The sequence below is a fragment of the Bombus bifarius genome, unplaced genomic scaffold (genome assembly GCF_011952205.1).
Source record: "Bombus bifarius isolate JDL3187 unplaced genomic scaffold, Bbif_JDL3187 scf7180000008058, whole genome shotgun sequence".
NCBI classification, from domain to species: Eukaryota; Metazoa; Arthropoda; class Insecta; order Hymenoptera; family Apidae; genus Bombus; species Bombus bifarius.
Genome location: NW_022884422.1, coordinates 1,463,238 through 2,613,639, shown reverse-complemented (window position 1 = coordinate 2,613,639; position 1,150,402 = coordinate 1,463,238). Strand labels below are relative to the sequence as shown.

Sequence of the window (1,150,402 nt, the reverse complement as noted above, 5' to 3'; positions counted from 1 at the left end):
GATTTGGTTGATCGTGTATTGTATTGCCAAAGAAAATTCATAGAAATTGTATGTTATATTATTATTTAAATTCCTTCTGCAAACAATTAAAAAACAGACAATGCAAATTTTAAAAAATGTGTGTATCAAAAGATATCGCTGAAGTAAAGGATTGTTCTCGCATAAGAAGCGTATCGATGCGTTAAACGTTCTTGCCACTACGAAATTAGCGGTAAGGTGTAAGTTGTGGCAGTAAACGGACCATTGGTATGCGAGTCAGGTGAATCTGTTCTCACAGTGCCGTACCTGGAACCATGTGGTACGCATTACCTAAGAAAATGACTTTCCTTATTCCTGGTCAAATCAAGCTAAGAGCTTTCAAGCTTCCTTCTACCATACCTTTCATCTATAACGCGGCCACAAACAAACACTTTAATGGAAAAAACGTGAGAATAGTTGTTGGACTGAACAATTATTAAACGACTCTGAAGTCTTCTTTCGCAGTCCAATACCTTTTATTACTTTCCTACTTTTTCGAAATCGAGAGTTAACGTATGCAATACTAAATAAGTCGGATAATCGTAAACAAAAAATAATCGAAGTCGTTAATTCTGAGAAATCAAAATCGTATGACGAATTCTTACAAGATATTATACAGGCAATCGTGTACATAATTGATAAATCGGTGATTTTACTGTTGAAACGAAAGAGAGAGAATCGTGATAATCGTAAGCCTGTCCTCGGATAACAGGGGTCGACAGCAAAACAAAAATTGGACAACTTGCTTAAAAAATAAGCCATTACGAATCATCACTTTTTTCTCCATGAAATCAGATTAAATGAGACGCTTCCGAACTCGGCTTGGTAACAGTTCGATCTGTCTATTCTGGATATTTAATATCTGAAAATTATTTTGGGAATGAAAAGTACTCTGTTTCGTTTTTCTGGAAAAAATATACATATTTTATATGGTTTTTTATGTTCTTCGCAAGCTTTCTATTAAATCTTCCCTCTGAATGCCGAACAACTTCGCAGTTTGAGTTCATCGCATGTGTAAGATGCAATTAGAGTCCACATCAATTTTGACAAATGAGCAATTTTCCTTGTATACTGTCTCCAAATGAAATGTAAACAAAAAAATAAGGTGGTCCACGTATTGATTTATTTCACAGGCCGTCGTCAAGGAACTGCATTTCGATATTATCGCATGATAAGATTGCGTTACACATTTGGTCGCTCCGTTTTCCGATCTTCACCTTTCATCCCGTGTCATCATGAAAACAACCCCTATTTTACCTGTATGATCTATCAATGATATTTACGATCATCATTAATCCCCCGTCAAATTCTTGTGTAAGGAAAATGTCATGCGATCACGGAAATCTACTTTAACCTAAACATACTATAGCATGCTCGAATATAAATCTCTCATGACAGATATCCTTACCTTTATTTTATTGTTTGACAAATATAAAAGTTCGAGTAAAACTGATTCTACTCGATGAATTTCCTAATTCAAACTTTAATTGTAAGCATCTGAAAAAAATGCTAATTAACTTCTTATCGTGTAAGTTTTAGATAAAGAGAAGGAAAAAGGGTCAGAGAGAGAGAGAGAGAGAGAGAGAGAGAGAAATTAGTGACAAAATTACATGTTCATTCAGACAGTTGACAACAGCTGAAGATAAAAATTTGCTGGGAAGGAAGAAAGAAAAAATGACGAGAGAGAAAAGAAGAAAACCAGATGGGTGATAATACCGACAGCATCTCTCGAACCGGTGACCCTTGCCTTTCAAAGTCCGTTAAGTGCCCTCCGGGTCATTCGTATATATAACGAATTATTTACTGCTTCAGCAATGCAATCGAGCAATCCGATTAATCTTGCTCGTACACTGGTCAAGAACTTGTTTGTTGTTATTGCTGAATCAGATACGTACGTTCATGCATTGATCGATGAGTGTCTATGGACAATGCGTTGATCGATCACTCTAAGGCGATAGTTTCGATATCTACTGAACTTTGATATAAGTTTATATTACGTCAACAATACGTAACCGAGATTGTCTCTTACTTCATAGAATTAGTTTCTTGTTTTCCAAACATGCCAATGACTTAAAAGTTTGAGTATGAAATTAATAAAAGGAAGGTTACGTATTTCGACTATTTTTGATGCAGAGTTTACGTTGTTTAATTGTCGATAAATGAAAAATAATTTTAATGCGTTATATTAAAAAATATTCCGTTCTGAACAACTTTTATTGATACGTTCGTTATTTTCATAATGTGCTCACGAGTATTTACACGAATTTTAGTTAATTCGACTCCTTATAAAATATGAAATACTATAAATATACAGAAATTCTGCAGCATCTCGGTATTCGTCGAGAAATAGAAAAAAGTTTGTAAACCAACCCGCTCTTGAACGAGAATCGTCGCAACATCCTCTTATCCGCTTAGTATGAATAATAGGTCAATTAACATTATTTATAATTTATCGAGTTTGATGTAACAATGTGTAATGAATGAAATATAAAATATAAAATATATTAATAGTGTTTGTATGTAGGTATGCGCGCATGCTTATTTACTAGATAAAGTTCACCGTTGAATCATCGGTGCTGAGAAATAAAAAAAGAAATTCGAATTGAATACGAGAAAAGATATGTGTGTCCACTGTACACGCAATATAATTGTACATTTGCGAAACACGGAATTTTCACTTAATTTTCTCAGCACTATAGCAGTCTATGAAGATAGGAACATACGTTAAATCGCAGCGCGCAAAAGTGGTTTGTCTAACAGCAACGGCACGTGATTCGAACGTGTATATTTTCTTCTGCTTGTTCATTTTTTTCTTTTTTAATTCACATCCACTTTGTTTGTGATTTCAGCAGTATTTATTATCGATAAAGATGAACTTGACCTTTGAAATCTATAGATTTCCCGCACGAATCCCCCCTTCCCTTGTATCGTTCGGTTCGATTTTTCTATTTTCAAGCACAGGAATTCGTTCGTTCGATCCGTATCTCCAAATACTGGCTGCCTTCGTGAAATCGCTTGAAATCATGCAGGCTCGTTTCTCAACCATTCCATTCTGTTTTCTTTTACTCTGACTCCGTTTACGCGACTGCTTTAAAAAATGGACTTTATTAGTGTTCATTAAGATAGAGTTCGCTAAATTTCAGCTAAAATTACTGCACTACCGCCAATGGTGGATGTTGTACCGGCTGTGCTCGAATTATGCCTGCAAGGCGTCTGAATGGTAATTGAAGATGATAGTAGGCACAATATGGCAGTGGGTCCCAATAAGCGAAAAGAGCTTCTCGTTTGTCGAGTACGGTGCCCAACAGATGAGGAACGGTCTCTCCCGCTGATCTTTTCAGTGCATAAGATACTCCATTCGGTAGCAACTGCCTGTCCGACGTAGTCAAGACTCCTGAATTTTGTCTGGAGAAGTGTCTACAGGGTTTCCATACCAATCGAGGATGAATTCCCGTGTGACAGATGTAGGGTAAGCTAACGCCTACTCGACAGCCGATTGGCACTAGTTCTCCTTCTTCCGTTACGGCTAATCTGAAGCTCAAGTGCCCGTTGATCCTGGTGCTAAACAACCGAACGAAAAATCTGTCGAGCCACTCCATTATTTCCGGATGTTCTTCAGGTATCAAGCCTCGCTCTTCGTCCACCAAGCAAGTCACGTTGGCCACGATCTTCGACTCCTTCACCGTAGTGCAAGTAATATAGTGTCTGTCGCCAGGGTCACGTATTACTATACAAGGTTTACTTTCGCTAATCTCGTACTGCTGGTTTCTGAATTCCCTTATAGTCGGAGGCAGTATCATCTTGCTTCGATCTCTCATTCCGACTGGTCCTGCAGCTAGCATCAAGTATCTTCCAGTGGAAAACGCATTCTGTTCGTACATTCTCGAAACATCTTGTATAGAGCGTAAAACGACATGACAGGGGGTCGGTAGACCTAATGTTTGACATCTTTGCAAAAGTTCCAAGGGATCGTCCAGAGTTGTCACTTCACTGGCACCAGGCACAAAACACTCACAACCCATTATTTCCAGGTAAGGTTTTGCCAAGGCATCATAGTAGGCCGTGTTACTAGCACTCACCGGAATATAATAAACAGCCTTCTCTCTTTGGACAATGTCTTTTAACGCTTTGATGTACTCGATCGCGTTTCCAGGTCCTGGTTTCGGAATTGTGTAGAATTTGGAGCACGCAGTTGAGAACTTGGCCAAGCTGAATAAACCCTCCAACTCGCAGATCACTACTCTAGCGCCGGCTTTGTAGAAGTTTCGTGCTAGGTGAACTGTTTGCACCGTGCTTCCACCGCTAATAAGAACGCAGCGTTTAGTACGAGTCCTCTCCGAAACCGGGATATAGAGCACGGTCAGGAACCATTTGAAAGTGGTCAAGGGAAATTGGAAAATTAGCCATAGCATGTAAACCCAAATGGATGCTCCGAGTGCTGGCGCCCAGATCGCATAAGTTATTACGCAGATGATACCTTGAAGTACTACGTATAACATGTCTACGTACACGGACAAAATTTTCAGTAGCAACGAGTCATTTCGATTATGATCCTGTTCTTGTGTTGGCTGAGCTTGATAGTTTAACTGTAACCTCTGTTGGTGTTGTTGATGTTGCTGCTGTCGTTTCGGTGAAAATATCACAGTAGGTGTGCCCGAATTGTTCGATGACTGGGAGATGTTCGATGCATTGGAATGATTAGAAACATTCGATACGGATCGTTTCAAAGTAGATATCGGTGATATCAAAGGCGGCGACGTAGACAATGGTGAACTAGGTATCGGAGGAGATACGCTATTGCTCCTGGAAATCGGTGGACTCGAGGACCAAAACCTCGAAACGTTCTCACTGGTACAGGCTGGCATTGTTAATTTTTTTCTCTTACTTCCTTGTGATTATAATCGAGTATAAAGGAATCAGAGTCAGTCCCACTCCACCTCGAATATAAATTTTCTTTTAAAAAACGAATTCATAGTTCGATCTTGAGAAGAACGATTTAAACTTTATTCTCTAAGTAAAGAAACATCAGTAAAAGATTAATTGTTTTCGATGTATGACTTGAGAGACAAGTGTGATTATTGGCAAAGAGTCCAGTCGAAAGAGAACTTATACGAGGCACGTGTATGTTACTCGCGAAGCGAACACTGATCCTTTAGCTCAAATTTTTCGTGTAATTTGTCAACGAATTTGCCGGTATGCACACACAGCTTTAACTGAGGCCGGTCCTCTGGTCTCTTGGTCTCTTATGCGCTCTGCATCTCGGACGCACTATGAACCGAGGTCTTATCTAATCGTGCAGCCTCAGACATCGCGACTAAAAGAAGGAATCGAGTCCTCACTCTGATCAGCGTCTCGTCATATATTTCCATTTTTTTCTTTTTTCTTCTTTTTTTTTGTTATTGTTACTACAAAATTACATTAAGAACAGTTGAGTAAATAATAATTGTGGGGAAATATAGCGATTAAACAACTAGAAAAAAATTTATAAACATATTAGGAAAAGAAGAACGATGGTTATCAGGTATTTATAAAATATTAACACATGTATTTTATATTCCTTTTTCTATTACATATCCTTTAACAATAACTTACTTATTATTTTATGTTTAAAATTTTATTCCGGATGATGTGTAAGCTATACACGAGAATTAAAATTATTGTAACCTTTTCAATGTGTTAATTATATAAAATTATTTATACAATTGATTATATCATAACTAAGATGATGTAATATATAAAAATAATGATGGATCACGATATTAGTATGACAAGCTGAAAATTTCTTTTTTAATAAATTTGAATTTTTATCAGGTATTTATCAAAAATTTGTATTTTCTCTTTTCAATACACTGTTTATTTTTATTATCTCAATTACATTCACAACTTGTAACACAGTCGTTATTATTGTTTGCGTTCCATATACTATATATATAAGTACAAATAAATAAGTACAAAGCCGGTTTTAGTGCCACGTTGGGTTTCAAAAGATATTGTATGACACTGATACATCTTTTTACTGAAATTTTAATTAATAATATATATAATATGTATATTACACTATGTATTATTCGAATAAAATTTTGTAAGACTAGGTATCTAAGATAGATAAGGTTAAATAAGGAATTAAAATATAATAAATCATTGTTTGTTCAAGAAAAATGAAACGATGAAAAGCAATCACTAAAGGCAAAACAGTACTTTCACCATTCCTCTACGTCTATGGTCAGAAGAATTTAAATGCGAGTAAACAGTCAACCGTCAACACGAACGTCAGGTTACATTGAATACACGACTATGTTTGAATATTAACTCTCTTCATCAAATAATTTTAGCCGTGTTTAATATTTCCACTTCATAAAATGTCACAAACACCAAAAGCCAAAAAGTAAGGAATTTCTTTATTTTAATTTCTCTTAGTTAAATATTTGAAATATAAATTTGATACGAATTTGACATTCATACGTTTAAAATGTTTGCTATTTTGATTTAAATTGAAGTACTTAGGTATGATTCTGATATAAAAAATATAATAATTCTTTTAGTAGTATTTGTTTATTGTATTGGACTTTCATCTGCTACAATCTTAAAATTAGATAACAATTTAGTAATAATTATCATACTTATTTCTGTTATTGACATATTTTCTTATAGTTTATTTCTTCTATTTATGCATAAAGAATAAGTTTAAAACACTATAGAATGTTTAAGCCTCTTTAAGGTTTTCATTTATCTTTTTTTTGTTTCTTATAAATTTCTTATTTGAGTGAGAAAATTTTGTTTCTTTTTCAGAGAAACGAAAAGTGCTGGGACTCAAACCAGTAAAACTAATACTGTGTTAGAAATAGCAAATTTGCAAGAACAAGTAAAGCTTCTTACAATTGAAGTTCAGCATTTAAGGAAATATATTTTTGAAACTCCTGAAACAGTTAAAAAATCTAGAACCCCAAGTCCAGTAAATATTAATAATGTAGATGAACTTAATCAAACAGTACAAAATCAAAGTGCATGGAAAAAGAATACAAAGATAATACAGCATGGTTGTAGTTGTAAAACAAAATGTTCTTCTAAAATTTGTGGTTGTGTAAAAAAAAATATTCAATGTACAGAATGGTGTAAATGTAATAATAACGTTTGTGTTAATCAGGTAAATAATTATTTCTTTTCATTCTTCTTTCTTGATTAATGTATAGAACTTTTGTTATTATATATTCTATATATTATGTATTAAATTAAATATATGATTTTCTAGAAACATGAAAACATAGATCAAAACAAAGAAAATTTAGAATATAATGAATTAACACAAAAAAACATAGAAAAACCACAAAAAGAAAATAAACATATATTAAATGTTAATGTACATAAAAGTCTGTTTAGTCCAGATGTAACAATGCAGGAGACAGAACCTAATGTGGAGCAATTTAGATCTACATCTCTATACTTTGGCAATCCAAAAAGATTAACATTTCAGGAGTCAGATAATGAACAGCAACCGAAAGACAAAGATAGAAAATCAAAAAATAAAACTACTCAAAGAAAGAAAAATAGTATCAGGAAAAACAATCTTAAAGTAAATAACTCTGAGACTAATCAAAGGCATAGATCTACTTCTAATGAAGACATACAAAGATCAGATAATATAAAAATAGAGAAGTATGCATTAAGAAAATGTATCTCTAGCGATATTCAGACAAACGAGGAATTTAAACAAATAAGCAAATGTAAAATTAATTATGTTCAAAACATAAAACATGGTATGGTATCTCTGAGGCGTCCTCAGCAAAGATCTAAAAAAGTTGAAGAAATAGCAACCAGCGGTACTATTGATTCAAAAGGTAAGAAATTCATTCAAAACATGAAATTATAATTCTGCATAATTATTCAATTAAAAATTATGTTTACAGAGGAAACAGATTCTCCATCAATAGAAAATAATACAGAAGAAATGATAAAAAATAAATCACTTGACATAGACCAGGTATTGCACTTAATTAATATATATAATTAATTCAACAGATATACTATTAAACGTGGTTTTTTTATTTCTTTAGGACACTAATGATGATTTTGACCCTATGAAACCTAAACGTGAACTAGCTAGAACGCCAGTTCGTGATAATAGCATAGAAACAGTACTTTGTAATACTATTGATAAGTCATTGGCCACGTCCATTATTTCCACAGAAGAAGAACCTATCATTCCTGCAGGTAAGTAATCTTGTCACCTAGTCTATAAAATATTGACAGTTCCATTCACTTCTATCAATATTAGATATAACAATATATATATGGAATTAAATACTTTACTTCTGTTGTTTTAGAATTCAACTATGCCCAAGTGGATTGGGAAAAATATCAAGCTCAGCTTATTGCATGTAATAAATGCCATAGAAAGTTCCATCCATTCAGAATTAAGAAACATGAATCCTGCTGTAAAAAAATGTGATCTGTAATTTTGACATATGGATATGTTTTCAATTTTTATATTAACATTTGCAGTATAAGTAAACAACATATAATTTTTTATATTTACAAATATTAGACAGGTTTGATAATAAAATAAATTTCTTACAACTTTGGCCCATTTAATATAATTCTACTATCAGAATCTACTATACAATGTTTTTCAAATATCAACTAACAGTACAATAAAACTACTTACATACAATATTATATATATATATATACATATATATATAATATTATATATGTAATATATATATATAATATATATATATATATATATATATATATGAAAATGATTGTATGTATACATGTATGTAATTCCTATGTGCGGGTGGGAAACGTATACACGCATATACACAGAATAACACGCATATGCACGCCTTCAAAGTCATACATACCAGTATTCAACACTGGTTATTAGAATTTTGCACATATTTTCTAAGTTTTATCTATCGTACATTTCTATGTAATTAATATTTTTTTCATGTTTTTTTTATACATCTCTATGTATGTACAATTTGGGGTCAAATTATATAATGCACATATGCTTCATTGATATAGTGGATTTGCGAAAAGACTAATTTAAAACATTAATTTATGTGACATTGTAAAATTAGCAATGGTTTGCTTTTTTCTAATGCTTAAGAAGATATAATTTGGTACATTATAACAAAATGGTATTTTTTTACAGTCTCTTGAGAAGTTATATGATCATTATGTGTATATTAAATAATGTTTCTTTTATTAAATTAGCATAAAAATGAAATTATAAGAGCAAATTGTATTGTATAATTGTATTGTAAGATAAAATCATTGTACATACATAAGAAAAAGGCAATATTGCCGAAAGTTATGAAATTAATTTTATTTTCGTATTACATAGCGATAATCAAATTTAACCGATAATATGTTTCGATACTCTAATATGTGATTACATATAAGTATAATGCTTAACTTCTCTTTTTTAGATATGATGTAGAGTATAAACAGCATAAATTCGAGTACATTTCGAAATAGAACGTAGTTCTGATATCTTGTAATAAAATACACAAACACCAACAAATATGATTAAATATAATACTGCTCCAAATATAAAATAAAATTTCGTATAACCGAAGCAAACTTAAGAGGCACCCAATATGTGTGTGACTAGAAATTATACTTATTTTTCTACATGATGAAGTAATCACTTATTTCAATTGTACATAATTATATAGATTGTAATCCTCTTGATAAAATAATACATTTTTCAATAATAAGATTCATCCTGCTCTTAATTTTAGTTCACTGGATATCACTTGTAGTTATTTTAAAGATAAATAACAGTAAAAAATTTCAAAATTAATATCTACAACTGTTAATTAGAATTAATTGTAAGCATTCCAATTCCATTGTAAAACTAAGTATAAGTTTTGTTTTTTGTATATATAAGTAGGAGTACAAAAGTAAAGATAGTTGGCAATGTTTTATTAGAACTGGCATGTAATAATGACACACAGATATTATTTCTGTAAGATACGTAATAACTCTTTTTATGCGGCGCATAGTTAAGAGATTCAAATATTGGAATTCATTCACACCATTCCCAGCATTATCTACTTTTAACCTTTATATCAAAAGCATTCTTTTTTAAAGAATACTCATTAACATTGTGCTCACATTGCATTTGACTAGTAACAATAGTACTTTACTAGTACCACCTTGAAACAATATTTCGCGATATTTAAGCTGCGTTTATCTCATTCTCAGTTTTTAATTGCCACACTATTTCTTATTCTTGTTCTTTATAAAATTTGTGCCTTTAGAAAAATGGAAGTGTATCGATAGAATACAAATGGTAGAATTCGTTATCCATATAGGGAGACAATTTCTTTTCCTAATACCGCGATCATTGTATTTATACAAATCTTTATATGTTTCGTCGGTATTCATTGATCCTTCTTAACTGTTAGACAAACTTAATTTTCCCAAGAATATGTTGCATTTGCAATACTTCATCATTTTTAAAACTCTACAAAACACTTACCCAAGAACATGTTTTTAATTTATCTCCCTCTTTACTATTAATTTTACAGATGCATTCATGATCAATTTGTGAACAAACGAGCGTATTCCACATTTATGACATTGCTTACAATATTACTGCTGGTTTTAGAGTCTATGGTTTCATAACCATCTTACAGTTAATAACACTTTAACGTAATTAAGGTATTGTCTATTATAAATTTACGAGTTTTATATCGATAGAGGCAGCGATCACAAAGGGTGCACTGCAATTGCGTATTTTTCCTTTTTTTTCTTGTAATACATATATTCTTGAATTTTGAGATTATTAGTATTTTCATTTCTATAGAATGGAAAAATAAAAGACTTGTCTATCATGATACAGTAATAAATTATATACCACTGATAATTTTTAGAATAAATTACACCGCGTATTATTACTGCATTATGTACATGATGGTATTATAAAAAAGAAAATAAAAGCATTTTATTAAGCAATAATTATACGTAAAACATAATGTAAACAAGAACAGTACAAATAGGCGGTATAAATATATTTTTTTGGTTAATCTAATAATATTAAATCTAATATTTTTCCATTAACAGTATTGACATCTGGTATTAATTTTTATCATAATTTAAAATAAATATTAACAATAATTATTTAATACATTCAAATATGAGAAACGATATAAGCGTTATGACAGAGAAATGAATCGCATAAATAGCATAATATATATTTTATATATTATTATTCTTATTATTATTAGTAATAATTACTCAAGAAATTTATTAATTATAGCTTCATTAAATTAAAATAGGAAAGAAAAAAATCACAGACTACGCATATTAAACAAGTGCTGCTATACATGATTTCGTATATATGTCTGTATATAAAGTCTCCTTTTACTGTTAAGAAGTAAGTGCAACATATAAATCAAATATACAATACAGAATGTAACTGTACACATTGTTCTTCGGCATATAAAATACAAATACACATGATGTAGAAAAATATTAGAAATGATTAAGAGTCAAACATTAAAAACGAAAAATATGTTCGTGTTTTATAATATGTGCTTTACATATTAGAGATTTAAATGTCATGTCAGTTTTCAAATAATGTTTTTTAAAATTCTTCCAGTACAAACCTGTCGATAATGTGAAACAGGCCGATCACTATTAGGAAATAGCTTAATTCGTTAAAATAGTAAAAATATACAAGCAATATTATAAAATCGACAGGAGTGTATTGTAATATTAAGTTTATTTCATGGAGAAAAAGAGAAATGAAATGATCTCAATTCGCAACATGAAAGATTGTTGAAACCAAAATTGATTATACGAAAAATGCAGCGATCAATTTTTCTGTCTCTCTGGTAAAATAATCTACAATACAATGTATCTACGATACAATGTATCGTACAAAATATGAAAAAGTAAGGAAATGCACGCCTCGTTTCTCTTGTAAAAAAATTCGAATAAAAACATAAAAGGGTACGTTGCTATGTACATACATTCTCGCTGTACCCATTCTGAAACCAATAATTTATACGAAACCATACAATACATTACTATATTTAAATGCTGCTTTCAGCAGAATGCTGAGATCGTAATGACGAATAACAACCTTGACAAACTCTAACGGGCTTTAAAATCCCGAGTCTCGATATTTTCGATTCGAATCGGCTGCATCTGTATATAAAGTATAAAAATATTAACAAAATACTTATGTCAATAAGTATAGTAAAGTACAGTAAATATAGAAAAAGAATGCAGGTTGTAAATTTGTAATTTACTTAAATAATTTATAGTATCATAGTAACTTACTTTGAACAAAATACTTGTCCACAATTACGACAATGATGTCTCCTTTCATAAAGATTAAATCTAACTCCACAACCAACGCATGAATCTGCTCCTTCATCCTTAAGCCAATGATCGGCCACCGTACGTCCCGGTTGTTCACATACGCTCCATGAAAAGACTCTTCCCCTTGTATCTCCAACGTACACTGTCCTATGGTCTCTGTGATTTAATTAAATACTTAATTTTTTAATATTTTATATATTTTTCAAATAAAAAATAAGTTATAAATATTTTACCTTGATACTGCGAGGGCCGTTATAGATGCTGGTTCCGCATTATCCTTGCGATCATATGCAGTATGCATCGTTAATTTACTTCTAAATACTAATTGCCGTTGCCATTTAAAACCGTCCCTTAAGATATTTTGTGGATTAATTTTTTTAGGTTTAGTATCAGCTTCAGTAACCATGACGAAACTATCTGTTAAACTAGTATCACTTTTACTAGCTCGTAGAGCTCCTTCAGAATCTCCAGGATTATTAGATGACTCGCTATGAATTAATTTGATTGATAGTATTATAGTAAAAACCGAATAAATGAAAATATTTGTTCTAAATACAGAAGCTGTATTTAAGTACCTTGTTTGAGTACCCTCGCTATCTGCACGCCCACCACCTTCACTTTTACGAAACATTGGATTTCCACGACTCTTTCTACGAAGCACAATAGTAGGAGTATTATTCTGCGGCGATGGTTTATTACTGGAACCATTACTTGATTCGTTATCCGAGCATTCTTCTTTCTCTTCATGCAATCTTGATGCTTCTTTAGCATTTTCGGCTTCTGAAAGACTACTTTCTGAACCACTTTTTGCGAGCAAACTTGATCCTTCGGCAGAAATGCTCATCTGTTTAACTAATTCATGCACTCGTTTTTTCGTATTTTCATTTTGACTTTCATTTTTATTTGACTTCATATGTTTTTCTTTGGTAGCAGTAATTTCCTCTAGCTTCTCTTCTTCTGCAGGCACTTGTACATAATCCATCGACCACATCTACAAAAATATGATATTTTTTTATTTATGTACAATACTATAGAATTTAAATATTTTAATAAATGGCGTTATTTTTACGCGTGCTACGCCATCAGTCGATCCAGTCATAATAACATTCTGTGAATCCCATTCGTGAGTTTGACTGAAAGCAACGCATAAAATTTGCTGCATTCTGTCAGCACGACCAACACATGTATTAACACTAGCAAGTTCTTCGCCATTAATGCTCCATACATGTAACCAAGTAGCTGCACAAGTAGCTATGTCGCCCTATAAAAAATCATGTTACGTCTATGTGATATAAATCTATATTTTGCTCTTGTTAATTATACTTTACAGAATATATTAAACGTACTGTCAGTTCGTTTATAGCTACCGCTGCTACCGGTCCTGCATGTCCGCGAAGTTGACGAACAAATAAGCAACGAGACAAATCCCATATAATTGCAGTACCATCTCGAGATCCTGATACAATTACATTATATGCTGGACTAGACGATAAGCATGTAACAGCATCCGTGTGACCATACAAACATTGTTTAATAGAAAGTTGCCTTTTAGTATATTCCCAAACTGTCACAACCTATTAAAACAGTTCTGTTTCAAAGAATTGCTGAAACAAAAACTAAATTCAAGCAATAACTTACAGAACTTGTGCCAGCAGTTACTATTAATTTGGAAGACGGACAAACGCAAGCAACTATTTCACCACCACTTTGTATCATAGCTTCACAAACGAATATTGCTTTGTCACTGTCATAGTTCCCTATTCTGAGAGAATGATCTGCAAAACCCCATGCTACATACTTGTTATATGTTGGAGGAATAAGCGTCTTATTTTGTTCCACAGCTAACACTGCTTTATCAACATGAAGTATTTGTCCAACTGGACCTTTTAATTCTAAAAACGTAAATTACTAATTATGATTCACAATGATTCAATAACTAGATCTTTATATAATTATATAAACCTTTGATAGGTTGAAGTGACGGCTTTAAATTATCAAGATTATGAAAGAATAACTTGTCAGATGTAGTAATGCTTAAGCCAGGAGTAATAGGTCCTGGATCAATGACACTAGTTCTTTGGGTCATTTTTTTAGCTGGATGCGGTTTTTTAAACAACTGTTTTGGTATTTGGCCAAAATTATTAATAAATCCAATAGTGGCATTCTTCTTTAAAGGATCATCAATACTAGAAGAATACAATAAGAATTATAAAAGTCAAACCATAAAATATAATTGGGAAAAGTACTGCAAAATAAGTACTACAAAATCTTACTTGTAAATATCAACATTGCCTTCATAGAATAAATGATGAAATACATTAACAGCTTCAACCGCAGCAGGGCCGTTTTGTTTACAACCAAATATTAAGTCGATCCATTGATGAAGATGTTGTGATACATAATCACATTCTAGAGCGAGTCTATGCACGCGTATAAATTCTCGAGGATCCTGTTTTGCCCATGGTGGTAATACAATATCTCCCAATTGTACACCACTCTGTTTAGAACCTACAAATAATATATGGTGCTAATGTTTACAGTTCTATTAATAACATGTTCATGTCTGGCTTGTAATACTTACCTAAATCAAAATGATTTGAATTAACTAGAAATTCTGGAAGATAAAAGAATTCTGGTATAAGTTCTTTTACATCAGCCATATTATGTTTAGATGCTGAAAGCCATGCTTCCTTTATACTATTAAACATTCTATCGGCCAAATCGAAATGTCCACCCTAGAAATTTCATAATTCATGTATTACAGTAGTAATTAATTTCGTGCTATAAATTAGACCTTTTTATTTTTATTTTAATTAGTATAGACCTGTAATCGAAGAAAATGTTGTGTAAATGGTTCCATCCTCACTAGATACGAACAAACTATCATTGCAGAGGAATAATGAGTCCCATAATGATAAGGAGGTGTTTCTCCATGTGGATCATCCCATTCTTTATATCTGATTTAAATGTGAATTAACAGTTAAATTATTTTTCTTATATTAATTCATTTAGTTACATTACCTCTTTTTAAACTGTAATAACCGTTCTGGGCTCTGTGCACCCATAGGTTTACTAAAATCTCTAAATGTTGCAGGATCAGTGAGATCCAATTCTTCACTATCATAATCAGCCAAGATCCAGGGAAATATCGGATATTGCATTAAATCGTTGTAGCTACGACCAGCTAAAGTATTAAGATGCATCAAATACTGGAAGTTGGATATTTCGCCTCTCTATAAAATAAATATTTCCATAAATAACTATAATATGAACAATATAAATTTAATACCACTTAAAATACTAACCACCCATCGTTGCGTAACAGAAGTTTCACCTATTAGATTCGAAAGTAAACCTGTAGCTTGTTCTACATTTGCTGTTCTCTTTTGACCAGCAACTGATTGTTGCGCGCTGTCAGCAATCGCTGTTGCAAATGTCATAAATCTTTGGTAAACTTTGTTTCTTACTTTACGAGGAAATGCTAATAAATAATTTCTACCATCTCCGCTAAATACTTCTAATGCCATTGGTTGTAACAAATACCTTCTTTTATGTACCTCCCTACAGGAAAACATGCAAAACGGGGTCACTGTTGTTGACGTGTCAAAATTAGATACAATAATCTAGTTTCACGTTGTATACAAATTTATTACCTGATATCCTCATAATTAAATTTTGAACATTGCCTCATAGCTCTGGATCTTCTCGGAGATCCCGGCGATGGTAAAATTGGCTCATAAGCTTCGGGTAAACTTTCGATATCTCTTATTTCTCTAGACTTTAACAGTGTGAATCCATCAACTACATAAAAATGTTCTTTTCCAAACAACAACAAACCTTCAGTTGTATCTAAACCTTGAATCCTAGCACACCTGAACATGTGACTTATCTGAAAATATAAAAAGTTTTTATATATAAATACTGCATATATTGATTATTATTTATTTATTTATATTTGTAGCAAAAGGAAAAAGACAAACTTTTTCATGTTCCTCTAATAGTCGTATCAAAGTTTGATTGTCTGGAACAGTCTGATTATTTTCTTCTTCTTGTTCATTATCCTCTGGTGCTTCATCAGGTTCACTAGCATGACGTTCTAATGTACATGGTACCATAGGAGGTTCACTTTCCGTAGAGGCGTCGTTAACATTTAACGGTGTATCATCAATAACAGGATCGCGTTCACGTTCAAACATTCCAGATGAATTACCAAGTTGCTTTAAATAGTATTCTTTACTATCAGTGCTTGTCGCAACTTTGTACTTCAATTGTTTCTATAAAAATCAAAATAAGTAAATTATTTTTTATCATTAATTAATATTCCTCTTCTTCTTTTAATAGTGGAGCTAGCTTACATTATCAGGATGCTCTAATTCAGGTCGATAAGGATAATGTATATAAAAAAGTTCATTTTTCATCATCTTCTTTCTCATTCTGCATGGGCCCTCGGTCATATCTAGCATCCACTTGTCAAGCCTAGTAGGAGTTGGCGGTCCCCATAGACCGCGTTCTCTTGTTAATTCAGTCTCGGTTTGTAACCACTCCTGTATAATGCAAAATTATTAATACAATTATTGACATTTCTTTTTCTTCTTTTTTAATGATCTCCTTACTTGATATACATATCGCTGGGTATGTTGATTAGTTTGTATATATTGCAAACGTTTCGCTGCAGCAAGTTCGCGAACTAATGCAATATGTTGCTCTGTCCATTGTGCAACAGTGTTCTGATGTAACCTCAATCTTACGCGTACAGATTCTTCTTTCCGAACTTTTGTTCTACTTGCTAGTCTTGTTAAACCTCCTGTTACTTTTTGGATTTTCTAAACACAATATGATTTTCTATACATTCTATTTTATATAAATTATTACTAGGATCTGTAAACGAATATTTACCGATTGTATTTGATTATGAAGTTCCCAAGGAACTCTATAAGAAGCTTTTCTTTCCATAACAACATAATTCAACCAAAGCTTAGTTGCAGCTTCATGTACTTGATCTCTCACTACCGATAATTCGGGAGCACGTTCGTTACCTATAGGTGCTGGAAGAGTAATTTTAAAAACTTCTTCTATAGCAGGCTTTTTACATACATATAACTCTTCCCAAACTCTTGTAGCTGCAACAGCCATCAGATTATGACCTTGATGAGATGTTAATCTATCATCACTGGCTTCAACTTGTGGATTAACGTGCCATGTTGTTTTCGTATTCGTATCAAGCATAATCTTTATATCAGCTGTCAGTTGCAATAAACAATAAGTCAAACAACCAATAAATTCTAATTCATGATTACCAGCGCCGAAAACTAACAATCTATAAAAAATATATTTAAATTAGATTTCATTTACAATTTGCAAAAAATTTTATTTCAAAAAACATTAACCTCACCTGTGGGTGGTAAGTTTATGCAAGGCTTCTAACACAGCCATTTGATCGGCTATAGAATCCGTTGCTCGTGACAATAAAAATAAAATTGTTCTGTTTAAACAGTGATGAAGTCCTTCCATACTAACGACACCTGGTCGTCTTTTTGCTTGTCCAATTAATTTTACAATAAAATCAAACACTTCATGTGGGTCTTTCGTCAAAGCACCTGTATATTATCAAATAATCGATTCGAAATGATAAATATTCGATTATGCAATTGGCTATAAAAAGTGAAAATTTGGAAATTTACCTTGCCACAATTTGTCAACTATTCTGGCTGCAACGTAACACACATTACTTGTTATATTATTAACTGATCCACCAGGAACGACAGGTAATGCTGCTTGTTCTCCAATTAGAACGTCTGCAGCTAACAGATGCTCCATTAAAATAGATAGAATTTCTGTTTGATAACGTGTCTGTTGCCCTGTAGATGCATGTTCTGGCCATGCTTCTAAAACTAAATCAATTGCTGGTGGAGATTTTGCACTAACAGGCAGAGAAAGGGAATCTACTACAATAACTCGCATGAAATCCATAACAAATTTCTTTGCTGGATGATTTGTTAAGCCAACATCCTTTGATGGAGATCTTACTAACACTGGTTCTTGCTAAAATAAAATTTTATTGTAAATTTTCTTTCTTATTAAAAAGATTATCATTAATCTTTAAATTTCACCTCATCTGCTGGAGTACTAGCCCCACTACTATCTTGACTAGAGCTTGCAGGTTTTGGAAACAAAGTACCAGCTAATGCACCCAATACTTCCGCAGACATAAATACTTGCATAAAATCAGTGAAATTATGATAAAGGAAAAAAAGGAACTGTATTATTGTCACTGGATAATCGCTTAACCAATCAGGCAAAGATTCAGGGCTATTAAATAAAAATTATACATGTTAATATATTATAAAGTAATTAATTGAAAAAGAGATAAATTTCAATTATAAACTTACTTGATTGAATAATTATTCAACATTGTTCGTACCATTGCTAATAAAGTTACCACAGCCTCAGGACAAAGATTGATTCTACTAGCAAAAGAGGATAGTGTATGATTTGCGGGGACACCAAACAAGAAGTTCCATACATTGTCCAAATCCAGCTGTTATCATAAAACATAAATATTTGTTATATTTACGCTTGATTTAAATACTGTAAGACATAAAATAGTTTGCAACTGTTACTGAACTTTTAAAATAACTTTGGAATCAGTAGGCAATAATTTTACGGGTTGTCCCATCATGAGAGCAATAAAAAGAAAATACAATTCTGGGACAAGATCTACATGCTGCGGTAATAACCATCCTAAATGTTGAAATCCTGGTACATGAAGGCCAGATGGTTTAGTTTCACCACCAGTTATTTGCTGATGACAACCTAGAAATATAGAAATAAGATATAATATAAAAGTATGAAATACAACTATTTAAAGCTTAATAACTTTTTTACACATACCAAGTGCTAATACCATTTTATTATGGTCTGTATGGCGTAACCAACCACCATTACTAGTTCCTTCTTTAAATTTTTGTAATATTGATTGTACAGAACAAATGGCTACTAAAATTCGTAACCCCCATATTACGGTGGTACTATGAAGGCCAGATTGAAGAAATAGTAATATCCAATCTAAACCTAATACTTTAGCTAATTCCTCACACATACTACAACACATTATTAAGTTAATACAGAAACTATAGTGAGTTTGTTTACATATCTACTTTCTTCATTTCACTTACTTTACATTCACTTTGGGGCCATTAAATAACAGAGAGTGTAAAAGCTGCAAACAACGATTTCGTAAGAGTATGTGTTCCCCTTCTCCTTCTTTATTTCCTTCGCTTTCTCGAAGAATTAAATGCTTTTCCGAACTTTGAGGTAATGTAGCAACAATAAATTGCCCAAACCTATAAAAGATATTATTGATATACACATACAATATAATTATATTTTTTAGAGTATGTTAAATTACCAAAGTAAATCAGCTTGTCTTGGTTGACTTAATAGAATACTTAGTAATGCAAGCAAAATTTGTCTCGTACTACTTTGTTTTACATCACTTAAAATATGTAGCAATTTGTGTACTAATTGCAAATCTCTCATTAAACGTAAATTTGTTCTTTTCTCACTTGATTCTGCTATTAATTCATATAAATGTTCTAGAAGTGATCTTAAAAGTTCACCAGGTGCTTCATGCCAAATCTAAAAGTATAATGTTTTATATCTTCATAATGTTTGTTCTGAGGATAAATTATCTATCAACAATAAAAAGAAATCGTACTTGCAAATCGCATAGAAGATCTTGAAATGCCATAACATTAGGTATTGCACTAGTTTCTCTACCACTGTCTACTGTACCAACAAGACTGAATGTAAGATGTAAAATATGACTATTTAAAAGAGGACATTTTCTTCTTAGTAACATTGCTAATGTTTGATATCCCCTTCTGCGATCCATTTCTTGTTGCGCAACTTGGTTGGATCTCACAACACACACTAAAGCTTTAACAGCAGCGTATAAGGATTCTACATCTTGGGCCATAGCTATTAAACCTGTTAAAACGAATGATTATCTTTTAAATTTTTGTTTAAATAAATACTTAAATATATTTTAAAATACAGATTGGTAAAAAGTTTTACCTAACAACACTGAACATCCTCCTACATTATCAATCATTGTAGCTACAGGTCGAGGGCTAAAAACTCGAACACCGAGATATCCAACGACTACACCACCAAGTGCTCGTGCTGGTCCACTTAGATGTCCTGCTGAATTATGAAGAACTCTAATAGGAGTGGCATTTTCGTGCGATGACATACCAAGCTGTCAAATAATAACAATATTTAATTAATACATACAGAAGATATGTTTATAAATGGAAATGGCTGTACATACCTGTTTAGCAATTGATTTGTTATCAGTCCGACTATAAACTTTCCTAATTTTAGCTAATGTTAATTGGGACATTGCTTTAGCATTTAATCCAAATACAACTTTTTCTTCTGCAACAAGAGGCATTAAAGGCTCTTGTCCTGTATAAAAAATTAAGTTTTTTTAATTAAATAAAAATAAATGTATGGACTTGTATAAAATTTATATTAATACCTGACAGTTGTGGAGCTTGCAAACTTCCCATATAATGTGGGCCTAATTTAAATAATGTTGTTATGTTTTGAGAGTTAAATACTTCTTCTATTAAGTGACATGGTCCTTGTTTCCATGTTAGTCTAGAATACCGTCGCCAACAAGGTGGTGTACCTATATACCCATATACTGGAGATGCTACTGTCAAATTTGCTGCTCCTCCTCCAGGAACTTGTGTAATATAATGAAGCTTTTGACTATGAATATGTTGACCATCCAAGTATAACGAGAAACTTGAATTTTTTAAAACAGCACGATTTAGTACAATAGCTATATGATGCCATTGACCTTCATGAAGCAAGTCTGGACACCAGACTCTTGCACCACATTCACCAGTTCCTTCTGGCTCCCATTCACTTACATCTGAAATTTTTATTTAATTTGTAGATAAGGTTTATGTTGTAGAAAAGATTAGGAGTAAGTAAGAATAAGGACTTAAAGAGAAATAAAAGATTAATAAAACTTACTTTGCGGTAACGGTGTTTCTTGTGTAGATACGATAATAGCTTTGTCTCTTGCACTAAGCACTGCAGTTAAACAAATCAAATCCCTTGTTGATTGTGGAATACGAACTAATGTTAGCAGTCGCACACAGTGAGGGTCAGTTCTAGGATCACTAAATTTGTCAACACATATCCATGTGCTATAAGTCAGACCAGTTTGTGGAGGAAATAACCTATCACCTAAAAAATTAACATCGGATGCAAACGCAAATCTTTTATAAATGAAGAATATGTATTCTTTAATACTTACATCTTAAAGATATTTAAGACTTACCAGAACCAATCCCACCAAGTACGCTACTATCAGCAGCTACCACTGTAGGTGGAGTTGTACTTTGTGGTGCAACACTAGGTAAATATAGACATGCAAATCCTTCAGCACTCATATCCAGTTCTACGAAAGGCGGTAAAGTACAAGAACCGTGTGCTCGAAAATCCTTTGGTGTTGTCATGGATACTAAAGTTTTAATACGCGTCAATGGCACGGGTCCGCCTCGAGGTTTATTTAGTTCAATATCATCGAGTGAAATACAGCATAATGGATCACCCAAACGCAAAAATTCCCTTTAATTACAAAAATTTTATATGGTGCATATACAAATATTACTTTTGATTAGTATTTCTCTAAACTTTCTTTTGCATCTTACCTTAAATCACGTGGTTCTAAGGATTGCGCTGCGAGTCTTTCTATAATATATTGTAATGGTTGATGTAAAGGATGTGTTTCATCTTGCAAAGCTATTCTACCTATAGATAACAATTCACCCGCCATTCCAGCATCACACATTATTTGTTGGTTTCTTTCGGATCGCACTAAACTTTTAATAATTTCTGCGACATATAATTGTAAAGCTAAAGCCATTTGTGGATTGGATGGTTCTGAGATTGATGGAAGTAAATATAACATTCCAACAACTATGCCAGGATGAACTACAATTGGTTCAGGAGTAGGTGGACTCAGATTTAAAGAATTTATACCACTTTTCTTTCCGCTTCCCGGTGAATCGAAAGATCTTTGTTGCTAAAAATAATATAATATTTAGTTTAGTAATTTAATAACATTCATTATTATGTACTATAAATCAAATTTAAGAACCACCTCAACGCTATTTTGTTTATGATTTGGCGATCTCATTCCTAGACCTGCCAAATTTGGCTTATCAAAAGAGTCAAGTGCTACATCATACAGAAGTCGTAGTAATAAGCATGCATATGATAATGTCTTTGGTATAACATCTGAGAACACGGGTTCTAATACGCTTCCAGTAAATAGTGCTGATAACATATTATGATAATTCGTAGTTGGTATTATATCTATTTCAGTAAGCTTCGTCTGTGTTGAGAAACATCCAAGAAGTCGCAAAGTGTCACACAAACTTGATTGGCATATCTGTAAATCAAATATTATATAAATATTTGTATAAACACCTATTATTGTATAATTATGTTATTTACAATCGTTCTCTCTTTTTTACTCTGTAAATATTAATAAATAAATATTTACTTCATGGTGGAAAAATTTAGCATTTGCTGGTTCAAATCTCATAGCTGTACTTATAGTGTGAAATACAACGTGTAAAAGAGTCAGTAACTGTGCTTCTTCCTGTGGCGTTCTTTTTATTATGTCGTTACAAGGTTCTGTACTCTCTGATCTTTGTATGCCTAATTGGCCTTCTAAAGACACTAAGACGGACATAACATACACAAAACCTCCCACTTTTCGAAAGACAGTCCTAGTTCGATGAGATTCTCGCAAACAAGCCAATAGAGACTAAAAAAATTCGAATACTTTATAGTAATGTTAAAAAATTTAAAGATTAATAGTGATATCAAATACACCAACTTTTAATATATGTGTTTTTAAGACTAAGGCATTAGAAGGTGCTGAATGCATAACACCTAGTAATGTAGCCATGTCATCGTCTCCTCCTGCACTAAGTATTAATTCTCTAACAATACCAAGTGCTTGATATCGACAATCCATATAGGGCACGAGATTATGAGCACAACGTGCCCCACCGCATTCCCTAAACACATTAGCATTCTGAATATTGCTTGCTAATAATGTTGTCAAGGCTTCCATTACTAAGGCACCCAATCGCTCATCTTCTTGGCAGATTTGATATTCTAAAAAACAACAGTCTTTGTTTATTTGATTTATATATATGCATATTAAATAAAACATGTTATTTGAAAATAAAAAAAGGTATGAAAATATTAATACCTAATCCTTGATCTTGTGCAGCTTGTTTATCTTTGAGTAGAGTTGCATAACGATGAAGACAGGTAACAAAGACTTCTAACATACCCACTTCTCTGTATACATCTTTAAATATATTATTATGTCTGAAAAGGTACGTTTTCCGGAATCAATATAAAGTATGTATAGTCGAATAAGTTGTATAATTAAAAAACACTGCTTATTACCTGAGTATATTAAGGAGTGTTTCCATGCATAATATACTGCAACTGGTTGAATTATTTGTTTTGAGTAGTATAGACAGAGATATAAGTTCCTTACAAGGCACAAAATTAAGTTGAAATACTATAAATTCTAGTAGTTGAAAAAGCTTCTCTTGTATTTCTCGATTTTTTAGGTGAATTTTTTCTGCAAATTGGGATAACGTGTTTTGCCCTTCAAGAATAAAATAATTGGCATTGTCACTATGATATACACTAGATATTGCATCAAGGATTGTACAACATAAGAGTGGTGAATTGGACTTTACAAATACAGACTGTAATACTTGGAATGCTTGAATATTTCTGACGCTTCCTCCTGCAAAAGTTAATTTATTTTTAACTCTAGGTGATATACTTACTTTATTATGCTTTATTAAATAATACTAGGAAAATTTAAAATCATATATTGAAATATTTATACCTCTATTACTCGGTTGAGGTAAAGTAAAACCAAGCATTTGGAACAAAGATCCCATACTAGCTTGACTTGGCTTTAATTCTGTATGGCCACACATTGTTAGAGAAGCCAACATAAGCACTAAATTCCGAATGGCATCTTGTGCCTCTGCTCTACTATCTTGTTCTAATCTTGATGGGGCATGTCTAAGATCATAAATTAATAATGGTATTGTAAATATTAATATCGTTATGATATTAAATACTATACTAATAAGATTAATTTATATAACTAATATTATTACAGTTAGAAAATTCTTACTTTAACAAAAATTCTGATAAAAAGATATATCCTTGACAAGCACGAAAATCGTCTAGAAGTGTTTGAGATACCTCACTAGAATCTTTTAAGAAACAAAATACTGTAACAAACATTTCTACCACTTCCAATGGTGCCAGCTCAGGTACACGTTGCATATTATCAACACATAGTGCTATACATCCTTTATCTACAATTAAAAGCGACAGTATTTCATATTATTTAGCAAATTTGAAAAACATATTTAGTTCATGATTAAATAGATTAAACTTAAACTTATACTTACTATGAATGTAGCTTACTACATTTTGGGTAAGTCCATGTCGAGATAAAGTCATTAATACTTCTGCCGCACTTTTACGCCACATCACATTATAGTGAGGGCACCAACTAGTTATTGCTGAGAATAATAAAGTTAGATCATCTTTGCGTGCAAGTTCTTCTGCGGGATATGGATGGCTACATAATCTCACCAATAACTGTAAATTAACATTCGTTTAATTGCTTAAATAAAAATTTAAAAAATCAAGGGTATATAAGAGATATGTACTTGTACAAATATTTTTTGTAATAATATTCTACGTTGTTTTGAAGTATATTCACTATTTGTATCTGTAATATCAGCCTCGTCGTCAATCATTTCAGGCAAATCAAAAAATAGATACAAACATTTTACCAATGTTGATGGAACAGAAGCAGTAGTCATTGCCTAATAAAATATACATCTATTAACACATACAGCAGTTTATATTAATTAGAATAGTGAAGTATAATTGAAATGTATACCTGTATTACAGAAGTATCACCTGCTGCAAGCAAGTTTAATGCAGATAGTAACATCCAGCCATTGCTTGATTCTTCACTATTCTCAATTTCTAAAAATTGTACAATGGCACAACTTGCAGTTTCAGTACTCTGATTACTTGCCCTACTACTGATTTCAAATACCATTAACTTAGATACTTGTTGTGTAAATGCCAAAATGTCCCAAAATTTTTCACTCATATCTCCTGTTGGACTAGATCCAAATACCTAAATGTCAATTAATCTAAGTTAATAATTTAGCTAGAAAGAAAGAAAATTATTGAACTTCCATTTATGTAATATGTGAATACTGACCTTGCAAAATAATGGCAACATATTATATAATTTATCATTACGTTCAGCATCAGAGAGGAGATGTGGAGGATGGGTATATTCAGAAAAAAGTTTTTTAAGGTGCATAAGACCCAAAGCAGTATGTTGAGGATTTATACTTCCAGTACAATCATCTAAACCACCAGTACTGCTGGAACCCATGCCTCCAACACTAGTACCCCCTCGTAGTTTACGCATTATGTTCATATTTAATACTTGCTAAAAACACACAAATGACATGTATGAAGACCAGAACATAAAAATTTAATATTAATTTTTTAAAAACTCATATCCGATATATTTTTTACTTACATCATTCATATTATGGTGAATATTAAATACATTTTTTTAGTACCTTTATACATATATTATATGTTTTATAAAATGGAATCTACATTTTTAACACACTGATAGTATTTTTAACATATAGGAAGGATATATAAATAATATTACAAGGATTTACATAGTCAGCATTCTTCTACATAATAAACATAAGATATTCATGAAATTACAGAAATACAATGTAAATTATTAAACTTGCAGTAGAAAATGCTCCTTTGAAGCAATTATTAATGAATTGTGAGATCATAAAATATATATATATATGCTTATATATGCATACTATTTATAAAGTACATAGTTAAAATTCATTAATTTTTATAGTATTTATGATATTAGTTACATAAATTTTAGATAAAAATAAGTAGTTATAATTTTTCGAACTGTTATTATATTGTTATTAATGTTATTATATAAAGCCAACTAATTACAGGAGAATATATGTGCTTGTATAAAAAAATTTTACATATAAAAAACGGTGTAATCGTACTTTGATATAGCAATAATATTAAAAATTATATGATGTTAAGACTCACACAACTAAATGGAATTGAAAACAAATATAGTTCGAAAACAATAAATGAATCTTTCAATAAAGGGATCAGTAATTTGTAAATGTTGATATGCGGTAGTACAATTTGTTTAAGCACTTATTGTGCTGTTATTCGAAACGTTAACATATCGGAGAACTTATAACATGTGAAAATGGCACATTGTTGTGTAAGACAAAACGAAACACTATTATCCAGTTTATTATACACATGAGTCAATTTTTTTTGCACGTGTCATAATAATTTTTATATTTTCAATCTGTGACACTACTTTTCATCGAACGCTTAGTCCAATATTTACGTCTATCTCCTGTCAAAATGTCAAGTTAGAATGAAGTTACAATGACTCTCCGTAACCGCCCACGGTTCTTACAAATAAAATTCAGACACCGTCCTGTGAATATGCACCGTATTCTTTACTAATTATTTAGTTATTACCTGAAACGCGTCACAAGCCAGAAAATCCTACATTTTCTTTTGGGAAATTGTCCTTTCTGTGAGAGTATTTAATATTTCAGTGGTAGCAGCCATCTTCGACGATATTCGACGATTTCTTCGGTCCACAGCCGACACGATACGTCGATAAGTATCACGTGACTGCTAATAATCACAGATCTATTCACTTTTTGAATCTGTGTTACCTCCTTATGTTCATATACAATAAAATATTATTGTCGTTTACTTTATATTATATTAATTATAATAAAAAATTAATCGCAGAAAAGATATGTGATGTTATATATTTACATCTGAAGGCGTTTACATATGTAGGTTAATTATTAATGAAATGATACAGTAATAATAAAAAGACAATGCTTGCAAAATTAATTAGTTTTTTATTTATTTTCGTTATTACATTATATACAAAGTATGTATGTCTATTTAGAAAGTCATGTGTGAAAATGTAATTGTTTACACCTTAATTTATATATTTAAAGATCTTTAACTTGTTGATTGGAAAAAGTCTGAAATTTTTCTTTGTCCAACTTTCTTGGTTGGCGATTCGTGTTTATGTGAAGGTACAGAGATTTCACTTAAAGTTTGAGTTGATTCCTGTATATTATGCGAGTCTGTAGATATCGGTATTGACTGACGACTTTCATCTTTAGTCGATTTACTGCAACCATTATCTAAATATTGTGAAATAAGCTCTTGCTTTGAATCTAATAATTCCAAACCAGATAATCGATGTTCTTGAATTGTTTTAGCTTGCGCCGTATCCTCTAAAAGTCTCCATAAAGATGATTTCTTTTTTTTCTCTGTACTATCCCTATCGTGAATTTGCCCTTCTTTTTTTTTTATATTATCTTTACCCTGAATCTGTTCTTTTTCTACAGTTCTTTTAACATCTACATATTCTTCCTTTAAAATCTCTGTTTTCTTTTTATCTATACCATCTTCATCAACATTTGTTAACCAATCTTGTATTTTTTCTTCTTCTATTTGCGGATACTTCTTAACATCCAAATGAAATAATCTCTTTTCTCCGTTATTAACGCATTTACTTTTTCTAAAAACTTCTTTCGTTGTAGAAATTTTTGTGTGAATATTTTTACTGAAATGTTGAGTAATTGGTTTTATTTTACTTCGATTATATAAAAAACGATAGAAATCTGAATTTCTTGTTGAAGCAAATTCTTGATACTGCACCAATAATGAAAAAATGTGAGCTAAAAATATATAATATATATAACATTTAATATATATTTAATATATATAACATTTATATATAATATATATAACATTTTTTAAATAATTCTATACATTCCAAATAACTAAAACATATTCTAATGTAGACCAATACCTATATTTGTTTCATGTTTTACAAAATGCATGTAGATTTCAGCAATGTCATCTCGTAAATTTGTGTCTCCAAAGGTAAAGTAAACCATTGATCGACCTGCTACAGCTGCTGCCATTAACTGCAATAAAACTTTCAGTTTTGGATTTCCACGAAATGCACCGCATCCCCAATTCCCAGTTGCAATAGGTGGCAGGTTGTTTTTACTACCTTCACAACCGACAAATCCAACATATGCCTACAAAAAATAATATTGCTAAATTTTGTACAATTAATTGATTAAGAATCAACTATCTAACATAAATATAGACATCGACTTTTAACCTTATTAAGTTCTCTTATTATATTATTTATGTTAAATTGCGCTTCTGAGTGCGTAAAATACAGGGCATCGATCGCAACAATAGATGTTAGTCGTCTTCCACTGCTATCTTTAGGTGTTTCATCAACATAGTCTCCCATCCATTTAAAGCTGTTACTATAACCTTTGTATTTACTATATCTTTCAATACCACTGACAATTAATGCTTCAGTATCGTCTAATTCTTCTGTAACAAGCATTGTTACCATCAATTCAGGACAAATTACAAATCTTATCTCTTCTTGTACACATCCTAAACCAAGAACTCCACCACCTACATATCTAGAAGAGTTTTCAATTTTTATAACAAATATCGCTTTAGTTTAATATTGACTACAAAAATATAAGGTACCTATTCGCAAAATCCACTTGCAAAAATCCAGTTCCTTCTGCTTCTATCGTCCCTTTACTTGTAGTATGTAAGGGTAATAGTTTTTGTACTTGTTCATCCCATTTTGGGCAATCAGATTTAGGAATATAACGCCGTTGTATTGTTACCACACCTTCTGGGGCTGCTCTATGGAAAAATTATAATAAATAATGTATTGATTCTTTACTAATACTTCATTAAATAAATCGTAACGTATCCACCTTTAGATGTTACTCTCCGAAAATAATGAAATATACATTTCATCTTCTCCATTACAGATTCACACTTATTCCATTTTTCCTCTTTATATGCTGAAAACAACCTATGTAAATGTATATATTAATATATTAAGTGTATATAACTATTAAATTACGTATAATTAGTTCTGCTAGTACTACTGTTTGGTTAATTACATTTGTATAGTATGATCTACTTTAATCCTATTAAAGGTTATAATCATATAACAAAATACCTATTGAAATTGATGTATGGATATCTTCCATATTCAGATTGCGGATTAGTTGAGTTACGTCTTGGAAATGTACAGAAAAATGCATTAGCTAATAAAGAGGCTATTTGTAACTGGCTAAGACTGATTGTGCCATTAGTGTGACGTTTCAAAAGAGGCACTGAACTAGTTACCAAAACAGGAAGTTGCAAAGCAAGCTGAACCATCTTTGGCATCAAAGTTTCAAAGAAATTATTTGTTTCATCTTCATCAAGTACCTTTAACATGAAATTATTGTATAATGAGAATATATAAAGAGTACATTGTGAAAAAGGTATATAAAATTTAAGGTTTTACCTCAGAAAAAAAATGATGCAGTGCAGTAAAATCCCAACGCTGTGCATATGTGTGATTATAAGAAAGTATTGCATTTTCTAACTGATGAGTCGAAACAAAACTTTGAAGTAATGATTCCTGTATTATTTCCCATCTGTTTCGACAACGTCGAGATCCATTCTGTAATAATAATTATATCATTTAGAAATTGCAGAGTAGAAAATAATACTAGGTTTTACTCGTTGTCATCTCTCACTTACCTCATCTATTGGATACACACTACGTTTTGAATGCGGCATCCTAACATAATCTTGACACCATTTTTCTACTTGATGAGTAGGATATGGTTTTGGCGTTCCACGTGCCGGTAATGGCAACTATTTTAAATAATTTTTAAGTTAAAATTCATATGCATTAATGAAAAATATTTATTCAATTTAACCCATACCGATATTAATACTATATGAGATGGAGAAGGGCAAATAGGTGGTAACTCCTGGCTATCATATACACCTAGACCTTTACGTATCTCATCCATGCTCACACCTTTCCATTCAGGTACATCATCCAAAGGTTCTGGTCCATTAACATCAATAGACATTGAGCTTGCTTTATGAAATGAAATGCAATTGAATAACCAATTTCAAAAAAATATACAAAATATTGTATGTACATATAACATAAATAGTATACACGTAGTTTTAATTTTCCCGGACAACAAATCTTCAAAATTAAATGTGCTCAATTAATATCTTACAATCATCAGAATTTACAGGGTTATTTGTCACGTTATCTATATCATTGAAGATATCCGGAGATAGCGTTTCTTCGTCAAACGAGAATCCAGGATCCGACATAATTCTTGAACTGAGAGAATTACAAATAATATATAGTAATGGTGGAAAATAACAATAAACAATACAGTGAAATGAGATGAAATAAAGTTCTTACGTACAAAAATAAAATGACGATGTTTAAAAGCTACATAACGCGTCTCGAAAATAAGGTAATCTTGAAGTGGCAATAAATTATCACAATACTGACAAATTGTTCGGTAATTCTTTAAAATTTCGTTCCAAGAATGTACGATCATTAAAACCGAAGTTACGCGTATATTGCTTTGGCGCCACAATTCTTCGTGTTGATAAACGTATTGCGGGAAAATTAGACATAACGGTACACAAACAGAAAATTATATATATTAATATCAACTAATGTTTCTATGTATATATATATGTTATATTATAAGTTACATTTGCACTTCACATCTGAATGTTCTTTACACCTTTATAAAACAATACATAATATTTCGTAAGTACGTAAATTGCATGAAACATGAAGTATTATGGTATGAACCGTTCGAATGAATCGATCCATTTAGGGGAAATACATCTAATAGGGGAAAAATATTTACCTCAAATATTCCGAAATTAAATGATCAAAAAAATCGCTTATGTGAAACACAAAATGTTAATTGTTACTTTTATTAGAAATTACATATACTGGTAGAGAATTTGTCAAAGTAGATCGTACATTGTGTATATAATTCCATTATATTGTAGAGTTGTTTGTTATATGTAGCAAGTAGCTACATATAAGTTTTTATATAGTTACGTACAGAATACATTTCTTATATTTTTGTACTAATTAATACAAATAAAAGATATAAATAAATATAATGTTAAACCAATTAAAACATCTAACTTATACTAAAATCATTGACTAAATACAGGATAGACTCGACAATTATATGGCACTTCGTGTGTCACGTTCTGAAATACCGACATTGAAAGAGATCAGAGATTAGTATATCTTACGCCCTCAGTGATTTGCTACGGCAAATATAAGAATTATATTCAACTTAATTGTCAAAAATCTTAAAAATGGATGTAGCATTTTACAGGACATCGAATCATTGACTATGAAATTACAAATTATAAATAACTTATTTTGAGAAATAAAATCATTTACCTTCTCATTTATTTTTTATTATTACACAACATATAATTTATTAGAAAGAATTGGATAGTTTATGTGAAAAGTTTTGAAACTTGTGTTGAAGATTTGAAAATGAATATTGTGGCTGAATGACGTAATAATCGATAAACGCACCTTATCGATTATATTTTTGGTTTGTCATAATAAAAATGTCACAATAAAATATTATAATAACAATGGGGTAGTATTTTTTGGTATGAAAATGATAGTTTTAATCTCAAAGCCGATAACTTTGAATTGATGAAGTTTAAAGTATTCACAACTTGAATTTTGTGCGAATACTTGTATTAGTCATATTTAACTGTCCGCGTCTGTTCAACTTTTCAAATTTGCAAGGTCTTTACATATATTTTATTTTGCAGACACATAATGGTTCGCGTGCATCGTTCGAAGATGGCCGAACAGAGGATCAGATAAAAATTTTTGAAGTTTGAGAATATTGACCCAGTGTCAGTGGTGGCCTTTTCGTAGAAAAATGGGAGAGGTTGTTAAGATGAAATAAATTCACGAAAATATTAAATACAATTTATTTCACAACAAATTACAGTTAAAATTTTTTAGTAAGCATTTTTAAAATGCAGCTGCTTTTTTTTATTTTCCTTAAGATTATTATATTCGTTACACTCGTGAAATAAAATGTATGTTTCTTGTAAGTGAAGCTCAAGGTATAAATCTCATACATTCGCTCAAACGTGCTTTAATTTCTAATATAAAATTACTGTAAAATATTATTTTAATTACTTGTATTATATCATTTAATAAAAGAAGAACATTATATCCACTTAATTATGTACACTTAATTATAACATGTTGATAACATATAAACATACCATGTATAGGTTGTTGATCAAAACAAATTTCTTGGCACACAATATGTCAATTTTGCGCGTGGCAATGATAAATCAGTTGTTCCGCTCTAGCCAATCAGCAGTTAGGTGAAATTTTGGCGCGGAATGTGATTGTACTGTTGGAAAGTGTGGCATTAAAATATATCTTCTTATGAAATACCTGATTTTAATTACGTGGTGCTTTCTTACTGTTCTGTTGTCTTCGCTACTTGTGCGCTACTGTCTTTAGCAATCTATGAATTAATAGAATTTCTTAAAGAATAATACATGTATATTAAATTTCATCTTGTTTATTAACATCTAAAGTTAGCTTTTTCATTAATTTTACAGTATTGCAATTTGTAATATCATAATATTGGAAGTAGCTTTTTGTTCCTAGGTAGATAGCAATTTTTATTACATTTGTTTTAACAATTAGTGTTGCGGACTTCCATCGCGATTGTTTTAATTAGTTTTCTAGGTAAAGTTACGTTGATGAATAATCGCGTTTTCTGAAGTAGTGTTGCGCCTGTATCATGCTCAATTTTCTTCCACTGACCTGTGGAACCATGTTCCTGGATTATCTTGTGCAGGTAACACGAGCAGTTTCCTATATCGTTGCACTGGATGTCTCATTATTAGTGCTATGAATATTGAAATATGAGTGTGTAGATTAATATTTATACCTAGCTAAAATATCCTACCTTTGCTTTCGACAGTTTTCTAATTCTTTTTTACTTTCTTTATTTTTAATAGTTCATTCTGTATATAATTACTTTTGTAAATATTGCATGAAGCACTCTTCACGATTTATATTGAGAATTTTTGATTTTATATCTGAATTTAGTAAATTAGTACTGCGAAGAAGAAAAGATAGAATAAAAGATTTATAGTTTGTTTGTATTATTGTTCGGGATAAATAGATCTCTAAATTTTTGTATCAAGACTTATAGGAAAGACTTCAGGTTTCCGATAGGCAGAGCCAATAAAAGAGTTTTTAATTTTGTTTAAATTAATTTAAATTCAAGTTGATTTCAGAAATCCATACAAAATCGGCGCGATAAAAGCATGCAATGTATTTCAAGACAGTATATCGAAAGTATTCAAGGTTTTGAAGGAATCAGCAAACACACATCAAAAAAGGAATTTGTTTAAAGTTAGCATGTACGTACTACATACATATGTATTTTTGCGTAAAAGGAGGGTGGATATTTTGGAACATGTAACACGAATTTTTCGTGTAACGAAAATTCCCGTAAGATGTCAGGTCTAGTATCTTTATATGATCGTGGTATCGTGATATGCATCATGGTTAGGAATTCTATTCCTCGTTGCGTGTATCTCTTTCTTTCGATTCGTCGATAAAACAGTGAACGCGCCATCTATTGAAAAGAGCATTCTGACTGTATTAGTCAATGATGCTGATTACACGGTAATATTCGATTTTCTAAGTCAATGTACACGTTAACAGATGGCACTGCGATGTAAAAATTTGATATAAAGTATAATATACATTATCAATTGTTTAAAATAAATTTATATTCGATATTTGTTGAATGAACATATAAAAATTTCGGACAGCGCGTAATCGACATTTTTAGAAAGTAACCATTTGAATTTGAGTCAGTTACATTTTATAAATAGTTGCAGTAAATACGAAAAAGAAAAACAGCAAATTATTTAGACATCTAAATTTGTGCGATGCTCTGAGATAAAATAAGAATATTTTTAAAGCACTATATTAGCGTGTCCTTATATAGAACTTTCTTTTTATTTCTCATCGTACTCCAACTTTCTTGCTCCAGTAACCTAGTTATTAGTACACTTGAAAATTAAAATTACTATTTCTTGTTTCACTGCTCTCTTTTACTGCACTTTTAACGTCATATAATGTATTGTTAAAATCGCTAAAAAATAGTAATATATCATTTTCATGTATACATAGATATATGTGATTTAGCAACAGCATTTTATTATATTTTTTATCGGAAACGTCTCTTACATCGCCGTTTCTAATACAATCTTTTGACACAGAAATGAATTGCGTGTAATATTATCTGTGATATTTGATAGTACGTACATATATATATATATATATATATATATATATATATATATATATATATATATTCTTTTTCCAACAAAAAAGGAAGTCTCTTAAAATATCCGAAATTATTAATTAACGGAAAAAAGATAATGGAAGTTTCATTTGTTTAGTACGATAGCTTTGATTTATCGCTCATCCAAATGTTATTTATGTTATTCACACGTCACTTTACTGACGTTCACACGAAAGTAATGCACGTACTTGCGAATAATGCGTAGAACACGTTCATTAAAAATTTGTTACCTTGTTATTGCTGCGAAGGCTGTCACCTCGTACACGTGAAATGCGATTCAACGTCTGGAGTAACACATGTGGATTTATGTAGATACGCGCAAACACGGTTACACAGGTATAGATACGGATCGTACATTATATCTATGGTACAAAGCCTTGCCACTAGCTGTGGCACGTGCGAATTTAGACTAGATTATATTAATCTGTTCGAAAACGTTCGTTTCCTATTACTACCGCAAAATACATTGATAATTCAAAATAATTGAATGATATATTCACGCTAACAAAAATATAATTATTATATACTGCATCTTCCTTATTTTATTTCGTTTCATTGTATGAATAAAATTTACCGATACTTTTGAACGTGTATATACATATATATATAATAAATATATATATTATATATTATAATGTATATATATATATTAAGTAGATGCACATGAAATATCGTCTCTCCAAAATTTAAATTTGACGGGTCGATATTATTTGTAACATTTGTCTTATCTTCGATTATTAACTACATTAAGAAAAAAAAAGAATTGCTATAAGTTACGTGTATTAAATGTTAGGAAGACGACAATGATATCAAAATCTTATTACGAATAAACAAAATGTTAATGTAGTTTTCTCGTACGGATTTAAGTATAGTAAAGATATCATAAAAATCAACGGCTTCCGTTATTTCATTTAAGCAATTTTTTAACGTATAAATTATTATAAACGAAACTGCAAATAAAGATACTGTTGCATCATTCAAATCTTTTAATTTTAGAAAGCATAGTTCTTATAAATCTTGAATAATAAAATAAACTAATCGTTGATGAAACACAATTATATGATGATGACAATATGATGTCTCAATGGCACTGTGCGTGTTTAAAATTGTGTACGACATTTCGTATGCACCAACCTAATACATATATTATATTAGCCACAAAAGGATCGGTTACACATTTCGATTATGTATAGAAACGTATAGTACAGATCACCGGGGCAAGTGACTGCTCGTACATCCAAAAATATCATTATTCAGAGATACCAATATAACGTGTGATTAGTAAACGTAGTCATAACAGATATGTCTAACACTCACGAACGAACATACGTTCATTACACGTACATGAGCAGGTTAAAACATGCATAGAAACCTGCATGAGGAACATGATTATATGCTTATGACAGACAATTAGATGCTACATAGCGACGCGGATAATATCGATTTGCATATCTACGCGAACACGTGCGTTTACTGATGGTGGGAACAAAGTATGCTTGAGGTTCTTCGGAATATGGATGAGGCATAACCATAAGAAAAACGACGATCCATCTTAAAGATAGGTTAATAGACAAATTAATTTTCAGTTAAAACGCACTTCGTGTCACGTGCATATAATACAGAAAGAGAAATTAGTAGCTACACATACAGTGTCACGAAAGATGGTCCCCCACTGAATATATATACCTATACTTGCATCAAATATTTTGTAACTTTTATATTTTTCAGATTTTCTAATTTTAAAATAACTTTCTAATTTTCAGATTTGGTTCAAGCTTTATCAACATAGGTAATTATGCTAGTTATGTTTCATTACAATGTTAATGAAAAATATTTCATATGACGCATATTATAATATATCTACATAACATTTCTCAAACAATATATGTTCTGTGGTTCAATTATTTTACTTATAGATCACGAAATAAAAAATTTTTTACGTTTGCTTCACACTGTATATATGTAGCGTCGAACGATGGGAACAGTAAATGAAAATGAATAAAACAAGCACCATTCACAACGGTCGCGAAATAACAAACGGCAGCGACGCACTTTGATATCGATTCAAAATGATCGACGACGTTTATTTTCGCATGGCGTACGCGTCGATTTCGCAGATTTTCGCACTGGAAAGCGTGTGTTCGGTATCGGCGCGTGCGACAGTGTCGACGTTGCGAGGTCAGTGGAACGGCGACGGTATAAATCGGGCGCTCGTTAAAACGTGACTTACGGCACTTTCACGACCGACCGAAGTTACTAGCGTGCTTGCAGCATTCTCGCTATCCCCCCACTTCTTTCGATTTACACTCTATCCACCAGCTTCTCGTTCCCTCTACTGACAGCTTCTCATAGCTGTTTTCTTTCTCGCGTTCACGATAAAGTCGCGAATGCAAGTACGAATGCAAGCGACGCCTTTTTACGCCAATTTCACTGTAAATTCTACTTTCTCTCTCTACGTTGTTTATCTAACATCACTTCTTTTTGTAATATAAATTTTTTATTTCTAATTTTGCGTACTTCGCAACCTATGCTGATCAATTCCATAAATTGTAATATTACTAATGTAACTTACCTTTATTCGTGTCACAAATATAACTTGATACTGTAAGACGACGAGTTAAAAAGTTACACAAAATCATTGAATTCTTAAGAAATAATTAATGTATCTCTTATGTAACATAAATTTTATTTCCGGTTGTCTAGAACTTTTAACGATGGGTTTTGATGATTCTTTTACCTCCTCCTTCGAAACAAGAGGCAGGATTAAAAGCCTGATTCTAAGAATAGTTGTTCGTTTATTTGAAAGTAGTTATAGTATAGACATCTGCAAGGATTCGTCGGATAGTCTTAGACAGGCAGTAATCGCGTCCTTAACAAATCGGCGCAATATTCCATTATGTAAGACAACGATAGAACTCTCGATGGTCGAGAGCCCGATGATCCCAGGTTGTGCTCTATAAATAGACTGACCTTCCTTTGCGCTCTTTAAGTAGGTGTGTTAAGATAGCGTGTATGTACTGTGCCTGCGATGAGACATGTTTCCTTTTCAGAGAGGAACCAGTTGAGTAACGAAGGAGGGTTGGATTAACCGCTAAAATAAAAGAAACCATGTTCGTAAAAGACGATAATCGACCTTAAAAAATACATACTTAAAAAATACATTTGCCACTGTAACTTTATCGTCGATCATTTCGCTAGAACGTAAGAGCTCGGAAGTAAAATAACCTAACCTATCTCCGTTATTTTGGTAAAACGCGATGACAAGACAAAAATAACTATAAATATCGCAATATATGTATCTATGGAAAAGTGCTGCATAGGACATTTTAACTAAGAAAGGTTTGTCGAATCTTTAACACTAACAGAAATACTCAGGATGTTAACTATATAACTCAAAGTTATAGAGTCGCTCAAAACGACGTTCCTCTTTGACCAGATCGTATTTGCATGTTTGGTGTTACGCGTGTTTGGACGATAGCGAAGAAAGTTCGTTTGGATGATGGCGCAAGTGAACTGGGTACGTCTATCGTTTCTATTTGTCTGGTGGATTCCTCCAGAGAGCGAAATACAATACCCCAGAAGGAGGAAACACTGGGAGAAGTGGGGAAAGGGGCGAAGAACAGACAGGCGATAGGAGAAGTGGAAACAAGATGGGAAATTGTGTAATTTATTCAGCTGAGCAAGGGGCCAGTATTAGTTCGGTGTGCACGCGTAGGTGAATCGGCTGATGTAAGAGAGAGAGAGAGGGGGGAGGGGGAGAGATGGCGCCAACGTTTGTATCGTCGGATAAAACTTTTGCGTGCTTTCGAAAATTGCATGAACAGTTGCGGTGAGACAACGGAACCGTATGCAATCGCTCGTCGCAATCTCGATAGCCTACAGCTCCATTAGAAAATCTTCTGAGGTTTTTAGACTTCCACGCGAACGATGCGTTCTCTGCACCCATTCGCGTAATTGGAATGTATTCTATCATTGTTGCGATACTTCCATTGATGTCAATCAGTTCTGTTAGATTATATTTCGATGTGTGTATGTGATTATTCGGATGAACGATATTCAAACGATCAACGGTATAGATTGTGTTCCTGCCTTCATACATGTCTATGTAAATATTTTTTAATACTAGAATTGCTGATCTATACCGCGTACCTAAACATATGTGTATTTATGTTTCTATCTCAGTACATATAATACGTATGACCACTGGGCGTTAAGATTAGTTATTCGAATGAAATGATCTCATACATTTGAGAATATTTATTCACGATAATATGTGTCATCTAATAAAAAAAGAACCAAAAGCATAGCATACATACATCAGTACCTCTGAAGAGAACGAATAATCTTGGTTTTTCTTTACCATCGGAAAAGAAACGGTGTTTCGAATAAAGAACCGTGAAAGCTTGTCACGTGTCATGAGGGGTTACTGGTCGATGCGATGGAGTTTATCGACGTTAAAGATAGTTGTGGCGTTCCTCTTCTTTGTCATCGACGCGTCATCGTCCCGGTGCAAATGATATCCGCTTAAGAATCGAGTTACGAGACCGCAAGTAGCGAGACGAGTACCACTTCTAAAACAAAGTACCCAGGGAACCCTTCTGCATTTCTCGTTTTCCTTTTTCGCTTTGCTCTTTCTCCCGACAACGACGTAGTATAGCGAGTAGTCGATCGGTCGGTCGGTCGGTCACTGAACCGCCCGCGCCGCCTTGTAACTCCATGCCATTCCATCCTATCCTGCCCCGCGATCGAGCCGTGGTACCGTTAGAATCTTGTCCCAGTCTACCTGAAAACTAATTCGACGACGTCTCCGACTAAACGGACTACGTCTGCTACGTTCACGCTTGCGGACCTCGACATACCGCCAGACAAAAGAAAGAGCTTTATCTATGCTATTACACGGCAGACAACCTTGAAATTACAGCGAAGAAAGTAGCCCGAGCGGCAGCTAGTGTTTCACGCTTAATTCTCGGCGAAAAAACGCGTTTCTCTGTTCTGCGGAATTGTACTGATAATGAAACGGGGTTGTTCTTACGTATCTTTTTCCCTTCTTTTTATTCGGATCTTTGCACGTTGAAAGTAAGCTGCTACAGTATATGGGATTTTTTGGTTCGGTGTGGACAATGATAAGTTCATCTAGAAAAATGAAAAAAAAGGAACACACAATGATCGAAAATTGTAATGTATTGAATTTGCTCTTCTTTGAATCGTTGAAAGAGAAAGGTAGATTGGAAAGGATTGTCAGACAATTGTAGGTACATGCAAGAATGTGATCGTCTGGAACTGTAGCTGGAAGAAAGTGGCCAGGGTAATCAGCGCTCCAATTACAAATTCGCTTCCCAATTCTGGAATTAAATTTCGTTCGTTGCCGTTGTGTCCGTAATTATGCGTCGAAAGTTCCGTGTAAACTTTCTTGCTCACATCCTTCTCCCTCTTTTTGTTTCCTCTAGTTAACTTCTTATTAACTGGCCTGGTTAGTTCGGTCTTACTTGCGGCGGATGCAAAGTTTGCGGAGTCTAACAAGGAGATCTCCTGAAAATTCTAATCTAGGAGGTAGAGGGGAATTGCGTGATCGCACTGGGACGTGTTTCGTTTTTCGTTTTTAAATAACAGAACGTAAAATATCGTACACTTGTAATTTCATCCAAAAGTAACGAAACATATTGCAGGAACCATTTCAAACAAAAATTTGTACAAGCTGACGGGCAACAATCGATAGAAAACAGTTAAATCACAGAGTTACAGGAAGCTTGTAAACATACCTGTAACTTGCAACACTTACGAGATCGTTGTAAATCACAAGGTAGAACAAATAATCGATAGTACGGTAATCGATACCGTAAATTGATATAGAACGAACGTTGTCGAATGATATCGCAAGGACATGGAAGGATGAAAAATGAAAAAGATCGTAGAAGAAGGAAGGGAAAGCAAACACGAAGGTAGGGGATGGACATTGGTGGCGGGTGGCAGTGCTGGTAGTGGTGGTGGTGGTGCTGCTGATGGCGGTAGTGTGGGCGTCGGCAGAGCAAGGGGTGGAAAATGGGCTACGGAGGGTTGTACGAGGCAAGTACGAAGAGGGGGATGGACGCGGTCACCATGGCAACCATGGCTGGGTTTCAGGGCCCTGGCCGATGGTTTGGGTAATGTTCCGCGCCTTGGAATGGATTTCTCTCGCTTCGCTACCAAATGGGGTTAGTCAATGCTAAGCACACGCTTGTTCTTTCTTTTCTCTACTTTTATTCCCTTGTCTTTTTTATTTTCTCCCATATGACTCTTACTTTTCAACTTTGCACATTTTCGCGCGTAAAATCATCTTCGTTAATCAAACTGGATGTTGGTCGTTATGTTCGGTTATCGGTGAGCTGGTTAGTGAGAAATTGTCGGATCTGTCAGGTGTCGTGTCAGAATAGGATTAATTTGAAATCACGCGTGAAAATATTTCCGCTAACGGCATAATAAAATCGCGCATTTCCCATGAAGGGACGGATAATTTATCGCAACGTTGATTAACGAAGAGTTGATATCTCAGATTCCTCGGGAAAGATGACGCTCTTAATGATATGATAGTTAACGTAACTTGCTCACGATAAGGTAAAGATAACCAGCGCGATGAAAGTCGTTGATTAATTTTCACGGGAACGTTCTAAAGGTCCTTTGATTCGACAACTACAAAAGTAGTTCTAGGTTAAGTACTCTGCTGAGCGTCTCGGAAAGCCATAAAGAGCCGTGAACGCAAGGATATGACGGTCTGTTTATTTTTCCGAGAGTTTGAGTCCTTTCAAACGAATGATTGTTGTTCGTATCCTGTCGCTTCTGTTAAGGTTCTTACGCGCTACAACTTCCTGTAATTACTTAACTAGCGACTTATTTTTTTTTCCTTTTCCAAGGAAAGACGAAAGTGGTAACGAGAAACTGCTTGCAATTATTGTTTACGGAGGGATCGTTAATGGACAACAATGTTGAAAACTCGTAGCCAAGTTTCTCGGCTGTTACACGGGCGCAAAGCGTAACTTTCCAACGCGAAACGATTTTATAAAAATCTATCAGCACGCTTTATTGGATAATTACTCTTAGGTAATAATAATAATAAGGCGCTTAAGTGTAGGTCATTGAGGCGGCAACCGTGGAAGGGTTGCATTGTTAATTCCGCGCAGAGGATTGCGGCAGCACGTTGCAACGGTATAACGAAATCAGCCCGCGGTGTAGTGTGGCTGATATACCGGCATAGTCATGTACTTGATGGGCTTTCCGCTAACGAGAGTTAATTGCAGCATAAATATGTCTGTTATGAACGGGTGAAATGATTACGATAAACTAGAGAGTTGTAACGACGGTGGAACGAAGGAATCACTCGTAAAATTACGAGGGCAAATAATAAACACCGATACACCGCATCGGTGCTGTTCGAAAATCTATAAAGCAGTAAAACGATATATTTGTTTCCTATCGAGTTTACGTGATTGTTCGTTACTCGTCTATCGCCATTATTCTATATACACATACCTAACTACAACGTATGCACATACGCGCACACAATGGTAAACCACCTTTACACTTCTGTTTTTGCCTTCTTGCTTTCGATCGACCATTCCTCTTTTCTCCGATCGATTGCTGTAGCGTTACAATGTTTCGTGAGAAATTTAAAAATCGTTATTCACGGTACGTAACTGTTCATACGAGTTTAGATTCATTGTGCATAGACTATCAGACAATTGATAAGTAAACGTGAAAGAAATACTCGCTCACGTTGGCGGCCGTTTGACCTGGATATCTATAACCCGTTTCTGTCTCGTGCCCACTGGCTCTCCTTCTCTTTCCCATTGGTTCTTTTACTTTTCTCGACGTCGTCTTTTTTCTTCACCCTCTCGTATACCTTTTTCCTTCGGTAGCTCGTGAACACGAGATTCTTCTAAGCACTTTACATAAATAACAGAGCTCATTTACGCGTCGTGTTAAATGTTAATGATGATCATCGGTTTGAGCATGCTGACAAATCATTCAGTTTAGATTTACAACATCATTTTGCTTTAAAGAGATAAACATATTAACCTAGTAATCGAACTTTTTAATTTTTATCTTACTGACGAAATGATTCGAGAATTCATTAATATAAATACATACTCTTATTTATACTAGGTACTATGACTAGTTGCAAACTTGTCAGTCATCGAAGCGACTAGCTTTCCGTCTTTCTGCCTTGGTTACGAGACGAACATACAATAACGTGTGTACATTGTACGTACACGTGATGTATATACACGTAAGATATACACAAGATATACACGTAACAGCTATTGGCACATAATAGAAACACGACTCGTGCAAGAAACATTTTCTTTTATCAGGAAGCTCTTCACAATGGTAGCAACGAGTTTACCGAATGATAATAATGGAAGAAAACATTTCGCAGTCTTGATTCCTTTCAACTTTGGATATTCAGACATATTTACATGTTTGGGATCTTGAGCATTTTTCATTCGGCTTAGCTGTAGAGAGTAAAGCGCATTTGCACTTTTATTTTTACGCGAATCACGTAAAACTCCGTTCGAAATTTGAAATAGCGTTCAAAATTCGAAGAATGAAATCCAATTAAAATTACTATCATTTCCAAGTTCTCTTTATTTTACTGATCCGATTTCATCTTTTGTATTCAATAAACTTCTATACATACGTATTTAAATGTTCATATGTACGCTAGACCTTGCGTTTGACACCTTTGGTATTCAGTTTACATTAGTGGTTCTTTCATCAAAACAGGTATCGTTGAAGCGAGAGCGCGTGGAAAATAGAGATGTGGCGCATGGGAAGGCGAGTGTGCCAGAAAACAGTCAGAAATACCGGTGCAATCCATATTTTCTATTTCTATAAAGTCACGGCCGTGTACGTGGTTCAAGGCCACGTATACGGCCTCCACGACTCAATCTGACCTCCTCCCCGGATTGCAATCGCGATCAGAGTGTCAGGTTTAGACGTGACTTGACCTGCCTTGACTAAGACTCGCTCGAGTCGCAGTTGACGCCGTGCTACAATCTCTTTCTCTCCCCCACTAGTTTCAGTTTCAGTTTCCGTGTTCTTGTGGTGCAACACCTTCCTCTTGAAATACTACACTTGGATTTTCATCACTCGACAACACTTCTTGTGATTTATTATGCATAGTATAAAATCTCAGCAAATATTCGTCTTGAGTCTAGTAGTTTCTACGTTATAGCAAAACCCTAGTGGATCAAATAAGGGGCGATACTGCTTGATGCAATAATATTTGGAGTTACTTGCAATATTTTATCATTATAAAAAAGAACATCCAAATATTCTGCTTCTAATTGGAATTTCAAACCTTTATTTTACCAGACTTTTGACTCTTGATCGATTTTTTAATTACTATAAAGTATATAACTGGTAATTTGTTAATTATCTTCAAAACATTAAGCAGATCAGGTGATGGAACATCTGCATAAATTAATCCACACCGTTAATGCGCGGGGCTCAGCATCTGATATCGATAAGGATACAAGTACAGTAAATGGGTTGTATACCTTATTAAAGGATAATTGAATTCACGTGCTATTGCAGATTAAGTATCACTTCTGAGGATTCACAGAAAATGATGATGGGTGATTATCAGGATATTTTTCACGGATGTTCAAATTTATTTCTACATTCTTAATTTCTACATCACAGAATGATCTAGTGTCGAAGCTCGTGTCCTATACATATACATTAAATTAAGTCTATGATCTATTACTTGGCATAGGCGATATTCTACCCTTATAGTCATTGTTGGTCACTTTCTCTAAAATCGTTCCTCTTAGACGACCTGACTACTGTGGGATTCCACGTTCGTTTCTATCTAATAGACATTGCCCATCCACAATCCGTGATGGAGAGTAATTTATTATTACAAGGATTTTCTCTTCTGCAATACCTGTGGTACGTCTCTGTTGAAGTTAGGACTTGAGAAAATTTACATATTCAAGGAAACGATACTACTATGGAAATAAAGACGGTTTAGAACGAGAGTATCCAGCTTTCCAAGAAAAAAAGGATCTCATTAATAAATAGCAGTGCATGAATACTGAAAAAATTATTTTAATAGGAGAATACACGGCGCAAGGATATCATAAGACCGAGTCGTAGTAATAAAAAAAAAAAATGAATGCAAAGCTATCGAAAGCGTGAATGTTATAAAGAAGTCGTAATAATAAAAAAGCAATATTAAAAATGGAACTCCAGCAATAAAAATGGTAACACAATAGCACCAAAAAAGGAATTAATAAATACAGGACAAGAGAAGACAATTCTTATGATAAAAAAATTGTACAAGGACATTAGAAGGATATTCAAGATATTTTTACCGGGTCTCACAGATCTGGGATCTAGGTACTTTTACGAGCATGCTGTGCTCCCAGGTTGCCTTTCCTACAAATTTAAAGTTTATCAATTCGGGATTCTTTATCTAGTTCTACAGATCTGGCGTTCTTTTTATTCAGTTTCACAAATTTGAAATATTTATAAAATATTGATGTACATCATAATACCTTTTCTTCGTCTTTTCTTTATATTTGACTTTACTGGGTTTGCATTGTATATAGTAAAGTTTATAATTAATGTTACGTAAATAGTTGTTTTAACGTCTTTATGTTATTTATTTTATGTTTTATGCTATATTTACATATATTTTTGTAAAAACAGAAGTTTTGCAACTACTTTGATAGTTGTTGATGCATAAATCGAGGTCACCCAAAGGTTAGCACGACCCGAAATAACTGGCGATAATTTCTTCAATGCCGTGCCATTCGTTTAAAAAGTAAACAAACACTTATACGTACATGAGTCGCGATAAGTTATCAGGAAGAGTTCGCTTGACTATTCTAGGATTTGGTCATCAACTTGTCAGATATGTCGCGACATATTTTCACATTTTATAACGACGATACTTCTGTATACTTTTCATTAAATAAAATAAGAATGTATATTATTTAAGAAATTTAAATCCAATAATTCCATACTTTCTACAAGCACGTGAGTACAAATTGTATGCAAATATGGATCGTAATATACAAAGTACAATAAAACTGATTATTTATATTGTTCTCAGGTTCAAAGTAAACGTATATCTATGCTGTTTGCAAGCTTGACTATGTAATTAAGATCGTATGACGTGTTCAGAAAGATGGGAGAGTGCATGCGTTTCCTCTTACCCAACGTACTGACCTACCCTTGCTTGGTCCTTGAAGTTGTTTCGAGACCCACGACGTCTTTTTATTACCTATAAAACTTCCTTTGAAAGAAACGAAGCGATAAGGTATTCCGAAAATTTTTATAATTTATACTCGTAGACAGTATTTCTATCTGCAATCCACCAATGTTATAAGTCATGAAACAATTCTGCTGAATTTATCGTATTAAGATCGTCTGGTGATTATTTGACGAAAGCAGTCTTTTTATTGCTCTCAGTACGAATATCTTCCACTTAATCTTGACGTCATTTACAACCTATTACGCGGATGGTCTTTCGGTGCTGTAGGACGTGTTCGTGCGAATTCAAACTAATTTCACCACGAAATGGAGTACAAAATGCGGCGTGGAGAAGAATACCCGAGCGAAAGAAACAAATCGGAATACACCGTTAGAAAGTTATTACAGTTATACGTATATTTAGCACGGTCGACTGGCACAATCGTGGTCCTCGGCGGTGGACTCGTACTGGCATTCAGCCATTATTCTCACGCATCATCACTATACTATATTATACAATATATCCATTTGCGCGTACAATTCCTTTCGTCGTTGCTCTCTCGATTATTATCGATCAATAAACGTAACTTTCATCTCTACATTATATTTTGATGCAATTACCGTGTAATTAAATCGCGTGCTTGTGCGTTAACATTGCTCAAAAACTTAACGTATCATCGTATCGCGCTCGATACTATTTCTACAACACGATGGTGCTTCCGAGAATCTATCTGCAGTGTAATCTGAAGTCGAATGGAATGTAATCTGATTAAATTGTGGACGTATGACGGATAAAAAGAACCGAGCAATGTATTATACATAACCAAGAGGAGAAAATTCGAAACGCGAATCGTTGAGAGTTTCGCCCGGTGGTCCGCATAGTCGCGAAGTTCGAAGGCTGAGAGCGCGCACTCGCGTGGTTCTATGGGAATGCCGGTTGATTCGATGGCTTGGCAACAACGCGCACGGTACGCCGGTGCACCCGTTGCACGCCAGGCAACGTTGCAATCGTCTAATACACGGGCTAGCGTGTGCACGCGTGGCCGCGTGGATCGTTGCTGGCTACGTATATGCGTTTGCGTATGGACGTGGCTGACGTCGAGAAATCGAAAGAGCGCACCGACCGAGTCGAACGACTGACGAAACGTCTCTGAACACGCGCCATCAGCACTCAGAGCTTTCTCGCGTGTTGCCTTGTGCGTTTACGAGGCACGCGCTCGCGAATCAAGTGCACTTTCAAGGCTGTCGGCAGAAATTTCCTCTGGCCTCGTTCGAAAAACACCCGGGGACACGTGTTTCCGCTTCGATACGTCCCGTTCAGGAATATTCCTGATCAAAGCTGTAACACGATAGGAACTCGGCTAATCATTTGCTTCGATGAATTTTTGTAGTCTTATAACTATATATTTAATTCTTCTTATAATTTTATAATATAAATTCTTCGACTAGAATACAGCATTACATATTAAATATTGACAAGCACGAACAACACAACAGTTTAAAGTATAAAATTTTGTAAATTGTCGTTGCAACATTGCCTATGGTATTGGATAGTCATTATTAACGTTTAACTGCTACCGTGGGATTTCGGAGTATTAGTTTACGCGTTTATATACATTACATAGACTATGAATCGTTATACAATTATCTATGAGGAATTTAAATGTGCAGAAATGTATCGAATTCTCATAATACACAAGAATGTACGAAATATCCAAAATAAAGTAATCGTTATAATATTTACATGACGTAACAAATTTGCATTTATGTTGTGTTTTTTAAATCGTATTCATATAAATTTCGATTTGCATAAACATTTGCAATTACAAGTGTTATCACAATTACGCTCGTAGGTAACATATGACGTTAAGACGTTATAATTCATAAGATCAGCTTTTTATTTATTATTGAAGAAACCCTCGCAACTAACGATAGATCGCGGGCACGTGTTAGTTTTTGCATAAGATAGTAGATCTACAATGTGTTGATAGAATAAAGTAGTTAGAAAGTAGCAGTAGACAGCGAAATTGCGAACGTAAGAAGCGTTACGTGGTGTTGCGAGAATATGAAGAACATTCCGTGCGGTACATGAAATATCTACGGTTAAGCTCCAACAAGGAATATATCTAATGCATGTCTAGTACACGGTGGTTTTATTCGAGTCTTGCTCGAGATTCAATTGGAGAAAACGAGAAAAGTTCACGGCGAAACAACGTGTATTCGGTGGAGCGGGGGCTTTCGAAACGCTTTGGGCACTTTCATGCATTGCGAAAGATTCAAACTGAGGCCGGAGGAGAATGATTTGGGTCGTGACCTAGATTTCGTATTCTCTGTTCGCTCTTTCTCCGTCTTTTCTTTCGCTTTTGCGCCTTATTCCACGTACGTCAGTTATTTACGTTGCTACATCGCCGAACACCGTAATTGGCTTCGGTTGATCGCCGGCCTGTTCAGAGTTGTCGATAACTTTGCAACTTCGCCAAGTTCAACGCTCCGATAGATCGCACGTAATGTTTCAACAATTCTACTATCGATTAACCGAGCGTGATACGATAAAGATGTAGCTTGTTATAATAAAAACAAAGATGTAACCGTTTGGATGACAAGTTACACCAAATGACTGCTTCTCATGACGCTGCTCTCTTTTTTTTTAATTTATTTTATTCATCTCATTATTTATCGCTTAATCAAACGCTTGGTGTTTGCGTCGCTTTCCCGCTTTACTCGCGGCTGCAGAACGAAGACGCACTCTTAAGTGTTTCTCTTTAACTAAATGATTCATCTTTAAGCGATGCTACAAGGGATACGAACGCGTGTCCACGCTTCCGCCGATAATCTTCGCGTGAAATTTGCATTTTGGAGAAGTGCCAAATCATTCACGCGTCCTTAGGCAGGCGTTCCTCAAAATCGACGCTAACGTCTTCCTATGGGATCGAAGATGACGCGACACTGACGACAAACGATCCGAGTGATTAATGTCGTGCAGTCTCTATTGGCGGCTCTGTTTACCGAGCTCGATGTCGACAACTTGTTGGACATTGGCGTAAGTCGCGACTAGACATGTACAAAGGTTACTCAATGCCTCTAGTTAAATCGTAAGTAAGGTTTCGTGTACGTACAGATTGTCGTGCTTCGGATTTCGTGGATAGCAGGAAAAAATGTTACACGCGTGCGTAAAATGTAATTTAATGATTTCGACATGATTATCACGCGCGAGTGTAGCCGGGGAACGAGAAGATCGTATGTAGATTTTAATTCGATGTAATTCAAGGAATTTCACATTTTATTTGCTAACTGTAGCTTCGTGTAAAGATCTTTTTTTATTGCAACAATAAGATATGAATGCGCTAACATTTTGAATTGCCCGTTATTGTGTATATTCGAACAGGTTGTAGGTACACTGAATGAAGAGATAAAATGATGCTAATTTTGTTGGTTCTTTCTAAAAAGAGAGATTTTTGACGATATAACACAGGAAGTTAACGTTATACATCCTCTGGATAGTTTCCAGAGGTAACTAGAATTCACAGTAAAGTAATGATCTCTTTTTTTGGAAACTTTCCAATGTTTCTCCATTAGACAATTTTTATATTTCACAATGTTCATGATATTTCACATACGAAGATTTACACGTTCGAATGCGGATTATTTGTAACATATTTCGAAAATCATGTTGTTTATGTTTTGCACCATTATCATTTGTCATTTGCAAGGGAAAAATTGAAATGTAAACTGATAATGATATTAGTGAAAGATTCGTTTATAACTAGAAATCGTTAAAAATAAAAACATCGACTATTACAGGCTGCTGCACTTTCTTCTTCATTTTTTTAGATAGATTCTAAGTAATTACAACAATTTGGAGCACACTAGCGTGTAAGCAATGGCGCCATGTTTTTGTGCCTATGTATTTCTGCAATTACTTCTCGGATGGTTAATTTATGTTATATTAATACAGTAATAAGCGTGTCCCACAACAATGCCGACACATGCTAACCTTTTGTCGGCATCTCTAGTCACTTTTCTTCTCTTCGCTGTTACATATGTCTCATAATAAAGCCGTGTAGTTAACCTATCTCGGTCTTGTATCATTTATCGTATCGTTCCGAGGTAAACAAGTGACATGAGCGTGTAATCGGTGCGCGATTAGTATTCCTGGGTAAATGTCTTTACGCATTCGCTGAAAAATTTTCTTGGTAAGCGTTAAACATTCCGTTAACTATTCACTAAACTTCTTGTAGTAATTTCTTAACTAACAACTATATGCCAGTCAATTATCGACGTTGTATCTCATATTGGTCGATAATACGTAGTTTTAGATGGTAAGCATTATATAATGTCGTGCGTGTCACTGTCAACATTGCAACTCATGGGATTCGATGGATTATAGAAACTCAGAATTGAACCAAAAAGTGATCAGATAATTTTCGAACTGGCGAACGAAGCTTAAAACACAATTGGCAATCACGTTTGTTGTGTCACGTTCATTGTTTTAATTTTGTAAGAACAGAAGCAAAATACATTCTGATCGATTCTTTACTGAAAAAAGTGAAAATCTGCACATTTATGATTTTGGAACAAAAGAAGCTAAGCTGGCTATGTTCTAGTTCCAAAAGGATATTACTCGTCCAAACTGGCACTTCAAAACGATATTGGAGCACCAAAGGAGCGAAAGATCCTTTTATCCTATTTCAACGAATAAACAATACACATGCAACAACAAGATTTTCATTCGGTCGAGAACTGATTAATCGTAATGCAGCACGATCGATTACGTCTAGAGAATCGAAACTGATGTTTAATTACCTATTATCCGAGAGAGAGTAGACGATGTAAGAAACAAGTGATTTCTTAAAATCAATCGGAGCATGCTATTGGCGTCTATCGGTATTCTCGCGCGCGGTATTATCGCGGCGCACGCGGTCGCTCACGAATTCGGAGTAACGAGTAAATTCCGATAAGTTACCGGTGTGTCGGAAACTTTGGTGAGACGCGGTTGGAGGGAACGATGAGGCACGACGTCGAGGTTGTTTGAGAGAGGGGAAAGAGCGGGAACGCGAGTCGAAGCTCGAGGACTATAGAGAGGAGAGCGCGAGGAGGAAGGTGGGCCGTGAGTTTGAGAGAGGGAAGAGCAAGAGGCAAGAGGGTGGCGGCTGCGAAGCTATGACGGGGGGTGATGGTCGGGGAGGGAGGGTTAGTGTTCATGTAGGAGGGAGGGAAAGAGCGGAGCAGAGCGCGCTATCGGCGAGCGCCTCGGTTCGGTCGAGTCGGCCGACGTCGGCCTCGATCAGCCGCTCGGCGCTCAGTTCGAGTCGGACCTCCGTCGTAGTCGGATTGTGTCGTTCTGCCGCGCTGTCTCTCTCTTTCTCTCTTTCTCCTTCTCTTTTTCTCTCATTCCCTCCCGTGGGCACGCGCGCGCGCGCGCCACTGTGTATGTGTGTTCCTCGTTCTCCCTCTATGTCCCCCTTTTCCCCCGCAACGACAACGAGTTCCGCCCAGTGAAAAAGAGTCGAGCTTTCCTGCAAACAAGACGCGTCCTCGACGGCAGTTGTTTGTTTTCTGGTTTCGCGGTGTCGTGGTGACACAAACAGCAAAGTCGAAGAAGCGAGGGACCGCGCGTGCGGAGAAGAGGAGAGACAACGAGTCGCCGCGTGTACCGTGTCGCTCGTGTGGGTTCCCGTCGTGTTGAGTCGTTCCCATTGCCGTTGTCGTCGTCAACGTTGTTGGTGCGAAGAGTTTCAGTCAACGGAAGGAGAAGTAGGTTAGCACACGGTGCCTTTCGCGTCACCGCGGTAAAATATACCCGGTTCTCCGACCACTTCTCTCTCTACACCTTTTACGCGAACCCGCGGAGTGTGTACCATCCCGATGTGGTGACGTTTAACCAACGCGCACTTCTTTTACGTAACGAAAGCGCGTTAGAACGCGCGCGTGCGCTCTATATGTAATCCGTCTTCGGTTTCTGTCCTTCTCGTTTGTCGGTTGCAAGCGAGAATCTTCGATCATCGGTAGTACGCTGCGTTCTCGTGTGTGCTCGTGTTCCATCGGATCGGCCGATCGGTCATTTTCGTCTCGTTACCAGTGGCTCTGTGTGTGGATTTCGTGCCGCATTGCTTTCCCGTCTTTCGTCCGAGGTACATACTCCGATCGTGATCGCCGTGTAATTCACTCCGATTTTCGCGCTTTCGACGCAGCAGTTTCTTTCGATTGTATTACAGCTATCGAGTCGGTTCGATACGTGTCGATATCGCATTGGATTCGACCAAGTTCACGGAGCAAAGCGCGCGCCTGTTCCGTGAACAAGCCAGTTCCCATTCAACAACTATCTTAACAGTGTGATCGAAACTAAACGTTCGTGCTTTTACAGTAAGGTGTTTTCTTCGTACGGATACGTAAACCAGCCCGGCTACATATGTACACACAGACATCGGAAAACGGTGCTATTCAACTAGCACCTTCTGCATCGAATACTCTTCATTGATTCAATTTCGTATTGTTTTGTGGTGTTTCGTGAGAGGTGTGTTTGTTCAAACCTCCGAGTGGTGCGACTGTTCTAAGTGTGATTTAAATCAGTGATTTCAAAGAAAAAGCCGATTATATTCGGCAAGCAAAGAAAAAGAAAAGAAAAAAAGTGAAAGTTTTATCAGTGCAGTACTACGCTATTGTGGATTATTGGATATATTATACACTACTCTGCGATCTGCCGACGGAGCGCAACATTGCGGCTCACAATTTATGTAAGTACTAAAATATTGACTTAAACGTTACTTTCGTGATTACGATCGATACGAGTCTCAGTCTGTTGTCAATGTCGCGAGTGCTATCTGTCCTTCGATCAACGACCATTTTGTTACCTCGTTACCTTCCCCCATTATTCTCGACCCTTTATTTACTTTATTACAATTCACTTCTGTGCGAAAATTTCGAAGATTGATAGACGTAAAAGAATTTCAAAGAACGTAACCGGATAGAAAGAACCTTCGGGGAATTGCGTCATCGACGAAATCGCGAACGCGTTCGTGTTTCACTGCGATATTCTCTACGAACCTTTAAAAAACATCGACGCGCCTGAAGTTAGAATCGACACGTCTTGGTTACGTTCATTCTGCATCGATGCTCGGTCGATTCGAAACTGACGCGACGCGATGTCTCGAAAACAGCGACGTTCGAAATCGTCGTTAACTCTGTACAAGGTACGATACAGTGTCTTGGATAATAATTACGGAATCGGTTGTTAGTTAGATATAGGTAAATTGGCTTCAGTGCGAATCTTGGCAGTTATCACAGGTCTCGGATATTTGGCGACTGTTATAAATTCCACGGCGATGACTTTTCTCTCGTGAGTTCTGTTCAGAGGCTGTTTGCAAACAGATTTTCCTCGAGTTTTTGGCTGGACAATGTTCCGGAGAACATCGATCTTTTCTTTTTCCTCGACTCTGATCAACGATGCCCTTGTGCTCATCCGTGTTATTATTGTTCCTCGCTTTCTCAATAGGTACATGTATAACTAAGCTGTTAAGAAAAAACACAAAACGTACATTAAAATGGTAACAGAGCGAAATCCCATTATCCTCCTGTGAATTTAACTTTTTAATCTTATTACGCTTTAAATAAAATTCATTTAAATCACAAATGAGTTTTTTTGAAAGACGTATTACGAATGATAAATACCAAGAGTAACAAGAGTTGGTCTGTTACGATACGAGTTTGGTTTTATCGTGTTATATCAATCGCATAAACACGTTGATAGAACAAAGCGTAACGATCACACAAATCTGTTGGACGATTAATTTGTTAGTAGATTGCCTACTCGTTTTGTTTTAACAGTTGTCTTGCGTTTGACAGTTAACCGGTAATTTTAATCTCGTGGAACAATACGAAGCTCGACGGGACGAAGAAAACGTCGATACCCGTTCGACGATCTATTTAAAATTCTTCGCGCGGAAATGTTATCTTATCGGCGAAAGAATGTTCTGCTGAGAAAGCGAAACTTCGGAAAGTCGTCGCAACCGTCTCAGCCTCTTTTCTTCGTCGTTGTTTACGTCTTGCATTGCTCCTTTATCAAAGAATTATTACCGACAAGTGCAATGCCATCGATGCGTTCCAATTGCGGCGTACTCCACCAGGAAATTGACCTTTCGGAGTTGCTACGCGTTTGTCAATTCTATCGTGCTCGTTCCTTATTGAATTTCATTAAAATTCAGCATATTAACGTGAAAGTAGGATACCTCAAGTTTCTTCAATTATGGCAGGAACAGGAATATGAAGAGTTTGCTTCCAAATATTATTCTCTCTATCTTATTATTTATTATTCATTAACGTAGATATTAGAAGATTCTGTTTTGTTTCAAGTTAATGATAATTGGTCTATTTTGTCTATTTTGCATAATAGTTTACCAATCGGTAGTATCGGTAAATTAAATTAATTATCGGTAAGTTTCGAGTTATAGATTAAAAACTTCTGTTTTACAATTTTATGTTAGATTAATCACATAATTTGTGATTGCTTGTACAACTTCGTTTTTTATTACCAAAGCTGTTAACTGTTGTTATTATTGACATTAACAGTTTGTAAGTTATAAATTGTTAAATTTGATCAATAATGTTTAATTATGCAGTAAATCATTCATACACTACTTTAATTGTAGCCATCTATGTATAATGGATTTAGAAACACGTTCTATTGAATGTATCGTGGTTAGTCGGAACAATAGAAAGTGCTGATGAAACGAATAATCGAATATCGTAAAATTCGGTGTAACGGGAAATTTTCGTTAAAGCATAAAACGTGCAAAAAGATATGGCGCGAGTGTTCCGATGAATAGGTTCGGACTCGTATGGATGTTTGGAAAGCTTGCATAGAAATGAGATGAAATTGAAGGGTTCCGCGATACGCGAACCGGAATTCCAGACTATGTAATTAAATATAAAGGGAACTTTTAATACGTAACTACTGTACGTAGGGAGAATCGCAGGGCGAACCATGTCGCGGATGGTATCCTTTTTCTCTTCTTGTTTCGTGCAATCGAGCAAGTTTTAACGACGCGCGGGACACGAGCGTTAGACGCAGTTAAACTATTAAAACCGCCGACGATACTTTCTTTTTAATTGTATTTTAACGAAGTCCGCGTGCTCTTTAATCGACATCGATTAACTTTCGAGGCTGTCGAATACGAAGCGTCGCGAAGCATTGTTATTCGATTTTTGTCCGAGCAAAAATGTGCTCGTTCGTTGACCATTCTTTTCGAGTACAATTGAAATACAATTTTAACGAATGTAATTAAATATTAATTGGTCTATAACGGGAAAAGCGTAGATGTATAGAATTTCAGAATCGTGTAAAATATCGAAGAATTAGCGCCTGTTTCAAATATAAATGAGGCTATGAATCTTTAACCAAGTAAGTGGATATAAAGCTTAAGGTCATTTAGCAGGAAGATGAAAAGCACGTTTCAAATAACGAAGCAGATTAAACTCGGCTAAAATACGATCGCGTGAATCTTTTTACATTTTACGCGACATCGTCCATACGTCGTTGAACCCTTTGAGTGGTTGCACTTTGCACAAGCAGAAGCTAGGACTTTGAATAATTATTCTCGAAGCGTAACCGTTTGCAAGCAAATTAATTGTGGAACGTTCCGGTAACCTCGTTACTTGTTCCTCGCGTTCTGCCTTCTTCCTCTCTCGCACATCCAAGGATCTTCGTGTATAGATCGACCGAGACGAGAGTCATAAAACGTTATAACCGAGAGTCTGCGAAATTATTGAATTATCAACCGTATCGTTTCTTCGTTCGAAGTTCGTACTTTCAGCATTATCGTATTATGCGTGGCGCAGCGTATCCAATGCTGTAATTTGTCATTCGATCTTCCTATCTTAATATTCTTTATATTTTAAATCCAATTGTGAATATTGTTTTTGGTAACTCTGTCTTATTTAATAATCGTGATTATAATTTAAACTATTTGAAGCTCGTAGAATAAGAATTGGTCTATGGGATTAAGAATAGAATATATAACCTAATAACAAACAGAATAAGAAGAATGAACGTCGCAAGCACGAATGAACGAGCTGTTATGGTCGTAATTAAGCTGGCTTCTAGCGACGACGTCGCGTTTGTGTGCGTGTGATTGAAACGAGCCGTATGTTTCTTATCTATCGCATACACGAATGACGTTAACCTTGCATTTTTATCGCGTACCCCGTGATTAATTTCTCAATGGAAGAGAAGAAAGGAGCAACTGCGCGTCTGTACCGGGCGATTGTTCCGCTGGAAACAATTGGTGACTCGTGTCGCTCCAAATTTCTTTGTCGTTCGACGACATACTGCACACTGTGAAACATTCGACAGAAAATACCGCAGTATTAACTCCGTTCCGACAGGATGCGAACAATTCTAACATGGCCACAAACACATTTATACGTACACGCACGGACACACTTGCAAAAGGTGTAGGAAGTGCATCGAAGGTTCGTTTGAAAAGACGAGCGCAGGTCACATTCCCAACACCTGCTTGCAGATTGTGAGGACATTTTTCTGGCGTCTGGAGAATTTCCCTGGCCTCCTTCTTTTTCCCTTTGCTCTTTTCATACACAAAGAAAACCGGGTTTCTCGAATGTATACGTTGATCTTTGTAATCTTTTATTACACGTACACGTTCGCACAACGGAATGGTTCCTTGCGCGGTATTAGTGTCTTCGTAAAATACCCACGAAGAAAAAATCGTCACCGAAATGGCAAACGTTAATGGTGTTCCCTTATGACGGTGAATATTTTCCCCTGAAAGCGTCTGACGGACTTTTCAGAAAATTTCCAATTTCAGTCATGTTATGTTCGTCACTCGTATCACTCGAGGTGAAGTAGTTTCTTTTAATTTTAGCCCAAATCAGGCAAATATATTCTTCCGTAGATCATAGACAAATTGGGTCGTTTATGTCTAAGGACAATCTTGTTACTGTGTTCCAGAGTTGTTGATGTTTTTTTATTCTATTATATAATCATTTGTCAATTTAAATATTTCAAACTTTTCTCGATAAAGATAAAAATTCGAAGGAAAGAAATTCAGGAGTAAAATTTCTTGGAGCGTCGATGAACCAACTCATTATCCTGACGCCTTTTACTAAGCAAATTTTACTAGCAATAACGGGAATGTAAAGTATATTTGTTTCGGATAAAATCGATTCGTTCTTCGGAAGAAAACATTTGTCAAAAAGCAGATGTGTGAAAATGTGGATAGAAAATGCTATATCGATTTTGAGGATGAGCGTTCCTCTGATGACGTCATCTTCCAGCTTATTGCATAAATCTCGTCGGCTTAGCTCAAGTAATGCTGAACACGCGACCAAAGATCCTTTTTCCAAATGTATATACGTTCATACCAGAACGTATATCTTCATTCTTCTAGCAACTTCTTTTTTGCATAGAAACGCGCGCACAGCATTTCAGATGCTTATAAATTCATGTGCATGAAAGAGGAAAGTGGTCGTTCGTGTTTGCTTTGTAAAAAACGAAGAATGTAGGAAAAGAATATTCTCCGTGTTAATTTTCATATTGTAGCGAAAAGGTGTCCATTGTATCTAATTCCGATCATCGCTCAGCCAAATAGAAAACTCGCTTTTCTTGGAGTAAAAATATAATAAATTAGTTTCGATCTCTTTCAAATTAAGATTCGATCTCAATAATACTTCATTTATCATTTCTACTTTTGCTCGCCTGTACAATCGAAAAGAAGGGTTATGATGCACAAAGAGAATTGCGAACAGAAGAGGAACGATGGAATGTCCTTGCACGTATCAAAAGTTCAATCGAAGGAGCGGCCGATGGTAGATACATTGAATAATACGTGTTACAGTGGTGTTGTCGAAGCGTTCCATGAAGATCGCTGGAGCGGCTCTTCTTTGCCGTATCCATTAACCTTGAGTAACTGTCGGGTTGTCGAAGGTTACCTTGATCGGTTCGGCGTAAATGAATCTAACTAATTCGCTCGGAGCCACTGTGGACTGTTTCAACCGTAAGTATTTTCTCTTCGATGCAGGTAGCGAGAAGTTTTTTAAATCCAAATTAATACACGAGAAACGGTACCCTTCTATCGCGAAATATGTTTTTAATTAAACGTGCGCGCGCGCATTTCCTATATAAAATACTCGTAAAAGGTAATACGTCGCAGTAGGAATTCCTCCGTTCGCATTTTTCATATCTCCTGCGTTAAAAAATCGTCGAGTGTCGCACGTTTATCGTTGCCGTTCTTTCGGAATTCTTCTGGGAACGAAGCATTCGAGCGGCTCGTTTTTCGAGACGGTCGTGTCCCCTGCGCTCGCTTTGAAAAATAGCCTCGACTTTTCGGGTGATTCACGAGGCAACCTGAACGCCTTGTAAAGAACGACGTGATATTCCTCAAAATTTCTGGAACATCTCCGACCCTCCTCACCCTTGCACGCTTTTTCATTATTGTAAATATAACGGAGATGAAAACATGAAAACGGATGGAGACGGGAAGCGATATCCGCTGGTTTACTCTCCGGTAAAACGCGAGAAACACGCATATGTGAGTCCGTCCGCGAGTCGATCGTGATACGATCGACGATTCCGACGCCCACGATTCTAAACGTTCACCTATACACTTTCTCATCCTAGACGAAGGATATAGGGACGTTAAGCTGTTAAGCAGGTCGTTCTTTAATCACAGCAACCCATTTATAATTTACCATTACTTCTGTTATCTGCTTGCGATGGATGGAAGTAAGTCATTCGTTTCTTGAGAATCGAACATTAATCGTGTACATATTTACGTAATAAAGTCAGTTTGGTGTTTGAAAGACTGAAACAAAGACATTGTTATTCGAGTGACGACTTAACTCGTCTCGCCCTATTTACATAAGGTTGAGAGCGATATCATAAACATACATAGCAACGTTTGAGCGTTGCGGAACGTCCAGACGACGGAACAAAAGGAGAAGTGTCGAGGTTGAAAATACAGTATGCGATTCATTTTTTATAACCTTTATGGGATAGTAGACGGATTATCATAATGATAGCCAGTTCCGCGAAACTTCTTTTGATCGTACTTACGAGAGACGAAGGCTCTCCATTGTTAAGCGTAGAGCAGATTTATGATGCGATCCACTTTGCCCTCGCTTCTCGCTTCCGGTTATTACGCGAAAGTCGGGCAAGAAAAGCCCAACTAGGGGATACGTCGGTACGGCAATGACCCGTGGGTGGGGAGAGTTTCTTAAAAGAAGGAACTCGAGTGAACGGATCCAATCTGGGAAGATTCGTTTCGTGTTTTTCATGAAACGCCTGAAACGACCGGGGAGAAAACCGAGGGTGAATTTATTGACCCATCGATCCGATTGTTCGATACTATCTCTCGGTTGTAACGTTGTTTCATCTTCGAGCATTTGTTATTACCTTATCTTAAATAATTCGGACAGGTTTTGGTTCTCAAATACCGCAGCTTTCATTCTGAAATTACGTAACAGCCACAACCATTTGTTGTCTGGTCATTGTGCCGCAAATGAAATAAGTAAGAATCGTCGAAGAATGAAACGAAATTTATCCACAGGTGTAATTTTCTACTTTGTAATTGAAAGTTTGCTAAAACAATATTAAATTAAGTTGAAATAACGGCAGATGATAATTTTAAGTTATCTCGACGTGTCAATTCGATGAATTACTTTCGCAAATTACTTTCATAATCCATTTAACGGAAATACAATCGAAATTTGTTTGATTTTTGATCGGAGGTTCCGTAACAAAGATCCTCGTTTAGCTAGGTAAAATGAATTGTTAACGCCCAGCTTATACGAGATAACGTATTCGTGTCGCTTAATCTCCGGCCGAATAGCTGGCGTTAAACACGACGAGCGTGCGCGTTACACACCGCGTCAGTTCTCATTAACAGAATTCATATTCCGATATTTATAATGTATTCGAACCACCAGAAATAATCCAGGAATTGCGTTCAACCGTTAACTTAATTGCGATCCACCGTGTCAATCCATTAACTGTTTCTCCCCGCGCGTTCTCCGCCTTTCTCTCTGTCTTTCCTTCTCTCTTCTCTTCTCCTTCTCTCTTTGCATGAACGCTATTCATGCAAATTTGCGCGAACACCGTAACAGACGTTCCTCGGTGAATCGTTTCTCTCTCTCTCTCTCTCTCTTTCCCTCTCTCTCTCCCCCTCTCTCTCCCCCCCCCCTCTCTCTCTCTTCCTCTCTTGGAGTGAACGTTATGCCGGGGAATATAAGCTCGTGTGCGCGTCTCGCTATCAGTTTCGAAGGATAGAACATAATGGTGAAATAAAATGAGCACGACGAAATAGAACGTCGCAGAGATGGAGACATCGAACTACCAGATTTATAGTAGGGACGGAACTGCATATGCGCGACTTCCTCTTCTCAGTGTGCTGCTCGTGTAGATGCGTAATAACGTACAGGTACGGACAGGTATGTATTTCGTTTTAACACGGACTGCGCAAGTATTTGTGTTATTTTCTGTGAAAAAGGTCGATATCGAGCAGAGAAATTGTTTACCCGTAGGGGACGAATATTGTACAGGTGAATGTTTCTTGGGGTCATGGACCTTGTAAGACCGAATTCATTCTCGTGTCATAGCTTTTGAGCTTTGAATAGAAGGAAATCTTAGAACGTAAGGTTATGTAAATGTACGAGCGAGTCAAAAGAAGAATGGTATAGCTGATAATATCTTTAATTTAAGGACACTGTGAGTGAAGTTAAATTCTAGTAGAGGAATTTGTATTTCTTTAACTCGGTCATTCTTCTCGCTTCTTCTTCGCATTTGAAATCCCCTGAGATATTTTCCTTTCGAATACTTTATTCATTTCAAGTTATACCTATAGATCCGAGGAAAACAGTAAAACATTACTATACGTACTCACAAAGATTGAGAAATTCGTAAAAATGTTGTCATATCGTTTTTGGGAACACCTGTACGTATAACGTTTTTTTCGCTAATCTTGCGTGATATTATATCGCTTTTTATATCTATCAAGAGAAAATCTAGAAGGCCATATCGAAACTTGGCTCTTATAGGTGAAAGTAAAATTAAAAGAAAACTGGAAAGTTAGAGTTTGTCGCACGAATTCTCTCGACAAAGAGTGGATGTTTGGATGTTGGACGATGAACAATGCTTAGTTCGTTATTAGCTCCGTTATGCATTCGCAGTCTATCGTCGGAGAATGTCCGTGAAAAATGGTTCTGTGAGTGTGTTTCGCCTCACGTGACGGGTAGCCGTGACGAGAGCGAACGGGAAACGAGGTCTTGTTGCTTCCCTCCCGTCGAATATACATATTTACCGTGAACCGTGAGCCTTTATCGAGCGTATTGAAAAGTGTTTGGGTAAAGGATCGGCGGAACGGATGATTAGATAGCGACACGAAATAGATAGCGCGCGTCCGAAGTGTCGATGATGCGGGTGGAAAATGGAACGATGAATGGCAGTTCCGTTTTGTCGAGAAATTTCGAAGACCCAACGTTTGTTGCCACTGAAATTTTTCGTTTGCTCTGTTGACAACGGCTTGATAACTCTTTCACGACGTGTACGTAGTCCCAAAATGACCTATGCTGTGGAGCGTCCGTGATTGACCATATCCATTGTCCAAGAGATTCCCGATATTTTCTTCTAAGCATATTTGCTTTTTCATAAATCGTTCGTCATGCCTGATAGATCGAGATCTCGCCGTGTGACTCATATCGTTTATGTATATAGAGTGTTGCTATAATTAGTCATAGTCTCGTTATAGAACTTTGTATACAGTATTTTCTATCTAACCTTGAACTTCCTTTTCAAATTATGAAAAATATTAGACTTACATTCTTTGAATCTCTTTCAGTCGGATTAGCTATATGAATACGAAGGCGACAGACGAAAGATATGATAAAGGTATGATAAATTACATTTTTTGTTTTTTTTTTTATCGAACAGTAATATAACCTCTGAATGTATCAGATCACTCCTTTCTTCGATTATTTTATATCGAAATACTTCCTTTTATCTACTAAGTGACATAAAAATCGGAAAATTAACAAAGGTAGACTTCATTTTCGAAGAAAGAAAGAAACTGGCATTAATTGAGCGCTGTTTCTAGCAGAAGTAACCCACTACTTGTTATGTATTTCTTGCTGTTAATTGGCACGATTTGGGGAATTCGTAACGAACATAATTGCCTAAATCGAGGGCTCTAGCCCTTGGGAAAAAGAGAAATACAGTTCGGAAAAGAACAAGAGAGAGGGACTATTGATATTTCCGGTGCTATAATCCCGGTTTTCGGACGATTCCAAGGGTGGTAAAGAGAAGGGTCAGCGGTTTGGATAGAAGACGGTAGGACAAACCATCGCAATAAAGGATTCGTCGACCGTGGAAAACCCAGCGGAGCTGCCCAGCACCGGAAAAATCGTCGGGCTTCTCCCGTGCTCCATTCGTGGAAAATTATATTCCAGGAAACTAATTTCAATTTATGATTTCGTTGTCAGGCTGGCACGTGTGAGTATGTGTTATGTTCCCGATCGGTTTTACTACGCTTTACGTAATTAGAAATTGTATTTTCTCATCCGAACTCGTAACGCGTTCGCATACATTACAGCAATCTCAAATTCTTTTTGCTTCCCTTCGATCGCATCGCGTTATGGATTTCCTCTTGAGTAGCACTGTTACTTTAAAAATAAGAATATCGAGCGCTATTTTAAACGCACGATAATATTATCGACCATCGATACGTAATTTACTTTAATCTCTCGAGAGTTCTACAGAAAGGTAGATTATTCTTGTTTCTTTTCGTCGAAAAGGCAACGCTTTGCTGGTGCTTCGAGGGCAATGCTTTCCCAATGTCAATGCTCGTAATCACGAAATTACAGATTGCCTGCGTGAAAGTCTGACTGATGCATTTCGCGCAAAAACTTTCCCTTCTCTCCTGTCACGAGCAAATCGATCGATGCATAACCATGAGAGATTGATCGGTCGATTTCGATGCTGTTCGAATTACGTACACACGAATTCGGGCAAGTAAAGCGACGAAAGTATTCGGTAGGAAGAGGCACCGACAAAGGAGATAGAGAAAGCAGTAAGATTTGTTTATACGTCTGTGATACTACCACGATTTATCACTACGCTTGAGAAGGGAAGAGAAGCAGACAGGAGTAAGGACGAGAGAGGCGAACGTGGACCGAAGAGAAAGGGGGTATTATAATCGTGGGGTCCTTCGGTAAATAAGGTTATTCCTCCGTGGAGTCGGCGCCCATTCCATTCTATTCCACACTATCTCAGCCCATCTTAGCGGCTTCGTGCTCTCCCTTTTCGTTTTCTCGTCCATATTCACACTCGGCTCTGCGGAGGAACGATTTGTTGGAATTAAGAGGTATTTCAACGCGCCGCCACGACTCGTCGCGACTTTATGCCGTGAAATCTTTCTCGAATTCTATAATAATCGTGCGAATAAACCGGTCGTTGGGTTTATTGGTTTAACGACCGTCTTGAACGAAGGACATGGAATAAATTGCTCCAAACTTTAAACGAATCTTGTTAACCATTGAAAATCAGAATCTGGATTATTTATAAGAGCAAAGGACATATTTCACTGTAAGGTAGAAGTCTGAATACTAACGTATATAATAGCGTATTAATAAAATTTGCTAGTACGCTGACAGGCAATTAACATAAAATCAGGGTCTTCCTTCTAAATTTAATTAATCGTGTCGCGACATCTTCAAACTCCTCGTCCTAATTAAAACTGCTTTATAAAGTAATACAAAGTTACGATGTATCGATATCGTATCGCGAGCCGAAGCTTGCGAGAGACAAAATAAAAGACCGGCGCATAGTATCGTTTCGGTTTTTCTGGCCGCTCGAACTTCGTCCTGACCGGCCTGTAGTTTGTTTTCCAGTTTAACGAGCAGTCCTTGCCACACGATCGGGTCCTTTGAGCGGACATTCCTCTTTTTTTCTTGCTTGCTTTTCATCGTCCCTCCACCCACTTCCCTTTTTTCGTCCCTGTCCCTGTCCCTGTTCCTTTCACCTTCGCTCCACTATTCTTTTCTATTCGCATGTAATTGGCTTAACGAACTGTTATTCGCTCTATTAGTATGTTTTCTATTATTCCGCCTAACGCACTCACAATCCCGATGAATCACGAATCGTTCTCACGGAAATTAGCGAATTGTTCGACGGCCGAGAGGTAGTTTAGTTTTCGGAGATCGATCGGAAACAGCGTTTGCGGGATTTCAATACGATTGACGTTTACGGAATGTTATAGCCGAAGGATTACCTGTGACGGTAACTTTGTCGTTTAATGGAGTAGTATCTGGTACATACGTTGAAGTTTCGATGCGCTGTATAAGTTTGTGACGCTGTTCAACACAATTATGAGAATCGCATGACGTGACATTTTGATTTTTATATTCAGTCCAAGCGTCTGTACATGTTTTTTAAATGGTTGCCTCGACGTTAATTTTTATCGTAGTATTATTATAACGATGCTTTCCTTCAACATTTGTAGCGAATGTATTCGTTTATAAAAGACATAAATAAATATAACGATGATTAACAGTATTTTATAGATTCATAGATTTATAAATGTCATAGAAATCGACTGTTTTATCTTTTCTCCAGCGAAGTTAATTTCTCAGCGAAATTAATTTCATATCAGTATTATACTTATTTCGTGTCAATTTATCAAATATATATGTTATTTTCGCTTCTATTCGCTCGGTTGACGCAACAGAACCGTTCATAGTATTATACAAGCGATCTAATTCTTTTGAACAGTGCGTGTATTTCGTTTAACTTATTTTACGTTATTTGATTTTTCATGTACATATTCCTATCTATTCGATATTCAATCCATTTACCTCTATATTCTACAAATTTTCGAATCTTTTACGTAATGAAAAGAATGCAAGAAAAATTCGTTTTGAAAAGTTGTAACTATATATATATATATATATATATATGTCGGATTAAGGTTGGAATTTTGGGGGCGTTCGATGAACCTTTACTTACTTTACCATCGCGAATGTAGCTAATGTTTATTGATACAAAATGTGGACACTACAAGAGGCTATGAGTAATAGCGGCGATAGGATGGTCGAGATGATGGTGACAACGAATTCAGGTTCGATAACGAATTCACGGTCCACGGAATGACGAGTACCAACGTAATACACGATTCGGACAACTTTCTCGATAACTCGATCAGCAATTCGCCCAACGACTAACCAACTAATTAACTCGTAATCCAAATAAAACTGCCCTTATATATTCCTGTCCCCACTTCTCGGGTCAATCTTTGTTTTTTAAGGAGAGCCATATAATCATTCCATACCTCTGTCAGGTACACGTCCCTCCCGTGACCGTGGCTACGTCCAGTGACCCGCTATGTCACTTCGAGCCCGAGCCCATCGTCATAAAGCCAGATTGGAACGTTAAAACTATTTTTTATTTTTATTACTTAAGTGTAGCTATAGTAAAAGTCTGGACTAGGGTATTGGAGGTTTTCCCAACATTCCAGACGGGAAATCCCGATGTTCTTTCATCTCCGCATATATATACCTCTCTCCCTCTATATATATATCCTCTATATATATACAAACGGTGAATTGATTTGACATTCTGTCATGGTAGTAAACATTGGCACAGTTTCAAACTGTCGTTAGAATACACGTGGCGTGTAAGCTCGCGAAAGTAATAATTTCTGTACCGGCGAGCAACGTATTCGATTCGACTAGCTCACCCATAACTTGTGTTTCTCGAATATCTTCTAAATATTCTCGCCTCGATTTGCCTGGATTAATTAGTTTCGTCGAGGTTCGTGGAAGCTTGGCTGTTTATCTACGTGATACGCCCCGGAAACGGGGTTTAATAATCGAGCGTGAATTCGCTCATTAACGTTTCGCTTAGGGATCAGGTGGAAGAGAAAGAGAGAAGGGACGAGGATAACCATTAAGCGAGGACGAGCTGATAACAGAGTTATCAGCGATTCGTACCGCGTGACAGGCGAAGATAATCGTATCGGCCATTGTATTCGTCTCGATTCAGTAGGAAGTTGGAGCACTGTGAGCGAGGCTAATCTCGCTTCGTGCACAGAGATGGAAGAGAAAGAGTAAAGAGAGAGGTTGTTAAGTCGGTTACTTAAACGTTTCGCTGACCGTCGCGTCGTGTTAAACGTTATCTAACTTTATCGTTCTTTCTCGGTTAATGAGATACAAACGTGCGCGAAATCGTATTGTCGTGTGATAATGGGATCAAGAGTCGACTATCGATCGCTGCAGGCTCTCCTATGCAAGCAGCTCGAGAATGACATCCGTTTGGAGAATTTTCTCCGTTATATAATCGGCGATGTGAAATTACGACTGTACGCGAGCTAGCGAAAGAGAAGGATAGAAAAGAGCGAGGAAGAATTATTGTTTCAACGGTCGAGCAGCGATTTCCAGTACTTTCTTCTCGAATTAATAGGAGTTTTATGGAAGAGTCTGGTTGTAAGATATCGATTTATTTATTCCCCCGAAATGTTGTACATCTGCGTGTCACTAGAATCGCGAAAAGAATTTAATTCTCCGGTAAAAGCTACAGGGTCCTCGGTCGAATTCAATTTTCTCCCTCGTATTCTCGGGAAGAGGTAGCCGTCGCTTAACCAACCGTGTACAACCAATTAAACGATTTGCTCGATTAACAGGTTAACCGTGTTGTGCCCTCGCCCGACAGAATATCAACGTTTAACGGTTAACGACCGATAGCGGACCACCTGAAACGTGGACGTAACGAAAATGGAAGCAAAGGCGAAGAAGAAGAGAGCAGATGCGTTCCAACTTCTGCTTTCGCTTTTAATTTCGCTAGTCGCTTTTCCACCCTCCACTCCCTCCACGTGTGGCATGCTTCGCAACCCTTAAATTCTACGATCTTTCTTGTCTTCCCCTTGCTTTATCCACCCTCGTAACCTGCCTGAATCTCTCTTTGTCCGTGTTTCCAGGGATCCGTAACCCTCTTTTGTCCGTCTTTTCCATCTCGGTTTCCTCGGGTTTCATCTTCGTTCGTGCGACAACACTCCGCAATAATGGCGAAAGTTGTCGTATCGAGGGCTACCCCGTTTTGTTGCTTTCTAAACGCGCCCCTGGTCCAGTACGATTGCCTTCTCTTTTTTTCTTTCCACTTGCTTTCCCGTGTTCTCGTTGTTTACCCTCTTCGCCGTTTCGTTTCTGTTATAACAACTGTTTCTGGCTTGTATCTGATAGATTTTGACGATACGCGTATACGGCACTGTTTCGAGACATAGATATGTAGTATCGGGGAGAAGGGCCCAAGAAACGTCGAGCTAACTACAGACAATGTCGCGAGAGGCGCTGTCGGCTCCATCAATGCATTACCGGGTCCTTCAGGTAAATAGGTAAATAGCCGAAAAGACCTACGTGACCCTGGCTACGAGCGTCTGTAGAACACGTGTGCGGTGGGCCCAGCAATAGACAATAGAGTGCTACAACGGCCAGAGAGTCAGTCGAGAAGCAGAGTGTGAGTTGAGCGGACACGGAATGTGAGTCGGCGTGCGAAGATATCGTAGTCTGTCCTTTTGTTATCGAATATCACTCATTAAAATACCTTAAACTTTAAACTCTACCAGCAATCACTTGTCCTTACTCTAAGAATCCACAAGTTACTACAGATAGAATTAGCATTTTTGTTGCTGTGAAGCCTTAGGTTACGATTACAGCGGATACGTGTTTTAACGAACGAAACGTCCGAAGATGGAAATATCAGGTCGTCCCGAAAATTTCGTTTTATAAGGAAATAATAAACGCACAACATTTTTTCATTTATATTATTATAATTATGTACGATTCGTTTTGTTCTGTTGGAACTATGACACCTACTTGAAACGCTACAAAATTTCGTTTAATATTTAAGAGTCTCTTGGTTCGTTGTTCGCGATGATTCCGTTAGTATCATAGACTAGATTGGGAGGAGAAGAGACGAGAGTTAAAAATCGATTTCACGGCGTGATAAAGTTCTTTTCTTGGTTCCTGGTTGCTTCCTTTATTCCACGCTCTTCTTTCCGACGATTTGAGCGCGCCAATGTAAATGCAAATACGTTTCTCTCTAACCCGTCGTCTCGTCACCCCGTCGTCGCCTCTACTGGTCCTCTTTAAATTCCTCCGTGCTGAAGGACCGTCTGTCTTTTCTTTCAGCTTCGTGCCTCCCTTTGGGAATTATTACCACGGGTGACACGTCACTGACTGAAACGAAGGTAATGCGTTCATCATGCCAATGACTTCATAGATTGCAATGTCTTCTCTGCTCTCGTCTTTTTATTCATTTTTCTTCCTTGTCCTTTGTTATCGATCTTATTTCTTTTTTGCTTTTTTCCTCTCCCGTTTCTTCTTTTCCGTTTTCGTTCGATCGTATTTCTTTGTTCTCATCGAAGCGTTCTCTCGATGGTAATACACGCATACTCGGTCGGGTTCGATCGATCGATATATTCCGGCTGACGTATCGCTTTAATAAATAACAGTTCGCTGTAAAAGGTAATCCGAAACACGGGAATCGCTTGAAAAAAAGAAATAAATAAATATCGCGCTAGAGGGCGGAACCGATCGAACAAAACAAAAAATGCGTGGGGAGTGGACGATGTGCGGCGGTGAAACGGAATCGATGAAAGGGATAAAATTTGAAGCACGTATATCGAATTTACGGAAGCTCTTATTAAAACATGTTACATATGTACGTCATCTCTTTCCCACCTTTTCTCCTTCTCTGTTTCTCCCTTCTTTTTCCATCATACTTCGTTATTGGCGTGACACGTATGTAATTTCGCCAGTCATGAAAATCCATTATTAAAATAATTCACAGTAATTTACGTGCAATTAATAATACGCTTTAAAACCTTTTACTTGTTGCAATATTTCCAACGGATACTATTTTTCCGAAACCATAAGTCGTCGTATATACGTTGCGCCTTGTATATACTATTTCGATGGACATAAATGAATTTTCGTCGTCGCTCGTTAAAATATAAATTTCGCGGAACGTTCGGCTTTCGGTGAACGATCTTCCAATTATTCCGAACGATGTACTTCCTCTCTCGATTCCTCGAAGAAGTTTGCGCTACATGGAAGCGTTCGAGCGAGGTATATGAATTATATAGGTGAGAAGGTATCGTGACGATTAGCTTAACAGCAGGGCTGCCTCGTCCGTCCGTTAAGTTCTCGCGTTTCTCTAAAACTCCCTCCGTATCCGTCCAAGTTCACAAACTGTCTGCAAACTGCTCACGGATAGGGAACGTGTTCGTTCAGGAGTCACCTACTTCAAAGGAAAACTCATGTACGGGCTGTACGAGTTGTTTCTTCTACGAAATTCCGTCGCGATTCTACGTTGCATCCCGCGCAATCTTTTTCCTTTTCCCAATCTTCGTAATGATCAAAAAACCGCATTATTAAATATTCGTGGATTTCGCATAGGAAGATATTTCTATATATTTATATTCGTATGATATATATTTGCATCATTGTGTGATCATGTTGTTTATTATATTAGCCGTGTCTCAATCTACGAATTGTTTCGATAAAAATCTCGCTTTAGTTTCAATCAAGAGAAAAATGTTTAACGTTTGAAGAAAGTCTTTGGCATGCAGTTGAAATCATGCAGTTTAATAACGATTGTTTCATAGTGTACTCAATATTTAAGAAATTTTTGTTTGTCGGAAATTATCCAGTGCTCTGTCTTCTTTTCCTTCTCTTTTTGCTTTCCCCTCGTTTTATTTCATTCATTTTCATTATCTATGTATTTCATATCAAAGAGCTTATTCTCGTTATTTAATAATGAAATAATAAATGAAAAGACCAAACGTTCCTCAGAATCGGCTTTTGCATAATTTTCAAGACCATCGTGTTTGAGATATAGAAGCCGAGTAGTTTCAAAGCGAAACACAAGGTACCCTTTTGCGTGCGTTCACAGCGTACGACTCGTGCAGCTTGTTCATAGCCGTATAACGTTCAATTTCACGTTCCCTCTACGTACTCCACGATTATTGGAATTATCCTGAAAACGAAGCGGAAGAAACTTAATGTTTACACGGCGCAATGCAATTGAATTCCATTAAACTACATTTTTGAAACCGAGTCCCTTTTCAATTACATTATCTCAACGAAGAGAACCAAATAGCAGGTAGAACGCAGATAAAACAAAACCATTGGTTGTTCCGTGAACTTCCACAAAGTTCCTTCGACTCTCGAATACTTTGCCTTGCTCCTTCCACTTAAAATTTCAAATGGAAAACGAAGTCCAATTATTGTAACCAAAGTATACGCTCGCCCATTGCCGACGTAAAACCCACGGAATATTAACATCAGAAACGCTTTACGCACCGGTACCCGACCATTTTTCCCAGAAACTCCGTCGAGATTTCCGTATCGTTCAATTATTCTTAGTCGAGGTGGCGCGGCGTCAAAGGTTCCTCGCGAGAGAAACAGACGGAGAAGAGGAGAGAAAAACAGAGACAGTGGGACGAAGGAACACGTAGCAAAGAGAAAATGCATAGAGAGCGCAGCGGCGGCAACGTGGGTTATACAGTTCCACGGTGAAGTTGGGAGCGAAACCCGTTTCATCGGATACCAAAGAGAGTCGTGAAGAGAGACAGAGCGAGGATCGGTGGAGGGAACCGCGTGCCAAGAGTGACGATGTAAACGTCATATATCTAGAGGGAAAGGATATTTCGATCTCAATGGGTGGGCCGACTTGTCCCAGCGGTGTATCCACGGGCCTCCACGAATTCCTGCGTATCGTGCAACGTGCGTCGAGAATCGAGAGGACGCGTCTATTCTCGAGATTGAGCCCGGCCAATTTCGTAGAAACGCGATCGTACCTTCGTGAAAAGCGATTTCGTCGCGCGACGCTCCAAATGTACTCGAGAATCGATCGAGTCTCGGAATCGCGGTCCTAGGATTCTTCGAGGGAAAGGCGAATGCCTCTGTCGACTCGAAAGTGTATGGAATTGAGTCTTTCCGTCCTTTTCTCTCCCTTTCTCCCCATTTCTTTGTAAAAAAAAGTGTCAGATTTTAGAGAAGAGCAGAAAAGAAGGGAATATTTTGTAAATCATTAAAATGTTGGGGAGAAAGTCGTTTCGATTTTCGCGGTTTCGAGATAATGAAATTTACCGGCAGCTCGTTTCTGTTGACGAGCGCGAATCGAGTTCTGGTCGTAAGTGGGACGACTAACGGCGTAACGGTGTCTACCGGCGACGACGACCGCGTTCCATCGCTGTTTTCCTGTAATTTCTGCGATTCGCTGCTCCCTTTCACGTTCTTGCGGCTCCGGGACTCGCGAAGATGCACTCGGAAAGCGAAGACCGTGTTAAACGTGTTCCTATACGGTATAACAAGGGCTACGTCAGTCATATAAGCTTCAACACCTTAGGAAACCTTTAACTTTACACAGAATCAAACTTGTATATCATGGGACGCCATTAATCTGTAATACGATAACGGAAGAATGAGAAAATACTCTTTCTTCGGTGAGAAAAGATATTAAAAATGAGAAAATTATTTAAACGAAATGAGTCGAACGAGTGTGTAGTCTTCGTGAGACCGTTCCAAATTTTCGATAAAAGGTTCGACGATGTCTCTGGAAGCATTGCGTGATCGATAACCGGTTGGTGGATGCAGAGTCGCACACCTTAACACACCTCGTAAAACACGCACAAATGGATGTACTCGCCCTCCGTGTAACCTCGTGCGTAAAATACAGAGTCGTTCTCTCTGGCAATGTGTTTGCCTCGTTTTTGCACGGCGTGTTCCGCCGTTGCGTCGTTCGCCGTTTTTCCTCTCTTTTTCTACTGCGTCGTACACAGTATACCGACGACTGAAACTTTAATCGAGGATCGTTTGGGTACTTTACTTAGCGCGAATTCATACTGCGAATAGACGAACATCGTGCACGCTGTAAACACCTATACTTTGCGACAAAAGTCGTGTTTATCGCAATTTCGAGAAAAAAACGTAGTGAAAAAGGAGGAACGCGGTGCGTTCGTTTCACGATGAACCGCGTGACGCGTATTTTCCAATGTCTACGTAGCAGAAATCGCGAAAAATATCCGGTTACGTCTTCCTTCTTCTTCTTACCTTTTACTCGAATAGAGGAGCGTCATCGTTCGTAAATCGTCGTCGCGAAAATAGCATCGTCCGAGGTCGTCGTATGCATCGCCGTCGGATTCGTTCTCGTGGCTCGTACGCGATCGTGAAAATTGCCTTAATTAGAAAAACGCGACGCTTGGTGGTGATCGACGTGTGTGCACGTGCGAGTTGGCGCGCTCCTGCTGCCTCGAAAGAGAGAACGTTTCCGCTCTATTTACATACGATTCTATCGGAGCCACGCCGCCCGTGTACGGTAGTTACTGCTCGTCGATTCATTCTTCGCGTAATTAACGCGAACGGAGATTTCGAACGGGAGCCTCGTTGATTAATGCGCTTTCAACTCGCACGCTTGTTTCGATGGCGTTTGACACAAATTTTCCAGAATAATCATATCGATATAGTACAAAGTACCAAATTAGAGTCGTCATTTCTCTTGGAAAAAATATCGTAATGTACGTGTGTTCGTATATGTTCGCGCGTATGTAAAAATCACAGCAATTGTAATTAACGATAACAGAGTAATTCCAATTTTCTATCCAATGACCGTGATACTTGCAAGCATCGAGTGATTGGCGGAATTTTGCGAGGCTGAACATTTTTACGTTTCTACGAAATCATCGAGGCGAAACAACAATTTTTCTTCGATTTTCAATCTCGCTACTCTCCAGCTCTGTGTGCAGTCTTTTCATTTCGCTCGAGCAGACTGTTGGAATAATACGAGACACAGGCGTTCTCTCATTGTTTTCTCTCGCGTATTTCCATGCAAACCGTCCGCTGGATGGAACAATCTATAACACGCGGTAATTTTCGATTGTTCCCCGGGTTACTGTCTCACGGAGGATCGTAATTTTACCGTTACTGTTTTGCTGCGTTTCGAGCTTGTTCCTTTCACGGCGTCCTGATTTCAAGGACGCTCCTCCAGTATGAAGTAAATCAGCAGAAATTTTAATAGCAGTTACGATACACATCTCTCGCATGCTTCCATTCATTCTTAATTACGTTTTACACTAGTATTCTCGTTACCGATGTTCTTAAAGATACCTGATTTCATAATCCTTATCAAACAGGATTTTCAACCGTGAACTTCGTTTTCGAAGAAAAAAGGAAAGAGACAAGCACGGTATTCCAACATCCGTAAAAAATAACAATTATTCATTGTTCTAATTATTCTCTATCGAAACTGCTACTTTGGATATTTATCATAACTTATCTTACTTACTTATCATACTTATCATACTATCTTGATTACTTATCATACTATCTTGATTACTTATCATAAAACTGCTACTTTGGATATTTTGGCGCCGAAATTTAAGCTACGACTAATAAGATGAAATTTATGAAACCTTAACCGATGCATGTCTAACCTTTATAAATGTCTATACATTTTCATTTACGTGATGCCACAACAACTATCGCATCAGTTACTAGCTAAATATTAAAGCTTTCAAATATTAAGGCGAAACTTTTAACTGGCAAAATTTCAAACCTGCTTACGCCTCAGTTGGATAACTGTGACATTTCGGTTGCTACACAAGAATTAACGACGACGTAGCCGTAATCGAAGAATTAACTCTGTAACTCTATATTCTGCCGTCGTTTATTACCAAAATCCGCCATCCGCAGACATCGTCGGCAGTTTAAGCCTTAAAATTCAGAGACGCGCAGAAATGGCTCGCATCTGGCAGAAAGACGACAGGCGAGGCCCATGGAAGAAGGAAGAAACGGTTATTCGGATAAAATGTTGATTCAGTTTGGGGAGGAGCGTGGTCCCGTTGATTCCGTATTCCGGTAAGGACCTTAAACGGAACGGGAGAGACGAGCAGGACTGAAAACAGGGTAGATGGAGCAGGAAGGGCGGGGCGCGCGTGTCTGTGACAGTAATAACTGGTCCCCCGCGTTGCAGTTGCGCCGTCCACGAGGGCACTTGTCACCGGGGCTCGAGTTAGTTCGAGTTTAGTTGGCATGCGCTAATGCATACAGTCGTGGCGCGCCGCATACAATTATAAATGCGTTTATATCAGCGGACGTCTGGCCGCGAAGCGACCGTGTACGAGCATCGACTTTCTCCTCTCGCTTCCGACAAACGATGTACATACGATACATCCGATTTGCTCTCACTTTTTTTTTTCGTTTTTTCTCGATCAGTTTCGTCGATTTTCTTCTTTGCGTTGTATCATCGTCTCCTTTATTCGTTATCGTCTTTATTCGTTTATTTATTTATCGAAGATAGTCCTTATCTCACCTGTTATTCGTTCTCTCTTTCGCAATTTATCTCACAAACGCATTTCTCGTAAAATATGAAATTGTCTATCGAATCTTCGTTGCATATGCAATATTCGCTAGCCAGAAATATCGGAAGTTATCGATTCTCGAAGCGAATGGTATTCCCTGGCTATGGTAGAAGTTGTCTGGACTTTGTTTCGAATTTCCATGAACACGTTGTTCCCCGGGAAGACCGATCGGAACAGAAACGAGGAGCGAGAAGAGAATGCCGTGGCGAGGGACGAAAGACAGGTCCAAGGGTTTCCTCTCGACCTTCCTCTCCTGTTTTCTTCTTTTTTTTCTCCCCTGTGCTGTTCGGAACTCGAGTCTTCTTCTCTCATCTCGTGGTCGATGCACGCGTGTGTCGTTCGCAGAACTTAGATCGAGCACAATGCTTCTCGTTCATGAGAGGGATCCCGGGGTGGTAGGTTTACGATTTGAAGCCACGCCGTAGATTCAGGGCGACGAGGATCGGTCGCGGCGTATAGATGGATATACGGGAAAACCATGGAAAGAAAAAGGAGCAGTTATCTTCGTCTCGTGGGTCTTTCGACTGATATTCCAAAAATTCCTACGGCTTAATTGCCCTTCGAGTATAGAATCGATCTAATGTTTACTTTTATTTTCTTCCTTTACCTTCATTTCCTTCTCTTCGTTTTCGTCGTCGAGCCAGCCGAAAAAGGGATGCTGGAAGGATCAGAGTTTTCACGGAAAAGAGGTTGTTCGATGAAGTTTCTTCAGGTTAAATTGATCGTTCGATCGTGAACAGGACGGATTTCATAAGTTTGCTTTTTGGAGAATAATAATCACGGTGGTGTATCACATCGATCGATCTACGTCTACGAGAAGACGCATCGTTCTCTTCTCCTTTACAATGAAACGTAACCTTTAAGTGACGAACGAACAGCGTAACTTCTGATTTTCCAGCTACCTCATCCAACAAGGAACGCTCAGAGCGAATGTAACTTCCTTCTTCCGCTCTGTGAATGCGCGCGGTTTGCTTCACTAGGATTCCGTTACGAATTTGGCAAGACAGTTACCACGGCTTGATTTTATCCGAAGCTCCAATCCAGGAAGCTACTACGTACGTTGCCACGAACGAGCCTGTGCGTACGCTCACACGATTATTGTCAAGGACACTATATGACTATCGCGTAATTATCTGCTAGCAATTTTATCGAGCGCCGTGATGACAAGCGCGTATGATCACCGTTGAAATTGTATTGTCAAACGTCACGGTCGATAGAACCGAGTAATGTAAGCGTGTCGTTTTTCCATGTACTTTTCCGATATTTTCTATCTTGCACGCGCTCGATTTACGCTCTGTGAGATAGGATGTTTTGCATTTGGTTCACCTCGCATTTAATCGTTCTAACTACGGAGAAGAAAATAACACAGGTACGTTGTGGACAAGAATATTCGTTTTAAATGAATTGCAAACATGAGACTTTATCGAAGAAATTCTTTGTTATGGACAATGATATTGTTCAATTGATATCTTTGAAATTAATCAAGATATCGATACGAATATTTAGGAATGTATTACATAAACTTTGATTATTCCTTCTCCGTTATTCATTTAACGTTATTTAAATTACAGATTTAAAATATTCCCTTATAAAATATCTGGCATTTATACATTTTATGTAACTTGATTATTTCACATAGTGTGTATTAATATGTTTTGCCACTTGTATATCCGCTATCTTATATCAAACACAGTTATGACAAATGCGTACAGTTATTATTATCTTTAAAATTGTAGTATTAAACGTAGCAGTTGATAGGATCGAATAATTCAAACGCGTGCAGTCGTATCATATTTTATCGTACGTATTGTTTTCTACTATCTTTTCCCGATATTTTCTATCTCGTTATTTCGTGCACATGTTCATGTCGCGTTCCATTCGATAAAGTATTTTGCATTTTCCACTTAATCATCGAAATGAAGAGACAAAGAAATATAGGTGTGTTCGGAAGGAGGATGCTCGTTTTGTATGAATTAGAAACGCGAGAAGTTAATGTCCCGCGTTTCGCTAGTTGTATATCCGCCACCTTTTCGTATTATATTCTTAGGGAAAGGAATATATCGTCCTTTGGGGACGCATCTGTTGCGGGGCCATAAATTTCCACCCCCGTTCTCGGAGTGCCACCTTTCATTCCCTCTTGCGCGTTTCTCCCTAGGTCTGCGCGACCGTTCGTCCGCCACTCGTAAATCATCCTGATCACAATTTTTCTAATTTGATCCAACCACCCCGCACGAATTATCGGTCCGCGTCACGATCCAACGGATGCATAAATGTTGGATGTCAACCAGCAAATTGGTCGAGGCCTTTTCAAGTCCGAATACACAGTGTCGTCGTTGTTTCCAGGGAATATTATAATCGTTACTGCATTTCCTATTTATTTTGATACGTTAAGAAAGTTATCTATATCATTCAATCGTCGAAATTCTATTTTCTTATTTTCCTACTTATTTCCAAAAGTAAGGTATCCGGATCTCTAGTACTGCATTATCAGGATAATATTAACTCTAAAATACGGCCATCGATATAATCTGTACGGTTGGAACGATCTTCTACGGAAGCTTCTTAAAGTTCTACATCCGTATTTCATTCGTTAATTAATGATATTTCCTCGTCTCAACGACGACATTTCCATTTCACTGTTCACTTCAGACAACCATTCGTCGCAGAATTCTAGATATCATATTTAACTCCGATCGTAGAAAAACAACTTCTTAAGATACGAGAAGGATAAATTCGCGACAGCTCGGTGACGTAAGACTAGATCGGTCGTGTCAGCCGCAAACGATCCGGGTTGACTGCGTTTTTGGAGGGTGGGAAGTAAGATTTGATCGGACAGGTAGAGGAGGGTAAGAGGGTGAAAAAGAATTAACGATAATCGACGGAGGGCAATCCAGTATCCTTGGAAGGTCTGGTTCAGGGCTGGTCTTCTGAAAGAGGCTATGACGGTCGTGCCGCTGGCGATGGCGATAGTAATATCGATTTAGCAAACGTTCTTCCCCGCCTCCTCTGCCTCCTTACCTCTTGTATATACTACGTGCTCCGTAACCGAGATAAACTCCCACCGTATTCCTCCTCCTACTCATCTTTGCTGCCAGCCCGCCTCGCGCTCACCGGTCCTATACCTCGTTTTATCTGGTTATTTATTTCTCGTTGCTGGTTCTCTTTACCCGTTACGCGTTTCCAGCTTCTTTCGCGAGGTCCTCCTTGCCCTCTCTCGCTTAAATGCACGTCGTCGTACGGGAAGAGCATGAGAAACTCCGTCCGGGCAACGATAATTACGGTCTGTCAGAGGATCTGTTTTTGGTTTATTCAAAAATCACGAAAGGTCGACGGCAGCGAAGAAGTCCGGTTGACCTTTGTACAGCGCAGAGGTTAGAGATCGCATATAATCTTTGACTCTCCGAAAACATAACGCTGTTGATCGAAATATATTCGTTTTGTATTCTGTTATCGTCTTCTTATTTAGATTGCGAATATTTACGATTATATAGATAAAGATTCGTTTCCTCTATGAATTATCGTAATCAGATACGAATCCAGCTTACTTCAGCATGTTATGTATATCCAGTTCATTTTTAGAGCTTTGGAGGTTTCATGAATGCATAAACACGTGCAATTTAATTATATTCACGCATATAACATTCAGTACGATCTCCTCGCTTTAGTGAATATATAAAGAGTTACCGTAGTGAACGAGAGATTCTATTTTATTTTTTACTATCTTTTACTAATTAGTATTTCTACTACTACTAATTAGTAATTCATGATTTATAAACATTACGTGCCCTCTTACTCGCTGCGATAAAGTAGAAAACAAACCGAATAGATTTATTCCAAATAAACGTAAGATTGGTTTTGGAATATTTAAAAAAGAAATCTACATTATTGAATATACATTGAACCACATATACATATTTATAGTTCCTTGCGTAAATGTGGAGACATTACGCGGTTTATAATAAGCCGCATTTCGCAATGCAGCACGGTGTTGGAGCGTGCATCTCCGTTTTATCGCGTTACTCGTGACTTAATTCGCGTGCAACGTGTTGCTCGATAGTCGATCGAATCCAGTGCTAACGTTTACTCTGTATCGACTGTAGACGTATATCGAACGTCTGATAAACATCGAGATTTCTTGTAGCTCGATGAATTATTTAACGAATCCTTGCTGAGCACTCGAATCAGGTTACATTGGTGATAATAATGATCGATTGGTGATTCTCAAATACGTTCTCCGTCGCGATTTCGTAACGCTCGAACGGAAGATCTAGAAATAAAATTTCATTAGCGGCTAATTGCCACAGCCGGTATAATACTCGTGGCGAAAGCGTTTCAAACTGTCGATACCGATTCGATAAATTCTCTCCCGCGAGAAAAATCGGTCTTTGGATCTCGAATTTCTCTTTAATTTCATTAGCGTTCGTCGAGAGAGCGGCTCTCGCGGAACGGAATCGATCGATCTCGATTGAATTCCACGCCGCGTCGTCCAATGGATCGATCGATTTTAGTTAAGTTGGACGCTCCGATGCGGAGGTCTCGCAACGATAACGAGAAATTATCGTGTCGATGCCACTCGCGTCGAAATAAACTTTCGTAGTTTTCAGCGTTGCGTCGTTTCGTCCGGGTATCGAAGTGGGTAAAATCCGTGGGAGCAGCACGGCGACGCTTTGAAATATCAGCGCCGTTTCGTAGCGGCGTTACGCTTCATAATTCAACCGATACCTTTCCTGTGCCTCTCTCTCTCTCTCTCTCTTTCTCTCTGGATGTTGCTTCGGCCCGGCCCGGCACCGATCGAACGGTTGTAATTTTTATAAAAATAGAAGCTATTCTTCGACGAACACCGTTTCATATCGTCCGTTGTGCCGTTTCACGTATTATGGATATGTTTTTCGTGGAGTCGCGTGAGTGATTCGCCGAGCTCCACTTTACGGAGAAAGCAATGCATTCTTGCGAGCCAGCCGAGTAAAGAAGTTTGATTTATTTTCGAACGTTCAAAACCCTACGATCTTTGTACGATATTTTCGATAGGGACAAGTATACTCGAACACCTTCCAATTGCTGTTATTTCCATGGAGATCTCGTTGTATACAACGAGGTATAGGAAAAAGATATACGAAATAGATATACGAAAGATACGATTATAAATTCCCCGGGAAGCCCAATTACTTCGATATACCGCTATCTAACGTATTTCGCGAACTCGCGAAAGAGCACGCTGCATTATATAAGAAGCGTAAAATGTATCTCGAGGCTAAGGGATATACTCGTTTCGTCGGCGCATCGTTGGAATGCAGCGAGTCGTACAACAATTTGCTTAGGATAGCGACAGGAATAGAGATAGGAACGAAAGTTCGGAGAGGAGATAGAAGCAAATGGAAAAGGGAAAATTACGCCTGGTAGCATGCAACATTCGGTAAGGAACAGAGAAAGGTAGGCAGTACACGAGACGTCTTTCATCCCGTTCCATCTCTATTGTCCTCCTTGCGAGTCTCTCTTCGGCGAAATCGTACTAGTAATGAGGAAGCAAGTTCTCGTCTCGGGAATTAGAACCTTGACTTTTCTCTCTCTTTCGTCCTCTCTTTCGTCCTCCTGGCTCCGTGAAAACTATGACGCTTCGTTGGTTTTGAAGTTGGGTTACCATTACCTGTTGTTTTCCTTTTTTGTTTTGCTTTGTCACGTTACGTAAACCCGTTTCTATGGTTCTTTACGCTTTTAGTGCAAACTGGCTGCCGTTAAACGACTAGTCTTTCTCTGGTTTCTGTCGTGTTCGACACGATATGTGTACACCGTAGTCGATAAATTGCTCGCAGAAACTGAATTCTTAATTAGTTAAATTTTCATATTTTCCTAACTAATAATTTCAATTTGTTCGTATGATATTTACGCTGATACGTTTATATTAACTTTTCATAACACCACCTAACACTCAATAGTTTTGAATAGGGATCACGAAAAATTAACTCAGTCTATGATTTTCTTAGTAGCTGCTTAAGTGGGTGTTACCTATAGCTGCAATGCCGTATCTGATGAAAAGTGTTGAAATTTTACAAGAGGTTTGAGGTTTCCATTGAGATTTTCTTAAAACAAAACGTGGTATGAATTCGTTAGAAATATCTAAGGGTTTGAAAATTGAAACGAGATACGTCTTAGATTGCATCAACAAGGCTGTACTATACGCTGACCGATTGTACATGGAACAAGAAATACACAACAGAAGTTTGAAGTTGGGGAGATTTTCATCGAAATGGAAAGTTGAGTCAACGGTTTATCGACTGGCTGTTCGCGACTTTGTAAGTCGAAAGTGGTTTATTCCATTCGGTTTTCGCTAGAAATCCAGTTTGCTTCTAAGGTATTGAAAAATAACAAGTTACGAGAACTAGAAATAGCGAGGCCTATTTAACGCGTATAAATATGGCACCTAAATATGATAATTGGAGGGGCGAGTAGTAAAACGTTTGAAAGAAAAGAGAAATCCGGAGCAACTATGGAGCCTGTAGAAGCGAAGTGGATTAAATGGAGCGCTATTTTCGACGATCCTTGTTACGGGTTTCGAGCTTTCATTATCGATTCGCTCATTGTTACGTTTCACTTTGGACCTTTAAGTGTTCCAGCGAAATCCAATGGAGCACGGAACGTTTGGACGTACGTAACCGTCTTATAATCATTGTTTTACCGTCGTGGGATCTTCTTAGTTCCCAAGTTCTATTCTCGTGTAAAAAATGTAATACTAGAACTACCGAGGAGTAAACTATAAAATAAAAATGTAGCGAAGAATAAATGAATGTTCTCATAATTCACAAAAATCACAACGTGTCCCTAAAATTATATCACTTCTAAATCCGTAGAATTGTCATAAAAATGTTACCAGTAAATTATGAATATTATTTGAACTATTCTCATCTCTTTTCTTCTTAATCTTATCCCAGTCGTACGCGAAGGGAGAAAAGAAGCGACAAGCTGTTGGCCATTTAATTCCGAATGATAAGACAAGGGTCAAATATGCAATAAGAAAAAATAAAAGAAATTACTCTTTGCTCCCTTGACCAACATTTCCATCGTTTAATCTCAGCTTTCAAGACTCTCCCCGCCGCTCTTAAATACTTCTAGAATCCTACGGCGACTCTTTGTATAGTATAGACGATGGCTTTAACTATCGTTTTCCGATAACCTTTCCATTTAAAAACTGTTCACATTAACGCTAATCGTCAGACCGATACAGATCGATCCATCGCTATGCCCGCTTCGTTATCCGATGCCACAATAGTTTTATTATTTGTCCAACTATTTTTCCTCATTAACTGGCTATTAGATTTTCTTTCTTTATACCTAATTGATGAGTTTAAACGTTAGTCGATGTAAATTTTGTAAAGATATGAAATAATGTAATATGAATTTGTTTTATTTAGGACAGGATTAACTTATTAATTTATTTAGCAACACGTTATTTATAACTTTTAACGGTCAATTTTAAATGAATGTTCGTTGCTTACACCAAAAATTTCAATTTCTTTTATTTACCATTTCGAGTCCTCAGTTCCTCCTCCTTTTGCAAATACTTAAACCGTCTTGCACAACTTTACAGTGCAAAGATGTCAATATCGAGCAATACGAAGTTATCGCTGCTATCTCGTTCGTTATGTCGTCGTTCATCTATGGTATATCGCGATTGTCTACGTTATTACCCAAATATTAATTATAATTATATCAAAGACACCCGTTAAAGTATCAATACGTTAATATCAAGCAAAAAGGGATTCTCCTCAAGCTACATTGTTATCGTCGTTCGGTGTTCGATAGCTATCGTTACTGGCGTCGTTGCTATTTTACGCAAATTGTAATCTGTTCGACGGTAGCACAAAGGAACTAGCGAAATCGTCTAAACGTATATCGTAAGGTCGTGCAGCGTATTAATATCTAGATATCACGGTACTCCAGCATGAAACATGATAATCTATTGATAACGAACGGGACGATTGCGCGTATGACACGATTGGGTCGCAATTGATTTGATGCGTGAATTTGATCGCAACGAGAAAATACACGGGGGAGCGCGTCGATTTTTTGGCAGCCGTGAAATAATAAAAATAGTTTCTGCCGCGGTAATGGAATCTGCTGCTGGCAACGGGAACACTCGTATTAATAGCCCTTCGTATTTTTAGTTAACGAAAAATACGGCATACAAATCTGTCGGTTATTGTTTCGAACGAGCGATCTATTCCAAGCGGAAAAATTCAACTCGTATCGCTTTGAGTGATGATAAAAAAAAAAAAAAGAAAATCACGAATGTTGCAAGTTAATATACATTGCCGGTTGCATTTCTCAACTTCGCCTCGTAAACGTGGTATCATTTGAATAATCCTATTAGATAAAGTATCCACGATGTTTAAAGACTGATTTAGCTTATCACTGAAAAAATACTAAAATGTTCTTCAATGGCATATTTCGTAACTTTGAGCGATCAACATAACATGATAAACGATTATTCTCTCAATTATAATTAAACTGACCACTCTATATTTTTACAAACATAACCGATACTTTAATGTGCAACATAAAAGACAGATTACAAATTTTTCTGTATTTACGAAGAATTTGAAGACGAAGAAATATACAGAATACATGTAACATATAGAAATATATATATATATATATATATATATATATATATATATATATATATATATATATATATATATATATATATATATATATATATAATATCTAAAATATTTTTCGATACGTTGTAGGTAAAATAATTTTCTGCCTAGGTTCTTTTTAATTATATTCATAAATATGAATTCAATAACGATCGACCGTATCCAATTTCTAATGACGATTATCCCTCTCTGTCGAAAAAATAAACGTGTCCAATAACCTGGCGTTCGTTTCTTTGGTCATCCGCGATCAAAAATATTGTGCGTCGGAAAAACGTGGAATGACTCGTGTGTAAGTTTCAAACAAGTAAGGATGAACAAAGAAAAGCACGTGCTAAGCTCAGCGAGGAAACTGCTGGATCGGCAATGTCAAGTTACGCAAATCGATTTGCTCAAATTCGCTAGTACACAGTATGTCTGGTCCGCTCGTTTTTATCTTTATCGGTTATCTTTCCTGGGGCTTTCTCCACGAGTCAACATTCTTGCGGGCGAAAAGCGTGGAATCTCGCGCGTATCTTTCGTTTCGCACTATTCTGGCGCACAGCTCGTTCGCGCGGGCTAGCGGAACGTCCCGTTTGCGTTCCACCTCGATTTCAGCTCCATTCGCTCGTCCGCGTTTGTAAAGAAGATATCGATCGTTTTGTTTCCGTCGTTCGTCGGATCGCTTCTGTTTATTCATTCAGGATGCTGGAACGGATATTCATTGTTCGTGGCAGGTTCGTTAGTTTAAAAAGTGGGTTTTAATTGATTTATTAAGCCGCGTTTAAATTTAATTTTCTTTAAAAAATAGCGTTTCATATTCTTCGTGTCAATTTTTTTATCGGCGGAGATTGAAACGGAACGTGCATTGCTTTATACAAGGAATTAACCCTTATCTTAAGCAATAACTTTATATTATCAGACAATATATTATCTGTGGTATAAAATATTTAATCGAACGATTTCCAATGAATCGGTCAAAATCGTACTCGTGTATTTTTAACGTAGCCTGTGACTGTCAACCATGGACGGCTATCGAACGATTATACACATAGACGATTGTATAGTTAGTTGCTACGCTCTCGCGACTCAGATATCGATCGTTTGGGCTCGCGTTACCCGCTAATTGTCGTATCAGACATCGATCACTCGAGTAATTCGTCGATTCCGATATCGTTGATGTATTTACGCAACGAGCAGGGTAGACCTTGATCGTCTTATCCGTGAAGCTCTTTAATTTTAATTACTTATCGATCGTGACTCCGTGCATCGTGCGCTCCACACGAACATCGATCCGTCGCTGACTCTTTCTTGCACTCGCTGCAGGCGTTCTCGACGTGGTGCACGCGTCAATGAATGCGAACCTGCTCGGTCACCGTCGCGAGTGTTTCGCTATTTACAAGCCAGTGGGTAATTAGTTTCAAGGTTACGTTAGTCATGCATACACAAACTCGATCAGGATCTCGGTGACTTATCGCGACGCGTCTGGAATCAGCTGAGCGATATATGTACTTACGCTACTCATGCAGATAACGACTGTACGAATATGGGTTAGAGACATTGATCTTTGTCGAATCTTTCCAATTTATTCCTCTAACTAAACGATCATTGCGCGATGTATTTTTCTTCTTCGTCATTTAACGTAAGCAAGGAATAAATGAATTATACATGAGTTTACGGCTGGGTTCGATTTCAATATTCATGAATAACAGTCAGTACAACAGTTTCGCTTCGTGGCATACGATTACTATTCTGTAAAGAGTTACGTTTCGTTTTCTGTATCTATAAACGACGATCAATAGTAAAGAAATTATGAATTTTATAGTTGTATATCTGTATACCCCGAGAACGTACCTATATAGTCGTAAACTAAGTACTTTGATATCTGAAAAAATCGAGTCGTGTAAAAATAATGCTCGAACTTACAATAGTAGAATATACAACGTATAGTTTGACTTCACTTCACTTGTATATATAGTGCAAACAGGAACTTAGCGTAAGTTTCTCATTAAGGTACTCGTGAAGCGATCGAACCTTTTTCGTCAAGATTACGATGATCTTCCGAGAATACACATTTATTTTTTATAGAATTCGAACCATTTCCTTCAAGTCCACCTTCTTTTTCTTTAAAGAACTCGCATGATATTCTAATCTTTTTAGTGAAATGACAATATTTTCAATCTTCGGTTATAATGGATATACTTCGAATAACATTTGGTACAACGAACAAACATATGCGTCTACTGTTATAAGTCACGCATCGCGTAAGCGTTTGCAAATTTATTTATTAGTTCTGAGTCACGTTTACTACCGAGCACTCGAGTTAACAGTGAAGCAACCTACTAAATCGAAGATAAAGATAGGGACGAGCGTTTAGACGCGATTCGAAGAGACTCTTACGCGTAACGTTAAATCGATACGAGTCCCCTTAGTCTTATCCTTACGACTTAGCCTGTGAACGTGAACCGAGATCGGATTTTCAGGTTTGCAAGAAAGTAATGCGGCGCCTTGACGCAGGCGCTGAATAAGGATTGTTTCGTCGCGTTTTATCGTCCGCGGGGTCGCGTAATTACACGATGGGCCGCGCCACCCACCTGCGTTCGTACTGTATACGCGCTCATTCACACCGGTCATTGTTGCAGGCTATACGAGCTATAAGAGCGTAGTTGCGATACGTGTAAAGAGTCTGCTTCGCGCTGGTTCGAGCTGAGAGCTGTGAATCTGCGTGGGCCGCGAAGGACGCAGCCAGAGCAACGACTTCATTTGTTATCGACCTCATAGGAAAGGTCTGCGAAGGTTCTCGGGGCTAGTGGCTTCACGGTTAGTCCACGTAAAGATATCGAGTCCTTTTTCGGTCTTGCGCGCGCGCGCGCCCCCCTCTCTAATATTTCAAGGGAAACTGGTTGCCGCACCGAGAGAACGTAAACTCGAATTTTTCTCACTGCTGATGCCTTGATAAAGAAGCATCTTTTAATTCCGTAGAAGAGAAATCCTTTATAGCTCTTGGTAGATTCGGTCTTTGGTGGAGTTGCAAGGCGTAACGAGGAATGTCATATCACGTTGTGTAATTAGTTCGTTAGCATTAAAAAAAAAGAAATTGTTACATGCGATCTATTTAGTCAACGATATTATTACTTTGTACTATTGGCCTTTGAAAATAGATCAAACAATTTATTCACCTTACTATCCATTCCAAAGTTTTCATTCTTTTATCAAAACAATCTGTACAATTCTCAAATTATTTGATGATTACTCGTGAAAGCAATTTTCCGAATATTGAAATAATTAATATCCCAATAATATCACCGATAATCATCCATATTACTAAGAGCTACTTCATAAATCTGTAAGTATGTTGTACGCATGTATGTGATCGAGGACAGATTTATAATTGAAATTTTCGTTTACGAAACGCAACGATTTTTGTTACAATCCAAGCGATGAATCGTTTTTTTTTATCGTCAGATTTTTGTATGTTTTGGATGTTCAATTTACGGAGAAACAATCGCTGATAGTTATCGAAATATACGTATAGGCGGCGGAATAAAACCCGTACCATGGAAACGAATTTTAATTTCCCCATGGACTGTAACTTTATTCAATCGCGTTGTTTCGGCTATTTTCGTTTGTAACGCCAAAGCAAACGCAAGTATCGACGTTTTTCGATGCTCCATGTTTCCCCATGTAGAAGTTGTTATACAACGCGACTCGTATAATACCGGAGCTCGAAATATCTTCGTTATATTTCGACGTGGCGAGAGAGACGCGGCTGACGCGATCGATATTTCAATGAAATTAACTTTAACACGGATCGTTTTAATCTATGGGATTTAAATAATAAACAGAAAACATGTATATAAAAATATCGTTTTTAAATACGACCAAGTCGCGGTAAAAGTCAGTTTCTGATATTAATTTCCACCATTAACTTGTTCACCTAATTGCTTCCACGGAAACAAGCACAGTCGACATATTAATCCTCTCTCACGATTACTCTCACGATTATACAACGGTTCGAAACGATTATTCACGCGAATATATCTTCCTCGATCGGTATCTATTTTCGCGTAAACTGATTTAAAACAATTCCCTGGAATATCGGAGCTTGCTACGAATAATAGATTTATATTATCCGTTCATTACCGTAAGGACGTGAGAAAAGGACGGTCGGCGATCTGCGTGCGGTCAGAAACGAGCCGCGATACTTTGGTAACGCGTTCGTTCCCGGCGCGTTATCTCGAATATGTAATCTTATCCCCGATCTGTAAACACCGAGAGATAAGTACCGGTGGATAAGCGGTTACAGGTGGTTCTCCTCGTTTCCTCCGTCTCTTTCTATCTTTCTTTCCTCTTCCTCCCTTCATATTTCCTCTCATCCTGGCTTTTACGATCTCTCCTTCTCTCTTGCAAGCCTCTTCTCAAACTGCTTCCCGTCGCCTTCATCTGGCGCCACCATGGCGCACAGTACGCCGCTTGATCGAGGATTTGGATTTCGTTTGGGATAAAAATCAAAATTTGCGGGCCATGTCCGAACGTTCGCGGTCCACGTTCGCCACGTTCGAGTGTCTCGACGTTACGATCTTCTCGACTTCCAGCTAAATGAATATGTAGCAGGCACGCGCTTATATAGATATAGCTCCTCGGGACGAACGACTGCTCCGATTTAAAATGGATAACGGGGACCGTGTAAACGCATCGGATAGATCGAAGTGATTTCGAGTTGATGCTCTTTCGATCGCAAACGAGCATTTTTTTCAGTGGTTTTTTATTATCTGGTTTATCGACAGTTTAACACGTTGGTTTCTGAGCGAGTTTTGTGTGTCTCATTCGTAAATAAGTATCGTAAATACTTTATTGACATTATGGCAACTGGTGACGCGACACTAATGCCGAGTGTTAACTAATAGTACGCAATACATATATCTTTATGTAATTGTTACATTACTGCCTTTGTATTTTTCAAATATCGCAGATTATTGAACTTTTCGACAGGCATAACGAGAACGATATATGAAAATATAGTATTGAAACTTTGAAACAATAAATTTGTTTCATATCAACACCGTTATGTTTGATAACATAGTAATAGCATAGTGGGTTAGAGCTAAGCATCGTAACTACGTTTTGTCTCTAATATTTACATACAATATTACTTTTATCATAAGCGATAACTGTCCGAGTTTTGATTTATTTTGTAAGCCAAGACCGTCATTCGTATATTTATTTGAACAGAAGCTCGCCTGTTAAGCTCGGAACAGATTTTGTTTGATCGCATAACGTCGGGTTCTCAAAACAAAAGCCGCGTGTCACACATATGTCATGCCGCTAGCGAACGTGTTAAGCGCTTTATCGTGCATTTAGTACTTTACGTTGCCACTGAAATATTAAAAGCTACTATAAATTTCACGAGCACTACTGTTTCTTTAATTTACTTTGTTAAGTTTTGAACGAAATCCAGGAACATATGGTTATATGGTAAACGTGTTCAGAAATTGAGTAATGATGAAACAGCGTTTGCCGCAGGGTCGCCGCGTAACATGGTAAACAAGTATAATTGATTTACAACGGGCTGTTTGATACCGGAGAAGTTTTTCGATAAGATAATCGTCCCACTATCGTTAGTATTTTATGTTCATCTTCCCCATATTATTCTCCGTCGGTATATCTGTTTATTATTTATATAACGAATTTACTATATTTACTTTGATACTTCATTACGTGATAAAGCACAATCACACACCATCAGGCGTATTTAACGATAATTGAAATTATTAACTCTTCGAGGATTTGTTTAAATTTTAATTGTATATAAGTAAGACAGTCTCGTTAGGCGTTAGAACGAAAGTAATGCAACGCGTAATGTCAGAGTATGATTTATAAAAGATATTTAATATTAATTTATCTCGTCAAGGATTATATTAACCCAACTTTTCAATTTCGATCTTTTAGTTCCTTGGATCTTCAGATTTTCAGTGTCCATTACGCGTTGTTTCGTTCCTTGATCTTTAACGAGTCGCTGTTCAACTTTCACGATATATTGGCGTATTCTAACGGAATTATTTCCTAACATACGGACGCAGGTCGGCAGACGCACGTGGAAAACATGGGTATTTCCGTTGGTGTAAACCGAACGCATCGCTATCCTAATCTTAGAATATCGTTCAGCGCGTGGCCTCGTCTTTGCGAAAAGCTCGTGAGCGCGAGCGCATATCGTCGACCGCGGCATTTCAAAAAGAGCAACATTTGAATTGGCGACGATCTCGAGGCGCGCGAAACTGCTTTACCGTTTCTCTTTCCCCCACGATGTCGTCTTTGTTAGTCTTTGTCATTACTGTTCGTCTTTGTCTATACCGCGCACGAGTGCGTGTGTCGGAACGAGCAACAGTATACGCTATCGTGCGTAATATAAAAAATAGATAAAATATCCCAAGTACAGTACTCGTTAGAACATTTACGGGATAGATGAAACAAATCCTTACATACGTAGCATTTTTCTGTTCGTGCTCGTAAAAATATTTTGCATGGATAGCCGCAGCCTATTAACGCTTGATTCTTTCTTGACTAAAACAGTAAAAACGAATAGTATCAAATTTTGTTATCTAGACAGAAACTGATTATACAGATATACTTCATTATTTTCGACATACTGGTTTTTAATCTAATTATCTGTACTTGTAGTTTAAACATATATTAATTTGATTTTGTTATTCATATTTATTAGTTTTAATTTGAATTTATTATTGATATTCGTTCGTTTTAATTTTACTTTACTTTTACTTATTTATTTGTTCAATTTCAACAATGATATTAAAACTGAATAGGTGATAATTTTGATCTATTATAAAATTCAAAATTTAAATTGAGATTAAATACTATTTTATATTAATTCATATCGATTGAATAGATTATAAATTATACAATTTAAATTTATAAATTAATATTTAAATTTGCCGATAATACAACGAAATTCTTTAGTTTATGTTAATTCCTGTAGATTTTTGCACGATAGTGTACTTATCTAGTACGATCGCTCTCGAAACAACAGCTTAGACGCTCGCAGCCCGAGACAGCGTAGTAGTGTGGTGTAACGCGCTACTTTAGGGTCAACGCATTGCCAAGGTGGCGGCCATGTGGCACGTTCTGGCGCATGGCAAAGCGCTTGCGTGCACACTCGACCCGGCTTATCCTTGATTGGCCGCCTCTACGTGCATACATCGCATCAGCGCAGCGTGCTACAGTTCTGCACTCACCGCTATTATTAATCCCATTAAGGGGCCACGGGCTATCCCAAAATCGACGAATTCAACCGTTGCTTCCCTTTTTTCCATTTCTTCCTGCTTTATTTGTTGCTTTCGTTCGTTCTTTCATGTTGTTTCTTGCTTTTGTTTGCGGATTCGGTAACTCGAAACGGAATAGCGATCGCTCCGAGTGAACTGGTTCGTTTACGAGAGTGGTCGATTTGTAGAGCAACGCGTTCCGAGCTTTCTCTTTTCGCAGTTTTGTTAGCCGGTGTTGCTCGTGAATTGTTTAACCTGTTGCCTTGCTGTTCTTTCGAGAACGTATTTTGGGATTAACGCTGCAACCGCTGATCCATACTTTCTAACTAAACGCTGTGTGCACGTGATTCTAATTCAAGTAGATCCGAATTGTGTGATCAGAGTAACAATTAACTTTGATTTCACCAAAAACTTGTACGTTTTCAGTATTTGCATTCTGTTTATGTTCAATTAGTCCGAACCTCGTCGCTCTAACGTGTTTGGTATTTTTAATATTAAAAGAGTCGTTGATAGTCGATTAAAAGCTTGTTTTCTCTGTGAGAGTAACAGCGAATTCTACTGAGAAAATTAAGCTGTCAAAAATATATGAGAAAACGTTAGAGCTATCTTATCGAGGGGAAGCTATCCCATAGTTAGTTTCAATAGAGTTCATTTTTCAGGTTTCGTTGGAAAACGAACGAGAAGCAGATTGGAAACAATTTATATTTCTGCTTGCACTTTGGTCAGTCGACGGTAAGGATTAATTCAACCTCTGCTGACGCCACTTGGAATACTGCCGACTCGACAGTATTTTGTCCGTTGCAAAATAGTATTAACCAATTTCGCGTTTCCCCTTGAACGCTGCGAATTCATTTCGACCACCGTAATATCCCACGCGGTTAATAAATATCACCTTTCGTACAAAGATTGATATCTGTTACTTGCCAAAAAGATATTTCACAAATACCGCAAAGATATCAGTATAAAGTAAAATATAAAGAGCGGTATCCAATAGGGAACAGGATTGAGAGCATCGAGGCCGTGATTTAAGTAGAACGAATCAACTGATGTGACACAATTTGCACATTTTCGTCATCGATCTCGAACATCCTCGTTATTCCTTCGGCGAAGGCTGGCTGAATGTAAATAATTGCATCGTGCGTAGGGTGACGGCCTTATTTGATTTACGACATTTTATTTGATGCACACGCTTCTTGTTTAATGGTTTGAATTTTTCTTAACATCTCTTTTTCTGTATGCCAAATTGATCGAAGTATCTCGTTTAGAAGGAGTGAGGGTGAAAATAGATCAGAATTTATATTATATTAGGGTCGTCTTTTATTATAGATGTTTCCGGTCATCGCGAAAATTTGTAAGTTCTTGGAATCATACTTTCATAACGCGCGTCTCACACGCATATATTCATATACACTGTCTGTAACTGTCTGCCTGCGGTTGGTTAACGGAAGGAATGTAGGTTTGGTTGGTTTACACTGTAATAAGATCACCTTCCGGGTCACAACCTTAAAATAGTCGGAATGATTGTATCTACAAATCGGTCATTTACATTTACAGATTAGAAGCGCAGCGAGCAAAATATATCTCGTAGGCAATTTTCCAATCACGCATAGTACTCGCAATCATCCTTATTATTCGATTTTCATTCACTCTCGCGCTCCACGAGATTCCAGAGTATACCAGAATGCATCTTCGCGAAGCATTAAACATGCCTACGTACTAATAGATAATTGCGATCTCTACCAACTATTTATATACTTATACCAAATCTGTTGTAGCTTTTATGCACACTTTTAGATTGGTTTGAAATCTTACCGATAGGTATACAGTCATCATAGCCGGCTTCCATTACAACGATAATGAAAACTCAAGATGCTTCGTACAACACGGATAATATATTCATAAAAGATGTATACATATGCTCGAACTCTTTCACGAGTCACTGTATACATGTCTCTACCTCTCGCACATCTATTTATGTACATATTCATTACGTTCTTCACTCCTTACACCGTCCCAAAGTAAGCCTTTTCCAAGTATCCCCTTGGATAACGATAATATCGCTATAACGTGCATTGGTAACGCGTCTCTTAATCACGCGAGATCGCATCGTAAACGTAAACGCGTAGATGCTATAACATCCAGCTGATCGAGGCTCGCTTCACGTCGATCGTAAAATATAAGTTACGCGAAGGATAGCTCCATAAATTGATTAATTGGACAGGAGCTTTCAGCCATTCTCGATTCGATCGATTTATCGACGGCACGCCGATACAGTTCTCCGTTTCACCGTACCCTGAAACTTTATCGGCCTTAAAAATGAAATTCTCCGTCTCCCTTTCTTTCTCTTTTCCGTCCTTTCTCCGATCTAGTTCTGCTGGTAACTTCCGCGACGTTTAACCTGCGTATATCCTTCGCGGTGTTTATTAGCGGTCATATACACGTCCTTTGACAGAGAGAGATAGAGATAGAGATAGAGAGAGGGGGAGAGGGAGGGAGGGAGGGAGGGAGAGAGAGAGAGAGAGAGGGAACGAACCGTTGATGCACGTGGCTGTCGTCAACGTGACTTTCTAAAATCGTTAAGGGATAAATGTGCGTGCCGAATCGGGCATTGTCCACGATACGGCTGTTCGCGTACAGTTACCTAAGGCTACCGGTGAAGGAAAGTCGAGAGAGCTCGATTTACTCTCTCGACTGCATTCTTAAACGTATTTCGTAGGAACGTATGGAAGCATTTCCAAACTCCGTGGATCCCCGCGTTGATTTATCGGCAGTGGTTAAGGGATAGAACCTGGTAACTGCTTGAGCGGTTTGAGTACTCACTCCTGATAAAAGTTGATCGTCTGGTTACTGATTTCGTTTATATAACGGGCGAGGAACCGTTACATTGTAAAATGCAAAACTATGCAATGTAGAAACGAATGTATTATACGATAAACATAGTCATATTATTATGTTATGTTTGATATTATGCTGATTAATGGTAATTAAATAATGTTATTGTGGTTAAACTGCGGATATTTATAAAAATGTGAATTGGCATAAATATTCATTGAGTAGTGATGATATAGAGGGAAGCCTCGCATCAGAAAGCTGCGAAAAATATTTAATACGCAGTAGCTCGCGGAAAGATCGAATTAAATTTGTTAAACAATATGGATAGAAAGATTATTTTTCCATATTTTATTTCCTTCGCTTTGACGCCCGTGATAAATTCCGATAACAAGAATATTCATTCTATACGACGAGAAATATCATTTGAGATAAATTGATCGATTTTATCCTAAACGTCTGTGACACGAATTCAATCCTTTTCACAATGTGTTGATTAAGTGGAGTTTTGGAGCGTTTATTCGTGTCGACGGAGCGAGAAATTTTTAGTATTTTGTGAATTAAATGGACGATCTTCGCTCGTCAAGGCAAACAGGACCAATTACCGCGAACGTTATTTCCATTGAATTTCTTGTTTATTTTTCGTCGACTTTATAAAGTTTATACTGCGCTTTACGTTTATAATATTAAACACGACAAGAGGGGAAATTTTGAAAATGTTGATTGCCATCCCAACTTTTCCAAACGAATTGGATAATTCTAAATCGAAACAATCTATATAGATCGTTCGTTTCTCGATCATCACGATTAAATTCATATGTTCTCCATTAGATAAATTACGCACGAATTACAATAGGATGTATAAGAAAGATCTTCTCAGCAAAGAAGATCCCTCATTCTGCAAATTGTGCAAAGTTGCGCTAACAACGATACACATTATCTTGCACTCCAGGAAGCATATTTCCTTAAGCACAAAAAATTAATAAAAGACACAAGACTGTTGCAAGAATTCCTGCAATATTTAAGTCACAAATTACGTAGCAAATTGTAAAATTTGTTTTCTCTTTACGTTGCTAATAACCTAAATAATACGGCGGTAAATACGAGCATAAATAACAAGATTTAGAAGAAATCGGTGATCTTTAGAACTTGTTGAGAATGATTCAAATTTGTGAAGAATTTGTTACGACAGATATAAGTCTTAGTCAAAGCGCATCCAAAAGTCATATCTGATCTATGAAAGTTCGACCTACTTGATCCCAAATTCATGAGTTCGCATGTGACTGTTCTCGGAACCGAGAAATCCAGTAGAGATGACTCTAGATTTGTTAGACTTTGCATCGGTGATCCTAAACCAACGAAATTTCGCTTAAAAGAATCATAGCGCTATACATCCGGATTTGCGTCCCGTTACGTGGGATTGCACTGACAATAGTGGCGTGTGAAAGCGGTCGCCACGAGTCGAATTGTTATCTGTAGCTTGTACCTGCTGTCGTAATGGAGTACCCACGGTGCACGTGGTTCAGACGCTGGCGTATAAAAGGCGGCCGATTTAAAGTGGTCATTTAATTTTATCTTAAGATCGCTGGCTCGTACAACGGATTTCCCTTTACGGAGTAAAGTCTTTGTTGAAATTGGAGGCGTATTGCTTACGATTGTCCCACTTTTTCGACATAGTCGTGAGCGAGGTATTCATAGCTATTATTTGAATAGAATACAAAGCATCGTATCGTTTCATGTAATCAAGAATACATTTTAATATAATGTACATTTCGTATCCAGAATAATTCCGTTTGTTACCTCTTGGTAACAAAGGAAAAAAGAAAAGAAATACTTGAACAAAAATACGAATGCTCGAGCATTTTTCATCACGAATGACCCCGATATAAATAGCTAGCCTGTAAATCGTTGCGGTTCTCCCGCGATTGCATCCCACACCCATTATCATTATCATCATCTGCCGTCACTGTCATCAACCTGTTCGTATCGTAATAGCTCGTACCCAACATCGTTCCCATTACACTTTTTCTCCTCTTTATTCTTGCGAACGTAATCCCTCCGTTTGCTCTTTTCCCTGTGATCGTTTTGGCTTTCTTTGCGCGCGTCATTCCTCTTCCCTTTCAATTTCAATAGCTCGCTGCTTCTAGTCCTTCGATTCCATTTCCGCGTCTCCAATCAGCGATTTACCCAAGTGGAACGCGATATACCATCGCTTAATCATCTCTCGCTCTCTGTTTCCCTTTCTTCGTTGCTTCCTTTTTCTTCCCCGTCCCGTTCGTCGTTTCCTCCTGTTTCATCCACTTTCTCCACGAGGTATCGTTCCATTTCGGTCTGATTTTTCCTTCTTCTTCCCTCGTTCCCCTCCTACAGTTTTCTCTCGAACACCAAGGACTCGACTAACTGGATGTTGCCTCCTTAGCCTCAGCTTCTGGCGCGGAACTTCCATTTAATTAACCGGCAGCTCGTGCCGCGATACTTCACTATCGTCTCTCGTCGCTTATCCTCCTTCATCTTCAAGTCGACGAGAAAGTTTGGGTTGGGGCTCTTTCTTTCTCTCTCTCTCTCTTCCCCTCCCTCTCTTGCTGTCTTTCCCCCCTTCTTTTTATATCACTGATGTTCTTGGCGAACTCCGACGCTTATAGTTTGTTACTATGCGTGCACGTAAATCCGTTCTTGCGATACTTTATCCAACAGATACGCGCTGTTTACCGTGTATTCGCGAGATACGAGTTAGTCCTTCGAGAAATGTTGAGATTATTATTCAGTTATTTGAAACGCTACTGCATTTTTAGGTAATGCATAATCTACTCGCACTTTGGCTAGGGAAGTTTGGTTAAAAGTAGCGTAGGATAATTTTTGTATCTTCGTAACGATTGAAATAATTGGTATCATGTGGTGATTTGTTCGATTTATTTAATTTGTATGCGGATAACAGAATAGAATCGTTATCTTATAAACAGCGGCATTGTTTCTTCCGATCGTCGTCGAAAGTACCAGCGTCGTTAATTCCAATCATACATACGTCAGAATGGTTTGAGATAACCTCGTTCTATCTCGTCACACTAGTAGCTATCTTAATAATAGCCGCCTCGTTTTCGAACTTAGACAATGCGACATCGATTTCCCAACTAATTCCGCGCGTCGATACTCTCTAAACGGTATTCCTGTATCATTATGCCAGAACTTTCGTTTCCCGTGAAACTAAGCGTTTAAAGTTTCTAAAAGTTCGATCCTTGGTATATAAATTCATCCTATTTATGTGTTTGTGTTATTCACCTGCTGCAGAGATAAATTTATTACGATCAGAGGGAGACAAATATACCTTATTTTTTCAAGTGAAATAATATAACGATAGGACCAAGAATTAGATTTCGGATTAAATTTTGATCAATAACTAAACGCGCATATTTGTAGCTATAGTCTATCGACATTAAATAATCAAATTGAGTCAGTTAATACATCCAATGAATAATTTTCATCGTGTTAAATGCGGTGAAAATTAATAAATCAAAATCATCCCTTGTTCAACCTGTATTTAGTCGATCGAATACATCGCGAGATACTCCATAGGCCGTTTCGTAAAGCGATTAAAAATCTTTCGTCGCCGAAACTCTCGGTTCGTACCTGAAGGGTGAGGCGAATATCGAATTCCGTTTGACCCATCAACGCCAGGAGCGAAGGGGTATTAACGACTGACCTCGGTCGAATGGAGAAATAACGGGGTAACCAGGACGCATCGGCATCAGTAACCCCATAACGGGATGTATCGCTCTTTTTCACCCTTTTCTTTCTCTTGTGTCCTGTAAACCTATCATCATTAACCTTCAGTATACTTTCTGTGTGCTTTTTTCTCTTCCATTTCTTTTCTATGCTCTTTGCGCCATATGCTTGACGCCTTTTACCGGATTATAATTTTATTTGACCTATAATTTTAATTTACCTCTTATCGTTCATCTTGTTGCACGAAATTATTTATTTAGGAACTACTTTATTTGGTAACAGTAAAATCCCATTATAGATGAAACAAAAAGATAAAAGAACATAAAACGCGTTGTGAAGCATTGATTGATTACAGAAATTTTACATGCAAGTGTAGGCATGGAAACTACTACCGATATATCGATGTTCTTCAGGATCAATTAACCTTGGCTGCCATATGGATCGCGTATGATTCTTAAGTACCTATAGAAAGGTTAGTTACGATAGATAATGTTGTACGAAGCTCGTATTATGTTTGGTAACCGGAACTGTCCGATTGTTTGATATTTCTGGAGGTAACAGTTAGCACCGCGATACAGTAGGCATTAAAGTGTTTACATAGGTACCATCTAGGAACAGGTTACGGTGTTGGTACGAGTAATTTGAAGCCGATCTAGCGTTATAGATCCTCGACCAACCGACTATAATAGCCTGTAAACGTTATAATCGAGGATGATTAGTAACAAACTGCTAAGTCTAATACTGTCTCACGCACACGATACTGTCTCACACGTACGATCCATATTCATATTCAACTTAGCATCACGCTGAAGAACCAAACATTATCTTAATTCATTCGAGTGTTTTTCTATGTTGTTACTTCAGCAACACCAATCTTTGGATATATTCTGCGCGATCATAAATCAGAACGTTAAAGAGGGACAGCCATTGGTATAGTCACTTGTAGGACCGTTCCATAGAAACACGTATATCTCTTTAAATCTTGCACTGCAAGAATGATACATCACACACCGACGATGACGATAATACAGTAGACCGGCTGTCGTAAAACACATATGGGATATTTATAGGATTAATTTCTATCTGCATAGGCGATGTCATTTTGTAGAGGTTTGCGAATCTGGGAGCAAAACACACGAAATATGAATAAGATAGGAAAAAGGATTCGTCAACTGGTTCATTGATACCAGTATATTTCTAGCGTAAAACGAAATCCTCTATAACAACCCTGAAATGACGATTTTTGTACACGAGCCTCTTCACCCTTTTGATGTTCAATCAAACCTATAATATGCTACATACTATGTAACATGCTCGTATCTTGGTAGAAATGACAGCGTCATGAATGATACACGGCTTCTCAAAGAGTCCCCAGCTTACGAACGTTACGAGGAGTTCGTTGAGCCGTAAAATGTTCAAGATTCCTCTCGAAACGCGATTTCAACTGCCGATTCGCGGAACACGGTGAAATTCCAATGCATCGTGCTCGATAAAACGTATTCGAGTAGTTCGGGTCGTAGAAAAATTCCTGGGGAAACCGCGATGGTACACGTTCGTTCTCGAGAGAACCAGACTCTGAGAATAAAGGGGAACGTTCTTGCTGTAACCAGTCGCTGAAATAACGACGAGCAGTTGGTGCTCGCGCGTGTTAAGGTCCAAAAGTCGTCGGGCTGTTAACGGCTGCTCTTACGCAATTTCCTTCTTCCTCATTTTTCCATGGCGGCTGTTTTTCCTCGGCTGTTCGTGTCGGTTGGACAGACGAGTCCAGCGAGCGAGAACGCGGCTCTGGCTACGTTCAAACAGTGGATAAATATAGACCGACCACTGAGTACCTCACGGACGACGATGAACAGGCTCCCTGGTTGCGCGCATACCGTAATTATACGACAATTAGAAAGCAAGGACACACTTCGCACCGGCGTTGCCAACGACGCTAGTAGCGTCGACGACTCGTTGCTAGACGCATCAGAGAGATGCGTCGTTCTCTCCTATAGGTAGCCTTTCTCTTCCCTTTGCTGCCTGTCTGCGTTGCAGTATCCCCCTGTTTCGCGTCTACCTCTCGTACTCTGTGCGTGTCTCTTCGTTTCTCTTCTTCCGATTGTTTAACGAGCTTTCATGGAATTCAAGGAAAACCATTTACCAGCAAACAGTAGCGCTAATGCCATCAAAAGTAGCGGAGTGCGGCCTTTGCTACACGATAATGGTCGATGCTCGTAACTTTGATGACAGCCTGGTTAATGCAGTCGACACGATGACTTTGTTAAAAGATCGCGACCGCGACCCACTAAAAGTGCTAAAGCGTTTATTATACGTGTATCGATTCTCGTAGCGTATGAAAGGCAGGTCCAATAAATTTTCGACGAATTTCCTGCCGGAGTATGGAGATATTATAATTGGGAGACGTTCATGGTTTAATTAGCGCGTTGTAATTACCTGATAGGAACGAGTGGACCTGCTCTGGATACATAGAAGCGTGGTGGTATTTAATAATCGAATTGTATTAATTGGCGGATTTACAAGGAAAACGACAAACTCTTAAAATATTGCATATCTTAATAATTATATCTTTTCAATTGCACAACTTCGCTTATCGATTGTTATTGTTTCCATTTGCAATGATGTCATATTTAAAATACGCCTGTTTAATCATAAACTGGCATTAAAATAACTAAATCAACACGAGTGTACTTATCTTGCTTTTATCTTGTAATTTTCACTTGGAAAATTCGTCGCGTCAACGGAGGTTCATTTCGTCGTCACCGAGACAACTTTCTCTTCAAAATTTATCGTCTGTCGCAATAAATAGCAAAGAATAAAACGAAGTGGTGGAAAATTGAAACAGATTTTCGGCATAATCGGGTGACTGCTCCCGTAGGAACGTGCGAAGTATTTGGAAATATGTATTAGGTTGTCCGAGAAGTTTCTTTCGTTTTATAAGGAAATAGCAGACTTGCAATGTTTTTTGTTCTATATTAGTTTATTGAATTATACATGAACATAATAATAGAAATATAACGAAATAGATCATACCTAATTCAATAAAATAATATAAAATAGAAATTGTTGCTTATCTATTATCACCTTATGAACCGAAAGAAACTTTTCGGACAACCTAATATTAAGTATAGAAGTTGAATACGGCGTTGTTAGTATTGTTCGTGGCGCTTCCAACGCAATACAGTCGTTTCTCGGTGGATCGTCGATTTATAGTTATTTTTACCGTTGCATCATGCAGCCGTGACGTTACGAATTTCGCGTAGCGTGCACAGGATCGTGATTCATCAAGGCCGACATTGCACGGATTAATTTGTACCCTAGAACACGGATTCGTGCGTCTTACGACGTGTTTTAACATTACATTCGTTCATCGAGGGTAATTAAGTGTCTGATTCGGAATTACTATTTAGCTACGTAAACTAGGAGAATGATACGCTTCGTCATAAACGTCGGGGACTTGAAACTACTCAAACTCTGTTTTTAGTCGACGTTCTGAACATGTAATGTCAAATTCCTTTATCTCAATTCTTGGATTTATCTCTTTAATTTGATTCTTCGTTAATATCAGCTTATTAGTATTAATTGGCGACATCAAATGAATTTAATTTTTCGTTTCGTACTCCAGTTAGTCGGTTAGCTTCGTTGCTGGAATAAATATCTAACGAATGGAATATGGAATATGGAATATAGAATATGGAATATGGAATATGGATTGCAACAAAGCGGTTAATTGTGTTTGTATCGATATTGTATAATATTGATGTACGGGTGATTACCGAAAACAGAATTACTGGATGGGAGCAGTGGGTTTCGTACGTTCGCGGTTAATTTATCGGTGAAAATCGATCGGTTGAAATTTTAATGCGTCGCCAGGAAAGGCGAAGAGAGTAGTTTTCGCGGCAGCGTGCGACCCGGTATCGTCGATTAATTATTTTATATCGTCGCGCACCGGGCCACGAAATTCCCTCGTGTTCAAATATCTCGGCCAGAAATTAAACTTCGGTTTCGCGGAATTACGCGGACCCGTCCCTCGTCACGACGGAGGCACGAATTCAATTTTTATCCCGAGTTAAAACAACGTTATCGTTCCCACAGAACGTGGCAAGCGTTCAACTCGAATTCATTCGTGATTTCGAACAGCTCTTTTCATTATTCACAACAGCCGGGAATCGTTTCGAGTCCCACTTGTGATTTCCTGCCTCGGCGTCGTTGCTCGGCCATCGATATCGATAAAGCGATTACACCCGTTGCTTATGGGATTGCGTTATGGGATTACATGGCAGAGTCATTCAAAATGATAGATTTCTTTCGCCGATAATCCTGATACTCGGTTTTGCAAGTTCAACGACACTGACGTTTCATCGATTGTCCAAGATTACGATGATAAAACGATAAGCCGTTTGAATCGTCATCGATATTTTTTATTATTACAAATTATCCTGAAATTGATTTTTCTTTTTTTTTTTGTGAACGAAGATTTCTATGTATTACGAAGTAAAAGAGAAGATACGATCTGTTTGCGAAATGTTAGAACGGTCCGCGCGGATACGAGATAATCGTATCGATCGGTATGCAATATGCAAGGATTGGGCCCGTGTATGCCAGGGTTACGCTCAAATATTTAGCGAGATTCCATCGCATGCTCGTTTTCTGTATCCCGCGATATTTTCACCAGGAACCGTTTAAAGATCCTGACGTGTATGCTGCTCCAACAAAGAGGTGTTTAACGCGTGACGAGGTTACAGAGAGAGCGAGTTTTCACAGATGTTCCGGGTCAGCCAACAGCGAAGGGAAATAATCGGTTGAGCAGAAATTGCTAAAAGCGGCGACGAGTGAGAGAGAGAGAGAGAGAACGTTTTCTCTCATTCTGTCCGAATACACTGAGATAGCGATCCTTCCGCGGTACCCTAATTAAATTGAATCACGAAATACCCAGAGCAGGAAATACCCAATGAAGACGTACATTAACAAATTAAAGTGCCTCGTCGTTCGAGAGATCCCTGGACACTTGCCAGTCTTCGTCTGAATGCTAGTAAAAACCGGCTTCTCCTTATGAATCCTTCGTTCCGATCGATTACGAACGGAGAAACTGCCCCGTCTTTAGCACGCTTTCTATCCCATCCTCTTCGAACTTACCGTGACGCTCGAAAAATCACCACTCGGTGCGAACGATCGTGCGCTCTTTCGTTCCTCTGGTGGGCGTGAAAATCCACTTTGGTTGTTTTGTCGCTCAGCGACGCACCACTCAAACGCTGACCCGTTTCTAACGGATGTTATCCTGGTTGTTCGGGTTCTGCTTGGCGCCGGTATCGATCGCTTTCGCCCCACCGTTACGCTACTATCCGACGATTTCCCCGATATCGGAGATCTCGGTGAAATTGAGATAAAATATGCGATCTTTCGCGGGACGATGCCGGAGAAACGGCGCAGTGTTTAATTTTCTCTCTGCAGTTCCATTCTAGATGAACGAGTAACATCGTGTAGCGAATTGTTCGGACTAGAACAAAGAAAGGCACGTAACGTCGTATGGATATCGATCGTCGAAGTTGTCGTTCGTCCCACGATCTTTCCGTTCTTTGACGTTCTAGCAAAATTTTTCATCGTTCGTAAAAATGCGAAGAGAAAATGGAAAAATGGAGAGCAAACGGGAACCGACGGGATATACAATCCCGTCGCTTGGAAGCATTTCTTTCTTCTTTTTTTTTCTTTTTTGAGTTATCGATAAAAGCGTCGCTTAGACGGGAACGTTTTCTGTTCGGGGGAAGAGAATTTCTGGGTATGTTTCGTTCTCGAACGGATACCGATTAAACCGTAAAATGCGAATCACGAGATGCCCAGGCCGCAAATACGTCGACGGCGGGATAAACCGACATCGTCGGTGGGACGAGATGAATCAATAAACCACGGCATCGTGATCCCGCATGCCGAACGTTTACGCGCCCGGCGTCCTGCCACTTTGTCGTTTATTTTCGCTAGCTGCTGAAAAGTTCTGGGAAAATACTCGGTCCTAGCGTATTCTAAAAACGACCCCGTTTCTCCTCCGATTGCTTTCCATTCGATTTTTCTCTTTACGATATTTCTATATTTTTCCCCCTTCCTTTTCTTTTAGATTTAGTAGACGGTCGTCATCGATACTCGCGTCTCCTCTCCGTCCTGTTTCAGCATCTTTATCCATGAACTTTGAGACGAGTCACGCTCAGAGAATATCATCTGCGCGAGTGGCATCTTTCCTTTTGTTCCATCGTCCCTCGGTCGAGATTAATTGCGCCTCGCGTCGCATAATCAGCCGCGTAACCGTCTACGGATTATGGAAATGCTTTATCGCGTTATACGACCGCGCGTTGCTTACCATTTTACGATTCGACTCGCCGATACGTTATGCTTTCTTATGTAAGTATCCCTGAGCGAGGTTTCAAGGGTGACGACGCGTCAGAGGCGCGTGTAAAATACACGAGTACCGTAACTATATAGCTACCTGCTAAACCTGCACGAGCTCCTGTATTATCCTCGAAGTTTGTGATACGTATATACAGAGTGCTTCAGAAACTTATATCATCCTTTGTTTCATATCTTCTCCATATTCTATCGATTTCAATTAATTTTTATGTCACACCTATGAAACCCATCTGCTTGTTTTCAAATCGTTTTTAACAGGGTATTTGAAAAGGTTGGACAGGGGATTTCGAAGGCTTGACGGAAGCATACGAATATCATCGGTTTGGGAGTATATAATACGTCCATGTAATACACTGTATAAGATACACGGTTGTATTGACCGAATATCCGAAGATCGACGAAAATCGATAAACGTCTGATGGGTGGAGATCTCGAGCTCGAGCGATTCAAAGACGCGTTTGTCGCCGTAAGAATGATTCAGGCAGTTCTCTATCCTCGAAGGGATGCATTCTACCTGCGGCCTGAACGGTATTGACGTTTCTATCGTCACGGTTCACCGGTCCAGACGGCCGTACCACATGAAAGTTAAATTTCAATCGCGACCAGAACCGGACGGAACGGATCTCCGGCATTCGTGTGACCCATTTTGCTGAAAATTTCCGTGCTCCGGCGAAAGGCAGGCTTTTGCTCCAGGTCGAAAGACATCAGAGATCGTGAGTGCCATTAAAGGGTCCTTTCGTGGCTGCAAAGACAGCGAATGTATAGTATACGATCTGCTCAAAGACGATGACGCGACGAACGAGGGAAATTCGCTGCCCGGTATCGTCCTCTCAGTCGCGTTTTACAGCTTTTGCTCCGTAAAAGCGTTCTCTCGTGGGCGGAAGCGAAACGGCTGTAAACTTAGCCGTCACGCAACTTCTGGCACTGCAGTTTTCAGCTTTTAGCTTCCGATGCTTCCCGATAATGATTCCCTTGGTTGATAGAATGGCAGCGTCTTAGCGATTAATTCATTTGCAACGAATGACGTGTTCACCGTTTGCAATAGACATATATTCATTCAAACAGATACATTACGTCCTCGATTTTTGCTTTTCCTGCTTACTGGACAAAACGGATAAACTCGTCCTTTCTCATCCGTTTACTCGGCTATTTTCGCCGCTTGACATTGCTTTGAACTTAATAATTTATTTATCCAAGCATTCACGATTGAATGTATCGTTACATCTTAATTATAACTCACGTTGCAACCGATCTAGTTAAAAATAATTCGTCTTTGCCCATTTCGTATTTCACATTTGACGAGTGTATATTTCGGTTCATATGGTTCAACGTTGTAGCTTGGATTGTTTCTAAGTTTCTTATTTCCCCGTTTAACGAGAGAAATCGCAGGAAGCCATTCCTGTTCTGCGTTCTTCAACTTCTCAAAACGTTTTCATTAGCTACACGAGATGTTAACACGACTGACACGCAACTTTAACTACATGCGATACTAAAACGTCTGCGATATAATTTCCAAGGCAAGATGCTGGATTTCCTTGGAATTTCGTCTGGATCTATTTGTTTTCAATTAATCTCGTTCGCTAGATTATCCGCGGCAAGAGTCGAACGTTTAGTCCAAAGATTAATATCTACAAATAGCTGTTATTTGGTCGTGAACGAGAAAATTCCCGTTTAATAAGAAGTGACGTCACTGAAAATGACGCGAACCCACGAAGGTGTACACATCTTTCAAAGGAAAGAACATAAATACCGTTCTCATCTTTTGAAGATTTCTCATTCCACGCATCGTTCCCGCGTTACTCTGACGTATGACTTCTTTCAAATACTTGAACCCTGTGTTGCCTTTCCAAACATCCTCTGTCACTCTCCGATCACGTATATAGAGTGACATAAAGATAACGCTGCTCGACGTTTAATATCATATATTACATTTTTGTGACTTGTTATCATCGTGGGATCTTGCTACCTTCCCTGGCAATCTCCTTACATGATTTTTCCGTCGTTCGTTGTACCTACACGCGTGCATACGCTGCTCGAAGAAAATGTTTCAAAACAAATGGCTCGATTCCAGCTAATGAATTAGAAGCGACAAGGTCCTGTTTACTTGATAGATTCATGTACAGAGTATCGCGAAATATGTGGCTGACGTTGTTCCATAAAAGAATTCGTGCGCAAGACTTTCCAAGGTCGAGTTTTATCTTCCGAGTTATAAAGAATTTAATTTTATCCTAGATGTATGTACATCGAACAAACATATATCACGAAAAAAGTAAACAAACACAAACAGCAAATATAAAGATTAACGTGATACGGAAAACGATCCTATAATTGTTTTTCATTGTGTATATGTATACATATCACAAAAGAGGAACTCTTACTGGAAAATGATTGGAAGGAAAACAAGCTTGCGAACAGCGAAGAGAGACGCTCGTATAGTCGCGGATAGGCGCGAGTACGCGATAGAGTTGGGCGAGGAATGTCTGTGATACCGGGGGGATCGATAATACCCAGCAACGTGCCGGTCGACGTGATGCACACGTATATACGCGCAGATGCACCGCTCTGCTAGAGGGCCACACGTTGCACACGTGTGTGTACGTGTTTCAGCCCGTGTGGAAGAGAAATGTACGAACGTGCCGCTACGTAGGCAGACATCGGCGCGGCGTCGAGAGAGTTAAAACAAAGTGTACGAGGCTGGTTGCATCGGTTTTGCACGCTTCCTCGATTCAATCCCTCTCTTTCACCCATTCTGTTCCTCTCCTCCTTTCGTTCACTACCCCTCTTCATCGTTTCCGCTCACGCGGTTTCGTACTCTTCTTTTCGTCGCGCGTTATCGACTCACGCGTGTCACGAGCTCGGCTTCGCTCGTTAAAGCTTGATTGGCAGCGTGACGCGACGAGTTATTAAAGAGATACGAGATAATCGCGTGCCCTCCACTCGCTGCAACCTATCGAAAGCGTTCCAGGTATGTAAGTATGCCTTGCGCGTGCGTGATGCGTGAGATTCGATAAAAGCGGTCGATTTTAGAGGTCGATGTAGACAAGATACACACCTACTCACATAATGGTATCGCAAAGCTTGCTTTTGTTGGTCAGAAATAATTTCGTAGATCTAATTTACGGAGAAAATTCCTTTTTAAGTAAGTTAATCTCAAACGTGATACAAATATTTGTTATAAGATAAGATTTCGTAGCGTTTCCTTTACAAAGTTTTCTTTTGTTTCGAACGATCTGTTAGCTATAATTTACGAAACAAAGGTGCCTTTATTTAGAAGTTATAAGATAACTATTCATATATTGCATAAAGCTTTGACGGAAAGATTCGAGAAGACGAATAAAACGGCAAACGACGAGATTAAAATAAATATTTTCAGTTAAACGAACGATACTTTGGTAAGAAATATACGTAGCACCTAGAGAGGAAGAAAATGCGTAAACACAGCAGTATTTCAGACTCAATCCGAAGAAATAAGAAAACGAAACTCACTGCTGAGAAATATAATTCTTGAATTATGAATTGTTTCATGCCGCGATCAGGCGTGCTCAGTTATCTTTGGGTTTGTTCGTTTATATTTATGGATTGTCTATTTACAGTTTCATTCTGCTTGTTTATCCTTTCCACTTTTTCATTTAGATACGACGTATTTATATCCAACTTATTTTCATTTTATAATATTCGAAGCATAATGAAACAACGTTCCTGGCATATTACTGAGAAGTAGTACTTTGCAAGTAGGATCGCGTTGATTCGAAACGAGCAAACGAAGCAGCAGGAGGCGTATAATACGGATGTAAACGCGTCTTTTATCGTCGAGTTAATTGGCTGTGCAGAATCGAAACACGGAAGCACGCCCGGAGGAAGGTAAATTAATCGGGTTCCGAATTTCCTCGAGGCTTGTGCTATTATCCAATGAGATACGACTGCACGAAGAACCGGACTAAAATTCGCAGTAAAATTGGTGACGTGGCGTATAACGTGTTCCGCGAAAAAGTTTACAAATGTACATTGTGCGAACTAACATTGTATAATATTTGGCTATCCGAGTAATTATACGTATTTTTATCGGATAAAATTACCCTGTTACGACGATAACGAAGGTTATTGATTTCTATTGCACCTTACCCTACTTACATAAATAATTTTTATAAGTAAATAAAATTGTAATTAAGAATTTCTAATTAAGAATCCTTAAGGACGTAGAAACTTAAAAAGACAAAAGTAAAAATTGGGTAATGGTCAGAATCATGACATTTTCCCGGTCAGGCAGCCGTTTTAAAACATTGTGTGGCACAAACGGTTCCAAGTCTAAAATTGGATATCATACGTAGTCGAAAAAGCAAGATTAGGCTTCGGGTATGTGAACTACGAGGGAGAGGATGTTGTTAGTCACATTCACGACCGGCCAGAGAATGACGACGCAGTTTAGCTGCCAGGACGTTACTTTGGATTTATTGCGTCCCCAGTCGGGGACTCTCTACTGGCCGAACGGTCGACGATGATGACACGATTCTGTTCGTTTTGTTGGTTATCAGGTATTCAAGGGAAATTTCGCCGAAGCAATGATCAGTCTTCTTTGAAAGCAATTGCTTGTCTCTGGGCCACCAATTACATTACCCTTTTAAAGATGTTTCTCATTTTTCATATACTTCTCAACTCCATTATATTAATTTACAATCGATATTTGATTTTTAAGAAAGAAACGACCTACTTTCACAACCGAACTTATCACAGTTAGATGACACAAATAACAATTGAATTAACGACAGAAATAAAAATTGAAAAAGACAACGTTTGTATCATCACTGTTCTTTTCTTTTCGCTTTATGGAGTCGATCATTGTATCTTCCAAGTATCTCAGTTATAATTTCATTTTATAAACTTTCTTTCGTTTTGTACATTTTATTTATACACTTATTCTGTCTTTTATCTTGCCGTATTTATTCAACATCATCCGACAATCTTCCATTCCAACCACGCACTTTCCCTACCTCTGCCGTCCAGAATAACAAAATTTTGGCTGCGAGCATATTTAAATTTGCCAGCTCAAGGTAGTTTCGCATTCGTCGACCGCACAACGCCAGGCTTTTCCGTTCAGTTTACCGAAATGGATGTTAATTTTCGCCATAAACCTCGTGTAACGACTTGTAATTTCAGGTACACCCGCCAATGTGCCGCAATTCCACACCGGTCCGTTTATACGTTTCCACCTCCCTCGTACTTTCCTTTCTCTCTCTTTCTTCCATCATCGACCGTAGCGGTTTCATCGTTTCTTCCTCTAGCTCGTCTACCTGTCTGTCTCCGTGCTCGTCGTTTTCACTCGCTTGTCGTCGCGACTGGCGTCCTCCGCGCGCACACGCTACCTATTCATCTCGATTATTATACCGACGACGGACGGAGGCGGGATTTCATAAAAGCTCGGTGCAACGAACGCGCTCGCTGACCCGCTTTTATTATTTCCTACACTCTCTCCTTCTTTTCGCGTTCCGTTGTTAATTGCCAGGAGCAACAGGTTCGTCTAGGAGGGTCCGTAGGCGGCCTGTTCGGCCTCTGGTCCTTTCACGGATCTCCTAGATGAACATTCCTGACATCCTCCATTTTTTCATACGAATTTCAGATAAACGTATTATATGTCGCGTGCAATGTTTTCCTTTTATTTTTCTTTTTATATTTTTCATTCTTCTAGCTTCCTTCGCTTTAGTTTAGAGTAGAGTTAGGATTTTTAAAATTCATTTGTTGGATAAGCTTAATCGTTTAAATTTAGTTGTAAATAAAGTTCGTGACGGGAGAACATGATGCGTCCAATTTTTCTTGTTATATGACGCGATATTTAAAAGAATTGAAATGTATTTTTCGTTCCTTTTCCGTTGATTTGGAAGTAGCGGAACAGAGTGTTGGATAGATTGCATCGACGGTAACGAATCCTTTGATTGCAAAAGCGATTTATTTAGTCAACCGTATTTTACAATTGAGATCTCAATAGCAATATACATTTCATTGGATACAGCGATTGGATGCAACGTAAACGCGGTAAATTTGATTGCCATTGTTACCGTTGCCGGTATTGTTTGATTGATCTTTGATCCATACAATTAGAATTACCCTTTACCAAATTAATATCCCGTGAACGCGATATGTTAACAACGACATAAATATCGAATTAGAAACGTTCCAATATTCCCTTCAAGTTCGTTTCATCCAGATACCGTTTCGCTAGGTATCAATTCTACGTTTCCAACAAGTAAATCCGCCATTGACGTAAGTACCGTCGTATATTCATGCGGATAAAGCCTATGATGCTTTCATATCTACACTGTTACAAGTGTCGCTTATCAACCTCGAAACGAACGTTCCTTATCAAATTTTGGTCTACCAAACAATCGATCGGTATCCTTGTTTCTCGTAGTTTGCAGTTTGCACCGATAAATCCAGTGTCGTTACGATCGAGTTGCCTCGAATCGGTTCCACCCAACGATTTACGTAACAACCGTTTCGCAGTAGCGAACGATTAAAACGATTGGAAGTTTCTGCGAATCTATCCGACAATCTTATCGAACGCCTCGACATAACTCGACTTGAATCGTCGTTACGTTAACGATTTCGAATCGCGAATCGAATACGAGTTTCCTCTCTCGATGGTTTGGTTAAAAAATGTTCGCTTGTCCCTTTCCTTTCGAGTTTCTTTTCGGAGTTTACGAGCGGAAACTGGGCGCGGTGGTGTTCGAAAATCTCACGTTTCTAATCGACGAAACTTGCAACAATCTAGGATGAACTGATTATCGGTTTCGACGAGAGTTTCTGTCTGTGCGAGATAAGCTTTGGATAAGCGCGGAAAACGAATCGAGCCGGAAAAGGACGGATGGAAACAGAAGGATAAATCTTTAATGCGATTTGGATCGAAGCTGCGTATAATTTAACGAAAGATACGGGCTCACGATTGTACACGGGCGAAGAGTTAACTACAACATGGCGAACAACCGGAACCGAGGTAAACAAAACGCGATTGAATCGTTCAGCGAGGATTAATTTTTTTGCCCTAACTCTCTCTCTTTCTTTCTATTTCTCTTGATGCAACTCTCCCACGTTTTCGGGAACCATTGTTTAATTTGTTCCGCTAAAATATTGGCATTTCCATTGCACTGTCCCTGTGGAATATTGCAATTAATCGAATCATTAAATCAGAGTTATATTTTAATCGGTGGACAAAGAATTTGGTGTCTTTTTATCAATTTGGGGTTTATACTCGTATAAAGATAAGGAAGCAAGATATATAAAACGTACTGTGGATAAAGGAAAGTTTAACTTGTTTGCTAGTTGTGTACGCGAATGTTAGTAACTTTCGTACGAGAAATTTTTCTATCATGCCTATAACATGTAATAACTACTGTGGGACGATGGTTTCTACTTCACCACTGTGCAACGTACTGTTACAAACGCTGTTTCTCTGCAAATTTAAGGAGGAGATCGTTTACGTACACGAATAGGCTACACGAATTAACGTTATTTTGTAAATTGAATAATTGTCTAATGCACACACTGTTAAATTAATGTTGGTAATATTACAAGTGTCGGACCTTCTACTTTTTTCGAGTAGGTAGCTAATTTCGTTGTAAAACCTATTTATCGGATGATCTACACGAAAATTAAACTCATCAACTTCCACTTTTGAAATATTATTAATGTTGCTATTACAATACACGATTGGTATGAAACTTTTCAGAAATCAAAACCCAGAAGTTAACCAGCTACGCTTCTGTGTGGCTCGAATTATGATCTTTTCAAACCGTTTATCTTTTGAACGTTCTTTCGTCCGTCGTTACGCATATAAACGAACGATGAACGAGAAAGAGAAGACTCGAAACCGAGTCGACACCCGCGAAGAAGCGCGATCGCGGTCGACTCGTTCGTTATTCGAGGAAATGAAATCGTAATTAGCAGGCGGTCGATCCGAAATCGTCGTGGTGCACTTTCGCGACGCGATCGACAATGGCGGGAAATGGATTGCCTCAATTTGTCCGATTGAAACTATCCCGACACTATGCTTGGAATTCCTATTAACCTTTCTCGATCTCCGTTTCTCTTTTACCCTCTCATCGTATTCTCCTCTCACCTATGCCGTGTTTTTCTATCTTTCTTTCACTCTGGTTAGTCGAGCTGTTTTCGCTATATCTCCGTCCACCCCCACCTCACGGCAGTTTGGGTCTGCTTCGCCGCGATATTTCATTTGGAACAGCCGGGAGGGGAATCTTAGGCCGATCCTTTAAGGGTCCCCCTTCTCGTGTGTCCCTTCGTTACTTGCATTTATACACGTCGCTTTTACTTGTGCCTCCGGTCTTCTCTCGCTCCTGCTGCCTCGGAATGCGAGCCATTTTTTAGCCGGTAACACGCTGCTTCGTTGATAGTTCCTTCCGGGAGAAATTAGGCTGAACAGTCTGATTTATGCGTTACGCCTTCGTCGAGAGATGATATCGCGATCACGCGCGGATACTCGCGAGACGAGCCTCGAGAAATCGTTTCTTAATGACCGTTTAAACGATGCCGATGTCCTCGAATCAATTTCGTCAGCGCGGTATGACGAACGTGAAATCGAAATTCCCTTTGCTGCAAATGTGCTTGCAGTTACATATCGTGTTAATCTGAGGTAAATATCTAACGTTTACGACGTTTATGAGGTGTAAATGCGAGGTTGAATTTTGAATGACGTACATATCCTGTGTAGGTATGATAGTATGATGTACGCGCGATAGGCCGAAGCAGCGAGTTTGTTTCCGTTGGGGAATTCGTCGGTGAATGAGTTAAAGTTCGTTAGTGATTCCGCCGAGGACCGTTAAAGTTCATTCGAGTTGGCTCGAGTCGGTTTCGAAATGGCTATGGTCCGACGATTGGAAATCCATTAAAATAAAGGTACATTTTGTTGGATGCCTTTAAGTACGAGTGCTACAGGAAGGAACGTGATAAATCGTTCTTCTTGTTTTCTCTAGAAAAGCAGTTCTAAAATTCCACGTATCGTCAAATAATTCTATATTACCTAAACTGTTTTCTCATTCGTTTCATCGATTAAATGTACAATACATATGCTGTACCTATTCTTGCATATTTTATAAATATCGATTAATCTAATCTCATAAATATCTTTATTCTTTAAAAAGTTAATCTATTTTTGCACATAACGGGTGATTTCTCTTCTCAACTTCAGTCGTGTTAAAATACCCTTGTTTGGTCGCCAAGCGATATAAAAATCCGACACAAAGTTATCAAGGTATTTCCTACGCAATTTTCATATTTTTTCAATCTCTGGTATAAAATACAGTTGTTAACGAAAAGACTTGGTTATTTTATCGAAAGTATTGGACGATCTCGTTAATCGTTTAATTCGAATCTAACGCGAAGAAGGTAGAGTCGGTAGCATGATGTATTAATCGTCGAGCAAGTAGAAATCAGTTAGAATAGATCTTGGCATGATATTTCAACTGGAAGACCGGGTCTTTCTTGCCCGTCGCAGGCATTCGCATTTATTACGAGCTTTATTCCGTTGAGCTTCCCGTGATCGGCTATATAACCGACGCAAACACGACCCACCTCGCCTTCATTCACGGCCCGGAAATCAATTATTCATGCAGGATTCCCTTCTCCGGATTCTCGACGGCCGCTTCTTCTTCCACGAACGCGACTCGATTGGATTTGAATCGCTAGAAAGCTGCGTAAAAAATCAAAATAGAGAGAGGAGCGAGTCGAACAACGTGGAGAAGGCAAACGTGGCCGAAGGAAAGATACGTTCGGCCGGATGATCGCTTTCTCCTGACGTTCGCCAATTTACGATTCCCCCTCGAAATTCATCTTCTTCCAAAGAATATTCCGAAAGTTATTCTATACGGAGTTTTATGAAACGTAGAAGAAAAATGACCCATTTTGAGAAAATTTTATACTAAGAATAAAATGGATATGTAGAGCGTATGATTCGATATTTTCGATTAAATCTTCTATCCTTCCGTTCATAGAACACTAATAATTCACTAATAATTAAGAACTACTAATTCACCTTTTTCCTACACCTCAAACTTTTCTATAGCATTTAAGAAACTCTGGAGGCGATAATTATTATAATTCACTATATTACTGCAATTCCTCCGAATATTATAGTTTTTACAAGTTCGTACTATATTTTATTTTTTACAATGTATTTTAGATCTCACGAATCTTACACGAATACGAAGCTCTGATCGATCGATCGTTTCGTTGATAATTTAGATTAATTGTCAAATATATGTAGGCAGTAGATGCCCTATTAGTTCTGAATGGCAATGTACGAAACTTTAGAATATATGTGTCTATTGAAAATCGTGTTTCATTGATAGACGAATACAAATACGACAGAAAATTGAGCAAATGTTCGGTAACTGAAGGTAAGAACGAAGCGTAGTGGTCGTGCAGATATTCTTGGGATTCGTTAACGACACACAAGGGTCTCTGCAAGGGAGACGATTCGCTTTGTTCAACGCCAGAGGGTTTTGGATACAGAGGAGTAGCAATGCACGTCGGGATAATGGATGACTCTGGTTGGTAATCCGTCCGCGCTCGTTTCTGCCAGTCGATGACAAGCCAATGGCAGAAAGACGAAAAGAGGGACGGAAATGAGGGGCATAAGCTCTCGGGTCATTGGTTTCCGCTGGAGCGCACTGGTCTCGCACGTGCCAATTCGCGACACAAATTGCCTCTTAACGAACACCCCGCTGAATCAAATCTTGTGTACACTTTGTCGGAGAAACTTGCGAAAAATAGTTGCTATTACTCTTATCTTCGTAGAAATGGCGTATTTAGTTAACTAGTAAATCAAGAAAGATGGGTCATTCACCTTGTCAATACTTCGAAGTTTATTCATCTTTTATCATATTTATCAATTGTTCTCAATTATATTATATTCATATTTGCAAGAATTAAAGCAGATCCGACTAAATATTCGTTTATTAATTTCTGATTCTATGAGAGCAGAAGTTTCTGATTAAGGAAAAACAGATGGGAAATCATCATTTTAATTCGATTACTTTCGCATAGAATCACATTACGCAACATATAGTGATGTTATAAATTAGTATTGATTACATTTGATTTTGTCGTTTCACGCGACAGAAGATATTTCATTTACAAGTAGAAAGCCTTCATACCTGATTCTTCAAAGTCACTCTCTTCCCTAATTACGAACTTTATGACAAATAACTTTTGCCATTCTTTTTGTTCGTAATTCCATGGGACAAACGAATCGATCGACAAAAAGAGAACGATTAAATGGAATTGTAGGATGTACTTGCCAATGACTTTGAACGAGCGATTGATTTTGTACACGATGAAATTAAACCAATTATTGGTTAACAAGTTTCATCGAAGATCACGCGATACCGGTGCACCAGAGGCTCATTTACATTATCGCGCGGACGCTCGGTGTCGGTTCTCGTATCCAATTGACGAATCAATTAACCCGAATTCGAGCGGTGTAACGATTTTGTAGCGGTGAGCGGAGATTTATTGCGTCCTCGGAGCGGTCTGCAATTTTTCATTATTGATACATAGCCCGGCCGAGTTCGCGACAGAGTACAGGACGTTCTCCACTCCGACCAACCCGTGTGCACGGATAGATTTCGGGGATATCGTGTCCGTGTTGCTTCTTTTTCCCTGAACTCGCCGCGATCTCGCTACCGAACATTAATCACCAAAGTTTTCAAGGTTGCGTCCAGCCTCGGAATCCTGTCAGCCGAAACAACATCCGCTAAAACGGATAAAACGTTCTCGACTCGGGGCATTTTATTCTGGACGTGGTTTTCTTCTTTATAAACCATCGTCTTTATTTCTTTACAATATTTACACATAGTTTTATTTAGATTTGATTAGTAATTTAATAATAAAGGACAGCCAAGCTGAAAGTTAATTAGATATTTTTCACATCATTTGGTATATACCATGGGACAGTTGTAACACTATGTCGTCATCGATTCCTACAATGACGGAGAAATTTAAAAACTAATCGCAAGTGGCATTTGATGTTGTAACTACAAGCTAGTTAGCTTTTTATATATTGTACAGAGATTACGAAAGTATATACGAGTTTCAAAAAAATTGGCGATTACGGTGTGTCCATTGCCAACCGATTCCATGTAGGATGATCACGAGCCGGTGCTCATTGTGCAACGCTTCTTTCGTCTCTGATAGTGTTAGTTTCTCACTGCGTAGTAAACCTTTCAACAGCAGTTTGGATGCATTCGGACAGCATTTTCTCATGGATTAAAACGAAATCTTTCATTCTACAAATAAGATAAAGCAGTCAGATTAGCAGTTTTAACATTGTATATCGACGTTTCTTTTCTTTATTCGTTCTTTAAGTGTTTGGTAATCCTTTTTCGCAAGTTCTCATTATCTCGTGGAGACGATGCGATTCAACTTTACTTAAAATTATCGCGAGTAACCGCGGTGGCTGCTCGCCACTGGTCAAATAAATGTTATTAATATTACATTGTGTTCCGCTGAACCATTAATAATCGCGGCTTAAATTAGTTACGCGCGCGCACACGAAATGAATTGGTAAGTTCGTCCGGGGGAAGGGACCGGTAATTAATTTCAACCTCGCATAAGCGACTGTAAATTACGGCCTGGTCAGGTATCGGGGGCAGAAATTTATCGATCGATAAATGTTGTTTTTGCGTATTTTCTCTTCGTAAAGCCACGGGCTGTACGTTCAGGAAAACGATGCACACTCTGTACGAGCATTATTTGCAAGTAATCTGGGAATGTTCCAGCCGAATTAACCGAGGGTTACTTTTATAATCCTACCGAAAGCTGCATCCACAACATAGGGACATAATTCCAACGAAACCACTCCGAATCTCCTTTATTCTCAGAAATCCTTCAGGTCAATTTTCCTTCCCTAAATACCCTTCACAACTGGAAAGCACCGCAGGTCAAATATTTCTCCGAGATAGAATTTTCTGTGTTCTTTCTTATTCACTCTTAAATTGTATAGAAGATAACTGGAAAAACTAATCGATCTATGATTCATAATGGTTTTCTGCTTAGTTAAAAATTTCCTATCTACGGTCCAACCTTTTCTTTCTGTCATTTTCATTTTTCCGATGTAAATCACATATAACAGAAACTTACTTATAGGATATAATACACGGAGAATTTCATATATTTCGAGGTCTTGAAAAACGAAGAAATGCTATAAATAGGATGTTTCTATCGAACAAGATAGCATAGATGTCTGTCATAGATGTATTCGGTTGGAAAGAAGACCCATTGGATATTTTGTACAAATTTGAAGGCGAATTATGCAGATTTTATTTGATATGTATATTGCACCTATATACAATACGCTTCTATGTACTATAGATTTACTGTATATCGTCTCATTTTTCATAGCGGCAGAGACATTTAAAAACTACATGGTCCACAAAATCGAACCCCACAGTAAATCGGTACATATCAACACTTTGCTATAATCGAATATCAAAGCGTAAACCTAACTCAAACCAAAATTAAATAATACCTTACCACCTTAAATCTCCAACCTGCGCGACTATTTCTCCTCTTAGAAGCTTTTTATTATCGGATCCGATGCGACCGATCGAGTAATTCACAGGATTGCCACGATCGTCTTTATCGAGCGGCTTAATTTCCGACGACGTTGGCATTTTGTTGCGTCGCATCGTGGATTCGGTCGATTCAGCTTACCGCAGAATTCCTCGGGATCTTTTATCACGACGTTTACACGACGGAGAGGGCCTTTCTTTTCGGTACGGGGGCGGCAGCGATGCAAGGCTTCTCGGAACGTTGAATCCCCGTACATGTGTTTCAGAATGGTCGTGCTCTCCGCTCGAACGAGCCTCGCCGCCTCTTCCACCGTTTCTCCACCTCCTTTTGCCTTTCCTCCTCATTCTCTCCCTCTCTCTCTCTCTCTCCCGAAAGAGGCTGTATAGGTTCCTTAGCTGTGCCGACGGGGCGGTATCCTTCCAATTACCGGATGCAAATATTGCCGCGACGAGAGCGCGCGGTTGAAAAGGTTTACCCCGGCCTGAGGACGTCGAAGGCTTTTCACCGGGGCCTCGTTCTTGCCCGGCGATTACGCGGCAATTAACCGATCCGCTCGATTTCGCGAACCTCTCGAGAATGCCGCTCGCGCACCGATCAGGGTCATTAGTCCGCTCGCGCGATTTATTCTTAGGGGCGGCGTCATCAGGCGAAAGATACGTTTGGCCGCCGTCCACCTAATGTACGGAATAGTATGTAATCATTATTGTAAATTGCACTTGACGCTTCAACATGATTTCTTTTTGAAAGTATTTCATCGCTTGCCATAGAAATCTTATATGTACGTTCGTTCGTCATTGTGCCAGCCGCTCAAAATTGTTGGCATTATAAAAGAAACGACGATTCCTTTAAATAAATAAATATCATATTTGTGATATTTCTATCTTATGGTATTCGAGCTATTATTAATTACTTTTAGAAATGACACCTATTATTATAATATCCTTATTTCTTAGAAAAACATACGAAAAAGTTTGTGTCGTGTAAAGAGTAAGAGAGCACCAAATTGCTTTTTTCACGTAGATTCTACGATTTTACGAAATTGAAAGCGATCGAAGTATTTGTAATATTATAATAAACGATGGCTCGGTTTTTAATTTCGTGGTTAGCGCGACTGACGTGTTTATATTTAGATATAAAATGTTTATTCTTTTTCAAGCAGGTCCTGATCTAAGGCTCGATCTAAGGTCCAAATACTATTTCACGGCCCTTACTTTCTCTCTCACACGTTCTGCACGAGTGATAAAACTTTCGACCCGTTCTCCGCAATGATAAATCACGTCGTTTGTATCGCTACGGGAAATGGAGTTGAAGAGAGAGAGAAAGGTTGAGTTGTTCGGGCGTTCGACCTTTTATCGTATCGCGTATTTTCAACGATTCGTTCTACGTGAATCAGGTTCGATCGTTTACTGCTCTGCAATCGGCTGCGGCAGTTGAGTATCGTCGTTACGTCGGTTCCGCGATCTCTCATTTGGGGTTGATCGATTTTATTTGGAGGTTTCGGGAGATCGAAATGGATTTTTTTGGTTTTTTGGTCTGGTTTCTATTTCTGGTTTCTATGCGTGTGGAATGTGGATCTCGTTAATAGTATACTTGGAAGAGATTAAAAAGTCAATGACTGTTTACGAGGTCGTAAAATGTTTGTAGCTAGGTAGAAATGTAGAGTTTTCGATGGTTGTGTGCGAGGAATTTTTTGAACGTCAGATTTACTCGATCGTTTGAAGTAGACGGTGCACCGATATGTACTGTAACCGTTACGAACTACCGGTTTCTCCTGTAATAACGCGGAACGAAACCATAGCCACGCTTTTATCGCGAACCATGTACAAATACTCTGCAACACGGATCGTAATATTTTTCTTTTTTCTTTTTCTGCGGCGTGATATCAAATTCGGAAAACCTGTTCCGTTTTCATCGAAGGTATGTTTACAAAATTTTAGAAGACTGTAATAGGATCTTTCGACATCCTTCAAATATTCCAAAATTCTCGTGATACTTTTACCACACATCGGTGCAAAATACGAAAAACCTGCAATGTCCTCTCAAAGGAGTATCGTTATATTTATTCGATTTATCCTATCGATATACATAATATGATGTTTTAATAAGATTTCGAAAGATTCTTCAAGATATCGTCCTACGTGACATTTGTCGGATACACGTGTAAAGAATCGAGTATCGCGCTCCGTTATTTTCACGATCCTTGTGTTCCAAGTAATGCTAACATTAGCCGAGACACGTATCAAAAGCATTCTATGTATCACGGTCGGCGAATCACCGTACGAATCGTGTCGAGAAATCGTTGGAACGCGGCCAATCCGCGTCGGCCCTTTTAGAAGCGACTCCGTCGCGTGCTACGGAAATCGATAGATACTCTGTCGGTTCTTGCGGGCCAAACATTGATTTCGTCTCATCGTATAATTTGCTTCGGCCCCGGGTAAATGCGTCAATGCGAGATACGGGGTTCGCCGAGCTTCTCTCAGTTTCCCCTTGAGTGTCCTCTTTCTCCTGAAAACTGCCTCGTCGTCGAGTTCCCATACCTTTTTTGAGCCAGTCGTTGGAAACACAGATAAATTAGTTAGTTAGTCGACCGACTAAACGGAATGAATTTCTTTCTCTACTCGACTGGTGTCTAGTTTCATTAAGATAATTGACATATTCATACTTTGCATCATATTTACGTCTTGTGAATTTCAGTTCGTGTATACCAGCAGTTTATTAGTGAATTAAATAAATAAGTGAAAAATAGGAAGGATTTGTTTGAGCTAGAATGGCATTAGGGATGTTGCGAGGCATATCTAGATCACGATCGAGAATTATCTTATTTGTTTAAGATTATAGCGCCCGATCATTCTCGATCATGAAAAAATATACCTCGTCACATACTTGACGGTCATCGAGCTTAGGCTTAACCAAACCGTTCGTATTCTTCATTTATTTATTTAGTCTACAAATGCACGTATCCTTTAGTATATTTAAAATATAATTGTCTGTGAGAGGAACTGCTCAAATGCGACGCGAAATATGATCAAATCGATCGTTTCTTTAAATTTAATTATACTAATAATAACGCAATTAGTCTAATCAAATGGATCGTAAAGCGTATCATATGATTCTCAAGCGAAGAGACTATGATGTCATAAGCCAGATGTACAGTTGCAAATACCTCGTACTTTCTTTTTCAAACGCGCTATTTACTGTACTCGATTCAAACGTTACGCTGCGCAATCCATGCTTGCGTTTCCATGTCTTACCTAGAATTAACATTCGAACAATGATCCTCGGTAGCTCGAGCTTCCTAGAACAGGTGAAACCACATTTTCTTCCCCCTCTTTTTCCACGGCGTTACATAAGCACGCGATTCGCGTCCCGATCGACGAGCGCACGGTTTCTCGATGCTTGGGAGAAGTTATCGTGCATGGAAAAAACCCGCGAATACTGTTACAACGATATTCCACGATAAAGACGGAGTCTCTCGCTCTTGGCGGGCTGGAGGCGAACGTAATTTCACGGTGAAAAGTCGCGAGACAGCCAGCCACGACGAATGAAACGACAACGAAGAGGTTCGACCAGGTTGCGGATAAGTTGAACGTCGAGGAAGGGGAAACGGAACTCGGCAGAAGTCGGTCGTAACGACAAATCATAGAGCGAAGCCGGTGCTTATCCTCGGACTGGTCAGCCAGCGGGTCTGTGGCATACAGCCGTTGGCATAAATATGCTTCGTCGTACTCGTGGGTGGCACCAGAGGATCGTGACAGCCTCGAGAAAGAGTCGGGGAAATGCATGCCCGATATGGGATATCCCGTGAACTACAGGGTGTTTCTAATCTTCTCGTCAAAGTACAGAAGCACGATCTGTTGGTCGTAATCACGAATGGAAAAAAGAACAGAATATCATCCGTGTACACGTGTATAGGTCTGTGATAAATAAACTGCGTATGTGTGTATCTATGTATACATAACAAATTTTAGTATGCATAAAATCTCATTCTTGTTTTAAAAAACAAAATGGTCTTTAACGTTTTAGGAAAAACGTATGCTATGTTTTTTAAAACAAGAATGGAATTGGGATATAAAAATTCGAGAATCATAGCAAAGTTAAGCTGCTGCAGTTTGGCAGGAAATATCGCATGCATCCTATGTAATGTGTATTGAAATTTCTGAGGTATTTGAAAAATTGGAATTTACTTCGAAGAAGTATTAAAATTCAGCTTTCAAGTATTAGAATTCAACTTGAAAAATGCATTTTCAGGCGAATCGTAGATGATTGAAAATAAAAGAGAACGTGGTTGGAAATGGTTTTGTATTCGATACGGTATTACGAAGATAGTTGCGCTAAGATTAGATAGGGAATAGAGGTTTCCGTTGAATATCGATCGCGCTAATACGATGGATTCCAATTTGGATGCCAACGTCGCGTTAAGCTGATCGTTAAGCGGCGTCATCGTCGAAGACCGAGCTCGTGACTTGGCCAAGATTCTCTTTAAGGGTTATTGGTTGGTCGTTGTTAATAAGCTGGTTGACATTGCTTCCTCGCTAATCCTCGAATAGTGTATGTTCGTAAGATCAGAGAAATTCTCCAGCAACTTCAACACCGTCATTGATGTCAATCATGCAAATGTATGACCGTAAAACGAACCTTTCAGAAGTTAATCAACTTCACTTCTTATTAACTTTTTATTTTGATTGCATAAATACACGATTAATATTCGAAATCTCAGAAAGAAGTTCCATTCGTTTATTCGTCGCAAATAAATGATAATAAATGATAAACTAAATTCGGGGATACATTAAAAAAAAAATAGTGTTTGTAAAATCATCAATTTTTCACACTCTCCGATATACAGACTTAATCGATGTGATTTTCGAACGGCGTAAATCGCACAAACGTACAAACGAGCGAATTTTCCAATTGAATCTTATCTGTCTTTTCCTAAGTAACTCTGAATGGTAATGATCAAATCATCTTTTCTTTCACGAATAACCATCCATCAACCAGAAAAGTGCTCAAATTATTTCAAAAGCATACAAACTTCCATACTATCCGTGTATTTAGCGCGTGTTCGTCGAATCGTTGATCGCGCATTGAATGCGTTTTTAAATTCCAGCTGGCGACTAAATTGCTGGAAAATTTGTAAGGGAATCGGATGCCTGCCTATGGCTAGATTGGCTCGTGAGAGTGTGGGAGTGTTCGCGCAGAGGCTGGAGAGGACGGGAAGGCGGAGAGAATCAACCAACCATTCCAGGCATACTTTACGTCCGGCTTGATTTGCGACGGGCCCACGATATTAATAGCTTATTCGAGGCGGGAATTGGAGCGAGTATCGCCAGCCTGCCGCTTGCATCGCGCTTGGCCCTATGTTCTGGCTCGCTATCCTCCCCGGTTCGTTCGTCCCCTGCCAGCTTGTGTGTCATCCTTTACTTGTTTACATCTCCCTTTTCCGCGTTTACCCCACACGTTCGTTCATTGTTTTCACACTACCTAACTTCCTGCTAATCGACAGGCTCATCACCTGTGTTTTAATTCCCATTGCACAATTCCTGTCACGCGACCATTTCCTTGCCTCGTTCGAGGCAGAGTACGGTAGGATTCCATGCATTCGAACTTGTCCAGTGAAAAACGGTTTATATAATTGTAATTTATATAATAGGAACTCGCTCTATTCCACTCGTTGTTATTTTTCGTTCGCTTAACAGGAGTTCACGTTCGTGTAAGTGAATTCAACTAGTAAAAGTTCAATTAATCAGGCATTAACTAAAATTTCGTTCCAGTAAATGGAGTTCTACTGTACATCTCCGCGAGAAATTCGACCGTGCATTAATTATAGGCCAGTAAACTATGATTGTATTCCAAGATTAGGAACTAGGAATCTATCGATGACCCGAATAGCTCGGTTGGCACGGCCACTCAGAGATGCCGGTTTATCTGTTCGATCGACTTCGTTGCATATAATTCACAACCTTGATACTCGCTAAAATCATTTGACGTGGTCGTGACGGTTTTCCTTCGTACGAAAAGACCTCTTTCTGGTAAAATAATTTTCTCGCAGGTGTCGCGTTGCACCACGTTTCACGAAGTAATTACAAGTACCTACAGCGTTCTACGTTACAATCTAATCACCGGCCTGGCTTCCTCAGGTGCATGTGTACGTACTCGAAATCGACTCGCGTTTATGCACCACATTCTACTTGAGCGTTGTCGTTCGTTACAGCCCCGGCTGCGTTGCGCTTCATTGCTTTGCAGCGACCGTTGTTAACCAGCACGCTCGTCCATTATCGTCTTCGTCTGCTCGCGCTAACGACCGCTACCCTTTCAAAGGAACGCGGCGCAATCTTCACCCCTCGAAATTCTACGCTGTCCTTGGTTCTGTTCGTTCTGTTTCTCTTTCGTCATTTTTCGTATTACAAAATTTTCTTATCCGAAGTCCAACTTTCGTAAGGTATCCAGGGAATTCGTTCGGAAAGTAACACGTGAAATTAGGTTAATTCTTCGGTGAATTTAGGTTATTATCTTAACACCTTCACCTGTTACTGAACTTTCATTTCATCTTTCCAACAGCTATTTTACTTTTGCTAATGTCCTTTGTCAGAAATTTGTTCTGCACTCGACTTTGTTAGCGATCATTGTTTAAGCAGACAATTAACAAAACTCAATGGATAATAAAAATATCTATAATATCTATCCAAATATCTACACAAGTATTATAGCGACACAGTTCTCTCTTTTCGAGTGTGAAAAGATGCGACAAAAACGAATATTCGATGAAAGCTGAAACGCGACAATTGCGTTTGCAGCACGGTCGAAACAACCAAAAGAACGCAACGTTTGCGTCGGAAACAGCGGAAGTATCAAATAGCTTTTAATAAATAATTTGTTCATTTAGAATGTCGCTCGAAAATATGTCTTGAGAAAATAATTACGCATAAGTATTGTATATACTTGATAATCCTGATCCACATCAGGGTATAAGGGTTAACAGAGATTAATTTAAAGCAATATCCGCAACTTTCGTTGTTTTCTCAAATAGCATCGGTGGTTTCTGTTACAAACAAACGGCAAAATTGTTACGACGTGTTACGCAGATGCGGCGAACTGCCTTCTGCGGTTTTATGGATCTGTTTGTGCAGTATTCGCGCAATGAAAAGTTGCAGTCGTAATGCAACGGGAATCGCGATATCTCGTACTGGCGCAAACTCCACGCGTTGAGAGTGGTTTTTTGATACGTTGAAGGCATATTCACTTTGTAGTATGTTTGTTAGAAATATCTATAGTTCTCTTACCCCTTTATTTAAAAATAAAATATTCGTTCGTTCACCAATCGTATGTATTCAATCTGCTAGAGATTCCAGAAATGACTGTCCTCGTTTTTATTATTAACGCCAGAGCAGTGACTTCGCTCAGAATATTTCTTTAAAACGATCGTTTATTTATACCTTTTTATAAGATCTTACTGTCGTGATACGATATCTCATGTTTAATTTTGGTTAATAATGCAACGTTTGACTTCGTTAGTGATCTAGAACCAAACATATTATTCACGAGAAATTAAGGTTTCCCTAGAAATATCTGTGTTCAAAACTCCCAAAATATTCTTGAATTTCAAGCAAGCAGATCATATTGAATTTGTCGCTTCATAAATAAAGTTCGATATTTTAGATTTCAGAACTTCGTTAGTTGTATAACGATATTATTTTGCAAATAAAATGTAGAAAATCACGTGCAAATTTAATACGCTACTATCGATCGATGAGAATTACATAGCCTTAACGTAACATTAATCCAGAAATCGTTGGAAAGTCAGTTAGAGCGAAAAGTCAGGTTCTTTTCAGTCGCAATTGATTCGCATCACAATTTTCCCCGGGAAACGCGAGGAAAACGTTGCTAGGAATTGGAACGGACGATATCCACGTAGAAATGTAGTCGGTAACTCTCTTATCGGCTCGGCGACTTCGTAATCGTCTGAGTCGAGGAGTTCAAGGTCGAGAGAGAGGATTGCCAAGTGGTCGTATGTACTACTTCCCGACGCCAGGATCGTAGCTTCCGGCGGAAACGACGTTAAGGCGAGGGTCGCTGGTCGACATTGGAAATCGATCGTCCCTCTAACGGGGCCGAACTGACACGATCGTTCAATCTCTCGAGGAACGATCACGTACAGACCCTTTATATGCTGGCATTGTTTCTCTCGCTTTACACCAACGTAAAAGACGTTCGAAACATTTTCCATCGAACATCGACGATCTCGTCAGCCCATTTCGACGTAGATACTCGAGACTCGACTTAAAAAGTTCAGTTTTTCATTTGTTTTCCGATTTCAACTTTTCGTGTGCATCTCATAAAAGTATATTTTATTTGGAAATAGAATTTTACTTGGGAACAGTTGTTATATTCGATGGTAGGGACATAAAATACATTGATCCGTTTCCAATCCTGCTTCGATAATATTTTAATAACAAGGACACAATTTCAACTGAACAATAGATCGCATTCTTCGTTCCTTCGCGTTCTTCCGCCATGTATCATTTCTAAAAGATAAAAATTCACCGCATCTTGTCAAACGTCAACTAGCCCTAAGTCAAAAGCACTACCGACACATATGGAGGATAGAAGCATTATCTCATAGCGTAATTGCCTAAGTTTTCGCTGGGTAAATGGGCATTGAGTGTAGAAGACAAGGGGCAATGAACACGGAACGCGTGCACGTACGAAAGAACGAACGGTGAGCGGTATCAAAAGTAGTAGAAGAGCGAAAGGAGAGAGCGATAAAGGGAAAAGGAAGGTGCAACGAAGAAAGATAGAGGCGAGACGTTCTACGCGAACCCCGAGAACGAAGGCTGGACTCGGGCCAGCGGCAGCATCCGTTCCACAAATGTCGCTAAATATATACCTAAGCTAACTGCTTCTAAACGGGCCACGAATCTTGGCCGATAGCACGATAGCGAGATCCTCGCGAAGAGTCGGATGAAACGAAATGGAGAAAGAGGTAGAATGTGGAAAGAAACGATACAGGGAAGGCAAAGAGGTAGAGAGTCAAAATAGAGCAAGAATGACAAGATGGAAACAAGCTGGGACGGGGAACAATGAGTGACCCACATAGACGGGGGCAAATAACAAGCGTGGTAAAGTAACGAGAGATAATGTGGCTCCATTATCGTTGGCCGATAACTCGAGTCGACGACACCGTGTGTCGTCGTTACACGTGACACGTGTGTATGCGAACGATCGTGTGTCCCCGGTTGGAGGGTGTATAACACGCGTCGGATAGAACACAATGGCTAGCTCTTTTGTTATTGATTCGAGTCTAGTGAAACGATGGCGATGTTCCGATCTGGAAACGCTTCTCGTCCCTGTATGTCGATTTAAGGTAACGTACAGTGGATGCGTGTTTTGACGAACCGACATTCTAACTCAATACGTCAAAGCAATCGATTGGTTATCATAATGCGATATAACGACACGTTGTTTGAAGGTTTTTCTTTGTCGGAAAAGTTGACAGTCTTTAATTCCAACGTCAAGAGGCAACATTTAGATCAAAGAAAGAAGATCAAAGTCAGAATTCGATTTCATCGTTTTTTGCAATGCCGGAGATACTTTTCATCCCGTACGTTCGCAAGGATATACAAATGTAAAAGAAGTTCGCGATAACAGGAAAATTATCGTACGATTAATTCTCGATGTACATCGTTAGCAAGTGAGCGAGTTGAGTTATATATCCAGCGATGCGACTGCTTTTATTAGGTCGTTACAGTTTTATTGATACCACGGCAACTCGTTCTCTCTATCGATATCTGGAATAGTCTTATCTGGTTATATTTCTCATCGCTACGTGCCAGTAATCGAATAAAGCCGTTATCTTTGTACTGAGCTACAAACAAGCTTCTCAAAGATTATTTCCGTCCTGGAGGATTATCCAATACACGATTCTTCTCAAAAAACGTATGTACAACATCTAGGATCTTACGACCGCGTTTCGTAATCGGCCAGCATAAATCACCAAGTAGAAACCATCGTCATCGTCGACTGTTTCGACGAGGATCGCGAGAGACCGTCGCGTGGAGAGGACCGAGGTCGACAAGTCATTCGACGCTTGTTTCGTGGTCGTTGATATTTCGGTACCGTCTCTGTTCTCTCTCTCTCTATCTATCTATCTATCTATCTATCTCTCTGTCCCCACCGTTGCGCTTCACCTTTGTACGTTCCCAGTTTCATCGGTCCTCTCCTCGTCTTTCTTCTTCTCTCTTACGAAAGGAAGGAACGAAACGAGGATCGAAGCGAGACGTCAACGAGCATCAACAGCAGCGGCGGCTCAAGGAACGTCGCGTTTCTGGTTGACCATGAGTACAGTTGGCCATAATCTGCAGGTAGACCCGGCGCGAGAAACGACCGTCTTTTGCCTTCATCCTTGTCCATGCTCCGTTCTCTTCCCTCTCTTCCCTCTCTTCCATGGTTCTCGCTCTATCTCTCTTCATTTTCTTACCTTCGCGCTTGTATACTTTGGTCTCCCGTTTTCTCGCTCATCTTTCGTCTTTCTTTCTCTTTCTCGTTGTTCCTTAGTCTGGGTCAGATAGGCTGACGATGCAAACGCAGTCGGTGTTGTCGCAACACGCGGGCTACCGCTGTTCGATATAGCGGCACGAAAAAAGGATCAGATTAGAAATCTCCGAGAGGAACATAAATCCACACTTGGCAATCCGAGCGACGGGGACGTCACTGCTGTCTTTTTCGTCCTGTCTTCCAGGATTCCTCGCGAATCGACGATATCTCGTGTGCAACCTGCGTCGGGACGCCCGAAGAACGCGTGGCAGAGTTCCTCGCTCGAAATTACGTCATTCCACTCGATTCGTTATCGGTCAAGCGTTTGTTGGTCACTTCGTTGCGTCGTGTCGGCCGTGTGAGCGGATCCCGAAGAGGCGCGCGGACACGCAATCCTCGAACGCCGCTGGCCGTAACCGACTCGCCTCGGCCTCGTGTGTCGAAACGATCGAAGAAATCGCTCCATTCTCACGATAAACGATTCGTATTACCGTAGTCCATATTTCTTGCTATTTAACGCGTCATTGTTCGACGTTTTTCTATCGTGCTAGGAAGAGACGGATATAAATCGTCGTTACGTGAATCATTATCGAAGCTATGGAGTCGTGTGTCATTAACAACTTGTTCGCGTGGTACTTATTTCTTTTTAACGACGAGAAGTTGCGTTATTTGATTATCTTTAATAGTCTGACGCTTGAATTGTCGAACTCTCACTTGCAATCAGTTTAATTTCATCTTTGAAAAAGCTGGTTACTTCGTTGATGAATTATTAGGCCTCAATTCTTATTGGATGTAAATCGTACCTAAAATCTTTAAATTGTAATAATTCAGTATATAAATATAAAAATCTTCATCGGGCGTTATATACAGGGTGGTTGGTAACTGGTGGTACGAGCGGAAAGGGGTGATTCTACAAGAAAAAAGAAGTCGAAAATATAGAATAAAAATTTTTTTTTTAATTTCTTTTTTTTAAATTTTTCCATCGAGACAACGGTCTACAGTGAGATCCGTTATAACGAGAAGTGATAAAGTGCACGCGTACTGAGCGAAAATTCAAAGTCGATTTTCTCGAAAACAAAGCTTCAAACGAAAAATTTTTATTCTATATTTTCGACTTCTTTTTTCGCGTAGAATCACCCCCTTTCTGCTTGTACCACCAGTTACCAACCACCCTGTATATGTATATGTAGAGAGGGAGAGAGAGAGAGAGAGAGAGAAATAAAACAGAAACTAAAGAAATTTACTCTCACGCGTTAATTTTGTCTGTTTTCTACACTGACTAATTTTCTGTATTTTCATATATACGTAAAAGTGCCAAAATAATAAAGATACTCTTTCCTAGATAAAACGTTCTCGCCTATGTCGCTATTTCCGAGTTCAACTATTTTTATATTACAGTTTCGCTTAGCCTATTAGAAGCTTCGCTTCGTGTTTTCGATAGAATTCGAGGCGATGTTGGTTATAAATAATCGGAGCGCTGCGATTACAAAGGTTAGAGATTCGTGCGATAATCGAGTGGCCTTCCTCTCTTTCTATATGGTTGTCTGCGATCGGAAGTAACAAGAATTACGTTGGTAGAGCAATGGTAAAGTGTCGGTTGCGAAACGGCCACGATTGCGACGATGAAACGACGGCGTGTCAGCATATGATATACCGGTCGGTCGGCTGGCCTGGCTGCCGGCCGGGATGTCAAGGCCGCATACATTTACATGGAAATACGCCACGTTCGAGGCAAACGGGCGCGATTCTATTCCATTCGACCACCTTGCCCGTAGACACCAAGCCAATTCTCTTCGAGAACGCGTTTCTGTATTAACTGGTCGTGTAAATGTTACTAAGCGATATGACGTAGTAAACGTAATGTACGTTTCAATTTTGGCATATGAAGCAAGAATACGTGGAGTGGAAGAATTCTGAGATGTATAACGTACTTTCGGTTGTTTTTAATAACTGATATTTCGAACGTTATATATGTAAATTCCTTTCAAATTTTAGAATGTTTTCCCTTTATAACGTATGATCTTGTAAATGATTATTCGTGAGTTGGTCCTTTGAGGTATTAAGGATCGATTTGTTATATTCACGCTTGTGTTTTATATGGTGATTTTAAATCTGTAGACGATAATCTATGACTTGGATTTTTTAGAAGCGCTGGCTTAAAGGCCGATTCTATTCTATCGCTATATTTTTTATATGAATTTCAAATCTTCGAGTATGTTGGTTTTATCTCGTATAATTTAGGTCCCTTCAGAAGTAACGCTTTAGTGTTTGATTTTATCCCATCCTTTCCCTTCTTTTCTCATGGAAATGGGACATTTTAGCGACCAAGGTAACGCATGGTCAATGGATGGAAATGTTTTGTGGGTTATTGTTCGTGGTTGTAAGATTGTACGTAAAAGAAAGGAATTCGATGATAGTATCCTTTAGTAGGTAGTAAAAGTTTTATTTTTGTGTTCCTGGGGCTGTGCGTTCGTATTCAGTTACTACAGAATACGGCTCTAAGGTTTAACGTCCGTGGCATTGCCGGCTTCTGGCGGACATTGCTAGATCGTGAAAGGTTAGCGCCGGTGAAAACTTAATTCGATTATAGTGTTCCGTATGCGCTTCGAGCAACATTCAGCTATTTTCCTCTTCTCCTTCAACCACAAGTATTTAACGTGCTACTTTCAGATCTAAAAACACGCGAAAAAACATCAATGAGACGTAATATCTATTTTCAACGCGATTACCATTTTATTTCAACGTCTGGATTTATGGAGTCGGTCTTTCTTTGTTGTAAGGCAGTTGTATAATTCTTAGTTAAATTAAATAATTGTATGATTTATAATTAGAGGACACATGACAAAAACTTGAAGAAGCTGACCCACTTTCAAGACCCATCATCGCCATTGCGCATATGTATCTCTCGTGTTGTGAAATGCATGTGGCTTCTAAAAGCGTGTCCTATATTTTATTTCTCTTCTACATATCAGACTCAACACCTGGCGAAAGTTTTAGCATATCATCGAGAATAATTCTCGCACGTTTGTTACTCTCATCGATGTTCTGTTCCACGGTGGTGACACAACGAAGTGGGTTTTCGCGTTTACGAGCAGCAGCAAGAGGACGTGGAATTTCGCGGCAAGTCAAAGGTATAATGTATTCGAGCCGAGCGGAACGCTTGTAAGTCTGAGCTGGTCGTTCTTCGAGAGAACGATAAAAGGAGCTCGTGAAACCAGTATGTATACGTGGTCGTACGTGCAGCTGATGGGGCGGCGATCCAATGGAACGTGGTCAGGCTTCCGCGCGTCGGATTGCCGTTATTTTAAACGCGCCACGTTCCTCGCGACAATTTGCACCAGGCTACGCCGAGTAACGCCCCGATAAAAATGATGTGTGTCAGCATTTTTAACTGAAATCGACTCGAAAACGTTCGAACGATATACCGCAAAAACAGGTAGAATGATACATTTGCGAGGCTCTCGCCATTTGCAGCTGTAGCTCGATTAATTTATTCACGAGCATCGGCAGTTACCAAGAGCATGCGTTGGTTATTTATGCTACCATCATCGATATTATAGCGCTACTATTTATTTAGTCATTCTAGTCACTTCTTCGTAGGTGGATAGTATCGCGCTAGTGCACATGAATTTCATCGAAGTTCGAAGTTACAGCGTGTACAAATTTATCAAATTTTCATCCGTTGTTAATTGTTAACTACCTCGAGCCAGTAAGCTTATGTATATTAAGAAGATTTCTCAATGGTTCAACAGTTAGCCGTTGGAGAAATGCATTAAATCATATGAAAGTTACTCTACAATATACAATTTTTCAGAGAAACTGAATGCATCTAAAATTTTATTTGAAAAGGACTGTCAATACGCAACAACCTAATATAGGTTAAAAATACATATTAATAATACTTCGTTAAAAAATACATAATACACGAAAGTATTTGTTATCAAATTATTTTCGGCCGTTGCATGAAACTGTATATCGAACGACCACCATACAGAATTGGTTAAGCTTTCGAGCAGCATCTCTGGTCACGCTCAAGGTTTCAGTTTCGTTGATTCATGGAATATACAGGGAGAGGGTTGGTCGATCGAGCAGCTTGGAGAATAATTGGTCCGAACGTGGTGACAATCGCAAGCAATCGTGTTTCTCTCTTTTAACGAGGATCATTGTCGACGCGCGCACGATGTCGACCCGAATCCATCTCGTTCTCAGTCGCTGTTTCCCGCCAGTAGTGTGTCAAGGTCTCTCCAGCTCGCGATGGATGCACGAGATCGCACCGGGATGCACACGTTCGCTAGTCCCATGTACAACGGTGAAGGTGACGCGGTGACGTTTCATTACCCATAGTGGAAAGTGTGTTTTTTTCTTTATCCACGTCATCATTGTGTTGGCTCCTCCTTGATTCTGTCGGCGATCACCTTTGACCTTTTCGCCCCCGTCTGCAACACGAAAATGATCGATAGTCGGAGAAACTGAAGGTAATGTCATGAACGTCTCTTTAATTGACCATGCGACGTAGTCAAACTCCAAAAATTTGTATCTTCATAACCTCTTATCTTGTGATTTCGGGTTTCTTTGCAACTCGAGTGGGCGTTAGATGCTCGTTGATGCAAGATTGTATAGGATTATAAAGATTATATAGTAATGTAAGATTATATAGATGTGTAAGATTATATAGGATTTAAATATTACGTATACAGAACTTTATATGAACTGAACAAAATTTTAGTTCGAATCCGATGAAATGAACTTCTTCAGATTGGATCTACTTGCCTGAACGTAAATTTGTATTGCGCGAATTGTTTGCAATTTGTACTTAATAATCCTTGATCTAAGAGAAACAAAATCGTAATCCAATTTAAACTTTGTTAAAAATGAAATCAGTCTTCATCGAACCTGAATTACAAGCCATATCACGAGTGTGACTCATTGTTGGATCCCAAAGTTGCAATATTTCCAGGTTTAAGTCGAACGACAAATACATTTATTTAAATTTAACGGTAAAAACGAATTACGATATAAATTGTGGATAACGTATCTGCGAAACCATAAAACAGACCAACAATTTTGTTCCTCGAAACAGCGGTTCCCTCCGATAATAACGTACCGTTTCCTGTTATCACGGTTGGACTATTCAACGAGTCGACACAAATATGTTTTGAATTTGCAGCTTCGAAAGACACGTAACGCCGACGCCGAACTCGCGCTATTTCCCGGGAAGAAAACACGCCGACAGCATAACAAGCAGGCCGTGGTGCTCAGACGAAATGCAAATTCGTGATTCCCTCAGAGAGAACCTCGGTGCTCGGTGATTTTCGCGGGCTCGTTCTTCGTGGCGCGAATTACATCGCAACGCTTTCGAGGTTCCCTCGCGAATTCGATCCAGAACGAACGCAATCCCGTTTACACGGCGCACCGCGCCGTGAGAAATGGTTCCGGCAAACTTGCTCCGTTTCGATGCTCGCAGTTCTATCGGATTATGAGTCTGCTTTCGTAAAACTGTACTACTCGCCCTCTTACATCCTGCTTGTTACATCCAATTCTCGGCTTGAGAAACTCGCGCCGCAATCTAATTACATTACCAGTTTCCAACAGAAACGCTTCTGGAAGCTTTTTCATCGGCGTGGAGGGGGAATCACGAAAAATTTACATTTTCAGAGGGGAAGAGAATAAGAAGAAGGTTTGTTTTCTTCGTCGAAGAAAAAGACGAGGTTGGGAACGAGTTCAACACGAACGTTTATCGATATCGTCAGATTCTGCGCAGCCGATGGAAAATCCAGCAACGGCGCAACGCGATAAAAACAAAACGAGATGTTCTTTCACGAATCTGCCGTACGACGTACAGCTTCCATCTCCGTGGTCCTGATTCGACGATCGCGACGAGAACGATTATTCTAGATCGTACCATGAATTTTTCAACATCCGCTACTTTTTTCCCTGCCGAAACGCTCGATCGAGACGATGGCACTGCGAGGGATGCGTACGTGCTTTGTAACTCCCTCTCAAAGGTACACATACCTATATATATGTGTGTGTACACTATAGGTCGTAAATATTGGGATACATACCCTTTACATTTACCGGGAAACTTCAACAAATTTTATTTAGTATCGCGTGTTACGTGCTACATGCGATGCGGATGGGGTAACTTTATAATAAAATAATTACGAAATATATAAAGGTAGTGGAAAGTATCGCGTGGCCGAGCAGATTATACATTTGAAGAGGACACGAAGAAAATGGAAAGTGATTCTTGAATTTTATGTCATTTGGTGCCTGAGATACTTGGCAAACACGCAAACTTGTGAAGTTGACGGATATGACATTTTATAAATCAGTTTTGGAATGTTCAATAGGACGCAGAAATACGTATCTCATTCCATAACGAAATAAAGCGACAATTCTGGTAACACGAATCTGGATTATTGAGTTTGTAAATTAAAATTTCGTTTACTTATCGCGTAACGTTCAGAATTTGTCGCGTTCACGTGTCATTCTTAATTTAAAGACCTTTAAATAATCTAGTGTTCTGAATAATCTCGGTGCGAATTAAAATAATTATCCGAATCGGAGGCACGGCAGATGTAATCTTTATATCAGGGCGGCTTTTATTCTGCGTTATTATCGAGTCTGTATATGCGGGGTGGTTGGCGGCGGATAAGGTCAGGGATGTTGGGGTCGCTGTAACGGAGTTCATTAACGATATTAAGCACGAGACGCCATAAAATGCCGGTGATATCCACTCTCTCCACCCGCTTTTATTATTCGGCCGCATTGGTGTGTTATAATCAGCGGACGCGAAACGGGCCATGGAAATGTTTCGCGAAATATTTGTATTGCATCAACATGGCGCTGTTATGAAGTTATTCGTTCGAGAATGTTGAATAAGTGGGGGAAGGGGTAGAGATTTTACGCGGAATTTCATAACCTCGTTCATTATCGGGGGTAATTGTTTCTGTTCGACTAGAAAACCATTAAATTTCGAATTTTCTATTATACTTTCGGAAGCACCGAAAGTTCGCAGATTTTAAATTTATTTCTTAATACAGGCATCGCTATTAAAGTATGGCTATTCCTCTCGAAAGACTGCACGCATTCGTCAAAAATATTCTTAACTATCTGTATTTGTTTCAAACTTATTGCTTGCATTTTTGTCTGTATTTCTAAATCTTTCCATTAAAGCGCATAAAAAACAAAAGGTCAACACTGGCGTTGTCAACTATTACCAACAGTTTACCAAATGAATTTTAAGCAATGGAGACGATACATCGTGTTAATCTGTCTATTTCTTCTTCAAGCTCCACCAATAGCATTTACCTCAGAGTTAAACGTTCCGACAGATATCCCGCTGTTAGTCCAAATCCTTGACCTCAACTATAATTACCACATTTATCGCCATATACATCAATCTCCTTCGAGTGGCTCATCGAATATCCTAACCAGGCAAAAGACCCTACACTGCCGTTGGCCTGACAGCCGATCGAACTTATCCAGGTCATCCCTACATCTCTTCCTCTTAAACCGGACCCCTATTCAGTTATCACGTACACAAAACAGATTTTCTACTTTTGTTAGAAGCATTTCGCTTAACATTTAGAAACGCGTGCTTCTCATACGAGTTCGAGGGATCATTTCGAAGGTGAAGCCACTGGCCCGTTACGGTATCATCCACGGTGTGTACGAATGGAACTCGGCCACGATGGTATCTGGTGGCAAGTACGCACACGAACAGGGCTTACCCCGGTCGCTGGAACGTTGCCAGATTCGATGAGGCGAGCGAAACCAATCTGCTGGATTTAAGTCACTCTCCGGTGTCTCGATTATGGGTGCTGTAAGCACGCGAACCTCGTCGGAAATTCATCCCCTCAACGATTTTCCTTTGTTAGAGGGTAGAAGTCGTTTTTTTGGCTGAAATGTTGGCTGGCGAAAGGAATACGGGCCTCTGATTGGTTTAGTATAATAAAAGTGCTTCTCGTGACACGATTGAAAATAGGTCACACGTAGTTTTGGTATTGCAGGAAATTAGATTTAAAAATCGATCGTTTCCTGGTTGAACGCGTTGGTATATGACGTGGAATACGGTCTATGAAGCGCGGTAAGACATTTTTAACTTATGAATATGAAAGTATGTATGAAAGTAGCGCAGAAAGTATAGTCAGAATGTTGCTATTGAGTTTTTCGCATCGTGTTATTTTTGCGACTCTTATACTTTGAATGCGATTCATAGGAAACATTGGCAAGTTTCTGGCTTACAGGTCCAATGAAAATGTAGAAGCAAGTGGGGAACCAATGTGTTCATTGAATTTCACGCATCGTATTAATTCACGCCAATTTACAATCGTTCATCACGCGCGATTTAATATTACGTACAGTGGATACAAAATGTATTTACGCATACTCGTATTTTTCAATGGAGCGTTTTTTTTTTTTTTTTAATTAAATTCTATACGTTTTATTCGAATTTTTCGGTTATATGAAAGTATTACTAATTGACATCTTTCCAGCTAGCAATATACGCGATGCATCGTAGAAAATTCATCATTAGAAAATGGATCGTCGAACGGTTTTTCGTCGTTACGTACGATAATTCGGTCCTTCGAAGCGGCATTTCGAAGCGTACAATGCGTCGAATTAAATCGCCCACGATCGGCCATTCGTTAATTAAATTACCGGCGATGCGACCGTTCAGGGGAATTTACGAGGTCACCAGTCGAAGTTAATGACTGCCTTCATTCGATGATATTTCAACGAATAAAGTAAGCTGGCTCGGTTGTTGAGCGTTGTCCGCGATCGGAGTCGTGACGGAATAGAATTTGCGGTGGGCTTTGCGGTGGCCAACGCGCGCGGTTCTTTGCTGGTGATTTGGGTAATGTCGCGTGTATAATGATACCCTGTCTCCTATTCTAATAGAACCCAGTAAATGGAGATTTAAACCGACTTGCTCGGTGAAAAAGTTTAGCATCCAGTTTGTATCGTGTTAACACAGTTGACGTTAATAATCTTGTTCGAGAGTAGAAGATTACATTAGCATATACGTTTATTCGAAGCTCGATTCTGATAGATATTTTACGTTTATTATCTTCTATATTTGATTTACATGTTGTTATAAACAATTTTATTCTTTAAGTTTTAAATTGTTTAAACAATTTTATTCTTATTATAGATGTATATAGCTGCAAACATTTTCTTCGATCAGTCCATTATGATGATCGAGACAACGTTGACCTAGCCTTCGTCGTATAATTTATTTATAATTCATGTATACCACATCGCATATCAGTTGTTTTAAAATACTTAGAGCTCCATCTAAAGCTAGCATTCTCAGATTTTCGGAATACACCTCTTAATCCCAAGATATCCTAGAGATTTGGAGGTCATTTTCATTCGAAGTTACGTCTAGGCTATCGTATTTTCTCTTTCCTTTGTGTTTTAGTATTATTTTTTTCTATTTATGACGTTACCGGTTACTTTCATTGTTCGGATTCCTTTCTTAGTTTTCCTAAGCTGTTTTTTCTTTGTTACGGAAAATCCTGCTTCTTTTGTTATATTTATACGTAGATATGAGAAAAATACCTTAGGAGAAAACATGATTCTAGAGAAACATTCCTACGTATAAACAATTATCGATGACAGTCGTTTATCCGCAACTGTGGAGAATAGATACAACAGTGCACGATGTAGCTTGTTAAAAAAAGAGAAGGTAAAGTAATAACGAGATTACCTATACGAGGAAAAGCATGATTGATAGAGCGCTAATTGGCATCTTGAGTAACTTCCTTGCTTTGGATGCAATAAGAAGAACCTTCCCGGAAATGTACGTTTGTTTACTGATGCATGTTGAACAGCTTAAACCCACTTATTTAATAAATCTTATTTTTTCGATCTCATCTGAACGTTTTATCAAATCATCGTGCACATTAACACGTCGATACAAATAGGTATCAGTTTAACAATCTACGTTATCTTCGCGATCGGATTTAATCTTGCATTTTCATTTCTTTTTCTTACTCGTTTCTTTGATACAAGATTGAGTATTTCCCAAACATAAAAGAATGCCTTCCAAAATGTAATCTTTATCATATCCTAACTCGTAGAACATTTTTAATATTTCTTATGCTTTCGTTCATCGGAAAATATCGTTGTCATCTAAAGGCAAATTTGTCCGTTTTTCAGTGGGAAACGATACATTTGCTATAATTTAATGGGGAATATACACCGTGAGCAATTAATTCACTTCGCTTTCAAAGATGATTAAACAAGATTTACTTTCAAATAAACACTAATAACTCTAATAAGCTGTATTGAGTAGCCAGCTGCGTAATTACTTAAAAGGCGGTCGCGGTCTTTTCGATGCATTTCTTTCCGCAAGATCGAGGAGAGAATTATTTAAGACGATAAACAACGAAGAAGAATGGAGAGGAGTAAAGGATGAGTCTGTTGGACATCGAACGTTCCCGGAGTACCTTTAATTGAACGACGAAGACGAATCGCGCTCTCCAGAGTCTCTTTTGCCGCTTCGCGAAGCGAAGACCGTTTCTTATAGCGTACGTGTACGGTGCGCGTTGCCAGAAAAAAACTCTTGTTCACCGTTTCCCGTGGGTAATTTTCTGCGGTAAATTAGCCCCGCGGGGCGAGTCCCGCGATTTCTCGCTTCCGCCATTGCCTTCGCGTTCCTTTTCACCTTCCTTTTCGCTCCAATCGTCGGGAGAATTGAGTGTTGGACGATGAGTTCTACAACAAATGTTTATCGAGCGTGGAATCGTTAATCAATTGCGATTTATGCATTTATCGAAAATTTCAAGGTGCAAAAATCCATAGAATTTGTACAACATGGAGACATATATAATAAAATATTCAAAGTCAAACACTCGATAAGTATAATATCTGGTAAGTGAAATTCGAATTTACGTTTCATTTCTTTAGTCGCGTCTATAAAAATATAGATTTGCATAAACAACAGTTCATTCATTATTTCGTAAGACAGCGAATAATTCTTACTGACCGATACCTTTAAGTTAGTACCTAATTTGGCTGTAGTTATCTAACGCTAAGTTTCATAATTTTTCTCTTTTCTTAGGAAGAATAAAACATCTATTAATGACGAAAAGTAGAGACAGAATAGTATCTGATAAATTCCTACTATACAATTTCTAACGTACATAATAAAATATTGCAACTGTAGCGTAGGGAATTAAGCATCTATTACCAGAAAGAACTTCTAATCGTACACACGGCTAAAGGGATATCTAAAATAGAATCGGTTTGGTAGAAATTTGCCAAAATGCGTTAAAGTTTCGGGATGAGAGTTTTCGGTGTCCGCGCTTTAGAGCTGATTAATAATAAATATACAAAGTCTAATAAATATACAAAGAGTTGAGAACGTGCGGCGGAATATGTTTTTACAGGATGGCCACACGTGCTGCGGGATATAATCGATGCTGAAACTTAAATCAGTTCGCCGAGTTCCGTAACGCAAATCGCTCGGCGACATGGTGGATGAAGTATTAATGTTCTTTCTTAGATATATGCGCCAGCTAAGCGTAGGGGTTAGGGGTTGCTCGCCACCCCTCTATATTGGATTTCGATACCCGTCAGCGTGTTATTCTCCGGCCGCTTCAGCAGTGCAAAGTTGGCTGTTTTCGTAAATTTCCTCCGTTAGTTTGTTTATCGATTACTCTTTTTTCGCCGCAAATATTTTCCAGCTTTTCTCACCAATTTTTTAGGAACCTAATATTTTCTCAAAAAGACGTATTTATTAATACGGTACTATGTAGCAGTCTTAGACTACCTATTAACCATTTGCACTCTGAATTTTATTTCAATTTCGTTACCAGCAGCTCTCAATGCTTTTAAGTGTTTTATTTGAAATTACTTTAACCAAAAAATAAGACAACTTAAACAAATAAAAGAAGAAACAAATTCACTTAAATACCAGTTTTATTCACACTATTGTTGTATTTTGTAATTTTTAAGCGTATGATATATCTTGAAACAATTTTCAGGATGCAATCCTGGTTTTCTTTCGCACATTTCACAAAAAAGAGTGGGACTGAAAGAATGTCGAGTGGGACTTGACAAAGGAGCTTCTGAGATAAAAACTGATGTGGAGTCACATTTGACATAGGAGTGCGAAGGGTTAAAGTGATTTTCATAAACGAATAAAAATTCTATATATTTATCGAGTAAATTTGTCGGTCCATCTTTTGCAATCTTTTGTCTAGATTAAATTCACAGCGGACATTTATATCGATTGTTAGAAACGTTACGAACTTTTCGAACTTAATACTTGATATTATCTTAACTGCACTGCGATTTTTAAAATAAATTAGCTATTATTTAATTAACTATTTTACAAGACTTAGTAACATGGGTCACTCGATATTTTTGCACAGTTACGTATGAAACTCTTCATATGAAATTTCAGAAGAAATGAAAAATGGTAAATTCATCACCTGTTCGTAATGGTTGCGGTTTCTCAACAAACGTTGCCAAACATTTCATTGATTAATGTCAACATTTCACTTGCAATGGTTATTCGCAAAGATGTCGAATTAAACCGGTGGTATATTAATTTCGAATGAGCAGTGTTTTATTATGTTTGTGAAAAATGGAATCTAAATGCGACTACGTTTACTTTCGACAAAGTCCGATAGCGAAACACGCGCAGGCTTTATTCCCTGTTTGTAGGTCTCGGCTTTAATTGTCGGAACTGAACTATTCTCGACAGTCTGAAACGTTTGTTTGCACACTGTAATGTAATTCGTTGTGCTTCGGTGTAGCAGCACGCTTTCGTCCATTGGGACCTGCATTTCAGTTCTCCAACGTTGTTTCTATCGGGAAACTTAGAATAACGTTTCCCAGCTGTGCATCATTAGCAGCAATTACGGATCAAGTTGTGACGCTTAATAACGGAATAATCCTTCGATTAGAAAAACGAAGAGAACGCATTAGAGAAGCGACAGTTACTATTACTTGCAACTCGCTAATGGAAAACTTTTACGAATATATTACGTACGTTACAGGGGTGTTTCCTAAATTTTATTTAAATCGTGCTGAGATGAGTAAAATTCGAATTCAGTTTGAAAATATTGAGAATCGTGAACTTTTAAAGCTCTGTGTCACGTAGTGTCTTCTATGTATATTTTCGTTTCTATTACAAATCTTACCGATATAATCACGATACTTGTGTCTCGTTACTGGCGTTAATAAAATCTCGAAATGTATTGTATAACAGAAATCCATAAATCCATAAATGTTCAAATTCTTTCGTGAGCTGCTACATTTGAAGAAATTGCTCATTGATTCCATTTATCTGCTATGAATTAACATCGTGTCTGTTAAACCATTCAAACAACAGCGAAGCATCCGTTACTCTGACACGTTTAACGCTAATTACAATGAAACAAATGTTCCTATTGTTCTCCAACCGTATCACAAGAGTACACGTGAATACCGAGATTTTTCTACCTCACACGTAAATGCTCGAATCCTGAGAAAATACTGTTCGAATACTTCGAATCGATACACCAACAAGCGATAAGAATATTTATACAACGTGACAATGAATGTCCAGGTAGGGTTCCCGAGGTGTTGGCGCGTAATCGTCAAGTACTTGTCTCTTGTCTCGGTACGTTATTCGTCATTTATGATGCCCACGCAGTGAACCATTCACCATAGTCCCATAAACTATGCAACTTTGCCCACCTATCGATAGTATTGTTAGCCTCGTGTACACGCCCAATCGATTTATACCCACATATTTCAATCTACATCGAAAAGAAGAGTAGAGAAAAAAGAAGAAAAAGCGGATATGACAAAAAAATCAACGCGTGCAATTATATCTGTGCGGCAGCTTACGAAAGTATCGCGACATTTTCAGAAACATTTTGAAATGTCATTAGCACTGTAATGAAACCCGACTATCGAGATTATATGGATAGAGTTTGGGATCGATTCCGATATACGAAACCTTTCAGAAGGCATCGCTCTTCATAAAGTTATCAATTTCACGTTATTTAGATACGTAATTAATATTCAATATTTCAAGGGAAATATTACTTTCATACATTTATTTATCACAAAGAGGTAGCATAAATTCCATGGAAAATCTCCAAAATCATATTTATGATTTATGCGTTTCAATTTACGAGGTCGATTGGCATAGTTTTTTCCCAGAGATTTTAGAAGTATTTAAAGAATTCTCAATAAAATTCAGTGAGAGCACCTTTGCCACGTACTATATATTTAAGATGGTTATTCACCACGCATCTTAACTTTTTCCTAAATACATACATACGATACCTTACAACTTTTTTCTATGTGGTTTCAGACTCGTTTTAAATTCTAATATAATTGACCATATCTCATTAGAATACGTATAAAATTTCAAAATGTCTTACATAACACACGTAATACACATATATGTGAAAGTTTTCTATGCTAAGTGTCCAAACGCTTTCTGGATTGTATGTAGATTCGAATCGCTAGAACGAGCGAGTAAAATTGGCGTCATTTTCGACGATTATCTGATACGTGGCATTCGGATAAAGGGCAAGGGTGATCGGCGCGTGGCTGTCCGCGACGGCACGCGAAAACGGGACATCAAAGTTATCGTGATATCAAAGGGCTGTGCCACTCTTATTTTTGTTGGCCGGCCATGAGGAAGGTCTTTCGATCACGAATTATTTAGTTTGCATAAATACCACGGGCGAAATACCTGTTAGCAGTGGCGTGTAATTACAGTGGCGGAGTGCGGTCGTGTTGGCACACGGGTTAGCCGAGGTGTGCGGTGAACGCAAACCGGCAAGTCCTCTCGCGAGTTAGAATCACGTGTATATGCGTACATATGTCAGTATGTAGATATACATGTGTATTTCCACGTATACAGGGTGTCTCAGAGTTAAACTGCCAAACTTTCTCAGTATATTTTACTGGTATAATTCAGCAAAAAGATGTTATACAACCATAGGTCGTCTGAAGCCTTGTTAAAAAGTTAGAGTAAAATACGAAGAGAACGATACTTTGGCTTCCAATATCGCTTCGAATTTTACAGCATTGGACTTTTATGTGCGGAGAACTTTAGAACAAAAAGATATATCGCACGAGTATTAGATTGGCTCATTGAGATCAAACAAGATCAAAATGAGCTTCGTAGGACAATAAATTCAACTTCTTGTCAGTTCTGTATTGACAGAAACGATGAATAGTTTAAAACGAAGTATTAACAATTGCTAATTACATTGATTGTAAACCTACTCTTGTCTTATATCATAGTAATCACAAGTCTATTGCCGTATCATTCGTATCTTCGGTATAACCTTTAAATAAAGCCTTAAATGGCTAATACTTGTATAGCGTTTCTACCTTGATTATAATCTACATATATTCACAAAATTTGTTTAATGTCTATTAAAATCTGGGTCACCCCGTATGCATTCGTACGTATATGTATTTATATCTATGTGTACGCATACGCGATCGTATACGTGCCTATATCTAAGTACAGATGTATCTGGCAACCAGCAACCAGCGATCGGTGGGAATCTCCATACGTTGGAATCCGTCAACGCGAACGCTTCGAAGTCGAGAGACACCGTTGAAGGAACGTTGAAGGAACCCTGATAGATTGGATCGTTATCCGGTTGGAATGCGAATAACGCGCACACCTCCTCGTTGTCGGTCAGCTTCGTTCCGAATTCCTCGAGCCTCTGTGATTCATTGGTTATTGCGTCCGCTCGAGATACCCGGCTTTGATGTCAACGCGAATAACCCAGCCACGGGTTTTACGGTTTCCCCTTGTCCCATGTATTTTGAAAGTTCGTGCTGTATCGAGAAAATCCTCGTCCGTTTTTCTTGATTCAATTTGGCAAATTGGATAATTAATCCTCGTAGTTCTTACACGTGGATCGTACTTTTATGGGGCATCGAAGAAGTCCTCCGCAAGACAAACCTTCTATTTCAATTTTTCAAACTTTAAGTGTCTCAACCCTCCTTGGAACTCAGGGTTCTCGGTAATTGAAAAATACAAGCTTTTTAAGAAAAAGGAAGACACTTCGGGATAGCTTGCTCGATATGGGACAAGGACGTCGTTGTCCCAGTAAAGCTACGTCCCATATTTTTCTACGCAAACGAACGCTTTTCCCCGACCTTTCTCCACGTGGCGTGCTGACGTACTCGGTGCTTTAACGTACTCAACACTCGCGTACGTTAAGTGAGGCTTTGAGAGGCCAAACTGATCAAATCCACTTTTCATAAAGTTACCAATTTCACATTATCAACATGAATAATTATTATTCAGGACCTCAAAGAAGCAACTGTGAATTTCTAGGAAAGTCTTGAAAAATAATGTTCGTAACTGTCATTCTTGCATGTATTTTAATTTACAAGTAGTACCTGTTCTTGTAACTAGCAAGATACGAATTTCGTATTGTACGGAACTCGGAGTGTAAACAATTAGAATTATATCCTTTTTATACATAAGAGAGTTAAAGTGGATACTAAAGGCTGGTAAAACTAAAATCTAAGTAATGTTAGAATGGAAATTATGTTCCACTGACATCGTTTTCCGAATGCTGATACGAGAGTTTCCTCATCGATTCAATTTTCTTCGGCTTTAAAATTTGCATGTTCCTTATTTGCAGATCTTCCTCAGGTTATCATTTTCTTAAGAAACATTTCACTTCCAATCTTTTGATCGCGTTATATCTGCTCTTCCTATAGATATTCAATCGAGAGTCGATCGAAGGAAGTTTCGTTCGGCTCGTGCGATATATCTCGAACGAGTTGTAGGTTCACGGATACACGACACGGCAAGCAGGAAAGCGCCGCGCGTTGGGATCTTCCGGTGGGCAATTTTCCTGCGGGTTAACATTACCAGCGATGTAATTACCCGTTCGCTACCGTTACCGGATCCTCGTCGAGCCGCAGACTCACCGAGCCAGGGAATCGCGGTTGGCAAAAATTACTGGCCAATTAGCGGCCAGCTTCTTTTCCTCTTTTTTTCCTTCTATCTTCTTCTCCCTGTTTCTTTCTTCTTTTCTTTTTTTTTTTGGTTGTTTATTTCGCCTCGAATTGCGTGCTAAAGGATATCTGCCACGTCGTCTACGCAACTATTCCGAACGCGATTAGGAGAAAAAAGAAGTCACTAACTTGCTATCCGGAATCTCAGCTCGAATCTTTCTCGGCTGTTCTCTGACTCTGTTTCCCCTCGTATTCGAGCCAGCTCATTAAAATTAATCGATGGTAATTTTACGCTTGCAGTTAACGAACATTTATTCAATGAATTCTCGCCGTTCAAAGAGATCGATCGATTTCTGCCGATGGGACGAAAATGTAACTTTGATTTTGAGGAAATTGAGTAGGTTTGGAAGTATTGGATATCAATCGACTTTAGAAATAATGGTGCGATTAGTTGTATCACGATTGAAATACTACGAAACACAATTATTTGTCATTCATCGTTTATCATTTAAGTACTGTTTGTTTTTAGCGAGCTTCAACGAGTCTTTCATTATATAATGAAACATCTTTATTTACATCTAACATCTAAATTTTACATTCGTTCGATTTTCGCGCATCGTTTATTATTATCAACGAAACTAGATACACAAAACTTTCTCTTAATCTTGTTTCAAAACCTTGTGATTTTATATTTGAGGCTGATATCGCCGGTAGCGGACGTGTTGAAACGCCATACTACAAGAGCTTTTGTTACGTCGTCTAAAGAAAGACGCAAGAGGAATGAAAAGTTCGAAAACATTTCTCTTATCAAGTAAAACGAACATGAGATAAGTCAACATATAGCTATGGCTCTAACTCTCGAAACTCAATTCTTTTCAATAAAAAACACACACGAAATTTCCGTTTCCGCAAGACGGCAGCTATAATTTTGCCGAATTTCGTTTAACCTTAATGTAATGGAGTTTCGTGTTTCACGTAGAAAAGCAAAACGTGCGGAACGCTGGGTCATTACTGATAATGACCTAACCAGATCATCAGTACCGACGGTTGATGAAAGTAGTCTTGGAGAACGCGTTTTTTTTTCCTCGGATCGTTCTGGTTGAATCGCGAACCTGGTGGAACGGGCTGGTTCGGTGGAACGAGCGTTCGCGATGACTGCGTAAAGTGGCGAGGAGAAAGCGACCTACTTCGCGGGCTGAGTAATTATAAGCCTTGAATCGAGTAAACGAGTCGTTGAGGCATGCAGCAGCGTCGCGGCAGCGCGAGCAACGTCATCCGATTTAATCTCAAGTTTTATTTCAATCTGTCCAGGCCGTTGATTCCGAATCCGCGTTTCTGTGTGTCGGTGTTTGACCAATGACTCGTGAACGATACCATTTTATCTGCGATTGATTTATCGAGTGACGCGAATTAGACGAATCAATATTGTTTAATTTCTGAGCAGACGCCAACTGGCGCTATTCGTTAGACTCTGTAAACGTCGATATCGAAAACGTTCGCCGATTGCGAATACATGAAACGTGCGAGGGCGTGAGTTTTACGAGAGCGTATTAGCACTGAATTAATATTTAATTCAATGTGCGGATACTATGTGCATGTACAATTATTCCTAAATGTCTTTGTGCAATTTATACGGCAGATATTTTTATTAAGATGTATCTTCGCGTAATATTGTATTTATTCATTAACATATAAAAGAACGATATATAGTTATTCTATAAAGAATGATGATAATAGTAATAATAATAATAGAAGAATAATAATAAGAAGACGATTGCTTATGCAGCTTTATTGTTTCAAACTATACATTATGTTAATATTTGTTAGCTTGTTTTCTTTCCAAAGCATCTCTTAATTAATCTTCTTGTAGAATTTACTAACGTTATATTCGTATTTAATATATATAATATTTCATTTATTTAGTAATATTTCATTTGAATAGAAGGTACTTCTAACCCAACCTAACCCCTTATTGCGGGGCACAAACAGATCCGCGACTGATTGTTTGCAGATGGCAACAACTTTTATGCAAAAATTTGTCCGACACAAAGACAACGATAATTTACCAAGACGCGGCTATTAATGTAGTTATAACACAGGGCGAACAGTGAAATTAAAGTTCAACCGGGTATAAAACCGAGCTCGTCGGCTATGAAATATCAGCGAGCGCGTTCAACGATGCGTCCTTCCACGGTTGTTTAACCGTACGAAGGTCGACGTTCGAACGTATTCCTGACCCGGAGCAGCCGGCGGCGCAAAGAGGAACCGGAAGTGGTCGCTGATGCCGCTACGGGCCGCGTTCATTCGTACTTTAACGCATCTAAGCTTACGCAAGCTCTTAACCCGTGTAGCTGATGTTAACGAGCGCGTTCGTGAGCGGTAATTTATGCTTGAACGTGCACACATACACCGGTGTAAATTACGTCATGCCTTCTCTCTGCGAGGAAAGCAACAGGATTAGCGGCAGCTTCATCCCTGTCGTTGCGACTAGGAGTGTATTCTAAGCGGTTAGATTGGATGACATTAAATTTCGTTCCTCCTCCCGCTGACAGGGATTGAATGCCGGCTGTATACTTGAAGGAAATAGGGGATAATGTTCTCAGAACGAAAACGTAGGACGACGCCGGTATTTTCTAGGAAAACGTTAGTTCGCATGCGTCGAGCTAACTTTGTGTAATTCGTAGAATGGTTCATCAGTTTGAAGTAGAAGTGCATATTCCACAGGGTTAGTCTGCTGTCTTCTTTAATTACGATGTCCTATTTATCATCTCGGAAGTAAAGGAACAGAGAATTTTGGAACGAATCAAAAAGATTCTAGGATAGGACATATTATCTAGCGACAGAAATGACAGTACTACTATCCATTCCACTGGAATACTCGTCTTTGCTCATAGACCGTGGATTGAAATTAAACAGAAATTCGAAACGGAAATGAACCTAGCCATTGAATATTCCAAGTACCTGCTGTATTGTACCTACAAAGCTTTCTTCTTCTCTTTCTAATTATCAATAGGAAGGTAGAATTATAAATGATCTAGTTTATTTACTGTTGTTGTTTGAGACTTTAGAATGGATTGAATTTGTTGATCGAATTATTCTGTACATTATGCAGTACTACTTGTTGCAGGCTTCCACTCTACTAAATAAAGAAAAGTCATCCTTCTATCTTGAAAAAGATCAAACACGAGTCTACAAAATCTAGGTTATATCGTATCATACTCATATGTTTCTCAATCTGCGCATAAAATTCTCAGCAATCACCTCAATCCCTTCTTTGAAAGCTTCATCAAGAAAGCCTGAAACCTTCAAAACCCTCAACCAGAAAAGAGACACATCCACCTTCCAATATATCCACCGTAAAACTTGGATCGCAATAGGTAGCTGGAAAGCGTACCTTTCTCCTGCCTTGAACCACCCTACTGGAGAAAGTATACAAACCATCTAGCCTGTAATTTCGGAACGTTCGTAGACACGCCGAGATTCGTGGTTGCAACAACGTGCAGACGATGCACACGTGCATCACCTCGTAAACGCATATGCATACACGTGTTAATGCGAACGTTTCCCTCTTCGTTTCACTCTATTTCGGTTCGCGTCTGTTTCCTCGGTTTCCATCCATCGGTGACTCTTTCTCCATGGTGGTTGTGCGTGGCATACACGGTGGCCGGATAGCAGAGAGTCCTGTCGGGATCGTCGAGCGTCAGGGCTGCTGCATTGATCGGGAGGGTTCATCCAGCCCCGCGTACCATCCCCGTCCTCACCAACGCGGCTTGACTCGTGCTCGTGTGGGTAGGAGCGATGGTGCACGCTGGTGAGGTGGTTAGGTATGCCGCAGACACACGCATCACCTTTAAGCTCGGTATAGGCGATACGATATCAGCCGCGGCAAGTTGGGACACTCGACGCGCGCGATCGAGAGCGCTGGCCAGTGTCGAGGATTTGTACCGACGCTCGTTCCATCGACGCGACGCTCGGAATGCTCGAAATTCGATTAATTGAAACGCGGCCGAATGGAAGGGGCGCGATTCTTCCTTTAATCATGCTATTATTGCAGACGACTTTTTGGAATATCGCAGTCAAGTGTAAGGTGGATTTTCTTATGGACACTTGTTTGTCGTGATAGATACCTTCATTATGGATTTACGTGCTTGCAATTTGTACAGTGTTCCACGTGTTTGTCCTAAAGGTTCGTCAATGTGTTTTACGAGTAAAAATGAAATTAATATCTCAAGATGTCCATAAATACCTGGCGAATTCTATGGAAATGCTGTTGTGTAGTTGCAACAAAAATATTCAGAGTGACGTAAACGGTCTATTTATGTTTCCACTCGAAAGCGTTGCTCGTCTTTATCGATGCAGACCTGATATCGTCGTGCTATTGAATTTAATGCAAATTGAATTTCTTCGTGATTTGGTCGCATTTGTTCGCACACGATATTGAGTATCGTAATTAATTCATTTCGTTTGAATGTTTTTGTAAAATTTAGGGTGATCCGCAAATGAAAATGTACAAGTATAAGATCAGGTAACCGTAGGAGGGCAGGAGGTTGCGAATACTGTTTATTAAGTATTATCGAGTTTTTCACGTTTCATATTTTTGTTCTAATTTCATAGTGAAGAAATTACAGACCATTTACTGCACGACATTACAGTCTCACTTTTACTGACAGAGCATACGGATTTGGAAGTTTGAATGGAAAAATGCGAAACACCTTGTTAGGTGATCGAATAGACCGTACATAGATATAGAAATAAGTGGTTCCCGTTTCCACTTGTATGTACATGGAATATAATTAATATACGGAATATAATTTGGCGTGCAATGGAACGATAGGATATTGACTTCTCGATATTTATAAGACTAGATGTATCGTATGTACATGTAGATGTGTTGTCTAAAACTGGATCCGTGAATTTTAGCAATTATCGAGAATCGAATATCGCGAACTAAATAGATTTAGAAGCTGTGGATCGTTATAGATACCGTAATTATATTAAATTCATTCTCAAGCAGATATGGCACTAAATTGCAATTTGGGACGAAGGGAATTAACGATCGATAACGTCGATACGACAGCTGAACACAGGAACTGTTAAGGTGGCTTTGAATGTTTCTATCAGAAACTTCGATAATTTTTTCCTAGTTGTTTCGTGAAAAGGGAAGTTTCTGGTAAATCGTGTGTTGCGGAAAAAGAGGATGTCACGGGTATGGGGCAGGTTGAAAAGCCGGGAAAGAAAACCGAGAGAGCGACGGTGATGTTACGTACACACGAGCGCGTGTTCACAAAGGCGCGCCTTCGTTGCATTTCCTAACAAAGGATTCACGGTCACACATTTTATGCGAGACGTCATTCACTCGGTTCATATTCGAAACCGATATGATGTTTTTCCGCTGGTAGATTCCATTGAAACGCGAAACGAATTAAACGTTCGATCGATCGAAAAATGATACTAGACGTATGTATTAACGAACCGTCTTCGAACGTGTACGAGTTTGCTTTTCTGTGCAAACAGGCACTTCATTGCAGGGAAATCAGCTTCGATCGCATTACCCGCCACTGTTTGCTAAAGATAACTACTCGAGATCGCGAATCGATTTCTCGTTTCCACCGAAGAAATTCACTTGCCAAAACTTGAATATTGTCTGAATATTGGATTTTCTAAATCTAATTCAACGGTTAAAAAATTTGCCACAAAACATTAATCGAAAAGCAGGGAAAAGCAATGATCATTCAACGATCACGAATATTATTTTTTTTAAATTTACGGTTTTTCTTAGACTATTTTCTCAGAGAAAGATTATTTGCTTAAAGCCTACTATTATGTACGTCATCTTCTGTAAAAAGACCTTGTGAAAGTAACTCATTTACTGTTTCAAAAAACTGGAATTTAATCCTACGCTTATGTGATAAAATTAAAAACTTGTTAAGAAGCAGCGTTTCCAACAGCTTATCGGCGTTCGAATTTTATACAACAGCCTCGACATTTAGATTGTTGTTGATAACGGAACGTATGCGCGCGGCTCGTACCAAATTCCATCGGCAATGATTCGAAATTTATAACGTGTCGGGGCGAAGGACATGAAACTCACGTCGCGGAATGTTGAGCAGGTCCAGGACAGTAGGCTACGGTGAGCCTATATCGATCGTAAGCCCCTAGTTTCCATGGTCTCCGTCTCCATGGGATTGGTGCACCCACGATTGCTGTTTCTATCTCTCCCTCCTTCTGACTCCCCTTTCACTGTGTCCGTCTCTCGTTGTCCCCACTCCGAACGAAATTACCATCAGCTTCCGGGTAACACGGCCGCACTACCGTTGCGCGTTCCCGTGCCACTGTGTAAATCTTTCGGATTATCGTTACCACGATTTTTCATGCTTTTCCCGGGAAAGCAGAGATTTGGAATTTTCAAATATATTAGCGTGTTGTTTTTAAAATAAAAAATATGTAGCTTTAAAAGGTGATTTTGCTTTTAAGGATTCATACAAACAGCGCAGTAGATATTTTCCATATTGTAGGAGAGTTGACATTAATGAAACGCGTATAGTCGTCGACCAAAGAATAAGAAAGTCAACAATCGTATTTAGAACATTGGGCAAGTACTGATTAATTATTATTCCACTTCAAAAATATCGAAGCGTGAGGTGCATTGTGACGTCTCGATTACGTCGTCGGTAGATTTTTCACGTCGTTCGTAACGTAACTGAATCAATTACGTAGTTCGTTAGTTCGTTATAGAAATGACGTTTCGGTAGCGGGTCGCGTGGGTGGCCATCGCCAGACCGATTATGAAATACCGCGCCCAGAAAATTGGAAAAGCCAGCGGTGAGCAACGGTGAAATGTCAAGGTTTAAGGAAGCAAACTTGGATCGCTGGACGGAACCATAGCTGTCAGACATGCATTTTTAATATAGTTTCATTTTACGGACATTTGCTGATCTTTTGATAGCTATATTTATGTGGAAGTGGTTGAAAATACTTCGGTAAAGAAAATTAAGGAAAATAAATGGATCAAACATGTTGTATTGGCCTTTGCTTCTCTCTAGATAAGATACGAGAAGTGATTCTCACTAAATGACCGATACGATTATCTACAACTTCGTATCTTTCACGATACACGTCGAAACTTTTGACTTTCGACTCGTCGATTAAGTACATTACCAGGGTCGGTCACTCTGTCAGAGACTTTGATGTAACAGGTCGTTGAACTCGTTCGTATGTATGAAAAGAAGGTAGTTTAAAATGGGGAAGGAAACTTGGAGATTTTTATTCGTATTTTTACTACAGCACAAGTTTACACAGTTTTTGCGTAAAGTGTACAATACAGTTCAGCCAAGCGTATTCTTCGCACCTCTTTTAACTTTCTCTTGCCTCGTCCATCGACTCTCTAATTCCGACTGCACACTTTTTGACCTCCGTTCAACCTTTTCTTACTTTGCAATGCATTCGCGCACGTCATGACCTTTTTTTACGGGTAAGAACTTTGGAGTTTCGTAACTTTTGTGATTCAAAATTAATCGCGAGAGTGTTTCTTAAAATGTATTATTCGAGGGAAAATCAGCTGGAAAGTTTCTCCATATTTATATTTTAAGAATGTTAATATCCATTGTTGCTTTCTACGCTTCTTTTTTCAATCTTAAATATTTAATTCAATTAGCTTCTCGACTCGTTGATCTTGCGTTAATTTCTTATTGATCGAAACATATGGTCAGTCTCGTATGGATTACGAACAGCATTTCACGACTGCAGATTAATTGTTATTCCTTGTATCGGCGGACCGAACGTCAATAATCTAAACATTCTCCGATATCGAACCGGTGATGTTCGATTTCAGTCAGTTGTCGTGCGGACATCAAAAGGTCCAGGTTCGAGACTTCGGTCGCCTTCGTCACATTGAATAGCTAAATAAATGAACGTGACTCGCTGTTTTTAAAACCATTAAGCCCTTTCCCTACGTCCTATTTGTCGAATAGTGTCTGGTAAAAGGGCGTCAGAGAAAATTTTAAGGAGGAATAATATTCTTGCTTCACGGGGCTATAGGATACGACTGCTTCCTCCACGCGTCGGAAGAAGAATTTCATGAAAATAGAAGCGACGTAAACTTCATAGGGGCCGAAGAATTTGACGTTCCTTCGGGTCTCCGGAGGCACGTACCGGGCGAGGAAGAAACGAGCGAAAGAGAAAGGTTGAACGGTGAAACACGGTCGTCTGGATGAAAATTCAATGAAAATAGGAGACGTACGTCCGAGTTTTCGAGTAGATTATGCAAACATAGTGCGATTAGCCCGGTTACGCTGTTTGACTGACTTCTTTAATTATGAAAGGCTCGTTCGTTTGAAGTTGCGATTCTCGTAATTGGCCATTTCTTCTATTTACTCCGTGCTATTTTTATCATTTCTGAATCCGTAACTTTTCCATCTTTGTATTCGAACAATAACTATGGGCCTACCAAGATCTGTTAATAAATGTCGTGATTATACGAGAGCCAGAGATCAAAACGAAGGTTTTACGAGGCTTGACGAGTCCGTCTTCATGACTCGGTGTATTTTTAAACAACGTATAGAATATTCTTGACATTGACGTCATACATTTTCCAACGACAATCGTCGATTCTGTGAACAATACTGCCTCGTATTTAATCGCAAACGTATTCGTAAAAAATAAAACGTTGACGTCAGAGTTTGCGAGTCGTTGAGCCATCAGCCACGATATACAAACTGTTCACAGGCCAAAATGCCTTTTTAAAATCTCTGAAATTTTAGTGCCAAATTATTTGATCGATACTTATCTTATACAAACTCATCATTTTTCTCTAATTTTTGTTGTATGGGGTCTACCGATTTGTCAAATAAGCGAGAGACTCGTATGATCTCGAAGACAATGTTCGTTATCGTCGTCCGTCGCGCGAGAACGCTCTCGAAACATGAATTCTAATGCAGATTCTGCGCGGCAACGGTGACCCACAAACGAGCAAAGCTGCTCTAAGCCGCGGACCTAATCATACCATCCGCTTTAAGAAAGCCGAACCGAGTAAATCAGGTTCAGCCGAGCATGAACCGTAGTTCGGTCTTGCACGGAAATTTCGAGGCTACCGCACGCCACCAACTGGTAGTCTTCCTCCGTGGAATATCGTCGCCCGTTGTACAAACCCGTCTACCCTCCTGTTCCTCGAGCTAGAAGCCGCTCGACACAACTACGCGCCTCGAGCCAGGAAACTACCAGTAACTTTCGAATAAAGATTACGCCCTCGAGAACGGGTCGAAAGGGGGATACAAAAGAGCTGCGAATTTCGGCATCCTTCGGCACCTCAATTAAAAGATTATTAACCCTGTGAGGAGTATGGTTAATCTGACGCTCGAAATGTTTCTTATAAATATTTCTTACTCTTACGACTGGGTCGTTGTTTAATTTTCTATAATACGGAATTAAAAGATAATAAAGACGAGCTAACTACAGTTGGCTCAGTTTTAATCGTTGCAGACATGCGTACGATACAATTCGGCTTTAACGATTCCTGAATAAAAATGTTATTACGCCGAAGTATTGGTAGTTTCGGTAATAAATTAACTCGTCTTCTCCGATTCACAGCTTAAGATGTCACAGAAGAATGTTTATATTTTGTTTATTAATTATAGATCGTGCCTACTTGACTAAAATCAATTCTTTTTCACTCTTTGCGTTAGTATAGTCTTTACATAAAGATTGGGGTCATAACCTAGGCCAAAGTCGCTATATCCCTGAAATACAGGGCATAGAAATATGATCTCTACAGGATTAATGCTGTTACCTGTTCGAGGAACGATTTTTCTTCTCTTTTTATTCTCTTCTTTGATTCCTATTCCCCCCACCCCCGTCTTCTTGGTTTATTTCTTCTGTTCTGCCGCCATTGTCTGTTGGAGGTCTATGAATATCTTCGCAGGATTCGTCGAACCATGGATTATTAGAGTTCCTGACGAGGGTCGGGATCGTGAATTTTAACGGTGCCTAGGGGGAAGAGTCGCTTGCCAAGCGGCAGACGTTCCGGCATCTTCTAATTCCACTGTCACGTACCATAGCGCTGCAGATATTCATAGAATACCGTAATGATACGTAAAAATTATATTTACTTCTATGTATCTGAGAGTGGGGAATTGATAAGGAAAGGAAATACGGAAGAGCAAAGTTGAAATCCGGAGGTCATTTGTTTCAATAGACACCTAGGTTGCAAGGAATAATGGCCTCGATTTTGAAAATTCGTAGATGAAGGGTCGCAACGTTCCAAAGGATAGCTTGCCTCTGATAATTAGCACCTTTTCTAGCGTTCAACATTTATCATACCGGAGGTTGCCCACACAACAACGGAGGGATATGATGGAAGCGGAACGAAGGTCAAGCAAAAAAGAAAGAAAGAAGCGAATAGAACGAAAAACGTAGGGTTCGGAAGATTAAACCTTAGCGACTACCCTCGGATGTTTTTGCGCCAGCGCCGTGCTGTGTATTCATCTTTTATCTTCATTTATGTCCATCGCCGTTTATCTTCATCGATAATTCTGATAATGACTTCAATTCACAATTGAAGCGAATCGAATTTGCATAATTTCGATGATTTTCATAATTCAACAAACGATGTATTCACGCGTTCATGAACGATTTCGTTTCATCAAATCGTAAATATATTTCGTTCTCCGGTAAAGTATTATCCAGAAAAATATCGAGGAAGAACGTGACTCGAAACGATCAAATAAGAGAACGGAGGATAGAAGCATAATAAAACAAGGATAAAGGCATTAAAAAGTTCGGTCAAAGAAAGCCCCGGCACTTATTGGTATAAAGGAGGCTCTCGTTCCATAATTAGTTTTTCCAGCGTCGCGATAACACGACGGAAAGGTTGGCCATTTCGGAATCTCGTCGCGATAATTACAATCCCTAGCGACGAGAATTATAGGATTCTTCGAACGTCGGGATTGTCTGGCAGAAACGCGAGATGTTCTTCTTTTCGCGACTTGTTGTCGGTGTTTCCTCGAACTTTCCTTCGCTTGGATAGAAGATGTTAGGAGATAAGGACCGACAGATAGAACGAACTGAGAGTCAGACTGGGAACCACGGCTTTGAAGAGAAGAAGGAACGAAGAAAGATAGAATCAAAGGGCTGGAAAGTTTTCCTTCCTCTTCGACAATTACCAGAGCGATTTTCCTCGTTAATGGAAACAGCTCCCGTGGAAAGTCGGTCGTTCGATCCACGAAACAGCGATGCATCGAGTAATTGTCGGCTTTTCCCTGCTGACATTTCAGCCATTTCGTGTCGCTTTGTGCGTGACCTTTTCAGCGTTGAATGGGGTTGTTCTATGTCTACCGTTAGATTCGTTGCAGTGAGAGAGAGAGAGAGAGAGAGAGAGAGAGAGAGAGAGAGAGAGAGAGAGAGAGAGAGTGAGACAGATAGACAGACAGACAGACAGACAGACATACAGAGAATGAGTGTCAGATCACGCAGGCCACGAGTTGCGTGTCCAGGAGAGTATGCGCTGTATATACGTAAACGTGTATGGCTGTCGAAATAAAAGAGAGGTCCTTTCCCTGAAAAGAGAACGTCCGATAAAAACTGAAACGCGCGCACGAAGGCAACGAAGCAAAGGGTGAGAGACGCAAAGAGAGGGCGGAGATGGAGGCTGGTAGCGCTTTGAAATGAAAATTCCATTTCGTCGGTTGCTTTCGTGCGGTTTGCATCGCGAGCGAGCGAGAGAGAATAAGAGCTTTCCGGGGGAATCTCGTTGGCCCGGTTTTCGGCGCGAAAATGTTTCGCGTTACCAGAGGGAAATATTTGCGTCGGCCATTTGACAAAGCGGGGAAACGTTCCACAAAGAAATCGACCGATGGATATACCACTGCCCGCTGTTTTCACGCGGAATTCTCCGTTCCGTCGCTGAATCGTCAACACTGTGATCGCTTCAAATGTCGCATGGAATCTCACGAGTCGCTGGACCCGTTTGGTTGTATCTGCTCTTCAGTTTTTCGAGATTAACAAATTCAGCTTTTCGAGAAGAACAAATTGCGATTTTGTAGTTTTCCTTTGTGATTTAACGACGCGTGTTGTAATCTTTTTATGATAGAAAATAAGTAGAGATAAGAGTATCGATTTTAGATGTACTCTGAACGTGTGTATCAAATATTCGATTCAAAACTCACCATCTCTTGCAACACGATAATTCAATTGGGACACATCACGCTCAAATACGCATTTCTTTATGTGCTCAAATTCCATATTTACTCCGATACAAGTTTCATAAACGATCATTTTCTCCAAACGAATACAGAAAGGAATCGATTTCGAACCTGTCTGGTCTATCAACTATTCTCAACATTAAACGAGACATTGAAAAGAAGAACAAAATTTCCTAAAACACGCGTGCAAATAAAGGTTAGCGCGCTTTTTCTCTGTTTCACTCTATTTCACTTTATTCGTCGGTTTCCACGGCGCGACGGTTTCGTACCGTTGGAAAAATATTTGTCAACGCGGGAGCGCGTCTCCAATCCGGACGAATTTCGTGAATATTCGTGGTCGAATAAACGCTGGAAGTTTAAACGATGACGTTTCGAACAGCTCCGATCTCTCCAGCCCTCCCTTTCACCCCCTTTTTTCCAACATCGAGCGTGATCACGTCGTTGCACGCGTTCATTTTGTACAAATGAACGTTGCGCGGTTTCGCGTGTAACGCGATTCACATTCGCTCGTTAATTTTATTTCGACGTCGGTAATTCGAACGGGACCTGCGTCGAAAATAGGTCTGTTCGCCATAACGTATCGATTAGCTATCGTTAAATCGCGACGCGCGTCGTTTGATGAAGAAATATGATTATAATAATGGCGCGTGTAATCGACATTTATCTTTTGATTAATCGTATTTATGGCTTCTATTTTTTCTTTCAGGTAAGTTCCTTGGAGATAATCATGCAAATTGCTGCGATATGGGTTCAGGTATTTAAAATATTTTACTTTTAGATATACGGACTTAGTAACTTAATTATATCTAAATACTTTAATTTCTATTTTACGTCGTTTATAATGACCTCATAAATCGCTCGTTTGTAAACCAGAACTAACGAGTCATTCATCTACTTTGCATTTTATATTAGGCTAATGTCTTCTTAATACTTCTTTCACTTTGATTTCCTAAACATCTGTCATACCGAATATTTCATCTTTTATACAATTACAGAAATTTTAGCACTGTTAATAAATTAATGAAGCACATGATATTTTAAAATCAAATTTCACTACAAATCACCCGATTATCCTATTCGATGGAATATATCGTAAAAAAGAAATCCATAACCTGCTACCTGTAACTTGCCAATTCACTGATATTATTAATTGATAAATCGTCCAAGGGAATACAGACAAGTCAATCCTCCAACAGTATTTATTTTAATATATTCAATCGACACAGACAAATTTACGATAGAGAAAGAAACGAAATTACGTTGTATAGAATTATTTCTAAACTTATGGAATATATCAAACATCCAAGCTCGAAGTGGTCGCAACTTAAATTCCCTCAAACGAATGCAATTCATCGTATAGCCTAAGTTCGAACGTACGAATGGCAGTGCTTCCTATTTCTCGTTGGTTCTTCTTCGAAAGTCAATCCCACGATATTTCTTGTATCTGTTTACGAACGGTTCTCGAATCTATCGGACTCCGGATTACCGAGGGTACTTTCGTCCTACAGAAAACAACGGGACGAATAGAATTCATAGATTCCGATGGGTCGGTGAGGAAGAGGTTATACACGAACGACTCGTGAATATTTGAGAAGGGCCGCGTTACAAGTTCCTTGAAATCGCGATGCACAGCATCATCCGGGTAAGAGGTCCTTAGACCGTTGTCGAACGAGTCGTCGCGTTCGAGCGAAGTCGAGTGTATGCCTCGATGCATTATGCAACCGAGCAGAGTTGCCGATGGCGATGGAGATTTCCGGCCGCGACCTAGGTCTAAATTATCTGCCCGTCATAGAAACGTGGAAGCTTTGGATATCTATCGACGTCGGTTACTCGTCCATCTTCTAGTTTTCGTCGAGTGCTTTGTTCTTAGTTGTTATTAACTCTACTCTTTCTGTGTTCTTAATTTCGCTACGCAAGGATGCGATTAGCGTTCGATTCTTAAGAACTGTCCTGTTTTCGTAAGCTCATTTACGATAAGAAGACAGCATAAACAATAGCAAATTTTCAACTTAAAGAGAAAAGGAAAAGAATATACATGTGGAACATATAGATACTTTCTTCCTTTTTCGAAGTCGATGTAGAAACAATAGGTATTCGTAACATCATCATTTGTCTCTACTTTTCAATCTATGGATGAATGTAGCTTCTGAATACGATCATTTTGCATGTTCTGGTTGTCGTTGGACAAAAGTCTTTCATATTCCTATTTTTTGATTGATATTCGGTTTTTCGTAAGATACTCAAAGAAGCAAAACATCGTATGTACCTGGTGATTATAAATAGCCTTGTCGTTACGAAAGGAAGTACAATTTTTGTTAACGAAATACTTTCCGTATAACAATTCCGGACGACGATTCCACTGAAAGGACAAATACGGACGTTGAAGAAACCGACGTTATGGATGCAAAGCTGTAAATCGATCGGGCAGATTGCTGCGACGAATGGGGAGAGTCTGAATGTCGGTGCAAAACAAAGGTCGCGTAAAAGCGTTGGCGTGGTATAAAGCGCCGAAATGCGGGGGTTGCAGGCGGCGCTATTAAGGTAACCTGCGGCGGCGTAACGATTATCATAACTGTAAATATTTGCCGGGTCTCTGTAGCGACAACGGCACGGTAGCTGACGATACATCGTTGCGTTCGCAACGGTGGCGGCGTTTCGCTGCACCACGTCGTTTACCGTCGTAATCTTTCGTTGCTCCTACCGTTTGTCTCTTTCTTCCTCACTCTTCCGCTCGCGGTAAGTCTACGTCCCAGTGGGACCGACTACGACACGCAATGGGATCGTTGAGCAAAAAGGAACGAGATCGCGCGTTCCGAAAAGGTAAAGAAAGAGAACACATTCAGAGTGGAGAAGCATCGAGGGGAAGGATAGAGGAAGAAAGGGCGAGAAAAGAGAAGAAGACAGAAGGATAAGAGGAGAGACACGGAGAAGGAGAATGGACCGACAGATACGTGGTTGCATACCACCCGAAATCCTTTCTCCGGTATTTTCACTGACGTCCTAGAAGCGGATAGAAAACGAAGACATCGAAGTCTCGATGAGGATGCTGCGTTATTGATACGACAAAAGAGAGACGATATCGTCGTTATTGAAACACATTGATTGATATGTATAGTGAAAGTTGAAGTGCAAAAAAAAAAACATCGATCCTTTAAATATGCGTATATTTTCATAAATGCCTCCAAACGCAAGGAAATGATCGTCGTTCATTAATGACAAACATAATGAATCACGCGAAATTTTCATTTCGTCGTTTATTGATGACAGGTATATTTAAAGATTTAAAGCATGCTCCGACGTTTTCCCTCGAAATGAATACACATTTACGGTCAGCCTACTACAATCAGCCTATTAATTACATTAAAGCTATCTTCTGATTGGCTTTGGTCGCCAAGAAAAGTATGAAAAACATTTACTTAATCGAACAAGCGTGACGAGTATGGAAGTAATTCTTTGTGATAAAAAAAGCTACTATTTCCTGCATAATCGATAACAGGAAGCGAAGAACGAAAGGAAGAGCAGATATCGCGAGAGGGACGAATAGGAATGTTTAGTCGCACCAGACAGGTAAAATATCGATTTTGCATGCGGATGCACGCGCGCGAAGCGTGTCGTCCGTTGAAAATCCGACGATTAATTGCCCGTACATAGCGCCATAATTCGGCTCCGCTTCGTATTTGCACCGGTCTCGGGGAAAAACGTCGGCGATTCGAGCGCAAACAGTCACGGTCTGGGTTTTCGGCCAATGTGGAGGTCGCTTTCGATTTTGTCACCAGGTCTCTCGCGAATGGAATCGCTACTCCCGATCTCATTCTGCGACGTGTTACGTTTTTGCGCCGGTCCATCAATTCGAATTCGTTCGATCGCCGTCGTTGTCTCGTCAGCGCGATCGTTGTCGCGCTGGAAACCAACGCGACAGATGTTCGATGCGCGAATGCGTTCCCTGATCGACTGCTTGTTGATTCCGGAAGTTTTTCGGGATATCGAAGAAATGTTTCATACGAATTGCCAAATTTTCAGTTACCAGTGGTTTCGGTCTGCAATGGTTGTTTGTTATACGTAGAGTGGAACTCGATTTATTCGAAATATATTTATCGGGAGGAAATTTTGGTTTCCGGTCAAGCTGTTTGCTGACTCGTTCGTGGAAGCTTCTATAAATGGGAATTTATAGGTTAAAAAAGCCAAATCAATGTTAATTAATTTGATCGATTTTAACGTTTGCAAATGTATTCGACTGTGAGTCATGAGACACTTACTAATTTGAAACGTAGGTTTTAATGAAACTAATCAATAAAATTGATAACCAGGCCTTTAAAATTACAGTACAATAAAAGTACATTATAGATTTCCTTGTAATATACATGGTTAATACGTAATAACCTCATTTTACTATTTGCTATACTAACTGTATTAAATATCGTGTGACTTATGGACGATAAACGTGACGTAATTTATCCTTAACAGAAATGAAATGAAACATGTAAAAATAGGAGATTCCTAAACAAAGAAATCATTATGCGGTGGTGTGACAATGAGTAACGGCTGGATCTGCGTATTCAAACGCGAACTCATAGGTATTACATGAATGAAATCATACGTCGCATCAGTAGAATCAGTCTACTTCCATCGGAGGAGGTCCGGATATATACGCTGTTTCTATTGTAGATGTTTATGAATCGCTGTATATGTATTTTTCTGCTGCATATTAGTGCACATGTTTCGTAGCTTCATGTAAGCTGATCGGTAACTTTTCCTATGAATGATTTTCCATGAAGGATGTCAATTACTTTCTCAAGATACAATTTATATTTCAATCCACAAGTAGCACGCAGTGGAATACGAAAGTCCGTATTGAATCGCGATGCAACCCTGGGTGGCTTTGTAGTTTTATTATAGCTACACAGGGTTTCGCCTCTATCGAACGGGAGTTTTTCGCGAACGCTGTTAAAAATAGCTGCGGCGCACGGTGGACGCGTAATACCACGACGACGGATTGAATTACGCTGCCCCCGCAAAATTTCGTGTCGCATTCAACGTCATAATTTCGCCTCTGCTTGTTTGCTGTTCTTTTGTTCTTTTCGATTCGGGTTCGATCGACCTGGGCATGGAAAAGCTGCGCTTTTTCTCTCCTCTTCGCCGTTCCCCTTTCCCTCCATTTCCAGTATTTTTGCCCCTCGCCACCGTGTTGCTTCGATTAATAATAGAGCGGAGGAAGCGAACGGGAACTCGATCCCTCGGCTGCGAATAATGAAAGTTTCGTCTGCTTTGGTTTTTTCTTTCTCTCTTTTATTCCATGGCCGGTTCCTTTGTTGGAGCGCGCGCGCACGATCAGCCGAGGTGAGGAATCTCGAGACGTTCTCTCGCTCGAAACAAAAAGGCGAGAACGAGCGGAACCCGGCCGGTGGGCGTAGCGAAAGCTAGAATAAATTTGCCCAGGGATCTGGTGTGTAACAACGAAGAGCTTTCGTCTGTGATTCGACGCGAGACCCGCTTTTCGACGTTCCTTTCCCTCCTTCGCCCATTCGTGGCCCATTCGTTGATGTAAATCGATCATGAGAATGGTCGATTCGTTGGTGAAAACGCGACAGGAAACAGGGCGCCTGAATACGTTCTATCGTTTCTTCTTGCCAAGCGACACCGAGTATCGTTGCCTGGTTTTTCTTTGTACCGTTGTCGAGTCACAAGACTTGTCAATAACTTCGAGTAGCAGCGATATTATGTTAGACAAGGATGAGAATAGTTTACGAACAATTGGAAACGTGACTTCTAACAGGATCGTGAATATTTGTAACGTAAAATTGAGGATCTGTCTGGGAAAGAGTTTTGTTGGTTTGATAATTCTGATTTTATAATATTAGCTCGGTTTGAATTGACAACCCCATTTAATGGTTCTAATGGAACGATACGCCCTAACTCTTAAGAAATTGAATTGTTAGAATACTTCTGGCGCTACTGAGATATATTGAGACATAAGATCCCGTTATAAGTGGTACTATACATATCTACATATGTATTTTAAACTTATTTGTTATATAAAAGTGTTAACGAACATTATTCCCCTTATGCAAATTTCACAATAATTCAACTATTTGACTAAAAAGTACGTTCGAGAGCTATGTACATTCGCATCTATGTAAACCTATGTATATTTACTATAGATCTGTAGGTTATATTTTCAGCAAGTTCCTCGATTGGTTTGATAAAACTCAAGGAAAATTATGCGAGGCGACGATCAGAGTATTTGAAGAGCGTTATCAGAGTCTCGAGGAGGATCCACGAAGTTCTCGTAAATGAGTCGCGAAAACTTGTCGGTGTAACCTGCTAAGCAACGTTCAGGATGTTTCCCGAAAGACCACTCGGTCTGGGAACTCTGAGAAGTTGAAACTCTAGTCTTTTTAGCAATAGCGAGCGGCGAGTGAAACGTGGAGTACTTCTCTTTTAAGTAGCCTGCCTCTGGAAGTCGTACTTACACTGAGCTCGTTACACACTTTGGAACTTAACCTTCCATTCACTCCAACTTTCGAAGAAATCAATGAACAGAATATTCTTTGTGCCTTTTGCTAGAACGATTATTAGTGCTATATTTCTTGCACTTGTTGCCAATATCGACAAATTAACCCTCTGCCTTATAACTCGATAGCAGCTACTTAAAGTACAGTTTACCGTTACACGACATATTCGTATATGATATTAGAATAATTACATATTATTTACATTTAAGAATTTTCAATCTGACGAGTTGGAACTGAAGTTGCAGGTCCAATTAAACTTCGTTGACAATCTACCTCAGACACGATAGTTGCTCGATGTTACGTGGCAAGGGGTTAATTCCAAAATGCTAAATACATCAAAACATTCCTGCATCAGGGATTCAGTTTTCTACTTAACCTCTTACAAAGCATACGGTACAGTAGAATCCTACTGATATAAAATAAATTGTAATAACTGTTCTAATACTTAAATTTTACAAATAATTGAATAACTTTGGTTTCGTATGGAAAGAGATTTTTCATTTTCAACTACTTCGTTCATGTTAACATATAGAAACATCTCAAACGGAAACAAAATTAATTTGAACGATATTATAGCAATTTACCAATTTTTCTTACAAAGAATCGTCTCCAAATTCTCATGTTAATGATCGTTTATTTTAAATTGTACACAGAGAAATAATAACTTTTGAATAAAAACGTAACGGGTTCCTAATCTCTATCACGAAAAATCATCGCCAAACAGTTCAATAATCTATAACTGCATTAATCAGATTTCACATTCGACTCGAACGATGTAATATCGATCTTGTTTTCCATCGCATGATTATTGGCCTAGAATGAGCATTCGGTCGCTCGACGTGGATGTTCGGCGAGGATCTTGGACGGGGATCTTCGACGAGGATTTTCGACGAGACTCCAACGGCTGCGCTGTCGTTCACCTTATTACCCAGTGCTTTAATAACGCGGCTGTTTTCGCCATTGTGTCGGGCCATTGTTTCCCGCGATACGGCGGCTTCTATGCGATCGCAGTTGCATAACGAGTACCGGCGATTCACGACTTCGCCACCCCCGCAGCCCGGGCCCGTCTCGATGGATTGTTGTCCGGGAGACTACCAATTACCGGCGAGTTTCCTCTCATCTGGCTCGATCGATAGCTTTTTGTCTCGGGAATTCGTCGAGTTGCGTTTCCCCCTGGTGGCCAGCCGCGCCGGTATGCGCCAATCCATAAATTTGCGAAATGACGAACGCCCGGCTCGCATTGCCTCGACTTTTATCGCTTCGTTCCGCGTCGCTTCGAGTTTATTCCCGTGCTCTGTATGGCGATTTGTTACGTTCCAGGTTGCAGAAGTCTCGTTGAAACGGAAAAGGTCGAATGGTCTAGTGGAGAGTATTGTTTTTTCGTTTTGGTTTTCGAGAGGGATGTATTTTAACACTAGAACTAGCAGAGTGTCCTCATAAATTTCTAACACCTCATAGAAATTTCAGAGATTTACCACCGTTCATTTTGGATCGGGGATTTCAATGGCTTTTTTCTTTTCTTTTTAAATATACATATGGATAAAAGCTGGTTTTCCTTTTTACATTATACATTTTTTCATTTTGATCTTTGGGAATTTCATGCTGTACTTTAATCGTTCATACTTAGAGCATTAGAGGATTCCGGATATCTCTCTTCTTCCTTCTTCGTTCAAAATAATTGTCAAAATCTTGTATCCTTATTTGGTTTCTTTATATACTTTTCATTTACATTTCTTTGGTGCTAGTTTTACAGTTCAGCCATAGATAGTTGTAGCGTTACATCTTTTCAAGCATCTTTTTTTCCTTTATTCGGAATAATTGACTTTCGACCTCGTATATTTCTGTCGCTTTTGTCGGTGGCGTTGGCTGAATTAGACTTTTAGAGTCCGACTATACTTTTCTAGGCACCGATAATGCCCGTTATATTCCACTAAATATTATCGTTATGAAATATTACGCTCATAACTCAGGTAAATAGTAGGTTTCAAGATAGATACATGTAATTATATGGGGCAACAAAGGTTAAAAATAAATTCGTCTGGACTTATTGGGACGCAAGACGTTAAAGCGCAGACAAGCAGAACGATATTTGAGGCTGAAAACCCATCAATTTTATTTAATACCGGTATTCCCTGTCGATTAATTTCTTTGCTGGAAATATGCTTCCACTGAGTAGACGAGTCCTCTTGAACCGTATAATACCCGAAGATTTTTAATGATTCCATCTTGAATAGACTGGAGCATTGGTCGCAACCTTAGTCAGGGTTTCCCTTGTTCTCTCGAGCGCGACAAGGAGTAGGGAGTACAATTAAGCTGTGTAATTTATGCGACGGTATTGTCGCTTTGATCGACGCTTAATGAGACGCTGTAGCTATAGAACCAACGTCTAAACTTAGATTTGGGTCGTCGGTTTTATTGGCGCGATTGAACTTGAACGTGTTCTCGATTTGAGAATCTACCCTTACCAACCATTCGACAAACGATCATTAATTTATGGAAATGTTCGTGACACTGGCAGTTTGTACTACTAAGAATAGTATTATATGGACTTTATATTTAAGATTTATAAAGTTTATAAGGATTAATGAACAGAATGGACGACTACGGTCTTCGCGTCATTGCAAAGAAGCTAATTTTCAAAGTATTATACCAATGAAACTCGAGTTATCGTTAGGAATTATCGATCAACAAGCGAAGTGGCAGATATTATCTGCACTCGTGCCGCGATAAAGTATCACAATATCGGAAATCGATCGAAAGTGCCTGACGATTTGTTCACAATCGATCAACGCGATTAACGTTTCGCTTGGAACGTATTACAGATCTTAAATAAGTAGTTTTTTTTACAAATATGAATAAAAAGTGGCAATAATCTGCAGTAAAAGTTATCTAGGAATCTCTCCGTTAATTTCGTCGATTTCCAAAAAGTCTTACAAATCAAAATTATCAAAATTATAACATGCATCCACTTGAATCCTTGTGTCTTAACTTTGCTAACATTTCTATATTTCCAGTTCTTCTTTATTATATTATATTACTTTTCTTGTCTATGTATTGTATTACTTTGGAAACTTTAAACATTCTGAAGTATTGAGATTTCAAATTGCTGTCCACACAAGGGTTAACCGGTACCTTAGCCGCGTTTCCAGCTGACAGCGATCTCTTCTCGAAAACGTTGAAGAATGAGAGGCGCGTCGTAAGAAATAACAAAATGCCTGGTTGGTGAACGCAGCGACGGGCTGGCCGTAACGGACATCTAATGGAAGCCAGCACCGGGAAAATTAATACGGACGGGTACAATAAGTAAGAGTTTGCTCGACGTTTCAATCTTTCACGTGGTAGAGGGTTCCGCACGGAGGATGGAGAACTGCCGCCGGCGACGCTCGATGTCCGACGAAAAGCGCGGGCTTAACGTACTTTTCTCCCCCGTTATCCCGCCGCCGACAACAGGAACATGAAAATAATCTCATTCTCTATTCACGCGCGCGCGCACTCTTCGTTCCATTGACTCGTCGACGCGAGAGCACGTTGATGAAACTCGGCGAGAGGCGAAGGAGAGGAGAGATTGTAACTGCGCGTGCACGCGGAAGAGATCGTTTATTACTCGAAGCTTTTCAGTTCACTGCTTCGTCGACTGGCTGTTGATTGTGACATCTGATTCTAGCGCCTTTTAGAACCTAACGTGGATTTGGAGTTGATCTTTTGTTTTATTTGTATTTCAGTTTTCATTCATTCATTTTACTTGTTTCTTTTTTTTACTTTTCCGAAGGGTCGATCAGATTGATATTTATTTTATTTGTTTCTTGAATCCTCCGAAGAACTGATATTTAGATGGTTATGTGTAATTTATGTGGAAACTAATCGAAAAGGTGTATAGCTTTACGTTTGATGCTCGATCTGGTGCAATCTATGTGGTTTTCTATAGCACAGAATCAGACCTCCTCCTTGTATAGAGATTACCCTATCTGTATAATAAAAGGTAGAAATTTTCGCTTGAAAATTTAAAAGGTCAAAGCCGTCATCTGAAAATATAAATAATTATTGTAAGTAGAATAAAATTTGTAAAATAAACTGTTTGATGTCATAGTTCGGCTAAAAAATTCATCGTCTGATGAAGTTTGATCTATTATTCAAACTTTCTACCTATTATTATTATGTAAATATCAAACTTATTCGATCTGTTAGGACTTTCATTATTCCAATATTGAAATTTTCTCTAAAAGTTCAGGATCACAGGTAAATATCAACGTAACAAATTTTTATCTCTGTTCGACGATATCGTTGATTCAAGCGAGTGCTGGATGGGGATTACGATAGCAGGTTGGACAGGTCGTCGGAAGACATTTTTACTGGGACGAGAGATTTCAATTACGCGACACGGTGTAACCGATCGATCGGCGCGGGTGACACACGCGCGTGAATAGAATCGGTTAACATGATAGTGCGCGATCAATGATACACGAGCCGGCATTGGGGGGATATTAATCGACGTTACGTATGCTCTCCCTTACATCCGTCTCTGCTCGCCTTTCCGGTGGTTCCGTTGTTGTCCGTATACTAATCAGGTTATGAGGAAACCTGTACTCATCCTGAATATCTGCGCGAATCAACAATCGCTTTTCGTTTATACATACACACTACCAGTGAAAAGTTTGATTTAAAGAAAACATTAGTTTAGAATTCTGTTATTTTACAAAAGTTTTTAATTAAGAATCTGTCGAAATAAGGACAGTTGAAAGATTTGCAGCAATAAAGTTGACTATATGTTGATTATAAATTTGTAACACGTTTGAGAAAATGAGATGGTTATATATGATTTTGAGTTGGTTTTTGAGATTCATTCAAATAACCTTCTAAATAAATATGATCTTTGACCTTTGACTTTTACTTGACGTAGTTTAGGTTTTATGTGATGTGTACTCTGTTATTTAAAAGTTAATTGTCTGCAGTTGTGTGTCATCTATGATTGCACTTCTTTAATTTTTAGATGCATGGTCAGGGTCGCAGTAATTATTTCCTCAATTATCTCTACTTATATGTCATCGACGATATTATCATTAACGCTGTATCATTAATTTCTATTTTATCTGTGTTTTAAGAAATACGTGTCGTAAATATAGGGTAGATAAAAACAGATATTCATATTTAAGAGATAAATACCAAGTTAATTTTAAAAGCACAAGCATGTACGTGTTATTTACAAGCGAATTATCCAATCGTATTTATTCTCTGCGTAAAATACGCCTCGTTTACATGGAAATACAACCACTCCAATATCGCTATTCGCATCTGGCACCCATTATCAGATGAAAGTTCTTTTACCCCCATGAAAACCCAAAAACTCCCAAAAGGCACACATGTTTCAAGTTTCAATGTCGAGCAACCTCTCCGTCTCTCTCTTTTATGCATCAAAATAGATCTCGGCGTATAACAAAAGTATGCTTAACCTTGCTGTGGTCCTCGAACTTTTTCGTTTCAATGTCACTCTTGCCTTAGCAAGCAACACTTCAAACATATTAAGCGTTATACAGTTAGGTTTACAATATTATACGGTATTATACACGTTATAAGTACCATTAGTATACTACGTTATAAGTATACATTTACAAACTTCATAGATTTCGATCGATCTCTTTTTCCACTATTTCAAGTTAAGATGTAAAAAAACTAACAAAATATACTTCTCATATTTTCAGTTCTTCATTTAAAACCATAGATACATATCGACAACGATTCTCCAATGCTTTTCTGAAACTTCGGAAATTTGTTAACAACACAAGAGATGCGATTGGCTCTATGTAAAATGATCCGAAAAACGCAGCAGGTCTAAGAACGATATCAAGAAAGAGAAATTCTGTCACTTTTCATATTAATCTTCTTTTTCTCTCATCACAATCTGTGGTATATACATTTCTGTTGAAGCAGGCGTAAACTGGTTCGAAGAGTGGAGCATTAAGTAGCGGGAAGGAAGCCTATAGAGCATAATGACGTGCGTTTTCCTTGGTATCACTATCACCAACATCATCGGAACAGTTATTATATAATTTAAGGAGGGAAGGATGATAACGCGGGACCGATCGCTTTCTTCCGTGTTTCGTATCGATCTTCTCGGTTAGCCGTTGCCCAGACTCGCTTTTCTGCTCGGCGTTCGTCCGTTCACGGAAATCCGGCTTTCGTTCCAATTAAAAGTTTCGCGAGACTTAGCCACGTGTGCGCGCAATTTGAAGCGATCCGTCGTTTTCGATCGTTATCTTTCCAATTCGCTACCTTTTTCCTTCTCTCTTTTTTTGTTAGTGCGTTAAATCGCGCACAGTGTTGCACTAGCCGATGCGAGTTAGTCCAATTTGCCCGCGATCGAACGTACTTTTTTCACACGACACTTGCTCAAATTCCTGACGCGTTAACTAGTATACACATGCCACTGATTTCTCTCTCTGTCTATGTGTAACAATTGGAATAAATCCATTGGTAATTGGTAGAATATTTTTACCCCCTTTTTTACGCAATTAGATGAAGGTATGAGATTGAGCGTAAGTGATGTTGTAGATTGCATTTCAATCATACAGAAGTTGAATTGATCGACTTCGTTGCAAATATCTCCAGGGAAAGCCAAAATTTTTATTTTATTTCGAAGTAGGTACATTATATAATTCGCATAATACAGTGATTTAATACATGAATTTGCCAAAGTGTAATTTCGAAAATTATACGTCTAGCAAAGATACGGATACTTGTTCATATCGTTTGTTTTACGAATTAAGCTATAATTATTGTACGTATTATAAACATTTCAAAAAAAAAAATATAGAAAATGATAAAGTTAATCAGTTTGACTTCCGAATGGTTTACGTATCCATACTAAACAAAAGGTACGACGTTCCATTGGACGCAGGCAGCGATATGTTTCGTAAGGTTGTTTCGAATCAGGGCCGTAAATTGGTCTCCGACAAGGTGAGGCGGGATGAGGCAAACACTTTTAGAACCCGGTGCTCATTAACAAAGTGGAACGAATCCAGCGTTCCGCGTGAACGCGTCGAGCAAAAGTTAATCAGCGTTGGCTAATCGAGTCTGTTCGCGATAACCTTGTACTGATTCGACGCTTCGTCACTAGACCGTCGGAGCGGCGACGGTCGAACAAGCTAGGAACTCTTTCGTCTCTCGTGTCGAGGATATTGTCCGATTCTCTCTCCATCCACCGATCTCTTCAGTTCCACTGCAGAAAACGTATCCTGTTATACCAACTGTCCCTCTCTGTCTCTCTCTCTCTCTCTCTCTTTCTCTTTCTCTCTCTCTTTCTCTCTCTCAATCTCTCTCTCCCTCCCTCTGCACGCTCGATCCGTTGTGCAACACCTGTTGAATCGTTAGCCCGCCTAGCTTTAACGAGGATACAGGTAAGTCGGCGAATGACACGAATATAACGCGATTTTAACAGCTTTAATTGGCAGTCTCTTTCGAATCTTCCGCGTATACATTGTGTCACGAAAATCATCGTCCAAGCGGTACTGATAAGCGACACTACCTGACTCAAGATAAGACGAAAAAATGGAGGGTAATAAAATTTCATCTGCAGTTTCGTTTTTATAAAAAAATTCATCGAGAAAAAAATGAATTGAGTACGTTTGTAACTGATTCATAATTGATTTTATATTGTCAGAGACTACTTGCTATTAATACTTAGCTCTTAATTCGTTCTTAAAATTCGTGAATGAGAAATGTACTGTTCTTTTACTATTTGTTATCAGAGTTCACTATTTCAATCGAGGTAACATGACCGTGTTACGATCGAGATCAGCGATTCTCATTTTCAACAAATTTCAATTGCAGCTCAACCTAAACGTATTTTCCTAGAGACGAAACCTCGAACAGTTTTATTTTTGATTTTCGTTTCGTTTTTGAATTTTTCTCATTGCGTTTGTATTATAATTTATAGCATATATATGTACATATGCATTTTAGTTTCCCTATATTTCGTAGCGTTTACATCTTCCTCTGATTTGACAAACGAGAGAAGAAAGACGAGTTCGAGAAAATGAAGCCGTGACAAAGCACGGCTTATCTGTCGTTGAACGTTATCAGGCGTCGTTAAAGCCTAACTGGCTGCTACTTCGCCTACGTAACTCGACACGTGCGCCAGCAGGCGGGAGTAATTATCGAACAATAAAGCGCAAGGTGAACGGGAATCGAGCGCTCGTGACCGTGCGTTGTCGGCCGCGAATGCAAACCCGTGGCTGTTTAACGAGCCGCCGCGCATTGTACGGTGAGCTAAGGTCGTGCTTAGATGTTTCGATCGGTCGTCGAGGGAACCATGTTGAGGAAAAACGCAACTGTCGCGTACATCTACACGCTCCCGTCAACTTGTTCGTTGTCGTTTTGCCGTGTTTCCTTTCCTGTTGATCTTTCATATTAAAATTGAAGACTACACGCAGAAAACATGATAAGTAATTTGAAATTTAATTAAACAATTTCATGTGACCAGAACTGTTGTTTCATTTGGGCGTGGAAATCATTCTTTATCTGACTGTTCATCAAATTTCATAGATTTATCGGTTATTATTTTCAAGGAAGTATTTTACTTAACAGGTTATTTTCATTTTTGAGATCGTTAAATTCTTTCAGACATCAAAATGAGGAAATCAACAGAAACGTAGTTACTTATCATGTTTTCATGTCGTGACTTTCATGTAGTAATAATCTAGAAATAATATTATATAAGCATATATGAAGTGATGGTGAATTGTATTTTTACATTTGAATCAAGTTCAAAATTTGTTATTTCTATTGCGAACAGTATGTGGTATTTCACGTCTTTTTACTGGCAGTAAAATTTACTCGAAACGAGGTTTATTCGTCGTTGGTAATCAGCTTCCAACGCGCGACCACAGAGTCCACTTGGTCGTCGTTTGAATCTCAGAGACAGAAACAGGGAGAGAGAGAGAGAGAGAAAGAGAGAGAGATAGAGAGAGAGAACGAGAGAGAGTTCGAAACTCAACGAAACCTGATTTAGAACTGTAACGAGCATTCATTCGAAACTCGATTGAATCGCTTTTAGAATACCGTGCAAAGTAGCCAATTAAATTTGAATAGCCTGCTCAGAGCTTCTGCAATTCTATCATAACTTATAGTCTGTGTCGACGTTAAACACGCAATACAAATTAATGACGATGTTTTTCATTTATTACAAACCAACTCTATCGAGGAAACGAAGTACGTATATTTTTTATTTCACTTGTTTGCAACCAAGAGGAATTCAACGTAACAACGGTATAAATTTTCCGATTCCGTAACCGCGCGGAGAGGCGAGCATTTTTACGTAACCAACGGATTATCCGACAATGTGCCGCGGAATTTGTTGTCGGAGATCTCATCGTTCATTTTCTCTGTCGTATCCGGCCGCGAAACTTCGTTCACTTGAATTCTCTAACAAGCCTCGGGCGGCTGCTGAACTTTCGGCAAACATTACGATCAAACGTGGCGAGAACGTCACAGAGTCTCGAATAAACTGTTGATTCGTGCCAGCCACAGCTCTCTATCTTTCTCTTTCTCCTTACGACATCAACGAAACGTTCTAAATTTCTTCCGCGGATTTTTATACGTTTGTCGGAAATTTGAAACTACAAAAATGCACCGAATATACACGGAAAAATACATAAAATATCCAAGGTATAATATTAAAACAATTCTCTACCGAAGTTTACGCCCACGTAAATATGAATTTGCGTAAGTATCCGCCGTTCATTAGGACAAGGCTCAAACGTCTGAAAGGCTTAAAAATCTTCGATCGAACATGTCGCAGTGTGCAATTCTGAAATTCACAGTTTCACTTAGACGCGCTATTCGACACCGCATGACTCATCCAAATCATCGTAACCAGCATTGGAAAACAGATACCTGTTGAGGAAACCAATAGAAACCGAGACACGTTAACTGGACTAAATTCTTTCACGTGACGCAAGCCACTCCTACCCTGCAATGCAGCTAAACCGAATGAAGACGCGTAACGACGCGTTTGACACCCGTGGAGGATCGCATGTTGCTGGTCTACCGACACCCCGAAACTATGTTTACCGGTTACCGTGCCCAGTTGTTGGATACGTTTCTGCCGAGACCATAGTCTATCGTCGTCGTTGTCCTCGTCGGCGTCGGTAATTTTTCCCCCGGACACGAAGATTCGTGTGGAAGATAAACGTTGGGGCGACATTGGAGAAACCAGAAGAAAGGAGCGAGGAGAAGAAGCCGGCGAGATGCAGCCCGCAGATAAAATCACATGGCACGCACGAGCCAACGTAGCTCGTCCACGCGAAATCACATTCGTGGAAACGAAAACGAGCCGCTTGTCACTGACAGTCTTGTAATTTTCTCGAGAGAACGGCCACCGCGCGGTGTCTTCGTCTGTTCGCTTCGTTCGCACCAAATATCGCTATTCTGAACGCAACCGCTTATTCGAGGAAACTCTATATGAATGTGGACGTTATGCCACGTCCACATTGAACGGAATTATTATTCAGAAATGGCTCGCTGGCTGTTTGTACGCCGATTGTAGAACAAAAGTGGCATAGTATGTTCATACTTGGAGCTTAGAAACAGAACGAAAACACGCCTGTCGTGAAGTAGGATTGTACGTTTAATGGTTTGTTGGTTGCAGCCTGATCGTACTTGTAGGTGGAAGAAACACAACGAGATTGTAAAATTGGTCGTATTCAAAATTTCATCTATTATTAAAGTACACCTTTCGTGGACCAAAGCAAATAATTTTAAATACTTTAGGAGACACGCGGCCCTAGACTCTCAGTTTTGGAACTTTGTTTACAGCCTTACGATGTCAACACAGTTTTAAATTTGAATGTAAAAACACTTGTTTTTTGTAAAAGACAGTTACAATTCGTTTTCATTTTTTATTCTGGAAGCTCCGTTTTTTATAACATGTCGTTGAACTGCAAAGCATCATAAAAATTGATTTCGAAGAACTGATGGAGATTGTTGCGTTCATGCGCACCACGCACCTATACGATCAGTCGATATTACCACTTAAAACATAACCAAACCTTTCAAGCTTTTCAAAATGACAGCTTTAAATTCTTTGTTTTTACAATTGCCAAAAACACACCGCTCCTACATCGTTATAGTATCACTTCCCTAAAATTACCCTAAATAAACAATATTCGTTATTCAACACGACTTCTCTACTAGCCATTCGTGAAATTATTCACAGCTCCAACGAGCGCCATTCACGATCTTCCCTGTAGCAGCCTACTTTTCAAAAATCTATCCTTGCAAATCCCAGTGTGAACGCAGCATTATTTAACGAACCGCCGCGGAGAAGGAAACGAGAGAATTCCGGTGGTCGTTTTCGTGGTCGTCGCGCGAACAATATACGACGATGCGCCGTCGAATTTATTCGTATCGTCGAAAGGGGGTTGAAAGAAGAGGCACTGGGACTGTTAGCGTGTGTTTTCCGTGGCATGGTCCGAGCCGCATAACGACGACGTCGACGCGCACTCGACGTTCTCCCGCGTCGCGTTCCGTCCGACGCAACAAGTCCTCCTTGTCTGGCACGGCAGTTTCTCTTTGAGAGTTACTTTCCACCGTTGCCTTTCGAATACATGTGCCACCTCCGAGAAGGATCGAGCATTAAGCAACGTTGAACGAGTTCGTTAAAATTAATTTATCCGCGTATGTAACACCGGGGTAGTTGATGCGGTTGTTTCGGGCCTCATCGAGATTTCTTCTCGAGAACGTTCCCGTTTTGTGGATTGATTTTTGCGTATCGGGTTACCAGTCACTATTTATCAGTTAGATAAATAGTGATAAATAGTGATAACCTGATACTGCGAAGAGTATCGTTGTATCTTTTTATTATTTTCAAGTCATCGTTTCGTCGTACACTTGTCCTCGCTTTAATTGAAACGAGTACCATTCGAGTAGGTCTCATTCTATTTGTGAAAACTAGTATGATATGCTGTGAAAATAGTTGAAGAGAAAATATCCAGGGCAAGAAGAAATTTAACCTAAATACATAATTGGATCATTTAGAAATCATATTGATTAATGGATTAATTTGTTATTACTTTTTAAAATTTACCTTCGATAAATTGTTTATTTGTCTTATGATAAACAAATTTATGGAAGTAAATGGTTTAGTTTTCAAAAATTGATCATTAATCGTGTAATAGGTAATGTAATTGAGTTATCAAAAACGAGGCTAATCAGGTTCCCTTCTTAAGAGTTCAATTAAAAAATCGAAGAGTAGGTAACAAATCAATTGCATTTCAAAATCGATGTTTTAGTACGAGTTCAATCGGAGCGTCGATGATTGGGATGGGAATAAGATTCTATTCGAATTCTATTGCGGTGATCAATGCGCATTGACTTTGTAATTTCCCATAATTTCCGGTCGACACGTAAAGTTCGTAGTGCGTTCACGCATTGGTTTAGAGGAATGTTTGCGAGATTCCCGTCGTTCCATTTTAAAGGCGAGGCCACCGGGAGGACTGCGAAATGGGTGCGTGATCACGTAGCCAGCGAGTTATGCGCTTGCTTCTTCGGTCGATCGGTATGTAAACGAGCCGTGCTCCATAATTCGCCCGTATCCGTTTACCTAATGACACCTGTCGTCGTCGACCGATTCAACTCGAGCCTTTATAGTCTTCCTGCTTCCGTCCATTAAGTGATTCCAACCGATTTGATCGATTTGTTCTGTTTCTTATTGTAAAACTTGCATTCGATTTAAGTTTCGGAAAAATCGATGGAGGAATTTAACGTTCAATTAACTCTTGAAGGCCATTGTAAATGGAATATGACTCTATCCTAATTTTTATTTATAATTACTGCGAACGGTAATTTTTGCTACTCTTCATCTGTTCTGGTGTCGAATAATATTAAAGTATCTAATTTCACTTGTTTCAGATAATTAATTTTTTTATTTAAGAAAGATGCGTTGAAACGAATTTTTATCCATGGTAACCTGTCAGGAATAATATTGTTTGGTTAGGGGTGATTATAAAGTTTGAGATAAATCACGAAATTTTGAATTATTTAATTCTATTTCGTATTCTATATTTTATACGATAAAGAAACTAATAATATTCAAATGATGTTTTAAATAAATAATTATGTGTATAATTAATTAATTAATTTATAATATTAAATAGTATTTGAAACATTTTTGAAATTTGCGAGGCGTACAGAAATTAGTAAATTTTCATTAAGAGCACCATATTCAATTAGGGTATATTTTGTATATGACAAGAAGACGTTATACATAGTTAACGTTCTTGCATTATGGTAATGGAGACAGAATAGAGGAAGCTTCTCAAGTTGTACACTCTAATTAAGATGCTGCAGTCTTGCGTGATACACCTAATCCACCAACGCTATACAAGCAACCTGTAATATTTCACAATTTCTTGCAAACGTTATTTACAGCAAACACGGAATACCTATTTTTCATTCACTACAACACAAACATTATACAGGAGCACGTTACGCTACGTTTGACGATTTTCCAAATTATTTGACGATTATTTGATGTTAAATTTTCTAGAAACGGACGACTTACTACCACAGGTCCCAATTACAACACGAAAGTGGCATAAACGACAGTACGGTCCAAAATCGACATAAAAAAATAAAAATGTAATCATCGTTCTCTACATCTCGATTTATAAAGCCGATCAGTACGGCTTCTGAATGTTTCACTTACATATATCTCGAATGTTCACCGCGAAATTCTTCGCAACTCTTTGAACTCCATTGTACCATCAGAACAGACTAAAGCCTCACGGTTTTCCGGTGTCTCGTCGATCTCTCTCGAAACAATGCCACAGCCGCGTCGCCTCGGTGCGATAATCCAATTACGAGCGACGCCGTCGAGGGGCCGCCCGGACGGTCGAATTAATCGCGAGAGATAAATCGCGCGAAACGTCCCGACCGGCTGGTGAATCGCTTTTCCCCCTTTTGTCGCGGCTTAACAGCCTGGTCGTTGCCTGTTCAGAGGGGTGTCGGATTTTCGCGAGACAGACGGAAGAACAGAGGCCGCCGTTAGTTCGGTCGCGATAGCAATTGCCGAGGCGGGCCTGGAGAAAAGACGGTTAAATGGAAACTATGGCAGGGTCGAAGGGAAGGCTTTGCAAGCCTCGATGCTGCTCGTTACCGGCACCGATGACTCTTCGAACGTACGGTGGCTTCGTGAACGAGCTCGTTTCACTTGCACACGCGCGCCTCTCCCTTATTTTGCATCGGTGCTTGCTTACGTGTTCTCTCTTTGCTTCGATGTCGATGTATGTACACTTCGTGTTACTGTGTGTGCCAACGGTGTGTGCATGCAGCTCGTACGTATCGCATGGTAGATATACGTTGTTGCGAGCGCATCGCAAAATCCCAGCGGGATCGACGACATTAGAGCTCGGGTCACGACAATGCTCGTGCGGTTCAGCGGCACCAACGATGATGCGGTACACGTGTTCAAGGACGCTGATTTCGTTGGAATCCGTGCCGGTTCGGTCGGTGCACGGTCACGGTTGCGACCTTGGCAACTTTCGACACCTCCATTTTTCCACCCGCAAGCCTGCGCACATTCGTTCCGTTATTTCAGGTGATCTTGATTCTGTTTCATTTCTTTTTTTCTTTTTTTGTTTTTATCTTGGAATATCGTGGCTTTTTCCTATCGTGGCGATTGTCCTGCCTCCGCCGCGTCTTATCGCTAACAAAACAATTGAGTCAAGCGATTATTCGTCATGGTTTGCGATCTTGGAAATCTCGGACGCTGCCGTTTCTACCCGCAAGTCTGTACACATTCGTTTCGTTGTTTTAAATGACGTAATATTTTTTGTTCTCTTTCATGGAGATTTTTCTATTTATTTTCTGACGCGTCTCGTCGTTAATAAAACAATTGAGTTATGTTATTATCTAATGGTTCAACACGTTTTGTTCAGGGAAAGTTCGTGGTAGGGAAGAGCTAGGATAGACGGAGTTTCCTGGCTTATAGAAAGTTTGATAAGTAGGGAGCAAGTAGTGCGAGCGACATTTTTTCTCTCGAGGTAGTACCTTGTGAAACCTGCCAGACGATATCCGGATCAGGTGGTGATACGCAATTTACAGGACATAAAGGAACGGTCGAGTACAAGACTCGATTTCTTGATCGAAAGAAAAACGAAATAGGGTCGCGCTCCTTTCTAGCAGCCGACGAAATGAAAGGAACAAGTGGAACGGTCCCGCGTACACCACGATCCGTCTAGTTGATGCGAAATTTGAATCTGGAAAAATCGTCCAAGTTTCATGGTTCCATTCATTCCAAGGTTCAAAGATGATGCAGAGTGATTATGTTCGCTATCCGTTACCAGTAGAATTGTGCCTACTTCCACCAGACTAATTCGAAGATTCGTGTGATAAGTTTCCAGCTCCCAAACCTTAAAATTATCAAAAATCCCTGAATCTTAGATATTCACATTTTAAAATACAAATTTTAAATTTCCGTCAAACATTTGCTGGCAAGAATTTTCTGTCAGACGTACAATTTCTGCCACTGTTATCACTTCTTTTCACATTCTTCACGTTCAAGGCTCGCGTCACCATTTCCACAACCGCGAGTACCGCTGCAAATCCTCAAGAAGCGGCAAGTCCCCTCGAAGCTTGCTCAAAAATCCCGCGAACCTGCTCGGTATTCTCGTCTGGGTCCCGTGGAAACACGATTTCGTGCGTTCACCCTCGGCGCCCGTTACGGTGCTCGCCTTCCCCGCAATCGGCGTAGCAAAAGATTGCGGGAGGGTCGATGGTGTACAGGGTACGATTGCGTGAGTGTGCGTGTCCGGAGCGTGTGCCTGCTATGTGGGGGTGGGCTATGGAGGAGAATTTTCTCTCTCTCTCTCTCTCTCTCTCTTTCTCTGGAGGAAGAGAAGGGAAGAGAGAACGCGTGAGTGGGGCGCACGTGCGTGTGCGTGCGGCAAGAGGACGGGCGAGGGGACTACGCAAGGGTGAACGCACTCGATGCACCGCGTGCAACGAAGAGGGAGAAGCTAGCGATGTGAAGTGGAGAGAGAAAGGAAGGAAGAACGTGTGCGAGAGCCGGTGATCGTGAAAGTGAGGCGCAGCCATCGATCCGGCTGCGCTCGTGCGCCGAAACGGTAAATGGCCGTTCGGCAACTCCACTCCACCCTCTGGTTTCGGCTTTCGACTTCTCGATTCCCCCGCGTTCCGCCGATTTCCCGGAAACTTGGTCGCGCGAGCGTTTCGAGCGATCGCGCGTTGCGTAGCATGCCTGGGTTAAGCGGTTCTTTGTTCGGCCAGATACTATTGTTTCGCATCTTTCGGTCGGAGTCAAGATTCGTTTGCCTACTTCGTTGTTTTAAGCGAATTAGTTCTTCCATAATGTAACATGACGGAAGTACGGGAAAATTGAACGTAAATCGTTCATAAGCCATATTCACTAATTTTAACAATCGACAAGTGAAGTTACAGATATAATCTTTTTTTTATTTACTTTGGCATTTGGTATTGTTTATAGCATGCTTCTACAAAAAGCGAACTTATGGAATCAAGTCATTTATTTCAGGGAAATTAGACGCTGATTGTGTATCTCTGTTGAGGGCTTGTTGTTGATACGCGTAATTCCTTGCTTCAGTTTTATGCTAAGTACATTCTATGCAAGTATTTTCTAAAGCGCTAACAGTTGCTTCGTTCGAAAAATAGGACATAAAAATACAGGTTCAGAGACAGGTTGGTTAGGAAGAACATAAGTAGGAGAGATGTTTCGATATGTGGTTGGAGAATTGTATATTGTTATACATTGTTAGGAGGAGCTTGTAATTGGTTGTGGACTGGCGTTTGTCGCCGAGCGTATCTCGCCTTGGCCATGCATTAAATTCACGACAGGTGTCATTTACATTGGTTGCGACACTTATAATTTCATTACACCGAAGCTTAGTCTGTTGTCACGCGTATACGGATATGTATTCGCGTAACTGGAACACCTTGTTCGCCGACGCGGATGCTTCGCTGTAATAAGCATTCAACGAGTCCGGTTAGATAAATCAGCCACCGAACAAAAGTTTCGCCAGATAAATAGGGTGCAGTTAAACAGATCTCGCTCTGTAATTACCAGCTTGGTGTTTCTCGTTTGTAAGAACACCGGTTGCTCCGTTCAAGTTGAATCGAACCTTCTTTTCAAAGAATAGTCTCTGTAAATACACTTTGAAATAACATAAATCTTGACGAATACTTTGAAAAAAGTGGTTAAAATATTCGAGTTGCTGAAAAAGTTCTTATTTTCAGAGTTAATTTCTTTTAAGAATAAATTATAATTAATTACAGATTTTTAATAATAGTTACTTATTACGTTTATTTGTAGACAACGGACAAGAGGTAAGAGACTGGAAACAATTTACTTCCTGATTTTTCTTAACGCGTTATTACATCGAACGGGATAGCGTTCGAAAATAGAGCTTGCGGCACGCGCTTTCTACGGTAAATATTTGCTCAATGAAATGACAGTTATCGCTCTGGTTCCCGTTAGCGTAGAATAGATGGTATGAATAAAGTGAAATATTTACTCTCGCCTGGAGTAGAAGAGCACGAGCGCTTAGAACGCTTATTGCTTCTCGTATAACGCGATCAGAAGTCGATCCGCGTGAAGCACGTGTTCCAACCGCTGCACGCCGCTTTTGTTGCTTTAATCGAATCACTTTGAATATCGATTTCTCCGCTTGGGTAATTATTTTCAAAAGATGAAAAGGGACATGAAAAAAAGGAATGGACGGTTCGTTTGTTACGAGAGATTACGAGAATCGTAATTACATGGCTAATAACGTTGCGTTGGTGCGTTATTCCGTTACAAATATCTGTCTGCGATTATTTAGCATAAAGGTCGAATTAACGTGTCACGGCCGGTTAAAGGATCAAAGCTATGCAACATTTTTGATCGTTCACCGTACAGTGAAGCGTGTGTTATGGAACAAAGCATCCAGTATTTAAAATGTTCGATAACCATAATTATCGTTAGCGTCGTCGGAACAAAATTTCGAAAACGATTCTCATTTTCGCTAATCCCCATTGTTAGTATTGAAACGTTTCATTAGGTATTCGACAAACCGGAGGCCCGAGTAAAATAAATTTCGCGCGGTCGCGTACAGAGCGTCGCGAATTGCTTGTGTCTTTGCGTTTCATGCAGGTAGACTTACATACGATACATTCAATAACATTACAAAGCGAAGAATAGATATATTTTGAACTGCACAAAATGGTACACAAGCATATTACTTTATAAAAAATACGATTCTACCATATTTAATGGAAGATCACGATTCAAGTTTAAAATAACCGAGAAAAGTTGTAAAGACGAATAAAAATCGGACAAAGCTTTTATTTAAAATATAACCACCTTTCGATCCGTGGAATAACGAATATAAAGAAGCTACCTTATAATACCGCTGCGAACGATTCGCGCAATAGGACTAATTGCAAGATTACTTCAATTCATCCCGAACAAGTATAATATACAAATACAACGCTTCATTCCAATTTAAAACCACAGACCGCAGAAAAATTTCAATAGCCATCGAGTGTAAATACGTTTGAAATAGACCATCTACGCTTAAAACCACAACGTTTAAATTCAACGTTTAATCCGCACCTATCCGCAACTGCCGAGGGGTTAAACGGAAGAAAGTGTAGCGCGGTAAAACAATTTGCGGCGGAGAACGTTAACGGAAACGCGCGAGACCAACGCTCACGGCTGGCGCAATAAACAGAAACGCTGACGGTCGTTGGAGAGCGTTGTACCGGTGGTGAACAGCAAAAGAGGGAAGGGGGAGAGAGAACGCGCGCGCGAGAGAGAGAGAGAGAGAGAGAGAGAAAGAGAAAGAGCATAGGGCTCGTTATTATTCCGTCGGTATCTCGCGGACGATAAATCTCGTCCCAGGGATCGTCGTCGTTAGCGGTGGGATAAAAAGCGTTTTTCGCGTTTGCCCGGCGCAAACGGTCCGGTGGACGGGACAAAGGAACGCTCTCTCGGGTCCAGTCGCTGCTGCGTCCAGTCTCGAAACGTAAACGGCTGTTTGCTCGGGCCGGCCGTGGAGGGTGATTAAAGGGAATGGCATCGAGAAACGGCCCCCGTGTAAGTTTCGAGTTCGAAAGCCGCCGTCGTTCGCTCTCGTCCACTCTTCCCCACTCCGGACCACGCTTCTCTTTTGATTCCCGGTGCTCGAGTTCCTGCTGGTAATTAAATCCCGAGCTCCATCACGGGTGCTCGCTCGTACAACCTCTGTACAGAGAGAAAGAGAGAGAGAGAGAGAGGAGAGAGAGAGAGAACTCTCCGAGCTTTGAGCTTGCAAAGTCTGCGAACTATCGAACGCGAACCAATTACCGTAACTAATTAGCCATTCAAGCTCTCTCTAGCTTTCGAGTTCGCTAAGCCCTGTTAAAGTTGCCGGAAAACGCGTGCCTCGAGCTGTGCACGAGAAGGTACGCGCGCATCGCACTTGGAAAAAGATGTGAATCGAGCGAAAGCGTAACCTTGCAGCTTTTCGCGACCTTGATTCACACCGCCGATCAACGTTCTATGATGGCAGGTTTCGTTCGTTCATTGTTGTTGGTATAGCCATTGGAGGATACGTAGACAAATGAAAGCATTAAGTGGTAATACTTATTAATTTAGTTGTATCTAGGGCTGTGTACTTATTGTGTAGAGATGTTTTGTATCGCAAATTGCAAAGCATAGTATTAAGCGATTAACGTATTACGTATATTATATATATGTTTCCGTGTAAAGCATGTCCAATTATAATCGGTGATTCTGACGATTAGGCCGTTTATTCACCAGCTTTGTCAATGACGTTAAAACACACAGGTATGTAGTTTGAAAGCGTAAAGTGAAAGAAATCTTTCACGAAGAGAAGGTCGCATGTAATTTAATATTTCTTTCTAGACGCAGATTAAAAATCTTTCTAGCTCATGCTTACACGGCGCTGTGAATTACGAGTGGTGTTCACGTGTATGAAAATGAGGTCCTTAAAGAATAAAGAGTATAAGTACAGTGAATAAAAATTTCAGCGTAACCAGAAGTTTTCAAGTAGACTAGTTAACTGTTTCTTTCGCTTCAATCAAACGCTCACACCTCCCTAATTAAAAACAAAGATGAAGGATTTTTACAAGCAAATCATATCAAAAAATATTCACCACAAGCTTCTTTAAAATACTTTGGCCCAAAGTTTGAAAGTTCAAAAACACGGGTATTCCGTAGATCCCAAAAATTTAAGAAGAACATCAACTTTCGTTTCTATTAGCTTGGAAAATTTTGTAGTCAAAAATCTATTGTAAAAAAAGAATTATCACTGGTATTAGATTACCGTTGGCAGCATCGACTTCGATTTGGCAAGAAAATTAGCACAAAATTCAGCATAAAATTGTAGCTACCAATAGAAAAGTAATAGCAAATTTTCGACCGGTAGCGTGTCTTCCTCGATTGCTATGATTCTCTATACACGTACATTAGATTATATGCAATCGTTGAAATCGATGTTGGTCGAGCGTGTCGCGAAGTTTCTCCTCGAAGCGGTACACGACGTTTACCGTTGACCGCGTACATAGCATCATCGATACGATCGATCGGACCGGGTAATCGTCCCGGTGGAATAACCTTCTTTTCGTTTTCGTTTGTGTCGAGTAAGTCGGATTCACTCGCCGATCAATTTGTTACCGATTTCTCTGGTTCGACGTGCTCGTGGGAATATCGATTCCGTAGTCCAGCCGTGCGATCCGTCAAGGTATTTGGCAAGTTAATACCACGCGGTCTGTTCAAATTAACCAAGACAACGTTAAGCCCGTATTTGACTAGCCGACAACGGGGAATATTCGTTTGAATTAATCTGTGGCCGGAAGCGAAACTTTGCCATTCGCGCTCACTGTTGTTGCCCAGCTACGAATCCTCCAAATCGTTTGTAGAGAAATGACACGCGATTACGGGGTATCTCGAAAGTTGGTTGATCCACAATTACTCGATTCGTCGGTTGAATTCCCTCGATCGTGATACATTCGCAACTGGGGAATCAAAGCTATCTGATCGACCTCGAATGAGTTTTGCCACGGACGAATGTTTCGCAAAAGTTTAAGCTCGCTGAACAGTTTACAAGGTAACGTGGCAGCCTGCAACTTACGAGGTTTGTATAAAGTTTCGAACAGAAACGTATTTGCTGTAGTCCGTACGCTTCCTGAACATCGAGTGTCGCAGCGGTTAAAGAGTGACAGAGATCGGTCTGTTAAACCTTATCCCATTCGACTTACGTACCTTTGTTAATGTGACAGAGTATCTTAAAATTTGCTATTGTAAGAATTATTGCGAAAGGCTCATATAAATTCTATTTTATTGGCTATAGCTATGTATTACAAAGTGAACACGAGTTGTATTCAACCTCTGGATTGCCGACTGACAAAGCGTGTATTATCCTGTCTGAGACAAGGAAACAAGAAAGGATCGTTTCGTGATTCAGGAAATTCTGGTATACATCATACGTGTAGCATTCTATGCTTGAACAGGCGATAACCCATCGTATACATTCTTCTAATATGAAATGTAACTAAAAACTATATTCATCTATGCCCTTGCAATGCGAAATCTTTATTCCTACATTTAAATGTGAGTTGAACGACGTCAATCCTCTATAAATGAATTTCTCTTTGTTCGAGGAAATAGGAATTAATGATAGTTATCAATAGGTTATCTAATATCGATGCGATAATACACAATACTAAACGCGCAAAATAAATAAAAATGCGCAATTTTCAAAGTTACATACTGTCATAGAGAATTAATATCTCGTTTCGCCTTTTCTTTTTTTTCTCAAATTACCGTTCCATTTTATATTGTCGATCGAAGAGAGAGAGAGAGAGAGAGAACGTAGAAGGTGGTAATCGTAATGCAGAGGCCGGTAAATCTCGCAACACACGGCGGGTATTACTCGAAAAACTTATGCGAGTGCCCATGGCGAATGACTAGAGGTTTTCGAGCGTATATCGCGCGTACAGAGGCAAGGTGGTGCGAGTTCGTGCACGAAAAAGAAGCAGTTCCGCGAGAATGGAAGCTGCCGGCTGCATAAAGAAGCGGTAGAAGCGGAGCGCGTGCGTCTATTGCAACGGGAACGAGGCAAAGATGAAGAGGAAGGAAGAGAACGAGAAGGCAGAGGTGAACACCGACGAAGCCGTAGCAATAAAGTGTGTCAGAACTCGGTAGCGTTCCACCTTCTCTTCTCTTCTCTTCTCTTCCTTTCCGTGCAGCTATAAAGTCGCCCGCATGCCTCGGGGATACGCCTTCGGCAAACGCTGTGCGAGTAGTCGTCTGCGATCAACTTATCCGAGATGAAAGAATTGCATTATGTTTGGGCTCTTGGTTCCACGTATTCTATGAATTTTACGCATTTTGGTTGCTTATTGAATACGAGTCACGAAAGAGATCGAGTCTATCGAAGTTAAACGGTTGGTTTCTGAAAAATTAACCTCTTTAAGGACGAATTTGTCAAGACTAAAAGATAATTAGCTTTTGTTTTTTCGAGGTAAGATTACGTACAGATATCTATGTAGTTAAAAGTTGAAAAGTTGAAAGTTCGGTATCTTGTTTCCATGTATTCGATGAATTTTGTGTTTCTCGCGTTTCGATTGTTTGCTGGATGCGAGCTACGGAGAAACTCGAGTTTATTGAAATTAATCAATCACTTGAATCAACATGATTTTGATCACAGAAAACTATAAATCAATCCACTGCTAATTTTCATGAAAAATGTTTCGTGTTCATTATTAGAATATGAATGTTACTTGCTTCGTTATAAAACTAGACTCACGATACCTTCTTGATATACTACTTTATGTACCTTTATGATATCTAAAGTGAAAAAATATGAACCTCTTATATTGTTAAAATTACTTATGGCAGCAAGGTAGTATGATTTTAAGAACGATTGGGTGAAACGTCCATTTGCGAAGATTTAGATAATTCTAAGCAATCTCTGTTCTAAATTGTTACCGCCCTTTCGTGTCATCGATCTTCAATCTGCACGACCTATCAAGCAACACAGTCGTGTCCCATTTCTGTACTCCGCATTCGCTATATGTACATACGTATATATCCAAGTACGATCTTGTCGTATCGAAGGAACGTGTTCGGAGAATTCGATACCGATGTATCAATCGCTTCCATCGCGTCTAAACGGATATTTAGCCGGTACGATACCCCTTGCCGAATAATAACTAAGTTGTATATCCATAATCGATCGTGGCTGATTGGGACGAACTAGTTTCGAGACCGAACAGTGTTGCTCCGCCTCGAATCAAGTCTGGATAAAGCAGTAATTATCCAATTTGTGTAACATGGAAGATTACGGAGCTGCGCGATCCATACTCATTTCGTGCTACGAACTTACTCTTTGTTAACCCTTGATCGCGCACAAAGTCGAAATTAATTTCATATTGAATAACACAGTTAATTTGTTGTCGTTCTCGAAATTTGCCAGAGTACAGTTGGCCATTGGCGAATGTTTCTCTTCTTTTGATACCGTATTCGATGGTATGCGTTCGATGATAATTAATTTTCTCCCGAAATGGCAGATCACAATCGGTAGGGACGATGCAAATATCAAGAGGCATAATCGTTTAATCGAAACTATTTTGATGGTAGTTGATAAAATTGCTAGTTTTATCACGTGCCTAATCACCGAACGGTGATTCTTTCTTTCACGCTTTCTGTTTCTTCTATTTCCTTGTTTCGTCATACGTGCATACAACGACTCGCGGAAGTGTTTGACTATTTGCATAGGAAACTGTTATATCTATATCGTATGTATTGCATGAAAGAGTGATTTCAGAGATCAAATTAGTTTCAAACCATACCAGTATAATCGTGACAATCGTGTTTCACTACAGTGCTAACAAAATCCCAAAATGTTTCACATAACTCACATAATCTCTATATTCGTAAGAGATCTCAATAATTTGTATACTTTTGTGCACATATACCACCTTCGCTGTTCGCATTCTTTTTGCTTCCGTTTCGCTTGTTTCTTCACTCGAAGCTTCTAGCTTCCTTTCTCGTTCTCTCCATTAGCGTGCAAAATGTACGTTTGTGCGGAGTCAGACGTAGCGTAGTCTAACCAAGCGTCAGTGTGTAACGTCTATGGCCTATGGTATGGTGCAGCCGGGCGAATCATAAGATCTATTCGACCAGACGATATTTTTCGTTGTAAACGCGATGCTACCTTCGCCTGCCTCCTACGTTCCGTATCCTCCGCTCTTTTCCAACGGCGGCCACGGCGATGTAGCTGCTGCTGGAATTTGCCGACAAATTATTAACGTTCCCATCGGGAGCCCGCTCTTCCCAGTTGCTACCTTCGACTACGTAAAATTCCCCGCGTTGAATGCGATTTAAAAAAGACGACAAGTTTGCAGTTCCCCTCGGGATAGGGTTTAATCTTCCAGGAAGTTTCGTGGATTAAAGCGCCGGATCCTCTCTGCTCCGGTTACTTCCTACCGTGGAAAACGGCCTCCAAACTGCTGGAATTCCTGCGTGGATGGTTCCCTACAAGTTTTTAACACAATAACACTATCGTCGAAGCTTCTCCCCCGGAGATCGGAGCAATCTGTTGTTTTATCCTATCTGTCGCGTGGCCGGGCTAACCCTCGGGGGTTGCGGTTGTTTGTTTTTGGGTTGAAGGTCAAAGGAATAATTAACACTGAAATTCTCGAACAGAGTAGAGAGCATCGTGGGAAGTATTTATGTTTGTTTGGCAAGAAATATTTGGTTCAAAGAATCTGGTCTTATCTGGTATAACTCAATTCTTCCTCTTTCCGTGACCCTGAAACAACTTTTACAAAACCATGGTTCTTTCCAAGCCCCAACTATTTGACTTTTACCGCGCCTTTCGATTTTTTTACGACCTCTTCGCGTCGCTTGCAGCGATCTGATCGCTTACGGTTTGCATCTGGACTACTGAAAATGTTACGTATCTACGAGATTCGCTAATAGAGAGCTCGCCAGTTGGAGATAAGCCAGTAAACGACCTTTGACCTGTCGGTTACGGTACTCGATAGTCTAGAGTGACGTGAAAACGTAGTAAGTACAGAACTGTTACGGCAACTCACCGCGAACATATTGCTCGATGTTTCTAATAAGCAATAATCCCGAGTGTGAAACATCTGGTACCACTAGCCGGCTGGAAATCGTTTTAGAAAGTCACATACTAATTCCGTCGCTCTTATCCTGTCAGTGCAGGGACGTAAATAATCCGTTTCTATACCGCGGTGCAACATGTTCTAACAATAAATAAACTCGTGTTTTTCGATCGATAGAAGGGAGGAAAGAATCGTGCTCGAGAATTGTGGGTTTTATGCCGCACAAGGAGATGGTCGCGACTGATGTTCCGGCCAGTTGGAAAATTTCTTGGCTGCTGGTTAAAGCCAGGATCGAGGCAATTCTTCAAGATATGTTCCAGGGAAGAAAAATGCGGTTCGAGCGGTGTTATAACGTGCGCCGCGTTGTAACCGACTTATACGATCTATCGTAGCAGCCGGCGGCCGCAATGGTGCTTACGCATCGATTTTCCGTCAGAAACTTACTTACTGTACGTCGGTGTTGGCTGACTGCGACGACTAAGGGCAGGCCACGACTGTGAGACACGACGACAACGACGACGCGGTAGTCGAGGAAAAGAAAATCGCCGTAAACAAAGTCTAGTGCCACGTAGTCGGAGTATTTAAGAGTAAAACGTGCTTCGACCTTAAAGAGGCTAACGACTGTTTTATATAATAATAATTATTATTTTTATGGACAAGCGAGAGAGGCAGTACATTTTTTATATCAAGCTTGTGTTTGTCATTTTTCTACATATTGGTTTTTCTGATTCGTGAAAAAGATTCATTTGTTTATATGTAAAATATGTTCATACGTAAAAACATTTGTTCATAATAATTTGTTGAATAATACTATGTAGAGAGGAGCAGCTAGAGGGATTATGGTTTAAATTGGCGGAGTTTGTCGACTGCGAGTTTAAATCGTCGTATTTCATATAGAATATTTGGAAACACAGCCGTTTATATTCATTTATATTCGCTTATATTTGCTTTTATTTGCATCCTGGTTCATGGGCAAGATATTACGTAATGAATTTCCAGCGAATTCGGCCGTTCTTACCGGCGACACGTAATGAAAACAATCCCATTGGGAATGCGTTTACGTAATGGTTTTACTGAGTCAAAGTCGGTCAGCGTGGATTAGAGATGTAGCCGAATGCTAATGATATTGATAACTATCGATAATGTCGAAATTTTATCGATAATTTGGTATTTGGATGATATAATGCCGATAATGGGATTATAAGACAGAAGCAGATAGATTTGGATACATTCGAGGGTAGAAATTCAGAGCATAGAAAATTATATTCAGCTTCTGTAATAATTTATTCCTCCAAAATTGATATTTCAATTCTTGTCTCATGACGTTACGTTCATTTCATTATCGATATCTTAACCGTAATATCAATACCCGAGCCATCGATTTCGGTTGCACGATACAGGAATTAAGAAAGCCATTTGAAACGGGAACGATTACGAAGCTGCAATAAACGTACATATAGAACCTTTATATGCAAACAGGCTATATCGCACGATGGTAACAACATTATTGACTTCCCATTTCACCGTCTCGATTAATATCGCATTGCAGTTAGATATCCTTTCACACAACGAGGCATCTACGCTCTTAAAATCACGTTTATCGATGCGTCGTATGTAAGATTACGCTGAAAGACATGCAACGATTTGCATACTCGTATCAGAGCTCCCTGTTTTATCTCAGTTTACTCGCGATGATTCGTCGCGTGTACATTAATCGGCACGTCGACTTCACCTTTACGAAGACACGCACGAAGAAACGATCCAACTAATCGGCTACAGTATTCAGCCGTCGCTGGTACTCGATACTCCTCTTTCAGTTAATTATCATTGAATACCAGTAAGGATGGCATTAATTACTGCGAATGACCATGTGGAAATCGGCGATGTCAACGGCAAGGAACGCATAGGCGATGAGTTTACATACTACTTAACGCGTTTATTACGTTAAACGAGATGCGTCTGGATTATAATTTCCGTTTCTTTAATTATTCTTCGTTCCTCGTCCTCTCGTAAATATCATATGTCCCCTATTTTGGAGTTTTATTACGTTGAAACAGTTGCGGGATCTTATTAGATCGTCTAATGAGTTCGTATTACAGATACATGCCGACTTATTATAAAAGATACTTGTGTATATATAAAGAAAGAGTTTCATCGACATATACCTATATGAATTGATGTGATCCTTTGAAAATGTTCGTTTTGAAAAGGAAGATCCCGCACATCAGTCATGATATTTACGCCCATCCGATATAGATAAAGACAAACGTCGTGATCTGCTGGACGAACCAAAATCTTATCGGTTTAAGAGAAATCTAAAGACTTTGTTAAATGTTTCAAACTTAACCATTCATTGATATTTAAAGAGAACGAAACCAAAACTGGGTGCAGAGAAACAAATAGCATAAACCTCTCCGACGATTTAATAGCGATCGTGTCATGATTCACTTGGTTTGAAATCAATTTGGCTGAACTCCAAAGAGAAATTTCCACGAAGAAATTTCCAGTCGACCGAAAATAAAATACAAAAGAATTGGATGCATATCTGTGCCTATTCGACGATTTATCGAGTTTCGTGCTACTTCGCGGGTGATTTAACATCGCCGGCTTTTGAAGCCGATAAGCACCGAAGAACAATGACTTTGACGATTTGAAGGCCGAAAAGGATTGCAAGAGACGCACGAAAGTTAATTAACGATAGAAAAAGAACGTGGCGGCCTAGAGCGGGCGCCATATGCTTTCGAGCGGAACTGTCTCAACGCTCTTAGCAAAATTAATGAAAAATCGATGAAGACCACGGCACGTCGTAGCTGGGTTACCAACGCGAATTCCGTCGACGATCAGATGCGTCTTTTCTTTCCACTTTCCTCGGTTTACGTCGAAAAATTTCATTGTTACGTCCGGTGACTCTTTACATAAACCAGAATTCATCCCTCGGTTGAGGCAGCTACTAGCTGTGTAAATATAATTAGTCGGATCGCAATAATCGTAAGGAACTGTTATAAAATTAAGCATTTTTATTCTACCGTCAAGGCCCTTAATTGTTATGAGATATCTTCAAGTCAAGACGTTCCTTATGGTTATTGTTCAATCAGGTAAAAAATGGGAAGGTCGGGTTTTCCCATGTTCGACGGTCATTTCCAGCCGCAAGCTACCGTTGGTGGGGCGACCAACACCCATCAATAGTTTTCCTCTGCGACAGCATCATTACCAAACTTCACTGGTTTTTCATCCGTTGACCAGTCAATATCTTGATTGGTTTTTCGTTCATCGATCAGTCATCAGTTTTAACTTACTATTTACACGACTCTGAGAATACGTATTTATATCTACAAAGTTGTTGGAATAAAATATATATTATAATCTGTTACTTCAGTGTTATAATCAGTTCAACCATCTCTATTATCCTAACCAAAATAGGGGATCGATTGATTCGTGGTGTCGATTATCAAATCGTAACCAGAATTTAAGACTTTTGTTGACGCGCTTCTTCGCGATCGCGTCTCTCCGCCAACAATCGAACAATCATTTATAATAGATGAAAGATTATTTCTCTTTAAGTTACTTATGTTGTTGGAAGGGTAGTTTCGTTGTTTCTATCAATTGATGTATATTATATAGATTCTTTTATTATCAAGAAGCAAGAGGAAGAGCATAAAAAGCAACTTTTCTAATATTTCATGATTTCGACGCGTTATTAGCATGCTTTCAACACGACCTCGCACGTCTGCGAATTTATAGCTGCTTTAATGCTTCAATTTGTTGCTATTAATGAGTAATTAATGCTCATCGGAGTTTATAGGTCGAGCAGGCATCGCCCGGCAATAATCTCTGTTTGAATAATTCTATTGTTTTTATTACTGCAACTATCTGGACTTTTGAACGGTCACGTGGACTTGGGAATGGTCACAAATTACATGATCACAACTCCCTGAAATTTTGTCTTATATTTGATGTAATTCTTTGACAGTAATTTATGTCAATCACTGTCGGAAATGAAACGGATTAACTTCATTTCTCAGAAATTTCTTGTAATTCAATTCAATTAATTGAATTATTCAACAGCTTGCGCGACAATAAAAGCGATTCGTTTCGCAGAGGAAAGTTAGTTAACGGAAGAGTTTCGACGCGTAGTTTCGAATAGAGCAGTAGGTCAGATCGCTTTCTATAGAAGGTGCGCGCGTGTATCGTTACAAGGTATTCAGGATCGATAATGGTTGGAAACACACGGCGCACATCGATAATAATGTGTGGTCGGGACTCGAATTATTTATTGAATCGTGACGGATTTTTAATGCTTGCAAAATTCACGTATGTCGCTTGCCTACCTCTTTGTTTTATTTATCGGAGTCTCGGATGGCTAGAAATCGGTGAATAACGAACACGCTTTTTTCCCTCTCGTTTCCCCGTCCCCTATTTTTTTTTTTTATTATGCCCAGAGAGTTCGTTTGGCAGCAGGTTTTTTCATCGTTCGTCAGCGATTAAACTTTTTGGTTTGATTTTGTGGCTTTTGAATCTCGTCGCGCAGTAATACGGCCAAGCTCTCTTGTTGGCGCACGTTTATCGTTGATTTAATATTTCCATTGAAAATCATTAGTCGCGGCCCCAGGCTCGACCGGCCTTTTACCACGCCCATGCTTGCATGTATTACGTTTTTACTTTGGTCGATTTAAATATGAAATCTCGTGACGCGATTGACAATGATTTTAACCATTAACTTCATAATCTCTTTTAAACGCCTTTTAATAATTATCAATGAATTATTCTCATTAGATTGGATGAATAAAACATAAGAAAGACTGAGCTTTCATGTATCAATGCGTTATTTATTACCATATTATATATTATTATTATGTTATATATTACTATATTATCGTATTAACATACTATAATGTTTACTACAATTGGATACCATGGGACAACGCGGGACGTGAAGAAAACAACGATGATACGTCAAAAATATGACGCGAAACACTTTTATCGATTATTTGTGTGATACTTGTATAAGAAATACTGCAAATGTCCGAGCAATTTCATTGTAATCTTTCGAATGTACTTACTACGAAGTACACAAGAACTAATTTATTACGAATTTCACGATCCTAAAATGTAACATCGACATTTCCATTTTCTCAAACCATCATAGAGAGAAAGCACGCTAGTCGAGGCAACAGTGCTCGCCTTATAATTCCCCGTATTAAATTCACGGGACTCTAGAAAGATGTCTCCTCAAATCGGTTTCCGTCGATAATCATGAATTTCTCGGTTCACTAGCGAAGATCGGTGATGGTTTTCTATCGACCGTGTCGCCTACCAACCAAATGGAAACGAAATCGAAACGTACGTCATCGGGGGAACGAATATAAAGTATACGAAACTTGGATACGTTCGCATATAAGTAGCCGATGGCTTGAATGTCCGAGGATGAAGACCCAAATTGACAGAATTTCATGATTTCGAGAACAGATTCGTCGTGGTTCGTGTTACAAGAAGAAACAAGGCCGGGATAAATTGCTCGACTTCCGGTTCGACGTGGTCGGAAAGAAGGGCGGAGGGAGGTAGTAGGCAGAGAACGAGGTCGAAAGGGAGAAGGAGGCGGAGGGAGGCGGGAGGACGAAGGCAATTGAGACTGGCGACCGCTAATAGGGAGATTAATTCGCTGTCTTCTCGCTTCTCCTCTCTCCCTGCTTCTCTCCTCGTCTTCCACCTTCCGTATTCTTCTTCAGTCTCCGCTCCTCCCCGTGTCGCTTTCCCATTTGCCTGACTGGCGATGCAGTTCGTTGAATGCATTCGACGAAAATCTCTTTTCTCCTACTTCGCTGCTCGGTTCACTCGGTTGTTCGTCTCTGTTACTCCCTCTCTCTCTCTCTCTCTTTCTTATTGTTTCTTTCTTTGTCCGTTTTTTTTTCGCTGTCTCGTTCGTTTCCCACAGGATGCGGTCAGATTGCGAGAGCGGGGAGAAACCGATTTATCGGCCATTAAGAATCGAAGAGGTTTCGCGTTTAAATTGGAGAGGTTAACTGCAGTCTCTCGACGTCGCGGCATTCATCCCCCTATTTGCGAAATAGGAAGCGAAGTCTGGACGAGTCGAGGGGGAGCATTTGACGATCGACCTTTGTCCTTTTGCGCTCCCCGTGCTTTATTGCGCGACGCTCCCTCCCTCTCTCTCTCTCTCTCTCGCTCTCTTTCTCTCTTTCTCTCTGTTTGTCTCTATTTTTCTGTCCCCTTCTCTTTCCTTCTCTCATTCTCCCTTTCTCCCTTTCTCTCGTTTCTCTCCCGTGTCACGTTCTTCCTTTTCTTTGGTCTCGTTCTCTTTATCGGTTGTCGTCGTGATTGCTCTCGCGTTACCAATAATTGCATATTATGTATTATCTCTGTCCTGCTTTGTTACGTCTACGGGTCACGACGATTTCGCGACTCCTTACAGTTAATTGATTCTCTGCCATACGTCATATCGATCCGACGATATAGTTGGAAAGGTTAGACTCGATCTCGGCGAAGTATCGTCGGTGTTGTTCTTCTATTGTCTGGCCAAGAAGAAAAGTTTGATGGAGAATGTACGCGTGTCTTATAACACGTGTTCCGTTTCGCTTTAACGAGGTTGTTTCACGTATCTGATGGATACTAGGGTAATTAGTAACTATACGTATGCTTATCGTAATTAGTGGAACCCAGCAATTTGACAAATTAATGGCGATAGGAGTTCTTTGTGTAGAAGTCTTTTTTAATGATTTCTCTGTAGCGAACGTGCATTTGAAATTCCTATCTAACTTTCTCTATAGGTAGGTACACGTTAGTTATGCAGACTCAAATTTCTGCGAACATAACCTATAGATCCTAAGCAGAAATCTAAGCAAAAGTTTCTCTCATCCATTAAATATTATACCGAGTATTCTATTCTACTTAGATATTTTAAGTTATTACGTGCAATATATCTGTGTATTTTTACACGTGAATTCTTGCGTATTGGAAGAAGCAATGTAGAAACAGGCAACTCGTGGACTATCGTCAGAATGAGAATTTAAACCGCTCGATGGCATACGGATTCCGGAAAATAATTTCCGTAAGGGCTCGTAACTCGTGTGGAATCCTCGGAATTGGATTCGAGAGGACGACGGCGAGAGGAAACGAGCAACGGGCGAGGTTCGATTTCACCTTCGAGACGATTTGTATCTTGCCGATTTCTGGCGCTCGAGTAAGAGAACACAGCAACGGTGTTCGATAACAGTCGTCCGTTCTCTTCTTCGTGCTCGTCCAGAGAATCAAATCGCTTTAATCGCCTGCACATCGATTCCACCTTCACTCGTAGTCACACTATTGATTCTCTTAAATTCATTTAAACTTTATCCCGGATCCTTAAGCTACGTCGACGTTCCGGTGGAAATGTTTTTCGTAATTCTTTTCGAGCCAATTTCACCCCCTCTATTCTATTATCATACTTCCACGTCATCGCCGACCAGCCGAGGAAACTTTTGCTGCGCGACAGCCGTAAAAATCACTGTGTCGAGGAGAAGTTGTTTTTGTCGAGCAAGACTCTCTGGACTCTTCTTCCCGGGGGTCTCCCTCGGCTGAGTTTGCTCCAGTTTCCCGCCGACATGGCTGCGGCACTTCGTCCCGTGTTTCCTTCTCGTTTGCCACGCCGCGAAGTACGTCGTTAGACTCGAACCCCTTGGTGGGTTCGTTCCGCGGGAAATTCACCTCTATTCACTGACAAACCGGTTCTTCGTCTCGATTTTGTTCTGCGTCTCAACGAGCGCAGATTATAAGGTTGAAGAGCAATACAGTTATTTTTTGACCATGATGATTTTAATCGTAGAAGTGTTGTCGTAATACGAGCACCCTTATGCGAATTGTTTTGCTTATTTCCATTTGAACCGTTGCCAATAACGTCAATTCTCGAACGACACTGACTTTACAGTATATGTACACATAGGATGCATCAGGATACGTGGTAGAATTAAATAGGAAGTGATTCTGCGCACAAAAGTAAGTGGAAAATTTACAATAAAATCGTTTCGTTCGAAGCTTTGTTTTTGAGATGGTCGAACTTGAAACTTTGTCAATTAACGCATAAAGATAATAAAAAATATCGACAAAATTAGAACAAGATTGGAATAACGACAAAATTATTTTAATTAGCATTCTATATCCTGACACATGTATTGAGAAATCTGCATTAGATGTAGGTTAGTTATCTGCAGTCAAACCTTATGTAGCATTTACTGACAAGTACCAGTAATCGCCAAGCCATTCATTAAAACGTTCATTCATTGAAAACTCTCGATTTCTTTAAACAACTTCATCTCGACTTTCTTACCTAACCGCTCATAACCTAAACCACTGTCATCACATTTTACAACTCGTCGACCACCGACATTTAACAGATTCATATTACACCTGGCTATGAACGACGCTTCTCGAATGGCTGCGGAATGAGCTGGCAGAGATGGGTTTTGTCCATTTTGATCGGTTCCATTCTAGCATCCATCCGTTGAGTGAAAGTTCGAAGGGGTCGTTCAGTTCGAATGGAAATCTCGGTTCGATGCTTGTTCACTCGTTGAAATACGTGTAATATCCGGTACAGGTGTCGGCTGAGTGGGTATTAACACGACGGCAGTCTGTTCGCAGAGTAGAGGGTGAAATGGATTCGTAGAATCTACGCGGGGAATCTCGAGACGCCTCGTTTAGGAACGAGTTATTCGAGAGGCGCGACCGCAAGGGTACGAGAGATACCGCCTCCCTTGTAAGACGCTCGTTTTCCTCATTATCATACAACTGCATTCCGGTTATTGTGTTGCCGTAATTACGGTCAGTTACGCGCGACCAGCCGGAGCGCGTAAATAATTGCGCAATTACGTGGCCTGCAACTCTCTCGCACCCGCGCGAGCGTGGATCACGCTGCTTTTATGAATGCCCTTTCTTTCTGCTGCTCAATTGAAACGATTTCCAACGCGTGAACAATTAAGAGAGATCAGAGTTACGACTACCGATACACGCGTATGTAGAATGTACGCAAGATACGATCACAGTTGTGAAACAATAAGAAAGTAATATATACGTATCGTGAAATTTGTCTCCCCCGTATCGACGTTTAAATTGTTCTCTTTTAATCTTAAAACGTTCTTTAAGGTTTCGTTTGTGGAACGATAGATTAATCGCGATATAAATTTAGTAGATTGTAAGGAAACATATGATTTGCCGTTGCTTGAAGAAAGTAGTTATAGATTTTTATGACTACATAGTATGAGCGTTCATAGGTTACGGGTACAGAATTGTTCTCGTCAATTGTGCGAACAGTTAATACATTTTCTTACATCTTACGAATAGTCCACTTTCATTATAATAAAATCCTACAAGGATTCAATATGAATTTAGTATGCTCCAAGATAAGACAATATAAATTATACAATTTGTACTGCATCCAAATAAAGATATTTTTCGACGAATGCCTGTATGCCTGCATGTATGTGATCAGAGACCAATAGAGTGAATTTTTATCAACACGCATGATATATACACAGCATGCTCGGCAAAGGAATTAGTTATCTGCATTCAACTAGAAAATCTTTTGTCTAATCATAAAATTTCGCCCATTTAAACTACAGTTGTAACAAGAACCAACCATTCATACATTAAAATTCACATTCTGCAAAAACAAGCAATAAGACCCGATAACAACTCGTGAACATCATCAAGAATCATTTCCAGGATAGTCAGTCGGTTCGCAATTTCTCAGTGTTCCGTGGAGCGTGTCGTATCCCCGGAAGCATCTATCGGAATTTTTCTCTTTTCATCCATCATTGAACGGTGGAGCGACGATATCGATAATGTTAGCCGATGGATCGGCTCGTTTCCGGTTGCGTCACGGAGCCGGAATATCACGGGAAGACGGACCGGGCCGGTGTCCCGTGGTAGAGCGAGCGCGATAAAGAGCGGTTTGGCTACGAGGCCTTAATTAGCGTTCCCGACAGGTAGGTACCTAACTGTAGATTTAAAGGCAAACCCGTTGATCCCAGTCGGTGGGTAATGAACTCCGTTGAGCTCGTCGGACGAAGCGTGAGAAGAAAGGAAACGAACCAAGAACGAAAGAGTAAAGGGGACAGAGAAGATGAAGAAGAAGAAGCCGTGGAGGACAAGGGAGAAGGAAATAGACAAAGAGATTGTGCGAGAGAGAGAGAGAGAGAGAGAGAGAAAGAGAGAGGGAGTACGAGAAGGTTGAGACGATAGTGGGGAAATGGAGAGAATCTCAACGTGGGTGGAGCAAAGGCGGGAAGAGGAAGTTGCCGGAAGCGGATCTTGCGATAGGGTTAACGGCATTAAGTCGTCGCTCAGTGTCGTCGCGTGACCCGCTTAACGACCCAGCCATACGTCGAACGACTCATTTCGACCACCCTTCCCGTTGACGTTGATCCTTCGTCCCGTTCGAGATGTCGACAGTGTTATTGGGTCAAGGTCTCAATGTCCTCTCGCCCCTGACTCCTTTGGTCGAACGTGTGTCGGGAAACCTGCCACCATCGTCGACTCGCCTATATGCTTGTATTACTCCGTGCGTTAGGATTGCGGTCGGGAGAATGAATTCGAGTGGGCAACCAGTTTTTGCTGCTTAGTGCTGGTCGCTGGCAAGAAAATCCAGTACAGCGATCCTCTGATGGACGTTTACTTAGTGCACCAAGAGAGAGGTACACTTGTCGATTTACGGATATAATGAGTGTAAAATATTTAAGTTTAATTAATGTAGCGGATGATTGATTGTTGAAATGCCTTTCTGACTTCCGCGAAATATGTACCTATTTTGTACAAAATACCTTGATATTATGTATATAATACGTGTACCATAATATATTTATGAAAGAAATGTTCGATGCTTACAAGTGTTCAAATGCTTCCGTGAATCTTTGTAGTTTTCTTTGGGACGTTTTGTTACATGGTCGTTGAAATGACGTTTTTGTATTTCGAATAGGAAAGGGATTTGGCTTTAAGCGATGCCCAAGTGGAGTTTGTACGGTGAACTGAAACGGTAAACCGTTGATAATGCAGGAAAGGATTAAATGTGTTCTGAGAAAGAGTATGTAAAAAGAAAAATGAACGCGACACGGAAAGTGTTTCAATACGTTGCTACGTGGACCACGTTCGTTTGGAAGCTAGGTCGAACACGGATCGCGTGATCGTTGATAAATATAAAAACGTTAACCGTCTCTCGGTGAAACGGTTATTTCACGGATTAAACAGCACGACGTTGGCCACTGTAAGCAGACCTTTAATTTAGATCAACGATCTCACGGGAGGCTTTCCCGAAAGTTTGAAAAGTTGTCCGTGGAACTTTTTTGATCGTCAAACTTTTCGACTAGCCGAATCGACCGGTAACGAACGTATATGCGATTGATGTTACAGCAAGGAACACGCTACGAACAATTCTGAATTCGCGGGAACTGGCGTGGACTATTCCGAAATTGCATAGAAATTTGACTCGGACGAGATGGACATTGACGGGTTACAAAATGTAGGTTCGTGAGATTCAAAGTAAACAGCTTCGAGTTCATGAATTTACGGATCGTTACTAGTTCATGGCATTCCATGCAGATGAGTTTCGATCTTTGGAAGACAATACAGACATCGTATAGTTTCTGAGACAAACATTCCTGCGACTCAAAAGATTTCAAGATCCTTCACGAACTCCAAACACGTGGATCTTAGGGATTCAGAGAACTCTGTGGAATCTAGAACTCGACGATTCTAAAATTAAATACTGTTTGGCGAACTCAGAGCTGTTCTTAGTGGGAAAATTAACATCAAGATTCTTTGCGTCGAATTTTATGAACTTCAGAATCGTTTAATACAGTAGTTTACTAAGTAACAATATTAATGAATTGGCAAGTGACAAGTTGTAAATTATAGTCTCTTTTGTAACTTTACTCGTAAAGTTTCATTTCCTTCATTATTAAACTTCTTTCAGTTATGTAGGAGAATCAAGTGGTATTAGTAATTTATCAAAATATATAATCTTCCCAATGATATTAGCTCGACCGTGCGAAACGGTCCAGATCTTCTGTAATAAATTTTATAAAATACAGTATTTTCGTACTATCAATAAGTTCAGTAGAGCTAAATGTGTCTAAATCGATCAAGACCATCTATATGTACAGATCCACAATTCCGTAATCGTCTGGATCAGAATCCAATTAACCTGAGCTTGTTTACATCATGCCCTATTATATCTGGAATAATGTTCTACGTTAAATGCAATATCTCTGACGTTTCCGTTGATGAAATTGCGAGCGTGTTTTATCACATATCGGCCGGCTTGTTTTTGTACGTCAATTAATCAGACCGCTTTGTCGACAATTCGATAACATACATACCAAGGAAGGCGAGTTGCTTTGAAATTGAAGTTGCGAAGTATGTTGATCACGCAGGAAGCTTGTCGCGCCTGCTGAAGTCAGGGACGATTCTTAGTTGCGATAAACTCTGGCGAACGAACAGGCAAGAGTGCATTCGTGTTGCCGAAGAAATACGAGGGACAAGATTGTTTCGGTGCACGGAATAACGCCACAATTTCGGCCAGAATTAAAGACGAGACCGTTACGAGAGTTGGAAAGGTTTCCTTCTTATTATTTCGGTTATTCGACTAAATGGTGGTCACAGCAATGAGAGCAAGGTGACAGTAATAAAAGTTATAGTTAAAACTGTAACGAAATTAAAAGTTAAAATTTGTTGTGTTTAAATTGTTTGTTAAATAATAATTGTGTTTTTAATGGTCAAAGCGAACTAGTAAACAGAGAATGTAATGCTAAATCATTTGTAGCCAATTAGATTACAAAATATCGTAAAATATGACTTTAAAGCACCAAATAAGACAAATTAAGATTTTATTAAGAAATTATTGTAAAAGAGTAGAAAGTACTGATAAGTTCGTTGTGCTAATTACGTTGTAAAACGTTTGAAGTTTAAATCCATGCGGCAGTAAATATAATATAACGAAATAACGAATGTAATGGATAGCGTGTCAGACACACAGTGACTGTCCCTTTCTTCTAGTACATTATCTTCACTGTGTCATTAGGTCAAAAAATATCTATATCTTTCATAAATAACTTTAACTCCCTTCCTCGATATTTTATTCGTGCATCTCAACAAAATTAAACTTAATATGGATAAAATATTGTAAAAAATTCTGTGACAATTTGGTTGTGAGCAATAAACCGAATACAGATTTCCATAAAATTGGAAACGCTATTTACAAATTAATGGAATAAACGTAGCTGTACATGGCACGAAAACAAGTCAAGGCGACAGAAATAGTAAACGTACGAAGAAGAATGTCCCGTTCCGTGAAAGTATTTTCACGATCCGGAAAAGGAACAAATAAAACAGGTCTAGGTGATTGTATTGCATTTCTCTGTCTCTTTCGTTGCTGCTAAGGGGTAATAAATCCTGCGGAAAGTTGCACATGCACTCTGCTGAATTCGTATTCCCGTAAAACAAGGTCAAGCGAGGTGTAATTATTAACAGGTCGAGGTACAAATTTTCCGGACTTTCATCTGTTCAATCAGTAACTTCGATATACTCTGTGTAATGCGATAGAAATCTGCTTTTAAATATTAACACACAATAATAAGCTGTGCACAAGCTAAATTAACCAACACCATACCTGAACATTTTTAAAATTTTAGTATACTTATATATATAATATAAGTATATCAAAATTAAAATAGAATTTCAAATTTTTTAAATAAAATCCACTTGTATCATATTCCTCTGCCCTTCAATAATAAATCACCATGTTCCATAAATAATTTCCTTCTCCGAGAATAAGCCCGTTAATCTAAAACCAACTTCAGAGATCGTTCTTCGTTCTACCCAATTCTTACTTAGCCTGAAAAGAGTATGGTCGAGCAGAGGAATGGAGATATCTTTCCGAGACAGTTCAGCCAGCGGAGAATCTCGGGAACTTCTTATCCATGGGCTATCGGGGTTGAAAGTCGATCGACTTCACCGGGTTCGCTCAACTTATCGGGAAATTTCGTCGCGACGTGTACGCGTCCATTGAATCAAAGGGGTGAGAATTTGAGGGTTCTGTCGAAGACAGGGATCATACGGGAGGTGGAGAAGAAGAATTCGAAGTTACTTTGGCCAGCATGCAGGCATGTAAGGTAATAACGCGAGCAGTAGCAGCAGTTTCACCACGGTATTATGGCGACAAGTAAAGTCGTCGATGCTGGTGGTGGTTGTTGGCTATGCCGGTGATGGCGGTGTCGAGCGTTCCCTTAGTCGGGACAACTCGAGCCAAACCCCATACCATCGGTGTTTCTCGACTCTACGCTAAAATACCGCGATATGGTAGCGTTCTACCGCGTCATTTTCTTCCACTTTCCGCCCTTCGATCCCATCTCCCGCTTCCCTTTCAACCTGTCTCCTCTCATCTCGACTAGAGCTCGCCCCTTCGAAACTGTTCTCATCACGTCACCGCGTTCTTCCTTCCTTCTCGTCGCTTTATTTTTATCCCTTCGTCCGCTTTGTTCGGCTTTGTCGGATTATTGTGGTCACGGAAATACCAAGGGTAAGAAGCACCCTTCTTCCGTCTTCGCGCTTTTCCTTTCCGCCCTCCAGGAACTGCTCTGTCTTCCATCGTCTTCCCGATGTGTAGCGTCTGTTACGATATCCGGACCCTACATATGGACAATTTGAATGTGACAAGTTGTCATTTTTATCGTATATATTGTTCATCAATATCTCTGATTACGTTTGATTACAGTGGACTTTTATCTATCTGAACCTATCGGGGGACAAACACTGAACTGTAATATAAGTTCATCAATTTTTCTTAATACCTATTATTTTTTGTTGGCGTTAACTAAACGTTCGTTCCAATAAACGTAGTTCTACTTGGAATATATTTAAATCCGATATCGTGTCAGATATATTAATACATTTTATTCTGTCTGTTACAGGTAAGTGTTTCATCAGTGAAGATTAATGGGGCTGGCATCGAGCAAGTAATTCGTAAGTCAGTCACGAACGACATTGCTTTTTTATTCCGTCCGCTTAATCGTGCCACGGTCTTGGTTTTCCTTATATAAATCACGAATGAAACAAATACAGCTACAGATATAAATATAGAAGCCATGAAATATTTATGAACGACTCATTATAACGGGGTTAATGGTCTTGTTATTTAAAAGTTCCTCGTGTAACTCAAGCTTTAAGTACGACTTAAAACTCGAAGTAATAAAAGAGACGTTACTATTAGACATTATAATTAGCGAAGAATCGCTGGTAATTATCTACAGGAATCGAACCCTCGTCTTCTCAACGAGAACAAGGAAGCGAAATAATGGTGCGTGATTCTATTGACAACGAAGAGTAGGAGAGATGAGCGCCGAGGTGAAAGTCAAGCGAAAGCGAGTACGGGGAGTAAACGTTACACGAGGTCGTACAAGACTCCGTTAATCTTCCGAGACGGGGGCGTAACACGTGCGTGAGAAATAATAATATACGCCACGAAACGGCATTACGACTCTGGCGTGTTTAACTCACGAATACCGCCTGTCTGATGTAACAACAAACAAAGTGCTCTGCACTTTCAGCTCGCGTTCCCACCGTGTGTCTCGTTGTTTCGTTTAATTGCCACGTTTGTTAGAAATTTTTAGTGTCTTTTAAATGTACGAAGTTTCTTTTTTTACAATCGACTTTAAGCGATTAAAAGAGGCTCTTTTAAATTAATAACCTTAATCACTAATTAACTTCTTGGAACGTTGTGCCTTCACTATCGCATTAAGCACTCTATTTAGGCTAATTATTGATTATTATTTCTTCCATAAGAACGGGGAATGATAATCAGTAGATTGCGAATGTTTATGCACATTTCTGGTTTTATGAATGTAGCTAGTGAAGTAGAATTTAAAGGCAGAGATTTGTTATTATTACTGAAAGAGTGCTTACTGGGAATATTTTATTTATTTCATATATCCTCGAAAATTTCTTATAAATGCATGAACATCCGCGATTTAATAGATTACAAGTCTTGTTCTAATGAAAAAAAAAAAAAAAAATGAAAAATATGACAAAATGAAAAAGAAGTCTGATAACAAAGGGTTAAGTTTAGTTGTAACACGATGCTCCAACAAAAAATCTTCAAGTAAAAGTATTAGGGTTGAAATCAATTTGCTGGAATCGATGGCTAGAAGAAAAACTGTCAAAGGCGTTTTTTAAATACGATCTAAAATCTGAAGTAATAGCTTACAACGCCGAGACTCCATTATATCCGATCGAACGGGCCGAATGATACAGAAGAGAGACGGTTACATCTCGATCGGCGGAACCTGACGCCGTTTTTGTTCGTGCCGTCGACAATCTTCGATTTCGGATAACCATTAGACCGCGTCCGTTCAGGTTTCTTTCATCGAGTGTCTTTCGACAATATATCTGCCGCGTTTCATTTTTTGTCGGTTTGCTTGTTCGATAGGCGAGGAACAGCGAGAAATCGCGACGACACGCGAAGAGAATGACGGAGTTTCGTGCCGAAAATCACGTTCCAGACGCGATAGTTCGAACGAGCCTCGCGACGTGTACGTGTATATATTCTCATTCATTGGCCGTGTCTCGGTTCCACGATCGTCCTTCGTGAACGATAAGGATCGTGAACGCGCGCGCGCGCGCGCGTGAGCGAGCACGAGGTCTCGACCGCGGATGCACGAGAACCACCAGGACTGCCAGGATGACGACCGTTAAGGACGAGGACATTGAACCTCGCGGCGTACGGTGCTCCCTCTTTCGTAGCAGCCGCGGTTCTCATTCTTTTCTTTCGCTTTCTGATCACTCCGTCTGCTGGTTTTCCCGAAACGTTCCCAAGCCATCTCGAGCGTTCTTTCTTGAAGAATTATCCTTCTTGAAAATTCTCTTAGATTATTTCGACAGATCGTTCATATTCAAAATAGGTATTTGATAAATATTAAAAAATTCATGAACTCTTGTACAATTAAACTAATATTATTATATAGTGAAATTTTACTAATCACGTGTCGAATGCTTCGAATACTAATAAATCCCCTTTTATAACAGTACAAGTTTTGTTTAATCGTTTTGTATAATAATAAAGAATTATTTAAAATTTTCCAATGAAATTTTATATATCGCAAATCATCGTACATTATGTCCTATTGGACATAAAATTATGAAATTATAAAAAGCAAGTCTATAACCTGTAATTTACTACTTGCTGATTCGTTAACATTACTAGTTAGTATATTATTATGACGTTATACCAACTAATAATGTTCAAGCAACTCGGCCCCTTGATAATTATAATAGATAATTTTGCCTGGAGAAATTCGAAACACCGAGGAAATGTTCATTTTCACGTTCAAAGCTCAACAAGTAAACGGTCCTGCGATAATTTCAGTCGTATGATATTTCCGAGGATACAAATTACGTCGTCGAGAACGGGAAGAAAAGAAGGGAGGTTGAAAGTTAGAGCGAGGGGGTTAGAGTCGAAGAAGGGTGTGAACGAAGTGAGAAGCTCTGCCCTCGAGACACGTATCGTGTTCAAATACACGCGTCCCGAGCATTCACGTTCGTGTCTCTGGTTATTGTGTCGCGTGAACCCTTGGCAACTATAGTCTGATGGGGTTTCAGGCGCCCCACGATCCATTCGACGCTCGTGTATCCCGCTTTCTCGTCGAGGGTCATTTCTTCGTCTTCTTCCCGACGTCCATAGCCTTGTCCCGACGATCGATGCGCGACAGGTTTCCGTCACGTGCTCGAACATTAATGCCTTTCTCGTCGACGTATGGATGTACGGCACACGTTGTGGCTCTTTACACTTGTTCGTTATTGTACAGTGTCACGGGACGAATGATTAAGCGATTCTTTCGATACACTTTTTTAGTTCGAACATTCGATCAATCTATGAAATTTTTAACTCCATCTTTCGCTCGTTACATAATTATTTAACGAGTTAACGCGTGCAAGAATGAGATTTTCTATATTATTTTCTAGCTTTCATAGAGCATGATTTTGAGAATTTAATACACTGTCATCGAATCCAATATTACCACGTTCACGTTGAGATATACAATTCGATAAAATGACTTGGAAAATTGAAGAAAGTAATGGACACTCTGTTTTATAGAATTTCAGAGATAATATAATTGTACTTTAGTAACAGCGAATGTATTGCCAAGCCTGTGCAGTTATTTGCTTTTGGAATTATCTACGTTTACCACCCTCTTGAATATTCTAGAAATATTGATTATCATAAGACTATGTCACTGATCTTTTGCAAGACTTCGTGCACATATTTCTATTCCGAGAACCTTCATACTCTTTGGGCCCAAAACAGTGCATATAACAAGTCGCTTCCTTTCTCACCTCTGTCATGCTAAACTACTTCCTCTCAACGATAATGGTCTTCATTATTCTCTTCTTTCACATCTGAACTACTAAATGAAAACATACAGAGAAAAGGAAGAATAGAAAGACAAAATAGATTTGTATTTTGGTCGAAGCAAGAACATCGATTGAGCTCGCCCGGGAATTTCGGGAACGCCCACGCGAGGAAGATTTAATCGAGTGTTCAATTTTCCCCGTCGGGGCAAAGACCGAATCAATAGCCTTATCGCGCAGGCATTGTCAGCGGGAAGGAGGCTTCGTGCGGCCGGATGTTGGAGCGTCGTCAAAATTTCAAAGTTTATCGGGCCATGAACGTCAGCCCGAGCGGAGCGCGTGAAGACACGCTCCCGCTTTGTCATCGGCATCTAATTAATCTTGCTTCTCTCCGGTTGGGGCCGCCCCGCGGATTTCGCTTCTCGTTCCGTTCGACGTCGAGTTTCAAGCTGCTTGTAAACTACTTCAAGGCGTCCCATAATGCTCGCGCGACGACGAGCGATGCCGTCGACCGTGCCAACGGCGAGACGCGACGCCGGGTCTCTTCGAAGGTTTCCCTTCGTCTGCCTACGACGTTTCGTCGTTGCGCATTTTCATTCTCACTCCCGTAAAGGATTACGAGTATTTTCGATAAGCAGATAAATCGAGTCGAAATGGCAAATGATGTAGGCGTTAAAGAAACGAGTAAAAGACTTTTTCTTAGTGAAAAGAGATGTAAATTTACTATATAGCGGATAAAAAATATTTGTACATGTGTACCATTATTTTAGAATAAAGCGTTTTTTTTTTATCAGTGATAATCATTGAATGTTCATAGCGTTCAAGTGATGAATGAAGTATCAGAAATAAGTTAGAATTAGTAGAAACGCACTACTTGTTTCTGCTGTAAATCTTCGCTTCCGGCACTTACATACACCATTTATCATTCTAACTCCTCGAGTGGTTTTTTTAGATAATTTATTTAAAATTTTACCAAGTTTTTTCGACGTTTTGAGGGCAATTGTTTATCGTTCGAACGTTTCCCTTAGCTTCTTGTAGATTGAATCTTCGTGTTTGAGGGCGTCGTGTTACTGTTGCAGCGTTCTATTTTTGATGGATCATTCTTACATTTTATAATCGATAGCCACATGGTCGAGGAAGCATTACAAGGTTCCCTCCGTCATTATGGAACGTCAGCTCGTCACAAGTTTGATACTCAACCATCGATTTATCCGAGTAGATCGTTTTCGCTACTATCAAGTTTCCTCAGAATTCGAAAAATAGGTCATTCAGATATTTGTCTCACTGTACCAGCTACTTTTGAATCTACGAAAATAAAGTAATATACACATGTTACTGAATTACGATAATTACAACTAACAATATTAAGATTAGTTACCTTTCGTTTTGATAAATAGAAGTTTCTCGATAAATATGAGCATACGATATATTTCACTGTGTTTGTCACGTCAATCAGTAACATCGTATTTTCAAATGTAGATTTCTTAAAAATTATTTATAATCGTATTTTGCTCGATTAAAGTATTCCTCTGACTTAAAGAACCCTGCTTACCCTATAACCTAACCGAATTAAGAAAAGAAAAGGACAAAAACGTTGATTACAAAAACAATCGTGTATATCGAATAGGAGGTCCCTTCCAAAATAAAGAAATAGAAAATATAGTGGAAGACGATGAAAAAACCTGTTCGTTTTAGAAATTCTTTGAAGCTAGACAATTTGAGAACGATGCAGCCGAACGGGAGTGATCGTGATGGTGAAATAGCTTTCTCCCTTGTCCGTGGCACGAGGAGAGAAGAGGATGCCGCGCGAACTAACGAAATTACTCGGTCTGAAAGCAGGAGAAACCGGTTTCAATCGTCTACTCTCACTAGATACACTGTGCTCCCACGTGAATCCGTGCAGATGATTGCTGGTGTGCACTAGTGTGCAGTTTAGATTGCGAATTAGCCGGTGTGTCGGTCAGATATGCGAGAAATTTGTCAGCGGCAACGAATGCCTACGATTCGATCGAGTTCGACACGATGCAACAATAATATGTAGTCCATTTTCCGAACATGGACGGAATAAATTGAACTCTGTCGAGTCATTATTTAAACATGCTGGATGAATAAAACATGAAACGAGAATAGTTTTTACGTACTTCTTTCCGAAACTTCGTGTTTACACGATTTACCTTTTCTTAATTGCATGTATTTACTTTCACTCGTTGGTTTAGAAACGACATAATTCGACTATTTTAACCGTTATACGTGATTGTAACATCTGGGAAATTTGAAAGAGAAATTTCAACAACGTCACTTAGTCTGGAACCATAAAAAAAGATATTTCTAAATAAAAATGAACTGAATTGTAAAATCAACTGAATCTTTTAATCTTCTACTATACAGTTTAATTCATTTTATTTCTTCATCACTCGACTCTGTTATATTACAATACTATGTTATTCTATGAATACTAGAGAACAGATGGACAATCCAGTTATGTCAATCATTAACTCATAAACTCTTATGAAAAACCATAGTCAACTGGAACTTCTTTTCTCATAAACAAATAAGATTCCAGTAAGAGAAGACTAAATATCTCACTCAAAATAGCTAATTATAGAAGTTATATTAAAATATCGAGTCCTTGCCACGTAACAAAGACGCGCGATTGTCAATTCTGACGACAACATACGCGATTACTTCAAAAATGTTTCCCTCGTTTCAGCGCTCGGCCGGAAACCACGAGCTCCCGTAACGAGCGTTAATTCGTACCGAACAATGAGAGGGAATATTCGAATAACGAGTATTTATTGGAACAAAGGGGACACTTTTAAATGGATCCCTAATGGATCCGTGGTTCCATCGTGTTCGTGAAACTTTCTGGCTATGGTTTGAGAGCAACCAGAATCAGAGGCAGAGGCTCGTTTCTCGTTCAGAATAGAACTGTTACGGAGCCATCATGGTCGTGGCCGATTTTAGAGCTGCCTAATCGAATGCAGCAACCTTGGAAAGGCTCGAAAAGAAGGTCCGTAGCAAACCTCGAAGTACATATCTCGCTGTAATAGGGTCGTGGGCGCACGCGAACACGTACAATGTCGTTCTCAAGTTTCCGGACAACTTGCTTAGTTTGCGGTAATAAGTGCTCGTATTGGACTCAAATGAATAAATTAATTGATACATTAGTAATTGGTTTTAACATAAGTGACGGATAAAAGGAAGTTTAAAATTGGAATTTGCGTGCCCGAGTGTTATTAATTTTTATATTAGATATTTTTTACCACGTTGATATAATTTGTTTATTGTAGGTTACATACAGTATTTATTTTTTGTTCTTGTCTATTATAATTCAATTTTATAAAATTATGGTGTTTTTCCTCTCTACCCTTCAAACTTTTGTTTTTTTTCGCAAATGTACTATCTTCTTTTTGCAATCAGTAGACTATAAATTGAAGTTTCGAAAAATAAGATATTATTGTCTTCCAAAAGATTTGGAAATATATATTATATATATATATATATATATATATATATATATATATATTAGCGAGCAGTAATATATTATTATGTGTATACGCTAATATATTTATCATGTATGACGAACATAGAGAAACATGACAAGTACATTTCTCTCAGCCCTCGTCTATTCCACGCGTGCGTTCGCTGGTATTCCACGAGTAATCCTTCTATAGCGTTCACCAAGAAAAAGAGGTTCGTTAAAATTGCAGGGTTCCTGGTATTTTTATCGTTCGCAGGCATAGTACGTAGCTCCGTTCGAACGTGGACGGGAGCGGCTCGAAGGTTGCTCAAATTTCACTCGGTATCCCCGTGCCATCCGAAAAAAAAACGTATCCGATGGTGAATTTTACTCGTAATTCGAGCTATTGCGGTCGCTATCGATTGTCCAATTTCCGCGGCACGGAATGGCGAATATTGGGTTATAGATGAAATATGTCCAACGTAGGGTCAAAACAGAGCAAATTGCCTGGATAGCGAAATTGTGGCTCCGATTTAAGGACAGGAAAATTGTCAAAGTGAGAAACCAGCAAACAGCTGGTAAAAATAATAAAAAGGTTGGTTACGGTAATTGAGCTGAAATTGAGCTCGGAACGTACTGGGACGCTGAAAGTCCCGAGGACTCATTCGTTTGACTGTCCGTATTCGAGACGTGGAAAAACTCGGCTGGTGTTTTCTTCGTCTTTCGTATCTGTCGACCGTTGCACGAACCGCGAACATTAACTTCAATCTCTGGGAGAATTTCACATTTCTAAAAAAAGCGTGTAATTATTCTCAATGATGAGAAATTTTCATCAACGTTATTGTAACTTCGTTAAAATGTACGATGTTTAGGTAGCTATATAGCATAATTGGCCTTGATACAACATAACACGGGGATACGTTCCGTGCTATAGAAAGTTACGTTTTACGAACCACATTTTTGTACCGATTATATTTTATATCATTTGCAACTAGCCTGTAGATATGAAAAATTTAAATGTGTTAAAATGCCACATTGCATATAATACAAAGAAATGAATATCGCATTTGCAGAAGAAAAGATTAAAAGTTGTGTTAGCTTGATCTACATATACACACTATACTGTTTATCGCGTTTTACAAATACCGTCGCAATATTTTGTCAGCCCGTGTAAATGCGTATTATAGAGGAACGCGTTATACGATTCGTTGAATAGTATTAGTACACGTAGTTAAATTAGCCAGAGAGTTTGTTGGAAAATGTCCATCGTGGGAGGGAAATAGGACAAAAGGATCCTGGTGAGATATCGTAGGGATCGGATGGGATACGATAGGAAGCAATCGAAGTACGGACAGCGGGAGGGTGAACGTTGATTGTATTCCGCTTGTAAATAAAAGTCGACGTAATTGGATTCATGCCCTCGCGCTCGAAGATGTCCGTTCGATCGCCCTTGGCTTCTACGACGCTGCTCGCCCTAATTTCGTCGAGTAAATATCTCTTGCAAACTATAAGCCGTGAAGGCATCATCGTCAACCCCCTTGAATCCCGTGCCTCTGTATTTTAATCTCATTTGCATGTCGTTTCCTAAATGCTGCTTCATTTATTCGGATACCTTTTATCTGGTTCTTACAAAGGAAGATAAAAGCTAAAACGAGAAAAATATGGCGTTGCTTGGATAAATACGAATCTCTCGTTATTGAAAAAGGTGATTACAGGAATTGTGAATCACAAGAAATCCTCGTCTCTTTCACTTGGGGCATGGTTGGCAGAAAAGTTTAATTCGCTAATTGGTTGGCCTAATTAGAGGCGAGTCGATATTAATTTAATAGGGACGCGAAAGTTATTGTTTTGCGGATATTATGTGCATCGTCGCAGCTCAGGCTCGAGCGGAATTCAGGAATAAGAAGCAGAAGAAGCGGACTGTTCACTATGGTATGCGTGGAACGGGCACCGGCTGCCGTAGTTTACCGTTATATTTCCGTGAGAGACTTTGCTTCGTAGAAGACCCTCTGCAACGCGCGCGCTCTTTTGATTCCTTTCCAGATATTCGACTTTTGCAATTTTCTAAAAAAAGGATAGCAAAATTGTCGAGCTACAAGATTCTCAAGTACATCTGTATATTTTCAATTTGCTAGCAGTTAAGAGAAGGAGAGAGAAAAAAAACAGATTTGTCCAGAAAATCGGTTTGAGATAGAAAATTTGAAGTTGATCATACGTAATTACTCTCTGAGAATATCTGTTTCCTTTCATAATTTAGTTAATAATACTCTTTAGCTTCCAAGTCTGCCAGGGAATGTCTTTTATTTATATTGCTTACTTTGCTTCTAAGATAATGAGTTAAAATAAGCCTATTTTGAATTGTGAAATTGTGCGCAATATAAAAAATTAATATAAACGTTAAATTGTATAATTCTAATTTTGTCTTCCATTCTATTAAATAGCTCATATTTAAAGTAAACTGCACATATTTCAAAACAGGTAATTTTTTAGACCTGTCACTGTCGTAGCAAACCGACAATATAAATTTTCGTATACACATAAATCTTTTAATTCAGACCTGTCACAAACGTCGAACAATTACGTTTCATTTCAAGCCCTATTCCACATTTGTCATTTACGAAGATTTATTACGCGGGAAAACTTGTTTTATTTTTTTCGCTCAATGTACAATATACAGTATAATATTTCGTGAACTACGGTCAACACTAGTATAAACGATAGAACAGTTCGATACTTGCTTTTTATCGGATTTCTTTCAACGATCCCCTCTTCCCACTGTGCCGTATCTCTTTTTTTTCAGCGTCTCCGTAGCTGTGCCGCGATTCATGAATATTCTAGCGACGATTACCGCGGAGTAGTGTCTACTATTGTCGTTTATCGGAGTATAGCGATGTCGTTGCATCATTCGCATCGAAACCGTTTCCCCGTGTGTCGCGGGTATCCGATGCACGAGTCTCAAAAAGATTCGTGGGAAATGTAAAACGTGCTTCGTTGTCCGACAAGAGCAGCAAGATTGTTCCACGTTAAACTACCGATTAATGCAAGTTAGGATGGAACGAAAGATTGTCATGTGAAACGTGTTACGTTTGAACTATGTCTATAAAGACGTCTTGTGTGGTTTATTTCGTTCGATTTGGTGTATATTGATTCGATTTAATATGATTTGAGGTAAGGTTTGAATTCTCTTTAAATCTGAATTAAATCGTAGACTATCGTTTTGTTGGCTCGGCTTGGTTTCGTTTAATTTGGTTTGGATCGACCTGATTTCGTACGATTTGAGTTAGGTTTGGAATTTTGTCCATATCTGAATGACATTTTACACAATTTTTTAGCCATGTCACTCTTGTAGCAAACTAGTTTGGTTTTATCCGGATATAGAATGGTTGGATTTAATAGAGTTTAATAGAGTTAAAATTGGATTTGGAATTCTTACCAGAGTTAAGGATTTTGGTGAGGTTTGAAATACTGATCAAGCTACATCTGAAATAAAAATGCTTGAATCATAAGAAAAGTGAACTGAGACTCAGCTTTTATTTATTCAGATTTTAATTCTCTTTTGATTCAACTGGTTGTAGGTTCATTGGATTCAGTTTGGTTTCAATTCGATTCGGTACAGTTTGGTGAATCGACCACGATAGGTTTAGTCGGACTCACTTTATTTCGAATTGCTTTCTCGTGTGTTTCCATTTGTTTATCGTATTTTGGTTCCGCTAGTTCCAGTTTGATTTCATTTAATCACAATTCTTCCCTTTGATATAGTTCATTAGTATTCGTTTTAATTCGAGCCTGCTCAGCATGATGTATTCAATTTAGTACAATGTAATTTCATTTAATCAACCTTCAGTCGAAGGTAGATTACTTCTGAAATATTTCATTCGCATTTTTATTTATTTATTATTTGTAATAAGTAAAATACCGGTTTTACGGCTACCAGTGCTAACTCTTGATGCAATTTTATAGAAAACAATTCTCCACGGTAAAAGTACAATTTTGCTGACGTACAATTTAATGAGACGTATTTTCCTAAACAACAACTTACGCTTTTTGTACGTCAATCGTTTGGATTCAATCGTACGAATTTTTATTCATTAATAACATGCGCCAACAACGTTTAATTAGCCTCGTTGCATATCTGTATGCGAAACATTCACCAGTAATACGATGAAAAAGCTTTTCCCAAAAAATGAATTATTGCATTTCTACATTACGACTGAAACGCACAATTATTCAATCTTTTTCTTTGTAAAAATGAATGTCGAACTTTCTAGATTTTTACACCTCTGAATACCAAATCGAAAGATCTGGCAATCACCATTCCACAAATTAATTTCAATGATCGCAAGATTTTGGAACTCAAGTAATATCAGGGATTACGAAATTTCACAAGTTAAAATTCCATACCTTACAAAATTTCACAAATCACAAACTTTCGCAAATAAAAGATTTTACAAATCAGAAAATGTCATTCGAAGAATTCAAAAACATTGCTTACAAATGCCACTGTAAAAATGTAAAATACTTACATACTCGTTTTAAATCGCGAAAAACGTCAGCAGGATTCCAAAATCCAAAGTTAATCCTCCGAAATCGTCTGAATTTCAAGGATCCGAAATCCGCAGCCAATTAAGCGCGATCGTAGACACAGGGACGAGTTACGGGTGCGTTTCCGCATGCAAGCTCTCGGAGAAGCAGCAGCTCGCCTCGTATGACGTAAACGTTATACGACCGACTCCCATATAAACTGTACCCGTAGACTACGCGGTGTAGTTGTCACGGTATATACTGCAGCGCGATATAGTTACCCGCGTAGTTACAACCGGGGATTATCATTGCCGTCGTACATAATTGCTTCTCGGCCGTGTACTGTTGCACGCACGGCTACGTGACGCGTCTACGTGCACGCGCTTCGTGTATTATGCACAAACATGCTCACGCGGACCGTGTGTGCATCTTGTACACGCGTTATCAAAGGTAGGATACAGTTAGATCATCGTCGACGTCGACATTTTGTTTAACCTGTTCTGTTCCGCGAGTCAACTTTGACATAAAGTCGAAAGTATAGGACATACGGAAAATTTCAAAGTCGTTTTTTTTATTTCTACTTTCTTTTGCGAAAGTTTGAAAATGTTGGAGTACCAGAAATAATTAAAATAATCGCGACACATATGGTTGTTGTTTGTACGCTTTGAATTGTTTTTTGACAGTCCTCCTAGTTAGGACATCTGAGGAAATTTTATCGTCCAACTACAGTTTGTTAGGTGGTATCACAAAGAAAATTTTGATACGAATTATTTTGTGAAAGGAGGAAGAGAAGTTGAAGAATGCCGGTTGTCACTGAATCTCTTACGTTTGCGAAAAATAATCGAACGATTGGGCAATGTTTGACAATATTTGTATGAAACGTCAAGGAAACAGATAGCAGTTCAGTTAGTTCTGAGAATTTTAGTCCGAGCTTGCCTCCAACCAACTTGGGTATAGTGGTTTAAACGTATTTGCTTGCGGTGCTTGCTTACAGTACACTCTTGGCACGCGTTCGAGTTGGAAATCTGGTTTTGTCGGTTTTAATGGTAGATTGTAGGGACAAATGTAAGGATCAAAACTTGTAACGCGAATATAATATTATCTTTCTAACACGACCCGGCTGTCAATTTCTTTAAATAAACTAGTAATTAAAATGAAATCTGTGATCGTGGGTATTAATAACTTCTTTCAATGAGATCTTCTAATGATTCTTGGCCTTGAGCGAAAACGTTCATAAGAGAAAAATTAACATAAAAATCAAGGAATGACTAAACATATTTGCTGAATTGATATGATCGTATTAGAAGTCGCGAAAGTTATCGGTGTTTATAGTTTAAATGTTTACGAACATTTGCAGTTTCAGTTCAAAGAAACAGAAATGCGCGCATTAAGACGTTTCACGTTCGTTCGCGTTGATGTCATCGCGCTTTCGAAACGAACGATTTTCTTTTCCCTCGGCGTTTATCCCGTGGCATAGGAAGCGCCTCGTATAGCCGCACAAGATGTTCGACTTAAGTGGGACATCCTGTGCAGTAATTCCAGCAAAGCGTACGAACCACCTTTCTCTTTTTCCACGGATCTCGACATAGCATAGATAATCCTGTTGGACGACCGACCTTCCGTTAGCCTTAAGGTAATGTAAAAGCTACTCCACTTCGTTGTAACTTCGTTGTAACAATTACGTCCGAAAGTATTATTCATCGCTATGCTCGCTCAGGGATTCTTCCTTCGTCAGAAACGATACCGCGATGATCTAATTATCTTATGACCGTCCTGCGAATGATGAGAAAACTAAATTGTAATATTGACGTTTTCTCGTGTCTAGACTGCGAATGTTTATGTAAATTTGTGTTTTTATGAATGTAACTAAAGAAGCTTAAATTAAATGGAGATTAGTTTCACCTTTCGATATTAGAACGAATACTCTGCTTTGAGTATTTTTTATATTTTTATGTATTAGGTGTATTCTGTACATTTCTGCATTTCTAAGTTTCTCATAAATATATATACATCTGTGGTTCATTTATGGTATAATATGTCATAATCGCAGGAGTGAGAATTTGATGCAAGTGTTTACGGCAGGTAACTAAGTTTCGAAAGTTAGGAATTTCGAGAGGGACGGATTGAATACTTGAAAGGAGCGTGACAGAAGAATGCATTGCCATCCAAGGTTTTCGATGAACGTGACTGAATGTGTCCTGGGAATTTCTGTCTAGTTTACCTGAATCGAATGAAAGGGACTCCAGAATAGAAAAAGAAAGAACATATATTGTATGGAAAACGTGTAGGCAAGGTAATATTTTGTGCGAAGAGAGATAAGAATTGTCTTACAACAACACCTTTTACATCTAGATGAGTTAAACAAAATTCAGATAAATTACACAGAAACGAATCCATAAAGTTTCTCCATACCGTAACACAACATAGCATAGTATAAACCCGATCGTTCAAGCGATATGTTAAAAATCATTTTACTCTCGATATATTATTCAATTTGCACGACACACTTATCAAGTGGACGGAACAATATCTAAACTTCGCGACATTTCGTTTTATTTTAAAGAAACTGTCGCTCAACTGTTATTTGTCTTGGAGTTTCTCGGCCAGATTCCAACAGTGCCGGACAGAAATTATCGTTGCCCCGTTATCCGTGACACCGTCTACTTGTGTACGATTTAACGTTGCCGCAAGAGCGGACTGCTTCCTTCGCGTGAATGGTTTCATGCGCAATCGGCCATGTACACAGCACGTAGCTACGCAAGATACATACTTGGGTACAACATACACCTACGTCGAGAATACGACGTCGTTACTTAGCAGACAAGGGTGAGCGTGGTAACGACCTTCCATGGTTCGCGTTACCGCGAACCTTTGTAAGGTCGACTCCTATCTGACTGATTTGTTCATTGCACAAAACATTTTAATTCGCACGTGGAATATCTCTGAATTGAAAAGTTTATGACCATATGGCGGATTACGCGTCTTCCATCTTGATTCGTTGCTATTAATTTTACCGCTGTCATCATAGAAACTTTTCCGGTTACGAGGTTCATTTCGATTGGTGATGATCGTGGCATAATTCGAGAAACTCGAGTTCAGTTATCTGGTCATCGTAAACTAGCTCGATTTCTCTCATCCACGGATAAATTTCCATCACGTTTCATCATGGGACTCGCTGACACTTAACAACTCGCATTTAAATCCCTTAGCTTTGTTTTCTGACTATCAAATTCGTTCATAATTATAATTAGGATTAAGAATCGACACGCGAATAGTTGGGATTCCGACTATCGAGATCATATGTTAATATTATCATGAAGACATATCAATTTTTGTTGTCTTGACCTCAACCCCTTTGAGAGGTATGAATGTTAATATACGTTTTGAATTTTGCACCAACGTATCGCAGTTCTTCTTTTATGCGGATTCTTTCAGTATATCACAATTCAGTATATTTAAACAATTGCACTCTGAAGACCTACAATCGCAAATACGTAAAACAGATTCATTATTCTAAAATACAGATATAGGAAGAAACTCGCCATACTAGAAACTAATATGGAATCTATTCTTTCAGAAGAATAAAAGAGTAAAAAAGTTGCTTTTGTTGAAGCCATACGAAAAAAGCATTAATTTTAAGTTCAATGATTGTTATTTGCAACACAGAATTTTTATGGTTTCGCAGACGCGCTTGTATAAATATTAGCGTTAAAAGAGATAAGCGGAAAAACGGGAATTGGAGCGCGTTTCGTCGGAAATTTCGTTTCATGTTTAACGCAGGAGTAATTTTGTTTCTGGGTCTGTGAAGCGTTTTCACGTTGGTTTTTCGGCGCCCGGAAAGTGCCGCGATTCCGCTAAATATCCGACTAATTCGTATGTAAACTTATGTGAATCCATTCCCGTCCCACGTGTACAAGCCGAAACCATGAACGTTTAATTTGCGCTTTTACTTTCTGTCTGTCTGTCTGTCTCTCTCTGTACCATTTGTCGAAAAGCGGTTTCCCACTCATTATAGTGGCGATAACGAAAACTTCTACAGCAAGAGACGATGTTGTTCACGGATCCTTGAAAATCCTTCGCGCAGCCTGTTATCGAATAGGGCGTGCTCGTTGGAGATTAATCGACCTGTTGGCTTAGTGCACCGAGTGCTCACATATCCAGTCGAACGATGTTCGCGCGAGTATATTTGAAATTTAAACGATCGCGTTTTGAATACCGTGAAAAAACATCTATCGTGGTGTATGTATTTTTTATTGAGTACCATAGCATACGGTAGAGTAAATACGCGGCTATATCGCGTCTAAATTTTAGTCACGTAATGAAATTACCATTCAGAGATTGCGAAATCCTATGATTCTGGTCTTATCATCGAATTTCACTCCATAGAACGCTAATTTCTGATACACGCGATAACCATTTTCAAATATTAGATTCTTCGAGGAAGTACCTGTTGAAGATCTGGATAGCTGGATTGGTAGAGCAAATAGTATATTCGGATTGAAATCTCCAGTGAGTTTGTTCTTTTCCTTCTTAGAATAGTCCTTTACCAATAGGTTTTCGAAGATTTTGAAATGAGGTCACGAAACGTTCATTGTTCGCGTTGAATAATCAAATTCTCAATAATATTGAACGACAAACTTATACTCGGAAAATGTGAAAATGTCAAAGAGTATACATAAATCATACACAACCAGCGTAGTGAATATAGCGACATTACGACCAATAGAATGAGAGTAATGAATCGAATTGGAATGAAGTGGTTAGGTGCAAGTGGAACGAGGATAATAGAAGAGGGAAGCGTGTTATAGCTGGGATTGAAGAGTGGTCGTTCGAGGTCGCATCCCCCACTACAAATTATACTAGTCCCCCACTTTCATGACCTTGTCATAATATGACATAACATAATATATATAAACTTTCTCACTGAAAATGTAAAATTCTTTTTATTTCACTTCCAGTATATTTTAATCCCTCATTCTTTGCGTATAATATAATCTTTTCTGAAATAATATATCGCTGCAGTTTATCAATTTCTTCCTTCTCTTCCTTCCTTTTCCAATAAAATGGAAGAAACTTTTCACCTATGCTTAAATCATATTACTCGAATAACAACGCTTTTCACAAACATGAGATAGAATCATGATGCTCTCATACCATTGGCTCCCACGTCAGCCACCCTCAGTTTTCCTCGAAACACTTCCTACACAGATTTAATCTCTTCCTACACAGAATTCCGTGTACCACCTGTACACGATACATATAATTCTCTGCGTGCACACGCGCGTGACGTAAAGCAACCTGTAACCGCGGGCGTGCACACATGCGCACCTATCGCAAATTCGTCGGGGTGCGATGCACTTGGCGCGTGTATATCGCAACCGAGAGATCCATGCGTCACTCGGCCTGTGCGTAGTTTCTATTTATGCGCCCATCTATGCTAACGAAGCATCAAGGGGAACACGACGACGTTGTGGAATGCGCCTGGGATGCTTCTCCGCTCCCATTGTCGCAATAATCGCGTGAAATCATACACCTCGAACGTTTTCATCTTGGTTAACTCTTATATATATAAGCAACCAAAATTTTGGGGTTATCTCATTGTTACGTCCGGTGACTCTCTACGGTCGAGGCGTCCATCAGCTGTATACATATAATTAACCCATTTGTATCCAAGCGCGGATTATTACGCGCGCTGCGACTGCTTTTTATTTCAGTTGCTAAGTATTCTTGAGATGTGAAAGTTCACGTTTAACCCGGTTGTCAACATCTCGCCTATATCAGTTTATTGTATTGACCATTTTGAAGAACTTCACGAGAAATAATATGATTTAATTTCTTATTTCTTATTTTTTAAATAAATAATTTTTTCTTTTTTTCTTTGTTATAAAGAATGTAAGATGCGATGTTTGCGAAGTAACATTGTCGACCAATCGTTTTGAACAGTAAATTTTCGATAAACTCCATGAAGAATTCGGATGTCATTTACTGTATCTACGACTGATCGCGCGCGGTGATAGAGACCAGTCCTCTTAAGTAGAGCCATGATGCAAATGGGTTAAGCTGGTCGCAATAATCCTAAGGGACGATAATAAAACGAGGCTTTTTGGATTTACCGTTAAAACCATTAAGTGGCTTAAAACACCTTCAAATCGGGACGTTCCTTATGGTCATTGCTCCATTGGGGGAACGTGGGTTTTCCCATGTTTCCCGGAATTCCATCCGTAAGCGACCAGTAGTAGGCGATCACCACCGAACAAGAGTTTTCCTTTGCGACAGTATTGTCGCCGATTCTCACTTGATCTCCGCCTATATATATATATATAGGTTAGTCATCATCTCTACACTGAATCTACGACTACAGATCAGTCGACAGCTCTGCACTGGGTTCACTACTTTAAATCAGTCAACATATATTAATTAACATATATATATACACGCAATGAGCGTAATCATCGTGTTGTTGGAAATATATAATATCTTTGAACTGTTAATCAAGTGCTACTCATTAAAACCACCTCTAATCGTAATCGGGAATTTACGACTCCTGTTGACGCGCTTCCTCGCGATCGCGTCTCCCCGCGACTGGTCGATAAAACGCTCATAAAAATACAAATAACAGAAGTTCGAAGATTTTACATTTTAAATTTTTCTATAAACTTCGATATAAAACTACATAATGCATATTAGGATCAGGATTGGTTTTGAGATATATTCACTAGGAAGTACAAAAATTGTTAAAAGAAACATAGAAATGCGTACAAATTGCTGCGATTTCTCACGAAGTGTATAAGTAAATTTGGTAATTTGACATTGCAAAGATTTGTATAAATTTCGACGTAAGTACATATACTCAAAGAACAATAATCCAGAACTATATTCAAATATTTTCGCTAAGCTTCTCAACGCGAGAATTGATTGTAATTTTAATGAATATTAAAAAAAAAAAAAATTTTCGCTAAGCGAACGAAAAGTTGTTAGAAGAAATATAAAAATAGATACCTAGGTAATTTGAACAAACCTGGTGTAAAATCACGGTAACATAATACTTGTAAGTGCGTTTCTGAGCACTTCCCAAAATTTCTAAACGTTTGTGAAAATATTTGGGGACGTTTTACGACCATGGAAGTTGAATGGAAGTTCGAAGTATTATTTTATAGACGATCGAGCTATTCGAAGTGTTAGGCCCATGATGAAGGATGAGTTGCTGAAAGCTCGAGCGTGTCAGGTAGCATGGGCAGGTTAGTCGAAGTAGTATCCGTGTAAACGAAGGGTTTGGAGTGAAATGCGAGGTAGAAAATGGCCCTAGTACCTTAGAGCTCTCGTTTTGTGTTAATGAGCTGTGTCAATGGCTCCGATGAAGTGAATGGTTTGAGCTTTTTAGATGTTTTATTTTGTATATACACATATTTGTATTCACAACAGATGTTGTAAGTAAGAGATTCTGTATATTTGAGAGGAAGGTCTAATTAATTGTTCCACTACTACGAGATCTGATAAAGAGATAGTGATAATAGATAAAGTGTACGAGTATTTATAGATAACCTAATTAGCCGTGAAATTACATAATACGTAAACACTGTTAACTCTCTACTTAAACTACAGACATGTATTTAAAATGAGCTTCAAAATTATTGTTTGAATAGCGGAAAATTATTCGCCAGTCGCTAGAAAATTAACGATCTTCTGTAAGTTTTCTACGTATGGTAAAATGAAATTCTGCTTCGTTGCAATATTATCTCGAGTTCGTATTGTTGCGATTCTTTAGGTACGCTTATTCTTCCGAAGAACCTTCTAACAATATTTCTGCACCTGACAGCCAAAGTAATCAAGGTCGTTTGTTATTTCTTTATAAGAAAATAACAGTATTCACATGTAGTTTCGTATAGTATAATTTATTGCATTGTAATTATTTCTTCAAATTATTTGCACACACAAAAGGGAAGGAGATACGATAGAAACGAGGTCAAGGAAGAAAAGGAAGAAAGGGGAATAATCTCCTTTATTTATAACACAACATAAATAGATCTCTATTATTGTGATAAAATAAAGAAAGAGCACCACGTAAGATAACACACATGCCTATAATTTCTAAAGAGATAGATCTGGCTCTTCAATACAAATTCGTAGCTGCTACACCCATCGTTGTATAGAGACAATTCAATTACACACACGAGACAAAGGATCGATTTCTCTTTACTGTTACATTGGTTGCCATTTCAAACGAGACACGGAAGATAGAACTTCGAGTATATATTCGCAACTTCTGTCGTGTATCCCACAAGGTGCAATCTTAATCAACAACTGCTGGTGGTAATTCCCTGTAAAATCGCGAGTGCCGTTTCGCGAAGCGGTTTAAGATCTCAGGATACAATTGTAGGATGCGCAATGGTTGCGGACACCGCTTCAGATAGCAACAACGGAAGCCTTTGTTAACTCGACCGCCGCCTTATCTTCCGTTGTCGTCGTTGTAACGAGTTATGACGTAGCGTCGCTTTTTCTTCTGCACCTTCATTTTTTCTTTTCCTCTTGCCTCCCTCGCCACGTGCAAGTGTTCCGCTTCTTGCCTGACGATGTAACAGCACGTTATTCCAGGCAGAGCATCTTTTTTTTGCTACAATCCGACCGTTTTATCGTGACTTTTCATTTGTTTTGTGATACGATTTAGCTGAAAGTGCCTTGGTCCATCCGGATGTAATTCTCGTTGCAGAACCTTCTCTCTCGCAATTTCTGCCTCGTCTGGTTTAATCTCTCCCGATAGCAGTCGAAGGGAATTGAATGTTTCGAGCTTAACGTGTTACGTGATGTACGAGGATCATCGAAAGGATAGTTTTTATCAAGAGAAAATTCTTCGAGTTGATATAAACTCGTTCAAGAGTAAGGAAATCGAGCAGTTTTTTTACAATTAGTTATTACCAGTACCCTTAAAATATAACGTGCAATCGTTTTTCTCGTCATTTTTACATATTCTAATCTCAATCGCAAAAAATAAAACCACGACCAACGAACCAATGTGTATTACGCAAACTTTGTAAACAGGAAATTCATACTTTCCACATAAACTATTATTATCACAAACTTTCACGCTGAATTAATTGTATCAGACAATGACTCGTCAATATTCACCATATCGTATACGAAACATTATTTTTGTATATGCTTGTTTATAATAGTTAATTAGGTAATACCTTTTTAATATACCAAATCAAATATTGTACTTGGTAGATGCGCGTATATCTGATTTATTTAATATATATTTTCTAGATAAGTAACAATAAGCTAAATAATGCTGGAATTTTACGAATTGTCCGAATATTAACGTGAGTCACTTTCCTTTCACATGTGACTTTCCTTTCGCCGGTTTCTTAACGACAACTATTTTGCGTTGAACACGAAAGAGACGATCGGTAACGATGTTTACACGGAGACTGTGGTCGAAAAGTTCGTCGATTCCAAAAATGGCTGAGTCGTGGCAAACGATTGATCTCATACGGTGTGGCATAGAGGATCGAATAGGCTATGGAACGAAGGGTGGGAAAGGGGTTTGACGGTAGCGTGGACGGCAGAAATTGAAACGTCGCGCGGAAATTGAACGGTACGGTCGAAACCTTTTCTGTTGCGCGCGCGTGTGTATTCGCTTTCGTGGCCGCGGAAATGGGAACGTTGCTCGTAAACGTGAATCCTTGCGAATCTACTCAACGATTTTTCGTCCTGGTGGCACGCAACTGTGAGCGCTTAATACGTCCACGAGTTCTAGAAACTCTTTCTTCCGGAACGAGACGTGCACGATTGTTGTCGAAATTGAAAGAAACTCGAAGATTCTTTCCTTTGGTACTTTGGTAATTTGTGGAGGATGAAAGAATAGAAGGATTTAATTAAATTCGATACAGATTCTTTCCTTTGATACTTTGGTAATTTGTGGACGATAAAAGTATAGGATTTAATTAAATTCGACACAGACGTGCCATGCCGCATTCTGCTGCCATTGTACGAAGCTTAGGTTGGGATCCAGAAAATACTACCTGTTTATGTATAGAAGCCATATAAAACGATGGAATGTATTTATAGAAGGTCATCTAGTTTCATTCATGTATTGACGTAAGTCGTATCAAATTTGTTTAATGTGTTTAAATATTTAATATTATCGTCATATCACACGTTTAAAATGGCGATGCGATTTGAAAATCTCGATGCTCGCGCTTTTATACTTTTCGAACACTGAAAACGTTCTTCCAAAAGGAATTCACGATCTAAATACAGCAGTTTACAGTAATAAAATAAAATTATGGACGTAGTATCATTGACACGACGATGGGTGTGGGAATTCAATAGGGATAGAGAAACTGTATAACTGATCGTAAGTGTTCGGGCCGCCCGTCTCTCGTTACAGAGAAGCTGCAGAACGTGTCTGCAACTTCATTGCAAATACTAGACGCATCAAACGATCCAGATTACCACGTTTTTCCAAAACTCAAAGAGTTGTTTGGTCGATAACGCTTCATAAGAAATGATGATGCGAAGGACTGCGTAAGACGATGCTTATGTAAACTGATGGCGGAAGTTCATGACGAAGGTATACAAAAAACCGTATAACGTTACGACGAGCGTTCAAATAGAGCTGGTAGCTGTATCAAAAAATAACTTAGTTATTTAATTATACTAAATATTTAATACATAATTACACTAAAGTTACAAATAAAGAAAATCTTTGAAAATGCATTTATATTGTTGTTATTTCAAAACGGGTGTTATTTTCTGGGCGACCCTCGTATTTAACCGTTTGAGTCCCAAGCAGCGCAATTGCTTAGAGTTTGTGTCAAAAAGTCTCAGTACATTTGAAGTTCAGCGTCTCCGTTGTGAAAAATTGTATATGTGGAAATATGATCAACGAATAAACGACCTCGTGATATTTATATTAAACGAAGTAAGACCTGTTTGCGAAGGTCGTATGGGTATATTCCGAGGAAGTGACGTTCTTTTATAAAGCATGTACAGAATGTGCGCAGGAATCAAGGCGAGACGTGTTTATCAGATGAGGAAACGTGTATGAACATTCGCAGACGATTGATTTAGGATGAATGTGGCATTTGTTTTTTGTAAGTACAGCCCTAACCATTTATGGATGATAGATATAAATATGTATGGATAGATTATATACATAGCTAGAAAAATCATATACGCATCAGACGGAAATTGAAGTAGTTAATATACTTTCGACGTAAATTAAAATTATACGTATTTGCAATAAATTCATAATTTAAATCTGTTTTTACTTCACCAATCCAAAGAATGTACGTATAACCTGTATTTGATTTCTAAATTAAATCATTATTCCACAGAAACTACCTACACTATGCATAACTTATACATTGAATAAATAATCAAAGAAGAAAATGCCCTAAATCATCTGTTTTTGTATCTCTTCTAAAAAGTCCCTACGAAAAGTGTTTATCTTCAAACTTCTTCGTTCGTAAAGTACCTTCTCCAAAATTAGAAAAGCTTCTTCAAGTGAGATCTCTTTTCCTCAAAGATAAAGACTAAACATTCCCATAAACAAGAAACAGCTCGCATGGCTCACGTTTCACAACGTGGTTTGGTTTACGAACGAGTACAGAAACTCTACACTTCAATCACCATTCAATCAGATAAGAATCACCTGGCGCTTACTACCTGGCTTCGCGTCGACCTTCGACATCTCGATCAAACAGGTTGCAGCGGTCGGGGCGGTTGCCGAACGAAAGAACAGTGAAAGGAGCTGTCTGTCGTCGCGGAATCGACGAAATCGCGTGCGAAACGGCGAACGTTAACGAGAGTAAGTCGAATCGGTCGAATATGTCGCAAGAGGCAAACTGTTGCGGATCCGTGAGCGATGAAGAATGGGTAGAACGGACGCAACGTCGTTGCCACTAACGACGGGCATTATATTCAAACGAGCTTCTCTCGCTGGTTAACTCGCCTCGATAATCCACTAACCGAAACGAATGAATAGGGAGGTTGAAGTGAAACTGGACAAAGTAGAACCTAAGAAGAGGATCGACGAGAGATGACTCTCGGACAAAATGAGGTGTTTGATGGAATGGAAAGATGGAAATAGAGGAATCTGATGGAGAATAAGTGTTTAGATGTGTGTGTACAACGCGTGTGTACGGGGTGTTTCAGATCTTTGATATGTTATGCTACTAGGTTAATCTGTAAGTAAGGAAAATGTGTCATACAAATGTAGGTCTATAAATACTTTTTTAAAAAGTTGTAACATGGAACAAGAGGGGATGACTCTCTCTTTAAGCGTAGAAATAGATGGACAATATTTAGTAGTAAATTAGATAGGTCTTTTACATACAGGATTTACATTTACAAAAGATTGAATTTATTATCTTATGAAATGCTCGTTGATTTCTTTTAAGTTCAGCGAATATATTAAGAATTCTTCGTGATTATTAATTCGTAATACGTATTGTTTCTTGCTTAGGTAGATTATTTACTGATCATTTTGAGGGCCAAAGTGACCTGTTCGGCGTTAATACTCGTTTAATCGTTACATCAGATAAGAAATCAATCCGCGTTATTGTTCTATATATTTGTCATAACATTTTTATAAATCATTTATCGTATAGCTTTGTTTACAAAAAAAAGAGAAAAAATAGGAGACACTTTGTATACGCGTGTGTGTATATGTTAGCGAAGGGAGAGAGAAACTGTGGGAACTGAGAGGATAACCGGGAACTCTGGCTCCTCGTTTTCCGGGAAACGCAGTGGCGCTTAATTGGTTTCTGCTCTCGAGACTCGCTAGTCGAATGCGCTCCTCCCACCAGAAGCACCTTGATAGGAATCGCATTGAGCCGCGTCACACGAAAAGCTTTCCAGTTAGAGATCTTTGTCTCATGACCTTTACATCCCTTGCTGTTCTTCCAGTACGGTCGTATTTATGGGTTTACTTGTTTTGGAAAGCTTCATTCTTGTTCTCTATTTACCGGTACTTCTCCATTTTGGTAGTCCAAAGCCTGTGAGCGTCTTTTCTCCACAAATAGGAAATACAAAGGGGTCGTTTACCGGAACGCGTTGACAGACAGGACGATGAGAAGCGTTTAAACCCGTGAAAGTTTCGGTTGATGAAAGAGATCGTGGAGAAAGTTGGTGAAAAGTCTCTTTTACCAAAATGTTCTCTGTCAGATCATGACGTTGGATGTTTATTTAAATTATAATAGTCGGTGTACATAAATCAGTGCAGATAATGTATCTCGCGAAGAAGTTTGTCGAAACATTCATTAGACATCCGTTTAACGTTGAATACGAAAAGAGAGTCATTTACAATCGAATGTCTGCAAGCAAAGAGCCAAAGGTCCCGTCTTCCGAATCGATATATGTGTACCTGTGTAGAAGTGACGATCGAACATCGACGATTCGCTCGGTGCAGCTGCAACTCCGTAATCGTCGATGCATCGGCTTTCGTGCGTTGCACCTGCGTGCTGCGCTAGAGCAGACTGCCTTTCTTAGTGGGCCGCCGTTCTACGATCGATATGTTCACCTTGTTCAGACGCTCGATTCGCCCCAGTGACCTAGCGTCGTTTGCCAAGTAGGAGGATGCACTTGCTCTGAAAACCGTGCGCCATTTCCTCCTTCGATCGATTTACAAATATGCCGATCGTATATACATTGTCATTGACAATGTCATTTGAATTTCACGATCATGATATATATTATAGGTGTGTTAATCGCTTATTCTAACATTCCCACATCTATAAATTCTTAATCGCTCAACCGTGATTTCGAAATATATAATGACCATGAATGTGAATAAATATACCTAAGTTCATAAGATCGTCTCATTAACATTAAAACATACAAATTGTACACTAAGGATATCAAAATGAAAGCTACGTGGAAGAATACATAATACGTAATGCAAGAGAGAAAACAACTCTTTATTTATATAGTTTACTATAAATCATGAGTCTCGAAAGTGCACCGTTGCAAATCTGCAAATTTACTATGAAAAAATTACAAATTGGACATTTTAACCACTCTGGGATTCCTGGCATAAATAATAAACCTTCGCGCCCAATGGCTGCACAAATACATATGTCGGGTTAATGTTGGAATTTTGGGCGTTTGACAAACCTTCACTCGAATTTGCCATCGTGGTTATAGCTGATATTTATTGGTACAAATGTGATTATTACAAGAGGCTACGAGTAATAGCAGCGATCGAATGGTCGAGATGTCGATGACAATGAATTCAGGTTCGATAACGAATCCACGGCCAACGGGACGACGAATGCGATGGGATACACGATCCTGGTGTCGCTCCACGTGCAAGTGGATGTTATGTCACTTCGAGCCCAAACCCATCGTCATTGAGCAGCCATAATCGAATTAGAACATTACAACTATTTCTTAGTTTTATTACTTAAGTGTAACTATAGTAAAAGTCTGGACTAGGGTATTAGGGTTTCCCCAACATTCCAAAAGGCAGGCCCCGATGTCCTTTCATCTCCGACACATATATATTAATTTCTCCAGAAAAATATAAAATAACGATCTCTCTCAGTGCCTCGATAAATTTATTTCTGAAGAGATTTAACGTCAAAGTTCCTACTCCTCCACTGAATGAAACTCAGTTACGTCAGTGTCATAGATCTCAAAGCCGATACTTGGCAACGTGTTAGCAAATTCACTGGTTCCATCAAAGTACGGTTGGCTAGTCGGTTGTTCTCTTATTATCCGCAATTATACGGTGTCCGCAAACAGAGATTCGCAGCGGTGGCCATTAGAGCGGGCGTTCGCTCGATCGGGCAATTCGCTCGTTCCTATAAACGAGGTCTGCGATGGTAGGTGCTTCGGTTCAGCATCGGTAATCGACCTCTAAACCGGTACCAAATTACGATGTAACCGTACGGGACGCGACGTCTCGCGGTAGACCGCAACTACATACCAAAGCGTCCCGGAAGTGGGACGCGGTCGAACGTGGAACTGTTGTGTACGAATGGTTGTTGTCCGATGTCTTGGGCTCGTGCCCGACAGCTGGGCGATAGCCGATCCTCCGACGATGAAGCGACACGATCGCGACGATGATTCCAGCAGACGGCTCGTTAACCGCTTTGACAACGCGATCGCGGCCTGTGGTTAAGAACGATACGCTCACGAGGCGGATCATCGTTGACGACACGCTAGAATTTGTTTCCGCATTGCGGACGCACCAAGCGGATCTTCAAGAAATGAGAGGCGCGGTTCGCTTCGTTCGCTATAAATGTAATTGGACATTCATGGTAGATACGATCGAAAGAAAAAGGGGAGTTGATGCGAAGACCACAGGAGGAAGATATGATAAATTACGATAAATATATTTTTGTTCGTTTTCTGATTTGAATGACATTTTATATGACTATGAATAAAGAAAGGATCGTGTTTTAATACGATGTACCTAGTAAAGAATAGGAACAATCTGTTAGGTGGCGTAAGTTTCTTAAAAATAGCTCATAAGCTGACGAAGGTTTATAAAAACCAGTAGTACGAGTATCGAGGCAAACAACATTTTAATATCTTCGATATTTTAAGTAATATGACAAGCTTTTTCTAAATATACGAGGTGTTCAACCTCGAAACCACATAATAAGACAATTTTGATAATATTTACAACAACGTATTGGATTTTTGGATTATACTGCCGTAGAAAATAAAAAGTACGATTTATTGCGTTTTCCCGTAGTTTTAATGTGTAAGAGACACTTGAATTTGTTACTTTTTTTCTGGAAAAGGTCTTTTTTGAAAAAACCTTGTGTTGCGGATATTATGCTGTTTTGATTAATTGGAATTATTAGACCCGACAGAATGACAAGTTTTATATAATTTGTTTTTGTAATTAGTACAAATATAAAGTACTGATAAAATTAATGTTGTCTTTTATTAAGATAGGAATATCGCTATACTGTGCTGTCTGTTTGTTTTCATAATGTATAATATATTTAAATATATGCAAATTATAAGTCTGTAATCCTAGTATTAGAATGTTATTCTAATTCTCAGAATGCGTTTTCTTATAGCCTTCGTGAATTTGCATTTGACAATAATGAATTACAAATTCCTGGGAACAAGCAGCGATTTGCAAACTCGTCAATAGTGTTGCGTAAAAGCTCGAGCAATTAAAATTACGTTCGATGATATGTAATTTGCATCGATTTCCATTTCTTTTAAAGCGAGACAAATCCGGAAAATGGGAAATGTGAAATATTGTTTTCGACTCTTCGGAGTTTCTCGAGCGTGCGAGCTCGTCGATGCCAGATTTTACGAAGTGAAAAACTGTGACGGGACGAACCCGACGTATTTTTGGAAATTGCGTTTGATCCGTGATGACAAACTGCAGGACGGCCGATGGAGGAGGAAACTATCCATTTTTCAAAGCGAAAAAATGTATCGGAAACTCGTGCCGTTAACGCGGAATCGATGACATCCGCGAAACTTTATTTTTCCACTTAGCGAGTCGTGCATCACTGTCCTCGTGGATAATATATTCGCCAGATTCCACGCTAACATTTTCTTCGAACGTTTCACCAAGTTCATTCCTCCACTGCCAGGTACATAATTCAGAAAACGTCGACATGATTTCTCCTAGGAACTTTATAAGACGTCTACCTTACAGAAATTTATATCGAAATAGTGGAAATTCCGTGTATTGCATATTTCATTCGTGTTTGTTCTTTTAAAAAGTCAGTACATCGTCAGTTTTCATAAAATAATTTACTGCATCCATCGTTTTAAAAAGGATCATTATACTTTTTCAAATCATGAAACGTATCACAGCAGAGAATCTAATTTAATTATAAAACCAAGGAGATGATACTTTTAAAAATTGTAAAACACGAGTAGATTCAAATTCTAAAAATCTTGATCAACGCCATTATGATTTTCAATCTGCCGTATGATCTTCCCTCCATATAATTCTTTTACATTTTCTTTGAAGCTATGACAAAAGAAACGACCAAAATCAAGTAACCAATAAGCTCAACGACTTCTAACCATAGCGTTGCGCTTGCTGTTACAGTAATTGCGCCTAGGATTTCATCGGCTCGAAAATATTCTTCGCGAGAAACGCTCTTCTCGAGAAAATGAGTAAAATTAAAACGATCTGTCGCCATATCGTTCTTGTTGGAGACAGCATGTTTCCACAGAAGGTTCGCGGAACAGTGGCAAAGTTTGATTAAGGGTAGCGGTAAGAGTTAACGTGACATCGATCGTAGGGTTAGCCTCGTTCGTTTCGGCTCCTCTCGTTCCCCCTGTCCCGATTTTCTATATGCTATGAACGGAGCGAACTGTTCGAGACCCGTCACGAAGTTCTACCGGTTTACCTACATTATTGAATACTCTTTACCACAGTTATCCACGGATAATTTGTATCCGGTAAGATTGCGCGTGAATATTGAACCATCGGTTATCGAGTTTTCTAGTTTCCGCCTATTACGGCGATACTTGTTCTCTCAAAAAATCATGAATATAGATATGCATATGCGATGAATTCTGTGAAACTTGAGTGGTGAATAGCAGTAAATCAATGTGTCCTTCGAAAGAGGCACTCGTAGTTTCTGAGAGGAATCGAAAATTACGAGGTCATTCGATAAACCATTCACATCTTTGTAGTCTGACTGAATTACATTCAGTATCTTATCGCGACTAGTTCATATTCAACAGGTTACATCCAAAGACCGTTCACAATTTGGTTATATCTAAAAATAGGCTTCGAGTGTTACGCAAATTCTTATTTTTAAAATCACGATTCAGGCGCTAGATCTTAAAAATAGAGACATGTTTGCAACGTTGCTAAGTATTATCCCATTTAGATATCTCATATTTTTTGCATCTTACGTGCATTTTTGTATATTCGATAAATTTATAAAAAAATCCACGATCTAGTAATAAATTATCTTAAGTAATAACGTGTTTACTTTGATACTTTCGTACTGCTCTATATCTTTAACTTTGATACTTTTCTATTTAGGTACAAAATACACGATTTTACATACTAAAAGTAAAAAGATATGAAATAAAATACAATGTTCAGAACCGCAAAAGATTAACGGGGCTTGTATTCTTTGAACATTCTCTTCTTACGTCGATTCAGCTTTAAAACGTACCACGTCCCGAAACGGTAAACAAAGACGTAAAACATTGTTCGATCGGCTTTAAACTACTTATTAGACATGCACGATACTTAGCGTTCGATCGTTGTTGATGCGACGGTCGAGATGTAAATCACTTTTATGCCAGCGATTTACATATAATTCAGTCGAATTCGGGTCTGTTCAGTTTTACGAGATGGTGGGCGCGCGCGCGACCGCGAAGCTTGCTTTAGACGCGCAATTATAGGGAGGCGAATAGAGCGAAATTATAGGGACCCGCGAACCTTACGGACGAAATAAGGGATTTAAGAAATTACCGTTTTCATCTAACCCCCTCGGCGCCACTCACTTTAAACACTGTGTCAAAGAGAATCGTATTTCAAAACGATCGTTCCTCTTTCGACCATGCGACACGATTCTCCTCGCGGCGTTGTTTACAATCTTTCTTTTGTTCATCAGACATCTCACGACCGTCGTTTGATTTAACGAGTCATTTTCCGCGACCCATTATTCTTGACGATTTAATCGGTTCGCTGAGTTCGTAACGAAAATTCGATTTCTAAAAATACCTTTGATTGACGTCAACTCGGTACACGGACGACGTCGAGTGTCATGCGAGCCAATTAAGTCGAACGTCCCGTTTTGCTTTTTATGCCGGGCCATGTAGAATTTTAGCAAAAATTTGTCAGATTTGAAATATATTATGTTCTCGTTACTTTTAATATTTCAACGTAAATAATAAGATGAATTGTATTCCACATCAATGTGGGACTTATTGTAGCGAATAATGACAGAGAAGCTTCGAACTAAGTATAGTTGTTCGTAGTTTCAAGAGTGATTGATTTATACTTATATGGGACAGTAAATACGATGAATATGCCATTCCATGTTATGAATATATGTCCATCAAGTGAAGTTTATAATTCATAAGAAATTCGCATAACGTTGTAATTAGTCCAAATTCACAGTACAGATTGAAAATCGATTGACCCAGATCCACGGAGTTGTGATCGCGATATAGACGCGTTGAGCACGAATCGGTGTTGGGAAAACCATTCTCGTTTATTAATTTATCGTGTAAGGCTGCGCGCCATCGGCCGAGGGACCGCAATTCGGTTTCGAACGAAAGTCAATTAAGAGGCGGGCTACTCGCGACCGTGGTCGATCGACCTGGAAAATTTCACTTGGCCGCGTGTGGCCGTATTATCAATGCTTTCGATCGATCGAGCCGCTGTTCCACCTATGTGCGAAGAAGAAAATTTGATAGAAGGAATGATATAGAATTTTTCTCACTCTCGTTTCTTCCCGCGCAATACATCAATATGGAATAATTCAGCGTGAGTGAGAACAGGCTGACTAGAAAGTTACGCTGAGGGTTTGTTGAATGTATGTTGCTTAACATTTCATGATTTTCCGGCTGGCCGCAGAATATCCCGGCGAATCTGCTCGTAAACTCTGCTTGAACCGCTGAACGGAGGATAGTGATGTTCGTCGAACGGATCAAGCAGCGATTCGCGAGGTTTGTTGTACGCGATAAAGTGTGTATAAAGCGCTCGGTGGAACGGCGTAACGAAAGGTAAACGTTGCGGGAGAGCGCGGCCTGTTCGCCGCGATATCGGATCGCAAGCGCTTAATTGATCGCCACGTTTTTAACTCTGGTTCCCTCTTTATTTCCTCCGTTCTCTGTTTCCTTTCGCGGCAAGCGTTATCGAACGCGAGAGATTAAACTGGACGAAAGAGTACAAGGATTAATTCGATAACATCGGTAAGTGCGTTTCTACGTTCCAATATCGTGTTGGCGAGACACCGTTGGCGAAGTATTGTTCACGAAGTATCGTATACCAGGCATTCTTCGCGAGATTATGCATCCGCGTGACAGATAATTAAAAGCACTTTAATTAACAACGAGGTATCGAGGCGATCGAAAGGCAAAACTGACTTCTGGAGACGAGCCAATTCATCGGGAATTCCATATTCATCGCGCGCTCCATTAAGCCGCTACTCTGTCGCGGCTGGGACGGGTCAGACTGCCGGTTACGGCCAATTCCAGCCGCAAACTTTGAAAAACTGACGCTTCGTTCCTGCGCCGCACCACGTCGTCCCATTTATTTCAATGCCAGCCGTGATTATCGATGTTCGATTTCGGCTCTCGCTAGTCATTAATATTTACGCGTCCGATATTTATGACTGCGACCATGCTTCTTCTCCGTCTTTCGTTCCTCCTTTCGTTCTCTCTTGTCCCTCCCTCTTGTAGTCAATAGTGAACGGATCCGCTCTCGATTTTCGCCAGTAACTTTCTTCACCGCCGTGCATCATTTCGCGCTGCTGAACTCTCGTTACGGTAGATGGATATTTATTGGTCGACTCGTTTGGGAATGAAACCGCTGTAATTGGAAATATGTCTTTAAATAATTTCAGCGCGGGCGTACTCGTTGCCGCGCGACGGTAAATAAAGTTGAAAAGAATCGACCAAATTCATTTCGTCCATCTACAGTGAAATGTAGATAGCACTGTTTTATAGAAATCGGAATATTTTTTTCCAGCGTTACCACGCTAGGAATCAATGCAAAAGATATTTCCGTGAGAACGAGCGTACTCGATTTCCCCGATAATTCGGTCGACAGGCCACGCTCACTCAATGACACCACTGTCGCCACCAAGAATTTTCATCGGTATCGCATTGAATTTTTTATTTCGCCGAATTTACGATCGTACGCGTATCACCACCTGTGGAACGCTCTAAACAAGCCACCCGTTGTTTCCTTCTCGCTCAACCGAATATCATCACATCGATCGTTGCAGCAGCGAAAAAATAATTACGCACCTCGCTCCATGTTCGCCGTGTGTAAGTCGCTTTTTCTCGACGACCTCGTGGGAGTGCCGTTACGTGGAATTTTACGACTAATCGATGAAGCTCCGGGCAGAACGAAGCGAAAAGAGGAGAACGATGGAGAAGGGCGGAGATAGACGACGCTTAAGGAGGATCCGAGTAATTGGCGAAGTCATATTTTCCTTCGTAGCATCGAGAAACGCTGCCTCGGCTCCGGCCCGGAAAACTTGCTCGCCAGTTTTACAGGGCAAACTTCCCATCCTCTGCCGGTTTGAAAGTCGAATTGCGGAAACGGCGTTCGACTTTTCGCCAGGGCCGAGAGGAGACGAAGACTCTCTTTTACTTCCCCTTACCTTTTTGGTAACGATTCATCCTTTCTAACTCGCGGAAGCTAACGGGTGGAGATCCCGCTTGTAGCTGCTTGCCGACAGATTCACGTACAACTTTTATTGCCTGTCGAATTTATGGGGTGTTTGCCTCGCTACGGAAACTCGCGGCAAGTATAAATTCGTTCCGCACTGGCCGAGATTTCTGCCCGCGAATTCCGTGAAATTTGTCCCTGCTCACGATTTGTTGCCGTTTTTGTCTCCTTCTATCTTCATGAGATAATCTCACTTAATCGTATTTGGTTGTTGTTCTTCTCGCAGTTAAGATCTTTAAGATTCTTAAGTGGAAAATCGTAATTGGAAATGTTGGAATATTTTTGAAACTTGTAACATAAAATAGATCATGACATATCGAATTTTTAAATTGTTCGTCTGTAAATTCGGAAAAATATGGCTTATTCCGTTTTTCTCCTGTTATCTTTCATCTTCCGCTTCCACCTCATGTACTTAAGCTTCTTTCATATTAGACGATGCAAGCATTTCGAAAAAAAAGAGAAAAAATATTCGAGTTACGTAAATTCAGTTAATTTCGTCATTCTAAATAAGGATTTAGTGTATTTTGTTCCACAGAATTTTTCGTTAAATCAGAGAAATCTTTCCGATATTTCCGTGCGAATCTTTGATTTTATTCTAATCGAAAGAAAACATTTCAAAGTTTCCAAAGTCATTTCTTTAAAATGCGATGGACGTCGAGTGGATGGCGTGACGAAACTCTGTATAGATAAGTTAAATTGAGTGGAGTATCGACGCCGTGGCCGAGCTACTAATAGTTAGGTGCGATTTCCAGCTTAATTCGATCTGTACGGTTTTCCGTCATGGTCGGTGTCCCAGAAACCAAGCAAACTGCAAACACGGCAAGGTTGGCGGACCAATTAGCTTCGACCTTCACAGCGTCTCGAAACGAAGCTGGAGGCCCGGCATATACCGGCAGGCCGATTTACAAACGTTTCCTGTTTGCCCCGACTGAAATTTCCCTGAAATTGAGATCATGGCAGACATCGACCTCGCGTTCGCCCCGTTTGCTTCGAAAACGCACGGAAACATCGACGGTTCGCTGGATCGTTAAGTGCTCGCAGCCAATTAATACTGTACGCATTTGCTTCGATTCGAAGCTTCATCAAGGTGAATGAATATAGAATATCATCGTTTACAAATCGAATTATCATATTTATTAAAGACCACGTTCTTTCGCTTTTCATTCTTATTTTGTGGGAAATTGTCTTTACTAGTAGAAAACACTTTTTTTAAGTTAGTTTTGGATGATATTTTTACTGATCAGATGGTTCATTGTTTGGAAAGGAAATGTGAATACGTAGTTCGAGTCTTAATAACTGTTCACAAGCTTCGTCTGTGGTTAATTATACGGAAGAGGTCTATTAGCATTGTCCGTGATAAGAAGCACGAGAGTAGCGTGAAGTTGATTAGGCGATTAAGTTTCCGCTTTTCCAAACTCAATTATACGTCACGATGAACATCCTTATTCGAAGTATATAATACTGCGTCGCTATTGAATTCATTAATTCTCTAATAAAATAAAAATATTTGAAACTTCGGAAAAAGGAAAAAAAAAAGATATATAAAATTATAATAGAATAACCGATATAAACGATCACAGATTGATAGCTAAATCGACGGGAAGCTCCGAGTCTTTTTTCCTTTTTACTATTAGGTGAAGTAAAAAGTTCTGAGCGCTTTTTCGCTTTATTTCGACGATGAAATTAACATAGTCAAGATTATTCGATTTAGATTAAATATGCGCCGTTTTGTTCGATTACTTTTGTCCATTTTGAAGGCAATTTCATAATTCCGCGGTTGAAGAAGTCCTCGTCCCTATTGGTAAAAAACTTGACCAGCTCATTTTCACAAGCCTCTCTTGAGGCCAGTTTTGTACCATCAAGAAAATTTTGCAAAAACTTAAAAAGGTGATAATCGCTTGGTGCCAGGTCTGGACTGTACGGCGGATGCGATAGAACCTCCCAGCCAAGCTCTCGGAGCTTCTGACGCGTCGTTAAAGATGTGTGCGGCCTGGCGTTGTCTTGATGGAACACAACACCTTTCCTATTGGCCAATTCTGGCCGCTTCTGGTCGATCGCCTGCTTCAGTCTGGTCAGTTGTTGACAATAGAGGTCCGAATTAAGTGTTTGCCCCGATGGGAGCAGCTCATAATGGATGATTCCCTTCCAATCCCACCAAACACACAATAAAACCTTCTTGGCCGTTAATCCACGCTTGGCGATCGTTTGGGCCGGCCCACCGCGATTGGACCACGATCTTTTTCGGCTGTTGTTCTCGTATGTGACCCATTTTTCATCGCCAGTCACCATCCGCTTCAAAAATGGGTCGATTTCGTTACGTCTCAACAAAGAATCGCAGGCATCAATTCGGTCCAAAAGGTTCTTTTGCGTCAATTCATGTGGCACCCATACGTCGAGCTTCTTCTTGAGACCAGCCTTATGCAAATGGTTCCAAACGGTTTTCTGGCTAATCTTCAGTTCCTGGGCAATGGAATAAGTGCTCACATGCCGGTCCGACTCGACGATTTCCATGATTTTATCCACATTTTCGACGATTGGCCTACCAGAGCGTGCCTCATCTTCGACGTCCATATTACCAGAACGGAATCGTTGGAACCACCGCTTTGCTGTTGCATTCGATACTGTACTGGGTCCATAAACAGCACAAATTTTTTTGGCCGCCTGCTCCGCCTTTTCACCTTGGTCGTAGTGGTACTGAAGAATGTATCGAATTTTCTCTTTTTTTATCTCCATTTTCGAACGCTGTAACACACAACTGGCTTCACCGAACACAAAACTGACAAAGAACCTTTTTGATGCGTAATATCACCTTGAAATCGGTGTATACTATGACTCGATGCGATGTGCACATCGTGAGATATGGCTCACTAAAGACATCTAGCGAAAAACGCTCAGAACTTTTTACTTAACCTAATATTTTATTCTTCGAAAATGTCCCGACTTTCGCATTTTATTGATGTCACGTGCATCCATCATGTTACGAGGTTCATGGGAAATCGGATAGAGGATCGACGATCTTTATTTTACGCGCCTGGGTTGGAAAGACGTAGCCGATTAACCCGATACACGAGGCATTCTCATCGAGGGATGCTCGTAAAAGTTTCTCGACGGCTGAGAGTGCGCACGGGTATTTGCAATATCCCGTGTAGAACGTGTCATCCGTGTTGGCGTCAAAGTGGCTTCATCGATCTTACACAACCTCTTACCACCTCCTCGAGGGCTGAACGAGCCGCGTGCGCTCTGCTTCATAGCTTGCCTCGAACTGCTTATAAAAGCCTGCCGTCTCTACCTCTGTTCTCTGTCTTTCTTTCACTCTGCTAGTTTTATGCTCTTATTTGCTGAACAGAGTCAGCGATAGATCGACTAATCTCTTCCATCGAACCGGATAGGCCTCTTCTTTTTCAGCTTCCTCCACGTAAAGCAGGAACCGATTATCCCTCGTGAAATTTAGAGTACATTTTTATCTTCTTTAACGTAACAGTTAACACTTTACGGACTGCAGACGCGAATTCGCATCCTGTATACTTCGTGCGGTATCCTATGAAAATATTAACTACTGTTAAATAAAACAGTGAAACAGGCAATGGATGCTGTAAACAAAATGTTATAAATGTAAAAAATTAATTTTTACATTACATGCTTGAATAATACGCAACCGTTATCAGTATATTAGATATAATGTTTTTGATATATAATGATATATAATGATCTTTAAGGAATTTAATAAAATAATTTTGCTTTTGCTGTCCATCAGGCAAATTGTTTTCAAGCACATCGCATTAAAAACCGTTATCAGAAATATTTTTAAATATGATCATTGGTTTTTAATAAAATATTATATATGTTAAATGCTGCTCGGAAAGTGCGTTCCGATTTTTAACTCTTTGGACAACATAAAGAATCATAGTGAAAAGTTCTTCGCCGAAAAACCTGAGAGGTTGTGGAAGGATGGACTATCCAAGTTGCGTGAAAGATGGACAAACGTCGTGGAACAAAGTGGCATCTATACAATTCAATAAATGTATATCGAATAGAATTGTAGATCGGAACGAACTTCCCGAACGAACTTTTGTATCTTTTCAATTACTTCAAAAATATACGGGAATTCACGCTATATGCTTATCAGAGCATACGGTCCTCAAAGTGTTAACAAGTCTTTTGGTTTTGTAACCTAATATCTATTGATGTGTCAATTAGTTATCGAATTAGTTGTTTATGTTTGGTAGTTTTTTTTTTTTTTGTTTAATTCTGATTATTTGAAAGTTGGGAAATATCGACGTACAATTGAATTTGAAAAAGCGGAAGCTTAATTTGACTTTGGCAAAACAGAATGTTCTTGGATTTACGTTTTTTTGAAAGAGAATTACAAATGATACGCGAGTGAATGACGTACAATCATTTATTTTCGTCCGTTAGATTTGAGTTTTCTCAATCGCGTTTGAATACCCGCAGCTCGTGCAGCGGTACGATTTGCAACGCAGAATAATTTTACGGTGACGCGTTGATAGCGTCATCTGGCCACGTTAAATTACACCTGTCCCTATGTGCCGGCGTAATAAGCCGTCAACGTTCGTCTCGCAACGTTCATTAAACACGGTTAACAGAATGTTTCGCGTGAGCGGCGTGGAGCGACGGTGAATTAAATCCGTCGCTCGTTTGTGGCCCGGAAGTCGCATGATGAGGTCGTCGAAATTCTTCGAATCGCTATTTTCTCATCATTAAATCGTCAAAGATCGATCACGTCGTATTTTTTCCTTTCCATTGGATATTTCATAATCGTTTATAAATTATACAATCCGCAGTGGGATAAGCATATTTGCGAACAAAAGAAACGCAATTCGTAATTCTTTGAATAAATTAAACAATATATTAGAAATATTTAATATAACCTTAATTTTAAAAAATGGTTACTAAATAATTTGAATGCATTGCACTCGATTTGTAATCCATTGAATGCACCATGCACCTGACGCACCATCGTCAGTGTACATTCTCTTGCTTGATGATCGAAATGTCCTTCTGTGTATTATTAGATTCGGGGTGAAAAAATATTCTTGTCTTTAACCTATTGAAAGTCGAGCAGTGAAGTGATACGTAAAAATTACGCAACGTTATTAAATAAATATGAAAAAATAAATTGTTTGCAAGGAATTTCCAAGGAAAAGAGAAAGCATGTGACCGACGTCGGGGATCTTTCAATATTTTTTTCTCATTAAACTGTGAAACGTTAATCACTTTATGTTTCGCATGCTTGTTCTTCTATTTCTATCTAACAAAGTAACAATTTGTTGAAAATTTCACGAATGGAAGAAAAAAGAGAAAACGTTCACGAGAAAACATCGACGTCGAAAAGCTTCCGATATTTTTTCGTGGCGAAGCTCTGCTCATCGGTGAACGAACGGTATTATAGGACGAGGATGCTAATCGTACGGAAGTGGAATCGCGTGGAAAATCGCGAGCTGACATTGCCGAGGCAATTCCATTACCGTTGGCACGTCAATTCGACGCGTGCCGTCTCTTTCCATTCCTCCCCTTCCGGTTCTCGTCGTTTTTGCATGCTCTCTCGCGCGTATTCCTGAATTTTATGAATAGCCAATAAATGAGCCCGCTAATCGAAACGTAATCAACGGCCGAGCACGCTCGACGGGAGTAGGGGAAGCAATTTTTTAAAGTTTCGACCCCATCGGTGTTCGGTCTTTGCCCTCTGGTCAACTTGTCTTTCGCCTCGTCGAGGCAAATTGACCGAATTATTCTATCGGTGTTATCCGGCTGGCTCGTTGAAAACGAATCGTCTCTGAAAGGATCAGCCGAGCACGGACGTGGAGAATTCGTTGCACGATTACTGGAAGTGATCTGCTTGGATCGACGTGATCGTTTCCTGGATCACGGTACGAATATCTCCTTCTGAGATGATTATTTTCTTGTCTCTACTTGTAAATTTATCGACATAGTTCAGAATAATTAAATATGATTTTGTTGACATTTTTATGGACGTCGAATAGATTTCATACGGATCCGCAATATTAAAAATTGATAGGTAGAGGAAGGTTGTTCCACATCAACCAGCTACATTAATTTAATTTGGCTGTCAATCTATACAATTGTAATTATGAGATTGCGGATGTTTATGCATTCGGAAAACTTGGAGATTTCTCCATTACTTAAAGATACAAAATTGTATAAATATTACATATACGATATTCAAGGAGAAGTTCTTGCGAAACTTAACAGATTAAACAAATTTCTACTTAAGATTTATCCTTTCAATAATTTTCATAAAAATACGAATTTACATAAATATCCGTAAATTTATTAATTACACCTATAATCTATAAAACGGTTAGTTTTCAATGTCAATGAAATGACCATTCTAACAATGTTCAAAAACCAAACCCAACCCAAAAGCTAAGCTAAAGAAAGGCATAAGCTCTTCGGTTCTAAAATAGATCGTAAACGAGGTCTGTTGTATCGTCTATCCGACGATAACCGAAATTAAAACTTATCGTGGCAGTAATCTGGATCCCCTGTGTGTTACGGCTGGAAAATCCGTTCCGAGTTGCTCGCCGTTAAATTAGACGGAACTCCCCGGGATAAGTCTGTAGTTAATTTTATTCAGGCTATCGGACGAAAAGCGCCGCGAAAATCCGATATTTCGGCATCGGGCATCGTTACGTTCCGGTTTATACGGTGAACGATGACGGCGACGGCGACAGCGACGGCAGAGGCAGGGGGCGGCCGTAGAAAGCCGGAGCTTGCGCGAGGCAGTTTCACCCGGTGGTTGTAATTTATGGGCAACCTCGATCGTCACGATCGTCGAGATGGATATTTTCCAATATTAATAAACGTTCACCGGCAAAGTGCTCAACGTAATATACCGCTTATTCCGTGCATTATTAGCCGTGTGTACGCGTTCCACATATATGTGTGTGTATGTACGCGGGGCCGTGCATCGTGCAACTGGCCTCTAAAAGAGGAAACCTTCCGGGTTTTGCCTTTAATGCACGCGTCTGCTTCGCTCCGTACGGCAATTTTCAACCAGGTCCCGCTCCAACATGGGAAAAATTGCCTCGAAGGTGAGTTTAGGGAGTCGCTATATCTGGCCGATTCAAGCTGAATGGGTGATCGTGATTACCTGCACCGGCTGAATTTTCGATTAGCTTTTAAAAATAGCGTTGCTCGCTGATCGATTTTCTTTAAACGAGAGACTTATACGCGTAAAGCTATGGTGGATGCGTGTTTTGTCATTCCGATGAATAGGTTAGATATGTGAGAAGAAGCAAATGACAAAAGAAAAAAATGGTAAGTATATCTTTATTGCTTTGTCGATTCGATATTATGACAAATAATATTTTCAAACTTACGAAGAGAATAGAAATCAAATGGAAAGAAGATTTGGTAATATGGAAATCATTAACAATGTACTGAATTTTAAAGCTGCTCTCCCGTAGAAAATGGAGGATGTGACTTATCGTGTTCTTCGCCTATAATCTTCTTATTATGTGTATAGATTATTATAAGTGTATGTACATTATTCCTCAGGACATCTATCCACTGTAACCATAGCCTCATGCGAGTTTTCCAACATTTTGTAAAATCTTCGTTCCTCAAATATTTGCTCAACGTCATTAAAATTGTTACTACCAAGTATGTGTCGAGCCTCGTTCTTCGCGGTCTCCTTATACAAAGAATCTATATTTTTTTCCCAGAAAATTCTTCCGCGAGCCATGTAAGTTTGTTCGACGGCGTGGAGGACGAAAGGGGATGGATAGAGGTTTCCTCGAAATCACGAGTTGCGCGATTCTCGAGAAGGAGCTCGCAGCGAAGGGAAAACTGGGAAACCGTGGGGGCGTGCTTCGCTTCATCGAGAACGAACGAGCTCCAGTGTCTCGTAACTTCGAAGCGCGGAGGTGTTATACTACTTTATCCTTTAACCCGTGACGTATAAAACGAGGCTTGATTGCGATAATTCATCGAATCGGGCCGTCTCATAAGTTACCAATTAGCGCTCCTTTTTGCTCGATATTGCTTCGAGAAACGATGTTATACACCGAATCGTAAAACTTCGTATACCGTCCTGTGTTGTTTATTTATTCCGTCCGTTGCATCTTCTTGCCTTAGCCAGGCGTTCTCGAGCACGGCCATTTATCGGGCAATTTATAAACGTCCGCGGCATCATCAATCACTTTCTCAAGCGCTCGAACAATATTTAAACTTTCGTAATATCGACGCCCGTGGCTCCGATAGCAGAGGCGCATGTTTTCTCGATCGTCCGCGCCCGAACGATCTTTGCACAGCCGTAAAACCTATCGGCTAATAAACGCCGGTATCCCTTTGCTCGTTCGCGGCCGAATTACAATCGAGGCTTGTTTTCAGGGCGAGCATCAACGATCTCGCGAGCGCCTTTTCACGACTTAATTCGAGAGTGATTTACGTCGCTTAATAAAAAGCGTTTGCCCTACATTCCGTCGACGACGTAGTCACCGAGTACGTTTTCTCGTTGACCTACGACCTTCTTTTTTCCCCTATCGTTCTCTGTCTCTTTCTCTTTATTTCTCTCGTTTTCGCCCTTTCTGTCTCCCTTGCTCTTTCATTAAAAAGCGATACGCGAGGGAACAAGAGGGAAAGGAAAGCAGCGGAAACGACGTTGACGGGCTTATTAAAATACCGATCCGTAGAAACGCGGCTGGCCGCGGTCCAATCCTCGAAATAATGTCGATTTGTAACGACGGTAACCTACCATCGCGTTCCTTCTAACAACTACCAACGACATTAACCCCTTAACCTACAACTACGAGCATAGCCCGTAGTACGATGATCGGACCAAACGTAAATATTACGGGCATAGCCCGTAGTTGATGATCGGATCAAGCGTAAATATTACGGGCATAACATGTAGTACGATGATCGGGCCAAACGTAAATATTACGGGCATAACCCGTAGTAGATGATCGGACCAAACATAAATCGGCCCGAAATTCTCGAATGTAAATCGTAGGTTAAGGGGTTAACAGCGATCCAACCGGTGGAAAATCAAGCTGCCTTGTTAGTCGACGTGACGTGAGCGTGTCGCGTCGTGGTGTACCGCCGGTGATACCCGTTGTCGCGATGAAACGAAATGCCAAAAATATTGAATCCAGTTCCGCTCGATGGACTTCGTATCGTGCTTGGTTTGAGTTGTCTTCAATTTTAGGGAATATACGTGAGGAATACTTTACTTATTGGTTTTTCTTTTTTCTAGCGATTATGTGATATGCTATATCACGTGTGTATGATGTTGTAAATACAAGTGATTCGTTAATAGCTGTTCAAGTATCATTAATCACTCTTGCAGATGCATTTTCGTTTTCGTCAGAAATGTCTTTTTATTAAACAATAATGTGCGTTCGAAGCGCAAAAAGCTAAAACGAAACGTCAGAAATTATTTAAATAATTGAACCAACGCACCATGTACGTTTGTAGTAGCGAATATGTGAATTTATCATGAAACGTTAGACTGAATATTCGTGTAGTAATAAACACACTTTTGTAATAATGTTCTAACAATAAACGCTTAATGTAAGAATAAAAACTAGCCAATCTTATGTAAGATGTCGTATCCTAATTACAATTAATTTGAAAAAAACGTTTTCTCAATTATACCGAGAAACTACACTGGTAGACCTCTGTCAAATCATCTGTATCCAAAGCTGGTTCGCTTCAATAACCATGCACGAGACAAGCCATTGGCCACGCTATATCCTAATTAAAGTCTGAAACGTGACCGTCTGGAAATGATGCTCGAGCGGTGCAAAATACGAAGGCAGAATGTGAGAAACCAGAACCGGTGGGCCGCGTTGTTCGGTTTGCTTGGTTACCAGCAACGTTCACCGCAAAACGACCGCCGTGGAATGAGAGTCTTGCTCGTGATTTGATTGGATGTCGTGTGTTCCGCAAGATTACAAGGTTAAGTTCGCCGTTACGCGTGCTGGTGACCAGATACGATAAATGCCAGACTTCGCCAATGTTGCAGAGCTCCAAGCTTGGAACGCTCGTTGTTTCGGTACTCAAAGTGTTGTGAGAAGACGAACTTTGAACATCGTAAAATATTATAGAAATACGATATTCCTAAATATTGTTTCTCTATATATACAGTGTATCATAAATGCATTTATAGTGTCCGTTTTAGATACCAAAAGGGTGAACACACGCTTATACAAGAGCAGAAATTCTATATTCTTATAATTTTATTATAGAGTAAGAAACGTAATGTGCAAAACATGGTCAATGAACGTTTTTCACTTTTTTGATGTTTAAAATCGACTGTATAAATATCACGTACATATTTTGTGATGTGCTGTATAAAGTTACGTGATCAAAGTCAACAAGTATGGTTACTTACCGAATCCTTTTGCACGATATTTATATACGTGTCTTATACAAATTCAATCTTCTACAGTAGCCAGCTCACGAGCTCTTTAATTGAAATAATACATATATCGTTTCATTCATATGTTACATAATATTGATCTGACGAGAGTAAATATTAAATATTAAATATTAAATATTAAATATTATATTACACATAATAATATAGTAATTACGAAATTCCAAATACTGATGCAAGCCATTTTGCAGCGTCATGATTCCCATCATTTTCATTTTTCTAACACTCCACGGGACATTCTGCTATATTTATTTCGATGAGCAGTGTTCCTTATGCCGAAGCTCAGGGTCGTTCATTTTCCACGAATATTCGTTTTTAAATAGATTCTAGAAGTAGCAGTCGATTTGCTGGCCGATCGAGCATTCTGATCGCAGTGACCGCGAAAAATAGCGGGTAGAAGGAGGAATATTTGCAATCAAAGAGCTGTATTGCAGGGAAAGCTCGTAAGTCAGAGTCGATTTCTGGTAAACTGCCGGAGGGTAGGAACTAGCGCTCGGTCTCGTGCTTTCGTCTCGAATGAGATCGTCTCGTCGTCGCGTTGAAAATGGTCGGAACGAGGAGAAAAGTGGGGAAAAAGAGGAGCGGATGTGCCGGTGAACGAGACAGCTGAAGAAGAGTCGGAGGAAATACGTTCAAATAGAGCATTTACATCGTGGAAATTCCAGAATCTATGTCGATAAAGAGAAAAAAGAGAGGACGACGAACACATTCTCGAACGGGATATCGATCGATCAGCTGAAGAAATCGTCGATGGAGTAACATTGGAATTTGTGAAAGCTCGCGCATTTCCGGCTGTCTCATCGAAGGAATAATTATAGCGCCATCGAGACCTACACTGACTCAAATTGCACGAGGATTCGACACGATGAAACGAACTCCTCTGTATGCGCGTGCGAGGCTTTTTGCCCGAAAATAGTTAAATTCGTCACACGTGCATCGAGTATCGTACCGAGCTTTAAGAACCGTTTCAACCGCGATGGCGAATGGCATGCGTGTTTATTATCCGGCGATTACGCTCGGGCATTGCTGCATCCCTTCGTCGTTAACGACTGATTTCACGGCTCGATTTATAGTGCGCAATGAAGTGGTCGCATTCGATAATTGTTTTCCAGCGTTGCTAATGAATTTCATCGCAACGGTGCAAACTAAGCACGGCCAGGGTTCGTTTTATTCCATTGGTACGTGTAGTACTCGCTTTGCACGTTGTTTTGTTAATGGAATTAACGAGTTTGAACTTTGATTATAGATTTAGATGTTTGGAAAGTGCACGTCAGCAATAATAAATACATTGTTCTTTTAAAAGCGAACGAGAATCAATAATATTTATATTGTTCGTCCAGCAATAATTATATTAACGATATTAATTGTATTATTGCTTGAAAATAAAGTTAATAAACATCCCGCAATCAACTTGCTCGCTCCATCAGCCATATATCATATGACAAAGCACATTCTCGTATTTGAAAAAGAGAGGAAAGAAATCGAGAGAAAAAAACTACAATTTTCACACAACGACAAACTAAAATGACAGAACGAGGTAGCTCGCGTGCAGGGACGGGTAGAGCGGACACTTTTTCGTCCGTTACTCCCCGACAATCGCGGATCGAATCGTTGTGTTGCGCGTTACCGTTAACCGTTCGGTGCACCGATTTCCAGGGATCGCGTGCAGTGTCACGCGCGAATGTTAATGACTCTCGTTATTGACACATCGCGTGTCGGCTGTGACGCTTCCACCTGCGAAACACACGAGACACCATGGCGTGTTATTTTGTTTCACGTTTGCACCGCGTTCGCGGCAATTACGCGATCAGCTTTCCTTTCGCGGGCTGAATAAAACATCATCGTGTTTCGTCGTCTAGCGGTTCGCTAGTTTCAAGTCAGTCCACCCTATCGTCGGTAATTACCGCGATAATCATCAGCCGGTAATCGTAAAGAAAACGTTGCGAGGGGATCCATTAATCCGCTATTGTTCGAGAAGTTATTAAAGACGCCGGCAAAGTGTGTCGAGTTGGTGGATCCTTTCAAACAGTCCCTATTCGTCCGTTTTAACCTTTCGCATTTACGCGGTTTTCTTGCCGAGTAGCGTGATCGGTTACGTAATCATGTTCCACCAGCTTTCTAATCGAACTACATAGAACATACAGCGTGAAAACGGATCATTTCCGGTGTACGCGCGCTAACGAACGCGTTAATGACGTTAATAGAAGGTTAAAATACATTGGCGAGGCATTATGCCGGGCGATAGTGGGTCAGGATATTCCCACCGATTGTATTTATCGTAAAAACGAAATTAAATTTCACTGGAATTGATGGCCGCCGTTACAAAGACAATTACGATTAACCACATATACGATAACAATGGATACGCTATTGTCAACGGGGTTTTCATTAATTTAAATTCCCTTTCGCTGGTGTATCGAATAAATCACACTTTGTCTTCCCCATTTGGTGGATCGTTATGGTGCAATTCATTTCGAAAAGTTGCCGAGACTCTTCCGCGGAGTTAAATTGCACCACTCGTCGAAGCGTGAGCTTCGTTCTGGCGAGTCTCGTCTCTTCGACGAAGGAGTCTCTCGACTTTCGAAAGTCGTGTTCGAGAGTCGTTCTGGTTTCGAGTAAGTCGAACAAAGCCGGTAGAAACAATCGTCCTTGAGGCGAAGAACGCTCGTCGCCGATTAAAAGGCGGCTGAAGCGAAGACACCGGCGATGACGATGGCGGCGCTTCTATAGGAAAAAGACGGATGATCTCTGTCGATTGGCGGCACCGTGATCGTCCTTGGGCGACGATCAGACGATTAACCGTGGAATTCGCGAAGAGTATCTGAGGCCTAGCTGCGTTAATTGAGATCCGGACGCGCTTTCCACTCGGCGATTTCAATTTGTTCGACACGGATAAACGGCATGCCGAATCGTCCGCAGGAAACGAGAAATGGCCACGGGGGACAAGGATGCGTTGTCCGACACATACGACGGATACACGTGCGCGCGCGCAATACGCTCGAAGGCGCATCCGAGCTATTTATGCAACGATCCTTGGTGAGATCCTAGCCCTGGAGACTTAATGGCCAGAACAGTTCCGGTAACTCAACGACGTCGAATAAATCTCGTGGGTAACTCGACGAGTTAAACGAAGTTAAGTATGATCCTGAACCGAGCGTATCATTTGCGAGAGAGATATTAACGAGTGTTCTTAGTATTGGAAACTCATTCGAACATGTAGAAATGTCCCATCGGAGGATACGCTTTTACGATCTTGATTTCTATTTTGGTTAATCATCAAGCGAGCGCGGTCGAAAATCGAAATTTGATCGTCGTACACTCGTTTCGATGCTTCGTACACTCATTTGGTACATATCGCAAAACGTATTTGGCAGTTCTTTAGAAATCGTTATTTATAAACTTACAGCTTCGTTCTTATTTTCCCTAGAGATCAATGGACTTTGAAATATTTGAAGTTTTATATAGATACTTCGTAAACCTAAACTTCTTGTTTGGTGAATCACGAACTCGTTTGTAAGTAAGATAGATGTCCGGCACGTGGTTAATCTTCGAGATTGTGAAATTTCCTTTCTAAAAGCAGTCAAATCACCATATACAAACACATTACGATATAAAGTAAACACTTTCTTCTAACAAACTTTATGGAATTCATATATACACGAAACCTCGAAAACAAATACACATTTCACTCGCGGCTCACGACTTTCCAGCATATATATATATATGTAAAATTTAAAGAACCTACCATTCACTAGCTTTCTTTCTTCAAACATCACTTCCAGACTTACCAAGATCATGTAAGATTATATAGTCATTTCGATGGGTTATCTCCCTACGTTCATAAAACACGTCATAAACAGTATAATTGCATCACGATACGAGCTTCTTTAACGATTTAACAGCTATTAAACCGCCTACCTTCGTTCAATCTGAAACTATATTTATTCATCCTCTGCTCCCGCGATAAAAAAAAAACTTTTCTGGCAATATACACGAGATTAAAACAAGTTTTCAGTGACCTGTTCGCGGTCCATCGTGCCGCGTGTATCGCGCCGGTATCACGGGTATCGATCTCTCGGCGCGGGCACGACGCGACGTGCCGCGACTTCGAAGGCTGCGTTTATCGTGGCCGCGCGCGTCACACGGCCGTTCGACACGCTTGCCTTGCTCGACCTCGACAGAGGAAAAGAGAGAACGCGGTCGAGCACGATATCGATTGTGCGCCTCGCTCCGCGAGAGACCGGCCACGCTACGCAATACACTCACGCAATCTGTAGATCCGCGGCCAAACATTTCCTACTCCTATCCGCTGTGTCACGCGTTCTATCCTGAACTTCATGCACCATTTTCATCGTTCCACGCACAGACTCAACGAACGCAAGTATGTAAGTACATAAGAATTATATCAAAGTGTATAAATTAATAGCAAACTAATAATTAGAAGTGCTTATTGCGTTGCGTATGAAATTATCAGACTATAAATGTATGTCACTTGTTAGATAAATATATCGTATATTTATAAATGTACTGTTTAACCTTTTAATTATTTAGTGCGTACTATGAGCAACATAAATATTCAAAAAGAATGCGTTCTTACTTAATAAAGCAATAGCATTCTGCGCTTGATCCTTTCACTGTGCATTAAAATGATTATGTGTCGCAAAAACTATGTTGCAGAACTTGAGGAAAAGTTATTTTACGTATATTTTGTGTATGTAATCATGTACTTATATTCAACATGCAGGTTTCATTCTAAAACATGTAGGTAGATTTTAAAACAAGGAATACGTAATTGTTCATCGAAACAATTACAAGTTTTAGCATAGCTTGTACTCAGCGGCCGCACGACGTGCGGATTCAACAGTAAATGGATTAAAGAGCGGAAATATATTTTATAGAAACTTTGCCATTAAGATGATTCTATGGAATAAAATCCCTACAGTTCTATGTATCCGTAATTTTGTAATTAAAGTATATTTAGTCAAAAATAAGCAAGTGTCTGGATATGCAAATGGCGTGTCGAATCATTTACTCATGCACAAGCCAAAAAACAGCGGAGGCGTACGCGTATTTGATCGGCGCGTTTTTCGCTTCGATAAACACGCGTAACAACGGGACGCGTAAGCAACGTCGTACTCGGTGTTTCGTGCTCGTGGAATTTGTTGCGCGGGCAGAAGGTGCTTTTTTCTTCCTCCTGACTTACGGCCTTGATAAATGAAAACGAGGGATTTCTCTTGCATACCGATTCGGTTCGGTTGAGTGACTCCTCGGAATCACTTGGGTCGGATCACATTAGGTACATGCAAGGAAATTTTTCCGGAGTTTAAGTCATATAGAAAAGTGTAAGGTTGGCATTCGAGTGTTAAACATGCATAGCTTGTTGTTACTTCCTTGATTCATTGACTCGGATAGACTGGTTGAATCATCCAACCTGTTCTTCATTCTCGGTAGTGAATAGGTGATTCTCAGGGTTATTGACACTTTGTGTGACCTTGATCGACGAATGATGTGATCTCGATGACCTTGTGTAATCTTCAAATGACCTTAATTATCGAAATGAAACAACTCTGATGATCGAAACAACCTTGACCCTATATGACATTCAGGCAGCCTTGATCGCCACTAATGTCATCTTGATGACCTTCTCGTGATCTTTAAACGACCTTGATTACCAACAACTCAATAATATTTTTTAGTTTTTACATGACAGAACATACGTACATCAATTTGATTATATGATATATACGCGGAGGAACATAAGTATTCGAACATCTATTGATAATATTTCATGTAAATTGAATACTATTCACCGTTTATATTTTCTACTTTTCTCATAAATCAGTCATTTTATTCGCAAAATATGTGGCAGTAATACGCAACTTTAGATATCATAATTCATACTTTAGAAATCATGAATTATGCTTCTCTTAAATAAGAGTATAAGTAGAGATATTTATGGGAAAAATATTCTTCCAAACGACTGGTTAAAAACTGTGTGTTTTTTAAGATGACCAGTTGATCAAGGTTCCGCCGCCGAGTCCTTCTAAAATTCATTGCCGCTAATCAGTGGTAGAGGCTGGTGTTGGTCTTGCCCGTATGAAAATTACTTCGTAGCACGAAAATTGGGTTCACTGTTTGCCCGCGAAAGAAATGCCAAACCTCGTTTTCGCTGGAACTTGTCGATTTCTTGGGAAATTTCGGGGAACTTTCCGCCAGAGTCTGCCTCGAGTAAAATACAAATCGATTGTGAAAGTTTTGTGTCGATGTGGCCAGTTGCGCGAGGAAGAATGGCACCATCCGGAGAATAAATTTATCCAATGTCACACAGCTGGTTTCTCCTTTCGATTTTACATGACAGGTTAACTAGCTCGATCGATCGAAAATCACGCGACTTGCCTATCCTTCGTGATTGGTATCTCGCGCGCATTAGCGCGTCGCATTTCGCGAACCAATTGTCCGGTTACGACGCGAGTCGTTTTATCATCCTGAACATTCGAATCGATTGTTATCGAAGTAAATTTATTACGTGTCATATGATTTTGCCACAGCTTTTGATAGGAAGAACGGCACTGTTGGAGGATGACGTTATTAGATTGACGAGAAAGTGCAAATGAATAGATTCTTTTCCTCCCAATGGGTAGGTCGAGGAACGAGAATATTAACGGTGAAGGTCTTTTAGAGTGATCTGCAAGTTTTGATACTTGAAAACAAATATAAGAATCATCGATAATCTAGTGCCTATTCGAATCGACATAATCTATTAAAAATTAAGATACACGATGCTTATCAGAGATTAGAAACCTCAATCATGTACAATCTATTATACAAAATATTATACTTGAAATATTAAGACTTTTATTATATTCTAGGATTTGAAGGTTTAATTTTCTATGCGTGTTTATTATGAAAACAAAAATTGACATAAAAGAGAACAAACGATAAGGTCTTGGAACTTTTTGATATCGTTACAAGAATGTAAAAATTCCTTAGAGTACATAACTGAAATCTCAGGTTATCGGTAGCCTTAAAAGGGCAGAATTAACTTAATCTGATAGAAAATGTCTTTGTGATTCATAAATCACAGTACCCTCAGACCTGAAATTTAATCTTATCTACCTTTTATTACTGAAACACGAACGAGGAGAATGGAGAATTCATTACAAAAATTAAATGTGAAATCCTCGAAACAATAAACTCGATGCCAGAACGCATTCCCCTCGCCGACGAAGCAACAATGAGATGCACGCCAGTTTGTTTTTCACGGGAACGGAATAAATAGGATGTCTCGTTGAAACGGTAGGCTGAAAGTTTCACAAAGCGGGTTACGGGTGTTTTAGAGTTCATGCGACGCTTACGCCGTTCTGGCTTATACTTAAATATCTGTAACTTTTCTGTGGAGCGTGCTACGTACCGCGGCCGGAATTCCAAAGGTAAAAAGCCAAGGGAATATTTTTAGTCGGTTAAACGGAGCCGACGAACGGACACCGCCTCCCGTTGCCTAAATAACCGATGACGTCAGGAGCCCGGTAGACGATGGCCTTTGTGTTCCCCGGCCTCGAGAAATCGGAGAAGATTTTCTCTTCCTCCAGATTCTCTACCAGTATAGTAAGTCAGAGATGGCTGGGGAAAATCTTCTCGCCGAACTTGAACTTTTCTCCGAAGCCTCGTTGGATAAATTTACACGATCTGGTCTTTATTCGATGGTCAACTGTTCCAGAATTGAATTTTCTTGAGTTTGTCAGAAAAATTATTTTTTATCAATTAAAGGGTCCATAATAAGAACGGCACTTGTCTTGCTTCAGTATTTAATTTTTGTTTACATTCCAAACTTTTTAAACAAAATGTTCATTATGTTACTTAATATTTATTATATCTGATTGGATCATGAATTTGTGAATCTTGTGACACAACTTTTATAGAACCAATTAACTTTTATTTGACAATAAGTCATGATTACAGATCATCTTTTACAGTATCAACTCCATCATGTTATGAATGTAGCTGTGCATTATTCATTAGTGCACAGCATTATCTAAAAAATTAAAGGATTTGACACAAAAAAATTCGTTTTTTTTATGAGTCTCTCGGTTCTTAATTAATTTACTAACAACATTTTTTCGAATGTTTTTATAAAAAGACATGTTGTATCAAAATACACCATTTTTACCGAGAACAAATATATTTGTCATTCAGTTAATCAGCAATACGTGATAATGTTGTGTATCGAGCACGAAAGATTTCAATTGATTCTTTTTGTTCTTTAAACAAAAGATAACGATATTTTTATCAACACAGTGGCACGATCATTTCTTCCAGATTAAAGCACGCAACTGATTTGAAATCTCGGATTCCACGAGAATGCGTATGTTTGAGAGGTTGAATGGGACTTTAGAGTGTGTACGTTCGGATGTTTGTAAAGAAAGGATGCTTTAGAGTGAACGGTGCGTGGTAAGCGAAAGTTTAAGAGAGGAGGGTTTTTTTTCGAGAAGTCGGCAAGTGATGTTTAAAGGGTTTAAGAAAACAAGCTTTAGCATGGAACAAAATTTGTTACGAGTTTTTTCCTTTTAACCACGCAATATCAACAGAATAAAGAGAACATTTAAAACGTTTAAAATGATAGTCTTTGATACATATACCAGAAAGATAAATGGATTATTCAAAATTCGTTTTCTGAAAGATTTACCTACTGAAGCCTACCTAATAAACTTTCAAAAGAACAATTGCAATTTTGTGATTTGTAACAACACCGTTTATATTTAATGTTATTTTATGTTTAATCGGTTGTTTAATAGTATCTTGGAAAATTAGTTGATGATAATACAAAACTTCAATTAATCCTTGGAACCTTATTATCAAGAAAATCATATTTACCATATTATAGCTAGTATTTTCTGCTCCAGTAAACTATATTCTTTCGACACATACCACAAAAAGAAATTGTGTATCTTTTAAAAGTAAAATGCATATACAATTTACACAACTTTATTCCGTTTTTATTGTCATTTTACATGACACTGATCTATACCATGGGAACAAAGAAACAGCACGAACAAACTCCACAATTCGACTCGAAAGCACCATCATTCGAAACCTTCGCGCACCGATCCTTCCACGAACGATTCTTACACGCGATCGCCGTAAATATTGTCAAAAAGTCCAGGTGCGAAGGCACGGTTCACAACATTATTCGTATTCCTCGAGTACACGGAACTCACCCCTTCCACTATCTTTCCCCTTTCAGACGATAAGATTTATACGCAAAAGTTGCACGCGAAATCGGCGCAGCCGCGAGCAAGAACACGTATGCGAGCGAATCGATGGAAGTTTTCGAGAACGCAGTTTGCTTCCTCGTGAACGTTTCGCGGTTCCAGATTGTCAAACGAAACACCGGATACGCTACGGTATACGGCATACAGTACAGCTTTGTGCTATCGGCAATTCGGTTTGGCTTCTTGTAAGCCAACCCGGCTACGTTCCGGGGATGCTAGTCGAGAAGCTTCCCGCTTTGGAAAATTGAACTCTCTAGAGCGCTCTCTCCGGTCGAGTTTCAAAACGAAGATCGCAAGTTCTTTTTGGTTTAGCTTGGGAATGGTTCGTAAAGACTAGAATAGTTTGCATAAAATGTGCAGTTTGTACATACATAAAGGTACTCAAATATATTTGCAACTTTTAATAGGGATTGTAAATGTTATTTAAAGTAAAATATTTAATCCTTTCACGGACAATGTGAAAACATGTTTCACTTTCCAGTACGCACTTCCATATACAACAGCTGTGGAAAAAGAAGATTTGAATTTATTAAGTGCTAATTTAAAAATTTAGTTGTCAAAACGACGAAATAAATTCTGTATCAAAAGGAAGATTAATTTTCCACGGCTTGATATCTTGTTGATACAATACAAGAGCAGGAAACGACCGAATTTCATGGAATATGAAAATTAACGGCATCGGTTCCACTTTTCTCGACTTCCGAATGAGAGATGGATATTCCGGTCTTAAAAATCTCTAGAATTTCCACGCGTTTCTTGCTATATCGCGCTCCGGATCTCGGTTGCCGCGGCAACCAATCCAATTTTCTTTTGCGTCATCCTACCGTGTATTCATCAATTCATTCTCTTCGTTAGCTGTTTTTGTACTTCGTAAGCTGTTGTACCGATTATTAATTTGCACATGTTTGTTTTTCTAATGTGTGCTTTCCACTTTAACGCGAGTTTGTTGGAGAAAAGGCAGATTTCTTGGTAAGACATAAAAAGAGACGCTTATATATACGATCACGAGGCGTGGATCATCGGCAAAAATATCATCGTATATCGATTTATTTCGTTGAAGATAACGCAGTTGAATGGATTCGACGTGGCGTGAACGCGCCTTTGTTGAGTTTTAAAAGTAGGATGAGGGTTGCTGTAGCGTTTAAACGACGAGATATTTAATCCTGTCGCTGTGACCATCTCTCATGAAAAGCAGGTCCATGATATTAGACCATATGGCTATACGAAGATTTTGTTATACGCAGTTACGCTGAGAGCATTTTTATCATTTTTATCTTAATATACGAATAGTGAGGCAATCACGATTATTCCTGGAGACTATAGTCGGTCGTAGTAATAAGAAGATTAAAGAACACATTCTGCGTTATAAATTTTAAACTTTATCAAAACTCGAATCGTCAAATCATATCTTTGTTTCTCTCTTAACACGTTGATTGCCACGCGTGCTTTCAAAGAAATCTCCGTCAGGCCACGCGTACAGCAGTACCAAGCGTTCTCTGCTAGGTGCTCCCATTGATATTTTAGTAATGCTAGTCGCTCATGTGGTGGTCTCAAGAATACTCTTTCGTTTCGTTTGTTCGCAACATTAAAAACACTAGCTGTTGTTGAATATAATGAAGGAAAGTGTGGTATAGATTATTCCGACCAAATGGTTTCTTATACCACCACAATTAGAAAAGGAATCAAATGGTACAGAAAACTTGGCATTCAATTCCTTTTGGGAATTTCTGTTGTAAACACTTTGACGATTTACAAAATTGCAACAAGGAAGAATATAAATATTAGAATATTTAGACAATTGTTAGTTGTAAAATTATTAGCGTTGTCTGAAAATACAAAAAATCCTCGTCTTCGACGAAATCAGCATAATATCGCCGTTCGGAAAAACGATTCCGGAAGAAGCATTAGACGCGCAAGCAAACTATGCTATGCAAATAAAAGACGTCGAATGGGCCGAACAAAGGCACAAAAGAATTTGAAGAAAACAACAACTTGTTGTTTGTCCAAATTATCCCGACCAACCTCAGCTATGTATAGAATGCTTTAAAGTTTTACATTCTAAATAATTTTTTTAATAAACCATTTCCGTATTTTTATTTTATAACAGTTCAACAGTTTTATTATTATGGAATATTTTTCAAATACCTACGACGATCCTTAGCAAGTAGTCAAATAAGCGACACCCGAATATGGGTTACGTGGCCCGACCAGAAACTTTGCTGACACCCGAATACGGGTGTCGTGGCAGTCAACATGTTAATCCTTTAAGTACGAGTATATTTTCGCGAGTAGTTACATTCCCGAACTCAACGAACGACGAAGCTTTACAATTATCAATACGATACGTCGTCGTATATCAAATATGAGGAACGCCAGGACGCGAAGAAATTTTAATTCATTAATTGTTAGAGCGTGGACGCGCGATAAGCAGTTCCTTCGGAACGTCGACAAACTACTGACTAGGATAAAAGACGGTTTAATAGGTGTGGGAAGGCAGCCAGGGTTTTAAGGAAGGGAGGGATTAAAGCAGTTTAACAAGTATTCGCGCAAGTTTCGTTCTGGCAAGATGCAGACTGCGATTTATCTGCGAACAAGTTGCCTTTATTACCGCAATAGCCGCGTGGCGCATGAACGACGGTGCGATAATACGTTTATGGCGGCATTAAACTTGCCACCGTGCTAACGTTTACCAACTTTCTTACGCGAAACTTCGCTGAACTCAGACGACGAAGATTTGCAGGCTCGTTAATAATGTTTGGACGATCGCCTCGTGCCGAGAGAGAGCCGACGTTTCCCGTATTTGATCGCGTCAAAGTCGCTTTTGGATCGCGCGAAACGAACCGGCAATCCTGAAACGCCTAACAGGCTTTATTTGCCGAATCGAACGACTCGATTCCTTAACTGAAATTCGATATTCCGCTCTGTGGCGGAGCGTAAGCGCCTCCAGCAACCAAATTGGATGCAACAACTTTCCGATATCATAGGCAACTGAGGTTGCTCGTTTACCGGACGATTCGCTATTCGTCGTTTGCCAGGATTCCTATCGTTCCAGATTGCCAGCCAATTTTGTGGACAGGAAATAACGTGTCTTTGTGTATTCTGTTAACTATAATCTTTTTGCGCCTTGTTAATGCACGTCACGAAGGATCGTTTGTTTCGGATAATAGTAAAACAATTGTTGAGTGTTCCTTTATGAAAGGTATGTTCTTTTTATTTAATGGATAATGTAAGCAAAAGTTATTTTTTAGTAAGAAATGTTGTACCAGATAAGATCTAGGTAATAATTTTATTCCTTTGTTCGGAATTTTGAGCGATCGTCCGTTTATGGCACGGACAGGCCCATTCCCTTCTTTAGGAAATTCCAGATTATATGTCCTCCCCGAGCTGTAAACCTAATGACTTCAAGGTCAGGTAAAAAAACCCCGGGAAAGGACCAGCCGGAAGGGCACGATGGACAGACAAAACACAACGGCTGGTAGCGAGAAACAGCAACGTAGGAGGACAGTTCATCATCAGAACATCGTAGCGTATGGGTGAAATACTTCACTCCCAACGAGATCTTACCACCGCCGTGTTCCTAACATCACACTTTACGTTTATACAACAAGTGCAAATGCAGTGTTGGATTACTCTAACACTCGATCTATTAAACGTCCTCCACCTTGAACGTTAATTTATTCGAGGTACGCGATATCGACCGATCGGTTCGACCTGACCGGTTACTCTTTAATTCGCAACATCCTCCAAAGTGCGTAGAGATCGTGTATTTTGATCTTGAGAAACGTAGAAGTTTGATATGACGCGCTGAACCAGTTAGTAGAATAAGTCCGTCTGCATCAGACACAAGTAAGAGACTCGAAAGAGATGGTCGAGTTTATCAACTTCGCTCATCGTTCTATGACCATAAATCACGTTTGGTCTCTTTCTGGGCTATCTTGTTACTTTATTTGAAGCATTAGATTTCATACTTAATTACACTGTTTCTCGAAAATATCACATCAGTTGTGTTATTTAATAATACACATGGATACGTATATTTTTTCTTAATAATTATAATAGTATCGTTATCTAATTTTTAAATATACATATATATGTTACCAGATGCGTCAACAAATACTTCGACGATGAAGAATAAAGCTTTCAACGTGTCACGGAACATAATAGAAACTTACGCTCACCTAGCAATCCTGGGACAGAGAGTACGAAGCGATTTGTCTTTCCGCTCGAGTGGTTGATTTTCATTCGTTCTCCTCTCGCGAGCGATCGTAATTACTAAAATGGACGAGAGTCATTTCTCCCTCGGGGACAGGTTTGATAAAATCGGCTGGTAAAGGGAGAGGAACAAAGAGACAAAAAAGGCAGAGAACAGCGGTGCGTTGAAACGCGATGGTTCCGCGAGGGAAAGGAGGCGGTAGCGGCCGGAAAAAGCGGCAAAGCGAGAGTTGAACGATGGCTGGCTCTATTATCGAAAGGACCATGTAATATTTTCGTGCCCCTTTGTACGTGTGCTCGATACGATTTCGAACCCCTCGCGTCCCTTCGCCAACATTTCCGTCAGCCTGGTCATCGTTTGCAAACATTTTGCATCGATACCGTGCTTTGAGTCGCCTGTTTTTCCTCGTTTCCCCACTAAGTTCTCGCGCAATTACCGCCCAGCGTTCCTCCGCCCCCGCCGACGCCCGCCACTCGAGGAATTAAACTTTCTTCTCATCGGACGCTCGCGTAATGAATCATCCGACGCGACCGAGAGTGGTCCCTGAGACGAGCTTCAACGTCGCGGAATCGTTATCAGTGGGTGTTTAGTATGGTCGTAGGTGTGCTTCGTCCTTTTTTGGCTATGTAAGTTATTGCTAGTTTCGAAACTTTTCTCGGGAATCTGTTTTTTCTTGGCGCCTTAGGAACTGAAGATCTCCATCCTGCGTATCAGGAATCTACTAGAGCTCTTCAATATTTTTTTTTAAACGAGCTATTGGAATGTCTTGTCTAATGTTGGGTTAGCTTTGAATTTCTATGTCGCGCGTAAGATCAGTTTACGTACACTAATTTCGAATGTGGTTGAACATTTTTTATAGTGATATTCTATACAAATCTGTTTATTAAAGGAAACACAGAATACAGGAGATTAAAGTCGAGATTTGGCCAACCTCGTCCTCGATTTTAGAACTTAGAAGATTAACGCGAGTTTCTTTATTCGTGAAATTTTCTTTTCCCTCGTAAATTACAATTTATGTAAGTAGTAGCGGACGGTCGCTGACAGGCTGACCGCGCAAAAACCACTATACCAGCCATTCGAAAGCAATTCGATCAATTTCCTAAATTAAAAATTACAGAAAAGTAACGAAGATAAAAACACTATTTTTTAAATTTACGTCATTCTTGATGAATGAACTTATGGAAGTAGGTAATTGGTTTCTTGAGAACACGCTGGATGTTAATCAAGTACTTATGAAACGAAATTATGAAATTAATAATAAGTGGAATGTTGTTCAATTTCGCTTCTGAGAAGCTTATATTAAGCACATTTTTGCAAATTATTTTCATTCTTCTCAAAACCAGAGCAATTCAAAAGGGGACAATGACTCGTTGTTTCAAGATACTTTGGTGTAATCGCGCAAGTAACTCCCGATCATTCTATCTCGTAGCACGTGATCGTGTTAAACGATCGAGTTTATCGAAGATCGTGGATCGTTCAGATCCACCGTCACGAACTGGATTTTTCCATGATCCAAGCAGCGTGTCCGATCTGTTCCCGCCAGATCGCGGCCGATCGATTCGCCATCCCTTTAACCTTTAATCCACCGACTCGGCGTTATCGAGTCGATCGTTAATTACGTCTTCTTGCTCGATCGGAAAAAAGGGAACGGTACCTATTCGTTGATTATTAAGCACTTAACGCGAACAATGTCGACACGGTGGATCGAGATGGAGATAAGAAAAAGTGTAAATCGTATCTTCAGAGGTTTCCGGCGCAATTCGCATCCACGATCGTTTTTCACGGCAGCCGTGAAATATTTATATTCCTGCTCGTGAAACGAAAGTTTCAACAAGCAGAAGCTTGGAAAATTATTTCTGTCGTTGCCCCACGTTTCCGACGTGGCTCATGATTCTGCGTCGCACGAGGTTTTCTGTGATCGATCGCGCAAAGTAGTCGCTGATATAGTTACAAACGTCGCGTTCACCATGATTTCTCAAGAAAAATCTACTCGAAAACAAGTTTCCTTGTGGGAATTTGAAACGACAATAGAAAGCAAATATAGTGGAATTTCATTTATCCGAACTGTATCTGTTGGTAAGAAATTTTAGTCAGTGAAGTTAAATTATAAAATTCTGCGGGCTGATTTTTATTATTCCGATATGAAATTTTATGATATGAATAAAAAATTGGTCGATTATGGACGTTCATGCATCCATAACAAATTTATATGTTGAAAAATGTGTGGAAAAATATCCAAAATATTGGAAGTAGATTTTATTTAGATTGTGAAACAAATGTTTCGTTGGCCGTGTTCATAAAAATACGAGCTTGCCTAAAAACCAGAATCAATAAATTCCTATTATATGAGCTATTTGTGCACGGGTTCGGCTAAATAAATTTCCACTGTGGTGTAACAAAAATTGAAAGTTGAGCGATTTCGGTCTTTTGGAATTTGTATTCGCTAATACTACACACAAGAAGCGAAGTAGAATACAGTGATCGATGTAGCTAGGACGAGCAAGAAGCGTGCCACGATTCACAAGGTGTTTACACGAGAACTCGTGCCTCACAATCTACGATTTCTTCCCGTACACTGATTGTAATCCCTTCTCTCCCTTCTTCTTCGTTGAAGAGAGAATATAAGAACGGGCGCTCGTGAATTTCCAGGCCAGCAACACCGTTCACCGAGAAACGCATTGTCGTCCGTGGGATCGAAGGTAAAAACCATAATCCACGCGGAACAAGAGTCAACGAGTCAACGTGGGTGGCTCGAACCGGGTCTTTATACGGGAGGTCGTTTACTCGCGGATTCAGTCGTGGATTATCCCCTGGCTGGCGCATACTAGACAGAAAGCTCTTCCGTTTTGCTCTGCTCTCTTCCCTTTTCCATCGAATTCTCTCTTTTTTTCTCGGTGGAAAGAATAGAAGTGAACAGAAGTTAGTAGAAGTTTCGCATGTTGATAATTAATGGAAGTTGGAAAAAATTGAAGATATTGTTAGGGTGGCTGCTCTCTTCCAATTCCAAAGAATATATTATTTATTTACACGAATATACAGAAGCTCACGAAAGTATTTGAACACTTTCTATACATTTCTGTTTATATTATATGTGTTATTATACCAAACATTTCGAAATTTTATCAGCGTTTTTATGAGACTATCTTGATTATACCGATAAAGTTTGAAACAAATTTGACGATGTTAATGTTAATAAATGAAAATGTTTGCATTAAAGTTGAAAGAAAACTATAAGATACTTAGTGCAACACATGATTTGTTCATAACAGTTTTCTTTGATAAATATTCAAATATCTTCATTGTATGTAATAACGATTAGAGGCAACTTATGAGTCGTAATAATCAGTAAATCTCTTTGGATTATGAGAAAGTCGATTGCTTGCTTAAATCAATTTTGCTGATCAGCAAAAGCTAGTGCTTCTTTTCAATTGAAACTATCTTCTACGTGAAATCCACTTGATTTTATTTAGTGAATTTTTTAGTTTGCAATAGAAATGACTTTAAAAATTACGCTTGACGCAAAACTAGCTTTCAGAGAAAAGTTCTTTCGAAGAGATAAAGCATCCGTTATACGGCTACCAGTGGTTTCAAAGTGACTCACACTGGTCTTTCGAAGCGTCGTGGAACGTTCGTTCTCTCTAAAACAAATATTTGCGAGGCTACTTCATCTATCGAGGTTCCTGCTTACTTCCTTTGAGGCTTGAGTACCTAATTTCACGCTAAAATCCTCCAACTTCGGTCACATTCAAAGCGATCCAAATTCTGTATTAGCCTTCAATTTCATTAAAGAGAAATCTTCGTGAAGAACGGATCCTTCATTCGAGTACCATTAGAGAACGAAAAAGAACATAAAGAGAGAATGGAATCGGACGTTGGCAATTTTTTACAACGCGATAGAGTCGCGGATTAGTAAATCGATATTCGATTTACGGGGAAAATTATGACCACGCAAAGAAACGAAATTACCGAACGAGTATGACTCGATCACTGTTCTCCTTATTTCTACTACACGCTCAAAGAATTCTATAAACTTTTCTTAGCTTTCACAATCCTGATTTTCCATGTTTTACCGCAACAGAAACGCCATTAAAAGCCGAAGCTGATCGATTTTGTGGCTTTCCACGAAACAAGTCGTTCTCTCGACTGCATCGTCGTCAAACGAGAATATCGACGGTTGATGCTTATTGTATCTGACTTCCTTCGAATACAAGCTCGGTCTGTCGATGTCTATCTTATCGCGCCTGTCGGAATCTATTTTCGGATTTCAGTCAGTCCATTTTGAACCGCTGTTGTAAAGCTGTTTTACGAAATCGCTGTTGCGAAACGACTCGTCGACATTTTTACAATTCTTTTGCGGATAAACATGAACCAATACTTTTAGATATTTTTGGTATTTCTGTTACCATGTATCTATACCTGTCATTCTGTGTACATATTTATCGCTTGATCACATTCACTGCGAAAACAATTTTCGCTGTTATTAACATTATTCATTCGTCCCTATTTACGGGTCCTGCAATGTTGTATGTTAACAAATAGTTTTCACACAATACTTTTCTGTACATTGTGAAACTTCACCTGTGTATTTAATATAAATTAATATGACACTTTTCTACAATTTCGTGACTTTTAGTTCTTCGTTCCACAATGAATTCGATACCAAATGCAACACCTAAAAGTATGTGCTAATTCGTATTCATATCATACATACATATGTATTTAGCGAATATGTTAACCTACTGGTTTGCACTGTATATCGAGTTGATTCAATAAAAACAGTTCATACTTTTAGCAAAAAGATTCTAGATTCTATTCTAATTTCGCTTTAAGTTAGTCAGACTGAGGACTATTAAGCACAAATTACATAGAACATCTCAATGTTACATAATCTACTACGTTGTTGCAATAACGAACATTTAACGTTCGCTGAAGTTTCTCTAAAGAAATCAAAAGGCAAACGGCGAAACCTTCTCGAACATCGAGAATTAGTATATCACATTACCTTCGATTTGCCTTATGAGAAATGTTGCTAACGTTTAAGAATAGGCGTCAGTGATCCTTCGATTGTAAAATAGCGCAGACGATGATTAACGAGCACCGATCGTTGAAGTCCTTGGCTTTGCGGTGCCATTCGAAATCAACGTTCTCGAAGCTCACTATAGTTGCTCGGATACAATTTATGGCGATCACCTGGTGAACCATCTGCCCCGCACGCACTGTTGGGAACCTGCGGCTTTTCTCGGACATTGCGCCATCGTGTATTTTCCTATTACGAAGAAGTAGATTCATATATGTATCACGTTGCTCGATTTTGAACGAATTTACAAGGCAATTGTCATTGTCAATAAAGGTAATGCTTCAACCGGTGAAATCTATTTCACATATTCCGTTAATTTCGATAATTTCACGTTGTTTGCAAGTTGTACGTTAATAAACAAAAATATTTCCTTCTCCTTCACTTTTCCGATTTCTTTTATATCGCATTGAATATCCCCTAGTGATGGACTTATACAAGATATTTTCAAACTTATACAAGATATATTTCGTCCGCAATTTTGTAGAAAGTAGAAAAACATGAAAATCGCCCGCGGCTGAAGAGTTAAATCCATTTTATGTCTGCTAGAATATAGAAGATGGAGGAGATTGGAATAGAATACTATTTATAGATGGTATTTGATATAGATTTATCGATTAAAATAGTTTCCATTAAATAGAAATTTCTAAGAACATAGAATCCAAAGAGAGATACTCCTCTGTGAAAAATACTAACGAAAATTCCTGTGCATATAACTTTTCTCGGTATATGGTATCGATGAAAATCGATTTTAAAAATAACAGGCAAGCTTGAATAGAAGTTTGACTGAAGCTCGATGGATCTGGTGCGTATCTGTCATGTTTGTATATGATACAGGTACAAGCTTTTTGTCAAAAATAACGAAAAACGCTTTTCAAACTATTCGAGCCGATGGAAATACCAATGATGTTAACTCGATAACACATCGGCTAACAGAACAAAGAAATTACGTTTAATCAATACCATCGTAACTCCCGGAAATCTTTCTATGTATACATATATTGCATGTGTTATTTAAAGCAGTTTGAAATTTCATCGGCACTATATCGAAACGCAATAATCACGACTATATTAGTAAAATTTGAAGTGAATCTGAAAATCTATATAAAAGTTACCAGATACTTGTTGCAAGCGTATACTTCGCAAAAATCATCGAAGTATTGGAACAGTCGATTATTCAATATCATTACTAGAAGGATACAATATTTAATGAAACGATCGTTAGCGTTACTGGCATGTTTACGTACATTCTTTATGCTGTAATTTTTTATCAACAATACGTGCATAATACGTGCGTAGTAATATCTACAGACACTTTCAGGTTCGTTTTATACATTGCCAGTATAACCACGATAATCGTATCTCATTACAGTGTCAATGAAATTCAAAAAAAATTTCTATAACGCATACAGCGTATTCATAAACATTTCCTCTGGTAACTAGTCGAATGTTCACTTTCCACTGAACATGACTTGTAGAAGACGAAGAAACGTTAATTATTTCGAAGGTTTTGTAGCTTATGGTACGGTAATATATTATTTACCGGAGATGGAGAACGATCGTTGCAATTATTGGCAAGGAAACCTTTCCCGAAGTTTGAAACGCCTACGCGTGGAACTCGAACGGACACGGCGTATTCGTGAGGAATCCTTCGCGAATAAATTCATTGACTGGCATACGAAAGGGCAGAAACGTGCACCGTCAGCGCCGTATTTATCGCGTTGAACGTTCGCTTCGCCGCTTCGTCGTTGCACAAGTCCCGAGGAAAGAATAGAGCCGCGTGCCCACGAACTTGATGGAACATCGAACGAGTGACGTCATTCGACCTCGCACCCACCGCTCTATTCTCGACTTCTCCACGCGTGTGCGTGCGTATACACACGAACACGGTTGCCATACATTCGCGTGGTTAGGTAATATGTACCTAATGGCATACGTGTTAGCGAGCAGCCGCGCAGAGAGGGTGACGAGAACGATTCACGAGACTCAAGTGTTCGTTTCTACGTCGATTAATCGCTTCCGAGGCGGCAGCCGCATCGCGATGCGCGAAATAACAGCATCGTTAACGCTCGATTCGAAGAAATTTTTCATGCTGACTGTTCTGTTGGAATGGTTGCAGTTTCATGTTATTTAATTACACGGATTCCAGCGTCAAATATGTAGCTCGATTTTTTATATTATTCGAAATGATGTTCTTTCCTTTGTTTGAAAAGGTTGAATATGTTAATTAAATTTGTGTATTATGCGTGAATTTTTTCATATATATTATTTATTTGCTATTCGATTTTTCCAAATTAAAAGATTACATTAAATATGAACAATGCTGGTAAAATTCGCGAGATGATCTTTCTGGAAGAATGAGAGGAATATTCACTAGTTTATTAATTTGTTTGATATAAACAGCATCTTTGGTTCAATTCTATTATCTTTCCAACCATTAAGTTGTTATGCTTTATGAAATTATGAATGGAAATTTATAATAGAAGAAGGGACAGATGTAAATATCTGTTGGAATATTTAACGAGACAGGACGGATTCTCACCGCAAATGTAACAATAAATAACCATAACCAGAGTATCCCAAATTCAGTTACAGGCATCCTTCACCGCAATCAAATTCCAGTCATCCCATCTCTCTGTTTTCCAAAATATTGTACGTTACTGTATTATTACTAAACTGTGGATATTTATAGAAATTCTTATTTTGAAGAAATGCAATTACGATGATTACTATATTTTGGACGTTTTGTCTGTTTATATCCTTTTGCATTAAACTCCTAAAATCCCATAGTAGTAATTGTAGAATAACAAACGCTACAAATAATATCACAATAACAATTTCTACAATTGTACACCTTAACACTGATGCGTTAATCGTTATGATCATCAGTGTGGCAAGCTGCGTGGCACAATCAAAAGATTTATACTATAAAACTGCAAGCAAAATAAAATACACGATAATTATAATTCGCAGTTTAATTATGCTGTGTCACTGACGATGTTTTGTCCCAGACGAGCATGGTTTCGCAATGTACGATAGATTATCGGTCCGAGTAAAATAAAATGACATTATCGCGTACCGGTCGATGAGTCGAGACGAATAAATCCAGTGATACGAAGCTCGACCTCGATCGCGGCCCTCTAGCCGGCGTCGGCCGAGCTTTATTTATTGACAAGGCACAGACGTTATACATCGAGCGTTAATTAACCGTTGGAAATTACCGATTAAAGGCCGATCGCTGGCACGCGCGACCGCTTTGAAACGTGGCGCTATTGCTCGCCAGGGAAAACGCCATCTAGCTTTTGTGAAGTCGCTTTTAACCATTGTAATTCAATTTTGTAGCCCGACCATATCGCGGCCTTTGAATTGCCCAGTTGGGAAAGAGTTTGATTTTTCTCGTGTGCCGATAGTTAATTAATTCGAAACGAGACTCGGCAATTTTCTCTGATAAGTCGAAATCTAGAGCTCTTCAAGATTTTTTTTAAACGAGCTATTGGAATGTCTCGTCTAATGTTGGGTTAGCTTTGAATTTCTATGTCAAGTGTAAGATCAGTTTACGTGAGAAGTACACTAATTTTGAATGTGTTTGGAAATTTTTTATGGTGATATTCTATACAAATCTTTTTATTAAGGGAAACACAGAATACAGGAGATTAAAGTCAAGATTTGGCCAACCTCGTCCTCGATTTTGGAAACTTAGAAGATTAACGCGAGTTTCTTTATTCGTGAAATTTTCTTTTCCCTCGTAAATTACGATTCATGTAAGTAGTAGTGGGCAGTCGCTGACAGGCTAATCGCGCAAAAACCACTATACCAGCCATTCGAAAACGATTTGATCAATTTCCTAAATTAAAAACTACAGGAAAGTGACGATGTTAAAAACACTGTTTTTCAAATTTACGTCATCTTCGATGAATGGACTTATGAACGTAAGTAATTATTGATTTCTTGAAAACACGCTGAATATTAATCAAATACTTATGAAATGAAATGAAATTAAAGAAATTAAAGGGAAAAGGTTTGACTTTCCTCGCGTGCCAATCGTTAATTAATTCGAAATAAGATTCGGTAATTTTCTTCGATAAATCGCTTGATGAATACTGTCGAGAAAATAATTTCTATCGGTTATTTTAGATTTATATCGAATTTTCTCTCATTCATGATTCAATCGATTAATTTCTTTGTGTAGTTCTTTGCATAGTTTTAGTTTTCCATACTTTGCTTCGTTTACCTGCACTAAAATAATGTACTTATAAATGTTCATGCAATAAAAACATTTATCCATCCTTACGATTGCCTACGTGGGTACTCGAATATACTTACTAATTTATACTATTTATACAATGAAAACTATGCTATAATACATATTAATATAATTATAATAATAATATACCTACTAAACGAAGTTACTAATATTCATACAACAACAATTATATTTTGAAATTTAAAAGCTGGATAAAAAATTCATATAGACACAAAATCAAACATTACTCTACTCATATTAAATCAACGTTCTCAAGCTTTCAATGAAATATAAAATATGAAACATCGTCTAGTGCGTGCAAATTATCCCTCAGCAACCTCATACATAAATTAATCTTTCGCCCCACGAAACACAGTTAGTACACTGAACCTCCACAAAGAACTCAATACCTAAAAAGCAATTTTCCCCTTTATCTCCAACTCACCTTTCTCGAGCATGTCCCATGGGTCAAAAAAGTATTGACACGCTCTCCTGTTTTAAATATCTTTACATATTAAAATGATGCAAAGATATATTAAATATGTAAAGATCATAATATGTAAAGATATTCTAAAAAAGAAGAGAGTGTGTCGATATATTTTTCATCCATTGTACTAAAAACTCATCGAACTCGTGCAAAGGCATTATCCCATACCGGCATGGTATCACGTATACATTATCGCCGCAATTGTACGTGGAGGAGGATCAACGGTGCCAGATTGAGCGGGACCAATAAATAACGCTTAACATACCATTAATAAAATGATTTTTAGCCGGGCGCGCGGTCTCTGGACAGCGGGATTTACCGAGGCCTTTGTACGCGGCCGGATCGGGATGATAATTTCTAGTATAATTTTGGAGCATCGTTGAACAGCGATCGCAAGCGCGGTGGTTTCTGGCATGGATTGGCTCCGGCGTGGTTCCATCGACGGGTATTTTGATATATGGTCCGGCCAAATCGTATTCAACATTAACGTCGAACGCCGTTTCACCACGGCTCACGAGCACGGTCGCGGCGGCCGGCGTCGCTCTCGTGGATGAGCGCGCGTGCCCGTCCCGTTAATTCCGCATTACGCGTGATTAGCGCGACGTTAACATCCACGTCGGAACACGGCCAGCGTTTGGCGACCCTCCGACGCGATTCAATGTTGGGACAACGAGTTGTTCCTTCGTTGTTTCCGTTTTAACGATATTTTTGTCTGCTCGAAAACTTTTCTATTTTCTGGATAGTTAGAATGATGTTTACGAGCACAATAAATTTACTCTGGTATTATTAATCTATATTATGGTTTATTAGAATATAGATAGTTTCTAAATATTTCATTTTAGTACTATTGAAGATACAAGATTATCCTCGATTTACGATACGGACAGCTCATTTGGTATCTTTGAGAAGTTTCCACATTGCGCATTATAAGGTCTACAACTTGGACCACGACGACAACTTGATTAGCATCTTAAGCGCTCGACGGGTCCGCTCAATAGCGAACGACTTGTCATAAACTTCGACTACATCGAACTACAGACCATCGGACAATGTCGCTAATGGGACGTTACCCTACGCACCCTCGACCAGGTACGCACCAGACGCACCACTTGCGAGACATTTAGACAGTCACAGGATTGGATAGACACACAGATTCCCATCTCATAGGAAACGTTGATGAAAACCCATGCCCTAGACCGACACCTAGAATGTAAGCATCGGCCGCTTCGAGAAAGGATTTATGTTCAACACGCTCTCGCTTACGCTTAACCTGTCTTACTTACGTTTCATACTTCTGACGTTTCATACTCTTACGTTTATACTGAATACTTTAAACAAACGTTCAAATCACAAGCATGCTTGAAATCTTGAACCTCCATTCACCTTGAGCGTTAATATCGTTGAAGATTCGCAACCGAACAGTTGCAATTTAACTGATCGCCACCTAGTTGAGAGATCGAAACAAATATTCAATTCATTCTTTGCGGAATAATCTTCTCGCGGAAGTTAAAATTGCGTTAATGAAAAAGGTCGTTCTTTGCTTCTATTTTTCACTCGAAAAGTTACTATGAAGTGTTAGACATGTTAGGATCATTATATCAATTACACGATTACAATTGTAAGAAGCGCTGAAAATTTCAAACGCGGAAATGTTACGATTTTTCCGTGATAGTTCCCGGATCAAATTTCTCTATCCGGTTATCAAATCGATTTGATCACAGGAGCTCTGCAAGAATAGACACGATCCCGGAAGATGGAATTTTCGGATCGGAGTCGAATCAGCGCGAGAATCCAATTCCATCGATGGAACGAGGTGTGCAAGAATAATATTCTTTATTTCGACTATTTCTCGACGGGAGAATTATAGCGGTGGATCACGAATGCTATTATACAACGAGGGAAACGGCTATGTAAATCGAACGAAGAAACGCCTCCGTTTCGTTCACGACGAGGAAACGAAGCGGAGGAGTTTTCAAGGCTGCCTCGGAGATTTATCGAACGTCTTGATCGATCGACAAGTTGCTGCTCGAGGTATCGTCGAGCACGGACTTCACGCAACGACAGAAACGTCGCCACCTTTCTAATATACATGGTCGCACATAAATCATGAAAACGTGCACGTTTGATGTTTAAATTTTCAACGACCGTTTGTATGTATACAATTACCGTATGTATACTGTTAACCTTCGACTAGTGGGTCTTTATCCTCTGGCACGTGAAAACATATGTTCAACCGTTAAATTAAAATTCGAGTAGATGTACGATCAAAAACCGTTTTTCAAAGCATTGTGCCGCAGACAAGTTTTTATCCAGTAAACGTAAGGTAAAATAATAAAACTGTGTTTGCACGTATTGTCACTACAATAACACTGATTTTTACTCTTTTAAGAATACACTTCTTTTCTTAACTCTAAGATTGCATCGACCCTTTCATTTCAAAATAACAGTCGAGGATGTAACTGTAATTACATCAACAGTAATCACCAATAACGTTAATACGACTTGATATAAATGAAGTAAATACAATAATACGTATCTCTGTTAGATATAATTTCCTAAAACAAAGAAGTTGTCAACATTGAGAAAAATATCGGCGAACAACGTAAGCAACGCAAGGAACGACGATCGTAGACAGTACATTAGCAAGCACCTCTGGCGCGTTTCGTTAAACGTCTCCGGCGAAGTTGGCCAATTGAATTTCACGCGGAGGTCGGGCTTGGAATCTCGAATGCCGGAGGATCGCGTTTACGATTCCAACAGCGCGCACGCGGATGCTGCCCGTAACGATTCGACTGGAAGAGCAGCATTGAAATAAATGTAAATTGTAAGGTGACATCGCCGGCGAAGTTTCGTTTCGCCCTTCGCGATCTCCCGTCGTCTGTTTCGCTCTCTTCGTCTGTTGCTGTCGGATCGACCAATTAACACTGCGCCATCGTCGAACTTAACTCGACCGCTGTTCGTTATCGTCGAGTTAACTCCGCGCGCATGAACCTCTCCTTGTCGCTGAGAGTCAAAAAGCGAGATGGACAAGTTGACCGGCTGGAAGCGACGCTTGAGAATCTGCTTTCCTCTTTCATTAAGGTAGGTTTTCCGTAGAAGGAGAACCGGATCGCAAGCTACGGCAATTAGCGAGACGATCCCGACGTTGGACAATGTAACGTTCGATAATTCGTGAAAAGCTGCCTTTCGCCGCTCCGCTATTTACAGAAACTTTTTTGGCGTTCGTTCGCTTTAGGATCTTTGAAGTGAATAGAGTAAGTTTGGAAGGTAATTAAAGGACCCGGAAGTTTTAGCGAGAAACATGGGAGTTTTATACGGTGAATAGCTCGGTTCGTTGATTGACGAGAGAAAAACGTTGTTTTATGGAATATCGTGGTGTTGCATGGAAACTTTCTAGACGAATTAACTCCATGAAACTGGTCACACGAGTGTTAAGTATTAATGTACGATTACTACTAGATTTGATAAAGTCACGTTACGTTTTGCAATCTGCAATATACAATAAATAAAAGCCAAACTGATCAACTCCACCTTTCGTAAGTTTCTGAATTTCATTCTCCGGATACGTAATTAGTATCGATCGTTTCAAGGAAACAAACTATTTACTTCCATAGTAAGTTCCTAAAAAACTGCAACATTCAACATACTTTCCCTTACTCTTGGATTTATGAAGTTAATCAATCCTGAGCAGCTGATATGAAAATAAAATATTCAAAGTATTGTACCAGACATAACGAAAGCCGTATTTCATTAATTCTTTACAAAAACAGCTAACCATTGGTGAAAGTTATTACTCCAAACCAGCCGATCGCCACAGTATTAAAACTTGGATTATAAATCCTTCAATCGTTTTCTCACACGTTGAAAAATGTCCATCGTGTTTCGCTGATTCAGCGCGAATTAGCGATTTGCTTGGATCGTTGTACGTTTTTTGATGGACGATAGCGATTTCGACGGGCGGTTCTCCGGCTGGTTTAGGAATCTCGAGTGACAAATCGAGTGCGAAAAGGAAGACGAAAGGGAGAACTAAGAGTTGTGACGATCGATCGTACGCGAAAGGAGGAACGCGGCGAGCAGAGAAAAGGAGGGCTGAAGGCAGCCATGACCGTTTTCTTTTCTGCGCCTGACCTCTGCCCCCTGACCTATTTCCCCATCCTTAGCGCGACGATTTTCCCTTTCCCTCGTGCATTCTTTAATGTCGGGATCTTGAAGGATCGTTAATATCGATGCGTCGAGACTTCCATATGCCAATTATTGAGATCGTTCCTGAAATCTAATAAAAGTGACGTTACAAACGTTAGTAGTTGTTTAACCAGCCTTTTTCTCTCATTCGTTTATTTCATTCATTCTCCGAGAATCGGTTTTTGTATACTAGTGAATTTAAAGGTTTGAATAAATCGTAGCCGATCGGAAGCGCAATTGGCCACTTGTACTGTGCGCTTTTTTTCACTAGGTTCCTTTGTCCTTCTGTTACTAGTAAATCCCCCGTTTGACCGCAACCACGAACTGGAAAACACGATTTCAATGATCGAAGGTTTATCGGTGCAAGCACGACTTTCCTGGTGCAATCAGTACAGTCTAGTTGCTCGAGGACATCAATCAAATCGTTTCGAATCGCGTGTAGCATTACTTTGAAAGATCCGATCACGCAGAATAGTTTCGTGTGCTTAAAATCGTCCTTGTGCTTTCTAACAATTTCACGAATTGTTCTAAACTAATTTCTATGTGACACCGTTTCAAGGATATGTCGTTGTAATCCTACTATAGAATAGCAAAAATATATCTTTCTTCAATCGCAACAATAATTTTCCAAGGAACTTATAACATAGCACGTCATAAATAAAAGATTTTATTCTTGCAATACTACCATAGAAATCTTCTTTTTTTTTTTGTAATAATGTTGCAAACATTCCATGATAAACTCGACGATATGCTTTTAAGAATATGTTTTTAAGCGCTGTAACCTCGTAACAATTACGTCGCGATTGCACCGCTGACGTATGTTTGTTTTGTAACGATGTTACAACAAGATCCCCAAAATTTCCGCACGCAGAACGAAATAAAAACACGGAATAGACTGCAAGCTGTAAATTCGCATACGGGCGTAGAAAGTTGGATATTCGTAGTACTAAAATATTTGCAAACATGTCGCGAAAAACCGTGGTGTGCAACCAACGTGTAACACGTAACGTGAACCTAATTATACACTAAACCAACGTTACCATTATTGTTACGTTTCTACCTTGAGTTTATTTGCGTTGGTAAAGCGAAGCTCGTTCGGCGCAACCGTAGTAGAAACTTTCGTTTTTTCTTTCACCGACCGCGAAGCTGCACTTCGCTTGCATATTCGCGGCTTGGCCAGGACTATTTGTATAATTCCCCACGTAAAGACAATGAAGATTACTCTGTCGTAATAATCTACTGTTGCTCGTTGCCTGACGGTAATCAGCGGCGGCCCAGGTCAGACACGGGGAGAAAGTAGTTGCGGCCGTTTATTGTCCGGCCTCGGGCTGCCTGGAACGTCCGGAGCTACTTGATAATCGACCTCGACCAACAGTTACCGGGGAACCTATGTTACGAGGCTCTTCAACCAGAGATCTTTAAGCAGGCATACGTAGGAATTTGTAATTATAATGTAAACTACTCTTGCTTCATAATTCTTTTGTGCTTTTAAGCCTAATATACTCTGAGTTATTTTTTATTTTATCGTGTTTTGTGCGTCGTTAACAAATGTTTTAAGTTCGAGAGTGAATAGAATATTTGTTCATTTCCTATTAAAGTTTTAGGTCAGTCGTTAATGAATTTCTGTTTTAATTTTAACTTGTTTACTGAAATAAAACCGAAATTGGCACGTACAATTTTGAAGATCTCAGCAAACATTTTATTTTAAACCTGGAATATTATTTACTTACGAGGAGGAGATTGTATCTCGTTAATTCACGATTCCTTAATCGATGAACTTCACCTATAGATTAGAAAATCTTAGAAATTCAAAATAAGATATTCGATGTAATAAAATTCGAAGAAGAAGCGAGTATCCAGTTTGGTTCCATTTAATAAAAATGTGAATTCACACAAACGCCTACAGACTACTGACAAAATACATACACTACTACAGCGATACGTGTATAAAGTAAGATACAATAAATACACGACAGAATACTAATAAAATACAATATAACTGTACATAGATACCTACATAACCCCAAACTCGTGTCACTACAGCAGAATTGCAACACAAATTGTCAACTCACATTTTAATCGAGCAATAAATCGATTAGCGCGTCGATAGTTCCGCGTATATACGTCCTTTAATTCGAAAAATATATTGCGACCTCGCTAAGCAATTTAAAGAACCTAGAATCGTCCTCCGATTCGATCGGAGCGCGCCATCAATTTCTTCGCACTGACGCATATTCGTGTCCGAACTACAAATTGTTAGGTGTTTCGAACGCGGCGCGGTATCCGTCTGTTTCCGAGCGACAACGAGCGGCTCTGTCATTGCCACGAAATATCAGTACGGTTGGCTGACCGCGTCATAAGCGCGCGTCACGCTCGTCGAGCGAACACGCGTCGCTCGTGCTTGCGGCGCCAGCTGATTTTCGCTAACCAGAGGATTTGGATTCCAATCGACATTCTCGCGGAAACGAGCTTGCCGCTCGTTTTCGTGCTACCGTATCGGAGAACCGATTCAGTAGAATCATTCAACGTCGAAGCGGGATCGAAATATGCTTCTACGTGGCGTGACAAAAGTTTTCGCGGACAAAGATAAATAGTAGAAAGTTGCTCGAACTATTGAAGGTGTACGTTCGTCGTTCATACTATAGGATCCGGGAATTGGAAATGAAGATTTACTGTTACTTACGGACGGACTATCAATCATACTTGCTGCGCTTGTAGTTGGACGTCTGATCATTAGGCGAGAGATGGTGTTGAATTTTTTAAAACTTGGATTTTGTTCAAGGGAATATTTTTGTGGTTGATGTAAAAGTTTGTATAAGTTCGTTCCATGTCCCAAAAAGGAACAGGAATTTCTACGGTATCTTTCCATGCAATCTGAGGTGCCTGAATGCACGATGATCCTGAAAGTGTGATACAAATTAAAAGAAAAAGATTTCTGATATCAAAGATATAAAATAGAATATTCTCTGTTTGGCGTGTTTTTTTAAGCAAATCTATTTTGAATATTAAATAAATCTCCATTCAATTGACAATTAATTTAGTGTACATAATCTAGCTGATCATCGCTGTTTCTATTTATATTCGTAAACAGTCAGTCAGCTGAAATAGTTCCTGGATGAAGATATATTTAACAGATGTAAATCAATGCGATGTAAAATTTCTCAAAATAACCCAACTGAATGGATAAATCAATAAATATCTGGAAGAAACCGAGTCAAGAATCGTTTTAATTTTATCTTCCTGATTAATATCAAATGAACAGGAGGTGATTATCGATGAATTATAATTCATTATCGATGGCTTCATTCATCGTTTGCGTGAGAATCGTTCCCATTGTTTACGGCTCGACAGAAAGGAAAACTACGAGACTATGTTCGTGTAATCGTGCAACACTGTATACTAACGATCGGTATTCGATTCTCACGTTTGTGCAAATCAATCGTCGAAGCTAGAACACAGCGAAGAATATAACGTATATAAGACATCTCATCGCGAATCTAGGAAAATTAAATAAATCGAAGCGACGAGTTTCCAGGAACCGTTCAGAAATATTAGCATATTTAATGGATAACGATTCTCTGTCTAATCTGTTTAAAACACGATGAGAAGTTCAATCCGGTGGAGATACGAGCTCGCATGAAATGCCATAGAATATTGAATTCGACTTCGCAGCCGAAGCACTTGCGGTCTGTTAACTAATTAACTATTAACTGATTAACGCGTTGGCTATTACGGCGGATATCGGTGATTCTTTTACTAAATTTTTTAATACGATTAAAATAAGATAAATTTCACGAACTAAAAAATGTTCAACGACATGAATGATCTAAATAATATTGTCAGAGAAAGTTAATGGTATATTTAAATCTATCGTGGCCCTTAGGCCAAAATATATAAAGTCTGCGCAGCAGTTGACGTGTTCGCCAGGTTAATCGACGTCACTTTCGAAGAATATCAATCCTTTGTTATAATATTTATATATGCTCTTCAGGCGAAGCATCCGAAGAAGAAATCGATCAACAGTGACCTGCGAATCGCGATGAACCCATAAAAATTCATTTTAACGTCACGTTCACTTTCTTCATTTGTTCGATGTTTTACACCTCTTTTTTTAATCGTCCTTTTATCTTCCTCGTACTTTTTCTCTCGTGAAAAGGTACGAAGTGAAATTGCGAGTTGATATGCACGAGACGATTAAGTCCTTATAGACGCGAGTCGTTTCATTTCAACGTATCATCTCTTCAGCAGATAATAATTCATGCATTTCTCTGACGAACAATTAACGCGTCCGTTAACGATCCTGCGATTTTTATGACTTCCACCATCAGTTGCGAATTTCTGTTCCCGTACTGTTATATGCAAATACCTAAAACGGGCAAGTTTTAGGGACAATATCGTTGAAACTTGTATACGCAGAGTTATAACAACATCTCAGAAAGTTCCGAACTGTCAGAATATTACGTCATCGAGCCTCGGATATTCATCGTTAAGCGAGCGTCTGCGTCAGAATGCGCGACTGCTTATTACGTCAGACGCTTGTCGTCAGACTGGCCACCGCGTTATCGCTGTTCCTAACGTAATTTTGAACTACGATATCTCGTGCGTATCATGCACGTCATTTTACAGAAGCTATTTACAGTTGGATCTATCGCCGAACAGATTTTGTCTTTTTTAAAAGTACTTGCATGAGTTATTCACAGGCCAATGTGGTCCATTCCACCTTTTGAAATTTTTGAAATATTAGTGCCGACCTCTTAATACTAGAACTACCACATCAGTCAAATTCACTGGTTTTACAATTTTATTTTAAAATTCCTACTTCATGTTATATTTTTCTTCCGCAGTGATATAGTGACTTTCGCAACGATAACTAAAAGAATAATATAATGAATTTTATTTTGTTTTTTATGTATTCAAACTCAAAATAATTTTGTATCAAAGCTACTTATACCAATAGCAGTCAACATGACTGGTACTTGTTAAAGTGTAAAAGGGTCCTGCAGTCTGTTTATCGAACCCCAATTAACCAGTTTCCTCGTTTTGTACAACTTCTCACACATTTTTAAAATATTTACTGCGTATCATTCGATATGACGATATCAGTTATCAGGAAAATTCCGGATCGATTGCCAGATCGCTAGATGCTAACACTAGAAATGCCACACCAATCAAAATGTCTGGTTCTACAATTTTATTAATGTGTCAATCCTCGTTTAGGAATCATGGACCCAGATAAATTAATAATACCAAAAATGTACTACATAACATGGAATTCCTTCTGTAAGAAAATAAGAAATCAATAAATATACAAATATTCTATTATTACGTATTTTTTAAAGACCAGTCATTTTGACTGGTTTTGGTAAAAATAGCTTCGTGTTAACTATCGGTAGTTCCAGTGTTAAGATATATTTATACAATTAGCTTGTTTTATATAATTTCATGAATTTTCTCTACTTCTTGATTTGTGGATTTAACCGATTTAGCAAAATCGAGGCTCGCATGAAAATAACGACGCGTAGAACTTTTAACGTGGGAGAGACGTTATGGCACGTTCCGTAATATCATTCGTATATATCGTTGACCCATCGACTCAGCAAGATTTCATCGTAGTCGTTCCCCAAAGGATGGACGGTTTTCGTTCAGATCGGAAGCTTATCGCAGTCTCTCGACGATCATCCCCTATTTTCTCTCCCTCTTTCTTTCGTGCCTGATTCTCGGTCGATGCGGGCCAACCCTCGTTCGTCGGATAGAGACAAAGCGTTCCAACATAAATAATTTATCTGGGAAGCGAGCTTCCTCGTAGCAACGGTGTGCGTTGCATTAAATATGAAATCCAATATAAACTTTTCCTACGATGGCAAGCAACTTGGCTTTCCTCTCTTCCAGTGACCATTACACGAACGTCTGTATAAACGAAAATGTTGAATCCCCTAACGATCGTTGTTCGATTCGACGAAAAGCATTAACCGTTATCGTTAATTAATCGCGGCCGTTGTTCCAATCGACTGTGAAAAGCAACGACAACTCAACAGTTAATGAAAATATTTAACCATCTGACTAATTTGTAGCTACGTTATTAACCAATCCGGTTATTTGCAGCGTTGCTACACTTTGATCTGTTGCATGTCAGAGAATACGAATTAATTTGGAAAACAATTAGCGCTGTGAACGCAGACGCGTTCACGGCGTGACGAGTGAAACGACTCGTTTCCGTTGTGAATTATATTATTTATGCGGGGTGCGTTGTGCGAGCTGGAATTAAACACGGACAAAAAGAAACTGTACGTTTACTGGTCGCTGGTAATTTATTTAATTAATCGCGAGGGTAACTTTCATTTTGCGATCAAACGTATACTTTTTATTCGTTCTTGAATATAAATATAAACATATAGGGAACAGAGACGAAAAATTGAAATGTAATTTATACTTTTGTATTTAAAAGTTGAAAAGCTCTACCGTGGGTATAATGTAAAATGTAAAGTTTATATTTCGATTTATTTGTCACAGCTATAGTTCTCAATTATATTCAAATATATGTAAGATTAGAAATACCAATATTTATGTACATACATAATTTTCGAAATTTAACTTCTTGACGCCAGATTTCGTATCTTCGTACCTGTAGATTATGCATTTATGTACAATGACAAGCGTCACCTATCTTATTCATTCTTTTGAAGTTCGAAATGGGAACGTAGAGACATTTTGAATTTTATTTTATTTGTATTGACATAGGAAGAATTCGTCGTTTTTCTGACAATTTGTGACAATTACCACTTCAAAATTTGGTTCTATGCAAACTACCTGAAATCGACTGACATCAAAGGGTTAAGCAGTAATTACCAACCACCGAGGACTCAATTTCTGTCAAAACTATCAAACTCTGTCAATTGAAGAAACGACGCGCAGGAATTACTTGAAATTACTAGAAATTGAATCGAACTAAATTCTGGGACGTTTGAAAAAGTTCGATCGTACGCTTCGTGCCATAACGGTTACCAAGACTAATGGCAGCAGCCACTTATTGTTGGCCGTTTTTCCGCGTCGATCGTGCTTCCTCCGCGTGACCAAGGCCGGACGAGGGTAAAACGTATATTGATGTTCAATCGTACACTCTGCGCCGAATACCGATGCGCTGTACCCGCGGGGTGCAACTCTCGCCCATCAATCCTCGGCGAACCGCTTTCGTTTTTCCTTTTTTTTTCAATATCAAACTTCCAGCGTGTATCTAAAAGCGACATTGTAACAGAAAAAAGGTTCGGTCGACCGGGGCAGAATTTCAAAGCGGGCTTCGAGTATCTACGCGCGATAGGAAATCGTCGAACCGACAAGGAATATTAATAACATCGCGCTGGTGTTCGGACCTTGCGCTGTCGCTTTTCGAATTTGACAAACGATCGATTTTAGTCGGGCTAAACCGTTGACTTGGACACAGACGTATATCTGGGATACGGTGTATCATGTGTTTCCGAGTATATAACGTGATTTCGAACCACAGAGGGTCGCTGGAATTCAGAACCCTTGCACTATGTATATTATCCGAGTTGAAGAGCGTCTTCACCGACGAGGGTGGGCCGCTGATTTGCATGTTTATTCAGCGCGGAGTTCGGCCCGTTCATTACAGAAGTCATGTTTGTTAAACGTCAATTTGAAAGTGTTCCCGCCCGTTAGAATATTATGCGATTCCGTTAAGTGTAACTATACTGCAACTCAGAAATGATTGCACGTGTGTCTTATCCGTAATGTAATCGAAATCTATATAGCATAAAGGAGGCTGTACTTATTCGTTTAATTGAAAATATTCGTGATCTCTTTATTATACGAGGACCAGGACAAATTAACAAATCAATGCAAGCCAAGTATTACATATAAAAATGGTAAAATTTCATTCTACTGTATTTTACAAATGTATTAAAATGTTGAGAACTAATATCTTAAATATGTGACACGGTTGATTATCCTGGCGTGCAATAGACTATACCAAGCAACATAGAACACGACTTACAACCTCATTTTATTCTGAATAAGGTTCATTACCAGTTTGAAGTATGAATTAATCCTTTTTTCATTTTCCATGCTATAAATCTCGGTATCAACATTGAAACAAAGCAATCTTCCTATGTATTGCACGTCAGTCAGAATAACGCAGGCGATATAAATTTCGTAATATCGTCGGGAAAGCGAACGACAATCGGTCGCTGGTCCCGAGGACGACGCGTAAGTACTTTGTCACGCGGTGGCGCGACGCACCACAGCATAAAACTCATTTCGCTTATTTCTCGCTTTTTCAGGATGCAGAGACAAAGCCGGAGTAGCTCGGAGGTGGAGGTTGCGCTTATGCGCCCCGTAAGCACGGCTGGCTAATAGCACACCACGGCCTATCCCTGACACCCTGCAGCCACACCAGGTAAGATTCTCTTTTGCCCGGACTTTATGTTTGTCTTCTATACATCGGTTGTTCTATACGTCATTTTACGCGCCGACTTTACAGCAAATACCCTTTCTGCTTGCCTTTGACGGCAGACAATGCCGAAATCGAACTGTGGCCACCGCTATTTTCGTTCGCGTACGATGCGCGATCGTGTTTCTGACATTTTTGTTCTTGTTGTTTATTTATTTTTAGTCCTTTACAATCCCTCTTAATAGGGAACAACGATAGTTTTAGATTGGGTTAGAATGAATAAGAAGGATTTGTTTGATAGGATGTTAGAAGGAAGTATCGCTTTTATGAGTCAGCATGAGGATCATTTGCACTGTTTCATCAAAAGAGTACGAGATTACGGGTTGATGAATATAACGAGGTAGTAGTATGTTTAGAGATTCGATGATCACGTGTAATGAATAATAGCATCAACGCTGTCTGCCGTGGGATTTCAGGAACTAATGAGAATACAGATATTAATTACATGGCTGACTGTTACCGTTAATAGCTCTGCCGTCAGAAACTGTTACATTTAATGACAGCTTCGCGAGAACCAGAGCGATCTCTTAGCGATTTCTTATTTGGTCATCTATTTTTAAAAGTACTATATAAAATTCTATCGAATCATCGAAGTACGTGCATAAAGGTTCACAAAACATTCCTATAATTGTTTGCTGTGGTCATTCAAAAAGATCGTAAAAGAACGTTCAAGGTCATTCACGTTAAGACGAATTACAAAATCACGTTAAAAATCATTTCAAGATACTTCGAGAATATATAAAATTTACATGATGCTCCGATTCGAAGTCATAAATCAGCATTCTTTCATTCATAAGAAAATTAACAAGTCTAGAGTCCATAAAAGGAGAGGAAGGAAATCTTTACAATCTGGAAAAGAACGATCCATTTGCCCGACAGAAATCGAAATATAACTTTCAAGCGCGATAAACAGTATCGCCGTCAATTTCAGCTGAATGTATCCTCCTTTATTGCAAACCATCGAGCAAGATCTATGGACGGGCGGGAACGCACGAAATCGGTGCCGGCATTAAATCGACCGGATTGCGTAATAAAACGTTTTTACAACGAGATAAATTTATAACGAAAATTACGGTAATTGAAAGGCGTGCGGGGGTGAGAGAGCTGGCGGAGAGAAGGAGAAAGAGGGGAAAGTGGAGCAAGGACTGCGTGAGATCTTGATACTCTCGAACGATTTGTAGTCTCTGGAGGAACGGAACGAGCCACGGTATAATTTCAAGCGGAGGCGCGTGGTACGCTGCGCCTGCGTTTCCCGCCGGCCGATATCAAGGACGCGTATCCCGATTAAACTTCCACCACCTCTTCCCAGTAATTCATACGCCGCGCTCGAACTTCATGAATCTGAAATTCTAGACGTTTCGAATATTTATCGTAGCGCCAGGGTCTGCTCCACGTGATAATCTCTTCAAACAAACCATTGGATCTTTGGTAATATGGATAAAGCACGACGTGATTTAATCTTTCTCGTGCCAGTAATTGCGATGCAACTTTGAAGAATTATAGAAAATCAAATCGTGTATTCGGCAAATTCACGATCTTGCGATTCTTGGTGGTTCTTGATGATTCTCTTAATGATTGCGATATTGAATGTTCCCCTTGATATATAATCAAGTATTTTCTTTCTTCTCGATTCCTTGACATTTTAGTTATTTTCGTGATACAAAAAATTGTGTCAAGACAAAGTTATTTGGTTCAGGGCAACCGATATAACGACTCATAACTTTTCCCCTGTACTGTTTTGAGTTTTCAAGATCGTTGACATCTTTCTAAAGATTGTTAACGTTTTCCTAATAATAGACAAGAGTCTATGATATCTTGAATAGAGATAAAACATCGTAGAATATACCTTCAAACTTGAAACGAGCCAGAAAGACAAACATCCACCATCGTGACTCCAAGTATACACGCACCACAGCAAGAAGTTAATCTTCTCAAAGTACGCAGAACTTCCTTTCCCAGTTTGTGATCTGTCTTTAGTTACATCGCAGCGAACAACGCTTCTCGCTCAGCTTCTCTGGAAAGATTCGAAACAGCGTCGCCTCTGGCATCCCCGGCGATCGAACATGCGTTCACCGACCGGAATGGAAAATCGTTTGCAGATCGTATGCGTTTAAATCTCGTCCGCGAAGATAAACGCTTCGCCGGGTCCCCCCTACGGTGAAATATTCTCGGGCAGGATAGGCTGTTTACGGTAATAGTGGGCTCGTCGATTTACAGTAATTTTACACGCGCCTAATTAGCAATTCCGATCGGGTCGCCCCTTCGTTCGGGCTACACATCTTTCGTAACCGGTTCGCCCGACCGATAATTTACCTGGATCTACCTGGATCTATAGTGTTTATGCGCGTTCATAGTATTTGTGCACGTTCATAATGATGCCAGGACAGCGTGTTGAATCAGTAGATACGGAACGCGCAGATATAAGCGGGATAAACTGAAGCGGAATAGAATAAAGTCTTTATTCTCGTCTGGGAAGAGAGTCGCGAAACAAAAAGCGTGAGCACATGGAAGATTATTTAAAACGTAAATATGCAGAAACCGAGTAATGAGAAAGGGGTGGCTGGGGGGGGCTAAACGTAAACCGAAAGCGAGAGGAACGAATAAGAACAAGGAGAAATTAAATAATAGAGAAAGACTGGGATTACGGAAATGCTCGCTTATACGGTAACGACGCAGAGAAGAGCAGCGGAAAGAGCGCTCGGAAAAGTGCATTCTCCCGGATGGCAAGTTTCAAGTGCGTGACGTTCTAGGGCGTTACTGAGAATCAACTATTTATCCGGAAAAATGGTGCTTTTTCTTTGAAATCACGTACTTTGCATTATAGCATTTTACTAGGTTAATCAAAAAATTTTGTTCTCAGATTACGCTTGTATATTTACTATATTATTATTTATCGAAAATCACCAGATAGATGGTTGACGCTAAGTAGAAGTAACAGCGAATTAGAAAGATTATATTGGAAACTACTTCGTAGAAATTTCATTTAGAACAACTGATTCCTTTCTCTTTCGATGAATAAAAGCGATAAAACTTTCCGTAACCTCATAATCATAAAATAACAGTTCTGTATAAACGACAACAACATATATAACATACATAACACTTTTCAAAAAGTTAAAGAGGAACATCGAACTTCACGAAGATACCAATCCAGTATAATGAGCTAACAAAGCGGCGACAAAACAACCATTCGGTGATCAAACCGCGTGTTTGTCCCATTACGAAAATAAATGCAGTTTGTAAGATTGATAGTAAATGTCGAGGAAAAACATTCTGATCGGGTTTGTTCCCCAATGATAAAGTTTCGTCATCTAGACCAAGGTAAAAGGACATTTTATCGATATGTTTCATTGCTTGTAAGACGCGAATGCCATGGAAACTGTGCAGAAGTGGCCTCGCACGCTCGTCGAATAACCGTTCGCCGATCCATCCCTCGGCGCCGCCTTTTCATCTTCGCTCCTATCGAGTATACTTTTGTCGTCGCACTGCCATATCGATATTAACTGTTCGACCATGTGCTGCGAGCGGTCGGACGGCGATCCAGTGTGACCCGAGGAGGATTCACGAATGTAAATTGCATAGTCGATGGGTTCGGTTGCTTTATGGGAGTGGCAAAGTGGTATTGGTCGCGTGCTACGATGTTTCGCATCTCTATCAGCGATCCTTCGGTATTTATAGCACAACAGATCGCGACACGCGATTCGCGAGCAACATTGTGCGTCAGCGATGCTCAAATTGGCTGCTGCCTCATTTTCTATCGTCCTGTTTTTAGTTTCTTTGTTCTTCATGTAGCGAGAATGTTTGCCATACTTTATTAAGTGATTCAGAGTTCATTTAAGAGGCAATAAATATTCTCCTCATTTTGTGGTTATAGCAAATAGAATATTTGTGTACTTTTTTATTCTATAGAATCAGTGATTTGTTATTCATTAAACAGATATTGAATATATAATTCATAGTGGAATGATATATCGATCGATTAATTTCTATTTAAGAGATGAATGGAGAGTCTAGTCCTAAACAGAAGATTTTAACGAACGGAACGGTTAGCTACTTTCGGTAATTAAAACTAAACTCTTGTCTTTCGGAAGATATGATACGATTGCGAGTACGATTTACAGAAATCTCTACAAAGATTCTCGTTATTTCAATGATACAAATAACTGTTTCCAAAATTTAAACGATCGATGTCTTAAATGGCCGTAAAACATTAGAAACAAGCCAAAATCCGAGAAAACGTTTCGAATCATGAACAAAAAGATGCGCGTTTATCATTCTATAAAGCAGTTCCTTTTACACGTAAAATCTAACCCAAAGAGAGAACGGTCGCATTTATGGAGAGCGTTCTCGACCTCACGGTTTACCGACATTGTGGCCCGCAAGCGTAACCAAACATTTCACAAACCTTGTGTATAAAACTTTACGTTCTGCCATCCCTGAATTTATTTATGTTCGCCCTATCTTCAGAGGGTCAACGATACCGCTATGGTCTCGCGAACTCAACGAAACGGTCTCGTAAAAGAGACACTCAAATCCCATGGACCTAGGCCATGCACGGTAGCTCACCTTGTCTCTCGGTATCTCTCGTTCTTTACTTCTTTCTTTTTCACTATGAAATAGACGGTTAACCGGAAAATGACTGGTGTAGCCATTTGATAGGTCACTCTGAACGTTCTTGCAGTCACGAAAGCCTCTTGTTGAAACCTGGAACGTGCCCTTTCAACCCAGTGTCCCCCTTTTCTTTCGAATTCTCTGCAACGACAGTTCGTTGCACGCACCAGACTCCTATGCTTTTCGAGGTCGAAAACAACCAACTTCTTTTCCCTCTCTGTGAAAGTTTATCGGATCGTAAGTACGTGTCGGGTGAATGTTGGGGATAGGAACGCGGATGGTATGCAGCGAGGGAACGAGACACGCGGAACGCTAAAGCAATTACGCTACACGCTCGAGCTTAATGAAAAGCGTCAAGCGGTGTAAGCGTGGATCGCCCGCCGTTTAATTATTGCGGCCGGCTTTCTCACGAGAGAAAAATGCCCGCGGAAACATCGAGTTTCGTTGAATCAATTAACTGTTCGCTAATCGACGTCCGAGTAATTCGATCATCACGCGTTTTAGTCACTTGAAACTATTAAATCTGTATTCTCTTTCTGATCTTATTGAAATAGAATACGAAATTGTGTCTAGATTGACTTCGTTAATCTAAGGGTATCTGAATGAAAAATGTGTGAAACATAAGGGAAAGGTGATAATGGAAATCTACCGTAGGAATTTTTGTTACACTATGGTTAGATATATGAAAAATAATTCTGAAATTTAAAAGTACGGTATGGAAATATCAAGGACGATACGATATGAAAGAATTTAAGAGCTAACTTAAGAACACATCTTTCTTTATTTTACAATTTCTCTTACTTCGAGCAAACTGTTCCTACATGATAATCTCGGGACATATTCAGTCACGCCTACTTCTCCTACGCATCTCTAGCTCTCGAGATCCATTCATAATACGCACCGCACGAAATCTTCATTCTGATATTACATAATAATTGTATAATAACTTGGTTTACCATTAATGCATAAATTTGATTGATTTTAATCTAGTTTACTCTAATCGTAAAGAGCAACTAAAGAAATTCGATAGCAGGTATCTTAGCTCTATCTTGGATGACGCCCCTTTAAGGTATTCCTTGGTTTTCCAAGGAGAATTCTAAGCTGAGAGAGAGTGTGAGATAGATAGATAGAGAGAGAGAGAGAGAGAGAGAAAGAGAGGGAGAGACAGAAAGACAGAGGAAGACAGAGAGAGAATAAGAGCGGGTTTGTGGCGTTTTCGTATCACGAATTCAGAAGTCAGTCGCCACCCTCGGGGATTCACGGCTTTTCTAGGTACTAGCGAAGAGAAAAAGGATTCGTTCCATCGTTTAAACCGTAGCGAGAGAACGAAGAACCGGAATTCCGGCTTGAAAGGTCGCCAAGTTTTGTTACATGGCCTCGCGTCCTCCTTCTTGCCACTTCTCGCCATGTCCGGGGAACAACGCTCTTCCGCACCCTACGTCGACCCCCACGTATATGGCGTGTGCGAAATTGCTCGGAAACTCTGGCAATAAGTCGACCTTTCCCGGAAGACTCTCCCAACAATTTTAAAGCAAACATGTGTATAACGGGCTACCGACATGGGTAATACTTTAATATACAATAGCGTAGATGTATTAGGTTTATTTGTGTTTATCGAATTATTCATGTGGGGTAATTACGAAGCAGACTGATGAACGATATCTATGAAGTGTAATATGGAAAGTTGTGTAGATATTAGTTTATTGATAATTGGTAAAAGTTGATATTTATGTGGGACAGCAAGAAGATTGTGTTTAAAGAGAGTTAAATTAATGAAGGATACCAATAAGTACCATAATATGTGCATCCTTCGAGTGTTAAATCTTCTCAGGAAGAAACGTGTATTCAATGTAATACAAGTCATTCGGGATAATGTATAGTGGAGTATGCTAGAACGAACGTAATTGGTTCTGGAAGTTCGTTCGTTATGGTAACTGTTCATTCTAATATACATTGAAATATGTATTCGCTCCAGGCTTGCGATCTAGAACAAAGTTACTACCCAATATAGATATCCTATTAAATTAATTTATCTATTTTTATTTGATTTTTCATTTTCATTTATTGATCTTCGAGTGAAATTTTCTTAATAAAAATCCTAAAACTTTTCTTATAAGACACCACGAAAATCGCTGTAGCATCTTAATTTTACTGATAAAAATTGCTGTAGCATCGTTCTTTCTAACATACCTCCAGATCTCTATTTGATTTGATATGAATAATATTCCGATTTTACGCGTTAGTTTGAAACTTATCTCTCGATAAGTTCAACAAAGACATTTTTCGATCCCCGCACAATTCAAAACATATAGCTATTTTCAATCAATTTTTTAAAATTTACTTGACACATTATCAAGCACTCGGTCCCTGTTTCGGCGTAAAATCGAATCTTCCAAGTCTTCTCTACATTTCAGAGAAAGTGTTAGGAAGCTCGAAGCGTACAATACGGATAATCGACGCTCTCGAACGTCAGGACGCGTCTCCGTCGCCAAAGAGATGCTCGATAATGCGTTCCAGCCGTTCGCGCAAGCATAGACCGTATCAGGTGCCAACGTCAGGATTGGAGTCGAGCTCCGTGTTGGGGAGACGACTGGAAAGGGAGGCGACTTGAAAGGGACAGAGAGCGAGGGAGAGAGTTGAGACTTCTCTCTACATGAATATTCAATCGCCTTCCAGCTTGATTTCGCAACGACGACCGTCCTACTCGTTGCAGGGACTTTCTCAACGGCTGGTGACGTTGATAACCATTTGCGAAAGAATTCTCCGTGGCATGCTCGATTCGTCGGCCCGGGACAATTTTACGAGCCGATAGAAAATATCTTCTGGAAAAGAAAACCAGTCGTGATTATAATTTAACCACGCACATTGACCATTTATTTAACCTTTCAATAACGTAATATTTAATGTCGATTTGCTCTAGTTAATCTTCTCTCCTTATTAGGGATGCGTGTTTGGTGACAGCACTACTTATTTGTTAAGCTAATGAGAATATATGTGTTTCCTCGACTAGTTACCTCGTTATATTTTAATCAACTTTGCATATGAGGCTAGTAAATTTAAACTACATTAAGTGTAGTCTTCTAAATGCAAGTGGTATTAGCTTTTATTCAATTACTTTTGAATCGCGGCTACTGTACGCAAACATTGTATGCTACTATGTATGTCGCTATACGTTGTTCTCATCGAATATTTTGTACTGATGCGTATTTGCACTAAAAGGAGGAGTTATGTCTCAGTAAGTTGAAATTGATTTGCAAATTGTTTCTGAATACATTGGTTACTAACGAAACTGAAAAACTGAATCACCCCTGGGAAGGAAAATGAAATTTCTGTAAAGTCTTAATCAACAGATCTTGATGTACCTACACGCATCCTAAGATATGAAGTTAGAATGATAGCGATTGACTTGCTCGGTGTAACGCACTGTAGAGAAAGTTATTGCAAACGGACAAATCTCCAATATTCTGACAAGTAGGTATCAGCACTAGATATCGGGTAGGTATACACTTTCTATTTTGCTTCCCTCTTCAGAGATAGCTTCATCGGGCATATCATTTAAGATACAGAACCGACAGTTTGTCTATCCATTGATATCTCTTAAGAGAACCAGTGTGCTTGTAGAACAACCGTGCAATACCATTCAACTAAAGACGTCGGTTCGTAATAGAGACTCTATTTATCATAGATATCTACATTAGAACATGTATCTCCGAGACTGACTATCTCTGGCTGACTTTCTGAGTATCACTATAGATGATTTATCGACATACCTATTTCGACAGCTAAGCGTAACAAAACTTAACAACTAACTCCATTCAACTTACAATTAGAGCAGTCAAGATAATTAATTCAAAGAAACAATTTTTTTTAGAGAAGTTTTTGAAAAATGTTCAGCGATTCCTCTTTACGTGTGAATGAACAATCCCACTTTTTATCAGGTCGACAATTTTGTTGTTCAGGTACATAATTAATGTTCAATTCGTCAAAGATATAATACTTCCATACGTTCCTGGAACGTGTAACAGTATGAGATGAATTGCAAAATAAATTTAAAAGAATAATGCTCGTAATATCGTCACACGTTTCTACTTTCCTGTTTCGTAGTTGATCAATGTAGTTTTCGAATGGCTTATATATTTGTCAAGAACACATTGAATCGTCGATAGCACGAGCAGTCCAATCAGGTACATATAGACCGACGATTCATGCGTTAATTACTACTACAGTAACTCCATTTATTTAAACGAAATTTTAGACCGTGCCCAATTAAATGGACTCCAATCGATTGAATTCATTGAACGTGAATCCCTATTATATGAACGAAAAATCATGGATGGTGAGAAGAATGAACTCCTATTACGTGGACCCCAATTGTATAAACTATTCATTTATCTTTCGACGAGGTCATATAAAATGAATTCTATTGTTAATTTTAAACATTCACAACGGAGCATTTTTGCAGATTCGAATGATTGATTTGTTTTCCCTTACATTATATATTTTTCGTACACCCTCCATTCTCAGTTCTTCTGTTCAAATTTTGTGCTATTGGTGTAAAACTTGAAAAGCAAAACTTAGTAAATGTGACAAAACATTTCAGGCAATTGAAACAATTCGTCCGCAAAGTTTCAGTTACCATAATCATCAATCTTCCTCCAACAAAGGGTGTGTTAGCCAATTTTGCAAAAGCAATCGTTAATGGTAACAAATTCTCACTCAACTTTCACAAACGTTAATCGACCATTGTTTCATCGTTTTCGTGACTGTCTTTTCTCTCTTCAAGTGTCCTGTCGTCGGGACTTGCCAAAGAGGACCGGTTGGAGCGTCTCGCGGACGCGCGAAAATTATTCATGGAACGCGAAAGCTAGTTTCGCAAATTTTAATCCAATCGGAAACTCTGGCCGGTGGTGGAAGAAGTTTTTTGCGCGTCTTGCCGCGCGTTCCGGAGCGGACCGCGTCAGCTGCAGCTGCGTGTTTTTACCGGTAGCTGCATGGTAATAAGGCAATCGCTCGCAGCGAACCCCGCGATTTATAGGCCGGCACACGGCCGCGATATCCCGCGATAATGGTGGCGGTAACGGTGTCGATGAACGGCCATCGAAACGATGCAACCCGTGTTAATGAAATGATTTCGATGAAATAATGAAATAATGCAGCGGGAGCGGCCGCCGCTGCTCCGCTTCCGATTTAAATTGCTTTTTCCGTTGTGCGCGACCCCTGTATCTCCTGCTTAATTATCGAAACTGCCAACATGCCGTGATAAACATGGAAACTTTGTTACATTATATTGTTATGTATATATATTTCTTCTGCTATCTCTTCGTTGTTGTATCGTAAACGACGATATCGTGTATAAGCTGTTCTTTTTATTGGGAATGGATAATTATTGTGAAGGTATGATTGATTTTATGCTTCGACTTTAGCTTACAATGAACCGAATTGATCTCCATGATTGAGTTTTTGGCTTTTGATAGCGTAAATTTGATACAATTGGAAGTTTTTATTATTGAAAGAATGTTGAGTTGTAGACAGGTTTGATTATGTGATATCCCTGATATCCAAGAACGTAGACGTTCATTTTAGACTCTGGATACTAATTAATTTACGCACGCATCTTTCTTGACCATTTGTACTAACAGGCACACGCATTTTTCTCCTGTATTTCTATGTTTCTTTCGTTCGATGCGATTATCTTCAAGAGACAGTTAGACATTCAGATTTCTACGTAGAATCTCAGATAGGTATACAGTCGGCATTTGCCCGATAATCTCAAGTACTAAATCCACAAACACTTTTCTTCCACACCTCCAACACTTCATTCCAAGTATCCTACATTCTCTCATTTATCAGTCTCTTCCAAACACTCCCGGCTGGACCGACAAAATCTTATCATTCCCATAATATTTGCTTTCCAATACTCTTACTATTATAGGTTCTTATATGCATTTCCCCAGTATTACACAAATTCGATACCTGTTTAATTTGTAAAACGACGTGATGCTACAAATATTTAGAGCTGTTACTCCATCCTAATAAGGGAAAGCGCAGACACTTGAACATGCCATAAATTAAGCGATACTGCGTTCTGTACTATGAGATCAATGATTTTATAACTGCAATACAGAATACATACATTCATTGTTTGTACAATCGTTAATGAATACAAAAAATTCAAGAATATCGTCTCATACGTATTTACTCTAGTTTTATAAATAGATTGAATGGAAATCTGGAATGAGGATCTATAGTACATTCTAGTCAAATTTGAATTAACAGTAAAGTATAGTTATACAATCCCTGTCAATCGTTTTAGTACGCACCAATTCCAGATATTTCGTCACAAAATAATCCAATGTTGAACACAAGAAGCTTGTTAGATGCTTGAAATTTATATAACAGCGTAACTTAAAAATCCGCAAAGTGTGCTAAATGTACTTTAAATCCTTATGCGAGCTTCCCATTTAAGTCTACGTGTTTTTATGAACTCTAGATTACGTTTGCATTCAGTTTTACAAATGATTTGTCCATTTTAATGCGCGGTATGTCGGTATGCAAATTCTTGACGGGAGAATCCAATTGAACGTGAACGCACGCGTGCCAGAACACCCGAATAGGGAGTTGGATGTAAGCACGTTTGTCATATCTGTTCGGACGTGGATCCCTTTAAACAACGCCGTGGCAATTTCCGCGCTTCGCGAAATTCCGATTACAAATTTGCGTCCCGCGGGGGATATTGTGCCCGGTACTCGCACGGATCCAGGATAATAAATTTTATAGGTCGCCGTGGCCCGCTAACGAGTCAGCCACCGTTCCGCGCGAACGTATAATGGACATTCGCTGCTAATCCAGCGACGAATCGATGAACGAACGATAACTCGGGTCGTGCGCGCGAGTCGCAGTTGCCCTGTCGCGGTTAGAAGCGGCCCTGTCACGGTTATCGATGATGCATTTGCCACGGTAAATACGGCTACGTGTCGTTGACACACGGTAATTATTTACGCCGTCGAAACCGTAAATGGTTTCCCCGACTTCATAATTTCTCCGCTCGGTTTTCATCGTAACTGGTAACCCAAGCAGACCTCGATTGCTGTTTCAACCGGCTCATTGTTGTGTTCTCGTTCCGTTCGTATCGTTTAAATGGTTTGCTTGTTTTGTTTTATTCCGAGAGAGAATATGTCTCGTGCAATTTAGATATTTTTGTGATTTCCACGAGTTAATCTTGTTCCTTTGAATTTTTGTTACGTGTATTTTTATTCTGTACAGTATGAAGCTTATGTAACTGAATGTTACGGTTATAACTTTGTTAACTAGCCAGACTTCAATTGACGCTTGTTTGATCACTTATCAACGGTGATACATTTCTAGGAAAGCTTGGTTAAATTTGATTTATTATATATACATAACACTAGAAGCTAACTCTGGTAAGGATAGCGACGACCGCATAACGAAGCAAGACATTTGTTCGGTATTTGTCAGTTAACGTGGCATTATTGTTTTTGTAATTATATTAGCCAACAATTCGGAGTAGAAGGCCGCAGAATATAATTTTCAATTCTTCATAAGCTAATTTCTAAAGCGTATTTAGACACGGTTTGTTAAGTAGGATAATTAAAAGTGCATGCTGTACGAGGAACTACATAATGTGTTCACAGAGTTAAGACTCTCAAGTTGGTCTTCGGTTGCGGAACTTGTCTAGCCTTGGACTTGAGTCATCAACTCTGTCCCAACTTCTCAAGACTGAAAGCACTCCTAGTCAGTTCTGAAACGACTGCCGCATTGCAGCGTGCAGTTCAAGTAGTTTTACTTTTGTAAACTTCTACGGTCCGTCCGTTTCAGCCATCTTAAGCGTTCGATCGCCGAGTGGAGTCGAAGTTTTAATGAATTTTTGTTTTAATAAAAGCGCAGCTTCTACTTTCCCTCGGTGGATTTTATCATCGAAACGCTTTGATATCTGTCAATCCCAATAGGACAGATTAACCGTAAACAAAGTAAACGGAGAATTTCCACTCGAGAAAGAATGCAAAAGCGATCTTTTTTCCGGTGTTCGTAGTTTTAATTGAAAAACAAATTTGTTCGACGTGAAGGGGATGGGAACACTTTCGGAAATGTCTAGCGGCAGGAAAACAGAACGCATGGAGCACATTGAGCAACGCGGAGTGCCGAGGTTAATCACGAGCCGCGTCAATATCGACTCGATAACTCGAACACTCGCGTATCCGTGCTTTTGTGTTTGGATATTCGCAGAAGTGGCTTCCGCGCCGACTAGGATTAATTCGTTTTACGTCACACGCAGGAATTAATGACAAATATCGCGTCTCGCACAGCGGTTCTCGCTCGAAACTGGCCCCCGTGAAAACTCGCATAGGTCTCGAGCCGCGTAGCGTGGCAACATTTATACTTCGCCAAAACGCGATTCTATCGGCGCTGCGTGATCGACGAACGACGAGTGTCACAGTTACACGCGAGTTAATACGGCTACGAGAGTTTGTCAAGTTTCAGGAATAACAGAAATTACTCGCGTGAATTTGACCAAGAACATTTACATGAACTAGTCTTTTTTAAATACTGGTCAGGAAAATCAATGAATTATAAGGCAGAGCATTTCCAGTAAATGTTATACACTGTTAAAAGTTATCCAAGTTTCGGTTTTCCGTAATCTTGAACCTCCTTGCACGCAGTTGGATTAATATTATTAGCGAAATTCTACGACTCGCTGCAAGTTAAATTTTCTTAGATAGCAGCAACAAGTTTGGCGATAAAATAAGTAAAGTTCTATAACTGCGTTTCATAAATGACAAGCTAGCTAATTATGGGAACTGTTTATGTAACGGTAATTCGTGGACTGCAACTTGTTACTTACAAATTAATACTGTTACTTAATAAATTATTATTTATAGTTAATAAATGATATTTATCAAGAGAATTCTGACTGCATATGAAATCATAACTGTATCCATTCATCGCACTGCCGTGGTAGTTACGATAAGTGGTGCTACTCTACTCTCCATGATACTAACGAATCGTCAATGACCAGCGCGGTCAGAATTGATTAAGATATTTGAATAAAGCGAATCGTTATTTTTTGCAAACAAGCCTAATCCAACTAGAAATAATATTTTCAATATTAGTAAAAGGTTTACAACAATTTTATTTTTAAACATGTATATTTTGACTCTGAATTATACATAATTACAATCATATAATTCGAACTTTAAACTACCAGTCCCAACATCAATGAAACTCTATAAGTGACAAAGAAACGAAAAATATATGCTATATTAGTTTTTATTCGTTTCATAACAGCGGAGCCCAATGGGATTATTCGTTGCGGTCGCGTGTGTATCAAACTTTTTACGTCCCTCGTACGTATAATTTACAGCGAATTTAGTGTACGCCGAGGACCTGTGACGGGACACGCAAATAGAATCGCGTTTGCTTTGAATTCACGAACGTTGCACGCACGCAGCGTACAATCAACTCAACGAAACGCGATCAGTAACCAACTTGCTTCAATTTTTGCCTCGTTCTTTGCTCTTGTTTTCTTCTGCCTTTACCGATTTCCGTTCTGTTTCATTTATATGTCGGCTACGGATCATACCGAACCAATTGCAGCCAGAACACGCCCCGCGGTTATAATCCTGCCCCCACGTGAAATAATTTATCGGGTTTCGAAGTATGGCTAGAAACGAAACGATCGTGCTCGGCCTGTGTATTTACGCCGGTGGCTCGTGACGAAACGGTCGGATAGCTCGTAAATCCATCGAATAAGTAATAACGAGAGGGCCGAACTGCGCATGAAATTCTGTGATGGCCGGTTCGCATCTGTCTAACTCGACTGACCGAGACGCGTAATTGACTGCAAGCTTTTTCCTCACCCTCTCGATTCAACCGATTCTCTCGCCGGTGTTCGACCGCGAAACGGCCCGATAAAGAAGACGAATCGTTTTCCCTTTGCTCGGTTTTTCGGTGTCCAATGGACAGGGTTTTTTGCGGCACGTGCCAGCTCCCTGGTTCCTCAGAGCGGTTGTCGAATCGACTCGTAGAACGATGGTTGCTGGATTTTTATGGGATTGATGTCTGGGTTATGTTTGATCGGTTCTAGAGTTTTATTTGAGCGTTGGTGAAATCTGTTTGCCATTGGGAGTATCGGTAGAGTGAGCATGAAATTGATTGGCTGTATAAAATCAGTGGAGGGAAATGTGTAATATCGGGTTTTATGCTTTGTAAACTCATCGATTTGTTGGCAATTTGTTTGATTATCCGAAGTATCGAAATTATCGAGATCCGAATTATCGAAGCTACTATTGACAGTTTAAATATAATTGACGATTTTTATTCTTCGAATGTTTCTCTAAATAGACTCTTATGACGTCTTATTTTAATATAACAGAAAAGTCAGGTATCGTATAAAAGGTAAAGCTATTTGGGTGATTACATACGAGATAAACAAAAGAGGAAGAAAATTAATGACCAAATGCTTTTGACGAAAGCTCGTTTCAAATGACAACAAATAAAAGACAAATATTAGCCATGAAGTGTCATCGATCGAATCGAAAACTTCATCAGGATGTTGAACGCGTGTTCGGCATAGCACGCTGCATTTCACCAGTACAAATGACATTTCAGAACTACTGATAAACGAGAGATACGAGTCCCTGCTAATTTTGAACTATGTGGCCTAGAAATGCGAATAGCACCGTATATCCCGAACATCCATTACGGTTAACCCTATAATGGAAGGGCGAGAGCCGTCACAGCTGCTCGTCGATCCTAACGATAACGCCCCTTTTCCGCAAATTAAGCGCCGCTCGAGGGTAGCTCGCTCGAAAGATAAACCGTCGCAAAAATCGGGATTAAATCGCCGGAACATATGGACTTCTCGAGGTTCAGACAAAACGAAGTAACTTAAATTCGAAAGTAGATTTTATTATTGCTGTTTCGAAAGCATCCTGATGAATTGCTTATAAACATCTCTTGTCTTCAGTAAGTGTTTGCCGATCTAGGTTATAAATTCTTAACCATACATATGGATACATGGCTAGCAGTTAGAATTGATTTAGTAAAATTTAGAAAATGTATAATATTGTTTTCATTCTTCTACACTATTTTTCAAATGTATTTTTCTTCGAGAACATACAAATTCGTGTGCTATGACGCTTGTTAATTTATATGAACTTTTTGATTCACCCATACTATACAATAGACCTTAGGTTCAAAAGGCACTGAAATCTAAACAAAGAATCTGTTGCCATACAAACAATGCGTAAACTGACCAAACGGATCGAATAGATCAAAAGGAATCCTCTAAATCCTGTTACATTTCCAACGCCATTCTGAATGCGAAACAGTTGTATCGTAACCGAATACTTAGTTACATTTCAAACGCTATCCGTTACGTTTGAACCATTTCAAGTTAAATTCAAACTTTTATATAGTAAACTCCACACATGTAATATTATACAAAACATAAAGATAGTTCTCAATTGACATTCTATCAGAGGTACACCATATCGTGATTTGTAAATACTGAATATGCAAAACAATTTCAAGAAAACAATCCATCATTCTGTCCATTTTCTCCCTATTTCCATCTTTCTTCCTATCTTCTCATAAAGTGTTAATTATTTCCTGCCCGCATCGAAATGACCGACCACTTTCATTCGTTCAATTCCAACCATCTGCACGGATTTCTCTACCAGTGAGTAAACATCTGTTTTCCCCTATCTGACCTTCCCAGTGCAAATCATTAGCTCGACCTCGAAAGATGAGGGAATCACCTGACAACGTTCGATCGACAGTAGCGCGCGAGTCGCGACTAACCGCGTCGCGTAATGAATTTACCCGCGTAAAACCGATGATCGAATTAAACGTCGCTCGCAGATCGTTAGCAACGAGAGGTTAATCGAGGGTATTAACGGGCGGAAGGGTAGCAGCGACCGCATGAATGCGTACACGCTCGTTGCGCATACGCGCGAGCGTTGAATCCCGGTAAATGGGACGCACGTGTTTGCGTTAGTCTCGCGCTAATTCCAAAGTAGACGCGACGTCGTCTCTCTTCCTATCGTTTCGTCTCCTTTTACCTTCTGCTAATCTCATTATATATATCTTTTTCTATGGTCGATGAAATTGAATCGCATGGACTCTGTTTGCGTGTGGAGAGTAACATATACACGAGGATGGAGATTGGTTGCGTGAAACGGCGGGAAAACCGGTTTGCACTGAAACCAGCTATACGTTGCTTCTCTCGTGCGAACCTATCGGCCACGCAATTCGCGCGAACGCGTGACTCACGATGCAAAACCGGCAACTGTTATCTGTCATCTCTTCTTGCGTTAGTTTGCGTCCGCGATTACGAAGCGTTTTGTTGGCAGTGTTTTTCTAGGTTAGCCTTGTTCGAGGTTGTTTTCGGAGTAATATAAATTAGGTGTATACTTGGTACTCTATTTTTATTCTGTTTGGTATCGCTATCTCTTTCCAGTGATTTATCGTGAATAGATACACGCGGACACTGGCGGTGGTAACTGGTTGTCGGTCAATTAAATTCGATCTTGTCGTATTAATTTTACCGATCAATATCACGCTCGTCGATAATCTGAAGACCCGTTTACACTCGTTACCGTCGAATGCTCTCGGTTTCGCGCATGCAACAACTCTTCCTTGTTCGTGTTGATCCATTTTGTTGGCTGATGCCTTTTCGAGATGCGCGCGTCTACCTACTGTGTAACCGCAAGGATGAAAATGGAAGGAAATTTGATACGTAGCTCACCGGAGTCGGAAGCACAGCCGCGGCGGATACAATGAAATTTTAACTTCGTCAGGCTATTTCGCCGCGCAGCGAATTTCATCCTGTCGTACCTACTTTTCGATATAACGAACAATATTGCACGCCTTTCCGAACTAGACGGTAAACTGTAGCATTAACGAAACATCGATGGTAGAAAATTAATTATCATATTCGATTTGACCGCGTGTGTATTTCTTGTGACAGCATCAAGCTCGCCGGACGTTAATTTTCGTATCACTTAGAACGCGGCCCGGCTTTTATCCAACGTTACGTCAGACTTGATTATTCATTCGTTTCAAAGGGATTCCAATGAGTTGGCCGCGCCGTCTGACTAATTCGCTGCGCATATGTAACCTTTCCGGAAGAGGTATTTTCAACCAGCCATCCATGATTATACCCTTTTGTCTGTATCGCAAAGAGATTCGTCGCTACGAATGTGGACAATGGTTAAGATATCGTGGTAGAGAAAATGACTGATCTCTTTGCGTTAGATATCAAAAGTGTAATGGCCGGAAAAAAGAATAGTTACTCGTTGAGCGGTATGAGAAGACATGATAATTTTTTATGAAACGAAATTGACTTTGACGAAACTACGGAATAGATATAATATAGACTCTAGGATATTGTCGATCTAGTAAAAGAGTTACTGGTATTATGCGTACGAGTACCGATTTTAAGTTCTTGTGATTTCATGGTAAGATAAATAGAACCTTCGAATGTAGTTTATTGAACAGACATCAGTTAACAGTGAAAATGTCGAATAACTAGAGCAGCAGACGATTAACCTTCCTTTTATCTGCTACTACGTATACCGCTCAGAAGCTACATCGATCAACACTATAGATTAAAATGTACAGGAAACTAATGATGTTACAGACACTATTTTTTAAATTTATCTTAGAATTTAGCATCTTACGTCATCTTACGTCATCTTACGGCATCTTTTGTCATCTTACGATGAATGATCATATGAAAGTAACTTTTTTCTTGAGAACTAAATGTTAATCGTGTAATCATGTAATGAAATCAAAAAATTAATAAAATGTGGAATTGATCAAGAGTTATATTCGACATCTATCGAATCCCAATATCCAAGGAACTACATATTTCATATTGCCGTATACAATTATTTCATGATCGAATCGATTCGTTGCTATACGTGCACGAACAATGCAATATTAATCCTCGAAAAAGGTTTTCGAAATACGTATAATTTTTGCGTAACGACCGACGTGTAATATTCCACTTTTAACGCAAATAGTTTACACATGTGGTCGAATGTGCCCGGTTCAAACTAAAAAGATATCCTATCAAAAGGCTATACGCTGGAATAATTAAACGCGGACTGAGCTCGAAGTGCGCGAATTTTAGTCATAAACATTTTTCACGAGGAATTCTGCAAGGCATTAAGTTTCAATTAAGGGAATCCCGACTCCGACCTGTCGTTCATAATTATTTATTGTCCCCTTCTCTTCGGTCGACTAATTTCTGTTAATTAAACCGCATTTCGGCAGTCCCGCCGCGTTCTATAAAAGCGTCCGATTCGAAGCGTTGTCACAAGATATGGATCTAACAAGCAAACAAAGCAACCGTGCTTGGCTGGTTCCCTCGTTCTCCGTGTACCGCTACTGAGGACGACAAGTGTCCACGGAGCCACGGATAGGCTAGACTATGGTCAATGAATATTCACGGCCCGCTTTTGCGACACGACAACCAGACATTTGAATTTATGCGCTTCTGCCTTCGAATTGTTCTTTCCTAAACTCTCGTTCTCTGACCCTCGCACACACGAAACACAGTAGCTCAAAGTATTTGAATAGTTATGGAACTCTTTTACGATACTTTGATGATACTTATAGAGCATTATGTATATTATACTTATGTATTAGCATTGTAACGAGACTCGACTATCATGGTTATATTGGTAAAGTTTGAAACAAATCGAAAGGATAGAAGCGTTCAACTACTTTCATTGTACTATAAATGTGAATTACTATGTACATATTATCGGAACTTGTAGGGCAGTCAAGTTGGAAAATAATTAATGAAGTGACTTGCTGGAATTTGACATGAAGATTTGAATTGATAAAAATGTGAGTTTTGAGAGAGACATTTAGAAAAAGAATTCATCGGGAGAAAAATAGGTATGATATAGCCACGGCAGGAACAATGAAAAATTCAGTTCTGAATTTGTGAGATGATTGAGTTGGCAAGCAATTGCGAAAATGATTCGTGGAAATTCGATGTAAAGCTTTTAACTGGTTCGAGAGAAATTTTTTAAAAATGTTCGTTGCGAGAATAATATAAAACTTAGTTAAAAATCATTGAAAAATATCTTGGTTTTACGTGGAAACAGTAACTTGGGTACATTACAATGCATGAACTTTTTTTCACTCTAATAGAAAAGCGTCAAATTTGATATATTTTCACTTCGTTTATACAATTATCGTGTTTATTCGACAATTCGCGGGGAGACGCGATCGCGAAAGAACGTCAACGCGAGTCGTAAATTCCCGTTACGATTAGATAATCGACGCTACGAAATGATCGATTCCCTTATTTCTGTTAGGATAATAGGGGGTGGTGGTTCAATTGAGTTTACACTGAATTAACAGATATAAATTAATGTTTATTCCAACAACTTTGTAAAGACGATAGTTACGCTGGTGCGTATGTACAAGTTAAGTAAGTGATTGATCTAAGCGTGGAAACCCAGTAAAGATATGTTGACTATTCTAACGATGAAGAATAAGTGAAGTTTAGTGACGATGCTGTGGCGGAGGAAAGCTAGTGATGGGTGTGTCTAACGCACGGGACCATTGGATTTGTTGATCACAATTTTGATTAGGAAAGTGAGGGCACTTGAAATAAAAGATATTTGTTCAGTCTGAAGGACCTTAGCTAGAAAATTCCTGAGATTTATGGTGGGTCCTTAAAGCTATTGAGGGTATGCAGTAAGGATGTGTAGACATCTGGTTGCCATCTTGCCCGCGGTGTGTGACCTGGTTTAGGTAAAGAGTCGTCCGACGGAACACATCGGTAGTCTTTAAACGATACCCAAAATGACGACTTAACATCGTGTTTCGCTTCAAATGGTTCTGATAGAAAGTCAATGCAATTAAGACTTGTTGTTGTCACGGTGAGAGCGGCGACTTCGAAACAAATCAGCCGAATATTCTTTAACAAGACGATTCATTAAAAAACCGGCAACAGAGCGAGAAAGTTCGAAAGTTTTTGCAAGTTTAGCCGGGCGAGAGCAGTCCACGTCCAATGGCAAAGTTTGGAAATGCCGCTACTGATCTTCCATCTGTCCTTCTTTCTCCCTCTGTATATATTTCTCTCCTTTCACCCTCTTTCTCCCTCTCGCGAGGAAAGTAAGACGCCGAGCCGTCCCATGGCAGAAGGGTGGCTTACCCAGTTTCCCGAGCGATCCTTAATGCGAACTTCATTAAAGATTTCTACCCAGCAGTTGGATCCTCTTGAACTTCTATTCATATAGATCTAAGGCTCGTTCAGAGATTTATCGTGCAAACATTTGTCTCATTTTGAAAATGCACCATCTCCGAGGCGTTTTATAATCACCGATTCTAATGAAATTCCATCTCGAAGAAGACGAAGAAGCTTATCCCCTTGGGTCGGGCTAATGTTCACCCCCTCTTGGCACGTCGTCTAGAAAACCAGGTCGACGGTAACTGCATGCAAATCGATCGTCATGTTTTTGCCTTACCCTCTGAAACTCACAGAAATCTCTAAACCGTCGCTTTACCATTTTTCCCACCATCGATTTGTTGTCTGTTCTTTTGGAAAACAAAGTCGATCGATTCAACCTCGAGGGTACTGGGCTAGCGAAAGGGGAATGAGAAAAAGTTGCTGCTCTTTATTACGACCAAGTCAAAGGACGATGGAAGGCTGAAAAAGTTTCTCGGCTCGACTTTCTCGTCAACCTAATTTCGACAATTTCAATCATGTTCTCAGATTGCATCCATGAGGGCGCAAGGCGCTGGTTTCTTTGACTCGCGAATTATTAAACTGGCTGCGACATTCGCCGACGTCGTCGGGCTGATTTTTAAACATGCATAACGCGACCGTGTAGTCGAGCGAAGAACTGAAACAGAGAAGCGCAAGGATATTCGAGGGAATTTTCGTCCTCGACAAGTTCTCTTTTGTACCGCGTGGCGTAGCCATTGTTTTGCTGTGTAGTCTTTGTATAGCATGTTTGGTTAGGAACTTTATCTTCTTTGAAATAATTAACTATTGGTGAGTATACTGATTGGTTTGTACCTTGTAGGATTTTGCACTACATACTCGTAGTCTAATGCCTTTTCAAAGTTGTTATATATAATTTTCTACATCGCAAACATAGAAGGAGTGTCTTGAAAGATATCTCATTGATTCGTATCAATAATGTTAATATATCACTACGACACAATTGGGATACTAGTCAATAAATAATATCTTCATTTTTCCAAAGTATTTCGAGGTTATAAAAGAAATATCTGTGCGTTCAGATACCGTGTCTTATGTAATCCTTCTTCATTCGTTTTTTAAGTATTACTAAATAACTTCGTTTCATGTATCATGATCTACAATCGTTAATTTATAGTCAGTTACTGTGATGTTCTTCCTCATAGCGGGAAATCGCAATGGTGCACGCACGATACTCTGCATTCTCCACTACAGTTACGAAGAGAAAACCCCCGTCGCTTTGAAGTCGCTCGTCGGCCCCCCATTTTCTTCCTACGGTGCGATTGTTAGTGGAATTCTTTACAACCCTCCTGTTTGTAAATCTTCGCGGGAGGGTCGTCCCGCTCTTCCCAATCTTTCTCGTTCCTTAACAAACGGAACACAACTGTGTATGGTTGATCACGAAACGTTTCGTTTTATTTTTAATACGATCAAAGCAAATACGAGGCGCGGTAACAAAATATTTGATTCATATGTAATTGTTTCTTCTTGAATGTTATCGGACAGAGAATAATATATGAGAATATATATGGATTATATATTTCGTAGATTTTCTTTCGTAAATATGTTCAATATAAAAGATTTTAATGTTGTTTGTAAATATTTTATTTATTCGTAATATTGAGATATATTGTCGAAACCAAAATGTATCTTCCAGTTGGATTGTAATGCTAGAATACGCGAGTCTCTTCTTTCTCGACGATTTTGTCGCATTCCTGGCTCCTTTCTTCCGTTCTATGGTTCTTATGTTCAATCTTGAGCAAACTTTCAGCCCTGCTCACCCCTATTCGACCCCCCTCATCGTTGTCGACCTTCCGTCTGGCCTGTTATCGAACGACACGAACTTCTCGGTGAACTTTATAAGCGGGGTCATTCTGGATAACAAATTTCCATGGTTTCCGCCATGCCTCTCTTCTCTTTATTCTCCCCTCCCGCTCGCCACTCTTTTGTTCCGTCCGCCTTCCCACTCCCGAGATCCTTATAATTCTATTTTCGGTTAGGCTGTAATCGAGCAAAAAAATTGCGAACTTCGTCCTCGTGTTTAAGAGAGTCATTCCTATTCAACTTTTCCATTCTCAAACGGGCCTTTCTTATCTTCGCTTCATTTTTCCTGTCAGCGGTCCTTAAACGTTTCTTTTTAATAATTGTCTCGTTGTCTAAGGAAGCATCACAAGTATTGAGAAACATAAATTTACAATTAATTCCTTGGCTGCGTAATAAAATGTCAAACGATTTAGGAAATATGTATCTCTCTATTCTCAAGATTTGCTGCATTTCTGAAGGTGGAAAGGAGTACCTACAAGAAATAAGCACTTCCAACTTTTCATTTGAGATAAATGTAAATAATTTCGCTATGTGCGATAGCGTTTGAAGTGAGAAAGGTATGGTATTATATTTAACAGCTGGTTCAAGCTTGCTACTGTGAAATGCTTAAGATACAGATCCAAACAAGTGACGTAAATCTCAACTAAAGTCAACCCTGCTCGAATCCACGACGATAATAAAATTTTCATCACCGTTCGACAGCAAATCGTAGGATTTTAATTTTCCGATATCACCCCACCCGCTGGAATATCCTGCTCGATCGTTCCGTCAATTATAATCGAATTGAAAAGTCCTGAAGCCTTTCGAAGGGACCGAAAGCGAGCCACGATTCTTCAAGGTAGCTCCGCTGTGCTCTGGCATCGAGCCGATTACCACGTCAGTTCCTCGCAGATTTAGTTTCCACAGGCTTAATTACATATCGGTAAGCCGATCGCCGGCTAACGATGTTTACCGGCACTCAGCGAACTTTGAAACTGCAAGCTCGGCCGACCGGAAGTCGAGGATCGCGGTCGTGCGAGCAGCATCGGGGAAATATGCTCTTTAACCGGTAACAGTTTCGATTTACGAGCACGAGACTCCCTTTCCTGTTTCTATCGTGTCGACCACCCCCGTTTATTTTTTAACTCGCTATTCCGTTTATTCTCCATCCGCCTTTCATATTTCTCGTTCTTGCCATGAATCTTTCGCTTCCGCCGCGTGATGTCGCCGTGAAAGCCCATCAAATGTGATTTAAAACGTTGTTAACCTATGGTACACTGTTCAAGTGGACGTCGTCGTTTCAGATCTTTCCCCCGTCCTTTTCCTACCCTTGTCCGATACACAGACGTAGGTCTTTCGTTCGATTTACGTCGATTAGATTCGATTCGATGCGTTTCCTCTGCAACGCAGGCCGTTCGATCAAAGGGTGTCATTTCTCTCTCCTATCGTTTATCCTCGAGAGTCAAAGGAGAACAAGAAACAGGGAAAACAGACGATATAGCCGCTATACCAGAGTTCACGTGGAGTCGATGTTTAATATTTAAACGCCCTAGAATGGTATCCTACATATTTAGATTTCTAGCTCCTTTTTCTCGGCAAGCCAAACTGGCATTTTACCTTTAGCACTATTTTTCCTCTTTCTCGCTCTCTCCGTCTTTTCCATTCTCTTCGTCTCTCATGATACCGTTTGTGGTTCGTAATGAAATTGCTAGGTAGAAAGTCTCCCTTCTTCACTTTTACACGTCTACCTTTCCCTTTTCTTTCCCTCTTGCCTGGTCTCTTTCTCTTTCTGTCCCTCTTTTTCACCCTTTTCTATCTTCCTCCTCGCTCAGGTTTGTCATGTCTGTTTATTTTTGCGTCATAGTCACGGCGGAGAACCTGCCTTAATGTTGTTCCTCTTTTGTTCTTTTAGAATCTGACGAAAGTAGCGTTACTTTCGTAATATCCTTTCGCAAAAACCATGTTTTCGGCGGGAACGCGGTTCCTTTAATTTGCATTGCCGAGAAACCGCTAAACCCTCGATTAGCCTTCCGCCAGACGCGACTTCGTGCTCTTTGAAGTGCCCGCGAACGTTCGAAATGACGAAAGTAATGACGTTGCTTTTAACCAGCTACCACTTAGAGATCTCTCCAAGGTATCTCGTTTAAGAATTTAAAAATAACGAATCTTTTTACGTCTAATTTTCTCAATCCTTTCGCTTCTCTGAAAAATTCACGTCAAAGTATATATCTTTCTCTTGCAGGTATTTTTTTTATTCGATTTTCTGCAAACAAGAATCGTGCCAGGATATTAGGAATTCACAACTTCATATCAATTTTACCTGTATGGACGCGTCTGTCTCCAGTAGTTCATCGAATACAACAGAATGTATATATTTTGTTGTTTGTACTACGACATCCGTGCTAATCGACTGTTAGAATATGTATACTGATCGAGGAGTCGAAGATATATGTATTGATGGAAAGCTAAAATATGTATATTCCGCTCAGATTTTCCTAGCTCTCAAATTTGTTCAGGGTACACGTTAATTGGTTGTTGTCAAAAATTACTTTTCCAATCAATAGCATCCTGTATGTCACAGCCATCTTTCCATGCGTTCTTGACACGTTTTCTCCTGATAAGGGTGGGATAATATCCGAATTGACGTAAGACGTTCGATCTTCCGAAAAGGTTGCGGTACCTCTTCAGATCAAAAACCTCGTCAACTTGTATCGTCATAATATAATTTCAAAATATTCTTCGGAGATACCGAGTTTATAACAGGCCCCTAAAGTATAATAACCACTAAAAATTCTGAATGCAATTAATTGTTCATACTCCCCCGATAAGCTCTAAAATTTCAACTCGAAAGTATCAACTCAGGATTACCAACGAACACCTCACGTGGTTCCTTAAGTGTTCCGCGCCATTCGCAAAAGACGATAGACGCCGAATTTTTTCGTTATCGTGTAATATTGTATTATTCAAATCTACAGTAGTGATTTGTAGTGCTATTTGTTCGTTCCTGAAAATCTACGACTTAGGAATCTGAGATGTTAACATACCGATTTGTAATCTACCTTATGACGTATATTGTAGAATGTAACACAAAATAATCCTAATGGAGATAAAAATCTACAATTAACAGTGTTATAGAAGAACATTGATGACATTCGACCCCTGATGAAGTTAACAACAATGCTAGCGAAACGTTCAGGATCTTTTTCTCTGGAACACGGCCTACACCTGGAAGGCCCAAACAGCGTTGAACGCAGCAATGTTATCTATAATAGTGCTAATTGTAAACAGTATTGGCTGTAACAATCCAAATCACGAGAGCCTGAAGACTTTACGATTAAAATTATTCTATTCAGAGAAATTTAAAGGTCGTCTTGTGTCATTGGCTTTAGGATTTTCTACTATGATTTCTCGTCGTTTTCCGCTCCATGATGAATAACGTCGAATTACGAGCAACTAGGAGTCCTCCTTGGTAAACGATGGTTGAAGGTGACACAATGTTCAATATGGAGCGGATGAGAAGATTAGAAGCGGGAGGACAGGGAAGAAGCTTTGTGATAGTTCGAGATCTTGTAACTTCACGCAGATTGTCGTGCATAGATTAAGGAATTACATAGGTATATAGAATTATATATATCTCTATACCTAAATACCTATATTAACTACCTATAAATCTATACATCAATATATAACTATATATCTGTATACCTATACATGTACATAACTATATCTACTTGCGTATCTATATATGTACGTATACATATATTTATACCTACAAACCTATATATCTATACCTATTGTATATATTACAATAGTACTTCAGTACTTTAGTACTTCATGTAGTAAAGGAATATACCCACAATTATGCGGAACTTGCTATATATCATGACAAGATAGTTCAGGGACGAACGTCGTTTTTAATTATAAGATCCGGAGCAATGGACACTGATTGTGTTTAAGGTTTGTGGATTGATCAATGGCGATTTTCAGAAGAATAATCGTTCTCTCGTTTATTGTATTAATAGTAAATAATAGTAAATTGCAATAATAGTAAAAACAGTATAGAAGATGCGGGTATTAAGCGTGGAATAATGAAAAGAGGAAGATAATGTTCTCGGCAATGATAGAATTTATTTATGAATTGCGAATTGTTTATAAAAGACGTGAACGTTTTTTGTGGTGTAGTAACGTAGTAATTTATCTAGTAGTATATCTGCGTAATAACTTATCTAGTAAAGTAGTAACGTGAGCCGAGCATAAGAATACGTGACATTATGAAAAAATATACTTACCAATACGTGACTTCAACAAAGAACGTAGTAGGTACTTAATACATAAACATAGTGACGCATAGTGCTATAAAAACGCACATTAATACGTAGAATACAAGATCGATGACTTTCACCACTCATAAATTAATACATCGTTACGTCGTGTTTACACCTACTAGTTCCTCGCTTTGCTTCATGGATCAATATTCCTTACTTCGTATCATCATGAATTACCACGTTAATCTTGCCGATCTTTTTCCCATCTCTTTTATCTTTACAAAATTCTTTAGATTCTATGCGATGCGGTTCGTTACCGAGATGTGTTCGATATTTCTCGTGGCAGTGAAAGAGAGAAAAACGAGTCGCGAGCTTCGTGACAACATAACGCTGTGTTTGCTTTACATAATTACAGGTCGATTCTGAAACATGTAAATGCAACGAGTCGTTATCGCGTCGCGATGAATGCAGCGCTTGGAAGGTTACAGGAGTACGCTTGCACAACGTTTTACATACGTACACGAGCAACGCTGATTCGACTCGCGCAGTTGAATTCGAAACGCTATTTAATATTTAACAGTCTATTATGAATCAATCGGATAGCAGAGATCGTCCATGTAATCCCGTATTCTATCCGGCAGATATACAGCGTGATACGCACGTTGATTAGAGCCGATTACGTCGTTCCCCGGCGGTACTTCGAATTTCTATCGGCATTCCTTCGTGGATTCCTTTCGTCCCTCGATTCCAAGCTGCAAAATCGGCCCACAAATACCGAATCGATTTACCCCACTGTATTTAATCGCTTATCCAATCAGGAAAGTGATTTACGTACCACAGTATTATTCATTATAATGTATTGTTTATTTCTTTCTTTTTCTCTTCTTTTTTTACTGATGATGGATGGAATGTAATTACGTTATCCGTTAGGTGGAAACAGAAAAATATTTGGATAACGTAGAAAACGTTTAATAAATGTTTCAACGGCGATTATCAAATTTATCCGTTACGCTGTCCCCGATAGGAATCCATTAATCAGAAATCAATTCCAACCGCGTCCGTTAGCTTGTTTGTGGCGTCTGTTTGTTGTAAGCCAATCATTCTACAAATTGTCCTCGAGTGCTGAATGGTTTCGGTATAATTGACCAGAAGTCTCTCAATTTTCATTCGATACAATCCCCACCGAATATCGATCACGTAAACCTAATCTAACCAAAGTTTCCCAATGATACTGGAACTGTCAACCTCTACTGTCAGAAATTTTGCGATCACTGTAAGTAATTCTACGAAGCTTCTCTAAAAAAATAGCTATGGATTATCTGATTTATCTACTCTGGTAGTCTTTGTAGCCTTCATGTTAAAAAAGAATTAAATTCCGAGTAAATACACGCGAAACATCAAACTCTCCGAGCTATCTGCGCAATGCTTGTGAAAATATAGTTGGCAAACGCGAAGCATCCTATGGCAGAGCTGTTGTGCCGCTGGTAAAAGCGAAAACCCATCGATGACAGACGCATAAAGGATTACACGACGAGGATAATTAAGTCGTACAGTCAACATAGATACGTTCGAAACGTTAGACGTGATTGATCCATGCATTCGATCAATCGTAAATATAGCTGAGATTCGTAGCTGGACGTGAGTCACTATATACAATGTGGAAAGCGTGCCACCATGCTCGTTTCATTCGGCTTTTAGTTCCCCTGGAAGGTCTTGCCGCGTCCGCGCCGGCGACAGGTACGATAATTCCGACAACGACACGTTTCCTCACGCTTGTCGACCGGTGAGCCGCGAGCGAATTCTGCGTTTCGCATTCGGAATTCGCTTTCTCGGTCGACCTGAATTTTCCCACGGATAGGTTTACCAGGAATCTGGGTCTCCGGCCGATAAACTCGTTATTCGCGGTCGACGTGTCTCGTCCTCGGTGAATATCGATCGCATTACCATTAGAGAAGGACCGAGACTGGTTAGCGGTAATTCGGTGACCCGCTCGAACCCGATCCGTTCCGGTACACGCGGAACTATCGCGTTAAACGTCTCGACGATGATATTTCAACGATGTTTTAGTGATATTTGAACAGTATTTGGAACATATTTGGATAATATTTTGGTGATATTCTGATACTGCTTCCTTCGGATCGATGAAAAGAAAATAAACATAGCCATTATTGTTTATTTTATTCATCTATTTATGTGTTTATTAATCAAGGAAGACGAAATACTGTCTCTCAAATGACTAGATTGCGAATTTCTTTTAGTATTTGTAAAAAGTTTTGAGCTGCGGAAGTGCATAGAATGTATACAGTATGCGATAATTTATAAAATATTCGCAGTAGAATTTTGATAATTTTATGATCGTTAGAATTTTTAATAGGTAAAGCAAATCTACATTTAGTTCCATTTTTTTAGCAGCATTCATAAAAATATAACTTTGAACGAAAAACCTGCACACCACAAATTACTACTCTCTCCTACACTTTCGATATGTGGATAATATTTTTGACGATATTTCAACGATATAATAAGATAGGATTATTTAAGTCACATAAACTTCAACTTCAATCTTGGGCTTTGCACTGAATAATCAAATTCATTATTGCGTATTATAAGACACCTTTGTTTGTTAAACTGTTTATTAACCGGGGTAGAAGTAATTAATCATTTAGATTATACTATCGTTCACTTATCACCATATATCACGTTCCAAAAATAGTCTATGTCATGTATGGACCAGTGACCAGTTTAGTATGGTTTTTTTTAGTATGATGGAACATTATCCCACATTCCGTTTTAGCTTCGTTCCCTCTACACATTTATGTACACCACTGTTGATTTTGATGAATTTGTTATGATAAAGCAAAACACTTCACAAAGGTCGTATTGACGATATTCTATCTGTCGAAGCGGAACGTTAAATTATCGATTAATTGATGCAAATTAATTATTGAGCGACTTTTCGATCAGTGCGAATCGTGTACTGCATGGTTTCTGAATTGTAATATTTACAATATGATCGAAATATTGTTTCGGTGATTGATTATTATTTTAAAAATCGAGAAATATAATACATGTTGAAGGTACAATTTATTATACAATGGAAAATTTTTGCCTCATTGGAAAGACAATTTAGTTCATCACTCTCAACAATCTCACAAAGTGAGGACTAATAATATCGAGTTGGAACGCCGAATTAATGATTAATTGATGCAAATTAATTATTGAACATTTTGCGCTCGGTGTTGATCGTGTATTACACAATTCTCCAATTGTGATGCCTATATTCTCGTAATATTCTCATTATTATGTTGTTAATGACTGATTAACGTTTCAACGATTATAAGTTTATCAAGAAGATATAATTTATAATAATACTCACATATTAAACAAATTTCACGTTGAAAGCATAATCTACAATAATATTAGCGTATTCAGAAAATGTATGCATCATTGAAAAAACAATTTGACTTACCAGTTACGTGCTCTTAACTTATCTGTTTCTGTCAATAAGGTACCGGTATTTACTTCCTATTAGAATAAAGAATCCCTCGTGTGTCATCCAGTTGGGCAGAGTCACTGCCTATTTTCAAAGCTTACTTTCTAAGTTTCAATTGGTCTTCTTACTTGCATTGCTTTCGTTACATTTGTATTCGACTAAGAAAATAGCACAATTTTCCCATTTGTTTAACGTTGCCTGTCATACGAATTAATTGTCGTTTCTTGGCTTGTCAATCGTATAACTGGTTCCTATTTTGTATTTTGAACTAATTTACAATTTCCTTCTTTTGTTAAAATCTCCTTCTTAAGTTAAGTTTGATTTTAGTAGAAATAGAAGCGGAAATGAGAGAATGAAAGGTGTACAAAATACTATTAAAGAGATTTAACTTTTTTCTCGAAATTGTTATTGGCATATTACCGTTAAATGATATCGTTTAATTTTCAGGACAGCCGTGAAAACCTCAACCGTGACTATGAATTCACCGTTGAATTTCTCGTTCATTCTTTATTTCTTTATTCACGTTCGAACGTTACAAATAACGCGAACAATTAAACCCGATACGTTTATATCCTTTTTTTTTTGTATGGTTCGTACGTGCAAACGCATGGAAAATAACGGGGGAATTTTTCACGGAACAGATGAAACCGAATTGAAAAGGCAAGGCTCGCTCGCGTTTTAGCGCAAATTGCAACGCAATTGCATTCAATGGCGTGGGAGTTAATTTTAACGAATCCCTGTTTTTAACGCGATGTTCAAATTCCGCGTCGCTATTAATTAAAGCGGATATTTTTAATTCCGGTTGCTTGCTTCTGACAGAAGCCGCCGGCATACCAGTCGCGATTACATTTAAAAATCCGTCTTTTTTCTTTATGTCTTTCTTTCTTTTCGAAAGTCGTTTGATTTACATTAAAACGGTATGAAATCGAGAACGTTCTATTATGCATAATTTTGTGCTACGTGGAACGCATCGTTCAACGCAATGTCTATTGATTAATAATTTCGCATATGTTTAAATGCAAATCCTTGTGATCTTGGTGTATCAACGCATTTGGTACAAAACAATTTTCGCTGGAGATTAGAATTATTAAATTAATGCGGCATTCAATGTTAAAAGCACCTTACTTTACCACTATACACGTCTATGTTTTATCGTTTAGTTAACCTTGAATGAATACTCTAAATATTCATTTATAGTGATACTTTGATTCAATATGTCATGTACGTTGTATAAAAGTTGGTATGGTACTATCATGGTTATAGTGATAAAATTTGAATCTTGTAATACCAAATGTTATAAACTTATTTAAATAGTCGATTATCTGTTGTATTAATAAATCGTGATATTTAGTGAGCCTACATTTAGAACTAATTATATGTTCAAGGTACCTATTTATGCTATATGTATTCTAATTTTTTACTAAATATGTATCTGCAATAAATTTCTTTTAACTTGTACTTGTGTGTTTGACTAATAATGTTTCACGAAGTTTCGTATAACACACATAACATATTCGTAAAATTTCCTAGTATGTTTAGTGTTCAAACATTTTCATATCTCTCAATATTTTTTTATATTTCCTGGAACAGTTTTTCCCTTGTGTTTACCTACTCGCGTATAATTTGCTTAATTCGTCATCCTATTTGTGGCTGTCCTGTCCACGCGTTTGTGAAACAAGGTTCGAGTCTAGGAGTTTAGGCACCCTGCGTCGAATCTACCTGCAAATGGTCGAGTCATTCGAAGTACAAAAGAAGGGGTCGTTTATAATGTAGCATTCAGTTGAATGGCAAACTTGTGACCGCTAATTTAAAATCTGCTTTCACCCCACAATACGGTTAAAAACAAGGCAGTTAAACTCACTTATCGCAGAAAAATAAAATGACTACAGTGTAAAACAGCTGACGCTTGTTCTAAAATATCATAATACAATTTTAGATTTTTAACACAGTTAATTCAACATCTCTATGTATAGTTTCAGGAAAAATTGCAAAATTTCAGCTTTCAAAGATAACATAGAATTTTTTAGCTTATACCAAATGTAAATATCGCTTTGTAAATTTCACGGATAGAATTCACTGCTATTTTCCATAAAACAGTCTTCTGCGTTTATTATTATAGAGAATTTATTATATATTTCCAATTCATGACAATGTATCGCGGCAGAGAATATTATATTTTATAACTTAATTTAGCAGGAAACTAAAAGGATGATACCTTTAAGATTTGAAATACGAGATTAAATATAAATTCTCCATCTTTCAACATTATTGTGATCTTCAGCTCGCAATATGCTTATTATCCCTCGTAAAGTATGATTTTGTAAGATAAATTTATTTTTGTAATACATTGAAAGCCATTGAAATAACGCGAAAATATTACGTAAACGCAATATTACTAGGTACGATTTACATACTGTTTTGTTAAAGTAAAACAAGTTAAAGTAAGCACTAAACGTATTATAATAATAGATAATCTGCAAAAGTACATTACATAAGTCATAAATTCAAATAAAATTTGCGTAATTTGAAAATAATAGTTTATTAGCGTTGCAACTACGTCGATTCTTTCAAATTTTGTAAAATCTTTTGTATTTAGATAGAACCACAAGTATGTAGCGGCTAAACCCTTGGTATTTCTTTTTCTAACCACAACGTTAAAAAGCAGATTTCAACCATGTAAATTAGATAAAAAAAATTATGAACGAAATGTTGCTTTTATTCAAAGTTGATTCTTAACTTTCATCTGTCCCTCATTTTTGCAACTTTTAATGTGTCCTCGTGTATCTAATTGACACAATGATATGTCGATGAAATGAAAAAGCAAGCAATTAATGGTGCTCTTTATCGTTTGCATGTATTCGCATTAGTTTTACTTCGAACGTATCGGACTTCATTCGCACGTATTTGACTTTGCATAGCTTCAACCTTCTTACCATTCTTAGCTGTGCGTCGCAATGAAGAAAAGAATGAAGTAAAGATATAGCGACCTCCTTCTCTTCTTCATATTTACACCACATTTTGATAGTCGAAGCTATGTAAAACTATACATAGCAGTTACAAAACTGCATTTTGAATAAGTTGTACAACGAATAGATAATTGTCGTGCAACAATTACAAAGTAATGAACTACCTGTCAATGGACTTGATAAGAATTATGTGTATTACATTGACATAGTGTCCTTTCTGTAACAAACGTTAACACATCTTTCTGTCGCGTATTTTGTCATTGACAATAGCAAAAAAGTATATATATATTTTTTATTATTATATATATATTGTACGTTGAAAAAATAAAAATTACAAAGTCTTAGATCAATTTTTCTACAAATGGCAGAATAATATCATGTATTACGCGAAAAATGTGTCAAATTGACACATGGTACGGATGAGAGTTAATGAGTTAAACATATCTATGCAAAGATACAACTTTTCGTTCCCCACGCATTACCGTTTTTAGCAGGAAGAGCGGAATGAAGGCGCGCCAATCAGTTCCGGCCAGGAATCGATAATCCTGGTCCATTGAACCGGCGTTTAACCCGTTCGTGTGGATCGCGTTACTAATAATCCTTTTCAAGAACTAATACATAGGCCGTGACGCGGATGCCGCTTCCAAATTAACAAGATCATCCTTGTTCGGCCATAAATCCGTGAACAGCCGTTGCACGATAGAGCCAGGGAGGCAGCAGAGGCTAGATGGTCGGAGCGTGTGTCGTGCGTGTGTCCTCTCCTAGTACGTACAGTATATAGTATCGTACACGCTCTGCAAGCTCTAAGTAATTACGTTAGCCGGCGAATTAATTAACCGGCAGGCGACGGTTATCGATGCCCGCTCGAAGGCGCTGAACAGCCGAGGGCAACTATCGATCGATACTCGCCGATCGGAAGGAGGACACGCCGGAAGCGTCTTCGATAAACCCGAAGGATTATCGATCCGGGATCCTTCGTTGTCATCGACCGTCCGCGCATCGTCCTTTACTATCTGCCTAATTATCGATGGTAATTATGTCCTTCGATGATCGACACCTTTTGATCGATCTACCAGATGACCGGCCGTGTTAATATTAATACATTGTTGATAATAGACATTGAATCTAGTTTGGTATGATCGATCAATGTAACAGCAGTCTGGAGTGTTCAGTTGTTAGTCCGTTTTGTTACTAATTCAAGCGACAATGATGATTAGAGAAGACCTTTGAATTTCCAGGTAATCGTTCACGTACTAATTACACTCGAAAAATAGTGCTTCCTACGCAAACAGAGCGTGGGAGATTATCTCTTGCCACAGAGAGCGAAAGCGGGATTGGTAACAATGCTAGAATCTACCGTTTTCTGTCAGCTGTTGCGCTTAAACGTCGGCTAATTTCTCTAGCTTTAAACGATTATCTAACTTCCTGCTCTAGTCTTCCAGTTAAGTTATCTCGAATGCTATCACGTTCGACAATCTCGTGGCTCCTTTCAACCAGTTCCGGTAACGAAAATATTCAACTATCAATCTCGATTCTCGTGTTTCAAACACTGTCGACGTCTCCACCGATTACAAACGGGGAAATTGGTTTCGAATATCGATAAAATGAAATTCAGAGAAGCAGTGGTTCAGGTGAGGTTTCGTGATCTATCGACTGTTGGAAGTGGCACAGTCTCTATCTCGAATCTGGAAGACGGAGTTCCCAGAGTGTAACGGTGAAGGCTGCATCCGGTTTGAAAGCAAAAGGTCCTCCCTCTGTATCCTCGGGGCAAAGAAAATAAGGATGGTCCGCTGCAACACTGAGGAAAGTACCGACTGGATGCGAAGCCGAGGCATCGATCCTTGCCATCCCCGTTTTAGAGATAAGACCATCTTCCATCGTCTTCCCCAAGAATTGCATTCGCGGGAGCGTATTACTTCTTGCATTTACGATCGTGGACCATCCCTACGCGATATCAGTCGGAAAGTTCATCTTACCGTGAAACATTGAGATCACTGACTCGAAATTTGATCACAATCGTGTATTTGCTTCAACAGATCGCCCTACTAATTCTGGTTTATTTAACTCTCCGGAACGTTCTGTTTTTTCTATATCGATCATGTAATTAATATCTGATTGACATAATCACACAGTGGATTTTTATATAGTATACGTGCATATATTTAATCAAGGTGATTTATAATGAGCAACTAACTTTATTCAGAATCTGTTATTTTCCTTTAAAATATAATTTATGCATCGAAAAATTGTATAGGTGGAGTGGAGGATGTCTGTATTCTCTTAAATGTTAAATTTATGTTTCCAGGAATTTTTGTATCAGTTTGTTGTTTAATAGCTAAATCACGCGAATACTTCAAATATTTATGGCAACTAATAATAAAGTTTCCATATTCTTATTATAAATCTGAATATTCAATACATGTGATTTATAGCGACTTTTTCTTTCGTAATATATTCAGTAATTCACGATGGAAAAAAAATTCGATGAACGATACTGATTCATCAAATTTGCTGATGATAGATATAATCTCGCGAAAATATTGTTCAATTTAATATGCAAATAGAAGATCGAAATATCCGCAGTATACTAATGACAATGGTATTAGAGATTCGACGAAACGGTTGGTGTCGACACGAGAACTCGATTATTCGTCTTTGAGTTTTGCCTCGTAGCAAGTTCATCGACTATTGGAATCTCTTTGAAAGATGCCTCCCGTCGAGACAAATACGATTGAAAACGCTATTCCGTTTGATCGATTTTATCTGCTATTATCGGCTAGACACAATCTGACAGTACGTTGCGGAATTTCTAGTTACAACCATGACCAACTTCGCTCGTTGTCCTTAAAGTAGAGGATCGTTCAGAATGATTGACTGATTGCGATGGTTTCAACGTAGAATTTACGACGCATCTAGTTGCTGCTGCTCGAAATAAAGTAGACGAGCAGACCGAACGAAATATTCCGTTTTACCGTTGACAAGTTTCCAATTTGATTTCGAACGTACCTACCACCACGTCAAACCTGCACGATTTTTGAACTTTAATATCTTTAACGGAATTACCAAAGTTGTCAAAATGATTGATTTCCAATTTTTCACAGAAACTGTAGATTTACAGCAATGTGTTTTTGGTGACTCGAATGATATTTTATATACACTTTTTCATACAACTTTCATTTTGATTTCTTATGTAGAAGTTCTATTGCGTGCATTTTCAATCGAAATTTTCTACTTAACTCATTCAAAATGAAGCCATTTTAACTCGTTGGTAGTATTAAATATTCTTTTAATATCACATTTTTTCATGGAATTTCCGTGATCATTTGGAACAAGACAAGTGATTAATTAGAAGTGCAAACGGTCAGAATAGAGCGAGTACTTTTCCCAACGAAGTTTTCTCAACGGCGATCCTTTTTTTTGTGCCGCTCCATTTTAATTGATTTTACCGATTAAATTTCGTCCAGCCGCGGTCCTCGATTGAATCGGGTTGAAATTTAGAGGTAGTCTGAATAATTTCAATCCAGAACTGTCTGCCGTTCTTAATTAGATCCAGTTGGATAGTTTAATTGCTCGATACTAGCCGGAAACCGTCGTTAGAGGTAGCTCTATTTACGATACTTTCGGACCACCTGTTACCAGCTGTGAAACCTCTCGTGTAATCGCAACGGGAAGTTGTCGCGTTCCGAGTGCCGTCGATTAAGAACTATCGTCCGTGCAGCAACGCGAAACTGCCATTCCACATTCAAAGTAAAACAGTGACATATTTCCATACAAGTATATGTAAAAATATGAAACTTTCTTATATTACAAAATTAAAACTTGCTCCACTTTATCATTTCATTCTAAGGAAAGCTTATTTTCAAATTAGAAGTCTAAATATACAGGGTGGTTGGTAACTGGTGGTACAAGCGGAAAGGGGGTGATTCTACGCGAAAAAAGAAGTCGAAAATATAGAATAAACATTTTTTCTTTTTAATTTTTTTTTTTTTAAATTTTTCCATCGAGACAACGATCTACAGTGAGATCCGTTATAACGAGACGTGATAAAGTGCACGCGTACCAAGCGAAAATTCAAAGTCGATTTTCTCGAAAACAAAGCCTCAAACGAAAAATTTTTATTCTATATTTTCGACTCCTTTTTTCGCGTAGAATCACCCCCTTTCCGCTTGTACCACCAGTTAACAACCACCCTGTATATATAATTTATGTAGATATATAAATACTAGAAATGTTCTTAAATATTCTTAAAAATATATCAAAGTCTTTGCTCCTCGTTATTCGAATGAACCATTATTAAAACGGTAACTGTCTAAAGCAAAGATCTTCGATAGGAACAACGAATACATTTCTACGGATCTGACACTTACATCATTTACGATTCGAACACGTTATGGGCTTTTTACATACCCCATTTTTTGCATATTTAAGGAGAAAACAAATAGTAAAAGACATATTATCGTATCAGTTATATTTCGCTATTTATTCGTATGCACCCTATGCTTCCATCTTTTTTAACTGTAGTTTAATCCAATGGACACTTGCCATTATAGTTCCACCTCGCAATAAATTTAGTAATTAAAATAAATTCTAAATACAATAACAATCGCAGCATTTTTTTACCGTATTCCACATAGAATCTATATTATTTTTCACCGAGAAAATGTCTTATTTCTCTAACACCTGTATTGTTTATTCACTTCAACTCTTCAATTTTCCATCAAAATGGATGAAACCATGAAGCGTCGCGTTAATTGAAAAGCAATCACAATCCAGTAGATATAGAATGAGCATACGAACACAACTCCTCCGTTCCTGAAAGGCATTGTTTTCTTTCTTGACAAGCAGAACGGCGAGATAAGTCCGTAATACGTTTTTCGAAACGGCGTATTGCACGGCTCATGTCCCGACGCTGGCCCGGAATCCTTTGGACAAAGAGGAGAACGGAAGGAGTTGGGATAGAAAACTGGAGGTGGAGGAAAGCAGACGGGGGTTGGACGAGATATTGCCGGTGCCAAGACTCCGGATGTGTAAGCTCGTGAACCACCGGAGAAAAATACTGCGATGACGGTATACGACTTTATTTCATCCCTTTTTCGCCCATAGCGATACGGTAGTCCCAGCCAGTTTGAAACTATGGATATTTTCATCCGTGTGCTCCCTTGGAAGCGTTTGCTTCCGATCCTCGAGCTTTCATTTCTCGAGGATGCTCGTACATAGAAATCCGAACACGCTACCTTTTCCACTATGTTATACGTACGATTCGCCTGCGAACTGTTTGTGGATTTGTTCGCGCTAAAAAGCGACGATATATTCTTCTTCTTTAGAGGAATTCCAGAAGTCTGATCTGTAAAGAGATTGAGAAGAAATTTTAGTAATATCTCTGAATTTTTACGAACAAATTTGGTAATATTAATGGTTCTCTGATACTACGTTCATAAATTATTTATTAGAACAAAATCTGAACATACTGTAGCTGTATCTCTAAGTTGCATCGAGTGTATCGAAATCATTAACTATGGAAATAATCGCCTATTTGAAATTTATCTTTCTTCCTAAATTTAATTTGATACGTACTTTCTGCAAGGAATTTTTAAAAGAAGGATCCTGAAATCTATATCTTCCGAAAAAAACTAGCCTTTCTATATACAGGTAGCATTGAACGTAATAAAATTTATTATCAAATGCCAGGCCCATATATCATCGTTCAGCTTTCGTTGCAGGTTTGAAGCGTTGACGAGCGAAAAAAATTGCTTTATTATCTCGAGCGACGACGGTCGCGAACAACGACGAACCGTTGAAGCTTTTCTTTTTTGTCGAATGAAAAGCGGTCTCATTGGCTGTCAGAGTGAAAGGGAGCCGGCAATTTCGTCGAGGAATTTTTCCCGTGTTCCTCGACAGTCTTGTCACACGTTAGACTCGGGACCCCTCCTCGTCTCTTCGTCTTCTCGTCTCCTCGTCTACGCGTCCAGCGTAGGGGATTCGCTGCCTTTTCTCATCCTCGTACTCGCCTTTCATTCCGCCGGCTCTGTCACTGACTTGGAAACTTTCTCGCTCGTCGACGCGCCGCGTCCACGAATATTCCGAGATTGAAAAGCTTGATCTCATAGTTGGAAGACGAGACATGACTCGGAGGTTTGTCTTCTCTCGCGCGAATCAACGATCCATTTGAGGGATGAAATATTTAAACATGTGAATCAACGTTGATACGTTTGCCATTAAAATGTTAGCGAGAGAACAGTTTTTAAGTGAAAACGGGAATATTTCTATAATTTAAAAGAAATTTTGCCCTCTCTCGCGCGAATCGAGGATCCACTTAAGTGATGAAATATTTATCTAAACGTATGTTTCGATATTGATACATCTACGATTGAAATGTTAATTAAAAGATACTTTTTAAGTTATAGAGGGAATATTTTTACACGAATTTAAGAAGAATCTTTTTTACGAGATTTTTGGAGAATAGTTTGTAAATTATGTCGTGGTCGTGCTAATCGACGATCTATTTAAGTGATAAAATATTTATCTACACACGTAGTTCGTCGTACGCAATTAAAATATCAATGGAAAAATAATTTCTAAGCGGGAAAAAGAATATTCTGTGGGAATTCTCTAGACAGTTTTTTTGATAGATAGGCTATAGATTATGTTTTAGTCTCACGTGTAATCATCATTGTTATTTTTTTCTCAGTTTTAATAAATATTAATAAACATGGATTTTGCATCGCAAGGCTTCGCATGGATGTTCGTCAGTGTAAATCGCCTTTCCACGAACACGAGGTCAGACGACGAAGTAGACCTCCAGGGAAGAACGCAATCAGTTGCATAACGCGTCGACGGACGCGACCGTTCTATGAATATTGCATAGACGCGCGTGTCCGCCGGACCGTGGATGTCCGATTTAATTGTAAAATATTGCGCCGACATGCTCGCTTTCATTGATATTCTGTCAATCGATGCGTTATCGAGTAACGACTCTCTTGTACCATGGCGAGCTTTCAAGCTCTGTTTTTTTTCTTTTTTATTTTCCGCTACATTCGTTATCCAAACACGCATCAACGTATCGCGTTTCCTTGCAAATAGCAGCAACGTTTAAAACTTCCTGAATCGTTAAACGCTTGCTTATGGCGGAAAGAGGAACTTTCAAGTAGAAAATACATCGCTGTACACCCTTTTTAGCTTTGACTTTTTTAACCAGTCACGTTGCGTCGAATATAATTTCCGCGTCGAGGCTGGAAAAAGGCAGGCCCATTCGGAATTCCGTTTACGTGCCGATGCAACGATCTCTCTCGCGGCCGAGTGATTCGCGGAACGAGAGGGCGCACCTTCGACACGCCAGTTACGACCTTGCCCCGATTGTAACTGCTCGTGCTTTCAAAGCTCTCTCTAACTCCTTCGCAGACACTCCAGCACGTTCTCATTTCACGCTTCACCGGCACGCCGTACCGATCCCCCCCCCCTTCTGGTGCAGCGTTTCCATTCTTTCGAATTCCGATCGTCTTTCAGACGAATTTCTCTACAGGTCGGCCAATCAAGCGAGAACGCGTCGCAGTTGTCGCGCGTTCGTTCCACGATTTCTTCTATCGCTCATTTTGTCTCCTTGTTTTGTGAAATTGTACGATCTTAGACCTTAAAGAGCCTGATAAATGACACTACGTTGCTTACACTGTTGCTAAAAAATCGTAGGATACTTCTTAGCTTTAATGAATCTTATGAATTTTGGTGTAAATTGTGTAATTTAACACCAAAGTTAACACCAAGTTAAATTGCTCGCGTCTTCGTAAATAAAATTGTTACTATGTAAGAATGTGATGTTTGCAAGAGGTTTTAAATCCTGTTTAACTTTTTCTAGCTTCGAAACACTTGCAATATAATTACATTAAACGCGTAAATGTAAACTATAAAAACGATGCAATGTAAATGGATGTGTCGCGTTACTTTTTTCTCATAATTGCGAAACACGTTTCTTTCGTATGTGACGGTCGAGGAGATTGATAGAAGAAAATGTCAACTAGCTTAATGAGCTCTGCGTTTGTAATATGGATTATCAACCGTGCCACATCTTCCTTAATCGTTCGATTCAGTGTCATTTAGAAACGTGTATACAATTTATTTACGAATTTCAAGACCACGTGCTCGCTACATAAAAACTGCAAATTAAATTAACCCATGTATTGACTTTTAACTAAAAGAAGTCTTCAGGATCCTGATCTTGGACTATTCACTTTTTCTTTATCTCCCAGTTGAACTTCACGTAACGTTTTCTATAATATTTTCTTCTTTTTTCAATTACTAACTAATCCCGATAACGGCAATTAATTAAAGAAAACCTCTACTTTAAAAAATTCGATAGGTACATTATCATATTAATATTTACTAACTCATCATATTCGATAGGTACATTATCATATTAATATTTACTAACTCATCATATTCGATAGGTACATTATCATATTAATATTTACTACGTCTCTGATAAGTACAAGGTAAGAAACATATTATCTTAGACTATCTTAGGCTATTGCCTAAGCTTAGAAGCTTACCTACAAACGATCTCGATAACAGTGCTCAAACGAACACAAACATTAGTTTGCAAACTCAATAACAGTTCAGAATCCGCCATCCCTTTCTCCAAGCGGTGTTTCGTTTTCTCGTATATAGTCGTAGGCTAACAAACAAATAACGGAGGCGATACGAAACGTGCGAAAACAAAAGAGTAAAAGGAGAAAACGGGCGTAGCTCGAGCACGAAAACGAAGTGCGTGAAACAGAGAGAGGAGAGGCAGAGAAAGCGAGGGAACTACATCGAAACTACCGAATGCAATATGATTCCCACCTCGACGTCGAGTCCGCGCCTCATGGAATATGCATGACATGCTAATGCGACTTGTACCTAATCTAATTATACAGTTCCACGCGAGCCGCCACCAACCCCTTTGGCCTATCCTATCGTTTCTTCGAGCGTACGTATACGCACACGCGCGGCTCCGTCTTGCTATTGCATCGTCGATGATTCCTTTCGATGCCTCGATCCAGCTTCATGTGCGATTTCCCATGCTCAGTTCGGGACTCTACGTCCGAAGATTGTACCTGCAGATTGCAGATAAACAGATAGCTAAAGAGTAACTTTGGATGTATTTGGAATACGAGAAATGGAAGCTCTAGTTGTGATTTCTGAAAATTTATTCATATATTATTTATATTAGATCTGTGTCAAAAGAAGTTGACCGTGCTTATTCAGAGTGCTTTTCTTGTAAAGTAATGATAATAAAGTAGAATCAACCGTGTAATTTTGTGGATATTAACTTTATTGGAAATTGTCGTGAACGCTTGCGAGCTTTCGTGTTCACACCAATTATTCAAGGTCAGACGGACTCTGCTGATAGGACTAATCAAAATTCTACAGATGACTTTCATCTGTCCAATTTCACTTCGTAAAGTCAGGTTAATACATCCACTTTACACGTTCGGTTTATTGCTGACTCGATACGATTTCAAGGTCCGCCGCGAAAAGATCGAAAATCATTGATCTTCCTTTCAAGTCGAAATGCCCACGTAAACACAACGCATGCAAGTTTTTCAAAACGAAAAATATTCTGTCTGTTCTTTGGCACATATACCATACCATCTAAACAGTCCTCTTTCTCACACTTTTCATCTTCCACTTTTACTCTCGAGTCCTTTTTCTTAACTTTCTCCGCAACTTCCTAACTTCCCGAGCAAAATGCCTTAGCCGAATAGCATCAAAAGTAAATGATTGGTTTCGTCGCTCAGTAAACCTTGTAATTTATACTAGAGTAGAAAGAAAGCATTCAGAAATGATATTGCGGTTTTAAACAACGCGGTTCGCACGTCCTAAACGTTTCGATCGCGACTATTCTGAGCTAATTGTCCGATCATCGAAGCCGAAATCTTCAATTTTTAGCTTGGACGATTTCTTTCTTTCTGCTCCGCCACCCATTCGCCCGGTTGAATCCGCCGTGGGTTATGGAGTTCTTGCTTTATTTTCCCATCGGTACGAGGACCCCCGTGGCGTGATGGCCTCGTAGATGGCTCATTTTGCACGTTTCAATGTTTCGACGTGACAGGAATCCGTGGCTACACGGGATCCCGATATAAAAATAATTCATCGCTCGATATTATTTATCGTCGGACGCTCGCTCTGCCTTCGGGATTTTCAACTCGGGGATAATTCTCAATTGTCGTGAGAACGGGACGGTAATTCGCACTGGACGGTTTGTTCGTTCTTTTACCTTGTTGCTTAATTTTATACAGCAGAGGATATACAAGTATCAAGATTTATTGCTCAGCCCCTTTGCTTTACGATTTATTTCGGAACAAACCTGTTTTGACTATCCAATTCTGTTGCAACTGTATACGCGCAATTGGTATGAGGAAAACTACAATATTTTAGTTCGCGTTAGATTTATCTATGTAAATATCAAAACTAAGTTGTTTTTGATAGATTTATGAAGCAGATTTGTTAGATTTATATAAATAAATTCTCAAATGTCGTTCCTGTTTTACGTATCGTGGCCATCGCAATGTAGTCTGCTAAAGACTAGTCGTTTCTACTTAATCTCTTTCTTTACGACTTGTTTTTAACTACACCTCTTAAAGTAATTATTTACTTTGAAAACTCTGCAATTAATACGAAAATCATCGAGATACTGTATGAAACTCAGGTCTATTGATTTTCAATTTCATAAACTGAGTGGAAATGTAAAATCAAAATGGAGGCTCAGTTCGAATACGACTCTTGTTTGTAACTCGAATATAGTCTGCCACGACTATAACTATATCACAAGAGAGGAGATTAAACGATTAATACGACTAAAACTTTTACCTCTAACGAGTAACATAACATTCATTGGCCATCATTTCTAATTCAACAAACATGTGCAACAGTCGTCACGAACTTTCAGAATACTATCCTATTAAGAATACACTGAAACCTTAACAAGTCGATGCAACTTCACTTCCCACGTCGCCCGTTAGTTAAACACCTCAATCAAGCAACTTCACCAAGATAAACAATCGTCCAAAGTTCCATTAAAAGTTCAACTGGCATTGTCACGTCCGAAAATTGGTTGAAAGGAGTCGGACGCGCCGACACAATACGTGATTAGCGCGCGATCTCGACGTTAAACGATTGCCATTGAAAATCGTTGGTCGCTCGCCGGCTGCTGTAGGTCGCGATGACTGGGTAACGCTAAAAATAGTCCTCGAGAACGATGCCGCGGCTATTATTAAGCTCCGATCGATGCCGAGCCAGTTGTGGCGAGTTATTTCAAAGCGGCTGGTGCGAGTAACGGGAAGAAAATGCTCTACGACCGTAGAAGGAAACCTTTCTTGCACCAGGAAAAATAGTATTTCGAAGGAAAACCGAGTAATACGCGAATCCTTGGTGAACGAAGCATCAGCGTAAGGAACGGTCCCTTCACAAGCATAAGTCGATCGATTTCGATTGAGTCGATGACGATACAACGCTAGAATGTCGTTACGGACGACGAAGACACGGAAAAGCGGAATGTGAGCGGATAATAAAAGAATAATTAGCCATAGTCGCTTGTAAATGCTAGGATTTGCAGAGAACCTAAGATTCATGGCAGTGATTTATTTTATTGGCCGGTGGTCAGAGAGCAGTGTCGAATGTCTTTGAAGAAACGCAAATGGATTTCGCTGTGCTTGTTGTTGTTGGCGAATAATTGATCTTGGAGAGAAAGGAAGAATTATTGTTGGAGCTGAATCTATTTAAGGGTTTGAGAAATTGATATCCTGAAGGAAAATGTCTTACAATGTCGGCTAAAATAAGCATCATTTGAAAGTCAAAGTGACAGCTGAACATTTGATTAAGAATTGAATGTCTTACTATTGAAGCTACAATATTTGATAGCTATCCGCCACCGCTATAAAGAAAGGATAGTTGCTTCTGATAGGACATAATTTAATTACAAAATTACGGATAAAAGGATTTACAATGATTTTATTCTTTTTCATCGTGAGATCTATGTATAATAGACTATCATGACGCCGTAAGATTAATCTTCTTAAAGATACTGTGAAATAAAAATAAAATTGGGATCAATGATCGCTGAACCTTGTACTTTAAATTTAAAATGGGCGCGTTTTCACAAGAAAGAACTTACAATAGGAGAACGATTCTGCGTTCGACGAATTCAACGAATGCGAATCTCTGTATTTTCACGACGCGACGCGACGCGACGGTCCGATTTCCTGGCTAAATATGGTGCTGATAAATCTCGTGGCCGGTTTATCGGGTTCCGTGGCATTGTGTCTTGCGGTCTCTCGAACGCGAAACCCACGATCGAACCTTCAACCTCACGCCTCCGACCTCATCTCCCGTGCGGGAAGCCTGTGAATACAGCGAGCGCCGATACGCCGCGCGGTAAATAAGCTGATACGCGTCCCTATTATCTATTATAGGATATGAACCGAAATAGAACCAGGGTTTATTCCTTCTCCAGGGAGAATAACTTGCAACGAGACTACACTGCTGCGGATTTATCCATATGATGGCTTCTGCCGCTCGCAATTAGAACGTTTCGTATTCCTGATCTCAGCTGGGCTGTTTTTCAGAATTTTTTAGATACAGAAGAAATTCGAACCTTTGATACTTGAGGATCACAAGCAAATGCAAGAAGTCACGTAAGATCGTTATACATGTTGAAAATTTAAAACAAGTTAAAATATAAAATTGAAGTAGTAGGAATATCGTTTGACTTATAATTGAAGGATTTTGAATTAGTAAAAGTACAAGTACGAGTAAAATGGCTACAAAAAATATTTGCACAGGTTCTTATCGTCCAATGATGAGTTTCCCTTCATCAAATTCTGTATCCCCTTTTAATGGTAGCAAATTTTTCTAGCCATATGGAAGTGGTGCTAAATGATATGAAATTTAACATACTTGAACCTAATGAATTAGCACGTAAATGCTACAATAAATATAATAACGTGCGAATACTTAGTATAACTACTGAAAAATCGCGCAAATGATTTTCTCACAACACTAACTCGAACATACAGATTTTTGTGCTGAAGTTTAACCTACCCGCGACTTATGACGCTTGTACCGTTCTTCAAACTCCTCAGTCACTAACACCACTTTCCAATCAGCTTCTCCCGATATTTCTCAACAACGTTGGGACTGGCAAAAAAATAATGATCCCGATATCGAGCAAGAATTACTCGAAGTAGCGCAGGGTGCCGCGAGCGTGTTTCCATCGGGCGGTGATTTCCTGGCACCGGACCGGGAACGATAAATCTCGGACCAGGCTGTTTATCGGCTTCGTTCCATTGTGCCTGGTGCCGAAGGCTGCGTCGTAGGGGCCGAACATCGGGGGGCGTGAAGTGTTTGCGTGCACCACGGACACACGCCGGGCCACGGCGTGGCAAATAAGCCTCACGATACGTTCCGGCATTATCCGCCACACCCGTTATCCTACATTATCGTTTCGCCCGATGGACCTAACGATCCGCGTGCACGCGTTTATCGAGCAGCCAGCCTATTTTTCGATTCGGATAGTCAACCTTGGAAGCGCTCACTTTCACCCGCGATTTTTATTATCGACGCCAGATATTACCACGCGTATACACACACCGTCCGCGATACCGTTCGATATTTTACGAGCGCAAATAACTGGTGCCCAGGTATCAAAGGTCGGAATAATCGGCGGATTTGTGGCCGTCGGCGATTAAAGGATCGGCGACGGATATATCTCTGTCCCCTCCACCGCCTCGTGTACAGGGCGAAATACGTCGCTCTTCATCCGGCAGTTGGAACCACTTGAACCTACTACAATGCAGTTCGCAGGTAGTTAAAACTAACTAGAGGATTCTCCCTTCGTATCTGGCCCTCTTGTTCGCATAGTTTACGAAATTGGCCGACTTCCAGTTCTTCCGACAAACTGGATTCAATATAGCGCAAGGAAGCGGGGGATGTTCATGGAGAGATGGAGGACAGCACGTGTGTATTGCAGAGATACGGGCACGATGTCGGCAGATTTGACGTTTGAGAAATAAAGGCTGATACGCTTTGACGTATACTGACTCGCGAAAGGACTTGAACATTTATCATAGGAAACTTTTCTGAATATATTCTGTGTTAGATGAGACATTTTGAAATGTCATTAGCGTCGTGATGACAGATGACTGCGATATGCTCAAATATTTTAGTCAGCCTGTGTAACACATTTAGGGAGTGTTTAACTTGTTTGATCTGACACTATTGCAGTGATTAATTGGTATATTCAATCCGACCGTCGTCCTAATATAAATGGTATCGTATAATATTGAATATTGATTGAATTGAATTGGAATATAGTTCGTATATAATGGTATCGTATAATATCGTGTAGAGTATCGTTTGAAGACACGCTTTAAGGAAATTGTTACGTTAAAATAACGAAACCTATTAGCTTGATCTTACCATCCGATACTGAAGGGACTGCTTTCCAAGGGTCAAGTGAAGGTTACTTAAGAGACAGCAGTGTTTGCGTTCCTAATTGAAGTTTAACTAAGTACAGCGTAGTACGATCCCCAAGTACACTTTAATTCAGACGATTCTAAGATACGTCCTACAACAACGATCCCTCGTCCACAGGAAAGTAATCGAAACGATGATACTTAGATGAATATATAACGATCGTGTTCAGGATCCAGAATAGTCCACTCAGTTCTCTAGATTTCGAATCGAAAGAAATCTCTTCTCGATGGAACAATAATTCGCAGTTAATTTGCTAAGAAAACGCGCAAGGAAGATTCTGAAACGGTCGACTCAATTACGAATGAGAGAGAACCAATGAAATTTATCGGTGTCAGCAGATCGGTAATGATCGTCGCGATCAACGAAAGATAGAGAAAGAGGAGAACGAGGGACAAGGTGGTGCTGCTACTTCACCTACAGATTGCCTTTAACTCAAGTGCGCCTTAATGTTCGTCGCACTGTAGAACAGCCGAGTCGGAAGAAGCTCGAACTCCAAGAACCCTATCGCGCTTAATTATTTTCCAATGCTGGCTGCTCGTTTAATCGGATCTCGACTAATCGTCCCCTCGTTCTTCTCTCGTTCGAGCTGTTCTTCTTTACGGTATAACACCCGTTCGACCGTGACGAGCGGCTCGCGACGCGAGAGAATAGTCGTCTGTTCGTTCGTGAAAGCCCATTCAGGAATTCCGATCGATCCGCACTTGAAGGAAGCGCCAGGAGAATTGCCGGTCTCTGGTCCAACAGAGACGAATACGCGTTTCCGATTCAATATCGAAACCACGTCCGTTTAACGATCGAATCGCTGCCTTGGGACTGGTACGCTTTCCTATCATATTCAGTTCTTCGGACTGGTACGTTTCTCTATCATATCGAGTTTCATGACGATCTACTTTTACGAAAACTCGGGCCGACAGGATAGTGACAGTCTTTCGAGTTGATCACGATTCCTGTTCTTTATATTTCAATCATCGATGTTTTGCTAAAAGAGATAGGTATATAATACTTTGTTGTTTCCTTCTCTCTAATTGTTAATTTAAGAATTCTATAGTAGAATATTCCATTACTCGCTCATTTTTGTTTTCTCTTTTTCTGAGACAGTAGCTCATTGGTATTTATACCTTCTGTTTACATAATAGGTGCCGTTTTACATAATAATTTACCAATTAATAAGACTATTAGTAAATTGACAAATTAGTCTGACAAATAGGATAGTCAGATAATCTATATTTTGTAAAATTTAATCGTAAAGTTTTATTTATTTTATTATCAAAGGGGTATTTATTAATATAGGTAGCGTGTGATTGTAGAATTTTATTAATATTGCAATTGTAAAATTCTATGTGAAAATATATGTTACTAACATGATATTTTTCATTTGTATACCTAAATTCTACCTTTATTTATTTTCGTCATTAAATATATATTTCTCCGATATGGGTGCAATATTACTAGATAAATCAGAAAAATGATAAACAAATCTTGTAATGGACTCGAACATCCCAGGCAGACTTTAGACTCGATCAAAAGTATAATACAGAAATTATGTATAAAAATTCCATCAATAACTCTGACTTAAGATTTCTTCGAGTTTTTTGAACGTATAACTCGAGTGGAAAAGCGAGAATGCCTGTACACGAGAAAGTGTAGCGCGCGAATCCATGAACGCTGAGTAAATCTTGACGCGGAACGAGCGGCTAATTATCTGTCGCCGAAGCTTATGAATTTTAATGTCGTAAATTTCTAACTCGATAATCCCATTCCGTCACACAATTAATTGGAACGATACGTTACCTTCGTCGCCGGAACACCGGTTCCGCGCGCCACCCCCGAGTTAAAAACCGAACGCCGCCGGACGAAGAGCTTGGGGGGTTGGCCGGGGGGATGAAAGTTACTAACGACGGCTTTTGTGAGCCGGCCTCGCTCGTAGACTGGCAACCATGGGGTGCAGGGATTAAACTACACCCCCGGAACGTTTGTCATCCCTTTTGCACGCGCGTGCACGTTGGTCGGCACGCACGAACGAGCCTGGATTTTATCGGCGGTCCCCTCCGATCGCACAGAGATCTACGAAACTGAATTGGTTTCTTGTTTCACGCGATCGTTCGCGATTGTGTCGTTCACTGGGCAATCATTCGGTAATTAGATTCGGTTATTCTGATCGAACTGAGGCGTGTTTCGAGCTGTTTTTAGTGGAAGGGTTACACGAAACAGGGAATCGGTAATTGTTCGTAATGCGATTGAGAATAGAATTTCAATTCGTTTCCAAATACTTTTGGTTAGCAGTAACAAAAACGGCTTACGCCACATTTCCTGATTTCTTTTTTAACCTCCTGCAGTTAGAATCTAGAGAAAAACATGGCGAAATAATAATTAGTCATGTCAAACTCTTCGTCATGAAGTTTGTCACTTGATAATTTAATTCGACATAGCTATTCTCTGATATAATTGCAGTACATTATGCAATATACTGAATATTGTGTTTAAAGGAATCGAGAGTTATCTCTCTAATGCCGGAGTATTTGCTTACTCTCCTCGGAAAAGTCAAACGAGTGTCGTTTTTTGTCACGAGTCCTTTAGTTATTCGACGATTGGAATATCAATTGTGATAAAAAATGAATAACTGTATTCTCCAAGTATTTTTTGATTATTGGTTTTTGTAGGAATTCGCGAAACAGAAGCTCGGCGAGGCCGATGAATATTCTGGGCAGCATGCTGGCAAGCCGGAAAGGCAGGTTGAAGATCGCAAGGTCGGTCAGTGCTCTCGAGTAGCGTACGTGCGATCCAGCTAATCGAATCCAGTTGGCTCGAATACCGTAGAACGGGTATCGCTGACGATCCCCGTCGTCGCGACCTCCATTTTCCACTCGATGGAATATTTTTTATTTTTACTACCTAATTTGGTCGCTTTCTAATCGCCGTTATTAACGGTACCGTTTTCGCCTACCGTGTTACGGTTCAAAGTTACTCGCTAACTGAGAAAGTTTAAATGCCTTTCGAGAGTGATTTATTCTCTTTCAAAGAGAAACAAGAAAAATTACTTTTCAAACACTCCATAAAACCACCTACCGCAGCTTCTATCTACGACCACGCAATGGTCTTTTAAATAGTCTAATCAAATTCAACGGAACTTCGAATATTACACTTATTAAAATTGTATAGTATAAAAAATACACCCCTACGCGTTAATAGATAAAAGTAATCTTATCTGGTCCTCTCTTTTTCTTTTTATGCGTTACCGTGTATTTCTGAAAAGTAATTAAAGCTCGTTGGTTTCGCGATAACACTTAAATCCCGACGAAACGATTCAACCGAATATCGGTCAAAGCTCTGTCAACAAGACGCTCTTATTCTCGAGGCGCTGATTTTCTCGGAGAGAAGACCTTGAGAGAGGCTGGTCGAAGAAAGAGGGTCGGTTTCGTGTCCGGAAGGGTGTAAACTCGGTGTTCTGTGTAAAGGGGGTGAATGTCGGCGGGCTCGGTGCAGCTTCGTCTTCCGGCCGTTTTTCTTCGCCCGTGAAACGAGTAACCTGCTTTTACGACGATTCTCGAGACACGGGAACGGGGGAAGAGAAAGCAGTCGAGAACCGAAATCTGCGAGACGTCCCAAGAAATTTTCCAGGCGTCTCTATCTATCCGCTCTGTTCCTTCTACAGTTTCTGCAGCATTTTGCGCTCGTTCATTCGCGTCGACCACTTTCACGCCCCTCCTTTACAGCTCGTACAAGCCACCGCTTCTTCCACCATTCGGATAGCGTCCATCCTCTTCTTCTTTTTCAAGATGGACTAACCTTTTTGAATTTCATCGCATGACCCATTCGTTGTTCCGCTATATGAAAACTACCCTCTGGTTATCCGTCTATACGGCGCCCTTTCGAAGTTTGGGATTTTGTTTCCATTGTGGAAAGGATAATTCGGAGCGTCTCCGATTTGTTCGAGGGGTGAAAGATACTGGAGACATATAGCGCTTGGTGAAGTAAACGAGCGCAAAGAGTTTATGGGAAAACGGTTCGTGAGATTTCGAGATACGAAATAGCAGATCGAGAAAGTTTCGTTCATCTTGGTAGAAAGTTCTGTACTTAGAAGTTTGAGAAACGAGTACTACCGCGCGGAACAAATACATTGCTTTTCTCTGTCTGTCTATTAGGTTCTTTCTCCAACACCTTTATCGATTCCTTTATTTAATCGTAGATCTTCTTGCACGTTTGAACTAATATTATTAGCGAAATTTGACAGGTCAGAAATTACGAATTACCAGTGCCAATCGATTTTCTTGTGTAATACTAACACGTTTTACAATAGAAGTAGCGACGTTATTGTATATAGCAACGTATAACTAACTCGTATAAACTACTTGTATAAGTGATCTAATTGTCCTGCTCGAAAAAATTAGAAAATTAGAATTGGAAAATTGTAAAAGTTGTTCATACAGTAAACGTCTATAGCATACATGTATCACTTGCCAAATCAATTAATAATATTAATTAGCAAATTAATAATAATGTAAGAATTCTAGTATTCTCTTCATAATTTCGCTAGAACGATTAAAAGAAACTACTACTTTGCTAAAAGAAAAGCCATAAGTTGGCTATTTGAAACTTCTTCTATCGTTGTATGCATTTGAGTTAATATCGGTTTTATCAATTTATGTACCTAACTGAACTGTATCTAAATAATCAAAAAGTTTCTTACACAAACCTTGGTTTACGAGACCACAAGTGTGACATTTACAGTAACTGTCATAGAAATATTCATGTCGAGCAATTATAGCATTAAACAGTTTAAAACGGGAAGACTTCTAAAGTCAATCTGCAATACCTCAGCCTCAAGTCAATTTCTAAAGTCAGTCTGCAATCTCCAGAATCTCTAATATCTAAGGTACCGTTGTTCAACCAACTTCAACAACACCGAGGCTACTAATTATCTTCAAAGAAGTAAAAGTGTACAGGGCAACAGAAGCACGTGCCGATATTCTAGATACTAGAGAATTAGCGCGCCTCATGCGATGGTTCGTGAACAAGTTACACGTTTTCAGACCTTATTTGAAAATATACGTGTAAATTCGTCGCGTTGAAGCGTATGCACGGCGCTGTGTGGCTATTCGCTGTCCGCGCCAGAGTATTCTTGCGGCCACGACAGAATACCAAGCATCGGAGCGAACTAAATTGCTATGCAAAGTTTATCTTCAGACGTCAGCCAGAACGGGCCTGTATCGCTTCTTATTTCCTACATGCGATGGTTTTCAAAGTTGACAGGACACGATCGACACCCCAGAAGATTTCCTTCGCCGCTCTTTTGCGCTTACGGCGTTACGTAAGCGATCGCGTACTTTCTATCCCGCTTCAGTCGAGGCTAGATCAACGTTGCACTCCCGATAGCGGGTTTCTTCCAAGCTGATCTTGCGAGCACCTGCTTGCTCATTGATATGCGTTGACCGTTGATTTAACACGCTTGTGAATGAAATCGTTTTTGGTAGATTTTATTATATTTTTATTAACTGCACGATGTCATAACAGTAAAAGAATGTTTAGGAAGCATAAGATACAAATGCAACATGAAACATACGATACAAAATATTGCAGATATACACCAAATATCTTTAATCTCTTCAACTTGATAATCGTGTCTCTATTTCACCAGTGACATCTATAATCACTGAATTGAAAGTTAGTAGAGATAAAACAATGTTAGAATTTAATCTTGGAATTAGGATTAATATTCTGTGGAAGACACAACGTTTATGTTGAAATAATATAATGTGATATTTATTAAACAATTATTTCGAGAGTTATAAATGTGCGTTCTGGAATGTAGACAGTTGGCTAGTTATTCACAGACTAACTGCCTTAGTGACCTGTGGCGCTTGTAAGGATTTTGAACCCCCACTCTCTATAATGAGTGTGACCTGAGTAGATGACTGTGTAACGTCACGTGCCACGGAACTTTCTAGCAGCTTCTCGATACAAAGCGCTACGCTGTCAAGACGCGACACCGACGTGCCCAATGTTCCATCCATATCCTTACGTTTCTTCCGCCGAGTTCTCGGAAGAGCATGCACGCGCCAGCCGCCGCGGTACATCTAACGAACGTACGCTAGTGGGGATGGCGCTGGGCAACGAATGGAAGAATCTGTACGATCAAACACTCTATCCGCATGCGACTGATATCGTTGTATTCCAACAAACAATTTTAATTCGGTTAATTTCAGTGCCGACAACCTTTGTAATTTGTTTTTTTGTTTTTTTTTTCTTTTTTGAGAGTAATAAAACACCACGAAAGACAGAAGGGGATTTGTAAATAAAAATTTCAGAAATTAAAACTGAAATGTATGACAATTGTTGATGCGATACGCACTGCTTTTCTTTTTGTATAATTCCTTTAGATTCCAGAAAAATGTCGTAAAATATGTAGGTCAGGGTTTTCCAATATTTTCTGTAATTTGTATTCCAATATCCTTCCTTGACAATATATGGTCGTATTCTAACAGTTCCTATTGAAATCTTACCCAAACGACAACGACTATGGTTCGCTGCTAAAACTTCGAAGTTTAAATAAAAAGATAGAATTCTAATTTAATAGTTCTCCATTCCGCTGTATCAACCCTAATTTTAATTACTGGACACTTGCAGGAGTTAATCTGAGGCCATAGGACGCCTGCGAGTTCGAGATATCTCCAGCAAACACTTTAGTTTTATCGGAAACGATTTCACGGTAATTTTTACGCGTTCTCAGAGCAGGTTTAAAATTCTTCTTCGAGCAGAATGCTAATTTAGTGAATGTTCTCTCAAGAGTTGGACCAGTGTCGCTTACATATCAGCGTTATTATCTTGGTCGTCTTTCTGTCGCACATTGACGACACGCGAGACTGACCATCCTCTTGTGTCAAATTACGTTTCACGTTGGTTTCCGTTCGCGAATTCAACCGCTGGCCTTCCCTCTTTACGGTTAATTGTTCAACTCGTCGGTGAATTCAACCCTTCATCGCCTAATTGCCGTCTATTACCGTCTTAATGTACTATGCGTGAAGATCATCTTTTTAGAGGCAAACAAAACCGATAATTCAACGGCAGTGCTCGTTTTTGACTCTTTTCTTTCCTGATTTTTCTCGCTCTTTGCTTCTTATCGGTTTCTCGTTGACGAATACACGCTTCTGCCTTTTTCAAACTGCGCGATGCAGCTTTTCGCTCATTTGGTCGAATGGTTAAGAGAGATGTAACGACGCTGCGATGCTAATGGACAAACACTCTTTTACATCGCGAAGCAACGTCGACAACGACGTTTTTTATTTTTGCGCAACACGTTTCACCTCCAGATCGCGATGCGTCGAAAACACATTAATGTCACCCACTTTATTAACGCTTTCGCAACCGATGCCTATGTTTTTGCGGCTCTCGAGCCTCCAATAACCAACTTGCTACTGACGAAACGTGTAGTTTAGCAGGTATATCGAAATTCGTTGTGGTGCTTTTAAGTAATAGGAGCTTTCAAAATTTATTTTAATTTATGGTAATGTAAATTGTTAACCCTTTCATAGTTGATGTTTTATTTTATACTATATCATATATATACAACAGAAAATCGATTACTGCAACGAATTTTTATCCTTTTTATTTACATAAAACGACTTTAGTATTTTCTTATCTTATTTTTCAAAATATTTTAGAATATTTGAAGTTCCCGATGCTTTTCTAAGTAAAGTTATATTATACAAGCTGTTAAGAAGCAACGATTAAATATTTTAAATTGAATGAAATGAAACAAAAATGAAAAACATAATAAACATCAGTTTTCTTGAGTGTTTCGACTTTTCGATAACTAAGAGCAGATGCATTGAAACGAAGCTTCAGTTAGTGTTTGATTAAGTGATTTCCCGCTGATTGGATCCTGTTATGTGAACGAAAAGTCATAGATAATAGGGAGAATCGATAAACCGCAGTTATGGAAATTATTCATTTTCCGATAATAAATCGAAATCAGATAAATAGAGTTCTACTGCAACGTATACGCTGTATATTAGCAAATTATTTTTTACGAGCGCATTATATCTTCTTTTGAAAAATAAATCGTATCGTGGCTTGACAAATTTTCCATTCGAGTTAGAAACCTCGGAGTACTATATATTTTACTATTTGCAATCTTCGAGATCTGAGATTCCAGCGACTGTAGTATTGCAATAAGCGTTTCTTAAAAATTCAAACCAAGAGCCTTGAACGTGGAATTGCATGTATGTTTTTGATGTAGTAATACGTTTCTCATGAACTAAAATTGGAAATCTCTTACGTAATATTTACGTCTTTTCGCATCTTATCTCCTTCGTCGCATAATTTATCTCTCGGATAAAGCCGTATAAATATTTCTACGGAATACTTAATTATTCTCTTGCGTTTACACGTATGTACATATTTAGATTAGATTTTAAATGATATATACCCTCTTTCGTTAATGAATAACATTCGTATCATCGAAACTAAACGTTCGAAACTAAACGGTTTCCCTACATATTTCAATAAAAGCGAATGAGCAAATTCAACTTATCGTTGTCAGACGATTCAGTACAACAAGAAGAAAAACAGAGGGATGCATGTCGCAATTCTTGTGCAAGTCGAAAGCGTAGACACGGCGTACCGAACGTAACGCGTTAACCTTTCACGGTCGAAGGCCAAGATATTCCTGTCGACGCGTTTCCACCGGCAACGCCTCCATCCAAATCCATTATTCATTACCTCTCGAACACGAATCAAGTAAAACACGAAATTTCGTTAATCGTCGGCTATATAATTCCATTCGATCCCATATACACGTATAACCTATACGTACGTATAATCACCTGAAAAAGGTGAAGCAAAACCACGAAAGTGGATGTCAAGCAATTATCAAACTGATATCGCCGTTAATTAAGCCGCGACGTTCCATTACATTCGACATATCGCGTTAAGCATTTTAACGACACGAGCATCCAGCGAATTAATAGCCCTTTAAAATTCGAATACGTTGTTTCACGGTATGGCTCGTTCGGTTACGATCTCGTTATCCGCCTCGAATCGCCTCTAATTGCCGTCGTCGAGCTCTCTTTCGCTTCAGTCCCCGTCTGCAAACGCGGCCGTGAACAACCTTGTCGCGAAACAATAATGAGAATCTGTGTAATTGAACATCCTGGTAATTCGCATTCGCGTCCCCTGCGTCATAATAGATTACGTTACCCGACTTAATCCGGCGAAAAGTTGTACATCTAGCGTTCTGAGCGACTGGATTAGCGTTAAATCTCACCGCGGAGAAATCGTGCCTCGAGGAGGAAATTTCATGAGAAGTTTGCGATGCTAGTTTGTTGCCAGGAATCGACTGTGTTCAAAGCGTGGTATTTATTTCTATTCTATATATTATATTTCTATTATATATTTATTTCTACGCTAAAAGATCGATTTACGGATTTACGGAGGAGTCTCTTTTAACCCTTCGTAGGGCAGCTTGGATCATTTACGTTTGAAGCGAGATTTAACTCGTTACGCTAATTTCTTCGAAATAACTTAAAGACTGATTGTATAACGTAATAAAATGCTCCGATAAGATTTCAGATTTTTCGAAAGCTTGGAAGAGTAAAGAAGTTAGGCGCGGACACAAACGATTCGGCTTGTCTACGGAAAGTGCGAAAATATGCTTGCCCAATTACCCGTAGAGATTTACAGATGGAGGATCGAAAGAAGGGATTGAAAGTGTTATTCGATAAAGAAACTATCGTAGATATAATCGAATATAAAGATCTTATCTGTAATGTAAGCTGTAATAATGGTTACGCGTTCCATAATAGCATTCCCACGTGCGTCCGTGAGAGAATTGTTTATAATAAACCGCTTTCTCTTTGTGTTTCAGGTAAATTCATATTGGATTACAATCTACTTTCTATGAATCGGACTTGGATCAGTTTTGGGTAATATGCTATCAATCGTTGGCTCGTTCGTTGAATCGTCGAATCATTCACTCGTGTAAATTTATGTTATTGTCCGAATATTCTTCGTATTGATCGTACAATAGTATTGCGAAATTCTCCAATTATTTCATTATTTCCATGATGTTGCAAATATATAAAATGCAGGTCTTGTAATAAAGAAGGAAACTTTTAAGAAAAGAAGCAATCGATCACACCAAATTAACTCTGAATCACTATCGCGAGAGCGTGATTAGATAACACGATCCTTGAACTTGGAACACAGTTTTTCGTGTAGCCACGAACAAAGAAGAACTGAAAGACCTGTCTCGTTGTCTCTTTCTCTTTAAACATCGATTGGATATCGTGATCGGGAACGAGGCTGATTATTCCGATGCAAATCGTCGGAAATTATTTATTCGTGGACGATGAAAGGGAGCTGTTCTGGCCGGGGAGAGGATAAGAGGCGACAGCAAATCGAGAGAGGCCGAAGCGAAGAAGGAACGGCTGAGGCAAGATTAAACCGAGTGCAAATATTTAATTAAATCTGGCGAGCGCGCATGCCTGGCAGAAGCAGTTTACGGCCACTGTCGTAATTTCTTCTCTCGGGGTTCGCAGTGAAAGTGGATGTGCCTCGATGCAATCTGCTTTCGAATTAATCGAGAGTGCGTAAAGAAAATGTTGTATCGTATCGAAACTCTATCCTCCATGTATTTTGTGCATTCCGTCGCGTTTTTGTTTACTTTTCACAGTAATCGTTCTGATACTTGAAGTCATTTTTTCTCTCGAGTACTTAAATATGTATTAACACCATGATGACTGGTTAGCTTTAAGCGTAATTTTTGTTAGTGTTCGGCTAAAAGAACATAATATCCTCTGTACAAGAAGAATGTTTAATTCAATACAACATTCACAATCATTTGTACGTTTTTCATTTGATTTTGGAATTAAATATATCTTCTTAAATTTGTCAGGTTATTCCTGTCTGCAGCTGCTTCGTATTAAACTTCTTTTTGTTCATCAAGTCAAGTCAAGTATAGTTTCTGTTATGCTTATAGAATGTTCAGTAACTTTATCTTTATTTTATAACTTATTTTCGTATGGTATGCTGCAAATCATTTTCCTAAATTTGTAAGAGATCGTTACTAAATTTAGTAACAGTAATTATACGGTAATACCTAGTTGACATCCATCCGACGCCGATTGTGATAGCATCAAGGAAGATGAAAAAGGAATGGTGATATTCTATGCGTCTGGAAATATTCTGCTTGGTGATGACGCCCGAGAGTAGACTTCTGTGCGAGATCCGAGCATGGTCCGCTTGATTCGAGTAGAACTCGCGAGGATCTTCTGACGTGTAGACGCTCTTGACGTAGTCTGGCAGACAATAGCCGGAGTGGCGGTAAACTTTTCAAGAGAATCACTGTGTGGCTGGAAGTTCGGTTCACGGGATGAGATTTCCCCGACGACGTTGTACAGGGAAGAAATCGTCGCGTTTAAATCGTGCGCGGACGTCTGCCGGGGTCACGCAATTTGAAAGTTAGATTGCTTAAAGCGGCGTTTGACGCTAGTCAAAAGAGCACAGTCCTCTACCTTCTATCGTGTCCCGTTGAAATTTAATCAACGAGGAATCCGTTCTTGTCGATCAATCATCGATCTTATCGATCCTTCGATTACCAGCCCACCGAAGGTTCAAATATCAACCAGATTAACCATCGTCGAAATTAACGGAATATCGATTTAGAATGAATAACGCTCGAGTAATACCATATATTTTACCAAGTTCATCGATCGCAAAGGGAACCGTGGCAGGAACCGCGGGGAAATACGTACCTCCTTAATCCCCCGCCAGGATTCTAATATCCATTAGTCCACCTGACGTCCAGCTAATCCATCTCACGGTCGTTTTCTCGATTTGCATAGCTTCCTGGCTTTCTTCCGCGGCAGTGCTCGTTCGTCTCGCTAGGAGAAAACTGCAGTTCGGTCGTATATCACGGCCTCGCTGCCTGGTTACTCCTAACACGTTTAACTGGTGTAAGATGCCAACGATAACCGACGCTAGCATAATTTGAGAGGTGTGTATTGAGTATCAAAAACGAGCATCTCCTCGTTACGCGCTTATTTCGTTTAGACTCTCCGATTTCCATGTCATTTCTACGCGTTTTAGATGCTAATGCAAAGGAAACATTTATTAAATGGACTGTTAATATCCGGTGCAATAAATTATCGTGGCAGTCGTGTTAAATGTTACTGATATTTCTAGAATCTAGTTTTTCTATCGAACTGAAGCAGAAATTGAATATACTGAGCAGAGTGTTCAAGTATTGATAAATAGTAGTGTTTACTGTTACAATAGAATAGATAATCATCAGCAATGTGTAATTTGTCTGAATTACGACAATGAAAGATTCGTATGTGCTGTTGAAAACTAACCGCTCTGAAGTACGAACATAAATTAATGATTTCGTTAAGTCAGACTACGTCTCAGTTCCTTTTTCACTTACTGAATTTTCCATTTACTTAAGATCTAAAGACAACTGCGTCGATGGATACAAAGATTAACTTGGATCGTACAGTAGCCAGGAAATGATCCTGCATAAGTAATTCGCCGTGTTGAGAGGCCAATTAACGTATTTCAACAATTGCATGTATGGATTAATCCATCTGTTCCAAGAATTATTTATATAGAAAATCCGTAGCCATAAATTATCGCGTATCGGAGTCGCTCAGTTAGGAAAGTTGTCTCAACATTGTGTCCAAACATTTTCTATTATTCCTCGAAACTTGTCCTGGGAGATATTACGTAGCTGAATCCAGGCAGGAAGAAGACGAAAATCGAGAAATCTTAGACGGTCGATGACTCCCTCCGGAACGCTCGAGGCACTCATATTTGTCGGTGATTCGAGCGATCGGATTCTCCTCTTTTGTTGCTTCTCCTCTTTTCTCTCCTTGTCCCCTCCTCCTCCTTCTGTTTCGATCTGTTTGCCACGATTCTATTCGCCTGGCGCTCGAAATTTCGCATGCTCAGCAGCCTTGAGGAGAGGAACGGATGAAAATCAAGGCGGAAAAAAGGAAATGTGGAAGAAGAGAATGGAATTGTTTCGAACGATGAGGTACCGGGAAGACTTGAAATAAGTGGATTCGCTAGGACTCCTGAGACCCGAAACAGATTGTCTAAACTGACAGAAAAAATTGATCCGTCTTCATCGCGGTCACGTTTCAATATTAACCTTCCTTCTTTTTAACCTTCTTTTACGGCGACGTCGTTGGTTGATTTAATCTGTGCATCTTCGAGGAACTAGGGCGTATATTTCAATAATTATCATCTCAAGCTTATAGTATGAATGATTTGGTTACTTAAAACGTCGTTTGAGTAAAAGATCTTGTCAGTTTAGAGCATTGTCTTTTTTATAAGAGAAAAATACTTTTGTGTCTTGAATACAAAGCAATAATTAAAATCTGCACAAAATTCCAATGTGCTATGACTATCAGTTTATAAATTATATATCTGTATCATTGTTATTCTATAACTGTTAGTTTCATCAAATATGGTCTAATAAGCGTCTCTTCTGTGCACAGACAGTGACTTTGGTCTGACTTTGTCATTCGTTTCTATTCACAGGCGGTCGCACCTCTTTTGTTCAAGATGTCTTTAGCCTGGCCACGTCGTTCATTTCTACTTACATAGCTGCGTCTTCAACACGCCGCATTTTCGATTATAAAAAATTTATTTTCGAACGTTATGTATAAAGAAAACAATATGCTGTTTTGTTGTCCATATATAAATCAAAATCCGAATTTAATGATAAAGCTTTTTTATATACGATTCGTTATAAATTACTATTCTATTGGGTAGAACAAGTAAAACAGCATTTATGTGGTTCTCCATACTAGTAATCATCTTCCAAGAAAATCTGGAACCACCGGTCGATCATCTACCAAGAAATAGTCGGAAGCTAGCATTAAGACAACAAAATCTCACTTGAAGCAATCCCCGAAACAAAGATATTCGCATAGGAGTTGATCAAACACAATGAGACACGCTTTGTATAAACGATAAACTTCATATCCAAATACAACCTCCTCCTATGTCGCTAAACAGACATACCAACTCCTTGTCTTCCTCCTCTGTTCCATTCCCCAAATACAATTTGAGCGAGCTTCCCTCTCTGAGTCACCTAGACAAACCGTCCCAACCAGGACCGAATTGGAGACACGACTATGAGGCCGATTACTCAGTGTGCGTGAAAACCGGGAAAATGGAAGGAAACGAGGAAGCATCTGGTTGCACGGGACCAACAGGCAATGCATAAAGTAAAATAGTACGCGCAACAGGGCAAGACACGCACGGCGCCGCGTCCCTAAGTGGGCGAGGCATTGTTCCGCTCGGCCTTGAATCTAATTATTCCGCTGGAAACGGCTTTTCCACCGAGTCGCTGGATCCGTTGTGTTCCGCGCACTTTCGTTTCTGCATAGTCAGGACGCTCTTTTGTTTCTAACGCTCACAGTGGATGATCTGTTCGAACCGAGTTCTCCAAGTTTTTCGACTTCTGAAATGTGGAATATGATAGAGGTGCACTTTTACATTCGGGGGACGAAAATTGCATATAAAAGTAGAGTAAAGAAACTCGATAGGTTTCGTGAAATATAAGAATTATACAAGTAGAGAAGTGGAATTTGGGAATTTTAGTTTTTTTTTTTTTGCGGTTCTAAAGGATTTCATAGAGTTTCAGGGAAAAGGTATATCCAGAGTTTTGTAGATTTCGAGGATCTCAAGAATCACAATAGGAGTGTGTAGAGATTACGAAGAATTTCGCGGAAATTCCTATGAATCCTGATACCTTTCGATAACCTTGGATTTCCAGACCGCCGTATTGAAAACCTATACTTAGAACTCGAACGATTTTTTAAATTCTTTAGACATACCTTGTTATATTTGCAATCCTGTGGATCGTGTAAGCTGTAGTAATCCTCTCAATCCCTTAGAATTCGCAAAACCTAAAAGTTTTTAACCCATTTGCAAGATTATTGAACTTTCCTAAGAATCTTCTAACATTCCTAAAAACGCATTAACATATCTTTCTTTGAAATTCTTGTAATATCGCAGCCCTTAAAATAAGGCATTGCAATTCATATGGTAATTCGGGTTTCACGTTGGCCGCATTTCCAATGTCCGACCCTCGAACGCCCAGTGATAAGGAACATGACTGACGTTGATAACAGGCATCGTTTTACGTACGATTTACGCGTGGCTCCACCGTCCGTTTTATGATGCTCGGTCAGTCACGCTGCAAACCAGTCCTAGCCTTGTCGCTACAATGAGTTTCCCCCCTTTTTACCAGTGGCGCATTTATCAAGCGTTCTTTGAGAATCATTCTCCGCCACGCGGACTACAGGACCTCGTTATTTTCCCCGATTATTTCCTCGTCGAACCATACTTCCAGCCAAGTTCGTTACTTCCGCAATTGTCCTAACACAAATAGAAATACAGATAACGATACTATTACTAAATCAGATTTCTTACTTTGTAATTTAAGAAGATATTGAAAATTCAAATCCTTCGTGAAACAGTAATGTTACGTCCCGTGATCCTACTACAAACTATAATCCATCTCTCGGGCAAGATAGCCACCATCTGTATGTACTTATTCGGACCCGCAATAATCCTAAGGAACCGTTATAAGATTTAGCATTTTTTACTTTACTGTTAAATCCCTTATTACTACAAACATCTTTCAAGTTGAAACGTTTCTTGGGGTAATAACCCTATGGATTAGTTCAATAGTGTAATAATAATATTCAATAGTGTAATTCAATGGATTAGAACAATAGTTCATTCTGATAAAACACGGGAAAAGCGGGTTTTTGCCATGTGCAATATTCAAAGGCCATTTCTACCCTCGAGCAACCGTTGGTGGGACCACCCATCACTAGTTCCTTATAATTGTCACCGTCATAGAAGACACTTCACTTGCTCAAGCAGGAAATACCTTAATGAATCTGTATAAATATTCTCGAGTTGTTTCGTCAATTGACGACCATTATCCCTTCCATTACTCTCAGCTTGCAAGCCACTGAGCCTTGTTTTCCTAACTGGTCGCGAATTCTCAGATGTATGATGCGTTGCTTTCGACTAATAATATAATATATAAAAGTAAGGAAATATAAATATAACGCGTCTGCCCGCAAAGCGGTCGAACAAGTAAATATGATTCTTAATTTCAATTTTGAAAATGATACTAAAAATCCTTTTGACTATTCAGTATAAGTATTACTCAACCGTAAAATATAAAATATTGTTGTTCACTATGATGTGAATATTCGTACGTCAGGATAGGTATAGTTTAGAGTATATTGTAATCTGCAAGAATTTTCGAATTCTTTAGCATTTTAAAAAATTAAAGTCACGAAAGACAATTAAACATTCAATCTCTTTACACAAAGGAGCAGGGTAAGAACTCATAATATATTGTTACAGCGATCTTAATTTAGATTTTAAAAATAAATAAGATATAATACTCGGAATAATCGAACTAAAAGGAAATATAATGAACTGTTTACGTTTAAAAGCCCGCGCAGTAGATGCTAGTAAATTAACCTCATAAATTCTTTAAATGAAAATCCTTTTAAAAATTTCGTTAAATAATATTAAGTTAAATTGGAAATCACACGATCCCAAGGGAGAAGATCGATTTGTCGCGTTGTTTACCTCAAACAATCAGCGAAAACAGCGATCGTTCTCAAAGGCATGAATATCCTGGAAAATCGGTGGTAAATTACCGCCAAGCAAGAACGTCGTGCATTTAATAAGTAAATCCGTGGGGTTCATGAAGAATTCATGAAGGAGTCGTTGCGCCACAGAACGACGACGACTTGCGAACGCGCGAGGACGACGTTTTTCCACGTGCAAGTCGTGCGAGGATGGATCGTATCCCGAATCGTTTCGTGAATCGTCGATTCAAACTTTTGCGAAAATTTCGCCGTGTCGTAATTCTTCGCGCGATTGCGTTTATTTGTCCGTCCGTAATAACCGTAAATTTTCCTTTATTCTTTGAAAAGACAGACAGACAGAGAGAGAGGGAGAGAGAGGGAGAGAGAGGAAGTCGGGAGATCTCCATAACGGAGACTTTGCGCAGTCAGCAGCGACCGAACGAACCATCGGTTTCGACGCAATTCGGGCATGCGAAATGCAAGCTCTTAAGTAATAGTACGTCCGCCCTGGAATTTATTATCGACTTATCTACGCTTGTGGAGGGTCACAATATTTTCCGGTTCAAATGACTCCGAGAGTTGCTTTTGTTCGAGTGTATGTTGAAACGCTTCATTCCGGACGATTAAAAGTTACACTGACTCATGAAACTATTTGGATACTTTCACAGGAACTTTCATATCCATATTGTATGCGTTGTATAGAACATTTTGGGATTTCATTGGTATGTATATGGAAATTGCATAATATTTTTATTGTATTAGGTTGTTCCAGAAGCTTGTTTCGTTTTATAAGGAAATAATAGATGCACAACATCTTTTGTTTTATATTAGTTTATTATAATAAATGTATATTTGAAAAAAATTAGTACATAGTATAAAGAGTCGTCTTAAGCATATAATAAATGTTAGGTACGGCCTCATTCACTGTTAACGCTTTTTAATATAATGGATAATTGAATGTTTGTAATCTTTACAAAATATATACTTGCTCTAAATATTTTCCAACTTCTATGTATAATTTCAGACATGTTTTAAATTTTGCCAACATAACCGTAATTGTTGAATCTCATAATAGAGCGAGTCAAATTTCAAAATATTTCGTATAACACACGTGGTGTATTCATAAAAGATGTGGACAAGTGTTTGAATATTTAGGTTTTCATATTTTCGAGATTGCATATTGATGGAGGGTAAACGATAAATACGAAGAGATCGATAAACGTGGTCTTCCAATTACGAAAGGATTCGAAGAGATTGTGATGAGAAAATAGTAAATGGAGATCCTGAAGAGATACACGAGTTCGTATCAAACCGTAATATTTAATTTGAGACGGTGATGCTAACTCGTTGCTCTTTACACTCACTTTTCATTCTTGCTCTTTTATATTCCGACTCCGCGCTCCCTCTCGTTGACCCCTCTGAGGCTTCTCATTATCTCACTACGAAATTGCACCGACGTAAGTAAACGTATACTCTCTCGTAATCCAAAACTCCACATCGGTTTTCCGCATACAACCGTGTCACTCTTTTTCCTTCATTTTATCCGACACACGCGACGAGCTTCGCCGGCATTCATAATATCGCCACATTCATGTTTCAAGAACTTTTGAAACAACGTCGTGTATTTACGAAGAAGGAGCGCTATCAAAATCAAAATTCGGATGCGTCGCTTGTTAAAAAATAGACTGCTTCCAGAAAAGTTGTAATTAACAGTACGAGTAAGCTATAAAACGTGTGTCAAAGGAATCAAAATGAAAGATGTATGAAAAAATATATAACGCAAAGAGGAGAATGAACCATTCTCTATCCATTTTTAAATCTATCAAAATACATCGCTGTTAATATATAAAATTTCTATGAATAATTATGTGTCGGTTGCTTTGTCTGTCCTGGTATTTTTAGTTTTAAAACTTGTACCTCTTGTGGACAAGAAATTACATCAGTTTTTATATTGAATGGCACGAATAATATATAAAATAACAACAACAACAAGAACACCATTTAAAGAGTAACAACTGAATGAACTGCGAATACGGGAACGAATGGAACAGAGCAATCAGCTCTGAACGATATCAAAAATTAGTGAAATATCACAGTGTTGTTAAAGGTGTACGAAACGATGATTGGCCGAGCATTTAAACAGAAAAATCATACAGCAACATAAAAGAAAGTCACGGAACATCGTCCCTGTTCTGCATTGTCGCGTCGTATTAAGTAACCTCGCAGAAAGATTTACTCACGGTGTGGGCGAGCAACTTTAAAAGCGAGAAGTTAGCGTAGTTAGGAGTTTTCATTACGATATCACCGGCGCGGTGCTCGTGCGGCCGCCGGAAGCGCTGTGTAATTTTGGCTCCGCGTTCTTCCGCTAACATTTCTATCCAGCAGCCGCTTTTCCAAGTTTTGCTCTCCGTGATGTTCCTGCGTTCCGTTTTAATTCCATCTAGACGACCTCGTCCTTTTCTCTCTCTTTATTTCTCTTTCTTCGCCCTCGCGTTTGCCATTATTTTGAATCTTTTCACGTGAAGACGAAGAAACGTTTGTGCGCGGAAAATTAGCGAGTTTGACGGATTAACAATCTTCAATATCTATATTTAAATTTTGTACAGTCGCTTACGCGAGTCGTTCATTTATCGCAAGTTACAACTTGTCTCGTCGTTTGGTTTTACCGTTCACCATCAGCCTTTCAACATAATGTTTGAATGAGAGATACTGGGGTTGAAGTGGTTCGGCGATTATAAATGAGACGGATTTATGGAGGAACTTGTGTTGCTATTCTCTGTGAAAGAGGTTTGTTTTAGTGGTCTGTTTATTGTTTCTTCCTCTTTGTTTTTATTTAAAAACTGGTTCGAATTTATGATTGAATTTAATGCGATGAAGATAAGACATGCTATTAAGCAGTCATTTAGACGTTGCTTGAAAACTAGTTATCCAGTTTTTTCCATTTTCAATTAATCGCATATATTTAGATAGAAGATTTCCGTTGAAAATCTTGAAAATTGTGTTGCTTCTATGTTCCTATATCATAATTATGTATCAACTCTATAAACTGGCTCAACAATGTCAATGAAATATATATAATTGTAAATATCAGATCCTGAAAAATTTACTTGTTGCCATATCCATATATCTTAAGTATTAAATTCTCAAACTGAACGGAAGCAACTTTACATTTTCGTCCTCAGAACTTCGACTTACTTGTTTCAAACAACAGAAAAAAAGGTAAAATGTTGCATTCCTTCCAACACACTAACGATACATACTCACCAACATAATACAAAAGAATGTCTTTTTTCTTGGTAGTATCGTCGTCCAGGATTTCACGAATTTTTCTAAACATATCACATTCGAGGCATCAATCCGTGTCGTCAAATTAACATTCGGAATTTCTGCGAGCGATATTTTTACGGTCGAAGGCTGCGGTTGCGCCATTATATTATACGCCCCTTCAATTTTCCCGGTTAAAACCCTGACAAAATGGAACGAACACGAGGTCGTTTGTTTGTTCGCAAACAAACGTTTCCTTCACCCTGTTTTCCGTTTTCGGCCCGTCAAATTAATTCGACGTCGTTTAAACGTCGTGACTGCCGCGAGATATCTTCGGGAAAAAACTACCGCCCATCGGACCGCGAGTTTGCCGGCGAATCAAGAGAATGTTAACGAGCTCCGGTTTTCTCTCTTCCGTCTCTCAGTATTTACTTCGTTCGTTTCTTCCATGTCACGTTTCGTTTTATTGAGACATTGTATTGTACCGGTTTGATCAAACGTCGTTCGAATGTCATACAAACCTACAATTTCTACCATCTAGAAATTATGGATTTGTAATGTGCATTAAAATGTACTATAGATAAAAGATTAGAATTGAAATGTTTCGACAATAAATAGATATCTGTAATCATCATCCCTATTTTAATAAACGCTGAAGTTAATTTTATGAAAGGCCTTTCAGTTTGATGGGTTTGGTAGTCGATTTGATAGTGCAACGTTCAACTTCTATTGATGCGTCGTTCCAATTATCTAAGAATCTAAGATCGTGTTTGTAACCGAGGCTTGCTCTTCCTCTTATATTTTGATACAATCTTTTGGAAACCCAAAAAGAAGCAACGAACAGTATGTTAGGAGAAAAGTTATCGCTTAAAATAAAAAAAAAATCAAATTTAAAGAATGTGTAATTCTAGAAATGGGATAGAAATACTTTAATAACAATAAATATATTAAACAATAAATAGTCATCGTTGTCGACAAAATATCGTTAAGAAATAATCTTATTTTTTCTCGTAGGCACAAAAATAAAACTAAGAAGCTATAGAAAAACGGTGAAAGGAACATTTCTACGATTTTCACGTTTCCCTTTCGCGAAATAGTAATTTGATTCTCGTCTGTCTCGATCTTCGTGCAGCGTGCTGCCGCAGCAGGTGATTTAAACCGCAATTCGAATCTCCCGGAGGCCATTCCCGGGCAGGATACTTGGCCAAGAGAGGATAGATAGCGAATGGTGCGCGGTCCCTTATAATATAATTGATTCATTGTGATTCACCGTGCACACGCCACGCCATGGACTCCATCCATCGTCGAATATAAATTCGCCCCGATACCACGAAGTCAGCGATTAATTTGCCTTTGCCGCTCTGATTCCCTGGTATTTCCACGCGGCGCGGCATTCCCTGTTCCATACATGCACGCAGGATTACGCGTACAGAAAACCGGCCCGAGAGCTGGGAAAGTCTGGAGAGAGCGTAAAAGGGAGCGTAACCGAGAGAAAAATGGTCGAGCTCTCTCTCTCTCTCTCTTTCCCTCTCTCTCTCTCTTTTTCTCTCTCTCTCTTTCTTTCTCTTTTAACCTCTGTTGACGTCCATAAGCAGTCATGGACGTTTTCTCGTCCCCTTCGGGACTCGTGATTCTGTGTCCTCCTGCTGGATTTTGGTCACTGAAATTTTATCAAGCTCCTCGCCACAGCAATGAAACACGATGGAGAAAGAAATAACCTCACTCTTTAGCACAGCCGACGTTTACCCTTTGTCTCTCTCTCGTGTTAATTAAAATGTCAAATATATCGTTGTCAAATGGCGTTCGAACTATTGACGTGCCGCACTGACCTCCTGTAGCATTCGTTCTCGTGATTTTCTAATTGTACTTTGTTCTACGCTTATTCTTTTTGGAATTCATTGAATTCTTGGAATTTCTCAATTATTAAAGATCTTCTATTACAGTCGATTAGCCAAGTTACTATCGCGAAATTGCTAGTTGACGAGGAGCTCCTCTGCGACTGATTGCGCATAATACTTTGAGCTTTTTAAATATTGTTAAAGAATTTTTGCAATTGTTCGGGTAACTATTGCGAAATTGTCGATAGGCAAGCGGAAAAAAATTGTGCAAAGGTAACGAGCAAATTAGAAAATAGAGAAAGATGAGAAACGGTAAAGTGACTTATAATTATAGTTCTGATCAAAATAAATGTAGCCGTATCAACGGTGTCGATGCAATATTTCAACTGAGAAGCCGCGAGCGATCGAGCCGCGTGCACTCGCTGGCCGAATTTATGCGAAAAAAAGCAGAAATCGACAAGGAGAGCGAGAGCAACAAGTAACGTATAAAAAGTAGCAGATAGAGTGAAGCGATTTACGGTAAACTCGCGAGTGCGACAATTTATCACGCCGACAGGCTCAAGATAATCTCCGATGAACCTGTTACGCTACAAATTAAATTAAAAATGATTAGAGCTCGCATCCTCTCTCCGCTCTGCCGCATTCTCTGACCACGAGGCAAGCGTTCATCGTCTGCTACAATCACGGAGGAGCTGATTGTTTAAAGAGGTTCCTCAAAATCGATTAGTGTTTCAATGTCCTCCGATTTTATTGCGTTTGCCTTTCGCATACTATTTTCACCTTGATTATATTTACTTTCATTTCTCGAATGTGAGATAGAAATATGAAGAAACGATCAAAAAATACCCGGATCACTCCTTTTTTTACTTATGAAATTTATTGTTCTACATTGTAATAATTACCTCCAAGAGAGTTTTATTCAATGTTTATATATTGTTAACAGCAACTTTCCTATTTCTAGGGAACTACTCCTTATGAAGATTACTAAAAATTGATTATCTCCGTATTTTCTGTTATTTATTCGATATTATAATTCGCTAGCCTGAATTTGATTTCTGATTGCACCGATTCATTTGAGTAATAATTCATGCAAATTGCGAAGGAAATTAACAAATGAGAAATTCGAAGCGTTTCAAAACGTAGTCGAAGAACAAAAAGTATCTATTATAGGACTTACGTACTTAATTAGGTCCAAGTACATATATTAAATTTCGCATTATTTTCTAGTACTTGTATGTAATTATATTAATTTGATACTGTGAAAATGAAATGTACAACTTGATCAATAAATTACTGGGTAAGTACTATATGCAAATACTTTCTGTAGCCACGATACACGAAAAGAGTTAGAAGAATTTATTTACACAAAAAGAGAATATTCACAATGCTATTAAAACTTCGTAATTTCTCGTGCTAAATTTCGCTTCCACTTCTATTAATCTACTATCTATACTATCTATGCTATAAACTTCGTGTTCCAAACTTGCTCTTCGTGGTATAATTTCTCAAGACGAATCGACAGGAGCTGACGCGTGTTGGAAAAACCACGAACGAGCGAATCGACAAAGGTCAGCGAGACGGTTGCGTCGCTCCGAAATAATCCCGCCGCTCTCATTACCAGCGTCGTTAATCTCCGCCTCGAGCAGCGGGGAACGAGCCAATTAATCTTGCCCGGCAAGAGCGGCGAGTGCTTGTAAGCAAGCAGAACGCCACGGATGAATAATTAAATCTGTCCCCGGGCCCGATCGCGTCTTTCGAAAGCTTTCGTCGCGCCGTTTCTCCGGGAGAACCAACGACTACCGATCGTTCCTGCACGAGAAACAGGAAGAAGGAAGAGTCGTACCAACCGCTGTGCTTCTTGCCTCGATCGTTCTGAACACGGTGTACCGTTATGAACAAGGGAAATCGAGAACCGGACACGATAGAGCGTTCACGAGGGAACGTGCTCCGAGATGGTCGGATAAAAAACGACGACAATAAAGGCTTTATTAATGACCGCAATATCGATAATTATGGGTATGGATATTAAGATCATGGCGAAAAGCTCTGTCTCCTCTGCTGGTGTTTTTAGTGTAAAGTGATCACTTGTCGATGTTAAATATATAGTGTTAATTAGTGTTTGATTCTTGATCACAAAGATTGTATCAGAGAATATATTTGAAATTGTTTGTGAAGTAATATGTTCTGAAGTTTATGATCAATGCTAATAATTTTGCTATAAATGTTTTGTATTGGAAAATAATTGTATGAAAATTTCATTCACAATTCATTCCTTTCTTCAAATTTTTTAGAAGAGAAACTTTATATATTAATAAATTTTACCATTCTGTTCACAAAAATACTTTATTGTAGAATTAACCAAACACTTTTCAAGTTATTCACGATTAAAGTTTCATTTTAAATAATGTTTGTTAGTAATACATGGCGTACGATTATAACGATTTGGTCACCGACGCGTTACGACATTCCAATAATTTCAATAGAGATGTATATCTCTGTTTACTGTAATACATGGACATCGTTACTGAATCACCACGTATAAAACAGATTCTAAGTGCAGTCAAGTCGAGACTTTAAATCTTCCAGTACTAGATCAATCTTTCTTTCCACTCTACGTTATCTTCTAAAAAGATAGTGATTTATCGACGACGAAAGACCAAGAAGCTCGTAGTAAGCAAGAAAGAGCTCCTTTTCTTGTTTCTTCCTCCCTCTCAACGTCGAACAGACGTTCGACTTTGATATCGAAGAAGCATCATCGTTCACAGGCGATCTTCCGTCGAAACAAAAATAACATTGGCCGTGTGTTGCTTTCACCGTGATACGAATAACCGCGTGGGCGATGACTCGCCGCTTGGAATTTATTCGCGCGGATACGCAGCTCGACGCTTGACCTACTTCTCGACGCGGTTTTTCAAATCACTCGTACATGAAATCATGGGAAAACAGCAAAGCCGCTTGCAGATTTCAAAGATAAAAAGAAGTTTCCTGTGTCGGTGGTGTAACGTTACTTGTTTCTCATCCCCTTGACACTGCCGTTGTTTCTTCTTCAAGTATCAAGCCGGAGAATTTTCAAGTTGTGAAACGGGTCAAGGCCGAGAAGTACTTTTCACCGGGTCCGTACGAGGTCTGCGCGACATTAGACATGGAGGTTCTTTGTAAGACGAATTTACGTGAAGAGAAAGAAGTGTATTTTCCACGACATAACATCTTTTGCACATTAACGTCGATGTAAAAGCAGTTTTATGCAAAAAGAGCTTTCGGGATACATTCGTCGTACTTTCACTGGTCTGTCATACGTAATCTCCCATTGGTATACTAATCGGGTTAGTAGAAAAACCTCAATATACTAGAAACCATTAAAAAAGAGAAAAATAGAAAAAGTTTGGCAGTACGTTTAGACGAACTTCACTCCGCTCTATCGGAGAGAGCAACCACAATATTCAAAGGTTAAATTACTAGAATCATTAGAATATTCAAAATAACCAAACTCTCTAGAAATTTTCTACGATTTACAATGGAATATCTTTTAAAATCCTCGTAATTTTTTGTTGTCTTTTGGTCGCTTTTTCCGTACATTATTTATCCTTTCATAAACCTCTTATTTAACTTCGTACAAATTTTAAACTTTACTAGTCGGTAATTCCAGCGTTACTAACAGCCAACAGGAAACGATGTACCGCGAATGAGCACTACCGTCGATCCATCGACAGAAAGAGCAGCGTGTAGCGGCGTTAGACCATCCGCGTCTAAATTCTGGCTCTCTAGGGTCGCGCGCAATTGGGTTGGAAGGTTTTACATGCAATTTGCTGGTGTGGAAGCACCTGCTGAAACGGCTTTAAACGGCAAACAAACGGGCGACGGGAGAGCGGTTCGCGTAAAACTTCCTTTTATGGAGGTCACGTTCTGTTCGCGTGCACGCACACGCAGCCGTATAAGGAGCTTTTTCGAAGGCCTTGCGAACCCCGGAATCAAACAGCAACACGACTCGTCGCCTTTTTGATGTTTTCGCGGGGGTCATTTAATTACGTACCAGTCGCGTTGCAGTTTTCATTCTTAATTTTTCTTTTTCTTTTACTCCTCTTCCTTTTGCACTCTTCTCTTTGTTTATTTTCCTCTGATGTTCTTATATCTTTCCTTCTTTAAAAAGGTTTATTCCTTTCTTTCATTAAAGCTATTTCGTTCAGAGAGAATGGAAGCTGATCCCTTTTGCAAGAACAGCGGGTATATTTTCCTGAATCAATGCAAAACCGATGCTGCTTTTTTCTCGAAGAAAAAGGCTTATTAGTATCCGAGCCACACGTGTGGTACACGTGTACTCCGCTTGGCACGTTCTCTAACTATGTTAAGCAACGAGATTTTCAACCTTCTCGCGATTTCCTTGCCTCCCGTGGTGAAATGGCCCTCCATTTCGTCCTCTAGTTACGGAATCTTCTCTGTTCCGTAATTTCACCAGTGAAACGAAACCAGCGTGGAGGATTTCGAGCGTGCAAATGTAGCTCGAGAGGCAGAATCAGGATACGATCAACGAAGCACAATTTTAAATGCGATTAACAGATCCGAAACGATTCGAAATGACTTGTTATGTAACCCGTGCTCGTTGTATTATCGCGATATTATTGTCACGTTACTGGAGATGATAGAATTGCAAAATGTCGCGTCTGTGTAGAATAAAAATCAACTAAACGATTTGATTGTTCGGTGGAATAGTGGGTATTCGTGTCCAATAAATATATCGACGCTGTTGCATCTCTAAATTGCCAGTAAAAGACGAAAGCTTTTATCACGCTTGCATATTACATTATGCTTTGTTTGGAATAATTAGAGGATCATAATTATAAATGATTCTATTACACTAATGAAATCGAACGAAAGAGATGAAGTCGTATAGGTTTGATAGACTGGCATGTTGTTCGTATGATTCTGTGATAAAGATCGTCTCAGAGATAATTATCAGGAACAAAGATATATACAAAACATAAGAAATAAATATGAAAATCATTGTACAATAAAAAATCCTCTAACTGCTTTGAGCGCTGCATGTATTTATATTTGTGTCCTCTTATGTATAAATCAATCATCTATGGCGTAATTTCCAAAGTAGCTTGGTATTATCCTGCAACCGAGTAACTGAACTACGTATACAGAAGCCAAACTCTTCAATTTCATCAAGTTTAGTCCTCCTGCTGCTCGATTAAACATTAATTACGTACTCTAATATCAAAATAAAGAAATTTCTTGACAAATGAAGTCGATCAGTTTGACTTCTGAATAGTTGAATTGTTACAGTCACGCAAATTCACGCCTCGATAAATCATAGCTCGTCGAGACGATTCCAACTCTCAGTTTACGCGTTCAACCCCTCTGATTGCTTCGAACAGTCTCTTAAAGTTCACCTTTCGACGACTGCTCGTTGTCTTGTCTGTGAATTTGCAAGCATGTTCGCGTGACTCGAGAGGGTAGTAATCCCGTTAGGAAAACTTCGCTCGTTTCGTTCGATGCGATTTACGAAATCGTGGAACGTTACAGCACTTTCAGATACTTTACAGATGGAATAGCATTGAATTTCGACCAGGACTTCCGTTTTACACTAAATTTCATCGAAGTATCTTAATTGCACGACTTTAACGTCAGATTAATGTCATACTCGCCTATAAGCAGACTGAATTTTTCATTATTATCACGTTCTTACAATTATCGCACAAATTCCCGAACTTTATACGTACTCTCGAAATGCACTTGAACTTGTCGGCCACTCGATGAAACCGAACTTTATATGCCGAACAGGTGCTTAAATTCTTTCCCATTATCCCAAACAATTGTGATTCACGTATAATACACTGGAAGTTCATTCGCACTGATTACAGTTTAGAGTTCGCTGTAACCTACAATTACTAAAAATTCATAAAGAATTATCGTTCATTTTTTATGAAAATAAATATGAATATAAATTCCAGAAGAGCAGAGATTTCAAATTGAAAAATGCTTTTTATTTCTAAATGTAGAAAAACTCGAAGACTATAGAATCGTCAATCTAAATAAATCAATCGATTATGTCATCCACGTATTTGAACCGTTTCATGGCGTTCTTCATCTCCATTTCTGCTTTCACGGTTTGCCTCGCGATATTTACGAGTGACAACGTTTTCGACACCGAACAACCAGGGAAAACTGAATTTTCCGTCGTGGCGTGTTTGTCTTCTCGAACGTCTCTCTCATCGAATGTATTGTTTACCTGCGCCTCTACTCGTGTCTTGCCATACACATCCAGCCACGATACAGTTTCAACTTCGATAAAGTAATCCGTTTAAGCGATTCTCGTTTCCAGCCTGCTGCCTACGCGTCGATTCCCATGATACCGGCCACTGATAGAGCTTCCTACGCGTAAATTAGTCGTTTCACTCGACCAGCTCCTCTTTGTATACAACCATCTGCAAACCAGCACGATATTCCATATATCCATTTAACATTGATTCGATATTACTGTTGGATATTGAAATTAGAGATATGTATGTTTTGTTCAATTCGATGGACAGCCAATACAGCAGACTGAACTTCTGTATATTCAGATGTTAATTATTTACAAATATATTATATAAAGGGTTACAGGAAGCAAAATGTTTGGATGTGGTGCGAATAATGGAAACGTAACGTATTGAGGACACATCGTAATGTTTTATAATTGAGAAAATCGAAATAGTAAACGATGTGAGCCTTAAAAAACAAGGAAATGTTTTTTGTGGAGAAAGATGTTAATCTCGTGCAGAATACAGTGAAAATATTTTAGGTATTGGAATACTGTTAGACTATTACAAGAATTTGCCAGACACAACTATGAATTTTAATTAATTCGATACACCTTTCGCTATTTATTCTGCCTCTGAATCTGTGAAGACTTTAAACACTGAAAATCTACACTGATAAATGACGTACATTAATTCAACATTTTTCAAAACTCGTTTCTTGTTTTTACTGGAGATCTTTAACTCTACCACTTACATCGTTTACCATTTTAATTCTTCAATTAGTCTTTTTACACTCGTATAAGAGATAACCCACGGCTTCTAGCATATAGCGCTTACACACGTTTTACCAGTTTGTATTAGCTTGTTCCTTAAGTCTGCGAAATTCCCAGAGCTTGCCTCTCCAGCTTTGATCATCGGCTTTTTTCTCCCGTTTGGCTTCCCTGACCTTATTCCAAGCTCGCGGCTCGAACGGTCGCACGATATCTATCTGCTCGCTTGCACCTTATTTTTAGTGCCCTCCGGGGAAATTGTTTACAACTGACCGTATTATGAAATATTACCGTTGTCGTATCTACGAAAGTCGTTGCGAAACAGCGCGTTACGAAACGTATGTTGCTCGAGTTAATGGACAACGCGAGTGATCTTGAATAATGATCGCGGACTAACTCTGCTCGGTACATAGACCGCGGAGCGATTTAACATTGATCCTGGACTCCAGTAAGAAAAATAGATCGTGTAGATCTATGATTCTTAACCTGTGGACCGTCGACCACCAGGAAGCCTGTGATGTTCTCGGAAGAGATTCTTCATGGACATTAATTAATAAACACTTAGGGAACATTTCAAGGAAGCGCATGAATATTATGAAAAGGTAGCTGTATGAACATGACGTAACAAAAAAGGATTTGCACGAATGTAATATGCAATGGAAGTCGTATTACAAGAAATATTTGATTTAAAATATTTGTTTTACTGTAAAACACTGGCGCGTAGATTGTTCACGTTATGTTTGTTTAATGATAGGAAGAAGAAGGGAAGCAATTAATAGTTTTTACGGTCGAAGATTATTCGACTTCGACCGGTCGATTTTGTTTCATTTTGCAATATGATTTAGTAACATATTATTAGGTATTAATGAAGATTAGTGGTAAGGCACTGGACAAAGTAAACTTCTAAGGACTCATACTTGCGATCTTCAAGTTCACATAGCAGCACTGATCACCACTTTAGCTATAATAATTACGTTTTCCGTTATTCTTCCTCTCGCTAAACCCTCACGCGAGGAAGAGAAATCCATCAACGGTTTAGATAGACAGTAGAGTAATCCGATAGACGAAAGATCTCGGCACGAAACGTCGGCGAAACAATCCAATCGATCAATTCCTCTTCTTTCTGTGCTCGTTTCTTGAAAACGCCCCCGCACCAGACACGACCAGTCAACTCGTTGTCAAAGTTGAATAATTGCACTTTGGGCCTCGTTTGTTTCAGCTCTCCGCTAGGCAAGCGAGGCCGTCATTACTCATTTTCGAATTCCGGACCAAACCGGACGACTATCGATCAAGACGTGATCTGCTTTACATGCTTGATAATAGACTGGTTACGCGTACTGTACAATTTCATAGACAATCGATTCGAACGTTCGAACGAGTCGAGAATTCAATAAAAAGATATAATATCGAACTTGGTCCTTCACGGCTAACAATAGTTGTATATTTATATCGATTCTAAGCTAAGAACGAGCGTCTCGTTTAAAAGTTAAACGATTCCGCGTTAAAAGTTTAATCGTGTCAAAAAACGATTGATCTACGATCACGGTTTCAGAAAATAGATTCGACGTTGCTGATACAGGGCACCGTGTGGATACGGTTAAAATTAAAACTGAAGGGAGCTGTAATTTTCTTGTACGCCCAGCGTGGAAGTTTTAGAGTAATAAGTTAATAATAGGTTACCTTGCAAGATCCACGTGGCGGTAACGAAGAACGGTAGCGTAAAAATCGATCGAAAGACTTGTACAGAGGCGTATAATGCAGTGTAAAGAGACTTGATGTAACGAAACGATGAAAGAGGTAAGTGTACTTTGAAAAGGCACGACAGCTATACGTTAAAACGTTCTAAAACAGTCAGAAAGGAAAACAGATCGTGGAAACACGAACTAAAATCCCTGTTGAGAAATCCCGGGCGAGGGAATATTTATGTCTACCAATCCTATGCAATCGTGTCATCCGCAGTTTGTGTGAGATTATATTTCTTACAGATAGGATCTTCGATCATAATTTTCTATATATTTTCCGCGGGTCCTCCGCTGACGGCTATTCGCGAAATTTATTGCACGCGAACTACCCCGCTTGTTTCGATGTCAACTGGTATAAAATAGAGATTAAAAATTATACAAAATATTTGCAGTTCCTCTATATTGGAAAGTTTGTATACATCGTTAAATTAGGCTAAAACTATGGAGCAGAAACTATTTTATTTTTACGAATGGATCGTAAGATGTCCGGATATACATATGCTTTTAAAATTATTTTAATTCTGTCATTATTTTTAATGAGTATTCACTGTGAATGTTGGCGAGAAATAATGATTAATTACATTCTGAGTGACAACAGGTTTTCGGAGATAGACCTTTTTAATGTACGTACTTATTTCTGCTATTCTTCATTCGATATTATTAAGTGTTATTGAAAAATCTTCCTGATATCCCTGATTGGCATCAAATTATACGCATGTAGTGTATTGCAAGAACGAGATCTACTTCTTTTAGTACTTTTAACAAATGTTTGAAGTACGACAAACGACATAAAGCATATAGAAATATGATGCTTCGTTCGTTGCTAATTGCTCTCACAAGATCGATATCGTACTTACTTTAACACACTTGCATAATACCCTGTATTCTGCATATTCTATATAATAATCGTATTTCGTCAATTCAAATGTCTCTAATACGTCTCTACAAGCCACACAATAACATTCACCGCATTACATGACGTGTTCGTTCTTCTGGACACGACACGAATCGAAGACAGTTAGAGAATTAACATTTCGCCAACAAGGGATGTCGGTGGTTCCATGAGAGGGTAGGATCGAACGGGACCCAGGGTTGCCGGTTGGGAGGTGTGAGAGACGGTGCGGTGCGAACGACCGTGAAGTGGCAAAGGGTGTTGGCCTCGTGGTAAGGGCTTGTTTGAGGTACGGATGCGTTTGTTGCGAGAACGGATGAGAGTGGATGCCACGCCAAGGTGGAGTGGGTCAGCCGAGACTGTTTCTCTTCTCTCTCCCTCTCTCTTCATTTCTCTCCCTCTGTTCCTCTCTCCCTCTTTTCCTCTTTTCCTCTACCTCTGTTCCTCTATCTCTTTCGCCTTCTGGTTCGCACCGTTTATACCACGCTACGAATATACACGGATACACACGTACAGGGAACGTATATACACAGCAGCTGTACACTATACACACAAGTCCGTGCCCGCATTAGTTTTATTGCTCGTAACGGAAGGAGGGTTTAAACTACGAGTAGTCTGAAAAAGCGTTGTTAGGATGATCAAAGATTCGAGGCTTCTTTGGACACGCCCGGCCGCGACTCTTCGTCCCTTTGACGCCATTGTGGGCGAGTTTGGTCGGTGGAGCGCTTTGATTGCTCGACTACCAAACGAACTCGATCGCCTCATCCCTCATGGTACCACGTACATTGTGAGATTTCTATGCGAGCAAATACACTCGATTTCTGTTTGCATGCGATGAACCTTCCTATTAGGAGGATTTTTTCTGTCGACCAGTTCTGTCGATATATTGCCCAGAAACCAGTTTGACGATACGGAAATTGTTAGTACGAGGCGGCAAAATGTTTCTTTGCTTGAAAGCAATCCGACTAAAAAGAGCTTTCTTCGAATCACAAGGCGAACCTTTCTTCGTTTCTGCGTTTTCATGTCAGCTGCGAATATTGTTGACTCGTAAGGTAAGTCCAGGAAACAGGAAAAACGAGTATTATGATGAGGTGAAGATGAAAGTATTTTGACTTCTCAACGAATTCAAGGCGCGTCGTTGGAGCAAAAAAGTTTGTTCAAAGACGTATGTTCGTGGCGTGAGCGAGCCTATGAGGCCTCGGACGAACAAGTTCTCGCCGTGTAGCGAGCATTTAAGCCACGGCTTAACCCGGCTTAAAGCGTTACTTGGCTCCCTCCTCGTACTTCCGCCACGTTCCGTTGGCTGACCGCGCCGCGGCTTTTAATCGAGCGCCACCGGATTATCGTGACTCGCAATCTTTCTCCGGCCTTCGAACTCGTTCATCATTCGTATTCGAGCCTCGATCGCGGCTCCAGGATCGTGGATGCGTATCTAAGAAAATATCACGAGGCATTCTTACTTCTATGGCTCGTTGCCTCGATGAGTTATCTTTTCTTAATTCCTATTGTTGGAATTTTGTTTGTCAATCTTTTCACGCTTGACGTTGCATATATGCAACGATATATACCGTAAGAAGTTATTAATTAATTAAATGATAAATTTATATATTATTTTTTATGGAGACGGTCTTGAGTTTTAATGTTTTCTATATAAAAATATGTTTCTATTATTAATAATTGATGAAAAAGTACTTTCTCACGACATGAAACAATTTAGTTCAGAAAGGCTTATCTCTGATTATGAAATTTGCAAATAGACAGATGAAAAATCAAAATAAAAATGTAATTCATTTTTGATTAATGTATAATTTATATTTTCGTATTTAATTAATCTCACAATTAGACGCTAGAAGAACTGTGTACTCTCTCAATTCCATTCAACCTACTAACGAATTATGCAATCATTCCTGAGAAATATTCGATCACATCCACTCTAAACTTTGAGTGGCCAATTCTCTTCTTTCACGCTCTAATCTCGAGTATTCATGTATCTAGTCCTTCATCGTATTTCTAATACTCGAGGTCCAATCATTTCGTATAAACGAGTGTCTAAATGTGCCTCACATGTTTGCGACCGAAATTTCCATTTTCAAATTGCCTTGCTTTCTCATTTAACAGCTCTGAATTTCATCGGTTTGGAAACCTGTTGAAAGTTCCAAACTCTTCGTTGTCGTGAAAGCAACCGGTTTCGTCATTAAAAAAAATGCAGTATCGAGGGATTTAACTTTGAAAAACGTCGAATAGTTCCTCAAAACTTTCTCATAACTCTGACGATCTACAAAATTTGTAATCATAGTAAGTTTTCTTATTTATCCAATAGTCTCGAACTCGAGGTGACACGAAGCAACTCTCGATGTGGAAGAATTCCAAATTTTCAACTTTCTCCCAGTTCCATAATTCTTAAGTTTCCACGGAACTTTCCATGACCTCGGAAATTCGAGTCCTTCGAGGTTTGCGGTAAAGTTCCATGTTTTTGAGGGATCCAGGCGACTAGATGCACTTGCTGTTTATCTTCTCGTCATCGCAAACTAGAAATGTTTTGATGTTTGGTCTTGGCTTGAAACAGACGAGTTTCAGAGATTTCGAACTAACCCGCGAACTTTCCGGAATCTTGATATTCTTGAAATTCCGGCAACTTTCGAAGTCTTACGAAGCAACGTAAGACTTTACCAAGCTCGAGACGCTTCGTAACAAAAGGGTGTCGATTTACAACCATCTTTAACTCGTGCAATCGATTGAAAACTGATGTTTGAAATGCAATTAGAATTGATCTTGATTGATAAATTAATTTCATTCCCTTCTAAAATTGTGGTACAATTTTCTTACGATTTTTATTAGCTACGAAGCTAAAACTCAACTTTTATAAACGTTGTAAATATAAACCAATCTAGATATTATAAATGTAAAATTACTTGCAAAGCAAATATACTAAATTCGACTATCCTTATCGTCAAAAATGTTTATCAAAAATGTAGAATGCAAAACATTTGGATTTAATTATTTTTGATACAATTGCTTCGGTTTAATCAATTCTAATACGTCGTTTGCTTTCTGAAAGAGATAAAAATTTAGGAAATAACAGTAAAGTTGATGGGATAGGATAAGGTTTATAGAAGATGAGTACATTGCCTTGTAATTACGTCTAATTATAGATCGATAGTGGCCGCGTAATGGTTGCGTAAAATTTTATCTTATCAGATCCAAAAATGTGTCTAATTAGAAACTAAATGACCCAGTTAAATAGTGAACAGTTATTCAAGAGGATTCCTGACGAAATCAGGATGTTTCTGTTTCGATGATCGAACTCAACTGCGAATAAATAGTTATATCGGAGGTGTGATGGATTTCCAAGGGCCTCTCTTATCGAATTCAACAAGCGAGAATTCCCTAAGTCGACTCGCCGGAAGCCGTGATTTCTCCAGAGACTCTGACAAAGGGGGAAGAATCAGATTGTCCGAGAACGTTCGAGTATTGAAAGGTTTCGCTATTTTCTTTACCGTTTGAGTATTCATTTCCGCTTGAAATTGTTCCATCCATTTATTCCATTAACGCAGTGCGTCTTGATTTTCTCACGACTAATGGAAAATAATTCACGTTTCCTATGAATATTTCTTGATGTAATATGTCAATTATACGAAAGAAACGATTCAGATAAAGCGTTTACAGAATTTGAATAATTTATTGCACATTCATTGGAATTATACTCGTTATCAATGCGGTGACTCGCATAGTTCGATAAGAAGCATTAGAGATTCTAAGGGTTCGGGAAAGTTTAAGGAGATTCAACTAAGGATGACAAGAATGATCAAATTTAAGAGTTTTATAGTGCACATCTAGGATATGGTGACTTAGGGGTCGTAGAGCAAGAATAACGCTGGCTAAGAAATTGAATAAGGATATTGGCTGCGTTTGAAAGACAGGAAGTAAAAGTATTCTGAAATTACAGTTATCTAAAATTACTGCCTGAATGTGAGTACATTACATCACAGAGAAAGCAAAGATATTTAAATGCTACAGTCGATTACAGCTGAAGGAAACTATTGTATTTTAAGAAGATATGACGAGTTAGTTTTCATCTTCATATTCTGAATACGTCGGAAGTAACGCGAATAGCTTGAACGATACATTTGAAAGGTTAGCTCGGGATGACTGAGTTCTAGATATGCACGTGGAACTTGAAACATGTTTCTATTACAAATGATTCTTCTGACACAGTCATAAGAATTTAAACTCTCGTATTCCACAACAGCGTCCTTCACAATAAAACGCGCAAGAAACTTGAGTAAATAAATCAAACAGAATATACGAAGCGTTTCATCTTATCGCATTATTTCTTTTCATTCCGATCTTGTCCACGCGCATATCTTTCTCTTCCCTATTATTTTATCCACCTTGAACACTCCGTCATTCTCATACGTTCTCTAAAACGAATTGATCAGCATCATGATATTTAGTAGTTAGGTATTGAGCGCTGTCCAATAGATTACTATGGCCAAAGTCTCGAAAATTCCATTAAAACATCTCCCAAGACAGGCGTATATTAGCGACGTCAATTTTTTAGACCCTTCGAGAGAGTTTACTTAAAGATGACGAACATTGTTTTTAAAAGAGCTGACTATTAAATAGAGAAAGCAATTTTGTTAAGAAGAGGATTATTATTATCTTATTTATTTATTTATTTATTTATTACTTATTGTTATTACTTATCCCAGAACTTCGAACTTACTTCTTGAGTAAAGGTAGATGTCCATTCGAGAGTAAAATTGTCGGGAGTTGCTCTCGAGAGTATTTCTTGCGACACTATTGAGAGTTACTATTCGATCTGCATTGACGGTAACTCTGATAGTCGCTCTAAACGCAGTGTTCGCTTACGAGAAATACCCTTGAGAGCAACCCGCGATAATTTTACTCTCGAATGAACACCTACCTTAAGACTGGTTACAATGGATACGTGTTCTGAAGAATGAAACATCTGCAAACTAAAATGCGTGCAATGCAGGAAATAGATAGAAATGAAACGAAGTAGGCGGAAGGAAATCGCGGAAGAAGGACAGAGTCGGAGGGAGTCGCGAGGGTGGTTCGAGAAGGGCCTTTGACTGGCGCACGAAGGGGGCCAAACTAACCCCTCAGGTTGCTCGGTCTGCAAGGGTGCGCGATATTGATTCTCGCCTACCACTTCCACCATCGTTGTCCTACCTGTACACGCGACTACCGTCGAATCATGGCGGTGGTGGTGGTGGTTGTCTCCCGTGCTTCGCTTCTCTCCCGTACACGCAGACGGACGATTCGTTACACGTCTCAATGAGCCACATCGAGCGATCCAGCCTTTCCTGGCTGTGCATCCGTCGTATCTCCGTATCCCCCTAGATTCGATAATCGATAACGATCGCCGCACGAGCGACTGTTTCGCGAGGATAAGATCTCTGACGCTCTTCCATCACCAGCTTGCCGATTTGTAGGATAGAATAGATTTCGATAGGATTCGGAGACGTTGATGCCGAGTTACGAGGGTTCCGCTGGAAATATGAATCGTGATACGGACATTGATAAATGGGAGGCTTCCTCGCACTCCCTGGAAGTCGTTGTGTTCCGTTGGCGTTTCTGCCGACACTCGAAACATAGTTGCGAATGACGTAGATCAATAACGAGCTTGAATTAGTCATTAAGGAAGATGTAGCTGTAGTCAGTGTTGGTATGATAATTGATATGCGACGGTGTGGTAGTTGCCTGCAACAATTTTTCTTCGCGTAGATGCAGTTTCTTGTCGCCGGTATGCTATGGTTCTTATAACTGGCTTTACACTACGGTGATGAAGCATTCGGCTATTAGAGAATAGGGCTCGTTTGTCTGCAATAGCTTTGGGCTTTCACAGTGAGGGATTTTACGTATTAAATAAACTTTCTCAACAATTCGCTTCTATTTGATGCTGTTAATTGTAACTTCTAACTCATCGAGGATTGAAGAAAAAAATCCCTACAATACACATTACACCGATCACATTATTCTGAATTATCGCAGTTAAGCGAGAGTAGTGCTAATTTAAGAATAGATTTTTTTATTCGAATCTACAATAATATTAGTTAATCCCAGATTAAGTAAACTGTCCATCGAATGAAAAATAATAAAGTCGATGGATCGTTGTCCCCTGACGAGTTCGGAGAAATGAAGTTCTACGGTACTTCAACTTCATTCTGTGAGCATTGTCGACGGGTCTATCTTTCCGCCAGTGTTTATCAGGTGTACCAGCCGAGTTGCGTTTAATTGAGCCACGTCGCGAGGTTTCTCTATCAATCCGGACCGTTTAGGATCGTAACTCGACGTCATCGGTCTCTCTGAAGAATCTCGTTTCGTTCCCCTCTGCAGGTTGCTGTTCCGCGCGATGATCTTATCTTTCACGGAGCAACGCGGGCCAACGAGATTAATAACGTGAGATCAGGCTGCCTTGCGCTTCAAGTTGCTCATTGGAGAAAATAGAAGCGTTGGAAAGCCAAAGATGCAAGAGAGTAAAATAGAGAATGAGAGGGAGAGAGAAAGAGAGAGAGAGGGAGAGAGAGAGAGAGAGAAAGAGAAGTTGCGTTCGCAGCAGACAAATACAAGACAATGAAGATTAATGTTTCGGCCTGGTTCCCTGACGGTGCTGGTAGTCTGCAGCACCGTGTGAACTGAGTTTTCGTTAATCCGCAGGGTCGCTGCTCTACTCGCTATGGTTCACGCGATGCACTTTAACTATAAATGTCTCTTCCAAATATAAGATTCATAGAAATAGAAAAATGCATTTTACTCTCTATAGTAGAACTCCATTTATCGGAACGAAAGTTTATTTAATGTCCAATCAAATAAAGTTCTGACGATTGAGTTTCTTTTTCTAAACGCGAGTCCCTATCGTATGATAAGAAAATTTAGAGAATGAGGAGAATTATTTCTGAAACTGACGAGTTCGTAACATGTAATCTTCGAAAGATGAAGTACTAAGCTTTAGAAAACCTAAAATCGAGATTCTTACAATGAGGTTGCAAAGAAATAAGGAAACTCGTTTTGTTCTGATTTCAGACCAGCAGTCGGCGTGACATGGATGTGAGCTTCACGAACGTATTAGAGGGGGCTCGCCAGTACTTTCAGGGACTGCCGGTACCGAGTACAGGTAGTGCGACCGTGTCAGCGGATCACAGTCTCGCGACATCAACGAGTTCTGCTTCGTCCATATCGTCGTCGCACGACCATGGCAACACCTCGTCCGTGGCTCCTTTGTCACCGGCACCATCCGTATCGCAAGCACCACCGTCACTATCGTTACCGCCGCAATCGACTTCGAGCGGAAACACAACCGGTAACGCTGGGAACAGTGGGGGCAGCGGCGGGAGCAACGATCAGGAAACGAGTCGATATCTCAACGACATCAGACCGTCGTCGGCGGACAACGCCGCGGCCAGTTCCAGCACTTTCTGGAGCCCATCCGTCGAACCTTATCCTCCTCAACCAACGAGGGTTGAAGTGCCGGATACGAGGCCAGGCGATGACGGATCCTCCATGGAGGCGAGCTCATCGTCCTCGAGTATCATCACTTTAACGGAGATGCAGCCGTCGAGCAGTCGATCCTCGTCGACGTCAAATTTCTCACAGAAACAATCGACCTCCTCGACATCGTCGTCCAACGATCTTCACCATCACTCGCAGCCGACGACAGCGACAGCGCCAAGTTCACCGCACTTGCATCAAATGCAACCACCTCAACAGTCACAGTCCCCTGGTCCGGTGTATCAACAATTAAACCCTGTCACGAGAACGTCGTTCTCTACAGCGGAAATACTCGCCTCGTCGCACCAAGCAACCTATCAAACTGCCAGTGATCGACAATCGCAACCGAACGCGCCGGTCGTAGCACAGAGAACCCAATACTATCCCCGGTATCATCATCCGGACATCACGAAGAGCGCTCCGGTTCCGTTCACTCAGAATTCGATCTATCAATCGTCGAGCGTAGCTGCAGCTACATCCTCGGGAAACGTGCAGTTGGCTACGAGGCCGACGCCGATCGAGCAGAGCAACCCGACCACCGCTTTAGGTCAAGGACACGCTCAGGAGCAAAGAGTGCCACCGAGTTCCTACGGTAATAACGCTGTGCCGCCATCGAGCACTCCTTCGATTTACGGCTCGCCATCATCGCAGACTTATCGCACGCCGCAACAGCATCAACCGCAGAATCGATTAAGCTCATCGAGCAATCCAGCAACGGACAGGTCGTCGCATTCGGAAAGATCGTCGCACTCCTCGCGCGTCTCCTCGTCTCCGTCATGTTCGTCGTTGAACCCGTGCAGCCCTCGCCACACAGTCAACTTAAGTCACATTCCTTCGTCGTCTTCGTCGTCGTCGTTGTCCTCGTCACCGTCGTCGTCCTATCAAAATCATCCGGCGCACATTCCTTCGTCGCACTTGCCATCCGCCGGAACTATGATTCACCCGCATCATCAAGCTCAACAGCAGCAGTCGCCGCAACAACAGCAACAATCTCAGATTCAGCAGCCTCAGCAGCAACAGCTTTCTAGTCGAATAAATGCGTCTCCGCATTCGATGGGGCCGAACTCGTACGCCAGTCGAATGATCGTTCACGGGACGTCCGCGGCTTCCTCATCCTCAAACTCAAATCAAATGCCGCCACCGGCAGCGCTGACTGGTGGTTATCATCCTATCGCTTCTCCCCATGACGTTCCCCGTCACGCTACCCCGTCGCCGCATAGACAATCGCCCCACGTATCCACCTTGCACACGCCTCACGCCTCTCCTCATCACACACCCTCTCCTCATCACACTCCCTCTCCTCATCACACACCCTCTCCGCATAGCAGCTTCCAGCCGCATTCACCGACTTATCCACCACCACCACCGGCTTCCTCCACCCCTCATTCGTACAACCTTCCCATTACGTCGCAGCATTATCAACCGAACGCCGGTGGGTACGCGAATCCGTACGGTCTGCCGCCTCAGTCTTCGTATCATTCCTTCCAAAAAGGTCCCCAGCCGCCGCACACTCAAGCAAACTACTACTCGCAGTCCAGTCGATCTCAGAGCCAGGCGTATGTTCAGCAAATGTCTATGGCCGGTCCGGCGCCTCGAACAGAATCTACTTGTTCCGGAAACGGAAACATTAACGGTGCCACCGGTTATCAGCCGAGTAAACCGGTGACGTACAACGGCGCCGATTCGAAGAGAAACTCGATGGAGGTCCCTTATGCCTCTTATCGATCTCAGCAGACGTCTGTTCCGAGAACTAACACGCACAACCTTCCACCTATCGCCGCTCTCTCGTCCTATCATTCCAACAGGCGAGAATCCGCGAGCAAGGCGCAATCGGTGCAACGGCAACGCTACTCGACTAGCACGGCGAGCAAAGTTTCGGTCGTTGCGCCGCCTACTTCCTCGATGGCCGCGCCTCAAAGGGTTCCCGAGTACCCGGTCACTTTGTCAACTATGAGTCACGCCATGCCGGTCAATGGAAGGACGAACACGGTAACAAATTCCTCTTACAGTAGATATACCGCTCAACACGGATATCCGACCTACGCTACCACCATGGCGCCTAGTCATCAGGGGAGCAACTCCTCGAGCAGCACCACCGTTACGTCTATCGGTCAAGTCGCTCCGAGGTCTTCCGTTCAAACTACCACGGTACATAGTTATCAATCGTCGGACACCAATCGTACGGCATCCTCTTATCATCACCAGCCTGTAAGAGCTACTGAGGACTATGGATACAAAGAGTATCCGTACCAGAATTCGACCGCGTCTACGGTACAGTCTACCGTTGCTTCCTCTATAGTGACTCCTCCTTCTCAAACGAACGGAATGCGAAAGAGGGAATCACCTTTGGACCTCTCTGTTAAAACGGTGAAAACATCCGCCGACTCGACCGCTCAGGACGACATCGAGACGATCGCGCCGGAGAAACACGTCAGTAGTTCCACGGTGATCTCATCGCGAAGCAACAATTCGCGAACCATGTTACCGCCTCCGGCGCAGCCTCCTCCACAACCAGCCTCATACCCCGCGTACGACAACCGATTGTCTAGCAATAACGGCAGAATCTTACCGCCAACGAGCGGCGTTCGAGCACCGACGCCTCAAACGGTGTGCGCACCGAAGGTCGACTTTCTGCCAGACTTCAACTCCGCGCCGCTGCGTCACCATCACGGCCAGTCGCACGAGAATACTCTTCAGCGGAGAAGTTCCGCGCAACAGCTGTATGCTCCGCCTCCGCAGTCTCTTCCTCCTCAACATCCTAATAATACCGCTCCACTGCCCCATATGTCCACGTTTAAAAAGACTTCACTGCCCACGACGCAGGTGTACGACGCGGTGACTACACCAGCACCGCCTCCGCCGGTCCCGTCGTCTTCTTATCTGTCGGCCAACGACACCATCGCCTCCAGAACCTCCAGGTATCCGTCGTCGATGATCGATCCTGCAAGGATAGGACCGGCTGCGTTGCCTCTTCAAGATTACCCGTCCGACCCATCGAAATATTATCTGGACAGTAGAAATAAATTTGGCCAGCCATCGCCGCAGAGCGATCGAAGCCCTTCGAAGAGGCCTGGCGATACGATTTACGGCGGTGGCGGTCCGAACAAGCAGCCGAGGCTCGACACGTGGATCCAGCAGAGATTGTCAACGGCGAAAGCGTTGTACGAGCAACAGAAAAGGCAAGAGATGAATCTACCGGTTCCTTTGCCAAATGGCACCCTCGTAGCACCTAGCACCTACGAGCAGAGATCCGATAGCGGATACTCGTCGTCCGAGTCCGCGAGGTATCAGCAAGCTTACTGTGATAAGAGAAGCTACGTGGAACCTAAGGTCACTCATAGTTCATCGTCGTATGTTCATCCTGTGATCACGAAGCCCACGAATGTGCATTCTTTGCCGCAACAGGCAAACGCTAGCCAACCATCCGCGTACACGAATTACAGACAGAGTCAGAAAGCGACCGGACTTGTGGTGCCTCCTGGAGCTACTTCCGGTGGACAGGCCACGGAACCACCGAGCAATACCGGTGCTGATAAACGAGTGCTTAGTTTGCTGAGGAATAGCCTAGAGAATAAACAGCAAAGGGAAGAGCAAATGAACAGCCAACAGCCTATCTTGGCCAATCATAGTCAACAAAGTTTTCAGAATAAGGTATGTGGCAATTGTATATTCTTGTATGTTATATCTTACGTGCAAGTTCGATGCGTTGTTTCATTCTTCGATAACTATCTCGATATGAAGTTTTGATTAATTCTAGTTCAATTAACCTGTAACAAATTATGTCATAAATACGAACTATGTTGCGAATATCAACCATGTCTGTCGCCTATCTCAACCCTATTACGATCTTAACAATTTCACACGTACGACACACATCGCATACATTCAATGCAAAGATCTCCAAGTGCATTCTTCGAATCTCTACCATAAATATACATTCAGCTCTCAGTCATTCGTTGTTCATAAAAATTCTCACTCGCACATCTAAATGTTTAACTCTACCTTCTCTTCTCCCCTGATCTCTTCACAAGAAACGCTATTAAATACCAGAAATACTTTATTTTACATTAAAATCAATATCTTACACCAAATCCTATCTATATCTTAGCTGTAGGTTTATTGAGAGATCATAAACGTAAGCAGCGGGATACGTCTATTATCATGCTAACGCCAGTGTCCTCTATTCCCAAAGGTTGTTGCTCCGGTCGAGCCCAAAACGAACATCGGAAGACACAACCTGTCACCATTCACAGCAGCAAGCTTACTGGAACGAAACAGCAACACACCGCCCCATTACAAGTTCCATGTGCCGAGAGCGGTAGACTCGATCACTCAGGAGGCCCCCCGTAGTTTGTATGGCTCGAGAGTAAATTCATCCGCCACGCTACCTGGCAAGGAAGCACTCCTGGGACCCCGAGGAGCCGAGAATCAGATTCACCGTGACAAAGACGATGGCCTCGCAGCTATATTGGCCGCGAAAATTAGAACCAAGGCGGAACTGAAGCAGGTGAACCGAATGAAACATGTTGTTTCTCTGTTACTTTCTACGAAGATGTTCTCTTTTTTGGCTTCTATTGGCCGAATTGTTAATATACGATATTTTTTATTTTTGGTGTTTGTTCTTAAAGGTGGGAACCGGTCAATTTGCAACGAAACCCACAACCGTACCCTCCCAGGATACGTCGACTACTCCGAAAGGTAAATTTAGTTTCTGCTGGTGTATCGGTTTTATGTTTTCGTAAAGTTTTTCGTGATTAGGTAATTTGTGTTTTATGATTTCAAAGTTAATGACTTCTTTAGTGTATCTGTTATACATGAATTTTATATCACTTCCATTGTGGTATATTATTGTCTTAGATTGTAGTTAAATTGTTTGAAAATTTCGAATAGATATACAGTTTTATATTATATTATAATGGTATATAATTTCTATATTATTAGTACATTATTTTAAAAATTATGTTATCGTTACATCATTTTAAAATAGTACAAAGATCGCTCTAACTAGACATTTGCACGTTTTCATATCATATTATAATAGCATACAGGTTTTTATATTATATTATTGGTACACCATTTTTGAAAACACAAACAGCACTTTGTCCAATCACAGTAGTCTTATAAACAACGCTTTCTTCTTTCTATTCATATTATACAGGGTGGTTGGTAACTGGTGGTACGAGCGGAAAGGGGGTAATTTTACGCAAAAAAAAGTCGAAAATATAGAATAAAAATTTTTCGTTTGAGGCTTTGTTTTTGAGAAAATCGACTTTGAATTTTCGCTCGGTACGCGTGCACTTTATCACGTCTCGTTATAACGGATCTCACTGTAGATCGTTGTCTCGATGGAAAAATTAAAAGAAAAAGGAAAAAAATTAAAAAAAAAATTTTTATTCTATATTTTCGACTTCTTTTTCACCCCCTTTTCGCTTGTACCACCAGTTACCAACCACCCTGTATACCTCTCATAAACCTGGACAACCATAAACTAAATAATTATTACGAATCAACTTCTTCTTCTTGCAAACGTATGCCTCAAAACTATTTCTTAATAACACATTTAAATCTGTGCTTGTAGAACTAGACAGTACAGCTTCAACGTCAACTCCGCAATCCGGTTCATCGGCGGGTAGTCCGCCAAAGTTGACGCGCGAGAAGGTAGCCTGTTTACCTCCCAGAAGACGGTTGTTCTCCAGAACGGAAGAGGAGAATATGCCGGTGGCCGCGACTGTTCCAGTTCCGGCGCCAGCGCCGGCGATTGCCTCTAGCGTGCCAGCACGCGCCAGCGGATTTAGAAGCTCCTCCGAAACATCGGTGTTCGACTTCAGGGAGAGCGACTCCGAGGGTGAGATGCCGGTTCTCGAACGGCAAACGCTCGAGGAGATGAGGAGGGACAGAAAACAGCTATCGAAAGTGCAGCCACCCGTTCCTCTGAACGACGCCATGTGCATGGGCATGACCTCATCGACGGACCTCGTGAAAATAGAACTGAAGGTAACGTTATTTACGTAAGGTTGTTTCTCGTGTGATTCGTTCGTGCTCGCGAATCAACGGCCTTCAGCGTTCGAGCTCTCTTTACGATTTTTATTCTGGATTTTCAGCGGGTTGCGTGTTTTATTTTGAGTCAAGGGGACTAGAGTTGCTTCATATAAAATTTAGGATATCGCTGTTTTAACTACACCTATTATTTAACTTTGTGCTGACTTTGTCATTATTTTGAAATTAATATTTAGTTTGATACAAGTTTTTATGAATGAATTTTTTGAGGCGATTGAAATTTCAAACTGATATTTTTTAATTCTTGTGCTGCGTGGAATGTGTAGTATATGTAGATCTCGAAGTTTAGGTTAGTGGTGTACGTGAATTTGCCACCTCCTCTGTTGATGGCGTCTAGTAGTGGAAATTGGTTCACGCTTTCTCCCCAAACAAAAATAAAGTAATAGGATCATCGTCTTTTACACAATCATATATATAGAGTCCGCGAAGTTTTGTTATTGGTTGATAGTATTATATCGTAGAAATTGGATTGTATAGGACCGTGTGACGACGAAAGCAAACATCGATTCAAGTAATCCACACAAATTCTTGCCGCTTCGGATCAACTCTAGTTGTCCCGATTATAGCTGATGTGAGGATAGTTTATTCGTGTTGGGACTGCTTAAATAGTCTCTAAATTCTTGATCTAAATTCAAGCACAGTGAACTCACGTATAACACGACAAAAGAATTGCGACTAATATTCATAGAACGCGATAAACACCCGTATAACGTGTTAGATAAATTTAACATTTTCATACACTTTCCGCGACTTCTTGTCTAGAGAAATATTGTTCCACGCGTGATTCGTATAATGCGGAAGTAGTATCCTCCGGATATTATTTGGAAAAAATCTAATTTTTCTCATAAACTCTTGGTTTCTTATATTCAGGAGAACGACAAGATTACCGAAGTGGACACGTTTTGGTCCACCACGTGCGACAAGTTTATGGAACAACTACGAACAGGAGACGTGATGAAGAAACGCGGTCGTAAGAAGAAGGTCAGCTGCACGATAACATCCAAACTCGATGACACTGGCAACGATAGCAGCAAAGAATTAGACGCTAACACATCTCAGATCAAACCAGAGGACATCAAAAAGGAAATCCAAGATGTCGATTCACCTCTGGACAATAAAGGCGAGTCTCCGGAAACGAACGAAACGAACAAGGATGACGAAGCTTCTGTGATGACGGATATCAAGATAGAAGTGAAGACCGAGCTAGAGGTGAGCAAGGATGATGAGAAAAATTCTAGCGATGATTCTGATGAGGTGCCGCTAATTCGACGGGCAAAGAAAAAGATGAAGAAGGATGACAGTGATTGCGAGGAGGAGATAATATGTAGGAAGAGAAGGATTCGTAGAGGAAGCAGAATTAAATTACAGTCGTCCAGCGGCAGTGATTCCTCTAGCGAAGAGAGCGATGCTAGTACGGAGTTTGGTCACGGTTCTTCAGTAGCTGATAGGCTAAGAGCAAGAAAACGGTGCGTCAACAGCAGCACTGAAAGCGAAGGAATGAAGCTGAGATCCAGAGATACGACGCCACAGAAGGCTAAGAATGAGAAAGAGTCTAAATGCTCCACCTCGAAGACTTCTACGTCTCAGAAAGGGAAACCGAAGCCTTTGTTTGGCGATGGTAGCGATTTCAGGCCCGGATGGGAGGAGGAGGTGTACGTCTACAAAAAATCCTTGAGAATGCCACCTAGGTTGATCACCGTGTCGAAACCATCGAGGTTCCACAGGTTGTCCACCTCGTTGCCTGATTTGGACCCAGGATCTCCAGCTTTGTCAGTCTCTATGGACAGTTCCGACGTGTATTTGGGCAGAAAGAAATTGGTAGACAGCGATATAGAATCTAACTACAGCTTTAGTACCACTGAGATTGGGATAGGAAGTAAGATCGACGATGAAGAGGCCACGTCGTCTACGACAATCTCGTGTCCTCCTAAGGGTATGAAGCATTCAAGATCGGAAAACAGTTCCATCGTCGACGTCCTAGCTCAGAGGGTAGGAACTAGTAAGAAAGAACAGAAGAGGAAACAGAAAGAGAAATCGGATAAAGGTGGAAATAAAACGTTGCAGAAAGGTAACAACGAACCTGAACTGCTTCCGACTCCAAGTTTGATTCCTTTATTGGAATCGACTAAATCACCAAAGGGCAAATCGCCTGTCAAAGATAACAAGGTGAAGCCTATCAAGGTGACGGATTCGTTCCTACTTGGTTACTTCCGCAAAGAAACGGTGAACAACTTTCGCGACACGTTTAAAAATAATCATGCTCTACCGAACGAATTTTCAACATTCGTGCTGAAGAGTAGAACGAGAACAGAAACGCGAGTATTGAAGAAACAGGCGACCATCAGAGAAGTCTTTGGCGAAGACAGGCCAGCCTCAGCGCCACCCATGCAGAACCACGACGATACTTCCCAGGACGACGACTCGCAGACTGAAACACCAGAGAACAGGCTGAGGAAAGAGAGGACCTTGAAGCAGAAAGTTGTTTCGCGATTGAAGAACGCTGGAATTTTGAGGAGACACAAGGCGATCATGAACTCAAAGCAACATCATCTTTTGATGGAGAGGCGAAAGGATTTGTTGAAATCTTTGGCCGAGAAGAAACTACGGCGCTTAAAGGCGGAAGCGGAAGAGGAACCGGTGCAGGAAGAGACGAACGATGCGCAGGAAGCGGAAAACAACGAACTTGACGACGAGACCAATGAGTCAGAAGTTCCTAATAAAAAGAAGCTTAAACTGAGGACAAGCAGGCGGAAGTTCCGCTCCGGATTCGATTATATTCGCAAAAAGAAAAAACCGTTGAAGAAGGACGAAACGCTGCCTAAAGAAAGGAAAAGGGTGAGCTTTGCGTATTTTTGTAAACGATCTTATTCTCAGTGATATGGATCAATGATATCGCACGTGTATTTCGAATGCGTTACAAAATTATTAAATTATTTTTTTGTAAGCTTCGAAATAGTTTTTCACTTTTCCTGCAGAAGTTCGTTGAGCTGCGTTGTGTCATTTTTGAAATACATGCACGATCTATTGTTTCATCAATATAGAAGGTATGGAAGATTATCAATGTGGAATATTTGTTTTACAGCAAGTTCTAACAAGGCCCAGTCCAGAATGCGTAGCTGATATTCAGTCGGAGATTAGAACATGGGTAATCAAGAAGGGTGTCGGCGAAACAATGTTGCATCGTGCCGCCAGACTCGGTTACACGGTAAATATTGAAAAAAACATTCATTCATTGAAAATTCAATCTCAGTTTAGTGAAACATATTCATTGATAAATATTTGAATACAAATTGCGTTTTTTCGCTGTGTTCGTAGGATGTCACTGCATACTGCTTAGAGAAGCTAAATAACGCGCCGAGCCCAAAGGATAACGCGGGATACACGCCGCTTCACGAAGCATGTTCGAAGGGTCACCTAGAAATCGCCAAATTGTTGCTCGCGTATGGGGCGAATGCAAGTGAAAGTGCCAACGGTGGAATAAGGTAATATTCATTACTGACTTCCAACGTGTGTTTTGGAATTCTAATAGACAATTCTTCAGAGACATTAAAATACGATATATTTCCTTATTACAGACCACTTCACGAGGCAGCAGAAAATGGTGCTACCGAACTCGTACGCTTGCTACTTTCTTATGGCGCTGATCCTCTATTAGCTACTTATTCTGGACAAACCCCACTGATGTTAGCTGCAGATACCGACGCCTATTCGATTCTAGAACAACACTTAGATGATATTCAGGGTCGCACGAGTACAGCTTGGTCGTTTGGTGGCCCGTCTTCTATCTTTGGTAAGTTCTCCTAAAAATCTAAATAATATCCTAAAGTTTTCGCAATTAAGTCATTACGAAAGCTTTTCCGATTTCGTTGGCAATCAAGGTCATTTGAAAGTGAGGAGGGTACTTCAGGTCGTGTCCTTGTGAGTTAAAGTCAAATAAAAAGCTTACAGGATTATCAAGATGGTATCATTAGTGATTAAAGCTATAAAAAAGTCTCCAGAGGTATATTTTCGATATTCAGAGTCATTTCAACACCATTATGTCATTGTATACTCAGTTACCCTATTAGTTGAATTCAAAAACAGTTTCGATTATCAATCCTAAAAGTAAATCTGTTATCAGAATGATTTGATATTTAAATATTTGCAATTAATTAATCATCGATGAATTTGTTTCAGACCCAGAAGAAACTGGTTACAATCCCCTCGACGATCCTCCTATGGACAGTCCAGAACCCGAATTAGATGAAATCGAGATAGAAATGGGCGACGTGAACCTGCCAGTTCTCTTTTCCCTCGCCAACGATCCAGACAAGTGGGTGCTCCTCCAGGATTTGATGGCTGCCCTAAGAATAAAAAGCAGGGACGCGTTGCTGCGTCAAGTGAATCCTAAAGCTCACGCTGGTCCACCAGCGATTGCTCATCGCGACGTCATGAGAGAACTGAAGCTGCAAGATTTCCTGGAACAATCCCGTTGCTGCCACCTGCTTAGCGGTGGCGAGCGAATCAACGTGAGAGGGTCCAAGGTAACTCTGATTAAGTACAACGAGAAAGTGAGATCCCTGTTGAACGTAGAGAAAGTGGTCATCAACCTAAGGTGACAAGAGGCATCGCTGGGGCATTCATCACCCCAGGCGAAACCGTCGACTTCCGCCTCGAAGGAATTGTCGAAGAAGATCTCCAGTGTTTCGCCTAAACGCGAAAGGCAAGCCAGAACGCGACAGGGTAACAAGACAGCTGTCACGGATTGAACGTGAATCGAGAGATATCGTTAGCCGTGAAAAGTCACTGAGCGGCTAAGTGGAAAATTTCATTCGATCAAGATCTAGTGTTTTACCTTGACTCTGTTCAACCAGGATCGAATGAATAATTAAACACGAGAAGTATATAGAATTAGTGGTTCAGGTACGATCGAAGAGGAAGATAGTTCAATGGCAGTGCATTTGACGCGTTCTATTAGCAGTATTTATTGACAGATGTTCCAAATGGAGCACAGTGATATTTTATCGATATATTCGTTGGGGGCTAAAGGATAATGGCGTCTATAGCAATGTTTTCTAGATGAAGATCGTCATTCTGATCGAACTTCTTGTTCTTTGGTTTGAACGATTTGAGATAGAAAGCAGAGAGAATTCGAACAATCTTTGTGAAAAATCGGAAGAGAAATCTTTCGTTCGAGCTCCAGTCGTGTAGATTTTAATCGTAATATTGGAATCTGGTGAAAGTCCACGCGCTTATTGTCAGTGCGATTATTTGTTGAAGGAATCGATGTTCACGGAGAACTTGAAACTCCGCGTGAATGGACATCGTGTGTGTCTCACGTTCTCTGCTCATCGATGCGATTGTTTTAAGTTAGCAATGAACGAACGTTGGAACGTACGAATTATCCAATCGCCATCAGCTTTGTCACGTTACCACGTTATTAATTTAAATAATTTCGTTTTGTTTTTCTCTGTCTTTGTTTCTCTTTTTTCTTTTTTTTTTTACAAGGTACTAGCGAGTCGATTAAAAGTGTAATTCGATTATATGTTTACCGTTGTAGATTTAAGTAAGCGTTTATTAATCGTCTAAAAATATGGAGCATTTACGTTTCTTGTTATCTCCCCTTTTTTCCTTTTATTTTCTTCGGGATGTGCAATTTCGCGAGTCTGCTTTCCATTGAACGATTGCCGACCGATAAGCGCGATCGATCAATGTTTGTTAAGTCTAAGAGATATAAGGAAACGGATCGATAGTAATATTCAGTGTGCAATAAGTTTTATCGAACTTGCGATGATTGATTCACGAATTAACGGTTTCCATTTTAGATTATATTCAGCTGTTTACTTGTTGAAACGGTGAGAAAATACAATCGACGCGTTCACTGTTGTCTAGTTCTATTTGTTTCTATTATTACTATCACGCTCGTTAACTAGTATGCTCAAGTTGTTTCTCGTTTAGACTTTAATCCGTCGAATTGACGAAACATTTTTCGTTATAGGATAAATGTAAGCGGTTATTAATTTCCTAGCTGTTCTTTAGATTAACGCACGGGAGACTATCAATAGTAAGTCTTTTAAAGGCTACAAATGTTCAGCAGTGAACGTGTTCAAGGATCATCGACGCATCCTATTTACGAAAGAATTCATCGAATGCGATGACGGAACGATCTCTACGTACTTATATCTTCGAAAGCGTGTTAAATGTGTGCGTCGAGAGGGTTGAACATTGAACATTGAAAGGAATGGAGAGACCTCCTACGTATCGTAGACAGAAGCTTTTACAAGTTTTTTAGCAAAATCTAAGCACGCTCGCGGGCGCGTTTCATTTTACTCCGTGTGTACAGAGATTATCCAATCGTTCTGATCAGTCTCAGGGAAATATCCGTATGCGTATTCTCGATATCCTATGCGTTGCATCGATTTGAATAGAGACGCGACCAGGCATCTCTGGTTGATCGACGGATGAACGTTCGTTAAGATTTATGTTATACCGATTTCTTCGCGATGTACAGTAGGCATAGAGAAAGAGGGACACCGTTTTAGTCTTCGTACGTTGAACGAACGTTTCCGGTCTGTCGCCGTGATCGACCGATGACTGGTGGCTCGCTCGCTGCTCGTTTTAATTTTATTTAGCTGACGATTTCAAAACTCGAATATATTACCGAACAATACCGTGGACGGGGTGCAGTTTATACGTGTACATAACTTATTTTCGAATAAAAAGCTAGTGTCACCTGCCATGCAAATGTATGCATCGAAGGATTGGATTCCTTCGCGGTCAGTGATCCTATATGCGATTCTTGTTAAAAAAATAATCTGGAACGAAGTTTAGGACAACATAGGGAAAAAGAAAGAAATTATATAATATATATATATATATTATATATATATAATATATATATAATATATATATAATAATATATATAATAATATATATAATATATATTACATATATATTTTATATATATTATATATTATATATTATATATTATATATTATATATTATATATTATATATCATATATTATATAATATATATATATTATATATATAATATATATATAATACATATATAATATATTATATATTATATTATATATGTCACATATTATATATATATACTATACATACTTATAGTAGAAGTAAAATAGATCGAAAGGCGCATTGGAGGGTGGCGAATCAAGATAGGAAGAGCAAAGTAACTGTACGTATTGTGCGTGTGATGTACCTTTTAAATGTAAAGTAGATACCGAATATAATAGTGTAAGTAGTTAAAAAGAACACGACACTTGTTCATACAAACTATAGGGGCGTATACACATATTTACGCATGTGTAATAGCATAAAGCATAAGGAAAAGGGAAAAAATCCGGCGTCTTAGATTAACTCGAGGCAGAACGTTGTAATTTCAGCGAAAAAGGAAGCCGAATAATACGCTGTTACGGGCGTATGTATATATATACACACAACACGCAGATACTTTCTTGCAATATAATAGGGGCTATTGCAGTTACTATCGCTAACTAATAATAATAATTATTATTACCAATACTACTACCGGTCACCGAATACTACTACGAATACTACGATTACCGCTATTACTATTTACTATTTGCCACTACCATTACTATAACTACCACAACTACTATTACTACCACTGTCACGACTATCCGCTTTTTTATTGTACGATATATACATAATACCGAACTATGAATGTACATTTTCTTAGCTGTAACGTCTCCTCTTCCTCCATTGTAATTTATATATTATATTTGAGAAATACTTCTAAATGTGTTGAGAAAAAAGAAAAAACCGCTGCTGCTTTAGGAGAAGAAGGAATTCTATGTGAGAAAGAACAAAATATATTATATATAAATATATAAATATATAAATATATATGTATATATACGTACATATATATATATTTTATTTCAGAAGTTTAGTTTAATGGATATATAATGTTAAAAAAAAAATACGCGAGGAAGGATACAAATTAAATTCTCTCTGTGATTCGTCTAAACAATGGAACTAAGTAAACAAAAAAAAAATGAAGAAAAACAAAAAAGAAGAAAGAATTATGGTTATATTAATTAATTAGTATTATTATTGTCATTGTCATTTATCATTGCTCTGTACCGCAAGTTTACCGAACAACAAGTCACAATGGACCGACAAACTCGATTTTCGTAATGAACTCGACTCGTGATTTTCTTTTCGCTAATAACAGTAACGAGTTATCCTATCGATGTAATAAAAACAAGTATTTTTACCGATCTCTGCGACTTCTTGATTTCTCTAAAACCTTTCCTCCCGTTTGAGAGCTTCGAACTGAAAAAGTATAATTTGAAATTTTTTTAATTTATATTTAAATTTTGAGATCTGAAACTCTAAATTGAAAGCAGTCAGAATTAAGGGGAATCGCGCTCGAAGGAAAGACAGGTGACACAGATTTAAAATTGGTAAAACGTTTATTAACTATTTAAAAACGATGAAACAAGGTGAACATGAGATTGACAATTCAATAAGTAATATTATTAAATAGACTATAGAGATGTATAATAAGTGTCTGTAGTAATTATTCTCTTTATACGTTCCTTTACATCGAGACAAACGTCTTTTTCATCATTTTACTTCCTCCACTTCTTCCTCTATTATTTTTTTCTAAAGGTTGTCTCATTACTTTTCGGCGAAGCCAAACCTTCTCACTTTTCCTTTAATTTTTCTGTTTTCAGGCACGTCCTGTGCGATAATATTAATACGTCAACGTTTCTTGCCATTCGATTCATCCTTCAATCGTCGATTATACGACTCCCTTTTTACTTATTCTCCTTCTCTTTTTTTTATTTCTTTTTCTTGTAAATGCGTGTGACGGCTGTTGCGTTAACGACTCTAAACACAGGATTCTGTCGTAGGAAAAATAGCTCGTAGAAAGCGTACCCTTGCTAATTATTATTATACCCGACAGTCAATCGATGTCGTTCGATCGCGCGAATCACATCCTACGAATAAACTAAAAACGGAAGGAAAAAAGAACGCGAAATCGGCCCTTTTCGCTCGTCCAACCGAAGGAAAGGCAATTGACGAAACAATCAGCGAAATCGCTTGCACGATCGGCGATTATGAAATAAGAGATGTAGGTGTGTGGTCATTGCGACGATATACAGTTTTAGCTACGTACAAGCTCTGACTAAACGAGCATTCTCTCCCAAACGATGCATCTTGCGTTAAACTCTCTCTTTATTTCATAACCCTTGCTACAGTTTCATTACATCACCCTTCCTATACCATTTCCTCGGTACGTCAAATGCTCTCGCATTTTTATATTCACTCATAAGTACTGTGTATTTCGATGAGCGACTTCCTTCGTCATTTCGTATCCACTCGTCCAGATTTAATGCTCAGATATGCAGATCTGTCTTCAACACAGGACACGTAACGTGATCGAAATGATGCCATTCGATGATTCTTCTCGTGATTTTTTTCATTTTTTTAATCGCCTGTGTGAAAATGGCTGAATAACGGAGGCGTTTCGTTAATCTAGACAATGCTGAAAGTTATTCGCAAAATTTTTGCATCAGAATTGTTATAGAACGCGGACTGTTTGCGAGACCTGTCCTTGTTAATATCTGCTCCGTTTTCCTTCTATCTTTACGCATACGCATCTAGCTTTCTATAGATTGGCACGGACCAATCGTAGAAAACGAAACTCCAAAGTAACGGTTCCTCTTTGCATCGGATGTGTACAATTCGTCGCGTCATATCCTTGTTTCGATACGCTCGAGAAATACTCGCTACCACCGCTTCCTGATCGGTTACACGCTACCACCATATACCATCTCGATTACCCGGATATAGATATTTACAATAATATATATATATACATATATATATATGTATGTATATATATACCTACTATCGTAATAATAATTTAGTAGTGCTATTTAAATTACAATAGCGTTCATTCTTTCTCTCCTTGCTGCTCGTTTCTCCCTCTCTCGCGCGCTTTCTATTTATATATATTTTTATTTATATGTATATATAATGTTGCACATAACCCAGTACTGGCTTAGTAATCTAGCTGTACAAAACATTATATATCGCTATTCTAGCATCTAGAGATTTGTCCTGTGAGGTTTGATGAATCGTGAGGTTCGTAACATGCGCCTGGATCTTATCGCTTCTTGTTCATTTTCTCTATTTTATTTGCTTTTTTCTCTTCCTTTTTTCGCCTTTCTCAACATAGCAAGAAAAAAAAAAGAAAAAAAAAAGAACGTATCGTGGAACAGACTCTCAATGAGAATGTCCCATTATCCTGCTTTTCTATCTATTTCTTTTCCTTTATATCCTTTATATCTATATCTATTTCCTTTTCCTTTATATCTATTCCATTTGTCCTGCCAGTGCATTCTAATACGTTCGAATTTCATCTCGTCAGACAATGAATGTTTTCGATTCCCTTCTGTCTCTTGTTCGCTTCTTATTGTGATTAAGTACATTAAAAAATACCGCGCTACTTCGCTCAGAATTAACCGGACCAAGCTATACATATATAGTATGTTCGGTGAAGCCAAGTATTATGTTTTATTGATTCTTTTTTTCATTTACTTTATTTTTCAGTATATTCTCGTACCTTGTCTCGTTTTCTTTCTTCATTGTTACGCTTTCATCGCCGTAATCGTCGCGATTTGCGCGTGAAAAATTCTTTGTTTAAGCGTCTAACGTGCTGTGCGCGTCATACAAATAATCGCGACGAAAATCTATCTTAAACATCTATTATCTTTTATTATTTTTTTGTTTTCTCGCTCGTACCCTCTCGGTTCACCTCTTTCTCGTTCAACTTCGGCCAAATGCCGATCATTCGTTTATTACTCGCTATTCTCGTCGTATTTTCAAGCAATTGCGTGAACTGTATACATACAACATAACACACACAGAACACGTCGCGATTCGATCAATCGAAGAACCGCGACGCTAGTCTTTCGGTAAAACACACGTCTTCTCGACGAATCGGCTCCGTTGCGCCGGTCGAGTCGTCATGCACACGCGTTAAAATCGATACCGAGACGAATACACGATGCAGTCCTCCGTGCTTTTCTCTTACGTTGCAAATTACGAAGTAACTTTACATTCTTTGTTGCGACAAGGAGGTTGATTCCTGTAAACGATCAAACTGCCGTGTATTCGTGCTTGACGTCTTAACACAGTAATAAAAATTTAACGTGATGACAAGTACGCGACGATGCTCGTAATCTTGCTCAACAAACCCACTCGTCAAGTGGAAATCATGAGAAAACATCGTAATACAACGAAACACTTCTGGTATTAACATTATAACATGTATCCTTCCTCCTAACAATCTCTCGGTGGAAGGATCCTTAAAACGCCTTAAATATTCTGCGATCAGATCTCTCGTCGAAACGGATAACAATTACAGCTGGAACACGCCATTGATTGTTTTATCCTTATATAATCAACAATGAAACCTTTCTCGCGGCGTGAACGATCGCGAGTTACAAGTTCTCGCGATGGAGACTTCGAACACGTTTCGAAGCATGCTCAATTACTATTATCCTCTGCCTATTCTCTTAACCTAATCTCCTCCCATGAACGTTCTACTCCTCTAAACCTTCACATACTGTCAGCTTTATTTGATGCGAAGTCTTCTTTTTTCGACGAGCTTGGTGCGCGGCTAACGCCTTAACTGGAACATTGTGCTACTCGATTGGGCGGGTGTGTGTGTGTGTGGAAGGTGGGTTGAAGTGAGGTGGAACGGGTTTTGGGACAGGGACGGGGAAGGCATTAGAGAGTTACTCGATTATTTTATTAAGAGTAATTAAGCTTGACGCCTCGGAGGTAGAGTCCAAGCGTTCGGACCGGGCTGAGCGTGGGGGGCAGGACGTCACAGTTGCTGATCTCTGCACGGTACCCAAATGTTCGGGCCTGACTGCTCGGCGATTACCTCCTTTACCTTCACGTAGATCTCTTCGGGCGTGTCACCTTGCACCACGGCTGCAACATAACGAAGGTTTCCATATCAATAACTCAATCTTATAATTGTCGTCGATTGCTCGTTGTGCCAATTAAATTATCGGACTTATCGACAAATTACTCGTTTCCGAGTTTCGTAATAAAACAATCATTATATTATTGGAAATCACTTACCAGTAAAGTATTCTCCAAACTCTTGCTCCATTTTCAGTGCTCGTTCGTACGTTTTTTTCGCTTGCTCTTCAGTCATCCTCTTGTTCATTTCCCTTTAAATACGAACAATCGCTCGTTAAACTACACTTCAATTTTCGAACGAATCGCCGAAAGCATTGTCACTTACATAACTGATTCCACGGACTTCGGTTTAATGAAAATGGCGATGGGATACAGCTGCGCCACTTGTAACCTCTTGATGGCATTTCCGCTCACGTCAAGAATACAGTGTTTCCCCTATATTAGTCGCAGATGAAATTTTTATTAATTTGTAATATCAAACATCGTTATTTGGTTTTACGTTCGGATTGATTTTTATGAATAATTTGCTTCCCCTTACCTTCTCAGCAACTTCTCGCACGGACGCCACGGACGTGCCATATAGATTATCATTGTACTGTCCGGCCTCAATGAACAAGTGATTCTGAATATCCCTCTCCATCTGTTCCCTAGATGCGACGAAATGATAATCACGCCCGTCCACTTCGTACTCTCTTCTACTCCTCGTTGTATCTGCAGAAATAAGAAACGTCCAACCATCCCCATAAACTAATTTTATTATTCGCATAAGTAATTGATCAAACGAATCTTTGAAACTTCGAATATTTAACAAATACCAATCGTAAAAATAAGTATGCAATTACATTGGAGTATTAACATAGGATATAGTAGCATTCGTGAAATTTCGTTTCACGTTTTACTAAATTTTTCGAAATAGTTAAATTAAGATGAATTTCATGGAGCAACAAATTTTTAACAATGTGAATGACTTAGGTAACAAATATGATATTTTGCAGAAATTAAACGTTATGATGTAGAATATTTCAATTTATTGCGACTGCCAGGGTAAAACATGTACGTTTTCAATGGTAGTCAACGTGTTAACTTAAAAAGAAATATACTACAGTCGTAATGAAAGAACAAATTGTATCCGACGAGCAATGTTCGCGAAATCCGAGGAAATCTCGTGATTCGTGGAAGCAACGCGTGACCCAAATCGCCAGGCGGGCTAGATTAAACTTTGTTTCAACTCACGTGGCACACAGCTGCCGAATTTGTCCGGGAATTCCGAGATGAGGTCGTCATTGATGCGATCCTTGAGAGGACCGAGGATAATGACAGGTCGGGTGTACTGTATGGTGAGCTGCTGGACTGCCTCGTACGACAGCACGTTTTCTTCGCTGCCTGTAATTTCCAGTATAAAGTACACTCGTATTTCCGTGACGACGGGGCTTGTGGTAAAAAGCTTTTGTTATCCTCGGTTAGATTGTTTGCACTCTTTCAAACAGCTATGGGAAACAAATTAGTTTCTCTCTCGATTTAAGAAACTTTTGATCTATTCGGACGAGAGAGAACGACACGGTCGATTTCGAAATACTATTTTCGATTACAAGAAACTTTCATATAAGTAGATACGAGTATACATATAACTATATGCTGGTTATGGATAATACAGAAACGCGACCGGGAATGATTATTATACTTTGCTGTTCACCTCGAACGAGAAATGATCCATGCTTTAGCACCTAGGAAATCGAAGCAAGGTAAAAGGGACTAAAAAAGGTTGGTAAGCTCCCTAAAGTCTAGAAACTTAGGCGATCGAAAAGTATCAAGGTCGACGTGGCATTAGTTACGTGGTGACTATGCTAATACACTCGATGGCGATAGAGATCGTGTTTTGTAATCGATACTCGATACTACGTGATTACAACGGTTTTAACACGATTACCAGGACGCGTCGCTTCTCGTTGTTACCGACGTGCTTCTTTCAATTTTCATTGAATTTTCCTTGGTAAATGGTTTCAAACTTGAGTCTGGAACCTCTAAAATATGAATGTGTGATTGGAAATTTTAGAGAAGCGACGCGATTTCTCGTGCTCTACGTAAGGTTTCTGTGACTTTCGTTAAAAGTTTACACGAGGATAATTAGTATTACAGAGAAATCAAAATCGGCAGAAAAAATAGACAGACACAAAGCACGTCGCGACTGTCCCAATTGCGCGGAGCGTTTTCGGCGTTTGGTCAGTGCTCGTGGGCAAAGTGTGGTGAGAATTAAAAAACAGAGAAAAAGGCACAAAAATTAAAAAGAAAAACATAGAAAAGTAAAAAAGAAAACAAGAAACAATAGTTGCTATTAAAAAAAGAGGATCCGTACGACGATCGAAATCGCGTTTCGATAGCTTGTTAGTCAAGGACCTAAATTGGTATCTGTTGTTCACTCCTGTTTTTTCACACACTATGACTCTTTTTTTCGTGTATTGTGCATCACTTACTACACTCGTCATTATTCTTATCGTCCTCCTGTTCCAGATAAACTAACGTCAGTTCCTCCATATAAGGCAGTTCGACACGATACAAAATTTCTCTACTCCCTGCGACGTAAGACAGATATCTTTTTATGAATGAAACAGGTAGAAGAAGCGCGCGGTGAAATGTGAGAGGAGATGAGAATGAACGTGTAGTAACACGCAGACGGGACCGCGGGTTTCGTTCCATGACAACGGATATTAGCTTCGAAGAAATCTAGCGAAGCTTTACACGTGGAGGACGTTTCATTGTACCGTATGCCGGCTTTTGCTCGTTTTACGATTGTTGAAGGGATGAAAGTTTGAAATGTAATTCTTTGTAAATGTCATGGATCATTGATGATTCGAGCGAGGTACAATTTGTTAATGCAGCAAGGGATGGTTATAGTGCTACTGATATTTTGAAATTTTATGACTCTATACAGAAATTTCGACTTGTTTACCCATTCCAGATGACCTAGTTCTAAATTTAAATTTTTGTATTCTGAATTGAAATTTCAGCGTTAAATATTTAAACCTACATTTGTAAATTTTAAACTTAAATTCTTTAAGCTTAGACATGCATCCCTTAACTTGAATCCTTCGTTTCCAAATTTTCAAACACTGAATTAGAGCTTCGAGACTTTTAACTTCAATTTCGAATAAATTGATACTTCATAATGTTACAGAATATATAAAAAAAGAGAGAGAGAGAGAGAGGAAAGAAATAGAATATAATGAAGACTAAAACAAGAAAAAGGGTCCATTATTCCGCTAGTGAAATCAGTTCGATTGCTCGGCTCGTAGTTTCTCTTGGAAGTCGGTGGGTTCGTTAATCGACAATGCGGCGAGAGGCAGAACGCGGTATTCAAAAGTGACAACGCGCCACGACAAAAGGACGTTGTCGAACAATGCGTTCGTCCCGCGAACGGATCGTTATATCGCAGTAATGAACGTGTGCTTTGTTAATTGATGCGACCGAGATGAAACGAAGAGAACGAGGGGTTTGGGGAATGGAACGGTAGGGGGGAGGGGTCGGAATACATAATGGGGACTGGAATGAAAGGCAGGCAGAGAGTAGGGGAACAGAAAGAAGATACAAATACGTATGTATATAGGAACGGATGAGAGAGAAAGAGGTGGCAAAGTGAAGAGAGAAAGAGAGAGACGTGATTACCTTCGGTGTTAGTGTCGTCCTGGGTGTAGCACAGCATGAATGCTAAAACATAACAAGTTCAATATTTCAGTATACGTTGCGTACTAATAAGCGGCCGTTAATAATTGCTAGGATTAATTAAGCTTTAAGCATGAGCAATCATCTTCCCTACCGCGCGGGGCTAGCTCGAGCTTTTCGAACAGCCCTGATTGGCCCATCGTGATAGCTCGCACGATCGCTCGTTTTTCCGCGGTGCACGAGAGTTTCGCTCGTTACGTTTTATTCGCTTCGTTAAACTTATAAATTCACGGTGACTATTTATTAGTACCGGAGAAAATGTCAGTAAAAGGAGCGAACATTCTATAAAGTAAAACGTTTTCAAGTCGTTCCGTTCACGATAGAGAAATGATGCAGCTACAGAGTTATAGAGTGATCGTGCTTTCACTGAGAATTCTAAAAGTAATTAGAATTCTAAGACCTACTTCTCTTGAAAATGGTGCCAGATATATCTTAACAGAGATTTGCTTCAGAACAATGAATATAGTATTTCATGATTTTCACGTAGGGACAACTTTCGTCGCAAGTTCAATAAGTTTCACAATTTTCGTAAATAAAGTTTTCCACGTACCAATCCTTTTGCACTCGCGCGACGATCGGAAGAAATGTGAACGAGCAACGTCAAAATTTCCGTTCACCATCGATCACTACACGTGCTGATATTTCTACAAGCATTCGAGGGTGGCTCTACCATTACTACGATCCACCATAAAAGGTTAGCCAGTTAGAAAGCGAGTCGAGTAAAGTGTCACAGTTTGCTCGATCGCGATGTTAGTGACCAAACGCATGATGCGAGTATAATTGGTGCAAAGATGAGGTTGCAGAGTGCTGGGCGCAAGCATAGAAAAGGATGTACGAAAGAAGAGACCTCTCGAGAAGCGTAACTAATTCACAGGGTCGCTGATATCGTTTCTGTCTTTCCTTGAAAAATCTTTCTTCTTTCTCGTCTTATCGATTCTTTTCGTATATTGATTTCTCGATATATTTTTTCGTATTAAAAAACCAAATAGAAATGTACGTGCACGCGCGCTCGTGTGTTTCGTGTATGGTATAACGTATGTGTGTATGTGGGTGTATCATGTGATTGTATCTTGTTTCTTCTTGTTGACTAACTTGGAATACTTACGTGTAGGATCGTTTTCGTTCTCGGGTGTCGTGGGCGACCCTACACAAGCAGGCAAAAACAAAACACATGTCACGTTTTCACATGGTAAAAACACAAAAGCTCAATCGGAAGTTGGGCGTATTCGTCGTACTTGTCACGAATTACTAAATGACCTTAACTTGCCAACGCACCTCTAAACGGGCTTTCAGATTCGAAGAGATTGCGTTCCATTTATTTTACGCTTTTCCCATTACGTTCCCGATACGATTCTTTTTTTTTTTTCTTTTTTCGTCGAGTTGACTTTGGTGCATGTTTAATAAAAAGACTTTCTACGTTAGTATCGGTCAATCAAAGGGAGTAAAAATAAAAAAAATAAAGAACGATCAAACGAAAGGGTAAACAATTGAGTTTATGAAGGGTTTACGAACCTCTAATAACTTCGAATCGTTCGAGAATTAATCTTTATCGAGGTCATCCATTCGATAGATTAAGTTGAAGAAAAAAAAAAAGAAAAAACATAAAAAAAGGACATAGAATCATCGTTGTAACGGGGGGATATCAAGACACATGTAAAAAGTACTAATTATAAGATCAAACATAATATGATCTAGATAATATATATACATATATAGTGACTGAGAATTACGACGACAATTAAAAAAATTTTCACGTAAAAAGACCACAATAGGTAATATATACGGGTCTGAACATGCACAGAACGTGCAGGATACGAATTGGTCATGTTTCAAGACACTCACGTTCCTGATCTGAACCATCTTCAGATTTGTCGTCCTTACTCTTCATGAACGGGAACTTCCTACTGAATGAGAAGTTCTTCTTCTTTCTATCCAGTGTCGATTGCTGTGATAACATAATTATATCTTCTTGTCAAACGCTTTTCTTTTACATTCTTTTTAATAAAAATATCATATAAATATTAAAAAAAATATCCATAGTCTATTCTAATTTTAATATTTTGCTTCAATTTTTCTAATTTTGATTTGTAATCAATATATTGATACGACCCCGTCGTCCTTCTTCTTGATTTCACGCGCAGCCGATCGAACGAACTCACCTTGTCGAGGATGACCGGCATGTGGCCTTGGAATTTGACGGAACGATCCCTGGCGCGTTGCTTCCGTTCCCATCGTCTGCGTGACGGTATTATGCCGAGACCCTCCTCTTCGCCCTGAGGAGTCACTCTTCTGGCTTGCCACCATTCATCGTCGCTGGCATTCGTCACGTGTAGGATTTCACCGTAACGGAATGCCAAACCGCGGCTCGGCAGGCCGTCGTCCTTGTTAGGATCGTAGTCGAACAACGCTCTGTGAAATCGGATGGAAGTCATTTACGGTGTATTCGTGATTCTTTCGTTTAAGACTCCCATCTTTACTTATATTGACTTAACTTATAATAGCACTACCGTTAAGAGATGTAGGTTTGCCTTTGGCTATACGTGCTTTGAATCTTGGCGAGCGAATTATTTGAGAAGAAAAGCTTCGACTCTATCTAAAAATGTACGAAGAATCTCTGAACTCACAACTACAGTTCGAATTTTTATTTCATTGCCAAGATTCGTTGAAGGATTTTAAATGTCACGAACGCGTGAGGAATGTTAATAGTGGCTTTTTTAATAAATAAAATTACCAAGTAATCTGAAATATTACACATCTGTGGCGATAGTAAAAATACGAATGTCCGTTAGTTATGAGTTAAATTGATATCATTATCTAGTTCCTATTAGTCCTACCTAACGTAAAGCGATTTCTTTTGCGAGGTCCTCATGAGGGTGCCTGTCATCAAATTCTGCTGAGAGATCTGTTGTTTAAGATCATGGATCTTAGCCTCGAATCTGTTGTAATCTTCGGGCTTATACTGCACCACGATCGTCACTGTCTGCCCGGTACCCTGGATACAAATATTACAAAATTTTCAGTTACTGAATACGATCGAATCAATTACGACTGGCACAGTTTCATTCATTTCTTTGTTCGGAGATGACAATTCTTAAAATATATCAAAAAATTTGGAAGTATTTCTAGAATTCGATGATCGAACTCGATAATAATCGAAAACGAATATCGAGTAAGAAATATAGAGATGCTTTGAAGATACCTTAAGGGCCGCGGCGGCCTCTTCATGGGTGGCTGTCCGAAGATTAATGCCATTGACACTGAGTATCTGATCGCCGCGACGTAGTTCACCGCTGAGGTCGGCGGGACCTCCGGCTAGGATGAAGGAAATAAAAATTCCCTCGCCATCTTCGCCACCGACAATATTGAAACCCAGGCCGGAGGAACCTTTGTTGAGCACGACTGTACGTACCTCTCTGTAAAAATAAAAGATGTTATTTAATTATCACATTCAATTTACCTTAATCGTTCACTACTTCCGATTATCATGTAAGTCATTTCAGGGTCACATTGACCAACTTCAAAGTAAAAGAATTCCTAAAGACCAACTTCAAAACTAAATTGGAAAGCATAGAATAGTGATGATTTTGCGGACAATGTTTTTTAAATTCATCTCAGAATTTACCAGTGTGTGTGTCATCTTGCAATGAATAAATTTACACAAATAAGTCATAAGTTGTGTAGTTATGTAATGAAATTAACAAATGAACAAAAAATGGAGATAATCAGCTTGATTTTAATCGACTTCTTTAGATACGCTGGTAAAATCTCTTTATTTGTCAGTAATGTACATATATTATTCGTACATATATATCGTTCTCTAACTTTCACGAAAACAAACATCTTTTTCTTTACTAAGAAATATTTCTCATTTTGAATAAAAGAGGCAACATGATTTTCGAGCCGCTCTTTTCCTCCAGTTAATCCTTAGAGTGCTATGGACGCATATATGCGTCTGTCAATTTTTCCGAACACCTACGTAGAAGTAATACTATTACGTTTGTGTGAGATAAATATAAATGCATTCCTTATATATAATGCATATATTTTATATCAAAAATCTACTGCTTCCAAACAAAAATTTAGTGAATTTCATTTGGCGTTGATAAGAGTCTTTTAGGAAAATATTTCCGACGTAGAATCATGGTAGGAGAAGGAAAGAGAAAGTCTGAACATATACCATTTCGTTTAATTGATAGGCATTTTCCATCAAAATGCTCTAATCGTGCCGGTACAACACAATTATCAAGAAGAAAATGTGTTGTTTGTGTGAAAAATAAGAGAAGGAGCGACACGCGATACGAATGCAGAAAATGCGATGTCGCATTATGTATCGATAATTGTTTTGAAATTTTTCGCACACAACTGAATTATTAACTTGTGTTATATTTACTAAATTTAATTTTCTAGTTTATTACCCAAATTCTAGTTTATTGTAAATTTCAATGTTTATAATAAATGATTAATACTAAAAAATAACGCTCTTGAATCATTTAATCTCGTGCAAAAGAATTACTATAACTTATTACGATTTGCGCTTTGAATAGTCAATCAACAGAGTTCAGTCTAGCGAAGAAGTACTTCGTCCACAGCGGTCGTCAGCGCTGGCCGCGCGTCGTCCGTACGGACCGCATAGGCCGCGAGTATTCAGCACTCTACGAGTTAAAGGGCGAAAGTCTTTTCACTATGGACTCAAGTAGTATCGAGGTCTTAAAGTATGTCGCCAGTCATTAATTGCTTCGCGTCTCGTAGTATTTTTAATTAAAGTCATTGGTTTAGAAGAACAAGCCGTGCGCGTTAAAGTAGTTCTTCAAAGTAGCATGATCGCGACACGGCTGATCTCAAGGTGTACTCTTCCAATAAAACACTTGAAATCATCATATAATTCCGATATATCTGATGAATTCATAGGTTAAATAAATCGCGAATATCAGGTTAAAAACGAATGAAACGAACAATTCAAAGGGAGAAATTCAATTTATTTTCTTTCCCTTCTTCCGCTTATTTTCTTGTTGAAAAAATACATATGTATATAATTATATACGAAATTCCTTGCACATTTTACAGAAGAGTCATTTTTATTTAAATAAAGTAATATAAAGTTTTATTGCGAAAATGTTAGACATTCTACCAAGATGACTAAGCACTATATTATTATTATTTTATATATTAAAAAATAATTGTGTTATAATAATAAATAATAATTATTCATTAGTGAATGGAAGCTTTTATGGGTGGATATTAACATATAAACCAAAAATAAAGCAACATTTTTTGTTACCACATAGAATTCCGCTGTGAAATTTTGTAGTATTTTATTTGAATAAAAATGACCTTTCTATATGACGAGTGAAGACCTGTTCACAATACAATTATCCTGGAGAACGTACTAATTTCCTATTCAAATTTTGCAAATTTTCTATTTAAATTTTATTCGAAGAACAGAGAGTTTAATTAAGATCGACGAGGTTAATCGCAAGACAGGTAAATCTCACTCGACCATCTATTCTCGTTACGAACACACTAGATGCGAAGAAAAGAGGAAACGCGAAATTCCTTGCTCTGGTCGAGAGCTCTGAAAGCTTAGGCAGTTAATCACCACGCAGTCGGAATCGAGTTCCCGTAGGCGTCTCTCTGTCGCGGAACACACAATTCCCGCGTCGACAGACGGAACACGAAACAATTTGTGAACGGAACCTCGTTTCTCCACCTGGTCGATGCATTGTGTGTTGGATGACGCGATTTTAAAGGCCGAGACACGTACAGGGGCTCGTTTGTCAATATTCTATGTTTGAGCTACCAGTTTATATCAATTGCACAGATACTCGCGCTTGAATCGAATTGGTGTAAACGAGGAGTGGTAACACGCATAAAGAAACCGTATTACCATGAATAATGTAATAAAGTAATAAAAATTTCTGTGTAGAACGAAGAGAGAGAAATTATTACTATTATTATTGTTATTATTGTTGTTGTTGTTATTATTATTATTGGTATTATTATTATTGTTATTAATGTTATTATTATTATTATTATTACACTTAATTGGAAATCGTGTGGTTTAATAATCCAATTTGTCTCGGATTTAACTAAAAATACTTTTAATTCTTTGGGTTTATGTTAACTACAAGTAGGAATTCTTAAATAGAATTACTTTATCGCAATCTATCCCGCTATGCTAGTTAATTTTCATGGCATTAATATGCGTAGGCAAATATATCTTTTTATATATCATAGAGAAATTGGGTCATTTATGTCTGTTTACCGCTCTGCGCTTTAAGAAAATCTGAAAAAATCACAGACAATTAACAATGCCTTTACTACGTTATAGAATCGTTTCTTAATTCAAATGCTTGAAACTTTCTTCGTTAAAAATAAAATTCGAATTCAAAAATTCTAATTTAATTTAGATTGTCAGTTTGTTTATGGATTATTAATTTGTCCCAAAAAGTTATACCAATATTATTATTTAATTATTTCTGTAGCGGCACATGAGCTAGAGGACAATTCGAATCATGTTGTTGTTTCGCCTCGAAGTATCAATATCGTTAGGATACACATAATGTAATAATAAATAAACTCCGGGCAAAACAATGTCGCCGCTACGTGCAACCGTCAAGCAAAGACGACTTTAAATTTTCCGGTACTCCCCCGACCAGTATAAATAAACGAACGCGATCGCAAGACGAACAGTTTTATCAGTCTCAGTCTCGAGCGATCTTATTAGCGATCTATATACAGTCTTTAGCGAATCAATTTGTATCAAGCGTCTTAGTGAACATTCTTTGTATTTATTTATTATTTTAAATACACTTGACGATTTTAACATCGAGTTATCTCGTCATTTAAACCTTACAATCAACCATTCACCACATGTCTAATCACATTTCCATAATTACTCCAATTTTCCTTGTCTTACGAAGAACGACTTCTTATCTACAGGGTGGTTGGTAACTGGTGGTACAAGGGGAAAGGGGGTGATTCTACGCGAAAAAAGAAGTCGAAAATATAGAATAAAAATTTTTAAAAATATACACAATTCTTTTTCCCTTTAAAAATTAAAAAAACATTTCTATAATTTAACATCAAGACAGTAAATTATGTATACCACTAAATATGACTGTTTCAAAAGGCGACTTTAGAGCGTACGCAGCTACGTCAATCACCACACGAACACGAGTATCATGTTGTCTCGAGATTGCTTTACAACCCCCTCTCTCTTCGTAGCAGAGGGCGGCAGATTTCCGGAAATATTCCACGACGTGCATAATACGCATTCACGTGACAGAATTCATAGACGAGCGAAATTATCGCGTTAATTAAGGTTCCTATTGAAATTCGACCGTTTCAGATCGCCCGTGCAGCAGAGCTCGAGTATCTGTCGCTACGAACAAGCCAAGGATTCACGAAAATGACAAGTAGTGGAGAACATGTGTCGTCGTCTCAAAGATTTCTATGCATCCAACAGACTCGAATTTCGTGAAAATGGATCTTACATACGATATCTTTCAGCTTCCTCCTATTTCGCTCCTCATCATGCTGAGGGTCCATTGTAGTTGTTCGAGAGAGATTTGTTGTTTCGTGACTGGTATCATGCGATAGGCATGGTATGATATGCATGATAGTATCTTAGCATTCGTGAGATTGAGTATGGAATAGCTTGCATATCGCGCGAGCTGGTATTCGAGGCAATAGTCATTTGAAAATGTGTTGCTTGATTGTTACAATTACAGTTCATTGTTCGTCTCGAATATACAGACTCAGCGTTATTAAGTTTGATTAATTAAAAATTGTCGCAGTTCAATTTTATTCCGGAACGTGATTTTGTTAGAATTGCTATTTACGAAATTTCAAGATATTTAGGATTTTATGTAGGATTACTATTTGCTTAATTGCTATAAATTAATTGTGACATCGTCGAAATCGAGTTTGTGATTGAAAAAAAAATTTCCAAAATTGAGTTCGACGAAGAGTAAGTCATCCGAATTCCACTGTCACAACCAGGGAATTCAGAATATTGGTTAGCTGATTCGGGAGTTGTCCGTAATCAAGTTCTACAACCAGATACTATCGGCAGGATTGGGGTTGAGTGTTCGGGACACATCGTCTAACACAGATTCGAGACCATCGATATTCACTCGTATCACTGTATGCCTAACAGCACTACAACACTACAGTGCTACAGCAATATAAAATAGCACTAATTGTTAATTCGATTGCTTGGTCAACTTTTGTTTTAAAATAATATTTGCTCAGGTTCTTTACGAATGAGAAATTCACGATACACGACTTGGAAGCCGCGTAAAGGCATTAACGTTGCAGCGAAGTCAACAAAGCACGAAGCCATAAGGTTTTCACAACTGCAGCCCGGTCCTTGACGTTTCGTGGTATAAAGCTCATCAACGAACACTTTGTAAATATTCTACGGTTAAATGTCATAGAACTAAAAATGCCGGGAGGCACGAGCGAAGTGTAAGCGCTGACTGCACGAGTCGCGAAACCTCGAATCACATGCTGGCAACTGGATAGCCTTAATTAAAGCTGCGCCCGCAAAAATCTCAACGAACCACGAATTTTCGCGAAACTCGAGAGAGACACGAGTAGTTCTACACTCCGTTGCCAAAGGAAAATGCTCAGTATCCTAATTAAGATCTCAACATTTTCGAGTCTATTCAGCCATGGCTTATTGCTTTACGAGAGTAGTTCCACCATATCTCAAAGCCAATTGAACTTCGCATCAAAAATCTAGGATTAATCATCTTTCCTTTCTACGAGTTCCACTGCCCTATTCCTCTCTTTGTCTTTACGTTCGCCCAGAGGGAGGATTTCATCCCTGAAAGGTCGATTTTCATTCCGTTTCAGTGGAGCCACTCAACGCACCAGCTTCTCGCTTGCGTTAACAAAGACCTCAAATTAGTGGTTGGCCGGTGCAGCTGCGTTTCCAGGGCTCCATTAAGGTCACGTCGCAATGCACACGTCGGATAAACTGAGGGGCGATACAGTGCACTAGCGATGCCAAATTTAATATGAGTTTTGGAAACTCAGTGTACATTCAATGATCGTCTAAAGTATTTGTATTAGTAATTGTATTAGTAATACAATTAGTAATTTGTATCAGTAATAAAGTATTGTACTTTATTAGGTTTATCAGACTGATCGACTGGTGCTTGTTCGAATAATTTTATTGATTATTAAGAAGTTTTATGGAACGATGAACAATGTTGGGGAAGCTTCAACGTATTCTTGTGTTGGCGGGAAATGACTGACATTAACGGGGAACCAGTTAGGAAACAAAAGAAAAAAATACGAGAGAGAGAGAGAGAGAGAGAGAGAGAGACGGCCGCAGTGCAAGTCGGTAACGATTATTCCATAGAGCAACTATATTTAGCCGGTACCACAGCAAAGCACGAAATGTCAATACGTTGCGTGGTGTACCATACAGTATCGCACAACAAGAGTTCGAAACTGCTAAAACTGTTGAATGTCCGACATGTCTTATTCTTTTTCATTTAGAAACCTATTTTGAATAGGTATATGCTAAATAAGCACACATAAAGGGATTATATGTTTTCATAAAAGATATCCTGATAAATATGCAATAATGTGTTCTTAGTGGCTAGATTCACTTTTCTATAATAGTCAAAAGAACAACCATTTAATTGCTTTTCAAACGATTTAAAGAGATATGAAAGCTTTGTGCAACATTTCATCAGAAGCTTCTGCAACTCGGGTGATCACAGTCACGGTCGAGGACCCGTCTGATCATGAAATATTTATGACAACGTTGACCAAGAGTACGATTTCATGGTTAATTGACCGTTCACGAGAACGGTCAGCCTATCGCCCTGCTAATCCATGAATGACTTCATTTCGTTAGCTCGACACGAGGACTACCTTGAGAACGTCGGCTTTAAACAGCGACGCTTCGTACCCACCGAAAGCTTGTCCTTCGATCCAAAATGACCACATCGTCGTTGCAATCCCTGTGGAATGCAGCTTGACGAGAATCTACGGAGTTGAAACTTCGGTAGAAGTGCATAGTGGCTTTTATTAAAAATTGTAATTCGAAGCTTTGTTGCGTCATTACTTGAAATGAAAAATGGCTTCATTTGAGAGGTTAGGATTGTAAAGGAAGAAATGTATTCCTTTGAAGTCTCAATTTAAAAGCAGCTCTGACGTATCGAATTTCTGAATTTTGTCAAGGATCCCACATAAAATGACGACACATTCCGAATAATAACCAACATATTAGGAAACACGAGTTGCTTCTATGTTGTAAAAGAACATAGAAGCAATTTGTATTCTTTCCGAGAATACAAATGTTTATCCTTATGGACTGTTCAGAATATATGAATAATAAACTTATTTATATTAAACTGAGACTATGTCTTCAATTCTTAAAATATATATTAAAAACAGTTTCAATCTCTCCTCGAATTTCAATTTCATCTGTTCAAATATCCTTGACACGCAATACAAAAGTACCTTTCAACTATTAATAGATCCTCGAATGAAAATACCTATCACCTATTTTTGCTTCGTTCCACGCTCGATCTGTCCTCGATTAATCGATCTCGGTCTACAAAAACAATTTTCCACAAGGATACCTGCCTCGAAAGATTTCTGTGGAATTGTATACCCGTTTAATTCGTGGGTAGAGACGTCACTGGCGCACGCGACTTTCAGCTGATCCAGGCTTACCTGCGCAATGCGTCCGAAACTGCGATACATGCATGTTTCGCACGCACCTGTTCGACGCGGTTCCGCAGTGACGCGATTAACACTGGAAACAGAAATGTCACTGGGTCAAGAGGTTTCGATTCCAATTCGAATTAAATTCAATTTCGTTTCTTAAAGCTCCGTCGGTTCTATTGCATGGATTCTACATATTAATCAAATAAAAAATATGTACGCGTTCATCTTACAGACGTTTTTAAAGCGATCGAAAAATAAACGAGCACGAGTTGCTTTCTCTGGGTTCATTTCTCTATCCTTTCCACGAATCGATAATTTTTTAGCAGTCTGACCAATTATTGGCTTAATCAGCCAGCATGGCAATTTACATTAATCATTTGTACGCCATGGCCCAGCGAACGTTTGTGGGTCAAGGGAGCCGCGTAACTTTCGACTCGACGGTGCAAAATTCACCTCAAGCTTTATGAATAGCTTCCAATGATGTTCAGGATAGTTCTCCGTGAAATAAACTTAATTTATAATTCTTATTAATTTTACACGACACTGAGCTTTCCTTGAAGATACGTCGAGGAGAGAACAAGAATCGAACGTCGAGAGAACGTCAAGAGAAAGTGCCAGTGCAATGACGATCCTCAACTCGAGTGGATGCAACGTCACGGAAGCACTTTCATTAAATTACACGTACTTGCTGGTAGAGTGGCTGATTTATGGTATGGAAGCTTGTAAGAAAAGCAAGATCAGCACGATCACGTAAAGCATAGAAACGAAGCATATCATCGGTGCACACGATCCAGCTGTCAGCAGCTGCTCACCTCGAATTACTTTCGTAAACGAGCACTGGTCACTCATCCGATTCAGTCAGTGGCAGCTGACCAATCGGCGATTCTCCATTAAAAAAAGCACACCGTGTTCGAAAAGCTGCGCACACCGCGTCGCGCGACGCACGCTGCGCTTGTGCGTGTTCGCAACTGCGACGCACCTGTTCCCTTGGCAGTGACGTAACACAAATCCTGGCCAGGGGTGCCCCGATTCAGATGTCTCCACTAAAACTATCTTCGACCGTAAACAGAAAGACACGGTAAAAACGACGCGATACTTGACAACCAAGTTCGAGACTTGAAGAACTCGCGAGAGGATCCTGCGACAAACACGGTTCCGTCTCAAACACGTCCCGACGTCGAGGGCGTCGCGACGGATTAAAGGCCGCATAGGTGGCCGCCGTGTCGCCATGCGCCGCGCCACCAAGCCGGCCTCCGCGGGCTATCATCAGATCGATAGAAATAAGCTGACTCTCGTATGCTTCCACCACTCTCGCCACCGTCTGCCCCCGATCTCTCTACAATAATCCACCCCTTAACTCCTACTCGACTTTTCCCCTATCGTGGAAACGGGGCCAAACGGAGGGAAGTTTTCGCGGAAGGGCTGCCACCCCTCGCACTTTCCGTTTTTCCGTACGTCTAGAGCTTCCGATGTTTTGTCTCGTTTTTAGGGTGGTTTATTTTAGGCTGCTGGATTTCGGAGGGTGAGATGGGGGAGATTAGAGAGAGTATTCCGTAATTGGAGGGTTGATAATCATAATGGTGTTACTCAGCCTGTTGCGTGTTTCCATGAAATAATATTTATTACTATAAAAAATTGGTCATATTTTTTCAAATTATGAAAACGTATCGTGGTAGAGAATAAAGTAATTCTCAAAATTTTCATTTACACGATTACGATTGTCAATTAATTTGTGGAATTTGTGGATAGAGAATTATTTGAATATCTAGACAACTAAATTAATGTCTGCGCAGTTCTGATAAGGTGATTGGGGAAAACGGAGAATTTACAAAAAAAAGGGGAGAATGAGTTGCTTTTGTTCGACTTGATTACCCAATTGTATATTTTGCAAATTTTCATTTAGTCATCGTATCGTATCGAATGAATGATCGTCTGCTGATTCAGCATAGTAATCAAACAATACTTGTCACTGAATATGATTAACATATCACATAGGTGTCTTTCTTCGTCTTCACAGAAACCACTCTTGATTCACAACAGGATACAATCGTGTTTTTCAGGAAATTCAGTATACTCTGAATTAATAAACATAGAAAAAAGTCTGTTCGTACAAGACAGCTATTGAATGAACGCGCCAATGAATAGACACACTTGACCGACATTTTGACGGAACAACCTCATATGCATCTACATCCGCTCGCATCAATGACGAACTCTGAGACAAGCGTGTATGGGATTTGTACAGGCGTGGATCGCAGTTAATTGCAACGGCGAATGTAATCGCTGACCAGCCTTGCGAGAATGGAAATTTCACTCGAAGGTATCGCTCCTTCCATTGACCTACTTATACACCGCACCATATGCCGCACATCCGCGTCCGTGTGTTTCAAATATACATACATCATCTGGTTTTCCAAAAGTTCCTCGTCGTGCACGATATACGTGAAATATTTTTGAAAACCGAACGTTCTCTGCTCGAAATTGCATTATAGAATAGCGCTACCGCAATAGATGTGCAAACTTCGCTACTTAATACGCGAAATACTCGTTCTTTTTTTTTTTTGTAAAAATTTGATACCGTAAATTGTTAATTTGAAATTCAGAGTTTGTGATTTTATAGATATCGAATAATTCAGTTTTACTGCAAAATGTGCAGGTTTTCTTGCAAAACGATTACCTTTTATGATTTTCTAATTAATTTTTCTAAATTTTATCTAAAAGGCAACGAAGGGCGCATCGAATGACGAGGCGTTAGCGAAACATGTCGAGCAAAAGACGTTTAATATCGGGATCAAAATGTCAGCGTGGAGACCTCGTATTATCAGGCAAACACTGGAACACGCTTCAGGGGGATAAAAGCTCACGAGGCGTTCCACGTGATCACGTTCCTGATCTATCTCAAATCTCGTCAAGGAATCACGATCCCCCACCAATATGCTGATAAACGAAGGAAGTCTCCGCTAGTGATAATACAGGGGTAAGTATTTAGAATGCTAATAGTGCAAGCTTTTACCGATAAAGTAATAAAACATCTGCAAGTATTATATTAAACAAATTACTCGACGATCATCTATAATATAATACAAACAATTTTTCCATGTTACTCTACATACAAAAAATTAAAGAAAAGAACCTCAAAGATCTTTGAGATATAGTATATTCCAATATAATAAAAATTTCTACAGTAACTGTCAAAGACTCGTACAGTATTCGATTTCTCAACAGAAATTCTCAACAAACTTCGGGGGAACACAGATTGTTGGACATTATCCTCAATCAGCCACGCGTTAATGGCACTCCTTGGAATTGTCTTAGGAAATCCGGGGAATCCGGAGACATTTGGACCCGGTTGCCTAGCTTTCGTTGAAATTAAAAGTACCGACGAATGTGAGCCGGCAGATTGTACGGCGTACTTCGGGAAAATGGAGAAATACCGTCGAAACAAACTTGTCATTTCATTAAGCAAATGAAAAGGTTCCGTTTTACAAGCGTCGTCCTTCCGGATTACGTTCGACCGGCCGTTTGTGTATTCGTTTAATTAAAAGCATTGCCCAGGTGGACCCGACGACGGCGCCGTCAGTCGACGAACTTTAATCAAGCTGGACTTGACCCAAAAACGTTGAAACAGCACGGCACTAGAGTCACGGCCGTGAAGAGCAAGGAGTGCCATGCCGACCATGCTTTTTATTAAAAGCACGCTCTACTCGGACAGCCTACTACCGCGTCCTTGAGCCTCCTTCGACAAACTATCATTTCTTCCGGATCCCCTTCTCTCTCTTTCTCTTGCTTTTTTTTCTTCCGTTCCGCAGACATTGAAACGCACTTAACGACACGTATGAAATGAACACGTGATGATATCGCGAGAGAAGAGTTAAAATAGACATAGGGGTTGGACGCGCGCGAGGTCGGCCATTTCCGGTGCTAGGTTCTTTGTTAATTGTGGAAAACCCTTGACCTTGTCCTCTTGGACACGTGTATACGAACGTCTATTTCGACTAAAATGGAAATAGGAGAATGCAACTATGTCGTAGATTAAAGGTATAAGTTTATGTTTGAAAATGTTAATTTCGCTTTTCTTTATTTTTCTTTGTATTTTCTTTTTTATCGTTGTACACCTTGGCAAGGTGTAACTTGCCAAGTTACAACTGGCTCTTGACCGTAACAATCGATTTTCGTTGGTTGATTATTTGCAAATTTTCATGTATCTATGGGAAATTTAGAAGTGCAAAAATGCATAGAACGTACGATGTACACGGTATACAAAAATACATAAAGTATCCAAAGTATAGTATATATTATGATGTATAATGAAACAAATCATCGCTTAGGTTTCACTTGTTTAATTGTTTTTATAAGAATATCAATTTGCACAAATTTCCCCAGTATACTGATTATGCACGTTGGAACTCGACTAAATAGATGGTATCGACTTTATCCAACGCATAGTTTGACGGAAGAAGCCTGTTTAGATTTTGTGTTAAGATTTCGCAAAAAATATAGCTACTTTATTTTCTAGACGCGTAAAGTTTCGTAATCTCGTATAATTGGTGGAGATTGACAAACAGCTAGGAGAGAATTTTATTTTTTGCTGTCGAGCCACGGAAATAATTTGATCACGTTTTACACGACAAACTGCGGAAGACGTCTGCCAGCCAGAAGATGGAAATAGACCTGAAAATTCGAGTTCCGTGCCAGTTTCAAGACTTTAATAGGATTACGGGCGGTGTATCCTGAAGTTCGGCAACGAAATACTTTGACGATTACGGTCCCCAAGGTATGTCTACAAAAACTTCTTCCTGGTTGTGTGTAAATTATATTGATTAAAAATCCTGTTTTAAAAATCTTTGAACCAAGGTTAAAACGATATACGTTGATCTAATTTCCATTTCGGTTTTTAAAATTTTTTTTCGTTGATTTTTGTATTTAAAAAAAGGTATGTCGATCTTTAAACTATATTACACACAGGTGATTTGCAACGATATTGGAAGAAATTTTTGTAATATCGAGAAAAGATATATACGTTTGTGTATAAAAACGAACAAAAAAAAATGTTATCGATTTAAATAAATGAAAAAGTATTTCCCAAACATCACCAACGGATTTAATTAAAAATTTTGGAAACGAAAAAGAGAAGAAAGATTGAGCGTACACGTGGAACGAATGAAAAAGATGCGCAAGAAAGAAAGGATTGATCACCTATTGAATATATTGCGAAAATATAACTATGAAACGTGGAATTTCGCCACGACAAACAAAGTGCCACTCTAATAAACCGTGATTACGACTAAATTGATCGCAACAGACGGCCGTAAGTGAATTAAAATATAACTACAACTTCTCGTTCCGTTTATATGGTTCTTCAATAGGAAAAGTATTAAAATACACGCGAAATGTAAGGAATACCGCGAACAAAGATATTCGATATCTATTGTGATATAACGACTGTATTTATCACGGAGCAAGAATTCGGATTGGAAATTTAAATTGTAGACACAACAAAATCGAATTGAAAAGTATATAAACCCCTACGTTTCGTTTCATCGATCACGAATAGAAAAAGCGTGTGACATTTATCGTACGAAGAGTGTATAACGTAAAATGGACTAAACGAGAGCGAGACAGATGGGGATATAAAAAACGAACATAAATTCGAGTCTGTTTTTACCCGCGTGGAATCGTTGATAGAAGTAACGCCCCCTAAAATCCAACTTAAATCCTCTCTTGTCTACCCTCGTCCGAGGCTTTACGCAACATTTGAGATGTTTCCTCGATTAAGATGATTCACGTTTCTTCCCGGGTTTCTGATCTGCATGTTTATAACAGACATTTCATTCTCGTCTATTATACGCTTTTGTAGATCCTTTCGTTACGAATTAAACGGAACAGGAAATATCTTCTGAAACTTCCTAATATCTTAAGCTATTACAAGCTTACTTTTACCTATTAACTAACTGCCGTTATTTTATTAACTTTCATTAACTAATACTTAGTTTGTAAAAAAATAAGGAAAGAAATAATAAATGGAAAAATAATATTAAAATTTCTATTAAAGAAACAGAAAGATCTATGGATATTGTGATTTATATTTTTGATTAAAAATTTGTTAGAAATATGGTAGTATATGCCTTTTCTATTACTACAAGTTTACTGTCTTTTTATAGCTGGAAGGATATAGTTTTGATCCAAAGTGGAATGTTTTACGAGTAAAAGCTTGTGAATGTAGACATTTTCCAGTTGAAGGACCTCGAAATAAAAGACTTTTCATGGTCACCGATGTCGTAAGTATTATACTAGGTTTGTCGATGTGGGACGGTGTCTCGAATCCCATAAAATCACGAGCGTAACCTTAAGCGAGATTAGGGGACCGGGTTCCCGCATTTTTCTTTCCTTTTGCGATCCAGGGCAAATATTTGCGCCTGACCTGGGTCAACCGATTCTCGTATTGAATAGGATATATAGCTCTTAGCTCAAGTTTTTCTAACCAGAGATATTTCTTTAAGAAACGTAGCTTTATCATTATTTGTCACTCTTTCACTCTTTTATTTTATTCATATCTGATCATCTTGATATGACGTCATAACATGGCATTCCGTTGTTTGCAAGTATCGATTAGTAAATCTCCTCTCTTTTTAATGCTTGCGTAATTTTGTCGTATTATCCTTCTAAACGCGATAAAAGAAGAGAATCAGGAATTTTCTGATGCGTCACGAAATGTCCCGTAATATAGGAAATTCTCAAGTTCAGCTATATTTAGAAATTTAGTCAGTAGTCTATGAATATTCGTTTGAGTTCAAAGAAACCAGACAAAGATGTTCCGTACTTTATTCTTTTTCTACATAGCTCAAGTATCGTATCCCAAGAGGAATAAAGTCAAATCTGACTGATTCAATTGAACTAATGAAACTTAATCCGCGATAGTCATTCAAAGGGTCCAACGAAACAATAAACGTTAAATAGCCGTCAATAGACCAGAACGTAACGTTAACGAACGGTTTGAGAGACAAGCGTCTCGTTGACGATTCAGCTGTTAAATCGTTTGATCTCGTTTTTGTTAGGGAGTTAGATTCGAAACGCTGAGAGAATTTCACGGCGTGACACACGTCGAAGTGGTATTGCTTGGAGTATCTAGGTTAAACGGTTGCCCGTGAAAGGAGAATGATTATTAGAGGTGAATTTTCTCAACAGTACATCGATCGGAGATCATTACCGGCCCTCGCGTCATGTAACTCGAATCTTCTGCAATTATTTCGCGACAGCAAAGACAATTTCACCCGGTTTCCTTTGGACGAGGAATCTCGAAAGCGCGTCATTATACTCTATCGTGTTCGTGAATCGCGGTTAATCTCGTGAAACTGGGCTGCTATACCAGGCCAATCCGAAATCAGAGTCAAACGTTTCAAATTCAAAATTCTTGAAACTCGCGAATTAAAAATGATTTAAATTTAAAAGATCGCAAATTCAAGATCTAAGAATCTAAACGCTCAAAATTTAGAGGTTCAAAAATTGAAAAATTTGAATTTGAGCAGAGTATCTAGCTAGGTTTAATGACAATTATATAATGAGTCTGACCCAAGTCTTACGGATAAATCTACGATGGTCCAATGAAATTTCAAGCTCCAAAGCGATATTTTTCGAACTTTCACAGAAACTACTGTATAACGAGTTTTAAACGGTATCCTAGATAACTAATGCGAACTTGAAAGCGACGTTTAACCCCGGTATTAGAGAAACGTCTCCATTTCCCAGGAAAAAAGGGTACTTTCGGCAAGGACGTAAAATATCGACGATCCAATATCGGCGATCCAGAAAGCCTAATCCAGAATTCACCCTGAAATCGCGCGTAATTTCTCAACTTGTCGCAGCTTTCCACGAACGTCGATCAGTCCGGTAAAAACAACGCATGACACGTGTAAGATGGGTTAACGACTGCTCAGCAGTTAGCAAGAAAACGTCGCTTCGCGAGCAATTACGATGGCACGAAAATGGTTGCGATAGCATCCCTTCCGGGGATTAGACTCGCGGAAACCATTTCGTTTTGATTTGTCGCAAATAAAAACTGTGTCCTTTATAGAATGGAACAACCAAGAGAAGAACGTTAGTACGTTAAACGTACCTTCTGTACAGCTTGCCCCTGAGAATTCTACGCCCTAGAGTGGCGAAGGGTCGTAGCGGAAAGATCTGTTGCTTGTTCCTCGTCATATCCATCGATCTTCGATTATTCTTCGATCACTAATCACACTTCGCATAAGTATTATCCATTGTAATTTAATTTAACTTTGCGTAATTGTCCATCGACACTATTCAGTTTTTGACGCACGTTTTTCCAGACAATCGGTAACAACAGAATAGGGCAATTATAACAGATGGCTTTCCATCGGCTATTCCTTCAAACTTTTCAGTCCAGCAACCGGTCGATCGTAAATCTTGCACGCAATCATTGGTAGTCTTTAGCCGACTAATCACTGCGGACACATGTGGCTCTCTTTAATCCATCGATTTATACCGTCTCATTAAATCCTGCTTAAACGACCGCCGCTATGCAGTTTCCCTATTTGCCAATACAGTCACCACATTTACTATCCCCCCGCGAGAGTTCGATTCTTCTCTCTTCCTCCGCTTCTTGTTCCTGTCGGCGCAGCTCGTGCCACCTCCGGTTTCGCGCTCTCAGTCACGTTGCCACCGTTCTTTTCCTTCAGCGAACTGGTTCGTCCGGAATGGGTATTTTTAGTTGGCAGCCACGCCGAGCCTGTTTATGGGGTCAACACCACGTGAAACACGCGCCCATGCGTTCATCGACTCGTGGAATCTCGATAGGCCAAATTCTAGATGAATCCATTTTCTTGGATCCTTTTGTTACCGATCGTTCTCGTGACTCATTGACCTCGGGACTCAGAATTTCACGCTTTGGCTGTTTCGCTAGTCGTTTTGCTGGATAATATATGTTCTCTAGCAATTTCTATGCAAACACTTCACGGTGACACTCTCTGATTGATAATCAAACACTTTGCAACTGTTTCTCACTGGTTGCCCGTGCAACGTGATATGATAAAAGGAAATTTTAAACGAAAACGTTTTTACACAGAAGCTTCGTTTCGTACGTCTGTTTTCAACACACGGTAGCCACAGTTAAACGAGACAAGGGGACCTTGCTGAAAATTGAAATTATCCGTAACTCCTTTGTACTGAGGGAAACTCGACAGAAGGAAAGGTAATTTTGCAGCGGAGATTAAAACGTTTACTCGCACGGGTATTGTTGTCGCGCGGCGCCACGCCGATGGCGATTTTCAATGCGCGATCTGTTACGACGATTAATTGACCGCGCGAATGGAATTTCAAGTGGATGTTGCCAGCAAGAAAATTACACGTTGCAGAGGTGCGCGAGATTGAAAGCGCGCGGACAATATCGAAAGCTCTTTCAACGGCTATTTGCAGTTAACTAAAGTTCCGATAAATCTCTGGATTTTCATATACCTATATTTTATAATATATAATATTTTTCCTATTTTCTAATTTTCTAATGATTTAATTATCAATCCCTGACGAATAATATACAACAATCATAAGATTCGTTTAAGCAATGGAGCCTGATCAATGGTCCTATTCTACAGATTAGAAAGTTGATATTTGAAGGACTTAAACTGTGACGGATTCAGACATACGGTTAATGAAAATTTTTAAATGAAACTGTGTCGCTAAGCCCAACGCGTTCGAGTGTTTCGCAAGTCGTTTCCTTGCACGGCAAACGTTGAAGGAATTCTAACCACGAGCAGACAGTCGAAACGTGGTTTCCGATTTTATTACGACTGCAAACAAGGTGTCGAACTGCTGACGTTTAAATAGAAGACGTTTGTTCGATTTACCGTAAATTTTTCCGTGACACCTCCATGAAACGTAGAAAACGAAGAAAAAAAAGGGGGGAAGGAAAACGCTTTCAACGCGTCGAACTCATAGAAATTACGCAAACAGAATGCAAAAGCGGGAAAATTCGAATTGCAAAGCGACCAAAGGCGATACTTCTGGCGTCGAAGCGGAAAACGAGTAACGTCCTCGTCGAACAAATTGGAAAAGCAAATACGAGCATTCAGTAAATTCGCCAGAATTTCATGACGCTGTTTTTCTGCTACTCGCGTGAATTAGCTGCGTGTCCAGTGATCGTACTGCAAGAATTACTCTAGACATGAATAATTAATGGATCAACACGTATTTAATTGATAGTCTTTACGACCTGGTCCCATTTGAAATTCCAAGTTTCATTCACGTGATTCAAGACGTTCTATAGGTTGTTAATTTTGAAAATAAGGGCAAGCAGGAAGGGGGACGGGACAAAAATGCACGGTTTTAATCTCGTCATGAAAGATTGCGAAAGTTCGATTAACGAATCAAAGACGACAACAGCTATCGAATATTAATTAAATATATCTAGATCTCAAGGTTTGTCAGCGAAATCGATGACTAAATTTAGATTGATTAAGGACAGACACCATCTTGGCGTTGATTAACAAATTTCTCCCCTCACTACTTCACTCTCATCCATCACATTTCCCAGACTACAATAAATGGCCAAGGATCACTGAAATCACTGCAACCTTAATTTCCTCTAAACACGCTGAGAAAACCTAATCCTACCCTGGACCCTCTTCACACTAAAACCATTATCAATCTTCGTCCACTTTCACTTGCCTAATTTCCTCAGAAAATCACAAACAGATCAATCACTCAATTTGCATGAAAAACAAGGATCAACGAACCAGTTCTCTAAGTATATAGAAGCTGGCACTGCAGTCTTTAAACAAAAGAACTGTTCTCCGTTTTCACCTATTATCACTCGACGGGTTTCCTCGTGTTTCGTAATACACGCACCAAGATGATTTCGCGAATTATGGTGCGATCGTTTGACACTTGGTCAAGGAAATATACACGACGAGCTGTTCGAAGCCGGCTGAATCGTTCAAGGACCCTCACGGCACGTCGGTCGTTCCTCGAATGATAGATATGCCTGGCTTTCCGCTCTTTCTCCCTTCTCTTCGACGGCAAGAGGGCCACGCGGCAAGGAGACGAGCGCGTCTTACGTGGCTCTCGTTCCTTCTGCTCGAGCGGCTTTCCTATGCGTCACCAGTACACGACCGATCTCCACCCACGTTAACCGGTTCACGGGGAACGCCTAGTGTCCCGACCTCTCCGACTACCAGCCCTGTCATGACAACGATCTCTTCGTGTCTTTGCTCCGCTCTTTGTGTACACCGCGACATCCAGTAGCAATAAAAAATATTGGCACACCATTGTATTCATTATAGCAGCGTTTACATACTAACTAATTAGGTTCAAGTATATTACATTTTGGATTATTTGCCAAATTTGCTAACTGTACAAAATAAGAAGTAGGAAAAATTGATGAAATAATACGAAAGAATCAATTAATCAGCTGAGTCGAATTTAAAAAATTTTAAGAAGTAAATTTAGCGACTTCGGCTTGTGAATGGCTCGTATTAGTACACAAATTTCACTATATGCACCTTGTTAGAAAAACAAGAACGCTTCGTTGGAAATAATAATTGGTACCATATAAGAGTAATAGTTTTTGTCTTTCTGTTTGTAATTCGTTTGTTGAGAAAATTAATAGCCAACAGTGATGCAGATTAAATGCGAAATACGGGTTAGAAAATAAGCTTTTTCCTAGTTCTAATTTGTAATTTATAGAATTAATCAGAAGATTGGAAAGGGCGAATGCAAGAATAGGGTGAAAAATTATATACAGGAATAGAGAAATCACGGGAAGGAGAAGGAAAAAGTGTGAAACTAATGAAGTTAGGGTCACTGTACATATAACTTAAGAAGTAACCTTGAATTATCCGGGATCGTTCAAGGTTGTCGATGGTAAAAGTCATTTCGTACATTCTTCGACACCTGACTGATATTTATTACAATCGATATCCTTGATCTTAACTGCAATTATCGAAGCATAAAGATATAACAAGGATAAATCAATGGAAGGAAAATAGAGACATAAATCCGTTCTTTTATGTTTCCGGAATTTATTAATAACAATTCTATAAAGAAAATAGGTATCGGGGAATATTCTTACCGCAAATATAGTAGAAAATATCACTCGATTATTCTCGTCCTCACGTTGAATATTCCTCGTTTATTTTTATTGTGAACCTCTCTTCAAGCATCGAAAATGTCGTAAACTTGAAAAATTCTTGTGAAGCTATCTAAAGAGAAGTTAACCAGTTGCTCGACGACAAGATTAATATTAATTTCTTGTGTAAACGGCGTAGATAAGTGAGAGAATCTTCACTTTCAAATCAAGCGGGAAAGCGTTCGCGCGTGTTTAGGAAGCGATTATGCTCGCAATGGACTATCGGCAAGGAGGCGAAAGGAGAGGATAGCGCAAACTTATGGCTCTTCGTACAATTTTCCCGCATAAACGACCGCGACGAAGGTTAACCACGAGGCATACGACTAACTGGTTAAACGTAGGCAGAGATCAATGCAAGGCGCGGCAACTCGCTTACAAATTTATGAGATTAGTTTCACGTTGATTAGATTGCGCAGCTTCCATCGTGTTTTAAAGTAAATCGAAGTAAGTGCTTTCGTTACGGATAATGTAACATCATAAACCTTAATTTCGATGTCTGCCGTTCATTGATGAAGTTCTCTCGTAAGATTATTAAACGCTACTTGCGCCTGCTGGTAAACAATTATTTGTAGCAATTGAGTTTTATCGTGATTTAAAAACGTTTTTACTGATGTTGATGAAAAGCTGTGAATTTATAATTTAATTATTAGATCGTCCGAAAAGTTTGTTTCGTTTTATAAGGAAATAATGGATGTACAACATTTTCCGTTTTATATTATTTTATCAAATTGCGTATGATCTATTTTGTTCTATCAAGATAAAGATTACAACGTTCGACAGATTAGGTTTCATGTTTGTATAAAGATGCATCGTTGTAAAAGACGAGTCTGTAAAAGAAAGACACTTTTGATGAAATATCATTGTTCGAGATTTTGAGTGATGCTCGGTTTATGACTCAGACAGCACATTTACTTATTTTGGCAAAGTTCAAAGTTCCCACCTCTCAAGTTGTAAACGATACGGACTTCATCAAAAGGCTAACACCTTAAGTGCTCGATGAGTCCGCTCTAAAGTAAACATCGGGTATGATTCAGCAACTCCAGAGAAGATTGAAAGGAATTCATTGACAGCCCATAAAAACCATTGTGATAAGGAAAACCCCAGGACGGAGAGCTAGTATATAAGGACCAGGCGAAGCTTCTTCAGGAAGTCTTCAAACAGTCTTCACCACACAGTCATACTCTTCGTGTTATAATAAACAGTGTAAATAAATCAACTAAACATAACATTACTCTATATCTTTAATCTACCTTCATCTTGAGCGTTAATAGCGTTCATGATTCGCGATATCAACCCATCAACCTGATTGATCGCCACTTAGTTGACAATTCGCAACAATCATAACGTCAACATTTTATTTGCGAAAAATTAAAAAATAAAGGAATTGTAACACACGAATAATGTTCTTAGAGTTTAAATACTTGCAATTAATGAAATATAAAAGAGATAAAGTCTTACTTCAGAAGAATTGAGAAAAGGTTTAATCTTTCTTTAATATCCACCCCTGTGGTATTCAATAAAGATCGTTATCACAAAATAAATACAATTTAAATTCCTCAATAATATAAGATCTGTTTCTAAATAATACAAAATATATCTACAAAACATCGACGTCCATTTGCATCTGCAAATGCAACGAAGACAGCCAGAAAGTCTAATTCAAGCCCTCTCGAGCGAACTTCTACCCATGAACCAGTTCACGCTGCGGTTCAGTTACAAACCGTTGCTTCTCGCGAACGATGAGACGCGAAAGTTTCGCCGCGTTGCAAATCGGCGCCGGCTGTCGATGAGAGTGAAAGTGTACAGAAGCGTAACAGAGCTTGGAGGAAAAAAGACGCGAAGAAGCTCTGTCACGCTTGAGGGCACGTCGATAATTCGCACTGTACAGGTTCTAGTTATAGCTATAGTCTATGAGAATAATTGATAACGCGGTAGACAGTTTTCACGGCCTGTGCAAGGATGAACCACGATGAGGGAAACGCCAGACTCGTCGAGTGATTTCGAATTTCACGGAGCGTAATAGCGATGTGCTCGTGGTTGGCCGTCGTGAATCGCGTACTAACGAGACCATTAGACGTATGTATGTACAAAACCAAGCAAGAGTTAGCCGGCGTAATTTCAAGGAGAAACCTCGAAAGAGTAGAAATCCATCATGATCTCGTTCTCGTTGCACCGTGCGACACACGCACGCTGAAAATATTTCGTGGTTTGGAATGTATGGAATTTGCCTCGTTACTTTTGCATTAGGATGAATGATAAAATTTTTCAAGCACGTTACGAGTAATTTCCCATCAATTTCGTTCAGGTTTGTACGTTTGAGAATGACTAAGCTGAATCTTTGTTTCCTTCGTAGAACTCTTCAAAATAATATTGTATAAATTTTGATTTGAATTAATTTTCATTCCATTTTCATACGACTCTTTATTACTTATTTGTCATTATATGTGTTGCTAGAAATCACAAAATAAAATCATCTTGCAAAAATCCACCAGGAAAAATAGACATATTTAGGTTAATAGGAAAATAAATAATCTTGTTTTTTAATAAATGCCATAAAAAAATTATTTCTCCGACATCTCGTTTTACAACAACTCGTAAACATCGTTGTTACAAATGTTTCAAAACATAGTAACAACTATATGTTTTGTAGCATTTCAAGACTGGCACCGAATGAAACGCGGGTGGCTAAAAACCGCTCGTAAAAAACCGTTGAAAAATTATCGCCAGAGCGCGAAGAGCTCGCGAAATACCGTGTTAAATAACGGCCAAAACAATTCCCGCGAAATAACGGATTAAAGGCGATTCACATGGGGTGCGTGGCGACTCCACGGCCGAAAGAGAATTTCTCGCGAGAGCGGAACAAGAATAAATGAGAAAAGGGGGCCGGTGAAATTTTCACCGGCGATCGCTATCCTCGAAATCTTTCGTGTTGCTCGGACGCGACTTCGACTCGTAAGCAACGCGTAATCTTGCCCGGTGATCGTTTCGAGGCTTGTTGGTGGTGCGAAAAACGCAGAAAGGCGGAAGGTAAAAAAACAAGAATCGAGAAGGGGATCGTAATGCTTTGCTACCATCGCGCAATAAAACGAATGCAGGTACATTTGTCTTTCGAAATTTTTACGATTACCAGGAATGCGGAACGCGTCTTTACGACACGGAAAATTCTCAGATCTGCGATTGCAGTGTCGATTTGATACCGATTGATACGTTTCTGTTAACTGTCAATTTGAAGAATCAATGTTTGAGATATAGATGGCTAATACATAATCTTCTGCCAGATCTAGATTCGGCAAGGTGATAATTTGAAGAATGGCTTGTCTTCTGATTTAATTAAAAAGTTCTAATGAGAACGAATTCGAATACTCGAATAATTGATACTTGATCGAGTTGAATGCTTGATTAATCTAAATAAAGCATAAAGGACAAAGGATTGAATTAATAAGAAACGTGGTATTTTAAGTAGATGGTATACCTTTTTAATTTTTTCCCCTAACATTTTCTTCGCCTTCGAGAAAAGAGGCAGCAGAGAAACCGATCGGCGCATATGCGTTTCCGAATAGAGCTAAACCGTTACGTATCCAACTATTTTCCAACCAACTTGCTCGGCTCACGATTACGCGAAAACATTTCGTAGGAAACGTTTGTCGGCTCAATGCAAATTGAGTTCAACTTTCTTCCCACTAGCAATTGCGATAAACAAAATGCCCCTGACTCTTCTATGTGAAATACTCTCGAACTCGCGAATAGACAAAATAAACGATTGGAAGAAGTGTCATTTCAGCAATTCTCCAGAACCGCGTCGAGATGAAACGAATTCGAAGATAGTATTACCGCATGCCTTGCATCAAAACGAAACACATCGATGCCATTCTTGCAATTTTTCCTCGCGTATTATCTTCACACTCGATTAACCACGCGTTGCTGTAACGCGTCCGTTAGCGTTAAGATCGTGATTACGACCCGCCTGGTTGGGTGAAAGCTAGGAAAGTCACGCGACCACGCCGAACACGAATTCGCGTAGTATCCCGTGCCGACGAATTTTTTCAATAGAAAAACAGAGGTACCGATGGCGCGACGTGGTTGTAATACCGGTCGATTCTGTTACCGCGGCGAGACTGCGTGTGCAAGTAGTCGACAAACAACCTTCGTCTCGTTCCATCGTACTTTCTACCTTCGAGGCGATCGAAGGCTCGCGTTGCCGGGACTCTCGCCTCGTCATCAGGCAAGGTAACGCGCGTCGAACGTCTGCCAAACGATCCTCTTCGTCGACGCGGTTATAGCCTCAGTGCACATATATATATATATATATTTAGAGTCGAATGTGAAATATCGATTGTATGCTCGACGTGGATGGGTATAGTCCTGAGAAAGCCACGGCATTCTACTTTATTTGAGAAGCATTTCGAATATGGTTTTAGAATGAGTTTGACTGCGTTCAATTAACTCTGTTGCATTCTTTTGTTCGTATATTGGAAGATATATTTTATTTTTTTAATTTTAACGTTTGAAGAAAATTATTTTGATAAGGTTTACTTGGATTTTATGTGGTTTATGGTGTACACATATAATTTTTGGAGAATCACGTTCTGGTAAGCATTATTTGGCTTTTATATAGTCTATATGCATACATGTAATTGTTGTAGAAACAGTTCTTGGTAAGGGATGGAAAGACATCAATTTTTGAAGACACATCTTTTGGTGCAGTTTGTATAAATTAAATGTTGAAGACGATGAGATGCAGTGAGTAAAGACGAGGCTAAAATTGATTAAACCGCGCATGAAAGAATTTTATGAACAACGAACACAGTGATTTCATTATTCCGTTGCTCATAAGAAACGAATGATAAACTGCATCTTTATGTGGGTGTCGATTATATAAACGCAGTCCGTAACACATGAAAAAAGCCAGGTGTTGAGTCAATTATATCCTTTCCGAAATAAAATACTTATTAAGATCCCAGTTTGTAACGAATGTAATGTTAATCTTATTAAAATTAAATTAAACGTCATAGAGTCTGTAATTATTGCTATTCATCTACGAAGACCTTGGCGTCAACTAATTACTTATTTGACCATTTTACGCCGTAAAACAGTACCATTTGTAGGCAAGACGAACTTGTATTCATTATAGATAAAATCAAGTTTGTCGGGGGATTCACGATGTCAGATACGGTCGCGCGAACACGTCAAATTAATTTCTCGGTGTTCAACGAAGAAAATCGAGACAACAAAAGCAAGACGGGAGCCGCCGTGGTGCTAGTATCGTGCAACATCGCGGCTATGCATTCGAACGGAACGTAACGGGCATGACGGGAAATACCGTACGCGTACGTGCGCCGAGAAAGTGCAGTTGCAACTGCAGCTGACGCCTGCAGTGGGCACCGAACAATTCCCACTGTTCTAACGCGGTGGCTCCGTTACAAGAAAGTACAAGATATCTTGAACGTTCTGCCAACTATTTCTCTTTGATGAATTTCACGATTATTCTCATGTATTTAAAATCTGATCGAAAATAAACGCAGGTCACAGGAGAAATGTATGATAAATAACACTTTTGTTGATATTTTGATTTTATTGTCGCTTTATGGTTAAATCTCAGCATTTTAATGTAACGCAATTGAAAACAACCTGTTGGAGTAAATGATGTAAGTCTTTTAAAAATAGCCAATGATGAAGTTTTGTGGAAACCAAAAGTGTGGTTATTAAGACAATACTTTTAAATTAACAAGGTATATTTCTGATGATGAAAAAAACACATGAATAGCTGTAACAGCAAATATGGAAAGAATTGTGGTAATGTGGAATTGATTGACAACGTATTGTAATTGCTTAAAATTGAAAAAAATAAGGTGTATGACTTATAGCGTCTTTCCCCTGCGATTTTCAAATAGTTTAGAAACAGTCTATCTACAAATAGAATTTAACAAATTTATCTATCAAACAAACGAACACACTTCTATATATGCTCGTACTAACTCCATCCCAGTATAAAAAAAAAAATTTCAACGAAGGAAAAAATAAAAATTTTCGCGTGGTTTTACACAATTCACGTGGAAGCTCGTCATCGCTGGTGAAAAAAGACAAAAACAAAATGCACAAAATGGAGACAGCACTTTTTATATCCATTCGCCGTTTGTTAGGAGATAAAGCTCCGAGCACGCGTTCGTTTGTGTTTTCGAACGGCCGTGAATAAGTTAATTAGTGTCCGGGGAAAAAAACACGGCCCGGTAAACCGAGCGACGGTCACACGGATTTTACATACACGACTTTTTCCATTGCTTCCTTCCTTCCTTTCCCGATATTTCTCTCTTTTCGTCTCGATACATATCCCGGCGATAAAAAGTTAATCTCGCTCCTAGGAAATTGCGATCGAACTCTATAAAGTGACTTACGGCCTCCTGTCTCCATTCCTTTGTCTCTTGTTTCTTACTCACTCTCTCACTCTCATCATCCTCTGTATAAAAAATTAAAGACTAAGAGAAGAATAAAAAGAAAACAAGAGGCTACAAGAAACAGAAAGATGGGCAGGAAGAAAGTAGAGTGGTAATTCTGTGTCTGGTACAACTGTGATTTGCAAAAAGCGCGTTAATAAACTACGACGCGAGCAGTCAACCCGTAGATTTATTCCTTCTTTCCCGCGGAGGCGTAATCAGTTCTGAGTTATTGTTTAAACAAGACTGGTATTAAACGTAAAACGCGTTAATAAACTTAAGGAAGACGGTTCTAATAACTCTGCATTATAAACTCGTTTCCTTGCGCGACTACAAGATTTGCTCGCCAGCCATTACGACTCTAAGCTGATAATATTTCGATGCAAAAACTGGACGTTCGTATCGGTACCCAAGATCTTTCGACCGTTAGAACGGTGGACGAATGATCCAGCAAGTTGTTCGGACTATCGTGTTTAGCAGGCATTTTTCTTCCGTGTTGATCTCTGATGCAATTAGATAAAGAAAATTCGCCCTTGGCGTTTACGAAGGGACGTGTGAAGAAAAGTGTTAGTCGTTGGAGAAGTTCATAGATCTAATTGATGTAGGATTACACAAGGAATTTTATACCGACGGGACTTGCGTAGCAAAAATCATAAGATTTGAATAACTTGGAATATGAAACTGTACCTTTTACCAATTATCGTTCCCTCCACCGCTTAAATGGTATTCCTTCGCTAGCTAGGTGTAACAAATGTTTGTTCAAAATACATTAGAGGACGAATCTTATCTATTGAGGAATCAAGATATCGTATCTCGATTGCAGCAATCTTTTATTGCTAACCACAGACACTTCGATTAACCTTCTACAATTTTTGCATCATAAGAGACCAAGAAAATTGCATAATACCGAAAAGACGTAACTTCACACGTTGCATAAAACCCACATAAACGCCTCTCGTTAATAATAAATTCTTGGAAACCGTCGCACTCAACTATTCAAACAATTATTCTACCTTCGTTTAATGGTTTCACAGATCGATTCTTCGAGGTGTAGTACCATTCACGACATAGGGTTTTCATCGCGCGACGCACTCGCGATCGAGCACTTTCTTCTTCGACACGTACGCGATTATTTTGCGTAGTTTCACAAGCCACGCTACAAAGTTTCGGTCGATTGTTGAACGACGATCCAGCCGGCACTAACGTACGCGAACGTTGGCAAGATGCACGCATAGGAGAGGGGTTCGCTCGAGGTTCACCCCTCGTGCACAGTCGAGGGGGGAGAATATTCGTTTCAACGTTCTGAACCCTCCAGTTCGACTGACTCGTTCCACCCTCGGTATGGCAGCCCTATGACAGCAGCGATCTTTCCACCGATCCGTTGTCCAGCCGTAAAACCTGCTATTTGTGCGGGCTTCGTTTCGTTCTAGCGCATCGTCGTCCATTGAGGATCACGCCGATATTCAATAAGGGATGCAGTTTGATTTTTATTTGGAAATAATTCAGCAAGATCGAGAATAAATTATTTGAATAATGAATTTGGAGAAGTTTGTTCGATAAATCATTGATTTCCATTCGACTGTGTTCAAGGATGTAAGACTATGATAGAATATGTTTATTGAAGTTGGAAAGAATGTAACAACGCTTAAGGTATTTCTTGTCTCATTTTTATTTTTGACAAGATCTGTCATAATAAAGAAATAGTTAATTTGATTACAATGACAGAATACAAAAGATGTTTTGCTTAAATATGTTTAATTTTCCAATATACTGTTGTAAAAAGTGTTTGGAAGGGTACAACAGTGAAGTCGCGCTTTTTCGACGGAACCGGAAAGCATCGATTTTAGGGATTGCGACGATGCGATAGCGAGACAACCAGTAATACGGTCGCCATTCGAATGCTAAATACACAGGCATAGGAGCGGTGTGCCGTTAACCTCGGCGTCACGTATAAAACGCCACGAAGTCATAACGGTTACGGGGACCTTTTCCACCTTGTAGAAGGGGAATGAATTCCGCTTCGAAGAGCTACCAAGGGTTTTCGTCGCAACCGCCCTTTTTATCTCGGGAAAACAGGAACCGCCTATCTTGTTCTGCCAGCTACTTTCGTCATTGGTTCGGAAAATCGATCTGACGGGGCGCGAGGCTAGCATTTTTAATAATCAAATCTGCTGTGATACAATCTGTCTCTCCTGGATTGGCAGTTGAACCGATAGTTAGTTGACGAAAAATGTCGAATATCGAAAATTTCATACAAAGAGGAAGAGATTGTATTACTGTATTACATCATTCTGCTATATTTAAATTATATTATAACCAATTATAAGAGATAGAAAGTAAATCGACGATTGAAATAATACACAATATCTTTTTGTCGTTCAATGTGCTTGCCATAGACTCTGATTGTTGAATTCCAATGTTTTGCGTGCCGTGAAATGTTAACGCGGATATACAGATATAGATCAATAATTAAAAATCGATATTAATCATCTATATCGGACGGATTTCAACTGTAGATATTGAAAATTATAATTACGCTGGCTGATATGTACCGCGTATCATTAGCATTAATATACGATTGATATTGTTACGGCAACGTTTCGAACACGAACCATCGACTCACGCGAATCATGTCGACATGCAATAAATTTCATTGTACACATTATACACATCCGAAAATCAAATAAGAGATAATAAATAGATTAGCTATTACAATTTCAATTGCAAATCTTATATTTCAAATTCCTCCAATCTCAACATTTTAATCTCAAGATTAAATCTCGGAATTTCAACAATTTCAAGTTTTTTATCTTAAACTGAAGCACGTATCGGAGGTTTGATTACGAATTAAAAACGAATCGTGTCCCGTTAGTATTTCACGCTGGAATACTTATCTTAATGGCAAAACCGATGTAATCGAGAAGATACGCGATATAAGCCTTTTTGTAACATTATGATAAACTGTAGCTTGACTCTTAATGCGCCGAAGAGAAACAAACATCTATCGAAGGTCTGGCCACGAATTAGAAACGAGTACGTCCCGTTACTTTCTCACGTTGGAACATTTGTCGTGATGGCGAAACCGATGCAATCGAACGATGTAAGCCTTGCATGTACCTTTATACGCGTGGCCATCGCCTTTGCGCGGTCCGTGTTGCGCTCCTGTGGCATGCCACACATTGTTAGCCGCAGACAAAGCCGTACAACTGGTTCCCTGAAATACCAGGCAGAGAGGATGCGTTCCAAGACTCGTTCGAGCTGCGTAGCGCCACAGTGGCGCGTCGAAAAACGATCAAGACGACCGCCAAGGTCCGTCCCGCGACCTCCACCGCGTAATTTTCAACCCGTTTAATTGGACAGGAATTCGACGCCCGTTTTTCTATCCTGCCCTCCATTCCACCGCTGTTATACACGCGTTACCAATATCGGATTTCGTAGACGTTCCTCACGGGCTTACAGAGTTCGAGTGTTTCGGTCTGAGCCTCCTATAGCACTAGAATATTTCCGATTGTGAGCTCTATTTGCTCTGATACTCGTTACTAATTTAGATCTTCTGGATTCTCAAGTAGAATGTCTTTAAGTACGAGTTATATTCGGGATTATAGTTGGTATTAATTTAAATGAACGACTTTTCTAAATTTGTAAATAAAATATTACGGATTATGAACTCTGTTTTTGATTATGATTAATACTAATTTAGATCAAGGGTTTTCTATATCTTTTTAATTTCATCTAGTTTGATATAGGTACTATTTCTGGAGAAACGACGATTTTTAAAGATATCATAGATTGCTTCTTTATGACACTTTTGGTATTTTTAAATAAGATAGCCATTGTTAGATTTTGATGTTCTTTGACGTTTAATAATGGGCGAAACGTATTCTTAATCTGTTTCTGACATTCGATAGTAGGACAAAGAGAGTTTACGTTGATACGATCCCCTTGCTAGTCGCTATTGATATTAAACGTCGAAGATGGATTTGCCAGAGACAATGTTACAGAAGCAACTGGATCTGATTGCTTTTGAGACAATCATTTGACGTATTCACTTTGTACCTTCACGTACGTAAGTAGCTATTAAACTGCATCGTTGTGTGATGTATTAAACGACCGGATATGGATGACAGGTGCTTAAAAGACGATCTTAAGAACGATCACATGTTCATGCTGGAGTAGTGGTTGTGAGTAGAAAACGATTTCGAAAATCATTCACCGAAGGGCACGATACCACGTGGAGACTTGGGTGCACGTGGCAAGATTATGTATTACATGTGTGTGAAGTCTTTAAAAGTGTATTATGATTGAGGAGAAACAGAATTAAGTGTGTCGATGAAAAATCGTTTCTTTGATACATTACGTTTAATTCATCTAATCCATTGATCCTATACCTATAAACAGTAATATTATTCTCATCATGAATCTTAATGACGTACTCTATCTTAATGAGTAAACTTTCAGAAAAACTATTCTACACATATCGTTTCGGTAAATAAGTAACAAAAAAGCAAACACTTGACAATAGAACAAGAATTGAAATTGAAATGTTTTACATGAAAATTGAACTTTTCCGCCAACCTTTTTCATATCGCGTTCAATTAATCAATATTCAACCAAAGCTCCGCCAGAGGTTCTATTTAAAAAATTCTCAACGTTACTCGGGACGTTTCCCTTTGTCGCCGTTGTCGACCATTGTCGCCGCAAAACCGTTCTCCACTCTGGCTGTGAATTTTCCAACGGCGAAACTTCCTTAAACGCTTTTAAATGCGACGTTGAAGACTCAAGCGCTCGCGCCCATCTCATTTACAATTCAAATTGCTGATACATTGAAATTTTGAAATCTAGTTGGCCAAACTTCTGCATGTATCGCCGTAGGCGATTCGAAACTCCGCGCATAGTCTCGCCACAGACAAATTCCACCCTCCGCTGTTATTTTTGCCACTAGTTTTGGTCGGTAATTAACGTTCAACGGAAACACTGGCCTACCGGAAGAGATGCGCGCGTTACAACGATCCTAGCTGTATTATTTCGCGCCGAAGTCTGGTCGACAACTACATTTTCTCTCTAGGGGTGGAGAATGTACAGTTTTCACTATATGATTATATGATTTAGTATGATACCATAATATATGATTTAGGTCAAGAACTATAAAATGTAATTGAACTCTACAGTCGTTGTAACGGTTATCGTGGAATTTTACGGTTGGAAAATGTCAGTGATTCTTTCCTTTCTTTCTTTCTTTTTTTCTTTCTTTCTTTCTTTCTTCCCTTTTATCTGTTTCTTTTTTTTTTTTTTTGGAGAATAATACTTCAAACGGTTGTACATTTTTCTGATATATTTTAGCATTAGGAATACCACACTTCCCTTTTTTCATATTGCTTTTAAGAGCACATCTTTTTTACACCTTAAAAGTAATTGTTAAGGGACAATTTGCTACAATAATATACTTTTACGGTACAAAAAATATATTTATCGTTTCTCGATGTTAAAAACTTGCAGACAATGGCACATTTTAGAGAAAACACCAACTTCTGCTGATCCTTTAACCGTTTGAGTCCCAAGCAGCGCGATCGCGCTGTTTAGGTTTTGTGTCGAAAAGACCCAGTACATTTGAACGTTACGAGCGACTGACGGTATTTTGCATCTCATTGTCATCTTGTCAATAATTTTTATTGAACAAAACTTGAAATATTTATAAACTAATAATACGCATATACAGGGTGGTTGGTAACTGGTGGTACAAGCGGAAAGGGGGTGATTCTACGCGAAAAAAGAAGTCGAAAATATAGAATAAAAATTTTTCGTTTGAGGCTTTGTTTTCGAGAAAATCGACTTTGAATTTTCGCTCGATACGCGTGCACTTTATCACGTCTCGTTATAACGGATCTCACTGTAGATCGTTGTCTTGATGAAAAAATTAAAAAAAAAAGAAAAAATTAAAAAAAAAATTTTTATTCTATATTTTCAACTTCTTTTTTCGCGTAGAATCACCCCCTTCTCGCTTGTACCACCAGTTACCAACCACCCTGTATAATAATATAGATGTATTTCATAAAAATAACAAATATAACGAGCGCTATTGCGCCGTATGTTTCTCTACGCAATTGATTACGACAAGCGCTACCGCGCTGCTCGGGATTTTTCGACAGTGTTTTTTCAAAGACCCCTGGGACTCAAACGGTTAATTGGTTGCAATTAAAATTACTCAACTTATCTTTCCAATATTAAAACGCTCACAGAAACATGATTGTATATAATTATTGACCCTCATTATACATATTGATTATAATCAACTATGTACACAATATTATATGTATATCGCAGGTCAAGCGTTAAATCTCAGGTTTTTTGAAATGGAACTGTGTTACGATCGCTATAAACGAGTGGTGCACGAAGCACTCAATTATTCAAGCAACCGGTCGCAAATAATCATCGGAAAGCGGACTAATTCGCGTGTGCAAAAAACGTTCGAGCGTGTTTGCGTGTCGGTCTATCTTGACAAGCGTTTCTCATGCCCCTTTCGCGTCTTCGTTCCCATTTCCATCCTCTACAATCGTTCTATTAGCAACGTAGTACTCGATTGCTCGTAAACTACGCGCAACGAAACGACTCGATTCTTGAGGATGATAAGTGCTAAGAGACTGCAGTGTGACACGATACAACGTTGCGTCGATATGGTTGCAATCGCTCGGTTAAATTCCGTTTAAACGTTCCTAGTTCCATCACGATTGCATTTTGAAAAATCATTTAAATAGATACACGTTATTCCTCATTTAAATATTAAAATGGAACAAAAACGAGGCAGAACCGTTGAAGAATTCAATTCACTTTTATATAGTAGCGATGCAAGTTTTTAACCTCGTTTTGCCGTAACTTCGGGAATCTAGCAACGGTGCGATAAATGTATTAATATTCATGACTCGAACGAAACACGCGTAACCGTGAATATTAATCACTGAAGCTGCATACGATTTTGCATTTATCACTTTCATTCCCATGTGCAATATTTTCTCATTTCGATATCCTGAAATATCGGCAGGATTTGTCTTTTTAGTTTGCTTTGGCTAGAACGAGATCTATCGAAGATTTTAGAAAGCGGCTGTATGCTGTTCAGGATGGTGAAACTTGGGTGGAAAAAAGAAAAAGAACGTGCTCAACTTGGTCGCGTTAATCCTTTTTTCCCGTTGTCGTGCATAAATTTCAATCCAGAGGCGCGGAAATTACGGGGATGGATGGATCGAAGGCATCCCCCTCGTTGGGAAGTCATGAAGTTCCGCCACTACGAAAATTCGTCTACGCGCGTGAACCCGCCCCGTCCACCCGGCCAGAGGAATTTAATTATTAGTTTCGCAGCTTAGTTCCACCGTTCTCGGCGTCCCCTTGATTCATGTTTATGTATGCATGTCTAATACAATTTTCCATATATGTATATCGCCAGAGACGCAACGACGATATGGTCTATTTCCACCTCTATCGTTTCCTTCTGCTATTCCAGCTCCGTTTTGATATGTCTGTTGATAATTAAATTGTTCAATTAAGGCTCGAACAAATGAGCAGTTAATTATTTATCAAAAGAATCTGTATGATAGGTAATTTGCAAATAAGTCAAACGAAAATTATATATTGGATTAGAATTTCAAATCTGAATCTTCGAGGTGTATGACGGAATGGAAAATGCACTCGCAAGAGCAAACAGCTTATAGAATTAGCTGTGCAATTTTAATATAAACAATTAAATCAGCAGTTGCTCACACTCACATTTACGAGAATTAAGATAACAATAACCTACATAACTGCGTCTGGTCTTTAGTCCTCCATAAAATTCACAATTTCGCATATCTATTTTTCTATCTTATTGTTGTCATCGTCTCGTGCTTAACTTTCGGAATAAAAACCTGTTGGAAGCCAACCTAACGCAAGTCAAGTATACCCTACAGGTGTTTGTTATGCAATTAGGGAACGATAATATGACTGTCATTGATCATTCGCGAAGTGCGCCACGTAACAAGGTCACAGGCAGTCGTTTGATTCGCAAAGGGGTTGTTCCACCTTCTATAACGATCGTCTTTATTTCTAATCAGTTACGTGATGCGACGAGCAAACTATAGCGTGTCCCTCTCTCTCCTTCTGTCACAGGTGTTCTCCTTCTCTGGTAGACCAGGAATAAACCAATTGCCGCAAATTAATTGGTAATTTCGTAGCTTGTCATTCTAATTACTTGCCAACCGTTTACATACTATAATAATAGAGACATTCGATAATTGTCCGATCATTTCCAGCTGTCGGATCATTATGCCGTCCGGAATCATTTTGCGATACTTAAAATACATCATCGGCTATTTCTAGGCAACGATATTAATTAATTGCTGTTGATTATTAATTTGATGCACGTTTACCGAGCGCTCCGACTCGTGCTCATCGATCCCCAAATATATTTTGGATTAACGGTCCGTTTGTGTTTCTAATTAGCTCTAGCTTTGATAGCTTCTACGGAAAATTCTAATCGATTGGTCGAATAGCGTGGCGATATATATTACTCTTCAGTGATCCTACGTACTTTATTGATTTTTGATCAACTATAGAGGTTCGAATCTGTGTTTCAATTCTATTTCCTTATCAAAGTTTATCCAATACGTAAAAATTAGAAATTTTGAATATTTTATTTTTGCAATGACTAAAGACATGCACCTGCTTTAAGCAAAACTGATATTGTCTCTTACTGAGATTTTGACGATTATGTATACCTCCATTCAAAAGTATTACGATATCTACTGTTTCTAATAAAACTTTGGTGTTTGATGTAGATTATGTATCTTAAATTGCACCCATCTTTCAATAAAACTCTAAATACTCTATTAGTAGCGTAAGCGTATTACTTGATGTCTTCAATACGTTCTTGATTATTTCCAATTTTGCAGCTGGTATAATTGACCTAAGATTTTTGTATGTGCGATATATCTATTCTATAGTATGTTGCAAGTCAGAATTCCGATTTCTAACATGCCTTTCCAAAATTAGTCTCGCAGTTGCCAGTCTTTTTAATAAATTCTAATTGATATATTTTCATTGGCGAAGTATAATAATTTCACTGGGAACGTTTACTTGACCAATTCTACGTTCCTATTCAAATTTTGCATACCTCAATTTCACACAGCTATTACATCTTGCCTCGATTTAATCGACCGTTTCTCACGGTCTGAACGCGGTTGGGAGAGCTTTTAAAAATGCTTCCATCATGAATGTCGCTTTTCTTTGTGTATCAATCTGATCCGAGAGACTGTCAGGGTGTCCCGTCCCCTCAATGGAGAACCCACGAATTTATCTCGTGCCTGTTCCTGTCAATTAATAAAGTCCCGTGCTGATCCGACGTCCGGCAATTCGACCTTTTCTCCCCTTCCGTTTCGCGTGACAGAAAATTATATTAAACCACTATTCTTCTTTCCGGTGTCGTTTTCGGTCAAACCTCAATCGAAAAATCGAAATACGATTTAATTGTAAATGTCGGTGATTGTAGATTTGGGTCACTTTAAACCAGAACCGAAATCGTTTATAAGTTTGGAGATGACGAATTCCGATAATTTCCTTATGTTCTTAGCAACTACTACCGTTATTTATTTTTTATTTCGAGTGAAAAATGAGGATAAAGTTAAATTCTAATGGAAAAATCTCTGCGAAAGTTGAAACATTTGATGTCACTATGAAGGAACACATATTTTTCATCAACGTAGGCAAAGATATTATGTATCATTTCCTGTGCTTATTTATTTTTTGGAAAAATATATTTGCATAAGTATTAACTTGTACTACTTTACGTTTCCACTTGTTCCACTTTTCCTTCAAATGACATCTAATATTACCATTCGTGATTAAACTATCACTATAAAATGTACCATAGAATACTAATAACATTCTGATTCATTTCTTACATAAAAAATTAATATCGAAGTCATAAAATGAATTATATTATCACGATTCGTTTTACTCATTTCCGATTTTCAATTGCTTTTCACATTGATTTCGGGCAATTAACTCGAAACGCGACGAGTCGGAGTTGAAGATCGCAACTTCGCCACGAAAAGCAAATTGAACTATGATGAGCAGAGACTCGATACTCGGCAAACGTGTGTGTCTGCGTGGTTCTCGCCGAGGGGAAACGCGTAAGCAGTTAAATTAGCTATATTAATGGTTAAGGCGCCTAATTACAAGAAGGAAGCGAAGTGTCGTTAGGAGCGCTCCTGGATAACCGCCAAGATGTCATTTTGCTACCTTTAACTTCCGATTAGCGGGATTGCTTTGAGTCGAGATTCCAGTTTTTCTCGTGACGAGTTCTTTTCTCCTAGCGCCTCTAATTCCACCTCTATCGAACTTAATGGCGTCAAACGTTCAAGAAGTAAAATTCTGCGAAGCCCATTTCATACCGGGCATCATAAAACTATGTAATAACTAATAAAAGGAATCGAACAGCGTACTTCAATCTCGTTTCTTCAACGTTGTATCCTGTTGTTTCTCACAGCTGTATGAATACAAATTCAATAAAATACGAAAGCAAAGAGGAATGAAAAGAGAAGGACGCATGGACAGGCCAATTTTGAAAATCCAATTTCGTACGTTGAAGGCAAGATTGCGGCCAGCAAAAAGCGAAAATTGTTTGAATTATAGAAACTTCAGGCAAGATAAAAGCCGTGCTCCGCCTTTGGCTATTGAAAAACTTTGCGGGCAGTTTCAGCGAGTGGGTTTTGAACGTCAAAAAGAGAAAAGAAGGCCAAGGAAAAGGTGAGAGAAAATTTGGGCGCTGAAATGGTGGAAGGAATATTGCTTGTTTTCCAGTTTCCTGAAGACAGGTCTAGCGAGTAACCTTACAGAAGTGACCGTTTTCTTCTGGCCACAAATCGCTTTCGGATCTCCTCGAGGGATTCAGAGATACCGGTACGGAATACGCGCATGCCTCTACGGACTCGGAAAATGGCCCAACTTCCGCCACTTTACAAGTTTCCCGTTCAACGAGAACAAATTCTCGCCCGAGGGAGAACACGATCGCGCAAATTCTTCGATCGTTTTGTCTGTCGCGTTTTGTTAGCTCTCGCGGAAATATTTTGTTAGGATAAATAGATTGATGGACCCATGCAACTAAATTACTTCCATTACATTGAACGGAAGTATGAATAATATTTGATGCCAATACCTTGATTGGCAACACTATGTGTAGTACATGTACATTACCGTGCTGGTAAAATCATTTCTCCATTCATAGATCCATTTTTTAATGAGTCATATTATTTCCGTTCGAGATAATACATTATGTCACATCTATATTTGTGAGGAGTAATCGACCTAGTTGGAATTTATTATTCCTTACTAACTTTTAATTCTATAATTATAGAAGTTTTTGATTAACAAGTTAAGATAAGCACAATTTCTAAACAATAATATTATACAATCGAAACAGTATTCGCTATTCCACTAAAAAAAACCTATTAACATTCTGATTACGTAGAAGTATTAGCAATACTGAGAATCTCTTACTTGTCTTTTATAGTAGAAACGAAATAGGATACGAAATGTATATTCGATAATTATAGTGGTATTGTAGTGGTACTGTACATTATAACTTTCGTATTTACATTTTGGATTTTATAAAATATTGTGTAATATTATATAACATTATCAGTCAAACAAGACATACCAGAAAAGAAAATGTTGCCTCGAAGCAAAGATGAATCACCAGCACTTACCTGTAACAGAAAATGAAATAAATTGATTAAATATAATAATCAATATCGAAAGATGGTATCATTTCTACAATGTAACGACCGTCAAATTCATTTCTTTGGATTGATACGAGTTTGAAAGGGCCATAGTTCGGTTGTTCCAGTTGGTCGTGATCATTGATAGGGAACTGATCGAACGCGTTGTGAATACGCGTGTCCCAATTAGCCAGCGTACCAAGTTTCGCCCATCTATTAATTCCAATAAATGGATATTTTCTCGTGAAAACTATCCCGGGCTAGTGGAAATGTCGGATCTGCGTATCTGATTCGCAAAAACCACATCGATTTTCACGAGTGGTGATTGAAGTGATTGAAAAATTTCATCTCTTTCCTCGTGTTCCTCTTCGCTAAATGTAGTATGTAGTTCACTCTCCCAGAACAAAAGACAAGGGAATACAATAAATACGGAGGAATCTAATGTCAGCTTTTGTTCAATAGAACTGGTTGATTTTGCGGAATTGAAACAATTCGCCGATATACATTAAACGAAACGTAGTTCAGTCGATCGCACGACATCAAAGGATACTGGAGAATGTATCGCCAATAAATTTTACAATCCGTGACCGTCGCCTGTCGGATTCGACAGGGAGGAAAACGCCGCGTCGCATCGAGACACGTGTAATTTCGATTGCAACGGAACGCGCAATTAATATCGAGCTACGATTAAACCAGCGTGCCATACGAATTAATGTTAATTCTATTCATTTCATTCCTGATTCTGCCTCTATGCAAATAGCGTGTAACATTCGTGTCATGACATTTCGCTGCATCTGTTCAAGCGACGACGAGCTCGAAGAATACATCGCCGTTTTTCATTCTCCGCGTCGTTTTCCTCGTTTTCCTCTCGCACCCCGTGGCCGTCTTGTTTATTTATGACTCGAATGCAAAATGAATGGAGCCCTTGATGTGAATTTATTCGCCGCCGCGGTGAACAATTCCGCGCTTATGCGGTATAGAGCGTTTCAAACTATAGATACGGTTGCTTTGACGAGTTCCACTGTATCGAAGGAATGCACAATACGACATTTGAATCAGGATTCGGGACAAAAATCAAAATTCGCGGGCCACGTGCGCAGGTTAGGCTAGTTTCGCAGGCATGTTTGCACATTCTCACGTTGCACAGTGCGGCATTTGAATAAGGATTCGAGACAAAGATAACAAAATGCATATAACGTGCAGTTTTGCTGAAACTTGATATCAGGTGATCCAAGGTGAGTAACAGTCTGTTTATAAAATTTTTGTTAGTACTTTCCCTGGCTCAGTTGAAATATTTTGAATATTTATTTCTTAGTTTAACTACACATGGCGACCTTTTAAATAAATAATGCCGATACCAAGTACAATTTTCACATTTTTTCATAAATGTCACATGGAAAACATTTATCCTCTCTTCCGTTTCGTCAGTTACTATGCTGAGATTTAGTAGGGAACAGATATTTTATGTAATAAAAAAATCTTTTTTCTGGATGTGTGATTATAAATCTACCTCTTCAACCAGGTTGCGATTATGAATTGATTTTACTTTAGAAAAAAAAGGATATCTGCTGTAGCAGTTTGTAATAGAAAAAGATTATATAGCAATGTAACACGATACTTTCTTGACACAGAACAGTCAAAATTACAAAATGTTTTGAATAATTTTTTTTTTATTGCTCTTTGAATACAGAATTAAATTTTTAAATTGGAAATTAAAATTACACATATTTTTGCTCAAATTCTCCACATCTAAAGTGTTACACACCACATCTAAAGTGTGTAAAGTGTGTGTAAATAATCGACAAACAAGAATGTACAATGAATGTGTGAGCTAATTTTCAAATGATTAGATTTTGATATACAAATAATTTATATTAATCTTTCATCGATCTTTTTGCAGAATTGCTGTTTCCGGTTATATTGCTTACAGGCTGATGATATCACGTAATAATAAGATCAAATTCGAACAATATTTATTTCAATCCTTGTCCACTGATTATAAAGCGTTAATCTGGAATAGAAAATTACTCAAATTTTGAATATTAGCTAATGGAATATTTTAAAGTGGTGATAATGGTACGCTTGCTGACTCTATTCGAGTTTCAAAGTTTATTTTATAGAGAGAGGAGTCGGCAAAAATTTGCATCTCAACGAAAATAAGCGAGAGGATATTTGTCATGTAATTCCAAGAACAGGAAAGTAATTTTTCAAGTGGAATTGAATATTCAACTTTTTGGAGCCACTTTGTAACATTACGTTTCTCTTTATTAGTTCACGAGTAGTTGAAAGGCAAATTTGTATTTGTTAAAATCCTAATAATGTTTAATTACCAACATCGATTTCACCAGTTTATTTCATACTCTACGAACAAGTAAAACATACCGGATAACACGGTGGGATGACTTGTTTAAAATTCACGCCAGACTGACGAGATTTTCGCTTATGCAAATTTCCGCATCGCCGCCGCTGCTCGTAATTTTCAGTTAAAAGTCCACAGATAGCAAATTAGTTCTATACGAAGAAAGTGTCGTGAACGCGAATAAACACTTTAACTTAAGAAGTAATCAACATGTCCAGCTCTTCGGAACACGAAGGGTCAATGGTCCAATAACATCCAAGTTCGATCTGAGAAACTAATAGAACATCGATCACGATAATTGTAAACGGAGAGAAACGAAACATTTTCCTTCGTTCTGAGAGCAACGTGTTAACAAACCATTCTTTCCACAATTAAAACTATTGCAATTATCGGTTCGTTGCGAAAAAGGTAGAGGCACACGGGAATTAAAGGCATCGGAAACAAACAGAAGTGGAATTAAAAAGTTTGCGAACGAAAGAATGGAGGAAAAGGCGGAAAACGTCTCGTCCACGAATTGAGTGAGAATAGTAAACAATCTAACTGGCAGAAATGGAAATTTTCGCTAGAAATAAGAGAGACATTTCTATTAATTTTGACACTTACATCGTTTATCACTTTAAAGCCGTAGATATTTAACATTTATCAGACTTTGTAGATTTAACAAGAAAACATATGGCTAAAAAGTAGTTAAATCTTTAATCATAATCATAGCTTAATCTTGCTATGACCCTAAAATGTAAAATGTACAAAATTATTCTAGCGTTTATAACTTTCTCACTGCATTTCGCGCAAAATTTATTTTTAATTAATGGAAATATTTTTTACTTTTTTGGTGTTCACGTGGTTTACCATTCTAGATCCTCAATCTGAGATGAAATATACAAACATTTAATAGACGCGCTGAAACAAATTCCTGCGTTTTCTCGTCGTGCGATCTCGTTAGAGTGCTATGAAGGTCGTGATTAGGGCTGAAATCGTGTCTGTAATTAAAACAGTTATAAAGGTCCGTTTGCTGGATAACCGAGGCTGTCGCAACCACGGTCGTCCGAGACGGAAACGTAAAGGAAGGATAATTGGTCCCGACCGAGGGAAATTTAATTATAATTGTCTGCATACACTAAAGCGCGTAGTTGGATCAAACGCAAACAGGATATCGCGTTGATTGAATCTTAAAGGATAGACTCGCAATATTAATTTGCCTGCCGGTTCTTTTGTTTCGAAATTAGTCGATGACATTTATAGTTTTCGATTGTTTTATAATAATTATCAAAGTACAACGACCAATGTCACTTCTCGGACAGAGTCTATGAATTATTTTAACATTTCAATAAACATATTGTAGATCAGTTCTGAGTACACTCGTACTTTTATATACAATGTATAAGCGTATAAATGTATAAATAATAACAAGTAATACATAAACGTATAAGTGTTAAATTGTTAGTTGTAAAATTGTTGAATCACAAAGTCGTGTTAGTTATCATCGTAATATAGTGTGACACGTGTTAGTATACTTAGATGAAATAGTTGGTCACCAATGTGTTAACCTCTTAACGTGTCGTGTAACGTACACATATGCACGTTACGTAACAAACATTTGCTTTGCATTAGGAGATTTGTAGATAATCCTGATTAGTCGCCGACTAAATATTGTGCTATATCTATAATATATCTGTATACTGGTCATGCAAATGTCCGTTGTATTAAACATATTACAAACACCTACTTGTCACCCTTATTACAAAATCTCGTTTACATAATCCAAACTTTCCTTTAAGAGAAAGTATGCAGATACAAATTCACGTGGTTATCTTTCATTCCTTTCCAACCCTTACATCAACTTCCGCGCTAGCTGAAAAGTAAAAATCGCCAGGAGTCCTTCGTTTATCAACATCGAGAATAAATCCTGGCACGGGACAGAGCAGCAGCAAATCGCGAAGGCGAGAGTTTCTTCAGTCAATATAAGCGAGTAGAACGAAGTGTACGAAGTCGAGGAAAAACACGTGGCTCGAAAGAATCCTGGTTTATTTTCATAAGAACTGAGGGGCAGATCCAGGCACTACGTAGCATCGGGTGCAAGTTTAAACCACGACGAAGAGAGGAAAAGTCGCGCGGTGTAAGGCAAACAGACGCGGCCGGCGCGAATAGAAATCTCTCAACGATGGCGGCCTGTTTTCGCCCGTTCCCGTGCAAATATTCCAGCACGGAATGAAAAACCCGTTGAAAGCCGATGTCAGAAGTCGTAGCCTCATAACGCGACCCTTCTTTCGGAATGAACGTGCGCGTAACGTCCGTAATATCGATGGAAGAGAAATCTTTGTGGCGACTGCTGGGCCAAACTGTACGAAAGCATAATAGCGCTTAAAATAGCGCTCTGTCCCTTTGTAATCATCTCTTCCTTTCCTTCCTTATTGTTTATGTGGTGGATGTTGGTGATGCAAGTGTGAAGATGTGGATGAGATGGGATGCAGATTATGTGACTCTTTGACGATGGATTTTTAATAGTTTTAACTGTCTATAACGAGACGTGATTTGAAAGTCGCATACTGTTTGCTTGACGAAAGGCAGGCATAACAGAGAATATTTTCTCAGGTAATCAGTTTGAAATAGAAAATTGTTAATTAGTCAATTATTTAAAATGGAAACTTTGTTAGTCATAGAATTTAGTTAAAAATCTTCAGATTTTGGGAATCGGATAAGATATTATGTAAATATTTATGTGTATCGTTTACTGTTAGAAGAATGATTAAAGTACTATTTGATTTGTAATATTATCCTTCTCCCATATAGTTATGTTATTATGAAATTATAGGAGATACATTTCAATAAATAGCTCAGTTTTAGGGTTAATATTTTAACATCTCACAAGCGATATTTTGTACGTTTTACTTCACATTTTACATCTTATTTTGAAATTCTTTGTACCTTTATATATCACCAATTGGGTTACAGATTATGAGCATAAAGCCTAGCATTATTAGATATGATATCTGTATTTAACACCTTCAGTTTATTATCGAGTTCGCGATTCACTTAGAAACCAAGAGGCTGATATTCGACGATACGTCAAGCTACAAATAATTACGCTCGATGTCGTTCAGATAGACTCGTATTATTCATCAGACCAATTAATTTAATTCTAATGAACCATTTCGATGCTTGGTCGATTGAAGGAGTCCACGATGAAACTCGTTCTCGCGTCAAATACATAGACGTGATTTTTAATTACGTTCTCGATTATTGCCTCCGCTCGCTGAATAAAGCAGGTGCATTTTGAATGCGCAATTTCGTCGACGGCTTGTTTTTTCGCGACGCTCTGTTTGCAAAAAGAACCTGTCGCCGCGTATTCCGTGTTCAATCGATCTCGTTTATCGTGGATCGCCATGCGAGAAAGCGACGACGATATATTCAGTCGCGGTGAAAATTTCATAGTAGCCGACATCGAGTTTCCACGAATTTCATAATTTTGCTTGAACGACTTCGGGATAATTTTCGTAATAATTTAATTAAAACGAAACACATGCGTGAATACGGTTAATTAAACAATTGACTATCCTCATCCAACAAATCTCTGGTACCTTCACTGTATCACTATGGACGATGTGTCAAACGCATGTTAATTAAACCCTACATTCTATCGTTCGAAAACAATTAACTAAAATATTTCTTTTGCTTCCTTTATCGTAACGTTTCTGACATTCGCACTCGCGATCGATAAACTGAATGTCGTTTTGTTTCCGCGAAAGAGCGTAGAAAACGTAAATTCATATCCGTTTCCAACTATGGTATCGACGTTCCTGACAGCGCAAGAAGCTCAAATTTAAGTCTGTGCTTTACGATATCTATCGTAGATGGAGCAAGTTGTATTTCCTGTTTGGACGAAGCTTACAAAAAAAGCGGTAAATGAAATCGGGAAAGCCTGCTATGCTATAACTTCCTTTTATATAAAGAAACACAGTTTGTATGAATGTGTATAGAAAAATGTACATATGTGTACTTGCTTAAATAAATAAAATAAAGTAAGGTAAAATGTAAAGTAAGATAAATATATTGCAATAACCTTTGAAACGAGAATATTACTACAAATTCTAGTTATTACAGTTACATGACACAAGTTTATGCTCACCTAATAAGAAACAATGGACTAGATCGTCGTGAGGTACACAGCTGCCATCTCGTCGACCGTAAATCGATATCGCAAGAATAGGAATCACGTCAGATGTATCGAAACCTATTGAGCACCACACGATTCGCCATAGGACAGTTGTAATTTCCCGAAGGCTGCGGGCAGCTCCGATAGTGGACCCACGATGGCCACTTCCGTCGGCAAATATCAACGTAGTTTCGCGTTGTTTGCACGGCTTTCGGTTCGTTACCAGGTGAGATTATCCGCGGCATTATTCAGGATATAGACATTACGTTCGTGATGGAATATCCAAGGAATGCACGTACTTGTTTGCCGCATGAATTTTCCAACTGGTTCGCGATACTTAGCCCAGCCTTGCTCTCTTTCATTATCGATGTCGATGTTCTTCTCGATCGCCTGCAAATAAATTGCATCGCTCGCCACCCAATATTTACCGCGCCTCGAGGACAACCCAGTCGTTTCTCATAGACCAGAAAATCTTGAAATGAAACCCATCGGGAAATGCGTTTACAGAATTGTCGAAAACCAAGACATTCGCGCGAGCAACGACTCGGTTCTCTGGATTATTTCTCGATCGTCGTTAACTCGTCTCGAGTAAACTCGACACACGTTCTCTAACCATCCAAAATTTTCATCCACAGAACCAGATGACGACACTGCCGCCGCAGCTTTCGTAACGACGTCGTAACAACCGAGGAATTCCGACTATAAACCTATTTCTAGTCCCTCCAACACCGGAATGCTGATCTTCGGGCATGAACAATGATGCATCCTTCGGCGTACTCTAGTCGAGTCACATGGGAACCCGGCTGCGATCGTGCCCGCGCGGACCCAGCGTTCTACACACTACGTTTAGATCCATGTTATTACCGTTAACGACGCCACGAAAACAACGGACCTCGTAAACGAACACGTATGCACCGAGTTAGCACGCCAGCAAACCTCGCGCCGTGTCGTTAGCTACGCTTCATAAAACGGACCTCGTGAGTTCTCGTTAACGCAGGATATCTCCGGCTGTTAGTTTCAATAGCTGTCTGCTGCTACCTGCATTCATGGCATTACATTTCGACGTGAGTAAACGTGTTGATACGTTCCACGTGTTTTCTTCAATCTTCTATAATCCATCGTTTGGTAATATCAGAGACGTTTCGAGATCAAGAATTTAAGTCTATTGGGATTTTTTGTACTTTTAATGAGTAGGTTTTTATCACGATAATTTGGTGATTCGAGCGAAACTTGACGAAGAGAGGAGGGCTGATCGATACTGATGATGGAGGTTTCCGTTATCTTCGACGATGGAAACGTTCTTATGGCAAGAGGAGAGTGCTATTGTTACTAGAATATTTTTTAAATTGGTAAAGTTATAGTTGATACTGCTCCTCTTATGGCACTACCGTGGATGTGAGTTTCTTAATGAAATATAAACTATAAAAAATAAATTCTGGAGATGACGAATTAAACTCAGAGTATCGTGTTATTTCATTTCAGTATGTCCGTTATGCTGTATTTATCATTTTAAATGACGTAATTAAAAACAATTTTTCCACTGAAAAAATTAGAATTTTGACATTTTTGTTTTCTAACAGAAATGTTACAAGCACTATCTTTGAGGCGATACACAGAACTTAATGAAACAGGGTCGTTTTGATCGTGAACATCGTCGCCTCGGAGCTTAGCAAAGTGTTATTAGGCTAATCCTAGTAACACCTCGAGACCGAAATCACGATTTAAGGTAGAAACTCTCGGAAACATTAATAGCGACAGCTACACGGTAGATCTTAATAAGAACGCTCAATTCATAAGTTACGTACTTTAATTTTATCGTAGTTTTGCTTATAATGGAGTAAAGGCGTTATAGCATTGCAGTAAACATTTTTCAACTCGATACTTTCTACGAAGAACGAGCAAGTAGTTAATCTGCCAAATACATTATAAAACAATACTCTATAAATATTCTTAATTGCCGATCTGAGATATAAAATCCTTGCTAGACATATACGTTTCATTCTTGTCGATATTGTAACTACACGTCGAGATATTTTGTAATCTACTACCGATGCAAAATGTCCTAGTGTTTCGTTATTACGATTATCGGCTGTCCAGGTAGGAATGAGATTAAAACAATGGAAGAACATATCGAACGATACAGTCGTTCATAATCAGAATCGTGGTTTTTGCACAATCGACATGAAAGAATCGAGTCACGGCTGCCGTATATCGTAATGGACAATATGTGTCGAATAAAAGATTTCGTAGCTTCTCAAATTGCCATCTAAATTTTGTGTCTTTCTTTTTCAAATAAAATTTACTTATGTACTTATAAAAAGATTTTCAATGAAATAGTTTTCTAGAAAAATGATAAATCTAATAAATTCAGAGTGATAGTGCCATATAATCATCGAATAAAATTATAACATTTTGACAAGGACAATGTCAGAATCAAGATCTAAAGCCTGTCAGCTAAATTTTAAAATAAGTAAATTTAATCAATTAATTAATTTTCTACTTCAAACTATCTATTTTAAACGTAAATTGCCGAAGAACGTATTTTTCTTGTATCAGTCCTCTAACAAACCGACAGTATGATTTCTAACAAAATACATTTACGAAATTAGGATTACGAAGAAAATATACATTCCATTTCGCTAAATTAACACAATGTTTCACCCATACGTAGAATTTATCATTGTCATAATTTCCAATCTTTTTTTTTAATCTTGCGAATCGAAGATTTATTCTCGTACTTTATACGTTACACGTCCGATTTCCATGCGAAAATTGTATTATGACTGACGATGTAATCTCCATCGAAATTATTGCGAATCATGCTTTGAATTAACGCGAGTATTGTTGATTGGCTACTCGTACCTTGCGTTGTTACATTGTAGCGTAATATTTTTTGAAGCTTATCGATTATCGATTCGATAACGCATGAAAGTTTCTTTCTTAATAAATTTGATGGGTCGTAGCTACGAGAGTTTACATAACCAGTAAATCGAAAAAGCTAATTTATTTTCTTTCGTGTTTGATATTCGCACCATGTATGGACGCATTTGACGCGGAACTTTTTAATCACTAAATAGTAGAATCAAATATTAAACTTTGCTAATATTAACATTCATTTGACAGAGATACTTACCAATGGCAAACGTGAATAATTTTATTTGCTACCGTAAACCGCAAAATTAATATCGGAAAAATATTGATGAATATTTAATTCGTCTAATATGTATGCATTTTACTTTTATTTTTCTCCACGATTAATTATCTGACTTCTTTTTTACGCATTTCAATTTCAAATATTTTACGAGTGCAACATATATTCGGCGGAAATTTTGTATGCATTTCAATTCCAAATATTTTATGAGCATAATAGCTGTAGCTTCGTCCCTAGAAAATATCTAGTGAAACATGTAGACAAAAAATACAATTTTTAAAGCAAAAGTCTCTACGTTTAAAATTCATGGATTGAATTAATAAACACAGAACTGTTGAGATGCACAGCTTCACAAAGTCTCGCTTTTATATCCCAAAACCGCATATCGAGTCGTTAATGGGAGCAGAAGTTTGTCTCATCGAGTCATTGTTATTTTCGAAGCAACTCGAACAGGAAGGAAACTTTCAAACACAGCGTAGCCTAGAGCGGAAGATTTCTATGACCCAGTTGGAGCATGCAGCAGCATCAGCGCCGCATCCTCGCCCAAGAAGCGCAAACTTTTTGCGAAAGTTTTGAGCGATCGTGAGAAAAATCTTTCGATTTACGGCTTCGTCGAAGGTCATGGTCGAAAAGAGGCAAATAAATCTGCAACTATGCGGTGGTAGCGGGCAATAAAAGACCAAAGACTATCTAGAAGTTATATAAATCTACCTCGAAGTTATTAATTTTGAGGGAAAGATGGCCGATATTCGCAGAACTGTTCTCGTCGGACTCTTTGTAATCCGCTGGAAAAGTGACGCAATTAGAAAGTAATAAATTCGAAGTAGTTCCATCGATTCTCAGTTTGTTACCTTTTCTTCTTCGGCGATTAAACGTGACTCGTGCCAGCGAAGTTTCAATTTCCAAAAAACTTTCGTTCCTTTTTCATTCCTCGAGTGCGCTCTCCCAACTTAAGCAACGAATCCAAAGTGAAGCGAAAGGTTGCTCCTCGTGATTCTTCACTTCGAGAGTAAACGCCGCATCCAGAAATTTCAATCGTCGAGAAAATGCAACCGACTTATGTAAATTTGCACGATGTCCGCCGCAAAGAGTGTTTACCCTCGGTTCGCGCAACCAGACTATCTTTACACTTGAGAACGCACTTCGTGCGAGCATATTCCCAGGAAGTGTACCGATATTGACAGTAGCATCGAGAAACTGTCTCTTTATATCAACAACAGCCTCTGCTGTGGTCCCGGTTTTCGATTAGTGTCGATTTCTCAAGCTCCACTGTTTAATTCTCAACGTAGACTGTGTACATATGTGTATTGAATCAGACGAATAATTATAACTTATTCCTTCATCAAATACTATACCATAATGGAAAACTAAAGTCAGCATAGTTAGAATTGATATGCATATAACCATTAGGATACCATTGGTTTCATTTATTGGGAAATCTGAAAGGTTTCACTTCGTTTAGTATTTTACGTTAAAAACCTCATAGCGATCAGTGAAAAAATTCACTTTATAGTAAATAAATATATCAATTTGCTTTCGACTGTGTACTAATTTACCCGTAACTAAGGAAAACTATATGCTATTGTACCGCACCGATACATTTATTACATGTGTTATAATATCCAACAATCTTATAATGTATTATAATGCTCAACGTGATATAGAATGCTATACTTGAAATTGTTATGAACAATAATGAAATCATTATCGTCGTAATTATGGTTAACAGGCATAAATATAAAGATAGCAAGCCGATTTCCTCTTGTCACGATTCTCATGACAGCAGTAGCACGCTTTTCACAACTACATTCTCATCCTTTATAATAGTGCTTTCATGCTCTGTGGTCACTATTATCGGACAAAATATCGCGATATTTCGCAGGCCCAGGGGCAGCTGCGCCCGCAGAGATTGCAGACTAGTTTTGCGGACACAAAGGCGAATTTACAGGAACGAGACGAGCATCGGCCGTGCGATTCATTCCCCACGAGACATCTTTTCAACATCGAAACGTTGTTGCGACTGTTATCGTACGACGAGTTGGCTGTCATTCTCTGCGTGAAACGTCCACGCTCGACGATCTTTTCTGTCGCTCGCCCCTTCCTTCTTTTTTTCATTTCTTTTTCTCGATTTTTTATACGCTAACTACTACCAGCGCGGAGGAATTTTTTGTTCTTGACATCTATACGGGAATCAGTACCAGTCGAATCGAATCGATACTTTTAAACTAGACTTTTTTCTATGGAAACGTACGATTGTTATCGATTTATTTCTCTGATATTTCAATCGTGGGTAGTAGAGAAAATATGGTTGATCAGATTGTCGCTCGTTAAATCAGATTATTCCAGCGATTGGAAAGAGGGTAAAAGAAGCTAAATATATTTGGAATTGCTAAATGTTACTTGAATTATCTAAAATAGGGATCGTATCTTTCCGAATCTTTCTCAAGCGTACAATATCGCTTCTCCAATTTATCGTACTTCGTGATAAAGCTCTCAAAGTGGTCAAGTATATCCTCAAACAGAAACTTTGAGTTTCACGATGGATGAATTCGTTTATATTTCTAGAACATGTTGGAAGGCGGGAGACTTTTTTGCGCGGTAAATTCAGAGAAGTGTTAGCAGGAACTTTCGTCGCGAAATGGCCGTTACTTTTCAATATTTCTCATCACTGTGCGCCATCGACGGTCGTATAAAGGAAGCATATAAGAAACCGCGATAGTGAGAAATGTTGGAGCGCGAGGGTGCGATGGTTGATGGCCCTGGTATTCTCGCGCGACGGGCCAACTTTTCTCGTATCAAAGACGTGGAACTTTCTTATCGGTTCCTGTCTCCTCTTGGCGCCTACATCCGCGAACGATGTATTAGAACTCCCGAGAGTTCCATCCACAAAAATTAATTTGCGAGCTGCGTTTCACTCCTTCGATTTTTGACACGTCAGATTTTTTATGCTGACGTGTTCGGTAATGAAACTGCATGAATTATGCATTAATTATGCGTGTCTCGAACGCAAAACTTTGAATTTCAAGTACTACTTTAATAAAATTCAACTTGTATAAATTGGATTATTAAAGAAGAATTACATTGATTTTTATTCTAAAGAGAACAACGTTTATCTATGTTAAACCTTAGATAATAAATTCTTGACAACCCAACCTTCTCTATGTACGAGAGGGATGTTCATGGAAAACACAATTCTTGAAGGTGTTTGCTTAACTATTCTGTCTTACGAATACCTGACCATTATTCTCTTGCCTGGTTTCTATCATCTCAGATACATTTTTTAAGATACGAGATGTGTTAGGTAATCTTATTGCTGAATACACTAATGGATTTTAAACTCGATACACTTTTCTATCCTTCCCTTTTCCCCTCTTTCAATTATAGCATCATAAATTCACATCTATTTCATCAATCATTTATAATTTCATTAAACCCGAGGATATCTATTTTAATATAGAACAACAAAATTGAACATTTTTCATATATTCGTATAGTTTCCAAGCAAAAGCTGATACTGTGTCGAGGATTAAAGTTTCTGTATCTCTCAGATAGAGAATGATCTATGAGAGAATCTTTAAAAGCACGACCTCAACACAATTAATCTTTCCAAATAATTCTTCCCAATAACATAATGTGCGCTCACATCCATAAGACGCTTGGCATTTGTTGATTTAGAACATTAAAATATGGTAATATGAAATCTTCAAAACATAGTAAACTTAACTTGCCTTATAATCAACTAGCATCGACTTCATTTCACAATTAGAATATTCATTCACGCTTATGCCAACTACAATCTCGTTACCTATAAAAGGTAACATAGAGGAAAAGTATTGTGTAAATAGATTTTTCAAGCATCAATATATTTGCAAATGATGACAGGGAAATCGTGGTTTCTGGGCGTTATCCTCGATACTGTGAAAGGGAAACATCGCACGCGATGCTATGCGCCCGAAGAAAAGACGAGGAGCAGCAGGAACGCGAGCCTCGGCGTATACGAGGCTCAACAATGTTGGCTAGTGGCCAACAATGTAAATCACGATGTCGAACGTGCGTGTCGCACGCAGCCACTCGAAACACGCGAACGACTCGCATCGTCTAACCCAAACCACACGTATTTTTCCCGGCTGTCAAGCGCTTTTATCCCGATGCAAAACCCGTCGACCCCGTGCGTCCTGCCAAACGAACTGTCTGATTCGTATATCGGTTGCCTTGTTTCGCGGCGAATTAAATACGGCTCTGATTCGCCGTCATCGTCGTTGGTTATTTATCGCGACGCGACGCGAACGATTTTCACGTCCGGACCGGAATATCGTCGGTATGGAACGATGAAAATCGCGCGTGTGAAACCAGCGATATTGTAGAGCATTTCGTGACTAGCGTGACTGACAAAACCCTGGGCATTGCGCGTTTATCATTTATCGCGAATTATTTACGACATTCCACGGTCTCATACGCCACGCTTGTTTGACATTTAATGTACTCATTACGAGATGCGTCTCCCATGATATTCGATGCTTGGATAATGTGAAATACGTATGCGTCACACAGGGGTTGAAAGATTTGGAATAATAATTGTAAACGTTTGGACGATAGAGAAATATCTAACGAATGTTTTATGTCTATCAGGTGTAGGATTAGAAATGCCTTGCAACTCGCATTTTAATCCTAAAATCTTAAGATTTTCACGGTATAGTAAAATGGAGACTAAAAACGAACGACTTAGAAAATATGTAATTATTTCTTTGTCATTAAAAAATATGTAAGTTCCTTCGACTTTTCGTAAATAATAAATTGTAATAATTTCGTTATATATTATAAGATTGAAAATGTGAAATTCATAGTACTATATTTGACAGCTTGTTCGAGGCTCTCTTGTGCTATGTAAGAGTTAATCTCTAATCCCTCATATAAATGAACCATAAGGTATATGAACGAGCACGATACTTTTAATCGTTTGTACAAACCAGTAAGGCGCTGATCGTGCACTGTTACTATCAACATCAATCGAGTTGTAGATATGGCTTTCGCTCTTTATTCGGAAACGTACATAAGTATATAAACAAAGGATCTTGAGAGGAAATGACCAAGTGATTTCACAAGCGTGATACAGAAGCTGTGACGTAACGTAGATCGTACTTCGCAAGGCTATCGCCTGTCTCGCTAATTGACTCTTGACTCCTCGTTAATTGCGCTCATTTTTCTTTTTCAAGAATGCGAATGCACGCGGTCGTAAACACGGATTCACTTGTACAACACCTACCAAAATAACAAGTACATGCATTTCTGAAAATGCTAATTCGAACGTCACGGAAGTTTCGCTTCTTTCACAACATCAGTTGAGATAATTAAGTTGATGTAATTAAATGGAATGCGATGTGACTAATAAGACAAGTTAATTTCTCGAATTAATTGTCGATGTCACGTATTTAATGGCAATGTTATTTCAACTCTTACCAACTTGAAACTGGCAGGAACTCCCACAAGGTAAATCCAATTGCTTGAAATACGGCGGGCGGGATGATTTCTCGATAAAGTTAATCGCAAAACACGTAATCCCGATGACTAGTTCCCAAACAACTTCGTGAAACGAAACTCACATTGCCGATCGAACGAATTAGTTGTATCGCGGAGTTTAATACCCGTTAAAATTCAAATCTCTGTATCGATACCTATTTCGTTCGCGCAGCTGTCGGAACTTTCGTAAATTTCAAAATTGCCACTTCCACTTTGACTCCCGTGTTTCATTGCTTACATGTCACACACGAAACGAACGACAGAGGTTTATTAAATAACTTCCGCGCAGCTGAGATTGCAAAATAATTTCGTAATGAAAGTTATATTTCGAAGAATTAACGCGCTTCTTTTGAAAAACTAGAGTCGTCTAAAAAATCTTCCAGCACGTGACTCATAAAGCAATTACTTGATATACTTTTTTGTAAGTTGAAACGTAATCAAGACACAAGTCTGTAAAAGGTACAGCGTGTATCATCAATCTTATCTTCCTAATTCCTCACTCACTCGTCATTATTTGTCAGATATGTCTGCACTCTACGTCATTTAGCGCGGAAAACGCGACTTCTTTCTCGATATCAAGAGAATGCTGACTTCGTCGAGAGATCAGTACACACAAAGTCTCGGTGCCTCTTCAATAGTGCATCTAGCGTGCAACGAATGCAATGCCGTGTCGCCGGCAACTTCCGCTCGCCCTCCGCAAATATTGACACCGTCGATGCAGGTGTACACGTGCGTTCCCTCTGTCCACGACACCGCGCGTGCCTTCTCTTCGATACAATTTTGTCGTCAATAGTCTCGAGTGGTTTTGAAGATTATGGATATTAAAGTACTGGGGACAGACAATTCTCCACAACGTTGCAGTTATAATTCGATGGTGTCACAGGATGCTTTCATGAAGATCCAAAATTAAACGTTTCAGAAGGTTTGATGATTTTGTTGATGAAATTTCGAGATTTGACATTTTATTAGAGGAAAAACTATTTAACACTAGAATTACTATAAGACGATCGAAATGACACTTTGGTATTCATTTTGCAATTTTTGTCAAAATTAATGTTAACTTTTCGAGATATGACTATGTATTCTTACTTCGTCTTTGTCGTACCACTTTGTAATTTAGACAATTTATTGTATCGTAACACCGTTTTTTATACGTTAGAATAGACTGTTAAAGAAAAAAAATGGGTGAGTATTTCTTCCTAGATTCGTTGTGATTCCAGCATCGAAAAGCGTAGAGCTTCATCAAAGTATATGTTCGGCAGATATACAACTGCATTGTACAGCGAATCTTTATACAGGGCAATGTTGGTCATAGGATGCACACCGTAAAGCAAGATCAAAGATTGATGAGATGGGGTTAACAAATTTGCTTACGTATACACCACAAATGCACATTCACGATAAAACCCAAACTCGACTCCGCATCCACATTGTACACACTGTTTCAATCGATAAATTTTCTAATCGATCAATCAGACTTAACACGGAACTCGCGCTACAAATAAATTCACACTGCGGTAAACTGCCTTCCAACAAACTCGTTTATCACGGAAGACATGTCATGACAACAGTGACGAAATTCTCGCAATACAAATATTTCCCCGCACGAATGGTGGTGGACCGTTCTCCTCGTTCGTCTTATCGACGAATACACTTGTGTCAAATTTCCCGCACGACCGAGCACAACACGCCTGCAAGATACAATTCGCGATCAAAATCGAACCAAAAAGGGGCGCGATCGATCGAACGGAGGAGAAGCAAAGGAGAGAACGATGAAAGAGGTTCGAAAGGGGTTGTGGACGATTCGACGACACGTAACACGAAAACGAATCGCGAATAATATCGAGTCGCGCGCGTTTCAAGCGAACCAAGAGACCGCTCCTCCATTCCACCTCGTCTGAGTCGTTTTCTGACTCACACACAAGTCCGAACGTAGCTCTTAACCGAGACAGAAATCTGAAAGCGGAGAGGGAGAGGCCTCGCGGGGCGATTACGAATGCAATTCGCGTGCAGTGCACCACCACGATCGGGTCTCTTCTCTCCCTTCGAATCGACGTGTCCCTTCTTCTTTTTCTTTCCCCGTTTTCTTCCCTTTCCACAAGATGCCGCGTTTCTCATTTTGCAGGAAATCCAGTCGAGGTCCGTCTTCTTCGTCACGCAATCTGGGTTAATGTCGTTAAGTCGCGGAATTGGAGAAAAAGAGCTTCATTCAGATGGTACAGTGGTATAGTGAAAAGGATTCACGGTTTGGTAAGGGCGGATAGTTCTTCTTTATTCCACAGATTAATTCGGTATTTCAAGTACATGATTATCTATGGATTATAAATAAATCGATTATTCTTTACATGACGGTCGAATTGCTCGAGTGTGTCATAAAGTGCGCGTTTCGTTACATGTAACATTTTTTAAATCTTGAGAAAACGAATGTAATTTTTAGTATATTGTCTGAATGAATGACGAGTAAACTGTTTCAAGAGAATACCGGGCAATTGTTCGTGATATAGTAGTGAGTGAGGAGCAATTCGGAGAATGTACATCAAGTTTTGGCATATATGGTGCCATGCAGAAATTTGGCTACAGAATATATGTTGCGTTATATCTATCAGTAATTTGATTAATAAGTGAGAGCATCCTCGTAGACTGAAATTATTATCGTATCGTTTCTATTTTATCACTAAATATATTTCCATTTATTTCATACTATATTAAATGAATGAGAATCTACCTGAAGCCCTACTTACTTCTTTTTAAATTAATCAATTAAATAATTGTTACCATACCATGAATTAAGAAAACATCTATTACTCGTATATTTCGTCAATCGCGCGATCGTCTTCGGAAAACAGAAATCATAAAGCTATTACATAGTAGCAAGTACGAAGGTACGAAGGTAGCCTGAATTGAATCAGGATCGAAAACTTTCTACTGTCTTTCCGTTATAATAACGGTATAACGATTGCATCGGCGGCGTACTTGCTTATATTTCTGTGTATATCGATACTGTGGAAGAATAACAGGAAGTCGAGCACCGCGACGGTGGTCAAATACGAAATACAAGTGGCCTGGCCAGGCCTAGCGTACGCCAGATGATAAGCATTCCAACGCGTCCTTTGAATCACGTAACGAAGACACGTAGTCAACCACGCCATTTCCCTTCCACCGTCATCCCATGCGTGTATCCCCTCCCTTCCGTCCTTATTACTCCTTTTCTTTTTATGTAAACGCGTGAATGTGCGAACACGACGCGTCTTGCGATTCATTCAAAGACGAACGCCTCGGTTTTTCTCAGCATTCGCTGCACTCGCGATTTCTTCACAAACGACACGGTTACTTCCAGTGAATAGAATTGAGAGTCCAGAGGAAAAGTTGTATATAGTGTAAATGGCAAAATTTTCCATTTCGGTATTTACGTTTCAGATTGTCCTATTATAAGTTTATTGATAAATTTAGAACTAACGCGTTGTAAAATTTGTTTATCTCTCTTGGATGTTCGACTGTGTCGACAATTCTACACAGAATATGCGTTTTATTTGTCGTTGACGCAAAACTGTGGCTTTCTCTTTGTAGATGAATAGATTGGAGAGCGAATGGTCATTCCAAACGCACGAGGCTTCATGTATTCCTACATTGGGAAAATTTTGACAACGAAATCTGTATGCTTGCAAATATTAAAATATTACCACGTGTGTGTCTATTTCGCCTTTTAAAAAATGCATTTTGCCATAAAACTCTTCAATTATGAAAGTATGCCGATACAAAATCAAGCTTAACCCAAGATCAATAATAATGTAGGAAATCCCGATGATAGAGAACTGACAAGAGTATTGATTTTTGTGACAAATGAGTTAGTACGAGAGATGATCGAACGATTACCAGAACTGACACTCGATCAACGGAAAGAGTGAATCAACGGATAGTATGAGTCACTGTTCTCAGCGTGTGAGCTTGCTAGACACTTTGATTTTAATTAGCAATTTATAAACTTCAATTAGTCATCGTTTATAATAAAGGAAGGAACTAATGGATAAGCTACTATTTATATATATATCGCTTCGGTATTTTTGTCGGAGACAATCGAATGCGAAATTGGTAATCAAGAATGCAAATAACGCAGTCTTTTTCAAGGAGAAATAATCGAGATTCGAATCCAAGATTTTCATTTGGCACCGAATCAATTAATAATTCAAATTAAATCTACTCTACTAATAACTCTCGTTTAAATTAATATTCCTACTTAATTTCTTGAAAATAACAAAACTTTGCGGAAACATTTTTTCAATGCAATTCAAGCAATTAAAATGCTCCCTTATTACAAAAGCTGTTCAGTATTCACCCGTTTTATTATATTCAAGATCCATAATTGTATTCGGAGAGGCACGGAGCGATGAATTAAAATTAGAGCCAGGCGGAAGGTCGCATCCGAACACAAGGCGAATCTTATTATGCAGGAAGGTGCATTTAAAGGAATCATCTGCGCGCTAGATACATCGACTGTGTACGCATTTCATGACACAGTTCGCCACAATGCCGCGCATTAATCGCGTAACCGTTCGTTGCGTAACCGTGGTTCCCATTGTGTCCGCGAATTGTACGCGCATGTCCGCCATCATCTCCGACACGATCGACGATAATAATGGTCTTTTGTCTTCCTCCAGTCTCCGCCACGAAAACGTTAACGATGTGCAGCTTAGATACTCGCTAGAATGCCATCTAGCTTCCACGCACCATGTTATTTGTTTTCTATCGGGTTGTAAATAACAGAACCGCAGACACGTGGTAATTTTCTCATGGACAGAACGGTCCTTGCTGTAGCTATGGTTGGCCGCAGAAGACACTCGATGATGGACGATATGCTTCTGTGGCGCGATTAAATGAATTTTCGAATAATACTTTTTATTCGCAAAGTACCAAATAGAATAACGGAGAAAGATATTCTGAACAGAAACGAATCATTTTTCAACTTCAGAAAGATAATTACCTACAAGTTGGAAAAATTACTTCATCGACAGGCTCTCCTAAAGAACGTAATTATACTGTTCGTGTAAAAAGCACTCTAGTGAGGTTGCACGAGTTACGCTTCGAGTTTTCTTGCGTCGCGTCGCGTAACAAAGTTTCGTTGGTTCGACGAAAGGGTTATTTCCCAAGCTGTCGGTGCACAATTATGCTTCAACCAAATCAGAATCTCCTTGCTCCTGACGAGGGTTAATTTTGTTATGTGTCAAGTGTTCGTCCACTACGACCGTTGCTAACGGGGTGAACGCCGTTACCAGTCAACAAGTCGTTTAAGGATACAACGTCTATCTGCTTTTCTTTGGATGGATATAATTAAATGTGAATGAAAAAAGATTGCAACTAGGGTGATTTATACGAAAAGAATAACATATTCTTTGGTACAATAATTCTGCAATATAGTCTATATAGCGTATTGCAAATTATATATCCAAACCATAAAAATACGTAACAATAGAAAAACAATTTTAACAACATCTATATCAAAAATATTAAAATAGTATAATAAACAATTTCCCTCTATCCAAATGTAGAAAGGGAAAAACAAGGAGCTACTACATATAATCTGTTACAAGTTAAAGTGTAGTTAAAAGAAAAATAAGTGGAGAATATATATAGATCCTCGCTATAATATTTTACCGTTAAATAATTCTATCTGATATATTTTTCATTAAATTGTAGCAAACTAGCACTGTCATATAAAGTACAATATTATATAATTTCAAACAAACGCCAATAAACGTACAACAAAACGATCGATGTTGTCAAACGACGATCTGATTCGTTGAACGCAGATGACGACTCAAAAGAGACGTTCTCATAAAACGACTATTTAGCAATATCGAAGAACAAAGCAAACACAAAACCGTAACACTTGTCGCGAGCTTCCCAGCAGGGAACTTATACATATATCACGCGTTCGATTAACAGAAAATTACGGACGAGATCTTAGCGCTAATGAAGTCCAACAGTCAGGCGGCAGCTCTAGATATCCACCGAATTGTTGGTTTCAGCTTTTCCAGAGCTTCTGCTACTCTCAAGAGGAACAAGCGAACTTCTACGCGGATAAACTTGTTTAACGAACGAACAAGGAGTGTCTGTCCATGGTCTGGCAAATCGTCGGCCAGCCTCGTAAGTCAGCCTTCGGCTAGGATTGGCAGCAACGAGATTTCGCTAACTTTGCGCGAATCATAGTCGCCAAATGGATCTTTTCACCTCTCTCTCTCTCTCTCTCTCTCTCTCTCTCTTTCTCTCTCGCTTTCGGGTCCCTTGCCGCCGGACCACGATGCTCCACGGCGCGTCCCTTCCAACTGCAAGAAACTTATCTAATGTAATTTCAGGTTCGCTAGACTACGTAGTATCGGGGTTGGAGGTCACGCAAAAGAGGAAACGGTTATCTCGTCGTTTTCGGCTTGTTGGACACATATAGGGGACGCAATGATGACGGATATTCTAATGGAAAATTAATGCGCTTAGAGAGGTGGATAGTATGTATTATCTTTTTATGGTCTAATGTATTTTTTAGACTATCTTCGTTTGATCATAGTAATTTTTCCTACATTCTTCCTTTCATTTCCAACGATCTAATAAGATATTAAAGTTGGTTAGATTTCATTATTGATTGGTCTTCATCAGCAGATCCCTTTGATTGATCATTAGTAGAAAAATGCAACGAGATTAGTATGGTTTTGTATGAAAACCGCAGGAAATTGAAAGAAAAAATTTTAGTGAAATTATCGAAAACCTCTCAAGTTAACTTGAAATCTAAGGTCGTGCGGCGAGATATTTTTGGGTATAGCTCAGAAACTAATGCCAACCGCTGATTATATGTATAGGAAAAAGTTGTTCAATATGCACAGTTTTGCAACATACGTATTTCAAAATCATCGAAATCGGAGAGGAAGTTCGACGAGTTGACCAAAATCTTTTTTCTAAATTGCCTGCGGCATCCGCACAAAACCACTAGTGTCGTCACATTCTTCTATTAACAATCTAATGAATGGCACGCTCCTCGTGGTAATCCTTCACCTTGCATATAATGAAATCTAGCCTTGGCTTGAATATCGTTTCAAGGTACGTGGAATTTGTGAATGTGTTTTTATAATATATGATAGTTTTTGATGAGTGCAATCCAAAAATATTAGTTTTAAGGCGCAGAGATCACTATCTTAAAAATTATATATAACATAAAGTTCATGCATGTTGCACAATCTGCTTACTACATCTTATTTCATTATCAGGATCAGAAAGAATGCTCGACCACAATTTTTTCTCTCGGCAGTTAACAGAAATTTAGTTAAAAAGTAATCGCTAAAGAATAATTTATTATTATTCTAAATAAAATACAAAAAGAAAACGACTCACTAAAGGGTTAGGATAATCCAACTAATTTTTCTAATGCTAATATATTATTAATATTGAATCGGTACTGCGGTATTATCGATTTAAGAAGAACCGTCGTAAAATCCTGGAAATTTTCTAGCCTCAGTTGACCGTACTCCGCTCACGTAACTTAAAACCCATAAAACGGACTTTGTTGCTAAGATCATGAAGATTCACAGTACGGCGACCAGGATAATTCACAACTAACTTGTCGTAATGTGTGTTGGAAAGCGGGACGCAGTAAAAATTGAAACTGAGCGAATATCTTGTTTATAAGTCATAGCTCGCACCATTTCCTAGGTTCCGCACGTAACTGTGAACTCATAAAGTTTCTCGGTTCGAAATTGTTGAGGTTGAGGTTGACTGATTGAAGAACGAGTAAATGAATTTGTAATAGAAAAGTATATTGAAATAATTGAAGGTATAAGTATAATGTATAAGTTTATGCTGATTCAGATCCTTACTCTCTTAGTGTTATTAAACAATGGAATGATAGGGAGCACGTTCATATATTTATAGCAAAAGGACATTACCAAAAAAGTTAACCTTATACCTTTGGCTAGAGGCTACAGGGAACATAAATAGAAATCTGCTTATTAGTTCCTTTGTTCCTAAACCTTGCAACCCAAAACATAATGTATACTCAGGGGTAGAAAAATATGCACCGCTCCTTATTTAGAATATTTCTGCGTAATAGCAGTCTCCAGGTCACGGATATACATAAATAAAGATGTAGAGTTTTTCTTGAAGTAGTTACTTCAACAGAAATAAAGGCCGCGTACATATAACCTTTTACTGCTGACGATTCTGTGGTATTCCATAAACATCCTATGTGATCACAGGGAATATAAGGCGCATGGCAGAATCAAGAGAACATCAGTGGATGGGATAATGAGACAGTTTAACTCTTTCCGATTAGAAAGTTTCTCCTGAGCCACGCAGTAATCAGCGTTGCACGCTCAACATCGGGTGTCTCACTTACGTGACGTGAGTCCCTCAACGTCGGAAAATCTCTGCCAATCGTTGTCGTATAAGGCAGCTGCATCGAAAAGTTTGCGTTTATCGTTGCTGGCCATCCAGCGAATGCAGCTCCAGCCTCGATCGTGTAACACAACCCTCGCGCTTGTGGGGTCCGTTCTCGTCTCAAAGCAAAGGTTCCAACAATATTACATTCGCACTATCCATAGCTACTGAGGAATGAACTGTCCCCATTGTCATCGCTAGTCTTGATGTATTAAGAGCATTACCATCTCCATCAACGACATCAATTTTCGTCCAACCCAGCAAGTTTATCACTCCATCTGATTCGTGAGTGCTTATTATCACCATTTGGAAATACAATATCTTGAAGACCCTGTTGGTCCTCCGCGTTCAGCCTTTCGACGTTTGGGCGGTATCTAAACAAATTCGAATTAGCAACAGCGTTCACCGGATACATTCCGTCGGGCAATGGATCCCAAGCGCTAAAGTCATTCATCTCGTTCTGGTCGAGAGTTTCCATCACTAGCTGGAATGTTACTAGTGGCAAAACATAATACTCGTAAATGTTATAACTGGCGGCGGTACAGGGTCCAAAACCTCCGACGGGTTGTTCCGGTATATCTCCTACAGCCGAAATTCGTCCATTTGGAATCGCGATCTCAGGGATATTGATCTCAACCAAATCATCTTGCGGCGTTGTCGTATTTGATATTGACTGAAAGTATTCCATAATGGGAGCAGGCGTATATGTTGTATTAGGGATTAGGTTGAGTGGTCTAGCTTCATTGCTATACCTATCTTCAGCATTGACAGTCTGTACATGATCGATAATCACGGCATTCAACATGCTAGTCATCACGTGTTCAAAGGCAGCGAAGGGCATCTCTCTGCGAACCCGGGGATTCTCAGTTTTCAGGTGGGAATACACCCTTTCGCACAAAAGAGGAAAAGTCGAAAAATCTACATTCTCGCTGTAGATACGCCTAACCGGATATGTACCGGAATACGGCCCACCCTGCCATAGTGGTTCGTTCGTTATCTTATCTTTTGTAGCTTTGACGGCTTCTGGTGTTATCTTTGCAGGATCACGGATCTCTTTTGGTGTCGTTTGCGCTACTTGCGCTTTTGGGTTGCGTTTATCACGCCAAGATTTGGCGCGTCGTCGTTGTTGGTAGTTACGCGATTTTGGTGACCCGGTTGGTATCACCAGTTTTTCGTCATCAGTCCAATCTTCGGATACTGGCGCCTCTTCATCAGTGGTCTTCCAACTGGTACTTGTTCATCAGCCATCCGGCTGCTCTGTGCCATCCTTACAAATTAAAAGGGAATGAAAATAAGTGTAACAAAATCGACTACCAGCTCACATCAAGCACGTCCTGGCCGCTATCGACGACACCAATGCAGAAAAGTTAACGCGGACAGCCGACCAGATAGAGGAAGCATATTTAGAGATTCGTCAGCGCGCATCCCGAATAGCAACGGTAACCGAGCCACCTGTACAAAACGCTGAAGCAAGCGAACCATGGATTGCCTGCTACAACGCGTTGAACGAACAAATAACCAACTGCGGACGCTGAGTTTTGGCAGTACCCGCCTTTCACGACGACGAAGCCGGAGTTCTCGTAGATCGACTTCGAGAGATAGACTACAGCAGCTCGGATTCTGTTACTACCACACAACGTTCGAAGAACGCGTGAAGAAGTGTCGTTCTCCATGCAGCTGGACCCAGGGGAAACGGAACCAGCCGTCCGCAAACACGGCATGCGACGACAGTCTAGTATCCCGCCGCATCTTTGTCACAGACAGGAAATCGAAGATCTTCCTCGTGGACACCGGCGCCGATATATGCGTATACCCGCGCAACAAACTACGCGGATCCGCGAACAAAGATACGTACGAGCTGTTCGCGGCCAACAGGTCACGCATCGCAACTTAAGGCACCATCCTAGTGTCCTTCGGCCTAGCATTGCGTCGAGCACTGAAATGGCGTTTTATAATAACGGACGTTAACACGCCTATCATCGGTGTTCCTTAGCCACTACGAATTGTTGGTAGACACAAGAAGTAAACGCCTCATAGATTCGAACACGTTGGCCCTCTACAACCATCCTACGAGGGGCCATATAAGGTGATACAACGAGGCGAGAAAAATTATACCATAGAAGCAAGCAACAAGCATATAAATGTATCCATAGACCGACTAAAACCCGCTTTCGTTGTACCCGACGACATCGAACATCAGCAGCGCGAAAATAGCGTAGGAACTCACGACGTGTTCATACCGCTCAAAACCCCAACTACTCAAAACGCTGAGCGGGCACAGCAAACCGAAGGTAAATCAAGAAGCTATTACACCACTCGCGCGGGCAGGAAAGTTCATTTTGCTGATCAGGCAGGTTTTCAGGCAGGTCGTAGATAAGCTAGCACATAAGATCTACCTGCGCGAAGAAAAGAAAACGTTATCACTAGTAAGGGGGTACTGTAGCGAAACTCGACAGCAAACCTTCCAACGGTTTCTGTTCCGTGGCTTGCTACACAAAAACCCTATCTTTCGGACAAGGTGATTGCTAGATGTCGAAATATTTTCATAGCATACTTTCAACTAACTAGCCTAAGGATCCGCGATAAATCTTAGGATTTCTCTAGCTAAGGTCTTTCAAATGAATAAATAGTTTTAATCTTAGCATTCCTAAATTTATTACCTACTACGGAAAGATACGGGAAATCTGATTTTTCTCACGTACGATGCTTCCCACTGGCAACTTTCTCTCGAGGGCGATTAGCATCCTTCCTCAATCATCAACCTTCCTCAAATCAATAGAGATTAACCAATTAACAGCGACGTCCATTTCTTTCCTCGGCTACCCTCGACGAATCCGATAATCCCGTATCATAGTTTTCCTCTGCAGCATCATCGTGACGGAAAGACAGTTGGTGATTGACTAGAGTTCCTCAACGCATCTTGAGCAATCATCATCCTAACTTGTATCGCGCACTCTGCTCAACCGCTATCGTAACACATCGTCTAAAAGTTGAGTTGTAAAGTTGAGTTGTAAAAGTTGAGTGCGAACCGCTAAGCTCCACGTAAGCTCCACGTAAAGTGTACATCGAGAATATTGTTAATAAATATAATGTTAATTATACTCAAGTATTTCTTCAGCACCTATCACGACCTATCCACCTCAATTTTATTCCCTTGATGATAGAATAACAGGTGTCGTTGATATGTATGCGGTATGAATCGTTATACAAATGTCACTTTAAAGTCAACAACAACGTTAGGACGTTAGGGCGTTAAGACACAACACGAATCGATGATACACGTATAGCCATGTGGATTGTTAATAAAATAAAATAGATCGAGAAATCTACGTTGGACGCTGATCAAGGAAGAAACCAATTGCGAGATAATTCCAAGTATATTAAAAAGACCTGTAAAGCTACAAGTTGATTCTATACAGTTATTAAACACAAGTCAAAAGAATTTTAATTGAAATCTGAGAGAAAAGGGTGAAAAGCAGAAGGCAAGCAAACGAGACACAGGTATCGCAGAAAATCAAATGTCGAGCAAGCAGAGATTGGGTGAAAATTCATTTACAGTACAGATTTGTTTAAAGGATAGAACTGGAAAATATGAACGATACAAAATGAGAGACCGAGAAAATAGAAATATATCAAGCGTCAGATGTGAAATTTTTGTAGCTCATTACGCGTAACACATTATGCGCTACTGCTGAGAGGCTAAAGAAAAAAAAACAACTGCATCCTTTGATGTCATGAACGGATCTACATTTCAAATTATATCAAAACGAGAGGATGTTTCAAACAAATCCAAATTTTCTCTGTTTTCGCTTGACAAAATCAGAATAACGTTTAACAGACGTGTTTATGGGCGAGAAATGGCGTCAAGAACAACGGAAGCAACGGAATAGGTGAAAGAGACCTGTCCGTGGCAAAGTTCTCATTTCGCGGATATCAAAAGGGCCGCAGGTGGTGTCTGCTCCCGTCTTCTGCGCCATTGACAGTCTGAATCCTTTTGTTTCTTGCTATAAATCAATATCTGCAGATTGCTGCCGTCGCGACCCTTTTTAACTGCTGACGGGAATTAAAGCGAGGACGTTGATCTTTTTTAGACAGGGAACGTTCGTAAGTTCGTCGAAAACTTGCCATGCTTCTTTCGTTCATTTACTGACACAAACCGTGAGAAACGCAACGTGTTAGCTTTTTTAACCTTTTTCTTTTTCGGTAGTAGAACATTTGTATATTTTCACATATTAAGACTACAAAGGAAAAACACGATAAGTCACGTTTCACATTTTTACGGGGAAACTGTTTTATGATTCGGTATGTTGTCTATCAACTTCATATTATCAAATTTTTCTCAGTATGCAATTCTAGAGCAAAACATGTGCTCTTTCCTTTTTAAAATTTGCAAAATATTATAATAAAATAAAAAATATAAGAAATTATAATATATCACGATATTATATCTTCAGACCTGACAGGTTCTTTCTATCTTAAATTTTATCGTATTAACATCGGAAAATCAACAAGATGTACTTATCACGTTTTTCTCCTGTGATCTTCGTATGAAATGCTACTAACATTTGGGAATTCTATCTACCTTTTCCAAAGTAGTATTCTAAATTATGCTTATGTCGACACTGTCGATAGATTCAAAAATTCTTTACTCTATTTTTTCTACTTGATCTTCCTACTTTTGCTTAATACTCGTCCTATGTTCACAATCCACGTCGAAAGAAACTCCATTTATAATATAGAGCCCTATGAATGTCTTTCTTCAGCGAAAAATGATCTCGAAATCCTGCCCTCTCCCTATGATGTTTGGAACTCTGCGTTTTTCCTTTGATTCATAGTGTAGAATGCCGGCGTACGAATGTGCACGAGAGAAAGAAGAGAAAGAAAATCTCGGGGTTTAGTGCACGGCTCGGTTGACGATTTGATTGTAAGACCATTGTCAAGTGTTCCAGTGCCCGTAAACCGAGGAAGAAATTAAGCCCACTGTGTGTGGCACTATTTTACGACAGACGAAATGAAAAAGGAAATATATGGTCGAAAGAGGACGATTACATCCAGGAACCATTAATGTTCGAAATAAAAACTGTTAACAGGAGCGGAAGATCTTTTGTATTTAATCTGCAGCTTTAACGACACTACTAATAGTTAAATCCTGAAATAAACTAGAAATATTAAATGAGACCGTCACGTTCCAAGAATTTTGGTATTCCAATTACCTGAAAAAGCGTCAAACGAAAAAAATTCTAAACGAGCTTCGGTTTACGTGACTTTTACCTTTGTGTCCGCACGTTTTGCTTTATCCTTAAGCTAATCGGGTTTTAAAGAATAGAGAAAGTTCGTACGAATTAACTCAAGAATTAAACTTCATGAAAAGAATTCTGAAAATTTCTCATCTGATTTTTAATTTTTAAGAATATAAAGAAGAGGAAAAAAAGATTATCAAAGATAATTCCGTGTCAACTTTCAAGCAATTGATACCACAGCCACGATCGGCCGCAAGCTTCACAAACAGCTTTCGTCCTTTGTGTCACGATCTTGGCATAACTTCTGCCCAGTTAATGAAGCACCCTGAGCACTTACCGCAGCGATAACCGCGAACTTTGATCCTATCACTCCGCATTGCCTTATACCGCGCTATCGCGGCGTTTTACGCGTGGATATGCCATGAAAATGGCCGCGGTAATTCACCGAGGTCTTTGCAAACTTTTCATGTTGCTCTTTTATTCGCCAGCCGTACGTTAACGGGAATATTAGAAGGAAATTTCCTTTGTGAATCGGGAAGATTATCAAGGTGCAGTTTGATCGCGTGACATATCGTATTATTAAATAATTTCCATATCTCCAAAAGTACTTTCGTTAATGACGAAATGGGGCACGCAATTCTAGGACTTTTTACATCTCTTTGTCTTCAGAAATTTTAGCCATATCTTTTTTTTTCGTTTTCTTTTTCACTATGTTTAAATAACAATAAATTTACATCGCCGATCGGTCAATGCATATTTCGAGCACTCTGATATAGCGTGGCCATAGGATTCTCTAATCGATCTGTATCAATCAGTAATCATACAAAGGATGACGAGACAGATTCAAGAATGAAGCTTTTATCGACGATAATTTCTTTTTAATACCCTTAATATCCAACTCTTTCGCCATTCCCCCTTTAATTCATTCATATGATGGGAATACAATGGGATAATTCAATCTGCTGCATCCACGGGTTCAATTTTTCGATTCTACAAGAGCGCATCGGAAGAGAAAATCAGTCGGTCGTGCTACCCACGACCCACTTCTTAACATGGTTAGAGGATTATTTACACGACATGAACCGTGAAAATCCTCGATAGGATACAACAAACTTGTTTACGAGCGGTTTGAGCTCGAACGGCAGCTCCGATAGCCCATACATGTCGGACAACGGTATTCCCTCTCTTCAACTCCACTCCACGCTCTCTGTCCCTGCTCAGGATCAATATGTTTCTGCAGTGAGATCGGCGAGCCGGTGAAACGTGCTGGAAAACTCGTGGCGCCTTCCAGGAGGCCGACGATAAATCTTGATTTCCAGGTATCGATATGCCAGACTGTGTATATCCAGGAAATACTTTAGGTCGCATCTAAGTGTAGACTGAGATCGATGACTCACTCGACGTTGGATAATTTCGATCGACGGGTACAATACAACCCCCGCACTCTACAGCCTGTACACCCCTTCCGCTACGCGTGGCTTTATCTTGCGAACCGCGTCTCCGACCACGATTATTAACTGTTCGAAATGAAGCGGCGTTATCTCGTTTCCTTCCTGCATATGATAGGTGAAAAGGTGTTCTTTATGTGCAGAAACATTGAACGGATCAGATGTAATCTTTTAGAGATTTCGTGTTTTATTTACAACATGATGGGTTATATACGATGTGTTTCTCGATTTAACGCTGTGAATGTTAGAGAAATTTGTGTTAGTGAAGAGTAAATACTATATATAAGTGCAAGAAAATTATATATATAAGTGCAAGGGAATTATATAAAGGCCACAAATAAAAAAGTGAGAAGTCACATGCCCTGTCTTTTATAGAATGTATTCTAAAATTGAATATATTGTTATTCAATATATTTCAAGATTATCAGTTTTTAAATTATTTATTTGTTTTGGGCAATAAATATGTCTTTAGTCACTCTCTTAAATACTTAGAAAGTATTAATAACAGTGGTTATACAGTCCGATATTGCATAAGTTAAAAAAACATAACAATTAATAATTTTAACGAAGCTCTTAATTCTGTAGAAGTAATAATTTGCATTGAAAAGAAGAGAAATTTTGTTGTCTTATTCATCGTTTATTTGACAAGAATTCGCAAACCGGACTGTCCTTCGATCGACATAATGAAGCCAATTCGCCAGAAGGTTCCAGATTGCAGGGCAACACGTCGAACCTGTTTTATTGATACAGAGATTGATGCACCGCTCGAGAACAAACACAACAATCAACCTGTCGAAACAGTCATTTGCATTTCGAATCTTCGTTAATTGTGCCGGCGACGGTCGAGTGACCCGACCTGTCTAACGATCAACTCGATACTGTCTATAAACTTGTGTTTTAATCAATACGAAACACGGTTCCAGCTCATCGATTCGATATAATGAATCATCCATATTCAATCCGAAAATATAACTGCGTAATCTACGTATCCAATTATCGAAGAATATAAACATGAGCAGGCATTTTTTAATTTACAAACACGAACTGCATTCCTTAAATCGTACGTCGATCAATAATTCGTTGGTTGTGACAAGAAAGGTGTCGGCAACTCAGCAATTCCAGCATCGAGGTTGCCGCCACGCCAGCGGTGTCTCATTGAAAGAAAATCCCCACGAAATGACCAATAATCGTTATTGCTGAACGTTGTTTAACGCCGCTTTGCGAAAGACACGCTTCAAATACCCACGGTGCCACCGGGACCGAGCAGAATCAGCACCACGCTAACCTCATTTCCCTGGCCAACAACTGCAGATTTGACGCAATCGATTCCAACCTTCGGACTACGGACATTTTTGAAATGCGACATCTGTTTTTCTCGCGCGACAGTACGTAGATATATAGCGCACACGTATGTCGAGATGATTTACTTTTCCGAGAGATAGAATTATTCCGTAAATAATTAATGTGTCATGCCATGTGAAATGTCAATTATAATTGGTCTAAAATTTCTTCTGAAACGAGAATATAGAAAATCATATTGCTCATATATGTGACTTTAATTGATTTAAAAAGTATTTAACTCCCACTATATTCTACGAAAAGGTTAAACATTTCGCAATATGTCAGACGAGACTCTCTGACAATTCAGAATTTTCACGAGCCACCAGAGGGATTCGTTTCAATAACATCTACGTCTTCAGACGTGCAGCGAGAAAACGATGGAAGCAAATTCGCGTGAACGGTATTCGGCCCGGCGTAGTGAGCATTTTTCCATTAAAGTCAGCAGAAATAATAGGAGGACGGGAGCATATGTAGTTTAGGTAAGGATGGTTTCCCGGCGAACAATTTCTACGGAGGAAAGGCACTACGCATTGAAGAATAGTGGATTTTCCGACACCAGATGATCTTCCATTATCCGGACGGGTTGAACGGGCTAGGATTTTCCGCAGGCTTCACCGGGAGAGCTCCGCGAATTTTTATCCGACCATCCAGTCTTCTTTCTTTCTAAACGCGACACCCAGGATCGCACCATTGTTCCTTGCTTCTTGCTGCTTTCCGACAAGTTTCATTCGTCGGTTCTCTTCGACCCAGCGACCAGTATGCTTGTTGTTAGCCACTGGCAATACCGACGATACGAGGATGTTTCATTTCCTGATCTTCGGGATACCTTTGTCTGCATGAGAACAATCGTCCTCTCTTCCGATATCTTTTCTCGTGTCTTCTGATTGCCTAGGATCGTTCTAAAGTATAATATGATTTCGTAGATTTAATTATAAATTCGCAAGAGAGAGCGAAACATTGTCTCAAGACCTTCTCTCTTTAATTTACTATTTTAACTCTATGTCTAAAGAAAGTTATTGAAACATTATACGCAATTTGTATTCGATAATTTAATTAAAATCAGAGAAGTTTGCGTTTCAATCCACGTCACGAACGTAACATAATATTAGAAAAGAAGGGGTTAAATTGATGAATTTAATAGAAAGACTGCCTCGTTAAAAAATATTGTGCAAAAGACTTCGGAATAGAAAATTTGCTTGATTATCTTTTAAGTGGAAAATGAAAGCAGCTTAAGGGGGAAAACGATAACGCGGAAGTGAAAATTTATCAGGATTCGCCGCTATCTTGTTTGGAGACGGGACCAGATGCGACCAAATATACCTCTAGATGTACCAGATCGATACCAGAGGTAACCGTGTATTACGTAAGCGAAATTGTCGAAAGCCAGCAAGCTCGCTCGTGACCCAGGCCAGCTTTGACCTTGGCCTGCATTCAGGACCGCTGCTGCAGATGTATCAACACAAGTGCATCGGTTGCACGATGGCGTGTCGCGCACGATCCAATACTTGAGTGCGCACGCGTTGTTTGCCAAAAAAGGCAGGCTGTCGCTCGTTTCAAAATTTCGTATCCCCGAAATGACTTTCAGGAAAATATCGAAAATATAACAAAGTATTTACCACAAAAAATTGTGAATTTTTTAAGCAGAAAAACTATTACGAATAATAATACAAATCTTGAACGCGTTAATTTTAACAATGTTCACAAAAATAATAGTTTTTCATAAGAATAAATCGCTACTGGCATCGCAGATTATCCGCGGAGGAGTGTGAAACTATTTTTGAACGATCCTGTATATTAGAACGCGAACAGAATCGAGTTTTTCTAAGTTTACGTGCGCAGTTCAGCTGTACTGAAGTGTTTGCAAGCACACGTGTGCGCAGCCCGTTCATGGCTGAACAACTGCAACCGTGCCAAGAATTCGCTTCTCCTCTACCCTCTACACTCTACCCTTTCCCAGAGGGTGAAGCTGACCTGCGACCCAAGCGCCACTTCTTTCACAACTACTACATGCAGAACAGTGGATAGATTCTTAACTGCCGACACGCGCCGCTAACTTTCTCGCTTCCGGTTCAAACAAACATCCCAAATTCCCTTGCATCGGCATAGGTTCTAAAATATACCGACTGTTTAAAAAAATCAAGCGATACTTTTTCACTCAATTACGAATGCTAAAAATGTATGGGACGCATTATTTAAACTGCGATTAATACGTGAACTACTACATTTTCACGACTAAACAAATTTGTATAAACGAGATATTTACTAATTCGAGAAATAATCTTCATATACATCCCGCAAATAAAACGACTATGATACATAATTTACTACATGTATATTCTTTTAATGCTCCGTCATAAAGATGCAAATAGTTCAAGGATCAGAGAGACTGCACACAAGTATCCAACCGGTCATTCACAAATAAATCTTCTAACACCAACCAATGTTTCAACGTGATTTATTATACCTCTCTCTTTTGCTTCATCCTCCTATTAATATCCTATTATAAATCTCGATTAAAAGTGAAGTTATCCTAAAAATTCATCTTTGAAGGAGTATGATATGATGCGGTTTATGTGATTTACGACCGCGTGGCTATGCGTTGGAATCTTTTGGCGTAGTTTGAACTGGTACGGCGAAAGGTATGAAAGGGAAATGACAGAAAAATCGACCCGCGCATGAACGTCAAATGGCATACAGAAGACGCGATCGATGGCAAATTGCGTACAGAGTACCCAGGTGCATCAAGGATTTATGGATGTGTTTAACACGCGAGACTACGTTAGATCTTTCCTTCCAAATATTGCAGAGGATTAGAAAACCATAATTCTCTGGATGGTTAAACACGTGAGTTATTTATCGAAGGGATGGAACGCCACATGTATAAGCTTGAACAACGGACCTCCGTTCGCCCTCAATTGCCGAGCGTAATTAACTTGCATAGGATAAAATTAAGCTGCCTCGCCCAACCTCTCGTTACCGCGGCAAAAACATTTGCTCGACAGTTTCCAAATGTTAGGCGAAATCCCACCGCCCGCTCGGGCTAATGAAATTCGAATAAACGCCGCGAAGCTTTCCCTAAGCGCGTGCGGAACTCTTGATACCAAGGGGCCATTATTTCCTTTTGAATCCTACAAACACCGGACCGCTACGCTGTCAGAACTATTCCCCAGAAGCTGCTCGGTGCTTAACAGAAATTTCCTACAAGTTTATTTTGTACTGCGCTCACAAAGATTATTATAGTGCACGAATAAGACAGGTGTTTAAGGGATAAGTAGTCCATGTTTCTAAAGTCGCTTTTTAATTGTGAGGAGAAAGTATAATTGTTGTGAGTATAATGAGCAACGATATTGTGTAAAATAATGGTGATAGAAAACGAATGTTGAAAATGGTTCCGTGAAAGAGAGGTAAAAGTTACCGTTGCCGTGCTGAAAGACGAGGCTTTCTTCCGTCTCTCACGATGGGTATTTCACTCTCGCCGATCGATGTTCCTCGACTGTTTTTCGGGTACTCGTGTTAAGGCGGAAAATACGAGTTGTTTCAGGGAGAAAAACAAACAGTGCTATAAAAGGATCAATTTGATGAACGTGAGGAGAGAAAGCGGAACGATAGATTGACATTTACTCTGCTGTCTCTTAAAATGTCTTAAATATCGTTTAATTCTATTCACTCGGACGAACATTTAGAAAGAACTTCCAATTATATTCTATTGCAATCATTTTGATATTGTAGGATCTTTACTACACTTAGTTTATTCACAATAAATGGATTAAACAGATGTTGGTTAAACAGGAAACGATGGTTGTTTAACGTGAACTAATCACAATGACGTACTATAATTAACTAAATAGTTGATTTGCAAATTTCGTCAATACGATTCCAACGTTCTCTCTCACGCGGACCACAATCTCTCGACAACGCAATTCGCACTCCCTGATTTCTCGATTCACACCCTCTGACTTTTCAACTAATACTGACTGTTAATTCGTCTTTGTCCCTTAACATCCTTTGTCTCCTGTCTTAGCCCCGCCACGCACGTGTTCTGCAACCGCTCGTGGCCAGGGTCACGCAAGCCTTTTCTGCGAAACTATTCGATTGAAGCTTGTCGGCACTTCGGCTTTCTCGCAACATTGTTTATAGTTCGCCCGATATCTCTTAGACCTTTCGTCCACGATACTACAATATTTTATGATAAGATATTTGTTGTATCAATAGGAAAGTATGAAATACTTCCGTAATCTTTATAGAACGCCAACATCATCTCAAATATCTTGCTCATTATTTTTCATTATACTTCCATTCTGATATTTCGCCAAGATAACACTTTTCTTTCAAAAACTGAGGATTAATCATCTCGTTGCTGGTTATAGCAAAGCAACCCCTTCACAAGCCAGAAGAAATCACCTTTTACAATCTCGAAGAAAGGAGAGGCTGTGCAAACTTCCGCCCGGTCGAGCGCTAAATAATTGTCCTAATTCCCCTTAAAGTCCGCGCAAGCCGCATTTTGGCAAACGCTGGTTTCACGACCAGTTCACAACCGGAGAATAAATTACTACGGCGGCATAATGGTTCTGACTAATTTACGGAGCTAGAAATTAAAGTTTTTTCATAGATCTTCGCCGATGCCCGTAATAACTCGGCGTCCATGCACCCTCTTCTCCTTTCCTCTATATACTCATTTCTCATTGCTTCTTCTTCCCCTGCGCTAGCGTAAGTCTGTCGCTGGTGAAGTTGATACACGCGAAACCCCTCTGGACTAAATCCGATTCACCGACCGCTGAAGAAACTTGAGGCTTGAAACTTTAACCGGAATCAAGAGGAATACGAGTCCTCACCAGAGAAAGAGTGGAGGAACTAATTGCACTTTTGACTACTCCGAGAAACTGCCCCGTTAAATATTGCCACCGATGGAATATTTCATTAAATGCGGCTACGCGAAACTTTCTGCGCAACTGTAGTTTCAGACGGGGGGAAACGTTTTCGAGATCTTCTGGATATTTGGTATACCAACATTCCCTCAATAATGGGTTGATTGGGAAAAGCTTAGTAGGGAAAGGAGTAGTGTTATCTTTCCTACCTTCGTTTTCTATCGTTCACCTTTTTGCCTTTCTTTTTTTCGCTTTCTTTGAAAAACTTTCGCAAAACTATTTCTTCCGAATTCGCACATGTATTTCTCAATTCAAAGTAATTCAATCCTATATTAGAAGAAAGTCACGATTGTCAAAGTGAGATTTCAAAAGCTGAAAATGGAAAAATTACAAACATGATGTTTGACCATTGTGCCCTAGAATCTATACTTTCCGCCAATATTATACGTTTAATAAGTATTTTTCTGTAAGTTCCCAAATAATTTTTCGCTTTCCCTGAAAAGCTTGTGTAAGTTTTATCCCTTTTGAAATACTTGTTGCAAGTATAGTCTTTTATTTATCATTGAAAATGTCTCTCATTACTTAAGGAAGCTTTAAAATAATATTCCAATTACTCGAGAAAACAAACTCGATACCGAAATTTCTTAACAATTCGATAATATGATAAACCCTCATAAAACTTGTTAATGTTAAATAAGTTCTGTTCCAAATGTACCCACAATGTTACGGTCATCCTTGGAAATTGCATTTATCAAAGATTCAATTGCAAACGCTAACGAAAGCCGATATTCGGTTAATGTTCAGCTGACCTTAACCTGCGCAAAGTGCAACGTTGTTGTATATGGAAAGGATTGGGTCCACCGCCAGAGGTTCCTGGGAATATATAATGTGTCCAAACCAATCCGGCCTCTGGTAGTCGGACCGATTCGATAAGCCCTTAATCCATTGGCAATTAGTCCACACAGTGGCCAAGGCAACCCCTTCACCCCTAAAGCTGCGTCTACCCCGGGGTAAACAATCACTGTCTCTATCTGCCTCGTGGTGTGTTGCCCTCTCGTGCCCGTCGCTGGCTAATTCAACAGTCTCTGTGACTATATAATTAGCCAGTGGATTGTGTATGTTTATGCACAGAATACGGTTGCTATTCACGCACGGGTATTTACGATTCAGTGATTTGGACAATAACGAAAGATCGTATGGATTAGCCTGTTTAATTTCTGGCTCTTGCTTACGTCAGTTTGTCTACCCTTCGTTTCGATCAATTGATAATTGTTTTTGGCCACTATACGGAGGGCTGAAAATCATAGTGTTGTGAGTCAAAATTTTGAGAAGTCGAATTTAATCATCGGTTTCAATAAAAGTATGAAAAGTATAACGTTTCAATTTCATAAATCTCGAGGAGGATCTAAAAGGATATAAGGATTCTCGATGATAAATGTGATAGATTTTATAAAAACTATCAGCCGATTGATTTACGCCAGTGTAGTTTTCAGAGTCATGTTTGCAAAAAATAGATGTATGTTATACCTGTCATATTAATAACCACGAACAATATAATCCGGCGTTTTCACTTATATATAAATATAAATTTGGCTCGTGTTTTACTCCACTCGAATACTATGAAGTATTATCATTCGTTAAAGAAAATCTTGGGTGCGACATTCCTCTAGATTTATATTCTTTGCGTCGCATTCTTTCACTAACATATACACAGCAAAGTAACTGGCGCACCCGAGCAAACTAACAAAGCGGGGGAAAAGATAGAAAAAGAGGAGAAAGTAAAATGAAAGAACATCGCGTGACGTTCGGGTGATTCGCTTTAAAAAGAAGTATACGTGACGTTCTGGTTCCTTATTTTTCAAAGCAAACGGAAGAGTTTCCACGCGGAGACAGAGATACAAAGACTGTCGCGCAGAAAGAAACGCTTCGAGAATAACGGAGAAGAAGAGGAAAGAGATTTGAAACGAGAGGGCATAGATACTTCGTACTTTCGTCGTAAAGAAAGGAAAGCGTACTTCGAAAGAACTCACCGTGATACGTCCTCCTGAGAAACAGCTCGTGGCGTGGCCGCGCCGTGAAGAGCGAGAGAAGACGCGTGACGTGATTCTTGCGAATACGGCAGCGTCGAGTTGTTCTCCAGCGCCGACACAGAACCATTTTGTTTTCCTGTTAATAACGAGAACGAACGTAAACTACCGAGGCGCGGGTAATTTAGAAATTGGCTTCCTCTTAACCCATATATTTATATCATCCTTCTAAAAGAATAATTGCAAAATTTGCAAGGTACTCGGTTTTATTTTGTGATTTCTATAATACTGGCCTACATTCTTTAAAACGAATAGTCATCTTGTTTAATCGTGTTAGGAAATTAAAAAATTTTGATCAATATACAGAAGTATGGCTACAACAAGTATCTACACACCATTGTATATTTGCTACAGCATATACATACTGATTAATTAAATCCAAGTATACTACATTTCGTATCATTTAGTAGTACATACTTTCATATGAGTAAAACAAATTTTATACTACGAAAACATGAAACGTGAGGTCCAATGAAGAAAATACTTGGTTGGAAAATAAGGGTACGTGCATTTGCACGTGGAAAGAGTATTTACTCTTTATAGCCATGGTATTCAATTTAACCTTCAACTAAAGGAATTTTTTTCTAAAAAATATTAAATAGAGGTTTTTAACATATCTGAGTTAATAAAGAAAGCCTAATTTCTCGAAATGTTTATCAGGCGAACAACAATTAAATGAAATTCTACTTCGTTTCATTGCATTTCGGGATAATTTCGCAAGAGGTCAGTGCCAGAAATTCCTTAGAATTGTTAATTTATTAGAATTATTAATAGAGGTAGTACAATTACTTTCTAATTGAAACGTAAATGAAATAAAGAAAAATATCGCTGTAATTCGGCACTTTCTGAACGTATTCCTGCTACATTACAGGCTCTCTGTGGAACGGGAAGAGTTTACGTGCTCGACTTTATGAGTACTATGAATAAGTTATACGAGATCGTTGGCACGACAAGATAGCTTGGAATTTGTGACAAAGTCCTGGGATCAAAAATTCACTTGGATATGGCCACGGGAGGAAAACTGGGAATTCCCGTGTTTATCATTCAATGTGACACCCCTGAGACCTGAAGGAATTATGGGAGGAACGTTACTGCATAAAAAATCGATCGACATGCAAGGTATTTCATATGAGTAATCGCTAATTAATAAAGCAAAGGTTGAGGAATTTGTATAGCGCCATAAAATTCAACAGAAAGAGTTGTGAGCATTTTATGTTGGCTTGAGAAATAAATTTCTGAAATAATTTTAAACTACGCGAAGAAAATTCAATTTCTTCGTTCATTATGTGTATTAATAACGAAGCTATTTTTATCTGATGAGAAAAATTCACTTTATTCGAGAATGCATTTTATATCCAATATTAATTTCATCTACAAGCAAAGAATTTTATATTTCGTACTTTACTATAAACTACCCTTATGTATCCTTGCACATTCTATGACACTGTATCTTCCGAACAACGATTTTATACTTCCATATTCGGTACTTTTAAAAATTATTTTACCGACACATTCAATATCCAACATCACTAATACAAAAACACGCGAGCAAAATACCTTTGTATCAAAATAATCAAAATTCTTACAACAAAAATTACATTTTCCAAACCAAAAATGTTCGAACATGGAACATCCACTGTAGCGTTTGATGCTCGACATTCACACTTTTCTAAATTCATTCACCGCGACACTAGTGCTAAACGTCGGGAAGCATAAAACGCTCCCGCCCAACGTTCCGTTCCCATTTTTACTCCGCGGTAGAGGAAGGATTTCCTTGGCGTAGAACCGCGTCCGCTAGTGGCGAACAAAAGTAAGGCAGACATTTTTTCGCAGTACGTGAAATATTTATTGTTCCGGAAGGCAGCGTCATGAAAATTCGAGGAGAAAAGATCCCGAAAATGTCCCGTGAAACGAGGCACGGGGAGAAAGTCGCGGACACGGAATTTACGCGGCGAGTGAATAATATAATATGTGAATAGGATACGAGGCACGCTTACGTGGTTGCGGTGAGAGCGAATTGTCCGAGGCCATGGGGGGTGGTGGCGGGGGCACGATTCCGGTTTCCGGTTTCGCCACCAGAAGAACCACGCGATCCTGGATTGCCTTCAGTGTCGCCACCGCTTCCTCGTGCGTCACATTTTCGAGGTTCTTGTCGCCCTGCTAGAATCAAAGGAATCCCTCTTTTCTATCTTCTCTTTATACTGGTCAAAGCATGATACCATAGCTTGATACCGCTGAAATGTAATTCAATTTCCCTGGACTTTGTTAAAGCACACTAGCTTTTTCTCTGGCTTCGGTTTCTGATGACCGAGCCAAGTTTCGTTATTAAGGTCAGTCAGCAATTTTATGTAACTTTTTAATTGTTTAAAATTAACGACAGAAAAATACAGTAGCTCGCGAAAGTATTCCAATACTCATAGAAACCATTTTTTTGATACGAAACAATTAAGTTTCAACTGGAATGAGACACGACTACCGCAATATCAAGCTTTGATAGAACTCTGGCTATTAATTTTGTATATTAATTTTTTACTGAATATATAAATTTCAAATTTTAGCAATATAATTATGACAGTCGTGCGTCATCATACTGCTAATGAAATTTCAAAGTGTTTTATATGACATATACTTTTGTGGGTCACTGTAAGTATTTCAGAAATGTTCGCCTCGGTGGATGGAACGTTGTGCGTTGTTTATCATCTGTTATTAATAAAATCTCTACAGAGAACCATGCGAATATGGAAAGCATAAATTTTCTATCATCCTTTTTTCTATCGCGTAAAATATTTCTCTTCATTCATCAACACCGTCCATTCATCTTAATTTGCTAAAGCATTTCCTGTTATCGTTCTATCGTTTCTATTCCTCACTTTCCGGGACGGAGCGACGCGTGAAAGCGATAAGAGCAACACCGACTAGGAAAATGCGAAAGATCGTTCTCTCATGGAGCAAGTATCGATCAAGATTTCGCGAGCCACGGTAATTGATTTCTCCCGTTCAATTTCCCCTGTCAATCATCATCCTCTTACGGAACACTTTGAGATGGATTACCGAACAAATATTGCGAGAGAGTTACGCGTTACTTTCTTTGTTCGTCGCCTTTATTAACGCGAGTAACTACATTCAAGCGTCAAAACGTCGCTGACGATATCGTGCTTCATTTACGGTATTAAAAAGAAATGGAAAAATCGCAACACATTTCCTAACCAACTAAATATTCTTATCTGCAGATAAAAAGAATACCTGATTTCTACAACACCTCGAGAAGCGAAAAAAAAATAAAAAGTAAAAAGAGGAAACTAACGTTTTTAGTTGATTGTAGAGGTTTTACGATGTCGCAATAAATTGGAAGATAAATTCATGTAGTTAAACAACGTGAATAAATCTTCCGAAGAAACATATTTCAGTTTATTATTTTTCTTCTTTTGTTACGCTTATCCCTTTCTTTTTTCTTTTCCTTTAATTTTCTGGTATTTATTCGACGAGATAGACACGGAGAGATCGTGGGTGAAAAACGATGCACGATCGGAAAAAAGTACGACACGGTACGGCGCGGTGGTAATTATCCAGTGCTCGTTGATATGTTCACAAAAAAAATACGCCACGGTCCAAGTTCCGGGGACGTGTCATAAACAACTGACGAAGTTTCTGTAACGTTCGTTGCTCTAAAGTATATGCCGACACGCAATCATGCGCAAAGTTAAATCGACTTACGATCCATCCTGTCGGTCGCTGCTCCGAAAACTTTGGAATAAATCGTTCTTCGAAACGAGACAAAAGAGAGCAGGTCGATCTATACACGACAGAACCTGGCACCTTTTTTAACAGTTTATTGCAGCTGTAGCGACTGTGAAACGGGACGTTAAATCTGAGACAAAGATATTTCGAGAAGGTTTAACAGCCGTAGTAATTGCAATTCGTGGAAACCTAAATACTTTAAGCGTAGAACGTTTAATACTAGAATTATCGAACAAACTTTTTTTCATATACTTTATACAAATTCCAGATTATAAAAAATGTATTGTTATAAGTTTGTACAATTTTTTTAGCCCATCAAGGTGCCTAATAATTTTAAAATTGCCCCACTAACGTTGCCTTCATACCTTAATAGAACTTTTCATTTACAACGTTTCTCCGTCAAGTCACATTCTCGATTTTTTTTCTTAACATTGTGGCTATGAAAGGGAATTCCAAGGATTCGCTTGATATTTCCTGTCGTCGTTATTTCTTTCACATAAATCCTACAATTTTATAAAATTAAAAGAAATTGGAGTATTTGTAACATCATGATAAATGTTAATAGATTAAAAAGTTATGATGATTTTGACCATTCTGGTATTACATTGACAATTCTAGTATTAAGATTTTGTCACGTTGCTAGTATTTGTTTTACGATGTTCATTGGTTGAAAATAGCATCAGTTGCGGCTGTGAATCAATGAGACCGATGTAACGGTTTTAAACGTAGCTTTTTCAGCCGCGAGTTTCTCGGGGAGAAACGAAGGAAGAAAAGGGAGCTCGTCGATGCGAAAAATCGGAGGAAGCAGCGAAACGAACAGGTTCCCAGCGCCTGCAACCACGGCAACGAGTCGATGGAGCAGCTATCAATTACTCGTCGCCATCAAAAACCACTCTGATCTATTTTTCACGTAGCCCTCACACAGCCTCTCGTTTATGAATCGCGAACGAAACGAGGATTTGCCGAATTTCGATCAACTTCAAACGTTCTACTCAAGTAAAGCTTGAAACGCGACAAATTACGAATCATAGAGAATTTATTGGTTTTTATCAACTTTGAGAAATGTTTTTGGTGCCTGCTTTTTAACATTTAAGAAATCACCTTGGAGCAGAGATTTTATTATTTTCTTAGCGAAGACGAAGAGAGAGAATTAGGCGGATAAATTTAGTAGATAAATCGAGCTCTGACTGTGAGAAATTACGCGATTACGTTTTTTCGTTTCAGTGAAGAATATATTTCTTCTTTGTTCCCGGCAAAGCTATTTTACATGAAGGATTCTCTAATCAAGACCAGCTTTCTTTCTCAACATAGTTAAATAGGAAGAACTGTAATCGCCAATCAGATTAAAAGTCTAAATGGTATTTCAGCTATGCGAAGAACTACTCTCTAATCCTATGTTATATCAAAAATTCTACGTATCTCTGTGTAATAAATACGTTAAAAGGAAGACATATGATGGATTTATATTTCGCTTTACAATTTACGATTATTAAGTCACTTAAGGAACGAGACTCGAGGATTCGAGAATAATTTTATTGTTATCTATTAAGAAATGATAGCGGCGTGGCAGAAAGAAATCAGAACTGAAGGAGTATAATTTTGCCTGAACTCACCAGGGCATTTCTGACGGCTACCAATTTGTCTCCAACGACAAGACGGCCCTCTACTTGCGCGGCGCCGCCCTCCATAATTTTCGTTACGTAGATTCCATTGTCACCAGGTATATGCTGATTGCCAATACCTCCAGCGATACTGAAACCGAGGCCCTTGCTACCCTTAATTAGCTCGATTTCGATCAGCTGCGTGTGCCTCCGTCGACGTACGTACTGAAAATTAATTGAAGCATCCGTTACGTCATCTATGCATATAACATCAAACACATGCTCTTAAAAGTACAAAATTACTTTACAACATTTTTTTAGACTTTGTAACGATTCCTTGAGATTGGAATGAAAAGCAAGATCCCATTTTTCCAAATTCGATCAGATTAAATTAACTAAATCAAACAAAGTTTATGGGAGTGGTTCTTTATTCACAAAAAATTCGCTCGCGTGAGAAGCGCAACAATGAATGGATCTAATTAAACTAACAGTTTTTTGCTAACAACACCTACTATCGTGTAACCAGAACGTTTATAAATTGAATTAATCGTCCTTCTTTTTAAACTAACCGATAAAAGATCGATACTTATCAGGAAATCGTAGACCAGTGAGTTACGGTGTACTGAGGCAAAGTTAAGATTCGTCGTTCGGAACGAGCGCCATTAAATTTTGAGAAATTAAATGGAGCGTTACATCGAGGACAATTAAGATTTCACTTTCACGGCAAGGGCCGTGCTTCGTTTACCGCGGTGTACCGAAACGCTACATGACATAAATTTAATTAAATCGGCCCGGTAGGAAATGTTGTTAAAGTTTCACTAACGTTAAGCCTCCTCTTAAGGGTCCACGCTTCGAGGATATTGCATAGGGGGCTAGCAGTGAAATAATAATATCCAGCCCGTAAACGCTTTTATGCTTACCTCCGTACCTGTTCCCTAGCCACTTGGAAAAGGTTAATAACGCAGGTGAGCGGGTGTACAAACGAGAAGAAAAAAGAAGAAACGTGTCGTAAAGAGGACAGAAGGGAGAGAAACGTATCAAGATCGAAAGAACGAAGAACGCATTCGAAAATGCGTGTTTAAAAAAAGGAGGAAAAAAGGATAAAAACAATATTTCCCAGAATGCAGCAGGATTTTAGATTAAATACCGGGTTACTGCATAGCGCGGAAATTTATTCGGCTCGCATTTCGCGCGCCACAGTAGCACGCTCAACTCGTCCATTCACATGCTAACGCGCTCAACGGTCCGCGAGTTTTTTTTAAATTTTTCGGTTCTTGGTTCGTGGTCGAAGCTTACGATGATGCGTTGTGAAATTAATTTATTATTTCCGACGTACAAAAAAGCCGGCGTTTATTTTATTTCATTCCTGCGCTGGTTTCTAAATGATCGTTTGGTCGTTAGAACCGGAATATCGCCCTTTCTTTTTCTTTTTATATTTTATTTTCGAGGTTCTAAAAGAAGAGATATCGCGAGAGCTAGGGAAACGCAAACGCCGAGCATTATTTCGCGGAGGGATGAGAGGGAATCTCGGTTTTCCGCAAGATATACAGCCGGCATTGTCGTCGGCCGCGATTATCTCGCGTCGAGCTACCAGATAATAATTGGACGTCTAAAACGGATTCTTTCCAGCAGACGCGGCTTCATTGTTCGGAGAGATCTTTCAAATCTCGCGCCAATTATTGCTATTTCTTTCCTTTGTGTTCTTTAATCGGCGCCATTAACAATTTTGAAAACGATGCGTAGGATATGAAAATCGTTTGAATAATTTTGCGCCGTAGAGCCAGTCATAGTTGATCAATACATTGATCTACTCCATAAATTGAAAAGTACAGATAAGCGTGTAATTACGTAATGAAATTAAAAAATTAATAAAAAGTTGCGTTGAATCGATTTGTCTTCTAGAAGGCTCACATATTATTTAGGAATTATTTTTAAACAAGTATAATAAAAACTAGGTCAACATCTTATGGTAGATAAATTGTTTTGCCTGTTATATACATGAAAAAACAATAAAATAAAAAATATAAACTTACTAGTTTAACGGTATTTCCTGCTCGTTTGAGCGCATCGACGGCTGCCGCGTGTTGTACGTCAACAACGGAAACGTCGTTCACCTGGAGTATCGTGTCGTTGACGCGTAGACGACCGTCCCCGGACGCGGCACCGCCCGGTATAAGTTTCGTGATGTAAATGGCAGTGTCGTTGCCGAAGTGTGGATTGTCTGTGCCCCCGGCGATGCTGAAGCCAAGTCCAGCACCACCCCTTTCGAGTACAATCTCCTCGTACTCCCAGTCATCGTCTCCGTTGACCTGTTATTAAATCGTATTCACGTTAGTAAAACTTCGAAATACATTGCAACTCATCATTTCATCACAATTCGATATATTCAGTTGTCCCAAAAATTTCTTTCATTTTATAATAGATGCACAACATTTTTTGTTTTGTATTACTTCATTGAATTATGTACGATCCATTTTGTTCTATTGGAACAAATCGAAAGAAACTTTTGGAGCAACTGAATGTATATTATTCTCTTTTACGTCTGTATACCTGCAATAAAATTCGATCTATTTCTGTAGTAAAGCTAAAAATCTTATATCACTACTAAAACTAAAAATTCCATCATAGACAGTTTATTCGTTGAAAAACTACCGAAACAAAAACCATTATTATCGATACCTATAGCGTTAAATTCAAATTAATATCTTTTATATTAAAGTGAAAAACAATTCTGTATCAAAAAGATTCTCGTAGAAATCTTCTCTTTTAGAATGTGCATCATTTACTATTGCAATTCAATTTTTTAATCAAGTAATGAAATAATTTGGATCGCATTGGAGATATAGAGATATGAAAAATAATCGAAATTAGAACGAGTGACAGGATGGTAACATTAACACTAGAACTACCGGCATTGGAGACGTAGCTCTCTCTACCAAAGTCAGTCGAAATGACCAGTCTTTAAAAAATACGTAATAGTAAAATATTTTTATATTTATTGATCTATTATTATCCTATACAAGGATATGTTCTGAGATCATAAAAACTATATAATAACAACTTTAATAATAACAATAAGTACAATAATGAAGAATATTCAGTACCAAAACCTTTGGTAACAAGAATGTTAAAATAAATTTCCATTGGTAAATATAATAAGTATAATATAATAATAAGCGTAATAAGCGTAATAGAATAAATAAAATACAAATATAATTTAAATTATTAGGTACAAAATTTATCATTCATCACATTTCTTACAAACGTAAACTTTCTTCTGTGTGCATTTTTCGCAAACATATTTTTTACAAAGATTACAAATGGCGCTGGTCTTATTATTATTACAGTACCGCATCTGACACCATTTGCGAGAATAAGGCGAGTTCTTTGACGTACTTCGGATCTCAGATGCTCTATGTTCTATCCGTGATTTTTCATTGTCAGCGGCAAGTTCATCTACTAATTGAAACATAAAATCTTTTCTGGATATCTGCTCACCTGTGGTTTTCTTATATAAAATTCAGGCAATTATGTCAGCTAAATCTAAAATATTAAATAATACTTGAAGTGGCCATCTTCTTGATCCCGATTTCACGCTATATTTTTTTACCATTTGGTTTGCTATATCTACTCCAAATTTTGATTTATTATAAAATTAGACCATTTCAGGTAGCTCCTTTTCGCTTTTTCCTAAATAAGGAAATCCATTTACAACATACTTTGTTTGAACATCAGATGCTAGCCAAAATTTAATTCCGAATTTGTCAGGTTTATTCGGTAAATATTGCGTAAACCTGCATTTGTCTTTGGTTGGGAAAAGTAGTTCGTCTATTGTAATGTTTGCACCAGGTTTATAGTATATATCTGACTGTTTTCAATAAACTTATCCCATACGGACGATATTAGTGCAAATTTGTCATTTTTCAAACGTTGACTTCTATCATCTTTTTTGTCGAATCGAATAAATGTCAGTATTTCAACAAACTCATTCCGACTCATTGTGCTGGAAAAGAAGCTTGATCCCCATTTTGTATTCCACAAATATGAAAGTTTCAAATTTTTCGCTTCGTATGCTCCCCGTACAATATTCTAAGGAATGCTTTCAATTTTGTTTCTATAAGGATCCATTTTTTACCCAAAACTCGAGAGGCTTCTGATTCGGTGCAAGATATACGTTGCAACATATGGCTGTCGATCAGTAAGGAAAATGCGCTAATTACTTTATCTTTCATGATATTTTTTTGGATATCATGTGGGCTGGATGTGTCTTTGAATATATTGTGCAAGGGTAATCTCCCAGAAGCTGACCCTTCTTGAATTATTTCCCACTTGGTTCCGTTTACGGCAATTTCATTTGGACTAGCTTGTACACTTTCAGTTTCACTTTCAGAACTTGAAAGCACCCGAGCACGTCTTTTGCGTACATTCAAGATGTTCTTTTACTCACTTTCTGAGGACTCATTTTCTTTGTCACTAATGTCACTATTACTGTTATCACTACAAATTTCAATTTCTTTTTCCCCTGATTCAGAGAATTCACTATCTTCGATATCAGAGCATTCCATTGGTATCCTTTTCAGTTTTTGCAACAATTCGAATGCTTCCATTTTCAAGACTTGTAAAATATTACTTTATAAAACGAGAAATCAAGTCTTATTCCAACGACTGTGCTCTACAGAATGACCGGTCAGTTTGACCGATACTGGTGTAAGTAGCCATGATACAAAATTACTTTCATTCTAAATGAATAAAACAAAATTAAAGTTTATTATATTATTCCTTTAGCTATCCCTGCAAAAGTCATTACATCATTGCGGAGAAAAAATATAACATGAAGTAAGAATTTTAAGATAAAGTTGACAAACAAGTCATTTTGACCGGCGTGGTAGTTCTAGTGTTAAGACGCAGGAAGAATTCAGTGCAATACAAAGAAAAAGGTAGATTACATCGGTAATCCAGCACGGGTCAGTTCCTAATTACATGAGGGACTAAGCTTCCCGCAGAGCGAAGGAGTTAACTGGCTAATTGATTTTGAGGCCCGCAGAGGAGTAGATTAGGTCACGGATCTGGATCGATTGTGGTAGAGTTACGGTAGTTATCGCGAGAATGCTGATATTGTTCAACAATGTTATAATCCGTCACGCCTCTACGCTTATCACGGTACGAGATTAATAGAGGAATCCCTCACAATAGAGAAGCAAACGAACTTCGCTCCTTTCAACAAGCTTTCGGAGACGGATTTTAAAAATCTCTGTACTTCCTGCTTACAACAGTTTGAACGAATCACATTTCTCATTCAATCACATGGAAAACACGAATACAGCATTTTCCCGAAGGAAACAAAAACATCTTCAATCGCAATATTTCACAGAATTAACCAATATTTCGCATAAATCACTGTTCTCGATTTTGAAACGAAAAACTGCCAATTCCACGAATGAGAAGTCACATGTTTCAATACATCCAACAAAATGTTCAACCATTTTTCCCTACACACTAAGGTGCTACGCTAAGGTTTAATTATTCCTAAGAGCCCATCGATGACTCAGCCTCAAACGAAAACAACCATTTACCACTCTATATATCTAACCTAATACGTACTCCATTCAAGGCAGAATAGGATCAACCTAACAGAGAAGCCTCGAGCACGACACGCATGCCGAAATGCATTCCGCGTACCAGTTGGGGTATCGCGATGATTCGCGTGCAATCACGAACTCTACGATAGATTTGATGCACCCGGTTGTATCAGCCCATATTGCCTGCGGAATCGTGAATTAATCGTCTCCGAATTACCATTCTATGAAGACCAGCCCCGGACAGATGGAACGCCGTAAGGGTCGTTACCGGAAATCCCTGTTACTCCCGGTAACAGAGCCCGATTTAGGTGGTACGTTGATGTTACGATGCAATTATGCTAGTGGACTGTCGCTCGGCTAATCGACGATTAGCGACTGTGTCATAGTGAATGCCATTGTTAATTAATCCGACTGCGTGTGCGCTTAGAAGAAGATCAGTTCGCTGTCACAGACGATATTGGTCGTAATGTCCGTGTCGGGCGATAAGCGTGTGAAATATCATGATATAACGGTGAACTGTCTGACGTACGTGAAACGAGATGTGAGGCATAAGTGTGATGGATAAAAACAGTTTAAAATTGATGCTCGTGAGTAGAAGTATTAATAGCTTTTGAATTGGATATTTTATGCAACGTTGAGAATAGTCGACTGAGAAATCTATTGATTAGGGAAGACGAGTTAATTCGTCATTTTAGATCGTCAATTTTTTGGCTAAGATTTTTTAGAGCGGAGCTGTTATTGTTTCTTCATCGGCAGTTCCTTTTGAACTAATTTGTGGATTATAAAATTGTTGATATCGCTTTTCACAGCAACCCTCATACCACTTTTTCAAAATTTCAACTCACATATATCAGGAAGTTATAAGAATATTCTGATTATTCGTGATTTATAATGAGATTCTGATACCTTTGTCATAAATTTTCTTAACATTCAATATATGTGATATACAGTACATTTCCCTTTCCTTTAAAGTGATTAATCGTTAATTGATGGTAGAACATTTAGTGTATAATACTGGTCTGTCACAATATGTCATGTACAATCAAACATAAAACGTAAATTTACCATTTTATGGGGCCCGTTTACCATGGTAGTCGTCATCGTGTGTACTGAACCACTGTTGTCAGCAACATTTTGAAACACCGACAGCAAAATAACGACGCCTAGGGGTAAGTACGATATTTTTAGTTCACATTCACCGAGTCCACTCGAACAACATACCAGATATCGATGTCCGCGTGTCACTACTTTTATCGCACTATCACATACCGAAACGCTTGAAAATCTCGTTCACTTTGACACTGAAACGCCTGCCACGAAGGTTCGTTCAATGCAGTTGCAACCCGTTTTTCGTTTCAGCTCGAGAGAAAATCTGCAACGCGGGAGCTCTTCCTGGCGCGATGAAAATAATGCATAAATCACGCGGATTATTTATGACGCGGCGCCACAGCAACGTATTATCAAGTAATAATCAGTATCGGCGCGTTGCGTAATACCGTGGAAAATTCACGTTGGGAGCAGAGATTAATACGCTGCTGACGTTTGCATAAATCCTTGCAGCTACTTTAAACGTGTCGTGATACCGCTACGGGAATATCTTTCGGTCCGAATATTCGCAAATTTTCCAAACTTGTGCCTCAAAATTCGAGAACGATGAAGTATAGTTCCCTAGTCTACGTCACGTTTCTCGGTATGTTTAAAATAGGAAAATTCCAAGAGCTTCACCTTATGACCACTAAATATATCTCAAACAACAGATACGAACGTTGCATGAAGTTTAGCGACGCGACAAAGTTCATCGTAAAATAAACTCCACGTGAATTCGATCGTATTACACAATCAAACCGCTCGAAGACGAACTCGTATGTCTAAACTTTAGCGATTGAAACATGGACGAGACGGACTTCCTTGAAGGCTGGAAAACGCGAAACTGCGACAGTTCTGTCAGGACGAGCAAGAAGTAACGTTATCCGGTCCCGTTCTCGTTCCCGCGGAGCGTCACACGCTCGAAACTGGCGACCGTCTCGCCCGCGACTCGACTGTGCTCGCTCGCTCGCTCGCACACGCAGGTTCGCGTTCGCGCCGCGCCAGTCATCGCTATTATAATATTAGACCAGTAGCCGGCTATTTCCAACCGACTGTGAAAATATACCAACGGCACGCGTGCTGCACGAAGAAGAGACGGCCACGATGAAACAAACGTTTCGTGGTCAGTCACACGGCTCGCCAGCGAGCTATCGAGATTTATGGTTCCGTCGATCGATCGTGAAAACTCGTGCGAGCATTCGACGAGATACCGCGTGTCTGTTGATATCCGTTTTCAATTTTTACGTAATTTTGTACTCCTGGTGTATGTTCTTTACGCGTCCGGCTTATTGGTTCCGGGTTTCTTTTCCAGAACAGACTGATTATTTTAAGAATAATGGAAAATACGTGAAAATTACCTAGGAAAGTAGTTTCACGACAATTTAATTTGTTTAGTGAGTATCAGCTATGAGAATTAGGTATGATTCGAATTATAGATAGAGATAAGAGGATAATAGTGGAACAGAAATTATTCAATTCGCGCGGTATTTGGTTTGTATCCATTATAAATAAGAAATTAAGATGTTTATAGTAAACCATAGTAACCAGAGTAGGGATGTTTATGCAAATTCACATTTCTATGGATGAAACTCATATAAAGATTAGTTTCAGTCTCTAAGTATCATAAGCAGTATTTTGGATATCCTTGCACATTATATATATTCTGTACATCTGTGTATATCTATGTTTTTATACGTTTAAATTTCCCATAAACGCATAATAGATATATGCATATCGCTACACACGAGGCACAAATGACATTCGAAGTCTGATAAGCAAAAGAATCGGGTCTAATGCACGAACCCGACTCGTGGATGCGCATTTTAGCTTTAACATCGCGAGCCTAGCTCGCACAAAAAGAAAAACTCACGATAACATCAGAAAGAACCTTTATGAAATTTGGAATACATACATTTCTTAAAGATTATGATCTAAAAGCATTTCGTAGAATTTGTCTATTATACAACGTACACGATTACTTTGTATCCTATCAATCTCCAGTGCGCAAGCAAATATTCTATTACCAGAATACGATACTCCGAAATGAATACACTCTGAATTCCTATAACAATAAGCAACTCGTTATGCATAATATAGATCATGTACTTCAAATATACAACGAGAGATCAAAATAATAACATTAAAGGTTCAATAAATAAGTTTCACAGATTGATGGATTACCAATTGGTGGTTCAATGGCTCGATTCTGCCAAGCAACGGATTAATTGAGGCACGCCGGTAATTCCGTTAGTAGAATTTGCGGAAGTTCGTCAGGGAGGGTATCCACGTGCGTTACGTGGATACGACGTTCAAAACCGACACGGTGGTCCCGGAATCTTGGCTCGAGAAACTCCAACGGTCCGAGTCCGTGCCGTTCGTATTTCGAATTAACATCGCGACTCCGAACCCACGGCTATATTCGTTGGCCTTTGTTGGAACGCACGACTCGGTGGAACATGGGTAAAGATAGCCACATTTCGTGGCAAATACTCGTGGTTTCGGGTCACGATGACCTTGAAAGTAATTATCGACCATTGCACGAATCGGTACAAACGAATGTCTCCTCGAGTCTGCATTTACTGAAATTTTCTCAACGTATTAATTTCGTATTTTTATTTGATTAGTGGAATTTACGCAACTGATATTTTATTTACTTACGCTGGGCGTAGCTGCCGTTAAAAAATTGTTATCCTCTCTGCTTCGCTGAACAGTCGAGAAGTTTAAGAAGAGTTGAATCGTAACTTTTAAATGTTGTGCGAGTTAAAAAGGATTCGAAGCAAACACCGAATGCGGTTTTAAGGTATTCTTATCGTATTTCGTAGTAAGAAATGTAATGTGTACTATCGCTATAGATAAAATCTTATTTCTATGTAGAATGTAGATAAATCATAATGATTATCGAGATTTCCGCAATACCAACGTAAATTGTAACTAGTTAAACCTTCCAATTCAACGTTTAATTAACTTGTAGATATCATTCTGCCGCAACTGCCATTTTGGAGAACAATACAATTTTCAGGAAACTACGCAGAATTCCTGTCAGAGATCACATCATTTACTGGTCTCTAAAAAGTTTATACACAGCGTGATTTCTACGACGTGGTTCAACGCAGTCAACGTGCTTTAACGACGATTGAAATTACCGAGTGTATCCGACGGGAATATCTCTGGATCTCGCTCTCGACGTCATAAATAGCAGATTCATCTAAAAAGGAGTTGCAAGCTGGCAAACGCGTTATTAAGGACAAGTTGACGCTTTAAAACCATCGAGCTATTCAGCCGCCACGCTGCATGCAAACTCTGGAATTATGTAGCATCCCAACATATTCGAGTAATAGATAAATTTATGCGTTTTAAAAACACAGTAAGAATGATTGAGAGAATTTATTAAACTATTCGTATCCGCGATTGTATGATTAGCTGGCTTAGGAGAATGAATCGATCAGCACACAGCCGAACGGTCTGATCATCAATGAATTTTTTACTAACGCTTTGTATATTAAGAAACTATCTATTTAGGTAACTATTCGCATCTATGCGTAGTTTACTTTCTGGCAGACCAGGAAACAAATTCAACTAACACTAATTAGAAAAAAAGTGAAAAGAATAAGACAAATCTAAAAAGTATTCTGAAAGTGATACTGCGTGTGCCGGGCTATTTCGTGGTGTTATATATTTTAGAAAAATGTCAAACCTCTCTTCAAGGTTCCTTTCATCAATACTGCACGCCATAACCGTGATTCCAACTCCATTATAGGAGATAAAAGGATCATTAAAAATGAAAAATTATGTAAATAGAGTAATCATTATAAGAATCTTTTTCTAACGAGTAACGAAGAATACAATAATTTTCGAACAATAAGACGGTTTCTTCGTTATTATAATATCACGACGAAACGCAGAACTTCCTGACACTAGGCGGAATATTAATTTCACGCGTCAGAATAAATTCAGGCGACGAGAAATTTGCTTTTAAACTTAATACTTCCTCCTCGCTGGCTCGGCCAAGGCGAACATATATATTACGTCCTAAAGTAACATAAGTAACGCAAGTGCGCGCACGTAAGGTGCGTGCAAAAGGCGAGAAACCGAGTCGCGTTAAGCGGAATTAACGCGAGAGGTAACTCGAGCTGCTCGCGGTACACACAGCCACCTTTTGTCTTACGAAATTAAAATGAAAAGACTCGTTTCCTCTTATGCTCGAGGAAATAGCGCAACCCTGCACTGTTCGCCCAGCGCACGTCAAAGAGCCAGAAATATTTCATATCCGCAAGCGATAGCGAAAAGTAGCCGACATGCCTCTGTCTCCCTCCCACGCACCAAATTTCATACGTTTCTCTTGCTACTTTTATTTATTTTGTTACTTTAATTAAAATGTGCATGACGAAATGTAATTCGTGTACGAAGCTTCGTTCTCTGCGAGATATTTTTGCGAAATATGTTGAAAAGTCTGTTTAAATCAGCGTCTCATATTTATATCCAACGCATGATTTTCCCTGATCAAGACGAATTAATTTTTTTATCCAAGCATCCAAATTACAATTCTACAGATTTTCATCTGAAGTAACTGAAACATTGAAGATTCACCCTATATGTAATATCGAAATTCATCAAACTAATGACGAATTCAATTCTGACTAGAATCTGCTTCAATTTTTATAGGAACTCTTTGAACAACCTAATACCTCATATCAAAAATAAACATTTATCGTCAAATTTAACTACTCTATCAGCTTCCTTCATATGTCGTTCGTTTTAAGAGAAAGGATTTACGGAGAAAGTGGCCTTGAGCCAACTGATTCTATATGTAGAATCACAGAGAATCATAACATTGAATGAACGTCGTGCGTTGCAACGTGCAAATGGAACGCATATACATATCTGCGGTCACGTGCAGGATGACACGATATTCGTTGCATCAATATTAAACATCTGCTGAGCATAGATTTGTAGCACGCATCTCCATGAAGCAATCGGGTATCGCCCCTGCACTTGACACTCGACAAGAGCCTCGAGATCAAGTAGTTCAAGTGGTTTTGCCCTGTGAATCGTATTCCCCGAATGATCATCCTCGACGTAGTATGGCTTACGTCTAGAATCATCTGCGATATTAATACATTAATATAAAAACCATTCAAATTACATCAAACTGGCTTCTCGCGAACCCTAATTACGACAAAATACTTAGCCCTTCCGAAACGATCTTCCTGGTGAATAGGTTTATGCAACAGATTTGTTATTCTTCGAATTGTATAATTCTGTGCGTGCAACGAGGATTCTCTTAACTTTGGAGTACATTTTCCAAGAAAAGGGAGCGTTTCTTGATTCTCGTAATTATGACAGGTGGCTCGGTCTACGTTATTCAATGTTCCGTTGCAGCTGGGGCTCATAGACGACCGGAAGCAATATGCAGAGCGTGTCGCTGTTTCAATACTCTATCCGTTCGTACACGTACCGCGCCTGTGATTAAAAATTGCATTATCCTTAACCATATTGAAAAATTTTCAGTTCCACTTTGCATGTATATCTACGTTGAATAAATAAATTCAGAAAACAAATTGTAATATTGTTCAATTTTTCTACCCTTTATATAATAGATATAGATCTATATAAGCATACACAATTTCATATTCGTGGAATTCTACAATTTGCGATTATCGTGTGAATTCGAAGTCACTAATGATCGCGGTACTCATGACAGCACCAAAATTAGACAGATTCACGTGGTCACCAATTCGAAATGGGGCACGACCGAGAAACTTCATTTTCCCATTTTGGTAGAGCGATTTCGGTCCATTAATAGCGCGCGGTCCGGTGAAAGGTCGCACACGAAAATGTGCATGAACGTCCGGCAACGTGCCAGGGAGTCGACAGCCGTACCCCGAGCGACGATCTTTCTCGCGCCTAGAAGTCGAAAAGTTTGCCGAGTTTTGCCCACGGGTACAGCTTCTGACGGACAGCCAAGGTGAGAGGCGAGGCAAACGAGATCCAAGTGCAATCCACGAAACGCGAAACTACACCCGCCTGCCGGTGACTGCTCTAACAGGCGCGGACGCATTAGCAAAATTGGAGTAACTCCAACAACAAGGCGTCGGATCGGCACTGGATTTCACGTTCAGTTTCGTTCTTCTCTCTCCTCTCTCTTAATCTTTGCTTATTCTCTTGTTCTTTCTCTTCCCTGCATCTCAGCTTCGGCTATCCAAAGGCATCTATCTCTGTGGCACCATGGACTAATTGCAACATTATACCTAGGAAAAATCGTTGTCTCGCGCGTCTACGAGCGCCGTTCTTCCGTTTCTCTATACTTTTAATGGAGCCACCGAAGCCTTTTAACAGTCGACGCTAAAGTTTCACAGAGAAGTCGAAGTCGCGAGGATATAAAATAGTCGCGGCGAAATAAAAGATCGCTCCTTGTTGAGGAACTTCCGCGTTAAATGCCAAGTTTTCGCAGGGTTTAATAGTCGTGCGATATCGGATGAATATAAATGAAGCGTGGAAAGTGAAGCATATTCTCGGGTGGCGCCTATTTAAACATCGGAAATAATTAAAATTAGAAGGGAATATCGAATCGTCGCGTCGGTATCGTTATTACCGACTAAAGTTGGCACGTTGATATTGCAATCAGTCTGATGCGTCTCGGACACCGTGATGGAACTTGCAAAAAGTTTACACGCGGCTTGGCAACCGGCAAACAGCAAACGTTCGTCTCTGGGCACGTCGGAACAAAACGATGACTTGGCAAAGCCGCATTAATATCCTAATGGCTATTCCGATGGATCTTTCGGATAATCAACGAGAAATTTTTTCCCCTGTAAACCGAATTCCGCCTATATTTTGTCTTACAGACGAAATTCACGAATGCACGGCCGAAAAAACGAGGCAAATTACGCGACGGTTTTGCGGAAACCAGCGCGATAAACATTCATGAACGAGAGAAAATTGTTAAAATTTTGAACTAACGACGTGCAGGGTAATTCTCCCTGCGAGATGTAACATTGTGTAAACAGTTTAATAAATTCCTTTGTGAGAGAGCACATTTGGCAGTTCTTGACGAGTAATTAAAAAATTTCGGGCACGCGGCGAGAAATCGAAAGAATTATTTTAAAACTAGAAAAAGCAATATGTTATGTCCTGCTCTGGATCGATATTTGCTTTGGATAAGGTTTTCTAGCGTGGTAAAACGCAATTAAATTCTCAAAAAAGGTTTTCAATATTCTTCTGTTGTACAATACGATGTAACGCGTATAATTAAGTTTACTTCGTTCTCTTTATACCTGTACTTACCTCTCTTTTTCTTCTCGGAAAGAAGTTAAATTTTGCGTTTAATTAGAAATATGTAGAATGAGAAAGTATGTAAATTTTGTATGAATATATGATTATTGAAACCAGTTCCAAATATACGTATTTATCTTGTAAGTATTATAAAACACGCGATGACTATTACAATAGATACAAATAAAGTGTTGTAAATTGGCAGAAATATTTCGAAATTTAAAAGATCATCTATGGTTTATATGATTTTAAACACGCAGAAACAAAATTCGAAGTTTTCAAGATAGCAACTTGAAAATATATTCATGTAACCTGCGTTTATAATTGACATATTTGAAACATCCCTTCGCAATGAACGCGATTTAGGCGAAAATATATTATAAACTTAAATCGAAGTCATTCGACAATTTGTCGGTTCACCAATGCCTGTATTCATCAACTGGTCGTTACTACGTACAACAGCGAAACACAGGTCCCGGGAACCGAAGGATTCTACGGATCAATCAATTCTTAATCGTGTTATTCGTCCTACGATCCAATTTTCCAACATGGAAAACCGCAAGCCTCTAGGCAAAAGACGATTATAAAAATTGGATCGTTGACACGAGCCTGTCAATCACCGACTCTTTCGTTTACGTATAAAACTGGATATTCTACAAGTAGCAACAAAATTTCACGATTACGAAATTGAAATATAATATGTATCCATTGTTTCCATATAATTTGAATAAGGAAAGAAATCTTTTTATATATATATATATATATATATATATATATATATATATATATATATATATATATATATATTACGATAATTACAGGTCACATGGAAGAAATGTGATAGGTCTATTTTTGTCGTTTCTTTCATTTTTATGTCGCTTAATAGCTAAAATCAAGTATTTCAATACGAAATGACTGAACGAAGGAACATATATAACTTGATAGATTTGAAGATATCTGAAATTTATAATAGAAGAAACCTTTAAATAGATACAACTGTTATTAGAAAAAATGCATATATATTGCTTTTCCATTGAGTTCCTTTAAATTAAAACGCGGCGCTCAAAAAAGTTGTCTATAATTGGAGGTACTAGATTCACGCAGCGTTGATCGAAGTTTGTCGATTTTTGTATATTTTTCCACTGTTTGAAAATTCAGTGGACTTCGGATTAGGATCGCGTTATTTACACACCCCCAGCTGCCAGATCACGGGATTTCACACACGCTTTGGATATCATTGAAATTTACGAGCTACGTAACGTCGCATCCATAGAACACAGCCACCGAATGGTAAATTTCCAAGCTTCGCAAATTAAATGCACCTGTAGACCCGGGCCGTCTCGCGTAGTATATAATCGACCGAAGAAGCAAATCTAGCGTTATAATAAACGCGATTTCGAGCGTTTAGAACGGAGACCGGCGCACGCTTAATACCATGGAATTAACTCCCTGTAAATCATTACGCCGCGTAAATTCTAAATAAAGTTCAGCGACGCGGAGGCCATGGCATTCACGTGCGCCGTTCGAAAGCTCGTATACTTGAACGAATCAGCTGTTTGGTCCATTCGACTAGTATCGATTGATAATTTCAATTCGTTTAAGATCTCGATTTCAAATCAAATTTTCAGTCTAATAACCGATGCACAGAAGCTAAGATTGGGGAAAATAATAAACGAATGTTCTAGATTACAAGATAAAATGAGAGAAGAAATGGAGAATTTCGTAGCTCGTCTAGAGCGGCTTCGATTAATTTAAGTTACATGAAATTTCCAGCGCGGAGCATTGCTCAGCGCATAAATAAGGATTAAGCCGTCACAACCACAATGACATCGCTTGCGTTACCTTCGTTGCGCGAATTCAAGACTAATTTATTCATAGATCGATTAAAAAACGCAAGAGAACAAAAATTCCTTCACAACGGCTACGCGTGTTAAAGAACGAAAGTCGGAAAATAATTTCGGCAAGAGAAAAGACTATTAATTCAAATAGAGTTCGTTATAAGCAGCATAAGAATGGATGCACTTATATGGTAATGCTTGTTGATGACAAGTTTTCGCTTAATTTGGATTCTTGGTTTATATTGACGAAACGTTAACGAGGAACGAGATCTTGAATGCTTCGAAAGGAGAGAAACTAGCTTAAGTCATCAATCGACTAGTATTATAACTTCGAATTAACAACTTCGAAGTTGTAAGTTAGAATGTTCGGAATTTCAAGGGCGAAACTTCCAGCAGCTCTCTTGCCTGCAAATTGTTACTGTTCATTAACTTCGCTCAATCACATCTAACCCCTATTTTTTCCCTCCTGCTCACCGTGCTCGGCAAATAAAGAATATAAAATCGTAACACGTATAGGTAGGACATGAAAATAAAAACGACGTGAAACATTCCAATCGATCAGATGCACGGGCTAGTGAAAACAGTACTTCTGAATTCACTGGCTCTGTCTTTCTAAGATTTTCGTAAAAAAGCAAAAGAGTCGTAGTTGTTGGAGTCGGAAACGGAAACATCGGAGAACTTTCTTTGCATGGGAATGTATGGACCGCAATAACGATATAAATATTCATTAACGTGTTTCGGTGTTTACGTATGCTTGTTCCCTGGTACCGGGCAACCGTGTGTAAAAGCAGAATCAAAAACGAGTATAAATGAATTTGTGATCTAGCTTTGACGTTTTAAAAGAGGGAAAATTTCACTGAAGCATTTTTTAGCGTTTTTAGGATAGAAGAGAAAAAAAGAGAAGCGAGATGCAAGTTGCAACATAGTGCACGTTCAGTATTTCTTGTTGTTGATTAATTTAAGCGGTTCTGAAAAAAATTATATTACACGAGCACTTTGTATTTTCGCAAATTCTAACGTTTATAATTTACAACGCAGTTATTATTCGATTTGCATATTTTCCGACAGCCGCATAATTAATAGTTACTTAACCGAAAGCACGATCATAGAGGTAGACTTTTTCCTGCGGCTCCAGCTTTAGATTATACATGTAAATTCTGGATGAGAAACGTTTCCGTGGTTGGCACGGAATGAAATTTTGTTTGAAACGAGATTATGGTGGTAAGTTTTGCATGAAATCCATAAGCTAGTTTCAGAATAATTAACTCAACTTTAATGTAATCGCACGAATTTTGGACAACTGTGGTTCCCTTGACCAACGAAGTAATAAAATCACCGTAGATATTTCATTGTTTTGATAATCATCGTTATTCTGCAATGGCAAGAAACGAAGATACAATTTTTCTATTGATCTCCAGACGCATTTCTAAATTTAGCACCAACTATCCTATAATTCTCAAACTAGCCACAGTTTTAAAATAACATTCTGTTGAAATACAATTATACATTTTCTGTAAAATTATATTCTAGATGCTACTGATAATAATAATAATACATGGCTTTTAAATAACATGACCATTAATGACAATCGCGATAATAAACTGTGACAAATCGAATGATAATTCAAGCGATCTGAGGTGCTAATGACACGATCTCGATAATCTCTATAATCTTGCAATTATCTGGAATGACAGGATCTTAATGCAAAGGGGGTAATGATGTAACTTCATTATTCTATGCCCATCTTATGAATCATTTAACTAAAGTTGGGTAATATTTCATTTTGCAATTACGTAATAATGAAACAAATCGAAATTGCGTAACTACGGAATGATGAAGCCTGCTGAAATTAAATTACACCATATATTGCTAAATTAATTATAATGTTGTACATCGTATGGGTGTAATATGAAATTCTTGCCATGTAAATCCACCCTAAACAATTTGACATCAGCGTACAATTCCATAGTGAACAAGACCCACCATATTTCCGATAATTCACTATATCTACCTAATGAATATCCAATCTGCCTTAATTTGTAATATTAAATGTTGTTATTCATTGAAAAAACTTCCTCTTCTGCAACTAAATATTTCTCAATTTTGAACAGCAAAACTCTATTACTTTCACTCGACTACATCATTATTCAACATTCAATTAGTTATGTAGAGAATGAGGTAGTTCAAATATCGATTCTAAGTGTCGTGAGCACTTTATTTGTAATGCCTTAATACAAAGCACGAGTCCTGATCTAATAATAATCGTGATAAATACGCGCGTGTTTTGATATCTTCGAATGCTAAACTCTCTCGCTCGATAAACTCTGTCTCGCTCATCAATTCGCTCGTTTATTTATATCGGTCGGGGGACAGTCGGAAAATTTGAACTCGACTGCGTTTGACGGTTGAAAGTAACGGCGACCTTGTTTTGCCTCGGAGTTTGATTATTAATACAATATGTGTGTGTCCTACGATATTGATGCTCCGAGGCAAAACAACAATAAGATTTAAATTTATTAGCGTGCCGCTACAGTTATATCGAGACTTACGGACAGATAGTTAATGAACTTGAGAGTAATCTCTAAGTCACTAATCAAAGACCATCAGCAGAGTATATGATTCACTGAGAAACACGTTGAGGAGTTAGTTCACGGAACATCACAACTTGTATCACGCTCCATAAACTATGTAATCGAGATTCTCATTATAATTTCATAGTGGATTTAAATTTCCATTCAAATGCAATATAAAACCAAATTCCGAAACAACCCTCCACTCTCTTCTCATTAATCAAACATTTTGCGAACATGTAATATAAATTAATAAATATTAATGCACTCGAAATTTCTCAATATACACAAGAACAAAATTATGCGGTGATAAACAGCACAGAATTTCACAGTTTGTCGGATCTCTATTACCATCGCTTGATTCCATTTGTGTAAACCAGTATGAGTGTCGGTGGAGATTTTACGCGTGGAAGGAAGGTACAAGTAGGATTTGACAACTCCTTCTTAGACGGCGAGGAACAGGAATATAGAAGAGACGATTGGAAGGGAGGAATCTAAAAGAAAACCAGATGAACGTGACCGGCATAATGCAAACTCGAATTCTTCTAGACCGGGAAATCTTTAGCGGTGCCACGCTGACGTAGACTACAATCCTGGAATAAATTTACAGTTCCCCGTATTCGGTTAATACCGTGCTTGTCTTATCTCACCAGCAATTTCACTGGTTTTCCAAGCGAATGCAGCGATAACCGTTTCTCATTCCCGTTAATGTACAGTTTCGTGGTGTTCGGAAGAACTTTCCGGAAGTGAAATGTAATTCGTTAAAACCTACAGGCTCATAGACTACCGGCCCAACGAAGCTTCGATCGTATCTCGTATTCAATTGTATCTCCAAGTGGAAAATCAATGAATATTAACAAGGAAATAAGATGAATTCGACGATTACAGTATTCCTATCGTCCAGTATAGTTTCGTCGATTAACACCTCGAGCTTCTATTTCGCTCAGTTTCTACTTAACACGATTAAAGGTACCTATAGTCTCAAATTCATATCTGAAATAAATATGGAAACATTTTGAAATAAAACGTTCTTCAAGATTTTATGATAAGCAGGTATATCATGACAATCTGTAACGATCGAGAAATTGAGGAAATCCTTCGAAATCACGTGATTTCTAAAGATACTCGGAATACTTTAGTTGGGTAACCCTCGTCAGAAGTTTACTTGCACGTCCCATTTTACGCAGATAGAATGAATCACTCCTGTCCTTTCGGTTCGCTGACTATACTGTGTGTTTTTCATTCCAGGTATTATACCAGGGATCGACGAAGCGATCGACCAAATATCTTCCTTTCTGGATTCGATGACGAACTTTATTCCATTCTGGTACCACTTACGGTTTACATCCGTAATTTTACGACCTTGCTCCATGCTTGCGATGCTGAAATCCACGCAACTGTGAGAACGAGAGACCCTCCGTTCCGACCCAGAATTCAGGACGCTTTGAGCAACGAACCACAAAGCTCGTGTCACCGACGCGATGTTATGATACTTAGATTTTCAGCTACCAAGGGATGCGACTTGATTTGTTATTTCTTAAATATTTTGTCGGTATTTCGTGAGACAAGTATTTTCCAATTAAAATAATGAATTTGTTCAGAAAATTGTAAAAATAAAATAGTTAAAGATAACATACACTACATTGAAAATGTTTATATCTAATGCTTACATCATTTGAAAATCATGACAGATACATTTCCACTGATTTTTAAATTTTAAGTATCACTTCGGGATTTAAAGAATAATATTTTTAAAATTATGTAAAGAGTGAGAGAGTGACAAAGGGTATTTATTTTGAAGCTCTTTTATTCATTCCATTTAAATTTTGACACGTTGCCCAATAAACCACCACCAAATATATCAAAAAGAAAAGTCAATGAACTAATAACATTTTCTGCTTGGTCCGACCTATTGCAGGGAAGTCATGAAAGAGAGAAGAACAACAAAGTGTGCACGCGCGTTCACGTTTAGATAACGTTGATGGGTTCTCATAATACGTAGTCGAAGCATCGGTAAGAAAATGTCGTCGTCCTTGCTCTCTCGCATCGATCCCAATTTTCGCAGCGTGCCCGTAGAGTTCTCACATAGTAATTTCTTGTATCTGACATAGCTCGTAAATTGGAAAACAGACGGTCGGAAACGCGATGACACAAACATTAAAACGAGCCAACGAGAACGTCTGTTCACGAGGGAAAGATAAAGGAAACTAGAAACCGCATTTTCCTTGTGACTAGTTTCAGATAACACAGTCGTTCCCACGAGAGAATTAAAAATTAACACGGTTAAAATTTTAACAAACGAAATCGGGAGTCTGCTTGACTCACCACTAAATTAATCACCGGTTATCAACGATCGGGCGATATGAATGAAATGTAAATGGCTGTGTTCGCGAAACTAGTAACTGCTCGACTGGCTAAGCTCGAACTGCCTCATTTTTCATAGAAAAGGGGACAAAAATTGCCAGGCCACTTAAAAGGGATAATTGATGCGGAACAAAGTCCTTTTAGGGTTTATCTTGTTCTTAAATGACCCGCACGACGCTGCTCCATGCCCTCCTAACGCTTAAGTTTGCTAAAATAAATTGACTGGAACTGTTACGCACCTTCTAAAAATCTGAACGAACCTAAGACACGGAGCTACCAAATCGCGTTAAACCTCGAGCACTTTAGGTGTCATTTCATGTTACCTACGGTTCTAAATGCTTTCTAATTCTTTCTAAAATCTGTTGGCGTGAAATTAAATAAGTAGTATCAAAATCAGAAAATCAACAATATTGTATTCATCATATTGTTTCCAAGCAGTCATCATGACTGTATATCGTCTGTAGGTAAAGTATAATTTCAGAAGACATGATAAATATTATTGTGAATAAATATCCCTAAATATATGAAATTCTTCCACGAAAAATTATCTCAATGACCAGATATGTGTACGTGTATCATTCTGTCATACAAACATAAAAAATAATTACGAATCTTTTTCTGATCTTAATAAATTCATCTCTGTAAAATGTAATTCTATCTCGTTATATGTTCTAATCGAATTTAAAGGACCGATTTAATTGTCGAAGGTAAATTCATTTAAACCACGAATCATTTTATTTCAAAAGCTGGAAATCGGAGGATCGCAACGCAACGAACAAAGCGCAATCTTTTTGCTATATTCGACATCTGCCCGGATACAGCAACGCATTATTTGCCAGTCAAAGTTGATGCATCTGCGGGATTCCACGTATTTGTATGCATACATGAGGTACGGACTGCGGGCGATCTAATTCTAATCCAAACATTTCCGGTCCATTGACGACGCGTGTCTTCCATTAATGGACTATTTCATTACTGAATCGTACCGCGACTGGAAATATTGAATGCGATCGAATCAGCCTCGAACTGCAATTTAATATCGACCGGAGAGATAATATCTTTCGATATCGGGATGATTAACGATACGCTTGCTTCGATAAATAACGTTCGGCATTAATTTGTAAATAAGTGAAATATGATGAACTGTTCCGAAATATATGTTAATATTATGCAAAAGGCGGACAATATCGAAATAATTGTTTGCAATACGAGCAATGTTTTAATGAAGATAAAACGACACACGGTGCGTTAATTGTTATCTTTCGGTGGAGGACGTTGCATGCGGCCAACAACATTCCGACGAACGGAAAAATGTAATTATTCGTAATGCGTACACTAGTGACTATTAATATTCATTCCGCGATTCCTGTAACCGTAACTGTGTATTTCACGCATTTCAATAAAAACAAGCGAATAAAACGATTCTGCCTCCTCCATTTTAATATTACCTAAACGATCGATAATATCGCATCGCGTTACGCTCTAACGAGTGAACAAATTTCAAAAGGATTCTTCGAGCCCTCGATTAATTTCAGAGATTTGTTACCTTACTTGTATATTTCAATCATAAAATTGCGAAACTTACAAAATGTGAAGTGATACTCATTTCCTTCGATTTAACCAAGTTCAAAGGGCCCATAAGGTTACAAGCTCGTTCAAAGCACACTTTAAGGGCCGGAAAGCTGATTCGTGATCCACCAACGAGTAATCTCGACAATTTGCGTGAAGATCGAGGGACATGCACGGACACCGACACGCTCGCGTCATCCAATGTGATTTATATGACACGTCCCGTTATAATGCCGCTCAACCATAATGCAATTCTAGGGGCTGGAAGCGCAGGAAGTGACATGAAGAGCAACACCACGTGGTAACCACCGCGCGCGGTTCGCCAATGACCTCTTATTCCGGCTATGGCCACTATCGTGCGGCAACATCAAATACCGATAGCTAAAGAACGTCATGATAAAAAATTCGCTGATGAAAAAACGTATTCGTTATGTGTACGGAAGATATTATCCCTCTTATACAGGATAGTGTTAGCAGTGGATTAAAGCTATTTGTTGATTATATTATGAAAAACTCGAGACACGAAAATACCTTGGGATTAATTAGCGATATTCGTTTCTCCGTTGGTAACGCGAGCTAGCTTTGCTAAAATCGAGCAGAGGTATCGGAGCTAAGGTTAATAATAATAATCAGTCGAGTACTGTTATACAAAATAGGAAACAAGCGAAGAAAGAGGAACGAGGGAGGCAAGCAGGAAATCTAATGGGATTAGGATCTCGATGAGCCGGGATAATACGAAACAGGGGTGTGTTTTCTCAAGGGAAAAGTGGCGTACGTGGAATTTCAGATTTCGGAGCTAGCTCGGGAAACCAAAATGGTACCGTGGCAAACGAGCCCTGGAACAATTCACGCGAACGAAAATTTCTCGATAAGACGAGTTTGTTACGCCAACGAAAGTTTCGAAAATATGTTCGAACGTATATCTGAGGTCATCTCGCCAAGAATTGTCAAATAAATCTAACAGCTAATTACGAAAAATAAACGACTTGAATTGAGATCGTCTCTCGCCGCGAAATTGATCCTATTTTCTGGGAAGCACACGACAAGGGATGAAAAAGAAGATAAATGACTTGGTAGGTAGGAATAGGAGGAAGAACCACGAACGAGAAAGATAATCGCGGCGGTCGTAGGCATCCCAGAAAGTTATAAGAACCGGAGACCGCAGTTTACTCGATTTGACGAGTGAATACTCGTGTTACATCCGAATCGCTTTCAGCCTCCTTCCACCTATTTCATACCCTCGTTTCCCTTCCTACGATTCAGGGTAAAGTATGCGCCATCTACGTTGAATTTCAAACGATGCTGCAAATCGAACGAAGCCCTCCATGAATCTTTTCATTCGAATACCGCAGCGCTGACGATGCCACTGGAGAAGTTGATTGTCAAGCTTGCTGAAAAGGGCAGGTTACCCTCGACGTTTGAATGACGTAAGAGTGACAGAGGTGATCGAAGCCGATAAATCGTGATAAATGTCGGAAAATGACGGAAAAATAATATGAAAACAATAAAAGAACGATTCGAGAGATTCGATTAATTTTAATTGCGTGTAAAATTTAATTTGCCCTAGTATTGTGTGACAGTTTTTAACGCCAATGGCCTAAGCGTAAATGATTATTTCTCGCATGTGGAAATTATAATCTTAGAATACGACAATTTCGAGAGGCATCAGAATATCGTACGAGCATTAAATCCCAAGAACAATTAAAAACATAAATTTTCCTGAACCAATTCGTGTTCGTTCTTTTTTTTTAAATAAAAGAAAAGTTACGTGTTTTCAATGGTCGCCTGCGTAATCCTGACAAATTGTAGGGATCGATCATAAAAATGAAAACACACGGGACGAGATCAATCGCAATATTTTTCGCACCGTCCCTATCAATTCATATCGCCGATAAGAGAACTTAACGAAATTCCAATCGATCTCTCATCACAGTAAACGTTGCAGGAAAAGTATTGTCCTACTAGTATTTCGACATCAAGGCGGCGTACGATATCGAGATAGGATTCAATCGTCGCAATAGTTTACGGATCGAAAACCGACACACGATTAAACTATAATTTCTATCTAGAATCAAAGGAGGGAGGTAATTGTGGAAATTCGAGCACGTGCAACGTCGTAACGCGGCTACTTGTAAAATTATACGAATACCTCTGGGATTCTAACCGAATATTTGCGACTGATACTTAATCATAAATTTGCACGATCTATTCGAACAACAAGAACAAGAAGAAAAGCGGCATCAATTCGAATAAACCATTCTTCGATATTTTTAGTTCACGCATATTCGTACAATATATGATACATTGGACAAAATAAAAGGTATGAATGGAAAGACAATCTGTTTTCAGTTAAAAGTCAAAGTGTTTAGTTATCAACAAGGATTGATTCGTGCAAGGGTTCTTTTGTGTTCACACGTTTTGTCTACTTACATGTCTCGTGTCAGCCGCAAGAAGGGGCGTGTGTGCCTGCAACAATGAGTGCCCAGAAAATTAGACTGTGAAACCCCAATAGAATTCTTATTTGCTTTCTAGAGTTTCATGCTTCAGAAAAGACTCTGATTCATTCGTCGCCGAGGACACGAATTCCCCGAGCCAAAGCATGCTATCATGCGATAACACGCGCCGGGAAGGGGTCATGCAAGGGAGCAAGAGTGAAACTGCCTTTTGACCAGCAATCAAATCTAACGCAGGCTTTTTAAAACATTTCTCTCCGATCGCTATCTATGAAACAATATGTACTTTTCAAAGAAAAACAAAAAGATTTCTTTTAAACTTGCATTCGCCGAAGAAGCTGAAAATTTGTAGAGCTACGATTTTACTTGTAACCTGAAAAAGTTAAAAGCGAAGCTGTAACGTCCGTGATATCGAATTAAATTTTAACTCGGTTTAATGATATTCGGCGTGAAACAAAAGCAGGATAGAACGTAAATTAAATATTAAATAACTAAGTATATTTGTCCCATATCGTAACGATGAAAGTAAATTAATTCTGATAGTTTAAAATGTAAATTTTACTTTTTTTCGAAAATGCGGAGGAACAAAAGAAAAGCTGGTTCGGTAGTTTCCCTCGTAGAATATCATGTGAAAAACGGTAACGCAAAATTTCTCGAGGAAATTTAACATGTTAACTGGAAAAGTTTGTAATCGAACGGCAATTCGAGTTCTCGAATTTCCTTTTACAGGGTCCGTGTTCTACGGAAATATGTTTCCATCAATTCTCGAAAAATCGCTTAGCGAATCGACATCCTGCAAGTTTTCTAATAAGTTTGAATTTCGTAATTTGACCAGTTACACTTCCACCTTGGATTTTTCCTGTTCTTAACTGTATCTCATTGGTTTCCATCAAAGAACCAGACGATATGATCTATTGCTTTGTCCGCTTATCGATGCATGATCAAACAGCCACTCTACAATACATCGGTTGTGTACACACATTTTTGTGGAACATTTAGATGGAACCTCTTAGATGCGATGCGCCACTATAGTGGCTCACTTTACTGACTCATTCGCTCGCCGTTTGAACTAAATGATCTTTTTCATTTGACAGTGTTATGACAGTGTTAACTATATATACAGACAGAATATATAGTCTTTGTTTTTGATATGCAAGTGTCAGATATCAGTTGTTGCTTTCCATTAAAATAAATATATCATTATCAGATTCTCTTTTTAACATGCCGATCCGTATCCGTATAATTTTTTAGAATCTTCAACCTCAAAATGTCACTACAAAATAGAAAATGAAGAGCAATGTGAAAAACACTATGGCGCCGTGAGTGAAAATTGTGACGTGAGTCTATGTGTCGTACCGTGCTTTAAAATATATCACACTCAATGGTATTATTAATTATTAAAGTAAATTATTAAAGTTGAAGTATATGCATCATAAAAGAAAAATTATAATTTCATTATCAAAAACTTCATTCCAATGTGCTTGCGTAGAGAACAGCATTATCCGTCGCACATTGCACTGCTGTATCGTTTCCGCGTAATTCGCGTCAAACTCTGCCGTACAGAGAAACAACCCCGCACAAAATTCAACCGTACCTAAGAGATTAAATACCGTTCTCCACAGTGTACCATTGATTCGCTCGTTGAAGAAAGAATAATCGCAATTGCTACACGTAACATTGCTTAATTACGCTTTTGATTAAACGTTCGTTTCGGTTGAAGTTGAATTACGTAAAAGAGCGCTTCAGAAAAGAATATTTATTTTCACTTTGAAAATTACACATCCCAATTCCGTTTCTTTTCACACCGATAGCCTCCATTAGAAAGTAGTTCCTCTGATTGATGAATCCGTCGCGAATATTTCACTCTCTAGCTGGAAAACAAGCGTGATCGTCGCAACGAGGAAAAGATCTCCATCAACGGAACGAGAAGAGATAAAACGAGGTTATGGGGCTCGTTATCACTGGGACGGAAAGGAAAAGGGGAAGCCACAGTTGCACCTACTCCGCTACTCGACGAGATGATCGAAATGAATCACCAACCTCGTCTCATTTCCATCGTGTTCCCAAGTCCTATTCTTATCTTGTCATTTTGTCCCCTGTTTCTCTCTGCGGAGCCAATTCTAATCGTAATTTATTGAAACTTGAATCGATTCGTGCTGGTTGTACGCAAACGCGAATGTCTAACGAGTCCTTCGGGTGCTATTGCCATAGAGTGAAATGTATTATGCCGACGTCTGTATGCGGACCATTCAGTTTGAGCCCTTCATTATTAAAACATTTATGTAACGGTCTCGAATCTGACAATCGACATTTATACAGAAACGTTGGCAAAATGAATCGCGTCCCAGTACGTTTGTACCCAAGAGTACAGCCCCATAGGTATTTTGCCATCTCGAATAGCGGCAAAATTAATTAAACGCTGATAATAGGAAGTTTTGCAAGAACAATCGAAGTTGTATCAGCGAATGGTAAATCGGATCGATCCTCGCCAAGCTGTTGCCTTTGTCGTGGTTTCGAATGGCCGCATCTCAGGATTTGATCTCATAACGATAAATAAAAACGCCGCGAAATAACAATAGGCCAAAAATAATAGACGGATAATTTCCTCACTTCGTAACGTCGAGAACAATGAAAAACCTCTTCTGGTGAGTGCAATGGGAGGAAGATGGCTACCATCGCTTGCTACCTCCGTCAAACCACTCCCTTCACTTTAATCCGCCCCGATTCCCATCCCTTTCAAGCAGAAACGATAAGAAGTCAAGAAGACTTCTCCAATTCCATCGGGAAATAATTGACTGAAAATAAAACGGGACAACCTTGGAGGGAGTCGAGGTGGCTGATCTTGAAAAAGAATCGGCAAGGTAGGAAGTGAAAGTTCATTCAACAAGTACTCCCCAGATGGAGGAGAAACCATGCTAATACAATTGCTTTGCGATGGAAACCAGACGTTTTTGTTATTCATGAATCCACTAGACGATATCAGAGTTTACGCCCACTGCGAACTTGTCGGCGCGCTTAAACGGTGAAATTTAATCGAGCAGACACCCCGAGAATCAATAAAATATCGAGTGCAATAAATTCGATTTTCACCTTTTAAGGTAAAGAAACAGATGATCTCTTGGAAGCGAAAGGACATTGAAGAGCAATTTTCACCGGATTTTTGAAAGAAAATGTATTCAGAGAAAAGTGTGTAACGTTGAATAGATATACCTATCGTTGGAAAAGAAAGTCGATAACTAGGGGATTTTACGACGAAATCCCGTCGTTCTTGTTATTCATAGAGCTGCCATGCGAAATATGAATTGATGCACTCTAACGCGTATAAGCGCACTTATGTATAGAAAATATGCAAACCCTGTGGATAAAACTGAATATGGAATATCCGTATTCGTGTTACGACACTATGAAATATTCGGTATTTCCTCTCGTGTATAGCCAAACTAATTGTGTATACAAAAAGCGACAAATTAAACGGTGAAATTGCACTTCGCTTGGATAAAGCTGCTTTTTTAGTTTTAGTACAATTGTTTAAGCAAATTTACAAATATGAACATTTTTGGTTTGACGTTAAGAGATAAAAGATTACGTTATTATGAGACAAATTACATTTATAACATAAACAAGGATTTCGTCGTTATTACTGAGATTTAAAACCTACGTGCGTTTGTATCTCTATTAAGAATTATTTTTTATACTCTCCATTTTAATTATGGTAAAATGGTCTTAATCAATCTCTTAGAAATCGAAACTTTATAATATTTGTAATTAAGTGTAATCGACTATTTTTCATACTCTGATATCTAAAGATTATCAAATATTTAAATATACAGTCGATGTGTCCATATTATTTATATAAAAACCTTAAAACTCTGCAACACGTGAGCTTTCGAAAAATCAATTTCAATAAATATTCTCCATAAAATACTTCAATTGAAACGACACGTTTCTCCATCAAAGGGACTCTTCACTTGGAAACCGAGTATTAGAGTTTCATCTCTATTTTTCTGGAATACCTACTATGTTTTCACAGCAAAGTGTGCAGTGAGAAACAAATGGGAAATAACACGTTACTATTTCGTAAAAGTAACTTGTAAACAATTCAGTCGTCTGCCATTTTGTACCACCTCAGACGATTTACACGATGATTCCATTGACTGTTCGAATATTTCTGTACGCAATTTCTCGTATCTCGCATTCAATCTTCGATTTTCCCGTGGGAAAAGCGCAGCTTTCCAACCTGGAAATACTATAGTTCACGCGCGTGCAAAAATAAAATAGAATCACTGCGAAACAAATATCGTTCTATTCGCTGGATATAATCGGATGATTATTTAGCAAATTTATTATTTTAACGAACATCGAATTTCTTTTATTTCTTTCGCATAATATATAAATTCATTTATGATTTCCTAAAACTAAATTTAACTATTTTTAATAAGGAAGCCATTTATTCTATCACATTAATTTCATTCAATACAAAATAATCAATTTCCTTCCTTTTACGACAAAAAAAATTAGATTTGTTTCCATTAACGTATTTCTCAGAGTAAAGTGAGAGAACGCTGCGTCGTCATAGTTGTTTGAAAACAAGAACAAGAAAAAAATGGTAAACGGCCACGAAATGAATTTTCTTCTGGAAACTCGTTTGAGGAAGCATCTAGCTTCGCTTCTAACCGAAGAGTAAAAAAGAGCAAGACAAGAAATTTGTGACGAGGAAGATGAGGATAGAGGACCGAGAATAGAAAAGACAGTGCAGGCCTGAATGGTAATTAATTACCAGAGACCACTCGCTGTCGCCGGAAGCTCTCGATTCGCGATGCACGGTGGAATATGAAATTCAATTAGCTTGTACGTGAGCGCACTTCCGAATCCACAGAATTAGGAGCACTGTTCGTAAGCTTCTTCCACGATTTTCCGAAAACTTTTTCTACTCATGACGCTGGGAATTAACTTCCCTGAATTTTTTTCTTTATGTAATTAGGATAATTTGTTGTTCGATCTCTCGCAGTGGTGCATCCGTATTAGTAATACAGTTCGTCACGACGATCGAAATATATTCGTTCGAATGCTTGCTCTAATTTGTTTACGCGTTTATCCTCGCGAATTACGTACATTCTCGTTTGCCTCGTAAGAAAATTAGCATGGTTTCAGTCCAGGAAAAATTTTCGGAAAAGCGTTTCGTTCAACGGATACGACCCCATCATTTGATATTCCCTCAGTGCCCCTGCGTTTTTACTGTGTATCTATCAAATATTTCATTTCGAACCAAAAGTAATAAAACTCATGGTGAAAGTAATCATCTACCTGAAGTAAGTACTCTGCGCCGTTAACGGGAAAAGTTTCGTTTGCGTGTGTGTATACCTATTTGAACATACCTATCAAATCGTTTAATATAGTTGCACCATGTTCTACGTTTCGTTTGATGTAGGAAAATGGGAACATTTTAAGATCATTCGCGAGGAAAATTATCTTGCTTTGGTTTTAAAGCGTATTGGATAAACATTATCTCGTATTACGTATGAGACAATTGCAGTTCAAGATACTCTGATTTCCGTAGATTTCTTTTAATCTTCTAGTACCAAACCGGTTCGAACGAAGAGATGTAGCGGAAAAATGAAAATTACACAGTTATACGAGATACGATTTAACGAGCGTATAATTACTCAATTTTTACAGAAACGCATTAGTAATATCTCAGCTTTCTAATCAATCACGATAATTAAGAGACACGTCAACCGTAGTTTATCATCGGTTTATATTTTATCATTTTTTTACTTAAATTCTTTCCTTCTGTCTTTTTATACCGCAGATAATCAAATCAGTGTATAATGTTACAAAGTTTAGATTCTTTACATTTTGCTTTTTTATTATCCGCGAAGGAAACAGGGCCCAAGAAACTGCGAATGCAGATGCAAACAAAAGTAGGAAGACCGTAGCCGTTTCGTCGTTAATGTATTTCAATCCGCACGCACCACGACTGGTAAAGTCGTTTTCTTAGAAAATGGAATGATTCGGATTCGGCTACATTTACACATTTATGGAATATCGATTTCCGGCCCCTCCGGTGGAAGAGACAGCCTGGAAGCTTTCGTATATTCACAGACTGAATTCGCCGAAGGCTAGACCGTGCTAAAACCATCGGAAACCGCAGTCGCGAATTCCGATCGATCAAGTTACAATACAAGAAGCGTCGGTAATGGCAACATTATTTTATAGTTGAGTCGTAAACTTTGTAGCAAAATTAATATATCCGAGTGTGACACAAATTAATCGATGTTTGAGCTGGTATAGTTTACTAAAAAAATATCTCAAACGAAAGTTTATTGTCGCTAAATAAAGAATACATTAATACAGAAAACACAAGACGACACTGGTTTTTTTCAACAAAGAAACACTTCAAAAGCTTATTTTATATCAATATATCTTTCATTTAATATCAATGAACTTTAATTTAAAACTTTATAACGACTAATTTGTGTCATAGACTTGTATATGCAATTTTCTTTTTTTTTTTTTTTTAGGTATTACAATTTCTAATAATACGGATATCATATAATAAATGAACGAATGAGAGTAAATTTCCTGGAAAATAATACTGAAGATTTTTTTTTAATATAGCAACCACAGTAAGACCGGAAGTTATCGTTCGGCTCAATGGCCAGCAGCTTCGACTTTTTAAGAATATGGTCTCCGATAGCTTCAGAGAACATCTTCAATCCGAGCTCCAAAAATTCCATCTAGGATGTACGTCGGCTGCTCCCGTATTTACATGCGCATTCTAAAAGAGATGTAAGCAAAATTGCCCGGGGTTTTGCGGGATCTCTACCCCTTGAACGTCGCGTACGTGTGTGCGGCAACTTTAAAACTCGGGAACAACTTCAGATGGTGCGGGAATAAAATATGATTCATTCCTCGCAGCGGGAAAGGCACGTAGGTAAATCCTTGCTGCAGATTTGAGAAATCTCCGGATATAATTCTCCCGCTCCTCCTCTGCGGCTTCCACCCGCCCCCATGCCACGCTAACATTCTATCGTATTCTATTTTGCAAATGTATAATTTAGACATTGAACGAATATTTCGATATAGCCTAAAATTTTGTGCAGAAAATACGTGACTTCTATGTTAAAGATTATCTTCCTCATTTCCATTCCCGTGAAATATTATTCGCTTCAAATAAAATTTTCCATATTCAAGAATAAGTAAAAATCAAATTCACCAAAGTTTCAATGTACTACGTGGCTTTATCTAAATCCTACAATTAAAATGTTCTTAAAACAATCCCGAATTCCTCTGAGCCAATTACTAAATCACGTAGGATTACGGCGTTAATACAACAGTCAAAGGGGAATGCCTTTTTAACGTGAAATTTAATTACGCATTATTCATCTTGCTGTCGTATCTGACAAGGTGGCGTAAAAGCCTCGTCCGGATTTCGTCTTTGATGTACTTTTTCGCTTTTTCCTCGCCGCAAGTCCGGTGAAAGTTCCAACTTCCAAATCCGATCAAAAGCTTTACACGGGTGTCAGCGCAGCTGGTGCTGTGCACGAAAGATTCGAGAACCTGTTCAGCAAAGTCGTTTAAGGAATTTATAAATTTTCGTCTTCTATGGCGATAAAATACCTACTTCATATAAAGCTTTGCTGTCGATGCTATTAAGAGCGTGGAATTTAGAAACAAAGTGATTACTCTTCAATTGCATCGACAAACATGTTTATTCAGATAAGATCAAGAGAAACGTTGATACAACGCGTAACAATTTCATCAACAGCTTATAATCAGACGAGACGATGGAAATCGCGTTAGATAACAAAGAGGCGGAATTCCTTTATAACGTATCTTCTACTGCACCGAAATGTCTTGTAATCACGCGACGATGTCTAAAGATAAAGCATTTTATCAATTCATTCTTATCGCGCGCGACAAGAACTACTCCCTCCGCAATAAACCGAAAGAATCTATCGGGAAAACTCGGTGAGAGTTTAAAAACGACCACGATCGTTGTCAATTATCGGGTGTACGTATATCTATCATATCTGGGAGAAACCGGGCAGACGAGTTAAATCGATTATAGTCAAGTCAGCCGTCCGAGATGCTTCTTGGTAATTGAAAGATGCCTTCAATCAGCGATACCTGAAACCATCGATGAAGAAATCATCTCGCCGATGCTCTACGTTCGTTTCCATCGTTTTTCTTGGGTGAATTTCCTCGTTTATATACAGGGTGATTCGTTTTCAGTTTATATATAGAGTGCTCCCTCGAATAACGCGGTTTCAATTATACGCGTATCATTTTTCTTTTTGATAGATCTTTTTCTTTTTTTTTTTTTTTCTTTACACGTATTTTGAATCAATTTATTTAGCATATCTTTACAACTTCTCCTATCATGATGAATAAGAGAAGTAAAAAAGAAGAGATGCGACTTCGTTCGTGTGAACTAATTCCTCAAAAATTACCGTTAGATACAAGAAGCAGTGGCACCGGGTTCAAACACATAACGAACCATTATGGAACTTGGAAAAGAAATCAAACAACCAGAATGTCTCTGCGAACTACATAGCTACAGTTTCACAGCAGATATGCGTAAGAGCAAATGAATTCTTATCGTTTTCTTCTTCAAACAGTTTCTTAACTGCTTAAATTCAACGTTGCTGGTCGATGCATACTGCAATGATTTCAAAAAGGTAAATTTACCTTTTGAATTTTAATGCAATCGCATTAAATCGCCTTACAGTGAAGAATAGTACATGCTATGGACGTGCATTGGAAAAACATAAATGTGTTTATATATACATATGAGTATCTATGTACTTTACTTTTTATGGGAGGAAGGGCCTCCGTAACTACGCAGATTTCACTCTGCGCAGTCAGTCAGTGCTCTTAACCCCTGCGTTGTTCGAGAGAACACTGTATCAGAATCGAAAAAGTGGAGTTTATGGGACAACAAGATTGAAAAGTGTCATCGAAATTGTCAGGTAGACGTTATTATTGGAATTTGTAAAATTTTATTCGAATGTGAATTCTGGCCAGCATCGACGACAATATACAAACGCAAAGAAAACAATAATGGTTAACAATAAATAATGATAAAACCGTATAAAAGCAACTACCTAGCTGTCAGGGACAGAGTCGGATCGGTAATAATCCTTGTTTCGCTGTGCTACGGGCAATAGGTTTGCGTCCCTATTACGATGGCTTGTTTATTATTCAAAGAGAGAAAAACGAGAGGGAAACTGAGCAGTATCGAATGGATTTACAATTTAATTGCCAACCGTATACTCCGTCATTACTCCTTAAACAATAACATTGCCATGTTTCGTCGAAACAAGAATCGCGTCCAGAACAGAGAGAAATTCACGCGATTGTTTTTCAGAGAACAGGAACAAAGCGGCAGGAGTCGATCATTGGCAGGTTAATTAATTAATTACTAATTGGTTAATTAATATCTTCGATGGTAAGTAATTTTCCGTCGAATAAAATGCAGAAACGAATGTTCATAAGCAAAACGCAGACATTTCCATCCATCTGTTCAATGTGTGTTTTACACATTCGTGCGAGAACGAGAAATGAAACACCAGGTATTCTCGCGTCAATTGTATACTCGTGATTTAATCACGTTAATTTACCGCGAGCGCCATTTAGCCGATCACTTTTTTTCATTTCGATCGCAATGAATGATGCCACACGTGTCGTAATCGCAAATGCTTCCAGCATACAAGTGTGAACATTAACGAAATCGGCTTTGATTCTCGAATAATCCCGAACCCTCTTTCACCAGCACGTTCATTAATCCACGTTATCACCACACGGGAAATTCAAAAAGTATCGTTATATACGAATTCCAGTGGATCGTTACGACGAACACTGACAAATATTCCGGTACAGAGCCGGTGAAAACGACTCACGGTCCGACAAATAGGTCCGTGAGAGATAAGTCGCCGGTTACAAGTGGATGGTTACGGAACAATGAATGCGGAAGGACGGTCAGAAAAGGTCAAAGCCTGGCTGGTATTGGCTTTCGAGCCAGCAGCCTGGTCAGTGTCCGTCCGGTGAAATACGTCCGCGAATACGAACGGCCGTCCATTTGTCGCTTGTCCGTGTCTCCCTGTTCCACCCCCGGTGCTGGCTCATCCAGGCAGAGTACGTTCTCTCGGCCTCCGACTACTACTCCACGACCTGGTTGTTCTCCATTTCTCAGCCGATCTAATTTAACGAGAATGCCTGCCATGCACACCTACGAAACCTCAGAGGAGGTACAGAAAAGATCTATCTAAACAAATGTGTTCTTTGACCTCATTTCTTAAGGATTTTAGAGGCGGTCACTGATCACTTTAATTTTTAAATACTGTGACTATATGACTGTTCTTGACATAAACAAAAGTTTATAAAATATTTTAACATAGTAATAAATGAAGAATTAATATCGTCAAAATTTTAACGCAGCTTCAGCTTGCAGAAAATATATACGAAGTATAATATTTATTATTATAATAAATGTAATGTAAATATATAATAATAATCTAAAAGCTGCTAAATTATTAATCGTCGTAATTGAAAAATCATTTTTGATAACATCGATAGAAATTGGATACTATCGCCCAACCTTATTATATATCACCTTCTATGCAAGTTCATTTGTGCTTGATCCTTTGTAACCTAATAACCATAATAGATCGAGAACTAACTTTTAGTTATTTTAACGTTATGAAACATAAAGGAATGACAACAGACTAACTTTTAAGTCTTATGTTTATTAAAATCACTGTGTATTTGGATCTGCAGAAACATTCCATATCTCAACATCACAATAATTTTTCTCTAAAATAACATAAAATAAAATATTACCCAACAATTCATGAATGCACTAAGGCTTCAAAGGTTTAAAAATATAACTTCATCCTTTTTTCGTTGAAGGATCAACATATTTTCACCCTCCTCCGAAGAATGGCTCTCGTAAACGAGGGTCGGTAATATGTTAACGGTAGAACTTAGAGGTTGGAAATGGACGGTTAGGAAGATGGTAGAGTGAGAGAAGCTTTCGATGCCAAACGGAAAGTCCAACAAGCGTGGTGGCTTAGTGGCTGTTTCCCTCATCCAGGTCATTATTCATGGCCTCAGAGCTCCTTGCATTCGCGCATTGACTTGTCTACGCGACAGTAGAAAAATAACTTTTATCGGTATCAGAAGAAAGGCATGTCAAACTCGTTCGAGCATCACTTTCATACGATTCACTGGATTTCAGCTCCGAAACCTTTCAAGTTTACTTTGATCATATAAAATATTGGTTAATGCTTCCTTGTATGATATGTCGATATCACATAGAGAAAAGGGATAAATACGATTAAATTTATTACAGTCACCGAACGAATGTAATTCATAATCCCCGTGTTACACGCGAGATATACCACAAGTTTGTAATCCGATAGTACGATTCGAACCTTAGTAAGAATTAAGTTCAACAAAGAATCTCCGTGAGCAACGTGGAGACAGTGACGTAATGTTTCTAGGCGCACGATAAATTGGATCGTTCTTCCTCAGAGACTCTGTCTTGGTGCAAACTGACTTTTTCCTTCCTTCTTTTATCTCTGCTACTCTCGAAGCATGCCTGGGAAATGTACGGCCCTGGGAATCGTCCCGTCACTTCGAACTAGGAACGCTAACGATCCACCGAGTGCCGGTTGTTGTCCAACGTGAAAAGCAACACGGTAATCGTAAACGGCACCTCGCTGGAATCTAACCGTACTGCGCTTCTATTCCATGTAATTCGATCCCAACTTTCTGTTCCAGTACCATAATAAATTCAATAAACAAATAAATTTTAGTTGCTCGCATAATATCGATATAATCGTAAAAATCGAGGAACATTCGATCGTAATTCTCCGTAATTAAGATAAGGTGTAGTACAAGTTACCACGTTAAAACATCAAAACGAATACTTCACCCATGAAATTACAACGATAACAGTTTGCTATTTCAAGCGAAGTAACAAATAGAAAGTTACAGGCTAGAGCAGGTCAGGAAGAGTATATACAATAGCATTAAGATTCAAGTGGAACAGTTTACGGAAACTCTCAGCGAACCAATCAGAAAATAAGATATAACGGTGTCGTTGCATGTATTATTCATAGCGTCTCTTCGCCGACTGTAACTACGGCCCGTTGAAAATTTAAACCGATTCATGAAAATACACTTTCGATCAGACATTATCGTTGATTTGAACTAAGAGCATCATTTACGATAGTCGTATCATAATATCATTCCTCGAGCAACTGAACTACAAAATCTATATATTAGGATTTTTTCGAATCAAAGTGGTTTCTCAAAAAATATTATATTTATAATATTGTATTTATATAAAGATAACAGAGGAAGACCGCGATAACTCAAATTTTTCGAGTTTTCTAGAGGAAACTTCAAAATTTAGTATCATATCCCTTTTTATATCCCTTAAATATCCCTTTTTAGTCACCAAGTACTTAACTATAAAATTTAGAAAATCAGGGAAAAGAACGCATCGAGCATTTTCCATGCTATCTTCATATCGGAGATGAACAAGTTCGAAGGCCAATACCCAATGGTCGGTACCAAGGTCTGAGAAAGAATTTGTGTAAATCAAGGTACACCATAAAAGGAAGGTCTACTCTAATGGTCACCAGGCTACAGACTACAGGGTATAAAAGACAAAGCAAAAAGGTCAGTAGAAGAAAGCGAGACGACAGAGGAAATAAGAGAAAGATCGTGATGTCTGGCACGAAACGTATAGAGCTAGCAGCCTGCCGTGAAACACTCCATTCAATGGCGTTTGGTCCTCAGCTGGGGGTGGAAAGAAGTTCTTAGGATATGGGAGCAACGTGTGCAAGTTATACGATTCAACATTCGGTGCACATAGCTCGAGCCGAGGTTTGCGGAGGAACCTCCATTTCCAACCACCTCCGGAAGGTCGGTCGACATAGGTCTGCGTTTGATGAGAATAAGAGGAACGTCAAAGTTAGCGGTTCTCAACCTAAGAAGACGATACTGTTTTTCTGCAATTCTGCTTATTTTATTATCAATTGTCCTTAATTTCGTGAGTCACTGTATATTTAATCTCAATCAAGATACGTGACCGTTTTTTTATGTGATATATTCAAATTTCGACAGATTAAAACAGAATTAAAATAGAAACTTTTATTCGACTGTTTCTCGTAACGTTAAATTGCTTACTGACACTAATTATAATTATAAAAGTATTCAAACGACATGCGCTACATCAGCAAAAACACAGCTGTTCGAAGAGATGTATCGAAGTACATAATCCACACACGTGGCGAACTGTGTTAAGTGTCCTCGTCGATTCAAAAACTAGATACGCATCGGAGGTTTACGCGACTGATCTATAAAGGATTGGCAGGCTGTTTCGAGGATGTATCGTACGTAAAGTCTGGAACTATCACGTATTTTGCTCGAAGGTCGTACCGATATCCAATTACGGGATGCACACAATATATGATCGACGCGTACGCAACACATGGATGATCTTACATAAGAACGTCATACTCTCACGCATTGCTTAGAGGACGCGTCACAACACCATAGCGAGAAGAGGAAATGCATACACACATGTCCGATCGAGATAGAGTCACTTTAATTGTCAATTGGTTGTTAATCCACGTCAATTATCACAAACTTGTTTATCGCAATACTTTAGTTATATACGTGTGAACGTGTCAACTAGAATGGAATGACCTTGGAAACATTATCGAGTATAGCTACATAAGCGAATTAAATGACCTCCGAGTATATTGTATCGTATAAGCACATCGCTCGAAAGGATCGCGAAGCCAATTTTCCGGATTATAAGGGATAATTCTCTGAGATTAACTGGAATGGAACGAGGAACTTCTATAGAGTGTGCATAATCAATGTTATAGGAAATTTTTATGATATATTCTGTTATGATTCTACTTTTTTTTATTTATACAAATGTATGTTTTTGGAATCATTTGAAATATAAGATAAATTTTTAAAAGAAAAATCTACTAACGGAGAATTAACAAGGAATTTACGTAAAACAGATGTTTACTTGTTTAACGAACGCGAAGATCTAAATATTGACTAAGACACAGCTTCTACCTAGAATTCTACCTTAAAATTGTTTCGGTGTTCGCAAACTGTGTACCTTTGAAAAGCTTACGTCAAACCACAATGTCCAGGTTGACTTAGGACCGACGAAGCTGCCCGAACGTGTCGAAATCAGCTGCCAATGTAAACTGCGTGCTTACGACGCCCGGTAAAGCTTTCTAACACGCCGCTGATTTTGTGAGAGAAAACAAACGCAGGCCGTACAGGATTTTAATCGAACTTGCGTGCCTTCGAAAGGAAAATTTATGGTCGGTTTAGAAGAGATTCATCGATCGTCTACACTCCATACCACTATCATAAATCTTAAGAAAATTTACGGAAAATCAGAAAATATGTAATGAAATGCCACGAAATCGCAGTAAAATTGCCTTTATCAATTTATCGATACCTTTACCTTCATTTGATATTATGATTCGTTAGGTATCGAAGTTAAGTGCAGTTTGAAATATAATTTAAGATTCTTCTAAAGATTTTCCGATATAGAGGAACATGGAAAGAGGAAAATATGCCTCGCCGTGTCTTCAAAGTCATTCAGTGCAAAGGAAGCAGTACAACTACATTGTTTACGGTCTACGGTTTCTCTTCTCTTTACCACAAACAGTCTTGGAATCTCCCGAAGTTATTCCACGTTTCCTTATCGTATAAAACGTTCGAGAAATCAAGGAGAAAAATGGTCCACCGGGTTTCGACGGTAATTCCTTCACAATTCTCTAACATCACAACCTTTTCCATCCCCATCTTCATCCTCCAGCATCCTTTTTTCTCCTGCTTTCTCGCCTTTCACTTTCTACCTTTTGGAAACACGACGGTTCGTTTCCTACCACAAAAAGAGCAGATACGATTTTCGAGAGGATCGTGTATTCAGGAAACAATACTCTCTATCGAACGAAAGCGATATTACACGAATCGCCTAGTGTAATTCCCTTTAAAAATTAATAGCGAAATAGAGTAAATATAATATAGAATATAAAATAGGAGAAATATAAAATATAGAAAAATTTGATTTTCGGTATAATAAAATTTTGCAAATTATTAGATATTAAATAATATATAAAAGTTATCGGAATTTTCAGAGTTAATTAGATAAATGAAAGTCGGTTGGATGATTGGAATGGATTTATACAAATCAATTCCACGTGATAGCCGTGTAAATTCATCGGTACATCATTTAGTCGAAGTTTTTACATGACCATTTAGCGGAAGATATATGCACTCACATAAATGTATATACGTGTACTGTTGAAGGAAACATTCAACTTAATTTCACGGTCTACCATCTATCCGCAATAAATGAATTCGAGTCGCGTCAGTTTTTTTTTCACAGCATTACCTATATAGCACTCACGAATAGTTCTTACTCAAGATTAATGTCGTATTTGTTACGCTCGCAACGCGTATAATTTTATGTGCTAGAACTATAACTACTCCGGGATATTACTGTAACACATGATATCACTGAATATGTAACTGAGCTTATTACTTCAGCAGGCTAATGTTTCAATATTAAAACCAAACTTAAAATTCACACATATATGAAAATTCCTCTTTACGATTACGTATTAATTGCAGGAATAACCGTATAATACGATGACTTTTTTCCTTTCAAAGTTTCACTTACATAACCTTCTTTGACTTCACATCTTTAGTTTACACAGAGACGCCAAAAATTCGAATCAATAAGATATTTTCCGATATCTTTTTCTCAAAATACTATGTTAAAACGTTTTTATACGAGGCTCGAAACGATGGTGGGCGTCGATCCCAGACGACAATTGATGATATATACATACTTAGATAACCATCCAAAATGGAAGTAGCTGACGAGAAATTCATAAGACCGCGTTTTATATGTGACTCACCGTGTCTAGGTTGAATAGACTCGAGACCTTCTTCAGGAACCCGTCCTGCGACTTCTTCTTTCTTCTGGTGGTCATCCTTCTCGCGCCCAATCGATCGCCGTTTGATGTAAATTAATCCGATTAATCCAGACACTTCAGGCAGCGTCGAGCCACATATTTTTCTCGTGGAACTCGGAAAACCACACTTTACCGAAACAAGAAGCAGAGTTTATGACAAAATCGATCCGTTTTTTACGATCTGTTTATGCGAGAGGAATCGTGGCAAAAGTAAAATTCGTTCCTCAAATTATTAAAAATCTATCGTAAAATATACGTAATAAAAGTTAAAATGATATATTATTTCTGTTGTGTATATCTATTTATTCGACAAACTTCAAGCCCAAATTCTTTACTGCGGTATTTCATTTTCGTGTAGATATTGATTCAAAGCTAATAGGTTACACTATATTTAGACTGCCGTAAATATATAACATAGTATGCAATTAGAAATGATTGGGTTTCGATAATATTGTATCCTTTTCCCTGCAAAAGGTTCTGCACAAAAGTTTATCGTACTGGTGCAACGTGAAAGTGTCTCGACCACTTGAAAACTCAATCTAACGAGGAAACACGAGACCCGTTGCATAGACCGGTAATTTTATATGCGTCAAATACATCATAGATTCGAAATCGCGATTACAGCGACGCGGAGTCGTATTATAACTCCCCCAGCGGCCTATTTCCTGCGAGCCCGTGCCGCATTTATATCTCACGCAAGTGCAACCTAATTGATAAAAGCCAGGGACATAGGCCCGTCCTACTTAGATCGGTTAACCCGAATCGCTTGGCAAATAACGCGGGAAACTATTTCTCTATGATTGTCACGTGTTATTGCTAAACCTTATGTAATACGTAATCAGTGGCATCGATAAATCGTCGCGTATGTACAAACACGTAAGGTATGCAAACTCATAAAAGTTCTCATACGAATGGAACGAAGCAAAAACAGTCTACTTAATACGTATATTTGTTATAGAAAAAATATTTAAAAAGAGATAAAAACTAAATTATCTATAGAACGTATAATTAATTTTTTACTTATAAATTATCGCTTAAATAAAACCAACAAAGTTTAAATTTTAACAATAAAATGGCTGGACCATTCGAATCGCGCGCCACCTGTTTTGAAATTGATCGAAATCGATTTCCGATATTCATGAAAGAAACGGCGCATAAAAGAGAAGAAACAAATGCTACTACGATTTCTTCTGAATCATAGAGTTTACAAATGCATGAACAACTCACGCTACCGCGTATTCCCAAAAGCTAAGTACGACAAAAGGTTAGTAGATGCTCTGTAAAGAGAATGCACTCTTCAGTTCGACCGGTGAACTGCACGCCCTGGGCGATCGATCAGTGAAAGTATGGAGTACAAAGTGGCACACAATCCTCGTCTGACTTGATATCTGCCGATATGTGTAATTCACATATTTTTCCGAGCACAAGGCAAAAAGCGATTCTATGTTCACACAAAAACCATGTACATATGTATAAACGGTTCCCTCTTTACATAGTAGGCATGTACAACTCTACACATTCGTATACTACGTGTGTGTACACACGAGTACGCTTATATTGTAAACAGGTTGTCCGTCCGTCTCACTCTAGTGCGCGCTAAGCGTACTCCTGTCCAACGTACCGTGACGAATGACGACGCGGATAAGGAAACTCACGATTGCGGGCCTCCGATTTCCACGTGGACATGCGCTTCACGCACACACTATTGGTTGTTATTCTTTCATCTTTGCGAAGAACTAAAAATCTTGAATTATTTTTGACACGAACGCCTCATTCGAAAAGAAAGCAGCAATGAAACGTCAATCATATACTGAGAAACGAAATGTACTGTTATATCTGGCGTCCTTCGCGCGTATCGCTTATTCGTCACATAATGGCAAGAAACGTAACATAGACTTTCAACTATTTCGTTTCTGAGAATATCTTTAGTTCGATTCGCGTGTCGTTATATACGAAGAATGATGCCCGCTAAAAACAAAAAACATTCAAATTTCTCAATTGCCACGTGTTCCTGCCGCACTACCCGCCAAAAAAATTTAGAAATGAAATCTCCTATTTAGACACGCAAACGTCACTTTACCTTAGGAATGAAGATCACTGATTCACACGGAGCACATTAAGGCAATAACGAGCAAACGCATTTACCTACACGAACACTGCACTCTTATCCAGCGTTAGTTGAAAATCACCACGTATCAGGACGCCCCTGCACGTACGATTCTCGCATTCCATGAGAAACACGGATGCACTCACACAGACATGAAACAGGTTGCTCCTCGCTCATCCGTTTCACTCCAGAACGAATTTCTACCGCCAAGCGGACCACGATATTTTCTCGAGCCAGCACGTAGGACGAACGAAGAAACAAAGGACGGGATTGAACGCAAATGTCAATATGTACACTACAGCTTTTTCACCAGATAAACGGATTGCATTTCTCATACGTACAGGTACCTTCGTATCCACCTCTTTTCTTTATTTATTCGTGTCTAACGACTTCTTTCCTTTTTCGTTCATGCTCCGTTCATATGTCTTAAAATCAACACCGGTGGCGCGACAGAGGTTAGAAATTGTACTCTAGCAAAGTTTATCGGAATGTTGTCAAACGATGAACGCCAGATGTTTCGGCGTTTCTCGGGCGAGTCAGTTTCCGCAATAGTTCGTACAGGTTTGCGTGACACGGTTATACGGCTGTGCTATAACTCCGATTAAAATCACTGACGCACCGGTTGGGAGGTTAGGTCGCTACGGACGCCTCCTCCTCCGCCTCTCTGGCCGCTTTCTCTCTCTCACTCTTCGATTACGATTGCACTCGCAGAAGGAACGCGCGGCGTCGGAACAACGAAATGTTTTCCCGCCACGTGATATACGCACAATCTCCGCGATACCGATCGAACACAGCCAGTTAGAAATCAAACGACCGACCGAAAATAGTATGACCGTGTACGCAAAGAAGTGAAACGTCAAGAGCCCCCGTACGCTTTACCGAGCTGGCCGTGGACGGGCCTCTTTGCTTGCTGACGTCATCGCTTGCCCGCCGGCATGAACTTCGTTGCACGCACGGAGAGTGCCGAGCCGAATACCACCGGATTTGCACGAACCTGCACGATCGTCCTCGCCAGAACTGTGAGTTGGGCGTTATCCAAATATATCAACTTTTATTCCAATTATTATTTTTCAACCTGTGTAAAGTAGATTTGTTCGTTTTTAATCAACGTTTATTTGACTAACATGCGTTCCAAATGAATAGCTGCTACATTAAAACTCGTCGAATACAATAACAAAATTTAATTACAAAATTCCATTGTGTCCGATTTCGAATTGCTTTTAACCAAAATTTATTTGAGGTACATTCTATTTTAGTAAATTCGAGTTTATATATTATTAAACAATTAATAATTTGATAGAATTCTAAAATTACTTGTCTGTTTTTTAAACAACATTTTTCATATGTATATGTTTTTAGAAACAATAAGTGTTGTTTTAGTTATAATTGAATTAATAAATTTTTATTCCATTAGCGCAGATTTGTATTTCTGTGCGAGTTGATGTCTCATAATTTTTTATCCACTATTTCGAATAAAAAGTGGCCAACTCTACACGAAAGTATTCGCGTTCTCTACCGCGTGCCTCTCGTTCTCCCTCTCGTTTCCTCTTATATTTCGCTTCCTCTCGCCCAGAATGTACTAACCATACAGAAGACGTTCGTTTCTTCGGTGACGCTGCACCGTTTCGTGCCAGGCTGATCGCGCGAGGTCGTGCGGCTTTTTCGTGATTGGGGGAAGTTGAGGTAGATAGGAAGATATCGCTTCGGGAACAGTCGTAATGATAGACAGTTTACATGAATTTCGGGAGCTACCTGTTTGATTATGCTCATGCCTATCGTCATTGTATACTTACTAAATATTTCTCTTGATATTTCTATACCGAAATTATAATTGTATGGTATATAAATTGTTAAAACAAATTATTGAAATGAATAAAACATTACGATAGACTTACTTATAGAAATAAAGTTTTAAAGATACAGAAATTCTTAACATTCCAAGCAGTCGAGATGTCGCAATCCGACAGAAAAAGCGTTGTCTTGTTTGGGAAATAAAAGTGTAATTAAATACGTTTACGTTCGTGGAAATGCTCCTTTCGCTTTCAACGACTCCCATAATTGGTGAAAAGTTCTGTTATCGCTATTCCATCAGGTTCGATGGAATTTAAATGGAACTGCTCGTCTCCAGGAATCCACGAGTTCGAAGTCGATCCCGAAGACCATGTGACACTGTCTGCGAATCAGGAAACTCGTTTCAATCTAATCTCTAAAAAAAACGTGATTCTTGTTTGACTCAGTGCACACGTTCGGAGGTAGAGGAATTCCTTCTCAATAAAAATATTCGTACAGAGTAGGATCTTCTCAGATTCTTCCAACTCCTTTTCGTAAACTTCGATAAAAAAAAAGACTAAATACCCGATCTGAACGTACAATAACCGCATCCGAGCTATAGAAGAAACCAGTTTTTTTCTATGAGCCGTCACTTTGAAATCCAACGACCTAGGATTAGATATGTTTACAGGAGTACAGATGCATCGTGATTTTGTTTCAATGCATCACTGTTTTCACGTATCTGAATGGATATGAAAAAAGTAGTAACCCTCCGGCTTTTTAACGACTACTTGAACTCTTTCTAATCATTCGCGAAAAATAAATATGCTCAAAGGTCGAAAGCGGTCAACGCATTCATATCTGACGATCCTTTTCCCTCGAATGCCCCGAGCTATGTGACCTGGAAACTTGAACGAAACCTTTAGAATTTCTGGGGAGGCAATTTCACCGATGGTGTATCTTGCGTGCTGCCGTATGCAACTGTGCCACCGACACGCGGAGTACGTTGCGGAACAATGGCAACGCTTAATGCCGTCTGACTGACTGCAATTTGCATTTCTCTAACCGGCATCTCTACCTCTGCGAATAGGCCCCGCCGAAATCGCGTCAATGCATCGAAGCCCGCTTAATGTTTCCGTAATGCTCAGCTATGCATTCCTTTGAACCGATTTCAGACCAAAACTACATTCAAACAGAAAATTGCGTAGAAACGGGTACAACTTCCGTTCTGAAAATTGGCCGGCTGAATATTGATTTGATGATACATGTATGTAGGTACCTTTATTATTTTGCTTCCGAACGATCAATATAATTTTTCAATTCAATACATCAAATGTGGTAGAGATTAAAAGATTTCTTCGACATAACTAAGTAAAGAGATCAAGTGATGATACGGTTGACTCGTTGATGACTTGCTCGTCGATGCTGGCATGAAACTTTTACTTGATACTTTCTTCGCAATCCTTGTAAATGTGTTAATTTGTAACATAGAATTCGTATTACTAAATTAATAAAATATTAATGTACAGGTGAAACACGATATAATCGGAATTAGAACTATAAGTGACACCTATGTGTTGTAGCAGCTATATTCTGCAAACTCTGTCGATAAGCTGTTTAACGTGCACCAAACTTTGTTGTACAGTACCTTTTGCAAAGATAGGAATTGGAAACTAACTGTAACTAATTATAAATCTACGCAATATTCGCGTTTCATAAAGTACACCATTCTTAAAAAATGATTTATTTTACATTAACTTCACAAATGCAGTTCGTAACTTCCTATAGCATTAAATTTGCATTCTAAACGATCATTTGTGTGAAAAAAAAATGGGAGAATGGAAGGATTGTGAGAAAAAAAAATAATACCAATGCAAAACAATTGATTTCGTGTTTTATTGCGTCGAACATAATGGAATCCAAAGGAAAATGCCGAAGAGGATGCTGGAGCTTAATTAGCGTATGTCGGGGACCGAACGTCACGAGATCCATTTCTTTCTCGTATTTTTCAGAATTTTGTTTGTCTGCGGTTGAATCTCAGCAGTCTCCGCCTTCCGTATGACCCTAGTAATGAGAGAAAAAAAAAACACACACACAGAGAAGGATAGGAAGTTAGCTGCCGAACACCCTAGGCCCTAGGCTAATCTCTTATAACTGGAGTGGCTCATTTGCAGCGGGAGTCGCAATGCTCATCGAGGAATAAAAAAGAGACCGAAGAAAAAGGGATAAGTAGAGAGTAATGCGTATACGAGAAAAGGGCAGGCAGTAAATAAGGGAGAAAGAAAGCGGAGATAAAGCTGGGCAGGAGGGTGAGTTAGGGTAATTGGCACCAAGCCCTTTTTCCCGTGTTAGTAACCGCGATACACCGAGAGAAGGGAATTTTGATTCATTTAATATCTTGAACAGGAATGAAGCCCCTTTGCTGGAATAATAAATGCGTCGTGTATTTATATACGAAGCCATTACTCCAAGAGTCGCAAAAGCCTCGTCGAGTTTCCTTATTTAATATTTACAAGACGTTAAACGTTTAACATTCGTTAGAAAATAACGACCTCCTTGTTAAGAGAAAATTATTAGATTGTTAACATGAAGAGAGTTTAAATATTGAAGTAAAATGAAATAGCCTGGAAAACGAATCATCTTAACGCCTGACGAACCGCGAACTTCTTACACCGATGAAAGAAGGTTTTAGCGATCTCTGGGCAAACTTTGATACCTACTCGTTACAATGCAAACATGCATCGGACAATATGTTCGGCTTGTCCATGGTGCATTACATTCAGTCTCATAAAAGCGATTTCATTCGGATTCGGTATAACTCAACGTGGCAATCTGGTGTGCACGAGCATTCTACAATTCCCACAGGAACTCACGTCCGCAAATCGTGGCGAGATTTTTTTTGACGTATTTTAGCAGTGGGAACCCCTCGACGAACGTCCTTTATCGTAGATCAGGGGAATTATTTAAGATCTACATGGCAAGATTTTGTAATATTTTATAAAAGATAATTTCGTGATAACAGAGTCGATGCTACTAAATTTCACGTTAAAAGGATGAAACAATGAAGAAAGGTTTGTCTGAACGATTTATCTTAAGAGAATTTTCATGAAACGAAGAGAAGAAGAATCTCGACACAAAATTGTCCGTCGTGAACAAAGGAAAAGGGAAGAGCGATCTGCTTTGTATCGTTACAAAAGAGAATAAAGCCGGCTGGAGGATGGTGTAGTGGGTGACATATTGTGAATATTCGAAACAAGAAGATGGGAGTCGAAATAGATCCTCTCTAGAGAAGGCACTATTGAAAAACGGTATACGTAGTTCGTTCGAGGGTTTATATCAGAAACCATCGATCAGAACTTACCTCTTCGAGATATTCTTGAACGGTGTATAGATCTCGAATATTGAAATTTAAAGAGCGTCATTGGTTTAGATATAAATCTTCTCTGGTGCCTTTAAACCGTCTCATAAAAATTTAGAAGTAATTTAATTGCATTAATTACATTAAACAAATGAAACTTCCATAAAATCCTGAATAAATATTTACGCCAAGAAATTGATTTAAAGTTACAATTAGTAGCTCGGCTGTAACGAATGAAATTGATCAAACAATAAAATCGATTAGTCATTTGTTCCCGTGAATGTTCCGACACGGTTAGCAAATCTTCTTTCGGAGATAAATCTCGGAGGAACATTACGCGAATGGGTGAGTAGTCGAACTCCTTAACAAAGAGTTCCCTTACAGAGCACGCAGTCTATAGCAGTATCAAGGTTTAACGAATCTTTTTAAATTCACGGAGCGCGTCCCCTAACCATTTGGTCTCGCAGTTTTCTTCAGTTTCCTTCCTCTTACTCTTTACCCATACTACCACAGCTTTTCCACTCTCGTAGTCCAAGCCTGTATCGGCGTATCAGCAAGGGGCGTAACCCTAAGGCAAGAGTAAACCCGATTAGACGGTACACTAAATCTCATTCGACCAGCCTTCATTGTTAAGTGCTTCTACCGTCTTTCATTCCTCGTAAAAAGCGTTCCATGGTTGTCGCCATGCGACGCTTTGTCTCGCGGAAATATTCTCGTATTTCAGTTCTCTCAGAAACTTTTATACCGTCCGACTCTTTTGTTGTATGGTGGTCGATATTAATGGACATTAGCCATGGGCGAATTAATAAACTTTAATTAAACGATTATTTTATCAATTACGAATCTCTCATTTAGGATTTTCATATTACGCGTACCAATATTTCTAATAAATTAAACGATTTTATCTTAAAATTCTTCTTTAAAAACTCCAATGTATTTAAGAACAACAATCAGGTGCAGTGATGAAGTATATTCAATTATCGCATCACGTTAATGAATTTACTAATAAACATGGTAATGTATCAATATATGTACCGATGTTTGAAAAATGTGGACATGAATACCGCGGATTTTAGCGCTACGGTAGGAGAGCATTGGATAATATCTAAGACGTACACGAGAGATTTCCTGGATTAATAAATATTTTCATAAGTACTAGTACAACATCGACTAATCGTTAGTACTTAACGAGGAATGTTGCAACCCTGATGCACTAGTCGTTGAAACCATCGCATCATTAAAAATCGCAACGTCCTTAATAACGAAGAGATAAACTGCAAGTTGCAGCTACGTAACCAGGTGGTAAGAATTCGAATCGTATGTATCACTGTCATGTAAATTGGTTTCATTCTCTCTGCATACTCTCTTTCACCGTTACATGTTCCTGCTGTTTAATCGTTTCTGTGCTACCCTTGCCGATACCACTGGGAACGCTACGTGATACATGCGGCAAGTACGACTTTCTCTGTCGAAAATACGTTTTCGTACATCGAACCATTTAAATTCAATTATCGTTCTTCAAAATATAGTAAATACCATCCAAAAATGAATAATTATAGACCACGTCATTTTTACTATCAAATGTACAATTTTCTTGTTAATTTCGTTAAAACATGCACAAAATTCGACAAACATTTACTACAGTCTCATTAGGCCGTTTAAGTTAGAATAGAATAACACAACTAAAAAATTAACGATATATGATAAATAAAAAAGAACAATTGAACTAGTAGTGAGGTATAGGTAGTAGAGCAGAGTAATTAAAGCGCATGATAACAGAAGAAAAGAAAGAATAAAGCAGCATGCTTAGAGCAAAAGCAAAGCAACGTTTGTAGTTGTAAGCGATGAATGCTCACCTGGTCCCCGTCGTGTCCTTGCCAGCTGTCGTGACTCTGCAATGGAAGGAATAATATGAGTACGAATTGTAAAGCTGTGTTCTATTAACGTATTAAAGAAAATAGTACATGGAAAAACTTTGTTCGAGTAACTGTATGTATCTCATTCTTGTCCCATATGAAAAAGAGAAGAAAATATCGTTGAAGATTGCAATATCGGTAAATACTTCAGCGGGCAGGCATTACTGCCAAATTTCGCAGTGTGTTCATGCCAAATGTTCTGAAATGTATTTTATTTGCGGTAGGACAAAGAGTTGGCGTGGTATCCACCTGTGAACCGACCACGTCGTCATCCAATTTTCCACTCCACTATCTCGTCCCTACAGAGATTTATATCCCGAAATTTAGTCTATGATCATTCGCGTGATTGCATCTACGAAAAAAGCCGAGAGAAACGAACTGCATTGTCGACGAGAGAAAAAATTTAATCAAATCATTCTTTCTGCCAATTCGTAAAAATAAATTGACATTCGAGGACAAACAACAATATAATAAATACAAATAAATGTATTCAACATTTTATATTATATTCTTCTAAAAATTGAAGAAAGCAATTATTATCAACAAAATTCGTTTCGCTGTTAAAAATAGCTTTTTCCCGTGTTATTTCAATTACACGTGTTATGATAGGTAATCCTTTTTTCTATTCAGATAAACATGATTTTACCCGGAAGGTTGTAATTCTGTTACGGTTCATTAAATCGGTGTAAATAATATCAGAAACCATATAGACAGCTATTTTATCGGATGTGGAGGTCGACCAATACCGGAAGTATAGACGGCGGTCGCTGGGTTAATGTTCAACCGCCATGTTAGATTTATGGTGGCAATATAGGCGTCGCGGAACACGTTGAACATTGCGTCCGTGTGCTACAAACAGATTCAACATAGCATTCATTATGACACATATCCGATATGTGTTGAGAATTTTCAAAGATTTCATATGGTGTATTACGTTTTACGGACAACATTCACAAGATTTAAACTCATAGTCAAGATATTAGGATGATAATTTATAACAGCAAAGGTGAGAAATATAGTAATAAATTAAGCAAATTGCACGGAATAAATGTAAAAGATATGAGTTGAAGAAGTATACTGGAAAGACCGGAAACTTTGGATACCTTAAGAGCCGAAAAATCCGGAGGACTCTGAGGACCGCGCAGACCCCAAGGATATCGAAGTACTCAAAGATCCCGAAACTTCTGAACACTCATCTGGAAGCTTCAAGATCCTGGAGGCTTCGTTGAACCTTGTATGGATTAGGTGAAATTCCTCGTGCATTACGTGACATACATTACTGAATTTTTATTAGATTCTTTAAAAGCTCCCACATCACGATCGTATACATATTTACTGTCACTAATATCGAACTACAAAAATTTAGCATCATTTGTGTTGTATAATATCTCACATGTTGGGAGATAGAGAATCACTGCAGTTTATGTTGAATTAGACGGATATAGAGTATATTGGAAAATATTGAGTCTCGCGATTTCGAATTACCTCTGCCGTGTTTACTAACTACTGGTATCAGATTCTATTGTTTCAAACGATTAATATATAACAAGCTTACGTACAAAATAACTTCTATTAGTTATTAGTAATATCTATAATATTAATAATTTTTACATTATTATTATTAAGCAAGCAGAACATGACAAATCTGAGTACCTTGTAATAGGTAAAGATCTTTTCTTTTTATGCTATCAATTTGCATTAAAGAGAAGAACACAGATTCGGTAAAGCGTGTAAGCTGACGATAACGTATCGCATCCAAACGTGCAAGGTGTAGTGAACGCGATACAGATATGCCGAGGAAATTATTCTCATGATGAGGGTTGCTACCTCTCAACCAGTTAGTATCAAAATCCCATTACAAGACGGAAGCCGTGCCTCGAGCGAATTCGATGGCTTATTCGGATAATACCGATATCAATTTCATGTTGTTGAGAAAAAGAAACAGACGTATGAACTTATCCATGTTATCGCGAAATGTCGAATTCGAAGCAACCGAAAAGTTATATGAGTGAAAGAACACACGACGATCGTTAACAGTACTACATTATCATCATGATATACATTTATTCTGCTATTTACGTAACAGAATATGCCTTGTTTATATTATCTTCTTCTCTCTGATCATTAAGCACGACAATAAATATCTAAAAATGAGGAACACAAAAGAGGAGAAAATTACGGATCTAGCGCAGCGGTTGCGTACGTTGACAACGGAAAATTTGATCATTTAGCAGAGGTAAACTCCGCGCAAAACTTAAGTTAAAGGCTAAAGTGTTCGTAGAAGAAATCGAAAAACATTGACCTTCAACTTTGTTGCTGCGAATCTATTTATTCAGAGCCATTCCATTATTAATTTATAAAACCAGTATATTTCTGTTTGCAACATTAGGTTGTATATAAATATGGCACATATATAATAAAAATCGTAGTCAGATGTAGGTATTGCATATGTTGATATTTACAACAAGATATTTAAATCAAAATATCACATTATTATTACGTTTCAATTTACGAGATAAATTACAAATTCAAATTTAATTAAAGTCATTAAATGGCGAACAAATAAACAGGTGGACAACATTAACTAGACTTTGCAGGATATCTTTTTGGTCATTATACTTTTAGCAGATGGGTTTACAAAGACAATCCTTTCCGGCCAAACTTAATTGCAAACTTCCTAATTGGGAAAATTGGTACATTCGTAACTTTCGACAGCCACGTGGATGATACCTAAACTAACAAAGTTCCGAACTTTTCTCGTTTACGATTAACTTTATCCACTGAATGCCTTGCTTTAATTGCAAAGATCGTATGTACATTGCGCTTTATCTTTGTCGCCTAATTTCATTGGCATTTGCTGAATTTATTCCAATTAAATCGATTCGATTAATACTAATATACAAATCTTCCCTGGATCATAAATTCTATAATTTGGTGCATAAAGTTACAATTGAAGTTACAGCAATTCCGTACCATCGTCAAGTAATAAAAGAATAAAAAAGGGTAAGAGGTTGGACGCGGGTCTCATTTTTCATCATTGAAGGAACAACTTCCTGCTCTCCTTTATGTAACATATAATGGTTTTCAAGTGGCATAGAAGCAGATACCCACGCAGGGTCATCGTTCGAAGATATAAAAAAAAACACTTACTTCTTAACGACTTCCCTTTTTACATTTTATTGACGCCCTTCTACCCTTGGTCGTTCGATTTTTAACCTGAGACTTATAAACTTGCATGCTTCAAGTAACAAACGAAACTCATCCCTCCGTCGTCTTTTTAATATTTTCATCGTTCAAAGGTCGCCAATAATCCTATGATATACCGAATAAAAGAAATATATGCATATATTGTATCGATAAATTGCAGGGAAACGACACAACGTATCGTATAAGTTTAAATACAAAAAATATTTATAAAAGTGTTCTAATGAGAAAATTACGTTACGCAGGAAGTCGTTTCCTTTGGCGAAAAATCGTAAAGATTTATCGCTAATAAAAGGTGCGATGACTTTACCAAACGGTCGAACTTTGGAGAGTCATTTTACTCCCTAAACGTGAGTTACCGTAGCTAAAAAAAAAAAAAAAAAAATACGTATCTATTATTTTCGGCTGTTTTTCAAGCCTACAAAGTTTTATTCAAATCGTAGCCAAATCGTTTGCTACTTGCTCTTGTAAGGAATGTGAGCAGATTCTCGGAAATAGCTAAACTTACGATGTACTTTGCTAAGTTCTAAGACCACTATTTAGCTACTAAGGGAACTAGATCGACAACCGAGCATTAAAACGGACCGATACGGTAGAGATTCGTTTCTATTAGATACTATTTGCAGCAGCGAAGTCATCAGCGACGACCGAAAAACTTTTTATCACCTGGAAAACATGTTGGCACTTCTGTTCATTCACTTTGGAATGTTTAGGGTTGCATAGAGGTAAAAAGTTTCTTAGTCGTCGCTTTTGGCATATTCGATACGCGAGAAGTTTCTCAAGCAAGAATTTCACCTTCGAATTTCGCTATACGAGCTGGGTATCGTGATACGAAAGTTTTGTAGCTTCTTCTTATAATGAAGTTCAGCTTCTATAGGCGTTCAATCTTGTTCGAATCCATTTAACTCGAAACAATTTTCGTTTATTTATGGATATAAGAAAGTCATAAAAGAAAATAGTAGTCATGTAAAATTATAGATAAAATATAGCGTTCATTAACTTTATACGATCTTTTACGAGACTCAGACTGAAGCAATAGATCTGCGCGACAATATAATAATTTCGAGAACCTTTCAACACTCGTGGCACATCGAGCTTACACTAAGGTATAAATTTTGCTGTAGTATTAAATACCATACAAGCCCGAATCTCAGGTATGAAATTGTCACGTTGATCTGAGCCCGTTTCATTCGTTGGATGTATTCTAAACTAGTCGTAACAAATAAGGAGTCCTCGTAGAAGAAGTTCCTTAGCGTCCAGGAATTCTGCCTTATCTCGTAAAACCAATCTTATGCGGAATCGCAGGGAAGACCGAATATTTTGAAGTGTTCGTGATTTTCAAAATGTTAAGAACAATGCGCCTCTGAAATTTTTTATGGCCCCATCAAACACCTTCCAGAATGTTATACTCTTTCAAAAGTTCTAAATTATTCCCAAATAAATATCTCTTCCGCTAATATCGACGATTAAAAAGTTATTATCATATTTGTCACAGAACAAGACAAGTTCTTCTATTCAAAATTCAACGACATCGACTGGGATATCGTTAACAAGCCAAGTGATCATAAATTGTTACAATTTGTAATAACTGCTCGTCAGTAGCTACAGAACCTCTGAAGGACAATTTATTTCGTAAAAAATGAATAAAGCCATCTGGTCACGTGAGGGGCCATAGAGCAATTGCTCCCGTGTTGTTGCGACGATGGGATTACAGAGGTAACGAGAAGCTCGCAAGAAAACAGAACTGAAGTGTCCAAGCGGAACGAGAAATTCGCAAGACCTCGTAAATTCAGTTTTACAAGGACCTTCAGGAAGTTTCCACGCGGCCGAGAATCTCGCGTGATCCAGAATAGTTGGCCAACGATACGACCGCTTAATTATGAACACGCTGCAATAATTAATTGAGGTGGCAACCACGCCTCACGGCAAACATAGGATTGTCCGCCGAGGTCGTGAGACCACTACTCTCGACCTTTTCCTTCCTGCAAATTATTAACGGTCCTGTCTCGTTGCGACCACCCCCTCTTGTCCTTCTCTGCTTCTTAATTATATAAGTCGCCGTAGCGTCACTCGGAACTTCTGTCGTTGAACGACTTGGGATCGCTTAGACGTTATAATTGGAACGCATGAGGGTGATCGACGTTATCGATCTATTATATAACGAGGTCTACTTCAAGTTCGCCCGATAATTATGTGGAACGCTTTTATCAAGAACACGGCGTCGTAAAGTTATTCGAACAAGAGAGAAGAAGGAAACGTTTCTGGTTTTTGAAAATCAATTCAGTGAATCGCGTCAATATGGTGAAAAAATTGGTACAGCAGAATGATTTGATTTCTGGATCAAACAACCTTCTTAGTTCCCAAATTTTTAAGTATTCAAATGCCCAACTTAAGAAAAGAAAAACAAATTTTTCTAAACGTTATATGTGCTATCGAGAAATATTTGTTTCATGGGAAACACTCTAAGCGAATTGTGTTGCATCGATATGATGAAAAAATTTCGGACAAAAACTATTTCAAATTCTGCTAAAAAAAAGAACAAATATTTATAAAAATCTTGTCCGATCCTGAACAATCTTTCCAAGAAGAAATGTCTGTCTTACAACAATATGTTTGTCCTTTAAGAAAGAAGGAAGACGAAAGAAATTTCTATTCATCGATTGTCATTCATTTGGATGAATAGCTGAACGGAAAACAATCAAAGAAATCCTTGCGTTGATACAATGGTCATTCACGCTTGTAATTTGTTTAGATAAAAAGTCCATTCGCTGAATAGTCGAACGTCGGGTCAGAATTATGCCCGGGCCAATGAATTATACGACCATTTCCGATTGGACGACAGAAATAATCTATTGCTGCCTATTGCTGACTCTGAAAGTGAAGCACCGTTGTTTTCGAGTTCGTCGTGATGAATTCGCCGACCCCTCAAAAAGTATCTGTTCCGTTATTATATACTGCATTCTGTAAAAAAGAAGCAGAAAAGAAATTCAGTTAATAAAACGACGTTCGCTCAACGACGTTAGAACGCTTTATCGGTTGTTTATTCTCGGCGGCTATATTCTTTACGACTTGATAGATGTACCTTATGTTCTTCTCTTCCTGATCTGCTACGAAGCACTAACGCAATATGAAAGATTCGAAGGTTTCAGAGAGAGGAAGGAAGACCTGGAAAAGGTACTTCGATGTAAATAAAATAACGTATTGGTTTCACTTCGTTACCTTGATATCCATATAAATTTACTACCATAAACTTTCCCATTTTATTCGTCCCTTTGTACGTCCACTAAGAAACACATACGGTTTTTATGTTTGCAACTTCACTACTCACAATCAGTACTTCTACCCTAAAAATTTGTATTTTTTTCATTTTGAATTTCAGTTTTAACACAGATGAACACCGCGCTGTATTGTTCGATACACGAAACGCGCTGTGTCATGTATTATGGCCCAACTGTTGTGCATTGCACTGTTATGTGCAGAACAAATGAAATAACGCGACGCCACGAAAAAAAGAGAAAAAGATACGAAGGAAAAACAGGAGCAGATCCGTTAATCGGGACTGAGATACACGAGAAATAATTTCGAATGTACCGACTCGTGATAGGATCAAAGGGAAGCAGTTAACGATGGATAGTGTTTGAATACAGTCGACGTGCTTCGTAAATCGAAAGTACAGTTCGCACACTCGGCTCAAGCAACGAACCTTGAATAATCCTACTTTCCTGGTTAACCGCACGACCATCATCCTATTTATTGTTCGTTAACGGGTCCCTCGCTATTTTGGACTATTCCAGCTTTTGAATACACGTACACAAGCACACTCAAGCGATCGAATTCTGTTTGTCGCTCGTCGCATATGTTGAACAATCAATCATAAACATAATTTATGGAAGGAAACGTTTTGATTTTGCTTACCCTATAATTGTATTAACTTCGAAATTTTTCCTAAGATTGAAAATTGAATATTTTTTCTATTAAAAATTTTTAAAATTATTTTTTTCAAGCGAGCAATAAAATTATTCTACTTGTCAGACATGTTTCTGAACGCCAAACAGGCGGCAGCGTATCAGTGTACAATTCAAAGCTCGTCGACGTAAAAATAAAAAAGGGAAGAACCAAAAAACACTTTTGTTTATCGACAGTGCGCAACGGATAGAAGGGAATATTTTTACACGTCCATAAAATTCTGCACGGTGAAAATTATTCGATAAAAATTATAACGTCCGATATTAAACACGGAACCAAGTCGCCTGTGCATGTTTTAATAATAATTCATGCCGTTGCAAACAGAATGAACAAAATCCTACGGAAATCGCTCCAATAAATCGTATAATAATTTTGCTTCTAATTAAAACTTCCCCGTTTTGATCATGTGTATGTTCTGAATATGTTCTACCACTGAAAACAAATCTATTTCATCGATTCGGATCGAAAATAGCTGTAGACAGTTCTCATTATGAATAAAATCTGAACATAAATAAACACAATAAAATTTTAATATCGCAAGATCTGAATTTTTTCTTATAGATACATACATGTATAAAATTTACTTTTCGATCACACCATTTCATTAATTACTTCAGGACTGAAAATTGGTAATTCATGAAGATAAACCACCCACAATTTTTCAAGTTTGGTCTTGGAGAAAATACGAAATATACCAACTGCTTCGGGGCAATGCGAGTTTATGTTTGCCATGGGGGTGGTTAGCAAAACAGTCATGGACAGGTTCGCGTTTCAAGAGCAATAAAACGCAGGTCCGGCGTCATCGTTAGCTCGTCATTCGGTGTCGAAGCAACGAAGACTGATACCGGCTTTCTTTACGATTATGGAGAACCGCGGTTATGAAACGGACGTAAAACTCTCGTTACAAGGACGTCGAATCATTCTAGGTAATACGTACAAGCCCCGCAACTTTCGTTACGCTCGTTAATTCCTTCCGAGTATACCGACGTCCAGAAGAGGGTACCTTCGTTATTTCGTTTCTTACGACGCGATTCGTTCCTTTGTCTTTATCTGTTTCCATAATCTGGTATGGTATGACATATTCTACGAGAGTCATAACAAAATGTTATTTCGTGAAAAAAGAGGAAAATAGAGAGAATTCACGTGACAACTTTTACACTTAAATCAACGGGAGCTACTGATGACTGTAAGGGCGTGTTCTAAGGTCATTGACAAATATGGTCTTGTATCGAGGAACGATTAATTCTCGCGCAACATCGATAAATTTATTATCGTTGCAAGCATTGACGCGCCAAGAAAAGCCCAAGACGGGGAAGGAAAAGCTGACTCTCCTATCCCAACTTCAACCTATCGCCCACACGTATTCAACCGCTCCTCGTGACCGCAATTTATTGCAGTCTACATTGAAATTCATCGACAATGCAACCAAACAGAAAAAAAGAGAGGGAAAAAAGAGAAAAGAAATAAATACCCAGACTTGCGTGCACGCTATTGTTTCACCGATGCAATGAAGTGGTTCGAGGGATATGCCTGACCGTGTTCCGAGCTGAGAAATCTATAGCCGTTCAAGGTATCGACAACGAAACAAAAAATGAATACGAGAAATGGGGAAAATAAAAACGGATGAGAGGGGTGGAACAATGAAAAAGAACAGGAAACGTGCAGCTCAATATTTTGTTGTCACCATTCTGTGAATGGTCGCTTTTTTTGTTTACTTCATTGGCTTTATTGTTCTATCGATACGAGTTTCATGTATACCGAAACTTTTATATTATTAAAGTTTTATTGATACGCGTCTAGCAATTCGCGTAGAAAATCCAAATCGGGGGAAAAATTAGCAATAGTTAAGCCGACGAGATCCTTTTTGATGCAGATATCGGTTTGGTCATTCGTACAAATTTTCTCTGAATAAAATTTATGAGTGCCGTCGTAAACGACGGAGCGAAGGTGTTTCGTTTGTCGCGTTTAACTGTGCCGTGCTTCGGCCGCGATTTAAATAATTCCAATTTAAATCCCGTCACGTTTTAATCGCCTACAGAAGACCCGGAGTATGCTGGACGCGGTGAATCTTAAATACGGAGACGTTCAGAATAGAGTAGCTTCGCCCCATTAACGAGGAATCTGCCGATCGTTCGTAGTAAGATTCTATCTTAATTATCGTTCAATGTTCATCGACTGGCTACACGCAAAGCTTTCTTTTATCGTTAAATACGAAGTAAAATGCACAGTCAGACATGGCCTCCAGACTTTTCATCCGATCGACCAAACTTCCTCCGCGCTCGTTAATGTCGTTCGATGATAAAGCGTGTAAAGCATTAAACGTTGACCCGAAACAAAATTACAGTGAATTCGTCGAAAATTGCCTGGAATTAACGTGGTCTTGTTTAGCACAGTTTATAGAGAAACCTTCGTGATGCGGCTCATCCGACTGACACGAAACACGAATCAAGAAAAATTTGTAGAAACAATTTTAGCTAGCAATTGGATTCCCTATATTATCTACGAAACGTGGGCCACAAATTCCTTGGAAATGGCCTTTGGCTTTAATTTGTCAGTTTAAATTGGACTACTCGAGACTATCGTGGGAATTACTTTTTTCGCTTCTGTGTATTTAAGAGTTAAATATTCTAATGATTTATCTCGTAATGGAAATCACTTTGAATGTGTAAAATACAGGTGTTAATCTTTTCTCTCGCGTCAGAATAATTTTTCAGAGAAAGAAAGTTAGAATCGTACTCCGTTTATCTATCAACATAAGCTTCCCTCCTTCGAATATTGCAAAAATGATCAGTATCCTGCTGACGCGACTTTTACTTTTTCGCATTGTCGGTCTAGTTGGACACCGAATGTTTACAGTGTACACTTTGAGCAGCAAGCTTGCCGATGTGATGGCCGACACACGACCTTTGCCATTTTCGCCCGTTTACTATGGAATGCAATTTCGTGCCGCGCCACCGGAACAACCTGCACGACAGATTACCGCTTTGTTTACCAGTCCTGGTACTTCGAAACGCAATAAAGATCTCCGCTACTGTCGCGACGCCGGAATGTATGCACCGTGGATGCCGATGTATCGCAAATCGGGAAACGATAGCGTTTAATTCTCTCGAAACACTGTGCACGCCCGATCTATCTCTATTTTTTCTCTCTACTCCCGACAGACTGGCGTTTTAATTAAACTTCTCTGAAGAAATCCCGCGGTGACGTTACGCGTCGAATCCCATGTGATTTGTAGAGGGTTGATATAATTTGAAAATTTAGGTACTTTAAAAAAAAAAAAACAAGGGAGAATATCGAATTTTTTAATTAGATCGCGGATGTTTATGCGCATTCATAATTTTATGAATACTACTGAAAGGATGGAACAAAAATGGAAATTCGTTTCATTTTTCAAATATCGCAAGTATCTACTTTATTTGAGATATTCTATACATTTGTGCACTTATATTTATAATTTAATAACACTGAAATATACGTATATCAATTTGCAGCTGCGAAATGATATTCATACAAAATCTCTTTTACGAATACGCGTGCATATTCTGCCCTCCTTAATTAAAATGTTCTATCTACCGTTTCGAAAAATCCGGAAGAACTAAAATCTCATTATTTTTTGTGCCGTTTATATCTTCCTTCGTTTAATTTAAAATATTTATTCACTATTTCGAAACCACATGCATATAACTTTTGTTACGCCGGGCGACTCTCTACCTGGATTAGGTTATACACCGCGGGCCAGTCGGACACCAGATGTCCGCTCATTCTTACGGCGTACCCTCAATAGCCTTAAGGACCCGTCATAAATCCCAGTAATTTGCTAGCTAAGGTCCTTCAGACCCAACAAATATCTGTTTTCCGAATCATTTCTAAAGACTATTGTCTACTACGGCTTGACAAGGGAAAGTTAGTTTTTCTCACGTACGATGCTTCCTAATAGCAACTTTCTATCGAGGGCGGCTAAGACCCTTCCTAGTCTACCAACCTACGTTTATCCAATCAAAAGCAATGTATACTGCCCTCACTTTCCTGACCAGAAATGTCATGAACAAATCCGATGGTCCCGTGCGCTAGACATACCCATCACTAGCTTTCCTACGACACAGCATCGTCACTGTACCTTACTGCGACTTCAGGAGGGTAAAGTCACCAACTTCTCCTGCGACATCAGGACGGTCGAGTCAACATGTTAGTAACGGGTTAATCAACTATAACTGTTGAGATATGTATAATTTTCTGTGCTGGACTAGGTTAAGTGCGTAGTAGAGATACTTGTATGTGAATATCAGTGTGTGGAAGTATGTGTGTCCGAAGCGTCTCGAAAACAGATGAATGTAAACTCCTCAGTCGGTTAAGGGTCGTCGAGGAGTCGGTTTACAGTCGGGTATAGAAGAAAGTGCTGAGACGCGTGCAAATGTGTATCGATGAATATATAAGGAATCGTCCATGAAATAAATATATCATTGTTTTAATATTAATCCTCAGTATAAATTTATAACATTATTTCGGCCTTAAATATCCACAATTTTCAACAATAACAAAACTCAGAGCCTTGCTCTATCATCAACGAATATTGTGCCAGTATATCGCGTCTCTATACGCTAACTCATTGTCGACGATATATTATAAGCAACGCTGTAAATTAAGTGGAAAAATATATAATTTATAATTCTGTGAATCACAGTGTTATACAAACTGAATCACCCCTATTATCTCAACGGAAATCAGGGGATCGATCAATTCGTGGTGTCGATTGTAACGGGAATTTACGACTCCCGTTGACGTCTCTCCTCGCGATTGCGTCTCCCCGCGATTGGTCGAAACTACAACTTTACTTGCAGATAAAATATTTTAATCGAGGAAAGCAGCAGTAATTGTCTAATGTATGAATAAACATAAATTAATCTTCTGTAGAAATTATTCAGAAGTTCGCGGAAGTTGTCAATGCTCCAGTTTTAATTACGTTTGAATTTGAAAATCGAAAAGGCGCGTGGAGTAATAGATTATCGGGTGCGGCAAACATGCGGAAAATCTCGCAACAGCTACACGGCGGAAATAATGGAAAAATTGTTGGGCTGTGGAACAGCGATGGGCATACTCGCTGACGAGACATACATACGGTCGTTACAATTATCGGTAAAAACAACGAGGGAACACGGAGATGGCGTGGCAAGTCGTTAACCGGCACGAGAAACGAAATTGAATTCGAATTGATTTTGGCTGGGCAGCAAAATTAAAAAACGAAATCGATTTGTCTTCAATTAGCAATGCCCGCCGGAGCGCGGTAACGAACGTACTAGCTCCAACATGAATTTGTTGTTAGCGGATACGCGGTACTGTCAAGCGGAAAAATTCACATTCCTCCTTTTGTGAAAATGTTTGATGTGATTGTCAATAACTTCCATCCTAGAAACCTACGCAAGTTCGGTCTCTTTTGTTACAAAAATTCTATCCCATATTTCCGCCAGTCTTTGATGTTTTTCAATCGATTTTAATAGAAAATTTTAAAATACTTTCCCATAGCGAGTATACAGCGATTCGGTTCGCGATCAACGATTCAATGCATACAAAGAACCGAGCCGCTTTGACAGGCTAAAAAATTGTTTGCTTTTGCAACTAGTATTGCAAATGTGACGCTGAAGTTTCAAATCAAACCGCGTAAATCACGGCGCGCTTTTAATCGCCTAAAAAGCACAGACACAAAAGGAATAATTGTCTCTCGTCTACCAGTTGGTTCCAGGACGTAATTCCAGTTCAATCTCGGCAGCCAATCAAATACTCTCGCGACAAAAGGATACGGTGACCACGATGACCAGTATGGTGCATACAATCAGGATATGCATTTGCTATGTATGCAGTTTGCAACAATCTCATGGCAGATTCACGTGTGTCCGTAACAACACAGACATTCAACGTAAATCGAGTTTGGTACGCACAAGGCTGACGTAAAGGGATGAAGATGAAGGGTCATCGTGCTCGATCAAATTTCCAAGCTGAATACTCAAAACTACGTATGTAACGTGAAGCACAAAGGTTCGTTATCAGGGAATATTACCTGCCAGCCTGAGATTGTTCCGTCCTGTATCCCAAGGGACAGAAGGCGAACAGAGAGGAGTTAATGCCGCGTCGACGTCTGTCAACCGTGTGAAACGCTAGATTTCGAAGTCCCCAGTTTATCGTTGGTATGTACTATGTGATACCTATCGTTAGTACTACGTGATAGCTAACGTTGCAATCTAAAAGTGATCATTGCTCGAGAGCTAACTGTTTTATTGACATCCTTTCAATATACTGTAGTTTCAAAGCATCACACTTTCGAATTTTCAATCTTTCAAAAGTTTAACCTTTTAAACTTTTAAATTTACAAATCTTTTTAAACTAAGCTCTTCAAGATCTCATTTAGGCTATAGAATAGTATATATTTTATAAGAAGAACTCTAAGCGAAGCATCAAATAATGGAAAATCGCAGTGACGTATCACACTTAGGACGTCGACACTTTAATCATGTAAATGCAATCCAGTCTTTCGCTTTGTATGGTAAATTGTTCACTTGTGAGAAGTATCCTTTCTTTCGACTGTCAACCATACGTGAAATTAGCAATTACTGAAAAGTTCCTTTATAATCGTCATTTACAACCTTATAGATAATTCAAGTTATATAGCTACATATTTTTAAAAATATCGCTTACTCCAAGATGCACACGTTTTATAATATCAGTTTAAAGAAGAAAGTTTATGGAAGAAATGTAGTAACCACTACGATGAAAAGCCACGTGACGGTAGAAAGTATTTAAACAAACGAGACCAAGATATGGCGCGTATTTGACGTTTGTGCCTCTTCTCTGTGCAAATAATTTTTGTTCTCCTCTGACCTTGGATTATTTGATGTCACCGTATGTATACTCCTTAAATTCATCTTTATTTACACAAGAATATAAAGTAATCTTGAAATAAGCTCCAAGAAAGAAACGTCATATTTCTCTTTTTATTTCAGTTGATAAAATAAAAATACCTCAAATGCTTTTTGCTAAATAAAGAGTTGGAATGGGTCTCACGAAATTAAATATAAGCTTCCTTTGACAATATATGTACATAATAAGTTAGTTACCGCGGTTTACCGCGATAGAACGATACGAGTGTCATTCAGTAACGTTTCCCATGATTTCACTAGTCGTATACAAACTTTGAACAAGCAGAAGCGGAAGTTGTAGAAGCGAACAGCAAGCTCATGAATAACTGTGCCTCGATGGCAACCCCGAGTGTTAGAGGAAGTCGTAGAAACCAGGAGTTACATTCATCACATTCAGCAACGTATTCAACGGTGCAACGCCGAATGGACATTTCGTCGATAACGACGCTCTTTTCCACGTCACTTCTCGTCAGACGGTTTACAGAAACTGTGGAAGGTTTCTCTATTAAAACATTAGGTTTCGATACGACTAACGGCCAATTTCTGTTTCTACTAAAACGCTTTCTCGTCGATCCACCGTCTATATAATTCAGCACTTTCATCTTAACGCAAGACGAATAGAAGCATGTACAATTAATAATTAAACAGCTCAACCGCGAATTCACGTATAGGCTTTTGTGGAGTTTTACTTTCTAGCGCGATAACGGTGGCTATTTCATGGAAAACATAATTATCGCGTGTCATTGTTCCTTTTCTTTTATTTTCTACGAAACTCTTTCGTACGAAATGGCAAGTTTATTCCAGCTACGAACGCGTTAAAATTCCAACCATCAAGAAACTATTGATTGTAAAAGTTTCTTATGCAATGTTGATGCAGAAAAGTCGGAAGGGCCAACGTTAATATCGAGTATCCGTTGTTCCTTTCCTTTTGAAAGTAGTTTCCATAAACGTGACGTGCTGAAGAACTTTTCCACCGGGCAAACAAGTTTTCCTTCCCTTGTTTTTTCTCGAGTCGACGTTGCTTATTTGACGCTGTTTCGCGTTATATACTTTCCTTGGCATGCGCGGTATTAACATAAATAGTCGTTTCGCGAAATCCCGTCGAGCTTGAAAGCTTCGTCTGAGAAAAAGGGAAACATTTCACGCGTTACCAACCAACTCGGGGATCCATACTTAACGTTACTTATGCCCGACAGATTATCAAGAAAACAGACGCGAAACTTCAATCGACGTTCAAGTTAAACTCCACGAAATTGTCAGCGAACTTGTGGCGTACAAAAATAAAGGAACGTTCCTGGAAGATACACACAGTATCTACATATATTCACGATTTTCATTTGCATCTATATTTTCTATTTCGTTCAGCATAGCATTTTTCGATAATTGTATCTCAATTATGTATTTTTTCTCACCACATCCTCCCCGATATCGAAATAATACAGCTATGTTGTCAATTTCTGAAGTCGACTAACAATTTCGATAGTTTCACTTTGGACAAGTAATGATCGAGTTGGCTGGATTTTCCTCGAACGAACTTCGAATCGTACCACGTATTTCGAGGGTCCAACAGATGGGGTTGCATCGATGAAAGCTGTTCATTGCCAACAGGACAGACATTGATACTCTCTTAGACATTGTCAGGAATCCCCGAGAGACGCGAATTCTCCGATGATGCCTCGACTTGTTCAAATGGAAACTCGTCTTCGAAACTTGCACCATATTCCCTTGCTGTATCGATGCCTGCAGTTGAATGCGGATTTGCTGCAAATTCGTGATCTAACACAATGCATCTGACACACGTAAAATCACACGATTTTAGTTTTCGTAGCTTCGTTGCGAATTTTGTTATGGGGAAGCAATAATTCCGCCCCAATTAATTTCATCCGGACGAGAGCAAAAGTAGAATTTAATTGTGATAAGTACAAAGGTTGAACAAAATTCCGGTTGCTCCTGTTAAAATTAATAGAATAAACTGAGAAACCCCATTTCTATATAGAGATCCATCTCAATAACATAGAGATGAATGTATTTCAAAAAGTATATCAAGCAGGAAAAGCTTTATCAGTGAAATATCCTTGATACATTCACTTTTTAATTCTCTCTTTGAATTTGACCAACTCTGTTAGCTCTCGTATACATACGAAACTTGATATTTACTTGGAGTTAATTAATTAGTATGTAAATGTTATAATAAATGCAATGGTGTAACACAGCAAATACTTTTTGTAGCCAGTGTAATTTTACGCCCGACCCCAAATATTAATTCTTTCGTTTCGCGTATAAATTTCGAGACAACCAAGGCAAGCGAAACGAAAAGCTTTATTTGACACGATATAGCTTCTTATCGAAATAAATTTCTAAAGCCGTACTCTCCGATGCATTGATCAATCGGGTAACCGACTAATGCCCCCTTCTCCTAACGATGGCTAGCGCCATATAGCCGTTTCCATGGAAATGTGCGTGCAAAATTTGTATCTCCGGCGAAGCTCAGACTGCTGGAAATTCGAGGAAAGCTCTCGTTGAATTATGAGCCACTAAAGAGGCTCTGCGTGAGTCGTTCCCACCCTCTATCGACCCTTTATCCACCCTCGGCCCTCCGGTTGCCTCGCGTTTCTTCTCTTTTTTTCTTCTTTCCTTGTTCTCGTCCGCGGTCGGACGGCCATGTATTCCGGTTTGCAGGTGGAAAACGGAGAAACGAATTTCCTCAAGAAAACGCATGGCTCCACGGTAATGGATACATTCGCGATGCGTCGCCCGCGCCCCTTCGTCGCTCCTCTCGCGTGCTACGCGATATTTCGTATTTTACTTTAATTCCGGCCAAGTTTACCGCCGCGCGGATAAAGAGGCCACCAATAGTCGCTCCGCTGACTATCTTCTTCTTTACCTTTCGTGCTTCTATTTCCGAGAACGCGAGTGCTTGTCTCGTATCGTCTATCACGTCGCCCTTCGCGAGACGCTAATAGCTCGTGATCAAAAGCATTTTCCATGGTTTCTCCTGAGGAATAGGGGAAAGTCTGGTGGTACAAAACCGTTTAGGGAACATCGTTTAACAATGGAATGTTGCGTACCTAAACTGAAAGCATTATATCTAACTCTGACAATCTTTATTTTCTTCCACTAGATTTCGATATTTTTCATCAAAATATTTATCAATTGATTCATACAATTGTCATGTCGAATTAAATCACCAAGTTATAGATCTCGTAATTTAAATTTTTTTTAGAGAAAAGTATTTGCAAATTGGGTCGATATAATGAACAATGTATTTTCTACTTGAACTTAATAGTTTTTATGTTGAATATTCCAGGATGTTCTATAAGATTACTAGAATAACAACTTCGTGAAACGTTATTATCTAAAAAATCAATAGGTTTAATAAGAATCAGCTTTACCATAAGTCCTTCAATTATAAATTTAATGACGATTTATGTTCTTCCTAAGAGACGATTATTCCAATTAGACTTCTCAGCTTATACGAATATTCTATCGTATTATATGGTACCTTGATTGCTCTGAACATCGATTCGCGTATCAAAGTAATTCGCGTATCAAGGTACTTAGTCAAACGACTGTGTTTGACACATGCGGTTTGCGATCACTAATAACGTTATCGCCTTGCAGATTCGATTCAAAATCGTGGCGCGATAGCTCAGCCACCACCACGTTTAGGATGTTCGTTTACACTCGCGGACAAGACTACTACCTAGCACAGAACTTTGATCGCAAAGCGGAATGAGTGATATTGATGCTGGTGGGACGTGTTTCATGAACACGACACGCAACGAAATCGCGCTTCTTACACGAAACAGCGCAACGCCGGTTGTTCGCGGTCCTTTCCTCTGCAGCACGTTGTTATTTTAACGTTTATTCAAGAGCATCAAGAGATAACGCGCAATTTCTCACGCGGTATCGATGCCTGTTTACGAGGTTAGCGACACGGAGCAAGTCCTGAAAAAAAGACACTGTAACCTAGTTCGATGAAACTGCCATTATCCTGGAATGGATGCATTTTATGGCGAATTTTGCGATGTTGAAGGTGGAGGATTGATCGTGTAGATAAAAACTCTGGAAAACATCTAAAATATAAAATATTGAAGTATTGTAAAACTTCTAGGAATCTTTTATAAATATAACATGTGCTTCGTGCAAAAGATTTTGAAATCTCATTAGCACTGCAATCGAGCCTGTCTATCGTGATTGTATTGGTACAGTATGAAACCAACTTGAAAATATCCAAAAAATTTAGAAGATGTGTATTACGGGTATATATTTGCCAGAGTTTTAAAAAATAATTGAACAGTCAACTATGCATTATATTAATAAGCCACCAATATTTACTGGTATCATCTTTATCAGTGATTATATGTTTAAGATGACTATTAATGTTGTATACTGATTCTTTATTGAATATATGTTTGCAACAAATGTCTTGTAATTTCTAAGTACATTTTCAGGTTGACTTCTTTATCGATATCTTTTGTATTGGGTTTTAGCCATTGTATGTGGAAATGTGCACGTTGTTTAAAGGACACACCATATTTCAAAGGGTGAGAATTGGGTAGCATTTTATTATTCATATTATATTTTTTGTTATGAGAAAACTTATAAAACTGCTTAATCTATGTATAGAACTATACGAAGTTACAATAGATGCGGCTGTTCATGACGAATCTAATGATTGACATTAAACTCAAAATCAAATAACAAACAAATGTTGCGAATGTAAAATGATTCAAGAGCTTCGATGGAAAGCTGCTTATCATCTTAGTGTTAATTGAGAGTCTATGCGTTCTGCGTATTCGGTTTATCGAGATATTGGAAATTCCCTATATACGATTACGCCTTACGTGTATGCCTACCATTTGCACGTATTACCTGCATTTCCATTCAGTTGGAAACTTGTCCATTAATTGTATGCTTATGAATTTCCGTGCGTTTAGTCTTGTTAGTATTACAATTATTTATAATACTTAATGAAATATGTCCTGTTTAGTTTAAAATATATTTAAACTAACAAGAAAAATTCTGGAAACATTAGTAATTCCTTGATTTCACTTACATAACTTTATATTTCGTACAGGTTATAAACTTCATAGAAGATTCACTACCAGACTTATTAAAAGAGATTTTATGTCTTTCACTATCTCTACCCAGGATTCCTAGCGTGTCAACGTTGAAGTAGTCTGCTTATTCTCGCAAAATTTCCAGGACAAATCGCCCTCAACGCTGAGAAACGCATTCCATAATTTCGTATCCAGCCAGATGCCTCGCGGATAGGTCCATTTGCTCGTAAAGCCGCTCAAATTGGTACACGCACGCGCACCCGCCGCGTCTTATTTACGTGGCTCAAAGCTAACAACTTTTCCTAACGTTACGGAACATTAGGGGCACGTACGTTCGCAAAATACGAGCGTAGAATTCCATTAATTCCCGTTCGCGCGGCAGTCGCCCCATACACGGGACGGCTTGTCTCTTAAACTGGTGCTAAAAACGCTCCTTTGAATTTCAACTCGCCACGTTCTCGTTGAAACTTTCAACGCATTTCGTAGTATGCAACGAAACGTGGAACTTTGAAATTTAATTTCTTGCAACCAAGTTGATCTCACGACGCGACGAAACGAAACGTAAAAGTAAATTTAATTTTTATCTTCGTGTTTATAAATTGTCCTCCTTTTTAAAATTTCGACACGAGTATGTTTATTATTGGTAATAGTTTCTAATTGAAAACAGTCGATGTTTTAATACCCCTTTTGTCTCATCAACAGGTAATCTTTATGGAGAAAGAAAAACGCATGGATCAAAGACGGACACACGAATACTACGTATACATATCAGTCGCCCTGATGGCTTCTAATGCAGATGACGTGCAGATTAGTGGTTGCATCAGAGGGTTCTTGCTTTGAGACATCCAGTTAAAGTGCTTCTTCTCCTCTGCCCGATGCATTTCCGGATAATTTAGATCGTGCAATGCTCCCTCTGTCATGTGCTTACCGCTACACATATATCTGCATATGTAAGGAAGAGTAAGCTCGTTCATCAAGTCGTTGACGTATGATAAAATCGTTTACCGTCGTTGTCTTTTAAATTCATTTCGGTATACCGTTAGACGTAAGTACAATTAGGAATATGTTTTAGAAATTAAAGGTATGAGATTTTCATTAATTCCTTGCTTTATGATTTTTTAAACCGTGATTAACGGAGTGCTAACTATTTATAGTTGTAACAACGTATCAAATAGAAAATATAAAGATACTGTGTATAATTTGTATTTCCCGATCCATGTTGAAAAACTGAAATGTTTAAACTAAAATTGAAATTATACTCTGTTACAGATACTATCTCGTAGAATTTTATCGAGTAATAATATCGCGATTGTGAGTGAATATGAAAAAGTTGGGCGTTAAATATGTACAAAATTGGAAGTGATAATAAACAGTTATTCCGGTAAAAATTGAATATGAGCAGAGAATAAATATTTCTCAGCAAAAACTGGAATCCTCCTATTATTTGTTCAGATTTGTTTACGTGGAAGATATTTCACCATGCTGCCATTTCATTCCTGCGCACAGATTTATTCCGTTCACTGTTGCAAACTCGTTGAATCATTTATTGCAAACGCAAACAAGCATGGAAAATTTTAAATAACTCTCAAGACGAACTCACGAGAATTTCAATCGAAGCAGCTTTGTTTTCCTAGCCTTCATATGCATAGTATCATCCTTTATTCATACTTGTGCTAACTATAGTTCAACTTTTATATGCTTTATTCTTAGTACTCTATATAGTTCTCTGAGTATGGCAATCACATATCAATTTGGAATCAACACTACTGTAGAGTGAAAAATAATTATATGATTTAATTAGAAGAGATTACGAGTTCCGAAATTCGCTATGAAAGATATATATTAGATAACTATTTGACAGAAGAGATTGTAAGATTCGAATTTCCTTAAATTATTACGTTTACCAATTCGAATTCAGAGGGGACGAAATTCGGGATGCAAGTAACGAGTTTACCCAGAGCTTATCACGTTAATTGAACACTTTGGACTCTTCCGATTCGGGTAGCATTTCGTTACTCCCCTGTCTCTCATTTTCTCTTATTCGCCCTCTCTGCCATCATTACTAATTGCCATCCTCAATTTCGGCTAATTACTTCTCACCAACTTACCAAGAACGATCATATCTCTTCTCGATTCTTTATCATTTTTGATATGATCCCTTTCTGACGATCGTTAACGAACTAACATTCCATTGCAATTTGACGATTTGGCAAACAGCAAAATGCTTGATTGCTTGATTAAAAGATAAAGATTCTGCCACTTGTAAGAAACTTTGTATTCTAATTTCATTACTATACCCAGATATTAGTTATAACAATTTTGGCTATTTTTCCCCTATACAGTTTAAGTTCCTTTCCTTTTGTACTATTACATAAATAATGATGAATAAATCAATCTTTACTTTGATCTAATTTAATCTTAGATGTATCTTTGCTGTATCTAAATCACGATTTATTTATCATATCGAAAGCTTTCAGCTTAATACTGAGAATTAATGGACGACGAAAACATCATCAAAAACAAATTGTATCGTACAAAAAATCAATTCGATCACAATGTGCGAGCTCGTCTGCGGCAGAACCTTTCGAAGAATGAAAAAGGTTGAACGGAATATAGTGAGATTAGGACATCGAGATGGCTAGGACAAAAGGTGGCTAGTTTCACTGCCTGGGGGGAACCTCTTTCTCTGTTCGAAGAGCCATCGAGACGATAAAAACAGACTCGAAGACGATCAAAGGCAGCTCGTTAAATTAACAGCCTGTTTTCAGAGGAAAAATTCATTCGGACCGTTTCTGGCTGAATGCTCGAAGGCGAGTCCTTTCACGAGGGTGACCAGAATGTGGCGCATAAAAGAAGTTGCCTATTCGAAAATCGAGTCGGTATAAATAAAGCATGATCACAGTTGCAAAAATACTGCAACACATCATATTACGTGGAATATTGTACCTTTGAGTTCCTTTATTTGCCAGAGTACTCCATTAAACAGCTCTTTGACAAGGATTCTTAGACTCCACCACGATCTATTTTCCGCTCTTGTTTTATCTCTAGAATATATGAAACAAGTGATTTACGAAACACTGTAACAGGCCCGTAGCAAACACCGGAGTAAATAAGATGACTCAAAGGTAGATACTATGTCAACGAAATGAAAGTTAAAAGAGTCTAGAAATTCGCCCGGTATAACCACTCCAATCTTCAACATTTCCCTTTCTCCGTACAAAAGCAAACCACACTTCACGGTACAAAGGTCGGTTTTCCTCGTAGAAAAAACAGCTTGAATTTCCACGTGAAACATGGAAGCCACGCAGGAAAAGCTCCGATTGTCCCGACGGGGGTACGGTACACCGCGACTGGCAAACAAATTTGTACACGGGTTCGCCGTTTAAATCGGAGGCGCGTTCATGCGTGAACCCACCCTCTTGAAAACGATTCGATAGCGCGGGCGAACACACGAGGGGGTTGAATGAGCCTGACGATCGAGGCCCGGCTGTTATCGATCAAACGATCGTTTCACGGATTCGAGAACGCAAGGAAAACTCTCGGGACGATGTTCAGATGTTCTGTGTGTCGGACGCATTGCGGCATTTTCCGGCCAACGAAACGGGATTCGATTTGCGTTGAACATTCGTAGTTGGCGAAAAAGAAGAAAAGAACAGAAGAAACGAAAGAGGAATTTCTGGGTGGGAAATACGTATATGGAGGGGTTGCGTGTACCTGGGTCGTACTTGTCCGTCGTACTTGTCCGTCGCCTTGAATTTTAACTCCACGGTTCCTCAATCGGGTCAAGAGCGATCCAATACTGGTTGAAACGACTTCGAGATCGAATTAACGTAATTACGTGAGGAAAATCGGTGCCGTAGCATAAAAAAAGCGTCTGACGTTGAATCAGTGACCTTCGTTTCTTTTTTATTGCTACAAGAAGCGAACTTCAGACACTCTGGGTGTCGTTCAATTAATTGGCGAGTCTTAATATCGGCTGAGTTTTCGGAAGATAACGAGGATCCGTGTCGAAGTGTTTTCCTAGGAAATGTAATTAATGAAACAGAGTGGATGAGCACTGATCGTATATGTTGCACTTGAAATTTTTTCGTGCTTTGAATCGGGTTTAATCCTCGTGTTAGAAGACTCTTATATAATTCTTTTACGTGATTTGATACATTAGTGCAGTTTCGCCGCTCTTATGTAATACTTCATGTACTACAATCGCGTTGAAAGCTAATTTTCAGACGGCTACAAAATTGACTTTAATAGTGTTTCTATTAGTTTGTAAATAATCCATTATTCGTAAATTCTCTTAACTAAGCTAAACTTCATGCTTTGTATATCCTTCAACTTACCTCCTCGTTATCTATTCATAACTCTACTTTAGTTCAAGTTTTATATTCACCCTTTACTATTTACACGGAAAACTTTATTCTCGACGTTAGCAAGGATTGTACCTGTGTCTTACACTACTCCAGATAATATTGTCGCGAGTTGCGGAAATTGCAACCGAATAAGAATCTGCAGTGCGTAGACGTTTCTAACGGCTAGAAATGGTAAATTGCTGATTGAAGCGAGGTCGACATGAGTAGTACACTCGGAGACTTGGCAGCCCAGTCGGCCTCTTGTCCCTCAGTCTTTTCCTCCTTCCCTTCCGACTTCTCTTTTTCCATCTCTCGTACTCGCAGCGGCACGAGACGAAAAGCAAATACACTCTCCTGCTGTCACAGCAAGGGCAATATTCGAGAGCGTCATGGTCCCTGATTATCTTTGATCTTCGACCCGCGGGTTTATCAAGAGCCGTGTCAGCTGCTTCGATTCCGGTTCTCTTACTGTAAAACGTTCTTTACGAACACTTTTGCTCGTCCCATACGCAAAAGTCGAAGTTTCAGGATTGCTTCGAGCTTCTATTCAATGTAAACGAGAATATTTCTCAAGTAAATAGTTGTTATGTGTGAGAAATGACAATAGATTCATTTTATGATAGAAGAATAAGAAATTTCATTGAAACTTCGAGTGAAGTGATATTTTAATATACGATTATATTTCCTAAATTAAATAAAATAGAACGTTTCACAACGACACTGATCGTGTTAAGGACGTAAAAGTTTGAAATTTAAAAGAGTCGGTCTCGATGTCGACGCTCGAGTCGGATTACAAATTCGTAGAGAAGAGTAAAGCGTCGACTTTGAAAATATAAACGATCGAATTAGGCTAAGTTACGAGAAGTTTTAATGGAACAATGGGATAAAATACTTTTTGACCGGGTTACGCGATTAATCGAGTCTGCATCTCGGCGGTGTGTCTCTATAATTACTGCAATAGACACGGTCGAAGGATAATGGTAACACTATTAAACTATCTCAACTGTATTATACAGCGATTATCACTACATTCGCCATACGGAAGAGAGCACATAAATGCTCTAACTCCTCAAAGACAAAATCAAGAAACAAATATCAAATTAATTCCTACTTTAATTCCATTATCATAATGATTATAATTTTTCTCATGCGTCCATTAAATCTACCAACGAAAATTACAAATTAGAATCACGTACTTTATACTCTTTGTCGTTATGACAATCAAGGTAGAAACGAGCGATCATCGAGCCCCCTCGCTGTCGAACAACATGGCCGTCGACGTGACTGCAACGACTCCTCAATTCGAGGATATTTTGCTGTCACGGTTAACGTAATTCAATCGTCGGCGATTCGCCGTTTGGCCAGGACCGTCGGTGCTCGATGCTGAAATATATCGGGGATATTCGAGTGGCCGGGCCATTCCATTGTTCACACATACCAGTTAGAACGATGACTGACATTTCATTGCGTCGCTAACATCATTGAATGTCGGCGTCCTCGACACTGCCGAGTGCCGCACTCGTAACGCGTTATATTACTACCGCTTCGCGGCCTATTTAATTAGTTCCGGAGCTCTGTGAACGTTATCTGAGCCCCAAGCGATTAAACATCACTCGTTCAACGATGCTTTCTACTGGATTCCACGATTCCATGGCTATCAAAACAAGACTCGGTCGAAAGTTTGATGAATCGTGCTAGTTATACACCAGGAATAATTCTAGATAATGTCACGAATCTCGTGTACGAGAAGTTTAATTGGTGGTCTGAGTGAAAGAAAATAGGAGCTCGAAAATAGCATGAAAATATTTGAAGTCTGACATATTTGTGGATATTTTACGATATTTCAAAGAATTGGGAATTCCGAATTTTCAAAAATTCTACAAGTTTCAAGGAATCGTAGATTTAGAGATTATAGGGGTTTCAGGGTATTATGGCGGGTTCAGTAGGGATCCGAGGATTCCAAGTGATTTCAAATGTTTCAAAGATTTCGGAAGGGTTCTAGGGTCAGAAGCTTGGAAGATTCTTGGTACTTAGGATCTTCCATAACTTCGAAATCCCTAAGTCTTTGAATGCTTGGTTTCTCGGATTCCAGGATACATGCCAACCCCAGAAATCTTTCGAGACCATAGAAGTTAAAAATATTTTGCACTCAATGAATTTACGATGCAATATGAGTTTGCGAAATTATCAATCTACACGCACGTCTGTATATTTATTACGCAAGGAATGTTTATTGAATGCACTCCTGTCGCGATAAAAACATAAACAAAAGGATTACGCAATCGAATACATTTTAGGTACTTCTTTCTTGTTTTATTGTTTTCTGAAGAGTAACAAACATTTCGATGAAGAGATATTCGAATTCGATCAATTTGGGTCCACTGGCTATTTTAATGGCACAATGGTCAACCTATAAGGTTACGTGAGACGACGATCACAAAGCACATTATGCAACGGCGAACCGAGTTTGTAGTGTAAACCTAAACCAAACCCATGCACATGCTACGCACATCCGTAAATGGAGATGTCGTATATTTCGCCTCATGGAAACAAGCATCGTTAACGAACTTGTCGTATGTTTCGCGTATATTCTTCCGTTCGACGAGTAAATATGCAATTTTGCTGACTAATCGCACCGACCACTTCCTTTTCCAATCGCAGGTACAATCGTTCGAAACATTCAAAGGAAGTTTCACGTTTCCTTTCAGTACTTCTTCCTTTTTAATATATTGATAATCATTGAGGTAAAATTATTTGTGTTTTCAAAAGTTGTAGCTAGTCATTGTTAAAACAAAATCACATCATTTTATCAGATAACAAAAGATGTAAGGACGTTCTATAAAAATATACAAAGATGTATCTATTCCAACATCCTTGTTCTAATGAATAATTTCTTCCGTTATTTGAAATAGTACGAAATTATAAGTATAGTTATCAAAACATTTGTTTAGAATTTCTTTAGAGTTATCTAATTCTGAGGATCTGTTAAATGTCGGATTGACAAACATCAATTAAATCTTCAAAACATTATGAACACCAATGCTAGACAAAATATCGAAAGTGAAAAGCGAATGTGGGCTAACGAGCATCTTCTACATAAATTTTCAATTAAAGGCGTACCGTACGGATACATGTGCCAAGCCTGTTCATGTCAGAAATTCATTTCATCCGAAGTGTTATTGTACTTAATAATTTAATGAATCTCGTCTGCAATGTGACGCTTGACGTAACGTATAAATTATGAAGCTCAGTCGTAGTCGAGTGGGGCATTAAAATTTTCATTACTAGAATCAACCGATCGGCGTAACCTGCAACTGCAATCGCCGCTCTAATTCTTTATTCAGCAGTGGCATTCAAGCTGATATTCAATGGGTGCGACGTCTTTCGTCGACAAGCTCGTTTTCCTTTTAATTTTAGATCAAATATGTATAGACATTCTTGTCATCTGTATTTTGAAATTTATTTTTTAAGCCTGTTTTCTTATTTTTTATTAGCTGTTCGCAAGTTTCAATTTTGTGAAAGTTCAATCCATTTTTCTATATATATTTAACAACCAGATGAAATCAATATTTTGCAGGTATATTGCATATAAAAATAAAGAATTGTTAAATAGTAAAAAATAATACACACACGATTTTATTAGATAAAGTTTAGTATTTTAGCTGGCTACTCAAAATTCCTTTAATTAATATTCATTATCGCGAGCAATTTTATTCTTTATTCTTTGATTAAAATTCTCAATATTCGATGAAGCGTACAATTAAATGAATATTACTGTACCAGAAAAATTATGTAAATATTCACTATCAGGCGTGTAATTCGTAATTACTCGTGCTTACGTTCGATAATAATACGAGTCGAATAGTAACGTGTCTTTTATTTAAAGCGTCACTATTTTACAAGGAGTACGATCTTGCCTTTGATACCTCTTCTCCTTTAGTCTGAATATGAAAAAGGATCTGTGAATCAGTGAATATCCATTTCTGATAAATTATTCAGGTCCGACGAAAGCGTCCAAGATAAACTGCCGTCAACAGAGGACAAGTGCGATAATCCACCTCGCGGAATATAGATTCGCGATTAATCAATATCGGACGAGGTGTCCGATTCAGCGTAACGTCAATTTATGTCGTCAATAAAGAAATATCGTTATTCGTTTCTAGTTTTAATACGATTTTCAAATTCGAATAGACGAACAAAGGAACACGAAGCAATTCCTAAATTTAATTTCGCCCACATATTCAACTTTTTTATTTAAAAAAAGGAATTCTTGTCTTTTAGAAACATGTTAATATAAATGCTGCATTTAGAACTGCTTTTTTGCTTCAAATCACATTACTAAAGTTTGCGAAATATTATATACCAATATTATATAATATTTGTTGTAATATAACAAAATACAAATACAATGCAATACGATTTCTTTAGAAAACATTTGGAGCTATCTTGTTTGACGATGATGTTCAATGATTTTGCGACCATGAACGATAAACAGCGTGCGTAAATTTCAATCGGGTATCACGATCCGGGTATCACGGACGATTTCTTGAAAGAATCAGCAGTGTTACTTTGACTGCGGGTTATCTGAACGTATTGACAAAACAATGCAGTTCGCCGGTATCGCGTTTGTGGAAGGGAGAAACTACATGGAATCACGAGGCTCATTGCCAAATCGATTGTCGTGCGCGTTACATCTCCACCGTTGTTTCGCAGACGGACTTGCACCAACGTGTGTTGCACACTCAAGCATTAACGTGTTACGTCTAGTTACACTTGCGGCCAATAACGCGACTATCCATCGTTCGAGGTTTTATTTAATCCCTTCGAACGATTCTAATCGATCAAAAGTCATTGTTCAACCATAACCAATCTATCTCTTCTGTCTCTTTTACCTTTTCTTTGTTATTTTTTGACACGCATATTTATTGTGATGATTTTCAAAATAGTTCCATACACATCTTTTTGGATATATTCACACACATATCTTATTTTGGATATATTCTAACTTTCGTAATGATGATTTTCCAAGTAATACTATTTTTCCTTTATTTAGGATTTGAATTAAGCATTGTATTAGTAAAAATGTTGGATAGTTTGTATAACAGTTCCAAAAAGCATAATACAATATTATCTTGTAATCATCTTTTATGTATATTGCTATATTGATTATACAACCTATCTTTACTAAATGGATCCTAGATTAGTGCTTCGGTATACCGGAAAATAGTAATATCAGGTACCGAAACGACTACAAGGCCACTTCTTTGGTCTTGCATGGTACCACGTCGAACCGTGTGGTACCAGCTGGCTAATCTTCGATCGTATCTCTCAGAGCTAAATGTTGTTCCCAAGGATCCTCCTCGTTTCGTGCGCGGATCCGTAAACATAGTATATCGCGCGCGCTTCTGTAGGTTTAAAGTACCAATAACGAGGCTCAGAAATGGCCCCGAACGTCTTCTTTGCTTGTTAACCATACAACCTGCAGTTCGGTATGGATATCGTGTTCGACCCCGTATTCTTTTCAAAATGCCACGGATATCTATGGTTTGCTTTATTGCTGAGTTGGCTGCAATTCAATTTCATCGACTTGATCTGCTGGAAAAGCTAAAAATCTATATTTTTCTTACAGGTATACGACAATAAAGAATCCTTTTCGTGCATTTTTTAATATCTACGGTGGAGAGTTATTAAATTCACAGGATTTTAATGAATTAAATATTCTTCCCTGAATTTTTATATCACCTACAGCTGTTATAAAATGCAATTTAAAGTCAACGAAATGCGATTAAAAATTTATAATTCCTCGTTTCTGAGATATTTCGGATTATAAATCTCCCATAGATGGAGCGGAATTTATAACGAAATACAGGTCAGCACATCGTTGATAATTGCAGTGATTCTTTTCAGAAATCACGTGTGCAATAAATTAGCCCCGTTTATTAAAAAGGTCTATAGTTACGGTGTACGCCCGTAATTCACAGGCTGAAACCACCAGCATTGTTATGCTAAATGTTTTAATCAAGATCTTTTGTAGTTGTTCACTGTTGTTCTCACGACTGCAATTACCGCATAATTAACCACCCGATTTTCCGTGCAATATCAATGCATATTTTCTTGTGACACATTCTTTCGTCGTCATATTTACGATTTAAGAATCGCACCGCGAATACAAAATATAACAAAATTGAGACAACAGCGATAAATGTGTATTCTGAGTCTGCAAGGAAGTCTGAAATATTTTTGGAACAATAGTTCCAATGTTAAACCGCCAAAATCTTCTTGCGCCGAAACAATAAAGTTATTTAATTGCCTTTGATAAACGCGCGATTTTGTTCGCAGGTAATTGTAAAATTGTAAAATTCTTGAGCGTTTGGGAAAAACATAATTTTCCAGTGCGAGAAGAAAGCAAATGTGCGACTAAATGTGCGCGTGTACGTGCACACGCTTTTCCAAGTGCATAGTGCGCAAATATGTAATTTCAGAACGTCCTCGCAATAAATATCGTAGCCGTACAAATATAATTTTACAATTCCGTAATCATATCATTATACGGGTCACCGAATATTTCGGATGTATCCGTATTTGTCATTCTCCTGGCTCGCGTACTTGGCGACGCGTAAAAAGTTTAACATTTCATTAACGCTTACCGATAATCGTTCGTTTCATGCCAGTTTGCAATCGTAGAACGCTTAGATTCATACGGATACACATAATACCTACATTATGCGAGATACATAGGTACATTACTTTGAATATTATCGAATACAAAGGAGGTTCAATTCGAATAACTGAATTATATCATGTTCCACGCTACACGAAGCTCGCAACAAATTTAATAGTGTCTCCAATATTTGTTTCGATATGATCAAACAGTTCTAACTGTCTGTTATTATATCTCGTATAGCTTTATCTTCATTCAAAAGTAATACTAATATCTACAAAAAAAATCATATTAGACGATAAATATAAGTATAGATAGTATAATGGTATAATATATCAAAGTATGAGAAAAAATTGAGGTCCCAGCGAGAACGTACGTCAGTTGCAGTAAAATCACGATATCTATCTCGTTCAGAATCTTCAAGAAAAATTAAAGAGACCCTCGATGGCGTCCGGGGGCGAAGAATAACGCGAGTCAGCCAAAATTTTTGCATGTAGATTGTTAACGAATTCGGCCCCGCGAGAGTACCAGAGAAAAAGCAGCAAAAAGAGCGGAAGGCAATTTCGACTTTGACCAGATACATGTCTCGGCGATAAAAGTAATGAGATCCATTATAATGAGGTAAGCTGTCGCTCGCAAGCGAAGTATCTTTTTTCGCGACTGCTAATCTATTCTGTTTCTGTCTGGACATTCGTCGAGTCTTAATCTTTCATCGTTATAAACAACCTATGCGATTAACGGTATAAATTTTAACTAATCGTGGAAAGTTAATACCGAACTCGAAGATATAACGTTATGCTAAACGACTTTTCTAACTACTCTTCTACGTCATAAATATTATAATATAAGTTGCAACACGTGCTACACATAGCGGTATTTCGAGATTATAATGAAACGATACAAATATTTGAAACTAGCAACTTTGCCTCGATATAAAGTCAAGCTTTTCAATTTCTTTTATGTAAATTCCATTGAAGCGAGAATTAATTTACAGCATTGAGGAACGTCTTAAACGCGTTCGAAAAATTGCCGGGACGATAGAATAAGGAAACAAGGTAGGGGACGTTTAACGGGGCGTGTAATTTTTCCTCGAACACTAAGAAATCTTTGGTTTTTCAGCTATTGCGCATTCTTATACTTTTCGGAAGCAGCCGAGCACGAAACGCAATAGACGAGAAACGATAACGTCCGATCCATCTACTTTTTCGTAATTTCACGGACACCGCTTAACGTTAATGCTGGATTGAAATTCGTAGAAACGCTTTGAGTCGCGTCTTCTTCCGTATCGATGAGTTTTCGTAAAGGGAAATGTAAACGAAATATCGAATACGGGGGAAACACGCAGAAATTGGCCAACAAACGAAAGAAATTGCGCGTGTGAAGGCGAACGGGGTATAGAAATTGGCGAATTCCCGAACGATTCTGCGGGAAGATTTAAAAGATTACGTAGAATGGGTTGAATTTGAATGCAAATGAATTCTTAAGCCGTAGAATATGAGAAAGTTGATCGCGAAAAGTCGCGTAATAAAACTCAAATTTTTTCCGTCGCATTCCCTGCCACTTGAAATTTTTATTCGTCCTTTCATTTTCTCTCCTATATTTCTCTCCTCTTTTAATAAGGGTAAAAAAAGAGAGACGTAAGTTTCACACGGAAATTTTTACGACTCGATCCGTCAAGTCGGAGAAAGGTATTTTATATTCCCTTCCCGAAGAAGGGAAAGGAATCGCTACCTGATTGTGGTGTATCGGGCCGGAAATACATCAAGAAATATTTGAACGTCTTCACGGGATACGCGGCGGTTTTCCATTTGAATCCTGAAGAGACGAAAAATAGAAACGCGGGCAGGATTTTCATTTGAAATTATTCGACAACGTCGAACCGAGCCTGCCTTTCGTTCTCTCCTTCTTCTCCTTTTTATGAAACACGCTGTCAACATTTCCTCCCTTCAGCCGTAATTTTGAAACCAAATTTTAACAAAAGACTCGACTTCATTCGCCACACGCCGGAAGAACTGCCGATATCGCCTTAATGAAATTCCCCACGTTCCACGGTTGGCCATAAATTACGCAGCTTAATTAGATTAAAAGTGGATCTCGGTTATATTCGAAGCGTTCCAAGGAGGCAACCGTCACAGCTAGCCGAAGAAATTTCGATGATATAGTAAAGAAGGCGAGTTCTTTGGAGCAGAGAAATATTTTAACGGAGAGTATGCACGTACGGAAAATTCAGTTTCGAAAGGAGAAGAGGTCAGAAAATGGTGGCCCATCACGTTACGAGGATCCACAAGCGTAAAAGAATAAAAAGGCCCCGCGCTGTTGAAATTTGTTGGATGTACGTGCAGTAGTTACGGTATCGTTGCATTGAATAAATTCGAAGAACAGCCGGCGATCCTCTGCGTATCTCCAAGCTAAATCGAATCGATGGCTGGTACGCTTGTTACGACGGATCCGTCTTGTTTCATAAAATGAAATTCTGAATTTTTCATCCCGCCCTCCATTAAGAAATTGATTGAGACAACCCGTGTGATATTGGATTAGGTACTTCCACTTTTCCACGCTGCCTCGGCTATTCTTGAAACGTTATTGCTCGTAAATCAAGGTTCCCGTTCCGCACGAAACACGCGCGATACTTCATTCATAACGTTACTAATTTTTAATTAGCTAATAAAACACTACAGCTATTACTATGAACTTTTTGAACAAGCGCAAACATAATCAATCTTCCATCAATGATATATGAATTGTTTAGAAGCCACGCTGATTAATTTCACAAATTGGGAAGTAGAGAGAATTATAAGCATTATTCTTTCAAATTTATGTTAGAATTTACTACGTAATTATCGTCATGAAGGTAAGTTATATTTTTTTTAATTGAGCGCCAATAAATAGGTATACTCATATAATAAAATTCGGAAATTTACAAACACGAAATTCACAAAACATGAAGTCGATCAATTTGTTTCATAAATAATAATAATATAAGAGAATCTTCCAAATGTTTCTTAACACCTGCTTCATCAATGAAAAAAATATCGGCATGACTGTTTCAAGGTTAAACAATTTCAAGATCATTTTAAAGATATTCGTAGGTGGTATAACGTCGCACAAGAACTCCGCACATCTCGGACATTCGGTTCGAATGGAATAGCCGCATAGTCGGCGAGTCGTGTTTAGAGATGCACGTGACGGAAATACCCTGCATTCTCAACGTTGACTTTCCGTGGACGTCGGGTGGGCAGATTTTCCACGGGTAAGCTGTTTGCTACGGCGGGGAGTAAAAATTACAAACGTGAGAAGTCGTGTCTACATTCGATCCTGACGTTGCTTAAATCGGATTAAGGAACGGTAGGGCACCAAAATTGCTGTCACTTACATCATACATTATACGCGACCTTTGGAGAGGAAAATAAATTCGAAATACCGTACAAGCTGTTAGTTACTTTGTCCAGGATTTATATAAAACTGTAAAACTTAAAGCGTTTCATACGATACTACTTCAAACAAAATACATACTACTTCAAAATTAAAACATCTTACTTACGTGAAAGACTATTACTTTAAATTACGATCAAAATTTCGCTCTTAATTCGAAGTGTAAAATATAATTGAAGATATTCACATATTATTACCATCAGATTATTACATTAATTTCGAATTCCAATTAATATTTAATTTAATTATTCCGCAATGTATGAATTCGTAGAATATTATAGCTGCTTGTAGTTCATTTCAGATAGCGTTCCGTAAAAAAGAGTTTTCGTTATGATGTATATATGCATATCCAAGGTGGAAAATCTCTAATAATCATGGAGAACTCTGAGAATATTTACCGAGCAGTCTGGCATGATAAAAATAAACAGAAACGAGGGTCCGAGATTTCCTTGGCTGTGAAATTGCCTGAGCGCGAAGGGAATTTTAATTGCGCCTATTAATGGAGCTGCCGGAGCAAAAATAAGCCGCACGATATCAAACATTATTACAAGGGACATCGACGACACTGAGAAAATGCCGAACAAAAATAGCGCCGATGTAAGCTGTGTAAAGCGAGATTCTTTATCAAAGTAGCGGACAGTGAACTGAAAAATCGCGCAACCTTCGTTTGATAGCATAATATAATTATAATTTATGGATTTTACGACTCAAAGTCGTTTGAGAATTGTAAAAGATAGGCAAGAATATCTCTGATATGAAAAAATAATCATACTAAAATTAAAATTTCGTTCAATTAGTAATGTCGATATTGCGGAATTTCAGTGGTTGATCGTTCTCATCAGGTTAAAAATTATTATTAACAAAGAACGTAAGGGCGAAATAAGATGTCTCAATGTCGAAACGTTAGTATTATCTCGATTTTCGCAGACTGTTATTCGCGATGCTAATTCCAGCTGAAAATCAACGTATTCTACGTGATGTGCGTTTTGAATGCCACAGTTGTGTATCCAAACGTGAACTTTCATCCCCTAATAATCATCACGTACAATTAACGTTTTCTGGAACTCGTTTCCTAATGCAGCTCACAACCACGCAAATAAAATGTCTTATCTTTTTCTCTCCATAACACCTCTCGAAATTGCTGTTATAAAGATAATATTCACACGAACATTTCCAATATTCATGGTGTCAGTAAATTACAATACTAAATAAAAAAAGAGAAAGTTCTAGTTTCTATAAATAATAATAATAATAATACTAACAAAAAAAGGTACTAGTTCTATTCATTCACATTTAAACTATGTCTACGCCAATAATATCAAATTAGATTAGAAGTCTAAGACCGATCTAACTTGCAAGGAAAGAGATCTAGCTCTTTTCTCGCGCATGTCAATTATCGGAAAACGAGACAGCAGGGAAAATGTACATGCGATTGCTCTAAGCACCCACCAGCTGTGGCCAGCGGACCGTGAGGTAGACTTTGGCGCGGCCAAAGAGCCGCAATCTTCGTAATCTCCTCAGCTTCTTATCGTTAAAGCCCATCCCCATGAAGACGGGCGGCACACGTGATCCGCATTGGCACTCCAGGTTGCTAACCGATTATTTTTCACTACGACAACACAGCAGCTCATACAACAGAGTACAGATCACGTCTAGACTGCACAACCCCTTTCGATCTTCGACGTCGCTTTTCACTTTTTGAAGTTAATCTTTCGATTAAAAACGTTTCGTTGAGCTTCTTATCACGATATACTATAATAATACACGTAATAGATAAATAAAATAATAATACTCTAAATTTACAATGTCATCGTGAATAATTATATTTCACGTATCGTTACATTAAATATCTGCATTTTCTATATTTTTAAAATAAACGTTAATAACGTCTCAATAGTTTTCTAGCAATATACTATTTTCATTCCTGGATTAACGTCAAACTTTCACAGAGGATTTCTCGATTCCCCGATTCAGCCGATTCGGAAAAGATTCAGCCAACTGTAAAGTTGAATTTTCAAGGGAAAACACGCAGGTGGCGACCGTACCACGTGAGTTCCGCGAAGGAATCGTTAGATTTGTGACCTTGGAATCGCGATTCAATGTGCAGCGACCATTGTGCAGCGCAATCCGACCGCGCGCGTTCCCTGCATAATCGTGACGCATATCCGTGTGACGTTGTCCGTCGAATACTCTCTTTTGCCTACACCGTTGCGCGGACTTCGAAAACGAAACTATACCCATTAATGTTAACCTATTCACAGTATTCACACTGTTCGAGAATGTTCAACATACAATAACACAAAGTACTCGTATGCTTAAAAAATCACATTTTCCCGCGGTAAATACGAGAACCAAAATCCCGGATAGCGGAAGCTCGATAGTGACGTATATTATTCACGAAGCTTCTGGATTTTCAGCGTTAATGCTTATTCATCTATCAAAAGAGGATCTACTTCGATTAATTATCTAATAACCTTCGATCTCTGTCTTCAAGCTATGGTGGCAACAACGAAACGTCTGGGAAAATTGTTCCTGAAAGGATCTCTCGATACAAAGCAAAATAAAATAAAAAAAAAGAAGAAATTGGGATTTGTACGATTATGCAAACGTAAAAGGGTACACTGGCCTCACGAGAGACGTTGTCTCAACAAGACAAGGCAAAACAAGAGGCTGTGACGTTCGCGGGACTACGAAGTTGCGGACGAACGTTCCCGGAAGACAGGAACAGATCCCGCGTGTTTGGATCCGCGCGAATGACTGCCAGTGCTTTCGCTCGGCGGGCCATGGGGTGCCGAGGGATGCTGCCAGCTGGGTTGGACGGCGCAAGATCTACCCCCACACGCGATCCACAACCACCTACACCCCCAGCCACGTTCACCACCGCTAGCCAGACATATCTCCGGCGCAATTCAGCCCTCGCCTTCGACCTCTCTTTTCGCTTCAAAACAACTTGATGCCCACTATAGGAAAAATCATCCCCTTCCCCCTCTCCGAATTTCCCTGACAGTGACAATGACGACGGCAACGAGGAAGACGACAAGGTGCCAAGGCCCTGCCAGAAAGCCGGATATTACCACGTCAATGAATATTTGAGTAGGCTTCGCTTCCAAGGTGTTCTTTCCTCGAATATACCGAGATTAACGTTTAAATATATCCTCGTTGCTTTTAGACCCCGATCGTAAGACACAGAGTAGGATATTTGAAGCAATATTTAATTGCAATTTGGATTTAAAAATTACACTGCTAACCATAGGTATTAGGATATTTATTGGTATCCAGTATAAATTGAATGTTTTTCACTGCTTTCACTTTCGAATTATTTTATTATAAATCTGGTATTTCATTTGTATCATACGCATCTCGTAATAAAATACAAGATATGGTGAAATTTTGTTAGAGATTTCCAACAAATAAATATAACGAGTCCTAATATTCCGTTGTCTTGACGTTAAATAAGCAGGTAAAATGATAGGGATCCTAATATTCATGGCTTGCAATGTACTTTCGAGTATTGATTGTGCGATAGAAATCAAAGTCGAGAATTGCGTTGTCGAATTTAGTGGTCACCCAGGTTTTAGATATAATGTTCGATTAGGCACAAATAAGCTTTTATTTCTCAGTTAAAAAATTGCAAAACATATACCAATAGTATTATTGAATTTTCTTGAATTGCAAATGTACTTGTATTCTATTAATTTTGTTGCAAATTTTTTATCTATTCGATAATAGACTACGGTTACTTAGTATGTTTCTCTGCACGTAAAGATTTAAAAAGCAAATAAGAACACATACAATAAAGTGTAATAAGAACTCTTGATTTCTACAAAATAACAACTGATATAGATTAGACAGGATCGATTCGACTCGATACGTTTGTAGTTTTTAATTACACAGGCACCGTATGAATTAGGAACAAAAACGTTTCTTGTTTTCCGATATCGAGTGCATTATGACCATATATGTCTATGGTTGTGAGTAACGATCTAATCAAATTGAAATAACGACTTCGATAATTGTAACATAATTGTATCATTTTACCGAATAATTGTTATTGTTCGCTAATGAAACCGTGGAAACAAGAGCCTCCCTGTCAAGTGTTTTTCATATTGGCGCAATAAACGCTATATTAAACTCTTCGTTCTATTTCAATCAAACGCGTGTTGTTCTTGCATCGTGAATTAAAGACGCGAGATCGATCTATCCGTTTGTTCTACGCGAGATAAATAAATAAATAAATAACAAGCATCGGTATTGTCCATCTCGGAAGATCAAAAATTCCAGTTACGAATTTCTAGAACGTTATTCCTAGAAAGATACTTTTAACATCGAGCATAGGCGGACTGATATCTAATTCTCTGTTGTATGTTCATCCTAGAAGGTACGTTCACGTAGCTCTTACCGTCATTTAGTCTAGCCGAAGTAATCCCTTTGAAAAAAAAATGAGGAAAGGAAGGGAAATGGCGTGGCGGAGATGGGAAAAATACGGAGATCTCGTGTCCAAACAACTTCTCAGCTCATCTTCCTATTCCTAGGTAGTGCGCTGTCGAGGAAAACGGAAAAATAATCCGCTGGCTTTGCCTGACAGAGCGTAAAAAATGTGCTTCTGAAGACGTCAAAGTACAAGACGCTTCGGTATATTACGGGGATGATATTCTCGATAACATCCAGGCCTTGTCTTCCCCTTTCGCTCTTGCCACTCGATCTTCCCAGAATTTTTGCCCCGACATGATGTTAAACGTCATTGAACGGATGGATTACGAAAGTTATATTCAATAACTTATTTACTGTTTGTTACATGTAACTTATTAGATATTTTATATCTATTTGTAAAAACGTGCGTTGAATTCGAGCGTAACGTTTTGCTTGCTTTACATCAATGGAAACGAAGTCGGGCAGTATACTAAAATTAAGCTATTACTCTAAGAAGAGAACGGTGTAAAAAATAATTACTTGAAAAAATGAATTCAGAGATAAAAGCGGCGTTCATAAAACACATGTTGAGTTCGTATACACTTTTAATCTCTGTTATTGCTCTTTTGCATACTGATTTATCGTAGTCGGGGAGAAATTAGCGGGATAGAATCTCGCTTTTGCCCGTCCTGACATGGCGTAGGAAAACTAGCGTTGGAGGATTATTCGTAAAAACAGTAGAGAAAGACGAATCTCGGTACTCTTTCCCTTCGAAGGAAGAATATCTACAAACTATATCAATTAGGAGCGCCACTTACGAATTAAAATGATAAAAGATACGTAATTCGACGAGAGAAACTTGTAATTTCGGTAAAATTAAGATGATGTTCATTCGAAGAAGATGGATGATAGTCAAAGAAATAGCCCAGCACGAGGTAACTCAGATTGTCCTCCATCAAACGCTGCGAGTTTACTTCCCCTCTATTTTCCAACCTTCTTTTCCTTGATGTGTGCGGTGATGTAGTGCGTGAAACGCTTTATCCAACTATTACACGAGCGTCCGTCCACTATCTCCGTGCGATCTACTCGACCAAATGGAAAGGCCTCGAGAAGAACGTTTATCTCTAATCGATCTCGATATATTTGAAAGGTCAGGGAACACGACACAAAGGTTAGAGAACACGCTGCTTAAAATTTCAAAGCGAATTACCATACGGTTGGAGTAAATACGAATTTTACCCTGGAAAATTCAATTTGCGCAACGTTTCTATTTTCTTGAAAATCTCTCAACATCAAGCTAGGTACCTATAGATTACCATCGTGCAAACAACCCAAAATTCTACCCCTTTTCGTTTCGTTGCTCTTTATTTCTTGTTTTTTGTATCCACGAAGCTGTTAACATCGAAACCCTTTCGTCGACTGACGTTTCTTTCGAGATGGAGCCCTTTAACTCCGCGCGTTTCGAGAACCTTTGGTCTGCCTTGATGACTGCACGAAGAAAATGCGTTTCTTTGCCATCTGGAAAATGCATTGTACATTACCCAACGACCTGGCTCGTCCTTGCACGAAACGGGACGTCAATGGGGATCGACTGTGGGGAAGCGAAAAATTCCTATGGCCTTGGCGAACGATTCGAGTGCACTCTAAAGAGATCAAAGCTATTGCCGTGACGTTCTCGCTTGCGGAAATAAAAGGCTCGATACGAGATTCGAGTACAAAGACTTAGCGCGAAAAGAGGACCGCCGATCGCAGCGTAAAACTGATCTTGTTGAAATCCGTTCCAAAGAAAATTGGTTACATATTGTATTTCAATTATTGATACATATTTGGAAGATTCGAAATTTATTGAATTTGGATTCTTCGCCGTTTAAGTTGCTCCTTATCTATGATGAATTTAATCTGAATCTAAATTTGAAAATTTGAAAGTTTGATCGTAAGTGTGAAGTGTAAAAATTTTTAATTGCGTGCTCTTTTCTTTTTACAACAATTTTTGTACCGCTGGTTAAGAAACTACGGAATATTAATTTCTCCTTGCAAGCACTTGCGGAGTGGAATTTCTACAAAGCGACGTCAAGTACAAAATCGGTCGCATTAAATTGATTAGTATTCATTAAGTACGCGTACACAGATAAATCAATATTTCCAAATGCGCCGCCACCAACACGTAATGGATTTATTTGCCCGAAATCGATTAGCATATACTACACGTTCTGATAAAACACGGGATTCTCTGTACGTAACATCGCTTTGGGATTATAATGCCGTGCGATATCCCGAATTTACTTAATCCCGTGGATCTGATTAATGAGTAAAAATCAGCCAAAACATCGAGTGTAGTTACGCGATCGACCTGGCATAACTAATACGATCGTATACCTAATAATCGGTTATCAATTCATTTTACCATTGAATCAAACTACCTCCCTTTGCAAATGAAATCTCCACTCGTTGAATAAATTCGCAATATTTGACAAATCTGTTCAAATATATTAACGTATCTTCTGTTATTTTAAGTCGTTCTTTTCGCAGATTAACCGGGCATTAATAATAAAGAGATTCGATCCTAGTGACGATTGAAGTATGACTAATACACGAGTTGATTCATCGTATTTGCTCGCTTTCTGTATTAGTTTACGACAGTTTATCTAATTTCAATGGAATGTCCGATGACTAATAACTTAGAAGTTTAATTTCGCACATTACGAGCTCATTGTTAGTGATATCTACTCGATACGCTTTGCTGCTTCAGGGGCTACTTGCTGGCGCATGCACTTTATCAACATATTAACTGTCATAGGGGTCACCAGTGACTGACAATGGACTTGACAGTGACAGCATAGGGATCTCCAGTGACTAATAATGCCGGAATTAATTAAGATATCTCGGTAAGAAACAATAAAGTTTATAATATCTATGTACTTTTAATATCATAGTAACAACGTAAAGCAGCGGGAATGCACCACAAAGCGCTAATAATTTAATTCCATTAATAAGATACATATCATATAACAACGCATTATGTTGGAACAAGCGACGGTTTATACAAAATAATTTGAAAATTGCAGCGGTTAATGTGCTTATAATGTCCTTCTATATTTCTAAATCCTCGCTATTTTCATCTTTTATTTTCCATCACGTTAAAGCAACCTTCAGAAATTTCCCGAAATTTCAAGGAAGACCGTAGAACACTAGAATCGCGATAACCGGTTACGAGATTGACTGCAAGATTCAATGGAGACACGGGGGTGCGGGCTAAGATTTATAGGTATTTTTGCCGAGGAAATGGATATTTGCCAGCCGATCAACTAATTTAGATCAAGGTTTTGGAAGCGACTCTCCAGCTCCGGCGAAACTTTCATGCACACATATACCGGCAAATATTTGTGACACATATACGAGCAAGCGTGTCAATAATTCCGCCCTGTGCAAGCTAATACAAAACGAACGGAAGCAAAGGGGGTGCGCGACAGAGGACCGTTAAAGCGTATCGTCACAGAGCAAGAATTTGGTACGAAATTCACAAACTATCCGACAGAGCGCCGCTTGTAATACGTTAATTGAAGCTGCACGCAACTGCCAATTACGTTTCACGTTCATTAGTCCGTGGAGACGGCCACGACGACTGAGTATGTGGAACATGCGCTTTGGCCAGCCATGAACCTCGAATACTAGTATGAAAAACGTCGTTCTCCAGGATCTACGTGAAATTATCCCAGACGCTTCGCGCAATGGAAGATAGATAACAAAGGGTACAGTGTTCCGTGTATGATTAACAGGAAATTTCTGAAATCTCCTTCTAATCGACATACATTTTCCCCCTTATTAGGCAATATTATTTACAGAATATTATGTAAGTAAGAAAAGTTAAAAGGTAGCTAAAATGAAAATTAATTTTCGTCCAGTAAATGCTGGATCATTATAGTCATAAGTGTTGAATATTTCATTTTATAACATGTATAAAATAAAATATATTATCATTTAAGAAATATATAAAATAAGATATATAGTTCGACGGAAGACAGATAAGACATACATTTTCATCTTTTTATTAAGGAATATTATTTGTTAAAAAAAAAGAGAAATTATATAAGGGAAATTAAAGGGAAGAGAAAATGAAAGTCAATGTTCGCGTAGCAAAGGCTGGGTCATTGTTGTCACGAGCGTTCAATATTTTATTTTATAACGATAAAGCGAAGTCCCAAGGTCTTTTATTCTTATTTGATTCAATTCGAATGGTCTGATAAAATAATATTCAAATGAAACTTCAATAATAAATGTAAAATATCTGCGTGAGTCAATGATTATAAAATATGACCACTTATAATTATCGTGTACTGATAGAGCAAGATAAGAATTAAGATAGCAATAAAACGATTACATCTAGGTATAAATAGGATGAGACAGGATGAAGTAGCTTAAGTATAAGGAGATACAGAATCAGCATTATTGTATAAGTAACGGAATTTTATAATCCCAATGGGAAAACAAATCATTACTATTATTACAATTATCAGAGAAGATTACAAATACTATTATTATAAACATCGAAAATACAAAAAATAAAAAAAAGGGAGAATAAACAAAACGCAATTCAGTAAAACTGGGATCAAAGTCAAAACTAGGAGAAATATAGCTCGTTAACGACATTTACAGGTAACACAGACGCATGTTTCATACCGAGATAAGCTGACACGGTTCGTTGTGGGCACGTTTCGACTTAAAATTCTCTATGCGTTCGATCGATTGTAAAGGAATGGTAGAGGTCGAAAGACGCCGGTAAAGAGGAGGACAAGGGGCAAAGAAACAGATGTCGTAATTTAGGTCGGGATAAGAAACATGTCGGGTGTTTTCGGTTATCCGGAGTTTTCATTTATACCATGAAACGAACTGGACAGATTAAATATCGTTCAGAAAAGAATGACCTCGGACAGAACCGAGAACAATACAGGATTCTGTCGTCGATAAAGCGGCTGCTGGTGATAGCAGCTACGTTCTCAGAACTTTCGTAGGTTTCTTTCGCGTAGATGTGTGTTTTCTTTTTCGGTCTGCCTAAGTTTAAACTTGGAATGATATTGTGTCGCTTACTATGTGTCGGTATATATTGTTTTCTATATGGTGAATTTCGTAAATGTTGAGTCCTTGAGATCTTGTTACTGGAAACGGAAACAAGCTTTTTTAAAGATATTTTAACTTTTGAATGTATAGTGTCGTTATTTTTCAATGTAACAGAGACACAATCCTTACTACATAATATAAATGAATATTAAATGAAATAAATAAAGTACTCATAAGAAAAGAAGTCTTTATTGGGTTTAAATTACCCAACTTCGTATGGTAATCCAATTAATTTCTTTTCGAACAAGAACCGCGCTTAGTCTTTACAAAGAGGCAAGCCATTTCAGAATGACTGCGTGCCTCGGTATTAAAATTTTTCTCTTGTTTTATACAAGACAGCATTAGACCACCTTTGAAGTGGACCTGCACGCCATTCTCCTCATATCCTTCTTTGTAGTACAGGAAATTAATTTCGCCTTCGTAGAAACGTGGTAAGCGCATTTTTCAACTACATAATTCTAATAAGCGCTTTGTCCTTTGTTTGTTGTCCCTTTGATCCGTAGTTATGATTTTTTCCTCTCAAAGATCAAGCGATTACGACAAAGGGACTTTCGTAGTACTGAGGAGACCCTTAGAAAAGTTTTAAATGAAGATTCGAAACGTGCAGGACAAAACACATTCTACGTAAGCGCGTAATTCCACGAACAAAGTGCTACTTACACAAATGCGGCCAAAACTGGAAATGCTTATAAACTCACCTGTAACAAACAAGAGTATTGAATAATTAGTAAATAATTCGTATATACGATAGTACGTTTTACAGCAATAAATTCAGGGAAATACTTTTCTAAAGTCTAAGCAAATATTCACGAGTTGCCCACTTTACCGCGAAGATATTACGGCGGGCATAAAAGGTTCTGTTTGCTAGAAGAAATTAAAGGAAAAAGTAGGTCAAGACGTACGAGAAACGTTTGTCCCTCTAGCCAATTTTAGTGGTTAAAACCTAAAAACCAAGTGGATAGGAAGCATTTCGCAATTTCCAACTTTCCTCTTAATCACCGAGGCCGTGAACGACGGTCATTCAAAACGCGAATATATCGAAAACACGATTCTTCATTTTGAAATCGCCGCGTTGAAATATACGACTGTGTCCGAGGGTGACCAGAGAAGTCTCATTAATTTGTATCACTCCTTTCTTCTTGTCATTTTTTGACAAATTACTATCCTACTACTATATATCGCGGACAATAACGCCAACGTCGCGATACCGTTTTATCAAAATTAATCGGCTGTATGTTACACAAGCTGTTACATTAACCTAGATGCGAGAACGACTGGACGATAAATTCAGCTGAAATTTGAATTTATTTCGCGTCGCGTCATTTTCATCGTCTCTCATTATTATGTCGGACCAAACTAGAATTTCGAGAGGGCTATCGGCAATTGCACGCTAGAGACTCGTAGACCTAGAAATAATTTAACCTCTAACAACGCTGTCTGATTATTCGGGACGTTTGTTAATTAGAGCCAGTTAGGTGAAAGCCTCCTTTCGATTGTTACACTGGCAAAGAGACACGTCTGCCAGATCGATTTTCGCGAAGCAAAGCGACGACAGATGAGATAAAAGCCTTACAGATACCTCGTGAGCCTCCGAATAAATTAATTTTGAAAATGGTTGTAAATATATTGATTGTAAAGAGATAAATATTCTATGTAAAATATATATATTTATAAGACTGTATACAAATAGATAGGAGTAGCCTAGAAGTTTTGAGTGACATTGGTATGACTTCTATTTATTTCTTAGTGTGCTGTGTCTTATGAATGTTCATATATTGCTATAATTGATCTGTATCTTTGTGGAGGTTGCGATAACCCATCTTTCGTTGATATTTGTAACAGTATATTCTATATTGGTCGTTCGGTTGAAGAGAAAGAAATGTACTGTCTTTCCCCCACGACTTTAATGGTGAAAATTCCATAATTGACGATGAAACTAAGTGTGACTCAGCTGTCAGAGAATCTAATCGTCTGGGACATAAATTCTAGGTTTATTCTAGGCTATTGTAAAATTATTATCTGTACAAGCTATTTGTAAATGTGTAACGCCATTAAATTAACTAAACGTTCAACATAAAGTAAATCGTGGAACCGATCAGATGATCGAAAATGATGGCGTATGTACGAGTAAATTATCAAGGTTCGAAAGGATGGTAGGAATAATCGAGGAGTTTCGAGATCGAACAGGGAAGGACCCCTCCATCCGTGTCAGTTGGCAGACTCTTTGTTATTCGAGAGTTCCTCGAACTACTCGAAGTGTTAGCCGATCCCGTGTCAAGAGGATTACACCTGATCCCTTTCTTGGAGGATGCGATTCGCTCGATTTTTGTGTCGCGATCTTTTTCATCCCTAAGTGCCAAGAGAGAAGAGAGACGTACAACTTATTGGAGAAGTCAAGTCGACGTTCTTTGATTTTATTTTTTTATAGACTCAAAAAGCGAAAACGTTTAGTAGTATCGTATAAAACCATTAAATTTCGATTTCGAATTTCGAAATGAATTGCGAACATCGGAGGATCTGCTGATTATAAATATTTCAATGTACAATAATGTAGAAAACGTAGAATTTCTCTATACAATCGTGACCGGTGATGAACGCCTACGAGATAAAACGTATACGTATATAAGTGTGAAATACGTATAGAGTATATACGTATTGCACGCTAGAATCTTTAATTTCATAATAATAAAAAAATAATAAATAATTTTAGTTTACACTTTTCACTTCTATATATCGACCGTCGTACAGTAACGAAAAATTTACAAGATAAATTGTAAGCTCAGGTTTTGTAAGTGGTTTTACGCGAATTTTTACAAGTATCTCATCTATCGCATAGTGGGTACTTAAGCTACTTCCTAAGAAGCCTGTTATTCAGAAAAGCAGAAGCCTATCGGGTGAATTGTCATCAGTCAGCTGGAAGTGACATGGGGTAAGCATCAATCGTAAGAGGGATGCTTGAGAACGATCGATTGTAATATTGTCGTTAACACTGTCGGCTATTTATCAGTCTTTAATAGCAAGCAGTAGAATAGATAATCCAATAATAACGGAGTAGATCGATTAATCTTGTCCTTCCGCTTGCAGCAACATTTACCATTTGAGATTTACTGTTCCAAGTGCATGAAAGTAACTTAATACAATGCAATTACAATTTTAAGAAAGAATGACTTTAATCAAATTAGAAACTTCAATATCGACAACTTTCATCCGCTCTTCGGAATACCCTTATCGCTCAAACAGAGACGCAACTACGTTCCATTTTCGGTTTTATCCTCCACAAAATATTCTGCTTTGCTGTCGTGTCCGTGTCGCGTAGATTACAGGCGCCGATGTAAGCAGTTCAGATCATGGCGAAAGTGGGAACGAGAAGTGCCGAGTTTACGGATCTTTCGAGTTATTTAACATTAAAACCACAGAAGATTAAAATAGAAAATTTGTATTATAGTGATGAAAGTGAATGTTATACGAACTTGTTACATTATACTTAATGTAAGAGTAAATCCACAAAAGTGCACAAAAAATATAATAAATACACAGCGAATGTCTATACATTTATTGGAAACCTAAAGGTGTGAAAATAAACAAAATGCACATAGTATGTATAACACTCGTTATAAAATTTAATAGATGAAATAAATTCCTGCTTAGCATTAAATGCATTTCTTCACTTATGTGCATAATACTATGAATTTACATGCACATCTACGGTTTAGTAATAAATCTACAAAATTTCTATGAGAATTTACACATTGGTCATTTCAATTGTTCTTGTAGTTCTACCGTTAAACCAATACTCCAAGAAGTTTCCGAAAAAATCCACAGTACAAATTCCCTCTTATAGTCAAATGGAACGACCATCGTTGATGTCGCTTGCCTACTCGAAGTTACCCCTGGGACAAAACGTACGGATCAGGCGGAGTGTTTTAATAAACGCAAAGAGAAGAGAGAGCGTAGGCAGATGGAGAAAATATAGGCGGTCGGATATCGACAGTACGGAATCGGGAAAGTCGACTGATTTACATTTGGGGAATATCCAGGCACGGACTCGTATTATCATAAGAGAATGGCGGTGGTTTAGCTTTCCCGGAGGACATTATCGGCCACCTGCTGTTTCTCTGACGACGACCAGTTCCGGAACCACGCCTACCTTCTATCCATTTCGACGATTTCGATGATTTAGACGGTTTCAGCAGGGCGACTCGAAAAGGATTGTCGAACATATCCGAAGTTTTTATCTTGTGCGGATATGCTCGAATAAAAGAAAAATTCGCAGGATCCATGTTACATCGCTAGTGATTTTTATAAGTGATTTTCGATGAATGCATAAGTTATTGAGCAATTTAAGACTTCATATCGATAGAAGATTGTTGAACAACCCTCTACTTTTCTGTATAATAGTTCGTAATAATTCAGAAACGGAATTCTGCTAGTTGACATCGTACCAATATTTTTTTATCGTCGTGTAAATATGTATGTGTACCTGGGCTTGATTATAAACTGAAATATCCACGATCTCAGCAGGCATCTTCTGCACGCTGACATTTTAATGAAAGTGGCGCAACTGTGGCTCATATAATATATACGTTCCTTCCTCTGTACTATCAAATTCGAAATCAATAAATAGAACACGAGCTTCTATATTTTTCTGCGTCATTACTTATCTAACATATTGTTTTAAAAAAATAGAAATAAAAATCTACTTCGATTCTGTAGTGCAAAATTCAATGAACAGCAGAGAATTCCCTTTTTCTTACAATTATTAATATAATGAATGAGGATAATTATCGAATCGAACACTTTTCAATAGACATTTCCAATATTCGAAACAATATTTCTTTTCCTCGTTAATCGTTTTAGCAGAAAAAGATGTCTGCAGCCGCTAAGCGAACGCCCGAGTCCGCAAGACGCCATTTATTCTGGAAGCTTTTATAACGTGTCCCGCATTCGCGTCACCGTCGTCGATCGAAAAGTCGTAAAGATAGCAGCTATGGCAGCAAACTTTTTTTTTACCGCGCGCCACTGGCCTCGAAGGCATTACGATAAGACCCGGAGCTACGTTTCACGGCACTTTGTGCATGGCGAACGTCCCCCGCGGCACACGCTAAATTTTTCACGCAGCCAGATGATTTACCAGCGCCCGGTAAAACACGAGTTTCAATCGGGCCAAAAGAGAGACCTTAGAACTCGTCGAACGGGACAGGATGGCTCGCTTTCTTTAAATTTACACGAAGAAAATTGGTCCGAAGTCTTGAATCTTTGAAGAGTGCATTCGAAGCTAAAGATTGGAAGCTTTTGTTTGTATCAGTTACATATTCGTTCTTAGCGTTAGACATTTTTTTTGAAGATTTAGTTACAATTTTTCATTAGGTTGTGTTATCGTATTACAATCATGCAGTAGGGTATCCTATATGTATTAGCAATGGAGAATGGATAAATCGATATATTTATAAAATTTGAAAGATAATCTCCGGGGGGTATGATATTTGTGTATGAATAATATAATATTTCTATAATAGAATGAGAATCGGTAATTATTGTCTAATGGTTTTTGCTTGAAGGGAATAAAATAAATAATGTACATGAAGAGAGATACGTTAACGTTCAAAAGCTGATCACGTAATGGCGTGTAAATGTTAAAGGACTTCGCGACTGCAAATCGACGCTACATTAACTACGCTTATCGTGACCCGGATTCGCTAAATTCGCGTACACGTGTTTGTTCAAGCACACGTTTTACCGATTCTTTGATCTCGCGTCTAAATGATTATAAATTAGTCAAATCTCATTTCTACTCGTTAACTGAATAACTATATAATATTTAACACAAGGAGTTTCTATAAATACCATTATCATGGAACAAATTAAAACGAATAAATAAATAAGTAGCCAAAAATGAAAAGAGAAAGTTTGATGATAAAAAAATCGCAGAGTATTATTTTCCATGGAATGTACTACAAATTAATCCTCTTACCCTCTGGTTGGTGATCGCATTCGAATCGGAGATGGAGAACGTGTCGACGATGGAGTCAAATCGTACGAGCTTCTTCGGGTGTTGAGCCTTCTTTGAGCGCGGACAGAGCGAGCACATGGCTGGCGGTGTCGTCGGGGGCATATTCGACGAATATTCAATATTTTGATTTCACGATTATTCCACGATCTTCTTTTACTTTTCACCCTTCACACGTTTCGCTTTATGTCAGTCTATTCACCACTCATTCACCGACTGTTCGTGACACGTTCTTTACACCATTATCTAAACTAGCAATAGAGGAGTGAGGAAAATCCTTCGCAAACCGTGTCTATACATTAATATACACCTCTTCGATCGACTTGAGTAATTTTTTTCGCTATTATAAGAAAAGAACGAGAGTCGATATGAAATTTGTTTACGTGCGATACAAAGCTTATTGCAAATTCATAGGCAGTGCTTCCTTTTATTGTCTGGTGCTTATCAAAGTCGTTGCGATACTTTATAGTCCGCTCGTACAGGGTCTTTTACTAGGCCATTCCACAATGGCGTGTTTACGACGAGGGTGCGTAAATTAATTACTTTCGTGCGTCCTTCATTCGCGATCTAAATTTGGATAGTTAATAAATTAACGTACCAAGCTCTACAAAATGATAGTGTACCTATTACTAAACCGAAGCTTATGAAATTAAAACACAGAAACTACTCTAGAAAGTATTTATCCACTACAAATTTATCAAACATACTGTATGTTTGTTACCAAATCTTGTAAATGAATGTTGATTATTGAATACTACAGAGATGGAAATTATACAAATTTTAAATTCTTTTAGGGATTGCTTTTAAGGATTGAAATTTCTAAGACGATGAACGATCAAACAGACGACATCTCTTCGACCACGAACGCATCATTCGCGGGAGTCGGTAACACAGAAATTCGCGAATCGACCGAGACTATGATACATTGAAGCAACAGCATTTACCGTGAGCGGTAAGGGTGCAAATTCACTGGAAGCTCCCTCTCTTACCGTCGGAACCCAGCGCAAAATCAATACTCTTTAAAAAGCATCAAACCAGAGTAATTTAATATTTGCCAAAAAGAGGGATTGTCTATTTGCTTAGGCGAAACTGCGAATTTGCCTCCAACAAAGAAGCAAGTATGAGCTTTAATTTAAGATAGTTGAATTAACGAGGTTCATTCTCTTGTTAATTACTCAATGACGCTATTCACGACGCTATCTACTCTTTTCACTGCAGTTCTACAAATAGTTATGTTCAAAACTACCTACTCTAAGAAAAATGCAACGAAGAATTTCAAGCCCTAATATCAAGAAAATGTCAACTCTGTCGTCGCTTATCACGCCTCTTATCGTAATGCAAATTTTTAGAAATACGATCAGTTTGCCGTAATCGGATTTCTCTAGCTTAACACTAATAGCTTTTTTAAATCGTACACAATGCCTTCCACAATTACATTTTACGCGATCCTGTTTCCATGATTGCTTTTCTAGTACTGACTGATAACGGTAACTCGAATTTCTTCATCCACAGTCTAGTGATAACGTAGAAATAACGTTTGTAATTATATTGATTTAATTATTGGAATAATTATAATGAAATTAATTATATTGACGCGTCATTAATTGGATTGGATACGCACCCTATGACGTACATCATACGTTATCAGTTTCCAATGGGTTAAATCGCAAGTGAAACAGAATTTCCAACGATCGTATACATTCATAACTATGAATAAAATCCAAACAACACCCATTTCAATTTCCCCCAAAATTTAATCGTTTACTATTCGAGGATCAAAAAACTTATAAAACACTGGAATATGTCATTGCCAACTAGATCGTACCATAGAGAAATTCGAAATAAAATCTAAACAACACTTACATCGATTTCTTTTCCCTTTAAAATTCGATCGTTTAATATATAACCAAAAACTCCTGAACTATTCGAATATACCGCATCTTATACCTTCGATATATCTTACAATATCTTACAATATCTTATAATATAATAATCTTACAATATTGACAAATTCCGAGTAAAATTCAAACGGCATACATCTCGATTGTTTTTCCCTCCAGAATTTAGTCGTTTAAGATCCAAAGGCCACAAAACACTCGAATACCTCATCACCAGTTAAATCACTGCGGTAGTATACCAAATTTCTCTTACGGCATCAGTAAAGTCAATCTTCGTGGAGTAACTTCGATGAGCGTCGATCGCCCGGAAGGAAGTGGGCGCGCCGGACATCGGTGTAATTAGCCGGCTCGCGGATACAATAGGGCCGTGTCGAGAACACGCTTCAGAAGGCGTTCAAGTAGACGTATACGAGATGCAATCGAATTATTCGCGACTGCAGAGGAACGATCGAGACCTGCGGCACGCTCGAACGAACTAATGAGACTACGAGGACCGATGCGCGACGTTGGAAATCGCGAGGCAGGACTAATTTCCATTAAGCTCCACCGACGAGTGCCGCTAGTCGATGTGCCGTTATTAATTAGCGACGAAGGTATAAGCGGCGCTAACTTACGGACAAGGGGGTCAATTGGCTGGTCGTTCATGGGGGATAGTTGCGAATTACGGTCGATCTGCGTTTCTTCTCTTTCCTTCTTCATCGTTCGTTCGATATTTTGTTTCTTTATGTCGAGATGAAATATTCCGTAGCGAAAGGATCGTTTTAACGATCAACAGGTTAGACCGATGAATAAGATGGGATGCTCGACGATGATTGGTAATTAATTCGAAATAGTCAGAACGATCTTATAACGGAGGATTGTCATGGAGAATTTAGTAAAAACAGTAATTATTAAAATAACGTAAAAATGTTGCAAGGACTGTTATAGGAAACGTATTTTAATTATGGTAGTTTTTATAGTGGGAAATTTTGATAAGATTACCTCTTTGTCTTACAACGTCGAGTTATGTATTTATAATAAATTATGATCCAAGTATCATGAAACAAGAACTGTAGTTGAAATGAAATTTTCAACATATTATAACTTCGAATTTTGCGTTCCATCAAATTAAATATTATTAGATGCAAATTATATATTACACGATACTTTGAATAATCTTAAAAGAGTACGTAGAGTAATTAATAACAGATATCCTCTTTGGTAGAAAACAGCGGGAGAAGCGTCTCCTAAATCAATCAAACATCTAAAAGAGGTTGAGTTAAGCCGAATTGCGAGATGAAACGAAGTGCGAGTCCTGTCAAGAAACCCGAAATCAAAGAGTCTCGAACTGAAACAAATGTGAGATGTCGTCGTCATCGAGTTGTTACGTCAAACGTTCGCACTGCGGCAGCCAAGAAGAGCAGGAGATCAAAGGGCTCGAAAGCTGACTTCAATCTTCGGCCAAAAGCACGAGGGAGAGAAATATGTCGGCCCGTTTGTGAGACAGTGGAAACGAATTGGTCTACGGCAACTCGAAGTGTTGATTACACTCGGAAAACCGCTCCTTTCTGTTTACAGTCCACGAAGTGGAAAATAATCGACGGCCGTTTACGAAACCCTGCCAAAGAACGACGCTCGCTGCGAACCATTCAACACGGTTATTTTAATTGCTTACCACGTAAGAAACAGCCATAATGCGCTCGTTTGCGGAAATTGGCACGGTATCCGGCACTAGATGTAAAGTAAATGAGCGCCATTACCGCAATTCCTGTCATCGTTCCACTCTCGTTTTTCTTCCGACAAAATGAATATCAACGTGCGGAAAATTCTGAATAACGAGTAAGTACGGATGTATTGAGTTGCAATTAGCATTGTAAATTTGTAAATAATTGTGACGCGAATGAAGCTTCTTCTTTTTTTTTTCTTTTTTTAGAAACTATTACAAAAGTATAACACATAATATTTGTATTACGTAAATATATGTATATGATGTTTATGTATTTATTTTGAGAAATTTAAAAGTCTAAAAATACAGAATGTGTATAATGATACATATTAATACTAAAAATAGATACTAATATATACCAGTATATGTAATACATATATAAAGTACTTAAAATATTTATACGTTAAAATGTTTAACAGTTGAAAAGTGCCTCCGTTTAGCTTTCATGTCTTCATTCGCATAAATATCTAGTGATAACAAAAGTAACGTTTGTAATTATATTGATTTAATTATTGGAATAGTTATAATGAAATTAATTATATTGAAGAAGCAGAATAAGAATATGTAATCTCGAAAGTTTATTAAACGTGTAATCTCGTTAAACACATAATATAGAGTAAACTAAGTGAAGTTTATGCGAACAAGGGAACAGTTTAATACTAACGACAGATAATTGGATAAGCTTGATTCAATAAGTTCTTGGCATAACTGAGTCGTAGTTCAGTCTTATGAATTTTAACAGTATTCCACTGAATTTGTCAGTCGAATTAACCGCAAAAGTACTGATTACTTCACCCGAATAGGTCAAGTCGTGTCTAGAATATAATTTAAAGTTGTAAATGTTTTCTTTGAAGCCACGATATGCTGCAGAAACACGAATATCAAGATTATAACATTTCGTAGGAAGTATTTTCTACGTTTAACTGACACATCCCAGCTGTTCACGTATCAAATTAATGTGCCGTCGGTGTTACATACAATATAGAACTTTCGAAACTTTGTTCTCAGTGGCGGATACCAAAATCTCTGAGAATTTTAATTACGCTAGCGATCCATAAGATAGATAACCGCCGCAAGACTTCGAGACAAAGAAACAACCTCGATTTAACGCTACCGTTGCCCGCAGTACTCGAACTTTGAGATTGCTCGGTAAAAAATTTGGAACGGTTTTAGTCGTTGCAGGCACATAGAGGAAATAGAGAACTTTTTGCCAAGCGCAGCATCTAAAGTGCCCGAAGAACTATGAATTGTTCCTTAACAACGACTCGAGACTGCCAGATGACGTTCTTGTTAAGGTTCATGTTCGACGTGCTAGTGTGACGTATAGTTATTAAAATCAAGATCAATACCCGTCTCTGCTCACGAAGTTTTGATTGAAACGAGCAAGCGATTATTATCACGATTATTATTATAGAATAGTATGGAAAATAATTTTCAGGTTTGGAGTTTTTGAGTTCTAATAAAATGTTTCTTTTAACACTTTCGCGACTGCTGTGTATTCAGTTTTGATTATATTATATTATTTAAATGCAGCATAAGGATTTTCTATAAGATCTGTACGATGTAGTAGAATGCTACAAAGAACAGTGAACATAAAATTACGCGAGTGACCGCGAAAGTATTAACTAATTCAACATATACAGGAAGTTCAAGAAAGGCTGAGTAAGAATTTGAAGATAGATTCTATGTATCAATAAAACAAAGTTTATATAACCAATATTCACAGTAGATGTTGGAAGTGTCTTCTATGAGATTTAACAACGATTTAACAATGAGGTTTAATAATCACATAGATGTCTCCATACATTGTCGAACTCATTAAAAAAGAAGGAAGACCATATTATAATAATGTATACATTGATTATCATTAAAATATATGTACTAGCACTAAAATATAATAGCACTTTCTTTCTTGTTTTCAAACGTAAGACTTGTACCGAAACTTCTGCACAATCTTTCTGGAGTATTCTGTAGATATGCAAGAATAATCACCACTGTACCTAACTTTACGAAATCACAAATAAAAAAAAAAAAAAGAAAAACTTACTAAAATTACTGCAAGCATTTTAATATCCATATATTGAGATTAAATGACTGAAGAGTACACACGACCGACCAAAGATTTCTACGGTATTCAACAGGAAGAGGAAGTAAACGCATCCTGTCATTTCGTGCTGCTACATTAATTACTATGTCACCTTAATACCGCAGTGTGCGTACGTTCGTTACCGCTGGCATCGAACACTGGCTAAAAGATTGCGCGAATGAACAGCTTAGAGAGCCGGCCTATTAAAACTGAAAGGCTGCTTGAATTGAACCTGTTATCATTCATTATCGTGATTCTAGCTGGCTGCATCGGTGGCGACGATCGAATCCGGCGCATCGTAAATCGCGCATCAATCCGTGCTTACACGCTTCAGGGCGCATGCGTTTCATAGAATTAACGTCGCGTTAATTGGTGAACGTTGTCAATTAACAAGCGGAGCAATAAGTGGCATCGGACCGACACAATTGGGTTAATTGTTTTTGGTTAATGAATAAGAAATTCAATCATTCCGAAGAATTATTCTTCCGCCTCGAAGAGATGTGATATTTAATATCGATAAAGTATTTAATTTTCCATAAACAATTTGAATCGTTGATGATTCAAATAATATTCTACCCTCGAAATTTCTGCCTGAAAGAATTTTTACTTTTATTGAAATAAGTTTGAAACACGCTCAAGTAAATAGCATGTACTATACGATATAGTATCAGATTTAAAATAGAATGTAGACGATAAAAGGAAAAACTGAGCAGACCGAACTCACTTTCTCTATTTCCTTCTTCGACTTTCTCGATATTTCCAGTAATCTTTGTTCTCGTTACCGTTCTCCTTCCGTTTTATTTCTTTTTCTGCTGCACCAGTCTCCATATAAGATTTAACAAAATTACACCGATAATTTCCTGACCAACTGTGACCTGTACTTTGTGTCGACGTTTATGCCATTTTATTGTTACCACTGTCTTTCGTTGTTAATGTAATTCGCATGTATGCGATCTGTATAAGGTATCGTTCTAATTGCTCGAATGCTTCAAACGCTTTGCGTGAATTTACGAAATTCTTCGACTATTGTCCTAAACGAATTCTTCGGAACGACGGTCGGGCATAAAAGAACTCGTTTGCCAGTCAAGGGGCATTAATGAGATCAGCGCTTAATTGAACGATAAACGAAATTTCCTGGTAATTTTATTGATTCACTTCCACCGGCGTGTAGGAAACAAAAAGATGTGGCGACTAAAATTAGAGACGCGTCCCACTGCTCCAGATTTCTTATCAAAGAGATAAAAGCTGATCAAAAATAAATTTTCTTCGATTTAGACATTGAATAGGCGGTTTATTCTCAGTCCGATTTTCGATTATTTATGATCCCTGGTTGATCGCTGAAATAGATTTATGATCATTCGAACGTGGCGGCTAAGGGCACGATTATCACTCGACGAGATAAATGTCAAGATCGTGCATATTCCGGGTAGTCAATAAATTCGCACGTCTACCTAGAAATCTCAGACTCGCGGCTTAGCTTGACAAGCCGTGGAACGCGATCGATATCTGCAGGAACGACAAGCTTCGCTGGCCCGGCCGAATTCGAAGCTGTCGTCATAATATTAGAACGCGATCAGCATAATTTCTACGCAAAATCAGCTCTCTTGGCCGGAAATCCGATTTATTCACGTAAGAGAGCAAAAGACGACTATGGTTATCGATAAAATGGCATCTCGTGAGAATTATTAACTTTTCAGGAAAAAATTGTTACTATCAAAAATGATAAATCATTCATTGTTAGACTGTGGAGTCATAGATTACTATATGATAATTCAAATTTTTATGAACGTAATTAGAAGGGTGAAGCCTAAATTGAAATATTTCATATATTTTTGCATGTTAATTAAAAGTGGAATATTACAATGCACTGTTACTACCTCATATCTATTAATAATTATACTTCAATTAAGAAAGTAAGTAGCAGAAGAGTTTGAATGATTAAAAACATAATTTTACTAATGGAATCTGCTTCAAACAGGTTCAAACTAACTATCGAATAAACTTGGTCTTTCCATGGCAGAAAATTAGCAGGACGCATAAATAACATAGTTACCTTAATAATGGTATTACGATGTTGAATTTCCCATAAATGCATAAACATCAGCAGTAAAACTTCATTTATGTAAATTACATATAACTAAAGTTCATACGAGTAGAGTAGAAGTTTATTGATCTTTTTATGATTATGATTTCTTGTTTGAATAATAAAAGTGCACGTCTAAATATGTTAGTAGACACAATCGATCGGAATTCAGTTAAACGAACACTAACTGAAAGAAGCTTTGTGTCATTTAAGTAACAAGCCGAAAGCATCGGTTAAGAAAATGACCTTTTCTCTTCATATTTCGCGTGGAGAATCGATAGAATGGATGAATTATGCAATCGAATGTTTCCTTCGACTTGTACCAAATAGAAGTCGGCATTAGATGGCAAACGTCAAGATAACTGGTTCTTGAGCGAACATAAAAATTGTAACGCACGCGATGCACATAATGTGCGCCGTGTTGACCGCGAGAAACGTACTCGATGAGGTAAGCTGTTTGCATATCAGCACGTTTCGAAGAAAAATCAACAATGTTAATACAACGTTACTATCGTAACCTAGTCACGGAATTGATTGTTTCAACGCTACAGGTACGAATGTTGGAATACAATTCTATTCAAAATTATTCTATCTTTTAGTTCGAAAAATCATTACGTTAAATAATTTTTCATTAATTCTTGAATATGAATGTTCGTTATCTCTAACTGACAAAGCTTTCATTCGCCTTAAGTAATGTGTTTAATTAAAACTTATTATTAATATTAAACTATTAACCAAAGATAAATATTGTATTATAAAAAAAGGAATTTGACAAATTTGAAGGAAATTTTACGAACGTTTGTGCTCTAAATATTACGAAGTATTACGAATAAAGAATGCATTTGATGGAATTTTATCCGAAGAAGAGTTTGCTAATATTTTATTAAAGATAATTTATACTCAAACATACTAACGCGATGCATGTAGGAAATTGTTCGGTCTCGTTTTAATAAACATTGTCGCGAAACGTAAATGTGTATCAGGGTCGCAACCTCGATCCTCGAGGAAAGACGAGCTGGAAACATAAACCGCGCCGCGTGTACGGAGAAGTGGCATTGTTAGAACAGCGTCATGTTGTACTTGAATTTCCGTCTAACAGCTGCAACCACGGAAAGTTGCACGCTGACGTGGGTTTGACTCGTCGATAAACGTTTCGAGAACTTTTGCGTACTATTAAAACATCAAGGACGATGTGAGAGCAATTAATCCGATCATGGCGGCATATGGTGTAACAATAAGAACGGTAATAGACAACGATTACATCATAATGAAACTTGAAATTTACGATAATATCGATAAATTACACTACGAAGTTTTAACCGAACGTTCATTTCTTGTAGCAGAATGCTTGGTTTACGTTCTTTTTTTCATAAAGCGGAACAAAAGTTTGATTACAATTACTTGTGTAATTAAACAAAAATTATTTTATTCAAAAATTTTTTTATTATTTTTTAAAATATATACGTCGAAATAATTTTAATAAAGTCAGGTGCTATGGAATCGTTAAAAATGTTTCGAGATATACGTGAAAGTTTGAAATTTAAAAAAAAAGAGAGAGCAAGTTGAGAGACACACGGCCGCGGTCGTTCCGAACACTGACCTGTGTCACTAGCTGTGCTCGATTCATTCCGCTGCGCCACTCCAGCACTCGTGTATCCGACCGTATTATATTTTTCAAATCGAATATATTGTATTTCTCTGTTTACATGACTCTCGTCTCGTATACGGCGAGGCTTTATAACTACAAGTGGCTTGTTCTCGTATTTTTCAAAACAGCCATTCGACGTTAACTTTCCCGATATTTCAACAAACCCACCGCTAAATAATTTGCATAGAAAAACGTCATACGGTTTGCAATCGACGGTGATAAAGAAACTCACACAATGGCCCTTCCACGAGCAACGACCTGCGTCATTGCTTGTACTTGGCACAGTTACAGCCAGCTTTCGAACACGAGAGACGCGTCACGTTCACAAGTACAAAGCCCATGTATCGACTGTTGCATTCGACTACATCAAGCCCTAACCTCTTTAGCACCTACTGCGACGATAATGCACCAAAATCGCAACAAATACCGACGTGAAACTATCGTGTCCATCAAACAAACCCATACACTACCGAAAGTTTAAATCCTCAAGCCCTCGATTTACCTCATTGACAGCCCTTTTCACTCCAATTTCGATCTCGACTCTTCGAAAATCATGTTTCCCAACGTTAGAAACAACACAAACTACGCTACCACGACCACCAAATCGGTTACCAGCTTCAAATTCCTCTGCTGCACTAGACCGAGCATTCGTGTTCACGCGTATGTTCACCTCTCGACACCGTGACACGCTCACCGACGTGGTAACCGAGCTCGACGAGCGAGGGATAGTGGTTTGCAGATGCAATCCCGACAGACCTAACCTTCGTCCGCGTTGTCCGCGCGTGTCAAGGTGACCGGCACGACCAGGTTAAGACGCAAGACGACGAGGACGCACAGTACGTGGCGCGCGAACCGTGAATGGGAAACATCGCGACGCAACCGCAACCAGAGGCCGGAAAACCGAAGTTTAATCAGCAACTCGCGGGAGCGGCGTAGTCGCGAGCACTGACCTACGTCACTGGGCGCACTTGGCACACTACTGAGCGCGCCGCCGCTCCTCGTGTACGTACGTGTGTTTCCGTGTACGCGCTCCACCTTCTCCTGCCCTCTCACTTCTCACTCACTCTTTCTATCTTACTTCCATCCACCCTCTCTTTTTCACCCTCCATCCGCCTTTCTCCCTGCTTCATCGCGCACTCTTTCCTCCCTTTTCGATTTGTGCTCGACTGCGTCCATGTAGCCGGTCATACCATAACGGGTTGAACCGTACCGCCACCTCGTGAAAATTGCATTCACCCTGCCGTCGCGTGATCTGCCGCGTCGACTAACCTATCTACCGATGCTGCTCTAGAATCAGGCTTTCTTTGAGATTCCTTCTCGATTTCTCCAATGATAATGTTGGAATTGCCAGCGTATTCAGGTAAGATGGTAGAGATTATTAGAATATCTCAGTAGATGTACGTTCATGTGAGAGAGTCTTCCCTTTTTGTAGGGATTTTGGAAGATAGAATTTTTTTTAGAAGAACTTTGTCGACTTGGAGAGTTCATTAACTTGTACCGTATGATAAGTTTAACGCTAGAATTTTAACCAGATAGGAATATGATCATACATTTCATCGTAGCATTTTAAGTATAATTATTAAAGTGCGGGATACATTTTATATTTTTATGTTTCATATACTTTTAATATTTAAGTTTGATACATTTACTGTGCAGAAACACAAAGTTATATAAAACATCCAAAGTAAAGTACATATTATTACATTTAGAAAACGACACATTCTTTCATTCAAGTTGAGATGGTTTTTTGTGTTTGTTGTTTGTGTGCCAACCAATGAACTTGCATAAAGATCTGCAGTCTAATAATCATCCATGTAAGATATTTAGATACCTACATCTTATAGGGTAGTTTTAGGATTAATATATGGTATACTTAAATTTGAATATATTAAAAAATAATATCGCAGGTGAAGTAAGGTGTTTTCATTTTTCCATTTTACGTCCAAAACGAATTGGTCGTTCAAGGCCTTTTGCCTGACTGCGAATGACGTCATAAGTGACCCTTTCTTTTACAATCTCGATACGCGCTTTGAACGCTACTCGACTCGTTTCGGATAAAGGACGTATGTCAGCACGTTTCTCATTCGTGTAATGGTTCATCGTACCAAACTCAGTTTCTCGGGCTTATTGGATAACATTGATTATCCCCAGATAGTCGATCATTCGTGTAACGTGATTCATCGGGAATAATTTCGAGGAACTTACTTGAGATTATTATTAAACGATCATTCGAGCACCAAAGAGCTCGTGATTCGTTGTCTGTCCAATAACAGCCCCGGATATCGGAAGACTACGAAATAAACGATCGACGAGAATGTCTTTCGTTAAGCAGTCGAATACGCCTGAATCTGATCAATAATGCGAAACAATACGAGGTGGTTTTCAATCGAGAATGCTCCGCATCGATGATCGTCGATTCGTTGTCGCGTACCAAAAGAAAAATTGTATCTGGCGCGTGTTCGAATCGATAACCGGGACCCACTGGATGCAGCGTCTGCAGTACTTTCGAAAGCTGTAAATAAAAAAAGAGAAGCGCGAGATTTAATTAAAAGCATCTCTGCAACGACGGGTCACGAACAATACGATCATTGTATCGCGCGATATTTAGCAGCTTCTAGTCAGAACGCGTCGTTTCTATTTGATATTTCTTCGAGCAACAATAGAATTCTCTTGAAATAAAGTAGGAGAAGCATTATCTACGTTACGCTAGCCTTCTCTCTCCTTCAGTCAGCTTATTCCAAAGTATTGGTTGCTCGGGGTGAGCTCAAGTCGAGCTCGAGGCACCATTTGCGATTCAATCGCATTCATGTTCTGCCACCGATACTCTCGGATTCTCTTAGACTTCCCTTCGATCGAATACCGAGCCTTTTTATCTTCTATCAAGCGATGGAGGACCTGGAAATCTCATTCGTTTCGCGATATTTCGTCGAACACCTGCACTCCAGTTTATGTTCTATCATATACAAGACTCAAGCGAATTGTTTTTACGTTTCATACGGAAAGAGAAGTATTAAATATTGATTGCAATAAAGAGAAGCCAATTTCTTTTCACGTTATTAAAGAATTAATAATGTAAAAATTCTAGTATGACTTGCGTTATATTTTCTAGATATTCATCAGCGTCGGCAACTCTACGGTCGATTTTCCTGAGTCACGTCGCAATAGCCTAATTTATGACACCCGCAAATGTTCGTTGTTTGCTCTTCCCAAATATAAATAGAGAATCAAACGATCGTTCCAAGTATACGGAGTTTTACGTTCTTTCAACCCTCTTTTAATGCTTCTCATAAAACAATCCAGTTTCGATTCACCACGGAGTATAAATACAAACGCGCCGTCGACGAACGAAAAAAAAGTTTCGCGCTTGGCAACAACGTCTCCAGTTGGATAAAAGGACTCAAACGAACCACCGCGACGTTTTAACATTTCGCCGGTGTGCATTATGTTAATGCACCGAGGGACAAGAGTGTAACGAGCGAGGAATTCCTTGCTCGCGGTAAGAAGCCTTACCTTTCAAAATGAATGAAAAGGAAAAGTTCGGGTGAAATAGGCTTGGCCGACTCGGTGAGGATCTTTCAAGGAAATGAACGGAAAAGGTATACTCTAGACGGCAGTTCGTTTCAAAGATATCCATACAATAAGAGAGTGATAAAAGTTTACGGACGTTGCCGTTCGAAACTCGGTTCGTTTTCTCCGTGAGCTGCAATAAAAACCTCTGTCCTGAAAGAATAATCGACGAGAAGTTTTTTAAAAGCAAACTTTAATTCTCGTATAAACATCTACCAGAGACAGATTAGATACGCCCGGAGTCTTGTGTCCCCGAACAAAGAATAACGTTGGCTGTACGCGCAGTAGTTACAGACGACTAATGTCAGACAGTCAAGAAGCGAGCATCGAGTAACGACTGTTCGTCTGTTGCCGTTGGTTGTCAGTGTTATTTTATTTTACGACTGTTTAATGATAACGAGCGCATTGTATTCTGGAAAATTAAGCATTTTACTAAGATAATTGTTTAGTTAAATTAAAAGTTTAATTACTTTCACGAGCGTAACTGTTACGTTTCACTACTATTACCGTTATATTTCGTATGTATTATGAAAGCGAAAGAAATTAGTAATGACAAATATTATTTATATAAAAAATGACAATTAAATATGTATATATATATACGTCGGAGATGAAAGGACACCGGGGTCATCCCTTTGGAATTTTTCGAAAAACTCCCAATATTTTAGTCTCTATAATTTAACTCGATTATAATTGTCCGAGATTTATGATAGTGAGCTTAGGCTCGAGGCGACAAGTCGCCGAACGTAGCCGCGATCACGGGATGAATTTTTTTATCTAACAGAGGTATGGAGTAATTCTATAGCTCCCCTTAAAAGAAATAGTTGTAGCGGCACGCGACAGTAAACATTCCAACAATTTCTGTCTCGTGGCTCGCCACATACAGACCCTATTCTTCGGGCAAGATGATTACCAGATGTCAATGCATCTTCACAGTACATGTTCAGCCTCTAACAGTTCCTAAATCTACCACCTACTACGGAAAGATACGGGAAATCTGCTTTTCTCACGAGCGACGCTTCCCGCTAGCAACTTTCTCTTAAGGGCGGTTAGCATCCTTCTTCAACCACCAACATAGAAGTTAACCAATTAACAGGAACGTCCATTCCCCTCACTTTCCGAACGAAGGCTTTTCTCGACAAATCCGATGATCTCGCGTTCTTAGACACACCCCATCATAGTTCTCTGCAGCATCATCGTGACGGGAAGTCATTTTCTCGCGAGGTCTCATTAGCGCGATACATAACATCTTTACGCTCGGTGGATATTCCACGTTTTAACAAAGAGTTAGTTCAATAATACTTGTATCGTAGACAAGCAAGTGGAGTACAACTTGGACTTTGGAAGAAAACGCATTTGGTTATCCCGTTGATCGCGGATTCGTTATTGAACTTAAGATCATTGTCATTAGCATCTCGAGTATCTAGTTACCATGGTTACTTGACAAATTCTGTAATAATCGTATTTGCGCTAGTAAATATCTTCTCTATTGCATAACAACAATGTCTAATCCAAATGAAGATTCGTTTCACGCCCCTAGCCCTAATCATAATGTGAACCCGACATATATACAGGGTAGTTGGTAACTGGTGGTACAAGCGGAAACGGGATGATTCTACGCGAAAAAAGAAGTCGAAAATATAGAATAAAAATTTTTCGTTTGAAGCTTTGTTTTCGAGAAAATCGACTTTGAATTTTCGCTCGGTACGCGTGCACTTTATCACGTCTTGTTATAACGGATCTCACTGTAGATCGTTGTCTCGATAGAAAAATTAAAAAAAATTTTTATTCTATATTTTCGACTTATTTTTTCGCGTAGAATCACTCCCTTTCCGCTTGTACCACCAGTTACCAACCACCCTGTATATTTGGGATAGTGTGACATCAGGGAAGGACGTAGCGTGAGAGGTAATTGTTTATTAGCATTGTCAAGATATGTTAACGTTGTCAAGGAGTGTTGTGAGCGTTTCCAAGGTATGTTAAGGAAAAAGTGAGCATGGAAAACATTGTAAACGAGAGTTGAGAGAGTTAGAGTTGAATTTATCGTTGTCGTGTGAAGATCGTTGTGTTGTTGTGTCGTAGAAGTAGTGAGTAACGAATACGTGAAACGGGGTTTTATATTCGATTTCGTGTGAGTGCAAACGATATTGTATTAATCATACTGTTACCTACAAACTAATAATATAACATTCCTACGAAAATATATACCATATATTCGTGTACAGTTGAAATGAAATCCCACTGAGGACTTAATATTTAATAAAAACTGTTACGACCGTTCGCGGAGAGACGCGGTCGCTAGGAAAACGCGTCAGCGAGAGGCGTAAATTCTCGCTACGATTATGTTAATCGACGCCGCGAAATAGTCGTTCCCCTGTTTCGGTTAAGATAACAGAGGTGGTTTAATGAATGTAACACTGTATTAACAGGTTAACATAGAATAATATATTTTACAATAATATGATGAATATGTTACAGAAATTTGACTCGACTTTGCGATATCTCTAGATAAATTCGTTTGCTCGTCAGATTTGTCGAAGTGTCACGTTAGACTCGTCAGAAGGAACTGATCGCCCTTCGATTATTCCTTTGTCTCATTTGGAAGACGACCCCCACTATGCTCGGGTCACGCCACCGCTCGCGCCTATGATCACGTATGCCTCTTCTTATGTGAAAACGTAACGGTTAAAAATCGACGTTTCTAGAGCTCGCTGCTTGGCGACAACTATGCTCTCGTCGATACATTGTATATGATCCGGCGGGCAGATAAGACGGTCTGCCTGCGACGCTGTAGGACCGCGAGCGACGGTTAGAAAATACAGCCTGTGGTAAGCCTCGTGGCGTAACAAAAATTATTGTATATATGAATACGAAATTATACTAATCTACATTGCCCATGCAATTTCTTGCATGAAATGCAATTCCACATAGCCAACTATTTTTATTTTCTCATACATAAGCCAAACGAGACGGCTTTTAATACAGAAATTCGCAAAAAATTAACATGAACGATATAAATTGCTACCTTCCTAAAACTAGCTTACGTGAACGTCAGTTAAAATGACGAAACGATGTACGAAACAAAGGTTTTACGAATATTTATCGTTGATATGGTTATGGAATCATGGTTGAAGCACGGTAATGTCGAGTATATGTCGAGAATCATAGAAGTCACACGAAAGAGGCGATTTTTGACGGGGATTAAAAGTTTCTTGCGTGATATTACAAGGGAAGGGGCAACGTTCGTTGCAAGAAAGGGACTCATAAGAAACGCTCACGATAGCTCCTTACCAGTCACGCCAGAAAGTCACTCGTTAAATACAAAATAATAAGACGAACACGGGTTCGGACGCATTCGTATCATGATATCGAACTGGTACACCGGGACTTGGTTTCCTGGTTCTTCGCGCACGAATACGCGTGTCTCGAACCAGCTGATTGCAGAGCGTCACGAAGTCTCGATTGATTCTTATGCACCACGAAAGTGGAGAATAGCTTCGACCTTTCTTGCTGCGGCTAAAATAACGTTAAACGTTTTTAGAAGTGTTTCCACCAAGCGTACATATATATTCAGTAAATTAAAATTTGTTTGATGGAAACACTATATTGTATATATAAATATATAGAACTCGACGTGTTCGTTCGTTCTATTTATATATCGTTGTTTAAAATTTTTCCTTACGTTTTGTTGTTCTAAGTAACAATTTTTGATAAACAGGGGAATGATGAAAATCTTAATGTAAACATGTTTTCTTCGTTAAACTGGTTTTTAGATTACAATTATTTCTTTGTCTCAATCGTTCTCGTTAATAATCGTGGTAGAATAATTGATTTTCAAATCGAACATATATCTTACATCAGTCTTTAATATCTTGCTGTTTATTGTTATTCTTCTATTTTAATATTTTATAATACACCATCTATCATTATATTACTACAAAAATTGTATTAAATTGAAAACTATTTCTTCTCATCATATCGTTTTGTTTCTAATGTGTCTGTTTAAATCATTTTGCATATTTCGTGAAACTAATTCAAACACATTTGCGCGTCAACCAGTTGTTCACGCAGAGGGATAAAACACGACTTCGGAGACCCACCAAATCTGGGGTTGATCTACAACGTATATAGGCGAAACCGAAGCTTTAAAAGGTACTCACGGCTTGTACACAGTCGTGTCTGCGTTGCGGACTTTATTTATGAAGCCAACACGCGGCCATTGCCGAGGGTAATTCGTGAACCGAGCGAATAGTGATTAGATTACAAGCTAAAACGTTGCGAGCCATGCTTGTCAATTAAATCCCGGTACTCTGCCAGAGTTCTGCAATAAAATGATATGCATCGAGTGCCATATCCTACGATTGAATCGAGACACGCTCTTTAATAATAGAATATTATACATGCAAAACCTTCCACTAGAAATAACAACGATTCTTAGCATGATAATTTCGATAAATTTTTTTTTCGTTCAATTTTACATTAAATATTAATTTTAATTAAGTTAACATTAGAGGTATCAAAAAGTTCTTTGTCTTTGCAATTGGTACCTATACATGTATATACAAGTATCAAAGTCAGATTGATATTAGATTAATATTATATATACCTATTTGTTTAATCATTTATATGTCAGCATATCCATACACATTGCAAATCGGTAGTTCTGCATATGATATGATGAACACCTAGTATTAATTCTACAATTTTTATATAATTTATTTATATTATTTATTTGTAACTCGACACTAACTGTTCTTCATATTCTAATATTTACAAGAAAATATCTTTCCACTGAAAAGAGAATAATCCCACGCTCACACTGTAAGTAATAAAAAAAGGAAGAAAGAAATGATGAAAGCAACATTTTAAAATCTCTCACACTAACAATCGCATGGTTTTGTCGTCGAATATCCCTAAAAGCTGCAGCGTCATCGACGATTAGAAGAAAATGTGTCGGGGTTTCCGTGATTTCTTCCACGCATTTCGTAGAAACAATTCACTGGAAATAGTGGATATAAAGGACCGATACGCATCAGATGCATTAACGAGCGAGCCACGTTCTATGATCGCATCTCGCGTCTACGTACATTATCCTCCGGCACGCATTAAGCCACGGTTACATGTACGAACGCGCAATTTATACACGGGGCCTGGCTACGTATAGGTGTCATATCGTCAGTGACAGAGACCGAGCATGACGCGTGTGCTCAGCGCGTGTAATAAGCGGAATAAAAGAGAACTTGAACGTGTAGGAAGTGCATAATGCCCGGTGGAATGCGGCATTTTACATGAACAGCGAAACACGCGCAACGCTCCGTGGAGTGGACGCGGTACGCTTTGAATTTTTAGAGGCATTTTGTGGTCGACTGTGCCAGTTTTTAGAAACTATGGATACAGCGAGCATTGCAAAGGGATATGATGTGGTTTTGTGATTTATTTTTTAGGCGATCTCTTTTTTTGCTTTTTTAATTGTTCCGAACTTTTAAATGGTTTTTTCGTAGTCTTTTTAAATATAGAAATACAGTGACTCATGAAAATATTTGCACGCTTAGTATAGAATGTTTGCATAAATATATTATGTGCGTTGTACGAAACGTTTTGAAATCCCAGTAGTAATTATCTAATGTAATAAGATACCATTGTCACGAATACATTTACAAAGTTTGAAAGCAATCTGGTAATGTATACAAAAATCACAAGATATCTACTGGAAACATGTGTTTAATAAAAAATTATGCCTACAGTATTAGCATTTTACAATATTAGCATATTAGTTAGTTATATAGTTAGTTAGTTAGTAATATATTGAAAAAATATATTCATAAAAATTTGAGAACGTCGCATAACCAATTATAATGTAACTCATATAAATGAAAATAGAAATGACGCTTTCGATTAATATAATTGTATTATAGAAATACGAACACTGCTTTTAGCAAATAATTACTTAATATTTATGATGTATTTACATATACATCTTTCACAGTGAAAGAATTAAATTACGTAATCGAGATACGTTATAATCGAATTTATCATAAAACGAATAAATACGCGAGCATAGTGACCAACTGGAATTTCATACGAGAGCAGTGTGCATTTTGCAGTGAGCTTCCGAATTATGCATGAGTAGCGAGTATCGAACCGGGATGGCTGTATTGCATTCGCCGCTTCGCGGTGTATATATATATTAGCAATATGTATTACATGTGTGGAGAAATCAACCAAGCAAAGGACGTAGTAAACGCTGAGTTGTCATCAGATACACGATACGGTTTATCAGCAGCCGATTAAACGACCCAAGTCGATACCGTGCGTCGTAGTAGAGTTGGCATCGCATGTCGAGAATCGACCTGTTCAATTATAATATTTTATAAACGGAACCAGGCTACCCGAACGCGTGTGATCGCGTGCAATTCAGCTAATTGCACGCCGATAACGAAGAAGGTTTATCGTTAATTAAGCGTTGCCCGTTCGTTTCATTTATGCCTTGACTTTTGCATAACTTGCCGCCGATCTATTCTCATTCGAATGCCGTGTAGTACGAAACAGAATGCGAACGCGATCGAATCTCGTGTCATTTAACAGTACAGAGAGTAAAAAGTGCAGAGGGAGGGGACGAAGAAAAAATATCGAACAAAGTGATGCCGCGCGGAGAGAGATTCAACGGAGGAATATCTTGCTGGTGAAAATAATGTCCTTCGGAGCGTTCTCGCGCACTCACAAAAGAATCGCATAGAACGAGATACTGTAGGAAATAAAATAGTACTAGACCATATCTAGGTCACCTTAAAGGGCACACACCTAGCCGAATTACCAGCGAGAAATGGAGAGAGGTGCTTTGCGTCTGTGCAATTGGACCGAATAACCCCTACCACCTGAATCTTCTTAAGTTCGTTCCATTAATTCTGCCTCGGGAGCATCGTTTCGATCTTCGAACTTAGGGGCCCGTGTTCCCCGAACCGAAATGCTCTTCGATCCTGTTATTAGAGCTATTATTGTTTGGTATAAGACATGAGTCGAATACGTTGTATCATCGGTCATGCTTGTTCTATCTGTTCGATTTGTTAAGAGGAATAAAATCAGAGATGATGTTTCATTTAATTGGGTTTCTTTGGTTTCCACGACGATCATAAAATTGTTCAGTCGTAGTTGTAATTTCGAACGGCTGAAAGCCGATACTATATGGAAAGATACGGAACGTCACAATAAATCACCGGAGAAAATCGAGGAAGAAAAGGAGAAACCGGCCAGAAGGAAGATATGTTCGCGTCACGACAGGGAAATTATTGCATTTATGGATGAAAACATATCGTCGCTGGTAATTCCATTCGGTGAATGGAATTGGAATACCAATGAGAGACAGCGTGCATCGAGGATGATAACCTGCTTCGTTTTATAAGTAATCTTCGAAATCAACGTAGCGTGGTAAATAACTATACATCTATAGCCTTTTGTACATTCGCGATATTCTCAAATTCAAAACCAATATCGAATTAACAGGTTGATTTCAACTGAGATATCATCCCGCTTACGCAAATTCTTATTGAGAGCAATTTAAAACGAATACATTTATACGAAAATAATGATATGACTGTTTAATAATTTGATTTATAAAATAATCAGAAATGAACGAGTTCACATATTCTATGTCATTTCTAAAATTAACATCGCTATGAGCTCAGGAGAAAATTTATACGTCGAAATAATCTGTGTTCGCTTTCGCTATCATTTAACGCAAATCGATAATTCGATTTATCAAAGCAAATCATGCGAATATTTCTCTACGATACGATAACCGCGTGGACTTATCGCGATTCGTTTCAACGATCAGAGTGATCCTATTCATGAATCATTTTCTGATCTTCTCTATCTTAATTATAGATTCATACACACCAATGAACTTAACTCCGATCTAACTAAAACATTATCTTTACAAGTATTCTATTATACGGTCCTATACAATTCACTTCAAACAATCACGTAAAAATATTTTGCATATTAAAAGAGATGTGAAAGATATAAAAAAGAACGCAAAGAGGAAATACTATAAACGTCACCGAGACGGATCGATACATGCAATTCGTGTCATCCAACGATAAATAAAAAGCATTTATCCGCGAGGAGACACTCGTTCTGTCATTGATCACTCGTGACGAAAAAGACCATTACGTTCCCGCTATTCACGGCAAGTCGGTCGTGTCGGAAGAGAAGATCAATAATGTGTTTCAATTTGTCACGCCGATTCAAAGGTGTCCCTCGCGTCTCATTAACGCCGGAGACATTCTCTTTCCGGCCAAGTCGTCGTCATTCACACCCCCGCGGAGACGCACTCGCGACACACTTCAGCACTTGATCGAACTTCCGGAGAACCGATCACATCCAGCCCAGAGTTGACGAGCCACGAAGCCACGGTCGGACTGGTTCGTGCACGTGTATCTCCGAATATCCGTACGATAACGTAGATTACTACGTTGCCAGTTATATGACGAGGGCACCATCGGACGAATATTCGTGGAAACTAATAAGAGGGTGGAAAATAGAACACCTTTGGAACGGACTTTTACGTTTGAATAGATATAAAAAAATTGGAGATCGTATAAAGTTAAACGTTAAGTGAGAATATTTTCTATAATCTGAAATATTTAGCGTTCGATAGATTTCTGTAATTTGTAGTAATTAAAGGATTTTATCGATTGAGAATGGTCGGTAAGCCATTGACTAAGAACAGGGTATTAGGATAGACGTGACATGTAGGTAAGCATAATATAGAGTAGCTCGTTACCGACGTTTCGTATCGATTTCGGGAATATTTACACGAAATTCTAGCAGATGGCGAACCTTCGAGGTCTTTTCTGAGCATGCGTCGAGACGCGTATGCGGGAATATTTAATTTGATAAACTGCTTACATGTAAGCTGCTCCTCCATCATTTTACGGAACATTTACAATTCAATAGGCAGACATTTGCGATGCAACGAGAAACTATTAAATATTACCTTGTTCAGGGCCTCGTGGCTAGTTAGGATGTGCTGGCTACCATCAGGATGTAGGATACGATCGACCGAATTCGGTCTAGGAACTCCGTCTAGTTGTCCTGCCTCTTTCAGCTGGGGTGGCGAAGGCGGTGGTGGCAGCTGCTCGTCCACTCCTCCACCAGTGTAACGGGTCTTCTGTAACCCCAGAGAATTTCAACATTTAACGATTTCAATCATTAATAATTTCTCACATTCGTAACATTTTTAAGAATAAACACCATCATTCTCCGCATTAGCCATTTCTAAATACTGACGTGCAGGCGATCGAGAATCGTTTGAATGAATTTACTGCGTCGCATCCTCCTCGATTTATGTTTAATATTCGATTGCCCGCGATCCGATTCTACGTTTGATTGTTGTTGGTGTCGTGTTATCTTCAACAGGCACATGTTGCTTGGCCTAACTTTTGGAACATTTAGAAAAATCATTTTGAACTCAGTAAATCGTAACAAATCGAAGAAAAGAGAAAGAAGGGATTGCGCGTCGGTGGTGAGCACGGTTTCGACTGACGAGGTTGCTTGCATCGGGTTTCGATATCGGTGATGCTTCTACTGTGCTAATCCTCCGGAATCCGGGATTTTGTTTCATTATCGTGGCTGCGCGGGGCTTCCGGATACGATGGCCTGTCGAGTGGCCAACCACGGTATCAATGATCGAACGTTTATTGAAACCTTTTCGTTGAAAATAGCTCACATCTTGACAGCCACGTGAATAAATGCTAGTGTGAATGTCATCTATGAAATTCGATATCACTGAAGCCATTTTAACCGTACGTTTGTTGGGTTATAGTGGAAACGCTAGGGGAAATACTACTAATAATGACAATAATAGGTTGGAATTGGAGACTCAAAATGGTCAAATCTCAAATTTTCATGCCGAATTAATTCACAAAAATAAGATTGAATAATTTGACGAGATTGTGTGATATCTTAACATGCGGATGGAATTGTAACAGCAAGTTCGCCCCAATTAAAACTGATATATTCCGGGAATGTAACTCGTGAAAACTTTATTTTTGTTGCATTTGTTCTTTTTTAAGGGTGCTGGTATTGCTGGCATTTCATCTCATTTTTTTTATATCTCCACATTGTTAGTTTTATCCCTCTAAATCATGTTTCCTTCTTTCTTTTTCTTGCATTACTTCTTCTTATCATAAGAATTTCCTTTTTCGTTTTCACTATTTCTCTCGTTGCATGATCTCTTTTTATGTCGTAGTACTGTTTCCTTACTGGTAGTATCCTTTTATATTTTGGCACTAATTTTTCATTACTAGAATTTTATTTCAATGTTCTGCGTTATTCTTTTATTTTGGGAAAACCCCGTAATTCAGAGAAACGATAGGCGTTTTTCTCGTTGTTAGAATTTCTCTTAGAATCCGTGAAAGGGAAGAGCACCCCGAGAAACGTCTACGATCACGTACTTACTCGCTAACGATTTTGAAGAAAGTGGCCATTAGTGACCACTGACTGGCCACAGGATGGACATTCCGTTCGTTTCAAGCACGCGGCCAGAAGGTAGTTAGATCACCTTGGGTCAATTTCCGATACTTGGTACTCGTAAAACAACGGAGGTTTAGGAAATGGATACGAAGTCCCGTGAAAAAATGCAGAATGGTGTCTGCCCCTTTCGCGGCCCGAGGAATGATGCTTAACGTAGAAAATCACCCACCATTGACTACATGCTTTACTATGTTTACGCTCCGATTCGACCACTGTTTGGTACATAATTTCACTTTATCTTTTGAATATTAAAAAAATAATCATAATAGACGAATTAACACATAATTATTAAATCTGAGAAACTAATTGGAAGATCTAAAAACATCATGACTGTGCATGAAGTTTACTTTTTCCTTCGTTCAATTTCTATGGATTTGACTGCAGCAATCCATCCCTTAACGATCCATTTAATGCTCTAATTTAGAATTACTGTACAACGTGGTGTCCATATATTACATGCAACGATGTGTCATTTCCGCTAACCACGGACCACGAATTTTTCTCTGACGAGGCAACTGTATTAATTCTCGGATCAAAAATAGGACGAATAAAATAGATCGATGCCGTTTCCGACTCAATCCACCGAGCGGTCAATTTTTCAGCGTTTAAATGCTACCGTGATGATAAATGAACTCTATACTTGCCCGCGTACGGGAACACGGGAATGGACTCGTATAAATAAACAGCGGCTTCCTGCTTTCCGAACAAATTCAGCTGAAAGCTCGTCGTGAAACTTCGAAGCATATTAAACCATTAAACATTGAAACGCGCGAGTGATACAATTACGTTTAAAAACATGGAGGACCTCCTGCGTTGACCTCTTCCGTTTCAATGAATTATTCTCTATCAGGAGTCGTGGTCACGTTTCAATAGTTATGAATCGATCGCATGGATCGGTTGTTAATTCGCGTAAATTATAAATTCATAAACGCTAACGAGGAGGGGGCAGGGGATACAAATCTAATTTTTATCGAGACTTACTTGATTCCAGCAGCATCCGTAAAAATTGCTGAATCGTTTTGAGGCATGCGTAACAACATTACGATTAAAACGTTCACCAGAGTGACAGGTTCTCTTTGTCCTTCGTTTGCGTACCTTAATAGGAACACCGTAAACATAGTCGCTGAAACGACGTCGTGAATGACGCACGATAGACACCCAATCGATCATTGTATCGCCGCGTTTGATCCGTTCACCGTTATTCGCGTTTAGTTTTCACTAGCTTTCAGATACAAGTTTGTTGCGATCGTGAGATCCTTTTCTCCTATAATTTCTCTATCTTTTTTATCATTTCTATAGTGTTGTATTTTCTAATTTCACTTTCGTTTAAATCTATTTGGAAGTCTATTTGTGATAATCAGTTTGTGTTAATTCTTTTCATTCTTGTCAAAATTTGAACTTGCGTAGATGATTTACGTCCCAATTTTTCTTTCCACATATTAGACTATTTACACGTTCTTATATATAGCACGACGCATATTCAATTACGTCTACCAAACTTCGTTATATCGTTTTTTCAATGAATCATCATCAGTTACAGCGAATGTTCAAGTTATTTCAATTAATTTTTTCAACAAGATATATATATGGATTGCGTTTTTCACTGCAGCGCAATACACTTTCTCCAAAACAATCGACGTTTCGTAGAACTTGTGATAAAACAGACGAAAATGTCAGAGAGGAGTCTTTCCTTTCATCCAACAAATTTCCACGACAAATATTCGCGTTCAACTATCTCTTTAAAACACTCAGCCGCGGGAGGTTCGTTCCACCGGTGGTAGAACAAACGAAGATAAGGGAATCGAATCGAAAGGAATTCCGATCAACGTCCGCAGGAAGTTGAGGAAAGCTTCGAGAGATAGATAGCAAAGTAGTTCCCGTAAGAAGGTTCGCATTGAAGAATGAGTAGTGGCTGCAGTTTCTTCGACGATTTTGCGACTGGTACGCGAGCAGATAAAGAAGTTGCACCAAGTGAAAAATGAAATTTAAAGGCGACCAGGAATCCAATCGGCATCGTTGAAAACTTTCGTTAATACAAGAAAAATATTTCGTGTATCTCTCTTTTAACAAAAAACTACCGAACAATTTACACGTCGAATCGTATCGGTTCGAGATAAAAATCTATCGTTCTCTGCTCGTTTGGAATTATTTCTAGCGTTGACAGAAGACAATGTTTGGTTCCGCGGGATTTCTTGTTTAATGGAGGTTCGTGCACGTGTCATTGGCTCGGAAGAAGAAAATCTTCAAAGCGACTAAAACGTTTATGCATTTCCAAAAATATCAAACAGCATCGTTAAACTGTTTACGAGAGAATCACGGAGCACGGGGCAAAATGGCAGTAACTGTAAACGCATCACGTGTATTCTGACGCTATTATTCGGTCCGTTTGTTCCTATTTTCGTAGCGGATCTTTCTCCTATACGCACAGAAGTCGAGAATATAAAAAAGTTTATGTTTGGAAAAATTCATGTGTTAAATATTTGGCCGTGTTTTTCTTTGCAGTCCGAGGCTTCCTAGGGGACTAGAGGAAATAATGATTCGTCGAAAGAAGAACGCCTGGCACCGCACGTGTACTTTGGTCAGCCTGCTTATTTTCCTTAGGCCGCAGTTTTACAAAACTATACCTCAGGTGCCCATTCTACTTCAACCTCCTTAAACAACTGATTTCATGTCATGAGTTTTCCAAAAAAAAGACAAGTATCTGGTAAAGTTGGCTATTCGTGTGAATTAATGGATCCCGTTTTCCGCTCTTAGCATTAAAGTCCACGTGTCCTCTATTCTCATCGATCCGTCTCGACTTTGACGAAACGCAATAATTCTCGTTCATCGAGAAGTGAACCTTCAGAATGGTGTACACTTCGATTGTCGGGCAACGTAATAATTCAGAAGACACTTCGTTTAGTAGTGCTTCGCCTAAAGGCTACTACTGTTCGTCAGACAAAGGATTCATTTCACGAAAGTACATACGAAAACAACACGCCATTCTTACTGAATTCACTTTGTTATCGTAGATGCACGACTATAGGAAAACACCATAGAAGAAAGCTCGGAAGCCACTTGTGATAAATTGGTATTCAACGAAACAGTGTAAACGCATCGTTCGATGCTTGGTGTATGTATCTCGAAGGGATAGACGTCAGCGTCGGTACTGGCGTTGATGCGTTTCGACGTTGGTGGCCGTCACGTTCCGGTGCTCCTACCAAAGCGTCGTGGTCTAATTCCGACACGGTTCTTTTCGTCGAACTCACGCTACAGTGTACGAACACGATCTTACCAGCGTGTTCGAATGATGTTCAACGATCGTGCTTACGCGCAGTTCCGTGTCTGTGAGCGTGATAAAGGCGGGCATTAATCTCATTTTCCGTACGAATTGGCTTACCCCCGAGCAAGACGCGGCTCGGTTTCCGTATTCCACACCGAACAACTCGACGGTGAGTAGTTTGATATGGTTTCGCGATTGATCGAGGGGGAAATGCGAAATCCTCGATGTTGTAAATATTCCCGGACAATGGAGACGTGAGACGCGCCAGAGCACGGAGATCGATGCCCGACGAGATTGTCTTCGCTTGGAGATTTCTGGGAAAATTTACGTACTGGCCTGATTAAGCAGGCGCTTAATTAAAGTTTGCGTGGTTAGAACCGGAAGAACCGGGCGAAATGCGAAAACCGGTTCAATGGCACAGAAGCGCGCGACGTTATATCGACGGTTATTTATAATCTGTGCACCTGAAACGTCGCTATTATTTCATTAACGGTCTTGCTCGAATGTAATTTCGAGACGAACGTTCCGGACGTAAGGTATAATTATCGTCGACGGACCCGCTCCGTCCTGGCTTCCGCTGCAGTCCGCGCAGAGTTAATGGTTAAACGTGAAAGCAATGTCAAATTTATCGCTTCGGTTGCAGTTTCGTTTGAATGAAGTTAATTAACTCGAGAATCTAGTTAAACAAAGATAAATAAGAATTCTCCATCAAAAATAATATTGAAAAGATAATTAGCTTTGTGATTATAATATGGTGGTTGCAAACGGTATTAGTACGCTCTTGCATTTATTTCAGCATCTACATATTACAATTAATTAAATTCAAGTACATCTGTTATTTAATACCACTTAAGAGCATTTTCGTATGATTATAAAAATGTGGTGTTATGAAAACGAAATATAGAATCCGATAGAGAGGCGTTTAATTGAAAAATAAGAATGTGTGCAAATACTTTTTGTAGTCAATGTAAAAGAGGTGCTAGTCGAAGCAATGGCCGTAATGAGAACTAACGAGTTTCACGCTGCCAGTACGGATTAAACAACTAACGACTGCATGATTGCATTTTACCAGGTTAATCAGGTCGATTAAATCAAATGGGACACATTATACGCAGTTTCCACACTTTATTTGCAAATACGGAAGCCGCGTAACAGCATTGATAATGCAGTCACGCTGATTTCTGGCATAATTTACAAATGGTCTCGCCACAGGCGAGCCTGTCGGTGTTCCCGTTTTATCGTTGACTTTGTGACGAGCTGGCACCCGTTAATCGGCGAAATGGCGTGTAAAACTGAATCGAATTTCAATTGTGAAATTCCACACATGGAACGGCTAAAACTAGATGAAATTATCTCTAATGTTGTTTCACAACTGACTTCGGCCACATCATCCATGCATCTTTCTCTGCGCATTCCGTTGTTCAGAAAAGAGAAAATTGCATTTCCGGTCTCCTACTTTTGCAAGTGAATTCCATTTTGCAAATGGCCGTACAGTGAAATCTATTCAACGATATTTCTAAAACACTGCACAACTTTTGAGGCAAGATAAGCAGAAAGATGGCAGGGATCGTGACCTGTGTCTCGAGTATAATGCATCTCCCCTTTTTACCGCTTTGATCGTCAAGGAAATGAGAAAACGGAAAGGGACAACAGGAAGGTTGGAACCTGGAAAATTATAGTTCGTCCTTGATGCAAAATACATTAATTTCTGTTTCTGTCGTGCCTCGAAGAAATACCCTTTTATGAACACTGCCGGAAGAAGCGTGCAATAACGTGGCTGAGAAACTCCATTTATCTTAAGAGGAACACTTCTGTTAATTATCTTTTCGTTAATGTAGAGGTTTTAAATATTTTTATATAAAAAGAAATGGAAGGGTGGATTAGTAAAAAGATATCTGTGGTTGCTAATTGATCGACGAGTGTCTGTAGCTGAAGTCACAAAGAAATTATATGGGAGAAACGCGCCGGTAAAGTAGAAAACTTTGAACTTGCAGTAAAAGATTGCAGGAACCTGACAGATTTCCTTATAGCCAACCGAGTATTGAAAATTCAATCCAGCTGATTAAATTATGTTTCTTTGCAATTAAAACATATTAAGTATTTTCTCAATGTTTAAATTCGTTGCTAGTTTAGATAAGGATATTACCGATACGCTTGCTAAATGTTATTGTTAGTACACTTAAGTTTGAACGATATTATCGTTTAGTATAATTAAGAACAACGGAGACCGAAATTAATTCTCACACGACATTATTTACAGACTTACGAACCTGAGTTTCGTCTACGTAGACTGGAGCCTCTGGACTGGCCGACGTGCGGCCATAAATGTTCGACAGAGTCTGGTTCACCGGGAAGTCTGGACCACCCTGCAATAACCATATGATCTAAAAACATCTTTACATGTCCTGTCAACGAGAAAACGATACGTACTTCCGGTAAACTCTGCGTTTTTTTTAATAAAAAAACATTGCTGTTAAGTATCGTGCTATACATATTTATAACGAAATATCGTGTGGTCGTTCAAAATGTGTAATTAACATAATCGATATTCCCATCCAACTGCTGTCATCGCCCTGATAATAGATTAAACATGCATAACATAATAGACTTTGACGAGCCTCGTTATTTCATAGTTTAGAGACCGTTCGACCGCCTACATTCATTGGTTCGATGCTTTTACGGTTCAGTTAAAGCAATTGCAACTTCGAAACAACGCAAAACTCAATCTACCCTGGTACAGCAGATCCTCCTTCGAATTACAGAATTCTCTATCTTCCACCCTACCCAAACCATTTAATCAAAGAATTCGCGATAAATCATTGGACGTCGCGATGTTCGTTGATGAATCCGGAGCGCACAGCGAGAAAACAAGTCTACGATTTAATTTCCGAATCAATTAGCTATTAAGCCTTAACTCGATCCCTGGTCGCAATTTAAACTTCTCGATCTAGCTCCTTGTTTTCCCTATCTTTGTCGTGTTCCAGCTGAGCGTCGTTTAACGCTCGTTCGATCTCTCGGCCAGGAAGTGTACAGCCAGGGTGGTGGCGAGGCCTGGAAAGCGCGCAAATAAATAGAGCCGGTGAGACGCAAAGTCAATTATCGTTCAGCGGGAGCTGATGGAAGTTCCGTCAGCGCGCGTACTGCGACCGCGTTAAACGAGCCAAACGGAATTATTCATGACGAACTTTCGATGCGCAGGTGTGTTTAACATCCCGCGCTACTTTTCCTCGATCTGCCCACCCCTGTCGTGCTTTACTCTTTATTAAACATGCACTGCTACCCCTATCGTCCTCGGTCGCCGCAGTTTGTTTCGTCGAAAAAAAATGTCGGTACCTTCGTCACGTCGTTGCTCTCGCGTCATCAAAGAACGTGTTAAGAATTTTCTCCTTCCTCTCGCCCCTTTCTTCCTATCGGCATTCACCTGACTCGCTCTCCTTTTCTACTATCGTACTTTCCTTCGTTACAATAAATTTCACAATTTCTTTCCTTTTTGCATATCCGATGTGTTTCTTTCGTTCCATTCGACGCTGCTTAACCCATCGTGAGTTTTATCGGAAACGAAACTCCGTTAAACAGAGGAGACCGTGTGTAAACCGAGAGAGGGATTTTCGCTGCTGTGCTGAACGATAAGAAGGGATTGTCTGAAAAATAAAGGGAAGATAGATCGATCCATCCGTGGTGAACGGAAATGTAAACGAAAGACCACTTTCTGCCCCGGATGTCGGCCGAGAAAAACGTCAAACCCTGGGACGAGAATACACGGCTACGTGTTTGACAAGCGGCTGGCCCGGTTTAGAGTACGTCGCCGTGCTCGTAGACGTAGTGTGCGAAAGAGACGTTGCTACGATTCTTCCTGTCTGTTTCGTTTGGATTCAAGCGCAGATATGGACGGCTGATATATTTGATTTACGCTTACCCACACGTAGAAATTAAAAGAAAATACGAAGCAAATATCCCGAAATGAGTTCTGCGTTTCTATAACGGTCGATATCTATCACGTTTACTAGATATTATATCGATTTTGTATCTAGTGATTGGAATTGAAATTATGAATGGAAAATTCGGGTTAGGTAAACATTCGTTCCAATTGGTTACTAAATAGAAGATTGAATTATTATTTCAATTACAAAGTGCAATTTGAATGTTTTTATAAAATTGCTGAAACAGTTACTTTCAGTAACAAAATTGTGTAGAATTGTTAGCGAAATAAACATTTTCTCTGAGAATACTGAGTGTTTCAAAAAGTGAGGTTTTTTTATAAGCTTCTAGTAATTATCAACAAGAGTGAGGCATATTTAATTGGCATACTTCGTACAATGAATCTTTTCAATGAAACACAACTCCTTTTAGATCATTGTGTATTAATAAACTAAACCTATATCAATGTACAGTGGCTTAGGAAAATATTCATATCTCCACCATAGAAACTTTTTATGAACATGTTATGTGCATCATGTGAAACCGTCTGAAATTTCAGTAGCATTATAACGAGACACGAGTATCGTGATTACATTAGGCAAGTTTGAAACAAACGTGAATGTGCATTTAGAAGTTAATCACGTATATTGTATATAATCACGATAGTCGAGTTTCATTACAGCGCTATTAAAATTTCAAAATGTTTCACAACTCTTACGACGTATAATATAGCTACACAAGATTTCTACAAGTGTTCGCATACTTTCATGAGCAACTGCTGACATATTTTTTAAGAATCTATGACTATTAATAAAAAAAATTGTCCGTTCTACGCAACAACGACGTATGAAATTAACCGGATAGATTAACTCAGCCTGCGATTAAATTCATCCGCGTATGTGGAAGTAGAAGGATCTGTTTGAGGACACTTTGAATCTCGATCAAAGTTTCCAAGTCATGGAGGGGGAAAGTATTGTTTTCAGGTTGGAGCGCAGCTCTAAATTTATCTTGGCGAAAGTTTCCTGGCCGACGGTGGTGCCTTCATTTCGATGCATTCGAAGAGTTCCCCGGTCTCGAGATTTCAAACAGAAGCGCGCGTGCGTTTGCTGAAGACTCGAGACTCGGTCTCATCTTCGGATAAACGAACTCGACGCACAAGTGCCTTTTCAATCTGTCTTCCTCTGGCCGGCTGTATACGAAGTCACGCGTGCTTTTCTTCGAGAGCGGGGTACGGAACCACTCCGGGGATTTCCGGAAACAATCAACGAGATAGTGTCAGAGAACAACAAGAATCCTTTCACGACATGAAAAAGTCGCATCCATTCAACAATAGAACCAATGTCTAATCGAATATAGGGTAAATATTAGGAATGTCGATTACACCGTGATGGATTTAAACCAAAAGGTTTCGAAAATAGTTGTAGTTTCGAATTAATAATGAATATTAATAAAAAATAATAATTGTGTTTTAATTACAACTTCTGTATTTAACTCTTTCCAAGTGTATACCTAGTGCGTTCCTATTAACAGTAATCTTAAACTCCATTTGCGATGGTCTGTTGTACCAAATAGCACTTTGCCTAATTTCAGAATAACACATTCTGAAAGCAGTAGTTACATAGAATTTGTTACATCCTATCTATTGTTCAATATGCACCACTAAAACTTAATGCAGTTTCTCGATAAAGCTATATCGAATTCGTTTACGACGAAATTAAACGAATCATCATGATTATATCGTTTAGGAATTACAAATTGACCTCTATATACGTTGTAGAATTTCAATACTGTTTGAACTTGTTCGACGTATGCCCGCTGGCACCGTGTTCGCGTCTGATGACAGTTTGACCGTAACTACTGGCAGCTGGCGTTTGCCTAGTCACCTCAGTTTAACCACAAAACGTCAGTATCCGGTGACCAGCGCTGCATCTTGGTGCTTATACGGGAGTTTAATAGGCGCGACGGTTCCGTAGCAGTTGGATATTCTCGATAATTCCCGGTTCTCGATGCTACCTCTCTCCGATCGTTGCTACTCTTGTTGGAAATTCGAGGAGCCATCGAAGAGCTTGCGAGTTTCCGCGTAAGTGAACGCGGCCGGAAACGTCGAACATTTCGAAACGTGCAAAGGATGGATCGATCCGCTATATTATCCGTGTATCGGATTGTTTTCGCCAAAAGTTCGATTCTACCTTACGAGAATTCGGATCGAAATTCCGCGTAAGAGCTGCGTTATGCGATCGTTTCGGATAGTTACAAAATATCTCTGAAACCGGAGAATTTTCGAACTTCCAATTACTTAATAGTTCGGCTTCGTATACAGTTACATTTTTCATCGACGTGCAATGCGCTCGCGAAACCTTATTTCGAGGCAAGAAAAGCATATATATGTTACGTACAGAAGGGAAAAAGGAAATTGGTATTTTGATATCGAACCACTCGATCGATGGAAATGGAATTTTAGAGATGCTAACCAGGCGATCGCGAAACGATGCTCAAACTGTTAGAATGAGGCGAGTTAGTCTTTGGATAATGATTCTACAAATTCTATTGTAATAGTTAGATTACTAGATTTGTCGATTATGTTAAATTGAATGCACGTTCTTCTCTTCTACTTGCGATGTTCTACTATTGCCTTGCTTGTTTCGTATATGAGATGCCTCTGTAATCGTGGTACAATCGCAAAACGAGATTCCTTATGGAAAAACAAGTCAAAAGTATGCAGTATGTTTTGATGCTCCTGCTTTGATATCTATTGATGTAGTCATACATGCTGTACAGAAACTCTTTGAACTGTAAGCTGCAAAAGTTTTCCACTAAAGCTCTACTTCAATCCTCGAAAGATATCAACTCTGGTTCTTTACCAATTTTACTATTGCACTTTATTTCTTCCACCAACCTATACATATATATTTGACGAATCCTAAAATCATTTCCTTTAAAGAAGGGAAGTTTTATATACAAAATCTGTATTATACACTTCTGATTTACTTTTCATGGAGAATAACTTTTCCTAACTTTTGCACACTTGCGGAGACAGACTGCGTTATATCCTGTTCCTTCGTGTCTCTCGTTAATGTATCTCTTTGTACGTGTCGCTAAAAGTTGCCGCTCGATAACAATCAATTGAAAGCCGATCGTCGAAACTCGTTCGTCGACGCAACAAAAATCGGGGCGTAATAAAATCTCTCGCCTTGTGAATCTGGCGAAGCTGGTGAAAAGACATTCCATCGATTCCGAGACGATGATCGAATACGCGCATTCCGCGATGGCGCAGAGCAATTTTCCTCTTTGATGGCGGACCTTCTGCTCCACCTCGTCATCCGTCCTATTCCCCTGTCCTTTCGTCGTTCGAGCTGGTGCGATCGTAGACGCTGCGAAGCATCAGATCTTCTCGAACAGATGAAAACGGATCTTCCAGTTCGCGCATTGCAGCTTCGTGGCACGTACTTCTTTTCCTGCCTGCAATGACTATATACATGTATCCAGTTCGATAACTCGAAATCTCCGCCCCAACTCGAGAGTTTCGCACTTGACTATTTTAGCTTGACGTTGTGTCTACTATCGTATACGAAGATGATTAATGCCTCTGAAATGATTATCCAGCATTAATTTTTCTTAGATAAGGTTGCTTCTTACGATTAGAAATTTTGATAGGAATATTTTGAAAAGATTATAATATAAACGTGAAATGTTTAATTGAGAGGAAAAAGGATTCAGGAGTTAGGAATTTTATGCTTTTAGAGTTTATCGTTTGTTCCGTGTTCCTCGGTTGTTTAATTTTCGTTGATTGAAGCAAACGAACAGGATTTACTCTGGCGTAATTGATTTTTGTGCTAGCTAGTATCAGCCAATTGAAACGTTGGTTACAAATTGAAGGAACCGATAACGCAGGTTCAACTATTGGCAAATTACATTTACTGAGTCTGTGATTGCCGCACGGCCAACAACCAATTCTATGAGATCTATTATATCGACGTATAATTAATGCTTCGGTACAGTTGCCGGTAATATTCATTGATAGCGAGTAATTTCAATAGTGAAAATTATGATGTTCTGGGTCAAACTTCTGATATAAGAGTAAAATGTAATTATATTAAAAGCTTCTCTATGTATTGCACTAAAGATACCTTTATTATATCCTTCAATCAGGTTCCATTTTCTAATTTCCATAAATATCTTTTCTTGCATATGCCAACGAATTTTTGTATTGTCCAAAGTAACCAGTATTGGAATTTTGTCTAATTTAAAAGTTTACACATGCTTTACCATTTACTAAAGTTTCCCGTATTCGACAAATCGTTGGCAATTTCGACAATCTTTACTCGCGGAATTTAAAAAAATTCCCGAAAATATGTTTTTGAATCATGCTCAAATCGTGTATTCCATCCGACGGGATTTCCAGAACTTTTTGTTTTCAATAAGACTTCCGCAAAGATTTTCGAAGGACACGCTCGCCGTTACCGTGAGAATAAAATAAGGGGTTTACTTCTTCTATATTATTTGATCTAGAGCAGCGAGGCCGAATTGGAAAGGTTTCGAAGGCGGATTCGGTTCTTTTATAACGGCTCAGTACCTTTATGCGCCTTTATGCGTTGCAAAAGACCATACATATCCTTAATACTCCTTTTTTCGAAGCGGTTTCAGCCATCTGAAAATGAGATTCCTTTGTATCGGTCTTTTTACGCCGATAATTTTCCGACTCTCAGATTGTCCGCCCACAAGCTCGCATTCAGAAATACTATGGCGTTTCGTTATCGCGCAAATTGCTTATCTTCCGCCTATACTATCAAAAAACTTTGAAAATAGCTAAAGCCCCGACTCGACTAATTCGAATATAATAGAAAACGTACTTTATTAGAAATTTTTTGTCCTAAGACCATACAGAGCGTATTTTGTGAATTTCATTAGTACAAACTCTTGTTCATAGGTACTAGTATTAATTTATACTATTATTCATAAACCATACTCGAAAACAAATCATAAACCATTATCATAAATAAAATTTAAATAATCATAAAAAGACTGCGAATATTTATGCAGATTCTTATAAAGTGGGGTATATATTCATAGATCAGTAATTCCTTAAGCAATAAATTTTGTCAGTAGTTGCATGTTTCGCATTTGATTTTTGATAATCCATTCGTAATGATTCGAATATCAACTTAGAAATGGGGGATAAAAATACATTAGTCCAAAATTAAGTTGCAAGTAACAATTAAAGGAGGAAATCCGGAAGTACCGCTTATTTTCAGCAGGTAAAGCTATCTCTTAAAACGGAGCATTTTCGGTGCAAGCTCTAATGTTAATGGACACCCTATTCATCCCTGTCCGGATCGTAACTTGCGTATCGAACAGGGACACCCTTCGTAAGCGTGGCGCGTCGATAATCCCAGTACCGGTGCACCATGTGCTTTATAGCGTGGCGAAGCAGAGCAGAGACACCCTGCCCGAAACTAATTTCACCGGATAGCTACGGGGATCATTCGACGCCACCAAGAACGTAACACTTTTATCGTGAGATGAAAGAACGTTCTCGTGAAGCCGATGGAACGAAATACCGTCTCGCGGGGACAGGGTTTCACGGGTCAAGAGTTTCAAACGTCGACGTTGCGTCCTCCTAGTTCTCCGACTTCTCGACGTTCTTCTGAAAAGGTGTCATGTTCGCACAAGAATTCGTGCTTTCGAGTCAAGCGAATTTTTGTTTTCCCGCCTCATCGACCTTTAATGTATCGCTATAAAGTTTTCTCATATCTCTCTTCATAGTTTCCTCGATTATTCGAGAACCGAGGAATTCTCGTATCGAGATTACGCATTTTCCAAAACGCACCGCAGCAAAGACCACACAATTACCGCGGTTCGATCCAATTTTCGTTTGTACAAAAGCGTGTACTAAGCCAAGGCTAATTACACGAAGGCGCTAGGAAAGTAATATCACGAGAAGGGTGGAAGGTCGGGACGAGACGCACTCTATCGCTCCTGTTAGTTATTACCACGACTTAAGAGATAGCATGCGTGTACGTGTACAGAGGCAAACATACATAGACCTGCAACGTCTGTTCGCTATGCATGGTAAAATAACGACCTCATTATCAACTACCAGCTGGTTGTCCTACGCTGCTATTAGTTCTTGGATATTTATTCATGCTTTTATTAAGCTCGCCATTCGGTAACTTCAAGCTTATTCGCCTGTTGCAAATTTTCAAGGTCCATTCTTCCTCTTGTTATCCTATTATCATTAAACATGTCAGGTATTATCGTTCCGTCGCTGTTCATTTCTTGTTCGTTGTTTAGCCTTTATAGTTTACGAATTGAAATAAAGTGTGCTTCTCGGTGTAACAGGATATAAAGGTATTAGTATTCGATATCAAATCGATGAATAGAATGCCGAGACTTTTATGGAGAAAAGTTAATTAGAGATGGATGACTATCTCCGACGGAACGGGTAATGAATTTCACGAACGTCGGTTTCCATAACAGCCGAAGCATCGATCTAAATTACGATTGTCGGTCAACTAATTGTAAGCTTCCTCCGCAATCCCACGAAATTACGAGTCGATGTAATCTTCCCTGATTGCCGATGCGAATTAAGGTTTCTATTTAGAATTGACGTTGATTCCGCCGCGATGCAAGGGATCATTGAATCTTTAAAATAGTTTTAATAAGATCGTCAAATTCCATTGTTCGAAGATGATCGTCATTTGAAACGATATCGTTAAAAACTTAGATTTTAGTTTAACCATTACGTTCCTCTATGAATCATAGTCTTATATAGTTCATTGCACAACCGTTAGGAAAAAACCATCAAACAGACGTTAAAACGAACCACATTCTGAATCCTGATTGATCATTGTTCAGTGATCGACTTCGTTTCTACGAGGATCGTAATACACTCCGGTAACCGAGGAATAGAGTAAGGAAACTCAAAATGAAATGGGGCAGGACAACTTTATGATTCCATCAGTCGAAGCCAAGAAGCTAGTTTCAAACCGGTGATTCGACTGTCATAAATTCTATCCAAACTTACCGTTATCAAAGTAAAAGAGATATTCAATTTTGTCAAAACTGGATTTGCCAATTTTAATTATCAATAGCATTCGATGAAAGATTTCAATAACTTAGCATTGATTACTGCAAATTAATAAAATTATTGAAATGTATATAATAGTGCAAAATAATGCAAAATTTTTAGATTATCTTTCAACCGGAAATACTTTGACACGTATCCTTGTTTTTCAATGAAGTCCATTTTTATTAGAATCAATACTTCAATTTCATAGCAGCAAATTTCTGTAGTCATATGAAAATATTACTAAATGATACGAATATACTTGGATCTAATTAATTAAATGTAATGTAAATGTAAATGCTACAATAAACACAATTATGTACTAATAATACCTTCTGTAGCCGCTATAAATAATCTGTATGTAGCAAAATAAATTTAAAAAAGTGACATTTATAACATCATTTCCTTTATTCCTCGATTTATGACATTGTTTAGCATTCCTAGACAAGTGTAGCAATTTGCCAAAATATTCATTAACATTAAATGATAAATATATGACCTTCTCCAACAAATAATCGTTTGTTCTCTCTATAGCAGGAGTTTCTCCAGGGATCTTGTAGACTAAGGACTTTTTGCGAAGTGAGAAAAGATGGTCAAAGATCCTAGGTTAACGGCCGAATTTAAAATTCAGAATAACGCAGGCGACCATGTTCGAGAGCTCGTGAATAACCAAAGTAACGATCACAATATATATTCTTCCGAAATGGCAACGGAACAGGACAGGTTTATGGGTTCATCGATCGGCTGTGACGCCGTGCTGTGCCAGGGCCAGCGATATAGGCTCGAGATTGAGGCCAGCAGCCCCCGGAGCAAACGCCGCGCGATATAACGTTAGAGGCGAAGTCGTTGTCACGGCGTTTGCAGAACAAGCGTATACAGGCACGGCTGGTACTCTTAACCGATGCTTGTAAGCCGATGAAAGGAAGTCACGCACCGGCGCGTGACCGGATATAGTGAACAGGTCACGATGGTTCTGAATACTCCCTATCCTATTTCCTGTCTACCCCTTCGCTTTCTTTTGCCTCTTTATCTCCGGCTTTTCTGCTCTTTTTCTACCTTAAAGTATGCAAGATACTTTTTCAGATAGAAGGATGAATTTTGGGTGCGCTGTTTGTGCTAGTAAAATGTATATTTTGTTTCCCTGACCGGTAACTTCTTCTCTTAACGGTAAATTTTAGTGTCCGTCTTTGAACGCAAAATTGTTAATTAAGGCCACGTGGTCCTAAGGGAGATTGTCCCCTGATGGAGACGTTAAGCTTCCCTGCAGTTTCTATTAGTATATTCGTACGTGCAATGTGTTTTGGTTGCTCGATAGCGCAGCAAGTTGCTGTGTCGATGACGAATATGGTCCAAAATTCTGGGACCTAGAATACCTGCAGTTGATAATTTGATAAAACATTATAATACTTATTTATAATTCAATTCTAATAGTTACTTGAAGAAGCGACGATAGATTTGTAGACATGCAATGTTACGTCTATATCTGCCGTCATATTACAAGGATACAGAATGATCTCTTATCTTCAATGAGAATTAAAGTACATCTTGAAATCTTAACTATCTTAGCATTTCGGAGACACCTTGTGTATTTATTTTCTCTTTTATCTCCTCTTTTCTTTCTCTCCCAACTGTTCCTTTTTCTTCCCCCCGCTTGTTTATCCGTCGCACTTCTACACTTCTCATCGAGCCCGCTTCTTTCTGAATTTCTTTGCTTCTGTTTCTTTATTTGACTACTTCTCATTGTCCGGCTCCGCGCGCCATTCTGTTCCTTTGTTTTCCTTTATCTCTGCCGGTTTTTCTCTTTTTATTCGCTCTCTTTTCCGACCCGCCCTTCCCGTGAACTCTGGCCCCACTTCGAATTCCCTTGATGTACCGTGGTGTTCGATCTCAAAGAACCATGAAACATTCTACCCTTGCCAGCATCTCGTAAAGGCGTTCGTCTCCTTTCAGTGTGTGATGCTAGCCTTCTACAAGGTTGGAAAGCTCGCGTCTATGACAATAAACTTCGCAGAAGTTTGTGAAAGCAATCCAGTTGCTGCGCCAGCATTCTCTACGTAGCGGTTATGCCAGTTTCCTTAGAGCTACGATCCGAACGTAACATTGATATATGTTGTACATACGTGTTTTTAAAATCTCTCTTTACACATCAAAAGTTACCACGATATTGATCTTTAGCTTAGAGAGCGTTGATTGATTTTCCAGATGTTTCAGCTAGACAGGCTCGTACATTAAACGAGAAAACTGTTTCGTGCAAGTCACAGTGAAATTCGTTATCTGTCGATACTTCTCACGCCGTACCGATGGCCTGTCGCTCGAAAAAACGTACACTTGTAAATTTCACCGAGCAATCGGTCCGGTTCGCTATTTCCAACGTACATATGTATTTACGTACACTTGGAGCGTGTTTCGAATATTGTACGTATTGTCTAAATGATATTCTACCTTTTTTACAAGATGAACTTTCACGATAGATGTAAGAAGAATTTTACCTTCGGTTTGCAACACGCGAAGTATATTCTACTGTGGATCCAAATTTCATGGAATTCGCGGATTCATCGAGGGATCCGTGCGACTGTGCACGGACGCAACGCTGTCTGGGTGCAGTTGCTGATGTAACACAACGCGCACTTCAAAACGAAATCGATGAACGAGCATCGAAACAACTCCGGGTTGGATTAAACCACGCATATCTGGCATCCATTGCAGGTAGCTGCACTGCCAAATATTTCTGTCGGCAACGAGCATGGGAAGACACTGAAATATGACCGTGCGACCGCGCTATTGGATTGTAAAATCTGGATATTTCATAGCGGAATAAATGACCTGGCTACAGGTATTTCACATATATATATTTTATTGCAAAAAAGAAGAAAATCTCGAGAGCTCGGGCAATAGTAGTATGAAATATCCCTTTTTTAGGTGAACGTTTAATAGTTGTCACGAGACGTGACTATGGGTTGAATAGGTGTTAGAGTCATGATAGTCAAGACCAAAGATTTTAACCATTCGGAACAATGAGGTACTTCTTTTACCACCTTGTTTCCTCTTCTACTTCAATTATATGTGTTTGACAGAGATGCCATAAAAAGTCTTTGACTCTGTCAAATTCACGGTTGTAGAAATTGAACGAGACTACGTTGCAGTGTCTATTTTTGCATAAAGATTGTTACGATTGTTGAAAATGACAACGTGAGTTCGTGCTCGCCATCCATATGCAGATGCGTTAGTTATAAGAAATAGTAACTAGAAGATAATCCTAGTTACAATCGATAGATTTAATCGATAGGCTTAAGATGCTTTTTTGTTTTTATCCCTAGTTTTTGTAAGCGCGTGCAATAAAGGTTTTTTGGCTCAGAATGGTGTGATAGATTTACCCATTCAATAAAATAATAACTATTGTGATCCTACCTCTGGGTATAGAAATAACAACAACGATCTATATGCGATTTATTATTAATTAATCAAGATACAAATATTTCGTTGGAAAATGATATATAAATCACTGTGTGAACAATTAAATAACAAAAATAAGTAAACTATTACAAAATTCTCCGTCGATGAATGTGTAGAACACTTACAATGTTCATTGCATTACATAGTGATATTGCGTAATATGTTCGAGATATAGAAATTTCTCACATTCGTAGAAATATATAGAAATGTTATAACACATAACATGTGTATAACACAAGTTTCTATTCGTATAATGAACATGAGCAGATTTAACGTGTAATATTAAGTAACATAGGGGAAAATAATATATCAATTAATCCTGGTGGACAAGTTGTACAATGCTTGTCCAAAAGTATTTATAAAAATGCTTCGGTTTTCACAGTTTTTAAACTATATGTATCGAGATAACAAGTTCCATAATGGAACAAAAGGAAATTTAATTGAGTTTTAAAAGTTTTATCTATCCAATACGTTGCAATTTTTCATTGTATTACTCGACTAACAATACACAGTGATTATTTGAGGCTCTTTGAATCGAATTGCTTCAGAGTTCACGAGTTGTTGGAACTTACTTTGAAACATGGGAACGTGCTTCGTTTAGCACATTGCGATGTTCTCAAAACTCAGTCGTCTATTGTATTCCACGAGTTAGTCGATCGAACGAAGCTTGGAATTTAAAAAATATTACATTTGAAAAATACAGGTCGATTTTTGTGATTTCTTCGAAAGCGTAAGCTATGTCGATGAAAGCATGAGATACAAAAGGCAGAGTAGAGTGAACGTTTAAGCTGACCAAATCTGTTTAAAGTATCCGCAGAATACGGAAAGCTCTCTCGAGAACTTGGGTTCATTCGTGTCGATCACTCGAAAGGATTTACCTAAACTTTTCGTCCCGATGGGGATAACGTTTAGTTACCGATGGATGACTCGACAACACGGTGAATACGGTACAAGATTTAAGCAGCCTGTTGTGCCTTTAAGCCCCTTTGAAACAGCCAGTATGACGGTTCGGCTAATTGCCTACTACTGCATATTCAAATGCAGCTTGCATTTATAGATCAATAATTATCTTCTAGATTATCGATCTATGATTCGAACCCCTGACAAATTTTTAGAATACATTTTTGATATCATTCATCAAGTTAATACGTTAACGACGAGCCACTGCAATTAATGTTCTAGATGAAAATAATCATAATGCAATGTGTAAATACGAGATATAAGTTTTTCAACTAATATGTAATTTGTAATGCTAAATAAACAAATGTTTGTATCAATACCTTAGAAATACACTAATTCGACGAAATAAAATCTTTTTTACACAAATAAAAAAAGCCGAGGAATATAAAAAATTAAAAATTATGATCTCGAATGGCGATACAACTCAGAATCTCTTTTTTGAAATATAATATGTATTAACGTACATATAATTTAGAAACATTGTCGGAAATATTACGAAGTTCAATACCTACGTATTTTGTTTTTTAGGATTGTACAACAGACGAGAATTCTATAACACGCGCCATTCAACAACAAGTCAACCAACTTAATTGTTTTATGCAACTATAAGTTGTTTTGCCAGTTCGTCCAACTACTCGAGCTACGTCTTGGTTCCGAGATTGCAGACATCACGAGGCAGTCGAGAATAAGAACACGAGTAATAATTCCTTTCTTCAGAAGTAGATCTTTCACACGAGAGAATATAACTGTGTTACATAAAACTGCGAAAAGACACCTTTTAGCCTTGCATTTTTTAAGTATTAGATTGTCCGAAATGTTTCTTTCGTTTTATAAGAAAATAATAGATGCACAATGTTTTTTGTTTTATATTAGTTTATTGAATTATGCACGATCATAATAATAGAAATATAACGAAATGGATCATACCTAATTCAATTGAATAATATAAAACAGAAATTGTTGTTCATCCATTATCACCTTATGAAACGAAAAGAACATTTCGGGCAACCTAAAATTATAAATATTCCATGTCACAACACATCATTGCAGCTCTTATATTATATTATATTTTTTATATCTACTTCGAAGGATTTACATTTATATTCTGCGTCACATTTTTGTCGCGTTCGAAAGAGATTTCTTTTTAATTCTTAAAGTAGAATGTTAGAATTTCCTGACACATGTCACACCTAGAATGATTGTCATTCGGGTCACGAAACGTTGACGATATGTTAGATTGACGATGTGTCGAATTTATGAAATTGTTCGTTCTAATCCTCGATTCTCCTCCTTTCAAGTCCCTTTCTTTTGTACGTGCCTGAGCATATAACGCAATAGGAATAAATAGAAAGACGAACAAGAATGCGATGATAAGAACGAAGTCGAAATGCACGACATAGCAAGGAAGCAATTCTAGTTCTGGCAATATGAAAAATCGAGAGAAAATCCTGACCTTATTTGCTCAATTTATACCAGTGCAATGGACATCGTTCACTCTAATGTACCTATTGTGCAAGCAGTCTATCTCGTTAAATCCCAAACGAATAACAATTTATCTATCACGCTTTCTTTTCGCCAACAAAACGATTCATCGTAACTCACAAATATGAAATGAATATATATGCATAAAAAATTTATTTTTACATGCATCCTTTTTACTTCCGTCAAAAAGTCGGCACGTTCATTTTGCATTTGCAAGTTTATACTGAATCGTAGTTTAATACGCAAACACGAATGTAAACACTCTGTCATTTCGTGTCAACACGGAGAATAAAATTCATCTGAGGGTAATACATTTCCTCCCGTACTGTTATTGTTTTGACACAAAACCATTTCAACCCATTTTTTCTTCTTTTCTTTCGTATTATCAAAACCGACGCACAGCTGCATAGGAAGTAGGATATTACTTAATTTAATAATTATTCGATATTTGCTTGTAACTAATAAGAAAGAAAACCATTTTGTGCATGTGGTTACATATCACAGAGTACTCCAGAAGACAGAGTTAGGATAAAAAATAGCAATAATAGATAACAAGTGATATAGATAAGTGAAAAAGGAAAAAAGAAGAAAATAATAAAATGGAATATATCATTGGAGATTACTGATTACGGACAGCATTGCGATCTGATAATTTGGAAAAACCTAAAGATTTACGAAAGAAGTCGATGATGTCTATTATAAAACTAGTTAGCGCTTACAAAGCGGTTTAAACAATTGTATTTGCCGCAATGAGTTTGCTGAGATTGAGCTTTAAATAAAGTAAAAAGATAGAATAAAAGGTAAAGAAAGGGAAAAATAATAGATTTATTATGACGCGGCGTTATTCGAGGGTCGATAATCCCAGGCGCGATTATGGTTTTGTAATCATGACAATAATAAGGTGCAAGACGTAATAAAAAGCGTTGTGACGGATGTTAAAGTAATTCGAAACGGAAAACGTCAATTAATATAACGACTACCATCGGCATACAGGCATATGCGTGAAATTCACAACTGGCGTATTGTACGGTTAAATTCATTTTTGTATATCAGTTTCTCGTTTCCCAGGCTTCTTGCCTGCCATTATTGATATTTCCCTTAACGAATCGATAATAACGTCAATCGAGCAGAAACGCTAGCAATGTGCAACGTACAATCGTACGATTTACTACGGCTATAATCCTGCTTTGAAGCGAATGATTTTTTAACGTTTTCGCGAAAACACTCCCATCGCAGATTAAACGATCAATTATCGAGTTCTAGGGTTTTACATCACCGGCGTTAATGCATCATGAATACAACATGTCGATAGTCGAAATAGCGCTATTCCGATTGCGCTGTTAATTTACGAACGCCATACTACGAAGACCAGGTTCGATAATACGTTTCCGTTTCGATAAAAATCAACCTAGACGCTTAATTTTTTATTGGATTTCGATTTGCTTAGGTAGATTAATTCTATCGTACGATTTATTCTTTCTCTTCAGTTATTCGCGCAAGAATATTAAATTTTGTGGAATTGATTTAATTCAAAGTATAGATTTCTTTACCGAAATCCTCTTGTGAATTAATCGTTACGATTCGCATGTTTTGTTCGAGTTGGTTTCATAGGTGATTTAAGATGTTTATGTAACAATGAAATTATCATATTTAATAGAAATGCCCAATGTTTGAAACACAAGAAAAAAAATCAATGCATCAAAGGAACATCATGGTGTATTGTTTTTAATACGTTCTGGCGATGTTAGTTTCCGAAGGACGATAATAAAAAACCGATGTAAAACTTAAAAAATTTTCACTGGTTAAATTCTACTCGGGCATCGTGAGGACTTTCGAATCGCAAAAATCATGGTTTAAATTTAGAATCAGGTAACCCGCGTTCGAGAAAGAGCCCATTTCGTTCATTGTACATGGCCCGAGAACTTCAGAATTGCGAACAATTAACGCGAATTTTTAACTCGGTAATAATCAACCGTGCCCGATCCAATGAGTGGAAGTCGAAGAAGGGCGACGCGAGCCACGTTTCACGCTCCTGAAAAGCGAAAAACTTTTGACCCGGTTCGAGCTTCAACGTAGGACTGAAACTTCTCTGTCACGCTCCTTCACGACGAAATTACGTTTCAACTCTTTGCAATATCAGCTCTTTTTTTCCAAACTGATGGGAGATGGGGTTGGCAGGGAGGCAGAACGAAGTCACCGAAGAACGAGCAAAATTTAAATATACTCTGTAAATTCAGAATCCATCGTCGCTGACCCGTGATCCCTATGAAAGAATGATTGATAAAAATTCTGGAAACGGGTCACTGATATTATTCAATCGTATAACGCCACTCCTTTACAAAATGTTTTACTGGAATCATGATAATTACGCCTACGAGCGTTATCCGTTTTATTAATCACGAGTACTTTCACGAAACTCCGCGGAGATGATATGATTTGAAATTAGTACAGGGTATAGTAGGGTTGTTATTTGAGCCGGAAGGATATTTGTGTCAAGGTATAAGTCGGTTAGAATAATTAATTTCGGAACAATTAATTTTTAAGCGATCTACATTTTGAAACTCGTTATTAGTGACGTGATGAACAGTGAAATATATCCTCTTGTACATATACAGCTCAACGGCAATAATTTTCTACTACGAAATAAACTTCTCCTCATAAAGTTCAGTAGCCTGTATATATTTTACTTTATTCATACGAATTAATTCGTTTCATTAGTTCTTATATAATATCTTCTCGTTAATTGAAATAATCCTACCATAGGACTATTCGAATCATTTTTCTCTCATCGATATTTTTCTCGTGCCTGATCTAGAGTATACGATATTTTTTCTTCCTTTCGTTATTATATTATACTAAAGTCTCATAACTGAGGTGTAAAGTGTTGTCCGTGATAATTGTAGCTGCTGGCTGTAGATGTCGCTGATGGGGTACACTGTTTTTCTTCCATTTTTGATGCGTAGAAGAAAAATCGGACTCCGGTCGGCGGGATTCAAACCCGGGTCCCGAACGTTCGTAACTTAAGGCGCTAACCATTGCGCTGCCGTCGTCCGACACTAGTTAGTGTCGAGTGGTGGTAGTTTGCTATCGAGTGCCGCCATATAACGTACAATTTTGAAGCTCAGATGACTCAAATAATCCTACACCACTATATCGTTGATACACGGACGAGTCCTTCAACTATAAACTTTGAATTTTGTTTAGGGCACGTGTTCTCTTTTGGAAAGGGTAATTTATGGATATTTATTGATATTACATTATACCTAAACTTCGGAATGAGAGTTTCAGAGCAAAATAGGAAGAACGATAATTTTCTTGAGTAAACGCTAGTAGAATATCATATATTGTACATAAAAATATTTCATAAAGTAACCGTGGCAATGTCTCATTTAAAAACAATAAAGTTGGATAGAGTGATCGACAATTCATTGATAGATCGACATATTTCACGAGGAATAAATTCATTTTTATTGGCCGCTTTTGAGAATATCGGCACGAGCAATTAATGCATATTTATGTCGGACGAGATGGTATAACAACGCGGCGTTAAATAATGCAATTTTAGTCAGACCATAGTCTGTCCTATATCCGTAGCAATTCTCGACGTTGGCCAGAGTATCTCGGTCCAGACGACGGCATATTGTTACACATAAAATGAAAGTTTAACGACACGATGATAGACAAAAGAGAAAAAATTAAAGCCCGGTATTAAATTCTGACACGAGCAAAATGATCTGTGCGATGCCCTTAACCATTTTCTATTCTTTCTTCAACATTATCCTATACGTTTTTTACCCTAATTCGAAGCTTTGCAGAATATCAAATGACAACTTATTGAATTTGTATAACTCCGAAGCTTTTAAATTTATCGAAATTTCAGAAAAATAAGTTTGTTATGAACAGGGATAGATATGTTATAAAATGTTGCCTAATCTTTGTCGATAACCGATCTATGAGATTGAGTGATCATCGTACTTGCTTCATTGAAAAGATAATCGTTATATAATAGTGGGACCGGTACTTCCTTTCGAAAGAAATAATTATTATTCCTGTACCTGGTTTCGCTGGCTTAATTGCTGGCCCGTCGTCTTTCTTCTTTCAACTACGCTCGCCAGCTCGTAACAAATGAAAAATAAAATAGTTCCAGCTCCATTTCGAGCCAGGTGGCGAGATATCGGTTTACCTTGCGCATTTCGACGAGCATCGAAGCAAGAACGAAGGAATTGAAAAGAGATTCCAGCAACGAACGGTGCTTGTTCACCGGTTCTAATGAATCTCGTGGATGAAGGTGTGTAAGAAACGAGCAGAAGCCAAGCAGCTGCGTGCGAGACGAAGATGAAAGACCGAGGAAAGAGAAAGGGAGAAAGAAGGACGAACGAACAAAAAATAACTATCGATAAAAATAGACTTCCTTGTGAAAATAATTCCACTCAGCGCCTATAGCTTTTTCGAAAACGATGGTTTGCTTCGAAAGGTTTTATCGTATCCATCTAGTTTATTCCTTTTTTCTCTTTTTTAAATTCCATGATAGCCCTTTCTATGGAGAACAGACGAATTCTTAATTTGTAATTTACGGTTTCCACCGGGAATTTGCATTATGACGTACCCGACGAAGAAAAAATTCCTGCCGACTGATCGAGAATATATTAAACGTATATTAAAACGGGACGGTATAAGAGATGAAAATCCAAGGGAAGCATAGCGCACGATGTCTCGATTCGTTTAAGACGATTCGACTAAGTGAATCGATATGGAAATGAAGAACCCTCATCTGAGTAATTAAAACGGAACACTTTTGTTTAAACAGTGGCGATAAAGCAACCTTAATTATTCCGTTTTAAATGCTTTTATTCGAGCGAAAGCACGACTGATAGGCAGAAATGTCACTTCGTCTTTCCTCTCTCGTCTAGACGCTCCCTCTTTGTTTCTTGCCGCGAGACGAACTGGTACGTCTAGCTCGATTTATATTGATTAGAAACGGAAGTGGAAATCTCTGGGGAACGTTGGGAATAAGATCGGAAACCCTTGGCGCGGCTGAATGACGCGATAACTGAATTATCTGCCACCAAGAGAATCTAGGACGTGCGCTTGCTATGGCAAACTAAGTAACGAAATGAACGGAGGTTTCTGATAACAGGAAAAGCACGGAAATAACACTCCGATGAAAATTTTTGACCGGTGCTGAAAGTAATTAAATGTTACGTTATGGATGTTACGTTAAACTAATAAATTAAAAAATCACTGGATAAAGTTGTCTGGATGAACCATTTTCTATTTTGCTTCTGAAGTACAAAGATTCCCAATTACACGGTAAAATAATTAACCTCTGTTTTTTTTAATGCGATTTCAGTTTAGATATTTTGCAAATTTTTAATTCCTACGAAGAAGGATATCGTTTAAAAACAGCATTCCTATTAGAAAATTTTTTAGAATGTAGAGCATTTTTAGAATGTTTTTATACCAGCTGGATATTATTAAGCATATAGCTGCATAAATATATACAAGCGCAGGCACAACGAAGGAAAATGAAACTGACTTTATACGCGCGCGTCCAATCTCTCGGTTTTAGGAGTTGAGATGATTCGATAAGATAAGAATCTCCTTTGCATTGGGGTTGAAAAGTGTTTGCCGTCACCCTCGACCGCGCCCGCCGCGCTAGAGTAATGAAAACGCTATGAATCGCGCGCGGAATTGAAGAGAAATCTTTATTGCTTCCCATCCTTGTCGTTTTTCTGCCAGCAAGCATTCTAATTGCATAATCTGTGTAATCTGATCGACCGTCTAATTGTTGGTAATCCGAGCAACGAAAGCTATATTAATAAAAAGATACTTGGAAGCAAATCTGACAAAGAGTCAACTGATTTTTCATTTTCATTCGGTGATTGCTTTACAAATGAATTTTCTAATTTTCGTACCAAATATTCGTTTAAATCTAAATTTCGTTTCGAAATAAACGTTTAAACATCGAAAGCAAATTACTCCTAATAACGACAATGCGTACTCCATCCATATTTTGTTCCCATCCTATTCCCTGTTCAAAGTTTGTTTATTGCTTAATCAACTTACAGTATTACTATATACACGATACAATATGTATAGAAGCAATATGTCCCCTGATGCACTATTATCTGCATAAATATCGACATGAATTGCAATTAATAACAAGTTAATGCTGTACGCGCATAATGAACTTTCCATCCCTCTGTGCCTCCTTCTCTTCGCTTCATCCCTTATAAAATAGTGTTTATCCTGAAAGCATCCCTTCAAAGAGCAAAGATAGTCTAAACGACTCAGCTAGAAATAAGTATACTATCGCTTATACATATATAGTGCTCCGCTTTGTTCATCGTTCCTCCTGTAGGCCACTAGAGCCTGCTCAAGGAATATCAGGAACCGACAACGAAGAAAGTTACGACGTCGTATGTCGTTGCACCGTGAAAAGCTGCAGCCGACGTAAAGAGAGCGGTGCCTCTTTCTCGAGCAACGCCATTTCTCATGTTCAACGACGTATATCGTCTCGGTTGTCCCAGTGACAAACGTTTTTGAAATTTACACCCGATTCGATACATACGGAGGGTTCGTCCGATGCTTTTATTGACGTTATACCGGTGGAAGTTAGCAGGACATATCCGTCAAAATTATGGCCGATGGAAGTCGATTCCTGAGGTTATTTGATCGACCTGCTCGACCATTTTGTTATCTTGGATATTCCACAATTTCTTGTTAGATAAATTATTAATAGAAATAGAAATTTAAGAATTATTTCAATGAATGAAACAAAAATACTTTTGTTTAAATTTGTAACGTTTTGGTAAGGGGTTTGAAGCGAAACGAGACAGAGAATTGGAGATTACGACATGTGAATCAATTGCAAAATTCCTCTCGTCGTCTGTAGTTCGGAAACTAACCGAATTGAAAATCTATTCTGGGAATTTGCCGCTTGAGTAACAAAAGCACGGATACCAGATTCCTATAAAGTAAATGAAATCGTGCCAATATTATCACATAAGTGAGATGGAATCACCATTTGAGTTTCACCGTTCCTTCGTCTTCGTATACGCTTCACCTACGTATATCTAAATCTTCAATCTGCATATCTTTCAACTTTATGCATACATTCCATTTCCCAAAGTAGAAGCACAGATATGGGTGTGTCGTTTTAATAATAATTATTCTGGATAAATATTGAAATAAATTTTTTCGTATGCAATATTTCAACTCTGTTTTGATATGAATGATATACGATAGGTACGTTTAATACTTAATATAAAAAATTACAAAATCTTAATTGTCAGATGTTAATTATTTGGTGTGTGTTTCGTGTCACGGGTTTGGATTCATCGGATAGCTCAGCGTGGTTAGAGCTCCCCGCAAGGTGAGCACAATCACATCGCTCTTACGATCAATATTGACACAGAAACGCAATCGAGCTAACCATTGAATTTCCGAATTCGATCTGCCCGACAGATCGAAGAATTTAATGACAATAGCTGTCAATCTGGCAAAAATTTCACGAACTTTCCAAAACGTTCTGTCAATTTCGACATCAAATTCTACAAAGTCAAATTGTCTAGAGAGCATTGCAAAAGCGACGAGAACCAATTATCTAAATATAATTAAACTCGGTAAAACAAAACTTTACAGGCTTCAATTAAAGGAGAAACTTTTCAAAGAAAATATTCATTTTCACATACATCCCATACAAGACCGGTAATAATTCATTGTAGTGATCAAATGGAGATAATTATACAGTCCACACAGTACATTCTACGAGTGAATGTTCGCCGAAAATAGAGACTCATGAATGAGCCAATAGGTTCGATGCCATCACATTGCCCTTTGCGTCGTCAATATTGTCAGAGAAGCAGAATGGAACCACCAGTCGAATTCCCAAATACTATCCACCTATCCATCGACGTTGAGTACATAAGCGAGCCGTATGATGATAACGGAATTGATAGAACCGTATAATAATAATTACGATCTCATTGCTTTGGTGCTCCCCTCTATCCTTTACTCTCCATAAATTCGCCCCTCAAATTTTGATTCGCTGATCGTCATTGTTAACGGTTGGACAACAGGAATTATTGCCGGAATTATAATACAACGTGACGTTGATCTTCGATTATCGCCAATTACCAATTAATTGGGTCGATAACAGAAATACGTAGCTTATTTCGACTCAACTAGCATGTGTTTGTTCCTACAGTATCAAATTGGAGTCAGGCTATTTCGCAAAGGATCGTTTATCATTGATTTGTATCCTTTGTTCCATCGTAAATCTTTTCTTATTTTGAATATAAATATATAATGAAATCTCTCCATCGTTATTTTTATCAGCCTATTAAAGAACTACATACAGATTTATTTCATCGTGTAATAATAATATTATTTTTCATAAATGCAAATGCATTCACGGTCCAGCTACATATCTTTCTAAAAGTTATACTGTATACAGAATTACATTGTCAAAGTTGTCACCTGCAATCTTTTTAAAAATTTTCAACACAAAAACACAATAAAAGAATTAGTTCACGCGATGAATATTTCAAGGTACATATGTATTCTAGGAATTCCAGGACAGAAATTCACGTATCTTTTCAATTTGTTGAAGTAGCTAAATTGCAGTAGTTTTTCGAAGAAGCTTGGATGATTAATACGGCGCAACGTGTAGTCAAACAGCAACGTTTAATATCGGGAAGCGGTGGCACGAGTGGATTCGGTTTCGGTTCCCTGAATTTTCGGTTGGCTGATTCCTCAGGCGTTTCTATTCTCTGTCAGCCACGAAACGGCTGCTTCTAGGTTGCAACCAGCCGCGACCTCACGATGCACGCCACATCCATCAAGTCGGATGAAACCGCCGTTCTCTCGCGTATAGGTGACGTAAGTTCCGTCTGGAATGGGACTACCTCCATGTAGCGTGCTACATGGAACACCTTGCCTGGGAATTACGCAAGTCAAGGGAAGCTGTACACAAGGATATCGTCCAAGTGCATCTTTGTTCACCGACAATCAACAAATGGCATGCTGCCTTCGTGTAATGAAACTCGTTAATGGTTCTTTAATATTTTCTCTGAAGAATAACTTCTGGTGGCCAAATATTCGTGATTATTCTCTCAATTTTATCTACATTAAATCTTTTGGTAATTCTTTTCTTAGTTGAAAATTGATGCTATAGACGTAATAATTTCTTTTACTTCAATAAATATTTGAGGATAAGAGTTTTTCTATGCTGAATTTCTTGTGAATTCTCGGATTTTTTAATAATTTAAAGCAAAAGAAATATTTTAATTTGGTTAATAACTCTAGTGGTTCTCAAGGCATTTGTCAAATGGTTTTCTGATAAGTTTCATTTCCATAGATTCTTACTTAGCATTTAGATGCAAATCTTTCTCGACTCAACAATGAATGTGCCTACGTCGAAGGTGGAGATCCTGATAGCTTTAGTGGCGAGTCCAATCGTATGTCCAGATCGAGACGCGCATTCCTTATCCTTCCTCCGTCCTTTTCCCGTTCCTATCTATCCTCTCAATTTCTTGTAGCCATCAGAGATCAATCGGATTAGTGAATTGGGATTCGAAGCCAGAACCCTCGTTGGTCAGATGACTACACTATCCAATTGAGCTATCTAGACCGCAGACAGAGTCTTTCTACGACTAATACTTCAGAATTCTCGCTCAGATATTCGTACTAATATTACATAATTTCTTTCTCATCTTAGAGAAATGATTTGAATTCAACCAGGAACATTAAGATACTAAAACGTGAAAATACCTTCAATTTCAAACATACTTGAACGCGTGGAAACTTCAGGTGGTATGTTAATCCCTAAAATGGCTCGACAAATCTCACTTTACTCTTCGTATAAGACGTTATGATGCTCTTCTGTGAAACTTCACGGCTGCTGCTTGTTCCGTCGAGCTAATATACTACTTCTACTTTTTCGCTTGTTATGTCACGCACAAACGAGAATTCTGATATATACCCTTATTTCGAGAAATTTAAGTCGAGAAAGTACGTACAGTCGGAGAAAATGTTGAGAGGTTTTTCAAAATATAAGATTCTCTTAAAAAGAAGCTGTAGCCAGATTGTGAAAATTTATGCTTTATAAACGAGAAAAGTTCTTCTTCTGTTACTAATAAATTTTACAATTTTCAAGTGCAATCTTTCAATGATACAAGTACACTTTTGTTTCAAAAACCAAAAAGATATTTAATCAATGAATCTTTAAATATAAAAATATATCATAAATATATAGAAAATATGTTATATTTGATATGAAAAAGCTGTGTTATAATATAATAAAATTGGAATAAAAAATAATACGTATCAGTAACGATTCTTTCGTATCTTCTATCAAGTTGAGAAATGTGTTAACAATAGAGAAATACGATTAAAATGAAAAAATACGATTTCCAAATAAGCTTGATATAAACTTAAATAAAATGCACTGCAGGTAGACAGTATGTTTTATCGTACTCCCATTATTCATTTCTAGATTTCAAAATACCGTCTGTTATGTCTGAGAGCCGGATGATAATGCTCGAGTGCGTTGCAATATTAACGGAGCTTGGCTATATAGTATTCATTTGTCCGTGCGTAAATTTTAGCCGCGACCGAACTGACTAGTCGGCCCTTGAAGCAATGGCCAAATACCGGTACAAATTAATCACCCTCAGACAAATTGCCGAACTCCTAACATTTTGCTTATAACACCGGAAGCCTGAGACTGTGGGGCGTGTCTGGTTCTTGTTGGCCCCGTTCCATGTGATATCTTGTCTGAATCAGCCCGAGAAGGATTTCTCGAAGAGCTGGCTACGTGGTAGAAAATTGTGGAATACCGGTGATAAAAGGTAGCTAACAAAAGACGAGAAAGGGAGGGAAAGGACGAAGTGGAAGGAAAAAATTTATGAGCAAAAATATCAAAATTTCAAGAAAAACAAATTATTAGTATAATACTGTTTATTAGGATAAAAATAGAAGAATGATAATATCATAGATGTATAAGAAATACCGATAGAATTTATTGGAAGCTTATGATATGATATAAGTAAAAGAGATCAACCAGTGAAAGCTTGCACAGGAAAGCTAGCGACACGAGAAGCTATGGAAACAGTGGATTAAGAAGCGTCGAGATTAGAACTCCTTGCTGATGTTATTAACAGCTTCGACGAAAACAATGATTATGTTCTTGCGAACGAAGCAGTAGTTAATCCGATTTATCACTGACATGATACGTAATATTAGAGGGCTTCGAAAAGCCTGAAAGTTTCTGTTCAAAATTTGATTGTCTAAGTTATGGACAAAACAAATTTTTCACGATATATCTCTTTTGGTTAACATGATAAAAAAGTCGAAAATGGCGTAAGTAAAGGAATTTGGTAGTTGGTGTCGAGTACACTGAAAATGGCTTCGAAGCTACGCGAGAAGGCGTTCCGAGTACCGCATATATATTTTGTGGGGGGTGTAACGAGATGTCGTAACTCGTGTCGCCTCCACAAACTTCAGACACTATTGTGAGGGCGGAAAATTTAAGGGTGAAGGTTAAACGAATGTGGCTGTTCCCGTTAGACGGCCAAGACGAAGAGTAGCGAGAAAGATATACGCATGGAAAATAAAAATGCGCGAACTTGGAGAGAATCGCAGTATAAATTAAAGGAATGCTGTAGTAACATTTAAAATTTTAAATGCCATATTAAAAAATTAAGGGGTTACAACTTTCTTTTAAATACATATCTTCCTCATTCTTGTACATTATTCTAATAATTATATTACTCGTACTAAAGAGAATGAGTACACACGAAAACAGATATTTTGTAACAAAATAATGTTAGTAGGTGGTTGTATTGTTAATGGGACCACTTTAAAATATAGTCATACGAAAAAGGAAAAAGATGTTAGTAGCGAAAATATGAATATAGGCGAAGTTCCACGCGAGGAAACTGTATCATTACCAGCGTTAGAAGGAGCAGTGGAGAGATGAGAAAGCAAAAACGAAAAAATCAATGTGGCATTGTTCGCCGGCGTAATGTGCTATGAAAAGAAGAAAGGAACTAGCAAAAGAATACAGGGCAAGAAGATACGAGGGATGGGGGAATGGCGATACAGAGAAGCAATGTTACACGCGATTAACTTCCTCGAAGAGACAATCGTGCTATCAACGACCTCTACGAAACAATGTCAAGCCGATGAAAGGAGAAAATAGGGAACAACGCTATAGGAAGTTTTAATGCAGGCAAATTTTCCTAATTTACGATCGCCAAGTTATCGCGTTTATTTTTTTTTTTCACGCTTAACTCCATTTGCGATCGTTATTCGAGAAAATACATAAATCTCCAAGTGTAGTTTTTTAACGCTAGAACTACGAATGAATGTAGAATAGAACTTATAGCAAAGAAAATTAAAATGGAAGGTATATGATAAAGTACATAGTGCAAGGGATCCATAAAATTTCTGCGGAAAATTACGAAGTGATCATTTTAACCTCTCTGGTGATGCTAGTGTTAAACTAAAAAAAAAAGATTGCCCTCGGAACGAAACACAAATGAAACGAAGAAACTTTGCAGGAATACTGCCTAGCATTCGTCACATTCATCGCATTGTTTCTCACTAACTTTAAATATTTTGCTAACCCCGTCCTTATTCGACTAATGTTTACTCTAAATGGAAAAAGCATGGACCATTTACGTAAGAGAATTTACACACACACGATTATGGTCGACCTGGGCATTATGCTATATTTTATTACATCTTATTCATAGATAAGTGCGCGAGAGTTGCGCGAAACGAGATGTGTTACGCGATTTGCAAACGCAGTAGAAAATTTTGAGTATTCTAGGTAGCGCTAGATACAAAAGGTCCGACATTATTTCGGGGAACGGTCTTGTAATGTACCTATGGGAATATTGTGTGCCATTTTCTTAAAAGACCACAAATACTGATAACGTGTATCATCCTTTTGGAATGAATACTACAAAACATGTCTCGTAGAAGAAATACATCGTGGCACGTTCATACCGCGATGAATATAAAGGGACGTTAACGTCGTTTGAAAAATCGAACGGTCGTAAATTTGCTTCTTCCTTCCTTCCTTCCATAGAAAGTGGCTCACAAAAGACGTACATTTTTCGACTAACATTCGTGTGTTACTACGAGAAATTACTAAAACGATTCACTCTCTCGCAAAGTTTCTCCGAAAAGAAGAAGAATAAAAGAGAAGCTACGGAGAAAGCGACTGATAAGCTCCAAGTCAAATGGATCCTACTTTATCATAGGTAATAGGTAGGGTCAGAGGTATTCGGAAGGTTTATCTACGTAGTACCAAGAGCTTATGATGTCACGCGATCCAATTTGATAGTATAAGTGACAGGACAGAGCATTTACTCGAGATCAAGTAAGCTCATGTAAGTGCATCCATACATGTATCTAGCTGATATTAACGCCCGATTAACGTAGTTGCCTTTAGCTGAAATGACGTTGGCCAACAAGAACCTGACACGTATAATGCATACACACCTTATTAAACCCACTGTGTGCATCCTCGAGCAATCGCTGGCTAACAAGATATACGCAGGGTTGATTATTAATAGATGTTGTGTACTGGTATATGTTATACTTCCTTAAAATCAAAAAGACATTTTTTACTCTCAACATGCATATTATTATCTTGTCTCTGTACGAAAATAGAGTTGTAGGCTTAAGCGTGAGCTTTTAGAATGAAATACTTCACTTGAAAATGAAGTTTTCAGTTTAATCTCACGCTTCACAAGGTCGAATGTTTGTAAAGCTTACATATAAAAACAAAGCTTCCGTATTGACCCTGAATGTCCCAGATCGAATTATTAATCTTGTCCGTCCGTCAGAGTAAAATTCAGTTTGTTACTTTCCATTTTTATTTAACTTTCATCTGATCGATCACTGTCCAATTTGTATCTACTATAATTCTATTTGCCTTTCATGAATGATTGATGCGTCATTGAAATATAATGGTATCAAATTACATGGAATTCTTAAAGTACCATATCAGTAAATATTTTATTATACGAATATTTTATGTACTCCGCTTAGATACCCTGGCAGCCTAGAATTTCATAGAGCGTTGAAGTTCTTATCGAAGAGGAAAAATATGAAACTGTGGAAGCAATGCAAAGTTCTTATCGAGGTTGAATCAAATTAAATTCAGTGGAAGGTTGTAGATTAGTTGTGCCTGTGTCTCTGTTATTGCTGACATTATCTCTGTTTTAGGATGAGAAACGAGGAACACCGGCAAGCTCACAGAAGAGTGCAACGAAAAGTAATGATTATGATATCCTTGTTAAAGAAGATAAAATCACAAAGTGAGGGAAACTACGGAAGAAAAATATCTAGGTAATTCGAAATTATTGAAAACTTGCGTTATCCAACAATAACTTTCTTCACACTAAATAATTATTTATATGTACATTTAAATTGACTTTTAATCGATCGTATAATCTTTATAACAATTTTTTGCGGCTGATTCATTAGAATCTAAAATCATTGCATTTTGACGGACAGGCCAATACTAATTAACTCATTGCTATCTTTAAAGAATCGTTGCGCCAATAAAGGTAGAGCTTTCGAATATTGCGAAATTGGTCGATATTGACCCTACCTGTTGCACCATTTCACTTGCTCGCGATGCCCACTGTGGGTCTATCTGTGATTCATCACGTATGTATATGTATATAGTATATAGTTGTGTTTCGAGTGCAAAGAGAAGACCGGTTAAGATTTAACCATTTGGATGCGTCCTTGAGTCCTTTCGACGGATTACAATTTGACCAATTACAACGAATTGATAACTTGATTGATTGCTTGATTAAAAACGTATAGAACATGATTTTAGAATGTATTGCTCTTCCAGACAGCTCTTTTTTACAGTTTCGTTCAAAGAAAGATAATTTACAATATTTTGACGATGGCGCTCAACAGTATTAATAGAAGGATTCATAAGAACATTGAATAACGATTAATTCTAGCTAGTAAACTATAAGCAACTTCACCTTTTCAAATCAACAAATTTTTAAAACGTATCAAGCTGAAGAACGCGCTGACACGCGTCTAAATGGGAAGATGCAAATCCTATTGTCGAGAAACACGCGATTCTGAGAATTTCTCGAAACGAGTACCTTTTCTCCGTGCAAAAAAGGGACAGAGAAAAAGGAAAATACGTTCTCTTCATTTTTCTGACCGAACTAAGAAAAAGAAGAAGAGAAGAGATCTCTCGCAGAATTTCGCAAATGAATGCATCGAGTGCATACGATGCATTAAGTCCCAACCGCAACGAATACACTGTAAGGTTGTGGGGCCGAGAGTGCTCTCGTTTGGAGTTTCCTCCTTTTATCGGAAACGAACGTGGTATCCGAGGGAAATGGGTTTTAGCCGAGTGCTACTATAAATTCCATTTGTCCCGGTGAAAACGGTAATATATCATGGCTTCGGTACCGTCTTACGGTAACTGCGCGTCTGGTTAACCATATGCGATTATGCGAAAGCTTTAAACAAGGATACCCCCGCCCAACTTTTGTCTTGGCAACTGCTAAACAATTATTCAAATGTTGTTACACACCGTTCTAACACCACTTCTCTTAAAATATCCTGTTGGAAACGGTACAAGAAACGTAACGATCGAATTTATTAGAAGGACAAATGTATATCGACGTTTACCATTTTGCTATGTTATTACAGCAAGTGCGCGTCTTCGACAATTTTTATCTAACGAGAGACTGAGCGTTCACTATTTCGGTTGCTCTCTGTTTTTTCCAATTTCTAACCGATAAGAACGTATTCTGGCGTTGACACGTTTGATGTACGAGGGTAAAACGCTTGCTAGGGTGGTCGAAAAAAAATTGTTGCAACATATTCTTCGGACTCACGTTAGTTCCTGAAATTTATGAAAAAATGAATAACGGTGACCGAAAGTAGTTTCACAGCGGCGTAGGCGGGAATTGAAAACAGGGCATAAATTTCAGATACGTGCCCACCTACGGCGTTTCCTGTAAGACGGCGAGGATACAATATTTCACAGATCAGAATGGCCATTCTTGTGATTTACACCTTCTTAAGTGCACCGCTACATATTCCAGAGTATAATTTCTTCCTTTTTTAACGTTGCTTCGAAAACTTCTGGTGTTGTTCCTTCGAAGCAACAATAATAAAACCACAGAAGGATTAAGCATAAAACGAAACAAAATAGCCATAAAGTTAAACAACAATGTCTATTATTAAACCATCGTTACAAAATCAACGTTTCAGATCAGTCTTTAGAGTAATCATAACAAAATCCTATCTCCATTAAGAGCTGAGAGAAGCAATTTAATTTTCAGCTCGGCTTAAGACGTCCCTTTGAACAAATTCCAGTCGAACAAACAGCAACCACGGTCCATTCATTCCTCCGATAACGTTCATATCACGGTTCACTCCTTGCATCAGAATCGCGTAGAATTCCAATTTGTCCGAAGGAGTCGACGATCGATCGATCGACCGTATAACGAGCAAACCATCGAACAAATTCCACTCCGGCTCGTGTTTGTCGACGTTTTAAAAATCTTGGAGCATTGATCGGAAGCTGGCCGCTTAAAAAACGACGACGCTTTAATCTCATCCCACCCGAAGTGAGTGCTCGCTGAAAACAACGTGCGAGAGAGTATTCGATCCTTCGTTCTGTGGCGTGGCAAGCTAAGAAGAAGTAAAGGAATCTTTATCGATTTTGCGCGGTCCCGCGGGAAATCGGCTAGCGTTTGAGTGATTCGTACAAGGCAATCTATAAAAGAGAGGAAGCGATCATGCAGTGGAAGGTTTCCGCAACGCGAGTTTCGCGCCACTGCACGAAATGGCTTGTCGAGTCGAAGGCGCAATTTTCCATTATATACTGGAGCACGGTAATCAACCACCCCTTATCATTGCCGTACGTATTCCACAACGGCAACGGACAGCTGCTTTCTGCAGAGTAATGGAAAATAAACAAGGGAAATATCGCGCGTATACAGCTCGGCCATTACTCCCTCACGTTGTTTCTTTCGAGTCTCTACCCCTATTTCACGTCTCTCTTTCACCATCTACGTCTCTTTGTCTGTTTTTCTCCACGTCCCTGATCGAACGGTTTAAAGCTGATTTTATGCGAAATACCCTGGCCATATCGTAAATTTCGGAAGGCGGTTCAGCGGGCAAACGAACAGCAGTCGTGTGCTCCAGTGCATCGTTCTCTTCAGATAGCAGGATTTTTATTATCCGTTGCTTTCATTCTCTTTATTTTTTTGCGCAGTCGAATCATAAAGGGGAATCAGATAAACGCCAACACACGATCGCTGTTTGTAATATCCGGTGAACGTTCGCGCCAGAACTCTCTGATTTGTGACCATCGTTTCAAATTTTCGGAAAGTCGACTCCGTTTTAAAGGAGGGAAGAAATCGAGAAAGGGTTGTATCAATTATACGACCATTTTCTCTGCTCACGCAAATATGCGACGTGTGTGTTCCACTGATAATAATGCCATTTATCAATTGCGGAAGCGTATAGGAAATCAGTGTACGTAATTAATTAATTAATTAGAGTGATCGAAATTAAACGCAATCAAGTCGCGTTTAAACTGTGCTGTTAATTACGGCAAAATGTATTACTTATTCCTGAATAAATGCAGTAAATGTAAAAGTAGACCCTTGTTATTACCCTTTTACGCGCTAATGCCGGAATTTATCAAGGGGGATAAGATATTCACGTTGGCGATGATACTTTTGAAGTTCGAACTGTCGAACGATATACATGTAAAACAGGTATCTATCTGGAAGATAGTTATGGCCTTTGAAACGCTCTGAGAGAAATTTCTGCTCGTAAAGCGTACGAGTTCATCTCGCCGCAACGATAGCGATCGGCGAATGCGTTCCGAAATTTCGATAGTTGGGGAGACCGCGAGAGATCGCGATCGCTATACGACAAAGACAATCACCGTTACGAAACAGTAATGAACATGCGTTTAATGTACCATCGAAAGTTGTTAACTCTCGTCGTCGATCCATTGTTTGAGAATACTGACCGGCATAGCAAATATACACGACTTTATCGATGAAACAAGTTGTTAGCGTTTAACACGCTCTTCGATAAACAGCACTTTTTCCATCGGTCTTTTATGAAACGGTGAAAACCGAAAGTGTTTATCCATGGCTCGTTTTGCCAGCGTTATTCACGCGGCCGAACGTTTTAACAGTGATTAATTAAGCATGCATTTACTAACTGGTCCCTCGCCGATTACAGAAAGAATCGCGCTAATATTATGAAACGCTTTTTAATGGCGCTAGTGGGAGTAGCCGGCACACCGACCGACGCGAATAATGTTTGGTTATTACACATGGGGTGGTAATTATGTGAAAAGTGTTTCAACGTGGCAGAAATCCAGTAATAGAGAACTAATTTCCAGCTTAACCTACCTTGGCTCAGCCAACTGTCAATTACGACGTGTTGTAATAAACCTTTGGTCACAGTTGCAATCGGCTTTTCGGTCACCTGCAATTTCTTTCGCACGTTTCTCCTATAATCGTCCTTTTACTTCGACTTTCCGCGAAATATTGTACGATCGTCGTGAAAAGTAAAGAAATCGTTCTTTCGCTTTAGCCTACCCATAACACCTCGAATTTATTGTTGCGAAAAAGAGTTACGCTTAATGCAGACAACGTTTAAATACTTTGCTATTACTGTTTGTATGTTGCATGGAAAAAACTACGACGAGTAAAATTGTTTTCAATATTCGACGCGAATATCATCGATGTCGAATAACAAATAAATACGGTGAAATCCACTCGATGGCAAATTACTTATGGATACTTGCACGTGTTCGCTTTAAATAGGATGTCAAAGAGACCGATGTCTGGTTGAAATTCCGTTGAACCTCGAGCACGTAGAATGCACTGGAACCACGGACAATTCAATCAAACCTTGTGTATACATGACAGTATCTACTTGAGCATACCATCCTATATTACAACGTCCGATAACCACGGTACATGGCGCACTTGAGTATTCACGATTTCATAAACATCGACATAAAAACTTCACGTAACAGCTTTCTCGGAAAACAAGTATTATGCTAATTTTGTTCAACGTCACTAATTTACATTTTCTGTGTTCCTTATTTTGTCGAGCTTTATTGGTCAACAATGAAAAAATACGTTTATAAAATTCTTTGTTTCGAGCTCAATTTACAACGTTCTTTTTGGTAAAAATATCACGAGACATTAATATCCACGCGCTGCCACGTTTGCGCCATTACGGGGTCAGCTTGTATGTACACGCGTGGGGTAATCAAGCGCAAATGCATGGAACAACCTGGTGGTTCTAGTTGAGAAAGAGGATGGTAGGGTGTACGAACGCGAATTGTGCGCAGACGATACGCGCGCTCGCTCGGCAAACGCTCGGAGAAAAATTTTTTATAATGGATGTTATGTTCCATCCGCCTGTGTAAACGGCGAAAACCATTCTATCCCCCGGAGAGCGCTTAACATGTCTCGTACGCACAGGTGAGAACCATCAAGTCTCGCACGTTCGTTTATTCGTCGCTTGTGTACGCGTCTCCTCGGGATAAGAATTTCAACAACGACGGCCCTTATATTTATACGCAACGAAATTCCCCAGCCTGTGGAATAAGCACGCCGAATAAATTTTCCAACCCCTTTGCGACCGTCTCTATGCAATACAACCTGTCTCGGAATCAAATTAATATAAGAGAACAAGGGAACGCCGTCCGCGGGAAACAGATCCGGGAGATAAGTTGTGGAAACGTAACATCGCCAACGCTAATTTATATGATCGCGTTTAATGACCCTTTCATCGACGCTCTCACATCTCTACTGTGTCTCGAGCAAATTTACTGATGCAGTTAGGAACAAGGGAAATAAAAGTTTATCCTTTTATCTCACAATTTTCCACTGTTATGTTTTCTTATAGAAAGGAGAAATGATAAAATTTATTTTATTTTTAATTTAGGATATATAAGAAATCTACCTTCACAGATCTTTCAATTGAATCTAATTTCCACATGTATTCCAACGGAACATTAAATGGAAATTATCTGAAAGAAAATAGTGGCGATAATGGCAAAGAAATTAATTTCCTTCGGAAGGAAAGCGTGAAAGAATCAATTCCGACTAATTAAATCTCAACGATCCATAAATTCCGGGACGTCATTAGCATTGGGAGACGATCGAAATCGAGTGGATCCGGAGACGACGAAGGGGATGAGCGAGACGTGGCCGGCATTGCAATGCGGAGAACGCGAGCGAGTCGTACGATTTGCAGTCGTTGCACGGTGCATCGTTGCGTCGAGCCGCATCACGTCGTCGATCGGCCACGACGACACGCCGCACGATGGAGAACCGTGGGACGGAAGCAATTAGCAATTAAAATCGGGGGTTCGGCGATTGATCGGTCTAGCATGATACCATGCTGTCCCACGGGCCAATCGACTCTTGGATTATAATTACGGGCGCTAATTGCGTGGCACCTGTCCCCGTTCATTCCTTCCTCTCCTCTTCTACCGATGAGCAGCCGTGTGATTAGTACTCGACAGGACGGCTTAAAATGTTCCAAGAATTTCATTTCCGTCATCGGCATTTTCGTTCCGCCGTTCGGTGATTAACTGATCCATAACGAAACTTAAGAATATCGAAGACAAGCAGAGAAAGAAAAGTAAAGAAAGCCAGCGATACAATAATGTTCCAAGTAGCAACATGGTAGTTCTAATGAAACCGTGTAACCAACTGTAAAAGATCGAACGCGCATACGATTGAACGTGGAACGCGTGCTTTCTGTAGGCTGCTTTAATTAAACGATTCGAGCAAAGCGATTTCTTTAATATGTTCGAGGATGTCGTTTGAACCAAGAGATTCGATGGTCGGGATGAAAGCGAATTCTGCTCTCTTGATTCGTCTGGTGCGTTTCGATGCTCCAGGTGTACGATGGACATGCGGCAAATGAAAAGAGCCCTGGCATCATGGAATTCTAATAAACGTTCGACCGCGATAGCCAACTCGGAAAACGAAATTCCAGGGGGAACGGCTGAATTCGTGCCGCGACCATGAACGCGTAACGAATACATGCGTCCCTATCTATCCCTGTTTGTTCTCCCTTTTGCTCTCCTTCTCACCCTATCTCGGAGCCAATATTCTCGCGCGGAAATGATAAAGCTCGCACCGCCATGAAATATCGGTACACGAAAATATATATTTTGTAACCAAACTCACGTCGTTTTGAGCGAAGGTCGGCGTAATTGGCCCATCACTGGCTTCCCATTTGTCGGCGATGCGGATCGTCTCCGCCGTTTTCTGCTGCACCGATTTTGACTCGTCGAGCAGCGTCAGCTCGTAAAACTCCTGGATATCTGCAACAGTCCGCAAAGCGTCATGTCAAATTAATGCGTCCTCTTTATTGACGTTTACGATAGCGTCCTTTGATTTCAAGCCCTAAATACATTTATACAATATACATGTATCGCCTCTTATAGTGAAATTTGACATTCGATGGTTTAATGTATTACGTATGTTCCATGCATACATACACTATAAATACAGTGTATTGATTTAACATTCAATATAGTAAGATAGATGTATTCTAGTATATTCGACACAAACGTAGATCTGTAATAACGCTTGGTGATATTCCCAAGAAAACGTTAAAGAAAGAAAATAAATATAAAGTATTCAAGTAAATTATTCACTAAACAATCAGGATGTAAACATTCATAATATTCTCATATTAGTTTTCCTTCGTCCATATTCAACCCACGTTCGTTAAGCTAATATTTTATCCGACAACGCAGTCGCATAATTTTCAACAGAGTTCCAAGAGCTCTTCATGACCCTAATCAATTTTCCTTGAGGTTGCACGTTGTTCGAGGACGACACCGAAAATATAATACCGACGACGACGAGTCTACGCGGATCTTTTGTAGCCGGAGTGCGATCGTGTTTCCTTAGTACAACATTTAGCCACTATGGTCTCTTGGGTAGACTGTCGATAGACAAGACATAAATCAAATGACGATAATTTCATTAATTAATTTATCCAAGGGAATATATTATGAATAGGAGGATAAAAGGAAGTCAGTTGATTAGCCAGACGTAGAATATTACAACGAATAATGGAAATATTATAGAAAGAATTTTGAAGAGACAAGAGAGATAACAAAATTTTAATTTTATTAATTTTGAAACAACTGTTTAAACAAATCATTTGATACTGTAGAGGGAAGCAACGATCAATATTGAATGTCTCGTAGCAACAAGAAACAAGTAAGAAACTGTGATTTAGTTTCATTAACTCTCACCGTCCATATCGTTGGGTTAAAATTATTCTACGGATAGTATGTTTATTTAGGTTGTTCAGCTGTATATTGTCAGTAGTTAAACTTAATTATGGTTAGTTTGATATTATATCTGATAACATTGGTGTATAACGCAATGACATAACTCTGAAATTAACTCCTGAAATTACTCACGAGAGACCAACTAACAAGTGACACTCCTGAGGCCGATACTTCAAGCTAAGTACTTGCCAAGTGTCGATTTATTAATCCTTTGAGCACGCTTCGAATTCATTTTAAGGACCTTGAATAACATTTAACTTCAGGAAATTCAACTGTAACTTCGTAATTTTGTACAGAAACATTTGTCACGTCTTATGTAACCTTTTAAATAATCTCTTATGAATTAGTCGCCTCAGGAAATTATTTGGACGTCAAAGAAAAATTAATAGGAATAATACCTTGAAAAATAGTAGCAGAAAATAGTTGGAAGATATTTTCCTCAACATTTTCTTAGGCAAAAAAGTTTAAACTGAACTCGCGACCACACGTTGCTACGTGTTAAACATCAAAGGTACCGTTTGTTGTTCGCCGCGAAAAATTCTATGACTTAATTAACGTCTCGACTTTTTGTCGTTGCGAACAGCAGCCGTCTTTAATATGTTACCCAGATCCTCTAATTTTTCGTTTTAATTCACATTTAATGGCATTTTCTCCGCGCTCTCCAAATCCCACCGACGAAAGAGCGTGTCGTTGCTACTATTTATACAACCAACAGGAATCTTTCTCCTCATCCTCTCGGGGAAAACAGCTTGTAGCTGGCTATGGAGTTGAGTACTCGAGAAACTATATTTCGAAGTTGTTCTCGAGAGCTTTTTTTCAAAAGGATAAAACGTAAAATGTCATTGGACGTGATCTCAGGCGAATAGTAGCTCGTTCTCCCGCCGTATGCTTTCGTATTTTCTCTATAATTATTGTGAAAATCTTTGTGGTTCGAATCTAAAAAATTTACAGTGTGATTAGTATTTGGAATATTTTCCTTCGTTTCTCGCGAAAAACTTTCTTATCGTTCAAGATAATCAGTATTTACTTGCTCACATTTCTATCATTGTTTCAGCTAAATAGTAGCACACGAAACAGAAGCTTGAACATGTTCCGTGTAAGCCATTTAATACAAAGAAAACAGTATTTCCCGGGTACTATACGAACGTCATATTCTATTTTTTTATTCGAATCCATTCATCCAGTTTCAAAAGTTCGTCGAATGCAAGAGCGGAACATATTATATTTTCCGCTCAGGTATACAAATACATGTGTATGTATGTGACGTATATGTATATGTGTATATTGCTCGATTTCTCAAAAGTCGATATAAACTACGATTTCATTTCATGTCGACTGCGTTAGTGTTATTGCGTTATACATTTTCCAATAGCTTCCTGATTCTATCAGCATACAAACATGCATCAATCCGATCTGCTCGTATCGCTTTTTTTCTTCCTTCTTTTCCTGTTCATGGCATTGGTTCGAAGAAGGATCGTGGGATGTCTAAGTACTGCCAGGACATTTTCCATGCGAAACGCAAGAAATATGGAAAACTTATTTCAATCTCTCGTGCTCGTTTCCTTTTCAAACGGGCTCCGCAGTCAGGTATTTGGGACGGTATGTAAAACGCACATGGAATTCTCGTCGAAACTAATACCGTGCCTGGGAACAACCGCCATGTCAAGATTTATGCGCGACTTCATTCCTTTACCGGTACGATTTCAGGAAAAGAAACATTTACGGAAATTGAAATGCATTATGTAACTGTAACACAACAATAAGTCGATTAGGCAACAAAAGTTTGTCCACGAATGGATACTTTATGTGTGACAAAAGTATGACACTCGATATACATGTGTTTACGGTAACCTCAATCTTTTGGAATTGCATAGAAGATATCTCGAAACCATACGGGTTTCTCTCAATACGAATAAATCGTAACAGTTTTACTTGTGAATCCTATACGTATTTCAAAGTGGAAAGATACCTATTTAACATACGTTTCATGAAAATTTCATAACATGATTTCATCGTGATTGCAATGATTTCTATATTCGCGTGTTTACATTGATTTCGATGTCGAAACAAACAATGCGGCGAATGAAAACCAATGCGAACAATGTTACGAAGTACATATTTAGGGCATCGAATATTTAAATGTTTATACTGACATAATTAGATATTTCAACGGCACGTAACATAATCGTGATGAACAGCCAATATTAATGTTGAATATTCATTCGATCAATTGATGGAAGTATGTCCGGTGTAAGCACTCGTTGCGTGAATATTTTCTTGTCAATCGATGTTTCTCGAATTAAAAGTTCAATTAGAGGATCCATCGTCCAGGGAACATTAAATCTGCATTTGGACATGTTCTTCATAAATCAACAGGTAAACAAAATCTTTTTACGGTATCGGGATATCACCGATGTTGAAATTACTGAATCATAACATTGAACGAAAGAGAAAGAGGTGAAAAGCAAGAGTGTGCAACGACGATGAAAGGAATGTAACGAAGGACAAGAAACAAGAAAATGATATAATAAAAGCAAGAAGAACACATGAGATTTGACAATTTTCTCAATGCGAGCAAACTTTTTCTGGCAAATCTTTTCCCCAGTGGTTTGTTCCATGCGCATCCCAATTTCGGTGCAGCAGTTATCAACCGCAAAGTAGTCGCAATGAAAAAAGTTACAGGTACAGTAATTTTTCCGTTATTTCTCTATGCGCCGCCACTTTCCTTGTTATTTTGCCTTGCATTTCTCCTAATCTCCAACATTTGCACACCAAACTACGCTCGGATGGATTCACCCTCATATGCGATGTATTTATCATCCCAACGTGTATTCAACAGCGAATTTCACATGGTCCAGTTCGCCATAGTCCAGTCGTAATTTACGAAAAAATCGCAATCTAATGTAAAAAATGTGTTCCGACACAAGTTCTTTTTCGAACGCAATCGTAGTTATTTTGTTCGAACTACTCCTTCATTTGAAACATGGTCTCGTAAAAGTTTCAACAATGAGATTTTATGCGACAATTACACGCATAACCGCTTCTTTGTGCAGGATTCTTTATCAGTGAACGGAATACCTTTTGCTTTTTCAACCAACCATTCTTCATTTTTCCAGCAGCAAGAAAAACAGAATAACGTTAGAACACTCGTTGGAACAGTTTGTTTGTTACTTTTTCGTAATTCATTTCATTTTTTCAAAGAGAGAAAAACAGAGCATGAAAAATAAGCTTCTACCGACATTTTTGAAAATTAATTCCTGTTTTGACTTTGTATGACTTTGAATATTCCAAGTTGCTAAGGTTTTTATCAATTCTCTTAATATACAGCGGTTCTCGAAAGTATTTGAACATTTATAGAAATATTTTATGAATTTTTCAGATTTTACTAAATATAATCGCGACTGTTCTTGTCTCGTTATTATGTTAATAAAATTTAGAGAAGTCCTATATAACAAAATATATCTGTAAAAAAAATATATATATGTCGGAGATGAAAGGTAAGCCGAAGCCTTTCCTTGGAAATTTTGGGAACATCCTCTAGTACTTTAGCCTAGATTTTATTATAGCTGTAATTGTTTAAAATTTGTGATAGCGAGATTGGGTTCGAGGTGACAATTGGTCGACGAACGTAGCCACGGTCACGAGATAAACGTTTTGCCTAACGAAGGTCTGGAGTTGTTGTATGGAGTGGTTTTCCGAAAAGTGTGATTGTGGCGGCATGCGGCCTCTAGAGCGGGCCTAGCCACGTGTGAGGTTATCTCGGAGGTGCCGAGACAATGGGATATACATTGTATCAATAACCAAACTCCAGGCAGAAACTGCCTAGCAACGGCGTTTGGAACTTCTCGATGCTTCTAACGAGTGCGTATCGAATTGCAGACGAGGCTGGCATTCGTGCGATTGCCTTGGAGAGTGACACATTGAGCATTTTCGTCAATCGTATTTTGCGCCTAAGATTATTTTTTACGCTTAGTAAAGAGTTATCTCATTGGCCGTTGATTCGTTTGAACCCAACAAAAACATTGTTAATAGCGTACATTAAATTCATTATTCGTAAATCATATTATTCATTACCTTCATTGTTCATCAAATTTATTATTCATTAGACTTAATTATTTGTTAAGCTTAGTGATAGTCTTGTATATACGTGTACATATAATCTCGGCTTTGTGAAACGATGGCTAGTCCACGCGAAGAGTTGTCACGCGCCCAAAATTCCGATCTTAACCTGACATATATATATATATATATTATATATATATTATATATTATATATATATATTATATATTGTTATAATATTATATATATATATTATTATGAAGATATATATATATATATTATTATTACGATTATATATATATAATATTATGACAATCTTCGCTATTTAGTAAGAGACATAAACGTTTCGAAAATTAACATCAAAATTATCCCAAGTACCAAGTCCCAAGAAGTATTTTTAATGGCTCGACCATTAAATATGTTGCAATAAAAGGAAAAATGAAAAAGATGAAAAAAATGAAAAAGATGAGAGTCGACGGAAGACGGGACCAATAACTCCGTTTAACCGTTTAGTTACAAAATAATTTTTAATTTGTTGTGGGCTAGCGGCGTCGCACATGAAAAAGCTATAACCACGTCGCCCATAGCGTTGCCTCGCGTTATCTCGATTTCCTTCGTTCCAGCTTTTTTTAACCGGCATCGTTTTACGCTCGCCGCTTCGCGGACAATGCCTCGACGGTGTGTGGAGATCAAGGGAGGCTGGGTGGCCGCGACTTCCACGTAAAGCGCACACACAGAGCAGGCGTATCTCCTATGAACAGCCCCACGGCTGGTGTTAACGAGCTCCAGTTTATCGTCGTCGACGTCGTTGGCGTCTTCACGGCGCGCACACCAAGAACCACGGCCCTGAAGCTTCCGCCACACCGCACCTTGAAAATTACGTGGCATCGTCTAAAGTTCTGCCCTTGGTGGGCTAATGCGCCGATTACCAACCGCACCCGGGGGCTATGAATCATGCAATAAACGTAAACTGACCCATGTATCGTGGATCACGACGTACACACTCTCGACTAGAAGTTCATGGCCATCCACCGCGCTTCTTATATAGATCGTAACACCTAGTGCTCAATAAGAATCCTTATGCGTTTCCAGCTAATCCTATAAAAAAGTAAGCACAAAGACGTTAACAGCTTCGAAATTGTATGGAAATCTCGAATAAATGTCTATAATACATTTTAGTGAAAGTTTAATTAACAGGGAAATTAAATAAAAAATAGTTCTATAGTCTTGTCGATTGTTTTAGTAGAAACATACATTGCAAGTATTTCGACAGTGTAACTTAAGAGCCTTTTAACACATTAAACGTGCTTTATATGCTTGTTCGAGATTTTCATTCAATTGGTTCGATGCATTATTCATTTTAATTTGAGATTTCGGGGTTTTTGATTGATCGATGAGTACCTCTGATGAAAACAATGGTATAAGTAAATGTATGAAGAGTATAAAAGCATGGTAGATAAGATAGGTTTTAGAAAATATCATATGAAGGATGTATCATAAAGTAAGAATGTATTATCGTGACAGTATTATTGTGATTTTTTTAACCTTTTCAGAAACTTTATGCTATAAAGCTAAACAAATTTTCTGTAAAACTCGACGTTCCTCTCTTGACGTTTCACTTATTACTGAATTCATACCAACACTTTACGATACTACTGCAGGTATCGAATTTCAATAAACCAGACTGAGTCCGGTTTGACAAAGAACATCGAAGTCATGTTATAAGCTTTTGTTCCTCGGTAAAAGAACCAACTAAAAACAACAAGTTCGTATCTCGCTTGAAAGCGCGCCTTATTATTTCGCTCGACGATCGGTCGTGCCATTTCGTAGAAATAATGTTTTAAACAAGCTTGTTGTATTAAATACGAGCAAATTTGTCTGTGACTATGTTCGAACGATTCACGAGGAAACTTATTAATCCCCGCAAATGAGAAAACTTTGTTTAGGAGCGATTCTTTAAATTAATTGCCAGCCAGTCGGCGCAAAGGTTGCAATGGCTGTCGATTATTTCGTGAGGTACGGCAAAATTACGTGTCGTCGTTTCGAGCTATCTGATTTGATCAGAGCTCGATTCAAAGTCGAATCGCAACGAGAGCTCCTCGTTCGTTAACCATCCTCACGTAATATCCTCCATGTTATTCCAATGACATAATTATCCCGTTCAACCGCCAAGTGCCAGGGGGCGATTTTAGTTTGCCGAATCGGACGTAGACTCACATCTTATTCTTGGGATGAACTTCATCGTAAGTTTCGCAGCTTGTGGAGGAGCTGTGAGTTGCCAACTCGTCGGGAGTTGAAAATTGCACGTGACAGCAACAACGTCTGGCAAGGAATACTGGCACAAAGGTCAGTTTGTCTATCCCGATAAGTAACGTTCAAAGAGAAAATATAAACTGATAATGTGACGAACTGTAATTAAAATCCGGCATCTATTGCGTTTTTAAAGTTTAGATTATTTCATAATAAAGTTTCACAATAAAGTTTGAATTGTTTTATAATAAATAAAATAGAAAGAAGTAGATTTGCGGACAAGTAGTGCAGAAATATGGCATAAAAAACCTAGACAGATATTAGGTCACTGTTGCTTGGTTCTGATAGGAGTACGAATAAAGATAGATCTCATTCTCAATGGCTTTCCTCTCTTCCAACATTCTTTTTATTTCCTTCCTTTCCTGCCTTTTCTTCTTTTTCCCCTCCCTTTTTTGGAATACGAAGAATGAAAAGGCTTTGTTCTGTGTAACTTTTGAATAGAGATCGATTTCTATTGTAAATTCTATTTAAGAATATAGATTTCAGTGCGGAGGGAATTCGAATTGAAGCTCGAAGAGATGCGGGGACTTATCGACTTATCGCTTTGACAAGCAAATTCTACCGGTTTTCTGGACACATTTGATGTTGATTACTTAGACGTTTCTCCAAACACAAGAACAGACAATTTGAAACGTATTGACGAAGAGGAAGGGGCAGATGTGTGCTGAGGTTCGTGGAACTTTCTAGTTTGGAGGAGCAAGAATTGCAAGTGGTTTGAGGAATAGAAAGGATATGTAGGAACACAGAGGACGGAGAGCTGCAAAATTATTCTCACTCGCGGCCCTTTAGAATTTCCCAGTAGTTTCCATCAAACGATCCGCAATTATCAACCGAAAGGGCTTTAGAACCACGACAAGAACCGCTTTCGATCCCACGGAGGATTTAATTCGCTTGCGTTCCTGAGAAACTGCCACCGAAGCAGAAAGATTCGCTTCCCATCGATTGTATTATGGGAACGTGACACTATATTCCAAATATTTACTTCAAAATTATATAATCTTTCTTAAAGCTTCTCAAGTTTCTGACAAATTCATTCTACTTATTACGAGTTCCAGAATGAGACGCGTTAACAACAACACACCGTCTGTCAATAAAAAACAAACAAATTAGTTTGAAATCATTATATGGATTTTTTTGGACTCTATAGGGTCCATACATATTCGTAGAATTTTTCATTGCATAGGATTTGGATTCCACAGCATCCACAAGAATGCATAGAATTCCATACTTCATAGGATGTGGATTTCGTAGAATGCAAAAAGTTAGAACTCTGTTCTCCTAGCCAAACTTCATCAAGGTAACGCAAATTACTTTCGAATTGCAAATTGATGAAAACGCAAATTGATTTCCAGTCGACGAATAACAAAACTAACAGGAATCAATCTACAATCGATAAAGTGATTTCGAAATTTTAGTTAATAGTGCAGGTACAAATAAAGAACCAATTTTTAACGACATTACGTTACTATCGCGTGACGTTCTCTATAAGCAATTCACCTTAAGCTTTCCAAACATTTTTAAAATATCATCGTTATGCTTTAATACGGTATTAGAGCAACAAGACAGCTTCAATACAAAAAAGAAAAAGAAAAAAAGACGGTGCATCGAAATAGATATTCAAGACATATACATATTCAAGAACACGGTATTAAAGTATAAAGGCGTAGCAGGTCCAATTTGGTGTCGTTTTATAACACTCTCGATCAGAGTAAGTGGCAGATCGCTTCCACACGCGGCGCAAGTCGAACCATAGCTGGCGTTACCCAGAATGATCTTGTACGAATTCGCTGTCGTACACAGCAACGTCTAACGAGCTAGTTCGTTGATTAGATTTGTAATTAATTACAAATAGCTTACTCGTCGCTGGCGGCGTAGAACTGAGGGAAAGTCAAGACAACGAGAATATTCGTGAGCCTTATGAAGACGAAGGAAACACGATAGTCTCTAAGAGAGACACCGGAACTAAAGAGCCGAAGGTAATACGTAGAACCAACGTCAGGTGAGCTCTACTAGTACAAAGGATAGATCCGGGAACAAATTGTACAGATGTTTGTGTATGCACGCTGATGCACATTGTTAATTCGGTTAATAGTATAGGGGTAATACTGCTGTCATGCGTTGCGCGTCAGTTGATGCATTTCCTCGCTGATTCATAGAATGATATGATTTCGACGATGTGATAAGATGTGTTTGGAATATGAAATTCAGAAATGATATCTTGCTGAGCGCGTTACGACGAGAAAATGATATGCTGGGTCCTTTATTACTTACTCCTACATTATTATGAAGTATATTGTACGATTGCAATAAATACATAATAATGAGACGCAGTAGATTTTGAGGTGTTGCGGACGATATAGTGATGTTGTGCTGAAACCACAATACCATTCTTCTTTGTTGATTATGCCTCCTATTCTCATATAATAGATAATGTATCAGTTTGAATATATTTATATATTTTTTTGAAATATTAATTCAATAATATTAACTTAATATTTCCTTTTAAGAAATAAAAATTTGTTTTCAAAGCCGAATGGCGCCACAGTGGTATTTGAAACTTGTCTTCAAGTTAAAATCGTAAATAATATTTATTGTTTCGACTATTCAGTAGTGGCACTAGAAAAATGGGCCGATCACAAAGAGTTAATATAGTAAGAGATCAACTAGAAATAGATATTAGGAGTGAAAAGATGTTTATGAAAAAGTTATCGTTTGCGATTTAGAATCACAAAGGAATTCACGTAGCATAAATACATATTGCGATCTATATTACGTACCGTACGTATTTACGACCCGTACGTTATCCTGGATGGAGTGTACTTCTCCGTCGCGTAAAAGATAATCAATTCACAAAGAGTATCGGTAAATTTCCGCATGAAATTCGATGTTTTGAACAAGCAACCTTCAGAGCCTCGAAAGCTTCGACAATGGGATTCCCTTCGGTGCTGGTTTACCGAAGGGAAACGCAACTAATTTCCTGGTAAGCGAAGTGAAACTGATCGAAAACGACGTTCAACGAACGGGTAAATAACGGAATTGAACGAAGGTGATCGAATTTGTTCCTCTTTCCGCGGCAGAGAAAAGAAGAGAAATTGGAAAGCGTTCAACGACTCGATTCTTCGATGCTCGCGATCGACATTTTATGGTTAAAAAAATGTCACCTGCGTTTTTCGTGGTGCAATTTGATTCCTCGTCCCATCATGCTCAACGATACGAGATATCGTGAAATAAAAGTGAAATACGTAGAGTACTCCTACATAGACGAACGCTAAAAATACAACCTTAAAAAAATGTTCATAAAAAAGTGCTTGAAAGCTTTCTCTGAAAATATAATTATTCTTTCAAACATAATACTTGTTCAGATACCTTTTTGAAAAAACATTTCATTTCATTTTATTAATAAAATGAATCCTAAGGATTTATTTTATATCATCGGATCCATTATATTGCATTATAATTCCATTTTAATAAAGATAGATCATATCTATAGAGCTTAATTTGAATTTCAACTTTCATTCCAACATTTCACGAGGGTTAGTAAATACAAATTACGTGTAATATTGCTATACTATTTTATCGGAGTAGTAAATTACAGCACTGAATAATTGACATTCGCTTAAGTAGCTATTAAAACCTCTGAGAAAAGTGTTTCAACTTCATCAAATAATTACTTAAACAAGTAATCAAAGAACGATAAAAAAAAGATTAACGCGTTTAGAAAATCTGGAAGCTTAGCTTTGACGCGTTTCTTTCTTTGCGATATAGAGCGTGTGAATAATAGATAATTATCAAGCAGAGCGATTAGTTGTTATAACGAAAAATTAACGAAAATTGGCAGAAAGCTCGCGAGAAAGCCTGTTTGTCGATCGAAGGGACATGCTGCGATTGTCGTAACATCGATTCTGCTCACGTTTATCGGATTATGTGGTCCGCATGGCAGACAGGACGAAAAAGCAGCTACACACATTGTACATGAATTCACTTCACCGATTCTGCGAACACGTTTTACAACACCGGTTATTTAATTACTAAAACGCAGTCGCTTCGTTAGCGTGGCAACTCTCTCCGGACGCGCAAAAATCTACAATAAAGGCAGCTTCGTTTATTGTCATTCTATTAACCGTTTCACGAAAACTGTCTCGCGATCTAGGGAATATAATAGCCGGTCATTTATACGTTCCCGTCGACAACGTCGTTCCGGTATGTCACTTTAATCTCAAAAGCGATCCTATAATATTTCCACCTTGTGCACTGCATTAATTCTATGCTTTCGCTATTCATCCACTCATCATGAAACCATGTTTTCCTGGTTTATTTTGCGTGTCAACGAAATACGAACGAAGAACGAATATACATCTACGAATGGGATAATTTCATGACGAGATAATCGCCGCTATAGCGGAAGAATCATGTTGCATTTACAACCGCTAAACAACATTGAGCTCTTAAATTGAAGATAGTAAATAGACTGGGGATGTTTGTGCATTTATGGGGAATTTAAAGATGCTAGAATAATAATTAGAATAAATATTTAACGAAACAAATTTTTAGATTCCTTTCCTTCAGTTGTATTCGTAAAAATATGAATTTATATAAGTATCCGTAGTACGACTATGTATTAACGCTTCATCTACAAAATTAGCTCGTTTATATTGCGCAGTTAAGATGTCGATATAACCAGTAGAATGTAACATAATGAAATTATCTTGTCAAAGCGATAGCGATAGGTAACGTATTCAATTTTTATTTTTATTTGCTATTAATAATATTATTTATGGAAGGATTCTGTGTACAAAATTTATTATTACAAAGTATATCTAATATTTGAAATGTTTCTTATTTTCGAGACTAACGAAACGAACCGGACCAGGTAAGAAAAAGTCGAGGTTCGTTATGAAAATCTCTCGCACCAAACTGTGAATTGTTCTTAAAAGATAATAAAATTAATAAAAAGTATTAATAAAAAAGATACGGGTGGGAAATGAATTTAAACGATGTTTGCGCTGGCGAGATATTTCGAAGGAAAGGGAAATACGAAATGCCTTTAATTCTCAGCGTAGGAATAATTTCGCTTGGCTGGTGGACGTTAATATTTGTCTCTCGTCGCTTCGCTACCTCTTCACCGAAGGGAGGGACTACAGTCTCCTCGTTGACATTTTTCTCCAGGGATAGAGAAGGAAAATGGTGCATACAATTCGTCCACGGCTGTATGAAGAGCGATAACACGTTACTAATTCATTTTTAATCCTTGGCACTTTGTGCGGACCGTTTACTCCGCGCCATAGTGTTACGAACAAAGACCAGCTACGTTTTATACCTTACGCAATTCTACCAAGCTCCCTCCTTATTTTAGGTCTTTCTTTCTTGAGATAATATTTCATTATAATTACGTTCAACTGTATTCAAAATTTATCTTGAAAATAATTCAAAATTATTTTGATAAAACTTTAATTAATTCTAATTTGCGAATATCCAGAAAGGAACTAATTCATTCTACTACTATCGTAGACTCAAAAATTCCACGAATGTTATCACCTTTTGGGACTGAGCAGCTTTGCTGAATCCACGAAATGTGTCAATTATTAAACTCTTCCTATTGTTAGAGCTGTAAGAAAGATTCTTTCAGGCATAATTACAAATTACTTGATGTAGATTATCCTAAATAAATATATTGTAATTATCGCTTGTAATAAACCTTCTTGTTACCTAACGATGGACAGATATATGCATCTAAAGCTCGTAAAAATTGAGAAAACTGTATGCTTTAGCATGCTTGCCAATCATACTTGCCAAACTATTTTTGTTTACAGCAAACGGATAAAGGAAATATTAACAATCATAGTTCGTAATCCGCGATTTGTAGCTGGCTGAATAACGATATCATCCTCGCTGCAGTTATAGTAGAATGTTAATCATAACTCTGAAACATCAAACCTTGTTGAAAAATGTATCACGTCGCGTCCTTGCGATATCCGGTTTCACAAATAAAAATTACATTACGTGGAACTTTTTGTCCCGTTGTAACACGATCAGAGTTAATTTCACGTAAAGTGCACGATTGCTATACTGGTATGAATTAATGCTATTAGCAAAGCAATACAAGTTAGCTGGAAACAAACGATATTCTATTTAATCGAACACGGAAGAAAAACTTCCTATTCTGTGCGATTTCCACTTACGTAAATTACTCTCGCGAGAATGACATTCGAAATGATTACTATCAGAAAATCACAACCCAAATCTCTTTCTCACAACAGAATCCGCGACGTCGACGACAAACAGAGAAGCGTACGTATTAGCTCTCAAAGATAGTGGCACTCACTTGGAGAATGCACAGACGGTAATTCATTCAAAGGAGCAGAATATCAGCGGGCATTAGCTGTTCGATCGTGAATATGCACCATCTACGTGCTGGCAATTTAGCCAGACTGCTGATAGGTAGACCTGTAGAAGATGAGGTCGCGGTAGTCATCTTCTATCCACTTTCTGAGCGGCAAGTCGGTTCGTGCGACTTGTCGGAAACCATTGTAAAGGGAATCTGATCGCGTTGGATACGCTTGTTCTCGCAGAAAATCGTTTCGTGGTACGCGACACGATTGTCCTTGTGCATTGTGCAAATGGGTTCGTGCACGCTGGCAAATAAAACTATCCATCGATTCGTCCTTCTAATCGATGGATCTTTTACTCAGGCGGAAATTTCGTTTGAAATCGTAGGGACAAAGGCCGTGGGAAATCCTGTTTTTGCATCGATACTCCCTTGTTATATTGAGGAGAGAATGATAATTTAAATTCAATGTTTTTAGAAAAATTGTAAATATTTATTAACGATTGCTTTTTAACACTAGAATTATATAATTCCGTTTCGAATGATATACAAATAAAGAAACACACGTGAGCGCTTCACAGGATAAAATAATTAACTCTACATTTTTTTACTAAAGTTTTTGAAATTTTAATGCCAAAGCACTTAATTGATACTTATTTTATACAATTTCGTCAACTCTCTTTGCTTTTCGTTTTGGTAAATAATCAGCGCATATTATTATATATTTACTTATTTACTTATAATTTTCAATGAGAATTGACTGTAAAATTTATCCAAATAAAAAAAAATATTATTATATATTATCATATATTTCGCACGTGTTTAACGTTCACTTCGTTAGAAGTAACATTATATCTTTCATAAACGTAAAGACAAAGGGTTTGGAACCTTCCCTTTTTTAGTTCTGGTGTTAAATTTCGAACACGTGATTATACGGCAAATAAGTTATTTTTTCCAGTTTCGTACAATTTTTAACGATCCTTTATCGCGTTAAGGGCTGTCCTCAAACGCGAAATATCCGGTGAAAGGTGTCGCACAGTGCGTACCCGAACCACCGATCCCGCATCTTGACATCAATTACCGGTGCACAGTGCGTACCTACGTTTGTTAATGTGCTTTACGTGTACGTTACACTTGTAGCCGACTATTAATTATAACTGTCATTGTCAAAATCCAATTCGCATATTGTAGCGGCGGTATGATACACGGAACAGACCCTAGTTGGTCGGAATTGCAGTTTCTATGCGACACTAACGAGCCGCATTAGGCCGTGCTCTGAAAGTGATCGATCGCGAAGTGATGCACCGAAATGAGAAGAGAGTGGCGCGCGCGTTGCATTGCAAATCGCAATCAGCAGCATCGGTACCGTTAAAGTGAAAAGAGAAATAGGGAAGAAGAAGAGAGAAACACGCACACAGAGGGATAGATAGAGAGGCACGAATGCATCTACGTTTTGGCCCGCGTAGAATGGGAAGAAACGAAGTCGAGTAATTCCACTAATGTTCCTGTTAGGATCGCATCTACGGCTGGCCACGACCCAGATGCGTTTCTGGCATTCTCTTAAACGCAATAATGCATTTCCTGACCGAACTGATGCGGTCGGATCCTTGCATCTCTCATAATGCTGCCATTGTCGAACGAAGAAAGGAAATGCAGCCTGTCGAAATAGACGTGAATTAACGATTCTGTCCCGTTCCTCTCTCCCATGTCCGCCGTAAATTTTCCATCTCCTGGTGCGTAGATCATTACCGAGTCGAAGCTACCGTTCCGCCGTTGAAAGTGATTTCGTCGCCCTTGGGTTTGAGACTGAGAATACATCGTAAAATTAAAATATGTGTAATCGCGCTACGACTTACGGCTGTTTGATGTGTGCCCGCATGCTCGCTATATTGTTCAATAACAGATCAGAAATTGGACTTCTTATAACGCAAATTTTGAAGGTTTTAAAAGTAAAAGAAATCTCAATGAGATTTCGTTTGCCTATTAATAATTGGGCCGAGATTAATTTTAATTGTTTGCATGGAACGTAATACATTATTTCGATCGCTCAGCGACATTCGCTTCTTCATGCTGTCCGTCGATGTTTATCGGGCAAATAAATAAGGATCGTCGGGAAAAGTTGACGAAAGAAGTTCCGAAGGTTCCTTCAAACGAATGTCAAAGCGATGGAAACAAACTGTTCTTGTTGTTCCTATGTTACTATGCGAAACTGTAATCCTTTCAAAAGGTTGTTTCCGTTGCTTTCCTTCGGCGGTGAACAAAGAACATACTCGTGAACGATTATGTATGGTCCCGTGCCGCTTGGAAAACATGCGAGTAGAAGCTGAAGGATCACTTCTGTAAATTGCGACTCTTGAAACAACAAGCAACCGAGGAAAACAACCATTATCGTTGAAATATTCTATTCGAGTTGAATCAATTGGCTCGGAACAAGGAATATTAAAAATTCATTATAGTTCGTTCGGTACTTTTCGAGTCATTATTTTAAATTACTATTTCATCGGTAATTCCAGAATCTGATAATATAAACTATTACAAATTTTCATCATTCTATCTCCACTCTTTGATACTAAGAAACTCTATTTAGGTTCATAATTAGTGTTCATATAAGTATAGGTATGCAGCAGGTACTGCTCTATGCAAGTATATTATAGTTATAAAGTACTGTTGGCATGTGGATTACGATTAATTTGATGTGCCAGCAAAACGTACATAAGTACAGGCAATTAGTGGGATTTCGCTGTAGAACTTTAACGCGGCGTTTTGTTCCTTTCCTCTCCAAGCGGTTTCTCAACCTCTAAATTTCCCGCAGTTTCCGGCTTAATTTATATCGCTCGTTAACCGTATACCGGTATGTGGAGAAAAATGCACGGCGAATACGTGACTGTAAAACAAAACGAACAAGAACAGGCGTATAACACGACAAAGAAAACAGATTTGTTTGGAAGGGAAGATAGGAGGAAGCAAAAGGAGAAATAAACGCGAGGAAGCTAAGGCAGCCGGAAGAAAATTTCATAATAAAGCGACTTTACCTCGAGTACGTTGCTGTTTCAGATTAAAATTTCTTGTTGCGTGTACCGGTTCTTCTCTTTCGAGTTTAATGAGATCCGGGATAACATTATTCTGTCAGTACGCCAGCTGTTGCTTGCAAATTAAGCTTCGAGCAATTTCATATTTCCGAAGGAGAACCTTTGTCTTCATTTTATTTTATTTCTTCTTCGAATTTTGTTTTTAATTATCGTTATTATCCAAGAGTATTGGTAGACTATTCGGTCTCGTCTTTAAGTAAGGCAATTAACCGAAGCTTTAATTTGTTCGCAGTAAACGAATAATAACAATAATTATGCAGTATAAATGACGACTTGCTTCCGAAAAGATAAATCTAAACTATAGAAACGGTAAGGATTTTTCAAATTATAACAGCCGTTAGAATTAAAAGAAAGATTGGATAAGATAATCTCACAAAACATGATGTTTTCTCAATGTATTGCTAGTGTTTAAGCAGTCGCAACAATTCCCTAATTCGTTTCGCCTGCACATTTCTACTTTTCGAAGGAAATCCGTTATATAATATAGAGACGAACGTGTGCGCCCGGATTGGCGCTGATAAAGATAAAAAGATGATTAAAACAGAAGATGCATTTTATGAGGGTCGGCTCAAATCGTTGCAAATATATCTTACGCGGAAAGATGAGAGATATTCGCGTTAATGTGCGCATGGAAAGCTTCTTCTTTCTCTCTTCCTCTGTCTGTTATTTTCGTTTTTTTAACTTCTCTCCGGTGCACGAAGTGGTTTTCTTTCGTAGCCGGTGTAAATTAACATCGGACCTGCTTTTGGCGTCCACTACTTCTCGTTTCCTTTTTTTCATCCCCTGCCATTTCTTCCGTAGGCGAATCAGGATAACGAGATTTCCACCTGTTTCATTCGCTAAGCCCGTTTTCATTCGCTAAGTACTCCACGCCAGCTCGTTATCGAATGATACCGAATAATAAATAATTAAAAACAGATGGTATGCCGAGCTACGCGTTCGTTATCGCTTGAAATTGCGGACTTTTCAAAAGACCGGGCCGTAATTCGCGCGTAACAATCGAATCGTGCCTGCGCCGCGACTCGATAATTGATTTTTGAATATTCCAGACTTGTGCGAATAAACGACTCGTTAGTTAATCAATTTTCGGTATTAATACGCGAGACTCGGTTATAATTCCACCTAATCTAATTTTACGTGATAGCGTCGAAACGTACGATCGCTTTATTTTGCCAAATTAGCCATATTTTAATGTCACGTTGATTAACACCAATCGAAATTTCGAGTAACTCGTCATAACTCTTCCATATGCTGAAATTGAGGATTTAATAACATCTAGTTTTCCACGATTTTAACGCACTCCACTGTAATTCTCCGGTAATGCAGAAGCTTTTTTGTTATGTTTATCAAAACTTTTCGATTGAAGTTTCCTAGGGTACCGTTGATTAAACACCTTAGCTTCTTGTTCTAATTTTACTGCCGAAAGTTTACAGCGTTTCTTCATTGGCTTTCCACACTGATGCACGGTTTCAATGATGAATTTTGTTGAAAAGAACTCGCAAAGTAACCTAGACGTCGGCAATCGATATTTCGGATTAAATTTTATGAATCCGCAAAACGACAAATTAAATATATATTCTTATTTGACGACAAGATTAACGAGACCTTCGACTTTTTCTCGATATCCAGTCGGCAAGGATAAAAGCAATTCCTTTTTTCCCAGCGCACCACAAATATCCTAACTCACGGAACTTCCAGCCTCGATCCTCCGCCCTTCCTCTTTCCCTTTTCCTTTTATTCGTCTCTTGTCCATAGTCTCGCGAGGAAAGTCGGCTCTCACAGGCAGATAATAAACTGGAAACAATACGACAAGCGACGTTCCTGCGCGACACGAACATGCTTTCAGCTTTAAAGCGCGATACCACCGAGTCGCCACTCGCCCTGCCGCGAAGAATACTATTTTATAACTGGGTCGAGCAAGTAGATGGACCATGAATACATGCTGGATACCGGATAAAAGGGTGCGTCGGAAAAAAGGGACGATTCGAGTAGAACGGCTTCCCAGTTTCTTTGTACTTCCTTTAAAGTCGTTGAAAAGGAAATTACAGTTTGACTGATGGTCAACATCTCCTACTCTCCAGTGGAGATTCGTTATAAACCGAAAGTTCCAATGTTCGATCGGATTAAAAAGTTTACTATGTATATTATTGCGTTTAAAGTTGTTCTCTGAAGCAGACAGAAAGTTATATTCGAAATGTCGTATAATTTTCGTATTCGAATGAGACAATTATCTCCCTACCAGGCCAATTATTTCCAGGTGTACAGCGAATTAACTTCCCCTAATTGATATTCGACGAACATTTGCCGCAAATTACGTATATTTCTGTCATGAACGAGGACGCGGCTGCCTCTGCCGAACTTTGCTTGGTTGATCTTTAATGCGAATTCGTCTCGGTGATACAATGCTATTCATACGTTAGCGTCGGAAACGGAGGTAAGAGAATGGTTACCTATGTAACAGATGCTCCCCTGTTGCCAGAGAAACAATGAGGATGCCTGACAAAGACGGCAACAAACTCGACAACTCGTAGCGTCACGATATAGCGGTGTCCAACAGATGAGGAACACTGATAAAATACGATTCGTTGGGGAACGCTTTGACGTGTAACGCTTTTATAGCGCGTCAATAATGCCTGAAAACCAACCTGACTTGTTCATCTTTGTTCGATAGAAACAATGCGAATTCCTAACGTCATCAGGAATGAATTTATTAAAGTCTGAAAAGATCGCTTTTGTTTTAAAATGTCATTTATAAATATCATAAATTGAAGTAATTTTTAGATTTTTTGAATTTCTGATTCAATGAATTAAATATAATGAAATAATAATAATATCTTAACTATCGAACAATCACTTCGACGTTCTCTTCGAAGAAGAAGAAATTTAGAAGAAGAAACTCAAGTTCAGGTAACCATTTCTTTCAATGTAGTAGAGTAACGCGATAGAATGGGCAATGGGCATAATACGTATATATGTGAAGGAAAGAAGGGCAAGGGGAGAAAGAAGTTCACGCGAATTTTTGCGTGACGTTATTAATAATTGAGTTTGAAACTTCTATTTTCAGCGAAATTGAACCGACGCGACGCAGCGTTTCCGCGGAGGAAAGCCACTCTACGAGTGACTTTTTTTATAGGCAAATAAAAGTTCTGTCTTTCTTTGTTCCTCCACGCCATCCATGTAAACGACCTACTTTGATTTTGGTTACCCGTAGCACACACGGGACGGAAGCCCCGCTGCGCTGCGCCTCGTAAATTCGAAAACTTCTTCCGAGTATCCGGCCTGCTAACGTTCTTCGATTCTTTAACAATATGACCCTGGCATATTGCAAAAGTAGCGGCGAACTTCTTAAAGTGTTCCCCGGGAAATCATAATCGTTCTTCCGAACTACGGCATGAGATTAGAATGAAGCATTACGGGCGACGGACAGATTATCAGTGTTATTTTTCACAGAGATCGGAAACTGCAAAAGATCGTGGCAAATATTTAACGTACAAAAACCTTAATAACATTAAAATAAGTGCAAGTTATGCTGGTTCATTATTTCATTCTATATCCGTTTAATCTCAATTTCAAAGGCAGCAAAGAAACAGCGTCCATAGAAAAACAGCATGCCTGATAAAAATTAAATAAAGCTTGCGAGATAGATACTTTTTCCGGTCTGTTCGATCAAAACAAATTTTTATATAATTTCATAACCTCAGAGAAGTATTCGAATACTTGTGAACGCTTTTTATAAATATAATGTGTGTTATAAATATTTTGAAATTTTATTGGCGATGTAATGGGACCCGACTATCAGGATTATATAATACACATAACATATATACCTAAAGGTTTACGATGATAAGTATTCAAATACTTTCGTGAACTACTGTAGGTATGTACGTACAACATGCACGATATTTAAAACTCTCCCAAAAGCATTCATAAACATTAAAAAAGAGAGAAGAAGAAGAAAAGAATTTGCAAGAAATTCATTCGAAACTACGTAGAGGCTATCGTTGGAAGCAGACATCGAGAGACGAACGAATACTACCTTCTTTCGCTTGCACGAATCCGTGCACCTCGCAGTAACTTCCGGCGGAACCGACGGCGCCAGGCGTGTCCAAAGTGAACAGTGTATTTGCCGACGAGCTGACCGCATCGTCGGGGGTCTGCAGTAGACTGGTAGTCTGCGACAGTGTGCGTTGCTGGTGATGAGAATGATGATGGAGATGATGGTGTTGCTGTTGCTGTTGCAGCTGTTGCTGTTGTTGTTGTTGTTGTTGCTGGGCCGCCAGGATTTCTTCGTGCCGACATTTCGAGCAACGACGCATCTCCGAGCGGACACGCAACAGCCAGACCATGCCGAACAGTGCCATAGCAATCTCAAGTCGCGGTGACCTCGATGGGTGCTTCATGCTCGCTGAGTCAAGGTCATCGAGGCTCCAGTAGCCAACGCGATGCATAGCACTGAAATCTTTGCTAACGACGTCTCCTTTTCTTTCCTAACCGCGACTACACAGCCTGATCGCTGGAATGATTGTTGCTTCTCTAGATACGTAACGTGGTTTTTACCCTGTTTAGACTTTTAATTGTCTTTTCTTTTCTTTTTTCTCTTTTTTTCTAGGTAAATTCGGATTTTTGTTTGGAAGTTCGTTTTAAAGACACGCAAGGTTTTTTTTAAAGCAATAGTTGTTCAGAGAATTTAATTAAGTTTGGAAAATTTTAGCTAGGCAGTTTGATTTTCTTTTTAGCTATTTTGTTCCCTCGATTATACTTTGTGGATTTATGTTTAATAAAGATTTTGTTTGTATATGTTCTCGAATTTGAAATATTTTTTACATCATTGACATTACGTTTTTCACGTCATTTCTTGTGAATTTGGATAACAATATTACCAGAATTTATGTTTCTTACTTCGTTCCTTTTCGAAAGGAACCTTCCCGCTGGTTCCTTCTTCAGGCATGAATTCCTCCGCCTGTAGAACCAATCGTTCGATTCCAATTTTTAGTTCGTCACAGTCGCGCTCGCATCGAGATTTGTCTCACCGTTAATGGAACCTATCCGCCGTAAATTCTTCGTCGATCTACCTCCATTCTTCTTTGGATTACCAAAGTATCGAAGTAATCCTACTTCACCTCCATTTCAACAAGCTGGCTGATGTGCTTCATCGATTCGATTCCTAACCGGTCGCTTCAGCAAGTACGAATACGCTCATTCCACGAATTCGTTCAAATCGGAGATCCCGTGTGCCGAATCCTTCGGCTGCTTTCCACATCTTTCACTGACAGCGCGAACGCGCGACATTCGTCAGGATTAGGATTTTGGCGGCAAGTTCGGAACGTGCGAACTGCGGATTACGAACTACTAAGGAACGCGCCGTTGTTGCAGTTGCGCTTTACGCCGATAGGACGAACAAAAAAAGTCCATAGAATTTTTTAGACACTCGTTTCCATACACTGATTCAACATTCTCGAGGCTACATGACAAAATGGAAGGCACGATTGTTGGGAACGTGACGATCGACGACTTCAGGAATATCCAGATTTCTTCAGAATGTTTCTTCTCGTATGTTTTAATTTCGCACGATCACACCGCGTTCGTTAACATTCCAACGACGTAGCAAAGAAATTGTTAGGCCAGTCGAGGGCGACGTATCCGCGTGATACGTCGTGAATAACATTAATGGTCAATGAAACCTCTATCGCAGTCAGTGAAACTGCACGGGCAACTTTGTCGTTCCCTGGTAAATGATTACGGCTAATGAAGCCAGCTTATGGACACACTGCCAGTTACTGTTGGTCCCGATGAACGACGCACTTAGAAAAGTAGAAAAGATTCGTTCGTGATCCGCGCTGGCTATGGAACACTCTCGTGAAAGTTTTTAGCAAGCAAGCCGAGAGAGGTATCGTCGTTGCTCCGTTCACCAACTTTCCCATTTGCCCTATCGCTGCGGAGCAAGTTGCAACGAGCTGGGCTGGCCAACACCGTTCGTGTCTCCCAGCCGTTTCAACTTCTGCGTCTGTTTTCTCGCCGCGATTCTCTGTGACCCATCGAGCTGCGCGAGGCTGACGTCTTTCCGAATGCGGCCCCCTGGAACGAGGACCCGCTCCCATTGAGGCGGCACTTCCGGCCAGCGTGTTCGTTTCACTTGCTACGCACGGCTGAATCGGCTCCTTTCGGGGACACAGAGTTGGATCTTGATCCTCGATGATAACGCGGTTTCACTGAACGCTGCAAACCGTTTCCAAGAAGCTTTAGCTCCACGTCGAAGTTACTGGACGGGAAGGTTCGATAAGTGTCCGGGATTTCTTTTATCCGAACAACCAGGCCTTGTCGATCCCACGTTTTTTCTTCTTTCTTACATTGAATTCTATTACGGGGCTTCAGAACCGTCCCTTTCTTACGCTGGCCTGCAAAAGTTATACGAACGATGCCACCAAGCCTGGACGAGATTCTACTGGCAAAAGGAAACACACTCGAATAGGATCGGCGTCTTTCCTTTCTCCCTTTTTTTGTAGTTATCTTTGCCTTCCTTATTTTTTTTCTTTCTTTTTATTTTTTGTCGAGCTTCTGATGCTGCGACGAGGAGGATCCTTCAAACGACGCGGTTGCCGTGTCTAATAGCCCCGCGTTTGATACAGCGAAATGAGATCTCCGAGTTCACGGAAATGTAAGTTCGATTTGTTTCGTTAAAAGGAGAATATTCCGGTATCTCTGGTTCTATTCCAGCCGCGATACACCGATTGATTTTATTGCTCGTGTTTCATTGCTTCTATCGGAAAGTATACACTGGACCGGAAAATTATTTAGACAGTTATCATAGAAAACATTTATGTCTATATTTTATGTATTATATAAAACATTTTGAAAATTCAGTAATACTGTAATGAGGTACGACTGTCGTGATTATATTGGAGAAATTTAAAACCAATACAAAAATGTATCTATGAAGAGATTACGAGATATTTAACGCAAACGTACATTTAGCAAAACATTAATATACAGCATGAGGAGCAATCTTACGCTCATAGTAAGTATAGTTCTAGTAATAAATACGGTTTTATCAATTTCATAACTATGCTAATGTTTCGCATAATACACGTAATACATTCATAAAAGGTGTCTATAAGCGTTTAAAATCTTTTATAAGCATATCGACATGGAGCTAGTATTTTATATTAAAATACGAAGCAGATGTGATAAAAAATATCAGAATTTATAACGATTAACTGTCGACAATGATTGTTTCACGACGCTTTCATTCAATTCTGTCGTATAGTTTAACCATTTCCGTCGATGCAGCGCTATAGATTTTACACATACATTTCGTTTCTCTGCCAGTCACGGAAGTCTTTCGCTGAGAAACTTTCGAAGTTATTCAATTGTATCATTAAGGTTCCGTGATGGCGTGTCCTTGTTGATCGTGAAACAAAGTTTGATCGAAAGTAAATTACTCGACGCGTTTTGCAACGCGAAGACCAAACGCGACCAAACTCTGAGTTCTGGAATATGAAACAGAGCTGTAGAGGGATTTTATGGATTGACTCGAGCGTCGAGAAACCTTGGAAAGCAGAAGAGACGGAGTTGTAAATTATGACGGGCGTCTCGACGAACGGCGCAGTGGAAAACACTTGTATGTTCTTCGAGTACTGACTGCTGGCACTCCTCGTCACCGCGACGAGCAAGATGCTCGTACCTGTCACGTACAAGTAACAATTAAAACTTGAATCTTCGGCTCGAGGGGTTGCTTGTTAACGATGATTCTCCGTTTTTGAATGGCAAGTCGAGTTACCGATAAATTTTTGCGTATTGGGCTTTTTAATGATACGAATGAAGCAGAAAGAGATTGCAGTTTTTCTGGAATGTGAACGACAGTTTTAACAAGCTCACTTCGAGTACAATATCTGATCTTGAAGTTAAAATTCGAATTAGATTCTAGTATTGGATGGTATTTTAAACTTGAAATTCAGCATCATTCTAACCGTTAGTACTCTCAGAATGTTTTGATACGAGTGATGCCTTTTGGAACCAGAAATCATATACCGGAGAGGAAAAGATTTACTTATATAGATCAACCTTTTCCTTTCTTCTATTTTTGGTAAAAACAAAGCAAAATGACAGTTCATATAGAGGAATTTTAACAGGAACTCTATTTTATGTTTTTTGATATAAAATAAATCGTATTGGATGATATAGCGATCTCGATATATATTTCGAACTATAGAAACAAATCCTTTCAATTTTCTTCTCATCGGATAAATCACGAACGATCATAAAAACTGGCACAAGTTCGTTCAAAGAAATAATTAATCGAGGATGGAGAAAAATACGCCGGAATAGGTGTCGATATAATGGCTAGTTAATACTCGATGAAGGCATATCTTTTGCGACCGTCCAATTGACGTTCCGTGGCTCTTTGTCTGCTCGCAGCCGCCATCAAATGCATCGTGCGCGGATAAATAAACCGCGAACGAACGCGATTATAACGGGGTAGAAATAATGCAGTTGCCTGCACCCGTCATGCCGGTGCAGTAAATCACTGAGCGATCGCGAGTACGAAATAATGCATCGGGAACGTGAATGGACGTTAGAGGTCGGGGAATCATCCAGACAAACTGCCATTGCAATGAACAATGCGATTGAAACGCTCTCTGATACGCGACTGCTGGCCACTGATACTCCTAGTGCTCGCCTATCATCGCCTCTTCTCCTCGCAATAATACGTTTCACATCTGATTTATATTTAAGTGTATAGTGATAGCAATTAAAAAGTATTCAGATGAATATTCTACAGGGATCAGTACAGATGGTTATGACATAGCTCATGAGAGAAGATTAACTGATTAAGAATATAACTTGCTGTTAAATAGATAGAGATAGATAAAGAAAAGTGGGAGGAAGAATGTAATTCATTATTTGTTTAAATGTAAAATATTGTGAATTTCGGTGAGTCAACAAGTTTAATTCTAACATAATTCGAGTCATCGTCCATTACTTCCATCGCTTCTTATAACTTCTTATAATTCCATTTAGCGCCAGCCAACAGAAATACTTTTAATTTTTCTGGAGAAGTTTTTACAGACGATAGGTGAATTAAGTAGAACGTATAGGAAATATTGCACGAAAGACTGAAAATCATAGCAATGTAGGTTAAAATACAGAGATTTTTAATTTGGTCAAGTATTTCAACTTTTAAAAGTATCATTTCTTTAATTTCTTAATTAAAACTAAGTTATAATATTATTCTGTGTCACAATTCATTTTCGCGACTTGAAAAGGTATAAGGAATATTTTATAATAATGAACCCATGCTGTTTCGTAGTGTATACTATGATTTTTAACTGTGTAGTGTACAGATACTATACTATGTATACTCTGTATATAGTTTCGCTCCATTCTACAATTATACAGAGAGATAAAATTAAATATGTAGCATTTAAAAATTATAAAAATATCATTACCACTACAGCATTGAAATTCCTGTTTTCGCGGAACTGGTTTTATTCAGACAAGTTAAAAATTCTCCTCCTAGCTCTGTAAATTATAATGATCCTCGAAGCAACAAGACCGTCTGTGTTTCTTAATCGGTACGGAACGAAGTTGCGTGTAGTGTTTGTACGAAGTTCAGGGGTGAAATTAGCGGAAAACCAGGGTGAGACTAAGACGGAACGAGCGCGTTGCATTCAGCGCAATTAAACGCGACGCGGGGTCCGTTCCGCAGCCGAGTTGTGTCGCGCAATTGTACGCAGAGCGATCCGGCGCGGCGTGCACACGTAGGTTACATGGCCGGAATTTATTTTGATTCTACGCGGCGCAAAGTATCCGAGACTTCGTCCACGATGCATGAAAATTTATGATATTCTCGTTCGTTTGTTCGTCCGGCCGTTCACGCGAGAAATTTATTCGACGCACGTTATTTAAAAACGCGGCTCAACGGCACGGAACGGCACGACTCTCGTGTGTGTCGGCCGTAAAAAAAAAAGAATATTAAAATATTATCGCGGATTCGCGTCCGTGTCATCGTATATTTCGTCGGGAGAAGGCGCGTGGGAGAGCTACAGCGATCCAGAGGAAAAATATGAAAATCCGTGATAAATCGATACGCGCGGAAAAACGTGTTGTTTTCTGTGTGATTAACGAAAAACATTTTTTCCGTTCATTGGAATTAGAATCAGTCGGGATCTGAGATTACTTCATATTTGTATATGAAAGTTCATAAATACATAAGAATTCGACGTAGGTCTTACTTTATTAATTTCTCCTACTGCTTAGTGTATCTATGAAATTTATTTTTATGTGTTTGGATTATTGTATAGATAAAATGTCCAACTTCTATAATCATCTATATGTATAATTACATGAGAATACTTTTTATGTACGAATATCGAATATCAAATATCGAATATCGTATATCCTACCTCTACTTTAACACAGAATCATAAAAGGGACGCACTCCTATGAAAATTTATCGCTTATTTTGAATAAACAACTTTTACAACAACGAGTATGTTATTTCGGACTCGAATTCACTGTTCGCACCATGTTGGAACGACACGGAATTTTCGGCAGCGAAAATTTTCCCTGATGCGACCAATGGAAATGTTAAACGAGATCGACGATTTTCGGAGGTGAACTGTGGTAACGCGGCTGCATTACAACCCTGGCAATTTTTTCGCGGCTCTCGATTCCGTGACACCGTTGAATATTCGCGAGCGCCGAAACCGACACGAGTCGTTTCTGTTAAAAAGCAGCCGACAGCAGCGCACCGTGTGCAAAACCACTAATAACGATGCTCTGCCTACGATTTTTATTTATTTTAGCCAGCGGCGTATCGATCGACAGAAATTAATGTGTCGACACTATAGCGTCACGTACCGCCAAAAAACAACATCGTTGGCCTGATTCACGGCTGACGACCGCGTCGAACCTACGGAACTCTTTTCCCAGCTTGCTGGTTACGATACCATACATTGTCGTTTCATAATTTTTCGTCATTTTGTTCAATAAATTCAAATAATAAAAATTTGTTCCCTATTTTTATTTCTCCTTCCTCAAATGTGTAGCTGTTAATTTTAATTTATTAACTGGGAAAAACAAGATTCACATTCGCCAATCCAAATATTAATTTATCTTTATCAACTTTTAATTCCACGATCATGAAACTTTCGGATTAAGACAAGACCTCGCTAACAGGTTAACTAGCTGAACAGGGCTTGTTTTAAGTTTAAATTCAACGATATTGCTATACAAATTTTGAAAATTATTTATCAGACGTCTAACATTGAAAATGAAAGTGCTTTAAGACTTTCCAAAACTTCCACGATGATCGATGTAATATTTGTAACGGTTACCTACTCGAGAAACGGTATGTCGTTGTGTATATCCATCAATAATTTAAAAACTTTCAGTCATAACGGACTTCGACACTCCTTTGTGACGAAAGTTTCTTTTATTGCGCCAGAAGAGAACTGCCCTTTTGAAAGTTCGTTCTTCGAAAAGCAACAAAGGACGTAAATAGGGCGTATAAAGTTTTTTTTGGAGAGAGTTTTATAAGAAGAAATAGCTAACGCTAAAGTAAAGATGGTGGCTAGTGGTAAAGCTTACAGAGACGCACAAATAGTTGATAATCTGGTGTTATCTTTCCCCGAGTATCACGAATGAGCAAGTTCAGAGGAAATGAAGGGGAGTTTTAAGAGTTAATTAGCAGTTCAAAAGCATTATTCACTTGTCTGAAAGAGTTCTCACATTTATTGGAGATTTGAATGCAAAATCTCGTGTATGGTGGTTAAAGAATATTATAACCAGGGAAACATGATTCTGGTTTTGCATGTGTAGTGAAAGGGATTTTATTCTTGAAAGACCTACGAGAAAATCCAAAATTAATATTCTGTCCTACCATCTCTTGATGTACCAAGAAATCAAAGAGTAAGGTATATATAATATATGCTTGATAAGAGGTTCCAGAAGGTTCTCAAAGGTTACCTTATACGAATGGCACGTAAAAGGAGAGCTCGAAGAAGAACATAGAGAACCAGGGACGGAAGATATCGAGGCCCTTAATAAATAATGGCAGAAATTATTGTTATTGTATGAAATGTTCTTTGCAAGCTAAAGGCTTTCAGAATACAATACCCTATCGCGTAAACGTAGTGCATCGACTAAAAAATTCTCGTTCCACTGTATCATCTTACAATGTTCTATTCTATACATATTATCGATCGCCGATCGACTTAATTGACTTCGACGCTCTCAAAATCTATTTCACGATGCCTCCTATCGGATTACGACAGAAATTTATAAAGTGAATCGCTGTTCCAATATTATACTACAATCAAGTAAACACGAGGCTGATATCAACATTGTAGAGACACACGAAGCACGTCTCTTGAATTGAATTTCGGCGATAAAACGAAGGATAAAAGAAAAAAAAAGAATAGGGCGAGAGATCGAAAGGACGAGAGTCGGCTGGCTTCGATTTTCCATGCAAATATTAGCCGTCGTTACGGACCACTATAGGTTTAATTGGTTTTCCCTACGATCACGGGTTGATCGTCGAATTAATTTCTCCGATTCAGATGGAATTAGCGCAGGTAAATCCCGTCGAATAACCGCAAATGAATATCGATAGATCTGTTTACTAGATTTCCACGCGCCGCGTTCTCTCCCTATGTTAATCAAAAAAGTATCATAATTTCGATCGGTTATCGTTACCGCGCAGATGTCTCTCAATTTCACCATTTTTCGAACGGCAGTTGTACTGATATGACAGGTCAGGCGGGTACTAGCTGGATTATTTGCAAGCGTGATCGATAAATTCATAACGCGAACAGCGTCCAACGATTCTTCAATATTGCGTGGCTTTACTATTACGAATTCAATTGCTATTCTGGGAACTGCGTGACTATCGAAGCAAGGCTTTCAAACAGGATCGCTGCTCGATTTATAGCCTCCATTTGACTTGAAATTAAATTCCTTGAAGATTGCATTAGGATAGACCATTATTGATGAACAAGGGTTTTTTTTTAAACCGTAGTGATTTATCCAAATTACAGATAACTATCATACATATTTATGGCTATATAAATCAATATATGAGTCGTTTAGAAGCTACTCTGAGATCAATTCTATGATTTGGAAAATGCAGAAAAATGATGTTACAAACATTATTTCCTTAAATTTGCTCTAGAACTGACTAATATTTACACCATTTTTTTATGATAGGCGAACCTATAGAAGTAAATCATCTGTATCTCGAAAATTGGACATTAATTTTAAATTATCGTGAAGAATTTAATGCGTACTTCTAAATCACTACATGAAGCTATAGGTTTCATTGTTGAGAAATCGATGAAAATATTCTGATCTCGGGTTGCTGAAAAAGTTTTAATCGCTAATGAAAAAGACCTATCAACATCTATGAATCGATCTATTTAGAATTTGAATTATTATGAAATGTTCAGAAAGACCCTAAGAATACAGTAGGAAACGATGTTCCAGTGAAATTTTATGCAATCGCACCATTTCGTCTGTGAATATCGTAGATGTTCGGAAGTCTGAGCATTCTTCGAGTTCGGATACAAGCACAGACAAAGGCGAGGAACGCTAATCCATGGTGTACAAGCAGATTTCATGCGGCATCGGCCAGCACTGGACGAACTTGATGCAAAGTAGATCAGAGAGCGGTAGCTTTTGAGCCCGAACATTGTTGGCCAGCCTGTTCTACGCAAACGTATACGGGTAGTATCATCTAAATTCTACCGCGATTAGATACACCGTGGTAACGAGAAACAATTTCCTTTGTCGTTTACTGACCCGTTAATAATAATCTAACGAAATATACTACCTACCGCCTCTACCTGAAACAATGATTCGTTTCGTTCGTTCGAAGAGACGACGCTTCCATGCAATCGCCCCTTTATACGCTAGTTTATTACAGCGATCCGATTGTTCGGAATTTTTTGCACCGAGCCTGGTTTTCATCCATTATAATCCTGAAAATGACGTGCTCCAGTTCGATTCACTTTGATTGATAAATAACGTGGCTCGATGTTTTATGTTTGTTCGTGGAATATTGAAAACATGGAAGACTACATGAGAACGTCCGTGATGTCAATATAAACCAAATTACAAAAGTTTCCAATTACAAAATAATAATAGATACCACGAATTGATTGAAAAATTGGAATTGTATTTTTAACTAAAACCTCGAATTTCCGATACGAACAGCGCTCATACAAAAAGTTGCAGCAATATTTTCAAGAAAATCAATGGGAAACTAATTTCGAAGTTTATCATATTCCACCTTTAATTTCTTATCCTGCAGCGTATTTGTCAATGTCGTAATCTTCTCTGTCGATCTTCCACTCGTCTACGATATTTCTTCCACCTTCTTTCGTTCAAATACAATTTCTTGGGGGAGCGTCCAGAAAATGCGACGCAATCTTGGTGGTGGCTTTTAAGAAACGCTAGGTCGCAACGGGGACGCGGTTCGTTTGAGAAACAGTATGCTCCCTCGAACGCACGGTACCAGGAAGGGAAGTTATTTAAATAAAGCCTTAATGCCCGAAATGCCGGCTAGAGTGCGAAGGATAAAGTTTACGTGGAAAAAGTTGTCGAAGTTCCTGGGATGGGGTTTGCTACGAAGCTGAGTGAATCTGTAAATGTAAGATAGTCTCTGTTTGGCGAACGAAAGTTAACCCTCCTTCTTTCTACGCTGGTGAAGCTCGAGTAAACCGACTTTTCTCCTTCGAACGGTTTCGAAGTCGGGAAAGAAAAGACGGAAGTAATCCGGTTGAATTTCCGCGATTCGTTTCCGCTCGGGCGTTTCAGCGCGTCCACGTGCGACAAGAAACGTCCACGCGATCCTAGGAAAACGGGTAAACAAGGGGAAGTCGAGCAAACCATCCTTTCATTTCTTTGTTCTTTTCGTTTTTTAACGAATGTTCGTAACAATCGAGTGGATTTCATTTGACTGGAAAAACTTTCGATCGTTGAGTCGTAAACTTACACGAGGACGATTGCGTCGTCAAACGAACGATTCTCCTCGGCTTTTACCTCTTTCTCGCGAGCAGGTTCATTTAATTATTGCAGAGGTTCGTGAACATCGTTCGGCGGAGCAATTCAAACACTTACCACGGCTGGCTAAGAGGCACGTATTTCTTTAATTAAAAGTAAAACCACCCTCACATTGCTTGTCGGATGTAAGATGCCAGGATACACACCACCAGAGATAAAATCTAATTATTCCTCTTGAAAATCACCCACTCTAAACAAATGCTTCCTCTCGCGGCAAATTTCCTTCTTGATTTCACTATATGCGAATCATTGTAATGCGATCATCTACTTTCGAAAGGTTTAGCTTCTTTACGTTTAAACTCTCATCTGAATTATTTTCTTTACCGAAGAACACGTCGGTCAACCATCAACAAACGTAACGGAAACCGAATATACATACGTAAGCAATTTCTTTCGTCTCTTCCTCCTTCTACATTTTCTTCTGAAGCCTTTTCTCCTGCCTAGCCTTTATATTCCACAGCCGGAAGGAAAAAAGCTAGCTACCTTTTGCAACGAGCACGCAGACTTTTAAGCCTTCACGAGCCTCGACACAGAACCGTTTAGTCGTTTCTAGCTGATAGCCGGCTCACGGATGGAACGTAATAAAAGTACGAGTCGACGCGGCGTCGTTGGATGTAGTTGCATCGCGAAAAGAAATTCCTTCCGGTCGTTTTAATTCGCGTAAGCGCACCCCTCACCCGTTTCTTCCATCCCTCTTCCGCTACCTTCCTGCTATTTCCCGGCGCTGTTTTCATCCAGTCAACGTTTCACGCTTCAAAAACCGTGACGCGGCTATTGCGATTACGTAACGAGTTCGCTTCTACCTTCTCATATTCACGATTCCGTCGTTGGTGAGAATGATTATTATTATTATTACTATTGTAATTATTACAAGTGGTATGTTGCGAATTTCGGCCCACGCGACGACAAAGCTCATAGCCCGGAGCGTGAATATAGTCGTTCGTTACTTCCGTCGTGATTGCCGTCGTTTAATTAACGAACTGTCGCGGAGTTCGGTTATAAGGTGACTCAAGTTAAACGGAAGTTCGGACTGAGCTCGTGGGACCAGCGCAAGACGTGGACAAGTATGAAATTGCGTTTAAAGAGAGATGTTTGCCTCAGGCTTCTTGCGAAGATGTTTCTCTGTCTTCTGTTTTACGTGAAATTCCTTTCGTGCAGAGTACGTCGTTGTTTGCTGTCAGTTTGCGTAAAAGATCCTTAGAAATGTCAAACTGTATCACCATAATTTTCTGTATTAATCGTGTGCTTTTTTCTTTATTTCTTTCAGTTCGTTTAACATTTTTAATATACTTGAAGATTGGTTAACTATTCTAGTACAAACAATAAGTATACATAGTATCACAAAATGTGCAGGATAAAAAGAAAAGCTCTTAATCTGGCGAAATTTTTAGCAGTATATTTTTAACGTAAAAAAATGTTAATAACTTAAAAAAGAACCCTCAAACGATATTTTTGTACTTGAACTTTTTTCATCATCTCGATATATAGAAACGACTGTATAAATATCGAAATATAACACATCGATGTATAATATCAACTAGAATATCTATAGATACGAAGTAGATCACGTTCATTTCCATCTATATCTATTAATATCATTTTGATCTCGAAGTAATTCTACTGGAAGCGCTTTGATTCGAACGCGTTCCTATTTATTATACCAGCAGGTAGAGGACGATATTTACGCTTAGTTTCCTTGGTGCATCGCAACTTGAAGAGAATAACGCGAGGAGCTTTTACGTGCATAAACAGGATGCACTGTTTTAGAACTGTAGTTTATTATTTACTCGAAGTATCGCGAGTAGTTTCGTGATGTGAACGAAACGCTGCGAGTTACAGTCACATGGAATTCTATGTTTATTCGTAGACACACGGAAGCGCAACAAAATTTTGAAGATCCTCCCGAGATCTTTACTTCGTTACCTTTGTTGCTTCTACAGCCATGACTCGGTAACTGCGAACTTCTTGTTACTAACATATACGCGAATTGTGCGCGTCGTGTTTTGATAATTGCGCAAAAAGAAGTAATAATAGCAAAATGCTTTTCTGTTCCCGAGAACTTTTAGAATATTGTTTCGAAATCCATATAAGTTTCTTACAGTTACTGAACTTTCGTATCCCAATGTTACATTTGCTTTAAGAAGCAGAAATATTCTTGGAATTTTAGAAATAGTTAACGTAAAATTGAAACGAAATATTAAAGATATCAACAACGATTCCTCTACATTTTTCTCAAATTACAGAAATTTGTTAATTATACAAAACTAAAAAGAACTCAACAGGATTAAAAACGATACAATTTTTGTAATTCTCAGTTTAAATAAAAAATAAGGGTTTCCTACTTTTATGAATAAAAATATAGAAATTCACCATATACAAATATGTAAAATTGTTATAAAACCCCGCTTTGGAATTCATAAATCTAATCAGATTGACAGTGAACGGAGAAATAAGAACAAAAAGCTTGTCAAACAAGTAAAATTTGCACATGTTTCAACTTGATAAACCAACGCGACGTGCGGAAGATATTACGTTTCGAGGACAAAACGAAGCGAGTAGAGCAGATGAATGCTGTTTCAGTTAATTACCATACGCTCGTATGCAAGGAACAAGGTATATTCCTTTAACACAACCGAAGATGCATTGAAACCGTACCCAACGGCGACTGCGATGTTTTCATTTCCAGTTCACACGAAATTCTGTCGGTGTGTGTGTGCGACTTCGTGGTTAAACGTACGTATGAGACTGTTACTACGTTCGCATGGATCACTCTACATTGAATTAGATCGCGTCCATGACCGGAAATTATATTCGACTGCAACTTCCGCATAATCAGTGAGGCGGGAAAACTGCGAGCAAAACAAGATTAACGGTTAGCCGTGATCATTTGTCTCGTAAATCATTGAAATTCTAAGCTAGTCGTCTGTTTCGAAGTTCGTTTTGTGTTACAGTTTGATTAATTTGTTAACCAGAGATTTTTTATCTCTTGGACAGAATAATTTAGTAACTTAAAAATTTCTTTTTTCCCTATCTGTTGTTTCATTTCTTTTAAAAATAAATTACACTGAATTTATGTTTTTTGAATGTTAATTTTAATAACTCTTACTCTTAATTCCGCCATTACAGGTGTTTTTACTTATGAGATAATTTTGTTAATAAATTAAGGGAATTGTGGTGTAAAGAAGAAGGAAAATTTTACTATAACTTGATAAAAAAGAATGAGAAAATATTTCACTCTTTCGCGTGTCTTTCCTTACTCAAAAATACATCTTGTCGACCAGGTGTTGGAATGGGAACACGACACTAAAGCGTAACTTATTGTTAAATATGTCTTAAAGTCCAAATGTCCCATCCACTGGGAGTCGGGCACTAAAAGTTTTTCAAATCTACGCGGTCCACAACAGTGAAGAGCAGGGAAACAACTTTGCACTTGATCATCCACTTTTAGGACTTATCGTCAGGATGCGTAATAAACTACATCCTCAGCGAACAGCTTCCTGCCGAGACATAAATTTGCAAGACACGAATTTTGTGGATTACTCGTTTATGAAATGTTGGTTTAACTGGCTTAACAAATTTCTCTTTGGTTTCTAATATCATAATTTTAACCTGTCATTAGGTAAAGACTTTTGAGGACAGGGACTATTGCTAGCAAACCGATTTTTCATTCGCGTTCGTCCAACCGAGAATGTCTCAAGCGACTTTCACTAAAATTGTCGTCAGATTGATTATACTTCTCACCTGAGCGAAAGAAACGCGAAAGAAAGAGCAGGCGAATATAAGGGCAAGTATGACGCTTCGAATCAGAGGTACGTTATTATCGAGGAAAGTTGTCGGCGTCTCATTGACGTCGACAGAGTTCCCGGTGGGCTTTTCTTCCTCAAAGTGTTCCCCGTCGACTTCCTTTCACAGATTGCTAGTAGGAAAAACTCCTGGTTGGCCAAACCTTACCTCGTTATAAGCTTCCTCAATAACGTCCCGCGGGACGTGTTGGATCCCGTTCTATCCACCTTCTTCGTCTTTTTTCCCTTTCGACCCTTTCTCTTTTCTTTTTCTTCTCTTCTTTTTTTTCTGCTTTCTCTCTATCATGTGTTTTCAGAAGTTTGCACATTACACGAATGTTTTGACAAACCGGTTGGTGCTGTCTTGCTTGGTTGATTTTTATTGGCCCATGCGGAGGCAAACAGGTACAGAACAAACATTTTAAAAAGAGAAATTTCTACTGTTAAGCCATGCGCGCGTTGTCCATTCTACTTCTCCATCAGACTATGTTTCACGCTCCGACGACTTTTATAATGAAACACGACCAACGAAAAATCTCTCGTTAACTTATAGCGCAATTCCTATCGACCATGGTTTTTAACGTAAACGGTCCGTCGTCAAAGAAATTATATACAAAGGGAAATTTTTCATGGTTTCCCCCTTTCGACCCGATGAAACGCACGATAAATGGAAGTTTCTTTTTACGTTTTTGTATAAAGCATCCGGCAAATTGTCAGTAATTTCTCCAGTTCATGATTTTCTTTGCATTGTTTTGTTTAACTTGGTGCGGAAGCTGAACAAGATAAATCTTGCATTTGAAAATTGAAGCAGGTTGAAGTCAGACATTATTGGATGGAAAAAAATGATTTTTGTTATTGCAGTGAAGAGTACGTTACTTTGGAGGACGAAAATGCCTCGTATAAAGCAATTGCTTTAATAATAAATCAAACCATCCTGATGGAACAACAATCGTCGTGTGCTAAGTTCCCAGATTTTTATGAAAGTATCGACGTGGAATCTTTTGTGATTTTATTCTTGTCTGCTAATTATCCTCTCACTATGACGATGGTTTTGGCCGCGTAACAAGCGCGCACCAGACGAAGGAAAACACGGGGCGACGCGAAATGGAACGACTGCGAAAACTCGTTTAGTCGAGAATATAGGATGCATATATATATATGTACTTCACTGCAGATTTCTAAACGACCAAAGGGCATTGAGAACTCATTTTCCAGCGCAAACAACGTAGCCCCAGCAGATCCTCGCCGAGGCACCGTCCCGCCGCACAGCTGTACACGATTTATTCTCATTTGCATATACCATTTCTGTATCGCTATAATCACTGGCCCCGGTACTACGTTATCTTCATCGGGAAAAAAGAATTCAGATATTCAAGCGTCTGCCTCGTTTTATCTTCGATACACAGAGCTCCACCGAACATTTTCGTTTGAAAGCCTGCCCTCTTTTTCTTAAAACGTAGATTATTAAAACGTAATATCCATTAAAACGCGTAGATACGGAGACTTTATAAGAGATATGATCTTGGAAAGTTAGATAATTTCGAACAGATTATAGAAACATTGAAAGGTGTCGAATGGTATAATTAACTTCGATATTTCGAACTTTTGTGTTTTCATATTTTTCAATATGTGTTTCAACACTACGGTTTTTATGTATAAAATTCCTAATAAGATATGTCCTATGTGTATAAGATTCCTAATGAAAAATAAGAAATAAATTTGATAGATAAAAATAGGTAAAAGAAGGGTGTTTCACTGGTTGAAAGATACAATATTGTTAATATAGCATTCATTAAAAATAAATTCAGACTTCTATTGAATAGTATTGGTCTTTCCATAGAAGACTACCATTAAGTATTAATAACAAAGAGCTCTCACGTCTAACTTGAAAAATTTGTTGATAGATGAACATGATAGGATCAAAAGTGACCTAAAGGTTGAAGCATGGACATAATCAGAAGACCTTCATTCTTACTCGAACGGAATGTCTCGTATATTCCACGTCACGTTTGATTCCTCTCATACACTCTACTTTACAATCGATTATTCGGTACGATGGTTGAGGAAAACGAAGAAAGAAGAATGAACGAGGTGAGAAACATATTCATAGACCCGATTTTTCGAAGAAAGGACTTTGTTGGAACTGACAGGAAACGACGCCGGCTGGGTGGACACGTAGACCGCCCGGTAACTACTTCCGGCCTTTTTGAAACATGTCCTTCTCTCGTTAGCCATTCGACTCGGGCTCCTCTTTTCTTCTCGGCTTCCGACTGCACAGTTCGTTAGGCAATTCCTATTTCGTCCCGTGTCCAATTTTCACCGCGGAATTTTCGGCCTCGTTACATCTTTCCTCCTTTTTTCCATTCTTTCTGTTTCCTTTTTTTCTTTTTTTTTATTCTCTTTTGGCAAAATTTCCTGCGTAGCCACCGCGGAAAAAAATTTCAACCCGCAATCTTCCGTTTCGTTAGCCTCGCGATGACCGAAATTTATTTAGCAGAAAAAACAGCACGGGCTGTTGGTCGTCGCAGCAACGATCGCTGGAAAAAACATCGAAGCTTAACGGACGCAACAAAAAGTTAACACGTCTGCGTACAGCACGATGGTCTTCTAATTTGTAACAGCTGCGCGTTACGAGCATAATGCTGCGACTTTGTTTAAAGGCGTTTCGTTTTTATTACGGGCTTTTCATATGCTTTAGTTCCGAACGACAAAGCACAAAGCGAGAAATGTTCTAAATAAACGAGAGGAAACGTGTGAGTAGCTGATTTTTTTTCCATTGTTTTGTATGTAGACATCTTTCAGCAGTGTACACTGTCAAACGCATGAAGCTATATCTAAACGCGATAAAAGGGCCCTTCAAATCAAAGGATTTCAACTGTATCAAAAGTATTTCATATCGACACTCTTACAAGTCATCTCCCACCTTTTCAGTTTATAAGTCAAGATTCAAAACTCCTTTCAAAGAACTACATGAAACCAATTGATTTTGCAAATGTTCATTTTGTTCCATGAAAAGTAATCGAAATTACTTTAGATATTTTCTTTCTCAACGTCATAGATATTTAATTTGATACGCGAAAAAGCTCGAATACTTTCCGCAAACCCTTTCGGCAACACTTTGACGAGATCGCCGCGCAAGTTTAAGATTAACGAGCGAAAGCTGCTTTCCGTAATGATATGAAGCGGACGCCGCCAATGACGCAAAACGCGACGGCGCAACTTTTGTCGGGCGAAACCGTTCGCGCAAACTTCATTAAATCGATAATAGAGTCTTTTTTTTCTGCTGCATCGTTGGCGCATGCAGCGGTTGGGCGACTGAATACCGTGGTCCGCGGAACAACATCGAAAGTCTAGCGAAGATACAGGAGTGAGTTGGATTGCGAGGAAAGTTTGGTGCGCGCGAGAAGTCGACTTACAGACGACAGACAAATGTCGACTGCTGTTCGCCCTGTGGTGCACGCGTGTCGCGAAACTTCCTCGATATTTTACGGACCTCACGACATCCACAATGGACGAACAAGCTGTGAACGCCTCGGGAGATTTCTTCTTTCAATTACGAAGCCGCGATGCGTCGCGGTTCGTCGCGAGATGCTTCCGCAGAAATTCCGAGTAAACAGTTGCCGTTCTCGAATCGATCCGCGACGCGGCGCGTCAGCTCCCACGGTTCTGGTAGACTAGCAGACGCGTTCGCGCACTATTCATAAATTCGCGATTGCTTCGCAAGTATTCGCAGTATTCGCTTTTGACGAGGACGCCCGGAGCGGTCGCGGCTTCCTGTTTCTTCAACGCCAGCGCGAAAGTTACCAAGCTATGCCAACGATGAACGCGCTTCGTTGCCGCGGCACCGCGATTCATAGATTGTTTCGCGTTCGTCAACTTTTATGCGCCGCGTATTTGTACTGTGAAGGAATCAACCTTTTCAGCTGTTCATACACATATATGAGCTTCGAAAAATATGCGCTGTGAGTCCGCATATATATCCGGGGATAAGCGAAATAAAAGATATTGATAAATTCTATAAACTTATTATGTACAAGCAATATTACTTATCTTCATTCCTGTGTATAGGGATAAACAGCAGAAGCAGCTAACTGCATACTTAACCAATGATCAGTTTATCGTTTTGAAAAAGAAGAGGGTGAATGTATTGTCCATATCGTTACAATGTATCGTTTGACATTCGTCAAACGCCACGCATATCGCGATGAAATTAAAAATATATTAATTTCTAATATAAGGCGAAATGATATAATATATGATATGATATGAAATTCATTCAATCACATATCCAGTGGTTATGATACGAGATATGATATGACTCTAGATAAATCGAGAGCTTTTAATGGATGCATAGAAGCAGTCAGTCATTTCCAGTCTCTTTAGCAGATATGATATGTACAAACGATAAAATAATGATTACTTGTTCAATTTTTATAATATACCGCATAATCTGACCTAATGTAAATGAAACTAATTTATTATAAAGTATATTTTATTTTAATAATATGAATTATAAATAGAGAGCAATGAATGCCGACAAAATCGGAGAAGAACCCGCTAATATTTTTGATTGAATATCATTCCTTTCTACCCATATATGCAGGTATACCATATGAAATTGCGAAGAATATTCGCCATGAGTGGCATCAACTTTCATTTCACAATATCTTTCCGCCATGACAAAAATGTTTCTCGATGCGATTGGTAGAATATTTTCTATGGAAATGAATTTTTCATGTTTATCGAAAAAAATCATAATAGCAAATAAGGATTAAACTTCTTGGTCGATATTAACAAGGAGATTCACGAGTAACGGGGGAATTTTTGAAAATGCTTTTTACATTGGATACAGAACGAAGCCGCGGATCGCCCAAACTCCCAGAACAATCGATTCTGTTCGGTGGATAGGCAATCGCAATATATGGAGGCGGCCGATACCATATAAACGCGAAGAACGGCCAACAATTCGTTGCCGGCGTGGAGTTTCATTTCGGGGAATTCAATAATCGGTTACATCGCCAATAACTGTGTGAGTCGTTCGATTTTATAACGCCACACTCCTACCAATCATCGCGAGTGCTTCGGTCTTATATACGACACCTGCAAGAAGCCACACGTTGCTTGTTATTTACTTGGTCGTTCACTTTCATTCATCGATACAAGTCTGTTCCGTAGGAACCTATAAAATACTTTCAATTAAATGAAAGAATACTTTTGATCTTGTTTTTATATTATTATATCAAAATTTTATTTCTAGTATAACTTTTTATTCGAATACCATATTATTTTTCTTCTTGAGGTCTTCTTGAGGTCGAGCTCTTGATTATTGCCATAAATTATATCATTCCTTGCATTTTTAAAAAAGTTTTAGTGAAACTCTAATTTTAATTTCAATTCTTTAGATCGAGGTTTATTAAATACAAAATTACGTACATATAAAATTTTCAAATTTGCCGTATAGTCTGCCACATAATTCAAGTTCTTTTGAAGAAATCAGAAGGCAGAGAGTTAACCTCTTAGGTACAATGCGCCACTATAGTGGCTCTCGCGGATGTTATCTTATATTACGACGCGCCACTATAGTGACTCACTTTACTGACTCATTCGCTCACCGTTTGAGCTAAATGATCTTTTTCATTTGTCTTGCTTCACACTTTTCTTGACCTCACAACGTTTATAACAGTGTTAACAATATACACACAGAATAGTCTTCGTTTTTGATACGCCAGTGTCAGATATCAATTCTTGCTTTTCGTTAAAATAAATATACCATTATTATATGCTCTTTTTACCATGCCTTATAATTTTTTAGAATCTCCAACCTCAAAATGTAGCTCCAAAATAGAAAACGAAGGGCAATTTGAAAAGCACTATCGCACTATGAGTGTGAAAATTGTGACGTGGGCCTATGTGTCGTACCGTGGTTTAACTCTTTCGTTATTACGGGCGACTACAGTCGCTCTCCGTAAAATGGCACTGACATACTACGGACGACTACAGTCACTCTGCGTAAGATGCCACTGGCGTACTACGGGCGGCTATAATTGCTCTGCATAAGATGCGTATTGTACATACGACGAGTATTGTACATCCTCAAGCCTTTTATTAACAATAGAATGGTGTTAACAAAAGGACAGTGTATTTGTTGTCCTCTTTCCATAATGAAGAATTTGTTGACACAAAACGTCCTTATCGCAACAAAAAATAATTAAAAAACCGAAGTGTGTTGTCGATTATAATCGATTGGTGAAACGGATCGCGATACCAGTGCCAGATTTGCGATGTTGGCCCATGTGTAACACCATGTTTCGAAAAGTACCACTTTATTCCAAAGTACCACAAATATTCTGTAATGTTATTTGTTTCTAAATTGTAATTAAAAATGAGTGTGTTAAGAAGTTATAAATATTGTGTTTTGAGGAAAGTTTTTTTCTTCGAAAAACACCGTCAGAGCAGCTCGGTTTGCAATGAGGTATAAACGCGGCCGCTGACGATCTTTCTCGCGCACCGTGTACTGTTTTGACGCAGCGGCTCGTTTAGAGAGAGTACTGCAGCGGATAAGCCGCCCGTAGTGAAAGGGTTAAAATATACTACACTCAGTTGTAGTATTAATTATTAAAGTAAATTATTAAAGTTAAAGTATATGCATCATATCTTTAGGAAAAATTATAATTTAATTATCAAAAACTTCATTCCAATGTGCTTGCGTAGAGAACAGCATTATCCATCGCACATTGCAGTGCTGTATCGTTTACGCGTAATCGCGTCAAACTCTGCCGTACAGAGAAACAGCCCCGCACAAAATTCAACCGTACCTGAGAAGTTAAGGAGGAGCAACTCAAAGTTTGGAGAATTTTAAACGAAATCGTTTGTTTTCTTAAAACGAATAAGGCAGTACAAATGAATATTTTTGTAACGATACCTGCCAAATATTTACGTTCCGCTATGAAAAACATGGAAGCTCCGTGTATTACGCATTGAAAGTCAGCTAATTAAATGTTTGGAATCTAAATAAGAAGCATGAATTGTATCTATCGCGTATGAGCATATACTGCCTCGAATCACGGGCTTCTTTCGAACTTAGTAATTCCATAGTCTCCGAATCTCGATGTTCGTACTCGTGTTTCGTTATTGCCGCTCTTATGAGCACACGAACGAACATATAGTACTATGCAAAAATTTTACACCAAAGTCTCGTAACGGCAACGATAAACATAGTTTTAAGAAATGTTTCCGTTTTTAATCTTTCCTCAGCATGGTGTAACTTCTTTACGTTCTCCTGTTTACAGAATCTGTTGAAAGTTTTACGATAAATGGAACTGACGCGCGTCTTTTAGAGAACATATAAGGGCCATTTAAAACGAATCAAAGAAGAGAGAAAGATACTACTGTGGGGAATGTAGCCACATAACGTATCTTTAAAGAGAGGTTTGTCTGTGTAGAGAATAACAGGAAGTCACATAAAGCATTAAATGTGGTAAATAAATTATTAAACAGCATAGTTAAAAACTCTATCACTATAAAAAAAAAGTAAAATAAAGTTACATAAAATAATAAACATTTATTTTTAAATGCATTAATTCTTAAACTAGATACCAGAGAAATAGCTATGGAATTAAAAATAACATCAATCGTTCTTAAATTCGATCGTAAAATAAAACATTTCTATATCATATATAATATAAGACTTTGGCATTGTGCCGTATACCGCCAACCTAAGCAAGATATAAAAATGATTGGTACATGAGAAAAGAAGGAAAAGGGGGAACGTAGAGAGAGAGGACGATACGAAAACGCATTTCGTGCTTCGAATGGTGCTACTCGGGTTGTATCGAACGTTAACCGAGTATAAATTAAAGTTCAGTCGGCACGAACAACTAATTAACTGGAAATCAAATGTCGCGCGTTCGTTTGCTGTCTTGCTGGTTGCAGGGTTCCAGGCAATGGCTGCGCAAGAAGATTTCCGACAAGCTTTCATTAATCACTACGGCAAGAATCGAAACGTATTGGTGTTCGCGACTAATTGTGAGAGCATTAATAATGACGGAAACGGAAACTTGGAGTCATTACGCCGGCTCGTTTCTGGTAAACTAATCCCCGCGTTGTTTGCTACAGTTACAATTGTAAAGTAATCATTGGTCGACGAAACGAGAGTACGAGTCTTGACTACGAAATCGATGTGAATGAACGTTTCTCTTGACTGGTTTTCCATGCGTTGACCAATCCATGTCTAGACTGGTTTATCAACCTTGGATCTATCTTACGGACAACGTTCTTTGCACGCTCGATGGCAATTAACCACATCATAAATTCGAAGGAACGAATAGTGCGCCACGTCTTCATCGTGGGTAACCAACGAAAAGGAGATACTAAAGGAGGTATTTAGGATTCCCGCAGAATGAATTGTAAATGCACAGAGCGGCGGCATTCAGCGATGCAAATGACGTTCGTCGGCTAGAGAGAGAAAAAGCATTCATTTCGCAGCTCCTTCATTTATTGGTAAACACGACGGAAACTGGCGAGCTCTGCCAGTTAATTCACCGCGACGACGGCCATTTCCCGCGGAAAAAGAGATTGCTGTAATTATCCTTTTACGAGCCGTCTGCGATTTCGTAACGTCCCAAGGAACCGCGTACCCTTTGCGAAGTGTCTACTGGTCGTCGAGTTGGCTGGGAAGAACTGTTGAATAGGAAGGAAGGAAGGAAGGAAGGAAGGAAAGGAGAAAGGCTGGATAGAAGAAATGGAGAGAGAAAAGACACTAAGAAAAACGAAGGAATCCGGTTGGAAGTTTCAACAGCTACGACTCGTAGCTCTTTTATCTTTGACTGCAAAACCGAATGGCAGATTGTTTGCCAAGATAAAGGGCTTTTCTGCAATCAGTTCATAGCTCGTTTCGTTATCTTGTTTATACACACTTTTCGTAAGAACATTTTAAAGAGCATGAAAATTTATCTTTCTTTCTCATTCTCTCGGTTGGACGAAAACCGAACGACTAACAATTGTTTGCTGTGTCTCATAATTATTTCGCTATACAGAATTATCGATAAATTTTAAGACACTCGACGGAACGTCGATCTTTTCGCTTGTCGATGCAATTTTCTTTATTGTAGTTCGAGACGAATGAATCAATGAGAGAGAAAAATAGAGGGAGAGGAACTGCATGTTCGTGGCTTGAAAGCTTGAAAGCATTTAAATGCGCAACGATTTGCAGATACTGCCCGATGGTGTATTGCGTCCACTTGATTGGCCAATTTCAACGATAAATTTGACACATTAAAAATTGGTAACCATGGCGCTCACTCTTTATTTTGAAAGCAACGTATTTATGACAAACACAAAAGAGATGTAATAGGAGATTTAGTTTATTAATTTTATTTGCTTTTCGTTCCCCACACATAAAAATCTTCCATTATCAGTAAACGTTGAGGAATATGTATTACTTTAACGAAACAATTTATTACAGTAAACTTCCTGTAACGTTTAACCAGTTTTTGTAATAATAATTCAGAAAATTGCCATATGCAATATTTAGCAGACAATTTATTTGCATACATCGTACTAAATAGATGAATTAATGTTCGCCGGAATATTTTTAAACGTTTATTACGAAAAGTCAATGAACGATTCTTAATGCATGAGCTACGTTGCATTAATTTGTATGAAGTCACGTATTTTTTCAAAAGACACTACTGTCGATGCTAAAGATTTGTTTGTCACTTTCGCGAACTATTTATACGAATACGAATACGTAGGCGACGTATTTATTATCAACGTAATAGAGGCCGTTTGCAACATACGTCCAATTGTAGTATTTATTAGAGGTTTATTTCAGTAAAGACAGTTTTATTCGACATACTGAAAATGACGCCAACAATTTTCATCGTAAAATTCGCGCAAAACGAACTCGCATACAAAAAAAAGATAATATTCATTTGATAGAAAGATATGCATATGTAGCTCGATATCTTCTTCCTAATGTAACGTTATAACGTGTACTATTAAATAACATCCCAGTAACAGCCATTTCAGAATGGAATTCAAATAACGTTCTTCTAAAATTGTATAAAGTAATGTAAAATCGTGTTTGGTTCAAACAAGCAGAATGGGTTCGTTTCGTGTTGCACTGAGTAGAATTGGCGTCTTTTGTCAGACAGGGACAATCGAAATAGTTTTGCAAGTGGTACATGATTACGCAGAGTAAGACAAGTAGAACAAGTAGATCATATGCGGGACAAGTAGAATATGTCTGACCACTGCTAGACTATAGAGGTGGTGTGGGTAGTGACTGATCAGACACGTGATATACAGTTGCCCTCGGGGGGCACTAGTACTACGTGATCACCGCTAGTAGAATTACAAATAGAACAAGATTGGTCAAATAGAGATAGACATTCAAGATCTCTTCGTCGACCTTTTTTTTCAGGCTGTCAATGCGGTATTATGATATAAGGTACGGTAAAAGAAGCGGCACAATGTAAGGAGCGATGATAGATGACGTTAAGATGACAGACAAGAAAATGCTGTTGCCTCAATTTTTATTAATCGAATCTTTGAAATATTTAAATATAGTGTCAGGGAAGTGATACATTTACACTGTACATGAGAGTGTGTGTGTAAGGGTTAGAGGGCGTCAAGGTCTTAGTGGAGACAAAAGACTGTTGCCAGATGTTAGAAGAATCTAGGATAGTCGGTTGGCGACCAGCGTGCGTGCAAGACGTTCTTCAGAGTGTAATATAGATGTATAACTGTTGTGTGGGAAATATAGTCAATTATTTGTATTCCCAAATCCTCGAATTTCCTTAACATATAGAATTTTCAACAATAGTGCCTACGCAATGTGTCGTATAACTGTTTTTGTTTGAAAAAGTATCAGTGTGAATCGTGCAGATCGAGAAACAACGAAAGGGGAATAATATGTATCCATCTTTAATGCAGTTTTCTACGTTTCACAGAAAGAGAACAATGGTGTCTTCGAATCGCCGGACATTGAATGGATAAGAGAAAAAGAGAAGGGGGAGAGGATTTCCAGCCAGTTAAGTACATTCGTTCCTTTTCCATTATCTATTTCTCGTTACCGCAAATTAAGAGAGTGGGACAATATCGAATGGAGAACGAATTTTCATCTGGCGGAAACGAGAGGCTCGTAAAGCTTCTTTATAGAGATCTGTTAAAATCTCTTTAGCATTGCGAAAGTCTGTATTTCCGAGGTGATAACCGCAAACCCTGGAATCCCCTTTCTTTCTATAATTTGAATTTCCTCTTATAATTCAATGATGAAAATCGAACGAATTGATATTGGATTTATCGGTTACCAGTTCTGAATATCTCTTCCAATTTTCGGGAACAGACACCAATGACACGTGACAGTTGTTTCAATTGGTGCAAAAGACTTTTAATAAAGCTACAGATCGAATCAAATTGAAATATTTCAGCAAAACTGACGAGAATAATGATTTTCCAAAAAGCGGGCCACGCGATGAAACGTGACAGCGATAAATTTCGACACGGTAGGCACACAGTTTACGATAGAAATTCATATTCGACGATGTGAAATTGAAATTCTGAAATGAACTACTCTATCGTAGAATTTCACATTACACCGGTGATCGATAGAATTACATTCGAGCTCTCATTTAAAGGAATTGTCGATGTCCGGAAAGCGAACATTTAAACAGCCAAGATATTTCAAAAGTTAATTGACGATTCTGATGTATTTTTCTCTGCATAAACATATCTCTTTAAGCAATATATAATGTTGTCCCTGAATTAATTTATTCTATTTCACAGTTTGCTTTGTGCCACGAAATTTCCGGAGATATAAAAGCGTTTAAACGAAATTACAACAAAACTGGAGTATTAATTTAAACGTTTCCCTTTATCTATCTTCTTCGTTTCAGCCGGAAATTACAAGCTAACTCAAACTAAATTAATATCCACCTTGTAACTTTATTACATAACTCATACTTATAGACAATTTTTTCATGCTTCTTTGTTTTTCACCTTTCAATAACTTAACTTGTAACGAGTGTTTTAAAAAATCGGATTAAATGATATTTTACTCGACAAATGAAAGAGATAGAAACGTAAGAAAGGATTGCATTTAAAATTTCAATGAGAACAGAAAATCCTCTATACATGAAATCCCATTTGTCGCGAGTTGATGCAAACTTTCCTCCTTGTCTTTATGGAATCTAAGGATTAAGACATAATCCCATGTTGCATTCCTCTGGTAATACAATAATCGATCGATCCTGAAATATATATGTTCTATGAGAATTTCGCTGGTAACTTGAGCATGGTAAAATTCCTTGGTATGGAACACGCGCGCGATTTCAGATGCTATGAGTCCGAGGATTACTGTTCTTCCGTGTAACGACGAGCGCATTGAGATCACGTAATTCGTAAAATCTCGTCGCGAGATCGAAAAACGTGGCGACGAATCAATCCTTTTTGAACAACCGTAAACGAGAGTACGCGGAGTCGTAAAATTTTTATGAAGTTCCCGTTGTGATATCACGTCTCTGACTCACTTCTCGTCGCTGACATCCGTATGCGGTACCAATGTCATTGTCCTGTACTCGTCAGACGAACAATTTTTACATTCGTACTGTTAATTACTCTGACAACGAAACACTTTACGTTTAGGTCGAACGAGGGATTTGGAGGAAAGATATTAACTAACAAAATTTTTAATTTCAGAATAATAGAAATAAAGTAAATTCCAATAGAGAAAATGTGTTCTCAAACCTTAAAACAGGTTTCTATGAATAATAGTTGTTACGTCGGGCGACACTCTACCTAAACCAGGCCATACACCGCGGACAAGATGGCAGCCAGATATCTTCGGATCCTTACTGCGTACCCTCAATAGTCTCAAGTACCCTCCATAAATCTCAGGAATTTCCTAGTCAAGGTCCTTCAGACCGAACAGATATTCTTTCGCTGAATTGTTTCCTAAAGTTTATTGTCCACCACGGGTTGACACGGGAAGTTGCCTTTTCTCACGTATGAGGCCTCCCACTAGCAACGTTATCCCGAGGGCGGTTAGCATCCTTCCTCACCCACCACCATAGCAAATAACCAATTAACAACGAAGCCTATTTCCCTCACTCTCTTAGCCAAAATCGTCACCAACAAATCCGATGGTCCCATGCGCTAGACACACCCATCCTTAGCTTTCCTCCGCCACAGCATCGTCACCGAACTTCACCGATTTTCCATCTTTCAAACGGTCAACATCCCTTTGACTGGGTTTACACCCGTAGATCAGTCACTTACTTATCTTATACATACGCACCAGCGTAATTATCTTCCTTACAAAGTTGTTGGAATAAACTGTGATTTGTAACTTGTTATATCAGTGTCTTACTCAATCAAACTACCTCTATTATCCTAACCGAAATAGGGGATCGATTATTTTGTGGCGTCGATTATCTAATCGTAACGGGAATTTACGACTCCCGTTGGCGTGCTTCCTCGCGATCGCGTCTCTCCGCGAGTGGTCGAAACAATAGTTATAGAAGTTCAGAAATTCATAAAATCTTTTAGGCAAATACAAATATTATGTATCATTTCTTGCATTTATTTCATTTTATAAAAAAGATCATCAGATTATATTGATTGTATCCGATAAATTCATGAACTATTGTTTCAAATCAAAAGTAAGCAAATCAAAATGAGGGATTCGATAGAAACAATTTTTACTTCCAAATTTGTTCTAAAATTTACTTTTGGAAGGCGGATAAGATTCTTTTTTGTATGTATCAAACAGCGGTGACTATATATACAACGGAAATTTCTGAATAAAGCGCTGTTAAAGTGCACATAATTTGAATCTGGTAACCCGATTGCGTTTTTGAAGGTATTCACTTTACGCGCGACGTAGTTTACACATGTTTGGCTGTGGTCGAAACGTTTTACAGCGATTTAGGTACAGGTTTCGGCGTTCCATTTGTATCCAGTTAATTACGTAACTCATTTAGTCGTTAAAAACATTGCGTCGATCAAACGCGAAATAACGAGATTCGGTCGTTCGCTTAGGCGCGCCGCGAATCATTTAGTTGCCTCGCAGTTCCGTTCACGAGCGCATTAATTAATGCAATCGAGTAAACAGGCCGCAGCCTTTACATCGGCGGTTGCTTGATTCTCGCTTGTGGAACAATGTACTTGTTCGAACGATCATTGTTGGCTGTCGATGATCGAATATATTCAGATATCACGATTCGTTCTGTAACTTATGGTAGATTGAATTTGATAGGCTTGAAATAATTATAGTGAAACGTTGTACGAAATAAGTTGTAATTTTGAATAGATATGAAATACGCACCAGAAAGAAAGTTACACATATATACAATTCTATACACATATATACAAGTTACAGAAAGTTACACATATATACAAGTCTATTATATACATAATCGTATTTATTTATATATATTATTGTTATATGATTATGTATATTATATGTATTATATATATAATACAACATTATGTATACATATATAATAATAATAATATTATATAATATTAATTAATATTAATATTAATATTATTATATATATAATTATATTATTATTGCATTACTATTATTACATATATTGTATTACATTACAATATATATATATTATTATATATATATAATACGTTCATTGTTGCTGATTTTCTGACTCGCATGGCTTGATAGATTTTAATCTAAGTGATAAATCAGCAATGTTTTGTAAGAACTGAACAATATTAGTTAAGCTGTCATGATAGTTAATAGGATTTGTTAAACGTACAAGAAGATGACAAAAACAGGTATTATATACGATTTTTAAAATGATTTTTACAAAGTTCGAATAAATATGCAAGAGAATGTTACCGAAGAATTAGAAAAATAGTTAGAAACAATTAAAAAATTTCGACTGTTCGGTTGATTCAATTGTTCCATCGCCTCGACTATCGTAATAGCAATGCAGAAACCTTTCCAAAACTCGCTGGGACAGTTTTGAGAGACAATTTCGCGGTAGATGTGTTACACAAAACATCCATCAATATTTAAAGATCAAAGCGTTCTCGCTCACGAGTTGTCTTTGTGACTTCATATCTCAAAGGGATATCAATTTTCTTTCCTTCCATTGCAGGATTAAAAAAGTGCAATGTATGAGAGGCTTTCGAGTTGCATTTAATCGTTATTCATAGATAGTTTTATATCCGTTTGTTCCCACAGAAAAGCACTATGGGTTGGCTTGAAATATGAAACTCTTTACATTTGCAGGCATTTGTTCATACCTAACTCCTGGAAGAGTAAACACATCTCTGTAGTTCCACAAGAAAGTTTATTAAAATAAATTTCTCACAATAGTATTCTAGACACATCAGTATTCTAGATTCGATTCAGATATCTACTACGAAATCTCTAATCAATTTTCGGTAACCCAGTTTTCTATCCAACTCTTCAACTCTTTTCAGACTTTAAAAAACCTCCCATTCCATTCTTCAGAAACAATTACCCAAGCGAATATCGTATATCGCCGAAGCGATGACTGTCCGAATTTGCAGTGTGGTAGATGTCAATACAGGAAGAAGTGAAAATTGATTTTCCTCGTAGTCGGATGTATCGCAGTGAGAAAGAGATGCCGGATCAAAGTGATTCACGAAGATCATCGAAGCTTCGCTCAATTACTATATCCCTGTACATAGAGAGAAAGATAGAAAGGCCGTAAAGTAGGAGCAAAGATTTTTTCGATGAAAACAAGTTGCAAAGAAGAAGAGAAAGGTGAAAGGAGAGTAGGAGATAGAAAAGAAGCAGTGAATTTGTCAGACGCTGCTCGCGTATGAAATATCGCCACGTCAGCGGCAAGCTTGTAAAGACAGGTGAGCCGCGTGTCTTTCAAAGCTTCTCTTAAAGCATCGGTGCTGACTGTACGTACCGGCTGATTCGGTTCATTCAGCGGCGCGCGGATTTCGTGACAAGCGATTGAAATAAACGAGAACAGTGCGCGCGAGACTATCTTAGCGGATGAACTTGCACAACCTATTTAACCCTTTTGAGTCCAATTTTTTGGTTTACTAATTAAGCCATCGAGGAGTAAGTATAAAACTCGTAGGCCAAGGAAATTGAAACAGAAAGTATATGAAAAGATAAATGTAAGGAGAAGAAGAAGCTTTCATTCATTAAATTTTACGAAGAATCTATGAAATGAAAAATACGAAAAATTACGATTTGCTATTTAATGATAATTGTACTGATAATAATAATTTATTAATAAATTTGGGAAAAGTAACTTTCTCATGACCGTTTTCTATAATGTAATATCCTTCTATTAACATACACTTCTACGTTTCCGTATTTATGATTCTCGTACACGACATAATTGATGGTAGAGCTATCAACATTAATCCACCCTTTATAAAATTACTCTGGATTCCACATATTACAGTGACATAGAACGTAATATTTAGATGAGACAATCTCCATAATGAAAAGCATGGTAAACCAGAATTAAGTAGATAATGTTCAAACGTTCAATATTTATGGTAAAACAATTAAATTTACCCTGCGCTACCATGTAATCATTAATAGGAATAATTTCGACCAGCGCAATTTTAGGAAAGGGACCGTACACACGTGTGCTGAACACACTCCCGGAAGTACGCGTGAGAACACCGAGTATCCTCAGAACGATTTTGCAGCGCGGTTTTGCGAGCTCTGCCAGCGAGTCCCCGGTATTCCGTGAATTTGCAATAATGCTCCCGTCCTCATTGTCTAGCCACGTTTCGTTTGTACACGGTCCACTCGGCCATATGTTCACATGTATAGATATTTACCTACATTTGTTCGCTTCTGATGCATGCGAATGTTTGTTCACCCAAAGCTCGGCCGGGCTGTTATATAGTACCACATATCTTTACGGGTTCTTTGCGAAAAATCCCTGGATGTTAAAGATCCCGCGAGAGCGCCAGTGTCGCTCGAAATTTGTCAGCGATTCAAAGCGACGTAGCGTGTCCACGTGCTCTACTGCTCAGAATACAATCGTTAGATTTTACAGACGAATTGTTACGGAACAGCAACCTGTTTTCTTTATCCTGTCTGTGAATGTAAAACGGGATGTTGAGAAATTGCGCGTTTAGAAAAACATGGGAATCTGAGTTCAAATCGAATTTTATTACGTTTAAAATTTTCTCTGATCCATGTATATTTTGCCGAGACCAGTGTAATTTGTAATTAGATCGAAATCAGAAATATGAGAAAGAGTAACAAAAATCATATGATTACGACATTATAAAATTAGATTAAAAAATATGTATATACTTAGAAGACCAAGATACATCTTGGACTATTAACTATAACAAATAAGATTCATAGACCGAATATCTTTTGTGGACATCGAGCATCGTGGTGTCAAATTGCGCACTTTTAATTACGAACAATGTACATACAGGCAACGCGAATCAATTTTGTCGTACAAGTAAATGAAAACGTTTCGGTGGGATACGTAACTTTATCGAATTACATGAAGGCCGAGTTCGAATTCAGTCGAGCGGTTTTTCCAGGCGAAATTCCTGTCGGAAAAAGCGCGGCTATGAAGCGTACCGGCGCGGCGCAACGGTTGTCGCTCACACGACTCTCTGTCTGGAACGAGGACACGATGCATTTGCACTTCCACCAATTTACCGCGGCAAACACGTCCGCGGTACTTAACGACGAGCTTGGAACACCTGTGGGCACGTGCGTTCGCGTACACCTGCTGAATTTCGGTACGTATTTACGTACCGGTAGTGGCGAAAGTGCTTTGTAAACGAGGTAAAACCAGCAGTAAAAGGAGCAAAAAAATAAAAAAAATATCGTACTACATGAGCGTAGAATCTCGTTTCTTTCTTAATGGCAAAAGAGATTGGCAAGTCATGCGATGTTTCGTGGTGTGACAATAGCAAGGGTCACTCGATCCTCGCTGGCTGGAAATCGAATCGAACGCCGTCCTTCTAACTGCGATTCTGATGTTTACACGCACGAAATAGTCTTTTGCGAATTCGTTTTCCCTCTCGTTCTCTGCGCTCTTTTCCACTTTTTGTCTCTCACTCTCGATACTTTCTCGTTCGATCGAAACGTGTAATATCGTTTTACTACACAGGCGGCAAAAAGTGCACGACAAAATCGAAATTGCAAACTTTTGAAAAATATTGATCGATAGACACCAGGAGGTAAGTTTCAATTCGAAAGAGCAGTTTCACGTAATCTCGTTCATAGCGACGTTTTAGGCGGAGAAACTTGTGATCGGTATTCGAAAGTTCTTTAGCTGTTGCAGACTTGCATAAATCTTTCGCTATCGCGACATTTTTCCTTGCGTCGTTCTTGCTGCTTCCATCAGCTCGCTCGTCGCTTTGCGCCATCCTCCAGCTTCAATCTTTACTGTCCCTTTTGCTCCGCCGTATAATAGCTGGCCTGTTAACGCCGAGCAACACATACCGGTATTGCCTCAACGTGCTTTGTTGCCTCGCGCATAAAAGAATCTATGAGATAACGAAAAGAAAAACGTCTCGCGTCTTCCATCTCCGTCTACGACCAAAATCGTCACTTATTCATTTCCTCCCACAATTTTTCGCGGAAACGACAGTGGTCATTCCATTATGACGAATATCCGAATAAAATACTCTTTCATTTCAATGTTTTAAAACTTATATCTATAGAAGGACGCGTGTTTTGTTTATTCGTTCGACGAAAACATTAATCAATTAAACACTATGACAAATGATGATTTGCTTTTTGTTTAAAAGATTCTACGTAAATTTGTATTCATGCGATAATTAATAATTAGCTACATTTGCAGTTTATTACCTATTTAGCCAATTTTACTACCTTGACGATTTATTTAACTCTTTTGAATTAAATTTTCTTTAATATCAAGATTATCCACGACTCAGGTATAAAACTTGTAAAAAAAATCGAAACGAGAGATGTATTAAACAATGCAAATTTCCATTCACATATTTAAAAAAATTGAAACGGGAGATATGAAAAGTTAATAACTCGCCACAGTCGCAATTTGTTATCGTCGAAGTAAAGAATTATTTCAGAAACGTTTTTCGACGGAAATGTAAATTCTGTTTTGCACATTCGGTTCTGATATAAAGTTTACGATCAATCAACGTTTACGTACTGAATTAACGCGTACGTACGACGATACTCATAATCGTAGCGCAGCCCCTGAATCACAGAACAACCGAAATCGCTGCAGGTCCCTACAGTTGCTTTAAAATTTTATTGGAGATGTAAAACTTAACAACGTCACCGAGGAGCAGCAATAAAGACCATTCTGTGCCAGACTACCTCCCAGAACGAGAATAACAGGTTGAATTACTTGCAGCATTTAGTCGAATGACTCGACGAAACTGACGGGGAATGAGGCGGCGTGAACGGATTGTTGCGAAACTTTTATCGCACCTCATCGTGTTACTTTTTCATCGAACAACAATTTACCGACGAAAGTTTACTGCAGTTCTCGAAAACTGTGAGTTCGTTCGACAACTTTTTCTGCAAATATCGTGCACCATATCAAGATGAACGAAATTCGTTGAGAACACGCTTCTTTTGAGCGGATGGTACGTAAGGGTGTAACTCATAGTATCGTATAAGCGATATGGGGTGATATTTTTTGCAAAAGTAAGTTAAAAGTGGAAAATAAAATTTTTTCATTCAAAGCTTAGTTTTCCAGAATACTCATCTTGCATAGTTAAGATTACTAGATAAAATACAAAGTATTTTGCGTAGATAAGGTTCGTCGAGTGATATTACAGTGTTTACTATCTATGAATTCAGTGACGCTAGAATTTACTACCTATTGATTCAGTGACGCTATGATGCCTACTATCTTTGGATTCAGTAACATCACAATTCCTATTATCTATACACTCAGTGATACTATAATGTCTATTATCTTTGAATTTGATGACATTATAATCGCTAAAGCGATTTTATATACAAGTAAAATTTTCTGAATTACTGAATTCGAGTGAAATTTATAATATTTCCTAATTCGATAAAAATTGATTTTTTCAGAAATGAAATTTCAAACGAAGAAGCTTTATTCTAGATCCGGTTTATTTTTGCCCAAATTTTGGTATGTTTTCGGCACAACCCTGCATTTACTATAAATGGTGCATCCGTGCGGCGATGTGATAGGTACCAAAGTTGTCAGTGGAAAAGAAATGGACATCGATTCTACCGCGCGCAGGTCTCCGATCTTTTCTTCAGAAACGATCGCGTGCAGAACTGGCAGTAACGATTTACCATGCGAAGATCCACGTATTCTTCTACCTTCTACCCGATGTATGACGAAGGGAGGTTGGGCTTTCTTTTATGCAATCGCTGATTTACATTCACGATTCTTGGATTTCGTTCAAGCTGAGAAATCACGATCCCTGAAAACTGCGGAGTACGAATTTATTCGATCCTAACTGAATGGACTGTGTAATATTGAAATAACGGATATGTTATTTACTATTCTGTATTGATCGCAACTGAAAGTTGACGTTGTATTATTGTACGTTGAAATAACTTTTGGTTTAGAACGTTGTTGTGTTTCGATAAAATATTTTTTATTCTTTCTATGGTTGCATTTGGACGTTTCATATCAGCCGTCAAAATAAATGGTATGGACGTTTCACTTGTATAACGCGAATTGCGCAATACGTTCCTCTATGCTCGGGTAATAATTTTTTTTATTCGCGGTTGAAATGTCAGACATATTAGTATTGATTGAAGAAGTAAGACAGAAAACTTTCTTAAAGATAGTAGATGAAACAATTTTCACGGAAATAACGTGAAAGACGTAGCGGAGCATTACTGAGGAACTAACAAGTAGAGTAGTGCGTTTTTAGTCAGACGAGTCGAATCGGACGCTTAGAGGGTCAAATAAGTGAAATAAAATCATTACACACCAGATAAGTGAAATGATATCGTTTGTAGTCAGACTAATGAAATAAAATTGTACCAAATTTAACAAGTCAAATGGAATACCTGATTAAAGTAAATCTTGTTGGTTAAGTAAAATTTGATAATCTTTTCTCGGACGATTGAAATAAGACTACTGAAATAAGATTAAGAGATAAAACTACGATCATCAAACAACCGGGACAATATTATCCTGATCAAACAAGTGGAGCAGATGAACTCTGTTTGGGCAAGTAGGATAAGACTGTTCGTGATAGGCATTTAAAGTGGTTTAGCCGAAATTGCAGGAGATAGAAGACCGTTTCGTGCGGCAATTTCATTCCGCGCCACGTTATGATCTATCGAACGTCCCCCGCTGGATTCATATACTATCCCTGTGACAATTCGTGTCGAAAGACGTACGTGAATTCTTCTATAAGCGTTCCCTTATTTCGCAGCAAGCACGCACGGCTTCTCGAACTTCATGAAAACGGTTATACGTATGCAGAGCCTGTTACCGGAGGCGTAAATAAAAGATAACTCCTACGTCTATGGAGAGATATATCTCCCTTCGGAAGACGTTCCTCTTCTGTAACTTCAAGCACCGCTATACAGAACGAATCTAATGAATCATTCAAGCTTTGAGTTCTAGCCGTAGCCTCTCGTATTGAACATGTAGAAAATTATCAAAGCGATTTAAACGTGATATAACTATAACTTTATCTTTACCATTTTAACATCGTATCGAGTGGTGTTCATCGGAGTTGAAAAATGTTCGATGGTTTCGACAGAGAGAGAGAGAGAGAGAGAGAGAGAGAGAGAGAGAAAGGAAGAGGGACGGAAAAGAAAGACAGTGAGTCGACGTAAGGGTGATCATGAAAATTCATTAAAATGGGAAATCGTAGGAAGAGGCAACACGGTGTCAGCGTTGACTATCGCTTCGACCTCGTTACGTTACTTGGTCGTGGATTCGATAATCAGAAGGCTGCTCGTCCAACTAGAAAATCGGAAAATGAAATAACGAGCGGCGATCAAACTTTTAGAGCCACGACGCATATACAGATACGTCACCGGTCGAAGCAATATTATATCCCGGTGCCGTAAAACCAGAGAACGCTCATAAAACTTCGATACACGACCAACAAGAACGATCACCTGGATCCCTGATGAAATTCAGACAACAAAAATGAATACTAGTCGCAGGATCCAACGACCCATTGTTTGTTTTCTTGGTTTTTTCTGATCGTTAAGGGAGCTTTTACGTCCTCTAAAACGGAAACTTCATTCGATGTTCATCCTTTTTTGGGAATTTCAATTTCTCCTAGTCCATTTTATGGGGCGGTTAAATAGAAACAACCAGTGCGGATCAATTGAGACCTCCCAGTAACTTTTAGACTTGTCGCGAACTTTTCGAATCGCACATTAGCGCGAGTTGATGATCATGTTATTAAACTTTCGAATTATTAATTTCAAAGTGAAACATACGTCGACGAAAATCGTTGGTATTTGCGCCGTTCACAGCTAACCATGCGCTCCTGTGTAACTGCAGTGAAATCAGACGATCGATGACAGGTATACTGGCTGGAACAGATGACAGCTTGGTAAACCGCACACCGTAAGTGAATTAATTGTTTACCAAGAATTTCCTATTCGCCTTGATATGCCTAACTTTACGATCTATGTCAATTTGCACGAACGAATGATATAGGTTTGAAAATTTTCTCGATGAATTTAGGGGAAGAGACTGATATTTCTTTAGTCTATTTCGAATATCAGCTTTGGAAATTATTTTTGTTCAAGCGTTCCTATTTTGAAGACCTATCAAAAGTAGCCTATCAGGGATAGACGACGTATGCATTTAGAAACTAGCACTCGAGTGTCCCAGGTTAATTTTCTGAGCGTTGTGACTGAACTTCACTTTCAGGAAATTGTAGGCGCCGTCCGCGTAGACGGATTTCAGTAACTTATCCAGACGATGACAGTAATTTCGGACAATTATAATTACGAGATTACGACTAGGTTGTACTCGGTAGCAGAGACGTCCAGAGAGAGCCAGAGAGGAAGAAAGAGATGGGCCAGGTAATTCGAGGATGAATCATCGTTTGGATGGGCGTCTCGCCGAAGCTTTGCCTAACGAGCTCCCGCGGTATTCCAGGTAATAAAGTGGCCAGGAAAATGGCGGAGTCGGGCAAAAAGCCCATTGCCAAGATTTAAACGCACCGCAACCGAGTCAGCTAGTTGCTACGAGCGTAACTTAGGGATGCAACAAACCGGAAGAGGACGAACGATGCGAGCGGCCAGCCAGCTTCTCCTTTATTACTTTCTTCTCTGGACAATACTGGACTCAACCGCGTTTTCGTTTTTCCGACATTTACACGGCTAACTTTTCTGCAACTGTGTTTTCGTTGTTTGTTCTTCGGCTCTTTTCTCTGAGTTTCTCTTTCCCTTTGTTCCACCCTCTTTTCGCTTCGCCGGAACAGGCCACTTTGTACTCGGAAGTTGGATTCGATGAGTCGTCGCTGTTCGACCAAGGAAAACAAAAACCGGGACCAGAGCCAATTCGACTGGCATTCATTCACGATCTAAAGAAACCTAAATGGAGTTCGAATTCGAAGATTATCGCGAAGAAGAGTACTCTTTGAATAGAATGGTTCTTCTCGGTGTCTTTTTATCCGATGAGAATAGTGTCGAGAGTTTCGAAATGCATTCGAGCCACCACGACCTGATATAAAATATGGAAAACGAGAAGTTCATTTAAACGCTCCTGTAAGCGAGCAAGCGCAAGGAAATATCGTACGCACGACAGAAATTACAGGACGTGCGCAACGGTACTTCATAAAATGTTTTACATCGCTCGTTTACCGGAATACAATGGCCCCCAATAAAACGGTTGTCAGCTCACTGCGAAAAAAATAGCCACGATAATTTACAAGAGATGCGAAATGTTTTCGTCGCAAGAGGGTGGAACGTGGGTGGGTCTGTTGCATGCGAGCGTAATTGAATTTCATCGGTAAATGGTTCGAGCCCGACGACAAAAACTGTTCGAATTAAACAGCGCGTAGCAATCGAGACCGTTCTTGCAACATGGATTCCACGTTACGCTTCGCTTCATAGGATAATAAACAGAGAGATAAAAGGAGGGAGAGGGATTCGTGTCTTTTATGCCGCCAAGCCAAGCTCTTCCAACGCTGGAAAGTATGCAATTGCATGGATCACAACCGGAACATGCCAATAGATTGAAGATTTATCACCGAGATTAAATTCCGCGGTTACAGTACTTCAAGTTTCCACTTTTGTTCCACTGAGAGGCAAGAATTACGCACGTGGCTCGCAGTTTTTTCTTCTGCAAAATCCACGATCGCGTTTCACCGGGCTTAATAGGCGCGTATTCATATCGACGATGCTACGCGCTTTACTCATCGCAAATTTACTCCAGCAAAAATACTAACTCGCTCCTTGTTCATACACGAGAAGAAATTCGCAGATACCGTCGTTTCTCTCTTACTTACAAATCTCCGTGATTATCATCCGCGGTATATTTCAACCCTTCTCCGTAACTAACGTAAATAACATAAATAATCAAAGGAACGAACAAACGGAAAAACTGAAAAAAAGAGAGTTTAAAATTCAAAGGAAGAATCTTTACGGTTTAACGTTTCGGTACGTTTGAGCGATAAAGGAGGGGATTATCAAAACAGTCCTGAAGAAACGTAAAAAATGGTCGGCGGCCACTTGTTCCGCGCAATTTGCCGGCAGCCGCAACAAGATAATGGTCATTTATGCGGCCATTTTTCCGACGGACCGAGGAATATGAAGAGCGGCCACGAGGCCCGCATGCACGTGGCTGCCAGCACAAAGAACGCCGCAATTCACGTGGAAGCGGTTTCCGGTAGATATTCTTTTTTTTGCCGCGTTTATTTTCGACGTTCCGTTTTTCATTTTGCCCGTTGTCCGACCCCTTTTTTCGCGCCACGGCCCGCTTTCACCCTCCAATAGCTGTACCTCTTCTTTTTCCCTGCCTCATCCTCTACAACCCCCAGACTCACCCCTCATCCTTCGCCCGGGTTTTTTCCCCACTCTATTCACACCAGAGCTTTTACCTTTGATGAATCGCGCTGGAATTACCCGTTGCATTCGCGGGGCCAATGGAGCAGCTTCTGCGAGGTGAAAAGATAGAGAGAGCCCGGGAAAAAGCCTGCGCAAGGGGTGGTCGGCGAGAGCGAGAGGCAGTAAACTATCCCGTCGATATTTCTGCCCGTATAACGAGGTAGGAAGCCGCCCGGCAGATTCATTCGAGGCCTCCGTGGAGCAACGGCGATTCTTTTTCTGCCTCCTTCAGCCTTCCTCTTTCCTATTCCACCCTGTTCCTACCGTATTCTTCGAGGCTCGATATCATGCACGTCGTCTAGAAACGGAATTGCGGGGAAAAACGGTTGTCCCCCGTTTTATACGCGTATACGCGATACGATCGCAGCGCGGATGTTACGCTTTAAAATATGATAATGCGACGCGCGAATTTATTCGGTCCGCGATATCACGAAATTCCGCATCGATTGCGATGTTAATTGAAAATCGACGTTTTACACGCGACAGCGGCACTCCTCTCCTTTAATTACAATTATTATCAATCGAGCGGAGCTGCAATTACAAATTTTCATCCGCTGTGAAAATTCAGATATAGGCATAACAATTCTAGTATTTTTCCGTTGTAAAAAACGAACGTGTATTTCCTAAACTAGGGTAACAAATTCGAAATAAAAGTTGAGAAATTAATATCTTCAAAATTATAAATATTCGTTATATTGTTCGTTTTTTAATTTTACATTATAAATGTTCGTTTAGGTAAAAAGCATCGTCGATATCTTAAATTAAATCTACACTTTCCTGCGAGAATTTTTTGATATCGAAGGTATCACACGATTAAATTAGCTTTAAATTAACTTTCTTCACCTATTTTCTGAGTATTTCAACTTTTGAATCGTTTTTCTTACCATCCTTTAGTAGCAATTCACTCGGTCGGAACATTAAATTCGTAAATATCTCATATATACGAACACACGATATTTGATTATAACGGCACTATATTTATCGGCGTTGTACGTTGGGTTCTGTAAAATGTTGAACGGACATCTCTTGCTTCGCAACGAGGAAACGAGAAAAGACGGGCCACGTCAGGCAGAGTTAGAGATTGTGCGGAAAACGGAAAAAGATGCGGGAAAGATATAGAGAGAGATGGACGTTATTGGGAGGATATTTTAAACAAGGATGACGTGAATGCAATATCACAGGAGTGGCAGTTCAGGAAGTGTAACGTCCACTGAAAGATTAAAGCGAAGACCGATTTTCCATTCCCTCTTAATGTGAATCTGACAAATCAAATCCTCGAAAGAGGGTCTTGCACGCCACAGAGGGCTGGATGCGCTTTTACGAGCGGAGCACGTCAATCTTCAGGGAGTTTATGTCTCGTTTAAATAGGGCTCGCGTTACACGATGCCATTGGGTGAATGTGTACGAGCTCCTCGCCTCGTCTAACTGCTACCTTAAGCGAGTTTCTCTCGTTTTGAAACAGGGTAATTAAGTTAATTGAATCGGCGTGCCTTTGATTCGTACTAATAACGCCGAGCCTCTGACTGGCGTGGCTATAATTTGCGCGGCGGATTTCCCCGCGACGTAGAAACTCGCGACAATGATTAATCGGAGGATGAATTAGAGATTAGGATGTCTTGATTCTTTCTTTCTTTTTTTCTCTTTGAAAGTAGATCTTAAAGTAAATTAACATCATTGGGGTCGAAATATTAACTAAGGATTTTTATTGTAACATTGGTATAATATTTTGATTAGCAACGTACAGTTTACGTTTCGTAAGTAATATACGATAATATCAAAATTCTGCAAAGTTTAGACCAAGTTTCAAAATTTTGTGTATTTTCAAATTGTCGAGTTTTCTTTTAGATTCAAATTATGTTTCGGGAGAATAAAATTTATGAGTAGTATTCGATTTAATCTTCAATCAAACATTGTTATTCAGTATCTACTACTATACATGTAATACTTATTAAATATTATTATATGTTAATATCTCATTCATCAACGAATGAATTTCCATAACTATCAAAGAAATACAGGATATTAATAAAATTTCAAGCGCAAATATTATGTTGAAACACTTTTCCATTAATAGCCTGACTCGCTAGGTACTTAAATAAATTCTCTGTGGATAAACGAATTAATTATTTCAACGTTATGAAAATGATAGCTAATAAAGTTGCCTCTGTGATATCACTCATTAAGCATACATAAATGAAGGTAGAACCGGATACTCTGCGCAACATGAATTCCGCAGAGGGAAGGCGGACATGAACGATTCCAGTACCTCTATCGAAACGTAATGGACGGTAATTCGAGAAAACGAAAGGGAATGGTTAAGGAGAAATAACAACCGAACTCTGTAAATTTTTTTCCAACAATGAAACATAATCGTAAACGGAAAATACGTGCAAATCATCATTTCACTGAACCCGCCACTTGGAATTTTCCGTTCAACCGACTTTGCGGGGCAATCGTTCTTTTCTACGAATAAAGGGGGAAAGGAAGGAAAAGAAAAGGACGTACAGATTTGCTTTTAATAATAGGTTGAGATCGAGAGGAAATTCTCAAGTCCCCTCGAAAAGAAACCGGGTCTTCCTTTTCGGCCTCTAACTGCGCAAGATATTTATCCGGAATAGCGATCCTCCGCGTCTACCTATCGCTATGGCTGGAGTTATATTTACGACACGAAACACCGGAAATCGCTCTGACCCACTGCCGTACGTGGTCATTTTAGCGCGTCTGGCAAATTCATGGACCTGGAACTACTTTCTGAACTTCGCTATTCGGTGCTTTTTATGATCTCGATACGTGGCTATACAATACGAGCTGCAGATTGTCGTAATAAATTCTGTTCCCCGTATGAAAGTAGAGAAAACAAAAATAGATAATGTTGCTTTTTAACATTAGAACCAGCAACCTCGTCAAAATGGCGCCAAAAAAGTGTAGATGCTTTTAATAAAATTAATTTTAATCTTGAAAGATATAGAATTATTTCTTTTTAGGAATGTTTGACACATTATCTTCAGAAGGAAGGAACAATAGGAATGTAGAACATTTTCGGCACCTATAAATAATGTGAACAGGATACAAGAGAACTTAGCAACTCCTATTAAGAAATAACTCAGTCTCTCTTTCCCTATTTTCCAGTTCCCTTCGCTTACGTCAGGCAAACTATACAAACACTTTCACGACACATTGAATCACGTCCGTTGGGTGACTATGCATTCTTCTTTTACATCCCAACCTCATGCAGTCTGTTCATTTATTTCTAGCATTCAGTCACTCGAAATACAAAATTCAAATTTTCATAACCATTTATAGGTATATATTATATAGTATATAATATAATAATAGTATACAGCATATAAGTATATACGTCAATTCTAGCTTAAGAAAGACCAGTAAAATAATCGTTAATATGAAAATTGTTAGTTCCCAGCAACTTTCTCTGACATAAAATTTCATGCCATTCAAGCGAGGAAGTTATCAAACTGTTATGCTATTTGCTTAAACCCCTAACGAGTCAAAGAAAAGCGTACTTAAGAGTTTCGTCGGGATCGCGAATAATTAGCCATAGTTCCCGGAGTTCGCACACGAGAAAGCGTAAGATGTAATCTCAAGTTCTTGCTACTTCTAGCCATTGTCGCAGCAGAGAATTATAACAGGAACGCGAATCGTATTTGCTTTCTGCATTGCCAACTTGTGACCTTATGATTACGACGACGGTTTATGACATCGTTAATCGGTTACTAACGATTAACTAAGTAATTTAAGTTAGATAAAGCAACGAAGAGAAATAATATACGTCTTATTCGCATAATTGTGCGTCTGATGGCTATAAACGAACGTTAGATAGTTTAAGATATATAGTGAAGGTATGGCTCTTGATTAAATGTGGAATTAGTGCATTGCACGAAGCGTCGACGGTGTAGCACGTGGACCATTTAACGAGCATTCATTTGATTATAATCATCGATACCTACACGATCAATCGCCCTCGAATATCGAGTTCAAGTGGATTATGAAATAATTTGTTACTATAGAATATCGATAGCGCGGCAACTTGTCTTGATACTAAGTTAAAGCCCGTTAATACTAGTTGAATCATGCGTTGATAGTACAATCGATGACAATGAAAAGAAAATAATAGGATGTATATTTTTAAAAATGCATAAAGCAAGAAAGAAATTGTTGAGAATGAATTCAACCGCTCAAGAATTACACTAGTCGAATCCATATATTGAAAAGTAGTTATAAATATTGGAATTTACTAACGTATGTGTCATCTTTTTGTAATAGATATGAAACAAAAGATATAATTGATCAGTTTAGCTTCGAAAGCTCCATTAATATTGTAGCAGAATAACTCCGTGAGACAAGTGAATTAGGAGTAGAATAAGTAGTATGAGACTTCCCGGGTCAGACAAGAAAATTGAGCTCGCTCCTACATGCGGAAACCGGTACTATTTTTGGGTAGACAAGTAGAAATGGTTTGTCCGTGGTTAGATAAGTGGAATGGGTCGATTTTTCGTAGCAGAGGTAGAACAGCTATTCCTGATCGGTCAAATGGAATGAGCTACACCTAATCGGGCAAGGAAAATGGGAATGTATTTGGTGAACTGAGAATCCGGCTATTCCTGGAGGTACAAATAAAATGCATTTATAGAACGCGTAAAGTAATTTTATGCTTCAGAAATACTAATTGATATCGTAATTGAATATTTACCAATCAGACGTGGAATTAATGCAGGTACTTCGTTACGCGTCTTTGACGTCATTGATTAAGTTTCATTTAATTATGGATGAACGTATTTGGGTGAATAACCGGAACGATTGGTTAATCTCAAATTACTGATTGAAATAGCGTTTCTACGGAGAGACAAATAAATTTATAGGAATGTTTATAGAGACGCAACATCAATTCCATATAAAAGCAAAGATTGCCCGACCGTGAATCATTTTCTCAGGAATTCTCTATTGTACGGAAACGTGATCTTTTATTTTTGTTTCACTTCTGAAAGTGCTCTCTACAATATAAAATACCTCTTCTTTCAATTCTTTGCATACTCTTTCACGCACTGAAATGCTTTGATGGTTGATATTGAAATAGATATGTATATCAGAACAAAATGCATTCGAATCTAATTAATTTGCTGCTCTCGTGATATTAAAAATAGGCGAGGAAATAGCGACAATAGCCTGATTAAAACTGTTAATTACGATTTTTCGGGCAATATCGCTTCGAGTTAAATCTTAAACTGAAACTACGAGAGCGTACACACCGATATACGGTGTGCGTAACAGCAACACTCGGGAAAAGTGTTCTAAAAGGATAGTAAAACAAGAATTAGAAGATCCACAGAATAGAACGTAGTAAATTGAAGACAGAGAGATTCTCTACTCTAATCTCTACGATTCCCCGTTACTAACAATTAACTTTGTATGTTTCTGTGAGTTTAACTGAAGATTTGTCGCGATGAAAGAGTCAATTACAACGAAATAAAAAGTCACTGTCTCTGGAACGGATTAATCGGAAGTGAAAATAAACGAACAAAGAATAACAAGGAAAGAAGACAGCAGAGAAAACTAATACTCAATACGAAAACTGGCTAAGATAAAGTCATTAAAGTTTTAAGGAAAACTTGTAAAATGCCACGGGGAAATTCGAAAGGAAAGGCAAGAAACTAGACGCGTGCTCTATAAAAGAAAAAAGAGAAAAATTACAGGAGACACGCTAGCAACCACAATCATCCGTAATCTAATTCGTTCACATCCGTGTCCACCTTTGGGATTCACAAACAAAATTACATTGGAAGATGTCGCGCCATAAAGCACCCTGGTTGAAGGTTGTACAGCATGGTAGATGTTCTAAGTCTGATCTGACCTTTATCTTTCTTTCATTCGTCCCTTTATTGTAGCTGTAGCATCGCGCGACATCAAAATTTCTTTCACGTCGACCCACCCGTGTCCCGTTTAAGTTTTGTAAGGTCACTTTGAATTGAACAGAAGGCAGCTGAGGCTTGATGGCAAATGTACATACGCGGCGAAGGCATCTTGAATGTTGAATGCGCAAGAAGAATTTCCATAAAATAAAAAATTTGAAATATAAATGGGCAATTCTTTCGAAATAAGTACACCGAGAAAAATACCACACTTTGTTACCAAAAACATAATGAAGTAGGAAAAACGGTAAGGTTGAAACGAAAAACAAAAAAAATATCGTGCGAAAGATAATAGAGATCCATTTTCTGCGGGCAGAAAAGAATATCACAATGCAGTGGAAGCGAGCCGAGTAAATTGCACAGAAAATAGGGCATTTAAATGCAACTTTGTGTACTTTCGCGAGCCGAGACGAAGAAAACCAACGACATTTCGGCTACTGTTCGTTAACGCCACTTTAAGAGCTACGTAACTCGCAGCCGAGGTGCAAAAAGAAATCACGCAGGAGTTGCGACAATAATTTTTAACGTTTCCACGATAAAATTTACGCATCCGGTCTGCTTCTGTATTTCTGTGTGTGTAATTCGCGCGCACATCTGTTCGCTCGACAACTCCCGTGTAACTTCTGCGAGCCTCTCGTTGCAAACACGTCCCGCTAGAAACGTGAGAATTTAATCGCCTTCCTATTTCAATACTAGCGGGAATAAATCAGCCAGTGCCGCATAAATAAGATCCCCTGTCAACCTTACATCGCTGATAATACGTTACAGAGGACGTGCTTGTACGCCGGAAGCATGTCAGATTCACTAAATTTAGCTTGACTCCATGGCTTAATGAAGCAGAAATTCTTTTGCAGTTTACAATTGATAATGTTGGATAGATCGAGCGAGATGAATTTCATTCGTGCCTTGTCAAACGCGAATTGGAGTCGGAGCAGAAACGGCTCGGTAGCTGATCAAAGCTAGACATTAACCACTGTGACTTCAGACAGCAATAATTGTGCGATCAAGATCGTTTATGTTTAGTGATACTGAAAACTCGGTGGTTAGGAATATCCTGAATGTGATTTTTTCCTTCCGATTATTTCAATATTCAGAATTTTTTTTAATTTAGCTGACGGTAAGTATACAATAATCATAATCGCTTAAGTCGTGAAATTTATAACTGGGCTCTATTATATTATACTACTAATATAATAAATAGATTATTTAATTTGAGTAATATCTTAATATCGATTATGATATCGATAAATAATATCGACAATTAAAAAAGGAAGCAATAACACAAGAAAGTTATGAATTCAATTTAACTTAGTTGAATGGTATTTAATGGGTTCCTCGATACGTGGACTCCTCCGGATTCCTTCTAGAATGCAGAATAGCTGCAGAACGTTCAGAACTAGTGTACAGAAGTTCCTACTAAATTACGAAACAGTTCCTGAGCACGGAACTCGAAAAGGCAACTGCGTTTGTGTTTGCATCTCGGCCAGGCGGCGAGCATAGTTGACGATTCGTCCTGTAAATCTTTTATCGGGAGATAAAGTGGAATCTCCGTTTCATAGGTAGCCAGACCCAGAATCCTTCCAAGATGTCGACCAGGATATCTCGAACGAAATTCGTCCCCTCAATTTCTTTCGCTTCGTTCTGTTTTCCAGTGTTCTCCTCTTTCATCTTCCGACCTCTATCGATTCCTCGTTTATTCCGCCAACCTGTATCTTCTTTTCATTCAAACAAACTTTATCTTCCTTTTCTTTCTCTCCGCCATCTATTCAGAATTCGTCCTCTTCTTTCGATTTCCATCTGCTCCGATTCTTCCAACTTCCTGCATATATCAATCCTCTTGTCAGCTTACCACCGTTTTCTTTGTATACACTGCATTCTTTATCTTCATTATTATTTACTACCATTGTAGGGTTTCATCATACGTTATACTTTTAACAATATAAATCTACTTTTTGCTATCACAGATTATTCAATTCAACATTATTTATCTTTTACTGGAATTTTTCTTGGAACTCTCCGTGTCTCGTAAATTTTTCTCTTCGTTCCCTATCGTTTTTCATATGATTGTCTTTTTTTCTTTCAATCGCGATCTCGTATCATCTTTATCCGCAGCATCTCTTCATTTCTATTCCTCCTTCATCCGTTATTTCCAACCCCTCTTCGCACCTTAGCAGCACTGTTTCATGGTACCTTCGATATCCTGTTTGCAGTTCATTTGAATGCATGGGTATCCCCTCGGGATCAGAGAGCCGTTCACGGGAGCGCAACACGTAGGATTCCGGAACTCAGATTTATTCCCCTAAGTACAGTCAATATTCCAGGCGCAGCAGCAGCAGCACGAAAAGAACGTTTTTTCTTCCTATCCTCTTCTTCCTATTCCCCAGCCTAGCTTTAAATTGATACCGTGGAATTTTAGGAAATTCCAACTCGTGAAAATTGAACTCGGCTGCATGGCGATTTCCTTCCGACGACGTTTGACGTCCTCCGTTTCTTCCTCGAATAACGAAGGAAATGGAAGAAAGAAATTGCGCGGCGTTTTATCAATTTTTCGAAATTCCTATTGGAAATTTATTACATTCCGTTCGTACACTCTCCAATTTTCCAAATTAACCACAAAATTTCCTTTTCCGTTTGAGAGGAGTATATCGAAGTATCCAAAGCAACACAGAATATTATTATCATGATATTCTGTATATTTTTGCACATGATGTACATCCTGTACACATTCACATGCCTTTTTCCATAAATATATAAACATTCGCCGTTTAGTAATAATTGTAATCATCAAATAATAATAACCAATAAATTTCAATGAACCAACGGATCACGGAATATTATTATTATGACATTATGTATATTTCTGTACATCACGTATACACATGCTGTACATTCTTACACACTTAAATTTCCCATGTAATAATCCGCTAGAGATTAGTAATAATTGTATCTCATCCAGTCATCAAATCTGAGAAGATCAAACGACCGACAGAAACCAAAGGATTACAAAAATGGTATCTTATCATACAACCAACAACGCAAGCATTGGTTTGAATTAACGACGCTTCAGCGTCGCACAACTCGTGATGCTCGGTGGTGGCGCAGCCGTGGCGGAAGTAAAATACGCGGTTTCATAATTCTCACAGCCCATTGGAATGGCATAGGAGGAGACGAAATCCATTCAGAAGCTCCTAGAAGTAGGCGAAGAAACGAGATGGAGGAAGGGACAGCGGTTTTCTGCACCGGGGTGGTTCCCTTTTCTTCTCGTCCGTCTTCACGCTAGACCCTATTTCTTTTCATTCTCTCTGTTTTTCTTACTCGCTCAGTTTTTCCGTGAGCAATACGACGCAATTACCGGCAGAATGGCAAGACGTTCCCACCAGGCCCTGCAGTTTCTATAATTACTGTCCCCACCTACCATGCCAGCGTCCAGGTAATCGTTCGCGATCCTTTGTCTCGCGTTCGTCCCTTTTTTCCCGCCACTGGATTACCCATCACAACCCGGAACGAACCTTTGTTCCCTCGTGCACGCGCGGTTCACGAATTCAATTTACATTTCCAGGTTCTCTAGGGCACCGCATAGTAGAAATTTGTCACGATGACCACGGTGTTGGAACAATAGATTACGATTGGAATTATGGATACAATGAGGTGGGTGGAATCGAAAATTAGGCAAATTTCAGACATAAAATTATCATTAACCTATTAAGGATCAAGCTATAGAATAAGTCTTAAAGGTTCTTTAAATAGAAATTAGTAGAGAACGTAAATGTATTATAGTAACTGTCACCTGCGTATTAAATACTAGGACACTTGCAGAACTTGTTAGATTATTGGATTTAAAACGTTTAGGAGCTATTATTTCGTTTGAAATTTTAGATCAAGATAAACCATGATTCTAGAATATTATATAGTACCTATGAGCAGGTTGTACATACTCTTTTATCAAGGTATAGGAAATGTATGAGAATAGTAGATTATAAAAATCCGCTATATAAATCAGAGATACAAAATACAAATATTCATGATTTAGAAAAAAGATTATTTATCTATATATAACACTATAAACATTTCGATTTTCTCGACTTCGTGCGCCTAATTCAAATTCTTCATAAATGAACTGATATTCATAATTTAACGCGAAGCATACTCCGCTTCGCGTTTTGAGTCGCTAAACAAATCATCGACCACAAACATCAATGGCAATAAAGCACAAGCACGAATTCGCGCGAGCAAATCATTCACGATGACCGGCAATACATTAATATCGATCGTTCGATATTTCCAGGCCAACGACAATCGCAGATTGCACCTAAAGGGCGTGTTGCATCGATTCGTTTACAGACCGGATGTTAACACCTAGCGGAATACGAATCGATATGCCACAAGCCGCAGATCGTAAATATCTTGGAGCTGGTGCGCGCGTGCGTACGTGGACGAACACAATACCGCGTATTCGGCCATCGGAAACGGCCAGCAACAGCGAAGTTGTGGTTTTAATGCTGCCTGTAATACGAACACGCGCTCGCGAGGGCCAGCGAAGCTTTGCCAGAAAGCTCATATCCATTCGCCTTGTACGCAACGTGTTTCCACTTACGGTTTATTTACATTTACGTTTGCATCCGCACTTACATTCACCTGATATCTGCAACACTCGGCTGACTGACATATTCGATTCGATGCCACGCAACACATCATTTGTAATGTTTTTCCGTTTTTAGCTTGTTTCATTCGCATATATTGAATATATATTGTGATTATGAAAAGGAATTCCAAAAATTTCTTGGATATTTCTTTCCGTACTATTTCTTCTCCTCTTCTCTTAGATTTGTAACATTGCGATGTTGGAGAAGTTGAAGCATTTTATAGCACTATTCAAATTGTATGATGAATATAATCACTTTTGAGTTCTCTCAAAAATTTGAATAAAACAGTGGTAAAACTTAAAACCAAACTGAAAATGTAGAAATGAACTATGTAGAAGTTACAGGACAGTTGCTGCAAATAAACGTTTAGTAAAACAAAAAGAAGTTTAATATGATCTCAATGAATATGGCTGTTTTAATGCTTTCACGATCTTTGCAAATTATGTATACTTACAAATATCTTGTATTTTTTATGTACGATATCAGATTTGTTTCAAACCTTAATGCTGAAATTTCAAAATATTTGGCAATGTAAATAGTTTCTACATATGTTGGGATACTTTCATGAAACCTTTATTCGTGATGATGAAACTATGAAAATCTGCAGAAATTCAATGCATTCCAAGGTCTTGGGGATCTGCGAAATGCTGTGAATATTACTAAGGATGTCTACGACTATGGTAGATAAACGAAACGTTCTTGCTTGTATCTTGTAGCCTTATCGTTTTTATAACAAGAGGGGATATGATACTGTAATCGTGAATGTTTCCATAGGGTAATACATGCAGAACTTGAATATACAGCATGAGTCACGTAAGAGTTTAATCTGAAATATTTTTGATACTATTATTAATTACATCGACAAATGATTTAGATAAAAGTTGAATAGCTTTAAGAGAACCATATTCTGAGGTTATTAGTACTTCTGTAGATGAGCGAGTGAAGGTAACGTCAAGGTAAAATTTGTTTTTTTAAATCGAATCATATAATTTTTAATACATTCATCGATGCAACTCATGATTCTGTATAAAATATTACTAACCTACTTATGTTGACAAATCATTAGTTTACTAGATATTTTAACTTTCATTTTATAAAATTTGTCGTATGAAAGACAAGTAAAACAAATACGAAAGTGATGTCTTATGACTTTCCTTGTCATTTCATGCGATAACTTTTACAAAATAAAAGTAAAAGTCTATCGAAGTAAAACCTCCGCTTATCATGTTCTTTAGAAAGATGGATTACTACCGATTTTTCATGATTCAGGATTATTCCATCTGATCGTTCTCGAGTACTATCGATAAAAATACTACAGATACTATTGCTCTCGAAGTTTCTCGCAGCTCTTTTCATTTGAACGAGTGCACTGAAACATTCATAACACACACACAAACACACACATACACACACACACACAGAAGGTATTGTGATATGTGAAAATCAAACGAGTATCTCTCGTATAGTCAATGCAACTTGATTTTTCACTGTAGTTCACTTTATTAAGAGTTCATTTTATTTTTTTATGTGGCGTCGATTTTCTGAAGAACAGGAGCAATGAAAAACGAGGATAAAGCTATAACCGGTGGAACGAACAACGAGTGGTTCAACGTGTTCCGTGAGGCTAGAAAACCATTTAAAAAAGCAGGCTCACGTTTGAGGAAAACGACGTGCAACGCGACATTGATAAAAGCATCGAGCGTCGGTTTTAATGGACCATCGACCACTTTCGGTGGAATCCAAACTTTGCATCGCCTTGCGCTTGTTAATCCTGGCGTGTAACACGACGTCGCCGTTATCTAAATGATTAACGGGATGAACATCGGGTATCCCTTTTTTCACCCAACTCGTTTAATACATGACTGTTGCTTTAGTATCGTTCACACTCTATTGATGTGGTCACGAAAGAGTTTTCTTGTCAATTATCCGCGAACACTGTTTACTTACCACGTGAACATATAGTCGTAAGAAAAAGGAAAATATAACATTCTGCTGAAAATACGAAAAACCACACCAGTTGAATTATTCAGAATCCTTCTAAAGAAAAGTTCTTAATTCAGCCACTGATAAACAGCCATAAAGTGAAGTTTTCTTGTAAACTTTTCCTTGACACGATATAATACTTCCATTTATTGAGAAAAGGTTCAGTTTTGCGACGTGAAATTCTTACGATTCAATCCATCAATAAGCGTTAGCTTTTCAATATTTGATCGAGTATAGGTTTCCGTACTGAAAACTGGGGTACGGCGTCGATCCAAAGGAAAATGAATTTTCCATGCGTACTAGATTCATCTGGCTCGATGGTCGAACGTCAAACATCTCGTTGGGTAGTAAAATGTCCGATACAAAGGGAAACCACAATTCGATTTATATCGTGGAAACTTTTACATATTCATAAACGTGGGAAACTCTACTTTCCTACGGAAATTACTTTTCCACGGGTCTTAATCGTGATAACGGTGTTTTAAATTCCGAGCAATTTCGCGTCGAATTATACAAGTAACGCGGAAAGTTATTTCATTAGCTAGGCGGTATCATGAATTCCATACATCATGCGTTATTATTTCCGTTGCTTTAATATGGTCGAGCAAATAATTTCACGCGCCGTATGAACTAGAAGTTATAGTTTTCGCCAACTTTAATAAATCTAGCGCGGCCCGGTGCCGTCCTTTCTATAGCGGCTAATCGACTACCTCGAAAAGTAGCTGCTGGTTTCGTCCTAAAGAGGGAATTTTTCCTGAAACGCGAACACGAGAACTCAACAGGGTATATATGTGGTATGGAAGAAACGAACGAAAAGAGAGAACGGATCGGTCGATCGATTTCGCTTTCGTGCAAGAACGATCTTCTTTGCCCGAAGGTGTCCTCCTGATTGCTAAGAGACAAACGGAAATAAATCACCTTTAGCGTGAATCGCCGCGTCCACTTCGGTCCGTGCTTCGTCATTGGCCTCCTTGTTGGACAAGCTAGCCACTTTATCGGGGATTAAAAGAAGAGTTTGAAACCTAATCCGACGAAAACCGTGGATAGATCGATAGAACCGACGTTTCGGACATCGTTTATCTTGAAATAAAGAGCTTCAGATAGAAGTCCCATGATAACTCTAATCTTTCTTCAGCAAATGGATCACCTAAAGATTGATCGTTGAAAAGTGAATTGGAATGAAATATAGAGGAATGTTAATATATAGTAACGTTGTACGGTTTTTATCGTTTAACTTAAAATTATCGCATATGTGAGAGGACGCGAAGTTTCGAGCGTTTAGAACGGTCGTTCAGCTATCTGTTATTATAGCACTTAGGAAGAGATAACGACAGACACTGTAAATTAGTCGTTTCTTGGGATTATTACTGCATTTTAGACCAGGGAGATTAACTATGTATATTGGTCATTTGTACATTTTACCAAAAATGTTAGTGCTTTACGATTAATCGTATTAGATTTATAATTTCATTGTACAAGTGTTTCTAATCTTACACGTATTCCATTTTCGGACAGTGCCGTAACAATTTCACGAACTTCTTAGGTGACAAAAAGACAGACTCGCGGGGCGGACAAAACGAACACGTGAAAAATTATCCGTAGGATGCTAGAGAAAGTGCAAAACATTCATTTAACGCGTTGTCACGTCGCCACAATACCACGACATAGTAAAAAAAGATAAACCGTTATCTTTGTGATGCACGACTGAAATTCCGGTGTTCTTTCTAATCTAACTTTTCTAACGTTTCGCCTTCCTACGAATCAAGGATAATGCGTTCTATTGTTTCTGGACGTTGTCTGCGATCGATATGAAACCCGTTGTGCAACTTCATATCGCTGAAACGTTTTCGCCTATTCATCCATGCGCGCGGCCCGCACCTGCACCTATTCCCATACCACTTCGTATCCTGTGTTGAAAACGGAACACATGTTTCAGCCTTTTGCTTTAAAACACCAATCGACCAAACCCATTCTCTTCTCATGTCTAACTTAAATATTCGATGTTCCTATCAACCGCTCGTTAAAAAAGTCAATATTAACCCAACTTAGTCAAACTCAACCAATTATACGTCTCCCTAAATCCAGTTTGAACATCACCTCCTGTTAATACCCTGTGCCAAAGTTCGATAATCCTCGGAAAATGTTCCTGGAACATAGTGTTCTCGCATATCAACTCACAGATCCTCCCTTCCGATTATGCACAAGCTCGCTACTTCGGATTGACGAGAAATTCAGGTTCGAGTCCGCATAGATCCGCGCTGACGTGAGGTTCAAAGCCACATAAAAGGCTTTCAGCATACACGAAGCCGAGCAAAGCCACCAACGCCGGCTTACACGCCAGGCAACCGGCGCCACAAGCATGAAGGGGCACATGGGATGCGAAGGATCGACCGTCTCGATTTCTCTTTGCCAATGGAAAACGTTTGCGAACCGGTCTCGAAGAAGGATATATCGTGTTACTAGGGGAATGAGTGCCGCATGGGGACGACTTTCCAACGAGCCACGTTTATTCGCCCACGCTCTTTCAAAGAGATCGTCACCCTCCCTTCACCTCGCCAGTCGCCCGTGCTATTTTTCCGGAAAATTGGTTTGTTCGTTTTTCCTACAGATTGACACTGCGAGAGATTCGAGTGCACAGCTGCAACGTGGCTTTAATTTTAACGAGTTCAACTTTTCAGCACGGATTCGATTAAGTAGAAAGTATCGTGACAGATCAGCCATATCTTCTGCAGGGCTGATTAATATTTGTAGCACTTGATCTAACTAGTTAAAATTATAAATATTCTAATAGTTTTATCTTTCTCTTTTTCCTTCCACTTTTTCCTCCCCCTCGTTCTGCTTTTTTTATTCCTTCTTTTAAATTTTGACACGTCCGTGTTTGCTACTCTCTACATGATCGAAGTCAGGACATGGATTACAAACTACCGAAAAACCGTCTCTTTTTCGTGTCATGCATGACAAAATATCACCACGGCACCATCGTAGTAGTTCAAACTATGAGTATCGCAACAAACGATCGCAGGCTAGTTCGACGAATTTCGACGTTAACGCGTATCGTCGATGCTCGCTCGCGGTATGGTTTTTCCTTTGTGATGTTTAAGCGCCAGATTATCGGAGTGCGTGTTGGTTCAGCCAGAAGCTCGATCGATGCTACTATCGTTGCAAAACTTGCTTTTCCAATCCATATTTCCCTTTCTCTCTCTCTCTCTCTTTCTCTCTCCTTTTCTCTCTATCTATCTCTCATCGAATCGTTCACTTGTGTTTGTAATACAATTATGATAACGAGGATGGAATAGGGCGGGTCGATGTCGTGAAGAGAAACGACAGAAACAATATCGTGAAACTGTAGCGACGATTGGGTCCCTTTGTAGACTATTCTGTTGCACTTATCCTGGACGAAGCTTGAAAAGGGGCTAAGTATTATAAGGAAGCCCAATTATCGTAACGACGTCGTTAAGATGAAACACGATGGTCGCTTCAAAGTGTTGATTCCATCGCTTCCTTCCTTTCAACGAGAACCGTTTCTACATCTACTGACCTCGTCTTTAATTCTCTGTGGCATCTTTATACTTTTCTTCCGTTTCTCATTGTTTCCTCTCATTCTCGTTCTTTCTTTCATTTATCCGGTTATGTTTAATTTATTATAATTCGTATTTTCTTCGCGTCCCGTTTAATACGAAGTTCCATCTGGTTTCGAGAGTTTCATCGTATTTCCATACACGTATCCGATTCTGCTTTCTCGGATTTCGAGCAACGTGTTGCGATAATCATGAAAACGCTCTGAGGAAAACACGCGATTCAACTCAGTCGCTAATAAAGATCGTCTTCACGAGTAAAACCAGCGGGCCCTGCGGTTCCGTTAATTAATGCAGGGCACACTGATCTCGTCATAATTATGCAATCCGCGATAATTCTCGAAGCTGAACTCGTACGTGCCGACACAATCGTGCTTCGCATAGTTCAACCACAAGCCAAGTCATCTCTGCCGTTAATCAGTTTTCACCCCGGCCAAGATCAACTGGGTCTTTAATCAACGGTTACGTGCAAATAAACACGGTCAAGCTCAACTTTTTAATCCACCACGATGAACGATATTTTCAACTTTTTTAATAGCTAAATATGACATTTCCGACGAATATATTTATCTTCGCCGTTAGGATAATTCCTGAGAAACTCGAGAATTACAAATAACATTTTGCATTTTCACTAAAATAATTAAAGAAGTATTTAATATCTCGTTTGCTCGCAAAAGGATCTTATAAGTTAGTAGCTGTCGCTTAATAACGTCTTTCTTCATTTTCTCGGAACTCTTATGTTTAATAAAGACCGCCTACGCGCTCTTGTGTAAGACAGTGCACCAAAAGTATATTTTAATTACGAACTGTGCTTTAGTAAATTTAATCAATGTACTCGCGCAAAATTTTTGTATTAATCAGTTGACGATGACGAGAGGGAAGAGGCTCCGTTAATTAAATTTCTTTTACGCGGTAACAACCGGATAAGAAAAGCAGATCTACGGAGTGAAGCGGGACAACGAAGTACACCGGATATTATAAACGGTCGTTAAACGCGGCACGGCGGAGGACTGTCGTTTGAATTTCGTACGTGACACGGTTTTGTACTGCGCCAGGACTTCCGGCAAATGTAATTAAAATCCCTGCGGGAAGGTTGCGTTTGCATTTTTGCGTTACAAAGGAATTACGATGGAGTGTTGAGAGCCGGCGCAAGTTCGTAAAACTTCATTTTGCAACTCTTTGATATGGATTCAACCACGACAGTTTTATTCTGCATTCTAGTACATTTATTGCGTTCCTCGGGTCTACTAAGAATTGTGTATTATTCCAATTCTGCATGAAAATAGGAATTCAAAATATATAGCGATGAGAAGAAGTGTGTAGTATCGGGGAGAAGGGCCTAAGAAAAGTCGAGCCAACTATAGACAATGTCGCGAGAGCCGAGGCTCTGTCGGCTCCATCAATGCGTTATCGGGTCCTTCAAATAAATAGCTTCGCCGAAAAGGCCTACGTGACCCTGGCTACGAGCGTCCGCGGAACACGTGTGCGGTGGGCCTAGCAAAAGACAAAAGAATGCTACAACGGCCAGAGAGTCAGTTGAGAAGCAGAGTGTGAGTTGAGCGGACACAGAGTGTGAATCGACGTGCGACGATATTATAATCGGTCCTTTTGTTCTTGAATATCGCTTATTTAAACTACACTAAACTCTATTTATATTCCTCTTGTATTTGAATATCACTTCTTAAAATACATTACACTTTAAACCCACCGTCATTACTTGTCCTTACTCGAAGAATCCATCAGTTACTACATATATATATATGTATAGAATATGTGTATATATATATGTATATGTATATATATGTATATATATGTATAGAATAGCTTCTCTTTTTCAATTCTGTATAAACTTATAAAGAAACATGTATGTAGAAAAAGGTCTTTTTTCAAACAGTTATGTACAACCTTTACCCTGAATAGTTGTCGCAAGGAAATGAGATGTCTGTCTCTATCAGTTTCTTCTTCGCCGTTTAATTTTGAATTTGTTCCAAAGCAGGTATAAAATCAATTCTTCTATCGATTTTTTAATGATCGTGAACTATGACGTATTCAAAAGTATTCTTCATACTCAAAGGCGTTTAAATAAGGAATTATAAGTTTGATAGATTTACACAGGATTTTGCATGAGTATGTATCCTGATGTATGTCAACACCTTTGTTCATCGCCTCAAGCGAGACACTCAAAAAACCGTATTGCCATAGACCTCAAAAATCTCAAATCGTCAAAACCTCATAGAAATAAAAGATCATTTCATCAATTTAAATAAAGATACCTATAGCACCACGCAACCGCAAAATATTACATTTTACTTCTCAATTTTCGCGAAACAATATTTCGCGTTTCCACTTATTGTCAGTGAGATCTACCTCTGCTCACCCAGTGACACGTGCGCAATGGTTCCTTTGAATGTGGTGAATGCTCTTTCTCGCGATTTTTAAATCAGTGAAACACGGTCGCGTTCGCAAACGATCCCCGAAATCCACGAGGCACGTCGATGTTGACAGGTTGACGCACACGCGGGGCTTTCCTGTAACGTCGACAACCTTTCATTCGCGTTCACCATGACGCGCCGCGTTTTCAAAATGTCCACGCCCGTGGCCCCTGACATCGTTGACTTCTCGAGTGGATTACGTGACAGCCACGATGAAAGGCGGTCAGGAAATTAACTGGACTCACGTCGTTCAAACGTGTCGCGAGCCTCGTCGCGGACGGAAGAGCTTTCACGCGCAACCACTGCACGCTTCCGTCACGATTTCCATTTAATTACACTTTCTATGCATTCCTTTTTCTCCTTTCACGCTCCCTTTGCCCCGACTTTCTTCCTCCTGGTAATTAAATTTGCTTACGGCGTCGAATGATAATAAAATTCACGTTCGTCAAGTGTGCACGCGCGATTTTATTCCCTTCCAAGTTCTTCCTCGTAGGAAGTCTAGCTGACCGCCTGACGATTCCTTTATGACACGTGCACCGAGCCATTGTATCGCAAAGCGAAAAATGATACACGCAAGAAACAGCATATTTTAGCGTTTTGCCTGAGGATGATGAAAAAAGCGAAATGGTAAGAGTCGTATCCGGAGAGAACGAAGAAGAGCAAAAAGTTTCTCTGAGAAATCCTAAAACTTGGGGTACTCCTTTCCATTTTAAAAGGATAACTACGGTGCTCCGCTTACTTTTCTTACGAGGAAGGCAGCAAATTTTCCATGAACCTGATTGCCAGTATGCATGAATTTTTCAAGCGATAGAATTAATACACTCCGATGGTCGATGCCGGAAATTACATGGGGGGGATTCAATTACGCGTTATCCATTATGCAAAGGCGACATTCCGTAATACCAACCGCGGAACTGCGGCGATATCGAGTCTGTACCTTATGCTATCTTGCTCTCCACGAGATGTAAATAATTAACATCAGTAGGAATGTTTCATTCCTTTTTACCATACACGTCGTAATATCCTTACAACTGTTAGTAGTACAGATAAAATTTATCTACATGCACAGACAATCCAATATGATTTAGAAAGCTTGGATGATAAATGAAAAAAGTAACTCGAATTCGGAGAAAAATCCGCCGATGAACGTTCAACAAATGTAGAATCTCTATATGATCCGTGTTAATTAAAACTTTTATCTGGCTACGTAATTATTATTAAAAAATAATTAAATTTACCGAAAGTACAAAACATGTTTGCATTCAATAGACAGCCACAAAAAACTAAATCGTGTTGTTCGCAGTTTCAAATTATTCTGGCCTCTTTCATCTTTTTTGTGTTTTTCACCATGTACAGACGCATATGAAATTTGGTATTTCCGGGTAAAAATTTGTTGCACTATGGTGAAGCAAACTTTACGAGATTCTAGTTTAGATATTGCTATAAGATGCAAAACGATCAAAGAGAATGTTTTCTGCTTTATTATCGTTCATATTTCCGTATTATAAACTAACTAAACGATGACGTTAATTATAATGGTAGTTACGACAGGAGGATGGTTGCAAGGATATTCTCAAAGGAACGGCAAGTTACGCCTGCATATTCTTACGGAAATTAAAGTCACGGACAGAAAGTAAATACTTCCAGAGCGGCTGATAACAACAATTATTAACTGCTAAGTTGCTAATTAATATGCAGAGAAAGTAGGAAGATTAGAAGATGGAATGAGTAATGAAAACAAATGTCACAGAATGTCGCTCGGAAATAATAAAATTATTGATCTGGCCGAAAATAGATGGTATAAATCTTTTCTTCTTCATCCCGAGTTAAGAAATGAAGATCTTCCTTCAGTGAAGCAAGACAAGAAAGATAAAAAGAAAGAATCGAGAATCTTGTTGCTCTGGCGAAATGAAAAAGAAGAACGTCATCTGAAGTAGCAACACTTTTACGTACTAACAATAATCTTGTTGCGGAGAAAGGAAGAAAATGCAAAAAAAAGAAAAGGAAGAAGGAAAGAAGTCGATAAAAATGTAACAGAGGATATCGTTTTGAAAGCGATAACATCATTAAAGTACTTAACCGTTTAACGTAACTTCCAAGCTTTTCTTATTGAACTAGGAAACAAAGATTTTTAGAAAGAAGAGGAAGAGCATTAGAAGTAATTTATGGGAAATTATAGCGTCGCCAAGCTGGCAACTTTATTATTTAATTAGCCATTTACGAAGTTGAAAATAAAGTCACTTATAATTCGTATCAATAATATGCGAAGTTCACAAAAGAGAACATGTACACTTTTATTGAGTTTCTCATTTTTTAATATTACTCTCTGATTAAACAAGAACATTTTAATATGACATAATTGAAAATGAACAATGTTTTTTAGAAATAGCTGATAAATTGGCGAAGTTTTGTAATAGGCCAAGGTATGCAGAAAGTATATGTTTATCAAGACAAGCAGTGTTTTAATGTCATTAATATTTTAATATTATGATGATCAATACCTTGAAAATTTTAATGTAGACTAAATCCAAAGTCAAATATCGTGGGATTGATTGACAACCTATTGAATTTTAAGCCTGTTTCACTGTACTAAAAAATAGAAAATCTGACTTACCGTATTCTTTCCCTACAATCTTCGTATAAATACTATTTCTACTTTGGCTGTAGCATCAAAAAATTCGAATAAATACGCAAATACCAGAAACGTAATGAATATTGTCGAAAATGCTAATCAAAGGACATAATAGTTCGCGGTATTATCTCCTCGAACAATACAAAAGGTGCTTCTTAAGCACTACAATGGTCTCCTTTCGTTCCAATTTCTCCCATAGTTAGTTAAATCGGGAAAAAGCTAGTTCCGGTTCGTAATATGCGCGACTAATTTGCATATCCGCAGCAAATAATACACGCGCGCAGCTTCTTCGATAAAAACCAGCTCTCTTCGCGAAACGACGCCGCTTCCCTTCTCCTCCATATTTACCTGGCATAACGATTCTCGCGTTTCTGAATAGAGTAAATTTCCTAAAGAAGAAATGGGTGAACTAGTGTTGTAATTCATATGAGTAAACTGCGTACTATCCATTACAAAACATACAGCTGACGTGGCATTTTTACGGATCACGGTAATCTATCATGAGCTTAACAACGTATAAATTATCCGCCGATATTCGAGATAGTGAAACGCGAGTCGCTCCATGTTAGCTAATCACTGTTGCAAGACTACACTGGATCACTGTATTTTGTCGCTTTGTTGCGTCTCGCCGTCGCTTCCTACTCCACGATATTACTGTAAAGCTCATCGAATTGCGACAAATTAAAATAGAGATAGTGCTTTATCCCGGGACATGTAAAAAGGCACGTGAGATAATCGTTAGTACTGTTTATAACAAGATCGCGAATGAAGACTATGTTTGAGCGTAAATTTTGGAGTACTAATTGCAACCACTAGTTACTTTTTGACAGCTTGATAGTTTGAGAAGTTTAAATATTGTTCATAGTCAATGCTCAACAATATGGCGTAACCTGAAATTTCTGAAGGGTGAGTTAAAAATGATTTAGCAGAGATTTCAATATCGAGCAAATTATGGAATATTATTAAGAAATTTCAAACAACTTATATTGGTTTAGGTATTGCTGCAACCTCACCAGAAAGGAAAAATTAAAACTGAAAAATATCAAACAATCAATGTACGCTCTTAACAAATAGAGATTTGATTGAATAATTATTTACACATATATTCCCCACAAATGCATATTGCGGTCAAAGAACTGAAAGAAATAGACGAAGAACAGAAAAAGAGACGAAGATAGTTCGGAAGAAAATTCTCGAGTTGGAAAGACGGGCAACGTACGAACTCGAATCACCTGAGTTTTTTCTTTTCACGCGCATAGCCATCAACAAGTCTGGGAAGGCAAAACTCGAGTTAATTAACGTCGACAAACAAGATCTCAAACTCAAAGTTACGATCTTCTACATAACGCAACGAAGGAACTAGAGTGAAGAGCCGTGCAATCTTAAGAATAAATCGTATAATTAGAAATTCAGTAACACATTCGACGCGAGACATTTTCCTAGTAACGCAATGAAGTTACCACGATATAGTTCCCTTTCTTTCTCCTGTGCAGATTGTTCCCTTTGGCGTATTGTCGATAATTGAAACTCGTTCAGACGAACAAGTTCCTTTATGCTATAAATAATATTGCACGCAAGGCTGGTGTTCAATCTTTCCGCGTACTCGTCGATGCCAAACATTTTTAACGGAGTACAATTTTTTACTCCGTTGTTTTTTGCAATTTCCTCGGCAAAATAAAACGAAATTTGCATATTGATCGATGATCGTTACGTGCAAAGAGAAAATTCGCTAATTCGAGAGAAACGCGTTGTCTCTCCACTTTGTCGCGGAAATACGGAACAACTTGGAATCGAACGAAAACAGAGGCAAGCGAAACAAGCAGACGTCGTAAGAACTTCGACAAACATCCCCCCCCCCTCAAATATATATGTATTTCTCTGTGTGTGGAAAGACGTGCAGGAAATTCAGTCGTAAGCGACGAGACGAGAAGTTGGTCACGCGTTACCTCTTGTTACCGGGGTCTTAACAACAGTTCGCAAGTGCACTGCAACCCGATTTTCTCTTGGAGAATTTGGTCGAAGTCCGAAGAGACACCGGCTCGGTCTGCTAATTTGGAAACTAATCTAGATCACGCTGTGCTTCCATTGGATGCCTCTGTGTACAACGAGAGGTATTTGTCGTGCTAATTTAATCCCCGTTACTTCTTGGAAAACTCGCACGAACGCGATCTTATTATTGATAGAGCGTTGTCAGTTTGGACAGCTCCTTTCCTCTTTGCACAACGGCCGCGGAATAACGATCAAAAGTGGAGGATAACAAGCTTATAGTGAGCTCTGTCAACGTTAAAGTTACTTTTTATTATCCTACTCTTCCGTAAATTTACCTGTTAAATTAATCGTACGAATATAAATCGGCGTGAACAACGAATGAAATTGTACGAAGAATTGATAGCCACGATACACAAATAAATACCCATACCTGCCAGTACTTCCCAATAGCGTGCATCGATCTTCGTTGCAACAATGGCCTCATTCTGTTGACCTGTCTTCGTATTTAACGTCGTCCATTTAATGGAATGCGATCAAAAATTGTTTCGATTAATTGGTTTTTTGGAACCGGGATTTAATTGGAGAAAGCGATTCGGCAATTGCAGCTGACACTTTAATCGGTGCTATTTTAATCTTCATTCTCAATTTACCATGACCGACGGATTACGAGATTGAACGCACGAAAACATTCAAACTCTCGAGCTTGTTTTCTCCGAAAATGTGTTTTCTGCGCGCGATCGAATTTTGTTTCTTCGCGATCGATCATCGAAACTAGAGAGCGTGAGATATCAATAAAAAAGAGAGAGAGAGAGAGAGAGAGAAGGAAAAGGGGAGAAAGAGCGAAATACAGAGAGAATCAACGTCATTAATCAAAGGATGAAATGACATCAGGCGACCGAGCTCGGCTCTAGTTTCAGGCTTAACTCACGTATCCCTTCGTAAATATTGAAGCGATGTGGAAACAGCCTGCCGCTTGCTGCAAGGTGGAAGGTTTAAGGTGGAAAGCACGCTTCGTTACTCCGATAACTATCTGTCATCGCGTGTGCTCCGGACGAAATGTCACTGATCTCGATTCGCTCGCTCCGGCTACACTATGGGCTCTGCCGACTAGTTTAATCAACTTCGTGCAGTCTCGCCGATGCGTCCTATTGATTTATCGATCGTTCGGTCACGACGTTGGGCGCTTTTAACGTCGCTTCACTGATCCCTCCTCGAGAAAGATGCTCTCGTTCAAGAACTGTTTACCGAAGTTTGTACCAATACCGCCTTTGCCATGAAAACAAAGGGGTACAAGCTCGATAAAAATGAACCAAGTCGTTTTTTACATTCGGTGGTTTATCGGGGAATCCTTTGATGGAAACAAATTTTTGACATCCTATTAAACTGTGACTCGGGAAAATATTTGAACGCATACTTTGAAAACTCATAATTTGATGAATATATTATTATGTAATATATTATGTGTTATATTGAATATTCCGAAACTTTAGGAAAACCGATATGTAGGTTCTGTGTATATTTTCTGGATTCGTTTCAAATTCTATCAAAATAATCATGATAGCAGCAGCTCGTTAGATTGTTAACGAAAAGCTTCGCATAACATACTGTACGTGCATAAAATGTTTCTACGGTAAGCGATCAAATATTTCCGTCAGTTACAATATGTCAATAGATAGATTAGATAACGTTTAAAGACGTTTTATCTGTTTTCTTTTTTACTATCTGTGTTCTATTATTACAACCTATCGGTTTACCGTAATAAAACAATTTCCGTGCGACGATGATATATCAGGTCTCGCGTGCTCAGTTTCTGTGGCAACAGGTTTTTTCGGAAGGGGCGAGAGGATCACGTTTGTTCCTGTTATCGTGTTTTTCAAAAATATTTCCGTGTCAGTGCACCTTTGGAACGTTCACAGCTCCACGGAGACACATCGTTACGCTTTTCTTCTTTCACCACGCGGAATTCGTTTGATCTTCTTTACGGAGGGGTGGTTGTTTCATTTTCGTCTTCTTCTTCGATATGTCAGAAACTTCTGATCGATGTCCACGCGTAATGTTTGCCGTTGAAGGAAAATAAATTATTACTTTAATCAATTCAGTATGTCTCGCGTCTACGTTGATGGGTTATAGTGATCGATGGATCCCATTGTTTTTCAGTTTATTATCACGTCTGATACCTGGCGCGAAATATATTTGAGATAATGGGTTTCTGAGTGAGATGTACTCGACGTTACAATGCCAGACATTGGCAAACATATAAAGTATTTCTTTTAATCATTAAAAACTGACAGCAGGGTAATTGCATAATATTTTATTTAAAATGCAGTTAATAAGCAAATAAGACATATTAAAAATTAGATCTATATTTAAATATGATAAATACGACGATAACCTTTACAGTCTTTCAACCATTGCTGCAAAATTGAGTTTTTTAAAAGGCACATTCGTGTGATTTACAAATTAAACACAATAAAAGGCGATGATATTACAAACATCACTTTTTAAGTATACCTCGAAATTTACTACTATCTACGTCATTTTCTGTGTTAAATAAATTTATAGAACTAAGTCGTTTGTGTCTTGATAATTGAATTGTGTCTCTGATAAAATACTTATATACCTAATGAAATTATGAAAGTAACAGAAAGTGTTGATTTGATAAATTTTCTTCTGAGAGGCTCGATTATATATAGTCGACAGTTCGACGACATTTGCTCCTCGCCATCGACTCAAGATCCCTAACCGCATTCCCCGTGATCAATCATTCCTTTTTCTGACAATAGATTCCAGCGTCGAAAACTTTCGTCCGTTGGGTCCCCGTTTTCTGCAGCATCGAATGAATAATGCACATTCTCAGACGCACTATACTCGGGAGAAATCTTCCCCGTCGCCAACGTTATACGAGAAAACTATGCTGGCCCGCCGAGACAGGTGGTCTTCGTTCATGACGAAATACTCCTTTGTGACGGAGGCGTTCTTTCAAAGACCACCGCCACGAGACGTCAAAGCAACACCGTGCATCAGATATGGAAATAACATTGCAAAGTGCATTCGTAAGGCTCACGGTTCGTGCTTATTCACTCCCCGAAAAGAGCTTTGGTTGACCGAACTTAATTCGTTTTACACAATTTTTAAAAATTTCTCCTGACATGACTTTCTATCGAAGTAGTTATCTCTCATCCTAAAGCAATCATTAACAGTTTCATTGTGTTTTAGACTTTTTCGTAGCTTGAGCTATGGGAGTCTCTAAAAATCTCTAGTCCGCCAAAGGCAACCTGCCCGAAAAGGAAGAAAAGAACTTAATTCTTTCTAGCTTTAAAAGAAGGATCCTTCGTCGCGAATTCAGACGAGACGCGAACAAACTTCGAAAGTTTCCTGCCAATATTCTTAATTTCCTTAATCGACCTCGTCTCGGCGGTATTAACCCAATCGTAAGCATTATTATTCGCGGCGCAAGCAAAATCGATAATAGAAGGAAAACGAGCCCCTACCGTGGTGCCGCCCCCGCTAATTACGGAATATTACCACGCTCTCGTCGTTTTACCGCTCTATCCGTGCCATCATCCATCTCTATCCACCTTCTATCGGTCTTTCCTCGTTTCTCTTCCTACCTCCTTCCTTCTCGTTCGACTTTCTCCGTCGCTGAATAACCCGGTCACGACAAGGACACCGCGAATGCTTCGCATGCATATGCATTACCGTTCACGCAAATAGTATGCAAACGACATGTAGGAAAAGTAACCGTGATACCGAGACCCTGTAACTTGAACCTCGCCTCTTTCAACGTCTCATCAGAATTGAAGTTGAGACAAGTTCGACCGATATATTTCAATGTATTCTATTCTTAACATTTTTCCTGTTTGCAACGTGTACGTCGCATCCCGCCATTGTTGCAATCATGGTGTTTATACATTTTTATTTTTGTCGCATAATTGTTGTTGTCTATGCATTGTTCTTTGATTTTAACAATGTTTTGATTTGAAACATATAGTCACGTTGAGTCACAACTACAGTACCTAAAAACATTCGAAGTTGTCCCAAAAAGTTTCTTTTGTTTTATAAGGAAATAATACACAATATTTTTTATTTTATATATTTTAATTAAATTATGTATGATCCATTTCGTTCCTGAATGGAATTCCAGTAGAACAAAATGGCTCATATATAATTCAATAAAATAATAAAAAATAAAAAATGTTGTGCATCTATTGTTTTCTTATAAAACGAAAGAAACTTTTGGAACAATCTAATAAATAATCACTTGCTTTTCATTTTTCTCTGGGAACCGATTTGAAGATAGATTACTCGAATTCAAATAGTTTGAATAATTCAACGAACTTGATTAATCTGAACGAGACTTTATGTCTGGTCGAAAGATTTTTTGACTTTCGGTTGCTCCGTTTATTCATAGGGCACGTAAATTTTATATACATTTATCACGATATATTACGAGCCAGAATGAATACTGAAAAATATTATCGCGAAGAATGTGATACGCTAGAAGACTCTTTAAAAAGCAACGCGAGCCACGCAATTAGTGATTCAATTTTTCTTCTCTTTTCTACCCGAACTCTCTTACTTCTTTCCTCATCGTACCTCGTGAAAAGCTCGTAAACGTTCTTTTTTGCTCGTGTGTTTCGTTCACGTGCCCAGAATGCAACCAGCAGGTTTGTATCTAACGACGAATAGTAGATGGCCACATTTTCTACCAGCGAGATCTAGAGCGATTTAGAATCTATTAAACGTGAATTTCGTGAATTTAAATGGAAACCTTCGTGATGGAACGAATTTTCATTCTATCTTTCTTTCCCGACCATTCATCTTTTTCATTTTGAATTATGAAATTTTTATCTACAACAACCATTTTTATCTACCGCACATCGTTTAAATAGAACGAGATCATTTACAGAAAATCTCACATAGAGATCTCAATTAATTGTCGTCAGTTTTGTTGATATTGCGTTAAATCATACAGATGATAATAAAGCGTAATTTAGCCAGCTAATCTCGAGACTATTTTGTCGCATTTCACGACTATAAATTCAGGCCAATTACCTTTTTTAATCAGCACGGCCGTGCATTAATCAAAGGGATGCAAGAACGTAACTCGACGTGCGATGCTCTCCCAGCAAATTACGCTGAATATTCGTTAATTTATTCTTCTCCTTAACCGTAACGATGTAACACGATCCCGATTAAATTATGGAAATAATGCGGGCAAGGTATCGAACAAAAATTCGAGACGTTTAATAATCTCACGGATAAACTCGCTTAATTTTCTGCAAGAATTCCAGTATCCTTCGTGAATAACGTTGCGATCCTCATAACTGGAATTCTCCAATCCAAAAAGCGATACTCCATTCGTTTGTCATTTAGTTCCCCTGTTGTCGCTACTTCAAAAATTTGGACCAGCAGTCAGCAATTTATTGCTGGCATGTCATATTCGTTATCGAACGATTTTCCTATCTACAAGGATCCTGTACACACATGATTACATTAGACAGCGAATATCTTCGCTTATTTATTATTTAACGTTTAATCGTTTTGGTTGATATTTTCAGACAACCCTTGTTCTGGAAAAGAGAAATACATTTTTTAAAACGTTTAAATTCAAACAAATAAAATATAATTCTCTATTAATATTGTAATAGTCTTAGAGAAATATGATTTTCGAAACGTTAAAATTTATAGGCATTAATATACAATTCTCTATTATATATTTCTATTCTTCTATTATATTTAATAATCTAATGGTACGATCTGTGGACGTCTTGGAGAATATTTTTTAAACCGTTTAAATTTAGATTAATAAATCATAAGTTGCTATTAATATTTGAATATTACGATTTGTAAAAGTCTTAGTTTCTATAATATGAAGTTCCGGAAGCAAGCATTAGAGAAACGTTACAAAAATGACGGAGACGTGACTGATAGAGGGACCATATTTATATGATCAAATTACGACAATTTAGTACATATTTCGGTCTGTACCGATGGCAATTTAGCTATGCTATGAACATAGACACGCACCAATAATCATATACGCGCAATTGAAGGGCAGGCCAACTTCATAACTGACATGTGGGTTACGTGTTGCAGCACGCGTTTGACGTCATTGCCATTAGTTGCAGGCAATAGGTCGTAACTGAAAATGGCAAATACATGGTTGCACGATGCGTCTGTCAGAACATAATCATCTATAATTACTACATTATTTGTAAAAATATATTAGATTCGACATCGTCTTTTATCCTCAGTTCTTTTTTCTAACTGTAGAACTTCACGTATTTCATTATCAAACTTGTTAGTGTTCTGCAAAAATCTTTATAACCATTGATAATTTGTATCTTCTGATTTATAAAACTTCGCTAATAATATTAGTCCAATTATACAAGGCAATTCCAAATAGTTCGGACAATAGCGACGCATTGGCAAATTCTGAGAATACTGCTCGAAAATCCAAGGATTACTTGCTAGCCGATGTTCATTACAATTTGTAAATTTATTGTTTCCAGCGGAGCGAAAGCGGTACTATGTATGCGCGCGCGGATGCCGAGCATAACGAAGAAATAACCAGTATCCATATTGTTAAATATTCGCGGTGGCGTTACACGCAGATATTTGCATGCGCGATGCATTTGCTGCATTGAAAGAGGATGTAAAAAAAAGAAGGGGGGGATCGATATTCGTCCTAACACGTACGGAGGCGAGGCGAAGATACACAACTGTACAAATTGTCGATGAAACGCAAGCGATCGAACTCTAGTCAAGGTATCGAGAAACGTCGTTAAACCACGTTTCGAAAAACCGTCGCACGACTTAACGCCTTATTTTGTCCAATTGAAAGGTTTAATTCGAAAAAACTCTAACTGGGGAATGTTATATCTCCGATAGAGATTATCGACAAACGTATTTGTGCGGGTGGTAAAAAATTTTATGATAGGATTTATGTGGAGACGAGTTTTCCTACCGGAAAACTTTTACACGGAACACCAGCCAACTTAGTTTTGGAAATTTTTATGAGGGCTTCCACTTGCATTTTTTTGAAAGCGAGTAGCTGTGAGATGGAGCGGACAGATAGAAGGGAATGAAAATGAGAAAATTCCAGGAATATCTGCTGCACATCGATCGAAAATAGTGTGCGAAAGATAAGACTACCGCCGCGGACACTCTGCATTTCCCTATCCTTGATCGTAAAGTCCTTTTTTTGTCCCTCCTCCGCCTGTCTAGCTTCTGAATATTCATAGCCGCTTCTAGTTGGCAAATCGATAAGTCGTTACTTTATCACTTTTCCAATCACGAATTATCTGTTTCTTTCAGGGATACACGCGAAACGGTTCGAATATTGCTCGATTACCCGATGAGAATCGGTTCAAGCATTGTGCCGGTATCGCGTTCCGTTTCGTTCTTTTGTCACATTTTTATTGTATTATGACTGCTAACGACGCGCGAAGTGCGGTTTGCGAAGAATGCTTTGTGCAATTTACGCGATTTATGCTCGCCGCGAATTTTATATTAGCGTAAATTGCGAATATATTATTCAATTTGGGGATACGAAAAACTTTGTACATTATATTTTTAATACATTTTGTTTACGCGTTTTATACAGTTTGTCTTTGCTGAAAATTGTTTTTATAGGTGGATAAAAATTGTTTATCAAATCGTCTGAAAACGATGCAAATGAGAAGAAACGGTTTAACAAGACAGGAATGAAATATAATGTGGAAACAGAAAGTATGCGTTTAAGTTGAAACAACATTGAAATTATTGAATAAAATGATACCAGCGCAATTCCTTCGCAGAAACAACAAGCTATTGAAGTGGAAATGAAACGATGTGAATCTCGAAAAAGATGAATTAAAGTCAGTCGAGTAAGGAAGCTTATTAGTGGAAGCTTTCCAGCTGATCACTTCCCGTCAAAAGAAGCTCTAATTACAGGGTAATTAGTGGCGAGCGTGAAAGATTCTTCTTTACGGATACGCGATTAGATAACGATTGCTGCAGTTTACCGAACTGCTGCAAATGGAAATCTCTTTTAAATCTCCATTTACGGAGACTTTCTTCTTTTATCGAGGGATTTAATTCTCGCAAAGACATTTCCAATTCTTGTTTCAAACGAATACCATGAACCCGTTTAACGTAGACAGTCCTTAAACATTCTACTTATTCATAAAAATATACACCATAAGTACAGAGTTGAATTATTAATGCAATTACGCAAGAAGCAAGGAGAGGAGGCGATTAAAAGTAAACCCTCGGAGGGTTGAACAATAAAACGAAATTAAAAATGTGTAACTTTAATCGTAACTTCGTGCGTTTCATGAGATTCGTTTCGCACTTGTTCAAAATTCTCATCTCGATGTAATTCTCGGCATAAGATAAAGGCGAACATGGTTCGCAAAAAATGAAATATCGCGCGTATTTTTTCATCCCCAGTTGGAAAATTCTGGCTAATATTTCGATGCCAGCGTATTCACGCGTGGCCTCTGCAAAAAACGGGGACCGGGGATTAACATAAAATGGACGCGATTTGTAAAGACACACAGGCGTACCTTCGACAAGCTACATTACCCGATCTATATATATTCGCATTCATGTTCTTTAGTCACCCTTTCGTCCGTGCACACGTATTAATAGATATTTATCGAATAGGAGCCAGCCGGGTTAGTGGCTGCGATAAATTTGTGGAATGACACGATAACAGCCAGCTAACGTATGATGTTGCACCGTGACTCGGCCAAACTTGATCTTAATCCTTTTTATCGTCAACGCAAGACGTTTCTTCGTCACGAAAAGTTCCAAAGCATTCTTCACCTTCAAGGCATTTCTGCTCGATCTACCCTGGCAGGAAATAACTTCGATGAAATCACCGACATAATGTATGAGTCAATAAACGTCATTTTAAATCATGTAAGCGTTCGCGCGCGTTTCGACAGCGCTGGTTTACTATACGCGATTTTACAGGACAAAATAAATGGTCGCTGAATAAACACGTTGGTGTTGGAGCTTCTGCAATTAAAACAGGATGCTGTTCGATCTAGATAGTAATAAATTCCCGAATATCATCGGATAAGTACATATATGTACATATATGTATATATCGTCCTTTGGATAAGACGTGTGTAAAATAGCATATTTATAGTCCTACCAAGTGGAGTAGCAACATATATTTTAAAACAAGAATAATAAATCACGCAAGTGCAGAGAAGCGGTACGTTCGTTTTTATAAAAGTAGAATCATCCGTATGTAGTACACAGTTCTCGCGAACATAATCTTGTATGAACGAACAGGAAGAATAGGGACTAGTAGAAAAATCGAACAAGTAGAATAAAGCTTTGTAGATTAGACAAGCGGAACGCGACTCTTACAATTTACCAGGCTTCTAGTATGAATCTACATGTGATCAGGCTACGAATAATAAAAAGTTTCGATTAACTCTTCCGTTTAATAATTTATTATTAATGAGTTGCCATAAAGTAAGATTTAACTCGAATGCGAACAAATAAAGACAGCGTATGGAACAAATAATTCAAGATAAGAAGTCTGCTGAACTGAATTCTCGACACGAGTAGGAATTACAAAACAGAGAAATGGATTAGTTGAAAACATTATTAAGATTACTGGACGATCGTTTTTTTTCTTTTTATTCTTTTGCCTTCCTCCTAACGTAATTGCTCTTCGTTTGTCTTCCGTTGCACTCTATTATATTCGTTCCTACCCACGTTACCTGTCTTATTCTCTATTTCCGTGTCTGTCACCTCACTCTGTTACGTCGCCCTTTTTCATTCCCGAGAAAAATATGCGCATCCATTTTCATATTGCTAGAAAGACGTAGTAGATGGAGAAGTCTCCGTAAATGTACAGGAAATTCGCGGGCTATCATCTCGATTCCTGGCGAATTTTTCTAAATTCATAGCAAAGTTAGTTACTATCGATAAATGAGTTTCAAAGAATAATTATATAATAACTATACTGAAGTGAATTTCAACGCAAATTCATACTAGCACAACTAAAAATATGAAATCTAAGAAAATATTTTCTTCGCTTATCAAACATTACGAGTATTATAATTTGAATATTCTATGGGTATATTCCGTACATTTTTGCATATTTAAATTTTCTCACAAATGACGGATTAAGCAACGCGGTTCTCCGACGTTTCACTGAATCTCACTGAAGAAATTTAAACCGCTGAAAATTGTTTCATAAAAGCGTTTACGCAATTATTACACTTTTTATGAATTTCATATATCATGAATAACGAGTAACAGATTTCTCATGGCGGACTTGCGTTTCTTCGCCGCCGCAATATTTGTTTACTCTCCTACTTTATTGCGCACATTTTTCGTCCTAGCCTGTGCTCCAGTATTCTCCTGCCATCAGATTCTCGTCTCGCCTACGTAAATTCCACATTCATTTTCATATCACCGAGATCACCGAGACAACACCTTTACGGGAACGCAGCCAGTCTCATAATTCTGTTCTGTTGTGGATCATTCTGCCATTCCAGCTTTTTCTTTGCCACTTGTAACGATAAATAGCAGGAAGTAACATTTATCACGAAGATATTTATCGACGAACCACCTATCAACGCCGAGAAGTTGGAAAAATGATTAAGTCTTTACTCTTTCATTTACACCTGTTTCATGACGATTCCATTCCATGTATTGGTACACGTGTAGATGGTATACGTATAAAATCTCGCATGAAGTTTCACAAAGTTTCAAACTGAACGAACTGAAATAAGAGAATTCCTCCGGGACTATAATTAATGTTTAACAAGCTCAGGTTATTTCGATTCAACAGACAAGCTCCGGTTGTCTTTGCTGACTATATGCCACGAGTCTTAGTAGAGACGGTAAAAGGAACGAACAAATACGACAGGACTTCGCACCATTAATGGTATTATTTTCTTTCACATCACACTTACCAATTTCTTCTTTTTATGTTTAAACTTAATTCGATGTTCAATTCTTTCAATCTAGCCATCTTTAAAATGGTTCATTTTCACGAATTTTTCAGTACCTATATGGCTTTCGTTAGCTAGATCTCAATATACCATCACCAAGGGAGACCATTTTTCTGAGCAACGCTATTACAGCTTTCTTTTAAAAGTTTTGTCCCCATTTCCAGTGATTGTTTAAAGTTTCATCAAGCTTCACACTGTAATGTCGCCAACACGTCCGCTAATGAAAAGACAGGTGGCGAGGTGGGAAAATGTCGCGCGAGGTTTCATGTACTTTGTAAACTTTGAAAGAGGAAATGCGTTAAAAAACGTGTACACCGCTTTATGAATGTTTGACCAATGCGGGACGCGACCACGCCATCTTCGGTCGTAAATAATTCAGAAGCCGGCTCCGAGAAGCTTCTTGATCGTTCACAGAAGAGCCGGACTCCAGGGACCGTGGAATTTTTTCTTAGAAAAGTGCTCGTGAAATTAAACATTCTGGGGAATCTAACCCGGAGAGGTGCGCTACGATAGTTTTTCGCTTTCAACCCCAAGGAAATACTTTCATGCCGCGATGCATAAGTACAGCATCAACGATGACTTGCTGACATTTTTATCTTAATTTTTAAGTTAACTCTCTGAATGAAATAGAATGCTTACTTAGTTTGTTGCAATTTCGTTTACTGTGAAGTTCGTTCTCACAAACAAACAAAAAAAGATGTATAAAAATGATCCCTCGTTTCAAACTTCCATATAAGAGTCAAATACCAAAATTATAAAAAAAGAATAAAGGAAATTAAAGTGCACATAAGGTACATATGTATATTCAAGTTCGAGTTTTAAAACAAGGCGAACACCTTTTTCGATCATGCTTTGCTATTTTGGTTTCATATAGATATTAACTTGTACACGTTGATAAATTGAAGAAGCTAATAGAAGATAGAAATAATACTTCATGTATGCCTCTTACATCTTAAAACGATAAGTCTTTCAAACAGAAGTATATATTTAATAAGCACAAAGTTTTATATGGAGTATCGTCCCAAACAATACATGTTATAGTGGCTACCGTATACTCCTTTAGATTTCTTTAAACGAATTAGACATGCTCAGCTCTCAATTGCTTTTTCTTCTTTGTTTTCTCCAATATACGAGCTGCGACTCGCTCGCTTGAACTTCGACTCCTTTCAACCCTGCCTTTTTAGTCGTTGTTCGTGCCGTTGCTCTTTGTTTTATTGTCAAGCGTAAAGTTCCCCTTTTTTTGCATCGCCAATAATTGCTGCGGATCGATGACGGTTATACGCGGTCGTTGCCCTGCTCGCGCCACTAGTTGTCTGTTTATTCGTATTAAAATACTTCTCTCCGCTAGAATATTACCGTCGTAATGACGTTAATACGTTCATATTAAGAGGGACGAAGTTTCACTGGATTTCTTCAATATACAATACTGTGCGAAAGTTTTAAACCATTAACTAAACGGAAATGTTTTGTTTTCGTAGATGAATACAAAGATATGTGATGTTAGTTTAGATCTGCATTTACTCTTTAAGAAGGATTTACTACGAAATTATTACCTTTATTATAATTATTGTTGCAGTGCAACAAGACGATTGTAAAATCTTCGAGTTTTTAAGGGTAGTTTAAGGAAACAACAGTTGTTTATAACTAATGACAACCCAATGACGCGGAATTTTTTGATATTAACATACTTTTTTCCTTTCCTTAAACTCTACTTTATTTTATTGCTTGCGAGCGTCGCACGCGGTTACCTCAGGGACTGTGGCTACTCTGACGTGACCGGTATATACGGGCTTTCTCCTTTAAAACTTGCACTCACCAATTACTTTTTTGCTTCACCTCCTGCATCTCGAGAAAATGCGAAGTCAGGAATTTCGAGTATCTAGCCCGGGCAACTTGCCGAGCTTCAAATATCTTCTCTATCATCAGTCTGTAGTAGAACTTCATCAAGTAAACACGCATATCTTTTACTAAGTACATGCGCCTATCCATAGTTTTTTCCGAACTGTCCTTAAGCTTTAAAGAGACTCAATTGCATTAAGTTGTACCTCAGGGCAGTTGAGTAAAAATTATATTAGGGAATTATAATATAATATTAAATAATATTATATAATATTTATTGTAATTTTAAAAGTAAAAAGGTACTGATTAATTTACACGAGTTCTTCCACACATTTTGTCAAATAGTTTTTCGATAAACTCATTTCGTATTATCTACAATCCTGGTTTTAGTATCTCCTACAACAAGTTCCTCTCTTGTCTTTCTTCGTGTGGTAATACTATAAAAAGGATGTATAAAATTTCGCTTTACACGTACTAAAATAGAAATATAACTCGCGTGGGAAGATTTTCTAAAAATATTATTAATTACTATTAAGAGGTCACTAGCGTAGATAGTTTATGGTTTGTATAATAGTACCGCATCCACATCTCGTAAAAGAGAACGTGAAAGAAGCAGTTCTTCCACGCATATCGTTCTCAGCATTAAATTAATCAGGTACGCAGCATCATCGTTAAAAAGGGGAAGAAAGAAGTAGACCGGCATCCGGCGGAAGCGCATTCCTAGAAGCCTCAATATCGGTACCGCATTCCTCGCGGCTAAGGGATAAAATGACCATAACATCTCGTTCAGCTAATGGCAAAGGCTTCAACGGACCTGCACTCGCCGCTATTTTTATACTGTGAACAGAAACACGCTCGTTCAACCATTCATAACGCTCCCGAAGGCATTTGCACACGGGAAACGTGCTTACACATTTACATGCTCGACCTTCCTCTCCTACGTTTTCCATCGTTTGTCTTCGGCGCACGAGTCTTGCCTCGATCTCCGAGTCGAGTATCGCGAAAAGCAATTCGGCTACGAGTTCTTTTTTCTCCTTCCATTCGTTCTCTACCTTTCAACCTGTCCGTATCTCGGTGCCAGAAGAATCTCGCGAACGGACCACGTTAACGAGCAACTGAAAACTGCGCCTCTTCAAACGAGCCTCGGCTCTTTAATCGTACCTCGTCCTGGCCGTTGCTGTTCCCTACGGCCGCGCTGTTTTAAACGTGTTCTCGTTGCTTTTTAATCCGACGGCGAAAAGATACGACCGTTGCAAGTTTTTTGCCTTTCCTCGCCGTTCAACAGCTGGTTAACGCTGTCTGGATTCGTAGTTTTATCCTGTAAATATACTTTCGTTTCCCCGTCACGTTTACTTCATGGCGGATCTCCTTCGAGAGATCCGCAACTCTTGACACGAACGAGGTATTTGATTACGATGAGAGTTACGACTGGTTCGAGTCTGGTCCAGTAACTGCGAATGTGAAATTGGTATCATTGAATGTAATGATATCGTTGAATATCCGTGAAATTTTTCAGAGTTCTTGGATAACCGTGTTCGACTGGATAACATTATCGAAAGTAATACTTGAGTATAACATCAAGAGAAGTTGCGTTAGAAGAGAGTAATTTGAGAAAGCAATTGAAAATCTAGATTAAGCGTAATAATAACTCTAGCTGTGGAACTCTGGCATAAATGCATTGTTGGAAACCTGCTTATCTGACTTTGCCTACAGGGAATACCCGGTTATCCTATTACCAGCTATCTGAAATTTCGAACGGGCCAAAATATCTAATAGCGTGCATGGATTGCCTCTACGATGATTGATTTGACAGGAAAGTTATACAGAGTCCTACGCAAATTTCATTGAATGAAACTAGATAATTTAGTTTTACAAATTTGAAATATTTGTTTTTTAAATAATTGCAGGTAAGTTTGTTAATATTAGATTTAGAATGGAAGGAAAGATTGCGACGAAGGGAACGTAGACGTTAAATTTGCACGAGTAACGAAGTCAGTGGAATAAGTACGATCTTGATCAGACCGCGCACGTCTTGATATTTGACTTAACTTCCACGCGCGGAAAGTTATGTGTGCTCAGTGTGACAACCGACAATGCAACGTTTATTCCTGGAAGTGAATACAAGCAGTTAGAGTCTGTATGTAGTCAGACAACTAATATAATTCGCGTAAATAACGACAGCAATCATGAACATGCTATGTGACCAAATACATTGTAGTATAACCTTTACACACGCTTTAACGTATATCTAATAGTTTATTAATAAACAATTTTCATAACGTGGTTAATTTGAACCAGTTATCTATATTAAACTACAGGCGAAAACTACTCAATAATAAAATTTTTAATGAATCAAGATTGCGAGTAAGTGGCAAAGTCGGAAACTACGTCGCTAGTAAGGAACGATTACTGATCGTTAAGAAAGTTCTGCTGATTAAAAAAATATTGCGATTAAAAAAGTTTACACATAGCACGTCATTAATAAAGTCGACGTGTAATTAATTATATTTAGTAGCACAGTGGTGATGCCAGCGGTATTCTTTTCGCGAGTAATTTCTGCAACGCTTTAAAACAAACTCTTTTACATTAAAGCAGGGACTATATAACCTACGAATTACAAGCAACATGCTACCAATTTTCATACCACTTTTCAAATCTTTTTGAGAGACTTGTCGCTATTTTCGTCCACCTGAAGAAATTTTACTGTATTTAATTAATTTTTAATTAAGTTATTTTTAATTTAGCTTTATTATACTTTATTCGAAGACTCAAGAAATTAACTCTGCAAATAGTTTCGTAATTATAAATAAGTGCTTTAAAGCAAAATTTCATGCATTTAAATTTACAAATTTTACCTACTTATTAATATTAAAGTCAAATAGGCATATTTTCACGTGGAAATTTAGAGATGTTGTATAATACAATTGGAACGTTTTCAAGATGCAATTGTTTCTTTCAGTTTCGTTTCTTATCTCTCATTCATACATTGTATTCGAAAATGTAATACGTAACATCAGTTAAACCCTCCTAGTAGTGTTATCTTTACACCTTCTGGTTATAGTTTCCCTCTAGTCTGCTTAGAATAACACTTTGGATGAGTTCCTGTAGAACTTGTCTAATATAATACGCTTTATTATCAGGACGTTTCGTGACTATGTACACCTTCCTTTTATCGTCCCGCGTAATCTAGAAATAACTTGTAGAATAAACTAAAATTCCGCTGGGTTACGTGACAACTCATTCGTTGCACAACCGGAAAGATGCGATGCATTAATTTAAGATACACCGTAATCGTGGTATGTGGTACCATATTATAATTGTGGTACGATTATTAAAACGCTTTCATGTAGAATTAAGTCGAAAACAGGAAATATTATAAAGTATTAAAGCTATTAAGATATTCGCCATTTTTTACGCGTCTTACATATATACGTGTTTATAATGTTATATAATAAATACGATGCTATGCAAATACTTTTTGCTGCTACTGTTAATGCAATTACTACTAAAGATAGGGCTACAAATTCTTTTAAATTCAGCGGCTAGATTAAAATACACGTGCAATAGTAATCTATTTATAAGTTTCGAATTAAATAACTTATTATTCTATCGTTGTCACGGTCTTCTGTTGATAACAAGTGTTCTTTATAAAAACAAAAAATAAAAAATTTGTCAGTGATCAAATGCTGTTACAGAGGAGATACACGAAAGAATGGGCAAAGTGCATTTTTCTCGGCTGGTTCTAATGCAATTGATGTGCTTTCGTTTTCTATAATTGCGAGCAGAAATTGCTCTACGATAGGAAAATTATCCATTGGCCAAGTATCTGGTGTGGATAGAGGTCCACTTTGAAGTCAATGGTCAATACTAGCCTCTTTCTCGAAATCAATCGTTACCAATGACCCTTATGGACATTTCAGCTATTTTGCTTTCTTTCTTGCTCTTTGCTTTCATCTACTTCCGTGGACCGTATCCACTTTGGAACAATGAAGAAGAATAATTTATCAATCCATTTCTATAGTACTCTGAAATTAAAGACTTAAATAGCATTCAGCATTTGCGGAAACAATTCCTTCATAAGAAATTCCGTGACAATATTCTACTATTATAAGATTATATACTATATAATACAAAATTCTACTATTTATGAAAGAGAAGGAATGCTAGCTATGGTATCCAAATCGAAATAGGAATTCTACCAATGAAACGGGCAATGTAATAAATGCACCATAATAATTAAAGAAAAGAAATTGTAACTGTAAAAAGAACGTAACGCAAAGATAGCAAAGATAGAAATTCGAGCAATAAAGAAGGCAAGTGCAACAGCAGAAGACGAAATTCCCGCAATAAAGGAAACTAATAGGACAATAAAAAGAGGATTAGGATAATAAAAAGGGTAACGACCATAAAAATGATTATCGTACTGAAAACATTATCCAGATAAAGTCTCTGCTTACGTTCCACTTCTTATGTGCAAAATCTATGCAAATACTCGAATTGCAACCTACTTCGATCTTAATCCCAACATTTCCCCTATTTATTCTCCATTTCCTCGTTCCGCGGCGAACAGCGCGACTCTTTAGATTTCAATCTCCGTATTCTATTTAAAACACATTCCGTTCAGTCTACCGAGATAAGATGCTCGAGCGTACAGGAAAAGGGATTCCGAGTTACTCGAAGAATTTTTCCCATCTCCTAGCAAGGGAACAAGGTAAAATCCGAAAATACGACGAACATGTCTCTCGTGTCTTATCAATCTCGAGCGTTCGCGTGAAACGCGAACAATGCGGCTGAGGAGTCCCACGGATGGAACCCGCGAAAATACCGTGGAACAAAACGCGCGATTGAAAAATCGATAACACGATAGTACGTTAATAGAGAAGAAATGCAATTCCGTTCCTGTGCGCCTCTCGTCGTTCGCCGCAAAGAATTTCGGTCTCCAAAGACATGAAACGAAACGGAAGAAGAGGTCGGGGAGAACTTTTAAAAATTTTCAAATTCGAATATCGAGTATCAAGAGGAACGCGAATATCCATCTTCCACGCGAAATATCTTATCGGTTGCAGATCCGCGGAAGTATCAGCCGCGCGGAAGAAGCGCGGAAAGCTGGGCTGGTGAAGTCGCAGCAAGCGGAAGTGAATCCGATACGGGGTAAAAGGGAAGAGAAAAGCATGATGTTCCTCTTTGGTACTGGATAGTGTATCGCTGGCAGGAATTCAACGAAAAAGCAACGACCGGCTTCGCGACCGTTTCTGCCAGGCCGATAATCGGCTCGTTGCGGAATTGATATACACGTGTACCGACCGTAAATCAGGGATTTGATTCACGGCCAAGATTCCTACGGATAAAGAAGTGCCGCTTGAGCGCGTTCAGCCTGCTCGCAACGATAAATTCATACGGTTACAATGCCTGTGTCGTTACTCGAGTACTACCACTTTCCTCGTTCCTTACTAACACTTTTACTTCTTTCCTTTTCGCACTTCTAGTTCGTACGACGTACGTTTGTTGTCTGAATCGAGTTTCATGTTCTTCGATTCGATGCGGAATCGAAGTTGAGAGGCTATTGACATCTTGGAAATTATACTTTACACGTTTCTACGTTGTTTTATAGAAAGGCTGCAAAAAGCGCCATTCGAACATTTCTCTTTCAAACTTTTCACTATTATAGAAAGCGTTCGTTGAGATTTGTCAAGCGAAAGAGCGCAGTCGAACATAAAGAAAGAAATTTAAACATCCAGCAAATCTGGATAGGTCTTGGAACTTTCGGAAACTGCAAAACACAATAGAACCATACATCCAGGTACGCTTCTCCAACAGAATCCATCCTGTCAATAGTTGAACTACTGCCCATTCAATTTACACAAAAAATCTATAGAATCTTTTAGATGAAATGATAGTAAAAATACAAATCCGCATTGTAGAACCAATATACCATATATCGTATTGATAAATATACCTTGCTGGTAGATTCCTTTACATATAACTATTGTCAGGTATATGATATAAGGTATGTATGTAGAAGAAACATTCGATTTACTTTCGATCATACGTGCACGTAATAGCATGCATATTTAATATTGTTCCTCTCAAGAACGACATATCGTTCTTTTTAAAATGTCGACAAAACGGCATATCTTGAAGTTGAAATTGCTCTCGAGATGGTAACAACGCGAGAGTAGGTTCCTTTCCTTCAACGGCTTTTCCAGGCAAAATGCGACCATTTTTCTCCATTACACCAGGTATCTCTTTACGATTCGCGGCGGCACGCACCAGAATGTCGCCCCGTTGCCGAGTTGCATTATTTATCGTCACTTCCGGTGACCTGGAACGCTGGGCGAAACACTCCGGGTAATAAAATCGCCAGGCTTGCTCGGTGAGGAAGGTAAAATTCATTACATTTATTAATGGTATCATCCTGGGTACGCGCGAACACGCGTGTCTGCTCTCACGAGCGATGTCTACGCAGTAGTGTGCAATATTTGTCACGCGCAAACCTGACACCGCGCCGCTTTTTTCGGATCTCACGTTTCGAATTTTCTTCCTTTTTCCTCTCCGGATAGGAACGCCGTTCGTTACTGACTTGGAAATACCGGGAACCCTGCATTTGCTAAGTAATGAAGCGCGTCAGGCTCACGCTGATATTCGCAGACTATCGCAGAAGCGAAAAAGCGCCTACACGCCTCGCTAACATTCAAGGGAAGAAAGCGATGGTTTTTCTTTCGACTATTTGCACAGTGAACGTGTTCGTATAGTTGGTATCATTAACGTGTTTAAAATGTTTACGATGTGGTTTATTTAACGGAACAGAGAACTCGTTTTAGCGTAAAACATTTTCCTAATTTGTGAAGTTTTATTATAGTAGCGAATTAACATGAATTTTCGATGACAAATGACTTTAAGAAGCTGTGAAGACTTAAAGTTTTAAAGACCTGTAATGAAATCTCTTTAGGCTCATCATTACTCCCGGCGCCATCAAATTATCTACCTCTTCAACATTTTAATCGCTTGTTATAATAGCCAAGATACAAGCAGAAACCATTTTATTCATATTACTCGACCCATCTAACGAAAATGATGATTTGATAACACGGTGAAGGAACGAAGCTTTTACCTAAACCAAACTACGTTATTTGCTTTCTATCGATTGGGATTACCCAATGTGTCGAGAGAATGGTCGAGAAAATGAATAGGGGCTGAATCACCTTATATGCGGTCTTTGTCGAGGTCTCGTGATCCTGTGGTAATCCAAGGTGAGTCTTAAGAGACCAGGATTATGGTTCTGAGATCCTAAGACTGCGAGATCAAGATATAGAGATCTTCAATTTTAAAAAATTTAAAAGTGTAACGTTTGAAATATCAAGGTCACATAATAATCATTCTAAAATTCGAATGTCATAGCACTCTAGGCTCTATGATCCTGGAGTTATGGCATACCAGATCCCAAGGCTTCAAAATCATAGCACTCGAGATCTCCAGTATCATAACACTCGAAGTCTCAAGATTCTACAACCATAGTACTCGAGGTTTGAAGATTCCGAGATCATAAATCTCAGGATACGCGCTTCAGCATGATATCTAATTTCCAATATTTATATTCCAGACAAGTATTCCGAAATCGTCCAAATATCTCTCCAAATATCTGCAGATCATCGACGAAACAGAACATACACAATCGAATTAAATTATAGAAGAATATACGACCCTTCGAGTTTCATTGCGATTCGTGAGTAGATAACTTACGAGATTGTCTAATACAGCTAACATCTGGCAATTAACACGCATAAATAATCGAACTTTATTTACGATTACACGCACAGCGGCCTGGAAGCTAGTTAAGCTAAAGCACGAAAGGAGAACAACGCGTCGTATTACACGGATCGAAGCTCGTTAACGAGGCTGAGATAGCGAGCGACGCAATCTGCCAGACTGATGGCTGGATATCGACTGCACTTCGTAGGATTAACTCTTATATCATCCTGGAACAGGGCTCGACGCACAGCCAATTAATTACGCGCAATGCTCGATTGCCTGTCCCTTCGTTCTGCCCTTCGGTTTTGATTTATTTCGCAATGCTGTACCTACGGTTTGTCTGTGTACTGTGCAAGTCGTGATGAATGGAAAATAAGATTTATGTATATTTTATATAATTTTAAACGAGCCAAAACACTGGCGAAGTTGATTATTCTTCCCAATGGGTTTGTAGTATATCTAACAATCGTAGGGAACAAGGAAGAGAAGAATATATTTGTGAATCGCTGATGGATATTACCTAAGTTTCGTTAGGTCTGTATACAAGGCTAGATTCATTGTAGTAAGATAATACTTATGTTCATTGATCCTTTCTAAACACACGAAGTTTGCTATACAACCCTCGAGTTATAACATAATCTAGCAAACTGACCCTTATGATATCGCACGGGAGAATCGATGAGCAACCACGATTTTGTGCTCCATCGTGATTGGAGAAAGTTATCGAACGGGGCAATATTCTATAGAAAATACATTCTAGGCATTTGGTAGCATGATACGTACACATTGTACTCAAACACTAATTCTAATTAAAACATCTCCAAATCAAATTGAAAATAACCCTATATTTATTATTCACTCATCCGTTTCAATGAAAATAAACGTTGCGTTCAATACACGATAGATTACAATAATAGAGACAATTTCGCGTTACATGAATGTAAATGAAACACTAAATTACATATCGTTTCTTGTTATATACAGAACAATTATAGGAAGTATATACAAGTTGTGCGTAAACACAAAATATAATTGTCTCAGATTATTAAGAATATGATTAATCGGTCAAAATTCTTATTTATTTAAAACGACGCCCCAGGATATACAAAATAGGAAATTGTAAAATTTATTTAAAAGAGCTGCAGAAAAATAATGAAGAAACTGTTATACGTACATTGATGCTCAGATGCGTTTGATTTAGATTTCATTAAGAAAGTTTTAAACGAATACGACAGAAAATGCAGCCTGCTAAAAAAATGAATGTTTGAATTCGCGGAATTATTTATAAAATTGAACCAAATACAAATGTAGTAGGAAATAACAAAACACGGATATGAAATTTCATCGTACAAAGATATGAACGAGGAAGAAGATTAATTGCGTTATTTATATTTCATAAAACTTTCATATTATACGTAATACAAATATTCGTACAGAAGATTTCAAACGAAATAACAGTACCAAAAGTTTTAATAAGTTTCCTATGATTTTATATTTTTTGGATTATTTTTCGTACATGTCCTAATATCTATGAAAGAGAGTGTCAGGATGTTGAACTGTCGTAAAGTTTACTTTATTTCTCAAACTTTTGGTAGCGGGAGTTTTAGTGTAGTTTAAAGTTACCACGAAAAAACACGATGACATAGGTCTATAAGAAGGAAATATAGGGAAGCAATGGAAAGGAAGGAGACAAAGAAATAGAAAGTCGTCGAATAGGGTTCGGTCCGCAGTTTTCTTTCGCTTGTACGCTACAAAAAGGGCAACAAAAGGTGAAAAAGATACGGAGGGAAGCCAGGACATCCGCCTAAGTGATACATCGTATCCTCTGTACCGTGCACATTCTTAGAGTCTAGAAAACCGACGTTAAAACAATGCTGTAATAAATTTGTGGCTTTTGTTTCGCCCGCATTATGCTCTTATTTCTTGTAAATACTAGACGCTGAATATTAAAATGTTAATGGAACACGAACAAGAAAAACCGTTATGCTGTGGCTTCGAGAAAAGGAGAGAACTACATCGTTCCTTACTTGGTAGATGTTTAAATTACAATTTCATGTTGTAAAAGGGATTCTTACGTCGAACTTTTAAATTATAATTCGAGCTCAAATATTCTTTGGCGTAGAATCTTTTCCTCTGAAAGCCTCTCCCTTGAATTATCGCAGCTCACGATATTTAAAGAAAAGCGTGGAAATTTAACTCGCTAAGAATTGCGAGATAGAATAAGTCGCTTAAGGTTTAACATCTTAAAATTCGTGGCGGCTTATTATCTCTCAACGGCGCCGCGGCGGCTTATTATCTTCTAACGTCTTGATTGACGTGGCTTCAGGGCTATATCGAGGCAAGGGCTTAAGAAATTGCAGGCGATCGTTTTAAAGTCGATGGAGCTCCTCTCTTCTCCGCAACAGAAAACAAGGTTCTTTTGACAAAACATTTCAGTTTAATTGGAAACCTGCACTTCAATGATTTAAAGATTCAAGTATAGATGCAACATATTACTTCCACTGCAATTACATGCTTCAGCAAAACATTATAGCTACAGTTCTCGTTGACATTGTTATATAGGAGCGCTCATGAACCAGCTTCTGTTAACGGAAGAATATACTGCGAACGGATTCTATTAAGGTGGCTTCGGTATACTATGTGTTTAACTACTTATTTATTGTTATTAATTCAGCTCATTATAATATTCATTATAATATTTTACTAAAATATGCACATCAATAATAACACATTTCCTTAAATTCTTATATTTATTTCGTTCAGTGTTGTAATAACGTTTAAACAGGTTAATGCGAAATTTAATCGCACAAAGGTTGGAAACGCCTGTCAGTCTAAACTCGCTATCCTTCTGATTACTTTCTCTCACCAAATGGATCGAGTGTTGTTACCTCGATACAGTTAATTTGAAGGGGTTTAACCGGAACAATGCGAAATGATAGCGAGCCTGTGCTGTCTCCCCCAGGCTCGATGAGATACAAGGAGCCACTCAATAGTTAATTAATTCCCTCTTAGATCAGCGAGCAGGGTTCTTCAGCGCTGTCTACAGCACTGAACCTCAATTGACCCTTGGTACACCGTAGGAGGACACGAAGTGGGTGGTGCTGACCGAGCTTATACAGAGATAACGACGACAATGGCATTGAATTCCATTTGGGGGCGTAATTAAGACCCATTAAAAATTTTAATTAGCATTATTACAACTCTCCATGGAAAAATTTCGTTTAAAATTCTATTTCCATTCGTATCATAGATCAGCGGGCACATTGAAGCATACTTTTAAAAGCATACTTGAAAGCTACCTTCGATAACAAGAAGTGAAATGAGCAAAACGTTGTACATATGCATACAGGTTATTTCATTTCCATCTCTTCAGGTAAATATTTTGAAAAATATAGAAGTTACGGGTAAATTTTCCCGATGAAAGTTGCGACGAAAGTCTGATATTTATTTGGTTTTATGACTTCGAAACTTCTATGAAGGTTCATTTTAAATATTTATATCGAAATACATGTTTTTATTTCGTGTTTTCCTGTGAGGAGGATTAAGACATAGCCTGTTTGTGACTTTCAAACTGGTTAGTCCGTAATTTCTGATGGTAATTTTACAGATTTACGACTGTGCTCTTTCGTATGATTTAAATGATTCCTGGTAAAGTATATGTGAATGAAGTCTTTAATTTCTTTGCTACAAATTTTATACTTTAATCAATGATAATTACAATGTTAAGTCATTCTTGAAACATAAACCCGCAAAGCTAATATGTCGCAAAAATTAGTAGTAATTAAAGAATAACATTTTCCACAATAAGAGTGTTAATTTCGTTTAATTGAAGATGGGATATCTAGTATATAAATACCGATAGGATTTGCACGTATTAATGAATTCCAGATTAATCGAAAGTTTACTCGATACGATGATTAAAACTTTCTTTATACGATCTGATCTCCAAAATAAAGCTAGGAACAACATCAGAAGATTGGTTGCTATTCAACGATTGATCTTATTTGTGAATGTTCCGGACAGAGAGCATTCGACAAGTCTACAACGACGCAGCGAATCGACGATTTCGTCTCTCAGGACCAGGAACTTTTGCTCCGATCTCTCTTCGTCGCTGCTACTCTGTTAATTGCTTAGGTAAATATTTCAACGGAGGGAGAGAGCCTGGGGTCCATTCAGAGACATGTTGCTGGACAGTCTGCGGCCGACAAAGTGAGCGTTTGTAGCACCCGCATCGGCGTCACGACATCGGAAAGATCAATATTGAATAACACGCTGAAAATGCCAATATTGCCGTCCTTCTGGGATTGGAACACTTCCGAAGATTAAAGAAGTGGTCCAGCTAGAAACACGGAGAGCACGATGCCAGGAAATTGTATATGTCGTTGCGATTGCGTGACGTGCTCACAGAACGCGTCACGTTCATATTTCTTTTTGTTGGATATATGTCTCGTTGCAGTTATTAATATTACTCTAGCATTCGACTTGTCATGGTTGTCGATTTATATTCCGCGAAAGAAATGTATTTGACGAAATAATAACCTTCGATCGGTAAGAAATTACAAACATGGAAGGTCGATGAAAATAGCATAGTGTTTCACTTCACGTTGTACTCTCTGATAAAAAGAGATTAGGAAACAATAATGCAGCTGAGATGACAAATTAATTGAAGGATTGAGAATCATAGCGGTAAAGACCGCTGCTTTTTTCATAAAATAGCGCTCCATGCTTATTATTACAAAAAAATTCATTATGTCTTTCCAAGCCAAGCAAATATGTGGCGGCGCGGAATAAAGTTATAAGTTAATTAATTATGTAACTAAGAGGATGATACTTTCAAGAGTTGAAATACCTGACTAAATCCAAATCCTTAAAATCTTGACTTTCGCCACTACGGTTTTTAGCTCGCTAACTATTAATTAGTTTAATCTGTGGAAAGTAAGTTACTTTTCCAGAAATAATCTCACGTCGTTATAAAAAGAAAGAAGAAGGATAAAGATCTTCAGAATGTTTGGAACAAAAGAGAGGAGTTGATTCGAAAATTGATGGACTCAACTTCAGTTTACTACGCGAAATCGTGAAATAAATGTGCCGAATGGAAAAAGGGAGAAGACGAAGGAGGACGGCAACTCGGGGTCGTCTTTGAAAACTCGGATAGCTTCCATTTCAGTATTCAGACCAGAAGAAATATCGTCCAATCCTTCTACAGCCAATTTTCCAGGAACCTTCGCCAGGGGTGCGCGACACACGCACCATATCCTCGGGAACACGACATTAGTCCTGGTCTGTTGAGAAGTGGAAACGTAAATCACATAGCCCCTTCTGTACGCCCTTCGTTTTGCTATTTCCAAGAGAAGAACGTCACAGTGAGGGACGATAATGTCCGTATGATGGACCTGAAAGTTTTCAGACTTAGTGACCGCGAATATTTGTCGAGATAGTTCGATGTTCCGCCACTTTGCTCGTTAAACGGCCCATTTGTTTCGAACGAGGGGAGAACGAAGTAGTTGATGCGGTGAAACGTACTCAATACTTTCGACTTTCTGTTGCTTCTCGTAAAATTAATTATAACTTAATTTCTAAAAATAATCTTCTTAAGTAAAAATATTTAAAGAGTTGCGAAGCAGAATGAGTTTTGAAAACAAATCTGAACTAGGAGAAAAATTATATAAAACGATTAAAGCAAAGACAATATTTCAATCGACGTTAAAGCCTTTTCATTCGTCTGCGCTATATTTTGCACATAAGTCACGTAGCGTATCTATTTTAGTACGACAAGCTAAATTGATTTAGGTGATGGCTTATCACACCATTAAAGTATATCTTTGTTTTGGATAAATGAAAACGCTAATGCGGTTCCATAGATTTAGCATATGAAACTATTGTAGTGATAAAATAGTGTCTGACATCGCATATTTTTAAGGTGCTTTGTAACGTTAATTTATAAAATACATCGAGCTAAATATGGAATGTTAAAGTGTCTAATTAGAGCTCTGTTAGCGGTCGAACAGAAGCAAACGATATAGAATATCCATTCATATTAGATATCGTAAAAGTTTGATAAAGGTACTTTTAACCTTAATAACTCTCATTTTTCTGTAGGATGCGTTAAAAAATATGCTTCTTTCATTATTGTGGGATTTTATTAATATCAATTAAAAACATTTCGTTTCACATAGAATTTTATATCACCCGTTTTCAATGAAAAAAGCATATTTTTTTAACGCATCCTACAGAAAAATGACAGTTATTAAGGTTAAAATTACCTTTATCAAACTAACACAATAAATTTGAAGATGATTGTTAAAATCACAACTAATTAAACTGGTAGCTCGATTAAATTTAACGTTCTATTCAGTATGAAACATAATTCATATTTCTTAACAATTGATCGTGATACTAGATGCGGTGATTTATTCACAGATTCTTACTATCCTGTCTGCACATCCGTCTTTATTCCCTCGTACGAATAATTGGAGCCGAATAACATTTATTCAAATTCCTCGAATCGATCGAACTACAGTCTATTTTACGTCCTATTTTCATCAGTTTCTCGGCGCGATAGAGAGCGAAAAACGAAGAAGGGTAGAGAGAAAGAAGTAAAGAATGGTCACGTTTCAGCATACGATGCTTCATTGCGCGAATTTTCATATTCCATCCACGGTACCGAGTTTCTTAAGAGAATCAAATCCTTAAGGTGGAGCAGAGAATTAAGGCGATCCTTCTCTTCGTTCCATTTTCTATAAAGAACTATTCTACCGTTGCCTGCCTTCTTTGTGCCCCACCATTCTCAGTCCCAACGGTCAAAGGTCATAGTACACGCACGTGAAATGTCTCGTGAAAAACTCAACACTTACAACTACGAAACTGAGGCACGGTTAAAATCTTGCCATTAAACCAACCAATGTCGTTCTACCTGTTTCATAATGAAAACAAGTCTCGTCCCCCCCTCTCCATCTCCATGCAAATTTAACATAGTAGATCGATTCGTACGAGCAACGAGTTTATCGTGGTATATTACTTATCTTTGAATATCGCGCGTCATATTAAATCAATTTGAATCGCGATTGAAATTGCTCTCCAACGCGGAATGACCGCACGATTCTAGGTTTGTGCACCAAATTAAAAATACAGTTGCTCGAATCAAACATAGAATTGCAAACGTTTAGCTTAATTGAAATTGATCAATATGGAAATAAGATCGGAACGCGGAAGCTTGACCCAAAAAACGCTGCACTATTTAGCTTAAAGATTGAAATGGTTAAAACATTGGCCAATTTGTAGCGATGTTTATTACCCATTAAATCGGTGCATACAGATTAATTTTTTCCTCGTAGAAGCTTTTTTCGGTACCAACGAACGATGATATTTGATCAATGAAACTACGCTGTCATGCAGAAACACGATAATTAAAAACCGCATCTATCTAACCAGGTGGTCTCAATCGAAAGATAAACGTTCTGTTTCATTTACAAAACAAAACTTGAGCAACTATTTTCGATCAATTTACAAAATACCGTGTTCGATTCACGTAGAAACAATAGCTTCCAAATTTTGCATGTTTTATTGATTAAGAGTATATTATATTACATTATTTATATATTTATTGAATTTCACTAAAATTTCACCAGACTATATTAATTGTAATCGTACAATCCAGTACATACATGTATAATATATTTCGCAATATATCAAATATTTGTACGTCCAATTTTAAATAAAAATTCCCCAAGATAAGAAACATAAATTTCCCGAATATACACAATCTCTAATATCCATAAAGGATGGCAAATTCCATATTTCTGCAGGCAGTATGAGAAAGTCAATGTGCGCGGGATTTTCGACGTGCTCAGCGCATTATCGCGTTCATTACTTATCCAGCAGTGAGTATTTCGAAGATCGGCAGGATATCCCAATCCCGCGTTCCACACAGGGGACGTCTCGCGTTTCAATTACGGATGAAATCAATTCAAGCATCGGCAGATCGTATCGCTATTGTCAAGCATCACTGTGCATTCCGACCGGCACAAAGTGTCTGGTAGATACGGATTCGTCGCGGAATCCTGTATGCATCCTCTTCTGCTCCTGTGCGTTATTCGTCCATTAACAACTCGTATGACCGACGAGTATCGCTTAATATCTATCCACGCCGATATACATATGGAGCTCCTCCATCGTGATTTGCCAGCAGATCTTCGACAAGAAACGCATTTCAACCAACTCGACGCGACGAAACACTATTGGCTCCGGAAGTCGAATTTCGAGCGTTCGATTCCGTGGGGATGAAACGCAAAAGCAACTGGACACAAGCTCGACTAGCGTCGAATCGAACGAATCAACTTTGCATATCGCACATCGCGTTCGCTTGAAACTATCGTCCAGAGAAATTCTTACGAAGCGAAACTAGAGCAGACGGTTTACGAGCGAACGACGGGTGCATATTGGGGAAACTATTGTGCGAGAATCCAGGGAAGAGAATCGAAAAGTTCGTCGAGTTTTCGAGTCGCTTTTGCGGTTACTGGTACGAACAGATCTGGGCTTAATCGGTTTTTGACGAGTTGCCAGTCGATAATTCGATAAAGTCGACGGTATTTTTTTTAGGCGCCGTTAAAACTTGTGACCACGAAATGGAATTATGTTTTTGTACGGAGTGTCTGTTTTAAATAAAGGGAACGGTGTGACGATTTTCAAAGTTGGCTGGTTATTCTTTGATCACTTATTTTCTAATGAAAATCCTAGTTGCCGATTCGCCAAGTTCGGAAAGGTCTAATTTTTAAAGTATAATTTTAAAGGACATAATTTGTAAATAACATGAAATGAAAGCAAAAAACTTTGTTGCAATGAATTGCAAACAGCGCGCTTGATTTCCCTGCGAGGTCAATAACATTTGTCCTCGTATCGTTCAATAAAGCGAAAAGAGTCTGCTTTCGACGCATCGCACTCCGCTTACACGAAGAAATCTCTGAAAAACGCAGAGATGAATTTTCCTCGACGTCGTGGGGTCAAGGGAATAAAGAAACGTCCAAAGGGGAAATGGAGATGGAGAGAGTCGAATAAAAAAGAGTGTCTTCTGTACTTTAGAGACAACGAAAGGGGAAGAATGTCTTTTGCATCCTACGAATTGTCGAGAGAGAGAAAGAGAGAGAGAGGGAGAGAACAAGAGAGAAAGAGAGAGAGAACAAGAGAGAAAGAGAGAGAGAACAAGAGAGAAAGAGAGAGAGAACAAGAGAGGAAGAGAGAGAATATTCACGGCGTGTAGCGGTATTCGAAATTCCGTGAGATGTTGCAAATTGCAAGCTGCAATGTGGTGGAAGAATATCTTCCTTGATATTTCACATTCCGCTGGAATCACGATAATTCATTGCAACGGGAGGCGTTCGTGTATAATGTAACAAGCGCGCTTAATAAACGCCATGTTCAATAAAAGGAAAATTGTTTAGCAAGCGGCTAACCATCAAACTCTTATAACATGTATTTCCGATGAATAAATCCAACAACGATGAACTTCACAACCGGAAAAAAGCATCTACTACATACACGTATATACGGTTCGTTGGAAATCGGAAATAAACCGTTTCAGTCCATCAGCAGTTTATGATTCCCTCTCTTGTTGTTTCTCATCGATTCCAGCGATATTACAAGTTTCTTGGCCGAAACTGCATGTTCTTTCCGGACTTCCGGCCAGATTTAGTCGGTACAAACATCCACGTTTATTCCAGTCGGTTGCGTCAGGTGCCGTCTGAGCGAGTTGGTCTGCCGCCGACTCGCTCATGCGATCACGTCTCATCCCGAAGGAACGTCCAAAATCCTCGGAGAGGGCACGTTGATATTCCTGAAAATGCACACCGCACGGAACCACACCGCCCTATGAAATGCACAGGGTGAAACGCTTCGGAATTGCCAGTTTACCGAGCTGGACTTCCGCACGGGTAACCTCCGCATCGTTCAGTTTGCAAATGAAATCGCGATACAACTGCACCGTCGTGTAATAATCGTTCGTCGGTTGGTTTTTAAGCAGCGTTTACAGTTAGTCATGAAATTTATATTTTAAAGTTGTACCATAATGTTTAATAGTCTTTGATATACACATACACTGGCCCACGAAGATAATCGAGCGCATTTTGAAAAGCACTTGTAACGAGACACGACTATCATGGTTATGGTGGTCAATTGGAACCAATTTGAAAATGTATCTTGAAGTTTCAAGATATTTATTACAAACATATATTTAGTAAACGATTATATTTATAACCAAATACGCGGCATGATTAGCAGTTTCAAGCATACAACAAGTGTTAAATATGTTCCCATTGAACGTTGAGGTTTAGGGTAATGGATAATTGACTATTCACGGCGAAATATAGAACTTGTTTCAAGTATCTTTTAATTTCTATATGTATTTTCAAATATTTTTAAATCTTTTCCAATATAATCAAAAGAATTCCAAAATATTTCGTATAACACACATAACATATTCATGTAAAGTATTTATAAATGTTCCGATCCTTCGTAAATTTGTGTGTGTATATATATACATATTTTAATACGATATAAAGAAAGAGCTTTCAGCATGTAAATTTTCACCGAGAAAGGTAAAGCATACTTTTCTTCGTATTTACATTTATTTAAAAATATTTAATTCAAAGCGTTGAAAATCAATTTGGGGGCTTGTTAGGTATGTGTCGCCTCCGATTTCGAGCTTTACTCGAGACGATTCAAGTGGAACACTCGTGGGTGTTTGCGCGATCATTGTGGCCGAACTTTAAGAGATCCGAAACATGTTTATCCGAAGCCACGGCGGACTTTTCGAAAGAAATTCGCGAATCTTCTCGATTGTAGTTATTCATACGGCGACATACTTTAATGAACCTTTCCATACATAGTTTAGAAACTGGCACGATGCGAATGGGTTCGAGTTTATCCGCTCTTTCCGTGTACTTTCGTCCCTCGAACATTTCCAAGTCAGCACGGGATGTAGATTTCTTTCGTAGTTGCGGGTCTAGTTTCACAGGTACTTTCAGAATTTTCTACCCTCCACCTTCGGAATTTTTATACCCGTCCTTGACGAACGAGGTAAGTTAAAATGTTCCTGCGAACTTACCATCGAATTCGAAAGGATAACGGAGTTGAAATTCGTTAAAGAAGATCGTCGCGGCATTATTACACCGCCGTTCACCTTTTCCAAGGAACGCGGTTAATCAACTTCTCCAAGTTTCTCCGTAAAACCGGCGTTCCGCGAGTAACGCTCGCAGAATGCTCATAATTAATTAATCTCCGAGTCTCGCATTAAATTTCCGCGCCCGTGGGTTATCGCGTTAATCGTGTTTACCGGCGAAATTCCTGGCAAAAACACAACTTTCTATCCCCTGCTCACCCCCCACTGACTCTAGGAAACTAGTATTGCCAGTCCATTAAATAATGCAAAGCATTCTGTTGAGTTCGTTAACTGTCCGAAGTGAGCTGAAGAAAAATTAGCATAACCCAATGGACTCCGAAATTGAATTACAACGAAGGAATTCAAGGCGTTTTCCCTTCAACAACACCGTGGTCCTAGACAAAATACTTACGTTACGCTAGTTTTCTCGTAACCAGTTTAATTGCGCCGCAACATCGCGCGCAATAAAATCGAAAGTAAGGAAACATTAATCTTTAGACCATGTTGGAATTCACGATAGAACTTTGTGGATGATTTTCATGTGGAGTATTTTCGTGTCTCAGACACACTATAAAATTCCTAATCAGAAAAATTTCAATGACGTAAACTTTCCTTTATAGCTTTATTCTAGCGAAACTGGCCATACTTTGTTTCATTTATGACGCCGTTTAAAACGTAGATTAGTTTTGGGACTCAAAAATTTAGTATTCATCTCCAGGAGAGGTTAGGGGAAGTGGCTTTTATAGTTGACTTTAATTCCACAACTACGGAGGATGGGTGGCGAATGTTAGAGGGACGAATTTGCAAAGTTAATTCGACAAATTTCACAGGAAACGAGAAGGAAGGAAACGAAAGAGGCGAGGAGAAAGAAGAAAAGAACGACAGGAGACATACCAAGATTTGCAAATTCAAACTGTCAACTTCCGTTCGTTTAAGAGACACTGTAATTATTCTGGTTGCAATTTCGTGTCTCATTATAATACCTTTGACACACGGATTAACTTAACTCGATCTTTTTCGAGAAGGATGTGTGGAAAACAGAAATTATAGATGATTTTCATTCAAGAACACATAAATTTCCTTCTCGTTGATATTAGTTGCTCCAAGATCATGGAAGATTTATAAACGAAATGGTCAACGAAAGTAGAAGTAAAATGTTTAATTTAACAGTTATGCGCTGAGAAAAGACAAGATAGTCGTGTTTACAATGAAGCAAGTAGTATATCTTTCTGCTACACGTACAAGTAGAATATATCTCTCTATGGTCAGACCAGGAGTACGTTCCATATACATGATCAAACATGCAACGGCACATGTAGGATAGCCAGACATGTAGGATGGTCGTGATATACGACGAACAAACAGAATAATTACTGTCTATAGTTTAACAGGGTGTTTCATATATAACTAAACAAATTTTCAGACAATTAATCGTACATTATGGATGTGGTCAGTAAAAATTTTCCTTCCTTTTCTATATTTTCTCCTTTCGGAATTGTCGAATTTGCTAATCTTAGATGAAATTGAATAAATTATAACAGAGATTCAAATTAATCTGGTTTTCAGGCATAGAATATATTACCACAAATGTTTTGCATAATTGACATGGTTTCTATGAATTTCTGAAGGCATTCACCACATTCGTGTTATTAACACACGCCAGCTATTAGCATGAAACATCTGTCAGGTAATAGTACAACCATCTCGACGCGACTCATTATTGATGAGTACAGCATGGCGTGTAATGCATCGCTAAAAGCGTTGCTATTGATTGCGGTTTCGCCCCATAATGAAGACACACTATCATCCCATATATCTTTCGCGACAGTGCCGTTCTTTGCGATGTACCATGTAGCTGTCTAGCTAAATTGTAAATCTCGCGGCAAGCTAAATCTCTTTCATCGAAGGACACGTAGCATCGTAGAACCGTAACCGTTCAAACTTCATCGACTGATATTACAGACATACCTGACTCTGTCGAATCGCTGGCTGTAACGAGCAAACTTCTCAACCAGTTAGATTCCGTACCGATACTTAGAATCAATGCCGGCGGTCAACTTCTCGGATGAAAAGCTTCTAATGGGATTTCGGAAGTACCGAGCTCTGACCGATAGCGAAATTTTATTGGTCACGTGATATCTTAATGAACGCGACCCGCCGCGTTTAATTCTACGTGATCCTCGTTACCCACATTTCAATTTCAAGCAACGACTGTCTAATATACGATTCGGGCGAGCACGTTCGCGCGCGTATATACGTACGGAAAGGTGTACACATGCGAGTGAATTCACACACACGCGTTTGCATCTTGGGTCTAACTCCATTCGACGGTTCACCGCAAACGCGCATCCATGCAAACCGGCTAAGTCGATATTCGCGGATATGCAAATTCTCCGTGTAACCTAGCGTCCTTAAAGACAGCACACGCCAAACTCTTAACTCCCCCCCCCCGCGGTCCTTATCCTGAATTTGAAACATCCTGTTTCCATCTGGGAAATCGCTTAATCGATTCGATCGTTCTAAGGGAACAGCAGATTCGACTTTTAAATAGGATTTCCATGTAAATGTGGCCAATAGTCGACTCGATGTAATCACCGTGCGATTCAATTATTACATCATTATGATTCCCGTTATGACAATCGATTATCCGAGCCGTTCGATTTTATCGGAGAGGACGCGGTTGAATATTTAGAAATTGATTTCGAGTCGCCAGTTTGACGCAGTTTACGAGTCAAGTTAGGTAAATTGTCGATCAGGGAATATGTAATTAGCAGTTACATCGGCTCCACGGTATCATTATCTAACTACTAATTGACCGCTGAAAGATACGTCTTTCCGAGCGAACGCTGCTTCCTGACGGTTCGTACTCATTCTCTATCATAAAAATATAAAACGTATCGAATCCGCATACTTTCGTCGGCTTACATTACACGATTGCAAAATTCCAACGAAACATAAAAATTCCAAACCGTATTTCCCGTTTGGAACGTTGATCATTTGTTTCTGTGGAAACGCAATAGAGTTGTCTCCCTTCGATCTCGTATCGTTCACGATTTTCATTCAGATAAGCGAGTTCCCCGTGGACGCTTCGATTTATTCAAAACCTGGTTGTAAAATAAAGCCACGCGATAGTTCCCGGCTTTGACATGACTGGATTTCAGGCAAAATCAAATTCAGGATGGTGGGCCGACGTTTATTCAACAAATAACTAATCAGAGCGCCGTCTGGCCGCGGGCCGATTTGAAAAATCAATCGAATCTTCGATTTTCTATCTGCGAATTTTCACGGTAAACCTGGTTGTTATGCACGCGGTCATTCTCTGACCCGAATCGGTAAACTCTCGTACCTGTGAATTCGGAGAGCGATCAATGCCATCTACAACGTATCTACGCCCTCGCTCGCAAGAAAGCCAAATATTTAGAAACTTTTTTTTTCTCTCCCGTTACGTCCTCTTTCCTCCCGTGTAAATATCGTTTACGTTCTTACAAATGCTCCCAATATCTATAGTGACATGGATGCAAAAACTGAAAAACCTGCATCGTAAAATAATTTGATTTGATGATAAAGAGATGTCAAATGAAAGTTTTGCCCCGTTTCTACAATTATAGATAAGACATAGAAAGTACATAGAAATCTTTTTTCGATATTTGACACTCATTTACGGGAAGAATATAAGGCGTTAATCGAAACTGCACGCTACGGATTTCGTCATTTTGCCTACAAAAATGATTGATTATGGAATAAAATTGCCCAAATTTGTTGAGATATTCATGCTTGTGTAATTAATGTTGGTGAATTATGTTATAAGAATCTAAATACTTAACTAGTTTTTAAATAAAGTAATAAGCATATCACCCAATAAAATCTTTTTAACGTTTAGACATTTCTGTATGCTTTTATACATACTTCCATACAATCTACGTGGCAAAATGCCCATCATATCAGTTACAAGTTAACGCAGAGACAATTGAAATCATCGTAAATCAGCGAGATTAACGTACAGATGTTTAACAGTAAACAACGTGGACGATTGTTCCGAAAAAGAATCGAAATCGATTTCGATTTGTTGTCGGTCGACTTGTTGCAAACTTTCCCCGAAAACACGGCATCCTTTTGACATGGCGCGATCATTAATTATCTCCGTGCGAGATTTAGCAGGCAAACAACGCCGAGGGACGCATTATGAAAGTTCGAATTCGACACAACGAGCATTTCGATGTCCTACATTATAATTGATTTATCAGGCTTGGCTCACAAGTGTCGGATACTGAGCTCGCGTGACTAATGAATACGCGTTCGACACGGTGCTTCAATAATCCATTTGACAACAGGAACGATGTCGTTTTTCACTCGCGTTCAAACTGCTCGTTTCCTCTGCTCTGCGCGTATACACACATAGCATGCGCACGCGTGCGCGTGTGTGTGTAGCTACGTTGGATGGCAAAGTAGGTCGGCAAACTTTAGGGGCGTATTTTATTCACCTCCAGGGTAGAAAAAAGCACCTGCGATCGCAGATACTAAAACATCTCCTTTTTCGAGTTACGGCCACCTTTTCGTAGCGACGAAATTTCGCTCGAACACCTAAACGCGTTCCGAGTTACAAGCGTTGCTGCGTGTTATTTTCCTTTTTTTTAAAGGCTTCAGCGATAACGGCACTTGTTGCCGCCAAGAAAGTTAGGCGAACTGCTTTTTGTCCGTAGTATCTGCTATCAGCCTGCGTTTAAATGCTCCGGAGTTGGAACGGAATTTATCCGAATAATCATCTCGCTCGAATGTGAAGCCAGCATTTTGAAGTGATGAACTCCTTTTAATCTGAATTATAACTGTTCAATATTCGTGTTTCATTCGACTTTTGAAGCAGTTACTTGCAATACTGACGAACTTCCCGATTGTAACGGCCATTCAAAGGGTTAAACATGATGGCTCAAAATTCATAAATAAAATTCTCAACTAACATTTAAATAATAAATAAACTTCGACAAATTCAACAGCTTATATTTAATATTTATTTGCAATTTGCTACAATGCCGATGATATGGAGAATATTTGGGAGAAGAATAAGGAACCTCATTTGTTTTACAGTAGTTTACCTTCGTTTCTGTCAAATGGTTTTTCCATGGTGATTGCGTGATAGAACAAGACGATGACGCTCCTTCTTCTCTACGCATCGCTCATTTTTCATAACCGCGTAATATCTGCCATCAACTTTTCCAAACTCGCGCGTGGTCTGCGACGTCTGGCCTCGGCCCTTCGTCGACATCGTCTTCTTACGATTTTTTATCAAACACACCGAGCAATTTATTTCGTTGATCGTTCTTTCGAGAGTTGCCCATAAAAGTCGTTACAGCCAGCTTGTGGAATCGTTTCGTTCTGAACAAGCACGACTGAAATGGATGATTGTTACGGAACATCGGCGAAAGTGAGAAAAAATACCAGCTGCTTGTCCTCGTTGGCCAGCAAACTTTCATAACGGCCTTTGAGCTATGATCAGAGTCGATCGAACCAAAAGGAAACACATGCGGTGAACTCGTCTAGAGAACCTTGGTATTCAAACAACGCTCACGTATGATAAAAACTGCTGTTTGGTAAATAAAGTTCTCAGAATCTATACTCATCTATCACACTTTTTGTTTCCTTTGTTCTGTTTCCAATTTTATTACATGTTAACTTATGTACCTCCAATTCGATTAGTGCCCAATTTTAATCAAAAAAAAGGAAAGAAAGAAATTACTTATGTATTTTCATGAGTTCACTTATTACAAAAAGGTGAAATAAATAAAATTTCAAAGTAAATCTAAAAAATATGTTTAGAATATCACTACTCTTCTTTGCTCTTGAATTTATGGAATTGATTAATGTGGCTTTTGAATCGTTCAAATGTCAAAAATGCTTACGCACGATAACACTGTGCAGCATTTTAATGAGGATTCAGGACAAAAATCAAAATTCGCTGACCACGTTCGCACGGTCGCACGTTTACAGCCCAAGTTCCATAGTGCGGCGTATGAATGAGGATTCAGGACAAAAAGCAAAAAATGCACACGTGTAATGTGCTGTGTTTTGCTGAAATTTGACATCAGTAAATCCGACGTGAATAAAAGTCTGTTTACCAAATATTTATTAGTATTTTCTCTATTCTTTGGCCCCGTTGAAATATCTTTAATATTAATTTCTTTGTCGAACCACACGCAGTGACATTTAAATAAATAGTATACCGATGCCGGAAACCATCTGTCCATTTTTCGCAAGTATCACGCAGAAATCATTTATCCCTTTCGTTTCGTCAGATATTGTGCTGACAATTTAGTAAAGAACAAAGCTTTTGCCTAACTTTCAAAATCTTCTTGGAATAAATGTGCTCAAAAATTCGCTTCATCAAATTATGATTACGAATGAATTTCATTGAAAAGATAAAGAATACCCAGTGTAGTAGCTTGTAGCAGGAAAAGGTATGTAGCAATATAATACAATAGCTTCTTGACGCATAACAATTAGAACTACAGGATGGTTTGAACCGTTTTTTCACATTGCTGTTTAAAGAAAGGGAGAAATTTTTGGATTGGCAATTAAAATCATACATATCTATGCTCAAATTGACAAACAAGAATGTATAATGAATGAGAAAGCTAATTTTCAAGTGATTCAATTTTGATGTATAAACGGTTTCTACTAATCTTCTATCGATCTTTGGGGGAATTATTGTTTACCTTTATATTACCTACTTATAGATTGATTATATAATTGAATAATCAAACTCGAACAATGATTATTTCGCTTTCGGTCTACTGGAATGGCAAAGAGATTTATATCACTCAGGTAAATCATTAATTTAAGGAAAAATTAGTAGGACGTCGCCAACATTCAAAGCGTTCATATGCCTTCATTTACTGTATTAATATATTGCGTTTTTAGCTTTCTATCGTTTTTACTTTTTGTTATGAGTGGAATTAATCTTAGCTTTATTAGTAATCTATGTGGCTAATGCTTCATTCTAAAAACGTGTTCGAAGATAAAACCACGAATCATTGTGATTGACAAGGAGCAAGTATCTCCTTCGTTTCCCGTGTCCTTGTTCTCTCCCATTTTTCCCTTTTCTATTTCCTTTTCAACGCGCGAAGCCACACTTTGCGCGTCCCTTTTCCTCCGATATCAGTTTCTAGATCGAACGCTAGATTCTATTGGTATTTCATGGCGAATTTTGACGCGAGAAGTCTAGTAACGAGCAATCCCGGTCGTTGAGTCGTCTCGTTCGACAGATCGTGACAAGAATCAAAGGGCGCTATTGACTGAGAGATGCAACAGGAAACACCGGGCGAAACGACGAGCTACTTCATAAATATTTCAGTCGGTGCCTCTTCCTCGTATTATCAATTCCGTGTCATTTCCGCTGATTTAATGAAATACGTAGCGGAATATGAATATGACGTATTCACGAGTTTCAACAGGTTAAATACCGTTCAAAAAGTTTTTAATTCCACGAGTTTGACGAAATCCACGCGCTTCGCGTTCCAATTCGGGAATCCTATCGAGAAAAAAGAACTCTCACTTCAACGTTTTCGATTTTTAATTCTGTCGCTTTGGTTCTTTTCTTCTTTTCTCACGCGAGCAATTTAGCTTGCGTGCAAAACACACGTAAGTGAATACATTGTTAAGGGTGCGTTGTAAAGATAGCATAGCGGGTACAGCACAAAGCCTGTTGAGTGAGTTTTTAGAACGTTTGGAGGACAGAATGACAACAAAGTGTGCCAAAGTGCATTAGACGAGCAAAGAACCTAATTATTCCATTTAGATTTATTCGGTCACGGATTTGAAACGCTTAGTTCCTGACTATACGACGAGATAAATGTAATTAACTACCGCAATACGACGTCAGAATCAAACATAATCGAAATTGATCTACATTTCAGAAAATGTCGCACTTGAAATACGAAACAACATGGCAATAAAGGTCGACGCGTGTAATGTAACGTCAAAAAGAGCCAACAAGAGCACGAGAACAAAAGATCGCGTTCCTTCGACGAAACGCGGTTACTCGTTGTCTCGTTGCGCTGTTCGCGTACTGACGGTTTTTCCTGAGAACGTCAGAAAAGTCGGCCGAACCGCAGCCACGTTTTCATTATCCGACACGCGACGTAGCGGCGGTTCTTCTTCCAGGAAATGAAAACCGCTGCTTAGCCCGCGTTCCCGTGAAACTCTGCTGTAAAAGCAGACGCAACCATGGGCTAAAGAGCAAAGCGAGAATTATTTGAGCAGGATAAAAGAGAATGAGTCACCGAACTCGAATCAAGAGAAATGGAACACGGAATGGGATAAATTAACCGGTTCGAAAATCCCATCGACCGTCGTGTCGCGTTTCGTGTTTCCTTTACGGTATTCGATAAGCTTCGTAGTAGAAGGAGGAGGAGGAAAGCAAGAGAAGATGCAACAAATGCCTCTGTGTTTCGCATTCGATAAAACTGTCGTCGAAAATGAAAAAAAGGGAAGCGTAAGTACTTCGTTATTTGCATCCTGTTATTGCGCATTCCGGCAGATTTACTCGACGGCGGAACCATCTCGCGACTTCTTAGCTGGAAATTAGGACTCTTTGCCTATCCTACGCCGTTCCTTGAAACTATTTAAATATGTATATTACAACGAAAGACGGGAGATAACTACGGAACTTTTGCGTTTCTTTCGCAAGGAAAGTCTAAGATGTCTTCTCGTGCTTTTCTTTTGTCGCATAGCTTTTACACAAATGTTTGTCAATGCCGACATTTATTTCCTATAAATTGATCGTTAAAAACGGAGAACTGACGTATTCTTTTGTTTAGCGCAGAAAAAATATGGAACGAATGTAACGAATGTAGCGGAAACGGTAACGAATGACCGTTCCATTGGGAAAAGCCTATGAAGTACAACCAGTTCTAGTAGAGGTAACGAGAGACCGATGGGAAAAAGGTGAGGATCGTTCCACTTTCTCCCATTTACGGGTAACGCGAACGCGCCTCTGTGTGATCACGGTTGTTCCCCATTTGGCTGGTAATGGGCATAGAAAAACCATTTTTTGTTTGTAAGAGTGCCAGCAATTTCAGTACTTTAGAAGATCGACGAAAGCAACGCATAACAACCGTTTTCTTTGTGTTCGCGTCTTCGCGCGAAGGACGAACAAGAGGAAAAGAAAGGAAAAATTAAAAAGAATAAAAAAAGAAGGATCCTCCTCGGACAGTACTTTCTCGATGGTACGCGTGCTACGTTACCTGCTTTGAAGTCTGTAGAGATTCATCAAACAGGAAACAGGCGAATCATCGCGCCGAACAAAGCAACCGACCGTCTGCCGCCGAACATTATTATCCCAAGATCGAGGACGGTCGACGAAAGCTGAACGTCATTCACTTTTCACTTGAGCTTCTCGTGAAAGAGCCAGGTAAAGAGCAAAGAAAAAAAGACGAGTGAAAAAAAATAGTAAAATTCGGACAACAGGTATTATACTCGACGAGAGGTCGATGCACCGGCGATCCCATTCAGCCGCGAATTAATCCAGGCTTTCGATTCACGGCTGATCGTTCACGGACGAACGCGTCTTTTTCACACGAGAGGACAATGTGAATACTCGATGAAATGAAAATTCGACAAAAATATGGTGCACCAGAGTTTCCAAGTGCACCTAATCCAGGTTACAGCGCGTGTTCCCTCGAAGCTTCAGTAGTAATGTAGAATCTGCAACATCCTTTGAAAATTCCCCGTTGCGATTACTAGACGATCCATAGAGAACGTTCCGTGAAAACGAGAACTTGTTCACGAGCTTGGGTTAAGTCAACTAGTTACACTGGTCACGTAAACAGATGCTGTTGAGGTTGGATGTAAATGCTTTCTATACGAACGAGATCGTGGTGTGTAATTAAAAGTCTTGTGGTGGTAAGAAATTAACATCGACGAAAATGCAGCACCGCGTAATCCGAGAAATTTCTCGAAAGTTAGACTAGAGCTTTTCGCGATCGGGAAGATTAATTACATCGTAATTTGTCTGGTTTGATACAATGGCGCAGCTCCGCATTTATTTCATTTTCTCCTTTTTGTTTCCTTAACAAAAGACGTTCTGGATGATTTGTAACCGGTATCGCGAATTTATCGTAAATTTATCGTAACAAGGAAACGTTTTCGAGGTGCAAATTTTCCTCGCGCAAAATGGCATTCGTGAGAATCAGAGAAGACAAGAATCGGAAGTCCCGTGGTGTAACGTCGGTGGTGAAGCTGATAAGCGGTCGGCACACTTTAATAATAGAAAGTCGCGAAGAGTCAAAGCTGCTATAGAGGTTATAAAATTCCGCAGAAGTAAGGAAGACTTATGCAACGTTCAATTTGTATAATGTATTCAAAATACAGTCGTGCGAAAGTATGCAGTCTCGGATTTGCAATTATAATTTTTCGGATTAAGCTATGCTACACTTTCGGTCACACGAGACGCCTAAGCTTTCCAAGCTTCGTCGAAGAAACGTGGAACGTGCACAGAGACCGGGTGCAAAATATAATCCGGCGCGAGAGAAAAGTGTACACGAAACTTTAATAAAAAGTACACACGGATCTCGTTCTCGTGCGAAAGATATTTACATCAGCTTATCCACGGAAAACACGTAGGGGCGAACCAAGACGTCACATTTGAACCAAAAAACCAAGGGAACAATTTTTTCCCTCAAGGAACATACGTGAAAATACATGGCTCACTTTTCGATTTTTCCTTCACTCACAAAATACTACGTTGATGAATATTTTCATTCTCGTTACATTTCTCCGTTAGTTATGTTGCGTTTCGTTGGTAACAACATTTGATTTCACACTGTAACCAACGCATTCATTTTTCAGAACACTAGATCAGGATCAGTCGACAGCCGCAAGCACTGGATCACAGATCACAATCCTGGAGACTCGAACGCGGGTTGTGTGATCGAACTTGTGCAGACAAATAGGACGCACGTTCACAGTCCAAAGTAGCGAACGAAACAAATGGAAAGGAAAAAAATCAAACGGTGGGGTAGAGGAGAAGAGTACAGTATGGACGTGGGTGCGATACGGTAACAAGTGGAAAAACTCAACGGCTAGATCCGACGGTCGTTGTGGCGCGCGGCGAGCCACTGACTGCCTCCACCAATTCCACGCCTTTCCCTGTCCTCCCACCCTCCAAGCGCCGCCACCTACGCCGATCACCCTTGCACACCCTCTTCGCGCTGTCCTCGACAACCCCAGGCGCAAACGCCACGACGATCCCTCCGTTCCTCCGTCCTTCTCAATCCCACCAACCTGTCTTCTCTTTCTTTCTCTTGTTTCTTTCTTATCTGTGCCTGCATTCTTTCTTTCTGTCTCATAATACTTCCCATGTTATTTCATTCTTTGCATCATTGCTTACTAAATTTTTCGCTACTATTACGTATTTCTCGTCGGTCCTAGTTTGTCTCGTCTTTCTTCCTTTTCTCGATTTATTTCTCTTGTCCCTTTCGTCAAACACATTTTCTTTTCTTTCTTTCGGAATAGATAATTAGAGAGTTAACTCTTGTTTGCTCGATTCTTTGTTAATCTTTATATATCCTACTGCACTATTTTTCTTGCCGCTTTTCTGTTTCCTCCATTTTGGTATTCGAATACTACAAAAATTTGACTTTTTTTATTAACATTCATCGTTATTAGATATTTTTTATTGTATCAAAACAATTTTTGTTGTATGTTGTTGTTGTATTGTTTTCTATATTTTTTTTTCATTCCAGCAACTATTCGACTCCTCTGTTAACGATCTCTTCTCCTAACCTCGTTGATTTTTTACACTTCTCATCAATGCTCTACACGATTCCAACGGTATATTTCTCTGTTCAGATCTCTCTTTCAACCTATTCGACTCCTATTTTCCAATCCCTCTCTGTTCTCGTTATTCGTTCCCTAGTTGTATCTGCGACAGTGGAACTGACGTTCTGATACAAACCTCTCGGTCCAATCGAGCATGTAATTGATAGGTTTGCTTGGTCGACGTCACGCTACCTTCCAATTACTTAATTAAGAAACCAAGCATTAAATTTTGAATTGCAAATATTTCCGTTTTCCAGATAGAAAAAGGTAGAAACATAAAACAGAAGAGACAAGGAGAAAAGGAAATAGAACAACGGACGTGAAATGCTGGTAAATTAAAAAATAGCGTCGTCTGGTGAAATTCCTCTGACTCCGCAGCTTTTTCTGGCTGGTACCGTTTGTTCCACTTGTTCGTTACTTTCGACAAGCGGAGCCCTGGGATTACCAGCGATCCAAATCGTTTTTGGGAAATCGTTTTTAAAATCAATTGGACTTGCGCTCCTACCTTTCCCTATCTGCTAACTGATTCTACTCAATTTCCATCTCCGCGAACATATTTTCCCACTTTTTCTATAACAAATCAATTATACAAAAACATTATTGAGTTTTATGTCGTATTAAGTTGACCGAAAGTTCTATTCCCAGATTTATTCTGCATATTTATCAATCTATCCAGGAGTTCGCATGAATTGTAAGTGGTTGAAAATCTATTTATATTCAATTTATAATTGCCAATTTTTTGTTTATATTAATTCTTTTTATTAAATGAAACACGATAAATAATTGCAATCAGAATTTGCGCAAAATTTTCACAGAACCTGTTGATTGATGGAACAAATATCGACAATCGTTATGGTAATTTTCTATTTCTATCAGAGTCGGAGCGACGAGCTTTCTAGGCCGTTCCGCAATGAACGCGACGAGTTTTCAATGTTCCTTACTACGGCCGCTATTTTCATTTTTATTGACTCTCCCGTCGCATTACATTTAAATCGACGGCGTGTTCTGCGTCAGCTTTTTACAATTGTTCCGCGTTGCCTTCGATACTGTCGATGAACGGTATATTGGAATACAACGAAACGACCTGGTATTAAATGCCAACGAAAAGTTCCCTAATTTTACCTGTGTAATCATTACACGGTAGAATGCCGGAAATGACTGCAATCCCTTTGTGCCACGAGGAAGATAAAAATAAAAGAAAGTAATAATGATACAGGAGCTAAGGTAAGGTTAAGGTAACCTTAAAGTTAATTTGCTGTTGTGTTCTAGATTGTCGTTACATTCCTTTTCTGCAAGTGCGAACAGGATAGAGCTTTGTATTAAAATAATGTAATCTGGTCTTGAAAATACGGAACGAGGTTGCAGTATAATAGAATACTAATGGTAATGATATAATAAGTATACTTAAATGCATAAGTATAAGTAATAACATAATGTGTAAGTATATATAAAGAAAATTTGTAACCATTTGTGCCATATCATAATATGGATTACAATTCTCTATCAAATACTGTACATATGAAATACTATAATAAATAATATTCATCTTTTCTTAGTTTCTATTTAATTCATTTTAAATAAAAAATTCACTTGTATCGCTTTCTCACATTGAAACCCTTACATCTAATCGAATGAGTTAATTCATGTGCTAATTCTAGGTGCTATTCCTGGAAGGCAGGAATCAAAGTTCCAGACTTTTCCTTAGAAATATAATTCCTGAAATTTATCGTCAGAAATGATATAAAAGAATCTCTACGTGCAATGAAGCTAACCAACACATGTTTGGACCAATCGAATCGATGTGAATTATCCGCTATAAATACGGGGACGAGAATTATTCTCTAAAGCTTCTCGATGCGTTTAAACATCGAACAAACTGTACCACATTTAAACAGCGTATTCGAAGCGCGTTAAGTCGCATTTAAGTCTGCCTCCCGAGCGGAAAACGCCAGCCACCGCGCCGGATTTATATCATATTAGCCGTGTAGAATTATTTCATGTGTTGCCGAGCAATACGGTAATCCTACAACGAATCGCAGTCCAATTGCCGCGCGGTCGAAATTTTAGCTTTTCCTTCGAGTAGCTTGCTCTTGTTCTGTCACGCGCAACCCTCGTCCCCGCCCTTTTTCGCTATTTTGCCTTCGTGCCGCTTTAAACGTACCTCTCGGCTGACACAGAGGCTCTCTATTTTGTGTCTCTTCTTTTTCTTCCGTTTTCCTTCCAAACAATACTCTGAACGATTGTCCAGGCCAAAGAGCACAGCGTGCATTTTCGTGTGTACTCGTTGCTATTCTAGTAGGTTTGGAACAGCAACTCTGATAGCATATGTTCAATATTTGATTTCCTTTTGGTTTTTCACTCGTGGCATAGGTACGCGTGGAAATAATTAAATATACGTGTTATTTTATGTTTCGCACGAAACAGAAGCTATTTCTATGCAACATGCTTCTGTTATGAAGAAAAAGTTAATTGAAACATCAATCTGTGAGAAAAAATACACAGTTACGTACGTAGAGAAGAATCACTATCGTGTCTCGTAAAAAAGCAATTACCAATTCCGGAAAACTACGTTTCGAAACTCGTTCTCGGAAAAAAAAATGCAATTCGAGTTTATTGAACTCCGCCAATAATCATCATCGTGAAATTTGGGTGACCTCGTTTTCATGATGTTTCTACTGCTATACGCTCGAATCGTTCGACGTTCGTACTTATTTTTCTGTCGATGACTTACACAAACGTATACAATGGAAGAAAATTATGTCATAATTATTCAAGATCAAATTTTCTCTTTTATGAAACCCACTGTATTCCAGTCATCGTGGGCGTAGAAAATGTCAAAGAAAAATGAATATCAAATATGAAAATAAAGTGGAAATTTTTAATAACTCACCTTAAACATTTCTATGTGAATTTAAATTTAGTACTGCATATAACTTCTTTCCATCCTGAAAATATATGCATACGTATGTACGCGAGTACGTCCATGTCTAGTATTCGTCGAGATTTGGCGCTGTAAATCAAGAGACAATCGAAAGGAAAATCAGATCAGACTTCCCGCGGGCTGCGGAAGGAGGGAAAAGCTGAAATGTCGACAGAAACGAAGTGCCAACGACAGCGAACAAAACGCCCTCTGTTTTCGCCCGTCAATACATTTTCTACTCGTTCTCTAGTTTAGTTCGCACCGCGACTCTCCGCAACTCTCGGTGTAAATTACGTTTCCGCGACCTATTGGTGTTTTCGCCACGAATGGAAGCGCGTCGACCAAAGGTTTCCAAACGTAGACGCGCGAAGGGTAATAAAATAAATTGCAGCACTTAGCGGGAGGCTCTGGGGGGCAGCTAATGCTCTTCCCCTGCCGTCCTAACATCCCCCTCCCTGTCGACCAAGTTACCACTCTACTCTTGCCAGCATCCCTGTCGACTAAACTACCTCGATTAGCGATGCTTAATACATCCCACTAGCAACTTTATGGGCTCGAAACAGCCGGCTACCTTAACTGCCCGATTACTACTTCATGGCCTGGCTTGACTCTCTTTAACTTTTAACCTGAGCCCGACCTCTTGCAACTTCGGATGCAGGCCAGATCCATATGAGTTCCTTCGTGCTCGCAAGACAAGGCTCAGATCGAATATTGGAAATTTTGAAGTTGACTAGATCAAAGGATGAACGTTACGGCCTTGTCGAAATAAGACTCCAATATTAAGTTTCGATATTTGAGTATCGAAAATTCGGCGAATCGAGTCAAGAAACTCGGCTCTGGGTTTGGCTTTGAATTTACTTGTGAACCTCGATGCTCTCCTAGCGACTCGAGTTGGATAAATAACGCGATGCATTCGAGTCTCGAATCTCGATAGAAAAATGTTTGGGTTTTACCGATTTGGCGGAGACCACCAGATTATTCGTAGATGCGGCATGGGATAAAAATATCAATACTCATTTGCATTAATTTCCAACGAAACGCAGCCAAGGTGAAGGCGCGGTCAACTTTTTTCATTATCGTTCGAGGTTTTCTTCGATTTTAAGAGGCGTTCCTCGTGGAGCGAGGAATTAAATAGTTGAATTGGTATCGATTCCCTTCTATCCGTTTTGACTAAGCTACCTTAATCAGCGATACTTAATATGTTCTCCAGAGAACTCAAGCTCCGACTAACTTTTCGATTATTTCTTCGTCGGGATCCCCACCCTTAGCTTATTAGGTCTATTAAATTTCCAAGAATTTGGTACGTAACCAATTTACATCATTGACTAACTTATTATGCGAATATCTTAATGAAACACGAATAACATATTAATCGACGAGGAAAGAAGTTATAGGAGGAATGTTTAATTTATAGTGTGAAAACACTTTGACTTTTTTATAATTTTTATATTTAATAGAGTTCGCTATGTATAAAGTTATAATGTAATTTTTTATAACATTGTAACTCAATTTGTCTTGCCAATCTTTCTGAATGCAGGCACCAAATTATATTATAAAACTGTGAATAACGTTTAACGTGATAAGTATCATTCCATTTTGTCACTACTTACTTACTAATACCTCTAATCTTGTGATCTTTACTTATCAGAAAGACATTCGTATTTAATTAAATTAATGCGCATGTATATTTTGATGTATGTAGATATAAATGTACTTACATATGCGTATACAAATGTATTTGTGTGACACAAGAGTGCACCCATTGTTCACATGTATAAATACCTCCTGTTCACGGCGAACGTCGAATAGTTACTATTATACATCAATTGACGTAAGGAGTTTCATTACGGTCATAGACATAAAGCTGCAATGATCGGTATGAGCAAAATATTCTAGTAAAAAGCCAAGAATGGATCGTGGATCGCAAATGACAGAAACGGAGAAAATATCAAGCATGGGATTCGTAGAGCTTTACGACTTTTATTGGAATCAGAATGCTGGTGAGTACCGAAAACTCAGCATTTCCAAGACAAATTCGTACAAGGAATACTCATAATCCTGCTTGCTAATTTTTAGATCCAAGGACAAATGGTTTACCATTTATCGGATCGCCTGTTATTATACCTTCCATCGTATCGTTGTACTTATACTTTGTTCTCAAATATGGTCCCGAATTCATGAAAGATAGAAAACCCTACGACTTGAAAACCTTCATGAAATACTACAATGTCTTTCAAATTATCGCTAACACGTATGTGGTGCAGCAATTCATCACTGTAGGCTGGTTCACTGAAATAACCATGTACTGTGAAATACCAGATTTTTCGTATAAACCTGGGCCTCTCAAGGTGCGTTAATCATCACAATTATTACGAACCAATTAATATGTACAATTTTGTTTATCAATCTTAATCTATTTATCAAAGAACTTTATTCATTAATAATTTTGTTATTATAGTTAACTTACATAATGTGGTTAGTAACAATGTTGAAATTGATCCATTTCGTGGAAACGTTCGTCTTCGTTCTTAGAAAGAAGAAGGAACAAGTTTCATTTTTGCATCTATACCATCATGTAACTACGATCTTATTATGTTGGCTTACGACAAAATATGTGCCGGTGGCGATGTCTTCGTTCACTCCACTCGTAAACTGTGGCGTACACGTGATCATGTATACCTATTACTTCCTTAGCACGTTTGGTTCAAAGTTTCGGAGAGTATTAGCTACGTATAAACCAATATTGACCATCGTGCAAATGGTAAGTGCAAATTAAATTCTAAGTTTAATCATAACTTATTTAGTCAATTTGAATATACTATTTTTCTCGTTACATCAGGCACAACTTATAATTTTACTGATACAAAATGTGCAATCGCTTCTTCCGTCTTGTCCTGTAACAAAACTACCAGGCACTATCTCGGCGACCAATTTAATCATAAATTTCATTCTTTTCTACAACTTCTATCAAAGAAAATATACGAAATCTGCTTCAAAGGAACGTTGAAATATGAAATCATATTGAAATCATGAAAAATTGTGTATTTGATATAATACGTTTTTATTATGATCGTGAATGCACCTTTAATCACAAAATTACAAAATATACCCTAATCAATGAAAAAAGATGCTTTTAACGAAAACTACCGATATAAATATTACTTCAATGAATAATTTAATCGTTTCGATTGAACTGACTGTAATTTAATTTACCAATTATGACGATATTTATATAAAAATGATATTTGTAGATACTTATTAATAAAACATAAGAGAAACTACATCGTAGAGTTCAATGAACTGAAATATTACAAGGTTAGTATAAATATATGCGTATCAGAATTCAAACGAACGTAGTAAACCATATTATTCAAATGATATGTGCAATCGGCGATTAGCATACTCAAAAGTTTCAAAATGGTAACAATGGAATGAAATTACAGATGCACCAACACTAACGTAAATTATCATCGTATGCATCATAGTCTCCACAATGTAGAAAGGTTATGGAACCGACCAAGAGTCAAAGTTCACTTGCTTAACAATGAGATATTTAAACAGACGAATCGATAGATATTTATCTATGCAAATAAGCAAACATTGCATAATTCATCTCCTTAGTATTTTTGAATCTTGTACTGTCCTTTGTCTTTTTGTTTCATTTTTTTTTGTTTTTTCTAACACATTGATATGTGTCAATTCGCGGATTGACAAAATAGTTGATAAAGTTAGAACACGAAAAATTGGTTAAGGCTCTACGAAGTATAAGTATTAAGTTAGTCACTGCATCAATCAGTGTCACTACTTGATTAATTAAGGACCTTATTATATCGTGATGGCTACCTCATTTCTCATTTAATCATTTATGCACGGAAGCTGTCAGCCTAGGATTGCGAATAAATAACGAGAAGTTTAATGCTTAAGAGAAATGATAGCGTTTAACGCGACCTTTTATGAATTTTGCTGATTTTATAATGTTTAATTGGAATTATTCAAGTTGTAAAGAGCTACCGATTCGTAGATATAAGTACAAGCAGTTTTAAACTTACGTGCGTAATTTGAAAAATGTTCATGAGAAGAAAGCTGAGAAGTCGCTTACCTGAAACATAAAGAAAACAAGTTATAAATATATTAAAAATATGTTAAAAATATTAAAAAAGAAACGACGGAAAGAGATACACAAGTATATAAAGTGTGTATATAAATAACTGATATAGACAAATTGATATCGATGCAACTACTCGAATTTATGGTTTCCAATATGAATTTATACTATATCATGAAAAGTAAAAATCTAGATGAATTCACTCTTTGACGTCATGAGAATGTCAACAAATGGGGATTCCTCTGACCAAATTATTTAGCCAATCTCTCTTTTTCTCTCTAGTTCTAACTGCCATCAAAAGACTAATTATAGTTACCGAAAAATATCACTTTTCAATGTGTAACTTCAGGAGATTAGGAGGTTTTTTCACGTGTCGTTGAAAGGTTGGTTTTCAAAGAGCAAGCCGTGGAGACAAAATTTCGACATATGAATCAACGAAGATTTTATTCATCTTTACAAACACGGCCTAAATATGAAGGCAACGTAGAATACAGAAATGGAAACGATAGAGAGAATATTATTTTGCCATATACCGAATGATTGCGTGAAATTCAATTTGAGCTCGTGAGAACACAATAGTAGTTATTCGACATATGAGAGTATTCACACTTTAATTTAGTTGCTCATAGACAGGAAAACTCTAAGTTCTAATTAGGACACATAGAACCCGAGTTTCTGTCCTGCTTTTCAATAGCGATTGGCACGTCACCACGAGAATGCTAAGCCCCGAACAGGGATTATGGGATTGTGAACTAGTTGCCGAACTTAAGAGCGCGTGCTATGGCTCTGCATCGCAAACTTGCATGCACCATGCAACAGACTTACACAAGAACGCATACGAAATTCGATAGCTCAACTATTTCTTTTCAAACCAGCGTACAATTCTTCTTTTGTTAAGAGTTTGAAAATTATCGACTTAGAGAGGGAAAGAACAATGGTTGTTCAAGCTAGAACTTTCAATTCAAACTTTTCATTTAATACAAAGTACTCCAATTAACCAAACCATTTAAGTCGCTAACAAACACTTCTTCCTAAGACTTGACATTAGCTAATGGTCGTTATTCCAGTTTGAAAGGAATTAACGTTTCTAAATACCTCGATCTAAACCTAACATTCTTCCTCTTGCGTTGCTTCCGGGCACCGACGTCTTAAATTGATCGATATAATTACCAAAAGGAAAATGTATCTGGCACGCAAGCATTTCTCGCTTCACGTGCCATTAGACCAGAGGAATCCTAATTCCAGTCTCACTCATGGAAAAGTAACTCGGTGGTACGCGTTCTCGATCCAACAGGATGATAAAAGTCGACTCGAGAACGAAGATTCTACTTTATGATATGTGTGAATCGTTATGACATTGAGGTACGAGATACACTTATCACACATCATTTTCTGTCTCGTAGATTAATTCGCAAAATGGTTTGATACTTCAGATTATTTTCTATGTCAACGATCTTTTACCACTTTTCTCAATAAGGTAATTAACTAAAGAATTCGCTAATTGCAAGCTGCGAAATGTCTGTGTCCATGAGATAAAGACTGTTGATTTGTCTGCGTTCAGTAGCCAAAAACGATCTTAATTACTGGAATTCAGATTGGACTTCTTTAGATCAATTCATTGATCATAATTTGAAAAGAATGTTAAAAAACACTGAATTATCAAATTTATGAAGGTTATAAGTTTTAGGTTTTAGTACCTTGTTTTTACAATTACTAAAAATGCATCAATACTTTTGGGGAAATGAATATCTACGTTTTTCGAGAATAAAACATTATTGTATTTCTTTATTCATTTTCAGTATATTTTAATTGTGGATAATCACTCGTATGTAGTAAATTTAGCTACCACTAGTCAGTAGTTTTAGCGTTAAACAGGTACATCTAAAAGATGTAGAGATTGCGTTAGAGCGAAGTATCCTGGGATTTTTTGTTGAAAAGAAACCAGCCAAATTTGCGGTTCAAACATCCTTCTTATGATTGCGTGAAAGCTTTTTTCTATTTCCCTCCTAAAGAATTCCTTAGACGTTCTCCATTTCCTTTTCCAATTTTGGGGATTAAGAACATTTGTAATCCTTTAGTTTCTTACAAAAAAAAAAAAAAAAAAAAAAAGAAAGAAGAAGAATCAGAATGGAAAGAAAAAATGATTGGACGGTTGCATTTATCGGTAAAAAAACAATCAAACGACAATTAAACAGTTTCTACGGAATATAAAAACCTTTTACAATTATCCTAACAAACGTGTTTCGCCTGTTTTTGGTTTCGCGCATGCTTTGAAAGTCCATTATCCAACACTATTCATTTCGTGATCAGTGCCTCGACCTCGCGACGATTCGTTCAAAGAAATAAAATCGGCCCACTTCTCACGATGACAAAATCTCATATTTTTTCGCCGAAAAATGCTGCCAGTAACTAGTTCACGCGTTGAAAACGTAACGAGTAAACTTTCATCAGCTTTTCCTCCTGTATTTCCATTACTTTTAGAAATTTGAATACTTCTATTTAATGATTCAGAAATACCATTTCAAAATAATTCATAATCCTTCAGTACTCTAATAACGCTGCAAAACATTCCTTTATATTTGAGCTTAGAAAAATATTCACGAGAAGTACCAAAAATAAATTATTCGGAAATTATTCCCACTCCCTATTATAACTTTATCTTCCAAAAACTTTTTGATGACAGTGGAACAATCGACAACGACTAAATCGAGGGGTGAAACTTTTTCAATAACACGTGTATGCATGAAAATGTGTTTGGATTGAATTGAAACACCTCTCTCGGTCATGCATTTCCGTGACACGGTCGAGGATGCACGGTTTATCTGTTCGAATAGTTTACGCGATGCTAGAAATTGGAACAGAAACGAGTAATCTCGGTGTAGTCGTGGGGAGAATGCAAATATCAATTTTGCAAGGGGCCAGTGGAAAATGCAGTACAGAATGGTAAAAGACAGAGAGAAGAGTAAAGAGGAGTGATAGGAGGAGGCAGAACGATACAATTGAGACATCGACATAAGCGTTTTAAACAAGTATGCCCGCATCGCTTTTGTTCCACGCGAGCTGTTGTATCGTCACTTTACACTGCGCCTGCCGCGACCATTGTTCCTCCTATGAAACACCGGCTGACATACTTGCGCCGACGCGACGGTTCTCTTCTGAACAATGTAAAATAGCAAACTAATGCGTATGTACGGTCCCCGTTAAAGGAAACGCGTTCTTCCTTCCCGTGTTGTTCAATTCGTTTTCGTTAACCAGGAACCACCATTCTACTCGTATTCGATTTTGCGATATTTAGGTAAATAGATATTTCCAAAAGAGTAAAAAGATTGAAAGATGAAATTTGATAACAGCTTAGACATTTTAGCAAAAGTATTTCTGAAAATTCGATGTCTAACCCCTATTCTGTATCAGATGTACATATTTCTGAGAAAGATTTCAATTTTTCTACTATTGCAGATCTTGAATTGTAACTACAAGTCGATTTAAAGATTTAATCGGTTCTTAATAATCCGGATAAAATAATAATTTTGTATCGCCTTTAAACGTTATCTTTTCGATATTTCTACTATCGTAAACTGTGAATGTCAACATAAAATATTAAAATTCCTTGTGGTTCAGATATAACGACAATTGGTCACCATGTGTCGTACGTATAGAAACAACTATTGTCCACGGTAAATGGGAAAGTATCGATGGAAGCGTGGCACGATAGTGAGCACGGTAACTTAGGATGCTCGTCGTGGAGAACTAGAGGCACAAACAACACAATCGTTTAAGAAACAAAGAACGAGAAAGTTCCCACCGGTAGCTGATACAAAGGGATATTTTTCTTTTGGAGAGGGAGAAAGTGGCACGCGATAAGACGTGGAATTACCTCGATGCAGTAAGGGGCCAGGGGCATTGTTACGAGACGTCATACTCAACGAAAGAACTCGATTACTCCTGTTTCGCAAATCGGCTCGATGAAATATGGCGGTTTCCGCTTTTATGGTAATAATAAGAGCACCGATTCTGCTGGCTTCTCGTTTAAAACTTTCGTAAGCGTTGATTTAGAAGAAGAGAAACCATCGAACATGGAAGGAACAACGGAGGAAAGAAAGAAAACAGAGCCGACGGAGTTATGGGATAACTTAAATACAAAAGATATAAGCAAACGTTATTTGAAACAATTTAGCGATAATTTGTAAAAATATGAGTATAAAATATTTATTATAATATAAAATATTATTGATTTTACATAAATAAATCTGTAAGAAAATATATGAAATCAGAACATCCTAAACTTGTACGTTATAAATCTGCAATATAGCTGAAAACTTTTATAAAAATCAAGCAGTATCTGAACTACTCCTGATGTCTAATTTCTGTTACGTCACGAACACGTCTGGCAAGTAGCTAAAACTTGCACGCGCTCCACTAGAGTTCAGTATGTTCTAAGAGCTTCGATGTACTCGCTCAAATTAGCTCAAATGTCGGAAGTTCGGTCGATTTCTCCTAGTCAATAGATTTTACACGAGCATCGAAGCGCGTTGAAAGGCTTTTTATATCGCGACCGATTGATCAGAGCGATCCAGATTCATGGGATAAATTTCTCTGGGAGGTTGTTGAGAAAATTCGAATCGATGCAGCGATGGAATAAAAGAGTCAATTAAAACCGAACCGGAGGAAAAAATAATTTCGCGATCGTTTTGGGCCTTTTCGAGTTTCATTGTTCGAGCTCGTACCTTTAAAATTAAGAAAGTTTTGTGAATTTAAAGGCCACAGCCGCAGGGCTGTGAAATAAAGTAGGAGAAAAAAAGGCAAAAGGAAACAACAGATACGCGTATCTACTGTACCTATTGATAATTCTGTCTACAGAGAAATAGTAAAAGGATTGAGTTTACGATTTTCTTCCCCCGAAAAGTGAATCTTTCATCGGCCAAAAGATACTGAGTCGAGTCCCATTATTTAACGAACATCGATAAAAACGATTAGAAATCCACCTAATGGCAGATTACATTACGATATTAAATGTTTGTTTACATGCTTCATTTACATGCTACATGTTCACGCTTAATTTATTCACAATTTCTCCCTAGTGGGGACAAGAATTTTTCAAACGGTCACCTCATCGGCATTCCGCGTCGCCAATCAACGCGATTGAAATTAATGAATTTGCACGGAAAAACTGAAAACTCCGCACTTTGCGTACCGGCGGTGTATTTAAATAAAAAATCGATTTCACGCGATCTTTGTCGCTGAACGTAGACGGAATAAATGTGTTACGTCGGGCGACTCTGCCTGGCCCAGGTCACACACCGCGGGCCAGACGGACACCAGATGTCCGCTCTTCCGTACGGCGTACCCTCAATAGCCTTAAGCACCCGCCATAAACCCGAGTAACTTGCCTGCTAAGGTCCTTCAGACCCAACAAATGTCTTTTTTTAATTAAGTTTCTAAAGACTATTGTTTACTACGGCTTGACACGGGAAAGTTAGTTTTTCTCACGTACGATGCTTCCTACTAGCAACTTTCTATCGAGGGCGGTTAAGACCCTTCCCAGTCCACCAGCCTTCGTTTGTCCAATCCGAGGCAATGTATACTGCCCTCGCTTCCTGACCTAAAATGGCATGAACAAATCCGATGGTCCCGAGCGCTAGACACACCCATCACTAGTTTTCCTCCGACACAGCATCGTCACTCAACTTGACTTCTTCTACATCGTTAGAAAAGTCAACTACTAAGTTTAACGCTAATGCCTATCGGGGCAGTCTAAGCATAACGCGAGAGTCGGTCTCGGTATTGTCGAGCATACATTTCCTCTCCTAAATATCTTATAGTGCTACGTCCACTAATACATTAAATCCAATTATAAGAGTCCTGCTCTAACGTACATATCTATCTTATCTTCGTGCGATAAGTGATTATCTATTTATCTATGCTCAACAGTGTAATCTAAGTGTTGGAAATATATTATTTATAATTCTGTGAATCACAGTGTTATACAAACCCAATCACCCCTATTATCTCAACGGAAATCAAGGGATCGATCATTTCGTGGTGTCGATTGTTATAATCGTAACGGGAATTTACGACTCCCGTTGACGTCTCTCCTCGCGACTACGTCTCCCCGCGATAGGTCGAACAAACAAAATGCAAATAATTTGCGACGACATCTTCGCTCAACGAGAGGAAAAAGAACTTTGGCAAGACAATATGAGAATAGAAAAATAGATGAAAAATAACACGTTTGAGACGGCGAATAGAACCAAATTTTCTGAAAACGATTCGTATTATTAATGTAAGATTCTCCAAGAGCGAACGCTATCGATAGCCGGGTTATATATGGACGACCTTAAACCCCTCTCGACAATTCACTCCCGCTCAGAACGAGAAAATGTTCGCGGATGCCTGAGTGGAAAGAAAATACGACGATGCAAGATGGTCTCGCGAAATGATTTAGATCTCCTCGCTACCACGATTCAACGGTCCTATCGTTCTTTATCCTAACTGTCGTGCGTTAACTTCGAACTATTTGCTCCTACAACGATAAAAATTAGATGATGGGAGACCAATGGCTCCTAAATGTATATCATACAAGCTTATATTAAATCTCCTCCAAACGTACCGTACCTTTTATGTACTTATGGTCATAAAAGAAGTTATCTTAATACGTATCTGTTTCTAATCGTAATCTTGTTTGATGTTGAACCTGTTTCGTATCTCTACTTTTCCACACTTTCGAAGGTAATCCAACAAAAATCCTTATGGGATAAGTATTATTATGACGAAATAGATTCGCTTAATACAAGAAATAAATATAAATATCATTCTCGTCCGTCAACTTCATAAGCTTCCGAAACTTTTTTTCACATGGAAGAGTTAGGCGGATGCCGCATAAATTTCCCGGAATATCCGATGATTGCCGAGACAGAAACGAAAGAATTCAGATCAAGAGTAATTTCGTGCCGGTGCATTTCGATGACCTACTTTGCAGCTCAGCGAAGTCTGCATACACAAAATTAACCGGTGGAACCGGTGTCGCCCGATGCGAGATTCAACGATAGATCACGTTTTAAGAATAAGGGCCGATCGCGATCGCAGGCTTGCGCAGGGCGATGATGGAAAAATAGGCGAACGAGAAGGAATTACACTCTTAAAATCGAGGGAAAGGGGGGCGCGGTCGAGCGGCAAAAATAGGCGGAGGCAAAGCGAAGAAATAGTTAGAAGATGGATAGGTAGATAAGAAAAAACGGAGAGGCAAGCAAACGAATGGAAGGGAAGATAGAAGCGTTATCGGCGTTCGGAATTTATCCTTTGGCAGAGGGAAGCTGATAGATTCATGGACCTTACTTCAGACCGGTCGGCGCAAACTTTCTTTACATTTAAACGTTGCACTGATCGCAAACCTAAATCCCAGTTCACACATCTATCCAAACCAATTCCGACGTGCTTAATTGTCTTTTAAATTTTTTCCGTCGTACACGAGCGAGCGAACCGATGCTCCTCCGGTAATTAACGAAAATTTAGTTTACTGCTTGCAATGGACTTTACAGGGATCCCGCTTTGATCTTGAAACGTTAAGCAAAGCAAATTCGCATTAAGGATCGCGTTGAAACGGGATCACACAAATATATACTTCATTTACAACGCAATAAAATGCGCGCCAACACTTGAATGGGAATATCAAATCGATATTACCAATACGCAAGTTAAACGGGACTGTCTGGTCTCTCGAATGCGGGTCAACGTCCATTTCGCGCGTCGGTTTAACGACATCGGAGTTCCGTTAGAATGTATAAACAAATTGAAACGTTCCAGAGAATTTATGGAAATTTAATGCAGCAATACATTACAATTTACGGGCCGAATTATCATTTCGACCATACTGTACTTGCGGCGATTAAAATTTATAATCCTTACAATTCGAAAATTCTCGAGCGATATGATTTTATTTTCTACGCCGGTGTCCATAAAATACTCTTTTGTCTCTGGGTTCATGCATGCAGAACTTTCGGAGGTTACTCTTTTACGGATCGAACTTTCCTTTGTGTAGTCTATTGTCCGTCGATCGATTTTATGACAGGCGTGACCGATATCATCCGGATTAAATTCAGACCAGCAGGTTTGACCATAGGTGCCGAAAACTTGAAAATTTTTCTATCGAAAGAAAGCAAAATCAGCTGGTGAATCAGCACCGTTACAATCAATATCTCGTTAGTCCTCACAAACCACAGTTCTGCGTTTTGTCATCATAAAAGTAAATTAAACATCAGATGCTTAGCTACTTATGAAACGAGCGAAGGCAAAATTGCTAACAAAAATTTATTCGACAGAGAAATAAACCGCGCGCGGATTAAGTAATTAGCGTCGGTAGATACGCCGTTACACTTATAAATACGAATTAAACGCTGACGTTTAATTAAATGGTGCTCTTCAATAATATTTTACACGATACACAAGAACTGCAACTTTCGACTATAAAGCATACAGGGATTTTGCTATGAATATGGAGATAGAAGTTTCAATAAATTACAAATATTCGTAGGTATCACAAGGAACAAAGTAAAGCACCTGCATTACACTGCATTAAATGCTATTCAAAGGAAATTCATAAGGTAAAAATTGAAATTGCCAAATAATATAATTCTGCACAAATTTTGCAATTTCGGTTAAAAATATTTCAATCGCAAAATGTAAAATTCTGCTGTAAAATAATATAAATGAAATGAATGTGTCCTATTGAATTACTTTGCAATTTTGTCATTGGTCGTCAAATGAAATAAAGAGGCTTCCTTCTGTTCTGAATGTACGATAAATATCAAAAACTTATCTAAAAAAATTATAAAACATTAAATACTAATATGATGAAATTATACACATCTAGCTTTATTGGACACACGGTGATTCATTCAAAGTTAGTAGGATAATGTAATCGCGAACAATGGCGCGAACCACGAATGATGGGCACATTTAAATTAAATAATCGTTATACTACATGATGAAATTGCAGTAACATCCTAAATAGATAACACAGTCAATACATAATCCGCTCGATGATTAACAAAACATGTTACCCAAACATCGCGTCAATTCAATTATATTACGAAAATACACGTGCATGATCGCGGAAACGAAAAAACATAAATCCCGTTCTATCAGGATGAAAACTCGAACGGATCAATGAGCTCGATTATAGAGAATCAGGATATTACTGGCAACGACCGGTCATTCCGAATCGGCGAGTATATGACATTTTTCGAAAATTGCTTTCTGAAATACCCATTGATGGGAATCCCAATGCGGAACGATTCTCATGAACATTCATCGAACATACGTATTGTGAAATTGTCGGATGATAATCGATGGAAAATATTAACGACGGAACTAAGACGACTACAAGAACGTGAAACGCTTTACAACATCGCGAAGAAATAATCCAATGAAACAAAGGTAAAGGTATCAGGCAATGAATATATATCTCGGTTAGCCAAGAAAAGCGTAAAGTTTACTGTGGCTCTTAAATCTCGATAAAATAGCAAAATGACGTAATATGGATATTAAAATGGCAAGTTACGAGCCACGTTAGAACAGCAAAGAGAGAAAAATGTTTAAGCACGCGACGAAAAACCTTTCGACGATTCGTAGCCATTGTGAAAATTGTTCTCGCGCATCTGGAATTTGGCTGGTGCGATAAAAGTCGACTAACTATTATCTCCTATTACAGATCGGTGTAAAAACTATGCGAACGAACGCGATGACTCCAGCGGTCACAAACGTTGCAAATGGAGAATCAGAACTTTACTGTTTTGCCAAAAGTTCGGAATTGCGAATCGTAAAACGTGCTTTATAGAAGGCATGTTTCAGGCCGCACAGGGACTGAAAACTATAAAATATTACTGCTTGTAATGCGGAGCATGCATTTTTGGCGTCTGCAACGACTGGTTTCTCGATGAGAAACGCAAAAGAAAGAGCGTAGAGTACGTGGAATCGAGGCTAGACTTCCGAGGAATTCGCGAACAAGCTTGATGTCGCGAGGGGAAAAGAATGCGAAGCCTGAAGAAAAAGATCACGAAAACTTCGATACGCGAAGCAGAAGCATCTTTTTTTACTTTTCATGCATATTTGTCTACATATGGATGGAATGTCGATCGTGTTTGCGCTAGCTCTTCCTCGATTCAAAATATAAAAAGAAGAAATCGAAGTTGCGTTCTTATAGAAACTAAACAATTTATTTAGGATTCTAAAGGTTTTTTGTGTTTGATGGTTTATATACGAGAAGTAACAAGTATTGACACACCATTGTATCTTTTATGGTATTTACGTAGATACTAATTGATTAGGTTCAAGTATATGAAATTTGGTATCATTTAAATGCTTATAGTATTTCCATGCAACTACAAAACTTTGATGCATTTTTGATTCATTGGAAATTAAAGGCATGTGCCGATTTTTTTTGTAGCCATTGTACATATATACATGTGCAATATTGTTCGTATACAATATTCCAGATTGAAGTTGGCATATAAAAGGCATAAATATAAATGACATTGAATACGAGTTTTCCTAGACACATTCTTCGACCCGTGGGATCAAACACAAACAAGAGGGAATACGTAAGATATGATAGAGAAGGTACTATGCTAGTACCTTTCAGCAGAGATCACTAGAAGTAAGAAGGTCCAGCTGAAGGTAACGTTGAATTCGATAAGAGTTGCATAGAGGAGCTACCAGAGATAACACTGAACTCGCATGACACGATAGTGATGATTACGGACACTCCAAAGCTGATACAGAAAACACTGGTGTCAGGAAATTCACTGGAAACTATGGCAGACTCGTGAGATCAAATGGTGAGCGTGTCTGATAGAAATAGACTTCAGATTTGAAAAACTGAGAAGAATCGGCTTGAGGTTAGAAAAAATAAGTGATTTGAACACTGAATCGTTCGAAGTGATAGAAGCCATATTTAATTTGAAAAGAAAGGAAAAATTAGAATTTTTCAATAGAATTTAAGAAATTATCTAAACGATATTGCACATCATGACATTTTGAATCTGTTAATTAGGATAGATTAGATCTGTTGGATCTATTGGATCTGTGATATCCATTAAATTGTGTGAATATGTTAAATGTAAGCACAGTTAATGTTTGAAATGTAAAGAATTTTGATAAGCGATTTTTGGAAAAATCGTATTGTAAACAAAACGAGATGTTAAATATGGAATATCAATATTCACGATCCAGGAATTCAGAGATGTAAAATATTAGGAAGTTATAAAATTGGTTAAACTATTTCGAACTGGGAGAATAGAAACTCCAAAACTCAGAAGCGCAGCATCCACCCCGAGCAACTCTTTCAAAAGTCCACGAATTGCAACACCGCACCGCAGGGCCATGGGATCCAATTCGAGCCACACCAAAGCCATAGAATCTCAAATTCCAGAATTTCAGAGACACAGAACCCACCACAAACTAATTCTGGATTCCAGACTTGAAGGTTCTATGACTCCGGTATGGTGGATGGTTTTCGAGGTCATCTAATCCGCGAGAGATTCGAAACAGACTTAGAACTTTAAGACCTTCGAGTTTGAGTTTCACAAATTAGAAATGCATTTAGTATCAGTTACATCATTGCAAGCTATTATTAGTAATTATGAATAGATTGCGGATTTTTATGCATTTATATGAAACTTAAAGGTACAGAAATGCATAAAACGCACGCCATATACAAAAATATGTAAAATATCCAAGTATACCTGTTATAATATTTAGTAGGAAGAAACAGATCTCTGCGTGGGTTCCATTTATTCAATTGTGTTCATAAGAATCTACATAAATATTCACAGTCTAGTTACAGAAATAATTAATATCTATAATCTTGGAGTCGTTTAATTCGTATTAAATGAATATAAAATGATGTCACTTTTTAATAAAGCCAGATGACCTGTTTTACTCAAAAAAAAGGTTTCGAATGACTTGACAATTTCAGTATAAAGCTACACAACACGATTAACTATATGAAATTGTGATGTTTAACAGTCGCTTGTACGTTATTTGAGGAATTATAGAATCTTATTAGAAACGTACGTATTATTAAATTACTGCTTAAATTATAATTCTCCGTATAATAACGGTGTATTAATATTAATGTACTACAAAGTGAATGAAAAATTTATGCTGGCTAAAACGACACACAAAGGAGCTGCTAGCATTCGTATTTATTTCAAAGCGTAAACTAAAGTTGTAAAATGTTAAATATCTCTGAAACGTGTTGCAGAGATGTGTAGAAAGAGAGTAGAGAATGTTGTAAACGCCAGAGACGCAGTAAAAAAAGTTGCAAATGTTATGAGTAATTGCACACGGTAGAAGCTGTGTAGCGAAATCTAGAGATATAATAAAATGTAGAAAATTGTATCTAAGTGAAAAGTAGCAAAAATCATCCGTGTGTAGATTAAAAAGATATTCCCGCATCATTTCATCCTTTATGTTTGATTTTTTTTTATTTCTTGCTCTCAGCAGAGGAGATTTCAATCCGTAGCAACTGTAAGAACGAAAGTAGAAGGTGAAAGAACGAGATAAAATGAAAAGATAATGTATGTCATGCTTCACAAGACTGACGAAAAATACCGACAAAGTGAAACCTATAAGAAATAAACTGAACGTAAGAAGAATGTTCAAACCGAGGCGATGACATGAAAAAATAAAGTCATCCGATAGAGCAACGGTATAAATTACAACCTTAACGAAATTCCAAAGAAACGAAAAGGAAAAGAAGATAAAGAGACATACACACACGTATATATATATATATGATATGTACAAAAGAAATGGAGGGAAATCGAAGAATAAGACTTAATCCAAAATCCTCGCGTCAGGTTGCCCGCATATTTCTTCATGAATTTATGGAGAAGCGGGGAAAATTTGCTTTATCTCCATGTTCCACCGTTGCCGCGTCTTTTCTTCATTTTACGTTACCGTGCACCATGGCTTTCCGTGTTTAAAACGAATCCCACGTCCCGTTTAACGAAATCCGCCTTTCTTATCTCTCTTTTCTTATTTCTCTCCCTGCATTCGAATTTTCAGCCGTTCTTTCCTCGTCTCCGCATCGGTAAGCAGTTACGACCAACGCAAAATACGAGTATAGACATTTTGATCGACCGATAAGAAAAACGTAGAAACATAAATCTTCGATGGAAGAACCTCGAGGAGCAGAATTGAAAAACGAAAGGTCAACGCTGATGGATTTGTAAATCTTACGAAGGATCGTTTAAATAAATCTCTGATTGATATACAAGCCATATTGGGAAAAATTCAGTCGATCGAATAATAATAAATTATTATACACATACAGTAAAGCTCCAATATAATCAGTAAGTATAATCAATAGCTCCATATCATCGGTCAGTAGAAGGTAAGTAGATCGGCAAGCAGTTCATACGTATAATAGATATTCACTGATTTTCCTTAAATGTACGTTCATATAATAGGAATTCATATAACAGGAATTCATGTTCAGATAAATGGATTTAATCGACGGTATTATCTATCCTGGCATTAACTAAAATCTAGTTCCAATATATTAAGCTATAATATAATTTACGAAATTCATAGAACTAGGAGGTCCTTCCAACCCATATTGTTTCATGAAAAGTACCATAAAATCGTACAATTTATATTCCATATACAAGACGCTCCGGATAAAATTGCGAAATCTTAGCATAAGCAGAGTGCGGATAAAGAACAGGAAGAGGCAGACGATTTTCGCAGCAACGTGACATCAATAAAATTTTGGAAAATTGGCGCAATCTCACTGGCCGGGATTGCTGTTACGATTACCATCATTCGAATATAATGCAAGTGGCGGACGAGGTTCTCAAGGAACGCGGTCGAAGGTACCATTTGCGGTTCACCAGCCATCCGAGGCGGTCAGAGAAAACACCGTGGCTGTAAAGACGTAAGCGCGGATAGGGGTTGGAGCCCCGAAGGGGCGCAAAGGGTGAGAGCCACATGCAATCTCACGGCTGATTGCGCAAGTTTTACAAGTTCATCCGATATCGTACAGTCACAGTGCCATGGAAACGGACAGAAGCGGAGATCGGTGCTGATTCTGTTGCTCTTTGTCCCTGTTTTCGTTCGTCGTCACGGGAAACCGATGCAAGGAAAGCGAACAGGAAAAAGTGAAAGAAGAATGAACGGAATAGTAACTGCAGGAAATGGATAGCAAAGGTAGCGTTATGAAATTATCGTTATTGTAGAGAGAACATCGGTGAAATTTGGCTGGTAAACAGTTGATGTACCCTCTGCATCAAAACAATCTGACAGTCAAAAATTTAATTTTGATTCTAGTTGACTGGTAACCTGACTTTTTACCATGCCTGCGGGGGACGAATCAAAACCCAGCTCGTCATCGCTCGATATTTAATCCGTCGGTCTTTTATTTTGCCGATTTTCCTTTAAACAATTTTATTTGCCGCCAGAGATTCAGTGACAGTCAAAAGAAAGTTTAAATAGTAAAACGGGCAGTACGTTATAATGTTAAAAAACTGAATTACAATAGACGAGAGAAACGAATGGATAATATAATTGTACGCCATATAATACATGAATATTTGGTATTAATATAGTTATAATATATAGCATTAATGTGTTAGTCAATTTATTTTCACGACTCGCTTCGTCATTTCTGAGAAGTTCCGAGCATCTAGGGTCAATTAGATTTTTCCACGCCAGTACGTGATTAAACCCTTGCGAAACTGCGAACGAGAGAAAGACATTTAGTTTTCCAGACTACGACGGAACGCTTCGTTTCGTTCTCTCATCGGCCATTTCGCATGGTACGAGCACACTGTTCAATAGCAGGCGAAATCGAACGATTTTCGTGATGGTACTGGTGAAACTGCTTTGTTTTTTGCTAATCGAAAATTTAGGGCAGGGATATCGACGGACGAGTACTATGGTATCGCATGCTTTGCATCTTTGTCCCTTTTAATTGTTCTCGCTATGATTCTACGACGAATCGTTGTGCTACAGAATGAAACTCTCAACAACAAATTTCTTTTATCCGATTCTGAAACAATTTTTCTAAATATTAAAACTTTTTAGTAACTGTTTTACTACTTCGTGGTATATGTTTGCTCCCCATCTTGTTCTTAATAAGATTTCGTTAGAAATAAAACCGTAAAACGTAACAATAAAAGTAATACCGGGAAAAGAAGCAAAAAACAGAAAGAGAAAGAGCTTGATTAATTCAGAAAGAGGCACGATTTAAAATATTTATTTTAAAAGGATGATTTAAAAAGATTTAAATGGAATTTCTATTGCCTCCTTCGATATACATAGTTAGCGGAGTATCATGGCGGTTAGTCGCAATATGGGATATTAAAGTCGTCGTGCATACGTGACCGTCGGAACGTGCTGGCAGCATGTTTCTCAATTATTTCGAACAAAGGATCTCCGACCAATTCGACGAATCGCGTAAATTTTCTGCTTTGAGCATCTAAACTCTACGTGCTTCGTTTTCCTGGATAGAGGAAAAAAATAAATAAAATAAAAAACTCGGCGGTATCGTAGCGCGGTCGAATACGGATCTCCCGATTTTATCCTAACAAAATACACTCTCCCGTATTACTTGAAAAATAAAAAAAGAAATTCGATTAAATCAATTGTTTTATTTTAAAAGAATTTTAGTTTTCCACTGGCGTGGAATATCGGCCGCGATATGGCTTAAAAATTATAGAGAGATACGTTTGAGATAGTAGACAGCCGCCGTGGGAATAGTATCTAGCTATGGATATTCCGTTCGCGCATCCGGAAAAATTAAAGCAATGACTGAACATGGGGTCAGGGGAGAAATGTCTGAAGTTTCCAGAGAAAACCGAAAAGTTTGCGATAATGTGAAAGGAAAGTTTGTTCATTGGCTTCGTCCTTTAAGTGTCAGCTGTTCCGCGATCCCATTGCGCTGAAATATCGCCCCGAGCAATGTTAAAGCACGACGCATTGAAAGTTATTGGAAAGTTGGCGTAAGTGGAGGAAGAGAGAAAAAGAAATAGATTTTTTCAGTGGAAATAATCCGGATAACCGTATTAAGAGTGGCAGCATCGCGGAAAATATGCTTGAAATCCATTTGCCGTGGTACCTACTGTAATTTCCGGTTAGCCTCGTCGGCTCCGTCACGAACCAGCCAGAAAATACGGAACTCGAAAAGAGAGAACGCCTGGACACGACAGGACGTCGATTATTCTGCACACGCTTCTAGAAAAATTGAAAATCTTTTTAATCGAAGAGATCGTGCAACTTTGAAATGCGCCAAGCGCCGTTTTGGCTTTTTTTCTTTCCCATTTCGTTTCAACATTTGAGATATATCCTTCCGTAGACGAACGCGCTTCCAACCGGATCCGTTCCCGTATGAATTCTGTGGAAGCTCGTTGTTTTCGCCGAATGAACGAAAATTATACAAATTCTATCATTTCAGAAGTACGAACAACGCTGAAATATCTTATAGCTGCCATTAAAATATTTTAAAAGTAACTACGATTAAACTAAATACAATATACAGAACGTAAATACGTTATATAACAACGATTAGAGCGTAAGTATTAACTTTCTGTATGTTTTGATAGGATTTGCTCTATCACAATACACATTTCGTCGTATACTTTCTCTTCATTTGTTTCCGCGTCGATAATCCTCATTACAGATTTGTTAGGTGCAATCGCACTCTTCACGTTTGTAAAATAGCTTATCATACGATTGCACACGGCTTCTTCGGTGTCATCAAATCGTAGCATTTCAGCAGAACGCTTTGCCATTCGATCTTGAAGTATTAATCTTCTGGCGTATAGATTCACTAACAGCACGGGTGGTTTTATTTCCGTGTTGAACAGTATAGCCTGTTAATCGATTAATCGTTTTCTCAGTACTTCTCGCCGTGTATTATCTCATTGTAAATTAACGAAACTAAATAAAACGGGATCTTTTCGTTCTCATTTCTCAAAACTCATCCCAAATGACAAAGCAGAGTAGAGTATGTATATTGCTAATGTTCACCTGTTTTCTATCTCTAGGGAAACCAACGATTAAATAACCGTACGCGCTTGGGTAAGCTAGCATTTTCTGCATCAGCAACTGAATGATTAACGGAGCTGGTACAATGGTGCCTTTTTCCATGAATCTTTTGTATTGAAGCCCCATTTCGGTACCTCTTGCAACTTCCTCGCGTAATAGAGCAGACACCAATACTAGAACAAACCCATACCTCGCAGCAATTTTTTTACCCAACGTGCTCTTTCCAACTCCTGGTCCACCTATCAAAAAGATTATGATGGCTTTACTGTGTTTTAAAGGCCTGGGATCCATTCGATTATATGTCGGGATCATGTCGGTTCTATTTCTATCAAAACAAATACCCATCTCGACGAATACTTCTCTGCTTAGCTTGTGAAATTTCAGCTTCGTAATGTAACACGATACACATGGATTAAATGTTTTAGAAGATAGGGAGCACGACAGCTCCTTCCTCTTATTAACGCTTTTAAATCGTTTCAAATTCTTTTTACGAAATTCTTCCGTAATTCGATTTCTTTCATAGGAAAAATTCTTAGAGCATGTCCGAAATTTGTATCATGTTCTTCCTTTAAAAATTAGGCGGAATCGATCAACAAAGTATCAACGAACAATTAATAATATTCTTAGGTATTGTACTATCCGTTAGTCTCTCTAAACTTCTGGATCGTATTCTGTATTTATTATAAAATAACGCGCAAATATCGCCAGATAGAAAAGAGATTGTATTCTGCAGAAATGCCGTATCCTTAAATGGTACATTTAATAGTAAAGATAATCTCTTGTTCTCAGGCTTTGCGAAATACCGCACGCTTTATGCCCACGCTTCAATTGAAATTTCTTTCGCGGCTATTTTACATCTCTTATGCTGAGCAGAATCTTTTACAAGACATATAATCCTTCGTCACGAAATCTTGTTAAACTCGATTATGTCTTGGTCACTTTAATATATCGTGCTGTGGAAATCTTAGCTAGCATTTCACCTACAGATATCCTACACGATTACACAATTCGAGTCGAGTTACGCTTGCTGCTTTCGAGTTTCAACCCAGCACTAACATGTAGCAGGAAATAAATAATTCTTCACGCTACGGTCACGCTCCTATTTTCGAATAACTGTCAACCCCGATAAATAATGAGAATGTCCACTACCGTCCTGAATAACTAACGCCTGAAGTTGAACCTTGTATCGATAGCTTTATATCGCTTTGCCACGAATGGATTTCAGTTAATGAAATCCTTCTGCTAATGAAATTTTCAAGCGTTCCGTTCCTATTTTCGCTTCAGATAGAGTATAATTGAGATGAATAATTCTAGTAAAAAGATGGGAAATATTTCGTAAAATTCGCGGCAAATATAAAGAGTTACGTTTCGCTGATGTAAGAATACCAAAAGAAGCGATTCAATTTAGAAGAGCTCGTTTTATTATTTTATCGCGAATTTAATTCCGACGAAGATCGACGAAGGGGCAAATTGAAGGCCAATCTCGCGTTTCGCAATGTAATACCGAGAAAGGAATATTACTCGTAGTAGAATGTTTAAACAGCTGCTTCGACCGGATCACAACTACGGTACCACACAAGGCGCAATCGTGAGTATGAGTCGTAAAATAAAAAATTCTGTATCTCAGTCGCGAGAGCAGTCAAAGTAAAAGATTACGCAACGATTCGCAAAACGAAAGAACGAGACAAAGACAGAAAGTGAGAATAATTCTAATTTCTTTTCATTGAAGGTGAACGTATGTTCGAAACGAGGCAACAGTGGCAGGAATGTGGCAAGATCTTTCGCTGAAACGTTTATTTACGTTGTTCGTCAAACGAAGATGGATATCGATAAGAAGATGAAAGAATTAACGGAATTGTTTTCGAAAACCGGCAAGGAACTGTCCGAACTGGTGAAGAGAAACGAGCAATTCATAATGGAGGAAATGCAAAAAGTCGAGGACACTGTTCGAAAAACCACCGAGGTAGTTATTAGGACCTCGACTGTGTGATTAGGAAAATTGTCATTTTGAAAAGATAAAGTCTAGTGCTTCTATATGAGTGCGATTTTAGATAATATGCATTTCAGTTCTCTTGCTTGATTTCTCCGTACCTTGATATTGAATCTTTCCACAGGGTTGATTCAAATTGCGTCCAGTCTATAGTAGAAACTCTATGTTTCTTTTACAAAAGTGTTACGAAACCTCGGCACGTAGAATTTAATAAAACTTTAAATAGAACAAAGAACAAAGCGTAGTACGTAAGACAGAGTTTCTAAACAAAATTCAGAATAGTCGCAAAATTCCCCATTAGCGAAAACAATTACTCGACAATCCCTTGCATTCGTCATTTTATCACGATTTTAAGTATGTGAATTTCGGTGGTTCTTCGAGAAAACATTCTCCGGCATACACGTGCAAATTTCGTCGAAACTCGAAAGATCATTCGAGACTTATCATGTGCTGCAACAGTAGCATATAGTTGCTCGTGCAACAAGCATCATGATAATCAACTGAACGTAACGATAACAGCGGGAAGAATTATGAGCGCAGCAGTGCAACGTAAAGTTCATTATTCTCTCGCGATCTCACGACGCGAACCTACAAAAATTTCATGCCCTTCACCGGTGACTCACTCTTCTGCGGCATTAGACCGCATTTCCATGGGATTCCACTTGGAATTTATAATACAAGAACTTGGCGAGCGCCTTAGTGATCCCCGTCAAGCTAAATGACACGAGCGACGAGCGAAAGAGATAATAAAATGGTTGCAGGTGTGCGCCAAGGGGAAGATGGACCGTCTTCGGGCTGTCAAAAGCACCTACGACGAGAGAATAAAAATCTGCAACGAGAAGACCGCGGAGGGACTCCGCGCCGCGAAGACGATTTGCGATCATCGAGTTCAAGAGATGGACGCCCTCAGGAGTGCGATGAGACAAATCCTGAAAGAGTGTCTCGAGACGAACGACTTCGTCAAGTGCATGGCGAGCGAGACGAGAGAGGCTGTGAAACGGCGAAAGCAGATCTCGAACGAGCTGAACGAAACAGTGAAAAGCGCCGAAACCTCGATTGCCAATCAACTCAAAGAGGCATCGAAATGCCACGTGTACGCTCAAATGGAAGCTCTGCAGGAATTGCAGCAAATTTTAAAGGACACGCAAGATTGTATCAAGTAAATATACTATACGACGTAAATTTTGCATTTAGAAAGACTACTTTGTTTATGGAAACCCTTAGTGAAATGTGTTTTACTTTAGGGGCGAATTAAATTAAAATACGATCGGACGTGTATCAAGTGTTCGTGAAAACCTCGCAAGATTTCTGTCGTAGGTAATCACTGAAAAATAAAAAAGAACGTCCACTCTATTTTCACGAGCTAACCTTTACCATCAATCCGCTTGTATTGTGACACCCTTATTTTATCATTCAACCACAGATTCCTTTTTCTAATTAGTCTCAATCTTCTTTGTTTTGTGCTTCTATAATAATACCTGGTAATTGCATCGGCAAGTTTAGAAGTAAGAAATCATAGAGAAATCGCGAACAAAATGTTCTGAGTCCGCTACGTGAGCAAACGATAGAATCCTCGTCTCTATTTTCTTTGGTCCGAAATTATTCTAATCATGAACGATCCCGGATAACAAAAACGCGGGCATGTGTACGTGGCACTCGACGTTAATTATCGGACGGTCGATCATCACAATCAAATATTCAAGCAGCGTATAAAGGACACTGCTAGGCAGAGCGGCAAGTTTACGGGTCAGCGAAGCGAAGAACAGGGGGTAAACCGTGAAAGATCGTCGCGGTAATGCATGCGACACGAGAGAGCAATTAACGTAACAAACGACTTGACTCTGGCTTGACAGGTGTGCGTACAGTGACAGTCGACCGCGCCGCCCTGGATGTCCTGCGTCGGCACTATCGTACCGGCGTTCCCTTTAATGAGCAATAGTACGGGGTGTTTCACGACTTTAGATGCGTACGCGCATCTGACGATTAAACGAGCTGTTTAATCCACGGACCACTGAAATCGAATGCCCGCACGGGCGATGCTGACCTGTTCACGCGTCTACACGCAGATTACTTCGTTAAGAATTTAGGTTTAATCAGCGGCCGCCAGAGATTAAACTGCTATTTAATCGTCAGTGGACATAGTCGCGATGCTTTTTGCTTGCAGTCGTAGTGAGGGTGATATCGTCGTGGCTCCACGTGACCGGTCGAATGAATAAATGTGAGGCTTTGCATATTCACGCGACATTTCGACGACCACGAGTAATATATCTTGTTAGGAAGCTAGCCCCTGCTGGATTTATGACGCGCTTACGAATCATCTGTTATTTTTGAATGGGCCAACCCGGTAGTCCGATGGAACGAGTTAGGACATTTTTGCATATTCAGGAGCTTGGCTCTGCTTGCGCCGGCGATGGTAAATCGATGGAAAATTCGAGGAGCAAATGGGAAATTAATTGCTATTGCGACAAAGAGTTTCGTGTGGTTTCGTAATTCATGGGTTGACACGGTTATATAAAAAGAAAATAGGGAAGCGTAAATATGACGAATTTTATCTCTCACGTGAACTTACCATCGTCATGAATTTTATGCTATGAACAATTTACATCGCGGCATTCACGCGACTTCGGGCGAATATTTTATATTCGGTGACAGTGGGCGATCACGAAAGAGGTATTGTATTATTTCTATTCCAGGAGCTGTTGGATATAAATTTAACAGAGTTCGATAAATGGGATATACTGGAAAACGATAATTTACCTAATTCTAATCATCTAACATTGTGATTTTTTAATCGCTCGGAATCAACGAGGAACAATTGCGATAATAATCCAACGTTCCAGCAAGGTTTCTTCATCGTCATTTATGCGTGTATATGATAACGATAATAACGCACGGGGTTTCATCGTGGTTTTTGTATAAAACGTACGGGGGTGGTTCACGAGACAATATGAGTTCGCTTCGTCGGTGTATCGAACAAAACGTTCGAGCGACCCCATTTCGAAAGCGCCTCGCATTATTCGCAGTCTTCTTTTTCCTGCAAGTGCACGGAGCGCATCGCCGAACTTTAACTCGTAATCGGGGAATTAGTGGAACCGATAAATCATACCAGTTGGATGGAGGAAAAATTTTCAAAATGAACGCAGAAAGACCACAGGGAGAACAATGCCGGGATGCGTTCGTCGAAATTTCATAGAATGATTTACCCCGTGAATTGATCCAATCGAACAAAATCTCTCAATCAACGAGCGCAAATGAATATTAATCATTAATAACGTCGAACGTTAAAGAAAGGAACAAAGGAATGCCAGAAAAAAGCAGACTCGTAACTAATGATTAACGAATTGGACGATAGCTCGCGCGACATCGAAGATTCGTCTATAAATTTTAATCATACCGCGAGCATCGTGAAATAGGGATCATTCGCGTTTCTTCCAACTTGGAATTTTCGAACGTTTTCATTCTATACCACCGTAAATAATCAACGCTACCTAATGAATGGATGAGTAATGATTGCACGCATCGGAATTTAAACAGATCATCGAACAGGTGAAACCGATAGGAAAATAATTAATATCCTGTACACCATTGATGATGCAATTATAGCGGACGTAGGGAACACGTACTCTTCGTCCATTTCAATTTATTTTGCTGGAAAGGTACGCCGTGGCATCCGTCTTTGAGTAAACGTGAACTATGCTAGGAGACCGGCGAAGCGTGGAGAAAGCCTAACACCGCGAGATATTTAATTGATTTAGGTGACAGAAGGCAGCCAAGGACTTTCCCGCAGGACGTTCAGAATGCGACCACCGAGTGGAATTCCGTGCACATTTAGCGAGATCGCTTGCGGTCGCGTGGAATCGTTCGAAGGATATCGGCATTCGGCCACACCTGCCACGACCAAGAGCTTCGACTACTTCGTGAAATGAGCAAACTTCCGATTGCCTTGACCTCTCTGCCATTGAGAAATATATTTGCCAAATCCGAAACTCATCTCGACAATTCGAACACTCGACTTTGTCGAACCTGTCTAGGAATTGTCGAAGTGTCGAACATGTGCTGGATGTGCATACGTTTTTCAAAGCTTCTGTTTTCTTAAAAATGCGTGACTACGTTGGATAGTTTCTAGTTCTCAGTCTAGACGCGAACATGTCAAAGCTTTATTAAAATTAATCGACCTTATAATTTAATACGACGATATCGAGCTTGTACAATCACCCAGTTCATGTATCCAAGGTTATATGTATATACATATACATGAATGCGCACACACTGTCATATCGGCAAATATACGCATCTGGGCGCAACACCGAAGACCACTTAGGCAAATGAACGTATCGAGGCGACAATCGACTCAGAATCCTCTTGATAGAGTGGCTGCAGCGATTGCGGAAGGGGGATGAGAGACTCAGATTTGCGGGCCCCGCGACTACAAGCGGCAGTCCATTAAAATAAGTGGCACACCACGACGTTAATAATAGCCGGGCCAATTACAGTGCCGGCATCGACGCCTCTTTGCCACGGCTCTTTCCCAAGCCCCAGCAGGACTTTCAATTAGCTGCTCAACCCCGTTCCAACCTGGTCTGTGGCCTCTTTTAGTCACCGCTGATTCTTCTCTCTAGTTCTTCCATCCACTCGACGCGACGCCGCGAAGTAATCGGTCTCCAAGAAAAGTCATTATAGACGTCTACGAGCCGCGGTCAACTGGCCGGAATTTACTCCCAACCCACCGCACCATTCCCACCCGCCCTGCTTCTGAAATATTAATAATCGTTCCAGTCGAACGGGAATGAAATTCTGTCGACGACGTTTCTTCGGATCGAAACGTTCCCCTGGAACGTTCTCCAACCAGGACGAACGAAAGAACAAACAGAACGACCAACGAATTAACCAGATATTTGTACCCACTTGAACATTTTTAATAAGCATAAAAGAAGAGAAATACTATTCTCCTGACTTTTCAATGAAAGAGGAATGTTTTGAAAATCCGTGGGAAGATGGAGGGAACAGGTATTTAGTACGTTCAACCAACTGTTTCAATTACAATATTGTTACGCGAGTTCCGCGTCGAGCCAATTAAGTCGTGTCGGAGTGCTGTTCAATTTTCGCTTCGTCGCGCAAACATAATAATCACGATAATTGTTTGGGGTGCAAGTTCAGGCCGCCCTTCTAATTCTGCAGATACTTGCGACTGTTTGCCTCGCACAGCTAACCGGGGCGCGATTGCCCCGTAATGAGCGAGCAAATTCTAAATATAGTGATGCGATTCTTGACAGAGACTCATTGCCTTAGAATTTATACCAACATCTTAAAAAATTAAAATCCACAAGTAGGAGCACGCAGGAATCATAGTAACTAGAAATATATCAAGATACTAAGTTGCAGGTGGGAAGCTGGAAACTTTTCCATCGGATCGGAAACGATATATTCGGCCACGTCATCGATCTCCATCAAAATTAGATCGAGTCGGTAATTTTGGCGAATGGCTCGATATTAGCGGCGTCAACGTCGAGATTGGTCGACATAGGGACATAACAATAGATGCAACGGTTGGCAGGTGCAACGGCGTGTTTGTTGCACGGACGCAACTGCAAGCCACGCTCGATCATTCTCTCGTCTCAAGCTGTGGCTCCGCATTGCCGGTAGCCGGTATTCCCCTGTCTCGTGCCGATTGGCCGCATAATCAGTAATTGCCACGATGCCCGCAAACTATCGTCCGCAAACATCCCTTATGGCGTTACATCCCTGTGACGAGTGAACCGATTGCTGTTCCACGTTCTGCGTGGATTCGTCGCTAATTTCTGCGTCCTTGTTAATTTTGCTTGTCCAACCGAGATCCTGCTTGGACGCATCCTCTGATCTCCTGGAAATTCGGGAGTGAAAGATGGTATCGATGTTCAAACAACGAGATCGAAGTTTCGCGTGGAAAGTAAATGATCGAATTTATAGGCGAAACTTTGAACGGAGGAGTAACGCGTTTTAACAGCAAACTTCCTGTATAGCGAGACTTAAGAGGAATAAACTGCTTGGAATAACGCTTACTTTAGAAGTCAATAGATCGAACGATACTAACCGTGAATTTACATGAATACGTTTTCGAAACTCGATATCGAGCGGATTATTTAAACGACTGTATGGAATTTCGTAACGTCATCCCCTTACGTAAAGATTTTGCAAACTTTATGTTGCGCTTGGACCAACGTCTTTTCCTTTAAACGTGTGAAAATCGTAGTTCGTAAAAAAAGGAGGAAGAAAGTAAGTGATCATGAGATGAAAGTATTCGCAGACACATCGAAAAAAAATTCTTGGTTACAGCGCGGCGTACGTACGAACACAGTGCTGGACATTCACCTACATTTTATTAGCTCGTTGCAGACTTCTCCGTAGCGTTCGTATGGTCGCGAAACTTTCTTAGATGCGCTATTAACGAGTTCCCTCAGCTACCGATGCTTAGTCGCTCTTAGCCCCTGGAATCCGTGGGAATTTCATTTCCTTCAAGTGTAAGTTTTAAGAGTCTCCAGTTTAGAGACGAAAAAGGATACTGTCTGGCTTTACGGGGCCAGAACTTTATTAATAACCTACAAGTTTGCATGTCCCAACGATGGCAAAAGACGCTGAAGTATGCGAAGAGGGAGCGTCCTATCGGAACATTCCTTTACTCACCCTCATCTGTTCGTTTCCATGTCCACCTTGCGATCAATTCCTTGCTACATCGACCACGAATATTTACTTTCATCTAACAATACTTTGATTCGTTTGGGAAGAACTTCAGAATGTTAATACGACGTGCTTTGAATTTCGTCAAAATAATAATTGACTAAGATTAACCTAAACATACACGAATTTTGTGTAATATGCTTTAAGATAATGTCCAAACAATTGTTTATTACTGATAAGTGATGTTCCAGAAGATGATCATCTTTCTGAAAAAATATTGAACACTGTGAACAAACTGTTTAGAAACTGGAAAATAAGATTAAGTATCTCTCTATCATTTTCTGGAAGTATCTGGGTTAAGTCGGATTAAATAAATGTGCGTTATCATCGTGACATGTCGAGTAACTTTACTGTAAAATGTCATCGAGTCGATAGATACAAATGTAGTAACTGATGGATTCTTAGAGTAAGGACAAGTAATGATGGTAGGTTCAAAGTTTAATGTATTTTAAGAAGTGATATTCAACAACAAAAGGACCGACTATAATATCGTCGCACGTCGATTCACACTCTGTGTCCGCTCAACTCACACTCTGCTTCTCAACTGACTCTCTGGCCGTTGTAGCATTCTTTTGTCTTTTGCTAGGCCCACCGCACACGTGTTCCGCGGACGCTCGTAGCCAGGGTCACGTAGGCCTTTTCGGCGAAGCTATTTATTTGAAGGACCCGATAACGCATTGATGGAGCCGACAGCGCCTCGGCTCTCGCGACATTGTCTATAGTTGGCTCGACGTTTCTTAGGCCCTTCTCCCCGATACTACACAAATATTTGTTTGTTTAACAAATTTCAAGCGTAGGCTTAAATTACCGCAATTGACCCAAAAATAGAATTTACTTCAAATTTGGTAAAATGCACGATAGAAAATTTATGTTATGTAATTTGGAAACACCATTTGCACTAAGCTCATTGTAGTCGCAATTAAACGACAAGCCACAGTTCTGCAAATTCGATTATTCTCGAACAAGAATAAATATGACCCAGATTTATTTAATACCTTCATTTACCGGAAAAATATAAACATACGTGTGTATGAAATTAAATTTTGCATCGGAGTATTGTACTTCTGTAAATTAAATATTTGTTCCATGTCGATGGTAAAACACGAATTTTCAGTATTCAATGCATACCTATATTTTCTGTCATATTCGAAATCAGCTTGCCTTTATCATATCATGATCCCCGGTTATTTTTTAAAATGATAATTCACGGAATGCAGAATGAAACTGTACAGAGAATTGCCAGAAGAAATCAAAACGGCGTTTGCCATGGTGCGAATGATTGCTAAATTTTCGTGTAATTTACTGAAATCGAATATTCATGGTGCACGAATTTGGCAATATTCGTCATTGCAGCTCTATCAGTATATGGCACCGGTATTTGCGCGATATATTACGAACGTCGACGTTATCTGCTCGTCGAATGCTATGCCAGGGCATTCGTACAAGCAATTCTTCTATGACGTACAAACTGTATGAATTCTTCCTGGTTCTTTCGCCCCACATTCAGTATTGATAATGCAGTTATTCGTTCTTATAATTTAATAAGATTAAAGTCGATACTTAGTCGATATTTCTGATATTGAGAAATATAAAAAATTAGATAGTTTGAAATACAAACTCGTAAAAAAATGTATAGAGCCCCTTGTGTCCTTGTCTAATAACATAATCGTAAATACGTAACTATAACACCGACCAACCAGCGACGTCAGTGTGCATGCCTGATCATACAAGGACAGGCGGGAGCTCTATGTAACGTTCTCTTTCTATTCCCATATCGCTTCGATTTACACGGTAACCTATGACTCACGTGCTCTATCTTTATATTATATGATTCTGAAGAATGAGACATCTGAAAACCGAAATGTACGCAACTCATAAGAATCCAATATATTTGATTGCTTCGACGTACTCATTCATCGAAAGAACACTTTGTCAAAACATGTATCTGCTGTAGTATAATTCAGAGTTACGTTACAGTACATAATGAGAAAATCATATTTCTGTGGCAAGTGCATCCCTTCTTTACGAAATGACTTATCGTCACGATTTTTCCTCCATTACAAGAATAAAATTTATTGCTTACATAGACGATCGCTAAGTACTCGACATTGTTTCGCATATGCTAGTCAAACATTATTCTCTGTTCTATATTCTCTATTCTCTTACATTCTATGCGAATCGCATAGATACAGCAGATAATGGAGAAAAAGAAGAGATTCCTGTGCATTCGAATCTTTCGCGAAGCTGTCTTAAATTTCGTACCTGGCGACAAAGTCTAGGAGCTTTTGTAATTTATGCTGTGTCACTCGAGTTCACATGGGTCAAGGGGCGCCGAGAAGGACGCGGAAACGAAGCTGGAAAGCTGGTTAGGAGCCACTCGTGTCGGCTCTATTTGACGATAGTCTGCTCCACGAGACGGCTCATCCACTCGAAACTCGACGATGACACGGAACGAGAGAAACCGAAAGGATTTTCGAATACAACAGACATCGTTGTGGCCGAAAATATTTTATCCAAGTATCGTCCAGTGGAAAAAAGAGAGTCGTGGATTAAACAGAATGTAATCAAATGCATTTCCTTGCCTTTTCTTCTCACATTAGTATTCCTATTCCCAGAATTTCGTATTGACTCCTATAACAATTTTCATTCCACAAATGCAAATTAAAAGTATTAATGTATCAAATTATATATATTTCAGGTCGAAAGCTTAATATCGTTACATACTTCGCAAAACCCAAGAAACCTAAAGAAATACTAAAAAATATGTTTGTAGAATCTCTTTGAGAAAAGTTTTTATCAAAATAAAGAATACGTTATCGTTTATTTATTAATAAAGCGAGTGCATGATATATGTAAGTATAATGAGAAAGATAATTGTACTTTTTATAGAAAATAGTCGACTATAAAACTTCATCTATTATTATTTATTCAACAAATTGCTCTTGAAGAATATGAACAAAAAATAGTAAGCCATTAACGAAGTTTTACCAGCACGTTTAAAGTCATGCTAAACGCAGCTCCAAAGAAAATTGATTCCTTAAGTGAGATTTATAGTGCGGAGCATGTTGATGTCAGCACGTTGAGTCGCGAACGCGAAACAGAATATTCTTCGACTCCACGCGTGATTCGGTAATTGAAACTTCACTCGCGCTACGCTGTAAACAAGGCTGATGCATCCAGCAACATCAGTATTAGACGACGACGCGAATTGGTTTCTCGAATTAATTTCACGGTAGGAAAAGCAAGTTTATCTCGATTAGTCCATGAGGAAATTACAGTTAGTGCGTTCGAGGATTCGAAAATCTGCTTTTCCGTTCCATCTGTAACCAAAACTCTCCATTTCCTTTTCTCCCTAATTACAGTATAATGGAATATAACATACCCGAATATCTTTAAATCTGGAAACATCTTGTACCATATTTTTTCATTTTAACAAATGCTCATGTTCGTGCAGTTAAACAAAGTTAATGGTACAGTTAAGTTAAAATAAAAATTGAAATAAAGTTATGGAAGCAATTTTTAAAATCCAGCTCAAGTAAAACTTGAATCAAAAAGAAAAGTGAATACTTTATCTAGAAATAAAGAATATCAATTTCTGGTTATTTTTAAGAAGCAATTCGTAGTATACATAGTATGTGTATATATACATGTATAACACAGTGAAACGGGTTGAACGACGTTATGTTTCATCTCATTGCGATATCGACAAATTCTGTGCAATTCATAATGTCCTACCGCATTTCCTTCTTTCCCTTTAATAGAATTCGTTGCTTTCGTATTCAAACGTCGTTATGGACCACATCGTTCTCTTCGATCGCGGCAACGTTTGTTTTTCATTCTCGAACAATTTTTTCTCGGAGGAAATGTTCAAATACGTACTATCAGCCAATGTATAGAAACGAGTAAATGGAATTCGCGAAATTGTTCTCCGATAGAACCGTTGGCTTTTCTAGAACCAGTTATTTTTCACGGATATTCTGCATTCGATGGGACGCTGAGTGATTCCAATAAAATGGCTTAACGATATTGTTTGAAAGATCGAGAAGATACAGAAGAGTTATTCAAGAAATAGTATAAACAAAAGGGGAAACCTGTTTAATTTTCAACCATTTTCTTCTATTATTATTCTCTTCCGTTTCAGATACGCGTTCTCTTAGTCTGTCGCTTATTTAAACTGGCTACCAAATCGCTTAACCTTAATCACTTTGCTTAATCTCTTTCTTTATGTACAGTTTAATTAGTTAGGTAGAGTTTCAAGCTTTGATGTTCGTAATAACATTTAATGTACATTTCACATGTTGTAGTAGTAGATAAATTATCAAAAAGCTTTATCCGCTAATTTGTGGATATATTAGCGAGCCAAAATCGTTTCGAATTCGATTGATAATGATAAAGTCAGGCATCGATGAATTAATAGTCCGGTTAACCGGGACTCAGGTCTTGTAATTATACTGGCGATTATACTAAATGCAAACTGAAACACCCGGTTACGCTTTACAGCTTAATTAAATTATGCTGTCTCCGTTCCGACGTGAATCAACGCGATTTTCAAGCGTATAAGCCATCGCTACGAAACAGGGTCATTCGAAAGTTGAAGCACTCGAATTATTGTTTCCACTGGTCAGCCTAAATTACATTAAGATCGCTAAATTACTCACTGGTAAAATTTGAAAAATGAAAATTTTTCTAAATTCATAGTAGTGTAAGTCAGTTCACTACTATTTTTCACAAAATAAAGTACTTTATCTTTTATTACCATTTATTACCGTTTTAATTATCATTATCTATCATCATTTATAGCAGTTATCTTTATAAAGTACTTCTTGTAATTCTTAAAGTCCTAAAAACGCGTCGCAGCAGAGAATAAAGTCATAACTCAAATAACTATAAAACTAGAGAAGTGACACTTTCAAAAATTCAAATTTCGGGACTAAATCCAAATGTTTAAAATCTTGACTTGCGTCACTCGCTTTGGCTTTACTCGCTAATTATGCATCGCTATAAACGAATGGTTATATATAATTTATAAACATTATAAATGTATCAAATAAAGTTGGAATCGAATTTTTTCTTGCCAGAAATAATCTGAAGGCAAAATAAGCGCGTCAAGTTAACGATGAAAGAATATACTATTTCTTAGTCTGTACAGATGAATTTCTAATGAATATCGTAAGAAAGAAAGTGAAACAAATGCTCCAAATTGTGGACAAGTATACGGAGCTCGACTTCGCCGAGATCAATCCAAGTTGTAGTACACAGCATTGTAAAACATCGATTCCATGACAAAAGTAACTTGAGGAGTTTCGGCTACTTGACATTACTTTCAGATGAACCTCAAAGAACAGAACGACTTATTGCTACCCCACGTTAGTACACCGATGATATACGGTTTTCCGTTGAGAGTCCACACGCGTACCTGCATTCAGATTTGCATGAGAGTACGCGTCGAGTGTGTGCATCCATAAATCGAACGTGAAGCATCCCTGTCGAAAAACGATGTCACAGAGAATTCTTTCGAACGCAGCGCACGGAATAAAAGGACCGCCATGTTTGCTGACCAGGATGGCCAAGTCAATGCTTTTTCGAATAAAATAGATACGATTACATTGAACCAATTAGAATAATTCATTCGGCGAATTCTTTTCTACAAGATAACGATTACATCGTATACTTTTCACAGCGTATATGATGCGCAATATCCTAGAATCTATCAAAAAATGAAATTCTCGGTTCTCTTGTATAATAATTTACCGATTAATGACATTAGTAAAATGATACAATTTAATCATCAAATACACACTTGAACATACCGAGAAATTTAATTCGACATAAAATAAACGTATCTTCTATACAAATAAAATTCATGGCGTAGTTCAAGTCGTCACTCTGCAATTAATCCTAGGTAAAGGTTCAATAAATGTAATTCGCGAAGTAGAAATTTCTCTCTTGTGGTGCAAATACAATTACACGAGACATACAATTAGCAATCAAAATATTTCTTGTTTACGACGACAGTATTTTAGACGGCGACACGGTACGTGTTCACGCGGGTACGCACGAAACACGCGTGAATACTGTCGACGTAATCCAGCCCGGATTTTGAGAAAATTAAGGGCTCGTTACAACGGAAGGGTCATAAAATCCGGATGGTAACGGCGTGTATTTTATTGCCCGTACCGCCACGTGCTTTCGTGACGAACGTTTCACGTCGCTGCTCGACCGGCGGATTTCCTAATCTCGAAATTCGTATAAACCTTACAGCTGGCAGGGTTGAAATAGATCGACAGACCACGTTGTTTTCCCTCCTGTCCCTCGTGAAAAATGCGATTCGACCGATTTAAGAATCGGCGTAAATCTTGTTTAGCCTTATTGTAATCCTCGCCAACATCAATTTATGGATGTTCTTAGATACGTGGTGTAACTATCGTATTGAAATAGATCTATCTCTATAAGTTTTTTATTTGTTACTCAAATATGTTTCTCACCCTTCGAAAAAGCATCATTTGGTAAAGAATAGAAATTGATTACGCGTGTCTGACCAAAGCCCAACTAGTTCAACTTTATGCGAATTTTAATAAGATTATTGAACGTTGTTAAATTTATTCAATAAAATTACGTAAGAGCATTAGAATATAATAGAACTATTGAATCAACTAACCAGTGATACATTATGTCATCGTATAAAAATAAAATATTGAATAAAATTGTTGCGATAATATATAAAATACAGATAATAAAATCATTTCTTCATGCGATATAGAAACATGTATGAATTTAATGACCCGTTAAATTAAGTACGTTGCAAAATATGAAAAATTCGTATTAGTATAAAATTTAAAAAATCGCGAATGGCGGATATAACAGAAGGAGCGCGTACAAATTTCCTGTTGTTATTTCTATACTCAGAGGTAGGATCACAATAGTTATTATTTTATTAAATGGATAAATCTATCACACCGTTTTGAGCCAAAAAAGCCTTTATTGCACGCGCTTACAAAAAATTAGGGATAAAACAAAAAACATCTTAAGCCTATCGATTAAATCTATCGATTGTAACTAGGATTATCTTCTAGTTACTAGTTCTTATAACTAACGCATCTGCATATGGATGACGAGCACGAACTCACGTTGTCATTTTCAACATTTTCTCATAACAAGCATGAAAAAATCTGATAGGTCGGCGATATAACGAAACGAACACGAGGGCGTACAATACATTTTTGCTATTCTGAACAATTTCAAGGCGTACTAGAATGGGAAACAAAACCACTTTTTCAATGTACGATCCGATAGTATCACCAATAGCTTCTCTGTAATAATGAATTTTCCTCATATGTAAAATTATGAACAAAAATTTTGTGGGAAATTTATTTCAGAATAATCAGTGCTAAGGTAAGAAGAAGAAGCATTTGCAGTGCTGTGAATAAAATTGAATACGTTATCTACCTACCTACAATATGACAATTCAGAGATTTAGCGTGAACGAAAAATAAATTACATGAATATTGTGTAAAATTAATGATCATTATAAACAGGTTAAAAATCAATAATTACGAGAATGCAACGATCGTTGTTTCGCAAAAACTTTTTGCCAGATGTTCTCTTGCAATTGCTGCAAACGTGCCAGAAGCATGGGAATCAAATAGAACGTTAACCTGTAGGGAGAACAGCAAATAATTGGAAGTAAACGAAATTTGAACGAAATTCAACGATCTAACATGAAACAACAATTTTGTCAACGATTTCACAAACAATGCGCTATTCAATCAAAATCACGTTCGACGTTTTCCAATGAATTTAGTACAAATTTAATAACCAGCCAAGCATCACGGATTTCTTCATTTTCGATTTAACGGTATCAATTATTGACTCGATCAATCAATATGAGTGACTCGATCAATACCAATTTTTCAATATGCCAGTGGAATCATTAAAATGAACGAAATTTGGGCAGAAAAATATTAGCCAAAGACATAAACCGAGGACAAGTGAATTAATGAGCGTTCGCAAAGAAGAATCCTGAATGTAGCTTTTTCAGTGATGCAATTTATAAAGCAGTGGTTTGATGATAGAGCTGAAAGAAGGAGAAAGACGAGAACAAGAGACAGATAACGACTACGCGACGTAACGCGAACGAACGACCGACAACAATACGAACCGAAAGCGTCAAAGACGCGCAAAAGTTTCGCAGTTACAAGCTTCTAAAAAATTCTATGCATCTAAAATTTCGAAACGAACGAGCGACGTGAATTTCCCAAGAGTCGTCGCTATTTTCAATCCATAAATCGTGCTCCCCTTCCTTTTATCCCAGTCGCTTGTAACACCCTATCAAATTTCAATTTTCCCTCGTCTCGATCAATTAATTCAATTTAAACGTGAACTTTTAACACGATCCACCAAAAAGTGATGCGCGGGATCGTATCGCGTGTACCGTAACTGATAGAAATTAAAAATAGGATAACAGAGAAATTTAGATGGAATTCCAATTAGAATGAAGGACTTTTACCTAAGATAGATTGGACCGTTTCATTGTCACGGCAGCAAATTCGATGAACCACGTCACGTCTTCGAGCCACCTGTGAATTAGATTGGCCCTTAATCTATAGTCCTGAACTTCGACCGTTCTCAACCTCGTTAAGCTTAATATAATAATACGTGCGATAGTTCAAACGACATGCGTGTATGTTAGTGTCTCTGACATGTAAGCTGCTGTATGCGTGTACTACCCCTCCTAAATATCCGGATATTTTGATCGCCTTCCAGTAACAGTATCTGAGTTTGACCAAAGTGCAAGTTAATGACTAATATAATGAGCACAAGCAGCATTTACCTTCGTATGGAATTAACAGAGTAGTTTAAATTATCTGGGTATTTAAAAGCTTATCATAAAAGTATATACATTAGAGTTAAATACGCAATTAAACATTATAATTTAGGAACTAAAAAATCAGAAATACGTGATCCGAACCTAAACGATTTCATCGTGCCATAATATTCGTTGTTCTTATTAAGTTATCTTGAAAACAAAATGTAGAATACTTTCCAGGATTTTCCAAATCAGACAACACAATTAAGAAAAAAATCACATATGAGAGTATCGATATTTTCTCAAAAAAAAAAGAGGCAGCAACGTTTATTGTTTCGGGTCCCATAATCAACGGCAGTATCCAGGCGATCGTTGGTGGGACGCGATGAAATTTCTGGAAAATGTTCCAGAAAATCGAGGATGGACGCCGGAATCGAATAACAATGCGGTCAGTGTTTTCCCGCTTCAACACGTACGATAGATACAGATTCACGCAGAGGCACAGGTAAACGTGTAGGGACGTAGACACGTACGCAGGTGCCTTGTACCAAACGTTCTTTGATCCTACGCTGCATTATGCATGAGGAAGAGCCGTGTTCTACCGGAAACACAATATAGCCGCGGAATCGTAAATCAAAGACAACAAGGGAAAATAATCGGAACAGAGATAAGCGGGCAGGTAAACAGATAGGGAATCTTCATTATACTTGGATAAAGATTGAGAGTGAGAAGGATTGCCAAGCGCTCGTACGCCAACCATCACCCCATCGACCGTTTATATTGCCATTCGAATAAATCTGACTCGCCGCAGTTCGTGATAGTCGTAGGAATTGCTGAAGAGGCACTTATCCTTTTTTCTCAGTCAGCGATTGCCGGCTGTAATAGGGGCCGATATTTCGTGGTCGGTGCTATTTCGAAATGAAGAGACTTTGAGTTCTTTTCAACTCATCTTTCTAATCTTTGTTTTCAGTTTCTTTTTCTTTTAATTAAGATTCTAAATTGAACGATTTATCGAAGAAATATGTAATGAGATATTCGAAATATTATCGCTGGTTTCAGGAAGAGAAATTATTCCAATTCAGGGACGTTACAACGTAAGAGCAGAAAAAAATAGAGAGAGGTAACACGGTAAAAAAATAATCCCATCGAAGGGAACAGAAACTAGAGGTAATTAAGGTAATCGAACAATGGGAAAGGAGGGAGGGAAACACGGAAAAAGTTCGACGGAGGAAATTATCGATTACTTCTGTGCCTCCGCCGTCGTATTCCAGCTAATTGCGTTCGCATTAAGAATCGATTTTCCAAATGAGAAAGGAAAGCCGGAAGAAATCCGATGGAACCTCCTAACATATGACACTTGGTATACTTGCTTTCCACAAAATTACATATCGAAACATATTTATGAGATTGAACGAGTCCTACGTACCTGTAAATGACGATGATATTGGAAAATCGAAAAGGAAGACAGCAAATGAGGAAAGAAGGTGGCTGCTCTTAAAGTCTAAAAGATAACAACATCGTATTATCATATAAATTGCGTCGATCATATTTTATTCCATTACAGACAACTTTCTTCAGAAAATCCACGATACATAAAAGAGGAATATAAAATAAAGAAAACAAAACTTTTTATATATTTTATTAAAATTTCCATTTAATTATACGTTTGAGCTCGCAAATTTGATATCTCATTAAGGAAGCTCAAATTATTTACTTCTCTTTTTGTCATGCGCTTAAAAGGCGGGGTTTTTTTTTGTTTTTTTTTTTTAAATGGATTCAATGAATCCTCAGATGAAAATCGTCCTCCTCTCATTGTCGAGCTCATTCAGCCGACTGCACGTATTTTATTATAATTGCGCAGTGTCCGTAATATTCACTGAGTCGCGCGTGAAAATTTTATGAAACTAATAGCGCACGTGTACGACCGTTTTCTTCCTCATACCCCTATAACCATACCCCTATAAAACAGACTGTCAACAGCGTATGCATTTTTATTCTAGCATGTAGCTGTCTCCCAACTATTTCACTCTTCATTTACCTTTAAAATACCGGCCCTGCCTCCAACTCCCAATTCCAATAGTATCAAAAGAAAAAAAAAAAAAAAAGAAAAAGAAAAAAAAACAGTCTAAAAAATACTTTACTCTTGCAATACCAACATTTTTCTCAGTTATTAAATTACCAAACATTCTCTACTCATCGGTCTAGCTCGGTAGCACATCTGATGAGGCAATTTTTTCCCCTCGCTAGGCTTTTACAGCATGTTGCATTATCCGGCGGACGCATAAATCACGACAAGATTATAGAAGCATCCTGGGTCAAGCTGTCACGCAACGCATTTCTTTATAGCAGTACCGTGACCGCGATATTCACTGGCCCGAAAATCGTGTGCCAGCGAACATGAAAATTTTCCGCCACTTAGGATCGATGGGAATTCAGGCCTGGCTTTTAACCGTCGCCCTTTCTGTTCGCCTATCCCCGTTCATTCGGCTGGCTGATGCTCGTTCCATCCCCGCGATGGACACCCTCCGGACACTGCTTCCAACCCCTTCCCTTTGCCCGGTTCATTTTCCGGCCAATCTCCAGCCCCGGCCAACCCCATCCTCTCTCTATATCGAGCTCTTGCGCGCGTTCGATCAACGGAGTTTGAGGGAATTGATAGACCTCCGACTGGCCGACACCCAGAAACATCAGAGAGAAAAAAAGCCGGACGACACGCGAAAGTGATCAGCAAGAGCGTCAATTTCTCATTGGGTTTATTTTACACAGAGGAATCGCCTTCCGCTATCAAGACGTCACGACGTTCCTTTCTTTCGATTTTCGACGCTGTCAACACCAATTATTGGCACCGCCATGAGACTTCCATAAAAACAACTTCCATGCTCTTATCACTTTTTTCGTTATGTGTGTCAGCTATCGATACAGTGTCTTCGAATCAACACTTGCGAGGAGAGTGGATGCGAAATCGATGTTCTTCTTGTATCACGAGTATATAATGCGAGAATAGAGAATTGAAGGAGGAGCTACAATAAGGAGGCAGCTGCATTTTCCAGTAATTTGAGCGATCAATTTAAAATCGATTAAATTCGAATCATCTTTTGAAACATGCTAAATTCACGGTCAACTAATATTTCTGGTAAACATTTTCACTTTATTTATAAACTAATATTTATTTATTGCAATATTTCCAATAAACTTCTGTACTTTTAAACACGAAAGCTATATGGAGGTCGTCTTGTTATTGCTGCAGACCCTTTAATCGTGAGATTAGAAGACTTGAATATTTTGAATGAAGAAGACAGTATGAAATAAGATAAAGATATTGTTCTTGAGGAATTATGTGAATATATATAAAAATCTGAGATCTATATAACGCTGTTAATAGAAAGCTGCTCCATTTCATACAACAATAAATAAGCTGTTGTCCAAGGCAGAAAAAGCTAGGACTTGGATCAGCGCCATCCGTGTCTGAAATTTTCCTTCGTAGAGGGTTGAACGCCCTTGCGCGCTCGATGGAGTCGCCAACAGAAGCACCGGCGTACTGGCCAACTTCTTCCAAATTTGTTGTTTAAATTATCAATATGACAATGGCATAAATATATATTAACAACATTTGGTTCATCATTAACGAAATGGAAACGTTATTTCATTTTGTTTGTATTTTATTGAACGTTGTTTCATTTCAACGCTTTTTAATGGAATTAAGCTTGTGACTACATTCGTTTAATTATAAAGCGAATTATAATTTATTCCTATTAGTTTAACAAGTAACATGTTGCCCTTAACGTAGTAAATAAGGTAAATAAGTTAATGAAAAGTAGTTTTATTCATATATGATAGTGTACCAGTTAGACTAGTATATTAATCAAACGATACAAATATTATTAATTAAATTAACCGTTAGATGGTAATTGGAAACGTCACTATCCACTGTTCATTGCATTGTTGATATTACGTAATGTTAATGAACATTAAGATTTTGGTTATTGTTTCCATTCTATACCGATGTACACATTTCGGGGAGTAAAAATATATAAATTACTACTAAATGCTAGTTGCGTGAATGTTTAGTTTTGATGTACAATGTTATGCATATTTTCACAGAAAGATTTGATTCGTCTAAATGAATATTAAATATAGAAAAGCTCAGATTTGAAACGTTATACGCATTATAAAAAATAGAAATGTATCGATTAATAAAGAAATGAATTAACACGCGGTACGAAGAGCTGACCAAATTTATAATGCAGATGTCAGCATTAACAACTGATGAAAATAATTGCAACGAGATTCTCTACTTTACCAACAACAGCTTCGATACGTTCGTCGGGCTTTCGTTGAGCTTGCAAGCACCCTCATTGTTCCGTCTAAAACACCGAGCTTTTTGACAGTCGATAACGTCGGTAAAAGCCATTGCAAACTCTGCAGGATTTACCGTCAGCCCAAAATCATGGAATCCTTTATCGACAACGCTTTTATCGATATTGGACAAGTAGAATAAAGCTTTGTCAAAATATCAATAAATATTTATATATTAATCTCTTATCACTTTGTTACAAACTTCAGGAAAAACCGTTTCGATAATTTGATAATTTTATATCTAACTAATAATTTTATAAAAACTTCAAATATTGCAACGTTCCATAAAGTTTTGTGTGGAAAAGTAAAAGATATTCTTTGAATGAAAAAATAAAAGAATAAGATGAACGAGGGAAAAGGTTATAAATGCTTTAACTCTGCTTTTAACAAATATAATGGAAGCTCTTGGAAATACGTGATTGGATTACGATCCCCGACAAAGTATGATACCCACTATACGCGTATTTATGGTTTTGCATGCAGAAAACCAAAAGGGGTAGAGCTGACAATGACAGCGTGTCACGCGAATTTTCAGCCTCGAATTTGCATTTCATATTTTAATAGCGTAAAATAAACCAGTTAACAAGGCCATGATAGTCCATGTATAAGTTACTTAACACAGAATTAAACTTACAATTTAGATTGGACATTTATTATCTTATTAATTTATTGATCAAAATTCAAGCCTGACTAAGAGATATATTTATTACATTTTGAATTTCACAGTTGAATTGCAATTCATAGCATAATGTATATCATACAACGTTTATCATATAAAACATACATATTATGAATTATTCGCGATCGCTTAAACTTAACAATATACTTCACAGAAATGCTAGCTGTCTACCCATCGAATCAAAGTTCGCTGTTCTGCGTTATAAAATCGATACTGAGATTAATCGCATTCCGATTCGTTTAACTGATATGCCGGTCACTGGCACGCGGAAATATCATTACGGAAACGCAACGGACGAATTAGTTATTCATTTCTTTCACTCAGGCTAAAATGTTTGAACATATCGCAACGTGAGTTGAGCTTAAATCGTTCGTTCAGAAAAACAATCGGTCTGACAATGAAAAAACGATACTATTTCTTTTCCTGTATTCTTTACTCCATAGACAGCATTAGCTTAACAAAGGCTATGTTAATTCTTTTCGATCATACTTAAACACAAACTTCAACAAACACTTAAAAAAATCGTACAGATATTTATCGTACAGGTAAATCATGGATGGGGTTTAACAAATTTAGCAAAACTCGATAATTATTTCTACTATATATGTATATTGTCCAGCTTAACAAGAAGTATCTTAATTTTTTCATTTTAACAAACACTCGAAAAAGTCAAATGAATATTTATCCTTCAAGTAAATTATAGATCGTTTGCAAATTTACCAAAATATGAAAATTATGCTCCACCATGTTAAACCTACGCCCCATGAATAATTTTGTCACCGGAGAATTTTCGCCCAGCGAACACGGTTTCCATCGTAGAAGGGATAGGTAACAAGATTTACGTAGCGCTTCGCAACTCGTATACAAAATTAAGAAGCGCTCGAGATTATTCTCTTCTATATCTGAGGAGCCGCTGGCGAACGCGCGATTAAACCCCCTTTTAATTTATACCGCGAACGTCCCAGCAGAGCCATGACGTTAAACTTTCTTCGTATGTAGGTTATTGGCTAATAGACGACCGACGAACTTTTTCCATCTATTTCCACTTTTCTCACTCGCCTCACGCGTGCTCACGATAATCCTATCAGTTAAATGGAGCTTCTCCGGGTACGATGGCCACGTAGTTATTTTTCGTGTAACTCCATCAAGCGATCGATCATCGAATAATTGAAACGAATTTATTACCTATTTCTGTCACACTTTCATAATCCTTGCTTTTTTTCTTACATTATTAACAATAGAACTACTGACTATGCTATAAAATTTATATCAGGACAATTAAAATGAAATTCAGAGGCGCAAGAATACGTCGTTGTAAGTTTATAAAATTTTTGTGGAAAATTATAGGTTGGTCAGTTTTCTGAGAAAAGCAATGGATCAGGAGTGTTCTCTAGTATTTTCTCGAATAGTTGAATTATTACGAGACTTTTCAAATTCTTTAAAAGCCATTATAATCATCGATTGAAACATAGTTGATATAAAAAGGAGAAACTGGTGTTAAAATATTCAAAGGAGTTCACTCCAAGTATCATTTTATCTTTTCAAGCTCGTTAATTAATCATATTAACTACTCTGGTAGCTTTAATGTTAATGAACAACTTTAGAAAGAGGATAATATCGGTGTTTGTAAAGCAATTTGGAAGAAGGAATTTTTGCGTGAACACGAGCGAAATGTATTTCGTGAAATGTATCCTGCGAAATGTATCCCGCAAATACATATTTAGCGGAATTTAAACAGAAAATGAAATTCACACGCACCGAGTTTGCTGCTAGTACGTGACTTCGCGGTGATATCTAAACAACATTACGGCACACATGTGCAGCCAGAGGAAGAGGGAGAGAGAGAGAGAGAAAAATTTGTAAAGTCTACTATGTATCGCAGCCGATAGCAAATACTTGACTGGTTTGTTAAACATACGCAAAGATAACGCGGAATTCGCGGCTGTATATAAACGGGTGTAACCGGAAGCTGTGTTTCGTTTTCATTACAGTGTCGAGAACAGTGTTAATATTGATTGTGCAGCAAACAAATATCGGATAATGTCAATGGGAGGGCGAGCTTGAAATCAAGGACCTACCTCTGTGAAATAACTCGCAAACAACGGGTCGGATTTTGTCAGACAAAAGTACCGAACAATAGTGCAAACTGTACAGGCGAGTGCGAAAGGACGTTTGTCACGGAGGCTGGGCTTACACGAACATTTAGCTGTTCTTCCTTTCGTTTTTATCTCCCATTTACTCTCGGTTTTCCAGAACTCGTGATGGAAATACTGGAATTAATTCATTAAGATCTTGAAGAGTTATTGAAACAAAGTCAGGCTAAAAAGAATTCACCAAAAGGCAATATCGATATTAAAGAATTCTATATCATGGGATGAATAAAAGAGCATGGCTACTCAATATTCTTTTGACGTCGTCAGTCACGATTTTAGGAATCGCATTAGAGATGCACACACTCGTTCCAATCGTCGCATCCACGACACGTCCATGAAACGAGAACAAAAATGGGGAGAATAACGGATAATTGAACCGTGTAACTTGTTCACCCTAACAATAAAACGGCAATTTTAGCATAGTTGAAACTTTGACAGCGCACGCGTTCGAAGAATTGTAAATCGGCCCTATTCTTCGTATTTTCAGCGTCGACGAGTCCGTAAGAAGGAGAGTCGATTGACGCCGCGAACGAGTAGTAAGAAGCGGACGAAAACTGGGATGAGGCTAAAAAGTTTCTTGGGAAGGAAGCCGCGGGAACTACAAAGACTTAAATCTGTTTTTGCTTCGGCATGGGGGTAACGAAGCGGGAAACAGTGAAACTTTTGCGAAAAGTTTAAACACACGAAAGATGAAGAAACGGAAGAACCAGGAAGAAGCTGCGAAGATCGCGCAATCGACTGAATGCGATGAATTTAAGACGGAAAACGTGTAACGAGGTATTTGTAAAGGGAGACGCGTGCTAAAAATTTAGATTGGAAGAATAATTGATTGGATTCAGTGGTATCGAGTCCAATAATACGGTTTAAAAGCGATCCAATAAAATCGAGAATGGAAGGGAAATAAGATTGAAGTATAATTTTATGATATTAGTGTGATTTTATGAGAATAAATACGAAAGGTGGAATAACGTTGCGAAATCTTCTTGGAAATTCTTTTTTTTAGACTTTTTCAACGGTTTATATTGCGAAATACGTTATTAAGCATCAAAGACGTCCATTTACATAAATATCTTTGAAAATACGTTTTATTCGTCGCGTCGTCTTCCGTACTAATGAAGAATGAAATTAGAACAATCGTGGAATAATTTCGAGTGTGAAATTGAGTTTACTGTATGCATAAAGAAATATAAAAGTAGCGTAGCGCAACAATCCGGAATATGACAGGGTTCTAACCATGAAAAGATACAGCAATCTGTGACTGGAGCTGGTGCAAAAAAAAAAAAAAAAAGGAAAAATGGTGCATAATAGTAGAGGATAGTCTTCCTCAGTCCATATGCATATTTCTGTGGTTTGCATTCAGACAGTCAGTAACGGCCGACCGACCTTTTGGGGATGTGAGATCAAAGAAAGGGAAGGGGAAATGAGAAGAAGGTTCTCCATGATGAAGCAGCTTCTTAAAGAGGCTGCGATGAATGGACCGTACGTTACGTTTCATACAATTTTCAAATCGTTGTGATTCATCCGACTGTTTTCCACATTTTTATATCTTCTAACAAGTACGAAAATGTGTATCGAGTATGAATGGATCAAAGTATAAATTTCCGAAAAATACTGTGCAGTTCTTTGAAGAGCTCAATATCAAATTGATAACATTTATAATCAAATATAAATTCATTTATTGATTATAATTTCATAAAATTTGCAAATTATTCATGCATTTTTATCGACAGTAGATATTGTGATATTATTTTTCAAATAAAAATAGAAATTAAATAAGTATTTTTAATGAAATTCAATTGTTTGACAGTGCATAGTATACATTTATAAAAATATTTAATTATTTATAAATTTCGAATGTCAATCGAATATCTTCCGGTGTAATACTTTTCGAATGGAAAGATTAGCTAAAGAGCTGTAACTACCTTACTTTGAGAAAGACGTGCAACTTTGAAATCTTCCACGATCTCAGTGAAGCGGGAATTTACGAGTTAAAAGTTCAATGTATCTGCGCCTGGTAGGTCTCTGCGAATTTCACGGGAAGCCGCGGTTCTGCTTCGATAACGATGAAATTTCCTCGCTACCCTGTCTTATAAACTGTTTTACGAGCTCTATTTTTTGTCGCTGGCGTCCAATATACTTTATTACACATAAATCTAGTTCAAGAAAATGATTATATTAATTTCCGATTATCTGTACCAGAAATGCTTGAAGCGATAATTTAAGACTTTAACCTATAGAATATGCCCTATTTCTTTAACATGATTGTTATGAGCTTTCTCAAGAAATCGATCTAATTTTCAGCCATCCTGCATGCAGTTCATGCCCCGTAGAGAAATCAACCTTTACTGGAACACAAGAAACTGCAAACGTACTGCAACAATTACCATCTAAATTGCCTCACAGAAAGAAAGGAACAAACTGATTAAAAAGAAATAATCGTTGTTCGGATATTCAGTGGAACGGAACAACGAACGATTGTAGAGCTATAAGATAGCCTAGACTCGATCCTCTAAAATAAAAACCTTTCAAAGTAGCCTTAACAAATCAGGAATCTACCTTAAGTTCATTTCTATCTCTCTGCTTCTGCTTTTTTACATCCTATTAGTTTCTCAGGCACGCTACACGTTTCTCTTAATTTTCAATCAGCTATTTTGAACCTTGACTTTTCTTTACATCCTCGACTTCTAATCAATCGTTACATTATAACAGATATTATATGTAAAAATCGCCAGAATTATGGTAAGAAAGAATAAGAGTCTTCTATATCTAAACAAGCGATTCTCACATTGCACATTATAACGATAGCACATAACATCATTGTAAAAGTATAGTATTCCAAACATAAAATAACCAACCGTCTATCATCATTTTAATTAACACTTTACAACATTAAATTGTCATGAGAAAATTTGGAAATTTGTAGGACATTGAAGCACATATCATAAACCGATCTATCGAATCACGCGCGAACAATCGTGTAAAGAAGAATAGCACTATATATCCGTCCTTTTTATAGCACGAAGATAAGAGACAGAATGGCACGATTGAGCCCTTACCTACATCGAAGACGATGTAGTTTCGACGCATATCCTACAACAAACGCCGACAGTACCCTTGGAGTACTGTCAACAGATGCTTCAAGCGCCACAAGTACTATCGCAAGTTAGTCGATAGGATGTGGATACGTGCTGCATAGGCGAGCCAACGATAGGAACGGTAATTCTTGTCATTCAATCTTATAGCTGTTCGTGACTAGACACTATAGTGTAGATAAGTACACGACCGAGTGTAAACCCGGCTCCATCGGGCGTTAGATAATACAGAATACAGAACTGCCTGCACAAACAAACAGAATGAACAACATTATAACGATTACTGGATCTATCTACCATCGTTCGATGAATATAATGCGTGCAGTTTGAAACTTTTAATCGATTCTCGAATTTCTATTATTTGCCACGTGCAAGAAGGAGAATTAAGCTAATACGAATTCGTAATAACTCTGTTATTACGTTCTAGATATAGTGGAATATTTTAAAGTTAGATCTTAATCACGAGTTCGAAATGAAAAGTGTCACGTCACAAGTTCGACTGAAACTTGCCCACTAATAAAAGGACAGTAACTTTCAGCAATTGTTTAACTTATTTTTAGTCTTAAGCGCTAGAATATTCTTTGAGATTAGATTCCAGGAGAAATGTAATCGCGAACGTTGCGTGCGCAAGTTACATGTTAAACGGCAAAAATGGCTTAAATGGAAAATTAACTTTATTTTGCATCAATTGGTAGTTTTTCATGCAATACTCTCTGTTTTGTAGTTACTCACAGTTCCATTTCGTATCAAAACTGTTTCATACCACTACTACCCTTTCACCTATAAACACCAGTCACAAAAATTGGAGAATTCTTTTTCTAAAGAAACCAAACTCCATAGAAACGAAAAGGAAGTTCAGCGTGGGGATCGAAGAGGGACCAATTCGCTGCGCGAATCCCGCAAGATTGATTCCAACCGAATCGTTCCGCGGTAGCTTTAATGAACAACGAGGTTATTGGGGCACGAGCTGGCAGAGAACAGCTCGTGATTAAGATATCGAGATCGGGCAAGAAGCAAAATCGAAGACGCCGACAGAGTCCTTGAGACGACGTCGGTTACCTTATAAAGTCTTATCCTTAATTGCATTCCTGAACAGATCAGTCGATAGAAATTGCGCGAACAAATCAGGTGCACTGTGTCACGTGGATAAACTGGCGAGCGGAGCTGCATACAAAACTGCATAATTCATCTGGTGCACTTAAGTCCGGTTATCTGGTGGGCGAAACTTTGAACGAACAGCAGAAACTTCGTAGAACTTGGTCGCGTAATGAACTTACGAGCTCACCCTAAACGAAAGATGCATCGCGATAGACCGTTTCGTTATCCATGCGCCACGTTGGCTTCGCTGGATTCAGCATCGTTTCGCTACGATAGCGATAGCGAACAGGCAAATGGGCGTGGTTGCTGGTCCAGTCGTTTGTTACAGCCGGTGGATTTTCGTTTCTGATCATGTGGAACTATTTTAGTTTGGAGTATAATGTTTGTATCATTGGGCTGACTTCTCGAGGCAGCTCCATGAGCTTAAATTCGAGTTACTTTCGTTTAGGCAACAGACAGATTTTGAATATTAAATATTAAGAAAGGAAGATATAGAAATATCAGGAACAAGGAAAGAGAGCAGTAAATGAAAGGTCCAACAATTTGGTTTGAAATTTATGGGAGGAAAATTATAGTCTTGAAATAAGAGTTCAGAAAATAAGAAAAGAACATGTAATCGTTACGATTTGTTTTCTGTGGTTCCTGCATCATTGAGCATGTATGATGAATCACGACTCGAATCCACAAAATCAGGCTATCAAGCAACATGCGTTAATAAAGCAGGAATCACTTAGAATCACTTAGAACGCGAGTAATGACTATGACGGTGTACTATATCCAGAAAGCGTTTGTTTCGCTAAATTAATCCTAGACGTTCTCGATTGATATATAGTGACTGTATACAAAGGAGAATGCGAAACTCAGGGCTAACATACTGTTCGTGAAGATTGGTTGGAGGCAACGATAACTAATACAACTATTTCGCCCCGATGCGTACATTGATCGACGAGAGATGTGCCGACAGAAAGGCGAATTCACATTCGGGCAACAATTTACAGCAGCAGCAACGTAATTACGTCCGCGTTAAACGTGATTACCGACGCAATGAATGAATCCAATAAGTTCGGACAGACCGCTTAATTAACTGCGAGATGTTTACGAAATATACCTCGGAGGAGTGGGAAATGCAAATTCGCTTGGTCCGATTGCGTTCAACGAATCGTTTGCTTTTGGTAAAAAGCCGAAACGTGCAGCAGAAATTGTTTCCATTAAATTCCCTACTGGCACACGAAAACCATCGTTTATATAGATAATATAAAAATACAAGATTATTCGATATTTCCTCTTAACGAACACGTGATTATCTCGCCATCGTTTTTAATTTTTACGCGAAATAAACGCGATACATGATTTCAAGCATCGCGATACGCCATTATATTTGGGAAAACCTGCCATGTCGTCCGAGCGACGCACAATGTTTCAGGGTACGGCAATCGATGTTAATTCGGTTGTTGGCTTCGATTTCATTCAATTTTCCGCTCGGATACGAGTAAACGCATAACAGCCAGCCAAATTTTTATTGAAGCAAAATTCAACGGGAGCTCGTCGCTATTCGTTTTCCTCGATATCGGTCGCTTCATTCGATTATATCATTTTTCATCGCGGATCTCAACAAAATGCACACATATTATTCTTAATTCAAAGTGTCGAAATGGAGATCGAAGGAAAAGAGAGGAACTTGGTATGGATCATTAGAAGATCGTTTAGTGAAGGAGAGACGACCGTGAGTTACGTCACCGCGGTAATCGTATTATCAAAGTTCAAGTTACGATACGAAGTCGCGAGACATCGACCAGACGAGCGCCGATCCTGGAAACGAAACGCGCGACGTTCGCTCGAAAAGTTGCCTAACGTTGACCACAACGATTAACGCACGATCGAACCGCGTTAATGGAAGTTTAAGCGCTGACAGCGAGAAACCGATCAACCAAAGAGGTTGCCTTATTTTCTCGCGGAAAATTCACGCGGTTTCGGGTTATTTTAGCGGCAAATAGCGCCGTTGGTTGGAACTACGCTCACGCGAAGATTGATCGATCGACCTTTCATCGAAGCTGTTCGTGATTAGCGAGAAGCAAGGTCGGCTAATTTTCAACTTTACTTTCAATACACGCTTCCCTCTAAAAATAATACCTCGCCCATTCCATTGTACGGTCGCGAATCAATACGCTGTTAAGAATAAACTATCGCCAGTCGTAGAAAGTGACGGTGCCAGTCGAAAAAATAGATCGTTTCTTCGTTGTCTAAACTTAGTAATTTATGTTATATCTATTATCTCTTCGACGTTTGAAATTTATCAATAAAGAAGTAAGCTACCGTTATTCACCGCAATTGGTATAAAGGTATAATATCTGAGAAATATTGGTAACGATTCCAATTAATCGTTTGGCTTCTCGGTTTCGCGTTACAGAATTATAAATGAAATTTTATCGTAGAACAGGAAAATCGTTTAAATAATCGTGTCTGACCCAAATGCTAAAGAGATCAGCAATTAAAGAAAGTCAAGGGAAGAAGACAATAAGGAAACGTTGGATAATGAAACGACGGATTGATTCGATGAAAAGGGAGCTGATTATAAAGAATCGTCTATATAATTACGGACAAATAGCGAAACCTTAAAAAGATTATGAACGAAGGCATAATTTGTTAGATTTACGAAGATGATAATTCGAATTATGAGTTATACATACACTTAAAAATCCATGCATATCAGGAACGTGTTTATTCCAAGACTCGTCTGATCTCTTTATCTCAAGATTGTCATTGTCTTGGGCGAAAATCTTTTAACAAGTTGTTTATTCGAAACGCGGTGTAAAAGTGACGTAGCTCGCACATGTGCGTGACACATAGTCACCAACTTTCCAGCAAGCGTAAATCAACGGAACGCAAATATCGCATCGATGTAAACAACTTTTATAGTTGGTGAGCTAAATTTGCTAATTCCGTCTCCCGGCGTATCGCTTTCGAAAATGCCGGAGTAATAATTTAATCGCAGATTGTATGTATTCTTGATGAACGTGATCTCTCTTAGTAAAACGTTGTACAATGATGAGCAAAGATAAATAGCGCACGATAATCTTTACGTTTCTACAATTTCCAGACGTCGTGCTATTAAACAGGCAACAGTATCTTTTCCCGTTGTTCGACTCGTCTAGATGTGAAGACTTTCCAAATATCTCGTACTCAACACGGCGAAGGGAAAACATTTCAGCAATTACCTGTTCCGTAATTATTTATCTTCTGTTTAAAACGAAACGTCACGGACCGCAATTTCGTCGACTGCCAAGGAAACCGGCGAAATTCCGTCGCAAAGTGTAAACTATAGACCATATTACTCTCAGGCGAGTCAAGTTCTAATGCCGTCATTTAAAGTCTAATATCTCTTCGACGCGGAAAAGTTGGTCTGCTCGTAAACGTCAAACCCACTTATTCCTGTTTATCCAGTTTTCCCAACTCTTCGTCAGCCTTTTCAGTCTAACTATACGTCAGTCGTACTTTGCTAAACAGCGCGGTAAATACGGCAAAGTTTCAGCGAATAAAAGCCGGGGAAGCAATAAACTCGATATCAAAGATAGAAGAATTAGCTGCACCAATGTAATCATTGCTCAGATCAAACGGTAGATAATTAAGGAGTCATATAAATTCAATTTTGTATCGATTTGCTCGTTTAGTTTTATCGGAACATCACGCGGTGATAGACAGCGGTAGGCAATGCAATGTTTCAAAGGAACTATTGTATTAGCTCGGGGAACTTGTTTATACAGACAATTTAGAAACTAACGTTTGAGCAGTTTTCTATTCGACGATTTTTACTTCAGGAGAATTTAAACTCTTTTCAACGAGATCGTATTTGCAAGAGTAAAAAATGCAGTAATCAACTGCAAGATAAAAAGAAAATAAGGGTTTTTGTTTCGAAGAAACTGAGCAATTGAACGTGACAGATGCATCGAGTTATTTGCAATCAACGTGGAGCATGCTTTTTTCTATCAAGCCGCTACGAAATTAATATCGAAATTTCAATATCGCCATTCGGAAAGGTTTGTCTTCCGATGAACGGATCGATAAAATCGGTTACACCGCCATCAGTTTCGTTAGAAACATCTGTCTTTCATACACCGACCGTGAAATTTCGTATAGTTTTATGACACGTCGAAATATTACGCGAACAAGTCGAACAAAGGAACGACGAATTGCTGTTCACGAATCTCGAAATTCGATACAGTTCTTTCATCTCCTCCTCAGTCAGCACGATATTTACGGACATAAAACAAGCTTTCCTCGAAAATATTGCGCGTCTCTCAGTCAGCACAGAACGATTTCAAAGAAACTATAAAACTCGTCGAGCTACCATTCTTTTACTTTAAAAAAAAAAAAAAAAAAAGGAAGGAAGAGAAAAACAATCAACGTATATAGAAAAAAGCTATTCATAGTTTTTCGATTGAAACTTTCAATTCGTTCCGATCCGATTTGATCGAGGTTTTTTTCATTCTTCATTTGAAACCTATCTCCAATTTTTGAATGAAATGGAAATGAAACTTTAAAGACAAATATCGTTTAATTTCGTTAGCATATACGTACATATTCTCCTTTGCTTCTTCGTTCTTTCAAAAATTCTTTTTAAATAACATGCAAGTTCCAATGCATCTTCACTAATACGAACGAATTTCCAAAAAACATTGAGAATTTTATTACGGAAATTGTTTCTTCATTAGTTGTTCTATATGCACAAAAAGACTGATGCTAACTGCGGTTGTATTTTATCATCAATCATAAAACCTGGCTCCATAAGCGAAGCTAATCCAGCAGTCGCTATTAAACATCAATATCGCTGTTAAGGTCTTCAGTTTTATGTGTCGTTTCTGTTACTTTTTAATCCCCACCCGCTTTAATTACACTTCTTTCATTTCGGAGTATGTTGGTTTACAGCCACCTAACCATTAAATGAACCTCTATAATGTCAACAACTACCCAAGCAAATGTCGTTTCGAAAGTTCCAAGTGGAACACTGCATTGCGTTCGCTGTTTCTTATGTTTCATGCAATGGAAACCTCGAAACCTACTTTCCATGCCGAAGACCAATAAAATGCCGATTTACAAAACTATCTTGAATCACAATAACTTACATTTACAACTATGATAACTGGTCCGTATACAAAGTGGCGATATGATAGTATTTCCTTCCTTACTTTCTTTTCTCAACATTAAAAACGACATTGATCAACTTCGGAAATTGAAAAGTACAGAGAAGTGATGATGTTGAAAACACTGTCGCTTAAATTTACCTTAGAATTTACCAGATATTATCCATATTATTTCCCTGCAATAAATTAACTCACAAACGTAAGTCGTTCGTTCTTGGAGAATTGAATATTAATCGTGCATTTAAGAAATTAGTAAAAAGTGTAGTCGATTAGTCTGACTTCTGAAAAGCACATTTAAAAATAAGGGATATTCGAATGTATGGAAGAAATTCTCGACGAGGAAAATCCTCGAAGACGAAAATAGAGAAGAATTGTATGCAGCAGTGATCGTTTGCGCGGGTAAAATCTGGCCGAAGTCGGGCGAAGAAAGAAACGTATTAAATCGCGATTGCATCAAGAAATTCGTGCAAAAAGCTCGAGTTCCGTTAGTTCCGTGAAGATAAATGGAGGAAGATCTTTCATCATCGTGGGAGAACAACGGAATGAAGCCACGTTCATTTATTCCGGCGAGTAATTAACTTTCTTCCAACTGTTAAAAACCTTTTTGATAAATCGGATCTCGCCCCGTGGCTCATCGGAAAATGCATTTCGAATCAACGAAAAAGATTAATCTAATTAAACAAATTAATTTTTTCGAACGAAAGGGCATGCATCTCACGAAAAATCAATATAAAGTGACAAGTACGAACACAGCGTGAATAAAACTATGATATTTATAATCTACATAGAAAGTAATTAGATGCAACCAGAATTGTTGACATGGCGTGATATTATAGGTAACCTGGTATCATACGCGTGTAGAGTCGAGTGGAAAAACAAGACACCGCGTCAAAGCCAACGGACAGATCGAGAAAGTTTGATTAGTTTATAGTTTGATACCATGAAGTTTGCAAGTAATTGTGCATACACGCGTCTCCGTGTCACTATCCAACAGCTTTAATCTAGTGACTTTCGATGACAGCGTGTCCTGCGAAGTTAAGAAACGATATCGGAGTGCACAAAAGGACGAAGTGACCTAATGAAAATTCAGAGATCGATAGTCCTGCCTTTCCAAGTAGTTTTAGCCGAAATATCAATTAAACGAAAAGCTTTCGGAATTGTACGAATTCCTAATTTCATACATATAACTATAAAATTTTAAAACGTAAGAATAAATATGAATTACGAATTGTATGAATTACAAGCTAAACCGAATTAATTAGCCACGCTGATAATAATCACCTAGCTTTAGAACAATCAAACACTAATCCTAATATTAAAATTAAGAACTGTTCCGAAAGTGGAGTTCTCTAAATAGTTCATATATACATGTAGTATCGGGGAGAAGGGCCTAAGAAACGTCGAGCCAACTATAGACAATGTCGCGAGAGCCGAGGCGCTGTCGGCTCCATCAATGCGTTATCGGGTCCTTCAAATAAATAGCTTCGCCGAAAAGGCCTACGTGACCCTGGCTACGAGCGTCCGCGGAACACGTGTGCGGTGGGCCTAGCAAAAGACAAAAGAATGCTACAACGGCCAGAGAGTCAGTTGAGAAGCAGAGTGCGAGTTGAGCAGACGCAGAGTGCGAATCGACGTGCGACGATATTGTAGTCGGTCCTTTTGTTGTTGAATATCACTTCTTAAAATACATTAAACTTTGAACCTACCATCATTACTTGTCCTTACTCTAAGAATCCATCAGTTACTACATACATATCAGAAAAAAGATGAGAAGGCAATGAATACGATCGTTTCGACGGGATTAAATGAAACGAAAGTCAGATACCGCTAAAGAATAGCTTAAAATCGTGTTACAGGTAGCAAGCAAATTAAAAGAACAATCAACGGTACATAGTCAATTGCCACTAGTGTCCCAGCTTGTCACACAATCGATGTCAATATCTTTCTTTGTCAGTTTCATTCAAACTCTTTTGCTTTACCGATGAAACTTCAGGTCGTTTCGCTTTGCTAGCTTATACAGCCATGTTAATTGCAGCAAGGGCAGAGAGTTGAAAGGGGAAAAACGGCCGAAGAGGAAACGAGTACTTGTCAGTTTACTTAGGAAACATAACACGCCCATTAATAGTTGGTTTTCCACGTTCGTTAATTTAACATGTTTAAGCGAAGGCAATTTACCGGTAACACAGCGGGGTTCTTCCTTGTTATTAAAAAAAAAAAGAAAAGAGAAAAAAATGAAAAAATAACACTGCAATATTCTCTCTCCACTTTTTTCTTGAATTATAATTACAAGGAAATGAAAATATGACATAATGAAATAAATATGGAAACATTCAGTCTTCAAACGAATTTATTTGTCTTATCTCCATTTGAACCATAATTTTTACTACACAATAATTGTAATCACCCACATATAAATAAAACATAGAAAATTCGAATCGTTTTCATGCAGATAAGCCATTAAATGGCGGACACAAAGTGCCGAGATGATAATACTTTCATCCAAATGAGCCCCTTGAACGAGAATCGTCCAAAGGCTTGTGTTTCACAGGATAAAAATGTCAAAGTACCTGGCAGAAGCAAACCGTACTTACCGATACATCACGCAAACGGTATTAGAAAGAGGGTTGAAGCAATCGACCATGCAAGAAGAGTATGAAAAGTGAAGGAGGAAGAGAAGTCGGGAATAAGGGGCGGAGACGTCAACATGAAATAAACGCGACGACGTTTAACTTCTGGTTTCGTCTGGAAGGGAGAATCTTCGGCAAGTCGGAGGTGTTCAAAAGGAACTGGGAAGGGAAAGGGGATGAGAGAGGCAGACGAGTCGGTGGATGCAGAATTCGGAGGCAATATTTCAGTGCCCTTCCTACGGCGTCTAGCCGCTTCAGCTTCCATCACACCCCTTTTGCTCTTCGATGTGCAAGTCCGATAGATTCGGGTCCATTTGCCGCTTTGGCCGAGTGAAATACCCAAACCCGCTATCACCATACGAACAGTCACTGTTCTTCTATTTCACTCTTTTCGTCTTTTTGCATGTTTATTTTACGACGTCATTTATTATTCCCAAACCAGTACGTTCTCCCGCTTCATTGAATTGGTTCGGAATTAAACAGGAAATTAAATTGCTCGAAGATAGCTAGAACGTACCCAGTAATGAAGTGACGTTGTGTAATACCCATTCATATCTTTTTTCTTTTTCTATCAAAATATATTCGCATAATATTGAGATATTACTGTATCTTCGACCTAGTTATACAAAGTATGAAGAATTAATCTGGCCATTTATGTCTGCCATTTTGGCAATAAATAGATTAATTCAATTGTTTCGAGACATGCCGCAATATTACAATAATTACAGAACCGCCTAGCTAGTTTGTATTGTTTAAATCTGTCTTAGGACGAACGAACTAATTATTTCCTACGAAAGCAGTAGCTCTGATAATTTCCATTAGTGGACTCATTAAGGATAGAAACTACAAACTTGGTCTACACGGCAAACAATGCATCAACTGGAAACATAAATAGTTCGCTACAAGGATATATCGCGTTGGACAAACAGAACACGATTCAAAGGGAAACTTGAAAACAAAAATTTTCTTTACCAAATTGTACCAAACATAATCTGAACAAAATCAACTATAGCGATAATTATCATAAAAAATAAATGATAAAATAACGAATTATCATAAAAAATAAATGATAAAATAACGAATACATGGACATATGCAAAATAAGCGAGGTTAAACGTGTCGTTAATAATAATCGTTTTAACCTCAAGAAAGTCTTGTAAGCTCGATGTTTCGGAACTTTGCTACGCGATAGCAAGTAGATATGATCGCTAACTAGTCAGACAGTACACACGACATTACATGATCAGCCACGATATGGCGTAAGTAACACCGTAATTGAGTTTATAACAAGGCGGTGAGTGAAATGCCACATGGCTTGATACTCTGCGTGTCTGTCGACTGTCTGATACCTTACATGGTCACCGTATAAGCACCGTAGTAGGGAATATTCGTTCACATGCACTGTAAGCAGATACTGACCTAAGCGTTCTGTGCAAGCATAATGCATATAAATAGGCGGTTACAATCGCACACTGTTGGGTATACTGTTGAAAGAAAACATCGTGAATTCTATTTCGATACCGGGTCGAATTACACGTTGAAAATGTGTTTTCATCTGCGACCGAGAAGTTGAACCGCGGAAACACGAATAAAAAGAGCAACAGTCTGCTTGTGGAGAAAATTAGTTAAGTTAGAGTGTCTGTAACTGTTCTTGAAACTTTCGGCAGTTCTCCGTAAGGGTTGACGTAAAGAATTATTTTTATTTCGCTTAGAAAGCACCATCGTTAAAAATTCGCTACAAGAGAAAATCAGCAGGACTCATGATCGTCAAATTGCTTAGAGTTAGAAAAAAAACTCGCATTATTTAAACTACGCTCGTATCAAACTGAACTAAATCGTCTTTCGCGTTCTCCCTTGATGTCTTATTTCCTCGCTGCTGTCGCGAAATATCTAGTTAAAAGGGCATGAATGTAATGCCAACACGGTGCAGAGTAATATGGGTTTTTAATTGAGAGAAAAATGCAAAAGACATCGAAACGTATCGATGGGAAAACCACGCGGCAGGCCATTCGCTTATAAAAGTGATTCTCTTGAAAGTATCGTTCCCATTTTTCTTTTGTCCTGACTCAATCTCACCCTCCAATATTCCTAAGTTTTCGTAACTTCAATCTAGAGAAGTAACTTCCGGAGCAACTCCATTTTAACTTCGTGAATCAAATATGTATAAGGACAAATATAATACAATACAGAAATACCGTAATATAACGAGAAACACGAAACATCAGAGCCGTGCAACACTGTCTAAACAATAACGGCTAATGGTTTTCAGTACAGTTGAAACTTCATTGAAAGAACTCTGAATCTCTCAACTACTCAGGAATGGTAATTTTTTCGGTAATTTGCCACTGTATCTCGTTAACATTGTGAGTTTTCTTAACATTTCGTAACATTATCAGAAGATAAATTATAATTCTACTATTATGATATTAATAAATATTAGACAAGAAACGTGACGTAAGCCGATAATGCTTTTTATGTATGGTATAATAGAAAAAACCTATGAAAAAAGTGCAAGGTGTTAGCATTATATTCGAAGGTATAAGGGCCAGTATAGTATTCATGGAAAGTATCCATGTTAGTTTTATTCCCTGCACGACGTAATAAGTTTCTAGCAAGTTGTTAATGGCCGCCTGCGGGTCGTCTCGTCGGGGCTCTCGTCGCTTGCCACGACACTAGGGGACAACGTCGTAGTGCATTACGCAAATGAGGCATAAATTCCTCCGCTCAATGAACGTTATTAAACAGCTTAATCGCTTAATGACCACTCACGCCTTGACGAAAGAAACAAAATCTTCTTAGAGCTATCTTTACGATTTCGCATGTATACGTTAACACAAAATTGAGAAAAATACACAGGCTGATAAAAGCATTTAAATGTATATAGAAATAACCAATTAATTATTGCAAATAGATATTTAATAAAAAAATTAGTATACAGCATACAACGAATAACTGATTGTCAAAATACTTTTGTGATCTCTGCAAGATATACATCTACTTGTACTAAATATATTGTAATTTCTGTATAAATTTTCAGATTTATTTCAAATTTTACCAATATGATCGAGCATACTAGTACCAATAAAAAAATCTAGAAGTGTTCGAATACTTTGGTGAAACTTGTGTATCTTAATATAATAATTATTCATCTAACATAAAATATCTCGCATTACATGTTTTTGATCAATTTCCAAAAAGGAGAACGAATCAATGATAATTCTTCCGGACATATCATGATCCAATTGCCGATAAATTTCACATGCTGCTGACTATGCATGCACGTTTGTGATTTCGCATAATAACGGATAATGAGATGCTGACTGCATCTAGAGTTTCGAGATAAAAAGGAATGTAGTGGAGAGCCGACGTGTATCGTACACGATACAAAGGTACGCTTTCCTTTCTTGCGGTTCGAACGATGTTACGACGGAAAAAGATTTTGAGTTGAGACCGGATACGTATAAGGGTGCAAAGCGACGTAATGCTTTGCACGGATATAGTGAATCGATGCATGAATAATCATATTAAAACGAACGTTTTCATCACGATTCGTTCAATATCGAACGACAGATTCGTAACTTTAACTAGTTATATCGATGCGATATCGGAAGAACCCAATCGAAACATTCTTCTCCTTGTTTCTTGCAACGATATAACGAGTTTATTCGAGATTTTGAATTAATTCGACGAACAAATTTTATCGGTACATTTGTAACGAATTAAATTAAATTCCAATAGCGTTCAACAATTAAAATCGTACATGTATAAGGTAATAACGTTACAAAAGTGTTAATTATTCGGCCACGTTAAATGTAATTTTCTGACATCCGTATACGGTCTCAAAATATAGAAATACTTTTACTGGAAATGAAATGCATGAAATATTGAGATGAATATGTATGTCGAATAATCTGCCTGAGTTATCCGTTGGTCGTCAACGGATAAACTAGTAATTAATTTATGTTATACTAAATAACATTTCACGAACTCGATGCAAAAGCTGCGGCGAAAATCGAATTTCTGTGCCCGTTAAAATTATTTCTGAGCTACGGTAAATGATTACTAGCCGGGAAAGCAACGATCGACAAACTTTCGTGTTTCGTGCTGGAGAAAATATAATCCGCGCACGTGTAAGAAGAACACGTCGCTTTATTAGCACAAGAACACGATCAAATGTAGCAATTAAAAACGAGATTAATAAGGAGCATTCTTCACTGAGCGACGTAACATCAACCTCGACCAAGATTCTTTATGGAAGATGGTTCTTAAATTTGAACACAAAGACACGATCGATGCTTCCTCTGCAAACGTCAGATTAATTTTCTGTCACGGTGTTAGGAAATAATGAACAAATAATCGTGGGATAAGATATTTTTATCGAACAACGTAAGTCTGATTCATCAACGATCCGCCGAAAAGTTTGTGGGAATGGAACAATCCGTAGGCTTGATAGTAATTTACATTTTCGTTGTAACGTAAAACTTAACGATGAAATTACATATATCGGGGTGAATGGTGATTTCTTTCGTATATTTCTTCATCAGCTCCAACTTCATTTACACGGTGACAGAAGAAACAAGCCGATGGAAAAAAAAATATTTACGAAACGATGTTCCGTTATCCGTCGTACGTCTCGGAATATGAGACAAATTAAAAACGCTTTAATGCAAATAGGAAAAAAGGAGCGATGAGAGAATATATATCGTCGACAATTCTCCGAAAGATCATGTTTCCATATTACAGTTACTCTAAAGTAAAAAAAAGATGGTGAACCACAATGGATCTTGGCAGAAAATCCGAGAATCTGCGAGTTCTCGAAGAAGTGCAGGAGAATTACGCGAACGGATTTATGGAAAGCGCAATGCCGCGACTTCTCTTCGACACGGCCGGCGCAGAGTGAGAGAGATGTCGAGAAAATGGCCGAAAATCGTGACAAAGCGGCTAATGGCCAAGTTTATGGCGACGAATCGGATTCATGTGTGCAACATGGAGCAACGAATGGGAACGATTCTCGGGGAAAACGAGAGAAATTGGTCACCCTCGTAACAACTGCGACGACTGCGCCCGCAGCAACGATCGTAGTATTCGGTTAACGATCTTACAACATTGCCTGCTCGTGCTTTGAATTTCAAATTGTCCCGCCCGTCGACACAGGCCGCTATTCACCGAGAAGCGTGCCATCGTCAGAAACCAATGGCCATTCCACCGGCCTCAAGAAATCCATGTTAACGATCTTGTTTTAACGACAAACCTTTTTTTCGAACTGCATTTTCCATCTTCTTGCGGATCGAAAAACTTTCTTCTAATGTACTATTTTTCGTTCAATGAAATAAATTCATCAAGTTTGTAAACATTTGAATATTATTCTTTTTACAAACCGTAATAACTTGGCAAAGATGAAAGAAGTTTAAAATATCAAATATTTTGCGTTACGGAAGCGCGTGATGTATTAATTTTCGAGTTGCTGAAGAAAGAAAAACATTGATGAGAGCAGAATAAACGTTTATCGCGTCCATTAACAGAGTAAATTTGACTTATCCAAGTATCGTAGCCGTATTTACACAGAAAATACAAAAGTCAAGTTTGCTGCGAGAGCGAAATAAAAGTTCGAAAATGGTAACTACAAAAGATATATTCTACTGTACACGTAGATAAAAAAACCTTCGCAAAGAGAGCTTACACTTTGTTACAACATTCAGATATTGGGCTGTATGCAATATCAATAAGGTTATTGGATACGTGGAATCAATGCACAGGATCCGTGCATCAATATGATACGGATACGTCTACGCAACGTCTATACGTCTACACTTTGTACACATACATATATGTGGTTTAATGTACTAGAATTCCTAGATACCATAAGCCATAATGTATTATCAAAAAATACGAATTTATTACATATTTTCAAAGGGTTTGTTCTCTATCTAAAGGTAATGTATCGAATACGAATATTTATCCAAATACGGAATCTATTTTACGTTAAAAGCCAAACAGACTGGTCTTTTCTTAAACTTATGCTATATTATACTATATTATAAAATGAATTATTTACTTTTAAAAAATTCTGTAACTGATACTAAAATCATGGATCTAATGATTGTCAATTTTATGAGCTGGAACAAAATTTTAAATTATAATGAAAAATTCATTGCGAGCACAGCCCTTGCTTTGTAGTTCCATCATAGTCTATCACGAATATGACAAGACATTATGAAACAAGGGGTTAATATGATTTACCACACTATTCTTTTTCAAGTACATAGTATCTATTGAATTTCTAGCGAAAAGGAACCGATTTTTTGTTTCCAAATAAAATTAAATAATTAAAATCACCATGAAAGTATTAAATTTTCGAGCAGCAACAAAAAGACTCAGCAAAGTCATTCGTATTTTTGAATGCAAACAAGGAAAACGGTTTCGAATAAATCTAAGTGTTTTGCCACAGAAAGGCCACGCTAAGAATTGGAAGCCAGGTACTTTGCTAGCTGCGTATCCCGCGCGTAAAACAAAGCCCTGCGTGACAATAAAGGCTACTACACAATGGTAATTAATGAATACTCGGGCCCGGGGACAAAAGTTCGTTATATAAAGATACATATGCTCCTTTATATACCGCACTATGTACCGAGCATTGCGAACCGTGGGGGAAGCAAAGTAGATTTTAAGATCGACGATGAACATGATACACTGTATCCACGATCCTATTGTTTACGAATACACGTGTACTAAGGCAAAAACAATGAAAATTAAAAGCACCGTCCTGAGTGAGACCTACGCATGTTTGTTGAAGCTTTTCTACTTCCTTCTATGGTTGATTCCTTGACCGACGAATTTTAAACACCTGGATAATTATTTTCCATTTTTGTATTTCGCTTTACGATATAATCTAAAATATTAAAAAAAACTTACGCACATTTCTGCGTAATATATATTATGTAGCATATTACTGGAATAATTATATTTTATACCAAATTTCTTTCCGCGAGACGAACGTGCATTATCCCAACGATTAATTTCGACATTTTCATTAAATTGGTTAGGTTAGATTTCATTTTAATTAAATTAGATCGAACGTTATATCTCTAAAATTAGATTATATTTTAATTTATTGCATATTAAATTCTGATATTGCCAAATACAGTTCATGCCAAATAAAGTAACTACGTTTGAAATTCTGCTACTGCTGCGGGGGCATGAATAAGAATAAAAAAGTGCATTCAATATCGAGCCACAAAAGAGAGCGGAGATTGATCGATGCGAAATCGTCGACCAGGTATTTCCAATCTCTGGCCGAAGAAAATAGGAGAAAAGAAGAGATCGAGGGTCGCACGTATAAAAATACATATACGTAGCTATACTGGCGTTTCGATTTTGAAAATTTCAGCAATGGTATCAGTGGCTACCGAGCTCGATGACAAAGAAGCCAGTAAGCGAAAATGCAATTTTTCCAAAGCAATACGATCAGTTCTCCAGTTATTTCGAAATACAATACTTTTCGTTACGTAAATTTGATAAGTAATCCGAAACTTCGTATAAAAATTCGGCACTATTCAGTTTCCATTTCCATATTATCCACAGTTCATATTTCGCTGTTTCGCGTTATGAATATTTCGCGCGATTTTTTACGGCTTAGCTCGTACACGAGTCGTTTCTTCTACGCGTGAAACGTATATTAGCCATAATTGTTCTGTGATAGCGTGCGCAATTCCAATTTCGATAAAAATCGCCCAAGCCTTGCCGTTGTTAAACCTCGAAACAATGCCTGACTCTTGTACCGGCAAGAACACGTGCTTGAGAAATTGCACGAGCATCGCGATATTCATGAAAAGAATATCGATCGAATTTCTGCTGCCTGCAAAAGGTATTCAGATTCTAATAAAAGTTCGTTGTTTACGATATCGAAGGTTCTTCGTGAACAACGATTTTCCTGATATGATGTAAGATCTAATTAACGTTAAATCAGTCGAGCTACGAAACGAAAAAATCTCAAAATGACAGATTTTAGATCTTTTGTTTCTTGAAATTTCTAAAAACATACGAGTGCTTTTAATAAAATAGCTAAGCGTTTTTATTAATATGGAAACACAATCTTACGTGTCTCCTTATTTTCACTGTACCATTTTAATTGGATTCGTCTATGTCTGCTATATTAAAGTTGCCAGTTTTAACGTCAAAATAGTGTTCTCCAAGTAAAGTGCAAGTAAAGCGAACAAATTAGAATTATGAGCACAATTTTAAGATCAAAGCGAACGGGGTTGCTACGTGATAGTGACATCGAGGCTACGGGAAGTTCGACAAGACCGAACGAGAAGGTGAAAAGAACAGCCCCGAAAGCTGAAATACGTCAAGAGCTGACGCGTTTCGCGTCATCGGCACGTCTACCCCGCGTGTCAATTTCTTTCTCCGCCCTTCATGCGCTCATTTTCCTGGCTCTCTGTTCCGCTTTCATTTTCCGTCGTGCACCAAAATGCCGTCGTCCGTGAGTGCAATAGCCTAGCGCGAATGATTGCTCGGTCAGATGAAGCTGCAATTTTCTGCACTGCTGCCGCGTCTAACGCCCGAAATAAATCGGATTTTCCGCGCGGTGCGACACAGGATAGAAAAAGCACCCGTGAAAAAGATTATACATAAAAAAACAGCGCTAGACACCGTGCAAGAAGAGTTAATCGTAATTAAAACAAACGATGCGCCGTAAATAATCTCGGACATGGATACGAGTCTCGCACCGCGCTTTTTTACGCTGGTTCCTTAACGTGAACCGGATTCTCGCTAATCACGTTGTCGATGAGACAGATCACTTGATAAACTGGTACTGATAGTCTACCAAACGACGTCCATAAGTTAGACATTTTTTGTCTTAACTGCTACTTAAACTGTAACATAGCGTAGAGCGGTACGTTATTCAAAATTGGTAGCAATAATTGTAGAGTTCTCAGTAACGCGTCAAGTTTGGATACCCAATATGATATTTCATTCTTCGCTCAAATTACAGGAGCGAAGTTGCCTCTCTTCCTCTGTGCTTCACTTGCCCTAAAGGGCTTCATCACTTCCTTTGTCTGGTTACTTCAAAGAAAGGAAACCACAAACTTATCAACGTCGGTGTCTTGCTACTTTAATATTTCTCTATTCCCTCTATTTTCTTGCTACTTTCTTTTCTCCGAGTTGTAGTTTCAGCTTCCATCTATTTCGTTCCCGTTCACTCTTATTTCCTTTTTATTACAGCACCGCCGCGCTTTTTATTGATTTATAAATTGATCTGTTCTCTCTCGTTTTTCTACCGCCCTCCCCCTCTTTACGTTCTAGTCTCGTTACTTTCTTTTCTCCTTTCTTCCGCCTTTCGCGCTCTCCATACCAGGCTCCTACCAGTTCTAGCAGTTGCAGGGCAACACGAAAAGTAGACGATACTTTCCTCCCCCAGAGATGTTTCTCCTTTCCGAGGCTGTTCGGGAAAATTTTTCTCCGCCGATCGATGACCGACCTGAATTTTAAAGAAGCGAGAGAAAGCTGATTTTCAACCTCTGCGACAACAAGCTTAGTTTCCTCTTTTCTCTTTCTTTCTTTTTCAACGTCAACAAGCCACGTCTAATTTATAAGCATCGAGAAATACGTTTATCGCCCCGCGGCTGATTCCATTAAAAGACGTTAACGTTAAGATGAAGCTTCGCCCGATTCATTAACGATTCTTAACCAAAAGATCGATGAATTCCTAGGGTGTTCAAGACTCGTATCTCTTTCGATAACAACCTTGCTCCCTTTCGATTCATGACTGGAAACCAAGTTCCATTAACATTTTATTTCTATATTTGATCAAAGAATATATAAAACACATAACATTTGGAAAAAAGAAAAAGAGAATTAAAGAATATAGGTGTCCATTATATCACATAAATGAAAAATAATGTAAATAGAGAATACATATAGAGAACACCGTAAAAACTATCCATTGATGTATCGCTGAAAACTGACCTAAACTACTAGTACACGTGTACAAGGGCAAGAAGGATTTGTCAGCCAGTCGTGTTTTGTAACGTAACGTCCGATGCATTCGCCACCAAGATGTAAAATAGTGCATCGTGTCTATGTTTCACGTTCATGTCGTGTCGAACCATACATTTGGATCCGTAGAGTGTCTGCACGCTGTACGAACTGTATCAAATAGGTTATACGTGAGAAATTTACATACCGTTTTCAGAGATTTCTCTTTTAATTTTTATTAAAACAATCGAAAATATGGCCACACGAATTTTCCATCGTAAAAACATATCACGTATTTAAATTCAAACCAGAATTCGTCAGATCTGTTTTTTGTTTACTAGTAAACTAATGCGTCGCAAATTTATCAACAAAAACGAGCAACGAAACTATGCAAGAAGGGTGCAAATGTGGATTATGAGATTAGCAGCCTGGTCTCCTATAATTAGGTTTCTTTGGTACGACTTGCATCGCGTATCTGTTTTCTTGAGAAAGGTGGCCATGTAAGAAATAGGATCTTAAATCTAAATCCGTCAAAGTTTGCATTCGCTAAATACACAGGTAAAATTCAATCTCGAAAAATAAAGGGCAGCATGTATGACGTAAGAATTTAAACAAAATTCATAAAATGTATATTCATGCAATACAATTTTGATTCTTGTAGACCTGCAATTAATATCGCACTCCTTCATTTGAAAAAGTAAATTCTACCGAATTTCAAGAAGCCTCGATCAAACACGATGCAACCGAGGTAAGACTCCGTCATTTCTAAAGGATTTGAAGAACAGAGGAAACAGAAAGAAACATGAGCTCAAGGAAATCACGTATTCGTAAGTAGACGTTTCCTTGTAATCTGGCTTTCGAATTCCTTTACCAGACAAAAAGGTTCGTAAGATTAGTGGGAGATTAGAAACGTCGAATGTTCGAGTTTCCCAGAGACTTTTCTAGGATGTGTGTAGAAGGATCATTAGAGGAGCATACCTACTTCCGATGGAAACAAATTGAAAGAGAAGCTCTTTAAACTCGAAGGTCAATTTATCGCCCTAATTTTAACTATCAGGAAATTTCTAGAATTTCAAGAAAAATTTCGTTAACCGCCACGGATGTTTGCTCGCGAGAGATCAACCATTTTCTCATTTTGGCCAATTTCACGAGTTAAGACACCTCTTAACTTCCATCGTTTTCAAGTCCTATAATTCGCAATCCATCTGGATAATCGGTAGGAAGCTGATGCCGACGATAACAAGCGGGAAAGGGCTGAGAGCGAACGAAGGGGAGGACGAGATATAAATTGAGAGCACTCGTCCAAAGCTACTCGAGAATTTTAACTCGTCCAAAATAGCGGTACAGCCTCTCGAATTATCTTCGAGTTTGCTGACCAAAGGAAAGGCACGAGTACCTTGCGAGCCTGTGTCACGTATCTGTAACAAATTTGCCGGAAACATTTCCAGATATGCGAATCCTCTCTGCCTGTTGCCTTCAACTCGGTTATTAAATCGTCTAAGCGTGAAGAATATAACGTGTTTCAGGAAAAATAATTCCATAAATACGCGAAGGTGTTAGTACTGGTGTACAATGCATTCCATTAACGCGACAATTAATAGAAAACACGAGAGACGTTCGCGAGAAATACTCTTAAGGTGAGCGCCGGTGATCCAAATTATTCTTTAGATACGGGAAAAGCGTTAAACATAATTAAAATCTGGTTGTTCGTCTAGAGAAAATTAAATCAGAAGTACCGGCGTTCCCCGGTGACCTGACTGCAGTTGCAACCGTAGCCGCGCTGTTGTACAACAATTATCGTGACATTCGAGTAAATTAATTTAGAATCTTCTTCTAGTCGCGTGGGATAGATCTCCCGTTTCTCTTTCCAACTACTTTTATTCCAATTAATCTTCTTTCTTACTTTTCTTTCGGTTTGAAACTTGAGATACTCTGATTCAGCAGTTGGAGTCAAACCATTCTACGATTGACAGTGAATTACGTTTCACGGACACTTGTTCAGTGATTGTCGTAAGTTCGCTAACGACAAACTTATACTGTGGGAAAGTTGAAAATCAGCGCGACGCGACATCGTATCCGAGTACAATCGCTGCTGATGAAGGCCAAATATCCGAGAGCACTGCATCTCAATTTCAGTCGGCGTCGTTATTTCGTCGTCCAGTTTCCTATAAACTTCTGTCTCTAAGTTCACCGGTGTATAACACCGTTACGTGCTTAGTTCTAAATTGTAACCTTGTTACGTACTTAGCGTTGCCAACGTGACGCGTAACCTTGTGGGCATTGACCAGGAAACTGTGGTATGCGAACAACGATACGTTGCAGCAATCTTCTTCGAATCATTAATTATGATGTTAGCCTCAAAACCAGCTACGGTAATAAAGGGCTCTTGCGGAATTATGAGCAATCGAGGACATATACGATGTATTGTATAATAAGTTTAAACGTGACGACGCGAAAAAAACTAATTAAAACGATGACGTTTAACTTGTTTTATTGTAGTACATATTTTTTAGTTTAGTTATTTCCAAAGCAGTAGAGTTTCAGTTGCAGTTACAACTTGAAATGGAAATTTCTCGTATGCAGTGGCAATGAGATTGCGAGCTGAATTAAGAATGTGTGCAATATTCGCACGCACATTTACATAGCCTATTCAGCAGCTTGGTACGGAACGCATGGAAAATTCAGAAAATTGCTGAAAAAATTCTCCCTCGTTCTCTACTCCGAATATCTAGCTACCTGTGCCTTTAGAGACGCTGCCAGAATAAATGGAAACTTAGGTACAATACCTGTATCGATTCTTGGGACAGAGTTAATCAAATGATCGATCTTTATACTTCATCCAATCACTCAAATACAATATCTTTTGAATTTTATGTCCAATTAATATCATTCGTAACTAAGTATATTTCCAAATTGAACTGCAAATTCAATTCAAACGACTGTGATAATGATTAATCGCGAAACGCGCTAAAACTTTTTTTTTCAAACATTCACTTTTCACTGATAAGATGGGAAAACGATTTTAAGAAAGCAAGATTTGGTCGAACGCGAATATCATTTTGTTAGCAATTAAGGCTGGTGGTGTTTGAATCACTTTGATAGAAAGACGCTAATTTCAGGTGTTTCACGGAATATTCCAATCTCGTTAAGTACTTAGCGTAGCTGATATGACGTGTAATCTTGCGGCCATTGTCCACGTCACCGATGGGACTCTCGAGGCGAAGCTGTTTCGGGTTTATCAGCACTAACAGGCGAAGCGCGGCATCGGCGCAACCGACACAGTCGCACGTGCAGCAGACTAATCTCCTCTATGCAGAAGCATTATACCGAGTGGACGGAATAGGACAATCTGGTACGCAAAGTAACTTACACGGTTACCACGGTTGTCGGATACAAACCGACGCAACGTTCTACCATTTTCAAAATATCCCAGTGATGAATCAATGGTAGATTTACGTCCGAAAATTTTCTACATTAACCAAAAGAGAATATTTTGAAAGTCATCATGATTGAAAAACTCTTTCGCAGCATGATTCTGCAAATTCGAAGAAATCAGAAGGTTGTAAAATATACGTGGACTAATTGTAAGAATACCACCGTGGTCATAACTCATTTAGTTGTTACTGTTCACGACAGACATTACGGTAAATTAATATTTAATGAAAACAAAGTGTAATGAAAAATAATTAATGACAAAAATCGACGACTTTGCAAGCAATTTAGAATAAAAATATTCTTTTATAACGGAAGGTTCAAAAGTAGGTTAAAAGATACTTGATTGTTATCATTCTCGCTGATATAAAAAGAAATATGAGGAAAAGATCTTGAGTTGATATTAAGAAAGTATGTATTCAAAGAAATCCACGAAGGATCTCGCATATCCGTGAGAATGTTCAATTTTGAATTCAAGCAGAAGCTAGGCTCGATATTGGCTCTCTCTCTTTTTCCGTTGATCGCACAAAGCCTCGGTCAAAATTTTGGACGAGCTTTCGTCTGAAAGAGGATGCGAACGGAATGAATCGTGCGGTAAGAGCTCTTTATTCCGAATAACAATGGCGCGAGAAACGTTCGAGAGGCAACGTGCCAGTTCCGATAAATAAGATGAGATTGAGCCGAAGCATAGAGAATGGGACGAGGCGTGCGCTTCCTTTGAATCTTCCATGAATCGTCGGAATTTTTCGAATTTTAAAACACATTGGGAATGTAGGAGAACGTATTTCTCAGATGAAACGCACAGTGAAGATATTTCAAAAATATCCGAGGAATATTTTTAATGAGAATTGTTAAACGTCGTTGTAAACGCTTACCCAATAATGCCTGGAAGAGTCTGCTTTTGAAAATACGTATGACACGCTCGATGGCCAATCGCAGTTGTTTGTCCTGAGGCCTCGTCAGCTTCGCGTGATAATCTTCGAGGAGCTCTAGGGCTCTGTGAGCTTCTGAAAAGAAAATTACGCTTTAGAGTCTGTGTAACTTCTCCGTCATGAATTAAATATGAATAAACGATATATTATATATGCGGAAAATTGAATTTGAAAGAACATGGTTGTATGTTCAATGAGATATTGCATTCCTTTGATCGCTTTTCTTTCAAAGAGAGCGAAAGAATAGAGGAAAAGGGAAAAGACCGTAACGAAGGAACTTCCGACTGTAACGATGCAGCGGAATACACTATGCAATCATGAAATTAATGTAAATTCGTGGTAACTACTGAGTAATGTTAGTTTAAAATGTCTTGTATTCTACACAGCGTACGTTAATTTCGTTAAATGTTCCGTAAAATTATAAATTTAAGTGGTGTATAATTTATCATCGTGATGCTTAAATTAAAATAAATATTAATGTTTGCTACATATTGTGTAATATCATGACATCTATTAAAATGTAGATCGCGCATTTGTTTTCGCGAGAAGACAAAAGTTCCATGCACAAAGAAACAAGTAACGAGGGCATGCATAACATTTCAAGAAATAAAAGACACGTAGATGCACAGGTGCATCTGATTTCTAACACAAAATGATAACAAGGACGTCGTGCACGTGAAATTCTCTACTAGAAAAAAATAACACCGGGAGGGGTACTGGGAATTTTTCTTTATATTTTCGAACTTTGTAGCTTCAAAACGGAAAAATTGTCTTTTATCTAAAAAAAAAAGACAAAAAGAGAAAAATACACGTAAAAATAGTTAAAACATAGGAACAAATCAATGAACACCTGCAGGCCACTTTCACACCATTTTGTCACCATTTCCTCTCACATTGCCCGAGGTAAGAGGCAATGGCAACTTTATAAGAACAGAAGGAAATACTTTAGATTCCCATATGCACTCAACGTTGATTCACAAAGAATAGTGGAAAAACCAATGTGTTCCCAATGGAGATAGTAGGATATTAGTATAAAGTATAAAATACTAGAGCATTCTAAAGCACGGAAAAGATTATAGATAGTTTAAATTTGTATGTAAAAATCGCAAGAATATCCCATTTTAATTTTTTTACGCTAAAGAATTATTAGTTTTTAGAAATTACTGTCTCTATCGTCGTTTCTTAATTCATAATCCTCAAAGAGCTCATCCGTTAGTATTTCTCACGTGTTCAAATATTTCATCCACCACGAGGAGTTTTTATAATCGGTCCGCGGGTTTTACTCAAACATTGTTGAAAATCTGCAGATCGTCTCGACGATTTCCTTCCGGATAGTTTAGACAATCGCGAATGAGTGGTCGGCGCACTTGTTGATTCGTACTACTTCCTCGGCAAATCCTGAAGTTACAGAAGGGATCGATCAGCTCTTGTCCGTTCGTACGTTCTTCTTTCACTTCCTTTTCGAGAGAGCTCACGACCCTCTTTTGTTCGTAGCACAATATGCTAACAGATAAAATTACGGTGCGCTGCGCCACGCAAATAACGACATAAATGTTTCTCGTTCGATGATAATGCGAATTTTCACGACTCTTGCCGGTTTCGTTCTCCTTACATCGACCCCCACCACTCACGAGTTCCTTCTACTTCGATGAATTCACCAACTTCCAAACTGTGCGCCAAGCAACGGATATCCTTTCGTCTGAATTCGAGTTAAATGTACTTTGAATCGAAGAACTTTCCTCGGAAGAATGGATCGTCGTCGCGTGACCTCGTAGCGCGAGAGACGCAAAATATGATTAATTGCACTAGAAGCTAGAGGATAATGCGATTATCATTCAACACATTGTGTAATAACGTTTTACGCGAGTATAAATCTTGTCGAGTCAATGACCAAGTACAAACCGCTGACACGTTACTGTTGAATGAATCTAATATGTCTCATGCATAATGTTGCTCGGTTTAATGTCTACTCTTGTCGCCAAGCTTTATAACATGTCTGTCCAAAAATAGTTGTCAAAAGATTTCACGTGTATCTGACAGGACGGCCACACAATCTGCAGGGTTAATAAAGGTTTCATGATCGTTAATTATGTTGTTGGTAGAGAGAACGTGCAATTAAAATTGCAAGCTAGGACGTTTAAATACCTTTCAAAAGTCATGTCAGTACTGGAAGATTTTAATAAACGTCTTCTTAATAATGTTCTCGGCAATGTGGTTATGGATTCAGATTGAATGTAAATTTCTAATTACCAAGCCTCTTGATATTGTAATATTTTAGTAATGTAAAAGTAGATAATAGCGGCATTGTTCCACGCAACTGAAAACAAGTAAGAAAGACATAAGCTGTAACGCAAAAATCATTTTCTAGATAACTAGGCGGATCCTTCTAACGGGCTGAGCTAATTATCATTAACCGTTCCGTTAAACGGGAACGCTAAGGGGCCAATTACCGATAAATGCTCCATTCCGAAAGCAACCTTTGGCTTTTTCGAGGCCAATTTGCAGATGTTTCTTTGCTCCAAACGCTTGAAATTTGCAAGGCAGAGGGCCTGAACATGTTCATTGAATAGCGTGTTTAAGAATATCGCATCAGCTAAAGCATAATTTCGCCAATTCTTTGTTTCACGAATTCGTTAACTGTAAGTTTAATAATTTGCTATATTACACTTTAAGCTGCCACATTGGACACTGTAATAGGACGTTACATCGAAACTACTCCAAAATAATTGGAGAAATAAATAACGCAGCGTAAGGGTTAAACGAAATAAATACGTATTGATACGATTTCCAAAAATAAAAAGTTGTCGATCACAAATCTCACGATTAAAATGAAACACTTAGAAAACAAACTCGTAAATTAAAGAAGTTCACGGAACAAGCGCGAGAATTTGGAAATCGAAACAGAACGTCGGCGTGCCGGTGCAGAGTCAAAGTGGCACTTTGATTTCTGAAAAGCTCGGCATACGTACGTGTAACGAGCGTTCCTTTCCGTGCGTTCCATTTTTGCGTCGTCTCGGGTACACCGTAAAATGGGAAAACCACTTTCCGCGTAAACGAAAAAAAAAACCCAGCCGGGTATGGATACCCTTTACAAGAACGTATACACGTTTCATGGTACATGTGATGCGTTATAGGCATATACGTCGTAAAACTTAAATCGCGTTAGGTGCCGATAACGTTAGCGTGCAAAATTTACATAAATCCGTTTGAACGTACACTGAAACGTATATAAATTTACGATAAACGTATATAAACTTCATTCTTTGTACGCACCATCTACTTTTCAGATAAATCATTCTATATTCCAGTTTCAAAAATTTGCTTTTCAATCTCCAAAATCGCAAAAATCCGAATTTAATGAAGATACGATATAATCGTCAGTTATCAGTGTGACGAGAGTATCTTATAATATAATTCTGTAATAGTTTCGAATTCTCCGATATGTTTAATCTCGAGAACTCAAATTACGTAAAAACATACGATATATTACTTATTAATACCAAGAGAACGGCTTAAGGTATTCAAACGATCAATTTTGAATTAACTCTCTGGTAAACTGTACATCAAATTATTACTTTTAGTGTGTCTGTGTTTTGGTGTATAGTTGCACGTAGTTCCACATGATATTAGGTTTAGCAATAAGGAGAAAATTTCTCAGGGGTAATAAGGTAGTAATAGGTAAAGTTATCTACCTTGGCGAACAGCAATGAAACTGTGCCAAGCACGACCATCTTTTTTCGTCTTTATGATTCAAGCAAATGTGGCTGTTTCCCCTTCAGTTACAAAGACGCGTTTCTTACACGAGATCCTCGATAATTAACAAAATTCTTTTCTCCGTCGTAAGCACAGGCTCGACCGTTGACACGAGACTGTAAACACGATTTACGAAGTGTTCAACGTTTCACGCGACCAAGTTTAGAAACGAGTTTCCTTTCTATTTATGATGCGAAATTCAAAACTCTTTAACTCTTTCCTTAAGGGGCGAAATAAATTCAAACGACTTAATTAAGTAAACGACACAACTGGAAACAGGAGCCACCGGCCGCCGGATTTTTAATGAAAAGCGATTTTTGAGAAAGGATGAGAACTGTTCTAGCATAATGTTAAACGGAGGAAACGCAAATTTGTTTTTGCTTGTCTCTCCTCTCTTTTTAACTTCGAGATTGGCTTATACGATACATTGGTTTATATATCGTAAAATAGGTATCATGTATCTTTCGTAATTATCATATTTAAATTGTCATCTTATTGTGTCTTGTATAAAATCGCAACAACGAATGTATGTTTAATAAATGATATTAGATGATCCTTCTCTTTTAATATCGTGTTAAAATAACTTAACGCTCATCAAGAACGTCAAGCAGAAATTTGAAACGTCCAGAGAGTGGAACGCAGAAACTAATTTAGGCTTTCCCTGGAACGTTAATTCAGGATCTGGATTAAAACGAAAGACACGACCATAAGAACGGAAACAAATGAACGAAGACGCTATTATTTTCGTCGTTCATTAACACGTGCGCCGGTGACACAGTTCGCACGCAATAATTAAAGGACGCCCCTTTTCGTCGACGTGCGTCTAATTAAAGCACGCTAATTATCGAAGTGAATTACGGAATTCGTGTCTCGACAACGTTTCTCACAATCATCGCGACGATGAAGCGTTTAAATCATTGTAAATTTTCTTTTATTTAACGCGAGAAAAATCATGGCAACTATGATTTAATCTATTGAGAATGCAATGCACAGTCACAACAATTAATTAAACCTTGATTTCCTACGCAATAGATATTTTATATTTTTACATAATCAAAACAGAATTGCGATCAAAATCATGTTAACGGACAGGATAGTTTTCAGCCACGTATAATTTCGTTTTAACATAAACAGATGATAATAATTTATAATAGATAATAAAGATAATAATTTACACATATAATTGAAATTGCTCAATCGCAATTGGAATACCTAATACTGGCTGGTATATTTAGTATGTTTTTTTAGTATATTTGAAACTGATCATTAGCTTGTTCGTAGGAAAAAAGGTCGTGTAAGCTCGCAATTTCCAATGAATACCAGTTATATAAAAAATTAATTATCAAACGATAGTTAAATCTCACACATCTTTATCCTTCTCTTCCAATCTTCCACAAAGGAAAATCAATTAGTGAACCTACAAATGTGGAATAAGTGGCTAAAGTAATGAACAGTGAAATTTATCTGGCACGCCCTTGCTACCTCATGTTCGTGAGAATGACGGGCGGGCTTCTCCCTCCGTCGTAAACCAAAATCGTAGGAATTCTTTACGTGCGTCCGTAATATCGCGAAACGAAACATTCTTCGGGCTAAGTTTATGCAAATAGGATACACGCAAAACCGCACAAACCGGAACATTTATCATGCTTTATAGAAGCGTGTACAAAACGTAAATGGAACGATGCTTGTCATTTCGAAACTCTATGAAAAATAGTGGATGAAACGTCCCTCTGGCCGATGATCCATGATATACCACCGCGGATATACGTTATACGTACCAAAGGAACACCGCCCTTTAAATACATCGTAAATTCCAACGAGCAAACGTAGAGAACGGCGCATCTAACGGTGTGGTGACAGATTAAATTATTGTTTCGGATGTGCTGTGAATAATCTTCGAACATGATTCGATTCGATTCGATTCGAAGCAATGGAAAAGGATCGGAGATCGAGATTCAGCTCCGGTTCGATGGAGGACGAAAAGCAGAGAGTTTAGACGCGAATCAATTGGAAGTTGCGCGAGAATTCGCAGACGTTTAATCCAGGCCATCATATTACCGACACTGGCGTCTGGCGCGTAAGATAAACAAGGGAACAGCGGAATACAGATTTTCGGAATTTACGGGCTACAGGAATACGGGCCCTGTAGTTCTAGAATTATGGAAATTTCGAATAATTGGATCCTACCTCCTCCCATGTCGCGAAAACACACCAGCGTGAGACAAATGCGGCTGAACGTGACTCGGAGATGCATCGAAATCCGAGAAATTCGTTTTTCCGCGAAGTAGGAACTGTTTTACACGATAAAAATTCGCGTTAAAGGAAATGGTTTTGTAGGATGAAAGATTGGCTTGGCATTCTAGTCAAAAGGGACAGCGTATACGAAAATACCGATACTTCCAAATATTTAATATACATTACCAGAAAGTCGAAATGCTTTTTGCAGGAAATAAAGTTACGAGTATCGATACACAAAATCTTTTTACCAAAGAGATTTAAAAAAATTTGTTTTCATTTTTTTTTTCGATTCTATAAGACGCGTATATCAATTTGCTATTATATAAAATCTATCTGCTTACCGTCCATACTCTAAAATCCTGATTAACTTCAAGACTTGAATAGGATATAGGAGAAGAAGACAGATTATTGTCTTAATTTTAAACATCTATTAATAAATGGGTTAACATCTATAAAATGTAGAAAAAGACAACAAAATTGTATAAACGAACTCGTATGCTCTCAAATAGTTTTTTAGTGCTGATACAATTCTGTTAATTGGTTAGCAAATTGTTGGTACATTTCATTACTTCCTTATTTTGCTTCTCTGCCAACACGTTATTACGAACACAATTTCTAGGAAAAGGAAGAGGAAATTTCGATATAGAAATGAAAATGGAAGCAAGTTCCATTTAGAAGATCTTAAAAATTCAAAGAGAAGCGAAAGGAATCTTATATTGAACGGTGAATCGAATCTTTTACAGAGAATATATCGGTACAATAGGTATCAGTTTTGAATTAAGGTTTAATAGTCTTATCTTTTGTTCCTTTTTATCTTTCTTCCATTTTTATCGATGTGTCAAACTACGTCGTCTATTAAAGCGTTCGAGACTTCTCCTTCATGCATTACTGAAAAGATCCATTTGATAGGCCGTCATCTTCATTGAGTAGAAAGTAATTCTTTGCCAGCAACCGGGATGAAAATCGCAAGAAAATATCAAACCTCTCAGCCGTGACTCAAGAAGAAAAAACGAGAAAAATTAAAGGTAATAAATTTCCTTTGGGGAGTCGATCGGCTGACGTTAAGTCGAGATAAAAAAGTAATTCCGTTCCCCTTAATATTCCGTGCCACTTTTCCTCCTATATCTCTTCCGTGAATGACGACAAAACCTTTCGAATACTTAAAAACCAACGCGCCGAAGTATCGAAAAGTATGAGAAAATTTTTCTTCTTTCGCAAGAATTTTCATTAGAACGTAATACAAAACATCCACATATAAAACACCGTAGATTACACAGAAAAAAAAGAGAATTGCGATATGTTTTAAATCTTCCTTCCGCGTAATAAGCTTCATGTGGTTTCGCGAGTTTTCTAATTAACACGGCTCTAGAATGAAACATGGGCAAGCGAAACTTAATAACGTAATCAATTTAATGCCAGTTTTAACGTGAAAGAAAATAATCAATGTGAAAAGAACACGAAGAAAGAAAACTCTGGGAGCGAAGCAAGGTGAAAAGGGGAGGAGAGAGAAAAAGAAGGAATACCTACGTTCCACATAGAGAGGAAGAATTTTATGTTCCTCCTGGTAAGGTTCTGCACGTTACCGCTGTCAGGAAAGGAAAACGGATCCGTGACATCCAGTCGGCTTTTCCACTTGATGCTTTCCTTCTTTCTCCCTTTTCGCGATCTTTTCTTCCCTTTTCTTCCCTATGCGAGTCCCCTACTTTTCTCTTGCTATTATCTAACTCATTTGTTCGGCACGTTGGTATACATTCGGGAGGTAGTACATTTGCATCCTCGGGCCCCCGACCGCGTTCAATTTGCATGAGCGACGTACCCGTAATTTAGTATCAGAAGTTTCATACCATTCAGGCATAAATTATACATACACGTTGGAATGAATAAATATATTTCGCTAAACGCGAGTTTCCATCATGCTAACGCGTGTCAATATTTAAGTTTATATCTCGGTCAATATTTAAGGTTCTGAAAATTGGACGAAATATCAAACACATTTACCTAACTTTATACCCCTAGCTTTATTATTATTTTTATCATCTCTATGAATTAACATTGATACTGAAATTACAAAACTAGCAGTGGCAGAATATAGCGATTAAACTACTTCGCGTAATGAAAAGATTCCCAGGGAGCCACAAAATCTGGATTCTTATAACGAGCTGCGGTTTTGACAGTAACTCATGCAATTTTTTCTGATCGTGCCATCACCGTGACAGTAAAGTGGAAAAATGTTGCACGGTATCTCCACCGAGAATCGTAAATTGCTTCCCGCGAAGAATGCATAGGAAGGGAATGAGTATCAGATATTCTTTATTATGATAAACAGCCGCCGTTTATCACGAAACGATTAATCGAAAGACCAATACGAAATACGTTTCCGTCGTTTTTAAGAAATCCTAGGATGATCGAATTGAATCAAAATGCAGCTGGCTCGCTTCACGGTTTGAAAAGTCAGCCAGAAGCCAGTAGCATTTATGGAAAGTTGAGAAATTATTGGGAATTTTCTAGGATCGAGTCGACACGAGCCTTTACACAATGTCCCTGTTCCAGTGAATGATCTTAGTCCAACGATCAAAGGGATCAGTAGATCGAAAACGTCCTTAGGATAACATATAGGCTATAAGATCGTGATTGCCGGTAGAATGTTTTCCGAATCGATTCTTCCTCAGTCGATAGATAACGCAATGAAAAAGTAGGCTTCAATAATCTCCGCCATTTCGTAGAAACTTTTATCGAAGAATATGAACAGGATATGAATAATGAAGCATGACTGATTATATTTGAATAATATCCGAACCGGTCTTTTCACGTCTACGCCATTTAATTATTTTATACGTTATCAATATTCCCCGCACTTTTATCTCGAACAGAGATTCATCCAGATCCAATAACTTTCCCGTTAGCTCCTTACCTAAAATCACAGTTTAGCGAGGGGGAAAAAGCCGTTGCCCTCTCCATTTGACCGAGAAGGAATAGGCATAAAAATTCACAGTTTCCAACAATTTCGAAGTCTATTTCTTCCACATGACCATTCATTATTGTACGCGAATGATAATAAAGAACAATCACAAGTGGGCACCGAAGGCGATCGTACAAACAGTGCCAATTTAATCTCCATTCTGCGCGTGACAGCTAAAACGATCCTCCGCCCACCGAGCAGTCGTCTGGAGCAACCATAGCGTGAAACCGCGATAATCTCAATGTCCATTTGTCCCGATTCCATTGTCGACCATTGAAAATGCCGTAAAAACAAACACTCTGACCCTACTGCAATATCTCAAATATTTTCCATGAACATTATCCGTTCCTCTATTTCTTTCTCGTCCCATCGAAATATAATTCGCACATTGAATCCTCGTCAAGTTAAAAGGAGGGTTAACGTGAAACTAAATTCGTTCCAAAGGTATTCTCGTTGCACTTTGAACGGACCGAGGAAAATGCAAGTATAATTACCATGCATTTCGCAATTTTCTTCGTTCTTGACAATTAAAAGTATATTTCTTCTCTAACAGCGAAATAAACGTCGAAACAATAATGGAGCGGTTAGTAAAACAATGGTTGAATGTTAACACTACATGCAATTTTCATCGGCACAACACGTATCCACGTTTTTGAACGAACTAACGAGAATTAAATTTCGATAGTTTAATTAGTATTTCAGCGTTTATCACCGATTACTATTCCCATATAAATCATCAAGCGTCGAAAAAAAGATTCTCACAATTCAAACCTCGACATACGTCGCACCTCGTCTCTTTCCTTTGTTAAACGTTGGAAGCGCCAGTTGGGTGAAGAAATGAATAACAAAGAAGATTATCGCTAAACTGGAAAGATTGAAAAGCTATTTATTTTTTATCCACCGTAACTGTTTATGCCGCAATAATAAAACAAATACCGAACGCACTTTAAATAATTAAAGCATCGCAATTAACGTATTTTGTATATTCTAAAGCAATTGAAACTCGTCCCTTGAAAAATTTGTCGTCACCGATCGTCAAGAAGATTGATTTATAATTTTTTCAGAGACGAAATCCGGCGTAAAACGATGCGAAAAATAAGCGACGCGTATCGAGTAAATTATCAAACAGTTTGCACACGATCCAGTGATACCGAACCGTGACGAGAAAATAAATTTCCGCAAATTTACACGAAAGGCGTGAACAATCTCGGTTCGCCATTCGTTTATTCGATTACCATGCTATAATATTTGCCTGAGCCGCGTTGGCTAACGCCTCCGCGTTAACGAAAGCCGTACTTTAACTGCTTCATTATGCAAAACCTTTCGCTATCTTTTCTCTAAATAAGTTTGGGCCCGTGTTAACGTCCGCTCTCTTCCGCCGGTTCGTTGCTCGTTTTGCACTCAGGCCGGCCGCCTTAAAATAACGCTAATCTCACCATTCTCTAAACTAATACGCCCAAGAATATACTCCATCGCTTAAGGATACTCGCTACCGAGCCCCTGATCGTTTACGTTCAACTACGAAAACGTATTTCACATGAAATGGATTCATGGTATTGCATCCTTCTTTTTGCACAAAGTATCGCAACCAACTTGCAACGGAACAACGTTACCTTTTCCTTGATCGTCTATCGACCGTAACAAAGAAACGGTAAGTAAAAGACAAAAATATGTTTATTTTCCGTCGTAAACTTTAAATCGTTTCTCGGACAAATACAAAGGACACGCTTACCGATGATACATATCAAATATATCAATATTATCGGATTCATCCGATTTCGTTTTTCAAGATATATTCGTAAACGTTGAAATCACAATTTTCAGAATAACTTCGGGAACCTTCCCGCTATCTGTAATCTTCGCGGTTAACCACGCGTTTTAAAAACGGAACAAATTGTATAAAAATTCAACAATGATAATACACAGAGAAAGGTAAAGTTGAACAAGAAGTTCGAGGATTCTTGACTACCAAGGGCTACAACGTACAAAAGAAGAACTTACGGTATCGTTCGAGGTAGAGCACGGTAGGCAGATAACAGCACATGCCGTTATCACCGTGCACGTGGGCATACATGTCTGCTAATTAACACCCGCCGGCGGTAACGCGTACACGAGAGTGTTGCCGTGGCCTCCGATGCTTAACAGAGCAAGCCTTCTCTGTCAATTCGGCGATCCACTCGACGATCCTTCACCGATGCCGGAACAACCGTATTCGGATGATCGCGGATGCATGGTTGGTGACGGTAGGAACAGCAGCACGCTGCAAGCGGGTGTCCACGAGCAATACGCGTGGCCCGCGCACGCCGATCGATCGATCGATGAATCCTCGTCGTCGACCGGCTACCTCTTAGTGAGAAGCGAGACAAATTGACGCTGGGCCCACTCGCGTCGCTATTATACACCGCAAATAACGCGGATCGATCACCACGAGCCACCACCGTCTCAGTCTACTCGTTAAAACACCTTTTTCTCTCTTATCTGGAGCCGCGAGCTTCGATTCGCTCACCTCTCCTCGCCCAGTTTTACCATTCTTTCCCTTCTAATCATCAATGAAGAACACGGTTAAGTACGTGGCCGGCTGTCTGTCGACTGGTAGAATTTCGAACAATTTTAATTGCGAATTCGAGGGTTTGATCTCAACGCGCCGCGGAACTTTCACAATCACCGGCTTCCTGCACACCGATCGTTTCATCGATGTGAATTATTCGAGTAACCGACGAATCGCAGAGGTAAAGATGTAGTTCGTTCCAGTTTCACCATGCACCAGTTTCACTTCGAAAGCACCACCAACTCGATATCTCATATAAATTCGTCGGTGAGAATGAAATCTGTTTTCTGGAAAAACATCGGATGAAAAATGACGTGTTTACGGGGTACGGTCTATCCGCTTTATTACAACTTCATTCGCCTCTTTTGTTCGAAAGTCCAAAATTACACGCGACGGCAATGTCAAAGTTTGCGGTGGTTTTTAAGCTTAGTTTTTAACATGGAAACACGACACTGACGTTCTGTTGGCAATACGTAATACACCGTCCTCGGTTTTTCCGTTTAATCTTCCTACATGGATCATGACAGACTTTTTTCAGCCAGTGCCCCGTTTATTTTCCAAACGCCGGTAGTATAACGCCAGATCGCTTATTCGCCCAACTTTTTCAAACACCAATCGATAATTTCGTTAAAATTATTATCTTACCCCGAATCTAGTAAGCCTGTATAAAACATCGTTTCGTTATACCGCGATGTTACCCGATAAAGTTCATAAATAATCTCCTGATGTACAGATATCCCGATGAATAACAAACACGAATGGTTTATTCTCTGGAAGTATATTTACATCTAGTCGGTTGTTTAATCGTTTCTGTAGTCGCTCTTCTCGTATGGCTTAAGAGATTACAATCTCCGATGAGGACGCTACGATGAGGATCTTTGACGCTACGAACAATGACTTTATCAGCGTGAAAATGGAAGCTGGAAAATTTGGGCTGCAATTAACGCAATTTTCCCGAGAGGCTTGTTATGCAACCGCACAGAAAATGGTTGCAGTCAAGTGCATTTATGATGCCAACCACGCGCACGTGACTGATCCATCTGAACCAGACACACGATTGATTTGCGAGATGAACACCTGTCAACGAGTTAATTGCACCGTCTATAGCGATTTCGGTTTCTCCATATCCTACTTTTTTTTCTTTTTTTGTTACTTTTTCTATTGTTGGTCGATTCGGCGACACTGAAACGATACGTTGCAGCGACGAAATTACACGCGTCAGCCGGAATTTCACGATACAAGGACGTCTGGATTTAATTCCCATTCCCATTAAGTAATATCGAAACTCTCGCATACGATTCTCGAACGCGTATTAGTTTGCAATTAATCAAGAAGTATCGCTTGTGAATGTCATGCGATCACGTTTCACTCAATTTGTTACATATCTCGCATAATAATGCAATTTTTCGGCGATATTATACTTTTTTCTTGTTTCACTTATTTCCTTTATTTTGTTTTCGTCGAAACGGTGACACGAAAAGTTTCTCAACGGAGTTAATTAGCGAGTCATTTTTATTCGATTCTGCGCATCGTAAAAACCAATCGACGAAATTAAAAAAGTTTTTCGCTTCGTGAAAGACTGATCGTAATTACGTACTGTTTAAAAGCCAGATTCGATCGACCCTTCGAGTTTAATCGTCGTCGGTACTGCTTCGGAACATCGAATTTCTCTAAAGTTCTGTTTCGTAAATATTAGCTTCCGTTAAGACAAACTTATTCAATGAAGCATCGCACGCTATCCTGATGCGCAAATCCTCAATTAACCATTACATACTCGTGCCGTCAATCACGCAAGACAATGACATCCGAATTCCATAATACCGTCGATTACATCATTTCGAATTTTACATAAACCGCGTTATTTTGCCTTAGAGCACGCCGAATTCTTGGACGGGAGAATCATTCGAAAAATTCGGTTGTTTAGGCGAATGCTGACAACCGACCAATACATAAATCTCTCTTGATATATGTACAAAATTTATGCCATAAATTTAGTTCGATCTCTATGAATACGATTTCCACCACCGAAAACTCCACGCAAGGTAAATATTTACTAACAGCTTAATCTTTTATACGAGTAAGAGGATTTTGATTTCAGGGGAACGAAACGCCGAGAAAAAAACCATCAATTGCTCAGCTCGTTATTTTTTACCGAGACGATGCGATGTGTTTGTTCCTTTTCGTAATAAATCGGACTCAAACCTTACAGACAGTGATGCAAACAATTTACATTTCCTCGGAAAGCAAATTTTGATAAGCATATGAGTATAGTATACGTGTTATCGAACGTAATGGTACGGTGATTCATCGTACTGTTTATGATATATAGACCGGTAATTTTTTCTACGGGAGGCAAAGGCCATTAGTCGTGTCAAAGAACTTTTACGCCGATACATGTGCCGACTACGTTTAGAAAAGTTCAAACATCGAGTCAATAAAGGGACCATCGCAATTTCCGAGTATACTCCATCAAAGTATCCCAAAAGTTGTTAAATTCGGAATTTATTTTCAACGAACAATACCATTGAAATAAGTCTCGTCACGGATGAAAACCGTTTTCCCGTATATTTCAATATTCACCGTAATGTGCATACACCACCGACAACTTCAAATAACTTCAAAGCGAAACCAATTTGTCTCTACGAAAAAATCATTGAAGAAGAACAAAAATCTCCGATAAAATGACGTAACTCAATCAAAGTGTCGTAGTAAATATGCGAAAAATATTAACGCTATCGCAAGATCGAGACGTTTCTCCTGTCGCAGTATACTTTGATGTTTCGAAAACTGTTCTCGATCTTCTAAATAAATCGAGCCTGGATTCGTTATCCATTCAAAGAAACACACATCGCGATCACTGTACGTTCGTTAAATAACACATGTCACAGACAGGACGTTAGTCGGAAAGTTAGTTCGTTTTTTAGTTTGTAGAACAGCTTAAAGTGAACACGCCGATACATCGATTCGAGGATCATCGAAGCAAAACATCACTTGTAACGCCGAAGAGCAAGATGTAATCACGTAAACTATCCGAGGCGATTAACACGTGAGTCAACGGCGTCGTCGACAGCATTCTTTGCACGACATTCCGTCGGAATTTCATGGAAGCGGAGGCAACGCACATGGAACGCCCGCTCGGAGCGGCTTTAACCCGCTGACTGCCGGAGTCGCCCCTTTTCCAACCCCTTGACTCGTCCCGGACCGCCCCCCAAACCCACCTCCTTCCCTGTCCTCCTCCTCGGTCCCGCCAACTTCATCCACGACCTCTACCTTTGCCCGTACCTTCGCGAAATCCTTTCCTCCTCCGTTCGTACGTACACACGGCCGCCGACCGTGCCAAGTGTTCGTGCACCTTTCCATTTCTCCCATTAACAACGTAGAGCCTCGGCCCACGAGGAAAGAAATTACGACTTGACAGCTATACCTTAAATATGGCGCTTGAAATAATTAGCAGATGCAGCGTTGTTGGATGATACACGCGGCAAACAAATATCGGGGATGCGAGAAATAGGGTAGGTTCAACTGTTGTACTGTGAGCTACTTTATAGATATAGATATAGACGGTGTAGATGTTTAAAAACATTTTTAGCTTTTTTAGGAGGTTCGCAAAGTGTCATTATTTCGATAAATATCTTTGTGTTGTTTTATTATTTTTGGATACAAAAGTTAGCAACAAGACTTAAATGTCCCGGATTAAGATAGATCAGAGATTAACGGTAAGTAGTATTATACGATACTCGATCAGACATTAAGCGACAATGAAATTCACTCGTGTAAAACACTCGAATCTCGTTCTTTTCTGCTCCTTCCTTTTTTCCTTTGACTACGGTTGTTACTTCGGATTTCTACGACATAATAGATAGCATTTTTACGGACTCGCCGATTCAAATACGAATAGGTAAATTTTACGGTGCCGTAACTGAAAAATCGTCGTTCTCTTTCGTCGTTGAGAAGGAGAATAGAGTCTTTTATGTTTCGAAGCTCCGCGCTATGAAACAAAACAAAAGTTTTCGCAACAACGACGGTAACTTCGTTACTAACGGCGGGGAAGTCATTGTGAAAAGCAATTACAGAGACGACAAACGTTTCGTATGACTGTATGAAAATACGACGAACTAGGGCAACTTGGTCTGCGCGGGAAAAAATTCGAGCGGAACACTTGCTAAAATTGGAAAACGCTTTATATCTAATGCTCGCATTCGCCTTAACCATTCTCGACGGTTTGATGCGATCATTGATCGAGCGCACGCGTGTAATAGGATAGAGCATCACGGAGAAGAGAAACACGACCGCTGTCTGTGTTTTCTTTCCTTCATCTCCCTCGTTCGGCACCCCCTCTTTTGCCATCTCCCTTTCTTCCGCTTCTTTTCTCGGTTTATCTTTCTCTCTCAGATGGAAAAGCGGCGCGAACAAATAATACGGGATGAAGAAAACGAGATAAAACCCCATGAAACGAAAAGACGATGGAAGAAAGCCATCCGCGAAGCCGACATCTCCTCGCTTCAGCTTTACGTCTTCCGTTGACTGGCCTGAAGAATCCCGCTTTCACGTCGAAAGTCTTCTTAACGAGAGTAAAGAAGAAAAAGAGCTGGCACGAGATGGAGAATATCCTTCGGGTACCTAATAGCTTTTTACGCCTTATTACTTATCATTACAGCTATCATGATGACGATCGACCTTGGAAAGAAATATGTACTAGCTTGATAAGATCACGCGATTATCAATGATGCAATGGACCAACCAGCTTCAGTTCGTGTTAAAGTCTTCCGGCAAATATGTCGAGACGCGAAAAATAAATATGTACCGACATATTTCGTTTAAGGAAGAGTTATGCTACAAATTAAGCGCGAGAAGCCCACAAAGATTTTAGCATTTGGGAAATTTGGTATATAACTAAATATCATAAACTAGAATTCCTCGACAATGGTATTTGCCTAAGTCTGATTAAGCTTCCTTAATCTCCTAGCCATTGCGGGGTTGATTTCAGGAGTCGCGAAACAATTCAGAGATACAATGCTAACAGAGAATACCATCTGATCGTTTTACGTGTTAAATTCAGTCTACAGTTGGCAAAAAATACACACCGAACATAGGCGACATTCGCAATGCAAACAACGCTAATCTTAGCGCATATATGGGCTCGTTCTTCAGCAAATATAATAAACATGTTATACAATATTGCGGTGTAAGTCATTTCTATTTGAACTTCTATTGAATAGACTAACGACCATTCGTCGTACTGTTTCGTAGCACGGATCAATCGGAAATATTTACAACAATTTGTATTTTCGTTGTTATCGTTGTATTTATCAAATACTAATGAAATATTACAATGCCCAGTATTTTGTAAAAATTGAAACTCCGTGTTTATTTCACATTGCCTCGTCCGTGTACGTACTTGATGCCTTTGTTTATGATAAAGTGAATAAACTCAGCGAAATTGCGTTCCAGTTTTACGTAATTATTACTAAGCAATCTTTCTGTTGAAAAAAGATAGAATACAAAGAAAGGAGAACAATAAGGACAGAGAACGTAAAAATGAACCGATTTCAACGATCACTCGACGCTCAAATTTCGATGCGAATCTCGATTCTCGAGTGGAGCAAATCGATTGCGCGTCTCTTCGAAACGTCAGATCCCTAATACGTTATGAATTTTACCCCGCTTTGCTTCTTATTATCGATCAACAGAAAAAAGCTAGGCATCCTGAACGTTTCACCAAATCCTGACTAAAAGAAATAAAGAAGCAAAACTGTCGGTGAAAAGGGAAAAGAATCTCTTGCATCTCTAACCGAGCATAAAGTGGAAAATATCTGCAGCCGAACTATATATAAAATGGCAAAAGAGAAAGAAAAAGTCTACTATTGTGTCTGACATCCCGTTATCGTATTTCGGAAAGGTCACCTAAATAATGTTTTATGAGTAAAAACAAGTTGAAAATCATTTTCAATTTAGCTCAATCGTGTTGAGATATATTTACGAAGTTCGTGACATAATAATACACGAAGTAAGTAATGTCTCGAAGCGATTTCTCGTTATGCTTTTAATTTCCAACAAAATGATCCATCCGTTAATTGTAGGAAAATAATAAGGACAGCTCTTTGAATTCTATTATTCAACACCGAAACTCAGTCTTAACTCGACTACTTCAAGCGAATCCGCTTATGACTTTGACGGTAATGATGAGTGTGCCGTAATACAATTACGAATTTAATTACAAAGAACGTTAATTACACAAACTATAAGCTTCGTTTCAATAGTGCATCGGATTTAGTTTACGAGATAAATCAATTTGCCTAATTCTTTCGTTACATAAAGTACGCATAATTGCGCTTCCGGGCGAAGCTAACTAAGTAATTAGTGAAAAGCAAATGCGAAAATGTGATCAGTATTTTGTCTTTATTTTTAAATTAAGAATTATGAAAATTTTAAATGAAAATATACACAATCGTCGCTGCTCTCCATAAGTTATAAACACTAACAAATGTATGCTTGATAGAAACTAAAGTGTTCCGACAGCATATAAATAAATATACAGTTATTTATCGGAACGTAGCACACGAAAGAAACTCGCATAAATGAAAATAACAATAAACGAATAAAATTCTCTTGAACGAACTAGAATAGCAAAATTTAAATAATGATTTTCATATAAATTAAGTTCAGGAAAAATGGAAATGTCATAAACTACGTAACGAAATCTTCTAAATAAAATATCCTCTTAATCGAATAGTGACGCGCAAAAAATAAAATAAATCCATCGCAAGAAATCTTGCAAGAGTGGGTCCCTAATCAATCTGTATGTAAATTAGAAAATTAATTTTCGAGAGATTTTATTTAATCCGTCTTTCGCGGCATGACAACGCGTTTGAGGCAATAAAGAGAAGAAAAAATAATTATCGAGCGTATTAAATGAAACTATCGTGAACATGACGTTTCCCAAATTAAGCGATTAGAAATTTTATCCATTTTTTCCATTATCGATTGCGAGAATAAAAAGCAGCGATTTTTACACTTAATCATAGGATAATTTCACAGACGGTTTGACACTGTCGGAATCATAAAAATTCGACCGAAATGAAACGATACACGGTGTATAAGAATATCTCCTTGCCGTTGGCTCCCTTCCTAGCCATTACCTATTCCACGGCTAGGTTTTACTTTCAACCCTTTTCAACTATGGTTCAGCCCCTTCCTTTTACCTTGAGGAGTGATAGCTTTCGAAACGTTACATTATACACCAGGAACTCCTTTCGCTGGTACGCCAGTTCATCTTTGTCTCCCTTGGTTGTCGGATAAAACGCGAACGACCAGAAGGAAGTCGAAGAAGGAAAAGGAAAGAAAGAAAAACGACCAGGGCAAAAAGAAGGTTCGAGATGAAAGGGCAAGAAGAAAAGGGTAAAAAGAAAGTACAGGAAGAGGACAACGCAAAGGAGAAAGTAAGAAAAATATGGCGAGAGAATAACATACATGCATGTAGGTATATATATATATATATATATATATATATATATATATACATATATGTTATATATATAATGTATTATCTACATGCGACTAGCATTACGAGCTTTAGTCTTCCTACGCCTATATCCACGTTTTCTGACGTATTTCGTCGTCTCCTTAAAAGTAAACTATAATATAGCCACTCGTACTCACACCCCTCGTAAGTATATCAGGGCCTTCTCTCCCTGACGGAACTAGAGACGTGAGCTGGATTTCCAAGATACCTCTGCTACGTGAGGTTTTGGCATTATAAATATTTTGCGAACTTGTCGTACCGGGGAACAAATTTCAATAATTTAAGTTAAAAGTAATCATGGTCATTCAAATGTTACTAACTTCTAATAACTCGTTGAGTCATAAATTGCCCGGAGACTTCTAAATCGAGCAACTCTCGGAACATGTACATATCTCGTGAAAATGTGTTGTAGAGGCTTGTTTATCCGATGCTTTGAGGAAAGTTCAGAAAACATCGTAAAAGACGAAAAGTGCATTTCGCAGAGACGAATACAGCGACACCGCTCTAAGAATAACCTTGCGAAATTATACGGAGCTTCCTGCGTAAAGTAAATAAAGGAAGTAGTAATCCGTGTACGACGATGGAATAGCTTTTCTCTCTGCAATAAAAGCGCATATAGATCCTTGGATCTTTGGCGAACCGTTGGGAACCATACGATCGCTCGAACTAACTTCGCAATCGACAAACAGGTTATAACTTTCTTTCATAAATCGGCAGTACAATTGTCTTATAAAAATCCATTCGAAAATTGGACGAGGAAATACACAAATTTTAATATCTTTTCATTTTAGTTCACTACGAACACTATGACAAGGCAAATTTCAAGCTTGAAGCTTTTTTTCACTTTGATCCTGCACTTTATCGATAAGATCGCAAGTACATTCGATAATAAGCAAAACTGATCAAATTCAATTATGCGATTCCCGAGGGCAAGTAATCCAATTTGCACATCATCAAGTCACGCGGTGAAACTAGTTCGAAGAGCCAGGCATACAACCGACCACATGTATCAAATATTGAAGTTGCTAGATTGCGCTGGACTGCCCTTAGGGATACCAAATAACTGACAGACCCTGAAAACCCTTGTCGAATCGCAGTTTGTAGTTAACCCTAATCTGCATGAAGAGACATAAGATTTCGAACGTTCGAAACGTCGTTCAACTTCCAAAGGAAATCCAGAACCAAGTTGGCCTCGTCACGCTGACAACTTCTCCAGTTTACAATGTAATTTGATCTTTATCTATCATACTGCTTATCTATCTATTCTTTTATCTATTTTTCTTTATTGTCTTTGAAAACACTAAATGATTTGTAGACAATTAGCATTTGAATCAAGTGCTAATTTACATTATTCTAGAAACTTCACATCATCTAAAACTACCATTGTTAGATTTTTTCCTTAGAATTCTAGAAGTTTGAAGATCATTATCACTCAAAGACTGGAAAATAAGTTTTCCTTGCAAGTATTTCTTAATTTCATAATTGCCAAAATACGTGCATACTACGTGTCTGCGTGATGTCATTCCAATATGCACCTTTTTAACGAATATTTCACATTCTCAGGCGCAATACTATTACAACCATTCCCAAGAATGAACAGATATTTAAATTTCATCGATATACACATTGACTTCGACCGATCCTATTGAATCTTAAAATTATAACTTAGAAAATTACATGCATTCTTCGAGTAATTCTTCCTTTACGTACAACTGAAAATTCGGAAATGATGCAAAACGAAACATTGAAATTTATCACAAAAATCAAGAGCACAATGGATGAAACTAACAATATCAGCATGAGAAATACGTTGTATAAAAACCGTTCTTTTCGCAGGAACATGCTCCAAGCTTGCAAGCTGGCGCAAAAATGAAAACGTCAATTTAATAAAAGTTGAAAATATTTATTTCTATTCGTTTATTTCGTTCATTAAACTCAAGCAAATTCCAGTGTGTATTTTAATTATGCTTCTCGCCAGTCATCGTGCAATTTGGAAAATTGATTAACGCGTGACCATAAATATTTCGTTTCGTGTAATAGCACGTTGAACCGTATTTCGATCCAATCTTCATTTCTATTAAAGTCATGAAGAACCTCATTTTCATGCCAAAATCGATATTAGCAGTGCAATAACACATATGAAAACATAATTCGTTGTTAATTAGAGCGGTTCTCAGTGGTTAAAGTTTTCTGTTTTAACTTTTTGTCGTGGGAAAAGGCTGAAAGTACACGTACATGAATCGAAGCTGAATCATTGAAAACTTAGCAGTGTTTCTCTCGATAAACAACAACCATCCGTTCATAATTACTTCCATAACGATGCTCGAAATTGTTAGAGAGCCAGATTCTATTCACATTGCACATAGTACAACGTTGTGCAATCAGTAGGTTGCGGTATACGATATTCGAGGCAGTCCAAAAATTCGATTGAAATATTACACGCGAATGCACGCAGTTTCCGTATCGCTGATAGCGAAAGCTTCATGACGAATCATGTCTCACTGCTAAGATACCGAGCGCCAAATATTTATGAGAGGCGACGATCCGAAAGAGAATGCGAACTGAGAAAACAGGAAAATATAAATCAATTAGAAGAACGAATCCGCGGTAGTGACGAACCGGTGCGGCGGAGAGCCGTCAGAAGTATTCTTGCGCTTTATCTCGCTCAACGCATCCATGAAACTGAAGGCAATAGAGGCTTTTCTCCGTGTGTGGCCACAATGGGCCACCTGTCTGACAGGTTAGTCAACAGTTCTACATTTCTGTGTACGTTGCATTATCCTTGTGTTATTTTAGTTAGACACAGATATCGATGTTACAAAAATATTATGTGATCGTCGCACGTTTCGCGTGAATTCATACAACATCAATTAGGGATTTCATCATAGTGGCTCTAATGGCTATCAGTATTGGACTAACGATCGGTTGGACATCCCCTTTCCTCGCACGCTTGACCCTGGAAGACTCGGAAATACCTATAACGGATGAAGAAGGATCATGGATCGTTTCTTTGTTACCATTTGGACGTTTATTCGGTGCTATCGGCGGTTCCGTCACCATGGAGTATTACGGCAGCAAAAGATCTCTGTTAATGTCTGGAATTCCTATTATAATAAGTTGGATTTGCATAATATTTGCTAACTCGGCATTTTGGCTTTACGTATTCAGAGTTAGCGCAGGTAATTTTTATTCGACGTTTGTGATAGATCGCACATGTATCTTGTCACTTCAAGTACATACAATTATTAGAAGATATTTTTTTAGGTATCTCTTTCGGCATGTATTATAGCTGCTTCGCCTTTTACATAGGCGAAATAGCATCAGCCAACATCCGTGGTGCACTGGTCAGCACAATAGTAAATGGGATGCCATTTGGAACGTTGATCGGCAACATAATGGGCAGTCATGTGTCGATGATGTGTTTTGGACTTGTAAGTCTAGTTTTGACCATCTGCTTCATGACGGTCTTCCCGTTGCTACCACAATCGCCTCACTATTATGTGCGGCAGAATAATGCGATTGAGGCGAAGAAAACGATCCAATGGTATCACCGAAAATCAAACGTGAACGTCGAGTTGGAAATAATCGAGGACTTCGTGCAATCTTCCAAATCAACCAACTTCCGCGACAAAATCAATCAGATTATGGAAAGGAAGAATAGGCGCGCGTTCTATATGATTATACTGTTGTTCATTTTCATGCAACTCAGTGGGTTAAACACCGTGACATACTATATGGAAATAATCATAAGAAGCGCGAAAGTGACGTCGCTGGAGCCGGCGACCGTCGTGATCATCTCCACTGGAATTGGTACATTTTACACAAAGAGGATAATTTCTATGCATATATGTTTCAAGATAGAATAGTGTTTCTTTTTATTCCGATATAATCCGTGAATTTTCGAAATAGTCCAGTTCTCATTTTAAAGCTATGTTTACCCTGGATGTGTATTCTGATGGGTATGATACGTTACATTTTCCATCTTGTACAAGTAGCTTTAAAATTCATTACGTTGCCAACTATTATACATTATCCATACCGCTCTATATTATATTAAAATGCTTCTTTTTTAGTCATAAAACGACATTTAAATCAAAAATTTAATAAAAATGTACTTTTTAGCTTCTTCTGCTACGTTTTACATGTATATGTAAATTCATTTCGATCTTTAAATGTTTCATTCGTCAGAGCGACAGCTCGCCAGAGCACGCATCCACTGTTGCCATAACTTAAGACGTCGAAAGAAAAGGACGAAACTTTCTTTTTGCCCCCCGGTTTATTTCTCCTTCTTCTATTTTATTTCGAGGATTTTCGAATCGATACAGGATACGATATTCGCATTCCAGGTATAGTGATCGGCTGGATCAGCGTGTATCTGATCGATCGGTGCGGGAGAAAGGTTCTCATTGCGGTGTCATGCGGCTGCGTAATCATCGCGATGGTGCTTCTGGGATTACACTTTCTGCTACTGGAGCAGAATTTTGAACCAAAAAGTCTGGAATGGCTGCCGATCCTAGCGATGATACTCTTCATGATGATGTCCATCGGTCTGATACCGGTTCCGAGCACCATACTCAGCGAGCTTTTCCCAGACGATTTAAAGAGCATCGCCGGATTCACTGCCAGTATCACGTCCGCGTTATTCGCGTTCATCTGTAGTAGAACCTACCAACCGCTCATCGATCTCATGTCCGAAAAATACGTATTCTGGATGTACGCGATAGCCATGACCGTCTGCTTGGTATATTCGATCACCGAAATGCCCGAGACCAAGGGGAAGACCTTGCAGGTAATTTTTAACTGATTCACAACGTTCACGATCTTATCAGATTATTGCAAATATTCTGTCGACGATGTGATATTTGTAAAGGGGAATTTTATGTCTTTGAAGAAGCACTGTTTTAAATATTGTACAGTATATTCGATTTTATTAATTAATTATTTATCCAGGCTCGAAGATAGATTATATATTTGAAGCGGCGTATGAGATGATTCAGTAGATATTCATCAAAAATTTGCTAATTCGATTCTAATAGAAAAGATGTCAAGTTGGCTCGCGAGAGTGTGGGTAATGACAGAATGATGTAGTAGTCTGTTCCTGTTGTACAAACAGTGGACGAATCAGTCATTGTTCAGTTTCCCGTTGACGTGGTATTAAATAATCGATATCGATATAATGTTGACAGGAAATACAGGACATGCTAGCTAGCGAGAGTAAAAAAGGAGGAAGCAGTTCGGAAATAACAAGAACGGTACGATAACAGACTGTATTGGAATAAAGTGTGAAGTAAAGGTGATCTCAATAAAAATAAATGATACTTACACGAACGAATATTTTAATTACTCTTATCACATACCTTTATCACATATACCGAAAATGAAAGAAATATATAGTGTTGATTATTATATAAAATAATCAGTCATATATACGGAGATTTCAATTTCTCCATTACTCAGCGAATTGTACGTAATTACACGTATCTTATCTTATCACAAAAAGCCACTAAACAACAGTATTTCGCAAATAACCACCAGAGAACTTAATCAGGCAATGACGTGAAGAATTATTAAGGAATTTTGCAATTAAACATTAAATTCCTACAATATATGCACAAAAAAGATATATTAGACAACTGATATTATTACTTTCATTTGCATCATAAGGGATCGTTAAATTCAAAATCAAAGCTGAAGACCTGTAAACTATACTTAAAACTCCAGGGTGTATTTTATTTCGATCGTTTTAGTCTGTAAACATATTATTTGAACAAAAAGAATTTAAAATAAATATCAAACAGTGCGTTTGTTCAACTATGTATTTATCTTGCAACTATATGCAATGATATTACTGATAAAAATGATTACACTTTCATTATACGCAACAGGAACCATACATTCCCACTTTACAAGTAGCAGAGATTCGTATATAAAGAAGAGCCAGAAGAATATTTGTATTTTCTGCAATGAAATATTTGTATTAATAATATTACTGTTGTTATTAATATTACTAAGTATATATCACGCGAGATTAAATAAAAAAGCAGTCTTGAAACGATCTCTGTCGTCTCATAGAATTGTAAATTACGTCAGTTTCCAATTATCAGACTCTTTATTTTAACATATGCTGATATTACAATCTTCCTGTTTAAACAGAGCAATTTCTACAACAGTATGGAGACAGGGCAAACAACTACAAAGTATAATTTATGATATTCGTTAGTAAAACGTGTTATTACCGTAGAAGTGATTGCTTTCATTCGAGCAAGACCCCCCATTCTACCCCCCACGTCTTTTGTTTTTCGTGAAAAACTAAAAAATGGAAACGTGGAAATCTCATTCCTGAACATATGATAGGATATATAGGAATAATGCACGCATGCGTGATGTTATCTGCATTTATGTAATCTGTTTCACTATTTTCAAAGCTATATAATTTTGATGTAAGTAATACATCTGTCAGCTGCTCCTTACCTTCGGAGGACTCATCATGACCGAGGCAAGAAGTGAGAAATTAAAGAAAAAAGTGTTCTGGCCGCAATGGATCGCTGGTTGCGGAGGTATTAACCAATCACCAATTAACTTTTCGAAATGCATATTGCGCAGTAATATTAACAATGTTGCAGTGGCCGCGAAACATCCAGATAAAAGGAGAATCATAATTTTGAATTTTTCTTACAGTCTGGTTGTTGATAACGGAACTGGGATTAGTGGGAGGATGGTCGTCTCCGTACATCAACTACTTAACTTCTGCAGAATCTACATTTCCGGTGACACTATCGGAAATATCGTGGGTGGTGTCGTTATTCAATCTGGGAAGATTTTTCGGTGCTATCGGAGGCGCTATATGCGTCAACTACGTCGGCAGCAAGACAACAATTACGATTAGCACTGTGCCCATCTCGCTTGGTTGGCTGTTCATCATCTTGGCTAACAGCGTGGAGTGGTTATACGTCTCGAGATTTTGCAGTGGCATCAGCCTAGGGATAACTTACAGCTGCTATTCTATATATCTAGGGGAAATAGCGGATCCTAGCATCCGAGGAGCGTTGATGGCACTAGGCACGAGCGGCGTAGCGACAGGAAACTTTATAATGAGTGTTATGGGAGCGTATTTGTCGATGGCTGTATCAGCCATGATAGCCTTAGTTTTTTGCCTTTTGCTAATGATTCTTTTCATCTGGCTGCCAGAATCCCCTCATCATTTAATTAAGAAAAGCTTGGACGAGAAAGCAAAATCATCGATTCAATGGTACCATAGAGACTATGACGTAGAATCGGAATTCATGGACTTACGAAAGTTTGTTGAAAATGTCAGTAAGCAAACGTTAACAGACTCTCTCAGGGAGTTAAAAATTGTTCATTTCCGTAAGTCGATTATTATTGTTACGATTCTTACCGCGTACGCTCAATTGAGCGGAATCAATAACATTTCGTTTTACATGGAGTCGATCTTCGTGTCCGCAAAAGTTAGCGTGATGGACCCAGCGCAAGTGGTGATAATAGTGATGGCATGTGGTATCATTGGATGTTGTTTATCAATGCTTTTAATGGACAGACTTGGGAGGAGAATTCTTATGGTCATATCGTGCACTGGAATCACGTTATCTTTAAGTCTGTTAACGGTCGAGTTTCAATTGTTAGATTTTGGTTTTGATTCAAAAACAGTGGAAGGACTAGCGATTACCGGAATGATAGCTTTCTACATAACAGTTTTCTCGGGTGTTACTCTCCTACCACCAACGATGCTTGGCGAACTCTTTCCTCCTTATCTAAAGTGCATCGCAGCATTTATTATCAGCAGCACAGCCGCCGTTGTCTCTTTCATCTCAACCGTCACTTACATGCCGCTGCTTAATTTTCTGAACGAACGATATTTGTTTCTATTTTATGGCCTGTTAGAGGCTACGGCTATACCATTTACCTTGATCTGTGTACCTGAGACGAAAGGAATGTCCTTGCAAGCAATTCAGGATCAACTGACGGGGAAGAGTAAAGCTTGAAGTATATCTAGTGTTAATAAGACTAATCTCTCTCGTGAGCAAAATACGGAACAATTTATAATCTCCAATTGAGTTATTATATGAACGTATAAATATTTTACAAGGGCGCAAATACGAATACTGTAAATATCAAAATTCGAATACTCGCTTTAAATGTAGACAATTACTTTTTTAAATAAACGTAATATAGATTGTTTTATTAATGTGTTATGAAACTGAAATTATTACTTCGTAACTAAAGACTGTACACGGAATACGCTTTCTCGAAGATTGTCTCTCAGTTCAACAGATATTTCATTGGAACCGATGAAAGCGCATCTCAAGGAATTTTCTAGTGCATCCAGAAACGACGGACGAACGTTGGATAATAGAAGAAAAGGTCGCGATGCCTGTTGTTCTTTTGCTTGCCATTCTTCCTTTAACCGAGAAACGATGTAGCTATTTCTCTTTGGGGCGGACACACGCCGCCGTAACGTCGACGATGGAACTCGGCCAGTTTCATATTTTACAAGACGATATTTCAGCCGTGCTGGCTACGCCAACAATGTTAAAGGTGACACGGTCCCATGGTGGCATTGCTGAAAATTGGACACTGCCTTATCTCGCCCGGGTCATTGCACGATGACTGTTCTTGATATCCTTATAAACATCAGGGCATCGATACAAATTTACGATGCGACTTTTTTTTACTATTAAATGATACGAGCGTGTATTACAAAGAAGCTCTGATAATAAATATCATTAGTACCAAAAACTGTCACCGATTTCGCAAGCTATTTCGCTTTTACAAACATTGCGAATAACACAAGAACTATATTCCGCAATAAAAGAAACATAAGAAAAGACAATTACAATAAAAAAAAATTATTTATCATAGCGTATTAATGATACAAAGCAGAACGTATAAAATTACGTTATGTTATATTTCCGTGATGACGAACCGAACATCAACGCGGCGAATTAATTACTTAAACGTAACTGTTATTTCATAATAAATGTTTCACGTATCGCGCACACATCCGCTGTTCCTCCGGGCGTATGTGACCAGTTATCATTTTAAATTGATTACCGTGCAACCCAATTGCGTTTCGAGAGTTGCGTGAACCAATAATTCTTTGATCCATCCAGGGTGGAATAATGGTCACGGAGCCGACTTTGCCCTCTGACATGCGCCAACGCTGTTAAGTTATAGCATTTAGCCCGATTCAGATTTACGATAAGCCGATTTCCGGAAAGAATATTCTGCAGAATAAAATATTATAGGAATTATTGTAATTAATATCATGTCCATATCGAGAAAATGTATCAAGCTTTTAACAGCACCTCTACAGTTATCTGTCCGCTTCATGAAATATTCATAAATATTCACTTTTTGCTTTGGTTTACTATTGTGCGAATATTTTTTCCTCAGTTTTCTTACTCTCTTTTCCTTTCCCTTTATTTCCCTTTTTATTTCTTGTAGTCGTAACGATCGTTACAGTTTAGTGGATGTAAAAGAAGCAAAAAAGGTACATCGTAAACGGGGCGATTATCGCCCGAAACTAAAGTGGAATATTCAGGATAATAGAAGCTGAATGTTCAATGTTGAATACGTTGAACCGGAAATAAAGTGTCAGTTTGCCGATTTGATAACTCTCGATTCTATTCGATTATATTCGCCAAAGTTGTACACTAGATCGAGCTCGGTAAGCAGATAAACTTCGTTATAATCGTTTAAATTGTAATAAGCTTTAGCGAATATATGTAGCTGGATATTAATAATATTCTTTAAGAATTTAACGAACGAATTAATATAAGGATCATGTTTAAGACAACTTTTAGAAATTTCCTTAATACAGTCCACTCACTTAATATATATGTAGTACAATTTAAATGCAAAATCGATCGTAACGAGCCAGAAAACTACAAGAAGAACTAACGCAATTAAATAACTGCATTTTTTCGTTTTATTGTAGAAAATAGGATGATGCCACTTTAAAGCTTTCTCGGGAACAAACAAGATAGTTTATCGTCACGCGGATATAAACGCTTCTCCCGACAGAGCCCCGGAAATTGTACGCTTTAAAGCAAGCATTGTACATCACTGGCTTTCTTCAAGTTCTATACGATTGGTGGTTTCGAAACCGGCGGGTCATACATTCACATTTAACCTGTCCATATATATTAAAAGTATTATTAGAATTGCTCATTTTAAAACAATATCTTTAAATTTGTAAGTTCCCCCGCTAGATTTTATCCGAAACGAGGCGAAATTGCTTCATTCTATATTTCCACGCTTATGCCAATTATAGAGAAATTTTCATACTATATAATGTATTGAGCATGTAATAGCTATTCGAACACTAACTCAATCGTTCTCCTATATGCAGGTCGTCTCTATGTTCGTTTCAGAACTCCTAATCGCTTTAAAGCTGTCTACAACTAAACCGAGTCAATTATCCTGTCAACTCTCTGCTCTGAATCCTCTTACCTGATACCAATTACAGCGCTACATTTGGTAATACCGTACGAAGTAATTATTTCTAAACTTTCGAATTCGTAAAATATTCAAAAATTTCCCGATTTAACTTTAGATTAATTTCTAAAGTCAGTGAGATAAATTTCATCATTTCATAAATGAAGTTTGCGAACCTGTTCGCTTCGATTACAGCCCGACCATTCGAAATCGATGAAAAAGCATACTTTCGGTTGCTGTGCCAGAAACGGAACGATAGGACCATTTATTTCATTCGCTAGACATGGCACAGTAGTTTAATTTACCTCGACAGGAGTCTTGGGGCGAGATACAACACAAAAGCACGCACAGGCTAACGACGGAAATTATTATCGTTTCGCTATAGTCGAACGTAAATAAATTTACTCAACTATATTGTTTAATCTTAATTGTAGACGACATTATGGTACGCTGGAACTGCAGAGAAAGCAATCAAATTTCAAAAAAACATTATAAGATATATCAGCACGATTCTTTGTATTAACATGATAAATCCACTATGAGACATTCTGCATATCATCATTATCTCGTTAATTAACGGCTCTACAATTTAAGCATATATATACTTAAGTTGTATATATTGTTATATATATAACTTAATTAATTAACTTTCGAATAAATTATTTCAATCAAATAGATTTTTGTCATTATCTGTAGAGTTCTGAATATTTATATAAGATCTTGGAAACTATCATATTGTCTAACATGGCAATTACAATGATCATTGCATCAATTACAGACTAATTTTACGGATTAATTTCTTCAGATCAATTTGAAAACCACACTCGTGTTCCGAAGAAATACAATTACTTTTTCTAGAAAATCAAACATGATAGGATTTCTCAAGGCTTCCAATTTTATCAGAACACGGGGAAGAGGCGCAAAGAAAAATCATGCATACAAGCTGCAATAATGGAATGCCTCCAACTTTCGGTCAATAAAGGAGTTCTGAAGACAATTTTGCAATGCAATAACCCTTCGCGCCGTGGCAATCGACAAAGTTTTCCCCGAAGCCTTGCCTCCTCCACGTTCGCGTACATACCCGACAATCTTAAAATTCAACGAACCTCGAGGAGGATCGTTTTTCAACCAGACAGAGGATACCTGTTCCTGATTTTTGCCTCGCCGAACCGTTTCGTGCAGGACCAAGTTTGATCGGCCATAAAAAAACAAGAAATCCCGGGCCATTGGCACTCACGATTGGAATCGCTTCTGTTCTATTCGCTTTGCGCGACAAGCTGCGACAAGCTACGGCAAGCGTATGTCGCGTCACGTGGAACGTGAGAACATGGCCTGCGAACGTGCGAACGCGGCCAACGAATTTTGATTTTTATCCCGAGTCCTCATTCAAATGCCGCACTTGTGCATCGCGTCGCGTCACATCGCACGTCAACGTCTTCTCATTTGCACGTGAGAATGCCCGCATTACCCAGGCACAGAAAAATAACAAAGAGAATTCAAGAACAAAAAAAAAAAAAGATGGAAGACGATATCGATCGCAGCCCGGTTTAAGAGAAATCGAATTTCGAATCGAAGTAATTTTTTACCGTTGTCTCAAACTTCGTCCTCCTGCATAATGTCCTTTCTCCTTTCTTCGTTCGTGAAGTCGAATATTATATCGCAGAGATACCAAGAAAGAAGTTCGCCTAATAAACTTCTCCGAACAGTCAGCGAGTGGAGCGCGATGAATCTAGGAAGATATCTAGTGAAAAGAGGTTTGGGAAGGGAATTTCAAAGAACAGGATGATAACGCGAGAAAGTAGCGGTCGTACTCTGTCTCCCTGGCGGGTTCATTGAAATATTTAAACAAAAGGAATCGGTGGACTATCGCGACGCGCCGGGACGTTCTAGCGACGGTGAAGTTCGATGCACCGCATCGACCCGACAAAATGTAGGCTAGTAGTATGTCACGAAAACGCAGGAATTGGTTGGTCGCCAAGTCGCGGATAGTCAATGGAACGAACATAGGAAGGGGAACGAACCGCTAGGTCTGTAACCTAAATTCTCTCGTAGCGCCGACTTCCAGCGATCGCTTTGAAGCAACCTATACAGCTTCCGTTGGATCAATGATACTTGTGGTTAACTGTACACAATGTTGCATTGCGATAGACCATGCCTCTGGTACGTGGTATCATAATACTCTTCGTGGCAGCTCGCGACTGTTTTACGTTTTGAACAATCGAAGCAAAAAAACATTCATACAGAAACTCAGTTGCAAAGCATACATCCAACAAAACCCACGAATTAATCCAAATAACACGATCGAGCGCAAAGTCGAGCCGGTTTCTCGTTGCGCACAGAGTAGGACGAAAAATTCAAATACCTTTTGTTTTCACCGATAAAGTATATCGAGCGAAAACCACTGTCGATCATACCGTGAATGTCGTACTTCGGAGATTTATTTGTGCGAATCGTTGGATTACTTTGTGTCAACAAGCTGAACGGCCAGCTTTGTCTTTCTCGTTATTAATCATGTTATAATCCCCTTATATCATTCTATAATTTGTCGATTTAATAAATATGTTTAATATATTTTACGTATTTCAATTGTGCAACGCGTACAATATGAATTTTTTTCGCATCGTTTCCACCTGTGTAATATGAAATTCTTTGTTATCGAAGCTCGATGAATATGTTTAATCATTTTTATGATAAAATAAAAATAACGACTGCTTTAAAAAAATGCGAGGAAGCAGCGCAGATGCGTGCACGGCGGTCTTCGCCCGAATATTTATCCGAATGAAATAAAGTTGCAGGAAGTAAATAGAACCGAGCATTCACAAGAGATTGCTTGAGAAATAATAGCCATAACAGTCTTGCGTCTCGATGTCTTCGTTCAGGTATATCGACATCACTTTCCAGTCTTCTATTTTTTCTTGCGTTTCTCTGATCCAGTTTTCCACGTTGTTTTCGTAAACTATACCATCCGCATAAATTAGGAAGAGCATCTTACAGTGGCTCGTAACTTCGTTTAATCTTCAGCCAACTATTTAAACGATTAGAAGAAGAGGAATAAATTATCCTCTTTCAGAGAATTTCCATACCATCAATACTTTATCGACCAGGCATTTTTAACGCGAATAATGATTTGTTAGCAGCAGCTTTTTAAGGTAGCGGAGAGAAAAAATTAATCGTGTTTTTTACATCGCTGTATTTTTTTAAATGAATTGAAATATTGGTATAAAAATCTGAAAACATATTGAAGAGCTTCTAATTGCTGTTACTGCGTTGTTTATTTAACGTTATTTGAAATATATTTTACGTTTTTACATCGTAATGTAATTATTTCATATAGGTACAGTCAATATGAAATGCGATCGGAATGCTTTATCGTTGCCGCGTTGAAACAAATAAAAAACAATAAAGTAAAAGCAAGTAATAGGTTCCCCTACATAAAAGAATAAAGAACAAATGGATATATTCTCTTACTTGCATTGTATATTTTTACCTGCATTACGTATAGAAAATGAGCAAGTGCAAGAAATGAGGTAATATTTGGGAAAGGCCGAACAAATCGCCCGTTAGTCTCGATATGTCCATCCCGTGGCCTGTATACCTCGCAGGCTACATATATGATTACCCTAGCGGAAAGTGGTCGGAGAACATGTTACAGGGCCTATGAGGATATTCCTTTAACTCTCGTAACTTTTCTCCTTCTTTTGCCTTTTAGACTTTCTCCTCGCGTGCATCGTCTATATACCGTGAAAGATGAAATATGCCCGAACCCTCTGGAGATTCCTACGTCAAACTCGATCGCGAAAATCCTTCGCCCTACATCATCGAAAGCTGTTTGAACAGACAAATTCTAAACCATGAAAATTCGAAACTCGATTCGCTTAATTACTCATCCTGCGAACTTCTACTTTACAACCTTCAGTGTTGACTGTTTTTCAATTTTCATGGGAAACATTGCGAGCGGTGCGCGCTATTGCTATTTTTTCGGCAAAATTTTTTACTGGAAAGCAGAAACCACGCGCTTTGAAAATACAGATGAAGGTCAGCTTGTCCTTTTTTTCTTCCTTTTTCCTATAGTTTGCAATTTTTACGCAATCGGCGCCGCTTGAAATGCTGATGCAAATTGACAAAATCGAACTTCGGAAATTCATGTAAACAAGATATAAACATGTTTCTATAATTTGTTAATAGGATTTATCTTTACACGTGATCGTGTACACAGCGGAATAAGTTAGCCAGATACAAAATGATAATAATTAAAGATATTGTACGCTTAAACGTTATCTATATAATCATCAATAGAGATTGATTACGCAGCGACTACACACCGTAGGTCTGTACAGATTGAATATTAATCGACTGTGTACTATCATTGCGATCTATGAATATGCATAACATACCCACGAATAATACAATTATATTTGCTACACTATGTAACTGTCCAAATGTCTTTTCAAATATGAGAATAGCTTTTATATTTTATTTTTCTAAATATCGAATACATAGCAGTACAGCGGTAATGCGTTAAACAGTGGTTACGATCGATCGACGTAATAGCAAAGGGTTCAAAAACACAACAAATGCCAGGTAAAGCACTAACCTGTCAGCCATTGCCCGAGCCATGCCCACCGAGAATAATTACGGTGCATTTGCCATTGGGAATCAAGGGAAACAAATGCCGCTGACTGTTGAAGAGGTCATTAAATGAACAATAACTTTTGCAGTGATACGATCGACGAATAAAGTATCTATAATAATCGCAGATGAAGAAGATAGTATTACAACGAAGGCTTCACGGGCTTCTAATTTGATATTCCGTAAACAAATGCCCAATATTCTCTTTGCTTCTTTCAATGAACCATCGAAGAAAAATTATGTTTCCCATTCATACGTTTCGAAAATGAAAGTGTTCAACTGTTTACTCGTACCTACTGTTAACAAAAATTCAGTATCCGTGGAACAAACGCGGATATTTTCGTTTGACAAAGACACAAATTTCAGTATTTTGAAGAAGAGAAAAGATTTCATCCATTGCTTCGAGAAAAAGAATACTTCCAAGAAAATAAATAAAATTTGAAAACACGTATACGAGGAAAATTTAGTCAATTGTTGATATCTGAGCAAAGGAAACATTTCAATACCGATCCTCCCTTCCTTCCGCGCTACCTAGAATCTAATTTCTTCAGCTTGCAGGGAAGAGCTATCAGAGAATGGAGAGTTACAGAGCTTGCGAAATAAGCTTGGCAGATCGCCGTAACGTTACTCGAAAATGACGCAGATCACAAGAAATGAAAAGACTGGACCAGGCTGATACGACGGCGAAAAAGAAAGGTTTGGCGACTTTAGCGAGCTCTGAACCGATGAAAGCAGCGTCGTTCTCTGCTGGATGCAGGCTGAAGAGACTCCACGGTTTGCCACTTGCACCTCGAGAGCTTTGCTTGTCTCTAGAACTCTCGAGCACTCGTTTAACAGACGGTAATTCTACGGTAATACAATGTCTTTTAGTCCCGTTTGCGGGCAGTGTTGCTCGCTACGGGGAAAACAATACCCTAAAAGGTACCAAGGTTCTCAGTAAGAATTTTGTTCGATAAATTTCTCACGTCCCTGCTTTGCAATTATTTGTTACCGTAAAAATGAAAAAAATTAATTAAGGCAAGAATTCGTTTCGTTCAAGCAAAACTGCACCGGTAAAAAATTGTTCGTTACGTAAGCGAGTACGAATTATATAAATAGCGTATGTATTTCAAAGAGAAATCTCAATAGAACTGCGGATGGTCGTGTTTCGACGGCGTCTGTGGATTTGAGAAACACGTTTAACTTTCGGCCTGGCTACGAAATCACTCGAAGCCCTTGGGCCAAGAGTCTACTCAACCCTATACACCAAACGCGGCCACTCCGTATCCAGATTTCAGAAAGAGCACATATCATAACCCGAAATGCGTTGGTATCTTTTCGCGTCGCGGTTTCACGTCATTCACCTCTTTCAACATCTATATTTATAACTGGATCCTATATCTAGAATTATTCATCTTCCACGTATTTATTTACGACTGTTACCGCAGTTACGCTCTTCGCTCACGAAATTCCAGCATCCAATTTAAAAATTCTTAGAAACGTTCGATAATCTTCTTCGATGCGCGCTTAGTTACTCTCGTTTCTCGAACTTCGCTTTCAGAAGTTTTTCTACGGCCACGTTTAAATGTTTTCAGCGCGGTTGCCCCTTCTTATCATTGAAAGTCCCTTCCCGCTGGTATATATCGACGTTCGTAGATCTCTATAGTCCCTGCATTAAAAGATAGCGATAAGTCTGGAAGATTAAATTTATAAGAACCTACGATCATAATTCGCCAGCCGGCCAACGAAAAATGGTCCGCTATAAATTAACCCTCGAATTTCCATCGAGTTCGGTTCAACGAGAAAATATACTTGGCCCTAAATCTAGCGCGAGCACATTTTTAAAACGCTTAATTTAATCCCGTGAACAATCTCACGGATCGTTCCTCAATCTGGGGTGTTTGGAGAGCTTTTAAAGCAGTATACGCACGACCTGTCGACTGCTTTGTGCCGATTACGATTTATTAACTACGTTCGTCAACAACTGCGCGGATTACGTCGAACGGTAACAAAGCAGCCTTTGAACGTACTGCTTTTATGCTTCAAACGTGAAAACACAACCGTGAAAATTTAATGGGGAAGGAAGTACGAAGATGTATAAATTGAATCTCGACTATTTGGACGAATATAAAGTTGGAAAAGCTAATTGTAAGAGTACTTCATTGAATACAACTGTGATAATCACCGTAAAATTATTGGAATCGCCGTAAACGTAGCTAGCCTATTATCTGATAATTGTTGCTATAATATAATCGTTTGTATTTTATTCTACATCAAACATCATTAGCTATAAGATTATATAATAAATTATGCAATAAGTTTACCGCGTGCATGTTAGTTTTACAATGCTGGAAAAGATCGTTTGAAACATGAATAATGTGCAAATGCTATTACAATGGTACGTCGGATAGAAGAACGAGCAGTATGAGAATAAAACACGAATAATAAAATAGACAACACCGAAAAAAATAGGAAAGAGAAGAAACTTTGTAAAAAAACGTGACTGGTTTACTTTAGTTTATCCGGTAACTAGGAGACGTCTCTGACCATCCCTGGAACCCCTGTGAGTTTCAGCTTGCAAACTTATTTATCTCTTTGCGGAGATCTTGCCGAATCTTTCCCCAGAGAGAATTTAGATAAGTGCGCTAAAACGAATTTGCGAGATACTTGTGGATGCGGCTCTTGTTAAATTTTGTTCAACGTTCCCTAAGAAATTTCGACCTTCTAAACGAGCACTTTCAAGTAGAAACGTTGGAGATTCTCTATGCGTCAAAGTAAATTAATTCAGATTTGTTTGAATCCGACTTCTACGGAACGATTAGCTAAAGAGCGGCGAGAAACGTTTTAAGTAGAAACGCCCTTGTTAGTCAGACGTCCAAGTAGAACACAGTAGTTTACTCATATCCAGCGAAGCTATACAATGTTCCTAATACATTTATGATAATGGCACCACTGTAACTGAGATATAGCCAAATTATACAGAGTCGTAATAACGAACTGACTCTAATTGATCGATTTTCTGAGGGTGACTCAAAAAATGTCCGACAAGAAACGAATGGCATCGTCATTATTATTGCGGCTGCTCGAACGAGGAAGGCTTTACATCTTTCGAACGAGTTCCGAATGCGCGGTAAAAGCGGCATTGAATTTCAAGGATTCTCGTGCCTTAATCGTCGCCGGAGACTGCTCTTCATCACGGTATCGCCTAAAATGGTTTCCTACGCCTCATGCGCCTACCGCGTTTACATGTGATTTCGCAAATGCGTCGTTCGAACGCATTTGGAACGATAAGAAGAGGCAGAGATAGATTCGACGTGCTTTCCAAGTCTCCGATTTCATTGAAAAATTTAATCTACCTTAATGGAGTGCACCCATTATCACTGAATAAAAGGGCGATGATAATAGTAAAGTTAAATCCCATTATGAAAGATACCTAACGGCGAACAGACCAAGGTATCATTACAAGCTTATCGAACAGAATCGTAGCGTGTTCCAAGTTAATGCGCAAACTGGTACGGGACAATTTTACAGAACACACTCCGTTCGAGAACCGTCGATAATACGTCAGGATAATTAACGACTTGCGCTCGACGTCGATGGAACAACGTTTAATCTCGATTTTCTCAAATCTTCTCCGTGACTCGGCAAAAGCATTCGTATCTCGATGAACCTCGCCAGGAATCCGCTCGTTTACTAAAAAGATCAGTTCGCTGATTATTTGAAGAAGAACTGTACCGAGAGTTGCCGTGAAAACGGGTGGGAAGGATCGCGGCAACGAAAATAAAAGTAAAACCGAATACATTTTTTCGCACATTTGTACGTCCGCGTGTGAAAAATTTCCCGTTATTCTCGACGCTAACTTCTAAAAAACGTCAACATGAATTTTTTATAAACCCAGGAAATTCGTATGCTTCACGCGCGACTTTCCAGCAAGAAAATTCTCTTGACATCACGGGGAAACGTCGAGCAAAGTGGTATCTTAAGTTTCGTTACACGTGTGGCTACCTAGAGACGTTTTCCTCCTCCTGACTACCGGAAAAATTACAAAGTTTTGTGGGCCTACCAGACCAAACAACGCCCAACTTTCACATTGATTTGATGATTGGTAACAATCCATTATACTCTGATCGAATGCTCGACTCGAATACCAATATAGCGAATAGCTCGAATTTTCAAGTATAATTTCTTCCTAGTTAAAGTGAAACGAACCGAACCAAACAAATTGCTACATATATACATACGCGACACTCTTTATTATAAAAAAGGAAACGTCAGTTTTATAATGCAACCAAATGGAATATTCGATAACGATGTGAAAAACGTAAAATATTTGCAAGATAACGAGAATTTTTGGCATAAATCGCAAGTTAAATTTGTGCAGGATATGTAGCTTAAGTTAGATTGTCCCAAGAGTTTCTTTTGTTTTATAAGGAAATAATAGATGTTCGACATCTTTCGTTTTACATTATTTTATTGAATTATGTATGATTCATTATGTATGTTCCAATAGAACAAAATGGACCATACATAATTCAATAAAATAATATAAAACAAACAATGTTGTGCATCTACTATTTCCTTATAAAACGAATGAAACTTTTGCGACCACCTAATATTTCAATATTTGCACGACAAAGTTAAATATTTTTAAGCAATGTTTTAAAAATTACAATGTTTTCATTCGTAATAATAGCTACATATTTTAAGTTACGTGTATATCCTATTTAAATGTATTCGTGTATTTTAGCCACAGATGACGACACAACGAGAAAATTTTACGCTCAATGAACAGAGCAGGTCGTAAAACGTAGACAGGTTATAACGTTGAAACGAATACTGAGTGATGCTGAGACTGCACTCTAGATTTTTAACGATCGACGTCTCTTTCAACTTTTTCAGTAGTTTTTCTTTTCTCGTTTCACTTTCTAATTCCCTAATTCGATCAAATCCCGTCAAATTTTGCTCAAAGGCAAAAAGTTCGATAAATCGACATCTCGTCGATGAAGCTTCCAATCCGATTATCTACAGACAATTTCTTTCTTGCAGCTGTCGCATGTTTCTCAAAAAACACCAATTTCACTCGATTAACGTCGTATTACGATAAAATCTTATTTTTATACGCGTTCACCAGTTTTCGGCGCTACCACTATCAGAAATTCGAAATATCATGAAAATAATATCTCTCCGGCACTCGTTTATATTTCACTCGCGCAGATTCTTCCCGAATTATTTCTCCCGAATGCTCTGAATATTTCAACGTTTCCAGAACCGCTTTTCGCCCGATACCGATATCGTTTCTTCCCCAAGCAACCCCTTACTGGAAGTTTTCTCCTTCTTTCTCGATTTCGTGAAAACTCTGCACCTCGAAGAATTCCAAAAGATAAGATCGTTTCGGTCGACGCCTCCATGGTCAAATTTCCACTCGAAAAATCCGAGCGCCAACTTCGTTCCCAACTCGTCCCATTATATTCGTACGTCGCACCACACTTTACCTGATTATCTTCAACCGTTCTTCCACATTGCTTTCTCCGTCCTTTTTTATCGACTTCTGCTCGCCACTCCTATGCTATGCACTCGTGCTCGACTTTACCCCTTTTCCCGTGCACATCACAAATCTCTCTTTGCGCCAGGAAAGCTCGGGAAAGCAGTGTCTTTATCCGGCAAGGTACGTCCAAATCCTTTCGCCGTTGTACTCGTGTCGCCATTTCCAGGTAGCTTACCTTCGCTATTTCGGTCAGCAGTTGAGGTTGTCGAAATCTTTGAATGAAACCCTCGAAAGACGGACTCAAGGCCCGCCGCTAAAGCCGCCGTCCCTCTTCATCGATCCACAGACTCGGAACTCCAGATTAGGTAGAAGTATCTACCTCGAGAGATTCCATAGAAGAGGTGAAATACGCCGAAGGGAGAAAGGAATAGATCGCGTGAAACGAGATACTCCGAAACGGGAACGAGACTAGGGGATTGGGGCCTCGAAAAAGCGGTTAGAAACGAGGCAAGATGAGCGGAAAATGCAACGTACATTGCCCTATCTTTCTTTTTTTTTCTCTTTTTCAGGTATCTTTCAGGAGAAAATCCAGGAAACAATACCCCTGAGTTATCCAAAGAAATAAGCGATTTCCCTGACGTATCAGAATAGGGCGAAAAGTAATGCAGGTTTTCATAGGTCGTGAAGATTACCGTTCTCTAGCGGGCACGACGTTTAGTGGATTACACAGTAAAAGAAAATATAGAAAGCAAGAGCGTAAACGCGATGTTGTTTAGAACGTCTGTCTTGAATCATAGACAGAATTAGCTTTGGTTGCATAAGAAATGGTGGTAGGTGGGTAGATGGGAAAAATAATTAATCAGTTAAGAGCATAGGATAAAGTACGATAATGCGAATATTCTCGTTTTATCTCGTGGTGTCTTTATAAAATATAAAAATGATTAATTGCATACGCGACGAAACGCAGCTATTTCATACGTCGTAATTAATATTAAAATTATTTTTCAGTGAGGTAGTATCCAATCAGTTTCGAAATGTCGCGAATCGTATTCGAAGCATTGTATTTTACGTTCGGTAGAACTTTTACGTTACATCAAATTCCACGCTAAATTCGTCATTGCAACTAGTTTTGACGGTTGCCAACGCGTCGAAAATCTCACGCGATACGGTTAATCGAGGATTGTTCGAAGGCATAAAATATTTACGTGTGGCGAACGGCGGGGATTCAGTGCCAAACGTTGACTGTGCAACGAAGGGAAGCAAACCGCAAGATGCCGGATTCGACGTATGAGAACGCGCTATTCATCCGCATTGCCATTTTTTTCATAGTTCTGCTGGCATGCACGCGGTTCTTGTCGCGCATGGATTAAACGGAGAAAACTGGAAGGAAGAGAACGAGTCGGGAAGGAAGCTGGAATGAAAGAAGTCTGGGTCGCCTCATTCTTTATCCCAGCCAATCGCAGTGTATAACGAATGTCGCAAGCACGTAATTTCCATCTTCCTGGCGTGCCACCAACTTCTGGCAAGTGGGAAATATCCCGAATAAAAAGAAAATCATTGGCTGTGTGAAAGGTTAAATTTGTCGCTATACATTCGACATAAGAAATTTAGAGAATAATCTTCTTTTAAATTCTACGATGAGATTAGAAATGATAAAGAACTTACGACATTTGAACAAAAATCATTGTAAATTTTAGATCAGATATTCTTAAATAAACAGAACGTGCCAACAGTAATATGTATATATATAACTCGCTAGATGATGCTTTCAAACAATATGAGAGATACAAAAAACTTCCATTTTTTTTTAATTCAATACCGACGGTTCCTAATCAAGATAACGCGATAATTGCGCAATGACGTTCATTAAGCGCGTACAAACAAACTAAATGTGATTATATACAACGCAAACAATGTGGAACCTATAAAACAAAAAGAAACATCAACAAGTGTGAATCCTCAGTTGTGATCCATAAAGTTGTGGAACTAACAGAACGAGTCTCAATGTCATGAGACCAGCTACAACTAACCCGAAGCCTTGGAAGACACTTCGAACAGCCACAAGATCGACGGACCAACCAGGGCGTTGAAGTTAGGGATGTCAAGATTCCAGAGTGATTCGTGGCTGGTCCCACGGCCCCAGAAACTTCGAGTTCGAGTTTCGAAGATTTCCACATGGTCCAAGACAGGCTCTACGGTCATAAAGTTCAACGCTCGGATTCTTCCGATCGTAATCGAAGAATTAAGTCTTTTATTTACGGACGTATTCAGTTATTTTCTCCAACATATACTTGGGTAATGCAGCGAAGAAGTAACGAAAGAAAACAGTCCAGAGATTGGCGAACGTGTTACAGCCTTGAGGGCTTAAGAGATCAGCAACGCTAGCCTTAGACAGAAGGCTTCCGACGCGTATCCACGGGATATAGTTGAACCGTATTTCTTTTAAATTTATAACCAAAGAATTTGCCAGATTGGAAAGCTAGTAAATCTCAGATATAGCGTCAAAATGTTATTGTACGTTTTATCGTTATTTTACATGGATCTGGAACCATATCGTAGGTTGGTATTCGTCACAGGGTGTTACTCGTGTCACTCACGATATTAATTCCATTTTATATTTAGAATAGAACATTATGTATACGCTGTTGCATTTATATTAAAGACGTTCTTAGTGCATATTTGTAGCATCATAAAATAATCTTTCGCTATAAACGAGAATTCATTTGAATTATACTACAATTTACAGATTCAATCTTGTTGTTCTTTCTTCTTCGTTTTTTCTGTCGCACCGTTACGGAGGAGAACGTTATTCTGTTTTTCGCGCTTATCTCTACCACCACTTGCATAAAATTGTATCAGAAAAAGGTACACAAGGCGGGGAACGGGGAAAAATCATTCCACCTAGTACTTTACTTATTTTCATTCTTCGCGACGAACATATTCATAGACCTGGAATTTCTCTCGATATTCTATATTCAATATACGGCTTCGTGTCTCTTCCTTTTCTCTTTATGTTTCCTATAAATTTGTTAACACATTTCTGCTGCTACCTTAACGAAAGCAATATTTTTTCACAAAATAAAAATCTTCGATTGTTTTATCTCTACTAAAAATTTTTCCATCGTTGCAAACCACTTCAAACGCTTCGAACGCTACTATCGAGTATATCTTATTTCTATACTGTGTCTGTTGCAAGACAGGACAAACGCATTGAAAACATCTGAAGCGAAGAATCGAATATCTCTTGGGAAGTGTCTCCCTATCGACTGACCAAGGGATTACTCGAAGACAATTAATTCAACGGAGAAACGATTGCCCGCTACAATTCTTAGTTTTCCCTCTTGATTTTGGATCGAGCGAACCAAGTGTATCGAGTACTTTATCCGGATGCCTTTTGTATCCGTTACAAAGAACCTCGGCAACAATGGAGGCTGACTATTCGCGTCAGTTTCACGCATATGCCAGGGGCGTTCCAAAAAAAGAAACTTTCGATTCTCCGCAGACATAATCACGTGACTTCCGCCGAGCATCCACGATTATATCTCCTACCGGATCAAAACTCACCCGTTCTATTCTCGACGACAAAGCGATTGCTTGGCGTTTCTCGGTTATCTGCGTTTATACCGTCGACATCGACTCAGGGATATAAACGGAATAAACGATACCGATAGAATGTTTGAGAGATACATCAAATACCACGATACATACAAGTAGGGTAAAAGCATAGAAATATAATATTTCCGTAAAGTTATGCAAAATTAAAAGTTACGCAATTTTATGATGAATCGCGCGTAATTTTATTCCTTGTGATTCAATAAGCTTACAATTGAAAAAATAAATACTTCCGAGTTACGTTTAATTTTGGTTTCATAAAGAATATCGTAATCTTTTGGTGTGGAAAGAAATCTTCATCGTCTATGTTATTTAGGTGCTTCTTAAGTGCGAGAGGACTTACGTGGCACACGAGTTTCTCGCTGCAGCCACGGACCGAGAAAAGATTCATGGAGGCCATTATTCACAAACGATTTAGCGCCAGAATAATGAATACAGCGATCTATACGGCTAACAGAGCAGACGGGAAGGGGTCGAAGGGCAGCCCAAACCACCAAGTAAATGCAGCAAAGTCGGAAGCAGAGCTTGCAGGATCTTCTCAACTTCATAGACATTCTCCATAGACGTTTTGCATGGACGTTCAAGAAACTTACCAGAGACCATTTTCCATTCAAAACCTCAACATTAATATCTATTAAATTTAATATTTCTTTAATCCTCCTAAATATTACGTATAATTATGTTTTATAGCTATTTATATTAAATGCGACGTTGTTAAGTTATACATAGATAAGATGAATATTTTTGCTGTGTAATACGCCATGCTATGAAATATGTTTTGAAGAAAAACCGGCCACACACGGGTATGTCCGTATCACCAATTTTTTATTCAGATCTGGAAGTTTACGAGATGGTGTAACGCATCGATCTTACCTTCGCGATCGGACAGGTAGTTACAGGGCAGCGTAATCCATAAAATTTCACCGAACACAACTGTAACACACGATGGCGAGCGTAGAATTTGTCCCTACTGAGTCAGGCGCGCGGCATAAATCAACCGGTGGTATTGTACAGCCACGAGTTCCGAAGTGGACTCTGTACACGCGCAGGCCAAAGCAAATATTTTATCCCCGCGAATTAGCATAGATTTCAGGCATCGCCGAATGAGAAGCGTAATCGTCGGAAAGGTTTATCAGCGTACCTGAATCTGAATACTTGAGCGTCTAGATAAACGCCGTGCTGTATTCCTGATGAACAATGCAATACAAAAAGAAAGCGCAAAATGTGAATATCAGAATGTTTCTCTTTTTATGGCAATAATGTTTAATCTGTGTAAATGAAATAGTTTTACGCCGTGATACACGTTTAAATTTCTACGAAAAATTTACACGCTCGATTCGAATTACGGAGAATTCCATTTATTTATTACATTCTTCGTCCCTTTAACGGGAACAAATCTTAATCGTTTGCCGTCAAGATTATAATCGCGTGTTCGAGGAAAATCAATGTTATAAAACCATACGTCACACGTCGAGTGTTTCATCAAACGTCGTCATTATTGGCACCATGAAATCACGTGAACACGCGCTTTATCGTTTGATTTATAATATCCAGAATTCTGATCAATACCAACCGTTCTTTTTTCCGGTATCTCTTCTTCCTGGTTTGCGAACAAACAACGGAAACTCGGTCGATACATTTGATTTCACAATGATACATACGGGTCGGATAACGACCACACTTTTCGAATTCAATGGTCAGAACAATTAGTAAAAAATTACCTACTTTATCACCTATGTGTATCAATAACAATTATCTTTTACGCTATTCCAATAACTTCGATCGAGTATCGAACGTGAATATATTTGTAATGAAGTTTTCTCGATCATAGAATTGTAATACAATAGGTTGGGAAAATCACCGATTTCGAAACCGTTATTTATTCGAATCGTGTGATACTATTAGTATCGCGATCAATACGGTGTCGTCGAAATAGAGAATAATACAGCGTAACTTGATAAATATTGCCCTGTCAATTTACCTATCCACCAGGGTGAATGCAATTTAATGAGGTCCCACGGTATAGTGAAAAAACAGTGTATGTGAAATTCAATATGTACCCTGTTCGAATCCCCGTAAACGTTATTTAGTGAAAAACAAAAAAAAGAGAGAGAGAATAAAATGAAAAACCGATATTTTCGGTTCGAAAATAAATACTTTCGAAACATTGATTTATAGACATGGAAAATATTTTTCAGGATATCAATGTATATTCCTGGAACAACTTTTTTATTTTTCTTCTTTTAAAGCGTTGCGCGGTCGTTGTTCCACTTCGACGATCTTATTTCCACTGAAAGATCTCTAGAGCAGCGAAAATCTCTAGGATCCACGCAGAAATAATGGGAGAAACGAAACGATATTTAAAGGCTCCGTAAGACGAAATTGATTTTCTGCCAGTCGTTGGTTGCATGCTTAGACAGTCGGACATCTTGCCGAGCCGCTCTCCTTTCTCTCATATATAAATCAGCTTGCATCCCGGCCGTAAGTTAGAAATAAAAACGATGAGATTGTAAAGCACAGATTAGTCTATCGGGGGAAATCACGCAACCTTATCACTCACAATCCGTCTAAGGAATATTAGAGGAAGTTGCACCTCCAGCCAACGAAATGACCATTTCAAGATTGATTTTCGATTATGTGAGTAAACGACCAAGTATGATAAATCACAGAAGTCAGTCAGACAAAGTAAACCATAAGAATATAACAGATACGAGTGAGTGAATAAAAAACAAGAAGAAAAAACGAAAAATAATAAGGATCAATTGAAAGGATCCCAAGAGAAATTTGGAGTTACGAAAATAAATTTTTTAGAAGTTATTTCAGAATCATATCAAACATGTCTTAAAAACTTAAAGCAAAGTTTTATACGTTTAAAAGTATTCAAGGCCGTGTCTCATTCGAGTCGCACAAGACACTGAAATCACTCAAAAATTTGCAAGGACGATTGAAAATTGCTTTGGAGATATCAACGTAATTCAAGGATATGAAGAAATCCTAAGCAATAAATACAATAAAAGTACAAAGAAAAGTTTTATGATAGGCGGAAGACCAGTCTTACGGAAAAAGTTCGCGAAGATGACGCGAGAAAAAACTAGGACGAGCAAAAATTTCCCAAGACCGTAGATAGCGGGATTCAACATAGCTTTGGTCTGACAGTGACGTATACGAACTGCGCCACAATGGCCAGAACCTAAATTGTTTCGAAGTAAATAGCGCGCGGGTGCCTCGTGGCTAGCAAATTGCATCCATGGCACTTTAGAACGATATTCTCCAGCCCGTCCTGCCCTTTGTTATAGTCACCACCCTCTAACCCTTCTACAATTTGTTTGGCAACGGATGACCACTGCTGTAAGCGCATTTAGAACGCTTATTTTTGCGCAGTGCGAGCAACGAGTATTTTTCTGGCCGCGCGACCGTTTATCCTTACCTGTTAATTGAAAACAACATTACTGGGATTAAGTATACCATTCAGTTGTGGTGACTAAGCAAAATGTGCATAAAATAGTCTGCATACGCAGGGTTCGCAAAATATGTGGGAAATATTTATAAAGTTGATTCTATACATTAAACGATGAAAAAAGTTTGTACAAAAATGTCATTTGGCTTATTTTTCTTTTTTATAAGCAATTTTATTTTACGGAATATGCATAGGATTTTGACTGTGATATTTAAAAGAAATTTAAAAATATTTAACACCTTGTAGAACTATATGCACAGGTTAAGGTTACGAGATCCATACTCATTGCGTGTTGAAATATTCGACTTTAAGAGTTCGCACTTTCATGTTTTATTTGCGTGGTTTTCTCATACGACCAAGGAGCAACGGTGCCGCATCCTGACTATAATATAAATGAATAGGACACTATTTACCAAGTTTAGTGGCAACGCTTATGATTTACGCGTAATACGTCGGTACCATTTACATCCTCGCGGAGAGTAATTTGTACAGAAAGCTGCAGCGATACAGCAATGCAGTGGAAGTGCAGGTGCGGGATGTTCACCGTGCTCAACGTTGAATTAAATATGTATCAGGAAACGGCTCGGTATTAACCTGGTGAGATACCCATAATTAAACCTCAAACGTATGAAAATAACGCTAATTGCGGAACCTTATTATCAATGCGGTGCGATGTTTCGCTGACGCGATTGATATGCGATTGCTCATCGAATTCTCTTATATGAAGTTAATTAATTTTGATCTATAGTCTCACATTACGGCACATTCGAGCAAAATAAAATCGCATCTTCCTTAAAAGAGGATCAAGATTAAAAATCATTTTGACATTTTTGGAACGTGAAACGGCGAAAATATTCTACAAAGTAGATTCAACCGAAGCAAAAATTTGTAAAAAATCTCACACGTGCTACAGCTTATTTATGTTTGATAAGTCTCACTGAGCTATGCAACATCGATTTAAAGTTTGGTAGCAAGAAAATATGAAATCAAAATCCTACATCGAATCCTACATGAATCTTAGTAGAAGCAAGAGCGATGGTAGGTACTAGTAATGATCTCCTTTCCTTTCCATTTCTTCCGTTCCTTTCCTTCCTTGTGGAAGAAGTACATATATCCTTCGAATATACGTTTCGATCCAAAGCGATGAGCATATATATAACAACTTTCCGTCAGCAATCTCTATGATGATTCTAAAGAAATATTTAGGAAATGATCTCGCGTGTATTTGCCAGATTATTATTTTAATAATTATTATTTTATTATTATTAATTATTATCGGAATTAAATTATTCGTAATCCTCTAAACTATTAATCTAATCCACGAAATAGCCATACAAGAGGACACGAACGAAATTAACGTACGTATAATTGCTGCAACACCGATGCTCGTAAATTATGGTAAACGAAGAGACTAGGTGTGCCCACACCAATGAACTGTGAACCCGTAGTCGGTATCGCAATGTCTCCTTTGGCTACGAACTAGAAACGAACAGAGTCCCGTACTGCGGCGTAACTAAATAGGTGTATTGTCATTGGACGCTTCAGTACAAAGCAAAAGGATCACCTACAGGAACACTGTGACACGACAGGTGAGAGACATCCGAAATTAATTCCGCGGTCCTGGCGCACGCGAAATTAACCAGCCCGCAAAATTACTTCGTGTACCATCAGGTCTTCTGTTTCATTGCCAGAATCCTGTGTTAAGATAACAAGATGCTTAAACGATACGCAAAGCTCACTTAATTGTGCAGCAATTTTCTTAGAAACGTAGAACGATAACGAGTAACGACAATAATTTCTGATTACCAGATCGGATGTAGTATTCGCCTAAGGAAAGCACTAGCTAGGCTGGTTATTTAACTACGGTAAGATCGCATCGCTGCAGTCACGGCATTGTAATAAAGTCGCTGACTTACACGCGTTACAAGTTCGTTACAAACTCGCGACTGCAAGTACGTAGGGAAGTTAAAGCTCTTAAATTCAGCTTCTAAAATAAAGCTTCACACGAAAGATCTTTCCCGCTCCTCGTTTTCTTCGCTTTGTCGCGCTTGCCAGTGCTACCCTCCACTATCCGCGTGTTTAAAAACATGTTTATCATCATTGCCGCTTTCGAATTTGGTAAAAAATTCCACTATATCGTGTTCACGCAGCATTGAGCAAATATTTTTGTTCAGAACTGTGTAAGCACAATCGTAGAATATCGAGTTTTAGATCTTCGCAACTTCAACGGGAATCACGTTTAGACTTTCGAGAAACTGAAACGTGTACTTACAAAAGCTTAGAATTGTAGAAGAAATTTAGCCCCTTCAGTCGACCAAATAAAAGTTGAATAATTAATGAAAATCAGTTACGAATCCTTTTTTATGCATCAGATAGCAAATTTGTCATATTCGATGTTTTTTTATTAAAAATGATAGAAAATTATAGAAAAAAGGATTTATGACACTGCTGAGTGGGCCCTCAAAGGGTCTAGGCCTGAAAAACTCTTGAAAGGCCAACAGTGTCACAAACCACAAGTAATAGAAGCAAACATTTTGCTTTTATCCTTCACCGCAATCTTGAGCGAACAACTGCGGGGCAGGTGCAAAGATTCAGTCGTCAATAGCTGTTGTCTTCCACCTGACGCAAACCAAAGGTCGTGATCTGTCCGCCACGTACGAAGGGTAGAGGCACCAAGGAACAATCATCAAGAGTAGAGTTGTTCCCCCGCCTTACGACACACCTAGATGATGACCGCCACGCCCTGGCCGCACTGAGTGCACTCGTTCCCGTCAGATCACGAAAGTTAAGCAGCGCCGGGCACGGATAGTACTTGGATGGGTGATCGCCTGGGACTCCGTGTGGCGTTGGCGAAGCGCGCTGGGCCCGCCGCCCCCCCCCCCCATGGGGTTCAGGCTTGGGCGTTTGGCGGCTCAGCGCCTCGGGGCTGCCAAGCAGAGTCCGGTAGGGGAACCGGGCTGCCTGGCACGGCGGCTCCGGCGACGAGGCGCGGTGTGACAATGGTCAACACACCTCTCTATCAGCGGTGGTATTAGGCGCGCGGGGGAGGCCCCGTTGCGACGCCCACAGCAGTTCCCGGGCCTCTCTCGATCGCAGCCGGGAAGGTTATCGTGGAGGTTTTAGTCGGTTGGAGTCCGACACCACCACGTCGCTTTCCCCAGAAGCGGCCTGGCGTCCGTGCGGATTTCCTCCACGTAAAATATAAAAAGATGGTGACCGCCGGACACGACGAGTCAGATTCAAACAGTCTTTCGTCGAGTACGGTTCATCTCTGTCTTACGAAATTCAAGGATCGTAGTCTGACCGTTAGACACGACATAACAATTGACATTGTTCATATCATTGATATTGTATCATATCTAAAAGGGACAGTCCTTTAATAGTCAAGCATCCAGTAAAATCATACAGTTCACTTTGTAATCTATCTGTCTGGCCTGTAACTCCTTCCCTCCGTCAATCCGTTCACAACCGCGAGTGTTCGAACACGTACAATGCGAATATAAATTATACGAATCAACGAAACGTCGATTCAATTTGACGTAGCACGAAAATTGGCCAAGTTAAAAGGAATAATCTTTGGCAAAATTATTGGAATTCTTCCAGATTAACTATTTCGTTGTGTTAGTTGGCCCGGTTTGGAACTTTTAGAATTTCTTATATACCGTCGTTTTTTTTGTTAACTCTGGTAAAAAGCATTAACGATTAAATTGAATTGTTCATTTGACGTAAAAGTTGTAGAAAATATTCTTATTTCAACGCGTGTAAAATCTTGAAAATGGAGAAATTTTCCTTGAAAGAAGAAAACCGTCTCTTGTTTACGACATTCATAAGAGAGGGGAGAAATAAATATTCATAAAGACGGGTGCCGTACATCAAGGGAACACCAATCGCGTCTCGCTACAAGCATTTCGCGTCTACGCACGTGTATTTAACTTAACGTGCTAGTGCACCCTGCAATTGCTATATCTCTCACCCTATTTCCTGCAAATAAACTGCGTCAAATCGAAGATACAAGATTCTGGACTAAATGAAATTTCCATCTAAAGGATCATATTGCAAATTAACTTTAGTTGTACCGTATCTCTCATTGAACATTCGTCTAAACAATATCAAAAACTTCGATGTGATTCTTAATCCTGATTAAATTTTCTTCGTGCTTGAATTACATCTTGCACAGCAAAATCGATAAGCATTAAGAACACTTTAAATTCAAGTATCTTCTAAATCATTTTCTGAGACAAATGGTTCCAAAAGAAAATAGATAGAAGAGACGAGAATATGAAGGAAGAAAAGTAGGAGTAAAATTTATCGATTCTATGGACGAGTAAATGCGAGGACCTCTGCTGACTTGGCAAATCATCGTTCTTCCAATGACATATCGTTTCGCGAAGATAGCAAAACCAGATCTTTGACACCGATTGTTATCGCAATTGCAGGAAACTGATGCATATCGAAAAGTGAATTGGAAATGCTTGTTACGTTTACTAACTTCCTTTTTACGATCTTCTTCCGTGTCGTTTCCTCTTATTAAAAGGGAGGCTAACATTACCGTTTCCTTGAGATCAAGGCTATGCATCTTATTTTCTTCGACTGGTGCAACGTTCCTATGTTTGAATTCGAGCGTAACTTGCGAGGAAGCACTAACAAGGAACTCCCTTCCTCATTTTCATTTTTCTAATTTAAGAACGTTGCTTATGACGTGCGAGAAAATTCATGAGGAAATATTTGACGCATTCTGGTAAAATGTAATTGCAATAAATATTAAATGAAGTATTTTGTATATTTCCAAGAATCTGTATCGGTATAATTATATCACTGAATTTTTACCGTCTAAGAAGATAATAAAAATAAAGAATTACTAAGGTGGAGATAACCATCCCAGAAAAATGTTAACGATGTGTGATACTCGATCAATTTTTTCTTCTCTGGGGATATAATATTGAACTCGACGTGTATATATTAAATAAAACAATAATACAACAGATTTCTGATTTGTTGCATATGCCGCAGAAGGAAGCGTAAAGCCGCACGATGTGACTGCAGTCAAATTTAATAGCGCCATTTCTCATACGGTGCTATCGTTCCAATCGTTGTTCTCGGTATACATATATACAGAAAACTCGACTTGCATGGAACACGTACAAGGAGATTCGTACATGTGTGCACCTACCGCAATGGAGAGCACAATGCGGCTTGACCAGTTACCAACATTACCACCCAGATTTTCTTCACTCGTAAAAAGCTCAGCCAACGGGTAAACAACGCAACCCCTTCCAAAAAATACTTTTCTTAAATTTTACTACTTTCTCGAGCTAATGTTTGCATGATTTCTAACGCAAATATAAATATGAATATACAAGTGAATATTTTCGAAATACGAATTACACGCTATACGTATTATACGTATAAGATTCGTGTAAGAACACTTTAAAAAAATGTGTTCATGACCTAAAACGTACTGCAGTTACAAAGTTGCTTTGTAGGTAACCGTATTCCAGTTCTCATCATTATACAGTTCCCGCCAAACTCGTGTTTGTTTCGAGTTTCCGTAATAAGTGATTTTTATGCATTTCCTACCTGCATGTTTTCGTGCAGTACGTGGTGCAAAATTTTTGATGATTTCGACGTTGTTGCATCCCACAAACTGGTCACACTCACCTGTAACACAAAATGAAGAAAATATTACGTTATTTTTTAACATATTGTTTTCTTTTTTCTTTTCTTCTCTTTTCTTGATAAAGATATCGATCGAATATAAATTCGGGGATTTCAGAATTACGTATTGCCAAAGTAACTTGATAAAATTTGCTACGACGTTTCGCACACTCGATTAGGCGCATCACCGCAGCTGTTTCAGTAGTTTGTGCTCGAATATAACGCGAAGTTTCTCCTCGAACAATTAGTGGTTTTATTACCTCCCAGCGTCGTGTAACCGTGTACACATCCCGTTCTGCTGTTCCACTTTCCATATCCTGATCTTTAGATTATAGTTCTAGCCGAAAACTAGCACGGATCCACCAACGTGAAAATCGATCGCAACTCAAAGTCCTAAGATCCTAATCGCATATCTTGAATGTATAAAAAGGGACGCTACTACAGGAACTCATGTAACAGGAAGAAATCTCTTAATCAAATATCTTTCCTTAATTTGTTTAAAAACTTTTCTACGAAGATCATTAAAATTCCCATCGACAATTTAATATTCTTGCAACCAAGTACCAATGATTCTCATCAATTAGTCTCCGATACCTCGTGACTTTAGAAATATTGAAATAGTCTCCAGTCATTAGTGGAGTCAACTTCAGTAGGAAGTCAAAGGAAATTAAGCTGGAATTTCGGAACATAAGTAATTAAGAGTGAGATATCGGCGACAACACAAAGGAAGCAACAATCCTCTTACAACGTTCGAATAACTTTATCCCTGACCTATTTTCATCGTTTATGAGGTTGCACGAAGTGAACCCATCGAACGATGGCGTCAAAGCAGAACGACGTTATATCCGGGCGAGAGGTAATGAGATCTCTCCTGCCGATTGTTCTACGAATGGCCGGCTGGAAACCAAGAAAGACATCACGACCAGCTGCCCCGTTTCATCCTCGATCGTATTTCTTTTCTTTTCCCTCGTTCGAGGATGTAAAATCGAAATCGAAATCAATTCGCGATCCCATCTATCGATACATGAAAATTCTAATAAAAAGATAGCGGAGTAAATTTCGAGGACTTTTATGAACAAACGAGAATTTCGCAATCCACGGGTGATTTTAACAATATGAAAGAGACACGAAATATTTTATTACGTTGAATTCATCCTTGACCTATATCGTCACTTCAGGACGATTCGGTAGAAATTTATCTTCCATGTTACCTGTACAACGGAGGACAGAGTAATTAGATCTGGTTTTACAATTTCCTCGAGAATGGAAGATAGAACCGAGCAATGAGAATAACGGCGTCTAAATACAGCAGTAAGATCTGCAAAAAGTAATCTGCCTACTATATCTGCTCGTTATGACGGACCAGTGTACAATAGCCATTTTACATACACATTGGTTGTTCGAACGTTTAATTGCTACATAGCCATGATTACGCGAACACTTTCTCAAAGTATCTAACATCTTTTTCACGCGATTATTTAGAACGTAGAAAGCACAGGAGTATTAGATGAGAACTATTTTTTACAACAAAGAACCACCGACGAAAATATTCGCGTCTCGTTCGGAATTTGCACAAGACGCGTGTAGCATGTCAAATGAAAAACGCCAAAGGAGAAACTTTTGCGAACTTTACCCTTACGAATTCAGAAATTATTCCAACGTTTACCGAACCTCTGTGCTCCAACATTTGCACAAAGATCACGTACAAAAACGAACAGGGAACTGCCCCGGGTCAACCGCCTACTGCACTGAAATCGAAGAAAACTTCGAGAACTTCGAAATTTATTCGCTGTGTTGGACGAATGCTCGATAAACGGCTGTATTTTAACGCGGCGATATCATTTTTTTCCCTTTTACAGCAAATAACAATAAATATCGATCGTATTATCGCGAATCGTCACAAACGCACGGTTTCTCCGACTTAGACAACGGCTCAACGCACGCAGCCAGATATCCATGGTTCTGTAGAGGTACATTTCTGCATAAAATAATCGGAAAAGTAGAGCGTCGTGAGTGATTCAACAATTAAACGTTTGCGTTCCTCGATCCGAGAAACGGGACGAAACGGAAGCCTAAATGCGCGTTTTCGTGAAACGCATCCATGCCTTTGGAAAGAAATATTTTCGTACCCAGCCCGTTAACCCCGGAGCGATATTAAACTCGCCGATGCGAAGACGCGAAACAGGGAAGCTCCGTGAACGAGGGAAAAGCTTTGCCAGCTTTGACGACAAAAATTCGTCGCTGTAATAAAGAGGATGGAAACATTCGCCGCTGGTAAAATCAGCTCGAAAGTGCTGCTTCGAGGCAAAGAAGAAAGTCGATTATGTCCACGTTCGATGGACATGTACGTACCTAATTACTTGGCTCTACCTATTATAAAACGGTTACTTGGCTTGGAAAATGTAAGAGCCGACCGTAAAAGACGACGACGACGAACGGTTTGAAAAGAAAAAGACGAAAAAGAAGGAAAATGAAGCTTCTCGTACGAAACGTATTCACTTGGCTGCGGATGCTTTACTAGTTAGAAGAAAGAAATTTTAATCAGAACGAATTTCAAGACTTGTTTGTTCGTCGACCTGCGTAAACCGCGTTTACCTCGAAAACTGAAATTATATATCTGAGGGAAATATTGAGTTTTCTATGCCCGATGATACGAGAAACAGGATAGTTCGTCATCAAATTGTTCGAAGACAGTCTATAGCGGATCGCAAATAAGTTTTAAATATCTTGATCGAACTTTCAAATTCGGATTTCCTTGACTTCGTGTACGCATAATTTCCATTTCCAACCTGTTCTTATCTAATATGAAAAATTTAGGCCTGCTCGAAAGCGTAAGATATGATAATCGATACGAAGTTTGTCCTCGCTTTTCTTTTGAAAAATCCAATCTAAAATACGATTTAGTGGTGATTAAAACCAAATATTTAATGACTAAATAAAATCAGATATATCGAGCCCAAATTTAGTAATAGAAACGAAATCGTATATCATAACACAGCACAAATACGTCTCGATGAAACTTCTCTCGTTGAGGAGTGTGCAACGACGATCTTAGGTTTAAAACTACATCTAAACCTGTACGAAACCCAAAGGAAACGCAAGGTATGCCGAAGATAGTGCGGTAAGAGCCATCGTTGTTGAAAATAGTTCCATTACCCTAACCGGAGCTACGTTAACCCCCTATGTGCCTCGGTGTAGAGAAGTGGTAAATCTCTATTCTTCTGAGACGGCGAAATGACGTGAGGCGAACAGAGACAAGCGAAATCGAGGCGAACAACCGCATTTACGAGGATAAAAGATAAATGCTTTGGAAAAGGGTCGCGAAGTTTGAAAGTGCCGCTTTCCATGCGGAAATGTATTTACGCCAAGGCCAGAGTCGAGGAAATCGAAAAAAGGGGGAGGACAGGGTCGCAGGAAACGAAAGGCCCGACCACGGTAGGAGATCAAAGAATAAGAGAAGGAGGATGAAGCGAAGAGAAAACGAGAAAGAAGAAGAAGAATTAAGAAACAGATCGATAGAGGCAGGAAAACTAATCAGTCGTTCGCTTAGTATAGAAGGAAAAATAGAGAAATATCGTTAGGTATAACTTGGCTGAATTTTTTGCCCTCCATTCCAGCCCTTAGACGCTAACCACAAGTGTCTAGCTGGCGGCGTTACTTCATTATCCGGCGAAAGAAAGGCCGCCCACGGCTGTAAAGTCGTGTCCCTCTAATTAAATTTTTGTTGCCAGCGAACGAGCGCCACGAGTCGCTCGTTTGCACCGTGTCCGACTGGTTGACAAACGAATGTAACTTCCGGCTGTTTGGATTGCCCTGGGACTCTGTCCGGCACTTTTGCCGGCTCGTCTAGTAAACTACTTTCTAAGTAATCGAAAAGAAAGAAGAACGGTAGATTTTCTTAGAGAACGTCGCGCAACTCCTGTAATTTTCAAATTCAACGCGGCAAGGAGAATGAAGAAGAACGATACCTCGAATCACGTAGGTATAATTAAATCTGGTAACCGCACTGGCGCTCTCTCGGCGCCAGACAACGGAATAAATAAACGCAAGTTCGAACTACTCGAACTGTCGGTGAATCAATCTGGAATACACGATTGTGTGTGTATTTTTCGATGAATTATCGAGCATCCTAGCGAATACTCGACGATTGGAAATATAATTTGCTCGCACAAACGATGTAAAGCCGGTTTGAAAAGTTTCTGGTAGCAATATTTTAATAATTTATGTTTTGAAAATATTTTATGCTTCAATTGCGCTGAACATCGCGCTACAACGTTCGATATCGCGCAAGGTTGTAAAGCTCAAGATAATAAAGAAAATCGTTAAGTATGCCTATGAAGATCGTAAATCCCACAAAAATATAGCGCAATAAACGACGTCATTCTTGGACCTGGTAAACCTAGTACAAGCTATTCTCGTTGCACTTGCACCTTGAATGAGCATTTAAAGAGAACACGTCGAGCAACTTGCTTGCATCGGGCAAGTTAACTTGTTAACAATGTTACAAAAGATATCGTTGTATCAAGATGCGTACTTTTAGACTTTTAAACAATACTAAATGTTCCGCTTAATCTTCAATTATAAATTATCGTAACAACTTTTGAGTACATCCGTCCCTAATCGAAAAACAATGACCCAAAGGTATTCATGGTAACGTTGCTTTCCAGAAAATCTAGCGCAAGGTTACGCCATCGTCTGCCAACTATGTAGGTGCTTATTAATCGTTTTAACGACGGGAACAGTGACTTTAGACGAGAGACCGAGCGAGCAAAGAACTTGTCCGCCCGTTTATTCATCGTATTACTAACAATGTGGGGCGAATTTAAATTGGTCTACTAATTTTCTGCTTTGATGCTGTCCGTGACACAATAATCGTCGAAATTGGGCGCGAATCATCGCGGACCAAAAGGGAAGACAGTGACAAATGGAGGTTAAAAGAGGTAGACGAGAGAAAGAGGCCACACGACGAGTAGCACCTTGCCACTCGAGTTTATTTCTGAATACCCTGAGGACGACGTCACACGATGACCAGAATAGCGGGCATCTACGTCATGTCTGGGTAACCCCGAACGAATTTTGAAGACAGACACGCAAAAGTAGCGGGAAAAGGGAGGAAGAGATAGAGACAAGACGTTGATGAAGAAAGATGAGAAGATGAAACGAATTAGAGTCCAACAGGCTGGTGAAAAGGACACGATAGAAACACGATGGTAAAGGCCAGGATAGGAAGAAGAAAAGGAAGGGACGAGCACGAGGAACGGTGAATGAGAAGAATTCAAAGCGTCAGCTACGCAAGAACACCGAGAATTCGCGATGAAGAGTATAGTCGTGCTCGGTTATTGCCAAACCATTCTTCAAACACCGTCTTGGATTTTCAGCTATGTTAATGTGACGAGCCAAGCCTGTCCTGAACTTCTAACGATGCCAATTTATTCGTTGAATTCTGTCTGGAATCCTGATATCACGATGGTTAATATGCCACATATAATTTACCACTCCAAATCAGTTAAATCACAAAGCCCGGGATTTTCCGTTATTCGTCCATCGAGAACTTCCTGAAACCCTTCTCGTTGCCAATTCGTGAGCTAAATTATAGTCAAATTTTGGAACGTCTCACGCTTACCATACACGAACTCTTCACCTTGTCTAACATGTTTTATATTCAATGATATTACATTATCTGTTTAAAATTGTTTCTCACTTTCTGTGATTATACATAACACAAGAATATGTTAAACAGTTTTGTATATTACATTTTGTGGAATTTAGAAATTTAAATATATTGCACATTCCACGTTATGTATATATATATAATATAATATAATGTATATATTATATTACATATATTATAATAATATAATAATATATATTATATTACTATATTAGTTATATTAAGTATGTTATACTTAGCATAATATCAAACAGGTACAATGGAAATATGATAATATATTCAGCACATTAATTTATTCATAGAAGCCTTTCTAATTTTCAATAGGTAGGAAATTTATGTATACATCATATCATGTGGAATATGAGAACTAATTTCATATTGTAAAAACATGAAGAGTATTTAAAGAAGTTAAATTAGATGATCGTAAGAATAATTACAGCTGAAGATCTTAAGACATTAAACTCTATGAATCCAAGATCGTGAGAACAGATAGACTATCGATCCTGGAAACTCGAACATGAGTTCAAAGCAAAGGTAATCATCAAAGATCACCACAAGACTTTAGGACTTCAAGCTCCATGAGTTCATCTAGAAGTCCATCTTGGACCACTTCATAATCTTAAGACTTTAAGTTCCATAAGGTCAGTGCCAAAGAGATCCGTTCGAAGACGAGATTGGAGTTTTGTGATATCGAACTTGTCAAACCCGGCATGGTTGTGAAGCTCAGAGGTATAATTATGTGATGATGGCAGAATTTTGGAATAACCCACGACGAATCCTTCTACCTCAAAGATCATACAGCTCATGGAAAACAAGGTTCTCCGGCTTTGAGATGATTCAAGTCCAATTGAAAAATGCTCATAGAATACACTTCAAGAAACAAGTTTTTTTAGAAGGAAAAGAAACCTTATGCATAATATAATCCAAATTCATGAAGAAAAACCTCGTATGCCCGAAGAAAAAACCCGTGCCACCTCTTAGTTACAAAGAAAAATCGATGTTCTTTCATTTGAGTAGATGGCATACACAAAAGCCAAGAAACGATCGACTAATGTTTATTAGCGTTTACATTTTCCTCTATACAGACAACGTTGTGACGCCATCTTCTCATATTATTAATAACCATTTAGAAAGTGAAATTTGACTTCAATTCTATACTGCAGTATTCTCATTGGTATGTAAAACATTTTCCAATAAGAAATCAAAATTTTTCAATTTTTACACTTATAGCGTTTTCTACAGGCGCTCATTAATCGTTCTCGGGATAAGTTGTAACTGACTCCACAAACTTGGAATGATCCGCAGCAGACTATCATAGCTTTATTTGAGGATTAGTGTATCTACGTGTGGTGCAGAGGAAATTACTAAGCAGAAATTGTCTTCATCCTTACCCTGTCTCAAATATTTGACACAAGACGACAAGATTCATCCGCTTACGCCATCCAGAAACCTCAGGTGACGGAAATAGTTACCGAAAAAGGGAGACGCGTGCAAAAGTATAAGGGCAAAAATGAATGTGCACAGCTATTTGGTGTTAATACTTTTACATAGAATGTAACAACATCGAACGGACTCATGGTAAAAAAATCAATTTCGATGTCCAATTAAAGTAACAACATCGTATCATCGTCTTTTTTTACTCGATCTTTATAACATCAACGCGAAAAATATGTAACTACTTCGTTAATTATATATGTATAGATTATCACATAGATTAATAATCTTTAATTATCTCGACTTCCATACATTTGAATATTTTTTGCTGTTAGCAAAACATTACTGTAATAGCAATGAGTTACGAAAGGTATTCCAACAATTCAGTTATTTGCTAATTAATTAGCTAGTTCGGTATTTGGAATTGCGGTTGCAATCCGTAGAGAAACAAATTCCAGACCTTCTGATACGACATTACTCTGAATCACATAAATCATGAGTGAACAGAGAAATGACAATAGAAATCGCCTGACTACTTGCATTGATACCTAACCCAGTAAAACGTAATTTCACATGTCTGAAATACTCGTAAATCTTTGCAAGAGAATAATCGATACTTTTCTGCTACAGATTATTGTAGTTGGTGGTGGTAGCTTCTTTTTTCTATCTTATTAAATAAAATATGTGAACGATTGATTAATTATTTAGGATAGAGTCTTTATAAAAAGTATTTCTACAAGTTTCCAAAGCATAGTGCAAATTTCTATTTACCTGCTGTCCCATTTAACGTAGAATACATCACACTTTTCATTACGAGTTTGCGCTGCACCAGATTCACAATGGTCCATAGAATAGATATTACCGGCAACCACATATTCAATTGTAATATTAAAGTTGTATATTGTAAATTTTCGAGGACGATCCTTTCAGATTCGCAATCTTTCAACAGAATCGTACAGTTCGTTAATTATATAGATATCGAATGGCAACACTTTCTTTCTCGTAACAGCTTCTCCAACTTCAATTGCACTTTAACAATGTCGAAAAAAAATTCTCTATAAAATTGTACTTATTATAAAAGGAGCTACTGTGATAATATCCTCTCAAACGCTATACAACACAATTTTGTACGCAATTCCCAAATGTTGTGAGCTCGTTAAAAAGTTGGACAAGTAGGAAAAGTAGCAAAAGAGAAGTGGAGAGATTATCGACCGTAGATGCGAAACGGAGTCAACGAGACACGTCTGAAAAAAATCTCAACACGAGACAGCCCAGATATCGTCATACGTATAGACGATATATAATACATAGACAGCAGTTACATTTCTCACATACTCGTGTTGTGTCATCACACAGAACTCGAAACATTTACCACATCAGCGAAATACTTCCATCCAGCTTAGTCCTCGATCTGTTACCAACAATTCTAATCTCCTTTCTTTGTTCGTTTTTAGCGATATCTTCGTTGCATATTTTACGTATCTTTATTCTTCGAAAATAAATTATCTAATAGAGTTCGCTGAAACGCTGGCTTGATGAAGCAATAGCCTCCATAGACTTCGTCGTATCACAAAGTTTCCATGTTATACTTCGATTTTCAACTTATTTGTTTATCGACACTTCACACAATTTTATTTAGCCTATCACACGTACATGTTTTCTAATACAAGTTCCAGGATATATTCTGCAAAAGATCATTCGATCATTTTCGCCATTATCCACCTCGATTGAGATATATATTTCCAATTTCAGAGTCCACAATGGCGCGCGCTGGCGCTTCGCCAACACGCTTCCTATTTATTTGTATTGTCACGCCTCTGCACGTGGTGGCGGTTCGATAACACGTGACACGGAAAATTATTCATGAACGGGTTACGATTTTCGCGAGCTCGCTACCGATGTCAATGTCGATAATTCGGCGGAGAACCGGTTCAAATAACTACCAAATGAAACACGGAAAATACTGACAGCTCGGAATCTTTGTTTTGTTGAAAAAACAATTTCGAACCGTTCGACAGACGCACCTGCAACATGCGTGGGCACCATTCGAGAATCGACTGCTCGTACATACCCTAAATTTAACATTCTCGGCGACGCTCCACATTAGAAGAATCATGTCTATACGCAGCATCTTTCTATGTGTCCGTATGCGTATACATTTAATGTTGGTTCCTGTGTGTGGATAGTTCGCTACACTGTGTGTCGCCTGTAAAGATATATCTACACGTGTGAACGGCCCTCCGTGTGCCCCACATGCAGGCAACATTTATAGACTCACATATCCGGTTTAGTGTTTTATATATTATGTATATAAATACTTTAGTCGTGCGATGAACCAGGTGCTTGTCCAGATCGATAAATTCCATGAGTATTGGAATGCATATTTAAATTATGATAATTCGTCATATGTAATTTTAACGGTAATGAGGGAAATTTATTAATAAACATTTTTCTAATGAAGATCTAGTGAGAAATTGTTTGAATTTCTATATATAGAATTTCTCGGTTCTACTATGCACTGTAACTTCACGATTCTCAATCGAGCGTAAAGATCTCTTCCACTAGTGCCGCTCTCAAATTTCTGCAACTGGCAATAAGCAAGTTATTATATGGCGGTGCTGAAAATCAGGTGGAATTTAATTTCAATCCTCCCTCCTGCAGACGTATTGCATAAAATTCCCATGCGAGCTAGTCAAATATATTGTATAAATATGCATACGCGAATTAATATTTGTCCACGTGTAACTTGCGTAATAACGCACACGTAATACCACGAGAGTGTGCATCTTTCGATATTACGCATATATTCGTCTCTTCCATAGCTGAGCCGTGCCAAAATGCGAAAATATTGTATATATCAACCAACGTATTATTAAACCATTGAGCAGAGATTGATGAAATATTAACGTACAATAATTCCTCCAAAAATTTCTTCTAATCATCGTCCGCTGTGTGCCAATCTAAATTTGCTAAACGGGAGAAGAACTAAGGACGCTTCACAGTCTTCGTGAGATAATTTTAAATATTTAAAAGCGGCATTTACTTTCCATTTTTGTAAGCACATGTGAGCGGCACAGTCTAAAGACGGATAAGTGATTTCAACACACGAATTGATAGCACGCGACGTTACGGACGCCCAACCTGGTGTTCGCCAAACACGATCTATCGATATTAGTTGGCAACAACGACTTGCTCATCAACGCCAAGTACATCGCTTAACGATGAAACTCGATCAGTTTGACGAGCTTGACGACTTATTCTTTTTCAGTGTTATATACTTATTCTTCCTCCTAATTTTAAACCTTCTTAATAATTACTCTTAATACATAACCACTTTAATAACAACTGCTCAACCTTAACTAGTAAAAAAGATTATTTTGATAAGACGAGAAGCGAACGTCATCAAAAAGACATAATTAGCCAGGAAATTTCATTGATACCGAGAGTACGCATGCAGCAAACGAGAATTCTCAGGTAAAGTAGCTTGTTAACAATTGAAATTCACTGCCTGTGAACGCACCCACATTTGTATGTACATTCTCCAGGACACAATTAGGTTTACGGCCACACCATTGCACGTGTAATACCTGCAACATGAATAATTCTATCAACTTCCCGAGAATCTGTACCGATATTAATCGAGAATAATCGTCGTGGATCCCCTTTCTCGCTAACAAATACGCTGACCATTAGCGTTCATAGAATCATCGAACGTGCTACTTCATTCCACGTATTTCAGATGTTTCAACGTACATGAGCAATATATACCATGCCAAATTGTGAAATCTTATCGCTCAATAACGAAGAGACCACGTTACTCGTTAATTATATGCTCATGATAAGATGCTTATAGATGCTTATAAACCTATGCGTTATAGTGTTTACACTTATAGAGATATCTTTTATGAATATATGTACGCTACACGGAATGGTTTGATGTCATTAATACTGTTATGAAACTCGACGTAATATGTTTAATTAATACATTTACACACTTAATACATTTTCAGATTGGTTTCAAATTTTACCTATACAGCCATGGCGATCTTTTATCATTATTAATGAAATTTCAAAATGTTTTACATAATATCTACAATATGGACTTAAAAGTTTTCTATGGTATGTGTTTAAATACTTTTGTGGAGCAAAATATAGCGTAGTTCTATACTATACTTTACGTTCATAAACATACTATTTGCATTCTACGATTTTTCAGCCGTCTATCACTCGTAATCATTAACAAAATTCTTTGTCGAAATTAGTATCAGGAAACTTTCCCACTGGGCCATTGCGCATTCAGTTAAGCTCTGAATGATTTATGTGCGTTGAAGCAGAGCTGAACAACGCTAACGTAGCGAATTGGCTACTATTTGTATCTGTTTTCACGTTAATTGGTAAGATACGTCCAAAGATAGAAATGCTGTGACTGATGCTAGTCAGAGTATGATGAAACCGACTGCATACTCGACCACACGCTGATGTAAAATGAAATCAGAGTGGATTGGAACAATGGGACCACAGAGGAAGCTGAACCGCGGATATCAGCAGGAACAATCTAGCAAGCACGAAAATTACCATGCAATTAAATTACAAAACTCGATCGCGATTTCGTGATTAGAAAGCTTATACGTAAATCATTCGTACCGATATCGGACAAATAACAAAATAATAACTTTGCACGAATAAATAGATTCCCAAGGATCGAGGGATTCCTAAGGAATAAGGCAAACGAGACTCGTGAACTTGACGTTGGTGATGAAAATAAATCGTACTCGAATATCAAATAATTTAACTGGTTGGCTATACCTATCTTCCTTAAACTGACACTGAAATAGAAATACGCAAGAACGAAAATAGATCGGAGGGATGAACTTATGATATTCGACAGAGATTTCGTTTAATGCTTCAGTAATGAATTGGCAATATTGTAATTAATTATTGGATAAAAATTATTTTCACTAAAAGATATAATTATTTGCAAATTTTAAAATGAGATAAATATTTCTTGTATATTTCGTTTAAAATAGTAACAGATTTACATTTAATAGTAACAAGGAATCTAGTAATATATTAAACATATAAATATGTAAAACACCGTATCATTTTGGATTTTACTTCGTTGAAACTTTTCTTTTTTCAAGAGGAGAAATCGTTTTAAAAGGCAGCATTTGATGACTTCCGCCTTTATGTAGAAAAGTAAACAAGTAAAACCTTAGACAATGAGAGAATCCGAAAGGACGAAGAATCCAGCTAAGCGATATGGATACAAACTAACATTAACGATCTTGGTTAACCTTAAGTCAACGGATTTACGGCAGAAACCAATACCGTGAAATACCTGTGAACTCTATACCAAACGGAAGCCACCGAATTGTTTCGCTGGAACTTTCCCAGACGGCGTGTAGGTGCAGCCGTGAATAGATATTCCTAAAGCTACCAGAATCCAATTTAACGTCATCCCTACGCTACGCTTCGCTTTCCAGCATATTTTAATCCTGAGCATTGTCTACACTGTCTGGACGGATTCATTATCGACGATTGCCAACGATCTGCTAACCTGAACGCGATTGTTCGACTTTCTTCCCCCATTGATTGCATACGCGACCTTGTTATTCCCTTTTCCTTTTTGAAAGAGAGAGAAAAAACGAAGTTTTTTCCTGTTCTTATCGATTCGAAGTTCGTCGTGTTTTATCTCGAAGGAACTGTAATAAAAAGGAAACTCGCAGCTCTCTAAATCTAAATGGAGTTTTGAATTATTGAACATGTTTAACACGTTCGAGTCCATGCATATAGGTACTGGTAATTCATGACTTCGCTAGGAGTGAAATGTTCATTAAATAATCAAACGGAATTTTTGATTTTATGCTCACGCGATACAAATAATATGAAATTATAAGAAATTTTAACGAAATTAAAACTGAATACTACATCGTTTGAGACGATGGATTTTTTCAAACTAATCGAAAAGGAATCGTTTGTGGAACTATATCTCAATCGGAAGATATAATACGCCATATAGAACGCCAATATCACGAAGTTACGAGACACAGTTAAATATGTAGCCGATTTCTGCAAACCGGTGAACGCGTCTAAGTACATAAGCCCTCGGCCCACTTACCATTCATTGCTGTCATTATCAGCCACGCTGTCTCCCATTTCGTCCTATATCGTCTGCGTTCCGCATACGTCACGCTTATGTGCACATACAGTATAACTCCTTGCGAATTTACGGGTTAGAAATCATGCTCATACATTCGGCAGCTATGAGACAACAAATTAAAAGTATGCACGTAACCGATAAACGTGCATACGGAGGAGAAAGACTGTCGTTTACAAAATTCCAGCATTTATTGTACTTTTATGATATTATAATATGCTGTATTATCAATGATCAGAGTACCAATGGAAATTGTAAATAATTCTCTAAAAATTATACCGATGTAAATAGTTAATCGCACATATATGGAATCATGGGATGAAATATTTCGTATCAGACGCGATCCTACGATATTCAAACATATGCGCTTTAGGGCGCGTTTATCTCCGCTGTTATCGTAATCATGATCAAACAGTTTGAAGTTCTAGAGTTTATACGACTACAATAGTAGTCTAGTGCCTCCAAGAATTGTTCAAGGTATACTTTCAGGAATACTAACATCATGATGTGGCTATAGAAATGATTGAAATATACTATCCTTACTTTCTAATAAAGCGTTCATTTATCGTATTCTATAAGTTTCATTTTTATAATATCAAATTATTTTATAATCATATGGAAGTATTATTAAGTAACACGAAATTTAATATACTTGAACGTAAATAATTAATATGTAAATATTACAATAACATTTTCGTGAAACATTTCTTCATAAACGTAAGTCAACGTGACAGGCTAACAACTACTTCTCTACGCAACAAAGGCAGCCATAATAAAGCAACGAGCGCGTATGCAGAATTAATCGAAAGGAACAAGAAACAGATTTCGTGCCTTTCACGAATCAACCACTTTTACCACGGTGCCCTGTTTAGAGTCGTGCAACTGGTATAAAAGCTAGCGCGCTTATTTGTCTTCAAACGCGTTGCAACTTCCTTTCACGGTCTTTTTTCGATAAAGGGCGGCAAAGTGAACCGACGGACCCTTCGTGGCCGACATACCATTAAAATCCACCCTTTTTCGAGGTTTTCAGCGCATTCACCAACAAAACATTGCGCCGTTGGAGACGCGGCTTTACGACGTAGAAACACCGCCGAGGAATATAAAATGTACATACATCGGCATGCATAAAAGCTTCGCGAGTTGCCGGGCTAAGCGAATCACCGACCCATAAACCATCCTTGACTCTGTCCTCGTCTTTGCCTACGAAGCGCCTGCACCGCAGAAATTGAAAACTATCGGCGTCGTTGGTTGGCTCGGTGTCGCGCGCGCGTATCGCCTTACGGGCCTGGCGGAAAGAAGCGGAAAGAAGTACAAAAAAAAATTCATTTTTTTTTCATTCACTGCCGTAGTAGCTCAAAGGGCGAGTGAACCGGCGCTTATGAAACCGTGGTGAGATGGTAACGAAGCGCGACGATGTCTAAATAACCTCGAAATAGAGATAATTAGGGACAAATTTAATTACGGCCATTCAACACGATGTATCGACCAGGATGTTTTATAACCGGGCCCGCGTAATTAACTACACAAGACATTTTTCCACCGAAGGCAAGGATAGCAAATCATAGTCGCGGAAAACGCTATGAGTATATCTCCGAAACAAGAAATTCAAATGCCTAAAGACCAATCGCAAATTATATAATATCACCTCGTAAATGGGACTGTTGGAATTAAAAACAGAAAGTGGTGAGACGTTTGAAACGACCCGAATTCGAACGATCGATATGGATCTTTTTGCGCTAATAGGATTATAAAGAAGCACTTAGTGAGTTGGACAATCGATTTCGTTTCTCGCGTACAATCTTTGGAAGATGTGGAACCGATCCTCTTCGTGTTTTACCTATGTATATATGTATTTCGTAGTCGTGTAATTCGCGTTTTTAAGTTCGCGAGCAATATTTTTCCTTTTCCTAATACACACTAAATCTAAGAATCTAAATCTGAATAAGGGAAATTTGGTAACAGCGTATATAGAAACGATAGTACCAACAATAGACCGAGAAACATTAAATGAAATGATCAAGACATCGTGATAGATCAATGCAAAACTGCATTTTAATTCATCTATCAACAATTTTTAAACGCCCTAATGTTTCTTTCGCCGCTATATTTTCATGCGTTCTTTCGTTCTTTTAAGGTAATCGAAAATATTGAAAAAAGAACGTGATATAGCCGATGTTTAAAGAATAATTACATCGATACAATCGATAGGTATCACATCGACGGGAAAAAATTATGTTTCAGAAGTATGAACTACTTGTACGCGCTACTGAAATTCTTCCTATCGATCGGTAAGGCATACATAGAGAGAGACGCCGCTTGCTGGCACGTGCTACTACTAAAGAGTACTCGTTTTCATCGTATCTCTATAAGAGGTCAACGAGCAGTCAGGATTAGGGGAAGTCCTCTTCCAACTCTATCAGATTCTCGTTACGTTTCTTTATGCGAGACCGGATCGTTTCGTTCAAACACCAAGTTCTTTCCCAATCCAACACCAAAAGCATGGAACCCGACACATTTTACGATGTCATTTTGTAATTTATTGCACGCAATAACGCACGTAATTTATAAAACAAAAGTTCTTCGAATAGTTGAACGAAGTTGCGGCTAAGTTATCGATTAGTACTAAATCCTCTCCATTTGCTCTGACCCTAGATGGAAACCCGTCCATAAATCAAGTGCTATTGACACCAGTTTATGGCGTCGGAGCCTAAGAAGTAACGATAAATAGGCAGAAACCTAATGAGAGAGGTTGTGGAAAATGTCGTTGATGTTCAACGTAGTGAAAGTTGTATGGGCACCAACGGCTCAAAAAAGATGGTGCATAAGGATACTTAATTAAATACCAATGTTTTTAATTAAAAAATCAATTATCTATGCAAGAAATACTATTTATAACATTGTAATATGTTTGTTAGAATTTGAGAAAATTTGAGGAGATTAGCGAATGATGGACAATTATCTTTAGATTACTTGGTTGTAGCGTTATATGCTCTGTAGTAAAGGCTATTGTTGACAAAAGAAAGTTGTTTTTGATAGTTTACTATGATCTTTAGTTACCTGATCTTTAAACATCTATATCATGATCACTATAGAATCAACCCACATCTCAAGGACCGCTTCAATAGAAATAAGACAGACAAGTTTATTCAATTTGTGAAAGAAATCAAACTCCTAATCAAAATAATATCACTAAATTATACATTAAATAATTGTTAACAATCAAGCAGTTCATGCAATAAGAAAACGGAAAACACAGATAAAAGAATACTATTATTATTCCATTACAAAATTTACAAGGTAAACATTCATTATTTAAAATGTCTCAAAGAAAATCAGTAAAAGCCAAGGGTCACTCGCATCAGCTGTCACGAACAGTTTATTAAGATAAAAACCTTTATTAGGAGGTAAAATAAACGCATTGAAACCGATCGTAAAGGAAGGTAGAATAAAAAGAAGAGAAATTTCTAGAGAATACACGTGATACGGCCAACAAAGCCTATGTCCTATCTGTCTCGTCACATAATCGCGGCAAAAGAGTCTCGCCAGAGCTGAAATTATTGCGTTTTCTTGGACCATGTCCAAGCACCGACAACTAACAGCCGTGTGATTATTGCAACATATTCTACTATACTGGCCTACATCGAGGAGACGAAGATCCCGTACTCGATACTTCGACCTATCGATCCTTTCCATATTTTCGATAATTTAACTTAACCGTTTAACAACTGTTTAACTGTAGTTAACACGAACTACGATTAAAGGAACGAAAAAAAAACGATCAAATGAAAGAAATGGATAAAATGAAATTACAGGAATTACTTAATTAAGGGATTTGAATTAGCTTTAATAATGACCTCCTGGTACGACACCGCGTTCGTAAAAGCGTTCGACGCGAGCACCACGAACCAAGTAACACTGCACGTGGTCGAAACTCCAACAAGTTATCATGATCATTAATCATCCCTTTAATAATCACGCGCGATTACACCGAACGTAATTTTGCGTTCCCGTAAACATGCGACCTCTCTCGATTAACTATATAATTCAAGGTCGAGCGTCGTGCGCAACTCGCGCACGGCCTGAAAAAACTAACAATAACAACGAGTTGGCGAAGTCTTTTTCACCCACGGTATCGACGATTAAACCATTTGCGAATAGGTCACGCGTTCTCTCTCGCATTTCGTTGAAAAGCACGTGAAACTCGATAACCCGATGCCAGTGAAAGAGAGAAAGAGAAAGAGAGAAAGCAGCGATTAAAGAGGCATGCAACTGACAGTCAGATGACAGCTGACTGAGTGACCCATACGTATCGCCCCTCCCATTGGACGATTCTGGATTTTACTTCGAATCGACGTGTTCAGAGGGTGGCTTTTGTTTCGATAGAATAAGAGAGCTTACCACCTTGCTTACGAACTGGCATCTCGTTTGATGACAACTAAATCCTGGTGCACGTATACGTCAGAACACAAGGCTATGGATAAAGGGTGAACGTCGACAAAGAAGCGTAAACGGCACTACTTTACGGAAGGGTGAAGAAATGGGAAAGAGAGTAACACAAAGAACGGTGTGTCACTTCGATACTCCACGATCGCGCACGGTTCACTATTGTCACGCGAATCGACGACCTGTTTCACGGGTGGCGTAGACGGGCATATACACGGCTCGGCACGTCACTCGCGAGACCTCCCGGTGGCCCGTCGAAACGTGGTAAAACGAAACGGATATAAACACAGGCCGCCACCACTCGGCCACGGGCAATATGGCGTCGCGCTTATTCTAGCAGTCGGAAAACTAACTAGTCGTGAGAACGCCACCTCCGATTGGTCGATCGCACCATACGTGACGTCAGGTCGTCTCGTGACACACTCCCCCGTGAAAGCAACCCCTACGATTGCACCGGCGGACGTACACATATAATTTTCGGAAATATTCATATCGGATACTTAAGGACGATATTTTTATTAGAATGAGAAAGAGATTCATTTCAGAGAATGTATTATTTTAATATTAATAATAGAAGTTATTTAAATATCGACGGTATGTTTAAAGTTTGTAATTGCACCTGTATAAACTTCCAGTATGTGTCGCAAGCTGAAAAGGCTTCGAACAGTGACATCTTACGGTGAAGAATAAAACCATAATCTGTAGAAAGATTCACATAATATGTATTCTATGTCGAGTAGGTAATGTTGAAAGAATAAAACTCGTCGTATTATACGTTAAAAATATATACAATATATTACATGGTGTTAAGGGGAAAGTGTAGGTAGACGTTTAGAATAAGATCTAAGAAATTGAAAAATGATAACACTGTCCTCAAACTATACGTTAAGTAATTCCCAGATTATCGAAAATCGGTTTAAGTTAATTAATGAATGGAAACCGCAACGTGAAGTGTATGTAACCTTATTTTGTCACATAATTTTTTGTTAACATTATAAAGATATAACATTAATAAGTTTGTTCAAGTTAATTCATTATTTGTAATACAAAAATTCTAATAATATCGTATCACTTTTTTAAGTTGGTCTTTAAAATATGGAGATTTTATAATAGCAGGGATGGCTGGTATTAACGGGACAGTAATTAATTCAATGTTTAGACAACAATTAAAATTACGTCATCATGGTTGGACATTTACTATGCTATTTATATCAACAGGAACAGCACTTTCTGCATATTTTTGTCATAAATCTGTATGTTAAAATATATAAAAATCATTAAATCTTCTTACAATAGAAAAGAATAGCAATAAATTAATTTATAATAATAATAATACATAACAAACTAACAATTGTTATTTTCAGTTTATTACAGAAAATCTGCTATTATTTCGACCTAATTGTATAACGTGTCAAGAATTGAAAGCATCTGCATTCCTTGAGAGTAATGCATTACTATATCCCTTAATAGTAGCTCCAACAATAAATCTTGCTGTAACATTTTTGTATTCCTTTATTTTTTATATTGTAATTAATCGACCTTTTACATCTAGACAATTTCTTATAGATTGCTGGAAGTATAGGATATAGAATTCCATATATATATGAATTAAACGAACTTCTGAAATTCTGGTGGAATGTTGTCAGACCTCAAGCTAGAGCCTTATCATTTTTATTCCTCTGTAATATGGTTGTAACTAGCACAGTGACCTACTCGCAAGTAACATCGATGGAAAACATAACAAATACTATATTAAAGATTCATAAATACTTAGAAAATAGAAAGGTATAGTTATATACGTATTACTTAGAATATGTTAATATATGTATGCATATATGTCTGTATGTACATAACATATTTACATATTTGTTCTTATATTTTATACAGGATACTAAACTGTCAGATAAAAACTCACTTCCTCAATGATACTAAATGTATTATATAGTAAAACGTTAAGAGCAATAAATTAATTCGTATAATTAATCAGTCTGTATGGAATAATTTTATAAAACTTATTCATTTACAAAATGTATAACAAATTTTAGTAGAATTTAATTATTTATTTAAGTATTAAATTAGACTGTATATATCACAAAAAGTCTATTATTGATTATCCATTTCTATAAATCAATTACAGGTGCATTGTAATTATAGTATGACCTTAAACATAAATTGTCTTTATCTAAATGTAACATCTTAAAAAAATAATAATTTTATAAGTTTAGAAAAAAATATGTGATCATATTATAAATCTTGGACAATGAACAGATTCAGTTAATTATCCTGAATAACTTCATAAATTAAAAAATAGTTTTAAAAAATGGGTCTGTTATAAAATATGATATTTGTTAAAATTTTATTTGGAACATTATAACATTTTGTGTATTATAAAAAGTATATTATAGTTTCATTAATTATAGAGCACAACTTTTCATTTTGTTTCAGTATTCAAACAACAAATTACTGAAACAATACACATGAATGATTTTTGTGCTTGAATAAATTTATATCTTTATAAGTAAAAATACACTTATATGTACACGATATTATATATATTTCTATACAAAAAAGTAATATAAAATATTAATTCCAAAAATTTTTCAGTATTATATTTAACAATTCTTTATTTTTTATATAAGAAACAGTATATTTAATATTTAATGTTTAAAAAAAGCTATTAATTCTTACAATTATACATACCAGACATCCATGTTTACTTTCTCAAATATATTACTAATAGTGAAATATATTAATTTCGTTTGAATATCACAATTTTTTGGACTACAATCAGAAATGCAGATGTTAGTATGATGGCAAGAGTAAACACATTAAGTACATTTATTTTTCAACTATTAATTAGGAAATGTCACAATAAAAGAGACATATTATGGACAAAAAAATGAAATAAACAATATTTTATATGAGCTAAATGAAAATATATTTATATTAAATATAGAACAGTTTGAAAAAGATTTCCAACTGTATTTAGCTTGAACATTAATATTATTTTTACTACATTTAGTATTTTGTAAATAATGATTTAGAAAGGATAAGGCCATCATACTCAGGATTCTATTATCTTTGTTAACAAACATATTTTCTTATGAAGTAAACCACACCACTGGAAATATCAAAAGGTTAAGTTGAACTGCTTTTAGTACCATATTTATGTATTCCATAGCTTTTACAGGAAGACATTTGTGATAATGATTATGATATAATGATAAATAAAAAAGTTGTACATATATATATAGAAATGAAAGATGATTTTGTAAGGATAAGACAATAAAATTAATAGATATTGAACACAATTGTGTATATGAAAAATAATTAACTTCTATTATAATGAATGCTTGTTGACTGGCCATTATATTATTGCATTGATAATTAATATATTGTAGACAACAATTAAATGTATCTGTATTTAGATAACAAATGTTGCCAGATATATGATAAATGGGGGGTCCCTTGAGAGAACCCCAGGGCAGTTGCTAGCATCTTCGACCTTGCCAATGTGTCAAATAATCTTGATAACTCACAGTCACTTTCTCACTCTGGTATCGAGTTAATTTCAGACTACGTCTAATATCAGGAGTAACTAATCCTTTATAGCCTCCTTTATGTAGCAAGGAGTCTATTGTTTCAATTTGGCTCCATCCTAGATCAATAAAATTTTGACTTTGTAAAATTCTACAAGTACCATTACACATAACCATAACTTAAACATAATTTAATCATTAAATAAGCTATTAATTCATTAATATATGTTGCTTCGTATTATAGAACAATTGTTTACAAAATTCTCTTAAAGATACAAATTCAAATTTATAAAACGAAAATACAAACCTTGCTCTATTGCTACATCTGGCAAATATGTAGCAGTTCGTTTATTGCCTTTTTCATTATGGAATTCTATACGAATTCCATGAACTCCTATTATCCAGTCTAGATAATCTGCTCCATCTTCAAAATGTCGGAGTATAGAAACACTTACATGTAATCGTGGAAGTTCTTCTAATGTGATAGGATTAAACCGAGAATCCTTGAAAGCACTATAAAAAAAATACACTATAAACATATATAAAATGTTTTTTATATTGGTATTATATTTAATATAAAATACTACCTAGTAGTAGCATATTCCCTTAATCCAGCATGCAACTGCATTGCATTGAATGTACCAATACAACCCCTTAATCTCATATCTTTACCCGTGGTCCATGTTACAAATAAAGGGCTTTAATATAAAAATATTAATAAATATTAATATATTAATATTAATTTTGATCAAATATATTAAAATTTGAATACAAAATTCTCATCTAACTGAAATTGAAAAATGATATGAAATCAAAAAGCACAAGTCTTTCAAAAATCCTAATTCAAATATTTATGCATGTAATTTTATCTACATAGTTACTACTTATATCTAGTTTTACCGAACATTTTCAAGTATTTCATAGGTCACAAAATAATAAAAATAAAATATGTTCAATGTTTTTTCTTATTTTCGATTGAATAAAAACTATTTGAATACAAAGATTGTGTCAATAATATTTGAGACATATTTGCAATATCATATTCATAAAATAAAAATTATAACCTTCGGATACAGCTATAAACACGAAATGTAAATACATGTAATGAGACAATCAGAAGATAAATCATAAATAAAATATCAAAAATATCATAGTGGAAGAAACGTATTTTCAAATTTAAGATCATAAAAGATTGAACTATTAAAAATAGCAAACAAGAAAGTAGCTGAATGGGAATATCAATAACAAATACTCACAAAGCTTCGTTACTGAAGTTGGGTGGTTTTGGTGGGTCAAGTTGGTGCAGTTGGCAGTAAAGGACATCGAAACAATAAAAGCCCATCTCAGGCTGAACTATTATAGAGTTCCGTATACGAATACCATTTTGTAAACTTACGGTATTATTACGTGGTATACTTGTAGAATCATTCAACTTTTGCTTTTTCGTTCCACAACAACTAGCTGCCATGGTTTCTTAGTTAACTCTTCTAAGTACGATAGATGCGATCGGTTCCGTATCATGCATCTTATTCATTCGTTGCTGTTGCTGTTGCTATTGCATATGAGATTATGTTGCACGCGTTCCGCTAGATGTCTCATCACGCAAAAAAACAGCTGTTTCATTGCCCGCCATTTTTCTACTGAATGTTTCTCTAATACCAGAATGCATATTATTGTTTTAGTTAAAATTTCAAAAATACATGAATAACCATCAATTTATATATTTTGGATATTTAAATATAATTAATAAGTACATTTATGCATTAATTGAACGAAACTTATTTTATCATTAATTATGGAGTACGTTCCTAATGAATGTTATCCTTCTTTTAAATACATACATAAACGTACTAATTGTTTCGTAGCTATAAATTTAATCATAATTTCAAACAATTTTGAGCAGTTAAAGAATATAAAATGTTGTAGTACATACAAATTAAGTATATATATGTCGGAGAAGAGTCAGGAACAGGGTTGTGGGCGTTTGATAGACCTCCCTTGGAGTTGGCCAGCGTTGCGTTATAACGAAGATACGGCCTGATACTACGAGTATGAACACTACCGATTCAACAATCAACAGCGGTGATTAGGCACTCACAACACTAGTGAAAATGGTCTTAGGTTCGATAACGAATCCACGGTCAACGGGAGGATAGATATACTTGCTCTAACTCAAACGTGTACTACTCACTCGTCGTAAGACGCTACTCCCTTCGTCGATGAGATCTCAAGAAAGAATGAATTTTCGTCCCAATGACGCTACCGAGGCCAAACTATGGTGGGGTGTCTAAGTACACAAGATCCTCGGATCGACGTCACTGTCGATTGGTCGATTTGGGACAAAAGCTGCCTGTCCGTTTGCACAAATCCTAATTGCCGAAAAAACCCAGGTTTTATAGCGGGTCCTCGGGCTAACTGGACTTGTGCTATGTACGTGCCTCAACATCAGGTATTCATTGTCCGAAGGAACCGTTAGCATGATTTACTGTCAGGTACCTCTATGGGTATTTCCTTTAATGAGGGTCATAACATCACTCCGCACCTTTGTTAGACGGAGCGCCCGTCCCGTTGACCGCGGCTACGTTCGGCGGCTGATGGTCGCCTTGAGCCCAAGTTTATTATCACAAATCGCAAACAAGTACCATTGGGCAGAATAACGGCAAATTGTTTAATTACAACTGTAAACTTTAATTACGATTTTACGGATTTTCCCGAAGTTCCAGGGGAAGGCTCCGGTGTCCTTTCATCTCCGACATATATAACAGAATAGGGATATTAATAACAATTACAATAGTGTAATCAAATTTGATAATATAAAATTTTTATTCATTTGTTCCAATCATATAATAAATTATTATAACTTTTCTTTATATTCATTCAATTGTGGACTTTTCATTTTTTATGAATCTATGTAGATACATATTATTATGTATAAATTATTTAACAGAAATCCTCTTCATTAGGCACAATACATATTTTGTCCATTAAAATACATTTGAAGTCATAGAATAATGTGCTCTTTTTAAGTGAGCAACAGCATAAAATATTAAATCTTTTTAGTCGTAATTGCAAGTACTCTTGTAATTATATAATGTATATTACCGCTTAACTTTATTATGCAAATCAATTTTAAGAGAAAAATGATTTCAGTTACTTGTACATGAAAAATTTATTATGTGCATAAAAACAACAAAGTTATATCTCCTATATAATAATGTATGTTTTATATTATTCTACATCAATGTAGAAACATTAATTCAATATAAATATAAAAAGATGTATATTTATTTCATGATGTTTTCATCCCTTAAACATGTTAATCTCTTTTATTTCATTACTAATTTTTGTTATACACTTTAAACTTAAAATATTAAATTTATTCACTCTGAATACTTTATTTTTAACTAAGGACTTGAAATGTTCTATTGTCACAAATCAAGCACATGCAATTAGTTTTCAAATACTGGACATTATTTAAGTATATAAATGGCAGTTAATTAGACATCACATAATGCTGAGTATATGTGTGTGTATATATATATAAACAATGAATAATAAAACTATACTAAACAAATGCTTATACCAAGAAAACCCAAGTGTATTATATATTTTAATTAAAATAATTATATTATAATTAACAAAATCAAGTTTTGCTCCACTTGTATCTGTTAACAAGGGCTTTGATATATATAATAATAAAAGCAGTAATTAATAACTTGGCAGTGTATAGAAGTAGTTAAGTGAAGGTTAGTAAATAAAAAAAGTGAAAATATCAACACGTGGAAGAACACATTTTACTGTACCTCAAAGTCACCAAATATTTGCTTCATCGAATCATTTTAACAAGATATAATAATAAGTTGTTTCAAGAAAAACAAAGTAATAAGATAAGTATGTTACAGAAAGCAATAGCAACTCTATTTGTGTTTTATGAGTCACACAATATTAAAATCACAATGAGATCGTCACATCTTCATCTACAACTATAATACAACTATTATTAACGCATTTTAATAGTCATAATGCAGTCCATTGCTTATTTACAGTAGAGGTCCCATTCTATCATTTTTATTACATTGCTATTTTTTTAAGAGTATTATCTAAATTTCGTAAAATTAATAATAATTTTCAAATAGGTATCTACTATTAATTTAGTTGATTATGACTAATCTTAGTTATGATTATTCACAAAGAATTACATATTTATGTATTCAGTAGTATGATCCTTTGCTGTAATAATACGCTGGACTATAATATAACTAGAATTAATAAATTTCAATGTATCAATGGTATAAAAAAAAGAAATAAAAATATAAAAGTCCATATTGTTAATAAAAAATTAGACGTTATTAAAGGCTTTCACTTTTAAAAATTTCAGTGCATTAATGTAAGCATTTGCACATATTAAAGCAAAATTTATGTATGCCATCAATACAATGAAATTTAAATTAGTAAGTTAAAAATTAGTACTTACATATATATTATTCATGACACAGTCATGACAAAATAACGATAAGGAAGTTAATAACTTTCTTTGCATATGATTAATTTAAGAGAATGTAACATATAGTTTTAGATAATTATCTAATTTATATTAATTTAACCATCTATGTGAATTTCCGATAACTTTCGGTAAATAATAATACAAAAGTTATGCAGAATATAATAACTATATACTATGTATGAATTAATAGAACATCGTTAGAAGAAATATTATCAATAGAAAATCTAATGTTTTTCAATCTTCACTTATGTATTTATCTAAAAATGATATTCTATATTTTTTATAATATATGGATAATAGAAACATTTTCGCGTGAATTTGTACATTAAACCTTGTGAAGCAGGCAGTGAATTGCAGGCAGCATCACTGTGCTATAAAGTTATTCATATCACTCGTATACTGCAGACATAAATATAAATGGACACAGTAAGTATGATGGCAAAGCTAATTGCACATTATGTATAATCTATTTCTTAATCTTGAAATATTTATTCTATGAACTGAATCGTGTTGTTTAACTTATGAACGCATTAAAATACATGAGAATAGGCAATTATATAATATATGTTTTAAAATCTGAATATTTGACATATAGTTTTATCAATGATTATAAATATTAAAGTTAAAAGTTAATGCACTTGTCGTATATGCGTATATAGTTTACGATTATACCAATTATTAGTTAAATAATGATATTAATTACGTCATCTGAGATAACGAAAAAAGACAGTGCCATCATACATAAAATGCTATTGTCCTCAAGGAGGACCATGTGGTATCATAAGGGGGAAACTGTGTATGCAGAAACATACAAAGTACAGTAGGCACCATTTTAAACAATGAAAGATTGCAAACAATAGTCGCCTCCAATGTCATTTTCGTTTACGAATTCCACGATCAGCAGTTTCTTGTGGTGACAAACGATGAACACGGGGCGGAGGATGAAGATGAGAATGTGATGGAGGATAAGATGAACTTGTTTGATCCCACCAAAATGATGAGTAATCCCATATAGGTAACATAACGGGAGAAATAGGGGGTATTGGAAGAGGATGAATGAATGCAGGATGATTACGTTGTGTCATTACTAATCCATGATCCTGACTGGCCATATAAGAATTGTATTGAGTGTTATTGTATAGTAAATGGGAGGTGTGAGACGTATTAGTGTTATAATGAACTGCAACAGAATTTGGTGGCAATTGGGGTCCTTGACTAGGACCCCAAGCCAGCTGCTAGCATCTTCGGCTATGCCAATGTGTCATATAATCTTGATAGCTTACGGTAACCTTCTCGCTTTGATATCTTGTTAATTTCACACTACGTCTAATATCTGGAGTGACCAACCCTTTGTAACCTCCTTTATGCAGCAATGAATCTATTGTTTGTATCTGGTCCCATCCTAAACACAATAAACTGTGCTTTTCAAAATATCTAATGTTTGTAGCATAGAATTTTATATTGTGTAGTATAATACAGAATTATAGTCTGTGATAAAAGTATTTACCAAAGATAATGAAATATAAGTAAATTACAAACCTTGTTCTGTTGCAACATCAGGTAAATAGGTAGCAGTTCGTTTATTACCCTTCTCATTATGGAATTCTATACGAATTCCATGGACACCTACTTCCCAGTCTAAATAATCAACACCATCTTCAAAATGTCTCAGAATTGACACACTAACATGTAAACGCGGTAATTCATCCCGTGTGATAGGATTAAAGCGTGAATCTTTGAATGCACTTTAAAAAGTTCCACATATTTTTAAAAACATAAAGCAATATTTTATCTAAATTAAAAATAAAAAATTTTACCTAGTTGTTGCATATTCTCTAAGTCCAGCATGTAACTGCATTGCATTAAATGTTCCAATGCAACCTCTTAACCTCATATCTTTTCCGATAGTCCATGTCACAAATAATGGGCTATAAAATACACAATGCATACAGATATATGTTGTCTTTTTATATTATTTATAAATAAGGATACTTTTAAGCAAAATATATCATGGTTATATGGATGAAGTTGATAATCTAAGAAAATATATTTTCTTTACGAGATAAAAACTTGATTCTGTATAATAATAAACAGAAAAAGGAATAAATATGTAGAAAATTAAATTTTTATAAAAGATCCTATAGATACATATACATACATATACGCAATAAATGATTTTTATTTTTATGTAAACAGTATCATGAATATAAATAAATAATAAATAATATATTTCGGAAGTGAAAACCAACATTGAACTTTACGTAGGCGATAAATTCTTATAATTAAACTCGTATTTCGTTGTTTGGATGCATCAACATTGTAACAAAGAAACTCAAGGAAGGCGAAGGCACACGAACACAACATTTGAACAGAAAAGAGAGAGCAGCTGATACGTAGGCATATAAGACAAAGATATGCTATATAAGAGAAAGAGACGGTAATATGAAAGAAAGAATAGAAAATTTAAAAAAGTAAATACAACGACAGTGAATATTATTACTTACAATGCTTCGTTGCTAAAGTTGGGCGGTTTTGGAGGGTCGAGTTGATGTAATTGGCAATAAAGAACATCGAAGCAAAAGAAGCCCATCTCAGGCTTTACTATTACACTGTTTCTTAATTGTATGCCATTTTGTAATATCGAACCGTTACAAGGAACACTTGACGAATTGTTCAGCTTTTGCTTTTTCGTTCCACAACAACCTGCAGCCATGGTTTCTTAGTCGATTCCTTGAACGGTCTGCCTACTACTGCAGATACGATCGGCTCTCGACCCTCACGACTTCCATTCTTCTCTCCTGCTGTTGCTGGCGCGATTGCGCGCGCGTTCCGTTAGATGTCCTCATACTCGTGGAAACAGCTGTTTCATTATCTGCCATTTGGTGAAAGCGCGGCATCGAACGGTGAAATTTGAAAATTGGCGGTAGTATTAGCGGTTACTTTTATCGCCGATACACGTGTGAGAAGTAATAACTTAAAAGTGAAACAAATCGGTCGAATAAGAAAAAGATGGACACGGCACACAACAAGCGAAACACTTTACGATAATAAGTATGTTTAAACAATCGTATTCGAATCTTCTGTTGTGCTGCACAATGGAGGTTGTAAATTTCAAACGAAAAATTTAATACATCATCATCGTAATCCTATTGGAGTGTATAAATAGAAGATTATTACATAATTATACTGTATGCAAACATAATCGATACATAATCATGATTTGATTTCAATAGCAGATAATTGTTTATTCTTCATATACATGTATATACATGTTTGTATTATTAACGAGCAATTTTATTTCATGATGTTATATAAATTTTGTTCTGTTTTGTATAATGAAACGGTACACGATAACTAAAGTATCGTTCGTTTTGACAACACGAAAAGCACTTGAGAGACATGTGTGAATACAATTGCTTGAAGAAGAATCTATGCCGAGGGCACCGACTTTTCTAACCCCTTACCTGGCACCTGCTCACGATGCATCGGAGAAGCTCAAGGCGTGACAGCAGATTCAACCTGGCAGCATGTGCATGCTTGTAGTTATCCGGTATATTGCTAAGTGGCTATATTTTTTTGTGACAGCTAACATTGTATACTCATAGTTTATCGTGTAACGGTTGTAAAATTTGTACCGAGTGTCTAGTGAAATTACAATCTTCATTTTTTATCTACGGAAGTACACTTTTGAGGTAAACAAAGCATCGAGTCACAGAATTGAGAATTGATTCTTGATTGCATCTAGTATTAAATGTAGTGATACACATAAACATAAATCGTAATCTTAATTTGTTGGTTAAGGAGAAACGTGAAAACGTGAAGAAAAGAAAATAATGTGATATTGAATTCACTATTTATAGCCAATTTTTAAGTTGATGTATTGTCATCGTTCATTTGAGTACAAAGAAAAACGGAAAACCTGGATGAAAAGTAGAATACATTCGAGAAGTTGCGGAGAAACTACAGAATCGTTCGATGATGTTAGTGTAGTAAAAATGGGTAAGGATTTTCTTTCTATATTTACTTCACGTATGTATGTGTCGTGTTACATTATTCGAATCTCGCTCGCCGATGGTCATTTCCAATCTTGTCTCTTAAACACGTATACATATGTATATGATATACCATGTTTGTATTAACTATGTACAGTTTATACGTGAACACGTTATATAAAATGTGTCATAATACTTTGAACATCTGAAAGTGACTCACATTTACGCAATCTTTACGCGGCGCTCGAGTCAGATTATTTCAAATAGATACGAAACCTCGCACGGATATTCAATGAATGGAAAATTCGAAAGCGCAAACGCTATTGGGCAACTTAAGAAAATCTTGTTTCTTTTCGAATTTAATTAGAAAAAACCGCTATTGGAGTTTCGACCGAAATCTTTCGATTGTTTGATTTATTTTACGCTCTCGTGACTTCTTCTTACAATTATTAATTTGAAAGAATATCCTTTTATCTATTCTCATTTACCTTCCGGAAACGCATCACGATTCATTCCAAGATATTTATAACTGAAATAGGCATCGCTGACATCGCCATCGTACGTTCCAATTTACGCTCCGCAAATTATCCACGCTTCTGTGGCGTTGATGCACGGTCGAAGCGCACCTTAAGCAACGTCGAGTTAATTACAGTGATGAGACAGCTGTAATCGATTCGACATTTTAGTGGCAGGTCGATTCACATATAGCACAAAGATCATGGAGGAATATCGATGAGAAATTGATGATGTATTTATGAAAATATAATCCTCATTTTTGATGGTAGATTGATTTTTGTGGTAGGTTTTCTACATGATATGAGGCCCAGCCATAAATTAACAACGACAAGCTATTTCACTTAGACACACAAAATGCATTTGCTAGTTTAATGTAGTTACTGTTGGTGTTGATAATGCACTTGTATGCATCCCACGGACGCGGTTTTACCATTTAGGCTACCAAACAAAAGTTCGGTCAGTAACCTACTCAAATCGATTGCGGATAGACGAATCACATTTTGCTCGAAAAAGTGTTTGGCCCATATTATATTCTTTAATCTCAAATATCTTTTTAAATAAAAGATTCTTTTTATATATTAATGTGAAGATCAATTTATGTTTAAAATAGCATTTAAGCATTATTTAAATTTTTAATATATTTGCGTCTCAGAATAAATTCATTATATCGAGAATGAAGATTATAAAACAATTAAAAAGAATTGAAGGTTGCGCGTGATGCAATCGTCGTGTAAGTAGTTCTTGCGCGTAAGAAAAATCGCATTCCTACGTATAATTGAAGTAAACGTTAAGAAAAGTTGTAAAAATGTACGCGTGCGATTATGTACACATCATAAAGCTTGAACAATGCTCTTCCTGCAGCATTCTTTCCAATGATTGTCTACATTCTTCTTTTCTTGTACCTACACAGCACTTGATTTCACCTTATTCTTAACGCGAGAAATATTTCGCCATTTGTCCGAAGGAAACAGTGATCGTTCTTCTATAAAGGAATGGTGTCAAAAGTGTTTTTGGTTATTTTTTTCTTTATTTCGTTACATTAAAATGGTCATACTTGCGCTTTAAGTCATAGAATTATCATCTACCTTCATAGTGCAAGGACGAATCCATTGCGAAATCTAGAGAAATAAGTTATAATACATAAAAGAAAAATTTTGTTATAGAATTTTGCGGATATGTAGGTTATATTCTAATGAAGATCTTATTCTATTAAAAAAGGTATGATCTAATGCTCTCAAGAAATTACAACGATATCGGATAAATGACACTATGATGATATGGAAGGTCGCAATTTACGCAATGCAGTTCGGGAATTTCTTCAAGATACTGACGCGTCAACCGCGGTTATCTTCGTTTGTCTTTTAAATAGTTACATGCTTATTGGGAAATCCTAGCCTTGAGAAGTCACTATTTGCGATATCGTCCAAGAATTCCCACACGTTTTGCCTTGCCTGTAATTATCATAAATTTGTTTTTATGCAAAATTATATGCATCGTTGAACTCTGTGTGATTTTCCTTCAATCGTTCGCGATTAATTCCTATAGATTACATCTGTAAGATTTCATGTATAAAATATTCAACTGTGTAGAATATCTTCACACAACCCAATCCCAACTTAACTCCAATGAAAGCTACGGTAAAGGATCACCTCGAATTTTTTGGTTTGGTACGGTTTTCTACGCTTACGTATTTCTGATGAAAATATGCAAAATAAGATAATGACGGTGACTAGTAATTTTAAAACTATTATCAAGTATCTTGTTTACTACACCTACACGTAATATCCTATAGCCATTTATCGTTTGCTGAAATAAGATGAATGTTAATTTTTTGCTGTAATGAGAATTTAATGATCCTTGTAACGATTAGAAGAGTCTAATACACAATTGAAATGGGAAGTATTGATAAGGAATGAAATATGAATTCTATCAATTATCCAGGATATGTTTTTAGTAATAAATATGAGAGAACAAATAATGCTTCAGCGCGCCTTCAACAAAGCTGCAGAGTATTTGCAGCGTTTCAATCCATTTGCAAGCTAGTTCGTGCTGTTGAACGTCGAAATATTTCTTAGTCACTGTAGAGCTTTCGCAAGAAGGCGTACAGGTATTACTATATTGCAGTTGCATGTGCATCGATCATTCAGACTCGCTTTTTGTTTATCAGTAATTCAAAAATTTCCGTTAATAAAACTGTGTCAATATCTTAACCATTTCCAATATATTATTGAGAGTATAAATGCTTGAATGTAGTATATGATAAATTTCTTTTAATATATAATAATATAATAGTTCAAAGTTACCATAAGATTCTGATAGAAATATTTTTAAATTTTGATTTAATTATATGTATTAATGAAAAATTTATTTCTCGTATAACGATCGTAAGCTCAATTTTATCCGTTCTGCGCCTCTTCGTGAGACTTCGAGGCTAGTTGTAATCTTAATGCGAAAGATTAGCCAAAGCAACACCACTCGTTAAAAAGTCATTCGCTATGTGTGCTTGAGCGATTCAGTTTACCGGCGAACATTACATCACAAGAATACATGTGCCGATTGTTTTATGTAAATTAATACACAGGACACTTGAAGCGTATTACTGTTTGAGCTGAATTGTACAACGTGTACTGTATGAGCCAGTGACTCTTCTGCGGAATTATGCGTTTAGATACACTCAAAGCATTTGTAACAATTGAGGTATATATTGATTGATTTCGTTTCAAATGTAAATCAAGGCAGTATTATTATCTCTATGTTGTCTCGAAAAAGATAAACATATTTAACATAATTGGAACCGCAAATTTGTTGTAAAAATACAGTAGATTGTATCATCGATAAAAATTATTTATCATTTTGATTTGAGCGTGAAAAACTAGTGTCAAAAAATAGGAAATGTACTTTTTATTAATTTTAGCGTTCATCAATTGCACTTTATACTAATAACGAGAACTCGTATTTCCACTATCATTATTACATTATCACAGTCACGGAAAATGTCAATCTAAACTGATAAATATTTCGCTAGATCTACTCTAGGTTAAATAAAGGTTTTTGAACTTTTAACCTGGATGAAAATAGGAGAATCAAGTCGTCAACTTGCAAATCGAATCTGCTCTCATTTCGTGTCTGCCAAACACTCTTCTTTATTCAGTTACGGGAATATTGGCACTGCTGTGATCTGTGTGGACTGTATTTTTAATCTATACATGTACCGGTTTAGAGAATCAAACGTATTTTTTATAAAATATAATACTTTGATTTTCAAATAGTACACACTACCGACATTCATGTATGTTCAAGTATCTATATAATTTTAAATGTTTTATATTTGTCGGAGATGGAAGGACAGTGGGATTTTCCGTCGGGAATGCTGGGAAATACCCCCCATTACCATAGTCAAGATTTTTATGTTTAAGCAATAAAAATAAGGAAAATAACTTTTAATGTTTCAACCTGGCTTTACGACAATGGGTTCAGGTTTAAGGTGACATAACGGGTCACCAGACGTAGCCACGGTCACGGGAGGGCCGCGTACCTGACAGAGGTACGGAATGATTTTATGACTCTCCTTAAAAACAAGGATTAACCCGAGAAGCGGGGACAGGAGTATATAAGGGCAGTTTCATCTGGATTGGGAGGGTTTTTAGTTAGTTAGTCGTTGGACGAATTGCCGAGTGAGTTACGCTGATACTGGTCATCCCGTGGACCGTGGATTCGTTATCGAACCTGAATTCGTTGTCACCATCATCTCGAACATCCTATTGCCATTACTCATAGCCTCTTGTAGTGTCCACATTCGTACTGATAAATATTAGCTACATCCGCGACGGTAAAGTAAAGGTTCATAGAACACCCCAAAATGCCAACCTGACTCCGACATATTTATATATAGCTATATACACACAACATAAACAAGAATTTTTAATACACCTTAATGAAGAAGGAAAAGATATCTATATGACTGTAGTGTTAATAATCCTGACTAGAGATTACAACAATATTGCAATTGTCTAATTTAATACTTTATGGAGCATCTACATATAAGTATTACTATTCTAATAGCAACATCTTATGATACTGGTATTAAAAGAATCTACTAATACAAACATAAATCTCTCTTAGCAGTATTCAAATACTTTTACTAGCTATCTCAATTCAAAGACGCAAAACATCATATCAACATTTTCCAAACGCTAACAATATTATTGCAATCCTTGATCTACCTTCGTAAAATTAATGATAAACATTAACGATGGCATTACGTAGAATTGAAATAGTAAGGAACAAAGAAGATATTACGTAATACCAGGTTTTTCCTACAGCTAAACTCGAGCCTGAGGTATATACTTGTTCGCTATTGCTTGAGATTTTTATATTCTCAGTAGGGTGACAATGATATTCATCGTCGCTTGGTAACACATCCTTTACGATGGCAAAAAAGTTTTCTAAGGGACATAGTTCTGTGCAACCAGGAATCGTTTCGATCATAAGCTGTTCGGAAACTCCAGTCCAGTGTAAAACCTAGCAACGAAGTAATAAAAGTAATTATTAATAAATACATTTTTAATGTAACATTCTGTATTTTATGGACGAAATATTTACCCGAACGTAATAATTCCCTTTCTTATCGCGTAGCGTTTCCAGAATGAGAGTAGCACCGTATGCAGGAACAATGGGTTCGTCCAATTCCAAAGCTCTCGCAACTGCAGCGACGTTCATTTCGTGCGCTGAGAAAAGGAACGCTTTTCTATCGTACGGTTCTAATTTGCCCGCTTTGTACGTCTTAATATCTTCTACCATTTTACGTATTAACAAACCTGTAAAAAGAAAGTACAAGAATGATTAACGTATCTTTCGCGTGATATTAACAATGTTCCACGTAAAAAAATTAGTATCCTTGTACCTCCATTCAAACGCTTCAGCGTTCTTGTGTATGATCTGAGTCTAAAGTCTAGCGCGATTATCTCCTTCATCGGAGTAGGATAAACTGATTTGGTCCATTCTGGCAGAGTCAGGTTTTGAGATGCCTGCAAATCAATGTTTTTCAACTATCTAATCCTTTCAAAAATCTATATTCAATACATGTACAGTATGAAAGTAACGTCACCTGTTCTTTTAACAAATTATAAAGATAAGTAACAGCGGATGTCGTGTTGATGGCCTTCCCGGTCCTCTGGGTCAAATAATTCATTATAGGTTTATACTTGCTCATTAAATCCCGCGCTTTGCTTTGTCGCAGGAATTTACTGTATTCTTCTCTGTATCTTGAGTCACAAACGATAAAGATACATAATTATACTGAAATATCAAGAGCTGTCAGGTGTTCTTACGATCCTATTTTTCACGAGTAATTCGCATCTCATAATAAAGATAGACACGAAAAGAATTACCTGGGGCAATGATGCGGAAATAGAAGATTGTCAGTCTCATAAGGCTCGAAGAACGAGAATACCGGAATCCAAGGTAGATTCGGATTCCAGGTTTGCTTCTCCGAGGGTGGGAATAATCCAGCTAGAACTAGCTCCAGAGACAACTGAGTTCTTGGAATATGAGTCGATTGGGCATAGATCTTCTCTGGCCAGTAATCTGGCCCGAAATATTGATCGTAACGTTCACGGAGCATTGTCCCAATCCTGTATTCTCGCAGCTTGCCTCGCTGTGTACATAGTTTCACGAAACAATTATCGTTTGTGTTTGCCGGTATGTGTCGTTAATGACTTCGTAATTGTTTCGTAATAGATAATGATTACTTTCTTTATCACTGTCTTGTGGAAATAACGTTGAAACGTTGGAGGAGACGTTTTAGAAAACGTGATCTTACAGAGTTACTGTGCGCCATTAAAAAATTGAGAAGATTAAAAATCAAATATTTTTACATCTTACTATGGTAGAAAAATATGTAGTATGAAATTACACGCGAGAAGAATGTCTCGAGTTCGTCCAAAGTTTTGAATAACCACTTGCAAAGACAAAATTCTTTGATCGTACTTCCAAGGATTTCTTGGAACTCGCAAAATACTTTATTAAACCACACCTTAGTATTGACATGGTATATGAGATTTAGATTCGTATCTAGGTTATAAAGATCTACCAGATGTGATTATATTGAAATGTATAAGGATAAGATCATAATCGATATTTATAGTTGTGAACTATGTTATAGATAATATACATTGACTTTTAATTATTCCATTATTGACTATTAATTATTACATAAATTTTTTACTTACGTTCGTTAAATCTCCATCACCCATTGGATGGTACGAGTAGTCGCGATAAGGATCGTTAGGATAGTTTTGATATTCCCGCTGTGGTACCTTATCACCGTGTCGAAACACCTTAAAAAACACATTTTGGCATTAATTTAAAATTACTTTACACTAATAATAATTCAAAATAATCACCGACTATTTTACACATTACTAGATAAATACATTACTATACACTTTCACTTCAAGTTATCTAGGAAAAGAGGTTATATCCGTTTGAAAGATCACAACTATTTGCATACGGTTGTAAAATCATAAAACGATTGCAAAATCTTTCGATAACGAAATGATTATTTACCACGTGTAACAGTTGTAAATCCAAATTACAGTTGACCATGGTGACGAACAAAATAAAGTTAAAAAGAACTACCAAAAAATCGAATAACATGTTTTATTCTGTTACCGCCGGTTGGATAACGATGCGGGAAACGACGGGTACGTCCGGAATGTACAATTTCTCCGCACGATCTACGAAGAAGTATATATTCTTGCTCGTGCTTAACTAAAACAACTCTTTGGGTGGGGGTGGATAAGGAACATAGGCGAACAGGTTTGCAGTTCTCTTGATTTTTATCGTGGGTTCCCCGTTTTTGCTCGTTACGTTGATCCTTTTCCTGCTGCCAACTCGCGATCGTGGTGCTCTTCGAAGGCCAAGTACTTAAAGAATGGGTCTTCTGGCGGGAACTGTTCCTTCTCTAGGTGACTAAAGTTCAATATCATGTCGTCGAGAAAGTTATATGTCATCGTTAAATAAAGATTACTCTCAATTGCCTTGAAGGTATCCTATATAACCATGTGGTTTCTTGCAATCGAATCTTATACTTTGGTACTTTCGTTGACTATTCTCTGTTGCTTAATCTAAGATTGGAACTTCTAAAAAAGGAGAGGAGAAAGTAAGCAAAGGTTGAATTTAGTGTTAGGCAATCCGTTCTCGAATATGTAAATAATTAAGAGTATTTTAGGACGTAGCAGACCTTTCTTAATACATCTCAGAGTTGTAAATACTCATACTATAATACATCAGAAAAATTAGAAAATGAGATTTATATATTCAATCTTAATGGAAGTGACTCAAACAGATTAAATTTTTATGTAAACGACATAAAGCATATAATATGCATATAATAAGCATATAATATCTAAATGCTGATTGATTCGTAATTTGTCGCATTGTCGTAATTACGCGTAGTAACCTGTAGAAAGAGAATGTAATCCATAAAGGGGAAATATATTACATAATTAATTGTAATTTATCAATATAGTAGTATGCATATAAAGATTATGAAACACTTTCCTGCTTAATTTAATTTATTTTTCCTGAGAATTTGATATTAAAGTTCCTACATCGTACTAAGAATTTTCCTCTACTTGCTATTCGAGTTTATTTATTTTTATTTTCTGTTGAAATAGCTTTTTACATAAACAAAAGTATATGGGGATTTACGAGGAAAAAATTTAACTACTTGTAGAAAATTCCAGTATCTAATTGAAGTACTTATACGACACTCTAAATATAAAATAAGGACACGAATAAAACTTATCCCTGAAATGAATACTTTTCAGACGAATAACTAGTCAGTTTTGTGTTTCGTTAATAAATTCGCCAAGATGTTGAGACGTTTATAGCCGTGTTGAAAAAGAAACAAATGACCATTCGTAATCATATACAGGTTGCAGTTTCGTAAGACTTCAATAGTCACCACAAGTGCTCGCTAGTTTATCAAGGATAAGTCAACTTGATTGTTATCGATAACCTCTATTTGAATGAAACATAGTTCCAGAGGCTGGTACATTGGCTATTCGTCTCATTGCATTCTCAACCTGGGTGTTATAGATGCATACATTCGATTGCAGATACAAATTGTTCTAAGAACTTTGATAGTTTAGGCACTATTTCCGAACAGAGAGATCGAAGCATTAATGCTATCTCTATACTATCTTTGATGGAGAAAATCCCGAAACGTTTATTTTGTACTTTGTACGTTTGAATACCAATACATGACGATCAATATTAATGATTGTTAACAGATGACCATTAATATAGATACACATGTATAGGAGGAAATTTCATACGAATTACGATCATCGGTAGTTGTATATTTGTTCATTTTACATGGATATTATTAACTACATAGATTAGTCATATCGCTTTAAGTGCCATCTGACGTCTCACGGAATTTCTGGTTTACCAATTCCGTCACGCTTGTCCATCTAGTTTTTCCTTTTACGATTCGATTCTGGGAATAAAGGAACTTAGTTTATACCTGAATGTAGACGAACCGTACACAAAAAATTTCAACGATAATACGATGATAAAACAATTCGCTTCGAGGAGTTAAAGAAGGAAACGAAGGTTGCAGCTGTTACGTCGCGTGAAACGGTCCGCACGACGTCACTAGTTACCTGGCCGCTAAGGATCTGCACCGCTATTCAAACCCCCAATAAACCTAAGGACCCACTATAAACTTAGGCTTGTAGTTTTGGCATTCATGACTAAATCCTATTAACCTTGAAGGAATTGTTGTTCCTGTAAGTGTTATCGGTTTGTGGATGGAACAGTCCTTAGGTTTATTATGCGTTCGTACTAATTACGGAGAAAACAGTTAGGGACTTAATGCAAAAGGCAAATGTTTAACTAACGGAAAACCCGGGTTTTTCCATTAAACAATGACGTCAACTAGTAACATTGGTAGGAGGTTCCATCCCCTCTCGTCACTCATTAACATTGACCTAAACCAATGGACATCGCAGATCGTTGCCCTCACTCTACTCACGAAAAGTGTGAGCAACGAATCCACGTTCTTAATTCAAAAGGAACACCCACACCGAGCTTTCTTCCGTAATACTATGAGAACGCACTTCCCTATTAATACGATACTCATACAGATACTCATACAATCAGTCAACTACTTCTTCTACACCGCTAGAAAAGTCAACTACTTATTCTACAAAGTCTAAATCTAAGCACGAAAAGTCAACTTTACTTATTATACAAAGCTAGAGGAGTCTAACTCACATCAACTATCTAAGTCGGTTCTCGGGATTACCGAACATTCACTTCCTCTATTATTCTAAGTATCCTCTAGTGCTACGTCCACTAACATACTACATTCAACTATAAGAGCCTTGCTCTATTGTGCATATCTATCTTATCTTCGTGCGACAAGTTGTCATCTACGATTTATACCTACTCAACAGTGTAACTTAAGTGTCGGAAATAAAAACCTTATAACCCTGTAAACCACAGTGTTATACTAACTGAGTCACCGCTATTATCTTAACGGAAATCAGGGGATCGATCAACTCGTGGTGTCGATTATTATAATTGTAACGAGAATTTACGTCTCCGCGATTGGTCGAAAGTACAGCAGCTTTATTCGATGTATATTATACCTCAAAGAAAATAACTCGATTGTACCGTAAGAGACGTTAACTCAATTTCTACAAAGTCGACATTCGTATTTTTACTGTGTAAAGGATCGTAAATACAAATAATTTCCATCACTTTTTTAAATGTATACTATGATTCACGTACATCGCGATGATATCGACTTCCTCTTAATAGCTTCTGTTAATGAATGGTTTTGTTTAATCACCGTCATATTGCACGTATACACTGATAGAGCGGACAAAAAACAGTGAGTTGACATTATATGAGTGTTCGGAAGGGAAACATTAATTATCCGCGGTTTAATGTAAACAGAACTCGTTCGACATCTTTCGTTCCACGTAAAACGTTGTGGAAAATATAACGAGATTATAAGCAAGATATAAACTATTTATGGACGATGGATTTTACACTCCACTTCAACTTTATTTAATCGAAAATCGTCGATGCCGGTTCAAGTACGATGCGGTATAGGTTACATCTTTTTTTAAATCTTTGTCGCATTAAAATAATTCCTTACTGTATATACTTCTTAATATTTTGTTTTTATCCCGTAACACCTTATCGTATCACCGAATATTATGCCTTCGTTCAGAATTCTGATGGGAGATCCCCATTCAAACCGTTCAATTTTCAATATTAAATATCGAAAAACATTATTACTAAATTCTAAATAACTGCGATGGATTTCCTGTTTAAGATAAAATGACGATTTAACAGCGAACGTGTAGTTTATTCATTTTATTCGTTTGAAGAACGTGAAACAAGTAACAATGACGGATAGCTCTTCATATAAGCAGTATCGTACCTGTTCTTACGGTGTTGATGCGCAATGATACACGTCATGAGAACGTAGGCGAAGAAAAATTATCGCAATAATGCATCATAGATAGAACAAGTTGTGGGCGTGTCCTGAATAAAATTTACCGATACACATCTCTGTTTTATTGCAGACATGCATATTAAAGGGTTGAAAAAATGAGATAACCTGATCTTGAAAGACCATAATGTCTAACAACTGTGCGCTGCATCCTTAATACATTTTTAAAAAGATCCTCGCTGCCATGAGAGTCGACATCGTTCGTTTCTTTTTGCATAGCGAATCCTTACTGTGTGAAAAGGTTTCATAAAATTTTATGTAAAGAAAATAACGACGCGGGTATGTGTATTAAAACTGAACTCACCGGTATTCCTTCTCGCAATCACGTGTGTATGCGTTCGCCCGGTTTTATGTATCTCGAGCCTGACGTAGCAAGATTATTGCTAAATTTATGAAGTCTTCATAAAAAAGCGGGCGTGAATAGATGGTTAATAGTATTTGTTTCTTGGTACCTTTTACGCGGTATAAGTTAAACGACGCGTACAGTAAAGAACTTTAATGATGCACTTTTTAATTTATAAAATGAAATGGATAGCGCGATTTAAATAAGTACTTGTCACGTGATAAGCGGATTCGGCTTTTTTAATTTAATATGCGATTCTTAATAAGATCCACTTCTGAAAATCGGGTCATTCACGCGAGATATATTCTTTTTTTTACGACGTATGTATTTATAAATATGTTGCATTTCGCGATTACGGTGACAAGAGATATGGAATCGATTTTATTTATTTTAATCAGTTTTAATTTCGCACGTCATTACGTCGAAGAGTGGTTCTGCGAAGTTGATGAAATATAGCGTTCATCTGGGAAATACATATTTCAAACAGCTATCGCTGCTTAACTCTGTACGTTTGTCGATCTCGAGATATCGTGTATCGCGTCACGTTATGCAAAAAGCTCCGTTAGATTGTAACAATCCATTGCAAGTTGACGTTCGATATTATCCGCTTCTCACGCCTTCTCTCTCTTCTTCTCTTTCTCCCTCTATTTCGCAATTCGTTCTAGTCACGTTCGTTTTTTTTTCTCTTCTTGAAAATCCATTTCAACGACTGGACTTTTTATCCTTCGAAGCATCTCTGGACCGACGCGATGTATCGGCTATTCGATTCCATGTTCAAGGCTATGGTAACCTTGAGTCGGATCTTTCCGTACAACTATCGTCACATTCCTACATACGCAAGATACGCAAGCATGATTTGAATTCTTCGTACGATTTGGTCAGTTTATTTTGTGAAATTAATTTCTCTTTGATTCATTTTATTATCTGTTTTCGTATCGGCGTGTTGCAATTTTAAAATATAAATTTTGTACTTATTTTTTTTTTATGAAGATTCAAGGATACTCTGAGCTATGTAATTGCGAGGAATGAATTATATTAACGTTTGTTTAATCATGCAAGAGAACGTATAATTTAACCGGATCTTAAACGTGTAAATTCTTAATCTAACATGCTTGCATCTGTGAACGAGTACAAAAGTGTGAGTAGAACAGAAGAAAAAATTATTAAAATACCAGATACGCAATATGTTACAATCCTTTGAAACATAAAATCCACATATATCATGTTCTTGTCGTAAAAATTGAACAGCCTTCGCTGTAATACGATAATCGCTTTTATCACTTCTGACTATAACTTTAAAAATTACATGTTAAAATATGACGCTGCGTAATCAAGGTAGTAAAGTATTTACCTTTAATTAACAACTTGAATACGTAGACATATATCAACGCTCTATTTCATGAAAATGGTTTACACTTTTCCAACTATTTCAGATCAGAATTAACAAATCACTTAAATTTCATAAGTTTAATTTTTTCTTAAATATTCATCGCGTGATTACATTACTATAGTCTAAAGATTGAAGATAGATAATATGTAAGCGATAGAATCAGTTCATAGAGTGATTAAAGACAATTACGTGTTACTTGTAGCTTTGCGAATAATGCTCATTAATTTACCATTCTTACGATTCAGAAGTCTCAGTTTCATCAATATTTTATAATATGTCTGACGGTTAGTGAAATATCCTTAGATCGTTTCAATATTTAACGCTATTGTTCACATCGAGGTTTACACTGATACCCGAAATTGCATTCAAGGATATATTCTACATGTACATGAATTTTAATTTGACTACAGACACAAGCTCATCGTTTGTATGAGATACATGGAGAAACTCCCACTATTACGTACAGAATTAATAATGGATGCAGACTGCAAGGCAACAGAGTCACAAATTAGGCGAGCCTCTTATCGTGAATGTACAGCCACGTATGTCGCTTTTATAATCCACAATCACTCACGCATTATAATTTTTAATAAGCAAAGTAACATTGAGCGAGAAATACATTTGCCTTTATTAAATAGTTCAACCTGATTAAAATGCAGATATACCAAGACACATCTTGCTCGAGTGAGTTTACGAGAACTACAAGTTTGTTGTAACATCGTCCAAGCTGTTGTATCGTTGATCGTTAATGTTCTTCACAATTTAGATTGGCAGAATATGATTCTGCAAATATTTTTGTACACTGCTTGGCTTGTCAAATATCTAAATGTAGAAACGCGGGGAAAAAGAGCGGAAGGACACCTCGATAGAACTGCATCGTTGTTAGATACTGCAACTGCAGTTGCCGTTGTAGCCTGACTGCAGACTGAGAAGAGAAATCCGATATTGTGGAATTGAATAACGTATCGACAGACGTCGTAGGGTGCGAAGGCACGTTCTGGAACAACTTCCTTCTGCAGAAACGACAGTAGATCTGTGGGAAATCGACCGAGTCGATTCGACCGCTTTGGCACCGAATCCTTAATGTAATTCTTCAATTTTCGTTCCCTTCCTTTTTTAGTATCTCTTCATCTACAACTCTCATTCGTTTCGAAGGAGAAAGTTTTTCGAAACTTGTAATACTAGCATAAGCATCACGGTGAAATTACTGATAGATCTAAGCGAAGGAGAGAAAGGCGTGATAATTATTGAAATATTTTAAACTACGTTTATTATCTGTGTGTGTTGATAATAAGAAATAATCAAAATATAAAACGTAGCCAGCATCGCAGATAAACAAAGGGACGTACTACTTGAAGAGATACGGGGAGTGATAAATGATTAAAACTATAAGAGCATATACAGATGCGTATCAAAATCATTATCGTACTTTTATGAAAAAGTGATATAAAATTGCGTATTCGTAACTTTTATCTGAGGATAAGATAGATATACGCGAATGATATAGGTCACCGGAAGTTCGGGTAAATTACCCAGCATACAAACGAGCTTATGTTCCAGGACACGAACGAAGTTAGACCTTGGACTAGTAACCCACATAATGCGCACTGAGGTAACACCACTGTCCTTCGAATATCGATAATGCCCGCACACTTCCCCCAGTATTCTTTATCCTTCAAATTTTGTCGATTTACAGTTTATATTTTTACAATAGGGTGACCTACCAGGATAATATTTATCTTATAACACACGAGATATCCTACATTTTGTACTCGGAAACATTTTTTTATTAACACATATCAGATAGGAAGCACTGGGGTGAATATGTATAGGAAAGTTCATTACATTAAATGTATCCTTTTGCGAGGTACCAACATACATCCTATAAAATGACACGAATTTCATAGCGGATGATCTTTAGGGTCGCATGAACTCGTACTTTATGACACGTGGTTTGTCCTATTAACTACAAACGTGTGTACTGGAAACTTTTGATCGTGATATCGTAAGAATCATCCTGGACGACTTTAAGATCGTGGAACACCGAATCCCTGACTCCGAAATGAAGGGACACGCCTTGAATTTTACCAAGGTCACAGGACTATGAACTTGTGACCCTGCGATTATAGGATTCGCCGCCAGTCCTCCTGAAGGCCATGAACCAATGACATCCCTGACCCAGGATCGCAAAACTCCTAAAATATCCTGTGTTCGTAGAACTCTAAGGCTGCTGCAAGATCTACTACGGTATAACTGTAAATTATAAACACCGAGACTCTGAGTGTTATCTTGAATTACACAATATCTTGAATTCACAATTGTAGTGTCCGATCTTAGGCTCCACCTGTACCAGTTCTACCTGGATTCTTGAATTTAGCTTAGAACTGTGAAGCGTAGTTTGGATAATTTCTGAATTCTTAGATCCATTCTAGATCTGTGTAGAGTTATGAGAAACGTTGTGGATAACTTGGATCTTTGAATCCCTTCTAAAGTTAGTCTAAAATTGAAAGATATGTTATGGACCACCTCTGGATCTTTGGATCTACGCTGAACCAATTCATTATGAGATATGCTTAGACTACTCTTAGGTTTTTGGATTCTTTAGATTACTGTCGAATTCTTTGATCCAGCTTACGTAACTCTACCAGTGAGAAATACACACTGGATCACTCTTGGAACCTTAAATCCATCCAAGATCAGCTCGGACGATCGGTACAGGAGACGAGATCCCACGATTCAGGTAGTTTGGCGTAGTTTCTATTACATGGGCGCCAATGTTATTACTCTGGTCATGTCCAATAATTTTAGGATATTTAGAGCTATTTTTGTCCTTCAAATTTCTCTTACATATATGTATGTATTAGTAATGAATTACAAAGAATAAGTAACATTTTTAATCTTCTTGTTCCAGGTTGAAGGTGACATTCATTATTCCATAAAAATAGTTGGAGCTGACAGTTTTATCACAAGACTTTTTTATGGTCTCAACATTTTTACTTTGTGGTGGAACGGACAAGGATGAAGGTGAGTTCTTTGTTGTTGGATGGTTATTTACGTTGACATAAATGTAGAAATATTTTATTTACTTCTAGAATTTTGTTTACGCAGAGCTTTATGTATTTAATCATCCTTATTTACATACATATTGTTCTTTGTCTAATTAAGTATAACGTATTAGAATCTTTAATTTCTTATGTATATGCGGTATATCAGATAGCTGTGTTTATTTTTACTTTTTTCTTTTGTACATTGAATTTTTTTTCACGCTCCGTTAAATCGAACCTCCTAGTTATTTCTCAATTGAGTCCGAGGACCTAGTGGAGCGTGTCACATCCAGCAGGCTGAATTCCATTAACACTGGTGCATTCAGTCTCGATTCCAGATTAAATAGAGTTTATTTTATAAGAAACGGGGACATGTACACACTAACGTGTAATCCACGCGTAGATAGTAGGCAGACAGATAGATCGTCTATTTATGCTTAAAACTATTTCCTGTTAGGATTAAAGTAGCTAATTGATGATATCGTAAAATTGTAGCAGAGAAAGTTCAGTTTTGTAAATAGAAATTCATACCAAAATGCAAGAAATTTAGCAATATCTCAATATATCGTAGATGATTTTCTTTTCGAAAGATGTTTCTCATCGATTTGCAGATCGATTTTATAATTTTTTTTTTTGTATTATTCATAGGTAACCCTAATTGTATTTCGAACAATATCTTCCGATACTATATTTTAAGATATTTGTATAGCTGATATACATATTCGAGCTTCTCTCGAAATGCATACGTTGGCAGCGTTATTTTTATTCGTTTTTGGTAGCCTAGAAGTTGACATGAAAGGCGATCGTTCAAAAATTGATGAGACCACAGTATCTTGAACAGTAAATTCAATGTTCATAAACGTGAGCAAGGAAGTGTTCGATAATGGCAGCAGCGAAAACTGTCGAAAGGAATTGAAGAAGACGGCGAACGACTTTTCTCTGAATCGTTGAAAAATGATAGCGTACGTTTTTATTGCTTTAGGGGAGATCTTACCTCGAGAGGTATCATGGTTTGTAATAGCTCTCCCACTTTGTTACTTCGTTTTATCTCAATAATTAATGGTAGCAGAGACGGTAAATGAATTTTGAAGCTACATTGGGAACTTTCATTTCTCGCAGCTGTCTGTTAATGAAGTTTCGCAATGTCACTATAATTATCATTGAATTCGGGGAGAGGAAATATTGGGGGAATTTGAATGTACCGAGGAAGGATCACTAAACTATTACCTTCATATTAATTTTCTTTTTTGGGAAACATCTTTCCGTCACGCGGGCAAATGTTACACGAAAGCTTAAAGGAAAGTCGAGGAAGTTTCCTTGCAAATTGACTGGGAGCTGCATGAAAGCTACACCGCTGTAAATGAAATCTCTGAAATCAAAATTATTAATAAGGACTGCGTTTGACGTCCCTCTTTAACTCTTTTCTCTCTCTCTCTCTCTGTCTCTCTCGGTTGTAGCGTGTAGAGGATGTGCATGATCGAAATTGAATAATTGCTAATAATAATTAAATTCTCTCCTCTACAGTATAGAGTTTCAGTATAAATTATCGAGCGAGTTCACCAAGACGTAATTTCGGTTTAAATTCAGTATAATTTCGGAAAAGCTCATGGAATTGAGTAATCACGCGAGACTGATGGGTTATTACGTAACTCATTCTAATAATGGGCCGGACTAAGACGATCGAACTTTGCATGACAAGTGACTGAAAAGGGGATCGTGGCCATTAAGCACAGTTGATAGTTCTCTAGGAGTTAATCGTCATAAACACAACTATCCGATACTCTAAAGTATCCTTCGTGAAAATTTACCTTGCGTTCATGATACTACGAAAATGGTCTGCGGCGTTTGTAAGTAATTTAGAGAAAAGCTGAAATATAATTCCCACTCATCTATGTATGTTTACATATTCTAAAATTAGGTCTTTCGATATACAATAGATAAATTCAACTGTGTCAAAGTTAATATATAACATTGTAGTCCTGATATATTAAAAAGTAGATTACATATATTTGTTTCTATTTAAAAAGTTAGAAGCATACCACGGATATAATGAGCTTGTTTGAAAAACACTTGAAACAGCTCCGGGAGTATACTGAAACATGTTTCACGAATTTATGAAATATGTAACGGTATATAAATAAAACATGAGAATAATTTATTTATGTCGATTTTGGTGTTACAAGTTGACGCATATTTACTGAAAATTTAAATAGATCCTTCTCTCGATAAAAATTAACGAACGAATAAGTGGAAAAATATAAAAATTGAGTGACTTCTCAATTTATCGATATAGAATAAACTTCCTTTCATTTGACTAATAAAAATTCTTTCATATATAAATCGTACTCGTGAATCACGATGAATCACAATGTATAATGGAGAAAGGAAATTTTACTTTATAAATAATAAAAAAGTACAATATTTATTCTTTTCTTTATATGCATACGTACATACAATAACAAATAGAAAGTTTAAAGTTAGAAAATTCAATATCTAAAAAGAGGGTCAATCTATGTACTGCTAAATATATGTAATCGTGAATACTGATCGAAAAGCTCGGTATTATAAATAGATACTATTCTAAAAATTGACGTTACTATATACGAGAACTCAATATATCTTTCGTCCAGTGACCCGACTCTTCTTGGCTTACGTAGTTGTAAGAGATATTTCAGATTAGTTCGAAGTTAGTCCTTCAAGAACAAACGGCCATTTCTCAAACTACAAGAGGGATTTTACGATTTTAGAAAAGATTTCAGAACCCCTTATGTTTCTGACTTTTATATCTTTATATACGGACTATACTTTACAAATCAGGTACGAATCAGTTGCAAATATTTAAAAGGAAATATCATTAAAGTTGGAATTAGTACCTTCTTGGAGTCTTTCCAACAAATTCACATTTGAGAAAATAGATTAAATCGAATGTGTAAGTTAGCAAAGAATTAGCATATCATAGTATACTATAGAAGTGTTAGAAGTCCGAAATTGAATTTTACTGATATAAATAACTTCACGTGAAAACTGGTTTAAAATTGATTTCTCTTATTTTAAATGCGTAAAATATTCAAGCGACCCGCTAAAATATTCAAATTAACGTCATGAGAAATGTGGATGTCACAGAATGCCGAGTGTACAAGTACTCCTATTATTATCATATGTACAAATATACATATATTTGTTGCTGAGGTGTATATGTACATAAGTGTATACCCTTCGTAGTGATTCGTCTATGGTTGTCTCGCTTCGAACAGCTTGAAGAAAGATTTTCATGGGATTTACAGTTTTCTGAATTTATCTGAATGCCCTTTGTACTCGCCCTTATCTCTATTTCCTGGTCTCCTCCGAAGAATATCCTTTTATCTTTTTACTTCAAAAAATGTTTCCTATCGCGATACTTCACAGGGTTTTACTCGCCAGAATACTTTTTATGAATCGCTATGGACACATGTATATACATATACATGTATCACAGTGTATGTTGTTTGTATTCTCGTGTGCGCAGTTGTACCTTAACAAAAATGCTGTACGTTATACCAGCGATAAAAGAAAATTGCACACGTTAGGTGGTTCAATTATCTCAACGATACGTGAAACCGTGTAATTTTTAATTCGGACACTTCAAACGAAATCACATTGCGATAAAGACAAAATATTTATTTGCGCGGAGATTGCATTATTTCATTTTTAGTTGTCAGATTCAACAATTGGGGTTTTAAGAGCATCAAGGACGAAATTGCAGACCCTTTGCGGAGATTGTTTAATTCTGAGAACCCTATCTCATTAAGGTCATCCTTTTGGGCGTAGATTTAATTAATTCCTGTGAGTTCTTGGTTGAGGTCGCAATGAAAAATTAAATTTCAACCATTTCCTTCGAGAGAACCTTTTCTATCGTTGCACGATACAGTTGTAAACTAATTAGATTAGATTAGATTAGATCGATTAAATTGAACGAATGATTCGGACTTTTCGTAAAGCGTGTCATCGTTACACGCTTTACATACATATGTAGTAACAAAGTTTCTTATCCGATATACATCTTTTAATTACACCGAGATAGTACCCGTCAGCATGCAGTAGTAAATTATTTCAAGTTGGCTTTTTTTATGTACAAAATCACTATAAGACTCTCTCCTTCCCTTTTCTCATTTCTAAGACCAACCATTATCGCGAGAAACTCGCTGGCGTAAGCGTTACTTCCTTTATTGCCAGGCCACAGATTGAGTAGCACTACTAGCATCAAGTAGAATCATCCGTCCACAATTGGCCACCAGCATTCCAAGGCTAAGTTATTGATTCTGAATTGTTTAATCTTTAATTTTCTTTCAGATAACAACTAAGTCTATTAATTGCGTATAAAATTTATATTACGATCTTTTAAACTATAAAATATAATTTATATCCTAAATACATGAATTTCGAGTATCTTCGTTGTATGTGTATCGTCATAGTTGGTAATTATTTTAATGATTTTTAACTAATATTATTATATGTACTTCTTAGTTTACAAGATGTTCAGAAGGAAATATTCAAACTTCATCAAGATCGTAATCTTCAGGCTTCTTCCGGGATATCTTGTTGATGCTAAAGTTCGTCGACGCCACGTGGGTGTCAAAGTGCAAACTTCCTTCTAGTATATCTTCTAGTTTAACGAGTCTTCAAAACGGAAGCTCGTCCTTCTTGTCTACCAATACTTGTACAATATATTCTATCTTCAATAATCGTCGAAGTTTCGTTCTTCCACCGAAACTTCGTTGTCTTCGTTAAGTTAGCATAATCAGAATTATTTTGACCTATCTCTATCATGGGCGTACATGCTGTAAGATATATGCAGATGCAATGTCGAAAGAGACTTCTGAATCTTTTCATAAACTTTGAAAGATAAATAATGAATTACGAAGTAAGATACAAGTTAAATACTGCACCACGTTGTGTAGAGAACAGTTGTTTCTTCGTCTCTTTTCAATCATAAATTATCGTAAAATCGTGGTCTTCGATTCAACGTCAGTGCTTCGAAAAGATGGTAATTTCTCAAAAATTATAAACATTTATCGCTAATACTTTATATTTTGTCCTTAAAATAGTATAAGTAATTCCTTAATATAAAATGTCACACTTGAAAAGGGCGTGTCACGCATATTTGAGCTCATGCTCGGGTTTTTCTATTTGCGTCGATCATTTTACAATTAAGAGATTCGTTCAGTCTTATCTTATGCATCGGTTCCATCTAACGAACGCAAACATCTTCCAGGGGTCGATGTAGATTCCTGGTTCGTTCGTTAGCGAGAATGCCGACTGTTGGCCATTCCTGGCTTTGTAAAAGTCACTGACAAACGAGGGGATAGGGAAACGAATAAAAGATCGTATAATATGAAAGTGGAAGACTTCATTTCTCACGTTTTTTCCTGAAATCTTCCCACAAAATCGTGCATTCTATCGCAGGGCCGCTTCTTCCTTTTGGATAAGAATGTCTTCCTTTGAGCCACGTTTTTCTGAAGAAAGTTCTCTCATTTTCCACTGAACTCATTGTTGTTAGGTTGACTTCGTCTATAGAGCAGAATTAGGAACGTTTGAAAATTTTTTAATATAAGAAAAGCGATAAAAAGGAGGAATGAATTTTATCCATAAATGATACCCCGATGACGTACTCTGGCAAAAAACTGAGGATATTTTGTTTTGCATTGACAAACCCGCAGTTAGGTAATTAATAAGTCGAATGCGGAACATATTTAAGACCTTGGATGACTGAAAGCATATTCGCCGTTTATTGCAAACAAAAGAATGTAACCCCTTCATAAAGTCGCTAGGAGATCCCGGGTTCCGCAGTAACCAGGCCATGGAAGAAAGATCAACAGAAATGCGATCAATAAAAGAGTTGGAGAACACATAAAGGAATTTGAAAAGCAATTTTCGTCCTATTTTACAGCAGAATATTACATCTTAAGTGGGACAAAGAGACGGGGCAAACAAAAATGGTAACGACAATCCTGATAGTGCTATCTAACAATCACTGATATTCGCAATGGTGAAGATTATAGCTGGAAAAAAAACAAGTAAAATAAAGCGAAATAGTTCGCTTAAGCTGTAATTAAGTGAAGTAGAACAAAAGGGAAGAGAAAAAGTACGAGAGTTCCATGTAAAAAAGTCAAAAGCGACCGATAACAATAGATTACTAAATCAATGGGCCCGATAGTCAAGAAAGAGAGGCCGCATAGGCACCGTTATTGGTGAAACTTCGTCCATTTTTCTTGGTGGAAAAAAGACTGGCTGGTGGAGGAATAAAAAGAAAAGCTGAAAGAAAAACAAGTGGACAGGTGAGAATCAGAAGGGGTTAAAGTAGCAAGCAACGATGTTAGAACTATCCAGTAGACGTCGACGGTCTGTATGCTCCGGCCGCGGAGGCTGCGCGGAAAAATCGATAGCCAACGCCAACCGACGGCGTCGTCGTCGACGGCGGCGACGGTAGCTGTGGTGGCGGCGGTAGTGGTAGTAGTGGTGGTGGTGGAGGTAGTGGTAGTGGTGGTGGTTGCGAGTAGCGCGATAGAGACCGATGGTGCAGTCAACGTTGGGACCGGCAGCCCAAAAGACACACGCGGACCTCACGCGTTCTCTACCCCTTCCGTCGAGCACCCCCTTCTGACACCTCTTACCCTCGAACAGTCGTACGGCCCTGAAAGAACGTGCTGCGATTCGAACTGCTTTTTTTCTTTGGGGCACGCTCCAGTCCGCAGGCAAACGAACACAGAGAAGCCGTACATCGGCTATAGTGCTCGTTTACCGGACGTGTAGTGGGTGTGTGATAGAAATGTAATGCTAGTGACGCGACGTGACACGACGTAACGCGATCCACCGCGGTATGACGTTTCTTTAGTTCTTTCGTCATCGTTGCCTGTCTCCCTGCTGCGTACGGATCGCGTGTGAGCCGACGACAAACGCAATGTTGTGACGCGTGACACAGCGCACCGGTCCGACACGGCGTTTCAATGCTCAGGGACGTTGCCTCCGTTCCTTCGTATCCTCTTCTCGTGTACATCCGAGCATGGATGATAAATGTTCGAGTGAACGGTAAATGTCACCCGGGAGCCAAATTTATCGATCTGCGTACACGTATTAATGGATCAGTATGTGATAACTGTACGTTGGAAATCGGTATGGTTCTTGGAGAGAACGTTTCGCTATTCACCAGGATTCTCCATCTCCGCACCGTGTCAGAGGTTCTCGTAGAAATATGACGCTACCGCTACGCGCCTTTTTGAGGACAATGACCTCGTGCACCTTGCTTCCTTCCTAGTCTGGTCTGACTTCGTTGCTGGCTTAAGCGTTTTACTTTTTTTCCCTCGCTCCGTCTGCTTGAATAATGAACACGTCTTGAGACTTTATTTCGAAGCATTTCAGTTAGAAGATGTTGAACGAATAATTTTATTTTTTACCGTTGTTTCGCATTCTACAAGCATTATACGCAGTCTTGTTCACGTATCATGCGGATCTCGTTAGAAAAATTACGTATATAGCTTCTAATTCGTACCGTGACATTTACAACGAGAATTTTACGCGATATTTTCAACAACGTCACACAGTATACAACACTGAAGTCATTAGTAGCGTTCCAACTAGACCGAATGCGGTTTTTGCGGTACTTCAATTTCTATGGATATACGTATACAGCTTTATTTATAGTTCCCAATTTGTCGCATTGGAGCTAAATCTCTGTATAAGCGTACACAGTGATGCGTTATCGTTGAAATAAAATCACGTTTCCTTCTTACACCATTGTTTGCCTAATTCTTAGTACCACGCATTATGTGTAAGTAAATAAAAACTACCGAGACATTTCAATTTAACTATCCCGAATGTATACTTTATTCTTGTCCCGAATATCATTATTTAAGTAATCGTCAAATTGATCGTTTTCAGTCCACATTTAATTGGAAATTCTATTGTACGTTCTATAGTGATTTACTTCTCGGGCTGCACGAGTAGTATTAATCAGTGCAGTGGCTTATAACAATGCATTCCGACATGCATAACACTAAAAAATTCTCTTTTATGTTCTCCCCTTCTTCCATCATTCTTTTACTCTGTGTCACTTCTCTGCCTCAAGAGCAATCCTCTACTCTCGTCGAGTCTACTCCAGCGTATCCCTGTGTACCGCCTAACGTAAGAATGAATGGTTAAAGACATTACGAGTTGTAAGTTCTACACAATTATTATTTTTCCATTCTTACTTAACTATTTAGCTGCAAACACGAAACTTCGTTGTCATTCAGTCTTATTTCGAACCGTGTACGTTTCATTAAAATCATGTCCTCTGTTCTTGACGATTTATATAACGATCTACTTGTCATTTGCACATTTTATTTTTTTTACTTCTAATTTATTCGCAGACAACCGTGGTGATTTTCCAACAATCCTATAACAATCTGAGCAAATTATTCCCTTTGAGTCGGCTATGAAAGGTCGACATTTGGTATGCCGATACAAACGAGACACCTCTTTGATCACTAAATTGATTCGATAGAGTAGTGGTAATTAGCACGCAGATCTTAATTCACTTGTTATCGGTTACTTGCCCAACGAGAAGCGTTAGAATTTCAAATATTTCGAAGGCGCCCTGCGACGATTTTATTTCTATAATAGGTAATTTTAGCGTTAACTGTTAATTTAATGCCTCAATAATTTATCTAATTACGTCGGATGCACAATTTGAATAATTTGAAGACGACGTTGCTTCTGTATTTTATCGTCCTGTAACGCTTTGACTTTCACTTTCTTCAGAAATTTTCTTCCTCCTATACTCCATCGTGTTTTCTTCGTCTCATATTTCGCAAATTATCTTCACCACGAAAGTGGTTACGATAAATTTTTTTCATTCTTCGCATATTTTCATCATTGGTTGTCGCTTCCGGTTACGTTACGCGAATGAACTGTCTCGAATTTACGATATATCTTTCTCTTTGTTTCCTCGTGATTGGTTGGAATGTTTCGAATAGTTTGTGGTCGGATCGTGGTGTAGAGTTTCTGGTATAGCGATCGCCATGCAAAACATAGTCTTGTCTATGCGACCCATATTTTGGAGAAAAAATATCGAGACGCGATAAATCGATAAAATGAATTTCATTTTGGTCACGACACAAATCCGGATATTATTCCTTGTCCGAACGAATAGTAGCTGTAAACTGTCACATAAAGCTAGTTGTATAAATCATTAAGAAGAGAGGGTATGATTTTAATAAAACGTGTATGTAAACTAATTTACATTTGAAGTATATTTATAACTGGAAACTCGTCTTTTTGCATCTCTTAGCGTATACTATATGTTTAGAAAACCACTTCATCGAGTTTGGTGTTCAACGTAAGTTACTCCGTCGAAGAATATCAAGTTTTAAGTTTATTTTGATCGATAACTCTTACGTATTTCCTGTATCTTCCTCGGATAAGTTGATTAACTATGCAAATTGATGAGATTTCATTTTTGTTGAAAACTCAATTTCATTTTCTTCGGTTTTCTTTTAACGTGCGCTTTTCCATCATTATAAGATACATATTAAACTGATGGACGACGTTGAAAGCACCATAAAAATTCCGTATTTCTGTTCCGAGCGTCCCTTTTTAATACGCTCTGTTATGATCTACAAAAAAGACACCGTGTTTTTACTGAGATTCTTCGTAATCTGTGTCCTTGTTGGTTACAGAAATAAATATATAAGGTTCGAAGGAAAGACTGTTATCCTCTCGTGTTTCGTAGAGTTTAGTGGGAAACCAAGTGTTCTAATGCGAAATAATGGTGGAATTGAAAAATTGGAGCTGGAAAAACGTGACAGTCAAGAACGGGAAATTTTTCGTTGGTTTTCCTGGGGTCGATACCTTGTTATCGGAAAGCACTAGTCATTTTGATAAAACGGTATGGCGGATATCGAGATAAATTACAAAACAGCGGCGCCGTCTCGACCGGTATGATTTTCGCAAAAACATATGGCGAGGTGTTTCATATTTGTTGCAGCAATAAGACACAACTTTTGTCGTAAATTCTTCGCGTCGCGAACAAAAGCATAAAGCGAATGATATCGATTTCTACGAGAAATACACCTATTTTCCCCCCTATCTTTCTTATTAAAAAAGAAAAAGAGTCCCTCGAAAGAAGCGTAATTATGCTTCATCCCGTATCAGGTGTTCGCCTAGATCTTATTATCTCCTCCTCGTCTGTCGCGTATTTTGCGCTTCTCCGCTGATACCTTCGTGTCATCGATATACAAATTTTCAGTGCAAGCTACACAGGGTTAGGGAAATGTATAAATCGAGCCAGTGATTTGCCGCGAAGGGCGGCTGAAAGACGCGGAAGAAAAATGTGTGCTTGACGAAGTGGAAAAGCCTTGACGGAAAATTCACTGTCTTTTTTTAAACGGGCTCGCGTATTCACTCTCGTCTTTTCTGCTATACCCTGCAAAAACGTTAGATTGGAACAACTTGTTTAATGACCGAGCTTTGAAAATCTCGCAGCATTTTCTGAATGTGGAAGATTATATATTTTCTCTCTTTCTGTATACGTAATATGTATATATTGCTTCTTCGAAACATTTTATTTCGTTTCAGCGGATCTTTTGACTATGAGAAAGAAATCGCAGTTCTTTTCTTTTTTTAAGGAATTTATAACTTCCGCCTTATTTGTCCTGTTACTTGAAGGTAGGGTGATTGTTGTCGACGGGACGACGCAGAAAATTGCATACTTTTCAATGTTAAGATGGATTAGCGGTCGAACATATTTCGTAAGTTGACAAGGATGTTCAGCGAGGGTATTACCAAAAGGAACATGAACAATGAGATATAAAAAGAATTCGGAAAACAAGAAAAGAGTTAAATTCGTGTAGCACAAGCGTTCGTGATCTCGTGACAACGAGTGAGAGTCCCCCACAGAGCAATAAAGAGCAGCTTTTCATTTTGCACTTTTTAGGGCGCGCATTCAAAGCGGAAAAAGATTGTGTCGGACTAATCCGCGATTTCTGTGTGACGTTAAAAGAGAGCAACAATGAAAATTCGGATGTATGTTCGAGTTTAATAGAAAAATCTCGTTGCTGAAGCGTGTTTTTTGGTAACGAGGCGTTGGTCATTTTTCTGTGCTCGTACGCTGTGCGTATGTAAATGGAATTTCGTGATCAAGAGTCTTCGAGCCTCGAGTTTCAAGCGCTTAACTTCTCACGCCAACAATAAAGGTCGAGATCGATTCTCGTTAACCATCGTAGCAATAATCATTTACAATGGACGTTTTACCGTTGATAAAGAGGATCCAGAAGAGGAGCGAGATATTTTCGAGGACGACGAAAAGAGGCATTCGTCCTTTCAACTTCTTGTACATCAGTTGCACACGTTGTTCGATAACCAATACTTCGATGACGAATTTAAAGAGACGTCGATTCTTTGCGCGTGAGTGAATCGCGTTTTTCAAAATAAACACCCGTCGCTTTCACAAGAATATACATATATAAATATTTGTATGCAAATTAAATGAAAGACTGTGTTCGAAATGTGCATCGTGAAAAGAGGAAAAATTTTCAATGAAATTTTGCCATACCCATTCTTGATCAACGAAAATTGTGAAGAATGGATGGTGCGAAATACCCGTCGCGTTGTTACATTTAAGACGCGTTATCTTCGGTCTTAATGGAATTGTGTGAAATTCAGAGTCCCCGACAATACTCCAAGATTTCGGAGAAATGGACAATGTTCAAACACGGAATTGGCGAATGCGGAAAGAACGTGAAACGTGTGAGGTAAGTCGTTCAGAAACATTCACGAACGAGTGTTAAACCTTTAAACTTTTATTTTTTTCAAAAAAAGTTGTCTCCTTTTACGATATAATGATAAAAGTTGCAATTCATATTACACGTTATACACAAGTGTAGAATTACAATTAGAAATTACAAATTGTAATTACAAGTTGAAATTACATTGCGACGCGGTTCTTTTTCTATCAACGAAAACGATAACAGCGATGACCATACATCAAATAATATAGGATAACTTGTTCCTATTCGTGCAGAACTCGAAATTGCGATAAATTATAAAATTGGGCGCTCGTAATTCTTCAACAACAATAACAACAACAATGATAAAGTTGTTCTAGCTAAAAGCAATTTCCTTCCAGTCAAAAAAAGGAAAGGCGGACCGCCTTGACCTCGTTCTACTTTTTTTTATAACACGTTGCACACGTTGCACAGCTTCTCTGCTAGACATAGGCACCTCGGAAAGACGAATCCCCCACCTTCGTTTCTTCTTTCCTCGTTCTTTGCCAAAAGCCTTGTCGACCTCTCGGGGGCGACGACCCGGTTATCTATTAACCGACGGATTTATTCCCCTTTCCACCTTTTCGTTTTAGACCGGGATACTAAATGGAAGATTGTAAAAAATGTTACTCATTCGCGGTATGAATGAATACAACTTACTTCCTTACCTCACTTTCATACTGAAGAAGCGCATTGTAGTTTCTACGTTTTTATCAATGAATATTTTAACCACTAAATGCATTACATACGATCTGCATCGTAAGTAATGCTGCAATTGGAACGAGTAATATATCATCGATCGCCTTTGATAAAGAAAACGAGATTAATAATTATTTATTGTTTTGCTACTTTGTTTTGCTACTTGTACTCGTTCTGTTTGATCTGTGGAATGTCGGATTTAGAAATCTTATTCCGAAGAATTTACCGCGCGTTGTTTGCTACAATCCTGCCCTTATTTTCGCAACGTACACGAGGTGCTTTACCAGGCTGTTGGACAATGCTACCAGCTAATAAACTTAATGACTCTATAGCCAGCGATGGTAATTATAAAGGCAACAACAATTTAGTTGGCAATAAAACGTAGGACGAGAACAAAAGCAACACAACAAACGATTTATTTTCCGAAATTGTTTACGTCCGGCAAACTGTGTTTTCCTCTGTTATTCTGTATTTATCACGATCGAATTTGCGTGTTGCATCGTGAAAACGTGTTTTTATCAAGCAACGCGAAGTATTAGGACAAACATCGCGCACCCGGGAAACAAATACTTATCCCTGTGGCTTTACTTGCTCATTCTTCGTTTGGTAAACACGTTTCCATCGTTGGACAATCGTGTTCGCGATACAGTGTTAAATAATTTACACGATCAAACCCAGGGTAAGAGTTAAAATACCTAAATTTACCAGTTATTCCTCGTGCGATGTATGCACGTTAAATTCCTTGAGTCTTTAATACTTTTTTCACAACGCTAAGTGATGCATACGAACACGAGCTTCCATTATAAACGATCTACGATAGGAAAAGCTGTTTGCAGATAACGTGAATCGATTTGATCTACAATTGTATCGCGATAATTGAGAGAAGATGCAGATACTACTAGATAATTTTGCATAGTAGTTATTACACACGATTATTATTATGCATCTCGAACATCTGATCCAAATAATGGAAGGATTATTCGTATTTGGACATAGTATTTGAATGTCAGTGCAGTGTATGTTAATTAAAATCAATAAAGCGCCGTGCAATAATGTTGAATTTTATGGAAAGTCTGCGCTAAACTAACTTTCGAAGGAAGTTGATACATGAATAGCAACTATTATCATGTAAATATTCGTGAAGTTAGTCGTTCTAGGTTTTCTGTAGAAAATTATAAGCCGTACCATTTTGCAAGGCTACGCTGTGTCCCATTATTTCTATGCGTCATTAAATTCATCTAGTTCGCCCGTGTATAAAACTTTTCTTAGTAATATCTTCATTCGTCTAATTAAAAATAACGATATGTAATTTAAATAGTCATATCCAATGCCGTAAAAGAATTTTAACGTTTGATACACGAATTTTATGAAACTTTTCCGGGTGACGCTTTGTTACACTATAATTAAATTCAAAGTTAATGACGTAAAACTCGATATATGTATAAAACTCTCCGTTTCATAATTTTAGCCTTTGAAGTACGTTTTACACTTTCAGTCTTCTCTATTCGAACATGATATACATTTAAGGTATGTGTCAGTTTCAAAAGTCATGGGTTAGTTTCTCGTATCTATCACGAAGAAAAGTCACGAAACAAGCCTAATTAAGAATCGCATTGAAACATTACGAAAGGCAACTATGTTACTTATAACAACTTCAGCGCTATCTTGTTATGTTTAGGGCGTGCTGTATTAAACAAGGGAAGCTTTTACCAATTTAATCCAAAACCGTCAACGAAGAGATTATGTTGTAGTACCTGCATCGTCTACTCGTGATAGTCGTTCATTCACGATATAATTTGTGTTTTACATAAATTTATACAACAGCCCGACGCAAAGTAGAAGTTTTCACGCATAAATGGATTTATGATCGTTAACTTAATTTCGATATAACGTATCCATAATTATCGAATGTTTAACAGGGTGTATTTTAGAGAGATTTTATTGTACTTTTAGTTAATTAGCTTCGGGTACAATGACCAGACTATCAACCGAGAGCTAGAAATATTTTTGTGCCGCCAATCAGGTTAATAACGTTTCGTTCGACTGGCGTAGCGCGAGCAAGAATCGTGCACACAAACGTATCTGACTCACGTGTGTACACGTACACATCTATGAGCAATCTCATTAAAGGAACCAATTGTTTCCAACTCATATTCAAAGTTGCATTCAAGCGTGTAGACTAGAGCGCATCATAGTTTTCCGTTTTACACGTCAATTCCTTCCACTTTCCACGAAAATGAATGGGAGGATGTCAACGACGTTGGGAAAACAAAATTATCGTCGTTGGACGATGCTTCCTGGGTGAGTAGAAAGCCGGTTTTTAAGCTTCTCTTTCAATTCCGCGGGTTACTATCCCCTACCTTTTTCCTTTGAAAAATTCTAGAGACGCCGTTATTGTGGTGTACGTTTACAATATACGCTGCAGAATGAATGAAGTACTTACTCCTTTCAACACTGATAATGATTTTGGTCGCTTATAAATATTGCATACTTCGTACTGAAATATAATCTTTCTAAAAAAAAAAAAAAAAAAAGGAAAAGTAGGAAAGAACATTAAAACTTGAGGAGTGTCGTATTCCTTTTGAATTGTGTGCCGTAGTGATCTTTCTTATTCTTTGCTTTTGCGAATCGCAAAGATGTATAATTCGTTCATTCTAAGAGAGATTCTGCTTTTTCGATTTTACGATTCAACCGCTGCGCTACCGCAAATTATTTCTTTTCGATTTCAGAATGCTTCTCATCAAAGGAGAGGGATAAAGACCGAGAACATTAAAACATATCAGCCATTAGGATCAACAATATTTTATTTATATTCGGATTACCTGTCAACAATTTTTTTGAACCATTACAATTTCCAACGATTATATTAAAGCATTATACGAGCTATCGATATATTTATCGTTAAACGGTCGTATTACAATATTATTATATCGTTCCGTGTATTTATTACATTCGTCTGGCTGTGTGACATTGAGACATTAACGAGTTCTATGAAATTCTTTCGTCACTCGTATTTATAGATTTATGACAGTTAATTTTGCATTTAATATCTTCCTTGATCGTTAAATAATATAATCGGCGCATTTGAATGGAATTATACTAAAAGTGATATAAATCAAAGTAATTCTATCGGTAATACAGTGAATGTTAAACGTTAACGTCGTTTCACTTAGGTACTCGACGATTATGCGCATAAACGTTTGACTAGGAGAATATCACCTTTAGCAAGTATTCCTTATAAGTCCAGACATAACCAATTTCAATTATACTGGGTAATCTTCGCCGCCGCGAGTCTCAAGTTACCGCGAACAGTGCAAACTTGTAGACAAAGCTCGCAACATAGGATCGTCATACTACTACGTGTCGTTCCGTGAAGGTGTATTGTAGAACATAGAATTATGAAACTTCCCTTCCCACTTTCACTCGTTGAATGAATTGAATGTTCGCCTTTGTCCTTTCTTCTTCGATGCAGTTTTTCCGTGTGAAACAGGCGTGAAACGTGCTATTTGCATTCATTTAATATCGCCGTTTTGTGTTTATTACTTTTTGTATTCTCGAGCTTTATGGAAACGGCCGATTCTTTGGAAACATTAAAGCACATTTCCTATAATTGCGTAAAAACTTGTGCTCTTTGTCCCCATAATGCATTTAAATAGAATCGCATCATTAATTCCGTAATTTTACATTTATTTCGTGTTCCCATTAAATTTCTGACTAGTAATGAGGTCACGCGGTACTTATAATAAAAATTGCGTTGGATACCGATGAAAGAACCGTCCATTATGATTTCACCAGATCGATGGAATCTAGATATCACACGATCACACAAACTTTTATAAATTTCGCTATTAATATTCGTCTTTCTCTTTTAACGTGAAAATATTATTTTTTTATAGAAATATAAGACTAAGATGCAATACTGTAGTTGCTTATATACGTTCATATATATTTTTAGAGCTGTTAAGAGCTGTCTATAAACGCTTGCATTCTCGGCATCTCTGAGCTTTTCTCATTTTGAATGCCTCGCGAGCTTCGACGTTCATATAATTACATGCACGACGTGTACGTATTACGACAGAAACAATTTTCTTCCGCGATTACTTGCAATAATTTCGGTACTCATTATCTTCGCCTAGAGCTTTACGTTGCATGCTGAATATAACACCTATACTTAGTATGAAATAATCGTATGCAGTGGTAAGCAAAACTCGCTCCTAGCGGCACACGTTTGTGGAATACTAAAGAGGATTCGCTTATTAATTCTCAAAAGAATTTGACCGTTATTCCAGTCAGTTAGATTTTACTTTTGTTTCAAATGTTAAGCTTTGAACGCTTTGTCGCAATAAATCACTTAACAAATAAATTTTTCAGACAAAATTTAGTCTTAATGTTCAGTTTGATTAATACAATTCCCACAAGTTTGATTAAAATCTCTTCATAAAATTCATTCTAATTTTATACCGTTTTATACCTTCGGAAGCTTGTGAATGACTTGCAAAAATATAACGTTCCGTTAGATCCCATAATGCATGGTTTTCTCTAAATATATTCTTCAAGAGGGAGAGTGGCAGCGTGGTAGGTACGTGGTAATTTTGTTTTTATCTTTAATTTCATTTATGAAGCATCAAACGACCTGCCAATTCCCAGTTTAACGAAGCTAAACTTATGACAGCATCGCGATAGGAGAGGGGGTGTAGAGAAGAAATGTACGACGCGACGAAGAAAATTGATTTACGATATCCCGATAGTGCCGATGGGCTCTCATATCGGATATTGCACGACACGATGTTCAGGGATAAAAAGCCCTGTTGCTGGTTACGAACGAAAACATAAGGAACATTAGATATCGATAATGTCTACGTATCTGTACGACTCAATTTAATCTTTCGTCTTGATGACATCATTTGCTATCGTACGGAATTTCATTTACGTCCCCCCTTGCGCTATCTAATTTGGAAACTTAATAGCGGTTGGTTGAGTTTTGACTACATTGTTTCGTATCCCACATGAAATACCACGCCTTCCACTGAAACTTTCGTTTCAATCGTTTCCATCTCTTTTCTCTTCTTCTTTAATCTATCGCTATGGCAAGGATACAGATTGTTTCTCATCCCAACAGAAGTTTACGAATCTTATAACCTTTCTGTTATTTCTTGGTAGAACATCTGAAAGTTTAAAATTTTTCCTATTTTCTTCCCTAGATCCTTTCATTGATTCCAATTTTATCAATATACGAACACGGGATAGTACCATGGAAGATTTTGCAAGTGGACATACTATCTGAGAAACGCAATGGCACGAATGTAACGAGTCGTTCGACTGCAACAGAGATGTACCAATGTTGAAAGTTTCGGAACACATTTACAGTACTCGGCTGGCATACGTTTAGTCAGCGATATGGCGGTTTCGGTTCCTCTCACAAGTTCTATCAACGATTCGATGACATTACAAACTTCTGTTGCATCTCATTTGAAGTCATGCGGAACGAGAGTTATTGCAAAATTTAAAAGCGTCTCTCTCTATTCGAAATATTCCTCCTCTGTGCCTGTATACCGTATAAGTCAGTTTAATATCTGCCGCCCATTATCAGACATTTAAAAACTGTGTCGACGCCAGAAAGGGAAATAAATTTTTCCTCGGCGTAGCATTTAAATTGAAACAATAAATTGTTCCATATTGTATTGAAATGACGCAATTCATGATGAAATTTTCGTTCCTTATCGAAACTTTTTAACGACAAAGTGAGATCTGATAAATTCGTGACAACGCTATTGGACATATTAACCTGGCTAAAATGTGCAATTTCATTACTACATACTGTTTGTTAATTTTCCAATAAAATAAAGAAAACACGCTAAAATCAAATTTCTGTCTTGGGACCATATAATATTCGTTTCATAATGCTTCATGATAAGTCGTTCTTTTGCACTGCAAATTTTAATAAATTTCTCATTCCTTGTCAATATTTTTAACAATTAACCGATTTTATAAATTTCTAACATTATTATTGGACATGTCACTTAAATATACCATTTCATTATTCTATGTTTAACAACTAATTACCTAATGAAATAAACGAAACACATTTAGATCAAATCTTCCTCTAACCGCATAATATATATCTACTAGAGTAATTCCGCAATAGTTAATAACTAGCTTCAGGCAAGGTATCCAGTTAGTAACTAGCTCTTAACCGTATATCTTCTTATAAGTCCGCATAAGTTTCCTATAAAGTCTCCGCTTGGGGTATCAGTTTCCCGCAGGTGTCGTCGAAGCACCAGGGAAACTAAATCGACGTGCACAAAGTTCACGGTAGATATCACCAGCTAAAACAACTGCGTACATACGAGCCGTCCATTTTAAGCTTGTTCGTTTGTATCTCGACAGCTCGTACTCGCTTGCAAATGGTTCTCGCATCGAGCGATACATTGGGATGCTAACAACGCGGTTCGCTGCTGTCACCGAGAAACCTATCCCGCGAAACGTGCTAATCCATACATGATACGATATACTCTTCCTTAAATTATATTCGATAGGTTGCCTTAAACATATCAGAGTGTCAATCCATTTTCCCAAATTTATCGTCATGCGTATCATCCAGACAAAGCAATGTCTGCATAGTTTTATATTATGTAATAAAAAAAAAAAAAAAAATATCGTAATCTTGACGTCTTGACAGCACAGGCATGAAATCTATTACACTATTGGATATACTACACACATACGTAATTGGAACTCATTTTCGCACGTGATTATATCGCCAAGATTTTTCATTTACACGAAACTACGCAACAAAAGAACTATCACATTTATTGGCGTTACCTTGGCAACGTAATTTAATACAGTGATTTTCTAGTCTACGAACGAACGAGACACAATGCTTCTTCGGATATGACTGCTAGGAAGAAAGACGAAATCGAACGAACGACGTTTCACGGTGCGATGCGATAAAATGTATTTTATCTCCTTTAACAGAAATGCTTCGATCTATTCGTCAAGAATCGTCATTATTTTAGATTATCGCCGTAGGTTCTTCGCGATTTTTCTTACAGAAGAAAGAAAAGTATGTGGAATTTGCAAACGCTCTAAACTTGATTTTATATCTAACCTCTTGGCTCGAATACTCTGGTATGCATCTTTTCTAGGATAATTGAAAATCTACTCCTGCGGCTTTTCCGTGGTTGTCGAAGTGCTTCCGCTTCTTCCTCTTCCTTCTCTGCCTCACTCCTTCAAGCATCGAAAATGCGAATTATGTATGCATCCTATCCTCAACGCTGATACTCGGCGCATCGTAGAAAGACCTATGTCATCTACGTACATGTGACATAATGTAACATCAGTAGAATTCCACATCAAAGACATTGTCACAATATTTTGTGTAATAAAATAAATGAAACTGCGCGAAATTTGGTATTTAATTTTGATAATTTTACTCTCCCGATGGTCCTTGTACTTTAAATCTCGTGCTCATATACGCCAAACGTACAATTTCGTGTGGTAGACAATGAGCAAGTTATAATAGTCGAAGACAATGATCGAAATAGCCAATATACGATTGTTCGGAAGGACTTGATTGAAAAATGCCAGGTCGATACCATTCGTTCGACTATAAACCGTCCAATATTATGGCCGATACAAAGTTTTATGGTTTACTGTGCATTCCATAGGGAAATCATCCGGGAAATTACACAACGGAATTTCAGCCAACTTTGAGCGGCTATCAGCATGATCTCGCATAGAGGATTTGTCGGGTTACGTCATTAATTAATCTCTCAGACGTTAGAAGAAGGATTACCAAGATCGATCATTAATATTATCTATACACTATCATACATTTGTCGTGCGCAACCATTTCTACCGATAGGTCGTTACGATAGATTACAAATTTAGATTTAACAAATTGTTTAAACTTGGCGACGACATTTAAATACCAGTCTGGTAGATAACAGTCTGCATAAACTAACAAACACTATATTCTATATGATATCTTTATTATATCATCGTTACATAACACAAATGGCATTCATTGTTTGATCGTGTACAGCTTGTTATCCAACTCGTAATTACGTAATTTACCATAAAGGAGTATTCGCTACCCTCGATGCGAATTCGTTGAACGATATTCAACGATAAAATGATACAGAGGGTGTAGAGAAAATTTGCATGGAGCTCCGAAGACTCGGGTACAATATCGTGACCCTCGAAAATCCGGCGTAATTCGATGACGTCCGGAGCTTTAAGAGCTTTGGAGCGGACAATCCCTCGTCTTCACTAGCATTTTCCTTTCTTCGGAGTCCAGGTAACCACGCGATGTTGACTTAACGCCGTCCCCGTTGTATTTATCTGACTACGAACACGAGTGCCAGCGGATAATGCCAACATTGTGTATTCACGTGGAATATTGCTCACATTTATACGCGACCGTGGTTCGTCCTCACGTATGCAAACTGCGAATACACGCGGATACGCGTCTGCTTGTATCGTGTCGTGCCATCTGAAAGTCTTGAAGAGTGCCACTTCGTACTCGCTGAGACGATATTCTTTGCGGATCATCCAGAGGGAAATATCCAACGCGAGCGAACTGCTCGTTGGAATAATAACCACCGACACGGCGAGCGCAAAGGAGAGCGATTAAACGTTCTATAGATTTTAATCAGGACTAACAAGTTGTTCCCGTGAATTTTCTAGCGCGAAAAAGTTCTCTTTAAAATTCTCACGTATTTACAAATTTTCTATGCGTCCTTTAGTACCATCGAGGCTTGCATTTAGCACAACACGAGTATGTACGTACTCTTAAAATATTTGTCATGCACATATGTGTGCATGTTTGCTTGTAAAGTGTACTTAAGTCCTGGCGACTGCTACCTTTCCAAATAAAATTCGATTTTGTTCCGATGAAAACTCCTAACTCAACGACTGAATTTACTTGCTTATTAATTGATGAATAATTTTTACTTATATTGCACGTTATACCATTTTTTTTTCTTTTTTTCTTAGATGTAGACTGTTGGATAATTGAAAATAAAATCACCCATCCTATATTCTACCTAACAAAAGTAAAAAAACTGCATACAGTTTCGAATTTTCATTTGCTCTATTATCTGCACGTGCCTTGGAAATAACAGGTGCATATAAATTGCCATTTGATTGTTAGTAACACCAATATCGCAGTTAACTGTTCGAAAAAGGACGGGAAAGAGAGCTATGAATTTGTTCAATATAGATGCAACACATTGATTCGCAGTAGCTATATGAACAATACGTAGAGACAAAATTGCAAAATTTAGCAGCAGTACGAAACAGTTGTAACCTCTACGACAAAAATGTTATAACATCGGTCGTAATTTAACTTTGTCGACAATAAAACGTTGCTTCTTTTCAACCTTATGAGTTTTCGCGAGCCTTTCTATTTACTACACAATTACAGCCCCTGTAGTACTGTACTTTGCTTTACAGCTGAGTCGAATGGAATGGTATTTATAGGCTCTTCGGTCAGGAAGAGATTACACATCTCGAGTCTCCAGACACTTTTACATTCGTTAAACATTTTAAAACAATTTTACATGGACGATAAAAGCTATGAATGACGTAGGGATTTCATTTAGGTATGAATATAAATGACATAAATGTTTAAATGTTAGAAACAGTATATATTGTATATTCATTAGTATCGAAAATGTGGCCTTTGTTGTGTCTATTGCAATATATGTAATAGTTATGCCTATCTCAATTTAACTTGATTTCTATTAATATTTGTAGAAGAGCAGTTTAGCGTTTCTGCTTTGTGAATATGGCAGCATGATGACCATGAAACCGCACCGTCATTAGATAGACTTGTCTGTAAATAAAATGAGTTCCATTTCCGATTAACGCAATTTTAATGGTATTTCAGACTCGACAGCATCATTCAATTCTACATTTGCATATTTCATTCCAAATACATACTTCGTACTTTCAAAAGTTCAACATTTAATTAAATGATTCGCTTATCGCTCCTCAATGTATCGATGTATTTACGCTCGTCTACAAAATATTCCTATTTCTTTTATCTTAAAATAATATAATTTTGATTGTAAAATATTTGAGTATAATATTGTTTTCACATTTAAAACTCTATCAAATTCCTTTAATAGTGGAATAAATAATTTTCAAACATATTTTCACCTTTTTGTCTGTGTGAATTTGGATTTACAAAGTGGCAATAGTATAGCAAGCCACAATAATAACAACTATTGCAGACTTTGCTACTATTCCCTTTCTTTTTTTACCATAACCATAAATCTTGATCAGAGGACTTGGAGCTCCTGTTTGGATCGTGTAGTTTTCGTTCTGAAAGACTGTGGTGCGTACCACTCGTAAATTCCAATCAGAATTTGCAATTTATAGAGTGGCTTAACCGAACACGAACACGTTTTGGGAATCTAACTGAGAAACACAGAAATCTCGTTTTTACCACGATAATCACTACACAATTTGTGTTTATCGATTTAATTGCTCGTGAAATGCTGTTTGTTTCGATCCTTTCATTGTATGAACGAACATATTTTCTATAAAAATTATTTGCAGAGCTTGATTACTCGGTTGTTATTTTTAACAATTCATTGGTAGAATTATTTTTGCGCAGTTTGTGCGCATGAAAGGTCAGGGTATGAAAATGTCGAAAAAGTAATTTTCATAGAAAAATATCCAAAACTCAATTAATATGTAATATAGGGAACAATATTGTGTCTTGATGCATTTTAATTCAGCTATTATCCTCGAAATTTATATGAAGTAGGCAATTTCGCTATCAAAGACGTCCTCCTTCATCAACAATATACATTAGAATGCAAAACATAAAGCGCGCAGAAAGTGATTAATTTGACTATCAAACCCTATAATTCGTGCTTGTTCTATTTAGGTTACATAATATAATATTACTATAATATGCCAATGTCAGTATTGAAACTAAAACAAGTACGCAAGTATCTCGCGAAAAAAATTCAAAAGTGGAAGGGAGGGATGATTTTTTTGAAAGTAGAATTATCGAAATCTTTCTGAATCTTTGAATCCCTGAATCTTTCATTCTCGTGCTGTATTCACACTCTCGAAATCTTTACCTTGCATGCGGATATGTATTCGTTTCTAAATAAACAAGTCGGATTTTCTTTTATATTATTTCACGAATAATTTGCCTTTGATGTAAAATATATAAATATATATTTGGTAAATATTTGATAAAGAGGAGGAAATATTGATCCCTATGAAATATTGCTCGACAGGATAGAAAATATTTCGTAATATTTATCTGTGTATAAATTCTGCTTTATCGAATTTTTGACGTACACCATTGACACTACATATGACGAAGGAATAAACTAACACTGCGGTATCTAAGAGATTATAAAATGTTGCACATTCAATTTTTGTGCATTATAAATATTTTGAAATTTAGTATTTTAATTAAAAGTCTGAATTTGAATTGCACTTTGATTGTCCCTTTAAATAAATTGTTCGCTTTAAATTTGACGATACTGGTAAGAATTGTAAAATAATACACATACAGATGCATCGATGTCGAATAAAATAGCGTACACGTTAAAGTTTAATTATACACTTGATGGATGTGTAATAATGGTTTCGTAATTCATATACACCATAGTTATAGGGAATACTATTTTCACATACTTCACGTGAATTTCCGTTAATTGAATTTTCATAAAAAACTAGTTTCACATTTATATTGCGTTTTTCATCGACATACTACTTTCATAACAGACTACAAATTGTGTGCCGAAAAGTTCCATCGATATCTCACCTTATAATGAGACTAATTATTACTTTAAATTATATAGGAGATAGTTTTTTAATATTAAAAAGCAATATTAAATGTTCTTCAATTAAGAAGAAAAAGTATATGGATTTTTAAATTCCTTTCTTTTTAATTAATTGACGCCAGTAATAAAAATCAGTTATAGCGTTTTGTAGAAATTTGTCGTTTAAAAAAACTGGCAGTAATTTTTAATTTAAGTGCACGCGCAAATAAATTAATTAACCGATGGTTTTGTGGAATGGAATGTTCAGGGAAGCTTACAAATAAAAATAAAAGATTCATGGCTCTTTGTATTCAATGTAAAACCGTTTCAATTGAAAGGACAAAAAGGGACGTTTAAAGAGACGATACAGCGATGAAACGATGCCGCAAGTTTTTAGCAGTGTAGCAGAGAAAGAAAAAAGCACATTTTCGGTCCTATTTGCCAAGACTTTTTTCACTAGTTCTGCTTCAAAGAGGTATAAAAGTATGGCGGGCGCAGTGTCAGTAGTAAATTCTTTTCCTGATCCGACACGAGCCCCGAGAGAAGAATTTACAGACCAATAATTGCGATCCAGTGCCTTTGCAGGGTAAACATTATAGAAAGACAATATTTTAGTAATCGTTCTTTATTGAAAATTATTTTCTGCGCTTAATACCAACTCGCTATTGTAGTCACTTGATTATTCCGTATGCTTTGACCTAAATCAAGTTAATAAAGAACTTTTACAACTGTAGTCAGTTGCTTCATCGGAAAGTAAAAAATGGAAGAGCGAATATTTCAACACATTGATGCAACGTATACAAGCATACGTAATGTTCATTTTAATAATGTATTTAGTTTTTTATGACAATAAAGAAACGATCTACGTTCTTCGCATATGCAAGTAATTGCAGTATTCTTCCTGAACGTATTGTACGAATTTCATACATTTGTATACAAGAAGCGTGTAAACATTTTTGGGTTTTTTGCTGGTTTGAAAAATAACGCAAAAAAGGATTTACGAAGAACTTTGGCTCTCAGGTACAGAATTAGCGTGGCATATGAATCTTAAAAAGAAAGTTACGTAAATTCGAGATTAACTGCATTTCGACGTCACGAGAGATAGAAAAATAGAGACATTTGACAACGGAATTTATCCTCTATCGGATCAAGGATATCAAAGCAGATTAATGCATTGTTTCAGCCCTTTGGTTCTTGCTACGCCCTCTCTATTCGACGATTCAGTGAATTTTAGTGCTTGCCATAAACTGTTGCGACAATCATGCGAGAATTCTATACTGTATACTGTTAGCAGGATGCATTTTCAAGCGTCAGATTTTTTCGAGTGGAATATTATAGGAACCTTCTTTGTACTGATTGCAGGATGCTGGAACAACAGGATTCCACTTGCACCGGCTAAAATGAATCGTAGGGAGGACCCGCTGTTGCGGCAGCATCGCAATCGCTTGCTGCAATTAGCGGAGGTGACAAACATCAAGCCTGGCCGTGGCAGCGGGAAAAGACGAGGCCAAAGACAGTCACACGGTTTTGGACCCAGGTCAGCTCGCAAAACTGTAGTTATGATAATAGGTGTATACTGCACGCACGTCCAATGTATTAACGTTGCGTCCACCTGTACGTAAAAGCCAAAGAACAAGCTGTGAATGTACCAATTTTTTATGCTTAGCTAACTGCTAGCGAAGACTGAATCGTGCAACGACGGTGACAAAGTTAATTTGACCCTAATCGAAGATTAAAATATAGAAGTACAGATGATCGAGGAATTTATTTTAAAAGTCGACACATAGCTGTGACATCTGGTTAGAAATCGAAAATTATCTTTTTTATATCAGACCATTACATTTTTGTCTTTGATATTTCCTGATCTTCTTTTTGAACCGAACACATTAGAGGATAAAAGAATGTATAGCAGTACCGACCGTAGAAAGAAACATTTTCTAGGTATCGAATATTTTTCCTCGTCTCGTTCATATATTCGCAATAGATCCCAGGCCGGTCTGCTGCCGACATTTTTATTACCATCCGACCGTTTCCTTCCTACTCTTTTTACTCCTCCCCCTTTTTTCTGTTCCTTTTTAATCGTTTTTCACGTATTATGATGAGCAAAAGTAGAAATCTCAAACAAAAATATCAGAGAAAAGTAAACTATCCGCGGCTTACAGTGGGCTTGCATAATTAACCTTTTTAAGCCGACATTACGCGTGTCGACGTGCACGACATTGCATTCATCGTGCATTTCACTGATCCGCCTTCTGCCCCTTTTTTGTTTCTCCCTTTCCTTTGTTCCCTCCACGTTGTTTCTACTCTTTCACGTTCGTGCCCACCCTTTCTCCACGTCCCTTGACAAAATTCCTTTCACGCGAAAAGAATCTCAACACCCCTGAGACAAGATTTTTCCTGCGGGAGAATAGCAAGCTTCGCAGCCTCTATAAATATTAACATTCTACGATTCACATTCTTATCGGGCCGAACGAGTACCTGATCTTTTGACTTGCAAATAAACAAGATGTATACGAATATGATGATATCGCGACGCGAGAATTGGCGGAAAGGGGAAACGGTTTTTCGGACTGTTTCAGCAATGGCGGACCGAGCACTGGTGGCCGCGTTACCCTTCAGGATATCGTTAGAAGCGATCCTGGATACACGCCAAACATCGAGCATTTAGTTTTCCCGGAGCGTAAGAGCAGCAACCCGAATTTAGCTAAAACCGGCGATGAATCCTCGCCGAACAAATCCAAGTCGAACGCAACTAATTCGGGAAGGTCCAGACTCGCGGAAGTGTTCTCCAGGCATTACTCGAGGGGCTCCTCGCAGGATTCTTCCGTCACATCCAGGAAAAATCACTTAAACGTAAGTATTCGATAATTCTGTTCTTCATAAAAATTTAATCCATTTGAGACCTGTAACTATAACACGATACATACGCGAGAACCGACATTTCGATGTTCTCTCGAAGCCAATATTACTTTTTAATTTTTCACGACGTTCTCTGCTCCACGTATACTCTATTTATTTGTTGCATACTTCCTCTGCGCCAACTTACTTCTCCAATTGTGTTTCCAATGTTGTTTGATAATAGCAACACGGTTTCCTTCTCGCGACACAGCCAGTGCGTTACCGCTTTCAAATAGGTTAATCATAATTCACGTTTATTAGGAAGTTTGTTGAGCTTTTTAGTTGGAACCGATTAAATGCATCGAATTCCAAAGATACAGAGACTCAGACAAGGCAAAGTTTCGTCGTAGGAATACGATAAATTCATTCACAGCGGTTAAATTATTGACTCGGCCTAGATATTTCAGACGATTTCTATCCTGTTTCGAGACGCGCGGTCGTTTCAATTTTCCAGGTTAGGTAAACAACCGAAATTGCCGAAAGAAATCCAACGCGTGCGCGTAATAAAATACACCGCTGTGACGTCGATTTCCTCGTATTTCTTATCAACGGCACCAATTCCGATCGGTGGCGATGAAATAGGGAAAGGATAAGCCACGATTAATTGGCGAGAATCTAATCGACACAGCGTTTCCAAGCGATAGGTTCACCGGTTCGCTTCGTCCCCTCTTGATTCTCGGTGGATCGCCAAGTGAAGACGGGTTTCTTCGGCGTAACACACAACGAAAATAAAAATACTTTCATCGAAGGAGTTGCGTAGCCAGTCTCTCGCACCTCGTCCGTATTTGGAAGTAGAAACAGCGGCAACCTATGTTGCGCGTAACCGTGAGTTTATAAACTACAGTTCATCTCGTGTAGCGACGCGCCGCCGCTCGTCACTACGACTTCCAGAATTCCTTTATGCAATCTCGACAAACATGCGTATGACTTTCAAGCCGACATATTGACCGCGTCCAAAGATATTCATCATTTTTCCTTTTAATATTAGAAACTCAGCCGAGTAAAAGAAATCATACTGACACGAATTTTATTTTATGGTGAAGCTTATAAAATTGTTTTATAACCCTTCTATTTACTCAGAAACCTCTTTTTGTGGTAAATTCTCTAAAATGGTTTCATGATCCTTCTATTCATCAAGATTCGTAGATGTCACTGGAAACAAAAGGTTAAGTTGTAACATTTAGAAATAACAGAGGTAGTAAAATGGGAAAAATGTTCTTTGTAATAAAGCGGAGTAATAACGTTTAACTTTTGTTCTTTTTAAGTAGATAAAAACATGATAATTATGAAATTAGATAAAGAGCTACTGTGAAACTACGAAACGTATATCAAGTATATCATATGAAATAAATAAATTAGTTGTAAAAGGAGAAGAATTATGTGTAGTCTTATTGTGATAAAAAATTAACGTTCTTCTTGTTAAAAGCACCAGTCACGAAACTAGTCATGTTCGGTGGATGGAATTTGAATAATGCGACAGGAAGGCACGAATGCAATTAACGAAGCTGCATAAAGATGGACGATAAACCTTCTCCTCTCGATATTCCACGAAATCTTAAGAAATTCTATGGCGATTTCCTCGAAGCGATTATCGAATCCCCAATTCCCCTGTCGAAAAATGTGAATTCTCTATCGATCGGGGATACTATAGCTTGTCGTTCATCGAAAGATACGGACAAAACGAATTGAAAAAAAGAGATAAAAAGGAGACAGTGAATAGACGAGACCAATGAGAAACCTCCGAGCGACGGCCTATACTGAATCGATTAGCTTCCCCATCGAAGGAATAATTGCAAAAGCTAAAGAAAAGAAGTCAAATACGTTCCTATTTATTCTAACCGCATCCAAGTGGCCGCATTAAGGGAACATCGTTTACAGTGTCTTGTGCTAAATGTGTCCTACGTCCGTAAAATATGAAATACTGAAATAGAAAATACTATTGAACGCTGCTTACTCTTAAGTAGCGTTTAATAGCATTTGACAATTGCTATTTATTTTACCCATTTATTTTAACTTTAAACTCATCAGAATACGAATCATAGGGATAGGAAGTATCCAAGGTCCACAATCCAAATCATGTATTATATTAATCTTTCAATCTTCCAAATATCAACCTAGTCTTACCAAGCATCTCATAAAATGCCAAAGAACATTCCCAAAACTCTACGATTGAAACTTTGCGATGGAATATTCCATCTCTTCTTCGCCTGAGATACTCAAGTCAACGCTTAATTCTTATCTCCGTAACTACACTTTCTTATAATATTCCATTGCCATATCTACGAAACTACTGGAAAATTGAAAGTAACCCCCTCCCGAGTTTGTACCGCGACAACGATCGAACGAACCTCGCTGATTTGAATTTCTGATCGCAGAGCACGTCACTGGACAGCGGAGGGACGGTGTCCCATCAAGCAACAGGGTCGAGCGGAGCCACGGTGGTGACGAGGAGCGCCGGACGTCGTTGGCTGTTGCAGAGCTCGCAATCCTCCAGGCAACATTCGGTCGAGGACGGAGTACGTGGGGGCAACGTAGGCGTCATAGGGCCCGTTTCGACCTCGTCCTCGAGTCAGGCCCCTGCTCCAGCCTTGCCGCCTCGTAGAGTCAGTTCAGCCGCGAATTCTACCGACATCTCAAACACAGCCACTGGCTCCCGCGGCGACAGGTAACGCGTGTGTTCTCTCTGTGCTTCTTTTCTCTCCATTCATATATTCTTCGCTTCATTTTATTCTTTTTCTTTTGCCTCCCTCTATCTCTCGTTACCTCTGTTCTCCTCATTTACATATTTCATGTGTACGGTACTCCTTCGATGTAAAAAGAATATTTCCATCAGTCTTTCCTATTTCTTCTTTTTTCGTTCATGGAAGGGATGGGCAGATGAGAGAGGAATATAACTCGATTTTAACGATGGTTATTCGCGATTCACGATTTCCAATTATTTTGCACTTCACTTTCACTTTTTCAACATTGCGTGTTGGTATATGTATCGTAGTACGTGATTGCACAGGTAATGTTGCTCGTGATTGTTGTTGATTCTTGTCAACTCTATACGTGTTGATAGTTTCATTCGAAATAGTGCTTGTTACAAATTATCGGACAAATAATCGCTCTCGTTTATTATTAGAGGGTTCTTATCTTTTTATAAGGAAGGTGAATCAGTTAATCTCTAGATTAATACGTCACGCTACGTTCAATGAAAGAATATCCGAAAAATGTAAGTTCAAGAGAATTCCTGATAATTTCGATTGATAATCGAGTCTGATGAATATCATGACCGGCACGATAATAATTTCTTCAGTAATACCGTGGGTCACTGAAAGAACTACACGACGCAGAACGTGTTAATTTTTTACGTGGGCTAGGGAGTTCATTGTCCCGTTCGTCGAGTGCTTTATTCGTCGGTGTGACATGGCCAGGCCAAAAAAGGACACGTCGGACTAAGCGAATAGTAGCAGAAGGGGATAATATAATTAACGACATTAGTTTTGGTGAATAATGTGAGAGAGGTCGTTTCGTCACGAGATTAATACCGAGGCGACAAGCATCGTCGATACGTCGATTTGATAAAAAGAAAATGAATTCGATCCCATGATCCAACCATTTGGAGTTTACGTTTATTCGCTCTCTCTCTCTCTCTATCTCTCTCTCTTTCTCTGTTTCTCTCTCACTCTTTCTCTCTCTTTCTTCTGTTTACTTCTTGTAGTCTTTGACTCGGTGGTTACGCGCGATGTAAGTTTCATGAAGCTCAATGAAACGAGGCAACCGCTTCCTACACCGCTCGCTCTGTCCTCGGAACTACCCTGCGGAGTTCAACTTGTTTACACACGGGAATACAAAATTCAACGGGTTGAATGACAGAGAGAGCGATCCTAGAGCTCTTTCCAAAGCCCTATACGGTTAATTAGTTGTCTCGGATCATTTTTACGGAGTTTAATGGGATCGCGGGAAAGCAAGCTTGCTTACTTTCTTGAAACGTGCGTTTGTTTCTTGAAGTTTTCTCGCGTTAAACATCACTCTCCGTTTTACGATTTCGTTTTCTTCCGAGGATAGTAATCGTCATCTTAAAATATTAAATCTGTGCTGTGATTTTAGTACCAGTGAAGTTTAATTCATGAGATGTGTGAATGTTCAATCGATGTGAATGTTAATGTGATCGCGAGATGACGCTGCATCGATCCTCGACGACACAGTTATATTTGGTATATTCATTTATCACGCGAGAGTAATCCTAATCCAAGTGTAAAAGCCAGGGAAAGACCCTGCAGATGATGTCAGTTATGAGGTAAATATAATTAATCCAGGACATTCACATATATCTTCTGATAAGGTCATTCAGAAATAACGTCATACTTAGGCCATGTAATATAAATTCGTCTATTTGCATCTTGCTACAAATAGTCGCATAGCTGTTAACGAGAATAAAGTAGTTCTATATATATATATATATATTCTGAACTACGGTAACCTGTTTTAGGATTAAAAATCGCGCAGTATATTAACTATAACGATTATATTTAAGGAAAAATCGATGGATATCAGTTATCATCGAAACGTTTTACGTTGAATTATATATTTTATAATTTCGCTAATAAATTCGTACGCGACCAATTCTACGTCATTCAATCTAAAAAATGAATCGAGTCATTTGGAAGATTAGAATGTCATTTATTCTTGCGCTTTAACCATTTATGTTGCGACTCGAAGCTTGCCGACGATTCCATTTCTCTAGCTGCTTCTTCTTTCATGAATCATTACGGCGGAGGATTATTCCTGCCGTCGTTGTCGTCTTTCCTCGCACTGTTGACTACATTTACCGAGATTCATTAATGATAAACGGTAGGAACATTTGTGAATTATCGTAGCACCGGACACCGTCACATTGACATCCTGAAATTAACTTGCTGGCCAGAGAAAATTTTATTCCAACGACCTACATATGTATACTTGGGCGCAACGAAATTTGCATTCTGTCCACTCGCGTTTTACGAAACGTTTAAAGCGTGGCACCGATTGTTCGCGTAACATCGAAACATTGTTCGACGCTAGAAATTGATATTCTCTTATACGCGAAAGTGTTCTTGTTAATCTGGTTGGGAATGCGAATTTCCATTACTCTATTTTAAATCGAGTTACTTTTACTCTCTTATCACGTTTTATCGCTATGTTAGTAGGCTATACGCGTACCGGCACGCAACGCGTAAAGAAAACAGAAAGAAACCCTTGTACATTTAATCACAGTTAAACTGGAAGCGTTTTCGTGTCTCGTGAAACGCGACCAGTAGGATTATTCTCGTTGGTACGCGAAACGCCGACGAATCCGTTTTACCGCGGCTCGTACGTTACCAGCTTTCGCCATATACATTTCGCGACGGTATCGTGGTGCTATCGGTATCGGTGGTGGTAGGAAAGAATCTCGCCTTTGTAGACATTTCGAAGCAAGATGGATGCAACGGCCCCGTTTTCTTTCGTTCTTTCCCCTTGTGACATTTTTATTTGCTCCTCTTCTATCTCGCGATATCTATATCGCCAGTCGCGTAGTCTCGATGAATATTTATACGAGCAGATTGTATCCGGGTTCGAGGAAGGGAGCAAATGCACCGAAACCAGGTTGTAACGGTGCAACAACCTCCTCAAATCGAGTTCTACCAATACAAACTTTAGATATATATATGTATGTATTATACGTATGTATTTGGGCCTATCTGTAAGGGTAGTTTCCTAGAGAGTCAACTTCAAATATTCATGAATAATAAATGTATCTCATTCGTTGTACGCTTCCTATCAATTTTTCGAATTGAATGCTCGAAGAATGCACGCTTCTTTCATATATACGTACAATCAGAAAAGACACGATCAGATAATATGTTTATTATCAGTATGAAAAGTTTGATTTAATATTTTATTTACAGAGGCCAAACCGTGTCGATCTTGCATTTACGCAGCACATCCGATCCGTGGGAAGTTGGATCTCAAGGCTCATCATATAGCGTCGGTAGCAATAAAAGTCAAACTGGCAGTAAAGGAAAATCAAGTGGAAATGCACGGGGCTCGTACACGCGTGGTACTTCGATACCATCCTTGAAGCGCCACGACACAACGGCATCGGCATCGTCGACTTCCAGCTTGAAGCAGCATCGACAGGACAGCCACGGACAGGCGAGTAAAACAAAACGTTTGAAAAATAAAAATTATTTTATCGTGCCGTATTTCTTTCGGAATATCGCGCAATTCGTAACTCGATATAGTATCGCGAACTATCGCTCTCCAAACCGTAAAATTCTGTGCTCGAAACTTTTACAATCTTTCTCGTTCCTTTTATTTAAATTTCAAAATATTGTAGTTTTTGTTGTACGCGCTCGTTTCCTAACGATCGAGAACTTCGATCACAATAATTGTTATAACCCTTTGAAAGATAGACTTTAAAGAAAAGAGGGAGGAAAGAGTTTGATATTGTTAGAGAACGTTGAAAAAGTTTGGACGCGCTGTCAAAATGTCTGGAAGACATCTGTTTCTATCGATGAATTTACGGACAGGTGACGGGTTCTCGTCGACGAGAATCCTCGAATTCGTACCTGTCGGGTAACAGCGGCACCTCGGGCGAACTTTTCATCAGTGGAGATTGCAGCAGGGAATTGTCACCGGTGCGATGGTGCGACAGGGAGGTGGACGGTGTCTATTTAGGTCGATCGGGTTGGGTGCAAGTGCAACAAAGGTCTCTGGACGAGAATCGACGGATAAACTATGAGAGTAGCTTGGTAACGGCAACCACAGGTACTCTGCCGTTGCCGAGACGAGCCACGGTTAAATTGGCTGACTATCATTGCAACAGCGAACCAGGGAAATGTCCTGAAGAATTTCTACGACTAGATACCCAGAGACCGGACTATCTAGCTCTGCATGGTCAAGACTTTGAATCTGTAGCGAGCAGCACCTGCACATCTCCTCACAGCATCCCCGAATCTTATTCTCCGCCGTCGATTACGCCGATAATCTCACCTCCGCCTGCCTTTCAAGATGTGATCGGCAAAAAGACCTCCTCGAAGCATTCTTCCGGGCGTAACAATTATGGCAAGCCGCCGTTCCTACCACGATCCAATGCTATAGTGGACAGTGACATCATCAGTCCTCCGCCTTCGCCTCCGCATCAAGTGAATTGGAGTTCCTTGCCACCATCTTCCCGGAAATCGTCGAACACACCTTCCAGATCTAGAAGGCAAAACAGTAACAGTCAACAACAACAACAGCAACAACAATATCGAATGGCGCAAGCTAAATCATTGGAAGACCAGTCCTCTTCGAGAAGGTCGCAGTTCGTTCAACGTTACTTAGAGTCCTCGAGCTCATCTTCGTCGTCAGTAGGTTTCAGAAGTCTGGATAGTTGCGTGACGAGATCGACGATGCCCAGATTGGCCGAGAACACGGATTCTTCGGTGGAGGGATACGACGACGGCGACGACGAGGACGACAATCCTAGCTCCTCTTTGAATCTAAGCCTCGTTTCTTCTTCAATAATAGCGCTGAATTCATCCACAGAGTCTATCCGCGCTAATGGGGAAAGGATTTCACCGAATAGACAGAGCCGTCATCACAGAAGTCAACAGGGATTAAGAAGATCACCCGGATCCTCGGAATCCGGCAAGTTATCGTTCAATTCGCCTTCCTCCTCCTCGTCGTCGTCAAGCAGCGCGGAGAGACAAGGCAGATCTCCGACACCCAATCCTTTCAGGCGTAGCAACGCTTCTAGACAACATCAGAGTGCCAGAACGACGCAAGCGTCCCCAGATTCCCATCAGTCGCGGGTAAGAAGATCCAGAAGTCTTCAATTACCCGAGAAGAGGTCCCCCAGCACCGCCGCACCGAGTAGGGAGCATTCCAGAGAATCTAACGAGAGCCACAGAGTCGTCGTGAAAATTTCCACCGATCGAGGCAACGAAAGAAAACGTCATGCTCTCCAAAATAGTGCGTATATTCGTTGACTAGTTTCATTCGTAGCAGCAGTTTTCTTTTTTTTTTTTTTTTTTTGCGAATTTCATATACGAGTTGAACATCGTATCTTTATCGCAATTTCATTATTCGAATATCTTATAAGTATTCAAGAGTCCGAACCTTCTTTACACTTCTGTACTTTGTCTGTTTATTACTGTAGTATACTGTAGTATATTTGTGCATGTTTCCTAGGAAAAGCGCAGTCAACCGAGAACGCGTTAAACGAGGAACTTCTTCGCGAGACCGAGGCAGTAACCGAGTTCCTTTACGGTACGAGGAGTCGCGCAGTGGCTAGGAGTCTTCTCTCGTGTCGCTTCGAGCGCCGTGAAGACAGCCAAGAACAAAGACAAAGGAACAATCCCAACACTTACGACGTTTATTTTATCTCGTCTAAGCAACAGCCATCTTCGAAATCAAGCGGCATGTGTATGCAACAGCAGTCACAGCAGCCGCAGCAATCGCAACAGCAACAACAGCAACAACAACAACAACAACAACAATCCAGACGGCCAAAGACGCTTCAGAGGGGGGCAACGACCCCGAATGCAAATCCCTCGTCTTCGAACCACGACTTCTGCATCAGTCCCGACACGAAACTACGCTGCAACAGCAGTACATGCGATTTCTGGCCACATTGCTCACAGAGAGATACTCTGTACTCCCCTAACCAGGCACCGGTATTTATGAAGCTATCCCAGAGCTATCCGGCTCATCAAAGACTCCCCACGGACACCGGGAACCACGCGAACAGAGGAAGCGCCAGTTCATCCCCAGCATCGTTAGAGCGAATGGACGATCGGGAGTTCCGTGATCGCGAAACTTCTCGAAAGAATCGAGCTAACCGGGAACAGAACAACAGCAACACGTCGAAATATCAAGAAAGGCAACCCAAAAGCGTGTTGAAGCAGTCGAATCGATGGTCGCCTCTCGAAGGATCCAACGGGAACGGGTCGAGCGTAGAGAAGAGGGAATATCATCGATACTATCAGAAACCTGAATTCACTGGCAGCTTCGAAGGTTGTGAAAGTAAAGATAGAAAAGTGTCGCCGGTTCAAGGGAAGAGTATCATGAATAGATCGCCGAGTGGTCAAGTCGCGTCCTCGTCGACTACATCGTCGTCTTCTAGTAGCGACATTTGGGTCACCACATCCGATCGAACGGTGACGAAAAGTCCGAGGAACGCAAAAAGTTCCGGAGCGTCAACTCCAATGGAAGATGCGGTGATTGGTTCTTTGAAGACGCTAATAGAACCGCCGAAAGATGGAATGCTGTCCAGGCCTGGAAGTGCTCCAACGAGGGGGGAGGATTCTCTGTCAGGGGACGTCTCCTTGGATCCTCATCAGCGGTCTCTTTCCTTGCCAAAGTCTTTTCTGGCGCATAATGGGTAAGTTATTCAATGATGCTCCAAGTATGATTAAAGATTCCTACGTAGAAATGTAAGATATATTCTCGATACGATGAGAATCATGCATGTTGGAACGCGGGAAATAAACGAAAGTACCGGCTTAACTTTCAGTTTACTCTACCGCATTTCTCGGTCGTTTAGAAGTTCAACCGCTCTTTTAATTGGCTTTCATTTAAATGCTATCTGGTACTGCATTACGTGTGCTTCGAATGAATCTCTCGGCAGTTGTACAAGCTTTAAGAATTATTTCATTCCGTTCATAATCTCGTTTCCTATACATCCCGTCGGTCGATCGATAAGCTATCTATTTTGTGACCGTGTTGGAAAACAAGATTTAATGAAAAGAATTGCACTTATCCCGCGTATACGTACAGAGTAAATATGTTCCTCTTTTTATCGAAGACTACGCAAGCATGTGCATATTTTTCGTAACTTTCACGATATGTGAGACAGTCGTTATAATTCGTTCAACGTTGATACACGCGCTATCAACGTTAGTTAATGCAATCAAATTTTCGAGAAGTTCGATTACTTCGCCCCTAGTTGTACTAGCTACCTCCAAGTGATAGTCCTCAGTGACCTAAAGTTATTATCAGTACAGTTACATACACATCACTTGCGGCAGATGCTCCTTCCCCGATAGATAGTCTATTCTCCAGGTAAATCCACGTGTATGTTTGTCAACTTCTTAGTGTCATTAATATCTTGATCAACCTGTTTGACCAAATTATACACGTTTGCCATAAGAGCGATAAATGAACAAAGTAAGATGATTCGATTATCTAGAACATTTATCATAAACTTCAACCACACATTTGTTCGTTTATCCAGGACACATATCTCCGAGCGAAATTAAAAATTACAATCGGGATCATAAAATGTTTAACTACATATAAGAATAGCCACACTGCAATATAACGATATTAGAATATCGATGCAACAACACAAGAATATTGATGCGCCGATGTATATCCGCATAACAATATAACGATATCAGTGGACTGACATAATTTAACGAGATCGGGGTCATATCCATAGCACGTAATTACATTTGTAATTTACAGCGGCAATAAACTTAATCCGTAACTTTTCCATTCGCCGCGAACGCGGTTCCTTTTCATGCAAAATTAAAAATGGCTACCAAGTTTATGGCGCGCCTATTCGTCGTTAAAAATATCGTAGCACTAAAACGTCGTTCAAACTGGCACGAGTGCCATTCAAACGATCGTATACCAATCTATGGGACGATTTATAGTTCGACAAAGGTGCGACATTTGTCGCGTGCTCTCGGCTAAATGCTTCTCCGCTTTATGGCACACAGAGAGAACTCGAGAGAAGCCCTCAAGCAACGACCGTACAAATGCGCCAAGTGTAATGCGACGTAACCGCACGTTCGTTCAACTGGGCCCGATCTCGCTTAAGATCGCCCACGCATTAGCCCACGCAGAGTCCGCGAGTGCATCCGAACCAACGCACAAAGAAACATTATAGCACTAGTCGTGCGTGATTCTGGTTTATACCGAACGCGGCCAGAAACGCGGGACCAAATGTTAACAAATACGTTAATTCGCTCTAAACGAGGCCCTAGTTTATTTGTAAAAACAAAAACGATGTTTTACGAGATGTTACAAAACTTCTCCCAAGCTACGCTCGATTTCTTAAAGCGTATTTGAACAGTTAATCGAATTCGGTTGTGCGTAAGAAAATTGATCAAACAGGGGAAATCAATACGGCGAGAAAAACGAAATACACATAGAGGGAAAAACCAGTGAAATAAATGAACGTGTATGGAGAACGAAAAGTCGGTCAACTTGTTACGTAGAAAAATTTATCTGGAAATTAGCGAATAGAATACAGTCGGGTAACGCGGAGGAACGCGGATTGAAGCGAATTTCCGAACAATGTATTCTCTGAATGCGATTCGCGTGTTTTTCGAATTTAAAATGGGACATTGCAGGGCAAGTTTCTTCGCAGTTCCTGGCCAAACAGTTAATCCGATGAGAGGGAGCTACCGCAAAGTTTCGTTCCTTGTACATTCCCGTACTCTCTGTATATTCTTTTAAGTCGTACAAGTTTCCAGAGCGATTCGCCCTCTTGTGTATTCACGTATCTCGCGTTGGATGTCACGAACAAATGCATAGGCAAACTTGTAAAGGATCGTACCGCGATATTCTGAGGAAAGGTACTGTGATATGAAAAAGAAGGCGGAGGATAATTCCGAGAGTTATGGATGCTATTCGAGATCGATCCTATTTAAAATACATATAAATATCGATATGTTCGGATTCCTTTCGATACGTATTTTCAAATCCTTCAGCGAATTTCAAGGCGCTTGTGAAAAAATATGACAAATGTAATTTTCCGATAGGTATACGTATTTTCTTTTTCACCTTTACATTATTGGGATTTTATATAACGATATTTTTTTATATTCATTTCGTACGATCGCCACTCTCTTTTGTATCTCCAGTTTCCACGATTCTGTGAATAAACTATTCTTTTTTCTTTATTGAACCATCCGCGTGTTTTCGAAACAGAGTTCGCTCCTTTGTTCTTTTTTTTCGAGTTCGTTTTCGAAAGATGACACCTATTCGTAATAAAAGAAACAAAAAACACAAAAAAGAGTTAAGTAACTATGTTCGTGAGTATCGATGGACGAACCGCGTATTAATTAACTTCGTATTATTTAATTTCCTATTTCCAGTACATTTGTCGCGACCGTGAAAGGCTTGAGTTATTAATCTTTGGAAATGCCATTCCGTAAATACCAGACGAGGCTATTCCAACAAGAAAAGGTCACAGACGATTCGACTCCGATATGGATGAAACTTTATAGACTTGAAGAATAGCCAATGATACTAGATACGTATATTTTTTTAGCTACGCCAACTCGAGTTTAAAGGATCCTAAAGGAAGTTTAAATCATCCTCCAAAATTCAACCTTCTAAGACCTGGAAACGGTTACAGATAGAAGAAGATTGTATTAACGAAAATTCATCAAGATTTGGGTTAACGTTAAGATTAATTCAAAATCTTGCTCTTTGAATACTTTTTGTGTAGATTTCCGGTTCTTGTACGAATTCCCATTGGCAACTTACGTGCGAGTGAAATATGAATTTTCATTCTGTTCTTTTTTCGCTTGGTTATTGATAGAATACAATAAACGTGTCATCGAACATTTGACAGATATCGCTATTACAGAGCTTGACTTCAGATTTGATACGTAACATTATAGCGACTATGTATGTATGCCCATGTAAATGATATTAATCTTCAAAGGATCGGAATTTACGCGACAGGTGGCAATTTGGTTCTCAAATCTATCGGAAATTCATAGAAACCAACGAGGCTCTTGAATTTCGAACGAGTACAGGAATTACTATTCATTTGACAAATTCTCGATCGAATCGACAAAGTAATTAATCGTGTTAGCCACGACGCGGTAATCGATCGTTCCTCTATCAATCGCTAAAATATTTTCGTCTCGCAATTTTAGTGATTCTTGATGAACTCTTGCACATTTCAAATGGAAGCACAGGTTTTAGTATAACTTCGTTACTAGAAATCGGAAGATTATGTATCCCGTGTAATTATTATGTAGTATAATAATTATCTGAGACATAACTCGGTGATGCAACTGCATATTAAGTAGCCTAACTCAACGTACAAGTGTTCAATTTTAATTTATTATTGCAAACATTTTGAGCGGACGAAAATTTGACTAGGTGGAAGCGATAAGATTATACGATGATTATTTCTCTAAAAAAGTTATTAACCTAGTTACGTCAAGAAAGACGTTAATTTAAAAGATACTTTAATTGCAATATCGTAAAGTAAAACCTTTTCGATTGGTAGAACCGCTGCGTAACCAATTTCGCAGCGTCTGTTATGCAAACTTTAATTTTCTCCAAACATGATGAAGCTAAGTGCTACTACTAAAAGAGGCGAAATTCTTTTGAAATAAATGCGACACGATTTTCCTTGAAAATTGGTCGTATTGTCGAGCATGTAATCGGTTACGTGGTGGACGACCGACGAACCGGTTTCATTGGAGAATGAGGGACTTGCTGACAAGTGTCAAGTTTAAATGGACGCGCATCGATTGCACCATGCGAATGTACTTTCTCTTGGTGGTGATTTCTTCGCCGTAAGCGCTACCTGGAGGTTCTGTTACGATCGACCTGCGCCGGCTACTTTATTCTGAAACTAACAGATGGCCTCGCATTCCGTTCTCTCACCTGTCCGGAGTGCTACCTGTGTTTCCTCGCCGACGGGCCTCGTAAATTCATCGCGACGCGTGTCATACCGCTCCGACTTTCCATCGTTCCGACGACATATGATTTTCAATAAATTGAAAAGCTGCTCGGTATCGATTCAAGCACAAATTACTCTCGTCGAAAAGCAAGGGAACGAATAACAGATTGCTTCTACCTTCGATTCGTTCAGTGTTTCCAATTTTAGATATATTATACTCGTATGAAATTGGTACGTAGTTATTTGGTATGTAATAATAGATATTTTCATCCATCAGAAAATAAAAATCGTTTTCACTGAAGTAAAGTCGATTACTGAATGTAGATGTTGTACGATTTCATCGAACTCTTTGTATATCGTGCTTACAGATAAAGAATAGAGTATCAAGTAATAAAAAGCTGTGATACGAAAGTAAAGATCGAGTCGAAACGACGTGTCGCGGGAACGTAACCAGCATTTGGGACTAGTTAGTTTCTTGTCTGTGGTAAATTGGATGGAACAAACCCTTCAGATTCACTCGTGATAGCACGCATTAATTAGAATCTCTGTAATTGAGCTTGAAATAAGAGAGATTTTCAATAGAAAAGCTTAAACAGTTAAATTACCGTATTTCAAACGAAATTGCAAACAATCATCCATTATGTATGATGATTCTTTTATACTCTTTGTTATTTAAATAATAAATGATAATTCGTGTGTGTATCACGCGATAGCGCACGATCGATTTCAGAGGCTTTACGTTAGCTATTGCAAATTACTCTTCAACCTCCATTGGCCAGGAATTTGATTAAGTTCTCTGGTTATTCGTCTGACAGCTTGAAAAGGTTCGCTGTTCCCACTGTGCCTTGAATTACCGATAATTTAATAAAATGTTATGGAACGTCGTTATCGGAATCGTGAACTGTTCGAGAAATATGCAAGCTTATTAATGGTCCCTCGCTCAAAGTTCGATATATCGTTCCGTGCAATTAAGCCATACGTTTTCGAATAATTAAACAAACAAACTCTATCCATCAAAGTAATTGTTAAAGCTACAGGGAAAAATTTATTCTAGAAGATGGAGCCGTTATTGAACAATTCTGTGGTCCGTAATTTTCACGCGTCGGCAATTACACGTTGATTTCAATTATCCGATTTAATTGAACACATTTAATACCGCAAATCGGATCAACAAATGTGATTGTATTTCATTATAACGAAAATGAGATGCATAACATATATTTTTCACTGGTCTTTCATGTGACACGCAGTAGAATAAACGATTGCATGAACGTGTCAGTAGATAGACTTCGTCAGACACGGAAAGAATAATATAATTAGTCCGTATCCCGCTCGTAAGTTCGTAAGAATTGCTTACGTAACAGAGTTTTATCTTTGCGTGGAACGTTGCACCTGCAACTTACACCCGTTCAGCTCGAATGATACGAAGGAGGCGATGAAATTACACGCTTTTGCTGCCGACAATGCAGAAGATCGACTAACGTTACGAGAGACGATGGTCGGCTGAATTTGCGTTTCGGTCCTGTTTCGAGAACGTTCGAATCCGTGTTTTTCGTGTCATTTTAACGAAGGAAAGATCGTTATGTCCATGTTGGAAAACCTTGGAAAAAATCGAACTGGACTAATCAAGTGAGGTGTAAAATGACTTCCAAAACGGCTCGCTGACCTGCGATCTTTCCGTTGGTAATTATTATGTGAATGGATGTAATTTATGTTAGCAATTTCAATCACCGAGAAATTAAAAATTTTGCCTTCTACATCATATAGCGTCCGTAATTAGTTAATGCGATTTGTATTCAACATAATTCGCGAAATTTGGAGGTAAACTAGTTTGTGAATCAATGTGGAAAGGCTTCAAATCTATTTTCATTACCTTAGTGTATTTTATAATCAAATGATCAAATAAAGAAAGGGAACCTTTCTTGAATTAAAGAGAAAAATAACAGAGTAAAGTAGTAATAATAAATAATTCGAGATTTGCCACAGCCAGCATCCTCTTTATAGAGGATCGTGGAATCAATTGAACTCAAGATTACTGGAAAACATCAGACTTTTCTGTGACCATACGTATTCTATATTCTTACAAAGCCAACGTGGAATATTTCGCGATTTGTCTTTTTCTCAAACGGCATGTATGCATGTATAAAGTTATCATTGACGCCAAGAACTACAGGTTATTGAAACAGAACTTTTCTGGTTGGTATCGAGCAAAGAGGAGAATTTTATTGCAGAGAAATGATCATATTATTCGATGTACAAAGAAACACAATGCTTTCGTTTGTTACCGCTTTGAAACGTTAGCACGATTTTGCTTTCTGAATAACTGGCATTTGAATTCAAAGTTAATCAATTATTTCTTTGAGAGCGGTTGACTTTCGATCTCGTGCACTCTCACACAGTGTTTATTGTGCGTGAAAATATTTGTCCTCGTCCAATTTTTCGTTCTGAATTCGTTATTAGGTTGCCTATCTGAAGCATACAATAGCGAGTATTGGTTGGTAATTGCTTTGCTCCGCAATTGATTTTAAACAAAGAGCATGAGAAATTAGAACGGTCGATTAAAATTCACCAGCAAGAAATAAATATTTTAAAAGCGAATTGTGCGTTATAAAATAAACGTCGGTTCTCTTGCGGAACGCATGATCTTTCTTATTGAATTAAGCGCTACAACTGGAGAAAGAAATAGAGTTACAATTGGATGTAATTAGTGACCCTGCACCGGAGATCTTCACCTCAGGAACGACAGGCCACGGTTGACTAACTTTTAACTCAGACGTTGCTCCGTTCTGTTTCGTTAATTATTCATTTCTGCACCGGCGTTATCCGCGTGAAACTTTGCAGGACCAACAAAACTTAGGACACCTATTCCATGTGTTGCTTCCAGAAACTTGCATTTCTAGCTGCTAAAATACCGCCGCGTGTATCGTCAAAAACGATACTTGCAAAATATCGTTCAACATATATTTTTTCTTATCATTTCATCGATTAACAATATTTAATCGCAATGTAATTCGATCGCAATATAATTTGCTTAGAATGACAACAAAATTCGACGCTTGATCTTCATGAAATTTAAATAATATTATTCAGGATCAATGCCTAAAATCAAATATAAAATACTGCAAAATATTTTACTTTCTGCCAAGGTAAAGATTTTTGGCTCGTGCAAAATTTATCCTTTTCCAAAGTTCCAGGCTGGCTCTCAGACGGTATTATGGAGACGCGAGTAATTTTCATTCTTGAGCAAAGCTGACAGAATGAAATTTACATGTGTATCTTGGTCCAGCACCAAGAGGCGTTGTTACGTACAAGTGCATTGCGATAAGGACGCGTATAAAGCTATTTGCATGGCTATATTGACGCTCTCGTCTTGGCGACGCTTTTTATTTTGCATCGACCGTACCCATTTTTCATGGCGTTATGAGGCTTTAAAGTTTCGAGGTCTGCGGATAAAACGTTGATGGTTGGTGCATATGTCACATCCTTGGTTTCGTGTTTAGTATTGTATTAAAAAAATGTATAAATTCATGATACGTCATACGGAATGCAACAAGGACAAAGACATAAACATATATTTAAAGTTAATTCTTCGTAAAAATAAGTTGTAAAATACCAAACTTTAAACGTTCGAAATTCATCCACGTATCTTTCATTTTTTATACAGCTAGGTATCTATATAAAATATATTACTCGGGCGTTTATACTTCAGAAAGAGCGATTAATTGTGCTTAATCCCGACGTTGTCTCTATGGGTCCCATAAATACGTCATATAGTACTCCTACGTTAGTGTATCATATAATGAGCTGGATTAATAACGGGAATTCCTGGGGATGTCGGTACGAACTCGTAAAATATGCGCGGTTGTAATTACGCATCTCGTTGAATCCGTTACGGCAAGAAAATAATTCACTTCCAAGCCTCTGGAATTGTTCAATGACCGTTTTAACGTTGCTCCTCGTATTACTCATATATTGCTTTATTGACTTCTTGCGCGCGTAAAGGAAAGAAATAAAAGTATGTGTGGCAATAGTTTTTAATTTAAACACAGCAGAACCGCTTCAATGGCAAAGCGAATCGAAGTTCAATGGAAAAGAAAATATTATGTCAGTTGAGAGGTTATCATAAAAATATGATCATTGAGATTATTGAAAGAGTACTGAAGACGTTTGAGGATTGTTTGAAGTTATTGAAGTTATTCGAAGGTTATTCGAAGTCATTCGATTGAAAGTCATTCAATCGAATAATGCTTTATTCTGAAGTTATAAAATGCTTAATAATCCAATAAATGCTTTTACAGCCGCGCATAAAATTTTTTAGTAGCGCTAAAATATTGTCCATACCTCGCAGAATCCATGGTCACACGGAGATAGGGAACAAAGAAACACTAACATCGATTTCCTCGATAATTTGCTTATATATCTCCGTGATTCGCTATCGTATTCAGCATTTGACCGCCAAAGATGGCATCGTTAAACGTAAATTATATTTACACTAGGAGGATCTTTAAAAAGCGCAATCACTGTAACATTACGGTTGGTTATTTTCATAAACTAGTTCCACGTGGCGATGTCATTCGATATACCAGCTTGATCAATATCAAAGTCAAAGCGTTGTCGCATAGCATTTGTCCCAAAGCATTATCTGTGTAGTGACTTCTGAGATGGTGCCAGTGTCACTTTGTACATGTTCGTTTGGTCCGTTTGCACCGATGCATGTACTCCGCGATGGATGCTGGTCTGATTGTGAACATAAATTACGAGGTACTAGGCGAATAGAACACACTCGGCCGTGATATTCGGATCACTCGCGTGTAACATGGCGTCGAAGACGAGAAAGGGCTGGATTCTCTCCTCTTGCTCTCTCTCTCTCTCTCTCTCTCTCGCTCTCTCTCTCTCTCTCCTTCCCGCCCTCTCTCCTTCTATCTCGTCGCTTTTTCTCTCTCCTACTTGCTCTCATCTTCTCCGCGGAAATTTCACAGAGTTTCTGTATAATGTCGAGCGGCGTAACGTTTGACAAGTTTCAAACAGATGCGCCTGAGCGCGTAAAATTTATACGCCGGGCCCATAAAATAAATTACACGCACGATAATTAGAATTCTACGGAGATGGAATTGGATTTTGAAGCGGCTCGAACGCGGACGGTCTCGAGTAATTAAACTTCACCGACGGGCACGGCTGGATTTATTTAACACTTATTTTAACGCGCATATCGCGTTATATAAGAAACTACGACGGAGAAGGGTAAAAAATGGAACGGGCAAAGCACAGTTGCAGTTAAAGGTAAACGAGTCCCGTTTGTCGTAACCGAATCCTTTTGGTGCTTCATAAATCAACGAGCCTGGAAAAATAGATGGAACCAGAACGTTTTGCGAATCAGTTCGAGTGGAGTCGGACACAAAAGGGATTGGTGAATACGGTTTAGGGTATTCATCGATTCACTCGAACGCCTTCATCGTTCGTGGATGAGTTTGGAAAAGTTTAAGGATCGACTCTTTTGGGAGTCGATCACGAGGAAACGTATATTGGCCATCGAAAAATAGCGGAGCATTTCGATTGATCTTTTCTGAGGGGAACGCTGACTTGACCAGCGAAAATGTTGAGACGAGAATCATTATACTAAGCTATTTACTGCCATCGTTCACAACCTTTGAAGCATAACAGAATATAATTTTTTCATAATTAACGGTAGAGGTAACAGGAAAAACGCTTATATCTCGATATGGACGAAAAATCGAGCAAGCAATTGATTAAAGCGTAAATAATGAGTTGCTCAAAAGCACGGTATATCGAGCCGACGTAAATGTCGTTAACATGATATATATGGCTCGAAACAGGGATCAGTTTGAAACGGTCTTGAATGCAAATTGCAAGTCGTGATGCATTCGGTAGCGCCTACACACGCATACCTGGTGCAGACGTTTGATATTAACGACCGAATGTAATGATCGTTACGCGCCTTTGTTCTACCAGCTTGAACGCTAAGACCTGGCTTTAGCTGTATTACGATACACAGAAAGTATGCGCTGATCTAATCTCCGCTTCTACAAGACACGGTGTTTTAACGCGAGGTTTCTTGATTGAAACCTTCGTGATTAATCACCGATCGATAATTCGATGATCGAGTTCAATAAATTGCATCGATTTCACGACGAATTCTTTACAAATCTTTCTTCTCCAGACATTAGACCAATGATATATATGTGCAGAAGATTGCAAAATTGATCGCGCGTCTCTGTATTTGATCGATTTTATTCTATCTAAAAGATAGGTTAGACAAAACAGCGCGTTGCGAAGCAGACCTCAAACGAGGAATTGAACAATTCGAACATAGTATGTGATAAGGAAGGACTATGTAATATGTAATAGTAAGCATTACGAATCGTGATTCATAAGCCTGATTGAATCTATCGAATACGGGCGTGATTAATTGGCAGGGCCGCGATAAAAATTACTAAAATCATTACTAATCGAACGCAAGCATGTAATTGTTATCGATAATTCTGCGATTTCTTCATCGAAATCGTTAAGATCTCGAGCCTGCAATTAACTGGTTTTTTAGATACTGCTATTAATAACCGAGAATTTATCCAAAACAGAATATATAGATATGTCTATTTTCAACATTGAAGTACAATTAGGAATATATCTGTGTACTTTTTTCCCAATTTAGTAAAATATCGAGTTTGTCAAGCGACAAACTTTAATCAATCTGCTTCCAATTAATATTAGTTTCGTATAACTATCCTCGTATAACTGGATATTTAAAGTTTCTCGTTTGAAAAGAAGATCGTTCGTTCGTGTTTCACAACTCTGTCATCGTTATCATCGATATCAAAGTAATACCACAAGCTGCTCCGAGTTGGGAAGTTCCTCGCGATATGATCTGAATGGCGGAATTAAGACGCTACGAAACGAGATCCTCAAAAACTAGCTCAATTCGCAAACGATAAAGAAAGTTCAACACAGCCCAGAAGAAAATAAACAAGAGGAAAATGAAGAAAAAAAACAAGCGATTCCTGAGAACCGTCGGTCTCGTAAAAACTGGGAGGATAAAATGAAGTCGCCAGGAAGGCAGATAAAAATGGCATTGTGTGCTTCCAGAATCCTTTTTTTTTTTACCGGTGGGAAATGATGGAAAAAAGTCAGGCTAAAACAACAGGATATCTCTTTGGGTTTTCGAGATTCTGACTCTATTATTCACATATCTCGTGCGTCTTCGTGAATGACTATGATTAAAGTGATAGTAGAAAGTACGAGGACACGAATGTAGTACAGCAGCGAATTTCGAATATAGGAATTGTTATTTGTCAAAATATCGGATTTATAAGCTTGCGAATACGACACTAACAATGGCTGTTCCGAGCTCTGTATCACTCGGGAACACGTGAGACTTGATACAGAGGATTTCGGGCACGTAAAATGGAAAGGATTCGACCCCAAACGCGCAAAAGTCGATATCGAGAACAGTGGATGTGGAAAAAAAAGAACGCAACCGACCCGAAACTTGTGAGATTTAATACGCTTTTCTTTCAAACGAGCGAGGTTATATCCATGTAACTCTGAACACATTTGAGTTGACAGTATATTTCAAAAGCGAGGGATAGTTTGAAAAATCTAAAAATTTGGAATTTCGGTATATAAAAAAAACATCGTGATACCACGAGTTTCAGAGAATTTAGTTGTGAACTTTTTTTCAAGATTCGATCTTCCCAAGAATGCCAGAATCGCCAACATTCAAAAATTCCTGAAATTTTTACATCTCTGTGACTCTCCACAGTTAGCGAGATTTCGAGATCCTTCCAGGTGTCAGGGTTGTGAAGATACCAGGATCTCCGTGGCGTCCAGGGAATTAACATATAGCTGAAGTTTCCATAACACCAAGATCGATACAAGCGTCACGTTCCTCTGACGCCAGAACTGCCATAGCCCTAGAATTCCCATAACGTCAGGATCGTCCATGTTTCAGAATCTCCATGACACCAAGGTTACCAAGACCTCAAAATCGACGCTTGGGTTCAAAGTCAAGGTTCCTGAATCTCGACGATCGCTGAATTCTTAAAGATTTTGAGGTTGTAAAAGTAATCAAGAACCTAACCCAAACCGAAAGGCCCTATGATCCTTTAAGCTTTTACGAATCTCTATGTTCTCGAGGATCCCAGAAACTCGTGGGTGCCGAATGTTCCAGTAATTTCAAAACTCCTAAATTCCAGTAGATTGAATGATTCCACAACATCGTAGATTCGGCATTCTCCACACGTATGCATCAAAGTTTGTTTATAGGGATTATCCGTTGCTTAAACTACTCGAGAGCTTTTATTGTTTCAGAGTCTTAAACTCTCCAGGACTTTCTACAATCCCTGATTTCTCGAACCTATGAGTCGATTATATCGAATCCTACGAGCCCGAGGTTACTTTTGCCTGCTTCCTACATATCCAGAGTTATTGGTATCGAACTTTTGTACGTAGGAGTCGTCGTGAATCGTCGTGTATGTCATCTCACGTGTCGGAACTCCACGGCATCGAGTCTCGTGACTCAAATATCGTAGATATTTAATTCCAGCGTGTCGGGAAAACGTCTGACTTATATTTTATAAATCCGTACTCTCGCGAATCAACTGGTCTTATCAACTTTTAACTCTGTTGCGACTCGCGAATTTTTACGTTCTATTCTCGTTTCACTCTTCTTTCAGAGCAAAGACGTTTGTTTCAAACAAATATTTCACGCGTGTAACGTTTTAACGCAAACTTTAACATGCAATTAATTCACTCATAACGACGCAACAGTGTGATATAAAAACAATTCTTTTATATTTTCGACAAACTTTAGAAATTTTGCGTTGACAGAAGATCCAATATGGTTGGAAATGATAAGGAAATATACATTATGACGTTGAGTTTAGGTAATTTCACGACGGTGTCGGTAGTCTGGTACCGATCTTACTCAGAGGGAGGTGACGCTACGTTGGCGTCATCGACATTCAACGTGTGAAAAAAAAAAAAAAGAAATTTCAGTCACACTGAACGAACACGCGACTTACGTTCTACAATTAACGTGTTAATAGAATTCATTTTCACGACTGTTTTCGCTTTCACGTTTCAAAAGCGTAAAATCGTTTAATCAACGAAAAATATAACAATTAAAAATATAACAATTAATATTTGTACGCTATAAAAAGTTTAAGGAAGTATTTAAGTATTTGTAAGGAATTTTATTTTCGCCGAGGGATCGAATATAAAGTCGTACCTACAAAACACATATATTGTATTTTATCGAGATGGTCACGCGCAGCAGTTCGAATATGCATGGTGTTTCTATGCAGGGAACAAGTGGCCGCCGGTACATTGGGTTAGAGAACCGGCTCGAACCAAGTGGTTGCCACGGCGCATCGCAACGCGCCGGTGTATTGGCGCGGCGCTGCGATCGAGATGCCAGTACACCGCGCGCTGTCGTCTCGTCTACATGTTGTGTTCTGTTACGTTCGCTTATCGCTCATATCAACGTGTTCCTCTTCGCTTTTCTGCGCATCCCTTCGCGCGCATTTTGTTTACCAGCCACCCTAGAAATCAGAAATCCTTGATGCGGTATGTTACGGTTTCTATTTAATCTTTTTTCTTTTTCTTCTTTCGTAAACGTCCACCGGCGCACGAATCGAGTCGTACCGGTTCACGGTGGAAGCGATAAAAGCTCTTTTTAAACATAAATCAACAACGGTGATCGAATCTTGGCGACGCAATGTTGCGTTCTTACCGGTGAGTAACATGAATTTACTTTTTCGTCTCGTTTGATCAGAACGTTATTGAAGTATTGTTTGGCCAGGAAGTTTCCATGATTGTAAATGTACATAGTACATAGTTACCGGTACGTGTGGCGTATTGATTTATCACCTCACCAGGTCGCGTGTGTTTTGGAGCAGCTTTTTATTATTTTATCGCATTGCTTTTTTGGTCGTAAGAGTGCATCATCTGATGCCCCGTTTCGTAGCGCGTTATTACATAATTAATGAACCAATCGATATCTACTAGGTCGTTTGTATAAACGTGCCAGAATATCATATCAAATTTATACTTTTGGATCTTTAACAACCGTATATCATTCGTTGAATTTTATCATCCTTAATTTCATTCCGATTGTACAATGCGAAATTTTGCTTTTCGCTTGATTCGTTTGTTTGCTTTGCCAATTTATTGAATTCGCTAACGAAGGAAATTCAAGGGAACAAACACGAACGCGACTGATTTTCGCGAAAAAGGAGGATTGGTTTCGCGCACACATAGGATGATACTCTGAGGATCGACCGTCCTTGAACGGTCAAAAATATGTTTGCAGGTCCATCGGTAGCGGAGTAGGTCGTCTCGCGTGGACCTGCACTCGTGAGATTCTCGCTGCAAACCTGTTCACCTTCGTTCTCGCCCTCGGATCGAGCACATCCGTGGCTCGTCTTTCGCATCTTCCGCTTAGCTGAACCCTGAGAATTCGTCGAACGTTAGTCAGATCATAAAGAAAGACAGAAAGAATCGACGAAAGAACACTACTACTTACATACCCTTCGTGTCTGATTCTTCATCTGCAATTCTTTCACGTGAGCAGAATCAATTTTTCTCTAATTGTTGTAACTTTCAAGAAATTCCTGAAAATTCATCGTGTCTGTTGATATGAATCATTATGCAATCAAGTTGCCACGTCATTATTTGATTACTAAAACGCTTAATTATCGGGAAAATTTCAAGTTGGAGTTTCTAGTCAGCGATTTCGAATTAGTGTTCTGTTAATTAAGAGTGAAACTCGTTCCGCACGGAATTCCAAGGTTCGAGAATATCGACCAGAGATGTACCGTGGTCTGTCGATCGTCCTGAGAATCATTTGAAATTCCGTTGAATTAACCGGAAGCTTAACAATTTTCGATCGGAAGCGGACGCTGTCTGTCTACGATCGATCTGCGGTTCGGTCGCTCTTCTTTGGTTTAACGTCGACTTCGATTTTCCACGCTGATTGTTCCATCATATCGCGAATATTAGAAATCTGGTTCGAGAAATCCCATCAACTTCGCAGAAAATAGTCGAGAACCGATGAAAACAATCAGGAAACACTGGACGCTTTCCTGTGTATCAAAACAGTCACAAGAGCGTGAGCCTTGAACCTCGAAGAAGCGTTAAAAATGTAAAATCTGTCGCGACGTGGAAGCGTAGGTATCCTCGATAAAATCGCTAAGAATTTCTGCGAAATCTATAGGATCGAATGATCGAATATCTTTTCTTTTTAGTTGCAAAACATACAAGGATCTTGGTGGAAAAGTGATACGAGTTCATTCTTTTCTAAAAATATTAAAAGAGTAAGTACAATGAATGATTTGTCTAGAGGATTTTAGAATACGTATATTAACATGTTTTAATGTGAAAGAACATATAGATTTCTCTCTTAAAGTTTAACTTAATCTGTTGCATTTGCATTTAAAGTTAAAAGTATTATATCTCTTGTACTATTTTTCCACTAAACCTCTAATTTGTAAATGTTTCTAATTAATATTTCATTTATTTACAAATTAACGCTTAAGTAAATAATAGCGCAAAATTCTGAAGTTCGAACTCATATCTTACGATTAGTGAAATGTTAAGAATTCACCTGACATGTTTTATTGAACGAAGACGTACAGCTTGCGATAGACGTTCAGTTGAGCCATGCAGGTTGTACCTTGAATGTCGACCGTACGTGAAACCGGTCACGTAGAGAAATTCCAGAAACTTGGTAAAACTTTTGGTACATAGATGGTACGTTGTACTCCGGATTCGATCACCGAACTTTGTCGTAATCATTTCCTTTTCGGATACGTTCACCAATTTTGTTTCTTTTCTTCTCTCTGTTTCCTATACAGATGCGAAGCGAATGTGAAAACATCTCGACGCTGGCTGAAATTCGCGATAACAACGAATAGCTGTGATTCCGTGAAGCGTGATAAAAATGTAGAGTTCGTAACACGAGTTTCCCGTGATTGATAACGGCCCCGATCAATAATACGCCGAGCCAGATAAAAAAGAAAAAAACAAACCCAGTTCCATGAACGTGTCTGAGTATGTAGTTTCGCGAATATGTGTAACGACTTCGATAGATCGATGAACGTCAAAATGTGAGCACGAGGTTATTGTCAAACTCGGACGCAGCAGGAAACGATATTTTTCCGGAAACGTATGTTGCTCGTTAATTATCGAAATAATGCGATGCGGCCAAAGTGTGCACGTGTGAATCATATTTGACGAGGTAAATTATCGTCAACGCCGAGTGAAATGAGTGAAAAAGGTGTGGTGTCGTCGCTGAAGAATCGTGAAAGGGTGAGCGGAAGTATCTTCTGGAGGCACAGCTGGCACTGTTCTGCTTATTTATCGAGGGAATTGTCCTTTAGCAAGCTGAACAGCCCTGTTCGTAGCTGGGACAACATGGCTCGGGCCAAGACCAACAAGTAAGAACTTAAGAACCTTTTGTACATACTTTTTTTCCTTATCGAGTGAGGAATGCATATTTCAATGGTTGACATGACTAAGAAATATACAGGTTATCTATAAAATAAAATGTGTAGGTTCACTAGCATGTTCTACCGCATTCTTTTTTGAGTCATCAAACTTCGTAAAGTCGTAGGTATGTAATATGTACCGAAAGAGATATTTCTTGTTTGAGAATGGTTCGAGTAGCTAAATCATAGTATACCGTACGTCTATTTACAGAAATCAAAGATGATTGTATGAATTTCTGAATATAAAGTCATTCGTTCGTTAGTGATGTCAAACATATTCGGCATTCCAGTAACAGTACTCGAATTTATGTACACATTTTTCTGTAATGCGTGTTTTATTTGCATTTTTTTAATTACACGCTTGTAATGTTAAGTGTTTCGAAAATACGCATATCGCGCTTTGTATCGCAGTGAATGTTTCTTTCTTTTTACCAACATCATTATTTCATACGTATGTATGAATTAACGAGCGAAACCTTTAAAGAAAAGCATTAACTTTTTATACGTTCGTCCATAAAGTTTTATTTCGATTTTAACATACCTACACACATTGCGCACGTGAAACGTGCAAACAAAAAGTTAAATACATATCGGATGTCCGAGTCGTAAGGTTATTGCGCTATCGAAAAAGGGTGCATACAAAGTTAGTACTTACCTTGCGTGTACATTATTAAATTTCTGCATTCGTCCTCCTATCGTAACGCGATATTTTACGTTTCACGAAGATCGCGAGCAGAGCTCGCGCCTTGTGTTATAAATTTCGCGAAACCTCGCCGCGTTTTCGTTGCTGTTCGTCACGCAAGGTAATTATACCCGGCGCGCGTTACATTTTTGCCAAGGGAAAAGAACAGGACCGAGAACCGTTCGGTGCTCGTGATTCCTGGCTAGTATTCCCGTCACGATCGATAAACGTTTGCTACCGTGGCGAAATACGAAATTCTTTCCAGTTCAAACCTTGGAAACTTACAGTCGGACACGTTGGCTAAATTAATCGAGTTGTTTCACGATTTGAAGCAGCAAAGAAGTTATACTAACGAGCAAGAATACGAATTCTAAGTTATCAGGTTAATGCGCAATTAAATGTCTCTTCGAATTAAATTTTAATCACGCTTAGTTTCTTCATGACATCGTGTATTTAACAAAGATCGTTTCTGTACCATTTAATGCGCTCCTTTATTATCTTCCTTGAATAAAAAAATCCCGCGAACGGTGCTGTTGCAGCTTCTACATTTAATAAATTTATGTCTCCAGCAGCCTCAATGACACTTGTCCCAAATTTAATTTCACACAGGAGAGTCAGGCGAACATTTCGATTATTCATGGTGGACAATAACGGAGTTAATAAATCTCCTTAACGTTCAATATATGTTATTTATAGGAAATTTCTTCTTCTGTAATGCGCTTGATAATTGACGATAGAACAAAATCTAATTAATGGTTCGTGGAAGTTTACACTCCGGAGGAACAATATTTCATTTCCACGAATCTAATACGAGGCTATTTATTTAATGGTAACTCTATTAGTTAGCTTTCACGTAAATTTCGTTTGATTAATTGCCAATGGAAACTTCGTGATGAATTTTCCTTGCATGTAGAATGCAAATGTTGCGATGGCGAGCGTGTACACGCTACAGGAGCCGCTTATAAAATTTCATTCGAGTCATTTCCTTATTTTGTATACGATTAACCGAACACAGACACTCTGCCGCCGCTAAGCTGTTTATTCCAACAATTTACGTTGTGCCATGAATTTTATTAGTGAACTGGAAAGCCCGGGGTTTTGAAACTGCGATGAAAACGGTTTAGGATGTGATGGCTAATCTAAATAGAATTTCACAACGTTCGCGTTTATCGGTGAAAAAGTGGGGAAAAAATCTTACTTGGACGACGGTGAAACTTCGCGATCGGTGAAATCCTGCCGATGAATGCTGAACGAAAGTGTTCGTTTTCCTTTTTAACGGCGTCAACGAAGTTATATACGCATGATAGTCTCGCGTAAAAACACGGGGTCATCGATCTTTCATATTGGAAAACAATTTTCGCCGTAGAACGGCTACAAGAGAGAGGGTGACTCGACACTAATTAACTTCCTGCGCGTCAGCACGACGGATCAAAAATGTCTACAAACTGACGGTATCGTCGTCGTCGCTCAGACGATTCTCCACTTTCCCTTTACAGTCACCTACCTCGTAATAGGGACAGAATATTATGGCTTTGATAAAAATTGAACGGAGCCGAGAATCTTTTCTTCCATCCGCTTAATTAACTTGGAACGACGAGACGTAGAATGAAATTGAACATTATTCTGTTTATTAATGATTAAATTTAAGAACGGTGAAAATGAAATCAAATTATCAAATGCCTTTTTCATTCAAGACAACGAAATGAAAACGTAAGATGAATTTAAATATTATTCTGTTTATTAATCATTAAATTTAATAACGGCAATGATGACTTCAAATTATCATTGTCTTTTTAATTCCAAACTAATTGGTTAAGAAAATCAGAAAGAAGAAATATGTTTGATCTCCTTCCATTTTTATAGAATTAATATAGACTTATACGAGTCTATCTTTATCGACGTCTTCTGATTTAAACGTATCGAGAAGAAACGATCGACATAGAACATACAAATTGAACAGTATCGCTGTATAAAATCATTGAATAATAGTTGAAAGGAAAAAGCAATTCGATTATTCATTGCCTTCCATGATCCAACGACTAAAGAGGCTTTGTGAAATGAATTATTTCGATCAATGAATTGTGCAGCCTATAACAGTTCTCCGCATAAAATAGGCTCGAAACAGATGCCGCGATAAAAGAATTCTCGCTCCATCTTTCCCTAAGTTCTTTGCTCGAATAATTCCTTGGCTCGACAGAGGACAGAGAAGAAAATGAAAGAAACCGGAGGTGAAATGAAAACAACTTAGCGCATAGGTAATTCGTGGTTAAAAGATAGGCGAGATACTTTATCAAAGTATTCATTTAAACAGGGGACAGTTTGCTGGTTATTTCGTAACATTTGAATAATATTAAACGCGTAGTCTGTCTGTTTCCCTCTCTCAAGTAGGATAGGTCGGAAACGGTTTCTTCTTATGTCTTAAATTTCCCCGAAGCCTCGTGCATAATTTCTCCGCGAGATAAAACGATGGCCAGGAAGAATACGGAAGAGAAGAGGAAGAGGAAGTCGAAACGGGAAGACGATTAATCGTCAAAGTCTAAGGGCGGTTCGGAATGAATTATTAATTCGACAGGAACGAAGATTAATCGCCTTCCGGTGCGGCGGAAACAAACTTTTCGTTTGCTTCGATCTGATTGGGTACTCGGTGAAAATCACGTGGGAGCAATTGAAGGAATGGGAATAAAATGGGATTCCTCTCTTTTCTTCCACTCTAAAGCAATCATCCAAGCAAAGTAACGAGTAAGTAAAAGTAATCCGGACCATTCAATGAAAATTCTTCACCCCTTATATAATTTCAATATCATTTCTCGTAATGGTACATGTGAATTTTTTAAATAAACGTTCTAGGAACAACCAAGTCACAGATATATTTCCAGCTTTAATACTTAATTCCATTCCTGTTCTCGATATATTGTACGTATTCGCTTGATAATCTCGATAAGTATAAAACTAAGCCTAACCTGTTCGTTATGTAATACGATGAAACGATATCGCGCTACGTACACGAAAGAAATGGTTTGTCATGCGAAACGAAGAAACATCGGGAATCGCACATAGAATACATACTACGTAATTTATGCATAATGAGCCGGTAAAGAGGTCCAGATGGGATATTCAAGCACGCGATCACGAGAGATGGCTACAAACAGATGCAATAGGGACGAGGCCTACGGCAGAAGGCGGTTCGAGTTCTCCGAGTTTCCTCGAGGCTCCTCTTGTGAATAATTTCGCGATACGATACACAAAGCGAAAAGGGGTAAAAGAGAGAGATAGAATGGCCATGCTATATAGAGGGAGAAGAGAAGTGAAAGGAGTAAGAGGAAGAGAGAGGATGACAAAAATAGGAGAGGAAGGAAGAAGGATGGAGCGCAAGGGGGTTGGTTGGCTATCAGAATGTGATTTAGGTCGGGAATTCACGATGCAATATCAATGAAATACGAGCCCCCTGAGGCTGCCTCGTCTGCATCGTCCATTGTCTGGTTCAGCAGAAACTACTTCATGAAGAGCCGACTGGCGTGCCGTATTAAAGAAAAACTGGTCTTGGAAGAACCTACCTTGTACCGAAGGAGGATCTCGCTGCCTATGTACGCGACGTTTCCCGCCGTGAGCAACGATATAAACATCCGTAAAGAGATGTCGTGCGGACGTTAAAATTTTCATCGTTAATTATTTGTGTGGAAGACTGGAAGATAATTTTATGGTTAACTTCCGTGGCTTCGTTTGAAAAACGCGCACACCTCATCATCCGTCAGTTGCAGAAGGAAAGATAGAAAAGGAATTTAGTCGAAGCTCGCTCGTACAAATCGCTTTTTTTCTTTCTTGAGTGAGAAAAAAGTTTCAATCATTGACTCTGATGAAATATTTGCGGTGTCTCGCATATAAAAAAAAGAACTAATCGTTCATCAAAGTAATGTATTTTCTATTGCGTAGCTCGTTACAAGGGAAGAAGAACTCGCTTCTATTAGCTTAAAACGAATGATCTTCGAGTAAAGTTGCTTTACGATCCAATTTATGTGAGTTTTCATGGAACGATATTAAGATCGTGAGTCATCTTCATGTTCGGAGGGCTATTTTCAATTTTAAATCTCCCATAGTATAAATGGTAATGATGTTTCACGAGCGGCTTTAATTCACCTCGCGTTACGATTTCTGGAAATTACTTTGGTTATTAACATAAATCACAGACGTATTAAAACGATTGAAAGATGGAACGATTCGGTATTAAATTTCCGAAAGTATTTCACGCGATGTTCCTTAAACGTTGCAAAGAAATCGTCGTGTGGTCGATGAGCGAAAAGAAGCGGCATATTTCTACGAACCTGCGGCAAATATCACACGTGTGTGCATCAACGTTTCACCTTCGTAGGAAACACGAAACTAGCGAGGTTAACCGCATCCTTTCCGCCGCGGCTGTCCATTCAGTGCGATCCTACGTCACGCATAAAATTCGCGTGCCGATGCGTTGCTAGAGTGCGTTGCATTCACCTTGGCTTTCGAACGTAGGATCGTTGTCATCGCTGCTCGAGCTGACTCGTAATTCTGGAAAATCCTTCGTAAATCCTTTCCAGGCAGCTGCTCCTGAAAAGACTGCTCAAATTAACAGATAAAACAGTTTATGTCAGGGGTGAAGCTTCGTTGCGAACACACTGAGAAGAAAGACTTAAACGAAAGAGGATTCGCCATTACTAAAGCTATCTTTCAAGCACAGAAACTACAAGTACGGCTATACGCAAACGTTTTCTGGAAGGAGGATTGCATTTTTTAATTGAAAATAAATTTTACCAAAAATGAAAAGAAGTAAAAGTACGAAAGCAGAAGTCCAAGATCCAAATACAAAGAAGAACTGAATTTCTCTCGCTCAATTAGCCTACTACTTTAATTGAAACGCCACGAAGTTTTCCTTCTTCCCGAATTAACCTTACTTAATTACCCTATAAAACAGTGGTGTTTCCGATTAGATAAGGACTGACCGAACTTCAGTTCGAACAGAAACTACCAGAATGCAATTAATTCCGGCAACTTTTATGACGGATTTCCAAGGTGGTGGAAAACGATACCTCATCTCGGGATATAATTCCTTTCCGTGCTGACAATGCAACGGTCTTGAATTCACGCGCCCCGCAGCAACCGCGAGCTGCGAAACACACACATGCACACAAACACGTAACTGACCCAGTTCGCCTCGACCACGTCTCCAAATACGAAGGCCGAGGTGAGGATTCTTTGTTACCTAGGACACGGTAATAATTTCGTCTCGTCTTCACGCCACGGCTATTATGCACGCTTTCCTCTGCTTACATTCGTCTCAAGAATATTTTCCCGTGCTCGTTCGCATGCGAGTGAAACAATGTCAAGCCTCTAGACGTTTGCGCAACTTTAAAATTACTCGCCGATGTATTTTTGTCCCCTTTTGGTCCGGCGACGAGCACGTCGCTCGAGCGTGGCGTCCAACCTCGTCAAAAGACGTGTGTCTCTGTGTACACGACTCACTGATTTTTTTGCTTCTCGTCGCATTTAAGTAGTATGTAAGTCTGCGCAAAAGTTTCTTTCACGTACCAAATCCGTGGGGTCTTCGACGAAACTCGTTAAAAATCTGACTATTAATTGAAACGGTAATTGTCCAGAAAAGGGGCCGCCGATTTCGATGGCCTTGAAATATGTTACCAAGAACTCTATTTTGAATAACTTTTTCCCATATATGTTTTTGCCGCTCGCCTTTACCTTGCAAGTTATGCACGAAAGTGTGCTAGGTAGAATATATCGTGTTTCTAATGTTTGGGATAGATTTGACTTAATTCGAATTAGATTTAGGTAAGGTTTAGATCAGCTTTAGCTCATTTTAGGATACACTTTCAATCTGATTTTATCACTACCTTATCCTAATCTAGACTAAACCCGGTGCCTTAAACTTATAACTAGTTAATCAATTAATTTAATAATTAATTGATCAAGAAATCCATATGTTATGATATAAGACCGCTGCATACGAAATGTAGTGTGATCTCGATCTACAGTTAACTGAAATTTTTTGCCAATATCTCACAAACTAAATTCGAGCGGCGGTAACGTGTATAGAAAAATGTTACTCAAAATAGGTTATACAAAATTACCATTAAAAATGCTTCTCCAACCGTGAAGAATACTGAGGATCTTTATGCTACTTCGTTATAAAATGGTGGATTAATCGTCTTTGCAATTACACAATTATGCGCTATGCTTGACATATAGCGAAATGATTGCTATCGCGATCATGAAGCACACTTGGGAACAGAAATAAATGGACAGATAGTGGTAGTAGGCATCGATGATGTTTGGTCGAACTAGTATTAGTATGATACTTAAGCGTTATTTATTATATATCTTTATAGCACATATATCATTTAGTAAATAATTGAAATTGAGATTTACACTAATATTTATATTTTTCTCTAAACTAGCCGTATGTATCATTTAACGAAAACTCTATTTATATTAATGTTTTCACTAATCGTCGTAATTTAAAATAAAATTATTTTTGTCTCCGATTGTATCTAATCCGGAGTGATGATCGAATGGAACGAATCGTAATTGCGTGACGAAGAAAAGAATGCTCGACCTTTAATTCCATGATCGATGTTGAATCCCGTAGGACGTTCCTCGAGGGACGGAACAATTAAGTTGCCAAAGATTTCCGGCTTAAGGAGCCGCAATGACACCGATGAGGGAATGATGTAATGGAGTATCTGTAAAGAGACGGCGACGTTCTTGAAGATTCCTCGAGAGCTCTCGAACGCGGGTGGTCTCCGCCGAGTTTTACAGATCGATATGTCGTCAAGGAACTTATTCACGCTTCCTGTACATAGGAAACTTTGTACGTATTGAGAGGAGAGTTTCGTTCGACGTGGCACATTGCGAAAAACTCAAGTCTAACGGGACATGAGAAACGGCATACGGAAAGAACATCAACTTTGTTTGACTTGTAGAGACGTTCTGCTGCATCGAGCAATGCGATTGCAAGATAACATATTAACAAACACAGAGAGATAAATATAATCCGTACTAAAAAAAGAGGATAAACTTCGAAACTGTTTGACGGATATAAAAGTACCTTTTTATACATTTTTATTTCAATATCGTGAGTAAATTTCGAAACTGTTTGACAGACATAAAAGAACTTTTTCATATATGTCCATTTCGATATCGTATTCGCTCGTGCAAACAAAATACACGTTTATTAACTGGTTCATTAAATTAAATAACACGGTAGAAACGAAAGCTCATTCGTAAGGTTAAATAGATAACGTCGAAAGCAACGTCGAATATTTCTTGGATGGAGGTCCCTTCGTAATTGTCGTATTTGGTTACAGCAGAGTTGGCCGGTTAAAAGGGTCTCCATTCCATCAGTTTTTTTTTTCTCCTGACTTTGGAAGTAATCTGGCGTCCCGCCAATTTATTCACGAGAACGTTACCAACCGGTGGTCGTGGTACGTTCTCCAACACACGCTTTGCTGTAGCCACCATCATATAACTCGGGGTAATGAATTAACTCGATCAATTCTCCTATATCGTCATCGTACGACTTTGCTCATACGTTCGCTGTAACGGAAGATTTACAGCGGTGTTATTTCAAGGATCGCGATTCGTATACCGCGACCGCATTCGTACTACGTTTCGAAACAGCTCGTAAAACGGAACCGCGAGCAGAATGATTTTACACTTTGTGAAACGGTAATGGTTTATTCGTTGAAACGTTTCGCGATCGCTGATCATATTCGTCAAAGTCTCGCCGCGTCAAGATCTCGTTAAGCACGAGATACATTTAAGCTACGCGCGCACCGTCTTCTACGACAGTCCGATCCCAGCTTTTTCTCCGATAATAAGAACAAAATCCATCAGATAAGATTCCAGAGAGTTGTAATTGCGGAAAAGAAAAGGAATTCCTTCTTCCGTTCTTTGACACGGTTCGTCGCGCCTCTCGTTCTTCCGACTTGACAGTATCTTTCGGGTCTTTTCGAATTTACCGTTACCAGTTGCAAAAAAAGAAAAAAAACGTCAGCTCTTTAATCTTGCTTCTATCTTATACAGCCTCTTCTAGGAATCAGGCTAAATAGAAAATATTTCGCGAACGAGAAGCTAACCTGTGGTAATACATTTGACCAGGGTAGATGTACTATCGTAAGAAACGCGTTAAACCGCGAACCCGTTAAAAATCAATTATAGAAACTACATGTCTGAGATAGTAGTAACGTGCGCTGTTAATTTTGAAAGTTAACGTCAGTTGCAGTCGGAGTAACGAAATTGCCAAGTTAATTAAATCTCGTCTTTACGACCGATAGTAATTTATCGACTGTTAAGAAACTATATCGCATAGGACGAAGCGTTAGCCGGTTAAAATTGAATTCTGCATCCACTTTTGCAACGTGTTATCTTCGTGACGAAATGCAGGATACGTTCTGACGAAACGGATAATGGAAACGGGGAGTAATAGGGGGTTGGATAATTGAGAAAACATAAAGTAAAATCCTGGTTGATTCAGGTGTCGCTGCGTGAGGAGGCAGCAGTTCAAACTTTACGATAATTGAAAATCCCACCCCTGCTTCGCTCTGGAATATAAAAACACGACCCAAGCACACTTCCGTGTTGTTGTCGTATCGTTTGAGCAGTGTAGAAACAGCCGAGGACAGTAAAACAACGGCAAAGTGTAACTTACAAATCGCGGCGCATGGGCGAAATAACGTTGAACAAATTATCATAGAACCTATGTAAAACGTTCGCGTGAACTCATGAAATCGCAGAAATATGTTATTGTTTTCGCAACAGAAAAATAACTACGCAGGTGGAATTCGCTACAGTTCTAGGTGTAGTGTTCGTGTGTAACGAAAGCAGTTGCACTGACAGTTGAAAGAGAATGTGTCTACGAGAACAAACTTTTAACGCCGATTTTAATCTAATTTAGTCCAGAATACGCAACGAGCAAATAGCTTTCGTAACCAGAGAGGAAATCTCATTGTCTCCCACTGCAGAAGCGTATCCTGTTTTCTGACGAGGGTACCCACGCGTTCATTGTACGATCATTGCGTTATGCGAATACACGATAATATCATTTCCGGAAGCTTGAAGGAATCCCGTATTCGAACCTTTCTCGTGTACCTTGTTCTTTTTTCTTTTTTCTCTTCTAGTGTACTAGATCCAGTAAAAGAGATGACACGGGAGATCCAATTTCCACAAGAAAAAACTTTTTATATGTATATATTAGTATTTTATTATTATATATATTTAGTCAGCATTTTATTTCCAAGTCTTCTTTCGATACAACATAATACCGATGTTTTTAGAAATTCACACGCTATTGAATAATCGTTTCCTGTTATTTTTTGCTGTAAGTTTGTGGAATGTTTCTAAAACGTAAACCGATCATGTATTCTCCAAGCAATCGGGAAAAATAGATAAAACGGTCTTTGAAGGAGTTTAATTGAACGAAACTAAAAGTCAAATCGGTCAAAGTTGTTTTAAGCTAATCAGGTTACAATAAATATCTTCCTTTTTTCTTTCACTAGTTAAAGATCCCGTGAAAAGATCCCACTTGCCAATAAGAGTAGCATCAACGGATAATCAGAGATATGTCGAAGGGAAAGTGGGAGAATTTTACCAGATGAAAACTCGTCTGTTCTCTTTTTCGGTTGCCAAATTATTTCTCCAGTCAAGAATGAAGTTCAACGCGGTATTAATCGTATTTTAACGGCAAGTGGAGTAATTGAGTAACTTCGGGGACCATTTAATTCCTTGCTTCTCTGGATTAAAATTTGTGAAAAGAAGACTGAACGAAAACGAGGCAAGAGGAGGGGAAAAGTAGGGCTGAAGTTCATGACGTTTCAGGGTTTCTGGAAAATTGCGTTTCTCCTGTCGCAATTAGTCCTTTTACGGCAGAACTTGATTTTCGGTTGTCAACCTCGTTAGATGTCCCTCGAAATTTCTGCACAAAGGCGACCAATAAGTCGTTGGAATGTAATTGAATGCTGTCCGGTTGGAAAAAGTTGGAGTCCGTTTGTAGTCAGAGGAAAAACCAATTGGCGCTTGATTACAAGGATCTGTGTAGAATAGAGTGACGATGAGTTCACTGCGAAACGATAATTTTTCGACGATCGTGTTGGCCAACAGCTTTACGAATTCCAAACTTCATCGAAGGTTCTCCCTTTTTTAGAAAGCAGAGCGATCGTCAAATGGTGAAATATTCGACGACGATATTAACGCAATAGTCAAAATAGAAAGGAGCCAAAGGTCGAAATATACGCGTGAGAATTTCAAATCCAATCGGTGATATTCGAGGAAATATTAGCTTTTGCGATCGTGTTACTCGAATCGAAGTCGGAACTCTGCCAACCACCTGCTACCGTTCTGATTAAACAAGCCACAACAGATCGATCGTTTTGCTCCCGTGCAGAAGCGAACTATTCGTTCCCATAAATTTCTTGTTGGTCGACGAAGCTTCGACTGGCGTCCAACATGTTCAATCATGAAGCTCACCGCGAAGTTTATATTCCGAATATTCTGTCGCTATAAGTCAAGAAGAATAACATTCATTTGTACAGTGTTCCTAAATTTTAAAACTTTATGGGGTGAAACTGATCCAAGTTTGATATTTTACGATAAATATAAATTCTATAAAAACAGAGGATTAATCGCCTGCTATACTATGTAACTGAGAAGTTACACATTCTTAAGTGTGTAATTATATTTTTCAATTGTCATTTATAGAAATCATTAGTTGCAGAATATAATCATATTTATAATTAATCGCTTCAACTTTCAATTTTTAAATACTTTTACGAAATTTCATATCTTGTAACTAAATAAAATTGCAGTTACAAAGAATCAGAAATATTTACCTACAAACATCGATTTTACGCTTGAAAGAAGACTTCCAATAATTTAGATTTTTTTTTTTTCGGAGCCTCTGCAACATTTCTCTTTTTACGAGCGGCATTGAATCGCGTTGCTGATACGGTACAGTGCCGCTTAATAATAAACGCGTCCGCTGTAACTGCCTTTGAAGCGGTTTTACCACCGATCGACGAAAGAAACGGTCTGAATGTTCACCACGGCGAATGTAAAATCGGCTGACTAAGTTAGGATCATTTTGTTCGGAAGAGCAACGACGTTACTGTCTGCATTCCAGACGAGCGTAGATCGCAACTGTAATTCGTTCTTGCCAGTCATAATTCGACTCGCAGGTGGAAACGTGTTCACCGTATGTTATGGAGGTGCAATTGTGTACGAAGTGCATATATGCCGGTAGACGCGCTATTCCGTAATTAGATCGCGTAATTACGCCGTTTTACGGTTGCGACTGGTTTCGTGGCTCGGGTTGCCACGGTCTCCAAGCAAGGGTGTGTCGCTAAGTGCACTACTCTCTTTTGTACATATCGACGAAAGGAAAAGTTTGAGGTGCGTCTGACGCGCCAAGTGTGCCTTGCAAATTATATTTGCAAACTCTTCAGTGGATTCTTTGTCTGGAAGGTGAAACGAGTCGATCGGTGTTTGATTTGTGAACGATGTTTGATTTGAAATTCGACTTGATATAAAACTTGATACGAGTGATGTGTCAAATAACATGAAGTATATAACTAGTGTAAATTGGAAACCCTAATATCTATCTCTCAATACGTCACATCACTTCTGTTAAAAATAAATTGTAACATATTCATATTTACAGAAGTTCAAATTAACTCAACCGAAATTAAACTAATTTCGCTAATTTTTGATTAAGAACTGTAGCGGCACGCTAATAAATTCAAATCTTATTGTTGTTTTGCCTCGGAGCATCAATATCGTAGGACACACACATATTGTATTAATAATCAAACTCCGAGGCAAAACAATGTCGCCGTTACTTTCAACCGTCAAACGCAGTCGAGTTCAAATTTTCCGACTGTCCCCCGACCGATATAAATAAACGAGCGAATTGACGAGCGAGAGAGTTTAGCAATCGAAGATATCAACGCATCAAAGTGTATACGAAGTTTCTCGACACACGCGCGTATTTATCACGATTAATATTAGACCAGGACTCGTGCTTTGTATCAAGGCATTACAAATAAAGTGCTCACGACACTTAGAATATTATATCGATATTTGAACTACCTCATCCTCTACAGAACTACCCTAGTTAACACGTTAAAAAAATATACTTGACATATATATATGTATGTGCATCCACTATCAACCTAAAGCTCAATTAGCAAAATTGGTAGCATCTAGTCAAAGATGAGGATGTATTTCTAAAATATGATACGAATACCAACATCGAAGTGTTTTGCAACGAGCCCACTCCTTTATTTAAAGGGGCACGTGGGCCTCCGATACAAAGCCCCGTGGGCGTCAGCGAATTCCATCGAGACTTCATCGGCGTCCCATCTTAATTTTTATCCCTTTTGTCGTTTTATGCACGCCCATTTCTCTGCCTCACGTTTAACCTTTTACTCCTGCATACGGACAAAACGAATCATGAGATTGGGTCACACAGAACTTCGAGATTTATTATTCTGCTATTATGTTGATTGAGGGTCAAACAAAAGCCAGTAATAATCGCGGTAAACGTCCAGCGAACCTCAAATTAATTCGAAATTAATTCTGTCATCGTTACTCATTAGTAAAATATTGGTTTGCCCCAGGAGGTCTTGCGAGTCTTCGCCCGGGATATCGTCGTTTGATTTCTGCTTAATAAAATGCTCATGAAATGGAGTTATATCGAGGATGAATTTTATCCCGTTAGCATCGTAAAATGTCTTTAATCTTCGGTGGATACGTACGGGTGTTTGTTTCTTCAAGAAAGAGAACTGTTTGCTAATTCACGAATGCGCCTCTTGCATTCGTCATCGAGATCGAGTAAATGGTATATTCTAACTTGAAATAATTGGATAATGAAATCTAACAATTTTGTAATGTGTAAAGCATTTGAACAATTTTCAATCCTGATAAACTCTCTGTTTAATTAAATAAATATATCGGCGAGCTGGATGAGTTTAAATATTCAACTTCCCGTTACACGACATGTGGTAATTTAAATTATTAACACGCCGTGCATGTGTGCACATCACGCGTATGCTAACGTGTACGCAGGCATGTTTCGTGATTGAACCTTCACGCGTTATCTCACAAATCGAGAGTCACGCGAACCCTAACCTTGCAAATAATTTGCTTATAAGTACTTTCCATCTCGTGGGAGCGTGTCCCAAAGTTTTTTATAATTCCTTATCATCTTCACGCACGACAGACTATTATTCAGCTGTTAATATCTCGTGAAAAAATTTTTTTCGTTTTCCGAGCAAAGCTTGTACAGTCCATAGATCGCATCTAATCCGTATGAAAGATGAAAGAAAAATTTAAAAACCGAAACTCATAGGAGCAGAACTTTATCGAGCAGGCAATTATTTATAAAGCAATACTTCGCTATTCAAATGAACTATCGACCATCCGGGATATAACTAGTCATTATCAGGGTCCGGTGAAAGTCGATGTTTATCGAACCCCATCGCGTAAACGACGTGTACGCGTCGTCAGACCGATCGACGAGGTACCAACGAGACGAGATCCGAAAGTCGTGAAGGATCGAAACCATCGGGACGAAATTCTTTGTTGATTTGTGCACGCGAAATAAGTGGTTTTTACGTAACACCATTCATTATGCGGCACAAGAGCTTCATTACCGAGCAGCACGACTTTCGTGCGTACCTATAAGTTCGAGGGGGGAGGGGTCGTTGGGCCTTTAAACCGTGCATGCACAAAAGATTCGTCGCGAGCAATTACGCACGAGGCATTAAGCTTGAATAGAATGCGAATAACAGCACAGTGTCTTTGACGTGCACGCCTCAATTGGTGTACGTACACTCGACCGATGCTCGCTTTGATGTAAAAGCAAAATTTTCACTTCTCTCTCGGTGGCCTTGATCATTCCTCTCTCTTTTCCTTTCTGCGACACTCGTTAGGGCTCTCCCCTTCGTAAGTACGTACGTGCACGAGGCTGCTTGTTCAACATACCGGACACGGATCGTGTGGGGATACCGCCATCGGTAAATTCACGTGCCTGACATCACCGTGTAATTCGAAATGAATGGAGTTGAATAGGCAAACGAACCTTTGATACATAAGTCAGCTCCTGAGGAGACATCTCCATGGTATCGCACGTGGTGCTACGTTTTGGAGAGACCAGCGTTTACATTATTGAACGACAGTCGTCGAAACGGTCTAAGATTGGATTCGTGTTTCTGCCCGATTACGCCAACAGCGTGCTAGCTAGATTGGTTTGTATCGGAACAGATTGTTCCGATAAAATGGTAGGGAAATAAATTCGTATGCAAAGCGACGAGATTGCCACGTTATTACGTTCGATTGAGCGCAGAGAATTTCATTTCCAAACGTCTTAAGCGTTATTTTTTATTTGACTTTAATTAGAAACCTATTCAACGTTCTCGTGGTTGGTTCGTTATAGGCGGACGTGAGAAATATGATGTGTATTTAAATTCCTGGAAAGCAATCGACTATCAGTTTTTCATGCATAATGAAACACTGTTTCCGAGAAAGTGTGTGAAAAAAGAGGGAAAAAAGAGTATCGGTGTTCAGAATTTATTTCCTCTTTTATTTTCCCCCTTGAAACGAAACGCTGGCATATTAATTCTAACGCGGCACTTGGTACACGCGCCACTATTCACGTTGCATCGAGTGCCTCCGCGGATTGCACGTTGAAACGAGTCGGCTTCGCGTTCGATGCAACGGAAATGTTTGCCGGGTTTCCATTGAATGCCGTTCGTTAGCCAACTGACATTACGAAATATAATGTGTGTCTCATCCAGTAAGGCGATCGTTTATTTTCAAATCGATGTACGAACCTTTTCCATTTATTATCTTTTTTATTTCTTTTTAAACAAGTTCTTTTATCACACTCTTAAACATGGGAAAATAGAAAGGAACGTGACATATGCGACTGATCATTTGGAATTTACACAAGAATAAAATTGCATATAAGAACACGAATGTATATACATATGTAGATTATAAATATACGAAGATTATTTCAATGCCTTAAATACCTCCGAAATGGCATATTACGTAGAATAAGGCTTCATTAGCTTCATAATAGCGTTTCTTAGGCAATACCAAACATCCGAAAACGTTTCTTCCTTCTCGACTTGATGGATAGCCTATAAGGAAACGGCGAATAATAGACACGCGTTCACACAATATGACGAAACGCTGTTTAACAGCCATCGAAGCCACAGCTGGCAACCATTGGATATAAATTATCAGCCAGCGTTTAACATTTGATCGTACAGGATGATGGCAAACTTATTTGACAAAACGAAATAAAAATAGGAATTCTACGAATACTTGTTACTCGTGCTGTACTTTCTCTTCCAAGAAAACATGCATATGGTGCTGTTATATGAAAGGGAACTTTCGTCAAAATAGAAAACTAAACGATCCCTTCTCTAATTCGAAGAACTTGTACGTGGAATAAATCATTCGATAAATAAGCCGCGGAAAATTTATTTATTCCTACTGGTGTCCGTGTGAAAATTGTCCGGGCGGCGAGAGAATTTTACATTGGGATTTTCACATCATCTTGATCGAGCAGCGACTCGTTGGTCCGTTGTATTTCATTAATTCGTAAACTCGACTGATTTGCATCTGGTGATTGGCCAAGCCGACTGTAGCCGCGCCGCCGCTAATGCAACGGCCGGAAAGTAATTAAGTTAATTACTGCCGGTGCTTAATAACCTGTGTTCCAGGCCGCGATGCAGCAGTTAATAAGTTTACCAGCAAACCCGACGTATCCGAACACCGCCTTGAGAAATCGGATTTCTGGTATTTCAGACATCCAGTTTTGCATGTGCCAGCGGAATGATCGACAATTTCACGTTAACCTTGCACGCGAAACATTCATGTATCTCTTCCTATATTTAGAGACTGGTATAATAGACTTCATCGTATAGCGATGTGCTAAATTAAAGCATCAAGTAACGGCACTGATTGATGTTATGGCGCCCACGTTTGGATGTGTTGTGGTCGCAACGTTAGAATTGTATTTCCATGTATATGTCTACTAATATACGTTATTGACACTTTGATCGATTGTGACATTCGTTTTTTCGGCAGTCCACTGGAATAGGAAAAAAGAGACAATGACTACAAGCTCCATTTTTATTAAAACACGCACAGAGAATTACTGCATTATGCTATGATATATATATCTACGCTGTAGTGAGACACAAATATCTTTTTAGTCGTTTCTCAGAATTTGTATATGTGCACAAGAGTGTTAAGGAATACGGTGTATTATTACAAAATAATTAACTGGAGTGAAACGTTGCCGTAGATCTCTTGTGCCAAACAGATCCACAGATTTAAATATTAATAGTCGAGACTCATAAAAGAGAGTGTTTAATGCTGACAATTTTCATAGGAATTATAATTAATTTCCATACCTTCAATCTCTATCAACATATATTACCAAAGAGATTGAATTTGCTATCGACTACCAATTACCCCTGGGTTAATTACTTACCATAAACGGCGTCCACCATCTGGTCAATCAGTGGCCAAGTTCTCCAAAATCGTACCTATCTAACGATTGCTTCAATTACCTTGGTCGTTTCTGGAGGATCCCTTCCGATTCCTATTATTACTTCCGTGATCTGTGTCGATCTGAATTACTTGAGGAAGTTATCATCCCTACGAGCTTCCTTTCATTAGATCGTATGATATCGAGACTTGGGAACTTCCTATATTTGGAGTAACAGATGGGATATTCCAGAGAAAATTCCGAAAAGGAAGTCTAAGAGAAAATAAAATAAAATGTCTATGATAATTAATTAATTAATTAAAAAAGAAATATAGTAATATTATAAATAGTGCAAGCACATCAGAAAGAAATACAACAACATAAAAGGAAACTTTTACACGTAAAAATGCGATAAATACAAATCTCAAGATGCTTTCGAACGAAATAAACCTCGAAATTGCTTGGATTACCCGACAATTTTAAAGGAACTATACCAAAAATCTCAAAATTGGCAAAATCATATGGAGTGGAATTGAATTGCAAAATTGAATTGTTATATACAATCGATTATATATTATTAAACCTTCATCTTCAGTACGATCATATTTAACGTTTACTATATAGTTAAAATGATCATTCGTGTTATATGAACCTTATTTTAGCCTGAGTATACGTTTATGATAAATATCGTACCTTGTAACTTTTATATACATTTTCAGATTGGTTTCAATGTTTACCAATATTATCATGGTAGTCGCGTCTTCTTACAGTCTCAATGAAATTTCAAAGTGTTTTATATAACACATACGATATGGACGTAGAAGTTTTTAACGGAATTCAGTGTCTATTTGAAAGCCGGTTCGTAAGCCGGTATACTAACGGTGGTAACATGTATATTACCTACATAAAACAAAGATTGTTTTACTAACCGACATACAACAAAGTTGGACTATGCGCAATTACTATGCTTTCGTTTATTATCTTTATTACCGTTTGATTAACCATGGGCATGGTTAATCGATATTCATTTTGTACATATTTATAAATGCGTGCGTGCCTACATACGTAAGCAACTATAACGCCCAAGACTTTATGAGTATTAGAGAAACCTATGATCGAACTAATTCCTTTAAAATGAGTGTTTACTCGCTTATTATCGGACATATTTCTAATGCACGTTTTTGCTGACGCATTCCGTGTGATAAGGGGTTACGAACATGGTAGACACGTAGTACTCGATGATCCAAATTAAGCGAAGCGTTTCTTGCAGTACTTAAGACCGTCAATTTCGTAATCTTTATACGCGGAGGGTATAATAAGGTTAATTTGCGATTATCGACTCATTCTCGTATCGAAAGTAGCTATTTAATGATTACTTTGACCACTTTAATAGTTACGACTATCATTTGCTGTTTGTTGAACAGGTACCATTGAACGGGGAAAAAATAAGTTTTTATAGAGCCGAATCGTACTTTCTAACAGGTTGGTGATAATATATTACTATACTTATAGGTGGGAAGAATGTAAGAGGAATGCAAAACGGAATGGTAAATAAGTAGGTGCGATGTAAGTGTACGAATAATCACATGACAGAAAAACGTTGTTCGCAAACATTGAAACGGATCATGGCAAAATTCTGAGAATTCCACATTTCTCGGTACACTTTACGGTGGAAGAGAGGTAGATATTCCGCCAGTGCGACCGCAATTACGGCCCAATTGATTTGAATTGTACACTCGAGGCTACGTGCATTACCACGTAGGATTTTCGTTCGCCCCGAATTCCCCGACCGCTGCAGACCAGGATTCGATCGTTCTCGTCAATTATGTGGCCGAAGTCGTTCTTGAATGCCTGCACAGGAAATATATAAGAGCTAAATATGGACGTAAAATTAATAGCGCGCCGCGAAACGGAATAGAATCTGAACCTCCTTATGCAACGGGTATTTAGCGAAAAGAGTACCGACTGGAAGAAGACGACGAGGTGACATTAAATATCGATAACTTTTATACCGAACGAAACTAATTCCGAAAAGACGAGCCTGTGAGTGCACGAAGATGAAAGGCATTAATCATTATACTGCTGGAAATTAAATGGTAATTAATTTCTTCGAAACTCGAAATCATTCCTCTGAATACGGCCTCGCGAATCTCTAGTTACGTATCAGTCGGTCACGACGACGGGCTGATAATTTAATTACGTAGAATTAACGATTCTTAACGAATCTCCTCGCGTAAAACGAACTGGCTTCTAACCGTTGCTTAATACGGATAATTGCATGGAAGGCGGAATGTATTCTCTGGTTCTGTATTTACGGCGCAATTGAACGTAGTCCGGTTGGATCGTTAGCCTAGTTGTACACTCGCAACTGATCGTTCGAGGAGAGGTTGTGCCTGCTGTGACTAAACCGCCCGGCGTCAAAGGTAGCTCTTTTGTATAACGAGCCGCGATCCGTATCATCATTAGATGTCACGATCGATCGTTTGAAAACATAATTGCCAGGAAAATCGAATGGAAATGATACGCGAATGCCGGCCAACTGCGATGGCATAATCGTATTACCGGGGGCAATGTCGAAGCGACCAAGATTGCAACACAACCCATAATTTCTGTGCGGTATACACTCGCGGATGAGTCGCAAGTTGATGCGCACGGGAATCGCGGTTTATGCCCAGTAAATGGTTGAATAACATCCTTTTAGCGAAGGTAAATTTACAGCGAGCCGGAAAATTTGATTACCATCTCGAACCCCGGTTAATCTCACAAGTCAATGCGTGAACGTGGAAGAAATTGGCCCGGCGCTGAGAGGTGCGGCGTTTCAAATGCGATATTAATTGCCACGGGTACGCCGATCGCTTTGTAACCTCGTGCACCGGTTCGTACAGTTTTTGTGGACGTAATTTAAGAGCGAGATAGATTAATCTCTAGTCATGTAGGTGACAAAAATAGTAAGCCAAGTCTCGTTTCGCTGCTAGTGAAAGTTCAAAAGATCGCTCTATGAATACTTAACGAGCCCAGTGAAAAAAAGGTAATATTGCCTCGTGTAATTTTATCACTTGCTTTTATTTCGAGGCTACTAAGATTATAATTATGGTTTATTATCGGATACGTGATTAATTCGAAGTTTACGCGGAGAATGGAAAATTGTTCGTTGAACTTTTCACCTATCTGTTTGTACTTCTAAAAAATCGTTTATTACTATGGTAATCATATTTCTCAATTACTTTATCCACACATTTCAAATGCGTTTTTTCTTGTCAGTATTGTATATTGCGAAACCAAGTTACACGATCACATAGCTTTAACAGTAATCTAGCAAGTTCCTCCCAAACAAAATACGGGTCTCCATATCTACGATGAATTTTTAATTAAGAACTTCGTTCCTATAACGATCGATTCGCTTGTAATAAATATTTTTCTCAAAGATGAAACGGTAATTCAATTACAAGTTTTAATTTAGTAGAAAAACCACAAAGTTGGACACGACCTTACAGGGGTATATGGGTAGGTAGAGGAAATACGAACAATTTTTCAAAAGCTGGTCGGTCGAATTCGGGAAAGCTGCGCGAAACACGAGAGTAGGAAGGAGTGAGAAAACCTAACCCCAAACGAAGAACCAGGAAGGGTTGGCTTGAGTCTACGAAACGTGCGAGTCTCTGAATTACTCTCCGGCGTGTGGACAATAACACTCGAAACAGTCGTTTCGCTTCTGATATTAAACTATCCCGGAAATTCGCACGGCAGAATTAATGGGAATGAAAATGCAGAAGCAGGCTGGCCTGAAATTCGAGTTGATGCCGGAAATACCGTGAAACTGGCTGCCCCGTTTTCTCCGAGTGTCGCATTTAACTCGTTTTCCTGTCGTTTCTGGGCTGGAAAATTCGTTTCCAAATAGCCTCGGTATGTACGCTTACAGATACATTTCAAACTTGGCCAAACCTTGAACGAGCTGATTCAGCTCGTAATGTTTGCTCCTAGATAATTACGCGATCCTTTCCGAAAGTCAGTTCAATACGGTATATGCGGTATATTAACAGAAACATCGTTTTGAAGTTTGGAACCATAGAAGTGAAATAAATGTAACATTAATGCGTTCGCGATCTGTAATTTTACGGAAATTCTACGCTAGAAGATTGTATTCATCTCTGCAATGAAGCCATGGACAAGAATTTGAATACCTTGCTTTTAGATGTTATGTTTTGTATCATTTATTCGTCGAAGATTCTTTTTGCATTAGAGTCATTGCTAATTTGCTTATCTGACCAATTCTAATCGCGATGGAAAATTATCATTAATATATATATACCATAATGTAATATATTTCACGAATCTACAACAGGTGCACAGAAATTTTTCATTTATAACTTTCGTATACGAACATGCAATTGCAAATAGCGTAGGTTCTTTGCTATAGTGACTCGAGAGCAAATAAGGGCAGCGGAGGACCGATCATCTGTATGCAACGTTTTGTTCGTACGACTTCCTGATAATGTCGACGGTGCCATTTCCCTCTTACGACGAATTAGCCATGCAAATGCAATTCGAACTACGCCAGTCAACGCACTTGCGCTGCCTCCGAGTTATTGCGGCCTCGTCGTCAAGCCGAAGTAAACTCACGCAACTGTACGTGGGAGAACTTTTTGTTGCGTATGACGGGCACGCGACTCCTCGAATGAAGTGCAGGAAATTCGTTCGAAAGTGTAATGTATATAATCTAAGATTCGACGAATCTTGATAACTTCGAGGTAAACATTTCCGTTTGATGAAATAATGCATGAATTTAATTGATATTATCAGTGGAAGGCATATTAGCATCGCTTCGTCAGATACAAACAATCTCTTCATCGAGTACCAATTAAAACATAAATCGGACTTGCTCTATGTTTCGGTCGTGATAATCGCAAGAATTACGTTGAAAGAGCGGTAACGCGAAAATATTCGCTTGTATTACAAATTAATTACCCTCTTGTTAGAGAGTGTTTTAAAGCTTATTAATTTCGAAAATCGCGCTTATCGTTTTCTTAATTACCCAGACCATCGGCGAAGTTCCGCTTGATCGTCAGACCGTGAAGTGCACCTTTCGTCTCTTCACCCCAATTAGCTGCATACATATATTTTTCTCTAAAGATCTTGTACAAGTCAGGAAATGTTCCGTCGCTATCTTTCTTCCAATTAGATACTTTCGATGTAACATAATACTTACGTCGTTTCTGTGACACCGATCCAATTTGTCGAAAGTGGTCTCGAACGTTGAAGCTCGAAATCAGTGCAAATAGATTTCGTCGCGATTACCTGCACCCTGATTGCATCGACGATACTGCATGACACCGACTTGCAAACAAATTAGCGACTCCTGAAGTTTGATTGAGATACACGTTGATGTACGTTTGGTAGAGTGACGGATGTATAGCGTGCACAGAAGAAAATTGTTGCCTGGCGACATAATCACGATTGCATGAAACACGGTTTCGACCAATGCAATGTTGTTTGTACTTCGTAACGCTATCATCTTTCTTTCCTGCATTTTTCTTGTATCGTAAGAAAAGCAACTGTTTCGTGCGTGGATTAATAGCTAACGATGCTGAAATACTCGAAGGTAATAGGCACCGAACATAATCAAGACAGTGTTCTTGAAATGTTTCGAAGCGCTTATTAAGAATCATTAAATTTCCTAAATTGCAACCGCGCTTCGTAACAAGCCCGCGAGCTTAATACGTTGATGTAACCGTATACGGTGACATGAGACTATAGTTAAGATGATGTAAAAATCTGGTCTCTCCTTCGGATGCTAGTTTGACCGCGTTGTCGTTAAAAACGTGTCATTGAAGTAATCAGCTGATGAATTCTTCCGCTATGAAAAATACAGATTTTTATGGCCCGGATGACGTTTAATGGAATAAAATAATTTTAATGGTCCGTGTAATATTCTGTTAGTCGTGAGTACGTGTAATAGAGAAGAGGAAGAGTCAATGGATTGAAAACGTACACAGTCGTTTTGTTGAATATAATTAATGTACGAGAAGTAACCAAAATTTTAAAATTTATAGTCAGACGTATATAGAATGAAACACGATGAAACAATCCGAAATTAATCTGGTTGAATTAATCATTTCGATTCTTAGCAGTTGTCAATTTGAACGTTGATACAGCATTTCGTAGAACTCTTAATTGTTTAATCTACCAAATGGTTAGTCGATCTATTTTGTTTATGCGGACGATATTTCGAGGCATCGGTATGAAAGCGACAAAACATTTAATTGAATTTCAGGGGATTATTAACCATGCCTCGTCTTTGTGATAAATCACATTGAATTCATTAAATTGGGTTAATGCGAAGCATATTTTACAAATAATTTATGGGAACATTTGAGAAATTTCATCGTGAATTTTGTGTCCTACAAAACAATTATTCGACTAATTGTTTCGGTATCGTGTCTGCCAGTGCTACCACTATGGTTCTCGTAAACTGTCTGAAGCACAAAAGCCATGCTATCCAACTCCAGAATGCGCAGTTTCGTTTAATAGTCACCCGTATGCAATCTGATTCATTAAAAGCGGCTTTTCGAAAGCCGTTTTTCTCGTTACGCGTCCGTTACGCGACAAACCAACCAGTAGAAACAAATATTTACAAATTATGCAATGTAAAATTACGTTATCCGTTCATCGGGATATTACATTATCTCACGGAAGACGTTCGATCGTCCCCGATTCCAAGCCGAGGAAATAATATTCCTTAGGTTTTGACCAAAGAATCGATTCTTGGCCTACGATAACATTATCGTATATTAGAAGATCCGAAGCATAGGGACGGGAATCGATACGCGGTGTCCTCCGTAATGGTCAAGGAAGTTCACTGGCCTTGTTAGATAACCCGAATCGATACTATCGTGACGTGATCAGAGAGCGAACGTTATCGAAATTCCCTAAACGAATACCTCGATTTAGCCTCCAATCTCGCGACGATAACGAACTTGCCAGGAACAGAAATGGTTCTCTGCTCGTTCGGAACATATTTTCTCGACACGTTGTACTTCTAATCGGTTACGTTATCGACTCGTACCGCGATCGAAGAAATCGGCCGGTGAATCATGGATTCTTAAGTGAGTTCGTCGGACGTCGCGCGAAAAATATATACGAATCTTATTTTCAAGAGAAAAACCAAAGTACAAGAAGAAGCCTGTGTGTGATAAACGGCCCTCTACGGTTTATAGAATTTCACCTTGCGACCGTATAAAATTCCACTGTGTGACGGCAGGTGGTGAATGTTCACGAACGCCGTCGGCCACGAGGAAAAATCGTAGATGGTACCGCGAAATAATAATACAAAGTGCGGGCAAAAAGAAGGAATGGCCTGGGGGAGTCAGAAGACGCAGGTAGAAGCAGATGTTCATACGAGGCACGCGACAGCTGTGCGCCACCATTCGGCTTCTTCCTTCGTTTAGGCGATTTGATATCTGCCAACAAAGTAGGTACCGACCAACGGCTGTCTTAGAAACCATACTCTGGTTATCTACCCAAAAATTTACCCGGCAAATAGAGGAAGTTAACTTCGATATACAGAAGTTGCTGTGATATTTACTCGCGTTTCCTTGTTTTATAGCATTGTAACCTTACCTAAATGGAGGTATTATACGGTTGCTATGTGTATTTTTACGAAAGGCAAAATGTCACGCGAACAGCAGCTTCTATAGACTCAGTGTGGCACTTATAAGACTTATAAGAACACCGTGGTTAAGAAAGAGAGTTATTTCAGTGTTTCTATAGCGGTTCCTTTTAATAATTTTAATTTATCGACAAAGATCATTTTAGTCGTCAAAGTATGATAAAAGAAAAAATGTCTTTCGTATGAAGAAAAAACTTGAATGAGAGCTACTGGCATGCAACGCATCTATTTGCGCATGTACAGAAATAGTACACCCACTCACGTTTAGACTGGTGGCACACGACTCACGTGCCATATATTTCCTTTCGTAGAATAAAAGCACCCTCTTTCCACAAAGTCGTTCATCCTTGCCTAGCTGCCTGGCTGCCTGAAACCGGTCCAGATGCAGCGGATTTAAGTTGCATACCAGCTGCCGTCCTATGTATATATACTCCGAAAGACATATTTCCTTTCAAAATAATATACAATACTTCTCCATAGTTCGTGTTTTAAACACGGCTGGGCTTCGTATATTCCACCTGAAGCAATTTAATAACGTAAATAAGCTTCGGTAAAACCGATTGGACCGCTTCTCTCAATCGACGAATATTAAATAATAAATCGTGTGATAAACCGTGACATTTCACAGAATTAATCGGATCGTATACGATATAAATACATACAGCAGAAAGATGGCAAACGCTACGAATGAGAACCGTTCTAACGTGATTTGTTCCGGAACGTTCAATCTCTTCGTAGACATCCGGCATTATGGTTCCTTTAATAAGGACATAGGCACGCGTACCACATGTTTCCAAGGGAGTAAGTTCACCCTCTTTCCACTGTCACTCTCAAGACTCTGAAAAAGTTGGACGAGTAGGGCAGTTAACAGCTCCTTCTCGTGAAAGGATCTCTCACGCGTGCAATATACCTCGTGCTGAGTAAATATTCTCACCCCATCTGGAAACTTCTTATTATCATCGCGTGTATTTGACGGATCCCATAAGATTTTCAAGCTGTATCGACTCGAATCAAAAAAAGGAAGAAACAGTGTCGGTAATTACACGGTCCTTAAATCTCTACACCATCCAAAATGATAAACTTCTCCGAAGCGAACGTGGCCCTGGCTAAATTGCCACGTTCCCCGTGGTGATCGCGAGATTCCGTTGTCGCAAAACAGACGCGCAATGCATCATTGCCTGCTGTACAGGGGGGGTATCGTGAAATTAGCATAAATCTTGATAGCCGATAAACGCCGCCTCTCTTTATGCGTAGTGGTTTCTCGTGGTTCTCCGCGTTGCAGAAACCGGTCCAGAGAGATGCGCTGTCGGTAGTTGGACAGCAGCTGCCTGCCGATACGACATGCTTACACGCAACCGTGCTGGACGCGTAACATTGTGTCCTGTCCGTTCTTCTCTTACTCTTGCATCGAAGAAAATAATCGATTGTCTTGTAATTAATTTAATGTCAGACATGGAGTCACGCGATTGCGCCAATACCGATGTCGGTATCGGTATCGATCGTTCAAACGAAATCGCAGCCACGCTCGAATATCATTGTACCTATACGAAAGAAAACAGCATGTCCATAATATAAGAAGCAGACAATTTCCTTCGAAAGAAAGCGTTCCCGACGTTCGAATAAGCGGGTTTGAACGTCGTTCACGATCGCACACCCTCTTCTTTCGTATGCATTGAAGTCAGCGGAGAGATAGATTGAAACGATTACTCCGATACAGGTTTGGATCCCGAAGAAAGGCAAGGATAAAAGTTTCCTTGTGGTTCGTGTTACATCTTTGCATCGACGCATGCATTTATCGTGGACGGCATTTTCCTGGCCGAACGAGAGAAATAACCGACACGATGGAACCGATTCAAAGACATACGTGCCGGTATACACACATTGTAGATCGGTATGATAAAAACGCCAGAGCGTATAAACGTTTTCGTTGGCATAATCGCGAAGAGAAGTCCGGGGCGCGTGCCACCTACCTTCGTTCCTCGTTTGTATTCAACGAAAAGGACCGCATCGTTCGGATAAATTGTACGCGCGTGTACGTCTCGCATGGTTTAACCATTGATTCTTCTCTTAGTATTCCGCTTCCCTTCGTAATAGCTTAGCCAACGCGCATCCAGACCCGAAAGCATGTCAGTCACGTATCGGTCATTATTATTCGTTGTTCGCTAGCGTTCGTTTGAAACCAATAATAGCCGTTCGTGTTGTTTTTAATTGCGAACAACAGCTTCGACCGAAAGATTGGTTCCTTCGTGCGATAGATAACGTGTATCTGTGAACAGACAAAATTGAAAATTTGATGGAAATCCTAGAATCACGATACAGTTGGAGAGTATAGGTAAATTGGTGTAGTTTTCTTTCGAAAGGCATCGTTCGATACTGACGAAATTTTCACAGAACCTTGATACTATTTGGATCACAGGCTCGAAATCCAGTACAAGGACTTTAAATAGTGGATGGCAGAGTTTCGTGCAATCCTTCGCTGACAATATCGACTTCCACAACTTACGAGTTAGCTATATCGACGGCTCGTGACATGGATTCCATTAGACAGCCGGTTACGTATGTAACAATCCGAAAACTTGAAATTCAGGACGTTTCTTTTTATATATCATGATTTATATATCACGACCTGAAACCTGTCAGAGTCGCGATCTCACGACCCAGGAATTGTTGATATAGTGATTCCACGATCCAGTGGTTATGAGTGTCGAATTCTGTGTCAGATAGAGGTCGATATCGGCATTTCACGACTCGAAGTTCTCCATTATTGAAATCTCCTGACCTGATAATCGAAGGCATCGTGTCGTCAACTACGAACATCCTTAAGACTGTATCGAGGATCTCATGTCTCGAATTATTTCCTCAATTATTTCCGTGATAGCGCAGCAATACTGTAAGCTCGAACTCCGCGGTATGAATACCAACAGGAGCAAAGAATTCAAATATCCACGAAGCTCGCAGCTGTTTATCTCATCGATGAACTTTCCTCGATGGCTTTGCGATTGTTCCTTCTGGCACATCGTTGATCCGCAAAGAAAGGGATTTCAATCTATGGAGAATAATTTGAACCCCGCAGCTACCATCCGACCTCTTTCGCTGCTTGAAATCGTCTGCATCGAGGTCGAGGTCAAAGAATTGAGATTAATGCCTGTAGTTGTAAACGAGAAACAAGTGCGCTTTTGTGTCACCCTTTAATACAGCAATTCTCAACCAATCTCGAGACGCATAACAGGTCGATAATTAAGAAACATGACGAAACAATAAAACAGAGGAATAAAGAGAGGAGAAACCTTCAAACGCGACCAACGAAGCGTTAGGTTACTTTTCAGACGAACCGCTTTGCTCGTCGAAAAGGTTTTTCTGTTGGAACATCGTTCACTTTTCGCTTCAAGTCCCTGACCCATTGTTTTATCGATTCGACCGCGTAATCCATTGTTTCCATTTAAACACGCGACAGACAAAAACATACGCACTAACCGTCTACGGCGGGATTTTGCGAGATTTTTGCCAAAAAAACAGTCCTCGCAAAAATTCTACGTAGGTTGATTTGTAAATTCAATTCGATCGAGTTTAAATTTAGCGCAATTTTCTCGGCGATTTGTTCTAGCCCAATTTGAATAACGGTACCGCGATGTAGTGGAAAGCGGAAGAGAAAAAGAAAGGGGAAGAAAGAGGCAGGTTGGAAACCTCTGATCCAACGTATCTCTTTGCGATCTAAATCCTTTTCAACTGAACGGATTTGTTCCATTTAATTCGTGAAAAGCAGTAACTTTAATTTGACTTAACTTACAAATCGAACTTACGTATGAAAGCTCGTGACATGAATGAGAAACGGCCGAATGAAAATCAGGTACACTTTATCGTCCCTGTGAGACATTTTGAAGTTTCAGCCCCACTTTAAAATTCAGCTTTGTCCAACATATGTAACAACATTTCGAATAGACTCTTTCTTAGCGAAGCTTTAAGAACAAATATTTAAGCTTACGGTGTCAGAAGTCCCCCTTCGACAATTTCTCTAACGACGTTCCACCTAAAAGTATTAATAACGTCTAATGGTGAAGTAAAACAAGAATAAAACAAGAATAAAATTGAAGCATCTAGCGAGGTAACTCCGACGCGACATTATTATAAAAACAAAGGCAACACTATAACCACGCTCGAGACCTTTTTGAAAACTGTGAGAACGACCGCTACGGTACAAGGAGGTTCCGCTCCGTGTGAACGTGGCCTTAGAAAAACCACCTTGTCCTACGCATCGCCATTCTACTAGGAACGACGATGTTGGAATTCAGTCGACCGTCGGTTCTCTTCTTGCCTCTCACTTTCTTTTTCATTATTCCTTCGAGCCTGCCTTTCCTTCCTTCCTGCTACCATTTATATGGCCGCCTTGATTGCTTCGCAGCCGTTTCCCTTTTATTCACTGACAATGACCTTCCACCGTGGAAAGAAAATAAAGCGTACAGGGAGAGAGTGGTCTCGTTCTCTTCTCATCTTCTGCAGTCGGCAGTGACGCGATATCAAGAATTTTTCTTGGAATTCTTTCTTCTTGGATGTTCGCGACACCCTAAGATTATCCAGCGCCGTGGATAAGATAGTAATTTCGATTCAGATCACAGCCATCTAAAATTGTTATCTATCTGCAGACACACGAATCGAAATATTGGAAATATTTCGAGAATAAAAATTATTTGCTGCATCTTTGCTGCAGACAAATTTTTACTGTACGGCCACTTTAATTCAAATTGCAACATGTTATTTTTTTGACATAGGGTTAAGAATTGGAACATTGGGGATTTTTCGAAAATATAAAAATTGTTTTGTTCCGCCACTAATATACATCATAGATATCGATAGTTCTCTAGTTTAGAATATCTTACGATAAACAAGTATTTGACACGCTGTAAACAATTCGTGGATCACTATTTGCATCGCAAAGCAGTTCAAAACTCTACCATCTGTGCTACGACAAGAATATCATCTTCGAATCGAATAGATCCATTTGAGTCGACATCAAACGTTACTATGAAGTTTATAGGCGAATCGATGAATTCGCTTTCGGATATCACCAAGAATAAAAGTCTACGGAATTGATTCGAACTTGATCTAACGTGTTTTCGACGAAAGAAATGAGCCAGCGGCTGTGTGAATCGAACGAACGATTTCTCGTGGAACGAATTGGAGCAGCATATCATTTTTATGCGCGTTTGGTTCCACCGATGTACTTATTCGAAACCACTGTGAGTAACGGAGCTACATTTTTCGCGGTCCTTTAAACGAAGCGTGAAACTCTTGTAATTCGGGACGAAATAAAATATGAAATATCTAATAAAATTGATAATTCCGCATTGCGTAATGTACGGTATTAAATATCAAAAGCAGTGAGAAATATATCAAACTGAAAATTACGAATGTTCATTACCCATAACGAGTTGCTATATAACGTAATATAATAAGTGACGTTTGAAATTTAATAATTCTACCATCGTTATAATCAATCGGTTGACCAATCATAAATCGCAGTTAATAATTAACGATTCGCTGGTAAATTTATGTCAACCACGAGCAACTTAAGTGGATAAGTATAAAAGGCATAAACATTATCCCCCTATCGTAATCTGCATGGAAATGATCAAACGAGGGGGTCTTAGCCGAAGTTTCTTAAAATGGCGTGGAACGTACCCAAAAGTCGGCGTCCTCACGGTGATTTCGCGGAAAGAATACAAGTTTGCCGCACTGTGACACGAATTGCCGTTGAACACGGTTCAACGACTGATTTAAACTGCTAATCCTCTTAGCAGAGGGAACTTAATCCGGTAAAATCGTTACGTAGTTCGTCGAGACCACGAATTTGAAGAGATGAGCACGTGAGATATGTCGTTCTCAATGATTCGGTATTTTCGTTCTCGAATCGGAGAAAAAGTTTTCGGATCGATCGTCGTTCGCCAACGTCTTTCCTTCTTCTATTATTTTCATTTTCTCGTTTCGAACGGAGTTTCCTTTCCTTATATTCGAAGTTACTTTCCGCGGCCGATTCTTTTCCTCTTTTTATTTTAATTTCACGAATGCTTTTACGTTTCGTTCGCGACATCGATATCAGAACACCGGAGAACTTTCCTTGTTCACGGGGAACGCTTGTTCGCAAACGTGTCAATAGTTTGAAGATTACCACGGAAATTTTATTTCACGGTCTGTCTGTTTTCTGGGGAATGAAAAAAGAGAGAGAGAGAGAGAAAAAAAACAGGGATAACAAACTGCTAGATGCGATTCCAGGTAGAATTGCCACGACCTGCTGTATTTTTTTTTCCTTGGTTTTGGAACCATTCCAGCTTTTATTTTTTTCTTCCGCTCGAAGAATCGTGTTACCTGTATTTGCACATAGTCAGAATATTTGTTAACATTTAGTAACAAATTCTCGATTTCGTGATTATTTGTGAAAATGAAATGAAAAGCTACGATTTACGCAAATGTTACAAATGTACAGTCATTAGTTACTAATTTTAACTTAAACACCATCAAATGGATTTCTAGCATTTTATCAGTTGCCCGATCGCTTAATCAAGCGCGCGGTACCGAAAGTAATTTACATACTTTCGGTTTGCTCAGCTTGAGGCATACAAAATAGTAGAATAGAACGTTAACGATAGAACGTTCGCTTTCTCGTGATTAACCCTCGAAATAAAAATAGCTGCGCCGGCGCTTGCATACGCAAAGGCTAAGCGTGAAATGGCGAATATTCGTTAAGTGCCATTGTTCGTGCATAGAGTCCGATTCCAACGTCAAGATTATTCGGATATTATTGAAAGCACGCCGTCATGAATATGAATTGGCAAATAGGATAGCACTTTGCACGCGGAAATGCATCACGAGCGATTTACGGCTGTTCCGATCTTCTCTTCTCGACGCATCGGTTCTATTATATATCGTTTGAGTCGCTTGTCGATGCGTTTGCTTTTTGTGACGATCCAGACGGAATTCTTCGAACGCTTTTCGGCAGCTGTTCTTCGACCAAACGTTTCACATCCTACACACGATGTATCTAAATGTTCTATCGTAGAAGTATCTGCACATGAGCTGTATTTACATAAACGCGCATAAGTACTTTATATCGTACTTATACTTTTTATTATGTTTGTTATTTTTCTAGTCACCCTTTGATGTTATTTCCGATTTATTCCCGTTACCATTTTCACGGTATATTTCATCAGCAACGAAGTCAGAACGCAAACAAACGCGGAAATAAATGTCGTTTGCTTTATCTCTGAAAAAACTTAAAACGGCAAACTTATATCCTGTTGGCGGGCCATTAAATGGATCGAGAGCTCGAGAAAGCGCGGCGAAAAACCTTCGTAAACGACAGATCACCTGAATTCCTCTTCTCTTTGTAACTTCGCTACATCAACAGGGCGCGCACACAGTCTCTCGTTGGCAACGCTGAAAAATTCTCTTCTATACCAGAAAGCGAGGATCGATGCGTTTAAACGAACGTGTCTCCAAATGTGTTTGAAACCTCGATAGAAAAGGCTACGTTTTAAGGTAATAGATCACAAGGAAGACATATAACATAAGATATATATTACCAACGGATCGTAATAATTAAACGATGATATCGTAAATTGAAATTCGATAGTCATGTAGCGAGTAGGGTTGTATCGGCTTTCACGAGAACGCATAGTTCGTGGGACATGGCATCCTTGCCACGACTTGGTCGACACGTGGTCGTGACGATCATAGGTTCCGCTACATGTTCGAAAAACTTCGTATCCCCGAGGAAAGCGAGTTCCCCTTAACGAAAAAGGAGAAATTCAATCGAACCACCACTTTGCACCGCAATCACGAAAGTGTATTACATCCCTTGGGTCTTTAATCCAACGATAAATTTGCAGTTTCGTAGTCGCGATCCCACGACCCGAAAATCATCGATATCGCTTGCTCTCACGGTCTAAAATTTGTCACTATCGCGACCTGACGACGTGGAAATTTGTTGGTATCGTGATCCCCCGACCGAGTAATTTGTCGATACACCGTAGCTCCGCGAACCAGTGATTTGTTGATATCGTAATTTTCGCGATACGAAAGTTACCCGGAATCGCAATATCATAATTTGAAAGTTACCATTATCGTAACTTTCCAACGGTGAAAATTTACCAACGTCGCGGGCTCGCAATCAGAAAACCACTCCTCTCGTCCTAATGTCTCAATATATCCAAGAAACGACGCGTACGTTGGTGATAGCGATCTGCTGTATAAAAATTTCTAGAACCGAGGAAATTTATTTTGTCGTTAGCGCGTACGACGTGGAAATTCGCTGATATCTTCTTACTATCGAATCTAATTTTTTGCGATTTCGATGAGCAACGAGCAAAAAGAAACGCGCTTCCATCTCTGTCTTTTGCACACTACCGTTCGATGATTTATGGCTGCCAGAGATTTATACATCCGAATCCGAGCTGGCAATAAAAGTTCGCTCCGTGATGCACGACTCTTCGTTACTTTTGATCTCTTCAACTTTTCCGACCGACGATGTCGCTCATGCATCGATTATTATGCTCCTTTATGACTCATTAAGCTACCTGTATTGCATATTAATATTAAATTTATACCCGGAGCAAATCCAATTCGTTCGTAAAACGAATGTCGATGCAGTTAGGAATTTACAGATTACGCGCGTTACGATGTTAAGCTATCCACTGTGTTGCTTTTCAAATTTAATTAGCTGGCTCACGTAGTGTTCTACTTTTCGAGCCGCGATCTCGAACACTTTATTCCGCACGCATTACCAAAGTAAAAACTGACTAACCGTGTGTGGAATGTCTATCGTACGAAAGAATGTTTAGAAAGTATGATCCGTTATTGAAAACACATATATTAAATTGCGTTACGTCAATGGAGTTTCTCAAGGTAGCGCGTTACCTACAAATTTACCACGATACCGAGAAAAATGTATTAATAAGTAATTTCGTTTCAATGATCGCGTTGCTGTGTACCTTGAAAATGGAAAAGCGAACTCTGCGGAATACCCTGCACACTGCGAATTAGGTTATACGTTTCGCAATTATTACGTGCAATCTGCTTAATTGAACATGTCGGTACACCGCACAGGAATGGAATCGAAACTGCAAACAGTTTCGATACGTGAAACACGAGCAAAAGTGAGAGCAGAAAATACGTTGCAAACAGAGAAGAATTCCTCATAGAAGAAATAAGTCGGAACTGGTGTGAAATTTGTTATGGTATGGGTTTATTTGTAACTTTTGCATTTTTTCGTTTCAAGAAAGGAAACCTCCCGGATTCGCGAAAATTCACACAAATATTTTTCTCGAAAATCGAGTCTGGCAAAAACCTCCGTTATTTTCAGCCAGAATTTTTTACGCTTGATTCACGTTATAAATGTCTACTGCACTCTAAAATGAATCGAACTCGCGGTGGAAGTGTTTTTTGACCTCCCTTTTTTTTGAAACAACGCGTATTTACAAGTGTTGATCTTGTCTCGATGGTTGAAACATTATTGTTGATCTTGATCGCTTATAAACTTCGAAGTTTGAATTTTTAACTTTTTTCTGCTATTTAAATATAACCTCTAGTACGCAGATTTCAACTAACGAAAAAGCAACAACAGCTTTAAAGCAGACTCTCGTATCGAAGAGAACACGAGAATAACAGATAAGATTTTCCATTTTTCACAGAAGAGCAGTTTTAATATTCGATATGTCGTCAATCAATCTCGCATTGCCAAAACTGTCTTTACTTTTGAAACGAAAAATGTGTTTTTCAACCTTTCTATAATTTTAAAAGTATTACTTGTCGTTTATATTAAAATATTGATTCTTAATACTTATACCCGTGAATAATAATAATAATGATAATAATTTAAAATGCTATTTTAGGTTAAGTTACAAAACATATTTTTCAATTACTTTCCGCTATGTGCAAATGTCATATTAGAATACCCTTTTTTAATCATAATTATCATTAAAATCAGAAAATCAACAATGTACTTGTCAGGATTCTTTCACCTTCAGTTAGCCTTACACCAGTCATCCAGTGAATAAGCTGGTCTAGTTCGACAAAGATGCAGATGCTGTTCCTTTCCTTACGCAAACTCGGCATTACTGGGATTTCTCGCTTGTCTATCATCCACGCTTCGTCTTGAGATATTACAAATTTTTATAGCGGACGACTACCAAGCTTGGCAATTATCGATTTCACGGTACTATCGGCTATAAATCGTAGCAAATTCCTCTGTCAGAGCGAGACAGTAACGGTAACAAACATTTTTACGCAGCTCGGCGTAAGGGGTAGTTTTGAATCGATTTGAATCGTGGCTAGGACACGTCCAGAGCGATGAAGATAAAAAGCGCAACTACGTACTCACGTATATAGGTGCGTTGGTGCGTTGTAGTTGTACGAGGGAAGCTGTATTGCGAAACCGGTAAGATTTTACGACCGGTTCTTACGGCCTGTAACAGCACACCCACGTGAACTTAGGGCGATAAATACGATTGTTTATTTGGCCAGGGTGCATCGATTTATCTGTGCACTGTGTCGGAAAGTCGATCGTCCAAAAAAAGAAAAAGAAAAAAAGGAAAGAAAGAAAAAACGACGCGAAACCAGTCGGAAAGCACCGATATAAGCGTTGAATAAATTTCTCTCTTAACAGTCGCCCTTAACCCTTCGTCCTGATCAGCCTTTTAGTCGGCTTTTAGTATTTTACACCCCGTTTCTCTCCAGGAGGAACGAACGCTCGAATAAATACAGGATGTATTCGGATTCGATTCTTGATTACGTTTTCCATAATTCAATCTTCTTCTTTTTAACTTTTGTCGTGGATCTCGTTGACGATATGGTAATCAATTAGGGTCTCGGAATTTTATTTGCTTTGACTTGTATATATTTATTTATCCGTCTGCATTTCTACGTTGAGGAGGTTTATGTTCGTTTTTATATCCGCTGGACCATCTCTTAAAATTACGTACGCAGTTGAAGTAACAGAAGAAACGTTGAAGAAACGTTGTTGTGACAGAGATACGAGTTTTACAAAATATCCTAGGCGACGCTGAACTCAGATTTCGTTTGCATAAATCAGAGTTATCCAATTCGGCTGTAACTTGTTACAGAGTGAAAATGTTTTGAGAGCTTTCACGAAACTGTCGCGTATACCTGTCTGGATCAACAGTCTTTATCAAACAAATTTCATTTTTTCAATGCCACCGTAAAGTATCGAATTACGTCCCTTGGCGGACGAATTCGTACTAATTGCCATCGTAATAAAAACATGATTGCATAATTGCGAATTTTAGCATGCGACGAAGTAGGCACCTCGATCGTAAAATATTGTTCATAAATATCGTCCTTGAGAAAAAATACATTTTTCTTATCGAACTCCGCTAAAATGTGTTTTACGTGCTACTTAACTTCGACGATAATCGTATCGTATTTTAGCATATTTAGATTAGAAGGAAAGGTAAACAACGAAATAAGTTACGCTAAATTACACATCTATGTACTGTGTCCCGCATCAGCAAAGGCTATTAGTATTACCACGTTAATTCGTCAGTTACGAAATACCACAATTTAAATTGTAATTGGCTCCGCTTCGCGAAAATAGCGTTTAGATCAATATTTAAACAATACTCGTAAAAGATCGCCATTTTCAATGTTGAAAATTCAACGTACACGAAACCACAAGCCACGCAATACCATTTCCAAGAGTTTAACTAAAAAACCAAAGCGTGTCAACGGAAAGATTCTCGCGTCGCAATGTCGAAGCGTTAAACAATCGAGATAATTATAAGTACAAACGCGTGTAGTTTCCAGCAGATATTTATCCAGGGACTCTGTAAAGGTTTCGTTTCGAGATGGCACGGAAATGGTTTTGTTCCCATCAGCCTTGGAAATATTGACCGAGTTCCTTGCACTTTCCACGCGAAAACCAGCTAATATTCCGGCCTCGTTCCCCGTACACGTATGTCATGCTCGATGATTACGAAACTCTAGATAACGACGAGATTAGCTAAGGTGCGGTGCGAGAAGTACTCGCGGCGAGTTGCCGCGACGGTTGCTAATATCCGCGTGAGCGCTAGTCTATGATTCACCACAAGCAACGTCTCGATGTCTCAATTTCCGAAACGAGAGGCAGGATTTTCCCTCGTTTCTGTTTCCCTCCGGTGCTACCGGTAAATATTAACTAAAGATGGTTGGTACTCAGGCACACATTCGACGTTCGAGCACTCTGTTACGCCGTTAAATAAATCACACGGCCAACATCACGCGTTCTTCTGTTGCTTAGAATCTATCCCACGTACACCTCGTACAAATTGCCCCGACCAACGTGGAAAAATCCGACAGATAACAAGGTTTCTGTGTGAAATCTGGCTTCAATGCCCTCATCGACACTCCTTCTGGGAAAGCTCATAAAGTCGGACATTAATGGCGTTAATCGTCCCACCTAATACCGTAGCGTGATCTTACCTTGCTGTCGAACGCTTCCTGTTCGCGAGGGCACGCGACCGTGCAAATCATTTCCCACGATGCTTTCACTCTGACCTAATACGTCATTATCGGCGCGAGAATATCGCCGTACTATAAACGACGGTTCGTTCGACAGACGACGGTTCGTTCGACAGACGACGGTCCGTTCGATAGACAACAGAACGAACGATTTGGTCGTCAGCCGGCGAAAGGAACAACGGTGTTCCAGTGACGTGCGTTCGAACGACGCGACGTGCGCCCGGACGACTCGAGTGTGACGTTAAGACATGATTTTTATGCTGGCAAAACGAATTTTTACACGGTTTCCACGCTCCTGAGTCTCTCGCTTGACTGACAGGCGAGTCGTTTTCATCTGAAAGCGAAGGATCACGAGATACCAACAGAAGCGCATCGATTTATCCCACTTTCTACGTGGTTGTCGGTCGAAATGTGGACGTGACGGATCCTTTCTCGTAGCTTGGGAGTGGTTCGGATAAAACCTGTCGGTTTAGAAACAACAAACGCGTCTTCTTCCTTAAGCTCGTCGAACGATCCGTTTATAGAGGAATCGATGACGAGTTTCTAATTTATGAAAGGGGAACAAAGGAGGGCTTTGAGTATATAATTCCAAGTGCTATGTATATATTCATTGCACGACGCACTAGCTCTTATAAGTCTCCCGAAGTGATACTTTCGTCAGGAAATACACGGCAACTACTACAACGATCATAGAAAACATTGACGATAACGAGTTTATAAATCAGAGAGGATTTTCTCTGGTGAAACAGCTAGCAAAGTTCCGAGCGTTGATGCGTTCAACGATTGGCAAACAAGAGGATCTATGGATTTGATCGTACGATCGTAGATCACCCTCTCATAGATCATTGTCGGATGCAATATATCGACATATCCGAAGGGCGATTATCGACGAGCGAACGTGTAAATCACGCGCAGAGACCCTCAGCCGCGTAATTTATTACCCACTACCTGACCACGATGACAAGTCTTGCCCTATAATAATTTATTATGCGATCTAATCGCTTCTCAGCGTTCATTTTTACCCCTTGTCAATGTGAAAGTCTCGGCTCTATGCGACACGACGGTGTCAAAGGTCTTGCGTAAACGTGAATCATCTTGGAATTCGTACGTACATTCCAGCTGTTCGCTAATCAAGATTATGCGTGTTCATTTTTTTTCGTCCGAAGGTTGTTCGTTAAACGAACAAGAACATTTTTCCTACGATAACACGATAAAAATTGATCGTTTAATTTGATTTCAGCAATAACAAAGGAGGATCCTGGCAACGTGGCCAGAATTCCCAAAGGTCGAGCCCCAGCCCCAGTCGACTTCACCACGCACAGGAAGCAGCCACACCTCACACAGCTCCTGTTTCCGTGAGTATCCGAATCCCTCCGGAAATTGAATCGTTTTTTTATTATAATACGACCTATCGTTCCATTATACCGACTTCTAGAACGTACACCAATCGGCGTGCGATTCCTTATCAATCATCAACCAATTTCTATCCCCCAACGGTATCTTAAAATTTAAGAAAAAGTAAAAACCGAAGAAAGAAAAGCGAGTAAGTCATGAAAAAAACGAGGTGATGGAAAAATGCTTTCAGATGTTTTTAACATTCGAGGAACAGCGTAGCCGCGTTTCTCTTCTTCTAAAAGTTTCGTGGTCGATTCACCGGAAGGCTCTCGCAACTTTCTTTCCCAAGAGAACTTCCGAGCGGCTCTCTTGAACTTTTCAGCCGTCTTATAGCGTTCCGGAGCACGATCGATAAAAGGTTTCCAAGAGTTCCCCCCTAGTCTTCTGAAATTATCACTGATTTTCTCAATCGTACCCAACGAGGAAAGTTGGGTTGCTCTCTCGTGTATAATGTTATAATACTAAATCCCTACTTAGCATAATATTTCGAGAATAGAACGAGAGTCGGTGAAACGCTAGCGACAGAACGCATAACGATCTCAATTAATATCACCGGGCTACGTGATAAATTATCACGAGAAACAGTTCTGGTTGCGGTGCTCGTACGTCCTTTGCAGATAAATTCGCAAACTTACAACAATGCGACAGTTAGTCGGGGCAAAACGTTTCGAGGTTTAATTAAGCTGACCCGAATCAACGCAGCTGGAGCTCTGTTGTTAAGTTTGTATAAGAAACTCGTAGAAAAGACGGTTTTCGCGTAGCTTTTATAACGTTTCATACGCTTTCACAGCTAAAAGCGTTTGCTTGCAGCTCCTGGAGAGGATCAGCCCTCTTAACAGGACGCACTTTCATCGTAATTTCTCGCGAGAACTTTCCAACGACACGAAATAAAAATAGCGTGTAGATTTTGTGTGAAACACGGTATTGGATGTTCAAAAACAGTCGTACTATGTAATGTAACGATTTCATAGAAGAATAACTTCAATAATTTTCCTTCAATACATTCGACTGATATGCTGATACGTCAAAACCTAGTTTGCTCATTCGTATGTAATGATACGTACATATCCTCGTTCAAAATTCTTAGGAGAATTACTAGATTAGTTTCAAAATTGAAAAAATTGTGTGCATAATAAAGGCATAAAAAAATAGTATTCATATAAGAAAACAGTAATAAAATCGTAATATATTAACAATTTATTCGAACCTGCAATTTAAAACTCATAGTCTATTTACATCGAATTCCAAAGTTTCATCAAAAATAGAGGTCATAAGATTTTAGAGAAAGGGATTCACTAACATCCTTCATATACGAGTACAATTTCATTGAGATTTTCATGACATTAAGTACATGTAGCTGTCCTCTTTTGTCTCTATTAGCTGCAGTAGATATGCTAATCGTGATAGTCAAATATTATTCAATCCTTGTTAAGATATAGGTACTTACTTTAAACTACGCTCAACCGACTATGTGTTTGTTCTCGTTACATAGTATGCTCGCTATGTGTAGACTATACACGCCTGCTGTCGTTGACGAATGGCTTGGTTAAACCATCGAAAGTACTTCCATCCCCCTTCTAATGCCTTTCCAACAGCGATCCTCGTGCGCGATTACAAGAAATCCGATAGAAACTTTTCAACGCGGTTCGATCGGCAGTGAACGCGCGCAATAATAAAGTCGTCCTGGCTACTTTTATTTCTCGATACTCGTGTAATCCTTTCGAATTGTCGAGAACCCGAAGGTGGATGGAATCGGACAAAGAGCGGCGAAGCAGACGTTGCGAGGCTCGCTTCTCCACTTCTCCTACGGGAAGTCGTGTCACGGCCACGATAACGTGTCTAAGATTTGCATCTTCGCGAGGGAATTCCACGATCTCGCGGCACGAATCCGGAATGCGGCGTGTTCGCGTGGATATCCAGGCTCGAAAAGCGGGTTTGCTGGATCCTCCGGATGATCTCGATCACTCGAGCGGCGCGCGTCCCCGTAGACCGAAACCGTCCGACAAGAATCTCCGATCGCAAACCAAATCCCGTCGTTCTGTCGCCTGTTCGAGCTTTTCTTCCGTATTCCGTCGGACGCGAGCCACGATGGATCAAGGACGTAACACGACGTCGTGGCACGACTTTAAAGCGACTCACCCGCCTTCCGGGACAATATGTCACGCGCCACCATGATCGATACTTTTTTCTACGTGCTATCCGGGACGCTCAGGGTAACGCGTAGAATTTTCCGTCCACGAGAAGGTCAAATTGCTTGAACGAAAAGAAACGTGGCGATGGGAGGTATGGAGGGGGAGGAACAAAATCGATAAGTTGCTGCGCTTTTAATACATTTTAGAGAGGAAGGTGTAGGCGGTGGTTTTCTGAAAGTGATTTATGGTACTGTGGTCCTTCTTCTTGTTGTGTCCTATATTAGCCGAGAAGAAAATATTATTTAATATGAATGTCAGAATATGGAATTGGAGAAACAGATAAAACATGTAAAATCATAGAACGATGCTTTTAATACTTATTAAAAATTTAGCATGCGCTATGAAAATGAGGATGGCCTCAAAGATATTAGCTTTTCGTTCTCTTTAATGCTAGACCAGAGGATAAAATATTTTTGATGTAGAGATAAAGGTACAGGATTATGTGGGATCGCAGAACGATGCTTTTGATAGTTATTAAAAGAGGAACGTGGAATGGTGAATAGTTTTAAAGATGTAATTTATTTAATTTGTTGTTAGACCACGAGAACACATCTTCCGATATAAATAGGAGACGATAGATTTCGATAAACACACAAACCATGTAAAATCGTGGATTAGAATATTCCCATGAAATTAAGATAATCATTGAGATAATCTGATGGAATCTGCGACGCAGCTTACAAAGGCGATGTCCACGGTTACATCTAATTGTCAGCTAAATACCTGTCCCGTAATATGACAGTGATCTGTGCATAAACCTGGTAGATACAGTCAATTCGACACGACATTGTTACCGGTAATGTTAACGTGCAGGTACGCGATGTCGTTGGTGTGAATGATGCATGTCGTAGCAAGAAATGATACGCAGCTACACGTACAGTTAGAATGCAATATGTAATCGGTATATATTAACACGCTCTAATTCAAACGTAGGTGTAATTGAAAGAGTTAATGAAATTCTGTCTTCTGATCTTTCATGCGAAACGCTTGCGTCGACGATACGCTTTTTCTTCTCCTTCTGTTTTAATTAATAGCCAACGCAACTTTGTGTAAACGTGTATATGCGTGAATGTACATCGTAAAAGTGAAAATAATTAGAGGAACACTCGTTCGAATTATTTTATCACTGGCTAAGCTATCCAATATACTAAAAGCTTCAACCCTGTTACAGGATACGATTCTAGGAATTGGGACGAGTCGTAGTTTTTTTCTAAGTAAGGAAAGAAGAAGTCGGTCGTGGGAAACATCGCGCGATTTAATAAGATTTACTCTCCCCTGACTACATTTTCTTTATGAATTATACGCAAACCGTAATTGCGGTCTCTCTTTAAGACTGGAATAATCAAACCTAGACTTTCTTCCTTGTAATTGCTAAAAAGACGTAGACACATTTGACGAAGTTAATGTGAATTTTTGTTCAAATGGAAATTTTATCTTTGCCATACTATTTTCATAGTTATTTATATATCTACGCGTGTGTTTAATTATCTAATTCTAATCCTTCTTATATGAGTCCTATGCGCCGACTGCAGGTCCTAACATATGTTCTCGTCCTCTCTATAAATTGACGATTCTTTCTTTATATTTACAAATATATCAAAATATATCAAATCAGAGATATTAAACAACCGAGGCAATTTAAATTAAGTTCCTTCAAAAACAAGCGACAGAATCGTGGTTGAAAGATAGAAGTAATTAAGAGAAGTTAGCCGAACGTCAAGAGCCGCAGGTTATCGAGAGCATTGGAACATTCGAAGGTAATGATCGAACGGTACCATACCTATGCAAATAACATATATTCCTGTGACAGCGTGCATTTAGATTCGTGGCTGAGACGTCATAAGCGCGAAACCATTATTCATCCAACCTTTCTATCATCAGACGCTTCCGAGGAGGAAATTACGAATCTCGTGTTTAACTGATCAAACGTCTGACGTATTTCTTTGAAAATAATTTCGCGACGTTACCGCTTCTAGTATTATTCTACAACTTCTTCATGATTGATGTTTATTTAATGAATCTGCAGAACTATCAACATCGAGGATTTCGAGCAACTTTCCCTATTCACCGAAAAATCAATCGTATATAGCTTATATAGATAACGTTTTCCTTATCGTTCTTCGAGATTCGGCACACAACTTCGATAGCTATTACAAACCATTTCAATATTTCTCACTGATTTTATTAAATTTTATTCGATTTCGACAAAACGAACGAGATGCATTGGAATCCGATTCTGCGGACAAATAAACGCGCGCCGATTGGCTCGTATACCTACCTATTAAATCAGAATTTCTTCCGGTAGAGTAAGTTAGCTGAATGCCTAATCAAGCAGAGATCAGAATTCGTCTGGATCATTCCATTGCGCCAAAATCGTGTACAGATGAATAATTCGGCAGTGACCTCGGTAACCTCCAATTATCGGTACCGTGGGCACGATAGGATCGAAGTGTATGTAGGTTAAAGTCTGTACCGAGAACATGCAAATGCTCTCAGAATACTGTTAATTAAGGTCTGATGCGCATTGAAAATTCTGTCAGACTGCGAATCAAGTCGTCTGGACAATTTTCAAACTGTTAGTTGCTATTTCAATTCGTCATTTATAATGGAAGAGGAGACGGAAATAAAGAAAGAATATGTGTTTAATATAGCAAATATTGAAGGTGAAATAAATCTAGAATAACTGTTCCATTTTGGAAAAATGACAAAATTAACCGTCAATTTGGGACATATTAAATCATGATGTATAAAATATTCATCAATATTTGCTAATATACGATGACATAATTGATCAGTTTTAATCGATGTTTATTGAACTGAATATATATTGCATTAAACATGTGGTACGAGTGAACACTATGGTAGAACGATGAAACGCCTCGATGATGGCCGATAAAGATTTCCATATTTTTACCAAGAAGCCGTTTTTCTTTTTCACTAACTTGGTGGAATAAAGCGGAAAATGTAATGTAAACTTAGGTCAGTGATTTTAGCCATGATTTTGAATCATATATCGTGGCTTCCCGTAACAGTAGCAAATACTGTCAACGCATATTTTCCGGCTGGCAGACTCGTTTTGTATTCGAATTGGCCAGGCCGGACGTTTACAAATTTGAATTTGAATGGTTGCTCCGTGAAAACGGTGTCGGAGACAAAATGCAATATTTTCATGAGGAGACCATTTCGTCCGCGATGTTACACGCGATTGAATTGCTTTCGATTCGATCGTACCGATCGAACTTTTATTTTTCGTTCGTTTCGGCACGAAAGGCACACCGAAGAAACCCAGCACCGACAGAAAAGCAGTTCGATGCTATCGAACTTCTCGCACCGACCTTAATTAAAAGTTTTAATTAAAGGTTAGCACGAACGCTAGCACGGCCTATGCATATTCAACGCTGTAAAACATTTTTCGCGGTTCTCACCTTTCGTTCTCCTGTGTTTCTTTGACGTAACTATTTAGAAGAATTAGAATGTGTCTATCCTTGGCATCGTGCGAAACTTTAATTGGAAAATTTGCAACTTTTCAAATTGTCCCGTTGCGATCGACTTCCATGCTAAGTAGAAACGCCTAGCCACGGTTGCTTGTTGTATACACGTACGTGTGTACGTACGTATATAATTAGGACGTTGAAGAGAACTTAAGAAACGTGACTGCTGTTTTTTATCGTAGGCGACAGTTTTTTCCGAATATTAGACCTAGGACGAACTACTTCAGTGACGACCTGAATAGCTCGATCTTGGTTCATCTAGCAATCCAATTAACCGACTTTTCTCTCCTCTCTGTACAGTTTTTAGAACTGGGTCTCTTCTTGCATCGTTATGTTTTGTACTCTAAAAATATTAGAATTCACGAAACAAAAAGGGAACTTGTCGACCTAGATAATTTGGCCAATATAGCAATACATTTATAATAAATAAAGTATCAGAAAATCGAATCATCTTTATTACTTATTAGAGAAAGAGACGCGAAAAAATGTATTTAATATCGAAATTCCTTGCGAGAAGTAAAAAGCGACGAACGAGTGGTCCGCGAAAGAGGTGGCGAATAAAAAAAAGTAATAAACGAAAGTAGAATCGAGCGAAACGGGAACCATTCGTAATTAAGAAGACCAGACAATGGTATCAAGATATTTCGGTGGGGATGAATTCTTTCGTTGTGCAGTTAGCGCGAACAATGCTTGTTCTCGACGAGTCAAGTGACTTCTCGACCTCTCTTTTGCTATAGAAACGACGCCGTGAACAGAAATGTGGTCCGAGCTCGTTTAGGAAACCGGAAGGTGACATACCGTCGATCGATGTTCCTTTACCTCGTAGCATTCCACCGAACACTGGTAATTCTATCAAGTGGAACGATTCAACATCTATATTTCATTGTGGAGACCATTATGTTTAACGTGAGAACCCCGTCAAGCTGTGTAAACCGATTTTGACGAAGGTAGATAGGTAGATTAACGAAAAATATTTAATCTCTGTTCGAAATAAAATGACGATAATAAGGCTGAAAAACGTTCGTAAATTTGTGGATAGAAGCAATATTAGTCTTACAGATAATGCATATATGGAAAGTGAAAGTTCTTACTTACTAATACAGAGCCTAGTTTTTAACCGAAGAATGTGATACGAGACTAGAACAGAAATTATGTGTTTTGAAATTGAACTCGAGCAGTCTCGGTCGACAATGATGTATGGATTGCGCTACGATATATAAATGTATAGGCGCATAGTAAGAGTGCTAACCTGTTAGAGCGATAAAATACTAAAATCATTAAAATTTATGTAAGATTCGTATTAAGTATTACGCAACAATTTGTCTCAAGTTCCATACAAAAATATTTAATCGACGGTTTACTTGTTACTCGGTAAAAACTATTCCGCGATAAAAATCACGTTTCCTACGTTTAATTCCACAGCCTACAGTTAATCTACTAAATTTATAACGTGTCATTAAAGGTTTTACAAACTTTCTTGTTGCGCTACCGTAAATCAAACGGTAGCACTTTAAACCATGGATATGCCTAATTATAGCTTTCTTTTTAGTGCGTCGTAAACCAATAATTAACTGACATATACATAACGATGGAACAGTTAACCGTTTTATTAAAACAATAAAATAGAAAATAAAACGTCGTTGCGCAGCAACTCGATCTTAAATCAGCAAAACATCGTTTCCGCCAGGGAACGATCGCGTAGATACAAACGAGCTTCGTGGCGCTATGGCATTTACCCTTTTCATTTCCGTGAATCCACGAAATCGCATCGCGATCATTGACAGACGCAGATTTTCGACTGTGACGTTTGCTAATGGAAGCATCTTCTACCGATCGAACAGTTAGTTTGTCAGTACTAAGCTTCGTCAATAATATCCCATCAGTATACCGATTTCTACCCTTCGGCGGTTATAGTCTGTCAATAATCCATTCTATTGACAAACAGTGTAATTATTTTTTAGAAACGATGGATACAACTGTAATGCTTGATGTAAAAAAATACGAATTGTAAAGTGATCGACTAATAATGGCAATCGTTATAATTAACAAACTTAGAGAATTCCTCGCTATGAATAGAGAATTTTTATCGTAAAAACTACTTTCTACCTAGGCCATTACAAAGCATCGATCGATGGAATCGAACTTCATTCGAATAATATTCCGATATTAACGTAGTTATCTCATCCAACGATTAATAGCACACAATACGATTTATTATTGAATCGCATCCTATTATTCATTCTTAAGAAGAGGAACTAACGACTCAGCGTGGAAACGTGAATGGAGGCATAGTGACCCAGAGTCGACGTAACATTGAGCACGGCGTGCTTACGAAATAATTCACTAACGAGATATATGTCGGACGTTGAATATTCTTCGATGGTAGGCTCGGTTCGATAAGCCTGTCTAGATAGGAGCGATCGAGAGCATTCGTGCGTGACGAATCATGGGAATAGATCGACGGCCGAGCAACTTTCTCGTGCGCGAGGTTATCACCGGGTTACATTGCATCTAACACTTTGATTCAAAGGAGAAAGAGTGGGTCTCCCGCGTAATTATGCGTGAGCCAGCGTGTAAAATGATTTCGATTATGTTTCCGTTGCAGCCGCTGCACGATCAACGATCGAACGCGTACACTGGAAAGGAGAGGAGACGAATTCCTGGGCTGAGCAAGGCGCAGAGGCGTATCAAAGCGTCGAGCACGCCGGCGCTTTTAGACCGTGATGTGGAAAGGTGAGTTGTTATTTTTGAATCGACTTTTATAATTCATTCGATTCTCTGAACGCATCGAGACCTGAGAGAAAATTTTATCGACACGTCCCGAGACATCTCTGTTCTTCATCTGTGTCTTTACATTTCGCGCATCTGCCAACTATTTTTGATTTGAAAACGACGCTTTGATTAAGGACTATTAGTTTTCTACAGTGTAAAAATAAAATAATAGATTGGAAGAACGTGACTTGGAAAAATAATAAATTGAAAGAAGGATAAGAAAAGATAATTTTTAGAAGTTTCACTCAAACTTCGTCGAGTTTGCTATTGTAGAATTAAAATTCAGGATGCCTTGTATTATCCTTTCATTCTCTGTCAACTTGTCTCGCAGCCACAGCTGGCAGGCGGCAGATAAAGTACGAAACCTGTCCGTTTCGTGTCTTGTAGACTGTGCGCGCAGATTTCCCTGTTTCAGGAAGCATTGTTTGCTTCGGACGAAAAATATTGCACAGGTAAATATTGAAGTTGGCTTTCCTCGCGCGAGGCAAATATAAATACGATAAACGACGGATTTATGTACTTTTAATGCGAGTCCATTTGAGAACCACAGCTTCCTTTTACATAACGTAACATAATCTTCGTAACATAATGCGATATAATGAACGAGTACAGTGTAAATTACTATTATAAATCTTGAGAGCAAACAAGGTAGATACTTGAAATTAAGAGAACACGCACGACTGACTTTAGAAAAAGTAGGTAAAAGAATCAAGCGTCGCTCTTCAAAGAAGAACGTGATAATAAATTACGAACAAAGAATTTCTTAAAGCAACAACTCCAATAAATTTTATATTTTGTACATAAAAGGAACAAGATTTATTTATCATAAAATTATTACCATTACGTTTATTATTACAAAACATGGTACAGCAGAATTTTTATCGTATTTATACGGTATAATCAATGAAGGAATGAAAAATGAACAACCAGCGATTTCCACTTTGCTTGATTATCGACAACGTCGAGAGGTAAAAATGGTTTTAAAAAACAGTCGATCGAAGAGCGGAGCATAGATCAAAGGTGGCGGGTTGATCGCATCCAGGTTCGTTTGAAGTGCCTCCTCTTGCTTTCCAGCTTTCCATCATGACCTCTTGATCCCTTCAGCGTGTCTCGCAGCCGGGGTTGTTTGTCGAGGCAAGAATAAAGACGTTACTTCGAATGACCCGGCTCTGTTCCATCGACTTTGTACCTGGACGAACATTCATCCGGTCGTTGCTCTAATTACCAACTCAATAGAAAATCTCTCGCGACATCCTCTTTAGTTTTACGGAAGCGTATATTTGCTGCTGGTCTATTTTGCTCCAAAACAGCCCTGTTAATATTTTACGAGTAACCCTTTGCTGCAAATTGTTCGAAAATAACCGTTACATCGTCGTGTTTCTTGATTTTATACGCTAATTATGTTTAATTTAGAGGAAATTCCTTTTTGTAATCACTGTAACGTGTTTCGTCTGTACAGATAACCCTCGTATAACACGTTTCGTAGTTAGGTTCCAAAAAAATGCCTTGTTATGCGAATTCGTGTTATACGAAATAAAAAACTAACGTAAAGATAAAGATTAGGTTCTAACAATTAACAAAATATTATTCTCTTCTTATTATTCTTCTTATTATTAAATTAACATTAAATTAAATTAACAAATATATACTGTTTCTCATAAGAGATATGTTTATCAAATTTTATTAGAAGTATGTTTATAAAAAAAACCAATAATTAATTAAGAGTTTTACATGTTAACATCATTTATGTTAGTTATAAAGAATGTCACCGATTTTTTGTCGGGGAAGCTCTGACTTGCTACCTGTCTCTAGCGAACAAAATTTTTGAGCGTAAAGGCTTAATACTCTACGAACTAAAAATGAATCGAAAACGTCAATATCCCAAAATTCCGTATGGTAAGTTGGGACAAAACACAAACAAACACGCCTGCTCGAATAAAGAATAGCAAATGACGTTTAAAAATTTCCATTACGTGCCTTTTTGTAACGGAGTTTTCCCCGGTTCTCGAACCGTGTTAAAGCAAAACCATGTTGTGCGAGGATTCCCCGGATACTCAAACTGTGTTAAAGCGAATCCATATTGTAAGAGTATCGTGTTATACATGGAATACTTGTGTTATGTTCTGAAATTTCTGCTGGAAATCTTTTTTATGAGAAAATTCTTTCGCATATTGCTAAGTTTCTACTATCGCGTTACTTTTTTTCTTAGATGTGTTAGAATTTATAAGAAAAATCGTAGAATCCCTTTGTTATTAGTTCGATCAAAGAGCCTCTAATGGTGAAAGCTGGTGGTAGGTTTATCGAAGCGATAACAATTTATCGGAACGTTAATTTTCTTCGCTTCGAAAGTTCTCACAACTTGGTAGCCTCGACAATGAGACGCAGCCCGGCATTATTCTAATTCGAAGTTTTGGAGAACGACAAGTTCTGCATTCATGATTCGCCTGAGTCACTTGCCTTCCACTTACGCTCTATTTGACGCTGCAAACTAATTCTCAATTGCGCGTAAATGTTTTGTATTTAAAAATTTGAATTCCAAGACAACAGAACGAGTTTAAAGAAAAATATCCTGCCGGGAGGGAATTTAATTAAAAGTTTCTGAAGTCTTGTAATTGGCAACTTTATTTTCGATTTGATTTTTGAAGTTGACGATGTGAAAATAAAATGAATGCTTGCAGAATTTCAGATAAAGTTATGTATAATTGAAAGTCTGAGGATTTGAATCAGAATCTAAATACAACGTTTCAAATTTAAAAATTCAAACTTGTCTCTCCTTAAAAATCCTTTTGTTCAAAAATCGTATAAATCCACCCTTCGAATTATTTTGTAATATCGATGGTATTTTTTACGAAGCTTTTAACGGAGGATATTAAGTTTTTATATTTTTTCATTCTCAGCCCATCTTATGGCCCATTAACAAAAGAACTTAGCTTTATCTTTCACGAACATCGAAAACTTTCTAACTTCCTTTAACCATATAAAAACTGATAAAATTTTCTTTATTAATCTCTCTCCAGAAAAATTTGCAACCCGTATTAAAAATTTCTCTACGAGGAACGATCTATATAGAGGGCACAAGTTGCAAGTTTTCGTATTACTTCGATCTGTAAGACAATTTTCATTATAATAAAATGCTTAAAGATCCGTTACCCAAAGATCTACAAGCGATTCGTTCCAGTCTACATACGGTTACATCGTCTTCGAGAGATCAAAGGGATCGAGGAGAAATTTATAAATGATCGATGATCGAACAAATTAACTATCTATTGGTTTCTCGTGAAAACAGTACCGAGCTGATTTAAACGCCTACGCGATACTTACAAAAATCGAGTGTACTCCACCTACACGTGTCGGTACTAGATTTGAACACAAATCGATAAAAAGGAAAGTTATCGTCTGTTTCATGTGCCACGTGCCTTCGCTACACAGAAGTCACATAGTCGAGAAAACGATAGAAGAGTTTGTCGACAGACCGGTACCTCATGAAAAATAATAATGTTACGAACGTGACCAATATTTCCAAGTTTTCCCTTAGCGAAATTTTTTTACAAATTTTTGTCTGACCTACCTACAAAGAATTCCAATGTACCTCGAGTTACTTTAACAATAGAACTAACAGAGGAATACAACTTTCTAGAAATTCGTCGCAGACGTTTTTTCAATTTACTTTGTCATATTTTTAGATGTTTCAATGACTTTTGATTTACAAATGTATATTTCACTTCGATTTTTTCAGTCATTAATAGTTCTAGTGTTAAACGACGTCTTCGAACGTTGTCGATTAGGAAATACTATAAAATCCGAGAAACGCTCGAAAAAGGAACATAGACCTACCACAGTTTTCACAATATTTGTGATTGAAAAATGTGTTGTCTCTCCCTTTCCCGGAAACTTTTTAAATACGCAAAGGGGAAGAACAAAAATGGACCACCGGATCGACACAGTTTCTCTGAACCACCGCAAACACAGGAAGATTGCAGTATACCGATTTCGTGGAGGCCTACAAGCAAAAAAGGGAAAAAGGCGCTCTGTGAACAAAAGGAGGAGCAGGGGAGGACAACGGAGATTAGCAGAATCCTCAAAGAGCCAGAGATGCGGCGCGGCGCGGCGTCGCAGTGTCAAATTTGTACGTGGAAGGTGGCGCATTTACGATAGGACAGTAAAAATCCTGACGATTAAAAAGAAGACGAAAGAGGAGCCAGCGGGCCACTGTCGCTACAATGGATAAATAGTACCTTTTGTGGAGACTAACGGTGGCATTTCTTGGCTGCACCTCTTCCGTCCACAGTTCGCTCTGCCGAGAGAGAGAGAGAGAGAGAGAGACGGAAAAAAGGAACGAAAAGCGAGGGTGGAACAGAGTGAAAGGAGAAGTGAAAAAAAACAGCGTGTAAAACGAGGTGGGGGAAAACGAGCAACCCCTCGGCGTGTCGGTATACCTGAAGCGACCCTTGAAATCTGTTCTTGGAAGAGTTCACGAGGTGCACTGGCACACAAACCTTACACGCATGCACGTGTACACACACAAAGGCACGTGGGACACACGTGAGACTGGATTTGTGTGGCTGCCGGAGCCTTCAGTCGGCCGCAGCTCGTCGTTCAATGCACTTCCTCCTGGGCCAAAGTAGTTTCGATCAATTTTCTTATTTCGAGTGTGAGCCTTGTATTTTCGCGTACAATACCTCTTCTGTGACTCCACGAAACCAATTGCTATCGTACAAATGTATCCGATGCTTTTACCAAGACATTCGAACTCTTCGCTGCAATTTCTACCCTTGATCGAACAACCGTGAGAATCGTGTTGCTCGCTTTGGTGATTATGTCTTGAGCGCGTTTGAGTGATTGAAGTTTCTCGTAGATTCGCTTTTTTAGATGTTGACTTTATGAGCTTTGTAATCCAAGTGTAACTCGTTCGTTGGAAAGAAAAGGACGAATTACAAAGGAGAATGTGCGTGCTCGTGATTATATCGCAGCCGATCAACAAGTGACGGTTCCTCGTTGGAACGTCGGAACAACGGCGGTAGGCTTTTGTCGTGAAATAAAAATTCTAGCGTACAGGAAGAACGATTTCCGTGAATATCTTTATGCCACGGATTGTATAGGCCTGCGAGCGCAGCACGAGACACGAACGTGCACATGCATATGATGGTGGTTTGGTGTACTGGCCGAAGGTTTTAGTCGCCTCTAGACCGTCACTCGACGCATTTCCTGTCTAAAAGTGGTTGCAAGTGGTTTTTCGTGCGTCGAATAATCTCGGGGATTTTATTATCCAGGCTTGAATCGTCTAAATAGAGAACTGTGAAGGAGAGAATATTTTTGTTCCTCTTTCTTTTTTCTTTTATTTTTCTTCTAAAAAGTGATAAATTTGTACCAAATTTTTTAAAACAAACTTTTTATCATAATAAACAGGACACCGGCGTCGGTTATGCGTGAATATTTTCAGTTTAATGTTTTCGAACAGTGTAAAAAGTGCTCGTGTTTTCATCGCGAGAAGTTTCAGAGAGTAGAGGGAGAAACGTGACGAGACCGCGGACGTAAAATGTTGGTCAAGCAAAAAATAATAAAATACATCGGATAAACATTAACCTGGAAGAGAACAGAATCCTCTCGATGATGTGGTACGTGACGCTGCAGCATGTTATCCTATTAATCTGACTTAGAAAAACCGCGAACACGAAAGAGTATCGTTGATTCTAGCAACTACAACTTGGTGACGTTAGTTCACCGTCTTTGCGTTTGCGACGTAAAAGAAAAAATATGTTTTATGGGCGTGTAATTAACTCGCGAAGGACAAAAGTAATGACTCAGAAATTTCATTATTTTCAAAAGAGAACGCAAAACACGAAATACGTCTACGTAGTTATCTTTTACCTTCAGAAATACAGAAAAAGAGAAGAAAGTTTCTTTTTTTCTCGATCGTATTTCTCCAGATCCGATCTCATTCCAAACAGGAATCACATATCTTCCATCGTGTAAAACGAGAGGCGTTTTAAAAACAAACTCGAGAATCTGATTTTCATGATTATATGTGATCATATGAATAACTCTTAATTAATAACGTCTTCAAGTAGCACAGTCGCCGAGTAATGTTTTACTCGGTTCGATAGTTTCGTTAAAAATCGTATCAACAGTCTCGGTCATTTCAAACCAAAAGAAGAACTTTTCACAGTAATATTTCTTCTGTATAAAATCATTTACTATTTTCACAGAACTTCTTCGTGTTTTGAAATAAAACAAAGATACGCAAAATAATAGTACGCGCTTTTTAAATAAGCAACGAACGGTAGTGCAATTTCTCGATATAGAATGAATCAGCGTTCCACGAAAATGATACGTAATATGTCATACTTTGAGAAAGTATGCGAACGCGATACACTTGTGATTCGCGAAAATTTCGAAATATTTGGAAACAGCAGGTTTTCGTTCTCCAGGAGCGACATACGCAGAGGAGGCTACTCGCGGCGGTATCGTTTCCGTTATACAGCCTCGTGTAGACACCTGGTCAGCTGCCGTGCTCGATGTTCAGCCGCATAAATTGCCGTGCGCACCTCCGTGATCTATCAGTTTTACGACCCGCGTTTGCCGCAGCCTCTGCGCCGCGGGAAGAAACGGTGTTGAGTTTCCTAGGGCCCGTAAATTATTTTCCTCTCGCGATCACAATGGGCCATTGATTAAACGAATAATCGAAACAATCGCTGCTCGCGCCTATTAATTCCTATGTATGCGTGCGAGCAGCTCGAGAAATGGTCGGACGTAATCTTTTCTTTTCGTTACGACAATGTGTACGTTGAATTGATTGATTCTTTGGAGTTTAGAGAAATTATCGTATACTCCCTCCTTTGATGCACGCGATTCTATTTTATTTCTTTTTCGATATGATTAGAATATTTTCTATAGAAAGAGGTCAGAGTTGATGCATGGATTTACATTTTCCTCGGTTAACCCATCCGCAACGGATCGCAACAATGTAACGATACGGACTACGATGCACTTAAATTTGAAGAAATAAATTATAATATAATTTCATAATAATAATTCATAATAATAATATAATTTTATTATATAATTTGAAATTAGATTCTATGTCCCAATGGGCTTCGGTGGTGTCATATTCAAATGTGTTATACCACAAATCTTCTTAACAAATGGATTTTTAAACAAAATATAATTTGCATTGATATTTTATATTTAATATTTAATCAAGTAATTGCTGAAGTTAGCAGCTTCCCATCATTCGCATATCAACTTTAGCCGTTTCGATTAGATTTGAGGAATAATATTTTTACGTAAAATATGTCTATCTACAAGTACTGAAAGTTCGATTTTGTTATTTTCTCAACAGTCGACAGTGGTCGGGAGACGAAGAGGATGAGGGCACAACAGGTCACGTAACAACGGAGCATCCTCTGGCGGAGGCGACAATTCCCTTGGTCTCCCACTCGCGTCTTCAAGAGCAGCCCTCTAACTTAAGTGCCAATCTTGTGACCGCTTCCGGGACCCAGAATCCTCCTCGTTCGAGCACGCAGAGCCAGCAAGAGAGCGTTTTGCAGAAATTCAGAAAGAGCTTCTCCTTGAGGTTCCACAAAAAGGGCAGCAAGGAGAGCAACGAGAGCGAGTGCCCGGCCGAAGATAACGATGGATCCGGCCCTCTGGACGAGGAGGAGGAAAGGGAACCGCCGATTGTCACGGAACAGACCCCTCAACACAAAGAAGACACCAATAATGACCAGAAATTCCGGTTAGTCCGATTGTCATTTTTTAATTGCGAACTTTTATGCATTTATTAAAAATTCGAAAATGCAAAAATATATGAAACATCTAAAGTAAAGTTGTCATTGTAACTTTCAATATATAAGTAAATGTCTACTTAAGTCGTATTTCGTCAGTTTTGTTTATAAAAATATAAATTTGCATAGAAATCCGCATAGAAGAAATCATTATTTCTATTTCGTAAGAAAATTAAATCCTTGCAAATAAAACATTCCATTCTCAATTTGAATAAAAATAAACAAGTATTAAATCTTCGTCACAGGTTTGGTCCTCTTGTATGGAGAAGCAGTAAGGAGAGAAAAAAGGGCAGCAAAGCTGCCAGAAACGCGAAATGCAACAGCGGAGATAGCGGAATACAAATCGAGGTAAGAAAACAGCGAATCGTGGATAAAACGTGTTTGCACTTTAGGTCGTAGGAGAAGAGATCTAAATTTCAAATTAGCGAAATTAACGAGATGCATAGCATTTCCTTGAATCTTCCCTGCCTGGAGGATACTAGTGTACACCGATACAACCATCCATGCAACTAGTCCCGTTCTAGAAAATTCACTTTCCTATGAAGCGTCACGCCAGTCGATGGACTCTCTGTATCGGAAAATAAGAAACATATCCAGCGTAGATTCGACGAGTAACGAAATAAATTGTAAACGATATAGATGGTATCTGGTGGAGCATTGACTGGGGGTGGTGGTGGTGGAATGATGGGGGGTGGTGATAGCTCCGAGTCCCACGATACGGACGTCCAAGACGAGACGGACAGCCCTCCAGCCCTTCGTAGGCGAGTCGCTGACAAATCACGACCCCAGTCCGAGCTCATCAACCAGATACTGATCGACAAATTTAAGGTAAAGACTATCGTTCTTTGCCCCCGTTTGCCCTGCTACATCCAATCTTCGTGTTAATTATTAACAACCGCCAGCCGCACGAGAACTTGCCCGTCATCGCTGTATCTGTGCTTAACGTCGTTGACTAAATGGGAGCACCGTAAACTAGAAAGTGTTTTGTATATACTTTTGTGCACCATATCTGGTGCACAAAAGCGACACGACCTCGTTGCGATCTCGTGATGACCCTATGCGATTATATAGGACCGCTGTAGAATTATATTTTTAATGTTGCAATACATACGAGCGTGTGATCCTGCTACGAGAAATATAAAGATACCGTGCAATTGCACAACATCACTGTCACGGAATCGCAACGACGCGACGTCGTGTTTCTCGCCTGCACTAGGATTACATTTTCGATAGTGGAATCGTACTCTCGTATGTATTGCATCATTTCGTTAGAAATACAAAGCTAACCAGATCGTAAAATATCGCTACTATAAGATCGCAATGGCGTTATTCGCATCGTTCCTTTGTATTTGGGTCCAGAAACATTTCAATCGACAATTCTTTTTTACTGTTCTTATTTAATCTCTCAAATACGAAACACTCTCTCCATTATAATTTTATTCGACTGTGAACAATTAATTGCATATAACAATTGTATGAGTATGATACCAAGAAACGAAGATTCCGAAGACAAACGCTTTTGCTTTCGATGGCGTGAAAACAATCCATTTGTCATGGATGTTGCATATGTACGTTTTTAATGCTTTTATTTGATTCGTGTGCAATTCTAGTCCTCGTGTCACATCATCTTTATCGACGCCCATCCTTCTTCTCCCATTTCTTGCCTGGCCGGTCGTATATAATTGCTATTGAGAGAATCGCACATTTGTAACCATTATCGGGCGACACATATGACTGTTTCCTTTGACACAATAACTCGCATTACTCACGTTTGTGTACGGTTTAGCCACGCTCGTACAGATCACCGGCAGTCACTGATACGCAGTCATAGACTATATCGCGTTGGCCAGGATACGAGGAGAGGAAACACACTCCTGGTTAGTTGATATCGGGCCGAGCACCCGACCGAACACGATTTATGGAGCCATGGACGAAAGTCGAGTCACCGCTGTTTGCTTTCGTCACCGTGTTTTTGCCTGTGTGATCGTATATAACAAAGACGTGTTTCAAAGATATGAACCCGTTAACGTGTCTGTTCACAGTGAAATTTAAGCTTTATACGATTCAAAATTGGGCTAAAAGCGTTTAAAAGTTTTTTTGACCAGCACGAAACACAGGTAAATAGTAGAACATAAAAATGTGAATAATAAATGTAACGTGGATCTAATTCGACGAGCGTGACATCAATAATATGGCACCTCTTTTCTAACATCACTGTGTACATCCTAATCCACAAATTTGGCTACTAATGTATCTGCCACGAGTACATAAACTTTCACGCTGTGAACGTAACTGAAAATACTAGAATTTATTGGTGTTTGTGCATTAACAAAATTCCACGGTGTGTATCTAATCGTAAGCAGAGATGGGAACGGCACTTGGCTAGCTTGATGATCAAGCAATTTTCTGGAAGACTGGCTTAACGTCACACACCCAGAAGAGCTGCATCGTTGCTTATCATTCGAACAACCACGTTGAAAAGTCGATGTTAACGAAAGGATGTGTAATACTTTCAGGCGGATCTTCAGAGCCGCACGTCGAGGCACCAGCATGTACGCAGAACGAACAGTGATTTAGGAGGTCAGAGGTTACTCCAGTGGGATACGAGGTCTGGTTACAGCCACGCGCACAATTACCGCAGGATGCTCTCGACGCCATCACCGATCAAGACGAGGCCTCCTAGACTCAGTCCGAGGCACTCCTCCCATGACATCGTTACGCTGAGAAGGTGGGTTTAATGATCGTGATCCGTCCCGTGCTTTTGCACCCTTATCGCAAACGCCTCATTGACTTTTTGCCATACTGCGAGCGAGGGTCAATTCTGACGAGAGAGCTGCAAACCTGACGCAATCGCTGGCGAAATTTCCCTGTTTATTTTCGATACGCTCGAAACTTTTGTTATTATTATCGTACAGGGTCGAACACTTCCAGATTCGAAACACTTCAATAACTTTGTAAATGTTGATTCTAACGAAAATCCAACTGGAATACAGTATTGTATACGTTGAAAGAGACGTGGGCTGTAACGTTTAAAATTGTTATATTTGTATTTCGGAATGTACACGGCGATTGCTTGGGTTTCAAATACTCGAGGATATATTATTCTCTCCGTTAGTCAACGAGTGCGTGAACGCAGGAAAAAAACATGGAAAAATCTAGGTGCTCCGTTTGTCACTTGTTTGAAAATCTAAATGGTCTATTCTTGAAAAAAAAGAACAGGCATTATCCTTGAACGATTCGCTGTTTCTTTTCCTCTTCTTTTTTTATTTATTTTTTTCTCTCCTCTTTTTTTTAAATTTTGTTCAATTCGAAAGGAATCATAGCATGACATTACGATATCATCAAAACAATCCCTTGAAAGATTATCCTTGACGAAATTTAAATTCTTTATTCTCGAACCTTTCCAGTAAATCGAGGGAGAATAGTGGTAGGTAGACGGGTATTATAACAAACCACTTTCTTTTAATTTTTCCTCGTAAAACAGTTGGTCTGTCACGCGTTACTATGTACGGAGTGGTTCTTTCGTACTCTCTCGATTATTTTTTTTATTTTTTTATGTAAAAGGATTTTCCATTTTTAATGCAGACTTTTATGGTAACGTGGTAGCGATAGAAGGTTCCACTTAAAGATCCTCATCTACTACTTAAACGTCCAAACTAAAAACGTCCAAAAATATAAATACAAATGTAAAACGTTAGCAATACACCACCAAGTTTAGGAGAAAGTAGCAAAATAATTTAAAATAGGTCTATAATAGAAAACTAAATTCACTAAACAAAAAAAAGAAAGAAATACGAGACATTATCTACGAGCAGAAAGCGTTACTTTAAGAACGAAGAAACGAGCATTTTTTGAGGTAGGACAATTTACAGAACCACTCTGTATACACATGTATACCTTGTCGTATGTATATATATATATATATTTACCTATTGTAATTCGTTGCTGAATGTTGTATCGATGCTTCTACGTAAACACAAAGCTTGTTGATCCTTTTCCGACCATGTGCAGTTTAAAAGAAAAATTAATGACGATCTTATTCTGGTCCCAGTAACGCGAAAGGGAGGAGTTCTCGGACAAATTTGAGGCGTTCACTTAGTCAACCACTGGGTATCAATCAGCTATCACCCTTGATGCGCACCAAAACTGCAGGTAATGCTAACACTTGTCAAATTAAAATCGAACCTTACTTGTTGATATTGTTTGAGTTCTAACGTAGACCACATACTTTCCTTTCTTTCCTTCCAAGCAAATAAGTAATCTTTTCTTTCATGTTATACACTTTGATTGAACTGCAAACTGTTATAGTTACACGTTAACACACTGACATGCCGTCACGTTGTAACACTGAATTTTTGAATTTTGAAGATACGGATATCGATACTATTTTTTAAAAAATACGTGATCATTTATATTTTTTCTTTTTCGGGGAGGAGCACATTGCTTGTTTGCTTGGTACGAAAGCACACTGGTAGCCAACCCGTTGACGAAGATTAGTGCACACTTTCTCTACTCCAGTGATATCCAGTTTCTCTCTAGATCACTATTTCCGGCAGTGCTCTAAGTTAGCATGGCACCCTTTGTAAAAATCTCAAAGCCGTCGTAACAAAATGCACCTGTAAGAAGAGTTCTTAACAGTAAGGAATGCGGAACACTCCTGTATTAAACGTGTTGATATCTTCGTTCTGTAAGGATTGCTTTCTGTGAATACGCTTATGTTTGCAAGGTGCAGTAGAAATTAACCACCCTTAGAGAGTTTCACGAAACATTTCGATAATTAAGAGAAATGAATTTCATCTTCTTTTTTACCGAAAATATTCAAGAAATATTTCCACGCGTACTATGTTTCGTAAAGCTCTACGAGAAGACTAATTACTCACATGAAACGTGATAAACGATTTTTTAATCTTTTGCTGCCAACACCAGCAAGCCTGCGATGGATACCTACACAGGGTGATTTTTTGTATACGATTGTTCTCTCGTGTTAACAGATTTAAACAACAAAACGAAAGCAAAACAATACTGACACATTGACAGATACAAAATACAAATGATCCTCGGATCTCGAGCTCGTTTTTTTCTTTTCATGATAAAAACAAGAGTCGTTTTGTTTAAAATCAGGCGCGAGATTGCCCGGTGGAAACGTCCTGTCTGAGGACGAACAAGATGGAAGAGGCGGAACGTCCGACGATGAAATGATGTCTGATTCGGAATCCTCCATCGCCTCTTTGACGGACAGAAAGAAATCCTTCGAGCAGACGATGGACGAAGAAGTTGTAATCCTGGCTGAAGCTGTTTGGGACCACGTGGCGATGGAACCAGAGGAGCTAGCTTTTCGCGCTGGCGATGTAATCGAAGTTTTGGACAACCTGGACAAAGACTGGTGGTGGGGCAGTTGTAGAGGAGAACATGGTTGGTTCCCGGCTGCATTTGTTAGGGTATGTGACCAATTTTTCTTAAGATTTTTACACTAAAAAATATCAGAAATTTCGATTAATATAATATTTCTCACTTTAAAGCAATCACTACTATTTTAGCCGAAATAAAAAATAAAGTAAAATTTTACAAGTAATTATGTATACTTATTAGCGAAAGTTATGACTTTTATCGATTCATTCATGAATCAAAATGACTGTGGAATTGCAATGAATTGTATTGAACTTTATGTCTTCAGTTACGCGTAAGCCAAGAAGATACTGTCGAGGATTGTTTGGCGGCGATGGCCTCTGGAGGCGCGTCAAATTCGCAACTAAGAAGACGTACCAGTGTTTCGCTGTTATCAAATGAACAAGTCAGAACGAGCGTAGTTCGTGAACTAGTTCAAACCGAAAGGGATTTCGTTAAAATACTGAGGGATGTTGCGGAGGGTTACATAGCCGAATGTCGACGGCGCACGGATATGTTTACAGACGAGCAGATAGAAACGATTTTCATCAATCTCGAGGAACTGTTGGACTTCCAATCTGAATTCTTGAAGGATCTGGAAACTAGAATCGACTGGAGTGCTCCGTACAAGAGCTGCGTCGGTGAATGTTTTCTAAATCATGTAAGGACATCAAAATTATTTAATATCCATTAGATATTTCTTTCAATAACAATGTTTGTTTTAATTTTATGATATTAAAAATTGTTTCAGAGAGCGGGATTTCGTATGTATTCGGAGTACTGCAATAGTCATCCGATGGCTACCGCCACTTTACAGGAGTTATACCAACATAATCGTTATAGCAAGTTCTTCGAAGCCTGCAGGTTAATGAGAGGGCTGATAGAAATTCCTTTGGACGGATATTTATTGACACCAGTGCAACGGATATGCAAGTATCCACTCCAATTGGCAGAATTACTGAAATATACGAAAACCGATCATCCAGATTACCATAAGATTCAAGAAGCTCTAGAAGCAATGCGAGATGTTGCGGTTTTGATTAACGAAAGAAAGAGACGGATGGAGAGCCTAGAAAAACTTGCTGCATGGCAACTAAGGGTGGAAGGATGGGAGGTAGGAATCCTAGAGAGATAATGAAATTTATTTGTATAATATTATTTCGAAGCTCTCACTTATTTCGATGGTGTTATACTTTAATATCTTTTATTAATACTATAGGGTGAAGATCTCATAGAAGTTTCGTCGCAATTAATTTATCAAGGAGAAGCTATGAGAGTTACTACCGGCATGTGGACAAATAATATCACACTTTTCCTATTCGACCACCAGTTAGTGTATTGTAAGAAGGATATCTTAAAGCGAAATACCTATGTGTACAAAGGACGAATTTATCTCGACACGAGTGAAGTGATCGATGTTCCCGATGGGAAAGGTAAATTTTCAAACCGTGTGTCATTAATACATCATCTAATTCTAGTTTTATTTTTAATATTTCAATCGTAAATTGTTAATGGTTTGTTCACAGATCACCAACTAGGTGTAACAGTAAGGCATTGTTTGAAAGTATACAGTTGTGTTCGAGATAAGTGGTTGTTATTCTGCTGTCGCACAGCGGAAGAAAAGCGTCGATGGTTGGCAGCCATGGCCGAGGAAAGGAGACTGGTTGCTCAGGACAGAAATGACGGATTGGAGTTCCCTGCTGCGGCCAGGCAATTAGCTAGGATCGCAGCAACGAGACAGCAGAACAGACCGCCAATTAAACCTCGCAGTACGTAAAATAATTATTGTCTGAGCCTTTACAATAAGTACTTTAAACTTATGATATTATTACAATTGTCTGGATTGAATAATTACAGACAAAACGTACAAAAGAGAGTCGGCTTACGAAATGCCTACAATGGTTGGGCAAGCCACCACAAACTCGTTAGGACGTAAAGTTGGCACTTGGTTCACATTCGGTAGCAGCAAGAAAAACACGCGACTTCAGCCGTCCTGAGACAGGCCTACCTTCGTACCATACATTGACTTGTGAAAGTCTGACAAGAAGCGCTTAATCGTTGCTTCGCAACCGTGATTCACAAATTATTGTCGTTCAAGAAACATTTCTCAGAAAATTTCTTCACATCGAGATTTATTCGGATTTTCTTCAATGTTTCGACATTTAAGAATATTTGAATAAACAAACGGACATCGTATTCGTTTTAATCTGTACGAAAGCAAACGATAACAAGCGCTTGTCACGTGTATGGAACGAAGGTATTTTATTTATCTAATCGTTAAGTTTTATCTCTTAGTCGTTGTCGATTCAACAATATCGGTACGTCCTGTTAAAAGGGTAAGCAAAACGCTACGATTTTCGTCGGTCCGAATGTAGTTATTCTCGTTTAATTTAAATCACACGCAGTTCGATAAAAAGGAAGTATAACTTTGTCGATATCGTTAGCGATATTTATTTCACTGCCTCGAAGAGGATTCTTCTAGATTCTATGCTCTGTCGTCTTACAATCACACAGATCACTGCAATCACGGAGTGACAAGGTATTATCACTTAGTTGTTTTCAGAAAAATGATAACCGTTGTTTGTTCAAAGTATAACCGCAAGAAATATTACTAATTAAGCGTAATTATAAATTCATATAAGCAACGTTTAGACGAAACGAACAATATTACAAAATGGAAAAGAATAACGTGCGGAAAGTTTGAACTTATTAAGGGCAAAGCGATAAGTATTGAGGCGGGACGAAATAGAAAATATTATTGAAGAAAAAAAGCTTGCATAAACTAAAAAAAATGAATGCACTTACTATTAGATATATATGAATATTATGCGTAAAGCCGATAGCGAGCTTTTGCGGTACTAAAGAGAAAGTACTAGTCACTCTTATCACGGAATCACATAAAACACCAGTGATAAAACTTTAGCATTATCGGAATGCAACCGCTTGTACGTTGTAAGCAATGAATGGATTAGCAGTGGCCACGTGTTTTTTATGGTAATAAAGACTGATTGAGAAATGCTTGAGCAAATAGGTACGGAGAGTAGCACTGAGAGAAAAATATAGTCAAAGCGTAACAGAATTTCACTAAAAGTAGATATATTTATTACTGCAGAATGAAAGACCTTCCACCTGCATTATTGGTTTGATAACCACTTAGATAGTCTCCTCTAGTACGCACATTGAAATAAAGAGAAACAACGTTGACACAAATATCATATTTTGAAATTTTCTCTCAGTGAAGCAAAACGTATCACAGTACATAGTATCATAAAAAAAGAAAAGAATCTTAACTTGTTTCACGGTACGCCCTTTTACTGCCTAAAATTATCGTCATTTCATCTAGAGCAGTAAACCATAATACTCATCGTAGTTTGTACGAAGGTTTTAAATTTTTGGTAAATGGACGAAGAATTATATTTCTACGTCGAATATGGAGCGACAGTATTAATGATATAGGTACCACCTAAATATGTAAATACTCGCATATCAAGCTTGTTTTCTACTGCTGCTGTAGCAGTTTCTAAACGGGAAAAAATCATCTGAGATATCTTTCAAGTTTTTCTACTCTTGTACAGAAAAATGTTACGAGAATATTACGATGAAAGCCAGTCAGCAAAAACCTCTGTGTTTTGTATGTAAAAAATAATGGAAACGTGCACACTGTAATTCTTCATCGAGTACAATTCAATTAACGTTTCAAAAAAGCTGATCCATCAATTGTGAAAGTTTTTAACACTGCCAATATGTTTACTAAATATTTTTTTTGTTCGTTTCTGACACTTTTCATCGTCTTAATGCATATATATTTTTCGAAATATACGTTCATAAAAAAAAAATAATTGTTATTCTATCTTCGATCGCAATTTTGCAGAAAAAAGAAGAAAATACTTGTGAAATATAAACAATACACAGAAGTATATTTTTGCTTATTTCCTGGCATTGTATTTACTATATGACGAGGACAATATGATGACAAAATGAAAGAGAAAGATTCCTACTCAACTGTACAGAAACCATTAACCATTGATGTTTAGACTAGAAGCGATACATTTGTTGCTGAACCTAATTCATTTAAGAGTTATTTTTATAGGACAAATTTATTTGTTCGAGCGCAATTTCTCTGTAAGCATTGTTATATAAGGCCAACTATAATGGCCAATGTGACTAAACATAAGGAGAGAAATATCACATGTTAATTATAAACGCTGAAACGATAATATCGCATATTGCACAATTTAGAACTTTCCATTCATTGAATTTTACTAACATCAATAAAAAAATAAAACTTCTGTAAATTATCAGAGTAATATTACAAATATTCGCAAGACACATTAGTTACAAAATAAAAAAAAGAAGTTTCAACATAGCAATGGTTTATTCTTTACATTGACTATATCTTGTTAAAGACGCGTAAAGTAATTAATAATTCAATATATATCCTTTCTATAGTTAGCAATTAATAAATTTGTATTGTTACTCTGAAAATACTAAAACAGACTTTGCACAAACGTCAAAATGATGTGCTTTGAAGCAATAATATTACTAGGCGTTACAGTAATGACAGTTTAGGCTGTTGCATATGTATGTGAATGCATATATTTTCCCTTATATTTAAAATAAATAGTTGCGCGTGCATATTGATGATTGCCATATTTTATAATTGTGCGTTATTAATATGCACGTGAACGTTCCATTTTCGAAAATTTGAAAAAAAAACTGATACAATAATGTATCGCTTTGTTTCATGTAAATAATTAGGTATTGTACTTTATAAGTGTAAATATTGTAGAACTCTTCGTTAGCGCAAACTTCAACATGTTCTAGGCCATAAGGAACTTTAAAATCGAATGACATATAAATTTTGGATAAAGATTAATTATTGATTAATAGCACAATGTTTTGTATATTTGTATATTTAATTTAATGATTTAATAATAAATTACCCTTTTTGCTCGATTGTTCACGTTATAAATAATTATCGTTTATGATATGTACAGTTGAAATTACATAATGTTTACAATTGTTTTCAAAATATAAATATATACTCAGTTAAATATATGTAAATAAACATTTTATAATTACTACATCATTATTATTTTATTGCACTGAATTATATATGTCCTACACATTACTTTTCACAAGTACTATTAAAGGTAGTATACTTTAAATAAAATCATACTCAAGGAAAAGATATTTAATAAAAAAAGACCATATCTATTACTATTTATTATATGTATTCATGAAAATTAGGTACCTAGTATGTATGTAGTACTTTTTGCAATTTGAGCTTTTAATTCAGAATTCTCTTTCCTCAACTGATTTACCACTTGCCTTAGGGTTCTAGCTTCTTCTAACAATTGAGCATTTTCATCTAAACTTTGTGAGAAACTTTCTTGAACATCTCGTAATTCTGTAATGTACTGGCATGCCCTCGCTAGAATTCCTCCTTTACTCTGTAAACATAAAACATCAATATGTATTAGACATACATATGTCTTTTACAACAACGCATCTTTATAGAAAGATGAAACCTAATCTGTCGAACGTTGTGATTTATAGTTTGATAGAATAAAATGGATCATACGCAATTCGATAAAATAATATAAAACGGAAAATGTACATCCTTTATTTCCTTATAAAATGAAAAGACTTATCGGACGACCTAATACCTTGAACTAAAATACCATAATAATAATAAGAAAAAAACCAGTGCATGATGTATAGGACTTAGATGTATAAAAAATATGTACTATATTACCTGTAACTCAAAATTGGTTTTTACATCTCCATCTCCTGTTGAACTTTGTTCACACTCAGGTAAGAGCTTCCCCAATTTTGAAATCCAATTATTAATTTTATCCCTACGGCGTCTTTCAACTTCATTATGTGTTACCCTTCTTCTTTCATCTCTCTATATGATATTATATAGAGTAATAATTAATATCATTCAGCAATTTCAATTAGATATAAATCACATAAAATACTCTACCTTTTTAATGGTAGTAAGGATATTTTGTGGATTATCTATTTGAAGTTTAACACGTGGTGCAACTGTTCTTGTAGTTTCTGAGGTAATTACTTCATTACTATTACTAAGTACATAGAACTGACCATTTATAGGTGATGTTAAGACTTGAACTGTATTATTTATAGGTGCAGCTATTGATAATTCAGTGTTATTTGTATGATTATCACCAACTTGTACCACACGATACGCCACTGCATTATCATTTCTATTTACTTCACATAATTGATACTGAATATTATCTTCTTCTGTGACTGTTTCTATTTCTGTGTCGCAATCTATTATTTCTGCTTCTTCTAAAACTACGCCGACATTGTCATTGCTAATTGTATTTTCATCCACACTATAAAACATTATATACTTACAAAAGCATACACGGAAAAATGTGGTATGAAATAACCTTATACGTCAGACATTTGTTTTCCAATTTTCATATGGTATAAAAATATACATTTGATTTTACGAAACATAAATATAAATTCATATATTTAAAAAAAAATAAATTATTTTACATATCTTTTTTAAGTTCATAGAAATCAACAGAAACATTCTATTAAGAATATGTCATTATTTTATTTTTATGATTATATTATGGTAAAAAAAAAACATTTTACAAAATTATAAAATCAATGAAAAGCATACCTTTCATCAATATTGCCAAAATGATTTAATACTTCCATTGTAATATTCAGATTAAATTACCTTGAATCAAAACTTTATCCACATAAGAATGCACTACATTGCACTTGCACTGCAATCTATTTACTGTAGGCAATGCGTCACAAATCAAAAAATTATATAGATAAAATAACGTATTTTAAATATTAAATATTTAAATGTATAAAAATATTAAATATGTTATCATATTTGATACAAAGTGCCAAATTCTTATAATAAAAGTATAACATCTAAAAAATAATTGTACTCAAACTATTTAAATAATATTTCTATAAGTAATTTTATTGACTATCTAGTTATAAAAGTGTAAGATATATTTCTCTTTAACATTTTTTATATAATGATTCAAATATTATAATATCATAATATTAATGAATAAATATTTAGAATATTTATAGAACTTTTGCACGATTAATTATAGGCAATAAAGGAATAATGGGAATAAATTAATATGTAGTAGTTATGATTTATCAGTTATGATTAAAACCAAATATAGTATCGTATGTTCAAAATTGGCACGTTTAATAGTAATTTTTTGTTTACTTCCCTGCTTAAATGCACTGATAATGTTCAATGTTAGGGAAAGATTAAATACCATATTTTAAACTCGGCCATTAATAGTAAAATATATTATTAAAAAATGAAGTATATGTAATGTATATGGTATATATAACAAAGTCTTTATACAGTAAAAAAATAAAGTAATATTTGTGGCATCGTTTTCAATGTTATTCTGTATTCACCGTATATAAATTGATTATATTGATTTTTAGATTTACATGTTGTATAACAAAAAAGTCTAAAGAATACTTAGATTGAAATGAGATTGCGAAGTTTTTTCATGTATGTTGCAAGTACAATATAATGTCGTAGCATATTAAATGATTTAACTTCGGTTTGTCGGATATAAAATTACTTGTTCTTTTTTATTTGTTACTTAATGATTTTCAACGCGTAGGATTCAAAAATGCAAACCTGAACTTTAGAAATCCAACGGTTCAAAAATTATGCATATGTAAGATACGCATTTTTACTGTATTTTTACAGGTTAGCACGATGCCATATTACTCTTATCAATCATTTGATTGGTCGATACAAATGAGCATTGAATTAAACTTCGCCAAATATTAGCTTGTATTCTCGTAGAGGATAGAATGAAATTGAATCTAATCCGATATTTACGAAAATCAAAATCCCGCCGTAAAATGGCCGATACCCATGTATATTTGTGTGCAGCCAGCGATTCTACTCATTGAACGAATCATGGATTGGAGCTACTATGGTGTCAGAGCAACGCGTGAAATACGTTAAAAATGTTACATACGCATAACTTTTAAACCATTAGATTCTTAAAATTAAGACTTGCGTTTTTGGATTTTACGCGCCAAAGACATTAAATGACAAACAAAAAAGGCAATAATTTCATGTTTGATAAATTAAAGTTCATCATATTTTTATACGTTTTCATATGTGGTGGTGTTTTTATGTTACCCTAGTATGGTATCACTGCTCCATATGTGTGATTTACCGAATTTTGTGATTTAAATTCAACCACTTGTTGTAAATATAAATTTAATATATTAATCATGCTTCATTAAAATATGAATCTTTGATATACATGTATGCATGCAGAGTACATTCGATAAAAGGTAAAAGATAGGTTACGAGACAATTGACGCACCAATATTTTTAGAACTTCGTTTTCAGTGAACTGATACACGACACGAACTGGTGTTTAACATTTCTATTTTTCTTTAGAATGAAGCCTCCAAACGAATTTATTTTCTTATTGATTCATATCTTTGCAATCATCTTAATTGTACATTGTGAAGATGAAAACTACTTTGAAAATATAGAGTAAGAATATTAATAAGTTCTTTTTACATCTAAAATTAGGAGAAATTTATATTATTATATGTATAAATTAAACAATACATAATTTTACAGGAACTCAGAAGAACTAGTAGATCCATATTCATTTTTTTATGATAAGCACAGTAAAACAATGGATAAAGAAATAAACATGGACATGTATGTATAAAATGTATATTCAGTTGTTGTAAATGCTATAAGTATTAACTTTTTCAGTAGAAAAGATATGGTACAATATAGCACCAAAGCTGAAAACGAGTTGGAACCTCTTGAACATGAAAATAATTATAGTAGCCACGAGGCGATCTTTTATAAGCGTCTTATTAATCTATTATTATCAAATATTCGCATAGAGGTAAAAGGCTAATATTATTTATAGTGTAATTTCTCAAACATGTTCAAGAAGAATGTATTTTGCTTTTTGGAAACAGAATGAGAATGAAGTATCAATAACAGGAATATTAGAGATTGAGGTATCCCATTCTCAAATGGAAATACTTAGAAATTTTCAAATTCATAAAACATCTTTAAGAGAAATTGATGAAATTCTGAGTAATATAATACAGGAACCTCGATATAATTATATGTTTGAAGCTGTACATATATTTGATGTATTGCACAAAGGTTTTGGCACAATACTTAAAACAGTACAAGAATATGTAAGAATATTGGTTTTGTTTATTTATATTTGTGGTTTATATATTTATACAAAAAGAATTTTATTGATTTAATATTTTAGCCAGATGGAGCTATAATCTTATTTACAATGATAATGGCTTGTTTGACATTTAAAATGATGAGACGTAGCCAAAGATTTCCTATTTTGTGTATTATACAAATTATATTCATATTGAGCTTTTTTATGACTTGGTGGCAGCTTATAAAGGTAAATAACATTAACTTATAATTTTATTTTATTTTTTATTTATTATTATTATTTTTTAATTTATTATTTCTTAATTTATTATTAATTTATTATTTCTTAAGTATATTTGTTCTTTTAAGGAAGCCGAAATTAAGTCTGTTGCTGCACAAATGAAATTTTCAGACATACCAATTTCGTGTCAACCCGATAAGATGAATTTGTGGCACAAGTTTATTTCATTCTTTTGTAAGTATATATTATTTTGGTACATTGAAAAATGCTCTGGAAGCTTACTGTCATCTTTCTATCGTTGTAGCTAAGGATGATTGTGAGCAATATTATGAAACAGTAATGTCTAATCCAAAACTAAAAATTACACCTGCATTTGCATTATCACATTTTATTACTACCGTTGTTCTTCATCCAGTTACGCACATAGGAACTGTTGTATCTGACTTTATAAATAATGCTACAGGTAATTGATAAGTTTTATTCATAGTTACATCCTAATAATTCAGTTGATTTAATAATTTCATTTAATCTTTTAGATAATCTACCTTGGACATATGGATGGATAATAAGATGTATACTGTACATATGTATAGGTTTTGTTATAATAATGATACCATTCTTTCTGTCTGGAGCATCATTTAATTTAGGCTTAGGACCATTATTAAGATTTGGAATTAGCCATGAGAGAAAAAATGGAAAAGGTAATTCATTACACAGTCTAGAAAATCGAGAACCTGTACAGATAATTCTTAAGGTAATATATAATTTCCTTTGTTTTATTTGGAATGTTTTTGTTTTTAACTAAATTTATCCCAGATTTAATTGTAAATCTTTTGTATGTAGTTGTTTAAAAACTTGAAACTTTTTTTAGGTAACTCATGGTACCGACGTACCGCAAATAGAAGATGTTCCGAAAGTCAAGCAATCGAACGTCTTACCAGCTTTAAAAGATTATTGCGCAGAAGAAACTATTGTGACAGATAGTGATATTCGGGAAAATTTCGATGATTTATGTCGCGGTGATACGATACAGAACAGTAAATTATCGAATAATCATAATGAAGAAAAATTAGATGCAATAATAGGAGAAAATAAGGATGGTAGAGGGGATGGTTAATAATTTATTGATTACTTGTTTCGTGATATATATAAACTGTTAATTTCTAATGTACTCAATCAAGTAAATATTTCATTACATAAAACTTAATGTTACTTATTGTTAATACTTAAATTAATAATTAACGAATCCAAAATGTCAATTTTATAACTGTATTTGACAGCTTGTGACCTATAAAGTATTGTTTCAGTATTGTTTATATTTATTTTGTTTGTAGTTGGATTGTGATTATATCATATTGTATAAGGAAGACGATATTTAATATTTTTACAATATGCTGTAACAATGTTCATATTATATGATTCCAGTGCTTTAATATTTCCAATATTTAAATACACGTACTTTTATAAACATGCAATGTTCGTTTAATACAATATGCAAATTCTATAGAATTTAATAGAATTATTTCGCAAGCAGAAATACGGGTACTAATATGAATTCAGCCTAATGAATAGGAACGAAGAATTCACTAAACGTATATATCCTACTTTTACGATGAGCTGAATTTTTTGTATTTATTTTAAAACGTATTTGTGTGGAAACTATGTTGGATATACGTACATAACAAGCGCAGATGTTGGTGATGTAGCCGGAATAACGATTAGGAGAAGTGGTAGGTGACGACGATCCCGCAAAACTAAGTTCTGTGTTCGTAATTAATTCTATTTATGCAAACCAGCGCGTTCGTCTCTACACACACAGCACAGTTTCAAAACAACTTGTCATCTCATACGTACCTCGTCAAGAATCTAATTAAATTTCAACATTATGTTCGAAAATTATCGTTAAATTTAATTATGATAATATATATAATTTAAAAATTGAAGTTCGAAACTGCAAAAATTAAATTTTTACACTGTATCACTTGCAACTTTTCGGATGTTTAAATAGTTTTGTTTAAGAAAACAAATTTGACTAACGTAAACCAAAGGTGTGAAGCTTGTCTATCAGATCGGAAAAAAATTTGTAAGAACTGGTCAATCAAAATATTTAGAATGGCTCGATTGAACGAAGCAACGGCTAAAGAACTTTTTCAAATTGTGTATAGGTCCATGAACAGCAGGTGTGTTTATAGGTAACAAAGAGCGATATGTATTTAGGGCAGAGGGTTGGGTTTCATAGGGCCATAGATGCATTACATGCTCGAGATGATATCTAAGAGAACCGAGACTGGTACGCGTATGCCGACGTGTTTGACCCTTAGTTCTGTTTCCGCAAACCATCGTCCTTTATCTGACGTATATTATGCTTGTTCCAAAATGTTTGTACCTTTGTGCGCGTTCGGTGTTTTGTCATGAATTTACACATCTAAATATTCTCAAGATTATTTGAAGGTTTCTTCTTTAGTTACTTTTATAATTAAAAATTAAAAAAATTTAGATTTGAATAATATCAAACGCGAATCACTCAAATAATATCTTATATCTTTAAAACGTGAATAATCGTTTAACTTCTAACTTCGTTATCGTCAGTTTGTCAGACGGTTTTTCTTTTTTCATCGCTTCAGCAACTACAAGCATCGAGCAAATTACAAGCGTAAAACGAGCGTTTGGAACGCTCGTAAGGAGTCTGCAAACTTTTCACGACTTCGTGGAAGTTCGGTGCAGCGTAGCTTAATCCGTTTTCGCGATGTCTAAAGCAGACTCGATCATAGATGCATCGACGAGCATCGAGAAGGCTATCAAAATAACGAACCTATCTCATTTCAAAGTGGCTTAATTGCGCTTGGCTGCATCTAAAACGACCCGGGATCCGTTCTATGCACGTGCAACCAGGCTTTTCACCTGAAACCCAAACGGCCCTTCCTTACATCTGCTCCATTGATGTATCTTGGTTCGTCATTAGTTAGCGGTGAACCGCTAAAAATTCGAAGAACTTCGAATACCAGACATCGAACGTGTGCATGGCTTTATGCGTGATGCCAACGTGTGTGTACGTATATATGTCTTGATCTTCGAGAAGCTTTCTTCGACATCCTCCGTTACTCAGAATTCCCTGAAGACTTCCACCTGGTTACGCTCGAATACCGATCGACGAATCGATGATCGATTCACAAAGTGCACCCGTGGCCGATGTAAAAATAGAGGATGGTTGGTTGTTCGGTTGGCCGATATCATTCGTACCGAAATATCAAAGTGTTCGTATCGTAGTTCCGATTTTTCTTCGGTTAACTTTCTTCTTTGCTCGTACGACTCGCGAAGAAAAGTTGGATCGTTTCTATCGCCGCACCGGTACTGTCATTTCTTTCAAAGAGATTTTCGGGAAAGTTATCGATAATTCATTTTAAGTGGTACATTACAATTGGAAACTCCATAGGAAAGTTCCAACGGAAGACAAACTTCCAGAGGCGGTCGAAGTCTTCAACAAAGTGAAATACATAATGCATGCCTAGCTGGAACATAATTAAGCAAGGCAGGGGAAAGACGAAGTTTTAACCGATTTACTTCGTTCCTGGCGCGAGGTAGACAATTCAACCTGAGTTCTTGCAGAACTTCGTCTTAGAATATGCTACGATCGTTTTAATAACCATCTTTCATTGCGATATAGTCGATGTAACTTATCCATGCTTCGTGAGGATACATGCGATCATTTTTTGTTTCCGTTCCTTACGACAGTTTACGCCAGTCATTTACAGAAGGGTTATTCCGTGTAGTCGACTGGAATGTGTGACCGTACAAACAATCGGATATCCGGCTCCACGATGTTACCGTTTCTTGCACGGCTTTGATCGTTAGCCTGTAAATTTTCGTACCTCCATGTTAGCCGATCGAGGATTCAGTAACTCATGAGAGGTCTGGATATCGGGAAATGGATGGTAGGTGTAACGATCGGTTACTGCTACTAAACGTTTCGCTGTTCACCAGAATTGCTGAATGTAAACTGTCTATTACCGACGTTGGACCTGATCGTGCACGCTTCTGTTGAGTGCGCATTTATCAGCATTGTGCAGAGCATGGAGACCAGAGAACTGGAACGATATAGATTTTCTCCGATCCTTCCTGTCTGGATTTACGTTTGTTCAAGCAGATATAGCCGACGTTGTCGTTGATATCGGTTACGATGAATAGAAAGAAAGCCATTTCTACAGTTATCGGTGAAGTTTTATCGATCCTAGCCTCCTTGGTTATTTAAAAAAAGATACTCCTTTCCGCTTTATAGATTTTAACGCGAACTTTGTGCGTTAAATGAAGTTTGTATAAGAGAAATACTTAAAATGTATTCTAGTGTGTATAGACACGATATTATATCAAGATAGCTCCTCTGTGGTCTATTAAAGCTGGCCAGTGACAAGCATCGTACTTGTGATCAAAGCTGCACCTATCTCTATATACAGTTTATTAATTACTTTGTCGTGTAAATACCGTTTCGCGAACGATTTTAATTGTTCGATCAATGAACGTCAAATTGCGAAAAATTATCTATTAGTCTTCAAAGCGATCGTTTCGTGCAAATTACATCGCTTTTGTAATTTCCCTCTTAAATTTACGACTTTTTATCGGATCATCTCCTGTAAAATTATTTAAATTCTAAATATGAATTTTATCTTTAATCTAGAAGGTAAAACTTTCACAACTCGCCAGTACATCAATATGTTTTTTTCTTATTTTATGCTATAGCTCTATTTCAAAGTTTCTATTCACCTGTTCGAAACTTGGAAATACCTAATTCCTATTTGTCTTTCAGAATCTTCGAGTGTCACGTGTAATTAACACTTTATCCAACGGTGATGACCGCTGGAAAGGTCCAACCAAAAAGGAAAGTGTAATTCAATGTCGGACCCGTGGACATATACACGAGCGAGCAGAAGTAACCGCATGATAACGCAGCATTCCAGTTTGAGAGGGTAGTAATTAAGACCTCAACTGGTCCCAAGGGACTTTGTACGCCGTCTCCCTATATCTTATCGCATGGCTCGCCCGACTGGATGTCCATGCTTTATATATATATATGGGTTTATTCACCCAAGAGGGCAGTTCTGTATCGAATGAGTCGTTGTACACGTAGCCAGAGTTCGATCTTTTGTTTTCCAATTATCGACGAAATTCTTTCGAACGATCAGGCATCGTTTCGTCACGAATTATCAGGTGTTTTGGTGAAACATGTGAGTTAAATTTGAGAAACGATCTATCTAGAGAATTTTTTTTTAGTAGCATAGTAACGTATAGACTGTGAATGTCTATGTGTTTATGAGAACTTCCGAGGTTCAAAAACCTATAGAATCTACATAGTATTCTAAGACGTAAATTCTAAGATGTAAAATATTCAAAGTAAAGTATTTTTATAATGTTTAGTAGTCAAAACAAATTGCTATCCCATTTCTTTATTCGGATCCCATTTCCTTAGTTATATGTCTATAAAAGTATGAAATTGTATAAACGTTCTTGATATAGTAATGTGTTGCAATATTTAGAAGCATTAGAATTTAAATACTTTGTTACTCGTACTTTTCCTTCAGGTTCCTTATTTAAGATCTAGGTCGATCATGGAGCTTTGTTTTTTGTTCGAGGAAATACAAATTGCCGTCGATGCAAGAATATAGTCGCGCCATAGCGTAAGAATAAAAGGCTGCAAACGAGATTATACCTTAATACGCAATATACGTTTTATTTCGTAGAGTCGAGCGACCATGGACAACATGATAAATGTCGTTCCCACTGCTCCGACATAGACGTTGAAATTAGTCGTAGAGTGGTTGTTGTCGTTCAATCGACCAACGAAACCATTAAATGTCAGGAAATCGAACCGGTTTAGAGAAGCTTAAAGTAAAATTCCACGTCGCGGCTCCGTGGGTATAAATACAGGAAAACTGGTCGTATGGCAATTACATCGGCACGACTTAACGTGAAACGATCATTTTTTCCGCCGTTGGTCATATGGGAAAATAGTTTAATATCAGTGAACCGGTTTGATGCTGCGTCGGCCGTTTCAAGTCTGACACTCGGACACGCAGCTTGCATTATCCTTCGTGCATCAGAAATAAGAACAAAATAAAATGAGGATCATTAATGAACATACACCGCGAGAACTTAAGCAGACGTTGGAATACTGACATCTTTTTAAGATACAAACATTATTCTGCACGCTTCGATTCAATACGCTATCGATGCATAACACAGACGCTTGTAAAATTTACATTTACCAGATTCTTATTTTTATGATAAATACGATATCGCACGTCTCATTCTTGATTAATAGTTTGATGTGCTTAATTAATAATCGATGATCAACGCATTATATGCGTATAAGATATGCAAAGTTTCTTAAGTTATAAAAATAACGTTCGTGCTCCAAAGATAAATAGAAGAACGCGAGATCACTACTCTTATTACGTTTATTAATTGCTAAATATTAAAGTGGCAAATGATCGATAGAAATCAGAAAATTACAGAAGCTGGAAATAATTACGATGCAGAGTCAAGTAACGTAGGTATTTCTAAACGCGACGCGAGCCGACTCAATAACCGTGATCACAGATATCATCGTGACCAGTCGCTCTGAACTGACATGATTAATAGGAGCCGCCGAAATTGGTTCTTAATGACTCGATAAAGAAATGGGGCCTAACCATCATTAAATGCGTTTTAGTTACGCGTTTCTAATTCCTAGTTGGGCTAATGAGCTTTTCATCAGATTCGAGTAATCTTCCGGTTTGAGAACGAGCCTTGCTTATTTTTTTCTTCTTCTTCGAGCTCGTGAACGGTCGGAATGATCAGATTAGAATATAAAGATAGAACCCTTTGTGCTCCAGCGCCGCTATAGCGATATCGGTAATACGAAGATTGTTTCTTGTATTATTTTCACCGATAAAGATCATAGAAGCAAAGAAGCAAAATATTTTTATTTCGGTACAAAGGCCTTGCTTTTGAATCTTTACATTGCAAAAGTGTGCTAAAGAATATGCATGGTCATCATAAAAGTCGGTCGTATCATAAAAATTGAAGCATTTGCAGTAATAAGAAGCCATCTCCGATATTTGAATTATATGCACCGCAGCAGAAGAAAAATAATAGGTTTCACATTAAAAAATGCAAAAATTTACTAGTACAAATATTAGTTGATTAATAGCCTGTAACACGTTCGAAAAAATGACTTGAATCTGATCGATTTTAAGTTGGTATTTATTGATCTACAAACATTATGGAAAAGTGGAGCTGCCTTCTTATTGCAGCAGCTCGTTCAAATTTCGGCATGCAAAATGTTAACAACTAATTTTGCGAGATATAACCTTCTTTTGCCAAAATACTCCACATTTGCATTCAATGTCGTTGTCGTTCCTTTGCTGGAAGCCTAGGAATTATTAGTCAACGGAGAATACGAGGCACGTGGATACACAGCGGGTAACGATTCTGCGCGGATGATGAATACCTAGAGAGCGCGCAAGCATTGCCATCGTGAGGGATGCCTCCGAGCGGCAGACTCATGTCATCGTGTCATCGATAATTGATGTATGCGCGAACTAATGGCTGTAATTACCTCAACCTAATATCCACCCTGGAATCTCGCGCTTCCCCGTCGCGCGTATGCGTCCGTCGTAGCGGCGGGAATGAAGCCAGGGCGGCGTGCGCGTTAAAATTTCCAGAAGAAATTAATGATTTCACATCGGTCGTGACAGTTAGGCGGTGATAATTAATCGTCACGAATCGCCCGAAGCTGAATACATTGACCAGGCCTCCTTGTCATATTTCTTTCCATTCTTCTAGCTCGTTCTTTCAACGGAATTATGCGAAACCACCGTTTATTAGCGTTCTAACGATTGTCCGCTGATATTCTATATCGCACGGACAGTGATGGAATGCCCGTACGAAAAGAACAATTGATAGAACACCGACAATCGATATTATACGACGATTTCGTTATTCAGGGATTCTTTTAATGAAATGGTATTGTTCTGTGGCTAAATTTCGGAGCTTAGTAAGTTTCATATATTAACAAGAACCATTCGATATCTGTAGGTATACAGTTCTTGGCCATCGAATTAATTCTATTAGAAAGTCGAAATATTTTTCATTTTTGTAGTGAACTTGTGAGACGCGAGTAAACTTTGGTAGGAAAGTTTATTAATTACTAAGACGTTATATATATGCTTTGCCACTTATGATACAATGTGATAATTAGAAAAGTGAAATTCTTGTGTATGGTTCTTATTTGATAATCAAAACCTAATATGGTGACAAATGACGCTTGATCTTGTGCTTCCAAGAAAATAAGAGATGAATTTAGCATATTCTTCCTTTAGAAAAACAGAGGAGCACCAGACGCAACACGTAGACCGCGACGTTAGGGTCCGAACAAGAAATTTGTAAGTCTGGTGCGTTGGTATAGCAAAGTAAAGGAATATTCGAGTAGAAATTAGAAAGCAATGGCGCCTGAACGAGGCATCTTACACGAGGCGGTAATAAGATTACAAGAGGACGAGAGTGGTGTGACTAACGAGGCTATCGTCACTGCAAAAGCCAGATGTTCCCAAGTGTATAAGCCGCCCAGGACGAGTCTTTCTGGTGGTCTTGTGTCTGGCCATGTGTTTGCCTGCGTGTTGCCTGTCTAGTCGGGCTATTTATGAGATAAAAAAACCGGCGCGGATCAAAAGTACGCCGTTGAAGATACACGACGTGATTGTGCAATTTCTTGTTAGTGCCGAACGCGTCTCGTTTCCGCCGGCGACGCGCACCGCCAGTGTAAGATTAATGCTCGAAGACGATTTCCCACGCAGAGGATTAACGACAACGTTGTTGCCTCTAGCTTACTATAGTGCTTTTAATTAGAATCGTCGAAATTCGTAGAGAAGTGAAAGACGGAATACATACTGAATTCTCAATTCCAAAGATTCATGCGCAGGACAAAAAGTGATTCGTGACGTATGTTTTAAGCGCATAATACAAATACATATATTGGTATGCTTTAAAGCAGCGGTGTACACAGGGTATACCAATGTAAGGTGTAATTCGACGAACTTTTATGCGAGTGATACACGAGCGAGGTTGCTGATACGATAAAATGCACCTACTCTATTCCCTTTTGCATCTGCAAGCTTGAGGCGCATTATGGCGAAAATTCAGGTTACCGACATTTCTTAGATTTATTGTACTCCACGAGAGCTGACAGTTTACTTACGTGTCGCCGGTGGATTGAGCCATATGCAATTGCCCCACTTCGTCAGATTCATATTTCACGATACACGTGCATATATGCGATTCCATGTATCTCGATATAGAGAGAGATACCTGTCTAGAACCGTGAAAAACGTAAGCTATTTTTATTCTATCGGACAGAAATGTCTGATTTTACACCCGTCCAAGCATTACTTATCGTCTCGCGTTGTCGCTCAAAGGGTTGAATGAATAGTTGAAAAGCTCGTTAACTCCTTTGGAGGCGAGCTTTGCAGAAACTTGGAAACTTCAAACGTCAACCGATAAGAATTTTCGCCTCTTACCTTCTCTTCTACGTTCGGTTCGCGATCCTCCGCCAACGCGATCGAACTTAACTTTGTAAGTGCCCGGTAAGCTCGTTTCGCGAGAAAAGCAAACCAACGAGACTAATATCGATGTCATGTCACGCGAAAGATCAAGAATTTCCCCTTTCGTAGGATGAATCGTCAGCCGGGAGACGTCACTAACTCGTTGCGCGCTGTCAAGTCGTGTTCCAGCTCGATTCTTAGTAGCGTGCAATTAGTCGGCCAGTATTAGCATCGAATCCATCTCGAGGGACGTAGAACTGTAAGAGGGAGCGAGCTTGGTAATTCAGCTCACGCGGGATACGAGTCGGTCACGGTGTTGGCTTCGCAAAGGGAAACACATACATACATGCACACGACATGTACCGATACATAGTGAAGCAGACGGGATAAAGGAGGCGTTGCTTACTAATGTTGTTATTGAATTATTTCGAGACTTAGTTTTACGTGCGAGGGATCAAACCGGGGCTTTAGTCCTTTGCAGATGGAGGAGGCGTGGTCCCTGCTCGATCCTAACTGCTGTCCCTTCGAGCCAAAGGTCCTACGGATCACGGTGAGTCCTGTGCATCCTTGACTAGATTAAGATGCGATTAGGATGCTCTTAGCTTCCTCTCGCCGGATATTCTAGGATACTCTCGGTTTCCCCCTCGTGTCAGGAAACTGAGCCCGAGTGTGCATCGAAGCGACACGCCATGCCACGCGCTGCTCTCTCCACTGGGAGATTCGGATCAAGACGCGACAGGAAACGAAAGAAACCTCGAGCGATGGCACGCGAAGAAATACCGACTCGTTTGAATCGAACGAACATAGCCTATCGTTTATCGAACACGAAGAAATAATATCTATCTTGAAACGTTAGAGACATATAAGACGACTTTTCTTCTTCTATAAAACGACTTTTACATTTCAAGACGTGAACTAATGAGATTTATACAAAAAGCAATAATAATAATTTCAGACCAAGACGTTAAGATAATTATCTAGAACCCAGATCTAATGGTAACGGAAGAAACCCATCGATTTGTATGCTTATATATATATGTATATCGTAGAAGTTTTGATAGTCGCATCGAGACAACGTGACTCGCGAAATGCCGAATTGCCGAATGTACGACGTGCGTCAAGTGCAGCTGCATGCGTCACGCGCCAAGTATACCAGCACGCGTGGAGCAAAAGAACAGCAAGGATAAACTGTCGGTGGATATCGTAGCAAAAGTACGACGAATAGCGCTATAATTTAGAACAAAAATGCAGTAAGCAGCTGTTACATCGTGAAACGAGACGTTGGAATATAGGGAAAGGGTTGAAGAGCGCGTATAGCCAGAGGGGTGGTACATGTAGCTCGTTTCCTCGACTACGAAATTGATCGAAGTTTGAAGTTTGTTTCCACGACAGGTTACCATTAAGCTCGCGCCGTGTACACAGCTTCACGGTTGTTAACGGTCGCGTGATCCAACGTCACATTGCATCGAGCGCGTTGCAGGTGATACCGGGACCTATTAAACTGATGATATTATGTATATTGTATTAAGTAATTATGTAGCTACATTATCGGCGCTTTTAATACGTTATAAAATTCGGATGACCTGACGCGTACACCCGATCCATCGTGCTCCCTTTGGAAGGTATAATGGTGAATTGTGTTTCATAATAACGAGGCGGGTAGCGGTGATAATGTTTTCGACGATGTGGAAACTTTTCGCTGACGCGATACGCCCTTGCAAAGGATAAATCCATAACGATACTATTCGATATAGATATAGAACAACGGTTACAGGTTCCATGATATTTTCTTTGTCGTGATTAGTGCGGTCAAAAGATGAGACCATCGTTAACAGCGATGGTAGAACCTTGTGACGTGATCTTCGGTTACAGGGTATCTCAGTGAAATAACTATCGTGTAAGACAATCGGGAAGGGATAAAGGAAAATGTAATAGGACTGCAGTACGTAACATAATATGTACTATATAATTAATGATACTATGTGGTAAGAAGAAATTATCTTTTATTTGATTTTGTATTCTTTGGACTAAAGTGGAATTGTAAAATTACAAAGAATTTTTTTTTTTTCGATATCATGCGTGTGGATAAAAATAGTCTGCCGCTGATCCAAGTGATTCAGCAGTCGCGAGCAGAGCTCGCAAGAGAAAGAAGCGAATCTTCGGATCTGTGAATGGAGACGGTCGCGTTCAAATGGAGAAATCGTGTTTCAATTACAGCGGAACGTCGACTCCACTTCCTGATAAATATTCACGTCTTAATGTCGAACGCCGAGATCGAAGAGGGACCGCCTTTTCTCTTTTAACTCACCCCTTTTACTTTGCAATTGTTCCATCACCGATATAACCATCCATATAAGAATATTTCACTTTAAGAAACAAAAAGAGAGAAAGAGAAAAGAGAGCAAACGACTAAGAAATATAATTAACGATCACGAGTCACCGCCAGCTTTGTAAGGTTTTATTCCGCAAAGCACGCGACATGTCTCACCGCGAATTATGCCCCAGGGTTACGAGGGTTAATACAGTGGGTTCGGTGTAGCCAAACGCAATGTGAATTTTTATTACACCTCTATACGTGTCTCTCGGTCTGGCAAGCTTCAACCCCTCTCGGGGAATAGAGAGAAAGAGAACGGAGGGGTTTGTTCCGGGCCAGACAAAAATCTTTCGGTTGGACGATAATTCGAATTCGGTTGCGTACGGTTTTTTTTCTGGGGAGAATCGGAGACTATGGGGATTTGTATAGTATATATTACGTATAGCAGAATATATGAAACGACGGATAGAGGGTAAAGTTTTCCCTCTTTCAGACAGAAATACCCTCTCGGCAGCCTCTCGCGGCGTTCTCTCCCACGCGGCTCGCTGAATTGTGCCGTTCATCGCGTAAAACTGACGCCATCTGCGTTTAATGCTACTACTCCCTCCCTTTCCGCGGCACGCGACGGTGCAGGGGATGCGATCTGGCTGTGGGGCAAAAGCCAGGACTGATCACCGTAAAAGCACACAGAAACGCGTTTCGCAAATATAGTCGAGCTTTTTCAGCGGCGCGTCGAATTGCATGCGACATTTCCTGACTGTTTTGCACGATGTTCCCATACCGGGACTCGGGCCCGGAAACACACAAAAAAAAGGCAGCGTTACGTGCCCTGTTATTGGAAACTACGCCCGATGTTTATAGGAGGAAGCTCGCGCTCGAAGTACATCGTCGATGAACACCGTTATTAACGTCCGGACCGATGAAACGGGACAGTCATTTTTATTTTGTTTTTCTCCCCTCCATATACATATCCTTTCTTCTCGTTGCTTTCCCTCCTCCATTTTATTAGTCTCTTTGGTTCTATTTAATTCGTTTTACTACATACAACAGTTCTTTTGGTTCGATAGACAAAAATATACGTTACTCTATAAAAAATAATTGAAAAGCTGGAAAATACACGTAAAAACTTTAAAAAGTTTAAAAAATTTCCCATCTCCTATTTCCTGCATATTCTTCTGTCAAACGTCTTTTATTGTCATAAAAATTCTTTTACTTTATTTTATATTATTACGAAAATATTCATTTTCATTAACATCGTAATAATAATATTGTAATAAAAAAAGGAGTTAATCTGATTATGAGATATCGTATATAATAAAATTTATCATAGCTCCGGTTGATTCGATGAATCGGACGAAAGTCGAAATAGATCCCAGCGATCGTGAACGAAATGTACGAAGAAACAATTGAAACGGAGGTGTTTCTTTTTCGAGAAGTTTGTTGTAACGTACTCGTACGATCAATTCTCACGAACGACGCATTGTGTGTTACAGCTTCGTTTTATCGCGTATCACGTTTGAGGCTTATAGAGAGAAACGTTGAACATCGGATACAGTTTGGCCAGGAGTCGGTCCGGTTAGCGGCATGATTGCAACTGATGCGAACGGATTGTGAAAACACTGCTTTCGTTTCTCTCCCGGCGATCCGGACGTTAACGGCATTTCGAATGCAGTTACGAACTTCGAGGCAAAGCCGCGTAACGTCACAACGATATTTCCGATAAGATTCGAGTTTTCTAATGCGTTCCGAATACATAACGAGTTTACAAACGTCGTTTAGAACACGGCCTTCTCTCACGCTGGGCATGTTTAATAACAAACATTAGTACCAAAGCGATAAAGATTGGGGCGAATCCAATGAAATTCTCGTAGCTTTTCAAAGTTTCGCTTCTTCCGGGAACTTGGAAGTTTCTGGACCTGCGGTTAGGTATTGAATACCGAATTGGTATATCTCAATATATCCCTGTGGCTCTGATTAAACCAGCTGAAAATGCTGACGAAATACGGAAACTCGGTTCGAAGAAGGATACGTCTTACGGAATCCTCAAATAGTACAAACTACGTAAACTATCTTGAATTCCTCTTCTGTTTCCACGAACTGCAAATCCCTAAAGACAATTTTCCGTGAATACGGACGTATCAACTTCGAAGCCCATGCTCGCATTAAAATTCGCAAAGAAGTGTTAGTTTCAATTTATGACGGCGAAAGAGAAACACGCGGCTCGGTTCTTTTAAGCATCATAAGGAAAGTTGCAGCGATCCGTGAGCCTCGCGAAACTCTGCCGGTCTTATTGTTGTTCAGTATTTCACTGTTCTACGGGCTCGTGGATTGTCTCTCTCTGGGTTTTGAAAGAACGGGGGTATCTGGTTGCAGCAAATAAAGGGAAGCACCTAATGCGAGTCCGTGACGATGGCAGGCGACTGCCTTGGAAATTCTTGATTACATACACTTTCTTGTTAACGTTCCACGCTGCCTGACGTGAATTTTTATACGTTCGCTTCTTGTTATTCCACTCGCTCGTTCCCTCCTCGTAGAACGTATGAATTTGATGCTCTTATGTGTTACCGTCCTTCGAATTTTGATCAACCCTCCGACCGTTTCCTCTTTCAATTACTCTTCGATCATTTGCTGCACGGATGGTAGCTTCCTTGTGGAGAATGTATATTAGATATCGTACTTGATCAAATTCTAGTCTGCTTCGTATATAATTTTTCCTCTTCAATTTTCTATAATTCATAGCTGCGTTATTTCTCCGTTTCCTCTTTTTTCTTTTCTTGATTAATCTTAAAAGAAAGAATTTTTGATTATGCAATCTTGAAAGACACGATATCGCTAATGATTTTCCGGTGTGTATAACATGTTTTAACAGTAACGTCTGAAACTACAGAATTGCCCATTTTGTCTGATATCTAATTAAAATATGTAATACATAACACGGTTCAATTTATCAAGCTCTATCTCTTTACTGATGAACCAAACTGTTAAAAATTAATGTTCTTCTCCTTCATCCTTCTGTTCTTCCTATATATTTCCTTTCATTTTGTATGCACTAAAGAAATAATACATTAGACAAGTACGGGAACGAATATCGCTGGAGAAGGAAAACGCAGAGTTCATATGGATCAGAATTCGAGATAAGGAGCGCAGTTTGTCAGTGAAACGATGTAACACCATTTGGATTTCTTCTACGGTGCACCTAACGTTGCGAACTGTTCCACCGCCCGCGGTTGAATTTAAATTCTATTCCTTCGGGATGCGCGTTATTACTCGAAGGGTACTAATAGAATGTGCTTCTGCAGACACGCGCAAGAAAACTATCCCGGGTACAAAGTAACAGCATCTTTTCTCGGAAACAAATTCCAGGAGTGAGATCGCGGTCATGGTATGCGCGAAAGTAGCGCCGGATTCGCGCGTAGCTTAGCAGAAAAGTTTCTATCGCGTTTCGTTTCTCGTTTCTTACGCGCCATCCTGTCGTACCACATCGTAGAACCGACGTGCAGTCGCCCTGTTTACGAGAGAACATTTTTCCCAACTGTCTGAATCGCGATTCTTTATTAGCGTTGTTCGAAACTAGAACAGACAAATTCATTGTTTGCTTCTACGTGGCTATTAGGAGAAGAAAAATAATATCTTTTTTCACAATGAAGTCGGTCCATAAAGAACTCGAATACAATATTTTATATCTTAGTATATTAGCTAGTCGAGATATTCGCTTAAAATGACAGTGAATAACGAGAGATCGAAAACCAACTGAATCTTCATGCTATCGATAGTGAGTGAGTAATATTGTGAAAGAATATTGTGAGAACCATTGGAGAATTGAAGAAGTGTAACATTCATTTGAAAATTGATAAGAGAAACTTTTAAGAAAATTTATTTTGGAGGTCATTGTTATCATACTATTGTCAAATATAATTTTCATTATTTTATTTCATATTTAGTTGGACCAAAAACTTCTCTGTAGCTCAGCATCTTCCTGCAATATCCTTTCTTACGGCGAAATCATTCGACTAAGGATTCGATATTCGAGAATATTCAAGATATCCGATCAGAATAATACTGTGTTATCCACCAAAAGCGGTTAATCAGTAAATTGAACGCATTGTACGATTCACGACCACAAAATCTGCACGAGCAGCCCCGAATCTCGCGATTTACCGTACATACCTACAACTTATTCGCAGACGTCTGCTAGGCTTCTGTGTCAGCGCGTTCAGCCTGAAACATCGGTAGAACGAGAGCCCTCGCTCTTCATCAACAAAACCGTAAACGAGGGAGCGCGGTCGCACCTCTTGGATCTCTGCGGTAAGGATCGCGAGTTCGAGGGTTGTATCAGCCCTCGCGGCAGAATTTGAGCCCAGTCTAGCGAAAAAGATTCCCTAATGGTGGGCGAGGTCTTCGAGAACACTGTCGTTGTGCACACGTATTCGTGTGCTTGTTACCAAATACATATATACGCGAGTTTCAACCATAATCCTTCCAGATAAACCGAAACCTAGGGAAACGCACTATGCCATCGTCTTTCGTCAGTGGCGACGAGAGACGAGGAAGAACGTAAAAATAACAGAGAATCGGTGCACAGAGATGTTGAGAAACGGGGGAACGCGTGTAATGCAGCGTGGAGTGTAATTACAGGTTGGAGAACATGCGCATGTATATTCCGGCGCCAGTAAAGCGTACACGCGTTTCCAACGGTGCTTATTGCCTTCATTGGTCACTGTTCGTGCTGCGAACAAAGCAGATGGGAATCCTTAACAGTTATTGGCTGGGGCTGGCTGTTTCTACGTCGCTACTCCGATGGTAGAAAGGCATCGGTGAGGTATGAGCAATTTATCGGAGGTTACGTTCGAGGCTGGTGCTGGCTGGCCATCCTTTTCCGTGTTACGAGCGGAACCAAGGGGACGAAGGAGCCTAAAGGGAGGCGATGGATAGGTCAGGGGTTGAAGTGTTGGTACGAAGGGACGCGGGGAAACGTCGCCATCACTTTCAATTAGATAATTGAAACGGGGAGGGGCAGCGACGCGACCGCTAACGCATTTTCCACACGTGTTTTCGCGGCTGGTCGAGGCCGCCGGAATTTTACAAAAGCGGCTTCGAAGTTTACCCTTCATCCGCCCACGAAGCTGTAGCAGGGGTGAATGGAAGAAGGGAGGCAGCCGACCGATTGCTTCTGTTGCGAGATTCGATTGTTCCTGACCCCTTGTCCACGTGCTCACGGCAACCGCGAACCGCCGTACCCCGGCCATTGTTCGATCTTTCGCTTCCCGGTCGAATCGATGACCGACAGATTTAATCTCGTACCCTGGCAGGCAGCGATTCTTACGTTGGATCGGCGAATTTCCTTTGTGTCCTACGCTAAAGCGTGTTCCTCCCTTCTTCATGCTATGATATTTATCGTTATTAGAAAGACTCTTCCTTTATGTAATGTGCTAATTTCAGCTTCTCATGGTCAATGAAATTTTATTGGGAAAATCTATTATCTATTATTTTCTGTTAGATTTTATTGTCTTCTTTGTGGATAATACAATGGTACAATGATAAAAGTACACTAGGTGAAATGAAATGTGCAATACAAAATATATGACGCAAAGCTCCGCGACACATTAGCTTTTAAACATACCGTAAAAGACATAAACTTTATGCGAAAGAAAAAATAAAATTGGATTACTATCTTTATGTTGTACAGTTCCCTTAGGTTCGAGAAAATAGTTGCAGCAAGCACTGCAATATTCGCCAACGTTTGCCAACGTTTTCAGTGGATTGTATTCTAACAGCTTTCCTCAGCGATGTATCGGTGTACTTTGACGAGTTTTAATATCTTCGTGAAATCGAAAACATTCATATGGTTCTAGTAACGCGTTGCTCTTAAAACTTTCCGTTCCATGAACTTCCGTATTTAATTTCGACAGATAAAAATCATAATTACCTCAATACTTTGTCTTACTCAACGGATTCTTCGAGATTGTCGCTGTTTATTTGCTTTGATCGAACGATATTGCGTGGAACGTTTCTTTGCTCGTCAAAGCTGACGAGGAAAGGAAGAAGAAAAAAGAAAGAAAGCTAAATAGAAGAAAATTCTGTTCAAGCGCCTCACCAGCAAATGAAATGACGTGGCCCAGATACGCGATCCTGGATTAAATCGCGAGAGATCGCTGATAATCTGCGCTTGAAATAACGCGGCGTGCATTCCGCTCGCGCTTTTCTTCGAATTCTCGGAGCTCCCGGCATGCCAAGATTTTTGCAGAAGTAGGTACTTGCAACCTGCACCCGGTCGAATTCGGTGATTGGAGCGGAAGGACGGAGTAGCGTAGGGAGCGAGAGGGACGACAGAGGATGTGCAAAGAGAGAGAGAGAGAGAGAGAGAGAGAATGGAACGTGTACGATTGCATGGAGCTTCGAATAGAGAAAAGTTCGATCGACTTCCGTTTCATCGGTCAGCAATTCCATCCTGTCGAATTGTTTCCGCGACATAGTATTTCCCTGTCATAGCGGATTCCTTTGGTCGGATTCTATCCCGTCGCATAAATTGATCGTTTAAATTTCGCGACCTCTCTTGACTGAAATGGAACGAAGAAAAGGACGATTTTCAAAGACAAAAAGAGAAAAAAGACTAGGGGAACAAATTATAACGTGACCGTGGTATCCAGAAAAAGGCTTAGTCAGAGAGATTAGTCAGAAGTGGCGAAGAAAGATGTCAAACTTAAACCGTCGCGTCATTGTTCCCAATGATGGTCCCGCTCCCCGCGACATTTCTTGCGTGTAAGGTCCAATCTGTTTCACGATGCCTGAGCGAGCCGCGATGATTGCAAGAATCTGGAAACACGATGGGAGAAGGAGAGAAGAAGGAGGGAGTGCGTGATTACGCGGCGTAGCGAGACAGCAGCACGGAAAAGCGCGGTTCGATCGGTTCTCATTTGAGGGGCCGCCAGTTCCGTCGCGCGCGAGATTGTCCCATTGTTTTCCGAAGATCCACGATAGTGGGTCAAGGGTTAGGCATCGTACCGGCTGATAAAAGCCAAACACAGAGACGCGGGCGCAGCTGCTGATTTTCGTCATTTGCTCTCTTCGAACGAGAACAAACGCGCAATGATAGAGTCGTGAGATCGTACAGGGAGAAAGATGGATAGCTTCGTTAGAAGAGGGAACGATATCTTCCCTCTGGAACCCTTTCCACGTTTCTCCGTTCACTGTTCAGGATATTAAATATTAATCCTGGGAAATTACTAGCACACCAGCAATCTTTCGCTCTCGTAGCCGGTTCCTTTTTGTTGCTCGCAATCTCTAACTCGACGACCCACCTACACGAGCGGCGTACACGTACACGCGTACACACGTGCGCTCCACGCCAGTACTAAGCAATGAGGAGTAATCTAGGCGGTGGATTAACCCGAGGCTCAAGATATCAGTCGGGGATTTACCGTGGCTCGCCCCGTCGTTACGACTCCACCGGTTTTCCCTGGACCGCCTACGTTTCCGTCTTTGTACTTAGTTGGGGCGCGTGCGTGATAACGCGCGACTGAACGAGTTGCTGTCCGTAGCGTCCTCTCGATCGTAAACCACCGCGGCTTGCCGAGAGAATTGCCGTGCCTTCGAATCGGGCGACCTGAATTTATTAAATGGTTAGCCACGAAGGAACGCGACCTCCACCGACTACGAACTAACTAACGATAATTTCGTTTCGGCTAAAACGATTCGTCGATTTCCATTCGGAATTTAACGAACCAATTTGCTTGCTATATGATGCTTAATACTCTCCTATACCTATTGAAACATTTATTTATATTTTTGTTTATTTGCTTACACCTCGGGGCTGTTTATTTACACGTATCAGTTCGTTCGTTTGTATCTGTGACAAGAAATCGATCGTTATGCAATTTGTACTCGCTGCATTCGTGTCACAGCGTAGTATATTTGTATGTATGTAAATATTAATGCAGTTGTATTACTTTTTTTGCAAGCTGGGTATTTTAAAACATACATCGTATTATTTGAAACTATAATAACAGAAGATCACACACGCTGAACGTTTAAGTCAGCACAATTTTCGTGGACAATGAAACGGCTAAGGGGCGGATAAAGGTAAAGAGACAGGGCGGGCAAATGGAAGCATCTGTAACAGGACACGTCTCTGCTCCTTTCCTTGGTCTTCCCCGTAATTTAGATCAACGGTCTGGTACACTCCCGCTACTTTCAGGTTAATCCTTCCTTACGGTCTGCTCTGACGCTGCGATGAAGTTCTTTAAATCCGTTCGTCAAATTGGATGTCTCACGATGTTCCAGATAACAAACATTTGGAAACATTTTGTCTTACGACACAAAAGGAAAGAAATGTAACACGAACACTACACTCGAACCTTCTGGCTATTGAATTGCTTCCAGAAAACTTACGTCCCGCCAACTTGAACCCATACGACGTTTGAGAAAAGATACTTTCAAGAGGTTCTTGCGTTTTGTCACGCACTTAAAGGACGTACGGTCTTCACAATACACTAGAGCTCTAGTTTGGACAACCACAACTTCAGAATACGTAGTCTTTGAAATGTTTCTTTGCCGGTGGCCCACAATTGTGCCGCCTGGGCACTTCGACAACCTTTTTAATTCCGCAGCAAACGTTATCGTTGATCGCACCAATTCGAAACTCGTTTCCTTTCTTTTCGTACTTACCTTAGATTCCATAGGAAAGTCTCATTTCATTAGGATGCGTGGGACGACTCGAGGCAAAAGGAAACACGAACAAAATCCGTGTGGGTAGAACACGATCGAGCCAGGACGAGTTTCGTGCAAGGAAACGCGTACTCGTCGGTGTTACTGGCAATTTAGATCCTCAATGAATCGAGGAATATACTTGCACATCGTGACAAAGTCGCTCGCAAATCGAACAAGTTATTGCTATCGGTGGTGGTCTGGGTCTTAATCATGCGGTGGCAATGCTAGACCACCTGACTCACAAATAAGTTCAGCGATTCGAGTGCAACGAGAGTACGCGCTGGCTACGAAGGATTTCTTTTTCTCATTCTATCAAAGGCACTTTATCGCCACGCCCTATAATGAATCCGATTGTTTAATGCGTATCGGGTCTCTGTAGCAGGAATCGAAATACTAGGGAAGGGATTTGATTTCGTGTAATCGAGTTCAATGGGATTGAATGGCGAATAAGAGGTCGGCAAGCGTTTACTCAGACGTCTGTAATCAACAAATAGAGGTTGCATTAAATAATTCTAAAAGCTTTTTACAAAGTAAGAATTACACGAAGAATCAAGAAAGTCATAGCATTGTTACTGAGTGATTGTGTACTTTAAAAGTTATTTTGACAATATACCAAGATTATTCAGATCATTTCGATAATATAATTCAATAATATAATCGTGTAATCATTTCAAGGTTAGATGGATCACCGAAGTCCTGCCATGATACTCAGAGTAATTTGAAGATCACGAAGGCCATTGAGGTCATGATATTGGCATTTAATGTTGTTTGGACATCATCGAAGACAACGCTATTGTTATCTGATGTCACATAGGGGTCGTCGAAATTGTACCATTGGCAGCCAAGGTCATGACAGGTCACCGCAATTACGTCGCGGGTCACGGGAAACGTATATTTTGCGCTTAGATAGCTCAAGCTCGTTCGAAGTCCTTGTATCTATTCACGAAGCTGTAATATTTATGTACATATCTACTTCTGTATCCTGATGCAAACTTATGTTACATGTAATTGTGTTTATTTGTGCAAGAAATATCTCCTGTCGAAACGAACAATTTTAAAACCACAAGTAAAATTATAGCAGAAGTTCTAACTCCAATTCATTCTACCTGGTATTTGTCGAGTCGAGTATGGAAAGTGTAGAAGGTGAAATTAATCCCTTTAACGTGATATACGTTTATCTTTTCGGTATACTTCATATTTTTGCAAGAAAACAACATCGGATATACGTAACAATACGGAACGCGACTATTAAAATAAACAGTCTGCATACATGTTGCAAACGTAGGAGGTAAACGGTTCCTCGAATGTTTGTTTGTTCTCATTTTCTGGTTGTAAAAGAAATAGTCGCTTTCTGCCATTGCAAAACTAGCTTCATCCTATTTCTTTGCTAACTCGATCAATATTTACGCAACAAGAGCATACGAACCCACACCGCCGTCTCTCTTGGTTACAGTCTCTAATTGATCCATTGTTAGTTCTTCTTTCAACTGTCGAAAAGTCTCGTATGGCTTTATTATTTTTTTGTACAAGGTATTTCGTCTATATGATATCGTGTTCTGGTTTTTCGTTGGAAACGAGGGAAAACAGTCAAGTTTATTACCAGTTATTCGAGTTGGATCTTGTATTTCATGGAAAATCGTTTGTATAAATTAACCGCTATTCGCTGGATATAAAAGCAGATTTGCTTGATTAAAGCAGCAGATGCAGTAGATATTCCTAGTCTATAAACGCAGCAACGATAATTTATACGATACGTCATATGCAATTTGCGTTTTTTCCTATTAATCGATAACCATTAAACGATTTTTCCTACTTGTTTACCTAATGTATAGTTGCGTATTTGAAAATCTCTCACCATCGTAATAAAAATTTTATTAATTTATGTTTTATATTATGTTTTCTTATGTTAGTAAATCGTTTGGAAATAACGTAACCCGAACAGTTAGTGGATAATAACATTATACAGCAGATTATTCGTTGGACGCCAACGGAACAGAAATAGCAGCTCGGGGCGTCAGGTATTCGAGAAAATATTGTAATGTGGGTCTTTAGGAATGTCAGATAACAATTTCAATCTTTCGAAATCCAATAACTCGTTATCGGGCCGCTGTAAATGGAAGTAATTCCGCTGCTCTGAAATCCTCGCGAACATCCCATCGGTTGCTCTCTTTTCCTTCCCTTTCTCGCGTTCGCTGTTGCTCTCTTCCTTCTCCTTCTCCTTTTTTCTGCCGGCACGTTGGTTCTCGCGCAAAGAAAATCGAGTTTGGTGGAAAACGAATGCTTACAAATCCGGTTCTTAACGAACAAAAACTGTCAACGACAGTCTGCGTTGAAATTATTTTTGTACAGGATGGAGTTCGTTAATGGAGAGAGAAAAAAGAAGAGCGGACAAAGAGCAAGGCAGGAAGATAGAAACATGGCTCACGAAGAAAATAGTCATGGCTCTTGCGTGTATCCCAGTTTTAATTTCATTTTGCCACAGCGAAATGCTTTAATTGTTTTTCCTCGCCTGTATACACATCAGCGTACTGCGAAGGTTGTTTCTCTATCCTCCGACATTATGTAAAGGATCGGTCGAAATCGGCTCGAAAAATGGGAGAAAACTTGAAGGAAACGAGCAAGGTGAGTTCCTCCTCTCATATCAATTTTATTTACATTTTTATGTGGAAGCACTTTGGCTTATACATTTTAAATCGCGGCGCGGATTGGTCGAAACTGATATCGTAAAAGGGAGTAAGAGAAAGAAGGAAGTTCGTTGCAACCCCCGACGTTTCTCTTTGCAGATCGTTAGCATATTTCCTTTCTTCGAAGGAATATTGAGGGTACAGGCCCACGACGGCAAGATAGCTTCCAGTAAATTGTGTTCCTACGGTAATTCAGTCGTGAATCTTCCGACCGAACGAGTCGCTGCCGTTTCCAATTACAGGATGGACTTTGATTCGTTGGGACCCGGCATCGGGCATCGACACATCGTTGAAAAGAGCGTCGGTCGCAGGGATCGATATCGAAATTCTTTTGAGACGCACTCCATCCTGAGGAAGCTCCCGCGCGAACCACCTCCTGGGGCTATAAGCCGATGGATGGATCTTTTGCCAGTGGCGATTGCCGTCTCTCACGGACGTGAATCAAGCTCAAAGCTTTAAAGGATGCCGGAAAAAATCGCCGCGACGGCTATTGGCGATCCTGATTAAGGTACGGTACGGACGAGCGATACGATTTAGTAGTGGAAACGCTTTATGGTTTGGTAGGTTTATATTTTTAATGATGCTGTGGCTTGTAATGAGAGGTAGGAATGAGAGAAAGATGGAAAAAGAAGTTCGAAATCGATTCATTAGAATCGATTCATTACCTAGCAGCCTTATGCTTTAGAATCCACTAGGATTTTGCTTGATTAATCCTTTTTGCTTCATTCCTTTCAGTAACTTTAGAATTATCATATTCGTCGATTGATAAAATTCAGATATTTTCTTTTTATAATTATACCGCAAATATGAGAATATTTTTGTCAAAATTAGCGTTTATGCACGGTAACTGTATTTTTTCAAACAAACATAGTCGATCTAATTTTTTAAACATTTTTGAAGATTTTTTGTTAATTCCAGCAGCATCTTCTAACGCGTCAGAAACCATTTAATTTTTGTTACACAAATTTGTTTCTATTTGTAATCGTTCCCACGTAAGCTCTAAAGGGTCGAACTTTGGAGGGTGCTTTTATCCCTCAAACTTAAGCTAAAAAATATCTTCCTAATATCTCTGGCTGTCCTTCAAGCCTATAAAGTTTGATCCAAATCGGAGTCAGGCCGTTCACGACCTTTCCTTCTAATGCATGTAGACGTCATCAATTTCTACGGAACGGTCAAGCTCGCCCATACTTTCCACGCTTGATACCTGGTCGACCCAGCCGTACACGTCCACCAACAAATATCTTCTTGTTTGCGTCTGAAACGAAAATCAGCGGTAAACTTCTTGGGTTTCCCTCCTTGATGTTCTTGACGATATTCCTTCTTTCTTTCTTTTATTCGGCTGGAAGGTATGAAACGGTCAATGAGAAGTTTTACCACGTGGAAATTCACAAGTTTCCAGCTAGTCTAGAGAGGACGCGAGTGACCTCGAGTCCGTACTTCATGCTCGGAGGAAATCGATTTCGTTCGAGCGTGTTCGCGTATATCAAGCGGTAGTTGGTATTCCGGCACGAAGGGAGGAAGAAGTTTTCATGAGGCGGAACGGGCAAACGAAATTGGTGATTCTTTGTAAGCGATGTTGCGTTTCGGAAGGTAAGAGACTGCAAATTGAAACCGCTTCGGTATTCGCGCTGCGTGGTTCTTGGATACTTTTGCCCTTGTTCTTACTTGTTTCCGTCTGATTTCCGAATAAACGTATGCGCTTTTGAAACTTTCGCGCCCAGGTGAAAGTATCACTCTGTTTCGGCGAAACAGAGAGGAAGAGTGGGATAATCGGGGAGAATGTTATAATTGTCATGGAAATACGAGGATATATTTTTTTATATGGCGTATTCGTACATTTGTTGAACGTACGTAGGGTAGAACGAATAAATAACCGTTGTAATTCGTGGCCCAAAGGGAAACGTTGCCGACTGTTTTACGAAAAGAATTACAATCGGGGATAATTAACGTTATATCGACGGAGGGGCGTGTGAAAACATATAAACCTTTGATATAGCGTCGAGTGTAATGAAACTCCACTGTGCAGAGTTTCCCGGTTAATACCTTAAAAGCAGTCGAACGTGCATTAATATTTTGTAACGGTGACTAGGATTTAATTTATCAGCCAATTTTCAACGGAACGCTCTACGAGGCCGAAGCCGGAATGATTGGTACCCGTGAAGTTACATGAATTTAATTGAAAATGTGAAGTGCGAGTGGGAGCATCGTTGAATATGCAGATTCGCGAGAAACGTCAAACCTTTGGGATTTGCGAGCACTTTTATTTATGCAGAACAATGAGAAACGCTGTTAACGTTTATCACAGTTTATTTAACGAGATGCGATACGAGGCACCCGTTAATTTAACCGTCTGCTAATTTAATTACGCGGATCGAGGGTCATTTCACTCATGGTATCAAATTTTCTGTCTATAAAAAAAAGAGAGAATGGAAAAAAGGAGAGAACGAAACAGTGGTTGAAATTATTTGTAGCCGCACCTATTTAAAGTGAATGAATCGATATAGGAGAGGGAATATCGTACTTTGATAATCGAGAACCTACACCGATGCAAATAAACATACTATAGTTACTTGATAGGATTGTGACATTAACACTTTCGCAACTATTAGTTTTAATTCAAGAAAATATTGCTTATTAGACTAAGTATATTGAAACAGGTTAGTAGAAAGTTAAAAGATTATAAGAAGTTCTACAATTTCTCACATCTTTCTGCAATCTTATAATATGACATAAAATTATTATATAGAGGCTACACAAAATTTGCACATACCAGTTAAATTTCGTATCATTTAGTATTGGAGTCTTTAGTAGTGGAGTCTTTCTTCATTATCCAAGTCCCGTCTAACCGAAGTTTCGTATTATCCAAGGTGCTTTGAATTTTACCATAATTTCATTTTTTTTTTCTTTTTCGGAAGATTAACGTAAAGAGTACGAACAGTCCGGTATTGTTAAGACAGCTAATCAAACTTTCAGCCAATTAAATGGTTAATTAAATTTAAATACATGTACGGTATTAATTTATCAAAATGTTTTTTTCAATTTTATTGCACGTTTTATTAACAGGCGTGGACTCTTCCGCCGACTTTTCGATTATCCGAGGTAGGTTCCGTCCATATCGTGTCGGATAATCGAGACTCTACTGTACGTACCTTTATGTGACTCCGAAAGTCTGATAAAAAGACGCTTCATTAGAAAATAGGATCATGAGCAAATACTTCTTGCCCACTACGTCAGAAATTATAAATGTTTGATCAATGTTTGAAAACGTATTATTGCTATGCATTAGTTACTTTATTCGGATTACAATGAACATTAATCACATAATTCTTTACTTGTCTGATGGATAACTATTTACAATAATTGTTCGAAACGATGAAGCTCTAATAGAGTTGCACGTACATACAAGTTTTATCTTTTCAGACGGTAGACGATTATGAAGCGCACGGAAAAAAATCGGATCGCCCCTTCGACGCCTGGAACTATCTCGCACGACCGCTTTGATTTACGGGTCAGATCAGTGGCGCGTTTCGCTGGGTACGCGTCGATCCATAATTATTGCCGCATTGTAAAGCACTTAGCCTTTATGACTACACTGCAGTGCATAGCCATTCGAATTTTTAAAAGCCAGAAACACTCGTGTACAGCCGTTTGTTCCGGTAAATAATAGTGCATGTGGCAATAAATAAACGCGCGGGGGCGCTGCTGCTGTTGCTCACCGTAGTATATGCAATACAAGAGCCGCCCGCTATTGTACACAGCGAGCCGAGTTACGTGACGCCTAGTAAAAAAAGGAAATACACGCGTGGAATAGGAAATGGTAAATATGTACGGACGTACAAAAAAAGAACATGAACACGCGTGAGATACATGGAATCATATGGAATCGAGCTCGTTAGAAATAACAGTGCCGCATTTGCACCATCGAAAAGTACTGTATGTCAACGTTAAATTCTACTTTCCCCGCCGTTCTATGTTTGCCGACAAGATAGAAGTCGAAAATTCCCAGATTGAAAATCAGGAACAAAATTTATGAGCGAATGAAGCAGCCAGTTAACACGGTAGATTCTCCTACTGCGATCGTATCGTTGGATTAGTATGATCTTTTTATTCCGAAATTGATTGAAACCAGATTTTCTCTTGACTTCGTACAGTGGTTACAAATAGTATTTGCATACATCTTTATCTTTTAACGAAGTGTTCTTTATCGAGTTCTATATCTCACTATCATGGTATCAAAATTTTCCATATAATAAATACTATAAATAAATGTTGAAGTGGTCACCACTTCTAAGAAAACTCTACATCTGGTCTTTTTAGTTTTCTCAAGCACTGAAGCCATCGACAGCGTGTAGACAAAAGACTGCGACGAAGACAGACCATAAACAATAGACAGGCGACGTTGGCTTCGGGGTTTTCAGTTATTGGGTAACACAGCTAGCGTGCGGATCTGGACCAGCTCAAATTGTATTCTTACTTATAATTACACTTCTATTTAAATATATTTTCTGCCTTACAATTTATCCACGAGATTTCTCTGTTTACACATCGAATAACCTCAACAATAAAATATAATTATACATAAATAAAAGAATGTAAAATACTATATAATAAAATATATGCACCTGAACTTAAATAACTATTATGTACATGTTTATAATTGGTGCAATGGTGTGTCAATAGTCAATAGTTTCATACCTTAGAACATAGGAACGAATTGTTTAGAAAATCGGTTTAATAGGTACACAATGAAAATCGTTACAATTAGCTAAAATTTTAGTGAGGGCAATCAGAGTTAACGTTGTTTAAAGGTGCTTATGGATAAGAGCAAAGTGACAACTTCATCAACGATGTGAAATCGGAGGTTTCATATTGATAATCGATACTTCCTGAATACCTATAATCTTCAGGTAACTCGATGTGGTATTTACTAAAACCAAATAGAGCAGATGTCGATACCCGGCTCTGTATACCGAAACCGAGATTAACATTGCTGCTATGTTTGATAATTACGCGGTTAGTGATTTACTTGGGCGGCTGCCTTCATATCGTAAACTTATTAAAACCTCCCGAATTTCGATATCCGCGTTAAACGATCGGTGATCTATGAATATTTTTGGATCTTTGTTCTTACAGTGCGAAACAACGTTTTATTCCTTCTATTGAGATTGACATTTAAACATTCGTTATATTTAAATAAAATTTAATAGCGGTAAATCTGTAAGCCGATTGAGTTCGATTTTGCGAATTCTTCGGATTTCGAATATTTCCGATTCGTAAACCGATAATTTATGATACGAACAGGAGAACGTTAATTATTAACCGACGATGCAAGAGAAATATTGGAAATATTGATCGGCTCTTTGGACCAGAATGCTGTGGTCAAGTTCACTCGCCTGTGTTAATTATATCGATGCCATTGGGACCCGGCTATCGTGATCGCAATCTTATCGTCTTATAAATAATCGTCGTTCTGGTATATTCGCGATAAATTGTTCCGGGTATAATACATTCGCTAGATTAAACGGAGAAACTACGAACGTTTCCCCTGGCGATTTAAACATTCGATTTCTCCGTTAAATTAACTTTCTTTGCAATCAGTTTTTTCACTCTCAGATATATAATCTTACAAAGCTTACCTTTATCTCCTTTAGTTTTTTTATTAAGATAAATCACACGTAGTATCTTGTCTTTGCCAATTTCTGACAAAAAAAGTAATCCCTTGCCTTCTTCCTATTCTAATCTTTTTGCTCCAATATATCTTTCTCGAATGGCGAATCTGGTTTCCCTTCTGGAGGTTGCTATAAATTAAATCATTTCGTTCCAGATCTATTAAGAGAACAGACATTTTTGACAATTTGCCTTAAAACGCTACGGCTTGAAACGACGTGCTAACCGTTGCGTTACAAAGAAAAAGAAGAATTCGAGTCCCCGTACATTCGTAGTTTTGACCGCGGCTGTACTATTTCATCCACGGACAAAGCGCCCACTGTATCTCGCGAGGTTCGCACGGTAAAATGTTGTGTCTGCCGTTTTACATTCGACTGCCGTAACAATAAATGCATTAAAATACTCTTTCTGTTGACTCCACCTGTCATCACTGCAGCCCATGCACATTTTTTCTCTGATTTTTGATTTAACAATTTTTCATACGGGACAGGTATATGTTTTTCTTGTCTCTGATAATTAAATCGTGTATGTTTGTAAACACAATACATCTAATATAAATAAAAATAAATAGATAAAAGTATGTAACATTTGATAGGTGAAATAAATCTCTATTTTTATTTACACTCTTCCAATTGTAAAACAAAAAAGAATATCAAATAAATAAATAACAAAAGTGTCTTTCTTCTTATCTAACGTCTACAGTCTACTAACGATAGTAGGATGAACAGAAAATTTTTTGCGGATCGTTAAAAATGTTTCACATCAAAATCGAAACGCTCGTCGAAATCGTCGAATCGAATATACGGGTTTTCGGTTGGATTTAGTTGTTTCACGTCTCGAAAGATGAGCGCAATAAATTTCGAACAAAACGGAAAGCGAAGGGAGTAGAGGGCCGGCACGAGTGGCAAGGGAACGTAGGGAGGGTTAGCTACGATCCAACAGAGAAAGGGTGGATCCCGTGAAGAACCATAAATCTGTTGATTTACCCGAAATGCCGGCGGTGAATTGCACTGACAGAAGAGTCACGAAAATAATGAACAATGTCATATTGCCTTTATGATCGTGGCTTGTTCGAGATGATTATCGGACAGATGATGCTTTTAATTGTTATCAAGCTGCTGGTGTTTACATATTTTTATGGGAACTTTAAATGTACAAAAATGCATAGAACGTACATAATATGTTAAATCGTATACAAATATCTAAAATATTCGTTATCATATCTATAGGCTGAAGTTTCTGTTTATGTTTCACTTCCTTAATTAAAAAAATTATTCTTATTAGTTATTTCAGTAAAAGTTTGAAATTAACATAATTAACTTTGAATACAATACTACTTATATCATTAGTATATATTTTAATTTGAATGAAGTTTAGTATGCCCAGCGCATTATTCGACATAGACAACAATGTCCTGTATGGAAGAATAGAATGTAGAGTCCTCACGAGTAGATCTCGCTGGCGCGTTAACAACGATCCCCACTCGTCTGCTCCGCGGGAAAGTAGTACGAGCGGATTCGCGAAAATCCGACATAGTAGTGTCGCGTGGAAGCATGACGGCCGCGTGGCTGAGTCTCAGGGAAATCCTGAAAATCATTTCCCCTCTCAATACGTGCGGCCGCGTACAGAGGGAAGAAGAGTAACCGGATTATCGTCGGCGTAAGAGGTGTATCAGGAGAACCGGCACGGATATCGAAACGGTCTCGCGTTCTTGTGAAGTCGGAAAAGCCCATTTCGATGTCCCTTGTGCCATCAGGCAATCCTATTTGAGATTAGACGCAGGCGTGAATTGTGTTACCTCCGAGTTTGAGCGGATCAAAGGCAAATTCCCGGTTGGGATGCATACGTACGTAATTGATATGCCTGATGGGGGTTTCCAAGTCGGATAGTCAATTACCATAATCTCGTTGCGGGGAGAGGCCAGTCTCTGGCCATGTCGATTCCATACAGCACGCTTGTATACATTGTGGGTAGGTATATCAATTCGATTTCGCGACACGAAAGAAACCGCGGGGGCCCGTGTGTGTATCCTTCCTGACCGCCTGTTATTAGATTTCGTTGAAAGTGTATCTCGTTCTTGCCGTTCGTTTGCCGCTGGTGCGCGCCTTTCCCTTTCAATTAGCGGCCACACGATACATTGGCGTGCTATTAATCCTCCTTCGTGATTGCACGCCCCGCGTGTGTGCGACCACCGTCGCTATTAAACGAGCAAGCACGATATCCCGTCTCCATGATTTTCCGGCTTCACCACAAATGCTTTAATTCGCCTCTAAACCATCGGATTTGTTGCAGTCACCGTTGCTGTGAGCCGAGTTACCGTTTGTATCGTCGTCGGTTGTAGTCGTAACCGATTCTACGACCACGCGACGCGAGAACGAGCACGCGTCGAGATTGAAATGCTCCGCAACTCGGAATGCATCTAGCTAGCTCGAGAGCTCGTGGTGCTTCGATCTTTACCGGCTGTTAACGAGTAGACACGGTCCGATGAACGACTACGATCGATTCTACCTACTGGTAACGCGTATTTCAGACCGCTTGTTTAAGATCGATCTAGTCACGCGCACCGGAGATCGGTAGAACGTATTTTCCCTTGAATAATCGTGGAAATCGCGGGTTATTCAGAGAAACGTTTGGTCGAGTAATTTTCGATAATCGCGCACGTAGGTTCGCGGGAGACTCGAGAACGGTCGTGGATATTCTCGATCACGATTTTCTTCTTACTGCTGGTATATAAATATTATCGCGGAGCGTCTACAGCTTACGCGGGAAAAAGGACTTTCCTCGAGTAATCGCGATAAGTTAGCAAACATCAGCCGTATTTTCTTCGTTGCGACGTTTATCGTGTTTCGAATACCTCGGCGAGTTGTAATCTCGACTATTGTGCGAAAGCATCGCTCGATGTACATGTCTAGGCAAAGATGATTAACTGCTCAGGACTCAACGAGACGCTTTTAAAAAGGACCACCTACTTAAATACATATCTGTGCATTCCTTACTTTGTACGCGTTTTACCAGTGTAGCTCGATTAGTCATATATAAATACAGCCGGTCATTTATCAGAAGGTATGGTATAATAGAGACGTTACTTTCACGCCATCTGCCATCTGCGTACAATAAGCAGGCGCATGGTTAAATGGCCATACCGCGCAATATGTCCCGAAACGCAACAAATAGCGAGGAAAACGGTTTGCGGAATACACAGTTTATATTTACAATGGGACAATGCACTTTTGTCGAGGTGGGAGGGGTGAGCTTGCCAGTTGTGGTCGAAGTCGAGAAAGGACACGCTTTGGCGTTGATGGTCCTATTCGGGATGAATTTCGACTCCTCCCTAGAACCTTAATGATCCGTGAAGCTGAATCTCGTGACCGGTCAACCGGGTCGAGATTATACTCGTAACTTGTGTTTGGAGCACCTTAAAAAATATCAGGGATCTAACATCTGGGCTGATCGTACTATGTTATCGAAACTTTTATTACACTCTCTCTCTGGAAGAGTGAAAAAATAGGGCTTATAAGACACGAAAACAGAACCACAAATCGTATGCAACATTTAAAAAATGTGTAATATATAAATATATAATTTCAAAAGACGATATAGTTTATTTTAATATATTTCTCATCACCAGATTACCGATGTTTATGTATTCATGGGAAATCTAAAAATGTGGAAACATGCAGAAATGTATAAGATATCCAAAGTAAAGTGATCGCGATGTAATATTTAGTAAGCGAAACAAGTCTCTATAAACAAGGATCTATATCCTGCTTCGTTAATTATTATTTTGATAAAATTTGTACAAATTTGTATAAAGTGATATCCAGAATGTACTCGTCACTTTTATCCGTCACGTATTCGATACCAATCTGGTAAGTTCCTTTTTCCCCAGTACAAAGATTGTACCCAACTGTTAGGAAACTGTTAACAATTTGTAGATGTACACGCGTGATGCATGAAGAGCAGACATTTCCTCGAACGAGATTTCGACGAGAAACGAAACTCGTTAGCGATAAGACGTAAGCGAGTACGCTTGATAGGAGGTCTTCGTTAAATCCATTTTCTTTCGGTTGTTACGCAGCCCGGGGGTTGTTGTTTATCGTAAGTATAATTTTAGTTCGCCGTTAAGGGAAGAGGATGTATAATTGGGCTGATACAACGGAAACGCTTGTGCAGTCGGAATTTTAAGCGCAATCGCGCACAGATAACACGAACCCGGAAATAGGAGTCGAACGCAGCGCGGGTTAAGGGGTTAATACGAAAGTGCCCCGTATTTCGAGCTTGTTCGTGAATTACTAGCATCGCGATTCTACATTCTATTTGCGTCCACTAAGTGAAAAACGTCGTAGTCTCACAATCGCGATCGTTACTGCCCGCTCCAGAAACTGTTTTCGATTCCAGCGCGATGCTTATGCTGCCATATTTTGTGTAATTCTGTACTGGATTATAGAGTAACAAGGCCACGTGCCCTCTGTGATAATTAAGGAAGATATCAAGGATTGGAGATCATAAAATAATCCTGGTAAACGCACGTAAAGATAATCTTTTTGATTAATAATAACTGAAATTGTTGATCTTGGCTAATAAGGAACTTAGTCGCAGTATTTGAAGCCATTTGATACGATTCTCTAATCTTCTTATTACCAACAATTCCTTGTGTTGTTAGCGTTGTTAGATGGGGTAAAACAGGATGCGATAAAAGGAGTATACCTACGAGTGCGAAATAATCGCAAGGCATGCGATAATCAACGTTAAATACTATCAATAATTAACGTTGCTAATCTTGGATAGTAAATAACGTAATCTTTTTATTCCAAACAATTCGTTATCTTTTTAGTGCTTTTAGATGCAGTAAGACAGGATACGGTAAAAAGAATATACGAGTGCAAAGTAATCACGAGGCGTTTGTCGGTCGGTGCTCACAGCAGGAGCGTTAATTCTAATCCCACTAGACGTCCGGCCGCCCTATCATGCATAGGTCTTCGCTAATTTGCACAATAATGGTGTAATTCCAGCGTTAGGAAGATAGCGGCCACTACCGTGTCGCCTTCGTGCCGGCGATACACGGACGCCGTACGTTCGATAAACACGCCCTCGCAACACCATGTATAAACACTTTGCGTGAACGTGTTTGCGGGGTAGAGGGAAAGGGTTGTTCGTAAGAGGGAGAGACAAACGCCAGGGTAAAGGATAGCGGCAGAACCAATTAGCAGCTAGAGGGTTGAAGTGGATAAAGGACGGGGAAGATGGTGGAATTAGAGAAAACGGTTAAATGAAAATGCGAAGGGACGGACGAGGAAGGAAAATAGGCAAAATTGAGCAAGAGGGTTAAGGGGTAACGAGTGGTGGGGAAAAGATACAAAACGACTAACCAAAAGAGAACCAGATAGAGTACAGGAATAATTAAACAGAGTAGGAAAAGAAGGAACGAGATTAGGGGGGCTGAAAAAAGTAGTATGAATAAATAAAAAGGTGAAACGAAACTGAAAAAGAAACGAGTCCTAGAAACAGTAGAGATGTACGAACGACTCGACAGTGGAAAAGGAAGCATGAAAAGTAGGAAAATGGAGGACAATGGGTGAAGGTTGTACAGTAGTGCGAACGGCAAACGGTGATACGTATTTGGAAATGAACGCGTATCACGTAAAGCAGGAACGACTGCTCGATCGCGATTTAAAGCAACATCGCTAGTGTACACCGGTGTGCAAGCTCGTGTTATCGACCGTGCGTAATTCGGCTGGGCTGTGTTTATCGTACAACGAACAGCAGGCGCCGTCGATAGTCGCTTAAATGTTACGTAAGGCACTGTCGCGATTAACGCAACTTCTATTCCGATCGTCGTTCAGGACATTTGATAAAATTCGGTGAGATTTTATCATCGACTCCCGATATTTTCACCGATTATTCGTACAGGTTGAGCAGTATTCGCGTCCTTGCGCGTGGATCACGAAATATTTTACAAAATACGTCACGGAGTAATGGTTCGTGTAGAACGGATCGTGTATCCATCGGTTTTGGATTATTTGGAATTTAAATGCGAAATTAGATGCATGGACAACAAAAATCAGTAGGTTAGATACAACGTTTTTGTAAACAAATCGGAAAATAGAATGCTTTTAAAAAATGCTTCCTTTATCGTAGGTATTTATAAAAGCTGTAAAAAAATATAAAAAATAACTTATCAACGTTCTATTATCCGGATCGTAATTTATACTTGCCCGGTTTTTTAATACCTCCGATGGTTATTCCCATCCGCATAGTCAGCGATTTAGTAACTTGTTTCATCAACGAGTCATCTCGCGTTAATTAAACGTGTTATCAAATTAACGCGACGGTAACGACAACGCGAGGCTTTAATTAAATCATTTATAACAGTGCTGGCGCGATACGTTAATCATATGAAACACCGAAATAAATCGATATTACTTTTAATTAAGCAACGAGTGTTTTCCTATGTTATCACGGAAAATTGTCGTAAATTATAATCGATGGGAAATTATCAATCATCGCATCGTGCACCGGGCGCGATTGAAAACCGCCACTGTCGCGCCTGATTTAGTTACGATCTCATGATGTTTGCGTTCGTTACTAACTCTGACAATGCTCAAAAACGTGTTTCCACTGTGTATTGTCCTATCGATGTATTATCTTTCGCTAATACACGTCGATAAATATATTTTCCTGATGAGATTAACGTGAAGCTAAATAATCCCCATCGTGAGAGGTAAGTTGCTGAAAAATTGTTTACTTTCAGTCTACTGTAACTGCCTTACGAGCACTATCGTTAAAATATATTTTGGAATATATTTTGGAATATACTATTTATGTTTCGTGCTTGATCATATCGATCAATAAATTTTACATTTCTACAAAAACACTCGTAAAATCGTTCAGTCGTCGTATTCTGTAAGAACAAGACACAATTACAACTTAACTCGAACAATGTCCAGGATAGACAAAATATTTTTCGCAAATTTTTATACCATAGCAAAAACATCATATACTAATTATGTTCCCTCTAACGAATTCCCTCTTACAAAATCCAAAAGCTCACAAAACAATTTCCTGCAACTAGGCGATGAGTATAATTTTCATAATTATCAATCTTTGATGGTGAAAAAGATATCGACATATTGAAAGTCCCCCAATGCTATTCACACCGGATGAAATCAGTTTTCAAGCTGGGTATTCAACGAGATAAAGAAACGTGGCGTTGCTCGAGTGGATCGTTTTTCGAGTGCGTCGGCAGATTATTTAAGATTATCAACGATGCAACGGACAGCAGGGTCGAAACGAAATTCTCCGGTTTGGATAATGGACGTGAAAACGGGGACGGCGTCGCAAGCACTTTAGATACCTATATAAATTAATTGTACGATTGCGGAGTGCGTGTTGCGATCTCAAGTGGGTTCGCGAGATTAGAGGGCTGGTTTTTGTTGGATTTGCACAACAATGGCCGGATCACCGCGGCATGTGCGAACCCTACGCTCGGTGAACCGCGTGCTCCCGCTTCGAGGGATCCTTAATCCCAGCGCTCTCCAATTTGATACAATTTCCTGTCCTCTTTTTGTCGCGCCGATAGGGAACACCGTCACCGAGCACGTGGTCCGAACTAACCGTCGGTTTAACGCGCCTTTCGACGGAACTGCTTTTTCATTTGCTCCTCATTTACGGTCACGTCCGCTTCCCTGCTGTATACCAGGCACACGTCGTCGGCTCCGATTCTTTCAATCGTCCACACGATGTTAGCCAGCTTAGGGGACGATTGGAAAGTCTTTCAACTGCTCAATTTAGTCCGTTTATTTTTATCGGCCATTATATTCGTCTTATTTATTTTATATTAAAAGAAGGATTGATATGTCTATCATACTTCCAAAAGAATGATTGCGAAAGGAATAATCGCTAATTTTATTTTCCTGTTTTTTTTAGCATTGGTCTCACTGTCCAATACCCTTTCGAAAGAATGGAGTCATTTAAGAGAATGTGTCAACAACAGTGAAGATTGGATGAATAGAACTTTGAAAAATACCACGAAAATATTCTTTCGGTGTGTCTGACGAGTGAAATACTGCTTTTTTCTTATTATATGGAGAATATGATTTTTTAAATGGTTTTTCAAAGGATCATACATGAAATTTGTTGGACAAATCCTGTCCAGATATTCGCATAAAGGTTAAAGGTTTATTACTGAACTATTTTCCAATCTGCACAATGCGTGGAATTGGAATGAAGGAAAATTGTTGTTTCGCAGATGTCTTTTTTCTGACCAGGGCTTAGTCAGCCAGTGGTAAAGTAAATACATATGGATCGTATGCGTATCGTTTATAAATCAAGGTGAACAGATCGAGCAAAACACGCAGCGAAATTGCATTCCGGTGTTTCCGTGTCATTCATTTTCTTTCCCCTCGGAGTATCGTGTTAGATCTTCTATCGATGATTCTGAAAAGTACAGTACAGTGGTTGCCACTGAACACATGGGAGTGAGCAAAAAATTTACTACACCCATGCGTTATATGCAGTTTCTCTGATAGAAAAAAGCAGGGACAAAAATTGACGTGTACATATCCAAATTTGCCAAAGTCACACGCTGGGGTATTGCGATTTATGCAATTCGATAACAATAGCAGAAATAATAATAATAATAAAAATAGGTTAATAACGTGACGAAGAATAATAATAATAGTAATAACATACTTGTTACAACTTTTATCGTTCATAAGAATGATTTTATTATTTCGATTGAAAAGAAGTAAAAAATTCATAAAAAGTTATTACGAATATTTGTAAGGCTAGAGAACTATGTTACGACCAGTTTTATGGAGAATTGTATAAAAAGTCAGAGTTATTCGCATACACGTGAGCGTGCATACTGATAGCTCCGAGGTAAAGCTAGTTTCATCCTGTCCTCCAACATTTATATCTTAAGAAGACGACGCGTGTCTTCAGTCAGCCTTTGAATAATTTCATCGCGGATACTTTTGGCGAAGAATAGGCAAAGTACTCGTGGAAGTATCTACATGACAAGTACGTCTGTCCCGTGTTGGGAACGTCGCGCCGCCGCTGTAACTTGCGGAAATAAGATGGAAGGAAGCATGGACCTACGCGTCATTGTGAATACTCAACCGGGGAAACTTTCAGACGTGAAATAAACTTTCTTTCGTGGTATATTGTAAGTCGCCTAACATTATGGCGCATCCAGAAAGAAGCGCTCCAAAATATATGGTTCGGAGAAATATCCTCTAATCTATTAAATTAATTTATTAAATATCCTTAATCTATTAAATTTGTGAATTTAATTTATTACAGATGATCCGTTTCGAAATCGAAGATGTATTTGTTAAATAAAATTTATAATTTTTTGAGAACTTAGTGCTTTATTCAATTTAGAATAGAAACATAAATAACGTAATTTAAGGCCCCTACATTTTTCCGCACGAGGCTTTATGAAAGATAGAGTCTAGAGATCAGATGAAAGACATTTCATCATTGCCATAAAGCGAATATTTTTAAAAAAAGTTTGGAGGGCCATTCAGAAGAAATTACTACTATTTCAAATATAATTTCCTGTTTCTATCTTACATCGACATGAATAAAGTGACAATTTTCTAAAACGTACATTAAAGGAACAGATCTTTCGTTTCAAAATAGGATATCTATTAGTTACAACGAAACGTGAATGAAGATAAAGTCGCTGACTCTGAGCTCGAGGATGATCCGAGTTAAGAGGTTGATTCATCAGCAAAAAGTGGCAAAAACCGTCAGAAAATTCTGAAGGCTGGCCGTGGGAATCCCTCGGGAAGCACCGCTGTCAATTTCCATTTTTATTGCGTCTACGTTTGCGGAAGCCGGTTGCCCGTGTCTCTAGGAATTCTACGCGCTAATTTGCAAACAGATAACCTGGAGTTACCAGCCTGAACTTGAACGATAAGGGCGAGGACGAAAAGTTGTTCGACCCCATTTCCTTGGGGCGAGTCGCACGAACCGAGACACAAAAAACACGCACGAGGAGATCCGCGATGACGGGTCCTGGTCTTGTGGCTAAATCAAATTTAAAAGAATGACTCGTACACTTGTTTCACGAGAGGAACAATAGCCTTTTGAACGGCTGTTCCCCTCGAGAACCTTTCAAGGCGTTTGCTGACATTACGTTGCGCCGAGTCGAGAGAGCACAATGGAGAACTGTGCCGTTACAGAAGCAGCGCGTTTTCTCTTCTGTTCGGAAGTATCGGGGAATTGAAATAGCTTGGAAGACAACTGTTGCTCTTTACCCAGCCGAGAAAAGCTCGGATAATTTATTCCAGAACGAAATTTGCAGGAATCACCGAACCGATTCATTATTTTTAATTTTGCTCGAATTGGAGCAAAATGAAATTTATATTTGTGTTCTGTTGAACGACAATCAGAATTTTAGTTTTGTTGAATAAAATTAATAACTAAATAATTTTCTGCCTTGTGAATCGTTTCATCTGTAAGTTATAATTGTTTCTATTCGTTTGACTGAATATTATCGAATACAAGTATATACGCCCGCGTGTATTTTGCGCATTTCGCCATTGGAAATAAATGACATACACATGACGGTGGAAGAAAGTGGGCTTCAAACTGTTTCATTTTACAACAGCTGTATCTCGTTTAAAAGAATCGGAACTGATTTATTTCGCTCCGTAAGCTTACTTTTTATTACCTTTTCCGCGTATTTCATTCCACCGAGCAGTTTTTACGAGACGAACTACTTTTATATAGGCTATCGATATTTTTATATATACGTCGCCCGTAAAATGATCCAGCTCTTTTAAAATTCCAATCTTTCGAACTTACATATCTTTTCTTTTGGCTACAATAATTTCTTCGTGTTACGATCTTCGACTTCGATTTAGTGCGCTTCTTCTTGCGCTCTTTCATCGCGTTACGTTCGAAGAATCAACGACGACAAAATCTGAGTCCCAAATATTACGAAGAACGAAGGAATCGTGAAATGCTTTTGATATTCTCATAAACTTCGATAAATTTCGTGCGCACCTGTAATTTATCTGAGTTCTGCTTCAACTTGATCGATAACGATTAGAAAGAGCAGGGCAGATCGTTCGAAAAAAATATCGTATCGGCTTAAATCACTGGTCGCCATTCCTGCGTTTGCCACGAACGTTTCGGTACTATAGCATTCCGGTCATTATTTTAATTGTTACGAAGGGCAACGGCGTTCCACGGGGGCCTTAATTACAGTCCTCCAGTCGGGAGAGAAGTAAAGCGATTCTACTTGCCTGCTGGCGTCCTCGCTTACGAGAATATCCTCTCACCTTCGTCCGGTCATCCGGTACCGCCAAGGTGAGAATCAATAGGGTCGAATTAGCGAATCCGATAATTAAGGTACCGTTACGAGCACGAGAAGTTATCGACTATCAATTCATTGGTTACTTGTCGGCCGGTAAATCGCAAGAGGACGTTCCGTCGCAAAGAATCCGCTTTAATAACTTCAAGTCTTTATACAGTGAAGGATCGTAAGCGAGCAAAAGTATAATAGATTGCGTTGAGGATTGAGAATTATTCTTCGATCAATATATTCGAACGACGGTGATCTTTGACATTGGTAGCGCTCTGAGTGGGTAATTACTTTAATACTAGAACTATTATATCAGGTTAGTTAAAATGAACAGTTTGTAATTTTTATTTAGAAGTTTTATAGATTTAGTATGATTTTAGTGGTACGTTTTTAGGAATTTAAATGACTTCTTCGAAAATACCTGTATAGAATATTTTCTCCTTGCCGTATACATCACATCTTCATACATGTATCTATCTTTTATCTGTATTTCTTCGGCATAAAAGTTATTTATGCCAAGTTTAGTGATCGATAGTTCTGGCTTTAAAGATTATCTGCACGATTTCTTATACGACGAGTTGAATCCAAGACGATCCTTTCTCCTTAAATTATTGCTGTTATTGAAATTGAATATTTGCATAAGTAATACCTGTATGTATATAGTACACCGGCCCAGTTTTCCAAGATGTAAGAATCATCGATTTCTATGTACAATATAAATTCATATTTATGCCATGCAAAGCGCGGCTGTTTCAGAATATTGCGTTCCGAGAGGAAGAATCTGGCTTGGTTGATTCGATTGGATCGAATAGCCGCCTTGTCATATTGAAAACATAGACCTCGTAGACTACGATACAGATATTTGTGGGTAGTTTAAGGCGGCTCACGTTGTATAAAAGGTACTATGATTTCATTTCGTTGCGTTATCTTATACATAGTACCGTAACTATTCGTATATCGATAAACTTGATTTATATTTACACGGACCATCACCTCCACAATTTTTTCCATTTCGAAAAAAAAATAAATAGAAAAATATTCTGTAACCTAAATTACAGCTACCGCTGATAGAATGAGAATCAAACGATAGCGTATATAGGATAGAATAAAATTTAATTTTAAATATTAATATTAAGAAATAAATATCTTTGCGAATATTAAAAAATAAATATCTACTCACAAAAGATGGTTTCATGGTATCTAAGGGTGAAATAACACAATTGTAGAAAAATTAAAACAAAAATAAAAACAATCCAACTTTCTGATAATAAACTTAAATAATTCCTAATTCCTTAATCACATAAGGTTTAACATCGTAAAATATTTTCCATCGGTGGAATCTCGGTCGAATTCCAATTTTCGGTGATTCGTGTCCCTTGTCATTCATTGCCCGTTGCGTTAATTTGGCCGGAGGCTACCTTTTCGCTCAGCCGTTCTCGCCTGCATATTCCGTCATTGTGCATCAGCTTCGACACGGCAATTCATTTACCAGTGTACTCTGCTCGTTTCGCCCTCGACACGCGTCGATGAAACGGTGCACTAGGTGAAGTAGAGTATCACGACGCCGTATCGTTTTCGTGCGTCATTACTTTTGTTTTTTTTTCCAAGAGGAACGCGATATGGAGACTAGAACGTTGTTTGCGACCAGAATCCGTTGTTATTTGCAACCGAACAGTGAATTTGTGCATGTTAATCTTTTTAACGCGTGCAGACGCGAATTTTTTAGCAGATAGTTGAAATTTTTTCGCATATCGTCGAATTTCGATCGAATCGTTGAGAGTTTCTTTCTTGATAGATGTAAATGTATAGGTGTAGGTAATTATTCTGCAAGAATTGTATCATGGTGCAAGTCGAAATAGCGGTAATTATCGGTGATTAGAGGCTGTAAAAGAAATTTCGACACTGCAACTTTTCTTGTTCGCCACGTTTTAGGTTTCTTCGATCGCCGCTCAAGGTACAACCCTTCGTGGTTAAAGAAACGAGCAGATTGTACGAGAGTCTGAAGTCTAAGGCGCAATTGCGGGTACAGTTAGCGGTGATTAGAGTCCACAGGATTCCTTTTACTCTTGTACTTTCTCGTATTTCTACTCCGTTTCAATTGCAACAAGAAACTTGCATCCTTTACGCTTCAAAAAATAAATTGCCGTACTTTTAACTGCTCGAACGTGGTTTTCTCACGACGGAGGAAACGAATTGTTCGCACCATTAAACAATGGAATCTACTGATAACCTTACAGAAGCGTACAATAATATAGAATATATCTGTAACAAAGGGAAGTTGCACAGAAGCATCGGGTCAAATGATGCATGAAGATAATTGGTAGTTCTAAATGATTCAGACTGACGGAAGCTACTACCGAAGGAATTTTGATCGCGCCGTTCGCGTTCGCGTTCGCGAAACTTATTGCTTCGTTAGATGTAGCAAAACGGCGCGACAACACTTCTGTAAATGCAAATGACGCTGTACTAATGATAAAAAAGAGACAGAACTGCGAGAGAGGTGATGGTGTGTGTTACGTCAAAGGCAGATCGCGGAACGCTCCGCCTGTTGAGCAAACGAGGAAAAGACGCGTGCCAACAGTGCCGACCCTTGGCTGCTAAGCTGTCAACGTTTTCCATCCAAGTATCCGTAATTATAGAGGGTGCCACATCAACGACGTCGTGACCGCTTTTATAATCAGCCGCTGGCCACGCAAACACCTACGAAATTTCCGGCGTGGCGACGTCGAGCGTCGATCGCTCTGCCTCGACGTAATTGGAGCAGAAAAACGGGTATCGCGCGTGACGGGGGAATAAAATTCAATTTGTTCGATATCCTTTTTGATTAACGAATGACTAAACGTAGACCGGGGCAAGTGGATGATGGCCGATTACCGCGTTATTGAAAGATAGCTTTTGTAGAAGTAAATAGGCTAGGTATCGGGGTTAATTGGCGGGACGGTCGAACATTTACGGCGCTTGATTCGTAAGCTGGAACGCCGTGTCGTTTCGTGAACAACTGGTCGTGCCTGTTTTACGATGATAGATTCTGTTGTTTAGATTACAATGTTTGGTTTAAGGAGGATGATTAGCTATCGCTGGTAGTAATTGTGTTGGAAATTTTTGTTAAGTATCTTTGCGCTAATAACAGGGTCAATATTTTCCTTTAAATCGTTCGTTAGAAGGCATGATTTCTAAGGAACCCTAAGTATTATTCGTCAATAATACTGTCAATATTCCAAGGTTCTCGACATTATTGTTTAATATTGACAATATTGTGTTGACAATATATATTGATCCTTTTAGGTGAGAATTTTCAAATATTGACAATATCGTATATCGATGGTCTGAGGTCATCCTAAGAATAGATTTTAGAAACAAATAACGACATGATTGCGAGTTGTATTAATGCTGCGTCTACGCTACCGTTCATGAGCATAGAAGACTCTTGGGTCAGGAGACGATATATTGAGGGGCCTGTTGTAGACCAGAATTTTTATAACTATTTATATTCTGCTTGTGAGCAGCATGTAAACAACCTACGAACTGTTACCGGGCACTTCATACAATTAACTTAAATACTTCATATAATTAACCTAATCGCTGCCAAGTTTAGACTACTGATCATAAGAAATCGTTACGATAAAAATCCACATAGGCTCAGGGAATCTCATAAACCATAACGATTTCATTTCTGAATATTGTAGATCAATGCTGACACATCAACCCGAAGTGCCAGTTAACCTTTATTATTAGACGATCTCTGAATTGGCAATAATTATGATTATTGAATACGCCCGTTCGTTATTTTGCTGACATAAGTCAGACTGGGGTCTATCGATCTGGAACGATGCCACCGTTGGAACGCTCCAATTGCCCTTATTTTGTCTTTACGTTACTACGAATTCCACGTCTTTCACTGCAAAGAACATTTATTGTAGCTGTTTAGCGTACTCGAAACTCGTGATGAAACAAAAGGATCGTCGCTGTCAAACAAAGCTTTCGTTATTGTGCTCCTAACGAGAACAATAGGCGGTCGTTGGCTCTGAAATTTTCGGAACACTAGAATCGTGTCGGCGTTTCGCGAACGGGGCGATATTGCGGTTCGAAGGCGCGCGTTCGAGACACCGAATTAATTACGGATTTCCGTGTTTCGTTTCCATCAGGAAGCACACGGCATTCCCGCGTGGAGCCCGATGTTTCAATAAAGCAGCATCAGGCGCAGGAGGAGAGCTACGCGCCGTCGAATATATGACTGTCATTTTTACGAGCCCCGCAACCTTTCATTTGCATGGTACGCGTCGCAGTATCGTCGAATAGGGGCCGTCATCGTAATCGAGCGATCCACGGGGCGCAAATATTAGTCGCATTATTCAAAACGCTTCGCGAGCATATGGTACTTCTGCGTGAGCTCCTCGTCCTTCTCGTTGCGTTGCTATCACGTTGGTACGAACACGCTCCTACGAACAATATAAACGCGTGCGAGTTTACGTGAGTAATAGGCCGACTTTCATAACCCGGCCTATTTTTTTAAATAGCGAGATACCAAAAACGAGCGCAGATTACAAATCCTCGTCCCACGTTGAACGTGGAATATTAAAATGTGCACGACAGCCAAATTTTTTTTTCTGTAACAGTCGTTTCAAGTATCGAAGTCGCTAAGCTGAGACCTATCGTCGACTCAACAATCTGGAAATACAGTCACTGAATTTTGCGAATGTAAAATATCTGATTATGATATTTTGATAAGGTTGTAAAATAGGTCAAGAATTAAGGAAGAATTTCTTATATTTTGAGTAGCGGAATAAGTAATTAAAAAACTATACGCTGTTAACCACAAATTGCTTCTTTCTGACTTTCCTAATTAGCTTTCTTGATTAATTTTTTGTGGATGCCACCAGATAATCTACGAACTTACTATATCAATTCCATCGACTATGCTAAGATTCAAATAACGATAAACAAGGGACACCATCGCTTTGCCCATAATTCGCACTTTGGTCATAAGCTTTCGTCTTCAAGATCAAAGCGTTTGATATGGAGTATTCAACGAGCAATCTTGGCACGCTAGGCAGTCGATGCAGATGGTGAAATTCCAAGGCAACGAGGTATCAATCATCGAGATCACTGGATCCCATGGCGCGCGAGAGAAACAGGCCACCGACATTCCCTCCAGACGCAAAGACGAAAGGGGGAGTCGCGTGAGGCGGCGCGTGCACGCCGCTCGTTTCTCCGCCGGGAAATTCCGTATCGTCGGGGCTCTCTAGACTCTAGGCTACTGACGCGGGTCCGACATCTCGTGTAATTCGCACAGCCATATTTCACCAGGCTGGATCCTTCGTGTACGTAGTGGCATGCCTCTTAGACCCTCGACGATTTCAATAAATTATCAAAACAACGTCCGGCCGCCGTGTATTAGCGTGAGAAGGGATAGATAGAAGCAACGTACGAGCCAAAGGCGAACGAACGAGTTTAAAGCGGCAATTTGCTCCATCTTCGTACCATCTGTCAAAAGATTACGATGTGTTATCGGCCCCACTCGGCCAATTACGCCCAGGGCCTAGCGATCAAACCCGAAATCCAGGCATTCGCTTTTTCGATCCAAACTTTCTCCTCTAATTGTTCGACAAAGATTATACCGACCTTCCATCGCCAAGGCTAACCTTCCTCTTGGATAGATCGACCCTGTTGCCACTCGAACAGGTTGCGCCTCGTTCGATGATTCCTGTTGGATCCGTCGCTTCCTCTGTGAATCGCGAACCGGGACCGTCGTCTCACAGCTGTTGCAACATTTGACGCATCGACGTGGAAATCTCTCGAACGTGCCTGGTTACCGACAAAATTGCTCGCTATTGAGAAGAATGACGCAAATCGCTCGGTTTTCCAGATTAAAGCGGGTACTTTTTCGGTAAAATTACGGAACGTTACGAAATTTAATGGTAAAATGTGGCGCTACGTTAAAATACAAATTTTTCATCTGTGTCACCAAGATGAAACGACAGTCTATGTTATTTAAATGTAGCATCTGAAGGCTGGTGGTGATGATTAAGTTCAACTGGAACGTTATACCTTATATTCCTTATTGCAACGTTAGACACTTTCGACGAAGAAAATTCAATTCCATTAAAAGGTAAAAGAAAACGCTGGGGAAAACACGATGCTCGTAAATTATGCAACCGCGACAGAAGCCGCCGCGGGTGTTCTATTCCGGGTTAGCACTCGTCCATTACGGCAACTAAAAGCGAACACCAGGCTTTGTCCTAGTACGACGAATATATTTATCCGGGCCCGCGGATAGAGGTCAAACTTGAATTCACCTGAATCCAAGGGTTGTAATTCAAACGTCCGCAGGCGCCTTCATCTCCAAGCCGCCGCCTTTTCAAAGTTTCCTGGAGATCGTGGTGCAGAAGCGGAGTTCTGCTTGGGCTGGCTAGCCACGGCGAGCATTCAGAAACAAATTCTACGCCGCGTGTGCCTTTGCATTTGCGTTGCCACGCCGTCGTGGTCGTGTTTAACCGCGAAACTCGTTTCGAATCTAGAGAATGAAATTTTTAACGACTTCTAGAGCAGCTGACATTCACGTTGGCATAATCGCTCCCTTTAAATTGTAACGAACTGCTTTTAACGATGTGCGAGCTGAACGGTACCCTGCATGATTCAACAAACGTTTCGTATATTTTTAACGTTCGTTTGTTCATCTCTTTTTTTCTTATTACTTTTATATCCGCGTAAAGAGACGTGTAGAAACAAAAAAGTAAAAGTAGCATAATTTCACTTATACGTGGGTTTATTAAATTGTTGCCGCTTGTCTTTTACAACTTAGCCCGTTTATATTTTGACATTTTGGTGCGTTCACAAAATTTGACATGCTTTTACAAAATTATAGTTACAAACTATTCAATACGAAAGCCACATAACCTTGCCCCGAATAGCTGTACAGACATTGAAGAATTTCAATTGGACAACGGGCAAGACATTCGTATATATAGTATCACATCTTTTACTTTACTTAGAATTCGTTTATTTCTACCACACCGTCGTATCAACATTTTCCTTTTATCATAGCATTTTACTTAAAAAAGTTTATGATTATTTTCAAGTAATTCCGTTTTCCATTCTACAGAGAGTATAACGAGTTTCTCGACTGTTTCGTCGTTTGGTTGAAATTTAAGGAGATACGCCGAATGAAACGTGCATAAGAAGTACAAGAGCGTTACAAAAGAGAACAAAAATGATCAGACACAACCAAAGGAGTTAATGAGCAGTCCGAGTGGTCTTTCTATAATGACTCTTTCGGGTCGCTGCGATGAGCGATCTAAACAAGGACAAAGAGCCGCAGGAGGTAGAACGTCGCTCAACGGGGGGCCTCTGATCGTTTCGAATCCGCTGCCTTCCAATAGAAATATATTTCACAGTCATCGATGGTTAACCGTCTTTAGCCGGCTGTCGAACCATCCTCCGTCATCTCACAGCGATTCTCCTCATAATTAAGACGGTGAGCCGCAAAAAGGTTTTAATTATTCTTGGGTAATAGATTCGATCTTCAAGCCGAGTCTAGTTGGTGGATTTCGATTTGCTATGAATTATCCAGTAACCCTTTGGCTACTGATGAATAGTTTAGCCAAGACAAAATTAACGATGATTGCGATCGAATTGTCGTTAGTCTACACTATGTAGTTCTAAGGTTATAAAATTTTCTAGAACAACGATTTTACCTTAAATTTTTCTCTAGAATTTTCTGTTTCACTTCTGTATTAAGATTTCTTTAAAAATTAATCTCAAATACAAGGTCCGACCGAATAACATGTAAAAGCAGGCACAAAGTAATTTCTTATAGAAATTATTGCCAATTACCGATTGGATTTGAGCAAACAAACGATAGAATGTTATTCTAGATGTGAAAATTAGCAAAGAATGTAAAATACAACTTTTCCAGACTTTATTAACGAGAAAGTAGAATTTGAACGCGTATGATAAATTTTCAAATCCAAATATGCACTGTCTTGTGAAAAAATGTTATTCTACATTTTCTACTTAGTTTCACACGTAGAGTGACTTTCTATCGACTATGTAGTCCTGTCCAGTCCGGAATTAGTCACGTTTAACTATGCTTGATATATTTTCAAACTACAGTTTTAAAAAATAAAAAAAATAAAATATTATTCTATATTATTTTTTTATTTTTCCACAATTACATCGTACACGCTTTTACATGTTATTAAATCAAACTTTATATAGGTAAAATCTCTAGGAATCTTTTTGAAACTTGAAATTATAGAAGATTTTTGCAACGTTTTGAATATTACGACAATAGTTAATTACGTTTTGAATTAAAAATTAATTTCCGAATGACTTCTATGTGAATGACACGTTAACTTCGTTCATCCTCTTTGCTTTCGCTTCGGTCGAAACCATGTCCATATCTGTGCGAATGTAGTAATAAGTCTAAAAGGCCCTGATGTGTTATATCTATAGATATAGTATTTCAATATCTGGTCCGTTTCGTAAATGAATGTCGAGTTATTAAATTGGTCGGAAGTGCATTGGCGAGAAATGAAATTTTCCGAAAGAATTCATGGCAATAGTCGAGTGGTCGATTATTACTAAAGAAAAAAGCACATGGGGAAAAAAGAGAAGTACCTGACGATCGCGGATAAAGATATTCGTGCCGATATAAATCGTTCTTTGGCTGCTGAAAATTTTCGATGGAATTAAGAATTTCTTGAGTGGCTTGCGAACTCGGTTGAAAACTTACGAAACGTTTCGAGGATACGGAACTTTCCAAGCTTCCAAATATCTCAATCTGTTCAACCTCGAAACGATCGTCGAAGCAATTCGAAATTTCACAAAGTGCCAGGAAGAGCCGCGAAATATCCTGTTAAGCGTTTATGAATGCCTAAGATTCCCGATACTTTACCACGAAAGTTTTCCATCAATTTTGATCAACTTGAAGCAAGAGGTCTAAAATATCCAAGAAGTTGAAAAACCTTATAATTTCCTTGCTTCCTTCTCTTTCCTCTCAATCCGCCTTCTTTGATACTATACCGGATATTACAGGAAAAGTATCTAAACCTCTGTGAAAGAAGACGCATTGAATATCTTTAAAAATCTGAAAATGGATCTAGCATCGCATTTTTAATTGCTTTTGATGAATATTATAAACTCATGGATTTAGGATCTTTTTTTGTAACATTTTGTACAGTCTTTCACGATAGATGTTTTACGTTATATTGGTTAATTTAAGAATTGGAATTTTTATGTCTGGATCTTACTTTTGTTTCAACAACAATTCTTTTATATCTTCCTCGAATATAAGAAATTTTATATAAACAAGAAAAGCACGATAGAATTAAGGATGGAATTAATCTCTCCGAGAAAATCAGATTCTTAAGAATTTCTTCAAATTTTATCTCTAATTTCATCCTTACGGGGTTAAGGATGATACAATGTACGTGTAATTAAAATTTAAGGAAGCGGTCGAGGTGGAAGAGCACCGAAGTCGAGATATTGAGCCTTAAACTTTCCATATTTAACATCTATTTCCTATATCAAGCCATCGACCAAACGACACTTCCAACACTTCATTACAACTAAAATTTTCCCAAGAATATTTCAAAAACCTAATATATGATATGCAACTATGTTAGAACTCTTATAATGAATGAAAAATGGGGAGGCATAGTTGTATCGTTTTGAGATAAAGAAGTACAAATTATGTAATTCGAAGTTCTCGATGAATATAAAGCATACCTATGCACCGATATAGGCGTAAAGGGTTTGTTTTTCCAAAAAGTTCTTTCCTCTCTCAGATGTGTAGACGTGGACTCCCTCACGCTGTTGCGTGTTATGTGTTTACGAGGAATTGTATTTGGGGAAATAACTTAAAAATGAAGTAAGACTGGGTATATTTTGCACGAACGTCTTCATTGGGTTCTCTTGGTGGCTCGCGTGCCTGTTCTCAAATGGAACGAGCATCGTGGTGCTCGAGGGTATTGGTCGATCTCATTTCAACAGCTTTAAATGAATTACGACGTTTTAACGAGGTCTCGATCGTATCGGAAGCCGCGTTTAACGCACCCTCGTGGGCGAGCTTATTTTTAAGCAGGAACTTTATTCATAAACCGGAACCTATAATCGCGAAAGTTAAAAGACCGTTAGCATTTTTAATGCGAGAAATATTTGCAAGTTCGATGGTCCCTGGCACGCATCGCGTCCGTGGATGCATAAAAGCGAAAAGAAACGAGACACAGTGCCAACGAGACTATTCTAATTATTACTTATTGCCGACCGAAGTAATTACATGGCGAAACGAACACATAAAAGTGAAATAAAAGGGGAAGTACTTTACAGCTCTTTCGAAAATACCATCAACTCGGACACGAACGTTTAGTCGCTTTTTACGAGGAATTACTGGCGAACTGTAAGTTTTTATCTTTGTCCGTTTATGCAATCTTTATCTAGTTTTCACATGAAACCTTCACAAGATTAACTTGGATGAAAATGCTTAAGACACTTTGATTACTCTTACATGCTGCTTTCATACAGCAGATTTCGTAAGCAGAATAGTATTCCGATAGCTGATAATTTATCGAGATCATCTATTCAATCTATCTATTCGAGAATGATATACATCTAAAAAATCTTTGTGTTGAGTACAAGTGAGATACTTGAATAACTGACACATTTGCATATTTTATTTGAAATTAGTTCCAAGAATTGTTAAGAATAATGGAATAAAATTCTAATTTATTAACGTTGCACTATTGTATACATTACGGTAAACAGATTTCAAACATTCTGCATTAGTTTTACCGCTTTCAACAGTTGAAAAGTTCAATGAAATTTGCAGTACGAAGGAGCGAGATTTGAATTACGCGGCTTGTACAGCACCAACGGAAATCCCCCGTTTCTATTGCTTTTTCATTCGCCAGAGGGAAATTAGTAACTCATATGGTTCACAGCGGCCGTTTAATAATTCCTCGGGTTCATGCAAGTTTCATGATGTTTATAGAATTTTTAATACGTCGCGTTGCCAAATATCCTGTGAACTACGAAAATCCAAATAACCAACCGGCATGTAATAACACGACCGTATTTTTCACCGCGCAACAATCCTGTAATTAACGACTGTAGCCCCGAAATAATATGAAGCTAAATTAATATGAAACTGATGAATCTGGATATCAGTGATACGGAAACTTTTTATCTGTTTCAACGTCCAACTACGTTCATCAGCGAAATGTTGCTAATTAGTCGCGTATCGATGATTCCAAAGAAATGAAAAATAATATTCACTCTTCAAAATTCGAATTAGAGTTTTTACAGTAAAATTAAAGTCTACCTTGAGAAAAAGTAATTGTAATAAAAACAACCATCGACCAGTGATAAATTTCCAAACTTCTTATCCAGCAACTTAATCAAAATTAATCCAATAACTTCCACATCTTCCACGTAATGACATTAAAAAATCCAATTCGACGGATATTGCAGAGTCAAAGTGTGTATGTACCATGATTATAACAATTTAACGAAACAACGCGACGGTATGCGGCTCGTTGAATTCGATTTCATTTCGAAATGGCCGCAAGAGGGATTCGTTGATATCCGTGGAAATGAACGGGGTAGAAAAAATACGCGCCAAACCGCATTAGACACCGTGTCCTGCGATTAATAATGGAGTGTGGAGGCTGGCGGCGGGACCCGTCGTTTCTCATTAGCAATAACCCCATCTGACTAGCGAGAAGCATAATGATAACGATTTGACGGCTATACCATTAATAGAATATTTGATCACGCGCGTACACACCATCGTCTCTCTTCCTGTCTTTCTCTCTTCCTCTCTTTCTTTCTCTCTCTCTCTCTCCCTCTCTCACGCGAGTTCTTCCTCTCATCCTCACGCACAGACTGGCAGAAATAGAGGTGAATTTACTGCCGCTTGTTAGAGACACCCGTTAGAGGGGAGAGATTAATGCGAGCAATTGCAGGCTTGTGTTAATTGATACAGCCTAATCACCATCAGACGCAGCAGCGATAGTCATGCGAACTATAGCGGACTATAATAATACGGAGGCTGCTTGATAATGCTTCGTTCGCTAGTGACTCGATGTTCAATTATTCGTTTACCATCGGATTAGCAGATTTCGTGAACGCTGTTGCATGAGTAAGCCGAGCTTATTGAAGCTTTCACGCATATCCTACCGATGTACATGTTGCAAGTACTACGCTGCAAATGGCCGTTGCTCGTTGAAGTGTAGGATATTATTTTAACGAGATACCCATGTACATATTTGGTCCTATTCTTTTGAATGGGAAAACAACATTTTGAACGATTCTCTATGCAGATTATCAACCAAAATTGTTAAACCGTATACCAAATTGTTTGTGGTCACCCATTAATTGAGCTTCTAACAACAATTAGCCCTTAAACTGTAAGGCAAAATAAAGAAAAGAAGAAAAAGGTACTCACGTTTACAGTTTGAGGGTTAAATCTCAAGATTTCTAATAAATGCTAAAGCAAAATCGAATTGCAAAAGTTGCAGAATTTAATAGCAGCAAGAAATTCCGGTATTTTTGTACTTTTGCTGCAATAAACTTTGATTTGCCTTTCTTCCATGGCACGGAAGATACATCATGAAGTAACCCGAAAAACGTCGCTTTCAAGGAAAGAGAAAGGTCGAAGAGCTAACCTGCGGGACGCACGCATTAACATGCAGGATATAAGGTACGGAAACGTAACGAGATTCGAATCTACCTGTTTCTATCCATAGAAATCGCATACGCGATATATATCATAGTGTCGAGCGAAATGGCGCCCACATTCCTTTTGTGTGGTCGCGAGACTCTAATCTCGATTAATATACAGATAAAGCACAATTTGTCTGTCAGTGTGCCTTTAAACCGGTGCTACATTAACAAAGGACCAGGTAATCAAAGTTCCTTTCGGTCTGTTACCGTTCCTGGGGCCCAGGACCTGAGCAGAGAACTTATCGCTTTGAACACGCTCATTGTCGAACGGTGACTGGCCATAATCGAGGAGAAAGTCAGCGGGTGATCGACGCGATTCAATGTGTCCACTGTGCAAGAGCACACGTACATTTACGTATCTTTTCATTAATCTCCGCCAACATTGTTGCCGAAGAGAGGTCAATAGTGATGTTTTGAGCGGAATGTCTAATTGTTACCGCACAACCTTTCGTTACCCTGTCGTTTTTTCTTTCTGACCATTCGAATCGGTACATCCCATTCGATTACTGTTATTATACCTGATGATTCGATTCTGAAAAAGGTACCAGTTATTGCCTAAAAGGGGCTCGAGCGACGAATGTTTTTTTAAGCTTTAAATTGCCGAGATCGACGTCATCTTGATGAAAAGGTGGCAAAATGGTGTGCTAATTTATTGTTCTCTAAAGTTGTTTCGTAAAGAAATATGCACGCAAGAACTGAATTAACGATGTGGGCTCATTATAAAATTGTAGATAGCATCGTTAATGTTGTAATCTTTTATGGCGCTCTCCTTAGTTAAAATATTTTATCTCGCATTCTTCCATTTTTCAAGATTCGTTGAAATGGTTTTTATTTTGTAAGCAAGGTTATATTATACGGATTGTTATGAAGAAATCACTGAATATTGTAAATTAAATGAAAAAGGACAAAGATTATATAGAAATAATAAAATTTCAGTTTCTTTCGATTTCGAAGTTATATAATATATATTTTAACTAAGGGGGAGGGGGGGAGGCAATAATACCGCAAATTCAGCCACAATGATTAATCAAGGCATTGTATACCGAATTGTTGATCGAGAATTAAGCTTATACATTTATTTCCCTCTCACATGCATCAAACCTCAACGAAAGTGTTCAATGTGTGTTAAAGACATTCGTTTCCATGACAGCGCCATTTGAGCGTAGAATTTGCTAGTTCACGAATCTATCGCAATAAACACGTACAATTAACGATGGTTACGTTTCGGAAGCACATATCAATTCCAGGAGTTTTGGGATCAAATATTGTCACAGTGCAATGTACGTCATCGGCAAATGCAGTTTTTAATAACGCGCGACATCGTAACATTGCGTTCCTACCATTGCGTAATCGAAAGTGTACATTGTACGATCCACAGTGGGCCGTAACACGCTTTTAAACAACGTTGATCCATTTACGTTCGCTCGTGTTCGCACGCGAGAAGATTCGTGTCGAAATTCTTAAACGGGCGTGCAAGAGATTCGTGATTTCAAGCCTTACAATCCCTTTAGGAACAAATTTTATTATTACAGCCAGAATATAATAAAAACATGTTCATGAAGATTGAAGGATACACATAATATTTTTAGAATATATTTTGAAATATCTGAAAGAAGTTCTTATATTTTTGAGAATCATAAAGCGAAATTTTGAAATATCTGAAAGAAGTTCTTGTATTTTTAAGAATCATAAAGCGAAATTAAACGTGCAACGAAAAGAAAGAGACAGATGTAAATTATTTAATATGTTGTTTCACAGTTTATCGCGTGAGCAATAAAAAATCATGTAAAACGCGTCTGTCTTTTGTCCCCCCATTCCATGATCACGGATATGACGGTGAACGAGAAATGGGATATACTTGGAGCAACTAATTTCAACGAATATAAAGTGGTTCTTTCGCCAAGTAGCTTATGCTGTTATAAAGAATAAAATATGAAGACGAAGTGAAACGCGCAGATGGTGGATGAGAAACTTTTTTAATGATAGGAACCGTGCCGCAGGTCTAGTCTTTCAATTATGAAAGAGTTAAAAATTAAAAACAGCGGCAGGCCACATTGGTTTCCTTAATATAATAAACGCCATCGAACTTTCAAGTATACTTTATAGAAACATCGGAACCTTTACCATAGGAAAGGACTGCTCGAACCACGTTTTTCCAGTCGATTCAAGGAAAAATTGAATTCCTTTCCAACGAAATGAATTCTTTTCTAACGAAATTTTTTACAACGTGGTTTTCGAAAAACTTATTGTTTTCGAAGATTACATCCCAAAGAAATCAACGGGATGTCGACTGCAGTATAAATAAACGATCTGTGAACAAACAAAATGGTTTGGTTTGGAAATAAAAAGAAAAAAAATTAGGATCAATAATGAACAGGATTAAATAACGGTTCCGCGTTACGATATAAGCGTGACCGAAGAAATTCGTGTCTGCGACCCTACGACCGGTAATGAGTCTCAAATAAATAATTAACGGCGGCGTTTGCGCATTATAGATACGCGAGAGGATACTCGTATCGGGACATCGACGTTTTAATTTTTAATTTGCATTCTCGCTCCTCATTACCGGAAAATTGACACTGACGATGTCCTTAATTATCCTTCGACCTTTTAATTATCAACTCATCTGCGAAATGCTGAAGATTTCGATCCAGTGACCAAGCTCGCACTTCGTAGCAAACATTTCCAACTCCCATCCGTAACGATTCATTTTCGGTTAATAATTTACTAGTTCCAACGGTACCCGAATAAAATAGGATTATCGATGAGACAGATTGACGTTGATTGAAAAGTATTTTCTTCGTACTCAACTCTAAACATGTGATTTTTCGAACCCGAAAGAGAGAGAGAGAGAGAGAGAAAGAGGGAAAGATAGAGTCGTTTAATTTTAGATAATATCGATCAAAATAGGATTACTGTGAACGGTACGATATTCCAATTTCTAAACTTGGTATAACATTCGACGGTGTTTAGTAATTGATCAGATATTGGAGCATTTCCTATGATCGATAGCGAGTGATGGTAATGGGAAATGGGCTCGAAATTCATGACTGATGACACTTGAATTTACAACCAATCGATAGCCGATAGAATGCATACGATAATAGACGATGAAAACATACGGATGATGTAATGAATACGTAAAAAATGATCTTATAAGACGCGCCGATATATCGAATTGACTTTAAAAATATTAATATAGGATGAGTCTAGGAACGTGTCTAATTAACTCTACAAAATATTAGCAATAACTTTTCCGAACGTGTCTTTTAATTACCGCAGATACAAGTTACAGAGAGATATTGCGTATTTCGATCGCGTAATCTTTTCTCGTCAAAGAAATACGGAAGAAACAAAGGAGAGATACGAAAGGAAGGAGAGAAAATGAGAAGAAAGATACTCACAACAGGTGCAGACGCATCGAAATCGACACAGGCAGGTGACGATGTATCGGAGTCCGATGTAATCGGCAATCGATGACAGAAATGGGAGAGGCTGTCGGAGGGACGCGATGTCAGGGCGTAAAATCGTAGAGGCTGGGTGGAAGGGTGCGTCGAGTGGAGAGCTGAGATTACAAGGCAATAGCGCGACGTGCAATCACGAGGACACACGTGAAGGATCGACATCGTGCCACGCAGCCGGTTCTCCTTCATTCGCCTCTCTCTATAATAATTAGACGCTGTCTGGCTGAATCGCCTGTCCGCCTAGCTAGGCTCTGACATGTCTCTAGCGTCCTTTGCCCTCAAACAATATGTATATATGCGCGGCCGTTACAAGCTCCTGAGCCCTCTCTTCGTAGATCATATGGACGCGACGATCGGCCCGCGATTTTCTCGAACAACGTTTTAATCACTGGAGACTGCGGGAAAAGATTGGTAGGTACGAGTAGACGGACGACGATTCGCAACGATTCTTTGAGTAGCGTAGGTGAGCTTTGGTAGTCTGACGACGTTTTCCCCTCACTTGCCCTGATATTAAATCTCCTTTAGGGATCGATTTTGTTTTGACAAAGGTCTCGCAACAAAGAAGATGGTCGAACGATTTTTCTCTTAACGAATTTTTCTTGAACGTAAACGCTGCTCCTATTATCATTACAAAGAGCATGAGTTTCCTTACATACAAGGAAAAGATAAATACAGTATATACATACTTGTGCTATGTAAAGAGAAGATGTTGGTATTATGGACAAAATAAATACTTGTCACGTCAGTTTAGATTTCGTAGTCGAAACGCTGGATTAATTTATTATTTTCTCAACTTATGATATTACTAACAAGACAGAGTCAGTTGTAGCAGTTTATCTGGTTGTTCGATCTTATCGACATCGAAATGTCATAATTCATTATACTTGGTACATTGGATTTTATTCCAGGTCAGTTTGATTGAAGACTAATGGCCACTCGACGCGACCGGACAAGAATATAGATAACCACTTTGTCATCTTCGAAATAGGCTAAGCTGTCACGGGCAACGTGCCGGCGCGAAATCTGTATACATACTGCGATTCCAACCGATGGGATGGTGTGTCCATGTGAACGCGTACGATATTTCATCGAATGACAGTACACGTTGAACTTTATCGTGTATATAATTCTTCGATCGTGAGAGCGCCGCCTGTCACCGAGTTCTCTACACGGTTTTCCTCTGTCATCCGTCTCCGGGATGAAATAATTATAAGGAAGAAGGCAAGAAATTATTCAAGGGATTTCAGTGTCTCGCGCGCAACTTTCCGATATTGCTGTCTCCAATCTAATTATTAGGGGATCTAATTTGTTCTCCATGGTAATCTTGATACGTAATTGGTTCTTCCGCCAGAGAGAACTTTTCGTCAAACTCTCGAACGTTTTTGCGAAATTAAACAAATTCCAGGGAAACCGGTTGATTTAATAAAGTACAACGGCTGAGCATGATGGGAAGGAATCTCTCGAGTTTGTTTCGCTAAGTCGGTGTATCGAGTAGTTGCTTTCGTAGAAAGTTGAAACCGGCGGGCAAGGACGGACAACAATGGAAATTTCAGGATCGTCCTCGTATCCAAGAATTATAAAGGAGGGCTGGAAGTAAAACACTTTACTGTTGGACGGTGAAAGTGGAAGTTTTAAATGCAATATGCTCTAGAATGGGAGCTGCAAGAATGGTAGCTTCCTAGTAAATGAATATTAGACTCTTATATCACTATGTTCAGAAAATACATACTTTATGAAACGTTTTCCTGTTCGTACAAAAGATAATTAAGACGAGTCTTAATAACCACCACGTACAGCCAGAATGCGTTCAACAATGCACGTGTTACACAATACATACACATCGTGAAACAAATATGATAGAGAAAGAAATAACAGCTGTTCAACCGGCAAGATAGAAAATAAGAAAATAAGATAGAAACGTAGCAGGGAAATTCAGCTCGATCATTTAGTCGTTTTGGTTGGCCATCAATTTTTCTTTTACTCCTTCTTCATTGATAGTTTAAGCCCGTCGGTTAGCCGTTTCGTAAGCGATAGAATTCGTGAACTCCGTTAGACATAAATTATCTCTGCAGCATCGGATGTAACAATAAAAGAAGACGATGCGATAATCACTCGACTTGCCAAAGTTCTAATCTCATAACTAAATCCTGGACGAAGGTGCGGCTTAGGCGGCGCTAGATTGCGTGCCGCTCGCAGAATCCATTTGGGTAGTTCCAAATTTATCGGTTTGACCGGAGACGCTTTAGGCGAATCTCCACGAGAATCGTCTATTCCCAGGTCAAATCGTACACGAACACGAATGTGCGAATGTTCGTCGAATTCCTGGCGAAAAAATATGCTTCAGATTTGCCACGATGGAGTGAAGAACTGAAATTCTTCATTCGATACCGTGATCCTCGTATACGTTTACGACCGTGCGTTTTGCCATAGAGTTCACGATATTGTAACTTCCAACTCCAACTTCCAGCCTCCACAGATTAAGTAGACGAATCTTATTACAAATATCCAGCAGTTACGATTGAACAAGCAATAAAATTTACAATCTCTTCGATCCGTAATCACGACAAAACACGAAATAAAAAGATACGAAACAACTTTTGTTTCCGAAGAAACGAACCTTGAGTAAATACGAGGCTCCAACTTCAAAGTTTCTCAATCGAACTTCTGCGTTTAACCTTTCTCCTCGTATAACTGCTCCTTCTTTTCTATTAATTAAACTAGTCGTGTAGGGCGAATGAGAGGGATTATCGAGCGATTATACCGCCGCGGTTTGTAAAGAAAGATTGCAATAGCCGTCACTGTAAAACAAGATGACAAAGCGCGATAGTAGAGCTACAGAATACGTTATCTACGCGTAGCTGATCAAAAAACGTTTAACGAGAGCGTTGTCGTTGATCGCGGTCGAGCGTGGTTCACCTGAGCGAACGATGGCGTGGCAATTATCTTTAATCACGAGCAATTTCGCGACGAAAGGAAGTAGCGGGGAGCTTTCATGCCAGGGCATCGTTTAAGCGACGCATAACGCTTTCGGAGTGTAGCGAACCGGGACGGGAAGAAAAGCAGCCGATTGCTCCGAAAAGACTCGCTTCCAACCGAATTTCCAATAAAGCCAATAACTCGGCTTTATATAATCCGCGTAGCCCCTGGCGGTTTAATTGCGCTTTGATGGAGCATTCTTTGGCGGTGCGGTGAACCGGTCTTCTCCCGATGGAATCTCCTTAGGCCGACGCTTATTTATTGCGATTCGCCTCGCATGCTTTTCGTCAGCGTTCGATCACGGGATAAACGTTGCTCCCTTCTAATGTAGCTAGAAATCATGGGGAGATTGAAATACAATCGATGTTAACCTGATAAATGAAACAGAAATAATTTGATTGTTGGTTTAACCCTATTTCACGCCGTGTAGGAATAAAAGCAATTTTAGCAATGCTTTAACTTTTCGAAAACCTCGTATCTTTAAAACTCGATTCAAATTGTATGAAAAGAAAAATGAAAATCTGTTTCTCTCACAGTTTTCCTATATACCATGAATGAAAAGGAAGAAAGAGAAGAAGAGAGAAAGAGAGAGAGAGAAAGAGAGAACGATTCACACCGATATCGCTAATATTCTGTATTTTCTCATCGTTTCTTTTTTCGTTCCCTCACAAGCATAAGCGTATTCATTGGTGAAATTTACGTTACACATTTTCCGAGCTGAGAATCGTTAATTCTGGGTAGAGAACAAAATACTGGCCCGGTAGGAGGTTTTAGGAAGGTTTGTGGAAGACTACGGCGCCGGGGAAACTCGTATAATCTCAGAACTAACCACCCTTCCGATTCTTGACGTTACTCCAGCCCCCGTTTCCTGCTTTCATTACGATCCTCTGCAGCTTTGGATCCTAATCGAACCCTCTCCTGTCCCTTATCCCATCCTTTCGCTACCCTTACTCCTCCACTCCATCAGGAGTTTCCGAATGGCGGGCTAGATCAAAACGTTCCAACGTCGTGATTCGGAGGTCGACCGACTCCTGGCCCGGAATCTGGAAGGACGCGCACGACAGTGAATTAGTGCGGCGAAATTCTCCGGTGATTCGATCAAATGGTTGATTAAAAGCGGAATTTGTTCAGCGTTTAACGCTGAAGCTCGAATCGACCAATTGTATGTAAATCCTGGCGTAAAAGCGGCGGCAAACGCGGCAGCGTGGCGCGCCAGTCAGCTCTACCGTTCTCGTTATTTTCGTTTCGTGCCCTTCTCCACCTCTCCAAACTCATCCCTTACCCGCCTAACTCGTTGCTCGTGGCCCTTGAATATTTTATTCTCTCGGTCGAATTTCGCGAGGCTCGCGAAAAACATCGACGATCATTACCGTCGATAGCGCGTTCACTGAAAATTTCGCGCCGCACAGAATTTTATTGCATTCCACCACCGCTATCGTTCACTACTACCACAGATAGAGTACTTCCTCCTCCCTGTGTGTAACGTGATTATAGCTTTAAACAACGATCAAAGATAACCCTGTCCGATCGATAAAACTCATACATAAAATGCAGCTTTTGTAGCACGGTGAAAAGAGCTGTGCGGGGTGAAAGGAGGGAAAAAGAGTGGGGGGTAATCCCATCGCGATCCTCTTCGCTTTATTAAAATAGAGGCTACATATTGCCGGTGGAAAAAGTCCGAAATAAAAACCCTGGTTGTAGGTACACGTAAACGTAATGGAGCTGACCGAAAAGCAGTCCGCCGAGCTGCTTCGTTGATTCTGTTTTCCCAATTTACCGATCAAATGGACCGTGTTAATCAAGCATCGAGACGCGACGATACGACGGAGCATCTTGGATTAAGCTCAGCCGATTTTAGGGTTAGCCATTGTTTCGTCAGCCGATCCTCGTCAACTCTCGTCTGAAACCTTCTCCTCCTCCTCTGGATTGCCGATCCGTCGAACCGTCAGAGGTACGACATACCCAACGACGATCGCGATTCCGTCGTGTTTACCCCAATTTATATGCTAACCGTAAGCCGACTTGAATACCACGCAAAAACATCCCCTCGTTGTTCGCTTGTTAGGAAAGTCCTTTTCTTTGTTCGGCGGATCGATGTGTCTACGCCCACCCGATTAAGGGATTATTCGATCGATCGTGATAATTAAACCCCTATGTCAATCGTGTCTCTTCCATTTACTTCTTTTTTGTTTTGTGCTTTCGATAGCAATACTTTATTCCGATATGGCGAGAATCGATTGCGAAAATGTGTTACTGACGCGCAGAATTTAGGACGAACACTTCTCTTTGTTAAGTTATTTAACGAATAACCGAACGTGTTTTCCAAAATCGTAACTACTTTTGCTATAAATTTTCCTCTTGTATACCCGTTATGAACGTTAGCGTAAATCGTAGCAAGATAAAATCAACGCTCGATATATAAATTCTCGCTTCCTCCTTTAATAATATTTACGATTTTATGCAATCGTCTGCGTCGCTTTAACGACGTCGCGTCAAAGCAATTGCAGATCCAGGATTGCGCGATGGCGATTGACGCAGCAGACGCGTTAAGAATGCTCCGCAATTGGCGCAGAAATTGTTGGACGTCAGTCGCGAGAAGGATTTCCTTAGCGCGGCTTGGTAATTTCCCTAAGGCATCGACTGATCAAATACACGGTTCGATATTTCTGCGAAAGTCTGCGCGGATGTTGCATTGAAGGGAACAGAAACGATCTTTACGTCGAGCGCAGTACTTACAGATTTCATTGGTACGATTGCGCGTGTTGGGTTTCGATTTTCAACGTGGAACTACATCGAGTTGTTCCAACAAAAGTTCATGTTCTTATTAAATTCTCTAATTTTTAAATCTGAATGCTCGAACTTTTAAATTTGTTTATTACGTCGCTACACATTTTTCAATTTCTACGTTACGTACGTCGTAGATAGAAGTGAAAAATACTATCGAGATATAATAACTGTGAAAATAGCATATGTATTAAGTATAAACAGGTATACGTAGCACATAGACGGCGGAATGAATTTCGTACTGGATCTCGCAGCTACACTTTCACTCTAAACGAACACGACTTCAGGCGCAGCACTAAATCTCTTTGGCAATCACTGAAAGTGGAAAGAGAAAAATTGCGGCTGGCTTGGATTTCTGAGGTTAAGGTGGCGAGGTAATTGATTTCCCGTACTTTTACGTTCGAACAGCCGGTTTATTAACCACCCGTGAACATCCTACTCTCGCGTATGTGCGATAATACGAAGATTACAAAACTTTTATCGTTTTTCAATGAATTTATCGTGTTTTCTTACGAGAAGAATTCTCTAGGGAAATCGCCACTGTACGAGATGAGAAATCTTTCTTCTACCTGTAACCTCGCTCAATAAAAACCAGCGAAAGTTAATTTCAACTAAAAAGTAACACGATTTATAACAATTACTTTATAACAACCACTCATCGAAACAACGTTTAGCAACGATGTAAGCGAATATTCCATCAGTTTTCGTAGAGTCGGCGTTTCCATTTGTCCAATCATCTCGATCACAACCTGGCACCGACTCAGACGGCTTTAACCAGATTCCCAATTGAGAGAAGCTAGATGTAGGTGATCCTGTCAACCTCTGCACCGTCTCTGACTCATGTTTGCCCAGTGGTTTGACTTATCAAAGGCTGACGGTAGATTTAGTTTATGCCAACGTAGAACGGGACGCGATCGCGTAAACGAATTGTCGCCGGATAGCTTGAACGCCACGATACAATTTGTCGGATATCTAATGCACAATGGACCGCTGAAAAATGTAGCGTGCCGACTGATCGATCGAGAAAGCGTGTCTCGAATGCAGAACAGACGACCGGGGATTCCGCCTCTTTAATTTTTCATTCACCTCGCTCCGTTCCGCAGTTCCATTATTTCCCTCCCGGTATGTTTATATTCTTTAAGACAGCAGGTTAATAAAAATATGCGACATTTCTGCTAACCAAAATAGCGATCGTCGTTGTCAGTCAGGGGAAAAGGGGAACTTTGTAAATTAGCTTAATAGCAAGTATTAGGATTGTTGGACTTGAAGTTGAAGAAGATGCGCGAGTAGACATAATGAAGACTGGTACAAGTTGGACTTTAATATTTGAAGATACGTTTCCGCATTACTTTAACGTCTTCTTCCGCGTGTTACTATTTCTTCTCCCTAACTCGGTTTTATGAAAACTTTCTTGACAGGTCACAACTTATAATTATATTTTGTCCGCATTGAGTCATCCGATTTTCAACATTTTCTCATTAACTTAACTCTCCTGGCCGCATTTTCTCGCAAATTGCCAGTCAGAATTGTTTTAGTTCGCTTAAGAAAATAACATACTACAAAAGAACAATGAAAATTTCGTGCATTAAAGCTTGCCGATTTTTCGCGTGACATTCGCCACAAAAGGAAACTCCAGTGGTCGTGTAAAATGGTTCACTGTGAATGAAACGATTCGGGAAACAACCGGTCGGTTGACCGAACAAGAAGCGTAGCGCGATCAAGTTATTACTTAACTGGTAGCGGGCGTCCGCGAAACAGTTGATAAGCCGCGCGGTGCACATACCGGCGAGCGATCGTTAATTTTTCATTGCACGCATCGCTACGGTTTCGTTTCGAGCGGGTCGCTCTTCTTCTGTCACCCGTTTGATTAAAGTCTTCATATTTCACGAACCTGTTCCGGCCGCGAGCATGTATACGACACTCGAGCGTACAGGCAAAGGGTGGGGCTCGCGCCCATTGCGCTCCACGTTCCATCGTTCAACGGAACGCAGGCTTCGCCCACGACCTAACAAATGGAGAAGAAGGGGTCCGAAACGACGAAAAAGGAGAGAAAGAAAGGCAGGGTTGAAGCTCGTCGGTATCAATGGTAATGGTTGTCCGAGCAGACTTATTTAGGAGTGCATACGAAATTATGCACGAGCCCAGAGAAAAGGGAGGAGAGAATGGAAGAAAGAGAGAAGAAGGTAGGGAAAAGGTTGATCCGACAGAGAAAAAGGAACAATAGAGGACGCTGCCGTGGCGGGCCACGATTTGACAGATGTCAAGACAAAGTGAGCCGAGAGCTTGGTTAGCCTCCAGCCAGGAAAGGGGTGCCCGATATCAGACCGTGTGTTACATTTAAATGATTGATGAACGCGCTCAATGAGAATCACAGCTGGGTCACACACATATCTTCCCGCGGTCGAGTGCCAGGACCACCGAGTCTAATCCATGGCCAGGCCTCGAAACGCGACATGATGTAGATGTCTCGCTACACGCGCCTTACTGATTATGCGCCATGTTTCGGTGGAATTCGGTCGACTGAAACCTCGATACGTTTCGAATGGATAGGTCTTTATTTCGAAATGCGAATCATTTTTGGGAAAAGCGTAAATAAAGGGAAAAATGTTACGTTTTCATAGCAGGTTGTGTTAATAGGAAATCGTTTGCGAATGTTTCAAAACGGCACTTTCGTTCTTCGAATCAAGAATAAAAGTTCGAAATATATAAAACTACGAGGAACGTAATAAAAAACGAAATGACTGGGGCAAAACGATAACAACGACAACTAGTTGATGGTTGCCAGGCCCGAATCAGAACGGTCGCGAGATCATAGAGCAATTTGGTGTACTGTCGTGATGCATGATCGATCTGCAAGGACGATAAACATTGCTGAACCACGCAGCGAAATGACGTATACTCGCGTATTAATATCCGTGATGGAGGAAGGTGGCCAGCTGTGCAACCATGGGTGGTTCGTTCACGTAAATGACGCGACGCTCATTTGTCTTTGAGGATGGATTCACGATTCAAATAGAGACAACGCTTCTAATCAATCTCTTGGTAAAACGCGTGCGTGCCTATCTGGGATCGGGCGCGCATAGGACGATGCACCCATCGTGTGTATCCTCGCATACTGACTCGTCCTCTTTCAGCCCCCTTCTTCCCGCTATGACCTGACACCTTTCGCCACGATTCTACAATGGCCATTAAAACTAACCTGGAACGCGAATTCAGTTCTCCACTATACCTTTCTAACGGAATTTCATCGATTTTCGTATTAACTTGTTCGTCTGCGAATCGTTGAAACAGACCTTCCCAAAGAATAGCTTTCAACGAGATTGTACCAACAGAAAGAATCAATTTTAAACTTGACGCTATTTTATTTTTTTTCACTCTTGAAGGAACGCCGCGTATATTCAACGTTATCGATATTATTTATTCAACGCATCTCCGATCATTATTAGGTGTTATTTGGCGTGTGCACTCGTTGCATCACGATCGAGACAATGATCATACCAACGGATGATTCGATCAGAATGCGCATCGGCAGCCGAAGCCTCATTGGCCACCGGCAGTAATAATTTGCATTCGTACGTGGCGAGGGACAAGAAGCCACATTATTAGGCAGGTAGGATGGAATTGGCATCGAAATCGCGGAGACCGATCCACCGAACGTGAGAAAAACAAACGGGAGAAACAAGAAGACGAGATGGTATAAGAAAGAAATTTTGGTGCGGTTTCTTTGCTCGGGATGATTCCCTAATTAACTTTTTGTTGGTAGAGCCCTTTCTGTGTCTTCTCCTCTGTTCATTTCTACAGTCAGAAAGCTTGTTTACTCGTGTATGTCCACTAGACGAAGATGTGGACTTACCGTGGGCCTCGATCGCGAGAAGAATAAGAGATTTTCAATGTTCTTCTTTCTGGAAGACACCCACCTCGTGCATCCTCGTAGCCCCGTTCCATGGTTCCTCTTGTTCGTTTGGTTCTTCCACCTTGCAGAATTAAACTTCTGAGAAGTCGAGTGAAAAGTCTCATCGACGTGTTCATTGAGAAACGGCTCAGGATTCTCTCAGGAAGAGAAAGGCCGACGATGCGAACCGTCGGCCAATATCTTTGATAGAGTTTCAATGCGTTCGTAGAGCGCGCGAGCAAGATGGCGTCCATTAGGCCGCGGGAGCTTAATATAGATGTTCATTTGGATAATTGAAATCATTCCGTCTGAATTTCATGGGCTAGTGCCCACCTCGTTCCAGGTTGATCATAGTAATCGGTATCGCGTTCTCTGGACCAAGATTGCGTCGTTTGGGGAACAATTGACTGTTGGATGGCCAAATGTGCATCACCGTCACGAATGTCGTTATCGTTATCGATAACGACTGATTTGCGGCGACACTGAAACAGCAACGGCACAGCCGCTGTCGCGTCTCGTCGTGCGGGCCTCTTTCAAATCGTCGAGGCATGACAATCCGATTGTGTTATACGTAATGTCGCTTTGACTCTGCCAGCCTATAATAGAGCTTTGTGTTTTCGCATAACGAGCTCGACGTTTAAGAGTTCGCTTTTCCCTCTGGAGTGAACTCCACTCGGTTTTGTCTCGCAAATCCCGATGCCACGTCGACTCTCCGAATTAGAATCTATTAAGCGATTCCACGACAGCTTTTCGATTAGTTACTTTGATTATTTTATCATACGATAAAACTTTTTCTTATATGTAAATAGCAATCATGAGTTAACACGTATATAAAATTTTCTTAACGTTACATCGTAAACCAACTATACTTGAGATGATTTGTAATTTGTCAAATCTATTTGTTAAATTTAGCTTTTGTTACTAGCCTTTTCACTGTTACGAAAGAGGATATATTAATATTGGTAACTTGTAAAATTCCATTAAAGATATTAGTATCATAATACAAGAAGACCCAGAAAACGAATAACAAACAACTGAAACAAAAATAATGAAAAATGCAATATCTCGCAATAATATTCCAATCTCGGATTAACGAAATTAAAAGTCAATACAATGATTGAATACGAACTGCTTAATCGACTATCTTTCATAATCGCAAGTACCATTGTTGCCATCAAATTGGTATACCGCTATGACGGCAATTATGTTGCGTCACGTGGGTCTCCTCTGGTGAATTTAGGAAAATGAGATTATACTCCTGTTTGGGAATGACGTATTGACAAGAGGATACATTCATCGATCGGCACCTGGCCACTAGAACATAGTTCTCAACGAGCCAGCAACGACTATTCGACTGAAAAAATTCGAATTAAACAACAGTGTTTCTTCGATGGAGTAAATTCTTCCAATTCGTATCGCGTATCATCTTATTTTTATTGGTGTTTCTAAATAACGCTATATCTCTGTATCTCTACCGTGCTTTGTGTTCCCTTTTCTTGGAATGAACAAATTTAAACTTTCAGCCAGCGTGCGATTCTTCGCGTTAAGTTTCCGATTGTCCCTAGAGAGACACGGTATATGGACGCACGGTCGCGCACACAACCGACCCCGACACAAAAAACGTTTTGCTTGAAACCTGGAAACTTATATTTGTCATCAAATATTTGCCTTATACTTTTGAATCATTAAAGCAAAGAAAGAAAACAAAACAGATAATAAAAAAAAAATAAAAATAATGTAAGTTAACAGAAAAGTGATTTGTTTAAGCATTTGATTTGTTTAAGGCAGAAAATCAGTGAGAGGAGCGTGTCGATATAAAGCACGTGTTAAGATGAAAATCAAGTTTCGGTCGTGCGGATCGGCTTATCACGGAGATTATTTCCTCGTTGTGGGGGAGGGTGCTGTTTATTTCGGCTGACACAATGAACGGTTGCACGGCGAATGAGGTGAGCTACGTTGCATAACGTGTGCTTACCGTCGCCCCCCGGTCGAATAGATTCGCCAGTCCCCGCCGGATCAGTTTCTAGAACGGGATTACGTCACAGTGTTTGCAAAACGATTGTTCGCTGCTGCATGACTCCGCTACATCATCGGTAACATCGTTATCGTTATCGGATTAATCGTTCTACCAAAGTTCTACCGTTCCGCGGCTAACTGTCTCAGTGGTAAATTAGAAGAAAACCGAGTTCTTGATCGCGATGACAGCTGAGACCTGATTTCATTTATTTGTGACTAGTTACGCGACTTAAATTCCACGACCCCGTTTCAATCAGATTATCTCGACATTCGTTGACCAGTCCCCGTACTTTGATCTCTATATTTTTGACTGCGTTCCCTCGAATGCATAAAACAAAGCTTCCTCATATTCGATTACGTCTTGTTAGACATGGAACTGAAATTGAATTTCCGAGTTGTGAAAGGCGATGGAAATCCCCGTTGACCTGTTGGATTTGGTGTCAACGACTTTGGAGTTCGTAGCCACATACGTGTTTATCTGTGTCTATAATTATTAATAAATCTATCAGGAATTGAAACTGGTGCGTATCAGCTAAATGCTATATTAAGCGTGAATCATTAGAATCGATAGGCATCTCAGTTTGTCGGACTTCATGAATCTAGTGTTACTATTATCTAGCTAGGTCATATGGATCCGTAGTCGTCTGAACAGTGTTCCAGACTCCTAGAGACTGAGTATACAGGAACTCATGAGTCGGGACCCTGCTTGTATCGAGTTCTATGAAACTCAAATTCGGGCAATTCGTGATTGTCGATGTCGGATTTCTCAATTTTCGGACTGCATTCATCGAATCTCAGAAACACGAAGCTCTATCGACTCCTATTCCATTTGGTTATAAATTTTATAGAAATGTTTTGTTCCAACAGTTGCAGCGAATCGAAAAAGCATCGATGTTTGTAGCGTATATGAAACAAGCTCATCAGAAATAGATCGAACCGCATTCATTCGGCGTTCCAAATAAATTCCATCTTTTTCGATTACCTTTCGAAAAACTCAAAAATTAGAAAAACATCAACTCGTTCAAACAATCATGTCATGCGAACCGAGCACAACGTACTTCATTAATTAATACAGTGTTGAACTTTGATATTGAAAATTGAAACTTCCGGATTGGTTGATGAAATTAGTGTTCGGTGAATGAGCTGTAAATTTCAATGGGTATATACTTGAATCGCTAATAAATATTTTAAACGCGTTAAATAGGCTATATATATGTAGCCATTCCGTGCATGTACATTCTCCTTTATTTTTACACGAAATTAAAATAAGCATTGATTTCACGGATAATCATTATAACGTAAACGAAATGGAGCACGATATGTTAGCGATACAATAACGAATATTAAATATCCAACGATTTAATTAAAACATTTAACATTTTGTTGTAGAAATAAGCAAAAGTAATCTGCTTCCAGTCGCTGCTATGTATATTACGAAATAAAAGAGTAGTTTCGTTTCTCATTGCAACTTCGAATAAAAAGCGAAATTTTGGAGAGAAAACGTAATATTATTTAGAAACAAAACGAAATATATCCAAAACAAATTATTCCCTCGTTAAGAAATTCAATTATCGAACGAATTATACTCATCTGTAGCTCTAAAGCGAAGACTCGCTGACTGGTACAATAGCTGTTCGCTGGCAAATAGAACACTATTTCCACCTTTGGTGAAACTTTGAATCATACATAAACCAGTTGTCCCACTGCGACCGTGTATAGCTACGAATTAATTGAACTCTTCCGCGAAGGAAGCGCAGAAGCTACTATATTTGACTACTGTATTACGTATCACGAGATTCTCTTTTAGGTGCCTTCCGGTGCAGTTTCTATAATGAAGCTGATTTATATCGCGTATTCACCAGAGTAGCCCGACGAATCATGCTTAAACTTCAGGCTTTGTCTGACGCTTAAAGGGGATGGAGGGAGCTTTAATTCATCCCCACAGCGGCACTCGAGTACCTAGCGCGATACGATAATTCAAGAACAGCCGGTTGCTATTAATTTCATCGAATTCCCTCGATGCTCCCGAACCAGAATCTTTAATGGCACGACTTTCCAACGATTTCTTTCGCGGACAATAGTTCGGCCATTTTTTTCTCCCGTCCCTTTGCTTTTCCAACGGATCATGGGATAAAACGGTGCCTAAGGTAACCCGCAAATTTCAAGCATGAAGAAACCATGGTGCGTTCAGTTTTATGATAGAAAAGCGAGCGAGACAACGAACGTTGCATCGTATTAATAGTAACGTCGCATGAACATCATGGGGGTAGCGTTGTGGTTCACATTCACTCGGGTAACCCCTAACCATTACGCGTGACGTAACCTAACATCCTATTATTGTTATACGTATAGATGCATAGAGTAGTACATAATTATGCATAAAACCGTACAGGATCTGCGCTATCGACGGACAATTACTGTTTATCATTTACCAAGCCTAAATACTTAATTATAATAGTTTCGTTGTAATTCACGTCGTTTAAGCTTTATTCTACCATTGTTCATTGAGAATAAGAATGAAGAGAGAGAGAGAGAGAAGGGATTTTTTACCAATTAATGTATAAAAATCGTCCTTGTTTTTCGATCTGCAGAAGATTACAGATACGTTAAAACAACAGAGACACCTCGACGAGAAAGAACGTTTAGCCACATGCAATAGACGCGAAAGTCCTGCGACTCGAGAACGTACATAGAAGAGGAGGCACTACGTTCGCGTTGACGATTCGACAACACGAGCGGAAAGGTGAACCGAAACAGAAGTACGGCGGAGATAGGTGGTTCGTATCAATAGTAACGTCGAGTGGACGCTGCGGGGCGGCATTGCGGTTTACATTCACTCGCGCAACCCCTTCCCACCGCGTGTAACGTAACGTAACGTAACGTTCTGTTCTGTATGTTCAACGAGCTGGAAGATCCATATCTCACTTGAGGGTTAGCTCTTAGAGAGACACATATACGTACAGGCGCGAGTGCATGCTCGCGACTAACGCTTAGTGCCTCTCTGTGTTCGTGTGCACGCGCACGCGCTGCCACCCCTGTGCCATCCTACGTGTGGCTCGTGCTTTCCTGCCGTGCATGTGCACGCAGATGCACGCGCACGTTGCTGCTCGTGTAACCCGAATGTCGCGTAATGCGTAACCTCGTCCCGTCCTTTTCGACTTCTTTTCACCCTTCTTCATTCTTGCCTCCCTCCTTTGCTTTTGTCATCCTCCTTTCCTCTCTCGACTTTTTATCCTCTTTCCTCCCCTTTCCACTTCTATTTCGCGCTGCTCTCGTCCCTTCCTTTTGTCGTTTCCCCTGTGGCGAAGTTGTTCTCTCGGCGGGGATGGTGAAGATTACGCTATTTCTTTATAATGCACACATTCACCGAAGCTATTGCAATCTCGTTCGGTCTCGTTTCCGTGTTATCGGCGGGGAAAAGTATTTCCACCGTTGCGGAACACCGAGAACCGAAGGAAAAAGAAAGAAAGATAGAAAGAGAGAGTGGTTGGTCTCGCGGAAATCTTTCCGGGCGAAAATCACGCGCCGCTATAAATTCACCGTTAAAACGAAATCGTTCTGGCACGTTTTAGTTCCTCCTTTGTCTCTGCTGGATGTTTACAGGTGCGGCTCTCAGTCGAGATAAAACGGGGCCCCGAGTGAAATAAGATTGAGCTTATGGGGTGACATGTTTTCCCAATTTGCCGCCCGAGCCCCCTATGCCTAGTGGATTTTCCTGTCGTCGCGACGCCGCCAAAGTTCCTCCGACACCATCGTTCGCAACACCATCTCTCTTTGCCGCTACTGTTGCTTTTCATATATGTTCTTCTCTTAGTTGTTTGAGATAAAAATCGTAGCATTTATAAGTCATGAAACGTAAGAGAAAATATATCAGTAAAAATAACGATATTCGTTTCTACTTTCGTGTAAAAATGAAAAGAAAGGAAGAAAGAGAAGTCATTAGAGATGGTAGTATCTTTACTTTTGTCCCTAATGGAGTTCTCACAGGAATGAGTTTGCGTAGAATTTTTATATGATTATATTATGCAGAATCATGGTAACGTTATTATAAATGTGTTTTGGCATAAATCAATCGAGACTCTGAATTATAAACAACCTGTACGTCGAACAGAAATTAATATCAACGTATATAATATATATCTATGTATATTTCTGTGAATATTTATACATTTTTCAGATGAACAAATATTATGTATAATATTATAGATATTTTACACATTCATCAATTCAATATTTTGATTAATTTATTCAGTTAGTCATTGCTTGTACAATTATTTTTGTATCTTATTTAACAAGTCATTTTTCATATCCCTTTTATAATAACTTAATTTTAAAAACCCGGGATGTGGGTTAATTTGGCTTTCAAGTACACATTTTTCATATAAAAAAAGCAACCGTTGTCTAGCACATCACATGCACGATTACATTTAATAGTTACGAGAAACAACATCATTTTTCCACTTCGCACCATGTTCGCGATATGAACATGACAAACGAAACGATCTCGATTGTGTTAGCAGATTCGCTCGAATGTCGCCATCTCATTGGACGAAGCACAAAGGCCGATAATTCAAAAAGTCTCACCTATGAATTAGGCGCACGCGATTCCGTTACTATCTTTGCCAGACAAGAATTATTAATCATGCACACGGTAGAGCAAGTCCAGGTGGTTGACTCTCAGTCAGCAGGTGCTACCACCATCTGATCAGATCGGATCAGAAGCAGCGGGAGGACCTTGATGTATTCGTTGAGAAACGTTCAGGATTTTTTCGACGAATTGATTCGAAAGTCATCGTCGTGTCGTCAAGAAACAGCGAGTACATTAAGTACATCGAAGAGGACGACTATGCTCGCGTTCAACTATTTCTTAGCGAACGCAGCGTTTCGTAGCAAGAAGGATATTTTCGACGACTTGACCGTCGTCGTCAAACCCTTTCTTCGGACGAAACGAAACCGCGCTGGTCCGCCGGTGCTAGCGAGCATCCACAGATCTCGACAACACAATGGAATCGTATTTCAATGGCACCCTTTCAAGTTTCGTTCGAAACGAGTCAATGTACTTTTTCAAAAGTGAATGGACGGCCATTCGAGCGGGCAGGCCTGATTCTTTTTCCCCTTTTCAGTCATCCGCGAGTTTGTCGATACGAGCAACTTGTTCGTAGCCGAGTAATGAAGCCACTAGAATTGTTCCTTGAAGCATTTCTAACGATGAATCCGCTGTCACTTATATAAAGCCGTTATCGTTGCTGCGGCGTACAATAACTTACGAGAGAACGGAGCGATACTGCTACCTGTTCGAACGATCGCGTAATACTTGAAAGCATTTTAATACTTTTAATAGGGCACAAAGCCGCTCGGTCTGTTTCGTTTTGTTAGGAAAGTTGATTAACCCCGGTTATCGTGATTTCCCATTACCGTTATAATGAATTCTGCTTTCTGAATAAAAGTGGTCGTATTATGATTTTCCCTCCTCCTACAGAAAAATCGTGTTAATAGCGAATGAAAATGACATTATTGGGTCGAACAATTCTAGAAACATTCAACAACCGCGGTACGATTTCTATACCGTTTACAATCCATTTTCCGAGCTATTTTTGTCAAACGATTTCATTCTAAAGAAAAATTATAACGCCCGTTACCTACTTTTGAAATTCCTTCGCTAAAGGAAGAGACGATAAAAAAAAATAAAACAACGAAGAAAGTGTCGAAAGTATTCATCCGTTCGTTCAGAAGAATTCTACACGGCGATTAAAATGATATACAGTGATCTGGAGAATGGAACATCTTGAAGACACGTGCACGTCGCTCTCTAACGATCGCGGTTATGCCCCCGAGGCGCCAGAGGGTGCACACGCCCTCATCGGCGAATTTTTAAGCGTCATCAGTCCGGCCTGAGTCCCTGCCTTTAATTGATGCTCTCCATTTTTTCCTGCTTTTGTCTAGGCCGAAGATTTATGGACAGCTGGCCAGACGCGAGCGAAAGGGGCCAGCAAGGCCGACGTCGGTTTCTTTGAGCGCAATTCTCAGCAGGGGACCTTCTTTCTGACACCAACAAAACCACCGACGACTAACAGCATCTTTTTCATCCCCGTGTCCTGATCTCTGTCGGTCTTGTCTCGCCGCATCCTTGCCCTTGCTGTGTCTTTGATAATGCGCGATTTCAAATGCCATATGCTTTCATGACGTGGCAACCAAAGAAACGGAGTCAATGGCTAACGATGGCAGCTGGACATCGGTTTCTTTCGCCCGTATGATTGATTTTCCATTCTTACAATTTCGATGTCACGTTAATGACTTATAACAGAGTTTTAATCTTCAATCTTCAATTTTTACTTATCTATAATAAGTATTAACTTATTATAAATAATTAGCCATGTTACTGCGCCACTCCAGAAAAATTACTGAAAATTCTCAACGCGAGAATTAATTGTAATTTTAATAAATATTAAAAAATAAAAAAAATAAAATCTTCAATTTTTAATGTTTAGTCCTTAATTGTTAACTCTTGGCTTTGGTACAGAAATTTAGATCAATTCGTTTGATTCAAACTAAAATTCTAGTATGGAAAAAGAAATTTCCAGCGTGAATATTTGATTGAAGAACTGTTCTAAAATCTCCCTGATTATGTTAACTGTATGTCAACTGTGAAGTCCCTCGAGCCCCATTTGTCGTGGCAATTTCTTGCACCGTCGCGCAGATAGAACCCGAGGAAGTTTAACGACCGGTGTAAACTCGATGCAATTAAGCGTGACATCTTTCTGGTAGCGAGTGGAAATACGCAAGGAAACATGTGTCGAAGATAATTTCGAAAGGTAGCACGATCCTTGGTACGTGATTGTCGAATTTATGTACGCGATCGACATTTATAATAAGAAAACATTTATGTTCCCTTATTTTCATATATTATATTATTAGTTGAAAGCTATGCGTCCTACTACTGAGAATTCGCGGCCAGTTAGCAACATAAGGCTTAGTGGTCAGCGAGCCAAGAGGCGTCGAAGGGATAATAATGGTTGTCAGTTGACGAAACAGCTCGAGAATATTTATAGAGATTCATTAAACCGCGGATGAAATTATTTTATTTCATTAATAATTTAAAGGCTTCGGGTTCACGATTGCTCGTCGGACGATTGCAAGTTGGTATCGCCAGCAATGGCTTTTTATGTGTTGCGATAAAATCCATTAGACCGTTTGATTATTTACAAATGTAGGGGCGACACGTTTCTGTGACTGATTTTTCGGGCTGGCCGTAAAATTTAATAATATTCACAAGAGGAACGTTTAATGCTCTATTCGTTAAAACCAAGCGTTCGCTTTATGGCACCATTTGGCCGGCACTCCTTTTTTATCCTCTGACAGCAGAGGAGTCGCGTTACTTAACGATCGCGCTATAATTAATGACGAACTCGCGAGGTCTGGCTAGTAATAATTAAACCGAATTTCGCGCACGGAGATTCAACCGTTTCGAACGAAGCAATCTAAAGTAAGTAATTTGTTCTGAGAAAGAAATGAGAGCGGACTGTTAATAAGAATATTGTCTTGGTTTTAAGACGTACTCCCCACTGGTACCTATATTACCTTAGACATTTACAATTCTTGTCAAAGGAGGTAAACGTACTCGGAAAGTATCGACAACCTATCATTGCTCTTTGACTTCAAAATATCAATGTAAGAAGATTACAAGAGCCATCTACTAAATAGTGAGGCAATCGATAAGAAACACGTCTACGAATCTTGTCATTATATTTGGTTAGACGACAGCGCATAATTTAACGCGGTCGATGAATGCAAGACGTTATCTTCGAAGACAGTCCGGTATCGTTCAACAAGCAAATTTTTATTGTGTACTTTACAATTCGCGCCATCAGTGTTGATAATGTACGAAAAGATGACGATCGTATGTTTTCGTTAAAAATTCGACGCCTCGAGTTTCCAGTTTTTATTTTTACGATATACGTTATCTCGATTGCCTCGATCGTAGGCCTTCATTTTTTCAAAACTCGTTTTTATGATCACCTTTTCGTTCGAATGAGTTTTGCATCTCTTTCGCGTGTCACTTGTCTGACGCAAATGACGTCGTAGAGTCTCGAACGATACTGCTAAAAGCAATTTAGCAACGTGAGCATCGCTTTATACGGCGTCGCGAAAAAGCGATGGATCTCAAAAAAGCCGAAAAATACCAGCGAGGCGTTTAACAATTCCGTCGAAGTAAAATCCGCACGCGATGTTCTTAAACGATCTTGGAGACTGCAGGCTTAAAAGGAATTTCCTGCGATCCATTATAAATTTATCACGTTCGACATGGAAAGTTGGTCCGCAGCCTTTGATAACGTTCACGCAATCTCCATTAATCTGAAAAGCGAAAAACACTCACTTTGTCGATTTTTCTGCTTTCAAAGCAGCGTTCATTTCGCGAAGGATGTTCTTGACCTCAAAGATCGTCGAGTAAAGATTACCCTACTAATTTGTGCTTCGAAAACAATGACTTATTGAGGATCGCGAGTAAATTTACTAAGGTCGAATCTGGGCAACTTTAAAATAACGATCGATGTAAAATGCGCAAATAATACGTGCACGAGCTTAAGTGCAAGCGAAAATAATTTATCATTCTCAAATTAGTTGTAATCAAACGAGTCCTGATCGAATTCGCGTTGATGAAAATATTTATCAGACATTTCGCCTTAACCGCTAAAATCTAATTTCTTTGTAGAATTTTTATTTTACATAGCCGATATTTTCGGAAACAAGTATTCCATTTTTAAATGATTAAAATAAATTAAATTTAAACGATAATAGATACGATAATTCAGAGTTCTTCGATAAATCAATTATGACGCGTTTTGTAGAATTTTTATTTTACATAGCCGATATTTTCGGAAACAAGTATTCCATTTTTAAATGATTAAAATAGATTAAATTTAAACGATAATAGATACGATAATTCAGAGTTCTTCGATAAATCAATTATGACACGTTTAACCTCCAAGGAAAATGACTTTTACATCGCTTAAAAGGACCATCAACTTTTAATACACAAATAAAGGACGAAAAATAATTGGCGAAGTGATACTCAGAATGTTACCAGCTCGCATGATTATCCGCAACACAAAGAGCAAACCTGTGTAACAAGGTGGACGAATAATGCATCGCGAGATACTGATCAATTCCGCGTGCTAAACGCGGCCGCGGTTTCCACTCGTGGAGTTTTTCAATTTGACCACGAACCAAATCGGCTTTATCTATCAGCAGTTAACCGATGTAAATTTACCAACGTTCACGTGGAAACAAAAGGACCCTTTCCTCGTTGACCTAATCGCTTTAGTTCGTCGCGTTCCACCGATCGTCGACTAAACGAATTGTGTCGAATCGAAGAATGGCAGGTGTGCATGCGCGGGCGCGCGAGAACGGACGATCACGCGAAACAATTGGCTCTCGCGCGATCGTTCCCTCGAGGTGGTTGCTGGAAACGCTTGAATTATCCCTTTCGCGAGTACCGTGCATGCCACAGCCTGACTGCAACCACTATTCTATTTAACCGCAATGTTTTCGTCTCCTGTGATGTATGCGACAGATTTGTACAATCGGATTTGTCCTCGATCCGATCTGCCAACATTTTTCCTATTTTCTTCTTTCGACCTGTGCCTCGTTTTCATCATTCTCCGTTATAGCTTCGATGGCGCAGCTAACATTTTCCAAGTTACGAAAATTCTGAAGCTTCCCGATGTGTTTTCGAATGAGAGCACTGCGAGTTCAATAATCGTTGTAAAAAAGAAATTTCCTTGGAGAACATTCAAGTTGCCGATTTTATAGGTATTGGTAATTTGTATATATTCTTATTTTCATTATAGCGATTTCCGAGCTTTTCAATATTAGTTAATGAGAAAGTTCAAAAGAATGTACTTGGTATATCTTTGTAATCGTGTTCCAAGTCGATCGAAGATTCGACTTATTAAGAACATCCGGTCGCCACTCTGTTGTCCTCGAACAGTCGAAGGCAATGTTCGCTATTTGTGCGATTACCTGGCTGGCTGGGTTCGACTCCGTCGAGTTTTCTTACGCCAGCCAATTTTAGGAGACAGTCGATCGTCTTTGTTACTCGCTGCGACGCCAGCTTGACGCTCCACTTTACTCACAGTGATATAACAGAGGGAACGGTTAAGTTAGGAGGGGTCGAAAGTCGTCGGAGAGAAGACGCGACCATCGACGATCGAGAAATTAGACCGCTCAAAGTTCCTCCCCTTGTCCCGGGACGATGGTTCCGTTTTCCTCTGGTTGTAGTAAGATGTAATGCTTCCAGGAGGCCGCTGGGACATGGGAAGTCGTGTCGCTAGCCGAAGCAGATTTATTTGTGGGATGGAAAAAAGCGAGAAGAGAAGAGAGAAAAAAGAGAAAGAACGAAAAGTGAGTCCTCAGGGATGTGTGAAAAGAAAGCGTGCAAGAAAGGAAGGAACTTTCAAATGAAAATGTCGAAATTCAACGTGGTCTGCTACTGTATACGCCAAGTAAAATGTTATCGCGTCTTATGTAAATGCCACTGACGTCAGGCGTCGAATTATTCGAAGAGCCGTCGGAAATTCACAAGTAATAACGAACGATGGAAATTCGAGAGGATAAACCAGCTGGCTCGAGATTCGTTGATTAACGATGAACTCGTGAAATAGGGTGATCTGTCGCGAATCGAATCTCGTCTGATTTCTTCGCAGACTAATAATTAAAGCTTCTAATTTTAATAAACGTTTGATTTCGCCTCTATTATTTCGCGTCTATTATTAAGAGGCTAGTAAGATGGATAAAAACTTTAACTTCTTGAATATTATTCAACGTCGTTCGGAATCGATACGATAAAACAATCTAGAATTTCAATTTGAAGAGGTATCAATCGAAGCCAGAGAAACGACGTCTTGAGAATACCATCGGAGGTAACAGTGTCGCAACAGTTTCATTTATATTTATACATATTCATACGTGCAAAAAGCTCGCGTATATATGCACGATACCCCGTCCCTTCTACGTCTGTGTCTCGATGGTTAATCAGCATAAAGTAAGCCTTTTAACGATCGGCGTAAGAACACGGAAAGAGTCATCTCTCCGATTCAACGCTGTGTTTATCTTCCTCTCATAAAAGTACGTAAATGAGGACCGAGCAGGGCACTAAATTACGACTTAATTTGAAGCGGCACGCTCATTCCCAGTCGAATCGTTGACCGTTTATGGGCCGGTCAATGGATCCCTTTGAAGGCTCACGCCATGCCCGGTATCGCAATGTTAACGTGCTAACATAAGTGTCCAACTCGAGTTGTACGTTATCGGCTAAGCCTTCGTTTCACTCGTGAGTTAAAAGCCACTGGATATATGTATATCGTTGGTTTGTTAAAAGGAGTGATACGCCTAAAAAATTGTCGATTCTGAGATATGCGCAAAAATTACTTAATAGCACGGGAGTGTAATAATTATACAATAAAATTATACTAACCTGACAGGAAGAATGTCGGAATTTCTAAAAATTGTTTCATAACTTCCCTTTTAATAATAAGGAATGCACATGAATCATACTTTATCAGACACTATCAAAATTTAAAGAACATCAAATAAATTGCAAAAGAAATTTGATTTTTTCATTACTAAGTTTTCTATTTTATACCGATTTCTTGAAAAATTCACATTTTCTAGTTGTTCCTTTTTTTCTTTTTTAGCAGAATTACGATATGTATAAAATATGTGAGTTCTTGAAATTATCAGAAACTGCGAGTGAACAATGATTCTCATAAATCAATAGGATACAAAAAAATATATGGGGATATCTTGCTCAGAATCGAGAAATTTCATCGTAGGTCAGAGTTTGCACGCGATCGTTCGACCGATTTCCACAAAAACTCTCCGCTATTCTCTGATCTTCCTGCAAAGACTAAAAATTCGGGGATCTTCATGAATGATTCACCGTGGCGTGGAATTCGTGAATCCGCGTGAATTATTATCGGGCAACGATAGCGGAACTCTCGTTTGGGATAGGTTGGTTCAAGGGGGAAGGGGCATGCGAAAGGGATCAAAAGTGATAAATTTTAACCGGCAGGTCAGATGAAAGATGACCGTTCGAAAGAAAGCGATCATAGGCTGTCGCGACCGACCAGATGCGCGCCGCTGAAAACTGGCCCTGATGAATAACCATCGAACGGTCGATCAATTTTTAATCGCTCGCTCGGGAAGCCATGCAGGTATGCAAGTTACCATGATTATACTGAAAACGCTTTTTGGAACTTCGCGTTTCCGCACTAAAACGCAGAAATTCGATGTGGAATAATCAGAAAAAATTGTGCTACATGTTCTTGATTTATTCTATTTTTAATTAATGATGTGCTGTCGATAAAAAAGGTTAGAAGTTGGATACAAAATCGGTCACGTGTTGAAGTCTTTCATGCTTCAAGAGGCAAAATAATAATTTCGGACATATAGAAGGAGACAAGGAGCACAAAACCTTGCTCAGAAACGTATGGTGTTAATTCAAAATTGCTTCTCCTTTTTTTTATTATTTAATTTGTACTTTACAATTTGTCCAGCTGGACATTTGGTAAATTTTTCTAACATAATTGCTAAATACCATGTGGATGGCTACCCCCAGCGGGATACCATCTCTGAGTTTCTTCTTTTGTAACATATTTAGAAAGATCGTATATAACGTACAATTAAAAATACGATCCTTGCAAAAAATAAAGCCGCGTTTCACTCAAAAACTTTTAATTTCTCTACGGTACCGATACAAAATGTTTATAACATACAATTTGTTATTTTTTATACAATGTGCACACATTATAAAAAAGTATATTGATTCATATATATATATAAAGAAATCAATTAACTAATTTTTGCAGCATCTAATTCAATCTACTCTTATAAGCTGCGTAGTACTGTGGATGCACCTGCATTAATCGGTGTCGTCGATTAATTTAATTTATGACTTCACTACATCTCTTCCGCCAAGTATACAACGTTCTGACTAACGGACTACAACTGGCGGTACGTAGATTGACAGTCTGTGGTCACAATGCAATTAAGATTCCCTGGAGGGATGTAATTAGGAAGGGAAGATAGAGGTTTTCAGGATTTAGGAAAGAGGAGTGAGGATGATAGGATAGTGAAAGATTTAGGAAGGATGACGCTATAATCTATGCCTAAGGGTGGCCTGTTCGGGATGACGTATGGTTGTAAAGTGACAAAGTGCAATAGATACTTTGTGTCAACAGGTGAGAATACGTTACAGTTGTATTTCGACAACTCTGCCATATCTTTTTGTCCATATCATGCTTGAACATTCGGTATTTTGGCGATGTAATGTTATGTCATTTGCCACAACTTCGAACGGCACGAGATTTTCTTGACTTTCGCGTCACGATGGCGTTACGAAGGCTTCGAGCCGCGTCTCATTCCAGAAACGTCAATTTCTTCGCCGGTAGCAAACGAACGTTAATACTGGAAATTTCCTGTCATTTCAACATGTCGTGCCTGTGTCAACGAATATTTCAATAACCTGCCACAGTGTCGGTTTCCAAGTGCTTCTCACATCTTTTTTTCTTTCTTCGTTCAGTTATAGTATCATCGACACGCTTTCTATTCAAACGAACGCGGATTTCGTTATGAGTACATTAATTCCACTCGGTCCATACTCGTATTATTTTACTCCGTGTATTACTTGTGCGAGACCGATGGCAACGGGATACGTGATAAAACGCGGTTTTTCCCCCGATCGACGTTGTCAAGATAAAGCCTGAAAGTAATGAAGTTGGAGTTAATGGCGTTCAAAGATTCGACGAGGAAAAGAGTTGAATTCTTAGGGAACAAGACATCTGTTCCTTTTTAGAAAATATCTTCCATTAAGGACGAGCACGTAGAAGAAAAAATCGAAAACTTTTAAATAAATTTCAATGCTTCAGTTGCTTAATTCTGAAAAAAGGAATATTATAATTTCACAACCTCATTTTAGGAAACAAGATACAATTTTTATTCATATATATATTCCCCTTTCTAATCTACAAATATAATTTTCCAATATAAATAACTTTTTGGTCTACCTTGAAATCATTTTGTCTACGCATCGAAAAAAAGCACATACTAAGTTACGGGTAAACGAAGAATGGAAGAATGGTAAAGAGTTGAGATGCGTAATTTATCGAAACCCTCGCCCGACGGGAATCCATTTGAATAATTAATGCAAAACGCCTTCTAAATAAACCCCGACGGTGAACGTTCGCCGCAGCTGTGGGCAGAGCGGCACGCGGAGCCAGACTCTCGCTGCCCCCATGGAAATGCCCCAGAATGGAATGGCCGCGATTCGGTCAATTCCGTTTAAGTAGCAGGCCGTAGGAAGTTTATTGAATTTGCGGCCGCGCATTGCGGCTCGTTCGGCTGTGCGAGTGTCGAAGAAAAAGGATGCAATGAAAATTCGTTTCACATCGGCCGAGGCTCGGTCAGGTGCGCGAACCTCGGAATAGTTTGTAAATAGAATGCCTAGGCTGGAACGGTGGAAATTGGATTTATGTCGTTCGGAGCGTAGCTAGCGGCCGGGACGTTTCGAGATTGATGGCTGCACGGAGATAGTGCGTTTCGAGGATTGACAAGTGTGAAAGAGAAATTCGAAAGACCTCTCGGTACATTTTTTTCTCCGGCCACTTTTTTACTCTCTTACTTTTCTTTTTATTTACATATGCGCATCTGCGTCGTTAAATGAGACCAATGGTGGATATCGAAATAACGTAAACTTTGAAAGCTTTCTGAGTTCTTTTTTTTTTTTTTTTTGTTTCCTACGGGCGTGAACTTTCCTCCATTTGAGATAAAGTAGCTGTTTGTCTATCTTGGTATTACAACAGCGCTGTTTTTCCTCGTCCGTTCGTAATCCAGGAACAGACAAATCGCAATGTAATTATACAACTAATTATCCCACGGTACAACTCCGGTCCCCTCCTGTAATTCTATTTCGTAATACCCGTATTAAGACGTCTGGTAATTTAATTTCCTTTAACTCGGGACTCTATCGTCGCCGCTCTTTTCCCAGCAGATACCGCGCTTTACAGATTTCATTGCGAGCGCACACGTCAGCGGTAGCACAATTCATTTAATGTATTTTCCGATAATGAATAAGTAATTGCAGTAGAGCTGTGTCGACTGCTGCGGTAATTGTATTAAAGGACATTATTGGTGAACCGGGCTGTGTAGGAAACGACTAAAGGTAGTCGATTGGGGGGTGAAAGAAAAAATGAAGCGACGTTAAGAGGCCCACCCTTTCTTTCCTGTTCTTATTTCTCACAGGTCTGCGCGATAATGGGCTTTTACTGCATGAATAGAAGCAGGAAGATGGACTCTTTCGGCCTCTCCGCTTCACCCTCTTGGTGTCCCTGCTGTAGGTGTCAGACGTGAAATTAGTCCGCATTTATATTCTTATTTGCATACAATGGAATCAGATAGCGTAATAATTGTTCTTTTATTCAACGTTTTATCGCAGGCCGATCAGCTCCCGCGAGAATGGCGCCGCCTCTGATCTCGATTCAGTACAAACTCGATGGCTCTCTAATTGCATCTGCTTCCATTAATTGCACACTTCAACCAAAAACAGCACATGGGGTGGGAGTAATCCGTATTAAATTTTATTACAACGACATTATGGATATAATCTATGTACATATATGTACGTATTTCGATATCGCAATCGAACTTCGATTCAGTCGATATGGCTGAAGGAGTATATGTCTTTTCGTTGAAAAATCGAATTGTAGTTTGTAATGTGTCGAAGCTCGGTTTACGCGAATTTTTCAACGGTCGTAAATAAATTCTCAATCTTTTCACGTGGTTTCGATGAGCTCTTTGAAAATCCATATACCGCGGCAATTCACATTTTATACAGAGAGTCGCTCGTACGAGAGGTCAAGGACGAAAAAACGTTCCCCCTTTTTTTAAACGAAAGCTAATTCCTCGTTTAAGCGGACATAAGAAACCCGTCGGAGATCGGAACACGTCTTGGCTGCGGCTGGAGAATCGATCAAACTCGGAGCTCGACAAGCGGGTGCCGCCCCTGTGCTCCCCTTTTCACTTTTTCTCTTCCTCTTTCTCTCTGGTTCGCTCGATCCTTAATTTCTTGCGTGGCACGACACTCGAGAAAGCATAAACACGTGTTCCGCGTGACGTGTCCGCGCGACAGTACCGAGGAGGTAGCAACTGTTCCGACAGGATGGCAGCAGTTTCACAGATCGTGAACGTAAACTTCTCATGCGCTCCATTTCAACTGCAGACACGCGTACGCTGTGGGGACGACGACGGATTCATAGCAAACCGTTTTTTGACCACTTACGCACGGCTTGGCCAGGATATAGGCTAAATTTACACGGGAAATATTCTTCTCAGCGACAGCGGGTGTGCTCGCAACTATACGATGCATCCTCGGAGAAAATAAGCGCGCTAAGAAACAACGAACACACATTAATTCACGCCCGTAACACTATCTCTCTATTCCTTTCTTTTTTTCATTTCCATCCTATCCGAAAGATTATACTTTTGTTACTAGCCATTATAAAAAAGCACGCAAAAAAGTATTACAATATTATTTTTATGAAAAATATTATTTTTATCGTTGAGTATAGGAAGTTCTTTGAGACGAGAGATAGGTGAAGCGACACTGTCGTTTGTTTTATCGTACGTTCATCGTATTGCTAGACTTCTTGCCGTAATCAATCGCTGATAACCTTTCGTACAGGCTATTAATCTACTGACGATTGGTCGCCCTTCCGTTTTATGGCAACCCAAAGGAACGGAACTCTATTCCTCTAATACGGTCGAAATAGCCAAAGGAACGCGGTGCGCTTACTCTCATTGTCGCTTTTGCTTGGAAGGTAATTTATCGTTACCCCTGTTTCGTTACTGTGTTTACGAGAAACAGAAAATACGATCTGATCTTGCCATTAAACTTTTACGTATTTGCCGTAAATATATATATATGTATTCGTAGCGTTGATGTTTTTAGCGATCGATTGAAGTAGATAGCAATCAACCAGGGCTCTGTTGACATCAAGTTTGATAACATCAATCCTGTTCTAATTTGATGTTTACTTTTTTTGAAGTATTTTTTAACATACCTTTATCCAGCAATCCATTTCTCTCGTTCTCTCCGTTTCATTTCTAAAGATATTCTTTACAATGTCACAGTTTGACGTGAACGTGCGACGCTTTCCATCTCGTTTTCATAGTTGCAGCTCCAATGATGCGTTTACGCGCGCGTAAAATGCGCGTGTTTCTTTTGAATGCCCGCGTTTCGAGCTGCATGCTGTCGTTTTAACATTTATCGTTCATCAACAGGGAATTTACATAGGTCGCCTGTAATAAATTTGAGCTGCGTTTTGCGAGCTTTTCAGCCATCAACTCCAGAAACAACGGGATTTCTTCTCGAATTCCACGGCTCTAAACTTCAAAAATATTGAACCCATCCTCGCTCTAACTTCCCTTTTCTTGTTTTGCTAAATTTCGCCACGATTCCTCGGCCACCTGCTTTACGTCACTTTGACAGAGCTACGGTGTATTTTCACTCGTTTGTAAGGCTTACTATTACCTCTACCGGCTAGAGTGACACACTAAACTGCCAAGAAAATTACCTTCCTGGTCATCCGTTAATTACGCTTCTATTTTTCCAGACAGTCATTAATTACATCCAAATACGGCAACGTTCTCTTCTTTTTACAATCACCTTTATTCCGTGATGGTTAAAAAAAATATTCGAAGCAATTTTAAAGAACGATGTCTCTCGTTTCCCAGTTCGCTAATAGTTTCTTGCCACTTATGGCACAAATTTTTCTTCTGCAATAAAAACAAGTTAACTTTCAAATACTATCTAAGATAATTTTATCGAATTCTCTATGGTTGCTCATTTTTCTTCCCAAGAACGCAATTATGCACTTTAATCTCTAAATATTATACCACCAACGGTATGCAAAAGGGTGCCAATAGCAAAGGTAACAACAAAAGCCTTTGATGTCTTCACTGATGCAAAGTTTTAAAGGTCAGCTCGAAGCGAAGCGGATTCTTGTTGACCACAGTACAGTGGTCGAAACAAACGTGTAGCTTTTCGTGTCTGCTTTGTGCTGGTTGAACGCGTGCTACGTTTGGCATTAGTTGCTACTCGTTACAACTAATGCAGAAATACTCTTGTGACCGAATACCAATTACAAATGTACTTACGTGTAATAACGCGATCGGAGCAGCCGCCACGTTATCGACTACTCTCGTTCTCGTATGCTGCACATAGTATTATATGTATATAATCGAACTACAAACGGGTATATATCAATGAAAGAAAATGATAATAGCGAATCATAAGTCGAAGATTTCGTTATACTGCTTTGAACCTTTAAGTTACTTTCTTCCCGATATCCCAGTACCAAGACTAAACCTTTAAATTATATCTCCATTGTTCTTTTGGATTTTTACAAAATTATAAAATAACATAAAACGCGGTATAAAATATGAAACGAATAAAATTATAGTAGTTCATCAGTAAGACCCTTATCACGAAAGATTGAATCATAGGAAATGGAATTTAGCAACAAAGACGGTGCTGGTAAATCCCCATACATCTGGAAGGGAGTTTCATTTATTCGGTGCTTCCTCGTAATACGATTCCGGAGGAAGATCCTCGACGGAGATCGAGGCCGTGGTGTTATTTGCCCGATACAGGAAAACCGAGGTAATTTTGATGATTTCATTAGTCCGCGTCTGTAACTTAATCATTCGCCGTTGTTACCGGTAGCGTCTCTCGTGGCCGGAAGTAGAGAGCCTCCGCTTCTTATCTCGCGCGCATTAATCACGTTACCACGGCCTATCAGCCGTTTGGAATTCTTTTTCAGGCAGTTAGATACCTGTCGGCACGTCAGCCGTGGAGGGATATAAACGCACGTATCCCT

The 1,150,402-nt window shown here is 38.6% G+C and overlaps 15 protein-coding genes, 2 long non-coding RNA genes and 1 pseudogene across 67 annotated transcripts; 9 read left to right on the top strand and 9 right to left on the bottom strand.

Moving 5' to 3' along the window:
• Positions 1-2,213: 2,213 nt before the first annotated feature.
• LOC117208247 lies at positions 2,214-5,234 on the bottom strand. 2 transcript variants are annotated; one of them, XM_033449246.1, is made up of 2 exons: positions 3,201-5,234; positions 2,214-3,106 (listed from the first exon to the last, which is right to left on the bottom strand). In XM_033449246.1, exons 1-2 carry the CDS (start codon positions 4,881-4,883, stop codon positions 2,909-2,911), a joined length of 1,881 nt encoding a protein of 626 aa, XP_033305137.1. In that variant the 5' UTR covers positions 4,884-5,234; the 3' UTR covers positions 2,214-2,908. The 2 variants fall into 2 exon arrangements, with proteins under 2 accessions (XP_033305137.1, XP_033305138.1); XM_033449247.1 differs by having other exon boundaries at positions 2,214-3,103; positions 3,201-5,233.
• A 229-nt stretch (positions 5,235-5,463) lies between these two features.
• LOC117208248 lies at positions 5,464-8,683 on the top strand. Of its 3 annotated transcripts, none has more exons than XM_033449250.1 (7): positions 5,464-5,539; positions 6,173-6,403; positions 6,808-7,162; positions 7,268-7,853; positions 7,923-7,996; positions 8,070-8,226; positions 8,340-8,683. In XM_033449250.1, exons 2-7 carry the CDS (start codon positions 6,378-6,380, stop codon positions 8,462-8,464), a joined length of 1,323 nt encoding a protein of 440 aa, XP_033305141.1. In that variant the 5' UTR covers positions 5,464-5,539; positions 6,173-6,377; the 3' UTR covers positions 8,465-8,683. The 3 variants fall into 3 exon arrangements, with proteins under 3 accessions (XP_033305141.1, XP_033305142.1, XP_033305139.1); XM_033449251.1 differs by lacking the exon at positions 5,464-5,539 and adding an exon at positions 5,917-6,100; XM_033449248.1 differs by lacking the exon at positions 5,464-5,539 and having other exon boundaries at positions 5,917-6,403.
• A 3,202-nt stretch (positions 8,684-11,885) lies between these two features.
• Positions 11,886-27,221, bottom strand: LOC117208242 (WD repeat and FYVE domain-containing protein 3). 2 transcript variants are annotated; one of them, XM_033449234.1, is made up of 45 exons: positions 27,088-27,221; positions 25,742-25,978; positions 25,409-25,654; positions 25,173-25,331; positions 24,909-25,101; positions 24,626-24,812; positions 24,329-24,510; positions 23,872-24,223; positions 23,669-23,790; positions 23,288-23,571; positions 22,949-23,215; positions 22,544-22,834; positions 22,092-22,465; positions 21,719-22,008; positions 21,409-21,624; positions 20,903-21,304; positions 20,693-20,829; positions 20,437-20,620; positions 20,078-20,349; positions 19,769-19,998; positions 19,536-19,703; positions 19,252-19,460; positions 18,986-19,173; positions 18,750-18,898; positions 18,471-18,669; positions 18,042-18,402; positions 17,753-17,957; positions 17,257-17,677; positions 16,974-17,183; positions 16,716-16,904; positions 16,341-16,634; positions 16,014-16,249; positions 15,666-15,921; positions 15,382-15,593; positions 15,185-15,317; positions 14,942-15,095; positions 14,634-14,868; positions 14,323-14,546; positions 13,999-14,252; positions 13,707-13,934; positions 13,430-13,621; positions 12,936-13,351; positions 12,594-12,848; positions 12,319-12,516; positions 11,886-12,183 (listed from the first exon to the last, which is right to left on the bottom strand). In XM_033449234.1, the coding sequence occupies exons 2-45, from the start codon at positions 25,964-25,966 to the stop codon at positions 12,069-12,071; spliced, it is 10,314 nt and encodes a 3,437-aa protein (XP_033305125.1). In that variant the 5' UTR covers positions 25,967-25,978; positions 27,088-27,221; the 3' UTR covers positions 11,886-12,068. The 2 variants fall into 2 exon arrangements, with proteins under 2 accessions (XP_033305125.1, XP_033305126.1); XM_033449235.1 differs by lacking the exons at positions 25,742-25,978; positions 27,088-27,221 and having other exon boundaries at positions 25,409-25,497; positions 25,571-25,641.
• Positions 27,222-27,469: 248 nt separating this feature from the next.
• On the bottom strand, positions 27,470-31,398 carry LOC117208246 (poly(ADP-ribose) glycohydrolase-like). Of its 5 annotated transcripts, none has more exons than XM_033449243.1 (11): positions 31,380-31,398; positions 30,723-30,832; positions 30,414-30,574; positions 30,226-30,342; positions 29,987-30,145; positions 29,654-29,907; positions 29,403-29,503; positions 29,164-29,323; positions 28,775-29,093; positions 28,454-28,688; positions 27,470-28,319 (listed from the first exon to the last, which is right to left on the bottom strand). In XM_033449243.1, the coding sequence occupies exons 2-11, from the start codon at positions 30,820-30,822 to the stop codon at positions 27,592-27,594; spliced, it is 2,334 nt and encodes a 777-aa protein (XP_033305134.1). In that variant the 5' UTR covers positions 30,823-30,832; positions 31,380-31,398; the 3' UTR covers positions 27,470-27,591. The 5 variants fall into 5 exon arrangements, with proteins under 5 accessions (XP_033305134.1, XP_033305133.1, XP_033305132.1 ...); XM_033449242.1 differs by lacking the exon at positions 31,380-31,398 and adding an exon at positions 31,219-31,326; XM_033449241.1 differs by lacking the exon at positions 31,380-31,398 and adding an exon at positions 30,921-31,308.
• A 20,012-nt stretch (positions 31,399-51,410) lies between these two features.
• On the top strand, positions 51,411-380,799 carry LOC117208202 (mucin-5AC-like). Of its 4 annotated transcripts, none has more exons than XM_033449163.1 (12): positions 51,411-51,899; positions 52,510-52,879; positions 282,225-282,340; positions 368,713-372,828; positions 373,370-373,684; positions 373,806-373,875; positions 374,756-375,171; positions 376,105-378,069; positions 378,317-378,439; positions 378,550-378,716; positions 378,810-379,024; positions 379,411-380,799. In XM_033449163.1, exons 4-12 carry the CDS (start codon positions 368,731-368,733, stop codon positions 379,830-379,832), a joined length of 7,791 nt encoding a protein of 2,596 aa, XP_033305054.1. In that variant the 5' UTR covers positions 51,411-51,899; positions 52,510-52,879; positions 282,225-282,340; positions 368,713-368,730; the 3' UTR covers positions 379,833-380,799. The 4 variants fall into 4 exon arrangements, with proteins under 4 accessions (XP_033305054.1, XP_033305055.1, XP_033305053.1 ...); XM_033449164.1 differs by having other exon boundaries at positions 51,411-51,903; XM_033449162.1 differs by adding an exon at positions 203,268-203,319 and having other exon boundaries at positions 51,411-52,879.
• LOC117208203 lies at positions 339,998-342,681 on the bottom strand. Its single transcript, XR_004487650.1, has 3 exons — positions 342,037-342,681; positions 341,382-341,580; positions 339,998-341,311 (listed from the first exon to the last, which is right to left on the bottom strand). It is a non-coding gene; the product is annotated as an uncharacterized LOC117208203 (long non-coding RNA).
• A 5,000-nt stretch (positions 380,800-385,799) lies between the features above and the next one.
• Positions 385,800-912,567, bottom strand: LOC117208256 (disks large 1 tumor suppressor protein). 22 transcript variants are annotated; one of them, XM_033449267.1, is made up of 24 exons: positions 912,272-912,567; positions 894,534-894,614; positions 842,263-842,394; positions 639,790-639,926; positions 603,930-604,025; positions 596,860-597,033; positions 525,706-525,741; positions 500,558-500,593; positions 477,883-478,158; positions 475,862-476,074; positions 472,508-472,670; positions 470,454-470,589; positions 394,131-394,344; positions 393,766-393,923; positions 393,091-393,340; positions 392,774-392,876; positions 392,037-392,075; positions 390,875-390,916; positions 389,686-389,784; positions 388,448-388,597; positions 387,753-387,925; positions 387,540-387,649; positions 387,374-387,465; positions 385,800-387,220 (listed from the first exon to the last, which is right to left on the bottom strand). In XM_033449267.1, the coding sequence occupies exons 1-24, from the start codon at positions 912,291-912,293 to the stop codon at positions 387,111-387,113; spliced, it is 3,042 nt and encodes a 1,013-aa protein (XP_033305158.1). In that variant the 5' UTR covers positions 912,294-912,567; the 3' UTR covers positions 385,800-387,110. The 22 variants fall into 22 exon arrangements, with proteins under 22 accessions (XP_033305158.1, XP_033305160.1, XP_033305153.1 ...); XM_033449269.1 differs by having other exon boundaries at positions 912,275-912,567; XM_033449262.1 differs by lacking the exon at positions 912,272-912,567 and adding an exon at positions 902,488-902,605.
• Positions 772,083-773,268, top strand: LOC117208259 (elongation of very long chain fatty acids protein 1-like). Its single transcript, XM_033449287.1, has 4 exons — positions 772,083-772,173; positions 772,250-772,521; positions 772,632-772,934; positions 773,013-773,268. Exons 1-4 carry the CDS (start codon positions 772,083-772,085, stop codon positions 773,178-773,180), a joined length of 834 nt encoding a protein of 277 aa, XP_033305178.1. The 3' UTR covers positions 773,181-773,268.
• Positions 863,822-866,671, top strand: LOC117208257 (facilitated trehalose transporter Tret1-like). 4 transcript variants are annotated; one of them, XM_033449283.1, is made up of 5 exons: positions 863,822-864,079; positions 864,228-864,518; positions 864,604-865,149; positions 865,686-866,128; positions 866,526-866,662. In XM_033449283.1, exons 1-5 carry the CDS (start codon positions 864,016-864,018, stop codon positions 866,598-866,600), a joined length of 1,419 nt encoding a protein of 472 aa, XP_033305174.1. In that variant the 5' UTR covers positions 863,822-864,015; the 3' UTR covers positions 866,601-866,662. The 4 variants fall into 4 exon arrangements, with proteins under 4 accessions (XP_033305174.1, XP_033305172.1, XP_033305176.1 ...); XM_033449281.1 differs by having other exon boundaries at positions 863,845-864,079; positions 864,214-864,518; positions 866,526-866,671; XM_033449285.1 differs by having other exon boundaries at positions 863,931-864,079; positions 864,136-864,518.
• Positions 867,767-869,532, top strand: LOC117208258 (facilitated trehalose transporter Tret1-like). The gene is made up of 2 exons (XM_033449286.1): positions 867,767-867,896; positions 868,018-869,532. Exons 1-2 carry the CDS (start codon positions 867,827-867,829, stop codon positions 869,337-869,339), a joined length of 1,392 nt encoding a protein of 463 aa, XP_033305177.1. The 5' UTR covers positions 867,767-867,826; the 3' UTR covers positions 869,340-869,532.
• Positions 891,691-891,809, top strand: LOC117208302 (annotated as a pseudogene).
• A 172-nt stretch (positions 912,568-912,739) lies between the features above and the next one.
• On the top strand, positions 912,740-914,414 carry LOC117208260. Its single transcript, XM_033449288.1, has 5 exons — positions 912,740-913,269; positions 913,398-913,569; positions 913,681-913,809; positions 913,883-914,101; positions 914,204-914,414. The coding sequence occupies exons 1-5, from the start codon at positions 913,175-913,177 to the stop codon at positions 914,240-914,242; spliced, it is 654 nt and encodes a 217-aa protein (XP_033305179.1). The 5' UTR covers positions 912,740-913,174; the 3' UTR covers positions 914,243-914,414.
• An 870-nt stretch (positions 914,415-915,284) lies between these two features.
• LOC117208234 lies at positions 915,285-923,162 on the bottom strand. Its single transcript, XM_033449226.1, is given in 9 exon segments — positions 915,285-915,974; positions 916,163-916,368; positions 916,443-916,553; positions 917,112-917,369; positions 921,236-921,521; positions 921,606-921,761; positions 921,899-922,104; positions 922,177-922,287; positions 922,864-923,162. Coding segments are annotated over 9 exon segments (1,710 nt in total). The 5' UTR covers positions 923,073-923,162; the 3' UTR covers positions 915,285-915,807.
• A 737-nt stretch (positions 923,163-923,899) lies between these two features.
• Positions 923,900-1,058,619, top strand: LOC117208292 (serine-rich adhesin for platelets). Of its 9 annotated transcripts, XM_033449339.1 has the most exons (22): positions 923,900-924,051; positions 924,220-924,358; positions 940,049-940,161; positions 965,815-965,989; positions 967,032-967,305; positions 969,726-970,015; positions 973,260-973,506; positions 973,884-975,309; positions 975,529-976,720; positions 1,032,125-1,032,239; positions 1,040,568-1,040,695; positions 1,048,074-1,048,469; positions 1,048,764-1,048,866; positions 1,049,158-1,049,346; positions 1,051,035-1,051,246; positions 1,052,570-1,052,670; positions 1,053,640-1,053,956; positions 1,054,193-1,054,564; positions 1,054,655-1,055,017; positions 1,055,123-1,055,336; positions 1,055,430-1,055,672; positions 1,055,761-1,055,900. In XM_033449339.1, exons 3-22 carry the CDS (start codon positions 940,116-940,118, stop codon positions 1,055,898-1,055,900), a joined length of 6,543 nt encoding a protein of 2,180 aa, XP_033305230.1. In that variant the 5' UTR covers positions 923,900-924,051; positions 924,220-924,358; positions 940,049-940,115. The 9 variants fall into 9 exon arrangements, with proteins under 9 accessions (XP_033305230.1, XP_033305236.1, XP_033305235.1 ...); XM_033449345.1 differs by lacking the exons at positions 923,900-924,051; positions 924,220-924,358; positions 940,049-940,161 and adding exons at positions 946,729-947,246; positions 951,458-951,946 and having other exon boundaries at positions 1,055,761-1,058,619; XM_033449344.1 differs by lacking the exons at positions 923,900-924,051; positions 924,220-924,358; positions 940,049-940,161 and adding exons at positions 946,729-947,246; positions 951,130-951,946 and having other exon boundaries at positions 1,055,761-1,058,619.
• LOC117208295 (venom acid phosphatase Acph-1-like) lies at positions 927,070-931,621 on the bottom strand. Its single transcript, XM_033449354.1, has 7 exons — positions 931,435-931,621; positions 931,098-931,205; positions 930,258-930,523; positions 929,975-930,131; positions 929,771-929,894; positions 929,470-929,684; positions 927,070-929,388 (listed from the first exon to the last, which is right to left on the bottom strand). The coding sequence occupies exons 1-7, from the start codon at positions 931,522-931,524 to the stop codon at positions 929,101-929,103; spliced, it is 1,248 nt and encodes a 415-aa protein (XP_033305245.1). The 5' UTR covers positions 931,525-931,621; the 3' UTR covers positions 927,070-929,100.
• On the bottom strand, positions 998,073-999,691 carry LOC117208297. Of its 3 annotated transcripts, none has more exons than XR_004487665.1 (3): positions 999,111-999,683; positions 998,500-998,767; positions 998,073-998,329 (listed from the first exon to the last, which is right to left on the bottom strand). It is a non-coding gene; the product is annotated as an uncharacterized LOC117208297 (long non-coding RNA). The 3 variants fall into 3 exon arrangements; XR_004487666.1 differs by having other exon boundaries at positions 998,500-998,758; positions 999,111-999,682; XR_004487664.1 differs by having other exon boundaries at positions 998,500-999,691.
• Positions 1,058,620-1,059,081: 462 nt separating the features above from the next.
• LOC117208296 (upstream stimulatory factor 1-like) lies at positions 1,059,082-1,060,729 on the bottom strand. The gene is made up of 4 exons (XM_033449355.1): positions 1,060,571-1,060,729; positions 1,059,893-1,060,271; positions 1,059,662-1,059,814; positions 1,059,082-1,059,356 (listed from the first exon to the last, which is right to left on the bottom strand). Exons 1-4 carry the CDS (start codon positions 1,060,606-1,060,608, stop codon positions 1,059,150-1,059,152), a joined length of 777 nt encoding a protein of 258 aa, XP_033305246.1. The 5' UTR covers positions 1,060,609-1,060,729; the 3' UTR covers positions 1,059,082-1,059,149.
• A 1,187-nt stretch (positions 1,060,730-1,061,916) lies between these two features.
• Positions 1,061,917-1,064,830, top strand: LOC117208294 (chloride channel CLIC-like protein 1). 6 transcript variants are annotated; one of them, XM_033449349.1, is made up of 10 exons: positions 1,061,918-1,062,255; positions 1,062,365-1,062,463; positions 1,062,554-1,062,637; positions 1,062,695-1,062,833; positions 1,062,910-1,063,137; positions 1,063,218-1,063,364; positions 1,063,484-1,063,589; positions 1,063,660-1,063,818; positions 1,063,892-1,064,109; positions 1,064,227-1,064,830. In XM_033449349.1, the coding sequence occupies exons 1-10, from the start codon at positions 1,062,233-1,062,235 to the stop codon at positions 1,064,470-1,064,472; spliced, it is 1,449 nt and encodes a 482-aa protein (XP_033305240.1). In that variant the 5' UTR covers positions 1,061,918-1,062,232; the 3' UTR covers positions 1,064,473-1,064,830. The 6 variants fall into 6 exon arrangements, with proteins under 6 accessions (XP_033305243.1, XP_033305241.1, XP_033305240.1 ...); XM_033449348.1 differs by having other exon boundaries at positions 1,062,346-1,062,463; positions 1,062,698-1,062,833; XM_033449353.1 differs by having other exon boundaries at positions 1,062,346-1,062,463; positions 1,063,892-1,064,056.
• Positions 1,064,831-1,150,402: the final 85,572 nt, after the last annotated feature.

Coding starts and splice junctions, on each gene's coding strand:
- LOC117208292 (XM_033449338.1), top strand. CDS start 947,165: ATGCTCAGGGACGTTGCCTCCGTTCCTTCGTATCCTCTTCTCGTGTAC. Junction 1,040,696..1,048,073: donor TTAGACCGTGATGTGGAAAG/GTGAGTTGTTAT, acceptor TTTTCTCAACAG/TCGACAGTGGTCGGGAGACG. Junction 1,048,470..1,048,763: donor AATAATGACCAGAAATTCCG/GTTAGTCCGATT, acceptor TCTTCGTCACAG/GTTTGGTCCTCTTGTATGGA.
- LOC117208260 (XM_033449288.1), top strand. CDS start 913,175: ATGATAACACTGTCCTCAAACTATACGTTAAGTAATTCCCAGATTATC. Junction 913,270..913,397: donor TGGAAACCGCAACGTGAAGT/GTATGTAACCTT, acceptor CACTTTTTTAAG/TTGGTCTTTAAAATATGGAG. Junction 913,810..913,882: donor CTCCAACAATAAATCTTGCT/GTAACATTTTTG, acceptor AATTTCTTATAG/ATTGCTGGAAGTATAGGATA.
- LOC117208242 (XM_033449234.1), bottom strand. CDS start 25,966: ATGAACATAATGCGTAAACTACGAGGGGGTACTAGTGTTGGAGGCATG. Junction 17,184..17,256: donor TTCATAATCAAATACAATCG/GTAAATATTCGT, acceptor TATTGTGTTTAG/AAAATCCAAAAAGTAACAGG. Junction 12,849..12,935: donor AGCGAGGGTACTCAAACAAG/GTACTTAAATAC, acceptor ATTAATTCATAG/CGAGTCATCTAATAATCCTG.
- LOC117208258 (XM_033449286.1), top strand. CDS start 867,827: ATGACCGAGGCAAGAAGTGAGAAATTAAAGAAAAAAGTGTTCTGGCCG. Junction 867,897..868,017: donor ATGGATCGCTGGTTGCGGAG/GTATTAACCAAT, acceptor TTTTTCTTACAG/TCTGGTTGTTGATAACGGAA.
- LOC117208259 (XM_033449287.1), top strand. CDS start 772,083: ATGGATCGTGGATCGCAAATGACAGAAACGGAGAAAATATCAAGCATG. Junction 772,522..772,631: donor ATAAACCTGGGCCTCTCAAG/GTGCGTTAATCA, acceptor TTGTTATTATAG/TTAACTTACATAATGTGGTT. Junction 772,935..773,012: donor TATTGACCATCGTGCAAATG/GTAAGTGCAAAT, acceptor TCGTTACATCAG/GCACAACTTATAATTTTACT.
- LOC117208246 (XM_033449243.1), bottom strand. CDS start 30,822: ATGTCGGATCCTGGATTCTCGTTTGACGAAGAAACGCTATCTCCGGAT. Junction 30,146..30,225: donor GTGTGTATCCAATAGATGAG/GTAAGTGAGAGA, acceptor TTATTATTACAG/AATGGATCTCGACGTTGTCG. Junction 28,689..28,774: donor TAATAAGAGAACTTAATAAG/GTTAAAAGTCGA, acceptor TATTTTTTGTAG/GCATATGTTGGATTTGTCGG.
- LOC117208294 (XM_033449347.1), top strand. CDS start 1,062,225: ATGTATGCATGCAGAGTACATTCGATAAAAG. Junction 1,062,638..1,062,694: donor AAAGAAATAAACATGGACAT/GTATGTATAAAA, acceptor TAACTTTTTCAG/TAGAAAAGATATGGTACAAT. Junction 1,063,138..1,063,217: donor TTAAAACAGTACAAGAATAT/GTAAGAATATTG, acceptor TTAATATTTTAG/CCAGATGGAGCTATAATCTT.
- LOC117208248 (XM_033449250.1), top strand. CDS start 6,378: ATGTCACAAACACCAAAAGCCAAAAA. Junction 6,404..6,807: donor CAAACACCAAAAGCCAAAAA/GTAAGGAATTTC, acceptor TTTCTTTTTCAG/AGAAACGAAAAGTGCTGGGA. Junction 7,163..7,267: donor ATAACGTTTGTGTTAATCAG/GTAAATAATTAT, acceptor ATGATTTTCTAG/AAACATGAAAACATAGATCA.
- LOC117208247 (XM_033449246.1), bottom strand. CDS start 4,883: ATGCCAGCCTGTACCAGTGAGAACGTTTCGAGGTTTTGGTCCTCGAGT. Junction 3,107..3,200: donor GCATAATTCGAGCACAGCCG/GTACAACATCCA, acceptor CATTTTTTAAAG/CAGTCGCGTAAACGGAGTCA.
- LOC117208256 (XM_033449257.1), bottom strand. CDS start 661,142: ATGCATCGCGTTGGCTACTGGAGCCTCGATGACCTTGACTCAGCGAGC. Junction 478,159..500,557: donor TTGCGGCTGACACGAGACAT/GTAAGTAGACAA, acceptor ATTTAATAACAG/GTCAACGGAGACGATGACTG. Junction 392,877..393,090: donor TGCCGGTCATCCTCGACAAG/GTGAGTTCGTTC, acceptor ATGTTATCACAG/CAATCGACACTGGATAGAAA.
- LOC117208257 (XM_033449283.1), top strand. CDS start 864,016: ATGAAACTGAAGGCAATAGAGGCTTTTCTCCGTGTGTGGCCACAATGG. Junction 864,519..864,603: donor CGTATTCAGAGTTAGCGCAG/GTAATTTTTATT, acceptor ATATTTTTTTAG/GTATCTCTTTCGGCATGTAT. Junction 866,129..866,525: donor CCAAGGGGAAGACCTTGCAG/GTAATTTTTAAC, acceptor TAATGTTGACAG/GAAATACAGGACATGCTAGC.
- LOC117208202 (XM_033449163.1), top strand. CDS start 368,731: ATGGATGTGAGCTTCACGAACGTATTAGAGGGGGCTCGCCAGTACTTT. Junction 373,876..374,755: donor TACGTCGACTACTCCGAAAG/GTAAATTTAGTT, acceptor CTGTGCTTGTAG/AACTAGACAGTACAGCTTCA. Junction 378,717..378,809: donor AGTGCCAACGGTGGAATAAG/GTAATATTCATT, acceptor TCCTTATTACAG/ACCACTTCACGAGGCAGCAG.
- LOC117208295 (XM_033449354.1), bottom strand. CDS start 931,524: ATGTTATTCGATTTTTTGGTAGTTCTTTTTAACTTTATTTTGTTCGTC. Junction 930,524..931,097: donor GTGATGGAGATTTAACGAAC/GTAAGTAAAAAA, acceptor CTATGTACACAG/CGAGGCAAGCTGCGAGAATA. Junction 930,132..930,257: donor TTTCCGCATCATTGCCCCAG/GTAATTCTTTTC, acceptor TTGTGACTCAAG/ATACAGAGAAGAATACAGTA.
- LOC117208296 (XM_033449355.1), bottom strand. CDS start 1,060,608: ATGGAAGTATTAAATCATTTTGGCAATATTGATGAAAG. Junction 1,060,272..1,060,570: donor TTTGGCAATATTGATGAAAG/GTATGCTTTTCA, acceptor AATGTTTTATAG/TGTGGATGAAAATACAATTA. Junction 1,059,815..1,059,892: donor TCCTTACTACCATTAAAAAG/GTAGAGTATTTT, acceptor AATATCATATAG/AGAGATGAAAGAAGAAGGGT.